We start from the raw sequence: 970,618 nt of genomic DNA on the forward strand, positions 1-970,618 counted from the left end.
AGGAGATACGAGAATCATATACCTCTTCCAAAATTACCCACGTGATTCTCTCCCCCGAATTCAATAGTGATGGCCAAGAACATTAATGAGGAATAGGGTAAAAATGATAAATAAATAATTAAGGACAGATCTCACCAAGTTTTGCTGCGATTTCTTCTGGTCAAGCTCCAGGCCCTACTGCTACATGAAAAGTCCGCATCAAACAAGAATTTCAGCGGATAGCTCTCTCTCCATCCTGGAGTGTTTGCTTTCCATGCATGGCCTTCCGTTCTCATCCACTGCACGCACACACTCACACGACTCACATTTCACCAAACCATCAACTAGGATTAGCCAGCACAATTAGTAAGTGTGACGCCATATTTGCGCATTATATCTTCTGCATTTTTTCACAATATCACTCCATGTTCCTTTCACAAGCTAAGCTTTTCTGTGACCACTTTTCCAACACAATTCACCGCAGCATCACCCAAGTTTTTTTCTTGTTTTAAAGCAATTCCGTGCTATCATCCACAATCGATTCACCCCACAAGACGAGAACACGCAACACATCGACCGTTCACCACCAAGTTCCGAGAACAACTGTGTTAACTCAGTTTACTTAAATGCCAATAAAAGATTGTGGTTTTGTATAAAAAAAAAATGTGTTTTGATCACTTTATTGTAATGAGGAGCTTAAACTGCACTGCCTTGAACATTTCCATGGAAGATTTCGAACTTATTTTAAAGTTTTGCAAATTTCAGTGGTGAAAATCCACAATTTTTTCGAACTTCGATGGTCTTTTTTAAAGAAAAATTATTCGATAATGCAACTTTTTATGCATCCATCTTGAAGATCCATCCTTCTACAATAATTTGTTTTCAAAGTGGAAAATTTCCAGCAGATTCTTCGAATTGCCATCGAAAAACTAAAGTTTCCTACACTGTAAATTTTTGCCTCGATTTCCAGCAAAAAAAAAATTGCTGGAAACGTTCAGCAATCCAAATTTTTGCTGGAAACCAGCAATCGATTTTCGAATTGCTGGATTTTTCAGCATTCGGTTATGTGCTTGTCATTTTTGCTGAAAAATCAGCAATCGGTTTTCAAATTGCTGGACTGTCCAGCAATTGATCTAGTTTGCTGGAAAATCAGCAATCGAGTTCTCAATTTGGAGTTTGTTTTCGTTTCGTACGCTGAAGTAAGGTGAGATTCTATTTTACGAATTTTGGTTAAATTGATACACCCAAAATTCAGCCTCTGTGCCAATGGCGTGTAGTCAATTTCATAGCATCATTGGTACAAGAAGATAACGCGACCGGCACTGATTCGATTTGCGCCCACCGGCATTAACCTCCCAGCGCAACCGAATTGCGTATGTCTGAATGAAACAAAATAAAAACGTTTTCGCGTCCCTCCCCATCGCATCACAAGCCGAAGAAGGATGGAAATAAATACCGGCCAACACCAGGCAGCCAGCGAACCGAGCACTGTGCGTGTGAATGTAGCAAAAGCAACAACAAAAACTTCCTTCTAATTCAATCAACCGGCAAACACGGCTAAGCTGTGCGTGTGTATGTAGCAAAAGCAACAACAAAAACATTCCTTCAATTCACAGGCAAACAACACCGGACAAGCTGCCCGGCTTTAGCAGCTGTGTATATGTAGCGTGTGTATGTAATAGCAGGCAGTAAGCAAAGCACAGTTCTCATTCAATGGGTTTCCCGTTCCTTCACTCCCGTTCCCTTTCCCGTTTCCATCTTAAGACAATGGAATGCATTGAAAGGAGGCCAAACGCCGGGAAGCCGCCGTTGTACGTTTTTTGTGATTGATCGGTAACAGAAAGCCTCTGACAAATATTCCTCGTCCTGCATGAAGCTCGAATAGTACACTGGTTAGAATGTCGGACTGGCAAGACGATACATTTGGTGATGTGAGTTCGATTCTCACTACAGCGCTGTGGTTTTAATTTTTATTTTCTTGTTTCTGGGATGAATTATCCAATAGGAAGGAAATCCCATAAAATGTTTTTCTTGTTTCGCTTGAATGTAGTGGTCATCATTTTGGTTGGGAGCCGAGTCCTTATGCCAGTTACGGTTTTTCAAACATACCGTCTTCGGCACAATGCACATTTCAGCGCATTATCGGCACAGAGATTTGCTAAATAGGCATTGGATTTTTGCAACCTCTTCTATGGGTGTATAATTATTTTATTTTCCTCTATACTCTAGCAACCAGGATTCAAGTCAAGGGTAAGTTTTTATTGTACAGGTAGATGTTCCATACAAGATACTAATCAAAACTATTTTTACAGGTGGCGGATGATCAACACTGCGGCTCAAAGCGGCCACCCAGAGCCGGTTTTAGAAAGTTGTAAAAAAAAAGTATTTTTTTAAATAAATAAATCCCTTATTGAAAATGGGAGAAAATAATTGTTTTTATTGCTTATTATATGCACAGCCAATATCAAACAGTAATTTTGAATTGAAATATAAATTTCATACTAAATACTGCCGGTTGTGTTGAAAGAAATAGCTGGTTTCCAGCAATCTGGATTGCTGATTTTCCAGCAATTTGAATTGCTGGAAACCAGCATTAACGTTTGCTGTTTTTTCCAGCAATTGAAATTGCTGGAAATTTTGCTGGAAAGTCAGCGGGACAAAAACCAGCAAAATTTTGCTGGTTTCCAGCAAAAAAAAATTAGCTGTGTAGTAAATTAACAGATTTTTCGTGATTGTGACGTCTCAGTCTGTACCAATACTAGAGCAAGGCTGCCTTGGCGCTACCTTTTTTTTAATATTCCTTGGTTCTGATGGTCTTTTTTTCTTCAAATTTATCCATTTGATAGAGTTTTAGCCGTTTTTACTATACGAGCTTTCTCATGGAAAATCATCGTTTTTTTTTCAACATCCTAAAATTTTCAACAAATGACCATAAAAATAACACTTAAACTAAACCTAAACAAAGAAAAAGTTGAACTTTCACATAAAACAACCCATTTGCTCCTACATGCTTAAATTTGACCAGGAGAGATGTTTGTTTGTGAGCCATCGAAAAACCAATTATTTTAAGATTTTAAAATTACATTTTAAGTAAAACCAAAAATCTTCGCATAAAAACCAAATTTAGCTCATTGGTAATTCAATTTATAGGATTTCAAACGTAGAAAACAGTTTTCAGATATTTTTAATTTTAACTTAGTTAATGAATAATTTGCGAAAATTTCATGTTGATCGAAGTTCCCCCAGTTTACGGCACCTTTTGAGTGGTTCCATTTTAAAATAGCATGTTTTCAATCTTCTTTATCCCTGAAGGTTACCAACATGAGAGAACAAAAACATATGAGTTTAAAAGGGCAACTTTTCAACTTTCATGAGCATAAAATTTTATGTGTATAGTTTAGGTTTTCCTGATGAAATAATTTTACTGAAAGATGGTAGATTGGCAATTTTTCGTTTTTTATTCACAAACGTTCTCCCTTTTGCTCTAGTTTTGCATATCATTCGGGCGCACAGCTCGGTGAATACCTGGAAAATGTATGAAAATGGTGGCTCGGATCACGCGGAGATTCGGATAACTGAAGCTCGGATAAGCAGGGTTCTACTGTACATACAAATAAATTTATGTTAGGGTTACCATATCCGGCGACACCAAAAAGAGTACATTGAGATCATTAACCCAGAAACTTTAAACAGTGGAACCCAGGTTATCCGATCTCCAGTGTTTCTGAGCTCCCGCGTTATCCCAGCCATCATGTTGACACAAGATCCATATTTTAATCGAGCTTTGTGCCCAGATGGTATACAAAAGGATGTACTGTAGAGCCAGAAATATCCGAGGTAGTCGGGAGGGGGACCACCTCGAATAAGTAAAACGGCGGATTAAACGAAATACATTGACATACCCATACCCCATCCTTTTGCTCAGATATTTGCATTTCATCCAGGCGCATAGCTCGGTTCCTACATTATTTCATAGCTTAACAATACATCGCGATGAATTGTGGTTCGGATAACCAGAGCTGTGAAATGCGAGATTCTACTGTACATATGTCGTTTTATCTGAGGTGGAGATATTTTATTCCAATCAAATGCTGTAAATGTCTTGGAGGTAAGGTGACATACATGACAATTATAAATTTCTTAAAAAAAAACTCTTGAACTATACCTAAATTATGAGCATATTGATTAGTGTTTGCATACTCAAAGGCGCTTATCGCGCTCCCTGTTTATAACTACTAAAAAAATGTTGATTAAACTAAATGTTTAAGTAATTTGATGTAAGCTGAATTTCTTCCGTAGTTTTTTCATAAAATGTGAAACAACTGTAGCAGTCGCACCATTGAAACTTCGATATAATTCTCCGAACCAACAATGCTATGTTGGTTCAGCCTAGAGGGTATGCAAACAGGTTGTCTTAATCGAGAAATCGACGACCTAAATGTCTGGCTCTCTCACTTTAAGATCGTGTCCAGACAATTATTCGGAAGGGTTGGGATGAGACATACAGGCCCAGAAGACGATCGGAAAACGAGCGACTTATTTGAATGGCAATTTCACGAAAATTTTCTAAAGACCATTCGGGAAATGACGTACTTCCGTCCGAGGTCATTTGCCCTAATATGAGGCTGCACACCATCGATCACTTCAATCTGGATCGTGATCGGGTGTGGAAGTAGTTTGCTCGCGCCGTTTTTTATTTGAATTAGTAGTAGAGGTAAAAGTGATGTGGGATCAAATATTTCGGAGACTAAATTCTTTTACTTTAAGCAGGATCAATTTTAACTGCTACTATAGGGCTTAGTGCGTGAATGCGTGTGTTAGGTAACTACATTGCAAGGTAAAGTCGTGCGTAATAGAAACCCGTGCTCGTCCTGTGCTAATAATTATTGCCTAATTAGGCACACGATTTCGTCAACAGCAGCTTGCACGAGAATCCACCGCCCAGCCAGCAACAAACGCGATCCGGAATTGAAACTCCGGTTGATTGAAGGGACATCTTTACCCTGAAGCCAACCCGAGAGCCCTCTAATCCAACCTTGTTGGTCAAGGAATTTCCTCTGCATCCGAAAATCATCCATAGTCGTGATCATCAGCAGCCTTCCAAGCACCGACTTATTGTGATAAGCGTCCTGATCACACTGAGCTACGAGACGGTCAACGACCCAACTGCTGTTAGCAGAAGCCGGCTGTTGCCCCAGCAACAGCAGTATAACTCGTTGGAGCAGCACTTTGCCCGTGGTCGAAAGCAACACGAGGCCGCTGCCGTAAGTACATCAACAGCAAAAACAATGCATCGTTCGGTGAGTCCAAATGTATGATTTCCTTTTGTTCCATTAGCAGCATTCGTGTTCGTCCACGGAAAACGAACCAAAACTCATATCTGACCTATTTATTGCCGGACCGCTTATCCGTTGGACGCGTCCAAGATTTTTATAATGTGGATGGCATAAAAGTATGCATACTAAAATTCGAACATAATTTATGAACGCCCCACATAAAATCTTCAAGCATAACACAGTGGTAAGCGTTACGCTTATCAAATGAACTTCTGGCCCCTTCCTTAGCACAGCACAGCAGGTTCCAGCTACTGAATCCTGAAAGAGAGTTAGGTAGAGAGAATTAGTTGCACGCACTGGTAGGAGAATGATATAGATAGGAAAATGAAATAGAATTATAATCACACACCAATGATAAGTCTTCGCCCACTAAAATCCATGGAATGAAAATGAATTACCTAATTGGAAACTAATTATAATAATGATTTTACTTACCTAAATACAATCCTGAAGCACACTTTTGTTTAAACACTTAATGATTGTATTTCTATTCTGAATATATTATGGGCTTAATTCTCCTACCCGAAAGTTTTTAGTGGATGAAACACTGATATCACATCACTACGCGTAACGTCGTCCATGTGTTCCGAGCCATGTGCTCTGATTTTGAATTTGCTCTTCCACAACCGTTCGCTTTCTAGTGCGATGTTTTCTTTGGTCCTATGATATTAACTGGGTGATCTCTTACCGGATGTTTTTAGGGAGTTCTAGGGCTTTTGAAATTCATTTTGAGTGAGGCCGAGTTTCACTCGAGTTTTTCGTTCCTCTTTGCAAGCCTGCCTGAATCGATCCTCATAATCTTTCCGGACTATCTTCTTGACTCGCCCTGAAGAGAGTCCCAGCCGGGAAATTTAGACGTGATGTGCAATCTTCGGTAACGAAGTGGCGCATAAGTTGCATTCTTGCAAGGGATCGATACAGTGCTGGCCACACAACTTCAAAAATGGAAGAAATACGTTGGTTTTTCTGATCAAATGTCTTTCAACGAAAAAAAGAGTACATTTGATAAAATTTCACAAAAAGAAGAGTACGCTCATTTCTCGATCGAAAAAGAGTACATGTACTCTTAAAAGAGTACGTATGGTATTCCTAATTTATGTACTTTTGAGAGTAGAAAAATTGCTGGTTTAAATGCAAAAGTTTTTGTATTAAAATGTTTGCAACCTTCAGAGATATTGAAGATTGAAAACATGCTACACGCAGAGAAGACTAATGCCATTGAATCTAAAGAAATGCATTTTTTTTTATTCAAGAGGCTTATTTTTTTTTTAAATTTAAATCTTATTTCTTTGATTTAGAAAAAAATCTATCGAAACGAGAGAAAGTTTTTTTTTGTACATTTATTTAACGAGGGTATGTAACATAAGTTTTCACCCTTCTTAAAACTAATTGTTATTTTACACTATGATTACAATTTTTCAATGAGTTTGGTTTCATTTAAAAAAGCTATTAGTAATTTTGTCCTACTCACATCACCATACATAAAATTCTCCTGGCTTATCTTATATTTTATCCTACTCTCTGAGTAAACCTCACATTCAAACAAAATATGATTAATAGTGATTTGTATCTGACAAGTATCACATATTGGTGGATCTTCTTTTTTCATCAAATGTTGATGCGTCAACCTAGAGTGTCCTATCAAGATTCTAGTAAGGGCTCTTTGCTCATTACGACTACAAAATGCATAATTTATTCGCTCTATAAGAGGTTTGACTATCCTCAGTTTGTTTGTAGTAAGCAAATTCCAACTTTCTGGAGTGCGGACGCGTTTTTTCAGTTTTCTCGTAGCGCTGCATTTTTGGGATTTTTTCTTTCCCAATGAAATACTAGTGGTTTGAGTAAGAATGTGAGGTGAAATGTACATGAATTGAAGAATTGTTTTAGCGAGTCAAGAAGAGATGATGTGTTCAGTTGAATTTAAAAAGTACTCGTGTGATTTGTGGCTGAAAAAGTATAGAATGCGAACGAAAACGGATGTCATAATGCGGAGGCCGGTAGTCGGGGATAACAAGAACAGGAAAACCCGGTGAGAGCTTTCCGATTTCCTTCTATACCTTGGACACTTTCACTTTCCCATCATTTTGGGTGCTGTGCGTTTTTCTTAAATCAATTACCTAGATTAAGTCCAAATCGAGTGAAGCAGCATTGCCTCGGTTCGGTAGCGTGAACATTAGTTTTTCTCATTCCTTCTCATATATCAATACCATACAAAACATGATACCGATGAAAAACAGCAATTTGGTTGGTCGTGGGTCGTTATTTTCACTCACGAAATGATGCTAAAGGCCAAAATGTTATGCGTAGTTACGCTCTTAATATTTTTTTTTTAATCGAAGTGATGTAAAAAAATCCGATAAAAATTCTTTTTCAGTTTTTGAGTTGATGCTTTATAATGAAAATTTAATTAAACCTGCGTTTAAATGAAATACTAATTTTAATGCAAGTAATCAGATCCGACCAGGTTGGCAATGAAATTCACTCCATTATCAGTCTGTTGAATCTTTTTCCATATTGTTTTTGCCCAAAGTATTGCACCCACAGTCTAAAGTGTTTTTTATTGGAACTTTTATTATGATTGTAATATTTTTGTATATGAGGCATAGTTTAGCAATGCATCGATTCGTTTGTGCAACAGTTATTGCACAATACGAATTGCAACATTATTTGTACTACATAAAAATATTTTCAACTGTTGAGAAAATTGAAAAGGTTATTGATCAAAATCAGTTATTCAGTCCAAACATTACAAATTATTTAAATTTCGCGTTGTTGTCCTTATTTAAATACTATTTATATGCATCTCAAAATGCCAACCCCGTCGGTGGTCAGATTATAAAACAGTTGAGGCCATAGCGTAGATAGGTATACCCAGAGAAATTTAAAGGGAAATAATTTGCATTCTTGTAAAAGAAACAGAATATCTATTTTGCTTGCAATACTGTGTTCTGTTTTTTGTTGTTATTTATTTTTTGGTGGTTTACACTCTGTCTCAGAAAAACCGTTCATTAGGGTTGAAATATGATTACTTAAATCTCATACAGTTCAATCGTGCATTAATCATTCATGCGAATTTATTAAAAGGCCTCATTAGGAGCGAATAGGAGTTTCAATAGGAAACGTAGGAAGTATAGGAGACTAGGAGCACAGGTTAAAAGTGTTTACTTTACCTACCAAGGTAAACTCCCATGCCACAATACCTTTTCCTAAACATTCAGCGTGAAGATCTGTGGAGGGATGGCGTACAGCCGGCCTCCGCTAAACATATCTTCACATGTGCTGCACTTCCCTTCCTCCTATCGACTACATGGACTTGGCCGGCGTCGTTATTGGTTCATTTTAAAGTATGAGATTCTCAAAACTGCACAGTGAGATTGTGATGCTTGTTCCCATCACCTTTCATTTGGTTCATTGTGCAATGGTGATTATCTCGAACCAATCACGGAGTGCAACCATTATGCCATTGGCCAGGAGGGGCCGCAGGTGGACCGTAGTTGATAGCAAGCTCAAGCTCAAGTAAGCAAATTCCAACTTTCTTGCTGAGCTTTCCTCAGTGAACTTTCAACCCAACGAATTATGTCCTGCCCTGGTATACACACATTACTCATCTCACCCGTTCTACCCAAGCCGGCCAAATTATCTGCAGTTTCGTTTCCTGGTATGCCACAATGGCTAGGAATCCATACTAAAACCAGATCTTTTTTCCTCATCAAGGATTCAATATTTTGTACGATTGGATGTGATGAACCGTTCTCAAGAGCAACTAAAACGCTTGCAGAGTCTGTGAAACATACAGTTTTTCTATTGACCCTTCTTGCGACCATTTCGAGTGCGACAGCTTCGGCAGAAAATATGGAAATTATTGAGGGAAGTTGCTGAGAGATTTTTGTTCTAGGGCCAAATATTCCAACTCCTACATGACCATTGGCCACAGATCCATCAGTGTAGAACTTAGCATGGTCTTTGTATTTATTCCAAAGTGGATATCTCGGAAAGTAGTCACAACTTTTTGCTTATTGTCTCCGGCTATGCATGATACGAGAGAAAGTTATTTTAAGTAAATGTAAACAAAATCAAACTAATGGGTGGTATGAAAAAAACTTAGTAATTGCTTTTGCTAAACTGAATCGAGCAGTCGAGCAGTCGCTTAACCCGTTCGAGACCGATTGCACACCGTGTGTGCAATGGAATTTTTGTGCCTTTGTCAGAACAATCTTTCATTGTGTGTATAGTATTGCTCGGAAAAATAATATTCTTATACCAATGGAATCCGCAAATGTTAGGCAAAATGTATTGGGAAATGGTTTTGAAGAAAATCAAACGACATAAAAGTTATCTAAGAGTAGAGTACTATGAACACGAACGCCGTGAAAAGGCCTCCGTCTCGAATGGGTTAAAGCAATTACTTCGGTTGTTATGAATAAAGTTTTTTTGACAGCTGTTTTCTCAGTCAGGAGCTTTTACTTTTAGAACAAGCTAGTTTGGTATGAATAAAGCTCAAATCTGAAGCAATTGCTCGACAAATCTCATAGCAATTGCTTTATTTTATAAGCATGCTCGGTAGCAGACTTTTCCAATAAAAAATTCTTTAATAACGTCATGAACTCATCAAATTAGCAATATTTCACTTCGAAACAATTCAAAAAGGTATTTTCAACATGGATAAAGGAAAGTCGAAGTGATAACCCAACTTTTTTCATATTCTTGTCGTTGTATAAAATCATTCGTCTAAGATGACAATAAACAAATCAATTAGTAAATATTTCAAATTAAAAAAAATCCGGCTATAGTGGAAGAAGTCCCAATTGGCTCAAAGTAAGAAATAAATTGTAATAATTTAAAACATTATACAGATCTCTCATTTTTATATAATTTTTTATAGTCCTAAGATTAAAAAAAATCTAAATTAAAATGCGCGCCTATTGCCTATTTTTTTTATACATCGGATTATCCCGATCCGAATACATGTGGGAGAGCTTATGATAAATATTAAAGTTAGGCCATTTTTTGTTTGACAATATTCGAATATGTATTCATTTTTCTTTAAACATCAACATACGAGCACGCATTAACAAAAAATTTGGGTCGTTCTTACACCCACCACCCGCTTCGTCGACTTCAAGGCTACTTTAGCCGTACTTTTCAATTTTCTGATCGTCTTCTTTCATTTTACTTTAGAAAACTTCAGATTCTGCTGGTTGGATAGCTCTATTTTTCGAAGCAAAAGCTATGTTCTAAGACTTTAGTACACATCCGCTAAGCAAATGTTTATTCATACCAAACTAAGCAAATGCTTTGGACTTTTGCTTTGATTGATTTCGAGCTAAGTAAAAGCTACCGAAGCAATTGCTAAACCTTATTCATACCACTAAATGTCCTGTACTGTATGTCAAATGAAAATTATTCGTACCAGAATCAATATACAAATTCTTTGATTTTCATTATTTTTTGTTTAAATACCCAATGATGGATAACATAGTGCCGGAAAAATTATAAAAGCGTGCAGGATTTTTGGTGAGTTTGTTTAAAATTTATCTGGACTACAGATTCTGTAGGTTGGATAGCTCTATTTTTTAAGATAAAGCTAAAGTTTTAGTTCACATCCGCTAAGCAAATGTTTATTCATACCCACCAAACAAGCAAATGCGTTGGGCTTTTGCTTTACTGAATTCCGAGCTAAGTAAAACCACAGAAAACAGACGTACAAGCTCGAACAAAAAACCGTCAAAAAAGTGTGTAAAATTTCAAATGCTATCACCAAAAAAATACGTTAGAAACTGACTGCAAACAGTGTCATCTATTGCGCCGTTCAAGAGTTACAAATTAACTTAAAAGTGCCCAGTTTTCGAAAAAGCGTAATCGTAGCCAAAAAACAAAAATTAGTTCAAAAAGGGTGTTGGGATTTTTACACAAGTTTCGTGGGCTAGCTTGTACGTCTGTTCTCTGTGGTAAAACCTCATTCTTACCTCTAATGGTGACGAAAATTGAATGTCAAAGAAAGATCCTCGAGAGAAAGAAAAACTGGAAAACTGGACTGCTTCACCTATGCTTTCTTTTTATTTCTATTATGAAACAATTAGGATTTAATATTTATTTTAACAATGTTATAAATACTTTGAACACCTTGATCAACAACTTTGATTGTTTCACCTTCAATTCATTTGCTGTGTGTATATTTTCTTACACATACATATATCACAATTTCAAAGGTTGCAACCATTAAAGGTACTTTCGAATCACTACCGATGTTTTCAATTGACATAAAGTAAAGTAAGCCTAAGAGACTACAAACAGCAACACGTTTTTTTCCAAGAGATTAAAACAAATTTTGGGAGTGTTTTTGTCAGCCTATTTCTACACGAGTGTTATTTCGAATTCTTTAGTTTATTTTTTGCTTTTAAATATATTCTGTGCTTTTTTCTACTATTTCGTCTGAATTTGGCTATATACTTTCGAAAGTCTGTCACGAAATAAACTGTTAAAAAGTATTCTGTGCTAATATTAGTTGCTGAATCGATCCGGTATCGCTATCTTTTAGTGGGCGAATCTATTATTTTGATGCATTTTTGGCGCAGCAATATCTGGAACAGAGGACGGAACGAGACCTTATTATCACATCAGCCAACGACCCCTTGTGGGAACGTTTCAAAATTTTCTAATGATCTTCTACTTTAATGTTTCAAGGATTAACAATAAATAAAAAAATGCGATCAATGAATCTAGCAAAAATGAAGTTGGAAACCACAAAATGTTCGATGAATTTAGATGAAAATGCAATTGCTTTACTATCTTGACAAACCTTATATGGAGAAAATTTTGCAGCGTGTTCAAAGATGTTACTTTTCAAGAAATTTTGTATATTAATAATCAGTTAGTTTGTTTAATTTGTACACGAACACGTATTGGGTTTCGTTGGCAAAAGTAAACAAAATACTCACATTTCTGAACCAGCTAGGGTTTTTTAAAAATAAGTATCGACTCGTTGAGATGGCCCATTTTAGAACATGTTACTTTTTATTGACGTTGTTTGGGCCAAAATCGGGCTTAGCATAAAGAGGCTGAATAAATTGTATCACGTCGACCTGAAGGTTTGTTGGTGAGAAGAGGAGTGTTTAGTAAGTGAGTCATCTTATAAAGTTATTAAGACCGGATTTATACAATTCACTGAATCAAATAGACATGTTTGCTTATGAATAAGATTTATAATTTCATTCGGATCAATGTAGACAGGAAGCGTGCAAAACTTTCGAAATGTTTTAATTTAATGAATGATAGAATTCAGTTGCCTGATTGCTGAATCAGGCAAACATCGAGTATGAGTGACCAGGATCAGGAGACCCCAATAACAATATATGCAACAACCTACCTTTGGCATTATAACAGGTTAAACGTCTTTAATTTGGTGATGTTCGTTAATGGTTAACAGCGGACATTAACCAAAGGAATGCTTCAGTTTTTAATAGATTCAGGGTGATTTCGTGGCTGTAAGATGTTGTGATTATATTTTATTTTTTGAACTTTTATTTAAAATCCTTTTAATCATCCGGATCATGTGTATACTAATTGAGGCGCTTAGGATCAGAAAGGGCTGAGTGTTGTCATCAAAAGTTTCAAGGTTGATGGGACATCAAATCGACATAGTCAAAAAAATTATATTGGTCAGAAAAAGGGGTAAGTTGCAACAAACTTTGTTTTCAATGAAAAATATAAAGAAACCGTTTGAAAATTTATAGTTTTTGATATATTTGTGATGTCATAACGCATACAGCATCAATTGCAGTAACTTTTTGTTTTTGTTCGAATTATATTTTATATTTTTTTCTGTCAAAAATGTTTTTAAAGAAAAAGCATAAGAATGCTGCATACATTTAGGGGTAAAAAAAATACTACAACAAATTCTACTAGCTGAAATCATAAAAATTAATGGTTGGATGGATGAAATTTTGAAATTTACAAATGCGTGATGCAAAACAATCAATTCATATTCCAGCATATGGAAACAAGATTTAAAAGGTGAATCTTTGATTTGCATTTTGATGCATTTTAGCTCATACTGGTAACTGAGTTTTGAAAACATTAATTTAAAAAAAGGTGATTGAATGAACAATATTTTTACACCAACAGTGTTTGTATATGATAACAAAAGTAATATAAAGTTTGTTGGTGATATAATTAAGACAATCCGTAATATTGGGTAAAGTTTTCTACGGCATCGAAAAATGTTAAAATTTGTACATCTATTGCTCAATTTGCTATGATAATCCAAAATTTTGAAAAACTATCTCACGATGTGATAAACTATGTCATCATTATTTTGTTATCATTAAATGATAACTTCATTGCATCGAATTGGAATAAAATTGATAAGTGTTTTGGTACACAAATGTTGCATCTAACCGTGCTGTTGCACGATGCACCGTTTGACGATCTCGAACATTTGGGAGGCCGAACATTCGTCGTAGAATACCACCAAAAAACTGTTAAGTCGAATATTCGGCTCGCCGAATAGTTGAGCTAAATATTCGGACGAACAGGCCGAATATTTCTTTCAATATCAGACTTGTACAATTTTTAAATGATTTTGAAGAATTTATAAATTATCCAAAACTATGTTGGAAAAGCTACACAATGACCAAAAACTTAAGGTTACAGTAGACCCTGTTTTTTTCATTGTGGAAAGCTTTCTATGTAATTTGATTATCGTTTATTGCAGATTTAATTCATACATAAATAATCCGGGTTTGACGTTCAATAAGAATTTAGAGATAAGTTAAATCTGGCCGGGATTCCCAGATTTTGTTGAAAACAACTGAATTTTAGTTTATTCACATCATTTACTAAATCGAATAAAAACCTCAAATTCCTGTTTGCAAAGTTAAAGATTTTGTGCAAAAAAATGCTTTTCAAAGCTTATTGCAAAATGTACATCATTTATTGTTTTACTCTTAGAAACTGTTTTAACGTTATTTCTATGATTCTATGAAAAAAAATTAATTTCAAGTAACTATCTTTCTTTTTCCTCTTGCATCTTTCAGACTTATGCTTTTAGATTTTGTCCAAATTTGCCCTATTTTTCATTTTTTTATCGAAAAATTTCATGTGCATGTATGTATATAAAGTATGGGATGCTTAACATTAAGAAACATCGTTATTTTTAACAACTATTTTGAAGATATCTTGCTCAAATTCGCTCTTCAATTCGATATAAAATAAGAAATTTAAAATTGCTTGGTACCTGTTTAGGCATGTTTTGTCCCACATTTCACTGGAATTTATATTCTTCATGAAAACTGCCTAGAAGCGATGAGTAATTTGATGCCCCAGCAAGTAGTAACATTTTGAAAATCATCAAATATTTCAATGGAGCGCACTGAAATAAAGTAGAACTCCTAAGATACCGAAAATCCGTACCCTAAGTTGCAATGGGTTAACGGCTGCGGTGTGTATGTTTGTGAAAATGATAGATCAAACCATCATTTTCCTGACAGTGTCGTTACACACAATCTTGTTAAACATGGTGTCATAATATGGCCTAAATTAGAAGAGGAGCTGGACATCTTTATTAAGTTTAAATTCAGCAGTAGGTTCAAAGATGTCTATTTTTTTCATGATCCATGTTGATAAGATGAATGGGAGTTGAAACACTTGCCCTCCCTTCCGCAGAACAATCGCAACATTTGGTAGTGAAAGTATCACAATTTACCATAATAAAAGTTGATACTTTCAATAGGGCATAATTCGTTTGGTTAGATAGTTAGTTGGTTTAGTCTTATAGAATTAAAAATAGAGAAAACGTGCTAGAAGTATTACGATGTAAGGTAAAGATTATGGTATTCGCCTCCCCAATGCTCTAGTAAGTGTGTATTTGCGGTTTATGAATTTCGTTGGCTTATTCTTAAATCAAGCATTTTACAAGAACTAGAGGCTCATTGGGTGGAAATGCTGTTCTTGAAGAATGTTATATTTCATTTGGTTAGACGTTTTTTTGCTTTTTATTTAATTATTCACTTTTAGCAGATTTTTACGTTTTTCGGTTAGGTTTGAAATTCATCTATGGAAGTATATAATAGAATGTACGGTTTTGAATAATGACAATGAGTAGATAGTCCAAATCACTGATTTCGGGCATTTTACAGTAGGCACACGGTATATTTTAATAGAACCCCTATGTAGACTTAGCATAGTTTGTCAGAGAGGCTGACCAGAATAAGTGATTGAGTTTTAAAAAAACAGCATTGTGCATTTCCGGTTCTTTTGATAAGTAGATTATTACTGGTTTGAGCTAGGCTTCATATTATATATTGATAGATAAAATGAACTAATATCCTATTTTTCTTTTTTTCTTTTCTTTTCTTTTTTATATTTCTTTTCATGTGACTTTTTGATGATGACGAACGAGCCTTCAAGCTATATCCTCTCAACATTGGACCCCTAAGATGGTTTCGAATCCCAAGGAGAGTTCTATAACATGGTGAGAGCGTTCCATTTTATTTTATTGTTTTCAATCTATATATATAAAAATGAATTTCTGTCTGTCTGTCTGTCTGTCTGTCTGTCTGTCTGTCTGTCTGTTCCCTATAGACTCGAAAATTACTGAATCGATTTAAGTGAAACTTGGCAGGTGGAGGTATTGGAGGCCGGGGAAGGTTCCTATTATGGTTTGAGACCCCTCCCTCTAAGAGGAAGGGGGGAGGGGGTCTTTCATATAAAAGTAATAAGTCTTCATAACTCGAGAACTGATCTAGCAAATCAAACCAAACTTGACATGGGAGGGTATTTGGGTACGAGAAATGTTTCTAAAAATATTTGGTACCCCTCCCTCCTTCCAGTGAGGAGATATGAAGGAGGGAGGGGGCCTACCTTACAATTTTTAACATAACTGGAGAACTAATCAAGCTAATGGAACCAAATTTGGCATGGGAGGGTAGGGGAATACGAGGAATGGTTCTATGATTATTTCAGACCCCTCCCTCCTTCCAGTTAAGATACAGGAAGGAAGAAGGGGGCTTTCATACCTTTTTAATCGCATCGCTCCTTCCATTGAGGAGATAAAAAGTGGGGGGGGGGGTTCCTTTACAATTTTCAGCAGAATTGGAGAGCTAATCAAGCAAATGGAACCAAATTTGGGGTGGAAAGATATTTGATTACGAGAAATGTTTCTATGATATTTTGAGAACTCTCCGTTCTTCAAGTTTTAAAATCTTAAGGGAGGAGGGTGCTTCCATACAATCTTTACATCACTCGGGAACTTACCCAGCAAATCAAAACGAAATTTGGTTTGTAAGGGTAATTGAGCACATAGAAAGCTTCTGTGAATATTTGGTACTACTGCCTCCTTCCAGTTGCGTGATAGGGAGGAGAGAGGGTGCTTCTTTACAATTTTTCGCATAACTTGAGCAAATGGTAACAACTTTGGCATGGGAAAGAACTTGGATACGTAAAAAGGTTATTAGATTATTTGAGACCTCTTTCTCCTTCAATTGGGGACACAGTTAGAGAAGACGGGAGGTCATATACGATTATGTTGCATAAACCAAGCACTTATCTAACAAATGGAACCAAATATGACATGGGAACAATCGAGCAAATGGATCAGAATTAGGCATGGGAATGTATTTGTATGCACGGAATGTTTGATCTTGATCCCTTCCTCCCAGGTAGGGGATGATAGGCGGCGAGAGGGGCTCTGATACAAATTTTATGGCACAACACGACAACTAATAAAGCAAACGAAACAAAATTTTGCATGGGAGGGTAGTCGAGTACAAGAAATATTTTTTCGGTGGTTTAGCATCCCTCTCTCTATTCAGTGAAACGATGTAATGGGAAGAGGGTCACTCATAAACTGTTTTAAATATTTTGATAACTAATCGAGAAAATAGAACCAAATTTGCATGGAAGCATATTTGTGTACGGGTAATGTTGTTTCGATGGTTTGAGACTTCCTTCTCCTGCCAGAGGGGAGATATAAAGTGGGAAGAGGGTCACCCAATTTTTAATAGCTCGAGAGCTTATCGAGAATGACGCCATATATGTGACATGGAATCGTATTTGTATACAAGAAGTGTTTTTCTGATGTTATGAGACCCCATTCCTTCCATAAGGGTTAAAGGAATGATGGAGGGGGTCACTCTCACTATTTGTATAATAATTCGAGAACGAATAGGTAAAATGAGTGTCCCGTGATGTTATTTTGTTACGAAAAATGTTTCTAGGATAGTTTGAGACCCTCTCTACAAATAAAGAGACAGCGAAGATTCCATATATAAAAAAATTGACATAAGCTTTAAAAATTTAGGGGCAAAGAAATCCAGTGTCATAAAAAGGATTGAAACACGGATCCAAAAATAAATGACTTAAGATTTCAAAAAAAAAAACGTAGCAATTTTATTTTATGAAAAGATTTTATGATATTGAAATTGAATTTAGAATTTTGTGCAAATAAATGAAAAGTTAAATTATTACAATTTCAATAATTTTTGGAAGGTGTAGCAAAGCACACCGGGTCAGCTAGTTATATATAAATACTGTAGTTAGTTTCGTTGGGATTAATTAAGCGACCTGTCTCAAACCGCCAACGTATTTCCTCCAACTGGTATCATGAGGGGTTAGTTCACTATCTTGTTCTGCTTTAAGTTCATATTCATCCGAAGTGGACTTAAGGAAGTGCAAGATGGTATAGCCAACGTCTCAAGATCGCTTACTATTCTAAGCTGCCTACTCTAAACTTTTATTTCCCTGACCCCTCTACCCACATTTCCTTTTCAGCGTCAGCTTCTCACAGCTATTTAAACGCCACAAAAAAAAAAAAACTCCTAAGATACCGAAAATAAACCGAATTCCACTATTCGATACATCTCTAGACCAAATGTAGAATAAGGCAAGGCATGAAGAATCGATTGGTGCATATGTATATACTTAATTTAAAATAAATGATTTCGGGACTTAAATCCCTCTGATCTTGAGGACCTCAATTTAACACAATCATACCGCCACTGTTAAATTTTAACCAGAAGTGCAAAGTGGCATATCAATCGATTAGGTATCAATATTTTGCTAATCCTTAAAACGGAGGCCCTGCCACTTGTCAATGTGTATTCTCGGGATGAATTGATGCTTCAAATTCGTTGAAAAAAAAGTTAGTGTATTTCCAATATTTTGGATAAGTTATATTGAGCTGAAAACATTTCACTCTATGGAGCCACCACGATATAAATGATTTGCCATCCCTTCAAAAAAGTTGTTGTCATAACGCTTATTTAACTGTGAATTGATGAATAATACTCTACTTTATGAGATGAATTCAAAAATGACTCAACTGTTGTGAATACTTACCTTATCGGTTTATTGATGCTCCTCAGAAAAGATCCTATAAATAGGAGAGAATTGGATGCCGAAAATGAATGGCAAAAGTTGGAACTGATAAAGAGATGGCTAACCTACACGGAATGATTCAACGGCAGGGATCGATTTCCTAAAGCAACCTCCAAATGTGTGCATGTTTTTTCGAGCTCTGATCTTATTCTAGCATTCTATAAGCCATGCTGGGGTTGTCATTGACGAAAACTTACTTCGGGATGATCGGCTCGAAATGATGTTGGTGGCTGGTGCCGAATATTTACAGTTTTCTAAGTAAAAATCTCGTCCAATGTTCGCCCTGTCTTGGCGTAGGCAAAAATACACGCTGCTTTTTTGCATTTGGGGTCTTCGAGATTTTTAATGTAGGTTTTGATAAATTGAACGTGATGACCAGAGGTTGCGGTTTGTGTTTTGTTTTTGGAAAACAAAAGGAAACATTTGTTCATAATGCAGCATTTGGTTTTGAAGTGTTGTATGAATCTTAATTTTGAATGTGCATTCGGTTTTGATTGTTGACATGTGATAATTGAATAAAAATGCGATTTGTAAATGATTTATGCTTTAAACTCTACTAGTGCTTGTATATTTTGGCAGTGATGTTTTGTCACATTAAAATCACCTCAGAAAAGTTTGAAATACTTAATTTATAAAGATAATCACAAATAATTTCTACAAAACCAAACTACACGCTATCGATAGAATAGAAGCTTAATCTCGTCTATAACTAATAAACATTACAATGAGCTTGTTTTGATGAGATGTTGAACATGTATGTACACGTGTTGGTGTGCAGTATGTTTTGGGGTCAATCAATTTTCATATTTTGAGATGTTTGAAGTTAGAAATTACGTTCATACAGTTACATACTTTGAAAGCTTGACCCGAGAACCAGTCGTATCATCTCCATATCTTACAAGTGTTGTCTTTCGAAGCGGTGATTATTGCATCACCGGAATAGTTGAAAGAGCACGAAAATACTTCGCCATCGTGTCCCGCCAAAGTTTGAGTGCACAATCCGGTTGCTGAGTTCCAAATACGGGCCGTTTTGTCTGCCGATGCCGTCAGGAGTAATCCTCCAGGAGGGCTGAAGGTCACTTTGGAGACTTCGTCAGTATGGCCAGCCATGATAGTAACCAGCTCAAAATTTCCGGTAACGTCCCATACTTTGGCCGTACAATCTGCACTTCCGGTTGCTAACCGTGATCCAGTACAGTTGAAGGTTATATCGAGAACTTCATCTTTATGATTGGCGATTGCTTGGAAGTAGTCTAACTTTCGAGCATCCCAAATTTTGGCTGTTCTGTCCAACGAACTAGTGGCTATCAAAGAGCACTGGAAATTCCAAATGGCATTGCTCAGCTCTGCATCGTGGCCGCGAATGACACTGGCACTCCTGAAATGTTTTAAATGAACGTAAAGTTTATTTGTGCTAACAAAGTTCAACTAACGAATTTATTACCCTTTCATCCGAGAGTCCCATATCATGGCAGTTCCGTCAAATGACGCCGTCAGCAGCAAGTTTCCATCTTTGTTGAAACGGGCCGATATAACTTCAGCTCTGTGGTCTCCCAGCAGAAGAATTTCCTGGCTGGTTTCAGCTGAAAACACTCGAGCTGTGTTGTCCATACTGCACGTGACCACCTGTTCGCCCTGGTTGGGATTAAACTCGGCAGCCACAATTTCTGCCGTGTGACCCCACAAAGTCGTCAAGCAGTTGGCCGAAGTTGGGTTCCATATTCTGGCAGTTTTGTCGAACGATCCCGTCAGTATACGATCACTGTTCGTTAGGGAGATTCAGTGTGAGAAAAAACATCAATTAGGTACTATCACTTTATGAGCCTTTGTCAGAATGATTGGAGACTCGAAATTATATATTTCGATTTTGGATTCAGGGTCAGATTTCAAATCAAATTTGCAAATTCAGGAAAGTTTTTATTCTAAGCAGTATTGAGCAGCGATTTTAATAGTCAGATGAAAAGTTAGACTTACCATTTGGGATAGTTGTAGGCAACAGAAAACACCACATTTTCATGTCCCTTGAGCACCTTCTCCTCGTCGCCACTCTCAACGTTCCATATTCGGCACGTACGGTCGTACGAACCTGTGATGCACCTGTAAATTAAATCGGAATTGAAAATAAATAACGTTATTATTAATGGTAACAATATGATGATGACACAGTTTCTCACATCGTGAAATAGTTTTGACGTTAAAAACTTTACTCATAATGACGGATTGGCTTAATGATATCACCTACAAACTTTATATGGCTTTTTTTATCCTATACCAACACTGTTGATGTAAAAATATTTTCGAATAATCACCATTTTTTAAATAAATATTTTAACTACTTTCTGGCAACAAGGTCAATACTGATGTTATGTAATTTTTGCTTCTTTTAATCAACCATTTTTTTTATTAATTTTTTGGCTTTTAATTCGTTATTTTGTGTTTATGTTATCGTTACTGTGTGCGTTTGAGTCAATACCATTTTGGTTAACTGATTTGAACTTTCAAAGTGTGCAAATTCCGGGTAGTGTTTTTTCTTCCGGAGCAGTGATTTTCGTTTCGCTTGACGAACTTATTCTTATTCTCCGTAACGGAAGCGACATCTGATGGAAAATATTGAAAGATCACTGTTGTGCTTCTCAACTTTTTCATATCTACCGGTCGATTATGGCGAAAGCATGCTCGAATTGTTGCAATACAATCAACAGGATCGAATACATGATCTGTCGTGGCATTTGCGGAAAGGAATTTCACCTTACTTGTGTTGGCGATAACAATGCTGCAGCTCGAAGTTTAAAATCACTCTTGAAAAATGCATTTTGGATGTGTGATGACTGTGCCGGGCTTTTTGAGAGTGCCCATTTTCGAAGCCTTGCTTTTGCGCCACTTCCTGAGCAACCAGGAATAGCTCAGTTGATAGAAGCTATTTCTGAACTACGTTCAGAGATAAAGCAAATTTGCAGTAAACCGTAAGCTACACCAATTCCAACACTAACACCTGTCCGTCCTTGTGTGGCAGCAAGAATACTTGGCAACATTGAATGTAATACCCTTCAGGGACGGTTAATGCTTCCACATCCATTTAACGCATCAGAATTTAAAAATTGGTACTTGCCTGATAGCACAAAAAAAAAAAATGCATTTCAAATATTAACATTTTTAATTTCGTTTCCAAATGCTGGAACATGATTGTTTTGCATTTCTCGTTTGGTCATTTAAAAATTTCATCCATCCAAACATTGTTTTTATGATTACTGCTAGTTAAATTGTTTGTAGTATTTTTACCCCTAAATGTATGCAGTACCCTGATACTTTTCCTTTAAAAACATTTTTGACAGAGAGTAAAATTTCGTTCGAACCAAACCAAAAATTACTACAATTGGTGCTTTATGCGTTATTACATCACAAATATATAAAAAACTATAAATTTTCAAACGTTTTCATTCGATTTATCTTTAAATACAAAATTTGTTGCAACTTACCACTTTTTCTTAGTAGGGTGAAAATCGTATGTTTTTGTAAATTTAAAAATAATTGGTAGAACCAATTATTTTTCTGACTACGTCAATTTAATGTCCCAAAAACTGTTAAACTTTTGATGTAAAAGCGTTATGATTATCTGTGGAAATTGAGTTTTTAGAAGCAATTGAAGTTGAAAATTGTTGCATTATGCTCACGTTGACGGTAATAAGTTATACAATTCAAACTCAATATAATCTTTAGACAGAGTTTCCTGTTTCTGAAGCGAACCATCACCTGAGATTTAATTCTTGTCCCATTTAGTTTCAATTTGAATAAATCAAATTTACAACATTTGATCAGCAATTTTTTCAATTTTGAAAACAGTTATTTGTGAAACAAGTTGTAACAAACTTATACACTTATCCCCTAACTGTAAACGAGTTTTTCTGTACTTTACAATCAACGAAAACTAAATGTCAAGCAAAGGTTTTTCTAGATTAAGGCTAAATATTTGAGTTGTCGTGTCATTTCAAAGCTCTTTGCATTTTTTTTTCAAAATATGTAACTTTTTTTTTGTTTCGATTATAGTCGTTTTACCATCTTTATGGCATTCTCTACTTTATTCACGTTGCAGTTGGCGGATCGTTATTGAAAAACTATCCGGTACAACTGTGTTCGATATTTACTCTTGGGCTCGAACTTGTGGACATCGGCTCAGGAGAAAAAAAATGTAACTGTATTTTAAATATCCTTGTGTGAATTCCTGTAGATATTCAAGCTTGAAGTTTTCCATCTCATAGATACTCAAGATATAGATGATTCCTATTAGAGCAGCCCTTTCAGATTAAAAAGTTATTCTGACACGTTAACAATGTCACAACTTCAACAATTTGAACAGGATCATGCAATAAAACGAGCAATTCCAAGTCACGAATGTTTCTCGTCAATGTCATCAACGATTGTTGTTCACACCAAACAACTAGGTTCATGTAGAAGCATTTGCGTAATGCGAAATCAATACAGCCATTGCTGGGCGCGAAAATATCACCTGGTCAAAAATACTTACCTTTTACCGGATTTATCGAAGGACACGTTTGTCAATGGAAGAATGTGTGTTTGTAGAGTTTTGAAGAGGTAGAATTTTGTTTTCACAGGTTCTTTCAGCTTTTTCTGTAGCTTTTCTAAAATTTCTATCACTTGCGGGTAGATATCTTGCGTTATCAGCGGTTCCGAGGATGCGATCTTTTTTGTCAGCGCTTGAAGGTCAGAACTTGAAATGGTTATGCAATTATTAGCACCTTCTGTGATGTCAGATAAGTGAATTTCATTGAACTTTTTTTATACTTACTTCGAAGTCATATCAAACAAATCAATCATTTTGGTCTCCTCTACGTTTCGTTTTAAATAGTTTAATGCGATGCCTGGAAAGTTAAAAATTGATTTTGCAGTGTGACCAAATGGCTTTTGAATAAAGTTTACCTGGTGGGTAGTATCGAAGATAAATTTTCAATAACTTCATTTTGGTGCACTCTGTGATTCAAAACTTCAGAAAAAATGTAAACTTTGCTATAATTTGGCAGATTATTTCCACTAAAACGTCCGTTCTTATGCAAGAATCTTTGGCAAATGTGAAGACATTTTTTCGGAAATTGTTGGATCGATATAATAGCCAAGCAGTGAATTTCGATGCATTGCAAACAGTTGGGATTTTATTCTGCCACGTGAGTTTGGCGTTCTACAAACACGATGTAAAAGCTCCTCCTGGTTGCTATGGTTTTGTTATTTATTTACGTTTCATTTATTGACAAACGCAGGATGCACCACCTGTTGATCAAACAGATTCAAAATAAGGTTTTGTGAGGTTGAAACGTTAATACAAAACCGCAACTTCGCCTGGAAATAATAGATGTCACTACTCAAAAATAATCCTTTGAAATCGATCGGATAACGAAGGGCAAGATACTATCAAATAGAGGACGTCAAAATCAGTTATTTCTCAATTTGGAAAAGTTAATGCAATAAAACTTGTAAAAGCAGAAGACACATTAAAAACTATTTACAACAATGTTGAAATTCCTACTATCGAACATATGTACAATGTCATAAGTCAGAGTCATAAGGTTTTAATGAATCAGCTTTGAATTCCCATCCCAGTTTCATTTTGTTAAAGAAAATCCATGTTAACACTTTTGAGGCATAAGCGATAGGATTGTTTGTAGATATATATCTTTTAGAAACCATTGAAGTTGAAAAGTGTTGCATGTTACCCCAGTTGATGGCAACTAATCGATTCCATCATAAGCATACATTTCGGAGTTAAAAATAAAGAAAACGGAAACATGAGTTGTAACATTAAAAGATTAGTTGGAATTTTTAGTGGATTGAACATTGTCTACTATTTTTTATATTCAGCTGTAGGCTGGGTACAGTTAGTGAAACTTTCGTGCAGAAATAGAAAACGAAAAAATTTTCAAGGGGGTTTAATCTAAAAAAACGAGTCATTCCAACACAGGTCTCTATTCAACCTGAAGCTGATCTGACTTCACGATGAACGTTAACATTTTCGGCCTTTTCGTTGAATAGCGTAAACTTATGAGCCCACACCATTTGGTTGAGTTCTCATCTGTTGCTCATCATGTGGTTTCACATCTTCGAACGCAAGCAACATCCTATACATACCTAGCTAGCATACATCCCGGCTGCCTGAAAGGATCAGACGTAAACCAGGTTCGACCTAAGCGGTGCGAAACCTGTGGTTCATCGTGGGAACCGGAACATAATGTGTAGGTACGTTCTTTCATGCTGGATGGAGTTTGCTTCTTGATTCGGGGATGAAAATACATTCTATAATGGGGAGATTACGCATTCGCCGCCAAAACACCATCCTTCACGTTATTTGGATCGTGATGTCAATCGAAGCGAAGCGCATCCTGCAATGAAATGATATTGAAGGGTGTAGTCTGTATCCGGTTCAAGTTGAAATTACTAAATCATTTGTAAAAGAATCATTGTCAGATGTCTGTTAGGGTGAGTAAAGAATTTAAACTTAATTTAGAATTTTGTTACTTAAATGATATTTATTTCGAATAAAAAAAAAATTAAAAAAAAACGTTTTCAAAGTATCAATTATTAAATTAATTATTGTGCATACTTTGCAATGCATTGTCACTTAGGAAGTGTTCTTTGCTAAAAAGTTTTGCTTTGATTAGGTTAGTGCTTTATCGAGCCACTCTATTCGAAAACGCTCACCTTATTTTTAATGCCATACAAATAGCAACAATTTTCAAGTGCGTATAACAATCACCCGCCTCATTGTAGGTGGACTCGTAATCTCCAACCTTTTCACTTATTTTCACTGGCGGAACTAAGCTCATTTTTCATCGCCACATCCGTTTGCTTCCCCCAGGGCAAAAATCATGCCAAGGTAAAGCGGTGCGTGCCCTTTTTGTTGTCATCTAGCTAGAGGTTCAAAGGATCAGAAGGGTGAGGAGCACCCACGCATGTTCGGTGAATCTACGTGACGTGGACGAAAAATAAATAAAATTGGCTTTCGATAGATAAACCTTCTTACAAATAACTTTTTGTCGAGGCCTTGTTGTTCTGCCTAAATAGTTCGTATAGAGATACTTTGGTCAGCACAAAGCGATCTGTTGAGCACGTCCACTGGGAGGAGTGAAGCGTTACCTTTATCGAAAATGGTTTTTGGGTGTTTTGACCAAATATTTCCAAACATATTGTAGTATTCAGAAACTCGGAGCAGATAAATTCTCTATATCCCTGTATAAGTATAAAAACTTACATTTGAATTTTTTTTTGGCCGAGGCTTAACGAAAACTATGACTGATATGAATAAAGCTGTAGTATTTGCTTTTGCTATTTTCGAGCAGTTTTGTGAGTCAAATACTTCGAATGACATGCATATTTTTAATCCGGAGCTGGTTGAAAGTAAATGTTCTACTCATCTTTTTCGTATCTAGATGAGCAAATTCTTTCAAATTTTGCCATTCTGCCATTCTAAAGTTCAAGCTAAGCAAAAGCTGTCGAAGCAATTGCTATTTTCTTATTCATACCACCTTATATCTCTAGAAATAGACTCAATTATCACTAAGAAAATATTCTATTAAACCGATCTAAATCAATTTTGATTGAAAAATAAAAACATTAGAAAACGTAAAAACGTGTTTAAACGTATTTGAGTAGGTATTTACCTACTTGGTACCTATATATCACATCGTAGTTTTTTTTGCAAAATTAACATCGACATGTGTGTTAAACAATTTGTTATCTTTTCCAATTGTTTATGATTAACGATAAAAATGCGTATGAATTTCGGTACGATTACACTGAATCATTCCACTGTGATACTAGTGCCTAATCGTATGCGGAAGCTGCAAAACAAATTCGCAGGATAGGATATTCTGTGAGACTTACGTCACGTGTTGTATGTTTTGTTTAACACTTCAACTGGGAATGTTACATTTGATGGTGTTGCTGCACACTGTGTATCGAGTGTGCCCTTCGCTTGGACAGAGGATCAAGCGAATATGTAGGTACGTTTTGGGTTATACATAAAATACATACTTAGGCATCTCCCGTCAAACGGATGTCCTTCCCTTTGACGGATTATGTCCTGACGAGTGACGGACATTGTTGACAAAAGGTTACATGGTCTGTACATCGAGATGTCACGTTCTAATATCTCGCTCCAGTCGGTCTAAAAAACCCTTTTATTTTTCTACAGGAAATTTTCACTTAATTGAGTGTGTTTTTTAAGTGCCTATCACAGTTTTTTTCATCCAATTCCTTCGAATAGTACGAACTGTTATTGCTATAATATGTTTCCGACATATAGGTCAATATTTATGCAGAAGAAATGTAGGAAAAACATAAAGGTTTCAAATTCATTGACCAGAAGAAGATTGAAAGGACATAGCAGTTGTTGCCACTAACCAAAAGCATAACTTACAAGGTGAGCTGCGAATCAAGTGCAAGTGTGAAATCAACTTAATGACTAGATCAAGGAAAATAAAAAAAAAGTTTAATACTATTTTAAAAGCTAGTCCTCAAACAACACAATTCAATCCAATAAAACCCAATTTTTTATTTTCGCTGAAAAGTTTAAAGATGCTTAGTTTTATGATTACAAAAAAAAAAGTTATACGAATAACTTGATAGAAGAGGATTTTTTTTAACATTGTAATCTAAAATTGCATAACCATAGGGAGATCCCATTGAGTACTTTTTCGGGTGTAGTTTTTACACACTTCAACGATATTTTTAAACATATAAACACTGACTCATAGTTATATTTTCCATAGAATTTTGGTTAAAATTGTTGCACAAATAGCTGAGAAATTTCAACGTATACGAAAAAGTATAAATTGCACATATTTTTCGATTGGCTGTCGTTTTTTTCCCAACCCCGCCATTTAACTTGATCAAATTTATAGACACTATATTTTCATATAGTCTGGCAAAGAGAATGACGGGAGCCCTGTCATTCGCTTGAGACAATAGAGCAAACTTTCTAAATATTGCAAAATCATGGTTAAAGTATTGTCATTCACAAAGCTTTTCTGGCTTTTTGTTAACATTAACTTAAGTTATTTAGCATAATTTTTACTACTTTTTCATCTATAAATCATAATATATATATTCAAAAGCGATTTCGAGTTGAAATGATAAAAATTGCATGTAATTTACGAATCTGAAAAACAATTTTTTATTTTGCAACTGGAGAGAGTTATGAAGAGCTTGAACATTATCGTAGAATGCTCGATTGGCTCTGCGCGAATGACAGTTCGATTGGCTCCCGTCATTCTCTTTGCCAGACTATATGAAGTTATAGTGTCTATAATCAAATTTAATAACAGGGTTGTGCGTTAAAGCGATTCCACACACATAGAAGCGTTCAGTAAAAGTCAAAATTAATCTTTGCTCTGCCCTCAAGTGTCCCGCTCTTCAAAGAATTCCTGGTGTTTTATGAATTTAATGAGGCTTCGTACCAAAACTCTCAAGAAATGGCTTATTGTTGTTTTCGTTTTGCTTTACAAATTCCTGCCAATTCTGTCCAGGTTACACCTGGCGACGAAGAACATTCATACATTCCGTTGTAAAACACAATTTAAAAATAAGTTGAATTTTACTAAATGAAGATATCAAAGCAAGCACTGCTAGAGGACGGATGTGTTTTTTCCGACCTCGAAATTTTCTCGTTTGTTTTCGTGAATATATTGTGATTGTTATCTGTTTAGAAGCTTCTTTTTCAAAATCTGTGTAAGGATAGCAGTGACGATTGTGTTAAAAAAATCAGCAGAAGAAAAGAAGCACTCAAATCCCGAAAAATCATCCATAAGCACTTGCTGGATTATCAAACAACAGGACTGGAAGGTGCAGGGATTATCATCATTAGTGCAACAGGACCATCATATAGAAATCAACTCACGCTGCCTCCTTCCCTCATCGCCTATCAATGGACTTTGGTGAGATTGTTTCATTTTATTTTGATTATTTTTTAACATATTTTGTCAATCCTATTTGCCATGTAGGATTTCCCACTAAAACATCCCTTCCATTCCTTTCTGAAACAGCTTTATGGGTCGTATGAGTTCTCTGCACCTAAAGAGTTATTTTTGCTGTTTCAGAAAATCCCTTCTATGGTTACATTGACTTGTCAAAGTGTGCATCATAGTACCACACTGATCTTCAAGAGCAGCACTTGGAATGAATATTGAATCCAGATACTCATTTTGGCATCTTGCGTTGCTCTTGATTATCAGTTGTACCTCGTGTATCAGCCAATGCAAGATGTGTGTAGTCACCCTATGCTATGCTATGCTATGCTATGCTATGCTATGCTAAGTTGAATTTTACTAAATGAATCCAGAAAATTAATATTGGAAAATTCAAATAAAATAATGGTACCGTAATCCGGGGTAAGATATATCAGCGGGGTGATATTGATCAGTTTGACCTTTTTCAATAAAAGTTTAAATAAACCTGTTCCAATGAAACTCATACTAAATATAGCCAGTGTATCTTAATCTTAAGTTATTGGACCTTTAAAAACTGCACCGTTTTGTTAAATATTTTATCAATGGGTTGAATTATGCGATCCGTTCTAGTGAAAAAGAAATTTTCAGACGGTGTGCTTATTTTTTCCCAAAAATTTAGGTTGTTTTCTCAATAGATACGAGTATAGACACTATAATTTCATGGGATGGGATGAATCATCCAATAGGATGAAAATCTCAAAAAAAAAAAAACTATAATTTCATATAGTCTGGCAAAGAGAATGACGGGAGCCAATCGAACTGTCATATGCGCGAGCCAATCGAGCAACCTTTCTAAATATTGGAAACTCATGGTTGAAGTATTGTGATTCACTAAGCTTTTTAGGCTTTTTAGTAACATTAACTAAAGTTATATATCAAAATTTTCACTATTTTTTCACCAATTTGGTGAAATCAAATATTTTTTTCAAGCATCATAATATATTTTTAAAAGCGATTTCGCGTTGAAGTGACAAACACAAGCATGTAATCTAAGAATCTGGGAAACTTTTTTTTATTTTGCAACTGGAGAAAGCTATGAAGAGCTTGAACATTATCGTAGAATGCTCGATTGGCTCTGCGCGAATGACAGTTCGATTGGCTTCCGTCATTCTCTTTGCCAGACTACAAGGAATATTTAAATAAGGTAGTGTCGAGAGCCATATTGGATATTTTTGTGACGTCACAAAAACGAATGTATCGAAAATTTATATGCGAATGGCAGAAATTTTAAAGAAAAACACGTTTTAAAACGAAAATGAATTCCAATTTTATTTTGATTGTGTTGTGAAGACCTCTATTGCCTCTCTGTCATGAAATTTTTTGGTCCTTTGAATATTGCATTATATTTTTTTTCATTTTATTAATAAATGCAATGTCGTCTTGAAGCTAAAACGTGCAAAAACGAATAAAAAATTACCTTTTAAAAGGTCTAGCTGGTAGTTATTGAGTGTTCTACTGATTGTCACGATTTTTATACAACCAGTTTATCTTATACAATTCTTATGTAGAACAATTATCATCAATTAATGATTGTTAACTTGATTTACTAAAATGCCAATTAATAATTGTGGTTTTGTATAAAAGTTTGGTTTTTGATAACTTTTTTGTAATAAGGATCTTAGACTACACTGACTTGATCATTTTCATGGAAGACTTTGAACTAATTTTAAAGTTTTGCATATTTGAGTAGGGAAAATCCACAATTTTTTCGGACTTTGATGGTCTATTTTATATAAAAATTACTCGAAAATCCAACTTTTTTCGTACCTATCTTGAAGAGCAAGAATCCTTCTAGAATAACATGTTTTAATAGTGGTAAATTTCCAGCAAATTCTCCGAGTTATCAACAAAAAGGGCAAATTTCCTAGTAGATTAAAAGATTTTTTGTGATTGTGACGTCGCAGTATGTACTAATACTAGAGCAAGGCTGCCTTGACACTACCTTCTTTAAATATTCCTTGGCCAGACTATATGAAATTATAGTGTCTATAGATACGAGGAGCTTTCTATAAAACTTTTAATATTTGCAATATGAAAAAAAAAACTCAATTGTATCCCTTTTTTTATAAAGCATTTGCTGCACTTTTAGTAGCTATCACCGGTTGTGTTTACAATCGTATTCGCAGTCCTGCTGTCAGTGATTTCAATGTTTACGTTTTGTTTTGGAGAAGTGCAGTTTTTTTTCAAGAGAAGTAAACCATGACTTTTTGGCGACACACACGTTTTTCTTTTCTTCCATCGGCAATTTTGGTGAAAATTAAGTTTAACTAAGATTTTCAGAGAAACTAATGGAAAATGTTCGAATAAGTGGCCGGTAGAAGTTGCCGAAGTGTTTCCTGGTTTATTTAAGTATAACTAGGGGAGAGTCATGAGTGAGTGTGAGACATTCTGATAATATGTTTCCGATGCTGTGGGAGGGAGTTTTTTTTTATCCTGGCTGGATTCATAAGCGAAAGACTAAGCAGTGAAATCAATGTTGGTTCCCAATGCAGAAAATTCCATCAAGTGTTGGGAGGTTCAAAATATAAAGATATGTGCACAGATGCAGTGAAATTGTAAATCACTGTTTAAAAAGTGTTTGGTTTTAGATTAATATCCAAGTGCTTATTCTAGGGAAATGTTGTTTATTATTCATGGGATTGATTGGAATGCTAGACGCGAAGAGTTCGGCAGTCTGCTTTGATTGCCGAAAATGATGAAAAAATTAATGTACAAAGTTTTCGGGGTTATGAAAATTTTCCGGAGGATTAAGCCGTGATTTGGGGAGAGTAATGAAGATCATATGATGATGGATTTGTGCTACTGTGACTATCCCGATCAATTTAAATTGTGCTCTTAGGAGAACACCGGAAGGTTCGAGTAATGGAGACACGCAAAGATAAGTATCCCTCGGGATTTTTTAATTATCAGATTTTCAATTTATTTTTTTTTTGTACCAATGGTTAGTGTTTGAATATTTTTGGAGTGATTCGTTATTATGCATACTTTACGTGTTCTGTGTTTAATGACTGTTATGAATTTAAGCCAAATTTTCCTCATTGGTTCCACAAATCTTTTGAAAAAGTAATTTTCAAAAGATTTCGTGGCTATACTAATTTAGTTTTTCTGTTTCTTCAAAGTGACTTTTCAAGAGCGAGCAAAGGCGCTATATCCAAGGTCACAAGAGGACCAGAAATGATGGTGCACAAAAATCCAAAAGATTAATTTATAAGAAACGTCAAATACATATGAAGTGCTAATTTAAAAAAAAAAAGAATATTATCCAAATACAGCACTACTGTCAATTAATAAAATGAATGATTTGTTTTGGATTACTGTGCAGAAAAACCTCATTTCCATCCACAGAAGGATGAAATCCCAAGGACCATACTCAAGGAGCAAAATCAATTTTAGCATATGTGCTCCCAACGAAAATTTTTTAAACATTTTATAATCATAGAAACGTATGGTACTGTTGTCCAAGTTTTTCCTCCCTTGGTTCCAGTTGTCTCTGCGTCCAATACTGCACAGTGGGCCCGGTCGAGTTAAGATGAGTAGTAAATGTACTTTTACTACTCACCGGGATGCTGACAAGATCTGGCTGTGTATGTATCATAAGCATAAGCATAAGCATAGGAGAAGTGCAGTTTTTTTTTCAAAAGTTTTTTTTTAAATTCTTGTATTCACAAGAGAGGTTGTTGAATGTGACTTTGTTTTTCAATTAGTGATTTTCAGTCAAATACCTAAAAATCCTGTTTGCTATGATTTGACCTAATTCAAATATTGGATTACTATGATTGCACGTCGTAACATAAATTTTTATGTGAAAAATGCATACAAATGTCCCGCAAATACGTTCCCCGTCCAGATACAAGGTCCTATTGGAACTAGATCCGAAGGAAAATTCTTTGACAATCTACTCAAATTATCCCTCGTGAAGCTCGGTTACGCTGAACTGTAGTTTGCTTTTGTTCTAACGCTACCAACGTCGAATAACAGCAGTGTCAACATCAACTAAACTAAACTGTTTAAACTTAGCCAACGAGAGCCCAATTGGGGGGCTCTAAACTAAAACATTCCTTTTTATTTATATGACCCAGCAGCATTCGGATGGGGAAGCGTCGAAACAAGAGTGGCCAATTAGAAACTCGTGGTAGGTACCTACTTCCCAGTTTGTTGTATGCGCTTTCATTAGTGAATAAATCAAAAGTTTCCGGTCGGTGTTTTTCTCTGCCAAATGCTGGCTAAATATCCAAACGCTCGTTTGGACGTTGAACTAATCATAGAGAGAAGAAAAAATGGAACGATGATTAGATTAGCATAGCATTGCATTGTAGGAAGAGCTTTCGGAGTCTTTTCCATTTCGCATGTTTATACATTTGATTGAAACATCAACATTATCAAAGAAGATCGTCCAACATTAATATACGATGCTTTACTTCTTGTTTATGGCTTATTTGCTATGATTAGAGAAGTTATTTAAGCACAGTGACCAGCACAAATAAAAACCAAAACATCGTTTTCCATCCTAAAATTCCGATATTTTCAGTTGCTCAGAATCTTTTAACATTTCAATGAGTTCGTTGGAAAGCTGATAATTTCAAGATCATTTTAAAATTAAAATTTTATTTTCTAATTTTTCTTTTCTTAGGTCAGAAGCAATAAGTTTAATGAATTGCATACTTTACGGGTAGGACATCAAGCTTAGTATACATTTTTGTAAGGTTTAGGCGATATTTCGGGGAAACAGTAAAACAGTAAAATTGCTCTTTTTTTTATTCTAAACCTCGTTTTTGTTCGGAAACGTCCACAAACTCTCAAAAGAATTAATTTTTGAGCTAAGGATGGCCACACGATTGGTTTGGGCCTTGTAGATCAAAAGAAAAACTGCTGTTATCCACGTTTTTTTTGGTTTGGGTCATTATTTTTCTAAAGAATGTATTTGTCTTCCAGTCCGGTTTTTAGCATGGATTCTTTCAGGTTCTCGCTAAAAATGTCGATTTAATCATCAACAATCGCATTGCCGTTGATTCGCTTGAAAAAGTTTACCTCCGCCCTTCTTGGACACCTCTCATCATTATATTCACCATATGTTTGGAATTGACTGAAAAGTTGAATAGTATTTTTGTTGGCACCTCTTAGTTATCGAGCTAGATCATTACATTACGAGGTTAACTAAGTATTACCTAAACTAAATCTTTATGCATATTTAAGTGCTTATGGTTACTAAAAAGCAAATCCATAGGCCGTTGAAGGCAGAAGAACTGTATCTACTTTTATGGGTTTGTTTGACCATTTGACTTATTTATTATGACTAGATGACAATAAATTAAATGGTTTTCGATAGCGCTTTGGGGGTACCAATTCCGGGTAACGTTTTAAGCATGCTGTAATTTATTCCAAATCATGCGTAGCTTAGCTGTGTTGTTACAGTTCGAAGCATATATAAAGTCAGCTTGAGAAATATAGAGAATAGTTTCTAATATTAGGGAAGTGCTTTGAAGAGAGTATGTTACTTCTAATATTTTACTTAGGCAGTGTTGTCGGACTACCCGAATTACATTCACTTGCGAATAACAGAGTTGTCGGTGGCGTTGATGCCGAAGATGGTGCAGCGCCATATCAAGTATCAATCCAAGTTGAGTCAGGCCATTGGTGCGGTGGTGCCATTGTTTCAGAAAAATGGATTCTTACTGCGGCACATTGTTTAGAAGGGTAAGTATACCTATATTTGAAGTTGTTTCCATTAGCCATTTATTGATCGTGATTTCCATTCTTCTAATTAGACTTCAGCCTAGGGACTTCAGAATTTTGGCTGGAACCAACGATCTTGAGTCAGGCAATAAATACTCTGAAGTGGATTTCTTTACCTATCACAGCAGGTATGAAACTTTTAACTCTTTTTGCTCATCAAAACACTTTAACCATTCCCAATTCAGATGGAATATCCCTTCTCACCACAATGATATCGGTTTAATGCGACTGAAAGTGCCGTTGAATTTTACTGATCGCATTCAGAGTATTGAGTATTCGGAGAAGTATGTTCCGGATAATGCCACCCTAGTATTGACTGGATGGGGCAGAATCTCGAACGACGGAATTTCTCCATCAAAACTGCAGATCTTAAACTTGACACACGTGGACTACGAACGCTGCAGAGAGTTACTGCACAACAACCCGGCCCTCGATATCGGAAATTTATGCACATTTACAAAAAAGGGCGAAGGCGCGTGCAGTGTGAGTACTAAGACAGAAGTCTCGAACTTACTTGTCCATTCTTCAAAGAACTCTTTATTTCAGGGTGATTCGGGTGGGCCCATTACATGGAATGGAAAGTTAGTAGGAATTTGCAGTTGGGGGAGTATACATTGCGGAGACGGGATTCCAGATGCCCATGCTCGAGTCTCCTACTATCACGATTGGATACGTACTAACATGGCCAATAACGAAAAATAATTCCCCTATTTTACATTACAAATTATATTTTGTGATGTTCTTTACTGCTCATTGCTTATAAGAGGGTGTTCGAAGAAAAAAGAAGAAAAAAATCTTTTTTTAGTCACACATGTATGAGAACTTGGAATAAAATAAACAGTAACTACAACTCTAATGGTTTAAATTTTAAAAAAATTATGGTTCAAATTTTTTAACTAGCCAATCTTGTACGAACGTCGTTTTGCTTTTAGCTTTAAGGCCGAGGAGTTTGCGTTTCAATGGTTATTGGGACGCATTTTCACGACAAAATCGCATAAAACATTAAACAGTAGGGGAGAAGGGGGATACTGGATCCCTTTTTCTAATTTTCATTACATATATCATTTTGAAAATATTTTGCCGATTGCCGTCTTTTGAATTTTCTGACAGCATGTAATTTCAAGTTTATATGCTGCAAAAGTTAGATCGATACATGAAACCGTAGATGAACTAGAAGCTTTTTCGTGAGACCAAAAATAAGTGATATTTTGAAAGTTTATGGAGACTTGATCCTTTAAGCAGTGTGCCCTGAGCTTTAGCTAAAATCATGCAAAATCTAAAGATAAATGTTCCATTGACTTTCTGGTCATAATTGTTTTCATTTCACAGTTTATAAGTGTCAGACAAAAATAATTCTAAAAGTTTGCCTGCTCCCCTTTTTACATTGCATACTTGAGGGCGCTTTTTTTTTTAAATTTTCAGATAGAAGCACGACTGTCTTCTAATAAAAAAACACGAATAGATTTCTCGTCCTGAAAAACTCTCGTGTTTGAATATTTACCTCAATGTGATGGACAATACTGTAATTATAACAAAAAATATTATAAAATAATTATTGGGTCATCCGGGGTTTTGTCGTCCCCTTGTAAAAATTGACACCTGAAATCAATAACATGTGCTTAAAAACTCCCATGAGCAAATTTCCATTACAATCCGATGTATAATCAAGACAATATCGCAAAAACAGTGAACAGATAATATGGACAACTTCTTTCGCCGACCCTTGACCCAAAATTTGACACCTGAAGAAATAAGAGCGTCCCTCAAAATTCTTGTGTGGAAATTTTCACCTCAATCCAATGTATAAAATATTACATTTTTGGAGAGTTTAGAGACTTTTATATTTATAAACACAATAATTTATGCTTTTTTAGAATATGTAGGGCATAGTGGGGATACTCGATCTCCTTTTCTTATTTTCATCATATCTTTTTGGAAAAGTTTAGCAACTCGCCGTCTTTTGAATTTTCTGACAGCGTGTACTTTCAAGTTCATATGCTTCAAAAGTTAGAACGATACATGAACCCTTAGATGAACAAAAAGCATTTTCGTGAGACGAAAAAAATTGATGATATTTTGAAAGTTAAGAAGACTTGATACTTTATCAAAGGAAACTTTGTTCAGGATGCTCTGACTCTACGCAAAAATCTAGTAAATCCCATATTATTTTAGCAGTATTCAGAGGAAAATCGGTTGTAGAGTTGAAAATTTTTGTAGATTTTTATCAGTAGACAATTTTTCACTTCACTTCATCGCACTCATTTTTATACCTATTTATAACTAAAATTACATTTTTTTTTATTATAGTTTTAAACATCTAAATTCGGGTCTTAGAATTTAAACAAAACAAAAACTAGCTGCAAATATTTGCTTATTCAAAAGGTACCGTAAACTGAAAAAAATTTCAAGATTGTCAAAAGGCAAAAAAAAAACAAGAAAGTCAATTTTTGATAATTTTTTCGAAATAATACCAGATCTTGACGCTTTTTGCATTTTTAAAATCAATACAAAAACGAAAAATGAAATTTTGATTTCCCCGAATTCCTTTGTCTCCCTTCCTCTCTCTGTCTCTTAGGTAATATTTAGAGATAAAAAAATTGAGCGCATTGAGACACCTCTTTTTTAGGTTCGATTGAGCTGAAATTTGGCACAAGTCTACAAAATGTACCTATACTCATGATCGCTTTTTGAAATTCAATGATCATTTTCCCATCTTACTTACTTTTCTAAAGTTTCGATAAAAACTAACTTTTTGATGAACAAGCAAACTTCGGTCAATAAACGTTTGTTTTCCTAGCTTAATTGTCAGTCTAGAGATGAAACGCCAACTTTCGCTGTCGTTTTCTCATTTTCTGAAGCGCATCCTCTCGCCCCATCGTCGAAAAAGATGACAACTGCTTATACCTACATAGTGATAGGTACGCGTCCGCTTCAAAGGATACGCCTCGATGAGCGGTTTAAGAATTTGCATTTTGATTCGATACGGCGAGTTCCCATGTCGGATAATATGACATGGCTAAATGACGGCCAACCGGAAGCCGCGTCAGCCAACGCTGCCGCCGTGTGATGTTGTAGATGAATCAAAGGCCTACAATTTTATCCTATGTCCAACACGGATTGCAGCTAGCTCAGCCAAGCAGATGACGGCGATCAGCCATGGTAGCAAATCATGACGGCAAAGTCAATCAATTAAGCTTCTGAACCGTGATTCAAACAAAAGCGATAATAATAATAAACAGTTTTTATTGTACCCGCCCCACCTTCGCTCTGAAAGCTTCGCAATATCCTTGCCCATACTTCCAGAAATGATTATCATTTTGAAATTCATCAATATTGGAGGGGCAAATGCATGTTTTAAAAGCAATTTCGAGTTGTCTCGGTGTGGCCTTGTACAACCGAATAGATTCAGAGATTCTCAACATATCCAATGTGAATTTCGGCAACACATTTTGACTGTTTAAAAAAACTCAAAAAAGGCGTTACAGCCCCCCCACAATCATTAGTCACTTAACGTAACCTTTCATCCACTACAAAATCTTCGTTTTTCCGAGTGTTAGTAGTTTGTGTTAAATTTTTTTTTTTGAACAGATAACCAAGGCTGATAAATTTGAATCAATTTCATTCGACCCGACCAACGTCTAGTAGTCAATGTTATCGAAAGAATATCAAAGTCATCTACGAGTTGAATGACCAAGCTACAATGCCAGTCAGGCAGCAATATCAATATTAAATGACATTTTTGCACTCCACTCGCACCACACATACAATCATCTTTCTATTTAATTTTCTGGCTGTTTTGGGAGGGATTTTACGTTACGAAAAATGTAGCTGTTGGCCGTAAGAAGAAAAAAGTCGTAGCAAGCATGATGTCGTTCATTCAACTTGGTCATGACATTGTAAGCATATGTCGCTGACCAAAAATCAGTATCAAAGTCGGCTGACATTGACTGTCTGACACTGATAATTTGCAGCTCTGCAGATAACATAATTCATCGAAACAATCAACATTTTTCAAGACCACAATCATGGGTTAAACGACAATTACAAGTCAACTTGCTGACAATTATTTATTAGTCACATAGAAGTCCATGGCAACAAATGAAAATCATCATGTTTCTGGAAAGGGGCATTCTTCGCTAGTATACATTCAAGGGGCAATTTCGTTGAGCTAGCAATCATAAAATGTGACCTATGATTGTATTGTGTGGAATTCAGTGGATGCTGTGGAATAACAATTTGACAGTAAATAGATCACTAATGGGGTTGCCAATTTGGTTCAAATTTTGTTGGTCCAATTCCTGTATAAATCAGACTAAAGAATAGACCACGGATACAGGTGCCCTAATGCCAACTGTAACGTTAAAATAAAGTCGTGAAAGTCAAAAAGAAACAAACAAAAATGAAACATTTTACCGTAAAATTTTATTTACAGAAATATGAGGGTAGATCGAATCAAACAGTGTTTATCTTTAACCAGTTTCAGTGACACGAACACTGCTAATCGCTTATCACAACCACTGAATGTTATATAATTGACGTGAACGCTCACAGCTAAAGGGTGGTACGGTCAGAATTTGGTCAAGGGAAAACGCGTGTAAATCGGTGAAATCGTTTATTTAAAAAATCAAATTAAATTTCTTTTTCAAGTTTAATTAGTATAAAATTCAGGAAAAATATTCAGTTAGGCTTCCGTTTTTCCAAATACGAATTGCTGCTCCTTACGCTTAACCCCTGCCATCAGTTTTTGTACAGCCACCTTGTCCACCTTCTTCGCCGCAGAAAGCCAGTTTGTCTTGAACTGCTGCTCGTCCTAGCAGTTTTTTTGGTCTTCTTTAGGTTCCGCTTGACAATAGCCCAGCTTTTCTCAATTGGGCGGAGCTCTGGCGTGTTGGGAGGGTTCTTGTCCTTGGGAACCACCTGCACTTGTTGGTGGCGTACCACTCCATGGCCTTTTTACCGTAATGGCAAGATGCCAAACCCGGCCAAAACAGTACGGAACAACCGTGTTTCTTCAGGAAAGGCAGCAGAGGTTTATTCAAACACTCTTTCGCGTAAATTTCTTGTTTGACAGTCCCGGAAGCTATTGAAATTAGAGTGTCCGTCTCGGGATTTCCCGGTCGGGAATTCCCGGGAATTTGTAAAATTCGGGTATTCCCGATTCCCGGGAACCATAGTTTCATTCCCGGGAATTCCCGACATGTCTGAAATTATTTCTCTGGAAAAGGCTGAAAGGCTCCGGAACCATTATTATTGTTCTTTTTGAAAATGTAATCATTCAAAACTCAACTCCAATTCCTGTGGCAATAGATATTTTTCAGCCCTTTGGTTCAATTTTTTTATTCAAATAGCCTTAAATGTATGAAAAATCGCGCAGCAGGTAGGCAGATTGTGATTTCTCGAAAGCAACATTTATGCTCTTGTTTCTGTCTGGCTTCGAAAGCCAGATGAATTTCAAAACTTAAAAATGACCAAGACATCGTTTTTTTCATATAAATAACAACTATGGAAAGTGTTCAGAAAAACGAAAAATCAAACAATTAAAAACATAATTTTTTAAACTAGCCAATAATTGCATGAATGAATTCCTCATTTGACCTGTTCAGATTATATTGTAGTTTGTTTGACTGTTTTTAATTCATCATTGTTGGAAACTGTTTGATTTATTTGATAAAAACTAAGCTAAAAACATTATGAAGAGTACATTCTGAACATATTATAGGCTGGTATAGAGAGAAGGTTCGTTAAGCTATATTTCAATCGAAGTGCATATATTTTACATGTTTTGGATATTTCCCAGGATCCCGGGAATTCCCGGGAAACAGGCCATCAGATTTCCCGAATCCCGGGAACGAGAAAATGGCCGGGAAATGGACACTCTAATGGAAATGCTGCTTTTCAAGCCACAGGTACAGATGGCTTGCCAAACCAGATATTTCTTCGAGAACTTTGTAAGTTTCATGAACTTGAAAATATCTGCTACCTTCCCCCTTCCTTTTGCCGTATAAAACTCCTGTCCCGGAAGCTGCTTGTAGTCGACTTTGACGTAGGTTTTGTCGTCCATTACCACGCAGTCAAACTTCGTCAGCATCGTCGTGTACAGCCTCCGGGATCGCGCTTTGGCCGTCGTATTTTGTTTATCATCGCGATTTGGAGTCACTACCTTCTTGTAAGTCGATAGTCCGGCTAATAATTTGGCTCGATGCACGGTTGTAGACGATACACCCAGCTTATTTGCGGCATCTCGGAGAGAGAGGTTAGGGTTTCGCTTGAAACTACCGGCAAATCTCTTTGTCGTCTCAGCGGCTTCCGGTTTTCGATTTCCATCCGATCCAGACTTCCTGGCTGTTGACAAACGTTCCCCAAACACTTTAATTACATTTGTAACGGTTGATTTTTTAACTTTTAGCGATTTTGCCAGCTTTGCGTGCGAGTAGCTCGGATTTTCGCGATGTGCGAGCAAAATTTTGATACGCTGCTTTTCTTCCTTGGACGACATTTTGACAACTGAAGAGTGAATTCCAAAATCAAAATCGGAGCAACATTCTGCACACACACCTTCAAAATGAGGGGTGTTCAGGTTTTTTAAATGCAAAATTGAAAGAAATACGTCAAGTTGATATTGACCAAATTTTGACCGTATCACCCTTTAACTGAAAGTAAAAAATAATAGGCAAAACAAAAATTTTGAAGATATTTTTAAACAGTGAATTTAGTTTGTATATTTGGTGGAAAGAAGTAAGCTAAGGATTTTAAACAAATTTTAAACTAATTAACGCGTTTGTTGAATTCTATAAATGCATACAATTTCGTTTGGTACACTCGAGAAAGGGTAAAGACAATTCATTACAAAATATTTTCATTTCTTTCTATGACAGCTTTAAAAATTTAAATCCGTTATCTTCTGGAATCAATTTTAAATGATTTTCAAATATCTGATCTGATTTAGAAATTTCTCTAATTCGGATTTGAAAGCGGTTGAGAGCTCGCGAGAGGTTAATCGAAGCGGTTCGTTTGTTTTCCTGAGCTTGTGTAACGATTTGAAATTGTGAACTATCCGCGAAGTGTTCAGGGAAGTTTAGAGAAATATGGAAGTACAGAGAAAACACAGATAAACAGACAGGACACTCTATTTTCATTCTTCGCAAAACGGATTTGGAGCTAGGCAATGTTGCCACCAGATAGCACTGCTATAGTTTTGGAGAAATCATAATTTTTCATCACGGTAGCCCTTGCGATTTTGATTGTTTACTGTGACAACTCGAAACCTCATCAGTTTGAAAAAAGTGGAAAGAATTGAGAAGGTTTTTTTTAAACCCGTATGGTGGTATCCGGTGATATTTGGCGGAAACTACAACAGATCGATTATGAAATGCCAAACGTTATTTGAGGAATCAGTATCATCCTGAGCAGAAATGCAGGTAGTATTTAAATCCTGAAAATTCAATTCTTTCAATCATTCTTTCAGAAAAGATGGAGACAAATGAAGTTCATTTTTTAAGTGTTTAACTTGGACCTAGATGTAAACCGGATGAATAAGCCGTAGCCGCCTTAAACCCGGAAAAAGGACCTGACATCAGATGTTGGCCCTTATTCTGCGCCTCGAGTGACGTGACGATAGTAGAGTCACCCAAGTCACTCTATTCCAGCAGTCGGTTTAGGTGAGGAACGTCACTTCGGATGAACTTTGTGAGTTCTTACGGTTCTTACCCTATTCTCGTAGTCACCGTGGGTGAGAATCGTCGCATTCGGGTGACGATTTTAGGTGACAATTGTCGGTACCTTTTCAGGTGGTGACGAGATAGAAATTTAATCGAGAATTTATGTAAATCACAATGTTAGGCTCTAAATGGTTAATTATACTAATGAATGATAGTTTTGGAAATAAAATTAAGCAAATTTATTAGCAAATATGATTTTTAAATATATTGAAACTTTTTCATTGCTATCTCAAATATGTAATTTGGATTGGAATACTGAATGGAAAGTATGATCTTCTAATGAAATCTAAAATTCAGATTTAATTGAAGTTTGTTTTTCGAACCGTTAAAACGATGAAATGACGAAAACTTTGGAATTCAAATATTATAGTACTTTTAATTTTATTTTCACTTTTTAATAATATGCTATGCAAAGAAACCGGATTTAGGTTTATGTGACCGAAATTTGTCGTTTGAATCTGATGCTGCTGCTGCTATTTCGTTGGTTTCGATAAATGCTCGGCATTCCATGATCTCCTATCTGGCAGGCGAAACAACTTCCGGCATGCCACGGGGGTAACTTCAGTTGAGGAAAATATATAAACCGGCAGCATTCGCCATTACTGAAAACGAAAAAAAAACTTAACTTCTCTTGGATGATCGAACAGTTTCAGGTACAAAACACAAATTATTTTACATACCTGATAAACCTTTGGAAATGTTTAACAAACAACGCCTTTTTGTGCGCTGGGTTTTTGGAGCAGCAGCCGTCGGCATCTGATTTTTTTTCCCCGGCAATATGACCCAGATCCGAACTTAGCTTTGATGAACGAAATTTCCACTTACGTCGCACAAATCGTCCGTTTTTCTTCCTGAAGCAGCTTGCTGTAACCGTACCATCCGATGATGGCCATTTTCGAACCGAAATTCTAACCCGAAATTCTAAAAACTTACTTCGGAATATCCGAAGCGAGAGCAAAATCCAAACAACACCAGCACAATTCTACCATTTTGACAGATGTGTTCATTCGGTCACTCACCTAGAGTGAACCTCTGTCACTTTACCCACAACGACTCCGGGAATAAGGTGACAAATCTCACGGTGACTCGAGGTGAGGTGACAATCATCACCTCATGCGCGGCGCAGAATAAGGGCCGTTATCTGTTACTTGATGCCGACAACCCATACCAAAATGTGTCTGACTGAAGCAAAGTAAAAACGTTCCTCTTCTTGTGCAAAGCGTAAAGGATAATTAATGCCATTTTTCCCGGTTAAGATGCTCTTTAAACTTTCAATGTTTGATTAAACTGTACTGGTTCAACGTTGCCGTGTTGATCATCAGCATTAATGAGCAGCATCAGATTGAATGGATTGATGTACGGGATCTTACTCAACTCAGGAATAAAAAGTTTTGAATGAAGAAGTTGTATTTGTAAGAATTGATCATTAATTACATGAAAACTTATCACAATCTTAAAATATTTGATTACAAGGTTTTCGAAAAAACACAGTAGGAACCGTGAAGAAATCTTAGCCGAAAAACACCGAAATTAGGCATTCTATATCACAAAACTCGCTTGAGCAAATTCTATAAATTTAGTGAGTGACCGAATGTGTTGTGTTCAATTTTGTAGAATATAGTTTTATTATTAGATTTGTAACATTTGAGTGATGCTTCTAAAAGTAACACAAGCGCGGCAAGCGAAACAACGAGATATCTCGTATTTGCGTTAAGACATCTTTCAAACGATAATCGGAAACGATTTTGGTCAATTTATTGACTGAAATTAATGAAATTTATTAAGGGGTTTGAAATTAATTTTTACGGCCTTATCGGTGAATGTTTCTTAAAAAATTTCTACCCGCTCATTTTCAACACCTATAATTTTCTTCTTATCTTCTTCTACCCATCTATAATTTTCAATTCTTGAAATGTTCTCACTATGAGAACATAACATTCACCGATAAGGCCGTAAAATTAATTTCAAAACATAAATCACGGTGACTAATCTTAATTAATAAAACTAATTAAGGATTTTATTGGTAATTGAATCAACTTTTCAACACATACCTTTTTCTGTGCATGGATATGATTTCTACTATATTTTGTTTTCAGTTTTTGAATAAGTTTTCATCATTTTTCGCACAACAAAATTCTTGAGAACTTCTGCTTCGCTCAAAGCCAATAGGTACGTACATACCAACATTGAATCGCGTTAATCCGTAATTGATTTTATCTACCGGACTGTATGATTTGCGGTAGGTATGTGTTGTCATGGCCGTTTGTTCGCATCGGACTCGATCAGAATGATATGCTGACGACCTGACTCCGGAAGCTGACGAACTGGTAAATTGACACCGGCTTCGCTTAATTCGACCGGTCGGTGTGTGATCTTATTATCCTGCGAAATTTGCCTATGTGTATGTACTTACCTATCAATGCGGTAGAGTTTTGAGTGGCAACACGATTAATGGGATAAAAACTTTTTCCATCAGAACGGTCGAATTTTGACATCGACAGGAAATCCATTCGAGATTAGCGCTTCAGATAATCACGCTTTTGCACAAACTTTATTTTAGAGTCGATTTTTTTGGTTTCAGTGATTTTTGTTTCAATTCAGAACATCAGTTGTTCAAATGGCATTTTTTTTAAATATTAGCTCGATATGTTAATATGTAGTATTGAGACGATAAGAACCAACAAATGGATAGAATATGTACCTAAACGTGCTTTAGCAAAATATGTACTAGAGGCAATTGTTGATTCGAAAACTTCGCTTCTATCAGGTGCTCACACCGAATGTTTTTTTTAGAACAAGTTTCGCTTATGTTGAATCCATGTTGTCTCTCTATGCAATCATATAAAGATTGCGTTTTTTTAAATTATTTATTCGTTTACAGTATTTGACAGATTTTATCCCTCATTAGGAATAGTAACAACAAAACACACATTCTGTTGAACCTATGTACATACATGGAATCAAATACCAGTAAAAGCATTAATATATTCAACAATGCCAGGATATCACGATTCATTCTGCAAATGTCTGTCCAAGTGGAGAAATTAGTTTTATTTTAATTCAACCAGCAAATAGGAATCGTTATTCGAATTAATTCCGAGCATTAGCAGCATTTGAAATTCATTCGACTGGCTTGCAAATAGAAGCAGGGGTCTGTGCTTTAATGTGGATGTTACAATGGTCCAAACAGTGATGAACTTAATAAGCTTAATGATTTTTTGCGTACCATGATCAGTATGTATGATTTATTTCTTCGAGCTTTGCCAGATAGCGCCTGAAACTATACAATTAATAAGTTGCGAGAGATTTTATTCGAACAACCTGTACACAAGAGCACGCTCCTGTCCACCAAAAAGTAATTTTTTGTACTTTCGTTTGAACTCATATAAACCTTCGGAAAGCTGGATACATCAGCTTTGTTTTGCATTTAAAAAAATTAAATCTAACTTATGAATATCGAGATGAAAACCATTGAACTAAAAGTTCTTTTTAGTAACAAAAATGTAGTTTTTTCCGGTCGTTTACGATTTACTACATGGGTTATACCACCATGCCACATGTTTCCGAATGTAATAAACAACCTGAATGAATTGTAAACGAACACAATAAGATGCGTAGTTAATTCGGTGTATTTGAGAAAAAGATTACACGTTGTGCAGAGTTTGTTTTCCGTTCACTTACGATTTGAATATTGCTTCACATATTGGCTGCGAAACCAATCGCGATTTTCCTTTATTATCAAAGAAGGCTAGCGTTTCTCGATAACATTGAAATTCCTATTGGCGAATTTCAGCTCAAAACAACACTCGGAGGGCACTGCGATCAAAATGATGATGTTAGATGCTCTTATGTCAGAACGCATATTATTTTTCCAAAACAAAGTTCAAAATTTAGCCTTAAAATTGTAAGGAAGATTTTTTTTAATTTTTATTGAAGAAACCAATTAAATCAACAGCATTTACCTTTTGAATCAGTGAATGGGAAAACGGTATTATTTACTATTTTTCCAGGTGAATTCGCAGGTAAAAGTTACCTTTTTGCTAGGTGAAAAGGTAAAATTTACCTCGAAAAAGGGGTGAAAAAAAATCACCTCGCTTCACGGTAAATTTTACCTTTTTTCTATTTTCCGTGGATTGTTCCAGCTCTGGTACACCCAAAATAATTTAGAAATTATTTCTACGGTATTTTTCACGTAAACTAAGATTTTGTTGCATATTATCGATTTTACGTGATCTTGTTATAACTTCTTTCCTTCCTGATAGATGACACATGAAATTCACGTAAAGTCTAAGTGAATGAATTGAAATCCGTTTTGAGCTTTTCAAATGAGCTTGTAGCATGCTAGTCTAATAAAAAAAAAACGGCCCAGCCAATCATCAGTTTTTGTTTACTTCTGTCCACATACACTGAACCAAATCTGGCAATAAAATTTATAGGGTCAATCTAGTGAATCTTAAAGTTCGATGTGTAATAGAAACTACTGATAAATCCAGTACAAAGTATAGGAAATTCCAATGAATCTCAGCAGCTAGTTGAAGTCAATATCGAATAATAGAATTTCCTATCAATTCAAGCAGTTCTATGTTAATATACATCTTAACAGATATCCATTCGGTGGTCTTGAGGTTCGTTATTTTTCAGTTTCAGTGCTACTCGATTGGTAAGGTATAAGTTTCGTACTTCAAACAAATGATTATAATATCTTTAATTTTATGTTTCAGGAAGAGTTGGACAAAAACATCAACAATGCTAAGGATGCGAAAAAGACATTCGACTTTAGAACAAATGCAACGTGTCTAAAAAATTGTTCCCCCGCTGGGAGATGAGGCGTAACAATGGAACATCAGCATCATCAGGGATTCGATAAAAATGCTGGCGACAGTTGGATTTCTGGAAAAATTATTGTTCTGCTCTGGTCAAAAATCTACTGGCCTCCCTAAAGCACTGGGTTGAAAAAATCCGTGTTAAATTTTATCAAGAAGATTTACTAACGGTAAGTTGTGTTATATACATAAACTTGTGCAGTTTTTATAAAACAAAATTACGATTTCAGACATCCGAATGACCGTCGAATGTGCTTTGGATTTCCAAGGAAAAGCGCTATATGGTGCTACATCCAGTTCCTCAGGGTTCACCGGAATGTTTCTATGCCCGAAAAAAAGCGCAGGCCGTAAACCAGCATACAGAAACTCTCAACTGGAAACGACCGATCCTTAACACAGCTGGACGGAAATCGGAGCTCTATTTTACATTTAAAAGTTAAAGCTGAAACGGGAGTGCAGGTAAATTAGAATTTAATGGCTAATGTTATGATAAACTTCAAACAAATTGTTTTTTTTCCAGATTGAAAAAAGATTCCGTTGAGCTACCGTAATACTGGCTCAAGATTCGTGCACCGGGAATGTATTACTATGGCAGGGGAGAAAACAGCAGTAATGGAGCTGGAGCAGGCGGAGTCCCGCAACCGAATACAAACTACGCCACGCGTGTCCGTGCTCCCGTGCAGTGTTCCGATTTTCAAAGAGTTGCCTTTTTCGAACTTATTTAAAAAAGCAAAAATGTATTGCATTCAATAATAGAGTTTATTTTAATTTAAAGCTTACAATGTAAATAACATTATTGATCGTATCACATACGCCAACAAATACAATTTAAAAATAAAAATCATTAAATTAGAAAAATTACAAGCATATTTTATTACACTGATTAAACAATTCATTTCACTACCTTAAACAATATTTTATACCAATTTGACTCGATGTTGAATTCATTGAAATTTCCTATAAAATCAATCTATCGTCTACATGGTAAAAAGTATTGGATTTTCCTTTAGTGCGAAAACACTAGAATTCCCAATAAACCTTATAGCCGGATTTTGTTCAGTGTATGGTGTTCTCGCTGTCTTTCCAAGTTCTGGTGTGTCCAATATCGATGTCGAAGAGGAGGAGGAGAACCGAAAAAAGAAAACAGTGAGTAGAACGATTTTTTTTTCCGATTTGATCTTAATTATTCATGTTTTTATTTATTTTTTAAAATTATTTGTAGATCTGTACAACGAAAGTGGAAATCAATTTTGATCTGATAGATGGTCGTGATGATTTTATCAATCTTGCAGCGGCTGGAGGACCAAGGCATTCAGGAAAAGGCCATCAGAGTAAGCTAAACTTACTTACTTACTTAATGATCCCGCGCCGATCCTCCGGTGCATAAGGCCGTGGTAAAAGACCTCCACTGTTGACGATCCGGAGCCAGCGTCTTCACCTGGTCCCAGTCAAGATTCTCGTCGACAGTTCGAATTTCAGCGGCTAGGCTTCGCCGCCACGAGTTTCTGGGCCTGCCTCTTCTTCGATGACCTTCTGGATTCCAGTCAAGCGCCTCTCTGCAAATCTCGTTTTCATCTTTTCGCAGCGTGTGCCCAATCCATCTCCACTTACGTTCCCGAATCTCGATTTCTAGCGCCCTTTGATGACACCGGCGATGTAGTTCCTCATTCGAGATCCAGTTGCCAGGCCACCAAGCGCGGATGATGTTCCGCAGGCAGCGGTTTACAAATACTTGCAGTTTTCGCGTCGTCACCGCATATGTGCACCAAGTTTCGCACCCGTACAGCAATACGGATTTGACGTTTGAGTTGAAGATTCGGATTTTTGTTCGTAGAGAGATCTGGCGTGACCGCCAAATGTTTCGGAGACTCGCAAACGCAAATCGGGCCTTTCTGATCCGGGTTTCGATGTCTTTCCTGGTACCACCATCAGGCGTTATCTGGCTACCAAGATACTGGAAGCACTCCACTTTCTCAACTTGTTGCCCAGCTACCATGAAACTGGAGGGATTTCCTGTATTGATCTCCATCGACTTGGTCTTTCCGACATTGACTTTGAGACCTGCTGCCTTGGAACTTTCGGTGAGGTCGTCGAGTTTGCTCTGCATGTCCGGTTGTGTTTGGGCGAGCAAAACAATATCGTCAGCCAGGTCAAGGTCGTTCAGTTGCTCCATTGTTAAAGGATTCCACGGCAATCCTCGGTTCGGTGCACAGTCGATCGATCCAGTCAGAATCTCATCCATTACGATGAGGAAAAGTAGCGGTGATAGGATACATCCTTGTCTCACTCCAGCAGTTACCGGGATTGGTTCGGACAAGACACCATCGTGCAAGACCTTGCACGAAAATGCCTCGTATTGTGCTTCGATGAGATGGACTAGTTTCTCTGGGACCCCTCGTCTCCTTAGAGCCGCCCAGATGTTTTCATGGTTAAGTCGGTCGAATGCTTTTTCGAAATCAACGAACACCAGCAGAAGAGAGTCCTGGAATTCGTTGATTTGTTCCAGTATGATTCGTAGCGTTGTGATGTGGTCCACACATGATCGTCCGGATCGGAATCCAGCTTGTTGCCGTCGGAGTGTAGCGTCGATTTTCTCCTGGATCCTGTTCAGGATCACTTTGCAGAGTACTTTGAGGGTTGTACAGATCAACGTTATGCCTCGCCAGTTACCGCACTCTGTCAGGTCTCCTTTCTTCGGGACCTTTACGAGGATACCCTGCATCCAGTCGGCCGGGAATGTTGCAGTATCCCAGATGTCAGCGAATAGACGGTGCAACATTTGTGCTGACAGGGCAGGGTCGGCTTTCAGCATTTCAGCAGGGATGCAATCGATCCCAGGTGCTTTGTTGGATTTCATGTTTTTGATTGCCGCTTCTATTTCAGCCAGCGAGGGCGCTTCCGATTTGACGCCATTTATGCGACTTACTGTTGGCGCTTCAAGCTGCGGGTTCTGTTGGCCATCGCTATTCGTGACTCGGAAGAGTTGTTCGAAGTGCTCAGTCCATCGTTTGAGCTGATCTGTTCGATCGGTCAATAACTGACCTGCTCGGTCTTTCAGCGGCATTCTTGCATTAGTCCTTGCACCACTGAGGCGGCGAGAAATGTCATAAAGTAATCGGATATCTCCATTGGCGGCGGCTCTTTCCCCCTCTTCGGCTAGGGAGTTTGTCCAGGCTCTCTTGTCTCGTCTACAAGCTCGTTTAACTGCCTTTTCCAGCTCCGCATATCGTAAGCGGGCGGTTGCTTTGGCTGACCCGGTACATGCCTGCTCAATTCCGACTTTCGCCTTTCTCCGATCATCGACCATCCTCCAGGTTTCATCCGACATCCATTCACTTCTTCTTCCACAAACTTTACCGAGAGTACCATGGCTCGTCGTGATAAAGGCATTCTTGATTCCACACCACTGTTCTTCGACTGTTCCGTCTGTCGGCAGCTCCGAGGCTCGGGATTCTAGCTGTTCAACGTATGCCCTTTTCACCTCTGGATTCTCCAACCGGCGGACGTCGTATCGACACCCGACTTTCTCCTCGCGCCGTTGGACACGCGCAACTCTCAGTCGTATCTCGCCAAGGACGAGGTGATGGTCAGATGCAATGTCTGCGCTTCGCTTGTTGCGGACATCAAGAAGGCTCCTTCTCCATTTTCGGCTGATGCAGATGTGGTCAATTTGATTTTCTGTTCGGCCATCTCGGGATACCCAAGTGACCTTATGTGCTGGTCGATGGGGGAAGAGCGATCCACCGATCACCATGTTGTTGTTGCCACAAAATTCTACAAACAGCTCTCCGTTTTCGCTCATCTGTCCTAGGCCATGGCGCCCCATGATGCGCTCAAGGTCTTGATTGTCGGAGCCGATCTTTGCGTTGAAGTCGCCCAAATGGATTTGAATGTCACCCTTCGGAATTTTTTCTACCACGCTGTTCAGTTGACTGTAAAACTGCTCTTTCTCCTGCAAATCGGCAACGTCAGTTGGCGCATAACACTGGACCATTGTAAGGTTTCTAACCCGTGTTCTAAATCTGGCTACGATTATTCTTTCGTTTATCGGTTCCCATCTTATGAGGGCCGCATGGGCCTGCGGGCTTAACAGGAAACCAACTCCTCGTTCCCGAGTAGCATGTTCTCCTCGTATGCCAGAGTAAAGCAGGACTTGCCCGGACTGCGTCTTGTGTTCTCCAGTGTTAGGCCAACGGACTTCGCTCAGTCCCAGAATTTCAAGTTTGAGGCGGCTAGCCTCTCTAGCCAGTTGTTCCAGTTTGCCTTGTTGGGCAAGGGTTAAAACGTTCCAAGTTCCAATTCGTGTCCGTGTTTTCATGCTAAAAGTCGTCGCCAAAGTTCCAGGTCGGTCATTTCTTTCGGATTCCGTAACAGTTTCTGAATCGGGAGCAGTAGGTTGTTAGCCTAAAGTCCCTATCCCGCGATGGGGCTGCCATCTTGGACTTAGCTGGCGGGAGCCGCATTTCATAAGTTCAGCCGCTTGCTGCAAGACAGACGCTGTTTGAGCCGCCCCTGACCTGGAGAACAGACGCTCGGTTGTTGTTGCACGCCGCCCCTGACCTGGGGAACAGACGCGTGCGGCCACCTTCTCAGTCTGCATGCGACCAAAGCATCCACCGGGGTTGGGTACCCGATCTCCGCTTAGGTTACTCGCACCCCAGCCGGCACCGCGGGGAGGTAGAGATAGGAGTTGTGAATAAGAGGTGATATGACCACTATGGGGTCTCGTGTTGCACATTATCCACCGTTTACCAGCTAAACTGGTGGTCCTCAAATACATCTACCGGTATGTCAAGATTGCAGGATGCAAATTTATATCAATTTTAATTTTTGCTTTAACATTACAGGCACAGCAACACCGTTGGTACGATAAATAGCTGCAGCAACAAAAACATATACAATGGCATCTTACAGTAACTGGTGAAACATTCCACAATATAATAAAAGATTTAACGTTATTTTATGGTTGAATTATAAATAAAAATGCTTTTCAAAATAAAATAATAGTATGAACAATCAAAACAAACAATGAAACTGATTCAAAAAACACCTCGATACTAAATTAATTTCACGTTGCTATCGCCATCCAACCGAGTTGAAACTATCTTAAATTCACGTAAATTTTAGCTGACATTCATGAAGCGGCAATTCTTATTAGGGGAGCGTTCATATATTTTATTCGTAGAAGCTACGTGAAAATCATTTGGATAAAAATTATATAGTTTTTCACGTAGCCGCTACGTGCAGATTATTTTGGGTGTAAACAAAAATAGAGCGACAGGAAAAGCACAAATTGAGCAGGCTTTTGTGAAGAATATTTTCTGATTGGATGAAGAATACGCAGAAAATAAATAAAATTTTAAGATTCGATAAGCTTCAACAAAGAATAGAATGTAGACTTGACATGAGGGATATTTGGAATATACAATTTTGTATTTTAGAAAAAACATAAGTCTGTAAATAAAAGATTCTATTGAGAATAGAGTTGAGAAGGAATGTAGAGATGAGATGAAGGATATGCAGAAATAAAATAAAATTTTTAGGATGAAGAATAAAGATATTTGGAATTTGGAATTCCTTCTCACCTCTATTCTCAATTAAAACTTTTTATGCATCTATTTTTTTTTCTAGAAAAAAAATTTATTTACCAAATATCTTTATTCTTCATCCTAAAAAATTTATTTTATTTCTGCATATCCTTCATCTCATCTCTACATTCCTTCTCAACTCTATTCTCTATAGAATCTTTTATTTACAGACTTATGTTTTACTAAAATACAAAATTGTATATTCGAAATACTCACCTAGGGATGAGATGAAGGATAGGCAAAAACAAAAATTAAATTTAATTAAAAATAAAATAAAATATAAGTTGTATTCGGCAACACTAGGCAAAACCAGTGTTCCGAAAATCAATCAAAACAAACACTCAGGATGCGTTTCTTGTTGGAAACATTCTGATTGTATAATGGGATAGCGCCTCTCACAACTGCTTCGCCTGGCTGGTATGCAATCTCGATCAGCGCTCCACTCAGCTATGCAAACCGAGTCGCATCATTCAGAATCATCGGTTTTGCAAACATTGCATATCGGAGATGAGTGAGATAATTTTACACAAAACTTCGGCAAAAAAAAATGCATCATCTCTTAATCTGCAATCCTCCAATATTTGCATAACTGCTTCCTCTTTCGACATTCTGTTCTGTTCTAGATTGACGAATTAGATCACGAGTTTGATCGGATCGATAGCCGCTTTCTAGTAAGAACTCGATACTAAGGATAAAAAATATGAATTATTATTTTTACAACACTTAATGAATATATTATCTTACTTTTTTTGATTTGCCCATATATGTACCAAAATTTTCTGAGCGGATTTCAAGATAGATCCTTGTCGACTACAATTTACATAATTTCTTCCATTTTTTCAGTTTCGGCCTTGTTTTGCGGGTGCAATCGTCAGCTTTCCATTACAAACGTAACGTTTTCTTTCATCTGCATTTCGATAGTGCATTTTTTCCAAAGGACGGCACCTATCCCAGATTAGTTTTCCATGCTGCTGCAAGTTCACACAACATATTGCTTTCCAAAAACTTAAAGTATCAGAGATTGATTAATAAAACTATGAGGGGTTAGGTTATTCAATTTTTCTTACCTTATTCTCAAACCTTTTCATATCAAAGATTTCTTTCAATAGCGAAATTTTCAAAGTTTCGGGTTTGTTTTGATAAAATACTATGTGATATGACGTTTGAATTCATAACATCATCATTTTGATCATCTTTCAATAGCGAAATTTTCAAAATTTCAGGTTTGTTTTGATAAAATACTATGTGATATGACGTTTGAATTCATAACATCATCATTTTGATCTCTTAGGCTGATGTCATGCTGAGGCGACAAGCATCGCTTTGCGTTCTAAGTTCCAATCAGAAAGCACTGCAACGCATTGGTATGTCATGCTGGCGCGCCATGTCACTTTGAAATTCACTACAAATATGAAATAACCACTTCTCTACATCTGATAATGCTTGAAATCATCTCCTTTCTTTCGGGAGCCATTAAAAACTCATCAAATCATGACCCGGATCGAAAGAATGCGGAAATTTGAACCGACAAAATTCCTTGTTTTTTTGCCGGAACTAAGAATTCATGAAATTTTCTCGCCGATTAAGATATTTTTCAGTTTATTATGACAAGTTCGGACGGATCTTCGAGCTATTGTGTTTAAAACCCGGAATCACTGATTCAAACAGAGAAGAAACAATATTCCCATTGGATTTCCTACTTGTCGCGCTACAAAACACCCTGGCATCAGCTTTGTCGCGCTTTCCAAAGCGCTCAGCATGACAGTTTTGCGCTTTTTCCATGGACCATTTTTCCATTTTCCATCAACCTTAGAGTCGTTTTGAGCTGCAAATCGTCAATTTCATTTAGTTTTATTTCATTTGCATCATGATTGTTGTCAATTTCCGATAATCGATTGAAATTTGAGTTTGTGTTTCATATTATTCTTTACATTTTTAAAAGAAAAGTACACGCCTGTTCACCGGCAATTCATTTATTTTAAATATGAATGTAGCGAATATTCATGACAAGCTCGACAAAAAATGTGATCTTGAATTTTTGCCTTACCTATGTACCTATGTGAAACCCAATTGGAAAACATCCGGTATCGTCCTGATAAAAATGTCAGTTAAGTAAGGTTGACTTGTGTTTAACCAAGGACCACACCACACCACATATACAGCACAACCGCATTGACCCGATCGTAATGTCCTGAGAACTTGTGGCTACCGAAAAAAAAGTTACGTTTCCTGATAGGTAGGACGTGTGGGTGTTTTCGGTGCTCCGTACCAAGTGCGAACAGTGTGAAACACATGTCATGCAGATGAAAATACGATACATGCTCTCGTATTGCTGCAAAGGGATAGCTACATGAGGTATGGAAAAAGATCCGTCAAGAAGCTTCACTCGTAAGTCCTTGTCAAATTTTGCTGTGGACCATTTGTAAAGTTGGGTGCTGTTTCGAGTTGGCTCGGATGCTGCTGATATTATCATCAGCAGCGCCACTAGCATCATCAACATCATCGCTATCAGTTGCAGGCATCCCGTGGGTATGTAAAAGTGTGTACATAGCTGTTTGCTATTTTGCCAAAAAATCAAGCCCAAAAGTTCATCTCCGTCCGAAATGTAATGTCAGTCTCTCCGTTACCTAAAGAAACTCGTAGCAAACATTTTCCTGTCTATGACTGTGTGGGTGCCAGCCAACGACGCAGATGGGCGGAGCAACGCCCGGAAACCCCACACCTAAATGTTACATCATAATCTTTTATGTAGTATCGTTTCTCACTGTAGCGGGGGATATGAAAAAGGGGGATCGTTTTGGCTTCCATCCTACATCGATGGTATTTAGCTGTTTGTGTGTGTGTTGGATGAAGCACCAAAAGTAACTGATTGGTACCCTTGGAATCAGTTTTGTCTGCAAAAGTGCCAGTGAACGTGTGAATTCCAACAAAAAAATAATTCGGAATGCTTTGAGGTCCACCAGCTACATAGCAAACGGATGGAAAACCTTTAGGTTTGACTGCTGAAGCTGTCCATGTATTATATACATACATAGTGCTGCTCACAGGCTTCAGAGGCTATCTTCGGTGAATCCCAGAATTAAGGATTTTGCTCCGCCATCAAGAAGCCGGAAGGACAAAATACTATGACCGAATAACAAGGGTTACCAAATCATAGCTGTTTCGTTTATATGGTGGCTCCAGAGAGTATAATTTTTTTTTGTTATTATTATTTCATAGGTATGTATATTATTTTTAAATTTACTCAACCAAGGTTAAATTACACAAACGATTGAGCTGTAAAAAATCTGAAAACATTTGTTAAATTACGCTGAAATGAGTTATTTTGATTTTCTGGTTCAAAACCCTTTAATTACCTAAATAAAGGCGCTATATATTGTACATTATTCACAAAAAGATTCGGAAATACTTTAGGTTCTTCTTATGTCTCCCACAGTTATATTTTATAGAAAACAAGTAGAGAATCATATTGTTCAAGTGTGTCTTGGGTGTTTGTTGCTGACCAAACTTCACGATGCGCGTTCTTCATAGTAAAATTAAAGGCTTTTCGATGAATTCTCACTGATTTTCCAACCAGATGTTGATTAGCATATTGTCTCACCTTTGACCACCTGTTGATTTCACAGTGACTCGTTTTGCCCTTATTTTTGAGTTCTCATTACAAAAAAACCTTGGACATTTTCATGGAAAAATAGCCAATTATAACTGCTAAAACTGCAATAAAAAATATGGAAAGCTTTCTATTCTTAAAAGTTACGCCAAATTTCTGCAAACCCTACGGGAACATTGAAGCTGTAGCACTTTGGCTTTGTTAGAATATTATTATGTACAATTGGAGTGAAGCGAAAGGAATCCTCTCGAGTGCTGCCGTTCGTGTTATGTGGCTCAGAGAAAAGAGAAGACAATGTAAAAGCCACATCCTTCTGAACTTTTGGAAATACACTGCCCGGGACTATCCGCTCCATTATATCCGTATCTCGGATGATGGAGGACCGTGTTCTCTGAAGTTTCATCTACCCCGAGTCCGGTCATCCATTGTGGGCCAGCATGACATGGTGAGGTCAACCAGTTAGAAAATCATGTTTTGGCTTGTGAAGAATTAGGTCGTTGATGCCGTAAATGAGTTTTGTTCTAAGCTCTTGTCCTTTCTCAGCTCATTTCGTATTTTTCTGTCGTTTTGTGTTACGGTCAGTTTTCTAGAAAAATTGTAACACCAAATCGCATTAATCATAACAGTAAGGTATATTTATGCCGCGCCAAAAAGATTTGTGAGTGGTCTTTAGAATATTTGGAAATAGCTTTTGAAATTGTAATCGAGGAAGAATGACCCTACGTTAAATTCATACAAAGGCGGAGAAAAATAAAAATCGATATTCCAATTCGCGTTCCTGTTTTTATTATATCGAAAATCATGACAAAAAAACAAAAACTATGAATGAACACAGGAGAACTGCAGTTTTTGGTTCGAATCATTTATTAGATCTTGCCTCTCACCTCTAGTTTTAGTGATATGGTGCTTGACAGTTCCAAAATTAACCAGTTTTCAGTAAAATTAATCTCTGATAACTGATAAAATAATAAACCATAAAGTAAAACAACAACTGATTCAGAGTCTTTTTACTAACCTTCATTAATCCAAGCGTTAAGAATCATCCCAGGTATCCTAGGTTCAGAGATAAAATGCTTTCGAAAATGAAACTCTACAATTTTTATAAAATTAATTGTTTTTTTTTTTTTAATTATTGCTCGTATTACACAAGAAAGTCTTGGAGTTTTTGATATTGGAGATTTTAATTTGATTTTTAACCTTAAAGAAAAATTGTGAACTGTTTTGACTTATACTTTAAAAATAATTGAGGATCCTTCTGGCTCAAATTTTCTTTAAAATTGTCTCGATATTCCCTTTTTTAACAAAACAGGGAAAAATAAATAAAAACTTTTACAACCTTTTTCTCAGAAGTCGAAATTACTTGCCGCCTTTGAATAGTTGATTATAATATAGAATTGTAATTTCAAAAATAATGTTGTACACATGGCCGTAGGAACGGGGGGAGGAATGGTTTGGGGGTTAAACCCCCTCCCCGCCCCATGGGAATCCAAAAAATGTCATGCAACATGTTCTTCTCTAAACTCAAAATTTTAAAATTTTAATCAAATTTTGATGAATGACAAAACTGAATCAAGAGTAACAATCTCGACTCAAAACTAAGGCTAAAACCTCGAAATCATATCCCAGGTCCACAATTCTACAGTTTTTCAAAAATTTGTTCACTTGTTGATAGATATTTAAAAACTGTGCTCGAAAAACGCTATCAAAAGTTATTCACAAAAGTAGTTGATGAATGAATTCAATTAGGTAAAAGGTTGCCTGATTGTCCGGATTTTGCCCGCATGTTTTCACTATATTTGCAAAATCAAATAAAAAATTAAAGTGCGTGATAACACTGATTTATTATGCGTCAGAAAAAAATTTTTGAGCCAAGTTTATCCAAATAATGCGGCTGATGTGTTTCTATGAAAATATTTTTTTCGATTTTTTTCTACTTGTTAAAATAAAGGACAATTCCCTAATTTACCTGGATATTGCCCAGATTTAAGGTTGTAAACTTTGAAATCGAATAACCGGATTTTCCAGGGTTTTCAGATAAAATAGTCCGGATTCGCCCTGTCCAGATAAGTGCGGGAAGATATCTGATGAGCTTAGGTTTGAATCATTTCCGATGTTTTGTTTCCATTTTTTTTTTTCAAAAAAATCGAAAATTGTTGCCTGGGCTGGATTGTGGAATCTGTATCCAGTTTATTATTTTTGATTTTCTGTTCGGTGTATCATTGGGATAAAATTCTGATTCCGATCTTGGTTTTGTATCTAAAACTAATATTAAATCCATTTTCCATGTTCGAAACTCATCATTCCAGAATAATTAAAGAAAATATCAAAAATAACAAACCATTTTTAACATTTGAATTTAATATTTTTACTTTCAATTTTTATGCAGAATTGAAACATAAAAAAGTTACATAATGGTGATCCAAAATTGAAATATCAAGTTGAACTACGAAAAACTAATTGAAGAAAGAAGAACATATAGAAAATCAGAGATTTTTTTTTATTTTTTTTTTTTTTGTTTCGATTATAGTCGTTTTACCATCTTTATGGCATTCGCGACTTTATGAACGTTGCAGTTGGCGGATCGTTATTGAAAAACTTATCCGGTACAACTGCGTTCGATGTTTACTTTCGGGCTCGAACTCACGGACATCGGCTCAGGAGACAACAGACTTGCCAACTGAGCTATATCACAAGCCCACATTTTTTTTTTATTATGTAATTGGTTTATTTGAAACGGCACGTACCGGTGGTTTAAAGGAGCCAAACTCTCGTTGTTGTATTAACAATTCATAACTTTAAACTAACACAGTTGAGGAAAGAAAAATGGAAAAAGAAGGGAAAATTATACACGAAGACAGATAGCTTTAAGGAAAGAGTATAACTCGAACATGTAGTCTAGGTCAACTTCAGCCAAAACATCCCTCAATGGAACGTAGAGTGGTTTCCCTTGGGCCCGGAGGGAGAAAAAAAATCAAATATTCAAAATTCAAACAAGAGATTTCTGGTTAAGGATTCTGTTATAAAATACTTTTCATGGTTCATAATTATTGGGATTTTTTTAAAATTTCGATTCTGGAATCGATTGCAAATTGGGAATTCCGAATTTTTAATCAGGTTAAAAATGCAGAATTCAAATTCGGAATTCAAACTCATAATTGTCCAAAACAAAACACAGAATCCATTATTATAAAAAATATCTGAACTCATTTTCAAGATTGCGTTCTTTGAGAAATTTAAATTTGAATTTGGATTTTAAAAATGAAATAAATTGTTATTGATAATTTTGATGATTTTTGATGGACTAACTTGTATTCAATCTTTAGGTTCAGTAAAATTTAGCTGGGAACATATTTCATTGGTTTGTGGTTCAACTTTGTTTTTGTTGTAAACACTTAGATTTAAACTTAAATCGAGTTTACAAGAGTTGAAACTCAAACAGATTTGAGCCCTTTACAAGTCTCTCTTCCAAATGAAGCCTTCTAGATCCCTCGTTTATTTTTTAACATTTAAAACAAAATGGACACTTTTAGAACTTGTTTCCGAAAGTGATGATTTTAAATGAATAGCTATTAATATAAAAGAACTCAAACTCAAATAATGAGATTAGATTTATCTGTTTTTTCTATTCTTTATCTATGCATTTTTCAAGCAAAACTGTGAAATGAAAAAATGAAAAAAAAAAATTGTCACCAAACACCCCCCCCCCCCCCCCCTCCCCCCATGAGGCAGTTTTTCCTGCAAAAGCTTTTACATACTTTACACCTCAGAAAAATACGAACTTTGTTGCCTTCGTGATTGATAGGTTCATCTGTTATCATAATGATGTTGAATGTTTTGTTTGTCATCAAGCTAACTGGATTATCTAAGGATTTTTAAGGCTGTGTATTAAATCTCAGCGCCTCTTACATGTTTGCAGCTCATAAACTGCTCCTCACTACCTTTTATCCCGCGCTGTATGAATAGGCATAAACTTAACGATTTTTTTTAAAGATGTCAGAGTCATAATTAAAAATTTATCGGATTTGTCTGGATTAAGAATTTTGAAATCTGTGTCTAAACTTGATTGAAAACTCTTATAACGAATTTAAGATTTGAGATTAGCTGAAATTTTATTTTGATTTTAATCACGAATTGGCATTTGGATTTTGTATGTTTATGTATGTATACGAAGAATAATAAAAAGGTAAAATTTACCGAGATCCGAAGGTGACTGCTCGTGAAAGCCAAAAAGATAACTTCTATCTCTTTGAGATGAATTTCACCTCACAGCTAGGTAAAGTTTATCTGAATCAAGCAGACAAAAAAGGTAAATCCAAAAAAGGTAAAGCATACCTCATAGCAAGGTGAAGTTTACTTGAATTGAGCAGGACAAAAAGGTTCCATTCACCAAGAAAAAAAGGTAAATCCTAAAAAAAGGTACTTTCTACCTCTTCGATGTAAAGCTTGCCTCGTAGCGAGGTGAAGTTGACCTGGATTGCGCTGAACAAAACGGTACATTTTACCTCGAAAAAAAAGATAATTATTTTTCGAGCCCGTTTATTGAGATTATTTTTTTATTCAGAAATAAGTTTTGTTTCGTGCACAATATGTAAACATAGGAACAGAATGGAAAATTTTGCATTATATTGTGCTAGGTCTCATGATAAAACTGTATTACAGATTGGCCTACTGAGTTACGAAGTGTTTTCCTCATCATTCCAGAACAGCCAATAGTATTGGCAAGGTGGCCGTATGAGTCGAACGGAGAAGGGACGGAATGTGGTAATTGTAGTAGGATTCAACGGCCATGGCGGCGCGAAAGGGCACGGAAAATGCACAGTTGAGTGGATGCAAAAGTGTTTTCATCCAACAAAACGGAAAATAAAAAAAACGGAGTTCACCGATCTGGTTCGTTGGAAGGAGGAACATTATTGAAACATAGATTCCCAAAACATTAATCACAAAAGTAATGATTCGGATTCACCGGATTCACCGCAGTTTATCAAAATATGAACACCTCTAAATTCTGAAGATTATCAATTTGATGTATTTCTAAAGCAGAATTTTCCATATCTAGCACCATGTCTGTGCTATCTGTTGAGGATATATGTATTTCTTGTCTCTGTTGGCGTTCATTTTGAAAGAGTATTTCAATTCCTCCTCAACCATTCAAAAAGTTTACAAAAATTTATACAATTACTCTAGGTATTCCGGCATCCTTTTATATATCTTTCTGCACCGTTGATAGTTGGCAGATGATTGATGATTCTAATTAATTTATTTACATGGAAATTTTGATTTTTTGAGACACTATGCATATTACCTTGATGCCGAAACTCTACCTACCTTAGCTTATAACCACAAAATATTTTGTTCTATGGGCTTTTTGTAATGTACTCAAACCACTACTCATCCAAGCCTACACACACGAGCCACATCCTTCGATATATCTTCACTTTTACCTCCCAAATAATAAACACATATTTTGCCTTCACGCGCCACGAAACGGTTGACACAAAAAGTTTGTTTGTTTGTTTTATTAAATATAGAGGCTTGCTGGGAAGATTCGCCTCTGTAAAGTACCGTCAAGCGGGGCATCATGCAAAAGCAGGGTCTGATGCAACATTTGTATACCACAACACTAATTCAATTTTTATTTCAATATACTGTATTAAAGTTATCATTGAATGAAAGCAAATTGATGATGACTAAGTGTTTAACATCGTGAAAGAGTTTTTTAAAGTTTTTGGTTCTCATAAAAAATTTAAAAAATCGTGCAATAGATGTTCAAATTTTTACATTTTTCGATGCCATAAAAAACTTTACCTCGTATGACGGATTGGCTTAATGATATCACCTACAAACTTTATATTGTTTTCATTATCCAATACCAACACTGTTGGTGTACAAATATTTTTCGGAAAATCAGCAATATTTTTTAAATAAATATTTTTATAATTCAGTAAGCTGACTGGGGCAAAATGGAACAAAATGCAAATCAGATCTAAATCACATAAACCGCGTTTCCATATGCTGGGATATGATTCTTATGCATTATGCGTTTGTTTACATTACAATTTCATCCATCCTAAGATTTATTTACGTGATTTAAGATAATAGAATAGTTTGTAGCATTTTTTACCCCTAAATGTATGCAGCAGATTAGCACTTTTTTCTTAAAAACATTTTTGACAGAAAAATTGTAAAATTTAATTCGAACAAAACCAAAAATTACTGCAATTGGTGCTTTATGCGTTATGACATCACAAATGTATCAAAAACTTTAAATTTTCAAACGTTTTCATTTGATTTTTAATTAATTACAGAGTTTGTTGCAACTTACCCCTTTTTCTTAGTAGGGTGAAAATCGCATGTTTTTGTAAATTTAAAAATAACTGATAAAACCTATAATTTTTCTGACTACGTCAGATTGGTGTCCCATCAACCTTAAAACTTTTGGTATACAAGAGGTATGATTATCTGTAAGCATTAAGATTTTAGAAGCCTTTGAAGTTGAAAAGTGTTGCATGTTGCCCCAGTTGACGGTACTTAAATATTACAATATATTCATTAGATTTTATCGTTTAAATTGATTGATTTCAGGAATTTGGTTTTCCTTTTTAGTATCCCTAGCTAAAAAAATTTTAAAAGAAAAATCTAGGCTTAATCTCCTGCGTTCAATTTGATATTTGCGACAGGTTAATAAGATATGTTCAACATCAAGAATGGTTTAACATTCTTCAAAAACTGGTCTATCTTTCCGTTCCATGAGGAAACTCAGGGTAATCCTGGTATGCCCTATACTTTGACACCATAAGCTTAGTGGATCGCCTTAAATCAGGATGGACAGTGTCCATTGGACACCCACATTCCCCACTCTTCAACTCCACTAGTGGGTTTTTATTGAAATATACAGTTAATTCTATTGAAAGATCTAACCTTCGCTACCCTGCTTACATTTCGCTTATTGGCAATGATTATGTTCTTCCATCATTATTTGCAGCACAACGGAACTACACACTCAATTTTTAGGAATTTTTCTCTACGCATGCAATGCCCAACCGAAGTAGGCTGCGCATATTTCTGTGTTCAACACGTCACATCATGATTCCCTTTCTAACAATCTTCAAGACATGGTTCAGATTGTTTATGAAGGGGAAAAGTTTCCTAAATGGGCCTATCGGGTTAAATGACCCTACGGCTGTTTGATGAAATGGCTGACTAGACAGCTTATCTGACCAATGCATTATGAGGGTGATACGCTTAGAACATAAGGCAAGAAAGAATTTTATGAATTTTCAAACTCAAAAAAATTTTAAAAATCATACAAGGTTTTGATACATTTTGATGTAATATTTCGACTTTTAAAAATTATACGTAAAGAAGCTTAAAACAAAAACTAGGATGGTTTTTGATTCTTACTCAAATGAACTTAAGAATTAAAACATATTTCAGCTTTTGTGGAGGTTTAATAATGATTATATAGTGGAATAATAGAGTGTTTTTGAATGCCCCCATTATGTTTGTAAAATGCCTCCATCCTAAAATAACATATTAAATAGAATAAATAAATGATTTTTATCATTGAACCTTCAAATCTAAGCTCTGAATAACATCTTCAGAAAGAATTGAAGATCTAAAAACAGATTTGATAAAGTTTTTCTCATGGATGAACTCCCTCCATAGTATGGCAACCCTAACTTTTGTTTTATTCCATAAAATTATAATATACATAGACTTTTATAAAACTTCAGCTTTGTCGTACGGAAATTATTACTTTCTAGCAGTTTCAATGAAATTATACGGAAATATTGCCCGAAAAACATAAATTTTGTTCAAAACATAAATAGGCGCATTTAGCCCACACGGTTTGAAGTTCGGCATTTTAGACAACACTTACAATAAAATCGTTTTCTTGGAAACAGAAGAAAATTTTAACATAAAAATTACTCCATTGTATAGAAAACAGATGCCTGCACACGTGTATATAGTTTTTGTACACATATTCGATGTGACATTGGATTAAATCAGTGTTCTGCTTAATAGGCGCATATAGCCCGCTCCTCCCCAACTATTTATACCAACCATCGCAAAAAAAAATTAAAACCACTAATTTTTCGAATCTCAAAATCGTAATATGTAGTGAACTATACGTATACGCCCGTCCGGAGTATACGTGTTCACCACATGTAAGCTTCGGACCAACCAGAATTCATTGTATAGGTTAAGGTAGTGCCACCTCTATCCCGGTCCTACTTCTCCTAAATAATGAAATTTTGTGGGGTAAAGTATGGTGTACGTTAATAAGATTTCCTCGCAAAATGCTCTTTCGCTCTTTTCAACATCTGTAAATTTTTTTCTCACTTTTCTATCCATCTTTATCAATTTTCAATTCTGATATTCTTTCTCCAAGAATATACATTTTTACCGATATGCCGAAAATAAATTTACAAAGGTCTTATTTGACTAATAATCATTTTTTAGTGTCTATTCTATTCTATTTGGTTTATGTCTAGAGGAGTTTATCCAACTTGCTCATTCGTCCTCTATTTTTTTAGCATAGTGCTTTGTGGTCCAAAAGGGCTAGAAGTGGAACTTTTTTCGTTGCGCCTCTGTTTTTCTTATCTTATCCCTTAAGTGTCTTCAGAACATTTGCTTCTTCAAACATGCTTCAAAACTTGAAAGCATCAAAAGTTAGTCAAAGTCCACTATAAAAAAAATTGAAAATTCTAACATTTTTATTTCAATAGATAGAGCTTTACTTTATACTACAAAGTTATAGAATACGTGAAAATATGAAACTTTATTGAATACATCTAAACTGTATCTCTTTTCAGAGCAGAGTTATAAAGATTTTATTTTGAAAGTTATTTAAAAGTTAGATTTTTAAACTTAACTACAGTTAAATGAGGATTTACATGAATAAGTTGTTCTGAGCATTTTATGGGGCATTCAAATCACACGTTTTGCACAAGATTTCAACATTCTACGACGTTTTCTAGCCAACTTATTCCAACTTTAAGTTTTATGTTTACTCAACTTCACGAGCGTTTATTGCAAAAACGTGCAAGTTAATTTTTGAAACTAACAAACCATATTGAAGCTTGAACTAAGTGCAACAAACTGGTGTTGTTGTTATTTGACTCCACGCGCTTGTATTTGGACACAACAAGCATATATTTGATGTGTTTTACGTGTTTCCATACAAAAATTATTTCCATCTGCATTCTGCCTTCGTTTTGCGTAGCATCTGCGTAGCCTGGAAATCAATTTTTTCCATTTTTTGTATGAAAACACGTAAAACACATCAAATATATGCTTGTTGTGTTTAAATATAAGCGCGTGGAGACAAATGACAACAACACCAATTTGTTGCCTTAGTTCAAGCTTCAATGTGGTTTATTAGTTTTAAAATTTCACTTGCACGTTTTTGCAATAAACGCTCGTGAAGTTGAGTAAACGTAAAACTTAAAGTTGCAATAAGTTTGCTAGAAAACGTCGTAGAATGTTGAAATCTTGTGCAAAACGTGTGATTTGAATGCCCCATAAAATGCTCAGAACAACTTATTCATGTAAATCCTCATCTAACTGTAGTTAAGTTTAAAAAACTTACTTTTAAATAACTTTCAAAATACAACCTTCATAACTCTGCTCTGAAAAGAGATACAGTTTTGATGTATTCAATAAAGTTTCATATTTTTACGTATTCTACAACTTTGTAATATAAAGTAAAGCTCTATCTATTGAAATAAAAAAGTAAGAGTTTTCAATTTCTTTATAGTGAACTTTGACTAACTTTTGATGCTTTCAAGTTATGAAGCATGTTTGAAGAAGCAAATGTTCTGAAGACACTTAAGAGATAAGATAAAAGACAGAGGCGCAACGAAAAAAGTTCCACTTTTAGCCCTTTTGGACCACTGTGTAGTGGTATGATAGAACCCGATATTTGAATACTCTACAATTTGTCTGCATACTTCAGGGCTCATTTGATTACAAGTGTTCCAAAGTTTATTTTTTAAATCAATCGACTCAAACTCAAACGGAATTTCTTACGTCCTAATTTTTCTTAAAACCCAGACATTTTATTAATGATCACAAATATGTTAGTATAGTACGTATCTACATAGTAAATAATACACAACATGCAGCACAGTACACTCAACATTATTTTTCCAATGCTCAGTATTGAAATAAACAAAAATGACTTAATTCCTCGAAAGCTGGACATTACCCTCCCAAAATAAAAGGAATAGCATAAAACCATGAAAGTGTATGAGAAACTAACTTTAACCGAAAACCTTCCCGCAAGCAGGAATAACATTTGCTCGGAATTTGAAAATCCAATACGAGTTATTTATTTGTTGGTTTTTATGACCTAGCCCCTCTTGGCTCCACTCCCCTACTTAAGCATGGGAATTATGGCATCACGCTTTAGGAAGATACATTTTATTTTGTTCCACATAACCCACTCGTCGCATCCGAGATAAAAGAAACCACAAAAAAAACCCGGCTAGCATTCAAATGTATTTAAATCCTTTTGTCAGAAACAACCCTGACTAAGTATCCATAAACTGTTTCGAAAACAATTTTCTTGAAACGATGATATAGTGCGGGACTCCAAACAGTAGAAGGACAAAAAAACCTAGGAAAAATATCTGCTTTTGTGTAGTCGACACCGCAGACATATCGCATCTAATAGGACAGCTAAACAACATCATCCTGATCTGCTTTGAATGTAGAAAGAAACACACAGGACCAGCTCCAGCGGGCGGAAGGATCGTCCAGAACGGCTGAAAACACACAACAACTTTCTTCCTGTCGTTCCCATACTGGAAGGGGGCTGCATATTTTTCCATTTTTTATTAAACGCAAAGCCCCGAGCTGGGGGGAAAACGATTCTCCGTCTTGAGAAAATAATACTAAATCGGATAAAACGCCTCGAAACACAAGGATCTGTGGGGAAACCATTTTTTCCACACTTATTTTAGATCCTATTACGGCTTTTGAACCCTTCTTTACACCATTTGTCACTGAATAAGTAAACAATAAATAAAGCTATTCTCGATTTCGGCACATTGTACCATTTCTGTGTAAACAATGTTTTGGAGCTGAAGCTACGTAGAGCTGTAGTTTGTCTTCTATAGCATTTTTCCTAAGAGTTTTGAAAGTTTTCGCACTTTTAATCAGACTTTTTTTTGTCTACAAACATTTGTAACTGCTACAATTGTTTGTTCGCCATAAAACCAAAGTCAATCATTATTTTAACATATTTTTGTTTCGATTATAGTGTTCGAATAATTTTGTGTCATTCGCAACTTTTTATTTATATAACCAATTCAGTTGGTGGATCGGATCGAACTAAGTTGGCCTTGCTCGAGTGCGGTTGTGTTTTTTGTCACGGTCGCGTTTTGCTCCGCTATTCTTCGAAATTTATTTTTCCACGCGTTATTTTGGAGCTGCAAAATTAAAATTCTTTAAATTGAATAATTTAATTATTTTAGTTAAAAATTCGTTGTTTAACTCTAAGATAACAAGGTATTGCAGTGAAAAGTGTTATTTTTATCAGTTGTTGTGTGAAGATGTGAACTGTAAGTGGGATTGAAAAAGGGCCTCTGATAGATTCGGTTTACTAGTTTCTAATAATAAGTAGGTGTTTCAATTAATCTGGAGCTAATAAACTACCAAAAGTGATCAACGCGAGTGAGAAAGGTTGAAGTGTCGATGTATTAACATGAGTATGTCGGTCAAGGATTTTTCAAAAAAAAAAAAACTCACGCGGAAACCATATTTGGCGAATTTTGTTTGTTGGCATATGAGGAGGAATTAATAGAACCGTACACTAAGTTTAACGTTTGAGTCCTGATGCTTAGCCTAAATTCCACAGGCCTAAGGCCACAGGTTAACGGTGAATATTCGTGAAAACGTCGGTGAAAAGGGGGCTTCTCTGCAATGGTGATGGAACCTTCGCAGAATTGCAATGATTGCTACGATTTCCAGCAAATTCCTTGAAGAAGAACAACAGAAGTTCCGGTGTTCATGGCTCGGATAAATCATGCAGCTAAGTCCTTGTTTTGAATTATTTTTGTTTTGATAAATCTTGACTGATTGTATAATGTAGATTACATAACATAGATATGTAGTATTTTATAAAATTATATTTTATTTATTTATTTATGACCATTCATATATGTAAACTATTTAATCGGCAGGGTGAATGGTTGAAAACGTGTAAGTTGGTAATAATGAATTGAAATATAAAATTTTCACCACAAAATCTTTCTAAAAATAAATCTTGAAAGGTTTTGTGGCTGTTATTACTAATTAGGATTCTCTTTTCTTTAATTTTTTGTTTTCAAGAGCGATAAACGGCGCTATAACCAAGGTCTTTGACCAGAAATGATGGCACATAGAAATTCAAAACTTGCAGAAAATTTAGAAGTGAATTTAAACCATAAAACATTTCATTCAAATTGAATCAATCCATTTGCTATAGTTTTGAAGTTTTATGCTGAAATACCTCATTCCCAGCCACAGAAGAAGGAAATTCCAGGGACCATCGTAAAGTAGTATCATAAATTTTAGCCTATGTGCTCCCAACGTTGGTATTTTTAATTGTATATTCATAATCACAGGAACGTATGGTACTGTTGTCCACGTTTCTTCCTCCCTGTGTTCCAGTTGTCTCTGCGTCTAATACTGCACAGTGGGCCCGGCCGAGTAAAGATGGGTAGTAAATGTACTTTTACTACTCACCGGGATGCTGACAAGTTCTGGCTGTGTATGTATCATAAGCATAAGCATAAGCATAAGCATATAACCAATTCAGTTGGTGGATCGGTATTCGTATTGGCAAACTTATCCGGTGTGCTCGAAGTTTACTTTTGGGCTTGAACTTGGGCTTGACTCGCACAACATGAACGTTGCCGAGTGAACAATGGGCAGAAAACTATAATTTCAACTTTGGTTTGCGCAGAATGTTTCAAAAAATGTTAGTCTAATCATTCATACTTATGGCAACTGTTTGACAAGATGGATTTTTTAAGCTACAGCTAAGAGAAACTTAAAAAATATTGGAAATTGACCTTTTTTTTAAAAAAAAATATAATTTTGGTAGCCTCAGAAATCCCTGTTCCATGTGTTTTCTAATCTAAAAAATATTTGTACTTAGGTCTTAGAGTTTCGATATTCGGTTATCCATTTATTGCTCATATATTGTTTACGGTTTGGTTATCCATATATTATTTACTTTTGAATTAAATAAACCTACACGCAAAATAATTTTGAAATTGGTATTTTTCCTGTAAACCAAGCATTTGCTGCATCTCATCGATTCTATCGATCTCATCGATTTCCACAAACCCGGAAGTGAACATTAATCAATAGTGAAATTTCGAAAAACAATTATTCATAGATAAGATGCACAACATGCCATTGAAAATAAAATACCACGTCAAGACGCGAAGAAGTTGCGATTCGACGTTTAAAAATAGGACATTCACGGGAAACTCACAAATACTTGATTGATAAAAGCGGCATCACAGTGTATTTCTAGAAGATGTTTGAAAAAAAAAAAACAGTAACTCTATTTTTTTCAGAAATTGAAAATTAAGCCTTTTCTGAGTCATTTCCAGGCAAAATTAAAATATTTGGTCGGTGAGTCTCCGTACGATTTGTTTTTTTTGAAGATTTATAGTCTATATTCATAAATTTTCAATCTGAAAAAATTTTCCAGTGGAATGGAATTGCATTGTTTTTCTTTAAAAAATTTCATCAAGTTTTTGTCATTTTGAAACATAAAACAAATTTCAACGCCAAGAAAAATTAGTGATTTGGATTGAAAAACTTATTTTATATGAAAATTTTATTTCAAATATATTATTTGGAACATCCTCGCTATAATTGGTGTTATCCAAATGTAACTTGAATTTATATTCAGATATACCCACTTGGAAAACTAATTCTGGTTTAATTAAATTTGAAAAAAGTTGAAGAGGTTGTATTTGAGACACGACCGCATAATTAACGTAGAATTACGGCAGTCGGTTTTGTGTCAATATTTTTTTGAGAAAATTGTACGTATACAACTCAAAACAAATATACGAATGAAGACGAAAGTATACATAAACTGTGTGTCCAATGTCAATGCCGACAGCATTCGTATTGAATTTGCAGTTCAAATTATGCTGGTCGGTTTAATATAAATTATTTCTAACGGTCAAAAACTTCACAGTTGCATACCCAAAGGCGAAATAAAAATGCGGGTAAGCAGTGTCCATCAAAACTCAATATTATGTCGCTAAGGTGCATTGCGCCCGGTATTTATGCAACCAATGAGAGAATCATGCGAGCTTTGCATCAAACGCTTGAGATAAAAGCTTACAGTGACAGTGCAGTGCTGGTAATTAACCAGTTTTTTAATTAAGGAAGTTTGATTTTTCGCAAAATTTTTTTAAGCCAATTTTTCAATTTCATTGATTGGAAACAAAAAGCTAAGCTGAAGAAAGACAAAAATTTAAACAATCTTTTATTTAATTAAAACATTTCTTTATCCCAAAATATCAATAAATATTTTAATAGATCAACACTTCAGGGTAACAGCTTCCAGGATAACTTTGATTCATATTCTTGGACCAGTTCAATAAAAAGATGCACATAAAATGTCCATATTCCACGCGAGAGCTTCAGTAAACACAGAAGGTTTTGAATATACTTGAATAACTTCGAATACCTATGAAAAGTTTCAAAGCAGCTTATTCGTCAACGGATTTGCAAATGCATTTCAATTTATTTGCAATAACTATTCGGAAGGAAAATTTTACCTTCAAATCATGAAAGGTGTACTAAAAATTAAAAAAAAAATCCTACTTTATTCAAGTATAACACCTGGCACCGCTGCCTGACTCAGTGCAAAAGAGAAACGAGTTTTCTGGAAGCTCCCCCTTATGCGTTTCTCTCAGTATCAAGTTGCATATTCCCATTCCCGCATAGCAATCGCTAGCATAAAGGTGCAATGAATTGGCACTTCGGATCCGATTTAATTATCTTAAATATCCTAACCGGCCCTTTTCAGGGCCAATCTATACAGAAAGAATGAAGTCTGTCTTTCTATTTTTGCTAATGGGTTTATGGGAAAAACGGGTGTGGGCTGAGTGTGTGCAGGGCTGAGTGTCTGCAGGGCTGAGTGTGTGCAGGGCTGAGTGTGTGCAGGGCTGAGTGTGTGCAGGGCTGAGTGTGTGCAGGGCTGAGTGTGTGCAAGGCTGAGTGTGTGCAAGGCTGAGTGTGTGCAGGGCTGAGTGTGTGCAGGGCTGAGTGTGTGCAGGGCTGAGTGTGCGCTAATAGTGTGATGCATGTGAGATGGGTGTGTGAATGAATGTAATACCTATAAGACAGGTGCGCGTAGTATATTACGTATCAGATAGATATGGGCAGAAAATCTATGAAACAACTGTTCTAATTTGTGTATGCTGCTTACATAGTTTCGATTTAAATTGAACGTAAGGTGAATGGATGTATATCAAAAGTCAGCAGGGCTATCGGTGGTGTTATGACATTTAAATCTAATAAATTTATTAAAAAAAAATAATATGACAACAAAACATGTTTAAAGATTTCATGTAAACATATCATCATACGACAGGAACATGACATGTCAAAATGTGTCCGCCGCTTATCGTCAGCAACGCCTCTGCTACTTGCCACTGATCTAAACTGCAAATCGATATCTGCGTTGAATTACCACTGGTGGGGTCCAAACGCAGATCGAAGCAGCAGCAGCAGCAGCAGAACTTTCCAATTCGACGGGCAAACAGAAACTGAATCCGACTCGCAAGCTACCCACTGTTTTTATACATTTCGATCTCAGAGAAAATCAAAACCCATCAAGGGGCGGGGCGTCGGTGTTTTTTTTTTCATTTTCGACCAGCCAATCCACGACGAGCAGAGATGATATGTCTTTTAAAAAGGATGTCTTTGAGTTGGAACGTTTTCGTGACGCGAGATTCGTTTGGGAATTTCGATTTGTCCCCCTATAGTGTTGCCGTAAGACGTAATTCTACGTCAAAAAAACATAAATAATAACAGTCCAACATCCTTTGATTGGTGTCCAACGAAATATTAAAAAAAATCTTTTTTCCAAACTTGTTCTTTGAATTAATTACACAATATTTGTATGCTCAGATGCATATGAATACGCATTTAAGAAAAAAATGAATGTTTTTATGATACCACTCGATTATGGTATTTTTCAATTTCTTTTACCTCAGATTAAAATTTAAATAAATCTCAGCAGACCAGTTTTCAATAAAATTTAGTTAAAAGTAAAATTAATTGCTCTGGAATCCGTACATTTTCTGCTACATAACATCAATTTCAATTTACTTTTTCTCATATTCAAGGTGAATCTTTTTTTTTCAATCACCTGAACTTCATTTTTGCGTAAGAATTTAAATACTGTTGATATTTTTGAACTAGTGAATTGAAGATGAAAAACCGTTCTTTCAGGAGAAGTTTCAATTTCATCGACAGTTTCAGACCAGATTTTTGCATCTTAATTTTTTAGTTTTTATGGTTTTCTATGGGTAATTCAAACTTATTATTTCTAGAGGTTTTTACCACAACTAGTATAAAATGCAGTGTTCAGGGGAATAACTAAAATAAGTATGGGAGCAACAAACATGATGAATCTAACGCTTTTCAGGCTAGATTGCTATCGATCATTTGCAATTCACTTTTGCCAACAATACTGTTGATTTTTGTAAATTTAAGATCGACAAAAAGATAGAAATGCTTTTTTCTTGGAATAAATTCAAATTTATCACAGTTTAAACTAGATTCATCAATTTTTTTTAAAAAATCCTAAAAACTTTAAAATTCAATCTAAAACAAAGATTTCAAAAGAATATTATAATAATATAGTGGGTTGAAAACTGTAGAAGCTTGGATTATTTAACCTTACAAGTAATGTTTGCTCTTTTAATAGAATTGGAGAATCACAGTGTAGAGGAAGGTTACTAAAATTGAGCTTAAAAATGGAAATAAAACGTTTGATAAAACACTCCAGGCTTATCATGATCATTTTATCAAACGAAAGTAACATGCAAAATTGGGGCAAGATTAAACTGCAGTAGTGACTTGTCTAAAGTCTAAAGTGCGAATGGGATTTTAAGACAGGAATAGTACAAAAACTGAATTCTCATCAAAAACTCTTTTCAACGGATCGTTTACTATTGGATATTGATTTTTTTTTTCATTTATTTAAAGTTTAAATTAAGACACACGTTTCTACTCCAGATCGCATCACGTTAAGCGTTATCACAAAAAGAATTTAAAGCGGTTCCTTGTATTAACTGATTTTCTTAATCATTGAAGTTTTTCAAATAAAATACCTTCCAGTGTTTCTACAATCACAACATCTAAAGATATTGAATTCAAATGGATTAATCCTGATCATCCTAATAATTTCAGATAATTAAACCTTATCAGACTGCTGACAGAATTTGCCAGCGGATTTTTAAATTTTAGGATTAGAAGAAATATGTATTTCAATTTTCTTGGTTTTAATAGCTCTGTAACTAGTTTGAAATAATTTTAATATTTTTTTCGAAGTTTTTGTTATGATTGTTGAGCTACCAGTTCAAATTAAAAATATTGAAAGTAATAACTAAGAGAATTAGCACCTCTGAAATTAAAAACACTTAAAATATATGTATAGTTTTTTAAGATTTCAAATAGAAAATTTTCAAAGAAATATTTTGTATGGGGGGTCACCGACCAAATATTTTAATTTTTGCTGGAAATGAACCGAAAAAAGCTCTACTTTCTGCCCATGCAAAAATTTGCGTTACTGTATTTTTTTTTCTAAAAGCCCTTCTACGAAACACCGTGGCATGAACTGCGAAGTTTGTGGAGTAAGAAGAACCGTAAATCACCTTCTATTTGCGATTTCGAAGCTAATTTTTGACAGATCGTGTGCGTGCAAAAAATATTAACAAACAGGTGGAAATGCTAGCTTGTACTTGTAGTAAATCATTATTTTCTCTGATTTGGTTTGGATTTTCAAAAGATGATTTATAAAAATTTAAAGAAGAAAGTTCAGAAATTATTATGAGCAATAGGAAAAAATGTGTATATGCCGTGAAGCGTCGCAAATCGACAACAAAAAAAGGTCAATTTTTTACTACTTCAAAAACCCTTCTGAGTATTTCACATATTTTTGAGTGAAAACTCAAGCCAAATGAACATTTTCAATTGCAGTTTGTTAAAAGAGAAGTCAATAAACATTCCTTCAAAATTTGGGAAGAGCCATCAATTGGTAAGCTAGAATTTTTCATTCGAAAAAACATAAATTTTTGCTATTTTCTATTAGGTTTCCTTCTGCAGCTGCATACAATCAGGCGTACTAATTTTAAAGCTGGAAGGCGGATTTGAATATTTGATGGTGGTTGAAATGAAAAAGAAATATACCCTTCAATTACTACACAATTAAAGTTTACTTTGATGCTATTCAATTGACATCGTTCAATGATTATATCATGTTTTATACTTTCATCGGACCTTATGAATTGTTTTTTTGAGAAATCTTATTGAAAATTAAATTTATACAACCACTAGCCGTACAAAATTCCAAACTAATATTTAACATTTTATACTGTCCTAGGCTCAAAATATTCAAATTTTTATATAACGTATTTATTATATGTAACAACTACAGACAAGTTATAGTTTAAAATAACAACGAAAAAATCGTTCATGCTTACAGACGAGCGAGAAGCGCATAAAATTTAATATAAAGATATAATATAAAAATATAAATAATTGCAAAAAAATTAAAAAGTTTAGAAAATGGACGAAAAGATTGATTTACACGTTAGTTTTTTCTGACCGACTGACTATTTAAAAATGGAACTATGAGATAGAATTGACTCTTCTACCAGGCTGTTTCATTCTAATTAAATTGAAAACAAACTCCAATTTTTCAAAGGAGTGTTTTTTTTCATTATCATTTGGATTTATGAAAAGTTAACTCGAAGCAATGTAAAATCATCTATAACTTATCGATCACCCGAAATGTTGCTCACGCAACATCGCACTACCCCAGATGGCAGCAGCGCAGCTTCGACACAGCGGATTGGACTGCAAAATATACGAAAGTCAAATGCAAGAATGCGAAATTGGAACAACGATGGGAGATATTTTGGCAGGTTTCTTTACCCTTGTTTCACCCTTATAATAAAAATTTACTCATAAAATTACCTCGAAAGTTTTCATTAATACCATTGAACCGCTCCATTAAAGAAGATTTCGGATGTATTTCATTTTTTTTTTCTTCGATTTATCAAACCGCACGTAGAATACAAACGTCCTTGTAAGTAAGACAAAATCTCAGCAACCTAGAAATCGAATACTTCGAATTCGCCCCAAGTGAACTCTTTCATCCTTTACTTATATAGACACTATAATTTCATATAGTCTGACAAAGAGAATGACGGGAGCCAATCGAACTGTCATTCGCGCGGAGCCAATCGAGCATTCTATGATAATGTTCAAGCTCTTCATAGCTCTCTCTAGTTTCAAAATGAAAAATGGTTTCTCAGATTCATAAATTACATGCTATGTTTGTCACTTCAACGCGAAATCGCTTTTAAAAATATATTATGATGTATAGGCGAAAAAAAGTGAAAACTTTGCTAAATAACTAAAAAGCCAAAAAAAGCTTAGTGAATCACAATACTCCAACCATTATTTTGCAATAAATATTTAGAAAGTTTGCTCGATTGGCTCCCGCTAATGACAGTTCGATTAGCTCCCGTCATTCTCTTTGCCAGACTATATGAAATTATAATGTAGGGGGAAGTGTTCCTAAATGCGCATGTTGGGTAATATGCGCATACAGCCGATTGACGAGATGGCTAGAGATTTATCGTATCTAATCAGTGCAGTTTTAGGGTAATACGTTTTTAACACATGGCATGAAAAAATAAAATTGTTATATAAAGTCGAAAAAATTTAAAAATTCAAACAAGATTTTTGTCAGTTTTGTTTTAATATATTGAACTTTAATTATTGTGCGTACAGATTCTGTGAACAAAATGTTTAATGGTTTTTCTTTCTTATTCATCTGGAAATCGGAAATTTAACAAATTGAAGCTTTTGGCAAAGTTGTAGATGATAAGATATTGGAATAAGAGACAGGTTCTGAATGCCCATATCAAGGCAGGTTAAATGCCCATATCAAGAAAAATAGATTAGTCTTATAAATTTTTTACTTTCTATAATTTAAACATTAAATCTACGCTCAAATCACGATCATACAGCGAAAAAAGAAGAACTTCATACTTATCCGATAAAAATACAATATGAACCAAATATTACCATGAAATATGGCCATATGGCATACTTAACTATGTTTCATGCAAAAGAACTAGTGATGTAAAAAATTTCACCAAAATTTCAACCTTGACGTATGCTTAACATCCATTTCTACCATTTTCAATTAAATAATTTTAAAATATTGCAAGTGTAAATGAAATATAGCTTAAAACATAAATATGCGCATTTAGCCCGCCAGTTTCGGAAATCGGCTATTTTGACTTCTTTTTTTAAAAAATTATTTTCACAAAAACTGTAAAAGATTTTAACAGAAAAATTGCTCTAACTTATAGAAAACAGATGTCCGCTCATGTGCATATAGTTTTCAGACTCCTATCTATCGGAATATGGGAGAAAATGAGTGTTTTCCTTAATATGCGCATATAGCCCGCCTCTCCCCTATAGCTACAAGTGAAACCCAAAATACGCCACGAAGCGATTTACGAGTTATGCCGAAAGGTCGCACACATTTTCCTTTAACCTAGGGTTGCCATCCGTCCCGCAAAAGCGGGACATGTCCCGCTTTTTTGTTGAATGTCCCGCTGTCCCGCTTTTTCCTCCAAATGTCCCGCTTTTTTTCTTGGGAAATTTATACAAAGTTCTTTTCCAAAGTTTAACTTAAACTCAGGGCCGGATTAAGCCATCGAGGGGCCCGGGGCAATTTTTCTCGGGGGGCCCCAATAATTCAATTTTTTTTTTCAAATGCTATTCCAGAAAACACAAAACTTTCTAAACGTGTAAAAAAAACTGGAGATGAGTTCAGTATAAATACTGTCTTCAAAAAGCCATGTTGTCTGCGTAGAAAATAGTTTCTGGTATCTTCAAATAAAAATTGTTAACTAATCACGTGCAAACATTGCAGAAGAGTTAAGAAATGACTAGGGTTACCATACGTACTCTTTTAAGAGTACATGTACTCATTTTCGATCGAAAATGGGCGAAATTTGTGAAATTTTACCAAATGTCCTTTTTTTTTGTAGAAAGACATTTTATCAGAAAAACCGACGTATTTATTCCATTTTATGGAGTTGTTTTACATCTTATGCAAAAACTACGAATGGAATACAGCTTACAACAAATTACTTTAACATTTTGTTCTTATAATCATACATTTTAAGTCGTTATAAACAGTGAGCGCGATAAAAGCCTTTTAGTATGCAAGGAGTAATCAATATACACAAAGTTTAGGCATAGTACAAGAATATTTTAAAAGAACATTTATAATTGTCATGTAAGTCACATAACTTCCAAGACATCCAAGAATTGAAATATCTCGGTGCCTCAGATAGCACGAAATATGTATAGTAGAACCCCGCTTTTCCGAGCTACTATTTTTATTCAAAATCCATGTAAAAATGTGTTTTATCATCGTGATATATTTTTAAAGTATTAAATCTTGACCTTAATGGGTTAAATTCCTCAAAATTTGGTATTAAATTGATATTTTTGGCAAGTTCAAAATCTAAATTTTCCAGAAACGACAGGTAAATAAAAAAATAAAATCCATGAAGTTAAGAACCGCGCTATGCGCCTGAATGATATGCAAACCCAGAGCAAAACGAATGGGTTTGTCAATGTAGTTCGTTTAATCCGAGATTTCACTTATCCGAGATGGTCCCTCTCCCCATTACCTCGGGTAAGCGGGGTTCTATTGTACATCCTTTTGCATAACATCCTGAAGAAAAGCTCGGTAAATATTAGGACCTTGGGTCAACCTTATGGCTGGAAGCTGGAATAACGCGGGATCTCAAAAAACTGGAGTTTGGCTGAACGGGGTTCTACTGTTCAAGGTTTCTCCTGACTTTTGGATAAATGATCTCTATGTACTCTTTTTGGTGTCGCGGGATATGGTAACTCTAGAAATGCCTTAGAAATTAAAACTCTGATTTAAGCTGCAAAATGCAAAATTTAATTCTCTTTTATTTTAAAACCCTCATCACAAACTAAAATTCTCAAATTTAAAAAATGTGCGGATAGATATTTTAAATTATTTTCATATCATCATTGATCGTTTGGTTTGTGCTTGTTCGAGAAATATTTGCCTAGTGACAATTAGGAAGATGTTTCAATAGAAAACAAAATTAAAAAAAAATAAATAAAATAATTAAATCCACATTCCAAAGAGATATCGATATATGAGTTGAGGAATTCAAAACCTCAAATCACGTTATATTCAGAACCAAAATTCAGTGTCTCAAATCTAAATAATCATTTCAAATCAAGTTATGAGAAAAAAAATATGAATTGAATTTACGAAAAAAAAGAGATACAAAGTTACAATCAAAGCAAAAGCAGAAATTGCACCAAATGTGAATTTGAATTCTATGTCTTTTAAACACAAACAAAAATCTTTTCATGAGATATTTTTGAATATGATTCTCATCAGATTTTTTTTATCAAATTGTTATTCTAAATGTGACAAAACTTTCATTCGATGCCCTCAAAGCCAAGGGGTATAAGTGCAAAAATGATCGGTTGAAAAAAAATTGAGAATAAAGATTAAATGGTTAAAATACAATATCAGTTATCATTGAAAAAAATCAGACAAGGAATCCAAATGAGTTAAATACCTTAAACAATCCTAAATTTTGAAAAATTCAGAAAAATTTTGAAACTGAACTTCAGTAAATGAAAAAACAACACAATACTTGAAAATCCCAAAGAATTTAATCCGGAAAAAGATAAGATTAAGATCATAGAAATATTCATATGAAGAAAATCACTCAATGATACTAGCAACTCAGCTATCAGGATCGTTTTTACGATAATTTGAGAATGATCATTTGGAAAATGATATGCTGAATTCTGGATATTCACTTCAGTAGATAATAAAAATTTGGTTAAATCAGTTGAAAATGTTCCAATACAAATTTCAAGTCTAAGACCGAAATTGGGATGGAAATTCAATAAAGAAACCCTGTATTGTCGATTGGTCCAATTTACGCAACTACAGTTTTTTTTAAGATTTTACTTTCAAAAGGGTTTAGATTTTATAAAGCAATGAAAATTTCAATAATAATGATTGGAAGGTGAAAAGTTATTATAATACACGGTATTAACCCGGATACTGCCCGGGTAAAATTCTAAAATGTTTATCATAATGCGAAATTAGCTTATTTTAGTACAGTAAACCATAACTTGGAAACTTAATGTAACAACAAACATTATTGTTGAGCAAGACGTTTGAATGTTATGAAAATGAGGAGATGTTTTTTTCTTTATTTTACTTGTTCTGTACAGAATATCGTAACTGACATGTTTCGATAAAAATTAAAAATTTAAGGTGTTTTGCCACATATTCTTCTTATTTTTTTCGAATTCGGATTTTTCAGAAGATTTTGATAATCTAAGCTCGCAAAATGTGGGAGAGCTCCTTCACTGCTTACTCTAGGGGGCCCCCTTAACTTTTTTAAGACAAAAACTAATCTGGATATTATTTCACTGGGGCTCTTTAGTGTATATATTTCAAGTTTTCATTCCGATTTTCTAGTTTTGATTTTTTTTCATGGATTTGTAGTAGTATGATTAAAGTGATGTTAAAACTTTTTCCCTCGGGGGCCCCCTTGAGCCGGGGGGCCTGGGGCAATTGCCCCTTTTGCCCCCCCTTTAATCCGGCCTTGCTTAAACTGGAAGAAATTAAACTTTAGTCTTAATTTGAATTCATTGGTTCAACACAGAAAATCTCTCAAATACGACTTTTCTCAAAATAAGCAGTCTTTTTCATAGTTTATATAAGACAATACTGAATAACTCTAAAGTACTTAGCATAACAGTAACATTCTGATTCAGCTATGCTTTCTTGGAGCACGTTCAACCCTAGGTCAGGCCAAAAGAAATTTTGCTGCAGCATTTTTGCAGCATTTTTTCTTTTCGACAACAAAATTAGCACTTTTTGAAAAAAAAAATGTAATTGTTTATGATAAAAATTCGTGCCGGAACCAAAAACAATCAGCAAAGCTGTTGTTTCATAGATGAGGCATGCTCAGTTTGGTGAAATTTGTAAACTTATTCAATGCAAAATTCTCTCAACGGCTTGAAAAAAGTTTTAAGAATGGTCATTCTAATGAAACAAAATTTGGTGCTTGCTCACTGGTCGGTAATTTAATCAGATCAATTTTACATTTGAGCGCTTTTTTTTGTTTTTTGCTTCTGTTTTCCACCCCTGGGTTCAACCAATGTATGAAGAACATATTGTTTAGGTTGCTTCAAAAAATAATTTTAGATTATTTTAGTTTTTTTTTGTCGGAATCTTAATCAAATTGTCTTATATTATACACTATCTTTTTCGACTCGATTGTTCAAAGTATATTAAAATGGAAGCTTTCTTGAGTTTTCAATTTTTTAAACACATAACAAAACAAACAAAACTTTATACAAGTTAAAAAAAAGTTTTTTACGCGGTATTAAATCCGCCGTTAACATGCACGACTTGAAATACTTTCCCTCAAAATACGTGTTCAATTGTATGAACCGTGGAAAATATCGGTGCATATGGCGAAAACCATGTAAATAGAAGTCATGTAGGAAAAACTTAGTGTAGTGTACTATCTATGAACAACTTTGGCTTATAGTATATGTATATAACTAAGCTTTTTTAAGAGTTTCTAAAATGTCCCGCTTTTTTCGGCTATGTCCCGCTTTTTCCTAAAAGTATCTGGCAAGCCTACTTTAACCTTCTTTATCGCACTAAATCAATTTTCTTCTGAACACCTTCGTGCAACTTTTTCGGACACTCCTCCCTTAAACACTTTTTTCAAGAACCCAAATTGATATAGCCAGCCCGAAAAACTATTTCATCACGTTTCTTACACAGCCACCCGTTTAGCAAGTTTTTAAAATTTCACTTAACTCACAGGGAATTCAAGGAACATCCGGTGCACACTTTTGAACTTTATCGCATCCATCACATTTAAACACTTTTTGACAATAACATAGGGTTGCCATCCGTCCCGCAAAAGCGGGACATGTCCCGCTTTTTTGTTGAATGTCCCGCTGTCCCGCTTTTTCCTCAAAATGTCCCGCTTTTTTTTCTTGGAAAATATTTTCAAAGTTCACTGGCTTACAATGAAAAAAAACAAACTTAAGTCTAAATTAAGAGTCATTGGTTAAACAAAGGAAATCTATCAAATACGCCTTTTTATTAAAATTTGCAGCATTTTTCATTGACAATACTGAAAAAAACCTAAAGTTGGGATATCATTCTGATTCAGTTAAACGTTCTTGAAGCACGTTCGACCAATGTATGAAAAATTCTGCTACAGATATCCAAAATTTTCTTACTTCATGATAGAAATTCATTTCTGAATACTAAATTTTAATATCTTAAAATAATTTCTGGGTCCTGGTTCCCTATTATAAATCTAAATTGCATTTCTGTTTTCATATTTCACTATGAATCTGGTTTAGGATTCTTGCATTTTCAATTCACATCATCATCATAAGAAAATAGCATTGAAAAAGTGTTTTGAAATTATTATTCAAATTTGGTGTGCATTTCATTAAAAATTTTATCCTTAATTTTTGTAACTCATATGCAATACAATAATTTTTTTCCGAAAATGAAAAAAACACAATATTAAGGCTATGATCACCCGGATTCCAGGCAGTTACAAACGCGTGTTTTTAAAAACTATTCGTTTGATCGAAAAACGAAAGCATTATAGTGAGTCTTCCTATATTTTTGATCTAATTGATCCAAAAAATTCCAAAAAATCAAAAACAGTTCAAGAATTTTTAAGTCGACACAGATAGATTCGAAGTTCTAAAACTTAATTCTTTCACAGAATCCAAAACTTCAAACGGCGATCCAGAAATGAAAACTTTAAATAAAATTCATAATTTTAAAATCATATTTTTATTCAGATAAAAAATTTAAAAATGACATAATGAATTAAGATTGAAACCTAAGGCATCAAATATAAAATACGAGATTGATGATTGAAGGCTCTGAAACAAGTTTCAGTTCTTGGCTAGTATCGAAATATTGATTTATTATCTGAATTAAAAATTTGTTTTTTAACATTTCAGAAATCGTATTGAAACTTGGAAAAAGATCCAAAATTCAATTTCGTAATAAGTAAACTTGATAATGATTACACATTCATGAGCTTGCTCTTCATTTTGAATATCCATACTGAACTCTGAACCTGAATTCATATTCAGGATCAGAATTGAGATACAGAATCAATCAATTTTTATACAAATCACACAAAGGTTTTTACACGGTTTCAAATCCGCCGTTTACATGTACAAGTCGAAATATTTTATCTCAAATATCGTGTTAATTCGTGAGAACCGTGGAAAAAAAAGGTGCATATAGCGAAAAATCATGTTATTAGAAGTCATGCAAGAGAAGTTCTACACTCAGCTTTTACTTACAACTTTTTATGAACAACTTTGGCTAATGGTATACGTGTATAAGTATGCTATACAATGAAGCTTTTTTAAAATTTTCTTAAATGTCCCGCTTTTTTCGGCTGTGTCCCGCTTTTTTATCGTGAAATGTCCCGCTTTTTTCTGAAAGTGTCTGGCAAGCCTACAATAACATATCTATTAAGCGTTGAAAAATTTAAGAGTTTATAAAATTTTTGCGGACGGAGAGAAAAACGCGTGCGATTGGCAAAAAGACATCGCCTACTCTACTGGAATGGAGTGTGATATTAGAATAGAATAGGTACAAATAACAATGTAGGTATATTTTGAAACTTTTATTACGATAAATGATATCAATTGTTAATAATGTGCGATTTTTTTTACTTTCATAATACTTCAATGTTGAGATGTCACTTTTCGATACTATACAAATTGCCACTACATTATTAACAGATTTCAATAGGTGTGTTAATGTGTTTAAATATTCGCACCAGTTGATGCAGATTCGACCGAATCGTTTGATTTTTATTGTTTTGACGAGTGTTTTTTACATTGTTGACTATACTAAGATCACCGACGGCAGAGATTTGAATACAAGTACGTTAGAATCATTTTTTCCTCTCCAATCAATTACAGTGTTTATTTTTTCGTGGATGTCTGAAGGGTAGAAATCGTCGTTTAACTACCATTGAAATCAGACATTTTTCTTCCTCAAATATTGACTTTAGGATGTAACAAATTGTTTTTCTGCAATTACTTTTTTTTTAACGTCTTTAGCGTTCCCTTTGGATACATTTTGAATTCGCAAATTAAAAAATAATATCAGCCAAGAGGACTTGATTCACCTTGCTATGAGTGTGTCGTTATTCTCCAGGAATAAACAAAAAAAAAGAGCAGCTCTACGCCCATCACCCTCTACCATATTTCGGCAGTTGAGATGCTTCGCATTCTTTCCTGTCCCAGGATTTGATTTTGGGACCGTGTTGTAATGTTTTGTGGCAAGGTGGTACTGTTTTCACCCGCAAAGTTACGTATTGTGCTACGAAAAAAATCACACACTTTTGATTCGCTCGTGTGTAAGACTAGAGCGAAACAATTTCGAGGCAGATACAACTCAAATATCTTGAGGCAATATAGAGAAAATCATTTTTTTTTCTTTAGGATTTTCTCCAGATGTGAACATGTTGAACTTTTTCTTTTACCTTTGACGTTGAACCGTTCGCTTGCGGTATGTGATTCGAAAATGTTGCCCATTGAGCTTAAGGAATGACGTTCGGATCAGGATGTTCGAGTTAAGGGACCATTTTTTTTAAAGATAATTTCCTACTTGATATAATAAAGTCCTAGTTTACCTCACCACCTGAGAAAGTTCACGTCCCGTACACCGTCTAAGGTTTGTTCATGGTAGGTCCAGGGGTGGTGCTTCCGTGAGTTTCGGCGTTTCCGCCGGCTCCCCCATCCAGTTCGCTGTACTTTTCCATCTGGTACATGTCGATCAGCAGCCGTGAGATGGGAACGGTTCCTATCGTTTCCTTGAAGAACAACGTTTCAATGGTAGTTGAACGGATTGTACGCAGCAAGGGAAGCAACAGTAGAAGCCTACCGAATCGGGTTGGCTGCCGGGGGTAACGTACGCGGACGTGTTCCGAAAGGACACACTGGGCTTGATCTTGGAGCATTTCCACGGGCTGGACGTCGCACAGCTCGGATGTTTCTGGAACACGAAAGCAGTGAAAAAAGCAGGTTAGTGATACTGTCAATGGCAATTGTTTTTTTCTTGACGGTGTATACCAGTGGTTGTCAACCTGTTCCACTCAACGCCCCTTTTGCTAAATTTTAGAGCTCACAGCTGTGGTATCTTGATATAAAACGTCTTTGCGCTCCCACCATACAGACAATATATGAGAGCCCAACTCAACCGACGATGTTGAGCAACCGATACACAACTGACCTTTGTAGATTATAGCAAGCAATCAAATCAGTTGTGCGGCAATGGGATAAAATCGGGATGAATCATCCAAACGGATGAAAATCCTTGAAAAAACAAGTTGTGCGGCAGTCTGGATTTGAATCTCGAAGAACCAAAAAAACTTGTTTTAATAGCAATTTGACCCATGTCGAAAATAGGTTCTACTAAATTCCTAAGGGACTTATTATGGACCACCCAACATAACCTGAGCATTAAACTTGTTGTTAAACGTTCATGAACGTAATAACACGTTGTATGACGATATGAAAAGAATTGTGAATTCTATTTCAATCGCTTATCGTAAATAAAATTTGGAATTTTGACATTATTTTTTTTAATCAACTCGCTAAAGCCCAAACCCACCTTTAGACGGGGTTCACTTCAATCGGCATAAAATCAAGTCATTAATTGTTTTAACTTACTTTTTGTGCACTTAAAAACAAGAAAAATCTGGGCATGCATAAGTTTTTTATTAAGTAATTAATTAATAACTTTCTTTAAAAAATATTGACAGTTTGGTCTAAAAGTTAAAACCATTCAGGGTTGATTTTCGAGAATAAAAAACATTTGGTTAGGCAGAAGAAACGAAATATGAACCCCGTCTAAAGGAGGGGTTGGGAAAAAACGACAAAAAGTCGGCAAATATGTAACGTGTTAAATTTTTGTAACAGTTGAAATATCTCAATTAATAGTAGAACAGTTTTAACAAAAAAATGTATTCAACTATAACTATACAAGTTTCAAAAATTGTTGAAATGTGTAAAAATTTCAAGCAAAAAGTACTAATAATCTAGTTTTTTAGCCTCAGGGGTTATGCTATTTAAAAAAACTGTTGAAAATCGTTAATTTTTTTCGTAGAACAAAAGTTGTTTGAAAGATAAAACTGAATTTTTGTGAATTATTAAGCGAAAAATCCAGCTTTTAGATTTTTAGATTGTTTAAATTTTATCTTTTTTAGGTCTATGTATTCTACAGAACTGCGGCCAAACCAAACCCGATGTCGCGGAGTTGATGATGTCAGACTTTTTTAACTTATCATTGGGTCGCCTGAAAGAGATTTGCGTTTTAAAAATTGATCCTAAAGATAAGCCGACTAGCCAGTATTTAACACTGCAGAACAAATTTCTTCGAGATTCCAGTGTGATGTCGGAAATTTCAAAACATTTAAAACACACTATATAACGAAGGAGTTTTTCTGTTTTACTCTATTCTAACCGAACAAACAAAACTACAACAATGGAAAAGGACAATTTGGAAAAAAAAACTTATTGAGTGTCCAAAATTGAAACATGGTGGTCCAAAATACCGACCAGAGTCATGATCAAAGAAACGAGTGTTTAAGCTTAAATCTTGTTAGATTGCAACAAACGACGATATGTTTCGATAGAAAAAGCCTTGCTCTTTGTAATGAACGGATAAAGCAGTCAAAAATTGTAACATGTACTGTTTTATTTCTTAAAATAGCAAAGCCACTTCCCAAAGCGGTCCAAAATAGGTCCGTTACCCTAGTATGCACCCCGGATGTCGAAAAATACTCTGTGTTTTTGTGAAAAAAATTCTGACTTTCAGTGATTTAGAGGACTTGGTAGGCTGTGACCGTTTATGACGGGTGTTTTCTTTTCGGCTGCAAATTTGTGCTCCCGAAAATGAAATTATTCTTGAAGAATTGAGAATTGTGCTAAGCTGAGTTTAGGAAACTATCGCTACGACTTCCGGACTGGCCCTGGATCATATTCATTCGTGAAAGACGGTAACCTTCGGAGGACTCATTAAGATAAGTGTTTTTCTTTATTATCATTTTCTTCAGTTTAGAATGGACCTTTTGTAAATTACTGAACATTGATTATTTTTTCGAAGTTTGGTAACCAATCGTTTGATTTTGGTCTTCGTTTGTGGTTTTGAATGTTTACTTTTAGAGTACCTTGCCTTGGCTGGTCTAGCCGCTGCTCATTCATCCGTAACAGTTTGAACGTCTAAAAAAAGATTTAAAAAAAGGCAACCAAGCAAGTTCGGTAGATAAGGAAAAATAAGACAAGTCTAAATTCCATTTTCCATTAAATGTCGCACTATTTTTGTGCTGGAAAAGGCAATACAATTTAATGAACAAATTTTATCAAAAAGTATTGATTGATCAAACCAAGTCTCAAGATATCGAAAAGTAATTAATTTTATTACCTAAGTACAAGAATTTGATGCAAAAAGTATGTTTATCTAAACTGCTTGATAAGTTTGAATATGATCTCTTCAGATGTACAGAAGTTTCAGTAGAGAGCTTAGGAGATTAAGAGAAGAAATCTCATGCGACTTCATCAAATGTCAGAATAATTTCCATGTTATACTACATTTTCTCCAACATTCGGAGTACTTGGCGGGTCTCTGGATAGATGGCGACAGCCACATTCTTTTCAGATTTTTCAATTAATAGGATTCTGATAGTAAACAATAGAAGCATAGGGAAAGGTTTCAAAAATAAAATCTTTACACTTGTCAAAAGTGTCTCCTGATCATATCCCTTTTCCCTACATCCACACCAAAATTATTTTGCTAGGATGCAGAGGTGACCTCGGTCCTAAAGCACAAGTTTATTTTCTTTCATCCTTTTCTCTTATTTTCCTCTATCTTTTGACTACTAGGACGTGGCCGGCGCCTTTATTGATGTATAAAGAGAGAGCATCAGTTTTGTTCATTGTGAATATGCTGTCAATCCCAGACACGATTCTTTTGACTTCTGGACAAAATTTATGGCCTCGGTCAATCACGGAGTAGTAACCATTGGCACTGTGGAACTCGTTCTACTTAGCCACGCCTGCGGTTATGGAATCCGAAATGTTTAAGTATTAATGATGACGGAATAAAGTCAAACAGAAAAGTAACAAATCAGTTACAGTAATAGTTTAAGGTGGCATATCGGGTTCAATGACTTAAGGTTGATGTGAGTAGTCAATCAAGCTAAGCTAAAAAATTCTGACTTTCAGTGATTTACCTAGAAATTTTTTAATTTTTTTTTAATTCTGTGTTCTGTGACACAGATTCAGATTTTTTTTTCAAACTCTGAAGCTGAATATATAGAACAATATCAAACTTACCGGGTGAAAACAGGATCACTGCCTTCATGCAGCCGAGCTCGCTCAGATCCGGCGAGATCTGCCTAAAGCGGCACAGGATTTCCTGCATCGTTTTCATCTCCATCTGGGTAGCCGGATCGAGCGGAAGCCGATCTCGAACCGGAGGACTCTCAAGCAGCCCACTTAGGTCCCACGGTACGCTCCACTGCGCAAAATTGAGCAGGAAAAGCTCCTTCCAAGATTCCTGTAGATTAGATGTTGGAATATCATATGTTTAGATTTTAAAAATGTTAAGTTGATCAAAGCTCAATAAGACAAGATTTAATATTGTATGCAAACTTACCTGTAGCAAAAGGTGTTGATCAGCTTTAGACAGCGTTTGAAATGGAATCAGGCAACGCACCCACCGAACTGACATAAACAATAGTCGAGCAGTAGTTTCCTGTTGAATAGGTATTAAAAAAAAATCGAATTACTCAAAAATAATGCAGTACACTTTTTTCTTGATTATGTCTTCGAGTTTTAAAACTGTCATTCAAACAAGTACTAAAAATTACCTGGAGAATTTCCCACGTCGGTAATTTCAGTACTGGACTATCTAGCGGAAGTGTTGGTGGGTGTGGTATCAGTGGTGGTGGCGGTGGAGGTGGAGGGGCTGGCTGTGGTGCCATTGGACCATTGCCTTCCGACAGGTTGAAGTTGGGAAACATGACATTGTTGTTGTGCATTTGGTACTGGATGAACTCTTGGCATTTGTCTGAGCTCATCAGTATATCGAGAACTCCATTTTGGGACAGTGGTGAGGGAAGACTTGGATTGCTGGCATTGATTGGCGTTGGGCTGATCACACTGGAGCCGCAATCGATTGTCGACGGCTGGGGGCTCGTTAAGCTTTCCGACGGTGAATCGATGCTGATGGAGCTTTTGGAGTTGGTTGGCGACGGGGGCAGCTGATCCAGAGGTTTGTAGATTCGATGACTCGACGGTGAAAAGTCGAACGACGAAAGCTTGGCATGTTCCAGCTTGACCTGTGGAAACAGATTGGGTGGCAGTTGTGTGTTACCAGTAGGAGGAAATTCGAATTTGTTCTGCTCTAGCTTGACCGGCGGAAGAAGCGTCGGTGGCATCGGATGACCCAGGTGGGCGAATGAAAGAGGCTGCGGATGGTGAAGAATCGAGTTCTGCTGCATGGCGGAGTGATGCATGTTGGCGAAGTGTGGAATATGACCGTACCCAGTCCCGTTCATGAATGGACCGCCCATATGGTGTGGATGACCCGCATTCGGAGGAAGATGTTGCAGTTTAGGCTTTCGTGGTCCACGCTCATGTTGAACAGCTACAACAAAAAGAAGATAAAAGGCAAAGAAAGTTTATTAATAACACGCTTTTTCGAAAAAAGTTTGCTCTGGCAAACGCATACATAAGGAATGGATGCCGTTATTAGAATAAATTAAGGTGTTTTCGTACAGCGACGCTGACATGTTTGAAACGTCGAAGTTTACGAAGACCTTTCAAAATTGTGTATTTCAATTGGACTATGTACCTAAGCTTTGTTCACTTATCAAGTGACATTAAAAGTTTGCAGTTGCTGGTTTAAGAGTGTCCATTTCCCGGCCATTTTTACGTTCCCGGGAATCGCGAAATCTGAGCATCCTTTTCCCGGGGTCCCGGGAAAAATTTTAAAGAAAAATATTACTCCTCTCTACTGCATACGAAATCATAGATGAACGGTATTCTCTAGTCACATATTTTTAGCCTAATTCTGTACTGTGTGTTGCCATGATCGAACTCGATAGAAGTTGATTTGCTAGACTTCAAGTTATTCATCAAATTTAGTAAATGATCAGGTAGCTGTACCGCTGCACTTTTGTTTCAAATAGTGCAATATTGCTAAATAGAACATTCCATCTTTTCTGGTGGTGTGACCATTGGTGTCCAGGGCTGGACCATTCATAAATTCACTAATGTCAACAAAACTGTTTATCATACGCAAAGATTCAGATGATCGATAGCAAATTTATTCAATTTTAGTGTGCAAAAAGATATTTCAAAGTAATGTTATACAGTCCGAGATATTTCAATCTGAGTACATACAAAACAAGTACTTTTTAAATTTTAACAATATTTTATATCTTGAGCATAACTCAGATTTTTTTAACTTCACTTTTCATTTTTTTATTCAGCGCCCGATTTTACATTAGAAATAAGGTTCAGTCAATAATGTTCACGATTTTTTTTAAACTCTGTAAAGTTGTGTAATAACATTGGATAGAATATTCAGCTGAATACCTGCATAATCGAACACCATACGCTGAATCATTAGTATTATTATAGTAATCGTTCCAAAATCTTCTTATTTGTAAATAACTTTTCCTTGTTTCATGACACATGTGTCTTCGCTTGAAATGATTAAACAATATTTTTTAAAAGTAGGCGAGTAATATTCCTTAAAATAAAACTTATTATGCATCTGAGTGTGCCGTGTGTCTTTGCTGGCAAAAATCAAACAAAAAAACATGAAGAAGAAACGAAAAAAACATGTTTTTATTTCCATTGAAGTGTGCGGAAACATCGAAAACTCCCATTTTTCGTTTAATTCATCAGGTTAAATTTAAGTTTTTAGCCTTTATCATGCATGAATTGTTTTGAATATTGTAAAATTTCTTTTTTAGGTCTAAATACATCTACAATCCCAATGCTTACCGCTAGCTGGAGGCAAAGGTATCGTATCAAAATTTTAATGAAAAACATTTCCGTTTGTTCATCTGTTTTTTCCGAATCCATCAAACTCCTCGAATGAGCACCGCAGCAGAGCTAGACAAGATGGTCCAAAATATGTCCAAGTCCATTTCAATCCCACAGTTGGATCCTGCATTTTAAGCCGCTGTCGTCGCCCGAACAGGCCAACGATGAACGGTTTCCTTACGAAATGGATGACAAATGGAAAACAACAAGAGCAACACCACTTTTCAGTGTTAAATGGATGCTTTACAGCACCCTGGATGGGGGCTTACTATTGGAAAATAGGAAAGTATTATGATCGTTTATGATTTCATGCGTCAAATCTGACCTGTTGAAACTATCTTCTAAGTTATAAACGGAGATTATACAAAACACTCATCAATGAACCCATCACCTATTCCAAGATGTCGCCACGGGGTCATCCATGTAGTCAACCTGGTTGGAGATGGTTGTTTTTTGGTAGACTAGTTTCAGTTCTTTATATTATACATCTAGCTCTTTATGTAACACAACTGGCCAGATATTGAAATTACACTGGATCCTTTTTAAAATTCAATTTAAAATCTCCATGGCCTTCAAAGTCCCACAGACGTAGGGGATTTTTTTTTATTATCTGACAATTTGCGCCGGGGGTCTTCAGATTTTCCCCAAAATTGAAAATTTGGTTCATTTTTGCGACTTAAAAACACAGGTATTTTTTCAGATTTCTAACATTTTTATTTTTTGAGTTAGCTTCGGTTAGATTTTTTTATAAATGAGAAATAACCATTTTTCAAAGCTACATAACTCTGTCGTTTCACAACGGAAATTATAAAATAGCACATCAAAATGTATTGAAATTTTATCAGCTTTCCAAATAAAATAGTTGAAAAAAATTAAATAATGACCTTCAACATGAAAAGTTGTAAATAAACTTTAAATGGCGTCTTAAAGTACCGTCTGCACCACCGAATATTTTGCAAAAAATACCATTGTATAGCTCGATTCATGATGCAACTTTCATCTGAAGACACCAAAGTGGGCCATTAACACCTTGAAGAGTTATGAAAGAAATAATGACAATAAATCTCTTTTTTTGCATCCAAAACAAACAATGGTGGAACAACTGCACTCACATATGGAGATAGCAAGCACTTCTAACAACATGGAAACAAAAGAACTTACCAAAGCAGGTAAAAAACACTACTTTTTCGTGCTTTGTAGAGTGTTTGCAGCAAAACTGACTTAAAATTTTAACCAAAATTCTGAGTATCGTATTGTTTATGTGATATAACTAATAATGGGAATGTTGCTTTTACAACCTGGTCATATTCTATATAACTTATTAATTTTTCGATCAAAGATCATTGTGAAGCATAATCAATGCCAATAGTAGAAGGTTCAGTCCCTGTGTTTGGGATCACAAAAATGTGATTTAAAAAATGAAATATAGACGTGCTTTACATATTTTTCATATCGGGAGCTAAGCACTGGACACCAAAATCCTTTCCCATTCATCAAAAAAGTATGAGAAAGTGGCACAAATGTTGTAGAAATAATCAAAGAGCTCAGTATGGCCAGCCCAGGCTGTAAAATGATGAAAATATGATACTTTTACCGTATTCGTTTTCTCGGTTCGCCCAGTTTTGAGGTTTACCATACTAGAACGAACATAATTCGTCGTCAGTGTTTTGCTACCTCGATCGCTCACACACGAATCTTCAGTGTTCCACCGTCCATTTTAAATCAAATCTGGGGAATTACGGATGCAAAACTTAGCGCATAAACTTCTAAAAATGACAGTAAAATGTGCATAGCTTGTTGTGACCTGGTGCAAAACTGGGTATAAACGAATACGTTATTAGATTTTTGGATATAACATGAAGTCAGTTAAGCTGCAACAATCTACCGTCCCTTCTTTCATAACAGTCCCATTTACAAAAATAAGCAAGCGAGACAATCAGCTTTTTCTGTTTTGGAATATATTTTTAAATTGTGACCACCACTTTCAGCATAAACGAAAATCGTTTCTAGGTTGTCATAATAAATCGTTAGACCTGAAATTTTCGAAACTGGGTTATTGGTAAGGTCGAGAGCACCATTTTTATTCATTTTGGGACTGTTAATCGACCATATTTGAAACCTTTTTCGAATCTACTAGCATAACAGTCCCATACAAAACATATTTTTCTCACCAAGCTACTTTCTAAGACTAAAATTTGATCATTTTTTAACTTCTAAATGCAATTGTCAGAAAAAGAAATTTACTTTTGCAAAAAATATCATGAATTCCACATTGTAAGTTGAATCTTTTTACGATTTTTGATTGCATCCGATAGTTTTTCGCTCAGGAAGTCATTCATAAGAAAGTCAGACCTGCCTTCGAAAACTAATGTGCATCATTCGACATCAAGTGAGTTAAAAAAAAGTTTAAATGATTCAAAGCAATAAACCAAAGACTATTTCGCCGAAAAAAAACATTGAAAAGTAACCAAATCCGTGGTATTTCACATATGGGACTGTTATTCAGGTATATTTCATATAGGACAGCCACGAATTAATATTTTTTCGAAATTTCTAGAACAAAACCTCTTTTTTTAGTCTTTTATGTTAAAGCCTTATGTTGACCTAAAATGACGAAAATTCATATGGGACTGTTATGCGAGTAGGGGCACTCTAAAAAGGACGAAAAATAGTGTTTTTTACCAGCTTTGATAAGTTCTTTTGTTTCCATGTTGTTAGAATGCTTGCTATCTCCATATGTGAGTGCAGTTGTTCGACCATTGTTTGTTTTCGATGCTAAAAAAGAGATTTATTGCCATTATTTCTTTCATAACTCTTCAAGGTGTTAATGGCCCACTTTGGTGTCTTCAGATGAAAGTTGCATCATGAATCGAGCTACACAATGGTATTTTTTGCAAAATATTCGGTGGTGCAGACGGTACTTTAAGACGCCATTCAAAGTTTATTTACAACTTTTCATGATGAAAGTAATTATTTAATTTTTTTCAACTATTCTATTTGAAAAGCTGATAAAATTTCAATGCATTTTGATGTGCTATTTTATAATTTCCGTTGAGAAACAACAGAGTTATGTAGCTTTGAAAAATGGTTATTTTTTATTTACAAAAAAATCTAACCGAAGCTAACTCAAAAAATAAAAATGTTAGAAATCTGAAAAAATACCTGTGTTTTTAAGTCGCAAAAATGAACCAAATTTTCAATTTTGGGGAAAATCTGAAGACCCCCGGCGCAAACCCGTCAGATAATAAAAAAAAATCCCCCGTACATACATGACGCAGCATGAAAATCTATATTTTTAAAAAGCAATTTCTGTATGTTTGTTTGTTTGTTTGTTTGTTTGTTTGTCCTCTATAGACTCAGCCGCCTTAAGAGCTAGAGAGCTGAAATTTGGGATGGATACTCATTAGGACCAGGAAGGATGAAAAATGTTTTCAGATTTTCGGATGACCCCTTCTGAAGGGGGTCGTCCATACAAGACAAATATCGTTTTCGCGATATTGACGTTATTTTTCGTCCGATTGTGTTGAAAATTTGCACATGAGTGTTTTGAAAGACGAGCAATCGATTTCAGGTGTCAAATTTTGTGTAAGGGGACAGCCAAAGGGGTCGTCCATATTAACTGTTCGCTGTTTTTTGCTATATTGACGTTATTATACATCGTATTCAGATTAAAATTGGTACATGATAGCTATGAGTGACGTGCAATCGATTTGAGGTATCAAATTTAGTGTAAGGGGCCGGCAAAAGGGGTCGTCCATATTAAATTTTCAGTACCTTAGTGATATTGACGTTTTTATACATCGGATTGGGATGAAAATTGGCACATAGGAGTTATTAGGGACAAATAACTGATTTCACTTATCCAAACTAAAATCAGGGGTCGGCCAAAGGGGTCGTCCATGTTAACTATACACTGTTCATGCGATATTGTCGTTATTATACATCGGATTCAGACGAAAATTGGTACACGAGAGTTTTGAGAGATGAGCAATGGATTTCAGGTATTCAATTCAGTTTAAAGGGCCGGCAAAGGGGGTCGTCCATATAAATCTTTTAATATTTTTGCAATATCGTCGTTATTATACATCGGATTGAGATGAAAATTTGCACACGATAGTTTTCAGGGACGGACAATCGATCTCATATGTCAAATATTTTGCCAGGAGTCGACGAAAGGGGTCGTCCATATAAATTAATGTTTCACAATTTTTAGCAAAATTGACGTTATTATACAATAGATTGCTTTGAAAATTTGCACAGAGTTTGTTTGTTTGTCCTCTATAAACTCAGTCGTCTTAAGAGCTAGAGGTCTGAAATTTAGCATGGATGTTCATTAGGACCAGGAATGATGAAAAATGTTTTTGGAATTTCGGATGACCCCTTCTGAAGAGGGTCATCCATACAAGACAAATATTGTTTTCGCGATGTTGACGTTACTTTTCATCGGATTGTATTGAAAATTTGCACATGAGCGTTTTGAAAGACGAACAATCGATTTCAGGTGTCAAATTTTGTGCAAGGGGTCAGCCAAAGGGGTCGTCCATATTAACTGGTCGCTGCTTTTGCGATATTGACGTTGTAATACATCGTATTCAGATGAAAATTGGTACACGATAGTTTTAAAAAACGTTCAATCGATTTGAGATATAAAATTCAGTGTAAGAGGTCAGCCAAAGGGGTCGTCCATATTAACTATTCACAGTTAATGCGATATTGTCGTTATTATTCATCGGATTCAGATGAAAATTGATACACGAGAGTTTTGAGGGGCGAGCAATCGATTTCAGGTATTAAATTCAGTGTAAGGGGCCGGCAAAGGGGGTCGTCCATATTAACCTTTCAATATTTTTGCAATATCGTCGTTATTATATATCGTATTGGGATTAAAAATTGCACACGGTAGTTTTCAGGGACAGGCAATCGATTTCAGATCGGCAGGGGTCGACGAAAGGGGTCATCCATATTAAAAAAATTTCACAGTTTTTAGCAATATTGACGTTATTATCCAATGGATTGCTTTGAAAATTTTCACACGGGAGTTTCGAGGGAAGAACAATCGAGGTCATATAATTCATTTCAATAAGCAGGTCACCGAAAGGGGTTAACTATTTGGCGATAATTGCGTTGTTATGCAACGATCGAGTCGAAATGTATACACGGGGGTTCTTTGGCACAGTCAATTGATTCCTTATTTCTAATTATTTTAAGCAGACGACAGAAAAAGTGAATTTCCAATATTTTTGCAATTATTATTAAACAATAAATTCGGAAATGCTTGGCAATTGACTCTCATACAAACTGTTCATGACATATTCCAAGTTAAAAGCGAAACGGAGTTCGTATGGGATCAGTACAATGAATGGACCTGTTCAGACAGCATGTTTGCAGGAACACTGGCCGTTCATCTAATAAGAGCTGAGAAACTGAAAATGTTAAGCGTTACTGGGACAGCTTCTAGGAGATACATGAAACTTAAGAATTCTAATGGCTCCTTGATTCATTCAGCTTCTGAAAAGATGGATCCTCTCATTCTCAATTTTATTTGTGATGAGAAATACATAATCTCAAATTTCTGATTTTTTCACCGGCCGAAAAGATCTCCAATCTTCGGATACCAGGACGTTATTCCAGAAACAAAATTGATATCCCATTTGAAAATGTGGTGTGAATGTATTTTTAATTTTTTTGTTTATTTTCGCCCAAAATATGAAATTCCATTTTTGTTTTTTTTATTTTCTAATGGATATTTGTTTAAAAAGTTATCAATAAAATTACCAATAATCTACATAAATGATGAAAAAACGATTTATCCAATGTTCAATCGTTCATTGATAATCCATAAACTATAAAGGGAATCTTATGGAGAGATTAATCACCGTAATGTATGTTTGTTACTAAATTTATCGGTGACAAGTTATGTCCTTTTTAGTAGGGACATCTTAGGCTTATGAAATTTTATAGATGGATAGAAAGTTAGAAGGAATGGAAGATGGTGAAAATGAGCGTGTAGAATTTATTTAGAAGTATTATCACATATCAAATTTTTGTTCAGCACGGGCCAACTATTATGACGTGGTAGATACAGATAGAGTTACATCTATCACCACACATTAGTAGGCCAAGCGTGGTAAGCCATACAAGCGGAAAACTTGCAGTGCGAACGAACAAAAGATAAATAAATAAATTCTACCCGATCGTTTTCACAATATTTCATTTTTCTTACTTTCTATCCATCTATAAAATATCGTAATCTTAAGATGTTCCTTCTAAAAAGGACATCACTTTTCACCGATAAATTAAGTAACAAATAAGAAGAATCTTTTGGTTATTTTGGAGAAGTTAATGTGAATAGTTGAAGTATGATACTGCTCCATGCGAAAATTCGGCCGAATATTCGTTTCACCGAATAGTTGAAAAGGTCGGTCGGTACTCTACTGCAAATCATTAATTCATCATACTGCAAATCATTATTTCATCATACTGCAAATCATTATTTCAAATCATTTTTTTTCCTGAACACTGGAGTTGCACTCGATATCACACAATAACTTAAAATCTAATTTTGTGAAAGTTCTCAATAGGAAGGTACCTACTTTGAGCGGAAATTGAACAACAACCCCAATTTTGTCCATATTCACTCCGAGATCCTTTCACCGTAAGACAGGGGGGCTTATTCTGCGAGTCGAGTGACGTGACTCACGAAATTTCACTTTTTCGTACTGACTCCAGAAAAAGCTTCAGAAAAGAAATTTGTGTTTCGATGAGCTCTGAAGACCAATAACAGCTCAACCGAACGAAAATTTCGAGACTAGAGAGGCTATTTAAGCCGGCAAAACGATTTGAAATTTCGTGAGTCACGTCACTCGAGTCGCAGTATAAGCCCCAGGGTCTTACATATTTCTTTCATACATCACTAAACTCTTCACATTTTGGGAAACTAAACAACTAACACTGATTTAACTACCCTTCACATCAATTATTTTTTATTTACATAGTATACCACATCACCTAATGTGGTTCAAATTAAAGATTTTTCTAAACAATCTGTGAACTTTGCCTTACGGTCAAAAGAAAAATGCTCATCTCCGTTACTTTTGGTTCTAGGGATGAAAACGAAAAGATGCTGCAGTTAATTGTCTTTTCAAATAACGGAAAAGTAAGGGCAAAAAATGCCACAAGGCAATAAGTGTCTCTAATCCATCCCATTTCCCGCATTTGATTTGTATGAGTTCGCTTTGGCATCAGCTGCTTCTTGATTCTAGTCAGATTTGCAGAAATGCAAATTGCCTCCCCATTTTTGGAATTCGAAAAAACGAACACAAATTGATCTCTTGTTAGATGATGAGGGTAGTAAATATTTAAATTTCAGTGTTTTTGGGTAGACAATATTGATTTCGTTTAAGAAATGTGTTTTTAAGATTGAGAGTATAAATAGTTGTCGTTTAACAATTTTGTGAGAAGGTTGATATATTCTACATATTTGCATAATTTAAATGACATTATCGAATATGCTGAATGCATTCGATTGCATTTCCAATTCATTAACTGAAGTGCAAAAACGACCAATAGAACGACAATAGCTCTGCAGTGCGATTGTTCTGCTCCACCAGAAACCGTAATGAATAAATAAAATAAAAGCTGCAAAGTTTCACACATCACAATTAATGGATTCGCGCCCTGGTGGTTGTTCTCCCATCCCATCTCGTGCTGCTGATGTATTAGCTATAAACCGTAGCCAGGATCAGAATGTACCCTAAGGCATTGCCACCATCAGACATCATTATCATGCTTCTTTAATAGATATTTTCACCCCTCTGTGAGACGAAAAAAAGTTGAGTGATCAACCCTTGCCAGCGGCATGCAGAAAGTTGATGTGAAATTTCGTTCTCGATCCGGATGTGTCTATGAATCTTTTTGCTGCTCTTGATTCAGAGACCCGCCACATCGCCATCATCCTCATAATCAACTGAGAGAAAGTTGAATCGATGCATCCGAATCCAACTTCTACTGCTGATGGGATCAGATCCGCATTTTTTTACCTTTTAAACAACCCCATAATTTGGGTTCCACTTTTCTAACCACTTTTCGGTTAGTACCTGTTTAACTGAATGTTAGCTGCAGGGGTTTTCCTCATTGTACAGATTTTTGGTCGAAACTTTTAATCTTCCCTCAGACTAGCTCAGAAAATACGAAAGGCAATTTAACAGTTCTTTAAAAAAATATTGTAAAAATACTCTTCATTGAGTCATCATAAGGCTTTAGCAATTTTTTAGCGTACCTAAAATTGAACTGAAACATTCTTATCAGATCGTAGCATGCCAATACCCCTACTGTTTTCGCCCGAAAGAGGAAACCCATAGTACTTTCAGGTAGGCTATTCCGCTCTCTTTGAATGTGTTGGTAAGAGGCTCCGGAAAATAGTTATGGAAAAAACTGGTAAATGTATGGCATTTTTCAGAAAATCACATTTTTCAACTAATTGATAATCATCAAAATTATGAGAAAAATATGCGCTGATACATTTTAATGTAACAAACAATATTCGGCTTTCGGCATATGTTGCTAAAAGTAATATGCAAAGAACTTTTTGACGAATCAAAACCAAAGTTTTGTGATATTTTTGTTTTGTGTAATCTTTTTTTTTGTGCGTTTTGAATAAAAATTCATTCAAATTAACTTTTCATCACAAAAATAGAACATTATTTGGATCATTCATCAAGTCTTAAACATAAGTACAAGAAAATATCAAATTGCTTGCTTTCAACAAAGAGGGACGACGATAAAAATTGGTTTTTAATGCTCATTATTAACGGTTTGGATAAAAAATAAATTTAAAAAAAAAGTTTCCGATGAACCCGAAGAATCAGTCTTTAATGTTATGCACTTTTCAAAAGAATCAAATGACGAACGTCGGAGCAATAAAAATTTTTATTTGCCATTCTACGGGGTCCGGCAATTGAAGTGCTACATTGGAACTAACAAATAATTTGATCAACACAATAACTTTTTCTTTCTAAACAGATCATATTTTCAAAATCCATTGGCGCCTTTCGATGTTTTGTCCTTGAGCTTAACCACTCGCTGCAGAATCTTAAGGCACATATTCTAAAAAGACCACAGGTGGCTTTTGTGGTATTTTATCCCAGGACTCAGCTAGATGACGCTTCAGAACTTCCAACCCGTCAAGTTTTGTGGAGTAGACTTCGGGCTTCTGTATACGCTAGACAGCCAAGTCCACAGGGTTCAGGTCCAGCGAACTCCCCGATCCGTACTCGAAATTAACCCTCAAAAAAAATCCCACACAAAAATTGGGACCTCTTTCCTTGGTAAGCAAATGTGAAGTTCTGCTGAAAACCCACCAACCCAATCCAACATTGGGACGTGTCCAAAGTTCGTGGACATGCCGTAGAACTATTTTCGATACGTTAATTGATTGATCTACACCTCTTCAGGGTGTTCGGTTGATCTTCACCAGGAAAGTGCGAGCGATCCCGAACCAGACCTTTAATAAGACAGATTTCTGTCGTCTTTTGGCCTTTAATGTGTTTGCATAGGTTTATGATCTTCCTAGCAACCAAAATCTGTAGTTCTGTTTTTTCACAAACCGCTGTACGGCGTCGAATTCATCGACAGAAAACACGATATTCTCCAACTTTTTCATGCGCGAATCGCGTAAGCTGCGCCTTAGCCCTTTCTACCCGCTCTTGCTTCTGTTCAAACGAGAGGTCATGAAATCTTAAGATCTTGTAAGGCTGGGCCTTAACATCATCTTCCAAGATCCAACGTCGCTTTTGATCCGGTGTATTAAAATCTATCGCCAATTTAGTGTTACTACGCCAAGAAATTCTCTCAGGGTGCATCTTGATGATCTTCACCATGGTAGGTGTCGCCACTGTAGCTTGACGATCCCCACCATACTATACTTGGGTACTTCTGATCTCCAGGTATCTTTAAAGTGCAAGCCAAAATAAAAAAAAATACATACACTCATTGGACAACTCACGAAATATGTCTTTCTACCGTTTCACAGCCTGGAACTAGGCAATCAAAGCACTACGTTAAGGTTCGAGGACTATTTTTACAAAAAAAAACACTTGATTACAAAATTAACAAAAATATCCTCTGACATCTTAGACATAATGCTAACAAGGTGACAAAGTGTCATATAACTCGGTTTTGTATACTTCGTAACAATCACTCCTAAAGTTTTGTAGCAGTTCAATTGCCGGACCCTGTATATAAAACTACGAAATTTACATAACTATTTTCGTTGGTATGCAAGCATGCTGTGTACATACACGGAGCTTTGAAGTGAGGTTAAGCGCAACGGCATAACTGTTATTTTCCATGTACTATGGGGGAAACCATGGTTTTTTGAAAAACGAGGTTCTCCGACTTTCTCAGTATGTAGGCGAGGAGTGAGCGGAGCTCTCTATGAGTTTGTTTACAAACATAAGATTATTTGCTCAGCTTTTCTGTGGTTTGTTGGTAAACAAAGTTCATGAGTTCTGCAATTGTAAAGCCCAATTAGACAAAAATGCTGAATCGGTAATTTAATATACGGTAACACCTCCTATATATACACACCTTGCGAGGAGCCTTTTTTCTTCACACTTGCATGAAACGCCCATTGATTTTCCAAAAATCACAATCCAAACATCAATTTGAACATTTATGCTTGAAATGAAGTTGTGACTGTTCTTCATTGAAATGGATTCCTCCTTAATTTGGTGTTCGCAATTCAATCAACACACATTTATCACCAGTAGTGAACCTACTGAGAGAAGCGACGTCTCAAACACAAAATTCCAATCGATACAAAAGAGCTGTCAAAATCGATTCCAATCGATCCGAGCATTAAATAACTCCAGTCACAGCACATTTTTAATCAACAACTGCACATTTTTAGGGCGATTAAATTCGCTTTTTCGGCAAAATGAGTGAACTCCGTAAGGAGTTGCATTTAAACGATTGATTGAAATTACCACCTCTGCACATAGCATTTTTTTTACACACCCATAACCCAGTTTAAAACACATCCACAAGCCTGTCCACAATCAAGTTGAAAACACTTCCGACGATTAGTGTTTCAATCGAACAACTAATCACAAATATTATGCTAAAAACAATCAATTTTTAAAAATATTCACGGGCCCGAAAAAACAAGTGCGATGCCATCAGGTCAACGCCTACTCCCTTCCCAATAGGAAGATATGTTTTCGTAATTTTAAAAGCTCTCAATTTTTTTTTATTTCGAGACATCAAGGGATCTATTAAGATAATAATAATAGCGCTTTAAAAGAGAAATAACGAAATTTCGATTGGTATAAGGGTTAAATAAAAAATTTGAAGACTATTTTTGCCCCTGGATCTATGCATGACCGTCAACATTTCGACGAATGTGAGAGTGGGAGATGTTTTAAAACTGGATGGGGCTAAACAAGAATATAGCGGAGAACAATGCAGAACAACTTAACTAGTTTTACAACTGATTAGCCATTGCCAAAATTTATCTCGAGGACTCGATGAGGGAACTTTGCGGCTTTTGTAAATAGATTGTTTCATTTTTAGCTTTTCTTTTCTTCGGTCCTGTTTAAAACCACGTAAAGCGCCAAAAACTGTTAATTATTTCTGAAATACTCCGAAAATAAAATGTCTTTGATTCACAAAAAACAAACTTATTTCTCAACACGTTGACAGACAGTAGAAACAAGTGAAATTCGAAAATTGACACTATATGCATTAACATGCATTCTTGAATTGCGACGAATCAGAGGGATACGACGGAGGAGGGTACACCTACCCTACTAATTTTTTTTTTCGAAAACATGACACTAGGCTTCTACTTGTACGCTGGTAAATGCACGTCATGTCACATAGTGAACTTGAACTTGACGGCTATAGACGCAACTGTCCGTCAACGTGTTAAATACATAAAAATAAATCTTCAAACACGTTAGGTAATTGATCAAAATAAAATTTGAAAAGAGACTGTTATGAATATAATCTTTTACATTTTTTAATGATAAGATCACTGTCTTCAGTTGAATTGACAAAAAGGACCAAATACTTCGAAGTGTCTATTGCTTGCAAACGTGTGTGGACTAAAAAAGCGATAAGCGACACATAAAACATGCATTAATCATCAACACTCAAACCATGTAGGTACCAAATAAACAAAACAAAATCATTTTGTACGAGGTAACACATTATCGCAATTGTCCCGTAGAAAAACAGATGCATCCGGAAACACCTGAAAGGATTTTCCACCCTCGCCTCGGTTCAAACAGTATGTGAGTGCGGTTAAGATCCGAAATCAACCGTGACGATTCTATCGACTGTATGAATGTAGCAAAGAATAGCAGTGTTTATCCCCAAAAATACAACATCCCATCAAAAGCATCCTATAATTCGACCGTAAAGCCCATCATCTCCTGCTGAAGCGTTACGAGCAGTTTGGGTGTGTTTCCAGCCGGCGTGGCAGCCTCCGACGGACTTGCTGGCGCACCATCAACAGCAGCTTCCCGTCGTCATCATCATCATCCGGTAGGTCGGAGAGGTCACAGGCCAAGGCTAGCCCAGCGTGTGTGTGGATTGGTACTAGTCCTCCAGGTTTTTCTCCCGGTGAGTGTAGCAATGTGATGGCATTAAACCCGAAAGCCGACCATCAAAAGCACGTGGGAACTGTAACACTTGGCGGTCGTAACTTCAAAACCCCCTCTCTAAACGCAACCATCTCACACCCTCACCACGTGGTGCTCATCATCCGAGCATAAATATTTACTCGTACATGTTATCCATAACAGACGCCTAGGCCTGGCGCACATACAACGGTTTTGCACGGTCTCATCACAAATACCTACAACGCCTTCGAATTGTTGGCGTTGGCGCATCCCGAGTTGCATGAACACCGCTTTATTGGCGAGGATTCCCACCCCTTTATGGTGAGAAAATAAAATTTATTTAGTTTCGGTTTTTGAAAGTGTTAAAGCAATAACGAAAAGTAAACTAATGTTTCATGCCAAGGATAGTTCTGAGGGGAGAAACGGATACTTGTGCAAATATCTAATTAATTATAGAACTTGAACATATCTTTAAGTAAAATTAGGAAAAAATTTGAGCCACTTGATTGATAAAGAAGTTTCTGGTGATAAAAAAGCTACAATTTTTCCTTTTCCTTCACTCTTTTTATTCCTTTCGCAATCCATTCCTAGCCTTATTTCGAGCATTTCAAAAAATTCGGAGTTATTCTTGAATCAGGTGTTAGACGAAGCAATTTCAGACTTCTGTCTTTTATCAAATTTTTAACATCTTCATTCAACCTTGGTACAGCTTTAAGGTGACGGTGACATTAAAGATATATTGTAGCTACTGCCGTAATAGCAATGCGTTGTGTTATTTCTTTAAGAGCAAATTCACTGGTGTTGGGAAAAAGTGGTAGAAATTTGTCACTTTTGACACATTTTGAAAATTTTGCAATGCAAAAACATTTTCAAGATCTGTGGCCTTCATTTTTTTAACAACACGTGTTTTTCGCATGCTGTGATACAAAAATAGCAATATTTCTATCACATACGGCTGAAATAGAAACAGTGCTGTAAAAAATACAACGCCCAAAGATCTTGAAATCATTTTTGCATGGTAACTTTTTCAAAATGTCAAAATTTCTACCACTTTTCCCAACACCAGTGAACTTGCTCTAAGAGTTGGGTTGCTGTCTGGTGGGATCTTGTTAAGAACAAAACCCTCCAAATCTTCTCATCTGCCTTAAATTGCAATAACTATGTTCCCGTAAGGGCACAAGACAGAAACCGTTCCACAAATTTGAATTGATTTTTTAATATAATCGTTAAATTTCTCCTGAAATTGGTATGGGAGAGTGGGGAATCATGGGCCCCTTTTTTTCGTTGTTCCATAACTTCTTTATTATAAAAGATAAAATGAAAATAAAAAATGGTATGGTTTTCTACATTTTCAAGGTATCATGAGGTATTTTTTTAAATCTTTTAGTAAGTTATTTTCCCCAAATTCTGACTGTTTGAAAAAATGCAATATTTTTTGGATTTTGAAAAATGGTGGGGAATCGTGGGCCACCAAATCCAAATTGACCAAATAACATGTAAAGTTTATGAGTTGACCCAAAACTGTGATTTCCTAGTTCATTTCGTTATTTTAAAGCAATTTGAGATGATGAAATAAAAAAGAGAGCTTTGTATGATCGCATAGATTCCAAAACCTGGCTCGCGAACGTTTTGGCAAAATTTCTTATAAAGGATGGACAAAATATTTTTCATAACTTTTCATTTGGCATAAGAAAACTTTACAGATAGGTAAAACGTATTTTAAGTTCTGAATGTGTATAAAAACATAAAAATATAGGTGATTCAAGATGTGTGGCCCACGATTCCCCACAAGCTATGATTTGCAAATTGGTTGCGTTTGTGTGACTTACTGATGTTTCATCAAAAATTCCTTTTCCACGTGAAAGATCATGACAAAACTAAGATCATAAGCGTATGAGCATATTTTTGTTATGCACCTTTGGTTCCCCATCGATGAAATTAGCGGGTGTTTTATTAATTATGTAAGTGAATTTTCTAACTTTTTAAAGCTTGATAAATAAAAGAAGCATATGATGTGTATTTCAGTCAACAACATATAGAAATATATGCTCACGCAAAACGACACGATGACAGTTGGTTTGAGATTTTTATCTCATCACACATCTGAGATATTAAAAGTGGTCCACGTTTCCCCATGGCCCACGATACCCCACTCTCCCCTACATATTTGTTGTTACAATCTGCTTGTGGATTATAATTGATGTGACAGTAGTGTTTCAGTTTCTAATTTTTTTATTCATGTTTGATAGCGACTTACGTTCAGTGTTTCTTTCTGTATTTGTGGTCTATCCGGTATTCAGTCCTATACGGTACTTACGGTACGATCGATAGCAGCTCTAACTAAAGGGTGATACGGTCAAAATTTAGTCAAGGGAATACGCGTGTAAATCGCTGAAATCGTTTATTTAAAAAATCAAATTAAATTTCTTTTTCAAGTTTAATTAGTATAAAATTCAGGAAAAGTATTTAGTAAGGCTTCCGCTTTTCCAAATCCGAATTGCCGGGCCTTACGCTTAACCCCTGCCATCAGATTATGTACAGGCACCTTGTCCACCTTCTTCGCCGCAGAAAGCCAGTTTGCCTTGAACTGCTGCTAGTCTTTAGCAGTTTTTTGGTCTTCTTTAGGTTCCGCTTGACAATAGCCCAGTATTTCTCAATTGGGCGGAGCTCTGACGTGTTGGGAGGGTTCTTGTTCTTGGGAACCACCTGCACGTTGTTGGCGGCGTACCACTCCATGGCCTTTTTACCGTAATGGCAAGATGCCAAATCCGGCCAAAACAGTACGGAACAACCGTGTTTCTTCAGGAAAGGCAGCAGACGTTTATTCAAACACTCTTTCACCTAAATTTCTTGGTTGACAGTCCCGGAAGCTATGAAAATGCTGCTTTTCAAGCCACAGGCGAACAGCGCGAACTTTGACAGTTTCATGTGCTTGAAAATATCTGCTACCTTTCCCCTTCCTTTTGCCGTATAAAACTCCTGTCCCGGAAGCTGCTTGTAGTCTTTGACGTAGGTTTCGTCGTCCATTACCACCAGAGGTGCCAGGTGGTTTCGTTAAAAATCAGGACAACGCGAAGTTAAAAATCAGGATTTTCAGGACACCTCCTGATTTATGCAAATAAGGATTTCTGCTTAAATTGCATAAATAAAGGCGCAATACAGGTGCTGTAAACGCCTTGTTTTATGCAACAACAGTACGCCGTTTGTTGGCTGGCCGGTAGTTCATATCGAAAAACACCAATTGAATATCATCAAACCGAAAATTACCATCTGTTAAATGGGTTTAACTATTTTATAACCTTTTTATTCGATTTTCTCAGAGTTTAACTACAAATTTTATCATATTTAAGAAGTTTTTATGAAAATCAGGACAAATCAGGACATTTTGGAGATAAATTTTCAAAAATCAGGACAACTCGAGAGTTCTTGAAAAATCAGGACGGTCTCTCGAAAATCAGGACAAATCCTGATAAATCAGGACACCTGGCACGTCTGTGTCACGATTGGAATTTTTGGTTTTCTGTCAGTGTCATTCCAATCGAGCAAAGTCACGCAGCAGGGGTGCCAGGTGGTTTCGTCAAAAATCAGGACAACGCGAAGTAAAAAATCAGGATTTTACGGGACACCTCTTAATTCATGAAAATAATGAGGATTTCTGCTTAAATTGCATAGTTAAAGGCGCAGCAAAACAGGTGATCTAAACGCCTTGATTTATGCATCAACAGTACGCAGCTTGTTGGTTGGCCATCTGAACCGAAAATTATCATTTGTTAAATGGGTTATATATTTTTTTTAACCTTTTTATACGATTTTCTCATAGTTTAACTACATATTTGATCATATTTAAGTAGTTTTTATGAAAATCAGGACAAATCAGGACATTTTGAGAACAAATTTTCAAAAATCAGGACAACTCGAGAGTTTTTGAAAAATCAGGACGGTCTCTCGAAAATCAAGACAAATCCTGATAAATCAGGACACTTGGCACCTCTGATTACCACGCAGTCAAACTTCGTCAGCATCGTCGTGTACAGCCTCCGGGATCGCGCTTTGGCCGTCGTATTTTGTTTATCATCGCGATCTGGAGTCACTTCCTTCTTGTAAGTCGATAGTCCGGCTCGTTTTTTGGCTCGATGCACGGTTGTAGACGATACACCCAGCTTATTTGCGGCATCTCGGAGAGAGAGGTTAAGGTTTCGCTTGAAACTCAGAGATGTTAAAATCGCGAGTCTACATACTCGCACTTTGCCCTTCTTTGCAGAACGATTTTATTTCGTTAAACTCAATCTGCAATGATGCTATCTAAAGTTCAACTCGGAAAGCATCAGGAAGTAAGCTTCGGGTAAACTCGGCAGGAGTAAACAGCAATCGGGGGCAGAGATGCCAATATGCCTGATTTTTCAGGGATTGCCTGATTTTTCGAGGCTCTGCCTGACAACCTGAAAAGCCATTGAATTTCCCTGATTTTTCAAAATATGCCTGATTTTTGCGAATGTGATGAAAAATGGGTAGTAAGGAACTAAATTAGGTACCATTGCTGAAGTTAAAAAGCGAAAATGTGGCAGAATGAAACCAATCGAAAGATTCCCATTAATTCATATTTAAAAAAGGGAACTGAAAAGGAATCTTTCGGCTTTGATTCAGTAGAATTATGCAACCAAGTAGGCCAAAAAAAAAAAAAAAGGTCATCACTTTTAGAGGAATTTCCGTTACTTATGTAGCCTGATTTTGCCTGATTTTTATTTCACCAGTTCCCTGATTATTGAAAATATATGTTGGCAACCCTGATCGGGGGAGAAACATCAGCGAAGCAAACGAACAGTTCAGCGAATTAAAGAAAAAATCGTTTTCGTTCGGCAGCCGAACACATCAATCGGACAACGCATGGGGGCGTGGCTAAAAGTGATAGATACAAGGGAACGGGAAACGAGTGAGAGAAGGGTGCGAGGAATGTTAACTCGGTCCGTCGGGCAACGATCGCTCGTGAGCATTCGTGTACGGTAAGCTTCGTTCTGTTGTTTCATTGGTGTGATTTTATTCCTGCGAGGAGGGGAAAACATCAACTCGGAACTGTTCTCTTCGTTTTGTGTGCAATCACGTCATGATTGGAACGAAGATAAAATCAATCTGCACACAACAAGTTAAACTCGGAAAAAATCAGCCGAATGATTCTTTCCGAGGCGAGTTTAAACACCGCTGTTGAAACTACCGGCAACTCTCTTTGTCGTCTCAGCGGCTTCCGGTTTTCGATTTCCCCCCGATCCAGACTTCCTAGCTGTCGACAAACGTTCCCCAAACACTTTAATTACATTTGTAACGGATATTCGCGATGCGCGAGCAAAATTTTGATGCGCTGCTCTTCTTCCGTGGACGGCATTTTGACAACTGAAGAGTGAATTCCAAAATCAAAATAGGAGCAACATTCTACACACACACACACACACACACACACACACACACACCTTCAAAATGAGGGGTGTTCAGGTTTTTTAAATGCAAAATTGAAAAAAAAAACGTCAAGTTGATATTGACAAATTTTGACCGTATCACCCTTCATATGACGATTTGTTTTTAGCTTCTAATTTCAATGATTGTGTAGTATAAAACTAGTAGGGTAGAGGCGCCTAAGACAACGGCTTAAGGAAGCTGTTTTCTTTACTTCAATAGAATTGCCTTCCATGTTGGTTTAAAACTGACATTTATGAATTGAACTGTATTCCTAATATTGTGTTATGAAATTATGCAGGAAATAGATCAATTCATTATGTACTTTTGAACCAATTGATGATTTATTTTTCACATTCAAGTTCCTTCATTGTCGTAGGGGAGAGGCGAGCTATATGCGCATATTAAGGAAAGCAATCATTTTCTCCCATATTATAATAGATAGAAGTCTGAAAACTATATACACATGACTGGACATCTGTTTTATATACGTTAAAGCAATTTTTCTGTTAAAATCTCTTACAGTTTTTGTGAAAATAATTTTATAATAAAAGAAGTCAAAATAGCCGATTTCCGAAACAGGCGGGCTAAATGCGCATATTTATGTTTTTAGCTTTATTTCATTAACACTTGCAATATTTTGATATTATTTAATTGAAAATGGTAGAAACGGATGTTAAGCATACGTCAAGGCTGAAATTTTGGTGAAATTTGTTACATCACTAGTTCTTTTGCATGAAACATAGTTAGGAATTCCATATAGCCATATTTCATGGTAAAATTTTGTTCATATCGTATTCTTATCGGATCAGTATGAAGTTCTTCTTTTTTCGCTGTAAGATCGTGATTTGAGCGTAGATTTAATGTTTAAGGGATAAAAAGTAAAAAATTTATAAGACTAATCTATTTTTCTTGATATAGGCATTTAACCTGTCTTGATATGGGCATTCAGAACCTGTCTCTTATTCCAATATCTTATCATTTACAACCTTGCCAAAAGCTTCAATTTGTTGAATTTCCAATTTTCAGTTGAATAAGAAAGAAAAACCATTAAAATTTTTGTTCACAGAATCTGTACGCACGATAATTAAAGTTCAATATATTATAACAAAACTGACAAAAATCTTGTTTGAATTTTTAAATTTTTTTGGCTTTATATAACAATCAAATTTCTTCATGCCATGTTTCAATAGCGTATTACCCTCAAACTGCACTAATTAGATACGTTGAATCTCCTGCCATATCGCCTATCGGCTGTATGCGCATATTACCCAACATGCGCATTTAGGAACACTTCCCCCTACCTTGTCCTTACTTCCGTCGTACAAGGAAACCGAAATTGTCTCAATTCATTCCACCCTCTTCTGGGATAAATTAAAAAAAATGCGGTTGCGGTTCATGCAATTGGCATAAGCTTACTTCAAACGAATCAACCGCGCAGGATAATAGCAAACTTTCGCTCAAGTAACCAAATATGAGTCAAGTTTTAAAACTTATATGGGAGGAATCAGAATATGAGCGGGTTCGATTTTGTAGAATTTTGAACGAGTTTATGTACAAAACGTCAACCGAATTCGATTATTTATTGAAACTTGTATTGAGATCCAAACCAGAGACTCATGTATTCTGGTCAGTAGTTAGAGTAGTTATAGATTCCTATTCAGAGAATCTTTGAAAACTGGAGAAGTTTTAGATTTAGTTTTCAAGGATCTCTCAGTGATTATTCTGTAGAGCAAAGCGTTTGGTCGTATGTGAGATATTGCAGTTGAAAAAGTTCAAAAAGTTTAATTTTCATAGAATTTATGTATCACATGTTTCAAATACTTAAGAAAATGTTAATGTCATCAGATAATAGAATCAAAAATAATCAAATCTTAAAATATTAAATTTTGAAGAAACAATGTCATTGGAGTTGAACGTTAGATATGTGTAAAGTTGGAGATATTCTTGCGTGCACCCCAACTTCTGTTAAATTATGCACGTTACTGTAAGTAAATAATTTGCAAAACACCAACCACAAAGCTAGATCATTTAAAACCACGCATTATAAGCAATGCTGAATACATTCGAGTAATTTATAAATATAAATAGACTTTTTGCACTTATCTCCCAGCGCATTAAGTCCCTAGCTTCAATGAGGTCAAAATAATCAAAATTACTTTAAAATCAATTATGTTCATTCTCTATAAGTCCAACTGTAGTCAGCAAAAATTGTAAAAATGAACCGGTCTAATTCCAATTATTGCAAAACGGTTTCCTATTCTTGTCGCAAAATTACGACGAATTATGGGGGCCGAGCGATTCGATTTCAATCGAATATTGACAAACTTATATAGTTCAGATTAGTTTGAAATAATTTTTCTAATTTTATTTCGACATTTTTCTGTTGAATTTTATGATTTTGATCGTTACATGCATTGACAGGAAGCGTTAAAGCAAAGAAACACGTTGGGGGGATCACTAAGTTCGTCTTTCAATATGGCGGAGTGCGCCAATTATTAATTTCACTTCGCGATTTCAGAATCAAATATCTCAAAAAATAGTTTGAAAAGTGACAAATTTGTGATAGAGAATAAATTCACAGGCGTAAGTTTATCATGTGACGTAGCCAACTAAAGTGGAAAGTGATTTTTCGGCTCTCAAACATGCATTCATGAATTAAGACGAATCAGAGGGATACGACGGAGGTAGGTACTCCTACCCTACCTGTTGTCTGTCGGGTCCTGGGTCATCGTAATCTTGTTAAACCACGGTTCTTTCCACGGTTCGTGTCACTAACCTTGTGATGTAGAATATACCATTTTATGTCGAATATAAATGTATATTGTATTAATTCACCTTTTAGTATTTTAGTTCACGTCTCTTAGTGTTTTTTTACTATAGAAGTTTGCCAAGTTAAGAGCTATCTATATAAATCAGCACAAATATAGTTTTTCCGTTGAATTCTAAACTCGTTCTTACTCAAATGATGAATTGCTAAATTTAGTAAAGTAAACGATTGACAGATCTAGCTTCTTATTGTTTACTTCTCTTTGCCACAATTTTCCCGTATGTTTGGATAACGTGCCGCTATTAAGCCTACCCCCATTCTGATACCTATTGAGCTCGAAATGAAAGAAATTTTTTTTCAGGTTTTTCATACTTACGCTCAATTATTTTTAATGATCTTGAATAAACTATATATTTCAAATTCCACGATCGCAAGTATGGCTAAGTTGAACATTAGTTCTAAGTAGTTTTAAGTATTGAAGTCTACAAAGATAGACTTAATAATAATTTAATTGTTAACAATTGGAATTAATTTGAAAATCTTGGCACTATGAATTTATTTATGATTCCCGAAAAAAAACTTTTTTTTCACAATTTATTTAAAAAGAACAAAAATTCAGGACAACTACTATGTAGACTCTTGAAAAATCTGCCAAATACATTTTCATTTAAAACAGCTTGGAAACTTGGCCATAGTTTTGATTTGGTAACGGACTTATTTTGAACAGGGTACATAGTTTGGACCACCTTGTAGCTTTTTTCCAATATTTTTTACACAAATCATGTAAATTATGACAATTTTGAACAAATATAGTTAAACTACTTCTTATGATTCTATTCATATCTAACATTCCATTTAAATGAGCTGACAAAGGAGAGAAAATTAAAAATAAAGCTCTGATTTATGGCAGTTGGCCGAATCAAGCCCATTTCAGGAGGACATGCCATAATTGGAGTCAACTTTCAAGAGGTTTTCTACATAGCTGTGATGAATTTAACAACTACAATCATGTTCACAGCTCTGATAAAACACTTGAGAACTAGTTTGCAAGCTCGAAGAACCAAAAAAAGTTGTTTTAAAAGCAATTTGATCCATGTCGAAATTAGGTCCTAACTAATACACTAGGGATTTACAGACCCCGTTCGATTTTGGCAACATCCAAAAAAGACTGTTTCTTGTCACTTTTTTTATTTTTTATTTACATTTCAAATTAATCAAAATTAATGTAAAACGTAATACAAGCATGAAATTTTTCAATTCGGCTCAAATATAATAGTTTAAAACAGCAAAAACATTAATTATCCCATGTTTAACTGCTTAAAACTAATATCATTCAGCCAAATCGAAAAAAATTATGCTAATATAAGGTTTTACATCAATTTTGATTTATTTGAAATAAAAATTAAAAATATAAAATTGACAAAAAAAACCGTTCGATTTTTTCAACATTCGATTTTGGTAACATAAAATACACGGGCGTGTTGCCAAAAACGAACGGGGTCTGTATTTTGGACCACTCAACATAACCCGAGTATTAAATTTGCTAAATGTTCACGAACGTAAATAACAAGACGTTGTACGACAATATGAAAAGAATTATGCTCAGTACTTCAATCGCTTATTAAAAATAACATTTATAATTTAGAATTATTTAATTTTATCAACTCGCTAAAGCCCAAAACCGCCTGAGGACGGGATACTCTTTAATCGACATTAAACCAAACCAATTATTGTTTTGAATTTCTTTTGCCCACTACCCGATCAGGAGGGAAAAACTAAATTATATCAAGATGAGATATTTTGATACTTATTTTTTCCTATCTAAATGAGTTATTAATCAGTACTCGTAGGATGTTAAAATATCTCAAATTATATCAAAAAATCTATGCGATCATAGCTAAATTATATTAATTTTAGATATGCTCCTTTCAAGATTATATCTCATTCAGATAGCATAGATAGGACAGAACAAAACCTATCAAAATTATAACTTATCAAGATATGAGTTCTTCGAGCAAAATTTCTAGTGGAATGTCAATTAACCACAATATGTGCTAAAACCAGGCTCCATTTTTGGTTTACCAAAAATTGGATTCAATATTATGAAACTGCACGGTTTGAGTCGTTGACTTCGATGTCCGTGTTTCATAAAAATTTTCACGTGTATCAAAATATGATATAATCATTTTATTTTAGGACAATCCGAAAAAAATCTTTATCGTTGAAAATGAGCTCAACCCCATTCAACTCTGTCAATCAGAACAAGATATAATTGAGATTGGACTAACTTAAAATCGAAAATTTAGAGTACTTAACTATAACTGAATCAGATGTAAATATCTTGGTGAGATATGTTTGAGTTATTATTTTGATATGCTCTCCTGATCGGGTATACTTTAAATCACGTGGATCTAACAATCTACAATCATGTCAACTGTTTGAAAACCAGTTGTCAAAAACTACAGCTGAAAGAAGCTTAAAACATGAAAAAACTGGACATGCCCAAATTTTTCATAAAGTCATTATTTTTGATGATTCATGAACAATTATTTACAGTTTTGTCTAAAAGCTACAACCATTCAGGGTTGATTTTCAAGAAAAAAAAAAGCGTACCTACTTGGTTAGGTAGAAGAGATGAAATATAAACCCCGTCTAAAGGAGGAGTTGGAAAAAATGACAACAAATCGTCAAAGATATAACGAGCTCAATTTTTGTAACAGTTGAAACATCTCATTTAAAAGTAGACAAATTTTAACCAAAAATATATTTCACTAAAGCTTTGAGGTAGTCTTAATATATTTCAAAACTTAGGAAAAACTTAAGCGAAAAAGCACTAAAAATCAAATCAAAGCCCCTGTGGTTATGCAATTTTTGAAAAAACTGTTGAAAAATTTACTCCACCGATAATTTTTTTTCGAAGAACAAAAGTTGTTTTAAAATTAAAACTGAATTTCTGTGAATTTTTCAGCATATAAAGTCTAGCTTTTAGATGGTTAAAAGATCGCATAATTCTGGCACATTTTTTTTTTTTTTTTTTGAATCCAGTGATCTACAGAACTGAAGGCAAACCAAAGGTTTCGGAAGTCAAATTGCATCAAATTTATGTCGCGGAGTTGATGATGTCAGACTTTTTTTAACTTATCATTGATCTTAAAGGTAAGTCAACTGGTTAGCATTTAACACTGCAGTACAAATTTTGTCGAGATTGCAGTGTGCTGTCGAAATTTTCAAAACATTTACAACGGAGGAGTTTTTCTGTTTTTACTCTATTCTTATATAAAATAACTGCTTGAAGCATAAGAAGTTGTAGTAACAATTTTGTTTTGTTTCGATTATAGTCGTTTAACCATCTTTATGGCATTTGCGACTTTATCAACGTTGCAGTTGGCGGATCGTTATTGAAAAACTTATCCGGTACAACTGTGTTCGATGTTTTACTCTTGGGCTCGAACTCACGGACATCGGCTCAGGAGACAACAGACTTGCCAACTCAGCTATATCACAAGCCCGTTGTAGTAACTAAAACAGATGGTTGTAGTAAGAAATATTCAACAAACAAGTGTACCTAAATAGTAGCTGGGGAAAAGTTTAAGAAAGTTATTTCAGGAATGAATTAACGTTAACAAACAAAACTTGACTACAAGAATAAGAAAGGAAAAGAGTAACTGAATTACATCAATCGCTGTCGTAATTATAGCAGAATTTAGAAAAAAAATATTTTAGATAGAAATATATAGAAACCCGGTGGTCCAAAATACCGACCAGAGTAATGATCGAAGAATCGAGTTTTAGGCTTAAATCTTGTTACATTGCAACAAACGACGATATGTTTCGATAGAAAAAGCCTTGATCTTCGCAATGAACGGTTAAAGCAGTCAAATATTGAAACATGTACTATTTTAATTCAGAAAATAGTATAACCACTTCCCAACGCGGTCCAAAATAGGTCCATAGGGTAACGGTAGAACGCGAAACACAAAAACCACACTTTATCCTATAAACTACCTTACTAAACAAGATGAGATTCTTGAATAACTCAGTGTAAGCGGCGCTTCTTGACCTAAGATAGAGAGGGTGTCCTTAAAGTGCAATTGCTAACTAACGTATAGCCGGCTGCGTTCCCCAAAGAATGCTGAAATTACTCTCACGTTATTTTTTTATGTAGGAAAACCTCCTAGGGGAAGCGGTTGTGGAAGTTTTCATGAAAACAAGGAAGACTTTCGGATGCTCTCTATTCCTTGAACCTTGTTGGAAACGAGTCGTGTAAAAAGCGTAGTATAAACTTGAAAAATTGTCGGTTGAAAGTCGGTCGTAGCAATTGACCAAAAAAATAAAACATGAACTTGATCATTGTACGTTGAGCGCGAAAAGATCCAGAAAATAGATCTCGGTAGTGTAAAAAGTGAGAAGTGGAATCCGCACGCAGGAAACCAACTGGCCGTGGACCCAGTGGAGGCTTCTACGACGACCTATGTGTGGACACCCGGAGGACGTAACTGGCCATACGCCGGTAAGTTATTTTACCTTTTGGACATTCTTGAAGTCTTTGGGATTGAGATGCGCTTACACGAATTTTCGAAGAGCCGATCTTGATTCCCAACGATATTGCGAATTAGATTCTTTCCTTTTCAGAGCGCAAAAATAGAACTCTATCAACACCCCCCCCCCTCCCCCCTCTCCCTGGGGTTCAGTTCATAAGTGCTTGCGGTAAATTCGCAATTTGAAAGTTTAAGGGAAATCTATCCACAAGGTAACAGATTCAAAGAAAGTATCCAGTGTAGCTGTAAATTTTCTTCCGGTCCCTGTTCATTATTTCAACAACCAATGTACATCGTCCACTAATTTCGATAATAAACTGGGCTTTCAGACCTCAAAACACTAACAAAACTAGAATGAACGCGATGCAAGCTCAAATTATCTAACTTTTGTACGAATTCTGTACGAATTTTTGTCACAAAAAACAGTTCACAAGTAAAAAATAAAATAATTTTTCAGCAGCAAAAATAACCACACCTGTCAGTCAGGTCGCCGCCTACTGTATTATTTATCTCTCAAAATGATATTTAAAAAAAAAAGAAATAAAAAAAAATAATATTCAAATCAGAATTATACATTTTTTTCATTGGCTTGAAGAAATGGTGGCCAAGATTTTCACCAAAATGTCCTTAATTTGAAGCTAACAAAAAGCAGAAAATAGATTTCTTTGAGAAAATTTTGCATCATGAATCCACATGTGGGCTCTTTATGTACACCCGCATACTAAAAAACTATATCTAAAACAGTCCATACAATTCATCGACGCTTTCAGAAAGAGTGATTGTCTCTGTTAACGCAGATGTTCTATCAAACTTTACTTCGACAACGATAAGAACAAAACATTAACGTTCATGTGAAAAGGTGATGGCATCCGGATAGGTGATAGAATGGTACAACGATTTCCTGATTTTTTTCTTTAATCGTAAAAATGATCTCAAACCTTTACTCATACCGTCCCTTCTTTCTGTCATATGCACGTCAAAAACGAACAAAACGTTGGTCAAAGATGCCAGATGGTTTTGCACGGTAATCAGTACACATTTTGAAATTTCTTTGATATGCGGATACGGAATCTAAAGACTTTATAGAATATAGCACTGAATATAGTTTCAATGATACTAATTAAACTTTGAAGCTACATATTTTAACACCGCCTGCCTTTATTGACATAATGTAATATAAATATGAGGTAAATAAAAACGTTTTTTTAAGCAATTTCTTTGATAGATTTTTTATGAGGGTCTAAGATGCAAACATGTGACATATAGAAACATAGAATTTACGTTTGCATTGTATATTTATGACATTCTCGATTCAAAGCTTTCATTTGAATTGAACGAAATTTCTGAATTGGATTAATAAATAGTATATTTACATCTTCATAACTTCATTTCGGGACTACATGTTTGAAATCTACCTTTTTCTAAAAGCTACCGATCTTCGTTTATAATTCTTTTTTATTTTAATATTTCCCTTTCTATCTTCCTTTCTTCTCTCACAAAGTGTTAAGTTAAGCAAACAATTGTAAACAACCAACATCGATTTTGGTCCTTAAAACCTAAAGGTATGAGCCGTTTCAAATAAATAAATTGTTTAAAAAAAATATCATTCATTTGTTAGTACACATAGTCATATCCTATATAATCATCTGAAATATATTTATTGAAAATTTCATTTCTCAATATCCGTACAAATTTTGATAAAACATTGAAACTGGCACCACTGTCGCAAACGGTTTCATTCGTTTGTTTTGCTTGCTGCGCCGGGAAATTTTTGCCTCAACCTTGCGCGCCGCCATCAGGCCGCCCGGAAGAAGATGCAGGTTTCGTTCGTGATCCGGGACGCCGAAGAGAAACGACATCAAAATGGAGTCGACGCCCTGCAACAGGTTCCGATCAATGGACGGCTGTACTCGGCTGGGCGCGATGCCATCATCCGGGTGTGGAACTGCACCCAGATCAGCTCCCAGGAACCGTACATCCAGAGCAAGGAACACCTCCACGATTGGGTCAACGATATAGTTTTGTGCTGCGGTGGAAGAAATTGTGAGTTGATTATGCATTAAAAACGAATAAAAAATTAATACTTTCTTTTCTTCTACAGTAATAAGTGCAAGTCGTGACACCACCGTGAAAGTGTGGAATGCTCACAAAGGATTTTGCATGTCGACGCTACGAACTCACCGAGATTACGTTCAGGCACTGGCCTACGCCACGGAAACAGGTGGCTAGCTCCGGTCTAGACAAGGCCATCTTCCTGCTGGAGGAATCCGCACACCGGGGCATTCAAGGAATGCAAGAACCGATGACATTTTTTGTACCAGGTACGTGGAAATTAAAACCATTTTTAAAACAATTTCCTATGATCCCGTTTGTTATATTTTAGGTTACGCTGCCGGAACCCTCAAAGTTTTACTCCGTGCTATGGATTGGTTGGCTCGGAAAGTTCTACAGGACGTGCATGCTGGGCGAAATGAGGAGGAGGCAGCCGGAAAAATATACATTTCGGGCAAGTTTGTGATAAACGTGATTTAATAAAGTAATGAAATTGAAATGATTTTCCATTCTAATCCGAAAAAATTCCATAAGCACTGAACGAAATTTTGCGTTAGTGTGCGTGTGCGTCTTTTAGCTAACGGTTCCTAAAACGGTCTGCTTAGCGTTGGAATCAAATCGCTACGGAACTTTTAACGTTGACGTTTAGGAATGATAGCTTCTCAAAATAACTATAATGAAACGGTTCGTACTATGATCATTCCGATTTCTGTAACAGTTCGATTGACGGTTTGGTAAATCGTTTAAAATATTCCTACACATGTTCATTCCAGAAACAGTTCAATGCCCTGAAAACGTTATTCATAAGCGTATTATAAACCATACTCTAACTGTTCCTAGAACAGTGTCTCCATATAAAGGTTTTAACAGTTTTAAACAGTAACATAACTTAACGCCATATTCAACAGACCGTCGTTTTGGAATTCAAGATAAGTGCAATGTTTTTTATGGTTTCAGATATCATTTTCTAAACGTTTTTTTACACTATTTCTTAACGTTTTATAACTACTACAGGAACAGTCATGTTACAATATTTTCGTATTCGGGCATGCTTCAAAAAATTATGGCCCGCGGGCCGAATGGGTTTTAAATATAGAAAACCCCAAAATTTATGCAAACATTTTTTTATTCAATGTACATAAAGAACCCACAGGCGATGATGACGCCAACAGTTGAATAAAGAAATTCATATCTGCTAGCTTCAAAATAAGGTTAATTTTGTGAAAATCCTGGCCACCTATGACTTTAACTGTTTTTTTTTACTGCTTGCATTTGTTACATTACTCATCGACTTGGCAAATACAAATTGACGAAAATAAAAAAAAATAATATGTTCAACTGTGGAAAGCGTTCAAATTTGCTTCACTACTTTTAAAACATACTACTTTTAAAACACAGAACCTTCCAGAGAATCTCCGGATAACTGTATTTCCCATGAATTGTCATTCTTGGGATCTCTGTGTTTATTCGTTTGCTGACGTCAGTAGCTTTGAAAAATTGATGCCACTTGAAACTCATACATCTTTCAGAGAACCGTAAAATGGGGTGGACAGAGACATGGAGGTGAATCGGGATACAAATGGGAAAAATTGTTGGGATCCAAATGTCAACCAATTTACACATTTTTTTTCTCTTTTCCTCCTGTGTAAAAGCTCAATTTATTATGTGTTGCTTAAGTAAATTTAAAAAATTGTAATTTGAAGCATAAAAAATCACCAAATTTCAAACCATGACAAGTGTTGTTCGGCATCACTTCATATTCGAAAGGTGACATATTTGATCAAAATAATTTTTGGTTCACTAATCGTGGGGTTCATGAAAGTATTTAAAATCGCCCAATATTGTGAAAAATATTGTAGCACTGAAGGAAAATTGCTTTTAAGTTGATTTTATAAGAATAGGGATTTCAGCCTTCACATAAACTCTAGGAAAACAAATATTTGAGTTTTATCCCCTGAAGTTAGGCACTATCATCAACATTTCTTCGAATATGAAAATTAAAAAAAAAGAAGATTACTGAGGATTGGAACAATCGAAAACATATCTACAAAGCGTACATAGTTTATGCACGGAACGCATTTTCATCGTTGAACAAACGTCGTTACACAAGTTTCTCAATAAATAATCAACTGGCTCTATTTCTCTATTCAACCCACTTGGGGGTGACCTAAAATTATTGATAGTAAAATACCCTTTTCACTTTAATATTTTTTATTAAGTTGTGTTCAGATCAACAAAATAAGCCATCTTAAACAAATCGGGTGCTAAAAAGCAGCATTGAACAGAAATATTACGGAAACAGTCCAAAAATTTAACCGACTCAACCCACTTTACGGTAGGTATTGTAAAATCGTTCAAAATAAGAATGTTATGTCAACATTTTTCACAATTAGTTTGTTTTCCCTATTCAAACTTAATTTATTGCCAAAGCAGAGACGTTGAATATGTTTTGGCGAATATCCTTCAGAGATTAACTTTGATATCGTATTATTGTAGTATTGGGCTTGTGATATAGCTCAGTTGGCAAGTCTGTTGTCTCCTGAGCCGATGTCCGCGAGTTCGAGCCCAAGAGCAAACATCGAACTCAGTTGTACCGGATAAGTTTTTCAATAACGATCCGCCAACTGCACCGTTGATAAAGTCGCGAATGCCATAAAGATGGTATTATGTGTATAGCACCAAACCGAATAGCGACAGAAGGACTAGCGATGCTTTTTTACTACCGAGATTTCTGTCATTCGCAGGTTTGTTTTTCTCCAGTAGGCGATTTCGATGTAGTACTCGAACATCGTTTATGTTATTTACTATGCATTTTCCTTAGGGCAACAATCGCATGCTCCAGGTCTCCAAGGAAACTTGCGGTGCGTCGATATTATTTTCAACGTCGCGACGTATGCGACGTGTCGCTAGTAGGCAAAGCTGCTATGATTATTAGCGCTCATATTTTGGATTTTTTCTGCATGCATAATAAAACAAAACGACTATAATCGAAACAAAAAAAAAAGTATTATTGTAGTATGGATTCAGGCGTTTTTCACAATCCAGCAATAAATCCCAATGGTCAATGCTCCACAACATTGTTCAATGCGCAACCCCAAAACCAGAACACAAATACAACTTTGCTTACCTCTTTACCACCCAAGAGCCCTATAATGAAGCATCACAATCTTACGACTGCCAAAAGGACAAGTATTTTGAACTTTAAGCGACATCAAGCGTCTTAGAAGCCAGACTATGAAAGCAAAAAAAAAGAAATAGCGTTAAAAGGGGATTATCGAACTCAAATTTTCGGTTTTCCGCATCGGAAGCCGCATCTTCTCAGCTTGAGTTGAAGTTGGTAATATACTTATTTGTCACTTTTTTCTCCTTTTCAAGACACCCTCAACCGTGCGTCTTCTTTCATATCTATCAAGCCAAAGAGGCACTTTCGCAGAAAAGCCAGGGCGTAAAAATGGTGCTTATTTCTGCTTCGCTGCCAGCAGCTGCCGTTGGCTTGGATGCGAATTATGTTCTTTCCCACCATCATCCCCCACTACTCAATATCGAAAGAAAATAGCGAGAGAGACACTACGTGACAATTACGAGAGGAGGGATTCCAATGGAAAATCTCGCTACGCAGACAGTTCCCTGAGCAGTGTACGGGAAAGTTGAAAAGATCAAACGAAGTGGCGGTTTTGACTCTGCTGCCTCGTCTTTTGGGGGATCAGGGTCGACGAAAGTAACAACTTAACGCTTCATTTGAGTCTGCTCAAATATTCGTATCTAGCATAACTCACCACCCACCTCCTGCAAATGTATGAAAATGAGGTGGAAAATTTTAAACGTTTGAAGACATCATTGGCAGCTGTGTTTGTTCTGGCGTAATGTGATTTCGTTTGCACAACTCAGCTTCCAGCGAACCGCAGCGTCGAGATTGAGATATCAGTATTCAAAATCGCGACTCTGCCTTAATGAGTGAAGAATTGATTTCGGCTACATTAAGGCGCTAGTAGCGGGTGAATAAATAATTTGTCAATATTTTGCAATGGTTAACCAAAATTTTCTCCTTCCCCCCAACTCATTTAAGCTCAGCGAAGAAGGATCATTGTGATTGAACTTACCATCTTTATTCATCGCCGATTGGAAGCACTTGTTCAGCCGACAGGCACGGCACTGGTTCCGGTGGGTTTTATCGACCGGACAGCGACCTTTCAGTTCGCCGGCTGCTTTGCACGTGTACACCCGATTCCGATGGATGCTACGTTTGAAGAATCCGGAACAACCTGAAAGGTCCGAGGAAACTGTTATCTGTTATTTGTTCATATCAAAAGCCAATCGAAAAAATCTGATGAACTTCGGATAATTAGGTCATTAACTTAAAATTTAGCAAAATTAAAAAAACCTAAAACCTGATAATTAACGAATCATTGGTTTTATATATACCTAAAAATCAAACGGCAATCAAAATATTTGCATTTTTGCAAAAAAAAAAAAAAAGAAAAAATTAGAAACTGAGGAAGCTCACCATCACAGCTGTAGATCCCATAATGCTTTCCGGAGCTTCGATCGCCACACACTTTGCATGGAATGTCGAGAAGTCTGTCACCTCAATAGAAGAGAAAAGACAAAAGTATTCATTACAACGAGCTCATCACAGTTAAAAAATCCTTTCAGAAGGTAGGATACAAAATTAGCTGAAACAACGTTCATTTATTTTGTTGGGGGCGTTCTCACCTCGACTCGAAGCTTAATCTCGGTTAATTTTGTTTCTGTATACAATTTCAATTTCTATTCCAAATTTCATCTAGCCCGGAGGAACTTGTGTTGAATTCCATCGACCGAACCGGCAGAAAAAAATAAAACAAAAATTAAGAACCACTCCAAGGGATCCACCCTTGCGTAGCAATTTCATTACAACCCCTTTCAATTAAAATTAAACCCATCTTGGATTGCGAGGTATTGTTGAGAGTTTTTTTTTTTGGTATTCGAACAGTGGGCTGCTGTTATGAAGTTGATATTCTGTAATTGGAAAATTAACTTTGACACATTTTTAGGCATTCGCAGAGATTTTGGCTGTTCCTCCTATTTTACGTGGATTGAGAAGACTTGTAAAGCACGATTAAAATTAAATAAACTTTTATTTTCAGTATAATAGAAAATTTGAAAAAATGCCATTATCAACCCTCTAAAACCCAATTTTTTGTTTTAGCTTGTAAATTCACAGAAGCTTAGTTTGATTTAAAAAAAAACTTTTGTTCTACGAAAAAGTTTATAGATCAGGAAAAATATATGATAATTTAAAAAAAAATAATAATAATAATTACAGGGGTTATGGAAATTGACTTTCAGTTCTTTTTCGGTTGTAGTTTTCACACACTTCAACCATTATTTTTCTAGATAATTTTGGTTTAAATTGTATCTCTAAAAACTGAGATATTTCTACTAATATGAAACATAAATTTTAACACTAAACTAGGCTTGCCAGATACTTCCAGGAAAAAGCGGGAAATGTCACGAAAAAAAAAGCGGGACACAGCCGAAAAAAGCGGGACATTTAAGAAAATTTTAAAAAAGCTTAATTGTGTTGACAAATTTATATCTTTACCATCAGCCAAGATTGTTCATTGAAAATACACTTAGGTAGTTTTTTATTAAACGCAGATTGATTTTTCTCAGTTTTGTATTATTTACACGGTTTATTGCATATGCACCGTTATTTTCCAGGGTTCTCGCGAATTAACACGTTATTTTAGAGAAAATATTTCTAGTCGTACATGTAAACGGTGGATTTTCTACCGCGTAATGTTACCGCGGACAATTGAGTCGAAAACGGTGTAATAATATAAGGCAATTTAACTAAGATACCGGCGGAAAAATCAATCTCTATAATTCTATAATCTATTATTATTTGGAAGCAACTTGAAAAATATTTTCTTCAAACATAAGTTGAACGTGCTCCAAGAACACTAAACCTAATCAGAATCCTACTGTAATGCTTAGAGCTTTAAAGTTATTCAGTATTGTCTTATATAAACTATGAAAAATGCTACTTATGTATTTTGAGAAAAAGATTTTCTGTTCGTCATAGAATTCAAATTGAGACAAAATTTTGGTTTTCTCCAGTGTTAGTCAGTCAACTTTGTAAAAGTTTTCCAAGAAAAAAAGCGGGACATTTTGAGCAAAAAGCGGGACAGCGGGACATGTCCCGCTTTTGCGGGACGGATGGCAACCCTACACTATACATACGGGAAGGGGGCAGTAGGCATATTTTAAACTTGAAATGATGATTACTATCGGCTTCCTTTAAATTTTGGCGACATCACACTAGCGCCAAAAAAGGTTATCGGGTAGGGGTTCAGCCTCTAGTTTAAACACATTCCACGCAAACTCGTGCACTAGCGCAATTTACATTGAAGTAAACAATATAAACACAATCATGGTGTGAGTGAACTGACCATTGATATTCAATGTTTTAGTGCGATGATGTGCTTTTACTCAAAGCTGGAATGTAAAGCTGCAATGCTTGAGAAGAAAGCTGCAAAGCTTAGATCCCATCTCGCAGAGCGGCAGCACCTTAGACATTGTGTTAGCGTAGCCAACGATTTGTTCAAGAGTACAACAGCCCGACTATCTTAATACAAAGAGATCTTTGATTAAGCCTAATACAGCTATTTTCAAGAAAATTCTACTACAGGCCTATTGTTATTTTCAAAATGCAAGTATATTTTCATGATAGATCATAGATTTTCATTCATAGATTTTTTTGAGTAACGTTTGTGGTATACCCGTATACCTACTCATACCGCCAGGGGTCGAATGACTTCAGAGATACACGGAAAGTGAGGGCGGACTCTCGGGGAAACAGTTTGGTTTCCGTCGAGGTCGAAGCACCGTAGATGCCATCCGCTCGGTCATCGAGGTAGCGGACAGAGCCAGGCAGACCAAGAGGAGAGGGCTCCGCTTTTGCGCGGTTGTCACTCTGGATGTGAAGAACGCCTTCAACAGTGTCAGTTGGACAGCGATTGCGCCGTCGCTCATCCAAATGAGGATCCCGGCATATCTGTATAGGGCGAGGGTTTGCGAACACAAGAGGTTTCGGCGGGTGTTCCACAGGGGTCAATACTCGGCCCGGTTCTGTGGAACATCACTTACGACGAATCCTACGAACGAGCCTCCCATCGGGAGCCGAACTCGTAGGATTTGCAGATGATGTAGTCCTCTTGGCGAGAGGCTCCTCAACAGCGAAGGTTGAGCTACTGGCCACGGTAGCTATCCAGGCAGTGGAACGCTGGATGCACTCCAAGTGCCTGTGTCTAGCCCACCACAAAACCGAGATGGTGCTTATCACCAACCTGAAATCACCCCAAACAGGTACCATTGCCGTTGGACCGTGCACTATCGTGTCCAAACGCGCAATCAAGTACCTAGGGGTGATGATTGACGACAGGCTCAGCTTCACGAGCCATGTCGAATACGTGTGCAAGAGAGCGGCAATGGCCACGGCCGCACTCACACGAATGATGCCGAACTCCTCGGCCATCCAAAGCAGCAAAAGGCGGATCCTGGCAAGTGTAACCACATCGATCTTGCGGTACGGAGCAGCGGCCTGGAGGCAGGCCTTGGGAGGAAGCTGTAACCAGCAGCGACTTAGCAGCGTTCAGCGGCTGATGAACCTGCGGGTTATCAGCGGATACCGGACCATGTCGTCCGAAGCCGCCTGTGTAGTAGCGGGTGTTATGCCCATCTCGGTTTTGCTTGAGGAGGATGTCTATTGCTACGACAACAAAGACACGCCCAACGTTCGAGATCTCGCCAATGAGGACTCGATGTCCAACTGGCAGCAGCTGTGGGACAGCTCAACGAGAGGAAGGTGGACCCATCGTCTGATCCCGCACATCGGGAGCTGGATCGGAAGAAGGCACGGTGAAGTGGACTTCTATATGACGAAATTCCTGACTGGTCATGGATGCTTCATGAAGTACCACTACCGGTTTGGACATGTGGCTTCGCCATATTGCCCAGATTGTGGTGATGAAGAGGAGACACCCGAACATGTGGTGTTTGTCTGTCCGAGGTTTGCGGCGGTACGTACTTCCATATTTGCCGCCTGTGGGCCTGACACGACAGCAGATTACGTTGTACAGAGGATGTGTGCGGATTCCAACACTTGGCATGCGGTCAGCGATGGGTTCACCCGTATCATGACTGCCCTGCAGAGGTGCTGGAACCAACGGCAGTCCGCGAACGGTGTAGGATGACTCCATCGGCGGGAAGCATCTTAGTAGTATGCGTCCGATCCCCTGATCGAAGCTACAAAGATAAGGCATCATCTTCTGCGTAGCGGAGGTCAGGGGTGCGCCGCGAACGTGTGTAGGATACCCCAATGTCGGGGGATATCTGAGTTGTGCCGCTTCCTAAGAGGGAAACTGCGAGGATAAGACTTTACCTTCCTCGTAGCGGATCTCGAGGGAAGAGGGTTAACCACTGTCGGGGGATACCCACGGGTAGAGAGGCTCTCGACGCCGGGCGAGCCTCTCGAGTCGGTGTAGGATGTCGTCACCGTCGGGAAACATCCGAGTCGTAGCGTTCCAAGTCCCGAATGTGTGCCGTGACAGGCGCGAGTCTAGGATAAGCTGCTCTCGATCTGGCACACAACGGGCAGGAAAATCCGCGGGCCAAAATCCTAGGGTTGCCAGCCAATGGGGGATAAAGAAGACCGGACAACGGTCGGAGTAGACTGACCCCATCGACGGGGGGCTGTCGAGTAGAGTGCGTCCGACCCCACGGTTTGAAGTTACAAAGATAAGACAATACCTTCTGCGTAGTGGATGCCGTGGGTGCGCCGCGTTCGTGCGTAGGATGCTCCACCTTCGGGGAGTATCCGAGTAGAGCGGTTCTCAACGACAGAAGCTGCGGGGATAAGACTTGACCTTCTTCGCAGTGGAAATCGTTGGGAAAGGGTTATTCCACGTTCGGGGAATACCCACGGGTAGAGTGGCTCTCGACGCCGGGTGAGCCATTCGAGTCGGAGTAGGATGACGTCTTCGTCGGGAATCATCCGAGTCGTTGCGTTAAGTCCCGCGCGTGTGCCGTGACAGGCGCGAGTCTAGGATAAGCTGCTCTCGATCTGGCACACGACGGGCAAGGTGGCAAACTTCGAACCCTGAAGATAAGAGGTCGGGCTTCGAGTCGTTAGAGGAGAGGTCAGGTCTCAAACCTTCAGGCGGAGAGGTTTGAGTGGTCAACCCCGAGTCTTTATGATAAGGGGTCGGGTCTCGAGTCGTAAGAGGAGGGATCAGGCCCCTTACCAACAAGAGGAGGGGTACAAGTGGTCACCTTGAGTCATTACGAGGAGAGGTCAGATTTCAAGTCGTTAGAGGAGAGATCGGGCCTTGAATCGTGCAGAGGAGAGGTAAACCTCGAGTCGATGCGGGGAGGGGTCGGATCTCAAGTCGTTAGAGGAGAGATCAGGCCTCAAGTCGCGAAGAGGAGAGGTTTGTGTGGGAATCTCGAGTCATTGCGAGGAGATGTCGGTTCTCAAGTCGTTAGAGGAGAGTTCAGGCGTCGAGTCGTAAGGATGAGAGGTTTTGCTGAAAGTGGTCTCGTTAATGAGTATTGCCTTTGAGCGCATTAGCGCGAATGGACCTCCCACTATTGAAGCATAGTGTACTAAACAGTTCGAGGTGGGAACCAGGTCTGCGGCCCCAGGTGGAGTTTAGGGAGTAGGGGGTATACACGGAGTATATCATGAGTCTTCCCATTGTACCCATGGACCCAGAGTAGCAAACTGGGGGGACGCGGTGGCTCGCCGTGCCTTGGAATACAATCCGTAAACCGGGATTTACCACCTGTGGTTACCAACTAAAAAAAAAAATACCGCCAGGGGTCGAATGACCCCTAACACTTTTCCGCTAAATCTTTTTTGTTTCTCTATTTTAACAAAATTTATAGTTTTGGAAAGCTTGTAAATTGGCTCAAATGTATTTCTCAGACCATCTTCATCTATTTATTTTATTTACTTTTGTTTTATTTATTTGGTGTTCTGTCTCACGACATAACCTGATGAACAATATTACTCCAATTCATTTGGTCCATGGCAACCGTTCTCCAACTGCAAACAATCTTCTCCTACAATCATTTATTTTGAATTGATTCAAAATTTAAGGTTATTTTTAATCATGCTTCAGGAAAAAGGCTTCATCTTCAATGCCCATCTGAATTCCAGTCAACCGCCTCTCTGCAAATCTGGTTTTCATCTCTTCGCATCAGCGTTGTCAGATCTACGAATTTTTCCGTATATCTACGAATTTAAACATTTCTACGGAGCTACAGATCGATGCTCACAATCTACGGACTTGCAGCATTTCTTACGGACTTTCTAAGGATCATCGAAAAAATTAACGGGATTCTGCGGATAAACGAAAATTCTACCTGACGACCAAAAAAAAAGTTTCATTTTGCCAAAATCAATACATTTTTCGATTTTCGTCAAACCTACGAGCTTGAGCGGTTTGCAATCTTTTCAGGGATTTTCATCCTATCGGATGATTCATCCCACACACGTTCCCGAATCTGGACTTCTAGCGTCCTTTGATGACACCGGCGATTAGTTCCACGTTTGATATCCAGTTGCCAGGCCACCAAGCGCGGATAATATTCAGCAGGCAGCGATTCATGGTCTCCAAAATACCGACCAGAGTTTTTATCGAAAAAACAAGTTTTTAGGCTTAAATCTTGCTGAATTGTTGAAAACATCACGACGACATGTTTCTAAAGAAAAAACCTTGATCTTCGTAATTAAAAAGCAATTTGAATTATTGGGAAAAATCAGAAAATTTAAATTCAAATGGTTTTCCCTGCACCTTTTCTCGGCGATGGCAATTGGCCCAATTATCTTCCAGGTGGAAAAAAATAACTCATTTACAGTCCCCACAATCATTATTCACTTAACGTATCCCTTCACCACAAAATGTTCGTTTATTCGGGTGTTAGTAGACCTAAAATCAAGCGTTGCATGTATTTCAGTCATTGAACACTTCCTCCTTGTGTTCAATTATGCTTTTATTTTAAATTTTGTTAAAAAAATAACATAATTTACCGAAACAATCAACGTTTTTCAATACCACCATTATGGGTCAAAATTGTTGCCCGTAAAAATTATTAGTCAAATTGCTCACAATTATATTATTAGTCACATAGAAGTCCATGAGAACACCCGAATATCAACAAGTATCTGGCAAACATTCAGGGGCATTCTTCGCTAGTATACATTCAAGGGGCAATCGGGTTGAGCTAGCAACCAAGAAATGTTTTTTTTTGCTTGCAAAAAAGTGACCCATGATTGCGTGGAATTTGGTGGATACTGTAACAATTATAGTTCATTTTTGATCTGTAAAATATTTTTAAATTTTCGCGTTTTATTCGCTCAGTTTCATTTGGAAAATGTAAACTCGTCCTATGTGCTTAATAAGACCAATTTATTTTGTTGGAATCATTGAAATACCAGCATAAGGGTTTAACGGTTTAACCCTTCGTTTCATGATTTTTTAATTTTCCTTAAAAATTATTTTAAACAGTCAGAAATCATATGTACATCAAGAAAAAAAAATTAAAATAAAATACATTTTTTTAGTTTTTCATACATTAATTGTTGCAAATTTGTTACTTTATGAAACGAAGGGTTAAGATGTCAACCTTATAACATTGAAATGGTACCGTCAAACGGGGCATCATGCAACAGCAGGGTTCGATGCAACATTTATATAACACTACATTGAATCAATTTTTAATTTAATGTATTGTAATAAAGTTATCTTTTAATGATAACAAAATGATTATGACATAATTTCTCGCATCTTAAGCTAGTTGTCTTAAGTTTTTTATTTTTATGTAAAATTTGAAAAATCGAGCAATAAATGTACAAATTTTAACATTTTTTGATGCTGAAAAAAACTTTACCTAGTATGACGGATCGGCTTGATAAAATTACCTACAAACTTTTTACAGGTTTCCTCATATTATACCAACATTGTTGGTGTAAAAATATTTTTCGAACAATCACCCAATTTTTTTAAATGAATATTTTTAATATTCAGTTAGGTGTCTGGGGTTAAATGCAACAAAATGCAAATCAAAGAAATACCTTGTGAATCTCGTTTCCAAGTGTTAGAATATGAATGTTTTGAATCACGCGTTCGTAAACATTTAAATTTCATTCATCCAAACATTTATTTTTATGATTTCAGCTTTTAGAATTTTTCGTAGTATTATTTAACCCCTAAATGTATGCAGCATCCTTAATTTCAGAAAAAATGTGAAAATTTGTTTTTACAGACCCAAAAACTACTGCAATTGGTGTTGTCATGCGTAATGGTCTTTAAGACATCGCAAATATATTAAAAATTATGAATTTTCGTACGTGTTCATAAGATTTTTCATTAAAAACAAAGTTTGTTGCAAGTTACCCCATTTTCTAAAAAGGGTGAAAATCGCATGTTTTTAGAAAACTAAAAATAACTGAAGAAACCAATAATTTTTTTAACTACGCCAATTTGATGTCCCAGCATCCTTAAAACTTTTGATGCATAAAGGATACGATTAACTGTGAACATAAGTTTTTCAGAAGCTATTGAAGTTGAAAATTGTTGCATGTTGCCCCAGTTGACGGTATGGGATAGTTAACGTATGATGAAAACTTTCGTAACAGCAATTTTACTGCTATCAAGTGTACACATAATATTTTTAATGCATTTTTATGATATTAACGATAAATTTACAAAAAAAGTAGATAATATTAATATTTCATTCAGTTCAGCAGATATCAGCAGTTCAAATGTTTGGTGACTAATAATGGTGTGTGACCCATGATTGTGGGTGGACTATAATTGAGAAATAAAAAAAACCTTTTCTTGCTTCACTCGATATGTTACTGCTAAACCCGCTTTATGTTTCATCTCTCCTTCCTAACTTAGGATATTTTTTTCAAAAAATGAATTCAAAATGGTAGTAACTCTTAAACCTTTCTGTCTATCTGTTTTTTAGATCGAAAAACATGAAGAATTCCTGAGTCTAAATACCAAGTTGATTAAAAATTAGAAAAATAGGTCCGTTTCCAGTTTATTCATGTTTTTAGCTTCTCTTAGCTGTTGTAGCGTTTGACAACTATTTTTCAAACAGTTTTCACTAGAAGGAATTGTTAGATTTACATAGTATTTTGAAACATTCTGCGCAAAAAGTAAGTCAAAATAATGATTGGATTTGGTTTTATGCCAATTTTAGTAAACCCTTTATAATGGCGGGGATGGGCACTTGAGGGTTGAAACATTTTCTTCTTCCGTTCAAAGATTATTTCAAAACTTCAGATTATAAAAGCCACATCAGTAAAACTAAAAAATATGCTCAAATTTTGTCGTGCTTTTACGACCGGATCAAGAAAAATGCCTGTTTTATTGACTGGACCAAAAACAAAAAAAATTCAATGCTAAGTTAACTGATTTTGATTTGATTTGAAATTCGTTTATTTGGAAGGGTGCCGTGCGCTATACCGATTAAGTACCCTTTAAATTAACTGAACGAACTTATCGGTAAATGATGTGTCGTTTAGAAGAAAATTTCAAGAATTGAAAATTACAGACGGAAAGAAGATTAGAAAATTAGAAGAAGATGAAAGATGTTGAAAACGTGCGAAAGGGAAACTATGAGAAGCATTTCCATCACATACTAATTTTTTTATCAGTGTGGAACAACTATGTTAAATGAATAATGCCAGATGTAGCTGATAAACTTACACTGACACAGTTGTTTGCTGCATGTGAAATCGTATTTGTTCCATACAAGACAAAAACAAATTATAGTTCTCTTTCACTCATTTTCAACAATATTAATCTCTTTCTAATCTTCTGTCTGTAGTTTTAAATTCTTGGCATGTTCTTTCTAAAAGGACGTATCATTCGCCGATAAAGCCGAACTTACAAATAAATAAATGATTAACTATCTTCATATTCAATGATAATGTCAAGACTTTTTTGGTTACTCGTGGAGCCAGGCCCGTGCGAAGGACCCGTCCATGGGGGTGTTTTCGAAATTCAAATGGAGCTAGAAATAATAACAATACCAAAAATGCACAGTAAAAGCGAGAATTGATTTCTAAGATAATTTTCATACTTATGTCCATAACCCACAATAAGTGAGATTCAAAGTTTCGAATCAATGCTATTCCCGGAAAGTCATCAATAATCTATTTAAAATGATGTTCCTTTCTTAATTACACATTTGCTAAAAATAAAATTTTATTCAGTCGAATTTACAAATTAAACATAAAGATTTTCGAAACACCCGAAAACGAAATCGAATTTAAATTTCGAATTAAACCAGAATTCAAAGCTTCGGACATAAAAATCACAGAAAAAAAATTTAATAATTTTAACCCAGATTTCAAAAGTAACTAAATTGGAATTCTAAAATAAATTCCAGATCAGATAAGAAATTAATCATGATTAAAAATTGTTCAGCAAAACGATAATGATTGTTGTTTTTATTCGTCTTAATTTACATTCCTTTTCTTCATTTTGAATTGAAGGCTTGATTAAAAAATCCCGCTGTTATATTTCGATTTAGAAGAAATATTTAAACAAGATTTATATTGTGAATTCTTGATGAGGAAAAGAAAATCCACTTTGAACTTGAGAGAATTCATTCGAAACACATTATTGAAATTAAGTTTAATTGTATACAAAGAAGAAAAACAATTTTATTTCAATAGTGCTAGTGATCAAAATTGAGATAAAACCAATTTTCACATTCAAGTTTTTTCAGTTAATAAAGAAAAAGGCTTAAAAATTCCATTTTACAGTGACAACTTAAAGTATTTATAAAACAATATTTTCAAATCATCATTGAAAGCTTTTACAAAGTACAGGTTGGGAAATGAGTAACTGATAAAATTAAAAATTAAGAATTCGAAAATTTGTGAAGCACAAAGCTTTTAGCTTTTAGCAAATTTTACTTTTAAGTTGCTACTTCATAGATAAAACAATTGAAAGGTCCAAAAAAGGTTATTTAAAGTAATATAAATAAGTGAAACGTTTATGAATTTTCAAGCGCAGATTTAATACTTTAAAACTTTAAGTTTTGAATATTTTGCCACAGTTGAAATAATGGGTCCTGGAGAGAACAAAAAGTAGAAACTTTGGTTTTCTTATCAAAAATTTGGATTTAAAATTTTCCAAGAACATTACGTTTTCAAAACACAAAATTGATCATTCATGCTCTAACAAATCTACATAAAAAAGAGACTCTTATTTTGAGAAAAAAAATGAAGTAATTATATTTAATTTTGGAATTATGATTATGAGGATGTTGGTGATGATGAATGATCTAAAAGAATTTAATGATGTCATTACAAGCATTTCTGACACGAGTGAAGAAATTTAAAAAAAAAGTTCTATCAAGTTCAAAAAATTTTTAAAGCCTGAAATTGATTTTTGCCTTTGAAATATCAGTTTAAACGGAGTAAAGTTAACAAAAAAAGACTTTTAGATTATTTTTGCTGAAATCAAAATTTCTTGCGATCTTTTGGAAAGTTGAAAGTTTAGATTTTTTTTATGTTTTGAAGTTTTGTCAAATAACGAAGAAAAGTGATTTCAAAAACTAAAGCTGTTAGACAAAAAACTTATTACAAATTTGAATTCAGGGCGCCCAAATCAATCAAAACCAGAGTTTTACATTATTTGCACCTCGGAAAATGTGAATTTTGTCGCCTTGAGTAACTTATCAAAACTCTTTCAAATATGGAGTTTTGCATTCAGAAGAATGAGAAATACAAAATATAATTGAGGCTGAAATGGGTTTCTTGAAGAATATTTCATTTCAGCATACAATTTGCTTTTTGCTTTTATTGTGCTAAGTCTATTGACTATTGTGAGTATTCAACACCTGTAACATGGTAACCAACTTGTGTTGTGTGAAATGAGTATTTGATGAATGATTTTTGAACACATTTTCAAAATTGATGGGAAGTATTAGAGAAACATGAGATATCAAAGAAATAAAGAACATAAGCAGAAATATCATAAATTTCTCGAAAAAGATACAACGGCTCAACGGGGATACAATTTCCGCTTTATTACAACGAAGTTCAAATGGCTGGTTTCAAACTTCGAACTTGTTCAGTTACACTTTTTAGTAAAACCCCATTTCAAACACGAGGTGGGGTTTTTGTGTGTCAAGAGCCAATTTCCTGACATGTATGTTAAATCTTAATTTTAAACACCTTTTGGGATCTAGTGAATTCAAGGAAAACTCATTTCTCGTACTGAAAATTTTACTTGGAAAAATTCTCCATGGGGGGGGGGGGGGTTAAACCCCTAAACCCCCCCCCCCCATTCGCACGGCCTTGAGTGGAGCCCAAATTGTCCCTTCAATGTATACTATCTGCTTAATTACCCCTAAATCTATACAATCAAATGCGGTGTAAACGTGTTCAATAATTGAAGACAGATTGTTCAATATGAATATAGGAATCTTGGTGATCAATAATTTTGACAAAGACATTTTTCAAAAAAGGGCTCAAATTATTGGATCGAAACATATTCCTGGAGAAAAAAAAGGAACCGAAAAACGTGGATTTTTGTTTGCGTCACTCGGTAGTTATTGAAGCAGAAACCTTCTGAACGAAGGACTTAGGTAGCGGATAGCTATATCAGTTCAAATTTCTGGATTATTAAAAACTGGTTTTTAAGCGAACTAAAAATAGAGAAATAACGGAATCATTTATTTCCTCTAATATTCGCCTAGTTCTTTTCCCATTTAAAATTCATTTTTCAAATATTTTCATTGACCCATGGTCAATATGCCTCCCACCATGTATTTGGAAACTGTGTAATCCTTTTGTGCCGTCTTTTAAATTTTTTATCCATTAGGTACATGTTCGCTACACTTGGAAAGTACACACCACTTGAACATTTTCCCATAATGAAACAGTAGTGGTGGTGGTGCTGCTGATTTCCGCATCACCTTATTAACATCCAGCCTTGTAGCTAGCAAAGGAAGATGATATGACGGAAAAATAAGCGGCCAACGCAAAAGCGTCAAAGCGAAAAAGTGAAAAAGGGGTTTTGTTGATCTTTTTTTCCCTACAGTCTCTTCCTCCTCTTTTTGATACATCGAGATATTTCGTTACTTGTTGACGCCCGGTTCGTGTTCTTGGCGCTAGAGCGATGGCTTCTAGGGGTGCTTTATTTTCGAGATTGATCTTTGCTAGCAGCTAAGGGGCCGTTCAGATACCACGTGGTTCGCCCCACAAGGAAAACTTGAAGTAACGTTTGTTTTCTTCGCAAAAATGCTCTTTCGCTCTTTTCAAATCTGTTAATTTTCCCCTAACTTTTCTATCCATCTTTATCAATTTTCAATTTTTATATTCTTTCCCCAAGAATATACATTTTTACCGATATGCCGAAAATAAATTTACATAAATCAATTAAACGGTGGTTAACTTATCTTAACAAATAGCCAAAAAAAGTTACAGAGGTTGTATATAAGAAACGACCAAGAAGTTCACGTAGAATTGCGGCAGCCTGTCCTGTGTCAATGTGTTTTCGTCTTAAATTAGCATTCTTGAATAAAGTATGTCGAATCTTTTTAAAGGAATTTAACTTCAAGAAAAATCATTCTTCCATAAATTGTCGTTTTTATACCTATTAATGGTCTAAATCGGCCCATAAAGATAGTATACAGCTTTTTCAACAAAAGGCGAATTAAATATAAGTATAAGTAGAAACAAGGCCTATATCGTCGAAATGATTGCGCCCGGCAGTTGTATGTATGTATGTACTAGCTGACCCGGTGTGCTTTGCTACACCTTCGAAAAATTTTGAAACTTGTGGTACCTAGTTATTTAATTTGTTATTTATTTGCACAAAATTTCAAGTTCAATTTCAATATCATTAAATTTTTTTTTCAAAATGAATTTGAAAATTTTTTATTTTGAAATCTTAATTATTTTTTTTTTTAATCCGTGTTTTAATCCTTTTTATGACTCTGAATTTCTTTGCTTAAAAAGTTTATAACTTATGCCAAAATATTTTTTTTATAAAAATGAAACTTTGTCAAACTATCATGTGAGCATTTTCAGTAACAAAATAACATCATGGGACATTTATTTTACCTATTCGTTCTCGAATTATCATACGAATTACCCCCATTCCTATAGGGGAGAATGAGGATACTTGATCCCTGGGGATACTTGATTCCTTAGCTATATCTCGAAACTGGAATGTCTTACAAAGATCAAATGTTCTAGAAAAATGTGCCAAAATGAGCAAAATAACAATGCTTGTAGTTTAAAATTTTTTAACAAAATAATTGTTCGAGTAATTGAACTTTGTTTGAAAAATTTCACAAAATGTAACTTGAAGATCTTTTTTCATCACTTTAAAATGTTCCTTACATGGGAAAATTATGAAAAAAATATTTGTTCCAATGTATCAATCGTTCGAGCGTAAAATGAACTTCATAATGCCATATTTTCAAAATAATGGAAAACTCTGAACTTTTTTCAGAAAAAGTTTTCTAAAATATTGATTATTGGTACAATTGATCCCCTTGAGTTGGGTACAATTGATCCCTCCTTCCAAACGGCATATTCTTCTTCTGAATTGACCGTTATGATTGCTGATTACGAAATTACTAATATTTATCCAAAAACTAATATTTATCAAACAATTGTCTGAAGAAAAGAGTAAAAATAATTAATTTTCTCTTAATTATAAAAAATAGCGCCTTTAAGTATGCAATGTTATTAGCGTTGAGACTAAGTTAAAGAATTTTCTTCTTATGTCTGCTATAAATTGTGAAATGAGAACAAACATGACCAAAATAGTCAATTAACATTCTATCTTGGGGTTTTGTTTGATTTTTATACAAGGATTAGGGCTTCCTGAATAAAAGATTAAGTCTCCTTCAATAGGGGATCAAGTCTCCCTTAACTTCAGAAAAATCGCAATTTTTTTACTCCCACGAAAATGCTTCTAGCTCATCAACGGCTTCAAGTATCGTTCTAGTTTTTGGAGCATATAAATTTGAAATTACAAGCTGTCAGAAAATGTCAAAGACGGCGAGTTGCTAAATTTTTCCTAAAAGATATGGTGAAAATAAGAAAAGGGGATCAAGTATCCCCACTCTCCCCTATCCCTAATTGAAAGAAGGTGGGTCTCATAACATCAGAAAAACACTTCTTGTATACAAATACGATCCCACGTCATATATGGCCCCATTCTCGATAAGTTCTCGAGTTATTCAAAAAATTGGTGTCCCTCTCCCTACTGTATATCTCCCCTCTGGCAAGAGAAGGGGTTTCCATTGAAGAAACATTGCTTGTACACAAATTTGCTCCCATGATAATTTAATTCTATTTTCTCGATAAGTTTTAGAAATATTAAACAAATTTTATCAATGCCCTCTTTTCCCTCTATATCGTTCCACTGATTACTGGTAGTGATGCTAAACTACCGGAAAAAAACATATCTTGAGCTCGAATACCCTCTCATGCCAAATTTGGTTTCGATTGATTTATAAGTTGTCGAGTTATGCTATAAAATTTGTATCGGAGCCGCTCTTCCTACCTATCCCCTACCTGGAAGAACAGGATCAAGATTGAACATTCCGTGCATTCAAATACACTCCTATACCAAATTCTTCCCCAGTTGCTAAATTGAATGATTGTTCCATTTGTTAGATAAGTTTTTGGTTTATGCAAAACAATCATACATATATGAGCTTCCGTCTTCCCTAACTGCATTCTCAATTGAAGGAGAAAGAAGTCTCAAATAAGCTAATAACCATTTTACGTATTCATGCCAAAGCTTTCCCATGCCAAAGTTGTTTCCATTTGCTTGATTAGTTCTCGAGTAATGCGAATAATTGTAAAGGAGCCCCCCCCCCTCCCCCTCTCCTTCATAACACCCCACTGGAAAGAGGCAGTATTACCAAATATTCACATAAACCTTCCCTGGGAGGATGGGAGGACCCTCCCCCCTTAAGATTTTCCGACTTGAAGGACGAAAGATTCTCAAAATATCATAGAAACATTTATCGTAATCATATACCTTCCCACGTCAAATTGGATGCCATTTGCTTGATTATTTATCCAGTTATGCTAAAAATTGTAAAAGAGCACCCTCTCCCCCTTTCTATATCCTCACTGGAAGGAGCAAGGGGTACCAAATATTCATAGAACTGTTTATCGTACCCATATACCCTTCCTAGCCAAATTTGGTTTCATTTGCTCGAATAGTTTTCAAGCTATGCAATAAAAAAGTGGTTAAAGCCCCCCCCCCCCTTCTTCCTGTATCTCCAATGGAAGGAGGGAGGGGTTTGAAATAATCATAGAACCATTTTTCGTATTCCACTACCCTCCTATGCCAAATTTTGTTCCATTAGCTTGATTAGTTTTCGAGTTATACGAAAAATTGTAAGGTAGCCCCCCTCCCCCCTTCCTATCATCCCACTGAGAAGAGGGAGGGGTATCAAATATTCATAGAAATATTCCTCGTTCCCAAATATCACCCCATGCCAAATTTGATACCATTTGCTTGATGGGTTCTCGACTTATGCCAAAAATTCTCTTCTGTTTGGGAGGCCCCTCCCTCCCTTCATGAGAGAGGGAGGGGTCTCAAACCATAATAGGAACCTTCCCCTGCCTCCAATACCCCCACCTGCCAAGTTTCACGCAAATCGGTTCAGTAGTTTCCGAGTCTATAGGGAACAGACAGACAGACAGACAGACAGACAGACAGACAGACAGACAGACAGAAATTCATTTTTATATATATAGATTTACATAGTATTCCGTCTCACGACATAACTTGACGAACATAATTCCTAAAATTCACTCGGTTCATAGCAACCGTTCTCCAATTTCTCGGGCACACCACGTTCGCCAGATCACGCTCCACTTGGTCTAACCACCTCGCTCGTTGCGCCCCCGCTCGTCTTGTTCCTACCGGATTCGTAGCGAACACCTGTTTTGCAGGACAGTCGTCCGGCATTGAGCGTCATATACAGTTTACACTTCGTGCGAGGGCTAAGTCTTCTCGACCGCAGTTGCTTGTGGAGTCCATAGTAGGCACGACTTCCGCTGATAATTCGCCTCCGGATCTCACGGCTGGTGTCATTGTCTGCGGTCACCAGTGAGCCGAGATAGACAAAGTCTTCGACTAGCTCCAGCTCGTCGCCGTCGATCGTGACCTTGTTATTACTGGACAAGCGGGTTCGTCGGTCTCGGATCCGCAGGCCAGCATGTACTTCGTCTTGGACGTATTAATCATCAACGTTTCAGTTTGCGGTAGATCTCCTCCACCGCCGCAGATGATCTGCCGACTATATCAATGTCATCGGCAAAGCAGATAAGTTGACTGGATCTGTTGAAAATCGTGCCCCGTATTTCGCCCACCGCTCGTCGAATAACACCTTCTAGCGCCACGTTGAACATCATGCAGGATAGACCATCACCTTGTCGAAGCCCCCTGCGCGATTCGAATGAACTCGACAATTCACCCGAAATCCGCACACAGCACTGCGTTCCATCCATCGTCGCCTTGATCAGTCTGATCAGCTTCCCGGAAAAGCCGTTCTCGTCCATGATTTTCCATAGCTCGTTACGGTCGATCGTGTCGTATGCGGCTTTGAAGTCGATGAATAGATGATGCGTAGGGACTTGGTGTTCACGGCATTTTTGGAGGATTTGCCGCAATGTGAATATCTGGTCCGTCGTAGACCGTCCCTCCATGAAGCCGGCCTGATGACTTCCCACGAATCTGTTTGCTTGTGGCGTTAGGCGGCGGAGTAGGATTCGGGACAACACTTTGTAGGCGGCATTGAGGACAGTGATCGCTCGGTAGTTCTCACAGTCCAATTTGTCGCCCTTCTTGTAAATGGGGCATATTACCCCCTCCTTCCAGTCCTCTGGTAGCTGTTCTATGTCCCAGATCCGGATTATCAATCGATGTAGGCAATCGGCCAACCTGTCCGGGCCCTTTTTGATGAGTTCAGCTGCGATGCCATCCTTCCCAGCCGACTTGTTTCTATTCAGCTGGCGAATGGCTTCCTTAACTTCACTCATCGTTGGGAGTGGCTCCTCTTCGTCGTTGGCTACGCCGGCGATGTACCTTCCCCCACCGTCTTGATCTCCTGCATGTGCGCCGTTCAGGTGTTCATCGAAGTGCTGCTTCCACCTTTTGATCACCTCACGATTGTCCGTCAGGACACCCCCGTCCTTATCCCGGCACATTTCGGCTTGCGGCACGAAGCCTTTGCGGGATGCGTTGAGTTTCTGATAGAACTTTCGTGTTTCTTGGGAACGATGCAGCTGCTCCAGCTCCTGGAGCTCCTCCTCCTCCAGGCGGCGCTTTTTCTCCTGGAAAAGTCGGACTCGCTGCCTCTTCCGCTGTCGGTGATTTTCCACATTTCGACGGGTGCCTCTTTGCACTACTGCCGCCCGCGCGGCATTTTCTTCGTCCATCACCTTCCTACACTCCTCGTCGAACCAGTCGTTCCGTCGAGATCGCTCCACATAACCGATGACGTTCTCCGCCGCACTGTTGATGGCTGTTTTGATGGTATCCCAACAGTCCTCGAGAGGGGCTTCGTCAAGCTCGCCCTCTGCCGGCAGCGCTGCTTCGACCGATTGCGCGTAGTCTGCCGCGACCCCAGGTTGCTTCAGTCGCGCGATGTTTAACCGAGGCGGGCGCCGGTTTCGCTTGTTGTTCACTACGGAGAGTTTTGGGCTCATCTTCACCATCACCAGATAATGGTCCGACTCGATGTTGGCGCCCCGACAGGATCTGACGTCGATGATGTCCGAAAAGTGCCGGCTGTCGATCAAAACGTGGTCGATCTGTGATTGCGTTTGGTATGGTGATCTCCAGGTGTACTTGTGTGGGAGGCGGTGCTGAAAAAAGGTACTACGTACGGCCATTCGTTTGGAGGCGGCGAAATCAATAAGTCTGGGGCCGTTTTCGTTGGTCAGCTGGTGCGCGCTGAACCTTCCAATTGTCGGTTTAAATTCCTCCTCCTGGCCGATCTGAGCATTGAAATCCCCGATGACGATCTTGATATCATGTTTTGGGCAACGGTCGTATTCACGCTCCAGCTGCGCGTAGAATTCGTCTTTGTCGTCACCGGTACTTCCGAGGTGAGGGCTGTGCACGTTGATGATGCTGATGTTGAAGAACCGGCCCTTGATTCTCAACCGGCACATTCGTGAGTTGATCGGCCACCACCCGATCACGCGCTTTTGCATCTTTCCCATCACTATAAAAGCTGTTCCAAGCTCTTGTGTGTTGCCGCAGCTCTGGTAGATGGCACGACCATCTGGGTACGTTCGTACCGTGGAGCCCTTCCAGCATACCTTCTGCAGCGCTACGATGTCGAATTTGCGACTCTTCAATTCGTTGGAGAGCACGTGGGTACTGCCCACAAAATTTAGAGATCGGCAGTTCCATGTTCCAAGTTTCCAATCGCTAGTCCCTTTTCGTCGCGTGGGTCTTTGCCGATTTCCATCCGAAATTTGTTGTTCGTTATTCGTTGCTTATGTTTTTTTAGTAGTCACAGGCTCGCAAGGCCCGCAGCTAACCCCACTATCTCGCAGGAGGACCGTCGTGATGTTGCTGTTTTGGGTCCCGAACACCACCAGGACGTTGTTGCACTCCGCACGCCGCCCCTAACATGGAGAACAGACGCGTACGAAGCCCCCTAACTCATTCTGCATGCGACCAAAGCATCCACCGGGGTTGGGTACCCGATCTCCGCTAAGGTTGCTCGCACCCCAGCTAGTACCACGGGGAGGTAGAGAATCGGAGTTGCAGACAAGAGGAGATATGACCACTACCCGAGGGTTGGGTGTATGGGGTCTCGAGTTGCACATTGTCTACTTCACTAGCCATACGGATATTTAGGAATTTAGGAAAGCTTTCAAAAAGTTAAGTCCTTTAACGTCAATGTCTCAGGGAAATCAGTATCATGATTTAAGTTCCCTACAACCCCTACAACCTACAACCAGCATAAAACGGCCCTTATCAGGGCCAAAATTTGAAAAAGAATAAATCTTGGTTATTTTCTTAAATGGTCCATTGATTGTTTTGGTTAGGAGATGTGCGAAGGGTTGATGTTGGCGTTGGGTGGGCGGTGTGCGATGGGTGCGTGGTAAGCAATGGGCGGGTGGTATGCGATGGGTGATGATGGGAAGTGGGGTTGGCTACAAGCTACAACGGGTGCGAAAATCACTGTATTGGTAAGAACGCAACCGATCAAAACATCAAACACATCGACGGATAAAGCTAATTGCGTTTGGTCTAAAAAAACCAACGTTTATTCTACCGCCTACTTCGAGGAAGAGTGTCCATGTGATCAATCACATGTTAAGTGAAATTTACTCTAGAGCGATTTCAGTTTTCTTTTGGGTCTTGAGCAATTTGCAGGCCAGAACAAAACCTTTTTTAGGCTTTTTTTTTTATATGGTAATACACATTTTATTATGTGTAGAGGAGAATAGAATACTTGATCCCTGGAGATACTTGATTCCTTAGCTTTATCTCGAAACTGGAATAATTTACAAGGATTAAATGTTCTTGATAACGTGTTAATTGGAGCAAAACAACTATGCTTTAAGCTCAAAATATTTTTTTGAGCTATTGAGCTATGTTTGAAAAAAATCATAAAATGCGACTTGAAGATCTTTTTTTATCACTTTAAAATGTTTCTGACATGAAAAAATTGAAACTTAAATATATATTCCGATGCATAAATCGTTAGAATGTAATATGAACTTCATAATACCAACTTTTCAAAACAATGATATACTCTCAACATTTTTCAGATAAAGTTCTCTAAAATGTTCATTATGGGTTCAATTGATCCCTAGAGTTATTTATTTTTTTATGATTTATATATTTACAAGTAGTTTTATTAAGGCATCTAACTCATAAAGTTTTTTTTGTGCCGAATATTAATTTCACTTTTGTGTGATGTTAGTAAGAGGGGGGCCGTAATCGTCGCGGCTACTCAACTGTTAACACGTTCGTCGCCACGCTCATTTTGGTAGTTTTGCTAGCCGGGCCCAAAAAAATTTTCAGAGAGAGAAAGCAAAGAGGGAGAACTCCCATATTTGAAACGTGTGGCGAAGCTGAGCGGTAAACTCCAGTAAGAGAGCGTCACCTGCTTTTTGATGTGACGGCCCCCCCCAGGAAATACACCCGTCTGCCAAATATGGGTGACGTGGCGACGAACGTGTTAATTAATTTAACTAGAGGAAAGGAAAGAGGATTGTGTAGGGTCGCTCTCGAGTGCAGATTTTCGTCTTATCCCTACACTGCAAAAAATCCACACTTAGGATGTATGTTTCCCCCACACATACGTCTTCAAAATTGTTCTACGTTTAGATTTTATATGATTCATATAATTATCATATGTCACACATAAAATTTATTATCGGAATATGAAGTTTATATGAAATTTACACATAAATTATATGATTTTAGTTTTTGAAAATTGTCATGTTCTAAAAATGGCCGACCTGAAGAAAAAATTTGGAGTACCCGTTGTGTCAACAAATAAGGTGAGTAAAAGTGTATAAAAATTAAACCAGTGAATATTCATTGATCTATTCTATTCTCCCGCAGGGAACTGGCTTCTGACTGTGATGCTGAAATTAGTTAGTCCCAGAAATTGGTCGCCCGAAAATGGTCCTCGCACCCGGTTTCCAGCTGGTGACTCGCTTGCGGTCCCCGGTTACACACAGGCAGGATGGTCGGCCCTTAATTGATTTTGGAGACCTAGACCGACAATCTTTTACACATCCTGAACAATTCAGAAGGTGAGTTTATAATTTATTTGATCGAATTCAGGTTTGTAACACATATTTTGTTTTAGGAAAATCCCGACAAAGACTCCCGGGGATTGATGATCCGACTTCCAGTTTCCGTTATGCAAGGACGAGGAAGAACGGTATTCATCGTTATGAAATTATCATGCCGAAATCAAAAATAAATATTTAAACAGGAATGTATAGCAAAAATCAATTAATATAATTTTCATCCGGAAAACGAATTCGAACATTAAAAATCGCCTTTGAGTAGGCAAGCATTTAAACGCCCTAAAGTAGGCAGATATTTTAGTACAATGTAGGCTCATAATAGTTATGTGTGGAATTTTATAACTTTTATGTGACGCATATAAAAGTTATAATCTTGAATTCTATATGTGTGGGCACGTATTTTCCAAATGGGAATCAAATTGCAAAAATCTATAAGGCTAACACATATTCCAAATATGTGGATTTTTTGCAGTGTAGAGTTCAAAAAGGTATTTTTTTTCTTCTAAATAGATCGTGATTATTGCTGATTACAACATTCTGATTATTTATCCAATAACTGATATTTATTCAATAATTGTCTGGCAAAAAGAGCTAAGAAAGTTGATTTTCTCTTGAATTCAGAAAAATAGCGCCTTAAAGTATGCAATGACACTAGGGTTGATACATAGTTTTGGAATTTTCATCTTCTGACATTTATTTATTGTGAAATGAGAAAAAACATGACCAAAATAGTCAATTGACATTCTTTTTTTGAAATTTTGTATGATTTTTTCAGAGGACTAGGGCCCCGAAATGAAGAATCAAGTCTCCTTCAATAAAGGATCAAGTCGCCCTTAACTTCAAGAATTTCGCATTTTTTTTTACTTCCACGGAAATGCTTCTAGTTCATCTACGGGTTCATCATCGTTCCAATTTTTGGAGCATATAAACTTGAAATTACTTTCTATCAGAAAATGCAATAAACGGCGAGTTGCAAAATTTTCCCAAAAAGTTATGATAAAAATAAGAAAAGGGGATCAAGTATTCCCATTCTCCCCTATTTGTTCGATCTCGAACGTATTGGTCACCCTGTAGAATGTATAACTCCTAAAGGTAGACAAGACAACATCGCTATAGTAAAAAATAAAATCTTTCTTCATTTTAAGTCATCGACAAGAAAAGGTATTTTATTCTTGCTCATCCGAAATGGTCTGAACCAACAGTATATAACAACTCCATAAGTTTTTTTATAACACCGAGATTCTGACTTGAGATTTAATTTCGTGAAGCACCATATTTCCATAGTAACTTGATCATGAACATGAGAAAAACTAAGATTTTTTAATTTCTTTTTATCGACACTTTAAAGGAAGAATAATTCAAGTTTCCACCAGCCACGCCCTTCGAATAAAGCTAACTGAACATTGCTACAGCCCATCTAAATGAAATTCAAACTTTTCAGCTTTTGTGGATCGACTTGTTTGCACAGCTCTCATCACTCAGTTCTATCTGGTATCGTCTGGCTGGGTCAGCCATCACAGAGAGTGATTTCTGTAGGCTTCACCATTCTGTGATGAGAGCCAAACGTAACACCTACATAATTCTGACTATTCAGTCAGCAGAGCCTTCAGTGAATCGGTTTGGTTCGATGTCGTTCCATCGGAGAAACGGAATTTTCATTTCAGTTCACAAAGCCGCTTATTGATTTGTTGTTCACCGGCTGGCTGACTCAACGGGCTCTGGTCTAGCCAGAATGTCACTTCAAGTGTCGTCATGTCTTACATGTTCCCACTATACATACAAAGGAGATACCGGAAACGAACAAGCGCCCGGACGTGTTAGGTTTGTGTTTTGGAGTATATATATGTACAGTACATCAACCCACATTGAGCGTCCTGCCTGAGAACAGCAGAAAGCTGAATTCGCCAGTTGAATAAATCCAGGCCCGGTGACGTGACTTTGGTCTCTCTACCAGCCATCGGGGTTTGATCAGAGAAATAACCTTCCAAATCCGAAAAGCTCAACGGCCAGAAACTCTAACAAAACTCCCAGCGAGCGAAAGTGTTAAAAACAACAAAAATTAATCAAAATTTTTATTTATCTTTTGCCCTCGGTTGCGCCGCTTTTCAAATCATTTTAAAAATGGCTTTCCGGGGATGTTTGTTTTATACACAGAAGAAGCCGCGATGAGGTCGGAAAAAGCATATTGTCCCGGAACGCCACGCACCGGGCGTGAAAAAATGACAAACGAGCGCAAAAATAACACCAGCAACCGTTTCCCTCAAACATTTGTTGGAATGGAAAAAAGGGGTTGCATCTCCATATGCCAACTCTTTCGAAACTCTAAAAATTAAAATCAACAATTGGTGTTGAGGTTGACGCGTGCTGGCAATTTACCATCGAGTACCGCTACCAGTTCACAGAGCTTATTTTCTCGTTATTATTTTACCAGTTGAAAAGTGACGAAACAATAACAAAGCCAAGTGTTTACTCGTCAAAATCGGCTTTTCGTGGATTAGCTGTTTTGATTTGGCCTGAAGTATTCTTTCCTGCATAATGGTTTACTGTAAATGAATAGAAAAAAATCACCGTTCTAAAGGTTCAAGTTAAGAAATGCTTAAATCGCGTGCTCATTACGTGGGAATTCAACTTTCGATGAATTTAACTTATCATTTTTTCTTTGTAAAATTCAATTTAAATAACTGCCACCCACGAGAGATACTTTGCATAACTACAGGCTTATTTTTTTTGCGTTTCTTGATGCCGTAAAAAACTACCCAGTTTGACGGATAGGCCTAATGATATCTGTTGCGGCTAGGAAGCGTGAAGTAGATAAGGAGACCGTTTCGATAGCAAGAACAATTTTATTGAAATCAGCTTCGAAAATAGAATGAAATTCTTGTGATTAGCCAATGCCTAATATTTTCATAGATAACCTGCTTACTTATCAGTTTCCCTTATAATTCTTTTCAACGTTTTTCCTGCTTATAACTTGACCACTGACTACAGTTTAACTGACTCCAGACACTTGTAACCTATATGAAATTTCATTCAGTTTTTATTTAAAATTAAAATCATGCAATACTAACATTTTCTTTTCTTTTCAGGTTTGAACGATTTTCATAACCTATCTGGAGATCGAAGTAGTCAGCGACAGGGAAATGACGTGTTTATCCAGTTCCTAATTTTCTTCAGTTTATTTGAAAATAGTGAAAATTTGTAGAAATAAAGTGTTATTCAATGTGCGTGGATTGGCCTTAGTTTTCGAAAGGTGATCAGTTGGTTCCACATCTCAGAAAGGCCCCCATGAACTCAGCTGGGTACATCACAAAATTGGTGAGCTCGTTCCATTGTTTTTGTATTTATTTGTAAATCATAACATTATTTTTCATCAATCCTATTTGCCAAGTAGGATTTCCCGTTATCATAAAAAAACCCCTCCCCTCTCCTGTCTGAAAACAGCATCCACTGTTTGTGCACACCCTTTTGGGAAAAAACTGTGGGTATATTAGAAATACTTGGAATGGAAAAAGTAATTTTAAGCGCGTGGGCTTTTCGACAACTTGTCGCACAGACAAAGACGGCCTAAGTGGAGCGCCTTTCTTGATTTTGACTCTTGTCGATCGTTGCTGACCGGGTGGCCAGCTGGTTAGAAAAAACAATATTACCTACAAACTTTATATTGCTTTAATTATCCTATACCAATACAGTTTGTATACTTTAGTACAATCACCAAATTTTGTTGTGTACCAAGAAGGACATCGAAACCCGAAAAGTCCGATTTGCGTTTGCGAGTCTCCGAAACATCTGGCGGTCACGCCAGATCTCTCTACGAACTAAGATCCGAATCTTCAACTCAAACGTCAAATCCGTATTGCTGTACGGGTGTGAAACTTGGTGCACATATGCGGTGACGACGCGAAAACTGCAAGTTTTTGTGAATCGCTGCCTGCGGAACATCATCCGCGCTTGGTGGCCTGGCAACTGGATCTCAAACGTTGAACTTCATCGCCGGTGTCATCAAAAGGCGCTAGAAATCGAGATTCGGGAACGTAAGTGGAGGTGGATTGGGCACACGCTGCGAAGAGATGAAAACGAGATTTGCAGAGAGGCGCTTGACTGGAATCCAGATGGGCATCGAAGAAGAAGCAGGCCCAAAAGCTCGTGGCGGCGTAGTCTAAAGGGTGATACAGTCAAAATTTGGTCAAGGAAAAACGCGTGTAAATCGGTGAAATCGTTTATTAAAAAAAATCAAATCAAATTTCTTTTTCAAGTTTAATTAGTATAAAATTAAGGAAAAATATTCAGTTAGGCTTCCGCTTTTCCAAATCCGAATTGCCGGGCCTTACGCTTAACCCCTGCCATCAGATTTTGTACAGTCACCTTGTCCACCTTCTTCGCCGCAGAAAGCCAGTTTGCCTTGAACTGCTGCTCGTCCTTAGCAGTTTTTTGGTCTTCTTTAGGTTCCGCTTGACAATAGCCCAGTATTTCTCAATTGGGCGGGGTTCTGGCGTGTTGGGGGGGTCTTGTCCTTGGGAACATCCTGCACGTTGTTGGCGGCGTACCACTCCATGGCCTTTTTACCGTAAAGGTAAGATGCCAAAACCAGGCCAAAACAGTACGGAACAACCGTGTTTCTTCAGGAAAGGCAGCAGACGTTTATTCAAACACTCTCTCACGTAAATTTCTTGATTTGGCTTTCCCGGAAGCTATAAAAATGCTGCTTTTCAAGCCACAGGTACAAATGGCTTGTCAAACCAGATATTTCTTTTAGCGAACTTTGACATTTTCATGTGCTTGAAAATATCTGCTATCTTTCCCCTTCCTTTTGCCGTATAAAACTCCTGTCCCGGAAGCTGTTTGTAGTCGGCTTTGACGTAGTTTTCGTCGTCCATTACCACGCAGTCAAACTTCGTCAGCATCGTCGTGTACAGCCTCCGAGATCGCACTTTGGCCGTCGTATTTTGTTTATCATCGCGATTTGGAGTCACTACCTTCTTGTAAGTCAATAGTCCGTGTGCAACATCAACTTTGTAGTTAGAGAATCACCCGACACGCGAGCGTAGAACACACGCGACTTACTCGGCCGAAAGCTGACACACGAAAGGAGTATCATTGCATCATTGCTTGGCTTGCGTGTACGTGCAGCAGAGAGGGAGAATCGGGTTGAACTCCGACAAAGGCGACACTCTCAACCATGGTCAAAGCAGTGTGCGTGTGCTAACAGATAGGCCCACACAGTCCGGCTCGTTTTTTGGCTCGATGCACGGTTGTAGACGATACACCCAGCTTATTTGCGGCATCTCGGAGAGAGAGGTTAGGGTTTCGCTTGAAACTACCGAAAACTCTCTTTGTCGTCTCAACGACTTCCGGTTTTCGATTACCCCCCGATCCAGACTTCCTGGCTATCGACAAACGTTCCCGAAACACTTTAATTACATTTGTAACGGTTGATTTGGCAACTTTTAGCGATTTTGCCAGCATTGCGTGCGAGTAGGTCGGATTTTCGCGGCGCGCGAGCAAAATTTTGATACGCTGCTCTTCTTCCTTGAACGGCATTTTGACAACTGAAGAGTGAATTCCAAAATCAAAATAGGAGCAACATTCTACACACACACTTTCAAAATGAGGGATTCTCAGATTTTTTAAATTCAAAATTGAAAAAATACGGCAAGTTGATATTGACCAAATTTTGACCGTATCTCCCTTTAACCGCTGAAATCCGCACAGTTGACGAGAACCTTGGGTGACAGCAAGTGAAGACGCTGGCTCCGGATCGCCAGCAGTGGAGATCTTTTATCTCAGCCCTATGCGTCGGTCAATCGGCGCCGGACCCTTAGGTAGGTAGGTAGGTAGGTAGGTAGGGTGATTTGCCAATCGTTGCACAGCAAAGCACATGATTTTGGTTTTTATGCTGTATCTTAGTCATTTCAACCAAATTCACATGTTTTTTTATGTCGACTTATACAGGATTGGTCAACAAGATCCAAAGGCTCAAGTGTTCGAAAAAGTGACCAAAAAATTTACAAAATCAATTAAAACAGCTTGTCTGTGCCCAATAGCTGCACAGGCAAATTTTATGTCGTGCCTAATGTTGTCCGCAGGGTTGCCAACATATATTTTCAAAAATCAGGGAACTAGTGAAATAAAAATCAGGCTACATAAGTAACGGAAATTCCTCTAAAAGTGATGACCTTTTTTTTTTTTTTGGTCATCACTCTACATTTTTACTGTGTTGTGGGCCTACTTGGTTGCATAATTCTACATAATCAAAGCCGAAAGATTCCTTTTCATTCCCTTTTCACGGTGCGCCTCTGGACCGTTATTATAAAAAAAAATTGTCCATCAAATCCAAGTACGGGGCTCGATTCCTTAGGTCATTCTGCACCTCTGGGTAGATTTTAAAAAAAATCCCTAGCAGAAAATCCGAGAAATCTTGATTTTAAGGTTTTTGTTGAGAAATTTCAAAATAATTCATATTCAAATTATTCAATATCATCAAAAAACCTCCAAAAACGTCAAAAAAGTGGTCCAAGTCATTTCCAACCAGTATGTATTTGTTGCCGTTGATAAAATTATGATTATTTACAACTGACTTAACTCTCCAAACATGGCTTAAGTGTATTATAAGTATGGTTTATTAGGGGTTTAAGTTTAGTTTAAATTATTGTTTCCGTTAAGTTATGGGGGAAAATGAATTTCAAATCAGTGGTGCTTTTATTGGTTAGTAGGAAAAGGAAACTGTGAAATAGTAAAAAGTAAAAGTAAACTATAAAACAGCAATACAACTAAAAATAATGAATGGAACATATTAAAAACTCAAAACTAACACATATGGTTGCTGTTGTAATCAATCAAAGAGTTTAACAAACGGTCGTTATAAACCTTTGATGATTTGGGAGCTTTATATAGCTGCCAAATCACATCAAAATCAGCATGTACGGATTCGGAGGCTTGCTCATTGTGAAGCCCAAGTCCTCTTCCGGCTTCTCGACAGAAATCCGCCACATGGTACTTTGTAATGTGATATTTAGATGTGAATGGAAGATTCAGCTTCTCCCAGCTGCTGGCAAAATCTGCAATAGCCTCCTCAAACCCATGCTCGAGTTTAAAGGAAAAGCATTTTGCATACACGTTTTTGAAGTTATTCAGAACCTGAAAATCGTAATATTTATTAAAAACTTGGTAAAGTTTATTTAGTAGAACAACCAACCGTAACGTAATCTGAAAGTTCAGGGTTGTCTGCCAAACAATTGGTAGCATCCAATAGCGCGTGGCAAGCTCTTCCGGTGAAACCGTACGTCATCTGTTGGTGTCTCACCTGTGCTTGTTCCACCCATAAGTCTACCCAGTCTGGTGCTTTCTTCTCAAGTGACTTAAAAATTGTATTAATAATTCCAAGCGTTATATGTAACGGTGGAGGCGGGCAAAGGTTCACGATTTTGTCTTCATCACTACCCGAGACCATTCACGCAGCTTGCGAAGTTCTTTCCATTCAATTTCTTTTTTCTTGTGCAATTTTCGTTTATACTTCCTTTGGTTCTCGCGGTTCCGTTTGCTACACCGAGCTCGCTCTTTAAAGCCTCACAGTATGGACATGGATTCTTCGAAGAGTGGGCCATTATGCCAATTATAATATTTATAATCTTGAGGTCCCCAGCAACCAAGTATTCGAGCTCGTGTAATTTGAGAAGTTTCGTCCAAACGGGGGAAATATTGTCATACTTTTCAGCGAGATTTGGTGAAAGTGCAATGATGAAAAGCTTCTTCACGCCGCCATCCTTGAAGCCAGCCAGATGTTCCATTTGCGGAGAGATCACAGATAACGTTATCTTGAAGAAGCTCCTACCCCCATCAATTCCTATTTTCACCACAAAATCATCAACAGGTGGTCTTGAACGTTTGATACGGTTAATGAGTTCCGGTACATCAGTGCAATATGCAACAACATGATCTGACGAAGGTGCTACATTTCCTGTGATGCTGGACAACTGAACTACATCAAACAAGTCTTTAAGCTGCCGGTTCATTTCAATCAATTTCAACCGCACTCCAGATTCTATATCGACTCCAGAAGCTCGAATACTTTTAATCACACCTAGATAATAGATAGATTATATAAAACAACCATTGTTATGAATAAAATACTAATTACCCATTGTTTTCCTCATGCTTAGATTGTTTTCGCCTTTGACCTTAAACAAATCATCTGCACGTAGTTTTTTGGGAGGTTCTGGACAAGTTGAAACTTTCTCGAATACAGACGGTCTTCCACGAAGATTTCGCAGAACACATTTTCCATCTTGATGGATAAAATATTTTTTTTTTTTTTTTGGATTTTTTAAATCAGGTGATCAGTGATGGTTTGAATCATTTGACTTAATTTTGAATCATTTGCTTATAACTTCTTTTGAAAACATTTTCCCAGAAATGATGTTCTAAACTTTAGTAGAACTAGATCTTAGCTGCAACTTTTGTGACCAACACAAACCTGTATCTCTTATGCCTTATGAATGAGAAATCGAAAAGTTTAAATTTTTGAGCAATGATCGTAATCACAATCATTTGGATTAGCGGGTTGGATTAAATCCTACAATTCATACCACATTGAAGATACATATTTATGACATACAAGAAAGTTGTAGCTTAGATCTGTATCTACTAAAGTTTAGAACATCATTTCATGGAAAAATGTTTTCAAAAGAAGTTATAACCAAATGATTCAAAAATAAGTCAAATGATTCAAACCATCACTGCAGGTGATTATTTTAAAATATAGTTTTACCTGGTGAATCTGGCTTTGAACGCATATAGTCAGCTACTGCCGCATCCGCTGAGCTTGACGAGGGCTCTCCATTATTCAAAATTAAAATGATTTTCAAATTCGACGCTCGGGTGGATTGAGTGCAATGGTGCCTTTTTCCTCTTCCGTATTCACTGTAGCAAGTTTTACAAATTACCACCGCTTTACACCCATCAATGTCTTCTGTGTCTGGACTGGACCTGGGTCTTCCGCGCTTGAGTTTCTTGGGTTCAAAACCAGGCAGGTTGCTTCTGCCCTCATGTATACCGGCAGCAACACAAATCTCACATTTGCACATTCCTTGAGATCGCGTGATGATTGAATTTTCGAGCTTGTAACTTCGAATCCTGGGGACCCTTGTACCTCCCTTGCTGAACTCTCCACACGACGCGCGACATGTTCCGCAAATGACCGACGGATACAAATTTTCTCTGGATTCAAAATCTTGGAGAAATTTTCGAATAACAACTCTTATACCTGCACTTATCGGTCGAAGCGACGATGTCTTAGAAAGGCAGAGTACGCAAACCAAATTTCTGTTCTTTTCGTGAACATCCATTTTGAGGACAAAAATTGACGTTGAGAATTTGAAGTTGAATCCTTTTGATTTTTCAAAGCCCACTTGTGTCCCCGCTTTTGTGCCGGTCGACTGTTTCGCTGGTCATTCGCTTGTAGGTAGTTTCAAGCCAATGATGATTACAAGATTTATTTAACCTTAAACCACTAATAAACCATACTTATAATACACTTAAGCCATGTTTGGAGAGTTAAGTCAGTTGTAAATAATCATAATTTTATCAACGGCAACAAATACATACTGGTTGGAAATGACTTGGACCACTTTTTTGACGTTTTTGGAGGTTTTTTGATGATATTGAATAATTTGAATATGAATTATTTTGAAATTTCTCAACAAAAACCTTAAAATCAAGATTTCTCGGATTTTCTGCTAGGGATTTTTTTTAAAATTTACCCAGAGGTGCAGAATGACCTAAGGAATCGAGCCCCGTACTTGGATTTGATGGACAATTTTTTTTTATAATAACGGTCCAGAGGCGCACCGTGCTTTTAAGATATGAATTAATGGGAATCTTTCGATTGGTTTCATTCAGCCACATTTTCGCTTTTTAACTTCAGCAATGGTACCTAATTTAGTTCCTTACTACCCATTTTTCATCACATTCGCAAAAATCAGGCAAAATCAGGCATTTTTTGGAAAATCAGGGAAATTCAATGGCTTTTCAGGTTGTCAGGCAGAGCCTCGAAAAATCAGGCAATCCCTGAAAAATCAGGCATATTGGCATCTCTGGTTGTCCGTTTTTTTTCCAATGGTTGCACATTTTAAAAACCTTATTAAGACTCACCCACCATGTGGTCAAAGAGGCTGATATTTGTTACGAAAACTTATTATGGAACTTCTAGTTCAAATGAAATCTAATTTGGAGACGGCCCTTTTTGAGGAGGGGTCTTCCATATAAACCGTGAATTGCCAATGGGAAAATGCGGACCCAAAATCGCAAAAAATACGATTTGAGAATGTGGAATAGCATTTATCCCACGTGAAATTTCCTCAGAAACTCAAACCTGCCGCTGAATTTAACCAGAACCATCTGATTGAAGTGTTATTTGATCTTATATCACCAGTATTAAGCTTTTATCTTTATACATATGTCATACTAACATAAAATTTTGTGTCGTTGAAATTCAATAGAATGAAATGAAAGGTATTTAAAACTTGCGTATTTGCAGGTGAAAGGATGGAAGAAAGCAATCTGTTTTGCCCCTTTTTACCCCTATGCAGAAAATGTGATTTTATAAAATAATTGCTATAGGATTCAATTGGAAGTCGATCGATTTTTACATAATGAATATCAATTTAAAGCTTAAAAATGGACTCAACCACGCCTAAAGTTTCAAATCGTTTGGCTGGTTTATTGAATATATCTTTTCAAAAATTCATTTATTTCGAATATCATTTTCATGAAAGTGGGATTATTTGTAATGAATGTAACCATTTCATAAATCTTCAAGGAACATTCATTTCACATTGAAAACTTTTCCAACGATTCGTCAGCTGAAAAACTGTTGATCAAATTAAGTTTCACAAAGTTATGACTGTTTATTTATCTGAATAATAAAGCCAAATAAAGCATGACATGAAGTACAGTTCTTTAAGATTTATAGTTTCAAAGTTTTAAAAACAGGGTTTTTAACAATTTTTAGATTATTTGCATGAAATGTTGGTCGGGAGGACTTCAAAATAAATCTGATAAAACCGTAATCTCCCAAAGCCAAAGCAGTTTAAGCGACTTTGACACTTTTCAGACATTGTAAGTTGTCCGACTATTTAATACATAGATATGTTTTTCAACGAATGTAATAATCTCAAAACTTTAATTTTAATATTTGAAGATGGAAAAAATATATTTATGAAAATATGAAGTGTGAATAAAGATGAAATTATTGAAAATCAACATTGAGTACATAAAATATGAAAATTCAGAGTGGAAAACAGTTAATAAGAGCACAGAAATTACATTAATTAATAGTTAAATGTAAATATCCACTTAAGCAATAAACATGTCAAATTAAAAGACAATCCGAGTTTTTTATTTAGTTGCATGTAATCAATTAACGTGTTCAATTTTGTACGGAAGAATAAACATTTGCATATTTAATCATCCAGGAAATTCAAATAAGAGGCTGTTCACTAATTACGTAAGCACATAGGGGGTATGGGGGGGTTTCTCATTTGCTTACGATCTCTTACTAGGGGGGTAGGGGGGAGGTTTCCAAAAATCTTACGTAAGAAATATTACATTAAAAATTTATCACAGCCACAGCTATACGAAACCATATTACTCAGGTCTTATTTTACTCACTACCTTTTTGTTGGTTAATTTGGATGTTATGTTATTTATCTTTTAATGTCTTTGAATTAATAAAAAAAAATAACAGGTTCTATAAAATTTTAGAGAATCAATTCAAACTAAAAACACTAAAGCACATTATTAAAAAAGATCGTCGCTTTTCGCTTTTCATCATAACAATCTTTTCAATTGAGAAATTTAAAGAAACAACAAGGAAACTGGCGCGTTGTGACACCACGATTTGTATCCATCATATTTCGAAAATGACTTCATTCAGAAAAAATCTTTAAAAATCAATATAAGGCGCTTTAAATAATGAATTTCTAGACAGTTTTTTCAGTGATAGACACTATCAACTCTAAATTTTACAAAAGATTTACCAAAAAAAAATCCTAAAACTTTATCGCTTACCACTGAACGAGTCTGATCTTTTAGGTTAGTTGACAACCTGATTGTCGTTAAACATTTTGGCCCCAATTCTAGTAGTATAGAATGATATTTATGATTTTCAGGTAAAAAAAAACATAACAATTTTTTAGGTTACATTGTGCTAACCTGATCTCTCGTTTTGAAATCGGAATTTTGATTTTATATCGTTTATTCGATTGTGGAAATTTATTGAAAATTATTGTGACCCCAAACATGTCATGAATAATGATTTCTTTAATCGTCTATGACATTTCATCTGTTGTTTTGTATAGATTGTGCTTTTCAAATACAGTTTTTTTTTTAAATTTTACTTAAAAAGTACTTTGTATGTCACATTTTTAATAGTTTCAAGCTATTTTTGAAAAAAAAACGTGTCAAAGTGTCAAAGATAAAACCTAAAAAAAGTGTCAATTTCTCAAAGAATAAAAAACGTAAGATCTTACTAGGGGGAGAGGGGGGTTTTTGAAAAATCTTACTTTGTCTTACCAGGGGGGGGGGGGTAGGGTTGAAAATTTCCAAAATTAGTGAACGGCCCCTAAGCTTGAAATGAAGTTTGTCTTTGATTAGATATTGATTTTACCTATTCTTAAACTTCATTTTTTTTTTGAGGAAGCAAAGTATTTCGAGAAAAAATGTTAAAACCATTTTAAAATAAAAAATCGGAATCAATTAAAAAGTATTGTAAAATTGCAGGCTTTGCTTGCTGGAGCTTTCAACAATTTCATGACATGTTTTTGCGAAGGTTATATAAATCAACAAACTTATTGTCTATGCAAAGCAGATAATTGCGATTTTTATTTTCATCCTACGGTTAAACAGCTTTCAAATTAGCAATTAAAAACATGTACAAAAACATGTATTTTTCAAAATCATGGTATTAAAATTGTCCAACAAACGTTTCGTAAAAAAAACCGATTCGCAAAATAATTTTTAAGATTTTGTTTAACATTAAGCACGAAAATCGCGTGAAAAAAAAACAAGAAAACGAAAAACTGTCGTTAGATGCATATTTGACAGCAGAAATATCGAAGAAAGCCTCAATTCATCAGTAAACAAACCAATAAACATGATTCAGTATTACTTTTGGGAAAAATTTGTGATGTGAGTTGTGATGCAAAAATAGCAATATTTCTATCACATACGGCTGGAATATAAACAGTGCTGTAAAAAAATACAACGCCCACTGATCTTGTAAACATTTTTGCATGGTAAAATTTTCAAAATGTTCTACAAGTGCCAAAATTTCTACCACTTTCCCCCAACACCAGTGAACTTGCTCTAATACCAATAGTGTAAATGTGATAGATAGTTTCTACTGGTGAACGCCTTTTTGTCGAACTGTCTGGTGTTGTGAAAAAAAGACCATGAATGGGAGCTGAGAATACAAAGGGGAATAAAATGATTTGAGAAATGATGGCTTTTGGAAGAAGTCTATTAGAACGGAACCGTGATTGTTAGCTAAGTTGGGGCTGGCAATGGATAACAAAATTGTCGACTAGAGCAGGAGCGCTATTTTGAAGTTTTCCTTATATTATTTGAACCCCACGTTTTGCGGATTGCTTTTAGGACATAAATATATCTATTCATATCATTTGTTTGATATCTTTTTTTGCTCTAAATCTTATTCACAATTAGAAATTTAATTTGAAAAAAAAAATTGGAGTGTTTTGTCTTGTAGTATGTAGCCTGAACCTGTAATACGTCGTTTGTTATTTGGTACAGGTTCCGCTGAAATTTCACAGCAAAGTTTTTTTTAACAGATTCAAAAAATTCTCATCGTTCATGCTTTTAGTCGAGAGAATCAGATTCTGTAAATGAGCACAGGACTCGAGAGGAGAAAAAATGTTTACGCCATATTTGTTGGATTCCGTAAACCTAGTGTTGAACATGAAAAATACTAAGATATCATCCCTCTGCTTATTGAATCTAATTGCTTATCTGATAGCTTGGTGTCTTCATATTTTACCTGTTCCCATTCTTCGTGGCTGCCAAACGAATTTGAAATCCAACTTGATTAATTTTCACTGCTAAATTGCAGCAAGATCACATTTATCTTCAATTGAATTACGGCACAAAATTTATTCACAATATTCACTTCAACAAAAAAGAAAATTAAACAATTTGTTTGCTTTTATTTTTCGCTATTAAGCTCCCAACACTTCAATCTGTGTTTTTGGCACAGACAATATTCCTTTTTACAATAGTGAGCAGCTCTTGGTGAATCACTCAAAAGGTCGATTTCGATTCCACAAATCCGACGCAACAAAGTTCTTGAACAACACGGTCTTTTTCGTACGTTCAACGAAATCTCTAAGCAAACGCGGACGCGGGAAACTTTAGTCGATCGATGTCACTGTCTCGATTGTTCCTGATAAACTGACTCCGGGTGTCCAGATTTCCCGTAGTGGTTCTCTGGCTTTGCATCAGCCCAGAAACGGTAGAAGCTGATTACCGACTGATGCTGTATTGACTTCATCACAATTCACATTTGCTACAGTTACCACACTGCTTGCCATCTCGCATTTCACTTCAACCGAAACGTTATCCTTGCCTTGTCAGCAACATCCCGATCCCACCCACTTCCTCAAGCAGCAGCCTTTCCTCTAGCTAGTGACCGGGGTTGAATCCTTATGTTCCACATGCTCCCATCCCACTGCATCCGTTCTTGCGTCCCGGGGTTGATTCTGACTGGCGCAGCAAATCCAACACCAGTCAGTCATTTTCCTTTTTCCCTATCACCCTCGACCCCATTCCATCCCTCTTGGTCGATTTGTACACTGTCGGATGTCATTCTGGCATCCCATCCCACTGGTACCACGTGGCGGCGTCTGACGTGACAGCAATCGTGGCCTGGCATCGCTCAAGCCAACCGCAGCATCCGACCATACTGACTGCGGGACTCGTTTTCCCCATTTAGTCCTTTTTTACAACGACATTTGACTCCTTCCACCAGCAATGTCAGCGGGATGCTGCAACTTTGCAATAGTCCTATCTTCCAAGAGACGACTGATGGTGGCGGCGTATGCCATGTATATAATCGCCGGGGCGTGGCTTCACTTCCAAAAGTGAGATTATGAATCCTTTTCGAACTGTGCCGTTGCCTGCTGAAAAAGGATATAGTCATGATTGTATGTATAGGCGCTCTCTTGGGGGCGGAGTCTCGTTGTAAATTTCTCTTCGCTCTTTCTCTCATCTACTACGTCCTTTACAAAGGATCTATATCCATTGATAAAAAAAACAAAATACGCACGGTACGATTTGACTGAGAATCTTGTAGTAAAAACGAAAATCTGTACACACTACTACTCTAGCACAAGCAGCAACGAGTAAAGCAGCACAGCATCAATTTCAATGGCGAAAGTCACTGGGAAAAGTCGTTGTGTAAAGGATCAGATGATGACAACAATGGCTTTAGGAGGGCAACAGAACGAGCCGTCTACCAAAACTGTTGGTCAGTTTACTGACTTCATTGTGACTCTTTTGTTTGCGTATTGTCTTTGTATTATACATTTATAGTATACAACAATGCGTACCCATTAGTATCAACCTCTAAAATCAACCAATGGTGACTCTCTTTTGATGAAATTGTCGTATTTGTTACAATTAATCAGTTGAAATCTTAATCTACTTTTGATGTTTACGTTAATCTACTTTAGATGTGTAATGACTTTTTTTTGTTTGTTTTTATAGGAGTTTAACCCATTTAGGTCATTCTTCCTCGCAATGTGTAATGACCCATTCCAGCATTGCGTCACTTAGTTTGGAAGAACTTTTTTTAAATAAATCAAGAAATAATTTTTGGGTGTTAGAATTTAAGAACCTGGCTATCTGACAAAGTTTTATTAGTATCTACATTTTATGGCTAATCTAAGCTAGAATCTAACCTGCTGTGGCGAAAACTCAAATTTTACTGACGGAATCAGTTTGTTACCTACCACATTCACCGTAGCTACTCGGCCAAAGCTAGTGAAGCAAAAATATAAAATATAATTCACAATAGTATTTCAATATATACTGCGCAATTCACTTTGGAAAAACGTAGTTGATGCCCACGTCGAAGAAGTGCACCCGAGAGTGTTGAAGGAATTCACTATGGAAACGACGGCTATGTAAACAGGATGCCGTCCGTCATTGCGTGTATCAAATAAGTTTTCAGAAAAGTCGCGATTCTCTGGCGGCGTCTCTATGCAGAGCAGTGCACCCAGTTTGCTGCCAGAAATAGCAATAAAAATTTTGGAGGCGATCCATCCAGTCCTCAATTAGACCCGAGCAACCGCATTGGTGATCCATTATACCAGTTTCAACTCAACTTTTTTAGAGCTGGTATAAGGATTGATCCAAAACTGATGAGATTTGGATCCAATTTGACGCAGTTCTAAACCGTTTGGTTCAATTCTTTGGTTCAATTCTTGTATAAATTAGACCCAAGAATAGACCACGAATACAGATGCTCTGATTCTCGCAGTACAATTCATGTCAACAAAGCACAAATCTAACTTGTACCCCAAAAAAGATATTCGATGTTTTACATTTTTTTCAGAACATTTTTTTTTTTCGAATTTAAGCGATTTTGATTGTTTTTTTGAAAGCTGTGAAACTGTAGGGTGAGCATAAAAATCTCAAAAAAACTGCTTTGCATAGCCATGGAATTTATTGATTTATAAAACCTTTGCAAAACCATTTCATGAAATTATTTAAAGCTCTAGCAAACAAAGTCTGCCATTTTTAAATACAGACCCCGTTCGTTTTTGGCAACACGCCCATAAATTTTATGTTGCTAAAATCGAATGTTGCCAAAATCGAACGTTTTTTTTGTCACTTTTTTATTTCAAATTTTTACTTCAAATTATTCAAAATTGATGTAAAACCTTATATTAGCATAAATTTTTTAATTTGGCTCTATTATATTAGTTTTAAGCAGTAAAATATGGAAAAATTCGTGTTTTTACAGTTTAAAACTCTTATACATTAGCCAAATTGAAAAATTTCATGCTAATATTACGTTTTACATTAAATTTGATAAATTTGGAATGAAAATAAAAAAGTTACAAAAAAAAACCGTATTTTTTGGATGTTGCCAAAATCGAACGGTTTTTGCTCGGATGTTGCCAAAATCGAATGTTGCCAAAATCGAACGGGGTCTGTACTTTTCAATGGATTCAGATTTTTTTATTTCGAAATGGTTATAACTTTTTTTTAATTAAATACTTAGCTGCTTGTCATGTTAGCAAAAAATAAAGCTTGAGAATAGTCAAAACCTAAATCAAAGACCATGTTAATTTCAAACTTATTTGAATTTTCTGGATGATAAAATGTGCAAAAATTTCTTCATCCATACAATTTGCCATGCAAAATTGAAACGTGTTGTGCTAATTCATAAATCAACCAAATTATCTCATATTTAACACTGATGCACAGAACTCACCAGTGGCTGATAGGTCGTCTGACCCGTGTCGGTACGGGCTGGGGGAGGAAGAATGAATAAAAAAAGGAAAAAAAATCTTTCAAACGTCAAATTTCTTTCATCAATCTACCGACCAGTGCGAAGGTTTAAAATTTTACTTTCTTATTCAGTGATTTTCATAAAACCTTTTTGATGCTGAAAAGCACTTGTTTTGCATAAAACAATGATTCAATAAGGTTTTGTTTTGCTCTGGCAAATTTTTGCATGATCAGGCGTATTGAATCACTTAAATTTCGTTGAAGTTTTTGAAGCTGACAAATAAAAATTGTTTGATTAATTCGTTCTAAAAATTCGTTCTAAAAATAGCTTAAATTACAGATTTAGATTTTGGGTAGTTCCCATGGACCGAACTACAGTTTTATATAGTTCAAAGCTGACATACCAGACTGGTATAGGATAATCTAGCTGGTGTACTCGATTTCAATGTTTACGTTTGAATCTGCAGCCATTCATTCAGAAGACTTAAATTTCGCACCTAAACAACTGAGTTACATGACTCGCTACACGAAACTGATCATCTTATGTAAAAATTTAAACGATTACATACCTTTTCAACAATAGCTGTCTTTTTGCCGAACAGTAAAAAAAATGATACAGCGAATTTCAGTCTTCCTCCCCTAGGGTACGGGAAGTCTCAATCGCATATTCAAATATTGTTAATGCTTAACTCATCAACAATAATTGCAGCACTACCAAGAGATCCGTTACCACTGGTTTGGGATAGGTTTGACTCATCAAACTGTCTTCATATTGTTCGAAACAAATTAAGAATTATGAAAAGGTACCCTAGCATCTTTCGTATAATTACAAATTTGCCGTGATACTCCAGCTGGCGTGGACCCACAATCCATTGTATTTCAGTCATTCGTTCGTTTGATGTCCTATCTAACCCCCCACAAATCCCTTTGAATTGAGTTTAGCTATTATACATTTAATAATTTATATGATAACTTACCACACCATCAATAAAACAGAAATTTTGCGTAACAACTTCAGTAATCTTCCAGGTCACAGTAAGCCGTGACATAGGTGACATTTACAAAAACGCATGCCAAGAGAAAAACAACTTTTTCCAAGCCATCAGAAATTTTAGTTTTATGCAAATGACTATTTAAATAAGTAAGTGTTTACCCATGCTGTTTTTCTTGAGCCTTAGGGCAGAAACACAGTGCACGCGAGCGAGCGAGCGAGCGATTTTTGAATGAACCTGAAATGAATTTCGCGCGAACATTTTTCAGGATCGTTCACAGTGCACGCGACGAACGGGATGCGATTTACACTGAGAAAAATCTTTAATAATATTTATGTAAATCAATTTATAGGGAATTGAAAGAATAATTTTTAAGAGGTTATTTTTGTTTAAATCATTATGAAATAATTTGTATGTGACATTCAATTAAAATTTTTAACAGCGTCATAAAATAATTCAATTATTTTTATTGCCGAATCCACAAACCGGAGTTTTCGTCGCTATCAGCGCCGGCGACTTTCACTGACGTCAAATCATGTTGACCCGACAAATCCACGTCACGTGACTCGCAGAATAAGCACCCAAGATTTTATTTCAAAAGCACTTTAATCTATACCTATATATAAAAATGAATTTCTGTCTGTCTGTCTGTTCCCTATAGACTCGAAAACTACTGAACCGATTTGCGTGAAACTTGGCATATAAGGGTATTGGAGGCCGGGGAAGGTTCCTATGATAGTTTGGGACCCCTCGCTATTCCTGGAAGGGGGGAGGGGGTCTTTCATTTAAAAGTAATAAGTCTTCATAATTCGAGAACTGATCAAGCAAATCAAACCAAACTTGGCATGGATGGAAACTTGAGTACGAGGAATGTTTCTTAAAATATTTGGTACCCCTCCCTCCTTCGTGTGGGGAGATAGAAAAGGGGGAGCGGGCCTACCTTGCAATTTTGTACAGAACTGGAGAACTAATCAAGCTAATGGAACCAAATTTGGCATGAGAGGGTAGTGGAATACGAGAAATGGTTCTATGATTATTTGCATAACTTGAAAACTATTCGAGCAAATGAAACCAAATTTGGCTTGGAAGGATGTTTGGGTACGATAAATAGTTCTATGAATATTTGGTACCCCTCCCTCTTTCCAGTGAGGAAATAGAATGTGGGGAGGGAGCTCTTTCACAATTTTCAGTATAACTGGAAAACTAATCAAGCAAATGGAACCAAATTTGGCATGGTAAGGTATTTGATTACGAGAAATGTGTCTATGATATTTTACGAACCCTTCGTTCTTACAGTCGGAAAATCTTAAGAATGAAGGGTGCTTCTAACAATTTGTTTCATCACACGGGAACTTACCCAGCAAATGGAACGAAATTTGGCTTGGGAGGGAATTTGAACACAAAGAATGTTTCTGTGAATATTTGGTACTATTGCCTCCTTCCAGTGGGGTGATTGGAAGGAGAAGGCGGGGGGGGGGGGGGGGGTTGGGCGTCCTTTATAACTCGCATAACGCATAACTCGAGAACTAATGGAGCAAATGGAAACAACTTTGGCATGGGGAAGCATTGGGATACGTAAAAGAGTTATTTCCTTTTTTCAGACTTCTCTCTCCTTCAATTGGGGATACAGTTAGGAAAGACGGTACAAACGATTGTTTTGCATAAATCAAGAACTTATTTAACAAATGGAACCAAATATGACTTGGGAACAATCATACAATCGAGCAAATGGAACAGAATTTAGCATGGGAGTGTATTTAAATACACGGAATGTTTGATCTTGATCCCCTTGATTCCCCTTCCAGGTAGAAGATAGGTTGGAAGAGGGGCTTTTATAGCATAACTTGACAACTAATAAAGCAAACGAAACCAAATTTGGCATGAGAAGGTATTCGAGCACAAGAAATGTTTTTCCGTGGTTTAACACCCCTCCCTTTATTCAGAGGAACGATGAAAAGTGGGAAAAGGGTCACTCATACATTTTTTTAATATTTCGATAACTAATCGAGAAAATGGAAGCGAATTTGCATGGGAGCATATTTATGTACGGGCAATGTTTCTTTGATGGTTTGAGGCCCCCTTATCTTATATATAAAGTGGAGAGAGGGTCATCCGTTTTTTGAATATCTCTAGAACTTATAGAGAAGGGAGCCATTTATGACATGGGATCGTATTTGTATACAAGAAGTGTTTTTCTGATGTTATGAGACTCCCCTTCATTTCATTAGGGATATAGGAATGGGCAAGGGGGTCACATTCACAATTTGTATAATAATTCGAGAACGAATGGGTGAAATGAATGTCCCTTGACGTTATTTTGATTCATAAAATGTTTTATGAAAGTTTGAGACCCACCCCATATTAAAAAGGAACGCCGAAGTTCCATATATAAACAAAATATTTTGGCATAAGTTATAAACTTATGAAGCAGAGAGATCCAGAGTCATAAAAAGGATTAAAACACGGATTAAAAAAAAATTAAGTTTTTTAATTAAAAAAGTTGCAACTTTATGTCGATGAAACATTTAAAAATTTTTTAAATTGAATTTAAAATTTTGGGCAAAAAAATTAAAATTTGAATAACTAGGAACCACAAACTTCAATAAATTTTGGAAGGTGTAGCAAAGCACACCGGGTCAGCTAGTGTAAGATAAATTTGTTCTAGAGTCATATTTATTATTTAATTCTTGCTCATATTACAGATTGAACAAGTAAAATTTACCTTTTTCTGGATATAAATGTTCTGTGATCAGCAGTTGAGTGTTTGCTTTGGTTACAGATGTCAGGATGCTATAAATTTTTCTAGGAGTTTTCATTGTGAGTCCAAGCAACTGATTTTGATCTAACAGCTGCGTTTCTTTTCCAGTCGACATATTTTGAACTGCATAATCATGATTATAGTAATTTAAGATGAAAAGAAATGATAAATAACCATTTTTGCAGCTAGTACTTTAAATATTTTTCAGCTAATCTACTCTTGTTTCAAAACAATATCCATATATCAATTTCTCTAGGAGAAATTATTTTATTTGTTCTTAAAGAAAAGGAGTATTTGTTTTTCGAAGAAAATAATTTTTTATAAACCATCTTATTTATTTTGGCATCAAAACTTCACGTTCTTAAATTATTCAAGCAATTAGAAATGGAATGAAAAAAATTAGGATCGTGCGAGACCTGATGACCACGCAATTTGTCACCGGAATCTCTAAAGATTTCAAATAATTAAAGAAAAAAAAACGCGCGCCGGTATATGGAATATGCATCTTATGCAGCTTGGTGAAAAAAATTAATTCACAATGTTTAAATTTTCCCCCGAAGTAATGTGTTTTTTACAGCACAAAGAGCACAAATTCACCGTGCCGCAAAATAATACGAATTTCTTTTCAGAATTTGCTGGTCAGTGGTCACCATTTCGTCCATATACTGGACAAACAACAGGTATATGCTGGGAAAACTTTGTCATAATTGAAATTGACCTCTGCTACAAATTTATTTAAAAAGTTAGTCGAGGAAAATCGATTTTTTTATAATTTAAAAATAACGCGATATATTTTCAAATAAAACTGCCGAGAAATAATCTCAGTGCAGGTTCATATGAAGTTTGGGTGAACCAAAACAAAGTATTCACGCGACTGCTGCGACGGATAATTTTCCGAATGGTATTTCGCGCGATAGTACGAATCGCGTCGCTTGCACTGTGAACGGTCTCACAGTTTTCAACATGTTCAAATGAGGTGCGAATCTTCGCGCGAATCGCTCGCTCGCTCGCTCGCGTGCACTGTGTTTCTGCCCTTAGACTTTCCCTGAGGGCATTGGAAGACACTGAAGCTTTATTTTCGTACATACAAGCCCCCATTATCAAGTTAGACCTCCTCCAGAAGACCCTCGCTTTAACTTCCAACCAAAGGTTTTTCGGTTCCTATTCGAACATCGAAACTTTCCCATACCTTTTTCAACTTATTTTCTTTTTGGCCAACTATTTGCGGACTTTTTCAAACTAATAGCGACAGATCTGGGGAGCAATTCACTACCCAGGATGCCCTATATTGGTACACATCAATTGCTCAACCACGCTAGGGGAATAATTCGTTGCACTATTTCAAAATGTTATATTATGTGTATAGCACCAAACCGAATAGCGACAGTAGGACTAGCGACGCTTTTTTACTAGCGAGATTCCTGTCATTCACAGGTTTGTTTTTTTTTTGAGTCCAGTAGGCGATTTCGATGTAGTACTCGAGCATTGTTTATGTTATTTACTGTACATTTTCCTTAGGCGATCAATCGCATGCTTCAAGTCTCCTTGGAAACTCGCGGTGCGTCGCTATTATTTTCAACGTCGCGACGTATGCGACGTGTCGCTAGTAGGCAAAGCTGCTATGATGATTAGCGCTTATATTTTGGATTTTTTCTGCATGCATAATACAATTCACTAACATCTTTTTCCAGTTTAATATGAAAATCACACATCAACGCAAATTCACAATTTCAGAAATCAGTTAAGAATAAAGCATGTTCCGGCAGACATCCAAAAACAAAGCGAATTTTAAATGTACACTGACAATTGTAAATGTTCACCGAAGCTTGACGACATGTGAAAGATTCAGTGACGCCAAAACAATCCGCACTGCAATCGGTAACATGAATGGCATATTTTCCGCTTGCAGTCTTCAAAGGTTACATTGCAATAAAAGTCCACTATTTCCTTTATGAATTTCTGATTTTTCGTAACTTTTTCACCAGCTTAAAAAAACACGTTACAACGCAACAAAAGACTGCTTTGATCTCTCAATTTTACACTGATGTTTGGTGACCCAAAAGGCATCGAAAAAACATATGGGAGCAAAAAGTCATTTTTTACAGCAGTCTACTGGGCATTTTTTTACACCTTACCAAAGACTGACAATTGAAGACCAAAGACAATCATGAAAAGATTTATTTAAAAAAAAATTGGGGATTGTCCGGAAAATATTTCGACATTTAAAGTGCAATTAGAGCGTCATTGTTTCTTTTTTCCCATTTACAAACCCTCCAGAACCGTTAGATTAAAACAACCAATAATCTTCTCCGTATTTACCCAACCCATTAACTTTATTCCGATAAATCTCATAACATACTACCATTTTCTATACTGTGCAATTTGCAAACGTCAAACAGTAATTCATGTTTTCGACAATTTGCACTCGTCTAACAATAACCAAAACTTGACATTGAATGCCGGTCTGAGAGTTAATAATACCAGTCAATCTCACCATGTTAAATATGCGCAACACAACTTCTACTCGTCTTGGTCAACGTCAAATTTTCTTCATTGGTCCTACGCAGTTCAACAGTCTTCCCGAAAATATTAAAAACAGTTCCAATAGGAACATTTCCAAGATAAAACTAATAAAATACTTCAAAGTAAACCTAAGTCAATAACCAACCACTTATGTTACCTCTTTTCCATTTTAAAAATTTCTTAGCAGTAAATTTAGTCCTAGTAATTTAGATTCTGTTTTTTCTCAATTTTTATAAATAAATAATTAAATTGTAAATAATTAGAATGGATCTCTTTAAACGAATATTCTTCCACTGAGATTCATTGAGAATTTATTTTTTTCATCTCATACTTCCTAGTAGTAAATAATATTTTTTAAGTTCTCGGCATGATTAAAATTTGTCTGCGTCTTAGTTTTGGATGTTGTTTTAATGTTTGCTGAGAACAGTTAGCGCCCATTACCAGGAAACAAATCGAGGTAAGCCGCTAATATATGTAGGGGAGAATGAGGATACTTGATCCCTGTGGATACTTGATTTCTTAGCTATATCTCAAAACTGGAATGTCGTACAAAGATCAAATGTTCTAGAAAAATGTGCCAAATGGAACAAAACAGCAATGGTTGAAGTTTAAAAAATTTTAATAAAATAATTGTTTGAGTAATTGAACTTTGTTTGAAAAATTTCACAAAATGTAACTTGAAGATCTTTTTTCATCACTTTAAAATGTTTCTTACATGAGAAAATTATGAAAAAAATATTTGTTCTAACGTATCAATCGTTCGAGCGTAAAATGAACTTCATAATGCCATATTTTTAAAGCAATGGAAAACTCCCAACTTTTTTCAGAAAAAGTTTTCAAAATGTTGATTTTGGGTACAACTGATCCCCTAGAGTTGGGTACATAATGCCATATTTTTAAAGCAATGGAAAACTCCCAACTTTTTTCAGAAAAAGTTTTCTAAAATGTTGATTTTGGGTACAACTGATCTCCTAGAGTTGGGTACAATTGATCCCCCTTCCAAACGGCATATTCTTCTTCTGAATTGATCGTTATGATTGCTGATTATGAAATACTAATATTTATCCAAAAACTAATATTTATCGAACAATTGTCTGAAGAAAAGAGCAAAAATAATTTATTTTCTCTTAATTATAAAAAATAGCGCCTTTAAGTATGCAATGTTATTAGCGTTGAGACAAAGTTATAGAATTTTCTTCTTATGTCTGCTATCAATTGTGAAATGAGAACAAACATGACTAAAATAGTCAATTAATATTCTATCTTGGGGTTTTGTTTGATTTTTTCCATGGATTGGGGCTTCCTGAATAAAGGATCAAGTCTCCCTTAACTTCAAAAATATCGCAATTTTTTTACTCCCACGAAAATGCTTCTTGTTCATCAACGGGTTCAAGTATCGTTCTAATTTTTGGAGCATAGAAACTTGAAGTTACAAGCTGTCAGAAAATGTCAAACACGGCGAGTTGCTAAATTTTTCCAAAAAGATATGGTGAAAATAAGAAAAGGGGATCAAGTATCCCCACTCTCCCCTATATATTAAAAAAAGAAAGGATAATAAAATAAAACCAATTAAGCTTCAGATCTAAGAATCATCATGCAAATAAAAGGATAAGACGATAAGACGACGTATAACTAAATTGGTTGAAGGCCTGTATTTAAAAGCAACAAAGAATAGAAAAAATGAGTTCTTATTTTGAGTTAAGGTTCAAATCAATCTCTAGGTTGAGATTCAAGATGTTAAAATTGATATTTATTCCGAATTGAAATTCATAATTCAAAATTTTCGCTCAGTATAAGAGTTTTTCCTTAGTGTTTTCTTTCACTAGTATTCAAATGTCAAACAAATTATGCTCATGATTGTTTTTATTATTTTTTATACTCGATTTATACATACATACAGGTCTTCGGCAGTGATATCGATTGATGTTCTATTAATTGTGTGTGTACAGTATTGGTAATTACAGCTAAGACAAGATTTTTTTTAAACTCGTAGGTTCCCTCCTGACTTAAGCTCTTATTCAGTCCTTTTGTAGTTTCATATTAATCTAAGAATAACGTAGTTCCCCTTTACTAAAGTAGTTAAAGCTAAATTCAATTGTGTGTGTGTGTTGTTATCCATAATTAATATTAACGCTTTTTACAATAAATTAATTTACAACTTATAGGAATACTCATTGCTCGACTTAGGAAATCAGTTTCTAGCATCCATGTTTAGCTCAAAAAATCGTAATCATAGTCCGTATTTCATTGCGCGTTATCTTTATAAGAAACAAACAGGTCCCACCTGGAATCCGAATGCTTGCTGCGGTTGTCCATAATCGACTGGATAGAAATCGATGATCGGTAGGTATTGAAGCTTCTTAGTCCTAATCTCGAACACCGTTTCGCTCTTACTTTTGCCAGTTTTACAACCATCGACTAGTATATTCGGGTGTAGTTTCGTGTTTTCGTAACCGATATCGATCTCGTTGTCTCCCAAAAATCGAATAGCATCGTCATAGTTCTCTTCCTCGGTACTAAACCAAGCAATGCTGTTCATACAGGTGTAAGTGAAATTTTGGTAAGCTGATTGGGAAAGCAACCGTAAGAATGTCATCTGGACCACTCCAACTGTTTCGTAGGAAATCTGAAAGGAAAATAGTCGCATTACACTCTGGCACTACATTTGAGAAAGTTTAACCATAAGACCAACCCTGAAGCCGCCTCTCAGATTCGAATACCAATCAGTTTTATCATTTTCTTTTCTCCAGGGGATGTTAGGCATTTGGGAGCTATGTAGATCAGGGAAAACGCAAGTTTCTCCCTCTGCCGTCATGTTGCAAAACACATAAACAGCATCATCGCCCATGCCCAGGTTCGGATCTATCCAGTACCAACCTGTAAGGTAAGTGTATAAGTCAGGAAGACAAGTTATGCTGCCTATCTGAATTATCTACTTACCATCCTTAAACTGAGGATGTCCGTAGTGCAGATCACGACATGTTCTTCCTGGGTTCTCCCGCGTGCCTACTGGTTTCCGTATCCGATCCAATTCCTGTCTCATAGAGTAAATTGAGCTGTACATGTCCAAAAACTTGGGGCCCAAATCGTCTTTTTGTTTCTTTTTCTTCTTCTTTTTCTTCGGCTCAATTTTCAGAAGCTCCTCATCGAAATCATCTTCTTCCTCTGGCATTTCTCCAGCATCGCGTTTCATCCTATCCTCTCCTTTGGTAAGCGAAAATTCGCTCATTCGGAACAATAGTTCCGGAGGAATTAATGGCGCTTCTGCAGGTGGACCAGGAGGACCAGGCGGCCCTGGTGGGCCGGCTTCACCTTTTGTACCGGCAACTCCTTCCGAACCTTTAGGACCAAGCGGTCCTTCCGTTCCTGGTGGACCTTGTGGACCATCATTTCCCTTCAAACCAATGGGACCTTGCGGTCCTTGAGGCCCTTTGGGTCCTTCGACACCCATATTACCTCGGACACCTTTGTCACCTTTTTCTCCAGCATCTCCTTTAAGGCCTACCATTCCCAATTCTCCACGATGACCTTTAGGACCTCGTTTTCCACGATCGCCTTTTTCACCTTTCGATCCAGTTTCTCCAATCTTACCGGGTTGTCCAGCTTCTCCTGGTTTTCCAACTGGACCAATTTCTCCCTGTAAAAGCAAAAAATATTAGTTATATAAAACAGTATCTATTAATGTCAATGCTAACTCACCGATGCTCCCGGCGATCCACGTATTCCTTGAACGCCCTGAGCACCTGGCATACCCTGAGGTCCAGTTTGTCCGATATTTCCTTGAGGTCCCGTGGGTCCTCTGTCACCCTTTTCGCCAGGTAAACCAGGTGTACCCTGTAGCCCGGCTGGTCCTTCAGGACCCATTTTCCCAGGAGGACCTGCCTCTCCAGGAAGTCCGGCTGGACCAGCTTCTCCTTGCAATCCTGGTTCACCCTGTTTACCATCTTCTCCATCTTTGCCAATGTCTCCTTTTGGCCCAACTGTTCCAGGTTCCCCTGGATTTCCAGGAAAACCAGGAGGACCAGCTATACCCTTAGGACCTTCTGGTCCGGCCGGACCACGTTTACCAGGTGGTCCCGGAGGACCACTTTTCCCTTCTTCTCCTTTCGGTCCAATGGCTCCTTTCTCACCATCCTTGCCGTCAGGTCCAGGCGGACCTGGAAGCCCCTGTCCGCCAGGTTCACCAACAAATCCTGAATGTTTGGAAATATGGTTTCACCACTGATTTTTTTTTTTTTCAAATAACTCAACAAAAAGCTAACCTTGTGGTCCGGGAGGTCCTGTAGCTCCAGGTGCTCCTTCTGCTCCTCGGGGTCCACGACGCCCAGGTTCTCCTGGAGGTCCAATTGGACCAGCATTTCCAATAGGTCCATCATCTCCACGACCTCCTTTCATCCCTGGAGGGCCTGGTAGACCTTGAGCACCCGCAGGTCCCGGAGGACCAGGCAATCCTGTTGGACCATCTTCACCCTTTGCTCCAGTTCGTCCCATTTCTCCGGGAGGACCTTTGTCTCCGGGTGGACCCACAGCTCCTGGCTCTCCCCTGGATCCCTGTGATCCTGGAGATCCAACTGGCCCCTATAATTTTTTTTCGCATTGAAATAATCAGTTCATAATAATGTCAAGCATTATCGTAAGGAATTGTTGAAAATATTCAAAAAGGGATTGATAATTGAATTCAAAACCAAAACTAGGAAGCAGGATGAATTATATGTTTGTATATGGCCGCCGACCGTGGCCTAGAGGATAGCGTTCAAGTCTTCTAAGCCTGAGGTCATGAGATCAAGTCTTGGTCACGGCAAACATAGTACTCTTTCTGTGGGTTGGTAGTGTTAGCATTAGTAAAATGCTAGCCATTATATCCTTGAAAGATGTACGCTTAGTCTTAAGTAGAATTTAGATCTTTTCAAAGAAACATGAAGTTTCACTGAGTTCCTACATGTGTGTGTTCGTTTTATAAAAATATTTGGTTTTCCTTACCGCTTCGCCTTGTGCCCCTTTGAAACCCTTTTCTCCAGGAGATCCCATATCTCCTTTATCACCATCTTCACCGGGAGGACCTTGCGGTCCTGGTGGCCCAGTCAAACCACGTTGACCCGGCAGACCATCGCGTCCAACTGGTCCAACTAAGCCCATTTCTCCTCGTTCTCCCTTTAAACCGGCAGGCCCAGGAGGACCGGGTTGACCGTGACGTCCTTCAGGTCCTGGTGGACCTTCTTTGCCAGGTTCTCCCGGTTGTCCTTTGTCTCCAACTGGACCTTGCAGTCCGGGGACTCCTATTTCTCCTTTCAGTCCAGGAAGACCCTGTCAATTAAAATACTTTCAATAAAATGTACTATATTTTGTTATAAATCAACTTACAGGCATGCCGGGTAAACCACGTTCCCCAGGGAAACCCGGAAGGCCTTGACCTCCCGGAGGACCGTTTTTACCAGGTGGTCCCGGTGGACCAACTTGCCCCTCTTTTCCGCTGTCTCCTGGCACGCCAGGTTCTCCAGGCATACCTGGTAATCCTGGAATACCAGGCTCGCCAACCGGTCCCGGTTCTCCAGTAGGCCCTTGCGGACCAATCACACCTGGAGCTCCCGTAGGTCCGGGGTTTCCATTTTCTCCCTTTTTCACAAATTAGTTTATAAAAAATAGGTTTTAATTTGTTTTCTATCTTCAATAATGTGCATTCTTTCTGTAGTTGATACTTTTGCATTGCATAACTAAACCTTTTGCTTTTCATTTAGTAAATAATATTTTCAATGTATTTCACCTACCGGAGGTCCTCTTTCACCGGGAGTTCCTTGAGGTCCATCTTTGCCATTATGTCCTTGAGGTCCTGGCAGTCCTATGAAACCACGTGGGCCTTCAGGACCCTGAGATCCCATTTCACCCTGTGCTCCTGGAGCTCCTGGTTGACCGGTATCGCCTTTTGGTCCTGGTGTACCGTCTGCTCCTCTCCTACCACGGGCACCCCGAAAACCTCTAGGACCAACTTCGCCGCGCTCTCCTTGTAGTCCAGTATTTCCCTTAGAAATTACAAATTATTAGAACAGTTGCTTTTGATACTATAATGTGCTTTTGAATGAAATTTTAAAAATTAGAAATTTAAAATTCAAGATTGTGTCCAAATCAAATTCAGGAACTTACTCTTTCTCCCTTGTCGCCAGTTAATCCCACAGTACCAGAAGAACCTTTGTCTCCTTTGTCACCAGTTGGGCCGGGATATCCCGGAAATCCTTGAACTCCTTGTTTTCCTTTATCTCCAGTTAAGCCCATTTGTCCTGGCTCACCTCTGGGCCCTTCAAAACCTTTAGGACCTTCAGGACCTTCGATGCCTGATATTCCTTGAGAGCCTGTGGAACCTCTTTCACCAGGAGAGCCCATGTCACCTTTTTCTCCATCATGACCTCGTTCTCCTTTGTCTCCCTTATCTCCCGCAGAACCACGTTCTCCATCATCACCTTTAGGACCTCGATTTCCCGGGAACCCGATTGGTCCTTGTACACCCTGGGGACCGATATCACCCTTGGGCCCAACAATACCAGGATTGCCTTCCCGACCTGGTGCTCCATCAGCTCCAGGCAACCCGGGTAGGCCAGGTTTACCATGAGGTCCGGGTATTCCTGGGGGACCCATATTTCCTTGTGGCCCTGGTGGACCTACTGGGCCAGTTGGTCCTGTTTGACCGGGAGCACCTGGTTGACCTTGTGGACCTGGATTTCCTTTGACACCCGGCAAGCCCTCCGTACCAGGTACACCTGGGTTTCCAGGGGGACCGGGAAAACCTCGTGGACCTGCAAAACCTCTAGGTCCCAACTCTCCAGGAAGACCTGAAAAATTATTGTTCACCAAGTATAAACTTTGCACGTTGCTACAAACATATATTTCAAAATTTACCCGGTAAACCAGGTGGTCCATCTTCTCCTTGAAAACCTTCATGGCCTTGATCTCCTTTTTCTCCTACATTCCCCAATCTTCCCCGATCACCCTTTTCACCGGGCATCCCTGGCAACCCAATGGTTCCGGGTTCACCTTTGAGACCTTGTAAACCTACCGGGCCTCTCTCGCCATCACGTCCAGCTCGACCTCTTCTACCTTCACGTCCTGGCAGCCCTAAGGGACCTCGTAATCCTCGGGGACCCTGACCCATTAAAACGTTATTAGTAACTTTTAATTGTTTGCTATTAAAAATACCTACAGGTTCTCCATGATCACCTGGCTCTCCTTTGGTGCCCTCTGGACCCGGCGGTCCAACAGCTCCAGGAACACCAGTAAGGCCCATAGGTCCATCGACACCTCGCATAGCCATCATGTGTTGAGAAAGCATGGCACGAAAAGCTTCTGCTTGAGAATCCGGTCCTTTTTCATTGCTACTTTGTGTCAACGGGATAACGAACACATGACCCGGTTGACCAGGGGGGCCATCTTGACCGTTTAGACCATCCCGTCCTGGCTCACCTTTTGGACCGGGATCACCCGGTGGACCTCTTGGTCCAACAATAACACGAACGCCACCAACACTGTAATTTGAAGTAGGAACCGCTGGGAATGAAACTGACGTGTCCTTAAAAACAATTTAAAATTAATTTTTGTATACGAATATATTAACATTCACAACATACTTCAGATGCGTCGATACTATGATCAGGATCGTATTCGTCAACTGGCTGCTCGCCTTCTGGTTGTCTGTTACTTGAAGCGGATGGCTCATATTCAGGTTCCGGGAGTGGCAAGACAGGTCTTCGACCATACTGGTCATATCCATCAAAAGAAACTGTGCGATTAACATTGATTCTGTTTGTTGTACTGTCAGGGCGGTGCTCAGTTCGCCGGTCTTCTCCTTCTAGTTCAAGGTTATTATAATATTCGTCTTCTTCGCCGATTATTTCCAAACCATCGACATCGCTTGTCAAATCAACGAATTCACGATGCCCACCATATTGTTGACCACTTCCGGACGAAGAACTTACAGCTCCGACTCCAAGCCTATTCGTTTGATCCCGTGATAGGCTAGAACTCCCACTGCCATATGAGTTGGATGAAGTAGATGTATTTCTTCTGGCTGATGAACTACTACTCGTCATCGTATGTGACGATGAATCGTAGCTTTCGGATCCATAGCAACTAGGAGCGTACTTTGTACAGATATGGTACGCTTCATCTGGAGTATTTGCAAGCATGAAAAGTTGAAGATCACCCTGAAATATCGAAACGTTGTTTCATATCGTTCAACCTAATGACTAATTTTACAACTTACAGTAAAGAAACCATCATCTTCGTTAAGCTGCATTCCGGTAAGAATGAGTCCATCTGTGGCAATAGTCGAGCGAGGACCTCTGTTTAGCTGCCTCGTTATTTGGGTTTTGCAGTCAAGAATCAACGTAACAGAGTTTCCTTTCACGCTAACACCGATCCTGTGCCATTTGTTGTCATCGATATTGGCACCGAAACTGATCAAACTTTCCTCCTCTGGATTCCCTTCGGTATCCTGGTAATACAGTGCAACTTCCATACCAACCATCAGCATCAGAACCTCTTCCGAGTCAGATGAATAGACCGAGAAAAGTGGAACCCGCACTAGATTCGGCGTTGCTCGCAGTACTACCAGTATAGAAAAGTCCGTGGGAAATCCATTGGGAAAAATTCGAGCCGTACCGATACTCAGTACCGTGTCCTGGTTCATGTGGTATGCAACAGCGGGATAGGTTTGGTACTCATTCCTTGATTCATTGCACATACCGGAGACGGGGCTGATCCCAGATGGAAGCTTGGGAATGTCAAATTGCTCTATCAAATCGATCAAACCATCTGTTGAAAGGGAAAAAATAAGCGCAAGCTGATTAAACTCTTTGAACAAGATCCGTTCGATTTTTCATTAGCGGTATCGTTAAAAAAAAAAAAACAAATTAAAATCGTTAGTAAATGAAAGAAAAGGCATCCAACAAGTTTAAAGCCAGCAGATCGTGGCCTAGAGGATAGCATCCTTGTCTTCTAAGCCAACGTTCATGAGATCGAATCCCGGTCGTGACATAACCTGGCACACATAGTATGATGAAAGTTGGCGGTTTTAGCATTCGTGAAATGCTAGCCGGGTATACTTTGGAATTGTACGTTTCAACGCACATGCATGCGGATGGATCTTTTCAAGGGAACTTAGATTGCACTTGGAGATCCTACCTAGTTATGTGTGTGCTCGTAGTGCTACCGGTAAACAACTGCAACTTCAACCAACAGTGCAGGGGTGTCAAGTAACATAGCAAAGTAAAAATAATAACGCGGGGTAATACCACAATAGATCAACTTAATGGTCGCACTGGACTCTCTCCCGAACAGGAAAAAAACAGTTTAAACTACCTACCATCATGTCACCGTATACCGCCCAGGCACCATTTATCACCCAGATAACATTTGAACGTAAAATTTAGAAAAAAAAAATGCTTTTTTACAAAAAAAAAACGTATCGAATTCTCTTCTCCTATCACTGATCTACCATTTCACTCCAAAACATCACAGAACCGAGCTAAAACACTCAAAATAACTGTTTGTTTTGTTTCTGTTTTGGGCCGACACGTCAAAATTCACGCAGTATTAGTTTGTTTTGCAAAACGGTGCTCCATCAACATTACGGTTTTTTTAGTTTTTGACGGCGAATTTTCTTTTTCGAAAGGTCAAAATCAGGTATGTAAATGATATTTGTTGAAGAAAAAAATGCAATTAATAGCGGTTTGAATATTTTTTTGACCATTAAGTATTGGGCGGTAAATGGTATGAAAATAAATACCGAATGCCCTAATGGGCGGAAACAGTCATTAAATTTAGTTTGCACTTGTTTTTCAGGATGCCCCCCGAGAAAAAAATATTGTATAGTTATGAAAATATGGAACAAGCTATTGATGCAGCCAGACACGGAGTGTCTCTTCGGAAAGCAGCTTTGGAATTTAAAGTGCCGTACGAGACATTGAGGGATAGATTTAATGGAAAACATCCTCCAGGAGTGAAACCTGGCCGGGCAACAGTGTTGTCAACAGAAGACGAAGACAAAATCGTTAAATGGGTGGACTCTGTAGCTCGTGCTGGTTTTCCGGTAACCGAAAATCAACTACGAGTCAGTGTATCCCAATACATCAAACTTTCTGAAATCCCGACACCGTTCAAAAATAATATCCCCGAAAGATAATGGATGATACCGTTCAAGAAAAGGCTTCCCGGAATAACAGCACGAAAGCCTAGTCTCTTGGCAATAAATAGAGCTTCTCTAAACGAGAACCAAATAAGAAATTGGTTCAGAGAAATAACCAACTTTCTTAAGGACGAGCAGCTTCTTAATATTCTTCAATGTCCAAATAGAGTATTCAATTTGGACGAATCAGCTTTCGAACTGGTTGTCCGCAGGGGCAAGTTTCTGGCGTCTAAAGACATTCGACACCTACATCAGTGTTCGCAAATGGAGGAAAAGAGTCTTATACCGGTCTCTTCACAGCTAATGCCGAAGCAAAAATATGTCCTTTGCTGAAAGATGCCCTTGAAGCTTTTGGTAACAAATCGGAAGTCATCAAAAGTGGTTTTCGGCGAAGTGGGATCTATCCGTGGAATCCCAACGCGGTTGATTACGCCTCATTGCCCACAAATACAACTGTCGCCAAGAAACCAACGGAGTCGTCTACACAGGGATGCTTTTTAAAATTTCCAGAAGGACGATTGACGGTTAGCCAACTGGATAACTTCCGGAACAATGAAGGCTCTTTGACGTGGAGAGGAAATGTCAGCGCCGCAACTCTTTTATTTTTGGCGTCAACTGAAATCCGATTGTCAAATTAAGACATCTAATATAGACGAGCCCCCCTGTATTGAATTTGACGAAAATGAAACAGGTAAGATAGGTAAATTGTTTTAAATTAAGTGCAGTAAAACATATAAAAGAAAATATATTTTTAGAATTGGCATCAAGATTGATTAGTACAGAATTGACATCACTGCAGGGCGCCTAACGAGGTATTGCATGACTACTTTTTTGCAATACTTTGCGAGGCTCCAGCAGTGATGTCAATTGAATTTGTCCTTTATCAATGCGAAAAGACATACCTCTGTTAAACAGCTAATAACTTTTTTGCCTAATAAGATAAGAAGTTACGGTCTTCGACAAAGTTGTTCAGCGGAAAATTTACCTTAGGAAATTTATAAATTGGCACAAAAACAGTCAGCTGGATCGGTTCTACCGAAGAAACAAAAACGATGTTGATTTTTCAGTACAAAATATTCAATTTTCCCATACAAACCTAAAAGTTCAAATTTACTCATGTAAACGTTACTAAAAAATTTTACAAAAAATCATGGTTGTGTTTTGGACCAAGACGAAGCTTTTTAGACCCCAGGGTTTGAGAAATTCAAAATGACCACAAATCGACTCAGTCTAGTGTACAAGCCTAATTTATTGCCAAAATTGCTGGATAATGTCTAGTGGCCGCTGCGACAGCTGGAGTCGATACCAGAGCTGATTGGAAATGACGAAGAAGCTCGTAACTAGAGCATCGAGCGTCTACACATAACGACCGATGAATCGTACAAAAAGATCAAGGAAAAGTACATTTCCGGGAACGTTGACTTTAGTGATGTACTCGGGAAGAAATTTCGCATGAGGTACAAAGGCCACTATTTAGGCCAGGAATCGCCGGTTCAAACATTTTCGCAATGGTAATACAAAATTAATAAACTGATGGAAGAGATCATCGTCCCAGGCCTGTCTGGAAAAGCGTCAACCCAAGAAGTTTCTGGTGAGATCAATCCATTTTTTGGTTTTTATTTCTGATTTAAACCGTACATTTTAAACATAATCATTTTATAAACTAACCCTGGTAGGGAACTCCCCGCTTCATCTCCCTCTTGTTCCTGTATCTTTTGCGTCTTCATCACATGGTTGGCCTGGCCGTAGTAGTATCTGCAATGCATGTTCTATGTATCAGATACTTTGTTGAAAAGAAAAATGAGGAACGCTTTTAATTTTCCAGGATGCATACAAGTTTTGGCCATGTTGGTGTTAGAAGAAGAAGAAGAAGAAGAAGAAGAAGAAGAAAATCAAATTGTAATTTCAAAACAAGTTTCGGTAATTTGAACATCAGTTCTGAAATGTCTAAACGTATACCTTAAACCGCTGCAAAAATTAACTTTTGGATCCCATATGTTCTTTCGATACGTTTTGCATGAGTGAAAAATATGAGATGATTTAGCTGATTGTTGAGATTTTACTTTGCGTGGAAATTGGTATGTAAGAAGAATTTTTTGCATATTAAATCATTTGCAAAATTCAGTTATGCTTGGAACAAAACTTTTTTTTTTCTACCTAGGGTTACCATATCCTGCAACGCCAAAAAGAGTAGGTACATTGAGAAAAAAATTCAAAATTGTAAAGACAAACGCCATTTATTCAAAAAACCATGATGTTTTAAGTCAATATAAAGCATGGATCACGCAAAATCTGTACGCATTAAAAAGGATCTATCTCGGAACTATGAATACGAAATAAAAATGTTTTGTACTCAAAATGTAGGGTTTTTATTGCACTTCAAAGGAAAAATAAGAAAAAAAATTATTCCGGTGTTGTTTTGATGAAATTTTGAACTTTTCGTCGAGAACCCTCATCATAGTTTGGACACCCTATTCACTGACCTCACCGGCCATTTTGTTCCACAATCTCTTCATCTCTCCTACCATTCTTCTTCATCTTCTGCTAGACAATTGCCCAACATTTTTCGATAGGGCGGAATTGAGAGCAGTTGGGTGGGTAGATGTCCTTTTCAACAAAACCCACCCGTTGGCCTGATACCACTGCCTGTACATACCTCTTGGCAGTAGTGGCAGCTTGCCAAATCTGGCGAAAACTTTACTGGTCCTTTGTGAGATCAAATGTACGAAAAAAAACGTTTTTTAAGGCACTCCTCCTTGTACATTTCAGAGTCCATGGTCTTGTTTTTCACAAAACCGGGGTTTTTCGTCCGCAACTGCAAATACCTTGCCAGATCAAACACTTTCTTGCCAACTTATCGGCAAAAACGAATTTGAACTTGGCGGGGACATCACCCCGACCAGTGGCTTTGTAAAATTTTTGGCCAGGAAGCCGCCCAAAATCAGATTTCACGATTTTTGAACCAGACCCGTCGGGTTTTTGACGTGGGTGTCCAAAATTAATTTTCGCCTCTCAGCTTTCATTACGTGTAACTTTACTAGAACAAAACGAATCGTTAGGAAACTAGAAGCACTGATAGAGAAAACATTTCCAAACAAAGTGCTGTCAAAACATTCCAGATCCGACAACTAGGAACGCTATGGTATAATAAACAGTGCGTCTAGATTTTGGATGATCCATGCTGAGAAAGGACCCCAAATTGATAAAAACTGCATTTTTAAAAGATTTTTTTTATAGAGGCGTATATTTTCCATTCTTTAAAAACAAAGTTGCTGATTCGTACCTTTTTGATTTGTGCACAATGCTTTTGAGCTAGTTGTTGTTTGCATATTGCCTACTGTCCGGGATTTCAGGGCATACATAAAGGCGCTAATTAAGAACTCGACTCCTTTCACCAATAAAAGAGTGCATTTCGTAAAATTTCACAAAAAGAAGAGTACGCTCGTTTCTCGATCGAAAAAGAGTACATGTACTCTTAAAAGAGTACGTATAAAATTATAAATCAATAGCTGGCCCGGTACCGCAAAACGGGGCATCTTGCAACAGCAGGGCAACATTTGTGTACTATAACACTTATTCAATTTTTATTCCAATATAATGTAATAAAGTTATCATATAATGATAATAAAATGATGATAAGATAGTTTCTCACATCGTTAGATAGTTTTTCAAAGTTTTTGATACAAATTTTAACATTTTTTAATGCCGTAAAACACTTTACCCAGTTTGACGGATTGGCTTAATGATGTACTTTTTGTGTAAAAATATTTTTCGGGCAGTCACCAAATTAAAAAATAAAATCATTCAGTTACCAGTCTGGGCTCAAATGGAATATGATTGTTTTGCATCACGCGTTTGTAAACTTAAAAGTTTCATCCATCCAAACATTAATTTTGAAGATTTAAGCCAGTAGAATTGTGTGTAGTATTTTTTACCCCTAAATGTATGCAACACCCTTATGCTTTTTCTTTGAAAAAAATTTTGATAGAAAAAATGTAAAATTTAATTCGAACAAATCCAAAAATTATTGCAATTGATGCTTTATGCGTTAAGACACAAATATATCATAAACTATAAATTTTCAAACGTTTTCATTTCATTTTTCATTAAAATCGCATGTTTTTGTAAATTTAAAAATAACCGGTAAACCCAAAAATTTTCCCGACTACGTCTATTTGATGTTCCATCAACCTTAAAACTTGTGATGCACAAGCGGAATGATTATCTGTGAACATTAAGTTTATAGAAGCCATTGAAGTTGAAAAGTGTTGCATGATGCTCCATCTGACGGTAACTTTTCGTCAATTACAAAGTTGATATAAAGTTGCGAATGCCATGAAAATGGTCAATCGACCATTATCGGAAAAAAAACCTGGAAATTTCGAATCTGATTCTGAATTCTGATTCTGAATTCTGATTCTGAATTCTGAATTCTGATTCTGAATTCTGATTCTGAATTCTGATTCTGAATTCTGATTCTGAATTCTGATTCTGAATTCTGATTCTGAATTCTGATTCTGAATTCTGATTCTGAATTCTGATTCTGAATTCTGATTCTGAATTCTGATTCTGAATTCTGATTCTGAATTCTGATTCTGAATTCTGATTCTGAATTCTGATTCTGAATTCTGATTCTGAATTCTGATTCTGAATTCTGATTCTGAATTCTGATTTCGAATTCTGATTCTGAATTCTGATTCCGAATTCTGATTCTGAATTCTGATTCTGAATTCTGATTCTGAATTCTGATTCTGAATTCTGATTCTGAATTCTGATTCTGAATTCTGATTCTGAATTCTGATTCTGAATTCTGATTCTGAATTCTGATTCTGAATTCTGATTCTGAATTCTGATTCTGAATTCTGATTCTGAATTCTGATTCTGAATTCTGATTCTGAATTCTGATTCTGAATTCTGATTCTGAATTCTGATTCTGAATTCTGATTCTGAATTCTGATTCTGAATTCTGATTCTGAATTCTGATTCTGAATTCTGATTCTGAATTCTGATTCTGAATTCTGATTCTGAATTCTGATTCTGAATTCTGATTCTGAATTCTGATTCTGAATTCTGATTCTGAATTCTGATTCTGAATTCTGATTCTGAATTCTGATTCTGAATTCTGATTCTGAATTCTGATTCTGAATTCTGATTCTGAATTCTGATTCTGAATTCTGATTCTGAATTCTGATTCTGAATTCTGATTCTGAATTCTGATTCTGAATTCTGATTCTGAATTCTGATTCTGAATTCTGATTCTGAATTCTGATTCTGAATTCTGATTCTGAATTCTGATTCTGAATTCTGATTCTGAATTCTGATTCTGAATTCTGATTCTGAATTCTGATTCTGAATTCTGATTCTGAATTCTGATTCTGAATTCTGATTCTGAATTCTGATTCTGAATTCTGATTCTGAATTCTGATTCTGAATTCTGATTCTGAATTCTGATTCTGAATTCTGATTCTGAATTCTGATTCTGAATTCTGATTCTGAATTCTGATTCTGAATTCTGATTCTGAATTCTGATTCTGAATTCTGATTCTGAATTCTGATTCTGAATTCTGATTCTGAATTCTGATTCTGAATTCTGATTCTGAATTCTGATTCTGAATTCTGATTCTTAATTCTGATTCTGAATTCTGATTCTGAATTCTGATTCTGAATTCTGGTTCTGAATTCTGATTCTGAATTCTGATTCTGAATTCTGATTCTGAATTCTGATTCTGAATTCTGATTCTGAATTCTGATTCTGAATTCTGATTCTGAATTCTGATTCTGAATTCTGATTCTGAATTCTGATTCTGAATTCTGATTCTGAATTCTGATTCTGAATTCTGATTCTGAATTCTGATTCTGAATTCTGATTCTGAATTCTGATTCTGAATTCTGATTCTGAATTCTGATTCTGAATTCTGATTCTGAATTCTGATTCTGAATTCTGATTCTGAATTCTGATTCTGAATTCTGATTCTGAATTCTGATTCTGAATTCTGATTCTGAATTCTGATTCTGAATTCTGATTCTCAATTCTGATTCTCAATTCTGATTCTGAATTCTGATTCTGAATTCTGATTCTGAATTCTGATTCTGAATTCTGATTCTGAATTCTGATTCGGAATCTGATTCTGAATTCTGATTCTGAATTCTGATTCTGAATTCTGATTCTGAATTCTGATTCTGTATTCTGATTCTGAATTCTGATTCTGAATTCTGATTCTGAATTCTGATTCTGAATTCTGATTCTGAATTCTGATTCTGAATTCTGATTCTGAATTCTGATTCTGAATTCTGATTCTGAATTCTGATTCTGAATTCTGATTCTGAATTCTGATCCTGAATTCTGATTCTGAATTCTAATTCTGAATTCTGATTCTGAATTCTGATTCTGAATTCTGATTCTCAATTCTGATTCTGAATTCTGATTCTGAATTCTGATTCTGAATTCTGATTCTGAATTCTGATTCTGAATTCTGATTCTGAATTCTGATTCGGAATCTGATTCTGAATTCTGATTCTGAATTCTGATTCTGAATTCTGATTCTGAATTCTGATTCTGAATTCTGATTCTGAATTCTGATTCTGAATTCTGATTCTGAATTCTGATTCTGAATTCTGAATTCTGATTCTGAATTCTGATTCTGAATTCTGATTCTGAATTCTGATTCTGAATTCTGATTCTGAATTCTGATTCTGAATTCTGATTCTGAATTCTGATTCTGAATTCTGATTCTGAATTCTGATTCTGAATTCTGATTCTGAATTCTGATTCTGAATTCTGATTCTGAATTCTGATTCTGAATTCTGACTCTGAATTCTGATTCTGAATTCTGATTCTGAATTCTGATTCTGAATTCTGATTCTGAATTCTGATTCTGAATTCTGATTCTGAATTCTGATTCTGAATTCTGATTCTGAATTCTGATTCTGAATTCTGATTCTGAATTCTGATTCTGATTCTGAATTCTGATTCTGAATTCTGATTCTGAATTCTGATTCTGAATTCTGATTCTGAATTCTGATTCTGAATTCTGAATTCTGATTCTGAATTCTGATTCTGAATTCTGATTCTGAATTCTGATTCTGAATTCTGATTCTGAATTCTGATTCTGAATTCTGATTCTGAATTCTGATTCTGAATTCTGATTCTGAATTCTGATTCTGAATTCTGATTCTGAATTCTGATTCTGAATTCTGATTCTGAATTCTGATTCTGAATTCTGATTCTGAATTCTGATTCTGAATTCTGATTCTGAATTCTGATTCTGAATTCTGATTCTGAATTCTGATTCTGAATTCTGATTCTGAATTCTGATTCGGAATCTGATTCTGAATTCTGATTCTGAATTCTGATTCTGAATTCTGATTCTGAATTCTGATTCTGAATTCTGATTCTGAATTCTGATTCTGAATTCTGATTCTGAATTCTGATTCTGAATTCTGATTCTGAATTCTGATTCTGAATTCTGATTCTGAATTCTGATTCTGAATTCTGATTCTGAATTCTGATTCTGAATTCTGATTCTGAATTCTGATTCTGAATTCTGATTCTGAATTCTGATTCTGAATTCTGATTCTGAATTCTGATTCTGAATTCTGATTCTGAATTCTGATTCTGAATTCTGATTCTGAATTCTGATTCTGAATTCTGATTCTGAATTCTGATTCTGAATTCTGATTCTGAATTCTGATTCTGAATTCTGATTCTGAATTCTGATTCTGAATTCTGATTCTGAATTCTGATTCTGAATTCTGATTCTGAATTCTGATTCTGAATTCTGATTCTGAATTCTGATTCTGAATTCTGATTCTGAATTCTGATTCTGAATTCTGATTCTGAATTCTGATTCTGAATTCTGATTCTGAATTCGGATTCTGAATTCGGATTCTGAATTCTGATTCTGAATTCTGATTCTGAATTCTGATTCTGAATTCTGATTCTGAATTCTGATTCTGAATTCTGATCCTGAATTCTGATTCTGAATTCTGATTCTGAATTCTGATTCTGAATTCTGATTCTGAATTCTGATTCAATTCTTATTCTGAATTCTGATTCTGAATTCTGAATTCTGATTCTGAACTCTTATTCTGAATTCTGATTCAGCTCTGTTTCTGAATTCTGATACTGAATTCTGATTCTGAATTCTGATTCTGTATTGTGATTCTGAACTCTGATTCTGAATTCTGATTCTGAATTCTAATTCTGAATTCTAATTCTGAGTTCTGGTTCTGAATTCTGATTCTGAAATTTTATTCAGAATTCTATCTCTTAATACTGATTCCGAGATCAAATAACTGAATCATTTTATTCCATAATTTAAAATTAGAATCAGAATTTCATAATTTTATGACTAAAAATACCATCAGATCAGGATCTGTGTTTTGATACTAAGACTTAGATTCTCTTAGAAACTATAAATTAACTTATTTGATCTTCGTTTATCATATTTGCGAGTTCTTACCTTTATTTGGCTCAGCGATACACCCGTTCAGTAATCCCAGTACTATAAGTAGCGATAATACACATTCCGTTAGATGTTCCTGCATCGGTTTCCAACTCCAACTTCTTTTTCTTTTAAGCCGTTTCCGATGGCCCCATCTCTTATCTATCATCTTCTCAAACTGCATACTATTTCAGATATCACTTTGCTATTTTTATTCACGAACCATTCAGATTTTGCCATAGAATTTGTATCACACTATCCGAGCTCTCCTTCCGTGTCGGATGATAACACTAGAAAAAAAAAAAATAAATGGACCACTCAAATTAAATGCGTAAGTTTATCACTATCCTTTATGGAGTCACTAGGTCACAAAATGTAGAGCGCTAAAGTTTGGCGCCCCAGCTTGCATCCACTATATGATTAGACATAGAGACTTCCACATTTTTGAATGCTTGCGCATATTTTCTTATCTACCGCACAGAGTTCTATTTTCGTTTATCATTTTATTAAAGTAAAGAATTTTGATCACTCCAGCAGGAATATCCTATTTTTCGAATCTGCACTTCTCTAGCCAAACTGTAACTGCTATTTCCATATTTCTTAGGCTTTGACTTAGCAAGCAGTTATTCCTCCAGCACTTAAAAACTTCAATCTTCAAATTTCTAACAATTATCACACTTACTTTTCACGCTGTTTTATTCATCTGCAGGGATGCTGTTAGCTATTGGAAAGCCAATCACTGACTGGCTCACACTAAGCAAGGGCCATGCGTTTTCTAGTCTTTATAAACGTTCTTTGATTTGCGCGTAGGCAGTAGTAACTAAAGAACTAAGAGCAACTGCTTAGCTCGAACCATATGACTATGATGGCATATCTGTAACACATTGGGAAAGTATTAGGTCACAAATAAATGACTTGACCATGGGTGCTCCCGAAATTGAATGTCACAGAAATTTTGGTAAAAAAACAACTATTACTGTCTTCCATAGGAGCTGATGTAAGTTCAAACCTATAAGATCTATTTAAATGGTATAAAGAAGTGAAAATTTTCAAACTACTCTAGAGCAATCAAAGATCTTCCTAATTTCATTTTTAAAACAAAAATCAAAATTCAATAAAAATACACAACATCTAGGGACTTATTTTGGACCAGGGGACGTATTTTGGACCACATTGTCTTGCTCTCTTATAAAGCAACTAATCATGAAAAAGGTTGAACCATATAGTAGAAGCACGGGCAATCAATATATAAAAAAAACATACAATATGTTTAAAAAATTTCAAGATTAGTTGTTTTATAAGAGAGCTAGACAAGGTGGTCCAAAATAAGTCCTACCCTATATCTGCACTAAAAGGGAAAAATAGACAAATGGTACAATTTATCTAGATTTTCCTACCTATTGATGCTGTTTCACTGTATTGTTCGTTTTGCTTTCAAATCAGAAGAACGTGATGGAAAAACTATTAACTTCTCCTATCGCATATGTGCATACAAAGATTCAGAACCTCATTCGAGGCGCGAACAAATGTGATCATTGCCGCCTCCATTTCAAGTTAGCAGTGTGCAGCAAAAAATCATGCTATACAATTTGTCGCGATCTTTCTCGGCTGGACCAAGCTTCAATTAATAGACTTTAATTGCTATTGCAGATGTATCATACACAGTACACGACAGTTGCAGATCAACTGATTGTGATCTGCTGTAACGATACGAATCAATGGAGCACGTTTGATTAGAAATCGCATTTCAGTTTTATGCTTTCTATGGGTGGTCTGATCTGTTTGTAAATTCGAATCTTGAATCTTGAATCTTGAATCTTGAATCTTGAATCTTGAATCTTGAATCTTGAATCTTGAATCTTGAATCTTGAATCTTGAATCTTGAATCTTGAATCTTGAATCTTGAATCTTGAATCTTGAATCTTGAATCTTGAATCTTGAATCTTGAATCTTGAATCTTGAATCTTAAATCTTAAATCTGGAATCTTGAATCTAGAATCTTGAATCTTGAATCTTGAATCTTGAATTTTGAATCTTGAATCTTGAATCTTGAATCTTGAATCTTGAATCTTGAAACTTGAATCTTGAATCTTGAATCTTGAAACTTGAATCTTGAATCTTGAATCTTGAATCTTGAATCTTGAATCTTGAATCTTGAATCTTGAATCTTGAATCTTGAATCTTGAATCTTGAATCTTGAATCTTGAATCTTGAATCTTGAATCTTGAATCTTGAATCTTGAATCTTGAATCTTGAATCTTGAATCTTGAATCTTGAATCTTGAATCTTGAATCTTGAATCTTGAATCTTGAATCTTGAATCTTGAATCTTGAATCTTGAATCTTGAATCTTGAATCTTGAATTTTGAACTTTGAATCTGAATTTCGGGGATTTTTTCTGTTTTCTTGTTTTAGGACATGTTAGAGTAGACTGAGTCAGGGATGATAACTCTTCGAATGTCATTCGACATTTTTATGAAGCCTAGAGCGACATTTATCAGTACGAAAACGACCGTCGCACTCATGTCCTTTGTGGATTTTGAGAATGTCATCGCTAAGAAATTCCCTCGAAAAAATGTCAAATAACATTTGGGATGAATGTCACAACTTGCATCTAGATTGTGATAGTCATGGAAAAAATATTACGATAAGCTGATGACATTCATATTGGCAAATGTTATAGCGACATTTAACATTTTGAATGTCACAGAATATAATCGTAACATTCATAGGAATCCCAATGAAATGTTATTAAAATGAATATCGCGACAGTCAAAACGGTTCCTTGCTGACTTTGCCATGTGGACTGGCCAATCTGACCGGTTCCGAAATCCGAGAAATCAAAATGATCAGATTTTAACTTGCGACACATGAATAGAAAGCTCTTGATCTGTACATGATGGGAATTGATAGGAAAAGTGGTTCGGGGGCATCTGGCCCTGGCCACAGCCAATATGGCCGGTTCTGTAATAAGAAAAATCACGTTCAAAGCTTAGATTGGTTTAGAGGTTTGCTTATTTTCACGCTTTTTCATGGAGAAGGGGTAAGGGTTTGAGTCATGTCAACGTGGACATACTCGGTAAATAGATGCCAATGACCGACCATGGGGCGATGCCTACAGGATAGTTATGGCAAAAAACAAAAGTGGTAGCACACCACCTGAAATGTGCCCCAACAAACTGAGGGAAATAACGAAAGAGCTGTTCCCTCATCACGATATCAATAGCTGGCCGCAAGTCCCGTACGACTGGGATACAAGCGAGGAGGAGTTAATATCGTTGGAAGAACTGCGCGACATCGCCAAATCCCTTCAACTGGAAAAGGCTCCGGGTCCAGATGGTATCCCGAACATTGCAGTTAAGGCCGCGATTATGGAATTTCCCGAAATGTTCCGATCGTCACTGCAAATTTGTATAGAGGGAAGAATGTTTCCAGATATTTGGAAACGGCAGAAGCTGGTTCTGCTGTCCAAACCAGGAAAGCCATTGGGGAACCCATCGGCATACAGGCCATACTGGATACGGTTGGAAAGATTCTGGAAAAGGTGATCTTGAATCGTATCCAGCGGTACACCGAGGGCGAAGGCGGATTGTCCAACAATCAATTCGGCTTTCGAAAAGGGCGACGCCATTCGAACTGTCATCGAAACGGCTGATAAAGCCAGACTCAAGAAAAGAAGAGGGGACCGTTTTTGTGCAGTAGGAACATTGGACGTGCGTAACGCTTTCAATAGTGTCAGCTGGGCAGCGATTGCTTCTTCGCTTATAAAAATGAGGATACCGAAATATCTCTGCAAATTAGTGGAAAGCTATTTCCAGAACCGCAAGCTTCTATACATGACGAGCGAAGGATTCGAAGGATCGATGTTACAGCGTGAGTGCCGCAAGGGTCGATACTGGGCCCGGTTCTGTGGAATATTACGTATGATGAGGTGCTGACATTGAGCCTGCCAGAGGGAGTAAAGTTGGTTGGTTTCGCGGACGACGTCGTGCTACTAGCGACGGGTTACTCTACAGAAATCGTCCAGCTAAGAGCTTCAGAGGCTGTAGATGCGGTAGACAGCTGGATGCACTCCAAAAGTTTGCAGTTGGCTCACCACAAAACCGAGATGGTCCTGATATCAAACCTGATCTCACCGCAAACAGGCAGGATTACAGTTGGATCATGCACTATCGAATCAAAGCGTGAGCTTAAATATTTGGGTGTGATGATTGACGACCGGCTCAGCTTTAAAAACCACGTTGAGTATGTGTGCAAGAAGGCAGCAACAGCAACGGCCGCACTCACGAGGATAATGGCGAACAACTCGGGGATCCGAAGTAGTCAGCGAAGGATAATTTCGAGTGTAGTTTCGTCAATCCTTCGATATGGAGGGGAGGCCTGGAAATCTGGTCTTAACATCCAGTGTAACCAGCAGAAGCTGAACAGTGTACAGAGGCGAATGAATTTGCGGGTCATCAGTGCATATCGCACCGTTTCGTCGGAGGCTGCATGCGTTGTAGCGGGAGTCATGCCCATCTCGGTTTTGTTGGTGGAGGACTCATATTGCTACGAAAATAGAGGCACGCAAAACGTGAGAACACGAGCCAGAGATAGCTCCATGGCCAACTGGCAGCAGTTGTGGGACAGCCCGGAAAGAGGAAGGTGGACCCATCGGATCCCAAACATCAAAGAGTTGATGGAGAGAAAACAAGTGGATTTCTACATGACGCAATTCCTGACTGGTCATGGATGCTTATGAAGTATCACCACAGGTTCGAACATGCGGCCTCGCCGGTCTGCCTAACATGCGGTGACGTAGACGAGACACCCGAACACGTGGTATTCTATTGTCCAAGATTTGAAGAGGATCGTGCCAACATATTCGCCGCCTGCGGACCAGAAACGACAGCGGACAATATGTTGCCGAAGATGTGTGAGACATCAACACATGGCAGGCAGTCAGTGATGGGCTCTCCCGGATAATGACTGCTTTGCAAAGGAGTTGGAGACTGACGCAAATTGCGATTGACGTAGGATAACGTAGGTTAACTTTACTAAGCTTAAAGAGTCCGAAGCTATGAAACGAACTACCCAAAACAATCAGCGTAGCCGATGGGACCACAACGTGAAGATGATCTTGGGCGGTCAGGATGATATTTAATTTAAATATGAACTTCTTGGCGAGTGTTGCGAAAGTAGCGCTATGCGTGAATTAGACACCCCCTACCGAAGTATTGCCTTAGGGCAGGTACCGGTTTGGGAAATAGTCTGACGCCCCAGGTGGAGTTTAGGGCATATGTATATACGGATGAGTATATAACGAGTTGACCCCGGCACTCGACGTGCATTGAGACCAATTCGTAAAATTACCACCTGGGTAACCAAAAAGAAAAAAAATACTCGGTAAATAAACAGTTTTTTTTAATCCAAAAATCGATGCATTTTTTCTTATTTTTTTGTTTCGATTATTGTCGTTTTACCATCTTTGTGGCTCTAACATATAAATGAATTTTTAAAAAAATACATTGAAAACATAAAACAAAAATCAAAGCAACTTAACACTAAACGTACCGACACTTTGTATATACCTATTCATACCGCGAGCGGTCAAATGACGGTTTTCACTGTTTTCGCTAAAACATTCTTGTTTCTCAACCGATTTCTTTAAAATTTATAGTTCTGAAAAGCCTATAATGTGACTCAAATATGTTTCTCAGACAATTTTCAGCTACAATCAATTATTTTAAAGTTATGTTAAGTCCAAGAAATTTTTTATGAAAAAACATGCTTCAGGAAAATTGCTATAAATCTGTTATTCAGTGCTCGAAAAAAATTTCACTTAGTGCATAAGAAAGCTGAAGTTAGAAGCTATATGTTGTATATACGGAAATTTTTATCAATTTTTTTTTTAAGATCATGGCCTCAAAAAATGTAAAAAAGTTGTGTAAAACCCGTACTTTTCAATCAATCAAACGCCAAAGCTGTTCCTGTTACAGTAGAAAAATTTCAAAAAATGAATTGGAAAGTTGAGGTAATTTGTCACATTTTGGCATCTTTAGATTTTTTAAAATACGAAATACATAATTTATGACGAATTTTCAAAGGTAGCTGTTTTTCAAACATTTCATCAATTCGGATTTTTGATACAATTTCTACACCTAAATTCAGCTTTGCACTGGATTTTGAGTATGTTATCGTGAGGTTTAGGCAAAAGAATTATATGCAAAAGAAAGAAAATTTTATACCGGTTCTAGTGACGTAACTACATTGGCGGTGCGTAAAAACATGGCGGTGCATAAAAACATGCAAATTTATTTTATTCATATCTTTCTCATCTAACATCGTATTGCAGATCTGAAGGGTTCATTTGGAAGCTTAGGAATCGTTGTTTTTTAATAAATTCATTCAAAAATTATGTTTTAAGGTGAGAACTATAAAAAAATCAGAATCATAACTGGGAACTTTCAAAAAAACAATTAATTTCAGGCGATTTTTTATGGTTTTCACTTCAAAATATAATTTTTGAATGAATTTATGAAAAAACAACAATTCCTTAGCTTCCAAATGAGCCCTTCAGATCTGCAATACGATGTTAGATGAGAAAGATATGAATAAAATAAATTTGCATGTTTTTATAAGAATGATCCCAATTTCACCATACAAAGGGGTGATCCCAAACTTTTGGACGATGACTCAAGTGTCTATTTTATTAATTTAAAGTACATTCTTGAATTTTTTCACAAAATTTTTTGATTGTGTTTTGAGAGATACAGAATAGGGATTCTAATGCCACTCAAATTTTGAAATTTGGTCCACCCTCTCCCGAGATGATCGGCTTTGATTATTGAGTGCGATTTTTTGAAAATGTTATAACTTTAGGCTAAGTTTTAAGTTCAAAACTAAAACATTATATTAAGGCAAAATAACTCCGAAATAGCTATTGCTCATTATCTTTCAAATGAGATCAGAAGATTTGCAATATGTCCTAAGACGGCTGAGATATGAACGATCAAAATTTGCATGTTTTTTAGTGGGTGATCCCAAACTTTTGGCCGGCAGTGTATGTGTTCATACATTTCAAGACTTTTTCGAATGAATTTTTAAAATGTCCCGCTTTTTTCGGCCGTGTCCTGCTTTTTTTCTCAAAATGTCCCGCTTTTTTTGAAAAAACATCTGGTAAGCCTACCTTAGTAGGTGAAATCAATTTATTTTTCCGACAACGTCAATTTCATGTCATATCAACCATAAAACATTTGATATAAGAGCGGCATCATAATCTGTGGACATTGAGGTTTTAGAAGCCATTGCAAGTTGAAAAGTGTTGCATGATGCCCCAGTTGACAATATTTCAATTTATTTTGTGATGGTTATCAATAAATTGTTGTATGATTCGTGAGATCGGTTGAAATATGGTACACATTTTGTTCACATTGTAGCACCTTCCGAGTGAATAATTTGTTACCAAACAATCTGACACAGTTTTCTAACAAAAAAAAACCATACCTGGCTCTAGAGTGATAAACGAATTCTGAACTCATTGATTACAAAAGACACTCGGTGGATCTGAACAGAACAGAACGAAACAGATGACAATTCCATTAGCGGGAGGCACTTTCGGCTGCTGTGAAAATAAGATCATTTTGAATATTCATCGTGTGTATGTGTGCGGTTTTGTCATCGTTTTTCGAATATCTTGCTTTTTTTTTATTCGCCCACTCCAGTCCTCTCTGATATCCCAATTCTGATTTTCCTGATGACAATCGAAAGCGAAATGGATGCATTGTCACATGGAGACCATCCATTTGGAGATTCTTTCCGGCACCGGTACAATGAAAGGTAAAAGCACGTGACAATTTATTTACATTCAATTTCGATTCATCATTACTTTCCCTTTACGATGAAGAGGGTACCTATCAGAATAAAATACAGATGTTGAAATCGAAACTCGACAACCGTTTTCCGATATTTGATGCTGAGAGTGTTGAAATCTATTACATATTTCAGTCGGCCTTTTCCGTTGATAGAAAGAAAATAATTTGGAAAGTATGTTTCATCAATTTACCCCCTTAAGCCACATAAACTTACTCATTAGCTGGTTCCGTGTATTGAGATCGTTAGGTATCTGTTCTGATAGAGAAAAGGTTAAATTATTCCAGTGGCACCTAGGGAACATCTCGAATGCATTTCTCTGGAGCCACTAAGCTCAGTGCAAAAAAGTGGAAACCCATAACGGAAAGAAATGATATCTTAATGGCCTCGAGCATATTGGCATTATACCAAACGCCGTCATCGGTGAAGAGCACTAAGTGAAAAAGCATAAAATCGCTAAGTGGTGAGATTTTCATTTCGTGACGGTGCAAAAATGCGAACTCGTCAAATAGAGACCAAACCGCCAGGAAAATTGGTGATATCTATATTTTTTTTCTGCTCTCATAGAAGCTCCATTACTGATGTCGGTGGTTTTGTGGGGTGATGTTGCCTGTCAGCAAATCGTTTCCCAACCACCCCTTTTAGTGATTAAGGTTCGTGGTGCCTTTTTGAGAAAAATAATCAGTGTCGTTCAACACATAAATGCCTTTCAATTCTGAATGTTCTGTCTTGGTTTAAAATATATGAAATACATTGAAAACCCACAAACTAATTTATCATAGAATATCCCAAAATTAAAATACGACAGATTTTTTTTTAATGGAATCATTTAATTTTGAACTGGTATAGATCATAAACGTCGCATATTTTCCATGATTGTCATGTCTGATTTTCTTTCCATTGTCTTTTATAAACATAACTATTCAAGTAACAAAAATATAGTAGTATTATAATCATCTCTTTAATTATAAGTAGTTAGTATTCATAACCATCTCTTTAACTCCCTTAGTAGTCCCTTAGTTTTTCAGCTAAGAAATTGCGGTACCATTAATTTTTTTTTTCAATTTTGCTTTCAATGTATACGTTGTTATTCGGTTTAATTTCAAGAAATGCATGATTATTTCAGAAATAATTTGGACCTAAATCTTTTTTCTTAACCAAATTTGTTTTTTAACGATTTTTTTCCTATTTGGATTCGATGGAAGCAATCGGGTAGGATTGATCGACGTTATTTTTTACCGGCTTCAAAATTTATAAATTTTACTCGAAAAAGAATATTATATTGCAAAATATCATTACATATGTACATATTTAAATTAAAACTATAAATGTTTATTTTTTTTAAAATTAGGTTGGAAAATTTTTGTCAACACGACAACGAGACGTGAATTATTTCAAATTCATCAAAGCTTGCATATAATCTAAGTTGGAAGCAAAGTTCCTGAAAAGCTTTGATGCTTTTGAAATTTTTCATTCAAACGAAAGTTAATGTTGTATACATGAAGGCGTTTTTCGTCACACATAGAGCAAAAAGTTGGTACTACGAAGGTCATATAATGAACCTGCAATTTTGTTTTTCTTCGTTCCCTTTAGCATCACATACAGTGTTTTTTATTTTTTCAATTGAATACTATATCAAAATCAAATAAACTCACGTGAGCCCTTAAGTAACAATACTACTATCTAATATAAAACATCTCTCCGTATTTGTTGTGTCCTCAACACAGATAAGAAGTTTTTGAAATTGTAAGCTTGTAAGTTTTGTTGAAATTTCGTACCTTAGCATTTTTAAGTGGATATTATTTGTTTTAAGTTATTTTCATAAATATCAAAATGTTTTCTTAAAAGTTTACGGCAAATATATTCAATAGAATGATATGTATATAAATAAAATCATTTTTTTTCATAGAATCTTTTGAAAAATTAACTTTATTCAAAGGATTTCATGAAAGTTTCAAGACGGGTTTTTCTGTTTTATCAATGTTTCTTTTCAAGAGCGAGTAATGGCGCTATATCCAAGGTCATTGACCAGAGATAAGGTACATTTTTTACATCTCAAGTTCTATAAATTTGAGCAATGAAAAATGTTTTGAAACAAATAGCTGAAAATTAAATTCCTTCTAAAATTTTGAAATTTCTCTGTGAAATGACCTTATTTCCATTCACTTGAGGAGGAATAATCAAGGACGGGTATCCAGGAGCACACGACTTTTTAGCAAATAAGCTTCCAATGTAAAAAATTTAATCATGGAAACGTATGGTACTGTTGTCCACGTTTCTTCCTCCTGTGTTCCAGTTGTCTTTGCGTCCAATACTGCACAGTGGACCCGGCCTTGTAAAGATGAGTAATAAATGTACTTTTACTACTCACCGGGATGCTGACAAGATCTGGCTGTGTATGTATCATAAGCATAAGCAATAATTGTTTTTTTTCCTATTCATAAGCTTCATTTTGGCCCAACATGAAAAGCAGCTAAGTATTTCATATAAAAGTTAAAATCATCTAAAATATACATTTAAATTGGATATTGTTTTCATGCTAAAGTAGTATTCTCTTTATGAAGTCTTTGTTCCCGATTTAAATTTCGTAGTTGCTGAAGAAACCAAAATTTACAATTTTTAATCATCGAACATTTATTACTGTATATCTTTGAGGCTTCTCGTTATGATCCTCTGTTCAGGATCGCCCCTGATGGCATGGATCGATAGCATCAGACTTTTATTTTATTTTTTATTTATTTAACAATCTTTGCAGATGCTTCAAATTATTTACAGAGATTAAACTAACTTATCCTAGATTTAAACACAGATTTCGACAAATTAAAATCAAATTCACTAGCAATTTCGTTAAATTTTGCACAACATACATCTAAAGGATTGTTCTGACCATATAGAGTTCGTCGGTGAGAAAGTCTTAACAATTCCTGCGACCGGGTCGTTCTTAAAGGAGCATTAAACGGCAGGAGCGACAACTATTCCGGACAATCCACGTTATTCTGAATGATGTCGAAAATGAAGAGGCGTTGTAAGAAAATGCGCCTTGATTCCAGCGTCGGTAGATTTAGTAGTAAGCACCGTTGTTCGTAAGGCGGGAGCTCAAATCCGTTGTTCCATGGTAGCTGACGTAATGCGTATCTGACGAAGCATCGTTGTACTTTCTCGTTTTTCTTTGATTGATTTCTTCATTTGATAAATAATCGCACACATTCTTCTAAAAACATTACAAAAAGTGGACTGTATTCTCAACAACTTAGGCTCCAATTACAATTACTTTACGACTGACACAATGGTCCCTTTTGGACCTCTGACTCTAGCCATTCTGGCCTCTGACTTGGCCGCTCGGGCCTCTGACTATGTTACCGTCTCCGATGGTGGTTGGTCGGAAAAAGAGGCCGAGCCTTGGGCTGACTTTGGCTGGACCCTTCGGAAAACCCTCTTCGTTGCCGAGGAAAAGCCGATGATTTTGGCGCGCATTATCGCCGTTAATGCGCGCAGCATCGCCATGTTATTACTGGGCCCTTTTGACTTTACATTGCGGCCTATGATGATTTGTTCGTTCCAGAACATCCTCTTATTATTTTTTTTAACAAAAATGTAAAGAGCACATTTTATCATATCATCATAGATTTGGTTAATTTAAAATCAACATAAAAAATGATTTCCGATGATTAAGAATTTGATACTTAAAATGGGATTAGAGTAAAAATGAGAAAAAAATGGGCTTCGAATTCCACATCAATTACTCACTTTTTCCCATTTCTAAATTTTCTAAGTGCATACGCTCAAGTTAGTGCTGATTAATTTTGCCCTTTTTAAATTAAATATTATACATTAAGATTTGATACATTTTTTTTAAATTTCATGTCGCAAAAAAATTGTCTTTGAAACATAACAAATGGTCGGGCTTCGACCAATCCAATTTTTTTTCTGCTTTAATTGTCTTTATTTCGCAAAATTTACAAAATTATACACTTCTCTTTATTTATAAATAATAACATTTTTCATAATTATTTTAATATTATTTCAGTTATATTTTAGAAGAAATACTAAAATAGCTGACATTATTTGGATTTGTATAACATTCATAATAATATTTATGTCATCTGCATAGAAAATAGCGCTGATAAATTTATTTCCTGAGAGACATGTAGACAATCAACATATAGCAAATTATTCAAAGAATAATCAAACGGAGAAACTTTAATGCTATAGTGGTCGGTAGTCTTCGTTTTATTTCTTTCCATCATCCGTGTGCCGATGTGCCGTGTGCCGATAGCGTCAATAGGACTCAGCGCAATTTTCTTCTCCTTCTTGCCTTTTCGTTTTTCTTTCGGCGAACTATCCGAGTCGGTGCTTGAGATTGTTTCCGATGATCGTTTTAGCGTATGTTGACCTGCTTCCATCTTATCGTCGCCGACAGCAACACTATCCAATGTTTTACTATTGGCGGGACAATCCACTTGAGAGCTCTGAGCAGCCTTGCCAGATCTACGGATTTCTCCGTAGTTCTACGGATTTTGACCATTTCTACGGAGCTACGGATCGATGCTCCAAAACTACGGATTTTCAGCATTTCCTACGGATTTTCTACGGATTATCGAATAAATTCAAGGGATTCTGCGGATAACTGAAAATTTTACCTGACGACCAAAAAAAAAAAAAAAAGGGCATGAAGTTTTATTTAGCCGAAAACAGTACATTTTTCGATTTTCGTGAAATCTACGGACTTCAGCGGTTTTCAATCTGGCAACGCTGGCTCTGAGTGTTTTTTTCCAACGCGTCAACCTTGTCTTGTGTGTCAGGTTCGGAAAGTTCTTTTTCGGTTCGCTTCGTATTCGGGATCGGATGTGACGTCATGTTCGGCTTCAGTACTGTTGCACTCGGCGATGCTCCGATAATTCCATTGGCAACTACTTGACTGTATCCATATTTCCACCTATAAAACAAGCGAATAATAGCCACTTTGTGAGTTATATAGAAAGGAAAGCCTACTGTTTGTTTACCGACTGAACTTACTCAAGCAATCACATCGGGCACTTAACGAGGCCTCACACACACTTTTTAGCTTTGTATTGCTCTCCGCTCACTGGGGTGGGCATAACAAGATCCTGGTGATTGGGTATAGGCAAAAAGTAAAGCTGATTCGAAATCGACTTTGGGTGATGGTTTCCCATGTGCGAGAGTGAAATGCAAATAGAATTTTTCAAGTTTGATAGATTATACCGATATTATCCTTTCACCTAGCTACATAATGCTCTTAATGATATTATTTTTCATATCAATGCGCATTCGTCAGACAAGATGCCTACTGCTACCTCATTTATTCCTATCTTCCGAGTCGATTCAGCTAAAAATATACATAAGCAGATTATGGGCGGGCAGAGTTGCCTGCCACATTTCAAACGAAATTATTTTATTTTAATTTCTGCTTAATTCTATTTGTAAGTAAGCACGTGCTACAACACTTATATCTATGTGTTTTCAGATCTCTAATTTGTCGTAAATAGACACAAATGCAATTAAGCCGTAAGTTCGGATTATATGATATTCGAATTAAATACCATTTTCTGAAGTAGCTTTGAGTTCCAATTTGATTTTTTTTGACCACCAACATCAGCGTTTTTTTCCTATTAAAAAGGATATTGTTGTTATTTTGACCTAAGTTTTGAATTTGGTTGCATCTGTATTTAATCTTCAGTTTATAACAGTTATTCGATTTTGGCCAAAATTTGTTGCCGACAACTCCGTACTGTTGTAGATAAATGTGTACTTGTGGTAACTGTTAACCTCAACTAGCCTTATTTTCTTTAAAAAAATAGTCTTTCCAAAACTTCGGATTATTACTTTAAGGTAACTTTCTTGAATTCCATATGTACTTCAACTAAACTTCAAGATAGTTTTTCATTTGACTGTGGCTGAATTCAAAGAAATCATGAAATCAAATTTGGATTTAAATTTTTGTGGTACCCTCCACTTTGTACCCGAGTAGCAATCCGTCCGGACACCAAGGAACCACTTTTCACTTCTCGCAATCTCCCGCACACGATGTTATTCTAAACATTGTTTACCTAGCTCCTCCTGTACTTCCAACCATCGTTGTCCATCCCCACAGTGTTGTCTTGTTCTGGTTGTTTATACAAACCATAGTTTTCTTATAATCAATAGTCACTGCTCACCACAATTTTTAAATAAATTTCGTTCAACCAATTAATATTAATCGATCTCCATTTCTACCGCAATATTTTTTTTTTATTATTATTTCTGTTCTTTCACTAGATTTTGTTAATGTTTCAGAACTATTATTTGATGCCAATATAAAGTTTATTTCTCAATTTGAATGTCACATTAAAATCAAATTCAATTGGAATTTAATGTTTTCCGACATGTTTTTTATTCTTGTCCTTTGCTTAGAGCACTTTTTAATACTTTTCTGTTCTTTCTCCTGAGCTGTGGCACCAGTTGAATCTACATAAGCATACATAAGTGTCTAGAATTTAGTTTTATTTTGTCATTTATTCCTCCAAGGATTGCCATATAACAACCTCTTTTGGTGAATTTCGCGAAACTTGCACTCTGTGAATCCTGCAATCGCAGACTATTTTAAAGCTGTTCCATTTACAATTTTAATTGGCGATCCATATCGTCTATCATCTCTATTAGCAAACTTACTCCAGATAGTTAATTATTCAACAAAACGTCATAAACACATTTATGTATCTTCTATCAGCTTTATTTCAAATATGTTTTGTTTCAAACAATCGCTTGACACGCATTAACTTAACTAGTTCTCTTTTTTTAATATTTATTTCAAGTACTTCTTTCAATTCCCTTTCTGGCAATTTTTTCTCGAGATTTTTTCTATCTTTTTATTCGCACACTCTTCTCCACTAAAATTCTTACAACGCTTTTGCGAACCTTTAAACTCGTATTCTTAACTGTTATTGTGGTTCTTCCTCCTGACATCCTCATCTGATATTGCGGTCCTCCCAACCCGCATTTTCTACTGATATTGCGGTCCTTCCAACTCGCAAATCTCAAACCGTTTTTTTTTTGTGGTCCTCCCAACTCACATTCTATCATTTCGTATATGTACTTTATTAATGTCCAAATCTAGTGGTCCTCCCAACACACCAGCTGCAAAAAAAACAGCAATATTCTCGTTATGCTGTTCTGACAACTATGCGGTTCTATATCTAGCGTTTTTTTTTAACTTTTCTTACGACTTGCCAAACTTACCAAAATCGCCTTTCTTCGAATCGCACTATACTTCATTATAGAACAAAAAGTTTATTCAGCAACACTGATTTCCTTTGTTTTGTTTTAGTTACTTTTTCACTTTTTTTTTACCGTGGTGGGTGATCTCTGTTGAAAGAATGTTAAGAGCAAGAGAAATTGACTTAAGAATGGAAAAAAAATTAAATGCACAATTTTTTTCCCATAAAAACGTCCTGTCGGTCGCCAAATGTGCAACTTAGATTGCCACGCAAAGATCACCCACCAGGGCACTGTCATTACTGATCGATGTTGCCGCTAGACTGACTGACTGTTGGCTCCTCACAGGGAGAGATACTTATGCCTACCTTGAGAGAATGTGCGTATGCAAACCTCATCCATTGGCGTCCCACACAGGCACCACTCGGAACTGTACTCAGTTTGGTCAGCTTGGGACAATTTGCCTTCAAATGACCCTCACCTTTACAATAGAAACACTTGTTCTTAAGTCCTTCATAATATAACCGTGCCTTAAAGTGTCCAATGAATAGGTTTGCGGGTACCTCTTTAGCGATTTCCATGTGCACAACTCTGATGCCGCTGTACACTTGGAAATCGTATTAAGCCGGATACTTTTCACGCACGTGATTCCTGACTGTTCCAAAATGACCCAAAGCCAAAGCGATATCTTTGTCCTCGATTTCTGGGGGCAAATTAAAGGTTCGCACATAACGAAACATACTACTAGCAATCTCCATTTTGACCGGTGTAAACGTTTCATCGTCGTAAGTAAAGTCATATTGCTCCTGTAGGTTGCCGGAAAACGTGTTGGAAGCCGTTTCTTCCACAAATTTCAGATTTCAGTCCTTATATATCGAATGAACATCCGCGACCAATACTTTGAGCGTGTTCTCAACAAACCGTAGAACATCCAGATATGCAGGAGCCTTAGCAGTTGGCAAGAAAGCAATCTTCAACGTATGTTTTCGAGTCTTATCCATTATAAGCGACGCAGTAAATTCCGAAAAAAACACAGTTCACACAATGTGAACAAACAATAGCTGACCCGAGAGTAAAGCCAAAACACGTGTGTTCGTATCAACGTCCGAGTGTAAACTGAAATTCGGGTACCTTTATATAAAAAATTAACATCTAAATGTGAATCTTTTATAACTCATGTGTTATCGACCATAATTAATTTCCAAAATTTTGAATATTTTATAAATTTTCAATTACATCATAAATTTTGTCTCTATCAGAGTTATAAACTTGAACTTGAACTTGTGACTTGAACTGCTGATAGCGTACAACTGAGTCTAGTGGTCTTGTCGAAGCCTGACCAAACTGTGTTTAAACATTTCTACAGCAATCAAATCTATAACTTTTCGGAAAGACGAATGTAAAAATTCAAAGTTTGTTTAAATGGTGACACATTCTTCAGATATATTCATTGATAATAATTAAATGTATGTATGCATGCATATAAAAATAGAGTATGAAAGAGATTCCCCATGTTACAAAGCAGTGGCCCTTGATAGGCGTGCGATTTTGTTTTGTTTTTTTTTTTTTTTTTTTTTTTTTTTGATAATCTAGTACAACACTAAGCATACCTCCGCTACCACCACATTTTGGCCCGCTGGTTATAGTTAAAAAGAATGATTTCAACAATTTTCCATCGATTATGCTACTGAAATGATTGAAAAAAGTAGGGGAGAGTGGGGATACTTGATCCTCTTTTCTTATTTTCACCATATCTTTTTGAAAAAATTTAGCAACTCACACCCTTTTACATTTTCTGCCTTCAAGTTTCTATGCTCCAAAAATTAGAACGATACATGAACCGTAGATGAACTAGAAGCATTTACGTGGAAGTAAAAAAATTGCGATATTTTTTTAAGTTGAGGGAGACTTGATCCTTTATTCAGGAAGCTCTAATCCTGGGAAAACAATCAAACAAAACCCCAAGATAGAATGGCAATTGACTTTGTTCATGTTTGTTCTCACTCCTCAATTTATAATTGTCAGAAGAAGAATATTCTATAACTTTTTCTCAACCCTAAAGACATTGCATACTTAAAGGCGCTATTTTCTATAATTAAGAGAAAATTAATTATTTTAGCCCTTTTCTTCAGACAGTTGTTGAATAAATATTAGTTATTGGATAAATATTAGTAATCTCGTGATAACCAATGATCACGATCCATTAAGAAGAAGAATATACCGTTTTGAACTCTACGGATCAAATGTACCCATAATTAACATTTTAGAAAACATTTTCTAAAAAACGTTGTGAGTTTTCCATGCTTTGAAAATATGGTATAATAAAGTTCATATTATACTCTAACGATTGATATATTGGAAAAAATATTTTTGTTTTAATTTTTCCATGTAAGAAACATTTTCAAGTGATGAAAAAAGAACTTCAAGTCATATTTTCTGAAATTTTTAAAACAGAGTTCAATAACTCAAACAATTATTTTGTTAAACTTTTTTAAGCTTTAAGCACTGTTGTTTTGCTCCATTTGAAACATTTTTCTAGATCATTTGGTCCTTACACGACATTTCAGCTACTAGATATACCTAAGGAATCAAGTATCCCCAGGGATCAAGTATCTTCATTCTCCCCTACAATGTACAAAGCTGATGCTCACTCTTTGAACATCAATAGGACCGAGGTTACATCTGCATCCTGGCAAATAATCTTGTATGGGATGGCGGGTAAAATAATAGATTGGGAAGGATTTTCTCAAGTGTTTTGATTCGAAAACAACAATACCAATTTAAAAATCTATATATATAAAAATGAATGTTTGTCTGTCTGTCTGTTCCCTATAGACTCGGAAACTACTGAACCGATCATCGTCAAAATTGGCATCTGAGGGTTTTTGAGGCCGGGGATGGTTTCTGTAATAGTCAAAACTCCATCCGACTTAAGGGAGGGGGGGCTTCCATACAAAATTTGTTGTTTTTCGAAACGAATTTAAGTCATGACATCCATTTTCTCGAGATTTTTTCTTCCTTTGGGCGGTTTGTTTTTCGTCTCCATGGTCGAGGCGTCGCGAGCCAACTTCGCAAAAGGATAGTGACCATGGCATAGCATACTGATCAGTGGGAATATTTTGGCGCCTATTTCTCAACCAAGAATATTTTCAATGCAAGGGGTGACGATATGAAGCCTTGATGTGATTTTTTTTTTCTACTTGATTCCTAGCTCATTTGTACAGCACATGGTTGTGAATGACGCCTAGATGAGACCCAGATTGAAATTTTGCCGATCGAATAAAACATATAGGTACATTTTTTTTTGTCAATTTTCTGAATATTGAAAAGTCATGGCATCCATTTTTAGAGATTTTCTTTTATTTGAGGGGTTTGTTTTTCGTCTCTATGGTCAAGCAAACGTCGTCACAAGTGGATAGTAACTACAGCATACTGTTCATTGATCGCTGGACTAATTTAACAAACACGCGCCTGTTTCTCAACAAAGTACCTATGTTTCTTATGCACGTGGGGGCGATATGCAACCTAGATGTGTTTTTTCTTGCTTAATTGCACGTGGTGATAAATAATGTCTAGATGTGACACGGATTGGTATTTTATCAATCGAATCAAAACCAATTGAAAGATTTGCAAAAATACTTCCATATTTAGTTCGTGTTAATGTAGGTGCATTCGACTTTTCATTCAAGGAATATTAGAACATGTTCAAACGTTCAACTTTTTCTGTTAAAAAAAAATAAAAATTATGTTTTCTTCTAGAAATTGTTACTTCGGCCCAAATACACAACGGAAACGAATTTAGAAATGAATATGGGAGCTTTTTATTTCAAATAATTCTGAAAAACCATCGTACTTTTTGATTACATACTAATTCAAGTACGTACTTAATATGAAAAGTGTTTTTGTGTTTCATAGCTGCATAAAAGAGACTTTTGATCCGCTTTGTTTTTGAAAAGCGAGACTTTAGAACTGATATTCAACTGGACGCAAAATTTTTGAGAAATTTTTAGTAAACCCTTAAATTGATAAAAACAATATTCCCTCCTGTCAACTTACGCGGTGGGGCAAGGGAAACGTCGAACTTTTAAGAAATTCATCTTCGAAATGATTCAATATGTTGGAAAGACCAGAAGGGGTATTCCGAATGTTGAAACTGAAGCGGATATTGACAATTCTTAAATGTCTTTGTAAATGAAGGTCATTCCCTTTGAACAGCATTCGTTAAAAGTGGAGTAACAAACATAAATTTATACTGCAGGAATACTGCAGATATATCAGTGAAACTTGGTAGAACAAAAAACAGGAATACGTATTAAATCCATTTTAAAGCCATTACTCTGACGCATCTGTAAATAAGCTTTGCATTGACACTTGCCCCAATATACGGGAAAAATGTAAACTTAGAAATTTGATTTTGCCAACATTTTCAAATATTTGACTTTCAAAAAGAAAATAAAAAAAAACGCTGAGATTTTATTTAGTGATGCAACTGATATTTTTTTAAATATTTATATTTTTTTCCGTAGTAAATTTATTTAAAAAAAAGAAATTTGCTCTGTATTTAATACATAACAAATTTAATATATTTTTTATTATCATGATAAGTGTTGTTTGGGAATACTTCAAGCTATAATGTCTCATGTCCACGAGTTTGGAATATGGCGAAACATTTTTTAACATAATTTTGGCGTAAAAAGGATAGATATTCAAACTGCTTTGTAGGCGAGGATGGTGAAAAAAGCTGTTTGAAAATGCTTATTAAAAATCCTTTCCATCGTTTTTTTTCAAATTTCTATAGCTTATTTTTTCAACTCCATAAAATACCCCATCTAAAGCTTATCAGGAGCTGGAAGTGCTCATAATACAGAATATTAGTAATATACTCAAAAAACTGTCTCGATTCACGCTATTCATCGGTTTTAAAAATTCTATCTCAATAAAGTAAAATTTGCAATAAATTCCAATATGCGAATCTTTTTCTTTCAATTAGTAATTTATGTAAACTCGAGCCGTTTAAATATGCCTACCTTCTTCAAGCAGTGGGGGACAAAATTGGAAAAGATGGGGGAGCTCCCATGTAAATTTAAGATAAAGGGTTTTACAAAGAAGGGACCATATTTAAAAAGTTTTTTTTGGGTACAGAGTATAAATTTCAGTTCTTGAAAAACGAGTTTAGAGATCAAGTTTCAGTAAATAATATATACCATTATTGAATTGCAATTCAGAACTGCAGCTGCAGCTCTCATTACAAAGTTGTTGGTTCTGAAGTATGTTGAGGTTTGATTTAAAAAAATGCTCTCTAAAATGTAAATTTGAATAAATTTTTACAAATTACATTTATTTTCGGAAGGTGTAGCAAAGCACAACGGGTCAGCTAGTTTACTATAAAATTGAAGAAATGTAGTCTAAAATAATCTGCTTGTATAATATATACTGTTTTTCCTCCTCAAGCTAGAAATATGTATGTAAAAATAAATGGTTTAAAATCCCGGAGAAAAAAAGGAAAAAATGAAAAATAACAATGTGCGCAGAATAACTGCCGGTCACGGTATTTACGAATCCAATAATCTGTGTGTGAAGATAGTTCACTATTATAAAAACTACTGAAAAAAAGAAAAAAAAATCACTTAGCTTTGAATCCGGAATTGAGACTTGTAAAATCCGTACATCCCTTTTCCGGTATCCTTAGTTCAAATAATCCCGCGGTCTAGGGAACCTCAGTAAGATTCAGTTGAAGTCTCTTGGGAATTGAGTCAACTCATCTAAAGTCTAAATATTCAATGTTTTAGTCCTATTTCAACAATTTTCATGATTAGCAACATTTTCAACGTTTTATCCGACCTGTAGATTGCTTCGATCCTTCGTGGGCAAGAAAGAGTTGAATTTGACAAAATATTAAAGGGTGATACGGTAAAAATTTGGTTAATATCAACTTAATGTATTTCTTTCAATTTTGCATTTAAAAAACCTGAACACCCCTCATTTTGAAGGTGTGTGTGTGTAGAATGTTGCTCCTATTTTGATTTTGAAATTCACTATTCAGTTGTCAAAATGCCGTCCAAGGAAGAAGAGCCGCGTATAAAAATTTTACTCGCGCATCGCGAAAATCCGAGCTACTCGCACGCAAAGCTGGCAAAATCGTTAAAAGTGGCCAAATCAACCGTTACAAATGTAATTAAATTGTTTGGGGAACGTTTGTCGACAGCCAGGAAGTCTGGATCGGGGGGAAATCGAAAACCGGAAGCCGCTGAGACGACAAAGAGAGTTGCCGGTAGTTTCAAGCGAAACCCTAACCTCTCTCTCCGAGATGCCGCAAATAAGCTGGGTGTATCGTCTACAACCGTGCATCGAGCCAAAAAACGAGCTGGACTATTGACTTACAAGAAGGTAGTGACTCCAAATCGCGATGATATACAAAATACGACGGCCAAAGCGCGATCCCGGAGGCTGTACACAACGATGCTGACGAAGTTTTCAAGCACAGGAAACTGTCAAAGTTCGCGAAGAAATATCTGGTTTGGAAAGCCATCTGTACCTGTGGCTTGAAATGCAGCATTTTCATAGCTTCCAGGACTGTCAATCAAGAAATTTACGTGAACGAGTGTTTGAATAAACGTCTGCTGCCTTTCCTGAAGAAACACGGTTGTTCCGTACTGTTTTTGCCGGATTTGGCATCTTGCCATTACGATAAAAAGGCCATGGAGTGGTACGCCGCCAACAACGTGCAAGTGGTTCCCGAGGAAAAGAACCCTACCAACACGCCCGAGCTCCGCCCAATTGAGAAATACTGGGCTATTGTCAAGCGGAACCTGAAGAAGACCAAAAAACTGCAAAGGAGTAAGGACGAGCAGCAATTCAAGGCTAACTGGCTTTCTGCGGCGAAGAAGGTGGACAAGGTGGCTGTACAAAATCTGATGGCAGGGGTTAAGCGTAAGGCCCGGCAAATCGGATTTGGAAAAGCGGAAGCCTAACTGAATATTTTTCCTGAATTTTATACTAATTAAACTAGAAATAGAAATTTTATTTGATTTTTTTAATAAACGATTTCACCGATTTATACGCGTTTTCCCTTGACCAAATTTTGACCGTATCACCCTTTACAGTTTGAAAATTGTCCCGATACACTCCATTTCACGGTATTTTCCCTAAATGCTAAGTTGACATTCATTGTTTTCGTTTGAAACTCAAGATATATTGAAATCTATTCCTAAGTTGAAATATTTCGTCAAAAAAAAACAAATTATCCAAACCCTATGTAACTCTTTTTCTCAGCTAGCAATGATAATTTTTCAACGAAATGCCCGAAAAAAAATGTTAGCACTCAGGATTTACCTAATTGAGTTAGATTAGATTTATTTATGATAATTACGAATCGGCATTTGAACCATTGACAACTGGAGGCAAAACCAAAACCCATAACAAACCAACCGAAATCGAGTCTCTAATCTGGTTGGGTGTAGGAGAGAAAAAATACCGACCCGGTCCCACTAATTGATTTCCACTTGGGTGGAAAGCGTGGCAAAAACCACCTCTAATTAACACGTTCGGAATATACGCAACTCACCGGCTAATAATGTAGCTGGAATTCATGAAATTATCTTCGCAAAGGTAGTACAAACCCCAAAACAGAATGTCGAACTCGTGGCTCCTGAAGGAAACTTTTCTAATTAGAAGAGGCGGTTTTCCGCAAGTGCAAGAAAAGCTTACCGTGATGAACAACCATAAAACCGACCACTACAACTTTGAACTTGGCAGTAGCATGAGGGACAGCAGTTACAGATCTCACGGGCGGCGAAAAACTTCCTACTTTCGGCTCACCTAGCGCCTGGAACGCGTCCAGAGGTTAGACATAAATACGTACCTTCAGGAAGGACTTCGTCGTCGCCGGCCAGATGTTTGCAATTAATCATTCTTACCTTTTGTCTGAAACAAACAAACATTATAACTTTCGGATGTTCACTAATCTAAGGCCAAGGAGCTATATCGAGAGACCAAAGCATCAGACCAGAGGCACATCCTCCTGTGAGTTGGCAGCATCATCATCCCGTCGTCGTGTAACGAAGAAGATACCCGCCATCGTCCGTGCCGTTTGGATTCTGTATAAGTGGCATAGCAGCATAGAACAAAACTGCCAACCGTAACGAGAGGTCAGCCCGTTTTATTCGACTGATTAACTGCGGGGGTGGATGAGCGTGAAGATGAGCTTAGGCAGGCCAGGACGAGGCAAAAGTTGTTGTTGTGTTTCGGATCAATTTAGCACGCCATGTCGGGGTGCGGTCAGGGCACGAGAATTTGTCCACCTGTCGAAGCTCGGGCGAAGATACAACGCAAATCCTGGATAATGAATGTAATATAGGTAACGGTTGATAGCTCAGGTTTTCTTTTTCGAAGCCAGCCAATAGCATATAACATTGATTTGAATTCGTTCAACAATTGCTAAATTTTTATTTTAATGAATACGATTGTCAAAGACTAGAAATTGGTATTCCATACATATAATTATTCTCCAGGAAAAATTCATGAATTCACAATACTTTCACAAACCATTCTAGCATTGCAGGAATCTTCAAAAAGAAAATCAAGGGGATTAAGATTGTGAATTATTTCGAGCTGCAAGGATCCATAGGAGAGGATGAGGAGATTTGATCCCTGAGGCGCTTGATTTCTCATCCATATCTCGTAACTGAAATCTCTTGCAAAGATCTACTATTCTAGAAAATGCGCCAAATGGGGAAAAACAACAATGCCTTTTCTTTTAAAAATATTGAGTTATTCAACATAGATTTAAAAAAATTCAACATGTGACAGAAAGATCTTTTTTTAACCATTTTCAAATGTTTCCATTAATCAAAAAATATATAACAAAAACATTTAACCCTTTAATGCATGACATTTTTTTTAAATGAGAACAGCAGTTATTGATTCAGTGAAATAATAACATTTTAATTTGAATAACACAACTCAACAGGACAGGTTTGAAGTCGCTATTTTGAGTATAATAAAAGTTATGTATACAGTCCCCCCACAATCATTAGTCACTTAACGTATCTTTTCACCACAAAATGTTCGTTCATTCGGGTGTTAGTGCACCAAACATCAAGTTTTGCATGAATTTTAGTCATTAAATATTCCCTCTTTGATTTCAAACATGATTTTGTTTCCAATTTTGTTGAAAAATAAAATAATTTACCGAAACAATCAACGTTTTTCAAAACCACAATTATGGGTCAAAATTGAAGCTTGTAACAATTATTAGCCATATTGCCCACAATTTTTAGTCACATAGAAGTCCATGGCAACACCCAAATATCAGCATGAAAATCAACAAGTTTCTGGCAAACATTCAGGGGCATTCTTCGCTAGTATACGTTCAAGGGGCAATTGGGTTGAGCTAGCAACCAAGAAATGTTTTGTTTTGCTTGCGAAAAAGTGACCCATGATTGTGTGGAACTTGGTGGATTCTGTAACAATAATGGGTCACTTTCATTTTGCTAAATATTATTGAATATTCGCATCTCATTCGCTCAGTTTTATTTAGAAAATGTAAACTCTTTTTTTGTGCTTATATGGGACCAATTCATTTGGTTGGAATCTTTGAAATACCCGCATAAGGGGCTTAACGGTTTAAATTGTCAACCTTATAACATTGGAATTTTGTGCGATAGTTCCACAGCTTATAGTTCACCTTTGATAAAAAGTATTCAAACAGCAATTTTACTGTTATCAAACGCACAAATAATATTTTTAATGCATTTTAATGATATTGTCGATAAACTAAAAATAATAATATGATATAATTTCTTTTGGTTTAGTAGATATCAGCAGTTCTAATGATCGGTGACTAATAATTGTGTGTGACCCATGATTGTGGGGGGACTGTATATTTTAAAAGAGTTTTTGAAATTTTAAATTCATTTCAATACGATTTTGCAAATTTCTTCCAAACCTCGTTCATTGGGTGCAGAAAGGTGCTTGTGGTTGATTTAAATTAAAAAAATTGTTAGAATTTGCCAATCTTAAAAAATAACAGTCATTTTCTAAAGATTTTTTTTTCCAAAAAATAAATAAATTTGAGTTTTGCATTTTTCCCCATACTTAGCTCAATATCTCTCAGATACATTAAAATATCATAATGAAAATACCATAGGCTTTTTTTTAATCTCAAGAATATTTTTTGTGAATAAAATATCAATTTATTTTAATCCAGATAAAATACTTTTCGTTTCTACAACGTGGTTTCTCTTCCTAATTTAGTTTCTACAGAGATAATTGAGAAATGTAATAAAAGAGAATCGTACACCCAAAATAATAAAGAAATTTTTTCTACGGGATTTTTCACGTAAACTATGATTTTGCTGCATAATATCGATTCTACGTGTGTTTTTAGTAAGCACAGTGTATGAAGGAAGCCCCGGTATTAACTACTTTACTTCAACATAACTGACGCATGAATTTCACGTAAAATCTAAGTGGATGATTAATATCCGCTCTGTTTCATTTGTCTCCGTAAATTCTTATTAGAAATGGGAGTTGTCAGCTAGCTGATTTCGTTAGGTGTTGTGAATATTTTTGTGTCTGATGATTAAATTAAAACTAGAAGTTTTTAAACCTTTTTCGGGAAAACGAATTGCGAATTAGAACTTAATTGGATTCAGCTTTGTCTTCTGGGTAAGTGATAATGATGCTTATGACTATGAATAATGATAAAATTTTTGTTTTTCATCTTTTGGCAGTAATGGCTCTGGATGCAAGTTTTCTTTTATTGGAGCTGGTGACGATTGCTCGTTTTTTTAGGACTCTCCAGATAGAATGTTCAACAGATCACCATTAACGCAACAATAGTAAGTCATTTTTAAATATAATAATTGTTTTTTTTAATGTGATTTTTTTTGCAGGATCCCACAAACCAAGCTGAGCAGAAAATGAAATGTTTTTATTGTAGTGTAAGTTGCATGGGTAGTGTAAGTTGCATGCACGGAAAAAAATTGCATGGGTTTTTCAAATACAGGATCATGATAATTTTACTATGTCCACGATCTAGTATTTTCAACCACGATTTAGTATTTTCTACCAGAAATCTGGGCTAAAGTACTACGACATAGTATTTTACTATGTGAACTTTGACAGCTCATAGTAATTTCCTCGTGTCTAAATTACCATGCGCATGATATTTAGATATTGCACTATTCGTGTTCTTGCAATTACTATGCGCATGGTCATCGTCTTTCGCGCGTGAAGTCCAGATTGATCGACGACAGCTGGGCATGGCCTCAACGAGCCTTTAAACCGATACGCACCCGGAGCCGGACAACATGGTCGAAAAATGTATGTTTTCAGGTAAGTGAGATTGTGTTATTTTTTCCCATTTTTCCATACCTATGTGTGCAAGATAGATTTACTGTTTTTTTTTTCTCAATTTGTTAAGTGTCGGCGAATGCTGTTCTCGAGTTCCCCAACCGTGGGAACGTCCCTGGATGGTGTAACCAGTAAAGATTTCGTCAATTGGCCAACGTTGGGGAACACTGGGACGAAGGATTCTTACATCTGCCGGGCCGTTGGATGCAGTCTTTCAGGTGAGTGAAATTGTGTTTTTTGATAAGTCAATCTACTGCTTATTGAATAAGCAACCTGAACAGTTTTTCTATTTCCTAAAATTATTTTTTTTCTTGTTTTCCTTTTTTCATTTCAGGCTCTAGGTGTAGTCTTCGATGTGATCTCAATTTCCTCCGACCCCGACCGTGGTCGTATAAAACAAGTTGAAAAATAAAAATTGGGGAAATAAAATGTTGTATTGGTAACAAATGAATTTTATTTTGAGGCCTTTAAATCATGCATCATGGTAATTTTGAATTGTATACCATGCTACGATACTTATTTTAATGTGTTATTTTTATAATGGAAAATTGTACTTTTACAATGCACGAAGAAAAAGAATTCATTCAATCATTGACAGTTTTACTACGAATGCAGTCGAAACTACTATGCGCAGCAAAAATTAACACATAGTAAAATTACAATGCGCGTAGTAATTTCAAGAACAAAACATTATTGACTCAAAAATATGGTTGCGTGTTGTTCATTTAAACCACGGATCTAGTAATTTTACTATGCTTTTTTTGTGTGTATATTCAAAATAAAGTTTTTTAATAGTGAAATTTGGTTTTAGTTCAATCATAAAAAATAATGAAGCAAAGAAAACGACATAGATTTTATTTCAAAACTGAAAACTTTCTCAGTAGCTTTCACAAACACACCGCGTTGAACCTACTAAAATTTTACGTAAATCACAGGTGAGTCCCATTAAGCACAAATTCCTATAAGGATGCGTTTACGTATTGATTTCGTTGCATCTACGTGAATTGGATAAAAATTATTTAGTTTTTCACGTAGCCACGAAGTGAAGATTATTTTGGGTGTACATTAGACTGCCCCAAATTTGTATGGGAAATTTAAAACCTGTAAAATGTTAAACGCTGCAGGCTAAAATTGATCCTGGGCCTAGTACAAGATCTTATGCCAAATTTGGGCCAGATCGGACCACGGGAAGGGGTCGCTCAACAAGCCTGAAGTTTGTATGGGATTTTGAGACATTTTGTTCGAGAGGAACATGAAAAACCAGTTTTTCGTCGATAACTTTTGTCTCCTTCGACCGATTTCTTTCAAAAACGGGTTTTCTCAAAGCCTGAATTATGACAAACATTTCATCCGAAGGTTTCATTTCAATTAAAGTTAAGATAAAAAAGTTATTAAGCTTCAAAAATTGGCTAACTTTTTTAAGGGTGATATTCATCACTGTTTTAATGAGGCGACTAAAGTCCGACCAGAACACTCAACGTGAAATGCGTGTCGTTTCTTCAAATAATGACCGATTTTAACCATTGTTGTTGCGCTCGATTGTAATTTTTGATGTTTTTCTAATATTTGTGTTTGGATGATATTCACTTGATAGTTCGGAAAGAAGTAAGGGCGGAAAAATGCTTGACAATTAAAAAAAAATTGCATAACCACATGGGCTTAGGAAAATGACTGGACAATTTGTGATGCCAATAAAAAAAAGTTTTTCATCAATAACTTTGATTCCCGTCGGCCGATTTATTTCAAAAACAGTTTTTCTAAAAGCCTAAATTATGATAAATATTTCATCCGAAGACTGTATTTCGATAAAAGTTAAGATAAAAAGTGATTAGGCTTCAAAAATGGGCTTACTTTTATACGGTGGTATTCATTACTGTTAATGAGGCGTCAATATGTTTGACCACCCCGACTCATTAACAGTGATGAAAAAGTTAAGTTAAGAAAAACCGTTTTTGAAAGAAATCGGCCAACGGAAACCAAAGTTATTGACGAAAAACAGGTTTTTCATGTTTCTTCCGAGCAAAATGTCTCGAAATTCCATACAAACTTCAGGCTCGTTGAGCGACCCCTTCCCGTGATCCGATTTAACATTTCACAGGTTTTGAATTTCCCATACAAATTTGGGGCAATCTATTGTACATATTTCCGCCTTTGGGCGGGGTTTTTGTTTCATGTTATTTCCTAACTCAGGATAATTTTTTTTCTCAAAAAATCTAATCAGAATGGTTGTTACTCTCAGACCCCACTGCCAACATTTTTTTTAGATCGAAAAACACATGGACCAACGCTTTATGATGCCAATAAAATGATATTTTTTTTGAAAAGAGGTCCTTTTACATTTTCTCACTTTTCTATTATATTAGCTGTAGCTTTCTTTTGATAGAGAATGACGGTGAATCTTTGTATTGGCATCACAAATCGTCCAGTCATGTTCCTAAGCCCCTGTGGTTATGCAATTTTTTTTTAAATAGTGAAGCATTTTTCCTCCCTTACTTTTTTCCGAACTATCAAGTGAATATCATCCAAACTCAAATATTAGAAAAACATCAAAAATTGCAATCGAGCGCAACAATAATGGTTAAAATCGGTCATTATTTGATGAAACGGCATGCATTTCACATTGAGTGTCCTGGTCGGACATTTACCCGCCTCATTAAAACAGTGATGAATATCCCCCTTAAAAAAGTTAGCCAATTTTTGAAGCTTAATAACTTTTTTATCTTAACTTTAATTGAAATAAAACCTTCGGATGAAATGTTTGTCATAATTTAGACTTTGAGAAAACCCGTTTTTGAAAGAAATCGGTCGAAGGAGACAAAAGTTATCGACGAAAAACTGGTTTTTCATGTTCCTCTCGAACAAAATGTCTCAAAATCCCATACAAACTTCAGGCTTGTTGAGCGACCCCTTCCCGTGGTCCGATCTGGCCCAAATTTGGCATGAGATCTTGTACTAGGCCCAGAATCAATTTCAGCCTGCAGCGTATAACTTTTTCAAAAGTCGGGTCATTTGGGGCAGTCTAGTGTACATACACTCAGCCGAAAAGAAAACGTTAAATTCACCTGGATTTTCACGTAGGCGCTCATTACGTGAATTTTTGCTTGACTTACATGAATCACTTAAACACTATTACAAATTCACTTGGTCCGTACGTGAAATTCACATAGCCGTTTGCTGTAAAAACAAAGACACATTCAATTTACGTGAAAATCCAGTGATCCGCCAAGTACAAAGGGATTTGGTGCATTCTATGTGATGTTCACGTAGCTCTGAATAACTTATTCACGTAAAATTTATGTGAAAGAATTCAGTATCCAATATGGCGCGGATCCAATGGTTGGTGCAAACAAAAAGAGAAAATTCTACGTGATGGAGATGCTGAAATAACGTGAGTAGTGAACATTTGTTTTTGTATTCGTCATTTAAATATTCTGCTATTTTATACAGAATTTGGAATTGGGAGGACGGCCAAACAACTACTATGGAGCAACCTTAATACCAATTTCGCAACGATTTACTTTTTTTATAGGTAAGTGAAGTTCAATAATGGGTGAAGGGCAAGTATTGTTGAAAATAATAATTGAAGTGCAAATTTTAAGTGAACATGAAAAGTGTATTTACTATTGGAAATAATAAAATGTCCTGCAACATCAACACATTTTTTTTATTTATAAGATCCGAAAAGAACTCATAACGTTCGTATTTTATTAAAATCTACGTGAATCGCACGTAGCAGAACGAATCCCTTTTCACATTATATCTACGTTTTTTTCACATACAACTCATATGAAAGTTACGTGAATTCGTCTTGCTGCGCGAGCTCTGTTAGCTACCTGAAATTCACGTACACAGTAAACGAAAATTACCGAGTTCGGTAATTTTTTTACCGAAATCCTAACATGTGTAAATCGTTAAACTGTTCGGTAATTTTTTTGGTAAAAAATAAACGAACATCGGTAAATGAAGAATGGATTTACCGATGTTCGTTTATTTTTTACCGAAAAAAAATACAAACAGTTTAACGATTTCCACATGTTAGGATTTCGGTAAAAAAATTACCGAACTCGGTAATTTTTGTTTACTGTGTAGGTTCCACGTGATTTTCATGGTGGCAAAAATCCATGTACATTTTAACGTAGCGTTCATGTGAAGAGTTTTTTCGGTGTACGCCAGGGATCGCTCTGTCAGATGGAGGCGTACACGCTCATTTTTTTATAACCATTTTCGAGTGTTTTTCAACCGTTTTATGGGTTTCTTTCAAAAAGTGCGATAATTGTTATTTTTCAACCGGAATGAATTATTAAATTTTAACCATATTCAAAGTTTATATTGGGTAACCAGAATAATGGTTAAATTTTCAATAACAAACGAATGCTTCGTACCGCCATTGTTGTTTTTTCAGTAACTCGAAAAGTTCCACTTGAAGGCCCCAATAAACTTCCGCGCTACGGATAAGGTGGGAAGCGTCAGATACCGTTCACTGTATTCATTCGCATATGTACAATACTAAAGATGCTGAGTTTGTCGAGTCCGGAAGTTTGTTATTCTGGCCTCAGTTCACGAGGAGGAAGATTTCCAAGATGCTTAAGGATACGGATTTGGAGAACACCTGAGACATAAGTTAGAGGTAAAGATCTGAGTTAAGAGTAATTGTTTAAAAAAAATGTATTAATTATTTGTTTCAGATTGAGTCATGAGCGTTGTATTTTGTTGCCAGGTTGCAGGTTTAGGCAATATTAAAACCAATGCGATGCTGATGTGACGAAATCTAATGGTGAAGCTGGTTCTAAATTGCACTGCCTAAAATTGCTACACTTAATCCGAATACCGGCAGTTCTACGAATACTGGCAAAGAATGCTGAAAATGGATTGCTTTGGCATCTTCCAAAAGGTAAAGAAAGCTAAATTCTACATTGCCTCAATGCAATTAACTTCCTTTGCTCCATCACACATGTCATACAAATATTTTTTTTTGTTTTTCATTGCAGAAATATGGGGGCTCATTGGAAATCGAAGAGACTGATCCTATGACTTCCAGTGATTCGTCCCAGCCAGTGTAGAATAGATGTGTATCTCTATTGCCAGCATCCAACAGTGGGGATACCGGTAGAAGCAACCGGAACAGGTGCAACATGAAAAAAATCTGTTATTAAAGCTCTAATAAAGGGACCACCGATTGAATTCTGTAATTTTACATTAATCCTGGTTATTTTCTTTTTAATTTATTAAATTTTATGCCAATAAAAGCAAAAAATTTTAAATTTCTGCTTATTTTCACTTTTTTATCATGCTTGAAAAATAACCATAATCCGAGTTCTCCACGAAATCTCATTTTATGAGTTTTCACTGAAAACTCATAAAACGACTTGATCCACAAAACTGCCATTATGGTTATTTTTCAAGCATTAATGGTTGAACATGGCCCAGCGTGTATACTATACGCGTGAATATGACTGCTACGAGGGGCTTTCTTGCATGCAACAGATTTTTTTTACCCTCAAAGTCACCTGAGGGGAGACCAGAGGAAATCGGGAAACCGAAATTTTAATTTGGATGCCAAATGACTTGAAAGAGCATAAAACGTCGAAAATTGATGTTATAAATAAATAAAAAATTGTCAAAAAATCATTTTTCTGAAAGTAGATATTTTTCTATTGGATGTTCAAGAATCGGCATGGAAAAACTCAAGGATCCCTTTAAAATATTTGCGAGGCATCCTAGACTCAACAAAAATTTCAAAATTAAGAAAAATTTAAAAGTGACATCAATAACAAAAATATAAGACTACTAAGAGTTACCAAAAAATACAAAAATTTCAGTTATTGCAAAAAAAAAATAAAAATTTCAAAATTTTGTGAATCAACCAAAATGTAAAGAATAAAAAAAATACAAAAATTTAAAAAAATTAAAAAATTACAAGAAATACGAAAATGATGAACGTGTAAAAACTACACAACTACACTGCAAAAAATCCACACATTGACTTTATGTTTCTCCACACATACGTTCTTCGATTTAGTCTGCTATATGATACAAATAATATCTATGTTTGAATTATAGCATGTATTCGAATTAAATATTAAGTTTATATGTGACACATAGCTTTAATGATTTTCATCTTTGAAAGATTTCACGAATTCAAAATGGCTGCAATTGGAAAAAAACACGTGTTGTTGAAGGAGTATACGCATAAAGGCAGTATAAGGGGAGTAATTTTATTATAAAGTTCATTTGAAGTTTTTGTCATGCAAAGACTACAGAGACATCTCTCCCTCACAGTAAGCTACATCCTAAATTGGACCGTCGGCGTTAGAAGCTTGCAGAATGTATATAAGAAGGTTAGTTTTGAATTCCTGATTTTCTAATTTCTGTTTGATAAAATATGCGTTCATCTGCTTTCAGATCAAATCTCCGGGAAAAATGGGGAACATTAGCTTGGAACAGACCGCTCAGACGATAGCCCACCCATGAAGAACGGCAGTTAAAATGGTGTCCTAGAAAATTAGGTTTGCAATGTGTTCAACTTAATTCGATCAATATAAAAATCTTATTTTGAAAACGAAAAATCATTCCTTATTGTGTTCTTGATTTTTAAACGCCGGAAAGTAGACAAGAAATGAAAATCATCAATAATATTTTGCTGCATATTTTTAGGCGTTTAATGCCTATGTGTGAAATTTTATAATGTTTATGTGTCACATATAGCACTGAAATATTTCCTAGAACCTATGTGTGGCACATATTTTTTAATTGGGAGACAAATTGCAAAAATCTATATAGGCTGACACATACCCCTAATGTGTGGATTTTTTGCAGTGTACACATTTATTATAAAAATAAGAAGAATTTCAAAACTATATTCATTATGTAAATAACAAAAATTATAATCATTAAAAAATACAAAATCGCAAAAAAAATCTCAAAGATCACCAACACAAATTAATTACAAAAATTTAAAGAATTGAAAATACAGACTCCGTTCGTTTTTGGCAACACGCTCGTAAATTTTGTGTCGCCAAAATCTAAATAGAATTTTAGATACAAAATTACAAAACTAACAAATATTAAAAAATCACGAAAATTACCGAAATTTCAAAAACTACAAAAAAAACGAAAACTACAAAAATTCCAAAAAAAAATTAAAAAAAAATTACAATAACAAAAAAAAACAAAAATTAAATGTGTTACAAAAACTACACTGCAAAAAAACCACACATTGAGAGTATGTGTAGGCCTATATAGATTTTTGCATTTTGTCTCCCAACTAAAAAATATATGCCACCCATATGTTTTTGGAAATATTTCTGTGCGATATTTATGCGTCAGATGAATAATATAAAAATTCACACATAAAAGTTATATGCTTTTTATATACGTTTGAAAAACGCCTAAAATTAGGCAGTAAATTATAATTTATTTTTTTCTCTTATCTACTTTCCGGCGTTTAAAAATTATACAGATACAAACACTGTATCAAAAAATTGTCCGTACAGCACGTACCTTGAAATCCAAACAATCAAAAAGTGCACTTTTTCAGTTAATAAAAATACTACAATTACATCATTTGCTGCAGAAACTAGTCCTTTTTGTAGATCATGTAACCTTCCGTTACATATATTTTTGTGTGGCTGCGCCACAAAATCGAATCATCCCTGTCCTTTACGGAAAAAACAACAAATGTCACCCAAAATAACGGCTAACTTCACCCAACCCAACTGTCATTCCGCACAGGCACTCTCTTTCTCTGAGTGATCCATAGGCGTCGTGTTCAACCAGGGACGTCACGGGGAAGTGTGTGCACCCAGAGAACGACGCACCGTGTAAATTTGCTTCCGAATATGTATGTATGTGTGTCGGTCCATTGAAAGTAAAGTCTCGCAAATATACTCACTGCAGAACATGTTCTTTCTGTCTGTGATCTCGTTAGAGGAAACATGTACGCGTCGTGTGAAGTAAATGTAAATTGTTATAGTCAGTTGAAATTTGTGGTGTAAATTGATTAATATATTTCTAAACTTATTCTAGAGTAAATAAAATTACAAAAAGTAGACGTATTACAAACACCAAAGTAGTACGGTGCGGTTTATTAGTAAATTAGTACGGTTAGTAAACAAAAACATAAAAACGTGTACAAGCACATGTTCAAACTTAAATGTAATTAATGTTATAGATAACGAATTGTTAAAAGAACATAAATAGTGTGAACTGAACTAAACAACAAAAACAACAAAGAAAAGGTAAATAATCAAACAATCGACAAACTAAATTTGTAAATCACGTGGACAATGTAAGCTCGAACGTTACTGGTATCTAACCTTTGGCAGGTCCAAGAGGGCCTTTTCTTATTTTATCGGCTAATTATCCAGTTAAAAACACACGGCAACATCTAAAAACAACCAAAAACCCAGACAGAAAACCCGAAACATAACCTTGCTCAAGGTTATCAAACCATCCGGTGGAATCAGGCCCGCAACATAACCTTGCCGTTTTGAGGTTACGGACGAAAACCATCCGGTGGTACTAGGCTTCTCCGACGGCCCAAGTCCGGAATCACAACCAGCAAGCATCGGGTGCTTCCGGGACGCCGGAAGACGCCTGTTGTGAATCCGGGACTGCCGTTTGGAAAACAACATCTATGTGTCCGTTTGATAGTCCGCCGATCGTGCGGTCTGTAGCAGCTCCAGTTAAGTCCCGTGTCAAACAATAACATTAACCGCAAGTATGCCTATGTAAAAGTATGTGACGTCACAATTAAAACCACTTATGTAAAAATAAACACCCCAACATAATGTAAAAACTCGAAAACAGGCAGTACTTAGGATTATTTGGTTGATTTACACCCTTTATTAATTCGATCTCGTTTCCATCCATCACTCTAGCGATATCCATTCGTGAAATTACATGTTCTGTGTCCGTGTTTTGAGTAACATGTAAATATACCGGACCTGGGTGCAAGCATGAGAGGTAATCACCCGTGTACGCACCTGGTCGACGCGATGCTGATTGGATCACCCTGCTGCGAGTTCCGCGGAAAGAAAGTGTCGCGTTGCAACATCAAAACGACCCTGAGTTCCCATTTGTTTACCTTTCCCAAATCCCCACCCACTGAGCTAACTCCGTGTTACAATCAGTATTAAAATTGTTTATAAATTAAACCTTAAAAATAATCCAATTCATTTTGTATAGAAAGTCCCAAAAACGACGCCAAAAAATTGTCCGTACAGACTGACACATAACTGTTTACTTAACTAATATTTGACAAAGGCCTTGACGTCGTTTTTGGGACTTTCTATACAAAATGAATTGGATTATTTTTAAGGTTTAATTCATAAACATTTTTAACCCAAGTAACAATTTTAGTTTTTTAAGAAACTGGAAGTGTACTTCCAAACTTCGTTATAAAACGACATTTAGTTTTATAATCCCCATTAAAACATCTTTAAAACAGTTACAAGTGTAAAAAGGCCCACCTACAGAAGGTTCTGGAGAACACTTAACAAGTGCCTTATAAAACCATGGGTTTCGTCAAGAGCTGATGGTAGCTGTCAAATTTCAGTGTCTGAATTTTTAAATTTTGACAGCGGTTTTGTATTGATAAAAAATGGGAAAAAATATTCTGACTGACTTATACAAACGAAGTAAGATGGTTTCATTTAGTCAAGAATCAACAGCATATTAAACAATCGATCAACCCAATTAGTATTTATGATCTTTTTCGCATATAAATTGCACAAATTTGATGCGCTTGAAAATTTATCGATTGATTTTTGAAAATAGATGTGAAAAAAACACGCCCCAGTACAGATTTGCGAAATAGAAGACCTAAATATATGAAAATATACTTTTAAACATTAAAAGTACCTCCAATTTTCTGTGAAAATACTCATATTGTCTATCTTCCAGTATTTTATACGATGTTCGTGCGAATATGAAGTGAGTTGCTGTATTTTTAGAAGAAAAAACTGCTTCACAGTAATAAAATTCATGAGAATTATTTTCTCAACATTTTCTATATTCCATAAAAAATGGCGTTTCAACTTCCATGAAATTATATTTAAAAACACACCAAAATACGATTCACTTTTTATTATCTAATATTTATGTGACACTACCTTTCCATCCGGGAGATTTGTTTTCATGTGGACCATCATTCCGGTTTCCATTGCAACAGCTCCGAAAAACGACGGAACAGACCTGGTGTTTCTCCTGGTCCTGGTGTTTTTAGCCAATGCACCATCTCCCGGTGCACGCTTCGCCGCAGCTGCGTAACAATCCCGGAAGCTCATACGACCGAACAGTCGGTTTTTTCTAGGTGCTAGGTTGCGTTTCCGGCACCGAGATATCACCCATTGAACATCCGGACACTGGGTGATGATGACAGAGGCAATTGCGCCGAATCGCGGACGGCTAGGCCAATCAGGGGATGAACTATCTGCATACTTCCTACAAAATTGAAAAAAATTGATTAGATATAAGTTCAGGATTAAAAAATTATGAAAAAAGTACCTTTGATTGTAGAAACCGAACGCAAAATTCAGCTGTTTGTTTTTTTTTGCTCGTCTTCTTCTTTCCGTGGCTTCCCGATAGGAAATACACCCTACTATTCACCATACTTAGTCGGCTCGCGAAGGGTGCGTCGGCCGATTTTCGTTCATACTTATCGGCCTATTGTTGCAACGTCGCTTATGGGAATTTTTGCTGGGCATCAGCCGATTAATAAGCCGATTTCGTAGGCCTATCAAATAGGGTGATGAGTAGCACGATTGTGTACACTGCAAAAAATCGACATATTGGGAATATGTGTTTGCCTTATAGATTTTTGCAATTTGGTTCCCATTTGGAAAATACGTGCCCACACATATAGAATTCAATGTAATAATTTTTATATTATTATTATTATTATTATTATAATTTATTTGAGACCTTTTAACCACCCGGGTCATTCGGGTCTATTCTTTTTTGTTTTCACAATTTTTACAATTTATATTTTCATAATTGATGAATCAGTCTTGTTTGTTTGAGAAACGAGATTAATCTGTCTTCATTTTCGGCGGTGTTTGAGAGAACTTCGCTGATATCTCCATTGATGAGTAGGCTTGCTCTGGCGTCTTCGTATTTCCGGCAATCAAGAAGTATATGTTCAGTAGATAAAGCAATCCCGCAAACCTCGCAGGTTGCTCTGCATCTTTCTCTGCTAAATAGTCCAGAATGTGTTAATCGTGTGTGTCCAATTCTGAGTCGACTGAGAGCGCGGGTTTCTTCTCGGTTCGTTCTGTCTTTCCAGGAAAACGTTGTGCTTTTTATTTTACGAAGGAATTTTTCCTGTTCCTCTATCCATTCGTCCTCCCATACATTTCGGATACTCAATTTAATTTTTCTGGTTGCATCTGCGGCAGGTATTTTCATGTCATTCATTTCTTTAGATCTACCAGCATTAGCGAGTAGGTCGGCTTTTTCATTACCGGAGATTCCGGCGTGTCCAGGGATCCAACAGAAGACCACGTTTTTCTGTCTAGATTCAATTTCAATGGCTTGAATCCAAGGATGTTTCGAGGATCCGTTTTCGATCGCGGTGATGCAGCTGGCTGAATCGGAGAAAATGATTGTTGGTGTGTTGGGTGATGCTATCATTTTTACTGCGTTCAAAACTCCCCACGCTTCGGCTGAAAAAATTGAGCATTCGTTTGGCAGTCGTTTGCTTAGTTCGAAAGATTCGGACCATATTCCTGAACCAACTTGATTTCCAGTAACTGACCCATCTGTAAATATTTGTTGGAAATGCTCATATTTCCGAACTACGTGTTCCTTGAAGACTTGGGTTGCTATAGCCGAAGATACGCCAGCTTTAAGAGATTTTTTGAATGTCCAGTCGATTTTCGGGGAACGCAAGTACCAGGGGCGATGACCATGTTGCAGCACTGGCTCGATGGGAGTTATAGTCCCTAAGTGGAGAGTTTCTAGCATTTTATTTGTACGATCAATCAAAGGGTGGCCAAATAAATCATTATCTTCGTGGGTCTTTGTCCTCTGATACAGTTGAATGGCTTTAAAGCTGAGCTGTTCGACGTATGTATGTCGAAATGGTAGAAGGCCTGATTCAGCATATATGGATAAAACTGGACTGGATTTGAATGCACCTGTTATGCTTCGAATGATGGAGTTGTATGCTGGCTCTAAGGTTTTTAAGATTCTCTCACCACCAAGGCTGTACATTCCGACACCATAAAACATTTTTGGTATTGTTAAGCTACGGTGTAGTTTCATCATAGTGCGTCTGTTAGCTCCAGTCACGCGATTTCCGATCATTTCGAAAAGTCTGCTGGTAGTACCCAAAGCTTTTTTACAATCTCTGGCATGCGCCCCAAAGCGGAGGCGTCGATCAATTGTCAAACCAAGGATTTTAGCTGCTTGTACTTCTTCTATTCGTTGTTCATCGATTATAATGCTAGGGACATCTATATGTTTATTTTTGCGGCAGACGTGAAGTATTTGGGACTTCGTAGAGGACAGCGTGAAACCCACTTCTTTTGCCCAGCAATTAGTAATTTCAACAGCATGTTGAATTTTCGCTCGTAATTCTTTTTGATCTTTTCCTTTGGCAACAAGAAGGATATCGTCTGCGTATATTAAAGATTTTACGTTTACTGGAATTCTGCAGATTAAAGAGTTCATGGCTATTAGAAACAAGGTCACTGATATAACAGCGCCTTGGGGTACTCCATTTTCTTGAGTTTTAGATTCCGATTCCTTTCCATTCACCGAAACCACAAAAGTTCGGTTTTTTAAAAAGCATTCAATGTATTTCCCCATCTGTCCTTTCACCCCCCACTTGTGCAAAGTGGACAGGATTAAGTACCTCCATGCTTGGTCGTATGCCTTACTAATATCCAAAAGAGCCATGTCGCAATGAATACTTTCCTTCAATACTGGGTGGAGTAAAAGTTCTAGGTCCCCGAAGTAGGCATCAGTCCCTGTACCCGATAGGAAGGCGTATTGTTCTTTCTTGAGAAGATTGTTTTTGAAAAGGAAATTAGTTAGTCTTCTGTTCACCATTCTCTCCATCACTTTTCCGACACAATTTAACAAGGTAATGGGTCGGTTGTTATCTGGTATTCTGTGATTTTTACCTGGCTTAGGAATGGGAATAACGATCCCGTGTTTCCATTCAGGTGGTAGCTGCCCGGAATTCCATATACCATTGAATGTTTTAAGGAGAGCCAGTTTTGCAATGTACGGTAGGTGTTTTAAAATTGGGTAACTAATCGTGTCGGATCCAGCAGATTTACCATTACTTCTATCTAAGGCCCATAGGAGCTCTTCGATTCTAAATTCAGTGTTAAACTCAAGATTTTCGCCTCCCTCGAAAGACAACCAATTTCTTTCGGCTTCACGTTTACGTGCTTGGAAATCTTCGGTGTAATTTTCGGTTGCAGAAACTCGGGCGAATTGATTTGCAAAAATATTGGCAACTTCCGAAAGATTCTCGATTATGTTACCATTGATAAGCAATGAGGGTTGGTGCCGCCTACGTTGACCTCTCAATGTATTGACTCTTCTCCAGATGTCCTGTGTGGGTGTACTTGGGTTAATCCCTTCTACGAACCGTTCCCATGACGATATTTTAGCTTGTCGAATTGCAGATCGTGTGAGGTTTCGAATGGTTTGAAATTCCTTCAGGGCTGCGGCTTTTCGGGGGTCGTTGATTGATAGTTTTCTGAGTATTCTTAACTTTTTACGTCGATCTTTTATAAGCGTAGCTACATTTGGATTCCACCAAGGTAGAGATTTTTTACCGACGCGTCCGGATGTTCTTGGAATACTTTCGTGAGCGGCCTTTTGAATAATTTTGAGTAGTTCACCATTGTTAAAATCTGAATCTAGTGATATAGCTTCCTGAATGCTTAACTCAAATTGTGCCCAGTCAGCTTCCTCTAATTTCCAGCGGGTTCGAATGCTTATGGATTGGAATTCTGCGAGTATCGATAACTTTACTGGAAAGTGGTCACTACCTCTACAGTCCTCGTCTACGCTCCAGATAAATGTATTCCCCAAACAATTGGATGTTAATGTTAAATCCAGTGGAGCCGTTGATCCAGAAACTGGGTCGAGACGTGTATGTTCCCCAGTATTCAGAAGGGTGAGGTTGTGTTCGGCGATAAACTGTTCAATCATTTCTCCCATAGTATTTGATTTAGAGCTGCCCCATATGGGACTGTGAGCGTTGAAATCTCCCATCAACACGATAGGTGGAGGAAGTGCTTCCATCACAGCCTGGAGGTTGGTGAGTAATTGATAGGGAGAACCGTTAGGCGATAGGTATATTGAAACAAACGTTGCTTTAACATGATGATCTAAAGACGCTGCCACTAGCTGCAATTCGGTCTGTACGTCTAGAAACGAGTGGGGTATGTCGAATCGAATGCCTAGCGCTACCCCCTGCTGGGAGGCACTCGAGGAGCCAGTCTTGAGTTTCCAGAAGTAGTCTTTTTTAAGATTGCATGCAGGGAAGTCGTTGGCACTGCATTTTGTTTCTTGTAGGGCTATGATGACGGGGTTATCGTTCAGGATGAGGTTTTGTAGTTCCGCAAGACGTCCTCTTAGGCCGCATATGTTCCAGTGAACAGCCATAACTCGCGGTTTCCGATTGTTGTCGATCTCACGGTTACCGGTGGACGATTGATCCAGCGAACGATGCTGACTGGTCTGTTGAACGATGTTGGGTGGTGCTGATGTTGAGGTGTTGCCCATTGCTATTGTAGCTGGTGGTGGGAAGTGTCTCGTGCTGGTGCCTTCGCCGGGGTCCCAGTTAGGTGACAGTGTCCTCAGACGATGGTTGTTGGCCGATGTACTGAGAGCATTGAATCTGTAAAGGTCAACAGCGTTGGGATCTGTTCGTTTGGAATGAGGATCGGTACTTACGAGTGCCCCCAAGTTACCAGCCTCATGGAGGGTGTAACTTGGGGTGGAAATGGGTTGACGCGTTTCATGGTGTGATTCTCGTGGATCAGGATTTGTTGGAGCGATTTGTAGCATGTCCGGTGTCAGGCAGTATGTTGAAGGTAGACATTGTGTTCCATTCCGGGTTTTTCTTAGTTTGTTGTTGATTTTCTGGGCAGATGAATGGGGTTGGATGTGTTCAGGTCTTGTGAACGTGGGGTCGTCATTCACGTTCAAGTCGAAATAAACTATTTTCGCTTGAGCTTCTCCCTATGGTTATATTTCCAGCAGTTCTGGGTGTTTCGGGTATTTCATAGTCGGAAGAATCGCTATTTGATTGAATCATGATTGAGTCGCAGCTTTCCTTATTGCTTGCATCACTGATGAATTTTTTTGGCTCTGTGTCCAGGGGGGAACGGTTACCGCGTTTGCCTTTGCTGATGTTAGAGGTTTGGTCGGTTTTGGGTATGGTAATGTTGGCCGATCTTGTTTTACTCTTAGAGCGCGTGTTAAGAGCGATTTCCGGTGCAGATATGATTGCAGTTTTTCTAGTGGGTTGAGAAAGAGGCTTCTTACACATATTTGATTCATTGATTTCAGATCGTAGGGCGTTACACTCATTGCACTTACGTTCATACATCTGTTTAAGTTTGTCGAACTTGGCTTCAAGATTGTCAAATACGGTTTGCAATTGAGTTAGTTTTTCAATCTTTTTTGTCAATTCTGCGATTTCTGCGTCCTTACGAGCAATATCAGCCACGGCCGCTCCGACCACTGTAGTAGCATAGGATGGTTTGTTGGACATACTTGAATAAATTCGCTTTCGTGCTTCAGACCAGGTTAAGGATTCGTCTGTTTTCAAGCGGATGATGGCTTCCTCTTCCCGGAACTTGGGGCATTTTCTGCTGATTGCAGAGTGATCGCTTAGAGCCTCTGGGCAGTGTGGGCAGTTGAACGGGAGTTGGCATGGGTTATCGAGATCAATAGGGTGTTCTTTAGCACAACGGAAACATTTGGGTTTGTTCGTGCATCTCTTTTTTGTATGTCTATATTCGAGACAGTTTTTGCACACCATCGGAGATTCGTAGTATGTACGAACTGGAACTCTTGTCCAACCAAAATACACTTCTGTCGGTAATCGTGTGCCCGAAAAAGAAAGGACGATCAGTGGAGTGTTGACGACGTTGCCGTTTTCTCTGCGTGTGATTCTACGAACAGCTAAGACGCCCTGAGGTTGAAGTTCGTTTAAAAGTTCATCAGGTGATAGGTCTGTTGTTTCCGCCTGATAACACATTCCCTGAACCTTGTTCAGAGTCGGGTGGTCGACCACCTCGACAACGGTGTTAAGATCCAAACGGGTTATTGTTTTCAAGAGCTCGAACAATTCCACGTTGTACGTGGAAATGGAATAGCTCTTTCCGCCGTTTTCCAGGTTGAGTTGAAGTTCTTTTCTGAGTGATCCCTTTTTTAGTTGGTTTTCGATCGCGCTGGCTACGAAGAATGGATTTTTGGGTAGATCAGCAGGGTCAACTCCTGGTCTGCGTATTTGAAGCCATCGTTTCTTCCCATCAAAAGCTGATGTCCGCATGTAGTGGGGAATAGGTGAACTATCCACTTCTGGAACGTTCCCCCCACCCCCGGGGGGTGCATCTGTCATGGTCCACCAGGACCAATGTTTTGGTTGATACTATCGCAGAGAGTTTACGATAACTGATATGTGATTTAATCACAAACAGATGAGCGCGTGTGTACGTTTGTTAGGTTAACCAAAACAAAAGAAAATTCTAATCCGAAACATTCGATAAAAATAGTTTAACGCTTTTGTTTCTCCTTTTTTTCTATCGCAGAAACGCCACGGCGGCTTTATCCCCGGATATAATCCACTTTGAGTAGATAAAACTCCCTTTAAACGTTTAGAAACCGATAATTTTTCACGACAAGATAGCCGCACATTAGCTTCCAATGAAGGTTACTTTTCGACTGAATAATTTTTATATGCGACACATAAAAGGTATATCTCACACATACATGTTATAACCCTACATTCAAATATCTGCGTACTTCAAGGCGTTTTGTTTTGTTCGAGTAAGTTTTTCGGATGAAAATGGAATATGTGTTTTGGCTATCGAGACTTTCTCATATTATTTATTGTTAATTAAATGTCCTTGCTGAACATAATACGTACATGTTCCTATTTCCCTGGAAAGGAAATATATAGTCGAGATACTCTGGAAAATCAGCAGCTCAGACCTGGATGTGGCCAAGCGACGATCATTCCTCGGCGACCCGTTCGTCTAACATATTAGTCTGGAACACCATATCGACGGCTTTGATCGCCACCAGGCTCCGGAATCTGCAAAAGTAATCCCATTTTCAAGCACGCTAGAAAAATCATAAGAATTCTTAATTTACCTTCTTCTCTCGACATCCGCTTTTCACCGAAATTCCTCATGTTACGGTGGAACATATTTTATTTTAGCGCTAGTCTGCTATAGCGGTAGTCAGAAGCCAGGTTCCTGCGGAGGAGATTAAAACAGATCAATGAAGGATTAAGTGTTTTTTTTACCGATTACTCACCTTATAATTATATTTTGATTGACACCACAGATGATCTGTGTTGAAAATTAAAACGGCTACGCCAAATTTTTCTTCAGTTCGGCCATTTTAAAAAAAATATTTTCGAAGATGAATTTCATAGAATTTATGTGTGATTATCGTATAAACTTCATATGTTGAACATAAATTTTATGTGTGACATATGAAATCTAAGCGTTGAGCAATTTTTAAGGCGTATGTGTGAGAAAACATACATCCAAAGTGTGGATTTCGTTGAGTGTAGGAACCGACTAAATCGCCTGATTAGTAGGGCGATAAAGTTGATGAGATATTCCTACCCAATCGTTCTAAATAGCCGGATTGATTGACAGCATAAATTGATTTTTCTTCGTACCACCCAACTAAATCCGACTAAATAGCAGAATTGATTGGCCTCAAACATCGATTGTTTTTCTTTCCACCCTACCCAATCGTACTAAATAGCTGGATTGATTGATCGCAAAAATGGATTTTTCTTCGTACCACCCAACTCAATCCGACTAAATAGCAGAATTGATTGGTCTCAAAAATCGATTCTTTTTCCTACCACCCTACCCAATCGTACTAAATATTCGGATTGATTGACCGCAAAATACAACCACCCTACCAAAAAGGTTTATTAGTCACATGATTTAGTAAAAAAAACCTGCGAAATCATATTTAATAGCAGTAGGGACATGACTGGAGCAAGTCCAGTGGAGATTTTTCTTATGCCGAAGTCTTTAAACTTAGCCGATCTGGAAACGATATGTCCTACGAAGAAGGTTGCCATCCAAGCACTGCATCTAGAAACTAGCCCACGGTGAGGGCGGAGGAATTCATAAACGATGCCTCCATCGGAGTCAGGAACACCATCTATTACGGCTTCAGGTATATCCGGCAAACGTTCGGGAACTTGATCATTTTGAACGTCGTCATGATGGAACCGATAGAAATGCGCTCGCCACTCCAACGAACCGCTGATGAGCACCGACGAGGCCTTCCGTGCTGTCGTGGGCCAAGCTTTCCCATTGATGAACTCCATCACACAACAGATGTCGAAAACTAATTCAGTTATGACTATTCCATACTAAATAGACTTAAAGTATGCCAACTAAATAGAGTCCTACGAAAACCTACTAAATTGACCAATCCTTCCCGATAACGTAGATCAACTTATTGTGCTACTAAATCATACGTAATTGTGTGAGCCTACTCATCAGCCGATTTAGTATGGCACCTATTTCATATTCAAGTGTAGCCCGATTAATCGGCATACTAAATAGGGTCATTGATTTAGTAGGGTGATTCGTAGCCAGACTAAATCGGCACCCAACTAAATATGTGAACGGCGAAATTTTTCATCTGTCAAATTTCCTATCGGGTTGTTTGTTTTCGCATTCAGCTGTTCGTTGACACTTGACGTTTTATGGCATTTTGACATAGTTTTATAGCGAGGTTTTGAAACTGCTTTATAGCAGCTTTCAAAACCGCTATACACACTGAGGGTGAAAGTTCATTGAAGTTTTCTAAATAGGTTTTATAATCGTCGTGTAGATATCCTGAAGATAGTTTTTGTAAAGGTTTTGTCGAAATATGCTTCACGGCTATCAAGTCTTTTGCAATGTCTTTTTAAAACTTTCATTATTTCCTATAAAACCATCAGGAGTTTAAAATGTTGCTTGGGTAATACTGATTTGATTTCACGAGGAATCTTGCAAGTCTATATGGTCAAAAAGGTGCGTAGGATCATTCTAAATATGTTTTTTTTTTATTGATACGACGGTGCTATCATGAAAAAATAGCTTGCAATTGTTTATAGACCCTAGCTGGAGTGAGGAGTGAGTGAATAACTTTCCACATTCTTCTCCTTTTAATGTTTTGCATCTAGACCGTTTGCTTTGTTGTGGAGTAAAGGGTGTATAAAACAATCTGTGTGAGGATAACCCAAGCAACCAAAAGTCGCATTTTTACTTAAAGATGGAACTCCGAAGTTCATATTTGGCTGAAAAAATGTTTTACGGGAGCTTCAGGCGACTCTTGTCGCGTAAAAGTTACTCAGGACCTTCCATCGCCCTTTGAAAGGTTAAACTATCGATAACGGAACTTCTAAGCGCTTTTAATGGAACTTCTTTCAAGAAGGTCCATAACGTTCGCCTGACACTTTCTAACGCATCGTTAAGATACTTCTAGGTTTTTTGAAGAACCTGTATGGGAATTTTAAGCGACATGTCAAAAATGTCTGTCAATTTCTTGTCATGGTATTTGTTTTGTTTATATCAATACGATATTTACAATGGAGTTCAACGCGAAAAGAAAAATTCGTCGAAGGTTGAAATAACAAGTTTAACAAGGGTTTTTCGGATTTTCACTATCGTTGTGATTTTATTTTCAGATCTTTTCCATCCGCATGATTGCGAAGAGAGCATCTGCTTTCCTTTGGCGATTTGGATAAAAATCAGCATTCTGGCAGCTCCGGGAAAACCTTTCTCCAGGACGGCATCTCATTATTTGCATATGACAACATCCAGCTGGGAACGGCCTGAATCCGGTGCCGTCGTTACGGACAACATCCACTTTCTGCTGGAGGACAAGGCTGCTGTGGTAGGTAGTAGTTTCAGTCCATATATTTAGTTAGCCTTTTGTGTGATGTTTAGGGTTCAAATAAATTTATCATGATGAATATTTTTGTTATTATTTACTAAGTGTACCGAAAGTCCTTAAATTAAATAAAGTACAATCTATCGACCAACCGATTCCATCATCGCCAATACGCGATCTCAAATGACATTAAGTTTAAATACTAATTATTACAGTGGCAATGAACTATTGCTGGAATGGTCGAGAGGCTGGTAAGTTTCATGGCAATCAAGAGAGCAGCGGTTCAATTCTCGTAAGGGTAAGTAGTTTTTGTAATAAAAAAAAAGTTAATTAAAATTGAAATCAATGAGATAGACCATGATAGACCGGCAATCTAGCAATCTGTCATCTGGTTGTCAGAGCAATCTGTCAACTGGATTTTTTTTTCGGCGCGTAGAAGTTACTTGACATTCTCTTAGAAGCTGAATAGCGTTCTCTACAGCCACCTAAACGAACTTGAAAGTAGCTTTAAGAACTTAAATTTTGGGCTGATTAGCATTCTCTTCAGACACAAACGAGAGCTGATTAAGCTTCTATGGAACCTTTTTAAGGGAATTCTGGTTGCTTGGGAATGGCTCTAAATTTTTTATATCCTTTGCTCAAACTGCATTATAATTCTTACGAAAACTGAAAAACTAAAAACGGTTTTTGTGTTAAGTAGAGCTTATATTGGGCTATTTGAATCCACTGAAAACGGGTTTTGTTTACTTTGTCTTTTATACCCTTTTTTTTAATTTTACCTTTAAATTGCCCGCTTATACTCCCCCACACCAAAAAACTCAATTGAGTCCCCTGGTAATGGACGCTACTGTTCCCAGCATGTCGACAGCATACAAATAACAAAACGCGAACAAGACTCTACTCATGCCGGGGACCAATTTTTTTTAAGCTATATGCGAAGGAATGGACGAGAAAAAATATCTAAATTTACGTTAACGTGTGAATCTCAGTGGAAATATATTCTTTTAAGAGATCCACAGAATACGACAAAAATTTACAAAATTAAAATTAGGTTAAAACATATGAAAAAAAATTAAAACTAAGGCTGTCTTAAAACTAAATTAAAAAAAACTGAACTAAAATAAAATATTTGAAGGTAAACAAAAAAAAAATAAAATTACTATGACTGATACGATGGTTGGTGGTTAACGAACATGAATTCCTTTGAGATATTGTATCAAATTACTTTTAAAGGCGGATCGACTGTTGATGATTTTGATTCGATTGGGTAAACTATTATATTTGGTAGGCCCAATCTGGCCCAATGAAGGAGATTCTTCGTTGACCTAATGTAGTCGATGATCTACTACGCTGAAGATGACTTGATTGTCGGGTATTATGGGTTCGGACTCCCATGGTAAAGCTCATATTTCTATTGGTTGAAGAATGAAGATTATCAAACACAAATAAGATGGTTTGTAAGTCACACATTCCAAAAGAACAAAAATTGCCTTTAAAAGGTTCTGATTTTTTCTGATTACCACAAAAGTCGATTTCTATCGAATTCGAGATTGAATTATGAGAACTTCGAATAAATTTATGTTGCATAAATTAGGGCGTTTACAGCAATTTTATTCCCATAATTCAGAGGTGCAATTTTATCTCAATCCTCATACCAATTTTAAAAGGATCGATCGGAATTATAGTCCAACTAATTTTTTTCTTCATTTGTCTTGGTTTTAGTCGCCTGACCATATATTTATGGCATTCGCGATAAAAATCAACGTTGCAGTTGGCGGACAGTTATTGAGAAACTTTTCTGGTATAACCACGTATGTTCGATGTTTACTCTTGTGCTCGAACTCGCGAACATCAGAAGGCATCTTACTTGTCAACTGAGCTATTTCACAAGCTCATAGTCCAACTAATGAATTTGCAATTGAGAACGCGTTCCCCGGTAAATCGTACTTTTTCAGAATGAGATGAACGAAACCCCCAAAAATAGCGTAAACATTTTAAACCCTTGCGTTTTATTGCACTCTATATTATACCACAAACGAAAGCAATATCGCCCAACACTAGCAAAGGTTGGCACTGCCGATTGTCAAAAGTGGTATAAACCCCTTCGTCCACTGCGTCGCTTCTTCTCTTTTCTCCACCCCGCACGCCTATCAACCCTACGTCGAACTGTCTTTCTTCAAAACTGACAATATGGCGACCTTTCGCTTGGTTTACAAAAATCAAATTCAGCACGTGTGTAAAGGTGCCAAACTTTAATCGTGAAAATGTACGTGATATTGGGCTTAAATTTTATCTTGAAGTGTAAAAATTGATAGTATATCGTGTCGGATGTATTGTGGTTATAAAAAGGAGTGATGATAAAAGGCTATTGCAGTGATATCGGCGTTTTAAATTTAGAAAATATTTTTTTCGGGGCCTTGAGGGTCCATCTTTTTCCTCTTCCTTTTTTGAAGACGGGATTCGCTGAATGAGAAAGCGATTTTGTTGGATGAATCAAGCACGGATTGCTGATCTTGACATCTTCAATTGACCGTAATATATGGTTTTATTCGTTGGACGGTTCTGTAGAACGACATCCGACTTCCTGTGTCCCACCAATGAGGAAACAAGATTCCGTATCGGTGCCGGGTTGTTGCGGCAGGTGGCTGAAGAGGGCAATGCGTCATCAAGTGGAGCCCTTCCCGCGAAAACAGTGAATAGCGGAAATCCCCAAAATGTATTCGTTCATGCTAATGTTGACCTATAAAAGCCTTATCTACTAGCCTGCTGATGATAGTGTGGTGGATGCAATTTTGCAGCATTTCCATCTTTGCTGATGATGGTTGCTGTGATCTTTAATTGAATTCTCCACCATTAGCTGTGTGGAAGTCAGTGGACCTTGGCATGAATGTGTGCACATAGTTGGCTGATGATTCAGTTCGCAGGGTACCGTTGCTTTTTTTATTTCTCATGGTAACTGCAACTTGATGTTGAAACAAGATAGAAATTAGGTGTAATTTGTAATTTTTTTAAATGTTTATTAATTTGCTAATTAGATTCTTGCAGAAGCGATTTGGTAACGCTTTGACTACATATTGTAATATTTATGTTCGACGGCCTTGAAAGTAAAAGGTTTAACTAAACTATCTTAATAAACCTGACTATAAAGTTTATTGTAATTAACAGGCTGTGTTGAAGTTGATAAACAATAAATTACAAATTTATAAAACCAAACTATTCAAAATTTGAAGTTAAAAATTTCCAATTGAATTTTACAACTTAGCATTTAAATATCACTATATAGAAAATAAGAAAAAAAAAGTTTTAAAGTTTAGTTTTTTTTTTGAATTTTTTTTAGGAATTCATCAGCAAGCTGTCATTCTTCCCTTAAGTTGGTATCATGAGGGGTTAGATCATCATCTTGTACTGTACTCTGTTCATATTCATCCGAAATGGATTCAATGCAGTGCTGGATGGTCTAACTAACGTCTCAAGATCGCTCACTACTCTAAACTTTTGTTTTCTCCTCTGATCTTTCCACCTATATTTCCTTTTCAAAGTCAGCTTCCCACAGCTATTGAAACGGCAAAAAAAAAAAAGAATTTAACAGCAAGCTGTCACTCTTCCCATAAGTCCTTTTATAATTGTTTAGATTTGTTATTTGCCTTGAGGTTTGATTACGGAGTAAACATTTTAATATTAAAGGTTTCGTTCTTATTAGTTTCTTTAACATAAACTGGCTCTGAAAGAAATTTAATGTTATATTCGTGAGTGCATTCATGTGCAAATTGAGATTAATAAAATTGTTTCTATATTCACATTTCAAATAAAACATAACATTTTTGTTAAATAAACGCGAAGTTCAATTTGTTCAATCAGTGTGTCAAAACGTCTGATTTCGCGTTTCGCATAGTTTACTCTCCCGGTCGTCGAGAGGGCCAGAAAGAAAATATAATAGAAATAAAAACACCGGGTAGTAGTCGAGTGCTATCCAAAGCTAGAGAAATTTTAGGTTATCCTGGAGAGAGCATTTTCGTAAAACGGCACAGATTTGCCGTGAGAGGCCAAGTTTGTAAAATGTTAAGACAATGCCTTTTCTGTGCATCTGACGAGTAACAATGTCTGAAATGCACCTACGCCAATAATATACCTGCAATCAGCCATCACAACTCTAAATTTGTTTTAAGAGGCTTCTGCCAAAACTGTAATAATGATTAATCGCCATTTCGCATCCACACACTGACGATTCGGAGCGAAAGTACCGATAGGATTTTCCCCTCTGCTTTTCGTCGTTCTCACACAGAAGGGTGGAAACTCGGGCGGTAGAAGGCATCATCAGTGTGTGGAACGGCACAGTGGTGAATCAGTCATCACCATAAGACAGTGCACGTTTACTCGTAGAAAGTTTGATTAGCCAGAAAATTATTCTGATTTTCTTATAGAACAAAACTCGACTTTCTTGATTCATCACAATATCTTCCACAATCTAAATCGAAAATTTCACAACTTCAGATGGGCGACAACCAACAGACTTACGATGGACCTGCCGGTATGCAACCGGACGGAATTATCGAGTCCAACTGGAACGAGACCGTCGACAACTTCGACGACATGGGCCTGAAGGAGCAGCTGCTTCGAGGCATCTATGCGTACGGTTTCGAAAAGCCGTCCGCCATCCAGCAAAGGGCCATCATGCCTTGCATCAAAGGCCATGACGTGATCGCCCAAGCCCAATCGGGTAAGTCTCTACAGATCTAAGAAACCGGGTGCCGGATGTTTCCATTCATTCAGGTAGTATAAAAGCGAGATTGCTGCCGAATATTGATTTTTCTTTCCATCGTCGGCGATGTCTAGCCTAATGTGTATACAGCATAAAAGTTTCAGACGACGACAACCAAACGCGAGGAGCTATTATTCGTTCGTTTCGGTTTTCTGCTCCTCTACTGTTCGTTAGTGTTGGTGTGGAAGTATGGGATTTTATTTTGTTACAAACGCATTCTTTAGGAATATTTTCACTCCAGATTTTGAAGCAGCCCGCGACCGCGAGTGCAATTTATGATCCATGAGCGATGGGAGTGTCACAATTCAGACTGATACTCTGATGTCCTAAAATGCATCTCAAATTAACTAGTTTCGTTAATCTATTATAAATTGTAAAGGCAGAAACACAATACAGCGTCGGTCGTCGCGTCACGTCAGCGGTCAACGCTGTCGATAAGTACTAAAACGCGGACGCGACGCACCCGACGATTTTTGCATCACAATTCAGCGTCAAGAGACATCTTAGATGTCTCTTGACGCTGAATTGTGATGCAAAAATCGTCGGGTGCGTCGCGTCCGCGTTTTAGTACTTATCGACAGCGTTGACCGCTGACGTGACGCGACGACCGACGCTGTATTGTGTTTCTGCCTTAACGGTCTGATAACATTCTGATAATACACAGAAAAACATGTGTAGTCACATCTGACATGAATTCTTAGAATTCTCAAAATATAAAACTTGTTTTATATCAGCTTGAAACTAATAAACTAATTTGAGGTAAAAATAAGTGCAAAAATTATCAATTTGCGAATGAATAATGCCAAACGATTCTTCGTACTTCAAAATATATTCAGTGATTTTATCAGGTTTTAAATTTAATTTATCTTCTTTGACGTTTGAAAGAAAATAACAAATTAAAAAAAAAGTATTGAAAATGATCAAACACAACTCAAAAGCGTGTTTTCTCGAAATTAGCTTTTATGTATTACATCCCTTCGGTTCCAAGGGCCTCATTTGTTTTCAGTTTTTTTGGACTGCCATTCAAATAGCGCTGTTGGTGCGCAAACTTGCAAGTTAGTTTTCTTCCATGGCTCAAAGAGTAATTACTAAAACAGATTTACTTTGAAGATCCCACTCAAAAGTGTTGTGCTGAGCTTGAAAACCTATTTGCACATATGTTTGGACGCCATCTGTACAATATCGAAATGAATCATCCAACCGGATAAAAGTCCTCCCAAACAAAAAATCTGAACAATATTATATTTCTCGAAAATAATCGAAAAAATCTTTGATTAAACTTATTTCTTTTACTTTAGTATTTCAACTTAAATCATATTCATTACGATTTTAACCTATAGCCTTATCTAGACAAAAGATATTTTTTCCAAGTTGATTATATTTACTCTAAATAAACAAAATATTATAATATAGTTGACCATTTTCATCGTGGAAAAAAAAATCTGAATACTTTTATTTGCTGTGATGGTACATTCGGCATAATGTAATAAACTGTATAAAGTATGACTTCTAATATGTCTTTCTTCTACTTCCAGGTACTGGTAAAACTGCTACGTTTTCCATCGCGATCCTTCAACAGATCGATACCAGCATCCCGGAATGCCAAGCGCTGATTCTGGCTCCAACCCGCGAGTTGGCCACCCAAATCCAGAAGGTGGTGATTGCTCTGGGCGACTACCTGAACGCCCAGTGCCACGCCTGCATTGGCGGAACCAATGTCCGCGATGACATGCGCAAACTGGAGATGGGTTGCCACATCGTGGTCGGAACTCCGGGTCGTGTGCATGACATGATCAATCGTCATGTTTTGCGCACCAGCCACATCAAGCTTTTCGTCCTGGACGAGGCTGATGAAATGTTGTCCCGTGGTTTCAAGGACCAGATTCAGGATGTTTTCCGTACGCTGCCGAATGATGTGCAGGTTATTCTGCTGTCTGCTACGATGCCGGCTGAAGTGTTGGAAGTGTCGAAGCACTTCATGCGTGACCCGGTCAAGATTCTGGTCAAGAAGGAGGAATTGACTCTGGAAGGTATCAAGCAGTTCTACATCGATGTTAAACAGGAAAGCTGGAAACTCGGTACACTTTGTGATTTGTACGACACCCTCTCGATTACACAGGCTGTAATCTTCTGCAACACCCGTCGCAAGGTCGATCAACTGACCGCTGACATGTCCTCCGAGAACTTTACCGTGTCTTCCATGCACGGTGACATGGATCAGCGTGATCGGGACTTGATTATGAAGCAGTTCCGTACCGGTTCTTCGCGTGTCCTCATCACCACTGATTTACTCGCCCGTGGTATCGACGTCCAGCAGGTTTCCTTAGTTATTAATTACGATCTACCGACGCTACGGGAAAATTATATCCACAGGTGAGATGAATTTTATGAAGCCCAAATAGTATAAGAATGATCCTCATCGAGAAAGCACCGTTGTCGCTTTTAATAAAAGTATGGCAATGGTGTCCTATTTGTGAGGAATAGCAAAATAGGTCAAAATTGACATAACTATACGATCGCTAGAATGAAGTATAGATAAGTAATTTGACCTAATAGAACCTTTCCCATAAGATACATGTACATATACGTATTAACATATCGAAATATGACACGAACTTGAATACTAGTCATGTATTCGGAATTATTCAATCGGGTTGATTTTATTAAAGTGTTACTGCTAAGCAAATCTTTTGTTAAGCTTTTTTTTTTAAGGTAACTACTTTTGGTTAAACTTGCAGCATTTTACTCATGATTGGTATGGAATTGATAAAAAGTAATAGTAAAGTGTCACTATTAAATCCAATAAAATTTATGTGTTCAACAAGTTTTCAATATTATTAAATTTGTATTTCATTCTTCAACTCTCCCCCTTTTTTCATTCATTTTAAAAACAAGGCCAGAAACCAATGACTAATTCGTGTTTCTTTTTGTTTCAGAATTGGTCGAGGTGGACGTTTCGGTCGTAAGGGAGTTGCTATCAACTTCGTTACTGAAGCTGACAAACGAGTGCTGACTGACATTGAGAAACATTACAACACCACTATTGAAGAGATGCCAGCCAACTTGGCTGATATGCTGTAAATCCTCTATCAGCAAACTAAAAAAAATCTTAAACAGCAGCAGCAAAATCAACATCTTCAATACCAGCAGCATCAGCGTCAACTTCAAATAAAAATAAAAATTAAGCAACCAACATCGACCGGAAGAAATTAATACTAAATACACGACGATCATATAAGGAAACCTGCAATCAACAACTGAAATATTACCATCATCAGACAAGAGCGTCGTATACAAGAACCGAAGAAACAAAAACTTCTACTTAAAACAACATCCAGGTGAAGAAAAAAACTCAAATTGACCCGTATTATAGGAACTTTCGTTTTGTTTTAGAAATAGTGCTGCACTGAAATTTAGTTTCTCGAGAGAATCGCGTATCGCGGAGTGTGTAACAGAATTTGACCTTCGTCTTTCTTACAAGTTAGGAGTCACATTTTGTTTATGAACTAGGAGATTTGATACCGACACATTCATTGTATTTCTTTCAAATTTATCAATATTTCGCAAGATAAATAAATTCCTAGTACATACTAATTTATTGAAACCAAATGAAAAACAATTAGAAGGTTTAAGACGAAAGAAACCCATTAAGCACAATATATTTTTTTAAATCTTATTTGTGGTCAACATGATTTAAGGGATGTAATATATTGCTGTTCCAACTTTTTCTAGTAGATTTTGCAGGAGAAAATCGGTAGAAATAATAAAAGTATCTTACTATGACATTAACAAAATGTTTATTTTGTTTCCTTTTCTGTTTATTTCCAGATATTTTCAGTGAAATCATTGGAAAGTCCTTTCTGTAGAAGTTTGCAGTTTATTACATGTGTACCAAGATTCGATACGAACAATCACCAGCAAGTTTAATAAATACCGAAAAAAGGCAACAAAGCAAAATCCCAGACACAAAGTGAAGAAAACATCCAATTTAAATTAACTTTGAAGAATAGTCCTATATTTTACAATACCTTTCCTTTAAAATAATCCCTTGTTCTTCAACCTAATTATAAATGTAAACCGTTTAGTGCTAGTAAGAATTATTTAACGACGTTACAATTATTCCAAATACTGGCGAGCCAAATCGTTGCTTCGGGGCCTCACCTTGCGGAAACCGGGACGGTGTATCGCAAGGTGAGGACCCGAAACAGTGAATTGAGCGATGAAAATGAAAGCCACGAGGAAGGAGCCCATCAATCGACTAGCGTTTAGGTGAAGTTAATACACTGAACTGTACCACCCCATTGCCACAAACAGTAACTGAACAAGGATCAGCACCGGCGGCAAAGTGATCCTGTGATCGAAACGAACCAGCAGGCACTGGGACACCATGAAGGGCCGCATCTGTTCTTCTACCCCTCGGACGGAGTTCTGGTTCCTTGTTAGCAGTTGTTATTATTTTTGAAAATCCAAATTTGGTTTTGAGTTTTTTTTCGGTTGTAAATTTTTGTTTATTATACATAAAAAGAAAAATTAAAATCATGAGCGTACAGAAAAAACTCCTTCAGTGTATTTTTTTATCGCGAGAGATGAATGCTTAAAACGATCACTCCAAAAATCTCCGTAGATGAGATGTCTTCTCAAAGTGTCATCTGAGAGAAAATAAGTGGGTAAGTATTAACTCTATTGATATGTTAGAAGTTACAAATTGTGTTCTATCGGATTTCAAACTACAACCCATTGGATGCGCAACTAAGTTCCCGTTGTTTGTCAACAGATGGCTCTAGCTGTGTGTTGGTCGATTTCGACATATCCAAAATGTCATACTTAAACGAAACTGGTACATATGGAACAATTCGTTTCGACACACAAATGATTTTCTAGTACTTAGTACGTCTCTTGGTTTAATATTTTAAGTCTCCTTTTCTAATTATTTCTTAACCGTATATGTATGTCTCAGCTCCGTTTATCACGTTTTAGATAAACAATGATAATGTCCACTTGTCGAGTTCAACCAATACATACTGTTGTAGCCATCTATTGAGAAACAGCGGGAACTTAGTAGCGTATATAGTTTTTTGGGGACTACGATCGACGAATTATTTTTTTTATTTACTAAAGGCCTTTTACTTTTACAAAGTTTAAATGTGCCATTTCACTCATTAGTAGGGAAGGGGTCCGTGACAGTCGCCGCGTTGTTACAGTTGAAAAACTTTAAACAAGGGAAAAGGAAGGAGTTTATAGGGGTTATTCATCAATATCAGTTTTCCGACGAATTATTTAAAGCAACTGATTTGAAACTGGACTACAAACTTTCCGGGTATATGACGATAGCAGAGTTTGTTCAAATCTTACATTGCTCAAACTATTTGGTTGACTAATAGCTCAGGAATATATTTAAAAGGCATACAAAACATTGGAGAAAAGTATGGTTGTGGCATTTTTCGTATTTTGGTGTGAGGCTTCTTTCAAGCTCCAACATAAACAGACAAAAATCCCTATAAAAACAATTTAGTTATCTACTTTTTACAAATGATAACAGTGCAAATGAATTGTTTAACTATTTGATTTTTTCAAAAAGGCCGTACTAGAATTCTGAGAAAAAAAAAATTAAGAAAATCTTTGAATTCCGTTAAAAAATATATAAAATTTGTTATCTAGGATTTACAAAGAGTTTTATTAAGGCATTTCACTTATAAAGTTTTTATGTGACGGGGGTATTTAAAGTTTATTATCCGTGACACCGATTTTTTAATGAAATTCTGCTCAAAATTCTGTGTACCTAATTACAAATGTCCATGTAATTCCGGTAATCTTATCTGTGGTTTGCAAATAATAATATTAGTGTACCCCTCGCGAGCCTCGCGAAGCTGATTTTTTCAGTGTATGCTTGAATCAACGCGTGAAGTAAGCAGCGATTCATGATCTTGGCAGAAAGCCGCCATGTTTGCGCTGTTGTTCAGCTCGGGATATCTGTCTGTGATTACTCACTTCCGGTACGCGACATCAACGAAAGAGAGAATGAGCGAAATACCTAATCTCTCCTTCAACGTCTGTCAACCAACATTGCGGCGTTCTCTCAAGATGAAGAGCGTCCACATGTTACGAAACAACATTTTTGATTGTCATTTAATTAGTTCTGTTAAACTGCTTGTCGAATGAATCATTTTTGCGTCGTGTAATGCGGATGGACTTATTATTTTAAAAAGGTCGAATTTCAACTGTCTCATTTGAAGTAAATTATTCAATAAACTAGTTTTTGATTGCGAAATTCAAACACGACTCCCGAGTTGAAGTTTGTTGTATGTTCTGTGGACGTCCCACGCAAAGAGAGAAGTTGAACTGTATTCTCTTTTCTCTCCTGCACACGAAATCGTAGACAGCAAGGCAAAACGGTTTTTGGGACTTGGACGGGACCGCGACTAGACGGTTGCTTTCAATCGTTCGTGTTAATTCACCCCGTGTGCCATTGAAGAGCAAATAAGCCAAGCACTCAGGTTCCAACTTTTCCTCCCTCTATACAATTAAGTGAGTTTTCCATAGATAGATTTACTACACCCTCACCTTGGTGGGGACTTTCATTTCCTCTGCTAATTAATTTGTCATTTTGTGTAAAATTTGTGGTAAATCGGTATTCGGCGGGTTGAGGATCGTTTTTGTGCTGAAGTTGCCATTTTTTCGGTACTAAATTGCCGCGGTGAACGGATCCTGTTCGGGAGTCATTTTCGTCTGACCGTGTTTCGTGCAGCAAGGTCTACTACATTTTTTTTTTTCGGTGATCACTCAAAAGTGCGTTAAATAGCAGTTTTTTTTTTTTTTGTTTCACGTCTCCAGTTGCTTGGATTTACTTTTTCTTTTGCGAACGTCGCGAATTTTGTGCAACGGACAGTTGAGATAAAAACGGAACAGATTCCAGCCGCAGAGTATTTTTGGACGACAAAGACGGCGACGAATACGAGCACAAAAAATCATTCCGTGCGTCTGCTTTTGTGTGCGTGTGATTTCTGCAATGTTCTGAAAGCACCCGTAGTCGAACAAGCGAAATTTGGAGTTTTTCCCTTCAGTTCTCATCCTGCGTGCCGAGCGAAGTAGTTTTTACAGTTCAAATTTTTTTTCTTCAATTTTTCCAGTTTAAGCAAGTTAGCTCCGTGTTTTTATCGGATAGCGGCATCCGCACTTAGTGTGACAAATTTCCAGAAAAGAAACAAATTTCCATAATGAGCTGGCAGGATTATGTTGACAATCAGCTCCTGGCTTCCCAGTGTGTGTCCAAAGCGGCCATCGCCGGACACGATGGAGGTGTTTGGGCCAAATCAGAGGGATTTGAGGTAAGTAATGTCTTCCATTGGGTATAAGCTTGAATAGACCATAATTTCCCATCAATTTCCTATGTTTTAATCTGTTGACTAGTCAGGAATCCTGCTGACAAGGCCGGCTGATTACCATGTATGGCCTACAACCGTAATACATCGCATACCCCTTTATGGAGTGATGTGGAGGAAAAAAGTTCAAGGGTGTGACCAACGTCTCGATACCATGCTGAATCATTCCTCCCCAGAGAGAAAAAAAAGAGTAAAGTTGGGAAGCGATAAAATAGTCAAACCAGTGTTTTATCATCAACTCAGTCGAAGGCATGGTATTAAATATTGATTAAGGGATTTTTTGTTATCTACAAATATCCCAGTATCATTTCACCTAGAGATTACATTCAGTTTCTAATCTCTGAACGTTACCGGTGACAGTAGACAAAAAAATGTTGCCGGTCGATTCTCGATGTACTTTCAAAATGGCGTTCCGCTGATTTTTCATATAGGATTTTTCTTCCTTTTATTCTGCACTTAAGCTCTCGCACAGCTAGAGAAACAGCAGCACAGTTCACACATGTACATCAAGAAATCATCATCATCATTGAAATCGTCATCGGGGCCAGATCAGAGGGTTGAACATTGTACAATACCAACTCACCCACCGATGAAAGATGGGACGCAAGGCTCTGATTGGAATTGTAATTAGAGTTACCAGTGATATCGAGTTTTCGATCGTTCAAAATTCGAATATTCAGAATAGATTTGACTCGTCGATATTTTTTTAGTTTAATCTTGATATTGAAACATGCTACGAGTTGAAGGAAGAATAGCATAAGATGTGATTTTCAGGATTAAGTTGTCGTAGGGTGTGAATTGGAGAAAAAATATGGTACGATACATTAGGTGTATGTATGTCCGTTTTTGGAAATGACCTCAGCTAATCCCCTTTTCTTTCCTATAATAAGATTTGAATTAATAGTTGAGAATCCGCGACGATTACGCCCCCCCTCTAACTAACCCAAAGTTAGGAAAAATACTCCCGGCACATGAAAACTATATAAGATACACCGGGGTAAGTGTGGACGCGGGGTAAGTGTGGACGATGGCTATAAAATCAATACTGTGCACTATTTTTTCAAACTTTTGATACAGAATGTTCAATTTACTTGTAATCTATCCAATAACTGTGAAAAAGATACGATTCAGACAATAACGGATGTTTACAGCGACTTATTCGGAATTTTCTATTTTCAACTACGATGTCGAGTTGATGTGCATCTTTTTCAATTGCAAATTTCTCCTAAACTAGCTGGCTCTCGATGAAAAACTGTACATTGAAACAATCCTTACATTCCAAACAACCAGTTAGGAAAAGAAACGGCGATTAAAAATTAAGAAAAAAGAGTTTATTTACAAAAAACTAAAATTTTGTCTCCAACCCCTACCTGGGGTAAGTGTGGACGGCTTTAAAAAGACTTGATGTTTACACATTTTTTCAATTTTCTGTCCTTCGTCCTTTATGAGTTGTATTATTTAGCTATATTTAGCATTCGGATCATGAAAATTTGAGTAAAGTACTTATTTGTTCTGTGTTTTTGATAAAATCGGATCTCGTGTGTTGTAACATAAATTACACACTATAATTATAGTATCATGAACTTTTTTCAAAATTTTGGACGGTTCGAGCAATAAAGTAACGTATTCAACCAAGAAACACAAATTTTTTGAAAATTTCCTGAGAAATCAAAGGGAAAATCTACCGTCCACACTTACCCCATAAAGCGGGGTAAGTGAAGACACCAGCCGTCCATAATGATTTACGTGATAACTTTTTTCGCTTTGCTTCTATCGAGCTCATCTCTTCAGCTTTTGTAAACGACATGTTCTGCATCACATTGAACGTCAATTTATCAAAATTGTGCAACTGCTGATTTTTTAATGATTTTTTAAAGTTGAACTATACGAAAACCCGTCCACACTTACCCCGGTGTACCTTAAGTAAAATGCCTTTATAAAACCATTTATAAATTTAAAAAAAATTGTATGTATGTCTAAGAGTTGTGGGTTGTTTTCATAATTTTACATTAGGCGAGTTTGAATCCTTCTTTTGTCACTCGGAGTTGAAACATTATCAAAGGTGTTAGTAAAAAATAATTTAAAAAAAAAAACAATATATTAGATTAAATTGAACAAAACGTTGTATGTAATGAAATTTGCCAGAAGAAAAAAAAAGATCTTTGTTCCGGCTCACGGTTTTAATTTCTTTCCCCAAAAACTGCTATCATCTACATAATTTAAGAAGCAATTAATTTTAAGATAACATTTTTATTTTTTAGTCGCGAATGGTATACAAATATTAAAACTACCTACCTTAAACTGGGGGAACTTTATTCACCCGGGTATTTTGATCAACATGAAATTTTTCTACATTTGTCAGAACAAGTATGTACATAAAGATAGAAATTTGATATTAACATTGGGTTATATGTGGTCATCATGCTCTGCACATAGATAACTGACTGAATTTCAGCATGCAAGACCTCTGGCATTTAACATAGAATAATCCTTATTATTAATTTTCATTAATCGAAATCAATCCATGGATTTCTATCCTTGACCTTGTACATCAGTTACATGTTACTTTAAGGCTACCTTGAATTCGAGTAATAAATTGACAAATTAGAAAATAACAATCATAAAATCAAATTTCGTTTACATTCCAGAGACATTGATTATATTCGCTTTTATTTAATGTAAAGTTTAATTACCATCAAGTCACCATTCACCGCCCAGACACCATTTACCGCCCAAAATCACCCTTTTGTGTGTATTTCGAAAAAACTGGAATTTTTTCTCCAAAAAAAAGACCTGTGTTCTGTGTCGGCATCATTGTTCGACCATTTCACTGAAAAATCATCACTTAATTATGCTAACTATAGCCAGAAATAAAATATTTGGTTTTTCGATTCCGGTCAAATTATTGAATTCGACGCCTGTTAGCGAACTAAGCATAACTGTGCTCCTAGGGAAAAAAGGGGTTTTGTTTACTAAATAGTACCTATTTGTCCTACAATCGACTTGAAACGATAGTTTGATTTTTGTAGAATAGATTTGCGTCGGAAAATTTTCGATTTTTTCAATAGTTGGTGTTTTTTGAAGCGTTTAATGATGGGCGGTAATTGGTGTATAAACAAAAGTGTGGGTTCCTAATTACCGGTCACGCACAATTTCTTTGTTTTTAACGCATGTATTGTGTCAAAAGTGTAAATTGTAAGAAGCATTTAGTTTGATTACGTTAGAAAATGATGTTTTATCGCTGAAAGTAACCGATTACTTGAGGCTGTTTGCCGGGAATCATCATTTTGTCAGTCAACGCACTTTGTTAAAATTTGTACAAAATTTGCGGGAAAGATTTCACAAAATGTATTCTCTCAAGATCCAAAATATGGTTTTGACAGCTCGTTACATGGACAATATTAAAAAGAACAGTTTCCGTGTTGTTAGATAGTTTTTCCTTAAGAAAACATTATCGATACCCGAAAAAGTCGAGTGGGCGGTAATAGGGCCAGTTGAACACCTCAACGTTTAGTTAATTATTTTTAAAAGCGTACATTTTTCGGATTCCACTAAATTTTTTATTTAAAGTAGAGCAGTTTTGGGATGTATTGGAAAAGAAAGCGAATAAAAATCTGCCGTCGTTTTTTTATTACACATGTTAGAAGTTGAAAAACCGCTTAACTGGGCGGTAGATGGTGACATGATGGTACCTATAGTATAGATACTACATATTAAACTAACTAGATCCACATTAATTTTGTTTCATTATAGACATTGAGACATATAGACATGAGAGACTTTCGTTTCTTGATTCACATCACATCAATTAGTTTTGTTTAAAAGAGGGAGTTACTTTTATAATTTTTTTGTGTGTTTGGAACAGAAATTTTTCAACTCTACGTATAAAACCAAGTAAAGCATCTCTATTTTTAAATGCGATACTGAGGAATTTCGACGATAAGTTTATTTTCACTTGCAATTTACGCGACAATTTATTGTATTTTATTTATTAGCGATGATTTCGAAACTTGAAGTGTGTTGGTTAAATCTCAATCCACTTATCGAATTGATGATGGCAATGATGACGTCTAACTATACGCACACAGCTTACCCCGGTTTTGGATTTCGGAACAGTGTGTTGGTGAGAATATTGTTGATAAATGGGCTGCGTGTTGCTTTCGTGCTTTGCGCTCTCTCTCGTTTTCCTTGTGACTTGGCTGGAGTATATTTACTACGTACGTATGGTATTTGATACGCTTGATACTCATTCCTCTATACGGCTAAACGGCATTTAAACGCTGATGATGTGATTTCGATACTTGCTTCTCATCAAGGGCACAATGAGTCACATCGAGTTGTAAAGACTGTAAATTATGTACTCAGTGCAATGTGGAAATTACTGTTCAAAAATTATGTTTATCAATGCAGATTCTTGCTTTTGCAATCCCATGATGAAACCCGATTTTTTTAAAATAATAAAATTAAACGAAATGCATAATATAAAATTCAATGATGCAGTCGTGACTGTTATTTTGATGATTGGCTATGAAAGAGTGGCAGATTCCATCATCTATATATAGTTTCTTATAACTTCTCAGATTCAAATTATTAGATCACCAAAAACGGTAATGTTTCAATCTTGCAAGTTGCAGTTCCCGTTTCGCAAAGAACTCTCAAAATCGAGAATACCCAAACTTGCAAACCCCCCCAACCTAACATGAACATGGACAAATCTCGCGTAAGCTTTCATTATGTCTTATGAAACATCTTAAGAATTCTCAGAAAACTGCAGCAAAAGTTATCAAAACAACTGTTATGTTATTATCATTAACAAGTTATCAAAACAATGTGTATTTCACATAAGGTACATCGGGGCAAGTGCAAACGGTTTTCACCATAGTTCAACTTTCACATGTCCTAGAAAAATATGTTTATGTTCAAAAATTATCAATTATCGTTCGTTGCATCACTAAAATAGTTCTAAACAAATTCCCGTTGAAAGTGAAAAATAAAAAAATGTTGGTAAAAAGTAACGATGCTTTTGTGAAAAAAATTCAAAATTTGCACTTGCCCCGTTTATGGGGGCAAGTGCAAACGCCATACTTTTTCCTAACTAATTCACAGATGAGTCAGTGTATCGGTCCTAAAATGAATTGAATACATGTTCCGGTACGTTTTATCAACTTTTATTCATATATTTGCTGTTTTTTTGCAATATTGATAACTTTTTCAGGGTGTCGACTACCTGGAAAAACCTGGAAAATCAGGGAAAATCAGGGAATTCAATTTGCATCAGGGAAAATCAGGGAATATCAGGGAATTTTTTCACCAATCAGGGAAAAAATAATGATCCTGATTTTATTTGAAGAAATTGAAACGTCATAGTTTATTATCTGCTTAAAAATTTACTTCAGTGTACGTTGCTCATGTAATTATCGTTAGCCCTTTGATTGATGTGACACTAAGAATGCTATGAAAAAATGTCCTAAGCTCAGCGAAAAGCAAGTTCTGCAATTTCGAATGCAAAGGAATGCAATTGCGTATGGAATGTAAAGGAGGCAATCCCAAGCAACCAAAAGTTTCGTTAAAAAGGTCGAACACAGCTAAATCAGCATAATCAATGTACTGAAGTTCGTTTTATTCAGCCCTAAATATAAGTTCTTATCGAAACTTTGAAGTTCCATTACAGATTTGAACGGCCTTCTATTCAGCCCACAAGTAAACGTTTAATCAGCAAAAAAAAATCTTCTCTCTTCTCTTACTTTGGTCACCACCAGCCCATGTGGTGCTGCTGGTTTCTCGGCATCCATCTTTATTCCTCCCATCACCTCCCTCAATTGATTTTACTTAATTGGTTTGTTTTAACTTTGTTCGATACATGCCAGCACGCACGCCAGTTCTGCTACACAATTATTTGAATCGCTTACTCAAGCAATCAAACAACCTAATGGAAAAAATGAGTCCTGGTACCAGATTTGAACCCAATCCTCCGAGATGATATCCAAACACGCTGCCACGACGCCACGCCTAGGTGTTGCCTTACCGGCAGCTAAAATTCGAAGTGATTATAAGCTTCCTAAAATACCCGCAGCCAGCGGCCAGCAGCAATGACGCATGTTGATTATTACTAAGAAACATTACGAAAAGGCGTATAAATCAATCATCCGTCAAAATAATATCGGTTTTAAAGAAATGGAATTCCATGTTTATAACTGTTAAGCATAAAATTATACAAATCCTTGAGTTTATCTTGATATTTTATTAATGAATTGCTTCAACTGACTTTCAATGTGTGATAAATTCGTGGTAAGTAAATACAGTTGGATGAAATTTTATAAAGTCAAAATATTTACTCTTTTCAAAAACAATCATTTGCGAGTTAGCTTTAAGTTGTTCTGAGTTGAAGTTGCAATATAAATTTTAATTTCAACAATTTCAAAGGTCCAAAAAATGATTTATTTATTATATGTCCTTTTGTGATGTTCGTTCACATTTCATATTCATGAAATGGCGGACATGTCTCAAAAAATGCTATTTGAGGAACTTTTTGGAACTTCGAGTCCATAGAAGGCTAGTTGAAACCCAATTTGTAACTTTCATTTTGAATGATGCGAATTACATGTCACAAAAAGGCTATTTGAGGAACTTCTTGGAATTTGAAGTTCACATGAGGCTATTTGATACCCAATTTGTAACTTTGATACTGTGTGGATGCGATTGACATGCACAAATAAGGCTATTTGAGAAACTTCTTGGAACTTGAAGTCCACAGAAGGCTATTTGAGATCTAATTTGTAACTTTTATACCGTGTGCATGCGAATGACATGTCACAAAAAAGCTATTTGAGGAACATTTTGGAACTTCAAGTCCATAGAAGGCTATTTGAGGAACCTTTTGTAACTTTCATGCTCACATTCGAGGAAATTCGGTACCAATTCCCTTTGGAACTTTTGTTCAGCGAAATTCGAACTTTGGAGGCACGAGTTTAAGTAGATATAAGGCTTTTGATTGCTTGAAATTGTACTTAAGTTAATGAAGCGATCGCCATTAACTTATCCTCTGATCAAGGCCGCCTCTTGCCTTGATCCGGCAGTTATCAGCAGCGATACCAAATTGGCAAAAAACGATTTAAGAAGACTTTGACTATATTGACAGATATTGGACGCGTTAGTGATCCTCGGCAGATTTAGCAGTACGGCAGTATTCCGGAGTGATTGCCAGAGGCGATGAATTTGATAATTATGACCGTAGCAAAGAAAGGCTGTATCATTTTTGGAGTGGAGTGCTAGCACGCGAATGTTGAACGTGGTTTTTGAGTAAATTCCGAATGTCTCTTCGAAAATATGCGTGAAGAATCAGTGGTGGTTAAACGACAATTCTTTGATGCTGTTTTTTTTATGCTGGAGGGATATAATCAGTCCAAATTTCCAACAAACTTATTCAGAGAGTTCGAAATTCACATGCTCTGTATATGGAAGACAAACATCGCCGCAAAAAGAAAGCTCTTGAATCAGATCAAACAAAGCTGACAAAGCTTCATCGAGAAGCGGAAGCAAAATCGCTTGATGTGAAACGGAGGAAAATTTTGGAAGACGCACAGAAGAAGGCTGATAGCTTGCAAGAGAAAATTGTTATGCTGAAATCATAAGAATTTCTACAAGTGGATCCGAACTGGCTGACTTATCTTAAAATGTTTAATGTCACAAAAGTATAAATTATTGCAATAAAGTTATCGTAATAAATAAGTATTCTCGACTCAAACCTTTCTGTGCGTTTATTTTCGGGGAAAATATATATATTTTTAAGTTGCTTCCTCAGGTTGTTTTTCAAACCTGGAATTTTCTGGAAAAACGTCTGGAAAATCAGGGAAAATCAGGGAATTTTATTACCAGATATGAGTCGACACCCTGTTTTTGGAACTCCATTTTTGGTGACTGTTGTTTTAAGCAAAAGACCTTTATTTACTAAGTTATTATGGAACTTTGAACATCCGCTTTAGATACAACACTTTAGTACCCCTTCTGACCATTTTAATATAATGCTGAACCATTTTGGTGATAAATTTTCTGAAATGGCTGATGTTACATGGCTTAAAGGTGCGTTTGCACTTGCCCCGCAGTGTGGGTTAACAAGAGCGAATATTATTTTCACAACTTTCGGGGTGTACTGAAAATTTATCGTAAATGTTTTGCTTTCACTTGAATATCGGTCCCAAACACTCACCTTTTAACGAAAATTCGGATTTGAATGCCCTTTTTGTAGCCAAAATATGCAAAACAAAAACACACTGTTCATGTCTAATACGTACTTAAATTTGTGTGTGATCAAACAGTGCCGTGTTTTAAGTGAAAAATTTAAAGAAAGTTTAGTTTATCTATGTCAGATTGTTCGTTTGGGTCTAAACAACAATTTCTAGAAGAAGAAATATTTTTTACTTTTTTTTGTAACATAGAAAAGTTGAGCGTTTGCACTTGCCCCGAGTTTGCACTTGCCCCGGTGTACCTTATAGAATATGTGGTCCAGACTACAAATATTCTAATTGAAAGAAGGTTGGGCTATTTTATGTCAGTTTTTTTTTCCTTTGGCGTTTTCTATTTCCCAACTAGCATTTTCAGTGTTGCTAGCAAACCGGGAATACCTGGGAAAACTTTGAATTTCATCTCATCACCGGGAAAACGGAAAAACCGGGCAGTCTCAATATACATTTACATGAGGTAACACTTATTTTCGTTCATTACCTAGTAACATACAAAGTTTTAATAACTTTCATAACTCATTGCGGATCAAATACAAGATATCTCGTTTTTTCGCTCTCCGCAAGTGTGCTACATTAACAAGCATACTGTAAGGTTTTTTTACACTGGTATACTGCCCTTCTAAGCAAGATTGTCCCATGTGGAAAAACGAGCAAACGAGAAAAACGCGATTGAAATTTTGATCTGTTTTTCGGATTTTCGTTAAATTTATGGCTCTTCCGCACCTTTCATGCATATTGTTTTTGTGGTTGGTCAATGTACATTGAAATCTATACATACTTTTCGATTTTTTTTTCCTCAAAGCAGAAGATAATCGTCAAAAACGCTTCGTGTGACACTTTTGCGTAGAATATGAGCGTGTGTTTTTTTGTTTCTATGGAAAAACTAGCTTCGTTCAATCGTTGGTAAAAATCGGTTTCAACTGGTTTCTGTCAACTGATAGATGTTCAACGAGCCAATGTTTTGGTCGAAACTAGTCAGGTCGTTGTTCATTGGAGCAAGTAGAAACTAGTTGAAACCAATCCAGCTCGGCAGCAGGATTCGTTTCGACCTGGTAGAAATCGGTCGAAGTCAATTGGAAAGAGACAGGTGGTAAACTGTCAATCCATTTCTACTTGTTTCGACCCGTTTCGACTAGGTTTCATTGAACAGACATACTGTCACACGAGCTCTTTTTTATTCTTTGTTAGTCTGCGGGAACGGGAAGGATTTTAAAGTGTTCCGGAAAAATTATAATTGAGCGTTCAAAACTATAGATAAGATGAGTGCATTATTGATGCTGATGATTTACGGTTTGGAGTCAAGGTTAGAGAACAGTGACAAACAGTAATGACGATTTCCTCGGATTAAGTGACACCGAAATCAGAATTGGATCAGAACGGAATGTTTTTTCTTAGTTTAAAGCTGGGGGAGGAAGACTGAATAAAAAAAGAAAAAAATCTTTCAAACGTCAAATTCCTCTAATCAATCTACCGACCAGTGCGAAGGTGCAAAATTTTACTTTCTTATTTAACGATTTTCAATAAAACTTTTTTGATGCTGAAAAGCACTTGTTTTGTATAAAACAAGGTTTTTATTACGTTTTGTTTTGCTCTGGTAAATTCTTTCATGATCAGGCGTATTGAGTCGCTCAAATTTCGTTGAAGTTTTTGAAACTGATAAATAAAAATTGTTTGATTAATGGTTGTTCTAAAAATAGCTTAAACAACAGATTTAGATTTTGGGTAGTTCTCATGGACCGAACAACATTTTTATATAGTTAAAAGTTTATATGTACGATAGAGTTGACAGCCTGGTATTGGATAATCTAGCTGGTGTATTCGATTTCTATGTTTACTTTTGAATCGGCAGCAATCAACTCAGAAGACTTAAATTTAGCACCTAAACAACTGAGTTACATGACTCGCTACACGAAACGGATCATTTAAAGTTAGAATTTGAACGATTACAAATCTTTTCAACTATTGCTGGCTTTTTGACGAACAGTAAAAAAACGATACAGAAAACGATACAGCGAATTTCAGTCTTCCTCCCCCAGGTTTAAAGATGATCCGAATGAATCCGAGTCAAGTTTTTTTTAAACTTTTTTTTAGAACTATGAAAGAAATAATCAAGGAAGATTCTACGTGGAAGCGCAATATTGCGCATCGATTAATTCTTTTCCTGTGGATGCCGGAAGCATTGCCATAACCATATTAGCCGGGATGATCGAGCTCATTTGAATAAAACATTCTGGAGCTTCGATAATTAAGGCCAAAAACTACTAAAAGTATGTCTATCCGAAAATATGCTTATTATGAGGAACCAAAAATAAGACAAAATGATGGATCTGAACCGGAAGTGGAGAAAAAGCTTTCACTGAAGTGACCCCCTCTCCCTTGTCCATCCCTGTGACCTTCATTCATAAAAAATACACATTTAACGTTCAACATTACAGCACAATGTGTCACTAAAGCGATTTTGAGGAATTCTGTTACAGTCGAGTGGTTTTTGAAGAGTTTTTCTCAGTGGGACATTCTTGCGTAGAAACATCAACATAGAGACAACCACCTAGATGAAAATTTCGTAGATGTTCAGAACAAAGTATACTTTTTTGTGTTTGTATTCGAAAGATAACACCATAATAAGCAGTTTCCAGCAAAAAAGTGAAAATGAGCCAAAAGTCACATGGGACATTCTTGCGTAGAACGGCAGTATACTGCCGTTCCAAGCAAAATTGTCTCATGTGAAAAAACGTGCGAACGAGAAAAACGCGATTGAAATTTCAGCTATATTTCCAATTTTTCTCTCCAACTAAAAACTCACCGACAGTTTTTTAATAGTGAACAGCTCAAGTTAATCATTTTACAATGCCAAAAAAAAATTACATTTCTTACAACAAACGAATCATAAGAGCCAAAAATGCTTCGTGTGAGACTTTTGCGTAGAACCAGAACGCATACCGATGCTAGTTCTACGAAATACTTTCACACGGCTACACTTTTTTATCATTTTAAAAGTTCGTATAGATTCTATTTTTCCCAAAAAATCGAGTTCAACCGTAATTTGTGAAATACGTTCCTCTTTGATAATAATAATGTACATATCGGTATCGATCCTGTTAGTAGTGCCTATAAAAAGTGTTAGTGAAAATTTGCCTGAATAAATCATTCAATGCTCTTCGCTCCTCCCCTACTCTCTATTTTAGTGTTCTTCTCGGTGAATAACATTATATTCATCAGTTTGAACTCACCTTAAGTCAATTGTTTTATAAAATTTGCATTTTCCATAGAATTTTCTCTAGTGTGACACTCTTGCGTAGAAATATCAACATAGAGTCAATCACCTTTAAGAAAATTTCGTATAAGATCAGAACAAAGTATACTTGTTTGTGATTTAATTCGAAAGATAACACTAAAGAAGACCGTTTCCAGCAAAAAAGTGAAAATGACCGAAAAGTCACATAAGAAAGATTTGCTTGGAACGGTAGTATACGAATCGCGTAAAAAACCGTGCTAATTCCCGAAAACCGTGGTAAAAAACCGTGCTAATTGTAAAAAAACCATTCAAATTCTACAGCTCTGAAACTTGACACTTGAGACCTGACCTGGGACCAGAGACTTGAGACTTCAGACTCGAGACATGAGACCTGAGACCTGAGAACTGATACCTGAGACGCCGGACTTGAGACCTGAGACTCGAGACCTGACTCTTAAGACATGACACCTGAGTCCTGATACCAGAGGCATGAGATCTGAGACCGGAGACCTGAGACCTAAGACATGGGACATTAGACCTGAAACATAAACATGAGACCTGAGACATAAGAAATGACACTTGACACCTGAAACCTGAAACTTGAGACTTAAGACATGACACCTGAGACCTGAAACTCACAAGTCTCATGTCTCAGTTCTTAGGTTTAAGTCTCAGGTCTCATGTCTCATGTCTGATGTCTTAAGTCTCAGGTGTCAAATCTCATGTCTCATGTCAGGTCTAAGGTTTCAAGTGTTTTACATGTCTCAGGTTTCAGGTCTCGTGTCTCAGATATCAGATATCAGGTCTCATATCTCAGGTCTCATGCCTCAGGTCTCATGTCTCAGGTGTCCGGTCTCATGTCGTTAGTCTCAGAGCTAAGATTTTCCCAACTTTAAAAAATTTCTAAGGGTTTCCCGTTCAAAAGGACGATTTTCTGGCAAAAACCGTGTTAATTCACAAAATCCGTGTAAAAAATCCGTATTATTTCCTGAAAACCGTGTAAAAAACGTTTATTTTTTATCAGAACCTAAATTAGATTGCTCGTTAATTTCCTGATTTGTTATAAGTTCTATTTGGTTTGAATGAAGCGTTGAAATAAAAATAATTATAAAAAAAATTCTATTAACTGATTTTCTTTGTCGATGTTCTTTATCGTTAGATTTTATAAACATTCATTTGCTGCATCACCCTCGGTAATCATTGGTGTGTAAATGTGTACGGCACTGTAGCGCTAAACATATGGTCCGCAAATTTATTTACATAAGCCCTCCATTTGGAATGGAAATATGCTGGCATGCATATCTTTTTTGAACCAAAAATGGCTAGGCTGGAGCCATCTGCAGCAGTCGGCTCAACGTTATCTCGCTTTAGACGGATCGTACTTTCGTTCGCTATTTGAATAATATTGTGGAAGCATGAAATATATGCTGCGTAATCGGTGGTGATAAGAGTGATAACAATTAACTAAGTCTTTGTGGACTCGGTAACAATAACTGCTGATTCGATTTTAAATGGCCTTTCAGCAGTAGATTTTTAAAAATAGACTCAACTGTCTTTTTCACATATGTATGCCGTGAAACCCTTTTAAGACGACAAAAACGGAGAGAAGATTTTTGGATAACATAATTTTTAAAACTTTCGGAGGCTGCGGCCGTGAACGACGGGTGTGATTTTGTTTTCGCTGCCAATTTTAACTCCTGGAGAAAAATTCATTTTTGCTTGTCATTTGTGCTGAAAATTTGTTCAAATGTTAGAGATTCTCAATCTGTTTTCAAGAACGCTCGGAACGATTACCACGACGTTAACAGAAGACAGTAGTGTCCTCTGCAACCAATGCAATCAATATCAGCAATGCTTCGGGAAGTAACATCAACGCTTCGCAACAGGCCAGTTTATTATTAGCTGACCAAAAGGGCTAGCTACAACAGCCCCCGAATTCCTGATCAAGCCACGGGGATTCTGGTGAGGATGTGCCTCATGCGGCCTTTTTTGGTTGGCTAGCAGAGCACAATTACGAAGAACCTCGGATCGACTTTGACGAGGGGGTGACACTAATCAAGAAATCCAAAATACCGTTTAGTGCACCCATAGAAGAGGTTGCAAAAATCCAATGCCTATTTAGCACATCTCTGTGCCGATAATGCGCTGAAATGTGCACTGTGCCGAAGATGATATGTTTGAAAAACCGTAACTGGCATAAGGACTCGCCTCCCAACTAAAATGATGCATGACCACTACATTCAAGCAAAACAAGAAAAACATTTTATGGGATTTCGTTCCTATTGGATAATTCATCCCAGAAACAAGAAAATAAAAATATAAACCACAGCGCCCGTAGGGAGAATCGAACTCAAATCACTAACCAAATGGTCTTGCCAGACCGACATCTTAACCAGTGTACTATTTGAGCTTCATGCAGGAAGAGGGATATTTGTCATAGGCATTCTGCCACCGATCAATCACAAAAGAAACGCACGACAGTGGCTTCCCGGCGTTTGGCCTCCTTTCAAGGTATTCATTTGTCTTGTGATGGAAACGGGAAAGGGAACGGGAGTGGAGGAAACGGGAAACCCATTGAATGAGAACTGTGCTTTGCTTACTGCCTGCTATTACATACACACGCTACATATACACAGCTGCTAAAGCCGGGCAGCTTGGCCGGTGCTTGTTTGCCGGTGAATTGAAGGAATATATTCTTGTTGCTTTTGCTACATACACACGCACAGCTTAGCCGTGGTTGTTTGCCGGCGAATTGAATTGAAGGAATGTTTTTTTTGTTGTTGCTTTTACTGCATACACACGCACAGCTCGGCCGTGGTTGTTTGCCAGTGGATTGAAGGGATTGAATTAGAAGGATGTTTTTGTTGTTGCTTTTGCTACATTCACACGCACAGCGCTCGGTTCGCTGGCTGCCTGGTGTTGGGCGGTATTTATTTCCATCCTTCTTCGTCTTGTGATGCGATAGGGAGGGACGTGAAAGCGTTTTTATTTTGTTTCTTTCAGACATACGCAATTCGATGTCTGTTCAATCAACTCTAGTCGAAACAAGTAGAAATGGATTGACAGTTGATCACCTGTCTCTTTCCAATTGACTTCGACCGATTTCTACCAAGTCGAAACTAATCTTGCTGCCGGGCTGGATTGGTTTCGACTTGTTTCAACTTGCTCCATTGAACAACGACCTGACTAGTTTCGACCAAAACATTGGCTCGTTGAACATCTATCAGTTAACAGAAACCAGTTGAAACCGATTTTTACTAACGATTGAACGAAGCTTCGGTTAACTTGGGAGATTAATGCCGGTGGGAGCAAATCGAATCAGCACCAATCGCGTTATCTTCTTGTACCAATGATGCTATGTAATTGACTACACGCCATTGGCACAGAGGCTGAATTTTGGGTGTGTGTACCCGAAGAGGTGGTCGGCCAACAATAAATGCTACTGCGGGATGTCTTGGGGCTCGAAGATCGTACGTGGTGAACCGGGTGGCAATGGTGGTGCCGAACCCTTCAATTTCGGAACTCTTTGAACTTTTACGCGTCCCAAATGTTGCTGAACAATTGCTGTTGCTCGCAAGGTGGGTGTTGTTGGTCACTAGCCGTTTCTCAAACCCTTTCACACGTTGGTCAACCCCCGGTAAGTGCAAGAAGAGCGATTGTTGGCAACTGGTGGATTTGGCTGCAGGCTTGCCCATTCCTGTCTTAAATATTCCCGGAAATTATCCCTTTCAACATGTATCCTTTTCAAATGAAAAAGAGGTAAGATGTAAAAAGTGTTTTTTTTTTCATATGTTCAAAATAGCTTAACTCTATTATGGGGTTCAGCGGGGGGTCGGACAGGACATCAAACGATCGGAAGACTGATATACAATGGATTGTGGGTTCAAGCCAGCCGGAGTATCTCGACAAATTTAGAATCATGAGAAGGTTACTTAACATTCCAAAGCCGTTCGCAAAATTTCCGTACAAATCTATTTTTGATAAATTTGACCTGCCGTTTACGTACGTTCTCCTGGCCGCAAATATTGACCGATTTCGATGAATTTTAATTCATTGTATAGATAATTTATTCTAGTTTCTCAATATTGAAAAATAAAGTCGAAATATTTTACGAAATCACCAGTAGCTGATTCCGAATGAAAAAAGTCCCGAAAAAGAGCTCTTTTTAGAATGCTTATAACTTGTGACAGATTCCAAATATGGCGCTGATTTTATAATATTTGGAATTGTCAAGAATAAATCTATCCATGGATGTATAAATTTTTGGTAGAAAAAAATTCTTACTTCAAAAAAGTCACCCAATTTTGGCTTTGCATTGCTGTATCTCGCTTACCAATGGACCGATTCTCTAAATTCAAATTTTAGTTTTTTTTCGTTAACTTTGTTATTATTTTCGTAGAACATAGTTGGTTCCTCAAAAATCTCAGTTGTTCAGTATATGATAATGAAACTCACATCTTTTTTGTCATTTTTCAAACTCCCCCTCGTGTCGGTGGGTTTACGCGATTTTGTTAGCGTGATTTCTCTAAAATTTGAACTCAAATTGGTCACTTTTTATATACCTAGAGATTCATTAGAATCTCCTCTTTCGATTGACATACATTTTGTGTGGTATTTTGAAAATTTGTAGCAACGTTTTTCGAATTTACTGAAAGCTGCCAGATTTCAACCAGTTTGGTCCACGTTTTCAACAGGTTGGTGTACAAATCTCGCACCCCTCACGTAGCTGCGGGAGAAACAAATTCTTAAGCTCTCTTTTTGTCGCTCACCAAATCTTCCATCCAACCCAGCAGCAGAAGGAACTGCCGTCTCACCGCGTGGTTTGTTGATTGATTGTGCTGATGCTGATAACGAAATGAATGCTTTATTGTTGTAGGAATTGCTTGAATCTTTTTTGATTTAATATTTTAATGGATGGGCAACATTTCTAAGGTTCACGTCCATGATTTCTGATTCAGATTACAGATTTCAGATTTCAGATTTCAGATTCAGATAACAGATTTAAATTTCAAGATCCGATTTCAGATTCAGATTGAGATTCAGATCTCAGATTCAGATTTCAGATTTCAAGTTCAGATTTCAGATTTCAGATTCAGATTTCAGATTTCAGATTTCAGATTTCAGATTTCAGATTCAGATTTCAGATTCAGATTTCAGATTCAGATTCAGATTTCAGATTCAGATTTCAGATTCAGATTTCAGATTCAGATTTCAGATTCAGATTTCAGATTCAGATTTCAGATTCAGATTTCAGATTCAGATTTCAGATTCAGATTTCAGATTCAGATTTCAGATTCAGATTTCAGATTCAGATTTCAGATTCAGATTTCAGATTCAGATATCAGATTCAGATTTCAGATTCAGATTTCAGATTCAGATTTCAGATTCAGATTTCAGATTCAGATTTCAGATTCAGATTTCAGATTCAGATTTCAGATTCAGATTTCAGATTCAGATTTCAGATTCAGATTTCAGATTCAGATTTCAGATTCAGATTTCAGATTCAGATTTCAGATTTCAGATTCAGATTTCAGATTTCGATTTTAGATTCAGATTCAATTTCTAATTTCAGATTCTGATTCAAATTCCGATTTCTGATTAAAGTTTCTGATTAAAATTTCAGAATCTTTGTTACTTGAATCATAGATTTTGTGTCTCCTGAAATAAAAGAAAAGAATCATGATAACATTCAAAACAAATGTATCACTGAAGAATTCTAAAATTCAGAAAAGAATCATGATAACATTCAAAACAAATGTATCACTGAAGAATTCTAATGATAAAATGTGTAAAAAGATTCAAGAAGCTTATTTATATTTGGAAAAATAATCCTTCTCTATTTTAAAATCAAAACATTTACTACGCAAAGAGGCATCAGCATCAGCACAATCAATCGACAAACCACGCGGCGAGACGGCAGTTCCTCCTGCTGCTGGGTTGGGTGGTAGATTTGGTGAGCGACAAAAAGAGAGCAAAAGGATTTGTTTCTCCCGCAGCTACGTGAGGGGTGCGAGATTTGTACACCAACCTGTTGAAAACGTGGACCAAACTGGTTGAAATCTGGCAGCTTTCAGTAAATTCGAAAAACGTAGCTACAAATTTTCAAAACACCACACAAAATGTATGTCAATCGAAAGAGGAGATTCTAATGAATCTCTAGATATATAAAAAGTGACCAATTTGAGTTCAAATTTTAGAGAAATCACGCTAACAAAATCGCGTAAACCCACCGACACGAGGGGGAGTTTAAAAAATGACAAAAAAGATGTGAGTTTCATTACCATATACTGAACAACTGAGATTTTTGAGGAACCAACTATGTTCTACGAAAATAATAACAAAGTTAACGAAAAAAAACTAAAATTTGAATTTAGAGAATCGGTCCATTGGTAAGCGAGATACAACAATGCAAAGCCAAAATTGGGTGACTTTTTTGAAGTATGAATTTTTTCTACCGAAAGTTTCGGGATAGCGGCCAAAACTTCCTTTGGACTACCAAAAATTTATACATCCATGGATAGATTTATTCTTGACAATTCCAAATATTATAAAATCAGCGCCATATTTGGAACCTGTCTCAAGTTATAGGCATTCTAAAAAGAGCTCTTTTTCGAGACTTTTTTCATTCGGAATCAGCTACTGGTGATTTCGTAAAATATTTCGACTTTATTTTTCAATTTTGAGAAACTAGAATAAATTATCTATACAATGTAAAATTAATCGAAATCGGTCAATATTTGCGGCCAGGGGAACTTACGCAAACTCTCGGGTCATATAGACCCGAACAGCCCGGATTTTTTTGAGGGAGCACTTCCGGTGGTCACAGGAAGTTGCCTGGTACTACAGATTGTGTATTTCGTGATTCCCCAGGGAGGTTTTTAAAATCAAATTTTTGCGATTTTTTCTCGAAGAGTTATGATGATTTGAATGTGCGCTTCGGGTCATATTGACCCGAACGACTTTGGAAGGTTAAGAACCTTTTCAGAATTCTTTATTTGTTTCGAACAGTTGGAAGGGAGTGAGATGAGTCAAACCTGTCCCAAGCCAGTGGTAACGGACCCCTTGGTTGTACTGCAATTATTGTTGATGAGTTAAGCATGAACAATATTTGAATATGCGATCGAGACTTCCCGTACCGCCTCGGGTCGAAAGACCTATCAGTCACTGGTGGGTTTTTTATACATACCTACATACATACATCATTTTTAAAACTTTCGGAGCTTAACATAGGTTAGTTATAATTGAGAAACTTAAAAGCGCATCAATTGTAAGTTGAAATTTTTTAATGTTCTCTGCTCTTGGATTTAAATTTTGACTGATTCAAATAAAAACGATTGGACGAAAAGCTTTGATGACTTAACACGAAATAAGATTTTTTTAAATTTTTTGCTGGAATATTTGATTACGTTTAATTGTTTATACTGTTTGTATATTGTGTTAATGCGATCCATTATTCCCTACACATGATATCACCAATCGGTAATGACAAGCCTGCATTTAGTTCAGGTTCTGGCATCTGCCGTGGAAGTTCCCACTCCAACTGTGCTTGTATGTGATTCATTTTCTGCGCTATTTTTGCTCCCTGCACCGGTTTTGCGTTGTTAAAGGTTCCATTTGTTCAGGAAAAAAGTGGTTGAACCTGTTAGGAGATTGTTGCTACCCCGTGATAGTCATTTGAAAATGAAATAGCTGAAAAGTGGCAACTTGCAGTTTGCTGCGTACTTAAGAAAGCGCATCCAGTTTTGTGCATCAGTTTGTCATCATTTTCGTTCGACTGGTTATGATGAGTTCGATTCGATTATCATTGTTTACGCTTTAGTTTTCTAAACTAGGGGTACCTCATATGAAATGTGGTTCAATTTCGACTTTCTACTTCACTGGAAAAAAGTCAATAGGTAACAAACTCGATTGCTTTATGAGATATATCACAGGTGAATGGAGAAATTAAACGCTGATGCCACAACATTCATTTGGGATCCGAGTGGTCAAAGTCTAGAAGAAAAAAAAACCTTTTGAAAAATCCATGAAGAGTGAGGTTGTGTGGCAACTGTGGAAAACATTTCTGACCCGAAACGGAAAATTGATGCAGTTCGAAGGTGCTGCAAAATGAAAAGCATGGTCTGTTACTAGACTGTGACGAAATATCATTGCCTGCCTTTTCAACGTAATTGACTACGTACGGTTTATGTACAGTACATCAATCGATAGCAGAAGAAACGCTGCATTCTATTTTATTATTAGACAACCAGTGACTCAGTTGGATTGCGTTGAGATTCGCTATTCGAGAATCGAACTTCCAAATACAGCTAGTAACATTGTTTCCGATGATTAGTTTTTGCTTCTGCATTTCGTCGATAAAGAGCAAATCGAAGATACGATTGAGTCAGAATGCTGGTTTTAGGTTAACGTGAACGTACTGTGTGTTCACAAGTCGTGTCGTCAGTAGATCATTGCATTTTCTATTTTTGGATTGATGACATGCTAATTTGGGTAATTCTTTCATTATTGAATAGTGGTAGGGTTTGAATTCGAATTCTTTTGCCATAGGATCATTTAATATTTTTATCTTTACCCCTTTAATGCATAATTTTTTTTAAAAACACCATCAATTAAAATCCAAATATCTCGGAAACGCGTGAATATTATGTACGTACTCACGAAAAATATTCTTGAGATTAGAAGAAATTAGTCCATGGTATTTTTATAACGATATTTTAATGTATGCGAAGAATGTATGCAGAAAAATAGCTTAAATCAAATTTATTCATTTTGTTTTTGTTAAAAAAGTAGGTTTTTTTTCAAATCGATGTTATTTCTTCAGATTTGGAAATTATAACATTTTTTTTAATCTCAATCAATCACAAACATCTTCCTGGACCTAAAGAAAAATGATTGGAAGAAATTTGTAAATCTGTGAAATTAATTAACGATTTAAAAAAAATATTTTTCCACTTTCCATAACTTTACAAAAAAAAGTCAAAATAACGGCTTCAAACCTGTTCAGTTGTGTTATTCGAATTAAAATGTTACTTTTTCATTGACAGAATAATTCGGTATCGATTTTTGGAAAGTGCCAATACGCCAAGATCTCTGTTTAGGGAGAAACGCATTTGAAGTTTCAGGAAATATAACGTTTGCCTATTTTCCTAACTCCTTTGCATTTTCCTAACTGAGTATATTTAAACTCCTTTCAAAATAAGCATAATTTCATTCTGCGAAAGGTAAATATAAGTTTTCTTCGCCAAAATGCGAGCGCCATTTTGAAATCCAGAATGACTGTTCGCCTTTCGGATCACTTACCACAGAAGCAATATTTAGATTTTAGGCCAATTTCGCTTTGCAAAACAGCTACAAGTAATCTCATTCAACATATTTGCACATTTTAACACATAACCATTCAAAAATCACTTTTATTCGCGTTTTTGCCTTGCTGAATTGATTTGAAAATAAATGAATGCCCTTTATCAATCCCGGAGTTACTATTGGCCTTTTTGTTCGCGATGAAATGCCAGATGAGGCCAGATGAAAATAAACAAAAATTAATATTCGCCCCAGGATGAAGAAGGCGCGAAGAGCATCGTGATTGCACACTCATAAAAAAGCTATTACCTAGTCTTTAAAAAAAAATCAAATTAAACACTAGAATTTTAAATATTAAAAAAGGATCATATTTTTATACGTAAAATAGAAATTTCATTACATTTATGCTAGTAACTGGATTTGTTTACAATTGGCGCATACAACACAAGAAAATATCTACTCCCCATCAGCGAAATTAACCATACGCTGGAAATTCGAAATTTGTAAGTTGATATACAGTACTGCCCCTATTCGCATATGAGTCCCATGTGTAAAAACTGCAAACCGAGAAAAACGCTTGTAAAGTTTGAAACTTGTTTTCATAAAAACAATCGTATGCATCATTTGTTGGCAAAATCTATCAATAGTTCGGATAGAACACACCTCAAAGAATACTTTTGTTTACTTTTGCGCTAATACTTACTGATAATTACGGAAAATTTTCAATAGAACACTTATGTGACTCATATGCGAATATTCTTAACCCTCGAACACAGATTGTTTGGTCAGACCATTTTCGGAGGAAAATAACTCGTCTTATTTGGCGGACAATCAACACGAAAGAGAGTTTTTATTTATTCTACATTCAAAATTCCAGCTTTTCCCGCTAAATCATTCTTGAAGTAACAATAGATGAATTACTGGCATCATTATAGCGGTGCTCAGATGGACACTATATTTTAAGGCGCATTCTAGCATTATCAGGGTGACCAATACCATTCTGATCGAACAGAGATTATTCGCAAATAAGTCTCTAGTGCTAAAGTTATCAACAAGTGGCAAGTACTTTTCTAACATATTTTTTTCATTTGTTTACCATTCTTTTTGATGACAGAAGAAAGTTCTCGAAAGATCTTGATTTCAACCTGATTTCAATCAAGGTTTTTTCGCCAAGTGGGATGTGTTTTCCAGTATTTTTCCAGACATCATCATCATTTAATTCAATGTGTGTTATGGATACGTAGATAATACCGACCAAAAGTTTGCTGGATTCAAGACAAAGAAGGAGATTGCTTTCGGGAGCATCTTCCTTGGTAATAAACGAAAAGACAACAGATATTGTTATACTTATACATATAGAAAAAAGTAATGAATTTTTTTTTTGTTATTTTGTTACCGAAACAACTCTTCAAGTACCACCCACCTGATCACACATTAGATCGTCGAAATTACCCACGAAGGAACTATCCTGATCGAAAACTGATCTATTGAGCGTGGTTCATCGGTTGATTTTTGTCGAAAAAATAATTTTGGTTTAGAGTTACTTATTCATGTTTTTTGTGACTAAGAACCAGATTTCTTCGGAATCATTTTGCTACTATACGTTTAATTTTTATGTAAATTAATGTTTTAAGCATAAAATTATTGATTCACTTCATTTTCTATCTATCCTTTCCCTCAATTGTAAGCTCTGGCGTTGAATTTTGGTCATGGGACTCATATGCGAATATTTTTCACATGGGACACATCAGGAGTCATATTTTTTCGAAATTTTGGGAAAACCTTCGAACAAAAACTTGTTTTATAGGTAAATTGGAGCACAAAGAAGCGTTTTCCATCGATAACTCAAAAACGATGAAAATGCACATGGGACTCATATGCGAATAGGGGCAGAGTACCGTTGATAATTGTATAGAAAATGGAAGCACGCACTTTGTCACTTCGACTTTGAACTTTCATAACTTTTTCCTCTGATAATATTTTTTGATCAAATTTTCAGCGTTAGATAGATCACTATCTAACTATCACACAATTATATCACAAAATTTGAGCTTTTTGGAGTTTGTGTGACCTGAGATACAGTAATTCTACGAAAATCGGACTTTTTGGACTTTTACCATTCAAACTGCAATATCTCAGAAACGACGGTACATTTTTTATTAAAATTTTGCAGAGTGATTGTTGAAATATAAAGCTAGCATGTCTGAAGTTTTTGAAAAGTTCTATTGATGGGATCAAAAGTTAGGTGAGGTAAAATATTTCAGGCATGAACCTAGATATACGATTTCTAAAGAATTTTGGACGAATGTTTCTATAGGAAAATCCTATTTTATGTTTAACAACCAGTAAATCTATTTCAACTCAAAAATCAAAACATTATCTCGAGATTTTGTTTTCAAAACACAAATAGATCATTTATTCCATTTTTTCTTTTCTTCATTGCTTTTGCCAGACATTTTTCGACTAACTTGTGGATGGAAACGATATTGATCTCATGCATCGTCCAAAATTCTATAGAAATCGCATTTTTATGTTCATGCCTGAAAAATTGTACCTCGCGTAACTTTTGATCCCATCAATAGAACTTTTCAAAAACTTCAGACGTGTTTACTCAATATTTTAACAATCACTCTGCAAAATTTCAATAAAAAATGTTCCGTAGTTTCTGAGATATTGCAGTATGAATGGTAAAAGTCCAAAAAGTTCCATTTTCGTATCTGTATCTGTGAATTACTGTATCTCAGACCACACAAACTCCAGAAAGCTAGAACTTTGTGATATAATAGTGTGATAGTTGATCTATCCAACGCAAAAAATTTGATCAAAAAATATTATCAGTGTAAAAGTTATGGAAGTTCAAAGTCGTAGTGACAGTGCTCATGCTTTGAATTTCTATACAATTATGAACGGTACTGTATATAGTACACATAAACGGAAAATCGTCCAAACCGGCAAGAACGTTAATCAATTCCGTAATAGATCTTTTAACTTACAGAAATGTTTTGACATTTTTTTATACATTTTGCAATCAAAAAAACTGAAAAAAAACTGGATTTTATCCCATTTAGTTTATTTCTTAAAAAAAACGTACGTATAGACAGCTTTGCGGATATATTTCATAGAGAACAAGAAGGATTTTTCATATATTTCAGGCATGAATCCGTATTTTTTTCAGGACTGTATTAAATGAACTACGATAATTAAATGTTAGAAGGCATATGGCACAGTTTTTTTTTAATAGAGGCTATGCGATTCAACACAAATATATTTAAAAAAATGAACCCCAGATTCATAAGCAGTTTGTTTTTGTCCTCATTATTTATCATAAAGCTTAGTAAAAAGAAACTGGAGCAACAAAAGCTTCTTCTATTTCAATTAATTGAAGTTTTAATCTTTCTTACCCCTCCAATTTCGGGCCATATAAGCAACTCCGATTGGATTTTTACAATCGGCAACCAATTACCTATTCCTTAGACTAGTTATGGTCAGTAAAAAGAGCTGTTTCATCAACTAGGGGAGGAGCGGGCTATATGCGCCTATTAAGCAGAACACTGATTTAATCAAATATCACATCGAATATGTGTACAAAAACTATATACACGTGTGCAGGCATCTGTTTTCTATACATTGGAGTAATTTTTATGTTAAAAATTTCTTCTGTTTCCAAGAAAACGATTTTATTATAAGTGTTGTCTAAAATACCAAACCTCAAACCGTGCGGGCTAAATGCGCCTATTTATGTTTTCAACAAAATTTCTGTTTTTTAGGCAATATTTCCGTATAATTTCATTGAAACTGCTAGAAAGTAAAAATTTCCGTACGACAAAGCTGAAGTATTATAAAAATCTATGTATATGTATTACAATTTTATGGAATAAAACAAAAGTTAGGGTTGCCATATTATGGAGGAAGTTCATCTATAAGAAAAACTTTATCAAATCTGTTTTTAGATCTTCAATTCTCTCTTAAGATGTTATTTAGAGCTTAGATTTGAAGGTTCATAGATAAAAATCATTTATTTATTCTATTTAACCTGTTATTTTTGGATGGAGGCATTTTACAAACATGATGGGGGCATACAAAAACACTCTTTTATTCCACTATATAATCATTATTAAACCTCCACAAAAGCTGAAATATGTTTAATTTCTTAAGTTTATTTGAGTAAGAAACAAAAAATATCCTAGTTTTTGTTTTAAGCTTCTTTACGAATAATTTTTAAAAGTCGAAATATTACATCAAAATGTTTTAAAACCTTATATGATTTTTTAAATTTTTTTGAGTTTGTAAATTCATAAAATTCTTTCTTGCCTTATGTTCTAAGCGTATTTTCCTTTAAATGCATTGGTCAGATAAGCTGTCTAATCAGCCATTTCATCAAACAGCCATAGGGTCATTTAACCCGATAGGCCCATTTAGGAAACCTTTCCCCTACCTATCTAGCGCTGGGTCAAACTATCGAGTTATTTGATTGAAATTCCTCGCAGTGCAATGCTCTTTGCACTCTATTGGTGAGAGTAAATCGTGTCACGCACGATGGCTCTGCGAAGCACAAAAATCCGACGTCAGGCGGCGAACATCGCTTGTCGAATCCAATGACGCAACCCTACCGGTGAATCTGACTTACATTTCAGTTTGGTAAAGTTGTCTTTTTTGTTGTTTCGCCAACCACCTCATCGTCATGTTCGTACATCAACATTTGTATCTCCGCGCATCACGACCACTTTTTCAGTTGAGAAAGCACGAAAGTGAGACTCGAAGCCAAAATGTGTCGTAGCCTCGGTTCGAATCATGGTGTTTGACCATCGAGGACAGTGACTTCGATTTTTTTTTTAGTTTCAGTCTGAGATATGCACATAAATAGAAGATACCAATCGAACGATGACGATCTTGGAATTTTATAACCCGAGGGGGTTGTACGGACGGATACGTGTTCGTATTCGGGCGAACGTTTACTTTCGTTTGCTTCCAACTTGGTCTGGTCATGTGTGAGTCATCTTGACTTGATGTCGCCGATGCCAAATAGAGCTGAATATGAATCTGCATGTGTGCCTGGTTTACAGACATATAAGGCAATCTATTTCAAATTGAGTTGCTATAACCGGTACTGTTATGAAGGTTAAAATGAAGCATTTCGTGAAGTATTTTATATGAATTTTATGATGAACTTTATTAGGGCACGGCCGATGCACTTTGGGGCATCCCCATACAATGAGGCGGCAAAAAAAATTGTTTTGCTTCTTATGAATTTTTTGAAGCTGATATGAATAGTATGCAATGAACAATCAATATACACTATTTTCAGCTCTGATTGTGCATGTATGCTCAAAAAGGACAAGAAAATAGGAATATTAACTCTCCAAAACGTGTTATGTGTTCTCAAAAATTTTTTAAGAGATTATAACAAATTGACTCAGGGTATTTTTGTTCAGGATTACCAATGCTGTTTTGTATGATATATTAGAGAATATATTCAAAAAATTGTAATAATAGAATTTCATAATTTTTAGGAAAGAAGTAGTTTTCGGAAAATCTTTCTTATTTATGCAGAAATCGAAATTCTATCAATACTTTCAGTCACAGTCATCTTTCTGCACCTTATGAACAATGTTTGCTAAATAATGTTTTATATAAAAGATACTATTTAAAAAAAATGATGAATAAGCTACCCATTTTTTTTTTGTATCGTAACTTTGAATGATGCATCTATTTGTTCTTACATTCGATTAATTAAACTCTTAGCTATGTTTCAGAGACAAAAAAAGTTTTGGGCAAAGCTGGGCTTTTTTTAGAGACCAAAATGTTTAAACTCTTATTGAAAATCTAAAAATGAATGTAGCAATTCTTTCATAGGAAAAATTGATTTGATTATGATTGGATCAGTATAGTAATTTTTTTTTTAATTTTCCAAGTCTGATGTCAGAGTTGATTTTTTTTCACCCATCTTTCTTGGTAAATTTTAACGTTTTTTCATTTGCCTAGCAAAAAAGTAAATTTAAACTTTTTATTCACCTTGCGAAAAGGTAATTTCAACCTTTTTCGCATTCACCTAGCAAAATAGTAAATAATACCGTGTTTGAAAAAAACATTGTTGATTAACTTTCTTCCCCCAGGGTCGTGATCTTCGATTTGCTTTCTCAAGGTCACCTTCTCCGCGTGCTTCCGAGCCACCATTGCCGATAAATCCTCCAGCATTGGTGCTTCATGATAAACTGGTAGATGTTACGGAAAGCTTTATGATGAGAATGAACTAAATGAAATTTAAGAAAATATTTACCATTCTGTTCCGATTTTCACACATTGGGCACGAAGCAAAACTTGTTCCTGATTGACAAAATAGCTAGCCTCTCAATAAACGGTTTTGACAAATACAGACCCCGTTCGATTTTGGCTACACGCCCGTACATTTTGTGTTGCCAAAATCGATTATTTATTTATTTACATAGTATTCCGTCTCACGACATAACTTGACGACCATAATTCCTAAAATTCACTTGGTCCATGGCAACCGTTCTCCAATTTCTCGGGCACCCCACGTTCACCAGATCACGCTCCACTTGGTCTAACCGCCTCGCTCGTTGCGCATGTCCCGCCCAGCTTATCGGGCCAGCCTTCACCACCTTCTGGATACTGGGTTCGCCGTAGAGTCGCGCGAGCTCGTTGTTCATCCTTCGCCTCCACACTCCGTTCTCCTGTACGCCACCAAAGATGGTTTTTAACACTCGTCGCTCGAATACTCCGAGTGTACGCAGGTCCTCCTCCAGCAATATCCATGTCTCGTGCCGTTTTTTTTTTGCCAAAATCAAACGATTTTTTCTTTCAACTTATTTTTCAGTTATTTTTCACAAAATAACTATTATTATTATCAAAAACGTTATTTTTAGTCAATTTCCGACCATTTGTAGTCTTTTTATATCATGTTTTTGATGCATTTTGCACTTCTCTTTTTTTGTTTATAATGTTGGTTTTCATTTGTCATATTTGCTGTTTTTGTCATTCTTCATCTTTTTTTAGTTGTCTTTTGTCATTTTCAGTCTTTTGTTTGAATTTGTTTTTTAACTTTTTGAATTTTTCATCTTTTTGTCATTTTTAGTATTCTATAAATTTTTTAAAAAGCTTTTGTTTTTATTGTTGCATTTGATCATTATTTCAGAACAAAAAAACGTATTTATGTTGAACTTCTAAATTAAATTGGTCCTATTATAACGAAAACTAAAAGGTAATGTTATTTCTAAAAACCGTTCGATTTTGCACATGTGCCAAAATCGAATGTTATCAAAAACGAACGGGGTCTGTAGTACCTTTTTTCAAGATGACGTACAACGTTTTATTTGGCTCAATCTAGGTTAACTTCATCTCATTACGAGGTAAGTTTACCTTTTATTGGATTTACCTTGGATTTACCTTTTTTTCTGGGTGAATTGTACCTTTTTTACAGCTCGATTCAGGTAAACTTTACCTCGCTGTGAGGTGAAAAACTACAAATCTATTAGGTACTCTAGAAAAGATATTCAATGTTATACAAAAAAATGTTTTTCAAAATGGTTTTTTTTTTCATTTTAGCGTTTTTGACTGCATATTTAAAAGCTATTTTACTTTTCTGTAGGATGAAAATAAAAAATCACCGAAAACTGCTTTACATAGCCAATGAGTTTGTTGATTTGTATAACTTTTGCAAAAATATTTATTGAAATTATTGGAAGCCCTAAAAGCAAAGAGTTCCAATTTTGAACACTTTTCAATGGATTGAGATTTTTTTATTTTCAAATGGTTATAACTTTCTCATGAATTACTTAGCTTCTTTTCATGTTAGCAATAAATGAAGCTTAAGAATAAGCAAAACCAATTATTAAAGACAAATTTCATTTCAAGCTTATTTGAATTTTCTGGATCAATTTGTATGTATGTATGTAGACAATCTACCATGGGTGCACGGATTCACCGCAGTTTCGCCAACGTGTGCGCTGAATTGCATTCTTTAGATCATGAGTTCGGCTAATCTTCAATGCAAATCACCACATACCCCACACCATGGCTTCGTGTGAACTGTCATGTAATGAATGTGTTTTGTGTATGTGTGAGTCTTATTTGGAGAACGAGACAATCAGTTTCGCAGCCGTATAAGATTCATCACATTTTCAGTGTTATGAATCTACGACAGGTATTCCGCACTCGTGTATATATACCTGGACAGCTGGCAACTGATCGAACATTCTTATTATATAGTCAGTTATAAGAGAAAACACATCTTACCTGTCGGCCACTTATGGGATTCGAACCCAAAAGTTTTCTTGAAGATATCGGTAATTGGACACAGCATGCCTGGCATACCAAAACCAGACTCGCGCCAGCCTATCCACTAGACTACATCGGCACTCTCCAATTTTCTGGATCAATTTGTATGCAAAAATTTCTCTACCATTCAAACTTCCATACAAAACTGAAATGCGTTGCGCTAATTCAGGAATCAACCAAATCATTTCAAATTTTACATTGATGCTTGGTAAGCCAAAAGGCATCGAAAAAACATATGGGAAAAAGTCAATTTTGACAGCGGTTCAAATTACTAGAGAGTTATGCTTATCCTAAGGTACGTGTACAAATAATGGGTGTTTGCGAACAAATGGCTTTAAGTGTCAAGTGATCATATAAAAACATTCATTAGAAACATTAAATGTAAATCATGACCGGCGTAGTACCGATCATCATATGAGGACCTTGCAGCCAGAGGGGTATTCATGCTTAGTTCTTTTAGAAATGGGACAGTTACGAATGCGTGTATCTCAAAAACCATTCGTTTGGTCGAGATACTTTCTATGAAAGAAATGAAGGTAATCTTATGATAATTCATGAAAAAATAAATTTATCGATTTTTGTAAGGAAAATGTCTACTTTTTTCTTGGTACCTCCCATCGGCCTGCATACACTTTTTCCAGTCATGATATTGATCAGTTTTTCAAATTTATACTTCGTCTAATCTGTGTTTTAGCTGGCTACATCCTCCTCCTTCAATTTCTGCTACTTTTCGGTCCAATACTTCTCTTTTAAAAGAAACAGAGGACAATTTTGTGGATACAGCTGTTTCGAAATTAATAAAACTTGATTATTTTTGAGCCACTTCAAAGCATTTTTAGTGGAACTTCTGCTGGCAAAATCTGACAAAAACGATGTAAAACCATCATGAGATTGAACTTAAAGCAAGTTCACTGGTGTTGAGAAGAAGTGGTAGTAATTCTTTGAATAATCAATATTGTCGGCTATCGATTTGATAATGAAGATTTTTGAAGGAAACTGTGCAAAATTATTTTTTTCTTCGTAAATATCTCAAATTTAAAATTTTGACAAAAATAGGTCTTATAGTACTTTTTACAGGCAGAAAAATTTCGAATGTCCGATTACTAGAAAACGAGCTATTAGTAAAAGAAAGTATCCCATCCCTTAAAGAATTGAGTTTTATAAGTCAATTTCGTGTAATCGCGCTTTAAAGTTGTTGTGTTTGGCCATTTTCCATATATTTTTCGGATATTTTTTTTCTTTCAAAGATAAAAGTATGTAAATAAATCTAAAAAACAACAAAATTGCTTATTTTTCTCAAACTGAACTGACTCAGTTATTCAGATTTAAGACATTCCAATCCGAATGAAAATCAAGTTTTAGATAAGTAATTGATATTTTAAATAAGATGTGTCTACCCTCAATTTCCAATATACCTTCTTGTTACTAAAGGGTTTGATAACATGCCCAGTCATCACGTGTTGAACTATAAGCTGAAACAGGTGCAAACTCCATCGGTAAAGTCTCGCAACTAGAATATTTTCACGATGGCATATTTTTAGTAAGTTTCCACTAAAAAATAAAGCTAAAAATTCCCAGTAGATTCTGCTGCCGATCAATAGGTGTAAGTCAAGTAAGTAAGTAAGTAAGTAAGTCAAGCGAATGCGTGTTATTTTAGTACCAGTGATCTTCCACATATTTTCGCCGTCGGATTTTAAGTGTTCTTTTTTTTCTTTGGTTTCTGTAGATTGCCGACTAGGCGTGATTTCAAGAATGTTATGCGGTGTTATTTTTAGCGCTGGTGAGATGAGAGTTTTGAGAAGGGAATGTGTGTTCCATTTTATAGTTCAAGGTCATACATATTTTTAGGAAATTGATGGATATTTACAAATCTGAACAGTACGAGGTTAGCATGAGTGAATACTAATAAATTTATTTTTTTTCGTTTTTGTTATAGGTATCAAAAGAAGAATTGGCGAAAATAGTGCAAGGTTTCGATAAAACCGAACTGCTCACCTCAGGAGGAGTGACACTGGCCGGCCAGCGTTACATCTACCTATCAGGAACCGACCGAGTAATCCGAGCAAAGCTGGGAAAAATGGGAGTCCATTGTATGAAAACTCAACAGGGTAAGTGTCGAAGGGTTTAGACTTTTCGCGAACCAGAACTGAATCACCATTTGCATTGTCTGTGGAACGGGTTTGATCAAATCAAGATCGAACTAAACCACTGGGGCAATGCATACAGCAAATAAGAATAATTTCGAGATGTGTGGTAGCAATTCAATGCGCACATGTCTGTACTTATTTCTTACATTTTTATGATAGGTACTTTCTTGGTCTTAGCTAAATTTGTTTTAAATGCAACTATTAATTATTATTTTTTTAATTGTTGTAAATTTTCAATATTATAAAGAATACTTCCAAAATAAGACATGTTTTTTGCATTCAATATTATGGGCATCGTAATGCTTCCCTAAAATTATTTTATATCTCAAGCTTAACATAAAAATGTGCAGAAACTAATATAATGTTTTATGTTCTATACCTTTACAGCTGTTATAGTATCAATTTATGAAGAACCAGTTCAGCCTCAGCAAGCAGCGTCTATAGTTGAAAAACTTGGAGATTATCTAATTACCTGTGGTTATTAGAAGAGGTAAACTTTCAAACTGCTTTTTATAATTTAAACTTTAGAAATCAACACTTGGATAAAAAAAATAAAAAAAAAGATAAAAACGTGAAAAAAGATACAGTATAGGATTACTGCTCCTTAGGGTCGATGCGATGATGAATGAAGCGCGTTAGCAGAAAACAATTTAACAAATGCTGATTGTAAGAATAAGATCGGAGGAAAAGAAGATTCTTTTTCTTCTTTTGCAAAGTCAATATTTATAAGTTTCCTTGATAGTTTTTTGTTTTTTTTTTCTCTTTTGTTTTCTCTACATTATTGCAGAAGTTTTTGAGATTGAGAGAGAAAGGACATTTGACACATTAATTTCATCTTGTTTTTTTTTTATTTCATAACTTCTTATTTTCTCATTTTGTCCTACGAATGATGGTTGTTTGTGTTAGATTATGTTTCCTTCGATCAGTTTTTGAATAAAAATCTACTTAAATTGAATTTAGTTTTACACACACAAAATTTCGTACGTTGTTTCCAATCAAACAATGGTCATCAGTGTATGATTTTCTGTTTTGTTTTTCTTCTCTCTTTCTATTTTATTTGCAGCCCACGGCGGCAGTGTGAGCGTATATCTCTTGTATTTGTGTAAAATCGTTTCCGTAAATTAAGAAATTGTAATTTGTATTAGCTCATAAAATCGCAAAGCATCTCTCTGAATTGGTTATAATAATACTGAAGAACTAGAGACAGGAAAACGGCAGGTGGCATAAAAAGGGCCAAATAGTGTATTTACACTAGCTTGGGGAAAACGAGATGATTCTTCCCTAAGATGGCACACGAGATGATTTGAAGTCATAGGATACGAGCACGAGCATGAGAAGGTTGTAGAGTTGAGGTCAGCAGAGGAGGACAAGAAACAAAAAAAAATGTGAAATAAAAAAGCAACAATGTGAAAATATAAGGTTAAACTGAGGAATACCATTTTTGGTGACAAAAAAGGAAAATGAACGCATAACTTACGCTACTATTATTATCATCCATAACTGTATTAATTATTCAGAAGGAACTGCTGAATCGTGGAACAGATTTCGATCATTGATTTGCTAAACAAAAATCAGTTTCTTTGTCGGACAGCATAAATAAAAAGCATAATATGAGATAAACATGCAAACACTATGATAAGGATAATACAATGATAATAAAAAGATGAAAAGGATAACAGCGAAGCATAATGGAAAAACAATGTGTGTGATTTACTTCTAATTTATCAATAAGTGAAAGCATGTGGAAATTGAAGAGTTTTTATGTCTCTTTATTTTTTTTTATAAATTATTGTAGATTTTGTGATTATAACTTATTCTATCCTATAATCGAAACAAACATGCTACTGTCTGTGGTTTTCAACACCGCTTAAACACAAACATCCCTTTTTCGTTTATTTTCTGTCTACCATTGCTACTTTTCATAAATGTCCTTTCCGTAAAAGAAAGAAATAAAAAACAAAATCAAAAACTGCAAACACAAAGCTGTTGTTGACTGCAACCGAAAGAAAATCCATAGCCATTCTAAAGTTGTTGAACAAAAAAATTATTCATCCGATGAGTTACTTGCTGAATTTAGACTCTTTGGTTTTTCTTCTCGTGTGAATGGTGCCGTTCAAATGGTTCTATATTTTGGGTGTGCTGGTGTTTCGATAGACGGCGTTATCGTATAAAGAAGGACAGATTCTTCCTGGTTCGTCGAACAATTTTCGTTCATCTATAAAACCAATCTTGTTTGGCTTAAAATGGTGCTCAATGCATAAGTATCGAAATTACTCGTTCATTGATTTCAAAGGTAAGTCATTGCAGCACGCGAATTTTAGTGGTAAGTAATTCGAGAACAGGATTGATATTTTATGCTTCTATTTTTATCTTCATTGGCCGTTCAACGCGGATAATTACCGATTTATTTTTTGAATATTGGCATATATTCACAAGAAAAATATGCATAAATGCCTGTCACAAACGATTCAGAGTTACTGTGAATTAGAATAAATGCGAGTAGTTTACAAATATCGAATACTTTTGTCCACCAGTGTACCAGTGTCACACGCGCATGTATGTATGTATGTATGTTTGACCCACCAGTGGCTGATAGGTCTTTCGACCCGAGTCGGTACGGGAAGTCTCGATCGCGCATTGAAATATTGTTCATCCTTAACTCATTAACAATAATTGCAGCACTACCAAGGGGTCCGTTACCACTGGCTTGGGACAGGTTTGACTCATCTCTCTTCCTTCAAACTGTTCGAAACAAATAAGGAATCCTGGAAAGGTACCTGAGTAACCTACTCGAGATTCCAAATTTGCCGAGATACTCCGGCTGGCTTGAACTCACAATCCATTGTATATCAGTTTTCCGTTCGTTTGATGCCCTGTCTTACCCCCCACTTAACCCCAATAATAGAGTTAAGCTATTTTCTATTCAAATAAGGAAGTTTGAAATTTAGAAAAGAATGGTAATATAAAAATCTCAAAACAGTACGAAAAATAAGGAACGAGCTCACCAAATTCAACAGCATGAGGGCCACCCAACAACGGTAAAAGGTTGTTCATCTTCGATTTCTTGACTTCTAATAAGGTTATTTTCCGGATGGCTCCTGATGATCGTTGGTTGTCTTCTTCCGAATTTTTTCAAAATATTCTATTTTCTGGAATACTTCACTTCCTTCATCTCGATAACACACCGAATGCGGAACTTCAGCGACCATTTTGCCAACCCGACACACATCGCAGCAACCTTGATTATTTGTATGTTCTACACCCAAAATAATTTTGAAATTTTTTCTACGGGATTTTTCACGTAAATTTAGATTTTGTTGCATCATATCGATTCTACGTGAGTTTTGTGTAACCACAGAGTATCAAGGATGCTCTGGTAAAAGCTACTTTACTTTCACATAACTGACACATGAATTTCACGTAAAGTCCAAGTGGATGGATTAGAATTCTTTTTTTCCCGTTTTCTCAAGCGTGTAGTAGTAAATTCTTGTTGGAAAACGGAATTGATGTCAGTAAGCTTACTTTGTTTTTTTATGCTGTGAAAATGCGGTGATGGATGCTGCAGTTCAATAACATCCAGCGTCGGAGGATGAGCAAAAGTCCACGGGACCCAAGCGCAAGAAACACAAATCTGAACGTCGAGAGCATGGAGGTAAGTGTACCTATTTCCCCCTCAAAATTTAATTTCACTTAAGCTGTGAATTGTGTTGTTTCCAGCTTCGGAGAAAGCTCCTAGAAGTTCCGCCGATTCTCAAAGTTATCAAGTCAACGGAAAAAATCGGATATGGCGTCTTCGTCGCATACCCCGGTAAATATAATTGTCTCAAATTAAAGAGGGTGAATCTAATAGTGTTTTCGTTTATTGGCAGTGGCAACCTAGTTACCCACGAGTTTTGCCCTAACTGCTGTTATTATGTTCGGTTATTAATTCAGAAGTCCACTAGTTTCGCCCGAGATTTGAACCTCAAGCAGGCGGTTGCACCCCGTAAAAGTTGTCAGTGTTGGGGGTAAGCATAAGGGTGAGTATAGCAACCATATATTTGCATCGTCCCGGGTAACGATTCTGTTTGTTTTTTCAGAAAAAGTTTTGCCCCGCGCGAGTGGAGATAAACGAAAACGGCATAAGTCATTGTATTTTTTCTTTCTAGGAGAGCGGCACAATAATTCAAAAATGCTTCAGCTGCAAGTAAATTCTCGGAACCCGTCCAGTTTTCGGTCCTAACGTACCCTGCTAATGATGTTGAATTTGCTGCAAATTTGACTAACGGTTCAATTTATGATTGTGAAAATTTTGGAAATAAAGGTTATTCTCAATTAATTTTGGTCATTTTTATCTTTATTAATGAATATCAACAAAAATAAAAAGGAAAACAAATAACAAAATCGACCTAAAATTCATTTCGATACCAGAAACATTTCCGGTACCTTTCATAAGCACATCGCGTTGAATTCACTAGAAATTCACGTAAATTGTAGATGACTTTAATGAGGCACCAATTCCTATAGGAGAGCGTTTACTTATTTATTCCGTAGCATCTACGTGAAAATCAATTGGATAAAAATTATGTAGTTTTTCACGTAGCCGGTACGTGCAGATTATTTTGGGTGTAGATAAGGGTCTGAAGAGGACTCGTATCCCCAACAAGTAAAAGCTTCCTTCGCCATCACATTTCAATGAAAATCACCATTTTGTTCTGAATAAGTTACTTTGAGACTAACTTCTCTCATTCAAACAGCTTTTCCAGACACTCTTAACATTAATTACTTTCCCATTAATCATCAAGAACCAAAATTCATGCATAAAAAACTAACAAAACACGTCACTTCCACAGCCACGCGGCAAGCAACACTTTTAATGAAATAAATCCTATTTCACCGAGAATTCCCGGAGCATCCGATGACACTTTATCAGTTCATCTGCTTAGACATCACTTTACATCACTTTTTGAAAACTTGATATCAAATTTACGTAGTAAAATATTTTATTTTATTATGTTTTCGCGGAGCGAAAGAAAAACGCCACCAGTGTCACACGCGCATGTCGCACAAAAAATGATTTTTATGGCACAAAGAACATTCATCATAGCTTAAATGCGAGGCACGGTACATAAAAGTCCAGTCCGGTACGATTGTCCAGATTCCGTTGAAAAAATAAACCGTGATTTCTTCATTTGCAAAATTAAAAAAAAAACTTAATTACGATAACTACCTTTACAATTTTTGATTTTTGCGTTCAAACCAAATTTCGAAAAAAAATTGGCAAAATAAAATGGAAAAATATTTTGGAAACCTTATACAATTCGAAACCTGCTTACACCCAAAATAATTTTCACTTAAAAAATAAGTGACATCTGTAGTAAATTCTCGCCATACGTAATTTCATTTGAATTTTAAGTGATGGGTCAAGTGAATTCACTTAGGTGACCGGTCTAGTGAATTAAACTATGAAATTCGAGTGAAATTTATCTGAGTTTCTAAGTAAGTTTATAGTTAATTATCTCACGCGTTTTTAAATAAAAGAACATTTATAGAACACCACTTCGATTTCAAATACTTACATTACGCTTTCACCATAAATTTATTGATTGGAAAATTTCATCGTAATCTCAAGGCAGATCGGTTACTGCGGATAGTGCGACTTCTAAATCTTCCCTGCTGCAAACCAGAAAATCTATCCAGTTCAACCCACAAGCTGAAACATGATAACACCTTTAAATAACTTTTACTTGCATCACGTTTAACACAAACTACCGCCAAAATCGCCTAATAAAGAATTGGAAAAATCCAAATCCAGCATAAGCTTTAAACGCTGCTCTTTAGAATTTGCCATTTTGAACTCTGAAAATAAACACAATTACAACCCGACATTCACTTGAAATTCAAGTGATGAGGAAGTGAATATTTTTTCTCACTTCAAATTCAAGTGACGCCTGAAGTGAATGTGGATGAATTCACTTGAAATTTAAGTGACTGCCAAGTGAAATGTATATGTCGCACTTGAATGGAAGAAAATCACTGGATCGTTTAACCCTAATCCGCTCTCGCGTGTCAATATGACACTATTGGAAGTTTGGCGGCTAATAACTTTATTCGGGGGCAAATAATACAATTCTTCGGGGACCCTCAATGAATTCTTCAAATCTTTCATTTTGCATCATTACTTTTTTATGGACGCATTCTGAAAGCCCGGGAAAAATAATTCCCTAAGCAGACCTTGAGTGTAAATTTGACACTCCTCACTAAAAACCCCGAAATCTATCTTTGTTTCTCAACCGATTTTTATAAAATTGATACTTTTGGAGACCTCGTAACGTAACTCAATTATTTTTCTTAGACAGTATATAACTATAATACATCAGTGTTCCGTTATTCAAAGTCTATGAAAAAATCCGAAAAAACTTGCTTCGTAAAAAAGCCTGCATATCAGCTACGGAATACTCAAAAAAATTTCACTCAGTGTCCAAAAAAGCTGAAGTTAGATACTATACGTTGCACATAAGGATATATATATTTTTTTATTTTCAAGATCATGACCACAAAAAATGTGAAAAAGTGGTGGAAAACCCGTACTTTTCAATCAATGAACCGTCAAATTTGTTAAAGTGACACCAGATAAATTTTGAAAAAAGAATTGAAAAGTTGACGTAATTTGGCACATTTTTACATGTTTAGATTGTCAAAATACGAAACACGGAATTTTTAACGAATTTTCAAAGGTAGCTGTTTTTCAAACTTTTTGTCAGTTTGAAATTTTTTCAGATTTTCATGCACTATTAACTATTTTGAGTATATTAACTGAAGGTTTCCACAATACATTTATATTCACGAGAAAGCCAATTTCATACCAATTCTAGTGATGTAATTACATAAGCGCTGCGATACTTTTGGTACAAAATTCAACCAAAATCAATCATGTTTAGCATAGGCACCAGATAAGCTGTAAACCTGTGCTATTCTACATTTAGCCTAAAAGACTATTGAAAAACAACTTTTGCATAAGTTTTTTTTTCAACTGGTTAATAGATAACAAAGTGAAAGACTTGGCTCCCTAAAACTCAAAGGTATGAGCCGTTTCAAATAAAGAAATTGTTAAAAAAAAGTGAAAGACAGTAAATACAGCAAAAACGGAACACTACAAAAAGGACCGAGCTGCTACTGATAATTGAAAATGATAAGAAGGGGCGAACAAAGGTTCACTTGAAGGTGCATTTTTATCATTCTCGTTGTCAGTACACATGGTGATGACTAGTGGCTGTAGTAAGATTAACCATTTGCGCATGCACGTTCCGAGTCCATTTGATGGCAATTTATAATTCACGTAGCGTAATATTTCATAGTTATACCTAGCCAGTCAGTAGACAGGAATTTTTCAATCCTTTATTGATTGTTATTAGCAGGTGTGGTGCATACTGATTGTTCATATTAGTAGGGGAGAGTGGGGTATCGTGGGCCATGGGGAAACGTGGGTCACTTTTAATATCTCAGATGTGTGTTAAGATAAAAATCTCAAACCAACTGTCATCGTCGTCGCTTTGCGTGAGCATATATTCCTATATGTTGTTGACTGAAATACGCATCATATGCTTCTTTTATTTATCAAGCTAAAAAAAGTTAGAAAAATTTACTTACATAATTAAAAAAACACCCGCTAATTTCATCGATGGGGAACCTAAAGGGCATAACAAAAATATGCTCATACGCTTATGATCTTAGTTTTGTCATGATGTTTCACTTGGAAAAGGAATTTTTGATGAAACATCAATGAGTCACACAAACGCAACCAATTTGCAAATCATAGCTTGTGGGGAATCGTGGGCCACACATCGTGAATCACCCATATTTTTATGTTTTTATACGCATTCAGAACTTTTAAAAAGGTTTTATCTATCTGTAAAGTTTTCTTTTGCCAAATGAAGAGTTATGAAAAATATTTGGTCCATCCCATAGAAGAAGTTTTGCCAAAACGTTCGCGAGCCAGGTTTTGGAATCAATGCGATCATACAAAGCTCTCTTTTTTATTTAATCATCTGAAATTGCTTTAAAATAACGAAATAAATTAGGAAATCACAGTTTTGGGTCAACTCATAAACTTTGCATGTTATTTGGTCAATTTGGATTTGGTGGCCCACGATTCCCCACCATTTTTTAAAATCCAAAAAATATTGCTTTTTTTCAAACAGTCAGAATTTGGGAAAATAACTTATTAAAAATTGAAAAAAAAAAAATACCTTAAGATACCTTGAAAATGTAGAAAACCATACAATTTTTTATTTTCATTTTATCTTTTATAATAAAGAAGTTATGGAATAACGAAAAAAAGTGGCCCATGATTCCCCACTCTCCCATATTTATTAGGTATTCAGCGTCACACGTTGATACATTTTAAGCTGAGAATTTTAATCCTCGGGGCATGCTTCCGAAATTCAATCATTTTCACTGAGCCATGCTTGACTACATTCAGAGCCAAAAAATCAAAGCAGTCAAATTTTCCTTCTTCAACCAAATCATACAAACAATCATGCATGACAACGACGCTTCTGTATTTGAAACACTTTTGCGATACATGATGAGGTAAAAAAGGACGCAGACTATCAGCAACGAACGTCTCGATGCTGATTTCCTTCCCCTAACGACTTTCAACCTTTAGGATCATAACTGATATGTATCAGTTCTGAGCGATCTATGTAGGCTATCAGATGATTTTGTATTTTTCGTTTTGCCTAGAAGGACAAAATCATGACTAGGTAACCGCAATGAACTGTCCAGCATGTGCTACAGCTTTTTTGAACATGTGGTCCTGGTATTTATTAAGATTTTTCCTTTTGAAACATTAATGATCGTCTATCAATAACGAGCATTATCAACAATGATGCGAGGATAGACGTTCGGGAATGATTGAGGGAGCGACGTTCAAAATGTATCACCAAGTATGTCGATCACCGTCGATTAGCCACGTGACGAATAGCAACGGTAGCCTCCGGTGGGGCATGGTATATCTTCTTGTATCAAGTTAGTGTTGATTTTCGACATATATTCAATGGGTACTTTTACCACGTGCGTATCACAGCACTCGGAGGTAGCATCATTCTAGCTAGAAACCATTCCTGATTGCTTTTCTTGAGCGATTTTCCGACCACTGCCTCGGGGATTTGTTTTTCATTCGTCATTTAATTATTCAAATAGATGAAATGTGTCCAACTAATGTTTTTTTTAATCTGTCCAATAGACTGAGTCGATTTGAGGTCTTTTTTTTAATTTCTCAAACCCTGGGGTCTTAAATGCTTCGTTTTGGTTCAAAACTCATCAACTTCTAGGTATGTATGGGTAAATTGAATATTTTGTACTGAAAAATCATCATCATTTTTGTTTCTTCTGCGGAACCGAGCCTGCTGATGGTTTTTGTGCCATTTTTTTTCTTTGTCCAATGTATTACGTAGTCTTACCTTCTTGGTATGGAAGAAAAGCAAAACAGAAATTTTTGAAAAGCAAATGCAAATTTTCAGAAAAAAAACTCTTACAATAATCGTTAAAAATTCAAATGGATGCCAAAGTTGTCAAATAAAATTTACTTAGCTCTGCGTTTTTTCAATTTTCCTGAAGCGAACTCTTCATCAAACATAAAAGATCACAGTAAAATAAAGTCATATTGTTAGGGCTCCCATAAAGGTGTAATAATGAAACATTAAAAATTTTATGAATTTTTTAGTGGGTTCCTGAAGAAATTATCTGAGCACCTGTTCTTGCCATTTACAGACCTTTTTTTTAACTAAAAAACTAAAAAAACTCAGTAGGTCTTCAGGTTTCTTGCAATTTATTTTCAATTTTCTTATCAAGGCATCAATCAGCAAATCCCAAACTATTTTGGATGAAGGACAAAGTTTCATCCTATGCTCGTTATCGTCAAGGCTGATTCCACATTCACTACATAAGGTATTTTGAAGCCCTCCGATGTTATACAGTTTTAACTTTCCTTTGTTGGGAATCAGATCGTTTAAAAGCATAAACATATTTGAACGATCAGCACTTGGGAGCCATTTCCAATTTACATTCGACCAAATAAGTTTCCAATCCAGAAACCGAAAAAAACTGTAACCCAATTGTTTGTCGGTTTATTTGGTATCATCACTTACCTTAACAGAGCTTGTGATATAGTTCAGTTGGCAAGTCAGTTCCCTCCTGAGCCGATTTCCGCAAATTCGAGCCCAAGAGTAAACCACTCGAACACAGTTGTACCGGTTAAGTTTTTCAATGACTGTCCGCCAATTCGAACGTTGATATGAAGTCGGGAATGCCATAAAGATGGTAAAACGACTGTGATCGAAACAAAAAAAACTTACCTTAATTTATGAGAAACTGTGGCGAATTTTGAGTTCGCCAGTTCTATTGATACACTCAATGAATAAAAAAGTTGATGTTTCTCAACGTTTCTAAGGATTAGTTTTTTCTTTCTTTCAAGATATAAAAAAATCATACATTAGGATGAGTAAAATGATTTTATTTGGGCATATGTGATCTATAAATACAGAATTTCAAAGATATATTACGTTATTATCATATGCTTGAAAATCAAAATTTTGTGTTGAAAATCCGAAAACAAACTCCATAAATAAATCAAATTTAATAACAGAGAAATTAGATAAAAAAATGGAATCAAACTTAACAAGTTTCATTAAATCGTAAACTAAACATGAAAAAGAAAATTTACAATTAACACAATCCGTGTCCTTCAACAATCTGTACACAACTCACTTTTATACATACGAATCGATACTCAAGTCTACTATTTCTTACGATACAACATCACTCAAATCTAACAACGTTTGTTTTACCTTCACTAGCAAGCTTAATTTTTAATGTATTCTCTGTTCAAAAATGTTCAAACTGGTTTCCTATCTTTTGAGAGCACAAACTTTTTTTTGCCATCGATTTGTCTACTCTACACAGCGACGACCTTCTTTCTTTTCCTTTCTTTGTTATTTATCTGCCTTTTGGGGCCAAGCACTGTTCCTGTTGGAGCTACTCGACATTACTTTTCCCAACTATTTTTTTTTCTATTCCTTCTGATTCCTCTGCCTTTTTTTGGTACACATTCCTTCTGATGAATTGATTAATTTCGAACGTTTTGGGCGTTGCTATAATGGAAGGGTGGTAATCAAAGAGGTGATGCTAAAAACCAATAATTTCTCGAGTGTTATCTTTTGTTGGCCAGCGGCACTTCCGCGACTGGAAAGCTGTGTTCGTGTATCAGCTTTTCGTGTCATGTTGAAATGAATTGGGAAGATGCGTTATAAGATTTTTTCTTTCTTCTGTGATGTTTTTGTTTATCTTTTTAACTGATTGTGATGGAATTCAATCGTGCTACTCACATCCTACAGTTTATTGGTGTTTGTTGTCTGTTTTTTTAACCAGATAGTTTTGGTTTATCAAACTATTAGTTTTGTGTTAATCATGCATAAACTGCGAATTTTACTGACAACCTAGAATTTTAACACTAAATCGAACTTGAAACTGTACCGAAATCAATCGTGCAACAAATCGCGTGGGGATACATTTAACCCTCATCCGTCCCTGAAATTTTTACCCGTTACAGTCCATGGAGTGTCAATTTAATATTCCTCACTCAAACCAATACCTCTCTTGTTTTCCAACCGATTTTTACAAAGCTTATAGTTTCGGAAACCTCGTAATGTAACTCAAATATGCTTCTCAGACAATGTTCAGCTACAATTCTTCAGTTTTCCGTTATTCACAGTCTAAGATAAAAAAATCCGAAAAAACATGCTTCGAAAAAAGAATTGTAGATCAGCTGCGTAATGACCACAAACAATGTAAAAAAGTGGTGTAAAACCCGTATTTTTCAATCAAAGAACCGTCAAAATTTTTTAAGTCACACCAGATAAATTTTGAAAAGAGGATTGGATTGCATCTTTAGATAGTCATAATAGGAAACACAGAATTTTTGACGAATTTTCTAAGGTGGCTGTTTTTCGAACCATTTGTCAATTTGAAATTTCTCAGATTTTCTAAGACTTAAATTCAACTTTGCACTGGATTATGAGTGTATTAACGTGAAATTTCCGTAATAAACTTATATTCACCAAAAAGGTAATTTCATACCGATTCTAATGATGTAAATACATTAGCGCTGCGATACTTTTAAAAAATATGATAAATTGTAAGAATCTTGTAATGTAACTAAAATGTGGTTCGCCGACAATATTCAGCTATATTAATTTATTTTTACTTTATTCAAAGTCAAATAAATAATCATGCTTCAGAAAAAAGTTTGTAGATCAGCTATCAAATGCTCTGACAAAAATTCCGCTTAGTGTATTACTAAGTAGAGTTACATTTTGCAAAAAAACTTCGATCGATATACCTTTTTTGGATTTTTTTTAAAGATTGTGATAACAATCAACCGTCAAAGTTGTAGGCCAGATTTTTTCAGCGTGCATCCGGGCCGAACAAATCCGGGCGATTTATATAAAATCCTGACAATATCCGGGCAAATTTTGTTAAAATCCAAAAACTACTCTACAAAAATGAAGAAAAAAATGGATTTTTATTTAAATCAACGTTTATCGAGAGATTTTAAATCGTATTTTAGGCTTACAAAAAAACCTTTCATGATTAATTTGATAAAATTTGCTTGTTTTGGAAACATAAATTAAAAGTTTTACAACACAATTTGTTTTTTTTTGTTTGATTTGCCAAATAAAGTAAATAAATCCGGGCAAATTCCGGGCCTTTTTCAATGGAATCCGGGCAACCGGGCTGGGCCGGACCGGACTGTTCCCCAATTTTTTTAAATTAAATATCCGAGCAAACCCGGATTAAACCGGGCAATCTGGCAACCTTTTATTAGATGTAGTAAAATTTGGAAAATGGAGGCGTAAATATGTACGTACACGATTTACTCTTGCAGGGTTCATCCGATTTGCATGCAATTTTTGTTGCTGTGTTCGTTTTCGCACTGAGCAAAACACAACGGAGAGATAAATTCGAAAATATTTTTGTGGAATTTGATAATTGATGTTTAGTTTTTATTCATCTATATATATAAAAAGCAATTTCTGTGGGTTTGTTTGTTTGTTTGTTTGTTTGTCCACTATAGGCTCTGCCGTCTTAAGAGCTAGAGAGCTGAAATTTGGCATGGAGGCTCATTAGGACCAGGAATGATGAAGAATGTTTTCAGAATTTCGGTTAACCCCTTCTTAAAGGGGTCGTCCATACAAGCCAAATATTGTTTTCGCGTTTTTCACGTTATTTTTCGTCGGATCGTGATGAAAATTTGCACATGGGGGTTTTGAGAGATGAGAAATTGATTTCAGGTATTGAATTTTGGGACAGGGGTCGGCAAAAGGGGTCGTCCATATCAACTTTTCAATATTTTTGTAATATTGTCGTTAGTGTACATCGGATTGAGATGAAAATTTGAGTTCGGATGGTTTTAAGGACGGACAATCGATTGCCGGTATCAAATTTTGTGTTAGAGGCCAACCAAAGGGGTCATCCATATTCACTGTTCACTATTTTTGTGATACTGACGTTATTATACATCGGATTCAGATGAAAATTGGTGCACGAGAGTTTCGCATGAAAAGCAATCGATTCCAGGATCGAATTGAGTGTAAGGGGTCGGCAAAAGGGGTCGTCCATATAAACCTTTCAACGTTTCTGATATATTGACGTTATCATTCATCGGATTGAGAAGAAAATTTGCGCTCGGATATTTTAAGGGACACGCAATCAAGTATCAAGTATCAAGTTTTGTATACGGGGCAAGTCAAAGGGGTCGTCCATATGACCTGTTCGCTATTTTTGCGATATTGACGTTATTCGGATGCATCGGATTCAGATGAAAATTGGTACACGAGAATTTTGAATGAACGAAAAACGATTTCAGGTATCAAATTTTGTGTAAGGGACCGCCAAAAGGGGTCATCCATATTACCTTTTCATTTTTTTGCGATATTGACCTTATTATACATCGGATTAAGATGCAAATTTGCACATAGAAATTATAAAAGACGAACAATTGATTCCAATTATCCAATTCTGGGTCAGGGGTCGGCCAAAGAGGACGTCCATATTAACTATTCGCGGTTTTTTTTTGCGATATTGACGTTATTATGCAATGGATCGGTTCGAAAATTTGCACACGGGAGTTTTGAAAGAAGGGCAAACGATTTCAGGGATCAAAGTTCGGAAAAGAGGCCACAGATCTGCAACGATAAAATCGAAATTTATACACGGTTTACTGGGGTTGGGACGGTCAATTGGTTTTTGATTTCAATATTTGTATCAAACGACAAAAAAGAGGGTCTTTTAAACTATCAATTTGCTTTGCAATAATTACGTGAGTTTGTATCGCATGGAAACGAAAATTCATAAACGGGCGTGTTTTGGAACGGTCAATTGATTCCTGATTTCAAATTTAGTAGCAAACGACGGAAAAAGTGATCGTACATATCACGTATTCAACATTTTTGCAATTATTTCTTAAAAATGTATTCAGAATTTCACATGGAAATGCCTGTAAATTTACATTCATTCAAACTGTTAATGTAAATTGAAAGCGAAACGGAGTTCGTATGGGATCAGCTAGTATCAAATATAAGTCATGGCATCCAATTTTTCATTTTTTTTTCATTCAAATCCCCCAGAGTAGAAAGGCGCCAAAAGCAATCAAGGCTTACTGATACTCATCCATTTTTATGTCCTATGAAGTTTTGGCGCCCATTTTCATAGCCAATGTTCTCTTCACGTGGCACCAAAGCAATGGATACTTGGATGGGATTGCTCGGCTTCTGTATGGGGGAAAAACGTAATAAACTGGTATGGAGCATTTATATGGAAATAGTCATTTTTGTTTCAGAATCAAGACAACTTTAACAAATTTTTAAGCTGATTTTCCCAAAGCTTGCCAGATTACCAGGACTTGCTCGAATATTTGATAAGGGTTCGGTTCGGCCGCCCGGCCATGCTGTCTGGATTTATTCACTTTATTTGCAAAATCAAACAAAAATCTCTAATTAAGTCAATATAACTTTATTTTCAGTTTTGGGTATCAAAACGAATTTTTTTGAGAAAGTTTTAACATAACAATCATGAACGGTGGATGCTCTGGATGCTTAAAATACGATTTTAAATCTGCTGATGTGTTTCGAAGAAGAAAAAAAAGATTAAGGGCTTATCTTTTTGATTTTTGTTGAGTAGTTCCTGAACTCAGCCCGAATTTGCTTGGATTCGGGATGCCTTGATTTTGGATTGCAAATTTTGAAATCAAATGCCCGGATATTGTTCGGTTTTTAAATAAAATAACCCAGATTTGCCTGGCCCGGATACGTGCGGGAAAAATTCTGATTACCTCAATTTACCCCGTTATTTTGTTTTGTAAATTTTCCGGCCGTATTAAAAAATGTATTATTACTCGAGGAAAAATAATATTCTACGATATGACTTTAAAATTTTTGATATTTCCAAAACAACTAAACAAATTATAATGAAACATTCCATAATAAAATGTTCTGTTTATATTTATGGTATAACACCAATAGAATGTTTTATTTTTAATAGAGATGTACCGAATATTCGGTCGGCCGAATATTCGGCGCCGAATACCGCCGAAAAACCGTTAAGCCGAATATTCGGCTCACCGAATAGTTGAGCTAAGTATTAGGCCGAATACGCCGAAAAGGCCGAATATCTACTACAGACTTGTAAAAATTTTCAAATGACTTAGGATAAATTGTAAAATATTAAAAAGAAATGTTGTAAAAGCTACAAAATCATTAAAAACTTATGGTTTCAGCAAAACATCTAAGGTGTATCCGCGTATCTTTCACTGTAGATCGTACAGGAGAATGCTGACAAGTATCGCTTTATACTTTATTATAGTATATTCCAGATTTTCTGGATATATTCAAGCTTGGCCATAAATCCAGTAAGGATTTTAGATCAGTCAATTCTGGCTGGGATGTCCAGATATTGTTTAAAACTTCCCGAATTTTGTCTGATTATTTGCTAAAAATCAGATAAAAACTCAAATTTCTCTTTAAAATCTTATAGGTTTTGTGTTCAACAACAATTTTTCAAAAGTTTCAGAATAAACATAAATTTTGCCTTTTTTGATATTTTTTTTTTCAAAAATCGTCCTGAATGCCTGACCGTGTGGATCCGTGTGGTTGAAAGTATGGTATGCTTTAAGTTAAAAATCATCTTTTTTTAAACAACTATTTTGAAGAAATCTTGCTCAAATTCGACCTTCATCTAGTTTTATATCAAAGAAGCAAATTCAAATAGCTTGGCACCTGTTTCGACATGTTTTGTCCCAGATTTCACAGGAACGCAATCTCTTTAGGGATAAATGCCCTAGAAGCGACTAGTCAGATATTTTTTCAGTTATTGGTGACATTTTGAAAATCAGAAAGACCCCTACTAAAAAAAATATCTCATAATATATCTTTCGATAATATCGTCTGGTTGAAAATAATCGACTAGCAAACATGAGGGGCATTAATATGGAAGAAATTAAAAGCGTTGAAATAGTAGCTGAAGGTTTTTTTTTTCATTAAAAACTCAATAGAATATTCGACCGAATATTCGGCCGAATATTCGTTTGGCCGAATAGTTGAAAAGGTCAATATTCGGTATTCGGCCGTTCGCCGAATACCACTATTCGGTACATCTCTAATTTTTAACTAATTAGTATACTGCCGCTATTCGCAAGACTGTCCCATATGCATTTTCGTCATTTTTCAGTTTATCTCAAAAATCGTTCAAATACAGTTAGTTCTTCAATTTAGACTAAAAACTTTCCTAACTTTGTTCTCAACATATATGAAAAAAAAACCAAGTCATGTCTGTCCCATATGAAATATACCCACAAAGCTGTCCCATATGTCTATTTATACAGAATGCTTCAAAATTGCTCCTCTAATTTACGTTAATTTTACAAATATTCATACAATGTGTGCGACAAAATAAGCATTCATTGAAATTGCGAAAGTTAGATAAAACATAACAGTAAAGTTAAAAATAACAATCTCCATAATTTTTACAAGCTAAGTTTAGCCTAATGGGAAAATTCCATCAAACTGTTTTTTATTTTTATTTCGCATGGAGTTTATTGAATTGTTCTTTGTAAAACATGGAAAATAGTCAGCTACAAAGCCATATTTTTTAGGTTTTTGTCATGCTGTTACTTTCTGCTTGGACTTTCATAAAATCAATGAACAAAAATACGCGTACCTGGTAGCACACGCTTAAGTCATATTGAATTGATTGTTCTCATCAAATATTTTCAGCCAAGATAGTTTGCTGTTTCTGATTCAGCATTAATTTGATTTGAGGTATTTATAGTCTTTCTAAAATGATAATCGACCGAAAAACTTTCCAAAAAAATATTATATTACAGGTTGTTTTATTCATGGAACGTTGTTATTCATTTTATTTCAGACCCTCTCAATTCTTACGATAAACTTTCTTTATCTTTGACTATCTAAACATGTCATAAAGATCATGTCAAACTTTTTTTTATCAGTAAACAACCAGTAAAGTGAATAATACAGCGCAGATAGAGAGAATCAAATGATCAACTGACAAAAGAAAAGCAAAATATGGGACAGCTTTGCTGGTATATTTAATCCGCATGCGAAATATACTCGCAAGGCTGTCCCATCAATAAGCATCAATAACTTCCAAATCAAAAACGCATTGGACAATTATCTTAATATCAGTGAAGAAAGAAGTAGAAAAGGTAAAGTTTAAACCGAAAATCCACGAAAGTTTATAAAAATCTTTAACGCCGTTTTTCTCGGTTCGTTGTTTTTGCATATCGGACAGACTTGCCGGCAGCAGCAGTATAAGTCAACTATAAATTGATTCACTTGGTTTGTTTTAAAACGATAAGAATATATTGAGTTAGTTTAAGAATAGAATAATATCAACTTTGTGATTCCATGAGAATTTCATCAATGTAAGAAAGGAAAATTAGGAAGCTTCTTCCTTTCATGCTTGAAAGATTAAACGGAATATATTATTTAAAAAAAGGCTAACTTGTAGAACTAAAATTCATAATTTGATCTAACATTCAGTATCAGAATCAGATATTTGATTGAATAACAACTTAGAGCACAAGAGGCTTTGAAAATCAAAATTTTAGTCTCGAGAAAAATATGATCCGAGATAAAAAAAATAAAGAGAATGAAAAATGATTAAGATTTCCGAAGAAATTTTTTAAATTTCATTTCATTTCACAGAAACTTTATGGGTTTTATTCATTGTGGAATTCAGATCACAATGAATAAAACCCATAAAGTTTATGTGAGTAAAAATTCGATGAATATATTTAATGTTCTAATTTGCTTAAGTATTCATTTCTTAATAAATATGATAAAGATAAAATTGTAAAAAAAAAAGTATAATCATAAAAATCAGAGTAGATTATTTAATGCAGAGTACATATAAAATGCATAATAGATAACGAAAATCTTGGGGTTAATAGAAATTAAACATATCAGTTTCTAGGATCCTTTGTAAATGAAGAAATTAATGTACATAAAACGGAAGAAAATTCATTTTTTAAGTTTATCCCAGAAGATATTCGCCTTCAACTTTAGCTGCAAATCAATCTTCTTCGATAATTTTTTACCCTGGAGGTAGGCAACTACTTTGAATATAATTGGGTGACGAAAAAGGTCAATACGGGGAATTGGAATGAACAAAAAAAAGGAGGAAGCCTGACCTTTATGGGTTAAATTGCTATAAAATATTTACGAAACGAAGACATCCACAAAACGAAAACATCCACGTTTAAGATTGTATAAGTTGTTACCCAGATAACCAGAAATCGTAAAGCATTGTTCATAGTAGATTGTATAAGCATCCAGTTTAGATTGGAATTGTATTAACATCATGTTGTAGCTAAACCAAGTTATATTTTATCGTTCATGGTTTGTATTCATTATATACGATAACATTTTGTTAATCGTATAGAAAGATCAATAAAGTTGTTTTGAATCGCAGTAGAATTGTGTAAAGCTCAATATTTAATCCCACTGTACAATCAAGCGATCTTTTATGCTTGTGATCTATGATGACGTATTATTTCCATGACAGGTCGTATAGTAATTGTAAGAACATTGTATAATGCAATTTAAACAATCTGCAGATTGTCGAATTGTTTAACAGTACAGTAAATAGCTAGCTAAGATCGCACAGCGCTGAATACAATTATTGATTGTAATAGAATCGTTCATGAGATAGGGTAAAGTTGTATATCAAAAAACGGCATCTATAAATAGATTTGGAGTCTGAAATGATGCAGTCAGTGGTATTTTATACGATCAACTGATTTTCAAACGGAACTCTCAACTGTACATGAAAAAGTTTGCTTGTTTGTATCAACATGAAATGGCGCCGAGGAAGTATCGAAAGACAGGGATATGAACGTTGTGAGTTCGAGACTGAGGGAAAAGAGACACATAAAGTTGTATATGGTTCAATTTTTTTTCGCAGTAGACATTATATTCTATTGTATTAATGTTCACGACGATTCATAGTAAAATTGTAAAAAGGGAAAAATATAATTGCTTTGAGATACAGTAACAATAAATTGTATTGAATGGCGAAGAAAGTTGTACAAACCTCAGGCTACCCGCAAAAGGAAATTGTAATCAAATTGTAGGGATGGCAATAAAAAGTTGTAAGTTGTACAATCCTAAGATTTTATGCAATGCAAAGTTGCTATAAAATTGTTGAAAACGCAATACAAAGTTTTATATTTTCAAGGTGAGCAAAATTTGGTCCGTATATTGCCTCCACTTTGGTACGTACAGGCTCATATAGAATATTCTATACAACTTTTTCAGATTGTACAAACGTGTGTATATCTCAGAAACAACTGAAATATACAGACCAAAATGTTCACTGGGTAAGGTCCATTAAACATAATATCACAAAAAATATTACAAAAATAGTTCAAAAACTGTCTACAGATCAGCTGAGGCAGAAGAGAGATAGCTATAAGTAAAGGAATTTTTAGTCAGGGGTTTGTTGACGCTCCTAGAACTCTTAACGGGTAAAATAAACCTGGATGGATGAGGCTTAGAACAAGAAATTTTGTTCTAAAATTGTAATGCATTTTTTTTCCAATAAACATTTCATTGTGTTCATCTAGCAAAATTGTGTTTCCGTTTAGACTAATTTATGGAGTGGTGTGCTGCGAACAACGTCCAAATAGATGGTCTAGATGGAATCGCTGATTTTTCAATACTTTTGCTTGATTATCAAATGTTTACCAACAACGTAACTCTTTTGGAAATCAAACGAGGAAAATAAAAACTTTTTTCACAGTTTTTCCCGTCATCCGCATTCTGTAAGTTAAAACTCAAAATATTTGAACACAAAGAAGAGCATTGATGCAAAACCGAATTGAGACTTTTCCTGTTGCTGTTGTTCGTTCACGCCAATCGTTGCCTGATTGATCGGTAAGCAAGCAGTTATAGTAGGTACACATATTCGACATCAACCGTCGCGTCTGTTTGCTGATAAGCATTTTTGTCACCCAATCGTGACCCTTTTCTGCCTAGCTATCTCTATCCCGGCTCTCGCGGTCGAGTGAGGGAGAACGCGAGTGCGGTGACGTTGTTTGCGTTGGAATAAAGAAATCCAGTTCTACCTGTGTGATTATGAGGAATTCCCTGCACTCCTGAAGGGGCTTTGATTTGGTTTGCGTGTGTGTTTGTAGAAATTGGGTGTGTATGTGTGTATTTGATGAGATAACAAGCTGGCTGTTTCTGCACAGTTTTGTATGTTACAATCAAAAATTACTGTTTTATATGCCTTGGTGAAATTTCTAACTTGGAAAAAACTGTCTCCTACACTGAACTCGCATGTATAATATATGTCCTCCACTTGGCTTTCTGTTCCCGGTGATAATAATTCTTACTTTTGTTACGAGTATGTATGAATGTATGTTTTTTTTTTGTTTTCTTAGTTAGGCCAATAGATAAGAGATTGCTGTTGTTTGTTAGTTTTGTTGTTGTTGTTTTTTTTTTGGTTAAATTACTTCCACCCGCGCAAATACAGTGTAAATTTTGTTTTCCGTTTTATAATCTACCCTAAAATGTTCCAAAAATGAAAAAAAAATCATCGATCCTGGCTGTGATTCATACACAGACACATTGCCAATGAACTTGGTTGGTAAGCTTACTTTCCGCCCGGTCTAGTTTTACTGCTTTTCCAGCGAGTAGTGGCGGGACTTTTTCCAGAAACTCTTGAAGAAACCCTTCTTTTTCTGAGTTGGCGTCGTCGATGGAACCGGCTGGTGGTGATGGGACGATGACGAATGGTGATGAGGATGAGGATGCTGGGATGAAGACGACGGCTGTTGATGGTGTCGTTGACCATGGTGCTGTTGCTGCTGATGGTGATAGCTGCGAGAGTCAGTTACTGAAAAAAAAACACAAAATTTTGAGATTAGTACATAGAAGGTGGTAACAATCCTTCCTACGAAGGACAATATATTCAGGCTAATACATTTATATACATAATGATTTTCCTCACGTGAGGGAAACGGAAATTGAATTAACAATGTAATGTTGGCAGAGAGAAAGTTCATTTTAACTAAAAGTTTATTTTTGCTGATAGCTGAAATCCGCCGAAAGAACTTGAATACTTTTTTCTGTGAAACAATTAAAACAACAATACCATGTGCAAAACGAAAACTAAAGTACAAATCAGCTGCATCAATATAGTTGATACTCAAATGGTATTGGCGCCTTAATAATGTCCACTAAGCACAATCCTGTTTAGAGCTGACCTAATGTCACGTTTTCCCGTTCAGGTTAGAATCACGCTGTTACTTTTTTTTTCTTCCATTAAATTACTACGAATGCTGATGCATGCATTCTTACGCGAACTTTTAATAAACCATCAGGGGCATACCTATTTGCCCTACCGAAGAACGATGACATCACATCGAACACCTTCGATGTTCAGCTTCTCGTGGGAATGGGAATTAGAGGTTGAACTCATTTCTTATTTCATTTTCATTTAGAAGATTGCATTTAATGTTTTCAGAATTGGAAAAGTAAACTCATAGTATAAACAATGCAAACTGCAGAATAGAAGATTCTTGTTTTGAAATTCAGCGTTGTTTTAAAAAATCAAGTCGAGATTTAAAAACAAAAATCTGAAAGTTCGACACAACTTATCAAAAATCATAATTAAGACTGAATTGAATAGAAATTGGAAGCGACACCCAAGAAGTTAGATTTCATTCAAGAAACAGACTCCAAAGCAGAATAAAAATTTTAATTTTCTATTCGAATTTCAACATTTGAAATCGGTCAATGATATACATTATGGTGGCAATGGATGTATGAGAAAAAACGTATTCATTTTGTAGATTGGACCGAAAAAATGACTCAATCGAATTTGATTTAGGGATGCCTCAAAGCGCTCGAAGTTTCGTTTTTTTTTACCCTTAATAATCATCAAAGTGGGGACCATTTTTTTTCTTTTTTTTATAACACAGTGAAATTTAACTATTTAAAAAAAAATATTAATTATTTTATTACAATTGTTAATGAATTCAATATTTCTTTCATAAAAAAATTTCAAAAAATTATCAATATTCCCTATAAAAAAGGATCTTCTTAAATCTGAATGCACTGTTTATTTTACCATAGCGCTCCTAGTTGTCGGATCTGGAATGTTTTGACAGCACTTTGTTCGGAAATGTTTCCTCTACCCGTGCTGAAAATTTCATTACGATTCGTTCTGTTCCAAAAAAAGTTACACGTGATGGAAGCCGCGAGTCGAAAATTAATTTCGGACACCCACGTCAAAAACCCGCCGTTGTCATGTTCAAAAATCGCGAAATATTTAAAGATGGTCAAATCGACCGTGTGCAGCGTTCTTAAACGTTTCCGTGAGATGCATACTATCGATCGGCAGGTTCATACCAAGCATTATAGTGGACCTAAGGATTGGAAACTGCATTTAAAGGTGCTGAGAACGATCAAGGTAAACATAGGGCAGTCGGACTATGACATCGCCAAGAAATTCAATGCCGACCGGTACACCGTCAGAAGGATTAGTTTGTGCGAAGGAATACGATCCTATCGGGTCAGTAAGCAACCAAACTGGGCATTGAAAAGAATGTAGAAGCCAAAGGACGGGCCCGGAAGTTATACAACAAGGTTCTAACGAAGTACGACGGATGCATCCTCATGGATGACGAAACGTACGTGAAGATGGATTTTGGGCGGCTTCCTGGCCAAAAATTTTACAAAGCCACTGGTCGGGGTGATGTCCCCGCCAAGTTCAAATTCGTTTTTGCCGATAAGTTGGCAAGAAAGTGTTTCATTTGGCAAGGTATTTGCAGCTGCGGACGAAAAACCCCGGTTTTTGTGAAAAACAAGACCATGGACTCGGAAATGTACAAGGAGGAGTGCCTGAAAAACTTTTTTTTCAGGACATTAGATCTCACAAAGGACCAGTAAAGTTTTCGCCAGATTTGGCAAGCTGCCACTACAGCAAAGAGGTACTACAGTGGTATCGGGCCAACGGGTGGATTTTGTCGAAAAGGACATCAACCCACCTAACTGCCTTAAATTCCGTCCTATCGAAAAATTTTGGGCAATTGTCAAGCAGAAGATGAAGAAGAATGGTAGGATGACTCGGGATGCAACAGAGATGGGGGTGTCCAAACTATGATGAGTGAAACTCGACGAAAAGTTCGAAATTTCATCAAAACAGCATCGGAATATTTTATTTTTATTATTTTTCCTTTAAAGTGCAATAAAAATTCTACTCTGTTTCAATTATCTGTAATAAAAAAGTAAACAGTTTACAATCCTAACATTAACAATATTGTTTTTGGCAAACTTCTTCAACCGATCATTTCTTATAGTTTAACCCTCTTTTTGACCATGATAATTATCTGATAACCCTATGACTAACCTATGATAAGTTCATGTGGTTCCGTAAGTGCTTGGGGGAATAGTGTGGCCAGGTAGACCCTAACGCAGTAAAATATCACTTTTTTTCGTAGAGTCAGTTTCGTCCACCTTGATGTCCAAAATCGACCCCAAATTGTCAAAAAATCGAGACGAAGCTTCGGGATGTTCCTACCACTTAAATCAACTACATAAATCAAGGCACTACACACAGGCAAAATCTTATTATAATTTTCATAAGATGCGTTTTATGAATCGCTGACGTTGTTTAGAGTGCAAAATTATTTTCATAAGAGTTTTATGAAATTCTTTCAATCTTCATAAGAAGTTCTAATGAAAAATAGAGGAAACGGCATTGTGAAAAAATAATGAACTCATTCATTCGTTCCATCAGTATTTTTTTTTCGTAACACGGAAGGTTTGACCGACAAAAAGCGCAAAGTCAAAGGTCTGGGTGGGGCTTTTTGCCAGTTTGTGTTTTATTTTGAACATCAAGATTAACGAAACTGACTTTACGAACAAAAAGTGATATTTTATTGCGTTAGGGTCTACCTGGTCACTCTATTCCTAGCACCTCCAGAACCACATGAACAGTATGCAAAGGGTTGTCAGTTAAGTAACATGGTCAAAAAGTGGATTGAACTATAAAAATGATCGATTGACAAAGCAAACTGTAAGTGGTCTAAACTGGTCACTTTTTTATTTTTCACTTTGCGGACCAAATACAAGAATTCTCGTTTTCCGCTTGCCACCGAATAATTCTAAATTAAATCTGAACTCATGATTTTTAGTCTATATTAGAAATCAAATATAATGATCAGAGTTGGTTTGGTACATCTTCGTACCTGAAAATTATAACATTTTCAAAAGAGATGGAAAGTATGAGAGAAACATCAGATATAAAAAAAAAAGAACATAAGCCTAAAAAATAATGAATTTTTCGAAAAAGATACAACGGCTCACTGACGGGATTGGAACCTGAGATATTAACACTGAATACTATACATACAAGGGAACATTATGTGTAATCTTTTTGTTTTAATATAACGCCCTGAATTCAACACATTTGTCAGATTGTGGTAATGAGCGCTACTATTCTTAGCATGTCTGGCAGCAAAATGATAATAAAAGTAAACGGAAGCAAATTTTAAACATGCTGAGATGATAGTACATATAATATTTATTATCGTAATTAGGTTTGTATCTGTTTTAATTTACTTGTTTTTGTTTGTAATTTTCATTCATCATTTCTCCAACTATTTTTTTACAGAAGAAATTAATCACATACTTATCGTGGCAATGTACAAGACACTCATCTCACACAAATAATATAACATGTAGTTGCTACGGATAAAACATTGGATTCTTCACACAGCAGCTCAGAAGTCATCGCAACGCCGAAATCTCAGAATGGAAAACAGGAAATGACCGATGATGACGACATTCTGTGGACAGAATTCGTTGCCCAAATCGGTGCTTGAGGCATGTCCCTAAGTCGCACGTCCGGTTACGAGCAGAAACGCCGGACCGAGTTCAGTCGTTGGCAGAACACAATCTAATCGATGAAAGCCTTTTCCATAATACGATCACGTTTCGAGGCAATTTCACTTGCAAATTTGCAAATTTTTGCACCTTTCTCGATTTTCGAATAGACGCTTCTTGAATCATGTGATGTTCAATGATGATTTAATGTTTAAAATTCTAGGAATGCCCTTTTATGGTTTCAAATTTCTCCATAAATATAGAGTGCTTACTTGCTTTCAGACTATTAATTCTGAACGCTGAAAGCCTACCAAACCAATAGAACAGTTTACAAACTATGTATCAAATATGGGTTTTATTATTTTTTTTTCAGCATCGAAAACCTTTTAGATACGCAAAGTGAGATGACGAGCATGGAATAGGGTCAAACAGATCGGTCAAGTACTTGAATAGAATTGATTTTTTGGGGAGAGCTCAAAAAGACACGATAATGATGATGATGATGATGATGATGTTGCTGCTGATGATGACGACGCCTAGATTATAGCTATGCCTTCCGGAGTTGTCTGATGCTGAAGGTGTTATTAATTGCGTTGCCCGAAGGGTGTTTTCTTCGCCGAATTCCGAACTGTTAAGTTATTGCTGCAACTACACTCGTTGTAAAACGATCGATTCATAGATTGTTCATTTTATGGGTTCAAAATAATGATCCATCAAACGATGGAAGAAAAGAAAGAATTATGGAGGAGGGGTGAATGAAGAGAAATTCGTGAACCTAAGGGGCGCATATTGGGCCGAGCGTTTGAGGTTTATTTCGTTAGACTTTCTCTTGACGAGAGTAATAATAATGTGCCAAAACCCAAAACCACATCATAAGAGGGAAGAGTCCTAGACCTACTTTTGAATTTGCTTACTGAACCTATTCAACAAATTCGGAAATGGCCTTGCTTGTGCTTAAACCCGCAGCATCAGTTTTGAGTTGGGACTGACTGTTTTGTGTTGCCGTTTCTGTTTGAAATTAAACGTTGAAATTGACTTTAGTTCTGAATTGATATCTAGTTTAATGTTGTGTATATTTTAGAACTATGAAAGCATTATTGTTTTTTTTTTGGGAACTCAACACAGCGGTCATTCTTCCTGCCAAACATTCGCATTGTTTTTCTTAAAGGTCATAGTCTATTAAGAAACTATTAAGTAGGGGAGAGTGGAGTAACGTGGGCCACTCTGAATATCTCAGATGTGTGATGAGATAAAAATTTCAATCCAACTGTCATCGCTGTCGCTTTGCGTAAGCCTATTTTTCAAAGCGTTGTTGACTTATACATGCATCATGTGCCTCTTTTATTCATCTAGCTTAAAAAAATTACTTATATAATTAAACAAGTACTCGCTATTAGCATCGTTGGGGAACCTAAAGTTCATAACAAAAATCTGCTCATACACTTATGATCTTAGTTTTGGCATGTTCTTTCGCGTGGAAAAGGAATTTTTGATGAAACATCAATAAGTCACACAAACGCAACCAATTTGCAAATAATAGCTTGTGGAGAATCGTGGCTCACATTTTGTGGGGTATCTTGAGCCACCTATGTAAAAAGACATACACCGTCTTAGCCGATCTAGGCTTTACAGACTGAATAAATGACACAGACAACTTAAGATTAACATTAAACACCCAGTACCGAAATGGGAATCGAACCCACGTCATCAGTGGACCACTGATTATCGTTTTATACACATTCAGAACTTAAAATACGTTTTTCGAATCTTTAAAGTTTTTTTATGCCAAATGAAAAGTTATGATAAATATTTTGTCCATCCTGTAAGGAGTGTATCGAAAATTTAGTATAAACATATTTGGGCCTTCTACTTACTAACGCGTGAACGCGCACAACTGTGCTCACCTGTATGTAGCATCTTGATCTATCAAGAGTTAACCAGCGCTTCGTTTACGTTTGAAACATTCGTTTCTCCCAAAATGTCGCGAAATAAAAATGAAGATAAAATTCGTGCGTTGAACACTTGGATTCGAGAGAAGGGCATCTCGATGAATGAAGTGGCGAAACGTTTCGGCATTCATCCGGCGAGCGTGAAATCCAGCATTCACAAGTTCGGGGAACACTATACGTTCGATGATTTGTCAGGAAGAGGCAGAAAACCAGGACCATCTGACCCAAATCTGGACTGTAAGGTAATCAACCTCATCAACCGGAATCGATCGATGTCCATACGGGATTTGGCGAAAAAATTTGGGGCATCGATCGGAATGGTACAGCGGATCAAGAAGCGGAACAACCTGAAGACATACAAAAAGCAGAAACTGTCCAAACAAACGGCTGAACAAAAATCACGAACCAAAACCAGAGCCCGGAAGCTTTATCATCGGATTTTGCAGAAGCCAGATGCGTGCATTCTCATGAGCGATGAAACTTATGTAAAAGAGGATTCCAGTACTCTTCCGGGATCACAATTCTACACTGAAGCTATTGGGGAGGATGTCGAGAAGTCGATTGAGGTGGAAAAATTTGGCCAGAAAGTGCTTGTGTAGCAGGCAATCTGCTCCTGCGGATTGAAGTCGGCAAGTTTCTTTACAAAAGGAACAATAAATGCCGGAATCTACCAAAAGGGGTGTTTGCAGAAAAGGTTGCTGCCTCTAAATTAGAAACATACGACTCCACCATTGTTCTGGCCGGATTTGGCGTCAGCCCACTACGCTAAATCCACTCTTAGATGGTTTGAGGATAACGATGTAGATTTCGTTGAGAAAGATATTAAGCCACCAAACTGCCCCCAGCTTCGCCCCATTGAACGATATTGGGCTATCGTCAAGAGAGTTTTCAAGAAGGATGGTAAGGCCAACAGGACCATGGCGGTTTTCAAGAAAAATTGGAATGCTGCGGCAAAAAAGTGTGATCAATCAGCTGTACAAAACCTAATGAAACGCGTCAAGTCGAAAGTCCGAGAATATTACCAATAATTACTTTTTGATTTGTATTTCTTTATAAACTGTAAGAATAAGCTTTTTAAAACACTTCCAAACTGTTTCTTTGTTTGAATCATCAATAAAATCAATACAATGAAAAGAAAATGTGTTTATAGCTTATTTTCGATACACTCCTTATAAGGAATTTTGCCGAAAAGTTGTTTGAAAAAATGTTTTAGAATCTATTCGATCAAAAACAACTATCTTTTTTATTTTCTTCACCTGCAATTGCTCAAGAATAACTAAATGAATTATAAAATCCCAGTTTTGGATCAACTTATAAACTTTGCATGTTATTAGGTCTTTTTGTATTTGGTGGCCCTTAATTTACCACCATTTTTCAATATCCAAAAAATATTGCTTTTTTTTTAAATCATTCAGAACTTTAAGAAAAGTAAAAAAAAGCATTATAATACGTTAGAAATGTAGAAAACCAAACCAAACCATTTATCTTTTGAATGTATGAATGGAAATTAATGAAATTTTCAGCGACGTTTCCTAGTAATGCAATGTATACGTGTACAAAATTGGGTGACAATCAGTCAAGTGATTTTTAAGATATGGTCTGATATTGAAGTTCATTGGAAAATGTGTATAGGCAGGATCGAGAAAAACACAAAAAGTCCCAGTGGGAGACCCAAAAACAGTTCAAAATGTCCTAGAGGACACAATTGTGAGCCAAAATTTGAATTTAAGTTAAGATTATTGATTCCATGAAGTGAGAGGAATGTGAGAGGATTTTTCAAGCTCTATCCAAAAATATGAATAGATGAAGTGATAAAAAAGTCAAACTTTTTTGACGTGTTCGTCTAGCTGACTGAGAAAAGCTGCCACCTGTTAAATAAACAAAATTCGGTGGTCTAATCGTGCGCAAAATATTTGGACTGCTTGTGAGGGGATTTTTTTTAAATTTCGTAATGGACAGCAAAACTAACTCTTTAGCGGTCACCTGGTAGGTTTCCAACCAGAAATTTCTCGTTGACAAGTCTCGCCTGTATTTTCCAAAAAATTGAAAAATTTAATGTCTAGTACTTGAGGATACAAATACAAATACAAATTCCACAGACTTTCATAACTATTGACACAATGAATTGCTAAGAATACAAAGAACACTGCCTCCAAACGCAACCGTTTTTTCTGCAAAGCACTTCAAGTTTATACTCTGTTTAAATTGGAACTGGAATTGTGCAATTACGCTAAAACGGTGGTGGAGTGATAAAAAGTCAAATATGTTGTTTTTGTGCCGAAGGAGGACAATCGGCTAAATTTGATATAACTGCGACCAAACTCAACATTTTGAATTATTTTGAAACAGCAAACGTAATCAAAGATAGCACTGATTTGAAGAAAGGTGCCCCCACCCCCCCTCTCCTGTTCCCACGGCCTTGTGTTAATTGATTTCGCAAACTTCCAGACGCCATAGCTAGGAATCCGGAAGAAAACTTCTTCAGCTGGTCTGAAAGAAAAGAAGCAAAATCCGAAACCCCACCTTTCAAAAATGTAGTAAATGAGTTGCGTATGCCATTATTGAAATATGTATATCAGTTCATTCATCGTTGTCAGCAGTCGAGGGTGTTTGAAATTTGCAGAGAACTGAATTCGGCAGATAGAATTACGCATTCATACTTCATTAGAACATTTTTTCACAATTTTTTATGATTTATCATCTATTTAACATTTGACCATTTCACTAGTTTGTGGAAATTCAACTCGCACTGATGAAGTAAAAAAAAAAAACATGTGTAATACCAGGATATCATTGCCTACTCATCTTATGACAATTTTAGGGAACTGTAACTAAATTCCCGAAGTATTATCTAACCCAGAATTTATCTGATTCGCGGTCGTTAATTAGAATCTACAATTCTACAATTTCTTCTACAATTCTACAATTAGAAAAAATACACGCTAAACGTATCAAGAATTTGTGACATATGCGTTATAAATCCTCCAATTGTTGTAAATGAATGTTTTTATTTTAGCATAAGAGCGAACCGTAAACCCAACCACAATCAAATTTAAACACCCGCGCAACATATGAAACGAAATAATTTTGAGCAGTTTTATTAAGTTACCGACACAAAAGATTTCATTCTATTTTTGCATCGTCGTTTCTTGTTTTCATTTTTCACTGCCCTGGTCCAAGCGAATACCTTCATACAGCTTCCGTACCTATGTACATATGTACGTAGGTACGAAGAGAAGCTCCCAGGATGTCTTCTTAGTCCATCGACACTAAAGGTCCTTTTTATGTAGGTACCGGCATTCCGTTACGACTTGCACGTTCTGTTACTAAAACTGTAAAGCTGCTCCTCTCTGTCTGTTATGTATTTGGGTGGGTGTTGGCCGCGCTATATGGTTGTTGAAAGAAAGCTCATACTTTTGTTTTAAAGCTATTCTATTTCAACACTTCACAATTCTTTAAAGTAAGTTCGTTTGATAAGGTAAATAAATAATAGTTTCAAACAAATCTTCAATTGCCATTTATCATCAGAATGCTCAAGGATCCGAAAACGCTATAATTTTCATCGCAGTGCAACTCGTAAACTGGCGAGAGCACAACAATTAAGTGCATGGCATCACCAGGATGCATCGTTCCCGCATCCTATCTTTGTACTACGCCGCCGCCGGAATCGGGGACGGATGATGGCCACGCCACTAAGCGAGCCATCTGACCGGCCGGCAAACTGGCATTGAACCGTTTTGAACCGTGTATCGTTATCGCCCCGGCATGGCATGGGAGCCGGCTGATGAGGGCTACAACTGTACCAATAACAAGAAGAAACTCAGACAGTTTATAGTAGTTATAATACATAACAGCCAGTACATGACCTGGGCGGACTGGGAGGGCTGATTGTGTGGGTGGCTTTTAGGATAGTTGCAGTGCATCAGCTTCGATTCTTTGACTTTTTCGCAGAGACGGTACGCCACAGACAGGATGTGAGCAAGTGTCGAGTGACGTTTTTGTTGCCAGTCGCCTATCGCACATTGTGTGATAACGTTCCTTCAACTCCAGCTGTAAAGCGACTGCAATTGGAGAGAGAAAACAGATTCATAGATCGAAATTTCACCCCGAGAGTGCTTGCAATCAGAATAATAAAATATGTTTTTCTTTAGAACCTTACAAATGGGTACACCAGTCCAAGTATTGATCTCAAACCAAACTTTATAAAACAAAATGTCCCATCTTTTAACTAAGGATGACATTTTTCGTACAGGATCTTTAAACCTAGCCGAGATTGGCTAAATGCTCACGAATAATTATCATTGATTATAAGCAGACTTGCAAATGATCAGTGCAGACAGCCAAAACTTTGATACTGCTTTACATGTTTATGTCCTACGATAGTGTCATTCGGGGGAATATGCACCTGCTTAAAAAAAATGACCGAGTATAGCTGTGCATTCGAATGTATTGCAACATGTTCTTCGTATTTCTTTCTATTACTTATATTTTGTCAAAAAAAGATTGTTAAAACTTGATTTTTTACAAACGCTTCTAGAAGCAACGTTTGAAATCACTGAATGTAAAACGCCTCAGTGTAGGCAAGTAATGGAGGCATTGGATCAAAACGATTCAAAAACAGCACAATGATCACAGTGAAAACAAATTATTTCTGTTAATGAATTTGGCAAACACGTGAAAAATATTTATAAAACAACACATGAAAATAGGTGTTTTTTTTTAATTTTTCATGATTTTTTTAATTTTTGGCAATATTTTCAACTGGAAACCAGACATCGAAGAAGAGGCAGACCCAGAAACTCGTGGCGGCGAAGCCTAGCCGCCGAAATCCGAACTGTCGACGAGAGTCTTGACTGTGACCAAGTGAAGACGCTGGCTCCGAAAAAAAAAACAAAATAAAACCTAATGAGGAACACTCCGTTGCTCGAATCTTCATTAACACTAAACATACCGACTTCCATGACGTCATCGTTCTCACGGAGACGTGGCTTAACGAAGACATCAACTCACTGCAGCTCTTCGGACAACATTACTCCGTATATCGTAAAGATAGAGACCCGTGGTGTGGAGGTGTGCTTATAGCCATTGCCAATAGATTAAGCTCGGAATCTATTCCTTTGACAAATAGTGATCTGGAGCACATTTGTGTAAAAATAGCATTTTCACAACACTCCCTTTTCATCGGTGCCGTCTATCTCAGCCCTGATATATTGACTTCCGAATCTGTTATCGGCAGAAATCTGGATGCTTTCAGTGCTATAATTGAACCAATGCAATGTCATGATGAGCTTATAATCTTTGGAGATTATAACCAACCCCAACTGAATTGGGAAATGCATGACGACGGATTTTGCTACCCTGACCCGACAACTTCTACGTTTTCATCATCGAGTACTGTTTTGATTGATCGAATGTCCACTCTCACCCTCTTTCAAATTTACAGCGTTTCAAACGAAAACAAACGCACATTGGACCTCGTTCTCGTTGATCACCACAAAGTCAGAAACTTTATAACCACAACCGCAGCCGAAGCACTAGTCTCAATCGACAAACACCACCCACCTTTGGTGACGTCCGTTGAGATTAGATGCTCTCAATCTTTTTGTGAACCGACAGAAGCACCATCACTGAATTTCAGGAAAGCCAACTTCACGTTACTCAACAAGTTACTGCGTTCAGTCGATTGGTCAGATCTCGCTGACGCGGGATCCATAGACGATGCAGTAGCACATTTTTCGTCCACTGTTAACAGCTTTTTTCAGCAAACCGTACCTCTGAAGCGTCCTGTGCCAAAACCGCCATGGTCAAATCCTCAGTTACGACGCTTCAAACGTATGAGGGCATCTGCCTTAAAATCCTGGAGCTATCACCGGAATCCGACACTTAAGTCAGCTTTCACATCCGCCAGCAATGCTTACCGACGTTACAACCGTGCACTATACACTCGCTACTTAAACCAAACTCAAATGAATCTGAAGCAAAATCCTCGTAAGTTTTGGTCATTTATCAACGACAAACGGAAGGAAAAAGGACTCCCCTTAAAATGTTTCTCGAGAACGAAGTTTGTGACTCGATCACAGGTCAATGCGAGTTGTTTGCGAAACACTTCGCAAGTGTTTTCACGACGGAAAATATTGAGCCAGACGAAATCACCCCAGCCTTAGCGCACGTTGTGGAAGCGGGATGAATGTTAATGTACCAATTTATAGTGAAACAGAAATCAAACACGCCATCAATAAGCTCAAACCATCAGCTTCCCCAAGTCCTGATGGAATTGCCCCGATTGTATTCGTAAAATGTGCTGAGATTCTTTGTAAACCCTTGACTACGATTATTAATCGTTCGCTATCGTCTGCTACCTACCCAACAAGTTGGAAGAAGTCGGTGATGTTCCCTGCTTTTAAAAAAGGAAACAAACAAGGTATTCAAAACTATCGTGGTGTGACGTCCTTGTGCGTAGGATCAAAGCTGAATGAAAAACTTATTTCAAAGAGCCTCCTGATTAAAGCTAAATCATACCTATCAGTAGATCAACACGGCTTTTTCCGGGAAGATCAATAAACACTAATCTGACACAATTCACCTCCTATTGCATCAAAGCCATTAAGCATGGCTTTCAGATTGATGCCATATAGCTGCATTCGATCGTGTAAATCATCGACTTCTCCTTGCAAAGCTGAAACACCTGGGTGTGTGCTCGACAATTGTTTCCTGGTTTGGCTCTTACCTGTCAAACAGGCGGATGTCAGTTCAACTGGGTTCCTGTGAATCAATGGATTTCAATAGTCCATCTGGGGTCCCTCAAGGTAGTAACCTTGGCCCCTTATTGTTCTCTCTGTTCTTCAACGATGTTCTAGCGGTTCTTCCCGAGGATTGCAGAATTGTCTACGCCGATGATCTAAAGCTGTTTGCAAAAATAAAACATGAAAACGACTGCCTAACCCTCCAACATTATGTTGACCAATTTGCAGACTGGTGTAGTCTGAATCATATGACCATAAGTATTCCAAAATGCGCGGTAATTTCGTTCGGCAGAAAATCCTCTCCGACTAGATGGAACTATCTGACACACTGCTGTTGCGAGTCTCAGTCATCAAGGGCCTCGGTGTTCTACTCGACGAGAAACTGACCTTCAGAGACCACTACTGCTACATTCTAGCTAAAGCAAATCGAAACCTTGGATTTTTCATGAGGACCGCCAAAGAATTCCGGGATCCATATTGTATACTAGCTCTTTACTTTTCGCTGGTTCGGTCGATCCTCGAAACCGCTTCCGTTATCTGGTGCCCCCACGTAGTTTATTGGTCGAACAGGATTGAAGCCGTACAGGCATGTTTTGTTGAGTTTGTCCTTCGTCGCCTCCTGCAGTTACATTACTAGAATCAGTATCAGTATCGCTTTCTTTTGCATATAGTTTTATTGCCTTACCTTACGTTAATATACTCAAAATCCAGTGCAAAGCTGAATCTAGGTGTAGGAATGTCTTAGAAAATCAAAGTCGATAAAAAGTTCGAAAAACAGCTACCTTTGAAAAATCGTCATAAATTTTAAATTTCGTATTTCAAAAATCTAAAAATGCCAAAATGTGACAAATTACGTCAACTTTCCAATTCACTTTTTAAATTTTTTCTACTGTAACTGGAACAGCTTTGGCGGTTGTCCAATGATTTATGTATTTTTTTAAATTTTGGCTCGCACTTGGAAGATACCTGGAGATCAGATGTACCCAAGTATAGTATGGTGGGGATCGTCAAGCTACAGTGGCGACACCTACCATGGTGAAGATCATCAAGATGCACCCTGAGAGAATTTCTAGGCGTAGTAACACTAAATTCGCGATAGATTTTAATACACCGGATCGAAATCGTCGTCGGATCTTGGAAGATGATCTTTAGGCCCAGATCCTTACAAGCCTTACAAGATCCTAAGATGGCAAGACCTCTCGTTTCGTTTGAGCAGAAGCAAGAGCGGGTAGAAAGGGCGAAGGCGCAGCTTACGCAGTCCACGCATGAACAATTTGGAGAATATCTTGTTTTCTGCCGATGAATTCGTCGCCGTAGAGCGGTTCGTGAAAAAACAGAACTACAGATTTTGGTTGCCAGAAAGATCACGAACCTATGCAAATGTATCAAAGGCCACAAGACGACAGAAATCTGTCTTATTAAAGGTCTGGGTCGGAATCGCCCGTACTTTCCGGTGAAGATCAACCGAACACCCTGAAAAAGTGTAGATCAATCAATTTACGTATCGAAAATAGTTCTACGGCATGTCCTCGAACTGTGGACACGTCCCAATTTTGGTTTTGGTTAGTGGTTTTTCAGCAGAACTTCACATTGGCTTACCAAGGAAAGAGGTCCCAATTTTTGTGTGCGAATTTTTTTTAAGAGGTTAATTTCGAGTACGGAGTGGTCGGGGAGTTCGCCGGACCTGAACCCTATGGACTTGGCTGTCTAGCGTATACAGAAGCCCGAAGTCTACTCCACAAACTTGACGGGTTGGAAGTTCTGAAGCGCCATCTAGTTGAATCCTGGGATGAAATACCACAAAAACCACCTGCGGTCTTTTTAGAATATGTGGCTTGAGCATCTGCAGCGAGTGGTTAAGCTCAAGGACAAAAAAATCGAAAGGTGCCAATGGATTTTGAAAATATGATCTGTTTTGATGTAAATCGTATTAAATTTGAAAGAAAATGTTTTTGTTTTGATCAAATTATTTGTAAGTTCCAATGCCGGACCTTGTAGATAACATTTTAAAGCAAAGAAAGGTCCGAAATCCTGGAATGAATATGCATTATAATAATATGTAATTTTTTTTATATTTATTTGAAAACTAATTATACCTAAGCTTTATTCTATAAGATAGTTGTAAAGGTGCTCGATTTTTCATATATTTTTAGAATTCGAGCAGTTTTTATTCAATCGAAAAAGTGTTCAAAAAAAATTATAAAAACATCGGGGTTTGCACCAGTTATACAGTAACTGTATCGTTAACTGTTCGGATAACTGTCGAAATGTTCTATTTAAAGCTGAGACGATAATGTCGTTAATAGGCAGAGAGATTCCCTAAATTTTAAGGCCGCCTATGACCCAATAATATTAAAGTTAACACAGACACTGACAAATAAATGTAAACGCAAAACAAAACAAACTGTCCTAAACCAAAATAGTTTAGATGATGGATGAGATCAATTGTAAATTAAAATTAAAAGTTAGATTTAATGTGTAATTTTAAAACGTAAAATATAATTTTAGTGTCCACTGAAGAGAAGCGAATGCCATAGTAGCCCGAAACGTATGGACAACTGGTAATTTGTTTTGATTATTTTAAAACTCACCGAAAACGTTGATAACTTCGAAGTATAAGCACTGACCATACTGACTGGACACTCGATTTTGTTTCCTGGATATTTTTTTCAACAGTACGCAATGTCGTTTCCAGAGTGCGCATCGATCGATTTGAAGAAATGAAGACAGAAAATAGTTGAATTTAAGCTCTAAGTGTCATGTCAGTGTGATCAGTGATATAAGTATCGTTAACTTAAAACTTAACTTAAAATTGATGATTTTGGACTTGCACCCCTCTGATCTTGGGAGCCTCAATTAAGAATTTCTAAAATTATTTTTCAACTTTGATGGGCCATTTCTTTTATAATACTCAAAATTACGACTTCAAGCCTGTTCAGTTTTGTTATTCGAATTAAAATGTTAAATATTATTTCATTGTATCAATAATTGCTGTTCGTTTAAAAAAAGCCATGCATTAAAGGGTTAACCGATGTCAAAAATCAATTGATATCGATAGACATAAGGTCCATCGATTCGTTTCTTCTATCCAAAGCGCACTAGCTTTGATCTGTCCAACTATCAGTTTCATACTCTTTCTCATTAAAATTCTTCTTAGTTACAATAAAAATTTGCTGGAATGAAAATTTTATTTAAAATTAATATGATTTCAGCGGCGATTAAAATTAGATAACAAAATCAAATTTAGTAACAAAAAATAAACATTTTAGTACGGAGTCGTAAAATGAATAATCAATTTGTTGTTTTGCTACACTTGTCACATTATTTTTAGAACATTCGATCTTTGTGAGATATTCGGGCTACCAGATATGGCTGAGGATCAAGTCACCGCAGAGGTCAAGTTTCCTCACTCTAAAAAGTTCTCAATTTTGAATTGCATTTTATAAAATTGTAGCTGAAGCTTCTTGAACAAATATAGATAATTTTCTTTGCTTAACACAATGTGACATATATATGTATTGAGTTTCTCGAAACCAATTGAAATTTTCTTCTTTTGCATCGTTCCAAATAGCTGGAGGAAAATCGTCAAGAACAAAAGCCTTCAGAATAACATCAAGGTTGACCATTTCAACGCAGCACGTGAATTTTGCTAATGCAGTTAGCCTAGGGTTGCCATTCGTCCCGCAAAAGCGGGACATGTCCCGCTTTTTTGAAAAATGTCCCGCCGTCCCGCTTTTTACTCAAAATGTCCCGCTTTTTTTAAACTAGGTTTTCAAATAAAAAAAAAGTTTGCCTACGTTTGATTGGTTTGAAATGGTTTTCAATTAAAAATATGTCATTTGTTTTGCATTTTTTCTTTATCAAGCTCATTTGAGTATGTGACAGTGTCACATTGTGACACGCCTTATGATTCATACTATTTTTCTATTTTTGAAACTGGTGAGAATCACATGTTAATCAATGTAAAAAAGCATTTCCTTATTCAAAATAACATTTATGCAGTTCAGTGTTGAAAATTTAACATTTGGACACTGACATCAGTAGCGAAAAGTGCTTCATTTAAGCACGACCAACTTTATTTTTATTTGTTGGTTAATAATTGAATTTTCAAGGGAATGTTGCGAATTTGTATAAAATTGTGTATGCAACTCATTGCAAAACTCGATTTTTTTAGCACTCGACGTAATTATCCGACTCAGCAATCCAAGTTGGATAAATTAACGACTCGTGCTGAAAATCCACTTTTTGCAACTTGTTGCTTAAATAACTATTTGCCTGGCAAAAGTTATAGCTTTCAGTATTTAGAAAAATTTCGAAAAGATCTCAATTTGGGTAATGCTAGTGGTAGATTACTTAAAAATGACACACTGATTTCGCACTAAAACCGATTCTGAAGAATTCATTTGATTTTTATAATTTTGAAATCTTCTCAATTTTGAAACGAAGCTGATGTAACGTTCAAAGTGAAAAAAAAAATAATGCTAATAAATATAGTGGAACTCTTTTCACAAATCAGACATTTCAAGCTTAAGAACATTCCTTAAATAATCAGTAAATGCCTACATTTGACATATACAAAAATTCATTTCTTTGTATAAAATGTAAGCTGAATTGGCTAATAAGAGCCTTATCAAAGCATTTGTTTAGTCATGACATTCAATCGCAGGTATGGTAATTATCAAGAAAATATCTTGGCATTTTGTAAAACAAAAAAAAAACGCTTGTAATGCTGTAAATTTTTTCACCATTTATTTAATTTTTGTTTCAATCAATGATGTTTTAACGTCTTTGTGTCGTTCGTTGGTAGAAACCAACGCAAGGGCATTGAAAAGTTTCAACTTTGTTCTAGGTTTCGCCTGGATGTGAAAACAAAGACGTTGGTTCATAAGACAGATGTTATATTAACTGAAATATACCTCCATTATCGATTTAAAAAACTTTATACATAAGTTAAAAAGCACCGCACTTTTAGAGTAGAAAAAAAAAACATATTCGCATATGTTACATACATTTCATGACTATTTTAAACAAATTTTTAAAATGTCCCGCTTTTTTCGGCTGTGTCCCGCTTTTTTCCCTCAAAATGTCCCGCTTTTTTTCAAAACCATCTGGCAAGCCTAAGTTAGCCGCATTTTTCAAGTACAATTTCGGTCAAATTCAGAGTGCACTGCCAGTATATTTGTGTGCCCTAGATGTGTAACCTCTAACAATGTCCTGCTTAGTGGGGCGATGTGCAATTTTTTTATCTGCTATTATTTTGAGACCTAAGGGCTGGCTTAGAAGGGCAAATCCAAGGGAAAAAAAATGTTAGTATTTTAGGCACCACTTTAGATTATTATTAAATTATTTAAATTCAAACTTTCTAGTTTTTCTTTTTTAAAACGCCACATTACTAGTCAACATTAGTCCCCGCAGTTCAGAGATTTTGAATTGGTTTGGTAATTTCAAAATCAACCAAGCAGTGTTTGATCTCTCCAAAAGTACCAAAAAGGGTGCATCTGCGCTCCTAGCCACCGACACCCTATTGAGTTTGCACTGAAAGGATCACCAAACTCGATCGCCGCCGCCATAAACCATGTGGTCGCACCACAAAACTGTGCGTTGGTGTACTCGTCGTCAATGTCGTATTGCTCTGCTGCTTTTTCTTTCGTTTCAAGGTTTGCGTTTTCAACGCCGTGGTGGCGGATCCATTTCACTTTTTTTTATCTCTCCTTTCTTCCACTCACTTGCTGGGTGTGAATCGTTTTTTTCGGCTAAACCACAGCACCATGCAACTGCAAAACGCGTTACCAACTCGTCTTTCATGCACTTGCCGTAAATAAATGCCGTTAACGAGCACAGTGGGTCAACACCGGCAAATTTTTGGCCTCTGATCCATAGACAACAATAAGTACCAACTGATTTAGTTTGAGTTAGTAATGTGAATACGCTTTAATCTCACTTCCTTTTGAAGTGAGTTTTAGGTTGACATGCAATAATTACAATAGAAATTATGTTGTTTAATCTTGATTTTTAATCGTAAGCTACGACAATCCCATAATTTCTTATGATGTATCACTGTGCTACGACTTTGATTTTTAACTACATTGATATTCTATTTATGGATTCTCCATCGGACCGAGTGCTGCATCTTTGTTGAAGATGGCGATGATAGGGCCGAGGAACTGTGGTTGTTCCTACATTTTCGGTAGATACTAACAATAAGAGTTGACGGCACACTTTGACATAATGTACCTATGTTTAAACACGCCGAAAAAACCAGCCAAACCATGCACCATCTACCCTACACGCGGGAAAATGATATATCGATGGATACCTGCAATTCGCCATTTTTACGACAGACTCAGCCGCCAAGATCAATTAAGTCATAAGGGGGCGCTTTAGTTTTTCGAGTGCGCTACTTATTTGGGCGGAACGCGTCCATACTTGTTGGAGGTTTCGAAACTATGCAGGTACCTACACTCGCACTGACATTATTGACAGGTTGAAGAAAGTGCTGAATTCACCGTTGGCTGATTAGGCAGCTCTTCTAATTGCACCCGGTACCTGTATTTTTTTTCTCATGGACACTGCACATTATTGCAACATTTCCTTTCGCAGCTGACCAGCAAGATATTTGGACGGGTCCAGTTTATCGATTGAAATTTCAAAGTCGATAATCATCCATTATCGCGGTTTGTTCTTCGATTTGATAAGACCAAAATAAATAATTGTAAGGGAACCTTGTTCCACTAATGTGATAAAACAAATTGTTGTTGCTTCATAATATATTTTGTTCATCCAAAAAAGACACTTTATTAAATTGTTGTTAAATAACAGCATATATGTCAAGATATCTATGGGGGATTTCTGAGTCATATTTTAAGAAACAATTGTCGTTTCAAGCACGTACATAACCGTATTTTACCAAGATAGCCAGTTCAAAATATATTCACTTTTTCGAGAAACTACATGAAGAGTTATTACCCTCAATTTTTTCTGGCAGCGTTGTAGAATTGTAGATTTTATTATTAAAAGTTTAAAGGGACTCACATTTTGGTGTTTCAAAAACGGATTTGGTTTCCTGTATTCGAATCTGTTGTCTACCACTTCTTATATTCATAATGTAACGATTGGGAATTCTGAAATTTATCAGTTTTGACATTGATAACTGATGAACTCATAGGCCTGCACAAAAATCAAAAACTAGTTTTGAATATTCATTTATAATTCTTCATCAAATCAATGATGCCAGATGCAGGTTTATTTTTTAAACGCTCTAGTTTCCTTTGCTGTAATTAAATGAGATTTCACAATTTTTAGAAAAAAAAACAAGACTTAAGAACACTTTTGAAGATAAGGTATTCAAAATTTTTATTTAATTTACAAGTTTGTTGAAAACTTCAAAACGTTTTGACTCAGTTTGGTTTGATTTGGTTTCCTTGATATCAAAGTTTCCTTTTAGTTTAAATTTATATTGACATTAAGAGCAAACGCACCAATACGGGAGTATACGCGGCCCGGTTTTTCTCATTCCAGCGGACCGATTTTGGTAAACACACTCGTTCGCGCACCGGGCGGAAGCATTTTTATTTTTAAATTGAGCATTGCACTGAGAAAACTTTTGCAGAAAATCTTAAATTAAATTTATAGATACTGATCGAGTAAATTTTCGAAGTCGATGCCATACAGCAGCAACAGGGCAATGCAGCGACAAGCGACCAGCAACCGGTTCCGATGGCGGATGCAGCGAGAACTTCTGGGCAGTAGCAGCCGGAATCTTACAAGAGTCAGCGGAACTTGTGCGAAATATGCCAACTGCTGTGGAATTCCACCATCAAGCAGGAGGTTTTCCGCCGCCTGTCCCAAGACTGCTTCAGTGAGTCGGACACGTTTGCCCTGGTGCAGCGAGAAGGAGTGTATGCGTCATTTCCCCGGTTCAAACCTACATATCTGCTTAGGCGGCATCCATAAATCACGTAACGCAAAAAATGCACTTTTTTGACCCCCTCCCCCCCGTATGTCACAAATCGTAACGCTTCGACGTACCCCCCTATGAAAATTACGTAACGCTAATAATAAACCCACCCCCTCCTCCAATTTTCTCATGTTTTAAAATACTGATTTTCGAAGGTCGAAAAAAGGTTTTAACCTAAATTTTTTTAACGTTCTTTAAAACGGAATTAATATCGATCAGAATTGCTTCTTACTATATAGGCTCATCGATGATAATTCTCTGAATTATCAATTGAATGTCTTATTACGAGTTGCTCTGTGCTTGTAAACTGATGATCTACCTTGTTTACTTTATTTAGTTCAAAGAGCAAAACTTGCTACGTAAAATATACTCTACTTAGTAATATTCGTCGGAATAATCAAAATTGCATTTTTTAAATCAATTTAGAAAAAATAGTAAAATATCCGTCTTAAGGTTGAATTGAGTTCTTGGGGATAAATATACCCTATATTCGGTTTTCCAACGGTTATTTCACGGATATTCAATACACATTTTAAGGAATCTATCTTAGAATCTTTAAATAGGAAAGGTTACAATTCAGTTTAATCATATTGAAGCTCACAAATTTTAAGCTGATTTTGGTTTGCATATCATTCTGCTAAAATGGCATGACATCAAAATAGCAATGAAACTGAAATTTTTAAGACAAAAATCGTTACGTAACGATGAGAATACCTCCCCCCCTCCCTTATGTCACAATTCGTAACGATCGAGCTTACTCCCTCCCCCCCCCTAGGAGCGTTACGTAATTTATGGATGCTCCCTTAAGAACCCGCTCCTGGACCCGGCCACAGTTTCAGCGACTTGACGACCGATTAGTGCAAAACGTTACTCATACGGTCTCTGTCAGATTCAGATAAAGTGTGGAACGACTAAATACCGGATTGTAAATCTTCGCCACCGGTCCAGGTTAGATTATTCGAATGGTATCTAGTTTCTAGAAGAACCATTTCGAGTTAGGGTACATTTTAACATGTAATCAACAATAAAAATAAACATTCATATAATTTTCTTTGTTTATTTATACATACGGTAATACTCCATTTTTATTCTAAAATTTTCAAATAAAGATTTGTCATAGGTTGATAAAACACCCGATATTTTTGTCGGTATTTCGTACACTTTGCTGGAGAATTTTTTTTTAGTTTAACTTTGTTTTTTAATGCTTAAAATTTACCTAATGAATACGCTTGAGAGTTCGACTGCGCGCTTCCGGCGGATGTCTCATTTGGTGAAGGTGCTGTTGCCGCTGGTGGTACTATCAGTTACGGCTAACGCCTGTGGTCGCAATCGTGACTGAGGAACCGGGCGAGTATCATCACTCGTTTTCTTCAACCAGAATTAGGTCTACTGCTGCCACTGTTGTGGATTTTTTGGCCAGATGGTGAAATTTGTTCTTATATCTTCTGCATACTTTTTCTAGCTGTACGGAGGGTAGAAAAAACCCACCCACTCGGCTGCAAAGGCGATTCTGGTGGGCCAAGGGCCTATATTTTCAGCTCGTTCGACCCAGCACAGAATACTTCCGAAATGGCTCTATATAATCTTCAACACACCTCCGATCCCACCGCGAGCAAAATTCCGCCCGCACATTCGACCGAATCAAAAGAAGAGCCACAATTGCTTAACTAATTAACAATTGTTTACCAAAATTACCAAATTTCAATGAATGTCAACAAAGATTTTTTTTCAGTGCATTTTTGCTCTCGCCCTTTCTAGTGAGCAAATTTGGTGATTTTGTCGGTCCCGACGGCAACGGCCCTATTTTTCTCACCCTCATACTAACTCCCGGTGCGGTATGAGAGTGATTAAACGCGTGAGCATTTTCACATACTCGCGATTGCTGCGGATGCCCTTAAGAAAAAACGATACACGAGAAAAAATTCTTTAATTAATAAAAAGTAACAATTACTCGATTTTTTCTAGTTAATCATTGATTTGAGACCAACAATTTAAATATTTAAGCCATATTATTCTTAAGTTTGGTAAAAACAAATGCAAATTTTTAATGAGTTTTTCCCTTTTTTTAAGACAAAGTTGAAAAGTTTAAATTCAAGGAGCAAAAACTAGAGCTGGTAGATAAACAGTTAGATCGCTGCAAGCTTTGTATGAAAATTTCAAATTTATACGTTTTTATACCTCCCGTTACTTTGTTTTGGTTGTTTTTACTGCCACAAATAACAATTTGAAAGCCATTCATTCAGTCCTGAATTAGCGCAACGAGTTTTAATTTTGTTTTGGAATTTCTATGCGATAACCAAATTTTTCTTTCTAAAATCGCCAGAGATGTAGATACTAAAAGTTCTAAAAATTATATCTTTGAATTTTAAATATTTCTTGATTCTTGCAGTAAATTTTATGTAAATAAACCTTAAACCAAACTTTTACCTCATAATAGATATTCGATATTATGCAAAAAAAAATTGTTTCAAAATATTCTTTTTTTAATTTTAGCGTTTTTTATTGCTCATTTAAAAGCTGTTCCTGAGTCGATTTGGGGTCATTTTTGAATTTCTCAAACCCTGGGGTCTTAAAAGCTTCGTCTTGGTCCAAAACTCATCCATGATTTTTTGTACAATTTTTAAGTAACGTTTACATGAGTAAATTTGAACTTTTAGGTTTGTATGGGAAAATTGAATATTTTGTACTGAAAAATCAACATCGTTTTTGTTTCTTCTGTAGAACCGAGCCAGCGGACAGTTTTTGTGCCAATTTGTAGAATTCCTAAGGGAAACTTTCCGGATATAACTTTTTTCATGAAATACTATGTAGCTTCTTTTGCTGTTACCAAAAAAAAAGAAGCTGAGAAACCAGTAAAATTTAAACGCGTTACGCTAACTCAAGAATCAATCAAATTATCTCAAATTTTACATGCTTGGTGATCCAAAAGACATCGAAAAAACATATGGAAGCTAAAAGTCATATTTACATCAGTCTAATAACAATAATGGCATATTTGATTGGTCAAAATCAGTTAAAATAAAAAAAAAAAAAAACAAAAAAATGTCCAAGAAAGCAGACAATTTCAAATAATTACCGCAATTTTCCATTCCATTTCATTCAATTCCATTTTTCTGAATGTTTGAAAAATAATTCCAATTACATAAAGAAGATATTCGATTCATATTTAGAGAGATCACATGAAACAGATGAATTGATTTAAATTTGTTTTCGGCCTTCGCTAAGATTTTTTTTATTGCTTTATTGAAGAAAAAAAAACACACATTTCAATTCAATTGTTTGTGCCACATCTAAATGTTGCACACATTGAAAGCTGTTTTGATTATATTCCCAGCAAATGAGGAAGTGCAGATCTTTTTCATTCTACAGGAATGATTATAAAATTAAAATGCTTTGTATTTAGTTTTTTATTCATGTCAAGGAAGCTTAAAAGTTATTTTAGAGAATAATTAACAAGCTGTGATTCGGGAAGTAGGCGATGGCCTGTTGGTACCGCACGTGTTGTTTTTTTTCGTTCCGTCGCGGTGATAATTAAATATTTGAAGTTGTCATTGTAAAATTGTGAATTTTTCTTGGGATTAGTGGATAAAGCATAGTAATCAATAATTACATGTTTCATTGTATGTGCTCGACCCGATTCTCTGTTGATTTCATCTACCTCCAGCATTTGACATCGTTGAATGATCCGCTGCAAGAGGAAACACACTTCCTACTTCAACAATTGGTGAGTTCGCTCCATGATCCTTCCTATTCATTTATTCTAAACTGATGTTCCAATCCGGGAATTTCCACCTAAGAATTCTCAAAATTGGAAAATTTGTAAAAACCGTTAATTTATTTATAAAGGGACTTGAGGTGATCTCCCGCATTTTGCCGGGGATTTTTTTCTATTTCAACCTACTTTTTCATCCAAAGAAGTACAATTTCGGAAATATTTCTAGGTTTAATTTATAATGATGTGTTGAAAAATGGCTGTAAGCGAAGAGAGATGCGCATAAGAATTTGCATGAAATCGTCGTACAAATAAAAGAATTTGTTCATATGCTCGTTTAAAAAGTCATGTTCCAGATAAAAATTTGTGATATACGCCAAAGTTTTCTTTGCTAAAGATAAATTCAGGGTTAAGTTTTTGAATAATATGTAATTTTTCTCTTCGTTATGATTCATTGCCAAAATCCCTTAAAAAAGGGAAATGAATATCCAAGGTCAATGACCAAAGGTGATATAGCACAAAAATCCGAAACATGTAGTTTGACCGTTTAATACAGATGTGATACAATTCCGATATATCAATTGATTCAGTTTACACCGCAATGTTTTGGATTTCTGTGCAGAAAAACCTTATCTCCATCCACAGAAGGACGAACTCTCAAGAGTTGTGTGCTTCCAACGTAAATATTTAAAACATAATTTTATAATCATGGAAACATATGGTATTGTTGTTCTCGTCTCTTCCTCCCTTGGTTTCAGTTGTCACTGCATCCAATACTGCACTGTGGGCCCGACCGCGTTAAGATGGGTAGTATCAAATAAAATATCAAATATCAATAAAAAAAAAAACTATTTTTGTAGTCACAAGTGTGTAGAATAATTTGCCAACTTTGTTTTCGCGCTTGCTTTTTTTTTATCCTTAATGAGCATATTAAAGAACACACTTTTTATCAAATAATTCAATAAATAAGTGTATACAATTTTCCTCCGGGATTCTTAACTTTGAATGGGTATTCATCCCGGGAATGACTATTACTACTTTTCAAATTAGATTAAAAGAATTCTTCATGTAAAATAATATTCTGAGTGCTAATTATTGAAAAGGCTAACTCAATAAACAGCAGTAACATAATGTTTCACAACTTTTAACGACTTCAAACAAACTCAAATTCAATGAATCGGAGGACAGACAATCATAAAATGAATGGGAGTGTGCTAGCTAACAGCCATTGTGTCCAAAAACCGTATCGAGAAAAAAAAATCCAACTTACCATCTGATCCGGGGGAGCGTTGCAGGAAAATGGACGACGTCGAGTAGTAACCATCCTTATCGGAGGAACCGCTGCGATCCTTTTCCTTGCGAGATTCCTTCTCCTTGGTGCCGGAATTGCCTGTCATCGTGTCAGCCGTGTATGAAGGACCGGGAAGCCGAAGATCGAGGCGTGGCCATGGCAGGAAAAATTGCGGAAACGAAACCAGAACAAAGCAAATACAGATGTTTCCTTTTTAGTGTGATTAGACTCATTTGGCAATTGGGACTACGGTTTGTTTGCTGTTTGTTTTAATGGAGATGTAGATGGTGAACGGTTTCTTTTACCAATGAACCGATGTTTCCTTTTAGGATTTGGAATCTACATTTGGGAATGTTTGGGCTAAAGCAGAAGTCAAGTGCATTCAAGCTTGATAAAAAATTAATGACCTTATTCCAGAAATCCGAAAACATGCAGCAGTGATAAGAGAAAATCATGAAGAAAGAATGTTGATTGTGGGTCAGGATGAAGGAAAACAAAAATGCCAAAGGCGGAAGTTCAACAACTTAAGGAGATAATGCCATTCGCTGAACAAAGGTTTTCATATCAGGTTTAATTGGTTCACGGGTTGGAAAATATTTTGCATTGAGAATCGACCTGCTATTATCAATAAATGTTCTCATTGTTCTAGTTTATTTGCTGTTTTAAAAATTGTTACCATCGTCGGCTTTTTTCACGTATACCTTGGACATTTGGCTTATCTCAATCAATTTCAGAGAAATAGTAGTGACGAATTCTTTTATTCTGCTGTACTTATTTGATGGCACTGTTTATCAGCGAATGAGTATTTTTTGTTTCCTTGTCAAGTGCTTCTAGCAATTATCGTTTTGAGTGCCGAATAATACTGAAGTAATCTCTATGTGCGTTTTATCGTTCCGTCATTCCAGTCTGGATTTCTAGAGAATTGTTACAAAAACATACGGGAATAAGTTTGTTTTGACATCTGATTACTTTGGGATTTTTTAAATGTTTGACATTTTTTAAGGTGATTTAAGAAAATGAGTAATTTTGTGTACGAATTGACAGATTTAGTTATTTTCCACATCAATAACCAACTCTGTGAAAACAATGTAATAGGTTTATAGTGTCTATCGCAAATTCTTAGTGACGTCCGGTTAACAGCAATGAAATTAAGTTATCATACTATTTGTAAGAATGCCTGAGAGGAAAAGTATCTGCTAATCACTATCATCACCATATCATTAGCAATGGTTTACTTGGCAACAGCAATTCTCAACAGCATCCGATAAAATCAAATGGAGCTCTCGAACTTGAAGCCCGTAAAGCGCGCTTTTGTGCCAGAAAACGTGCGCACTCTGAATATTGATTTCCACATCCACCGACCGGTTTTTCCCGTTGTTGGTATTGTTGTGAAGAGCAAGTCCCATCATCATCAACAACAACAGTCAGTAGGTGCCTGGAAGTTGGTCGATCTAACTTCTTCCGTTTAAGTAAGCATCTCCCGAACGCACTCATTTGTAGGCATGAATCAGCTTCTCGGCCCTGGCACAGGAAGCATTTTCCGCCCTAGAGAAATACCGAAGGGTGGTTTTCCCATGAAAACTTTTCGTGGCTCATCCTTCTCTTAGCCTTTAGCTCCGTGGTTTTGCTTTCTAATCGCGTAAATATCATCAATCCCGCCCTCATCCGCGGCCTCCGTTTGCTTCCTTCCTTCTGCTTCGATTAACAACAGACGAAAGGATGATTCACGCATGCCACAATGATGATAGGTACAGGTCGTGAACCGTCATCGTCAGCAGCACCGTCATTGGCCGATGTCAGGGCAGGCAGGTGTCATTGATGGTAACACACAGAGAGGAAGCTACGTCACCGTGTCCTGGCGGAACTTACAAACACAACGGAACGGGACTCCGTTGGGAACCTTTTTATCACACGACCAACACGTGGGTGTGTCGGTTGACTAATGGGCGTGTTGATTCTCGGAAATGTGTTTTTCGAAATAAACATTTCACAGAAAGAAAAATATCTGCGAAAACCTCAACTAGTCATAAGTCGATTTTCGACCATTACATACTTAGTACCGACAACTGGGGTAACTAGCAAAACTTTTCTTTTTCAATGACGTCTGTAAAAAATTCCTTAGAAAATCATACCGCTTATACCTCAAAAGATATAAGGGAACATCCATAAATGACGTAGCTTTTTTTTGTGAATTTTTATACCCCCCCTCCCCCTCGTAGCATTTCGTCACAAAGTCATATACCCCCCCCCCCCTAGATAATAACGTAGCTTTAATAAACCCCCCCCCCCCATTTTAAAAAATCGGGTTTTAATTTTTACTTTTATTATCAGCATTTTGCAAGAATAATACAAAAAATAACAAAAACAGGGAAAGAAGTTATAAATGGAAGTTTAAAAAAGCATATCAATCAGTCAAAAAAATCAAGCTACCTTTCAACAAACAGGATAGCTAGTAAGTATTCAATCAGTTGAATCGGTCCAAATTATCTCAATTCTGGATTCCATGAAATCGTTGGGCAGCTTTCCTCCATCGTCTGTTCGGCTGGAATAATTGCATCTGCGATGTCAGCTGCCTCCACCTAATCTCTATCGGCCTCCGGAGTGATGATCAGCCCTTCGTGTCCTCTTTTGCCTACAATTCGCTTTGGACGAATCTTTCTATTCGAGGCTCGGGCCTTGTGGATTTTGCTATGCTCCTTTTGGAGAACATTTGAAGCAAAATATAAATTGCATTTCTTGCATGTACGCTCCTTAATACGCTTGAAAACAGTCGGGCAGTAGGAGTCAAGAGCAGGCTTCGGATTCATTTGAGAGCAATCACCCACGGAGCTCAAATCTGCTCCCACTCTTTAGGCAGCAAGATGGTATGAGAAGGAGTTACCATTTGCCTCGATGATGCAATGCTCCTAGGGAGTTCTTTTTGCCTCTCGCTCTGCTCTGAAAAGATAAATGAGCGCTCTACGGGAGTAGCTCCCTAGGAGCACGCTTATAAAGCAAACGTTATGTGCTAGGTATCTGGCTGGCCCTTGTTCGTTTGTTTTGGTTTACGCCGGCGGTGTCATTTGGAAATGATTTAATACGAATAGCAATATATAGAACGTGTCCCCGCTGATAAGTTTGTTGAGTAGAGTGGCCCAAATAAGCAGATTGCTGTGTGAAGTTTACATGAAAACTTCAAGTCCTATAGCACAAGAAGGAATCACGCAACGAGCCTCAAGTTAGTAAAAAAATTTGAGATATTTTTTTCGGGTAGCTAGTACCTATTTCTTCAATAACCGTCAAACGAGGTATCATGCAACGGCAGGGTTAGATGCTACTTTTTTATACCACAACACTTATTCAATTATTATTTGAATAAATATATCTAATATAATAAAATTATCATTTAATGATAATAACGATAACTCAGTTTCTAACATCGCGAGATAGATTTTTAAATTTTGAATATCATTTTCTCAATTTAAAAAATTGAGCAATAGATGTACAATTTTTCGATGTCGTAAAACATTTTACCAAGTTTGACGGATTTGCTTAATGATATCACACACAAACTTTATACTGCTTTTATTACCCTATAACAACTCTGATGCAAATATTTTCAAATAAATAAAAAAAAAAATAATTCAGTTACCAATCATGGCTAAAATTCATCAAATTTTAATCTCGATTTCATACGCTTGAATATGATTGTTTTGCATCACGCGTTTGTTAATTTCAAAATTTCTTCTATCATAACATAAACTTTTATGGTTAAAGCTAGTTCATATTTTGTAGTACTTTTTACCCCTAAATGTATGCAGAGCCCTTATGCTTTTTTTTCAAATCATTTTTGACAGAACAAATTCAAACAAAATCGAAACTTACTAAAATTAGTGCTTTATACGTTATGGCATCCCAAATATATCTAGAGCTATAAATATTCAAACGTTTCTTTTTGTTTTTTCATTAAAAACAAAGTTTGTTGCATCTTGCCCCTTTTTGGTAGGGTGATAATCGCATATTTTTGTAAATTTAAAAATAACTGGGAAAACCAATAATTTTCCAGACTACGGTAATTTGATGTCCTAATAATCATGATTATCTTTTAACACTGGCCGATTTCTTTGTAATACATGTTATTTGAAAACCAAAAATACGACAAACGTTTTACACGATCATTGAATGTAAATTATAGTAATAATGTAAACGTTGTTAAAGTTAAAAATAGTCTAAAACTCGTTGTGTTTACATCGCCGCACAGCCACCCCATTAGCCAGCCAGCAGCTGTAAGCTACTTGAAGCAATCAAATATGTACCTAACTAGAACGCAATTCTGAATCGTCACACGCAAAGTAATTCCTCCCAGGGAGGCCTCAATTTTGATTTTTTTTTTTAATTAAAGCTACGTAGCTTAACTTGAACCCCTACCCCCCCTCTCGTCACACATCGTCACACAAAGTCAAACTCCCCCCCCCATAAATGCTACGTCATTTATGGATGTTCCCTAAGGTTGATTGGACATCAAATAGATTTAGTAAGAAAAATTAATGGTTTCTTCAGTTGTTTTTAATTTGTCTGAAACATTCGATTTTCACCCTATACAGAAAAAGGGGTAACTTGCAATAAACTTTAAAATTTTAATTAAAAAAAATCCAATGAAAACGAATGGAAATTTATAGCTTTAGGAAAATTTTTGATACCATAAAGTTCATTAAAACAATAATTATTGTAGTTTTTGGTTTTTTTGGAACTAAATTTAACATTTTTCTGTCAATAAAGCTGATACAAGAAAAAGCATAAGGGTGCTGCATACATTCAGGAGAAAAATAATCATAAAAATATATGTTTGGATTGATCAAATTTTAATGTTATCAAACGCGTGATGCCGCCTGATCCTATTCCAGCACATGGAAACGAGATTTAAAAGCTGTCTCTTTGATTTGCATTTTGTTGTATCCCAAGATCATAACCCAAGCTACCAAAAGTCTCGTTAAAAAGGTCAAACACAGCTTAATCAGCATAATCAATGTGCTGAAGTTCGTTTTATTCAGCCCAAAATTTAAGTTCTTATTCAAACTTAGAAGTTCCATTAAAGATTTGAACGGCATTTTGTTCAGCTCACGAGTAATCGTTTAATCAGCAAAAAAAAATCTCTCTTCTCCTTTTATACTTCGGTCAATACCAGCTCATGTGGTGCTGCCGGTTTGTCGGCATCCATCTTTATTCCTCCCATCACCTCAATTCATTTAACTTAGGGGAAAGTGTTCCTAAATGCGCATATTGGGTAATATACGAATACAGCCGATTGAACAAATGGCTGATAGATCAACATATCTAGTCAGTGCAGTTTGAGAGAAATCCGCTTTTGTCACATGGCATAAAAAAATGTTATTGTTATATAAAGTCAAAAATTTTTAAAAATTCATACAAGATTAATAATAACAGTAAAAAATATTGACAAACTTCTATCCTATCTTGTTTGCTTGCGGTTGTACGATTGCTGAAGCTTTGATCTACGAGTTTCGACGATGGTTTCTCACTACAAAACATCACCTGATCGAGGATAGCTTTTTATGGCAAGAACCGTTTACCAGGAAAAGGACTCCCGTCTGGAAAACATAAAACATAACTCGGCTCCTTAGGCTTCATAGCAAATGAGCCTTCGAATGAAAAATAAATGTATACATAAAAAAATATATTGAATTTAAATACTCGTGCGTACAGAAACTGCTAACAAAAATTTTAATGGTTTTTCTTTCTAATTCGTTTGGAAATAAGAAATTCAACAAATTGAAGGTTTTAGAAAAGTTATAAATTATAAGATATTGGAATAAGAGACAGGTTGAGAATGCCCATATCAGGTAGGTGAAATACCTCTATCAAGAAAAAATAGATAATAGGGCCATAATTTTTTTTTTAACTTTTCATCATAGAAACTTTAAATCTACGCTCTAATTAAAACGTTACAGTGAAAATATAAGAGCTTAATACTTATCTGATAAAAATATGATATGAACAAAATATTACCATGAAATATGGTCATATGGCATCCAAAAGTATGTTTTTGCAAAAGAACTAGGGATGGGGATTTTTTTTATTATCTGACAATTTGCGCCGAGGGTCTTCAAATTTTTCCCAAAATTGAAAATTTCGTTTATTCTTACGACTTAAAAATTTATTTTTTTTTTCAAATTTCTAACATTTTTATTTTCGAGTTAGCTTCGGTTAGATTTTTTTGTAAATAAAAATTAACCATATTTCAAAGCTACATAACTCTGTTAATTTTCAACGGAAATTTTAAAATAGCAAATCAAAATGCATTGCAATTTTATCAGCTTTCCAAATAAAATACTTAAAAAAATAATTAATGACCTACATGAAAAAGTGTAGATAAACTTTAAATGGCGTCTAAAAGTACCGTCTGCATCATCGAATATTTTGCAAAAAATACCATTGTATATCTCAATTTATGATGCAACTTTCATCTGAAGACATCAAAGTGGACCAACAACTCCTTGAAGAGCTATGAAAGAAATAAGGGGCCATTCAGATACCACGTGGACAGAAAAATGAGATTTTTGACCCCCTCCCCCCTCCGTGGACAAGCGTGAACATTTGGCAAACCCCTACCCCCTCCCCGGATGTCCACGTGGACAAATCTGAAGTTGTTTTTTTCTAAATCTAATTTGACAGTTAGAATACACTATTTATTTACTTTTTGCTTTTTTTTATTGAAATGGGTGATTTAAAAAAACGAATAAGCATATCCTGATATAAAATAATTTTAAAATTCTAAGTAATCACTAAAACGAACACAAACACATTGAAACTTGATGTTTCTTCGAAGAAATTCATTTAAAATGTACTATGTATGCCGTGACCGGGATTCGATCTCATGCCCGTTGGCTTAAAAGACTTGAAAGCTATTCTCTACCTCACGAGCTGCGGGGGGTCATATTTATCACTTGCTTTCAAGTGGCTACTTATTGTAAAAACTTAAACTGGAAAGCTTTGCAAATTTTAAGATTTTGATTTGAACATCTTGATATTTATTCACCTTTAGAAAATATTTTGGAAGTAAGTATGTCCACGTGGACATGACACAAACCCCTACCCCCCTCTCCGTGGACAAGCGTGGACATTTCCATAACCCCCTCCCCCCCCTTAAGTTGTCCACGTGGTATGTGAACGGCCCCTATGACAATAAATCTCATTTTTGCATCGAAAACAAACAATGGTCGAACAACTGCATTCACATATGGAGGAAGCGCTTCTAACAACATGGAAACAAAAGAATTTATCAAAGCAGGTAAAAGCACTATTTTTTCGTGCTTTGTAGAGAGTTTGCAGCAAAACTGATTTCATGTCATATCCAATAAGGCTGGAACAAATATCAATTTCTTCATTCATTTATACCCAGTTTTACAAATTTTGCTTCATTTTTAGTAGTTTATGAGCTCAGTTTTGCATCCGTAATGCCCCAGATGTGATCTGACAATGGACGCATTTAGCCAGCCGGTTTTAGAAATTGGCTATTTTAACTTTTTTTATAATTTTTATAATTTATCATTTTTTACAAAAACTGCAAAAGATTCTAACAGGAAAATTGCTCTAACGCATATAAAACCACCGATAGCTAAAATTCGAAGTGGTAATAAGCTTTCCTAGAATACCTGTAAGGGTAGCCAGCGAAAACGCATGTTAATTATTTCTCAGAAAAATTACGAAGCGGCAGATAAATCAAACTTCCGTTAAAATAATATCGGTTTAAAAAAAATGGAATTCCATGTTTAAAACTTTTAAGCATAAAACTATAGAAATTCTTGAGTTTATCTAAATATTTAATTCATGAATTGCTTCAACTGACTTTCAATGTGTAATGAATTTGTGGTAAATAAGTAAATGCAGTTGGACGACATTTTTTAAAGTGAAAAAGTTGATCTGAGTTGAAATTTCAACATAAATTATACATTGGAAAGTGTCCAAACTACATAAATGATTTATTCATTATGGCCCTTATCCTGCGCCGCGCATGAGGTGACGATTGTCACGTCACCTCGAGTCACCGTGAGATTTGTCACCTTATTCCCGGAGTCGATGCGGGTAAAGTGACAGAAGTTCATTCATAGGTGTGTATATATTCAGGAGGTGTTACCGAATATCGAATTCCCGATTCAGCCATTTTGGCTATGTAGGCTATGCAACTATGCGGAACTGATGAAGTTTGTTTACCAACAAACCACCGAAAAGCTGAACAAAAAATAAACAAACTCATTGAGAGCCCCGCTCACTCCTCGCCTACTTACTGTGAAAGTCGGAGAACCTAGTGTATCAAAAGACCTTGGTTCATTCTAGGTGAGTGACCGAATGAGCGCACCTGTCAAAATGGTTGAATTTAGATGGTGCTGTTTTGATTTTGCTCTCGCTTCGGATTTTCCGAATTGTTTTTTTTTTCTGTGTAACGGGTTAGAATTTCGGTTCGAAAATAGCCATCATCGGATTGTACGGTCACAGCAAGCTACTTGAGGATGATAAACAAATAACAAAAGCAGAAGCCGACGGCTGCTGCTCCAAAAAATCAGTGCACAAGAGGTGGTGTTTGTTAAACATTTCCAAGAGGTTTATCAGGTATGTAAAATATGTAAATTTTTTTTTTAATTTTTTAACTTGTTTCATACTTTAAACAACTTTGATTGAGAAGTGGATCTCTTAAGAGGAACACTTGTTCCACTGAGATTCACTATTTTAGCTTACATTCATTTTGATATTATTACATTCTTCCGCTCTAAAAACTAATTTGTGTTTTGTACCTAAAACTATTCGATCAGGATGGTTTTAAGTGGTTTTAATAAATTTTGATCATCCAAGAGAAGATATTTTTTTTAGTTTTTAGTAATGGCGAATGCTGCCGGTTTATATATTTTCCCCAACCGAGGTTACCCCCGTAGCATGCCGGAAATTGTAAGTTATCGCCTTCCAAATAGAAAATCATGGAATGCCGAGCATTTATCGAAAACAACAAAATAGCAGCAGCAGCAGCAGCAGCATCAGATTCCATTGTCGGATTTTGGTAACATAAACATGAATTCGGTTATCAATTTACCTTAAAATTGGATTCCAGATTTGAATTCGAAAACCACACTTAAAATTGTGCTTCAGTTTTATCGTCGTATCCATATTTCAATTTGATTTTCAAAAAAATATTTAATAAAGCATAAAACCAAATGAAAAAAAAGAATGCAATTAATTTTCATTAACGGCTTATTTTTCTTTGGAACCTCACAGGAAATTCATATTTGTTCAAATATTCTGACTTGTCGCTTATTGATACCGGTAATCCTTACCTGTATCTTTCACTTGCATTCCACATTTTTTTATTTAAAAAAATATTTCTTAGCATGGCATATTATCATTAAAAAGTGGAAAAATTAAAAGTACTAATATTTAATTTTAAAAGAATAACATTCAGATTTACATAAATTTTCGATTAAATTTCTATCTCGTCACCACCTGAAAAGGTACCGACAATTCTCACCTAAAATCGTCACCTGAATGCGACGATTCTCACCCACGGTGACTACGAGAATAGGGTAAGAACTCACAAAGTTCATCCGAAGTGACAATCCTCACCTAAACCGACTACTGGAATAGAGTGACTTGGGTGACTCCACTATCATCACGTCACGCGCGGCGCAGAATAAGGGCCTGTATGCCCTTTTGTGATGTTCGTTCACATTTCATATTAGGGGAGAATGAGGATACTTGATTGCTTAGCTATACCTCGAAACTGGAATGGCTTACATAGACCAGATGTTCTATAAAAAATTGCCGAATAGAACAACAACACGCAAACCTGCTTAGTTAAAAAAATTCAAAAAAAAATTGTTTTCGAGTTATTGCAGTTTGTTTAAAAATCTAACAAAATGGGACTTAAAGATTTTTTTTTATCAATTTAAACTGTTTTCCACACGAAAAAAATATCTTACATATAAAAATGGAGGCGTCTTTTTGTAACACCATCACGTATGAATCGTCGGTCGTAGTGAAGTAAAATTTGGTATCCGAGGGTTTTTCGGTTCAAAGATGGTTTGTTTAATAGTTTCAAGAATCTCAATTTTTATGGAAGAGGGGTCTTCATACAAAATTATCTATTTTCCACATCTTGTATATTAAAATGGAGGCGTTTTCTTTGTAACACCATTACGTTTGAAAAGTTGGTTGTAATGAAGTGAAATTTGGTTAATAGTTTCGAGATTTTTACTTTTTATGAAAGGAGGGCTCCTATACTAAATCAACTAGAAACGTAGAACGAACGTTCGTTCGTACTGCAAGTTTCCGCTTGTGGGACGAACCACGCTAGGCCTACTATTGTGTGGTGGTTGCTACAGCTCTATCAGTATCAACCACTACAAGGTAGTAGGCCCGTGAGGAACAAATCGATGAAATGTGATGAAAAGTTTTCCAAATTAAAATTACCCTTCCGCTCATTTTCAACATCTTTCACCTTATTCTAATCTTCTATCCGTCTATATTCTTTCAATTCTTAAATATTCTTCCTCAAAGAATATAAAATTTCACCGATATAGCCGATAAAATAATTTAATAATAAAAAAAAAAGATTTCTATAAACTTTTGTGGATTTTTCGGTTGAAACTTTACCTTTTCTATTTCTTTCTTCACAGATATTTAGATAATTATTGTAAAATATCTTCCATTGTTTTTTTTTTGCTTTCAAATGGAGGGAAGACAATTATGATAAAACAGCCTTGAGAGTATATTTCGCATGCGTATTAAATGTACCCGCAATGGCGCAATGCTGTCCCATTAGACTGAGTCGATTTTGGATTATTTTTAATTTCTCAAATCCTGGGGTGTGAAAAGCTTCGTTTTGTTTGTATGGGACAATAAAATAGTTTGTATTGTAAATCAACATCGTTTTTTCTGTGGGGCCGACCCCGTTAATGGTTTCCGTGCCAATTTATTAATTCTCTAAAGGAAATTTTCTGCTGAACAACTTTGTCATAGATTGTAACTTCGTGTCTTATTAGGCAAAAAAGTTATTAGATGTTAAACAGGGGCATGTCTTTTGGCATTGAAAAACATCATTTTCAATTGACAACACTGCTGGTGCCTCGTGAAGCATTGCATGAAAAGAAGTCATGCAATACCTCGCTAGGCACCCAGCAATGATGTCAAATCAATTTATTGATTTTCAATGTGAAAGCACTATCTATTGAAACAAAAAAGTTTGAATTTTCCATTTTTTATAGTAGACTTTGACTAGTTTTTTATACTTTCAAGTTATGAAGCATGTTTGAAGGTAGGTTTAGGGTAGGGTATATCCCTCAAAATACTCTGCATCGATCATCGTCGGGCACATCTCCATGCCACTGGGTAAATGTTCGGAGGTCGAAGGTCGAAGGAAAGCTTGTAAAGCGTCTTTTGTAATTTTCATTGTTTGTTGTCATTGTCAAGTTTCCAATAAATGTAAGAACATGTTAATTGGTTCCATTTAGGAATTTGAGGAGTCGTCTCAATTTGTTTAATTATTTAAAAAAACAAAACGTCACTGTAGACTGGAAACCAACTTCAAATATTTTACTTTCGAACATGACAGAATCTCACATTTTTCGAATACTTTAATCGACTTTGATTTTTCTTCTGTATGATGGCACTAATCTTCCACTGGAGTTCTGTTAAGACCGGTATGGAGCTAATGCCGTTCCGATCCGTTTCATTGAAACAGCTGTTCATTGTGTGTGATCAGAAACATCCGTTATTGTACGTTTTGACTAGAAAAACACACTTCAAAGCTACTGCACCGTAGTCCTCTTAGAGACAGTAGTGCATGCATATCTAATGAAAACAAAATGATTCGAATCAACACACCCTGTTGGTCGGTTTTGTTCCGTCATTTTTTTCTTCGTGCAGTAGGTATCCACCGAATGCCGCACTGTGACTGCCGAAGATTCTAGGCGTGCGTGAATCATGTGCCCTATAGAGAATTGATGTATGTAGTTTCTGTTTTTTTTTCGTTTATTTTTGTTGAAGCCACATGTTGGGCAAAGCTTGCATACTCAACATTTGAGCAGCAGGAGTGGGAGAAAACTTTTTTTTTTCAGCTGTATCGCAAATGCTGCAGATGATTCACTGGCTTTCCGGCCTCGAAAGACCTTTGAGTTGGTTTGGTTTTTTTTTACTTTCCCATAAATGTCAAACTCTCGTCCGTTGGAATATCGGGCTTTGACTCATATCGCTCACACTCCTTGTTTGTTATCTTAGGAGAACTCTTATCAAATTTCGAATGAATAATTCGTACTTGACCCAAAATATTCTTTGCAAAAAAGAATTTAATGAAATTTCAACGGATTCATTTCAATAATGAAACGGCTTTAATTTTCTATTTACTAATACTTTTTCCATGATTAATGATACAAGTCATTTATTTGAATAAGTATAGCTTCTAGAAAACACGTAGCATGCCTTGCAGCAGTGACTGATGACCCTGTTCGTCACCAATGCACAGCATGCTGTGATCGTTGCTACAGTTCCCCACCAGGGCTGATGAATTACATTTTGCAGCCTTGTTTTTCCGGTTCTCAATGAAAGACGCATCACATCGTTTCAAATCCCAAGAAGGCATTCACTGTGACACTTCGTGTTTTTTTTCTTCTCTCGTTCTTCTACCAATATGCCCTGAGGAAGATTTTGTGGTAATGCTACAGCATTGTCATTTTTCAGACCATGTGCTAACAGATTTTCTTCATTTTATCGGGACTTATGGAGCAGCTCATGGTGCTATCCCGAAAACAAAGCGGGGGCAGTGATTCTCACTGGGTAATTTGGTGTAAAATGCTCTTGCGAAAATTAGAACTTATATAAATAAAAATGTTGTCTTTTTATGAAATATTCAGTTTTGTCGAGAAAGTGAATTTTCTACGAACATTTGTTCCAAATTAAATTCCCAAATTGAAGTTTTTTGTGCATTTTTCGTCGATCGAGTGTTTTTTGTTCATTCGGCAGAGAACAACACAAATTTTGGACCATAGCCAAGGAATTTTTAAATAAGGTAGTCTCGAGAGCCATATTGGGTTTTTTTTTGACGACACAAAAACGAATGTATCGAAAATTTATATGCGAATGGCAGAAATTTCAAAGAAAAACACGTTTTAGAACGAAAATGAATTCCAATTTCATTTGGATTGTGTTGTAAGACCTCTATTGCACTATGTTATGAAATTTTTTGTTCCTCTGAAGGTTGCATTATGTTTTTTTCTCATTTTAATAATGAATGCAATGTCGTCTTGAAGCTAAAACGTACAAAAACGAATAAAAAATTACCTTTAAAAGGGTCAAGCTGGTAGTTATCGAACATTCAACCGATTGTCACGATTTTTATACAATCGGTTTGTCTTATACAATTCTTATGTAGAACAATTAACATCATTTAATGATTATTAACTCGATCAACTAAAATGCCAATAAATAATTGTGGTTTTGTATAAAAGTTTGGTTTATGATATATTTTTTGTAATAAGGATCTCAAACTGCGCTGAATTGATTATTTTCATGGAATACTTTGAACTAATTTTGAAGTTTTGCAAATTTGAGTAGGGAAAATCCACTATTTTTTCGGACTTCGATGGTCTATAAATTATAAAAATTACTCGAAAATCCAATTTTTTTCGTATTGATCTTGAAGAGCAAGAATCCTTCTAGAACAACATGTTTTAAAAGTGGAAAATTTCCAGCAAATTCACCGAGATATCAACAAAAAAGGCAAATTTCCTAGTAAATTCACAAATTTTTCGTGATTGTGACGTCGCAGTATGTACTACCTAATACTAGAGCAGAGCTGCCTTGACACTACCTTCATTAAATATTCCATGGAACATAGCATACTTTACTACATGGAGAAAAGTTGAAGTAGGCTCAAATTTCTTTATTGAAAATAAAACATAAGCAAACATTTCTGCGTTGTCATAGAAATGAGAGTTCGAACACGAACTTTTTGTAGTTTGGACGCGAACCCACGGTTGATGAAAAGAATGATCAGAGTTGCCTCAGTTTCTCAATGCTTGAATTTTCCTTGTAGTAAGAACTTTCCCCAGGAGGTGGTGCTGATGTACATGCCCTTGCTGAGAAGTTTAAAAAGCATGCTGAGAATTACCAATGTTGATTATAATATGTTTGCAACTAGCGTAGTAAAAATACAAAAATATTCAACGAATATATATTTAAAAACAATAATTTGAAGGTTCGAATTTAGAATAAAAATCCAGCAATCAGAATCAGAACTCAGATTCAGATTCCCAACAGATTCCCAATATATGAATTGTCTAATCGTTCGATTTTGGCAACACAAAATGTTCGGGCTCCAAAAACGAACGGGATCTTATTTTAATATTTCCTGCTAAATTTATACATTTCTTCAAAAATCTTTATAATCTTCATGAACAGATAAGTATTTTGCTCTTGTTTACCCCTCACGACTGCGTTTCCCGGTGTTTTCCCCATCGGCTTCATATTTATCAGAGAACAAGTCAATGTTCGTACAGGAATGAAGGGTGCGCGCGCACCGGCAAATATCCTTACGAACCCCAACCTCCCTAACTTTCATATTGGTTTGCGTACGGGCATTTGATTACCAAGTGCTAGATAAGGGAGGTGTTGCTTTTCATTCAGCAAATGTTGGTTTGAGATGATGATGATGATGCTGATCCCGATGATAATGTTCAATGGCGTTGATTATCTTGTGGAGAATAATACATAACAGATTCACTGGTTTTGAATTTTCGATTAAACTTTTCTTGATTGTAAGTGTGGGGGGACTTTAACCTAATGATGGGTCATTTACCCTCCTGTAACAATACTTTAAATCGAGGGTAAGCTTTGAATAATTTAAAATCTGTAATTTTGAATTCTGCAGAAAAAAAAAGTTTGATAAACAATATTTTTTAATTAACATTCGAATAGTTCTAATATTTATAATTTTCCGATTTTATCTCTAATCGGCCTTTAAGCACAGATGTGCTTTAAGTTCTGCAAATAATGTCATAGGCATATATTAAAAAGAAATGAGGAATGGCAAAAAATAAAGTATGATAATAAGCAATGAAAATGAAACGAATGAACAAGGTCAATTAACTAAGCTAAAAGCTATCAATGGTGAAATGAAAGTGAATTATTTTTCACAAGTCGATTAGAATTATTGTAGTACCAAACTCAAATCGTTCCGAAACTAAATTAAACACATAAAAATATCACAACCGCATAAACGGATAATCGAATACAATGTAAGCTAATCAGAAATGCAAGATCCGCGTTGAGATATCCGGTCGAGAATAAATATTAAGAAAGAAAAAAAAAAATAAAACAGGTCCGACGCGCGGCAGCTTGGCGCGTAGTTTTTCGGTTTTTGTCGTCGGCGCTCGAGGAAAGGTCGTTGTTGTCTTCCAATTTCAAAGCAAATACGAAAGAAAGAAAAAATGATAAATATATTCCATCCATTATACGAATGCAATACAGTCACACACGTTCACGTCCAGCATATTTAGGTAGGTAGGTAGTTATCTATCGTCGTCGTCGCAAACCGAAAACGAGGACTAACCGGCAAAAATGCAGACCGGGGTCACGTGCTTCCCTAGGCGTATTCTCTGTTGCTCTCGAGCGCGCGCACTTTCTCTCCGAGTCTATCGATCTCCCTCTTTCGGTGGTTCGAAATTCGAAATTGGAAACTTTTGTGGTAAACGTTTCGCTCTATCGAAATTCGCCTGTGTAGAAGGTTTGTGTCCCGGATGAAAAAGCTAGAGTGTTTCACCAGAGTCAAAGTAGACCATGTAAACAAATTACCTATTTGTGTTTTTGAAGATGATTTAAGATTCCCGATTTCGGATTCAATTTTCCGATACAGATTTAAAATTAAAACCTCAGATTACAGACTTCAGATTTCAAATCTAGATTCAAATTCAGATCTAAGATTCAAATTTCAGAAGCAGATTTCAGATTCAGATTTCAGATTCAGATTTCAGATTCAGATTTCCGATCCAGATTTCCGATCCAGATTGCAGAATCAGATTTCCGATCCAGATTTCGGATTCAGATTTCAGATTCAGATTTCAGATTCAGATTTCAGATTCAGATTTCAGATTCAGATTTCAGATTCAGATTTCAGATTCAGATTTCAGATTCAGATTTCAGATTCAGATTTCAGATTCAGATTTCAGATTCAGATTTCAGATTCAGATTTCAGATTCACATTTCAGATTCAGATTTCAGATTCAGATTTCAGATTCAGATTTCAGATTCAGATTTCAGATTCAGATTTCAGATTCAGATTTCAGATTCAGATTTCAGATTCAGATTTCAGATTCAGATTTCAGATTCAGATTTCAGATTCACATTTCAGATTCAGATTTCAGATTCAGATTTCAGATTCAGATTTCAGATTCAGATTTCAGATTCAGATTTCAGATTCAGATTTCAGATTCAGATTTCAGATTCAGATTTCAGATTCAGATTTCAGATTCAGATTTCAGATTCAGATTTCAGATTTCAGATTCAGATTTCAAATTCAGATTTCAGATTCAGATTTCAGATTCAGATTTCAGATTCAGATTTCAGATTCAGATTTCAGATTCAGATTTCAGATTCAGATTTCAGATTCAGATTTCAGATTCAGATTTCAGATTCAGATTTCAGATTCAGATTTCAGATTCAGATTTTAGATTCAGATTTCAGATTCAGATTTCAGATTCAGATTTCAGATTCAGATTTCAGATTCAGATTTCAGATTCAGATTTCAGATTCAGATTTCAGATTCAGATTTCAGATTCAGATTTCAGATTCAGATTTCAGATTCAGATTTCAGATTCAGATTTCAGATTCAGATTTCAGATTCAGATTTCAGATTCAGATTTCAGATTCAGATTTCAGATTCAGATTTCAGATTCAGATTTCAGATTCAGATTCAGATTTCAGATTTCAGATTCAGATTTCAAATTCAGATTTCAGATTCAGATTTCAGATTCAGATTTCAGATTCAGATTTCAGATTCAGATTTCAGATTCAGATTTCAGATTCAGATTTCAGATTCAGATTTCAGATTCAGATTTCAGATTCAGATTTCAGATTCAGATTTCAGATTCAGATTTCAGATTCAGATTTCAGATTCAGATTTCAGATTCAGATTTCAGATTCAGATTTCAGATTCAGATTTCAGATTCAGATTTCAGATTCAGATTTCAGATTCAGATTTCAGATTCAGATTTCAGATTCAGATTTCAGATTCAGATTTCAGATTCAGATTTCAGATTCAGATTTCAGATTCAGATTTCAGATTCAGATTTCAGATTTCAGATTCAGATTTCAGATTCAGATTTCAGATTCAGATTTCAGATTCAGATTTCAGATTTCAGATTCAGATTTCAGATTCAGATTTCAGATTCAGATTTCAGATTCAGATTTCAGATTCAGATTTCAGATTCAGATTTCAGATTCAGATTTCAGATTCAGATTTCAGATTCAGATTTCAGATTCAGATTTCAGATTCAGATTTCAGATTCAGATTTCAGATTCAGATTTCACCATTCTGGATTTTTTTTGAAAAAAAAAAATGAAAGTTGGATAGAGAAAATGAAAAAAAAAAACCACTTCGGAAGGCGGTGTTGAGAAAAAGTGACAAAATAACGACAAATGTGTACAAAGTTTACTTTTCGTATAAGTTTAAATATCTCAGATTTGTGAAACATTTTTAATAATATGAGTCAATTTTAATATGTTTCAAAATTTCGGAATACGAACAGATTTCACGCCAAATCGATACGAAGTTGGGATGACCATTTTAGAATTCAATTAAACTTTGTGGGCATATAGGTCTTACCTAGTAAAGCAACTTGATTTACTCAGTTTTTTCAAAAAAAAAAAAAAAAAAAACTAGACTAACATTTAAAAGGGCCAAACTTTTCAGGCAAAAAATTTATAAACATTTTTAGCTCTAAGATTACAATTCCTACACAAATGTGGTTCATAAGAGAGCATTGGAAGAAAAATGAAATATTAGAAAAATAATGAATTTTTTTAAACCCTACACTGAGAAAAATGCATTTCAAAATCTAAATCAATTTCCCAAAAAAAAAATGCGATCTCAGAATTCAATGAAATTTTTTTCTAACTCGGTTAATAATAAGGTCTTCAATTCCAACAAAAAAAAGGTTTTTAGGTTGCATTTTTGCAGTGCAGGATTTTCATTTTCTTTTTCCATCAATTATTTTAATCAAAGCTCTTATTTCTTTGATATCAGTACAATCATTTCGAAGAAGTAGTTTTTTAATTAAAAGTTGGAAATTTCACTGAAAAAATAAATAACATGATTTAAAAAAAACATGAACAAGTTTTTGTTAGAAAAACTTTTTTCCCTAAAATATGCACAAATTGCAGTGAATGGGCGACTTGTTATTACGTCCCATCTAAATTTTTTTACCAAATTCTGAGATAGTATTTTTTTTGGGAAATTGAGTTTAAGTTTTGAAATGCATTTTTCTAAGTGCAGGATAAAAAAAAAAACATTTTTTTTTCAAAAAATTCAATTTTTTTTTCCAAAACTTTTCCGTAGGCCACATTTGTCTAACAATTGTATTTCGAGCCTTTAAATTCTTATAAAAAAAATTTCGTCAAAAAGGCCTGAAAAATTCGGCACTTTTCAACTGTTAGTCTAGATCTTTTTTGGGAAAACTAAGTATGCCAAATGCCTTAACTACGTGAGAACTATACACTAGAGTGCCCCAAATTTGTATGGAAAATTTAAAACCTGTTGAATGTCATGCGCTTCAGACTAATGTTGATCCTAGGCCTAATACAAGATTCCATGCCAAATTTGATGTTAACGAACACATTTGAGCCAGATCGGACCATGGGAAGGGGACGCTCAACGAGCCTGAAGTTTGTATGGGATTTTAAAACATTTTGTTCGGAAGGAACATGAAAAACAAGTTTTTTATCAATAACTCCGGTCCCCTCCGGCCGATTTCTTCTGAAAACGAGGTATCTTAAAGTCTAAACTATGACAAATATTTCATCCTAAAACTGTACTTCGATTAAAGTTAACATAAAAAAGTTATTACCCAAGTGACATTTAAAATTTTATAACAGGCTTCTAGATATGGTTTTGGTTCTATAAGGGGCTTGAAAAGTCCAATAAAACTATCGGTGTTACTTGTGTTTAAAAAATGGGCTGACATTTTTAAGGATCACTGTTCATGAGGCGTCAACATGTTCGACCACCCCGATCGGAACACTCAACTCTGAAATCTTAATCTAAATTCATCAAATCATGACGGATTTAGATTTATTTGTTGCGTAAGCTTGTTAAATCTCAGTTTTTTTCAAATATTTGGTTGTGGATAATATTCACGAGACAATTCGGGGAGGCGAAACTTTAGGGGAGAATTAAATTACTTGATCCCCATTTCTTGTTTTCATCACATTTTCAAGTGAAAATTACACCCTAGAACCTCGTTTTCGCCGTAAAATGCGCATAAGCTAAGTGTGATGATTATAAACGACTTTTGCTAAGCGAAAAACTTCATCGTTGAGGATAAATTTTTGATCGTTTTTTCTTAAATTGCATAACCACAGGGGCATGACTTTCAGTACTTTTTCGGTTGTTATGCATGCCAATCTTTAACCATTTTCCCTTAAATTTGGAAACATTTTAGACTGACTCAAGGCTTCTTCATAATTCTTGTTAAAATTGTTTCACAAATAACTGAGATTTTTTTAATTTTCGAAGCATGCTCGGTAGCAGATTTATCGATTCGTTTAAACGTAATAAATTTATCAAGTCAGCATTTCCAAACATCAACACAATTTACTCTTACCCAAATAAAACACTTTTTTCAATCAACTGCCAATAAAACGATTAAACCTTCATTCTTGATTCCAAAAATTTCATCGCTACGAGAATCTTAGAAACGAAAGAAAACTGGAACTATTTTTTGAAAAATTAACATTTTGGTAGCATTAGAAATCCTTGGTCCATATTTTTTTTCGTTCTGGTGGTTCTGATTGATATAACCATTCTGAATTGATTTAAAAAAATTCTATGTTTGGTAGAAAAGATGAAACATAAACCTCGCCTGAAGACGTACAAATATGTACAATATTAACTCTTCGTATAAGTTGAGTTATTTCAGTTATATGTGAAATAATTTCAACAAGAATTATAATGAAATGTAGCTTTGAGTCAGTCTAAAATGTTTCCAAATTATAGAAAAAATGGTTGAAGTGTGGAATGCATTACAACCAGAAAAAGTCATGTTCCTTCGCCCCTGTGGTTATGCAATTTAAGAAAAAACGGTCAAAAATTTATCCTCAACGATGAAGTTTTTGGCTTAGCAAAATTTTTTATAATCATAACATTTAGCTTATGAGAATTTTTCACCGAAAACGGGGTTTTGGTGGGTAATTTTCACTTGAAAACATGATGAAAACAAGAAATGGGGATCAATTAATTCAATTCTCCCCTTAAGTTTCGCCTGGACGCAACAAATAAATCAGTCATGATTTGACGAATTGGCATGCATTTCGAGTCGAATGTTCCGGTCGGGGTGGTCGAACATGTTGACGCCTCATTAACAGTAATGAATAATGTCAGCCCATTTTTGAAGCCTATTAACTTTTTATGTTAACTTTAATCGAAATACAGTTCTCGGGTGAAATATTTGTCATAGTTTAGGCTTTAAGAAACCCCGTTTTCAGAAGAAATCTACCAAAGGGGACCAAAGTTATTGATAAAAAACTGGTTTTTCATGTTCCTCCCGAACAATATGTCTCAAAATCACATACAAACTTCAGGCTCGTTGAGCGACCCCTTCCCGTGGTCCGATCCGATCAGGCCCAGAATCAATATTAGCCTGCAGCGCAAAACTTTTTAAAAAGTCGGGTCATTTGGGGCACTCTACTATACACTAGACTGGCCCAAATTTGTATGGGATGATTTTTACAACATTGTTTTCAACGCGGCACCCTTTAGATTGGTGCATTTAGGTGAAAAAATGACTTTCTGAAAGTTTCAAGTCATTTGGCAGAAGCACGAGCTGGCGCAAAGGACTTGAAATTTGTATGGAGTTTTTCAGCAAAATGTATGGAAAATCGACATACCTTCACTCTTTGTGTTCTAAAATATGTTTCCAGTATGCTAGAAAGCTCAGAATTTCAGGAATTGTAGTTCAAATAATGATAAACAAGTTTGTAGAAGATTGTGACGCGATATGAGTTGACTGTGATGAGTTATTTGCAATTGAATGTGTGATTTTTTTTCCCATTTTATCGATATATCGTGAACGGTATATTGGTGGATTATTAGTACTAACTTGCATTGTCACACAATGAGATAACAGATAGAAAATTTGTGTCTTCGGCATAGTTGCAACTATTTGTTATAAAATAAGCTACAACTTTGCCGGGGACACAAATTTTGTATATTTTATTCTCATTGTGTGACGATGCGATCAAATAAATGCGATTATTAGACCATACACCGTTCACGTTATATCAAAGAAATGTGACAATCACACATTCAATTGCAAATAACTCATCACAATCAACTCGTAGCGCGTCACAATCTTCTACAAACTTGTTTGTCATTACTTGAACTACAATTCTTGAAATTCTTAGCTTTCTAGCATACTGGGAACATATTTTAGAACACAAAGAGTGAAGGTATGGCGATTTTTCATACATTTTTCCGAAAATCTTCATACAAATTTCAAGTCCTTTGCGCCAGCTCGTGCTTCTGCCAAATGACCTGAAACCTTCAGAAAGTCATTTTTTCACCTAAAGGCACCAACCTAGGGGGTGCCGTGTGGAATATAAGGATTTTTTTTGTTATGGGCCAGTCTACTATACACACACAAAGTTTCATTCAATTCTGAGGGGGTAATACCAGATACTGTGTCGAGTTGGCGCGAAATCCGTCAATAGTATTTTAAGTGTGTAAAAACTCAATCGAAAAAGTATTGTGAAAGTTTAGTTCCTTAGCTCTGTGGTTATACAATTTAAGGAAAAATTGTCGTTTTTTATGTCTTCGTTGTCGTAATCATAAAACTAAGCTTCTGTGAATTTGTCATACGGTTTGAGTTTTTTTATCGGGGATTTTCATCCTATTGCATGATTCATCCCTTAAAGTGATAGGGATTTAGAGGATTAATAAAAGTAGATGGCGATTCAGGCACATTTTGAATGGTTATTTTGTCCAGGATTTTAAGTCATTAGCTTATTTATCCCTACATGTGTAAGTTTCCAGTGAGTTCGTCATTGGGCTGCTATTATTCAATGACTCTAGAAACAAGGCGTTGTTCTAAGAAGCTCCTTGAGAATATTTCTGTTTGCTGTTAAAATAAAACTATCCTGAGGCTACAAATTCCTGTTATATAAAATATGTTGTTTTGAAGAGAAATAAAAAAAAAGTTAGAAATGTAAATGACACAACAAAACTTTTGTGGTGTTAGACAAATTAACAGTTTTTGCATTGTGCGTAAGGTTTTGTAAGGTGATTTCGATAGAGCGAAAGCGTTAGTATTGTTCTATGCCAAAGTATTAAATAGTTAGTCAAATTTACAGAGCGAGCGAGACCCATTCGCGCAATGTTTCTGTTTGATTAAAACAAAAAATAACAATACTAAATAATCACAAAACGTATGTACTAACAATCGTTAATGGGAAAATTCGACCGATTCTCGTGACGGTGTGGTCAACGTCGTCGTTTCGAGTTTTGAGTGACCCGAGACATAAAGTTACGTTTTTTTTTTCAAACCGTTCGATACCGTTACACGATTCTACACGGATGCAAGGGCGTACCTTTTCGAATTAACAAACTAGTAACACGGCGCAAAGCCTCTCGCGGTGACTTGTTGAAAAATTTAGGTGTAAGATTAGGTGGTAGGGTGAGCGGTTTTCTGCTACCCGTACCCGTTTCCCAGGCGCGTAGAGATCCTTGCGGATGTAGCCGGTCCAGATTCTCGGTCGAGGCCGGCCGCGGTTGCCTCTGCTTCGGATACCAACCACGTGCCGGGCCGCCCGCCAAGCGTAACATTTCACCATTTGCGAACGCTTGGCTGATACTGCGCTGCCGGCTTCCGATCGTTGAAGAACCTGCGGTGAAGGGATATGAACAGAGAACAAGTTTGCGGGTGGCGTTACACATTTACACGAATTTACATCAACATCGAGGGTTGAGTTTGGTGTTTTCGTTCTGGAACGGAACCAGCTGTGAAAGTGGCTCCTCGGTATGAGTTATATAAGGTCCTCTGAAGAGGTCATGGTTCATGAGTTCGTGATATTGAGTTCATAGGTCATGTGTAATGCTGTTTATATGATCCGTTCCATAGAGGTAAAGCGTTCAACGTTTTGGTAGTCACACAAGCGTCTCAGTAAAGCGCATAGTAAGGTTGTTAGTTAGCGTTGAGTTAGAAGTCACAAAACCATACTTACCGATTCCAACCACGGACGAACCTAGGCTACTAGTGGTACCGGTATTGTTCCGAGGGGCCGTTCGGCTTCCGCTTCCATGCGGTGGAACTTCTGGAGCGCGACGGTGAGGTGTACGTGGAATATCACAGCTACTAAAAATTAAAGATTTGAAATGAGTGCTTTAGCGTTACTATTTTTATCCATAAAATACCCTCGAGCAAAGATGGGCGTCTCCGGCAGGCTACAGGACGTCTGCAGGGATCTCTCCTCGCGGGGACTCTGGGCGGTACGCTTCGGGAAGCCGCCAATGCCACCGCCACCGCCAGTGATGATTCTTCTTCGAGAATTGCATCCGGGCAAATCGGGAGGAAGCGTTCCAGGGGCGTGCGGAGAAGTAGAAGCGTGCGAACCATTGCGATAGGATTTGCTGAAGCCAGCATCCATTGATCTGAAACGGATGAAAAGAAGTGTGAGACAGTGTTTGTTGAGTAATACCGGGATGTAAAAAATAATGAACTTTAGTTTTGTGCATTGGTTCATCAATGCTATTTATTGCAAATTTCCGTAAATTTTTTAGCTGTATATAGGTTGATTTGCCTATCGTAAATCTAAAAATTTTAATAATTGGGAAACATGGCGATACCATAAACCTACATATTTAATAATTAATTTAAGTATGTTTATTGACACGATGATGAAAAGCTAGATATTTAGAAGATTTGTAAAGGAATGAAGAACAGGCGGATAGACAAGCATCAGCGAAGCTTCGTAGGATACAATTTTCTGATAGGTGTTGAAATTTAGGGGTCTATTTAGGGCATTTTTGTTTTTGAAAAGCATGGAAGTGTGCCGTACAACAGGCTACTCTGTAAAGGAAGCGTGGTCGACTTTTGATCACACATTTCTAAACACAGCAGGCCAGTTGGATTGTGTTCTGTGAATACACGAATCGGGTATTCACGTTTATTTGTGTTATTTGAAAAAGGGATAACCGCCATCCTAATCCGGAAAGGTGGAAATAATTGCAGACTTCTGTTTTCATCACTTTTTCGGACGAAAGTTAACAAATGTGATGTGTTTTTCTGTTGGTTGACAAGTCCTTAACCCTTCATTTCATGATTTTTTTATTTTTCGTTAAAAATCATTCCAAACAGTTGCAAATGATGTGTACATCGAGAAATAAAATACGATTTTTCACTTTTTTCATACATTAATTGTTGCAAATTTGTTACTTTATGAAACGAAGGGTTAATGAGCGCCACATCCAAATCTGTACTTTCGAGCCAACAAATCATTTTTATTTGTACTTTTTGACAAAAATATGTACCAACGATATTTCAAAACTCAATGCAATAATCACAATCATTTGATCTGTTGTGGTATGAGCCTACTTGGTTGAATGATTCAACTGAATCAAAGCAATCGAAAGATTCCTTTTAATTCAACCACGGTAAATGAAAAGTTCATATATCAGTATTTCGATAGCAACTTACTACCTTCTTCAGTGAACGTTTTCGATTATCGAATAATCGATAATCGAAAACGTTCACTGAAGAAAGAAGTAAGTTGCTATCGAAATACTGGTATATGAATTTTTCATTTACCGTGGTTGAATTAAAAGGAATCTTTCGATTGCTTTGATTCAATCATTTGATCATTCTAACAACTCCAGTGTTTTTAACACTCAACGGACCGCGAAAAAATCATATCCGAGAAACAGCGAAATTCGGCACTATATTTGAGAAATCATTGAACCAAATTCCACAAGTTTTGCTTTTTCGAGTAACGGCAAGGGTTGTGTTCAATTTTGTCGAAGAAAATTTAATGATAAAATAAATAACTTTTTAGTTATGCTTTTAAGTGTAGCACACTTAGAGCAACTTCACTGGTGTTGGGAAAAAGTGGTAGAATTTTCGACGCTTGTTGAACATTTTGAAAATTTTACCATGCAAAAATGCTTTCAAGATTTTAAAACGTTGTATTTTTTTAAAGCACTGATTCAATTTCAGCCATATGTGATAGAAATCGAGCTATTTTTGCATCACAGCATGCGAAAATAGAACACGTGTTGTAAAAAAAATTGAAGGTCGAACTGAATTGAGGATCTTGAAAATGTTTTTGAAAGGTAAAGTTTTCAATATGTGCCACAAGTGTCAAAATTTCTACCACTTTTTCCCAACATCAGTGAACTTGCTCTTACGGTGAGTGAAAAAAACGAGATACCGTCAGTTTTGTACGCCTTTTGAAAACGAGTACTGACTTATCACAGTAATCGTGTCATTTTGAATTTGAAACAAAACAACTAAAAACATCATGCAGCTTGTTTACGAGTTCCAAGTATTTTTTTGTGCAACATTGTTTTGATAATAATTTATTTTCTAAATAGATCAAACAAGAGGTTCTACATTACAATCAGGGAGTCTTCCAGGAACCGGCAGAGGCTATTTATTTTGAAGTTGTAAGTTTCAATTTAAAGGGACTAAAATCAGTGATTTTCATTCTATTCTAGTATCAAGTTTTAAATAGCTGAGCTGTGTGAAACCCGTTCCGGAAAGCGCAATTACGGTCTCTGTGACATCGACGTTTCTCGAGTGGTCTGAATCAAATCATGGTATAATTATGTACCATTAATTGAGGCAATACTTTCCAACTTCAATGGCTTCTAAAAAAATTCACGTCCTCAGATAATCGTACCCTTAATGCATCAAAAGTTTTAAGGTTAGTTGGACATCATTAGTTAGTACATGATTTAGTCAAAAAAAATTGGTTTCTGCAGTTATTTTTAATTTTCTAAAAACATGCGATTGTCAATGCCATATTTAAAAACTATTATGAATAAAAACACCAAATGCAGTAACTTTTTGATCTGTTGATAATAATTTTTACTTTTTTTTCTGAACATAAGGATTCTGCATACATTTAGGGGTAAAAAATACTACAGAAAATTCTACTAGCTGAAATCATAAAAATAAATGTTTGGATGAATGAAATTTCAATGATAACAAACGCGTGCTGCAAAACAATCGTATTCCAGCTTATGAAAACGAAATTTACAAGGTGTGCGGTGATTTGCGTTTTGTTGCATCTTACCCCAGGCATGTAACAGAAATATAAAAATATTTATTCAAAAAAAAAATTTGGTGATATTTTTTACACCAACAGTATTGGTACAGAATGATTAAACCAGTTAAAAGTTTGTTGGTGATATCATTAAGCCAATCCATCATACTGGGTAAAGCTTTTTACGGCATCGAAAAATGTTAAAATTTGTTCATTTGTAGGTGGATTTTTAAAATCTTGAATTAAAACGAAAAACTTTCAAATTCTAGCGTAAGGTGTGACAAATTATGCCATCATCATAATGTAGACATTGAAAAATAACTTGATCACATAAAAATAAAAATAAAATCAGTGCTGTGGTATACAAATTATGTTGCATCTAACCTAAGGTTGTAAGAATTTTTTCAGCACGTACCCGGGCCGGACAAATACAAACTATTTTATCTAGAAAACTGGCTAAATCTGGGCATTTGATTCCAAGTAATCGAACGATGTGTAAACAAACAATTCAAGAGCGTACCGAACAAGGTGTGAAACAGATCGATGTAATTTTTTGACAGATGAAAAAAATGTGCAGTCGAATCTAGTTGTTCGAGAAAATTACAATGACACAGCGAACGATTTTCAAGGTGTTTTTGTTTGGTTTGGCATTTCGTGCGCGATGCTTGTGTTATAATTGGTGGAAGCCAACATGTCTGGATTGGACTAGGATTGGATTGGACTATTTGAAACTTTACGGAAAATCTGGTGACGAAGAAGATGACTTTATCGGGTTCGATTAGGAAAACGGAACAGTAGAGCAATTTCCGAAAGCGCAGACAGTTTGCAGCGAAGCAACGTATTTTCGGCAGCTGTGATGAAAATTGCAACCGTAGAAGGAGGTGAAACAGAAGAGGTCAACCAATCCGGACACGACCCTGAGGAAAGTTCCGGTAGAATTAGCAATGACATAATGGATACTGAATATTGTGAAACAGACAGCTCTGATAGTTTTTTCGAAGTGCGTCCAAATCGGTAACTCGGAAACAAAACCAAAAAATAAAGGATGCGGAAGTGGTCTGCAAAAAAAACGGAAATTGCAAAAAAATGGAAATTTGCGGATGCCGGAAAAAGTGTAACGAAAATTTCACGCAGGATGACAGATTACAGTTCCATCAGGCATTCTGGGATTTGGATAAGGTCGGTCAAGGAAATTTAATCAGACAATACTCTCTTCCAACACCTCTTATTCGGCGTCAGAAGCGTAACGTGATGACAGACGTGGTGAAGCGTGTTACATTTACGTGCATTCTTCCAAACGTCAGAAACCAACCCGTAGCAGTTAGCAGGAATTTTTATTCAAACTCGCTTGGATTTCGCGAAAATTGTGGGTAAGTTTTACGAAGAGATTAATCACCTTAATTTATGTTTTTCACTTAATTTATCGGCCTTATCGGTGAAAAGTGATGTCCTTTTTATAAGGCCGATAAATTTAGTGACATTGTGTCGTAAGATGCAATTATCAATAATAATGCATCTTATTAATATTGATAATTTATTCATTAATTTGAAAATTATTAATGCGGTTTATAGATGTATTCGGGCTGCCAGGATGGACCTCCAGTACGTTTTTTGTACGTCTCGGTGGTCGAGTGGTTAGCGTGCTAAGACGGTAATCGCTGGTGTACCGATGACATGGGTTCGATTTCCATCTTGGTACTGGGTGTTTAATGTTAATCTTAAGTTGTCCATCTCATTTATTCAGTCTGTAAAGCCTAAATCGGCTAAGACGGTGTATGTCTTTTTTTTTTAAGCTTTTAGCTCATAAAACGACTTAATCCACAGAACTTTGTTAAATTTTTCATCAAATGTCCCATTACTCAGATTTTTTTTTCATTAGTGACTCCAAATCGCGATGATAAACAAAATACGACGGCCAAAGCGCGATCCCGGAGGCTGTACACGACGATGCTGACGAAGTTTGACTGCGTGGTAATGGATGACGAAACCTACGTCAAAGCCGACTACAAGCAGCTTCCGGAACAAGAGTTTTATACGGCAAAAGGAAGGGGAAAGGTAGCAGATGTTTTCAAGCACATGAAACTGTCAAAGTTCGCGAAGAAATATCTGGTTTGGCAAGCCATCTGTAGCTGTGGCTTGAAAAGCAGCATTTTCATAGCTGTCAACCTGTCTGTCAACCAAGAAATTTACGTGAAAGAGTGTTTGAATAAACATCTGCTGCCTTTCCTGAAGAAACACGGTTGTTCCGTACTGTTTTGGCCGGATTTGGCATCTTACCATTACGGTAAAAAGGCCATGGAATGATACGCCGCCAACAACGTGCAGGTGGTTCCCAAGGACAAGAACCCTCCCAACACGCCAGAGCTCCGCCCAATTGAGAAATACTGAACTATTGTCGAGCGGAACCTAAAGAAGACCAAAAAAACTGCTAAGGAAGAGCAGCAGTTCAAGACAAACTGGCTTTCTGCGGCGAATAAGGTGGACAAGGTGGCTGTGCAAAATCTGATGGTAGGGGTTAAGCGAATATTTTTCCTGAATTTTATACTAATTCAACTTGAAAAATAAATTTGATTTGATTTTTTTGAATAAACGATTTCACCGATTTACACGCGTTTTCCTTGACCAAATTTTGACCGTATCACCCTTTACGAGGTCGAAACTAACCTTGTTTTAAGCGTATTGATAGATGGGCCACGGTGCGGCGGAACGGCCGGCGGTTGCTCTTCCCGGTACAAAATGTCATGCTGTGGCTTGGGACCGCTGTTGCCAGCTCGATTGCGGGAGCTGATGCGGATACCGTGAATCTGATGAATAATTTCTGGTTCTTCGGTAGGCGAAGGAGGCAACGGCGGAAATTCGTCACTGTCCTAAAATTGCAAAAAAAAGAATCATAACACGATTAAATGGGCGCCTACGTTATTGGGTATTTTATGATCAATTTACCGGTTCCGGACTGGATGACGGCGGTGATGGCGGCAAAGGCCCTAGGCCAGCCTGTGCGAGAAGCATTTCTTTGGCACTTTCTGATTTATGAACACCTAGACGAAAGCCTAATGGACGTCTCGCAGGAGGTATGTCTGGAAAATAGGGAGGTTATCAATTTTAGTTTTAATCGATTGATTTTGAGCGGCTTACCGGCTACTCTAGCAACAGATATATCACCACGTAATAAAGCACTAATATTATCTTCTATTTTGCGTAAAGGTGCACCACGCTGTGTGTCGCTATCTGCTTCTTCGTCCTCTTCGATGGGCGGAGCGAGCTCACGACGTGGAGTAGATAGGCCGTCAACTGGAAGAAAAAGGATAAAATATGTAGTTATTAACTGAAAATCAGATTTACTAAGATGGTTAGATGGTTACTTTTTTGGGAAATCAGAAGTGTAGAAATAATTAATTTTATAACACCTTTGCTATACCGCTTTCAAACATACCGGTCAGTTGGAACAGAATTATATCAAATCTCAGATTGTAGAACCCAAATGTGTTATTTTCTATATAAGTAGGGGAAAGACAGCATCGGAAATTCTTTTTTGTTGTTTATCTCAAAAGCCCTATGGAAGCAGCTGGAATCGTGTTGGCGATAGAAGTTTATGTAACCACGGTCTATGAATAAAAAATCTATTCCGTTGAAAAGCCAGCGAAAAAAGGTAAGCAAAATAAAAACCAAACCGAAGGTCAAGACAAAAGTGTCTTCAGTTTGTTCTCGCCTTTTGCCAATGCATGGGGAGAAAAATCTGGTATCCCGAACCCCCAAGTACTGATGATGCTTGAATTATTTAGCGATTCTAGCTCTGGGTTGGAGTTTTCGCATTTTTCAAGCAATTTGTATTTGAAGTTTGCAAGCTTTGCAGCATTGGGGGGAGCGTTTGAATAAGCTTTTGAGTCATGAACTGGAAAGAGGGTTCTTAAGTAATGTTTACAAAGCTTTTGTGCTACACTTGTCTACCTACCTTAAATCGTAAAATTCTTTAGGTTAGCAAAATTTCCAAATATGAAGCATTAAATTTTATGAGTATGTATATATATACATACATCGTGAAACCAATGGGTCAATCATTCCTTGTTTGTTGTGTTGATGTGTTTTGTTCAGTCATGCACGTGTTAAGTACAGGTTCCATTAATTTTGAAAACAAATGTACATATTTGTTCAAATCAAAGCTTCGCTATATCTGTAACAAATCTTGAATCTATTCCGTTATGTGGAATCAGATATGCCAATGTGCCTTTTTTTCAGAATTGGCCTGATTTTTGAAGGTCCATCCTGATAATCTGATAAACCTCGTTTTTTCGCAACTTGATTTTTTTAAAGCCTGATTTTTTTAAGTTTTCACACAAATTTGTACATATTCATTAGACTGGCCCATAACAAAAAAAAAATTATATTCCATGCGGTACCCCCTAGATTGGTGCATTTAAGTGAAAAAATGACTCTCTGAAAGTTTCAGGTCATTATGCAAAAGCACGAGCTGGCGCAGAGGACTTGAAATTTGCATGGAGATTTTCGGCAAAATGTATGAAAAATCGACATTCTTTCACTCCTGGTGTTTTAAAATATGTTACCAGTATGCTAGAAAGCTCAGAATTTCAGGAATTGTAGTTCAAACAATGACAAACAAGCTTGTAGGAGATTGTGACGCGATACAAGTTGACTGTGATGAGTAATTTGCAATTTAATGTCTGATTTTTTTCGCATTTCTTTCATATATCGTGAACGGTTTATGGACTAATAATCGCACTAACTAGATCACATCGTCACACAATGAGAATAACAAATAGAAAGTTTATGACTTTTCTTTCAACTTTTTGCAAAGATATTTGTTATAAAATAAGCTAAAACTTTGCCTAGGACACAAACTTTCAATCTGCTATCCTCATTGTGTGACAAAGCGATCAAGTTAGTACGAATAATCCACCTTTAAACCGTTCACGATATATCGATGAAATGCGAAAAAAATCACACATTCAATTGCAAATTACTCATCACAGTCAACTTGTATCGCGTTACAATCTTCTACAAACTTGTTTGTCATTGTTTGAACTACAATTCCTGAAATTCTGAGCTTTCTAGCATACTGGAAACATATTTTAGAACTCAAAGAGTGAAAGAATGTCGATTTTTCATACATTTTGCCGAAAATCTCCATACAAATTTCAAGTCATTTGCGCCAGCTCGTGCTTCTGCCAAACGAGCTTAAACTTTCAGAAAGTCATCTTTTCAATTAAATGCTCCAATCTAGGGGCTGCCACGTTGAAATTTTTTTTTGTAAAAATCATCCCATACAAATTTGGGCCAGTCTAATAATCATACAAAACTCAATAGAAATTCAGTGCTTGCTCGTCGTCACTCCAACCTTGAACTGCATTACTTCACAGTTGACACTCCATTGGCTGGTAAACGGTGGATAATGTGCAACACGAGACTCCATAGTGGTCATATCACCTCTTATTCACAACTCCTATCTCTACCTCTCCGTGGTACCGGTTGGGATGCGAGTAACCTAAGCGGAGATTGGGTACCCAACCGCGGTGGATGCTTTGGTCGTATGCAGACTGAGAAGGTGGCCGCACGCGTCTGCTCCCCAGGTCAGGGGCGGCGTGCAACAACAAACCGAGCGTCTGTTCTCCAGGTCAGGGGCGCTCAAACAGCGTCTGTCTCGCAGCGAGCGACTGAATTTATGAAATGCGGCTCCCGCCAGCTAAGTCCAAGATGGTAGCCCATCGCGGGGTAGGAACTTTAGGCTAACAACCTACTTCTCCTGAGTCATAAAATTGTTACGGAATCCGAAAGAAATGACCGACCTGCAACTTTGGCGACGACTTTTAGCATGAAAACACGGACAAGAATTGGAACTTGGAACGTTTTAACCCTTGCCCAACAAGGCAAGCTGGCTCAACTTGCTAGAGAAGCTAGCCGCCTCAAGCTTGAAATTCCGGGACTGAGAGAAGTCCGTTGGCCTAACACTGGAGAACACAAGACACAGTCCGGGCAAGTCCTGCTTTACTCTGGCATACGAGGAGAACACGCTACTCGGGAACGAGAAGTTGGTTTCCTGTTAAGCTCGCAGGCCAACGCGGCCCTCATTAGATGGGAACCGATAAACGAAAGAATAATCGTAGCCAGATTTAGAACACGGCTAAGAAACCTTAAAATGATCCAGTGTTATGCGCCAACTGACGTTGCCGACTTGCAGGAGAAAGAGCAGTTTTACAGTCAACTGAACAGCGTGGTAGACAAAATTCCGAAAGGTGACATTCAAATCCATTTGGGCGACTTCAACGCAAAGATTGGCTCCAAAAATCAAGACCTTGAGCGCATCATGGGGCGCCATGGCCTAGGACAGATGAGCGAAAACGGAGAGCTGTTTGTAGAATTTTGTGGCAACAACAACATGGTGATCGGAGGATCGCTCTTCCCCCATCGACCAGCACATAAGGTCACTTGGGTATCCCGAGATGGCCGAACAGAAAATCAAATTGACCACATCTGCATCAGCCTAAAATGGAGAAGGAGCCTTCTTGATGTCTGCAACAAACGAAGCGCAGACATTGCATCTGACCATCACTTCGACCTTGGTGAGATACGACTGAGAGTCCCGCGTGTCCAGCGGCGAGAGGAGAAAGTCGGATTTCGATACGACGTACGCCGTTTGGAGAATCCAGAGGTGAAAAGGGCATACGTTGAAAAGCTAGAATCCCGAGTCTCGTTACTGCTGACAGATGGAACAGTCGAAGAACAGTGGTGTGGAATCAAGAGTGTCTTTATCACGACGAGCAATGGTACTCTCGGTAAAGTTTGTGGACGAGGAAGTGAATGGATGTCGGATGAAACCTGAAGATGGGCGATGATCGGAGAAAGACAAAAGTCGGAATTGAGCAGGCATGTACCGGGTCAGCCAAAGCAGCCGCCCGCTTGCGTTATGCGGAGCTGGAAAAGGCAGTTAAACGAGCTTGTAGACGAGACAAGAGAGCCTGGACAAACTCCCTAGTCGAAGAGGGAAAAAGAACCACCACCATTGGAGATATCCGATTATTTACTTTATGACATTTCTCGCCGCCTTAGTGGTGCAAGGACTAATGCAAGAATGCCGCTGAAATACCGAGCAGGTCAGCTGTTGACAGATCGAAGCGTTGGACTGAGCATTTTGAACAAATAGCGATAGCCAACAGAAACCGCACCTCGAATCGCCAACAGTGAGTCGCATTAATGGCGTCAACTCGGAAGCGCTCTCGCTGGCTGAAGAAGAAACGGCAATCAAAGACATAAAGTCTTACAAAGCGCCTGGAATCGATTGCATTCCTGCTGAGATGCTCAAAGCCGACCCTGCCTTGTCGGCACAAATGCTGCACCGTCTTTTCGCTGACATTTGGGATACTGCAACATTCCCGGCCGACTGGGTGCAGGGCATCCTTGTAAAGGTCACGAAGAAAGGAAACCTCACCGATAACTGGCTTGGCATAACTTTGATCTGTATAACTCTCAAAGTACTCTGCAAAGTGTTCCTGAACAGCATCCAGGAGAAAATCGACGCTACACTCCGGAGCGTACACAAGCTGGATTCCGATCTGAACGATCATGTGTTAACCAGGACTCTCTTCTGCCGGTGTTCGTTGATTTCAAAAAAGCATTTGACCAACTGACCCACGAAAACATGTGGGCGGCTCTAAGGTGACGAGGAATCCCAGAGAAACTAGTCCATCTCATCGAAGCACAGTAGCAGGCATTTTCGTGCGAGGTCCTGCACAACGGTGTCTTGTCTGATCCAATCCCGGTAACTGCTGGAGTGAGACAAGGATGTATTCTATCACTGCTGCTTTTCTCATTGTAATGGATGATATCTTGACTGGATCGATTGACTGTAGACCAATCCGAGGATTTCCGTGGAATCCTTCGACAATGGAGTAGCTAGATGACCTTGACCTCACTGACCTGGCTGACGATATTGTTTTGCTCGCCCAAACACAACCGGATATGCAAAGCAAACTCGACGACCTCAGAATGGGGGTAGGCTTAATAGCGGCACGTTATCCAAACACACGGGAAAATTGTGCCCGAAAGCTCCAAGGCAGCAGGTCTCAAAATCAATGTCGGAAAGACCAAGTCGATGGAAATCAACACAGTAAATCCTTCCAATTTCGTTGTAGCTGGACAACAAATTGAGAAAGTGGAGTGCTTCCAATATCTTAGTTGCCGGATTACGCCTGATGGTGGTACCAAGAAAGACATCGAACCCCGGATAAGAAAAGCCCGATTTGCGTTTGCGAGTCTCCGAAACATCTGGCGGTCACGCCAAATCTCTCTACGAACGAAAATCCGAACCTTCAACTAAAACGTCAAATCCGTGTTGTTGTACGAGTGTGAAACTTGGTGCACGTCGGTGACGTCGCGAAAACTGCAAGTTTTTGTGATTCTCTGCATGCGGAACATCATCCGCGCTCGGTAGCCTGGCAATTGCATCTCAATCGTGCAACTACATCGCCGGTGTCATCAAAAGGCGCTTGCAATCGAGATTCGGGAACGTTATATGAGATGGATTGGGTACACGCTGCGTGTGAAAACGTGATTTGCAGAGAGACACCAGACTGGAATCCAGATGGGCATCCAAGAAAAGGCAGGCCTAGAAGCTCGTGGCGGCGTAGTCTAGCTGCTGAAATCCGCACAGTTGGAACGTTTTGGTATATGATGGAGATGTGTTGGTAGCTACGTTGTCTAGAGGAGAGCGTTGCCGGGGTTCTCGACGATGGCTGCAAGTTGACTGGGAGACCAGGAGATTCGACTGGATATGAGTTCCGTATGCCGGTAGTTAAAACAGTGGAGTGTTCATGAGAATATGGTGCGAGGATGATTGAAGATGTCTGCAAGTTGGCTTCATTTAATGGTGGTGTAGTGGCTGAGTGTGCTCCGGATGAACACATACTAATTAAGTGTTTACCTTGGAGACCAGGAGACTCAACTGGGTCTCTGTTCCGTGATGAATCAGCTGATAGTGGCGAGAGTGGCTGGAAGTGCTGCTTGGCGTGATACGGTGATTGCTACGTAGAGTAATCCGTTCTTTCTTTAGTCATTTTCAACCTCTTCTGGTAGATAGGGCAGACGGTGCTCCAAGCGGTGTGTGCGGTGTTGAGATGATATTCTTCATTGAAGGTTTTCGTGTTGGCAATAGTGCAGTTCGCGCATTTCTGGAAGTCAGCATTGCAGTTTTTTACATCATGCTCCTCTGCGCATATGGGGCAGCATTTTGGGTTTGTGCAGTTGACGGAAACGTGGCCGTATTCTGAGCAATTATAACATCGTCGTACATTAATTTGCTCAGACACTCGGCATCGGTCCCACCCAAGGTTTACAATTTTTATCTTCAATAGTAGTTCGAAGGTTACATGATCTGCTTCTACGATAGCGAACATACGGTCATCTTCTAAAGCGTACTTACCTATTATTACCTATACTTACCTATTATAACTTTTATATGTGAAGTTTCGGTAAGTCTGTTTTGTACCTTGAGTTTTTCGGGTAAATCGTCTTCGGTGATACTCTCAGAGAAACCCGAGATCTTGAGTCGGGGTTTTAAAGCAGTTTGGATCTCAGCAACATACGTGTTTGGGAGCGAATCATTAACCTTTTGCAGCAGCTTATTTGCGGAATTAGTAGAGGCACATCTGATTGATAAATTTCCACTTGGTAGTGAGCGGGCTTCAACAACCTCAAGTTCAATTGGGTCCAAGGTGGACTGAATTTCATCTTTTGTTGTTTTTGGATTCTGAGAGGATTTCGGCTTGATGATGACAGTTTTGGTTATTTTGTCTAAACGGGCAGCTGGTCGGCGAGAGGACCTGGCTGTTTTAGTCTGGGGATTAACTACATTGGTGGGAGTAGCAGGAGTCAGGCTTGGTGAGCGTGCTTGGGTGGTTCGAGTGAGATGTTTGAGCAGACGTTGCTTACCAGATCGAAGCATTCCACTTCTCACTGCCGGAGATCCAGTGGTAGGCGCTTTCTTAGTGTTAGTGGAAGTCTGAGTGGTTCGGGGACCGCGGACAATTTGTGCTAAAGTTGGTTTTGGGGTGGTTGCTGGTGGAGCTGACGGGTGATTGCGAGGAGGCGCCACTTCTAGAGAGACGGATTGCCTTTGCATGTCGCGAGCAAGCCGTTCATAGATCTCAGTGACGATGTTCTGTTTGAGAGCTTCGATCTTACTGTAGAGGTCGGGTAGTGCTGCAATGAATTTCGAACATTTGTTGTTCAAGCCGGTTATCGGAATTTGTTCTTTTCGACATTCTGTGCAGAAGAATTTAAGTGACACATTCTCGCGTAGAGCTATATGGCTGGTAGAGGTGAGACCTGAGCAGTGAACATGAAAGTAATTTCCACATCCACCATAGCAACAGATGCGATCTATCTCAGTGGTCTTTTTGGTGCACGTAGAGCACACAATCGAGCTCATCGTGAGAAGACCGTATTATTCCGGTGACATCTAGTACTTCTAGCTAATCGATCGAAATGATTTTCATTAAAATTCCGATGTTATTTATGATTCAAGCCGTACTGCATCAGTTTTGGGTGAACACGTAATCAGCCTAACGAAGGTATTCGACACTGACGATTAAGGCGCGAAGATTTCACTATTATTTGGATTCTAATACGCGGTATGTAAAAACCATAATATAGATCTAGTATAGACCATATTCATCAGACTAGTATAGATCATATTCATCACAGTGTTTCCCTTTGAACTTTGGCTTAAACAGTTAAAAACGTGATTTTTCCTTATTCACTTTGTTTGCTCAAAATGCGTCTCACTAATTGAGCGGTCTGTTTCATCACTAAAGGGGAGGTGCATTTATAAAACGTTGAAAATTTTATAAGAATTACTGTTTAAGGCAAAAGGCGGTATAAAAGGATTAAGGAAGAATAAGAGTTCATTGTTTGCATAGGAGTATCCTGATCCTATGCCGGCGAAATGAATTATTTCTAATTTTTGGCATTTTAAGACTAGATTAGGCTCTAGGTCCAAAGTCAACTCATCCAATATTTCGCTATCTTGTTCAAAATTTTGAAACCTAACAAAAAAGTTTTGTATGACAAACAAAATCTTGAGACTTCAAGTAATTCAAAGGTGTGAAGAAATCGATTCAGTAGTTCCAGACCCAGAGATATGAGGCTCAAGGTCTGGCGTTCTACTTTTTTTTCCCGGCGGTCGTTAGTGTCACCAAAACACACGTTGGTCCTTTCAGTTTTAATGTATGGTAAACTCGATACTTTTAAACTCGTAAATGGATTACACCAACCGAACCACATTTGAATCAACCTTCACCTATTTCCCAAAATAGCATTTTAGTTTCTGGCTGCAGGAAATGAATCAAATGCACTCACCTGCAGTCGGGGGCCCTACAATGGCGGTGGCCATATCAGGACACGTTCCGGAAATAACCACCGAAGAACCATTTGCGCCGCGGCCTATACTATTATTGTTGATGTTGTTATTGTTGCTGGTGCTGGTACTGGGGAGGCTTCCATTGCTATTGTTTCCATTTTCCAAAGCTTGCAATCCATCAAAAGTCGAACTGTAAGTTTTAAATTCGGTGTATCTGGACGACACAACGGGAACCGAGGGGGGTTGTGTAGGTGGCTGCACCATCGGCTGGATTTGAATCTGCTGAGCATTATTGGCGTTTTGGATGCCGATGCCATTGTTATTATTTACACAGGACGAAGCGTTTACGTTGTTGTTGCTTCCGAAACCGCCGGATTTGGTTTTGTTCAGACTGTTGCTATTGTTTGGTTGTTGCTGTTGCTGGCTCAGGTTAAGGTGTGGTGCTGCTGTCGCTGCTGCTGGGAAACCTCCGGTCGGGGTTGTGATTTTCTTTATGCTTGCCGGAAGTTCTGAGGTAGGTGAACTTAAATCTAATGATAGTCGTGACCTGAAAACGAAACGGGAGAAAAACAGGAGGAAAAAAAAATACAATAACAATAATGATTTGGATGGAACGAGTCGAAATAAAAATTGCCTCTGAATGCTGGTACTCAGCTTGTCTGCTGTGCTATCAATTTTTATGGGCATGGCAAAACTCCCCAACAGGTAATAAATTTAACCTCGAGGGGCAAATGGCTAATTTTCCGTTTTTTCTATCAATTTTTTCTATTCAGGTTCAGGAAGAGGATCAGAAGAAGTGTAAATATAATTTTGATAAGATTTAAAAAATGGTTGGCAATCAAAAATTTAAAAGCTTTTTTTTTGGAAAAATATGAACATATATAGGGGAGGATGGGGATACTTGATCTCCTTTTCTTATTTTCACCATATCTTTTTGGAAAAATTTAGCAACTCGCCGACTTTGACATTTTCTGACAGCTTGTAACTTCAAGTTTCTATGCTCCAAAAATTAGAACGATACTTGAACCCGTTGATGAACTAGAAGCATTTTCGTGGGAGTAAAAAAATTGCGATTTTTCTGAAGTTAGGGGAGACTTGATCCCCTATTGAAGGAGACTTGATCTTTTATTCAGGAAGCCCTAATTTTTGTATAAAAATCAAACAAAACCCCAAGATAGAATGTTAATTGACTATCTTGGTCATGTTTGTTCATATTTCACAATTTATAGCAGACATAAGAAGAAAATTCAATAACTTTGTCTCAACGCTAATAACATTGCATACTTAAAGGCGCTATTTTTTATAATTTAGAGAAAATTGATTATTTTTGCTCTTTCCTTCAGACAATTATTTGATAAATATTAGTTTTTGGATAAATATTAGTAATCTAGTAATCAGCAATCATATCGATCAATTCAGAAGAAGAATATGCCGTTTGGAAGGGGGATCAATTGTACCCTACTCTAGGGGATCAATTATACCCATAATCAACATTTTAGAAAACTTTTTCTGAAAAAAGTTGAGATTTTTCCATAACTTTGAAAATATGGCATTATGAAGTTCATTTTACGCTCGAACGATTGATACAATGGAACAAATATTTTTTCATAATTTTCCCATGTAAGGAACATTTTGAAGGGATGAAAAAAAGATCTTCAAGTTACATTTTGTGAAATTTTTCAAACAAAGATCAATTACTCAAAAAATTATTTTGTTAAAATTTTTTAAACTACAAGCATTGTTATTTTGCTCATTTCGGCACATTTTTCTAGATCATTTGATCTTTGTAAGACATTCCAGTTTCGAGATATAGCTAAGGAATCAAGTATCCCCAGGGATCAAGTATCCTCATTCTCCCCTACAGTTGCGTTAAAAAAGCATGAAACCGCTTAAGGCTGCGCACTCTCTCGAAACTTTGACAAGCTGCCATTTCTCGTCCGGTCGATATTTTGTCATAAAATTTTCACACAATTAAGTTCAACTATTTAACTAACGTTCTACAAAATTTGAAGTCTTTACAACGACTGAAAACAAAGATACAGCTCTTCCCAAAAAGGGAAATTTGGAATTGCTTCACTAAATTGGCTGTATCTTTGGTGGTTTTAATTGAAAAACCATGAAATTTGGTACAAAAATGTAAAAATGTTCTAGCTAGTACCTGGCTAGTTTCGTTAAAATCGATCTACGCGATAAAAAATTGTGCTGGTTTGAAAATGAGGTTCGTTACTGTCCAACAGGCGATTTCTTTCTTTTTTGGACGGATGTTTGTATACAAAACATGTTTATCAATGTTTTTTGCTTTATTCTTTCACAAAATCAAAATTTATTACAAAGAATGATGTAAACTGATAGAAACTTCATTCCTTCTTTGTTTAGAAATAAAAAAAATGTTCCATGATAATTTGTATTGAAACAAAAGAACGAGTATAATATTCGCTTCAATTGTGTATCAAATTTGTTTATCACCAGGGTTGGAAAACAGAAGAAAAAATAAAAAAGGCGCTCAAATGTCAAATTGATCTGATTAAATCACCGACCAGTGAGCAGGCATCAAATATTGTTTCATTAAAATGATCATTCTTAAAACTTTTTTTTAAGTCGTTGAGAGAGTTTTGCATTGGATAAGTTTACAGGTTTCACCAAACTGAGCATGCCATGCATCTATGAAACAACAGCTTTGTTGATTTAGTTTGGTTCTGGCACAAATTTTTATCATAAACGATTACAATTTTTTTTTCAAAAATTGCTCATTTTTTGTCGAAATGTAAAAAATTTCTATTTGCCTGACCTAGGTTTATCATTATTTTTAACAGGTCATTTTCTAAAACTCTGTTCTTCTCATTTTGAGCTCTATCGAAACATTTTTTATTTCAAAACAAAGCACGAATGACATTTCTTTCAATTTACAACATTCTTTGCGATAAATTATGATTTTGTGAAATAAATAAACCAAGAAAAAATTGATAAAGAAGTTTTCCATACAAACATCCGTCCAAAAAAGAATGAAATCGCCTTTTGAACAATAATAAACGTCATTCTCAAACCAGCACAATTTTTTATCGCGTTCATCGATTTTGACGAAACTTGGCCAGATACTAGATCAAACATTTTTACATCTTTGGATCAAATTTCAAGATTTTTCAATGAAAACCACCAGAGATACAAGCAGGGTTAGATGCAACATTTGTATACCACAACACTCATTCAATTTTTATTTCAAAATACTGTAATAAAGTTATCATTGAATGATAAAAAATTGATGATGACATAGTTTTCAACATCGTGTAAGAGTTTTTTATAGTTTTTGATTGTCATGAAAAATTTAAAAAATCGAGCAATAAATGTTCAAATTTTAACATTTTTCGATGCCGTAAAAAACTTTACCTATTATGACGGATTGGCTTAATGATATCACCTACAAACTTTATATTGCTTTCATTATCCTATACGAACACTGTTGGTGTATAAATATTTTTCCGACAATCACCAAATTTTTTTAAACAAACATTTTTATAATTCAGTTAGCTGTCTGGGGCAAAATGCAACAAAATGCAAATCAGAACTAAATCTCATAAATCGCGTTTCCATATGGGATGTGATTGTTTTGCATTATGCGTTTGTTAATTTTTAAATTTCATCCATCCTAAGAATTATTTTAATGATTTAAGCTAAAATAATATTTTGTAGTATTTTTTACCCCTAAATGTATGCAGCAGATTAACACTTTTTTCTTAAGAAAATTTTTGACAGAAAAAATGAAACATTTTTATTCGAACAAAACCAAAAATTACTGCAATGTGTGCATTATGCGTTATGACATCACAAATGTATAAAATACTGTAAATTTTCAAACGATTTCATTTGATTTTTCATAAATTACAGAGTTTGTTGCAACTTACCCCTTTTTCTTAGTAGGGTGAAAATCGCATGTTTTTGTGAATTTAAAAATAACTGGTAAAACCAATAATTTTTCTGACTACGTCAGTTTGGTGTCCCATCAACCTTAAAACTTTTGATGTACAAGAGGTATGATTATCTGTAATCATTAAGATTTTAGAAGCCATTGAAGTTGAAAAGTGTTGCATGTTGCCCCAGTTGATGGTAATTCCAAATTTCCCTTTTTTACAGGAATAGCTGTTTCCAGTCATTGTAAAGACTTCAAATTTTGCAGAGCGTTAGTTGGCTAGTTGAACTAGGATGTGTGAAAGTTTCATGAAAAAATAACAAATGAGAAAGAAATGGCAGCTTGTCAAAGTTGGATGAGAGTGCGCAGCCTCACGCGATTTCAATCTGAACGCAACTGTATATTTTCATAATTTTCTATTTTTGCTTTCCCAGTTTAGAATATGTACACTGTGTCAAAAAATTGTCCGTACAGCAGGTACCTTGAAGTCCAAACAATCAAAAAGTGCACTTTTTCAGTCAATAAAAATACTACAATTACATCATTCGATGCAGAAACTAGTCCTTTTTGTAGATCAGTATTAAAAATGTTTATGAATTAAACCTTAAAAATAATACAATTCATTTAGTATAGAAAGTCCCAAAAACGACATCAAAAAATTGTCCGTACACTGAGGCCTTTGTCAAATATTAGTCAAGTAAACAGTTATGTGTCAGTCTGTCGAACGCAGAAACGTGAATTGAATCTCAGCGAAGACAATTTCCAGTAGTCTGAGCGATAAATACGGTAAAATGAACTTTATCTAGCATAAATCAGTAGATTTCAACAATTTGTGGATTAAGTTAACAGGAAAATGTTTGCTCCTCACAAAAAAAAATACCCGTTAACATCCGGAAACTGATTGTTGACCTGAAGAATGACGGTAAATGCTTGTCCGAAATTTATTTATTTACTTGTCTTCGAATTACGCATAGAATAGTAAAACGGCCATGATCGTCGGTTCAGTATGTCCTTCAGAACTTTAAGAAGACTAACTCCCTGGAGACTAATCGTATAAGCTGATGGTTGGTTTCAGGCGCGGTCCTATGGGGGGGGTGATCGGGGTGATCACCCCCCCCCCAAGCGGCAAAAAACCGTTACAAAATACCCGTAAATGCTCGAATTTCTATAAAAACTTTGAACTTTCCCTAGTAGATGTGCTATTCAATTTTCAAAAATTTTCCACTCCGTGGGGGGTTTAATCAACAAAAAAGTTTGTTTATCACAAGAGCTCAAAATTGAAGAAAAGTGGGTCTACCAAACTCAAGCAGCTGTAACTTGCAATTCCCTGGACCGAATTATACCAATCAACTTCTGTTGAATTATTTAGAGTGTTGACTTTGAATTTGCTAACCATTTATCTACTTAGCATTTGAGCTAGGTAATGAAATGTAGGGACATTTTTTTAATTGTCACTACTATCCCTCATACATATGCCTAAACTTACATGGGCAAATTGTGATAAATTTTGTATTTGTTTCAAAATCTGAGCTTCTTAATTCTGCATTATGTTTTGAATTTTAATGGAATGACAAATTTTGAAAAGTCAATTAGGGGAGTGAATATTGTTGTAACACTGAAATACTTGAATATTTTTTTGTCTGACCTCATACATTGAATGCCTTTACTAAGCAGTTTCTTTTTTATTCGGTCAGATAGAAACAAAATAATAAAAATATAACTATATACATATGTACAGAATCATAAGATTGGCCATTTTCTTTAATTTTCAGAAATTACTGTCATGTTTAATAAATTTACAGGTCTTGGTCATTCTAAGAAGAGAAAAAATCTTTCTGTTTGACACAAATATTACACAACATAAATTACATTGTAATATACAACATGTTGAGGCCGCATGAAATCCATTTTCAAGGAAGATTCGGCAACGGAAAGTTCCTCATTAGGATTTTTCTTTGTAGTTTAAAATATTTAAAAAAAACCGAAGGAATCAGGACAAAATATGATAATATAACTTTACTTCATGAATAAAAAGCTAAGACGAATCTAAAATTCAAATATAAATAAGAATTTTAAATTCTGTATTTTTTTTCTTTTGTTTACAGTTTGTTTATTGACAATTTTAAATATTTACAAAGTGATGTCTAACTCATTCCAAAATCCAATGCAGTACTATCCTCACTTGCGTTTACAAGGAATTAGATTCCAAATAACAATTAAATTTTTGAATCACAGTAAAGATTCTCTTGCGCCAATTCATCTTTCCCTCGATTTAACATCATTCAATATGAATTTTAAAACTTCAAACTAACTTTTGACTTATACTGCTGGATTTCAAGATCTACACCAATTAAATCGACGAAACTACTATTAGTTCATCCACATAAATATTTTGAAATTTCAAGTTAAAATCCAGTTTAAGGTTTGATACACTACATCTGAAAGTATGACTATTTCAATTGCTATTGATAAAAACTCTTCACCAAAATCACTCCTTCATTCCATGTTTTTAATTATAAATCAATATTATTTCAAGAGTTTGGAATTATGAACAGGAAAACGATTTTTCATATTCTTTATAACTTATTTGTTGCTATTTCATTTGTTTCAGTACAACTGAAATTGAAAATTTTGTATTATAATCTGAAATTCAAGAACAAATCTATATATATATAAAAATGAATTTCTGTCTGTCTGTCTGTCTGTCTGTCTGTTCCCTATAGACTCGGAAACTACTGAACCGATTTGCGTGAAACTTGGCAGGTGGGAGTATTGAAGGCCGGGGAAGGTTCCTATCATGGTTGGCTTCTTTACAATTTTTCGCATTACTCGAGAACTAATCAAACAAATGGAAACAACTTTGGCATGGGAAAGCTTTGGCATGGGAAAGCTTTGGCATGGATACGTAAAATGGTTATAAGCTTATTTGAGACTTCTTTCTCCTTCAATTGAGAATGCAGTTAGGGAAGACGGAAGCTCATATATGTATGTATGATTGTTTTGCATAAACCAAAAACTTATCTAACAAATGGAACAATCATTCAATTTAGCAACTGGGGATGAATTTGGCATAGGAGTGTATTTGAATACACGGAATGTTCAATCTTGATCCCCTTCTTCCAGGTAGAGGATAGGTAGAAAGAGCGCCTCCGATACAAATTTTATAGCATAACTCGACAACTAATAAATCAATCGAAACCAAATTTGGCATGAGAGGGTATTCGAGCTCAAGCTATGTTTTTTCCGGTAGTTTAGCATCACTGCCACAAATCTGTGGAACGATATAGAGGGAAAAGAGGGCATTGATAAAATTTGTTTAATATTTCGATAACTTATCGAGAAAATAAGATTCAATTATCAAGCAAATTTGTGTACAAGCAATGTTTCTTCGATGGTTTGAAAAACTCTCCTCCAGAGATATACAGTAGGAAGAGGGACACCAATTTTTTGAATAACTCGAGAACTTATCGAGAATGGGGCCATATATGACGTGGGATCGTATTTGTATACAAGAAGTGTTTTTCTGATGTTATGAGACCCACCTTCCTTCAATTAGGGATATAGGAATGGGGGTAATTTGTATGATAATTCGAGAACGAATAGGTAAAATAAATGTCCCATGATGTTATTTTGACAAAGTTTCATATTTATATAAAAATATAAAAAAATATTTTGGCATAAGTTATAAACTTAATAAGCAAAGAAATTCAGAGTCATAAAAAGGATTAAAACACGGATTTAAAAAAATAATTAAGATTTCAAAATTACAAAATTTGCAAATTCATTTAAAAAAAAATTAAAAATATTGAAATTGAACCTAAAATTTTGTGAAAATAAATAACAAGTTGAAAAAATAGGTACCACAAGTTTCAAAAATTTTTGGAAGGTGTAGCAAAGCACACCGGGTCAGCTGGTCAATTATAAAATTAAGTTCTAGAAGCTTAATACTTCAGTATCTGATTTTAAAAATCTTTTTTTAAACTAAATTTATTTTTAGAGTGTTGATTTTTTATATTGAGAATTTGAAAAATCAAAACCAGAACTTTGAACGATGATTGTATTTCCAAATTGAAAAAAATATTACGAATTTTACAAATTTATTACTATTACTATTCAGTAAATTTCTCCAATGAAAAATTTAATTACCGATAAACAATTTGAAATTCAGAGCAATAATTAACTGAAACTTACTTCAAAACTATACTTTTTGTTTGGCCTAGTACTAATATCACTAGTTTACAAAGTTTAAAAAAAATCGTGAACTTGATTAACTGACCAACATTTTTAATGTAAAATCGGGCGCTGAATTCGAAAATGAAATTCAAAAAAATCTCAGTAGAACCGTTTTTGAGCTATGCTCCAAATATGAAATTTCGAAAAAATTAAAAAAGTTCTTGTACTTAGATTAAAATATCTCGGACGGCATAACAGTAATTTGAAATCCTTTTTTTGCATATTAAAGGTGATGAGGTTTTCTATCGATCATCTGAACTCTGTTTTTGCGTTTGACCAACAGTATTGTTGATATTAGTGACTTTATGAGACAAAAAATTATAAAAAACGCATTTTTTTAGAGAAAAATTTGTTTCAACGAAGGTTTTAGACTCGATGGTAGCATTTAAAAAATCTGATTTTCTTTTGCGCTTGAATGTCAATTTAAAACAAAGATTTCAAGTGGTTATTTATCAAAATCGGTTGAAAATTGAAGAAGTTATGGCTACTTTACCATAACTGAAAATTTTGGAGTTTTTAATAATTTAACGAACCGCAGTACACTTATCATAGTATAGGAAGAATGAAACATGATAAATCTCACTCGCTCCAAGTCAAAATTATTTATTAGCTTACCAGAAGGTCACATGCCAAGTTTCAGGAAGATTTGACCATAGGGAGGGGTTGCTTAAGTCTCAAACGTCAATTAAATTTTGAGGTATTTTGCTCGGAACTAACGAAAAATACTGGTTTTTCATCAATAACTTTTTTCGTTCCTAGCTGATTGTTTTTTATGGTTGATTTTCTTAAAGCCTAAATAAAGACAAATATTTCACCTGAAGACTGTAACTCGATTGGATTTGAAACAGAAAAGTTATTGCGGTTCAAAGGCCGCAAATTTTGTCCAACACGCAATGAGTACTTTTTACCCATTGCGTTTTATACGACAATTTTTGACCAAAATACAATCTTTGAACCGCAATAACTTTTCTGTTTCAAATCCAATCGAGTTACAGTCTTCAGGTGAAATATTTGTCTCAACTTAGGCTTTAAGAAAATCAACCATAAAAAACAATCAGCTAGGGATGAAGAAAGTTATTGATGAAAACCAGTATTTTTCGTTCCTTCCGAGCAAAATACCTCAAAATTTAATTGACGTTTGAGACTTAAGCAACCCCTCCCTATGGTCAGATCTTCCTGAAACTTGGCATGTGACCTTCTGGTAAGCTAATAAATAATTTTGACTTGGAGCGAGTGAGATTTATCATGTTTCATTCTTCCTATACTATGATAAGTGTACTGCGGTTCGTTAAATTATTAAAAACTCCAAAATTTTCAGTTATGGTAAAGTAGCCATAACTTCTTCAATTTTCAACCGATTTTGATAAATAACCACTTGAAATCTTTGTTTTAATTTGATATTCAAGCGCAAAAGAAAATCAGATTTTTTAAATGCTACCATCGAGTCTAAAACCTTCGTTGAAACAAAATTTTCTCTAAAAAAAATGCGTTTTTTATAATTTTTTTTCTTATAAAGTCACTAATATCAACAATACTGTTGGTCAAACGCAAAAACAGTGTTCAGATGATCGATAGAACACTTAATCACCTTCAATATGCACAAGAGGGATTTCAAATTACTGATATGCCGTTCGAGATATTTTAATCTAAGTACAAGAACTTTTTTAATTTTTTCGATATTTCATATTTGGAGCATAGCTCAAAAACGGTTCTACTGAGATTTTTTTGAATTTCATTTTCGAATTCAGCGCCCGATTTTACATTGGAAATGACCTTCAGTTTACTGAGTTCAAAAATGCTGTAAACTAGTGTATTCAGAAGCTCAACAACATGTGTATAATTTTCATTTGTAAAATGACAATAAGAAATTCTTTAAAGATCTTTGAAAGTGACAATTTCAAACTAGCAGATGTACAAATTACGACAATTTTCTTCTTAACTTTTTTGCAGTGAATATTATAGATTTGCTGGTTAGGCCATACATATTGAAAAAGTTTGTTAAAAGATTTCATTATTTTTCTCTTATTTCATGTTTTCTTGAAATACATCTGATTATTTTCAGTGAAATTGAAGTGGGGGAGGAGGAGAAATGTGCAGCTTATATTGTACTCATTTGAAAGTGACAACCCTCACACCCCCGCACCCCCCCCCCCCCCCACCCCCGTCACCACCCTTCTTTTCGCTTTTTCAAAATGATTGTTTTCTCACCAGATATTACGTTCCTTCATATTGACTGATTTTTGAAAATTTGGAAAATCACCCCCCCCAAGAGCCAACTCTACGACCGCCCCTGGTTGGTTTGATCGTATTTTCGGGTCAGAACCAAACAATCATATTTATATTCCTGTAGACGCGTAATATGACTGATAAATCTATTTATTTTTCTCCGTAAATGAATCTCAAGTTTCTGGTGCCATTTGCGCTGAAAGCATACCACACCATTACATGGCCACCACCGTGCTTAACTGTCGGTCACAAATTTTTCGGATCCAATTCAGTATTTGGATTACGCCATACTCTTACATGTCCGTCAGACCCCAATATTATTAAATTAGCCAGTAAATATGACGTTCTGCCAGAACTCTTCCGGTTCCAGGACATACTTTTGAGCGTAATCCAGCCGCTTTTTCTTATTTTTAGCAGATATAAACGGCTTCTTAAGAGCAACATGACCTCGGTATTTTTTCTTATGAAGTATGTTCCGTACCGTCTGAGGATCAACCTGTATGTTTTCAAAATTCTTCAGGCTGTCTGCTAGTTTCGGAGCACTGATTTTAGGATTCTGACTGATTTTCATTACAATGATGCGATGGTGACGATCCGTAAGCTTCAGTTTGCGGCCTCTTCCTGGAGTGGTCTCCAGGGAGTTAGTCTTCTTAAAGTTCTGAAGGACATACTGAACCGACGATCGTGGCCGTTTTACTATACCTGCAATTTCGGTCAAGCTTTTATCGTCATCCTTCAGGTCAGCAATCAGTTTCCGGATGTAAACGGGTATTTTTTTTTGTGAGGAGCAGAAATTTTCTTGTTAATTTTTGTGGATTTAATTAACAGGAAAATGTCTGCTTTTCACAAAAAAATACCTGTTGACATCCGGAAACACGAAAATCTACTAATTTATACTAGATAAAGTTCATTTTACCGTATTTATCGCTCAGACCACTGGAAATTGTCTTTGCTGAGATTCAATTCACGTTTCTGCGTTTGACAGACTGACATATAACTGTTTACTTGACTAATATTTGACAAAGGCTTCAGTGTACGGACAATTTTTTGACGTCGTTTTTGGGACTTTCTATACAAAATGATTTTTATTATTTTAAAGGTTTAATTCATAAACATTTTTAGTACTGATCTATAAAAAGGACTAGTTTCTGCAGCGAATGATGTAATTGTAGTATTATTATTGACTGAAAAAGTGCACTTTTCGATTGTTTGGACTTCAAGGAACGTGCTGTACGGACAATTTTTTGATACAGTGTATGTAAAGTAAAAAAAATATTCTAATTAAGTTTTTTAATAGCAGTAAATCATTTATTTGAAAGTGACATTCTAAATCACCTGTTAAATTCAATGCCATTGACCAAATGATTGTGAATTTAAAAAAAAATTAACGTTAATTCGGTTAAAGGCGCCAGCAATCGATGGATAGATATGGTTCTGAATGATGTGTTTTCGGTTATTTGATACATATTTTTGCTGACATTTTATGGAATTTCAGCTGTCGAAAACTAGCGCTGATAATTCACATAATTATCTATTTTTCAACACCCAACCTCCTGTGTAAAAACGCCGTGAAGTAGGCAAGAAATTGTAATATGCATATGTTCATATTCCTTTGCTCTTGTCGAAAACTAAAACTTTTGGTGTCGAAAACTAAAATTGAATGTCGAAAACTGAAATTGAATGTCGAAAACTAAAATTGAATGTTGAAAACTAAAATTGAATGTCGAAAACTAAAATTGAATGTCGAAAACTAAAATTGAATGTCGAAAACTAGACCATCGAGAGATTTAAGTAAAAAAACATAAAATCTTTGTTTTGAAACTTATGATCAACAAAAAAGGTAGAGAAAAAATGTAGAAAACTAAGTATTTTACATTGAAATCCTAATTGTATTTCTGATGTCAGATTTCGGATTCTGTATCCAATTTGAGATTTTTGATTTCTGGTTCGAATCATCATTGAAAGCTGTTTTTCAATTGTTCAAATTTGATTTTGGTTTTTATCCATAATTTTATTCATTATTTTCGAAAGTCATATGCATTTTCAGTTTGAGATAATAGTTTTCCAAACATAAAAAAAATAAAAGAAGAAACCACACTGAGTTTTTGTTTGATATTCATTCGAAGTTCCTTAACTCAATTCTTTAAAATCCTTAAAAAAACGGTTTAAATTCAGTTCTTATGCAGAATTCAAACATTATAAGGAGTGTATTCGAAAAAAAATGCAATACTTTGTTTCATGAACAACTTTTGGATTTATTGATGATATTTTCAGTGAAGCTACCTAGTATCTAATGTAATGTAGGTATACGTGCACATAATTGGGTGACAATCTGTCAATTGGTTTTTGAGATAACGTCCAATACTGAAGTTCATTGACAATTTTTTTTGGGCAGGATCGAGAAAAATCCAGAAAAGTCCCAGTGGGAGACCCAAAACCAACTGAAAATCAATTAAATATTCGACTAAAGTTCACATGGTAAATTGTTTAAGAAATCCCAGAGGACCGAACAGTGAGCTAAAATTTGAATAAAAGATAAGATTATTCCATGAAGTGAGAGGAATGTGAGAGGTTTTTTCAATCTCAATCCCAAAATATAAATGAGGAAATGATAAAAAAAAAGTAATTTTTTTTCTGACTGGTTCGTCTAGCTGATTTTCTACAAGGCAGAAAAGCTGCCCACTGGTAAAATAAACAAAGTTCGGTGGTTAAATCGTGCGTGAAATATTTGGACTGCTTGTAGAGAGATATTTTGAAAAATTTCGTAATGGACAGTAAAACGAACTCTTTAGAGGTCTCCTGGCAAGTTTCCAACCAGAAACTTTTCGTTGACAAGTCTCGCCTGTATTTCCCGGAGATAAATAAAGATAAAAAAAAAAATGAAAAATTAATGTCTAGTACTTGAGGAGGCTAACGATCTGCGGAAACTGCAAATTGCTCATTCTTTCATGACGATTAACAGGATGAATGGCTAAAAATACAAAGAAAACTGCCTCCAAATACGACTGTTTTCTCTGCAAAGCTCTTCAATAGGTCCCACAAAATTTAGAATTAGTTTAATTTGGATCTGGAATCTTGACATTACGCAAAAAAGTCAAATATATTGTATTTGTGCCAAAGGGGAACAATCGACTAAGTTTGTTATAACTTCGACCAAATTAAAAAAAAACAGCAAACGTAATCATAAATTGCCTTGGTTTGAAAAAAAAAGGTGGTTCATAGTATGCATTAAAGACGGCACACGTACAAAAAATTTCATGCGTAAACATTAAATTACATTACATTACCAGGTAACTTCGTTGAAAATTTCATCAATTCATTCATGAATTCAAAAGTTATTCACAAAACAAAGTGTTGCATTTTTTTTTCGATTACACTCCTTAAAGCTTCAAATTGGTGATCGAGAATTGAAAAAAAAATCAGAATCAAATGCAAGTGTAATTGAAAGTAATGTAATAAAAATTATAAATTTAGATTGAAACCGAAAACTTCAAAATTTCATTATAGATTCATGGCTAAGAGTCTGAAACAAATGTCGATTCTTGGCTTGGTGATGGGAACGCGGATTTGAAATATATTCTAAACTCTAAAATCTTTTTTTGTATATTTCAGAAATGGTATTGAAATTCGGAAACAGATCCAAAATTTATATTCTGAGTTCAGGTGCAGAATTAAGATTTAGAATTAATCTGCAGATTCAGCCCGTTAAAGAATTTCACAAACAAGACAAAATTATCAAGATGAATATTTCGTTGGGGGATTATAATTGCAAGAGATCGCATACTTCTAATTTTAATTCTTAATTCAATTTAATTTTTTTAAATTTTTCATTTTGAATGTATAATTCCGCTAAAAATTACAAATTTGGAGTCGAGTTATTTTTTTTAATTTTTTTCTATGGACAATATTATTTTTAATCTTTCTGTGAAACAAATTGCAGGGAATTTCATTTTTTCTGGTTTGTTTAACATTGTTGATATTGCAGTTTTTCAGAAGCCAAATTTCAAACTAAAATCTAAAATTTGGAATGAGTTTACAAGAATCAGATTTGATTTTGATTTCTTAATCTATTATTTTTACTTTTGAAAGTTTGATTTATTTTGAAGGCTTTCTCAACAACAATTTATTCTTGGTTCAAATCAAATAAGCTAAACTCACCAAATATATGGGTAAACTCAAAGATTTCAAGTTTCCTTTTTTGTTAAATAATACAGAAAACGAATGATCAAATAGTTTAAAAGCAATTTTTTTAAATTTGTATTATTCTTGCATTGTTAGAGCAAAAATATCATAAAAATAAATTGGTCCCAAACTCCCCCCCTCCCTCCCATGGTTCTTCCTACGGCCCAGATCAACATAACATGTTTGACAATGTTTCAATTAACTTTTCATTACCTAATGAATTTTTAATCGTTTGTTCTTAATTTAGTTTCTAAACTAAATAATTTGATACAAAGGTTCTTTCGATATGATTTCTATTTTTGTGAATAAAAAAAATCTTAAAACTTGATGGTATGCAATTTGCACTACAAATCTACCCTAAGCGAATACTATAATGGATTTAGAAGAACATTTCGAAACATCTCTATCGAATGGACGATTCACGGCGAGACCCGCATGAACGCGATATGATGACTGCAGCATCCTGAATCTATATCTATGTAGTAAATATCTATGCGGGACGTTTCGGCGAATATTTGCTTACCTAGGTGAAAGAACTGAGTTTGGTAGTTTCTGAGGAACGGAGTGTGATGGTTTAACGGCCTGGTTGCCGGTGCTGCTGCTGGAGGCCATCGTGGACATGCCCAGATCGATGCTGTGCCTCGATTTGGGTACCATCATCGATGCCGGGAAGACGGGACTGGGCAGATTGGTGGTGGCGGCAGCTGAAGAAGACTGTAACGTAGAGACTGGCGGCTCGCTGCCCGGAATCGGCAAGTGGTTCGAATCCAAATTGTCCTCCAGCCGCTGCCTTCGGCGGCCCTTCCGAATTATGTAGGTCCCACGGCCGGTGATGTTGTGCGGGATGTTCGGTATCAGCTCGTCTGAAAATAGAGAACGCAAACGTGGCCAGTGTGTTAATGGCACGAAAAGTGGTATGAAGGTGTGACAAGCTTATGAGCCCACGTGTTTGAGCACGTGTGACGAGACCGCTCTTATATTGGCTTACCGGAATCTGAATAGAGTGAGGCTGCCTCGTCCTCGGTGCTACATATGGGTATATCGGGTGGATCCGGCCATTCATTGGATTCGCTCTTCCTGTTGCTTTGCGTCGATTCCAAACTCGACTGCGAATCGTTGACATTCTTAGCTCCTTTTCGTCGACCAATAACCTGCAAAATAGTGGAAACAAAATGAAAATTTTATTATCCTATCGGTTCAAACTGCGAACGTCCAAAGTCAATTGATGGATCTGTGAAAAGTCTATTTGGGTAAATGGAATTTGTACCATGAGGGTCGTTCAGTAGCTAGGTGATGAAAATGGGGTCGAGATGAATTATGAAACAGACACATCCATTTCCCGGACCTTGACGGGCTCTGTGAATTTTGTATCGTCCACACACAAGCTCAGAGTGCTTTTGTCGTATAGGTACCTCTAGAGTTCGAATCCATTTTCCATTAAAATTGTCCTCGATGGTCGAGAGTGGAACTATTGAAACTAAACAGTAGAATGGGATTTTCTCCCGGCAAAATGGAATGTCTCAATTAGCGAGTTGAACTTTGAAATGGCAATGTCAATTTTCATTTCAGTAATTCATGATTTATTCCTTCCTGTGCAGAAATAAATCTGAGCTAATGGAGAAGGTCAGAAAAGGATTCCAGCAATGACTCAATGGGTTAATTTGGTGGAAATGTCACGGTTGTTTTGGACTGATTGAAGGTAAGAATTTCAACTGATAAATTAGAGGACATTTCAATTATTCTTGTTCTTAGAATATAAAAAAAAGTAATGATCAAAACTAGAAGTGTTCAATGTTTAACCGTTTCCAAATAAACTTTATTCAGAACTTGTTAAAAGATTGTTCCAATAATAATCTGATTAGGACACAATTATGTTTCTTTTATTTTCACATCATCTTCTGCTCATTTCAAAACAGGTAAACTAAGGTTGCATGATTTCCCGGTTTTATCCGGGTTTGCCCGGGTATTTAATACTAAATTTAAGAACAGTCCGACCCGGCCCTGTTGCCCGGATTTCATTGAAAAATGCTCGGATTTTGCCCGGATTTATTCACTTTATTTGGTACATCAAACAAAAAAAAACAACAATCACTTCCCAAGTGAAATTTTTTGAGCAAGTTTTATAAAAATAATCATAAGTAGAAGTAAGCCATGACTTGTTGGCAACTGACGTGTTTTTTTTCGCTCCAGCGGTAAAAATCTTATATTTAATATTTCGCAAATGTTTTTATTTTCAAATTTGTCGAATTATTCTTAAATCGAGTGGCCGGATTAGCCAGTGTACCAGTGATAGTCAGGAGAAATGTTGTCACCATCGGTGGAATAAATGTGTTTAAGTATACTAACGTATGGCCCAAGTGATGCGCAGCAGATGAATTTAAAAAAAAAAAACCATACAGGGCAAAGAGTTGCGTTAAAATTGTGTCTCAAATAGACTAAATCAAAAATATTTAAAAAGTTAGTTTTTTGGGGGTGTTTTTTAAGTCCGCAACTAAAAGATAAGTTGAGTTGAAATGAATTCAAAACTAAAATTGGAGCTTTTTTCGAGCAAACGTGTTGTTGTTATTACCCTTTCGTGTACGTACATGGGTCGGTATAAAATACTAGACTGCTGCGGTTAGTTTTATTTTTTTTTCGTAACAGAAGAATATGCAACTTTATATGTGGATCGCCAAAAACTGCTGAAGCCATTTGAAAGCTTAGAGATAAGTATCCTTTCATTTCATTAGGTACTTCTTCATGCAAATGTATTTCTACAATAAACTTAACTCTATTATTGGGGGGTAGGACAGGACATCAAACGAGCGGAAAACTGATATACAATGGATTGTGGGTTCAAGCCAGTCGGAGTATCTCGGCAAATTTGGAATCATAAGTAGGTTACTTAGGTACCTTTCCAGGATTCTTCGTTTGTTTCGAACAGTTTGAAGCGAGTGAGAAGAGTCATACCTGTCCCAAGCCAGTGGTAACGGACCTCTTGGTTGTGCTGCAATTATTGGTGATGAGTTAAGCATGAACAATATTTGGATGTGCGATGGAGACATCCCGTACCGACTCGGGTCGAAAGACCTATCAGCCACTGGTGGGTTCTATACAAACATACATACATACATACAAGTTTTATAAAAATAATCATTAAGGGTTTTTTGGAAGCCTAAAATACGGTTCAAAATCTATCGATGAGTTTTGATGAAAAAAAAAAAAAAATTATTCATCTTTTTTCTTGATTTTTTTTTAGGAATTTCAGAGTTTTAATCAAATTTGCCCGGATATTGCCCGGATTTATGGTCGTCAATTTGAAATCAAATGAGTGGACTTTGCCAGGTTTTTATAAAAAAATTGCCCGGTTTGTCCGGCCCGGATACCTGCTTAAAAAATTCTGGCAACTTTAAGGTAAACCTTAAGATCAAACGAAAAAAAGCTTCTTTATTTAATCAAGTAGTAGTTTAGTTCAAAGAACAATGGCCAAAATATTCCATGAAAGTATTTCAAACGCTAGATTTTTTTTTTGTTAGCAAGCAAAATCTACTTTTCTTCGGGCTCAGATTTTTAGTGTTTAAAATATATTTTTTTCAGGAGAAAATTAGCTTGATTTCAGCGGTTTAAAATCCATATATCAGTAGGTTTTTAACTTCAAAACGTTCTTAACGATTTGTAAGATATGCATACGAAATTCCGCGCCATAAAGTCCCTGAAATTCAGCGTTCCGGTAAAGCACACCCCAGATCGTGCTGGCTGGGCTGTTTTTTCTTGGTCGAAATCAGACCAGCAGGCAGGAAGTCCTACTGTTACATACCTGTACCTATGTATGAATTTTCTTCCGGATGAGAGCTTCCACTGTTGCCTCTAGTTTATTAGACAGTTGTTAGGTAGGTACTTGCCGCACGTTTGCTTCCCGGAAATAATGTGCCGAGGGACTCGTTTTTAATGATTATTTCTTTTTCTCAGCGAAAATGGGCGTTGAACTTTTTTTTCTCGCTACGGAACTTTCGTTTAACTTGGGAAACATTCTCTTGGGAAAAATTATATTTAACAGCATTTTCGTTGCATTCAGCACTGCTGTTTTTTCATTAATAGTGTGGAAGTTTGTTTTTGATGCTCTTTGCAACACCTCATAGTTTTTATACACGATCTGATTTTGCCATTGTGTTATTATAAATGATAAAGATGCATGCAAAATAGATTTCTCAAGAAATTTACTTTATTCAAATCTAACTTTTTATTAAAATCTCATCACAATTGATTAAGGATTTCTTTTCCACCGACTAAGAAAAAACTTCATAAAGTTGACATCGATCTTCGAAGGAAGGATGAAGTTGAAGCACATTTTCCGTACAGTATAATCCACTCAACAAGAAACACAAATCCTTCCCCATTCAGCTCAATCCATCCATGGCTTAAGGACTTCCGTACTTTAGGACAGAAGGGGACATCTTGCAATAACATGATGTGGTTGTGATGCCTGTCCTGACCTGCCATACTGTATGCAGGCATCATCTATGCATAGAGAGCCATCTCGAGAGAACGACATAACTTTTACGTCAAGATACGAACACTTGCCCATCAAGTATTGCCTTCTTTTGCCCATTTAAATTATTCACTCGATCGGAAAATCTTATCAAAAAGATATGAACGACTGGAGATGACGTTCAGGCTCATATGAACGTCCAACTTCGAATGAGTAGACTTGAAATTGGAATTTATATAAATATTTGTTTCTTGTAGCTTATAAGTTTTTCATCTGAAGTATTTTTTCTGGATTTAATACGCATATCTCGTATAGTAAAAAATAATTATTCACACACAAAAACACACCGGAGAAACGACGTCGTTGTTCGTTTAATTCTAAAGCCTGTGCCAATTTTTGCCTGGTTAGCCTATCATACGCAAGAAATGCAAAACCGTGTCCTTATTTTATGGTCACTAACTCACTACCTTCTGGCATCGCAAATTTTTTCATCTTTTCTTTCTATCAGCTTGGACAATCTCCGGATGGCGATATACTATGATAATGGCAAGTGAACCAGTGACCTCTAGTGGGCTGGTTCAAAACGGAAATTTAAGTCGCAACTTGAACGAAAAATAGTTGTATCAGAAAATAATAATCAAACAAATTGGGGGAAACATTAAAATTAATTTAGGTTTAAGGTTAAGACCGGATGTTGTTCATTGAATATTTTTGGCATTTTCGGTATTTCAAGCATATCAAACAACTTTGTTTTGAAATACCCGATGTTTCGACCAGTTTTGGTGGTCTTTTTTCAAGGGCATTGAAAATTTATTATTGGGTTGAAATTTTTTCGGAGCGTTGTTCATTTATAAATTAAGTAGTGTATAACTCACTTATCGGTTGTTGTTCTTGTCAATGTCGTTTTAATCCAACGGTTAGGAGTCCAGAATTCGCTGCTCGTCTGTGATTGGACAATGTGTTATTTTTGAATAAATAGTTCACAAAACATTAACAATCTTACATTTTTTAACGGATTTCACGGATAAATTTTCAACCATTTTTCTATGGTCCCACGGCACATCAACGTTACAATTCACAATTTACGTGTGGGTATAATTGGGTGTTGAATTTTCTGGTTCAGATCTTGGATGTGGAAATGATTGGTTGTGTACAGCTAAGTGTGGGCTAAGTGGTTTGTGCTATTTATGTATATTGCTGTTTTTTGTTTTAGTGTGTGTTTTAACTGAGTGTAAAATTCCTGCATATGCACACAACGAAAAAAATCTGTAAAATCACATCACATGTGATGTAAATAAAAAGAAGCATCATATATGCCGGAGTTTTCAGTGCTAGTTGGAAATTACACGCCAGTGAAATGTTGCAACGTGTAAAATAAAAAATGATGTAAAATATGGCAACATGTAAAATAAAAATGATGTAAATTATAAAACCACTGAATATTGGAAGAAAAACTTTCCAATTGGAATCTGTTTTGTTTTATTTATTGGTATTTATGATTCAATAATGGAATTATCTCATGTCATAATAAAAATAAAACCTTTTTGTAATTAATTTAATTTATTTCATTTGGTGACAATGATTTTTCTAATCTCACAATTTTTTATATTAGGAGTCACATTTACACTTTTATTTTTTCTCGAAAACCGGATCTAAAGTTGAATAACTTCTGCTTCCAGAACCGCTTCCTGCTTCACGAAGATCTCTGGGAACTTTAATCGCGGGAAAACTGCTTAAACAATACTTTTTGTTGCACGACTTTGACTTGACACTTTGTTTAATTTTGTCTGATCCTATTAAATTAAAATTCAATGTCCTCATCACATTCCATGTCGTGTAATTTTAAGAAATTTCTATTTCCATTACATCACATATGATGTAACAAAAACGAAGCATCACATATGATGGAATTTTCAGTGCGAGTTGAATATTCCACGTCTGTAAACTTCAAAAGACGTGTAAAAATTAAAGACATGTAAAATATTAATGACGTGTAATATTTAATTCGCACTGAAAATTCCGTCGTATGTGATGCTTCTTTTTATTTACATCATATGTGATGTAAATTTACATCAAATAATCGCGTTCCATGTCAAGTAATATTTGTGTCATACGAATTCAGTGCTGTTAAGGATTCAACTTTTTTTAATTTGTAAATTTACATCAATAAATCGCGTTGCACGTCATGTAATGATACAGGTTTTCAATTTCAGTGTTGTTAAGGATTCAGATTTTTTTTGTGTGTGTAGCACTAAATCTGGCGGTGTCGGTTCTAAAATTTACGGCATTCTCGGTGCTTGTTATATGGGACATCTCTAATACTCGCCAATACTGGCGAAAAAAGATTGGTACAAGCAACATCCATGCAGATGGTGCTACTCACATCATCCGGAAAGCGTTATTCGGAACATCCGGAAGTTGCTGGAAGTTATTTGATAAGTATTTTTTTTAAGTTTTATTAGTGACACTTAACCATCTTCTTGGTATTCGTGTCATATTTGATAAGTATGTTAAGATTAACTTTATTTACATAAAAAAAAATGTAATAATTTCAACTAGGGGAGATAAGGGCAATTTGGCCACGTTAAGGAAAAAGCTTACTTAACCTAGAGAACAGCTATAATATGTGAATTACATCATTGTTTCATGTTCAGACACTCAAATAGTCTATTGCCTGATTGGATGAAACTTGAAAAAGTAGATAAAAACGTTTAAAAATGCATTATCAAACCTTTTGCCGAAAGCTGAACTGTCGCTCATAGCAAGACCGTCCCATTTGCGTTTTTGTTGAAATGAGAAAAATGGCATTGAAAAATCGTAAAAAGTCCAATGATAATTCAGCACTTGTGTGCGTTTTTAATCAAAGTAATCAACTGAATCTGTCACTGCAACGGCTTATGAAAGATTTTCGATTTATAAGGATTATTTTTTTGTTTTGGTTTAGCTGAAAATCATTTGCTAGGCTCTTATGGCTGTGGGACCGACATGCGATGATTTATGCCATATGGGACCGACTTGCGATCATTTGTTTAATGGGACAAATTTACTTGAGGATTTTTTCAATGTTCGTCAGAACAAAGTACTGAAAACAAAGTTTTTTCTTGAAACCACTGATAAAATCAAAGTGATTCCAGTGATAAACTAAAAAATTACGAAAACGCAAATGAGACAGACTTGCTATGAGCGGCAGTGAAAACCAGTCACTGTAGGGGCATAATGAGAACGCCCCTGGGGCAGTAGAGGCACCATTAATCGGGGTACGATGAGCGTTTTTTTGGCGGGGAATCTAGCAGCATCTGACGGTTTGGCTTATCGGTAAGGTGTCGGAGAGATAATTAGTAGACTCGAGTTCGATTTCTGGTCAAGGTGATTTGCTACTAGCCGTATAATGTAACAATAAATAAAAATCAAACAAGAAATGGTATGTGAAAAAAAATCCCCTCGAACAGGAATCGAACTCGAGTCTACTGATTACCTCTCCGACACCTTACCAATAGGCCAAATCGACAGATTGAACAAGTCAAGCTGTAGCTCTATTATTCAGTTGACTTCATCGAGTTGAATTCGCTGCTAGATTATACGGCAGAAAACGCTCATCGTGCCCTGATTAATAGTGCTTTGTTCACCCCAGGTCAACAAATTTTTAACGCGTTTTAAAATTGATTATAGTGAAAAATCAAAAATTTTATGATGGTGAAAATTGAGAAACAATGTGTAAATCATGTTACAGTGCGTACATTTCAGATCAAAATGATTTAAAGGTCATAAAAGCTTATTTGAGGGTGCTCAAAAATTATAATATTTTCGTCACTTGAGATCCTAGCTGGTTATTATTTAATATTTTTGTGAAGATGAAAAGGATATTTCTTTTTAGGTGAAAAATTAATACTACGTAAGTAAGTACGAAACAAATCCTCATGAAAATTTGTTTAAGAAAATACGTGCTTTTGTAGAAAAGTGCTTCTTATGCCCTGGGTGCTCGTTATGCCCTTATCTCCCCTTAATGTGTTTCCAAAAATCGAATTAAAATTATTAATTTTGATCTTTTTATCAACTCTACACGATATGCTGTATCATTATTTTTCTCATGAGACGATATCAGTAAAGATCCTACGTATGATATCCATCGCATCAGAGCGACTAGAAAAGGGTAAAAAAATGAATCGTTTATTTTCTTAACAACCCGTTTCCTGTATCGTGATTTGTGTCTAAACGATTCCATTTCATGAAAAAACTTTTTATAATCGTTGATTAATAATCCAAAAACTATTAAGGGAATCTTTTGGGTGTCTTGAAAAGAAGATAACGGGGATCGTTTATGTATGGTACTGCTCCATGCCGGAAGAACAACAGACTGATAAGTGAGCTACACACTACATAATCTATAAGTTAACAACGCTCCGAAAATATTGTAATTCAATTGTAAGTTTTCCAGTTCCCTTGAAAAAAAAACCACCAAAACTTTTCGAAACGTCGGGTATTTCAAAACAAAGTTGTTTGATATACTATAAGTAATTGAAAATTATTCAGAGACTTATTTGTTTTGGTTCAGAAGTCGCACCATGTATGAACATTTAAAAAACTGAATTGGAATCAATCAAAATTCTGAGATGTTTTCATCTAGTGAGCTTCACAACCTGGAACTTAGCAAAGACGCACACTTCTCGAGCAAAATAGATTAAAACAACTCAAAGCGATTCAAAAACCAATGTTTATTGATTGGATGCGATGGTCGGAGTTTTATTTGACGAAATAAACATGGTAAGTAAATACAACTTTTACATTTACAATACATTTAAGATTGATGAAATACAGTATGTTTAGATAGAAATAATCCCGCATATTCCAATACCGTACACTTAATTTTCTGAATTATTTGTTTCTGATTACATTAATAGTCACGATTTTTTTTGCGTCTTTGCTTAAGGTGTCTTTGTTGGGAATGATAAAAAATGATTTCTGAAAGATACGATGAATCATCTTAGACGAAATATGAATTTTCGCGCATCTGAATGTAAAGTGTCTTCGCTGCTGCTGTGATGTCAAGTAAGAAAAAAAAACACGAGGCATGAAAACTCGTACGGTTCCGAAAAAACCCTTCGAATTTGGCCAGAAAGACCATGGATAGCCGTATCAGAACTGGAAAATAAGCGCATCGAGGCCGACAACAACGCAAGCGATGAAGGTGAGTGAACAAACTGTTTTGTTAAACGAAAATTTTCAATATTTTTCAATTCTCCGTATACAGCTCGGCAAAATACAACATATGCAAGAAACTCCACCACCCGGCCGGACAAACACCGGAGCAGCGCCAACCATGGTGAAACCTGGTCCTTGTAAAAGTGGAAGCCACTATAATCAGAGGGAAATTTCCGATTGTCAAGCCTCCATATGTAGACTAAAGTATTTCTTCTAGGCGCGGAACGTTTATGGATTCATGGTAACAATTTAAAAACATAGTATTCTAATTAAAACAATTCAAATTTCGTTTCGATGTTTTCCAGGTAGAGTAATCTGGATTGGCAAAGAAAATGCTAGTGACGTTGCTAGAAGAAACTATTCCCGTTGGAACAAATTCCCAGCAGCAGCCGTCAGTCTCCGGAGGAAACCATAACCAAACGAAATGCGCAAATTCTGGCTGGGATGTTTCGTAAACCAAACGGAATCAGTGTCTTCAATTTTAATACTTCGTAAAACAAGTGCCACAATCAAAATGAATCCGAACACTTCCAGCATGCTGTCGAATTCGAGCCAGTGGTAACGGCCTGACGAAATTTTGCGGCTGAAACTGCTCAAACAGGAACAGAAAGCTCTGCAGGCACGGCTTGAGCGTCATCATCGGACTCCCCGCGGACAAATGGTTCGGGACCGTGTGAGCCCGCGGTTAAGATTCGTTTGCCAAGAGTCAGTAACGGAAGAATTCATTTTCCAGGTGAGTGAATGAGAGGTCCAATGAAAGTCAAGTTTTGGCGTTGGCCTTAGTTTGAATAATCTTTTTGTGCTTTCCTTAAAAATAAAAGTTAAATGTTAATATGTGAAATTCTTAAAAACTTAATTTCCTTTCATTAAAATTTCATACATAAGTTTTCTGCCGATAGTTATTATAACGATTTAAAACAACTTTTTTCATTACAGAAATGACGATCCCACTGTGAAAAGGCAATGGAAGATAATGTGGTGAACATTCTTAAACTGCTTATTATAATAATAGGAGCACTCTTAAAAAAGTGCCAGCAATCGAAGTTGCGGCCGTTTTATCAGTTCACCTAGAGGCTAGAGGAATCGGTTTGTGAACATCGTCACCAGACCAGAAGTTGCTTTTTTCTCGAGTTGAAAGTTTGTAACAGTAGTGATAGTGGTAAGGCTTTATTTTGAATATTATAGTTTACATTTGTAATTTATAATATTCGTTAACTTTACAGCCTGCGGTTACCAATCGACCGAATTGAAACAACATTTAAAAAAAAAAACAACGCTACGCTGCCTGCCGACCGACCTGGATCCACCCTGCCCTCGGTCGAGAACGACGACAACAGCAGCAGCTCGCCGAAAATGAAAAATCCTTTACACCGCAACAGGCAGAACACCTCTTCCTCCAGCATTTGTGTGGAGCAACCCGATAAGGAACCACCGACAGACGATGATGCTGTTCCGACCGTATTGAGCCACTCATCAGTTAGGCAGCGTTTGTCCGGTCTGGGCGCACGGGAGACACGGTCACAGCACCCACGCATAAAAGCAACACGCTCGTCGGCTCTTGTCTGGCACCAGCCTCCAACAAGCACTGCATTACTAAAGGATCCGCCAGCTCACACAGTGCACCTTGAGTTCCCGGCAAAGTACAGCTACATATTCTCCAAGTCGAACGGCACCTTTTCGAATAGTCGGGCACGTTTTGCGGAATGCAAACGGTGGGTGAAAACCCTCCCCTCCTTGAGCACGCTCATGAAAAAAGCCGCGGAGAAGATCGCGGGGCTGCTGAAAAATTTGTTGTCACCAACTTCAACACAAGCTGGGAACCGGAGCCATGTCGGACCAGGCAAAAAAAAAAGGAACTGAGTAAGAATGCTTCTTGTTTTGCTATATTTTCAGCTAAAACTGACGACTTTTTTGTTTTGTAGGAATCGTTGGTGACCAGACATAGTTCTACCGGAAGCGGTGATGTCATTGATCATGGAATTCGAAAAGACTCAGCTGGCTCAACTCAGCACAACCATTAGAACCAGCCTTCTACCTTTTTCCACCAAATCCAGCAAAATACGAATAGAGGCGAAGATTATCACAAAACCGATTTGCAGCGCGTTCTGCCCCACGTGTTGTGGATTACTATCAAAGACAACTTTTGTTCAACACTAGCTTCAGGGTTTAACGGCTATAAAAAAACACCATTTTCACGATTTTTTTCTTGAGCTATCGTTCAAACAAATGTATTCAAATTTTTTGCATTATACAAAGCATTGTTAAAAGAACATTTAGTAATTTTTTCGTAGAAAAATATTGAAAAATGAGCCGGTGACGGAGCACTTTCGAGGATGCCTTTTAGAAAACAGGATTTGCGGTGGACACTGTATCTCAGCACAGAATCATCTGAAGTCAAAAAATCAGAGCAAATTATTTTTAATGGATGTTTTTCTGGACCCCAACGTTTTTATATAACTTAAAAAATTTTTATGAAATTTTTGTGGCTGTTTGAAGTAAAAACTACGATTTTTCACGAAAAAATCCGCCATTTTTCACCTGTAAAATCTCCCCAAAGTAAAAAAAAAACAAAAAACAAAAACGTTGGGGTCTGGTATTTTATATGTAGAAAATATGTTCCAAATTTGAAAAGAATCGGATTAGTAGTTTTCAAATGACGATGTCCACGGACTTTAAAAATGTGCTTTCGAGAAAAACGCGTTTAAAGTTTCTTCTCTTGCTTTCTTGCAGTATTAGATAGGAGGAGATAAAGGCCTATAATTTCTACAGTTTTGCTTCAATTGACTTGAAAATTTGACACAACATTCCTGAAATGTTTTACAATAAGAAAATAAACAAATTAAAAATTCGATTTTTTGAAAGTGTTAGACCCTACCCCCCCCCCCCCCCCCCCCTTAAACAACCAAAAATATGAACTGCAGTTGAAAAAAGTGATTTTATGGTGCTTTTGGATGGTGTGTTTTTTGTTTTCATCGCGTGATTATCCGGTGGCCATTTTCTAATGGCAAACCAAAGAAGTTTTGAAGTGTGTAGCTGCACCAAGCTCAGTATTATTGATTATTAGGTTATACCGTCAACTGGGGCAACATGCAACAATTTTCAACTTCAATGGCTTCTAAAAAACTTATGTCCACAGGTAATCGTATCCTTTATGCATCAAAAGTTTTAAGGATGCTGGGGCATCAAATTGGCGTAGTTAAAAAAATTATTGGTTTCTTCAGTTATTTTTAATTTTCTAAAAACATGCGATTTTCACCCTCCTTAGAAAATGGGGTAACTTGCAACAAACTTTGTTTTTAATGAAAAATCTTATGAACACGTACGAAAATTCATAGTTTTTAATATATTTGCGATGCCTTAAAGACCATTACGCATGACAATACCAATTGCAGTAGTTTTCGGGTCTGTAAAAACAAATTTTCACATTTTTTCTGAAAATAAGGATGCTGCATACATTTAGGGGCTAAATAATACTACGAAAAATTCTACAAGCTGAAATCATAAAAATAAATGTTTGGATGAATGAAATTTAAATGTTTACAAACGCGTGATGCAAAACATTCATATTCCAACACATGGAAACGAGATTTACAAGGTATTTCTTTGATTTGCATTTTGTTGCATTTAACCCCAGACACCTAACTGAATTTTAAAAATATTCATTTAAAAAAATTGGGTGATTGTTCGAAAAATATTTTTACACCAACAATGTTGGTATAACATGAGGAAACCTGTAAAAAGTTTGTAGGTAATTTTATCAAGCCGATCCGTCATACTGGGTAAAGTTTTTTTCGGCATCAAAAAATGTTAAAATTTGTACATTTATTGCTCGATTTTTCAAATTTTACATAAAAATGAAAAACTTAAGACAACTAGCTTAAGATGCGAGAAATTATGTCATCATCATTTTGTTATCATTAAAAGATAACTTTATTACAATACATTAAATTAAAAATTGATTCAATGTAGTGTTATATAAATGTTGCATCGAACCCCGCTGTTGCATGATGCCCCGTTTGACGGTACATAACTTTTTCTGCCGTTTATTTCATCCTATCATAACAATTTTGCTTGTGGAAGTTGAAAATAATGCTTTAACTTATTCATTGTGTTTTGAATATATTGAATTTACTTAAACTTTGTATACACTTTTCGCTGTAAGATTTGAGATGCTTTTACATCCTTCGAGTGCTGCCCATTTTGATATGAAAAAAAAAGAATACAAAATAAATCTTATCTTTAGATAGTTTTATTCAGCTCAAATCATCCTTAAAAAAAACTATGAGCAATATCTTAACTGCACTTATGGGAAGTAAAGTCCCAGGGCAACTATCTCATCGAATCACATACCGGACACTAAGACCTGGCAACAGTGGAGTTCTTTTTTTGCCCTATGCGCCAGGCAATCGGCGCTGGAAAATGAAGTAAAGTAAGATGTATACAAAAAAAAATCTATCTACTAATCCTAAATCTCATTGAAATTGTGTATCATTCTAATTCACTGCCCGGGTGAAAAACCGAAAAACCGAACGGAAGTCTTTTCCTTCTCCTAGCACCACACCGCAAGGCCAACAACATAGAACGCCAGATGTTTCCCGGACCTACATACCTTCCGTGAGCCGTTCGTTGTTCGGGGACCGGGAAATGTATAATGGTTTTGCATAATGCTACTGCCTCCTATATACAAACCTAGTTGTACACACGAGATTGCGAACGAAACCTGTGTTATCAAGATAATTGTATCTATAGCCTATTTTATAGGCTTCCGTTTATGAATTGAAGACCCGGCCAGAGTCTGTTCCGTTGCGGATGCGGGAAAACCACCGCACCGGTTAAAAGCTTTTGCTTGTGTGAAACTCTTTACGTTCTTACTTTTTGGGGGCTTATTTTCGGCAGAATTGAGATAATCGATAATGATTTCATTATGCATCTGCTGTTAATAAAATATATGGTGTGAACATAATATGTATAAACCTTGTGTTTCTGTGTCTTTGGTGGGTTTCTTTAGAACGTCCAATTTCCTACTTATACCTTTGCAGGTGTCATAATGAAGTTGTAGCAACAACCGTAGACATAAGTTTCGAAATTATCACATATGAATCTCACTCTGGTGGACAGTTATGCAGTTAAGTAAAAATGAGCTTTTTGTTCAGGAGAAATATGTAAGCTACTAACCTTTGCGCTGCCATATCCGGTGACGGCCACCGGTGCTTTTGGGACGCCCAGTGGATCTCCGAAGCTGGCTGGGTCGTCCAGATTAACTTCCCAGGCGATGCTGTGTCGTTTGCTAGGCGTGACCGGGGCTGAAAGTGAGGGAGGCGGAGGAACAGTAACGGGACCTGGGGGCGGTGGCAATGACGATTCCTCCAGGGAGTCCTCGGAGAAGCGTTCCTCGTCACTGTCCGCGGCATGGCCATGATGTCCACTGGAGCGTTGCCTTGGCGAAGGCCGCGTAAAGTCTGCGGCACTACTCGTTGCGAATATTCGGTTGTTGATCAGGTTATTGTTGTAGTGGATGTTAATTTGAACTCCATGGGTGGGCGAGAGGGAGTTATTTTCCGAGTCGTTATTTTCCGGTGAGGAGTTTTCTTGAGAGGAAGAATTTTCCGACGGCAAATATTTGTGGCTGCTGTTGCCCTTGGCCCGTCCCGGCAGGATGAGGGGTTGGCTGGAGCGGGACGAATTCCGCCTGGGTGGAGACACCCTGCCGGGATAGATCGTTACCGGGTGCTCGTTCACTATGGGCTCTGTGGCAGAAGAGAGGAAGTAAAAAAGGGAAACAGTCAAGTTGTAAAATGATGGCAAACACGTATTTCCTACACAAGCGAAATTGTAGTCATAAAATTATGGTTGGCTATTCATTTCGGAATCACACTTCTGCTGGCGAGCGGTGAGAATAGTCGTAATGATATTAAAAAGTTAGTGTGTAATTCTGGCGCAAACTTTTAACGGCAGGGAAAACAAAATGCAAATGATGAAAATTGCTGAAAAATGTAATCTTGCTCGCCGAGAGCTTTGCTTCAATTATATATTTAGGTTGCCCAGCCAACAAATGCATTGAAACAATTTCATTTTGTGATCTGTATTTAAAAGAGCTTTAACAGGTTGAGTGAAATAGAACTTTTGTCGGCTTAGGTGGGTACCATCAATTCAAAATGATGCATGTTGTGTTGTTCCAACAATCATAAGTCGTGAAAAAGGATATGTTTACCATGATCTTCTCAAATCGAATAAAAAATGTTGAATAAAAGATAATACGCTGAATTTTTCAAAAATTTAAACTGTTCATTTTAAATAATTTATTGAAAATATCGAAACAATTAAATTTTTAAACATAATTTTATACTTTTCCGGTTTATTTATAAGGGAAATTTTCAGAGCATGTGTTGACGCAATCATATGTCAATCAATCAATTTTAACATCATATGAAGGTTTTAACTTCATATGATGTTAAAAATCAAAATCAACAAAAACGCCAATCTTTCATATCATAGTAGTGTACCCGTTGATATAATTATTAAAAGACTATTCGTCCCATTTTCGCTGGAACCTTACTTTACTTACCCCTGGATTAATACCCATTTAAAGTTTTTTTTTTCTCGGATTCTAGTTTAGTTCGCTTTACTAGTAATTCCGATAATGTTCGTGTTTTACTGAGTTAATCTACTCTTATTTAATTTTTGGCATTTCGGCGAGTTGTGAAAATTCAAGGTAGAATATTTAGAAAGAACATGAAAGTATTATAGGTGGAAAGATCAAAGCTAGAGCGCTTTGGGTAGAAGAAATTGAATAAATGTGAGCAGGGCTTTTGTTTTGTGAACAGCTTTTGAACTACTTGCGTGATTCTTTGCCGCTCGCCGTTTCAATGTTGATAGGAAGCGATGTAGAAACCCATCGCATTCCTACCCACATTGAAACACGGACGGGTCGAACACATGAGATTGTGTCCGACCGAGCCAAAGCGCTCTAGCTTTGATCTTTCCACCTATAATACTTTCATGTTCTTTCTAAATATTTTACCTTGAATTTTCACAACTCGCCGAAATGCCAAAAATTAAATAAGAATATATCCCGGCGGCGTTTAAAATAAGATAACTGAGTTAATCTACATAAATTGTTAATCAATTGGTATCAACGAGTGGATGAATGTTTACAGCAGGGATAGCCACCGGAATAAATACCGGAGTTTGCCTGATGGAGTTGAAAGAACCTTAATTGATTGTTGTTAGTGTCGGAGGAAAAGTTCATATTTAGGGCACCTGTAGGTATCCGTGATCTACTTATTCTTGAGTCTAATGTATACAACATATAGACCAACGAAATTAGATCCAATCTAGTGGAAAAACTGGCAACCCCACTCGTATAGGTCGATTCACGCACTGCCTGGTTTCACTGTTTTTAACATTTCGCGATTCCTGTTTTGATTCCTTATTTTCCAATTCTACACGCATAGGAAGCAAAGCAAACATTTGAGTTCTCATTTAATTTTCATTCACACGTTTTACGCAAAAGTTCTCAGCTCAATTTTGGGATAAAAAAATTAGAAAGAAAATTAGATGTTTTAGCCAGCCAGCCGCTTTGGCGTAGAGGTTAGAGTTCAAGTCATCTACGCCAAAGTTCATGAGATCGAATCGCGATCAGGGCATACATAGTACACTTTCTGAGTTCTGGTGGTTTTTGCATTTGTAAGATGCTAGCCATCATAACTTCGAAAGATGTGCGCTTAGAATTAAAAAAAGAAGATCTCTTCAAAAAGAAGTTTCAAAATGAAGTTTCACTAAGATCCTATGTGTGTGTGTAAATTAGATGTTTTAAGTATCAAATAATGAAGAATCAATTCTTTTGTTTGTTAATCTAGCTGAAATCCAGCTGGAATAAATGGACTTAAACTTAAAAATTAAACCACTGACCATTGACTGGACACTCGATTCCGATTTTTGGCGCTGCTCGAAAATTAACGAAAATGTCGATACCAGTAAAATGTCGACGAAAGGAGGCTTCTAACCAAAAACTGAGAGGAATTTTGTTCTATAAGTCTCATGTCAGTATGATTAGTGGTTAAACTATATGACGTTATTTTTATTCCTCAATAATATTATATCGAAAAAAATTATAATAGTTCAGCCTTTTCTTTCGGAATGTTTACCGGAGAATATTCCTATATTAGGATTCTTCTGTCCCTGAATAGTGTCGTCGCATAAGTATGAGCATTTTTTTACAGCTTCCGGTCAAAATAACACAAGAAATTTCCGGACAATCGATTCGGCACATTCGAATTCTTTAGAAGTTTCCACATTTGGATATTCGATGGGATTTTTTGTTGGAAGTAGACGCGCTTTCCCAGAATATTCAATGCAAAGCGGGGTGGTCCAGAACAAATGTGTTGAAGAAGGGTTTTGAAAATATGTTGAAACATTTTATTAAACAAACCTCCTTTTCGAAATTTTTACGAATTTTCAACTTTCTGTTCATTTTCAAAGAGATAAACATGAAAAACCAGAAAATGCGCTAAATTTAATTCACAAAACTGAACTTGGTTTTTTTTTGCTATCCTTGAACTGAGTTTTGATTTAAATTTCATGACCGTGCAGCAACACGAAAAATTTCGCCGCACCCCATGGACGATGGGCGCGCTCGCGACCCCAGTATACGATTTCTCATGCGTTAAACAGAGAAAGCGATAGCCTTCACTCCAATTTCACTCCGATTAGCTGTCATTCTTATGGAAATCTGTCTAAGAGTGAAGAGCAAGCTTTATTCTTTTTAGCAGGCCCAATCCCAATTTCTCGTTAGTAAAATTTTGTAAACAGGACGCGCGAACTGTCACCACAAAAGGGAGAATACGTCATCGTGAATCGACCCAAGGTGTATATAATAGTAGGTGTAACGATATGAGAAACTCCCGATTCAGCCATTTTGATTTGGCTACTATGAAGCTCGTGGAGTATGTTTACTTACAAAGCTCGAAGCAAACTAAACCTCACCGCGTTCTCCTCGCCTACTTACTGACAAAATCAGAGAACCTTGTGATCTAATAACCTTGAATCGACCCATTCCATTACCTGTCAAACGATCTAGAATTGCTTCAAATCGGGTCTAAATCATTTTGTACAGCTGAATAGTTCGTAAAAAATCTCTGACGTACTCTTTTGTAAACTTGAAAGTTTTGAATAAGTTTTTATAAGTTCCAGAAGCAAGTTCTCAATATAGGAACTTAGATTTAAAGGATTAATTCTACTTGTTTCGTACTTCAACTCATGTTTGCATAAACAAACACGTCGTTACTTGGGAAACGATAATGTGAAGTACACAATTAGTTCCAGAAGAACTTTTTAGTAACTTGAATGGGAATGAAGTAGAAAATATGAACGAGCTTGAGCAGGTGGAATATGAAGGATCGAAGAAGTTATTTTTTAGATTTTTTGTACTGCTCATATGCATTTATTGTATTTGAAATGAAGAGTTAATCACCGTAAATTTATTTTATGAAATTATTTTACCGGCTATTCGGTGAAAAGTTATATTCTTTGAGAAAAGAAAAATCAAGAATTGAAAGATCATAGACGGATGGGATAGAAGATTAGAATAAGATGAATGATGTTGAAAATGAGCGGAAGGGTAATTTTAATTTGAAAAACTTTTCATCAAATATCATCTCTTTGTTCCTTCTTCTTATGTGATGAAAAGTTTTTCAAATTAAAATTACCCTTCCGCTATTATTTCAAAGTAGTCGAAGATTCCTTTGAATTCAGCTACAGTATTTGAAAGACCCAAATACTAGTATTTCACTAGCTACTTGCTAGCATCCTCAGTGGGTTATCGACTGAAGAAAGTGTATCATTTCCCTCCCTTAAATTGTCCAAGCTAGGTAGCTCTAAATTATTTGTAGGTAAAAAGAACCTTCGAATGCTCGGCAAATGTGCCGTTGTCAGTTTCTTGGGCCTACCTACCCTTTTTCGGGTGTTGTCAGGTAGATTATTATTGTTACCCGCCCTATTTTGGGCGTTGTCAGGTAAATTCCGCTCATTTTCAACATCATTCATCTTATTCTAATCTTCTATCCTATCCGTTTATGATCTTTCAATTCTTAAATATTCTTTCTCAAAGAATGTAACATTTCATCGATATAGCCGTTATAATAATTTTATACAATTTTATAATAATTACATAAAAATGTTGAATGTTGAATGTTGAATGTTTCTTAATAAAAATAAATAAATAAATAAAATGGTTGAAGTGAACAGAACTACGACCGATATAGTACTGAAAGACAAGATCCTTAGCCCCTGTAGTTATGCAATGTATAAAAAAATGTCAATACTTTCTCTCAATGATAAAGTTTTTCATAGAAGAAAAAATGTTTTAATCATAAAACTAAGCTTCTGTAAATTTCTTCAGTGAAAACAAATTTGAGTTTTAGAGTTCTAAAAACATGCCAACAGGTAAGCACCAATAGTCTCTGAATTTTAGATACTTAATTACAGAAAATCTTTAAAATTTTTGAAATAATATTTTAAAAGTATGTTTTACAAGTCGAATCAGTAAAAAATTGCTCTAAGGAAAATGCCAAAACTGTTTCTTTTTAGTTCATATATACAATAAACAAAAAATTAAAAAACTAGGTTTGTTTAACCGGAAGTGGCCAACTAGCGGTTCATTAAAATAGTCATAAAATCGCATCGATGAGTTGGTTTTATAATTTTGTTTCGTCAAAGATTTAAAATATTTTAATCTATACATCCTTGTAACTGAGAACTGTCTAACAAACAGTTGACAAAGATTACAGCTAGAAGAAGCTTCAAAACATGATAAAACTGATCATGGTCAATTTTATAGGCTCTTAAATTCTTGGTCCATTTGTTTTTCGATCTAAGAAATAATTGGCGGCTAGGTCAAAGAGTTACATTCATTCTGAAATAATATTTTGAGAAAAAGTATCCTAAGTGATGATGAATCACAAACCCCGTCTAAAGGAGGGGTTGGGAAAGTACGACAACAATTCGTAAAATACGCACAATATTTACTTTTCATATTCATAATTTGATATATCTCAGATATTTGAGGGCTTTGTGTCAGTGTTAAAATGTTCCAAAATTTGGGAAAAATTGGTTGATGTGTGAAAAATCTACAATCAGAAAAGAACTGAATGTCAAGTTCCGTGACACATGTAGTTATGAAGTTTTTCGAAAAATTATCAGATAATAATTTCTCATCTATGAAGTTTATCGTATAACAAAAGTTGTTTGTGACCATAAAACTACGCTTCTGTGATTTTTTCGGCGAAAAAAATTGGGTTCTTGAGGATTAAAACATGAAATGGAAGAGATATTATTGTTTGGAACAGGTAGATCTGTCAACATGAATGTATCAAGATTATGGATTGTGGAACTTTTATTTTTTTTTAATTTCTGTTAATCTCGTTTTTAAGTAGTTCCAGTTATCTTAAAAAGTTGAACTAAAAATGATACATGAAATACTACCCTGATTTTTTTTCAATTATGACTCTTGATCAAAAAAAGTATTGAATTTTTACCTATCGTATTTAGATACAATTTTAAAACAAGATGGATCGCAGCAACTAAAAGTGTTCTAAATCAACTCTCGTACCTCACCGAAATCCCAGAAAATCGATATTTGGAAAAAAAATGTTTTCGAAATAACACTAAATCTCAACGTTTTTATACATTTTTAAGTGACTTGTAACTGATTTTTATCTATGATTTTTTGCCCAAAAATGCACGAATAAAAAAAATTAAAACAAATTATGATCATCTCACTCAAAAATGTATTTTATTATTAATTGTTTTTCTATTAAATCGTGATTTAAATTTCTATAATGAAGCCTTTAGTAACAAAATATTGAATTCGCTTTCATCGATGGTTAAATCTTTGAATTTGTTTATGATTCTTGTAGATAAAACTTATTTGATTTAAGTATAAAATAAGTTTTTTTTAGAGAGCCTTTAATTTCTTAAAAAAAAACTTATTCGGTACTCAAATCAAACAAGCCGAATCTTCCAAACTCTTTTGCAAATTAAAATATTTTACCTTTGAAGAACATAAATCAAATTAAAAAAACGGTAAGAGATAAAAAAATATCGGATCAAATTTTCTTACAGCAAACTTGGACCAAATTTATGTTTTAGTTTGAATTTTGGCTTTTGGAAAACTGCAATTCTGCATTATTTTAATTCTGTAGTTCTGGTTTCATCTAAATTCATTATTTGAATTATTTTTTAAATCTGTATTGTAAATCTGTATTAAAATATGAAATTCAAATGATGAATCTGAATCTGAGTTTTTCATTTTGGGTCGCCATTTAGAAGCTTAAAATGTTTTAATTATGTTTAAGAATTAAGTTTGAGAGCATCGAATTCGAATATAAAACTTTTTTTTTCGTTTTTCATATTCGGAAGATTAGTGTCAAATATTGAATATGCATATGATTTTCGAAAAACATGATGCAAATTTAATATGAGATGCAAAACCAAATTTGAACCAGCATTTCAAAGCAGCTTTTAATTTCTAATTTCTCATGATTATTTGAACTAAAAATCAACAATCTTAACTGGATACGGAGTCCTAAATGCGAAAATAGAAGTACAATTTTGGTTATGGGAATATGGATCCAGAACCTCCATAATGGGTTTAATTGAATTTAAAATTTAATATTCAGACCTGAATTTTTACGAACAAGTGAGAAAATTTTGAAAAACTGCAACAACAATTTGAACTTGTGATGTGTTTCTGAGGTTTTGGCATTAGTTTTTATTCTAGATTGTTACACTTGAATATCCTTACTTGATTATAATAATTTGATTTTGAATTTAAAATTTTGAGTGTAGAGTAGAATACCTCGGTTGCTATTTTGGACCTTCATTTTGGGATTAAACGCCTAAACCCTCACCCCCCCCCCCTCGTTCTTACGGTCATGGCAAAACATGATATAAGATATAACCATTGAACGTTGTCAATTGAAAAGCATCTACGTGAACTTAAATTGTGTAGTAATTGAAGGTTCTAATTTATTTCCATTCTTACCACCTTCGAATATCAAAATCCTCCTTCCAACTTTAAAATTATTACGCCTGATTGTATGCATCTGCTGAAGAAAACCTAGTGGAACATAGCAAAAATTTATGTATTTTTGAATAGAAACAGAATGTAATTCATTGATTCTGGAGGTACAACCTCCAGGAGTGTAATCAAACTTTAAATAATTTTGAAATTCATTTCTGTCAAAATGCTTAACAAGTTGCGAAGAAAACAAATCAATTCTGTACAAAGCCTCGCCTCTGCTTTTCAAATTGCCTGGATTTGAATTTTTTAGTCACTTGAAAGATCTTATAAATGCTAACAAAATGAGAGAAAATGACAATGGGTCACAATCAGTTCAGCATTCGCAATTATAAGCTTTACGGAACTTTGGCCACGAAAAGCTTGCTGCCCCCTTTTTCAGGGGTGTAAGGTTTTGGCAAATTTAACTTCGCCACTAATCCGATACAAAACAGGATTAAAAACAGCACAGTCGGAAGCCAACAGTTAAGGACATCATGTTGTACTGTGCCTACACCATGGTGGTGGTGATGATGCTGATGAGGACGATGAGCAGAGTACCCGCCAAAAGTGGATTAAAAGTTGACCCAGAGGAAAATCAACGAGCCTTTTATGAAGCCTACCGGGAGCGGAGAAACGAGGGGGAAATTTTTCCAGTTCCTGTGGTTTTAACCTTTGCTCAGGATAAAAGGGTTGGAATGCGAAGTGTTTTGCTTCTATTTTTTTAAGTTCAAATCACGTTTTTGATTCCCTAGGTAAAGTAGGTTAACATGATCAATAATTTGATTTCTGGTGAGGATTCACGCTTAGTCACGCTTAGTTTGAGCCATAAATATCTTTTGAAGCAGAAGCTTTCAAATCACACTTTTCCTGATTATTTCTTTCCTAAGACGAAAACAAATCAAAAGTTTATTGGATTTTTCTCATAAATCCTGACTCAGCTGAAAAATTGCTAAACGTTCTGCTGCGGGCTGCTGACAAATTTACATATAATTTACATACATACACTTAGTCGGTGCGTGTATACGGTTCGCCTCTTTTTAGCCAGTTTCGCAGCTTCCTGCCAGCAGTCGCTTTTTTGCTCAATGGTCGTCACAAGCTGCTGGGTGGAAGAACTCCATTCGTTTATGGGTGGAAAACTTTTCATAAATTAATTTTCGAGTGCGAGTCCCTAACAAGCTACGTTCGGTCGTCGTCGTCGTCGTCGACGCAAAACACTTGAAACTTTGCCGGTTCGAGAAAATGCAGAGAGAGAGACTAACGAACACACTCTCGGACATTCTAATTCCGTTTTGCCCATCAGGACCGAAGGAGGAGAATGTTATTTCCAGGAGCCACCACAATTTCACGCAACGTTGATGCAATTAAGAGCTTTTCCCCCCATTGAGACGCTTTAATCGTCACGTGCTTCGCGGTTTGCGATCTGATCTGTCATTTAATGTAGGAAATGAAAATCTCTTGGTGGCCGTTTCAAGATGCTTAACAGAAATGAAATGAAAAACTCTGGGCATTCCTGTCGACCTTGATTTAGTTGATTTTGGATTTTTCTCGATTGTTTTGAACTTTTTTGCTCAGATCAATTCTATATGGAAAAAAGTCTTAATATGTAGGATAGCATTAGTAAGCGAACACGAATTTGAACCACTATCAATTCATGGGTAGGTGTTAGAAGAAATTCATCGATATTTTTATAAAGATTTTTGAGGTTTGAGATTTTTTGAGGCAATCATTGAATGGGAATCAAATAAAATTCAATTATATCATCTAAACTAAACTGTTATTTAATAAATCTTCCAATTACCTAATGATTTCTGGAAAAGTTCGACATAAAAAAAAATTTGGTTTTGCTTGCTCATTAAAACTTCAAGATACTCGTAAATGAACACTTGATATTTCTACATTCATTTCGTAGAATTTCATGAACCTATTTTTGTACAAAAATTGTTGACTAGGACAAGGAGCTCGAATGAGATTTCTTTGAAAATCCTACGTATTCTCAGACCTAACACTGACCAAACAACCTTTTCGAAAACGATGAATTTTGGCTAATAAATTTTCATTTTCTTAGCACTTAAACTGATAAAAATACACTCTCAGGCCTCCAAAACTGCCTTCTCCTGCTCAATATTGTTGCCTATGGCTATTGTCCTTGGGAGTATTCTTGAACCGCCTCTAGAAAGGCTATAGACACATTCCACGCGCTTGTACCGCTCACAAGTGATTTTTATACGTTGGCGTATCAAAAAATCTCGAAATTTTCAATAATTTTGATAAAAATTACACAAAATCAACAAAAAAAAAAATAAAAAATAAAAATTTTTTTTACATGTTTTATATAATTTTGAAAATCATTTTTTTTGTTGAGAAAGTGTAAATGTTGACAACTTTTTCAAAATAATTAATTTAAATATATGCATTGATCTTTTTTGAAATTTTTTTAATACGTTTTGAAGCCAACAAAAACTGCTTCATTGTATGTTGTATGTATGTTGGTAATCCACCATGGGTGCACGGATTCACCGCAGTTTCTGCCAAAGTATGGGTTCACATACATTCCTTAGATTATTAGGTTCGACAAATCTCCAATGCACGCGCCACCATACCCGGACCCCATGGCTTCGTATGAACTGTTATGTGGTGAATGTATTGCGTGTGTTGATGTAGGTATATTTTGGAAGAACGAATCAATCAGGTGGGCTAGTTTACTTACAGGTATTCCGGCATCCGTGTATATACCTGGCCAGCTGGCAACTAATTGAACATTCCAATTATATAGTCAGTTATATAATGAAACACATCTTACCTGTCGGCCCGCTTATGGGATTCGAACCCAAAAGTTTTTCTTGCCGATACCGGGAATCGAACCCAGTACGCCTGGCGTACCAATACCAGACTCGCGCCAGCCTATCCACTAGACCACATCGGCGCTCAAGCCAACAAAAACTGCTTCATTGTGTAGAAAAAAGATTTTTTTATATCAAATGGAGTTGTTTTTAAAAGCGAACAAAACAGTCGCAAATGAGTGAATTCACGTTACTTTTTAATTTTACAAGAAAATTTTAACATTGTTAAACAATAAAAAATAAGATCTTCTTTGAAAATGAAGATTTGTAAAGTTTTATAAGAAAAATATGATCTGAAAGCTGTTTTGACCCACCAGATGGCCGGATTTTTACAAATCGAACAGAATTTATTTGATTTTTTAATTTGTTCGTTATTTTCAAATAAAACCCCAAAACACTGAATTTTTTTTTATTTTTGTGATTGTTTCAAAAACAGACTGTGAGAAACAGCAATTTTAACGTGTGATTCTTCAATATGTTACTATTCAAGTGTCAGTCCAAATAAGGAAAAAGTTCGGCAAAGATACTGAAAATTTATGATTTAACAAGTTAGAATAACAAAATATCATTTTTAAAAATGAACATAAAATTTGAAGGTTCTAAAGAATTTTTCAGAATAACTTGAAATTTCGTGACGTGAATTCAGTTCACTACCCTGTTCTGTCCTAACTAAGTGAATTCACGTCACAACTTTAAAGAGACATAACTTTGTCCGTTGTTGTTCAATCCAGAAGTTATGAACATCTATTTGTGGGAAATTGTGTTTTCTACAACTTATTCCAAGACACCAATATCTTATTTCCACAGAGAGAACAGGAAATCGAAGTGATATGTACTGAAGTTAAAAATGGTCAATTCTAGCGTGAATTCACGTCACAAAAGTAGTCAATCACAACACTAATAACTTTTTAATGACTAAATTATTTTCATTTTAAAGGAAATTTAATTTGCGACCGTTTGCTACTATTTTTTTCATTTTCAAGTAAATTGGTAGACTTTTAGAATGGCAACAGTTCCGCAAAGTCCGGAAAAGCGATGTGAAATGTCACGGTGGAATGTGTCTACATGGAGCTGAATGATATTATGTGAAACATGTTTCTATGGTTGCAAGATAAAAGAACCCACCCTCTTCCAGTGGGCATGGAAAAGAAGGGCACTCCCATACAAATTGAGTGCCATAGCTCGAAAACTTTTCAAGCAAATATGTTATATTTTTTATCTTTTTTTTTTAAACGAACACAAACACATACAGGATCTTAATGAAACTTGATGTTTCCTCGAAGAGATTCCTTTTTACTTAACTCTAAGCGTACAACTTCCGAGGATATGATGGCTAGCATCTTACAAATGCTAAAACCATAAACCCACAGAAAGTGTACTATGTATGCCGTGACCGGGATTCGATCTCATGACCGTTGGTTTAGAAGACTTGACGGCTATCCTCTACGCCACGGGCTACGGCATTAAACTTATTTTAAATAGGGGAGAGTGGGGATACTTGATCCCCTTTTCTTATTTTCACCATATCTTTTTGGAAAAAATTAGCAAATCGCCGTCTTCGACATTTTCTGACAGCTTGTAACTTCAAGTTTCTATGCTCCAAAAATTAGAACGATACTTGAACCCGTTGATGAACTAGAAGCATTTTCGTGGGAGTTAAAAAATTGCGATTTTTCTGAAGTTAGGGGAGACTTGATCCCCTATTTCAGGAGACTTGATCTTTTATTCAGGAACCCTAATCCTTGTAAAAAAATCAAACAAAACCTCAAGTTAGAATGTTAATTGACTATTTTGGTCATGTTTGTTCTCATTTCACAATTTATAGTAGACATAAGAAGAAAATTCTATAACTTTATCTCAACGCTAATAACATTGCATACTTAAAGGCGCTTTTTATGATTAAGAGAAAATTAATTATTTTTGCTCTTTTCTTCAGACAATTGTTGGATAAATACTTGTTTTTGGAAAAATATTAGTAATTTCGTAATCAGCAATCATAACGATCAATTCAGAACAAGAATATGCCGTTTGGAAGGGGGATCAATTGTACCCAACTCTAGGGGATCAATTGTACCCATAATCAACATTTTAGAAAACTTTTTCTGAAAAAAAGTTGAGAGTTTTCTATTGCTTTGAAAATAGGGCATTATGAAGTTCATTTTACGCTCTAACGTTTGATACATTGGAACAAATATTTTTCTCATAATTTTCCCATGTAAGAAACATTTTAAAATGATGAAAAAAGATCTTCAAGTTACATTTTGTGAAATTTTTCAAACACAGTTCAATTACTCAAACAATTATTTTGTTAAAAATTTTTAATCTACAAGCATTGTTATTTTGCTCATTTTGGCACATTTTTCTAGAACATTTGATCTTTGTAAGACATTCCAGTTTCGAGATATAGCTAAGGAATCAAGTATCCCCAGGGATCAAGTATCCTCATTCTCCCCTACCTTTCGGGATCAAGTAATTTCCCATGAATACAGTTAATGTATTTCTTGAACTGAAAATTTAACTTGGAAATAATCTTCAGGGTGATGTAGGTTAAACCCCTAAGAAGCTACATAGTTGCACATATTCAAATATATTCTAAATTTCTTTTGAGCTCATGACCACAAAAAATGTAAAAAAAGTTGAGTAAAAACTGTATTTTTAAACAATCAACCCAAGTCTAGTCACAGTAGATAGTTTTTAAAAAGTGAAATCAAAAGTTCAGCAGTGTGAAAGTTATTTTTTTTATCAAAAAAGGACGCGTTTTGCAGCGTTACCGAGTTAATGGGTGATACGGTCAAAATTTGGTCAAAGGAAAACGCGTGTAATCGGCAAATCGTTTATATAAAAAATCAAATTAAATTTCTTTTTCAAGTTTAATTAGTAGAAAATTCAGGAAAAATATTCAGTTAGGCTTCCGCTTTTCGAAATCCGAATTGCCGGGCCTTACGCTTAATCCCTGCCATCAGATTTTGTACAGCCACCTTGTCCACCTTCTTCGCCGCAGAAAGCCAGTTTGCCTTGACCGCTGCTCGTCCCTAGCAGTTTTTTTTGTCTTCTTTAGGTTCCGCTTGACAATAGCCCAGTATTTCTCAATTGGGCGGAGCTCTGGCGTGTTGGGAGGGTTCTTGTCCTTGGGAACCACCTGCACGTTGTTGGCGGCGTACCACTCCATGGCCTTTTTACCGTAATGGCAAGATGCCAAATCCGGCCAAAACAGTACGGAACAACCGTGTTTCTTCAGGAACGGCAGCAGACGTTTATTTAAACACCCTTTCACGTAAATTTCTTGGTTGACAGTCCCGGAAGCTATGAAAATGCTGCTTTTCAAGCCACAGATGGCTTGCCAAACCAGATATTTCTTCGCGAACTTTGACAGTTTCATGTGCTTGAAAATATCTGCTTCCTTTCCCATTCTTTTTGACGTTTAAAACTCCTGTCCCGGAAGCTGCTTGTAGTCGGCTTTGACGTAGATTTCGTCGTCCATTACCACGCAGTCAAACTTCGTCAGCATCGTCGTGTACAGCCTCCGGCATCGCGCTTTGGCCGTCGTATTTTGTTTATCGATTTGGAGTCACTACCTTCTTGTAAGTCGATAGTCCGGCTCGTTTTTTAGCTCGATGCACGGTTGTAGACGATACACCCAGCTTATTTGCGGCATCTCGGAGAGAGAGGATAGGGTTTCGCTTGAAACTACCGACAACTCTCTTTGTCGTCTCAGCGGCTTCCGGTTTTCGATTTCCCCCCGATCCAGACTTCCTGGCTGTCGACAAACGTTCCCCAAACACTTTAATTACATTTATAACGGTTGATTTGGCAACTTTTAGCGATTTTGTCAGCTTTGCGTGCGAATAGCTCGGATTTTCATGATGCGCGAGCAAAATATTGATACGCTGCTCTTCTTCCTTGGACGGCATTTTGACAACTGAAGAGTGAATTCCAAAAGAAAAAAAAAAGAACAACTTTCCTACACACACCTTCAAAATGAGGGGTGTTTAGGTTTTTTAAATGCAAAATTCAAAGAAATACGTCAAGTTGATATTGACCAAATTTTGACCGAATTACCCTTTAAATCGCGTTTCCATATGCTGGGATATGATTGTTTTGCATTATGCGTTAGTGAACATTAAAATTTCATCCATCCTAAGATTTATTTAGATGATTTAAAATAATAGAATATTTTGTAGTATTTTTACCCCTAAATGTATGCAACAGATTAACACTTTTTTCTTAAAAATATTTTTGACAGAAAAAAATGTAAAATTTAATTCGAAATTTAACCAAAAATTACTGAAATTGGTGCTTCATGCGTTATGACATCACAAATGTATCGAATACTGAAAATTTTCCATCGTTTTCATTTGATTTTTCATTAATTGCAGAGTTTGTTTCAACTTACCCCTTTTTCTTAGTATGGTGAAAATCGCATGTATTTGTAAATTAAAAATACCTGGAAAAACCAATAATTTTTCTGACTACGTCAGTTTGGCGTCCCATCAACCTTATAACTTTTGATGTACAAGAGGTATGATTATCTGTAAGCATTAAGATTTTAGAAGCCATTGAAGTTGAAAAGTGTTGCATGTTGCCTCAGTTGACTTTTTTTTTGTTTCGATTATAGTCGTTTTACCATCTTTATGGCATTCGCGACTTTATCAACGTTGCAGTTGGCGGATCGTTATTGAAAAACTTATCCGGTACAACTGTGTTCGATGTTTACTCTTGGGCTCGAACTCGCGGACATCGGCTCAGGAGACAACAGACTTGCTAACTGAGCCAAATCACAAGCCCTTTACCTCAGTTGACGGTATTTTAAGTTTGAAATAAAAAAAAAAACATTTTTATTTGCTTAGGTTCTTAAATGTATGAGGCATATGCAGAGAACACGCAACTGAGCGGCAAAGAAGCGGAATTGGGCACAACGTGGAAACAGCCTTAAATCCAGCGAACGAACAAATACTTTGAAATTTTTAATAAGCTCGAACTTACTTCGAAAAATATAATGAATGTAATGTAATGTAAAATATATTCAAACAGAGGACGAATGACTGCAATGGTTAAAATCCTCTATAAATAAAGAAAATTAGAATTAGTATGAGGCATAAATGAACAAAATGTAAGATAATTTCAAAAAAATGTGTAGTATGTAATCAGTTTTAGTTTTTTTTTATTTTCAAATATGAAAAGCCATTTTGTTAATTCTTTGTCTTAATGGGGACCACAATTAGGGTCAAGATCTAGTTTGTCTGAGGTTTGAATTTGTTTGACATTATTATTCAATATGCAAAAGAGAAATTTCAAATTACTGTTATGCCGTCCGAGATATTTTAATCTAAGTACAAGAACTTTTTTAATTTTTCCGAAATTTCATATTTGGAGCATAACTCAAAAACGATTCTACTGAGATTTTTTTGAATTTCATTTTCGGATTCAGCGCCCGATTTTACATTAAAAATGTTGGTCAGTTAATCAAGTTCACGATTTTTTTAAAATTTTGTAAACTAGTGTTATTAAGCCTTGAATATATAATGTTGTTTTCAAACAACATTAACTGAAATTCAAATACCATGGAAACGCATGAAAATATTATGGGTCATAAATATGTTCACAAAAAAGTATTCTATAGATTAGAAAAAAAATTACTCATGGTATTTTAATCACGATATTTCAATGTATGTATGAGATATCGAAGGAAATGTGAAGAAAAAAAATTCTAATTATTTTTTTTTTGAAAAAAAGTAGTTTTTGAATGTTTTTTTTTTCAGATTTGAAAATTGAAACAAATCATTCAATCTTAAATATCTTCCTGCAATTTTTTATTGCAACATGTTTGGAAAAAAATGTAAATTCTTTTAAAAATAAATCAACAATATCAAAAATTATTTTTCAGCTTTGTTGGGGCAAAACAATGCCGCATAACTTTTATTAAACTCGAAATAACGGCTTCCAATCTGTTTAGTTGTGTTATTCGAAGTAAAATGACATTATTTCACTGATTTAATCATAGCAATGCTCATTTAAACAAAGTCATGCATTAAAGGGTTAAATCTTACCTATTTAATAAATATGGTTGGTAATAACACCCACTCAAAACATTTCTTGATATGTAACGTAAATTTTTTTTGATGCCTCATAGAATTAGGAGTTTTTAGGAAGCATAAGGCAAACATGATCGCACCATTTGCCAAAGTGGATCCTGATCTTTACCTTTTTTTACTCAGACAGTCCCTTCCTTGATTACTTGAATATGGATTCACAGACGTAAAGACGGTTTCCATTGCTGGTGTAACTTACTTTTCTCTTCTTCTGCCTATTTCAAAATTATTATTTTGGAGTATGCAGTCACAAGGGGTTGCTAGTTGGACCAAAAAAGTATCTTACTAACATTACTTCTATTATCCTCATTGACTACTAGGACGTGGCCGACGTCGTTATTGATCATTATTGATTATTAAATTTGTTAACGCTTACGATTGAGAAATTTCAATTTTCACTTTTTTAATTAAAGCTATTGATTTTTTCCGTGTTTTTAATTTTGATGTTAAATCTTAGTTCATATTGAGTCACTGATTTGACTTTTATTGTTGATGAACCTAATAAGCTCGCTCTTTTTCTACGATAATCATTGAAAGACTTTTCAGGCCTTCCCTAAAATTGCCGACTCAGCTCCTTTCTACATCAATTGCGTTTGAGCCCTTACCTGGCATCCGTGTCATTCCGCGCAGGACGGCATCGTGGACGGCACTGATTCCGATTCCACCGAGCTTGTTACGGCCCTCGTCCAGGCTGCCGCCGCTTGGCAGATCTCCCGGTTCCGGATGTTTGGGCGGGCTCGAGCATGGAAGACTTGCGTATCGAGTGGGTAAAACGTTGGAGGGACGGGTCTTTGGCTGAAATGACAAAAAAACGAGAAAGCAAAGCGAAAGCAATTTAGTTATTTTGTGTGATTAAAAGCTGCCAGTTAAACGTTTCTCAAATATTTTATCCCGCCAGAACGCACGGAACCAGACACAGAGCTTATGATGCTGAGGAAGGCTAGATGCTGGAGAGTTGGAGAATCTATTTTCCGGATGGCAGACTGCACTCAAGTTGCTTCGCGTCCGGGTGAATCTTGCGGATAGTAAATAAAACTTTACCAAATAAACGTGGTTTATTTGTCATAGCAATAGACCATTACGGTCGTTTTGGTTCGACTTGAGCAAACTTTTCCTAGCAATAAATGCTGGGTCATATTTTAGATTGTTAAACCAAGATTACATTTTTCGGGATGATTTATACTCAATAGTGAGAGGCGGGTTTTGGTCGAAAACAATTTTTAACGTTTTGACTTTGATATCGATGAAACTTGTCCAGACAGACTGTATATAGAGTATAAAATATAATGGTATTATTGACTCTTGGAAAAAGTCTGCCGTTTCATAGACTTGAAATTTTAATGAAATTGCAAAAGCAAATGGAAACTGCTTGAATTATTTCCATTCTAGATGCAACTATGTTCTGATTGTTTTTTTTTTGTATCCGTTCATTGTTTCTGTTAAAGATCCTTTTATTATTCATTGTACATTAACAGATCACATATTGATCCTTATGAAAGAAAAATTAAAATTAAAAACACTACAAATACAATGGTCTACATAGATTATTAGTTCGGCTAATTATTCAATGCAAATCACCGCAAACCCGACACCATGGCTTATTTGTAGATGGTTATTAAAAAAATAATTATACTTATCAAACGGAGCAAAATTATAATATTTGTGATTTCTTGCCAATTGGAAGAATCTTCGAAATTATTTAAATTTCGAAGTTTTTTTTAAATTGCAAATTTCAAATTTATCCTTTGTTAGAAAATTGGAAATTTTTTCATGTTTTTTCCAATGGTGATTTTGGAAAAAAAAAATCCGATAATTTTTGTGTTATGAACCCGAAATCCTAAGTAAAGTGTAATCACATTCACATATTCGATATCTTCAAATTCCACCAATCCAAGCGAACGCATCCCATTAAATGCAGGGTTGTGTCGACATCGGAGATGGGTCCATCCTCTTATTTATGAAACGGAGGAGGACCAAGGACGAGATAAAACTTCTCCGAAATGAATCAAGAAAATCAAATATACTTCATACCCCCGGCTTAATCGACTTCCGGAAGAAGATATTCAGCCAGAGATCTGGTGGAGCAAGATGAAGAAAAAAAGACGTCTCCGTTTTCCTTGTTCCGAAAAATCAGTGCGAGCGAGCAGTATTTTATGTGCGACCGACTACTAAAAGGACGATACAGATGCATAATACCATCATAGATTCGTATACACGTACCCATTAGATTTGGTCAGATTTAAATCGGCGAAATTTATTAACTTCATTTGCATAATACATTCATTATAGTACTGGGAGAATGGAATGGATTCTCTGTTCTCCGTTTGGTGGAAGTGCTGCTCTCGTTCATTACAAGGACGATGGTCTGGGTTGGGCTGGCTGCTGCGGCTGTGAGTTTCGTGTTCTGTTGATGCCGGTTCGGCAATATATCATTTATAGTTTGTTAATTGAAATGGGCATACATTGAATTAGCATTCGATTATTGTGTTCTGTGGCAACAAACTTACATGTGGTTATTTGTTGGCTAAATTGTTTCAGATAAACATAACTTGGTTTTGTATGTATATTTTTTGTGAAAAAAGCTCAAATTATTAGAAACATGATTTTGTTTTGCATATAAATTGCACAAAACTCTTTAAATTTCTAATCAACGCTTGTGAAGCGATGGTGTTTATCTTACCACCTCAACCCTGTTTATTCATTGTATATAAGCAATTTATTGGCATGACTCTCTGAAGCCACCATTAATTGCATTTCAACAGGATTTTTTTTATTTAATTCTAAGAAAGGCATAGAATCACTGTCTTCAACTAACTTTGAGTTCGCATCTAACATCAAATTTTAAACCAACCGAAATTTAAATATGAATATTTCATGACTTCGAAACGTGATTTCAAAATCTGAACCTTAACTCTCTCAAATGAAACCCCGCTTTCAGTCGGGATTGACTAAAATCGGCATGTTTCAAAACATGTTAATCTAATAACCCATACTAATCACTAATCACTAATCGTACTTCCAAGCAATTTATTGGTATTGCTCTCTGGAGCCACCATTTATTGGATTTCAATAGAGTTTTTTTTATTTAATTTTAAGAAAGGCATCAAATCATTGTTTTCAACTCAATTTGAGTTCGCATCTAACATCAAATTTCAAACCAACCGAAATTTAGAATATGAATATTTCATGATTTCGAAACGTGTTTTAAAATTTAATTTCAGACGGGATTTACTAAAATCGGTATAAGGCCAAAGATAATCACTATTTTTACTATTTTTTTGCAAAGGGTTTCGAGACATGTTCATTTTACACATTTATACTAATAAAAAATTTAGACAAACAGTTGTCAAAAACTACAACTGTCACTGAGAGAAGCTTGAAAACATGTGAAACAAAAAAAAAAAACAAATCGAAAAATATGCACAATATTTACTTTTATAAAGATTTTTGCAGAATAAAAGTTGTTTGTAATTGTTGAAGGAGTTTCGGCACCTTTTTGAGCGGATCAATTAACACCGTATTTGTGGGTGGATGATAAAGCTAAAACTACAAACATAGTTTATTAAAGATTGTACGTTTTCTCAGATAGTTCAACTTACAATTTATGGTGTCCAAATTAACACGTCCCAACCTTCAAAAACCTTGGCAAATTCTTATCTCGGAATAAATCTGAACAAAGGTGTTGCAGTTTCATATTTAGTAAATAACGGAATTATATTGCAAACTACTTACTATTCTCAAATAAAGAAATCACTGAAATTCCGATAAAAGGCTACTAATATGAAAATAAATTCGGCACGGATTCTGCAGGATGACTTAACAAAACTTTGCTCTTGGTGACTGTTCTTCTATTTTTCCTTCTTCAGACAAATGTCATGCGTGAGCATTGGCGTAGATCCGTTCAGTTAGCAGGTGGGTTTGGAAGATCGGTCGTAGCTACCGCAACAGTAATCATTAACCAAACAGGAACTATCAAAATCCTGGAATGGCCTAAAAATGTGAATATATTGTGTTTTTTGTCATAAATTATCCTTAGTTAGGTAGAAGAGATGAAACATAGATAGACCCCATCTATTTAAAGGCGGAATTGAGAAAAAACGACAACTAATCGAAAACTAAATATGTATGTACAAAATTTACTTTTTTATTTGTAATTCATGTAAATCATTGTCGAAATATATCAGTTATTTGTGGAAAATTTTAACGATAATTATATAAAAATAAAGCTATGAGCCAGTCTTATTCTATTTCAAAATTTCGGAAAAACAGTTGAAATGTGTAAAAACTTCAATCAAAAAAGTACTGCAAGACAATTTTCTCAGCCCCTGTGATTATGCAATTTAAAAAAATGCCAGAAATGTTTTCTCACTATAAAGTATTGTGCAGAACAAAAGTTGTCTGTAATCATTTAATTAAACAGAATTTTGATTTTGTTTGTACCTATCTTTGTTAAAAAATCTATAAATGGGCAAACGATTAGAAACATGAATGTGTTTTACTTTCCAATTTAAAAAAAATCTGTAAATTAATCTGAAATCGACGGATTGAAAAAGTATTAAGGTTATAGGTTTGCTTATGAATTCTAAAGATTTATCAACTCCAACTTATCTCAGCACTAATGTTAACGTAAACGATTGTAAACGTTACGATTTTTAGTTCATAACTCAACATGTTTATTGATTTTTTTTAGCTATTCGATTTGAACAGCTCTCTGGAGCCACCATAACTTTATTACAACACAAATTTAAGGTTAAGTTAAAGAAATCAATTTTGGAAACAATGCTTATTTGAAACCTCACAAGCAAATTTAAATTTTGTGATATAAATTGAAGAAGAAATAGAAAACTTTAATCCGGCATCATTTTTCAATAAAATTTTCCTTGAAAATCATCTGTCAGGGTAGCTGCCTTCTGGTGGGCAGAATGGCAAAAGTTATGTAACAAATTCCAGTAAAAACTGTTAAGTCGATCTGACGGTTGATTGACAGCCAATATCCCGACAGACGGAGGACGTTTTACATCCAGGTAGATCAAACCATTTCGCTCCCACCGACTGACAGGACGGTCATTCCAGTTTTGGCAAAGTTCTTTTTACCACGACCATTGCGGCGTGCCATCGTTCATCATAAATATTGCAATTGCCAATGGAGATGAAAATTGATATCGGGCCCATCCGTCGCACACAGGGGTAAATGCACCTAATAAGCGATCAAAATTATTTCCGGACAAACGTTAAGCGATAGACATTTGATGTCTTCGCCACATTTTCGTATTTTTTGATGATCAATCAAATTCTTGAAAGAAAAAAGTGATTTTCCCACCTGGAAGGGAAATAAAAAAAATATTTCTTGAAATAATTAGTTTAGAGACTTGATGTCTTCACAAAAGTTGTAGATCTTATTATTTAAGCAACTTTGTTGAAAACATTATAAAGATCGCATTAAATTCAAAAAAGTTACGAGCATTTTAAAAATAACGAGAATTTTAACAAGTAATTTTGAGTTTTTATTTGATATCTTTTTAAGTATACAGTTTAAAAACTTGGTTTATTTGAGAAAGTTGTTCAAATTGTTAAAACACACTATTTTGTAGAACATTTCAAATACATATTTCATCTAAGAAAGAAGATAAACTACAAAATATCCAAAATAATGCCTTTTTTCAGTAAGTTATAACTTTAAGAGTTCGGACGAGTTCGTATAATTTTTTGAGTGGATTTTGTTGGTCAAGTTATTGGCTTTCCATTGATATATAAATTAAACATTAGTTTTGAATAGATTTTTTACAAACAAGCAATCAAAAATGAGCTTTTTCCTCTAAAAACAGGAAAAATTTATGGTTTTTTTCTTCGAATTTAAAGTGCTTTTAAAGGAAAAAGCGCATTATTGATTGCTAGTTTGCAGAAAATCTATCCAAAACTAATGATAAATTTATATATCAATGGAAAGCCAATAACTTGACCAACAAAATCCACTCAAAAAATTATACGAACTCGTCCGAACTCTAAGGATTATAACTTACTGAAAAAAGGCATTATTTTGGATATTTTGCAGTATATCTCCTTCCTTAGTTGAAATATGTATTTGAAATGTTCTACAAAATAGTGTGTTTTAACAATTTGAACAACTTTCTCAAATAAAACAGGTTTGTAAATCGTTTACTAAAAAGATATTAAATAAAAACTCAAAATTACTTGTTAAAATTCTCGTTATTTTTAAATTGCTCGTAACTTTTTTGAATTTAATGCGATCTTTATAATGTTTTCAACAAAGTTGCTTAAAATAATAAGATCTACAACTTTTGTGAAGACATCAAGTCTCTCAACTAATTATTTCAAGAAATAATATTTTTATTTCCCTTCCAGGTGAGAAAATCACTTTTTTCTTTCAAGAATTTGATAAATCATCAAAAAATATAAAAATGTTGCGAAGACATCAAATGTCTATCGTTTACCGTTTGTCCGCAAATAATTTTGATCGCTTATTAGGTGCATTTACCCCTGTGTGCGTCGGTAGGTTTTTATCTATTCGAGTGTGTTTTTTGTTGTTATTTTTCTTCCAGTAGTTCAACTTTTTTGTTGTTAAACTTCAATTTGTCACCTTTGGCGAGCCAAGCATTCATGAGAAAAATAAAAGAAGATAACAATGGTTTGAGTGCTCCAGATACTTGAAAAAGAAAAATAATGGATTCATAATCTCACAAGAAATGTGAATATTCTCTAAGCTTGAATAAGTGTCTTTTTTGGGATCGAACATGTTAGATACGCTTTGAAAAACAAACATTATTCTTGAAATGTTGACGTCTTGTGATGGTGTTCAACCTAAGACTTTCAATGAATATCTGAACAAAATTAACATGATTTCCATTTGTTCATCATTTTTTCAACAAACTGCTGTTTAAATTTGGCTAAATCTGAATCTTAGAATTGCAAAATGTTTTCATTTATCACATCATATTCTTCAAAATGCTTCTATTCGTAAGTTTTGTGATTTCTGTGACCAAAATAAATCATTTCCAGCCGCTGAAGAAAGGTCCTAGTGATTGGCGAAATTGCTTCACGTTGCGCATGGTTTCTTCATCAAGGAGCATTTTTATTAGCATGCTTCCAACGATGCCCATTTGAAACGTATGGTACTGGTGGTCCACGTTTCTTCCTGTTCCTGTGTTCCAGATGTCTCTACGTTTTCTGCTCCATGGTAGGCCCAATTTTATGTTTTTTTATTATTTTAATATTTTTATGTTAACATAATCGATAGCATAAACATAGAAAAGTAGAATAATAATATACTCTAATTATTCTTTGGGACTCAGACTTAAGTTCTGGCTATGGAAGTGCGATAAGTGATTAGTGAAAGAAGTTGCTACGAAAACTGTGTTGTGGAGCAAATGGTACATATGTTCGTTTTGCATATTCGTATTTTCCTTGCGCTTTTTAGGCTCACATTTTCGTGTAACGGGTTTGTGATATAGCTCAGTTGGCAAGTCTGTTGTCTCCTGAGCCGATGGTAAAGATGGTAAAGATGGTAAAACGACTATAATCGAAAAAAAAAAACATTGGAAACGTTTGATGAGTTACCGCATACAATTTTAGGTAATTTTCAACCATTATAATTTTTTTAATTTTAACTCTTAGTTTCTGGTGAATTGTTTGTCATGATATGAGCTTAAATAAAACTTACATTCAATACATATCGATCGATCACTATTGAAATAATTAATTGATGAAACCCCAGTGCAACCTTTCTCGTTGCGTTACATCAGGATCAAAACCCTGTTGGAAAAAATCATATGATGTGACGCAACGAAAGTAGATCGCTAATTCAATTACGGTACGTCTCGGTGGTCGAGTGGTTAGCGTGGTAAGACGGTAATCGCTGGTCCACTGATGGCATGGGTTCGATTCCCATCTCGGTACTGGGTATTAAATGTTAATCTTAAGTTGTCCACGTCATTTATTCAGTCTGTAAGCCTAAATCGGCTAAGGCGGTGTGTGTCTTTTTAAAAAGCGCATTAAAATTTGAAACAAAAAATATAAGTTTTTGTCAATTTATGCAAAACTTTTTCACAAAATTCGCTGAATTCCATAGTTAAACAGCGCAGAGATCTTCTATATAAGGGTTACCATACGTACTCTAAGAAATCTAAGAATACATCTAATCTTTTTTTAATCGAGAAATGAGCGTACTCTTCTTTTTGTGAAATTTTACGAAATGTACTCTTTTTTTGTGGAAGAAGTTAGTTAAAACTTTCTCATACAAATTAACTTATTTCTTCCGTTAAATAAATATTTTATCCTTATAAATACAAGAGTTCCGACTCTTTATGCACACCACTTCAGTTTTGCTTCTTTTGTTGAATGTTTTATAGGATGGATATCAGTGGAAGGAATCACGAGTACATTAACGATTTCAATCGAGATTTTTGTTTAAAAAAGCGCCTTTGAGTATGCAATGAATTCATGGTCAGCAGACAATATACATAACAACAACTTGCTTAAGGGGGGGTCTAACGGGTATAAAAAAAACACCATTTTCACGATTTTTTTCTAGAGCTATCGTTAAAACAAATGTATTCAAATTTTTTGCATTATATAAAGCATTGTTAAAAGAACATTAAGTAATTTTTTCGTAGAAAAATATTGAAAAATAAGCCGGTGACGGAGCACGTTCGAGGATGCCTTTTAGAAAACAGGATTTGCGGTGGACACTGTATCTCAGCACAGAATCATCTGAATTCAAAAAATCTGAGCAAAATATTTTTAATAGATGTTTTTCTGGACCCCAACGTTTTTATTTAACTTAAAAAAAAATTTATGAAGTTTTTGTGGCTGTTTGAAGTAAAAACTACGATTTTTCACGAAAAAATCCGCCATTTTTCACCTGTAAAATCTCCCCAAAGTAAAAAAAAACAAAAAAGAAAAACGTTGGGGTCTGGTATTTTATATGTAGAAAATATGTTCCAAATTTGAAAAGAATCGGATAAGTAGTTTTCAAATGACGTTTGAAGTTTCTGCTCTTCCTTTCTTGCAGTATTAGATAGGAGGAGATAAAGGCCTATAATTTCTACAGTTTTGCTTCAATTGACTTGAAAATTTGACACAATATTCTTGAAATGTTTTTCAATAAGAAAATAAAAAAATAAAAAAAAATCGATTTTTTGAAAGTGTTAGACCCTACCGCCCCCTTAAATAAAAGCATAGTGCACAAAACGTGCGCGCACGAATCAGCAATATTGTTTTTAAAGAATAAAAAAACACGCCTCTATAAAAAAAAACTATTCTTAAAATGCAGTTTTTTTTTATCAACTTTGGTGTGCTTTCTCAGCATATATTCAAAAACTAATAATCCAACTTAAAATTCTGTGCATTTGTCATGTAAGTCATATATCTTGCCACAAATTGGCGGTTTTTGAATAACCTTAAACATCATGGTCTTTGAATAAGTGGCGTTTGGTTTTACTATTTTTATTTTCTTATACGTACTCTTTACAGGATATGGTAGCCCTATTCTATACCATACAGAATTCTGAAAACGCTGATATGACTCAAAGGAGGAAAAAGGTTTTTTTTTTCCAATAACTTTTATTGATCGCAAATTAAAAGTTAACTTGAGCATAACACGGCGATTTGTATTCATCTGGTGATATTTTAACACCTAAAAGTTATTACAAAAATCAATGTTACAGTTTTTTTCAAATGATGCGACGCAATCTTCACAGAATCGAATATCTTTAAATTTCAAGTGATGTTATACAATAAGTTTCACTTCACTTCGTTCGTCTCACGTTAAATGTTAGAAGATAATTTCAAAGAATATTTTTTCGATGTTTTAAGTTGTTCATGATACCTATTATTGCTTCATCTTCGATTTCCCAATACCAAACATATTTTCTGCCTACATACAGGCGTTTAAAAGTACCTCCTCATTATGGAAAATCAGGCGTATTTATCACTCTGCAGACGTAATAACTCAACTGAAACTAGAATAATACAAAATTATCCGTCTTTAACCCTCATCATTGGTTTAGCTCATCTGTTCATATTTTCAAACTGATTAAAACTGCGCTCTTCTGCCGAAATACTCACCAGTGTTGTCTGTGAAGGACTTGTTGCGATAATGGTCGTATCGTTTGAGGAAGGCCGCTCGCTGGCTGTTGTTGAGCTACTAATAGAATCGCAGTTATTATTGTAATTTTGGCGGATTAGATTTCGCGTTCGCCAGTCCGAATTGCTGATGCTGGTGCTGTGATGAGATGGGCTCTGATGGATGCTGCCAGTGCTTCCGATTCTTCTCGTTGGAGATGTCGTTGGTGAAATCCTGCAAATAGGAGACCAAACAAGAAAGAATCGAAATTAATTCCTTTTATTCTGTTCCGCCAAAACCGGATGCGGTCAACATTTGTTGTGCGTATTCAGCATAAAAGTTCAGTCATAACGAGTCGCTTTTACATAAATCTCCGCTCACCGGAGAGAAAGAAAATAAATCGCAAATCCTTATCCCGCCAGATCCCGGCACGAATGAATAAGAAATGATCGCAAAACGCAATGGCATGCATTAAATAAACGCAAAATACGACCACCGCACAACACGGGACTTGGGCTATGAGTGGGCGGTACTTCGGATAAACGTCGGAGCAAATATTTCACAAAAAAGGAAAAAAAATAAAATCCGAAGCAAACCCTTATTCCATACAACCTGGCCATCGGCGGGGATCCCCAGATACAGAAGCAAGAAGGAATGGCCAAGGCTGAAGGAATCCATCGTTCATTCTCACTGCGGGAATAATTTACGGCAAACTTTCTTCCGAATAAATCAAGACTGGAGCAATTGCTCCACTAGCTGTGCCATGCCAGCAGACGAATGGATTGTGTGAATGGATTAAGTGGAGGGTTGAGTTTTTCGATTTAATCTAATATTTAAGAGCACTTACAGGTGTTCTGATTGAAGTTTTTAAAAAGTGGATTTGAAGGATTTTGTAGATGTTTATCTTGATGGTTTCTGTACAGTAAGATTCGGAAACGATTAATGGTTTTTCACAGAAATCTGTCCCAAATATTTTAATTTCGAGTATAGCTTTATATTTTAAATTATTCTTTCCGTTTATGGTTGGAGAACAGCTTCAATCATTTAATAACGTTGAAAGATTTTTTTAAGAAAAATATTCTGAGGAATTTTCTTCTTCAATCCAGAAATGGGGTTTTGAGTAACAATCTTGTTATTATTAGGCTTTTAAACTAATTGAAATTTGAAAATAATGAATAACTAAAAGCATAGTAATATAAATATTTTCATAATCAAACAATTTTACAGTACAGTACAGTAATTTTACATCAAATCAAATGCAGTCTCTAAAACCTTATTAATTTAAAAATTGAAAAGCAGAGCCTTTCATAAGAGTCCAATGGTAACCAATTTTTAAACCAGCCATATTTTGATAATCTGCTGATATAAGTGATTTGAACCAGTTCCAGATTTTGCTATTAACCAAATGTTAACGTTCAACTGAAAGTATTTAAAAACCAATACAATACAAACCACTTTTCAAATTTTACCCACAAAAAGGAACAGACTCACAAATTTATCAAATAAGGTTTAAGGCTGGGAAGGCAACATTTCACTAATATTCCTGGACAAGCTTCTTTCGGGTTTCTTCGGATAATGATGGTGATCTTCCCTCGATGTGAATCGAATCGGTCTTTCCTCGATGCCATTCCATATAATCTGTTTTCGGGTCTCGTTCGTTATTCCAGTAATTTTTAAGATTCATTTTGATTTGGGAAGAGTAAAATTTTCCAGCAGATGAAAACTCTTCCATCAGTTTTGAGCACAGCCTACTAAGTCTTTGAATTCAAATCTATGGAAGCACAAAATCTGACAGCGACAAATGTAAACAAACTGCTTCGAAAAAAAAAGGATTTTTAAAAATATTTTCTGCCTATAGTGAGTGGATTTTGAAAAATGTAAGATAACATTGTTAGTAATAATTTTATTATGTTCGTCATTTATCTGCACGATTTGCGTATTTATTAAGCCTTAACGCGGTCGTTAAAGATGAGGAGAAATTTAAACTGTTAAAAACTACAATTTTAAAATAGTGATTCCTCTTTTAAAACACAAGATATTGGAAATCTTTTGCAATCAAAAGAAGTACAAAGAATAATGTAACTTAACAATATCAGAGTTTAAAAATTACAAACATAATATTGCTGATAAAAATACCTTTTAAATAAGCACTGTTTGTTGTTTTAGGACGTAGATGAGCACATCGCAGATGTCCTGTCTTTTGCTGATGGTTGAAAAAGGATCGTAGAAGATAGAGAAAGGGTGCTTAAAGCTGGTCATTTGGTCATGGTTGGAATCGAGGAAGTAAATCCGGACTGATTGGCATTTTCGGATCATGCCTTTCTTCTTCGTCTCCTGGCACAAAATTTCACGAAATAAGGATCCGAACAATGTTTGAGTTTGTAAGTTGGAGTTTCAAATGCTCCTGCAATGCTGGCCAAGAAAGATGCAAGCATATGATGGCCACCTTATTTGACATTTCCCTGCTTTGAAAGATTTTGTTTATTCAAGTTTCTTGACTAGATAAACGAACTTAATTTCTAATAGGGATCCTAAGCTTTTGGTTTTGTCGGCGATTGACCTGCACCTGTCTAGCGTCCGAAAAATATAAACCTACTCGACTTACGGAACTTTGCTCCGTTAAGCAGGAATGTCAAGGAAACGTGACAGCTGAAAACTCTCACAAACCACTTGTCGGGAAAGGGAGGTAAATTAGAATTAAAAATCAAAGAATAATTTTTCTAAGATTATTTTGCAGTATTTCTAGAAAGTTCCCTAGGCTATGAAATCAACAGCAGGCCTTGGATAACTTCGACTGCAAATGGCAATGATATTCACATTCAATTGACATTCCTAATTTAATAACCCATCGTTTGCCGAAGACTTCGCGAAGCCACAAACAAATGATGAAATTTTTTATTCATTCCGATTGCCGTTTAAGTCGCATATTGAGACAATCAAATTTCACCTGTATGACTTGTTTACTGAAAAAAATAATTATAGCTACAAGCACTTCTACGGACCACTTCTTCGCGACCTGGAAGTAAACTATCAGTTGAATGTGTGTATCTCAGCTATGAAGCAACCGAAATTTGTTTGAAAACTGTAGGCCAAGATAACGAAAGCTGGAAAAAAGAAAGAAGTTTCCGTATTACAGCTTCGCTAGCATACGGTTTATACACTTATTACTTCACAGCGTCCTCAAAGATAAAAGATTGGCGTCGGAAAATTTCCAAAATCGTTATTAACTCAAATTTTAGTGTGATCAAATTTAATAGTATGTAATAATTTTCAAATTTTTGAGCTCTCTCGCATTTATGCTGTTTGAGCGAGATGCTTCGTCAATGAAAAAAGGTTATAAAAAAAATAAAAATTAAGCCTTACATAAATCTCGTTCTCAACGTAACGGTAGACTTGGCGCGGGGTTTAAAAGCAGCAAGGCGCTGAATAGCCAACTCTAGGTTTTCCAGCATTGAAAATGACGACGATCCGTTCAAGGAACATAGTTCGGCTTCCGTGTTGAACTTTATGGCGCATTGCCTCCGCCGACCAAGAAATATTCTGTCCAAATCCGTAGTATCGACTATCTACTTTTTCTGGGACTGGAGATGGTTCATGTTAAACAGAAATTTTCGAAATATCTTCGAAAGGCGTTGCGTTTCCGATTCTAGCATTCCGATTCTCAACACGTTTTGTTCGTTAAGGAGATAGTTTTTCTTGCTGTTTTTCACGATCTGTGCAGGGAAGATTTGCAGAAACTCTTAACGTCGCCGAGGATTCATAGATCAGGTGCAGTGACTTGATCTAGATTGATCTTCTACTGTCTTTCTCCCCTGGAAACGAATGGAACGAGATTCGATGACCACGTCGCTTTTTGCAAGTGGGAACGATGCATGTCGTCTTGTTCATAGTGCTCTCACATCACATTTCACAGACGTATTGAAACAACTATTTTTGTAAAAAAAAATATTGAGTTTTTAACCAGCACGTCAGCACACAGATATTTCGGAACTTTATCTGCACTTTATTTATTTATTTTAATGATTTAACGCACTTTAATCATGAATTGTTTAAATTCCTTTTCGTTTGTTTACGTTGTCATCACCCAATTTTGAAACGCACACAGTTAGCAGCAGTGCAGCTCTTCCGCCTACTATAGGCGATGGAAGCGTAGTGCAAGTGGGATGCAGCTAAAATTACATCCAACTTTTGACAGATCTTACGGGATCTTAAGCAGAGGAAGAATAACTAAACAAAGTCCTTTAAAATAGTTTCAACTAAATTCAGATCATTCCCTAAGGCATTGAAAAATAAATCGCATACCAAAGTCGCTTTGCATTACACGATATTCAACGGTGGTTTAGATTTATAGTCAACTGATAGTCGGTTTAAGGGGCAGTCAAAACTTGACAGTCACTCGTTTTTTCACGTTGAAAACCGTGGTATTTTAGTAATTAGCTACGTCTAGTTTCAGATAAACCAATTTTTTGAATAATCAATCGATACACGCATAATTTAGATTGTCAATAATCATTTTTTTCTTTTGCCAGAAAGAACAACAAATTTAAACTTCATTTAGCTAGTTTACCGAATGATAAGCAAAGCAGAGGAATAAGTTAAGCCTAAAAGATCGCTTGAACCACATACTTTCTTGATCTGTACATTCATCATAAAGTTAATGGATTTGATAAAAAAGTGATGTTAAAATAGTTTAAGAAGGTCTTTCATAAATTTTTTTTTACATAACTTTGCCGACTAAATTATTCAATATGACCCCGTAGATACCTTCCATTTTACTTGGTACGTGTAGGAGCTTGTTTCGTGAACAAAATCACTCTAAGGGTAAATAACAATTATACGTCTCGTAATTAATATCCTTGCTTCTGGATTCAACATGCAAATGCACTTTTGCTAGCAGTACAAACAAAAGTCCCCTTATTGCAGGAACGAGAGAGTGTGAGAAAAAAAATCAAAACTTTGCATTTTACGTGCTTTTTCGAAAAATTTGCTGCAGCGCGACTAAATGTACGAACATAAAATGACAAACAACAAAATCCCGCCATTTGCCGGTGTTATTTTCCCGGCACGAAATTTAAACAAAGGAACGAACGCGAGAAAGAGAGACAGACAAATACAGACCCGTCGTAAAGTTTCCCGCTTCTTTGGGCCATCCAGGGCAAAAAAAAAATAGCAAAAACAAAACGAGGCGAAAAAGTTTTCCCGCCAGTAGTCGCTGCGTTGCATTGAATTTCATGCACGTGGCTAATACGTGAGTAGGAATGCATTTTCCCATGTGCAATCACCGCTCTTTTCCGCACTTCCTTTTGTGTCGCTGAACCAACTTCCAGAAGATCCTAAGATTGGGGAAGGAAATACTCGAAATTGTAAAAAGCATCCAAAGCAGCAAAAAAGGCGAAAAAATCGTCTGGACTGGTAGTGGAAATTTTTGTCGTCTCGTCGTTTTCGATTTTCATCGCCCAGCTTCCGGTTGCGCTCTGGAAGGTTTCCCTTATCTGACTCTTCCTTCGTCTGGAATATTTGTGTACGCCTCTATTTGTCTGAGTGCCAATTTGAGCGTAAACAGCACAAATTTTGAACTGATTTATTCGGTTGCATTCTGAAGATAAAAGTAAGAAAACAAAAATCCCTCAATAACATAAATTTTGAAAGAAGTGTACATCAGGCACATGAGGAATGGTGATTTTTTATACTTTTGGAGCAAGATGAACTTTTGTTAACATTCGTGGCAAATTTCAGCTCTCTTGGTCTTACAAACCCGCAAACAAACAGAAATTGCTATTTTTTAAATGGAGATCTTTTTCCACTGAAAAAAAAAAACATTAGATGTACAATAATACTGAATTCAACAAACTTGAGATAGTCAATACATTTATGAAACATTGTAACAATTAGCATTGCTAAAACTTATCCCAACAGCAGTCGACTGTTCTATCGTGGAATTTAAAGTTGTGCTTTTTATCTCATTAGTCATGTTCCCATAAACAACTTCACCCAAAGTTTATGCAACCTTGTTAGTTGGCACACGATTCAAGAAATGCATCAACTATATACCGCTTCTGTGAATGAATTTTCATCAGCATGTTCTGTTGAAAGATTCCTATCTCTCAGCCTATTTCTGCTCGTCTTCTACTGTATTCTGTATTTGTAGGCCGGCATCAGCCTTCGGAGCATCATCATCATCATCACCAGCCTAGCATCGGCATCAACAAGGCGGCTCGAGACACTTTTAGCCGGAAGCGGAAAACTAGTTCAGCGGTGCAACTCGGCGGAATTTGTTTTCCATTTTTTCCCATGTCTGAGAGGTTTTTTTCTTCATTCGCCCCTTCTACGGCGTACATTCACCGAGAATCGCCTGTCGGACAGGATTAAACTGCATTTTTAATCCACCGTATTCGTTCGTGAATGGGTCTATGGAGAATCGCTAGCGGTATCACTAGCTAGTGATGGTAAATTCACCGGAAGTTGACTTACAGTCGGTTCGTGTTCACATTTTTATTTTTTACCTAGGTTTAAGTCAATTGCATTTCGAGACGATTCCATATCGATTTGTCAAAAATTAATTTTCTTTCTGAATTAAAAAAAAAAATGTCATTCTACCACCCACAGGGCCCGCTTGATCCTCAATAGTGGAGCCTTTTTCTTCATCTTTTGGAAAAATTCGTTCAACAGATAAAAAGGGTGGAAAAGCTTTGACTAGCGAGCAAACAGAACCTATGGCGCTTGTGGCGAGAAAATTCATAGTGCTGACAAGTTTTAACTTGATGCTGCACTTTTATGCTGTTCTTGTCATAGCCTACAAAAACACACCATGGACAAACAGTGGACAAAAGATAGTGTTCACAAAAATAAACTATTACGTTGTTGTAGTGAAAGAAAGCTAAGTTCTTTGCTGTATTTGGACAAGCGAAGCGATTGGTTTTGTAAGCGCCAGATAACGCTCCCATCGAGGTTTTAGGGATTGTTCGCAGGTAGCGTAGATTTGGTTGATGTAGAATCGCAGTGGGTATCATTTGGGTGTGAGGTTTTTTCCCCAAAAATGCAACCTTCGAAACGACGACAGCGCCACACGTCAATAGCACACAACTACCATGCCTCATCAAACCACAACCAGATGGCTGACACCTACGTTACCGAAACCGCTTGGTAGCCAACAACGATCGACAGCGACGCCTGAAGAGAGAAATACGAAATGCGATCGGGTTCCGAGAGAGGCGAAGGCAACGACCTGAACTGATGGTTCAAGGCCGGTCAAAATGCGGCTGCCTGGTGCTGGTTCACTTTTCCAACAGCATTCAGCGCGAATAGTTAAACCGCAAAATCAAGTTGGAAGTGTTGAAGAACTCACAGCCAGACACCAGGTAAGCCAGTGAACCGAAGAACCGCCATTTTGTATCCGCCCTAAGGACTTGATTCCTAATGCAAGTTCTCTCGCAACTAGGACCCCTTTTGGTTTAGGCCAAAACTAGGCCAACCATCGATACGGTTCCGGATTGGCAACGGTCGCGGATAATTGCCGTCCTCCAAAAAGGCGAACCCGACCCTCAAAGGCCACCGACGTGTGACTTACAACCTTGGTGTGTCCACGCTCCGAATCTGCGCACACGGAAGGTCGAACGTAAAAAGGTTTCCATCCAAAACCAGACCGCTTACCCGATCGTGACATCGCGTCCGGCTCCGTTTGTTCCTGCAAGAGTTCCGGGACATTCTTCGTGTCAACAAGGGCGAGGCCCTACAGGTTAGCCTAGCTTTAAGAAAGTGGGAGGTACAAGGCAGTGGTGCAAACACGTTCAGAATAAAGTAACGAGAAGTGCAATAATAAGGGGTTTTCCGATCATTTGAGTGACATTCCCTGCGACTTGCTTTGGATAAGCGTGCCGCCCTGAGGCCCATAGAAGGGAGTCCCTAATTCGCCGGTGGGGAGGTAATAGCAACATTTACATATTTGGCGCCCAACTTTCCATAGTCTTACCACGCATATCGTAGAGAGGTAGCTCAAGTATCTTGCGTACGTCTCTGGGAAAACGCCCATGCCTTCTCATTTCAACTTTTACTGAAATCTGGAAAATTTTTCTTACATTTGCACTGCCTTGAAATATTCACTTGCTTTGAAGGGGTTCTGATGTCTAAATAGACTGAATAACACGATTGCTTAAAAGTGTGTACCTAAGTCCTACATTTGGTTAAAACCTTAAGTTTTAACAAAGTATATTATTTGCGTTTAATCTCATTTGTGCTGTGTGAAGTTCTTTAAATTTAAATAATAACAACAAGGGGAAACACTATTTATTAGTGAATTTTAAATTTAAACTTAAATATACACTAATCTAAATTTAGATAATTCTACAAATTTAACTTGTTTTGTTTAAGTGTTCATTATTTTCATAAATTTGTTACACTTTTAATTAGTTAATTTGATTTTTAGAAACCAACTCTTTTCTTTTTCTATTTTTCTATTATTTCTTATAAAATGGATTTGATGCATTTAAGAAAACTTTATTCTATGCTAAATACGGCACATCTCGCTGAAGAGGAACTAAACCACGAATTGCATGTTCGTAATGCACTTATTCCGAATGATTCCAGATCGAGGAGAGAACGTTCGCTACGCGGTCTATTGAAATCTGAAATTAAAGAAAACAAAGCAGATTATTTGGCTTGTTGGGAATCAGTGGAGCAGGAACTAAATTGGTGTGGAACCAAATTGAAAAACATTCAAGAGATTCTTGAAGGGACTAAGACAAAAAAAGTACCTGATCAAATATTTAAATCTCAACTCATCCATATTTTTTTCCGCATGCATCGTCTCAAACCACATATTAAGGATGAAAAAGACCTGAATAATTTAACAATCGTAGCAATGGAATGCATGAGGTTGATAGTTAAATTCTATTCGATTGTCTCACCATTCGCTGACGTTAGGCAAACCGAACTAAGCATAATCAACGAAAGCTTTCAAAAAGAATTAGCGATGGAAATTAATAGAGAAATAGAAAATGTTGAAATAGAAGAAGATGAACAAGAACATTCTCCGAAAGAAGGACAACAAGAAAGTTTGGAAAGAATTGAAGAAGTTGAAATGGAGGATGAATTTGAGGAAGAACAATTAGAAAAGGAGCGAAGCGAAATGAACGGGGGTAGAGATGAAACCATAATTAGATTAGCTTCCGAAAACGAACGTTTAAAAGTTGTTATTAGTCAACTTCTGCAGCGCATAGAAGCCTTAGAAGTCGCGAGTGAAAATAAAACTAAAGCGGTAAATTTGCCAATTAAATCGTCGAACAGCACCCGAATAAATAACAACCAGGAAGCAGCCCGCGCCAACACAGATCTGCAAAAAAATACTGCTACACAAGATTTTTGTGAATGGCTTAAAGGTAGATGCAGTTCGTTGGATAGTTTTGGGGACAAGTTGAAGCCGAGATCCACCCATGCAAGCGCAAACCATCTGGGGGAGGAAGTAGACGGTCGTTCTAGAAGAGAACATCATCTACCGATTCACAAGTGGTCGGTGCGCTATGATGGGATGGATAACGGCCGAAAACTTAACGAGTTTCTGAAGGAAGTGGAGTTTACAGCTAGGTCGGAAGGTTATTCCAATGCGGATCTTTTCGCATCAGCACACTACTTGTTTACAAGAAAGGCGCGCTCTTGGTTCATGGAAATCAATGGAAACAATGAGCTTGGTACGTGGGAAAATTTAGTTTGTGAATTAAAAAATGAATTCTTACCAGTTGATTTAGATTTCCAATACGAACGTCTGTTGCATGCTCGCAGGCAGGGCCAGAGGGAAAAGTTCCAAGATTTTTACCTCGATATGGTCCGCTTATTCCGCAACATGTCGTGTTCGTGGGATGAGAAAAAAAAATTCGACGTCCTTTTCCGGAATACTAGAGAAGATTGTAAAATTGCGATGCTAGCGGCCAACGTGAACAGCATTCCTAAAATGAGGGAATTTGGAAAGAAGTTCGATGCAATCAATGGTCAATATTATGCTCAAAAAGGTGATAGATTCCCAGGTAGATCTTCGGCACAACTCGAAGAACTACAGCAATATGATCGGAGAGTTTTCGATCAACAAAACCGGCTGCAGCATTTTTCGGGACACAATGAGGACCCGTTTTATAAAACCGAACCTAGAAACAAGATGGCAGGTTATCAAAAAGATAATCGGAGAGCTTTGGGAGGTCCAAAAGGCTATCAGAAACCCAAACAACCTGCGCAGGCCCACTCTGGTAACAAACATGATCCCAAACCAGGCCCTAGTGGGACCGGTGCGTTACAAAGAATAGTTAGGGCATATATTCCAATAAAGGAAGGGGTTTGTTTCAATTGCCACGAATTTGGACACAATTTCCAAGACTGTCCAAAGGATAGGAATTTTTTCTGCTGGTCTTGTGGATTCCCGGGGTTCGCTACTTCGGAGTGTCCCTACTGTGAATCAAAAAACTTGAAAGGGACTACTCAGTGAGGCAGAGTAGTCAACCGGAAAAGCTCGAAAGTCCTCAAGCTGTTTCAGATTCCGATTCAACTACGATTTTGTATCGGTTGGGTTACTCACAAGTGGAAGTGACTGCTGAAGTTGACGAGATAGCTCCACTGCTTGTCAAGCTTAGCGGTGACTCTAGACCGTTTGTGAAAATCCAGCTGATGGGATTTGAATTGATCGGATTGCTGGATAGCGGAGCAGCCCGAACTGTTCTTGGTCTTGGAGCGAACAAAATTATAAAATCTTTGGCTCTCAAATTATTGCCAGCATCGGTTAATCTGCAGACTGCTTCAGGGGATAGCTTGGAAGTAGTGGGATGTGCTGAAGTTCCCATCACATTTAATGGCTCTACGAAGATTTTATCGGTTTTGTTTGCACCAAAACTACAGCGCAGATGTGTGCTGGGGTACGACTTTTGGCTAAGCTTTGATATTTGCCCAAGTATCCGGAATCAGCCCATGGATGTTCTTGATGACGAGACTCCCGACGAACTAGAAGAAGAAGAAGAAACGTTAACAGCAGAACAATTACAGGAACTAGAAGAAGTTAAAAAGCTTTTCATAGTTGCCGAACCAGGAAAGTTCACAAAAACACACATTATTGAGCATGTCATTCATCTGAAAGATGAATGCAAAAATATGGATCCAGTCAGAAAAAATCCCTATCCCTGGAGTCCACATATTCACGCAAAAGTTCAGCGAGCTCTAGACAACTTAATTCGGGATGATATCGTTGAACCCTCGGATTCTGATTGGGCATTGCCAATTATTCCCGTGGCTAAACGTGATAGTCCCGAAGTTAGGTTGTGTTTAGATGCTCGCAAATTGAACGAACGTTCCAAACGTGATGCGTATCCTTTGCCGCATCAGGACCGGATCCTAAGCCACTTAGGGCCGGTGAAGTTTCTAACCACTATTGACCTATCACAGGCGTTCTTGCAAATTCCGTTGAATTCCGATTCTCGGAAGTTCACGGCGTTTTCGGTCCCGGGTCGTGGATTATTTCAATATAAATCCTGCCCGATGGGTTTAGTCGGAAGTCCAGCCACGCTCAGCAAGTGCATGGACCGTGTGTTAGGTTATGGTGCGTTAGAACCGGAAATATTTGTCTACTTAGACGATATTGTCGTAGCCACACTGACGTTCGAGGATCACATGGTCAAATTAAAGGAATTAGCAAAACGTCTGGGGGAAGCCAACCTTTGTATTAATTTGCAAAAGTCTAAATTTTGTTGCCATGAATTACCTTATCTCGGATACATTTTATCCAAAGACGGTTTGAGACCTAATCCTGATCGCATTCAGGCGATCATCGGATATCAGGTGCCCAAATCAATTCGACAACTGAGACGATTCCTCGGTATGGTAAATTATTACCGTAGGTTTATCGACAACTTCAGTAGTATGGTTGCGCCGCTCACTGACTTGCTTCAAAACAAGCCAAAGCGAGTGATATGGAATGAGGCCGCCGGGATGGCATTTCAAACAATCAAAGAACGGTTGATTGCAGCTCCAGTCATGGCTAACCCCAACTTTTCTCTTCCTTTCGTGATCCAAACGGACGCCAGTGATAACGCGATCGCCGGTGTCCTTACGCAAACGCATGACGGAGAGGAGAAAGTTATTGCGTACTTCTCTGAAAAATTGAAGGGTGCTGAATTGCGATACCACGCTGCTGAGAAGGAGGGGTTGGCTGCACTCCGCAGTATAGAAAAGTTTAGAGGGTACGTTGAAGGAACTAAATTCACATTAGTGACTGATTCGGCTGCTCTTACTTTTATTATGCGCGCGAAGTGGCGATCGTCCTCACGTCTCAGTAGATGGAGTATCACACTTCAGCAATTTGACATGGACATCCGGCATCGAAAGGGGAAGGACAATGTAGTACCCGATGCGTTATCCCGTTCTATCGAGACACTGGATACTAAGTCCGAGGACGGGTGGTATGAAAATCTTTTATCGGCCGTAAAGGAGGATCCGGAAAAATATGTGGATTTCAGAATTTTGGACCAGAAATTGTTCAAATTCGTGGCCTCCAAAGCGGACACATTGGATTATCGGTTCGAATGGAAACAGTGTATTCCTGCGTCTATTAGAAACGAAATCCTAAAACAAGAACACGATGAAAATCTTCATATCGGTTTTGACAAATGTGTAGAAAAGATCAAAAGGCGATACTACTGGCCTCGCATGAGCAGCGATGTAAAAAGGTACATCAGCAAATGCGAGAGCTGTAAAGAGAACAAGCACTCCACTATCTCGAGAATACCAGAGATGGGAAAACAAAGAATTGCTACCCGACCCTTCCAGTTGATTTGCCTAGATTATATTCAGTCTTTACCACGGAGCAAGCAGGGAAACGCTCACTTGTTAGTTGTCTTAGACATCTTTTCTAAGTATTGCCGGCTAGTCCCCGTGAGAAAGATTTCGAGTGTAAGCCTATGTAAGCATCTGGAAGAGTCGTGGTTCAGACGCTTCGCGGTTCCCCAGATCATTATCTCAGATAATGCGAGTTCTTTTCTGTCTAAAGAATTTCAAGCATTGTTGAGCCGATATGAAGTACAGCACTGGGCAAGTGCTCGTCACCATAGTCAAGCAAATCCCGCAGAAAGACTTAATCGGACCATCAACAGCATGATACGATCCTATGTCAAGCAAGATCAAAAGCTGTGGGATGTGAAAATTTCCGAAATGGAGTTCGTACTGAACAACACGATCCATGCCTCGACTAGGTTTACCCCACACTGTGTAGTCTTTGGTCACGAAATAGTTTCTAAAGGCTCAGATCACGGGTTGGAACAAACCAGGGAGGAGTCTGTAGGTGATAGGATGGAACGGTGGCAAGGTGTGAGCAAAAGAATGGGAGAGCTTGTAGTTGAGCACCTTAAAAAGGCGTATGATGAAAATAAAAGACGCTACGATCTCCGTCATAAACAGCATGCACCACCTTTTACAATAGGGCAGCGGGTGTACAAAAAAAATTTCAGACTTTCGTCAGCAGGCAGCAATTTCAACGCCAAACTAGGCCCACAATATGTCCCTTGCATTATTGTTAACAAAAAAGGAACAAGTTCCTATGAATTAGCTGATTTGAACGGCAAATCATTGGGCATATTTTCTGCGGCTGACCTTAAATCTTAAAAAAAAGAAAATCCTTTAACAGTGATAATGAAGTACTGATAACTAAGGATGCCACACAATTTTAAATCTCTTGTACTAATTTTCAGTAAGGGATTGTAAGAAGAAACAGAGTATTGCATGATAATGTCTGTTAAAATGTAGCTACACATTCATTTAAAACGTCTAACAGAATTATTCAAGTGTTTAAAACATGGCAAGGGAAATCAGTGAAATAGATAGGGCAATCACATATAAGAATAAAAATTCACATTACCATCAGCCCAAGTAGCAAGAAAAAAGATTTGCACCTAAGTCTCTTCTAATGATGGTTTTTTAGGTAGCAACGGATGGTCTACTAAAAAAAAAAAAAAATCAAATCTGTTGAAGATATTTTATTCATTGTGTAGTGCCATAATTACCCTATCTGGGTAGAACCCAAACGGTAGACTACTGTCCCACAAAACGAAACAAGAATAGTTGCAAGGCCTCATTATTTACAACAAAATTCCAGCTATAGCTGCGGGTAGTAAATTGCTGCTTACTCTACATGCTCCCTCATTGCTATGCTTATGCGAGAGATTCAATTTGAGTCGTAACAAAAACTAGAGAAATCCAAAAGAATAAAAATATCTGGTTGACTTACCAGCATAGCTGCGTAGATGCTAAGCTGAGGGAATCCTGGCAAACGGCGACAATATCCCATCGGATGATTAGCCTGAGCCGGTAGGGCGATGGGGTCGATGATGTGCAATTCCTAAGCTTGTTTCCTCCAAAGGGATAGAAAGCATGGTCAGTCCGGCCATCCGACCCTTTGAGTACAGTTCGAGAATAAAAGCGGGTCTGAACCACACTCCGTGGAAGCAATTCACCGGGCAGCAAGCCATTCACTTTTACGAACACTAGTTATTGTGGTTTGCAGTAGAATTAGTCCTCGAGTACACTTGCTGATCGTAATGCATCCTTACGTCATCCAAATTAATACTTCTCCGATCTTCCTTTTTCTCACCTTTTCCTTCATTTTTTCCTCTTTCGTTTTTGGTAAATAGTCCTGAAAAAAAAGAAATCATTAGTTCAAAATCTAAATAGTAATACCAGTTAGATTCATAAAAAAATATTTAAATTCTAATAAGGTTTTATAAAAAAAAATGTAAACAAACATAAGAATCATGGTCAAGGTCAATGATCTTTTTCTCGGTCAAGGTCACCAGGAAAAAAAAACAGTTAGGTTAGAAAGGCCGAAAATCTGTTTATGGTCTAATGTATCGAATCGCCCATAACACCAAGTATTCCAACATTAAAGCCAAAGGAAAGAGTACATTAATACTTACCTTACGATTTTTAAAGTTAAATTCCCCACAAGTAACGCATTTAAAACAAGGAATAAATTTTTGGATCCGCACATGCTTGGTTTTGTCTTTATTGAACCACGATTTGCTCTGTTTGACAGTTTGATTAATTTGAGATCTCGCACGCACACAAATGAAAATAACATCGCACGCAACTCCGACAAAGTGACATTTGTTTTTTCATGCGCAATTCGGTATAGACCAGATGGGCATAAATGTAAACAGTCCTTAAAATTAGTGTGATACGAATTTTAATAAATAGTTTTAGTTTATTTTAATTTGTTATACGTATTTTAAGGTGTTTGGCATTTGTAAAATTTTTGTTGAATTTTGTTGGAATTTGTATAATAGTATATAATGCTTGTAATTTGTATTTATTATTAGTTTTTATTATTTATTTGTTTTGTTTATAAATCACCTTTTAAGCCTTCTAAATGGATAAGCGGTATTGTCAGAGGCTTTCCTTGTGGAACTTAACCGCTGGAGGCCGGAGTTCAAGTAACGTTGATGGCCAGTAAAGACCTAGTCTCTAAACAGAGCGGAGTCGATTTATCGACGTTGATGCCTTATGACCCCGATACTCAATGACAATATTTAGCTTCATTCATGCGTTGTTCAGTCAACTTTGGATGTCAGTTCGTTCGGCATCGCGGGTGAAGTTTCAAGAGCTACAGTAAATATAGGTTAAATCGACCGAGTGGATTTTGAAATGTTAAGTCAGGTTCAGATGGTATTCGTTATTTGTGTACTTTGAAGCATATGCGAAGGTTTGCTAAAAAAAATATTTACTTTGTTATACTTTGTATGACAAAGCAAATATTTTTCCCCGGTCCGGGGGAGAGTGTAAGCGCCAGATAACGCTCCCATCGAGGTTTTAGGGATTGTTCGCAGGTAGCGTAGATTTGGTTGATGTAGAATCGCAGTGGGTATCATTTGGGTGTGAGGTTTTTTCCCCAAAAATGCAACCTTCGAAACGACGACAGCGCCACACGTCAATAGCACACAACTACCATGCCTCATCAAACCACAACCAGATGGCTGACACCTACGTTACCGAAACCGCTTGGTAGCCAACAACGATCGACAGCGACGCCTGAAGAGAGAAATACGAAATGCGATCGGGTTCCGAGAGAGGCGAAGGCAACGACCTGAACTGATGGTTCAAGGCCGGTCAAAATGCGGCTGCCTGGTGCTGGTTCACTTTTCCAACAGCATTCAGCGCGAATAGTTAAACCGCAAAATCAAGTTGGAAGTGTTGAAGAACTCACAGCCAGACACCAGGTAAGCCAGTGAACCGAAGAACCGCCATTTTGTATCCGCCCTAAGGACTTGATTCCTAATGCAAGTTCTCTCGCAACTAGGACCCCTTTTGGTTTAGGCCAAAACTAGGCCAACCATCGATACGGTTCCGGATTGGCAACGGTCGCGGATAATTGCCGTCCTCCAAAAAGGCGAACCCGACCCTCAAAGGCCACCGACGTGTGACTTACAACCTTGGTGTGTCCACGCTCCGAATCTGCGCACACGGAAGGTCGAACGTAAAAAGGTTTCCATCCAAAACCAGACCGCTTACCCGATCGTGACATCGCGTCCGGCTCCGTTTGTTCCTGCAAGAGTTCCGGGACATTCTTCGTGTCAACAAGGGCGAGGCCCTACAGGTTAGCCTAGCTTTAAGAAAGTGGGAGGTACAAGGCAGTGGTGCAAACACGTTCAGAATAAAGTAACGAGAAGTGCAATAATAAGGGGTTTTCCGATCATTTGAGTGACATTCCCTGCGACTTGCTTTGGATAAGCGTGCCGCCCTGAGGCCCATAGAAGGGAGTCCCTAATTCGCCGGTGGGGAGGTAATAGCAACATTTACAGTTTAATAAAAAATCAGTTGGATTTTGATACAACGCTAACAATTTTTGAATAAACCCCCCGGTTTTGCGACGTATAACCTATCTGCAAGAATTTAAAAAATAAGAATTGAATACAATAACAGTTTAACAAGTAAAGATTCGACTCCAATCATCTTGGAATATCGCCTAAATGGAGGCAATCGTACGTGCTGATAGCAAAATTGAAAAAAAACTGCATTCGTTTCCTTAACCCTAATCCGCTCTTGAGTGTCAATATGACACTATTGGAAGTTTGGCGGCTTGTAGCTTTTTTCGGGTGCATCCAAATAAAAAAATATTCGGGGACCCTCAATAAATTTTTCAAGTGTTTAACTGTGCATCATTACTTTTTTTTTATGAACGCACCATGAAAACCCAGGAAAATACTCCAAAATCAGACCGTGAGTGTTAATTTGACACTCCTCGCTTAAAACAGCAATAAATTTATATTCATCAAAAAGGAAGTTTCATACAAATTCTAGTGGTGTTATTACATTAGCGCTGCAATGCTTTTTAAATATATGATAATGAGTTACGTTACGAGGTTTCCAAAACTATAAACAATTATCGGTTGAGAAACAAGACAGATATATTGGTTTCAGTCAGGAGTTTCAAATTGACACTCCAGGGACTGTAACGGGTAAAAATTTCAGGGACAGATGAGGGTTATTTCCTGAACTTTACTTCGTCTGTGCTGTTACTCCATCGAGCTTCTTTTGTATTTATATCATCAAAACATATTTCCGTAGGTACCGTAATCCGGGGTAAGATTGATCACTTTTTCAATATTTTTCTGTTAAGGGGAATGTGGCATGTTTCATATTTTTAAAACCAGTACTGGACTCCTATGAACGTAAAACATGGCTGCAAAAATTTATCAGACTACTTTAAATTTTGATTTAAAAATCGATTTCGTTTCTGTTAAGAATTTGAGGCTTTGTGGTGACATTGAGCAGTCTTTATTTTGACGGTTTTAATGAGTGTTCATTATTTAAAATAAATAATTCAATGGAGATCGCAGCAAGCCCTGCTCGGGACCGGACCTGTTTTTCAGTCGAAGTGTTCGTTGTTTCGATTTTGTTGTTGGCTGTGGAAAATATAGTAGAGAAAATTCATTTTGCTTCGGTTTTACAAAAATTGGACTTCAAGAATGAATTGTGCATTAATGGGTAGTGAAGAAATCAGTTGACTGATAAATTCAAAGGAGATCCTCTACACGGAAGCTAAGCTGGGAGGACTTTGAAAATTCAACAGGAATTCGAATATAAGATCGGGAAAACATTTTTTTGGATTCTTGATGTTTCGGAAGATTCTCGCACTGGATGAAAAGTTAAGTACCGTAAAACGGGGTAAGATTACTTTTTTTCTATATCTTTCGATTATTTTTTCTGTTAAGGGGAGTGTGGCATGTTTCATATTTTTAAAGCCAGTACTAGACTCCTATGAACGTAAAACGAGGTCACAGACAATTATTAGACTACTTTAAATTTGGTTTAAAAGTCGATTTCGTCTCGCAGTTTATAATTTGATGCTTTGGGGTAACATTGATCAGTCTGTATTTTGACGGTTTTAACGAGTTTTCTTGATCATAAAAGATACAAAAAACCTTCTGAATTGCGATGTTTCTTGGTTTAGATTTCTTCGCGGTCCGAAAAATAACATCATTGCGATCCCTAATATGTTAAGACCAAACAACAATTAAAATCGAATGATGGACAATGATGCTGCGTAAATTAAGGGGCTAAATTTTTTTTACATTAGGTACTTATAAAAAATTTAATTACAAAATCAAATGAAATTTTTCCTACATTCAATTTCCTAGACCCTCGCACAATTCCTCTTTATTTTTTTTGCTTCATTGTCTCCATTTCGACGGTTTTAACGAATTTTCTTGATAATAAAGGATTCGAAACACTTTCATAATAGTTCACAAAGTCTAATTTATCAATTTTACCTTGCATTTTAACGTTTTCTTTTAAAAAATTTTAAAATAGAAAAAAACAATGATGCTGCATATATCTAGGGACCAAAATTATAATAATTGCTAAATAGTTTAAGCTTTACAATGCAAATGAAATTTTACCTTCACACATTCCTCTAGGGCCTCCCACAGTTTCCATTTTCATTTTTTCCTCAAAGTTAATCTTTGATAGGATTCCTATCAGTTTGTCCAAAAAGGGCTACTACTACGGTAGCTCAGTGGTTAACTGGCTTTAACTGTTTAGTAGTTTTCATTTTTTATTTTCGGATATTGTTTTTTGGATTGCGATGTCGAACCCGAAGTTCGAAGGGTGCATCGCAGTAGGCGGAGCTGGTGGTCAACCAGCAGTTGGTGGTCAACCAACCTTCAGAGGCCAGCAGCTACCTCAGGCCGAGGCAGGTTTGACGCTACCTCACACAGCAGCCGGGTTCTCGAAAGAACTGCTGTTCGACGGTCGGACGGAGATCTTCGGAGCCTGGAAGATGCGCATTATGGCCACGAGCTTGTTATGGCCATCAACAACGATGTCCTTAACAAGATTGTTGGGGTCAACTTCGTAAAAGACGCCATGGACATTAGGGTGTCCCAAAATTGCATTACTTCTGGGAATCTGGGGGCTCACCCTCCAAATGGTAGATTAGGATGTGCAGAACAAACTTTTGTATGGGGCCGACTAAAAAAAATCATGTTTAAAGGTTCCGCAAGCGCGATCTTTAAAAAAAGCCCACTTTCAAAAGATTTGATTTTAAATAAATTCTGGGTCCAAAAATTTTCATAAAATTTATATATTTTATATTTTTTTAATTTTATTTGAGTTAAAAACTACACGTAAAAAATACAAAATGAACAAAATTTGTATCGAAATGTAAAACTTGCAAGCTATTTTCAAGGAAAAAAAAGTTTTGGTTAAAAATTTTTGAATTCAACTGACCAAAATGTGTATCAAGCGTAGAAAGATGCGGATTTTTGTGCACTTAAACATTGCTGAACAAAACATGTGGTTTGTATCAACGTGTGAACAGCTATTACGATTTAATGCTTGACAAAAATAACAATTTAGGATATTTTTTATTTAATTTATCAAATTTGTCTTAATAAATACCTACTTTAAAATCAAAATACTTGCAAAAAAGGACTTTGATGGTTAAAAGGAGTCATCAGAAGGCCATATGCCGAATTTGAGCAGAATCGGATAACAGGAAAGGGTTGCACTGAATCTCAAGTGTGAAAGGGATTCTGAGACATAGTGTTCTAAAGAAGCATAAAAAACTGGTTTTTCATCATGCATTTTTGTCTTTACCAATCGATTGCTTGATTATGAAAGTTTTATTAAAATTTCAATTAAGACTAACATTTCACTTGAAGACTGCAACTCGATTGGACTTAAAACAAAAAAGTTATGACTGTTCCAAGATTGTATTTTTGTGGCAAATTGTCATTTAACACACAATGAGTACTTTTTACTCATTGAGTTTTACAGGACAATTTGTAACCAAAATACAATCTTTGAACAACCATAACTTTTTTGTTTTAAGTCCAATCGAGTTGCAGTCTTCAAGTGAAATGTTAGTCTTAATTGAAATTTTAATAAAACTTACATAATCAAACAATCTATTGATAAAGACAAAAATGCATGATGAAAAACCAGTTTTTTATGCTTCTTTAGAACACTATGTCTCAGAATCCCTTTCACACTTGAGATTCAGTGCAACCCCTTCCTGTTATCCGATTCTGCTCAAATTCGGCATATGGCCTTCTGATGACTCCTTTTAACCATCAAAGTCCTTTTTTGCAAGTATTTTGATTTTAAAGTAGGTATTTATTAAGACAAATTTGATAAATTAAATAAAAAATATCCTAAATTGTTATTTTTGTCAAGCATTAAACCGTGAATAGCTGTTCACACGTTGATACAAACCACATGTTTTGTTCAGCAAAGTTTAAGTGCACAAAAATCCGCATCTTTTGATGGCATTGGTATCAAAAATATTCTACGCTTGGTACACATTTTGGTCAGTTGAATTCAAAATTTTTGGACCAAATAATTTTTTTCTCTTGAAAATAGCTTGCTAGTTTTACATTTTGATACAAATTTGGTTCATTTTGTATTTTTTACGTGTAGTTTTTAACTCAAACAAAATTAAAAAAATATAAAATATATAAATTCTATGAAAATTTTTGGACCCAGAATTTATTTAAAATCAAATCTTTTGAAAGCGGACTTTTTTTAAAGATCGCGCTTTCGGAACCTCTAAACATGATTTTTTTTAGTCGGCCCCATACAAAAGTTTGTTCGGCACATCCTAATCTACCATTTAGAGGGTGAGCCCCCAGATTCCCAGAAGTTATGCAATTTTGGGACACCCTAATGGACATCCTCTGCGACTCCTACCTAGTAAAAGGTACGAGTGCGATCATTGCAATGCGTGGGCGCCTCAATAATCTCCCTATGAAGAGGTTTGACTCATTGTCGTCTCTATTTTATGAGTACGACCTCATCATACGGGAGATGGATCGGATAGGAGCGAACCTGAGCAGAGGCGAGAAGGTCCACTCGTTGCTGCTGGCAATCCCGCCAGGCTACAGTCACATCCAGGGTGCGCTGGCTGTTCTGCCGCCAGAGGAGTTGAGCTCAAGGCCAATCGTCGACATCAAGCGATTGTTACTTGATTCAGAGCTCCTCCAAAACACCAGCGCATCGACTATTCAACCACGAGGTGAGCCAGCGGTAGCTAACCACGCCTTGCGAACCGCGTCGAAGAAAGGTGACAGTCGGTGCAGGTCAGCGCATGGCGCAAGACGAAAGCGACTGCGAGAGTAGCGATGACGAAGATGACGATGATGATCAAGATTCCGTCAATCCCGAGCCGGCCTAGTGACGCAGTCAGCGAACAGGAGAAGCTAATCAACGCTACGTGGCTAACGTAGCCGCTGATGATGAGAAAGAGCTAATTCGAATCGTCAGCAAGCTCAAGGGCCAAAGGGACTGCTTTTCCGGAAGACCACCGCAGCCATGAAAGGAACGAGATTCGGGCTGAACGAAGTGAGGTTATCACTGAACAGCCGTTCAACGATTTGATCGGTTGTTTGCAGTTTTCGAGGCCGAACATCAGTGCTGCGGTTGGCGTACTAAGCAACTATCAAGCAGCCCTGGATGAGAGCGAGATTTGGGAAGCGGTTAGCTTAACCCATGTTACAGGAAACCCATTCTATTTCTCGTACACATGGGTCTTCTTTAAGACAGCTATCGAAAAAGCCCTGGAGAAATACGCGGCATGCGAGGTGATTGGCTTACTCTAGGTCACAGGTTTCGTGACATGAACGTTCACTGGACGAAGATGAATGATTGTGAGGTTATCACCGAACAGCCGTTCAAAGAATTTATCGGTTGTTTGCAGTATCTGGCGATATCATCGAGGCCAGATATTTGTGCAGCGGTTAGCGCACTAAGTAAATAGCAGGCCAGCCCGGCGGATAGCCACTGGCGAGGCCTGCAGCGTATTCTGCGATACCATCGACGTATGACCGATATGGCGTTGGTATACCGCAGAAACGCGAAATTGGAACCACTTATTGGATATACTGATGCAGATTTTGCCAACGACTCCGATGATCGAAGATCTGTATCAGGTTACGCTTACATGATCTTTGGGAATCTAGTTTCGTGGTCAACGAAACGTCAGCAGACGGTCAGTCTGTCGTCGACCGAAGCTGAGATAGCCCTTTGCCATGCGGTCAAGGAAGGTTTGTGGTTAACAAACTTCCTTGGTGAATTGGGTTTGGTTAGCACTCCTTTCACGTTAATGGAGGACAACATCCCTTGCATCCAGTATCTGGAAGAGGCGCGGACTCATCAGCGGATGAAGCATCTGGATGTGAAGTATGCTTTCATCAGATACATCATAAGAAGCGGTCAGCTATCTTTGCGACACATCTCTACTGAGGATCAGCCAGCTGATGCGTTCACGAAGGCGTTACCAAGGGCGAGGCACGCGAAGCTGTTCAGCATTCTCAATCTGCGAATTGAGGGGAGGTGTTGATACTTACAGTTTCGGCAGAGGAAATCTGCCGCTCCGTCGGCGAAACCAAAACAGTTTGTTTTGGTTCCGCATGCTTTGAGTCAATTCGCAATTGAAACAATAGCGGTGATGATTGATGATGACAGCTGATGATGGTAAACACGGTACAAATGTTTACATCATCACACTGTGAAGCCAAACAACTCAAATTGGGTTCGTGGTAACACAACAGTATTCTGGGTAAGAATATCAAAGTACTCATTAAGAAATGAGTACTTTCCCGGTTAGGGAATATAAGAAGTGGGAAGTGACAATTAGCTATCGCTAATTAATATGGTTGTATTCTAATGACCTCACTGACGAAACTGAATAAAGATAACTCTATTCCACCACCATTACCTGCGTTTTCAACAGGTTATGGGCCCAGATACGTCTGGATTGGAAAATTATGAGTTAGTGAGAGGGGTACTCTCAAGTATATTAGACTTGCGGTTAGCAAGTTCTGTAGCAGCCAGCACAGAGGGACAAACCAGCCCTAAGACGAGCCAGAGGACCACCGGGGAGAGCCAACCAGCAGCCAGAGGATCGCCAGCGCAGAGACCAGCAAGCAAGGTGTCCCAGGTTCCACCAGAGGTCGAGTCCGGGGAAGTTCGCGGATTGAGAGGGTTACTCTCAATGCCGTCACGAGCCACATTGCGGTTAGCAAGCGTGAATTCACGACTGACGGCCGGGAGGAGTCCCAGGATCCGCAACCGGGATGCGCAGAGATGGACAGGTCCAGCTGCAGCAACACCCCTGATTAATTGGGTGGTGCTGATAGCCGAGAGGGTTACTCTCGTGCTTTTGTTGTGCGCTATGGTCAGCAGTTATGAGCTGACCCATGCGCAGAGGACCACCAGCGCAGAGGATCGTCAACGCAGAGGCTACGAGATGCTTCAGGTCAGCCAGAAGGTGCCACTGGAGTTCGTGGGCGGGAAGTCGGGTTCCGAGAGGGTCACTCTCGATGCCGACACGAACCGCGCTGCGGTTAGCAGCATGGTTTCATTTCCAACGGCCGGGAGGAGGACTCTCGGGATCTATAACCAGGATTGGTCAGGTCCGAATGCTCCAGATGGAGGATTAGCCCGGAGATCGGAGATTGTAGGAAACTGTTCGAGAGGGTTACTCTCGTGATGTGGAGCTACGCTGCGATCAGTACGCGTGAGCTTATTCAAGCTTACAGAAGGATATTTCTGTGGCTTTGGCAGAGATGTTTTGGGCGACGGTTAGTTGCCAAATACTTCACCACTACATTCGATCCAGATGGGTCGCATGCAGCTGAACGTTGCCCTCCAGTTTTATGGAGCGCTCGAAGCGTTAAAGCAACGGAGCGAAAAGCTATGAAGCTGCAAGTCGAGACGATTATTCTCGTGCTTAGTAGCTGCGCTGCGGTCAGCATGCGCAAGCTTGTATTCGATGTTTGGAAGCTGTTCCTGGTGCTGTGAATGAGGTGGATAAGGCGACGGTCGTTGCCAGCGATTTCAACCATTCCTTGATTTCCAAGGCATTACGGGATAGTGCTCCCTCACGAAGAACTGCTAATTCTCGAAGCCATCGAGTGATGCTGTTAGCTACAAGAAGTTGTTTTTCTGGGGTTACCAGAAAGAAACATACAGGAAATTCTGTTCGGTCGCTTGCTGAGGTTATCAGCCACCGGAATCAACGAATTATCGATTCCGGTGCTAGTTAGCGTATGGCGCGAGACGACTTTTTTACCTCTATACTTTTGAGGATCATACAGATATTGACTTGGTAGGCTGTGCTCGAAGCTGACAGAAGTTTTATAATTTGGAGCTGAATTTTGTTTATTGAAAAAATTGTTAAAAGTAGTGAATCTTTTTCAAAAAAAGTTAATCTTGGGACGCCCTCCAACCGACCATCAACTGCAATGAAGTCGTGTTTGATACGAGGATGAAAAAAGTAAATCAGGCAGCTAAGTACAATTTTATTATACAAAACATTAATGAGAAGCTACCATAAGACTGTTATCGCGAAGAGACGAGCTTTTTGAAAATCAAAGCCAATTTCAATTTTGAAAAACTTTCGTCGTAAAACATCGATAAGTTCGTCGATATATTTTGGACTGTTATTTTATTGTGAGATTTCTGGTTGACTTTATTTTACTGTCTTGTTCACCATCGATTGTACCTACAGTTGAAGATTCCTCCATATGATTTCATGTGTATGTTTATAAGTAGGTAAAAAGTTTAGCTTTCGTTCCAGTTAGTAGCAGAGCGTAGTAGTAGGAGTAAATCTTGGAAAATGTACTTACTTTTTCAATATCAAAAATTTATCATTCAATAACTTATAAAATAGCACTATAACTTTACATATACAAAGAATAAAAGTTGTTCTTTCACATTCAACCACCTTTTTGCTTCTAAATACTTTTTGTTATCATCAGGAGAGCTATTTATTTGCGAGCCTTGGAAAAATAGATATTTTAAGATTTTGAAATTACATTTTTTACTATCAGAAACCAATTTCCAATACAATCCAAATTTTGTCTATTTGATACTCAATTACTAGGCTTTCAAACGTAGAAATCAGTTTTCAAAAATTCAAACTAAAGACTAAGTTATTGATGATAATGTGGAAAAATTGATTGATGGTCAAAGTTACCCCGGTGATCAAAGTTACCCCGTTTTACGGTACATTTAAAAATTTCAAAAACAAACCAAGTTTGTAACAATTTGAAACTCAACTTATAGGTTTTTAAACTAGAAACAAGTTTACAGATATTTTAACTTTAGACTTAGTTATTGTTGATTATGTGGAAAAATTTTATGTTGATCAAAGTTACTCCAGTGATCAATGTTACCCCGGTTCGCGGTATAATTTGTTTTTGTAATAAAATGCTGAGGAACAGTTTAACCGTTAATTCTTAGGCCGGAACAAATATCAATTTCTTCTCTCCCCCCTCCCCTTCTTCTGTTTTCAAAAAAACCCGCAGGGGGGAAATAAATAAAATTTTTAGTATGTTATGGAAATTTCGGAAAATTTTCCAAATATCCGGAAAATAGCCAAAACCAAATTGTGGAAGATGGGAGTTTTATCAAAAGGTGCTTGATTTTATTGAATTTTTTGATAAAAAAAATTACTTGATTCATGGGGAAAGACAGTAAGCCGTGCTCGAGTACGGACGCGTTTTTTTTTCCGACGTCGCTTTTTTCTTTTTTGTTTTTTCGCGAGTTAAAAATTGAATCATTTCATCTGGTTTGGAACTTTTGTTTCGGTCGATACATATTACAAATGACAAAAATGCATCCAAATCACTAGCATTAAAATTTTAAAGAAACTCTCTAAATCTTGTTTTGCTGTTAGGACCGTGCATCTATTTATTATGGAAAAATGTGTTCAATTGGTGAAAATATAAAAGTGAAAAAATCGAAGACAACGGAGTGGGTTTTACTAAGCTTTCATGAATTTGGTAGTTACAACTTCATAAAAAAAGCTGTTAATCCTATGTTGGAAAAAATGGGCCGTGTTCGCGTGTGAATGAATTTTCTTGTCGTCACCATTTTCTAGCTAAATATCAAATAAGTTTAGTTCCGATTGAGGGATATCAATGATCTAAAAGATTTATTTTGTGTGCAGAGTTGAAATGTGAATAAATTCTGTGTTTCAAATAGAATGACCATTCGGATGGGCCATCCGGGGCCCGGTTATAAAAAAGGAAAAATACCAAGTTAAATTTCGGAATGACATTTTTTCGGCTAGTTCCTCCCTCATGCATGCTTTTGTTCATGACAAAGCCTACTAATCAAGTTCTAAATATAACGGTATCAATTTCTCCTTGATCCGAAATTTATAAATGTAAAAAGCATAATGCAAGTAGTCCGATGCTGATGAAATGAGAATAAATATGTTCAGGTTTTGCATTTCCTAAGAAGAGTAAGGGAAAAGTGATTTTAAGTATACTTGAATACAAAGATTTCCACGACGGAAGTTCTGGTCGTCAATATTATAGCCACTATGCTTTCGTCGCGCAAATTTGGTAAAAGGATTTAGCTTAAAACTGTGAAACTATTTTTCATCTTTGAATGTGATCGTCAAGGGTGTCTCTTGGCGGATGGAATGAATATTTTGAGCCTCATTCCGCTTAGGTGAAATTTTCGGGAGCAGACTGGAGAGAGAAAATCACCATCAACTAACAGAGGCCAGTTGTAAATTTTTTATTTGGTGAGTTTGTTCCATATTGTTTATTTTACTTACATTTCGTTAAAATATAGTTTGGAGTCAGGGTGTTTTCACTCTGAACTCTCTACTAAATTTTGTCGACTCTGTTCAGCAATTTCCAGAATGTTATCCATTTGAACAACTGAACTGATTTAAAGCTAACATAAGGATAACATTTTTGAAAAAATGTTTCGAGTTCTAAAGGACCTCGAAGGGTTTTTTGTTCTTTTAATATTTTCCGATTCTCTTTTTATTTTCAAGAGCGAGTAAAGGCGCTTTATCCTTGGTCGATGACCAGAAATGATTGTAAATTGAAATCCAAAACAGTTAACGAATCATAATAATCTTAGAAGTTTAAAACCTTAAACATCACCTTCTAAAATATGCCACTTTTCTAAGGTTTTGTGATTTCTGTGTACAAAATAAATCGTTTCCAGCCGCTGAAGAATGGTCCTAGTGAATAGTCATATTACTTTACATAACGTGTGGTTTCCTCATCAAGGAGCATTTTTCTTAGCATGCTTCCAACGATACTGCCCCTTCGAAACGTATGGTACTGGTGGTCCACGTTTCTTCCTGTTTTCTGTGTTCCAGATTTCTCTGCGTTCTCTGCTCCATGGTAGGCCCAACCATTTTATGTCTTCGATTATTTTAATGTTTTTATGTTAAAAAAATTGAAAACATGAAGAAAGACAAGAAGAATAATAAAACACTTTTATTGTTCTTTGGGACTCAGACTTAAGTTCTGGCTGCGGAAGTACGATTAGTGATTAGTGATTAGTGAAAAAAATTACTTGATTTATGGGTTTTGTTCAATGATATAGTATGCAATTTTATGGCATACAATTTATTAATTTTTTGCATTATTTTTTAGCATCCCCCCCCCCTTGCGATGATCCAACTCCGAGTGACAAAAGGATTTGAAATTTGTTCCGGCCTTTTTGAGCTTTTCACTAATCGCCCTTCCAGGGAGATGAACTAGCAAGTAGAATAATATTCCAAAGTTATTTGCTGAGATTTCTAGTGTAATGGCTTGCTTTTTATCAACTTAAAATCAACTGTCATACGTTTACTCATATAGCTTGTGCCAAAACAGTAGGAGAAAGTGAGGAGACTTGATCCCTGAGCTGACTTGATTCCTTTGTTAGCTCACAAAAAAGCTCACATGAAAAAAATATTTATCCAATGTGTTAATGATTGGAATTTGATATGAACTTCATATTGCCATACTTTTGAGAAATTTTTTTCTAAAATGATTGTTGTGGACTTAGTTGATCCCTATAATTCAAAAAGATATAATTTTCTGCTGGATGGATTGTGATCATTATTCATTATTAAGCATGAGATTACAAACATTTTAAAAATAATTAATATTTATCCAATTGCCTGGTCAAGACGACTCAAAAATTTGTTCTTTTTTTTTCTAGAGTAGAAAAAAGCGCCTGTAAGTAAGCAATGGCTATAGGGTTAAGGTAAAAATTTTAGTCACTTGTAAATCACGAAATACGAACAAATATGGATAAGAATAACCAATAGACCTTTTAATCTTTCGATTTTGTTTGGTTTTTGCCAAGGGTAAGGACACCCTGATCAAAGGATCAAGTTTCTTTTAACTTAAAAAAATTGTCACTCGAAAATGTTCCGCTTTTTTCCCCAAAAACACATGATGAAGATAAGAAAATGGGATCATTTGCTGTAAGTATTACACATTATGTTGCATTCGACTGGTTTCCAAGTGCACTCCAATCAGCAATAGGTAATTGACTTGAAATAAAAAGACGCTACACTGAAAAGAGCACCAACGCTTTTCCCCACTGTTCGGTGATATTTGTCAGGTTTTTTTTCCGTTGCCACCATCCCCGAACAATGAACTTTGAAGTGATATATGTGAAAGCAGGACAATCCGTCTGGGAAGGCTGAGTTGCATGTAAAAGCCCACAACGGAGAGTAGGAAGGTAGGTTGGTGCAACACTCTCTTCAAAAAAAAGCAAAGCAAAAAAAAAAGAATTTGTGAAAACCTTCAAACGGAAGCGAATATAACATGTAGATTGTGGCTAACAAGGCTCGATTGCAAATTGCCTAACGAAACGGAGTGGAAATGGTAAAAAGCCGGAGGAAAAAATGTAGTACACATACAAATCGAGCGCCATATTGCTCGGTACAATGTTGCATATGTTACAGCTCAACCGGCTTGTTGAATTATTTGCCCAAATGTAACTTTTTTTTTGTATATTTTTGACAAGTAGGTATACGTAACATGAAAACATTGTAACTTGTGAAATCATTTTGATAGCCCTCGGTACATTGGTTAAAAGGTTAAACTGATACATGATGGGATGTTTTGTATAATGTATGTACCGTAAACGGGGTAACATTGACCATCGGGGTAACTTTGATCAACATGAAATTTTTCCAGATAATCATCAATAACTCAGTCTAAAGTTAAATGATCTCAAAACTGTTTTCAACGTTTCAAAACTTATAAGTTGAGATTCAAATTTAAAAAAACTTGGTTTGTTTTTGAATAATTCAAATGTAATAAAAAATGTTATTTCAAAATCTTGAAATATCTATTTTTTCGAAGGCTTGCAAGCAAACACCCTTCCGAATGAAATCTAAGCGTTTAGAAGCAAACAGTTTGATTTATGTGAGAGTTTAGAATTTTTTGTTATTAAATGTATAGTAATGATGTAGTTTTTGTTGTAGTTTGAGGTAAAATTTTTATATTAAATAAAGGGACATTTTCCAAGAGTAAGCCAGTCTAGAACAAAAGGCTAGAAACCCTATCAAATAATAAAGTTTGGAGGCAAAAATAAAAGGGGAATAGTGCGAGGGCCAAGAGAATTGAATTAAGGCAAAATTTTATTTGTTTTTAAGTTAAAATTTTATTAGTCATGTTATAAAATTTAGCCCCTTAATGTATGCAGCAGCATCGTCCATTTTTCGATTTGAATTGTTGTTCGGCCTTAACGCATTAAGAGCCACGATATTGTTTTTTTGGACCGCGAAGATGTCTTAATTAAGAAAAGCAGAAATTTAGAAGGTGTTTTGCATTCTTTATAATCAAGAAAAATCTTTAAAACCGTCAAATTAGAGACTGATCAATGTTACGCCAAAGCATTAAATTCTAAACAGAGAGGAAAACGATTTTTAAATCAAATTTAACGTAGTCTAATTAATTTCTGCAACCATGTTTTACGTTCATAGTACTGGTTTTAAAAATATGAAACATGTCACATTCCCCTTAACAGAATAATCAAAAAGTTATCAATCTTACCCGGGTTGCGGTACTTTAACACATCTAGTTAAATCTTTTGTATTTTAATAAATTTCGTCAGAAGAAATTTATTATTGGTTATTATTATTAATTATATTCTGGATTTTTCAGGTAGGGTAAACGATTGTAAGTTGGCTTGAATAAGGGCCATAACAAATTACAGTTTTCGGGGTTAGATGAAGGTTTGAAACATTTATTGTAGTCAGAAATACGGGAAATGGTTATTGATGAATCACATGGTACATTATAGAATTTATTAAACTCTTAAGAAGCAACAACGAATTTTTTAGAAAATTTTAGATTTCATGTTTCAGATCAAATATGATCACCAAAGTTTTCTAGTCCCAAAACTTTAAAATTAATGTTGATCATATTTATTCATGATGATATTGAGGAGTTTCAAGCAATGAACGCACCGCACTACTTACAAAAATGTTTGATTTAATTAAATCTAAATATTGTAACTTTTCGTCACTTACTCTAATACTGGTCAAAAGCATAAATTCAGAAGTAAAAACCCCAAATTTAATATTCCAAACTTTTAATATCATGCAATTTTAGAGGCTTGTCTTTTAATTCTTTAGGTATTTTTTTTTCATTTAACTTCCTCCTTATTTTTTACGTCCCCCTAAAAAGGGTTATTTTTTTTCAATTCGTTTATTTGAAACGGGTCAATGCAGTAAAGCTTAGTTAATTTAGAAATGGGACACTTTCTTTTTGTGATAGCTAAGTTTCTAGTAACCGAACATGCAAAGTTTTGACTGCGTTAGTTTAGATTGTATGAAAATAGATCGTTTAACTTTAAGCGTTCGCGTATCCATACAAAATTATCTTTATTCATTGACATTTATCGAATTTATATATAACAACGATTCAGATGATCAAAACAAACAGATCGATTAGTTTGTACTTCCATTTAGAAAACGAGCAGAAGCTAGTTAGCTTGAAACAGAATCAGTTATCCAAAGTTTCATTAGTTTCGTGATCACTGCTTTATTTGGTTGATATTAAGTTCACTGTAAGTTGATATTGAAAGTTAATCTTGTTATACGAAGTACATTAACCAATTCTTTAAACCATTTACAACAGTTTACTGAAGATCACAGAAAACGGTAAATTTAGTAGCGATATCGTTTATCCATATATTTGGAAGGAGCTTCGTAATTGATTCTTACAATACTGAGTTGTTCTCGAACTAACACTAAGTTTAGATTAATGATATTCACTCGAGTACATCAAATCACATTTAAACATACTTAAATTAAACCGATAGGTAAGCCAAAAGATTACAAATACACTTCGAACCGCTAGTTCTCTGTTATTAGTTGAAATTGGCAAACTTAATTATAAGTACCGTAAAACGGGGTATCTTTGATCACCGGGGTCAATTTGACCAACAATAAACTTTTCCACATTATCATCAATAACTCAGTCTATAGTTTGAATTTTTGAAAACTGTTGTTTACGTTGGAAAGCCTATTAATTGAGTTTAAAATAGGCTAAACTTGGTTTGTATTCGATTTTTTTTCTTTTAGTAAAAATTTTATTTCATAATCTTAAAAAATCTATTTTTTTTTTCAAAGGCTCGTAAAAAAACAGCTACCTGATGATACCAAAAAGCATTTAGTAGCAAACGGATTGTTTAATGAGAAAGAACAACTTTTTTTTCTTTGTTTATGAACAGTTATGGTGCTATTTTTATAGTCATTTGATAATAATTTTTTTTTAAAAATAAGGACATTTTCCAATAGTGAGCCCGTATTGGACAAATGAATAGTTAACTTTGAAGAGAAAATGAAAATGGAAATAGTGGGAGGGCCTCGGTATGGGAATGTGTGAAGGTAAAATTTCATTTGTATTTTGAAGCTCAAACTGTTTAGTAATTATGTATTATAATTTTTGCCCCTAAATGTAGCCAGCATCATAGTTCTTTTTTCGATTGTAAATATTTTTAAAATAAAGCTTTAGAAATCAAGGTTAAATTGATAAATTAGCATATGTAAATATTATGAAGGTGTTTTGTATCCTTTATGATCAAGTAACTTCGTTAAAACTGCCAGAATAGAGTCTGATCAATGTCACCCCAAAGCATCAAATTCTGAACAGAGACGTAATCGATTTTTTAATCAAATTTAAATTCGTCTAATAAATTTCAGCAACCATGTATTACGTTCATAGGTGTCCAGTACTGGTTTTAAAAATATGAAACATGCCACATTCCCCTTAACAGAGAAAAATAATCGAAATTTATTGAAAAAAGTGATCAATCTTACCCCGGATAACGGTACTACTTTTTCTATTTTTATACGGAAGTCTAATGAATCAATCAATACACTTTCAGTTGAGTCTCGAGGAATTTTGTACTATTCGGCCTAAATCTTTAAAAATTTTAAATTATCCTTTTCTGATATATTCAAGATGCAAGAGAAGAAGGCTAAAATATTTGTGCACAGTTTTCTTCAAAATCCATAAACGGATAAAAAAAATCCACGGATAAAAATCATTAGGGAAGTCAAGGCTTATATTAGTATTTAAAATTATAAATTGGCGAAAAACTAAGTGTAGATCGCTGAAATGTCTAGATGATTTGTCTCTGAGAGGCCCAGCAATCAGTCATGTAGAATAAACCTCAAACAACAATCTTTTGATAGTTCCAGAGCTCGCAAGTTGAAAAGCCAGTGCCGAGCCAATGGGACAGCTATGATTCGATTGACGACAAAATTTGCGAAAAAACACAATTTTATCAAATTGCGACAATACATTTCGTGATTTGGCAGAACTCCGCTCCTGTGGATAAAAAACAAAAAATTTGTGACGAAAACTTTGGTTTTCGATGTTTTTTTTTTTAAGTTTAAAAAGAGTTGGCTTATTTGATAACTTTGTAACTTACGATCTCAACTAATCGATTTTGCTTTTAAATTAATCTTATGATGATTCTACTATATTTTTGTCAGGTTTTGAATGCTGAAATTCTAGTGAATACGTTTTGAAGTGGCGCAAAAATAACTAAATCTTTTTTTAAATTTGAACAGCTGAATCATTCAAATTGTCCCTAGTTTCAATCAAATAAGAATAATTGGCCTAAAAAGAAGCGTAAATTGAAGAAGAAGTATGCAGTCGCCTAAAGTGCTAATTAGACAAAGTATAAATGATAAAAACTGATCAATAACTTAACTGAAAAAGTGAGCGTCGACCGATGGGAGCTACCAAGAATAAAATATGAATATTTCTTACAAGAAACGGTAAGTGATTTTTAAATATTTTTCCATGATTTATCATAAGAGTAACGTAATTTCCTTCTCGGTGAGGTTTTTGATCAAATGAATGGTTTTCAAGATACACACCTTCATAACTGTCCCATTTCTAAATGAACTTAGCTTTAGGTTTGAGGAATTTGTTTTTGCAATGTTAATAATTCATTGCTTAACCTTCTAAAGCTGCCAATACGACTCAAAGAGCACACTCACTCTTCGAAGAAAAAATCTCAAAAGTTTGATTCTCAAACCCTTCCTTGCTCTTCATATGTGTATATGAAGTACCTGGCAACTTACTGTGACCACCGGAAGTGCTCTATCGTAAAAACCCTTAATAATCTAGGCTGTTTGGCTCAATATGACCCGAGAGTTGGCGAGCGCTCAACACAATTATTCTCATTTCTCAATAATAAAAAATTTAGTCAACTTTTTTTTACTAGCTTTTACTACTTGTAGCTGATTCGGAATGAAAAAAGTCCCGAAAAAGAGCTCTTTTAAAAATGCTCATAACTTCTGATAGATTTCATATATTGACTATACCGGAACATCCGATAGAAAAAAATCTTACTTAAAAAAAGACACCCAATTGTGACTTTGCATCGCTGTATCTTGTTTATCAATGAAAAGGCTTTCTAAATCCCAATTTTTGTTCTTTTTGGTTAATTTAGTTGATTATTATTTTCATATAACATACTTTATTTCTCAAAGATTTCAGCTCTTCAGTATATTGTCACAACTTTTTGTCATTTTTCATCGATATCGGTCAATATTTGCGGCCAGGGGAATGCACGCAAAATACAGGTCAAATATCTTTGAAATAGATTCGAATGGATAACTTGCAAACAACTGAGGTAGGTTAAACTTAAAATTAGTAACGGATTGAGAAAAGCTTTAAGGATAACTTTAGAGAATAGATAGAGTTCAGAAAATTAAGTTCCATCGCAGCCAACTCGTCGTCCGAAAAATATCTATTTTTCTGCATATGGTATAAAAATAAGTTTTTTTTAGCTAAATTTATCATCTTTTCTGTAACTAAAGCTAATGATAGCGAAAACATATACATAAGTGCTGCCTACATTCAGGGGTAAAAAAATTACGAAAAACTTTATAACTGAAATTGACCTATTCAACACGCCTGTCCACCACGAAATCATTTTTGAAGTTTCATTCACCATTTGAATGGTGAATTCTTCAGCTTTGTTTTGCATTAAAAAAAGTGCAACTTATAAAAAAACGAGATAGATATAACAATTCAAAAGGTTCTTTTTTTTTATAAAGATGTGACATCTTTTTAAAAGATGTGACGCAACGGAAATTGGAGGTTTTTAAAGTATACAATACACTCTGGAGCTCTATTGTAATGAAATTCATTCAACTCTTTCTACAGAATTGAAATCGGTTGAGAAATAAATAGATTACAACGGGGTGAATGAAATGATGTGACGCAACGAAAACTGTGCTGTGGAACAAAAAATTGTTTATTAGTTTGACGTATTCGTAATTGTACTGCGTCTTTCAGGCGCAAATTTTCGTTATAAACATTGCATACTTTTAATAAGTTACATCTCATGCCACTGTTTGTGGGGTGTCTAAAATAAGGTTTTAATGGAAATTTTAAGCGGCAATTTTTTACATTTAGTTAAAATTTTCAAAGAAAATAGCGAATGACAGAAAACACAAATGACAACACTTTATTCCTATATCGGTTGCTTTCAAAGTGCTCCTTATAATTTAAGTTTATCTATGTTTAATTTTTTTAAATATTTTATCTTAAGCACCAAAGTTAAAATGAAAATTGAGCACATTTTTCATAACAGTGAAACCATACTTGATTAAATTCTTCTTTAAAGAATTTTCACATCGATTAAAATTTCCAGAAAATAACGATTAAAGTAAATATTGGCGTAATTTGCAGCTGAAAAAAGGTTTTTTCCAAATCCACTTCTAGTAAAATTTTATTGATTATCTTTCAGTTAAAATGAAGAAGTGTTTTTTTTTCTGTTTGTTAAAGGGGGTTCAATCATCTTTGCATAAATCTAAGTTAAAGCAAATAGTTCAAGTCGTGATCAGTTTTCGCATAGTTCAACTCAAAGTCAATTACCTTGAGCTGTGTCAGAAGAAAAAATGTTTCATCGATTCGTAAATTTTTTGAATTACAAATAACGGTTCTTCGGCCGTAACTGTTGAAAATAAACCGGTACGATACCTTTTTGGCTGCCACTGTAATTGCTACCTACTCTGATAGGAAAAGGAAAAGTCGCATTCTACCCATTGCCCAAAGCCTACACATTCATTGACGATGCCACACTCAGGCCCAGCGGGATCGGAATTAAATATTTAAACATGTTCTTTGCGATGTCTACTCGGTAGGCATGAATCGAGGACACTCGGCTGAACTGTACTGTCAGAAGCGAGCATCAGTCCCCGTATCTGCGATGTCTATCTAAGTATGTATCTAGGGTATATCCGTTTGGAACACTCCAACTTGGTTGGTGGAAATGATGATGCTGATGTCGACTTTTCCTTCCTTCTTACGGCCAGAAGCAGATCATTGAACTTTGCAATCGCGGCGCGAGGCAATGTTTAATCGAACATCTGCCGCTCGTTATCAATTGTCAGAGTATGTGCCAATAATGGTGGAACTTTCCGAGAAAAACGAGAACAATTGCCATATGCTAGAAGTTGTGACGTGTAAGGACGTAATGCAAATAGAACTAGTACTGGAGTGAAATTAAATTTAAATAATCTTAAAGATATCGACTAGAAAATAAATTATAAACATACATACATTTTTATTAAGCCCGAAGGAAAGACGCCTTCTATTAGGCTATACATTATTGATAACACCTTTCAAAAGAGTTTTTTTTTCTAACGAGTCCCTACAAGTAGGTATAACAAATTAATTTTCGGGAAAAAAGTTAGGACATCATAAGCCTGTTTGGAAAATCAGTAATAAACTTCAAGCGGTTTTCATTACCAATTTTTGAAAATAAAAGCAAGATAAAAGGAACGTGTTTTGCAGTGCCGTTCCCTTTAAACTTTCCAACATGATTATCAAATCAAGTGAAAATCGTGAGACAATTTATGACGTTCCGCAAAGGTCGTTTACAAGCCTGAACGTCATGTCCTGTCCACTGTCGGCGGCATCCATATAGGATGGAGAGTTTGTCATAAAAATAAAACTTTAATGGGGTAGTAAAACTTATCATCTAAATCGAAACTACTAATCCCCAATCCCTGGGAGAGCCATGGCATATCGGCCCACAAAGCGGGAAGCTGGACACAAAATGAACATGTAAGAGGGAAACTAGGAGATATGGAACGGGATAGGTTTGTGCGTGTATTGTACATGGCCAAACACTGTCCACTTTGTGGCCAAAAACGTCTGGTTGTTCGTTGAACAAATAGAATAGGACCACCAATGAGGGTTCGGTCACCTCGGTGGTTCATTATTTATAGGACTTCAAAGTAAGTCCTAGGTGTCTTTAAAAATATATTCATGAAATCGGGAAAATCGATCATATTACCTTAAAAATTCAGGCTTAAGAAACAATGAAATTCGTATAAAGTATGAAATAGAAAAAGGATTCGTCTATTTAGTTTCATCAAATAGAGTAAATCAAGGCGTTTTCTAACAGTAGGGGAGAGTGGGGATACTTGATCCCCTTTTCTTATTTTTACCATATCTTTTTGGAAAAATTTAGCAACTCGCAGTCTTTGACATTTTCTGACAGCTTGTAACCTCGAGTTTCTATGCTCCAAAAATGAGAACGATACTTAAACCCGTTGATGAACTAGAAGCATTTTCGTGGGAGTAAAAAAAATGCGATTTTTCTGAAGTTAGGGGAGACTTGATCCCCTATTGAAGGAGACTTGAATTTTTATTCAGGATGCCGTAATCCTTGTATAAAAATCAAACAAAACCCCAAGCTAGAATGTTAATTGACTATTTTGGTCATGTTTGTTCTCATTTTACAATTTATAGCAGACATAAGAAGAAAATTCTATAACTTTGTCTTAACGCTAATAACATTGCATACTTAAAGGCGCTATTTTTTTATAATTAAAAGAAAATTAATTATTTTTGCTCTTTTCTTCAGACAATTGTTTGATTAATATAAGTTTTTGGATAAATATTAGTAATTTCGTAATCAGCAATCATAACGATCAATTCAGAGAAAGAATATGCCGTTTGGAAGGGGGATCAATTGTACCCAACTCTAGGGGATCGATTGTACCCATAATCAACATTTTAGAAAACTTTTTCTGAAAAAAGTTGAGAGTTTTCCATTGCTTTGAAAATATTGCATTATGAAGTTCATTTTACGCTCGAACGATTGATACATTGGTACAAATATTTTTTTCATAATTTTCCCATGTAAGGAACATTTTAAAGTGATGAAAAAAGATCTTCAAGTTATATTTTGTGAAATTTTTCAAACAAAGTTCAATTACTCAAACAATTATTTTGTTAAAATTTTTTAAACTACAAGGATTGTTATTTTGCTCATTTTGGCACATTTTTCTAGAACATATGATCTTTGTAAGACATTCCAGTTTCGAGATATAGCTAAGGAATCAAGTATCCCCAGGGATCAAGTATCCTCATTCTCCCCTACTCAAATAGGACAGACTCGAACGCTGGGTACAGTCAACTGCGGCATCATGCAACACTTTTCAACTTCAAAGGCTTCTAAAAACTTCATGTTAAGTTTTACAGTTCATCAAATTGAAAAAGTCAGAAAAATTATTGGTTTACCAGTTATTTTTGAATTCACAAAAACATGCGATTTTCACCATACTAAGGAAAAGGGATAAGTTGCAACAATGCAACAAGCTCCAATCGCAGTTATTTTGGGTTTTGTTCGAAGTAAATTTTACATTTTTTTTCTGTCAGAAATGTTTTTGAAAATTAAACACAAGGGTGCTGCATACATTTAGGGGTAAAATACTAGAAAAAATTCTACTAGCTGTAGTACAGATTCTAAAATTCAGAACTAAACAACTGGTAAAAATACAAATCGTAATTCTAAATGATGGGTATTAAGATAAGTTGATGAGATCATGAGGATAATTACCTAACATTGCAATACATAAACTATTTTTTTTTGTTTCGATTATAGTCGATTATGGCATTCGCTACTTTATCAATGTTGCAGTTGGTGAATCGTTATTGAAACTATTAATTTAAAATGAAGTACAGAAAAAAAAACAATTTTTGTAATGAGAACACAAACAACGAAGATCGGTACATACTTTAAATTAAAATTCGTATCATAAATGCATTTATGATTCTAATTATAGTTTAGCGTGGGGTTACCATATCTCGCCACAGCATAAAGAGTACATTGAGATAATTTTTCGAAAAAGGTCAGGAGAAACATTATACAGTTGAACCTTGCTTATCCGAACACCGGTTTTCTGAGCTCTCGTGTTATCCCAGCCATCAGATTGATACAAGATCCATATATTTATCGAGCTGTGCGCCCGAATGGTATGCAACACAGAAGGAAAAGGATGGACGGCAGAACCCCGCTTATCCGAGTAGTCGGGGGGAAAGATCACTAAAAACTAAAAGAATTACTAAAAACTGTTTTCTACGTTTGAAAGCCTATTAATTGAGTAGGCAAAATTTGGTTTGTATTTGAATATTTTTTTTCTGTTAGTATAAAATCTGATTTCAAAATTTTAAAATATCTATTTTTTCAAGGCCCGCAAACAAACTGCTCTCCTGATGATTCCAAAAAGCTTTTAGAAGCAAACGGGTTGTTTAATGTGAAATAACAGCTTTTTTTCTTTGTATATGAACAGTTATAGTACTATTTTTATAGTCATTAAATGATAAATTTTTGATATTTAAAAAATGAGGACATTTTCCAAGAGTAAGCCCATATTGAATAAATGGATGGGAACCTTATCAAATCGTTTACTTTGAAGGAAAAATTAAAATGGAAATAGTGGGAGGGCCTAGGGGAATGTGTGAAGGTAAAATTTCATTTGTATTTTGAAGCTCAAACTATTTAGCAATCATAATTATTTTTGCCCCTAAATGTAGGCAGCATCATTGTTCTTTTTTTCGATCATAAATATTTTCAAAATAAAACGTTAAAAACAAGGTTAAATTGGTAACCTAGCATTTGTAAATATTATGAAGGTGTTTTGCAGTGTTCGGCATCGCTAACTGAAAAATTAGCGCCGCTAATTTAATTGCTAACTTAGTCAATGTTAGCGATCGCTAATTAAAATCGCTAAATGTGCTGAAAAAGTTATCGCTTAAAGCTTAGAGCGCTAATCGCTAACTGCTAAATGTTACCCAACAAAAAACGTAAATCATATTTTTTTTATTTTGTGTTATTTGAATGCACAGTATAAATGTTACTCCGAAATTGCAAATACAGTTAACTAAAACTTCTAAATCAATACAAAAAAATTAACTGTTAATTGCATGGATTATAGTTGAATCTAAAGTTTTTTTATTCCAATGCTTTGCAAACATACACAGTAAACGAAAATCACCGAGTTCGGTAATTTTTTTACCGAAATCCTAACATGTGTAAATCGTTAAACTGTTCGGTAATTTTTTCGGTCAAAAATAAACGAACATCGGTAAATCGATTCTTCATTCGGTAATTTTCGTTTACTGTGTAGTGTTGTTTTTTTAGTAAAATCTTCAAACAGTTTTCACCTTTTCCAAACATGTATAATTCTCATGACTAGCCAAGTTGGACCATAGTGGTCTTAGGCAAAAGTCGTGTAATATGTGCGCAAACAAATAAAAAAAAAAATAATAATAATAGTTCTCATGACAGAAGCGTTTCAAAACGTTCATACAATATCTATTCGAACATAAATAGAATACAAAACGAACAATTCGATGTACATACTGCTTTACAATGTCAATCCTTTCTCTGGTAATTTTTTTCTCATTTTATATTAACTGATCCGTGAAATAAAAAAAGAACTAATTTTTGAAATCTGAATATTTCAACTACTTTAAAACAATAAACCAATTAAACGATGTAAAAACGTTCGATATGGTTCGATGTTCTAAAGTTTAAAGGCAAGCTTAGGCCTCAGCTGTTCTATGCATTAAAGGTAAACAAATGCAACGAAACAATCAACATGGCTGATTCTGAAAGTCGACAGATCGAATCATCTGCTGTTTACCCATCTTGGTTAATCTGCGTTACTGTGGTGTGAGGTGACCTAAAATACTCCTATTATTTGACTCTAGTACGCACACTTCCATTGAGACCATTCGAAATGCCTAATTAGCCTGATAAATGACTAAAAGTATAAATATCTACTTCTATCATCAGTGATCTACGAATGATGAAACAATCCTTATCCAAAATGGATTTTTTTTAACGTACTTTTGACTTTACAAGTTTATTAGTGCCCATTTCATTTGTGTACGAAGCATTTAGGCATATTACCTAAATTTTCTGCATATTAATTTATGTTTGCATACTTGTAGCAGTATGGATAAAGTTAAATAATTTTAATTTTTTTTACTTGAACATCCCTGAGTAGACCGAATGAACACCTAGCTGAAAATAGCCATCCCTGTAAAAGCCGATAAAATATCTATTTATAGACCAAGTAAACCAAGAGCATAGCCGAGCAGGAGAGAGATATTTAGGAGAGTAAGCAAAACTTTCGACGCACCCCATCGAGAGCGTGACGTCAGCGTAAAGCGGATCTGGGTGTTTTAAAGGGATTTAGTGAAACTTTGCTAGAGATATCGCCACCAGCTAATGCATGTCCGGACGTTGACCCCACCAGAAGATAGGTCTTATGGTTGTATTGGTAAGAATCGGGAATTAGAATCTACACCCGAGATCGGATATCAATACCTCGGGTTGATTACCAGAAAAATATGTGAAAAAGAAGAGGGTTTTTCGTCAACATTCGTAATCGTTAGTTCGCTAACTTTTACGAAGTTCCGGTCAGGAAATTAAATGACTGCTGACTGCTCTGATCTGAGGGCTGATGCAAGTACTCGACCACTTTGCCTTGGGCTGTGGAGTAGGCTGGACTGCAAGTTTTTTTTTTATTTCGGGTCCGCATTTGTACCACAAGGTGCTTAGTAAAGAAACGTGGGTTTTGATTTTATTATGAAGATGTCTTTATTTAACCTTCCCAAATAGAGTGCGATTAAGTGTGTCCTAAGTACGTGCAATACCGTTGGGTGATAGCTCAAAGAGCAGAACACGGTAAACTCTAATGGTTTTATAGTGCGTTTTCGCTGAAACTAATTTCCGAAAACGGATCAGGTACAAGCCCACTCGAGTCTACAACAACATCATCACCACCTGCCCCGAGGAAATCCGCTGCGGGTCGACGCATATCGCTACCGACGAAGCCACACACTACGGTAGCAGCGCCGATTTTCCGAGAACACCTGGCGACAACCATAGCAGCATCGACAGTAGCAGAAACGACGGTCTGGGAATCGACCGAAAGCTAATTGAGGTTTGATTGCCCAGCAACTTGAGTACCTACTCAGAAATATCATGCGCATGATCGGAATCCGATCTTGATTCCCTTTTGAGTGAGCAAATAGCTCACTCGGCTACGTCCAAAACTGGGGACCTAGAGGGCCCGGGGTTCAATTCCCCTAACGATATTTTTTAAACCGAAATCCATGGTCCACCGATGAGGTTGGAATAACCTCCGGTGGTGTAAAAGAAAACCGCACCGTTTCCTCGTCAAGTTGAAGGAAATTTTGGAAAGCACTCTCAACTACCGACAAATACCCCCATCCGGGGAAACTTTGGGAAGGTTTGGGAAGTATGCCTAGGCTGCGCTAGAGGCGCTAGTGTTGGATAGGAGAATCGTTCTTATGTAGAAGATTACCGTCGAAGACGGAAATGTATAAGCCAAAAACCCCCCACCAAAAATGTAAATACACATCCTACTAATCCTACAAACAACAAACCACCACCTAGAAACAAAATTCGAAAATGTAAATAAATAAGTTGTTGCAACAAACGTTTGTTTAGCGAAAATAAACGATATTTTCATGAAAAGTTAAGATTCACGTTTTTTTCGGTTGTTGAGTAGAGTTTTTGAGTTGGGTTGACTCTAGTTTGTTTCGTTTTTTTCCATCCAACCCCTTTCCAGTTTCCGAAGCAATCCTGGGGAATTTGTTCGGGGAAAGTGGGTCCACTGAAGATACTTCTGGAAATATAGTTTTTCCAGTCAGTTGATAATTTTTGGCCAACCGAACAACCAGTCTTAGTTTTTGTATATTTTTCGACCAATCACTCCGTGATATTCATGGATGATCCACGGTTGAGGTCGGTAGGTTGAGTCTGATCTGGGCCAATACAATATACACCCACCCTATGTTGGATCTCAAAAGCCGGGCAAGCTATCAAAAGGCAGCTGGTCTCCTCGGAGTGGCGCTTAAATCATCCGCTAACAACCCAGATCCCAATTCGCCCACTGCCTCCCGTTGCATACTCAAAGGCGCTTATCGCGCTCACTTTTTATGAAACACCAAATATCCATGTTTTAGTTATTTGTTGAAAGCTGTATTCCTTTCGTAATTTTATTATTTATTTTTTTAATTTTGTAGCGGCCAACCACACTCCCTCAGACCAATAAGCTTAATTCAGGCCCTTGGTAATGGACGTTACTGTTCTCAGCACGACTGGCAGCAGAAACAACAAAAAAAAAAATACGAACGCGCGACGCGAGCAAACCATTACTCTTGCTGAGCACTTAAAGTTTATAATTCAATGCGAGAAAATATGGCGAAACAAGTTAAATTAATTTATACTATGAATCTCAATGGAAAAAGATTTCCTTTGAAGAAATTTATGTTAATGTAAATAAGAAAAAGTAAAGGGCCTATGTTAGTGCCCTGTGGAACCTCTATACTAATATTTCGGAATTAGCTGGCTATTCCTTCAACCATAACAAATTGTTTCCTGTTTTTCAAATAATTTCGAATAATGTTATTTAATTTCAATATTCAATTCAATTTTATGATTCAATGTGTCGAAAGCTTTTTTCAGGTCCACAAATAAAGCTCCGACAATATTTTTAGAACCAACCTCTGTTATAGTTGAGTCAACTAGTTTAGAAATAGATTTAAGAGTGCTGAAACCTGCTCTGAAACCGTATCGCATTTTGTATAAAATTTTATTACAACTAAGAAAACTCATGATTCTGTTTGCTAGTCATTTCTCGAACACTTTGCTGAAGACACTGAGCGAAGAAATTGGTCGATAGTTGTTTACATATTCTCGATCACCTGATTTGAATATTGGGGTTACTTTTGCCACTTTATGGCAATCTGTAAAACATTCTGGGTTGGAAAAATTAGCAAGAATATGAGAAAAAACACTTATTGGGAAGCAATCCGGTCCATAATTTTTTTTTTGATTGTGTGAAATTAGGTAGATGCTGTAACAATTATGGGTCAATTTTATTTTGTAAATATTATTTAAATTTCGCATTTTATTCGCTCTGTTCCATTCGTACAATGTTAACTTGTCCTTTGTTCTTATATGAGACCTATTTATTTTGTTGGAATTTTTAAAATACCCGCATAAGGGGCTTAAGGGTTCAAGATGTAAACCTTATAACATTGGAAATTTGTGCGATAGTTCAACAGGTAGTAATTAACGTATGCAAAAACTATTCAAACAGCAGTTTTCTGTTATCAAGCGCTCACATAATATTTTTAATGCATTTTGATGATACTATCGATAAATTAAAAAAATATAATATGAAATAATTTCATTCAGTTCAGCAGCAATCAGCTGTTCAAATGCTCGGTGACTAATGATTGTGTGTGACCCATGATTGTGGGGGGACTGTACTAATTTTACTTCATTTTCATCTGTTGGTCGAAGGAAGATCGAATTCTCTACCTCGTTTATATTGAACAAAGCATCAAACTCAGGTTCATTTCGTATTTCCTTCGCAAGGTCCGATCCAATTGAAGAGAGAAAACTGTTGAATTTATTACCAAGACTTTTTTTTTGTCAATTATAAGGTTTGTACCTTCGGTAAACAAATACGCTTTAAATTTTATTCGAGTTTTTTTGCCCCTGGAGTTAGGCAACATAAATAATATTTATTCGAATATAAATATGGTTGATAAAAAGTTGATCATCTACTGGGAACTGGAAAAAAATATCTGCAAAGCGAGAAAAAATTAACTGATTTGCGCTTTAAATGATGTAAGCTAAAATAGACGCATTTTTATTGACAAACTTTTTCTATTTTCACGCGTTTCTCAAACAGTAAGCAACTGTCCCTATTCAGTCATCTTGAAGCTAAAACGTGCAAACATGAAAAAAAATTAGCTTTTATAAGATCTAGATTGTTGTTATAGAGTGTTTAACTGACTGGCATGCTTTTTATCCAACCAGTTTACCATATATATATTTCTTATGCAGAACAATTAACATCAACATCAATTAATTGAAAATCCATCTTTTTAAGTACCAATCTCGAAGAACAAGATTTTTTTAGATTAATATGCTTTCAAAGTGGAAAATTTCCAGCAGATTCTTCGAGTTATCAACGAAAAAGGCAAGTTTCCTTGTTAATTATTAGATTTTTTGTGATTGTGACGTCACAGTCTGTACCAATACTAAAACAGGGCTGCCTTGGCACTACCTTCTTTGAATATTCCTGGCAGCATTTGACAGAAATATTATGGAAGAAGCTCAAAAAATTCCCTATTTACTCCATTTTACGGAACAAGTTTCAATTTTTCTTAAATTTCTTTTACAACTTACATTTATTTTAATTTTTTTTATTTGCAAGATGAACATGAGATCTTAATTTAAATGATCTATTTATGACCTTTTAACATAAATGTTATTCAGGTCAGAAACTTTTTTAGAATACTGAATTTGAATTTTGCGAAAACTCTCTTTGTATCACATTGCTCTCTCAATAACCTCAATTTGACTGTTCGAACATTAATTCCTCTCAGAAGAGATGTCGAAATCAAAAGCAATTCTAATCCTTGAGACATCCTAAAATTGAGTTCGACAACGATGCCAAACGGAAGGAAACCGTTTAATAGAGTTTTGCGGTTTCTTGGGTCGGGAAAACTTTGTTTTATGTCTGCATCACGCGTGCTTATGAATTTTTCCCAATCCAGATATTGGTTGTTTGTGTGTCCGCCCCGGAGTACGCAACCGGCTCATCCAGAAGTGGTTTAGTTAGCGAGCCCGAGACATCGGAAGTGGAGCTAGCAATGCATGGGGCCATAAATCATGCGCTGGACGTGGTTGGAAATTGAAACATGCCAAAGGTACCTATAACCTATAACAACATTGTTATATGAAGTATACAAAACACACATCGGTGGATGCTGGGTATCGACGATCTGGTAGCAACAATGCCATCCTAGAGTGACCCACTTTCTTTATTCGAGCCAAAACTGGGTTGGTTTAATCCGCTTTGAATGAGAATCTATCGATTGACAAACCGGATGAAGTTTTGCGGTTGAATGTTTGGTTTTGATGGTTTGAAATTGCCAAAAATAAATCTCCAAAACATGAAATGCTTTCATTGTAAGATTTAAACATTCAGATTTTAAGTAACTATATTTAAGCAATCTCATCGATTGTTGTACCCGATTTCCTTCTGAATGGTTTGAAAATGATATTGAATTAAAAAAAACGTTACAATCCCGCGATTTTTTAATTCCAATACGTGTTGAAACATTCAATTCGAGCCAAAAACAACCCCGTTCTTTTGAAAATCTGTAGCATTACATTGATTGTACAAATTCTGGATATTTTAGCACAATATTTAAACGCCTTTGTTTATGCAATAGAATCAGAATTTGGTTATAAGCTATAGCAAATTAGAACTTTTCGTATAAAGGTACCACTAAAAATATCGTTTGCTCACCTTTATCACTGTTTACGAAAACCGAACGGCGATGAGCGAACCAATAAATGCTAATAAATAAATGTGTTTGCCCTGTGTCTCCCTCTGGATGACACTCAATCGTGGTTCAGCCATTCAGTGGCCATATAACTTCGACCTGCCGGACGTCATTCGATGAAAGATTCCTAGCCAGCCGCCCGTCAGGAAAATTGAGACGTCCTCTGGCCGGGTTTTTGTTTGTGGGACTTTTATTGGGGGAGGATGTTTTGTATTGAAGCACAACACTTTGTCAATATAGTCGAAGAAATTTCTCAGATGGCGCTCTCATGAAAAATTATCAGGAGGACATGTCAATTTGATTTTTTGTTCTTTTGAATTTCTTAATGATAGCTGAAGTTGTTGACCTTTGGTCGAGTTGGGATAAAACGAGAATCAAAATGCCTTGTCAGACATTTCATTTAAAGAGGAAGAATAATCATATACAATCCAAGTAAAACTGATAATTCTTTAACGACCTACAAAGGCACTTCGAAATACATTAAATAAGACTGAGTTCCATCTCTTTGAAAATAATATTAAACCTTGAAATAAAGACTTTATGAGAGGTGTATAAAAAAAATTTCACCAAATGATTTTTGTTGAGTTATTTAAAGTGTTGAGATTGAAAATAATGACCATTTATCTTCTGTTATTTCAGAATTTTCAGCTGTGTAAATGTAGAGGAAACTGTTTTTTTGAAAATTTGTTCCACAATCCGGGGTAAGATTGATCTTTTTTTTCAATATTTTTCGAATATTTTTTCTATTAACGGGAATGAGGCATGTTTCATATTTTTAAAACCAGCACTGGACTCCTATGAACGTAAAACATAGGTGCAAAAATTTATTAGACTACCTTTGATTTCATTTAAAAATCGATTTCGCCACTGTTTAGAATTTGATGCTTTGGGGTAACACTAATCAGTCTCTATTTTGACAGTTTTAACTATTCTTGATCATAAAGGAATTCTAAGGTATACAATGCTGAATTTTGGTGTTTCTTGGTTGAGATTTCTTCACGGTTAAAAAAAAACAAACATTGCAGTCCTTATTGTGTAAAGGTCGAACAACAATTAAATCGAAAGATGACCAATGGTTTTGATGGTGATGGTGAGAAATGGTTTTGATGAAAATCAAACGACATAAAAGTTATCTAAGAGTGAAGTACTATGAGCTTCCGGTTTGGCAGGAATATTAAATTTAAAAAAATTATTCTCTTTATTTGCCAAATCAATCAAAAAAAAAAAACAAATTGCATTGTAAAAAAGTTTTTGTTAATGCGTCCAAAACGATTTTTCATGCATCATGATGCATCATGAAACGGCTGGACTAGATGCAACATTTGTATAACGCTTATCAAATTTTTATTTTTATTTAATGTAATAAAGTTATCATTTAATTATAACAAAATGATGATGAAATATATATATATTTTTTTTTTGTAGAGAAATGAATCCAACTTAGATGAAATTTCAGGGACTAGATAAGAGAAAATCGATGTTGAAAAACATGCGAAAAAAATTCGCCTTGTCTCCCGGTGAGACTTGAACCCACATCTTGCACCTCTCCGGGGCCCATGTATTAACATTCTACTACAGGAGACCAACCTGGCGTATGAATATTATGCTGGTTGAGTGTCGATGTCTATCGGAATGTAGGGAATAGTTCTCCCATGTGATCATAATCATTTTTCTTGGTCTATTTCTATTCCTTGGGTCGCAATTTAAAAATAGAAATAAGGCGGTGCCAAACACCGAAATATGAGAAGGCAATGCAAATCTTGCCGTGCTTAAAAATGTCCAAACTTGATTCCATTGGATTCATTTCTCTACAAAAAAAAAAAAAAAAAAAGTTTCGCTGACTGAATGTTTGAGTCAAGACCCATCTCTGGGTCGCAATTTAAAGATGATGAAATAGTTTCTCACATCGTGAGATAGATTTTTTAAAGTTTTTGTTTCTCCTAGAAAATTTAAAAAAATTAGCAATAGATGATTTTTTTTTTACATTTTTGCAGCTGTCAAAAACTTTTTCCAGTATAACAGATAGGCTTAATGATACACCTACAAACTTAATATTGCTTTTATTATCCTATACCAACACTGTTGGTGTAGACATATTTTTCGGACAGTCACCAATTTGAAAAAAAAAATATTATAATTCAGTTACCAGTCTGGGCTTAAATGCATCAAAATGCAAATCAAAGATTCACCTTTTAACTCTCGTTTCCATATGCCTGAATATGATTGTTTTGCATCACGCGTTTGTTTATTTTCATACTTCATCCCTCCAAACATTTTTTTTAATGATTTGAGTAGTAGGCGTGGACTCGGTTCGATCACACGTGTTTTTTTCTGTGCTGATTACAAATTTCGGAAAAAATCATGTTTTTCAAGTGAAAATGAAAATTGATTAATGAAAAACAGTGCTTCGAATAATCGGGAAAGATAGTTCTAGTTGCGCCTGTCAACACTACCGAGAAAAGATGAACTTTAGTGTTAAGTTACGTTGTTAACTCCTCAGGAATCGGAGTTCGAGAAAATTTTCATTTAATTTGAATGTTTTAATGCAAAAATAATTGCGAACGGTTCCGGAAATGGAAGTTTTTTCAAATGCATGGAGTGAAAATCAATGAAATATTACCCCCCGTGTGGGTAGGTTATAAAATCTAATAAAAGGCGAATGGGATAGTTCCGGAAATGGCGGGGTTTCTTAAAGAATGTTTTTTTTTCTTCCCGTTAAAATTTCAAATTTTATCGTGAAAAGTGAAAAATTGGAAAATGTAAAAATTGTGAAGAAATCAAATCACCCAGATGATTCCTTCAGATGTTTCTCAAGCTCTAAACCAGGATACTTTTCATTGTTCCTGAAATGCTGTGGACCGCTACGCTAGGTGGAACAAATTTCCGGATGTCCAAAAAATCACCTGTCCTGAAAACTCGAGTCCCTGTAAAATAGCTAAGCTAAGTACTTTACTTATTTTAATTTATTTCAAACTATTAAGACAGTGAACGGTAATAATTTCGAAACGGAAAATCATTTGTGGAATTTCGAATGTATTTCACAGAAATATTAACATAAGATTTAAAAAAAAATCACAAATTTAGGGTTATCAAAAAAATTTTATTGAATGATTCTGTAATTAAATTTTCTTATTATATGTACATTAGACCGCTGCAAGCTTTGTATGGTAATTCTTAAATTTTTACACCTTCCATAACTTTTTTTGGTTGTTTTTGCTGCCAGAAAAAAGCAATAAAAAATTTGGAAGCGGTCCATTCAATCCTGAACTAGCGCAACGAGTTTTAGTTTTGTATGAAAATTTGTATAGGAAAACAAAATTTTTCATTTAAATATCGCCAGAGATGTACTAAGAGTTAAAAAAAATCAACTTTGGATGAAAAATATTGCTTGATTCTTGCAGTACAATTCATGTAAACAAAGCACAAACCTAACTTGTACTCCAGAAAAGTTATTCAATGTTATACATAAAAAAGTGCTTTGCATAGCCAGAGAATTTATTGATTTAAATTACCTTTGCAAAAACATTTCATGGAATTATTAACAGCACTAGCAAGCAAAGTCTGCCGTTTTTAAGTACTTTTCAATGGAATCAGATTTTTCATTTTGAAATGGTTATGACTTTTTTCATGAAATTCTTAGCTGCTTGGCATGTTAGCAAAAAATTAAGCTTAAAGAATAGTCAACACCAAAAATCAAAGATCGACTTCATTTCAAGCTTATATGAATTTACTACATAATTTAATGTGCAAAAATTTCTTCTTCCATACGAATTTCCATACAAAGTTGAAACGCGTTGCCCTAACTCAGGAATCAACTAAATTTTCTCAACTTTTACACTGATGCTTGGTGACCCAAAAGACATCGGAAAAACATATGGGAGCAAAAAATCATTTTTTGCGGTCTAATGTACATTGTACGTAGTACAACACTGTTCAAACACTTCAATATATGAAAGTACGCTCAAACAAAACCCATCCCAGATTCATCTGTTCCTCGAAGGCCCCCTTATCCATGGTGGGACCAGCAGTGTTCCAAGATTATAAGGACAAATCGAAAGCATTCAAGGATTTTCAAAAACCTGGAACCCTTGTCCTTTTTGAAGAATATGTTTCCCTTGAAAATCAGTTCAAAAAATAAATCAAGGGGAAGAAAAAGGCGTATTGGAGGAATTTTGTGGGTGGTTTATCACGAGAAACATCCTTGAGTACCTTGTGGAAAGTTGCACAAAGCATGCGTAATCGATCATCTTCGAATGAAAGTGAGGAATATTCACATAGATGGATATTCAACTTCTCTCGGAAAGTCTGTCCAGATTCGACACCTGTGCAAAGGATAATCCGGAACGTGCCTCCAGATAGTTGTGGTCTGGACTCCAGCTATTCGATGGTCGAATTCTCACTTGCCCTTGCCCTTGCTCTCTTACAACAATTCTGCTCCGGGAATTGATAAAATCAAATTGAACTTGTTAAAAAATCTTTCGGATGCTGCAAAATTTCGCTTGTTAAATTTATTGAATCAATTCTTGGAGCATAACATTGTTCCCCAAGATTGGAGACAAGTGAGAGTAATTGCTATCCAAAAGCCCGGAAAAGCATGCGTAATCGATCATCTTCGAATGAAAGTGAGGAATATTCACATAGATGGATATTCAACTTCTCTCGGAAAGTCTGTCCAGATTCGACACCTGTGCAAAGGATAATCCGGAACGTGCCTCCAGATAGTTGTGGTCTGGACTCCAGCTATTCGATGGTCGAATTCTCACTTGCCCTTGCCCTTGCTCTCTTACAACAATTCTGCTCCGGGAATTGATAAAATCAAATTGAACTTGTTAAAAAATCTTTCGGATGCTGCAAAATTTCGCTTGTTAAATTTATTGAATCAATTCTTGGAGCATAACATTGTTCCCCAAGATTGGAGACAAGTGAGAGTAATTGCTATCCAAAAGCCCGGAAAACCAGCGTCTGATCCCAATTCGTACCGTCCAATAGCGATGTTGTCTTGTATACCCAAATTGATGGAGAAAATGATCTTGTTTCGTTTGGACAAATGGGTGGAAACAAATGGTTTCCTTTCAGATACTCAATTTATTTATTTTATTGATTGGTCTTTGGTTAAATTACCATGCAGACTTATATCTTAAAATCTAAGGGAATCTGCTTAAAACTAATTTAAAACTACGCTTACTCATGTTAAAATCGAACAGATGGTACACTAAATTGAAACGTTCACAACATTTATCTATCGGATGGTTTCTTCCATAAGTAGTACGGTGGTAAGGTATCCAGAGAAACTGGCGTTGTCGGAGTGTCCTAGTGGATGCATACATATTGACCCGTTGGAGAATGTATGCTGAGTCAATGCGGTAAGTTAACACATCACATATGAAGGTTTGCTGCAGTTCGGTTCGGCGTTTTTCGAGTGTGGCTAGGTTTATTAAGGCACATCTTTGCTCATATGGTGGAAGCCAAAGCGGTTCATTCCAAGGAAGGCGACGTAGAGCGTACCTAACAAAACTACGCTGAACACGTTCGAGGCGGTAGCATTGTGCGCTCTGATAGGGAGCCCACACCTGTGCAGCATACTCCAAGATGCTACGTACCGAAGAGCAATAGACGGCTTTCAAAGCGTAAATGTCATCAAAATCACGAGTGTTTCGACGCAGAAATCCGAGAATTGCAAATCCTTTAGCTGCGGTAAGCGCGATGTGCTCGGCAAATGTAAGCCTGTTATCAATTTTTACACCTAAGTCCAGAATAGACGACACATTCTCCAGGCTTTCTCCGCAAAGTTGGTATTCAAAATTGATAACACGACGTGCACGGGAAAAATTGACAACCTTACATTTTTTAGCGTTAGCCAGCATTCCGTAAAGATGACACCAGTTATCAAGTCTAGCAATATCGGCTTGCAAGGCAAGGCAATCAACTTCACTGACGACCTTTCTGAAAAGCTTCAGATCGTCGGCGTACAGGAGCGTATCGGATTGAAGCGTGGCACACAAGTCATTCACGAAAATGATGAAAAGCAGCGGTCCCAGGTGACTTCCCTGAGGAACTCCTGACGGGGTGGCAAATGTCTTCGAGCATGTATTTTTGAGCTTCGTGTAAGCGTGGCGATGTGATAGGTACGACGAAATCCACTCGAGCAACCAGATTGGAAAGCCAAGTTGATCCATCTTTGCTATTAGTATCTTGTGCGGAACGCGGTCGAACGCCTTCGCGAGATCGATGTAAATAGAATCAACTTGACAACCTTTTTCCAGATTGTTACTCAACGAGCTCACGTAACACATTAAATTGGTGACAGTTGACCTTTTTTTAACGAAACCGTGCTGAGAATCGGAGATCAATGGTTTGGCAGCAGCGTACAGTCGTCCATGTATGAGTACTTCAAAAATTTTGGAGATCGAACACAGAAGCGAAATTGGCCGATAGTTTTCGACGCAGTGTGTATTTCCCGATTTGTAGATAGGAGTGATCGCCGCAATTCGCCACACGCTTGGAAATACCCTTTCTCTCAGTGAGCGATTGAATAGACAGCAAATGGGGGCAGCTAGTGATGCAGCGCAATGTTTCAAAACCGTCGGAGGTATGTTGTCTGGACCGGGACCTTTAGTTGGATCGGCTGCGGACAATTGCTCGTATACTTCCTGCTCCGTGAGTCAAGGCAAAGGTAAATTCACGTCATGGGATTGTATGGAGGCTAGGTAGTTGTTGTTTGCTACAATGTCGGAGGAACTGAAAACACTTTGGAAAAAATCGGCAAACATGTTCGTGGATTCAGTTATGTTACGTGAAGTAACGCCGTTGAAACTGACATCTACAGGGATAGTTGCGTTTCGTTTTTTGTTTTTAAAGTGTCTCCAAAATGATGCTGGGTCATTTTTAAGGTTTTCTTGGAGGCGCAAGATATGTTGGCGGTAAAGCTGCTCATTAAGCGCTTTAAAGTCTCGTTCTAAGTTTCTCAAACGATGTCTCTGGTTTTCGGTACGATTCTTGATGAAATTCTTGCGGGCCTTTCGTAGCTGATTTCGCAGCCGTCGATGCTCAGAGTTCCACCACTCATGTCTGAATGACTGGTGTCTTTGTGGGCGCTTCAGGGGGACGATTCGTTTCAAAACGGAGTAAAGATTTGTATAGAACGCATCAACTGCAGTATTGACGTTGTCAGCATCACCGAGGAATTCCCAGCTCGTTGAATCTAAAGCAGCTGCGACCAGCTCAAAATTGCATTTATTGAAATCGAAATCAAGATCTCCTATGCATTCGTCTGGCGCGGGATCCAGGTAGGTTTCTATACATAAGTTGAGAGGCTTGTGATGACGGTCAGTAGGAATGATCGCGATGGGAGATTCGAACATCACCAGATTGTCAGGGTTATTTGAGAAGACAAGATCCAAAAGGCGCATATTATCGTTAGCGATGTTGCATTGTTGATATAAACCGGCAGAAAGAAGCATTTCAGTCATTAAAATCTCAGCTTCAGAAGAGGCGTTTATCGGTAAATAACTATTTATGTCTTGGTCAAAGGACCATTGTAAGTGTGGGAAGTTGTAATCTCCAACAACGATGACTGAGTCCCGTGCGGTGGTCAACTTCATGATTTGTTGAACTGCTGAAAAGTGCATTTCATAGTTCCTTATGCTGCTGTTAGGCCGGAGGTAGATGCAGTTTTACAACGATTTGTTCAAGATTTTCGCAGTTCTCTAAAGTTATCGGGATTGCATTCAGTTCCTTCTTAACGCCAATCAAGACACCTCCTCCTCGTTGTGCGGTGCTAGTCTCGGAACTTCGATCGCAGCGATAAATGAGGTAATGTGACGATAGTTCACTATTATGAAATTTATCATTCAACCAAGTTTCTGAGATCATAATACAATCATAATCGCTAGCACAAAGCGCGTTGTTAAAAGCAGTTATCTTAGTACGGATTCCACCTGCGTTTTGGTAGTACAAAGAGATATTTCGACGAGCAGTTTCATTCGGTGCAGGAGCGGTTGAATTGAAATTCATGGGATCTTGGGTCACCACCTCCGCAGCAGATGAGTTGAGAGCCGCTTTTACTGATTCGGAGTTATAAATGGAGTTGTTTGCACAATAGTGTTCAGAGGAAGTGGCTGCTGTTTCGGAGCCCAAAAAACCGCACTGGATCCATTGCCAGTGAATTCCCTAAAGCGATTTAACCAAAGACCAATCAATAAATAAATTTGGGTTTCGAAGGGGCAAAGGGACAAACGATTGTCTTGCTCTGCTGTCTTCAGAGACACAAATGGCGTACGCTAAACGTGAGCAAATGGCTTCCAGTGTTTCTAGACATAAAGGGAGCTTTTGATGCAGTTTCAATAAGTAAGATAGTATTGACTAGAAATTGGCCTCAGCCATAGCCTCAAATTTCGATTTGGGGCGGCCTCGCCAGTGATACTAGGTGTGTTACAAAAATCAGTATTTGCTTGTTTTAAACTGATTATAATACTTCTGAATTGATTAATTTAGTTTTACTACCAACAGCTAAACGTTTGAATTTATTACGGGGCCGCCCTAAATGGATGAAGATAAGCCATCTTTAACTAATGAATTGTCAAGGTGAATTCAAAACATTCTTCAGATTGTTGGCTTGATTGTATTTTCGGGTCAGAACCAAACAATCATATTTATGTTCATGTAGACGCGTAATATCGCTGATAAATCTATATATTTTTCTCCGTGTAGAGTCCAAAAAGCTAAATTTTTCTTCTGAATGGATCGTGATCATTGCTTATCACGAAATTTCTTATATTTATTCATAAACTAATTTTCAATCAGTTATAATCTGTTAATAAGACTCAAAATACTGTATTTATCTCAATACTAAAAAAAATGCGCCTTAAAGTATGCAATGACTGTAGGGTAGTAGACAAACTTTTAGAATTCTCTTTGTCTGATACTCACAAACAGTCACAAACTGTGAAATGGGAACTAATATGGCAAAAAATAATCAACGGACAATGGAGCTTCGGATTTTACTAGATTTTTGCAGAGGGTCTGGGCAACCTGAATTAAGGATCAAGCCTCTTTAACTTAAAAAATATCACAATTTTTTTCGTCTCAGGAAAATGCTTCTAGTTCATCTACGAGTTCATGTAACGTTCTAACTTTTGAACATATAAACTTGAAATTACGCGCTGTCAGAAAATGTAAAAGACGGCGAGTTGCTAAATTTTCCCAAAAAGATATGACGGAAATAAGAAAAGGGGATCAATTATCCCCATTCTTTCCTACTGTTGATCAAAAGAAATTGGCTCTTTGTATTTTATTATCAAGTAGATAACTTATTTCGTTGATTACTGGTTCATTATTGTTACATAACCGGAAGTTGTTCTGAAACTGAATAGAGTTTCGGAAAAAATCGACACTCCCTCATATCGGCGAAAGTTAAAGTGTCATGTTTTGAACCTTTTTTACAGCAGCCATAAAAACACACGCGGATTTGCTATATCCCTCCTCAGTTACTTTTATTAGTAGGTACATAGGTATTGTGTAGGTATATCATCGCATGTCACATTCAACCGATTTTATTGTAACTTGATAGGACATTGTCACGGAAGTCATAAAATGCTGCTTCTGTTGTTGTTGTTCTTCGCTTGGACTAGGACTTCACCCACACCCTAAAACTCACCGAAGTTCTGGTATTGGAATTTGATATTAAGCAATCACAAAGCCACCCCTTTGTGCTGTTTATTGTCTACGGTGTTTAATTTTACTCATGTTACAGATTGTTGTCAATTGAAAACAATCCATTGGAACTGTGTCGGATGTGGCAGTTAAGATTTGCTTGGTAAATCTGAAATGTTTGTAATGTTTTATCTTTTTCGTAATTCCTATTGATAAAGAAAATATACACATATGATTGATTCTCAATATGAGATCGCACACTTTCCGTAGAGCGCATCGAAGTTGCAATAGAAAAGCAATTGATGGAAACGGAAACAGAGATAAATGTAATCGGAAAATAAATTCAGCTCAATGTGACATGCATCCGCAGTAATAAAACTCTCGAGCATCCTCCGGGAAATGTTCCTTTGCATGACTTGCAGCAGCCTGGAAGCATTCAGTAGTGGAATATGTATGCACTACATTTTATGCCACACGCCCGTAACAACGAAACCGCACCAAACATCGGAGGAAACCAATAAGCAATATTGGCGTCTTGTGAAGAGGACAAAATAGAATCGTGAAAGCTTTTAGATTGCCAAAATAGCACAGCTTAGCAGAAACAGAACAACATATGTACGATGCTTTTTAGATTAAAGTCAATTTGCCTCAAACTTGATTCTTCTTCGCCTTTGCCCACCGCTGATAATATTTAGACAATTATTTTGAAATTAGTTTTGATCTTTTTCGAGAACATTTATCATACATACTGTATTTCCGGATAGGTTCAAAATCTTTTTCACAAAAAAAAACAAATAATCAATAATTTAAAAAAATCCGTTCAAAAAATAAAATCAAAAACTGGTGACTAAAGGAAGAGTAGTATTTTGTATAGAACTCCCCTTTTTTATCCAGATGTCAATTTCTTACTCAAAAAGAAAACTTTACCCATTTGACGGATTGCCTATAAACTTTTTATAGATTTCACTATCCTATTTCAACACTGTTGGTGTGAAAATATTTTTCGAACAATCACTAGTTTTTTTTAAATAAATATTCTTAAAATTCAGTTTTCAGTCAGAGTTAAAATGCATCAAAATGCAATTCAATGATTCACCTTTTAAATCTCATTTCCAAGTGACGGAATATGATTTTTTTGCATCACGCGTTTGTTAATTTCAAATATTGATTTTTATGATTTTAACTAGAAGAATTTTTTACCCCTAAATGTATGCAGCACATTTATGTTTTTTTCTTTAAAAACATTTTTGACAGAAAAAATGTAATCGAACAAAACCAAATTGCAATTGATGCTTTATGCGTTATGAAATCACTTATATATTTAAAAAAAACTAACAATTTTTAAAGTTTTTCATAAAAATAAAGTTTGTTGCAACTTACCCCGTTTTCTTAGTAGGGTGGAAATAGAATGTTTTAAAATTTGAAAATAACTGGTTTAATCGATAATTTTCTGATTACGTCAATTTGATGTACCATCAACCTTAAAACTTTTGAAGTACAAGCGGTATGATTATCTGTGGACATTAAGTTTTTAGCAAGTCGACGGTATCCAATTAGTTTTACTCCTGAATGTATGCACCAACAGTAATATTTCTTCGAACATGTACAAACAGCAAAGCGACAAGTTATGAATCAATTTACGTAGAAAAAAATGGTTTCATTTTTAAATCTATAAATTATCTACATCTACAATATGAAAAAAATCGTGTGACATTCTGTAGTTGCTCTTTTTAATTAGTTTTTTCGTTGAGTCATTTTCAAGACACAATTTCGATTTGGAATCTGATTCATATCCATCCCCCTGTAAAATCCAACCCCTGTCTTAGGACGGGGTTTACTAAAATCCGCATGCAATCAAAATCAATAATTAATTCAACTTACTTTTTGCGCAAATTGTTAAAACGTGAAGATTTAACAATCCATACTAAAAACAACTGTTTGAACAGCAGTTGGAAAAGCTACAGCTTAGAGAAGCTTAAAAACATGAGAAAAAAGAAAGGGTACCGCGTTCTTTAATTAACAAAACCAACACACACATATAGGATCTCAATGAAACTTCATGTTTCTTTGAAGAGAACTAAATAACTCAACTCTAAGTCTTGGTGGCCATGATTTTCAACATGCGGTACAAATTTTAAAAAATCAGATTTGCCCGCAAGCCAATAAGTTTTTGTTTATAATTTAAAGAAAACAAATCCTATAATAAAGAAAAATGGCCTCAAATGCCTGTGTTACCTTAAGTAGAGATTCATTTTAATACCTTACTAATTTTTGCCACCTACTTGTTTTGGATCCAAATTTTGAACGTAGGACAGACCGATTTTTGAGATTTGGCAATGATTTTTACACATTTTGCGTAATTTGATTAAGTATTATTTAAAATATGTGCATGCTAGCTCACGGTTCTAGTTGAAATCTAGATAAATTATGCTCTACTGTAAATTATTTCTAGTTTTTCCAAATTGATATTCTCAAATTCAGAACGCCTTGTCCATATCGAGCTGTTTGAGTTTGGTTTAATTTTCATAAACATACATTTTTCTGCTGAAATTTAACGAAAAGCAAACATATAAATCTTCTAGTTTAATGAAACTTGCTTGAGTATGAAGTTTGATAATTATCACTCAAATTTCGTTCGAATTGCATGTTGAATTTCTTTTAAATTCTTCCGTGTTTCAAAAAGATCGCATCCCAAAAGATCACCTCGTTATGTCAATATCTACTTGTTTATCAAAATTCATGACATCAGTTCAAAAATATTTTAGTTAAGTCGTATTTTCATTGATTTTGTAAAAGACCTCACATCGTATTGAAAGTAAGAAAAAAATTAAATGCAATGATTCCACAACGGTGTAGAACACTTTTAAAACTTTTTTCGTCAAGCGTCCACGACATGACGAAATCCACGACAAAATACGTCTAACCACAGAGAACAGACATACAAGCTCGAACAAAAAATCGTCAAAAAAGTGTGTAAAATTTCAAATGCTATCACTAAAAAATACGTTAGATATTGACTACAAACAGTGCCATCTATTGCGCCGTTCAAAAGTTACAAATCAAATTTCGTGTACCCAGTTTTTGAAAAGACGTAATCGTATATGAACTCACAAAAAATGAGTCCAATGTCTCAGTAAAATAGACGACTTTAATTTATTGCTAAATAAATGAAATCAGAGTTACTTTTAACTGGGAGGAATTTCACATTCTTTATTTTTGCACTACTATGACAGTTAAGATAACTAACAGCTTTGGTATAAGATTTCTCACTTCTTGAACAGTAATTTATGTTAGAAAATGCATATCCTATGTCCAGTCAAATACAAGAACATACAGCAGTACTGATTCTAGGCATCTCAAAGCGGGTTACTTTCACATATAACTTAAGCATCCAGCTGTTTGAACCTTTGTATTTCTAACAAATTTGATGGAAAAAGATAATAACTTTTATGATTATTTTTTTATGCAACATGATGAACGTATTACGAAACTTCAATAGCGATTTTCTAGAAGCATGCAAGCAGCTCATACGACCTATAGAAAACTAAATTAAACTTATTCAGCTTTGTTTTGACAGTTCTCTTTGGTGTGTTTGGAGACATCTGGTGGCCCAACCAAAAATCAAAAATTGGTTCAAAAAGGGTGTTGGGATTTTTGCACAAGTTTCGTGGGCTAGCTTGTATGTCTGTTCTCTGTGGTCTAACTTCGAAAAATCAAAACAACAATACAGAGTTATCGTTTTCATTCAAAATTATCTCAGATTATTACCTACCAAAACTCTCAATGTTCACAAACAAAAATTTGAAACCCAAACGATATCCCCAGTTAATGGTTTGGACAGTAGAACCCCGCTAATCCGAGCTCCGTTTAGCATGCGCCTGGATGATATGCAAAAACAGAACAGACACGTTGAGACGAACGTGTGTCACACCATACCAGAAATGGCACGAAGATGAAGATGGAACGTAAATCTAATGAAAAAAAATCTACAATTTTTAAGAATTTTAAAATTGTAATTTTAATTTCTACCTTATTCAGCAGTAACCTTTTTGTAATTCATTATATCCGATCAAGAAGATTTCACAGAATTTTTTTATTCGAATGTAGCTGGTATAGATTTGGGTACATTTTTTTACAAATGATTTTAGACCAAGAAAAACATTCAATTCAACATGGATTCTGAAAAAAAAGCTTCGTGGACCACAAAAAGACGTTCGCGGGCTATGGACTGGCCACCCATGCTCTCTTTCAAGAATATGATGGCTAAAATCTTACAAATGCTAAAACCACCAGCGAACAGAAAGAGTAGGGAAAAACTGTAGGTACAAGACGCACCAGTTAAGCATAATCGCTATTTACGGCGATACCAATCTTCTCAGAACTAAATTGAGAGATCAGATCGATAATACGATAAAGAAAAAATATAATAAAAACACGATTCTGATTATATTTTTGTAAAAAACTTAAACAGCCAGAAAACAAACCGAGGAGTAGAACGCCAACACAAGTGAACAAAACGCACCATATGAAAAGAGTGGCGAGAACAATGATTATAAGAAATGAAACAACAAATCTTGAATTACACGCTCATCGTATTTTTGTAAACCAACCATATTTTGGCGAAAAATCATGTATTATTACATGATAATACACTTTTCTATATCCTTATTCTTAAAACGCCTTCAGGTAGGCAACGAAATTTAAATTTTTGACAGATTTCGCAGCAAACATTTCGGCGGATATCTTTTTCGTGTCGAATATTAGTGCACCTTTCTAATTCGAACAAGGACAAAATTTGTTGGAATTATGCATTGTTATCGTAATTCGGGAGTCAGTACATAAAAAGAATGGCATTTTGTTTGATATTTAAAAAAATTGTTAAGTTCAGTTCTTAACGAACCAAGGATGACGATGAAGTCATTTCTTGTTAATGACAATTGAATCTGTCACGTCGTCAATCTAGCTTATAGACGAATTGAAGGAATATTTGAATCCATCGAGAATACTCGACCACATTTACATTGCACGCAGATTAAGATGGGAAAATCCCAGCATCAAACACCTACCTCGGTAGCAGATTCGAAATGATTCGTTCGGCTTCTTCTGGTGACGGAGGGCCCGAAGTGTATTTTACACCGTCCAACTGAGCAGTCACCGGAAGTGTACAAGGCGGGTTTGCTTCGTCCGTCGGTTGAAAATCAGGTACAAACTTGGCCCTGCAAGAAAGAAAAAGAAATAAATCGTGTTTGTCAATCATTTTTGCATAGATCAAGTTATCCGTGGTTGATAATAAAAAAAATCCCGATTTAATACACTTGGCAGTGGATTGCAGCCTTTCATACAGCCTGTAAATTATATTTGGATACACATGACACAAAATAATAAGTAAATGATAAATTTATAAATTCTGAGTTATGATTAAAATAATTCGAACGTAGTAAATCCTAGATGAATTTAAGAAATTAGTATTCAAAATAGTTTATAGGATAAAAGTATATTGAAACAATTGTTATTTTCATATAAATAACATAATTTAAAATTAATTGACATTTTGTTATGATTGAATTCTGGAATATCTTGTATGATCCCGTTTCTATGACATTATGAAAAAATAATAACAACTGCTAGAGAAAAATACGATGCTTCAACGTAGGTTACAATAATCGATCGAATTAACTATAGATATTTAAGATTTTGACAATTTTGAAATGTCATTAATTGCAATTTTGTCTTTTTGCCATTTTTGTCAATTTTATCCATTTTGTCAATTTTGTCATTTTGTCAATTTTGTCAATTATGTCAATTTTGATAATTTTGTCAATTTTGATAATTTTGTTAATTTTATCAATTTTGAATATTATTCCAGTTTTGTCAATTTTCTCAATTTGGTCAATTTTGCAATTTTTACAATTTTGCAAATTTGTCAATTAAGTTTTTATTTCATTTTTGTCGTTTAGTTAATTTAGTCAAGTTAGTCAATTGTTTCCAATTTTGTAATTTTTTTTCAATTGGGCTGAAATGGTCGATTTGGACAATTTTGGTCAGTTTCATCCAATTTATCAGTATGTTTCATCAATTTTGACAATTTTGTCCATATGATTTGTCATTTGTGTAATTTTTGTCTTTCATGTCATTTTTGTCGATTTTATCATTTCTGTCATTTTTGTCATTTGCGGCATTTTTATCATTTTTCTCATTTTCTTCATCATATTAGTCAGTTTAGTAAATTTTGTCAATTTTGTTCATTATTGACTAAATGTCAATTTTGTCAATTATGTAAATTTTATTTTAAAAATGAAACACCGTCTTAGCCGATTTAGGCTTTACTGACTGAATAAATGACGTGGACAACTTAAGATCAACATTTAACACCCAGCACCGAGATGGGAATCGAACCCATGCCATCAGTGGACCTGCGATTACCGTCTTACCACGCTAACCACTCGACCACCGAGACGTACAAATTTTGTCAATTTTATAAATTTTGTCAATTTTGTTAATTTTTTCATTTTTTTTCAACTTTTTTTAGTTTTGTCAATTTTGTCGATTTTGTCAATGTGGTCAAAATGGTACATTTGGACACTTTTTTCTGTTTCTTCTATTATAACTATATGTTCTGTCAATTTCGTAAATTTGGTATTTTTTTCAATCTGGTCAAGTTTTTCAATTATGTCTTTTTTTTAAATTATGCCAATTTTATAAATTTTGTCAACTCTGTTATTTTTTCGATTAAGTCAGTATTAAATTATAAAAGGAATACTATCAAATGAAAGGTACAAAATGAAAGACAAATAAATTAATAAGAGTAATGATGATGAAATTACACAATTGAACTTATAGAACTTTGGGAATGCTGAAAAACGCTTACATTTCAGTAAATTCATAGGAAAAGAACATTTGGAACGGCAAGTGGAACTGAATGATGCAAAAATTTATACTCGAGAACAAGGACTAAAAAAATCGTATTCAAATCGGAGCAGCCAAGAAACAAAACCGCGCGTAGTTCACAAAAGTTCTGACCACAGTAGGTTCGCGACTCAGTAAACACGTGATTGTAGGGGATTTTTTTCAAGGGGAATCCGATCGCCAGAAAATCGTGAGCGAGCCGTGGCAGAAAACCTCGCGAACCTCGCGATTCTGGTTCGTGAACCAAATTGGAAAACGCATTGCACACTTGATGGTCGTGTTTTCCGTTTCGTTATTTTGTCTCCACATGGTTGTTGATTGCGCTAAATGCAACGCGTGGACAGATTGAATAAATCGATTTTTCAAAGTTTTCATAACAATTTCTTGAAAATAATTTACAATGTTGTAAATTTAAACGATGTATATAATTTGTGAATTGGAGTTTCCTTTCTGATGTTAAACAACGTCAAATTTGGCAAATTTGTATATAGAGTTTCGAAAGGATGCAATCTGCCCCAGTAACAGATAGAAATAAAATTGATTTAATTATCCGAAGGATAAAAAGTTCCTCCGCATCCTAAAAAGATGTATGCGGTGTGGGAAGGATAAAAAAAAATACAAGTCCAATCTAGAAATGTGCTACTTCGGCATCTTAATTGTATCCACTTTGTTATTTTCAAGTTTCTTCCGAAGTTCAAATTGAGAAAGCTATATAAGTTTAGAATTTCAAATTTCATGTCATGGCAGAAAAAAGGAGGCATTAACCGTGCTATGAAGTTTTGAAAGCGAGGGAAAACCATTAAGATAATTAAGAATTTCAATGTTAACTCATTGCGGACCAAATACAAGATATCTAGTTTTCTCGCTTGACGCGTTTCCGAGCCGGACAAACCGGGCAATTTTAAATAAAAACCTAGCAAAATCCGGGCAATTAATTTTAAAAATGTCCATAAATCCGAGCGTTATCTGGGCAAAAAACTTTTTGGTTCATCAGAACTTATCGACAGGTTTTAAATCGTACTTTAAGATCCAAAACACCTTTCATGATTATTTTTCTCAAAAAATTCCGTTTTGGAGGAGTTTGTTATTTTGATTTTCTAAATAAAGTGAATATAACCGGGCAAAACCCGGGCATTTTTCAAAGAAATCCAGGCAACAGGGCCGTCCCGGACTGTTTCAAAATTTTGTATTGAATGTCCAGGCAAACCCGAATAAAACCGGGAAATCGGACAACATTAGATAAGAAAGAAACGCTATTTCTCTAATATCGTTTTCAAGTAATGAGCAGATAATAATGACGAATTAAAAATAGCAGGAAAAAAATTCAACAAGCTCAATCAAAGGAAATCCAGGCAATAAACGTAGATTTAAAATCTATGAGTTTGATCAAGATCAAGATCAAAATTAATGTTAAAGATAATTATAAATGAAATATTTGCATTTAAATTTTTGAAAACTGCTTTTTTACTTCTGTTTTGAAATAAAAAAGATCTTTTTTTAATTCAACTGATTTTGGATGCAGCGAAATATTGGTGTATTACAATCAACTTTAGCAATATGGAGTATATGATCTCAGTTGAATTTCTGTATTTCTCAGGCTTTATATTGACATAATCTTTGATTTATGAAACTCACTTATGACAAATTAGGGACTTACTTTTTAGATAAGATAGATTTGAGTTATAAGTTATTTAGAAGTTTTTTTTGCTGTAGTATCGTATGAATGATAGAAAAATATTATTTTCGTATTTTTCATATAATTTTTCACATAAGACTTTAATATGAAACAATACAAAAATAGTAGGTAAGTAGGATGGTTTGTACTGATACAAAAGAATATTTTGATGTGATTCATAGCTTAGTCTTCAACATTTTTGATGTTATTCAGTTTTTCAAAGTTACAGAGCCATACCTAGTTCAGAAATATTTCAAATATTTTTCAGAACATTCTCATTTTGCAAAATATTTTCAATGGCATCTTATTTGATTTTCATTACTACTTAAATTTGACATACATACTACCTTTGAACTAGTGTGAACATATTCGATTTTTATTTTTAAAATATTTCAAATATGTACGATTTGCGATTGATATTTCAAATTCCGCTTGTCCAGTAATAACAAGGTCACGATCGACGGCGACGAGCTGGAGATAGTCGAAGACTTTGTCTATCTCGGCTCACTGGTGACCGCAGACAATGACACCAGCCGTGAGATCCGGAGGCGAGTTATCAGCGGAAGTCGTGCCTACTATGGACTCCACAAGCAACTGCGGTCGAGAAGACTTAGCCCTCGCACGAAGTGTAACCTGTATACGACGCTCATTAGACCGGTTGTTCTCTACGGGCACGAGACATGGATATTGCTCGAGGAGGACCTGCGTACACTCGGAGTATTTGAGCGACGAGTGTTAAGAACCATCTTTGACGGCGTACAGGAGAACGGAGTGTGGAGGCGAAGGATGAACCACGAGCTCGCGCGACTCTACGGCGAACCCAGTATCCAGAAGGTGGTGAAAGCTGGCCGGATACGCTGGGCGGGACATGTTGCGAGAATACCGGATGACTGTCCTGCAAAACAGGTGTTCGCCACGAATCCGGTAGGAACAAGACGAGTAGGGGCGCAACGAGCAAGGTGGTTAGACCAAGTGGAGCGTGATCTGGCGAACGTGGGGTGCCCGAGAAATTGGAGAACGGTTGCCATGGACCGAGTGAATTTTAGGAATTATGTTCGTCAAGTTATGTCGTAAGACGGAATACTATGTAAATAAATAATAATTTCAAATTCCTAATTTCAGCTGAAAATTCGAATTATAAACAAAACTTGAAAACAAATAATTCAATGTTCACGATTCAAAATTCATTTTTTTGAATTCCTTTTCTGGATTCAAAATTATATAATTGATTTAAAAAATTAGGATTGAAAATTCTTTCTCATAAATTCTTAATTTCATATTCGTGATACTTAATTTGAAACTGTACAATTTAAATTCGAATTCTGAGTGTTGAAATAAGTTCTACGAATATATGAATCTAATTTGTGGATTAAGAATTCCCAATTCAAATAGTAAAGTGTGACTTTTTCATTTAGAATTGAGTCATCAGAAGATCACAATTCAAAAATCAGGATTCCCTATTCCAAAATGAATTTCAACTGAATATTTTTGAATTTGGAAAAAGCAATTTTCAATCATTAATTTGTCCATTCCAAACTCTATTCAAAGAATGAGAAAATATAAATTTGAATAGCAAAATTCGTATAAGCGGATTCAGAAATGTTAAAATAAAATCTGAAAAACAAACTCCGTACTTACTAACAGTTCGAAACATACACACAAAACTTTCGAGGCTCCACTTAGCAAAAATTCGCTGTTACTTTCCGTTAGCAAAAATATTTTTTTACTTTTGAGTTAGCAAAAAGCACAATTTATTTGATTTTAGTAATCAGAAAGTTTATCTTGCTCGATTTTAGTAAAACGAAGGTTTTCTAGCCGCCTTATTTCTAGATAGCAGCCGCTGCCGGTAGAGACAAAAAAATAAACTGACGGGATTCAGTGCCGTTCCGGAAATTCGTTGCTGGCGGTTCTTTTGGTGGCTAAGTTCACGACAAATTGGTAGCCAAATCGATAGTGGATGCAAACAGGTAAGAGTCGATCAAGAAGTGTAAAATGTTTTCCGTTTTTTAATTTATGTTTTTTTTTCCTATTAGGTTGCTGCTGCCGGTGGGGTTCCGGGTTTTAACTGCAACAGTCCGAAAATCGAAAGGGACAAAGCTGGAATTTCAATGCGGTGCGTCCGGAACAACCCCGATGTCGATCGCTTGGCATTTCGCGTTCCCAGGATCGGAACTAAATAAGTTCCATGAAGTGTCGAAATAAAGAGAAAAATCAATTGAAAGTAAACTTATTTTTGTATTCTTTTCAATAATCTAACATTCCCTAAGAAATTGCAAAGAAAAACAATAAATATTGAAATTTCAGGTCTGGGGCGATCTTTTCCTCCGGTTTTTGCTAGAAAAGTGAGCAAAAATTGCGGCGGCTAAATTTGTCTCTCGTTTGCTAAAATTTTAGTTCGAAAAAATTGCTAAATTGATTGCTAAGATTTTAGCTGGTCAAATTTGAGCAAAATTTTGCTAATTTCCGGCCTCGAAAGTTTTGTGTGTAGAGTGATGAACCCATAAAAAGAATTTTGATAGTTTTGAATCATAAATAATGAATAATTAATTTGGAGTTATTCATTTTAAAGTTGCGTTGTGAATTTTGATGATCGAAAAATAATCTTCAGATTATAAGTAGATAAAAATGACGAAAAAATGGTAGATAAAAAAAATTGCAGAAATCAATTCAAGAAGCTCAATATAAGGAAATTCAGACAATAAACGGTGATTTCAAATCCAGTAGTAAGATCAAGATCGGATTCAGAGTTAATGTTAGAGATTATTATAATTTAAAAATAACAATGCAAATTTGTAATTTATTTTCCGACGTATCATTAATTCTATCGGTTTTTATCATTGATTGAGTATCATACTCATTTTTTTTATTTAAAAAGATTTGAATTGAGAATAACATGAATTTATTGTAATATTTAAAAACTACCGTCCAGTTATTGTTGTCAAAGTCCGTTTTCGCTTTGACAAAATAAAGTACGCACTCTTTTTTCTCTTCTTGGAAAATTGTTTCGTCTTCTTATAAGTTAAAAAGATTTCAATTCTTTGCAAAAGCCGTTGGAACTAAGGGTTTCATTATTTCTTCATACTTTTAGGGACATGTGAATAGGTGGTGAAAAAGCAAGTTTCCGTAGATATTTGTATCCCTCAAGCCAAAACCCCTCAAGAAAGTTTTTTTTTAAGAAAAATTACTTGAAAACTCTTCTTTGATTATTGAATTAATTTATCAATTTTTTATGATATTCACTTTAATCCTAAATAATCATTGATACGTTTGCTTGTGTTTTCTTATTGAAACTTTACATATGGAATCGTGGTTGTCTTTTCCAAATTTAAAAAACAGTTATGGAATTTTACACTCAACCTCTACTACAGAAATTTAGTGATTTGGATGAAATTGTAAGGCTCTAAGATTTGATTTGATTATTTATTCCTTAAACGGCTGTTAAAGATCATTATTAGGGCCTTCTTGTGTCCATTCTAATTCATAATTTTGTCAAAAAGCTTTGTTTAATTCAATTGACCACCCAGGAGTTGACATGGCAGAATGAATTTGATTTAATATTTAGAGTTTCGTAAATCTTAAAACGCTGTAAGTTATCAAAAAAAAAATTTATTAATAAACTAAAAAATAAAACAGAAATATTCCATACAATAATTGAAAGAACAGTGGAAAATGAAGAACTTCCTGCTGCTGCTTGAAGCAAAATTTATTACCCGTACGCGTACCTAAAGAGACGCACAGCCTGCCTATGGAAGAAAATCGAATAACCACGCGTTCCCTTTCAAAAAAAGTTCATGAACCTTTTTGCTAAATGGTTCGTGAGCCAAAATCGCGGGGAAAAATTTTCATGTATGTAACGATTTCCACGAGCGAGACAGGATTCAAAATCCAAAAGAATCGTCTGTTGGTTGGACTGCCTCGCTCGTGTTTCCTATGGTTCGCGAACCTAAGGGATTTTTTTTCACAGCCTGCTCGCGCTTTGGCGAACCTTTACGGGTAAAAATCGTAGACGAGCGGGAATCGCCACTCGTGTACACGATTTTATTAGTCCTTGCTCGAGAATATTAAAAATATCTATTTTTGATATTTGTCTTTAACTTGTCGGGATACATGCTACTACTAGATGAGTTGATCCCAGTATCACATTATTTTTTTTCCAATAAGATTCTATTTTCCCTACCCAGCCAAGGAATATTTAAATAAGGTAGTGCCGAGAGCCATGTTGGATTTTTTTGTGACGTCACAAAAACGATTGTATCGAAAATTTATGTGAGAATGCTAGAAATTTCAAAGAAAAACACGTTTTAGAACGAAATCGAATTCCAATTTCATTTCGATTTTGTTGTAGGGCCTCTATTTCATTATGTAATGGAGTTTTTTTGTCCTTTGAAGATTGCATTATGTTTTTTTTTCAAAATTTATTAATTAATGCAATGTCGCCTTGAAGCTAAAACGTGCAAAAATGAAGAAAATATTAACTTTAAAAAGGTCTAGCTGGTAGATATTGAATGTTCAACTGATTGTCATGATTTTAATCCAACTGGTTTACCATATACAATTCTTATGTAGAACAATCAAAACTAATTCATGATTGTTAACTCAGTTTACTAAAATGCCAATAAAAGATTGTGGTTTTGTTTAAAAAAATGCGTTTTGATCACTTTATTGAAATGAGGAGCTTAAACTGCACTGACTTGAACATTTTCATGGAAGACTTTGAACTAATTTTAAAATTTTGCAAATTTCAATGGTGAAAACCCACCATTTTTTCGAATTTCGATGGTCTATTTGATTGAAAAATTATATGAAAATGCAATTTTTTTTGTACCCATCTTAAAGAGCAAGAATCCTTCTACAATAGCATGTTTTCAAAGTGGAAAATTTACAGCAGATTCTTCGAATTATCATCGAAAAAGAAAAATGTTCTACTAAATGACCAGATTTTTCGTGATTGTGACGTCTCAGCCTGTATCAATACTAGAGCAGGGCTGCCTTGGCACTACCTTCTTTAAATATTCCTTGCTACCCAGCATTATTCACGATGACGCGACGTTAACAGTTCGCACGTTCTGTTTACAAATTTTACGAACCAGAAATGGAGTGTGGCGAAATTTTTCGTATAGCTGCACGGTCAAGAAATTTAACTCAAAATTCAGTTTGAGGATATCAAAAATCCAAGTTCCATTTTGTGAACTGAATTTAGCGCATTTTTTTTGTTTCTTAACTGTTATCGCTACGGGAATGAACAGAAAGTTGAAAATTCTTTCAAAAATCGAAAGAAGGTTTGTTTGTAAAAATGTTGCAACATGTTTTTAAAACCCTTTTTTCAACACAATTTTTTTGGACCAACCCACTTTACATTGAATATTCTGGGGCAACGTTTCTACTTTAAACGAAAAAATCCCATCGAATGTCCAAATTTGGGCGGTAGCTTCTTAAGAATTCGAATGTGTCGAATCGTCGGAATGTGTCGGAAGTGTTTACCGCTTTCACTATCCAAATTTTTGCTTTGCTTCCTTAGAGTGTAGAATTGGAAAATAAGGAATCAAAACAGGAATCGCTAAGTGTTAAAAATAGTGAGGCCAGGCAGTGCGTGACCGTGATTCAAACTTTGTATTTTGTGTTATTCTAAGGTTGCCAGGTTGCCCGGTTTTTATCCGGGTTTGCCTGGATATTTAATACAAAATTTGGGAAAAGTCCGGTCCGGCCCGGATTTGATGGGAAAGCCCGAATTTTGGCCGACAAATTGTGTTGAATTTTTTTTATTTATTTGTCCAAAACGAAATTTTTTGAGCAAGTTTCATAAAAATAATTATTAGAGCTTTTTTGAAAGCATAAAATACGATTTAAACTGTGCTGATAAATTTAGATGTAAAAAAAAAATTTCCAACATTTTTTTCCTTGATTTTTTATGAGTAATACCTAGGTTTTGACCAAATTTTTTCGGATGATGTCCGAATTTTGGTCGACAATTTTGAAATCAAATGCCTAAATTTTTCCAGGTTTTAAATAAAGTAGCCCGGATTGGTTCGGTCCGCAAACGTGCTGAAAAAAATCCTGGCAAATAAATGTTACCCGAGGTTTCTCTTATCCGTGTCGGCTCTTCCTCCGATTATCTAGAAAAGTCGGGGTTCTACTGTAGTCTGAAAACTGTCCTGCCTGATTCACTCGCTTTCACGGTCATAAAAATAAGACAGTTTTCTTCACAAGCAATGTGACCGACGCATGAAAATAAGATGCGTCAACTGATAATTATTTTAATTAACGAAAATTATTATCAGCTTATGCTAAGCATTTCTTCGAATAAACTTAAACAGCAAATAATTGGAATGGGAAAATCCCATCATAATATATTGATAGCAACTTCTGAATAATTGAAACAGCTTCTATTGAGAGCCAGCAGTGAATTTTTCGTCGTCCTACTGAAAGGTCATCGGGAGCATACATACAAGTGTTCGCGTCCGTTGATTCCAAAAGCCTGTGACACAGCTCAAAAACTTGAGTGAAATTTCATACGTTCCAAAGCAAATATACAATCTGGATGGACGGGAATAATTTTGGAAAGGTGTTCCGTAATTAACACAATCATTAGTATTATAATGAATTTAATAAGGTTAGTTTCCTGTCGATCAAATCTTTTAAAGCCGGTCTCAAATTGTTTTCTATTCAGGATGCTGATGATTTTTGCACTAATGACTGTAGTTTTAGCTGAGTTTGAAGATTGTCGAACCCTACATGGAACCGATGGAAAGTGTATTCCTGAAAGAAACTGCAGCCACATGGTGAATGTCATTAATGCCATAATTTATCAATCAGGCCAAAACTACCGCCGTAAAAATACTTGCAGTAATGATCCGTCAATGGTATGAGATTATAAAGTCACATTAATTTAAATAATTATCTGAGTTTATAAAAACGCGAAATCATTAGGTGTGTTGCCCAATCATCGATAGCGAAATCCCATGTGATTCACACATTATGATTGATAAAATTGTTGGAGGAGAATTCTCCACCATCCGACATTATCCTTGGATGGCATTAATATTTGATAATGACAGTCAAATACCATGGTGTGGTGGGTCTCTTATCAATCAGAAACACGTTTTGTCTGCGGCCCATTGTTTCCCTCAAGAATATTCTGCATCTGAACAACGATAGTATGAAAGCAAGAGTTATAAAAATTAAGCTATATATTTGAGGATTTTTCAACTTCTTCCAGTGTGGTACGAATAAGTGAATGGGATTGGACCAGGAAACAGAACTGCACAAAGGATGGAACGATTTGCCGCCAAATTCTGAACATTGATCAAATTTTCATACACCCATTTTACAATTATACAGATAACTATTCAAAAAACGATATCGCTGTGCTGAGGCTTTCAGGTCATGTGGATCCCTTTAATTACATTAAGCCAATTTGTTTGCCCTCTCAAGAACGTTTCAAAACACTGAAATTCGATGAATTGAGTCTCGAAGTTGCTGGATGGGGTGGAACAGAAGATTGTAAGCTAAAATCATGTTGACGGTTGTCCTGTGTTTATTTTTTTTTCTATCATAATATTCCAGATAGGTACAGTCGAAAATTGATGAAGGTGAAGCTTCCAGGCAAATCACTTGATCAGTGCAGAAGTCTATATAAAACACAAACATCTCTAGATAGTTCGCAACTTTGTGTCGGAGGTGAACAAGGAAAGGATTCATGTGTTTTTGACTCTGGTGGTCCGTTGATGTACCAGGATGGAGAACATTGGGTTCAGCTAGGCCTGGTAAGCTTCGGACCAGCAGAATGTGGTAAGAAGGGGTACCCTAGTATATATACAAACGTATTCTACCACTTAAACTGGATCGTAGATGTTGTCCAAGGTAAGTTAGAAACATAATTCTACAATGTACATGTACAGTCAGTGACAAACGTTAGTAACCAAGAACAACTGCCATCATCATGCTTAATTTGATAAATAGTTGTTTTGTTGCTTTGTTTTGTTGTTGCAGAAAATACTGTTTTACTACTGATACACTGATATAACACTGCACTACAATTCCATCAACCGTAGGTTCGTGTCTCAACTGCTTAGTTCGCTGTGTACCCCCAGGGCTGTAAAACAGAAACAAATTTAAAAAAGCGCTCAGATGTCAAATTGATCTAATTCAAGCACCGTGAGTAGGTATCAAATTTTGTTTCATTAGAATAATCATTATTAAAACTTTTTAAAGTCTTTAAGAGAGTTTTGCATTGGACAGGTTACTAAGCTGAGCATGCCTTATCTATAAAACATTAGTTTTGTTGATTTTGTTTGGTTCCGGCACGAGTTTTTATCATAAACGATTACAACTCTTTTCAAAAAGTGCTCAGTTTTCTGTCGAAAAGTAAAAAAAAAATACTGCAAAAATGCTGCATGGAATTTCTATTTGGCTGACCGAGGTATACCCTAGGGATGGCGCTAGCATTCAAAAAAGAACTCCATGTGTTCTAATGACACGCAGAAAAATATTAAGAAATTTGATTTCCCACCAAGCATTTTCAGCCTGCTTCAATTTTTCTGCGTGCAACAGTATTAGTTGCTATGGTGTTCAATTTGTGTTTTGTTTTCTTTCGAGTGAAAAAAGGTCCCGATGGTTGAAATTAACGAGCGGCAGGTAAAAAAAAACTCCACAAACAAATGGACCGATAGATCCAATCCGATCAAAAGGGGGGCACACTCGCCTCACTCATGAGCAACTCATGGCTAAAACTGACCCCCCCATTTGTCCACGCTGCGACACAGTTATAACAATCAAACGCATCCTAACAATGTGCCTGTCGAGTCTCCGATTCCGAGAGTAAAAAGGAGTTTCCGTCGCTTCCTATTTCGGTTTTCCACTTCAGTAAATCTTCCGGCGTCACATGTGAAAAAAACATCGAGGTCATGTAAAGGTCATGTAGAGTAGAGGTTTAATAAACCATTATATTAGGGTCATTCCATGACAAGTGTGCAAAAAAAAAAGAGTTTTATTGTCATTATTTCTTTCATAACTCCTCAAAAAGTGTATGACCTACTTCGATGTTTTGAGATGAAAGTTGCAACGTGAAATGAGCTACACAAAGGTATTTTTTTGCAGAAAAGTCGATGATGCGAAGGGTACTTTTAAACGCCTTTGAAGCTTGTTTACTATTATTCAAACTAAAATCAACTACTTTCATTTTTTCAATATTTCAATTTTTTTAAATTTTCAATGCGTTTTGATGTGCGATTTTTTGTTTTCCGTTTAAAAATGGCAAAGTTGTGTATGTGGCTTTTAAATTTTTCACAAAAAATCTAGCCTCAAATATCTCAAATAGTAAAAAAAACTGGACAAAACGTGTGTGTATCGCACACTTAAACCAAATTTGAAATTTTGATTAATATCTGAAAACCCCCGGCGCAACCCATCAGATAATAATAAAAAAAAATTTGACTAGGAGTTCAATTATTAGCCTAGAGTCTTTGGCAGCAATCGGATTATTTATTTTCGTAAAAGGAGCTACAATGGCTTTCATCCATTTAGTTGGAAACCTTTCAGTCGCTGTGATACTGTTAGAAAGATGGCATAAAACAGGTGAAATGATGGGAATAAAAGATTTAAAAAATAACGGGGATGCTATCTAATCCAATTGCATTGCAATTTGAATGACAATTCAATAGTTTAGATAGCGGATGATGCAGAAAAAATTCTAATATTATAAAAAAAATCAAAATCAAAACAGATAAAGCACATAAAAAGAAATCTTTATTTTCTGAAAATCTTTCAGTTGACTTAAAAATTTGCTTCAACAATTTGATAGATTTGATTTATTTAAATTCTACAAAGATATTTATTCATCAATTTTGATAATTTCTTTTTAGGTTTATATAAAACACAGGAAACAACGACCACCCGCAACTTTCCGCCGGAAAATTCTCATACATTTGATTCTGTGCTCGGGGCGATTATGAATTCAAAAGGTCGTATTTCTGCTAGCATGCAGTTCTCAACCATCTCAAATAAATCGATCATAGAAGCACTTTATGACATCTTTAACAGTGCATTGAAAGAGGTAAGAAAATAATTATTGGAATATAATAATTACAGAAATACTCATGATCTTAGGTACATCTTTCCTTTTAGCCCTAGTCAAAAAAAAGTCAATTCAACAGTTGATTACTGTGTACAAATTGACAACCCTGTTTTGATATGGAATCCCGTATACGTTCTTAAAGTAAACCTTTCAAGATGTTTCACTATTTACTAAATTTGATATGTGTGGTCCTTTTAAACATTTGAAAAAATTGAAAGATTTGTGTGACTTCATTTAACGTTCCGAACATTTCCCTTGAAAAAAGATAAAGTTCCTACCTTTGCTGTTAGAAAAAAGTGTTCCTGTAAAAACAAGGGTCTTCCATTTTAGAGCTTTTAAAAATTCAGATTTTTTTGCAGTGTAGCTGAGAGATGAACAATAAAAACAATTCCAACCTACAAATAAATTTCGGTAATAGAGTCTTCAAGTCAATACCCAAAACTGTAGGTACAACTTAGAAGGTTCAAATTTGGAGTGCTGATTCAGAATTCAGATTCAGCTTTTAAGTTCAAAACTAATAAACATTATTCAGAACACAGATTTTTACTTCCTTGAAGTTTCCAGTTTTTTCTAAGCTTTAAAAAATAAATGAGGGATCTCATTAAGAGTAAAAAATTCAAATCAAAACCTTAAAAATGGTTGGTAATTTTAAATATTTCCTTCAATATTCCGGTATGATGAGTTTTGAACATGGAAAATTAATCTAGTTTTTGTTACAAATGCAAAACCAAGATTTGAATCAGGATTTTGTTCCAATGATGAACCGAACTGAAAATTAGGAAAAATAAACTGGGTACAGATTCCAGAATCCGACCATTTTGATTTTTTTTTTTAAATTTTGGAACCAGAGCATCGAAAATGATTCAAACCTAAGCTTGCCAGATATTTTTCCGTACTTATCCGGGCAGGGCAAATCCAAGCTGTTTTATCCTAAAATCTTGAAAAATCCGGGCATTCGATTTTAAAGTTTAAAACCAGCCAGTCTTTTTTGGATAACATTTGCTTAAAAAATTGTTTTGGATGCAAAATATATAATTGGGATCACGCATTTTATATTTTTCTTTGATTATGCAAATAACGTGGAAAATTCGAGCAAAATCCAACCAACCTGGCAACCTTAGTGAGTCTTATTTTATTATTCGTATTCTTATTATTCGAATTAAAAATGAGATATTCTATACTTTTGGCAGCACTGGTTACCGCAGTTATCGAGCTTTTGTGTAGGAGAAAATTTTTCGCAATCATTGTGGTTATTTCGCAGTATTAATATATAAAAAGTTCGCAGAATAGTGATTAAGCATTCGGAAAGTTGATGAATAGTGAATGCAACTGGTTTTATTCGTGTATAAAGTGAAAAACTTTACTTCAAAGTGCTGTGGAAATATCGCCTTGAGAACAAAGGCCATCATTAATTGATACAGTGGTCCTTTTCACTCTTCAGACCATTTCTCTCTCACACAAGGCTATTATTGCGCCTTGTTTGCCGTCATCTCGAAACCTGTCTTATAAACGATCAAAACGATCAGTTTGAAGTCTGTCATCTGTAAGTTTGCCATAATTTTTTTCTTCTTTTTTCTGACGAACAGCAAGTGAAAGGCAAATGCAAACATCTTGTGTCAATAACAACAGAAACGTAGACAATGTGTGACCGGTGTTTATGTTCGTAAAATAATTAAAATCATCAAGTATTTATGGTTTTCAGATGAAAAAATCCTCTGTGAAATCTCGAGTGCACGATCGTCAACAAAGCTGTGCACAAATTGCGTTGAAAATTTGGACACAAAGGAACGAATTTTCGAACGTATCTTTAGTGTGAATACCACATAATAGCTAGTGCTAACATACATCTTACCAACCACCAGCTGTTCGGAGAGATAGACAATTTTGTCATATTTTCTCGGAACACACTCTTCGCTAACAGAAATTCGGACGATCAGGAACGAATCAGCAAAATATAATCATCAAAAGTAAGTTCCATCATTTAACCTTACATTTTAATTATAAATTAATCAAATTCAATCACGTCTTTTTTTTTTATTGTTATCGCTATTGCTGTTTTTTTTTTTTATTTGCTCAAGCATCTTAATAATATATACATGTATGAAAGCAATCAGCTGATAATATGTACTTGCATAAGGCTAATAAAAATCATAACATGTTTACTCTGAACCGACAGGCATGGATCCGAACGGTTCTAAAACTCAAACTTTGCCGAAAAATGTTGACCCGGGTAAGCAATCGGGTGAAGACGTTGATATGCTAGAAACTCTATCGGCGGAAGATATTTTATCATGTTCCTCATCAATTTTGAACAGCCCGCTACCATACAATCCCAAAGATGAGGGAACCAACAATAAAGAGGATCCATCAAATCTTACTATCTTAAACACTCCTGTTATGTCAAATGTAAATGATGTCCATCAGTCGGAGGCTCAAGAATGACCTTGTTCATGGATCTGTTTGAGCGGTGCAGGCAAAAAACGCTTGAAAAAATTAATTGCGGAAGGGCGTAGCACGGAAGAGGCGCGCCAGATTCTGCAATCAAACTCCTATCTGTCGACCAACACTCCTCAGACAGACCCTAACAAAAGAACTCGTTATGTTGATCAGAGTTGTTCTAGCAGTGGGGGATTTCCTCAACCCAAAAGATTTTGTGAGACAGATCGTAATTCTCAGCAAAATAATAATCAGAAAAACTCATTAAATTTTCGTATGGAGCAATTGCGCTTCAATCCTAATGAAGGAGAAATACTAGATAACAATCCAAGAAACACGTTTAGAGATGTAGTTAGTCGAGTGAAGGTCGGCATACTTCCGACAAACTACCCTGATGTTATACTAAGCCCCGAACAATTATTCCACACTCAGTCCAGAATACTTTCGCTAATAAAACAACAAAAAAACAAAGAAATAAAACCTAAATTCGAAAATTGCTCTATCAAACCAGGATATTTAATAATTACTTGCAAGAACCAGGCAACTGCTAACTGGCTTTCTGCAACCATTTCAACGGTCAGTGAAGACGTCGGAATCGAGCTTGAAGTTGTCGAAGAAGACAGAATCCCTCGTTCGGAAGTGCTCATTGGATTCTTTAAGGGGGGGGGGGGGGGGGTAGGGTCTAACACTTTCAAAAAATCGATTTTTTTATTTTTTTATTTTCTTATTGTAAAACATTTCAAGAATGTTGTGTCAAATTTTCAAGTCAATTGAAGCAAAACTGTAGAAATTATAGGCCTTTATCTCCTCCTATGTAATACTGCAAGAAAGCAAGAGCGGAAACTTCAAACGCGTTTTTCTCGAAAGCACATTTTTAAAGTCCGTGGACATCGTCATTTGAAAACTACTTATCCGATTCTTTTCAAATTTGGAACATATTTTCTACATATAAAATACCAGACCCCAACGTTTTTCTTTTTTATTTTGTTTTATTTTGGGGAGATTTTACAGATAAAAAAAGGCGGATTTTTTCGTGAAAAATCGTAGTTTTTACTTCAAACAGCCACAAAAATTTCATAAATTTTTTTTTAAGTTAAATAAAAACGTTGGGGTCCAGAAAAACATCTATTAAAAATATCTTGCTCTGATTTTTTGACTTCAGATGATTCTGTACTGAGATACAGTGTCCACCGCAAATCCTGTTTTCTGAAAGGCATCCTCGAAAGTGCTCCGTCACCGGCTCATATTTCAATATTTTTCTACGAAAAAATTACTGAATGTTCTTTTAACAAAGCTTTGTATAATGCAAAAAATTTGAATACATTTGTTTGAACGATAGCTCTAGAAAAAAATCGTGAAAATGGTGTTTTTTTTTACCCGTTAGACCCTACCCCCCCCTTAAAGGAAGTGCACAAGATAGCATTGAAGAAATATTAGTATACATTGATAGTCAAAATTCGGGACTGAACGTCAGTGCCTGGCGAATTCTTGACACATATACCATAAATCAGATTCATAAGGAAATGGTTTTTGTAGTTGATGGTCAATCCATACATGCTTTAAGACAAAGCAACTTCCAGCTGGACTTCAAATATGGAACAGCGTTTATTAGAAAAAGGGACAATCGCAAATCGCAAAACAACAACCGCGGTACAAATTATCGCAGAAACTATCAGCGTCAATATCGACCTGATAGGAATACGTATCAAAATCCTCCGGAAGCTGCCAACGTTTATGCAGCACCGACGAACAGTGATGGTTACGAACATCAGCATGATCCTGAATACGCCTATTATCGCACGGATTCAAAGATGGTATCAAATTCATCATGGCAACACAAATATATCTATCCAGCTCAACGAAACACAAATACCGAGTTACGTACGCAGCAAGTCGAATATAGAAATATAATTCCGTCTACTGAGCCTATGTTTCAGTCACATAATGGCCAACAAGCCTCAACGAGCTCTTCACGGCAACTTGAAACGCCTGGTGATCCAACCGCAGCTGTATTAAACTGTAACAAAAATGATCAAGTTAATTCAAGCTAATTTACATCACGCAAAGGCTGCAAGCTCTGTTCTTTGTAAAACTATTTTCAAAAATAAAATCGATATAGCCCTTTTACAAGAACCTTGGGCACACAACAACAAAATACTAGGAATAACAACAAATAATGGTAAGTTATTATATGATTCACAAGAGAGCTACCCTAGAACGGCTATTCTAGTTGATAAAAATCTTAATTTTCTTCCAATCACAGAATTCATTAAACGGGATATCGTGGCCATTTTGCTGGAGATGCCAACGCCTAAGGGAAAAACAGAAGTAGTAGTGGCTTCTGCCTACTTTCCGGGTGATATAGAAGAAGCACCCCCTGCAATTGTACAATCATTCGTGGCGTATTGCAAAGCTCAAAATAAAAAGTTTATAATAGGGTGTGATGCAAATGCTCACCATACGGTATGGAATAGCACAGACATTAATGCGAGGGGGGAACGTCTGCTTGAATTTATAACATTCAATAATATACATTTATGTAATAAAGGTTCTTCGTCTACTTTTAGAAACGCGATTAGAGAAGAAGTTCTTGATTTAACATTGTGCAGTCCATTATTGTCAGAAAATGTTGAAAATTGGACTGTTTCTGACGAAATATCACTATCCGATCACAATCATATCTTATTCGATCTCAAAGCTCAAAAAGAAAAATTGGAACTGTATAGGGATCCACGGAAAACAAAATGGGACCAATACATCTCAAATTTATCTCAGGCTGAATCTCACGTCATGAGTGATATCCGAACATGTCAAGATTTAGAGGCGGCAGCAAAACACTTGTCAGACAAAATTACAAAAGCCTTTGAGGTAAGTTGTCCAACTAGGCTACGCTGTGCGCAAAGGGATGTTCCGTGGTGGAACAAAAAATTAGAAAAACTGCGGAAAAATGCACGTAAACTTTTTAATAAAGCTAAATTAACATCTCAGTGGGATATCTATCGAAAGGCCTTAACTGAGTACAATAAAGAAGTTCGAAAGTCGAAGCGAATGCATTGGAAGTACACATGCGAAACTATAGAAAACACCTCAGAGGTAGCACGGCTACAAAAAGTTCTTTCAAAAGATCACAGTAATGGTTTAGGAACAATTAAACGTAAAGATGGAACATATAGTGATAATGTAGAAGAGACCCTAAAAGTTTTGATGGAAACACACTTTCCAGATTCAATATTATGCTCTGATGATACTAAAAATACTAGTTCAGAACTGAGGACAAACGAACATAATGAAATGGAAGAAACCTTACACAGTAAAACCTCAACGATAGAAACAATCGTTACTGAAGGCCGTCTGAAATGGGCCATTTCTACAATAGAACCATACAAATCTCCAGGAAAAGATGGAATTTTTCCAATTTTGCTCCAAAAAGGAGTACAATTTGTTATTCCAAGACTAGTTAGCATTTTGAAAGCCAGTCTAACACTTGGGTATATTCCAAAGTCATGGCAAGAAGTAAAAGTTATTTTCATACCCAAAACGAATAAAAAAGACAAAACATCACCTAAGTCGTTTAGGCCAATAAGCCTTTCATCAGTATTTTTGAAAATAACAGAAAAATTGCTAGATGTATTTATTAAATCTAATTACTTAGCAGCATATCCCTTTAACAAACATCAATTTGCATATCAATCAGGAAAATCGACAGTAACTGCTTTACACACTATTGTATCTAAAATAGAAAAGTCCGTGGAATCTAAGGAAATAGCTCTTGCCACGTTTCTTGACATAGAAGGAGCTTTCGATAATGCTTCTCATAATTCAATGCGAAGAGCAATGCTAAATCGTTGTTTTGACTCTTTTGTTGTGCAATGGATTTGTACAATGCTGTCTGATCGAAAAATTACTGCCTGTTCAGGAAGCTCTTCATTATCAATTAAAACAACTAAAGGCTGTCCTCAAGGCGGGGTACTGTCACCGCTCTTATGGTCATTGATAGTAGACGATCTTTTATCGAGCCTAGTGAATCTGGGCTACGAAGTTATTGGCTTCGCGGATGATATAGTAATTCTTGTTCGCGGAAAATATCCTGAAATTTTAGTGAACAGAATGCAAGCAGCACTGAAATATGTGTCAAAGTGGTGTTATCGAGAAGGACTTGATGTGAACCCCGCAAAAACAACCGTTATACCATTTACAAGGAAAACCAAATTTAATTTGGGCACCCTAACATTGAACGAACAATCCCTAAGTTATAGTTCTGACACTAAATTTTTAGGCATTGTGCTTGACAAAAAGCTAAATTGGAATGCCCATATACAACAAATAATGGATAAAGCTACTAAAGCCTTATGGATTAGTAAACAAACTTTTGGCAAAAAATGGGGCTTGAAACCAAGAATGATACATTGGATATACTCGGCCATTGTGAAACCAAGAATAACATATGCAGCTCTTGTGTGGTGGCCTAAAACCGAAGAAAAGACTACACAAAAACTTCTCGGAAAACTACATAGAACTGTTCTATTGTGCATAACTGGTGCTATGTGTAGTACCCCTACAAAAGCTATGGAAGCGATTCTTTGCATTCTTCCTATTCATCAATGTGTGCAGCTTGAAGCAAAGAAGCAAGCTCTGAGACTTGAAAACAATATATCACTTACAGGGAAAGCCAATAGTGGTCACCTAAAAATTCTCGACAAATTTAAAATCAATCCAATAATTTGTAGCAATAGAGATTGGGTCTTGGCTAAACCCATTTTCAAACATTCTTTCAATGTTCTAGAGCCTGATCGATTTACATGGAGCTCAGGTGGCCCCGAGGTACGATCAGGATCTTTATTATTCTATACAGATGGATCCAAAATGGACAATGAAGCTGGTGCAGGGGTAACTGGTCCCGGCGCAAATATATCGATATCAATGGGAAAGTGGGTGACAGTTTTCCAGGCCGAAATCTACGCTATTCTCGAATGCACAAACCTTTGTTTAAAAAGAAGATACAAACATGCAAATATTGCAATTTTTTCAGACAGCCAAGCTGCACTTAAATCATTAAAATCATTTAAATGTACATCAAAACTGGTATGGGAATGTATTGAGGCACTTGAAAATCTTGCACAGAACAATTCAGTTACTCTATATTGGGTGCCAGGGCACTGCGGAATTGAAGGCAACGAAAAAGCTGACATGCTAGCTAGACAAGGCTCTTCAATTCCGTTTCTAGGTCCTGAACCTTTTTGCAGCGTGTCTCGTTGCTTTTTAAAAATGGAAATAAGAAATTTAGAAAAAAGCATCATTGAACGAAACTGGAAAAACATTGAAGGAGCAAGACAAGCGAAGCGAATGATTGTTCCAAATATTTACAAATCGAAAAAGATTCTAACATTATCAAAAAAAGATTAAAAAACTTTTACAGGATTGGTTACAGGACACTGTGAATGTCGATATCATCTAAAACTCATGGGAAGAAGTCAATCTGACATTTGTCGTTTTTGTCAGGCTGAGAAGGAAACATCGGAGCACCTTCTATGTGAATGCCCTTGTCTTATATCAAAAAGAACTAGTTTACTCGGTAAAGGAATTTTAGATCCTTCTGATTTATTTTCTTTAGGTTCCAATAAGGTTGTTAACTTCATTCGTGTTGTTCTTCCAAATTGGGAAAATGCTGATCAACAAGAAAGTGACACTACTGTAATCAATCAGAGTGATCTATCTTGAGAAGCTACAGTAAATAGGGGACAAACCACAAAAGATCTAACAACTGGTCGCAGTGGTAGGGACCCAACAAAAAAAAAAAAAAATACTTTTTTTGTGAACAACTTTGGCGTTTCTGAAGTACAATCTTTAAATGTCTATCAACAAGTGTGAAAAGGGGGGGGGGGGTTTCTTTGTGTTTAACCCTCAAAACCTGCTATATTCCGATTAATCGGTGGAATAATCTGAGCTATGTACCGCAATCCGGGGTAAGATTGATCACTTATTTCAATATATTTCGATTATTTTTTCTGTTGAGGGGAATGTGGCATGTTTTATATTTTCAAAACCAGTACTAGAATCCTATGAACGTAAAACATTGATGCAGAAATATATTAGACTACTTTAAATTTGATTTAAAAATCGTTTTCGTCTCTGTCCAGCATTTAATGCTTTGGGGTGATATTGATCAGTCTCTATTCTGACGGTTTTAACGAGTTTTCTTGATCATAAAGGATAAAAAAAACACCTCCATAATATTTACAAATGCTAGTTTTCAATTTAACCTTGATTTTTAACGTTTTATTTGAAAAATATTTATAATCGAAAAAAAACTATGATGCTGCCTACATTTAGGGTCAAAATTTTTAATAATTACTAAATAGTTTGAGCTTCAAAATACAAATGAAATTTTCCCTTCACTCATTCTCCTAGGCCCTCCCACTATTTCCATTTTCATTTTTTCTTCAAAGTTAACGATTTGATAGGGTTCCTATCTATTTATCCAATACGAGCTTACTCTTGGAAAATTTCTTCATTTTTTAAATTTCAAAAATTTATCATTAAATGACTATAAAAATAGCACTATAACTGTTCATATATAAAGAAAAAAAAGTTGTTCTTTCACATTAAACAACCCGTTTGCTTCTAAATGCTTTTTGGTATCATCAGGAGAGCTGTTTGTTTGCGAGCCTTGGAAAAAAGATATTTTAGGATTTTGAAGATTTCAAATACAAACCAAATTTTGCCTAATTGATACTCAATTCATATGCTTTCAACGTAGAAAACAGTTTTCGGAAATTCAAACTTGATTTCCTGGCAGCACTGGTTTGGTGATTGGTTAATCGTTTGTGTTAGCTCCCTTAACTTTTGCTTTATTTCTTTAGTTTTAATCAATATTAATTACTTTATTCGTTTTTAAATATAAAGTCAAGTAGTGTTCTTTGTGAAAAATATATTGTTACGTGTCTTCAGTGTTGTTTTGCTGTGATTATCATGAAATAAAACTGCCGATATCTAAGTTTGCTTAGCATTTGGATGGCGGGAAAAAGCGAGTTGTGAAAGTGACTTTGGACTTACTGTGATATCTCTTTTTTTTTTCTTTTTGCTAAGAGCCTCGTTACTGCTTACACTCATCACTCTCTTGTGACCTCACGTACTATTGCATGTATCAACGGTTTGTAAACACTCCCTGTATCAAAACGTAAGTACCTATTCCGAAATCGTATTGTCCCTGATTGAGTGAAAAGTTATTGGCCGTTCTGTTAGTAGATGGAACGCAGACGGTACAAGACTTAACGACTTAATTTCATCACATCAAAAATCATCGAGGCCTTGTTAGTAGATGGAAAGCAAGTGTCTCACTGATGACCTGATAAAATATAATTGTTTGGAATTTTCAAGAATACTTTCTGAGTGTTTTAAAAATATTTTGGAAACCGGAATTTATCCAGAAATCTTAAAAATCGCAAAAGTTGTCCCCGTCTTTAAATCAGGTGATGCCACATGTATCAACAATTACCGTCCAATTTCAACGCTTAGCGTATTCAGTAAAGTGTTTGAAAAACTTCTAATAAACAGACTAAACCAATTCATTAATGAAAATAATATTTTATACAACCTGCAATACGGCTTCAAAGCCGGCTGCAGTACATTGATAGCTATGTGTGAACTGATTGATTCTGTCATAGAAAATATAGACACAAAGAAAATCGTTGGAGGATTGTTTCTAGATTTGAAAAAAAGCCTTTGATACTTTAGATCACGAAATCCTCCTCAAAAAACTTGATCGGTATGGTATAAGGGGTGTTGCTAATACCATCATTAAAAGCTACCTTACAGGTTGGGAACAATTCGTTTCTATCGACCAAACAGAAAGCTCTTTGGAACCACTTGATGTGGGTGTACCACAAGGCAGTAATATTGGGCCATTGTTATTCTTATTATACATCAATGATTTAAGCAATCTACCTTTACACGGCATTCCCAGACTGTTTGCGGATGACACTGCTTTGTTTTATCCTGGAATTTGCCCAAAGATTATAGTTGAACAAATGGAAAAAGACTTAGAAATTCTTCACAAATACTTCAACAGCAACCTTCTAACTCTAAACTTATCGAAAACCAAGTACATGATCTTTCGCTCGTCCAGAAGAGTTATCACCAGCAGTTATCACCTTTTTTTCGCAAGTTCTACAATTGAAAAAGTTGACAACTTTAAATACTTGGTTTGACACTGGATGAAACACTTTCCTGGAGTCCTCATATAAACAACATAATCACAAAAACATCGTCCTTGAGTGGCATTCTTTGGAGAGTCAGGAATTTTGTACCGCGCCATGTTCTAATGAAATTTTACTTTGCATTCATTCATTCCCAGTTTAACTACCTTATAGCAGTGTGGGGGAGGGCATCTTTGTCCCTTCTTGCCCGGTTGCAGACGTTACAGAATCGTTGTATGAAAACTATCTTCAAACTACCTTCCTTCAAACTACTCTATCCAACTTCATTGCTTTATTCAAGTACATCTCATAATGTTTTGCCATTATCTAAACTGTGCAGCTTGCAAACATTAATGTACGTGTTCGATAATTTAAACTCCACAGATAATAACCGTAATTTATTGTTTAGCTCAGGTACTCGCTCTCGAATTACTCGTCAGTCTAATCATTTGCTTCAAAGTCGCTGTTCAACATCTTTCGGTCAACGCAGAATCTCCTACATTGGACCATTATCTTACAACAGTCTTCCAGAAGTCTTTAAAAGCACTAACAACCGTAACTCTTTCAAAACCCAACTCATTCGTCACCTCAAAGGAATGCTCTAGTCAATAACCAAATCACCTTGCCAGTTTTTTTTGTGTATTAGTCAATAATTTTATTTTTAATCTGTTAATTTTAATTTAGTAGTAAAACATTTAGTAGTAAAACTTTTTTTTTTTTTATTTTTCTTTTGTAAAGCATTAGTTTAATAGATTCTTGTTTAATTTTTGTTGTTTTGTAAAATAAAATGGATCTCTTAAAAGGAAATCATTTTCCACTGAGATTCATGTTAAATTTAGTTTATCGTATCGTACCCTTTCCCCGCATAATGTAAATATTTTTTTAAGTTCTCAGCATGAGTAAATTTTGCTCGCGTTAAGTTGTTGTTGATAATTGTTTTTTGCTGTCAGGCATGCTGAGAACAGAAAGCGTCCATTACCAGGGGGCTCAAACGAGCCTCTTGGTATGGGGGAGTGTGGTGGGCCGCTTAAAAAAAAAAATAAAAAAAAACTATGGACTGCGTTATTGATCATAATGTGGAAAAGTTTATTGTTGGTCAAATTTACCCCGTTGATTAATATTACCCCATTTTACGGTACCACAGTTTCGAAAGGACTTTCAGGCTTTTATCGGTGAATAAACTCATTTTCTTCTTACTTTACCCCTTGATGATATGCAAAACCGGAAACAGAGGAGAGTGATTTCAATGTATTTCGTGTTATACGAGGTTTCTCTTATCCGCGTCGGCTCTTCCTCCGATTATCTCGAAAAGCTCTTCTGTAGGTCTGAAAACTGTCCTGATTCACCCGCTTTCAGGGTTATAAAAATAAGACAGTTTTCTTCACATGCAATGTGACCGACGCATAAAAATAAGATGCGTCAACTGATAATTATTTTAATGAACGAAAATTATTTGCAGCCTTTGCTAAGCATTTCTTCGAGTAATCTACCACAGAAAGTAACTGGAATGGGAAAATCCCAGCATTATGTATTGATAGCAAATTCTGAATAATTGACACAGCTTCTATTGAGAGCCCGCAGTGAATTTTTAGTCGTCCTACTGAGAGGTCATCGGGAGCATGCAAGTGTTCGCGTCCGTTGATTCCAAAAGCCTTCGACACAAAAACTTAAGAGAAATTTTATATGTCCCAAAGCAAATATACAATCTGGATGGACGGGAATAATTTTGGAAAGGTGTTCCGTAACTAACACAATCATTAGTATTATAATGAATTTATGAAGGTTTGTTTCCTGTCGATCGAATCTTTTAAAGAATGTCTAAAATTGTTTTTTATTCAGGATGCTGATTATTTTTGCACTAATGACTGTAGTTTTAGCTGAGTTTGAAGATTGTCGAACCCAACATGGAACCGATGGAAAGTGTATTCCTGAAAGAAACTGCAGCCACATGGTGAATGTCATTAATGCCATAATTTATCAATCAGGCCAAAACTACCGCCGTAAAAATACTTGCAGTAATGATCCGTCAATGGTATGAGATTATAAAGTCACATTAATTTAAATAATTATCTGAGTTTATAAAAACGCGAAATCATTAGGTGTGTTGCCCAATCATCGATAGCGAAATCCCATGTGATTCACACATTATGATTGATAAAATTGTTGGAGGAGAATTCTCCACCATCCGACATTATCCTTGGATGGCATTAATATTTGATAATGACAGTCAAATACCATGGTGTGGTGGGTCTCTTATCAATCAGAAACACGTTTTGTCTGCGGCCCATTGTTTCCCTCAAGAATATTCTGCATCTGAACAACGATAGTATGAAAGCAAGAGTTATAAAAATTAAGCTATATATTTGAGGATTTTTCAACTTCTTCCAGTGTGGTACGAATAAGTGAATGGGATTGGACCAGGAAACAGAACTGCACAAAGGATGGAACGATTTGCCGCCAAATTCTGAACATTGATCAAATTTTCATACACCCATTTTACAATTATACAGATAACTATTCAAAAAACGATATCGCTGTGCTGAGGCTTTCAGGTCATGTGGATCCCTTTAATTACATTAAGCCAATTTGTTTGCCCTCTCAAGAACGTTTCAAAACACTGCAATTCGATGAATTGAGTCTCGAAGTTGCTGGATGGGGTGGAACAGAAGATTGTAAGCTATAATCATGTTGAAGTTGTCCTGTGTTTAATTTTTTTTTCTATCATAATATTCCAGATAGGTACAGTCGAAAATTAATGAAGGTAAAGCTTCCAGGCAAATCACTTGATCAGTGCAGAAGTCTATATAAAACACAAACATCTCTAGATAGTTCGCAACTTTGTGCCGGAGGTGAACAAGGAAAGGATTCATGTGTTTTTGACTCTGGTGGTCCGTTGATGTACCAGGATGGGGATCATTGGGTTCAGCTAGGCCTGGTGAGCTTCGGACCAGCAGAATGTGGTAAGAAGGGATACCCTGGTATATATACAAACGTATTCTACCACTTAAACTGGATCGTAGATGTTATCCAAGGTAAGTTGGAAACGTAAAATATGTACAATTTACATGTACAGTCAGTGACAAAAGTTAGTAACAAAGAACAACTGCCATCATCATGCGTAATTTGATAAATAGCTGTTTCGTTGCTTTGTTTTGTAGTTGTAGAGAATACTGTTTTACTACTGATAAACTGATATAACACTGCACTACAATTCGATCAACCGTAGGTTTGTGTCAAAACTGCTATTTTGCTGCGCAGTGTATCCCCAGGCCTGGACAACAGAAAAATGAAAAATAAATAAAAGCGCTCAGATGTCAAATGGATCTGAATCAATCACCGTCCAGTAAGCAGGTATCAAATTTTGTTTCATTAGAATAATCATTACTAAAACTTTTTTTAAGTCGTTGAGAAAGTTTTGCATTGGACAGGTTAACAAGTTTCACTATATTGAGCATGCCTCATCTATAAAACATTAGTTTTGTTGATTTTGTTTGGTTCCGGCACGAGTTTTTATCATAAACGATCACAACTCTTTTCAAAAAGTGCTTTCGTAAATTTTATTTATCTGGCCCTTTTAAACATTTGAACTAATTAAAAGGTTTGTTTTTCTTCATTTCAACGTTCCGAACAGTTCCCCTGAAAAATGGTAAAGACCTTTGCTCTCAGAAAAAAGTGTTCATGTAAAATCAAGGGTCTTCAATTTCAGAATTCAGAGCTTTGAAGGATTCAGTTTTATTGCAGTGTAGCTCAAGATATGAACGATAAAATCAATTCCATCTTACAAATAAATTTCGCCAATCGAGTCTTCAAGTCAATGCCCAACACTGCAATTTCAACTTAGAAAGTTCAAATTCGGAATGCTGATTTAGAATTAGGATTCAGCTTTTAAGTTCAGAACTAATAAACATTATTCAGAACACAGGTTTTTTTCCATAAGGCTGGCAATTTTCGTACTAAGTAGGAAGTATTAATTGAGGCTTGTGATATAGCTCAGTTGGCAAGTCGGTGGCCTTTTGAGCCGATGATCGCGAGTTCGAGCCAAAAAGTAAATGTCGATATCAGTTGTACCGGATAAGTTTTTCAATAAGTTCCGCCAACTTCAACGTTGATATAAAGTCACGAATACCATAAAGATTGTAAAACGACTATAATCGAATCAAAATAAAGGAAAGTGTTACTATCTCATAGAAATTTCCCACTGATAAGTATTAATAGAAGATCCAACATCATATAGATTTTGGGATTTATAGATAGTTAGAAAAATGTAATTTTACATTTCATGTAAAAAAATCACCGCGCGCGCGTGAAAATATGAAAAAGAGTATAGCATCTTCGTAGTTGCAAGGAGATTTACATGTAAGTCGCATTCGAAATCCACAAGGTTCAAATGAGAATGCACTTTCAAGTATAATTATATGTAGTAGCAGGGACAACACACACAGTTGTCAAAAAAGTCTTTGTTCGTTTGCTGTTTATTCTGGCGGATTATTGAATCATAATTGGTGGCCACCAAATACTTAATAAAAGTAAGTATAATATAGATTTTCAAAAACCAATACACTCTTGGAATGAAATTCATTTTGAGTAACTTTCATTAATGGTGTTTTTCGTTCTTTTGTAGAAAACAACATTTTGCTTTGGATTTGGAGTAGGCGATGATCCCTTGACATCGCACGCGTTTTCTATTTTGCTCCGTCCGCGAAAATTTGAATTTTAATTTTCAAGTGGTGAATAAATTTAAACTGAGGTATTTCAGATGCACATATCACCATCAAGCAAATAATAAAGCAAGTAGAAGTAATATTCTATATCAAAGCAATTCTACAGATGTGGCTTTCACAATTTATTCGGTGTCGGAAGCAAGCCTTTCCTTAAACTTCAAATCGTTTTGACTTTTGATGTCTGCCGGAACATGTTTTATTCTTAACTGATTCCTGAATTTGTGAATTTGAGTTGATAAGTGATAAAAACCATCCAAAGATGTTGGTGAATAGTGTAACATTGTGAAATAGTGCTACGAATTAGGGTAACGGACTTATTTTGGACCAGAGCACAGTGGTCCAAAATGCGAAAAATGTGATCGTTGCTTATAACTTTTTTAGGTCACATTTCAGCATATCGGTGTCTTCGGAGAAGTTTGTCAGTAAAATCAGCTCTATAATAAAAAACTATTATTTTTCTGATTAATCCCCCTACAAGTGAGATAAAATTTCTAACTTATCTGTTATAGGTTTTAGCTCTTTGATGTCTTCGACAAACTTGTTTAAAATCAAATTTTCTACAACTTTGTCTCAGATGCCAAGTTTCTAAAATAATTATTATTCGAGATATCGGCCAAATAAGAAACTTAACCTCTAAAAATCAGTTTTTTAATAATAACTTTTTTCAGTAAATTTTAAGTTTAATAAAATGTTCCACAAAGTTGTTTGTCTTACTAAAATACACCACTTTGTTGAACATTTCAAGTTTGTAAAATGTGATACTGCGGAGCTATGTTAAAAAGATTACCGAAAATAGGGCTTTTTCACGCCTTATTTTACAAACACCGGGTAACATCGGGCAGCCCGCTTTAGATGCAAAATAAAGTCAAAGATTTTGTCTACAAGATGCAGGTACAATCGTCAGTATCCACTTGTATCCAAGCGAGATACATCAATTTTACTTTTCGATGTTTGGATTAAAAACCAAGATTTCTATGAAACTAAGCGCATTCTATTACGTGTGTTTTCTTCTAGCTTTTCCCTGCGCGATGTCAGAAGCAAAGGTTTGGAAGCGCATTTGTATTATTAGTACAGGTTAATGTGTGTTCAATTCAAATAGATATCCTCTACAAGCTGGAGAATATAATAATACAAATGCGCTTCCAAACCTTTGCTTCTGACATCGCGCAGGGAAAAGCTAGAAGAAAACACACGTAATAGAATGCGCTTAGTTTCATAGAAATCTTGGTTTTTAATCCAAACATCTAAAAGTAAAATTGATGTATCTCGCTTGGATACAAGTGGATACTGACAATTGTACCTGCATCTTGTAGACAAAATCTTTGACTTTATTTTGCATCTAAAGCGGGCTGCCCGATGTTACCCGGTGTTTGTAAAATAAGGCGTGAAAAAGCCCTATTTTCGGTAATCTTTTTAACATAGCTCCGCAGTATCACATTTTACAAACTTGAAATGTTCAACAAAGTGGTGTATTTTAGTAAGACAAACAACTTTGTGGAACATTTTATTAAACATAAAATTTACTGAAAAAAGTTATTATTAAAAAACTGATTTTTAGAGGTTAAGTTTCTTATTTGGCCGATATCTCGAATAATAATTATTTTAGAAACTTGGCATCTGAGACAAAGTTGTAGAAAATTTGATTTTAAACAAGTTTGTCGAAGACATCAAAGAACTAAAATCTATAACAGATAAGTTAGAAATTTTATCTCACTTGTAGGGAGATTAATCAGAAAAATAATAGCTTTTTATTATAGAGCTGATTTTACTGACAAACTTCTCCGAAGACACCGATATGCTGAAATGTGACCTAAAAAAGTTATAAGCAACGATCACGTTTTTCGCATTTTGGACCACTCTGCAGAGGACCAATTTTGGACCACCTTGTCTAGCTCTCTTATAAATAAATAATCATGAAAATTTTTAGCAAGTATTGTTGAATCCCGGGCATTTAATGTAATGCACTATTTTTTTCATTATTAGTTGCTTTACAATAGAGCTAGACAAGGTGGTCTAAAATAGGTCCCCTGGTCCAAAATAAGTCCGTTACCCTATTCCCCTAGAGTAGTTGAGCAATTGCGGTTTATCAATATGGGCCATCCTGACTAGTGAATTCTCCCCAGATCTGTCGCTGAATCTTTGAAAAAGTCCGCCAATAGTTGGCCAAAAAGAAAATAAGTTGATAATGGTATGGGAAAGTGCCGGTGTTCGGATAAGAACCGAAAAACCTTTGGTTGGAAGTTAAAGCGTAGGTTTCCTGAAGGAGATCTGACTTGATAATGGAGGCTTGTATGTACGAAAATGAAGCGGCAGTGTCTTCCAATGCCCTCGGGAAAGTCTAAGGTTCAAGTAAAGACAGCATGTGTGGACATTTACTTATATAAACAGTCATTTGAATGAAACTAAAATTGTTGATGGCTTGGAAAAAGTTGTTTTCTTTTTTGGCATGCGTTTTTGTAAACGTCGTCTATGTCACGGCTTACTGTGACCTGAAAGATTACTAAAGTTGCTAAACAAAGATAAGTCTCCTTGATAATTTCTGTTTTATTCATAGTGTGGTAAGTTATTATTATGATCAATGTTTGATTTGGATTTGTGGGGGGTTGGATAGGACATCAAATGAACGAAAGACTGAAATACAATGGATTGTGGATCCAAGCCAGCCGGAGTATCTCAGCAAATTTGGAGCATAATTCTAAATTTGTTTCAAACAGTTGGACGAGAGTTTGGTGAGTCGAATCTATCCCAAACCAGTGGTAACGGACCCCTTGGTATTGCTGCAGTTACTTATTGTGGTGAGTTAAGCATGAACAATATTTGAATGTGCGATCGAGACTTCCCGTACCGATTCGGGTCGAAAGACCTATTAGCCACTGGTGGGTTCTCATACATACATACATACATACATACATACAAAACAACATTTTGCTTTGGATTTATCCGCAGCGATATCCAAGGATGGAATCCTACCAGAGGGTAGAAGATAAACGCTGAAAGTTCGGATTATCTGCAGGGTTTTTTTGTGCTGATAACACGCCATCCATTGTTGCCGTCGTCGGGGGAAAACTATCAAATAGATCGGACTGTATGTGAAAATTTAATTGAATAAGTGAGGAGAAATAATTTTTGAATTTCAGTTAACTGTTTGCCTTTATATTGAATGTAGTTGATGTGTGAGTTATATAAATAAAAGTTGTTATCAAAACTCCTGATGTGTTTCTTTATCCAATTGTGCTCCAATTTGGCACCAAAACAACATATTTGACTTTTTTCACTCCACCGTAGTTTTTGCGTAATGGCACGATTCCAGATACAATAAAAACAGAGTAGGAAACTTTAAGGACCTACGGAAGTGCTTTCGTGTCAATCGCCACAAAACACTGAATGATTCGCAGTTTACACAGATCGTTAGCCCCCTCAAGCATAAGACATCGAATTTTTAAATTTTTTCTCCTTTTTTATCTCCGAAAAATACTAAAATACGTGACTTTTCAACGAAAAGTTTCCGGCTAGAAATTTTCCAGGTGACCACTAAAAAGTTCGTCCATTACGAAATTTTTCAAAATATCTCCATATTAGCAGTCAAAATATTTTGCGCACTATTTGACCACCGAATTTTGTTTATTTTATCGGTAGGCAGCTTTTTCTCTCAAAAAAATTATGTCAGGCCTGTTTATTTCTCAGCTAGATAAACTAGTCAGAAAACAATATCACTTTCTTGATCGATATTTTCGGATTGAGCTTGAAAACATCCCTCTCATTCCTTACCATGTGAATTTGGTCTAATAGTTGATTTCCAGCTGTTTTTGGGTCTACCACTGGGACTTTCGTGGATTTTTTCGAATCTACTCAAAAAATTTTGTCAATGAACTTCAGTATTGGACGCTATCTCAAAAACCAGCTGACAGATTGTTACCAAATTTTCTACACGTATACATTACATTAAGAAGTAGATTCACTGGATATTTCATCAATTTCCATCCATGCATTCAAAAGTTATTCACAAAACAAAATGTTGCAAATACACTCCTTACATAGTTGTAGAGGATTGTTGTTAATAACATAACAGAAACAGGTTTAAATTTATACAGGAAAACAGTCGCAAGTCGTGATGAAAATAGAAAAAAAATCAGCTTCACTACTTAACAAATAAACAATCAAGTGATTGATCACTTATAACTTATTGTACTTCCACAGCCAGATACTTTACAATTAAACTATCAATCTTTTAAAAATTATGGATTTGAAAGAAGCTTCTTTTCTTTCCGTCCTGTATCAATCATAAAAGTGTGTGTAGAGGTAAGGCTTAGTTTAGTTTTTACAATTCAGTTGTGAATCCATTGTCGTTTTTTTTTCTAAATTTAACCCTCTACTGCATGGATTATGAATCCGTTGAGAAAGAAAAAATGGTAGACGGAAATAACTTAGTGAATCTCTAACTAAGCAATTGATGCCAAAAAAACTAAATGATTTTTGTCAAGAGAGAGTAGGCTGTGGGCGAAGAAAGTGGATGTTTTTTTGACAGGAAATTTTGCCGAAATTTGTGAAATATTCGAAGATGGAATCTTTTATGCTTATTGAAGTTAAAGAAATAGAATCGATCGGACTCTGGAATAATGGCTACGAAGAAGTGAAGTCGACAGTTTCCACAACATCACCCAGTCAAGCTACGTTCCCAGACATTTTCCCGCAGATGAAGCTTTTCCAGCGTCCTGATTCATCCGTAACCATCGTTTCCCTTCGATTTGGTGAACCCGTTCTGTATAATTTTGATATCTTTTTTCATTACATTTTATAAAGAAAAAAATATCCAAAACCCAATATTATCATATGAAGCGCTTGGCAGGGAACTTCACGCTGCATTCGTTCCTTGTTTCTGTATCTTTTGCGTTTTCATCACATGGTTGGCCTGGCCGTAGTAGTATCTGCACTGCATATTCTATGTAGGTATTAGATACTATGTTGAAAAGAAAAATGAGGAACGCAAGTTTTTTATTTTTCAGGATGCATACAAGCTTTGGCCATGTTAGTGTTTGAAGAAAAGAAGAAGAAGAAAAACTAAATGATTAGTTAAAAGTTTGAAATGTTTAAAAAGTGTAAAAAATGAGATCAAACTTTTCAACTTTTTCTTAGGTTTTATAGCTGCTAATTGAATTTGTGATGCATTAAGATTGTTTGAATTCTTTTACAGTAATGAATTATGCTAAAATATGTAAAACTCTGACTAAATGACTAAAAACGAGAAAAATGTGCTGAATTGCTAATATATATCAATGGACTTAGACAATAGCAAAACGATGAAAATTTGACTGTTGTACGAGAATTGGGGTTGTTCTCCTTCACAAAGTCTTAAAATGTGTGAATTTATAATTAAAAATAACAAACTTTGGATTTTTGTTTCTCGAGTTTTAAAGATAACCTGTCTACCATAATTTCACAATCGATAATGTGATTAATGAACGAAACAATGCCGCCATAAAATAATTGTTTGGTTTGCACCATTTCGAGATATGGCATTTTAAAAAGTACAAGTTTTTGCTAAAAATCCCTTATAACTAACGAACGCGTCCAAATACAAGTTTGCGCTTCGAGAAAAAAATGTACGAATTCTTATTTCAAACGAATGCTTATAAGACTTTTTTTATTGGATGAATTCATTCACAAAAGTTATAGCCAAAATGCTGTTTTTTCGACACACCCTAACATTTTAATATTCGAAAAATCATAACTCGCTACGAAATTTCATATGTACATATGTAGTTTCTTCAGTAAAGTTGACTCAAAAACCGTTTTCTATAACTTTGTACAAGACAGTTTTTCTCTATCTGTTCACTGGAAAAAGTTTTTATGTGTAAACCATGCAAAAATGACACGTCCTAATATTTGATTTATGATTATTGAAGCGCATGGTTTGATGAGCATTTTTGCTGAAGACACCGTTTGTATATCTCTTATAGTATCTTCGTAATTAATTATCTAACGATAAAGTTCCGTTCCGGACCACGGCGCACTGTAACATTGTTAAAAAAATGTTTTTATGTTAATTTAAACTTTTTAATTGTCACTTAAATAGTATAATTAAATATCTGGCAGCATTTTTGGGTTCTAGTTTTTTAATTCTAGAGGTTAACCTACATGAAAATTTGAAATCAGATAATTGTGAGATACCTGCTCTAACTTTTATAGAATGGAAAATATCACTGTTTAAAATTAATAGATTTTTCAGAACAAAATATATATTGAATTTTTGCATACAAACCTATAAATCAAATTAAAATTTACTCATGGTCTAGGTTCTCTGTAATCTGGGGATGAATGACAGCTAGCTGTTAAATTCCCGGCAAAAAAAGATTTACTCACATAAACGTTACTTTAATATTCTACAAAAATCATGGATGAGTTTTAATCAAAACCAAAGTTTTTTAGACCTCAGACTCTGAGAAGTAAAAAAATAACCCTAAATCAACTAAGTCTATCATGTACAACAGACTACAATACATGGAAGAAGTTAAAATCTCTAGCTTCCGAAGAAAGGCCCACAATAAAAAGTAATAGCAGCCGTTACTTTAGCGTTTTTTCGAGTTCACCATAGCAGAAAACATTTAAATGGGGAAATCCCAGCTTTCAGTGTTGATAACAGATTTAAAATAATTGGCTCAGATTCTCTTGGAACCTCCGAAGTGTACTTTCCGTCGTTCTACTTAAAGGTCATCAAAAGAACTTTGTAGCGTTCGCATCGTCCTTTGACTTCAGAGCCTGTAACACAGTAAACATACTTTTGTTAATTGTCTCTTTTTCCATAAATTTTTTATGTATGTCTTAAAAAAACTATTTTTTCTTGATTTTACGTATTTGCTTTACTTTGTGTGCCAATTTTAGTTGTATATGATAATACTTCATTCTAAAATTTGGTTGGAGTTTCCGTTAGTAAAGTATATGAACATTTTGAACAGAGTTTTGACAGGAAAACTAAGATTTCCGATTGATTTTTTCCAAGAGAAAATTTTATTTCTTATTAAGGGTTACATGCATCGAAGAATTTTATGCTTGCTTATGCTTATGCTTATGATACGTACACAGCCAGATCTTGTCAGCATCCCGGTGAATAGTAAAAATACATTTACTATTCATCTTATCAAGGCCGGGCCTACTGTGCAGTATTGGACGCAGAGACGACTGGAACCAGGGGAGGAAGAAACGTGGACAACAGTACCATACGTTCCCATGTGTTTTTTTTATATTAATTCGTTGGGAGCATAGATGCTAAGATATTTCTATGCTCCTTGGTGTTAGGCCTTGTGATTCTTCCTTCAGGGGATGGAAATGAGGTTTTTCTACATAAAGTCCAAAATTTAACAATACAATAATTAAAGAAATTCTTCTTTAACCATCATACACTGTTTAATTCTGGATCCCTGTACCTTCATCTCAGGTCATCGACCATGGTTATAGCGCCATTGCTCGCTTTTGAAAAGATTTGAAAGAGCAGAGAAATTATTAATACAGCACCGAAATCCTTAGAATTTTTCCATTCTAAAAGATTTCAGCACCAAAAGGAATACATACACATATGAACACACATTGATATGATATAATCTTTTTCTTTTTTTTACACCAACATGGCCAAAACTCGTATGCATCCTGTAAAATGAAAAACTTGCTTTCCTCATTTTTCTTTTCAACATAGTGTCTGATAAATGGAACATGCATTGCAGATACTATTACGGCCAGGGCAATCATATGATGAAAACGCAAAAGATACAGGAACGAGGTAGGGATGAAGCGTGGAGTTCCCTGCCAAACGCTTCTTATGATTAACTTAGTTATAAATTGCCAATGTATTTATAAAGTTGAAATGAGGAAAATAAAATGGATTGATCTCACCCGAAACTTCCAAAGTTGACAGCAATTCAAAAGGATTATCCAACTTTTAACAGCAAGCAAGATTTTTCATGTTGTTTATTTCTTGCAGAAAACGTGTTATGTATTAAAAAAAAACGAAACAAACAAAACTATCACATAAATTCCATTGATATAAAAACGATTAGACAAGTGAAAATCTAAATCTGCTAAATGAATGCTAAAGCATATAAAAGCTATCAGTATTGACGTATGAAATGATGAAGACTCCAAATAAACTGTCCAAATACTTTTTTGATGATAATAATAATAATAGCAACAAAAAAATAAAATGCCCTGATATGATGAATACTTTACGCCATTTATTTAACCATTCCTACCTTGAAACAAAAAACCGTCATTTTTATGGAAATGTTTCCAATGCAACCTGAAACAATTTGCACATATTTTCTAATGTTCATTACCGATCAATGCTATAAACTGAATTATTAAGTTTAGTTAAAAGTTCAAAGTATAATATTTGAAAAGCGAAAATAAATTTTTAACTGAAGAACGATGTATACTTTATCGTAATATACCACATTTTATTATTTACTATTCCACAAATGTCACCCGAAAAGCCTGTAATGTGAAATATGAATATGAAATCTTATGTCCAGTTTTGAAAAATGTAAATCATAGTATGCAAAAGACCATCTTTGTTGGTGCAATTAACTTTTCATTTTGTTCAGGTGTTGCGATAATCTTGAGTTTTCCGAGAAACAAATTTAAGCACACATAAAAACACATAAGCCGATGACACTCCGATGCGTCCGGCCGGCGAACATAATTAAGAAACGCACATGTGAAACACGCCAATATGCCATCCGCAAGAAATAATTGAGCCACTAGTCACACGTGGAATATTGAGCTAAATAAGAACAGATACACCTACACATGACTGTGTTAGAAGTTCTAACTTAGAACTGAAGAGAAAAAAAATGTTTGGCTGGATAAAACTTGTCCCCGCTTGCTTTGATCAGAATGCATTGGACACATGAAGAGAACATAATCAAAATCACGACAAAAGGGTAAACGTACATAAGTTGTACATGTAAATCAAAGCCTCGTCGTTGTCCTTAAAGAAATCTTATAATTTGAGTTCGAACTGATTTAAAAAATAATGAAAAAATGTAAAAATGAAACAATCTCACCGGGGTCACTTCAAACCGCTAGCTCGCTGTTGCCGCCACACATGTTCCAGCATGTTTCGAATCCCGGCATTCCGACACTATTTAGTTGGTTTTACCCTTATTTTCCCAATCGGTACAATAAAATTATTCCATGCGATTTTCAACTAAAATCATCTGCCACTAATTCCACCTTTTACACTTCATTTAGTTCTCAATCACAACTTATTTTTTTAAATATATTATCTTCGATTCCATTTTAATATCCGAACCCGCCGGCACTTAGAGAAAGGTTTTACACTCGTGTTCAAATTAATGTGTTTGTGCCCTCGAACCGAGTTTTCTTTCTTTGCACTAATCTATTAATTGTCACGAAATAAACATCAGTTCCTCGAAATCTATCTTATTTTTCAGCATACTTTCTTTCCATTTACTTACACTTTCCATCCTTCAAAATACCCCGGCAAGGTTTCCGCGAGAAAGAAGGAAATTGAACCGCTGAACTTCCTTTCATTTGCATTAGGAACCAAACTTAAGCACTAGCAGTTGCCCCTGATTGGCAAATTTTTTTTCACTTAAAGCACAGAATGATCCCGATTGTGCCCGGTCCCACGGTGATCACTACATCCATATAGTTTATATTCCCAATCCGGTGGTTAGACTTTTTAATAATTTCATTATAACTTAAAATGAAACCTCATTGATTACCGAAAGTTTTCGTGGACGAAGAAAAAACGCGTGCGGTCCCTCTTACATGCATCGAAGAATTTTATCATTGCTAAACCGTAAGTTTAATGCTTGTTTCCAGGTGGAAATGATTTTGAAAACCAGTGTTCTAATGAATCTGTTGAGGTAAGTCGAAATTCACATTTCATCAAAAGATCTATCAGAAAACGTTATTCTTTTCAGAGCTCTGTTAATTTCGGTACCAATCACATTAGCATTTGCAGAGGAGCTTGAGATATATTGCGAAACTCGACATGTGCAATTGGATGGAATGTGCATTCCATAGGGCATAGGTCGGCAACCTGCGGCTCGCGAGCCGCATGCGGCTCTTTGGATGTTTAACTGCGGCTCTTTAGCTCACGGTGTGAAAATTTTGAAAATGCTCGACATTTTCAAGAGTAAACGGATGCAAAATAAGTTTTCCTTCAGTTCAGATAATATTTCCCAGGATTAAATAAAACTACTACAGAACAAATAAACAGCATCTTGTCAGTCTGCATCCCAATTTAGATAAAGAAATCAGTTAACGTTCTTCATAAAAGTCTGATATAACATTTGGAAGCCTGGAGAATTTTTTCTTCGGTGGTACGGGAAGTTTTCCGTTGAATTTGTTTTCTTTGTTGTTCTGATTTAATCGGATAAAAACCGAGCATTTTTTATTGTCAAAAAATGTCTTCACTGAGATTATGAAATTGAATTGGTTTTTCTTAAATTGAATATTTCAAAAATAAATTTGCTTGACCACCATTATGATCAGATATGAACGTCAGATGATGATTTTAAAAATGCTTTGAATACTGATAATAATTGTTATTTATGTGCATTAAAATTTCTTTCTTCAAACTTTTTGTTTTTAAATTTTTCTAATATTGAATTCCTTCTCTCAATGTTGCTTTTCAAATAAATGAAAGCATTTCAAAATTTTTAAAAATGCAAGTTCTTAGCTCAGATTAGTTATGAGTTAAAAAAAACAATATTTTCAAGTTTGTTCAAAAATATTTTTGTTAACCGAGAGTGCTGGATCTAATTTTGGAATTTCATATTTAATATCAATATTTTAGATTTTTATTCGAAGGAGCAAACTTATTTGGCCAAGAAGCATTTTCTTCCATAAACTTTAATATGTCTTCTAACAACTTTTACATCCTTTTTTTATTCTAAACTTAATTCGTTTATCATGTTTCTGCAATTATTTTTAAAAAGTCATGACTGTTTTAAAAGTTGATTTTGATTTCTGAGTCTTTATCAGAATTTTGGTTTTGATTAGTTCTATGAAGTGATGATCAAAATAATGTCAAAAAAACTAAAATTTGAGTTTAAAAAATCGGTTCATTGAAAAATGAAATACAGCGAAGCAAAGCCAAAGTATGATGTCTATTATTTTGTAAGATTTATTATTATACCGAAAGATCTGAGATAGCTTTAAAAATTTTCATTGGACCCCAGAATCTTCACGATTCCAAAAATCCAAGATACACTGAAATACATCAAATCTGTCAAGAATTAAAAGAATTTTAAAATATTTTTTTTGACTGTTTGAAATATTTGAAATAGTTTTGTTTTGAAATATTGAAAAATTAAAACAGATTATTCACAAAACGAATCTTATTTCATTATAATTGGTTAAAATTTTCGGCCAGGGATCCTCCATCAAACTACTATAATGATTACCATCACAATTTCGCAAGCGAAAACTGAGAATTCATTCAACAAATTGAAATATTTTTTTGAAAAATTAAAAATAGATTTAATTCCAAATCTCTAATTATATAAAATTTAAAATTTGAATTTGTAGTAATAGAACTCATAGAACGTGATATATTTGAGACTCAGATATTTAGACATTACTTTTAAGATTTCATTAGTATGGTGAAAAAACAACTTGAAAAGGTTACGATTTTGAACAGAATTGAGAATTTAAACTTAAATTTTCGTTATCGAAATATTTTATTTTTTTAAAACTTTTTTTTTATTTTACCAGAACTCAAAATGAGAACTAGAAAGCAGAATCAGAATGCCAGTTAAACATTTTTTTACAGAAATTATAAAACCCTTTTATAAGGCCACATCCCGCGACCGATCATTAAATTTTGTCAAATTTAGACTATTTTTTTAAATCCATTAAATAAGCATTTCTGAATTAAAATTTGCCGTAATTAAAAAGGCCCGTAAAAAATTTATCTATTTGAAATGACAGTATTATGTGCATAACAAACAAATGAACCTCAATGGCTTTTAACGAATGTTCCAAACCAAAAAAAATAGGCTTATTGTTGAATTTGAAAAAAAAAATAGGGACAAACCCTCGATTAGATTTTTCTATAATAATTTATCTCTTGTAGTACGCATTTTAATCATATAAAATTTTCAATGCATCTTTTGAATATTTCAACAGAACACATCGAAAGTCTGTTTTTTATTTAGGAATAAGTGATAGGAAAGAATTGCACAAAAGTTTGAAATGATAAATTTTATCAGGTCACAATGGTAAATCGCCACATTTTCAATGATACTAAGTTGTACTCGTTTTGAAAATGTATGGATTCAGAAGAAAAAAAATCACTTCCGTTTGCCTAAACAACGAAAATCTGTGGCGATGTGAAAAAGGATAATAGCTGAGTTCACATCAGGATGCGATCACCATTATTTGTAGTAAGGATAAAATGAAATGCGGCTCTTTCAAACTTGGAATTTTCCTTAATTTGCCATTTTTGGCTCTTCTGTCTGAAAAGGTTGCCGACCGCTGCCATAGGGCGTTTGCTACACACACATACAAGAGGTCTGTTGGGCACACATTAGAGGTTTTTATATGCGAAAAAAGCTAAATTCAACCAACATGTTGGTTTTCCTTTGATGAATGCTCAGTTTCTCTAAAAAAACATTCAAAAAGTATATTTCGGTTCATTTGCTAACAAGTGGAAACGATTCTGCGATTATTTTATTGAATATCGGTGGGGAACCAAGCAAAACAAAAATGAAAAACAAGCCAACCATCATTTTAAAGCACATTAAGTGGTACCCCCAGATCCTTTGTTCACGTTTTTGGGTCTATCATATAAAATTTAGAACCAGGAAGATGAAGTTAAGAGTTTTCGTCACGAAATTGATTGATAAACTTGAGCAATATTTGTCCCGCTTCCACTAAAAACGCTCATATCCTGTAAAAAGTCTTCATTTTTATTGAAGAACTTCACTCAAAATTAGAAAAAAAATCACAAACAAGTCAAAAAAATATTTAACTTTCGAAAAATGTGTCGTACATAAGAAACTTTTCAATAGTTTTCATTAATTCTTCAAAAAAAATCCTTTTTTAGTCGATTTGTATTCATTTAACATGGGGCTGTCACATTTGTTTGCCCAACGGCTTACTAATACTAATGCACTGTGCAAACGCCCTATTGGCTGACTGCAGCTACATAATGAATAATATGATCTTGAGGCCAAGTAGGCGGGCAAAACTGAATTACATTCGTGAAAATTTATGCGGCACAGATCCGTCTTCATTCTCGAAGGTTACTAAAGTTAACATGGCAACAAAGGTTTTAATTTATAAACTTACGGTGAATAACTGCTTGACTTTGAAAATACGTCATTATTTCAGGTATGTTGCCCATTCATTGACAATGAAATTCCATGTGATTCGGAACAAATCGTTGATAAAATTTTCGGAGGAGAATCTTTCAACGTCAGGGATTATCCTTGGGTGGTCTTAATAATCGATAAATACCGTAATACACCAAAATGTGGTGGATCGCTCATAAATTCCAACCACATTTTATCTGCGGCTCATTGTTTTAATCACAACGAAACAAATGCATAGTAAGATTTAAAAATTATCAAAACCAAATCAAAGATTGAAAAATTAACTTTTCTTTTGACAGTGAAGTTCGAATAAGTGAATGGGACTGGAAGAGTGAACAAAACTGTTCAAACGATGAGACGGTTTGTCGCCAAATATTTGAAATTGAAAAAGAATTCATACATCCGTTGTACGATTACACAACGAGTTATCCAAAGAACGATATCGCTGTACTGAAGCTTTCGGGTTATGTGGATCCCTTTAATTACATAAAGCCAATTTGTTTACCATCTCAGGAAATCTTTAGAAAACTTAGATTCGATGGATTGAGTCTCGAAGTTGCTGGGTGGGGTACAACAGAAGATGGTAAAATCAAATGTTTGTGACTATGCTACAATTTAAATTAGTTTTGAACTACAATTTCAGATATTTACAGCCAAAAGGTAATGAAAGTGAAGCTCTCTGGAAGATCCCTATTTTGGTGCAATGACCTGTATAAGGAATTTCCATTCTTAGATAGTTCGCAGCTTTGTGCTGGAGGTGAACAAGGAAAGGATTCATGTGCCTATGATTCTGGTGGCCCCTTGATGTACAAGAATGGGGATCATTGGGTTCAGTTAGGCCTCGTTAGTTTTGCGCCAACAGAGTGTGGTAAATACAACTTCGCTTCTGTATATACCAATGTTTTTTACCACCTCAACTGGATCGTAGATACTGTCCTGGGTAAGTACGAGATCATTAGAAATCTAAATTTTATATAACTTCTGATCAACGTGGATTCACGTACGGATCAAACCATTAAAAATGATTGTTTGAAATACTTGTGCAAAACTAGAATTTTGCATTTGAAACACAATTGTTCTCTAATCATTCAACTTAGCTCTAAACATTCGGTAAAGCCGTAATAGGAAGTAAACAAATATCAAGGATAATACTTCTTAAAAAATAATTTGAACCCTACATTCAAATCATGGGGTAAACCTTTCGTTAAAACTTGTGTTTTAAGATCACACATCTTGCATTGGCTGATACACGAGGTACAACTAATAATCAAGCTCAACACAAGATGCCAAAACGAGAACCTGGATTCAATTCTCATTTAAAGTGATGTTTTTGAGAATCAGTGTGGAACCACAATGCACACCGTGGCAAGGCAATGTAATCATATAGGGATAGTCTGAACAGATAAATGAACTTTTCAGGTGCAGAGAACTCATAGGACCCTACGTGTAAAGATGCTTTTTCAGACAGGAAAGGGAAGGGTTACTCGTTTTGATGGGAAATCCTACTTGACAGATAGGATTGACGAATAAGAAATTTTATAATGTTCACAAATATACAAATTAAAATGAAAAGAGCTCACCAATTTTTTATTTTAACCCGAGTAGCTGCTGGCAACCATGGGGCAAACGAACCAATATTGTCACTTCAGATCTTGAAAACTACTATTCTCTGGTCACGATGCCCAATCCATTTTTTGAATCTAGTTCCAACTTTGAATACTTTCTTTGCTTCATTTCTGGTAAAACTTGATGTAGTGCAGTTCAAAGCAATTTTCAATTAAACAGTTGAAGTTTTTCGATTAATTTTGGATTTTTGCTAGCTTGATTTCGGCAGATGAAAAAAAAACTTGTGTTTTAAGATGGTTATTTAATAAATTGACAAATATCTGCTCTTCTTTCGTTTAAGGTAAATTTAATGAGGCTTCTAACAAAAAGTCAGGAAAACCGAATAATGATTATACGACACCAACTTCAGTGCTAATGAGCACCACCGAGTACAAACACCAGACGAATGTTATTGCAAACACTTAAAATGCCGAGAAAATATTACATCAGCCATGATATTGGTACCACGGATGGTACTATGGAAAACCGAACTGAATCATCTAAATCAACTCGGATATAACAAGTGCTTTAGAGAAACATACACATTACATCATGGGTGGCCAAACCGTGGCCCGCGAAAGCCAATTTGTAGCCCGCGGGGCTTTGATAAGCTTCAATGCTATAAAAGAAGAATTATACTTATAAAACAGAGCAAGGCAATATGAGAACTCCCTATAAAATGACAATGGTAAATTTTCGGTCTTAAATATTTGAATCAAATACCTTTATTCGTAATTTTAAAGACAGTAATCCGCGGGAACTATACAAAGTATAAATATATTCAACAGCTCGAAACAAAAGCCAGACATCATCAAAATGATAAATACGTTCAATTTTTATTGGACTTTGAGAATAGATTTCAAAATTTTGTAAAGCACCGTGTTCTTTTTCATGTACCCCTTTCCATTTTCCGACAGCTTTTTGCATGGATTATTAAAAATGGAACACTGTAAAAAGTGCTGCGATAACCAGCTGGAAAATGTCATCACGTTGGTCTGTTTTAAACATATTTGAACAAAGGAAAGTATTCTGCAAGGCATGGTTGGTCCGCACTTCTCGAATCCGACAGTGCGCTGTTTAAATCGCACTGATATCTTCTACGATTTGTAGAGCACCCTGGGTTGCCAGGTGCCCAGATTTGTCTGTAAAACCAAGACTTTTGACCCTTCGTCCAGATATTGGTCAGACACAGATTTTGCCCAGATTTTTGCTAAGAGTGCCCAGATTTTACAGACTTTCAAAATTGAGTGATGAAATCAATCTTCATGTAGCGAATTTGATCCGTAAGTGCCTGATGAGACTGAATCTCGCTTGTATTCATTGGTATTTGACCAATCATTCATTAAACACTTTTTTTTTAAAATAAGATCGACGTGGTACGTGGTAGGAAACAGTGTTTGTTATATAGTTCTGAACTCGAAAATAACCAACCTCTACCCAACACCCCCCCCCCCCCCCCCCCCACCCCTACTCACACGCATTGCCAAATTTCTTGTTTTATTAGTACCAAATTCGTGATCTTCCTTATGCACAGACATACCCAGACTTTTTTTCAATATTGCCCAGATTTTTTATCCTAAACACCTGGCATCCCTGAGAGCACCACACTTCATTCCGAAATGCTCAACACTCGTTTCCGAGTACAGCCGAAGCCAAGTGTCGAGCAAAACCGGTGCCCAATACCAACACTACTGTGTGAGCAGGAGAAATTCCGAAACACACAACTGAAGTGCATTTTTTTCCTTCTCTTCCTACCACAGTAGGCAAACAAACAGCACGAAACGATATTGCTTCTTCTTCTTCTTTTTCTTGTTGGGAAAGAACCAAGCCTACTGAGTTGCTTTAGCGCTGCTCCCCTACACTTAATGTGATGATTTTTTTCCCTTGCTCTCACACTGGCGAAGCGTTCTCTGCTCTTTGATTGAGTGTACGCCCGGCGTCTGTATAGCGTACGGTAGACAGAAATTTTCCCGTTCGTAACCGGGCCAGTCAAATCCAGGCTATTTTATCAAAATTGTATAGTTCTAGACATCTGTATTCTGTAGTTTAAAACCCAAAATCTGGGTGATATCTGGACAAATTTGGTCAAAATCCATTTATTTTCAATAAAATTCAAGAAGAAAAAACCCTAACAAAATTTTCCATGGAAACCCGCATAAATGAGGATTGTAACCAAACTATTGCTTCGAAAGTCAACGACGATTTTATCAAGAGTTAAATAACTTTTAGCAAACGACTATGGGAATTGTAAAATACATTGCTTGAATCGTTAATTCTGAATTGATTGTATTTTAAATATGTCGTTAGGTTATGTAACTGTTAAAAACTGTTAAAGCCGTTGTATGGGAGAACTGTTCTACAAACAGTTTGCTAAAGGTTAAAAAATTGTTTGAGAAAACGTTTTCTGAGGATGGAACTGTTATTGTTACAGTTTTGTTATAGGAACCTCGTAGCTTAACTTTTCATGTAAAAGTTTTGTAACGATTCGACATCACGTTCTTCCAACGTTAAGCAAATGATTTACGGGAGCGTTTGTGAATGCAACACGCACACATATGTACATAATATTTCGATAGTTCAATGGAATTTCGGATTGTTTTTATTGAAATTGAAATAAACACTTCAAAATATTATAAATTTTATTGCAAATTAACTTACATTTTATCGCCTTTCTTCCTGAAAACCGAACCTGTTCAGCAGTAACTGCCCACACCGTTCCTGTCTGAAGAAGTTTGAGCCCGCAATGTATGATGTGCTCCATAACGAAATGCCGTTCAGACTTTCCGGAACAACCTCCGGCACCCGCATGGTGCTCGAAAGGGTCGGCAAGGGATGGTAGTTCAGCTGGAAGCACTCCATTTAGCTTAGCTTAGCTTAGCTTGATCGACTACTCACATCCACCTTAAGTCATTGAACCCGAAATGTTACTTTAAACTATTACTAAAACTGATTTGATACTTTTGTGTTCGATTTTATTCCATCATCACTAATACTTAAACATTTCGGATTCCAAAACCGCAGGCGTGGCTAAGTAGAACGAATTCCACATCGCCAATGGTTGCTACTCCGTGATTGACCGAGGCCATCAATTTTGTCCAGAGGTCAAAAGAATCGTGTCTGGGATTGACAGCATATTCTCAATGAACAAAACTGATGCTCTCTCTTTATACATCAATAACGGCGCCGGCCACGTCCAAGTAGTCAATAGATAGAGAGGAAAATAAGAGAAAGGGATGAAAGAAAACAAACTTATGCTTTAGGACCGAGGTCACCTCTGCATCCTAGCAAAACAATTTTGGTGCGGATGTGGGGAAAAGGGATATGATCAGGAAACACTTTTGACAAGTGGGGATTTTTTTTTATTATCTGACAATTTGCGCCGGGGGTCTTCAGATTTTCCCCAAAATTGAAAATTTGGTTCATTTTTGCTACTTAAAAACACATGTATTTTTTCAGATTTCTAACATTTTTATTTTTTGAGTTAGCTTCGGTTAGATTTTTTTGTAAATAAAAAATAACCATTTTTCAAAGCTACATAACTCTGTTGTTTCTCAACGGAAATTATAAAATAGCACATCAAAATGCATTGAAATTTTATCAGCTTTCCAAATAGAATAGTTGAAAAAAATTAAATAATGACCTTCAACATGAAAAGTTGTAAATAAACTTTAAATGGCTTCTAAAAGTACCGTCTGCACCACCGAATATTTTGCAAAAAATACCATTGTATAGCTCGATTTATGATGCAACTTTCATCTGAAGACACCAAAGTGGGTCATTAACACCTTGAAGAGTTATGAAAGGAATAATGACAATAAATCTCTATTTTTGCATCAAAAACAAACAATGGTCGAACAACTGCACTCAAATATGGAGATAGCAAGCACTTCTAACAACATGGAAACAAAAGAACTTGCCAAAGCAGGTAAAAAACACTACTTATTCGTGCTTTGTAGAGTGTTTGCAGCAAAACTGACTTTAAATTTGAACCAAAATTCTGAGTATCGTATTGTTTAAGTGATATAACTAATAATGGGAATGTTGCTTTTACAACCTGGTCATATACTATATAACTTATTAATTTTTCGATTAAAGATCATTGTGAAGCATAATCAATGCCAATAGTAGAAGGTTCGGCCCCTGTGTTTGGGATCACAAAAATGTGATTAAAAAAATGAAATATAGACGTGCTTTACATAGTTTTTATATCGGGAGCTAAGCACTGGACACCAAAATCCTTTCCCATTGATCAAAAAAGTATGAGAAAGTGGCACAAATCTTGTAGAAATAATCAAAGAGCTCAGTATGGCCAGCCCAGGCTGTAAAATGATGAAAATATGATACTTTTACCGTATTCGTTTTCTACATTCGCCCAGTTTTAAGGTTTACCATACTAGAACGAACATAATTCGTCGTAAGTGTTTTGCTACCTCGATCGCTCACACACGAATCTTCAGTGTTCCACCGTCCATTTTAAATCAAATCTGGGGAATTACGGATGCAAAACTTAGCGCATAAACTTCTAAAAATGACAGTAAAACGTGCATAACTTGTTGTGACCTGGTGCAAAACTGGGTATAAACGAATACATTATTAGATTTTTGGATATAACATGAAGTCAGTTAAGCTGCAACAATCTACCGACCCTTCTTTCATAACAGTCCCATATACAAAAATAAGCAAGCGAGACAATCAGCTTTTTCTGTTTTGGAATATATGTATTTTTAAATTGTGACCACCACTTTCAGCATAAACGAAAATCGTTTCTAGGTTGTCATAATAAATCGTTAGGCCTGAAATTTTCGAAATTGGGTTATTGGTAAGGTCGAGAGCACCATTTTTATTCATTATGGGACTGTTAATCGACCATATTTGAAACCTTTTTCGAATATACTAGCATAACAGTCCCATACAAAATATATTTTTCTCACCAAGCTACTTTCTAAGACTTAAATTTGATCATTTTTGAACTTCTAAATGCAATTGTCAGAAAAAGAAACATACTTTTGCCAAATATCATGAATTCCACATTGTAAGTTGGATCTTTTTACGATTTTTTATTGCATCCGATAGTTTTCCGCACAGGAAGCCAGACCTGCCTTCGAAAACTAATGTGCATCATTCGACTTCAAGTGAGTTAAAAAAATGTTTAAATGATTCAAAGCAATAAACTAAAGACTATTTCGCCGAAAGAAACATTGAAAAGTAACCAAATCCGTGGTATTTCATATATGGGACTGTTATTCAGGTATATTTCATATAGAACAGCCACGAATTGATATTTTTTTTTCGAAATTTCTAGAACAAAACCTCTTTTTTTAGTCTTTTATGTTGAAGCCTTATGTTGACCTAAAATGACGAAAATTCATATGGGACTGTTATGCGAGCAAGGGCAGTCTGAAAAGGACGAAAAAATAGTGTTTTTACCAGCTTTGATAAGTTCTTTTGTTTCCATGTTGTTAGAAGTGCGCGCTATCTCCATATGTGAGTGCAGTTGTTCGACCATTGTTTGTTTTCGATGCAAAAATAGAGATTTATTGTCATTATTTCTTTCATAACTCTTCAAGGTGTTAATGGCCCACTTTGGTGTCTTCAGATGAAAGTTGCATCATAAATCGAGCTATACAATGGTATTTTTTGCAAAATATTCGGTGGTGCAGACGGTACTTTTAGAAGCCATTTAAAGTTTATTTACAACTTTTCATGTTGAAGGTCATTATTTAATTTTTTTCAACTATTCTATTTGGAAAGCTGATAAAATTTCAATGCATTTTGATGTGCTATTTTATAATTTCCGTTGAGAAACAACAGAGTTATGTAGCTTTGAAAAATGGTTATTTTTTATTTACAAAAAAATCTAACCGAAGCTAACTCAAAAAATAAAAATGTTAGAAATCTGAAAAAATACATGTGTTTTTAAGTCGCAAAAATGAACCAAATTTTCAATTTTGGGGAAAATCTGAATACCCCCGGCGCAAACCCTTCAGATAATAAAAAAAAATCCCCAAGTGTAAAGATCTTATTTTCGAAACCTATTTCCTATGCTTCTATTGTTTACTATAACGATCTTATTTTTTTAAATCCAAAAAAATGTGATTGGCTCAGTTATGATACTAATAAGAAATAATGCAATGATATTTGTTCTAAAAATAATAGCTGCTTTTACTTTAGGTAAGAAAAGTAAAAACCTTCTTGAGACTTGGTTTGATTGTATCAAATTCAATACTTGTTGATAAAATTTGTTCATAAATTTGTATTGCTTCTACAAGCACAGTAGCCAAAAATACTGCGACATTGAATGGAAAATGGCATTTAGATTTGTCTTATTTTTTTCTTCTCATCCGAACTTGCTTGCTGTACGGCTAATGAGCAACTTTTTAGAATAATTTAAAAACTAAAAAAAAAAAATTTAGATTTGTGAAATTTTTTTCGCGGAAAATAAATTTCAACCTGAAGTTTCACTTTATTAATCTGTATGTATTAATTTTGTGTTTTGGATGCATTAAGATTTTTGAAATACATGATAACAATCAAATGGGTATTGGGTGCTATTTTTTTAAGTTGGTCTTTTCGAAAATGTCAAGTTATGTAAGTCAAGATCTAGGAACAAAGTAATCAAGTCTTATTTCGTCTTTTGTTTTACAATTTAGCTTTTGATATTATTTTGAAAATTTTAGCTCTCTTAATGTTTTTATTTTATTTTTACACTTTACTATTTACACTTATGTTAAACTCATGTCTGTGAACGTAAGTTCCAATTCCTTAACTTAAATTTATACTGTTGTTTCTGTTTAATGGCTTCCTTGTTAAGGAATTTATTAAATTTAATTTTTTTCATGAGAAAAATGCCTGTCCAGAATTTGGTAGCGAAAAATCCTATTCAACAAACATGGTAAATCAGATTTTTTTGGGGAAATAAGCAGTTGATAACTATTCTTCATTTCTGTCATAATTTAAAATGTTATCCTATGTGTAAATTTAATATACTTTTCTTTAAGAGAAAAAAGCTCTGGGACCTATGTGTGATAATTATAAATAATTGTCATATAAAAAATCTAATACTTCTACTGAATTTTACTTTAAAACTCGCACTTGAAAATTTTAATTCTAATTTCGAAGCAACAATTTGGTATTGAAATTCTTGATCTAAATTTAACGATTTATTTTACAAATATTATTCCCCATTTTAATTAAATTTTTATTTGAAATCTAGGTAGAAAACTTAAAAATCTTGATAAAGTTTGATAGATTAAATTGATTTGCTATTTTTTCATATTTTTTCTCAACCAGTTACAAAACCAAACTTAAAATCTGAATATGGATGTTTGTGTTGGTAATTACCAAAATATCCCTATTAAATTAATGTTTTTAATAAACATCGAAGAATGTTAAAATAATTAGATTTAAAAGAAAACGGTTTGTTCGAAATAGTTTATACAATCAACGAGTAAAAAAGCTAAAAAGCCTATTGTTATGAAGAATCTATTTAAAGTAGGGTTTGCCGAATAATTTTCATTTGCGATTGTTAAATATGGTTTAATATATTAAGTTCTCCGTGTTCTTTTTTTCAATTTTGTCCTACACTGCAAAAAATCCACCCTTAGGATGTATGTTTCCTCCACACATAAGGTCTTCAAAATTGCTCTACGCATATATTTCATATACTTTATATGAACATCATATGTCACACATAAATTGTATATTCATAACATGAAGTTTATATGATATTGATTCATACATTTTATGATTTTCGTCTTTGAAAATTTCCGTGATTTCAAAATGGCCACCCTTAAGAAAAAGTTGGTGTGCACTTTTAAGTGTGAATTCAAACATTTTGATTAGGTAAGTATTACCACTTACCACTTCATCAGTGGTATTACTCTATTATAAATAAAGCATTGATTATTGATCTCTTCTGATCCTCCCCACAGGAAACCAATCCCTGACTACTGCCATAGGAGGCAAGGACGTCGGTCTGGTGTCGATCGAAGCCGTCGATATTGTTCCAGTCGAATAAACGTCGTCTTAGCTGCTGATTTTCCGGTGCGGAATCCGCATTTCTGTGCCAATGGAATACGAACGCGAGACATGTAAGTATTAGGCTTAGCATTTTTATATTTACTTCTATTTAAAATAAAAATTACAAAAATGTTTCGAGCCATCATCTCACAATTTTTTCATTTCCCTCCGAAAACCTATTCGAACAAAATAAAACGTCTTCAAGTAGGCCTACACGTAAACGCCTAGATGTAGGCAGATGTTTGAGTGCAATGTATGCTTATAATATTTATGTGTGGGATTTTACTTTTATGTGACGCATATAAAAGTCATAATTTTGTATTCTATATGTGTGGACACGTTATTTTCAAATGGGAATCACATTGCAAAAATCTATAAGGCTAACACATATCCCCAATATGTGGATTTTTTGCAGTGTACATATCTATTCTACTTGTTTTATTCTAATCAACTACACCGTTTGAGAATTTTGAACGAAGCATTTAATCATTTGATTTCGAGGAAAATTACCAAACCCTTATATCATGAAGTTAAATTTATAGAAAAAAAAGAGCATTCAAATGTCCTCACAAACGATGAACCATCTGTATAATAGAGAGAATATTTGACATCTGGCATCATTGCGATTACCTTATTGATCGATTTGGTCAAGTTGGAAACGAGCCTCAGAATTGTTGCGTTGAAACAAGGGTATATGCTAGGATGCTTCTGATTTCAAATGATGTAAAAACATCGTTGTTAGTACCTAGAACACGGGTGAGTGTGAAAATGAAATATACTTATCTGTTAATCATGTGTACATTATCTGTGCACCCCATCAACACATCGAAAAATATATGGTTATCGATTCCGGATCCAAAGCTATACTGGAAGCTTTCGCAATTTTATAGCACCACCTGATTTTCAATTCTGGTATCAACCTATTCGAAAGCTCTCTTTGCGTCATCGATCAACCAAACATAACACCGCAGAAAAATTATCTTTTTCTCTTCTTGAATGACAATTAGACTTCACACATCGAAATAATGAAAACAAAACTCTTTTTATCATCATCAAACCACAAAAATTTAGCAAAATCTCAGCTGCTCAAACACCATGACCTTCCCATGCACCACTAAGACGAAGAATATCCCGACTATCCTGTCAGATTTTTTGATCAATTCTGCAACTGGGTTTTTTTCTAATTGGAACTTGAGTGGGAACACATAGAAACATCTAGCTAGGACACGAATCGTCTCTTTTTAGCGCCATCTGATATCATTTTCAACAGCCTTTTCCCGATGTTTTGATAGCAAATGTCTATTCCGTTTACCCCGAATTCATATTTTTTCAATTTAATATGCCGCGAAATCCACTTAACTTTTTCCTGAATTCCACACGGAATTCACTCACAAACACTTGATCTACCGATTTCGCTATAAATTATGAATTTAGAAACGATAACATCTTAATTATTTCACTTTAAATTTTCTTCGGAATGGAACGCGTTTACTGCAATACAGTGCTCCCAAAACCAGTTCAGCTGGAAGCACTCCATTTCTCTTCAAAGGTGCTAGGGTTGCCTTGAATGTTTCATCTGTGTTTTCATTATCTGACATTTTTCGTAGCTGTGGAAAAAAGAAATGGTTAATGCTCGTTATTAAATAATGATATTAATTACCCTCTCTTACCTTGAATTTAGGGTCCGTTACGCTGCACATCACCATAGATTCGGAAAAAATCCAAAGCTTTGGGAGAAAACGCGACTGGTTTGGAAAAGGACAATTTTTCACTTTTCTTCTTCTTGAAGTTTTCTTTTTTCTTGACACGCGTTTCGGTCAGAGGTGCCAGGTGTCCTGATTTTTCAGGATTTGTCCTGATTTTCGAGAGACCGTCCTGATTTTTTTAAAACTTTTGAATCGTCCTGATTTTTGAAAAAAAAGGTCTGTGAATCGTCCTGATTTTATAAAAAATATTTAAATTATAGCTGAATTTATAATTAAATGATGAGGACATCAAACAAATCAAATATAATCTTTGACTCATATGATATAAGTGGCGTTTTTAGATGTAAACTGCAGGCCAACTATAAAGGTTCCGCTCGCTTCAGTTGCATAGTTTTAGGCGTCTTTAGCACATGTATTCCGCCATTATATATGCAATTTAAGCAGAGCTTCATGTTATTTCCATCAATCTAGTGGTGTCCTGAAAAATCTTAATTTTTTTCATCGCGGTGTCCTGATTTTTGTCAAAACCACCTGGAATCCCTGGTTTCAGTCACCTTTGGACAAACGCTGTAGGTAATCGTCCAGATTCAATTTCACCATTTATGTATGTTCGACGTTAATCGTCAACACCAAACAATCACTTTTCCTGATATAGTCACTTTCTACGAAGAGGTAAAAGTTTGATTTTAATAATTTTTGTTTTAAGGTTTGACGTAATAGTTACATAAACTGAGATAGTTATCAATCTAGGAAACCGTTGATGTATCGTAGAAACCGTTAGATATAGAGTTTTTTGGTATGCAGGAATACATCAGCAAGGTTAAAATAGTAATTTTGGTTTTCAAAAAACAATATGATTATTCTGATACAATTTGCTCATTTCTTTTTGTTTTTGACGCAATACTCAAAAATAATAATATACATAATTCAACTTAAGTTTTTTGTTAGGCTTTGCAAACAATATGAAGGACCGAGTCTTTAAAGAGTGTACGGAATCAAATTGCGACACACAAAAATATTCGGCAAAATTCACCCAATCACCTTCAAACTTTCAGGGAGTTAAATAAAACATGTTATGAATATTTTCCCATGTTGGTTTTATTCAATTTCAATTCCATATCCCAATGCACGAACCTTCTTCTTTACACTACTCATAAGGTCCTGTACAACATTTAGACCCACTTTTTTTGCGTGGCATTCCTTGTTTTCTTCATTTCTTCCTCCTTCCTTAGGATGCATCCGAAGTGTCTGCTTCGTGATAGCCGCACTTCCGGTGCCTTCGGGGGGTTGAGATGCCTTGGCACGAAATTGACTTCCTTAGCCTTGTACCACTCCAAAACCTCTTTCGAGTAAAGGCACGAGGCTAAAACCGGCCAGAAAATTGTAGGACCATCATGTGACTCCAGAAGAGGAAGTAGACGCCTTTGGAGACATTGCTTTAGGTACATCTGCCCATTGACCGTTCCAGTTGTAACGAATGGGGTGCTGTACTTTCCACACGAGCAAATTGCTTGCCAAATCATGTATTTTTTGGCAAACTTTGACATCTTCTGCTTTCTAACGTCGTCAGGGACATCGAACTTATGAAGAACTGGAGCCCTGGAAGCTGCCGGTAGTCTGCTTTTACGTACGTCTCATCATCCGTAAGGAGGCAATGTGGTTTCGTCAACATCAGCTTCTGTGCACGTGTTTTACCTACCGTATTCTGCCGTTCATCGCGATTAGGCGCTTTTGGACTTTGTACGTGTAGTTTTGGTTAGATTCAGTTTCTTCGCCACACCTCGACCTGAACTGTTGGGATTCCTCTTGAAAACTTGAACTACCCGCTTGTGATCCTTAACATTATGCGGAGGTCCATTTTTTGCCACTTTTTTTTCTTTCCCAACGATGGTCAAACGTTCGTGGTACCGATTTAAAACACGAGACACCGTAGAATGGATCATTCCCAGCTTCTTGCTGATGGCACGATCCGGATTTTCCAGGTACGTACGCAAAATTTCTATGCGCCGCTGCGGTTCTTCCTACTCCGTCTTCGCAACGATTGCCCATCTGCTAGTGAAACTTACACAGCGTAAACAACTACACATTGAACTAGTTCCACCCAAAATTTCAATAGATAATACTCAACGGGTAAAAAGTGACAGCCATTTAAAAGTGGTGCAATTTGATTTCGTACACCCTTTACTAAATTGTGTATCAAATATCCGGCTGAGCAAGTCCAGGAAAACCGGGCAATTTGGCAAATTTAGTATAGCAATTTATGATTCAGTCAAATAGAATAATTTTAACTTAAAAACCATAAGTTGATGCGGTTATCTTGAGTCTAATAAAAGTTATCGTTCAGAATTTGTAAATTTCTACCAAACATTTTTTATTGAGTGCCGTAAGATGTTTTTAATTGATTGATATTGAAATGTCTGTTGAATGCCCAAATCTGCAGAAGCGATTTTCAAAAAATACATTTTTCAAAAGATAAAACAATGTCTGCATATTTTTCTGGTTTTTAATTTTCATAATTTTTATTAAATAAATATGTTTCAAGAATATAAAAAAAATAAAAATTTAAAATTTTGCCAACATAAATTTTGTGGGCCGCAAACAAATCTCATTTTTGAAATTTGGCGCACCAGCTGAAAAGTTGGCCATGCTTGGCTTGCATGATTGCTTTTAGCTAACGAGCCTCTAGTAAACAAAAGAGACGAAATGTCACGATTGGAATTTCCGAGGAAATTCGGCGGAATCAAGTGTCCAAACTAGCTTTTCGCGCTTCCTGGTAATCTACCATGCGATTGTGGTTCATGGTCGGTTAGGTCGGAATTACTTTTGGTTATTCTCATATTCCCTTGCAAGGCCTAGCGACCCTGAGAGAATCCGTAAGTATTGACAGAGCTAGCTTGGAGAACTTACCAAGTTATTTCATACGTATTTAATTTAGGGTTTCCCCAGATGATTAAAAAGTTTCAGCAATAGTGTAATCAAGCCGGTCAACTCGTGAATATTTAAATCCTAATTACCTTATCGGCAAACATTTCACGTTTGAGTTTTGAACCTGTACACCAATTGAAGGATGTACGTTTATTGTTGGTCTCAGTAGCAATCATTTAAACGTTCACACTTTCTCCTTTTCTTTACTATTAATATCTTAACAAAGGAGAAGACATCATCAAATTATTCTACAGCAAAAATTAGTTAAAAATAACATTCGATCGAAATTTATAAACATCAGTCAAAACAAACCGGCTTCCAAGCGATTATTTCGATGCGTCACTTGGCGATAACGATTTGTATTGTTAGTAGCTGTGAAGACGGCAAACGGCCAGGATGTTAGTAGGACTGATCTCAATTGCTCTAGGAGCTTCGCTCGTTGCTGGTTTGAAATTGAACGATCCGTGTGTGACGCCTTTGAAAGTTTCCGGACGGTGTGTTCCAACGCGAGAGTGTGATTACGCAACTAGAATTTTGGAAAATCCTATTGTAACCAAGGCACAACACCGCTTGTTACGCGACAGCGTCTGTGGACAGATTCCGGGAAAACCGCGAAAAATTCCCTTGGTAGGTGGTATGGATTATTTTAATTTGAAACTATCTTGAATTGAGTTTTAATGTTCGTATGCTAGATTTGCTGCCCGAATCAATTGAATCCGGTGACATGTGGATCAATTTCAACCGCTAGTCGAATTGTTGGTGGAGAACCCACGGAACTGGAAGATCATCCGTGGAACGCAGTTATCCTCTATGAGCGCCGCGGAAAAGCAATTCCAAACTGTGGCGCAAGTTTGATAAGTCAACGTTACGTTCTGACGGCGGCTCACTGCGTAGTGGGACTTTCGTCTAAGCAGAAATTGTAAGTTGATCGACACTTTAGATGAAAACAAGGGAAAGATAGCTTAGTTGTAAAACACAGGGAATTGCTTTGGCTGACAACTTTTGTCCAATGAAGAAATGGTCCGTTTTTTCTCCATCTAAATATGAGAGGGGAATATAATTTTTAATCCGCTTTTGAGTCTCAATATGACATTATTGGAAGTTTGAAGGCTTGTCACTTTATTCGGGTGTATCCAAATTAAATATTTTTCTCGGGGACCCACAATGAATTCTTAAAATCTTTAATTTTGCATCATTACTTTTTTTTTTGGACGCACACTGAAAGCCCAGGAAAAAACAATCCCTAATTAGACCTTGAGTCTCAATTTAACACTCCTCGCTTAAAATCTCTTGTTTCTCGATCGATTTTAACAAAATGTATAGTTTTGGAAACATCGTAATCAGAGCTGCGATTGCTCCCAGAGAATGAAAGAAAATTGACTGCAGTATAAAGTCCGATTCCCGTTGGATTGATAAAATCGTCAAATTCAATACAGCAGCGTATGGTATATTCCATATGCTGGAATATGATTGTTTTGCATAACCCGTTTGTTAACATCAAAATTTCACCAATCCAAACATTTTTTTACGATTTCAGCTAGTGAATTTATTTTGTAGCAATTTTTACCCCTGAATGTATGCAGCACTAGACTCGTTCACTTTTTGGCATTTTTGCTGATCACAGTTAGGGGTTACCATATCCTGCAGCGCCAAAAAGAGTACATTGAACTCGATTTTGAAAATTGAAATAAGGAGAAACGAATGAAATCAGGATATTTTAAGTCTTTCAAATAATGTCAACTAGTTGCTAGTTGCATGACTTAACTGGCAATTATCTAAAGTCTGTTTCACACAGAATCTGGTTGCATCTTTTCATTCACTGCAGCACTCCTAGTTGTCACATCGCGAATCTATTGACAGTGTTTTGATCCGGATGGTTTGTTTACTTAGTGGTGAAAATTTCATCAAGATTGAAGCAGTCAGTCAAAAGTTATCGACGATGGAACGCGAAAGGCTAGAGAAAATTCTGCACACTCACGTAGAGAAACCGACGTGGTCAGGGGTAAAGATCGCGAAATTCCTGAAATATCCAAAAACGACTGCACATTCGATGCTGCAACGTTACCGGAAGACCCTTACGGTGGATCGAGCAAAACAAACCAGGCGTAAAAGTGGAACATATGACCGGAAGCTGCGAGCAAAGGTAATTCGATCAGTTCACAATAATCCTGGAATCTCCTTGCGTCATTTGGCGAAAAAGTTCAAGACGAACCACAGTACAGCACGACGAATTTGTTTGCGAGAAGGCTTGCGGTCGTATCATGCAAGCAAACACCCCAACAGGACGCTGAAAAAAAACCTGGTTGTCAAAACCAGGGCAAGGAAGTTGTACGAGAAAGAGTTGACCAAGTACAACGGGCGCATTTTGATGGACGACGAAACTTACGTCAAAATGGATTTTGGACAAATACCCGGTATCAAATTTAACCTTGCGAAGCGTAAAGGGAATGTTGCGGGTAGATTCAAGTTTGTTTTTGCAGATAAATTTGCTCGTAAGTTGATCTGTAGTTGTGGGAAGAAGACAAAGATTTTCATCACAGGGGACACAATGAATGGAAATGTTTACAAAGAAGAATGTCTCCAGAAGAGGGTTTTGCCATTCATTCGGTCCCATTGCTCATCGGTGCCAATCCCTACAAAATGACATTTTTACTTTTGTTGTACGTTATTTCTTTGCGGAGAAATGATCTATTTTATCCGACCAGGTTCTATGTGAAACAGACTTTATCAGTTTAAGATTTTGTGTCCAATTTCTTTTTGTTTATATGTAGGGGAGAGTGGGGATACTTGATCCGCTTTTCTTATTTTCACCATATCTTTTTGGAAAAATTTTGCAACTCGTTGTCTTTGACATTTTCTGACAGCTTGTAACTTCAAGTTTCTATGCTCCAAAAATTAGAACGATACTTGAACCCGTTGATAAGCTAGAAGCATTTTCGTGGGAGTAAAAAAATTGCGATTTTTCTGAAGTTAGGGGAGACTTGATCCCCTATTGAAGGAGACTTGATCTTTTATTCAGGAAGCCCTAATCCATGGAAAAAATCAAACAAAACCCCAAGATAGAATGTTAATTGACTATTTTGGTCATGTTTGTTCTCATTTCACAATTTATAGCAGACATAAAAAGAAAATTCTATAACTTTGTCTCAACGCTAATAACATTGCATACTTAAAGGCGCTATTTTATATAATTAAGAGAAAATTAATTATTTTCTTCAGACAATTGTTTGATAAATATTAGTTTTTGGATAAATATTAGTAATTTCGTAATCAGCAATCATAACGATCAATTCAGAAGAAGAATATGCCGTTTGGAAGGGTGATCAATTGTACCCAATTCTAGGGGATCAATTGTACCCATAATCAACATTTTAGAAAACTCTTTCTGAAAAAAGTTGAGAGTTTTCCATTTCTTTGAAAATATGGCATTATGAAGTTCATTTTGCACTTGAACGATTGATACATTGGAACAAATACTTTTTTCATAATTTTCCCATGTAAGGAACATTTTAAAGTGATGAAAAAAGATCTTCAAGTTACATTTTGCGAAATTTTTCAAACAAAGTTCAATTACTCAAACAATTATTTTGTTAAAATTTTTTAAACTACAAGCATTGTTATTTTGCTCATTTTGGCACATTTTTCTAGAACATTTGATCTTTGTAAGACATTCCAGTTTCGAGATATAGCTAAGGAATCAAGTATCCCCAAGGATCAAGTATCCTCATTCTCCCCTAATTATAACTGACATGATAAAATAGTACATTAAAAAAAAGTTATTTTTTGCATTTTGCGGGTTTTCTGTACTTTGGTGAACGATTGGTGCACTTTTGATTTGTGAACGTTTCTTGCAAATTGCTGTTGTTCATATTGCCTATTGATTGGGCGTAGTATATTTCGCAGTTTATTTAGACGTCTTGAAGAAAACTTTCTAAAAAACGGATGAAAAACAGAACTATCTAAGCTGTTGTATTTAACTTATACAAAAGTATTGCTAATCAAACAGTGAACTTGTTTTTAAAGAAAAATCCCGATTTTAATCGATTCGTTGTGCCATCCTAAAAAGTGTTGGATCTCAGGTACATTTGAATAATTTTGTAAAAGATTTTCATTTGAATTTCGATTTAATAGGTTTTTGACAGTGAAAATACGATTAATATTTATTATAACTTTTTTTAAGGTATCAAATTCGCCTCAGCGAATGGGACACATCAAGCCAATCCAACTGCACCGAGGTGGAGGAAGAGGAAATCTGTCGTCAAAATTTCGAAATCGAACAAGTCATCCCGCATCCGGGATATTCGACACGTAACAATAAGGTAGTCAACGACATTGCTTTAATTCGACTGAGCACGGACGTGGAATTTACCAAATTTGCAAAACCAATCTGCTTGCCCTTGGATCAGGAGATCGGCGAGAGGCCGATTGAAGGCGAACACTTAACCGTTATCGGTCGAGGATTAACAGAAAATCGTTAGTAATCAAAGCTAAAGTTATCATTTTTTTTCATGAAATAAAACCCAACTTTTACAATCCACAGAAAACTCAAGCAATTTTTTGAGAAGCGTCGAGCTCATGGGGCAATCACACGAGCAATGTAACAAAAATCTGGCCAGAATAAATGTGGCCCTCGAGGAGACGCAGCTTTGTGTCGGTGGAGAGGAGGGGAAAGATTCCTGCAAGGGCGACTCCGGAGGTCCCCTGATGCGATTTGTCAACGGCATCTGGTTCCAGGTGGGAGTCGTTAGCTATGGCTTCAAGTTCTGCGGTACCGAGGGCGTGCCGGGTATTTATACAAATGTGGTGAAATATCTTGACTGGATCAAGGAGGTTGTGGGCGATAAATAGGTGAATTTAATGTGAATTATTAAAATCCAAATCTGTTTCGCTCCATTTATGAGAACGTCCTAATCAAATGTGAAATAAGTAATAGAAGCCGTACGAAAACATACTCCTCCAGTCAACTTCGCTTTTAAATTTCGTACTTCAGACCGAAAAATTCCGCAAAATCCTGAAAGAAGGTTAAAAGTACCTATGTGGGTGATAAAAATTAGCTGAAAAAGATCATTTAACTGGGAATCGTTTACACATGTTGCTCCATTTATCTGAGACATAAATCTATTCAATGAAGCATATTGAATTCACGCCTTTTCGAATGGATATACTCATTCCGGGATCGTTTAAATGATTTAAGCAGTCTGGTTTATCTTAACTGTTTGTTTTGGATGGTATAAATTTAAACATTTTAATATCCTACATGCCCCACACTGTAACTAGCCTGCATTGATTTGCGATGGCTCACAGTTTTGAGCCAACATCATGAATCTGAAATTACTAGAGTATGCAAACTCAGATGCTTTACCGAACAAATGTATGCATACACCCTTATACGTTGCATATTCGACAGGGACCGGATTCCGATTCGATTACGATACCGATTTGTTCAAATACTATATCAATCTTCTGCCGGTGCCCGTTGCCTGAATCGCTAGTTCTGCTGCTGTGTAATCCTTCACAGAAGACAGTAAATAGTAGGAACTCAATGTCTATGAAACCTAGCTAGTTTGGGATCACTCTGTGTAATCTGAAATTCGCATACATATGCTCGATTGCTCAAAATTGATAGCTCAGAGTTGATAGCTTTCATTCGTAGAGTAATTCGGGACACGTGAATTTTGTTTAGTGAACATGATTTGAACTTCAGCTTACATGTAAACATTGAAAATCGTTTAGTAGTAAGCAAACACTTTTATTCATTACTTTATGACATCCAAAATAATTGTTAATCATCAAATGGCGTATAACATAAAAATACTAGAGTGACAAAATTGTTGGTCAAATCATCAGGAAGAATCAGAGTAAGCCAATATTTGATAACCCATGAGCTTAATCATTGTCGCCGTTTAGTGTGGTTTATGTTCCCGTTCTTATGATTTGTTGTTGAGTTTTTGTTTTCCTCCTTCTGGCTGAACTTAACGAAAAAAGCACCAAAAGTTTATCTCGTAAAGTAGCCTCACTCCAAGGGACGAAAACAAGCTTTTTTCCGCTTCGTGTCAAGCCGTAAAATTTAAGTGCACCCGAAGGGTTGTTTAGAATGCCATAAACGGGCCACCAAATCAAGTAGGCAGTGATCTTTTTTGCCGTTCTATTTAGCGCGGGTTGCTTCGGATGGGATGGATGGAGGCGCGCTGTTTCGCTGTTTGGATGGACGACGAGACGCGACGCGAGAACGCGAATTGATGTTGGTTAAGTGATGTGATGTGTTGCTCGTTGGCTAGTAAATGGTCTTTGGCGTAGAGATGGTTCGCTAAAACAGGGAAGATTTTTATTTTACGATGACCCATTTAAAGAACCAACGCGTGGATGCGTGTTTGTTTAATTTTGGCAATTCCCTATCAAGGGATTTCATAAAAAGGGGGTTTAAAATTCAAACTGCAGTTTAAAACCGAGGAGCCCTTAAAAGTTATCAGTTTACCAACCAATGAAAGCCGTATTTCATTCGATGACGCAGCCATTCTGAAGGCGACAGCCAAGCTTAAAAATTCATCATCTACGGGTCCGGACGGGATACCAGCTATTTTCTTGAAACGTTTCATGCCACATCTACTGACTCCCATTAGGCATATTTTTCGAGCTTCGCTGGACTTCGCAATCTTTCCCTCGCTTTGGAAAGAAGCTTACATGTTTCCTGTTCACAAAAAGGGAGATAAGAAAGATATAGACAACTATCGTGGAATTTCAGCTCTTTGTTCGATAGCCAAACTGTTCGAATTGGTTGTTCTGGATCCGATTTTCTCGTCCTCGAAGCAATACTTTACCAACGATCAACACGGATTCTTGCCAAAACAATCCACGACAACGAATTTGCTGACTTTCACATCATTCGTGCAAGATAGCTTTGCCATGAAGTCCCAAACTGACGCCATCTATACTGATCTGTCTGCTGCTTTCGACAAAGTAAATCACGATATTGCAATCGCAAAACTCGAACGCTTAGGATTCGGTGGATCCCTCCTGGACTGGTTTCGGAGCTATTTAACAGGACGAAAGTTATCAGTGCAAACTGGAAATTACTTTTCAAGACAGTTCTCCGCTTGCTCAGGTGTGCCTCAGGGAAGCCACTTGGGACCGATAATTTTTGTCATCTATTTTAACGATGTACTCACTCTCTTGGACGGTCCAAAACTTGCGTATGCCGATGACCTCAAACTTTTCCACACCATCAATGGCCAAGACGATATCGATCTCTTGCAAAGGCAGTTCAACACCTTCGCTCACTGGTGTGACACCAACTGCTTGCCTCTGAACCACAGCAAATGTGCGGTCATTTCATTTTCTCGCAAGCGGAACCCTCTTTGCGCAGAGTACACTCTCGGGAACGAAACCATCGCCCGGGTGGAACACATCAACGATTTGGGAGTTATCCTAGACCATCGGCTGGAGTTTAAGACTCATACGAATTACATCGTTGAAAAAGCATCTAGAAGTCTTGGCTTCTTATTTCGCGTAACAAAGGAGTTTAAAGATGTGTACTGCCTGAAAAGCCTGTATTGCAGCATAGTCCGCTCAACTCTCGAATATGCATCTGCAGTTTGGTGCCCATTTTACCAGAACGGAGCTGAACGAATAGAGGCTATCCAGCGGCGCTTCATACGGTATGCCCTGCGACACTTGAACTGGTTAGATCCGTTTCGTTTACCCAGTTACGAAAACCGTTGTCGCCTAATTGATTTAGACACGCTTCAAAATCGTCGAAACGCTGCACGTGCTTTAATCGTAGCAGATCTCCTTGCGTCGAGAATCGACTCTCCTACGCTGCTGGAGGCTATTCCCCTCAGTGTGCGGCCCCGAGGATTAAGGAACCAAAATCTGCAGCTCTATGTTCCCATCCGGCTGAATAACTACGGAGCCAACAGCGCTCTAGTTGGAATTTTGAGAACTTTCAACCGCTTCGCTGAGTACTTTGACTTCGACGTTTCAAGAGCTACTTTCCGAAGAAAAATTTTAATGGTTTCGAGAACTTTGTAGTTTTAAGTAGTTTTTAATTTATTATTTTATTAGGCTATCATTAGGATCAACATGTGATCCGTTGATGTTTTACACAAATAAACATAAACAAATAAACAAATAAGAAAGTACAGACGTCAAAAAAAATATCTTTAAAAATTGGAAACGACTTATTATTTTGGAGTTTACCTGCATTTTTGCCTCTGTGTTTTTACTGTGAAAAGTATGGAAACTCAATCTGGAAGTAAACCATATATAAATTTGTATCAATGCTTAGAAAATGATTAGAAAAAACTTGGATGGCTTAGAGGCGTCGCTATGTGTTTTTAAGAAACCATTAAAAACTAAATTGAAAGCTGTTCTCGAATGAATACACATCAATGATATAAAATATAATAATGATACAATGATAATGATACACTCACCGGAAATGGCGTTTGGACAAATTTTGAAACGTTGAGCGATACCTAGATTCGAATATGTATAACAGTCATAGTCACCATTTTTCATTCAATCAATTGAAAATTGATGCTAAGAATTGCTCATACTCACAAATCTTTGCTGCCTTTCAAATGAAAACTTAGTAGAGCAAGTTCACTGGTGTTGGGAAAAGGTGGTAGAAATTTTGACACTTTTAGCACATTTTGAAAACTTTACCATGCAATAACATTTTCAAGATCTGCAGCCTTCAAGTTTTTTTTACAACATGTGTTCTATTTTCGCATGCTGTGATGCATAAATAACAATATTTCTATCACATACGACTGAAATAGGAACTGATGTAAAAACATTCAACGCCCAGAGATCTTGAAAACATTTTAACATGGTAAAATTTTCAAAATGTCAAAATTTCTACCCCTTTTTCCAACACCAGTAAACTTGCTTTTATGAATTGCAATACTAGATCAAAAACCTTTTAGTGTTCATTCATTTTGAAAGTACTTACCAAAGTTTTTTGATACACTAGGTTCTCCGATTTTCACAGTAAGTAGGCGAGGAGTGAGCGGGGCTCTCAATGAGTTTGTTTATTTTTTGCTCAGCTTTTCTGTGGTTTCTTGGTAAACAAACTTCATGAGTTCCGCATAGTTGCAAAGCCTCCATAGCCAAAATGGCTGAATCGGGAATTCGTTTTTCGGTAACACCTCTTGAATATATACACACCTTGGTACTTACCACATACGGTATTGTCAAGGCTACCAGCAGGACTGTCAAATGAAAGCTATTTATTTTCCTGTGAAACCGTGTTTATTCATTTTCAAAGTGAACTGAAAATTAGAAGTGGCTCGGTTAAATTGCTGATAAATATGGAATTCCAACCTACTGCAGGTACCACCGGTGCTCAGAAAAGGATAACATTTTCTGATTTAACCGATAGATACATGAGAAAGGAGGATAACGTTACGTACATACTGCGCAATTGAGCCCGGAAGTTTGTGTCGTTATTCTCAAACCAAGCCAACACCCAGAGACTGCCAATCGTTCGGAGTTTTTTCAAAGACGACATGCCCACGAAGAAAAAAAGAACCATCCCGAAACGTTTGGTAGCAATCGACAGGCAGCCAACGTTTGAATCAGTTCTAAAACTAGTGACGTACCATAACCTACCGTTAGCCTGCGTTGGCTGGGAAGGGTTCAAATTAGTTTATGGACCTCTAGCCGGAGCATTCAATTTGACCCTGAATGAAGAAAACTTGAGTGGTTATCTCGATGATGCTGCTGGGAGAATCCGAGCAAAGTTGTCATGTTGACATGTTATTTGTATCCATGTAAATTATGCCTTAGATGATCAAGTCGTGACTAGGACTGTTGGTAAGATAAAGAAATTTCTGTTTTTTCTTTTTTGAAAATTTCTTACTGCTTGTCAGGAATAATCGAGGTTAAGGAAAGGCAAACAGCTGTATTTAAAAAAAAAACAAAATTCTGGACACCTACGGTGTAATAATTGATAGTTTTTTCCGTCACAATCGATAACGGGGCTAATATTTATGCTTGCTGCCGTAAAAGGGCTAAATAGTGATTTGAAAATAGTATATTGGAATGCCCTGAATGATGATGATCAAAACCAGAATGATCAACAAACATTATTTGAGTTAACAAATGAGTTAAAAAGTCAATTGAACCTTATAAGGTGTACGGTTTATACGCTTCAGTTGGCAATCACTTCGGTTGTCAATACAACGAACGAGTCGGTGAAATGTGTCTATAAAATTATCGAGGCATTCAAAAACCAAAAAATGTTTTTTAAAAATCTTGGAGAGCAGTTCAACGAGCTCGGTAAGTAATTTGGAGTTTTGTAGATAATTACTCAGAGGCATTTGAACCAGTTAATAGGTGTACGATAAAGATGCAGGCTGACCATATCTCTTTATCAGATTTTTACCTTCACTGGTTACATGCAATCAACGAGTTAAGGAAAATGGACACAAATCCCTATTCAAGGTTTCTGATAGAGGCTCTAATCAACCGGCTGAAGGATTTAAAACAGTCGAATGCATTCAAGATGGCTCTCTTTCTTGATCCTCGTGTTAACTGTCTTGGTTCCAATTTGTTCTCTAGCCAAGAAAAGGAAGATATCCAAGTGAAACAAAATTCTTGGAAAGATGTAAAGTTTTGTAAGTTAAGTGTTTCATTGAATTTTGTATGCTTTATTTTTAGAAAATGATCATCGACACGTGGAATCGGATCAACCGTTTAAGGAGTCAAGGAAGGATTGAGAAAAGATTATCAGGGAATACCAATAACGATGATATCGAAGAGTTTCTAACAGAATTTTTTGGAGTTTTTTTTTATTGAAATTCTGAGGGTAGCTTTGGACGATTCTTGTAACAGCTGAAGTCTGTTGAAATAGAACCCAGGCAGATGTATACATTTGACACTTACAAGTTTTGGGTATCGCGTAAGCAGAGCCATCCAGAACTGTATGCAGTAGCGTCTGTTATTTTTGCTGCACCTTATAATCAAGTGTCGATGGAACGTGCATTTAGTGCACTATCACTAATACTTTCGACCGACCGCGTGAACCTTGGAGAGAAAACTTTAAGTAATATTTTACTTTGCAAACTGAATAGAAATTTATTTGAAGCCAATATGGCTAATTTGTGTTGCTAATTCTTGATCATAATAAATTAATTCTAACCCTAAGACGAACGATGTTGTTTTCTTACTTCATAAAATTTGACAATTCTTAAACCCAAGTCCTTTTACTGAGTTTTTGAATGCTATTGTAGCTAAGCATGCATTTAACATTATTTAAGAATGTTATGAAATAATTATTTACCGTCTTTCTTGTAAAAATAGTGATTTTGAGGAAAATGACACGTGTTAATGGTCGCTTGGCTGTAGTTCAATAAATTATTAAACTAATAATGAAATTATATTGAAAGAAAAACACGATACTTTGAATAGTTCATAAGTGATTTTTTTGTTATTTAATCGCTATTAGGAATTAGGAATTCTGGGGTGCTACATTTGTGAAACAACTTCCGTAGATTTTAACAACTTGGTTGTAAGACACGCTTGATTCATTTATCGAGCCAACTTAGAACAATAGACACATTCCAGCGTGACCCGGCAGCGTTTTGACAGTTTTTTTTTTGCATAATTTGTAAATATTCTCATTTTTTTTAGCCAAAGAACCCCCTTTAAGATCTAAGGCATGCAATCTTAAAAAGTCTTTATTATTAATGGTTGCGAAATCTTCACCTCAAGCTTCCCCACAACACAACGAGGTTCAGACCCCCCGCAAACAATTTCGGGAATTGAACTTTAATCTCCGTTGTTTGTGTTTCATTGTTCGCGAAATCTGTGCATATCTTGAACATATTCATAAGTACGAACGAGAGCAAAACCTCCTCAAACACGGGACACTCGTTACGTTACATTGGTTTTAATGAACCGGCAGCTTTTGGATGTCGAGGCTAGGCTGTGTAGTTAGTCGGTAGCTTAGGACCCATTCATCCGGGATGTCCCGTTTGCAGGGAACGTCTGTAATTGTGCACGACGACACCAATTCTGCAAACTTGCTAGGCTGTCGGGGATGATGTAGGCTCAGGGTTCATGGATGAAAAAAAACACGCCCCGGGCCAGACTAGGGATATGGGGTTTTCCACAAACAGCTGGACAGGCCTTCGCCGCCGTTTGGGGTACGTTTTCGTTGTCGGAATGCAGTGCTGGTGGCTGGTCTTGGATTGTGTGCCGGAAACACTCCAGAATTCCAGTCCTTACATACATACATGCATATGAGAGTGAATACAGTTTGTAAATAGATATGCACTTAGAGAGTGCTGGAAAGCGAGCGGAAACCGTTAGGCAAGAAGATGTTAATTAGTCGGTGAAGCGAATAGGATTTCCACGTTAGGTTCACTGTAATATTTATTGTATGGTGCCTGTAAAGAAGCTGACAGTTAGAGTGTTTAGCTAGAAGAGCTGGAGATGAATAATTTAACGCTAATTGTTCGTTACATACCATGAATGAAAATTCAGATTGAAATGAGGTAGGTCTTTAAGCAAGAGACGGGCTTTCAGGGACTTGAAAAACATATTCAAATGTCTCATATTTAATCTTACTTTGTTCAAGCAAAGGAAAATATGCTAGCGAACGTAGGATTATTAAATTTCAAGTAGTATTCCTGCACAGGTACCGACTTTCTGCGATTTACTTTTTATACACATTTATATTTGTAATTGAGAGATCTTAGTAGGCCTTGAAGAAGGAGGCAGGTGTTTTGAATTTGTTTATTTTATGCAGTGAAATGTGGAAGTGGTCTCGAAACATCAAATCTTCTATGTAAATATAAGGTGTAATGAAGAAGTATTAGTGTAGATTGTGAGCGAAAACTTATGCTACAAATCAGATGGTGAATAAGGTTCCCAGGCTATCTGTCAGGTTTGATTGATTATTGTTTGTTTTTGATGTTTTATTTGAGATTTTAAGCCCAACCGCAACTTTTAGACGGTTATTTATGAATCAACTATTCGAAAAACTAACTCCATTGTTCAACAGAAAACTTCAGTATTGTTTGCAATTATCTACATACAGTACCATTAATAATTGTATAGAAATTGGAAGCACGCGCACTGTCACATCGACTTTAAACTTCCATAACTTTTGAATCTAATGACATTTTTTATCAAAATGTTTGCGTTAGATAGATCAACTATCACACTATTATATCACCAAATTGTAGCTTTCTGGAGTTTGTGTGGCCTGAGAAACAGTAATTCTACGAAAATCGGACTTTTTGGACTATTCTCATTCAAACTGCAATATCTCTGAACCTACGCTACATTTTTTTATTGAAATTTTGCAGAGTGATTGTTAAAACATAAAGTTTTTGAAAAGTTATATTTTTTGTCTGATTGGTGGAGGAAACGTGGGGGAGTGGGGATACTTGATCCCCTTTTCTTATTTTCACCATATCTTTCTGGAAAAAATTAGCAACTCGCCGTCTTTGACATTTTCTGACAGCTTGTAACTTCAAGTTTCTATGCTCCAAAAATTAGATCGATACTTGAACCCGTTGATGAACTAGAAGAATTTTCGTGGGAGTAAAAAAAATTGCGATTTTTCTGAAGTTAGGGGAGACTTGATCCCCTATTGAAGGAGACTTGATCTTTTATTCAGGAAGTCCTAATCCTTGTGTAAAAATCAAACAAAACCCCAAGATAGAATGTTAATTGACTATTTTGGTCATGTTTGTTCTCATTTCACAATTTATAGCAGACAAAAGAAGAAAATTCTATAACTTTGTCTCAACGCTAATTACATTGCATACTTAAAGGCGCTATTTTATATAATTAAGAGAAAATTAATTATTTTCTTCAGACAATTGTTTGATGAATATTACTTTTTGGATAAATATTAGTAATTTCGTAATCAGCAATCATAACGATCAATTCAGAAGAAGAATATGCCGTTTGGAAGGGTGATCAATTGTACCCAATTCTAGGGGATCAATTGTACCCATAATCAACATTTTAGAAAACTTTTTCTGAAAAAAGTTGAGAGTTTACCATTGCTTTGAAAATATGGCATTATGAAGTTCATTTTACGCTGGAACGATTGATGCATTGGAACAAATATTTTTTTCATAATTTTTCCATGTAAGGACATTTTAAAGTGATGCAAAAAGATCTTCAAGTTACATTTTGTGAAATTTTTCAAACAAAGTTCAATTACTCAAACAATTATTTTGTTTAAATTTTTTAAACTACAAGCATTGTTATTTTGCTCATTTGACACATTTTTCTAGAACATTTTATCTTTGTAAGACATTCCAGTTTCGTGATATAGCTAAGGAATCAAGTATCCCCAGGGATCAAGTATCCTCATTCTTTTGGGGATGTCCGGATCGTTCACTACAACTCCGACTGCAGCACTAGAGGCTCTGTTTTCTATCAAACCTCTACACTTGTTCTTAAAACAGGAAGCCTTCTCATGTGCTTTTCGTCTACAGGCAGTTGGTCTCTGGCTGTCAGGAAATATCGAAAGATCATCGAGTCATACAAATGTGTGGCCTGAATTAGTTAGATTAAACAAGTTTAATCTAGCGCCAAACGATTTAACACTCTCGAGTAGTTTTCCCTACATGGGGTTTAAAGTCAAATTTCCTTCTCCTCAAGAATGGTTATCAGGTTTCGTAGAGGACCAAATGTCCTCTCATATTGTATTCTATACTGACGGTTCATTATCAAACGGCCGTGCAGGTGCAGGAATTTACTGTCACGAGTTGAACATAGAATATGCTCAACCTCTAGGAAAATATTGTACAGTCTTTCAGGCTGAGCTATATGCTATTATGTATGGAGTGCAAATTGCACTTCAAAAGAAGATTATGTTCAGAACAATTTATTTCTGTTCAGATAGCCAAGCAGCTATGAAATCACTCAGTGCTTCCAGTTCTAGATCAAAACTGGTAATCGCATGCCGGAAAGCAATCGAAGAACTTGCTGAAGGCAATGGATTAAACCTTCTATGGGTACCCGGACATAAGGGAATTTTTGGAAACGAATGCGCCGACGAACTCGCTAGAGCTGGGTCGGAAAAGGATTTTCACGGACCAGAGCCGGCTGTCCCAATATCACCATGTTGGTTCAGAAACCAAATTCAAACTTGGTCCTCTAACCAGCATGAACGATACTGGGAAGAGTTGGACACTTGTCGTCAAACTAAATTATTTTTAGAAAAACCATCTCCAATCATATCGAGTTACTTATTAACTTTAACCCTTCGTTTCATAAAGTAACAAATTTGCAACAATTAATGTATGAAAAAAGTGAAAAATCGTATTTTATTTTAAATTTTTTTCTTGATGTACTCATCATTTCCAACTGTTTAAAATGATTTTTAAGAAAAAATAAAAAATCATGAAACGAAGGGTTAAATAAATCTCATTGCAGCATCTTGATCAGAGCACTCTCCGGTCATTGTAAACTCAACTATCACATGCACAACATTCAGCGTGCTGAATCTCCAGTATGTGGTAGTTGTGAATCAGATGTGGAAGATCCCTTCCATCTCATATGTAACTGTCCCTCATTTGCCAGACTACGTTTTCGTACTCTGGGATCTTACGCTTTAAGCGAATCTGAGTTTAAGAAATTAAACTTAAAAAACATTCTTTCATTCCTTACCGAATGTAGAAAAGAGCTTTAATGCTAATAATCCCTAGTGGAAAGGCTATATGCCATCTTAAATAGATTGAATTTATTTCTTCCTTTTATAGGTTTTTCAGGTTTCTCAGGTAAATGATGAAATCTTGGATAAAAAAAAAGGCTAGGCACAATTTTCCCGTATGTTTGGATAACGTGCCGCTATTAAGCCTACCCCCATTCTGATATCTGATACCTGATCCCCAGGGATCAAGTATCCTCATTCTCCCCTATTGTTCTCATGAATCGTCCAAAATTCTATAGAAATCGCAGGTCTAGGTTCATGCCTGAAATATTGCACCTCGCATAACTTTTGATCTCATCTTATCATTTGTTTTTGAAAGAACGAGAAATATAGATTTGAAATAGTGTAACAAACTGAGAAAACCTTTGATAAGATACATGGCATCGTTTTGTTTATTCTTGGTCTACTGGTTTGAGCTGATGGAGTCATCTTAATCTGAATGCACACATAAAAATAGTTGATTTTGTTCAGCTCGAATTCATAACACGTTATGAACATGTCTTATATATAAAAATGGAGGCGTTTTCTTTGTAACAACATCACGTATGAATGGTCGGTCGGAATGAAGTGAAATTTGGTATCCGAGGGTTTTCTGGGTCAGAGATGGTTTGTATAATAGTTTCAAGAATCTCACTTTTGATGAAAGGGGGGTCTTCATACAAAATTAGCTCTTCACATCTTCTCTTATACAAATTCAACTTTATTTGTTACGATTTCCATAAGAATCTATTCGCGAGCACGTTGCAGTTAAGGACGTGTAGATAAAATTAAACATTTATTACGATTTATACTTAAGAAGGTAAAACGAAGTTTACCGGGTCAGCTAGCTTCTGATAAAAAATCCTCTCAGTAAATTCCAACATATTTTTATATCTTCTGATTTTCTTTAATTCTTAAAAAAAAATCAATCTTGAAATGTTCGTATTTTCACTGATAAGTACGATAAATTGATTAACAAACATAGCTAATGGTGAACCAATGTACAATGGGGAAAAAGTGCCTAAACCGCGAAGAAATTCAATATCTGCCCTCCTACTCTGACAAATTTATGAAAAAATACTTTCCTTTAGTGAAAATGTCCGAAAACTTTCTGAATTAATTGAAAAATGTTTGGAAATTGGGAGTAAAACAGCCATAACTCCATTTTCCAAAGCGTGTGATGGGTTAAACAGCCTCCATTGGATTTCTCGGAAAAAATCACACAAGATACGACCCATTTGGTTCAAAATTTTCAAGCCCGAACATGCTTTTTCTGAACTTTTTGATAAATTTAAGGGAATTGAGGGTAAAACAGCCATAACTCCTGTTTCCAAAGCGAGCGGTGGCGGTTGGATTTATCGGACAAAATCATACAAAAGTGATCTATTTTTGTTCAAAATGTTCAAGTCTAAATTAGTTTTTTTCTGGATTGTTTACAAAATATAGGTGAATTAGTGGTTAAAATGGCACTATAATCCCGTTCGTAAGCTCGTGCGGCGTCTGAAACTACGTCCAATCGATTCTCCGGACATTTTCACTAAAGGAAAGTACTTTTGCATAGATTTGTTTCGCGTAGGAGGGAAGATACTGAATATCTTCGCAGTTTATACACTTTTTCCCCATTGTGCACTGTTTGATAATATTAATAATTTAATTATTTAATAATTTAAAACAGAAATTTTGTGCAGTTCGAGGGCGAAGTTTTTCGCTATGCAGATGTTTTATTTTATTTTTTTTCTTATCCCCAGAAATCACTTTTTTCATCACCCGCGCTTATGAGAAATGTTAACGATGGTGCCTAACTCCAGGGGCAAAAATAATCAATGATATCTATTAATGATCTTTTTCCAAGATTTTCAGCGGAAGCTGAACCAATTTTTTTAGGATCAACTTGAAAGTACATTCCTTTGGAACACGGCAGCTCTTTTTGAAGTCTTCATCCCGGAAAAAGGATCTACAAATGGCTTTTGAAGAACAGACCTGGCATCAGTGAATTTTGGACATAGTGGTTTCGATTTTAAGTAGATTTAAAGAGGTTTTTGAGTCCGTTTGTGCTATTGTGAAGCAATTCGGATCACTCTAAGTTGACAACGAATGTTTTGAAAAGATGCTTTTTTAGCATCAGAAAAGGAATGGAATGGATAGCGAATTGTTTCTTATTTCAAATCCGAAACTTGTGAAAGACTGTGAGAGAATCCTGACATTGTTTTGTGCCAATAAAACATAAAAATTCTTCTTTAGCATGAGTATATCATGTGGCAACAAGTTATTAGGTCAACGAATAAAAGGTATGGTTAAGGCGTTATTGGTAAAACATAACAAGTATCGTTGACTTGTATCAAACTTTTGTAGCCATAAATAAAATTTTTGGCATTTTTTTTTCCTGTTACAAGCAAACAAACAACCAAATCAAAAACTTACCTTCTGCCGTTCATGCTCATGTAGCCATCGTCCTCGGACTGGTGGCCTTGTGAGGGACTATCCGGCTCGACGGCCACGTGCATCCGTTCCTGTTCCACGTCCTCGAACTCAGACAGGACCTTATCGAGCAGTTCAAGTGATTTTTCAACATCGTCTGTGGTGCTGATGGAGTGAGTAAAAAAGAAAGAAAGAAAGCAACAAATATGATTAATACCAGGCTGTCAATGCTCAACGAATGAATGTTATGTATGTTTGTATGTGTGACTGTTGGAATTGAAAATCTTAAATGGCTTGAGAGCACGTATCATGCTTCAGGTTTCGAGTACCGACAATGGCAAACAATAATAATTGATGATATTGATTGTACCGGAGCATTAGCCGCTGAAGAAGAAGTGAGGGAAATTGTACGATTTTCTCCTTCCTGATTATTGATTGTTGAAGTTATGAGAGCCTTTTCATTCTGTTCCATCGATGGTGTTCTTAGGAATTACATGAACAGGATAAAAATTAGCACAATTACTGAACGATGCAATCGCACAGGTTTTGAAAGAAGTTTTTCTTTAATTGGTGAAGGTGAGTTTTTATTCAAAACTTCTCATGACATTAAGGTTTTTCAACTCTAAACACAATTTCAATGCTTTCTTTCAAATTTGCAAGAAAAAAAAAAGAATAATTTCATTTGACAAAATCTACAAAAAGTGGCAGAATATGCGCTTACATAATAAAATCTCTTAATTAATTCAAGCTGTGCTGGCACGTTCTCAATGCGAATAGTCAAATTGATGACTTTTATAGAATCCACTCCGAGAGCTCTAAGCTTCATGCCATTAGCTAGAACAATCAACTTCCGATGACAGACATCCGTCAGTTACGCATAAACGATTTGATATGAAAAATAGATGATGTAATGAAGCTAACTCAGCATCCTCGACATTGTGTATCTATCCTATCTAGGCATCACATCTATCAATCCATCCATCCATCAGGAGCAAAAACTAGCTCAGCGTTATGTAATGTGCACTGGCGGGAAGAACATTGTAGGAAGATGGCACTAGCTATTATAAAACCCGTTGGGATTTAACTGTGTAATTACACGATTGAAAGCTGTTGCCTACCTTCCGGAGTTGCTAATTCGAATCGGTGGAATATGGAAATGTGCCAATCGAGTAAGATCAACACGTTGATGCAAATATTTCAACGATTAAATAACGATTGGCGACCAAACTCGTTATTAAAATGTGATGAGTGAGTGGTTATGCAATTGATGAACTCGGCTATTAGAGATCAAAATACTTTCTGAGATATGAGAAATTGGGACAATCACAGAAATTTAAAACTATCATCACATCACATCTGATGTACCTCCCTGTATGTAGTTTTGATTATTTTTTTCATGTAAAATGTACAGAATGATGAAATATGTCTCACTTTTGAAAATGTTAATTCAATTTATTTCATGTGCTTCAAAATCTTATGACAATAAACGTCCTCCCAGGAATGAAGATGCACTTTGTCGTCTTTCATTTACTCATTCTGTTCGCTTTCGGCATAGCGTATGAAAATTTACTGCAGTTAAAAACTGTTAGATAATTTCAAGTGACTTCCATCTTGGATGGACGCTTCCTTCCACAAGCTGAAGGAAGAAGCAAGCGCGCCCAAAGATAAAGTGGTATCAAGATTTTTGACTGGTCATTTTGCTATGCTATAAATAGTTAACTGAAGGATAAGCTAGTGTGGTTCGGTTTGATTATCTACGATACTCAAAAAGTTTATAAAAAAAAATTGAAGTTACAATTGGATAGAAGTAAAATTTGGGCTGTATTTTTTTCTTTATTCAAATTCAAATATTTTCTCAAATTCCTGTGTGAGTAAATCTGTTAAGACAATAATCGCCTCCGAATCAGATACTAAAAAACTCAGCTATTGAAAACGAGCCACGGTGTCTCTGATGGAACGATTTTTTCTATCGAAAATTAGCATCGCTAATTTTTGCACCATTCGAAAGCTGGGACTTGCCCCTTTCATTTGAGCCCAAATTTGAAATAATTCACCGGGGGGTCTCGAACATTTTATTTTTTTGAAGGTTTTTTAACCTTTTCAACGGTTTTTTCGAAGACAAATTCATACTAATCACTATGAAAACACTCGTTTTACCTTTAGCGTATATCGAACATCATATGTCAAAAACATGATTTAATAGGAAATTTTCCTGGCCACAATTTTGTAGAAGACATCAAAGTGATACAATTTCAGAGAAAAGATTTGGAATGTCACAAGCATAGTGATTATTATTTCATTTGAAAAATCTAATAAAACTTCTCACCACTGATTGTAATAAGACCAGAAAAAACATTCTACGAGCTTAGTTATTTATTGTTGAATGTATAAATGTTCAAAACAGTTTATTCACATTAAAAAATCAATCTTTTGCATAAAATTGATTAGGATTATCTGAAGTAATGAGCATTTTTGGGGTTTTTATTTTTTTCGTCATTCCGGTTTTTCCCAAAATCGCGAAGTGAGGAATAAATAAAGTTTAAAATATTTTAATCAAAGTTTGATACATTCTTTGAAAATTCAAACAGTTGAAAGAGCGAAAGCCAATCTGTAGTAGATGGGAGTAATATAATCTGTTGTTAAAGAATTTTTTTCAAGTGTTTAATCTAAATTTTCTCGTATTTGTTTTTGTTTTGTACACCGTAGACTGTACTCAGGTTTGTTGCAAGCCAGCTTTTGTTAATTTTTTCCAATTATTTGAAAATTTGAATTAATTTTAATTCCCCCCCCCCCCCCCCCCCTCGTAACGTGTCAACTCAAAATGACAAAAGATAGATTTCAAATTTGTTCCGGCCATACATATAAAAAAAAGTTGGCACCTACTTTACTTGATAATTTTGTTACTCATTTCGTACTTTAAGCAATGTAACATTTTGGATATGTGCATAATCTGAGCAAATAAATGTAGAAAATTTGTTTTAAGGATTTCAAGCCACTTTATTAAATTATGTTCATGATGTTATATTTTGTTTTCATAGAAGTAAGAAAACAACATTCCAGGGGAAAGCCAAAAATGCCGAAATCCACAGAAAAATGTTTGCAATGTGCCATACTATCAGATAAAAACTCGTGTTTTTTTAATTTTATATGGAAAATTTGAAAACAAAAAAACATTAATTTGAACTTATGCAAAATTTTCAGAAAACGAAATCAAAATTCGCAAAAAATCGGATGACTTAAGATCTGACAACTTAAAGTGATTTGAGAGATAATTTGCAGATAATAGTATTACATCAAATCAACCACTTAAAATTGTTGAAAACAAAGTTGATGTTGCAATTTTGCAATCTTCTTTTTCCTTTTAATAAAAAAAAATCTATGAAAGACATAAGGTTCAGTTCGTATACTTTTGATGAAAATGAACAATCTTGAATTTTTGCTTGAAAACTTTAATTTGACCACATTTTTACATACACGAGTGCCTCCAGAAACACTAATTTATGCAATCAACCATAAACAATAGGTTGATTTTTTTATTTTATATATGACACTTTATCATCTTTGTGATCCGTGTCTAAAGTTTTACAATCAATTCAAAGTGAACAGTAGGAAAAACCTTCAGAAATCACCAAAAAGGATGAAAGATTTTCAACAAAGATGTTTGGTTTTAAAACCCAGGTGAATTATTTAGAATTTAGGATTAAATGTAAGAAGTAAGTCTAATTCATTTCCTAGTCCCAAATATTTGTTCATGAAGTTCTCGCACTAACTTAGCTTAAAATATAAATAACTTAATTTTTAAGGAAAGCGGGAGACATTTTTTCCAGAATAAAACACTACAAATGTTCTTTACTCCAGATTATCCTGAGCATGAAGGATTGGGCTTGGGCTTGGGCCTCTTACACAAATTTCCATAAGAATGACAGCTAATCGGAGTGAAACTAGATGGAAGGCTATTGCTTTCTCTGTTTAACACATGAGAAATTGTATAGGGGAAAACTGTACAAGACGCACCAGCGGGGTAAGATGGCCCATGTCATTCTTTCTCAAATATACACTTACCTACGGCTTCGAATCATGTTTTTCTTCATTTTTATTGTAGCAAACAAGCTTTTTCATCATTCAATAGATGAAAAGTTCACAAAATCTACTTTAGTTCTTAGAAACAGAGGAATTAATGGAATCAGCGTGAAACTTATAATTTTTCATAAGTAACATATAAGGTTTTATGGTAAAACAGCCTGCGCAATCTGACCAAACTACAGCTTATCGCTTTACCACTCATGTGCACTTTCGGAAGACTATAAATATTTTGTTGTATTTTATAAACTTCCTACAAATTTTATCAAAAATCAATCATATGAAAATTGGGGCAGAATGCCCACAAGACCACGTGTTTACGTTCAAATTTCGAATGCTGTTAACTTTTGAGAAAACCCGAATATCAAAACAAAATGCCATTCTTTTTATTTGCTGACTCCCAAATTACGATAACAATGCATAATTATAACAAATTTCGTCCTTGTTCGAGTTAAAACGGTTCACCAATATTCGATTCGAAAAAAATATCGGCCGCCATTTTTGCCGCGATATCACTATATCAGCCAAAAAAATTGAATTTTGTTGCCTACTTGAAGGCGTTTTATATATAAGGATATTAAAAAGTGAATTTTGAAAAGCGAAATTTTCGATGAGTTCAGCAATACTAAATGATTTTTAGCCAAAGAATGGTAGTTTACAAAAATACAATGAACGTGTAATTGAACATTTGGTGTTTCAATAATTACATTCCGTATAATCATTGTTCAATTTCTTACCACCCTTCCTGTTTGGTGCGTTCTGTCCACTAGTTTTGGCATTCTACCCCGCGGTTTGTTTTCTGGCTATTTTAGTTTTTTTACCAAAATATAGTCAAAATCCAGTTTTAATCATATTTTTTCTTTTCGATAATACGTAAATTTCATCCTTGAATCGTCGTCAACTTTCAATTTGGTTCTTAAATGATTGGTATCGCTATAAATAGCAATTATGCTTAGCTGGTGCGTTTTGTACAGTTTTACCCTACCGGGATTGCGAGCGCGCCCATCGCCCATGAGAGATTGTTTTTTTTTCAATTTGAATAAACCATCCTGAGCATTTATAGACTCTACAATCAATAACTAAGCTCGTAGAATACTATTTCTAGTCTTGGTTCGATCAGGGATGAGAAGTTTTATTAGATTTTTCAAATGAAATAATAATCACTCTGTTTGTGACATTCCAACTCTTTTCTTCCAATTTGTATCACTTTGATGTCTTCTACAAAATTATAGCCAGGAAAATTTCCTATTAAATCATATTATTGACATACGATGTTGGATTTACTTTTTTTTTTTTTTTTTGTTTCGATTATAGTCGTTTTACCATCTTTATGGCATTCGCGACTTATGTTGGATTTACGCTAAAGGTTAAACGAGTGTTTTCACAGTGATTAGTATGATTTTGTCTTTGAAAAACCGTTGAAAAGGTTAAAAAATCTTCAAAAAAAATAAAATGTTCTAGACCCCCCTGTGGATTATTTCATATTTGGGCTCAAATGAAAGGGGAAACTCCCAGTTTTCGAATGGTTTAAAAATTTGCGATGCTAATTTTCGAAAAATAAAGTTTTCTCCCAGAGACACCGTGGAGCGAGTCTGGAGCATGTCATCGAACATATTACGTTCTAAGAAATATTCCCAAAAAAAGAGCACCATCAGTAACAATTTCTAGCGGGAAACTTTCGGATAATGGACCAAGACACGTTCAATCCAAGGTTGTCGAAATCACAGAAAAATCTAAAATTTCACAGAATTGTGAGCAAACTTTCATCACAGAACACAGAATTTTGGAAATATTCACAGATTATTTAAATTTTGTTTGTATATTCAGAATTATATTTTTCTGTAAAAATATTTTTTTATTTCTTACTCTGACTTGGCAAAATGTGATAAGCTTGATATTGTTAATTGATTTTTCCCATGTAAATTGTAAAAAAAACCTTATTTTTAACGAAAAAATGTTATTTCTATCACAAAAAACCAGTCACAGAATTTTCGGGTAAAATCACAGAAAACTTCCTTGTTATTTTTGATTGTAGAATTCTGCTTGCTTCCTCTATTGTACTGAACCGCTATGCCTTTTAACCTTTTGCTTTTAATTCGTATTACTGGTTCATTTTAACCGCCCAAAGCTGTTCGGGTCAATATGACCCGAAACGCACATTCAGATCATTTTAATCTTCATTCACATACTGAACAACAATTTTAGAGGGATCAAGTACGTTCTATGAAAATGATAATCAAATTACCGAGAAAAAACTAAAATTTGAGTATCAAAAATCGGTTTTGTGAGAAATGAGATACAGTGAAGCAAAGCTAAAGTTGGATGTTATTTTTTGAGGCATGATTTTTTCATACCGGAATATCCGTTTTTTTAAGGGTCATTCATTTTCTGATTTGTGACTTGACCTCACGTTTTGTTCAGTCAGTATAAATATTAAAGACAAATCAACAATCCCGATAGGATTTTTTTTATCGTAAGGGTTTTCTCTAAATTTCAAATTTGGTCCTTTCTTGCGACCATTATTTGGTTGGGATTCGACCAGATCGAATTCAACAGCATAAACTTGATTTCGAGAAAATCGAGTTCACATCCCTACCAATTGATACCATTTCATTAGATATCTCATTTGGTCATTTTACTATCACATTTAGATTCTTTTGAAGACGTCGAGGCTATACTGGTCGCTTTATAATGACACAATAAACAGAAAACTGAATTTTAAGAGCAATAGCTTTGCACCTAGTTCACTCTGGTCGAACCTAAATGTTTAAAAAAATAGGCATGCGCTATCATTTGACTGGGCGATTTTACCTAAATAAGGAGCCTACTTATAGGCGCTTTAAGAGCATCACCCAACGAGTATGGCTGATGCATGAAAAATAGTTTTTTCGTTGAGCCGAGTGAACCGATTTATACAAATTTCGCACTTTTGACAAGCATCTTTAATCGTTAAATGTTTTAAATGCCAAGTTGATTGGAAAACAAAATTCAAGGGATTCGGTTCAGTCTGGCTCAACGAGAACAATGCATGAAATGAAGTTCTTAGCCACTGGGACGTTTTTATAATTTAATTTATCAGATATTAATTCTTGACTATCCGAAGAATAGCTGTTTAGAATCGAAAAAACTAACACACATAAGATTATTTAGCTGATCATCTTTACCTCTAAGACGGCTCTCAGTTCACTTTGGCGCAACGCAATTTTACTATTTCTACTGTCTGCAGCATTGAAATGTTCTGATTTTCATTGGATAAGTAGTTTATCATGTTTCGCATCCCCTGTAATAACAATGTTTTTTTCAGGCCTTTTTTCCATTTGGAACAAACTACAGATAGCCTGGAAAAACATATCCACTAATTTTTGAAATACTAATAAACTAGAATAAATGTAGGTAGGTTACACAGTGAATCTTATATCATCAAAATAGTTTAACATTTGCGACCAGGGAGCGCCAACAAGCTACAGATCAAATTTTCCCGAAACGGATATTTCGCACTTTTACTACAACTATGCTTGAGTGTGAACAACATATGTAATTTTTCGACAAATTTTGTTCATGATTCGAAAGTGTATTAAAAAAACTACCATTCATCAGAATATTTCGGGTTGATATTCTAAATGTGACAAAAGTATATAAAAATTTTGATGGCAAGTGCGAATTTTATTTTGTACAGTACTGTACATTACACAGAGCTATGCGCTTAGAGGATGCAAACACGAAAGAAAAAGATATTGTTTTCAATGTATTTCGTGATATCTGAATTTCGTAAAAATAAAAAAGATGAATTTCGCACATTTAATTTCACATTTAGAAAAAAGTATTTATTAGACCTTGCTGAAATTTTAGAAGTTACTTCAAGTTTCTATCAACTATCAACTAACTCCGCTTATCTGAGGTAATGGGGGTTCCCCTGTCTGAATGTCAAATCGTCGAACTGTCGGGTCCGAACGTCGAATAGCAGTTTATACATTGAAAATACGATCTTTTTCTTCCGTGTATGCATATCTTCCAGGCGCACAGCCCTATGTTATGTACAATAGAAGCCCGCTAATATGAACTCCGGTAATCCGAGCTTCCGCTTAATCAGACCACCCAGCTATGGATTTTAAATGAAGATAATGCAAACCGGCAAAGCTTTGTAGAGCGAAGCTTTTCCTCAAGCGGCGGCCACATCAAAATAAGGGATCACAGCTTCTCAGGTGAAATCGGTATGGATCAGAAAATCGGATGGTATCGACAGAAGTCAGAAATTCAGAGACAGATAGGTATCATATTCCTTTCCTAAAAAGTTGAAACTTTTGTCACACTTTGTTAAATTGGTTTAAAACCTTTATTTGGCAGTTTTTATTAGAAATCTGTAGGAATCATTTAATATCAAAAAATTTGTAATATCATTCAGCAACATTATCAAAACTTCCATTTAAGCGATATTTTAATTTGTAATCAAAATATTCATAGATTTTGTTTAGTGGAGATATGTTTTTTAAATGATCTACTTAAAATAACCGTTTGAATCGAATTAAAATCAAATCTATTTTTTCTATTTCTTTTTTTTTTCAATGTTATATCCAACTGACAGAAATAATTAATTTACTTCAGAAGAGTGTATTTTTAAATTTATTTTTGTAGAAAGGCTACAATGAAAGCTGAAAAAATTAAACGCTGAATAGTATTTAACTACAAAATATGAGACAGATATTGTTAACGAACCGCAAAGATTTTCAAAACAACTTTCTGCAAACCTTTCTCAAAATTCTACGTGTTTTCAATTTGCGTCAACTGTAACTTTTTTAATCTTCATACCATGTTTTCTTTTGGTGTGTATTTGTTATTTCTTTTCAAGCTTCTTTTTGATAATCTGTCTTGTGTTAGAGATTACAGTGAAGGAAACAGCTAGGTTGTTGGAAATTCGAATGATCGCTTTTCTAATTATATGAGTGTTCATACAATTTTTTTTGAATTTTTTAAATAAAAAAAAGAGTTTCCTAAAGACATGTCTAGAAGCATAGGAGATGTAGGTAAAACTAAGATCGCACCATTTACCAAAAATGGCTCCTGATCTATAACCCCTCCCTTACAAACACAACCCTTCCCTGAGATACTTGAATAAAGATTCGCAGACGTATAGACGGTTTCTATAACTGGTAATACTGACTTATCATTGTTTCAGGAATTTTTCAAATCATGGTTTTGAAGAAAACTGGAATACACGATGACTACTAGGACGTGGCCTTATGATGATAATTTTCTAATGGTTTCTAAAGGTCCTCTCAACTTAGGGCTTGTGATATAGCTACGTTGGCAAGTCAGTTGCTTCCTGAGCCCATGTTCCTGAGTTCGAACCCTTGCATCGATCACAGTTGCACCGGACAAGTTTTTCAATGACTGTCCGCCAACTGCATCGTTGATATAAAAGTCGTGAATGACATAAAAATGTTAAATCGACTATAATGGAAAAGAAAAAGAAAAAAAGTCCTCTCAACTTGCTTTTCGATTTCAAGCTGATCAACTTGCTTTTTTTATTAACTACTCAAACTGCCCTCTAAACTAAACTAAACCATACGTACTCTTTTTCGATCGAGAATTAGGCGTACTCTTCTTTTTTAGATTTTTTTAAAAATGTACTCTGTTTTTGTTGAAAGAAATTTGATTAGAAAACCCAACGTATTTGTTACATTTTATGAAGTAGTTTCAAATCTTATGCAAAAACTACGAAAGCTTACCATAGCTTACAACACATAACTTTAACATCTTGTTTTAATAAACATGCATATTTAGTCGTTGAAAACAACGAGCGCAATGAGCGCCTTTGAGTATGCAAACAGAAATCAATATGCACAAAATTTAAGTATAGTGCAGGAATATTAAAAAAATCCATGTAAGTCACATAACCTCTAAGACATAGGCAGTATTTGATTGAATTGAAATATCGCGGTGCCACTTCAGATAACAAAAAACATGTACAGTATAACCCCGCTTATCCGAACTTCCGCGTTATCTTAGCCACCATTTTTGTACTAAATCCATGTAAAAATGGGTTTTTTCATCGCGATATTATAAAATTGACGTTTTTGTAAGTTTAAAGTCTAAACTTGCGAGAAACGTCGATTAAATAGAAAAATAAAATCCATGTAAGAACTGAGCTATGCGCCTGGATGATATGCAATACTAGAGCAAAAGGATATGGTTTCTATCGTAGAGATGGCCAACAACATCATCTCCAGCTTCAGAGGCAAATCGATCCATCGCAGAGATTCGTTCTCTTTATAATTATTTTAATTTTTGGGATAGTTTTTAGTTTTAAGTTTAAAATATTTTGACATAAATGGATGTTCTCCTACATAAAAAATACTTGATTGCGCTCAGCAAATTTAAGTCTAATAAATAATTTTTAGTTGTTAATAATCTATAGGGCTCCGGACAGTTCATTATTGAACTAAACACCTAATTAAATGTAATAATGTAATATCAATGTAATGATGAATTGGTACGAATAAAGACATATTCAAAAAAAAAAATAAAGGATAGGGGAGAGTGGGGATACTTGATCCCCTTTTCTTATTTTCACCATATCTTTCTGGAAAAATTTAGCAACTCCCGTCTTTGACATTTTCTGACAGCTTGTAACTTTAAGTTTCTATGCTCCAAAAATTAGAACGATACTTGAACCCGTCGATGAACTAGAAGCATTTTCGTGGGAGTAAAAACAATTGTGATTTTTCTGAAGTTAGGGGAGACTTGATCCCCTATTGAAGGAGACTTGATCTTTTATTCAGGAAGCCCTCATCCTTGTATAAAAATCAAACAAAACCCCAAGATAGAATGTTAATTGACTATTTTGGTCATGTTTGTTCTCATTTCACAATTTATAGCAGACATAAGAAGAAAATTCTATAACTTTGTTTCAACGCTAATAACATTGCATACTTAAAGGCGCTATTTTTTTTTATAATTAAGAGAAAATTAGTTATTTTTGCTCTTTTCTTCAGACAATTGTTTGATAAATATTAGTTTTTGGATAAATATTAGTAATTTCGTAATAAGCAATCATAACGATCAATTCAGAAGAAGCATATGCCGTTTGGAAGGGGGATCAATTGTACCCATAATCAACATTTTAGAAAACTTTTTCTGAAAAAAGTTGAGAGTTTTCCATTACTTTTATGAAGAGATTAACCACCGTAATTTTTGTTTGTTACTTTGATTTATCGGCCTAGCGGTGAAAAGTGATGTCCTTTTTAGTAGGGACATCTAAAGATTATGAAATTTTTTTTTTTTTTTTTTATATAGATGGATAGAAGGAAATGAAAGATGGTGAAAATGAGCGGGTAGAATTTGTCTAGAAGCATTACCATCACATACCAAATTTTTGTTCCTCACGAGCCTACTACTATGAAGTGGTAGATACAGATAGAGTTGCATCTACCACCACACATTAGTAGGCTTAGCGTGGTCCGCCCCACAAGCGAGAACTTGTAGTGCGGACGAACAAAAAGATGGTATGTGATCGCTCAGATAAGCTCCCTTTAACTCAGAAACGCATCTATCGATGTTTAAGTCTTCTCAGTTTGTTATCTTCGCATTCGTTACATGCGGGGTTTGCATGCGAAACGGTACGGTCGATAGTCTGATAGTGACCAACCACCGATGCTATGATGTCGTGTTTTTATTTCTTTTTGGCCAAAGTTATTTAATTTTATGAAGAGATTAACCACCGTAATTTTTGTTTGTTACTTTGATTTATCGGCCTAGCGGTGAAAAGTTTTCCATTACTTTGAAAATATGGCATTATGAAGTTCATTTTACGCTCGAACGATTGATATATTGGAACAAATATATTGGGTATAATTTTTCCATGTAAGGATCATTTTAAAGTTATGAAAAAAGATCTTCAAGTCGCATTTCGTGAAATTTTTCAAACAAAGTTCAATTACTCAAGCTATTGTTTTGTTAGAATTTTTTTTAGCTATAAGCATAGTTTTTTTTGCTCCATTTAGCACATTTTTCTAGAACATTTGATCTTTGTAGGACATACCAGTTTCGAGATATAGCTAAGGAATAAAGTATCCCCAGGGATCAAGTATCCTCACTCTCCCCTACAGATAATCATACCACTTGTACATAAAAAGTTTTAAGGTTTATGGGACATCGAATTGACGTAATCAGAAAAAATATTGGTTTCACCAGTTTTTTTTTTAACTTTCAAAAACATATGATTTTCACCCTACTAAGAAGCAGGGGTAAGTTGCAACAAACTTTGTTTTTAATAAAAAATCAAATGAAAACGTTTGAAAATTTATAGTTTTTTTAATATTTGTGATGTCATTACGCATAAAGCACCAATTGCGGTTATATTCGGTTTTGTTAGAATGAATTTTTTACATTTTTTGTATCAAAAAATTTTTATAAAGAAATTGTATAAGGGTGTTGCTTACATTTAGGGGTAAAAAATACTAAAAAAAAATTCTACTAGCTGAAATCATAAAAATAATGTTTGTACCATAATTTTCATGAAATCTTCATTGTTCTATCTCTTGCTTCATTTTGATGAGACTACTATCAATCGTACTAGTTCAAATCTAATACGCTTAGTTCAGCTTTCGTACCTCGTTTCGCGAAAAATTAGAATAAATATTGAGACGATTACAAAACGCCTTTCGCGAAGTTCGAACCACTTTAACCGACTCGCATTTCCGGCTTTCCTCCGAAAAAAAGACCAATCGTTGCCAAGGGGAGGAACACTTAAGTGCTTTCACAATCGTTTATTCTTTTTGGGCAGTTGGAGTCCCGACTCATGTCCGTCGTCCATCATCCGATAAAGGTCACCATATCCGGCAGCTGCCGATGGATCGGTAGTGTGGAAGTGAAGTTTTCCAGTGGGACGTAAGAGGGGATGCAATCGTTTTTTCCTTTCTTCGCATTGAGCTTGGCCGGAAAGTTGCTACTTCCTGAATCAATTTCGCATTACGGCCATGTGCCTCGGGAAAGTCAGCGGACAGTTCACCACATCACTGTCAACTTGACTTGAGTCTGCCAGATGGCTGAAGTGAATTTTTCTTAATCACTCTCTTTATCCTGTTCGTCGTCGAAGACACTGTCCTTACGACTACTGATCCTAGGACCTATCCGCAATTTACTTCGGGCAAGTTGATAAGGATGTTGGATGAAGGCCAGTTTTTTTCTGTTTCTTTGGCCTAATTTGAATTGTTCTGACAATCTGATGAAGTCTTATAAGGGGGTCGCAGAAATTATCATTTCTGATTTCTGTGCACTTAGAGATTCAATTATTTATTATGTCCTTTTAAGATCTTTGTTAGATTTTTTATTCATTGTCAACACTTCATGTTAGATCATTTACAAACATTTTACATTCAATATTGCTAAATTAAATCTCCTAAATACTACCTTACTACGTTGAGGTTTGTTTTTTTTCTGAGAATCATTCAGCAGATAAAAAATATTTATGTCCTTTCGGACGGTTTTTTTTTAAAGATTAATTTCGGTTCAGATTGGTTTCAAAAATAGAAATTTCTTGATTCCGCTTACACCACTTCTGATGACTCTTGATAACTTCTCTTAGCACTCCGTGCTTAACCCTCTGTGGATTGCCATCAAAGCAAGCTTTGTGGATGACACTTGAAACGTGACATCAAAACCAAAAACGAGCTAACATTCATTAATTCAAAAAAGCGGTAGATGGGTAAAGTACTAAGTATGCAGTGCAGGTTAGGTAGATACACTTAACCTGTTGCCGAGGGGCAACTTTTGCCTCTGCCTTGCAAACAGCTCATTTACTTCGCAGTTACACGGTGATTGGTGGATGTCGAGATGCTGCAGCGATATCATCGCATTTAAATGCAAATCCAAATGCTTACCTGTAAAACGAGAGAAGACAAAAACAAATAGAGATTAATTTTATCGTCTTTGGCACAAGTTGATTTTTTTTCGTCATTCTTTGCTGAGAGTGTGTTTTATCATATTTGCACTGAAAGGAGCTTTTGAAGGAAGAAAAAGATATCTTGGTGCTTTTTATTTCAAACTGAGCAAGTCTTGAAGCTCAGCGTCAGAAAAGTTTCGCGAGACTGTCGAGAGTTATTTAACGCATACTAGACGAACTTTTTCTATTCGTTAAAAAAGCATAGTCTGCCTGTGTCCTTCCGGTGTTTTATTTTGACCAAAAATTTTGGCGGATAGTTTATTTTTGAGAACGAAAAATCTGTTTATGCAGACCGATGATTCAATGCTCAGACGAACTCTTGTTGCTCCCTTTCAGACAAACTAACTACCATCCTTTCCAGACTGTGCCCAGACTTGAGGTTTTATTTAACTACCGACAAGGGAGAAACTGCAGCGGAGTAAAATCTGAACCAGTTTAAGCCAAACGAGTGATAAATGGGTGGTCGAAAATAGTAGCAAGCGGCAGGAAGAGGGCGATGTAAAAGTTTTAACTATGTATCAACCCGGAATCTCAAGTGCATGGAAGGAATAAATTTAACCGACTCAATGGCAATCAGCTCAATCGGATCACAGGTAAGAGATTTACCACTATTGAAATTGTATTTCATGTTCAAATTATTCGCATTCGAAGGTTTGAATTCAAAGATTCTAGATATATGTAACTCCAAGGAGGAGTAGGCGATGATTCGTTGACATCGCACGCACGTAATTTTTTGAAGTGTAATTATTAACCGGAAAATGGATAAAGGATGATACGGTCAAAATTTGGTCAAGAGAAAACGCGTGTAAATCGGTGAAATCGTTTATTTAAAAAAATCAAATCAAATTTCTTTTTCAAGTTTAATTAGTATAAAATTCAGGAAAAATATTCCGTTAGGCTTCCGCTTTTCCAAATCCGAATGCGGTAACCGTCAGAATTTTTTCCGAGGTGTTATAAGTGGATGACCGGAAGTGTTTTTGTAGTGGAATAGCAACGGTTAACCGAGATCGCATCACTTCCATCTGTACCGTTGAGCCGTCAACACGTACGCCGGAGCATCGTATCGTTGCTGTGTACCTGCAGGAACATTTTACATTATTTATTTTTTCCTTACCTGTATTTCAATCAGCACTTTTCAGTGCTAAAATTATTTTCATTTTCTTTTATTCATATTTTCTCTTTTCTTTCCAGCATGGGGAAGTCTTCGGCCGGCTCAAGGGCCGGAAGAAAACGGATTGCTGAACCTAATCCAGGTCCATCTGCCAAAAAAGTTGAAATTTCCAATTCATTCGATGTCCTTCATAACATCGGTGATGAGGAAATATTCATATTTAATTCTGATAAGAGTACTAAGAAACCTTCTTCTTCTTATACTCTTAAAAACGAAAAGATTCCACCAATAACGGTCACGATTCCTGACTTCAATGCCTTTCGAAAAGAAATCGTCACTTCCGTCAAGGATGTGAAGATTTCTTTTCAGATCGGTCGAAGGGGAACTGCTCGTATATTGGCGGAATCTTTTAATGATTTTCAAAAGGTTTTAAATTATTTGAATAATAAAAAACACCAATTTTTTACGTACGACACTAGAAGTGATCGTCCATTTAAAGTTGTACTTCGTGGTCTCACTGGCGATCAGACACCGGATGAGATCACAGCTGAATTAAATTCTTTGTTAGGTTTTTCTCCAATTCAAGTAATTCAAATGAGGAAAAGAACCACACGAATAATACCAGTAGTGTTGGTTTTGCTCCTGAACTTTATTTGATCCATTTTAAAAAGGATCAGGTTAATAATTTGAAAATTTTGGAAAAGGCTCGTCTTATGTTTCATTGTCGAGTAAAATTTGAACCTTTTCGTAAATCCTATACCAATTTTTTACATAATATTACGCAATGTCGTCGTTGTCAAGCTTTTTGTCATGGCACTAAAAATTGTAGAATGAATGCCAGATGCATGTTTTGCGGCTCATTCGATCATGAAAAATCTAAATGCCTTTTTGGTGGTGATAAGCCAAAAACAGAATTTTTTAAGTGTGCGAATTGCGCAGGTAATCATTCCTCGAATTCTCTAGACTGTCCCGTTAGGGCAAAAATTGTTGCTTCTAGGAAAAATCCCAAAGTATCCAGAAAAGTTTCTTCTCCTCCTTCCTCTTTTTCGTCTTCACACGTCGGGCCGGCAAACAACCTGCCTGTTGGCGGTCAGCCTCGGCCTTCATTGGAATCACGGCTGGGTAATACCCGAAGTGATTTTAATGTTACCTGGGCTGATTCTGCGCCACAGCCTCGTTGTTTATCGTTCTCAGAGGTGGTTGAAAATGGGTTGCCTTCTTCAGGTTTAACTAATAAAAATGGGAAAAAACCAAGTCTCAACGTTCATGCGAAGGCTTGGGAAAATCCCCGAAATTCAAATACTTTCTCTTCTCCTTCCTTTTCTGATCCTAACAATTTTGTTGATTTGGGTGAGATTACTGAGGAAAAATTAAAATTTTTGCATCAAAATTTAATGGAAATGATGCAACTTATGTTGAAAGCAAATTCAATGTTTGAAGCTTTCCAAACTTCTTTTAATTATGCTAACAAAATTATTATGACTTTGCGATTCCCTCATGGATCCAAATAGATGTTTAAATATTATGAATTGGAACGCTAGATCTTTGCTGGCTAACCAAGATGAATTCTTTTTATTTTTGAAAACTCAAAACATACATATTGCTGCCATCACTGAAACTTTTTTAAAGCCAGACAATAACTTGAAAAGCAATGCTTTCTTTAAAATTTTACGAAATGATCGACTTGATCGACAAGGTGGGGGTGTAGCTATTGTCATCAATAGTCGTCTCAAATTTAGACTTCTTCCTTCTTTCAATACAAAAGTCTTAGAAACAATTGGAATTGAATTAGAAACTTCTATGGGGAAAATTATAATTGTTGCCGCATATTTGCCTTTCCAATGCAGCGGTGAACAGAAAAATTTTTTGAAGGGAGATTTACAAAAACTCACCAGAAATAAATCTAAATTTTTTATTATTGGTGACTTTAATGCAAAACACCGATCTTGGAATAATATTTCATCAAATTCAAATGGGAATATTTTATTTAACGACTGCTCTGCAGGTTATTATACTGTTGAATATCCTAATGGGCATACTTGTTTTTCTTCAATTAGAAATCCCTCCACAATTGATTTGGTTCTAACGGATTTAGGCGAGCATTGTAGTCAATTAGTTACTCATGCGGACCTCGATTCAGACCACCTTCCAGTAACATTTTCTTTATCCCAAAGTCCCATTGAAAACCCTTTAAAATCAGCTTTTAACTTTCAAAAGGCTAACTGGGAGCGATATATGAATTTTATTGAACGTAATTTAGATGTAAACGTTCCACTGAATTCAATAGAAGATATTGATTTGGCTGTAGAAAATTTGACAACTTCAATAGTCAATGCTAAAGCCGCTTCAATACCCAAAGTTAAACATAAATTTAATCAACCTTTAATTGATGATGATCTTCAGTTTTTGATACGACTGAAAAACATTCGTCGACGCCAATATCAACGTACTAGGGATCCTTATTTGAAATTAATTTATTGCGACCTTCAAAAAGAGATCAAACGTCGTTTAAATTTCATTCGTAATGAAAATTTTGCTAAAGCAGTAGAGGACATAAAACCCTACTCAAAGCCATTTTGGAAATTAACTAAAATTCTGAAAAAGCCCCAGAAGCCAATTCCTACTTTGAAAGATGGGGATAAACTTCTTTTAACGAATGCAGAAAAAGCTCGAAAATTAGCCCAACAATTTGAGTCTGCTCATGATTTTAATTTAAACGTTGTAAGTCCAATTGATGCTCAAATTTCCCTTGAATTTGATGATATTCTATCTAAACAAAATGTATTTGAAAGTTCTTATGAGACAAATATTGATGAACTTAAATTGATTTGCAAAAAATTTAAAAATATGAAAGCCCCAGGGGAAGATGGGATTTTCTATATTCTTATTAAAAGGTTGCCTGAAAGCACTTTAAATTTTTTAGTTAAAATCTTCAATAAATGTTTTCACTTGGCTTATTTTCCCAATAAATGGAAAAATGCCAAAGTAACTCCAATTTTAAAACCTGGAAAAAGTGCTTCAGAGCCTTCAAGTTATCGACCAATTAGTTTGCTCCCTTCTTTAAGTAAACTATTTGAGAGAGTTATTTTGAATAGAATGATGATTCACATTAATCAGAATTCTATTTTCCCTGATGAACAATTTGATTTTCGTCATGGACATTCTACTACACATCAACTTTTGAGTGTAACTAATATGATTAACGCTAGCAAATCTGAGGGTTATTCAACTGGTGTTGCTCTTCTTGATATTGAAAAAGCTTTTGACAGTGTTTGGCACAAAGGTTTAGTAGCTAAATTAGCTCGATTTGATTTTCCTGTATATCTCACCAAAATTATTCAAAATTATTTGACTAGCCGAACCTTACAAGTAAGCTATCAAAATTCATGCTCTGAAAGGACACCCATTAGAGCTGATGTCCCTCAGGGCAGTATACTTGGGCCAATCTTATACAATATTTTTACTTCTGATCTTCCTGATGTACCAGAAGGAAAAGGTAGAAGATTATTTGCTGATGATACTTTGCTTTCAGCCAAAGGTCGAAATTTACGGGTGGTACGCAGTAGATTGCAACAAAATTTAAATTCCTTTTTGAATTACTTGAAAATGTGGAAAATTTCTCCTAACGCTTCCAAAACTCAACTTATTTTATTTCCCCATAAGCCAAGAGCTCAATTTTTAAAACCTAATGAAAATCATTCCATAACTTTTAATGGGGTTTCATTAGAATGGTCTGATCACGTGAAGTACCTGGGACTTACACTTGATCGGAATCTTACTTTTAAAAATCACATTGAAGATATTCAATCTAAATGTAATAAATACACTAAATCTCTTTATTCTCTCATCAACAGGAAATCCAGGTTGTGTCTGCGAAATAAGATGTTAATCTACAAACAGGTATTCCGACCAGCGATAATGTATGCAGTTCCGATTTGGTCTAGCTGCTGCGCGACGAGGAAGAAAGCCATCCAGAGGATTCAGAACAAGGTTCTGAAAATGATTTTGCGGCTTCCACCTTGGCACAGCACCGAAGATCTTCACCGGATTGCAGGCATTGAATCGATCGAAGAGATGGCCAACAAAATCATCTCCAACTTCAGAGGCAAATCGATGCAGTCTTCCATCGCAGAGATTCGTTCTCTCTATAATTAGTTTTTATTTAGGATAGTTTTAGTTTTTAGTAGTAAGTTTAAAATATTTTTTGACATTACAGGATGTTCTCCTACATAAAAATACTTGATTGCACTCAGCAAAATTAATTCAAATAAATAAATTATAGTGATTAATAAACTATAGGGCTCTGGACAGTTCATCATTGAACTGAACACCTAATTTAATGTAATAATGTAATATAAATGTAATGATGAATTGGTACAAATAAAGACATATAAAAAAAAAAAACCGAGATCGCACGAGGTTTTTTTTCTGTAAAATTATGTTTTAGAAGTTTAAGTATTTTACTATAGTGAAATTGTTTATTTTTATTGAGTAAGTGCCGACCAGCAATTGTCATGATTGTATTCCAAAAGCCCTAAAATATTTACCCAGAATGATTTTCCACAGAACGACAGAAACCTGAAATCAAACCCCAGAATTTTTTTCCCAGAATGCACCATTTATCTGATTTTTTCCCCAGAATGGACCATTTCCCAGATTTTTTCCCCAGAATAGATCATCTCTAAGATTTTTTTTTCTCCAGAATGGACTATTTTTCAGAATTGTTCTCACCAGAAGGGAACATGTCCTGGAATGCCAAAAAACCTAGATTATTTCATGTTGTTTTGTTCTCTCTTTAGTTTAATCTTATTTACCTTTGGTTAGAAGATTCTAGATATAATTCCAGAGCTACTAATCTATGTAGACTTGAAGTTGTATGTTTTATAAAAAATACTAGCATACCGTCAAACGGGGCATCATGCAAAAGCAGGGTTAGATGCAACATTTGTACACCACAACACTCATTCAATGTTTATTTCAATATACTGTAATAAAGTTCTCATTGAATGATAAAAAATTGATGATGACATAGTTTTTAACATCGTGAAAGAGTTTTTTAAAGTTTTTGATTCTCATAAAAAAATTAAAAAATCGAGCAGTAGATGTTCAAATTTTTACATTTTTCGATACCCTAAAAAACTTTACCTCGTATGACGGATTGGCTTAATGATATTACCTACAAACTTTATATTTCTTTCCTTATCCACTACCAACACTTTTGGTGTATACATATTTTTCGGACAATCACCAAATATTTTTAAATAAATATTTTTATAATTCAGTCAGCTGACTGGGGCAAAATGCAACAAAATTCAAATCAGAACTTAATCTTATAAATCGCGTTTCCATATGCTGGGATATCATTGTTTTGCATTATGCGTTTGTTAACATTAAAATTTCATCCATCCTAAGATTTATTTACATGATTTAAGATAATAGAATATTTTGTAGAATTTTTTACTCCTAAATGTATGCAGCAGATTAACACTTTTTTCTTAAAAATATTTTTGACATAAAAAATGTAAAATTTAATTGGAACAAAACCAAAAATTACTACAATTGGTGCTTTATGCATTATGACATCACAAATGTATCAAAAACTTTTAATTTTCAAACGTTTTCATTTGATTTTTTATGAATTACTGAGTTTGTTGCAACTTGCCCCTTTTTCTTAGTATGGTGAAAATTGCATGTTTTTGTAAATTTAAAAATAACTGGTAAAGCCAATAATTTTTTTTTGACTGCGTCAGTTTGGTGTCCCATCAACCTTAAAACTTTTGATGTACAAGAGGTATGATTATCTGTAAGCATTAAGATTTTAGAAGCCATTGAAGTTGAAAAATGTTGCATGTTGCCCCAGTTGACGGTATCTTGTGTGAACTTTGTTTCGCTAGCAACTATAGAAATGTGATAAAATAAAATGATGTTGTTTTTTTTTTGTATAGAAATGAATCCAACTGTAAGTTGAAATTTCAGGGACTAGACAAGATATAAAATAAAATATAAAATGATGTTTTTCAAACGACGTTTATTTCCAAAATTATTTCGCTTGTTTACATGTTTTCTTTCAACAAAAACGTCCAAAAACTGTGACTGGTTCATAAGAATGGTTCATATCGTTGCATGATTACCCGAAACTTACAACCACATACAAACAGACAGGATACTTAGAAGAAAAAATCGGTTAAATTTTCGCAAAAGCTATAACATTGCCATCTAGCGGCGACATTGCCTTCCAATCAACTACAATTCTAAAATGGATTATGGACACCTATGACAATTTGGCGTTTCTCACTAAAACGTAAACAATCAATTTATTATTTGTGAGGAGATTTTATCTTCTATGAATTAGTTCTAAATTTGTTTCTCAGAAATGGCAAAAATTACTGTGCTTTTGCTGACAAATCACAAACTAGTTCCCATCTAAGAAGTTCAGATTGGAAGATTTCTGAAACCCAAAGGATTGGAATTGGCACCGGTATTTCCTTCTTCTCACCCCGCCCACATTGACAACTTTATCAAGCATTTCTCCATTACGGAACACGGAAAGAATATTTTCGAAAGTAGCGATCGTAGTGATTATCTAGCCAAAGCTGAAAAGTCTTTTGATTCAGAAAACCCAACTGGGCAATTAACAATTGGGAAAAGAATTGAAGTAAAGTTAGCGATTTTTATTCAACATAAACACAATTTATCGAAACACTTTTCCAACATTCTCTGTTTTGAGCCCTTGGGACCATCTTTTGGTTTCGGTACTTCCGGTTAAGAACACTTTACTTTGAAATCTTTTGAGGAAGAGCGGTGAGAAAGAGAGACTTCCAGTAGAAGCTTCGATACAATTTCGCTTGATTTATGTTGCTTGAGACATATTCGACAGGATCTTTACTTCCGGACCATTTTTTTAATCATAAATCCTCTGGCCAATTACTTACGCACCGGAATGAAACGAACATGATTTGCCACAGTTTCTCTTTCATCTCCTAAACTATCTTTTCTGGATTCCTATTATGATAAATAAAAATAATGAATAATAGTTTATTGAAATAAATTTAAACCAAAACTTATCCTTTCGTACGAACGTAATTTTTTCGAACACTTGTTTTGTTTGTTGATGAATTAGTCTTAATGATATTGGAATCCATGGAGATATACAAGAAAACGAAGGTTACCAGGATCGAGAATCTTTTATTCGAATGCAGTGCTTTCTAGTGTCGACATTGCCATAGCTTCTGAAAAATCTAAACTGGTTTGCGAAGAATGAAACAAGAGTGTCCTGTCTGTTTGTCTGTGTTACAACCCAAATTTCCTATAAATAACTGAGCACAGATTTTCACATCGATTCAATGCATTCTCACATTTTTTTTAAAAGAAAAACAGTGGACAATTGATATGAATTAAACCTTTTCCGAACTTTTGACTCATAATTCCATATAAGGGATCAATCGGTCTTACTTAAAAACCCCCGTGTGCAAATTTTGACATTTATATAATTGCCCGTCTCTTGAAATCCCGATGTGAAAATGCTATTTTCGTAAGAAATCTCAAACAGTAAACAGTTAATATGGACGACCCATTTTGACGGCCCATTACACGAAATTTCATACCTTAAATTAATTTACCGTGTATTGAAACCCACATGCCAAATTTCCATTCCAATCCAATGTATAACTTCAATATCGCAAAAACCCTTCTTGCCGACCTTTTACACAAAATTTGATACCTGAAATCGATAGCCCGTTCCTGAAAACTTGCGAGTGCCAATTTTTATTTCAATCCGGTTAAAATAACGTCAATTTCGTAAAAATAGTGTACAGTTAATATGGATGACCAATTTTCCGGCCCCTTACACAAAACCTACGTGTGCAATTTTTCATCTCAATGAAATGTATAGTAATGTCAATACCGCAAAAAAAATGAACAATTAATATGGACGACCCCTTTTGCCGGCCTTTTAAACAAAGTTTGATACCAATTGGCCGTTTGAAAAAAAAACCGTGTGAAAATTTTCATCCCAATCCAGTGCATCTATCATCAAAATGGCAAAAACATGGAACAGTTAATATGAAAGACCATTTTTCTGGCCTTTTACAAAAAATTTGATACCTTTACACATTTTCATCTCAATTAAACGTACAGTAACGTCAATATAGCTAAAACCGCTGAAACAGTATTTTCTTTGAATGCACAGCTCACTTTAAAAGGGTTTATCTTGAAGTCTGAAATCATGTTTTATCCTTCCTGATCCTAATAAGCTACCAGGTCTCAGCAGAGTTTATTGATAATAAACACCAAACCTGAAGTGTTTTTTTCTAGATTAAAAATTCAGAAATCAAAATGCCTTTTTTTGTTCAAAATTTCGGTTTTTTTTTATATTTTCGAACTTCAAAATTCATGATTTTTCAATATAATTTTTTTTTGTTAGGGATTCAAATTCAGGAAATCTAAGTGTTGTGTACTAATTAAGAATTGATAACAAAACCAAATTTAGAAAATTAAGAAATATTGTAAGTAATTTCAGGAAGTCATAAATCCACCGATCTGTGACGGCATAAAATCCTTGACACCGGCTAACGAGTAAAATAAAACTTAGAACAGACATCAGACTGGATTTAGTGATGGATGAATTAATGGATAGACGTAGGTATGGACGAATGAACGGAACGAGCGTCTGGGTCGCTTGTAGCCAAGGATCGGTGGATGGTGGCAACCTTTCGATGTCTGGAAGACGGACCAATTCAGCGGGCGCCTGTAGCTAGACTGAGTTTCCGGATCTGGTTAAATGTTTTTTCTCTACGCTGGGCACTTTGTTAGCTATTGCATCTACATTCTATGTACCTACATGTAGGAACTACGTGCAGCGGCATTCGTATGTTCTCTCTTGTTAGATACATGTGATTTAGATTTTTTTTCCGTTTTTTTCTCATCATTCTCTCTGATTTTGGATTGAAAGAAAGTGCAGACCGAGAACGGGCTGAAGCTTGTTAATTCTGCCGGAAGTGCACTGAAAACGAAGAGCACATATTTGTGTTTGATTAGCTGTGAATTGAGTGGAGCACACACTTTAGATTGATTGGAAGCGCTTAGATAAAAGTGGCTTGATTATTTTCAAACTTTCTAAAAATTTTATTCAATACACATACACACATAAACTTACAAACACTTTTCCACAATTGGAAAGAACCTGGCTGAAGAGATTACAATAGATACTGAAAATGATCATTTGTCTCTAATCGAACAGGTAGATAATACAATCTTCTTACAGCCTGCTAATGTAAACGAGGTTCGACATGTGATTTTTTCACTTAAAAATAAAAAGGATTATAGACCAGATGGTTTCCCTATATGTCTCCTGAAAAATAACTATGAAACTTTCTCGTTTAAACTTACACAATATTTTTATCAAATTTTGGAGTCAGGAGTTTTCGCGGACTGTCTAAAAATTGTGAAAGTTATCCCTGCTTTCATGGCTGACGATTCTCTTGAGGTCAATAGCTATCGTCCTAAACGGCGAACATGAAATTATTGCGACACCGAAAATGTTATGCCAATTTTCTTATAATATTTGGATTCAAACCCAAAATGTTAGGGTAGTTTTACACATATATTTACTACAAAAATCAAAAGAAAAAAAAAGTTCTTGTCGTTCAAGTTCTGCACTAATCGATAGCATTCGTGATCGCGCACAAGGACCTTGCGGAGTGTAGTGACACCAGTGTACCGGTCAAGTTATTTAAACCTTCGCAAATACGGTATATCCGTGGTATCGTTGTTTGTTATTGTTCTGCCGAACCACTGCTCGAATTTTGACGTACAACATTTGTGCAGTTTAGAGAAGACTCCCACCGTGAATACATCGTCGCCATCTGCCGCTGAAATCCAACATCACTTCATTGTCTGCCTTCTCAGCTGAGTAACGCACTCCGTACAGTAGGTTGCAGCCATAATGAAACCCCGATGTGGCAAATCCGAAAAAGATATTTTGAATATCGAACCCGCGCAATGCTCTTGCTGTGAAAAATATTTTCACGTACAGCAGGAGTGTTGTGACGCCAACCGAAGCAGCATACAACAGCTGTTCAGCACCCATAAGGCACTTTGGCTTTGTGTTGATTGCAGAAAGCTGTTTGCAAATCGAACTTTGCATGCATTCTTGGATGATACTATTCGGCGCCCCCCTAATGAGGTTATCGAGCTTCGCAAGAAAGTCGAAGAATTATCCGATCTCGTGAATGCATTGCAAAAGCAAATAGGGGAAAATCATGAAGCTATTATGGCCAAATTTGATCGCCCCCCAAACGTAACCTGGCCTCAGCTATCTGGTGAGACTCGGCAACATCGGCATTCAGCACCTGTTCTTCGGCTCTCCTAGATGCGATGGATCTTCTGGGCAATCGACAGATGAATCTAGTCACCAACTCTCGTGGTCGCACACTCGACTAAGTTTTCGTGAACGAGCTGGATGGAGATAGTTGCATTGTTTCAACCCCAATGGAACCGCTAATTGAAGTGGATCATCATCACCCACCCCTACTCGTCACCCTGACCTACCCTGGTTTCACTCCGTTTGAAAGCACAACTGATACATGCTCACTAAATTTTCACAAAGCTGATTTCACGCAAATATCCGAAATATTGCTGCACACAAACTGGTCGTATATTGAAAATGCTACTGATGTTGATCTTGCTGTGGACTTTTTTACCACTACATTGCAAGAGTCGTTTGGAGAACACGTACCGATGAAGCGACCTGTTCGTAAACCACCCTGGTCTGATGCCCATTTGCGTATGCTGAAACGCATAAGAGCAGCCGCAATAAGACGCTTGTCACGTGCTAAAAATATGGTTAATAAACGCAGATTTAATATTGCAAGCAGCAACTACAAGCGCTACAATCGTTTCCGGTATGCTCAGCACGTCGAGCGCATGCAAAATACGTTAAAGCACAACCCGAATCGTTTTTGGTCCTTCGTCAATGAGAAGCGAAAAGAAACTGGGTTTCCATCGGAGATGTATCTGGGCGAGCATAAATCGTCCAACTTAGAGCAGACTTGTAACCTTTTTGCTGAACATTTTGCCAGCGTATTCAGTACATCGCACGCCTCGTCACCTGCCTGTGGCATCCCGAATTTGGTAACATCTAACCTGTACTGGTTACTCCTAGTTCAGTGTGTAAAGGAAGAGCAGAAACGTGAGGTGCATTTTACGGAGTAAAATGAACACGGTTCATAGTTCTGTTGTGTAGTGCCGGATATTACATTGGCGATCCTGCCAGGAGAAGTAAGGCCGACAGAGCCGGTATGTATGTCTGGAAACGTTGCAATATGATAATTCCATCAAATCGAAACAATTCAGTGAGGCTTTGCATTTTCATGACACTGAAAAAAAATTAGCAGGTAAATTTCACATGAATTTTGAACTGCGATTAATGAAATGTTGAGAAAAAATAAATAGAAAATTGGTTCTAAATAGTGTAGTAAGTTTGCATTGTACATACAGTAATACTATATTTGGCTGTTATTGTTAATTAATTTCATTTCTAGAGAAAACTGAAAAAAAAATTTAAAAAAATATCCGAACAGTTAGTTGTATAACTAAAATTAGTGGATGATATGATCTGAAATTATTGAACATATGTTCATTATCGCTTTGAGAAAATGTTACTTAATTCCAAAAAAGCCCTTGTAAATATATTGCTTAAAATAAAGTGTTTCTTGAGTAGAGTTCGGCTCATTACCAAGAAGTTTATTTTATACAGAAATGTAGACCAATCTTTTGCAAAAATAGTCAAACCTTGAGTAGAGTTAGGCTCCTTGCCAAGGTCATAACTATTTATTTTCCTTCGATATAAAAGGTTGAACATCTTGAGTAGAGTTAAGCTCCTTGCCAAGACATATGTTCGACAGCTTGAGTAGAGTTCGGCTCATTGCCAAGCGTATTTAAAGAATGAACTGAATGAATCAAACCTTGAGTAGAGTTAAGCTCCTTGCCAAGGTCACAATGATGGATTTTTCGTAGATATCAAAAGTTGAACATCTTGAGTAGAGTTTTAGGCTCCTTGCCAAGAGACATGTTCGACAGCTTGAGTAGAGTTCAGCTCCTTGCCAAGCATATTTAAAAAATGAGAAAAATCAATCCTTGAGTAGAGTTAAGCTCCTTGCCAAGGTCACAATTATGGATATTTCGTAGATATTGAAAGTTGAACATCTTGAGTAGAGTCTAGCTCCTTACCAGGATATGTTCATCAGCTTGAGTAGAGTTTAGCTCCTTGCCAAGCATATTTCAAAACCTTTTTTAACAGTTAACAGAAAAACATCTGAGTAGAGTTCAGTTCATCGAAAGGAAATATATCTGTCAAATCGAGTAAAGTTCAGCTCATAACCAAGTTCATAAGTATCGTGAACTATTTAATGTAAACAAACAAAGAACAAACATCGTGAGTACAGTAAATCTCCTTGCCAACTATGCTGAAGTCCCTGGGTTGAGTCAATCTCATTGCTAAGGATATGTTCGAATGGACTTAACGTTTTCGATAAGACGAAACAATCAAAATATTGAAACAGATTTATCTCAGTCACTGTTTACACATTTTTAATGCATAATTTTTTCAGCGTGTTGACCAAACAAAAACAGAAAACAAATGGAAAATATTTTCGGTGGTAAAACACCGTTTCATGAGAATTTCTCGATTATTTATCTAGTTATTGTTGGTGTTAATAAAATTCTGTTGTGTTGTTTCCGAAATTATATTCTCAATCCATGTGGTGCGTGGATTAGCGATAGGAGCAGAGATGCGTTTATTCTTCTACGCCACCGAGATGTTTCGTTTTATGACTCGGGTCTGGGATCAAGCTGAGTGTTTTGTGATATTGCCGAGCGGATAGCAGCGGTCCTCGAAAATCCACTTTGGATATTGGTCCCCCAGATATACGTGTCAGTAAGATTGTCAATATCTCGCGACAGCCTAATGCCGACAGCTTGAACAGGGAACAAATGGTTTAAGGTGGACCAGAGCCGCGTAGGGTCATCCTTAGGTTGGACAAATGGTAACTGTAATTTTACCTCTTATAATTGTTGAGTGTCTCATCAGGTCGAATATACTGCATTGTTAGGAAAGATTTTGAATTCTTGAGTGTTAATCGCCGAAAATGTTTAACACTGCAGCCCTACAAATTTGGGTAATTATAATATTGGTTTTTTGTTTCTAAACTGTTTTTCAAGATTTGAAGAGTTGTGTACAAAGTACACGCGGGGAAACGATCGTTATTGATTTTTTTTTTTGCCGATGGGAAGAGCACCGAGGTAGAATTAAGGTTTATAATACAGGCCTTAGAGCTAAAGCATATCATAAGTCAGAAGCTGTTTTCAGTTTGGGAAGACAATCTGTGATTGCTACAAGTTTACCACATGAACCAATAGTGAACAAAGAAATTGATATGTGGTTGATGAAAGTATTAATAACTTTGAATAACATGAACATACACGTGAGTTGGTTGTGTTGTTATTCTCGTATATCGTGTCAGACCGAATTCTGCTTTTCATTAAAGATTTACATAGATTTGCAGAGAGCTATTAACTGGCTTCTACTAACAAACACCAATTTGAAAATCAGAGCACGGATGAAAGGTTAATTATCAAACCTCGTCGGTCAGTATGACATTCTATTATGATCGTTCCGAATTAGAGCTGTTGAAATAACAACCCATTAATTCTGCCTTGCGGGGAGGATGTGGCATCCCGAATTTGGTAACATCTAACCTGTACTGGTTACTCCTAGTTCAGTGTGTAAAGGAAGAGCAGAAACGTGAGGTGCATTTTACGGAGTAAAATGAACACGGTTCATAGTTCTGTTGTGTAGTGCCGGATATTACACTGCCATCGTTGAAGCCCTTCAGAACGTTCCCAGCAGTATGTTCAATTTAATGACCATTGACTTCTCGGAAGACGAAATTAAAGCTGCTATATCAAAGCTTAAATCGTCAACTTCTGTTGGTCCTGATGGAATTCCGTCCACCGTTCTGAAAAAAGGCCTTGATGCCCTGTGGAAGCCTCTCTTGACAATCTTCAACCTGTCTATTCACTCTGATAAATTTCCAAGTGCATGGAAAAAGTCATATATGTTTCCAGTTTACAAGAAAGGCAACAAGCATGACATACTGAATTACAGAGGAATCACTTCCCTTTGTTCCTGTTCAAAGGTATTGGAAATTTTGATGTCACAGAGACTTTTCACCGCTGCCAAGTCGTACATTTCTTTCGATCAACACGGCTTTTACCCTGGACGTTCGACAAATACAAATTTACTGGAGTTTGCTTCATTTTGCATCCGTACCATGGAAAAAGGAGGTCAAGTCGACACAATATATACTGACCTCAAGGCTGCCTTTGATCGCATTGACCACCGTTTACTCCTAGCGAAATTAAAAAAGCTTGGGCTTGGAGACGGACTCGTGATTTGGTTCGAATCATTTCTCACGAATCGTTTTCTTACTGTGCGACTGGGAAATGCTGAGTCTTTTGTGTTCCAGAATATATCCGGAGTACCTCAAGGTAGCAATATCGGACCTCTCTTATTCTGTATCTATTACAATGACGTTACATACGCCCTCCCGTCGGGCTGCAGAATGCTGTATGCTGATGACCTCAAAATTTATCGGAAGATTGAAAATTATACCGACTGTTTGGAGTTGCAACAAATTTTGAACAAATTTATGGAGTGGTGCGATCTGAATTGCTTAACGGTCAGTGTGGTGAAATGCAATATCATCAGCTTTACGCGGAAAAAGAGTCCGTTGGTTTGGAATTACACTTTGAAGAATTCCACGCTTGAACGAGTTTCCGTTATAAAAGATTTAGGTGTACTGTTGGACTCAAAAATGACGTTTGAATATCATCTGAATCATGTCATTGCCAAGGCGAACCGCAATTTAGGTTTTATTCTGCGAACGACCAGAGAATTTACGAACCTACGCTGCCTACGGACTTTGTACTGTGCATTAGTTCGCTCGCACCTTGAATCGGCGGCTATCATCTGGTGCCCTAGTCATGACAATTGGGTTAATAGAATCGAATCCGTACAAGCGAAATTCACCCGCTCAGTGCTTCGAATTTGCCCCTGGCCAGTACCTGATGAATCTCCATCATATACGCAACGATGCTCCTGGCTGAAACTGGATACTCTTGCTGATCGACAAGAATACCTCAAAGCGGCGTTCGTTGGGAAATTGCTGCTCGGATGCATTGATGCTCCAAACATTCTTGCGAGGATATACTTCAACGTGACTCCCAGACAACTGAGAAGCCGAGAATTTCTTCGGCTTGGATTCCATCGAACGCTCTACGGCCAGAAAGAGCCTATTCGTGCAATGTGTGCAGTGTTTAATGATAGATGCAGTGAATTTGACTTTCATTTGACCGTAGATACTTTGTTGAACCGCTTACGAACGTCAATGTTAAGATGATTTTAATTTGTATTCTGTATCTCATGTTAGATCTTAGTATTATTTTATTTTAATTTAATTTTTAATTCCTGACAAACTATTGTAATGCTCATGTATTGTTCTTGCCATTGATGGGTTTTTATGCCTAGTGCTTTTCCCATCTCATCCATTTAGACTTTTAGTTCGATGGATTAATAAATAAATAAAAAATAAATAAATAAAAAAAGATTATCGGTGGAGCCTTGAGTGTTAAATTGAACACATTTTCGCTTGATGCTCTCCATCAAAGTCTTTACAGTGTCATCCGGTACCAGTTTCTCAGTTTTTTCTTCTTTCATTTTCTTAACATGTTTTTTTCGTCTTTGACTGTCTTCTTGCTCTTCCGAAGTTCCCGCTTCATTATTGCCCAGTACTGCTCCACCGGCGCAGCTCCGGACAGTTTGGAGGGTTCATGTCCTTTGACACAAAACGGACTGAATTGACCTCATACCACTCCAGGACACTTTTAGAATAGTGACATGATGCTAAATCTGGCCAAAATAGAGGAGCTTCGTCGTGCTGCTGCAATAACAGCAAAAGGTGCCCTGTGTCACGAAAGGCTCACTCCTCAGTCCGCAAGTGCAGATGGCCTGCCAAATGAGATATTTGGAGGCGAACTTCGACAATTTCTTCTTCTTAAATTTGTCGTCCACATCGAGCTTGCTCTTACCTACCTACCTAAGGGAAGTACAGACCTTGTATGTATGCAGTTCTTTGAGTTGTGGACGTAGCTCTGCGACATGCCGATCTTTTTAGCCAAATCACGGCTTGAGACATTGGGATATGCTTCAACCATCCGCTTCATCTTCCCCCCCGTCTTTTTGTTCTCCGGTACCTGTTTTCTTCCAGCTCCTTTGCCGTGGTCTAACGTCAACCACTCCTGGAACCGCTTCAACACTCTGGAGATGGTTAAATGGTGAATTTTCAATATTTTACCCAACTGCCAGTGTGACAGGTCAGGAAATTCCAGGTGTTTGGAAAGAATTTGTTCTCTCGACTCGCGTTGATTCACTTCAATTTTCGTTGAATCGAATAACATGACTTTGTGTTTGACAGCATGTAAACAATATACATCAATGAGAAAGTGTGTAAAATTTGGTTGATTTATACCCAATGGTTAAAAAGTTGTGCCCTGTAGATTTCGTGTTCGTCCTTTATCTCAACCTTAAGCGTTTTTAGTTCGAGAAGTTTCTTGTTATTAGTATTGTAGACTTTCTTAATCTGAACAACAGAATGTATCACAGCTCGCGGTAATCCATTTCGCAGTATTCGTTTTGGCGGTATAACATTTTGCGTATGAACCTGTTTGGCGGTTTGTCATTCGGCATTTGACACTTTTGGCGGTTTACAGTTTAGCGGTTGGTAACATTACGCGTTTTTCCAATTTGTGAATGTGTCTTTTTGGCGGTTTAGACAGTTGGCAAATGAGTCACTTCGCGGTTTGTTGCAAACGTTATTTAAAACAAAAAAAGGATGTCATTTATTTAAAAATAAAACCTAATAAACGTAACAAATACTTATATTTATCAAAACAATACCAAAAATATAATAAAACAAACAAACAAAATCTAATCAAAAATAAATCAACGAAAGAAGCATTTATTTATTTTGTAATAATAATGCGAGGGCTTGAATATGCTCTAAGAGGGTTATTCCACCAGAGTTTCTATTTTGAATAGCATTTTTTAATGCGTAATTCTTTTTGTTTGGTTAATTTGTTTTGCCTTATCAGGTGATCTCCTTGAGCGTTCCGAAGCAACTCTCCGGAGGTAGCCTGTTCTTCCTGGCGGACAGCCTACAGAAGTTCATAAATTTTAAACTCCAACTGTCCTTTCAGCATTGAACTTGTTATGCCATCCTTCGACGCTATTTGAAGTACGTGGTACGTCCTCCTAAAGATATCTGGTCACTGCACCAAAACGTGGGCGGAAATCGAGGTTTCCACTCTGACCTGTTGACCGTGTTTTTCCTTTTACATTAACTTTTTCCACATACTGTAGTAAAGGGAACATTTCATTTGGCGCGGACGCTTTGACCACTTCAAACGCCTTACATACTTCACCGGGATTGTGAATTCGTTTCCAAATGTTTTGCGATAAATGAAACAAGCGTCCCATGCGCGTGGTATTCGGAAACACTCGATTGACAGCGTTTATATGGCCGTTTCGAAATCCAGAAGGAAATTTAAATCCATTTTGATCTTGTAATCCTTCGCGGCGTGTTTCATGGTTTTTAAAGCCTTGATGTATGTTTGCTCATTTTTAGACGGTAGTAAACACTCGTGACTCGATCGTCATTGGATTTAACGGAATCGTGGATTGTGAACACTTGTTTGACTCCACAAGGTGCACTCGAAAATGTGCCATCCATTATTACCATCTCCTACTCGACCAATTTTGCGAGGTGAAGGGATGTTGTAAAGAACACAATTCTTCCCTCCTCAAATTCAATATTATTGAGCAAGAATGGTCGATCGTCAAAGGTTTTAGTGAACGTTGGATAGAGTTCACTAAAATCACTAGGATTTTTTGGGATAGCTCTGATACGCTGTCGTTGAATAGTCCGTCTTTTCGCCTGTTTAGACATTGTAGACTGTACCTTAAAATCAGTGGTTGTATTTGGATGAGAATGAATTGATCAACCTTCTCTCGCTCAACGCTTTACTCGGAAGCAAAGGTTGCTTTGAGGCAGCGAAAACGACAAAACCGATGATGCATGCGCTCTCAACATGGCCCGCCTTCACGAAGCAATATACATTCGAGGCCAATGATGTCAACCTTCCAGATTTTGTCTGGATCTTCCAGACTTTTTGGACTTCTGCCAGAAATTTTTTTTAGGTTTCCAGACTTTCAGACTTTTGTCATTTCTTCCAGACAATTCCAGACTTTTGGGTTATGACATAAATTGTTCAAAGAAACTATGAAAATTCAAAATGGTCATGGTATAATATGGCAGGAAATGATTGGAATTTATAAATTATGAATTCAGAAGTGGTCGAAAGCTATTAATAATGGCAAATACTTAAATTGAGAGTCAAACAACAGAACATGTAACACTGATAGTGACAGAAATAAACGATTAGTGGCTATCTGCAACGTTCAGATCTGGCGAACAAAAAAAAAAAAAGGTCACCACCTTCAAAAGTAAGCTATCCAGACATTTCGAGGCATTTCCAGATATTTTTGAAAAATCTTCCAGACTTTTTCGAAAACCAGTTGGCAACCCTGTTCGAGGCAGCGAATCCAAAAAACCAAACGAATGGCTCTCACTCATCTCCTGTTACATTCTTGAGGGAACCGAATTCAGAAGGCACAGCAAACCCGAGTCTCCTCGTTTGTGCCTGGATCGAATACCCGAGGTTTTTCTGCTATTGCTATTATTGCACAGCAACCGCACGCAGGCAGCTAGTTTTTTTCGTTTCTTTTTCCTCCCCCCTCCTTGCTCCATACGTTGCGGGCCTATGCAATGCAATAAGTTTGGTTGTTGCCTCAACCTTTGCGGCGAGGTTGAAGATGTTGGTTCTCCTCAACGACAGCTATCGGCTTGAGTACATCAAATTCAATAACGTAAATGAGTATGTGTGCTTCGTCTTCTTCATGCATCATGTAGCAACCGAACGTTGAGAGAGTTCGTTCGGGGCAGCAAACGAATAGTGTCTCTCAGAGCAGATCCTCCTCATGGGGGGAGGTTTGAATGAATGTATATGTATCGTCTCCTGTATATACGAGGCCTCAACTGCCGTGATATGACGAAGTGACGCATATCCATTTTTTCCGATTTTGACTTTTTGACGCTATTTTGTGCATTTTCTTTTGAGCTTTCAAATGCTTTCAACAAATCTAAAAAATATCAAACAGTTTTTGAGAAAATCGAGAAAAACGAATCGCCAAAAGTGCGATTTATACGCCGAAGTGACGCATATCCACGTGTTTTAGAAAGTGATACAGAACAATTTCAATAACCCGTAGAATTTTCAAGCGACACTTTTCAGATTTGGAAATATATCATGTTTTAAGATCACATGAAAACATGATCTGTTTAAAATTAAATAGAGAAGCCCCCCCCCCCTCCCTCCTTCCTCAGAAAGAGGGGTCTAAAACTAAAAAATATTAATTACCTGTTTGGTAGATAATATGTGAATGCAAATGTCAAAATCTACATTAATTTAAAAAACTAGAGAAATTATTTAATATTTGTAGAATAAAACTAAATTTTCATAAATTTTATGTTGTTTTTTTTTATTACAAATATTTTTTTATGTGTGGTGAAATCAATAGCATTATTTATTTTCAAAGCTGTGCACTCGAATTTTCTAAACCAGAAGAAATCCAGTTTCAGAAATGAGAAGTTTTTTAAAAAATCAAATATTTATTTAGTTAGAAAATCATAAAAAAACAGTAATCCTCAAAAAAAAAATCATCGAGCTTTTTTTAAAAATCTTTCATTTGGCATCAACAGACAAAGTTTCTTTAAAATCGTTATTTTTTCAACCTCTCTTCCTCTGTTTTCATTTCTAGAGTTAAGCAAAGATTTAAGGTCAAAGTCCGGGCGCGATACATCCTTGAGTTCATTCACTGTGAATTATGAAAATCGCTTCCAATCTCCTTGAAAATCAGATTTATTATGAAACAGAACGATCCTCTGACGAATTTCACATTTTTTATTTCGGCCAGTTTTGGTCGCTGGGCACCTTATTTTTAACACCCTATATTTCTTCCTTACTCGAATACAATTGAGGAAGATCCAACGCACTGGCCATTTTAACTGAGGAACGAAATTTGTTCCAGTTGCACGTCAAGATTATAGAAAACGTCACTCCGACGGAGAATCGTCAAGTCAATACAAACGTTTATACGCCGAACTGACGCATATCCATTTGAAGCAATTGTTCGAATTTTACACAAAATGACGAATTGTGTTTCAAAAGGCTGCATTTGACATCTATCTTTGCATAAATTCTACAGATCACATTTTATGAAATGTTCCAGATTAACGAATAAAGAGGAAAAAGAGAAAATCGCTTTTATTCGCTAAAAACAAAAATGGTTTATGCGTCACTTCGGCGTAACACGGCAGTCAAAGCGTGTATTTTGAGAGCCTCTGATGAGAAAATTGGTGAGGATTTCAATCACTACTTAAAATAAAAACCTTTCAAATACATGTATTTGAAAAACAGAATTTCAGAACAAACACAGAGAGGCCTTTGAGGAAACCTAGAAGAACATGGACCAGAATTAAGACGATGCCTCCACACGCTGCGCGTTCGAACTAGAATGAAGTATGGTCCTTACGCTTCGCGTTGCTTAATTTCCAACTCAATCTAATGCAAAATAACATCAATAGTGCAAAAATAGTGAACTGATATGGACAACTTTTTTGCGACTTTTGCACAAAATTTAATGCTTGAAATCGATTACCTGTGCTTTTAAATCCCCGTGTGCATATTTTCATCTCATTTCAATTCATATCCATGAATCAAATTGTCCCTGATATTGTCTTGAAAAAAGCGACAAAGTCGGCGTGTGGTTTTGTCTTTATTCTCTCTCTGTTCGACAAACTTTTGTCTCTTCCGTATGTGTATCATGCAGAGATGCCAATGTGCCTGATTTTTCAGGTATTGCCTGATTTTTTGAGGCTCTGCCTGACAACCTGATAAGCCCTTGAATTTGCCTGATTTTTTAAAATTGCCTGATTTTGCCTGATTTTTGCGAATAGGAATAGGAACTGGATTAGGTACCATTGCTGAAGTGAAAAAGTGGAAATGTGGCTGAATCAAAGCAAAAGAAAAATTCCCTTGAAGTGAATTTTTCGATTGCTTGGATGCTTTGATTCAGTAGAATTATTCAACCAAGTATGCTTACAACACATATTAGGAGAGAAAATGTGGAGCGAGGATCAAAAAAAAAAAGGTCATCACTTTTAGCGGAATTTCCGTTACTCTATCGTAGCCTGATTTTGCCTGATTTTTATTTCGTCAGCTCCCTGATTTTAGAAAAAAATGTTGCCAACCCTGGTATCATGACAAAATGAAATTGGCAACCAAGAATGGTCGCGTCGTTGAGAAGATATTGAAAAATTGTAATGTGAAATTGTCCTGAAATTTAAAACTTGGGGCAATCCGCTTCGATTATGTGGCTAATCTATCTGATTTCGTAATAATGAAAAATTATGTGATCAGATCATAACCTATCTGAGAAGAGCTCTTGGCCAAACGTTAGGGGAATCCATGTTAAAAGTGGTACAGGAACACCAGGTCGTGGCCATGGCCTATCTGTTTGGCTTTTCCCGTATGTTTGGATAACGTGCCGCTATTAAGCCTACCCCCATTCTGATTCTGACCCCCTTGCATCTTCTTAAAATTCCACGCTTCAATGTCCATATCCCTGCTGCTCCCAGTGTCAATCAAACCTGTGATCTCTTGCGCGCTCTACCTCGGAACCCAAAAACTTCAAAACAACTCTTCCAAGAATAGAGAAACATTTCTATTGCAAGGTAGCTAAAGTTATATTTATTAATCGCACCGTTCGCCGCTCTAGTGTTGGCTGAATCCTTCTATCGGAGGTCACCATTATTTATACCTTTCTCATCTCTTAGCAAACCACCTACTCAGAGATGCCAATGTGCCTGATTTTTCGAGGCTCTGTCTGAAAACCTGATAAGTCATTGAATTTGCCTGATTTTTGAAAATATTCCTGATTTTTGCGAATGTGTTGAAAAATGGGTAGTAAGGAGCCGGATTTCGAAATTTCCGTTACTTTATCATAGCCTGATTTTGCCTGATTTTTATTTCGCCAGTTCTCTGATTTTTGAAAAAAAAAAAAAATGTTGGCAACCCTGCACCTACTTCGTTCTCATTACGTGAGATTATCTCGGGGTACTGAGATGAAGGGAGAAGATACTTCAATTATACACAATGATTGCCAGCCAATGATTGAATTTGTGGTAATTTGTTAGAGAAAATGAGAAGGTTGAGAAAATGAGAAAAACCAGTGCTCAGAGAGAGTAAAAATGTGCTAATTGTTGCGATTTGTGAAGCAGTTGTGGAATTTCGATCATTACCATTCCAAATGCAGAGAATTCTCTCTCCATTTCAATCTCTTGGATTATCTTATTCTCCAGGATGCCAGACCTAGGGCTTAATATAATATATAAGTAGGCTGTACTTAATATTTTTGTGTTGATTACTCTCGAAACCGCGTTCCGTGTCGCTCGAGTTTTTTTGCCTCGTGGTTTTCTTTTTGTTTTTTTCTCTGTGAAAGAGGAAGCTTTAAGAATGGAGAGGTGCTCAGCTTCAAACGAAGTGAAAGAAAATGTGTCCGAAAAGTTAAGGAGAATTTTCATTTCGGCGGGGGGCGGGTTACAATGTAGCCTTGAAAATAGCTCGTACAAACCAAAAACTTTTGTCATGACAAACTGTTGAGGTATGTACAGAGCATGCATCCCGAAAGTGCTAATGTTCTTAAACTGGGCGAAGAGTGGACCCCTTGTTGACAGGTCTTAATACTACTGTCAACAAGCAGAATATTGGGACACTTATCAAGAGAACCAGCGAGGGAATCGACGATATCATTAGAGCAGAAGTTAAAAATCAAATTTTTAGCATGATGCTGGATACTACCTCCAAAATACGCCGTAGTGTTATGGCAGTCAGCATAAAGTTTTACCGTGATCTTCAGCTCATCCGTCGTTTACTCGGTAAATATTTATTCACAAAATAATATGCTACCCATTCGTAGATATATAGGCAGTTCTAATTCCAATACATTATAAAACTTACATCAGTGTTCCATATTTCGTGTACGTTTTTTCCTCATCATAGGAGTTATTGAGCTTAACGCACACTAGCAACTATATAAAAGAATGATTGATTAAACGTATTTAATAAAACATAAAAGAATGTGTGCAAGAACTCCTATCAAAGTTTGGAATCCAGTGATGGCAAATTCACAGTGTGACGGTGGACAATGGCAGGAACGTGGTGAAAGCGGTCGACCTGCTCTGTGACACGGAACATCCTGATGTCACCGAACCGCAAGACGAAGTTGATGATGCCTATGCGCACTGTGTTCAAGTTAACGAGTAGTATGAAAAATCGCTTGGTGATTTGAAGATTGGGTGTATTCGTTGTGGTTCACACACCATAAACTTGGTAGTAAATGATGTCACCATGAAGTCCCAAGAAGACGACGAGGCGCTTAATTTTTTTTTTGTTTCGATTATAGTCGTTTTACCATATTTATGGCATTCGCGACTTTATCAACGGTGCAGTTGGCGGATCGTTATTGAAAAACTTATCCAGTACAACTGTGTTCAATGTTTACTCTTGGGCTCGAACTTGCGGACATCGGCTCAGGAGACAACAGACTTGCCAACTGAGCTATATCACAAGCCCGAGGCGCTTAAAATGATTATAAGAATTGTCAAACTTTATATATGAAGCGATTATAAAAATGCATTCAAAGTGCAAAACACGCAACTACCCCCAATCCCAAATAAAACCAGATGGAATAACTATTACGCCATGGTGAGCGTACAGCTGAAGCATCGCGAGTTTTATACGTCGTTAAGCGACCAGTACAAAGAACTTGGTGAGTATTTGGAAAGTTCATTATAGCGCAAGTGTCTTATTGAAATTTTATTATTTATTATTTTTTTCATTCGGTAGATTTGTCCACTCACTGGATATTTCTCGAAGAATATCGAGATGCTTTCCAGTCACTGTACGAAGCATCTCTTAAATCCCAGGATGCCGAGTGCCTGCTAAGCCAATTCCATTTGGAGTGGTTGAAAGGCTTCGGAAAAGTGAGAGCACTTTCAACAAACAGATTCCGTGACAAAATTTTGGAATCAATGGTAAAAAGGCTAGCGTAATCGCCTATCTGGAGATAGTATCCAAAATGTGTTGAAGGTTAAATTTAACAAACAACTTGTTGAGTTCGCCCTTCACGATGCTTTACAAATCCAAGCTTCAAACTAACATTTCCGATCGACCATGTGCTCACTTGGCTAAAATCCCGAGTCGATGGTGGTGAGAGAGATCAATAGTGGGAAAGATCACGTGCGGGATATGAAAAAAATATTATCGGGATCCATCAGCAAAGAAATTTGTCTTTATCGTTCCGAGCGTGCGACAACGACAAAGATTTATTTTTTTGTCACTAATAGTTCAAGTTGGACAATGTCATTATCATTCGTAAGTAGGCGATTTTTGATTCACTGATTCATATAAAGCTTAGTTCTTTTAGAAATGGGACACTTTCATTTGCTAATAGCTCGTTAACTAGTTATTGGATATTAAAAATTTTGACAGCATTTTGTTGCCTGTAAAAAGTACTATTCGACCTATTTTTTTCAAAATTTAAAATTTACTCGTTTTTGAGATATGTACGATGCAAGAGAAAAAGAAAAAAATAATTTTGCACAGTTTCCTTTAAAATTCGTCATTATCAAATTGATAGCTGACAAAACCGTTGATTATTCAAAGAATTACTGAGTTTTTGTGGTGGATAAGTATGCAAACACTGTCAATAATGTCCACAAAGTTCAAATCAAGTATTGGAGTGAAGCACATGATCGGCAACAACGGTTAAGGGTCATCAAGGAAGTCAAGTCTCATACCAGCCTTTTTAATTTTCAATAAACGAAAAACTAAGGGTAGATCGCTGAAATGTCCAAAACAATTTTCTCCGATAAGCTGAAAGTGTTGCCTAGTGATGACTCATTGAAACCCAACCTCAAACAACCATTTTTTGATAGTTCCAAAGCTCTTAAGCTGTTAAACCGGTACAAAAAAAAAACGTTAAAAAATGTGATCAAAAATAATCAAATTTGTTCATTTCGAAACAACTGTATATTCACTGAAATGCTTCCAGTTTCTTTTAAAAGAGAAGTATTGGACCGAAAAGTATCAGAAATTGAAGAAGGAAGGTGAAGCCACCTAAAATATAGATTTTACGAAGTATAAGTTGAAGAAACTGATCAATACCATGACTGAGAAAAGTGTGCGCCGGCCAATGGGAGATACCAAAAATAAAGTAGAAATTTCCTTAACAAAAAACAGTAAATATTTTTTTTCAAATTTTTTCATGAAAGATCATAACATTACCTTCATTTTCTTCATAGAAACTATTTCGTTCAAACGAATAGTTTTTGAGATACAGGCATTCGTAACTGTCCCATTTCTAAAAGAACTAAGCTTTAGTAACGTCAATATAGGTAAAAAAGCATCTAAAGTGAAATATGGTTACCTTTCTGAAGATTTTTTATCTTGTTACCACGCAACAAACAAGAAAAATTAAATAAAAATTTCAAGACACGTTTCTACTAATCACGATTACGGCACAATAAAAACAAAGTATCGTGATGAGTGAATGAAATATACACGAAAACAGACAGGACTGAATTTTGGGTTTCTATATGAAAAAAAAGAGTAATAATTAGGATACAACATTTACTCAGTTTATTTTTGAGCAAATATCTTACCACGAAGTGTTACATGCCGCCAAAAAGGCAAACCGATGATTTAAAGGTTTCGAATTCTTTCTTAAGAGTTTTAAACTTTCCAATATTCAACATTTTTCAAAATACAAAAAAGCAAGTCAACCGAAATACAATACTTTAAAATGGGATATGGAAAAATTAAATGTGTTGAGCTAACAATTGAAACAAACCAGGATAAATAGATTTTTGTTTAATACTGCATTCTTTTCAACAAACACATTTTTATCTGAAGATAGCAATTCCAACTTAGGGAATAATGCTTATCTAGCTCACATTACTATACTGTTGCCAGCCAAGATCTACCATCGCTGATATGAATACCTTACATGTTGTATTTACTTCAGACAAAAGCTCGGAATATCTTTCACCTGAAGGGTTTGTGTCGAGAAACGTGCTAAAGAGGCTGGATATTTATCCCTCCCTCAGGAAATGTGTTTGTGCGCAAAGTATTTTTCTTGGGTCTGTGTTTTTTTTTCTTTTCCTCTACCGGATAAAAAATTTGATGCGACGGACGCCAGAAGAAAAGTTACTTCACTGAATAGAATTCAAAAGTGGGTTTTCGCCCTCCTTCAGTCAGAATTGACTGATAACAATATTCATGCAAGAAGCGTGAATCGAAGAATTTTTGCTATTTTAACATACAACGAAGATCGGCAACATGTTAGTTTTCGAACAAGGTGTATAAACATCACAAATTAAGGTTAAAGTTTTACCCAAACGAACCCATGAAAAGTGCACCGTGAAATTGTTTACTTTTGACAAACAAATGAAAAGGGACACCCCTAGTAAGAAGGTAACCATTTAGATGAAATGCAAAAGTAAGTGAAAAGCTTCCAAAATGTAGAAAAAAGGTATCGCCGCAAATCCCCGGAGATATTTCTATGTTTCTGTGTAGGTATGTATGCATGTACCTATAGCGACGAAGGTATTTGTACAGCAAACTCAAGAGAGGGCGTTCATGCATTAACTTTCAAATGCGCTTAACAAAGCAAGGAATGGCGCCGGTGGGGAAGTAAATGTTGAGGATCTAGGAGCGAAGGAAGTTTCCTGACGCATTACGGTTTTCCTGGAGAAGGTGGATGGGCCGGGAAAAAAGGGTGCCATATCGTCAATGCCATTGCCACTAGCAAGCAGGTTCCATTTTGAGCTCTGGCTGCTGCTGCCGGTAGACGTGATAAAGTACACTCAACTTGGGAAAACGTGAACTTGCATCGTTTCATTTTCGTTTGGCTAGCCAGCCAGCCAGCGCCAGAGTTCATATAATTTCATTTTCGGTACATAAAGCCGGGTGATTTTTTTTTTCTTTCCCTCTCTGCCGACAAACACTTTGCTAAGGGCAGCAAAAATTATACATCCCCACAAACGGAAACAACCGACTTAATGCTAGGACTTGAAACGAGCTTCAAAATGGTAATGAGCCAGACGAGCTTTGGCAGAGAAAAGTTCCTTTAATAGTTTCGTTTATGTATTTGAGAGCTTCCGGTTTTCAGCTTCATTTTCCGCATCCAGTGTAATGTGTTGTGTGTACAGATTTTAATATTTTTAAGGAAACCTTTAATATTTCAATGTGTCTTTCAATTATATTTCAATTTCAAAATTCTTTGAGAAATTATTCACTTGGTTAGTAAAAATGTTCAATGCAATCGATTACGTGTTTACCTGCTCTTATTATGTTCAATGTAATCCACGAAATGGCTAATCTTTATCTTGATCCAGTCTCTCTTAGATTAAGGATACCATACGTTCTTTTTTAAGTATACATGTAAAGAGTATCAAGAAATGGGCGTACTCTTCTTTTTGTGAAATTTTACGGTATGTAGCTACTCTTTTTTTGTTGAAAGACATTTTTATCAGAAAAACTAACTTCTTACTTACAATTCAAGAATTTTGTGTTCCCATATGTTCAAGAATTCGGATAGAAATCCAACTGTTTGTACATGAAATGCTCCATACTTCAGTTTTTCTTCCTTTGTGAAATTTTCCAAACTATAGCTAAAAATAGAAGGGATAACGAATCAATTGAAGTCGGGAGTTTTCGTCGTTAATAACCAGTTTATCCAACATTTTTTAAACTCATGTATACAATTTTAAGAAATGTTTCAATCGAATCAAACTAACAAGGAAATCAGCGTCTTGAATATGCATTTAGTGTACAACAGCAATTTATTTCACAAATGAAAATTTTGTATTTGCGATTTGCAGCTCAAAACAACTCTCAGAGGGCACTGCGATCAAAATGATGATGTTATGGATTCAAACGTCATATCACGTAGTATTTTTTCAAAACAAACCCGAAATTTTAAAAATTTCGCTATTTAAAGAAATCTTTGATAAGAAATAATTAGAGAACAAGCTTTCGGAAGGCAATATTTTGTGCGAACTTGCAGCAGCATGGAGATCTGAGAGATTCTCAATCTGTTTTCAAGAACGCCCGGAACGATTACCACGACGTTAACAGCAGACAGTAGTGTCCTCTGCAACCAATGCAATCAGTATCAGAAATGCTTCAGGAAGTAACATCAACGTCTCGCAACAGGCCAGTTTATTATTAGCTGACCAAAAGGGCTAGCTACAACAGCCCTCGATTCCTGATCAAGCCACGGGGATTCTGGTGAGGATGTGCCTCATACGGCCTTTTTTGGTTGGCTAGCAGAGCACAGTTACGAAGAACCTCGGGTCGACTTGGACGAGGGGGTGACACTAATCAAGAAATCCAAAATACCGTGTAGTGTGAACCCGAAGAGGTGGTCGGCCAACAGGAAATGCTACTGCGGGATGTCTTGGGGCTCGAAGTTCGTACGTGGTGAACCGGGTGGCAATGGTGGTGCCGAACCTTCAATTCCGGAACTCGTTGAACTTTTACGGGTCCCAAATGTTGCTAAGCAATTGCTGTTGCTCGCAAGTTGGGTGTTGTTGGTCCATAGCCGTTTCTCAAACCCTTTCACACGTTGGTCAACCCCCGGTAAGTGCAAGAAGAGCTATTGTTGGCAACTGGTGGATTTGGCTGCAGGCTTGCCCATTCCTGTCTTTTAAATATTCCCGGAAATTATCCCTTTCAACATGTATCCTTTTAAAATGAAAAAGAGGTAAGATGTAAAAAGTATTTATTTTTCATATGTTCAAAATAGCTTAACTCTATTATGGGGTTCAGCGGGGGGTTGGACAGGACATCAAACGATCGGAAGACTGATATACAATGGATTGTGGGTTCAAGCCAGCCGCAGTATCTCAACAAATTTAGAATCATGAGAAGGTTACTTTTGAACCTTTTCAGAATTCTTTATTTGTTTCGAACAGTTGGAAGGGAGTGAGATGAGTCAAACCTGTCCCAAGCCAGTGGTAACGGACCCCTTGGTTGTGCTGCAATTATTGTTTATGAGTTAAGCATGAACAATATTTGAATATGCGATCGAGACTTCCCGTACCGCCTCGGGTCGAAAGACCTATCAGCCACTGGTGGGTTTTCATACATACATACATACATACATAACAGCAATTTATTTCACAAATATAAAGCGCATGAATCGGAAACAATCTTCTTGCAAAAATGAAACGTATGTTTTCTCGGAATCAAATAAAAAATGTCTATCCCTACCTCAGAATAATCCAACAAAATTTAGCCGTTGACTTTTCATTTAAAAATAAATAGAACGTGGTAAAAAACTGTAATTGAACATTTTTAAAAGCATAAAAGTGTCTTGAGAAAAAATTACAATTATCATGTCAGTCACATTAGCAGTAGTTTAGTTATGGTTTCTCCTAAACTTGCATTACGCGTTTGTTTATTTAGAAATTTCATCCCTCCAAACATTAATTTTTATGTATGCAGCCAGTAGAATTTTTTGTAGTATTTTTTACCCCTAGATGTATGCAGCACCCTTATGCCTTTTCTTTATTAACATTTTTGTAAAATGTAAACATGTAAAATTAAATTCAAACAAAAACAAAAATTATTGCTATTGGTGCTTTATGCGTTATGACTTCACATATATATATAAAAAAAACTATACATTTTCAAACGTTTTCATTGGATTTTCCATTGAAAACAAAGGTTTTTGCAACTTAGGCAGAATTGGGATACTTGATCCCTTTTTTTTATTTTCATTATATCTTTTTAGAAAAATTATGCAACTCGCCGTCTTTTGCATTTTGTGACAGCGTGTAATTTCAAATTCATATGCTGCAAAAGTTAGAACCATTCATGAACCCATAGATGAACTAGACGCATTTTCGCGAGACAAAAAAAAATTGTGAAATGTTTTTAGTTAAAGGAGACCAACCTTCGGCAAAAATCATGCGAAATCCAAAGATAAAATGCTCGTTGACTAGTTTTGACCATTAGTTCTCATTTCACAGTTTGTTATTGTCAGACAAAGAGAATTCTGAAAGTTTGTCTTCAACCCCATTGCATACTTAAGGGTGCAATTTTCTAAGTTTTAGATAAAAATAGTTTTTCGAGTCCTTTTCATCCGTTAATTACTGGATATATGTTAGTTATTGACAAACATAAGTAATTTCGTGCTTAGTAATGATTACAATCCATCCAAAAGAAAAATATATATTTTTGGACTCAAGCAATCCGTCGTTTGTTTTGATGTAATAATTTTCTAGGGACAATTGGAATGGTTTTCAATGAATCGTGATTGCTATAATGATCACCGTTATAAAACCAGCTCAACTGTCCCGGAGAACATTGGTAACGGTTGTGAAATACGTAGTAATGATTGTTCTTTTTTTTAGCATCAGTAAACAATGTATGCGCATATCAAATTGGTAGAAGGTAAGATGCCCAATAAGAGACAGTTGCAACAAACCAAAGGACAACCCAGCATCCAGTAACGGAAGTCAATTTTTGGAACCGACGTGAACTTCTGGAATGGATCTTTTGTGAATTTATTTGTGGAATGAATTAGTGTTTTGTTGAAAATACTAAATGGTGTTTTTGATTTCCGTGAATTTTATTTGTTTTAAAAGCCCGTTAAAAATTGTCCACGGTTATTCAGGATTTGTGTTGCCATTTCATGCAAGAACAACAAACGCGTTTTTAACGAAGATGAATTTTGAGGTAAATACGCAGGCCAATAATTTGATGCACGTACTTATAAAGCCTAAAGATTTTTAAATTTAATGGTTAAAATTGCTAAAATAAGCTGAGTCTCAGGTTTGCGTCACAGTTTTTATAAGCTTAATACTTGAATGGTCGATTAGTTTTTCAAATTTGTGGAAATTTTTATTTCAAAGATCTTTTACATTTCATATATATAAACGAACACTGCTGTATATTCGTCCTTCTCAAGAATCAGCATATTTATTCAGGTAATTATTCCAGAACTGGGAACATATTCTCAACAGTTCTGCTCACTTTTCTTTATTATGCATTTTAGTGATTCCCGTATCGCTTGAATGAAATCAATTCTCGAAAATGATAGCTTCTTAATCCAATGAATAATCATTCAGCGGAATTACGACTGTTGACTGTATAAAGGGGAAGAGTCCTGGTATCATTTGACACAACTGGTGTTTCCTAAAATGAAAAAGTTTAGGATATTAGATTTTTGTTTTTCACGACTTTCGGGGAATAACGGTGATTGCAGACCTACCTTAACAAATTCTTTAAATGGATGCAAGGTTCGGTTCGTTTTTAATCTTGGTATATAGAAGCCAAATTTCAGGCAAAATTACCACCACATCAACGAAAATAAAACTCTGGCAAATAACAACAAACAAAACTCATCAACTTACAAGCACCATGGAGATGAACATATAGGGGAAAACTGTACAAGACGCACCAGCGGGGTAAGATGGCCCATGCCATTATTTCTCAAATAGACACCAACCAACGGCTTCGAATGATGTTTTTCTTTATTTTTATTGTAGCAAACAAGCTTTTTCATCATACAATACATGAAAAGTTCACAAAAACTACTTTAGTTCTTAGAAACAGAAGAATTAATGGAATCAGCGTGAAACTTGTTATTTTTCATAAGTAACATTTAAGGTTTTCTAGTAAAACAGCCTGCGCAATCTGATGAAACTACAGCTTATCGTTTATCTACTTATGTGCACTTTCGGAAGACTATGACATTTTTGTTGTATTTAATTAACTTCCTCTAAGTTTTTTAAAAAATCAATCATATGGAAATTGGGGCAAAAGGCCCAAAAGACCACGTGTTTTACGCTCAAATTTTGAATGCTCTTAACTTTTGAGAAAACCCGAATATCAAAATAAAATGCCCTTCATTTTATTTGCTGACTCCCAAATTACGATAACAATACATAATTATAACAAATTTCGTCCTTGTTCGAGTTAAAACGGTGCACCAATTTTCGATTCGAAAAAATAATCGGCCGCCATGTTTGCCGCGATATGACTATATCAGTCAAAAAAAAAATTGAATTTCGTTGCCTACTTGAAGGCGTTTTATATATAAGGATATTAAAAAGTGTATTTTGAAATGCGAATTTTTCGATGTGTCTAGCAATTCTAAGTGATTTTTAGCCTAAGTATGGTTAGTTTACGAAAATACGATGACATGTAATCAAACATTTTATGTTTCAATAATTACATTCCGTATAATCGTTGTTCCAATTTTTACCACCCTTCATGTTTGGTGCGTTCTGCCCACTAGCATTGGCGTTCTACCCCGTGGTTTGTTTTCTGGCTGTTTTAGTTTTTTACAAAAATATAGTCAAAATCGTGTTTTTATCATATTTTTTCTTTTCGATAATACGTAACACTAACACTAAAACGTAACACGTAACACTGAATCGTCGTCAACTTTCAATTTGGTTCTTAAATGATTGGAATCGCTATAAATAGCAATTATGCTTAACTGGTGCGTCTTGTACAGTTTTACCTTAATTGCACTGCTACCATGATTAAAAGATTGGATTTTCGTTTTAGTGACTTTAGTGCACTCTAGTGTCGACATTGTCTAGCTTCGACAAGGTTTGCGAAAAACTTAAACCGAGTGTCCTGTCTGTTTGTCTGTGGTAATAGTATTCTTCTCCTCAATGCTCTAGTAAATGTGCATTTGCGGTTTATGAATTTCGAAGGCTTATTCTTAAATCAAGCATTTTACAAGAACTAGAGGCTAATTGGATCAAGATGCTGTTTAGACAGTTTCCTGTCAAGAATATTTTCTTTTCGTTTCAATACTTTTTGATAGATTTGTCTATTTTTTGGTTAGGTGTGAAATTCAAATTATGAAATAAAAGATATATGATAGTCCAGGAAATAATGTTGGAGATTCATAAATAGGAGTGTAATTTATTTCATCCGAAACAGATTGAGGAAAGTTGCTCTGAGGAGTTGTTAAGAGTTCGAGATTTTAGAAGAACTGCATTGCCATTAGCAGTATGGTCCGGCTGTTAAGTGTGTTAAGTTCGATTATTAAGTCAATCATTTTATTTATTTTATTGTTTGTATAAAGTAAAATTATTACAAAAGTTGGAGTGATAGACATCTTTAATTAGAAATTCTGTTTTATGATATCCAAGTTGTTAATATAATTACAGACCAGCCGCGTATTTATTTTGAATCCCTAAAGAATCACACATTGAGAAATATCTTTAATTACCCAATCCATCTGATCTAGTTCTCTCTCGTTTTAATACTTTTTATAGTTTTTATAGTTCGATCTATAGCTAGATTATGTCTGAAATTCAAATAAGGATGTAGAAGGTATGATTTTGATAAACAAGAACCTACTCGTCAAGAAAAATAGTATCGGGGTTTTAAAAATTGACATTCATTTTAACCAAACCAAAGATTGAGGAAGGTTGTTTTGAGAAGTGGTTCAAAATAAGCAATGAGGTTTTAGAAGAATAGTATCGACATTTGCATTATGGTTTATATCCTGTTGTTTTGATAAGTCAATGATAGTACAAAAGATATTGATCGTGCAATTAATAATTGTATCTCTATTTTATTTTTTAATTTTCTAAAAAATTTGGTACAATTATTATTTGTGTGTAGCGAAATTCTATTAGATAATTGCTGCATTGAGAGATAGCTTCTTATCTAGATGTTTTGTTCTGAAGTCAATCTATGTCAATCTCGAGTTAAAACGATCATAAATTCAAAGTTATTGAATCGAGTAAGGTTAGGTGACAGGTAGGGATAACTCAACTACGGTAAGATAGTGAACCCTTCTGACAATGATATCGAGACTTTGGCGTATGTTGTCATACTGTTACTGCTCGGTTGAATTGGAGGTTGGGTTAACTCGAAGCTCAAGTGGGGCCCAATTGTCCCAGTCCGTCGAGCACTATCTTAACGCTTCCCTCAACTGGTGCTTCAGAACCCTCGGGCTCTGTTGCCGCTATCCTACTATAAGCTATTCTACTCTCATGTAAATTTTCCTCTTCTGTCCCCCGATCTATTTTTCTTTTCCGGGTCAGCCAGGTAGCTTCATAAACCCATGCAAAAAAAAAGTTATCTCCCAAGGAACAACTTCTATGAAATATATCATCTAAAAATTTTTAAAATGTAATTCAATAGCGATAAGCTGAATTCTAATCAAATTTAAAAAATTTGAGCAATTGTGTTATTGTTTTTCACCTGGAAACTAAGAGGAAGTTTTTAAAGGATTTTTGTCAGCAGAATAAATACAGAAGAAAACGTGCGAAATTGTGGATAATCGGTAATGTGGTTTTCACATTCCACAAAAAAAAGAACCAATAAAGAGGAAGTTTTCATAAAACCTTATCCAATGTTCGATCGATAAATCTTAGTGAATGTTCTGAACGCATACCTACATGTGTTAAGCTAGTCTCTTATGTAGGTACTTCTTATTGCAATAAACAATAAATTAATTTTTTTTCTTTTGTTTTTTTGCCAGCAATATATCACATTAGGTGGTATGGAAAAAACCTAGCAATTGCTTTTGCTAAACCAAATCGAGCAGTCGAGTAGCCACTTGAAGCAATTTCTTTGGTTGCTATGAATAAAGTTTGGTTTGACAGCTGTTTTCTCTGACAGAATCTTTTACTTTTAGAACAAACTAGTTTGGTATGAATAAAGCCCTAATCTGAAGCAATTGCTCGACAAATCTCCAAGCAATTGCTTTATTTTCTAAGCATGCTGTAGCAGACTTTTCTAATAAAAAATTATTTTATAACGTCATAAACTTATCAAATTGGCAATATTGCACTTCAAAACAATTCAAAAAGGCATTTTCAACATAGATAAACAAAATAGAAGTGAAAACCAATTTTTTTTTTCATATTCTTGGCATTGTGTGGAATGATTCGTCTTACATGAAATTGAACAAATCGAATACCAAACATTCCAGATTACCGGGAATAGTGGAAGAATTCCCAACTGGCCCGTTCTTGGAATATTGGAATATATTTTTTATTGATTTTAAAGTAGCTAATTTTAATTGGTAAAACATTTTGTTTTTCAGGTGAACTAACTGTTTCTTGCTTGCTAGACCAATTGGAATTGTCCTATCAACAAACGAACATTTCAACCTGCGCTTTTTAGAGCTTGTCATGCATTGTCTAAAATACTTTTCGATCGTTCTTATCCGTACCGTCGAGATCGTGATTGTTTTAGGCGTAGTTTTCAATTTTTCTGAACGTTTTATTTTATTTACTTAAGAAAACTACAGATTCTGCTTGTTGAATAGCTCTATTTTTCAAAGCAAAAGCTATGTTCTGAAGTTTAAGGTGGTTTTAGTACACATCCGCTAAGCAAATGATTATTCATATAAAACTAAGCAAATGCTTTGAGCTTTTCCTTCGCTTGATTTCGAGCAAAGTACATGCCACCGAAGCAATTGCTAGACCTTATTCTTACCACTATTTGTGGCATTTTTCCCTATACGTTAGCTTTTTCCACGAAATTGAAGGCACACACGCCTACTCTGAACCCTATTCAAGATCTCGAATATTTGCAACCAGTTTATTTTTGACTTCATTCTGAAAAATCTTGTTGAAGTATGGTGCCAATTTTCGACAATCCGTTGCCAGTACAGTTTCATTGATGACTGTTTCAGGGTTTAAGAGTTCAGTTGAAATGGGACCTCATTCGCAAAACTTTGAAATTTCCAATTTATTCGATAACGATAGAGTGGAAACTAAAGGCAAAGTACGGTTCAAAAACCTGTCAAACTTTCCCATCCGGAAAACTTCATTTTAGACCAAAACTTCACTTCTTGTGTCCTTTTGTTACTGGAGGCTCATCGGCACACATTAATAAACACATCTTCTCCCACCCTCAAAGTCGAGTGAATTTCCCAGCAGAGTTAGAGCGAGCGACTGAGTGACAGAAAGATAAATAAAATTTGCATTTCTCAGAATTCTGCTCATCGTCGTTCGACAGAATCATCGGCACCGATTATAATGGCTTTCGAACATGGAAAATGCTTTCTTAAAACAGCTCCTTGTATTTTGAAAGGAGCCAAGCCAATAACGGGCTGAACCGAACCGGAAGTGCAGACCGACGAAGAAACTTTTGCAATTCATTTCCCCTGCTTGTCGTGGGCATACGGTGGTGGTGAGGTAGCAGCAAGCAAGCCCCAAAAACCATTCGCCGAAAGCTGATGATTGGTTCCGGGGTTTGATTCAGACCCGCGCTCTCTCTGCCTTCCATCATCGGTCGGTGCTCATCCGTTAAAACAATGCAAAAATAAATTTCAATCAATATTTCTCGGAAGCCGAAGGTATCAAGCTGGAATAAGATAGGGATAATATTCAAATGGCAAAATGAAATGCCAGTCAATAATTCGTTGAAACTCGTTACGGTGAATTATTTTCCTTTCAATAGACACAGGCAATATTCAATTGTTCCTACCAAGTTCCTTGAGTTATCGCAAAGTCTGATATGGAAAGCAAATAAACTGCATATAACATTGATCAGTGTGAGTCATGCTATCGAAAATTTACCTTTTTTAGATATTAAAATTAACAGAGAGAAAGAGCAAACGAAGACCAAATGAATGAAGGAATGAAATTTGAATTTGATAATTGAATATGAAGGTTTCAGAAATTTGAATCGAAAATCAGAATCGGCAATTAAAATCTGAATTTGAAATCTGAATTTGAAATCTAAATCTGAAATCTGAATTTGAAATCTGAATTTGAAATCTGAATTTGAAATCTGAATTTGAAATCTGAATCTGAAATCTGAATCTGAAATCTGAAATCTGAAATCTGAATCTGAAATCTGAATCTGAATCTGAAATCTGAATCTGAAATCTGAATCTGAAATCTGAAATCTGAATCTGAAATCTGAAATCTGAATCTGAAATCTGAATCTGAAATCAGAATCTGAAATCTGAATCTGAAATCTGAATCAGAAATTTAGAAGTTCTTTTCAAATCCTCTGAAAAACTTACCTAACTGTTTTTGTTTGTGAACTTTTAGCAAGTTTCATGTTTTGTTAGCTTTTGGCTCTTTTCATTTTGCATTCCTCATCAATCTTAAGAAATATTGCTTTTCGCCACTGTAGATTTCCAGATTCTGTGCTTGTGTTAATATGGGTAAATTTACGATTCTCTAAGGGAAGTTCCCCTGGAAAAAGATTTCCTCTGCGCTGAATGCTATAAAACTAGAAACAACATCCCGACTGATCTCAATGAACGAAGTGCCGAATAACAAATAGAAATATCAAAAGAATGAAGCAAGTTCGTGCCAGTTGCAAACATAACAGTAAAATTTGTTTTCTCTTCCAAGACAATCCGGCCAGATTCACTTGTACGAAATCTGGGAGAAAAACATTGTAGACTTGAACACAAACACACATTCGGCATTGAGAAGAACGTTGCTGCTTTCCTTCCGGTGACGCAAACTTGCAAGAAACTGTTACTCACTCAGTGCCAAGCCGCAAGTTTCGGTCAACTTTTATTCGCCTGAAGGGCTGCAATTTCGGAAGCGCTTCACTGTTTCTTTACTACGGTTGCACTGCACTAGTACATTTGAGTGGAGAGTGTTGAATGGAAATTTGATTAGTCAGTACCTAGTTGTGGTGAATGCAAACTGGGGGCACGTGGAAGCGGAATGTTGTTGTTGGCCACATTCGAAAGAAATGGGTGGATACCAGCTGTCGGATTCGAGACAATGTGTCTTTTCTCTGTGTTGTTAGAATCCAGATGCAACTTGCTACACTGTTTGAGTACACCATTAATTTCCTGCATATGGTTTGTTTCAAGATACAAGACACTGGGCTGCTTGGATGCAAAACTTGAAAATGTCAATTTATTACCATTCAATTAATCATTGAACTTATTCCAACTTTAAGGAAAACTAAACAAGAAATTGTCGTCTTTGAAAAAGATATCGAATATTCCTTGTTTTACGTAATCTTCTAGCCATTTGCTCTGCTTTAAGCTCATGGTTTTTAAGCTGTAAAACAGAAAAAAAAAATATTCAAGAACTGACATTGGTAGGACAAGTAAAGCAGATCATTGCAGCTGTAAGAACATACACAAATGTATGCATGCATGTCTGGATCCCATTCAGAAGAAAGAGCATTCAGCAAAAACTGCAAAATGATAGCATTGCTTGCAGTTTTCCACATGGACGAGGCTTAGTGGTTTTTTCGAATAAGCACATACCTTCTGTTCGATATACATTACACAAAATTACCTGCCATTTAGTATTTGCTCGATGATACAATAAGTATGTTTGCTCGGTTGAAATTCGACCATTAAAATGCTCGAACTGTTCGAAATGACTTGTCCAAATGGCATTTCGAAAAATGATGCTGTCGTTTTGTGGGTTTGCTGTTGGAACCAGTTTTACTCATTCGTAATTTTATTCTTCTGACTAAAGCTTTTTCAATTGAATCAGAATCAATTGAACGATTATTTCACCAATTTCATGTTCTCTGAATGATGGTGGAATCAGACTGATCATTACAAAAACTGTTATCCACCATAAGAAACTCGATTTCATCGCTTTTCAAAACTAATCTTACTCAGAGTGCGATTTCAGATTGAGTTAGTCGACAATTGAAACCCTTGGAGCTAAGGGGGTGTAAGTGCATGAAAGTTTTTTTTTTCTAGAAAACCCGTATTGAAGTGTTGTGTTAGGCCATTTTCCATACATATTTAGATAATTTGTATTTTGCTTTGGATCTTAAAAGTATGTATAAATATAATCAGAAAAAATTGTCAAATATAATTTTAAATATCTCAGAGGCGAACCAGCCTACGGCTGAAAACCTCTTAAATAAAGACAATAAAAAAAAGAAATATGAAGAATCGACAATTTTGTCATTTACGCCCAGGGGTGGCAGGTGGTTTTGTCGAAAATCAGGAAACCGCAAAAAAAAATCAGGATTTTTCAGGGCACCAGAATTGCGTTAATAAAGGCGAAATATCGGTGTTGTAGATGCCCTTTTAAAAATCAAAACGGTCACTCGAAAATCAGGACAAATCCTATAAAATCAGAACACCTGGCACCTCTGGGTACCTGGGTCTAAAAATTCCAAGCTAAATGTCCTTTAAAAAATTTCAAATTTTGATGAACGACCTAAATGATTCAAGAGTAACAATCTCGACTCACAACTTATGCCAAAACCTTCAAATCTTATCCCAGGTCAACAATTCAACATAACTTTTTCGAAAATTTCCTCACTTATTGATAGAAACGTAGTCCCGAATATTGAATTTCAAAAAGATTTCACTTAGCTTGTCAGGTTGCCAGATTTTGCCCGAATGGTTTCACAAATATTTAAATTGAGTCATTCGAATTATGTATTTAGCTTCCAATTTTTTAAAGCAAATTTTATCAAAATTAACATTAACGATTTTTCGAATCTTAAAAAATGATTTAAAAATGACCGAGCTGTCTCTGGAAAAACAATTTTTCAAGTATTTTTCTTCATAATATTAATTGAACAATTTTGCGATTGGCTGATGATAAGGAAAATAGCTTAGGTTAGAATTATTCCATCCAGATTTTGGGGATTTATAGCTGCTTTTTAATTTTTCGTTATTTTTGAAATTTAAGTAACTTTTGTAGTTTTTGTATCTTTTGCAATTTATGTAATTTTTGTAATTTTTGTAATTTTTGTAATTTTTGTAATTTTTGTAATTTTTGTAATTTTTGTAATTTTTGTAATTTTTGTAATTTTTGTAATTTTTGTAATTTTTGTAATTTTTGTAATTTTTGTAATTTTTGTAATTTTTGTAATTTTTGTAATTTTTGTAATTTTTGTAATTTTTGTAATTTTTGTAATTTTTGTAATTTTTGTAATTTTTGTAATTTTTGTAATTTTTGTAATTTTTGTAATTCTTGTAATTTTTGTAATTTTTGTAATTTTTGTAATTTTTGTAATTTTTGTAATTTTTGTCATTTTTAAAATTTTTGTAATTTTTGTTACTTTGGAAACTTTTGTAATTTTTGTAATTTTTGTAATTTTTGTAATTTTTGTAATTTTTGTAATTTTTGTAATTTTTGTAATTTTTGTAATTTTTGTAATTTTTGTAATTTTTGTAATTTTTGTGATTTTTGTAATTTTTGTAGATTTTGTAATTTTTGTAATTTTTGTAATTTTTGTAATTTTTGTAATTTTTGTAATTTTTGTAATTTTTGTAATTTTTGTAATTTTTGTAATTTTTGTAATTTTTGTAATTTTTGTAATTTTTGTAATTTTTGTAATTTTTGTAATTTTTGTAATTTTTGTAATTTTTGTAATTTTTGTAATTTTTGTAATTTTTGTAATTTTTGTAATTTTTGTAATTTTTGTAATTTTTGTAATTTTTGTAATTTTTGTAATTTTTGTAATTTTTGTAATTTTTGTAATTTTTGTAATTTTTGTAATTTTTGTCATTTTTATAATTTTTGTAATTTTTGTTACTTTTGAAACTTTTGTAATTTTTGTAATTTTTGTTATTTTTAATTCTTGTAATTTTTAATTTTTTGTTATTTTCTTAATTTTTGTTATTTTTTAATTTATGTATTATTTGTCAGTTCTCTAATTTATGTAATTTTTTTAAATTTTCGATATTTTTGACATTTTGGCATTTTTGTCATTTTTGTCATTTTTCTATTTTAATTTGTTTTTGACATTTCTGTAATCATTTTTATTATTTGTAATGGTATGGTATCTGAAAGTTTGATTTTCGTTCATGTTATTTTGACAATTCATTCAGTTAACTTTTTTTTTTAATTTTGAAAAGCTTTATAAATCACGTCCGTTGAAAAATGGTCCAAATTAGTTTAACCTTCCCATGCCGTTCGGGTCAATATGACCCGAAGCGCACATTTAAAATCTATTATCTTCATTCCAATATACTGAAGAACTTGGAATTTTGACTGACCAAGTATGTTCTATGAAAATAATGATCAAATTAACGTCAAAAAATTGAAATTTGAGTTTTGAAAATCGGTTCATTGGGAAATGAAATACAGCTAAGCAAAGCAAAAATTGGATATCGTTTTTTTTAAGTTAGATTTTTTTCTACCGGAAGATCTGAGATAGCGGTCAAAACCTTCATTGGACCCCAACATATCTATACACTTTCGGAAAGATGGATTCTTGACAATTTCAAACATTAATGAAACACTTAAATACAGAAAAGCTGTCAAAAGTTATGAGCATTTTAAAAATAAAATTGATTTTTCGGACTTTTTACTTTCTGAACCAGTTTCTGATAACTTGGTAATACAAATCGACTTTATTTTAAAATTTTGAGTAAAAAGAACAAACTACCTACACAATAAATATAATATCATCAAAATCGGTTAACATTTACAGTCAGGAGAACGAAATCAAACTACAACTCAAATTTCCCCGAAACGGATATTTTGCGAACGGCATGGGAAGGTTAAACAAAACGTCATAGTTTTGTCGAAAAAACGGTTTTAATGTTAAATCGAATAAGTGTTTCTATGCTCGTTCAGTTACATCTGGAGATTTGTAAATATGAAACGTTGTAACAAAAAGATTGGATTAAAGCAAGCACTGCTAGAGGACGGATGTGTTTTTTCCGACCTCGATATTTTCTCGTTTGTTTTCGTGAATATATTGTGATTTTTATCTGTTTAGAAGCTTCTTTTTCGAAATCTGTGTAAAAATAGCAGTGACGATTTTGTTAAAAAAAATCAGCAGAAGAAAAGAAGCACTCAAATCCCGAAAAATCATCCACAAGCACTTGCTGGATTATCAAACAACAGTGACTGGAAGGTGCAGGGATTATCATCATTAGTGCAACAGGACCATCAAATAGAAATCAACCCACGCTGCCTCCTTCCCTCATCGCCTATCAATGGACTTTGGTGAGATTGTTTCATTTTATTATGATTATATTTAAACATATTTTGTCAATCCTATTTGCCATGTAGGATTTCCCACTAAAACATCCCTTCCATTCCTTTCTGAAACAGCTTTATGGGTCGTATGAGTTCTCTGCACCGAAAGAGTTATTTTTGCTGTTTCAGATAATCCCTTCTATGATTACATTGACTTGTCACGGTGTGCATCATGGTACCACACTGATCTTCAAGAGCAGCACTTGGAATGAATATTGAATCCAGATACTCATTTTGGCATCTTGCGTTGCTCTTGATTATCAGTTGTACCTCGTGTATCAGCCAATGCAAGATGTGTGTAGTCACCCTATGCTATGCTATGCTATGCTATAAAACGTTGTAACAAAAAGATAAGCTTTTGTCAATTATAAGTCTTTAAGTAATCCGGTTCTCAAACAAATTGAATACATTGAGCTATTTTTTCGCGGTATGAAATCGTCGTGCTTGTAGAAGAACTTCAGTGTAATAAGTTACCTAATAACTTTATTCAAAAACACAATAATACCTTGAAAGTAAGATGTCAGTATTTTTTTTGTAATGTTTAACTATAGGAAATGAATGTAAACGATTGGCACTTTTTCTAAATTCAAATTTAGTTAAGAAAAAACCTGTTAAGAAAAAAAACGATCGCATTTAAAATTGGTGTTTTTTTATAAACAATCTTTACAGTTTATTTGCTAGTAAAGTTTTTTTTCAGGATTTCTCCCTTCAACTGTGCTCAATCATAGAAATAAGGTACAGTTAATAATCGTCGTGCTACCAAATGTTGCAACGTTCTACAGCATATGTGTTATTAATAATTGGACTCCATCCGTTCTGGTTCCCATAACGTGACCAAATAAACACTATTTCACCTGTGAAAAATTATGGGCCGCTCTATTTGTTTTTTCCTTCCCCTGCCAACGCCAACCCATCTGCTTTGAAAACCGTGGTAAAACACCAAGCGTCTGCTTCTTTGACAACCAAGTTCGTTTGTATAGGTAGGTGAAAATGTGTTCGGTACCTTCAATTCCTCTCGATAGCATGCGAACATGCGGCTGCTCCCAGTTTAGGTCGAGCGTGAAAGGATAACAAAACAATGCGGAAACCTAAGTTGGCTTTGAACTTCTTACCCTTGTCGTTCGTTCGTATCCCTTCCAGGGCTGCTTCGATTAGATTGTTGCGAGTTCAAAGGCACCGTGAATGGAAACCGGGAGAAGCCCTTCTGCCAGAATGGGGAGAGCAAACGAAAAAAAACTACAACAAAAGTTATGAATGAATGGGAGGAATGCACAACGAAACTGCTGCTAGTAGAAACACGCACACTTAGAAACCGACGAGACGGAGAGAAAATGTGTGAGAATGGGTGGTCAGCCGTGGAAAACTCACAAAACGGGGTGGTTGGTGGCAAAGCAACAAAAGATTCGCGCTCGCTGTCTCGCAGGCAGAAGAAGGGACAATCTTTTGACGCTGTTTTGTGTGCTGTGTTAAGAATCTTTGCGAAAAGGAATTTTACTCCCGTTTTCTTGTGTTTTCTTCTGCTTTTGCTCACCGCGTGTATAGAGGAAGGCATCGTGCGGATTCGGTTCACTGAGCTTGTGAACCTTGCAGCCAGCCGTTTGTAATGTTTTGGTTTTATGGTAGGATGAGGTTCGTGGAAGAATGCTTCTGTGGAGTGGAAAGCATGCGCATCAAGGGTTTTCGAGGAGCATAGTTAGTAGGTACATACAATGTGTGATTGTCATTGAGTTCGCTTCCTTGGATGCTGCGGGCGGAATTGCTGCACTGTTGCACTTGTTCATCTCAAAATTTAATTGACTTCCTAAGAATTTTTAATTAGCTCTAATGAAGAAGTAATTCTTATTTTAGCACTGGGCAGTTTTGCTGTCACCCAAGTAAGCAAGAAATGTTTAAAAACATATTCTATTGGAAGCTATATTTTTAAGGGACGTATAAAAAAAGATTTTTCTAGAAACCTCCATGAATTTTTAAAAATCATTTTAACACTACTTTATAAATTAAACATTCATGACTGATAAAAATTCAATTTTAAAAATGGCAAGATCTATCAAACCAAGAAGAACAACGTGTTTTCACCCGGATCCGTAAAGGTTACACCCGATAGACTCATGGATACCTGACCGCAAAACATCCTGCACCTATTTGCACTCCATGCAAAACTTCGTTGGCCGTTGAACATTTTCTGAAGAAATGCAAGTCATACGATGATTCAAGAAAACAGTTCAAATTTGGTGAAAACTTTGATGAAATAATTGGTGATGGTATTGAGTCCATGAAAAACCTTGTGAATAGTTAAAAAAAATGAGGAATGAATTTGCTTAAATAAAAATAGTTTATTTAAGCAATGTACACAAACAGTTCTTAAGAGAGGATGAAATTTGAAAGCCCTCTTAAAATAAACAAACAACAACGTTCATGACCGAAAATCGTGGTACAGAACCCACATATTTTAGTGCCTAAATCGAACGGTTTTTTGATACAATGCACAAGAGTCAAACAGGTGTATAAACCGCAATATATTTCAAAAGTGAAAATTTCATAGTTTCAAAAGCTGCATGAGCTAACAACGAAGTTGTAATGCCTTTTTTAGCTCCTGACTCCACTATCTTTTGAAAGTCATGCACCTAAAACTAATTTGAACATTTTATGAAGAGATTAACCACCGTAATTTTTGTTTGTTACTTTGATTTATCGGCCTAGCGGTGAAAAGTGATGTCCTTTTTAGTAGGGACATCTAAAGATTATGAAATTTTTATATAGATGGATAGAAGGTTAGAAGAAATGAAAGATGGTGAAAATGAGCGGGTAGAATTTGTCTAGAAGCATTACCATCTCATACCAAATCATCATCATCACTTTTCACCGCTAGGCCGATAAATCAAAGTAACAAACAAAAATTACGGTGGTTAATCTCTTCATAAAATTAAATAACTTTGGCCAAAAAGAAATAAAAACACGACATCATAGCATCGGTGGTTGGTCACTATCAGACTATCGACCGTACCGTTTCGCATGCAAACCCCGCATGTAACGAATGCGAAGATAACAAACTGAGAAGACTTAAACATCGATAGATGCGTTTCTGAGTTAAAGGGAGCTTATCTGAGCGATCACATACCATCTTTTTGTTCGTCCGCACTACAAGTTCTCGCTTGTGGGGCGGACCACGCTAAGCCTACTAATGTGTGGTGGTAGATGCAACTCTATCTGTATCTACCACTTCATAGTAGTAGGCTCGTGAGGAACAAAAATTTGGTATGAGATGGTAAGGACACTAATTTGAACTTTCAAATGGTGAATAAAAATAGACTGTGAATAAAAATAGACTGAACTGTGAGATTGTTCAGGCTTGAATATTTGTATATTTTGTTTTATTTATTTATACCGTCAATCAATTTGACTTCTTTCGAGAGAAGTAGACGATGACTTTTGCCAATCGCACGCGTTTTTCGAGTTATCCGCAAAAATTTCATAAAATCTTAAAGTTAACATCGGAAAATGGACATAAAATTATCTTAAAATGTATCAAAGTGAATGCAGGGATAAAGTGTAGAAGTTTCCACCGGTGAAATCCCGGTGAAATATATTAAATTTCATGAAAAGAGATGCTAAACGGATGGTACAAAATTTTTGTCTCCCAATACCGGCCAGAAACGTGTTTTTTTTCGTGCTCATCATTTTCCGGAAATTTTGCAGGTTTAATGTGAAAATATCAGTTCTATACGCGGAAAAAACTATCGCCGTATGATCGGGAACGGCTTGTATCAGTTGTGCTCATTGGCTTATGGTGAAATTAGTTGTTTTGTGATGTTGGATTTGGGCATCTAAGAAGTTGTTTCTTGATAATAAAGTGTTGTTCGATTGAAGGGGGAACGCACGTTTGTATCTAATGTTCAAGCAACAGGCGGATGTCCTGAAGTTGCCAAATATCAGAGTGCAGGTTAATGTTAAAAAATCTGAATGTACAGATATGAACTGTAGTTGAAAAAGTGATTTTGTGGTGACATTGGTGGTGCGTTTTTGTTTGAAATGTGTTTGTAGCATGTTTGCTTTTTGATTTCCAACAGAAGTTTAAGGCATGCTATGCTTTTTCGGTCATTTTCTAATAGTTAACCAATGAAGGTATGAGGAATGTAACTGCACAAAGCTAAGTATCATTGATAGTTAGGTTATATAGAACTTCATTTTTTTTATTTAATTTTTATTTTATTTATTTATTAATTTAATTTGTTTAATTTATTTAATCACATCATATCAATTTTGCTTGTTGAAGCAAAAACGAAAGCTCCAACTAATTCATTGTGTTTTGAACACATAATTTATTGAATTTACTTAAAACTTTACTAAATTTACAGAAAAAAAAAACAATAAATCAAATACTTTGTGTATGATTAAAATCCTAAAATAAACCTTTCGAGCTCTCAAAGATCTCGGAAGGCTCTGTTCTACTAATGTTTTCGTTTTATTATTTTTTACTTTCAACAGCAAGTAAAGGCGCTTTATCCTTGGTAGAGAACCAGAAATGATGGTACACAAAAATCAATAAAGCAAATATCCACATTAATAATATTTCATAATTTCAAGTTCTCCAGATGAAACACCTTGTTTGATGATGTTGATGATAATGGTAACTCTTGCTTAATGATTTCTGTGTACAAAGTAACTCATATCCAGCCACTGAAGGATGGGTCATATTCCATAGGTTCCATTATTAACAAGGAGCACTTTTTTAGTTAGTGCTTCCAACGCAATGCCCCTCGGAGCGTATGGCACTGGTGGTCCACGCTTCCTTTTCTCTCTGTTCCTGACATCTCGGCGTTCTCTGCTCCACAGTAGGCCCGACCACTTTATGTTTTTAATTATTTTAGTGTTTCTATGTTAACATAATTCATAGCATGAACAAAGACAAGATGAATAATAACATGTTTTTATTATTCTTCGGGACTCAGACTCAGTACGATTAGTGATTAGTGATCGTCAATCAATTTGATTTCTTTCGATAAAATGTTATTATTTGATGTATGTTTGTTAAATATGATTCAAGCCATTTTAGAAGTCATAAAATCAACTTCATTCTTTGTAGCTTATAAAGTAGCATCGGATATCTATACGACAGGGCCGTAGGAAGATCTGACTCATGGGAGGGGGGGGGGGGGGGTTTTGGTGACTTATTTTTACCTTTGATTTTTTGCCCAACAACACACGAATAAAAAAAATAAAACAAATTATGTTTGTAACTAGATGATTATTCATTTTTAAGTACTCATTAATAGTTTTTGTATGAAATCGTAACTTTAGAGAAGACACGAATGCCACAAGGATTTTAAAGTGTCTTTCAAAAAACCCTTAAAAAAGTAACTTTAAAACAGTGGTCCTTAGACTAAAGGGTGAGCTAAATTTTTATAATGAAGCCAAAATATGAAATTTGCTTTCATCGATGGTTAAAATTTATGAATTTGTTTAAAAGTCTGGTAGATCAAAATTATTTGATTTGAGCATAAAATAAGTTCTTTTTAGGGTAGCCTTCAATTTCTTTAAAAAAAAAACTTATTCTATACTCAAATCAAACAAACCCAATCTTCTAAACTCTTTTGCAAATTCTAAGATTCTAACCTTGATGAAAATAAATAAAATTTTACAAAATAAAAAACAGTAAGAGATAAAAAATTTCGGATCAAATATGTTTGATGCAAACTTGAACTAAATTTATGATTTTAGTTTGAAATTAGGCTTTAAAAACTTCAATGTTAATAATGTTTAACAATACACTTAAAAAATAAAGTATTTTATGCAGATTTTTTAAGTGAAGATCAGGTACCGTAAACTGGGGGAACTTTGATCACTTTTTTCATTCATTTTGGAATATTTTGGAAGGGGTCGCTCTTTCGTAATACTTCAAAGCTTTAAAACCCTTACTGAGGTGAGGAGTATTAAACATAATCATTGGTGGTTATAATTAAACGTTTGTTACAAAACCAGATTTCGAGTTTCGGGGTAATTTTGATCACTCTGGTTTTTACGTATCTCAACATCATCAAATTTATTGTTTTGATGCCATTAAGCACAGAAGGCTCAAAACATCGATAACTGTATTTTTTTGTTTGAGCTCAATTGAATTTTTCAACGTTTTCTTTCAAAAACAAATATACTCGAAAGATGGACAATGTTGCTGCATACATTTAGGGGCAAAAATTATAAACCTTTCCTAATATTTTTTGGCCTCAAAAACAAATAAAATTTTACCTTCATGCGATTCCCCAAGTCCTCGTACTATTCCCATGTTCTTTGTTTCTTCAAAATGAACCATTTGATAGGGGTTTTAGCCATTTTTTCAATTCGGGCTTTTTCATGGAAAATGACCGTTCGTTTTTATTATCCAAAAATTATCATCAAATAACCATAAAAATACCACTTAAACTAAACCTAAATCAAGAAAAAAGATTAACTTTCACATAAAACAACCCATTTGCTCCTAAATGCTTAAATTTGATCAGGAGAGATGTTTGTTTGTAAGCCTTAAAAAACCAGATATTTCAAGATTTTAAAATGATATTTTAAGTAATATAAAAAATCTCCTAATAAAAACCAAATTAAGGTTATTGGTAACTCAATTTACAGGCTTTCAAACGTAGTAAACAGTTTTTAAATATTTTAACTTTATACATAATTAATGATGATTATCTGCAAAAATTTCATGTTGATCAAAGTTACCCCGCTGATCAAAGTTCCCCCAGTTTACGGTACATGTTTCTTTAACTGGAAATATTTTTCATGAAGAATCAATTCCATGATAAAAATCTTGTGGATGATTTTTTTAAATATAAATTGGGATATTTTGCAGGAATCATAACTTTGAAAATTTACTCAAATTCTACTTTAGATTTGTGATTTTTAGTTGAATTGTATGTACAAACTAATTCTGATTAAAAATATGATATTTGGAAATTGAATTGACAAGCAAGTTTTTAAGTTCACGTTCTCTTGAATTTCTCAACTATTTTATGTTGATTGAAAAACTCATTCAATTGAACTTTGAATCTGATTTCAAATTTCTATACGATTTTTGAAATGTACAAAAAATATGATTTAGGAACTTTACTTCTAGATTAGAACTTTATTATTCAAGCCTTTAAGCCCTCATTAATGAATCTATTATTTAAATTCTGTAGAGCTGGTTTAATCTTCATTCATCATTTCAATCAATGATTGATTTTTGATCTGTTTTGTGAATCTGGTTAAACATATGAATTTCAAATGATGAAACTGAATCTGAGTTTTCAATTTTGGATCGCCACCTCCTAGAAGCTTTATATGTTTAAATTTTGTGCTAAAATAAAGTTTAAGAATTTCGAATATGAATATAAAACAAAATTCTTCTTTTTTATAATTTGAAATCTACTAAAAATGCATGTGATTTTTGAGCCAGGATTTCAAAGCAGCTTTCCATTCTTAATTTCTTATGATTACTCGAACTGAAAATCAAGAATCCTAAACTTGAAACAGAATTAGAAATACGAAAATATGTCGAAATATAATTTTTATTATGGGAATATGGAACCAGAACCTTCAAAATGGGTTCGATTTAAAATTTAATATTCAGAACTGAATTTCTATAATCAGATTGCCAGATTGCCTGGTTTAAAAAGGATTGGCCCGGATATTTAATATAAAATTTGGGAAAAGTCTGGTCCGCCCCGTTTCCCGAATTTCATTGGAAAAGCCCAGATTTTGCCCGGGTTTGTTTTCATTCTCATTCTTAAATCAAACTAAAAAAATCAAATTGTGTAGTATTTTTTTTAATTATGCGTCCAAAATTTTTTCAGCAAGTTTCAAAAAAATAATCATGAAAGGTTTTTTAAAGTTTTTTTTATAGATTTTTGATGAGCAATTCCTAGGTTTTGACCAAAATTGCCCGGTATTGCCTGGATTTTGGTAGACAATTTTGAAATCAAATACCCGGCTTTTGCCAGATTTTAATATAAAATAGCATGGATTTGTCGTGCTGAGAACAGACGTACAAGCTAGCCCACGAAACTTGAGTAAAAACCCCGACACCCTTTTTGAACAAATTTTTGTTTTTTGGCTACGATTACGCCTTTTCGAAAACTGGGCACTTTAAAGTTGATTTGTAACTCTTGAACGGCGCAATAGATGACACTGTTTGCAGTCAGTTTCTAACGTATTTTTTTGGTGATAGCACTTGAAATTTTACTCACTTTTTTGACGGTTTTTTGTTCGAGCTTGTACGTCTGTTTTCTGTGCTTATTCTATGAAGCTGTGAGAAAATTTTGAAAACTGTAGCAGATTTCAAGCTTGGGATGAATTTTTGAGGTTTTTGCATTAGTTTTTAATCCAGATAGTTACTCTTGAATATCTTTGCTCTATTATCATAATTTGATTAACCCCCAAAACCCCCCCTGTTCCTACGGCCATGCTATACGATCAAATACTTTGCCAAGGTCTGTCTACAATGCTTCGACGTGATTTTCATTATTCATTGCAATTAGTGAATAATCTACGAATTCAAGTCAATTTGTAGAAGTTGAGCGACCTTTGGAAAATTCATGTTGTTTGTATGTTATTCGGTTTTTTATTTGAAAGAACATTTGGAAGAATTTTTCCGAGAAATCGAATCCTCCCTAGCAAAATACCTTAAAAATCCCATTCACGCTTCAGACTCAAGCAACTCTTCTCCTCGATCAGACCTTGCCGACATCCGGCATGTGACCTTCTGTTAGGCTAATAATATTATTACTAACAATCAATTTAAGCTTTGAGCGAATGAGATTCATCATATTCAATTCTTTCTATTTTTAACATTAGCACACGGCAGTTTGTTAAATTATTCATAAATGCAAACATTACTCTTATAGAAAGGTAGCTTCTTAAATTTTTAACCGATTTTGATAAATAATTACTTGAAATCTTTGTTTTGAATTGACATTTGAAGCCCACAGAAAATCAGATTATTAAAGTGTTAGTCTAAAACTGACGATTAAACAATTTTTTTTTCTAAAATATGTATTTTATATCATGTTTTCTATTGGGCTTGTGATATAGCTCAGTTGGCAAGTCTGTTGTCTCCTGAGCCGATGTCCGCGAGTTCGAGCCCAAGAGTAAACATCGAACACAGTTGTACCGGATAGTTTCTCAATAACGATTGATAAAGTCGCGAATGCCATAAAGATGGTAAAACGACTATAATCGAAACAAAAAAAAATGTTTTCTATCATAAATTCACTAAAATCAACAATACTGTTAATCATACGCAAAAATGAAGGTTAAGATGAATGATAGCAAATTTAATCTCCATATTAAGTTGTTTGAGAAAAAAAAAGAAAATCGCGTGAAGCAGAGCACTCGCTTCCAACTTTGACTAGCTGCCATTTCAATCGCGAGTGCTTCACGCGTTTTCATTTTTTTTTCAACGCAACTGTATATGCAAGGAAAAGATTTCAAAGCTTTTTTTTTTTGTTTTTTAGATTTCGTAGGTACTTCTAGATTATTTTTAATTTTTTTCAGCATGGTTGATGATAGCATTATTGAGAAATGATCGGGTAAAATCGATAACAAAAAAGTTATCTTTCAAGCATTTTCTAAGCCTCTTTTTTAATGCCGATCAGGATTTTAGGTAAAATGCGTATGAAATAGTATTTTAAAATAAATGCAACTCGTCAAACCTTTAGAATACAGGGTGTTCAATAAGTTCGAATAAACTTCTTAAACAAATGGTGTGGTAAGGCCGTAGCATATACATCTAACTTTTTGTTAGAGTAATTTTGTGCTATCATCAGACAAAACTATTCCTGGTGTCAAAGAATTAATTTTCATTTAGTTTTCGTTTTTATCAGCCTTTTCACATCAAAAGTACTAGTACAGACGAAAAATTCAATTATTGATCAAAATAAATAGTATACAGGTCATCTAATATGTCTAAATTCTCAAAATAATTGATTTTGTCGAGAACAAACAAGTACAGAATTCCTAAATTTGTTTCATATTTTATCGTATTATGTGTGAATGTCGAAAAAAAAGCTATGGGCTAGCTGATTTTCATCAAAAAGCCTATCAACGTGATGGAGATTAGAACATGGCACATCATAAATAGACGAAAACCATTAAATATGTGCTTGTGTAATGTTCAAAATGAAAAATTACTCTTTTGGATAGGTTAGTTTTATCTAACATGTTGTCGAGATCAAACAAATACAGGAAACCTATTTTGACTCTTTATAAAAATCGTCATCATTCTTATGTGGGTCGAAATTTCAACAAAAGAGGAACGTGCCGCGTACGGTGGACTTGACAAACCGCTGGAGTCATTTAATTGGTTTAAGGTAAAAATTTTCCAAAACAAAAGGTGTGATTGACCATTATTAAATTACCTTTCCATTCGAGTTAAAAATAAAAATTCTGTTCATTTGATTTCAAATTATAGTTATTTTAATTTATATTCGAACTTATTGAACATCCTGTATGAATGTTTATAAAAATTTTATTTTTATGAAAAAAAATAAAACTAAAAAAATTGCACGAAAAATATTTTTTAAAATACCTATTTGTAATATATGACATAATGACATCGAAAAAACAAAGGAATTGATTGAAAATAAGCCTGAAAAAATATTTTTTCAAAACTTCACATTGTGAATCCATCAACATGACATTATTGTCATTTTTCGCCTTTCGATTTCAATTGCGATGCCTTATAGCTTTATTATGATAATACAAATGGCGGTTTTGTTTTAAAACGATAATATATAGTAATATAAATTGCTAAAGTCTTGACCTTTCTTTCGCAAGCCAACCAATTACAGGCGTAGGATGTGTCCCACATTTCTGAAAAGGAAATCATTCGTAATGATTCATTAGTATACTAATTAGGACAGACTTTTGAAATGAATTAGGGATTGGTAGAATGAAATGATGAAATCATGAGTTGAAGTCGACGCCATATAGAAATTGTAGAATATCTTAATTGACTAATGATTGTGGGGGTATGTATATTACCTTCATTTTGTGCAGTAATATGTCTTCTATATAGATCTAAAATACATAGACATACTCGTACGTAAATTAAATTCGATTTGAGATAATAAGAATTCAGATTCTTATTATCTCAAATCGATCTCAATTCGATTCAGAATAATGTCAAAAATTTTCAGTAAAAAAGCGCTTAGGCAGGTTTATTTCGCAATTTCTTACTCAGAGCACAGCTGAATGAATAGTTTTCTCTTTACAAATTTCAATACAATTTAGTTTTATTTTAATAAATGTTATCGAGCGATTTCCATGGATTTTTTAAAACCTTTGAGTATCGATCGATTTATACAAATAATACATCAATCCAAAGCTCAAAAACTTTTACTGCAAAAATTATTTTGAATCCATTTTTTTCCTATTTCATAAGGGTCTTGAAAACTAAAATTTTGATGAACAATTAACAATGTTCGGTTTATTTTATAAATAAATGGCACTTCTAAAGCTTAGTTCTTTTAGAAATGGGACAGTTACAAATTCGTGTATCTCAAAAACCATTCGTTTGGTCGAAAAACTTTCTGTGAAGAAAATGAAGGTAATTTTATGACAATTCATGAAAAAAATAGAAAAAAAATTTCTATCGTTTTTTGTAAGAAAAAATTCTGTATATACTTGGTGTCTCCCATCGGCCGGCGCAAACTTTTTTCTGTCATGATTTCGATCAGTTTTTTCATATTTATACTTCGTCTTATCTGTATTTTAGGTGGCAACATCCTCCTCTTCAATTTCTGCTACTTTTCGGTCCAATTCTTATCTTTTAAATAAAACTGAGGGCAATTTTGTGGATAAAGCTGTTTCGAAATTAACAAAACCTGATTATTTTTTAGCCCCTTTAAAGCATTTTTAATGGAATTTCTGCTGGCAAAATCTGACAAAAACAAAGTATACCATTATCAGATTGAAATTAAAGTATAATAGGTTAGTATAAGATCGTAGGTTGCGAAGGATACATATCAGATTACTCATTTAAGGCTTTTAAAAACAGCGAAAACTTAAGTTTTCGTTTGGAAATTTTTTGTTTTTTTTTTCCACTGGGGTGCAATCTTGGCAAATCATTATATTTTATTCAAGCAGGCATGTTATAGGATTCAAACGCTTGAATAAGTTTGAAAAAGGGTTTTTCATAAGTTTTGTCGTTCATCAGAAATCATCTGTCACATAACCTCGGTACGGGCTTTACAGCTTACGAGCAATGACACAAGCAAAAATCTGTTATTTGGAGTTAAGTTTGAATGCTCATAACTAGGCAACACTTTCAGCTTATCGGAGAAATTTTGCATTTTTCCCAACCTGCAATTCTACAAACCTATAAATTCCAATTTACTCATGGAAAAGTTATTCAAAAATTCTGCAAAAAATCATTGATGAGTTTAGGACCAAAACGAAGCTTTCTAGACTGCAGGGTTTGAGAAATTTAAAAATGTCCCCAAATCTACTCAGTCTAATGGTATATGGCTGTAAGTTTGAAATACTGCGAAGAATTATTAATAATGATTAAAAAAAACACAATTGATACAAGTTGCTTGAATAGATGGTTAATTTTAATACATTATATCTCATACATCGTTTAAACCAGGACATGTTCATAACCGTTTCCAGGATCTTCTGCAGCCGTTGAAAATTTAATTCGATAAACATTGCTCGGCCAATGTGTAGTTTGATAGTGCAGCCTCATTGGTTGAATCTATTCCTGTCCTGGTTCTTCTGTCTACATCGTTGCAGAAGAGCAAATTTGATCGAATAATTGGTTCTTGGAATAACCGCAATATTTCCGTTCCGTTCTGTGGTATTTGCTTCGACGATTAGATTCGTCCGTTTTCAATCATCGGCAATCGTTTTATTTAATTTTCATTTTCCACGTTCTGTTTAATCTTATGAGTTTCGCTCAACACGCTTCTTGAATCTGCCTTGAATTGTTAGAAAAATCTAAATGGTTGCACTTGTAGTTATTAGACAAAACATTATTTACAATATTTCACTTGGTTTATTAAACAGTCAATTCAAAAAATCATTATACAGTGTATCATGACAGAAGTCATCCACTGTATCAGAAACTGAACGGAAGAAAAGCAATTTTTCAATTGCTAAAGAAAGCTAAGGAAGTGGATGAAAATTCTAAAAGCCGACCATATTTCCCGGTAGGATCGAATCTGTCAACGCCCATTGTTCTGGGTGGCATGGCAGAAAGAGCTTTTTTTCTTTCTTCAAACAGCCACCCGGAAAGATACACTCCATAAATCAATTTATGCTTCTCATCGCGTCTTTTCGAAGGAGTTAGAACTGTTACGAAGGCTTTGCTTCGTATGTCCATTAGGAATGAAATAATTTGTTTCTATTCTATTTATGTTGTCGGAGACTCGTGTATCTGATGGTAAATTCAAGGGAAGAGATTTTCCAAAAAAAAAAACTATCTTTTTGTAGATACAATATTTACAATTTTAAAAGTTTTGAAAATATTTAAAAAAAATTACAACTATGAAAACGTTAATTTTTTCTATAAATTTCCAAATTTTGGCAATTTTTAAAATAATGAAAATTTGAATTTAAAAAAAATGACAAATTTGATAAATTCACACATGTTTTCAATTCAAATTTGTTTTATTTCGACAACATTGACATTTTAACTTTGTCAACAATATAAAAAATTTAAAAAATTTTTGGGGACTGAATTTTGGGGTAAGATTCATAAAGCATGTTGCAATAGATTGTAGCACATTCCTGTTCTTGAACAAAGCTCAGAGCAATGCATTGCACGAAACTTTGTTCGACAATGTTCGCAGTTTTGCGAAAGTACCCTCTTGCTGAGCATTCTTCCATAGTCCACGTTCAACATTTCATTGAAAATATGAGGCCCTTGTTTTGAAAACTACTTGACATTCTCCGGCATCAAATCAGCTCCTCGACCGACGTTTTTCATTGTAACCGTAATCATTATAACGGCCGCTGATTTTCCCGGCCACGGCCTAGGGTGGCAGCAACCACAATCGCCTTCCATACAAACCACAGTCATAGTTTTGCCACATGGGTAATCAACGTAAAAAGACGCTAAGACCGTGGTTGAAACATTCACTCCTCAGCCAAATGCCTCCTACTAAGTAAAAGCAGGAAATGTGGAAAGCCCATCGGCGAAATACGCATCCTTTTTTTCCTGGCTGCTCTTCACTCCAACTTTGCTGGACTGGGTCGGGTATCATCGCACCGCATCACACAGTAGGCTCAGGCATCCAATTCATCCCATACGGAACAGCAGCCATCTAAGTGCACCATCCAGAGCTTCGTCGAGCGAAAACAATCCACTTCAAATCTCAGCAATCCTGTTAGTTAGAGGAGGCTGCGTGTGGCTTACCTTGTATGGAACGACCTTCCTACCTAAAGAGCAGCAGTGAAGGAAGAAAAAAAACAGGCTCTGTGACCCAACCAGACCAGATTACTAGCAGCGGCATATACAGGCTACTTAGATTGCGAAAGTGGATTTTCTCAACATTCGCTCGACGAAACAGGTCGCTGGTAAGAGTAAAAAATAATGGACGAAAAAAGGTAAGGATTTTCTTTGTTTTTATTTTGGATCTGTTTAGTTTTCGGTCGTTCCAGTTGCTAAAGGAGATCTTTGATGCTTTATGTTGTTCAATTTAAACGAACGTTTTTCAACTTCAGAAATAGCTGGCAACATAACTGTTTAACAAATATATGTTTGAACAACAGTGTAACGATGAACAATTGAAACAGGGAACTAATTTTATTTTTATAGATAATCAAAATAATCCATTTAGGCCATTCATGTCCGTAAGCCGAGTTATTGATTTTTAGCAAAAAATACAAAGTAACTTATGCCTAGAAAAGTGTGAAGAGACTTGGTATTTCATCGCACGATACTTTATGGGCGTTCCTGTCCTGATGAGATGGTGTCCTGAGAATGTTGTCTCCCATTTTCCGGTGAAAATGGCCCGGAACGAATGAATGGCGTTGAGGTTCACCAGAACTGATACAATAAATCTTTCTCCAAAGTCTGGTAAAGGCCGAAACATGGTTTCTGTTGTTGCTGGAGGTGTGTCTTCTGGCTTTTATTTGTAAATACTTTCTTCCAATAAAATATAGTGTAAAGGAATGAACATCATGTCAAACTTTCCCATACTTGATTTTAATCTAGCTATGTAATTCGGTAAGATTCAACCCAGAATTAATTTATTCATTGTTCACAGTTCAATTTTTGACAAAAATGACAAAAATGACAAAAATGACAAAAACGGCAAAAATGACAAAAATGACAAAAATGACAAAAATTACAAAAATTACAAAAATTACAAAAATTACAAAAATTACAAAAAGTACAAAATTACAAAAATGATAAAAATGACAAAAATTACAAAAATTACAAAAATTACAAAATTAAAAAAATTACAAAAAATACAAAAATTACAAAAATTACAAAAATTACAAAAATTACAAAAATTACAAAAATTACAAAAATTACAAAAATTACAAAAAAAACAAGAATTTACAAAAATTACAAAAGTTACAAAAATGACAAAAATTACAAAAATGACAAAAATGACAAAAATGACAAAAATGACAAAAATGACAAAAATGACAAAAATGACAAAAATGACAAAAATGACAAAAATGACAAAAATGACAAAAATGACAAAAATGACAAAAATGACAAAAATGACAAAAATGACAAAAATGACAAAAATGACAAAAATGACAAAAATGACAAAAATGACAAAAATGACAAAAATGACAAAAATGACAAAAATGACAAAAATGACAAAAATGACAAAAATGACAAAAATGACAAAAATGACAAAAATGACAAAAATGACAAAAATGACAAAAATGACAAAAATGACAAAAATGACAAAAATGACCAAAATGACCAAAATGACCAAAATAACAAAAATGACAAAAATGACAAAAATGACAAAAATGACAAAAATGACAAAAATGACAAAAATGACAAAAATGACAAAAATGACAAAAATGACAAAAATGACAAAAATGACAAAAATGACAAAAATGACAAAAATGTCAAAAATGACAAAAATGACAAAAATGACAAAAATGAAAAAAATGACAAAAATGACAAAAATGACAAAAATGACAAAATGACAAAAATGACAAAAATGACAAAAATTACAAAAATTACAAAAATTACAAAAATGAAAATGATTACAAAAATTACAAAAATGAAAATGATAACAAAAATTACAAAAATCACAAAAATTACAAAAATTACAAAGATTACAAAAAATGACAAAAATTACAAAAATTACAAAAAGACAAAAATAACAAAAATTAAATCAAATATTATTAACTACAAAATTACAAAAATCACAAAAGTTACATAAATTACAAAAATTAAAAAAATTACAAAAAATACCAAAATTACAAAAATTACAAAAATTACAAAAATTACAAAAATAACAAAAATTACAAAAATTACAAAAATTACAAAAATTACAAAAATTACAAAAATTACAAAAATTACAAAAATTACAAAAATTACAAAAATTACAAAAATTACAAAAATTACAAAAATTACAAAAATTACAAAAATTACAAAAATTACAAAAATTACAAAAATTACAAAAATTACAAAAATTACAAAAATTACAAAAATTACAAAAATTACAAAAATTACAAAAATTACAAAAATTACAAAAATTACAAAAATTACAAAAATTACAAAAATTACAAAAATTACAAAAATTACAAAAATTACAAAAATTACAAAAATTACAAAAATTACAAAAATTACAAAAATTACAAAAATTACAAAAATTACAAAAATTACAAAAATTACAAAAATTACAAAAATTACAAAAATTACAAAAATTACAAAAATGACAAAATATACAAAAATTACAAAAATTACAAAAAATTACAAAAATTACAAAAATTACAAAAATTACAAAAATTACAAAAATTACAAAAATTACAAAAATATCAAAAATGAGAAAATTTACTCAAGTCATATTTGTCAATAATGTTTTGTTTTCTCAGTTTTATCAATTCTGGTAATTTTGTTGGTTTGTCGAATTTGTTAATTTTATCCATGTGGTCAATTTTGTCACTTTTGTCAAATATTTTGAAATTTTGTCAATTTAATAATTTTAAATAATTTTTTGTCTGTTGTCAGTTTTTTTTCTTCTTTTTTTCATTCTTGTCATTTTTGTCAATTTTATCAATTTTTAAATTTTGATCAATTCTGTCAATGTCGTCATTTTTGTCAATTTCGTCAAGTTTGTCATTGATGTTAATTTTCTCAATTTGGTTAATTTAAACATTTATGTTTATTTTGTAATGTGTTTATTTTTTTTGTCAATTTTGCAATTTTTTCCAATATTTGTCAGTTTTACTAATTTTGCCAATGATTTGTTTTTTTTTGTTTAATTTTTTTTCAAATTTCAATTTTTATTAATGATAACTAAATTGGCAAAAATTACAAAATTTAAAACTTAACTTAATTGACAAAAATTCCGAAACGAAAAAATTTAAATTTTTATCAAAGTTTTGAAATTTTCATATTTATCCAATTTTTAAAAAGTAATTGTATATTCGATCCCAATTATGTTTACATTATACTCGATTTCTTCACTTCAGATATCGATTCGGACAAACATTAAATTATTCAAACACAAGGTTGGGCATCTTTTTTGAAGATGTATTCTTAATTTTTTTAAGTTACCATATGCTGTAATTTCAAAAAAAAATTCAAATTTTTTTTATAGAAACGAGATTGAACAGGATATTCCAGGATCCAATAATTTAAAAATCATCAATAAGTTGCAAATAAAGTTATTTATATGAAAATTATGATAATTTTCAAATACGTTTATTTTATAAAGTGTGTCCACGATGAAATTGCTCTAACTTTTCAATCGTTAGGTAGAATTTAATAAAAATTTGGGTTGATTTAGTTCATAGTGCATTGTTTACATGCTGCAAGTTTTAAAGACCTGTGATCAAAACTCGCGGAAATGGAGTCGAAAGAACAACTCGTGCGTGATAAAATCTTGCGCATTCATCACGCGAACAAGGATCTCTCGCATCGTTCCATCGCTAAAACGTTGGAAATCGCGAATTCCACGGTGTCGCGAGTGATTGAGTGCTCAAAATCTGTAGATCTACGAAGAAATCCGTTGATCTGATCACGCTGGTTATCATTTGTTTATCGTGAAAGATATTTGGAACCATGCTGAATATTGTGTATGCAGTTAATCAAAATAAATTCTTGACAGCATAAGCTAAAGGAATTGCAATGTGCAATGTTCGTCTATCTACAGACAGCGCAACCGCTCAAAGCAACACCGCCCAGATAACCTACTTCAGTGGACGTACTGATTAATTATTCTATCTATCAGCGCCGGGACACTTCTCCGCTGAATGTCAGCACCTCCTGAATAAATTTCTCGAGCACACTTGACCGACAGGAGCGAGCACACTTACTTCAGTAGGTAAAGGTCTGGCAGGTCCATTTGTTCGACGTTGATTTTATTGCCCTGGCGTCCGTTTACCTACTCTGGATTGCGGACTGATAGCTGAGCAAGCCTTGATTATTCTGGATTAACAATACCCAAGGGCTGTCAATATTCCATCAGTGGTAACTTTGATCTATCTAGGTATTGAAGTAAACAACGATGATGCGGCTCGAATCGGTGATAAATGACTAAAAGGTTCAATCATGATAGTTTGATTTATTGGTCGACAGCGATGATATCATACAGATGACTTCACCTCTAAGTCTACCGTCTATGGATGACTGAATTCGATAGTGATTATCAAATCATTCTACTATTATGTGCTGTTTTGAAAACTTTGTCGAGTTAAACGAAATTCCTGAAAATTCCATGAAAACATTAACCACAGACATTTTTCATCATTTCGAAGCCGTCCGCATCTGTCAGGATCAGAGAAGAACGAAAAAAAAACGCCAACAACATTCGAAATTCCACACACAACCATCATAGGCCTACTTTGGGCAGTAACCCGCAGTGTGTGTAGACAGTAAAGATTCGCATAAAGTTACTTTTTGCCAGTTATTTCCCAGTAGGCGTATGCTGCGAAATGGGTTTTTCGACGCTCAACGTTTCCGCACCCACGCATCGAATTCATGGTGTTAAAATTATTACACGTCTTTTTTTTCTGTATCTTCCTTTGCAGGGTTTTCTTTTCTATGTTTCTTTTTTTTGTGTCAAACCTTCGCAGCGCGGCACAGCTATCATCGGAATCGGAAGTGAGGCCATGTCGTGTTTTTGGTCCACCGACAGCAACCAGACCGGCGCCTAAATTTAGTTTGTGTTTTTTGTCCGCACGCTTTCAAAGCACACCAAACCGAACCAAGTGAAAGTTGAAATCGGTAGATTTGGTTTCACTTAGGAGTTAGGAGAGAGGATTGCGGTAAGCTGTAACGTAGCAACGGTTTCGGGCGATCGTTTCCGTCCGCTTAACATGTGGTTCCGCTTTAAAATTACAGCAATTTCAATCCATTGAATCTATTTGATAACTGATAAGATAAAAAAGATTACCAATTCTGGATTTCTCTTGGATTTTCTACAGAACCTCTCAGAAGTAAAATTTTCAATACAACAGAAAAAAAAGTTGAATTTGGTTTAGCATCGGTTGCTGAGTTGAGGCTAAAAATGATAGAATATTCAAAAATTGGATATTTAGATTAAAAATATTGAAAAAAAAAACAAAATATTTGTAGTTATTACATGCACAAAAATCTTAAAGTTTTCCGAAAACGTTTTTCGGAAAATATGACAAAACGTTTCAATTTAGCCCTGGTAATAAAAACGATTGGTTCTATTTTATGCTTCCACAGCTTGTTCATTGGTTTGCCGATTTTTATCTGATTATCGAAACCAAAGTATTCAAAGACATCCCTCCTGCATTGGAGCAAATGTGTAGGCGAAATCGATCGGAAGTTCAACTTTTTATGTTGTGCTTTCCTGTCTTGGGAGATGGCTTCCGCAAAATCTTTCTCGTGGGCGGTCTGTATTAATACTTTTTAATGCAGGATTCCAACGGTTGCCATCGGTATCGAAAAGTGGAGCAAAAACAGATGCCACTGTAAATGGAATCAATTTATGTCAGAACTTTCTACATAATCCGCTCACAAAAATGCGAATTGTGCCTCCAACAAGTCCTACACTGATGAATACTTTGAACGCGACTTTCCTCCCCCCAATGACGACGTCCTGGCTGTTCGAACAAAGTGGAATCGGAAAAGATTTTCCATCGAACAAAGAAATTCGTGAACGTGATTCTTGCCTTCAGGAAAGTACAGTAAATTCCTGTTTCCAATTGATTAACTTACTCTCACTGCCGAGTGGAAAAATCGCTGTTTGAAAACTCGATCAAATGTTTCAATCTGTTCTTCCCTGGTTGCTTCAAATTTCAATTCAGGAATATGTTTTGGGTTTGACGATGATATTTTATAAGTCTTAGGAATGCGGAGATTCTAACTAAGTTGTCCAGGGTTGTTGATTGAGTCCCATGGTGTTAAAGAAAGCCGTCTTTGAAACTCGAATTTAAAAAGGAAATCTAGCAGCCGTTATTTTGGAGTGAATTCAAATTGAGGTGTCGATTTTTCGACCAGTATTTCGTAAAGCGTTCCAACTAATTGAAGCAATTGGACCATCCAGCAAGATTGAAATCACTTCAACAGACAGTTTAACACCGCATTAGACCATTAGGACGCAAGAGTCGAAAAACGAGAGCAATGCAACCCGGCAATGAGCAAACATAAATGAATATTTATGTTTTAATTAAAAGCCGTTCGTCGAGCAAAGCAAAGCGGAAGTGCCCTGTGACTGTGGGCCGATCTCCGAAAACTTTCTCCCTAGGCGATTCTGCTTGTTTCAATTAAAATGTGGCCCTCATAAATTACCCATCTCGCGCAACGACGGCGACGACGACAGTTCATCCGGAATTGTGCCGCCGCCACATACATAAACTGGGCGGCAGAAGTTCTCCCCTCATTTATTCGACAAAAGCCGCCTGTGGACAGATTTGGTCTACCCCAGATTAATTCTCTTCTAAATTTAAAACAATGCGCTATTCAAAATTGAAACCTCCACAAACGAAGGACACCGGAAAAGTGCGCTGGTTATTCAAAATTATCGATTATTCAATCAGCTCAGAGGCAGAGGCAGAGTGCCATGAAATATTCACTTTTACTCTCGCTTTGATGTCGCTTTAACAGTCAGTAAACAACCCCGGTTGGCGCTAAAATGAACGCGTTTCGCTTGCTTGCTAGTCGGTATAATGAAAATGCAGATGCCTACTTTGTGTTGGAAATTGGAATAAAAAAGAGTTATAATGACAGGCTTTAAATCTTCCATCGATTAACGGTTGCAAGGGTGAACTTTAAGCAAACATTGTTTAAAGGTGATAGATGATCCAACATCATTCAAGGGTTCGTGAGAATCAGTTTCAGATTCCTTTAGCAGAATGTTTCCATCTTGCGACTGTTCAAGGCTCAAATCTGAATTAATATAACTGTCATTTTATCTTTTCTGATCTCGTTTATTTCAAAAACTGAACTGTGAATTCAATAGTTACTAAGAGGTGTTTTTCAATTTACTGTCAAGTGTTTTACACAACCTGTAGAAAATCTGCTTTTAATATGATGAGTAATTATCCGACAAGAAAAAATTACAGTTTATTTAAATAGAAGTATTAAAGAGAAGAAAAAAACGAAAATATACTTGAAAAAAATCATATTTGAATTAGATTTTAAAATATTCAAAATTTAGAATTTTGATAAAATAGTCAAAACATTGAAACATCTTATAAATCAGGGGTGAGCAACTTTTTCGACTAACACTGACCAATTTATGTTGGGCCGTGTAGTGACCTCCACCTTCTTGATGTCCGCAACACACGAAGCGCAGACATTGCATCTGACCATCACCTCGTTCTTGATGAGATGCGACTGAGAGTCGCGCGTGTCCAGCGGCGCGAGGAGAAAGTTGGATGTCGATACGACGTCCGCCGGTTGGAGAATCCAGAGGTGAAAAGAGCGTACGTTGAACAGCTTGAATCCCGAGCCTCTGAATTGCCGACAGACGGAACAGTCGAAGAACAGTGGTTTAGAATCAAGAATGCCTTCATTACAATGAGCCATGGTACTCTAGGTAAAGTTTGTGGAAGACGAAGTGAATGGATGTCGGATGACACCTGGAGGATGATCGATGATCGGAGAAAGGCGAAAGTCGGAATTGAGCAGGTAAGTACCGGGTCAGCCAAAGCAGCCGCCCGCTTACGATATGCGGAGCTGGAAAAGGCAGTGAAACGAGCTTGTAGACGAGACAAGAGAGCCTGGACAAACTCCCTAGCCGAAGAGGGAGAAAGAGCCGCCGCCATTGGAGATATCCGATTATTATATGATATTTCTCGCCGCCTTAGAGCACCTGCAACGGTTCAGGCGTAAATATTGGTTTTAAGTATACCAGTTTTAGCAAAATTTGAAATTTTAGAATCGGCTAAAACACCCACTCCCCACCGGTGTAGGAGCAAATTTAAAACGGAAACACTTTCATAGCAGACACTCAATAATTGAGAAGAAAAAACCCATTTTATTAGAAAAATTGCATAAGTTATGAGTTTCACGGTTAATTGTCTTAAAATTAATTCTACGAATATTCTTTTTGACAGAACAATGATTTCAACTATTCTACCAGGATTTCATTAATTCAAAAGCAAAAATGACTACACAACGAGGAAAAAAGGTCAATTGAAACAATTCTTCAATTAATTCAATCAAATTACTTTGAATCAATGGAATAAAGTTTTGTTAAAATGAAATATATTTTTTCAAGTTCTTGCTGACATTGAAAAGGAAACGAGAAATGTTTATCCCAAAGTCTAAGGAAATTTTCCCTTGATTTGTCGACATTTTTGTTGGACAAAAACTTGTTTCACTATTTGCAAATTTATGTATGGATACAGAAAAATATGCTGATATTGACGAAAACTCCGAGCAATCCACACGAAACTAAAAATCTCTCAATATTAACAATAACAATAAACATTTATTTTACCTCATCGAAAAAGTATTAAAATTTTCTTTTCGTTTATTTTTTTTCAAATTTTAGAACGCTGACTGGATTAACTAATTCGTCGAGCCCTAATGAAAAGCTTCTTATTTATTTATAAAATCGAGAATAATGTCACATCTATTATTTATACTTGATATGGTTTTTATTAACATCTATTCTCAATTTATGTTACGTATAGGGTGGTTGAAGCGAATAAAAACATTCAAATAATATCTAGAAAAGAAATTATTATCACACCCAATGTTACCCAAACATGTGTGAAAGAAATCATTGTTGGCTAAAATTTTCTCACCGTGAACTTAATCGGTCTGTCGTATATTTTGAAATCCTGTTCCAAATTTGCATGAATTTGGAACAAAGGCGTATAACTGTTGGGAATTTTGAAATCGAAAACTGTGCTAAAACAGCAATTTACGCCACCGGTGCCAGCCGAAATGTTTTAGCGTGGTCGAAAACCGTGTTTTGCATCTACCGTTGGGACAGCCCTTAGTGGTGCAAGGACTAATGCAAGAATGCCGCTGAAAGACCGATCATGTCAGCTGCTGACAGATCGAACAGATCAGCTCAAGCGTTGGACTGAGCATTTTGAACAACTTTTCCGTGTTACAAATAGCGATGGCCAAAACAACCCGCAGCTCGAGGCGCCCACAGTAAGTCGCATTAATGGCGTCAACTCGCTGGCTGAAATAGAAGCGGCAATCAAGGACATGAAATCCAACAAAGCGCCTGGAATCGATTGCATTCCTGCCGACCCTGCCTTTTCAGCACAAATGATGCACCGTCTTTTCGCTGACATTTGGGATACTGCAACATTCCCGGCCGACTGGAAGCAATGTATCCTTGTGAAGGTCCCAAAGAAAGGATACCTGACCGAGTGCGGTAACTGGCGAGGCATAATTTTGATCTGTACAACTCTCAAAGTACTCTGCAAAGTGATCCTGAACAGGATACAGGAGAAAATCGACGCTACACTCCACGGCAACAAGCTGGACTCCGATTCGGACGATCATGTGTGGACCACATCACAACGCTACGAATAAAACTGGAACAAATCAACGAATTCCAGAAATCTCTTCTGCTGGTGTTCGTTGATTTTGAAAAATAATTTGACCCACTGAACCACGAAAACATCTGGGCTGCTCTAAGACGACGAGGGGTCCCAGAGAAACTAGTCCATCTCATCGAAGCACAGTACGAGGCATTTTCGTGCAAAGTCTTGCACGACGGTGTCTTGTCCGAACCTAACCCGGTAACAGCTGGGGTGAGACAAGGATGTATTTTGTCACCGCTGCTTTTTCTCATCGTAATGGATGAGATCTTGACTGGATCGATTGACTATAGACCAAACCGAGGATTGCCGTGGAATCCATCAATGGAGCAACTGAACGACCTTGACCTGGCAGACGATATTGTTTTGCTCGCTCAAACACAACAAGACATGCAGAGCAAACTCGATGACCTCACCGAAAGCTCCAAGGCAGCAGGAATGTCGAAAAAACCAAGTCGATGGAAATCAACACAGAAAATCGTTCCGATTTCGTGGTAGCTGGACAACAGGTTGAGAAAGTGGAGTGCTTCCAATATCTTGGTAGCCAGATAACGCCTGATGGTGGTACCAAGAAGGACATCGAAACCCGGATCAGAAAAGCCCGATTTGCGTTTGCGAGTCTCCGAAACATCTTGCGGTCACGCTAGATCTCTCTACGAACTAAGATCCGAATCTTCAACTCAAACGTCAAATCCGTATTGCTGTACGGGTGTGAAACTTGGTGCACATATGCGGTGACCACGCGAAAACTGCAAGTTTTTGTGAATCGCTGCCTGCGGAACATCATCCACGCTTGGTGGCCTGGCAACTGGATCTCAAACGTTTAACTTCATCGCCGGTGTCATCAAAAGGCGCTAGATATCGAGATTCGGGAACGTAAGTGGAGATGGATTGGGTACACGCTGCGAAGAGATGTAAACGAGATTTGCAGAGAGGCGCTTGACTGGAATCCAGATGGGCATCGAAGAAGAGGCAGGCCCAAAAGCTCGTGGCGGCGAAGTCTAGCCGCTGAAATCCGCACTGTTGACGAGAACCTTGGCTGACAGCAAGTGAAGACGCTGGCTCCGGATCGCCAGTAGTGGAGATCTTTTATCTAGTCATATGCGTCGGTCAATCGGCGCCGGACCCTTAGATAGGTAGGTAACTCCTGAGGGTGATGTGATAGGACTTTGACATATTCAACAAACTTATTCAGATAAACAACATTGTCGAAGATATCAAAGCCTTAATGTGAATAACAAAAAAGTTAGCATTTTTATTTCATTATCGGTGGACCCCCCGAAAAAAATTTTGATACAAGAATATGCTTCATGTAAAACTGAACAATGTTGCTGAAGACATCGGATGTCTATCTCTTCATTCCTGAGCGCTTTCAATTTCGTACAGCTAGATTGATGTTCTGCACCACTGTGCATTGGAATGATAGGAACGAGAGAGGGGGGCTCCTTTACAATTTTTTGCATAACTCGAGAGCTAATCAAGTTAATAGAAACAAATTTGTCATGTGAGGACATTTGAATACGAGTAATGGTTATATGCTCATTAGAGACTCCTTTCACTTCAATTAGGAATAAAGTTAAAGAAAGGGGATGCTCCCAAACAATTGTTTTGCACTAACCAAGAATTTATTTAACAAATGGAGCCAAATATGATATGGTAACAATCATGCAATCGAGCAAATGGAACAGAATTTTGCATGGGAGTGTATTTAGGACATAGGTAAGAGGGAGGAGCTCCAATACAAATTTGATAGCGTAACTCGAGAATTAATAAGGCAAACGTAACCAAATTTGGCATGTGAGAGTATTTGAACACAAGAAATGTTTCTCCGATGGTTTAAGAGCCTTCCCTCTATTCAAAATAAACACATACAAAACAATAAAAAGTGTGAAGGAGGTCACTCATACATTTTGTTTAAATATTTCGATAACTAATCGAGAAATTGGAGCGAAATTTTCATGGGAGCATATTTGTGTACGTTTAATTTCATACTTATAGGCTCTGTAATTGTGTCACCATTTCCTAAACTGCCCTCCATTGTACTGGTTATAGGGCATCTTTAAATGATGTTGATATGTTTCGGTTATCTTAGAAAATATGTCATAATAAGACATGTTTTGAAACGAAATGATGCTGTATATTAAAATAAAAAGCTTTATTCATCTACACCAGTTTCGTCAACCTCACCGGCAAAGCATTCCATAAGAATCTACAGAACATCGTTAGACACAGATAAGGCCATCCATAAATCATTCAGATATGTCCATCGATGGCCATGAAAGCCATAACCATTATCGGATGCTTCGAATGTCCTTTTCTTTGCATACCCTTCAGAACCGGATTCAAACCGGAAAGCCACAATTGTCTTCCAATTCACTGGTCCTCGAGCACGTGTCTTGTGCTTGTTTGTGTCACTTGGTCAGCAAACAGAATCACTCCTCCTAGGCAGCAGCACTAGGAGTAGGTATCAACAATCTTGTTCTGCTGTGGAACGATGAGGATGATTACCATCTCATCGGTTCGACGCCTTCGCCCTCACGCATCAAGGAGCTTTTCGGGGGGACTAGCACAGCGGGTGGTGAAAAGATGGCCTTCGTCCCCATATTTTCTCCAACAAGTCCGGCCAGCCAGCCATTGTCCATCATCATCATCAACAACAACATCTCGTTGGTTATGGTTATGATGTCACAGAGTGTCTCATCTATGACTCGGGAAATCGGTCAAGAATGATTCCCATTGGAGTTGGAGGAAAATGAAGGGAGAAAAGGTCAGCCCATATGATCCTGCATATGTTTGTCCTCGCCTCGCCCAGCATCTCTATTAATATTAAAAGAAGATTGGACCTCTTCACGGATCCTGCTGATGGGGTGCCGTTTTCAAGTCTTTCGCGTGTCAACAGTTGAGGAACCCAAAAGATGGTCGATATTAGTCTTTCTTTGACGCATGGATTTGAGATAGAGTTCAAATTTACAAATTCATTCCATTTTTAGGCACATCTCTATAAAGCTATTGGTCATCTTGATGATTTTGTGTCTGTGATCTGAGAAAGTTATCCGGAAAGGTGTGGATTCTAAATTCATATGAAAACATTGTTCCAAATCACAAAATATGGCTTCGTGTGAAATGTTAGGGAATTAATTTATTGCGTGTATCGATGTAGGTATATTTTGGAACGGGTCAATCAGGTGGGCTAATTTACAACAGATATTCCGGTATCCGTGTATAAACCTGGCCAGCTGGCAACTGATTATATATTCCTATGATATAGAAAACATTATTTCAAATCACAAATAGCAATAAAAAAAATCGAATGCATATCTCAGATAATAATCCTTGTACTAACTTTGAGCCAAACAAAGCACATCATTGTAGTTGTTCGGTTAATTAAAATAGTTTTCCTGGCCAAAGCTGTGCTAAAACGTGGATCAAGATTATACCGCTTCATCTAACTCTACACTTAATTTCTATGCAAATTTGGATCAGGAAATATTCCTGCTGTAAACACCGGAAAAGATCAACCCGGTGAACGAAAATAATTCACAAAACTTTCCCTGTCACCATCAGCAGTGAAAATCTTGAAACCACAAAACCACAGGTTGCGCACCAAGGAAAGACGCCCGGGAATCCACGATGACAACATTGTAAGTGTTTCGAAAGAGGGAACAAAACTTTTGATCCCGTTGTCCCACCTTCCTCAGGCCAACACCCCGGAAAACCCGCTTCAAGTTTAGAGCAATAATGGAACCAAAACTTGGCTCTCGGAGTCTTATGCAAATTTAACGATGACACCAAACTTTTCGCTCCCTCCTTTTCGGTGTATGGCCCCCCTCGAGAACCTGAAATCAACACCTCTTACTCATTTATTCGCCCGCGCTCGTCGACTTTTCCCAGCTAATCGCACAAGTTGCCAGCTTCCGAAAAGATTGAGTAAAACTATTTTTGTTTTATCAATCTTTGATGATCTTTTCCAAGAATAACTTCTTTACTAGTGCTCTCAGTAGGATATTATTGTGATTATCGAAAAAACGTCTCTGTAATCAATTTCTTGATAAACAGTTGAACTCCTAAACGCTAACTTTTACACAGTTTGTTAGATAATCACGTTAACAGTTCCATCTTTAGGGATTTGCAATTCAATCATGTGATTTCAATGATGCTCCTGGTGGAATCTTTCTCCAAATAATTTTAGATGTCAATAAAGTAATATTTATGTCAGGTTTTGAACAAAATATTCAATCATTCGATGGTTTTGTGTATTCTAAAATATTTAAAATCGTCAAATCATAATAGTTTTGCTTCTATTTCAATGTTTTCAAGATCATAAATCGTTAAATCCTGCAGTATAAATATATGTAGAAATATACATAGGTACTCAACAACAGTTTGAAAATCGCATAAACATATATAAAAAAACAAAATGGTAAAATATGAAAAAAATAGTAGGGGAGAGTGGGGTATCGTGGGCCATGGGGAAACGTGGGCCACTTTTAATATCTCAGATGTGTGTTGAGATAAAAATCCCAAACCAACTGTCATCGTCGTCGCTTTGCGTGAGCATATATTTCTATATGTTGTTGACTGAAATACGCTTCATATGCTTCTTTTATTTATCGAGCTATAAAAAGTTAGAAAAATTTACTTACATAATTAAAAAAACACCCGCTATTTTCATCGATGGGGAGCCTAAAGTGCATAACGAAAATATGCTCATACGCTTATGATCTTAGTTTTGTCATGATCTTTCACAATGAAAAGGAATTTTTGATGAAACACCAATAAGTCACACAAACGCAACCAATTTGCAAATCATAGCTTGTGGGGAATCGTGGGCCACACATCTTGAATCACATATATTTTTATGTTTTTAAACACATTCGGAACTTAAAATACGTTTTACCTATCTGTAAAGTTTTCTTATGCCAAATGAAGAGTTATGAAAAATATTTTGTCCATTCTATATAAAAAATTTTGCCAAAACGTTCGCGAGCCAGGGTTTGGAATTTATGCGATCATACACAGCTCTCTTTTTTATTTCATCATCTGAAATTGCTTTTAAATAACGAAATGAATTAGGAAATCACAGTTTTGGGTCAACTCATAAACTTTGCATGTTATTAGGTCATTTTGGATTTGGTGGCCCACGATTCCCCACCATTTTTCAAAATCCAAAAAATATTACTTTTTTTCAAACAGTCAGAATTCGGGAAAAATGACTTATTAAAAATTAAAAAAAAATACCTCATGATACCTTGAAAATGTAGAAAACCATATCATTTTTTATTTTCATTTTATCTTTTATTATAAAGAAATTATGGAACAACGAAAAAAAGTGGCCCATGATTCCCCACTCTCCCATAATGGTAGGGGAGAGTGGGGTATCGTGGGCCATGGGGAAACGTGGGCCACTTTTAATATCTCAGATGTGTGTTGAGATAAAAATCTCGAACCAATTGTCATCGTCGTCGCTTCGCGTAAGCATATATTTCTATATGTTGTTGACTTAAATACGCATCATATGCATCTTTGATTTATCAAGTTAAAAAAAGTTAGAGAAATTTACTTTCATAATTAAAAATACACCCGCTAATCGTCTCGATGGGGAACCTAAAGTTCATAACAAAAATATGCTCATACGCTTATGACCTTAGTTTTGTCATGATCTTTCACGTGGAAAAGGAATTTTCGATGAAACATCAATAAGTCACACAAACGCAATCAATTTGCAAATCATAGCTTGTGGGGAATCGTGGGCCACACATCTTTAACCACCTATATTTTTATGTTTTTATACACATTCAGAACTTAAAATACGTTTTTCCTATCTATAAAGTTTTCTTATGCCAAATGAAGAGTTTTGAAAAATATTTTGTCCATCTTATATAAGGAATTTTGCAAAACATTCGCGAGCCAGGTTTTGGAATCTATTCAATCTTACACAGCTCTCTTTTTTTATTTCATTATCTGAAATTGCTTTAAAATAACGAAGTGAATTATGAAATTACAGTTTTGGGTCAACTCATGAATTTTGCATTTTATTTGGTCAATTTGGATTTAGTGGCCCACGATTCCCCACCATTTTTCAAAATCAAAAAAATATTGCTTTTTTAAAAACAGTCAGATTAGGGGAAAATAACTTATTAAAAATTTAACAAAAACTACCTTATGATTCCTTGAAAATGTAGAAAACCATACAATATTTTATTTTTATTTTATCTTCTATAATAAAGAAGTTATGGAACAACGAAAAAAAGTGGCCCATGATTCCCCACTCTCCCATACCCAAATATAATTTTGATAAATATCAATTTAGCATCCAAATTTTGAGTTTCATAAGAAAACCCCAGGAGAGTCACTTTATTTGGGAAATCAAATGAAAAAAAAAAGGATTGTGTTGTAATTTTTTTTTATTTATGCCTTCAAAATTCGTGCAAATTTTATAAAAATAATCATGGTAGGTTTTTGGAAGTCTTAAAAACGATTTTAAATCCGTCAATGAATTTTGATAGATTTTTTTTTCAACTTTATTTACCTCGATAATTGTTGAGTAATTTCTGGGTTTTGACTAAATTTGCCCGGATGTTGTCCGGATTTTTGGCCGTCACTTTTGCAATCAAATACCCGGATTTGGCCAGGTTATTGTATAAAATTGTCCGGATTTGTGCGGCCCGGATACGTGCTGGAAAAATTCTGGCAATCTTCGTTTCGATGTATTATTGTAACAGATCCCTAAGAGCAAGTTCAGCAAGAGCAAGTTGGAAAAAAATGGTAGAAATTTTGACACTTATAGTGCCGTTCCAAGCAAAACTGCCCCATGTGACTTTTGGGTCATTTTCACTTTTTTCTGGAAACATTTTTTTTTGGTATCAACTTTCAAATAAAAACACAAACAAGTATACTTTGTTCTGAACTTTACGAAATTTTCATCAAGGTGGTTGTCTCAATGTTTATGGCAGACTAGAAACTGAAGAAAATTTTATGAAAAATGTTAAGTTAAAATTCTCTTAAGATGAGTTTAAACTGTTAAATATAATGTCATTCACCAAAAAGAACACTAAAATAGAGGGCAAAAGAGGAGCGAGAAGCATTGAGTTTTTTATTTAAAGAAATGTTACAAAACAGTTTTCGGTAGGCACTACTTACAGGATCCATACTCAACTATACATTTTTATAAACAAAGAAGTACGTACTTCTCAAATTACGGTTTAACTTGAGTTTTTGGGAAATATAGAAATTATACGAGCTTTTAAAATGATAGAAAAATTGTAGCCGTGTGACAGTTTTTCGTAGAACTGGCATCGGCATGCGTTCTGATTTTTCGCAAAAGTGTCACACGGAGCATTGTTGGCTCTAATTTGCTGTTTTTTGTAGGAAATGTAATTTTTTTGACAGAAAACATTGTAAAATGATCAACTTGAACTGTTCACTACGAAAAAACTGTCGGTGAATTTATAGCTTTAGAGAAAAATTGGAAACATAGCAGAAATTTCATTCGCGTTTTTCGCGTTTGCACTTTTTTCCACATGGGACAACCCAAGCAACCAAAAGTCACATATTTACTTGAATGAAGGCATTGCTAGTTACATATTGGCTGACAAAGAGAATCAACTGCCCAATTCCCTTCAGTGAACTTTATGTACTCATTAATGAACTTGAAAGTTGCAAAAGTGATTGATATGTTCGTTGTATGTAACTTGTTTTGTCCAATTCCCATGAGTGAACTATATGTACGAACTTGAAAGTTACAAAAGTGTTCTATACGTACGTTATACGGGATTTAAGTCACATAAAGGGGACAAAAGTGCTCAAAACGGGATTTGGTAAGTCACAAATAGTGCCTTGATGTGCTTTCAAAATCAAATCACCACTTCGAGTTTTAGTTTCAGTTAGAACAACATCTAGGCGTGGTGTAGTGGTAGCGTGTTCGATTCGCACCACGAAGGTTGGGATTCGATCCCCAAGCCAGGCAAGTTTTTTTCAATAAGTAATTTAGTAATCGAGTGACCATTCTGATGCGATATATGTAGTTTATGTAGGAAAGAAGCAATTGAGCAATTTGTCGAGTTTGGAATCCGGCGCGTGGCATCATGGCGGCACCAGTACAGAGCACAGTGAATAATCAAGAGAAGGTGATTTGAACCGAAGCCATGGGTTCAGTTGAGATAGAGAGAGATTTTTTGATCATTTTACAATTTTTTTGAAGCTGAATTAAGAAGCCGCTGGAAGCGAATTAAGAAGATCCTTAAGACTTGTTTTGGAACTTGAAAGTATCAATAAGAACTTAAATTTTGTGCTGCAAAGAACGTACTTCATATCATTGATGGGGCTGAGTAAGCGTTTTTGTACCCGTTTTATAGGACTTTTGGTTGCTTGGGAATCTTGCTTGGAACGGCAGTTTAGCACATTTTGAAAACTTTACTATGAAAAAACATTTTCAAGATCTGCGGCCTTCAAGTTTTTTTTAACAACACGTGTTCTATTTTCGCATACTGTGATGCAAAAATAGCAATATTTCTATTACATACGGCTGAAATAGAAACAGTGCTTTAAAAAAAATACAACGCCCAAAGATCTTGAAAATATCTTTGCATGGAAAAATTTTCAAAATGTGCTACAAGTGTTAAAACTTCTACCATTTCTTCCCAACACGAGTGAACTTACGTCTAATACTACATCATTTCCCGATATAACATCGTCCATTGTTACATTTTTTTTGCTGTGTAAGATTCTCCATGACAACCTATCAATATTGAAACGGCGAGCGGCAAAGAATCACGCAAGTAGTTCAAAAGCTGTTCACAAAACAAAAAGCCCTGCTCACATTTTCACCAACTATTCAATTTCTTCTACCCAAAGCGCTCTAGCTTTGATCTTTCCACCTATAATACTTTCATGTTCTTTCTAAAATATTCTACTTTGAATTTTCACAACTCGCCGAAATGCCAAAAATTAAATAAGAATATATCCCAACGGCGATTGAAATAAGATAACATGACAACTGTATAACCAAAAAATCCACTAGCAGCTTTAAATTGAAGAAAACACATATTTTTTTTAACATCAAACGCAACCAAAGCGATGAAAATTGGTCGTTTACTGACGAATTGGCAAGCATTTCACATAAAGTGTTCGGTTGATCATTTTCTTGAAATACCTTTTGCATTTATCCAAAATCACATGAACAAATCATTGCAAAGCTAGAGATTTACTGTCATTATTTTCTCCATAACTTTAAAAAAAAGTGAACGGCCCTGTTTGGCGTCTTCATATTAAAGTTGCAACAAAACACGTTTAAAAAAACAGAAAATCTGGTGATGAACATGGTACCTACTTTTGAGCATTCTATAAGGTTATTCACTATTTGTCATATAAAAATTCATAATCAAATTTTTAATGGTTCTGTTTGAAAAGCTGATAAAAATTTAATGCGCTTTTATGTGCTATGATATGATTTTAGTTGAAAAAAAAAGTTATGTGCTGTCAAATACGGTTTAATTTTTTCTTGAGTAAAATCTGACCTTAAATATCTTAGAAAAAAAAATCCGCTAAAATAATACATACGTTTTTATGTCGCAAAGAAGAAACTAATATGAAATTTTGGGGAAAATTGAGAAAAAAATAGTTGAGTAAAACCCGTACTTTTCAATCAAAGTTGTTTTAAACACAGTAGAAACATTTTAAAAAGTTGATTTGAAATTTTGACGAAATTTGATAAATTTTGGGATAACTGAATACTTAATATACGCAACACAGAATTTTCGCCGAATTTTCTCAGTTTGTTCTTACATTTACTTTCAATTTGCACAGGATTTTGAGTATATTACGTAATATTTTTGAAATAAAATAATATTTACAAGAAAGGTAATTTCAGACCGACTTTTTGAACTAAAATCATTTCTCATTTTTGAAAAATTAGCTCATATCTTTTTTTCTTTTTTTTTTTTTGTTTTTTTACACACCTAGCCAATCCTGGAAAATGAAAGGACTTGCGTTATTCTTTTTAACAAAATATTTTTTTTAAGTTATTGAACTTTTCTTGAAAAATTTCACAAAATGCGACTTGGAGGTTTTTTATCTCTATTTTTATCATTATTCTGACATGAAAAAATTATAAGAAAATGTGTATTCCATCCAATGTATATGTAAATCGTATGAGTGTAATATGAACTTCATAATACCATATTTTGAAAACAATCGTAAACTCTCAACATTTTTCAGACAAAGTTTTCAAAAATGTTCATTGTGGGTTCAATTGATCCCTGAAGTTCGAAAAGGAATATTTTTTTCTAAATAGATCGTGATCATTGCTAATTGCGAGATTACTAATATCTATCCAATTAACTGATATTTATCCAATAATTGTCTGGTCAAAAGGGGTAAGAAAATTGATTTTCTCTTAAATTCAGAAAATAGCGCCTTTAAGTATGCAATGACAGTACGGTTGAGATTTAGTTTTGGAATTTTCATCTTCTGACATTTAAAAATTGTGTGATGAGTTCAAACATGATAAAAATAGGCAAATGACATTCTATATTGAAATTTTGTTTGATTTTTTACAAAGATTAGGGCCCCCGGAATAAAGAATGAAGTCTCTTTCAATAAAGGATCAAGTCTCCCTTAATTTTAAAGATATGTATCGTAATTTTTTTACTTCCACGAAAATGCTTCTAGTTCGTCTTCGGGTTAAAGTATCATCCCAACTTTTGGACCATAGAAACTTGAAATTACACGAAGAGAATGCAAAAGACGGCGAGTTGCTAAATTGAGTAGAACATAGTGAAGTATGAAAATTATACAATGTTAAAGTTTAAAAAAGTAGAAAAGGTTGGATCTCACCAAACAAGCAATCTTTATGATCGACTAGAACCCGTCATTTGTTGTTAGGACCATCAGATGGGCGTTTAGGTCAAATGATCGTTGTTTCAGATGTTTGACACGACAAAGGTTAGCTGCGCCATTTTGCTGATGCTTATTGATTAAGCTCGTATTTCTGCATCCATACGAGCAATTTCCCGAATTCTACACTTCAAAAGCTCTTCATTACTGCACTTCAAAAACAAACAAACATTACAAATTTTAATTTTCCCGGAAACTCAAACGCAAAAATATTTACACAAGGGAGAAAAACAAGACTGGAATCGGAAAAGGCTTGCTAAGTTCTTTCTAAGAAAAATTAAAACAAATCATTGCTTGGCAAAAGCACGCTAACATCAGCGCTTACTTTATGATTTAGTTGAAAATAGGTGTTTGGGGAATCTGAAATATTGTGGGTTGTCAAAAAGGTTAAGAAAAAAGCTACCTTTGAAAAGACGTCAAAATTCGACGTTTTATATTTTAAGAATCCAAAATAGCTACAACTACATCATTTTAATTACGTCTACTTTCCAACTCATTACTTAACCCTACAAGTATACAACTTTCAAGGATATGATCTTACAAATGCAAAAACCACCAACCCACAGAAGGTGTACTATGTATGCCATGAGCGGGATTCGATCTCATGACCGTTGGCTTACAAGACTTGAAGGCTATCCTCTAAGCCACGGACTGCAGCATAGCTTTAACATGAGCTTACCAATGCACCAAGTGGAATCATTCAAGCATTTGAAATCTTTCCCAAAAAATGTCTATTCGATTAACTTCAGAATGAATTACTGTAGCTGAACGCTTAAGAATCATATTTAAGTTACGTTACAAGGCTATTAATTTTGTACTAATTGGCCGAAAAACAAGTTAGAATCAGGTCTGAAATATTTAACACAGTTTCAAAAAAATTAAAAAATCGATAACCAATAATTTCGTCACCCTATAATGAGTGTCATATTTTTCGTTCATTCCTGTGCTGAGATATAAAGACCTTGAACAATAACTTTCAGCGATCTGAATGAAAAGGGTGTGAGGGTGGGTGTGTATTCAAGTCGATGAAACTGCATTTCAGGGTTTTAGTTTAAGTTTGAGTATAGCATTGTTCATAATTCTGGCTTCGCGTTTTCGTTGCCGTTGTTTCAGCTACTTCCGACTTTTGGAAGCGCTAAGATAAAGCAAGCTAGCAGCTTGCAGCTCAGTACTGTTGCTATTATTGCTGTAAGCGAAGTTATTGGAGAGAAAATTTTCCTCATAGTTGGAACTGAAAACAAAGTTGACGAAAACTTGACACAAGCGCTCTTCCGCAGCTCCCAACGTCAACAACGTGGTCAAAATTTCGTCTCGAGAATTAATCCTGTCTCGTGATGGTAACTATTTAGTCTTAAGTTGGCAGGAGGGGTTAAAAGTTTCAACGTGGTTTCAACACCCTTCGGCTTTCGGGGGATGAGAAACAAAACGACGACGACACCCTTATAAATATTTCAAACCTGTTGTCGTCGGCTGATTGTGGTTTTTGACAATGTATTTTTGCCAAAACTATGAAAGGATAGTGCTCTTCTTTGTGACACATTTCAACGTTTGCATAATGTCGAGTAAACCCTTGGAATAAATCAAAGTTCATTTCGAGTTTACATGAGTTTCATGTACTGTAAGGTGTTTACACAAATTCCCTTTGAAATCCCTCGGTATGAAGTCCACCTAATGATTTTTATCTGCAATGTGATAGAGATGTCTTGATGACTTTAGCACTGCAGATGTACCCGTTATTCACAATCATAACGTCCCTTTCATCGTTTCCACAATCGAACTCAAACTCCATATCAATGAGTAATGTAAGCATAAATGACACTACATACACCAAACGAAACGAGTAGCCGCAAAAGGGGATTTCTCACTAGCTGCTAAATGCTCTAGCAATGAGCCATTTAGCCGGATTGTCTACCAGCATCCTTTCGCATAGATACATACATCCCTGATCCGATCGAATGCTGAATTTCTCCCCACAAAACAGGCGCCCAAAAAATGCGACCATAAAAACCCATGATGGCAGACGCAATTTTCATTCGCACTCCAATCCAGATACTTGGTCCGCAGACCTCGGTAGGAAGGTAAGACCAACAGGAAGTCATGATTCCGGCCAATACAAAGAGGAGAGTGTGGCACGGGTGCGAATTCGATGTGGTCATCATCCGGAACCAAACCATGAGGACGAGGGTGCGGGAAAAATTGTCCCCAAAAGAAAGGGAAATCACTGCCATCGAATGGATGCTGTGTATTTAGTTCCCAATCGAAGTTCAGCTCTAAGGGTATCGAATGTGTTTCGCCAGACTGTTATAAAAACCATTAATTATAAAGTCAATATCTGGTCCTATTTCGGTCCTCACTTGTGGTTAGCCTGGGCGGATTGGTTTGGAATAAGGGGATATATGTATGTATGCAGCCTCTCTTCCCGAGTGGCGAGACAGGCGTCATTGCGTTGGTTTAGGAAATCTGGATTAAACAGTGCATTTCGAATTTTGTAAGTGTTAGCGACTGTCGATGACAGTTCCAAGGGTAATTATTGATCACGTTTCCGCCACTAAGCGTTCGTTGGCTTAATTTATTGAAAAAGTATATTCCTACAAATTCGTGGAATAAAACATGAGCAATTAGACACCAAATTTCTTAGAACAATAAGTTAGATCATTCTCATTGATCTTTACGGTTGTAATTTTTAAATGTTTTATCAGTTGAAAATTGATCATAAAAATTACTTGTAGCCTCTGGCTGAACACCAAAACAAATTGAAGATTGAACTAGTTTTTTTTCAAATTCTTTATTGGAAACGGCTCATACCTTTAGGCTTCAAGGAACCAAACTCGTTTTGTTTTTTACAATAGTTTGCTTACTTCTAGTTAACTTCACTTTTTTTTAAATTTTTTTTTCTGGGATTTTCACCCTGTAGGATAATTCATCCCTAACACTTTTTTTTCTTTTTTTTTAAAGAGAAAAGGAAATAGTTAGGGAAATATGAATATAAAAAGAATTATAGACGAAGATCAATAGCTTTTAGGAAAAGATATATTTCGAAGATAATTTTGTAAACATTAAAAAAAAAGTTACAATAACAACAGAAGAACAAGAACAAAAAAAATTAAAAATTATGTTTTGAGTTATTGCACTATGAAAAATCTAGCAACATGTGACTTGAAGCTATTTTTTATCACTTATAATTATAATAAAAATATTAAGTCCAATAAGTCAATGTCAATCGTTAGAGTATAATATTTACTAATTAATGCCATATTTTCAAAGTAATATTAAACACTCAATTTTTTTTAAGAAAAAGTTTTCCAAAATGTATGTTATGGTTCACTTGATCTCTCGAGTGAGAAAAAATATATTTTTCTTCTGAATAAATGTTGATCATTGCTTAGCACAAAATCATCAATATTTAACCTGATGAAAAGAACGCAAAAAGTGCTTTTAACTAAAATTAGAAAAATGCGCCTTTAAGTATGCAATGACTACAGGCTAGTAGACAAAATTTCAGAATTCTGTCTTTCTCATCCCCATTCTCCCCTAATTTTAGTCACAAAATTGGTGTAAGATCAGATACGTGTTTCTCGTAGTTTGCAGTAGGGGAGAATGGGAATACATGATCCCTTTTTTTTTATTTTCAACATATCTTTTTGAAAAACAATTAGCAACTCGTCGTCTTTTACATTTTCTGACAGCAGCGTGTAACTTCAAGCTTATATGTTCCAAAAGTTAGAACGATACTTGAATCCGTAGATGAAATAGAAGCATTTTCGTGGAAGTAAAAAAAGTGATATTTTTAAAATTAAGGAAGACCTTCCGGGGGCCTAATTCTTGGAAAAAAACAAACAAAATTTCAAAATAGAATGTGATAGTCCATTTTGATCATTTCACAATTTATAAGTGTCAGAAGAAGAAAACTCCAAAACTATGTCTCAACCGTAAAGTCATTGCATATTTAAAGGCGCTATTTTCTGAATTTAAGAGAAAATCAATTTTCTTATCCCTTCTTGCCAGATAATTATTGAATGCTTAAGATGAATTAGAGAATTGTAATTCAGAATTCTAATTCAGAAGGCTATATGCCGAAATTCAGCTAAATCTGACGACTAAAGACTGTCAAAGAACTGAAAATTTGAAATAGTACTGAAATAAAACCTTATTAAATGGGCTATTTCGCCTCCGAAATAACGTGTTTTCTATAAATAAAAAAACTATTAGTGGAACTTTCAAAATTTAAAAAAAAACTTAATAATATAACAATTTAACACATAATGTTGCCGATGTCCGCGAGTTCGAGCCCAAGAGTAAACATCGAACACAGTTGTACCGGATAAGTTTTTCAATAACGATCCGCCAACTGCAACGTTGATAAAGTCGCGAATGCCATAAAGATGGTAAAACGACTATAATCGAAACAAAAAAAAACACATAATGTTGATAACTAGCAAAACATCTACATATATTCAAAAACGTCATCAGCAGCGTATACTTTACTTTCAATTTTAATTCAGTATATTTAAACGATTTGAAAGTGTCATAACTAGGTACATGTTTCTCCAACAGCACTGGAATTTATTACGAAGGTTTCAATTAAATGACCAGGAAGTTTGCTTGCGAGGAAACAATATCTTTGTATTAAACGCTTGAAATAGTAACTAAGGTTTCCAAACATTCTCGAAATTCTAATATTTTACGGAACGCAGAAAATAAACGTTTTAGTTTTTAGTTTTATTGATTAGATCCTAGGCTTCAGCCCTTTATCTTATTCTATAATACAGTAGTTTTTCGATTTTATCACTGTTCGATTTTATCAATACTCGCCAAATTCACGCTCGATTTTATCACGGTTGTTGTTTAGAATTTATCAAGATTTTTAAGAAATCATCCAGAAACCATTTCCAGGACCTTAATTTTCTTTCAATAGAGTGGAGCGTCTTTGTTCATGATATTTTTATGGTTTATGTTATAGTTTATAGGTATTCAATAATATTAAAATGCCATAGAACTGCTTACTTTAGCTGTATAGTGTTTAAAATCGTCATTTGGATTTTAAAAACATTTCTAATAATCGACATAAGTATTTTAACATCACGCTTATGCCAGTGTTGTTATTCGTGCTTGGCTAGCCGCTCAAAAAAAACTTTTTTAGTTATGCGAATCATATAAAAATGTGGGTAAATTTAAGCGTTTTTGGAAAAAAATGAGTGACTTTGATTTTATTTTGCGCAATCCTGATTGGATAGCCTTTAGTAATGTGTAAATAGACAATTTATTGATATAAAACGTTTCCGCTAAAAATAGACAATTTTGGATGATCAAAATGAAATTCTGCTAGATTTGCCTTTGAATATGAAAAAAAGGACTAAGATTTTTGTTTTTTCTACATATGAAAAAAAAGAATATCTACCCATAAAGCAAATTTCGAGGAACGCACTTTAAAAGTCTAGGTTGAGCAAATTTCAAAATATTTTTTGAAAAGGTAAACTCTTAAGTTGTTTGGTGGAAAATAAAAATATTGAAATTTGAAATTAGCTGAAGAATTTTTTTTATGCAGATTTCTTTGAATTTTTTTTTTCAAAATTGATATAAGAGATAACAACTGTTAAATTTCTATAAAAACTAAATAATTCACTTTAATTTGATGTAGTCTATCAAATTGATATTCTACGTAGTTTTATTGCAAGAAAAAATCTTAAAATTGCTATAAAGAAGAATAATTTGAACTGAAATCGATGTGTTTAGCAAACTTTTATAATAACATCTTATGATCAAAATTTATTGATATAAAACGTTTCCGCTACTGAAATGTTTTTTAATTACACTAGTTTACAGCATTTTTGAACTCAGTAAACTGAAGGTCATTTCCAATGTAAAATCGGGCACTGAATCCGAAAATGAAATTCAAAAAAATCTCAGTATAACCGTTTTTGAGTTATGCTCCAAATATGAAATTTCGAAAAAATAAAAAAAGTTCTTGTACTTAGATTAAAATATCTCGGACGGCATAGCATTAATTTGAAATCCCTCTTTTGCATATTGAAGTTGAATAAATTTCCTATCGATCATCTCAACATTGTTTTTGCGTTTGACCAGCAGTATTGCTGATATTAGTGACTTTATGAGAAGAAAAATTATAAAAAACGCATTTTTTTTAGAGAAAATTTTTTTTCAACGAAAGTTTTAGACTCGATGGTAGCATTTAAAAAATCTGATTTTCTTTTGCGCTTAAATGTCAATTTAAGACTAAGATTTCAAGTGGTTATTTATCAAAATCGGTTGAAAATTTAAGAAGTTATGGCTACTTTACCATAACTGAAATTTTTGGAGTTTTTAATAATTTAACGAACCGCAGTACACTTATCATAGTATAGGAAGAATGAAATATGATAAATCTCACTCGCTCCAAGTCAAAATTATTTATTAGCTTACCAGAAGGTTACATGCCAAGTTTCAGGAAGATCTGACCATAGGGAGGGGTTGCTTAAGTCTCAAACGTGAATAAATTTTGAGGTATTTTGCACGGAAGGAACGAAAAATACTGGTTTTTCATCAATAACTTTTTTCATCACTAGCTGATTGATTTTTATGGTTGATTTTATTAAAGCCTAAGTTGAGACAAATATTTCAACCGAAGACTGTAGCTCGATTGGATTTGAAACAGAAAAGTTATTGCGGTTCAAAGATTGTATTTTGGTCAAAAATTGTCGTATAAAACGCAATGCGTAAAAAGTACTTATTGCGTGTTAGACAAAATTTGCGGCCTTTCAACCGCAATAACTTTTCTGTTTCAAATCCAATCGAGTTACAGTCTTCGGGTGAAATATTTATCTCAACTTAGGCTTTAATAAAATCAACCATAAAAAACAATCAGCTAGTGATGAAAAAAGTTATTGATGAAAAACCAGTATTTTTCGTTCCTTCCGGCCAAAATACCTCAAAATTTAATTCACGTTTGAGACTAAAGCAACCCCTCCCTATGGTCAGATCTTCCTGAAACTTGGCATGAGACCTTCTGGTAAGCTAATAAATAATTTTGACTTGGAGCGATTTTTCATGTTTCATTCTTCCTATACTATGATAAGTGTACTGCGGTTCGTTAAATTATATTAAAAACTCCAAAAATTTCAGGTATATATTTCAGCCATAACTTCTTAAATTTCCAACCGATTTTGATAAATAACCACTTGAAATCTTAGTCTTAAATTGACATTTAAGCGCAAAAGAAAATCAGATTTTTTAAATGCTATCATCGAGTCTAAAACTTTCGTTGAAACAAAATTTTCTCTAAAAAATGCGTTTTTTATAATTTTTTTTCTCATAAAGTCACTAATATCAGCAATACTGTTGGTCAAACGCAAAAACAATGTTCAGATGATCGATAGGAAATTTATTCAACTTCAATATGCAAAACAGGGATTTCAAATTAATGTTATGCCGTCCGAGATATTTTAATCTAAGTACAAGAACTTTTTTAATTTTTTTGAAATTTCATATTTGGAGCATAACTCAAAAACGGTTCTACTGAGATTTTTTTGAATTTCATTTTCGGATTCAGCGCCCGATTTTACATTAAAAATGTTGGTCAGTTAATCAAGTTCACGATTTTTTTTTAAATTTTGTAAACTAGTGTTATTGATTAAAGACAATAAAAATACTTTTTCCCACTTTAATTTTTAGTTTCGCCAAATTCACGGTTTCGCCATATTCACGGTAAAATTTTGTTTGACCGTGATAAAATCGAAAAACTACTGTATAAATGACACTTAATAACTACAGTAATTGTTAATTTGTAAAAGAGCACTGCACAATTCTACTTTTGATTTGTTCTCTGGACATGCTTAGTTGAATAATATTGACGTTTGTGTTGTAAAATGCCATCATTCGGTACATTGGTTCGTTTCTGGCGTAATTCTGGATGCGATTAGCTAGTTGAAACGGCCTTACGCTTCGTAAACTGCTGCGCCCTTCCTACGGAGATATACAAGATAATAAATACGGCGAGTAATATCTTCCACAGATTAAGTCCTTTAGAAACAGTGCGTCGATCGACTTTCTTCGGGTTTCCAGCGTGTCCAAACCTACCAGCATGCACAAGACTCGATACTCCGGCATTTCTGCTTGCCACCCAAGGTTTCTCAAAGCGTATTTCAAGAACTTCTTCTGAACTCTCTCTAGTCTGTTGTTGTGTATGTTGTAGTACGGTCGCCACACAATGCCGGCATATTCAATGACGGTCCTAACTAATCCAGTGTAGACAGAAACAATCTTGTAACCATTCCGAACATAGAATTTGCCTTTGCTACAACTTTTTCGATGTTTTCTGAAAAAGTTAACTCCGCGTCCTACTCCACTCCTAAGTCTTTCACTGAGCTTTGCCGAGCAATGATGAAATCGTTTTCTAAGCGGTATTCATAAGTGATATTGCTTATTTTCCGAGAAAATGTTATCACGTTGCATTTCGAGGAATTGATCTTAAGGCCGAATCTACTGCAACACTCTGTGAATCTGTGCCAGGCGTTTTGCAGAGTCACGCAATGCTTCGGGTGACGAATAGGCAAAAACATTTTCAGATCATCGGCATAAACCAGCGCGAACACATCAGTCAGCACTTCAGGAAATTCGTTCATAACAGCGATGAAAAGAAGGGGTCCCAAGTGACTCCCTTGTGGAACATCACTGTTGACCGAGAAAGTACTAGATCTCACGTTCTCCAGTTTGACGTATTGCGTTCTTTCGATCAGGTACGAACGAATCCATTGGAGACAGGATCCGGTTATTCCATTCTTGCATAATACCGACAGTAGAGCGTTTATATTGATTACGTCAAAGGCTTTGGACATGTCAGTGTATATTGCGTCAACTTGAAAACCATGCATCATCCACTGCGAGGTTCTCGATACAAACTCTGTTAGGTTCGTTACAGTTGAGCGTTTCTTGAGAAAACCATGTTGAACATCCGAAGTCTTCGTTTCAATCCACGGGTAAATCTTATCGTATACCATACTCTCGAAAAGTTTGGGTATTGCAGAGAGAATTGCAACACCACGATAGTTTTCTACGGTCAGCCTGGAACCGTTCTTGTGTATCGGTATAATATGCGAAATTTTCCAAAACTTCGGAAATAAACCGGCACGAATCGATGAAGTGAAGAGGAATCGTAAGGGCTCTTCGATTCCACTCACACATTTCTTTTAAAATGAGTTTGGTATTCCATCAGGGCCACAACTTTTCGATTCGTCGAACGTTAATATCTTTCGTCGTATATCAGATGCCGCTATGGTGAATTCGGGTAAGATTTCTACTGGTGATTGGCGTTCTTGATCTATTTCTGCGTTGCTCAAACGATACACGCTGTGAAAGTATTCGGCAAAAAGCTCGGATGCATCTTCCAAAGATTCTGCTTTGTTGTTTTTGTAAGAAACATTTTTTGGTATCAAGTTAGACTTACGTTTCGAGTTGACATATTTCCAAAATCGTTTTGGTTCAGATTGCATATTTTGTTGAAGTTCGTTCAAATAGCTGCATCGTTGGGCTCTATGCAAACTATTGAATATAATTAATTGATTAGCCGCTGTTCGGTATGCTGTTTTATCATGCTCAGATTTACTTCTGCGGAATTTGTTATGCTTCTTTCGCTTGTCTTTAAGTAGGCGGATAGTGTCGCTGACCAACCATTCCGGGTATTTAAAGCGAGACGATTTTACTCTGATGGTTCTAAAGTGATTAATATTACATAAATTACGGTGTAAAACGACAAAACATTGAAATCCAGGGCATTTCTTAATGAGCGATAATTTTCGCGAATGTTGTCGAAAATCCCTTGGCTATTCAAGAAATCCAACATAGATCGTATACTCGAACTAGCAGTTTCAGGAATATCTTCGTTATGTAGAAGAACCGTATTCCATTCCACTTCCAAAAGTGCTTGAGAAACAGCGTCTACGTCGAAGTTTTTCATATCAATCGTTACTTTGCTTTCCTGAGCTGACAGTGCATCTGCATATTGAAGAATATTTAGACAGACGTTTATCGCCATGGCCTGGTGATGCACCTCATGCTGAATTATAGGTAAAATCTCATCAACTTAGCGAATATAAGTGAATTATTAGTGAATATAAGATCAAGAAACCGGCAGAAAGGGAAGATCACTAGCTTTATCTCGATACCAAGTGGTATTCTTCAAGTTGAAATCACCAATTATGATCACTTTGCTGTCGGGTGATATACTTTCAAACAAAGAACCAACATTTGCAGTATGGGAAACGTGTCTTTGATAGCCTGAGGCCGGAGGTATGTAGATACAGCAAATGAAAATCTCGATTTCATGGACATTATCTTTCTTTCACAGAAGTCAAAATAAGTCGCAAGTTTCGAGAAAGTAGATCATTGATTTAAAATCCCTTGATTTACAAATCTTAGTACATTCTACAGTGTGTACACTATAGTGGCTTAAATTTACATGGGAAAGGCCTAGGCCTAGTACAAGGTCCCATACCAAATTTGGCCAGATCGGACTACGGAAGGGTCACTCAGCAAGCCTGAAGTTTTTATGGCATTTTGAAACATTTTGTTCGTGAGGAACATGAAATATCAGTTATTCATCAATAAATTTGCTCCCCTCTGGCTGACTTCTTTCGAATACGGTTGTTCTTAAAGCTTAAGTTATGACAAATATTTCATCTCAAGACCACGTTTCGATAAGAATTAAGATAAAAAGTTCTTAAGCTTCAAAAAAGGTTGACTTTTTAAAGGCTGATATTTATTATTGTTAATTGGACTTCAAAATGTTTGACCGCCCCCACCGGAACACTCCATTCGAAATGCATGCCATTCATCAAATAATGACCAATTTCATCCATTTTTGTTTCGTTAGATTGCAAAATCTTTAGATTTTTCAAAATTTGGTTTTGGATTATATTCAAATTATGGTTTTTCCGATGCTTAGTCCAGGCTTAGTTTTATAATTATAAACGGTCCAACGAAAAACTTTTTCGTAGAGGATTTTTTTATTTTTTTTAAATTGCATAACTACAGGCGCTAAGGAATTTGGCTTTCAGTACTTTTTCGGATGTAGTCCTGAACCTGTCTTAGAATCCCATCCAAACTTCAGACTCGTTGAAAGACCTCTTTCCGTGGTCTGATCTGGCCCAATTTTGGTATGATTAATTGATTAATTAATTTATTTATTTATTTTCACTTTTAAAATTAACCTTTGAATCTTAAAAAAAAAACAAGAGGTGATAGAAAGAACACTACCTACACACTAAGATTGCAATTATTTCGCTCGGGATAACGACTTCACGAACCACAGGGGACATACTACAAATTCACGAAATTCAAATGAAAACCCGACCGAATCCCGTGACGACTCGCTTTCTCTGAAATCCAGGAGAAAACGTTAATGAATGTACAGGTACTCGATCAACCGTCCTGAATTCAGGATAGTTATCATCTGTATCACCTCAAGCTCATCTGATTTCGCGCGTTTTTTGTCGATGTGTGAGTATACAACTATCCTTTATCCTTTTCTAACGTTTGACATTGCAACGTTCACTTTAGTCAAGGTTAGTTTCGGAACTTAAGTTTAAGTTTTCGATCGAAATTGGAAAAAAACACATCAATTTGCAGGTGAGTTGTAACTTTTTTTGAAAAACCTTCATTTTAAAAATCTTTCTGTTTTGTTTTCGTCGAAAGGTTCGAGTCAAAAGTGGAGGCAACGAGAACAGTGACTTTCTTGGCGTTCAACTTAGAATATTCGGGCACCTGCAGCAAATGATTCAACGGAGGTGCAAACGAAGCAACAAATAATCATGAGACAATTCATCTGGCCAACGCAAGTTTACCAGCAAGCACTCCGCAACAGAGACGGTTCAGCTTCCAGTGACAAATTTGAAAAAGGACAATTCCAAATCGCAAGAGGAGACGGTTTTCCGGAAACAGATCCCATAATCCGAGTTTTCGTTATAAGTGTTCCGTGTGGAGTTTTTTTTTATGAATCTTCCAGTTTTTGTGTGGCCATGTAGGAAATTTTTTAAAATAGCTTGAAATGTTTGGAAATAAATACTATTCATTCATAGCCTGTATTGCGTTTATTCTATCAATTGTCTTGTACGATAACATTTTGAAAAAAAAACAGTCCCGAAAGTACAGGAAACCAATTCAGAATTTCCTATAACTCTCAGGGAGAAAGCGTTTTGAACTCACAGGACGTTTTGAGAGTTGTTTTCCTGAGCTGTTTTCCTGTCCTGAAATCGTCCTGTAATTTCAGCTGTTGAAAATACAGGACGAAATCGTTCCGACCACAGGAGAATAGATTAAGTGTGTAGTAACGTTTTCCAATTCAGCGCCCTTAATTAGATTAAATTATCTTTCAAATTCTGCCACCATAGAATAAGGGTAATTTAGTAGATATATGTATTTTATTATAAGTCTTTTCATTAGTAGCTTTCTGAAGTTCAGTAGACATGATTTCTAGAATTTCGAAAGTCACTACTGGCATCAGTCAAACGGGGCATCATGCAAAAGCAGGGCTAGATGCAACATTTTTATACCACAACAATCATTCAATTTTTATTTCAATATACTATAATAAAGTTATCATTGAATGATAACTAATTGATGATGACATAGTTTTTAACATCGTGAAAGAGTTTTTTAAAGTTGTTTTTTGTCATAAAAATTTCAAAAAATCGAGCAATAGATTTACAATTTTTTGAATTTTTCGATGCCATAAAAAACTTTACCTCTTATGACGGATTGGCTTAATGATATCACCTACAAAATTTATATGGTTTTCATTATCCTATACCAACACTGTTGGTGTATGAATATTTTATCGGACAATCACAAATTTTTTTTTAATAAATATTTTTATATGTAATTTAGTTAGCTGTCTGGAGCAAAATGCAACAAGATACAAATCAGAACTAAATCTCATAAATCACGTTTCCATATGCTGGGATATGATTTTTTGCATTATGTGTTTGTTAACATTAAAATTCCATCCATCCTAAGATTTAATTTCATGATTTAAGCTAATAGAATATTTTGTAGTATTTTTTACCCCTAAATGTATGCAACAGATGAACACTTTTTTCTTAAAAACATTTTTGAAAAAATTTTAAACCTAATTCGAACAAAACCCAAAATTACTGCAAATGGTGCTTTATGCGTTATGACATCACAAATGTATCAAAAACTATAAATTTTCAAACGTTTTCATTTGATTTTTCATTAATTACAGAGTTTGTTGCAAATAACCCCAATTTCTTGGTAGGGTGAAAATCGCATGTTTTTGTAAATTTAAAAATAACTGGTAAAACCAATAATTTTTCTGACGTTGTCAGTTTGGTGTCTCATCAACCTTAAACTTTTGATGTACATGAGGTATCATTATCTGTAAGCATTAAGATTTTAGAAGCCATTGAAGTTGAAAAGTGTTGCATGTTGCCCCAGTTGACGGTACATCATATTGGTTGTGGAATTCCCCTCAAAGTAATGACGCAATGATGATGAACTTCAATTTCCTATACAACAAACAATTCATTTCTAGTAAATTTCACAGTATCCCTGAGAAAAAAGAAACAAAAAAAAAAATCACAGTGTTTGCGATTGCATGTTGCCGAATAATCGATTCACACTAGGAGTAAAGCTTTAGTTAAGAACAATGATTTCAATTTGCTTTCGTTTGTAAGAACGTTGTCGTGTTCTGTGTCATGTCTTGTGATATTTGTATTACAATAATAAGATCGTTTTATTTTATAACGGCTACAGTTATGTTTTAATTTGTTTAAATTTCTTGAAACGTGAATTAATTTTTGAAAATTTATTTACTTCAATAATTCTATCAATCCGACACGTTCAGCTATGTGATGCTGTGGTCCGAAATTTATCTCACCAGTAGACGCGCGCTGTTGATGTGTACATTTTGTTATTCCAGCGTATCTAATTGGTGGCTCGAGTCGATCCGTTTTGAAGCAGTCTCTTGGAGTAATTCCGATTTTATTGCTCCACAAGTAAAAACATTACAACCTATAGATAGGCATAAGTATCGGACGAAATCGTTCAGCTCTGTGTGATTACTTTTGGTTTATATCTAAATCGATACAGGAAACGATGCCCCATCTCAGGCTTGGATGCGAATCTCATTCGATGATAGTTAACATATTTACCATCGCATCCTGTAGATATAAACTTATATTGTCGAAAGTATAGTAAACTTTAACGGTTGAGTTAAGTTTTGATGGAGTCTTCCATCCATTGGATTCAGTTATTAGTTATTAGCAAAACAACTGCATCTATGCATCGCGTTGCATCACCTGTTAATGTATTTTTTCTATCTTAATGAGAAACACCGATGCCGCCGCAAAGCATCATCAATGAACGAATGCAATTCTTTCAGCTCTTGAAGTGCGATTGTTTAGCACGGCTCTGCACGGAAAAGACATTAGTATGCCCGCCATCAGCATCGAGACAGGCCAGAGGTGGTGTATGTAGGAATACTATATGTAGTAAATGATCTCGATGCAAGGCGTCGGTCGTCTTTTCATGTGAGGTGGTGTTGAGCAAATATTGTTTGCCCCCCAAAACCGTATCATTCCACCGTGAATCTGGACGGATGAGTGGCATGAGGCGCGTGGCCACGATTTCAGTCATGCGATCTTGCACTTATGTAGGTGTGTATGTCTTCACTACATGTTTCTAGTTATGCTGTAAACGCCATTGAATCGTTTATTGGACATACATAGAAGCATATTTGAGAAATTTATGTTGTGATAAAACTGAATCTCTATAAATGAGTGACTTCTCGAGAGTTTTTTTTTACGGATTTACGATTATCAATGAGCAAATGTCGCTGACTAAAGTATGGTTAATACTTGTCATGACTAATTCGTGAAAAAGCCTTTTCTAATCAAAAAAGGAACGCTTACAGTTCTATGCGGCTTCACTGTCTTCATGCTTTGGTTTCTTACTGAAGTCATTTTATCCGTCTACTGCACTGAACCATTGTCGTCATTTTTTTCCCTAGTGCAGCGTACATACATAGGGGAGAATGAGGATACTTTATCCACAGACAACTTTATCCCTGGGGATACTTGATTCCTTAGCTATATCTCCAAACTGGAATGTCTTACAAAGATCAAATGTTCTAGAAAAATGCGCCAAAATGAGCAAAATAACAATGCTTGTAGTTTAAAAATTTTTAACAAAATAATTGTTTGAGTAATTGAACTTTGTTTGAAAAATTTCACCAAATGAAACTTGAAGATCTTTTTTCATCACTTTAAAATGTTCCTTACATGGGAAAATTATGAAAAAAATATTTGTTCCAATGTATCAATCGTTCGAGCGTAGAATGAACTTCATGATGCCATATTTTCAAAGCAATGGAAAACTCTCAACTTTTTTCAGAAAAAGTTTTCTGCTATGTTGATTATGGGTATAATTGATCCCCTAGAGTTGGGTACAATTGATCCCCCTTCCAAACGGCATATTCTTCTTCTGAATTGATCGTTATGATTGCTGATCACGAAATTACTAATATTTATCCAAAAACTAATATTCATCAAACAATTGTCTGAAGAAAAGACCAAAAATAATTATTTTTCTCTTAGTTATAAAAAAGCGCCTTTAAGTATGCAATGTTATTAGCGTTGAGACAAAGTTATAGAATTTTCTTCTTATGTCTGCTATAAATTGTGAAATGAAAACAAACATGACCGAAATAGTAAATTAACATTCTATCTTGGGGTTTTGTTTGATTTTTATACAAGGATTAGAGCTTCCTGAATAAAAGATCAAGTCTCCTTCAATAGGGGATCAAGTCTCCCCTAACTTCAGAAAAATCGCATTTTTTTTTACTCCCACGAAAATGCTTCTAGTTCATCAACGGGTTTAAGTATCGTTCAAATTTTTAGAGCATAGAAACTTGAAGTTACAAGCTGTCAGAAAATGTCAAAGACGGCGAGTTGCTAAATTTTTTCCAAAAAGATATGGTGAAAATAAAAAAAAGGGGATCAAGTATCCCCACTCTCCCCTACATGTAGGTGAAGTCAGAAGAAAATTGTAGTAATTTATAGAGAGTGTAATTTATTTTGCCAGACCCGAAAGCAAACAACGAAGAACGAAAAATAGGGTTTGCCGTCATTAGTTAGTTCCGTAAAATGGAGTGAATAGTGGCAATTTTTGGACTATTTCCGTAATATTTCTGTCCAATGCTGCTTTTCTCGCACTCGATTTATTTTAGTTGGTTTAGTTTACCTGAACAAAACTCAATCAAAGATTAAAAAAAGGTATTACCCCCCAAACAAGGTGAAAAGGGGTAGTTTGTTTTTTAGTGAAAAAATCGTGTTCTTGGAAACTGTTCAACAATAAAAAGGCGTTCATTCTAATTTTCATCATTTGAAACGCATATCAGGGCATAAATTTTCACTTTACAGATTTTCTTTTATATATTTCTAATCCCAGTAATCTGCATTTTTTTATCACCCATACTAACATTCGAAGAATTGTTGATGATGGTGCATAACTCCAGGGGCAAAAAACTCAAATGAAAAAATTTTATTTCAAGACTTTCTGTGAAAGCCAAAAGCCTCATTCTTCAAGGATTAATTTTAAAAAGTATATTTTCTTCTGTTCTACATACAATCTTGGGGGGTTTTAAACACGTTTATGGACATGTTCCGATTAACGTCACGATTGGCCAAATAATGTTTTGTTAAAATTTGTCACCATTCGAAGCAGTTTGAATCGTCATTCTTTTTATTTTTTAAATTAGTCATCCTTTTTTTCGGCAGAATCATGTTGAAAGAATTCATCACCATACATCAAACTTATAGACGTGTCAAATTTCCTTTTTAAGAGATGCCTAACAACACTTCCCAAGTAACAGTTATGGTCAGCAAAATTTCGTTAGGAATATTGCATTAATCTTCATAAAAAGCTAAAGCACATTGTATAACATCACCTGGACTCTAATAAAGCCAAAATCAGGCTATTTGGCCCTATCCTAGAAACGTCATCATGGCCAATCATTGTTGATCATCAATGTTGGTCACCAAAGCTTTTAAAAAGATATTATTAAACATGTTAGCAATTTTTGTTTTTTTTCGATTCTATGAGTTCTCGGAGTTTTTTTTTTATTTTTTCCAGCAACCATAATAGTTGATGAATGATGATTGCATTATTGACCAATGTTTTAACCATATTATGTGCATCTTTTTTACCGCAAGTCAAAATTTTAAGGTAAAATGTGTATGAAATAATATTTTAAAATAAATGCGCCTCGTCAAATCTGCTGGTCAATCATGATGGAATTTATGAAAAATAGGCCTGAAAAAATATTTTCAAATACTTGCATCGTAAATTCATCACCGTGGTATAATTTGTGGCCTTCGATTTTGCAACCAACATGGCGTTAATTTTTTTTTTCTCGAGGGATTTTAAGCACCGTTATGGCTTATTCATCCCGAAACATGGCGTTAATCATGTCAATGCTTTTTCTTGTCAGATAAATGGCTTATTAGGTTTATAATGAGAGCCATATAAAATGCTAAAATTTGAAGTTGCTCTCGCAAGCGCAAGCCAACCAATTACACGCTGAGGATGAGTTCCTCATTTCTCAGTTGTTAATCATTAGTACAGTGAATGAGGATAGACTCTTTGAATGAAAAGGGATTAGTTGTGATTTATTTATTTTTATTTATTTATTATTTACATAGTATTCCGTCTCACGACATAACTTGACGAACATGATTCCTAAAATTCACTCGGTCCATGGCAACCGTTCTCCAATTCCTCGGGATTAGTTGTGAATGACCCGTGAATTAAACCATGGGTTGAAGTCGAATTTCGTTGTTTGACGCCATCTTAAAATCCAAGATGGCGGCTTCCGCTATACTTCAGTTATTTATTGTCGATGTATCGAAGCAGTATCATCTCCTCTGGCTCGAATTTTCAACCGATCCTTCCAACTACTGAAATTTCCAGAGCTGTGGAAAACTTCGTTTATGTTTCCGATTTTTAAAACTGGCGAACGTCGTAACGTGAAACAATACCGTGGAATAACAAGCTTGTCTGCTGGAAACTGTTCGAAATTGTAGTTAGCCAAGCCTTACTAGTAGCTTCTTCGCAATACATTTCATCGGAACAACATGGGTTTATGTCTGGAAGATCGGTATGTACGAACCTTTAAGAATACACGTCTTTCTGTTTGAATCAACTAGAGAATAAGAAGCAAGTTGATGCTGTTTATACCGACATTAAAGCCGCATTTGACGCGATTGATCATCGAATTCTACTTGCAAAGCTTGCCAAGCTCGGTGTCCACAACAATATGATTCATTGGCTGAAGTAATTTTTAACTGACAGGTGCATAAGGATTAAGATTGATGATAGCATCTCTTTTCCGTTTACAAACCGATCCGGCGTCCCTCAAGGCAGCAATTTGGGACCTTTGTTGTTTGCTTTGTTTTTCAACGATTTGATTGCTAGCTTAGATAATGGAACAAAAATTGCATATGCAGACGATCTTAAAATATTCGTTCCAATAGAATGCGCTGCGGATTGTGAATACCTTCAATCTTTGTCAGACAACTTTGATGAATGGTGTAGACGTAACAAATTATCTGTTAGTGTCTCAAAGTGTTCGGTCATAACTTTTCACCGGAAAAAATCACCTGTTCTACATAACTACTACATCGGCAATGAGCACATAAATAGAGTATTCGAAGTTAATGATCTTGGAGTTATCCTGGATGATCATCTTACCTTCAACAATCAACGTACTGCGGTCATCAATAAAGCCAATAAACAACTCGGCTTTATCTTGAAAATAGCGCGAGAATTCACAGATCCGTATTGCTTGAAGTCACTGTACTGTGCACTTGTCCGCTCTATTCTTGCGCACGCTTCAATCGTATGGGCCCCATACCAGCTAAGCTGGATCTTTCGAATCGAACGAGTGCAAAAGCGGTTTATCAGATCCGCCTTACGTCATCTGCCGTGGAACCATCCCGAAGATCTACCCCCTTATCCTCATCGGTGCCAGGTTTTAGGACTAGATTCTCTCGAATGTCGTCGAAAAACTCAACAGGCCACATTTGTCGCTAAAATTTCGAACGGAGAAGTACAATCACCAAACCTGCTTAGGATGATCAGCTTTAGGGCTCCGTCGAGAATGTCACGATCTCATTCGCTGCTGTCGAGTCGAACTCATAGGACATCCTACGGTTACAATGAACCAATCAGCGCAATGATGCGCATATTCCAGGATGTTGAGCACTTACAGTGGTGTTCGAAATAATAGCAGCGGCTCGAAAATTGATAAAATAATTTAGGCATTTTTCTGTATTGTCACTTTAATTTCAATTCTCTCTTGGTTTAGTAAGCATATTAGTGGTACATTAGAAATACAAAAGATTGAGGATCAGAATATCAATTGCAGGCTGAGAATAATAAAAAAATGATTTTTGCCCTGTTCGAAATAATAGCAGCAAGAAATTAAATATTTTTTAAAAACAAATAATGAATTAATACCAAGTCTTTCTCTATGTGAAAGTCATTTATGACATCAATACTTCGTAGTGTACCCGTTATTTCTGATCACTGCAGCCCATCGGCGTGACATAGAGTCCACAAGCTTTTGGCACCGTACGACAGGTATTTCTGACCATGCACGGCGAACTACAACCCATAGTTGCTCTGCATTTGTCGGCTTTGCCTCGAAAACGGCCTTTTTGATGTCTCCCCACAAATTTTCGATAGGATTGAGGTCCGGCGATTGAGCCGGCCAATCCATCACATCAACGTTATTGTCCCGGAACCACGCTTTTGCTCGTCTGCTGGTATGTTTCGGGTCATTGTCCTGTTGGAAGATCCATTTCAAGGGCATTTCCTCTTCTGCGTATGGTAGCATGATATTCTGAAGAATTTCCACGTAACCAACTGCGTCCATGATACCGTCTATACGATGGATGGGCCCAACACCGTGGTACGAAAAACATCCCCACACCATGATTTTGGCACCACCATGTTTAACCGTTTTCACGGTGTACTGGGGTTGGAATTCTGCACCTGGAGGACGTCTGACGAACATTCGCCTACCGCTGGAACCAAACAACTCTACTTTGCTTTCATCAGTCCACAAAATGTTACGCCATTTTTGGATGGGCCAATTGACGTGAGAGTTGGCGAAGTTCAAGCGGTTATGAATATGTCGTGAAGTTAGTAGGGGCACTTTCCTCGGGCTTCTAGCTTGCAATTTAGCTTCAATCAGACGTTTTCTTACTGTTGAGGTACTGATGGGAAGATCCAACTCTTGTTTCAGTGCTCTTGATGAGATGTGTGGTTGCATTTTCACCAACCGAATCATCTTCCGGTCAGTTCGTGAAGCTGTTGCTCGCTTTCTGCCACGAGTTTCACCCTTTTCCTTCCAGTGCAATGCATTGTATATCTTTTTCGCAGAACAGTTAAGCAGTTCTCGATATGTTTTTCCGCTTGCAATCAGTCGTTTGATGTGATTTCGTTCTTCGAACGTACAATGCTTCGAGCGACCCATTTTGATGAAATATTGCAGATTTTCGGTAATGTATAATCAACCAAAACTCATCATGGAACCTTTATGTCTCTTACCACAACAAATTCACATCGAAAACTATGAATTTCTTCAAAACTTCAGCGATTTAGTGCACTTTGTTACCTGTGCTGCTATTTTTTCGAACAGCCCAAGAACGATATGTTTTCAAAATGGCAACCGAATAAAGTAAACAAGTGCGTTGTGCATCGAAATAGTCGAGCGTTGCACTCATCACTCATCAATACACTAACGTGCGTAACATTTGTTAGCGGAGGACAACACTCATAAAAGTACGCAGTATAATTCGATGCGCTTCACTTGCGCTGCTATTATTTCGAACACCACTGTACATCAGTTCGGAGAGCCATCAAGTCGTTTTGTTCGTCGGTTACACCAATCAAGATCGTTTCATTCTTTGTGATCGTGAAGTTATTCATTTAAACACAATTGTTCGATGAATTAATAATAATAAATAAATAAATAAATAAATAAATAAATAAACTTTAAAATGTTGTAAATGACTTAAAATCGCATGAAACCTCAACAATATTGGTATTGGGTTAAATGGCTAAACAAGCAGAAGTCGAATTCCGTTATCTGACGCCATCTTGAAATCCAAGATGGCGGCATCCAGTCAACTTTAAATGCTGTAAATGACAAAAAGTCGCATTTAACCACAACTATATGGATGTTGGGTAGAAGGGCTAAACGAGTAGAAGTCGATTTTTTTCTTCCCGACGCCATCTTGAAATGCAAGATGGTGGATTCCGCTAAACTTTGAAATGCTGTTAATCACTGGGAATTAAATGAAACCCCCACAATAAGAGTGTAGAGAGAAATAGCTCAACTAGTAAAATTCAAATTTCGCTATCCGACGACATCATGAAATCTAAGATGACGGCTTTCAAATCCTGTAATTACTGAAAATCGCTAGAAAGCCCAACAATATGGGTATTTTTCGAGAGGGATAAACTAGAAGAAGTCGAATTTCGCTATCGGTCGCCATCTTGAAATCCAAGAGAGCGGCTTTCACTGAACTTTAAAAAGCTGTTAATCTATGAAAATCGCATAAAAATCCCACAATATGGGTTAAGGTTGAAACGGATCAACGAATAGAAGACAAATTTCGCTATTAGGCGTCAACTTGAAATCCAAGATGGCGGCTTCCACTGAACTTTAAAATGATTTTAACCACTGAAAATCGCATGAGACCCCCACATTATGGGTATTGCGTAAAATGATTAAACTAGAAGAAGTCGGATTTTGCTATCTGACACCAGCATCAATTCAATATGGCGGCTTTTCTTGGGAATTTTCGGCCTTCAGTCTATTTTAGAACGAAAACGACACTTTTTGGTCCCTGAAGAAGATCCAAAACGGATTGAAACGTTGGATACATAAAAAATCGTTTTCGCTCTCAAAAAGACTGCAAACCGGAATTTCCTAAGAAAAAACACAACAATTAGTCGATTCCCAGATGGCGGCTTTCCGTAAATAACTGAAAATCTCATGATACATCCACAATACGGGGTATTGGGTGAAAGGGCTACACAATAAGAAGTCGAATTTCGTTGTCCGATGCCATCTTGAAAGCCAAGATGGCTTAGCTTAGCCAAGATGGTGTCAGATAGCGAAATTAGAATTCTACACGTTTAGCCTTTCCACCTTATGCCCCGTATTGTGAAGGTTTCATTAGATTTTCAGTATTTTAGAGCTTTGAAAAGAAAAGCGAAAGCCGCCAACTTGGATTAATGATGACTTCAGGTAGCCAAATTCGACTTCTTCGAGTTATTCCCTCCATCCAATACTCATATAGTGGGAATTTCATTTGATTTTCAGTTATTAAAATTATTTTAATGTTCAGCGGAAGCCGTCATGTTGGATTTCAATATGGCGTCTGATAGCAAAATAGGACTTCTATTTGTTTGGTCCTTTTTGCGGTTTTCACTGATTAAAGTCTGCTTCATTTAATATTGGAACAAAATCTTTTGCTCATTGTGGCGCTCCTAGTGGACGGATTTGGAAACTTTTTTCACCCACGTGTCGGGAAATTCATTACCTTTCACCATGTATTTATGTCATAACACCAAACGATAGCATTTTGTAAACAACCGCCATGGAAGCCGAACGGAGAGATCAAATTGTGCACAGTTTTCTTACGAGTACGAGTACGAGAATTTCTTCGAAACAGCAATGAATATTTTTTTTAATTTTTTTTTTATGAAAGAGTAAAGAAAATGCTACATTTGTATGAAAAACAAATTATGAATTCGTTAATAAATGACTGAACTACACGCAATTGTTTGTGTTCCAATATTAAATGAAGCAGACTTTACATCCGTCGAACTTGGTCAGCACTTGGTCGTACAGCTTTCGAGCACGGATTCTGGCCACATTGTTCTGCTTCAGCGTCCGATTGGCTGTTTGCTGGCTCGGAATGACCTTATTCCTTCCCGGAGACGAATTCGTCGCACCGTACTGTGAGCGGCCTGGAACTTATTGGCCAAATCGCGGTCTGAAAGATTGGGATTCCTCTTGACGGCCTTGATGACTTTCCCACGCAGTTTCCGGTCGACAGTTCCACTCCGACGCTTCGAATGCGGCTTCCGAGCCGTCGTCAATGTTTCCTTGTACTGCTTGATAACACGCCATACGGTATTTCTGGGCATTTTAAGCTGTTTAGCTAGCTTCGATGCCGATAACAATGGATTTTCAAGAAAACTGTGCACAATTTAATCTCTCCGTTCGGCTTCCATGGCGGTTGTTTACAAAATGCTATCGTTTGGTGTTATGACATAAATACATGGTGAAAGGTAATGAATTTCCCGACACGTGGGTGAAAAAAGTTTCCAAATCCGTCCACTAGGAGCGCCACAATGAGCAAAAGAATTTGTTCCAATATTAAATGAAGCAGACTTTAACAACATTTTGAAGTCAGCAGAAGTCGCCTTCTTGGATTTCTATATGGAGTAGGATAGCGAAATTTGACTTCTATTAGTTTAGTTCTTTCTCTCAATACTCATATTGTGAGCGTTTCATATTCAGCATTTCAAAGTTCAGAGGAAGCCACCATCTTTCAATATTTCAAGATGGCGTCAGATAGTGAAATTCGACTTCTATTCGTTTAGCCAAAAAGGACGAAATTTGATATAATTATGCATCTTTCTCGTAATTTGGGAGTCAGCAAATGAAAATAATGACATTTAGCATTGATATTCAGTTTCCCAAAAGTTGAGAGCATTCTAAATTTGAAAAACACGTGGTCTGGCGCGCATTAATTGTTTTTAGTTAAAATTTGTGAATATTAAATGAATTGTAAACAAAAATGTTTATAGTCATTCGAAGGGGCATACAATTGCAAAAAGAAAAGCTGAAATGTTACTAGTCTGCGCAGTCTGGTTTGCCATAAAACCTTGAATGTTAATCATGAAAAATTACAAGATTCGCGCGGATTCGATTTATCCATATGTTTCTAAGGGTTTAAGTCGTTTTAATGAAATTTTCAGCTAAGAAATGATAGAGAAGCTTGTTTACCGCAACAAAAACAGAAGAACATGATTTGGCGTATTTTTTTAAAAAAATAATGGCATTATGGGTCATTACACTGAGTCGAGTTGAGGTTATTTTTTAATTTTAAATTTCTTGAAGGAAATTTTCCGCTGAACAACTTTGTCCAAGACTGCAACTTCGTATATTATTAGACAATAAAGTTATTAGGTGTTAAATGAGGGCACACGCAAACTGTCAAAAACTTACCGAGTAAGTTATTTTTACGCAACCGAGAGTTTTTTGACATTTTCTTTTGTTTGCATACTTCTCGTTCCTGATTTAGTATGCATCTCAAAAGTTTTTCACAATAAACTTCCAGCGTACGTACTTTTGGACTTGTCCACTTGTCCGCGTGTTTTTTTCTATGGCGAATGTGCGAATTAATTTTCCGGAAAGTTTTTGTGCTAAGTCGCGTTTTTTAGGTTTAATATCGGAGTTTTTGTTCGGTTTGCTGCGATAATAACGGATCGCCTGCTAAAACAGATGGATCCGGACAGTCGGAAGCAGGATTCAGGTAAGTTTTACAAATTATTTTTTTGAGTTGTGAATGTAACTTCCGGAATTTTCTCTTTTGTTTCATATTCATCCCGACTCTTCCGAAAGTGATAATATCATCCATCTATCGTCTATCATCCATCTGAAAAGTGCCGGCTTGCTTGCTCATCGAAAGTAACCGGCACTTTCCAGCCGGTTTGAACGGGCATTTGGAGGTTATAAACTCCCGCCATAATGACTAGTTTTTTGGGTGATGCATAAGTCGATCCATTTTTTTTTGTAGATTTCGAGCCACTTTCCAATGCATTTGTATAGGTTCGTTTATAATTAACGAACGCCAGCATAAATGAAAAATCAATTTTCGAACGCTCCGTTAAGCATTACCATATAGTCAAAATATATAGAACTCTTTTCTAAAACATACCATTTAATATCTCTCTTATAGATATATTTTCGGATTCGGGTCACCAGGAGCAGCAGCACCAATTTCGAAAAGAAAAATTTCTGTCCCAGTATCCCTGGAGTACCGGTCTGACCAAGGTAATTTTATTAACCGTAAGATCCAGCTGTTTCCTGACTGGAATTAATAAATCTTTCATTCACAGGAAAAGTGTGCAACGTTAACACAAAGGAATCGCATTGGGTAGCCCCACCGGAGTATTTTGAGTTGTAGAATGTCGACGCCAAACGGGAAGCGACTAAGGCAGATGATAAAACATGCTGCTCCCGTTTATGTGAAACCGATGTTGATTCTTCCGGTTTTTCTGCCCGTTGTTTTGGCCTTGGAACGGTTATCGATCGGTTAAAAGAACTTCAATGATTCGGATAAAGTTGATCGAAGTGGATTACATACACGAACGGCAGGTTAAAGTTGGACAGCTGGTTAGTGAGCTTGGCTCAGATTGGCACAGTAAACTGGCCCGGTTGAAACCGTTTATGGAAGATTATATGAGGGTGAGTTTATTTTATTTTTTCATATTTCAAATCCAGAGAATGTCCATTATAAAAATCTAAACAAGTTTAAATTACACTCACAAACTCCATTCTTTTAAACAGTTAAACTGACTTAAATTAGAATTTGAAACAAATTTTAGTTTGACTTAGGATTATTATGATTATTTTGAAAAAATCCTTTAAAAACAAACTATAAATGAAGTTTATTCGTAATCCATTTTCAGGTAATCGAAGTCTCCACTCTCCACCCGGCACGATCGGCACAAATTAGAGCTATTCCGAAAGATGGGATTCCTGATCAGATGGAAAATGCCCAGTACTCAATGTGGATGAAGTGTTAAGCGTTGAGCCAAAATTCGAATTCGGACGGCAAAGACGGCTATGAAAAAGCGGCTCTTGTTCCGGTCATGATATCCTAACAGTCCCACATGGGCTAGTGCTCTCGCAACGTCCGCCTGGAGTCAAGTTTTCTAGAGCTGCTGCCATCAAATCCGTCGTTGCCATCAAGAGGATCGAGCGAATAATTTGGTCCAAACCGCATCATTATTTTCGGTCCATCGATGGATTGCTGCTGGAACAACTGCTCACCACCTTATAGTTGGTCAGGCAGCAAGAAAGTGGCAAAGAATGTCCGAAGGAAAGAAGCGTTTCCCAGGAGGTACTGAGTAAAACTTTCCGAGAGTTGTACTGTTTTTTCAGTACCCGGTTTCCTTGATTCCGTCTTGTCAGCCGAGCCAGGAAGATTGCTTGCAGGATGACCAATAAGCTGAACTGCGTGATCATCCATGCTCATAATTCTCAAAAAGCTGGAACACGGAGCCAACGAATATGAATCCCTGACAGCTAGCACAACCGTCCGCTATGCTGTGCAGTGTACCGGTGGGTTAGTGCTGATAGAAGTGTGCGCCACCTGGAAGCTGACTGTCCAGATCAGGTAAGTTTTCTCAGTTTTCATGAATTTAGTTGTAACAAAAAAAGTTTGGCGTTACAGGTCCTGCCGATCGAAAAGGTTTCAACGTTTCTGTTTGATGTTCGGGCCAGAAAGCGTTTAAAAATGTCCACGCCAACAGACAGTACTAGTAAGAAAAGTTTGGTAAAGCAAGCGCAGATGTCGCAAGCCAGCATTAGCCTATATTTATCATTAAGGAATCAATGGAGCTGTAAAACAGGACAGGAATCATTCGCAGTATGTTTTTAACGGCGGATTTCACTCCCTATTTGCTTGTATGATCAGGACTTTATTTCTGTAGGAAGTCACAAGAATTCTGATTCAAATCATTTTCGATTTATGATATTAACAATTAAGCAAACTTGTTGATAGTTTTTTTTAAATAAGAGTCTAAATAGTGATTTGCGTTCTAGTACGGAATAAAAATAGAAACTGATCCAGTCACGAACCAAACGAAATCCGCTGAAAGCAGCAAATACTAGCATAATAATAATAATAGTACAATAAACAAATTTCCTTGAAATATACCTTTTCTTATTTTCATTTAGCCTTCAAATCTGAAAAAATCGCTTATTTTCACGAATCCTTGGTTTTTACGCACCGGGGAGAAAATTGGAAAAAACTTTCTGTTGAGTAAAGTGCACTAAACTTAACGTTGAGTTAAACACGCTTAACTTTATGTTGAGTTTAATGCATAAAACTTAACATTAAGTCCCTGCACTTTTTGTCCGAGATGCGTAGAAAAAACTGGCGGTTGAGTTTATAATTTTTGCCGTGCATGCCTTTTGGCATTGAAAAATAATAAACCTAATTGACACCCCTGCTGGGTGCCTAGCGAGGTACACGCTCTTTTTTTTAAACTCAAAATTAAGTAGTTTTGGTTCAAAACAGCACTTCGGTGGCCGCCCTCAACTTTGAGTTTGACTGGGCAGTTTTTTATTCGAGGGTAGCTTATTTTCAGGGAATTAAAGGATTATTAAAATTTGTTGTACCCGGATGTTGCTGTTCCGGTACATTGCATTGCAATTACAGAGCGGTGGAAAGTTTTGACACTCCCGGTCAAAGAGAACTTCCGGATGTTACTTCCCACGGGAAGTAAACAACATCCGGAAGTTTCCGGACATTCCAAGCCGCTCACCATATGATGACAATGACGGACAGAATTTTACGCTGACACGGTGAACATGCATTCCATTCTGGAGTTCCTTCATAGTCTTCCGGTAATTGTTCCGGAACGACAAAATTTTGCGACGTGTTCGTTGGTTGCTGTTCCGATTCGAACTGAACTCGCTAAATGGTTTCAGTCCAACAAAGAGAGTTCAATTTTTAGTTCATAAGGTCGAACTCAGCTTTGCTCCCTCGCCGAAGGAACAAAAAGGATCTATTTTGTGTTCGCAGTTCGAACTCCATTTTGAACTATCGCAAGGAGGAAAAAGGGTACTTAACTTCAAGTTCATATAATCGAACTATGTTTTGAACCTCGGTCGTACTTAATTTTGAGTTAAAATAAAAGAGCGTGTATTTCATGACTACTTCGCGGGGCCCAGTAGTGCTGTCAATTGAATTTATTGTTAGTCAATGCCAAAAGACATAACCCTGTTAAACAGCTAATAACTTTTTTGCCTAATAAAATACGAAGCTTCGGTCTACGGCAAAGTTATTCAGCGGAAAATTCGCTTAAAGACATTTATAAATTGGCACAAAAACATAAACAGGCTCGGTTCCACAGAGAAAACGAAAACTATGTTGATTTTTCAGTACAAAATATTCAATTTTCCCATACAAACCTAAAAGTTCAAATTTACTCATGTAAACGTTACCAATCTTGCAAAAAATCCTGGATGAGTTTTTAACCAAAATAAAGCTTTTAAGACCTCAGGGTTCGAGAAATTCAAAAATGGCCCCAAATCGACTCAGTATAATGGGCCATCTTACCCCGCTGGTGCGTCTTGTACAGTTTTCCTTTTTCCGTTTGTAACAACGTTAAGTGTCGTGTCCTGTAATAAGTCTTGTGTTAAGTGTGTCATTCATTATTATATCCCTTAATTAAGTTTCACATTTGAATTTGAAGATGACAGCTTATAATCCACTTAATTTTTCCAAACACTTTTGCAAATACGATAGCATAAAACCCCTTTATTTAAACACAACTCTCAATGAATGATTCCCCATTAAAAGAAAACTTCTCCATACTTACTCTGTTTTGATTCCATTCTGGAGCGAGTCAGCTTTCGCCATCACTGTTTAATTGTTGGGAGAAATGGCGGCTGAGAGGGCACAATCGATCCGTGCCGTGGTGGTGATGGTGGTGGCTGATCCAGGAGGCAATAAACTCCCGCCGGGAATCGATTCCGGAAAGGCCGCCGTAATCCTCCTCCTTAGCGCGGGAGTAAATAACAATGAAAACAAACTAACTGGAAGAAAAATCTGCGGAAGAAAGCAACAGAGAAAAAGCAAAACAATTTGATAAGTATGATTGTCTTTTGAGTTTGGGTTTGGGTTTTCTGGGAATAAAGGAAGTTTTATGTTGTTTTGTTTTTCAAATTATTTTTGGCAGCAAGAGTTATTGGCGGAATGAGGTGGCAAAACAGGAAAAGTCACAATGAAACTTTGACGGATATAATTTCTTTATCGGAAAGGTTTTTTCCTTAGCTCTTCTCCTAGTAAACTTTGTACTAGGTACTTTGTAAACAAAAAGTTTTTCGACGCAAATGAAAAAAGCGTTAAATAGAAGTTCAACTTCAACCTATGATGAGTGACTACTGTAGGGGAAAGGTTTCCTAAATGAGCCTATCGGGTTAAATGATCCTACGACTGTTTGATGAAATGGCTGACTAGACAGCTTATCTGACCAATGCATTTTGATGGCGATACGCTTAGAACATACGGCAAGAAAGAATTTTATGAATTCACAAGCTCAAAAAAATTTAAAAAATCCTACAAGGTTTTGATACATTTTTATTTAAAATTTTGACTATTAAAAATTATACGTAAAGAAGCTTAAAACAAAAACTAGGATGGTTTTTGTTTCTTACTCAAATGAACTTAAGAAATAAAACATATTTCAGCTTTTGTGGAGGTTTAATAATGATTATATAGTGGAATAATAGAGTGTTTTTGTATGCCCCCATCATGTTTGTAAAATGCCTCCATCCTAAAATAACAGGTTAAATAGAATAAATAAATGATTTTTATCATTGAAACTTCAAATCTAAGCCCTGAATAACATCTTAAGAGAGAATTGAAGAACTTAAAACAGATTTGATAAACATTTTCTCATGGATGAACTGCCTCCATAGTATGGCAACCCTAACTTTTCTTTTAATCCATAAAATTATAATATACATAGATTTTTATAAAACTTTAGCTTTATTGAACGGAAATTATTACTTTCTAGCAGTTTCATTGAAATTATATGGAAAGATTGACCAAAAAACAGAAATTTTGTTTAAAACATAAATAGGCGCATTTAGCCCGCACGGTTTGAGGTTCGGCATTTTAGACAACACTTATAATAAAATCGTTTTCTTGGAAACAGAAGACAATTTTAACATAAAAATTACTCCAATGTATAGAAAACAGATGCCTGCACACGTGTATATAGTTTTTGTACACATATTAGATGTGATAATTGATTAAATCAGTGTTCTGCTTAATAGGCGCATATAGCCCGCTCCTCCCCTACCACCTCTATCCCGGTTCTACTTCTCCTAAATAATGAAATGTTGCGGTGTAAAGTATGGTGTACCGTAAACTGGGGGAACTTTGATCACTTTTTTCATTCCTTGTTGAATATTTTGGAAGGGGTTGCCTTTTCGTAATACCTAAAAGCTTTTAAAACCCTTACTGAGGTGAGGTGTATTAAGCATGATAATTGATTACAGTAAATTCAAACGACATTGGTGGTTATAACTAAATGTTTGTTACAAAACAAGATTTCGAGTCTCGGGGTAACTTTGATCACTATGGTTTTTACGTATCTCAACATCCTCAAATTTATTGATTTAATGCCGTTTAGCACAGAAGGCGCAAAACATCGATAAAAATAATTTTTGTTAGGACTTAATTGAATTTTTCAACGGTTTCTTTTCAAATCAAATTTACTGGACAATGTTGCTCCATACATTTAGGGGCGAAAATTATAAACATTTTTCAAAATTTTTTGGCCTAAGAAACAAATAAAATTTTACCTTCCTGCAATGCCCTAAGTCCTCGCACAGTTCCCATATTCTTTTTTTCTTCAAACTTAACCATTTGATAGGGTTTTTAGTCATTTTTGCTATACGGGCTTTTTCATGGAAAATGACCGTTTTTTTTTTAGTATCCAAAAATTACTATCAAATGACCATAATAATAACACTTAAACTTAAACTAAACCAATAAAAAAGTTAAACTTTCACATCAAAAAGGCTCATTTGCTCCTTAATGCTTAAATTTGATCAGGAGAGATGTTTGTTTGTAAGCCTTAAAAAAACCCATATTTTCAACGATTTTAAAATTATATTTTAAGTAATTTAAAAAATCTCCTAATAAAAACAAAATTTAGCTTATTTGTTACTCAATTTACAGGCTTTCAAACGTAGTGAACAGTTTTCAGATATTTTAACTTTATACTTAGTTGATGATGGTTTTCTGCAAAAATATCACGTTGATCAAAGTTACCCCGCTGATCAAAGTTCCCCCAGTTTACGGTACGTTAATAAGTTATCCTCGCAGAAATGGTCTTTCGCTTCTTTCAACACCTGTGGAATTTTCTCCTAACTGTTCTATCCATATTATCAATTTTCAATTCTGATTTTATTTTTTCAAGAATATACATTCCCACTGATATGCCAAAAATAAATTTACAAACATTTTCAACCTTTTCTAAAAATGTAATGGTAGAAAAGGCAGCTCAATAGGTGGAAGGCATTTTCAGAGATCAGAATGCAAAAGGAAAAATTGCCTTTCCCTACTGTTCTATCCAAAGTTCCATGAAAACCACTATCGATGTGATAAATTTGAACTTCAGCCTGTTTTGATAATTACTATAAATGTATTATAATATAATCGTTATTTCAAAAATCGTGTAGTGTTCAACTTTAGACATGCGTTTATCCCCTGTTCGTTTTAAATAGGATTCAGTTTTCAGTACTTTAAAAGATTACTTAAATGTAATAGATAACTATGTATATTTGAAGCAATGTACGTTTAATCGGCGCCGTTATCGGGTCGCATTTTCACCTCATTACCTACTTTCCAGCAGAACCAGTACTGTGGTAATTGTTCAGCAGCAATTTCCCAATCAACATGAATTAACTGGTTTAATAATTACAGCGTGCCTAACCGGTGTCTCTTACGGGAGGCACGTAAATCTGCAGACGAAAAACTACACCCAGTTCGACGGGTGAGATTGGCTTGCGCTGATACTAACTAATGTCATGTTTATATAATTTTCACACTCTCAAAGCTCAGCTCAGCCTTTCAGTCTATTTTGCTAGCTGCCAGCCAGTGAGCCAAGAATTACGTCGCGTCACCCTGATCACGGCAGCAATCGGTGTAGGTAATGATAATAATGTTCACTCATCAGTGACTCTTCTTCTCGCAAAGTGTTTTGGTTCAGTCATGAGAAATCACGTGCAAAGACTGTTGGGTATTTATGCAAATGAGGCTCGACGATATGAATGAGATACAGTCGGAGAAGGAATGAAAATCAAAAAAAAAAAATCCAGCATATCATTTACACACAATTTTTAAGAGAATTGATTGAATGTTTCATCACTGGTGTAAGCTTTGGAATGAATACACATTTTCATAGTGAACACAATTCTTGATTTTAGGTATTTTTTTTAAAGTTTTATTTTTGACACTGTACCAGCATTAAAATTGATTGTAGGTATAATATAAAAACATGCTGAGAGTTTGGATAGTTTCGAAACTGTTCGTGTTATTTGTAGAGTGAAACAGACGAGATTCCGACGTTTTAATAGAATTCGGTATATTAAAATATCCTAAAACATTTTGTAAGTTAGCGGGAATACATATCAATAATAAATTTTAACTTACGTTTACTAATTTTCCTTGTTTTCAATTCTGTTTCAATTTCTACTAAATACTTCTTCTAATCTTCCTTTTTCCTTGTTATCCTGAACAGCGAGTGTTGAACTTTGCGAGCTATGAATTTACAGTAACTGTGGGCCCAGCTGATATTTTCGCGACAACCTGTGACATACATTTTTTATAATTCTTTTGTGGTTTTATATTTTTTGTTGTTTCAGAAATTACCTTCTAGGGGTCAACCAACTGGCACGTGGATTCCCTATAAGATGTCTATTGGCACGATTTATGGAACGACCGTTGTTTTGGTCAACTTGAGCCTCCTGTAGTGATAACTGTGTTAGCTTGTTGTTCGAAAACGAATCTAATAAATTAGCTTACTTGGTGTTCTGGCACTGATACACGATATATAATTCGACTTTATATGATGTGAACAAGATGCTAACTCGACTTGCGACTTCCGCTAGTTTCCTGACTTTAATTCTTCTTGAAATGACTCTTACTCTAACTGCTCTTATTTGATCTTACTATCCTTGTCTGCGATAATCTATAATTGCGCTCAAATTAATATGTTGACACCCCGATGTTAAAAAGTATTTACTCTGGGTGTTGTTAATGGAGACGCTACGTCCGAGAGGTCGTCACACTCCCCCCCAGTAAGACGTTTAACCCACGGCTTACTCTGTTTTACGTCGAACATCCAATACGGCTAGTTTCACTGCAGGTCGTTCGTAGATTCCATTAGCCGTCTGAACCACGGCCTTTCGTACCTCTCCGTCGCAGCTCGCTTCCGCTGAGATGACTCTACCTATCGGCCAACAGTTTCTTGGCAGATTAGCATCGACTATAACCACGATGTCGTCCACCTGTATGGGTTCCGCAGGGGTATGCCATTTAGAGCGTTGGGTTAGATCAGGAAGGTAATCGCGTACCCAACGTTTCCAAAATATGTTTGCCTCCACCTGGGATGATCGCCACGTTCTTCTAACGGCCTTTTCACTGTCGTCCAATAGCGAAGCTGGTTTTAGTCCGTTCGATGATCCAACGAGGAAATGATTCGGAGTTAATACTGGTTGTTCTGGATCCTCCGATGAAACGTGAGTAAGCGGTCGAGAGTTCACGGTGTTTTCCACTTCAACTAACAAATTTCGAAGCACCTCGTCGTTGAGCTGATGCTTAGGTTTTATCTGGTTCAAGTTTCGTTTAACTGTTTGGATCATCCGCTCCCAAGATCCTCCCATATGAGGGGAAACGGGTGGTATGAAAGACCAGGTTGTTTCTGGACTTGAAATTTCCTGCAAGAGAGCTTTTTGATCCATTTCCCCTAGTGCCACCTTGAGCTCTTTATTTGCCCCAATAAAATTTGTGCCACGGTCGCTAAAGATTTTGGTTGGTGTGCCTCGCCGCCCCATAAAATTTCGAAGAGCCATGATGCATGACTCAGCTGACAAAGAGTGTGCGATTTCAATGTGTATTGCTCGAACGGCCAAACAAGTTATTAAGACGCCCCAACGCTTTTCAGTACTACGCTTGACAGAAACGAACATTGGACCGAAGTAGTCAATGCCTACGAAGGAAAATGGTCTGGTGAATGTCGAAAGCCTTGTTGATGGTAGATTACTCATACGAGGCGGTCTTGGAGCGGCTTTTAGGTTCTTACACAGCTGACAGTTTGCTCGCACCTTCCAATATAGGCTTGATAGCCTAGGTGTCACTCGAAATCTTTGTCTCAGTTCGTTTATTACCGTCTGATGGTTGCGATGATAGAACTTTACATGATAATGTTGCACTATGAGTCGAGAAATTGGATGATCTTTCGGAAGAATTATTGGATTTTTCGCATCCATGCTAGCTGCTTCACATGCTTCGATTCGAGTTGCGGCTCGCAAGACTTGTTCATCATCAAGAAAGGGCCACAGCTTGTAGATTGGACTTGATTTGTGTATGGTAGGTGTGGGAGATGTTGACGCCAGTGAGTTTATTTCATCTATAAAAAATTCGTTCTGAGCTTGTCGAAACATCAACACTTCTCCCCGGTGAAGTTCTTTTCCCGAGAGAGGACCAGTCCACTTTTCTTGGTACTTTTTATATCGAGCATTGTGCGCGAATCGAAGAATCCAGGCTGCTGTTCGCCGGAGCAAGTTCCAACTCCTAAATCTATCCGATTGTATAAAGGGTGCAGGAAGAAGTGAATGTACATTACAAGAGACGTTCGGTCTAAGTTCCTCTTCTGTATACGATTTTCCAAACCGCTCACATGGCCAAGCTGCTTCGTCCTCTCGCAGGAATTCGGGTCCATTCAACCAGCGGCATTCACTATTAAGATCTGGTAGACGCTGCCATTTAGTCGCTTCATCAGCAACGTTTTCTTCTGTAGGCACCCATTTCCAGTCGCCAACTTGCGTAGTTTCGAGTATTTCGCTAACCCTGTGACCAACGTAATGAGAGTAACGTCGATGATCGGACCTTAACCAGCATAGAACGTCTCGAGAATCGCTCCAGAAAATGCGCTGATTTATTTTAAAGCAAAGCGCATTTGAAATGGTATCTGCCAATCTAACTCCGATAACGGCTGCCTGCAGTTCCATTCTTGGAATCGAGAGGAATCTTAGTGGTGCAACTCGAGCCTTGGCTCCCACTATTGCACACTCCACAGTATCGCCTTGTTGAAATCTAATGTACGTGACGGCTGCGTAAGCTAGTTCGCTGGCATCTACGAATGTATGCAAAGTTACTAAAGTTCCTGTATTTACTGAAAGGTTGGAAAGATAGCAACGAGGAATTTTGATATCTTTAACTCTTGGCAGCACACTTAACCATTGTAGCCAATCATCGAAGAGTTTCATCGGGATTTGGTCATCCCATCCAACGGTTGACCTCCAAATTTCTTGAAGGATAACTTTTAGAACGATGAGCAAGTTCGAAAGGAATCCCAATGGATCGAAAATTGCCATCAGAGTGCGAAGCACCTCACGTTTTGTAGGTACGCGTTTTCCAGCCAGCAGATCTTCCTCGTGCTTCGGAGACAACTTATATGTAAAGCAGTCTGTCGATGTGCACCACCACATTCCCAATACCTTTTCCGTAGACGTCTGATCGCCAATGTTGAGACTTTTTTCGTTCTCACCACACTCATTCAGCGCTGTAACAACGGCCCGCGAATTTGACAACCAATTTCGCATTTCAAATCCAGCCTGCGCATGGATGAAACGAACCTCCTTGGCTAGTTGAATTGCTTCTTGTTCCGATTCCACACTCAGTAGCATGTCATCGACGTAGTGACTATTTGTTATCGCTGCTGCCGCTAGAGGGTATTGGCCTTGGTACTGTTGAGCGTTGTAGTTTTTCACGTACTGCGCAGAACTGGGCGAGCAGCTTGCCCCAAACGTCATCACTTGCATCACGTAGGTACTGGGTTCAGCATCATTCACGTTGTCCTTCCATAGAAATCGCTGGCAGTGTTGGTCTTCTTCGGATATGAGAACTTGGTGAAACATTTCACGAATGTCACCGCAAACCGCAATCCGATTCGCCCGGAAACGAATAAGCACGTCGGTCAAAGCGCAGTTCTGGTCGGGGCCCTTGAGTAGCATTGAATTTAGAGAGATGCCATGGACTTTGGCGGCTGCGTCCCATACCATTCGAACTTTATTAGGTTTGTTAGCATTGAAAACTGGGAAAATGGGTAAATACCATACAAGTGGTCGATTTTCAGCAAGTTCATCGTCAGTCAGTTTTCTCACGTAGCCTTTCGAAACGTAGTCTTTCATTTTTTCGCTCAATATCGCTGCTAGCTGGGGCTGTTTTTTCAATTTAGTTTCTAGACAGTGTGCTCGACGAAGAGCGTAATTTCTGCTTTCTGGCAATCGAAATTTATCAAACTTCCAAAGTAGACGTAGTTTGTAACGACCGTTGTCGGTACGCTGAAGTGATTCCAAAATAGTTCGTGCTCGACGATCATCGTTAGATTCGATTAGTCTAATTGGCTTTTCAATACCAGCCTTTTCTATGGAAAAAACTCCTTCACTGCCTCATGAAGTATATTGTCGCTGTTTGTTCTGCATTCGCAGTGATGGAAACATTGAAACCCGGGAAATTGTCGTCTTATTTTGTCGCTTCCACCGTACACAATCCATCCGAGCCGAGTTTTAGTGGCTACAGGTTCATACATGTTACCTTCTCGACCTCTTAATGCATAACCCAAATTCGCATTATTACTTCCAATCAAGATTCGAGGTTGTACATCGTGATAAGATTTTGCTGGAACACCTTTTAAGTGATGATAACGTCTTCTGAGCTGTTCCATGTCCAATGTTTGATGGAACAAATCAAGGTTCTTCACAGTGTGCACTTCTGGAAGCTCGTACCTTTTATGATGTTTCTCTGTACCTGAGATTTCAATCCAAATGTTTTCAGATTCCTTCTCCTGCCGAGTTCTGTTCCCCGTCCATTTGAGGCAAAGGGGTTCCAATTTCCCTTTGATTCCCAAATCCCCTGCGATAGTTGAATCAACCAGAGTAACTGATGAACCATCATCAAGAAACGCGTAGGTATGCAGCTTTTTCTCGGGTCCATATAGGATCACGGGTACCACCCGGTACAAAACTTGATTCGAAGAATGATGGTGCATATGACCTTCTTGTACGTTTGGTTCGCTTCCGTGTTTATGAAGATATGGATGATGCTTATAATCGCAACCGTTTTGTCCACACAGCTTCTGGGATTTACAGGGCTTGCGTCCGTGCCTTCTCAGGCATCGTTTGCAGAGGTTGAATTCATGAACCACATCCCAACGTGCCTTGTAAGTCATCTCTACAAAGCGTTTACATTCTTCGACCTTTGGGCAGTTACCTTTACAGATCAGACAGAACCTTTCTGTTACTCTGTTTATTGTAATGTCGTCGGTGTTCCGTTGTTCTTCATGTGTTGCATATGGAGAAAAATTCAAATCGACGCGATCATCTTCAGAGTGCGCATTTAGAAAGGCAACCCCTTTTTTGGTCGTTCTGGATAGTCGGAATTCATTAGATGAGATGGAAACAATTGGCGAAACAGTTTCGGCCAAATCGTAGAGCCATTCAGAAAACTTGCTGAGGTTAACTTCTATAAGGGTACGTCTATGCTTAGCCCAGTCCACTTGATATGGGGTGGGAAGCTTATCTATCAATTCACGAATTAGAGTAACAATATATGTAAATTCTTCAAGCTGACACGCTTCGATCGTCGCGCACAAATTTTTTACAGATAGCGCGAATTCTACAAGCGTTCCTAACCGATCAGCTCGTGGAGCAGGGGTCGATTGAATTTTCGAGATCAAACTATAGATAATAACTTCTGGATTGCCGAACAACATCCGTAACGTGGAGATTATGCTGGTAACATTAGATGGATGCATAAGCATGCATCTAACTGCATCAAATGCCTTGCCCTTCAAGCATTTCTGAAGCCGGATTAGATTTTCTTCCTGCGTAAATCCGCACATCGATGTAGTGGTATTGAAAGTGGATAGAAAAAGGGGCCTGAAAACAGTGGAAGGAGCCTAGAGAATCGAATGAAGGTAAAATTCCATTTGTTTTTTGTTGCTAGGTAATATACAATGTTTATAATTTTTACCCCCAAATGTATGCAACACCAATGTTCATCCTTCGATTTTAAATGTTTTTGTCAGAAAACGTAAAAATGGAGTTTAGTCTTTAGAAAACTATACTATGGTAAATGTTTTAATACTTTCTTGCTAAAAGATAAACAATAACCTTTTGCCCGAGAGCTAGGTAGGCTGTACTTGAAAGTGACGTGTTTTTTTTTTGTGCTGGAAAATATAATAATCTTTCCGATATCAAAATGGATTTCAAAAGTTTCTTCAAGGCCGGACCCCGAATATATAACACAAGGACTGACAACCTCAATCTACTTTCCGGAGAATCCTGACAGGAGCTCGGGTCGCTGTCCAGAAATTTAAAAGGAGTTTTGCCTCGTTGTTTCAAGATCTGAAGTGGCAATAGGTTCTTTTATCGTCCATGGTTGTCAGCATCACAAAACATTGGTGAGCCCCTTCCATTTATTTAATTTGTTTATTTGTAAACATTATATTTCTTTATTCATCAATCCTATCTGTCAAGTAGGATTTCCCATCAAAACGAATAACCCTTCCCTTTCCTGTCTGAAACAGCATATTTACATGTAGGGTCGTATGAGTTCTCTGTACCTGAAAAGTTTATTTATCTGTTCAGACTATTCCTATATTGACTTGCCACTGTGTGCATTGTGGTACCATACTGATTCTCAATAACAACACATGAAATAAGTATTGAATTCAGGTATTTATTTTGGCATCTTGTGTTGGGTTTGATTATTAGTTGTACCTCGTTTATCAGCCAATGCAAGATGTGTGTTGTCACCCTATGCTATGCTACGCTATGCTATGCTACGAAAAAGCAACCCTTTCCAAAATATCCAATAATGGATGAAAAAGTGATCAAAGCAACACTTTCAGCTTATCGAAGAAATTTTTTTTGACATTTCAGCTCTCTACACTTAGTTTTACGTTTATTAAAAATTAAAAATTCTCGTATGAGACTTGACTTTCTTGATGACCCTTAACCGTAGTTGCCGATCATGTGCTTCACTCTAATGCTTGATTTGAACTTTGTGAACATTTTTGATAGTTAAAGCATATTTTCCCCCGCTCACGCAATTTTTTTTTTTTTTTAAGAAATCAACGGTTTTGCACCGTGAATATCTTTAAAAAAAATTCCGTTAATTTTAAATTTTGAAAAAAAAATAGGTCGGATTGTACTTTTTACGGGCAGCAAAATGCTGTCAAAATTTTGAATGTTCGATTATTAGTAAATGAGCTATCAGCAAAGGAAGTGTCCCATAGCAGATATTTTTTGCTTTTCCCAATACCCATAAATCACCTTTTTTATCTCCCGTTCGAAAAATGTTAATTGTGAATCACTTATACCCATATGGTCTCCAATTTTCATTGAATCATTTGAAAATGGACTAATTGGAAATTCACAATCGAATAACTTTTTTTTTATGCCAAAAGGAAACTTATAAGTTTCAAGTTGCTATGAAAAACAGTAAAAAAAAACAAACAAATTCGGACCGGTCCGCATTACAGTCAAATGAAATAAAAGTTTTCGGTTTGAAAATGTTTGCTCTCATTTTCTTTCAGAGTGGAGTAGGCGTTGGTTGAAAACGTCACGATGTTTTTTCTCCTGTCAAAATTTTAAATATTATCGTGAAAAGTGGAAAACTCAAAAAAATTAAAATTGTGAAGAAATCAAATCACTCATGTTTGCTTCAGTTATTTCTCAAGCTCTAAACCAGGATAATTGTTCCCGGAATGCTGTGGACTGCTACGCTAGGTGATACAAAACTTCCGGATGTTCTGAAAATCACCGTTGAAAACACGGCTCCCTGCAAAATGGCTACAGCAAAGTACCCCTTGCTTATTTTCAATTATTTCTAAATATTGAGACAGTGAACAGTTTATAAATTTGAAATGAAAAAATAAATAGTGAAATGTCGAATGCACTTCTCAGAAAATATTTACACAATTCTGTTTTGAAAAATTTAAATCTACATTTTGGGTGATTAACAATATTTTGTTGAATGATTCAGACTTTATTTCATTTTTCTTATTATACAGTCCCCTCACAATCATGTGACCCACACATGATTGTCAATTATTAGTCACCAAACATTTGAACTGCTGATATCTGCTGACATGAATGAAATGTTATCATATTATTATTTTTAGATTATCGATAACAGCATCCAAATTGTTGATAATATTATGTGTGCGCTTGGTAATAGTAAAACTGCTATTTCTATAGTTTTTATCATACGTTAACTATTATGTGTTGAACTATCGCATAAAATTTCAATTTTATAAGGGTGACTTCTTAAACCGTTAAGCCCCTTATGCGAGTATTTCAAAGATTCCAACAAAATAAATTGGTCTCATATAAGCACAAAGGACGAGTTTACATTTTTAAAATGAAACTGAGCAAATAAAATGCAAAATTTCAATCATATTTAGCAAAACAAAAGTGACCCATAATTGTTACAGCACCCACCCAATTCTACACAATTATGGGTCACTTTTTTGCAAACAAAACAAAACATTTCGGTATCGAATTTTGAATACGGCGAATGCGCCAACTGTAAACAAATCCAGATAATCACATAAATGTGTTAAACTATTCATTTTACATCCGAAAATATGATCTCCTTTCAATTTTTCTTATTTTAGTGAAGTTAAATTTAATTTTTTAAATAAGGCGAATAGCTTTTTTTATGAGTGTGTAATCCCACAGTTCATTCGCCCATTTCCTCTCAAAATTTCGTCGCGAACAAAAGGGCCAATAGTTATTTCGAGATGGAAAAAGGGCATTGAAGTTTTCGAAAAAAAAAATTCCAGGACGAGGAGATGCACAAATCAGTATTTATAAGATCGTTGAATGTGCTAATGTGTTAACGTGATCATTTGGACCCGCTTTCAAGCCGAAATTTGCTTGAATATTGCTTCTTTAATGAGTGATCCAAAAGGCGAATAGTCATTCTGCAATTCAAAAGGGCACTCCAATTTGGCGAATGAACAAAATGAGAGCACCAGTCTGTGGTAAAAGGGCCCACAGTTACATTTATTAACTTTTTGTGGTAATTAGTACGGAAAAGCTATATTTATCGATCGGGTGTTGAAATTAAACCAATTTGAAAGCATTTTAGCGACTTCTTTAGGAAAATGATTGTACGCAGCTAAATAGGAAATTGATTTTATTTTCTGAAACTTGGAATGCGTTTTTCTCAAAACAAAGGTCTTGGCGCATTCGCCGTATTCAAAATTTGATACCGATTTCTTGGTTGCTATAGCTCAACACAAATGCGCCTTGAATGTATACTAGGAATGAATGCCCCTGAATGTTTGCCAGAATATTGATGATTTCCATGATGATATTCGGGTGTTGCCATGGACTTCTATGTGACTAATAATTGTGAGCAGTTTGACTAATAATTGTTACGGGTTGCAATTTTGACCCAGGATTGTGGTTTTGAAAAACGTTGATTGTTTTGGTAAATTAACCCTGTAATGCATAGTGTTGTTTTAAAACAACACTAATCTTAACCCAAATATCTCGGAAACGCGTGGATATTTTTGAAAGGTGTATGGACAAAAAATGTTCTAGAGATTAAAAGGAATTAGCCAATGGTATTTTTGTTACGGTATTTCAATGTTTCCGTGAGATATCGAACAAAGTATGCGGAAAAAATGCAAAATTCAAATTTATTTATTTTTTCGAAAAAAGTAGTTTTTAGAAAATTGCTGATATTTCTTCAGATTCGCAAATTCTATCACATTTTTTAACCTCAATCAATCACAAACACCTTCCTGCACCCAATTGACAAGGTTTGGAAGAAATTTGCAAATTCGTATTGAAATGAATTAAGATTTAAAAAAAATATTTTTCAACTTTGATGGGCCATAACTTTTATAATACTCAAAAGAACGACTTAAAACCTGTTGATTTGTGTTATTCGAATTAAAATGTTATTATTCCACTGAATCAATAACTGCAATTCTCATTTAAAAAAAGTCATGCATTAAAGGGTTAAGCTAATTTTCAACAAAATTGAAAACGAAATCATATTTGAAATCAAAGAGGGAATATTTAATGACTGAAATCCATGCAAAGCTTGATGTTTGGTCCACTAACACCTGAATAAACGAATATTTAGTGGTGGAATGTTACGTTAAGTGACTAATGATTGTGGGGGGACTGTATGTATATTTTATGTATGTAGGTATCGCACAACCTTGTTATTATTTACTTTCAAGATAACTCTTCCATCCAAGCCATCACTTCTAATGTAAAATCGGTTGTTGAATCCGAAAATGAAATTTTAAAAAATCTCAGCAGAACAGTTTTAAAGTAATGCTTGAAATATTTAATTTTGGAAAAATTAAAAAAAAAGTGCTTGGTGATGGTAATATTTCAAAAATCTTATTTTCTATGTATCGTACATGTCAATATTTTAAGTGGTTATTTATCAAAATCTGTTGAAAATTAAAGAAGTCATAGTTATTTTACTAAAACTGTAGGGGAGAGTGGGGATACTTGATCCCCTTTTCTTATTTTCACCATATCTTTTTGGAAAAATTTAGCAACTCGCCATCTTTGACATTTTCTGACAGCTTGTAACTTCAAGTTTCAATGCTCCAAACATTAGAACGATACTTGAACCCGTTGAAGAACTAGAAGCATTTTCGTGGGAGTAAAAAAATTGCGATTTTTCTGAAGTTAGGGGAGACTTGATCCCTTATTGAAGGAGACTTGATCTTTTATTCGGGAAGCCCTAATCCTTGTATAAAAATCAAACAAAACCCCAATATAGAATGTTAATTGACTATTTCGGTCATGTTTGTTCTCATTTCACAATTTAAAGCAGACATAAGAAGAAAATTCTATAACTTTGTCTCAACGCTATTAACATTGCATTCTTAAAGGCGCTATTTTTTATAATTTAGAAAAAAATAATTATTTTTGCTCTTTTCTTCAGACAATTGTTTGATAAATATTAGTTTTTGGATAAATATTAGTAATTTCGTAATCAGCAATCATAACGATCAATTCAGAGAAAGAATATGCCGTTTGGAAGGGGGATCAATTGTACCCAATTCTAGGGGATCAATTGTACCCATAATCAACATTTTAGAAAACTTTTTCTGAAATAAGTTGAGAGTTTTCAATTGCTTTGAAAATATGGCATTATTAAGTTCATTTTACACTTGAACGATTGATACATTGGAACAAATATTTTTTTCATAATTTTCCCATGTAAGGAACATTTTAAAGCGATGAAAAAAGATTTTCAAGTTACATTTTGTGAAATTTTTCAAACAAAGTTCAATTACTCAAACAATTATTTGGTTAAAAAAATTTAAACTGCAAGCATTGTTATTTTGCTCATTTTGGCACATTTTTCTAGAACATTTGATCTTTGTAAGACATTCCAGTTTCGAGATATAGCTAAGGAATCAAGTATCCCCAGGGATCAAGTATCCTCATTCTCCCCTAATATTTGCATTTTTTAAATAATCAAGCTATTTTTGCATCACAGCATGTGCAAATAGAACACGTGTTGTAAAAAAATACAACGCCACGGGTGAACTCGAATGTTAGTAGAAGTACCAATTCTAGACATCGGTCACGTTTATTTGTGGCTTCTGCTTCTTATTGTACGGCATTTAGAACTAAAAGTACATTCTCGAAATTCGTCAAGTACCGTCAAATAGGGCAACATGCAACACTTTTCAACTTCAATGGCTTCTAAAATCTTAATGCTTACAGATAATCATAACTCTTGAACATCAAAAGTTTTAAGGTTGATGGGACACCAAACTGACGTTGTCAAAAAAATTATTGGTTCTACCAGTTATTTTAAAATTTACAAAAACATGCGATTTTTACCCTATTAAGAAAAAGGGGTAACTTGAAACAAACTCTGTAATTAATGAAAAATCAAATGAAAACGTTTGAAAATTTAAAGTTATTGATACATTTGTGATGTCATAACGCATAAAGCACCAATTGCAGTAATTTTTGGATTTGTTCGAATTAAATTTTAAATTTTTTCTATCAAAAATGTTTTTATGAAAAAAGTGTTAGTCTGCTGCATACATTTAGGGGTATAAAATACTACAAAACACTCTATTATCTTAAATCGTGTAAATAAATCTTGAGGTGGATGAAATTTTAATGTTAACAAACGCGTAAGGCAAAACAATCATATCCCAGCATATGGAAACGCAATTTATGAGATTTAGTTCTGATTTGCATTTTGTTGCATTTTGCCCCAGTCAGCTAACCGAATTATAAAAATATTCAATTAAAAAAAATTTGGTGATTGTCCGAAAAATATTTTTACACCAACAGTGTTGGTATTGGATAATGAAAGCAATATAAAGTTTGTAGGTGATATCATAAAGCCAATCCGTCATACGAGGTAAAGTTTTTTACAGCATCGAGAAATGTCAAAATATGTACATTTATTGCTCGATCTTTCAATTTTTTTATGAGAATCCAAAACTTTAAAAAACTCTTTCACGACGTTAAAATCTATGTCATCATCAATTTGTTGTCATTTAATGATAACTTTATTACAGTATATTGAAATGAAAACTGAATGAGTGTTGTGGTATACAAATGTTGCATCTAACCCTGCTTTTGCATGATGCCCCGGTATCTCAGTAATCAACAATCATAATTGTAATAACAATTACCTCATACACCCCTTTAAAAGTATCTTGTATTTTGTGATTTTATTTGTTTGCACTGCACTTTATTTTTGACAATTCTCTTTGGTGCCCTTGGAGACATCTGGTGAATTATCCAAAAAAGAAAAAAAAAATGTTAAAAGGTCGTTGGTATTTTTACACAATATTTAAGGGTTAGTATGCTTATCAGTGGCAGAATTGCTTAAAACTTATCGAGTGCTACTGATTTATTACTAGAAATACGCTGACAGCAAAAGACTTTTCCCAGTTTGACGGATTGGCTTTATGATATCACCTACAAACTTTATATTGCTTTTGTTATTCTATACCAACACTGTTGGTGCCAAATATTTTTATTTCATCCCTCCAAACATTTATATTTACATATGATTTCAGTTAGTAGAATTTTGAGTAATATTTTTTACCCCTAATTGTATGCAGCACCCTTTTGATTTTTCTCTAAAAAACATTTTTGATAGATAAAATGTAAAATTTGATTCGAACAAAACCAAAAATTACTGCAATTGGTGCTTTATGCGTAATGACATCACAAATTTTAAAAAGCTATAAATTTTCAAACGTTTTCCTTTGATTTATCATTTAAAACAAAGTTTGTTTAAACTTACCTCTTTTTCTTAGTAGGGTGAAAATCGCATGTTTCTGTAAATTTAAAAATAACTGGTGAAACCAATAATTTTTTCTGACTAGGTCAATTTGATGTCCCATAACCCTAAAGCTTCTGATGTACAAGTGGTATGATTTTCTGTGGACTTTAAGTTTTAAGAAGCCATTGAAGTCGAAAAGTGTTTCATGATGTCCCAGTTGACGGTATATTGTCTTCATCTTTTCAGTTAATTTCAGTAGGTTGTACTCTATTATTTCGAGACGCTTTACAGATATTTGGTTTATTTAAACACCGTACCAAATAAATTAAGTATGCAAATCATCAACCATCCGTTGTTGCCCAACTGGCGTTAAAAAGTGCAACCATTTTCATGCCACTTGATCGCTTGCTGCTTGCTCTTTATCCGACACGCGCTTTTGTAAATCAATTAGTGCTTATCGCCGTTTGATTTCCCCCCCTCGGGCCGTAAAACTGTTTTAAATGGTCCTACCATATAGATTTATGAGTGAGTGTTTTTTCTCGGTGAGGAATGGCTCCTAAACAATGTTTCCAGCTCGTTGATGCCTACGAATGCGTATCGTTCATAGTCATTCGTAGTTATATGAGGGGGTTATCGCGATTCTGGTTAGAGATTTTTTATTTGCACCCTTTAGGAGTGGAGCCTTTTTATCTCACTAGTAGGGGATGCATTTCAGTGATTGCACTATGTTTGTTGGGGGTGTTTTTTCATCGATGAACAGAAGAAGTAAAAAGGTATAACAACATACAAGAGATAGCGAACGTAAACATTACACACATCAATGAACAAATTCCAAAGCAATCAGCCAATTATGAATCGGTCTATCTATGCATGCACGGTGCGCCAGAAATCAATCGACCAATCAAATCCTTTCATAACAAAAATCGCTTCCGAAAATTTAAAATAATTGCTTGATGCTCTTCCGTCGAGTCCGTGGGAATCTTCCGCTAAATTGTTGAAGTAACTCCAACGCACTTAAAATTATAAAAAATGAAAAAAGGTTATTTCTTATTACTAAAATAAAAGGTTCAAAAAATTTGTATAATGAATTTTATATTCAGTATTTAGAAAGTCAAGAAATATTTTGAGTTTTGGGTGTTTCCTTCAGATTTCAAACACCGAATGTGAGTTCCTGCTGTTTGCGTAACATCTGACCCCAGCTGAACAGAAAAATTGATCCATCTCATATCGGACATGCAGACACAACTAGGGGATGATATAAGCGTAGAGAAAAAGCCATGGACGGATGAGGTATAAATTTTGAGAGCGCAGCCAACTGAACAGTAATTAAGTTATTATTGCTAATCTGATTTTGTTAAACGGTTTGTTTACTAACTACTCTGCCAGGTAGCCAGGTCGTGTTTCCATCCGTCGAGTCTGTCGCTGGATGATGGACGACGACGCATGAGTGCACTTCATTCATTCAGCTCAGCTAGGACGACAGTTTGCCACGAAATGTTTGGAACTAAGAGGTTCGAATGCTGAAATACATATTTTTGCACATGGATGATAACTGAACACGAACGAACATAATAGTTTATCAACTTACTTTTAGTAAAAGATAAGCTTAGATGTTGAACAGGAATTCATTTTATTAAATTGAAGTGTCTTGTTACATTAACGACACACTTTAATCATTTGAATGACATTCGAAAAAAAAAACTAACGGATGAAAGCCTATCAATTATTCAAGGAAAATTGTATCATTGGAAGGGCGCCTATAGCACGTGTAAGAAGGCGTCATCAAAACGACATCATCTAACCTAATTATCATCCACACGTGAACGAGCAGCAGTCACTAAAGTTGTAGGAGTATGAGTGACTGTATGTGTGTTTGCGGAAGAAATAATCTATCACACGTCGCAATTATCACATCGTCGTTTGTCGACATTTTGGGGGGCGAAAACCGTGAAAAAGCTCGCTCCCTCTATACGGCAGGATTGATCTAATAAGTCAAACATTGTGGCATTAAATATTGAAGTTTGATGGTAGATTTTGTGAAACGTCTCCTAAGTTATTCGCAGGAAAAATAAGTCTTTTCTGAGAATAACTGGTTTTAGAAGTTTTTTTTTTAAATAAAATTTGTGTCTTTTCTCTGATAGTTTTTAAAAGTTTTTCAAAACTTTATAACCTTATTTTTCATAAACATGAATCAAAGATAATTGCCTATAAAATACGGCTAGTGAAGTAGACAATGTGCAACTCGAGACCCCATACACCCAACCCTCGGGTAGTGGTCATATCACCTCTTGTCTGCAACTCCGATTCTCTACCTCCCCGTGGTACTAGCTGGGGTGCGAGCAACCTTAGCGGAGATCGGGTACCCAACCCCGGTGGATGCTTTGGTCGCATGCAGAATGAGTTAGGGGGCTTCGTACGCGTCTGTTCTCCATGTTAGGGGCGGCGTGCGGAGTGCAACAACGTCCTGGTGGTGTTCGGGACCCAAAACAGCAACATCACGACGGTCCTCCTGCGAGATAGTGGGGTTAGCTGCGGGCCTTGCGAGCCTGTGACTACTAAAAAAACATAAGCAACGAATAACGAACAACAAATTTCGGATGGAAATCGGCAAAGACCCACGCGACGAAAAGGGACTAGCGATTTTAAACTTGGAACATGGAACTGCCGATCTCTAAATTTTGTGGGCAGTACCCACGTGCTCTCCAACGAATTGAAGAGCCGCAAATTCGACATCGTAGCGCTGCAGGAGGTATGCTGGAAGGGCTCCACGGTACGAACGTACCCAGATGGTCGTGCCATCTACCAGAGCTGCGGCAACACACACGAGCTTGGAACAGCTTTTATAGTGATGGGAAAGATGCAAAAGCGCGTGATCGGGTGGTGGCCGATCAACTCACGAATGTGCCGGTTGAGAATCAAGGGCCGGTTCTTCAACATCAGCATCATCAACGTGCACAGCCCTCACATCGGAAGTACCGGCGACGACAAAGACGAATTCTACGCGCAGCTGGAGCGTGAATACGACCGTTGCCCAAACATGATATCAAGATCGTCATCGGGGATTTCAATGCTCAGGTCGGCCAGGAGGAGGAATTTAAACCGACTATTGGAAGGTTCAGCGCGCACCAGCTGACCAACGAAAACGGCCTCAGACTCATTGATTTCGCCGCCTCCAAACGAATGGCCGTACGTAGTACCTTTTTTCAGCACCGCCTCCCACACAAGTACACCTGGAGATCACCGTACCAAACGCAATCACAGATCGACCACGTTTTGATCGACAGCCGGCACTTTTCGGACATCATCGACGTCAGATCCTGTCGGGGCGCCAACATCGAGTCGGACCATTATCTGGTGATGGTGAAGATGCGCCCAAAACTCTCCGTAGTGAACAACAAGCGAAACCGGCGCCCGCCTCGGTTAAACATCGCGCGACTGAAGCAACCTGAGGTCGCGGCAGACTACGCGCAATCGGTCGAAGCAGCGCTGCCGGCAGAGGGCGAGCTTGACGAAGCCCCTCTCGAGGACTGTTGGGATACCATCAAAACAGCCATCAACAGTGCGGCGGAGAACGTCATCGGTTATGTGGAGCGATCTCGACGGAACGACTGGTTCGACGAGGAGTGTAGGAGGGTGATGGACGAAGAAAATGCCGCGCGGGCGGCAGTAGTGCAAAGAGGCACCCGTCGAAATGTGGAAAATCACCGACAGCGGAAAAGGCAGCGAGTCCGACTTTTCCAGGAGAAAAAGCGCCGCCTGGAGGAGGAGGAGCTCCAGGAGCTGGAGCAGCTGCATCGTTCCCAAGAAACACGAAAGTTCTATCAGAAACTCAACGCATCCCGCAAAGGCTTCGTGCCGCAAGCCGAAATGTGTCGGGATAAGGACGGGGGTATCCTGACGGACAATCGTGAGGTGATCAAAAGGTGGAAGCAGCACTTCGATGAACACCTGAACGGCGCACATGCAGGAGATCAAGACGGTGGGGGAAGGTACATCGCCGGCGTAGCCAACGACGAAGAGGAGCCACTCCCAACGATGAGTGAAGTTAAGGAAGCCATTCGCCAGCTGAATAGAAACAAGTCGGCTGGGAAGGATGGCATCGCAGCTGAACTCATCAAAATGGGCCCGGACAGGTTGGCCGATTGCCTACACCGGTTGATAATCCGGATCTGGGACATAGAACAGCTACCGGAGGAGTGGAAGGAGGGGGTAATATGCCCCATCTACAAGAAGGGCGACAAATTGGACTGTGAGAACTACCGAGCGATCACTGTCCTCAATGCCGCCTACAAAGTGTTGTCCCGAATCCTACTCCGCCGCCTAACGCCACAAGCAAACAGATTCGTGGGAAGTCATCAGGCCGGCTTCATGGAGGGACGGTCTACGACGGACCAGATATTCACATTGCGGCAAATCCTCCAAAAATGCCGTGAACACCAAGTCCCTACGCATCATCTATTCATCGACTTCAAAGCCGCATACGACACGATCGACCGTAACGAGCTATGGACAATCATGGACGAGAACGGCTTTTCCGGGAAGCTGATCAGACTGATCAAGGCGACGATGGATGGAACGCAGTGCTGTGTGCGGATTTCGGGTGAATTGTCGAGTTCATTCGAATCGCGCAGGGGGCTTCGACAAGGTGATGGTCTATCCTGCATGATGTTTAACGTGGCGCTAGAAGGTGTTATTCGACGAGCGGTGGGCGAAATGCGGGGCAAGATTTTCAACAGATCCAGTCAACTTATCTGCTTTGCCGATGACATTGATATAGTCGGCAGATCATCTGCGGCGGTGGAGGAGATCTACCGCAAATTGAAACGCGAAGCAGGGAGGATTGGGTTGATGATTAATACGTCCAAGACGAAGTACATGCTGGCCTGCGGATCCGAGACCGACCGAACCCGCTTGTCCAGTAATAACAAGGTCACGATCGACGGCGACGAGCTGGAGATAGTCGAAGACTTTGTCTATCTCGGCTCACTGGTGACCGCAGACAATGACACCAGCCGTGAGATCCGGAGGCGAATTATCAGCGGAAGTCGTGCCTACTATGGACTCCACAAGCAACTGCGGTCGAGAAGACTTAGCCCTCGCACGAAGTGTAACCTGTATATGACGCTTATTAGACCGGTTGTTCTCTACGGGCACGAGACATGGATATTGCTCGAGGAGGACCTGCGTACACTCGGAGTTTTCGAGCGACGAGTGTTAAGAACCATCTTTGGCGGCGTACAGGAGAACGGAGTGTGGAGGCGAAGGATGAACCACGAGCTCGCGCGCCTCTACGGCGAACCCAGTATCCAGAAGGTGGTGAAGGCTGGCCGGATACGCTGGGCGGGACATGTTGCGAGAATGCCGGACGACTGTCCTGCAAAACAGGTGTTTGCTACGAATCCGGTAGGAACAAGACGAGCGGGGGCGCAACGAGCGAGGTGGATAGACCAAGTGGAGCGTGATCTGGCGAACGTGGGGTGCCCGAGAAATTGGAGAACGGTTGCTATGAACCGAGTGAATTTTAGGAATTATGTTCGTCAAGTTATGTCGTAAGACGGAATACTATGTAAATAAAAAATGCCTATAAAATACCTAAGGGGTAAATTAATTGTTATTATTTTTGTAATCATTTTAGTTAGGATTTTTTTCCCGGAGGCAAGAGCAATGTATGTATGTATGTATGTATGAGAACCCACCAGTGGCTGATAGGTCTTTCGACCCGAGGCGGTACGGGAAGTCTCGATCGCGCATTCAGATATTGTTCATGCTTAACTCATAAACAATAATTGCAGCACAACCAAGGGGTCCGTTACCACTGGCTTGGGACAGGTTTGACTCATCTAACTCTGTTCCAACTGTTCGAAACAAATTAAGAATCCTGCAAAGGTGTCTAAGTAACCTACTCAAGATTTCAAATTTGCCGAGATACTCCGGCTGGCTTGAACCCACAATCCATTGTATATCAGTTTTCTGGTCGTTTGATGTCCTGTCCAATCCCCCCGCGAATCCCCAAAAACAGAGTTAAGCAGTTATGAAAATATGAATGTAATTGAAAACAAAGTTACACATTTTAAACATCTTACCATTTGAAAGGGATTCTAGAATATCTTCAATTACACAGGAGAAACACTCAGTCTCATGGAACAGCTGACAGAATCCCGGGAAGGTTGAAATTTTGCATGGTTTGGACGTTATACATTAGGTTGAACCAGTTGATGCTTGATTTGAACTTTTTCGCCTTCCACTATTTAACCAATTTTACACTTTTTCGGTATCAAATTTGGCAGGAGCAAAAAATCTGCTACTTTTTATTCAAACAACGCCTACTCAGCGAATCACTCATTTCCCGGAGGCAACAGCAATGCATCATAAATGACAAAAAAGTGTGCTGCCACTTTTTGGTCTAAAAACGGACCAATTTTGGTCTAAAAACGAAAAAACGAAAACGAAAAATGTCGCCAGAAAAGTTGTGTCACCAGCTGGGTAGCCAGGTGTCCAGATTTGTCTGTAAAACACAGTGGTGTGGCCATGAAAAGCCATTGGACTGTACTCGGGAGGGCGCTTGGCAAAACTACCACTGCTTGCCCTTTCCCCCTCAGGGATCAGGCTTTGACAACCCCTGGTGGTTGCCAAACAGTGGAGGCAGGTCCGCAGACTGTCTGCCGTGAGGCCAAGGCCGGGTTGATGTGAGCGCTTGGGAAACTACCACTGATGGTCCGCTTCCCTCTTGTGATTAGACCTCAAGAGACAACCACACATGGTTGTCCCATCGGTGGAGGCAGGTCCTCTCGACGCTGCCTGGCGGCCAAGGCTTGGGGGATCTCGATCGCCTGGTTGACCGAGATCCAGATTCTTTCGGATGAGGGGGGCTCTGAAAAGAACCGATTGTGGCAGCTGGATCCGAGGGGGGGGGGGGGGTGGGGCAAGGCTTGGAGCGAAGCAGCGAAGGTGAACAAGACGATATTTCTTGGTTACATTTCTATCATTTCTCTTTTTTCCTTATTTACTCTTAGATACAATTTGCACTTCCGTCACATCTCGACGGTCTGACGGTTTGATAACGAATGACTCCAGGCTGATCGAATAATGCGCCCTTAAATAGGCTGTCGAGCAAGCACACAAGCACGTGCTTGCGCCAGATGGAACCGCCTAGAACTTTCTAGGCGCTTTCAGCGAGAGCGCCCGTCTTGCTCTCTCCACATCAGTCGACTGGTCGGACTGAACACACAGACTTTTGACTCTTCGTCCAGATATTGGTCAGACACAGATTTTGCCCAGATTTTTGCTCAGAGTGCCCAGATTTTACAGATTTCCAAAATCAAATGATGAAATCTCTATTAATGTACCGTATATGATCCGTAAGTGTCAGATTATACTAGAAAACTCGCTTGGATGCACTGGCATGGCACCAAGCGTTCATAAAAACTTAATTATTTAAATAAGATCAAGATCATGGTAGGAAACAGTGTTTTTATATTTTTCAACTCGATAATAACCAGAATATAAAACTAAACTATATAACAAACCTCGCCCTCCTTTCCCGCTCACTCGCATCGCCAAATTTTTTGTTTGATGGCAAATTTATGATCTTCCATTTGCACAGACATACAAAGACTTTTTTCCCAAATTGTCAGATGTTTTATTCTCAACACCTGTAATCCCCACCAGGGTATTGAATCTGTCCTGATCAGGGGGGTGGCAATCTGCACTCAGCCGAAAAGGAAACGTTTTATTCACCTAAAATTTCACGTAGGCGCTCATAACGTGAATTTTTACTTGACTAACGTGAATCACTTAGAAGCTAATACAAATTAATTCGATCCGTACGTAAAATTCACATAGCCGTTTGCTTACAACACAAACACGCATTCGATTGACGTGAAAATCCAGTGAACCGCCAAATAAAATGACATTTGATGCATGCTATGTGATGTTCACGTAGCTCTGAAGAACTTATTTACGTAAAACCCAAGGAATATTTAAAGAGGGTAGTGCCGACAGCCATATTGGATTTCATTATACAATCTGTCGTGACGTCATTGTTGTCTTCCAAACAAAAATTGTATCAGGTGTTGTTGACATTTTAGTGAGATACAGCGGATTTTACCTAAAAATTCGGTTTTGTTCATTGCTGACTTGCTGTTAAAGCAGTTTCCGATAATTTGATCTAGTTTTGAAGCCATTTATCGTTCAGGGTAAGCGCTATTTCATTTATTTTTAATTCAAATGAATGATTTATTTCTTCCCTTCAGGATACTATCATGCGGTGTATCGTACAATTGTGTACGAGTGTTCGTTGTAGGAAACGCGTTGGTGACCAAGAAAATGATTCACGAAAGCCTTCTTTTCATCGTTTTCCGGCAACAGTCACGTCACCAGCTACACCACTACAAAAGCAAGGGTGCCTCGGCACTACCTCCTATAAATATTCCTTGCGTAAAATCTATGTATTCGATATGGCGTGGATCCAACAGTTGGTGCTATCAAAAAGAGAAATTCTAGATGTTGGGTAAGCTGATTATACGCGAGTAGTAAAAATTTGGTTGTGTATTCGTTCCTTAAATATACTGCTATTTTTTTTTACAGAATTTGGAATTGGGAGAACGGCCAGACAACCACTATGGAGGCAACCCAAATGTCAACTGTTTGAGGATTTTATTTGTCTACACAGTTAGAAAAATGTAATCTTAAGCCTAGTCCACACTAGGCAACTTGGACTGCGATTTCGGTTGCTGAGACTAGTTTATGTTTGTTGAGATACACGTCTCAAATCTCCCGACAAGTATGGGAGACCTTCAGCAACCAAGATGTAAACATAAACAAGTCTCAGCAACCGGAATCGCAGTTCAAGTTGCCGAATGTGGACTAGGCTTCAGGAAATACCTGATCCCACATTGGTTCAGTTTTGAATGTACATTCAAGGATTTTTACATGAGGTAGCAGGTACAGCGCATTGTTGTCAACAAAGTCTTCGGTCGTTTGCTGTTGCGAATAACATTTTTCAAGTTGACTGTTCCGAAATACTTAATCAAGGTAAGTAAAACTTTAATTTGGATCAATCAATTCACTCTATGAATGAAATTTATTTTTGAGAAACTTCCATCGGTTTTATTTTTATTTTGCAGAAAACAATGGATGCATTCTGCAGCAAATCCACGAATAGGATGAAAGCCAGGATTCCAGCTTGTCCATGCCTTCGTCGAGGGAAAGGTAACAAATTAATCTAACTCTGTGATCTGAAAATGAAGTGATCTGGATTGCTGGTTAAGTTTGAATGTAAACTACAATGTTTTTCTTATAAGATTAACAGCTATAGTTGAAATCAGTGATGGTAAATTTCGCCCTTCACGCTTGACCCGACTAGTTTTGTTTCATCAAACGACTGGCACTGTTCTCAATTGACGGAGCCTCACTACTCGCATGACGGATAAAGCACGACAACCAGAGATGCCAATGTGCCTGATTTTTCAGGCATTGCCTGATTTTTCGAGGCTCTGCCTGATAACCTGATAAGCCATTGAATTTCCCTGATTTTTGAAAATATGCCTGATTTTGCCTGATTTTTGCGAATGTCATGAAAAATAGGTAGTAAGGAACTTGAGTGAGTACCATAGCTGAAGTGAAAAAGTGAATTTCGATTGCTTGATGCAGTAGAATTATTCAACCAAGTAGGCTCATAACACATATTAGAGTGAAAATGTGGAGCGATGATCAAAAAAAAAAAAAAAGGTCATCATTTTGAGCGAAATGTCCGTTACTTTAACATTGCCTGATTTTGCCTGATTTTTATTTCGCCTGCTCCCTGATTTTTGAAAAAACATGTTGGCAACCCTGACGACAACAATCAACATTTCTCCATCATCGACTGGCGAAGCTCCTACACATGGTCAAAATTTCTCCTGAGAGTGACTGGCAAATCTCTTCACACTTCGACCGGCTGCTGACGGCAGGTACAACTAATTGAACGACTTGCTGGCAGAGAGCAACAATAGCAATAAAAAACTGAAAACGAGCTTGCTGGCAGGAGCAACAATAATAATAAATGCTTTTCTTGTTCCTCTGCGGTCGTCTTCGGCTTGCTGGCAGGAGCAACAATAATAATAAATGCGTTTCTTTTTCGTCATCGGTCGCTTGAATGCGATTGCTTGACTAGGTTATTATTTTAGCTTCAAATGAATGGGGAATGAATGACTGGCAAACGAAGTGACTGGTCGTTAAGGAACAGTCAATTGAGTTTGACGAAGCAAGAGGCTTCACAGTCACAGCTTCACGCCTCATGACGATGACTTTTGCCAAGCATGGTTGAAATTGATATAGCTAATGTAAACCTACAGTAAACATAGCAATGGAATTGCGAAGGAAAGTTTACATGAAATAAACAATACTGTTACATGCAATTACCCGATTCCTTTTTACCTATGTTGTTACATTTAAATATTACGTGGATTTTTTTTAAGTGCCCGAATACGAAAATATTGTAACATAACAGTTCCTGTTGTAGTTATAAAACGATTAGGAACAGTGTAAAAAAACGTTAAGAAAATGATATCTGAAAACATAAAAAACATTCCACTTATCTTGAATTCCAAAACGACGGTCTGCTGAATATGGCGTTAAGTTATGTTACTGTTTAAAACTATTAAAACAATTGTATGGGGCGACTGTTCTACAAACAGTTAAGATAATGTCCAAAGATCATTCATGGAAAACATACTGGGACAATCAAACTTTTTCTGTTACAGTTATTCTAAATGTTTTCTCGTAACCGAACATTTGCAGTAACAGTTGTGAAACGATTTGAAATGACGTTCATTCAACGTGATGCAAACGGTTCTGGGAATCGTGTGCGAATGGAGCACGCACACATATGTAAAAATAGGGGGATTTCGGATTTCATAATAAATCTTGCCATTCAATTTTATTTCATTTTATTACTCACGATTGAGATTGCGTTTCATCATATTTAGATATTTTATTCTTCGTTTGTGGACATCCAACCCGGTACAGGTGCTTTGAAACGCACCATCTGGAAATTTCGGAACTGTTGTAGAGACTTTTTTATGGGAAACCAACTCGCTTTCTGCACCTCTTGGTTGGCCAAAGATGTGCGTTCCTAGAATAACAAAAATGATTTTTTTAATATAAATACTATTATTACCTGTTTTATTACCTACTGGAAGATAATAATCCTTGATGCCGCTGGCTTAATTGTTTCGGCCTCGGGAATCCCGGTAGTTTGGTCGCCATTATTCACCTACTTGTTGTTTACACTTTTTTCTCTGGTGCAGCCGGTGTGGGGCAGTGGTGCAAATTTCAGCTATTTTTACGATTATTTACTTTTTTTTAAAAAACCGTACTAATCTATTGATTTATAAAAGCTTGAAAGTTTTCAAGGGGACGAAGAGGTCGATTACAAAGTTAGCAAAGAGCGAATTGGCGAACGCAACCAATTCGAACTCGAGCGGCGGCACAAATTTGCATCTGCATCACCAAATTTAGTGTTTTAGCTCAAAGCGATTTCAAATGACGACAGCTCAACCGCAGTTCGCTTCACGTTCGCGTACACATGTTATCGCCTGAGGCCGATGATATAGTGAGTGCGATGCGATGCGAACCGGCGAATGTGATTGAATGCGGCGAACATTATTTGATGAAAATATATGTGAATGGCTTAAACCTGAGGCCGATGACATAGTGAGTGCGATGCGGCGAACGCGATTCAACCGCATTCATTAAAGCGATTCACGTACATTTTCGTTGCGAACGTGAAGAAAACAAGAATTTCGGTGGTATGCGTTAAACATCACCCATGAAATTTGAAATTATAGATCGTTTTACCAATATCAACTTATATCTGTTTATTATCGAATTGATATTCTCATATATAATGTAATTAGTAGAATTAGATTCCTAACTGAAAAAATTAATAAATATCTTCAAAAATGAGTGCTAATTTTTTTTTAAAAACATGTGGCATCTCTGGCACCACCTTCGGCTATTTTTGACGTGGGTCTGACAGAACTGACAGAAGGCACGAACGCTACGGGTAACAGTTCGAGATCATTTTTATGATTATGATAAAATTAAAATAAATCGTTAATACCGATCATGCACCTTTTCAGATACCATTAATTTTTCATATGAACGTTCATGTTTCGTTATTATAGTTTTTGAAGTAAAGTTCAATAGAATAGCTACGTTCACAGAGACGGTCACTATTTCTGGATCAGTAGATGTATCGTTTATACTGTTTGAGATATGGTTTTTTACTATGCGGGTGTGTATATCAGTAAAGTTCAGCAATAAGTAAAGTGCAAGTACTGTTTAAAACAAAAAAGTGAAGTGTAAATTGTAAAGTGAAGGTGAAAAGTGTATCGTGTATTGTAAACAATAAAATGTCCTGCAAAGTCAACAAATTTTTTATTCATAAGATCCGAAAAAACTCATTACGTTTCTATTTTAATTAATTCTACGTGGATCGCATGTAGTAGAACTCGTATACAACTCATATGAAAATTACGTGAATTCCGTTACTTCGCCATAGATTTAGTGAGAGAATAAATTTGCAAAATAAAAGGATCCAAGCAACCCATAGGACTGCCAAGACGATAAAAATTTTACTCTACAAAAATTGTTGAAATTTTCAAGCAAATTGAAAATTCTTGAAGTTTCGGTAAAGTTGGTTTGATGCAACGGGGAATGAAGCCGGATTTGTTGTGATTTAACAGAGGGATTCGTGCTTCTCAGATTCCCGGTTCCCTAACCTATTACTGAAGCATAAAATCAGGCGCCTTGGACCTCCGGAATAAAGACTGCACTAATGAGAAAGAAAGTTTGGATGCAGAGATTTACCAGTTCTCGAACCGAGATTCAAAGCTAAGTACCGTTTTTTATCAGAACATTGTCATTACAAGTATTGCATTCTAACGGACGCTCGTAAATTGGTTTTTATATCGAAGCTTTCTTAAATCGTTGATTTCTAAGAGGATGTTAAATCACTTACAAAAACTTTTTGTTGAAACTTACGGGTTTTTAACGGCATCCTCCAACGGCAGCAGACATCTGCTGCCACGAGCAGAACCAAAACATTGTTTGTTTTGGTTCCTCTTGCCATATCCAATGCACAATCGAGAACAATAGATCAATGATTGCTGATTACAGGTGATGATGATAAACACGGTACAAATGTTTACATCATTACACGGTTAGAGGAGAATACTCAAATTGGGTTTGTGGTAACACAACATTGTTGCAAGATATTCTGTGTAAGAGTATCAAAATACTCAAAACTTTTAAATGACAATCAGCTGGTAAACAAATTTTAAATAAATTGTGTTCGATAAGGACATTTTATGTGAAAGTTTATTTATAATGTTATCTTTCTTTTTCAAATTATACAATCGAATTTATTGAAAAGTTAATGAGCTTCAATTAGTCTCGCTTTTCTCAATATTTTTGTGAGTTTAGAAAAAGCAATATTACTAAACTATATTAATCGAAAACAATATAAACATATAACAATATTTCTTACACTAGTTTATAATAACTGAGAAATGCAAAACGTTCAGTCAAAGTATGTTTCACATAGAATCTGGTCGGATAAAATAGATCATTTCTCCGCAAAGAAATAACGTACAACAAAAGCAAAAATGTCATTTTGTATGGTTTTTATGGCACTTTAAGGAAAAAAATACATAAAAATCATTCGTCAGCTTTTCGGATGAATTTTCGAACTTTTTTGTGATACCACCCATTATTTTCTGCATAGTACTGCTGGTAACCTCATTCGCCATCTTGTTTCAACACTTTTCCATTTGAGCGGGTTTTTTCATGGTTCTGCCACATTTCTTCAGTTTGCCCTTAACTATTGCCCAATATTTCTCGATGGGACGAAAATCCGGACAGTTTGGTGGATTGATACCTTTTTAAACAAAATCGATCTTGTTCTCCTTATACCACTTAACGACATCCCGGCTGTAGTGGCAGCTTGCCAGGTCCGGCCAGAACTTCACCGGACCTTTGTGGGACCGAATGAATGGCAAAACCCTCTTATTCTATACGACATTCTTCTTCGTAAACATTTCCATTCATTGTGTCCCCAGTGATGAAAAGCTTAGTCTTCTTCCCACAACTACAGATCCCTTGCCAAATCATCAACTTACGAGCAAATTTATCTGCGAAAACAACCTTGAATCTACCCGCAACATTCCCTTTACGCTTCGCAAAGTAAAATTTGATACTGGGTATTTGTCCAAAGTCCATTTTGACGTAAGTTTCGTCGTCCATCAAAATGCATCCGTTGTACTTGGTCAACGCTTTCTCGTACAACTTCCTTGCCCTGGTTTTGGCAACCAGGTTTTGTTTCAGCGTCCTGTTGGGGTGTTTGCTTGCATGATACTACCGCAAGCCTTCTCGCAAAAAAATTCGTCGAGTTGTACTGTGGTTTGTCTTGAACTTTTTCGCCAAATCACGCAAGGAGATGCCAGGATTATTGTGAACTGATCGAATTACCTTTGCTCGCAGCTTCCGGTCATGTGTTCCACTTTTACGACTAGTTTGTTTTGCTCGATCCACCGTAAGGGTCTCCCAGTAACGTTGCAGCACCGAATTTACAGTCGATTTAGGATATTTCAGGAATTTCGCGATCTTTACCCCTGACCACATCGCTTTCTCTACGTGAGTGTGCAGAATTTTCTCTCGCCTTTCGCGTTCCATCGTTGATAACTTTTGACTGACTGCTTCAATCTTGATGAAATTTTCACCACTAAGTAAACAAACCATCCGGATCAAAACACTGTCAATAGATTCGCGATGTGACAACTAGGGGCGCTGCAGTAAATGAAAAGATGCGACCAGATTCTATGTGAAACAGACTTTATTATTACAAATCTTTAAAAAAAATAATGTTTCCGGTGTTTTTTATTCAGCACAAATATAAAGTTTGAATTGTAATGTATTCTATTGAAAATTCTAATAAACATTTTTTTTTAAATTATTTTAGTTTGATTTTTTTTCTTTATTAAAATTCCATTTAAAAATTAAATATTTATTGCATACGAGATGATTTGGAAACACTTATTTAAAATCACATCATTCAACGTAAAACGATAGAAGGACAAGAAACAGGAAAAGAGATAGGAGGACCAATATAATTTATTTGTTTTTCACGGATTATGGGATTAAGGAGAACATTTCCCAAAATCTATCCACATAAAAATAAATCAAATACCACAAACTATGTATTAAGAGTTACTGTGAATTGAACTAAATTCAATGAGTTAGCATAGGTCGAATACTTTTGTCCACCAATGTGTAGTTACAAGCAGCTATTAGAAAAAAAATCAGGAACAAATTTTTAAGCCCTCTTCCCCAAATCATGTTTAAAAGTTGATGTTTAGTACTAACTATAAAGTGGATAAACTTTTTTTTATCTTTCTTCGTATAACGAACGCTGCATGGTAGTCTCTAGAAGACAGGGCTAAACTTCGCTTATCAAATGAGACCTCGTATGACGGAAGCTCGAAACTGACAAAGTGCTCAGCGTATGTGTGCCAATTCTTCGGGGGTTTTTGTGTGTGTGTGAGTCTGTGGATGAGAAGAAGAATTTCCAATTTCTCTGTCCCTTTCATGTGCTCCAATCCAAAGTTATTCTCCACGGAAGAGAAAATAGTTTTCCCTTTATACTTATGACTTGGCCCGGTTTTCTTTTACTTGCTTTACAACCCTAAACGACTTTATTCCTGGAAACGAGATGAGCGGATCATCAGAAGCACACAGAAGAAAAAAAGAGTCCTTCAAAGATTGGAGCAAACAGGCGGAAGCAGGATCCCGGAATGGCCAGCACGTCGTCGTCTTCGGCTTCGTCCTTCGTTGGACAGAGATAAACCGAGGAAAGTTAGCCGAAGAAATTAGCTCAATTGTTGTTTTCTGCTACATTTCCCGTGGCTGGTAGTTTTTCTTCCGGCCAGCGTAAACCATTTCCCCTCGCCTGATCCCTTTTCTCCAATCCTAGACCTCCTCCCCCATCAATTTGTTATTCATAGAGAAGGCGAGAGTCTTACAGGTTTCCAGTGTATTTTTTGTCCTTTCTCTAGGGCCGCTATTTCTTCAATGCTTGTCGATGAATAAAACGCCCGGCGACCAAGTGCAGATGCTTTTTGTTCTATATTTATGAAAGGATCCAAAAAAGCTTTCGCCCTAGAAAGAAGAATATGAAACAGCAGAATAAAAAGGCACGAAAATGTGTTGTAAATGGGAAAACTTTTATTATGGTCATAGAGAGGAGAAAATTGAAGAGTCCTTCCGGAAAGCATGAGTTCTCATCTCATGCAATGAACCAAAATGAATGCCCTGCTCAACAATATTGAAACAAACTAAGCGAGTTTGAAAGCTCAGAAGTTTTTTTTGTTGTTGTTGCTGCAATCGATTGGCTTTTTGGGTTGATGGATCGGAAGTCTGATGGCTTGTCTTTATAAAGAGTACTTAGGCTAATTTTACTTTGAAAGAAGGAATCTATTACTGGGAATGACTGTTATTGTACTTTTCGATTACAGAAAGGGGAATTTTAACCACTATTACACTATGGGATTTGAGGCGGCAAAAAGTCAAAAAATATACTCAATCGTAATGCTTTTTTGTGATAACTACTGGATAGTTCCATATTTATCTAAGATATTATCATAATTTTAGCTAATTATGGGCTTGTGATATAGCTCAGTTGGCAAGTCTGTTGTCTCCTGAGCCGATGTCCGCGAGTTCGAGCCCAAGAGTAAACATCGAACACAGTTGTACCGGATAAGTTTTTCAATAACGATCCGCCAACTGTAACTTCTTCTTCTTCTTCTTCTTACATCAACATGGCCAAAACATGTAGGCATCCTGGAAAATGGAAGACTTGCGTCTTTCATTTTTCTTTTCAGCGTATTATCTGTTACATTTTACCATGCATTGCAGATTCTACTACGGCCAGGCCAACCATGTGATGAAAACCGCGAAAGATACAGGAACAAGGGAGGAATGAAGCGTGGAGATCCCTACCAAACGCTTCATATGATATTTTGCTAAAATTTAACACTATTGATTGATTGGTAATTGGGAAAAATCTGGGACGAATAAGGGTTAAAAGAATAATTTTAAAAAGAAACGATCTCACCAAACTCCAAAAGTTCCTGCTGGTGCTATCTCCCTGTTTTTCCCGGTTCCGATCATCTTCAAATTGATTGCATTCACATGTTCTCAACATCACTGTTCCCTCAGTTTCAACCGCCTAACATCAACTGCCAATTGATTGTTCGCTTTTTTTATAAAAATCACGACGACCGGAAATAGAATTCCTTTCTTTATAACCACCAATTGATTTTCTTCACGCACGATTCGCCAAGCACAACAGAACACCAACATTAGAAATAAAAAGCATCTATTTCAATTATTTGGATGCATTTCAACCACTTGTAATATGTATCTACGGGAAAACGCGACGTTGGAAAAAACACGACCGTTCTCGATCACGGCTTGCTGCGATCCCCTCCAATAACGATCCGCCAACTGTAACGTTGATAAAGTCGCGAATGCCATAATGATGGTAAAACGACTATAATCGAAACAAAAAAAAAAAAAATAAAATAGCTAATTATCTCTATCCATTTTCGCTTCACAGACATCAGACATCAGATCAGAAAAACTGAAAAATTTGCTTGGAAGATAAACTATTTTAAATTTATTTTTTTTTTTTATTTGAAAAACGGGGTTTTCACCAATTTCTAATATATCGTTGAAAAACTAATTTGATTAGCTTTCATTTAAACTAATGAAAAATTCTACGCAACAAACTGAGCTAAGTAAAAAATAGAAAAAATTACTAATTTTCTCGAAACATTCCAAAGTTTTTGCTTGACAAAAAACACCCCGCATTACCCCGCATTTTTCTTACTTCTATAACTCGGTTCAGAGTCCTAAGAACCCAATGAAAGAAATTATAGATAGGCACCTCAATTCACCGTTTTCAGAGTTGCAGTAAAATAACGGCAAAAAGGTCCGGCCAATGGGTAATTTTTATCCACTTTCAGTTTGGAAAAAAATATTTTTTCACACATGAAATTATCATGGCAATAAGTTTGTTATGAGCTATAAGTTGTTGCTTTGAGAAATGTAATATTTGTAGACTGGGATGTTCGATAGTCCCAAATACCCAGACTGCGCCTTTTGATTTATAGTTTTTTTCACTCACGGAGCACGCATCTCAGTATGTCATGTTATCAGGTACTCAGGAGTGCTGTAGCATATAAATACAGTAGCCTTTCGTAGGGGAAGTTACTCCAGTCCAGTGGTTAGTGATTTTATTCTGAAAACACGTGTTAGGCAACAAGTTTGAAATATTCAAATAAACAACTGGTTCAAGTTGAATTGACCTCTCGCCACGGTTTTCTTACTGCAGGAAAGCTTTGTTAAGGTAATGTTGAGTGCAAATTGGCTAGTTCTTTAATTCCGTTATTTGATACGTTTCTTCGCCATTATTTTGAAGTATTGTGAAATTAATATTGTCATGGATAATAAAGCGGTGATTAAATGTTTTGATCCCAAAAAACGAGCAATAAAAATGCATGGAATGCTTCAGCGGAATTACGAGAGCGTAGCAAGAGGATGAGGACAGACGAGTTGATTACCCCCGGTGTAGACACCGTCGAAAAAGCATTGCTGGTGTCGAGAAAAGTAGCGTACAGAAGTGGTGATATCAACATGGTGAAAATTATCGGCCATCTTCTGAAAAACAAAGAAAACTTTACTTGAATGCTTGTAACATTGAGTGAGTCGAACTTCATGCTGTCACCGGAGGAGACATTTGAATTTTTTTAGGTTGCGATTTCACCAAATATGCCAATGAGCAGATCGTGAAGAAAAAACCGTCTAGATTCCCGAGCTACAACTTTATCAAGCAAATGAAGAATAATGGCTTCCCTCCAGCTGGATCTATTGAAGAAAGTGGATCAAAAATATTGGTAGGTTTCAAACACAAGGAATTCGATGCACACCGTTATGTGTCCAAATGCTACACTTTTATTAATGTCTTGTTTTGAACTTCAAAGATTTTATTTCCTTTAACCAAAACTTGTTTATTTTATTCTATGCAACAGGTAAATTTGCAAGCACTCATACTCCATACTTCATCGAGGATCATTCAAATTATTGACGTGGATATTGGCAAACAATTGAACGATGAAAACAACGAATTAACGTTATTAAGTAGGTGGGGTATGGATGGCTCAACAGGCTATTCCCAGTATAACCAGTGGGCAAATGACAGAAAAATGACTCCGATATTTTACTACGACTCCGATTCAACTGCATTGGACCAATAACAAAAATATTATTTTGTAACATAATTTAATGCCACAAAGTATTCGTTCTTGTAGGCCAATAATGCTAGAATTTATCAAGGAATCGAAAGAAGTAGTAATTCAAAGCAAAAATTCTATTGATACCGAAATAAGGCAACTTGTTCCGATAAAATTTGAATTATTGAATGGTAAAGTTGTTCAAATTAAATTATGTTTTCGTCATGAGCAGGATCGACAGAAACAATATTAAATTATATCTCCGGAACTCCATCTATGCAAAATTGTCCTATTTTTGGAGCCACACCAAATACGATGAATGATTTAAGGGTATTGTATTTTCTCAACATTAGAACTTTTTTTTGACAATAATGAATTTTTATCAATCTTCCAGGAATTCGAAAAAAGATTTGTGCCACATCCAGATCTTTTGATTTACGGAATATCTCCTTAACACGCTTGGATGAGGGTGTTAGAATGTCTTTACTGCAAGTTTTAAAGTCCTGTGACCAAAATTCGCGGAAATGGAATCGAAAGAACAGCTCGTGCGTGATAAAATCTTGCGCATTCATCACGAGAGCAATGATCTCTCGCATCGTTCCATCGCTAAAACATTGGGAATTGCGAATTCCACGGTGTCGCGAGTGATTAAGCGATTTGAGGAACGATTGACCACCGATCGGAAGCCCAGAAGTGAAGAAAAAAGTATTCCGTACAACACCGACAATCACAACCGCTTAGATGGGGCTGGCGCCATTGTGCGGAAAATCGCTCAAGAAAAGCAATCAGGATTCGTTTCAAGCTAGAATAATTACACCTCCGAGTGCTGTGATACGCACGTGGTGAACGTATCCGTTGAATATTTGTCGAACATCAACACAAACTAGATACATAAAAAAATACTATGCCCCATCGGGGGCTAACGTTTCTATTCGTCACGTGGCTTTTCAAATGTGATCGACATACTTGATGATAAGTTTTGAACGTCGTTCCCACAATCAATCAATAACGCCTATCCTCGCATCATTGTTGATAATGTTCGTTATTGATAGACGATCATGAATGTATCAGAAGGAAAATCTGAAGGAATACCAGGACCACATGTTGAAAAAAGCCGTAGCACATGCTGGCCAGTTCATTACGGTTACTTAGTAATGATTTTGTTCTTCTACGCAAAGCGAAAAATTAAAAATCATATTGTAACCTTTACGCATCGCTCAGAACTGATACACATCAGTTGTGATCCTAGAAGGTTGAAAACCATCAAGGAAGGCAATCACCATCGAGACGTTCGTTGTTGATAGTCTGCGTCGTTCTTTACCGTATCATGTTTTGCGGGAATGTTTCAAATACAGAAGCGTCGTTGTCATGCATAATTGTTTATATAATTTGGTTGAAAAAGGAAAAATTGACTGCTTCGATTTTTTTTGCTCTGAATGCAGTAACACATGGCTGATCGAAAATGATTGATATTCGCTGGATGAATACTCCTCCAAACACCGAAATATTAAAATTTTCCGTTGGATTTGAAAAAAATTATATGCACTGGCATCGTACAAAAGGCAGGTCCAGAAGCTCGTGAAGGTGAAGGATAGCCGCAAAAAAGAACTGTATTTAAACGAGAATCAAGTGAAAACGCTGGCTCCGGATCGCCAAACGTGAAGATCTTTTATTTCGGTCATATGCGTCGAATAATCGGCGCGGAATTCTTAATCAAGCAAGTCAGTTGTTGATCAAAGTACAGAGTTCTTTAATCTCAAACCTTAAGAAGATTTTTTTTCAATTATTTTAAATAATTGCAAAACAATCCAACAGATTTTATTTCAATGGGAAACAACTGCAAAATACAGAGAAAAAAAATTACTCAAAAGAAACTTTCCTTGGTTCAACACCCGCCCCGGGAGGAAGAGCACTCAAGCTCAAGTGTGTCTCCCAGGCATTTCCAGTAGTTCATATTTTCTTGCTTTATTCGACGAAGCCAACGACAACCACCTCTGGGACAGTTGAACAGCAGCGCTATCTTTATGGACCGAAAAAAAACAACGAGAAGGAAAACACTTCCAATCAAGAACTACGCTTTTGCAGCTGCTGTCTGGATCAGCGGACTTGTGCTTTTGAAGTAAGTCCTAGTGGCTGGAAAAAAGCAGCTTCCGGGACAACCGCTCTTTTCAACGTCATTGTAACCTGCTGCTGATGATGTCTGAGCTAAAGCTGTGCCGTGATGTATCACTTTTATCGCTTTGTTTCAATAACTTGTTTCTTCTCCGATGCTCGATTGGTCTACTACCTTTTCTCAGCTGTTTCCTTTATGTTGTCATCCAGCTAGACTCTTATTTAACCCGAAAAAAATCGAGAGTTTATCACTTTGATAAATGTTGGATTTGATTTTATGTCTTTTGAGTCTTTTCTTCAAATTACTTAAAAATAGAAATTTCATAAACATCATGAGGATAAGAATTGTTTATGTTATTCTAAAACTTTAATTGAGACTTAAAAGTTCAGTAAAATAATTTTGATTCAGTACGAATCACATGACAGTTAGTTAAGTGTGTTCATTTAGAGTTTATATTCGAAACTGAGACCCTACCGATGACCTGTAACTGGAACATCCGGATTTAGAATAAAACATTATGCAAAAAAAAAATCCTTGAGCTTCCAGAGTTCTATCCACTTCGTAATGATCAATTAGGTTGGGAATTATCAACTCACGGTCCAAATTAGCCATATAATTTGGGTTTAATCAAGTTTTTTTGCATGTTTTTTTTCGATTTTTTGAACGTACTCAACAATCGATCAACTGCAAGTTTTTGTGAATCACTACCTTACATAACCTCCACTGTTGACGATCCGGTCTTCACTTGGTCCCATTCGAGATTCTCGTCGACAGTTCGGATTTCGGCGGCTAGGCTTCGCCGAGATTCTGGGTCTGCCTCTTCTTCGATGTCCTTCTGGATTCCATTCTTGCGCCTCTCTGCAAATCTCGTTCTTATCTCTTCGCAGCGTGTGCCCAATCCATCTCCACTTACGTTCTCGAATCTCGATTTCTAGCGCCCTTTGATGAAACCGGCAATGTAGTTCCTCATTCGAGATCCAGTTGCTAGGCCACCCAGCGCGGATGATATTCCGCAGACAGCGGTTTACAAATACTTGCAGTTTTTGATTCGTTACCGCATATGTGCACCAAGTTTTTCACCCGTACAACAATACGAATTTGACGTTTGAGTTGAAGATTCGGATCTTAATTCGTAGAGAGATCTGGCGTGACCACCAAATGTTTCGGAGACTCTCAAACGCAAATCGGGCCGTTCTGATCCGGGTTTCGATGTCTTTCTTGGTGCCCCCATCAAGCGTTATCTGGCTACCAAGATACTGGAAGCACTCCACTTTTTCAACCTGTGCTACCATGAAACTGGAGGGATTTCATGTGTTGATCTCCATCGACTTGGTCTTTCCGACATTGACTTTGAGACCTGCTGCCTTGGAGCTTTCGGTGAGGTCGTCGAGTTTGCTCTGCATATCCGGTTGTGTATAAGAGAGTAAAACAATATCGTCAGCCAGGTCAAGGTCGTTCAGTTGCTCCATTGTTGAAGGATTCCACGGCAATCCTCGGTTCGGTGCACAGTCGATCGATCCAGTCAGAATATCATCCATTACGATTAGAAAAAGTAGCGGTGACAAAATACATCCTTGTCTCACTCTAGCAGTTACCGGGATTGGTTCGGACAAGTCCCCATCGTGCAAGACCTTGCACGAAAATGCCTCGTACGGTGCTTCGATGCGATGGACTAGTTTCTCTGGGACTCCTCGTCGCCTTAGAACCGCTCAGATATTTTCATGGTTAAGTCGGTCGAATGCTTTTCCGAAATCAACGAACACCAGCAGAAGAAAGTCCTGGAATTCGTTGATTTGTTCCAGTATGATTCGTAGCGTTGTGATGTGGTCCACACATGATCGTCCGGATCGGAATCCAGCTTGTTGCCGTCGGAGTGTAGCGTCGATTTTCTCCTGGATCCTTTTCAGGATCACTTTGCAGAGTACTTTGAGGGTTGTACAGATCAACGTTATGCCTCGCCAGCTACCGCACTCAGTCAGGTCTCCTTTCTTCGGGATCTTTACGAGGATACCCTGCATCCAGTCGGCCGGGAATGTTGCAGTATCCCAGATGTTAGCGAAAAGACGGTGCACCATTTGTGCTAACAAGGCAGGGTTGGCATCAGCATTTCAGCAGGGATGCAATCGATCCCAGGTGCTTTGTTGGATTTTATGTTTATGATTGCCGCTTTTATTTCTGACAGTGAGGGCGCTTCCGAGTTGACGCCATTTATGCGACTAACTGTTGGCGCTTCGAGCTGGGGTTCTGTTGACCATTGCTATTTTTGACTCGGAAGAGTTGTTCAAAGTGCTCAGTCCATCGTTTGAGCTGATCTGTTCGATCGGTCAATAACTGACCTGCTCGGTTTTTAGCGGCATTCTAGCATTAGTCCTTGCACCACTAAGTAATCGGATATCTCCAATGGCGGCGGCTCTTTCTTCTTTTTCGGCTAGGGTGGCCGATATACTGCTTGAATTATTTTGTTTTGAGCTGTACTTGCGTGACAAAGTACCTTTTATGTCAAAGACAAGTAATAGATTGGAAACGGGCATCTAATGACTTAATCTTAAAAGTTATATTTACAGTAAAACAAATTATTTCATGATACTGAATAAATTTTAAATAAAAAGACATCACCAAAGAGACCACAGTGCGACTTTTACTTTTTTTTTAATTCTATATTGAAAGTACTTTTTAACAGAGAGAAGTAGGCTTTGTGGTGGTGATAACGAGCGTGTTTTCTCATCAGCAAAATTCAAAACAGAGAAAATATTCCAAAAATTGTGTTCCAACAATAAGTGAATAGAATTGTGCATCCAAATTTACAGGATTGGGTTGAAATGGAATTGAGCCGGAATAGCTTTCCGGAGAAGCTAACTTCAAGATTATGGCAGATTGAGCAACAGTTAATCGCTTACAAGTGTCTTCAAGATGTATTGAAAACAAACGGAGAAGAAAAAATGTTTTCAACGTTTTCAACCGATTTCTCAAATGTTTTCGCAGCGTATGGGATCGAAGCTAAGTAGTTTTTAAATTATTTTAATGGTTTTTTAATATTTTATGTTAGTTGTGCACTTTCAAATCCCCCTCTAAACTCTTCAGCGTGAGAGTGTCGGTGCAAATGGACATGTGTTTTTTCAATTCTTTTTCTCCAGAAAAGGAATCTTCCGGTTGAAGATTGTGAATTACTTATTTTATGAGAAATTGGTAAAGGTTCAATATCATCTCAATGTCAAAATATTAGAACGCTTCTCTACAGTATTATTCTGTTTACCGATAGCTAGGTAAAAATCACTTTATATATGTGATTTTATCATAATTATTGCACATTATGTTCATGATTTGTCGTATGTAGAATTTTTATTTATATTGTACATAAAAGTTGGTGTTTACTCCTATTCATATCAAACATGGTAGCCCTTATTGTATGAGTATTAAAGTTTTTTTCTGTGGCATTACTGTGCGTGTTTTTAAATTAGGTACTTTTATTTTTGCTTTCGACTGTGAAATTTTGATAGTGGGTAAATTTTCATCGGCTTTTTAGTCTACTGGGCAGTGGAAACGAATATTGTTTTAACTTCCGACGTTTCGGTGATTCATTTCACCTTTATCCAAGATTCTATAAAAGTTTTTAAGTTATTTAGTGTGTGATACAATTGTTGGATTCGATTTTACAATTTAGTGTGCTTACAAAATGTACCCGTTAGAATATCCAACCAAAAATAGTGAAATTAACCGTTCTTTAGTTTGTCGTGCAATAATCAAATTGTAAGTAGTATACCAGCCTTTTTTAAGTACAAATTAGCTAACTTGACATATTTTACTCAGTTCCGGCAACACAAAACCGATGATTTTTGCCCAAAATGACAGTTTCACCATTTTGAAATCGAAAAAAACCAAGGGTCAAAGAAATAAATTGCACCAAATAATTCTAACATACATGTGTTTGTATTAAATATTCGATCAAGGTTCAATATAAGGTTTAAACATCGATATAAGGTCTCAAGTAGGAACCATAGCAAAAAGTTTTAACCAAGAATACACATATTAGTTGAAAAATAACCATTTTTTTGGTTTATTTTTTTCTTCAATCGCGAAATCAATATGAACCGAAGAGTTTAATTGCACTGATGAGTTTCCAAAAACGATCTTATTCAAATCAAAAAGAAGAAAAAGGAGAATTGCTTCATCTATTACAAGACTTCGTATCCTTATCAATATTTTTCGTAGTTTGAAAGAAGTTCTTTACTCTTAATGGTCGTTTTTGAAAATACATTAGTTTTTCAGGAATAAGAAATAGGAAAACAAGTTAGTTTGAACAAAAGTTAAACACATATTTACCTTACTATTAAATTTCTTATTCCTGCTTCAAAAATAGAAGTAAGAGTTTCTTAAGAAACGTCTGGATCCTGATCTCTAACCTTTCCCCTACTAACAAAACTCTTTCCTTGGATATTAAAATATAGATCCGCAGACGTATAAGATGATTTCTATCGTTGATGATATTGACTTCTCTTTGTTTCTGATTTTTTCAAAATTAATCTTTAGAATACAAAGGGACACAAGGTTGTTAATTGATCCTATGAAGTATCCTACTAACAATCCCTCCTTCATTCCTCATTGACTACTGGGACGTGGCCGGCGCCCTTATTGATCATTTTTCAAAGGAAGAGCATGAGTTTTGTGCATTGTGAATGAACTGCTAGTCCAAAGCATCATTCTTTTGGCCCTTGTACAAAGCTGATGGCCTCGATTAATCACGGAGTAGCAACCATTGGCGAGGTAAACTTGTTCTGCTTAGCCACGCCAGCGATAATGAAATTTGAAGTGCGTAAGTTAATGAAGTTTAATAAAATATGTTATATGAAGTTTTAGATGAATGATTATATTTATCTAAGCACTTCAAGTTCAATGATTTAAGGTGGATATGAGAAGCCAAATAAGATAAGCTAAGCTTAGTTTTTTAAATACTTTTTAACAACCAATGCTGCAAATTAATTCCTTATTTACTTGCCAAAAATAATCCTATATTGATGAACCGACTATCCGCTGTGGTTGGTTTATATACCTGAAACGATAAATTGAAAAGATTTACATTAGATAAAGCTGAAACACAATTAATTGAATTTGTTTGGCACAGTTGTTTAGAATTGTATCATGTTGTTATGTCCTCTTCCATGACTGGGCTGTACTACTAAACTGTCTTCAGCGATGTTTCGGAATGCCCCGTCATTTAGTTCAACATCTAGGTTCAACCCTACAAGAAAAATAACTAGTTTCCAACAATCATTACACATTCACTATCATTGTTTCTCTTATTTTTCGATGCCTGTCCTGCTGAATTGAACATTAAACAAGCAGCGAATGGTTGAGATTTGTGAGATCCACCCAGTTCCAGTCCAATCCAACCCAGCCCACCCTGAAAAGCCAAGAGGAACCGCTGCTGCTATTGTCTGACAAACTTCAGCAGTACAAGAGACGCCATCGGAAATGTGCAGATTAAATCAGACAACAGCCCGAACCCAAAAGCGGAATGCGAAAAATTAAGAAACACAAACATTATTCACAACAAGAGGCGACTATTTCATGTTGTTTTGCGATTGTGTATCGTTTTCTACGATTCCGTTTTTTTCATCTGGTCTCATTCTCAGTGAGAGTTTGGAGCATGTTGATCCTTCTCGGTCGACTAAAAGTTGTTGTGTTTCTGCACTGTCTGAGTGCAGCAAAACACACGTGATCAGTGGACTTATAAAAATGTATGCCATTAGATGCAGGTCAATTTATTGAAATTGTATTTCAATCGACTGTAATATTCATCAGTTTTAAAAATATTGCAGACCTTACCGGTGAATGCATAAAAACGCCTTCGGGTATGCAAAGTTACCCTTATTGACAGACAATTTGGACAACTATTTTCTTATAAGTTCCACATTCGAATTAAAAATGCGCTTTGGAAGAATACGAAATAAGACCCTACCTTCAAATTTTTATCTAACTTTAAAATAAACCTTTATTCAATCAAGTGAGTTTAACATTCCATGATGGAATTTTCATTGTATGTATGTATGTATGTATGTATGTATGGTTCCCCCATCGGTAGCAAGGTCCAGCCTATGTCTGTGTGGCTTGGCCTTCGAATTGCTTCTCAGGCTTCCACGGCCGATGGTTCGTCGAGAGAAGGCATCCAACCTTGTGAGACCTACAATCAGGCGCGGTCCTATGGGGGGGGTGATCGGGGTGATCACCCCCCCAAGCGGCAAAAAACCGTTACGAAAGACTCGCAGACGCTGGATTTTAAATAAAAATTAAGAACTTTTCATAGTAGGTGTACATTCGAATTCTTAAATTTTTCCACTCCGTGGGGGTGTTTGTTCAATAAAAGAATTTAATTATCACTTGAAAGCTTAAAATTGAAAAAAGTATGTCTGCCAAACTAAAACAGCTGTTACTTGCAATTCCTTGGAACGAATTTCATCAAATAACTTTTTTTGAGGTTCTTACAGCGTTGAATTAGAATTTGCTGACCATATACGCTGCCGGCCATAAGTTTGGGATCACCCCCTCAAAAACAAGAAAATTTGTTTGGTCATGTCTCAGTCATCTTATGACATATTACATTTCTTTTGATCTCATTCTCGATAATCAAAACCTCTTTCGTATGCTTTGTCCAAAAAATCGCACTTTATATTTCAACCCGATCAGTTCAGGGTAGGGTGGACCGAATTTGAAAATTCGAGTTGCATTTGAATCTTTTTTCATCAATGTCAAAATACATTTTTTTTTTAAATTTTGTGCTAAAAATTTGCATAGTTTTTCAAACAAATAAAATAGCTACTTAAGTTATCGATTAAAAGTTTGGGCTCACCCCTCAATATGGTGTATCGGTAAAAAGTTTGGGATCATGCGAAACATGCAATTTAATTTCGTGCGTATCTCTGTCATCAAACAACGTATCGCTAATCTGATAATTTATATTTAATGCCCATGAGTTGTTTTCGCTTTTTGGATTTGAAAATGTTTTTTCAGACTAACTTTGTTAAAATTTTAGCCATAATATGATCATTTTTGATAATGTTCACCAAATAGCCGGTACATTCAATAAATGCCTGCAAACTTCTTTCGACCATAACTTTATTATCTTACGAGTTATTGCAGATCAGTTTGGCTCCATGTTTGATGGATCAACATATCTCGATCCTTTTTTGAAGTAAAAAAAAATTGAGACTTTAAGTATTCAATTTGAGCCGCTATCAGAATTAAGCAATTTGAATAATGATCAATAGTTTTTATAAAAAAAATCAATTATTTAATTTAAAACTTTCAAAATTAGGTAATAAGAAAGAAATGGTTACGATAAAGTTGTTCTGAGACCAAATTATGACTAAAATTATAAAAAATAAATTTAAATTATGGGGATTTTGTGGTTATAAAACTTACATTAAAAATGTGAAACTTAGATTATTGGTTGAAACTTGATAAAAGTTATGCTTCAAATTCTATACAAAGCACGAAAAAAATTGTGTTTTTCACCTGCTTTCATTAGAACTTTTGCTTTGCAATTCTATCATCACTTTTAACATATTACTCACAATAGTATTTTTTGCAGAATATTTGGTGATGCAGACGGTACTTATGAACACATTTTAAGCTTATTGACGATTTTCATGTTCAGAATATTTTTTTCACCGAATACTTGAAAAGGGCCAATAGTTGGTATTCGGCTGTTCGCACTATTCGGTACATCTCTAGTGATATCTATTCAATTTTCGAAAAAAAAAATACTGAAAATACTTCTTTTGAAACTAGAGGTGATGAATAAAATCTGAAATCGAGTTCAGAAATTTATTTCCAAAATAAATTTTTAAAACATATGCCCCAAAAACTTGCCTATGTTCTAATTTTTACCAGGTGAGATAACACTATTCCGTAGTCCCCGACTATTTCCTTTTCACACCAATTATATCGCAGATACTGTTTTTAGCTCATCTACACAATAATATTTAAAATTTGAAGTAAAAATCCAGCTTAATTATATAGGTTAAAAAATCCACTCTGAATTTGAAAGTTTGGTTATTTCGATTGCAATTGATTTTGAATTTTTACTAAAATTTTCAAATAGTTTTAACTTTCAGAAATTGACTCTTTATTCATTATGTTTTTATTTAATTCAAACATTATAAAAAAAAGTTTGAAAATATTGAAAGCATGAAGAAAAAAATCGACTTTTCACTTTTTTCATAAATAATTCGTTGCAAATTAGTTACATTTTCTTTGAATTCAGTTCCAACAAAACCCATAACATATCTACCACACTTGTATGAGAGCTTGAAACTCAAGAAAAAAAAACAAATGAAAATGAAGTATCAAAAGCTTCATACCTAAGAATATGGTTTTGATGATCTTATTTTAGAATTAAATTTATATTTAAAAATTGAAAAATTTGAACAAGAATTAATAATAACTGGATTCTTTCGAACAACGATTCAACAAAACACTTCGGAAAAATTCGAAGCTATTATTAACAAACACTTTTCTCAAATAATTGTTTTGGAATCGTTGCAAAATGAAAATCATGAAAATTTTTGGTGAGCGTCTTACCCTGATATGAAGATTCCCAGTAAAAATATTGTGGATTACTTGAAGTTTTTTATTACATTTTCTTCTAAGAACATGTGTATTTAATTTTCATTTATGAAATGACATTTATATCGGAAAATTCTTTAAAGAATTCTTAAAGTTGTAAAATTAAAACTGCCAAATGTTAAATTACGAAAATTATCTTTTTATCAAAACTTTTTTGCAGTGAACATCTATGATTCGCAGATTGTTTTATAAAAGGTATCGAAATAAGTATAATGAGGAGATTTGTTAAAAGTTTTCACTATTTTTCTTTAATTTTAAATTTTTCAAATTACAAACCTACAAGTATATAAACCTACTAAATACAAGACTTATTTGCAACTGCAAACCCATGAGCCCCCCCCCCCCCCCTCTCCCCCTCTCCACCATACACCAATATGTTTCTTAAAATTAACATTTTTTCGCCAGATATTTATAATCCTTTCTTATTGACTGATTTTTGAAAATTTGGAAAATCACCCCCCCCAAGAGCCAACTCTAGGACCACCCCTGCCTACAATGGTCGGCTATCCACTCCGCTTGCAATAGTCTCTTCAGATTAACCCCAGATGCATTGCCTCTGAGATATATGATTATTTATACATGAAACACATCTACCTGTCGGCAACTTATGGGATTCGAACCCAAAAGTTTTTCTGGCCGATACCGGGAAACGAACCCAGTACGCCTGGGTTACCAGACTCGCACCAGCCTATCCACTAGACCACATCAGCGCTTACCATGATGGAGTTTTCAATGTGTATAAAAAAGGTTTTCTTTTGAAATGCTCCTTTATTTTATGATATTCCTATGTTTAAAAATTTGATTGATACATTCAAAAACAAAAATACTGATGCTTAAAAGCTAATGGATGATTCGGTAAAATTTCCAGCGATAAATTGCTTTTCCCAAGAGAATTTCGTTTCAATTAAAGGCTGTCCAGGAGATCTACATTCCAATATCCTTACAATTCTAAACAAAATGCTCTGGGCCACGGAATTCGAGAACATGCGGAAATGCTACTAGCTCGTTTTGTTCTGTGGAGAATTCTATATACATCCTGTAAACATGATGTTCAAGCTGAACGTTACATTTTCGTGTCGTAATTTTTTTTCTCAACTTTTCACCCTTTTTGTCTTTACGCCACCAACAGCAAGGGCTAAGCTAAGAGCTGAAGCGCTACTAAACGGAAAACAGATTAATGTAAAGAGCGTTTTGTTTTCTGTTAATTGTTTCCAAATAGCACGTGATGGAAGCAGCAGCAGCATCAGTAGGGCGAAAAAGCACTTTTAAAGTGTGAGAACAAGACAAATACACAACAGCATCAGCATCTCAACATTCCATGGATCCATGGAAGATGACTTGGTGAATGCTGTGGATGCTGCTTCTCGGGGTGTTGGCAGTAGGAGGTGGTGGCAAAAAAAAACTGCTCAAGTGAGAAAAGTGTTTGGTCACGCGCTAATGATTACTTTTGTTAATTGGAGGAACAGCTGTAGCTGCAACTGCAATTTCGCAAACCAGTAATGGTCATTTTTGCCGTCGAATAAACGGCAGGGAGCATAAATGAACATGACAGGGATTAAAAATTTAATGACTAGAAACAGGCCAAAACATTTTAATATGTTCCACACATTCCGTGATAGATAGTTGAAGGCATTCCTGTTGAGGAGGAGTATTGAGATTTGTCTCATCGTAGTTATCAATGAGACGAATAACAACATGCACATCAATGTTATTAGATCACAAGGCTCTCTGACTTTGTCAGAAAGTAGGCTAGGAGAGCGCGGTGAGGTTCAGTGAGTATTTTTGTAAACATCGGAAAATTTGTTCGAGCTGAGGGCTTTGTTGGTAAACAAACTCCACGAACTCCATAGTAGCCAAATCAAAATGGCTGAATCGGGAGTTTCTCATATCGTTACACCTCCTAGATATACACACCTTGATACAAATCATTAACAAACAACTAAATTGTTGTAACTATGGTTCCCTATGATTATTTAGGGAACAGGCTAGTGTAAATAGAACGTAATTTTAGAAATAAAAGTATTCCAAGTTCTACCCCCAACCAGAACAAATCACTCCTTTCTACTGCCAAAAGCATTTATAGTTTTAATATATTTGCGTTGCCTTAAAAATCATTACGCATGAAAACACCCATTTCATTATTTTTTTTGTCACTAATCACTAATCACTAATCGTATTTCCATAGCCAGAACTTATGTCTGAGTCCCAATGAATACTAAAAGTGACTTATTATTCTTCTTGTCTTTGTTCATGTTTTCAATTATTTTAACATAAAAACATTAAAATAATCAAAAACATAAAATGGTTGGGCCTACCATGGAGCAGAGAACGCAGAGACATCCGGAACACAGGAACAGGAAGAAACGTGGACCACCAGTACCATGCGTTTCAAACGGGCAATATCGATGGAAGCATGCTAAGAAATATGCTCCTTGATGAAGTAACCAAACTTAATGTAGAGTAAATTCGCAAATCGCTACGACCATTCTTCAGCGGCTGGAAATTATTTATTTTGTACACAGAAATCACAAAACCTAGAAATAGAAGCATTTTGAAGAGTTGATGTAAAAAAATAAAATTCTAAGCTTTATCTTTTTTTGTTGATCTGTTTTGGATTTCTGTGTATAATTATTTCTGGTCATTGACCAAGGATATAGCGCCTTTACTCGCTCTTGCAAATAAAAAAAAAAACAAATAAAACATTAGAAATAAAATCAAAACCTTTCGAGATCTATTAGAAAATCGAAAGGTTTTGATGACTTTAAATAAGATACGATACTCTTGTAACTTGCGATATTTTCTTCAAAAATGTAAAAACAAAACGCGGAAATATATCAACAACAAAAAAGACAAAAGAAAGAATGATGCAAAGAATTTATCATATTCAATTTCTGAAAACACATTCTTAAATTTTAATGGCATTGGATTCTCTTGAAAAAAAAAACGGTTGCAGTTAAGCAGAATTAAATGTAATTCTACTCAGAACCAAAATTTTGGATGGCAGTTTGCAATAGTGCAAGAAGGAATGATTGTGATACAAATTATTAAACAATTACTAAACATATAAAAAACACAAAATAAAAAGATGTTTAATATGACTTTGCTATGATAACTCCGGGTGAAGATAACTATCTGCAAATAACGGAAACTTTTAAATCTCCATTTCTTTAATTGCCTGCAGCACCGCAATACGTCCGTTTTTTAAACTTAAAAAAAAAGATCGCAGCAATCACAGAATCTAGCATTGCCAGCAACAGTTTTTTTCGGTAGTAGAAATAAATAAATAAATCAATCGAAAACGTTCACTGAAGAAGGTAGTAAGTTGCTATCGAAATACTGGTATATGAACTTTTCATTTACCGTGGTTGAATTAAAAGGAATCTTTCGATTGCTTTGATTCAGTTGAATCATTCAACCAAGTAGGCTCATACCACAACAGAGTAAATAATCACCCATTTTTTGTATAGAACGCCATATTTGATACCGAGAAATTAACTTTGCATTCAATTACACGCATGGATTCCATAATTTCTTCCAATTTTCAAGCACAACTACAACTACTAATCATCGTATATCACCATATATCGCCATAATCACCATTACTTTCTTCACACAGAATTCTTATGTCCTGCCGAAGCTAGAACTATCTATTTTTCACTAATTCAAACATTCACTAGAGAGCTTGTTGCTAGGCATATCGCTCTCTTTTCAAAACATTTAGTAAATTATGCCAAAACGCACTAAATGATTTTCACTCAGGTTCCCATTCCCAATTATTCTGAATTTGCATTTAATTTCGCATATTTTTCATAACCATGGAACGAAACGAACGCCGACCTGGGAGCTGCGTTGGGGGAACGCTGAACTTTTAACGGCACCCCACGAAAAGCTTCCATGTATGATTAAACCGGGAAATTCACTCAAAACTAATATTATTTTCGCACATTCTCAACTTTATTTTTTCCGAAAAATAGTTTGAATCAATTAATTTAGTAAAACTTAATTTGCTGAAATTTTTCTGCACGAAAAAAAACGCGTGTTAACCGTTCAGCACACGCCTACTCTTCCCAATTTCAGTATTTTTTTTGTCTGTAAAAACTAATTTTCACATTTTTTTGAAAATAAGGATGCTGCATACATTTAGCGGTAAAATAGTACTAAGAAAAATTCTACAAGCTGAAATCATAAAAAAAACATGTTTGGATGAAAGAAATTTCAATGTTTACAAACGCGCGATGCGAAACATTCATATTCCATACACACATGGAAACGAGATTTACAAGCTGTTTCTTTGATTTGCATTTTGTTGCTTTTTACCCCAGACACCTAACTGAATTATAAAAAAAATTATTCAAAAAAATTGAGTGAATGTTCGAAAAATATTTTTACACCAACAGTGTTGGTATAGCATAAAGATACCAGTAAAAAGTTTGTTGGAAATATTATCAAGCCAATCCGCCATACTGGGTAAAGTTTTTTTACTGCATCGAAAAATGTTAAAATTTGTACATTTATTGCTCAATTTTTCAAACTAGCTTAAGATTCGAGAAATTATGTCATCACCATTTTTTAATCATTAAAAGCTAACTTTATTACAATACAATCAATTAAAAATTGATTCAGTGTTGTGTTGTAAAAATGTTGTATCTAACCTAGGGTTACCATATACCATTTATAAAAAATGTAAAGACAAACACCATTTATTCAAAAACCATGATGGTTTATTTTATTTCAAACATGCCAATTTGTTGCAAGATACATAACTTATATGACAAATGCTCAGAATTTGAAGTTGGATTATTCAATGTTTTCGATTATATGCTGAGAAAGCACACCAAAGATGATAAAAAACTGCATTTTAAAAATAGTTTTTTTTAAATAGGCGAATGATTTGATTCTTTAAAAATATAATGGCTAATTCGCGTTGTGGTTGTTATGCATATTATCTACTGTCCGGGAGTTGATTGCATACCCAAAGGCGCTCATTTTGAACGGAAAATCTCGATTGAAATCGTGAATGTACTAGTGATTCCCTCCATTGGTATCCATCCTTTAAAACGTTCAACAAAAGAAGGAAAACTGAAGTGTTGTGCAACGAATGCATGAAAAGTTAAATCTCTTGTATTTATAGAGGTACAATATTTATGTATCGAAAGAAATAAGTTTATTTATAAAAGAAAGTTTTATTTTAGTCTTTTCTCAAAAAAAGAGTACATTTCGTAAAATATCACAAAAAGAAGAGTACGCTCATTTTTCTATCGAAAAAGAGTACATGTACTCTTAAAAGAGTACGTATGGTAACCCTAATCTAACCCCGCTGTTGCAGGATGCCCGGTTTGACGGTATCTGATAATTATAGTGTAAAATATACACAGTAAACGAAAACTACCGAGTTCGGTAATTTTTATACCGAAATCCTAACATGTGTAAATCGTTAAACTGTTCGGTATTTTTTTCGGTAAAAAATAAACGATCATCGGTAAATGAAGAATCGATTTACCGATGTTCGTTTATATTTTACCGAAAAAAATACCGAACAGTTTAACGATTTACACATGTTAGGATTTCGGTAAAAAAATTACCGAACTCGGTAATTTTCGTTTACTGTGTAAGGTTGCCATAATTTTTCCCACACGTCTCCGAGCCGGGAAAATTTGGGCTATTTTATCTACAAACCTGGCCAAACCTGGGAAATTTTCGAACCAAAATTCGAGCAACATCCGGGCAAAAACTCATAATTTTTTTTTTCAAAAATCAAGAAGATAAACATTTAAATCAACATTTTTCCAACGAAATACATCAGCAGGTTCTAAATCTTATTTCAGACTTCCGAGAAATATTCTATGTTAATTTTAATAAACCTTGCTCGAAAAAAAATTGTTTTTGGACATAGGACGCAAAAAACCAAAATTATAACAGCTCATCATGGATCTGTCTATGCGCTCTTCGAAAAAAACGTTTGCATATTTCGGGAGTCCTTTACAGTCAAAATCCATTAGGCCCATGGGCCAAAAGGTTTTTGAATTATTAAACGCCCTGAATAAAGGCAAACATTTTTTAAACTTCAATGTTACATAAAAATCCATGATGCAAAAGATATATAGAATAATAAAGAAATTCAATTTCTGCTGCCCGGTTGCTTTTTGAACCCATCCAAGGATTGCTTTGCGAATTGATTCCAAAACTTTTATTTTTTCATGAAGTAGTTTCGAAGCATACATATGTGCAACTAATCCAAGTCAGCATTTTACGTTTCTTTGGGAAAAACGAAACCAACATTTCATCTCTTACCATTATTGATAATTGAATTCTTCCGCCTTATGAATGTTTCACAAAATGCTTGACTTGTGTAACAAAATTGTTTTGATTTTCCAAAAGCCTCTGAATGATTCAATTTTCTAACAAAGCGATACAACGTCTTAAAACATGTATTTACATATAAAGCACCTGAGATATTGTCGAAAGCCTTAATGCGATAGGCATGTTGTTTTATTGTCACCACAAAATATTTCTTTATTCAGAAATAAGATTGATGTAAACTTTTGCCGCTTGAACACGTCAACGTGGTGTAGGTTGGCGAGAGAAAAAATATAATGTGTTGCATTTTGAAATAAAATCATCACAGATAACAGATCTAAACATTTTTTAACGACAATGTCTGGTTGGAATTCATAGAATGAATTCAAATTCTTTAAGTCAACTTTACTAGCAACACGAGAAAATTTCCAACGTTTACCCATCTGATTTCTGTGGAACCATTCAAGCATCCTTTCCACCTTTTGACGTAAAACCGACACGTTTGGATTTTGGCTTTTCGCCATTCTTCTCAAAAAAACATATCAAACCGCTTCCTTCCGACGACCCACACATCCGCTTTAACGTCGGCTGTCGGCTGCCACGTGGAGCGGAAACGCACTTCATTGTGTTTAGCATTCAATCATCGCATGGAGCCATCGCATCTCGACTCGTCTTAACTCATTCATAAACATTCATTTTGCAGCGGGCGCTGATTCAGCAGGAAAATAATTTTTCCCCCATCACACATGGCGATCCTGCTGCTGGATGTGGGGAAATCTCGAAAAAAATAAGCCCGAATATGGTGAACACTTACTTCACAAATCGGATAACAATGGAGCAGGCGTGTACGTGTTTTTTCGTCGAGTACTCCAACCCAACACTCCCTGCCTTCATTGCCATTATTGTGGGGAGGGAAATTTTTGTCGGAATTGACAGGATTCTTAGCATTCGTTGAGTCCTACCACAGTGGGCTCCCCATCTGTTGGAATATTCTTTCCTCATTTCTAGGGTGGGCCAAAAGGGGTTGGAGAAGGGCGAGTCAATTATTATAAAACATGTTCGTTCGCTATAGGAAAGCATGATGGAAAAAATAAGTAGGCATATATATTAACACTTTTGGCGCTGTCGGTGATTGCGCCTGCTTTGATCGATATTCTGAATTCCCTTTCCTGCTCCTAAACCCATTATTGATTGAGAAGCTTTATTAGAGGGCTGTCAAACCATGTGACGCGCTTCAACGGATATGGGCACTTAAGCAACATGTATCGAACCGCTGCCTGTCGAGGGTTCAAGGAACATGGATTGTTGTTGTCGATCAATAATCTTCAACATTTACATTTTAAGGTTAGAAGGATTTAAATAAATTTTGGAGATTGGGTTTTCAAGTTGATATCTGATATTTTTTAGGAATGGTATCACCTAGCTTATTATCGAGAAACCAAATAAGCTCCACATCTTTGAATCCAAATTACCAAATCTACGAGTGCTATTGAAGCACTGTCTTGATATTTATAAATGTCAAAATCCTGATCCTGGTAGAGTTATTGATTAAATGAATGTAAATGTTGATGAAATTTTTTTGGATAAAATCTTTCAAGATACTTTAAAATTAAAAAAAAAAATAATGTTTCTAAATAAATTTTTAGTTTTAAAATTAATTACAAACAGAACTATAGAGAAAAAAAAAACATTTACATTATTTTTCTCAAAATTTATAGATTTAGCATAAGGCTGCCAGTTTACCCGTCTTTTACGGGTTTGCCCGGATATTTTGTACAAAATTTGGAAACAGTCCGGCCCGGATTCTCTTGAAAAATGCCCAGATTTTGCCTAGATTTATTCACTTAATTAGGCAAATCAAACGAAAAAAAAAACAAATTGTTTAAAATTTTTGAATTACTCCTCCGAAACGAGATTTTTTGAGCAAGTTTTATAAAAATAATCATGGTAGGTTTTCTAGAGCCTTAAATACGATTTAAAATCTGTGGAAGAGTTTTGATGTAATTTTTTGTTCAATTTTTTTCTTGGTTTTTGATGAGTAATTTCTGAATTTTGGAAAAATTGGCCCGGATATTGCCCGGATTTTTGGTTGTCTATTTTGAAACCAAATGCCCGGATTAAAAAAACCTTAATTTAGTTTAGACTTTAAGTCTTCAAATGAAGCCCTCGGGGGCCGGGGCTGAAGGGGTGCTATTATTAAAGCTGTTTTCGATATTATTAACTCGAAATTGATTAATAAAGCATTTAACAGCTTGGGCAATAAGGGCCATGACACATTCCACCGTGACGTGAGTTTTAGACTTTTCTGAACTGTTATCATAGTAGAGGTCAACCAATTTAATGTAGAGGAGATAAGGGCATAACGAGCACCCGTAGCATAGTAAGCACTTCTTTTTTCTATAAAAGTACGCATTTTCTTAAATAAATTTTTATAAGAAATAGTTTCGTGCTTCCTATAGTATTAATTTTTCACTAAAAAAGAAATCTCCTTATCATCTTTACAGAAATATTCAAACAAAAACATCTAGGTTCACAAGTGACGAAAACATTATAATTTTCAGGCACCAGGAAATATGGTTTTATGATCTTTGAATCATCTTTATCTATAATGTACGCACTGCAACATGATGTACACATTGCTCGTCAATTTTCACCATCATTAAATGTTTGATCTTTCACTAAAATCAATTTTAAAACGCGTTTCTACTTTAATTTGTTCACTCGGGGCGAAAAGAGCACAATTAATTGGGGCACGATAAGCGTTTTCTGCCGTAGCAGCTAGCAGCGAATTCGAATCGATGTAGTCAACTGAATGATAGAGCTACAGCTTCACCAGTTTATATCTGACAATTTGGCCTATTGGTAAGATGTCGGAGAGGTAATCAGAAGACTCGAGTGTTCGATTCCTGTTAGAGGAGATTTTATTTTTCATCTACCATCCATGATCGATAATTTTGATTGTTGCATTATATGACTAGCAGCATCTTGGCGGGTGATGCAAAGCACAAAAAACATAATGTATGAGTGTGTGTGAATTGTTTGTGTTCTACAAACAGTCATACATTATTTTAGTATTGCTTTGTTTGATGGATCTAAGCCTCACCGTTTAGTGTAAAATGCATCGATCATGAATGGTAAATGAAAAAAAAAAAAATACCAATACGCCAAATCGTCATACGATACAAATCAAGCTGTAGCTCTATTATTCAGTTGATTTCATTGAGTGAAATTCGCTGCTAGATTTTACGGTAGCTAGAAAGCTGAGCTAGAAAGAATGAGCTAGAACGCTCATTGTGCTCCGATTAATGTTGCTTCTACTGCCCCAGGGGGGGTTCTCATTAGGGGCCGTTCACATACCACGTGGAAAACTTAGGGGGAGCGGGGTGTATGGAAATGTCCACGCTTGTCCACGGAGAGGGAGGTAGGGGTTTGGATCATGTCCACGTGGACATACTTACTTCCAAAATATTTTCTAAATGAGAATAAATATAAGAATGTTAAAATCAAATTTTGTAATTGCTAAGCTTTCCAGTTTAAGTTTAATCAATTAGGAGCCATTTGAAAGCAAGTAATGAATATGATAATTTAGAAATATAAAATTTTTTGAATTTTTTTATATCAGGAAATACTTATTCGTTTTTTTTTTCAAAATCAGCCATTTCAATTTAAAAAAGGCAAAATGTAATGTTTTCTAACAGTCAAATTGAATGGAGAAAAAAAACAAATCTGTCCACGTGGACATTCGTAAAGGGGGGGGGGGGGGGTATGGGTTTGCCAAATGTCCACGTTTGTTCAGGGAGGGGGAGGAGGGGGTCGAAAATCTCATTTTTCCGACTACGTGGTATCTGAACGGCCCCTTATGCCCCTACAGTGACTGATTTTCAGCATTCGGCAAAAAAATTTACAATGCATTTTTAAACGTTTTTATCTACTTTTTCAGGTATCAGCCAGTTAGGAAATAGACTTTTTTAGTGTCTGAACACTAAACAATAATGTACATTGTGGCGTAGAGGATAGCCTTCAAGTCTTCTAAGCCAGCGGGCATGAGATCGAGTCCCGGTCACGGCATACATAGTGCACTTTCTGTTGGTAGGTGGTTTTAGCATTAGTTGTAAGATGCTAGCCTTCATATCCTCGAAAGATGTACGCTTAGAGTTAAGTAAAAAGGGAATTTCATCGAGGAAACATCATGTTTCATTGAGATCCTCTGTTTGTTTGTGTTCGTTTTATAAAAGTTACATATTATAGCTGTTTTCTATGGTTACCATGAGGTGGCCATTATGCCCTTATCTCCCCTAGAATGTAAAAAAACAATAGCATACGGTCGAAAATCAAATTTCTTTTAAAATTAGTATGATTTGCGCGCTAACAAAATTTATTGCCTTTTTGTTGCGATTGATTACTATTTTGACGTGAAGTCACGCTAGAAACTATAATTTTTTACTATTAGTGCGTATCACCTTTATTTTTCTGCTCTCCCTGAGGAAATACAATATTGATCTCTAAGAACAAGTTGTAGACGAATTTATGATACACAATTTGATATACTATCTGATTGAAAAACTACAAACAAAGTTGTGACGTGAATTCACGCAGTAAACAGGGTTGTGACTTAATTTACATCACGAAATTTCAAGCTATTCTGGACCATTCGTTGCAGCCTTCATATTTTGTGTTCACTTTTAAAAATGATATCTTGTTATTCCGATTTTTGAATGATTAATTTTAGGAATCTTTATCCAGCTTTTACAGTGCTTTTACTATATTTTGACTCGCACTTTCATAACACATCTACATTAAAATTTTTACTATTTCTCCCAATCTATATTTGAATATATAACTTCTGTATTTTTTTATCCCAATACTTTCACATTTTGTTTTAAAATTATAAACTGTTCAAAAACAAAATTAGCCAAACTATGTTTGATTTGCCAAAACCCGATCATCTAGAGGATCCAGACAGAGCATATTTCAAAAACAAATTTTACAAAGAATCAATTTTTGTGTCTTGAATTCATGAATGAAACTCAGCTAGCATTCATTCGATTTCTCTAAAATTAAGTGTTTCATAATCGCCTCGTTATTTTCAAAGAAAATATTTTTTTTTTAGTAAATGTTTAACTTTCCTTGTAATATTCCAAAGTATCCTTTTTGTGACATTAAGTCATTCATTTGCGACTGTTTTCGATCGCTTTCGAAAACAGCTTCATTGACTATATACAAGTTATTTTTTTCTACCATCACTGTTTATTTGTTGGCATCAAAACGTATTATGCAAATTGCAAAACAATCAATCAATACATTATTTTAGAATGGTTTTCAAAATTTACACTTTTTTTTATCAAAAATTTTAATATTTAAAATCATGTTTAAAAAAATTGGTTTTGTGTTATGTAAATTATCAAAAAAATTTATCATTTGGAGCTTTTTTGATTTGAAAACGGATGAAAATCACTTGTGAGCGATACAAATGGTTTTCTCAAACACGGACATCTATAGGATACCGTCAAACGAGGCCTCATGCAACAGCGGGGTTGGATGCAACATTTAGATAACACCACACTGATTCAATTTTTAATTTTATGTAATGAGATAAAGATATCTTTTAATGATAACAACATGATGATGACATAATTTCTAGCATCCTGAGATAGTTTTTTAAAGTTTTTTATTTTCATATAAAATTTAAAAAATCGAACAATAAATGTACAATTTTTAACATTTTTCGATGCCGTAAAAAACTATACCCAGTATGAAGGATTGGATTGATAATATCATCTACAAACTTTATACTGGTTTCCTCATCCTATACTAACACTAATGATGTAAAAATAGTTTTTGAAAAATCATTCAATTTTTTTAAATAAATGTTTTTATAATTCAGTTACCAGTGTGGGGTAAAATGCAACAAAATGCAAATCAAAGAAACACCTTGTAAATCTCATATCCAAATGCTGGAATATGATTGTTTTGCATCACGCGTTTGTCAACACTGGAATTTCTTTCATCCAAACATTTTTTTTTTAATGATTTCGGCTTTTTCAATTTTTAGTGCTATTGTTTTACCCCTAAATGTATGCAACACCCTAATTTTCAGAAAAAATGTGAAAATAAGTTTTCACAAAACAAAAAATCACAGCAAATAAAATTTAATGAGATAAAATGAACAATTTGAAGTCTAGTACTTAAAATGGCTAAATACACAAAAAAAGACTGCCTCCAAAGGTGACCGATTTCCTCGCATAGATCTCACAAATGTAATACTTTGTTTCGGCTGGATCTGGAATGGTGTCATTACGCAAAAACTGTTGTGGAGTGATAAAAAATCGAATATTTTGTTGTTGTTCCGAAGGAGTACAATCGGCTAAATTTGTCATAACTTCTTCAAAATCCAAAATTTTGAACAGTTTTGAAGGTCCAGCATCAGTAAACAGAAAACGTTATCAAAATAAGCCCTAATTTTGTAAAAGATTGTTTCATTTTAAACATTATAGATGGTGCACGAGGTGTCCAAAAATTTAGATCCAAGAACTTCTTTATTGGACGCTTTCTTAAAATTCACTTGACAAAACGTCACAAAAGTTTGCAAACTTGAACATTCAATTATGTACAAAGGATCTGATTCTAGGTTCAGGGTCTTGAATCAAGTATCTGAATCATGATCAGTATTTAGGTTAAGAATCGGTTTTTGGTATAGGAATTAGTTATCCAGGATCTGAATCGGATTTCAGATTAGAATCTGGCATCCGGTGAGCATCAGAATCTAGATAAGGATCCTAGAATGAGATTGATCAGAGTTCAGGATTGCGATTCCCGGATCAAGAAACAAGATCAGAATCCGGGATCAGAATCAATACCAGAATCCATGATAGAGATCACGATCCGGGATTAAGATCAGAATCTGTAATCAGGATCAAAGATCCTTTCAAAATCCGATCCATAATCAAAGGTGCAAGATCGACATCAGGATAAGGGTACAGAGTGGAAATCAATATCAGAACTAGGGTCCTAGATTAAGAACAGGATGGAGCTCAAGGATAGGAGATCAGGTTAAGAAGGCGAGATCTGCATCAGAGTTAGGATCAGGATCAGAATAAAAATAAGGATCATAATCAGAATAAGGAACAGGATCAATTTTAGAACTAGGAATCATGATCTTTAATCATAGATTAGGATCTGTCATCTCAGGATCCAGGGTCAGTATAAGAACCCGTGATCAGAATCATGATCAGGGATCTTAGCTCAGGCTAGAAATTAAAAAAATCAGATAAGGATCCAAGACCAGAATGAGGATCATAAATAGTATAATGTCTTAGGTTCTAGGGTCCAGAATCTAGGATCAAGGCCCTAGACCATAATTGAAATCTGGGATTGTGATTAAATAGCAGGATACGTGATCAATATACAGGATAAGGATTTTGAACCTAGGACCAGGATTTTGAATCATGATCATGATTCAAGATCAGGTCTAGAATATTGATCCAGGTTCAGGATCTTTGATCGGAAGGAAAATTAATAAGGAACGAAATCGTGGTCAGATTCTTGAGATTTTGATATTGTTTCGTATCACAGTCAGGATCATGGGCCATTATTTTCGAAGTACAGTGAAGAAAGTAAGATGAAAATTTGCTGACCTTTTAATGGTTTACTCATTTAAAATCTTGACCCTCAATTTTCAATAAAGTTATTCTAATAATCACACATTTTAGGTCAACTAAAAATATAAACTCAGATACTAACCGAAGAATAATTATACAAGATGGCGTTCAGTTTGCACCTCTTGTTGAAAGTGTGGGGTAGTTTGATCAACGCCCGAGGAAGCTTTACCACAACCGGGATACAATAAACTTTCACGATTCTTACACGATGTATTACCATAATCGCTGGGAAAAATGCAAACCTGTGTCCACAATCACGTACATGGATAACTTGGCAAATGGCATCTCTGAGAAATGGTAAAAAGACCAAAACCTGCCTAATTTCATTTTACATTAAATGTGTCAGAAATATCGAAATAAAATAGCTTTTCGGCTGATAATATTTGATAATTATTAAATCAGTCGAGCACCTTGAAATTAGCAGTCAATTACCGGTGATTTCACCACAGCTCCCGGAGCAAACTGAATTGAACAGTAAAAACAACCTGCTAATAGCAGCATGACGCCCGTACCTGTCCAGCTGTTTCTCGTGATACTGTAAATATATGCTAACGACGTCATCAAACACCCATCTCGTGATGAATGAAAACGAAATTCAGTCATGTCTTGGAGCGATCATCACCCACCCAGCCGTAAATATATTGTCGTCGTCATCCAGTTGTACCAAGCATTTCTCCATTTCCGTTGGAAAACAAAACAACGAAAAACGAAACGAAACGAAATCAAACGCGCCACGTGCGTTTCCGAGATTGATTGATGGTGAACAATTCGCATGGTAGATAGGTAGTAGGCCGGTTTCCATCCAACAAACTCCGTCCGTTCATTAGTAGCCGGGCGCCAACTTGGATCAATCGGGCTTGAGCTATCACGACGACGCGACGAAACAGAAGCAAAGACGCACAAACTGCTGTGATGCGCCCCCTGAAATCAGTGTTTTTCCGCCCTTGGTTTCCATCCACGGGTTGCTGATTCAAATGTTTACAAATGGTGGCCTACTGGGATTTTGGCTGCTTGATGTTGGGGCGCGCGATGTGTAGCAGGAGTAGGAACTTTTGGACACGAAAGCGATATAATTGATCACCTGTGGGGGAGAAAATGTACACCCGCTGATAGAAACTGCTCGTCACCCATTTGCTCATCGATTTTCTCCGTTCTGCTTGGTGGAACAACGAACCTGCTGATGTTTTTTTTTTCTCTCTTTTATCAACAGGTATGTTTTGTGAAAAGTGGCTTTATTAGGGCAAATGTGGTCGGATATGTCATTTAGACGTTTTAAGGCGTCACGAAATTTATAAACAAGGTTCCGCTATCAGATTTGAAAAATACATCACGCATATTTCATTTCATCGTGTCGTTACCGAGAATTGTTAAGTTCAAAATGTAAGGTATTGTAATCAATCCAATAATCCTCAATCGACGAATACCATCGCAGTGCTTTAGTACTTAGAAGAGGTCCTTGAAACCTTTTAACGTTTCCTAAACAGAGCATCGTTCGTGACCATCCATGTTTGTTTGCACTATCGGTTGTTTGACCAAGGGTTAACATTTTTCCGTTAGTCCTCTCCCAGAAGCCTCTCAACGCAGAGTGTTTGAGTGGGTGGTTTCAATAGGATTAGGGATGTTCAGCGTATGTGTTTGTGTTTTTCACACCTCAAAAGGTCGAGCATTTTCATACTAAGCGTTTCTTCAACTGGAGTTTTCGACACAGCGAGGTTTTGAAATTCATTGTGAAAAGGTATAGGGTAAGTGAGCCCTATTTTGGCATGGTCCTTTTCTTGGCATGCCAACATGTCTTTTCACATTTTTCAGGTCCAAATTGAACTAAAAATTGTTGACTATATTTTTATTGCGAAGAGAATAATTTGTTTCAAACCTGTGCATACCGATTTTTTTGATTGTTTGTACTTTGTTAAAGTTGTTAATTTTTTTCGATCTGCATCTTAGGCAATTATGTTGGAAATCATCGTATGAAAATCAGATGAACTCACCTTTCTAGTACAACTGTTAAATTCACATGCGATTTCAAACGCGGACTTTCATTTGAAAAATCTATATATATAAAAAGCAATTATCTGTATGTTTGTTTGTTTGTTTGTTTGTTTGTCCTCTATAGACTCAGCCGTCTTAAAAGCTAGAGATCTGAAATTTGGCATGGATGCTCATTAGGACCAGGAATGATGAAAAATGTTTTTAGATTTTTGGACGACCCCTTCTGAAGGGGGTCGTCCATACAAGACAAATATTGTTTTCACGTTATTGACGTTATTTTCCGTCGGATTGTGATGAAAATTTGCACATGAGTGTTTTGAGAGACGAGCAATCGATTACAGTTATCAAATTTGGGGTCAGGGGTCGGCCAAAGGGGTCGTCCATATCCACTGATTTATGTTTTTGCGATATTGGCGTTATTATAGATCGTATTGTGATGAAAATTAGCACATGAGTGTTTTGAGGGACGAGCAATCGATTTCAAGTTTCGAATTGCGGATCAGAAGTCGGCTGAAGGAGTCGTCCATACCCAACTTTAATGTTTTGCGATATTGACGTTATTCTACATTGGATTGAGATGAAAATTGCCGCATAGGAGTTTTTAGGGACGCTCTTTTGCTTTCAGGTTTCAAATCTTGACTCAGGGGTCGGCAAAAGAGGTTATTATCTGTTCACTGTTTTTACGATATTCTCTTGATTGAGCATAGAAATGTAATGAAAATCGACACATGGGAGTTTAACAGAAAAGATAATTGATTTCAGGTGTCGAGTTTTGAATCGTGGTAAAAAAAAGGCCGTCCATGTTAGTTGCTCACTGTTTTCGCGATATTGTCGTGATCATGCATCGGATTGAGATGAAAATGTTCAGATGAGGGTTATAAACTATGAGCAATTGACTCGGCGAAAAGGTCGTCTATATTCACTGTTCACTGTTTTCAAGTTCCTGACGTTATTTTACATATAATTTGAAAAGGAAAAATGGCAAAAGGGAGTTTTGAGGAACTTAAAATTGGTTTCAATTATCGAATTTCGTTATCTTATTTTAATCGCCGCCGGGATATATTCTTATTTAATTTTTGGCATTTCGGCGAGTTCATCGCTTCCTATCAACATTGAAACGGCGCGCGGCAAAGAATCACGCAAGTAGTTCAAAAGCTGTTCACACAACAAAAGCCCTGCTCACATTTTCACCAACTATTCAATTTCTTCTACCCAAAGCGCTCTAGCTTTGATCTTTCCACCTATAATACTTTCATGTTCTTTCTAAATATTCTACCTTGAATTTTCACAACTCGCCGAAATGCCAAAAATTAAATAAGATTATCGAATTTCGGGCCATGGGACAGAAAAAGAGGGTTTCATCGAATGTTCAGTGTTTTGTGCAATAATTTTGTTGGAAGCAGCTAATTGATACCAATTTAAGTGTGAAGGTCAAGCAAAAGAGTCGTGCACATAAACAAATAGTACATGTTTCTGCCATAATGTCTAGATTTTGCAATCAATCGAGAAGAAAACACTCTCACATAAATTTTAATAAAAAGCTAATCAACTGTTTAATTTGAATTTCCAGTAATAGTAATAGTAGCGACTTTAAACACTGTTGAATTTTTTCCCCAAAATTGTCGAAAGAATGTTTCGAATTCATTTTCTAAACTCATTTTGACGTACCAATGATTTAAAGCGAAACGAAGTTCGTACGGGATCAGCTAGTTAGCAATAAATACTGATGCCTGCAGTTAAACTCGGCAAAAAATCAAAAAATGCTAGAAAGACAAAAGAATGAATATTTATTTAGGTTTTGAATAAAATTTAAAACTAATTTTGTTCCTTTTCTTGGCATGCAACTTCAATCGAAATACACCACCAGTGTTGGCAGCTGAAAAAAATACAAGTTCATTCAAGAGATATTTTTGGGCTGATGTGTTCCCTAAAAATTCATTTAAAACTACGCACAAATGTTTTCATACTAATTGGGTTGTATTATAAGACCGTTTCTATCAATCTAAGCTTCGAAATAAGTTGGAGAACATAAGTGATTAGACTAACTAAAAGTCATATCCAAGCATTGAAAATGCAAAAATCGCTATTTGGGAACCATGAATCGAAGGTACATTGGTATGCGTGAGGACAGCATTTGCATTGCAGTCTGCTGAACAAATGCCACGTGGTCTCCTACAGAACACAGTGGTTCGAAATAAAAAAAACTAAGTGAAAGAAAGTAACACACAAGGCTTAAGATGTTTTTCTTATCTAAAAACTGTTAGATCGATGGCAATTAATGACTTTAGTATATAAAAAACATAATTAAATGAGTTTTTGAATCGTTTTCTATTGCTTGGAAACCATATATGTACATAGTTTTGATTTTTTGGATTTTTGTTCTATTTTTTTTCTTTCTTGGAAACAGAAGTTGGAAGTCCAGGAAAATATTTTTTTCTTTCCAATTATTCCTTAAAAAATTAGATGTGAGTCGAATTAAAAAAATGTTTTAGCAAGGTTTACATTCTAACATCTATTTGGCGTATCAAACCACTGCGCAACGCCCCGGGCATTCGAGATGGCTCTTGCTATGAGCTCATTATCTCAGCTAACAAATTCAAAAGGGCAAAATTTTAAAATACATTCCAAGGAATTTTTCAATTTCTCACATTATGAAGACAAATAGTTGTTTGGTAGTGAAAATAACACTATGTGCCGCAATCGTAAGTCTCCTAGAGTATTTTACTATCAACTTATGGTCTTTAAAAACTCAAAAGGAATAATTTAAACAATGATTTATAAATGACAACACATCATGATGCACAGAACCATAGAAATGTCGTAAAATATCTGTCGCTAGGCTTAGCATTCCTGAATTTGTCCAGTTAGCATTCAAGTTAGGAAATTCTCCAAAAAAAAAACTGAGAAAATCTAAGCAATTTTTCTAATATTTTGAAAATCTAATCGATGAGAAAAGTTCAAAATAAGATATTTCAATTCAACGTTACAATACCACTTTCACAACAATCACGTTCAAGTCGTTGACACGGCTCAAACCTTCCAGTATTACTCCCGTTCAAGTCGTATTTATTTTTATTTTGATGACATTGTCTAAAAAAAAACTTCGCAAAAATGATGAACTGTGAAATCTCTTTAAAAAATTTCGAGGAATGTGAATCAATTGGGGCCAAATACAGATATTTTACCTCAATATTCTGGCAGCTGGACCACACAAACTTTTTTTTTTAAACTCTACGTTGAAAACCTGGGCTAGTCTAGATTAGCCCATGTCATCTCACATCTGAAAGATTGATTGGCTTTATTCAGATTTTATCAGTCCTTCATAAGTAACTTACTGTATACATATTGGAGAATTTTTTTGAAGTGTTCAGTTTAAAAATTTTGCTTACAAAATATGTTAGTTTGGATTTCATCAAAGGGATTAAATGTTCATAAAAAAGAGAAAGTTCAAACCCCTCGCGGACATAATTCGTTTCTGAATCGGTCCCCCTAATGAAGGTTTGGTTGTCATTCATAAACCAATGATTCTCGTTCATACACAAATATTCTGAAACAACTTGAGGTGTTTATAATCATCACTTTGTTTAAATCAGTAAAAAGTTTAAAGTTTTAAAAATTAAAAAAAAAAAAAATTGCGGAAATTCTGGACTTCCGACTTTTTGAAATGGAAGCTTATTTTGTGTTTCCCTTCCAATCAAATTTCATCAATGTTTTCAAAAGCCGTTTTGTTGTATGAGTGAAGCCCGGTATTTCATCGTCGCATAGAACTTTACGCTCAGCTGACGTCATTCTGTCAGTGGCCTTATATTCAGAATAGCCAACGATTCTGTTAACTGTCAATTGAGCATTGTTGGCAGTGATGGTTTGAATCATTTGACTTAATTTTGAATCATTTGCTTATAACTTCTTTTGAAAACATTTTTCCCAGGAATGATGTTCTAAACTTTAGTAGAACTAGATCTTAGCTGCAACTTTTGTGACCAACACAAACCTGTATCTCTTATGCCTTATGAATGAGAAATCGAAAAGTTTAAATTTTTGAGCAATGATCGTAATCACAATCATTTGGATTAGCGGGTTGGATTAAATCCTACAATTCATACCACATTGAAGATACATATTTATGACATACAAGAAAGTTGTAGCTTAGATCTGTATCTACTAAAGTTTAGAACATCATTTCATGGAAAAATGTTTTCAAAAGAAGTTATAACCAAATGATTCAAAAATAAGTCAAATGATTCAAACCATCACTGATTGTTGGTAAAGATCTATTGCACATTGCTGGTGGCCAAGAATGGGCTTATAGAAACGGCAAACAATTGGTACAGCGGCCAAGTAATTGGAGCACCGAAGTGAGTACTTTGCATGCATTTTGCTCACATTCATGAAGGTTCCATAGAGAAAACAAATTTTTGTTGAACTCTAAGCAAGTTAGCAAGTAAATTCTTCAAAGGATGTTCTATGGTGCACTCAACAGGAAGGTTGGAATGTTGAAAAAAAGGGTAAACCATGCCTTAGGTGCCAAGGTCGGGTACATTTACCCTACTGATGAAAATCAGCTTGTATGTAACGTAAACAAAAGAAAAATAATTAAACGTTCTGTATGCAAAAGTAGTTTAAAATCAAGAAAGAATAATAAACGTTATTTGTCATGAACGTTTTGGTCATGATCATTATAAATTAAGCACACCAAGCAGAAATAAGTTTGAAAAAAAAAACAAATTTTTATTAGTAAGGATGGTGGCTTCAGAGAGGTCAAAGGTCTCTTCTAAGCCTCGATTAATTCTTTCCATAATTTAGTATCCAAATGAGAACTTGAAACATGGAAAGCTTTGGGAGAAAATGTATACCTTTTCCCAAAAGTTTCCTTACTACTCTAAACTCTACTGTGAAGGACGTGGTGTCTTTTGTTTACCAATTCAACTCATCGTGGTATCAAAATCTTCAAGTTTCGAGAAGGAGGTATGAAATTTATATTTTTGTTTACCGTAATCCGGGGTAATATTGATCACTTTTTCCAATATTTTTCGATTATTTTTTCTGTAAAGGGGAATGTGGCATGTTTCATATTTTCAAAACCAGTACTGGACTCCAATGAACGTAAAACATGGTTGCAGAAATTTATTAGACCACTTCAAATTTGATTTAAAAATCAATTTCGTCTCTGTATTCAATCTGATTTTTTGGGGTTACATTGATCAGTCTCTATTTTGACGGTTTTAATGAGTTTTCTCGATCATAAAGGATACAAAACACCTTCATAATATTTACAAATACTAGTTTATCAATTTTATATTGCTTTCTAACGTTTTCTTTTAAAAACATTAATAATTGATAAAAGTACTATCATGTTGCATACCTTCAGGGGCAAAAATTAAAACAATTGATAAATAGTTTGAGCTAAAATATACAAATGAAATTTAACCTTAACACAATCGTCTAGGCCCACCCACTATTTCCATTTTCATTTTTGCTTCAAAGTTGACCATTTGATAGGGTTTCTGTCCATTTTTCCAATACGGGCTAACTCTTGGAAAATGTCCTTATTTTTTAAATATCAAAAATTTATCTGTAAAATACTATAAAATAGCCCTATAACTATACAAATACAAAGAAAAAAAGTAGTTCTTTCACATTCAACAACCCGTTTGCTTCTAAATGCTTTTTGGTTTCATCAGGAGAGCTGTTTGTTGGCAAGGCTTGGAAAATGTAGATGTTTTAAGATTTTGAAATTGATTTTTTACTAACAGAAAAAAATTTTAAAAACAAACCAAATTTTATTCATTTGATACTCAATTTATAGGCTTTCAAATGTAGAAAACAGTTTAAAAAAATTCAAACTTCAGACTGAGTGATTGATGATAATGTGCAAAAATTTAATGTTGGTCAAAGATACCCCGGTGATCAAAGTTACCCCGGTTTACGGTACTTACATTCACTTTCCTATTTTCAAACACCCTTCCAAGAAACCATTCCAATAAAATGCATGCTTGAATAATATTTGGCACATTATGTGTTATTTCAAGGTTATTAATCTCCATCAGACACGCTTATTTACATATTTTTGATGTAAAATGTCGAATACATTTTTGTATACATATCATAAAAATATTTCAGTTACACAGATAATAAAAATCTGGGAATTCTTTAGTGAAGGAAGTTTGCCGCAGCCCGTGGCCTAGAGGATAGCCTTCAATTCTTCTAAGCCAGCGGGCATGAGATCGAATCCCGGTCACGGCATATATAGAACACTTTTTGTGGATTGGTGGTTTTAGCATTTGTAAGATCATCATATTCTCGAAAGACGTCCGCTTAGAGTTAAGAAAAAAGGATTCTCTTCGAGGAAACATCAAGTTTCATTGAGATCCTGTATGTGTTGTGTTCGTTTTCGTTAAGTGAAGCAAACAAAAGATGTCAGTGTTAAGGAACACTTATAAGAGTTTCTTATTATTTCTTTATATAAGGTAATATCAAAAAAATATTCCTTTAAAAAAAAATAGTACACAATCCTCACTCCAAAATATCGGATCGAATCTAATTTATTTTGTTTGTACAGGCTCGATCCAGACTTTTCATGGTTAAAAAAAACGAATATCAAACAAAGGTTTTGATTTATTCCCTTCCTAATCAACGATTTATGAGAAGAATTCCTCTACATAGTCAATCTACCCCAACAGTCGTCAAATTGGTAGAAAACTCTTTCAACTGTATCAAAAAGGGTTCATTATACCTCCGGGATTTTGTAAATCATGCTTCAACAAACAGACCAAAACAAAATGTGAAATTATCCGGTTTTTGCTGGTTTCGGTCGAAGGACACGGTTCAACCCAAATTAAAAAGGGACACAATTTTCACCAGTCCGTGGCATAAGCGTTTTTCTTCCGGGGGACGGTAGATGGTACAGGAAATTCCCTAACGAATCAGCTGCTGCTATTTACAATTTTGAATATGTTTGTCTAAACCAACTGTTACAAAGACAATGGAATTTTTACTTACCGTTGTTACCAAGTTGTTCAGTTTCTTTGTTTCAAATTGATTGACGTGTAATTAATCTTTCGAGAAAAAATGTCGATTCAAATTATTCGATTGTTTTTTTTCATCGATTTTGTCGATCCAAGATGGCGAACGTCCAACCAAGAGCAGCAAACCAGATCCAAAATTAATCTAAATCCTAACCTGATTGCTTTGATAGTCCTTCCACAGAGCGCCCGATTTATCGCACGGAGTAAACTGAACCGAAATAAATCTCCGCCCAGAGCCTACTGTTGCCAAACCGGAACGCAAACGTGTCAAGGTCCTTTCATTCATTCATTTAGTCCACCTATCCTGACCGAAGACCTTTGTTATTTAGGAAGAAAAAGTGTCACCGGAAAGACAGAAATAGAATTTTACCTCAACAGGTTCACACCTACCAAGCGTGAAGTTTATCACCCATAGGCATATGTAGCTACTGCTACGGATAGTCCAGGACACTACTTTGTCGCCATACCAGGGATTCTGAAATTGGTTGAGGAAAAATAAGAACACTGATTTTTACGATAAACTGTGAAGCTGTGGAGAAGATGTCACCTTATGGAACAGGGATGAACGTAATTTTTTTTTCTCACAAGATGGAAATTTGACTTCAAACCTTAACAGCTGAGTGTTTGCTGCCGTGAGTGGGTTCGTCCCATGATGGGAGGAACGTAAATAATTTACTCAGAGTAAAATTTTCGACAATGAATAGAACTACAAATCATTCTGAATGGTTTTTGTCCTTAGAAAAGAAACACATTCAAAGTTAAATATTTGAACGACTATAAATAATAACGATTTTAATTCCGTCGTATTTCAAATTTGTCCAAACGATGTCACCTCGGCATATGCTGAAGAAAACCTGTTCAAATTTCATTACTGGAAGACATTAAGTTCCGGCCTTTCCAATATCCTGTCATGTCACCAGGCAATATCTTTTTGCCAATTCCCCTTAAGACCATACACCACACTCACCACATGTTGCTGGCAAAACATAGCCTAGAAAAGTGTTGTGGGTGATGTGATGTAGGTTTAGTTCGTGCTGCTAATATGTATCCAGTGCATGGCAGGATCTGCCAAAATAAATAAAATTGGATAAGAAACCCCCATGAAGCCTTTGTTTCGAGCTTTTCCTTTGGGTCGTTGTAAGTAGTAGTAGTGAGAATGGTCAGTCACCTACCATATGAGCTCGATTATAGGGTAGTTTTGTGGTTAAAAAAGATTCCTTCAAGAGGTGTTTATGTCTTGGTATGAATTTAGTCTTAACTGCATAAAATTGGTCTTATTTGTCAGATAGTTTTGAAAGTTTGGAATTATGCTGAAACGAAATACACTATGTCCAACCATATGTCGAAAAAATATAACGTTTCGGGTCAAATGTAGGACGGTAGGACAAAGGAAAAAAAAATTAAAATTCCTGGCAACCCATCTTTCCAATAAATCATATTTGAATTGGAAGTTGCAATAGATCACTGGAAGAAGCTAATTTTCCGAGAGGAGTCGCCACTAGCACACAAAGCTTTCAAGCCTCATAGTGTAAGTGGCAAAGAAAACATAGAAAAATTAACAAAATATGACACTCTGTGAGCTATAATGAGAGATCACTCGGACAAAAATCGGAAAAAAAAATTCTACAAAATTAACACTAATGTTGTGAAATCGCTTGGTACATCTTTGTACCTGAAAATAATCACATTTTCATAGGTGATTTAAAGAATTAGAGAGACATGAGGAATCAAAGAACGAAAGAACATAAGCCGTTAATATAATGAATTTTTCGAAAAAGATACAACGACTCACCGGCAGGATTTGAACCTGCAATCTCCGCTTCAGTACAACGGCGCGTTAGCCAATTTCACCACGGTGAACATGATGAAATCGGCCAACACGTCCAGCAGTTGATCGGCAGAGCTCGATTGCTCGTGTTGGCCGATTTCATCATGTTCACCGTTGTTCATGATCAACATTGCGCTGCAACTTTATCCGCCCCGATCTGCAATATCCTTAATCGATCGGTAACCGAAAGATCCTTCCCTAATGCATGAAAAGTTGTGGCCGGAAATGCTCACAGCGTGGAAAACTACCGGCCAATATCGATGCTCGAGCGAATGTATGCCGCTGTTAAACCTTTGATCTCGTAATGTCCACATGGTTTCGTCAAGAAAAGGTCATCAGTTACTTATGTGATGTGCTACATAAGTTCATTGAATTAAAGTATGGAGAAAGGTTGCCAGGTGGATTCAGTTTATATTGACTTTGCCAAAGCTTTCGACCGTGGGCAGCACAAAATACTGGTCGCAAAGTTGAATCGACTAGGATTCCCGGCTTGGGCAGGATTGCGTCATATCTTACCGACCGTCAGGCTTTAACCAGAATATGAAACACGCGCGGCAGACTACGCGCAATCGGTCGAAGCAGCGCTGCTGGCAGAGGGCGAGCTTGACGAAGCCCCTCTCGAGGACTGTTGGGATACCATCAAAACAGCTATCAACAGTGCTGCGGAGAACGTCATCGGTAATGTGGAGCGAACTCGACGGAACGACTGGTTCGACGAGGAGTGTAGGAGGGTGATGGACGAAGAGAATGCCGCGCTGGCGGCAGTGGTGCAAAGAGGCACCCGTCGAAATGTGGAAAATCACCGACAGCGGAGGAGGCAGCGAGTCCGAATTTTCCAGGAGAAAAAGCGCCGCCTGGAGGAGGAGGAGCTCGAGGAGCTGGAGCAGCTGTATCGTTCCCAAGAAACACGAAAGTTCTATCAGAAAATCAACGCATCCCGCAAAGGCTTCGTGCCGCAAGCCGAAATGTGCCGGGATAAGGACGGGGGTATCCTGACGGACAATCGTGAGGTGATCAAAAGGTGGAAGCATTACTTCGATGAACACCTGAACGGCGCACATGCAGGAGATCAAAACGGTGGGGGAAGGTACATCGCCGGCGTAGCCAACGACGAAGAGGAGCCACTCTCAACGATGAGTGAAGTTAAGGAAGCCATTCGCCAGCTGAATAGAAACAAGTCGGCTGGGAAGGATGGCATCGCAGCTGAACACATCAAAATGGGCCCGGACAAGTTGACCGATTGCCTACACCGGTTGATAGTGCGGATCTGGGACATAGAACAGCTACCGGAGGAGTGGAAGGAGGGGGTAATATGCTCCATCTACAAGAAGGGATATTGCTTGAGGAGGACCTCCGTACACTCGGAGTATTTGAGCGACGAGTGTTAAGAACCATCATTGGCGGTGTACAGGAGAACGGAGTGTGGAGGCGAAGGATGAACCACGAGCTCGCGCGACTCTACGTCGAACCCAGTATCCAGAAGGTGGTGAAGGCTGGCCGGATACGCTGGGCGGGACATGTTGCGCGAATGCCGGACGACTGTCCTGCAAAACAGGTGTTCGCTACGAATCCGGTAGGAACAAGACGAGCGGGGGCGCAACGAGCAAGGTGGTTAGACCAAGTGGAGCGTGATCTGGCGAACGTGGGGTGCCCGAGAAATTGGAGAACGGTTGCCATGGACCGAGTGAATTTTAGGAATTATGTTCGTCAAGTTATGTCGTGAGACGGAATACTATGTAAATAAATAACTTTCCCATTTTCAACTTTTTAATTTGACTATCAACTAACCGGAGAAACGCTGGAGAGCAGTCTGTTCTCGACCTTGGAGTGAAGATCAACAACAAGCTCACATTTGCTGAACATTTTTTACGACGATCTTTGCCTGCACTGTGGTTCGGTGGAGACGTTGGAACACAAATTTTTTGCCTGCACACGAGCTCGAGATAGTTTTCTATGCCTACAACAAGTTATCATCTCTGATGGAGGTCGGCGCTTATCAAGTGATGATTTGTTAAGGCCTTCGCTGGAGGGAACGAATAGGAGTACTCGCACAACCATTCTACACTTGCTTGCTAGTTACATCAATTACATTGAAAGTTCTTCAAACAGAGTAGTTAATGTGAATGAATTAGAATTTAACTTAAGAATTGAAATTTGATCTCTTGTACATAATTTTATAAGCACTAATAAACAAATTGACGTAATTGTTAAAAAAAATGGGTAAAAATCAACCAAATTTTGCACACTTTCTCATTGATTTAATTTTTTTTTTTATTTACATAGTATTCCGTCTCACGACATAACTTTCTCATTGATGTTTATTGTTTACATGCTGTCAAACTCGAAGTAGTGTTTTTCGATTCTAAGAAACTGAAGGTGAACCAACGCAAATTGAGAAAACAAATTCTTTCCAAACACCTGGAATTTTTTGACCTGTCGCACTGGCACCTGAGAAAAATATTGAACATTCACCATTCAACTGTCTTAAGAGTGTTGAAGCGGTTCCAGAAGCAGCTGACGTTGAACCTCGGTAAAGGAGCTGGGAAAAAACCGGGACGAGAACAAATAGACGGAGCGAAAGGTAAAGCGGATGATTAATCAAGCAAATCCCAACGTCTAAAGCCGTGATTTGGCTCAAAAGTTCGGCAAGTCGAAGAGCTACGTCCAGGATGCAAGGGAGAGAGCTGGACTACATACATACAAGGTAGAGAACTTCCCAAACCGCGATTAGCGGCAACAATCGACGGCTAAAACTCGAGCACGGAAGCTCTACGAGAAGATGCTGACAAAATATGGCTGCTGTGCGATGGACGACGAAACGTATATAAAAGCCGATTTTAAGCAAATTTCTGGGTTGGAGTTTTTCACCAGCAAGAGCAACAACATAACTTTGATCTGTACAACCCTCAAAGTACTCTGCAAAGTGATCCTGAACAGGATCCAGGAGAAAATCGACGCTACACTCCGACGGCAACAAGCTGGATTCCGATCCGGACGATCATGTGTGGACCACATCACAACGCTACGAATAATACTGGAACAAATCAACGAATTCCAGGACTCTCTTCTGCTGGTGTTCGTTGATTTCGAAAAAGCATTTGACCGACTGAACCACGAAAACATCTGGGCTGCTCTTAGACGACGAGGGGTCCCAGAGAAACTAGTCCATCTCATCGAAGCACAGTACGAGGCATTTTCGTGCAAGGTCTTGCACGACGGTGTCTTGTCCGAACCAATCCCGGTAACTGCTGGAGTGAGACAAGGATGTATTTTGTCACCGCTGCTTTTTCTCATCGTAATGGATGAGATCTTGACTGGATCGATTGACTGTAGACCAAACCGAGGATTGCCGTGGAATCCTTCAACCATGGAGCAACTGAACGACCTTGACCTGGCAGACGATATTGTTTTGCTCGCCCAAACACAGCAGGACATGCAGAGCAAACTCGACGACCTCACCGAAAGCTCCAAGGCAGCAGGTCTCAAAATCAATGTCGGAAAGACCAAGTCGATGGAAATCAATACAGAAAATCGTTCCAATTTCGTGGTAGCTGGACAACAGGTTGAGACAGTGGAGTGCTTCCAGTATCTTGGTAGCCAGATTACGCCTGATGGTGGGACCAAGAAGGACATCGAGACCCGGATCAGAAAAGCCCGATTTGCGTTTGCGAGTCTCCGAAACATCTGGCGGTCACGCCAGATCTCTCTACGAACTAAGATCCGAATCTTCAACTCAAACGTCAAATCCGTATTGCTGTACGGGTGTGAAACTTGGTGCACATATGCGGTGACGACGCGAAAACTGCAAGTTTTTGTGAATCGCTGCCTGCGGAACATCATCCGCGCTTGGTGGCCTGGCAACTGGATCTCAAACGTTGAACTTCATCGCCGGTGTCATCAAAAGGCGCTAGAAATCGAGATTCGGGAACGTAAGTGGAGATGGATTGGGCACACGCTGCGAAGAGATGAAAACGAGATTTGCAGAGAGGCGCTTGACTGGAATCCAGACGGGCATCGAAGAAGAGGCAGGCCCAAAAGCTCGTGGCGGCGAAGTCTAGCCGCTGAAATCCGCACAGTTGACGAGAACCTCGGCTGGCAGCAAGTGAAGACGCTGGCTCCGGATCGCCAGCAGTGGAGATCTTTTATCTCAGCCCTATGCGCCGGTCAATCGGCGCTGGACCCTTAGGTAGGTAAGAGCAAGTTCGATATGGACGACAAATTTAAGAAGAAGAAAATGTCGAAGTTTACCTCCAAATATCTCGTTTGGCAGGCCATCTGCTCTTGCGAACTGAGGAGTTAGCCTTTTGTGACAAAGAGCACAGTATATGGCGAGATCTACAAATCCGAGTGCCTCGAGTAGCGCCTTTTTCCGTTCTTGCAGCAGCACGACGAAGCTCCGCTATTTTGGCCAGATTTGGCATCATGCCACTATTCTAAAATTGTCCTGGAGTGGTATGAGGCAAATTCTGTCCATTTTGTTCCAAAGGACATGAACCTGTCAAATCGTCCGGAACTGTGCCCGGAGGAGCAGTACTGGGCAATAATATAGCGGGAACTTCGAAAGAGCAAGAAGACGTTCAAAGACGAGAAGAACATGTTAAGAAAATGAGAAAAAACTGAAAAACTGGTACCGGATGACACGGTAAATACTTTGACGGAGGACATCGAGCAAAAATGCGTGCAATTTTGCACTCAAGGCTCCATCGAATAATTTTTCTTTTGATTTTTAAAGCAAATGTATGCGTAAAACTACCCTCAAATTTTGGTTTGATTCTAAACATTATAAGAAAATTGGCATGACATTTTCGGTGTCGCAATAATTTCGTGTACTGCTTATGGTCAAATCCAAACCACGCTATTGACAAGTTTTGTGAACTTTTAAATTTAGAGTATCATTAGTCTAATTTTAATATGTGCAAACGTCGCTTTAAATTGGGTTTATACAGAATTTCGTAGTTTCTAAGTCTATATGGTAATTCAAACCAAAGACGAAATAAACTCAAATGTGTTTTTTTAACAAATAAGAGCTGGCTAGCTAGAAGTGTTTAAGAAATCAGAGGGCAGCCACTAAATGGAAAGGGGCCTGAGCTCCGCACAAATACATGTCTAATTTCTCCCCTTTTGTATAAACATAAACACTTCAAAAATGTGATCGTGAAATGTAACTTATGATCTTTCGATCGTAACATGCCAGTCAAATTATTGAAAACATTTTAAATATATATTTGTCAGCTTGTTATTTTTTTTAATCTGAAATTTTCATACTGTCGGATGATTCATCCTTAGGAACCAATTTTGTTCGCTTGCGGGTATGACAATCTCTCATAGTGCATTACCATAGTTACCACAGGAATTGTTTAGTTTTCATAAAAAACAAAAATGAGCGCAAAGGATAAACAGGTATGAAGTAAACATGAAAAATAGGCTGGCGAATTTTATGTGGTTTTAATTCATAATGAAATTCGTTTATTTTTCTTAACAAAGTCAAAATAGTTATCTCATCAAGTGATTCTATGTGTGAGCTTGTCTGAGTGAATCGAGTGCGAGCAGTACCAAAACTATGATATTCTATCTAATGCATTCCAGAAATTTTCAGCGCGTTTTGGAGCCTGGCAATTCCAAATTATCGAATACAAAAGCCGGGCAATATCCAGACAAATCTAAGCAAAATATATCCATTATTCGAACAAAATCAAGGAAAGGAAGGAGAAAATCACTTGAATCTTAATTTTTATCATCGAAACACATCAAATTGTGTTCAATACTTCTAAAAAAAATTAATTAATTTTGATGAAAACAATTACGAAAAAATTCTTTTTCGGGTCAGAAATTAAAACTTATCATTACTGAATTAAATTTTTTTGGTAAGTTTAGCTTATTATGTAAATACATCCGAACAAAGACCATCTGGCATCTGCCTTGAAATATCTCTGCTGATCTATACTTAATTTATCTAATGTTTCCTGACCCCATAATTTGAAAGAAAAACATTCCAATTATTTCTCCAAAAACCAATCCAGTCTGTCTGCATGAAAAGTGTCGGCAGTAATTCCATGCAGAAAGGATAAAAGACCCATAAATCATTTTGTTTGGCTTCCGGTTTCTTGTTCTAGTAGGTACCTATCCTATATGTAGGGAAGTTGCCATTTTTCCATTACTATATAGCACCATCTACCGGCCGTCAACCGTAGCTTTGACTTTTTAACATCTGACTGGCATGGTGGCGCGATAAAGCGAACAGTCAACATCAACTAGCTGGGACTTCTAGGCATGGCCTGCTGTTCCTGTACCCACCTACCTACCTATACTTATTTGCATCAACTAACCAACTACGATATTGCAAGTCCTGGACGGGCGAGAAAAGCACACATGTGTTGGGTTGGCTGGCCGACTCGTTCCTGATCCCTGAAGGCGGATAGATGGAAATTATGGGAATTTTATGAGCTTCCTGCCAATCACGTCGCATCGTCGTCGTCGTCGGGAAAGAGCGGGAAATAGGCGGGCTTCGAAACACCGGGCTCACTTTTCCCTCCAGAAGAAGTAGAAAGTAATAAACTTCTCCCAAAGGCGCGACGCCTCTGTCTGACTGATTGCTCATTTTCATGCGGAAGCGCCACGTTCGGCGAGCAGAAGTTTTCCTTCTGTAGGGTAGCTAGGCCAGAAGTGGGCATGCAGAAATAACGGTGTTTATGTAAAGTAATTGAAATTCGATAGCTTCAGGGCGAGTTGTGTCACCGATTGTAAAACTTCATATGTCATGCCATGTCAAAGAACGGAAATCTACTCTTGCACCCTAGTTATTCTTCATGAGAGTGAGGAAAAGGACGTTCTTCAAAGTTTTGCCCCTGCCTTTTCTGGTTCAGGTGAGCAGGTGTATTTTACGACACTATCAGATCATTGTAGTTTGCCTGCGAAGTTGTCTTAGGCAATGACTGTGTGAATTTTTGGTAAATATTTTAAAAGCCGTACATTGGCTGATGAAGAAATATTACAGGACGTGAGGTTTTTGTTTTCGGTTCAGTTTAATTATCATGGAAGGAATGGGAATGGGAGGAAAGTGAAAAGGGGCGCAAAAGCTGTGACGATGCTGGCCGACGCTAGTTGTTTATTAAATTGAGGCCAAAGTTTTGAATTTGCTTTGAAATATGTGCTTTGTACAGTTGGTTATTGAACAAGACTTCATCAATCATATGAAGCAAATACAAAAAAGTCATGTAACATGAAACATATTTACCGACTATAAATATTGTTTGTAAAAATGTGGTATAACATGCAAAAGAGTAGGCTGTGATTCATAATGACACGCGTGATTCCTTCTAACAGTTTTTGAGGAAATGGAAAAAAACTACAAAAATTGCACAGTGAAAACAAAACTAAAATGAATGCAATAAATCACAAATATGACCAATGTAAAATGAATACAAAAAAAAATACAAAAATTATAAACATTATCAATATTACGAAAATTACAAAAAATACACAAACAACAAAAATAAAAAAATATCTGAAAATAACAAAATTTCAAAAATGACAAAAATTACAAAAATTCAAAAATTACAAAAATTACAAAAATTACAAAAATTACAAAAATTACAAAAATTACAAAAATTACAAAAATTACAAAAATTACAAAAATTACAAAAATTACAAAAATTACAAAAATTACAAAAATTACAAAAATTACAAAAATTACAAAAATTACAAAAATTACAAAAATTACAAAAATTACAAAAATTACAAAAATTACAAAAATTACAAAAATTACAAAAATTACAAAAATTACAAAAATTACAAAAATTACAAAAATTACAAAAGTTACAAAAATTACAAAAATTACAAAAATTACAAAAATTACAAAAATTACAAAAATTACAAAAATTACAAAAATTACAAAAATTACAAAAATTACAAAAATTACAAAAATTACAAAAATTACAAAAATTACAAAAATTACAAAAATTACAAAAATTACAAAAATTACAAAAATTACAAAAATTACAAAATTACAAAAATTACAAAAATTACAAAAATTACAAAAATTTCAAAAATTACAAAAATTACAAAAATTACAAAAAATTACATAAGTTACAAAAATTAAAAATATTACAAAAATTACAGAAATTACAAAAATTACAAAAATTACAAAAATTACAAAAATTACAAAAATTACAAAAATTACAAAAATTACAAAAATTACAAAAATTACAAAAATTACAAAAATTACAAAAATTACAAAAATTACAAAAATTACAAAAATTACAAAAATTACAAAAATTACAAAAATTACAAAAATTACAAAAATTACAAAAATTACAAAAATTACAAAAATTACAAAAATTACAAAAATTACAAAAATTACAAAAATTACAAAAATTACAAAAATTACAAAAATTACAAAAATTACAAAAATTACAAAAATTACAAAAATTACAAAAATTACAAAAATTACAAAAATTACAAAAATTACAAAAATTACAAAAATTACAAAAATTACAAAAATTACAAAAATTACAAAAATTACAAAAATTACAAAAATTACAAAAATTACAAAAATTACAAAAATTACAAAAATTACAAAAATTACAAAAATTACAAAAATTACAAAAATTACAAAAATTACAAAAATTACAAAAATTACAAAAATTACAAAAAATACAAAAATTACAAAAATTACAAAAATCACAAAAATTACAAAAAATAGAAAAAATAACAAAAATTACAAAAATTACGGAAATTACAAAAATTACAAAAATATTTGTGTAAAAAATTACAAAAATTACGAGAATTACAAGAATTTACAATTTACAAAAATTTATAAAATTAAAGAAAATAAAAAAATTACAAAAATTACAAAAATTACAAAAATTACAAAAATTACAAAAATTACAAAAATTACAAAAATTACAAAAATTACAAAAATTACAAAAATTACATAAACTACAAAAATTACAAAAAATACAAAAAATACAAAAATTACAAAGATTACAAAAATTACAGAAGTTACAGAAATTACAAAAATTACAAATAAAAAATTAAAAAAAAAAAATATTTGTATTTTCTTTTGGTATTGCTATTATCGTTTTTTATTTTCTAGCCTTGTATAACAATGATGGGGATCAATTTCACTACAAATAGCGCGGCTGAATAAGATGGTAGGTTAAGGTTGCCAGAATTTTTTCCACTCCCATCCGGGCCTAGCAATTCCGGGCATTTTTTTAAAAAAACCTGGCAAAATCCGGGCATGGATTTCAATTTTTCAAATCCAAAAACCGGGCAATAACCGGGCAAAAAGCAAAATAAAAAAAAATATAAAAGCAAAAAAAAAATTAATTTAATATTTCATTAATGTAATTGCAGACTTCCAAAACTTTTTTGAAAACCCTTAAATATTTAAAGGTTTATAAAAGTAAATCAGCGAAATTATTTGAAACAACCGTTGAAAATGTTCATACCGTTAATCGATTTCGCTGAAACTTACTCAAAAACTATGATTTTTTTTTGGTTTCTTTGTGAAAATTGTGAAAAAATCCGGGCAATATCCGGACTTTTTTCACGATATCCGGGCAACCGGGCCGGACCGGACTTTCTCAAAATTTTACATCAAATATCCGGGCAAACCCGGATAAAACCGGGCAATCTGGCAAGCTTATGGTAGGTACTTAAAAATTAATTTAGTGTTTGTAGGAATTTACAAAGTATGAGGCGATCAAAGATAAAACGTTTTAAAAGGTGTTAAAGGGTGGGAAATGTTTACTTTGATTTGATAATGAATTCGAAAAAGTTCTATTGAAAATCTGTATTCTTCTCCAATCCAGAACTTTTCAGGGTGAAGTCAAGGAATATTTAAAGAAGGTAGTGCCAAGGCAGCCCTGCTCTAGTATTGGTACAGGCTGATACGTCACAATCACGAAAAATCTGTTAATTTACTAGGAAACTTTTCTTTATCGATGATAATTCGATGAATCTGCTGGAAATTTTCCACATTGAAAACATGCTATTATAGGAGGATTCTTGCTCTTCAAGATGGGTACAAAAAAAGTTGCATTTTTGAATAATTTTTCTATGAAATAGACGATCGAAGTTCGAAAAAATTGTGGATTTTCACCACTGAAATTTGCAAAACTTTAAAATTAGTTCAAAGTCTTCCATGAAAGACTGCAAGTTAGTGCAGTTAAAACTCCTCATTACAATAAAGTGATTAAAACACAATTTTTTATACAAAAACACAATCTTTTAGTGCCATTTTAGTAAACTGAGTTAACAGTCATTAATTGATGTTAATTGTTCTACATAAGAATTATATATGGTAAACCGGTAGGATTCAAATCATGACAATCAGTTGAACACTCAATATCTACCAGCTAGACCTTTTTGAAGTTGGTATTTTCTTAATTTTTGCACATTTTAGCTTCAAAGCGACATTGCATTCATTAATAAATTAAGAAAAAAAAACATAATGCAATCTTCAAAGGACCAAAAAACTTCATAACATGGTAAAATAGAGGACTTACAACAAATTCAAAATGAAATTGGAATTCGATTCCGTACTAAAACGTGTTTTTCTTTGAAATTCCTACCATTCTCACATAAATTTTCAATACAATCGTTTTTGTGACGTCACAAAAAAATCCAATATGGCTCTCGGCACTACCTTATTTAAATATTCCTTGGGGTGAAGTATGAAAAGAGGAAGCTATGGTTTCGGTGAAAGTTTTTGCTATCATAAAATTCGCGGCCTATTAAGATTCTCTGTTAAAGAGATAGATAAAAACCTTTATTCAGTGACGTACTGCCGATCCTTTATTCAAGTGCCGACTTTTGAAAATCATTCGTGCTGCCTTCACAAGTTGATTCAACAATTTTCAGAAGGTTCCACTTCTCGATATTTTCACTTTGAACTTTAAATAGTAATGTTACAATGGTTAAGTGATTTACATCATTCCCCTAGTACACTTGTTAACCGACAGGTTTGTAAATGGAATCGCAATCCGACAATTTTACACCCAATTTAAAAATTGGCATCAGTGCAAGAAGTGAAAAAATTAATTTCCACTGATTGATACTCCAGTTGCCACAGTAGGAGTAGCCGGCAGGCATAAAAATCTTTAAGAGATCATCGTAAGCAAACCGCCGGAATTGGTTTACTGCCAACGGAAATGCTGTCTAATTTAACGCCATGTTCTAACCGCCTGCTGCGCGTTTCCGCTTTTCAGAGAGTAGGTATTCGTTCGTCCCGTTGATTGCTTCCCGGGGATAACAGCAACGAAACAACAGAATTCCGTAGCCTGCTTAAATATCTCGACTGAAGAAGGTGGATAAAGAAATATTTTGCTCAGTTGTACATAAATTTACATTTATTCGGAAAGGCGTAGATGACAGCTTTCTGCAGTAGCTATGCTAATAAATTATTCCCCGAAGTGGTGAAGGTTTATGGAGCTCAGTTTTTTTTCTCTTTAGCAACAAAGAAGTGCGAAAAGTAAAGCTGTCTCTTTTACTTACCACTTTCAACGATTATAGCTTAGAACAGAAACAAGCGCCCTACCCTGGAAAGAAACAATCAGAAATCGTTATTTAGCAAAGTTGTTTTATTGAAAAATTGATTGAAGATTGTTGATGTAATGTAAAATCGAAATTGAATTGAAACACAATTCGAACAAACGATTTTCGGTAGTCGATTTCGATTCGATCCTAGTAGGTACATCTGTTTTGCTGATGATTGACTGCTACGATCAAAGGGTTCGTCGATTTGCCACTGGAAAATACATTTGCTTCCCTGTCAACAAAGCACATATGAATACTTTTCCCAATATGTTGCATAATATCAACCATCTTTTTCTCCGCTTGACAGGAGAACGGACAAAAATCAAGTAGCATATTCCGGATTTTTTTTTGTTGGTCGATGCTGCTGAAATAGGTACACAGTTGACACCCGCATCGAGATCAGGCAGGTATCTTTAGAGCTCGGTCGTGGTGGCAAGTTTGGCTAGGAAGCTAGGAGGAAGAGCTAAGAGGAAAATCGATAAACCACTTCCTGTGCCAAGTCGAGTACAGGGTGGAAAACATTCGATTGCTTGCTCGTTTTCACTGAACCAACCACTGAAGTCTTCTCTCCTCTATCGTACAACATTCCAATACCCGCATGTTTATGCTTATCCAAGTAATCCAGATTGACGTTCGTTTGCTGCCTCCTGATAAATATGGTGACAATGGCTGTGGCCGGAATATGTTGGTACACGATAATGGAGGAAGAGCAGGAAGGAAGGGTTTGCCAGGAATATAATTTCACTGGAGCATAATACGTACTAGGTACGCCAGTTGTAAAAGATTGAGCATAAGCTGAACAAGCTATTACTCTAGGAAATTTGGAATGCAATCAATCTTCTTCTGGAACAAATAATTTCAACGCAATTCAGAGCTTTCGAATTGTCAGAAGGTACGTAGATCCACATTGGCAAAGTATAATCAGAGCTCGTTTTTGCACAAATAAAAGTAGATTGATTTTTTCTTCGAATTCAAAATCGGTTGCTTACAACCACAAGGGTCTCATCTTGGCCAGTTACTGTTTAATATTTTATTTATTGACAATTTTGACTACATTTTAAATGACTTAAATAGCTCAGTTTATGCAGACGTAATGGATTTTTATCTGGTGAACAATTTCTACGGATAGCTTTGATATTTCTTGCCGAAATAAATGTACAGTAGTTTTTCGATTTTATCACTATCCGCTTTTATTATAACCCGCCAAATTCACAATCGATTTTATCACGGTTATTTTTCGATTTTATTACGCTTTTCTAAAAAAAAAACCAGTTGATCGATTTCCATCAACTTTTTTTTTTCCTTATTAGACGGATTTCACGATAAATCACCACGAAATTGTCATGACCTTCCCAGAATTCAATTAAACTTTATGGGCATAAAGATCTTACCTAGTAAAGCAACTTGGCATACTTAATTTTCCCACAAATTATCTAGGCTAACATTTGAAAAGGTCCAAACTTTTCAGGCAAAAAATTTTATAAACAGTTTTAGCTTAGCTTCACCATAATTCATTGAACTTGAAATGCATAGGTATGATCATTCATTTAAAACTTCAGATAACATATTTGATTAGGCTTTGTTCACCATACGCACTTCAAATTCCATGATCGCTGACGTGGCTAAACAGAACACTTTCTACCTCGCCAATGGTTGCTATTCCGTGATTGGTCGAGGCCATCAGTTTTGTACAAGAGCCAAAAGGATGGTGCTTGGGATTAACAGTTCATTCACATTGCACAAAACTCATGCTCTCCCTTTGAAAAATGATCAATAACGGCGCCGGCCACGTCCTAGTAGTAAAGAGGAATTGTTACCAAACTTCGTAACAAAGGGTTTGATTTTTGAATATTGGTGTGTTTTTAGTTGTAGAATTTTTTCCGTGTAGAGTAAATAGTTTCCTTTCCCCCTTTGAATATCCCTTTCCCTAATTGTTGCTGCATGGGTCGGTTGAGGTTGCAAAGCCAAACGAGTAAAGGCGGGCGCACAATAGCCCGTCGTCCGTCGCGTCGCGTCAGCGTCGCGTTGACATTTCATTTTCAGGATATAATTTTCCGTTTGAGCCACCACAATGATGCGTCGCGTCAGTGAAGGCGTTGTACTAAAACGAAAAACTTGTTCTAAACAGCAGCGTTCTCCAACGTCGACGCTCTGTTTTTGAAAAAAAAATCAAAGTTTTCTCGCGTCAGCTGCATTTTTATCGAAGTTTGAAACAAATTCCATTTTTTCCTTTCAGTTTTTTTTTTAATACATAATGTTATCAAAAATAATTTTCCCACAAATAAACTTTTTTAACACCTTTGAGAAAATCATATCATTCACTAATTCTAGTTTGAGTTTACGGTTATCGTTTTTTTAGTCAAATAAATTTGATTTTATTTCATTTTATTTCGATTTGTTGCTGTATTGTTAAACATTTTATTTACGTTTTTTCGTATCAGAGCGTATCTTCCTTTATCATTTCGACCGTTTGCCATGCCATTCTCGAGGCTGCGTTCGATTTACAAAATATGCGCATGTGAATGAAATTATTTTTGCGATAAAGAAAAACTTGAAATAATTTGGATTAAAAAACAGTTATTTTTTCTGCTTCCTTAGTAAATTACATAATTAACAATTACACACTAATTATACTCATATTGGTTGGTAATGGCGGGATCGATCCACTACGGACAGAAAAATTTAGTTGGATGTAGACGATAGATTCATTATTTCATCCTCCCCTGCTCTGGAAGGTTTCTGTTCCGCAGGCGTTGCGTATAACGCCAGCCAATGGTACGGGTTGTAATTAAGATCCATTGCGCTGGGAGGCGCTGCTCTACCTTATGAAGCTAAACAATTTCAACAATTTTGAATTCCACACGCGAAAACTCGACGCCGTGAACGAAAGAAGCGAATCAAAACAAACATTTGGTTGCTATGTCACCTGACGCTGTATTGTGATTTAAAAATCGTCGGGTGCGTCGCGTCAGCGTTTTAGTACTCAACGACAACGTTGACAGCAGACGCGACGCGACGACCGACGCGGTATTGTGTGGCAGCCTTAACACTGGCGAAAGGAAAAGGAACTAGCAGTTTCAAGCTGTCAGCGGCATAAAGTGTTGGGCTGCGAACCAGAACGGACGCCAATTGTTCTGGTCCGAGTGCTTTTTCGGACTCCACTACACGTGCACTACTAGAAGTTCGCCGAAGTGTCCAGGTCTCCATCTTGTTCCATATATCCGGTTTTCTGACCGTTTCAGGCAAGCGTGGGACTCGGCATATCCGGACTGTGTGTCGACGGGTGACTAGGACACGGAGGATCAAGTCGAGTACGCCCACGTCCCTCCTATCAACTGCAAACCAGCCGCCAAAGCCGTCCGGGGCGACCGATCGTTGGCTTAGCCTACAGCCCTTGGCCTGAGGACGACAAGACCGAGCGGAGCAGAAGCGAGGTCAGCCGGGTGGCCGAACCACTACCAAGCCACTTCTGGTTCCAGCCTACCTCGTGGTCGGATCCTGCTTGACGCACCACGTGCTCTTCCCTCTGAATGCCAGGTACGAGCAACCGCTCCTAAAAAGCAACAATCCTTTTCCTAAAACTATGTAAACCCTCCCAATAAATGTTAAAAATGTATCCTACTGTGTCGTAACACACCAATCCGAAACTCCTCCTGTTTTGCGTTTTGTTCTGCCCGAGTCCGCCGTTTGATTGTAATAACCGTTGGTCGTTTGTCCGCCTTTGGTAAGTGGAAAGCCTACCTACCTAAGGGTCCAGCGCCGATTGACCGGCGCATAGGGCTGAGATAAAAGATCTCCACTGCTGGCGATCCGGAGCCAGCGTCTTCACTTGCTGCCAGCCAAGGTTCTCGTCAACTGTGCGGATTTCAGCGGCTAGACTTCGCCGCCACGAGCTTTTAGGCCTGCCTCTTCTTCGATGCCCATCTGGATTCCAGTCAAGCGCCTCTCTGCAAATCTCGTTTTCATCTCTTCGCAGCGTGTGCCCAATCCATCTCCACTTACGTTCTCGAATCTCGATTTCTAGCGCCTTTTGATGACACCGGCGATGAAGTTCAACGTTTGAGATCCAGTTGCCAGGCCACCAAGCGCGGATGATGTTCCGCAGGCACCGATTTACAAAAACTTGCAGTTTTCGCGTCGTCACCGCATATGTGCACCAAGTCTCACACCCGTACAGCAATACGGATTAGACGTTTGAGTTGAAGATTCGGATCTTAGTTCGTAGAGAGATCTGGCGTGACCGCCAGATGTTTCGGAGACTCGCAAACGCAAATCGGGCTTTTCTGATCCGGGTTTCGATGTCCTTCTTGGTACCACCATCAGGCGTAATCTGGCTACCAAGATACTGGAAGCACTCCACTGTCTCAACCTGTTGTCCAGCTACCACGAAATTGGAACGATTTCCTGTATTGATTTCCATCGACTTGGTCTTTCCGACATTGATTTTGAGACCTGCTGCCTTGGAGCTTTCGGTGAGGTCATCGAGTTTGCTCTGCATGTCTTGTTGTGTTTGGGCGAGCAAAACAATATCGTCTGCCAGGTCAAGGTCGTTCAGTTGCTCCATGGTTGAAGGATTCTACGGCAATCCTCGGTTTGGTCTACAGTCAATCGATCCAGTCAAGATCTCATCCATTACGATGAGAAAAAGTAGCGGTGATAAAATACATCCTTGTCTCACTCCAGCAGTTACCGGGATTGGTTCGGACAAGACACCGTCGTGCAAGACCTTGCATGAAAATGCCTCGTACTGTGCTTCGATGAGAAGGACTAGTTTCTCTGGGACCCCTCTTCGTCTAAGAGCAGCCCAGATGTTTTCGTGGTTCAGTCGGTCAAATGCTTTTTCGAAATCAACGAACACCAGCAGAAGAGAGTCCTGGAATTCGTTGATTTGTTCCAGTATTATTCGTAGCGTTGTGATGTGGTCCACACATGATCGTCCGGATCGGAATCCAGCTTGTTGCCGTCGGAGTGTAGCGTCGATTTTCTCCTGGATCCTGTTCAGGATCACTTTGCAGAGTACTTTGAGGGTTGTACAGATCAAAGTTATGCCACGCCAGTTACCGCACTCTGTTAGGTCTCCTTTCTTTGGGACCTTTACGAGGATACCCTGCATCCAGTCGGCCGGGAATGTTGCAGTATCCCAAATGTCAGCGAAAAGACGGTGCAACATTTGTGCTGACAAGGCAGGGTCGGCTTTGAGCATTTCAGCAGGAATGCAATCGATTCCAGGCGCTTTGTTGGATTTCATGTCCTTGATTGCCGCTTCTATTTCAGCCAGCGAGGGCGCTTCCGAGTTGACGCCATTAATGCGACTTACTGTGGGCGCCTCGAGCTGCGGGTTCTGTTGGCCATTGCTATTTGTAACTCGGAAAAGTTGATCAAAATGCTCAGTCCAACGCTTGAGCTGATCTGTTCGATCTGTCAGCAGCTGACCTGCTCGGTTTTTCAGCGGCATTCTTGCATTAGTCCTTGCACCACTAAGGCGGCGAGAAATATCATATAATAATCGGATATCTCCAATGGCGGCGGCTCTTTCTCCCTCTTCGGCTAGGGAGTTTGTCCAGGCTCTCTTGTCTCGTCTACAAGCTCGTTTAACTGCCTTTTCCAGCTCCGCATATCGTAAGCGGGCGGCTGCTTTGGCTGACCCGGTACATGCCTGCTCAATTCCGACTTTCGCCTTTCTCCGATCATCGATCATCCTCCAGGTTTCATCCGACATCCATTAACTTCGTCTTCCACAAACTTTACCGAGAGTACCATGGCTCGTCGTGATAAAGGCATTCTTGATTCCACACCACTGTTCTTCGACTGTTCCGTCTGTCGGCAGCTCCGAGGCTCGGGATTCTAGCTGTTCAACGTATGCCCTTTTCACCTCTGGATTCTCCAACCGGCGGACGTCGTATCGACACCCGACCTTCTCCTCGCGCCGTTGGACACGCGCAACTCTCAGTCGTATCTCGCCAAGGACGAGGTGATGGTCAGATGCAATGTCTGCGCTTCGCTTGTTGCGGACATCAAGAAGGCTCCTTCTCCATTTTCTGCTGATGCAGATGTGGTCAATTTGATTTTCTGTTCGGCCATCTCGGGATACCCAAGTGACCTTATGTGCTGGTCGATGGGGGAAGAGCGATCCACCGATCACCATGTTGTTGTTGCCACAAAATTCTACAAACAGCTCTCCGTTTTCGCTTATCTGTCCTAGGCCATGGCGCCCCATGATGCGCTCAAGGTCTTGATTGTCGGAGCCAATCTTTGCGTTGAAGTCGCCTAAGTGGATTTGAATGTCACCCTTCGGAATTCTCTCAACCACGCTGTTTAATTGACTGTAAAACTGCTCTTTCTCCTGCAAATCGGCAACGTCAGTTGGCGCATAACACTGGACCATTGTAAGGTTTCTAACCCGTGTTCTGAATCTGGCTACGATTATTCTTTCGTTTATCGGTTCCCATCTTATGAGGGCCGCATGGGCCTGCGGGCTTAACAGGAAACCAACTCCTCGTTCCCGAGTAGCATGTTCTCCTCGTATGCCAGAGTAAAGCAGTACTTGCCCGGACTGTGTCTTGTGTTCTCCAGTGTTAGGCCAACGGACTTCGCTCAGTCCCAATATCTCTAGCTTGAGGCGGCTAGCTTCTCTAGCAAGTTGAGCCAGCTTTCCTGGCTGGGCAAGGGTCAAAACATTCCAAGTTTCAATTCTAGTCCGTGTTTTCATGCTAAAAGTCGTTGCCAAAGTTCCAAATCGGTCATTTCTTCTCTCAGTTTCTGTAACAATACAAGATATCAGGAGCAGTAGGTTGTTAGCCTAAAGTCCCTATCCCGCGATGGGGCTGCCATCTTGGACTTAGCTGGCGGGAGCCGCATTTCATAAATTCAGCCGCTTGCTGCAAGACAGACGCTGTTTGAGCCGCCCCTGACCTGGAGAACAGACGCTCGGTTGTTGTTGCACGCCGCCCCTGACATGGGGAACAGACGCGTGCGGCCACCTTCTCAGTCTGCATGCGACCAAAGCATCCACCGGGGTTGGGTACCCGATCTCCGCTTAGGTTACTCGCACCCCAGCCGGCACCACGGGGAGGTAGAGATAGGAGTTGTGAATAAGAGGTGATGGAAGTGGAAAGCCGATCCTGAGTAAAAATCGTCTGAGCTAGCCGATTGTTACAGAATGAAGGAGGGATTGTTAGTAGGATACTTCATAGGATCAATAAACAACCTTTTGTCCCTTTGTATTCCATAGACTAATTTTAAAAAATTCAGAAGCTAAGGTAAGTCAATTTAACCAAGTATAGAAACCGTCTATAAGTCTGCGAATCTATATTTAAATATCCAAGGAGAAGGTTTTGTTAGTATGGGAAAGGTTATAGATCAGGATACATTTTGGTGAATGGTTCGATCGAGTTTTCCTAAACCTCCTATGTTCCTTGATTTTTCTTAAGGAAACTCCTATTTCTGTCTTTGAGGTTGTTTCAGATCTTATGCTAAAACTACGAAAGAAATACGACTCACAACAAATTACTTTAACATCTTGTTTTCATTAACATGCATTTTTAGTCGTAATAAAGTCAGCGCGATAAGCGCCTTTGACTATGCAAACAGTAATCAATATGTAAACAATTTAGGTAATATGCTTAAATGCGCACAAATCTCAAAATTTGTTTTAGGTTTTATTTTTGACACTTTACCAGCGTTATGCCATTCGTGTCTAATCTCAAATAATGATTGTAAAGTAAATGTACACATCAAAAAAGCTTTTTTGAAATGGATTCGAATAATCCAACTTTTCTTAAACTCAACAAATTGACTGAATTGGATTAAATGGAAATATCTCGGTTTCCAATTATAGTAGAATCCCGTTCATTCAAGGTAGTAGGGGCTTCCTCAGATAATACGAAATATGTACAATGTACAATGTATATGGGTCATTCCGTACCAAGTGACCATGAAAATGCAACTACCCTCTTCGATTTCGCTCAAAATCAGTAGGGTGACTTATTATAACGTTAATAAGAAAAATCCAAAGTTTTGGGGGATTCGGACCACCCTCCTTCAAATGGCAGCCCCCCCTTTTTTGAAAATTTGGCAATTTTTGCCAAAAAAACTGTTTTTGTTTTTTTAATATCTCAAAAACGGTAGAAGCTACAGATAACATAAGACCATCCCTATAAAGAATATGTTATAAGCTATCAAATGAGTTGATAGAAAATTTTCGGCAGTGTTGCCAAACTTGAAATGGCGCCAATGGGTTCAGCGTGAAATTTTACATAAGAATCACTCATTCACTCAAAACAATATGAGCCGTTTCGGAGATATCAAGTTTTCAAGATGGGAAGTTCGTGAAATTCCACCGTTACGCCAATACATCTTATAAATACGCCTCCGAAAGGATGGATCTGCTTCCGCATATACTACAGGGTCCGGCAATAGAACTGCCACATTACTTCAACAGTAATTATTTCGTTGCACACGAAACAGTATTGAACGACCCTTCGTAGCTTTGTTTACATAGTCTTAGCTATCATTGCACAGTGGTGCAGAACATCAATCTAGCTGTACGAAATTAATAGCGCCCAGGATGAAGAGATATACGTTTGATGTCTTCAGCAACATTGTTCAATTTTACATGGAGCATATTCTTGCATCAAAATTTTTGCCGAGGGGTCCACCGATAGCGAGATAAAAATGCTATCTTTTTTATTTTTCAAATTGAGGCTTTGATGTCTTCGACAAAGTTGTTTATCTGATCAGAATACCTAAGTTTGTTGAATATGTCAAAGTCCTATCACATCACTCTCTGGAGTTGCAGTCAAAGTAAAAAAATCTCTTGAAAAAACAGATTTTTAAACCTGACACGTTGAAGATTGGATAAAATGGTTAGCTGTCTTCCAAACAAAGTTGTAACATGCCACGATCTATAATTGTCTCATATATTATAATGATTTTAGAAGTTGCTGTTGCACTACAGAAAGCATTTAGTGTATTTTATTGGCAATTTTGAAATGCTCGTCCATCGAAAAGTGCACATCACAAATAAAAGTGGGGGCATTTTGAGATAATCGCAATTTAAGTTTAAAAATGCAAAATTTTCAAGTTTGGCAACACTGCCGAAAATTTTCTATCAACTCATTTGATAGCTTATAACATATTCTTTATAGGGATGGTCTTATGTTATCTGTAGCTTCTACCGTTTTTGAGATATTAAAAAAACAAAAACAGTTTTTTTGGCAAAAATTGCCAAATTTTCAAAAAAGGGGGGGCTGCCATTTGAAGGAGGGTGGTCCGAATCCCCCAAAACTTTGGATTTTTCTTATTAACGTTATAATAAGTCACCCAACTGATTTTGAGCGAAATCGAAGAGGGTCGTTGCATTTTCATGGCCACTTGGTATGGAATGACCCATATTGTACAACCTTTCCCTTCTATTTTGCATACCATCCGGGAGCAAAGCTCGATAATGAAATTGATCTTGTATCAACCTGATGGCTGGGAGCTCAGAAAACTGTAGTTATATCGTTTCTCTTGATTTTTTGGGTATATGTTCTCAATGTACTCTTTTTGGGTTAACGGTATCTGGTAACCCTAATCGTCTGATTATCAAACGCAAACCGATTTAGGACAATCGTATCGACGGCCATTTTTTCGTTTTTCATTTCATTTTAATCTATTTTCGTAATATTCAGTATCTTTTATCTAATTTCAATTGAAATAAAAACCACGACACGAAAGGAGCAAAAATTTTATTTACAGTTTTAGCTCAAAAATTACCATTCCTACATTAATGAGGTTCATGAGAATGTTTAAGAAAAATTATTGAATATTTGGAAAAAAAAATATTTAAGTTATTCGACAAAACATTTTTCTTTTTTTTTTTTTTTGCAAAATCATATAATTTTTTTCCAGTGCAGATTTCCAATCTTCAATTCAAAAACTGCTTCGTTGAATTGATTGTACTGATTTCGAAAAAATAAGAGCTTCGATTGTAACAATTGATGGTAGAAAGAAGTGGAAATCCTGCACTGAAAAAAATGCAAATTAAAAACTTTAAGTGAATTTACAAAAAAATGGCCATCTCAGAGTTCAATGATTTTTTGTGGTGGGGAGTGATGTGGTCTACAACTTTTCTGAACATTCATTCACTCCATAACAGTCCATACGAAGCCATGAGGTCCGGGTATGGTGTATTCGTTGCATTAGAGAATGTTGAACCTAATAATTTAAGAATGCATGTGAGCACATATTTAGGCAGAAACTGCGGTGAATCCGTGCACCCATGGTGGATAACCAACATACATACATACAGGTTCCCAGTGAGTATGGAAATTGAGTTGATTCCAGGTGCCTACTTCAAATATAATTTATTATTATTTAAGCTTATCAGGGATGCAAAAATCACAGAAAAATCTTTAATTTCACACAATGTTTGGCAAATTTTTATCAATTAATCTGTGTCACAGATAACAAATGTTCGAAAACAATTTAACAGATTTCAAAGATTTTCTGAATGTTGTAACCCTTGTCAATATTATAGTTTATGTTTTAAAAAATCAATATAGTGTTCATCAGTTTTTATCTCTTTGTTGCTAAACTTAATGCTCCTAAATCTCATTGTCAATTTCAATTTTTTTTTTAAATATGTCTTTATTTGTATCAATTCATCATTACATTCATATTACATTATTACATTAAATTAGGTGTTCAGCTCAATAATGAACTGTTCAGAGCCCTATAGTTAACTAGATAATAAAAAAAAATATTTATAAGATTTAAATTTGCTGAGCACAATCAAGTATTTCATGTAGGAGAACATCCTGTAATGGCAAAAATATTTTAAACTTAAAACTAAACACTATCCTAAAATAAAACTAATTATAAAGAGAACGAATCTCTGCGATGGAAGACTGCATCGATTTGCCTCTGAAGTTGGAGATGATTTTGTTGGCCATCTCTTCGATCGATTCAATGCCCGCAATCCGATGAAGATCTTCGGTGCTGTGCCAAGGTGGAAGCCGCAAAATCATTTTCAGAACCTTGTTCTGAATCCTCTGGATGGCTTTTTTCCTCGTCGCGCAGCAGCTAGACCAAATCGTAACTGCATACATTATCGCTGGTCGAAACACCTGTTTGTAGATTAGCATCTTATTTCGCAGACACAACCTGGATTTCCTGTTGACAAGAGAATAAAGAGATTTAGTGTATTTATTACATTTTGATTGAATATCTTAAATGTGATTTTTAAAAGTAAGATTCCGATCAAGTGTAAGTCCCATTCTAATGAAACCCCATTAAAAGTTATGGAATGATTTTCATTAGGTTTCAAAAATTGACCTCTTGGCTTATGGGGAAATAAAATAAGTTGAGTTTTGGAAGCGTTAGGAGAAATTTTCCACATTTTCAAGTAATTCAAAAAGGAATTTAAATTTTGTTGCAATCTACTGCGTACCACCCGTAAATTTCGACCTTTGGCTGAAAGCAAAGTATCATCAGCAAATAATCTTCTACCTTTTCCTTCTGGTACATCAGGAAGATCAGAAGTAAAAATATTGTATAAAATCGGCCCAAGTATACTGCCCTGAGGGACCCCAGCTCTAATGAAAGTCCTTTCAGAGCATGAATTTTGATAGCTTACTTGTAAGGTTCGGCTAGTCAAATAATTTTGAATAAATTTGGTGAGATATACAGGAAAATCAAATCGAGCTAATTTAGCTACTAAACATTTGTGCCAAACACTGTCAAATGCTTTTTCAATATCTAGAAGAGCAACACCAGTTGAATAACCCTCAGATTTGCTAGCGTTAATCATATTAGTTACACTCAAAAGTTGATGTGTAGTAGAATGTCCATGACGAAAACCAAATTGTTCATCAGGGAAAATAGAATTCTGATTAATGTGAATCATCATTCTATTCAAAATAACTCTCTCAAATAGTTTACTTAAAGAAGGAAGCAAACTAATTGGTCGATAACTTGAAGGCTCTGAAGCACTTTTCCCAGGTTTCAAAATTGGAGTTACTTTGGCATTTTTCCATTTATTGGGAAAATAAGCCAAGTGAAAACATTTATTGAAGATTTTAACTAAAAAAGTGCTTTCAGGCAACTTTTTAAAAAGAATATAGAAAATCCCATCTCCCCCCGGAGCTTTCATATTTTTAAATTTTTTGAAAATCAATTTAAGTTCATCAATATTTGTCTCATAGAAACTTTCAAATACATTTTGTTTAGAAAACATATCATTAAATTCAAGGGAAATTTGAGCATCAATTGGACTTACAACGTTTAAATTAAAATCATGAGCAGACTCAAATTGTTGGGCCAATTTTTGAGCTTTTTCTGCATTCGTTAAAAAAAGTTTATCCCCGTCTTTCAAAGTAGGAATTGGCTTCCGGGGCTTTTTCAGAATTTTAGTTAATTTCCAAAATGGCTTTGAGTAGAGTTTTATGTCCTCTACTGCTTTTGCAAAATTTTCATTACGAATAATGTTTAAACGACACAGATAAAAAAATGTAACCTTACAATACAAGTGATTTTACATCTCTACATCGCCGCTTGAAAATTTTTGAAAAAGAGTATAGCAGCTCAACCATTTCTATGAAAATTACATGTCAATGCACGCTTATTCCAGCGCCGGTGTCAGTTTGTCAGTTTTGTTTTGTTTTCATTCCTATTCGTTTCCCGTCCCGTGCTGCGTCGGCAAAAGATGTTAGTTTTTTAATCAAATCGTGGATGATGAATAAAGGTAAATCAAATATATGTGATTGACTTGATAATTTCACACTAATTGCTGTTCTTTACAGGAAATATTGATGCTGAATCCCCAAAACATAATAGCCCCAACTGTGCGACAATTTTCTGCTGTCTTATCGAACCAGCCGTCGAGCCGCCGTCGTCGGTGGAATTGGCAACGAAGATCAGTGCAAGTGTTGTTAATCAATCAGCAAGTGTGTTTAACGTGAAATAAATTTTTTCTTGCAATAAAACGGTGATTTTTTTTGACTTTGCGAAACCACTCCCTGTCCAATAAGATTCGTGAGATGTGCTAAATAATGTAAATGTACAGTAAACAACAGCATTGAATGCTACCGGGAATTTACATGAAACGGGCAGTATTATCACTTGTAAATAGCCGATTCCTTTCTACCCATGCAGTTTCATGTAAATCTACGTGGATTTTTCTAAGTGTGGACGTTTGATTTCTTTTTGAAGGTCGCAATAAATAAATTTCAAATAAGGATCCAAAGTTCGTTGATATTGGCGTCGACGAATGTTTTTCAGTCGTATCAAAAACTGAAGATCATCATCGATCAAAGGTTGATTAAATTTATGTTTAACTTTAGGTATTGAAGTGGCTTTAGCATTGACTATTGAAGTTGTCAAATTTTCTACAGCCAAATCAATATCTTCAATTGAATTCAGTGGAACGTTTACATCTAAATTACGTTCAATAAAATTGCTATATCGCTCCCAGTTAGCTTTTTGAAAGTTTAAAGTTGATTTTAAAGAGTTTTCAATAAGACTTTGGGATAAAGAAAAAGTTACTGGAAGGTGGTCTGAATCGAGGTCCGCACAAAGGACTGAAGCAACTGTCAAATCACATACAAACGGACCGTACCGACTTTTTGGAACCAGAACGTCAGTTCCCCTTTGATTTCAATGGCATTTTGGTACCAAAACGTCAGTGCGGTACTGAAATGTCAGTTCGGAAATTTCCTTCTCTTTCAGCCCCTTGGGTCCGCATGAGTAACTAATTGACTACAATGCTCGCCTAAATCCGTTAGAATCAAATCAATTGTGGAAGGATTTCTAATCGAAGAGAAACAAGTATGCCCATTAGGATATTCAACAGTATAATAACCTGCAGAGCAGTCATTAAATAAAATATTCCCATTTGAATTTGATGAAATATTATTCCAAGATCGGTGTTTTGCTTTAAAGTCACCAATAAAAAAAATTTAGATTTTTTTCTGGTGAGTTTTTGTAAATCTCCCTTCAAAAAATTTTTCTGTTCACCGTTACATTGAAAAGGCAAATATGCGACAATAATTATAATTTTCCCCATAGAAGTTTCTAATTCAATTCCAATTATTTCTAAGACTTTTGTATTGAAAGAAGGAAGAAGTCTAAATTTGAGACGACTATTGATGACAATAGCTACACCCCCACCTTGTCGATCAAGTCGATCATTTCGCAAAATTTTAACGAAAGCATTGCTTTTCAAGTTATTGTCTGGCTTTAAAAAAGTTTCAGTGATGGCAGCAATATGTATGTTTTGAGTTTTCAAATATAAAAAGAATTCATCTTGGTTAGCCAGCAAAGATCTAGCATTCCAATTCATAATATTTAAGCATCTATTTGGATCCATGAGGGAATCGTAAAGTCATAATAATTTTGTTAGCATAATTAAAAGAAGTTTGGAAAGCTTCAAACATTGAATTTGCTTTCAACATAAGTTGCATCATTTCCATTAAATTTTGATGCAAAAATTTTAATTTTTCCTCAGTAATCTCACCCAAATCAACAAAATTGTTAGGATCAGAAAATGAAGGAGAAGAGAAAGTATTTGAATTTCGGGGATTTTCCCAAGCCTTCGCATGAACGTTGAGACTTGGTTTTTTCCCATTTTTATTAGTTAAACCTGAAGAGGGAAACCCATTTTCAACCACCTCTGAGAACGATAAACAACGAGTCTGGGGCGCAGATTCAGCACAGGTAACATTAAAATCACTTCGGGTATTACCCAGCCGTGATTCCAATGTAGACCGAGGCTGACCGCGAACAGGCAGGTTGTTTGCCGGCCCGACGTGTGAAGACGAAAAAGAGGAAGGAGGAGAGGAAACTTTTCTGGAAACTTTGGGATTTTTCCTAGAATCAATAATTTTTGCCCTGATGGGACAGTCTAGCGAATTCGAGGAATGATTACCTGCGCAATTTGCACACTTGAAAAATTCTGTTCGTGGCTTATCACCACCAAAAAGGCATTTAGATTTTTCATGATCGAATGAGCCGCAAAGCATGCATCTGGCATTCATTCTACAATTTTTAGTGCCGTGACAAAAAGCTTGACAACGACGATATTGCGTAATATTTTGAAGGAAATTGGTTGAAGATTTTCGAAAAGGTTCGAATTTGACTCGACAATGAAACATAAGACGAGCCTTTTCAAGAATTTGCAAATTATTAACTTGATCCTTTTTAAAATGGATCAAATAAAGCTCAGGAGCAAAACCAACACTACTGGTATTATTCGTGTTGGTTCTTTTCCTCATTTGAATTACTTGAATTGGAGAAAAACCTAACAAAGAATTTAATTCATTTGTGATCTCATCCGGTGTCTGATCGCCGGTGAGACCACGAAGTACAACTTTAAATGGACGATCACTTCTAGTGTCGTACGTAAAAAATTGGTGTTTTTTATTATTCAAATAATTTAAATTTTTTTGAAAATCATTAAAAGATTCCGCCAAAATACGGGCAGTTCCCCTTCGACCGATCTGAAAAGAAATCTTCACATCCTTGACGGAAGTGACGATTTCTTTTCGAAAGGCATTGAAGTCAGGAATCGTGACCGTTATTGGTGGAATCTTTTCGTTTTTAAGAGTATAAGAAGAAGAAGGTTTCTTAGTACTCTTATCAGAATTAAATATGAATATTTCCTCATCACCGATGTTATGAAGGACATCGAATGAGTTGGAAATTTCAACTTTTTTGGGCGATGGACCTGAATTAGGCTCGGCAATCCGTTTTCTACCGGCCCTTGAGCCAGCCGATGACTTCCCCATGCTGGAAAGAAAAGAGAAAATATGAATAAAAGAAAATGAAAATAATTTTAGCACTGAAAAGTGCTGATTGAAAAACAGGTAAGAAAAAAATAAATAATGTAAAATGTTCCTGCAGGTACACAGCAACGATACGAATGCTCCGACGTACGTGTTGACGGCTCAACGGTACAGATGGAAGTGTCAGTTTCACTTAATTCAGGTTATACTTCGAAGTTATCGTCGTTTTTCGGTGAGTTTTAAATATAATCAAAACAAATTACTAGTTGTCCATACGTTTCGAGCTACTATGGCATTCGCTCCTCTTCAGTGGACAAATTGACTGGCCATCGTCTAAAACCGAAATAGTTTAGACTAAGGTTGCCAGAATTTTTCCCACTCCCGTCCGGGCCTAGCAATTCCGGGCATTTTTTCAAAAAAACCTGGCAAAATCCGGGCATGGATTTCAATTTTTCAAATCCAAAAACCGGGCAAAAACCGGGCAAAATTTAGGTGTTATTATATATAAAAGCAAAGAAAAAATGCAAAAAAAATGAAATTAATTTTTTATTAATGCAATTGCAGACTTCCAAAAACTGTTTGGAACACTTAAATATTTAAAGGTTTATAAAAGTGAATCAGCGAAATTATTTGAAACAACCGTCGAAAATTTCCATACCGTTAATTGATTTTGCTGAAACTTACTCAAAAACTTTGATTTTTATTGGTTTCTTTGTGAAAATTGTGAATAAATCCGGGCAATATCCGGACTTTTTTCACGATATCCGGGCAACCGGGCCGGACCGGACTTTCTCAAAATTTTGCATCAAATATCCGGGCAAACCCGGATAAAACCGGGCAATCTGGCAAGCTTAGTTTAGACGATGGCCAGTCAATTTGTCCACTGAAGAGGAGCGAATGCCATAGCAGCTTGAAACGTATAGACAACTGGTAATGGTTTTGATTATTTTTAAAACTCACCGAAAAACGTCGATAACTTCGAAGTATAAACAATCGCGGTGATAAAACCAAAAATCCATTAATTCAGGTTCAAAGAAGGCATATAGTGTCACAAGGTCGGCCTATATTTTTTCAGCCATATGAAAATATCATTACTTCCGTTTTTTTCGTTTTTAAGGCGCATATTTTCACAGCCAAGTGGGAACAAAATTATAATTGATTGATTTTCTATTTCCAAAAAGCGCCCTTAAACTCGGAAGTATAAGATTAGGCTCGAATTTCCACCACCACACCCGTCATTCAGCAAACTCTTTCTTATCAGTACGCAAATCACTGCTCTTGCCGGCGTGTCGCGTCGCCCTATATCTCCAGCCAAACGAGATATGATTTAACAAATTGATTCAAATTACACAGTTCCTCTGGGTTTTTTACTTGCTCCCCCTGCAGGAGACTCTGTGTCTAGTAAGCTAAGGCAGGAACCTAGAAGCATCCTCCAGCATTCGTTCGCTGCTAGAACTAGGGTGAGCTTTGAAAACATTTGCTTGCAACAGATGCAACCGACGACGTAGGTAGGTATAGTATCAAGCAACGAACGGCGTGGCGTAGTAACAATCTTTCGCTTCACTGCAGGACAAAATTGGATGGAGAGGATTGAGCCGATTCAATTTGGGTTGATTCTAAATCTAGAATCGTATCACATACTATACGATATCAATCTAAATATTATTTGATCTTTTCAGAACATTTTTACGAAACGTGATTCTGGAAAGAAAAACGTTATTATGTCGAAACGCTATGACCATATTGTTTGAAGATTAATGAAACTTTTTTTGTAAGAGTTTTCTTGATAGTCAACGACAACTTTCACACGATTTTTTTTAGCAGTATTTCTCCCAGTGAAGCATTCTAGTGATGCGCATGTTCTGTTAAAGTGGGGAAATTTGCAAGACATGAACCTACTCCAGAGCTGAAGAGGGCAATGCAAGCAAGGAGCAGATTCTGCTGACGGTAGGTTTGTCCATCATCAACGTTGTGTCACTTTTTCGTTATCAACATCATCATGTCGGGTAGGATTTGTTGATATCGTTGTTCTGTTAGAATCTGCATAGAGTCTATCATTTTACGTTATTTTGTAGCAGCTTTCGTTTTTCCTGCGCTGTGATACCCAAATTTAGATCGCTTTCACGTCATTTTGCTATTTTTTTTTTTCTATTTTTCTTATATATGATATTCAGTTCGTTCAATAATGATGTCAAAAAAGTTTCGATTTAAGAGTTGATCAATTTTATTTTGTTTTTCGAGATGCAAGTTATAAGATTTCAACTTCACTTTTAGGAAATGGTAACATTTCGCTGTCAATTAAATGACACGTCCTAGGATGAGAGCCCGTGGTTGAACGAGGATAACCTGAAGCAAAAAAATGAGCAACAAATTTTCGTAACGGGCGTTCGGGCGTTTATCAGCCGACCGCAGCCTGCCATCTCCCAGCTATCAGCTCAACCCACTTCCAGTGTCTATCCTTATTTTTTAACTTGGCATTTTTTGCGCTCGACTAGCGCAAATCATACCTAAAATTGCCGGAAATGTCCCAGTTGATTTTCGTGGTTTGTGCAGTATTTTGAGAAATTGTTTTTGAAGACGAAACATTCAAATCTCCTGGAAAAGATGGAATTATTCCGATTTTCTTCAAAAAGGGGTTGACTAAGCTATTTCAAGACTGATAAAGATGTTAACAGCTAGTCTGAGTTTTCGATACATTTCAAAATTATGCAAGAAGTAAAAGTTATACAGTAGTCGCTCGTTAATCGGACGCTGTTGGGACCGGAGGGGGTTATGTCGTGAGACGGAATACTATGTAAATAAATAATGGGACCGGAGGGTGCGTCCGACAACCGAAAACGTCTGATTACCGAGGATGCCTTGGCAAAGACAGTATTTTAGTCAAAAATTTAGCTTAACATAGCTTAGCTTGATTGACTACTCAAATCCACCTTAAATCATTGAGCCCCAAATGATTCATAGTTATTTTTTTGGATTAATGTATGATTCTATGTTCTAAGAATTTTTTGATTAATTTTATTTCAATGAAGGTAAGTACATTTCGAATTCCATGATTGCTGGCGTGGCTCAGTAGAATAAGTTCCACACCGAGGTCACACCCATGTTACTTATCGAAAAATCTCTTTATACGGTCAGTGTTGCTCCCTTCTGAGAATAGTGATCATAACAGGCGGCTAAAATAGCTTGTGTACCCTCCTTACTGCCTAAAAGTTTGAGTCTTTGATAACGTTAACTTCAAAAAAGGTTTGAAAAAAAAAATCAAAGTAACCGTTGCTTGAGTTTGTTTTGTTAGCATAAATTACAAGCAGTCAGTCAACCAAAATGAACCGTAAAATCTGTGCAGTTTTTGGATGTTCTGCTTCCAGATCCGGAATATTAGCGTTGTTCATTATTTAAAATTGATCAGATTCTCTTACATTGAATGATCTCGAACATTTCAGATCATTTGAGTGTTTTAAAAAGTTAAGCGGCAATTCAGACATGAATCCTCCCCAGTGAATCTGCGAGAATCATTCTCAGAGGATGATTTTATCAATAAATCGAACCATTCCCAAGGGTAAGTTGCTTTTTTGTACGTTGAAACATACTGAACAATCATTCTATGATTTTTAGCCTCATTCCAAATGCGAAACAAACACTTAATGACTCTTAGATTTTTGAAAACATATTCAAAACTGAAAGACCTTAGGAAAAACTTCAATCGGGTGGAAGGGAGGTAAAGGACAACTTTTTTTTAGCTTTAGAGAGCTTCAATTGAATTTGAACAAGTAAAAAAAATGGAATATTTAAAAATAATGTACACAGAAAAAAAAATATCTTTTACGTGTCACTGAAAACTGCAACATTTAAAATAAATCACCTGTAATTAACAAAACCTGTAATTTTAATCCTTGAAAGTTAACGAAGGTTCATTTATTATTACAGCGAATGTCTTATGAAAAGTTGTACACTAAAAACTTAATGTCACGTAATCATGTTTTCGACCTGTGCAATTCCGGTAAATGTCCTGCTCCTTTTTGTTACAGGACATTTACGTAATTTTACAGGAAATAATTTTACACATGAATAAAATTTAAAAAAAAATTGGAATAAATGAACAATTTCTATAAAAAAATTAAATAAGAAATAATAGAAAGACTTATAATAATGTTTTTAAACCTGTTCAAGTGTGTTATGAAAATTAAAGTAAGATAATATTTCTACATCAGCAATTGCCATACCCATCCGGAAAAAAATGCATTAAAGGGTTAAACCCCGCATGGCTGACCGACAACCGATGATCTTCCTGGCCTATTTCCAGCTTTGGTTGCACCACGCCTGATCCAGCCAGGCATACGATTTCAGCTTCAGCTTAATTTTCAACCGCAACCCTGCGGCAACGATTTGCTCTCTAAGCCGGTCGCCACATTCATTGACCAACCTTCCACTTTCATCCAGAGTCCAGCCTGATTGTATGACACAATTTCGTCAAAGGCGCCTCAGCCTTGATTCCTCATCAATCTGTAATTTTTTGCGAAATCACGTTTTTTTGCGCCTAGCGTGATTTCATTCCACGACCAACCATTTGGTTGGTTCAGTAGATCAAAGAACCAGTCAGTGTAGCTCTTTTTGTCGTTAACTGAAACAATCCCGCTCACTTGCTATTGGTTTATCTGACGAGGAGTTTTATGGCGAATGATGAATGAGCAACGTAATCAAAACGATTAGGCTTGTTGGTAGAACAAAGTTTGGTGTAGTTGATTTTCCGAATGAGGAGAAACTTTCAATTACATCTAATGAAATATTTTGTGCGGAGCAATATCATAAAAAAAACTATCATAAAGAGTTGGCACGGACTGTCTCAATATTAACAAAACATGCCTTCGAAGGTTTTCGCTTTTACGGCCCTCGTGTTTCATGAAGACTTGTATGGAGTGAAGAATAGTCAATCAAAGCAAGCGGAAGAATAATCGCTTTATTGACCTGCAACCGAATTCCGGGCAAAAAATGTCGTGAAAGAAAAGAAATTATTGAAGACATTTTTAAAATTTTCTTATCTTGCAATTCCGGTGAATTTAAAGAAGACATTTTTTGACGTTAAAAAAAGAAAATACTATTTTCAATTTCTTCGTATTTTTTTCGTTGCAAAATTTTCTTAGATTGACATTCCGGTCAATTCAAAGAAGACATTTTTTGACGTTTGAAATAGAAAACGAGATTTTTAATTTCTTCGGCATTTTTGCTTCGGAAATTTGAAAAGACATTTCTTTTCAGTGAGGATTTTATTGAATCAAACGTTAATACCTATTAAAACTTGAAAATAATGGACAAGACAACCTACTGGTAGTTTCACAACCGACATGTCATCGTATTTTGAAGAATGCTGGGAGAAATTTGTCGTTTTTTCCAACAAAAGATGCAGAACTAGCTCTTATTAAGCAAAAGTTCTTCCAGCTATTTAATATCCCCGGAGTGATTGCAGCTCTTGACTGTACACATGTAACTATTTTGAGCCCTCCGAAAGATTTGATTGTTTACAAACACGTAACTTTCTATCTTCATTTTCAAAATGTCCAATTATACCTTCAACACTCAACGATATGTTTTTTTTATATTTATTTGCATGCACGGTTGCGAGCAAGATTTGAAGTATTTTATCTAGCAATATTTAATATTGCTGTTATAAATAGTTTTCAGTACTAAAAATATAATTTTTATCAAATTACCATGCTCAATATCGGGCAACAAACTAACATGGGAGAAAGACGGTGCCAACAATAAGTCATTTTGAAAAGTCTCATCGACAACAAACGTCAAAGACGTCTAGCGGTGAATAGATGAACTATACTTTTTTCTTCTCTTACATTTGTTTTTTTTTTCTTTCTCTTTACTTTTTCGGAATCAGCCAAGAAGAAAAGACATTTTTATGAAGAGAACGACAATTTTAGAATTTCTTTTCTAGAAGAGATTTTTCGTGATTTTCTTCAAGTACCGGAATTCGGCTGCTGGGGACCCACTTTTTTCTCGGGAAGCCAACGACGACGGGGCGGCCGTCCTAAAACAGCTGAGCGCTATGAAGCAACTTTCATAATCACTAAACCGGCGTGCTTGGGAATAATCGGTTTATTAGGTTGGTTGTCTATAGCTAGGGGAGGCTAATTATCGAATGCTCTTTCTGGAGTTGGAGCTGCGGGTGGAAAAAGGTGTGGGCTTGGAAGCTGAAACAATCTTTCAAACTTATTTTAAAAGACTGATTGGTTAATGCAGCTTCCCTCCAAACTTTAAATTAGAACCATTTCGCAGAACCATGATTGTAGTATGACATTTGTACGAGAAAAATAAACGAGGGAGGAATTCATAAAACATCCGAAAACAGCTTTTTGTGTCATGTTTCATTTATCACAGCAAGCCAAACCAAGCGAAGGGTTCCTTTGATGAGTAGGGCAAGGGCAATGAATGTGCGGTTCAAGTTATGCAGAAGAATCAAATCGGTCCACATGTCTACTGCGATGCGATGTTATTGCACAACTGATAGAAAGAAGATTGCCGTTCCGAAATGAATGAGGGGAGCGAAGAACTACCCAAACCAACCGAAAGAAGGCACAGGGGGACCGGATTGGGAAACTCATTTGGGCCAGGAAATGAAAACCAGAAAGTTAGTAAAAGCCGTGGGGTGGATGGGTGAACTGATGGGATCAAAAAATGCCAGAAAAGGCATTTACCAAAATTATTCTGCTCTACAAGTATGACAGATTTTCGAACTATGGAAGAGTTATGTTCTGGCATGTAATAACACTAAATTCCTGTTGACATTTCTGAGCGGAATGAATTGATAAATGGACTTTGGAAAAAATAAACATAACAATCCATATTATACTGATTTGAATGTGGTCAAAATATGATCCGATAAGTTGAACAATATAATTTTGTTGAACGAGAAACCTGTGAGAACGAAAATTTGGGTAATCCATTTATATTTCATTAGCATGGTCCTGAAAACAATCAAAATTTTATAAAAAGTGACGAGAATGTCAGATTCGATGAAATAAAACTGATGATATAAGCAACAATTTCAATACTGATGAAAATGGCAAAATATCACGAAAGACAAAAATTGCAAAAAATTTTTTTTGTGTTTTTTTTATTGTAATTTCATTTACTGAATCAAAGCAATCGAAAAAAGCTCAAACTTTTGTAGTTTTTGTAATTTTGTAATTTTTGTAATTTTTGTAATTTTTGTAATTTTTGTAATTTTTGTAATTTTTGTAATTTTTGTAATTTTTGTAATTTTTGTAATTTTTGTAATTTTTGTAATTTTTGTAATTTTTGTAATTTTTGTAATTTTTGTAATTTTTGTAATTTTTGTAATTTTTGTAATTTTTGTAATTTTTGTAATTTTTGTAATTTTTGTAATTTTTGTAATTTTTGTTATTTTTTGTTATTTTTGGTATTTTTGTAATTTTTGTAATTTTTGTAATTTTTGTAATTTTTGTCATTTTTGTAATTTTTGTAATTTTTGTAATTTTTGTAATTTTTGTAATTTTTGTAATTTTTGTAATTTTTGTAATTTTTGTAATTTTTGTAATTTTTGTAATTTTTGTAATTTTTGTAATTTTTGTAATTTTTTTAATTTTGTAATTTTTGTAATTTTTGTAATTTTTGTAATTTTTGTGATTTTTGTAATTTTTGTAATTTTTGTCATTTTTGTAATTTTTGTAATTTTTGTAATTTTTGTAATTTTTGTAATTTTTGTAATTTTTGTAATTTTTGTAATTTTTGTAATTTTTGTAATTTTTGTAATTTTTGTAATTTTTTTAATTTTGTAATTTTTGTAATTTTTGTAATTTTTGTAATTTTTGTTATTTTTTGTTGTTTTTGGTATTTTTGTAATTTTTGTAATTTTTGTAATTTTTGTAATTTTTGTAATTTTTGTAATTTTTGTAATTTTTGTAATTTTTGTAATTTTTGTAATTTTTGTAATTTTTGTAATTTTTGTAATTTTTGTAATTTTTGTAATTTTTGTAATTTTTGTAATTTTTGTAATTTTTGTAATTTTTGTAATTTTTGTAATTTTTGTAATTTTTGTAATTTTTGTAATTTTTGTAATTTTTGTAATTTTTGTAATTTTTGTAATTTTTGTAATTTTTGTAAATTTTGTAAATTTTGTAATTTTTGTAATTTTTGTAATTTTGTAATTTTTGTAATTTTTGTAATGTTTGTAATTTTTGTAATTTTTGTAATTTTTGTAATTTTTGTAATTTCTGTAATTTTTGTAATTTTTGTAATTTTTGTAATTTTTGTAATTTTTGTAATTTTTGTAATTTTTGTAATTTTTGTAATTTTTGTAATTTTTGTAATTTTTGTAATTTTTGTAATTTTTGTAATTTTTGTAATTTTTGTAATTTTTGTAATTTTTGTAATTTTTGTAATTTTTGTAATTTTTGTAATTTTTGTAATTTTTGTTATTTTTGTAATTTTTGTAATTTTTGTTTTTTTTTGTAATTTTTGTAATTTTTGTAATTTTTGTAATATTTGTTATTTTTGTAATTTTTGTAATATTTGTAATTTTTGTAATTTTTGTAATTTTTGTAATTTTTGTAATTTTTGTAATTTTTGTAATTTTTGTAATTTTTGTAATTTTTGTAATTTTTGTAATTTTTGTAATTTTTGTAATTTTTGTAATTTTTGTAATTTTTGTAATTTTTGTAATTTTTGTAATTTTTGTAATTTTTGTAATTTTTGTAATTTTTGTAATTTTTGTAATTTTTGTAATTTTTGTAATTTTTGTAATTTTTGTAATTTTTGTAATTTTTGTAATTTTTGTAACTTTTGTAATTTTTGTAATTTTTGTAATTTTTGTAATTTTTGTAATTTTTGTAATTTTTGTAATTTTTGTAATTTTTGTTATTTTTTGTTATTTTTGTAATTTTTGTAATTTTTGTAATTTTTGTAATTTTTATAATTTTTATAATTTTTGTAATTTTTGTAATTTTTGTAATTTTTGTAATTTTTGTAATTTTTGTAATTTTTGTAATTTTTGTAATTTTTGTAATTTTTGTATTTTTTTTAATTTTGTAATTTTTGTAATTTTTGTAATTTTTGTGATTTTTGTAATTTTTGTAATTTTTGTAATTTTTGTAATTTTTGTAATTTTTGTAATTTTTGTAATTTTTGTAATTTTTGTAATTTTTGTAATTTTTGTAATTTTTGTAATTTTTGTAATTTTTGTAATTTTTGTAATTTTTGTATTTTTTGTAATTTTTGTTATTTTTTGTTATTTTTGGTATTTTTGTAATTTTTGTAATTTTTGTAATTTTTGTAATTTTTGTAATTTTTGTAATTTTTGTAATTTTTGTAATTTTTGTAATTTTTTTAATTTTGTAATTTTTGTAATTTTTGTAATTTTTGTGATTTTTGTAATTTTTGTAATTTTTGTAATTTTTGTAATTTTTGTAATTTTTGTAATTTTTGTAATTTTTGTAATTTTTGTAATTTTTGTAATTTTTGTAATTTTTGTAATTTTTGTAATTTTTGTAATTTTTGTAATTTTTTAATTTTTGTAATTTTTGTAATTTTTGTAATTTTTGTAATTTTTGTAATTTTTGTAATTTTTGTAATTTTTGTAATTTTTGTAATTTTTGTAATTTTTGTAATTTTTGTAATTTTTGTTATTTTTGTAATTCTTGTAATTTTTGTAATTTTTGTAATTTTTGTAATTTTTGTAATTTTTGTAATTTTTGTAATTTTTGTAATTTTTGTAATTTTTGTAATTTTTGTTATTTTTGGTATTTTTGTAATTTTTGTAATTTTTGTAATTTTTGTAATTTTTGTAATTTTTGTAATTTTTGTAATTTTTGTAATTTTTGTAATTTTTTTAATTTTGTAATTTTTGTAATTTTTGTAATTTTTGTGATTTTTGTAATTTTTGTAATTTTTGTAATTTTTGTAATTTTTGTAATTTTTGTAATTTTTGTAATTTTTGTAATTTTTGTAATTTTTGTAATTTTTGTAATTTTTGTAACTTTTGTAATTTTTGTAATTTTTGTAATTTTTGTAATTTTTGTAATTTTTGTAATTTTTGTAATTTTTGTAATTTTTGTAATTTTTGTAATTTTTGTAATTTTTGTAATTTTTGTAATTTTTGTAATTTTTGTAAATTTTGTAATTTTTGTAATTTTTGTAATTTTTGTAATTTTTGTAATTTTTGTAATTTTTGTAATTTTTGTAATTTTTGTAATTTTTGTAATTTTTGTAATTTTTGTAATTTTTGTAATTTTTGTAATTTTTGTAATTTTTGTAATTTTTGTAATTTTTGTAATTTTTGTAATTTTTGTAATTTTTGTAATTTTTGTAATTTTTGTAATTTTTGTAATTTTTGTAATTTTTGTAATTTTTGTAATTTTTGTAATTTTTGTTATTTTTGTAATTTTTGTTATTTTTGTAATTTTTGTATTTTTTTTTGTAATTTTTGTAATTTTTGTAATTTTTGTAATTTTTGTAATATTTGTTATTTTTGTAATTTTTGTAATATTTGTTATTTTTGTAATTTTTGTAATATTTGTAATTTTTGTAATTTTTGTAATTTTTGTAATTTTTGTAATTTTTGTAATTTTTGTAATTTTTGTAATTTTTGTAATTTTTGTAATTTTTGTATTTTTTGTAATTTTTGTAATTTTTGTAATTTTTGTAATTTTTGTAATTTTTGTAATTTTTGTAATTTTTGTAATTTTCGTAATTTTTGTAATTTTTGTAATTTTTGTAATTTTTGTAATTTTTGTAATTTTTGTAATTTTTGTAATTTTTGTAGTTTTTGTAATTTTTGTAATTTTTGTAATTTTTGTCATTTTTGTCATTTTTGTAATTTTTGTAATTTTTGTAATTTTTGTAATTTTTTTTAATTTTTGTAATTTTTGTAATTTATGTAATTTTTGTAATTTTTGTAATTTTTGTAATTTTTGTAATTTTTGTAATTTTTGTAATTTTTGTAATTTTTGTAATTTTTGTAATTTTTGTAATTTTTGTAATTTTTGTAATTTTTGTAATTTTTGTAATTTTTGTAATTTTTGTAATTTTTGTAATTTTTGTAATTTTTGTAATTTTTGTAATTTTTGTAATTTTTATTTTTTGTAATTTTTGTAATTTTTGTAATTTTTGTAATTGTTGTAATTTTTGAAATTTTTGTAATTTTTGTATTTCATGTGATTTTTTGTAAATTTTTGTTTTTTTTTAAGTTTTGTATTTTTTGTTGTTTTTGTTATATTGAAAAATTATTAATATTTGAATTTTTTGTAATTTTCGTTATATGTATGTTTTTTTTTGTAATTCTTGTCAATTCTGTAGACTTGGTCGGTTGAAAATTTGATGGATTAGTCAACGAATGTTTTTTTGCCGTCTCTGTGGGTTTATTGCAATAGCTTAGATTTTCAAATTTGATTATAATTTATCCAGCAATACTTTAATTTTCGCTGGAGTCAATGAGCGTCGGAAGAGTCGCCTATTTTTTCGTCTTCCGGGATATTTCAGTAAACCGGAACACATAAAGAACCATATTTCACTTTGTTATCGTCAATAAAAACTTTTCCTTTTTCCGGAGCCGCAGCCTCCAATTTCTGACGCGAAAATAACCTCCGGATGGATACCCAAGACGTACAACCGTCATCCATTTTGAGGGATCACCTCAGTTTCGTTGGCTAGATACGGAAGTGTAGATACCTAATGTACATCAGGGAGGGGACCAAGTAGAAGTTTAGGGCCACGTGGACTACCCTCCATCCAAAAAAGTTCACGTGTGCTTGTGAGTGTAATTGTAATAAATTTCAATACGGGGAAAAATAGAATGTGAGCATCTATAAAAAGAGACAGCAGAATAACAACACCAACTAAAGAATAGAGGCTATCGCTTCCAGGCTTCGGCTCGACGCAGGTTTGCAGATCAGCGATAAAGGGCAATAACTCACGAATAACGATGGTCACGTTTTCGGTAATGTCCCGTAAACAAAGATTCAAGTAATAACGAGCGACGCTTATCGTCGTGACCGTGAATTGACTGAAGAAGACGCCGACGCCGCCGAATGGGTCGAATGGATAAAAGTCGACTTTTAAAGTACCCTGACACGATACCGATTGGGTAAAGTTGGGTTAAATGTTTCGAAACTGTAATCATGTTTCCGTCTGGTGGAAATTATTGCACATTTGGCCGATTTTGCTTAAAGTTGATACTTACACTTCGGGCTTCAAAAATAATTACAAATGTTAATTTAAAACTCAGTTGCTCAATTTGAACTCAATTGATAGTACCCCACTAAACGATAACTCAAAATCCACCTATGTACGGAAATAATTGACCAAATAGGTCTCGCCGTTGCGACTACTTCTAATGGTTAAGTGTTTGTATCTGTAAGGAAAGACACATGAAGGGCCAAAAAAAACGTGCTCAGCTTTTATGGTCGGAGCAGCTTTTGATGGCGTCACGGCCTACTTTTCGAAACACCACATAACTATGACCGAGCATTGACCTACGATCGTAGTTCTGTACGGAAAAATTTGCACTCAGTTTTATTTTCCTGAAGTGTTTTCAAGCTCAGCCACTATTTAGTCTAAAGTTTTGTCGTAAAGCAAGAAAATATGATCAATTATATTGATTCTCTTGTTATCCGTAAAATATTGATCTTAACAATCAATAACCTTTCTCAAAGATGAAGCTCAGGCGTGAACGTTCGTAGATCTACACCTAGTAGATGAAAAGTCAAAGATCGAGACAGCCAGAATGGTTTCGCAAAGGGTTCCTAACGGGGTTTCAATTATTTCTCACCTATTTTTTGCACATTCACTTGGCTCCCTGTGCTTACTGACCTCGGACATCACTTCAGACAGACCGTTTTATGGTGTTGTCCACAGTTAGGTTAGCTAGGTTCCAAGTAGTTTCCCATCGTTTTCCCCCCACATCTTCTTTCGGTCGTCCGAGGGAAACGAATGAGCATAGAGTGAAACAAATGGAGATATAATAACAGACTAAAGTGGTTGGCAAATCAACTAAAGCTAACCGCCCGGCTCAAATGAAACGAATAAAAATAGAAGAAGAGAAGAGTAATGACAGCCAAGGTCTTACCAGTAAAAGTGACGCGCTCTTTTAAAAAGGGTGTTGTGAGACCTGGTGAGAATTATTAAGAATTTATGTATTTAATATCGCTTAGCTAGTGATGTTTAAACAAAACGTATGAATCAATTCTCAAAACCAACACAATGATTCTCACTTTCACCTTTACCGTTGACTTTTTCCAAGTTTCAAAATTGGAGTTAGCATTTTCCCATTTATTGGGAGAATAAGCCAAGTGAAAACATTTATTGAAGATTTTAACTAAAAAATTAAAGTGCTTTCAGGCAACTTTTTAATGAGAATGTGAAAAACTCCATCTTCCTCTGGAGCTTTCATATTTTCAAATTTTTAGAAAATCAATTTAAGGTAATCAATATTTATCTCGCAAGAACTTTTAAATACGTTTTGCTTAGAAAGAATATCATCAAATTCAAGGGAAATTTGAGCATCAATTGGACTTACAACGTTTAAATTAAAATCATGAGCAGACTCAAATTGTTGGGCTAATTTTTGAGCTTTTTCATCGATCAAAGGTTGATTAAATTTATATTTAACTTTGAGTATAGAAGCGGCTTTAGCGTTGACTATTGGATTATAGCCAAATATTTACAGCCAAATCAATATCTTCTATTCAATTAAGTCAAATGTCTACATCCAAATTACGTTCAATAAAATTTCTATATCGCTCCCAGTTAGCTTTTTGAAAGTAAAATGTTGATTTTTAAGAGTTTTCATGAGACTGAGTTTTGATGACAGTTTTCATGGGATAAAGAAAAGTTTCCTTAGTTTCCTTAGCGGAGCTGCAAATAATCAGTGTCAACTTTCAATATTCAATTGAAATTATTGCAGTGTACGCTCAGTTCGTTTCCATCTGAATTCATTCGATATTTAACAGACAGCTCAATATTGATTCGGATGAATCACAAGGAACTCACTCGAAGGTCGCGTTCACTTCGGCGATTAACGCGACAATTTTGTTTCAACTGTAGTTTCGCAGTTGCGCTCCGGATTTATTTCGCTGCGAAGCGGAAAATGATTTTAAAAAATCACTGGGATCCCGAAAGCACTCTGCACACTCATTCACGAATCGGCAACATCGGCAATCTTCATTTTCAGTAGGTATCAAGCAAACATTGCTGAAAGTGAAAAAAGCCCATCACTATTATCATTAAGTTTAGTTGAATTATTACAAAGCTTGTTCGATGCGCTAAACTTGCAGAAATTGAATAATTACTGCTGAGATTTCTATTTTTAAGGATTTTGATTAAAAAACGTCTTTTCAATATAGTGTTTAGGGGTGGGAAGGTTGATAAATAAGTCTTCGGGTTGGCGAAAAGAACGCTGGCGAGGGAGCGTGTGGGACGAATGGGGGACGGGAGGGGGGCGGGCAAAACTATGACACAAATATGACAAAAATTTGACAAAATTTGCCAATTGACAAACATGTGAGAAATATAACAAAAATATGACAAACTATTGCAAAAAAAACTAAAAAAATGTGACAAACGTGGTCAAATATGACGAATATATAACAATAAAATGACAATATCATGGCGTAAAATTGTGATAAAAATTAAACAAATTTTTGACATAAATAAGACAAATATGACAAAATTATAATTAAAATAAGACAAAAAAATTAAATTAAGGGAATAAAAATGTCGTCGAATTATGTAAAATTATGACAAACTGATAAAAATATGACAAACGTCATATCTTTCAGATTCTTGTAATTTTTTTTTTTTCATTTTATTGTTAATTTTTTGTTATAATTTTGTCGTATTTATCAGATTTATGTCATAATTTTGTCTTATTTTTAACACATTTGTCACATTTTTGACTTTTTTGTCATTTTATTTTTAAATCAATGACATAATTTTGTCTTAATTTTTATTTTTGTCATATTTGTAAGATTTTTGTCATAATTTTGTAATTTTTTTTGTCATGTATTGTTATGATATTGTCCAAATTTTGCTATATTTTTGTAATATTTTTCATGTTTGTGTCATATTTTTATCCCATTTGTATAATTTTTGTCTCTTCTGTCAGATTTTTGTCATATTTTTGCTTTGTTTTGTCATTTTAAAGTCATTTTTTTGTCATATTTAGGTAATAATTATGTCATTTTTGTTAGATTGCTGTCATTTTATTGTCAAACTTTTGTAATATCTGTCAGATTCGGGTCATACTAAATATTTTCATAATTTTGTCAAGTTTTCACCATATTTATTACATTTGATCATTATTTTGTCATTTTTGACCACAATTGTCAAATTTTTGTCAAATTTGTCAGATATTCGTCATGTCATCATCAAGAAATTTATATTCATCTCTCTTCCCACCCCCTTCTGAATAATCGTATAGTCTTAGCGGTTTCAAATCGTGCTTTCTTTTCGAATCCAAATTCACAATTTTTGAAAATGGCAAAAACAAATGCCTACTGAAATTATCAGCAACTTATGCTGACACTGATTGAATGCTAAAGCTGCATTCACTAATCGAATGCAGTGAGTGACAGAAACGCCTGTGCGAAAGACGCTTTCGTAGCAGTCGAGTAAATCAAGTTAGTTCGGGTTTACGAGTGTGCTTTCTACTGACTGATAGAGATATTCATAAAGCGTGCCATGAGCACGGGAATAACCGAGCCGATCAGAAGCTTTTAAATTTGTTGACTTTTATATTCCATTCATTTCAGTTTATGCTTTTTACGCTATGATTACATTATTTTACATTATGATAGAAAATCATAGTCAATATCATTCGTGCTTTTAGAAAATTTGCAGCCCTGTTCCTTAGTAAAAGCATGCCAAAGTCCTCATTGCAAAGATGGATCGACTAGGTTCCCAGCTTGGTCACTCGATTGGATTGCATTATACCTCACTCACCGTCATACTTTTACGAAAATTAAACACGCGCAATCCAGTACATTTGCAACGCCATCTGGAGTACCATAGGGAAGTCACCTTCCACCTCTTCTGTTCGAAATTTTCGTGAGTGACTTGTGTCAAACGCTTCAATCTGACACACTACTATTTGCCGACGACCCGAGACTGTTTCGGAAGATTATCAGTGCTCCAATCCTACAAACTAAATAATATTGGGAGATTAGAAAACTAGTGTCTCTTCAATGGAATGACGGGTGTTAGGTAGTCAATTTTATTCGTGCACGTAATGTTGTGAATTTAGACTTAGTACACACCGGATAGTAACCATGTAAATTCTCTATGCTTACTAGATCAACTCTGGATATGCAGCTTGTGTCATTGCGATTTCATTTCCATTGAAATCATTCTAGCGAAGCGAGAGGAGTGTTACGAATCGAGACTCTATACTTTTGAAGTGAGATACTCAAACACTCAAAAAATCTCATCAAAAGTCTTTCAAAGCTTCCTCAGTTTACTTGAAAAATTCAATATGAAAAGATACTTGAAATTACTACACTGATTAACCCTTATCCGTCCCTGAACATTTTTTTCATTACAGTCCCTGTTAATTTGATACTGCTGACTAAAATCAATATATCTCTCTTGTTTTCCAACCGATTTTTACAACATTTATAGTTTTGGAAACCTTGTAATGTAATGTAACTCAAATATTATTCTCAGACAATATTCAGCTAAAAAACAATTTTCCGTTATTCAAAGACTAAGAAAATCAATCCTATGGAATGCTAAAATTAGATTGTCAAAATGCGAAACACAGAATTTTCAAAGGTAGCTGTTTTTCAAACTTTTGGAGAATTTGCAATTTTTGTGATTTTCTTGCACTCAAATATAACTTTGCATTGGATTTAACTAACAGTTTATTAACTGAAGATTTCCGCAATAAATTTATATTCACCAGAAATCCAATTTCTTACCGATTCTATATAGTAATGAATTTAAATACGAGGTTAGGACGTTTCCAAAACTATAAATTTTGTAAAAATTGGTAGAGAAACAAGAAAGATATAGCGGTTTTGAGAGAGGAGTGTCAAATTGACACTCAAGGTCTGATTAGGGAGTTTTATTTTCTGGGATTTCAGGGTGCGTCCATAGAAAAGTAATGATGCAAAATTAACAGATTTCAAGAATTCATTGAGGGTCTTCGAAAAATTTTTTTTATTTAGATGCACCCGAAAAAAGTTACAAGCCGCCAAACTTCCAATAGATATTGACACTCTAGCTAGAGCGAATTAGGATTAAAGTTGTGTTTTTTGAGTCACTAAGGCTATGATCATTTAGTATCCGGGCAATTTATTTCGGTGATAACTACGTTAATAGAGCTCGGATATGCAAAACTTTAATTGCGTTGTGTTGGTTATGAAAAGGCTGCCTATTTTTGATGCATTTTTAAGTTAACTTGTGTTTGAGATATTTACGATGCAAAAAGACATGGTAAAAATTATTTTGCACAAATTTGCTCCTTTTACGCATTTTGTGCCTCGAAAATTCTTCATTGTTGACTTGAAAGCTCATGAACTGTTGATTTTTTCTTATTTTTTTTCGGACCAAATGGTTGAGAAGTATAAGGAACCACTCTAGGATCCACACGAAGTTCAAACCAACCATCGGAGTGCAACCCTTGATCTTAAATATGGTAAAAAGTCTATGGTTATTGGGGATAACTGAATGCAGACTGTGTAAAATATCATTATTTTGCAAAGGTTTTGCTTCTGTGGTAAAAAAATAAATCAATAGATACATGACTGGAAAAAGTGTGCAAAGATAAAAAAGAGATTTTATGAAAAAGTTAGAGTATTTCTTGAAATCAATGATAAATATTTTTTTTTAATATTTTTACATTAAATGTCATATTAACACCTTCGTTTCCTCCATAGAAAGTTTTTCGATCAAATGAATAGTTTTTAAAATACACCCGTTTGTAACTGCCCGGATACTAAATGATCATAGCCTTATTCGTTTTTTAATCGATGTTTTTTGGTATATAGGCCGCTGTTTGTTTTTTGAAATTTTCATTAAACCATCCCCATTAAATCGAATCATTAAACCTACCCAACTTCTTGTGATCGTAAGTGGAACACCAACTGTGCATACCACGAATGTGGCCATGCATTTTACGCTTATCAACTGGTCAAAATCTCCTAAAAAATAATTTCACGGTCGACCAACAATGGATGAATGCATGAATGGGTGAATGGACAACAATGGAAGGGAGTCGAGAGTCAGATTAGTAAGCTAGACGACCACCTAATTGGGTTTTGATTTCGGTTGTGCTGCGAATCAATCAACTTTGAAACAACTACAATATCCACCAACATGGTTTCCGCCATTTACCACACCTGAACATCATGGGGAATGGAAAGCCGGAGGGAGGTGCGTTTATCAATGTAAATACAAAGTCTAGTTCAAGTGCATCGTCTCCTTTACCGATTCGGGCGCTATTAAAATATCGTTAGACATTTGTCCATTTATCGGAACGCGAATTAGTCACGCAGGTGAGGGCGTATTTTGGATGTCTGTTCGTGTTCATCGTTGCCATAAATCATACAGCTGGACTACATCTTTAAGACAAATTTTGTGGAATTCAACAATAAATAGTGAAAGCTTAGCACTTTTAGCTAGGCACTAAATTGTAATGTAATTAAAAATTAAAAAAAAATTAGAAAAATTTCAGGTCTGGTGCCACTTTAGAAAGTTTAATATAAATAAAGTACACTATTCACACTACTTTTTTTTAAATACATATGATCTATTCAGTAGTATTCAAGCCAACAGCTTATCGTGTGCTATTTCATATTTGCCGTCTACCTGAAGCTGCAGCTTTTTAGAACGACACCAAGAAGGACGTACCCAATACTGAAACAACTTGAAATAAGAGAACCTACACCTCAATTGGTGAGATCATTCCTCTTGCGGTGATTTGCGCAGTTCGGTTATTGTATGAGGAGGAGCTCAATGGATCTCATCTCGATCAGTAGGCTGGGCGAGTCAACCAAAGTTTCGCCGCTTGAATCAACAGATTGGCATTTGAATGGCAACAAACGTGCCCAACGTCTGCTGGCTGGAGGAGACGATGACGCCTGCTTTGATCGAACAAGCCGGCATTTGTATTCAATCCGAAATCCAACCACTTATACCCACAACAACGCTATAGCTCTCATCATTTTGCAAACCAATAAAAACGATAAATAAATTCTCGGTCGTCTCAACGGCTAAACGACATTGGCTTATGTATGGGCTCACTGTTTTTAACAATCGGTACGCTGAAATAAACCGCACTTACCCCTAGAAGAAACAAACATTCATTTTTATTAAATTAATATCCAGCTTTACTTCCAATATTCGTCGGAATGACCGCGAGCGAGTTGAGCAATTTCATTAAATGTGGATAACTCAATTAGTTTTATTTTGCTACCGCAGCGCGGGATCGCAACCAAATGGCAGCTGCTGTGCTGGTGGAAGTGCCCTCAGAAATGAATTGACCTCAGCTCGGTTCCTAATTGCATTTTTCTATTAGTTTTCGCTATCCTCTGGTCGGAAGCTTTCCAAGGGCTCAAATGCAAAAATAACATCCAGGTTTTTTTTTCCTGATGATTCCATGCGATTTTTGTGGCAGCTTCAATAAAGTTGGATTTCAAAAGTCACCATGGCAGAAACAAATTATTTAACCCTCGTCCGTCCCAGAAATTTTTGCATGTTACCTTGGTTGAATTAAAGGGAATATTTCGATTGCTTTGATTCAGTAGAACTGTTCAATCAAATAAGCTCACAACACATAATAGACTCCCAACAGTCCCTGGAGTGTCAATTTGACACTCCAGACTTAGACCTCTCTCTAGAAGAAAACCTATCTCTCTTGTTTACCAACCGATTTAAACAAAATTTATAATTTTGGAAACCTCGAAAGCTTAAACCGTTATTCAAAGTCTAAGAAAAATATCAGAAAAAACTTGCTTCGGAAAAAAGACTGTAGATCAGCTACGGACAGACGGAAACAAAATTCACTTAGTGTCCAAGAAAAATGAGGCTAGAAGGTATACGTTGCACATAAGATTTTTTTTTTTAATGGCAATGTGGCGACGTCATGGTCTGAAAATTTCAAAAAATTATATCCTTATGTGCAACGTACACAATTTTCGTTTACTGTGTATAGCTTTTTTTCTCAGACTTTGAATATCGGAAAACTGAAGTGTTGTAAAGCTTGCTTCAGATAGAATTGGACCAAAAGACTTACCTGTATTTCAGTTATTTATTGTTGAACTCAAGATCTTTTTTTATACAAATGAAGCGTTTTCTTTATACTGTTAAGAAAAAAAACACGGATAAAATTATTCGTAACGGTTTTGAAGGAATTTTCGAATTTTTCCTGTAATACGACTCATTAGCAAGGTTACCGAAATCACAAAAAAATCTGTAATTTCACAGAATTTTAAGCAAATTTTCATTACTGAATCTGTGTCACAGAACACAGAATTTTTAAATACATATTCACAGATTTCACAGATATTTTTTATTTTTAATGGATTTCCAAAATTATAATTGTTTTTGACCAATATAAAATTAAGATTTCTTGCTTTAATTAGAAATCTATGATAAGATTGGTAATTTTAATTGATTTTTCCCTACTAAAATGTTAATAAGACTCAATTTATCATGAGTTAAGAATGAAATTCAAGAAAATAACATCACAAAAAACCATCACAGAATTTTTGGGTAAAATCACAGAAAGTCAGAATTTTTGTTCTCAAAAACACAGAATTTTTGTTGGCAACCCATTCTAAGTAAAACCTGTTGTTTATTTTTCCAAATACATATCCTTCCTCTTAATTCTACAATCCATTTTTAGCACAGGCCTTTCAAATCTATAAGATTTTATTTATTTTCTGCATATTCTTCATATCATTTCTTCGAAATCTGCGCTTCCTAAGCCAATCTTTTTTTTCCTCCTGAAGGCCAAATCAAAACAATCAGCAACTTCAGTCTTAAAAATTTGCGCTTCTAGAACCAATCCGTCTTTTCGAACCGAAAGACCAAACCAAAAAAGTCAGCAGCAGCAGCTTTAAAAATCTGCGCGTCTAAAGCCAATCTGTCTTCTTCCACCGGAAGGCCAAATCAAAACAATCAGTAGCGGCAGCCTGAAAAATCTGCTCTTCTAACGCTGATCCGCAAATCCGTCGGAAGGCCAAATTAAAACCATCAGCAACAGCAGCCTGAAAAATCTGCCTTTCTAAAGCCAATCCGCCTTATTTCATCGGAAGGCCAAAGCAAAACAATCTGCAGCAGCAGCTTGAAAAATCTGCGCTTCTAAAGCCAATCCGCTTTATTCCACCGGAAGGCCAAATCAAACCAATCAGCAGCTGCAGCCTTAAAAATCTGCTCCTTTAAGCCAATCCATCTTTTTGCACCGGAAGGTCAAATCAAAACAATCAACGGCGGCAGCCTTAAAAATCTGCGCTTCTAAGGCCAACCCGTCTTATTCCACCGGAAGGCCCAATCAAAATAATTAGAAGTCCCTTCTTTCGGCTTCCATGTTGATTTTTTACAAAGTACCTACAGTCGATTTGCGAAATGGTTATAACACATACGAAAAGCTGACAAAATTCCCGACACGTGGGCTTCAAGATCTTCCAAACCCGTCACCCAGGAGCTCCATACGAGCAAAAGTTTTTCTTTTCAATTCTAAATAAAGCAAGCTTTATTTTTATTTCTTTCTTTATTTATTTTTATTTAATTTTTATGTAAAAATCGGTTGAGAAACAAGAGAGATATAGCAGTTTTAAGCGATAGGTGAAAAAACTGACGCTAAAAGTCTAATAAGAGATCAATACTGATGTTATGAAATCGCTTTGGTACATCTTTGTACCTGAAAATAATCACATTTTCGCAGGTGATGGAAAGAATTAAAGAAACATAAGCTATCAAAGAACGAAAGAACATAAGCCGTAAATATCATGAATTTTTCGAAAAAGATACAACGGCTCACCGGCAGGACTTGAACCTGCAATCTCCGCTTCAGTACAACAGCGCGTTAGCCAATTTCACCACGGTGAACGTGATGAAACCGGCGAACACGAGCAATTGAGCTCTACCGATCAACTGCTGGATCTTCTATCGAAACACCATGTATATCCCGCATGCAGTGATGCCACATTTCTATCGGTATTTTGAAACCCAAAAAAATCTTTTATCGGTATGTAAATCTTAAAAATCAGTATGAAAATCGGTATTTGAGGTGGATATTCAAAAATGCTTACATTTACAACTTCCTAACGTATTTTTCTTTAAATATAGCTTATGTTTCTTTAATTCTTTCCATCACTTACGAAAATCTGATTAAAGAGTTTTTTCCCCGAAGAATTTTTTTCATTTGGATGCACCCTAATAAAGTCACAAGCCGTTAAACTTCCAATAGGGTCATATTGACACTCAAGATTGGATAAGAGTTAAGGAATCTTATCTGAGCGATCACATACCATCTTTTTTTATCGATCGCACTGCAAATTTCCACTTGTGGGGCGAACCACGCTTGGTCTACTCATGTATGGTGGTAGATTCAACTCTATCTGTATTTACCACTTGGTCCGTGCTGAACAAAATTTGGCATGAATGTTTCTTAATAAAATACTACTTACTCATTTTAACCATGTCTCATTTCTTCTAACTTTTTATCTGTTTATCAAATTTCATAATCTTGAAATGTTTTTACTAACAAGGACATCATTTTTCACAGATAAGGCCGATAAACTATTGACATTGGTATTTTTACGTTTTCGAACATCTTTGTAATCAAATGGATTTTATTATGAAGTTAAGATCCATATTTCAAGATGTTCCAGATGTTCCTTTTGATTATTATAATTTTAATTTTCTGTTTGTAGGTTTCTTTTAGTGTGACCTGAAAAGCCATATTCAATAACTAGGCAACACTATCATATTTTTTTCAATACCAACTCCTTCAATGGAGAACTTTGTTAAGACCGAGTGCCGGAAAGTAGCTTGAATGCTGTTTACCTCCGCTTGGACTTTTGGAAATTTTGTGTGTCGAGCTCATTAAAAAGTTTTCGATACTATACAATTTCAGTCTGATAGTAACAAACTAAGGCAAACGAATCGGGTGGCTGGTTTGCTAGTTTGAAAGCATGTTTTTCCCCGTTTGTTCGTTCGATTGCAATTGAATGCAATTTTGAAAATAATTCCCACTCGAAGTTACCAGACATGGTGTACCCACAATATTTGTTTGCAACCACGCGTGCCGAGCTAGATAGGTACATATCTACCTACCTACTGGTGGCAAATTTCAAATCACAAAACCACGACGTTCGACACCGCGAAACTCAACAAATAAAACACACGCACTTTCGATCTCCAAAGCCAGCATCTGTAGTTTGGCGTAGGCGTTCTAAACAGCAAACACAACTTCTAAACAGAGTTCATGAGTTGGGGTTCGAAAATGTTCACACTCAGTACTCAGGTTTGTCGGGGTGTTTGCACCGATAATAGACTAGTGGTTTTTTGGTGCAAGTCGCTAGTATCCGGCCCACGATTTTTCGCCAAAACCAGTTTTAGAGCAGATGAATAAAAACAGCACAAACTCTCCAATGATGTTGTCAAACCAATAATAAGCGCCACTCACTCCATGGACCGACTTTTGCATCGAACATTTCTAGCTACGTACACCGGATCCAAAAAACGTGTGTCCTCTCGAAGGTAAATATGCAAACGTTGCTGAGTACGAAACACAACATAAAACGTGTAAACCACACCTATAGCTAAGCAAATTGTGTACTAGCAAATCGGTACCTATCTGGCCAAAAACGTGTGTGCGGGAGTCAAGTTTATTTATATCTGGTACGACATATTTTAACCTTTGTGCCGTTATTCCCAGTTGACCGGCTAAAGTTCAGGTGCAAGGTCTTGAGCATTTTATTTATGAAAATAACAGATGGAAAACTTAACCCAAACTATCAGGCAGCTACCGTAAAACAAGAAGAATAATAATAACGATGCTGCCAACACAAACTGCGGTCGGCGGCCATAGATTAGGTCTACGGTTACATGTGTTCCAGTTATTGTTAACAATTTGTCTGGACCTGTACGTGTAGCAATATTAATAAAATATCTTGTAACTAGATACAACAGATGCAGATGGCAGGGTGGTGTATGAATGAAGTTTATATTAGAGCGAGTTTTTCATTCATGATGTTCGTACTTGCTTGGGAAATCGATCGACGATTCGTTGGCGGATCGTGTGCAATACTCACCTGTAATAAAGAGAGAGAAAAAACATTAGATAAAATTCGAGTGCATCTTTGAAAGAGTAATAAGAATAGAAATAAAAATAAATGTTAAGTATTGAATTTTCAAATATGATGGAATACTTTTCAGAGAAACATGAGGCCCACTCCGGAGATTGTTGGCTCATGTCCTGTTAGTGATTTTTGCTTTTTCGAAAATTCATGATTCTTCCTTTTCATTGCTTCTCATGATCCTTTAAAATTTCCCATCACCTTTAAAAATTTGATAAATTTTAGGTACAAAATGCTCCAAAGACGCAATCAGTACACCAGATTTTATTTGTAAATATTTACAAATATTACTGTTTAACTATATTATTACCTGTATGGGATAGGTAATAGCCTTCAACTTTTATCTAAGACAGAGTTGTACTTGGTATGTTCAATCAAACTATGCCAATTTGTTTCCTGTTTATTGTGGATAACGAGCCTCTATAATCAAAAGAGACGAAATGTCACGATTGGAATTTCCGATTTTCTGTCAGTGTCATTCCAATCGAGCAAAAGACTTGTCAAACTGGAAAATTTGGAATTGCGAAAGCGGCGGTAGCGAAAGTATTATCATTCATATTTGTAAACAAAGGGTAATCAAAACACATGTTTTTGAATGCTCTATTTCGATTAGAAGCTAGATTCTCAAGGTCTTATTTCTTGGTACTGAATTGGTAAAGTTATAATTTTTTAATGAAAAACATGTTGGATTTTTTTTTAATTTTAAGTTTTCATTGCCAGCACAAGATGTTGCCGGATCAGCGGAGTCGAAAGGGAAAGTTTATCAATGAAAGTTGCGGATTCCAGTATAGAATCCCCCGAAAGATGGCAGAATGCGAGCAATTTCTCCCGTTTTTTTGGTTCAGTCAGGAACCGGAAGAAAAATATATTTTTAAATCCGGGGCAGGTTTTGTTAGAACAATTTTTTGCCAAACACTCCATGATTGACTTTTTTTTCTATTGATGACAATACCAAAAAACAGCTTAGTTGAAACAGCAGACTAGACCAAAAACCACTTCCGAATAAAAATAAACGCAACCAGAATTGAAGTCATGTGAAGTTTGAAGCAAAGCAGTGCTGCGCCCAAATGAAAGCGGGGTTGCTATATGATTTATTCTTGAAAGGATCAGATTGCGTCTCTTTTGTTTTTATTACAGGCTCTTTAATTGTGGATACTAACATTTTACGTAAGTAGGCGATGGATTGTTGTGTTTTTTTTCGCTCCGTTCGCTGTGAAATTTAATTTTTTGAAGTTTGAGTAGTTTGTTATAGTGAAATTGTGATTTTTTCTTGGATTAGTGGATAAAGCATAATAATAATTGTTTGTGGCCGTTGATTTCATCCACTTCCAGCAGTTGACATTGCACAGTGGTCCAGAACAAATATTTATCGTGACAAAATTAATTACGCAAAGTTGTTCACAATTATGAGGGCCGTATTTTGGAAGAACAATTTATTAGGACGTGTCATCCTCCTGGGAATTCGTAATGCTAATTTCTTTCAGGAGCTAGATAGAGCAAAAATATGTTCTACAATGTTGTAGATTTAAACATTTTAACAAACTTTGCTGAACACATGAAAGTCGTACGATGAGACGTTGTCGTTTTATGATTTTTTTAAGATTTACATATTAGAACGTGTCGAAAAAAACAGTTTTTTGACTTTTGCTAGTGAAGTTGTACAGTATTAGTGTATTCTAAACAACTCATCAGCATATTAATGCGCACGTTTTTCTCGAAGATTATAGGGAGCTATTGTTTCATTTGCCAAAGTTAGGAGCACAAATATGTTCAAATTTGACCATTTTTGAGCTGCAATATCTCTGATTTGTGCAAACCTAAAAATCTTAAATTTATTGCAAAATGTAGCTTAAGATATGAATATTCAATGCTGAAAAAATTGGAGATAGGTTTTTCTTTAAATTTGAGATTTATAATTTTGAAAATCGTAATATCTCATGATTTTTTAAAGAAATTTTATCCAATTTTAATCCTTTTTTAATCAGAAACACAACCAGTACCAATACACAAGCCAACCATTTCGCATGATATTGTTTAGAATTGTTCAGCTTCTTATTTTACAATTATCTTAAACATTTAATTATTTATAAAAATATTTGGAACAAAATTAACGAAATTCAATTGCTCTAAGAAAATTCAACTGTAGGTGATAGAAGATTTGCGGCATGATGGTCACAGCGATTTTATCTCTGTTTCAATTTTTCCCACTTCGCTTTGTGTGAGCGCACTAGTTTCTTTTTAAGCTATTATATTGGTCGACACAATGTTGTTAATAATGGATAATCAATGTTCCAAATTGTACAAATTCCGTACATTACACGTAGTGGCACCAAAGAACAAGCAAATATATGGAAATCATTATATGTGCTCTACAACGTCTCCATCCGCGTTGCTATCCAAAGTTACTTGCTTGTACCTCGAGTGGTTCGAGCTTCTATCGCAACTCCACTTAAAGATGAATTTTTGCATTTTATGAAAGACAAATAATTTTTAGAAGCATCCTCTATATGTTAGAATAGAGGAACATCAATTTTAATGAACAAAAAAAAAAACGCGCTATCGTAGATAGAACCTAGCTCACGTAATATTTTGTCTAACCTGTTTATACACCCTTTGCTATTTTCTTATTTTTAGCTTTAGTTATACGCTCGCATTCGAAAAATTGTTCCGGAGTAAAGGGTGTATATCAATGTGATGGCGATTCTGGTTTATGAATGTTTATAGATCCTTTACTCAAATTGAGTTTTTAATGAAACGAAATATTTTTATCTCAAAAGGGTTTTACCGTTAAGTAGTGCAAATGTTGGCCTATCAAGAGGTACTGAGAATGGTTTTGGTTCACTTTTGGAGATAGATCCTTTTCACGTGTTGGTACAGATGTCTTCAAAAGGTTGCTGATTACTTTCTGATCAGCTTATTTCATTGATCAATCGCGTTCCAAGAGTCAAAGAAATTTCTCCACTGCCTGAAGCTGCGGAAAATTGGTTGAAGAAAGTTGAATTTTCTTAGAGCAATTGAATTTCGTTAAGTTTGTTCCAAATATTTTTATAAATAATTAAATGTTTAAGATAATTGTAAAATAAGAAGCTGAACAATTCTAAACAATATCATGCAAAATGGTTGGCTTGTGTATTGGTACTGGTTGTGTTTCTGATTAAAAAAAGATTAAAATTGGATAAAATTTCTTTAAAAAATCATGAGAAATTACGATTTTCAAAATTATAAATCTCGAATTTAAAGAAAAACCTATCTCCAATTTTTTCAGCATTGAATATTCATATCTTAAGCTACATTTTGCAATAAATTTAAGATTTTTAGGTTTGCACAAATCAGAGATATTGCAGCTCAAAAATGGTCAAATTTGAACACATTTGTGCTCCTAACTTTGGCAAATGAAACAATAGCTCCCTATAATCTTCGAGAAAAACGTGCGCATTGTTATGCTGATGAGTTGTTTAGAATACACTAATACTGTACAACTTCACTAGCAAAAGTTATAGTCAAAAAACTGTTTTTTTCGACACGTTCTAATATGTAAATCTTAAAAAAATCATAAAACGACAACGTCTCATCGTACGACTTTCATGTGTTCAGCAAAGTTTGTTAAAATGTTTAAATCTACAACATTGTAGAACATATTTTTGCTCTATCTAGCTCCTGAAAGAAATTAGCATTACGAATTCCCAGGAGGATGACACGTCCTAATAAATTGTTCTTCCAAAATACGGCCCTCATAATTGTGAACAACTTTGCAGAAGACATCATGTGTCTAAAACGTATATATTTTGCGTAATTAATTTTGTCACGATAAATGTTTGTTCTGGACCACTGTGCATTGTAACGATCCGCTACAAGAGGAAACACACTTCCTACTTCAACATTTGTTAAGTTCGTTCCATGATCCTTCTTAATCATTTATTCTGAACTGATGTTGCAATCCGGGAGTTTCTACCTGAGAATTCTCAAGATTGGGAAGTTCTAAAGTACTGTTAAATGATTTATAAAGAGACGCGAGGTGATTCTCCGCATTTTACGGAAAGCGCAAGGGAGTTTTTTCTATCGTAAACTACTTTTTCATCAAAAGAAGTGCAATTTCGGAAACATTTTCAGGTTTATTTTATAAAGTTGTGTTAAGATTACTGATTTGTTTTTAAAACAAGTGACTGGAAGAGAAGTAAAATGAGAATAGCGTCTAAAATCGTCGAATTGTCCCAAATTTGTATGGGAAATTCAAAACCTGTGAACCGTATTCAAAAGAAATCGGCCGAGAGGAACCAAAGTTAATGAATAAAAACTATTTTTCGTGTTTCTTTCGACAAAATGTCTCAAAATTCTATACAAACTTCAGGCTCATTGAGCAACCCCTTCTCGTGATCCGATCTGGCCCATATTTGGCACGAGATCTTGTAATAGGTCTAGGATCAATTTTGGCCTGCAGTGAATAACGTTTTTAAAAGTCGGGTTATTTGGGTCACTCTAATGTACATTACTAGGAAGTTCACGTTATATTCATGCCATTAGTGTTCAATTTATTTGTTGAACTATAAATATTCCGGAATCTACTTTCATGTCCTCTTGTCCTCTTGTTTTAGTAATTAATTAATTGCCCATGCAGATATTTGGCGGCGTAATAATTTTACGGTCAATTAGCCATCTCCGGCGCAAATTGATATTCATATACAGGAAAATCACCAACGTCGAAGTGGAGAGCCGTCCGTAAATACGTAGGTAATTGCAATTCCAGTAAATAAATAACGTGCCATCGTGTAATGAAATTCATTCGACTAAAATGGCAAACCTACAAGTGCGTAAATGTGCCCAGTGTCTCCGCTGTAAACAAATCCCCATTCCCCATCTTTCTGGGGAGCAGATATTTACGAAATGCCGCAACGAACAGTAGCTTCTCGGATATAATAACACAATTTCGGAACATCTTTGGCATCCATTTGGCATGGCCCATCGCATTTGTAAATAATTTAATTTGTGCATTTTGCACAGACCGACGACGACGATGTCGATGATGACGTCACGATCAACCGAGCGTCGTCGTCGTAGATTCTGTAGACCAACCACCAACATCAGCAGCAGCAACGAGGCGGGAAACAAATCCATTGAACATCGCTGAAAATGTGTAAACTGATACCAATTTTGCCATGTCAGAATAATAGCACGGATTTCTCTGCATCTCTGTTACATGGAAATTTATTTTTGTTCTATCCATCTAACTTTGTATTCGGTTGGGTATTTTAAATAACAAACTTTAAGAAAACTGTGAAAAAATGTATCAGCAAAAAATCATAACTAAGTCCAAACCGAATAAAACCCATTTTTAACGTTGCTTAATATTTCAAAAGGGTGGTTGAAGCTCTGATAACAGCGAATTGAAAATTGATTTGCAAAGCATTTTTCCAATTTCAATTTTTATGAAATGACTAAAATGTGGAAAAATAGACAACAGAAAATGAAATAAAGTTGAAGGCAAAGGTCACAAAAATGACAAAAATGACAAAAATAACAAAAATGACAAAAATGACAAAAATGACAAAAATGACAAAAATGACAAAAATGACAAAAATGACAAAAATGACAAAAATGACAAAAATGACAAAAATGACAAAAATGACAAAAATGACAAAAATGACAAAAATGACAAAAATGACAAAAATGACAAAAATGACAAAAATGACAAAAATGACAAAAATGACAAAAATGACAAAAATGACAAAAATGACAAAAATGACAAAAATGACAAAAATGACAAAAATGACAAAAATGACAAAAATGACTAAAAATGACAAAAATGACAAAAATGACAAAAATGACAAAAATGACAAAAATGACAAAAATGACAAAAATGACAAAAATGACAAAAATGACAAAAATGACAAAAATGACAAAAATGACAAAAATGACAAAAATGACAAAAATGACAAAAATGACAAAAATAACAAATACGACATAATGAAAACTCACGCGTGAATTCTTTAAATTTTAGTTATTTTAGTAATTTTAGTAATTTTTGTAACTTTTGTAATTTTTGTAATTTTTGTAATTTTTGTAATTTTTGTAATTTTTGTAATTTTTGTAATTTTTGTAATTTTTGTAATTTTTGTTATTTTTGTAATTTTTGTAATTTTTGTAACTTTTGTAATTTTTGTAATTTTTGTAATTTTTGTAATTTTTGTAATTTTTATAATTTTTGTAATTTTTGTAATTTTTGTTATTTTTGTAATTTTTGTAATTTTTGTAATTTTTGTAATTTTTGTAATTTTTGTAATTTTTGTAATTTTTGTAATTTTTGTAATTTTTGTAATTTTTGTAATTTTTGTAATTTTTGTAATTTTTGTCATTTTTGTTATTTTTGTAATTTTTGTAATTTTTGGAATTTTTGGAATTTTTGTAATTTTTGTAATTTTTGTAATTTTTGTAATTTTTGCAATTTTTGTAATTTTTGTAATTTTTGTAATTTTTGTAATTTTTGTAATTTTTGTCATTTTTGTAATTTTTGTAATTTTTCTAATTTTTGTAATTTTTTAAAATTCTTGAAATTTTTTGCAATTTTTGTTATATTTGTAATTTTTGTAATTTTTGCAATTTTTGTAATTTTTGTAATTTTTGTAATTTTTGTAATTTTTGTAATTTTTGTAATTTTTGTAATTTTTGTAATTTTTGTAATTTTTGTAATTTTTGTAATTTTTGTAATTTTTGTAATTTTTGTAATTTTTGTAATTTTTGTAATTTTTGTAATTTTTGTAATTTTTGTAATTTTTGTAATTTTTGTAATTTTTGTAATTTTTGTAATTTTTGTAATTTTTGTAATTTTTTAATTTTTTGTAATTTTTGTAATTTTTGTATTTTTTGTAATTTTTGTAATTTTTGTAATTTTTGTAATTTTTGTAATTTTTGTAATTTTTGTAATTTTTGTAATTTTTGTAATTTTTGTAATTTTTGTAATTTTTGTAATTTTTGTAATTTTTGTAATTTTTGTAATTTTTGTAATTTTTGTAATTTTTGTAATTTTTGTAATTTTTGTAATTTCTGTAATTTTTGTAATTTTTGTAATTTTTGTAATTTTTGTAATTTTTGTAATTTTTGTAATTTTTGTAATTTTTGTAATTTTTGTAATTTTTGTAATTTTTGTAATTTTTGTAATTTTTGTAATTTTTTGTAATTTTTGTAATTTTTGTAATTTTTGTAATTTCTTGTAATTTTTGTAATTTTTGTAATTTTTGTAATTTTTGTAATTTTTGTAATTTTTGTAATTTTTGTAATTTTTGTTATTTTTGTAATTTTTGTAATTTTTGTAATTTTTGTAATTTCTGTAATTTTTGTAATTTTTGTAATTTTTGTAAATTTTGTAATTTTGGTAATTTTTGTCATTTTTGTAATTTTTGTTATTTTTGTAATTTTTGTAATTTTTGTAATTTTTGTAATTTTTGTAATTTTTGTAATTTTTGTAATTTTTGTAATTTTTGTAATTTTTGTAATTTTTGTAATTTTTGTAATTTTTGTTATTTTTGTAATTTTTGCAATTTTTGTAATTTTTGAAATTTTTGTAATTTTTGTAACTTGTGTAATTTTTGTAACTTTTGTAATTTTTGTAATTTTTGTAATATTTGTAATTTTTGTATTTTTTGTAATTTGTGTAATTTTTGTAATTTTTGTTATTTTTGTAATTTTTGTAATTTTTGTAATTTTTGTAATTTTTGTAATTTTTTTATTTTTTTGAAATTTTTGAATTTTTTTGCAATTTTTGTAATATTTGTAATTTTTGTAATTTTTGTAATTTTTGTAATTTTTGTAATTTTTGTAATTTTTTAATTTTTTGTAATTTTTGTAATTTTTGTAATTTTTGTATTTTTTGTAATTTTTGTAATTTTTGTAATTTTTGTAATTTTTGTAATTTTTGTAATTTTTGTAATTTTTGTAATTTTTGTAATTTTTGTAATTTTTGTAATCTTTGTAATTTTTGTAATTTTTGTAATTTTTGTAATTTTTGTAATTTTTGTAATTTTTGTAATTTTTGTAATTTTTGTAATTATTGTAATTTTTGTAATTTTTGTAATTTTTGTAATTTTTGTAATTTTTGTAATTTTTGTAATTTTTGTAATTTTTGTAATTTTTGTAATTTTTGTAATTTTTGTAATTTTTGTAATTTTTGTAATTTTTGTAATTTCTTGTAATTTTTGTAATTTTTGTAATTTTTGTAATTTTTGTAATTTTTGTAATTTTTGTAATTTTTGTAATTTTTGTAATTTTTGTAATTTTTGTAATTTTTGTAATTTTTGTAATTTTTGTAATTTTTGTAATTTTTGTAATTTTTGTAATTTTTGTAATTTTTGTAATTTTTGTAATTTCTGTAATTTTTGTAATTTTTGTAATTTTTGTAATTTCTGTAATTTTTGTAATTTTTGTAATTTTTGTAATTTTTGTAAATTTTGTAATTTTGGTAATTTTTGTAATTTTTGTAATTTTTGTTATTTTTGTAATTTTTGTAATTTTTGTAATTTTTGTAATTTTTGTAATTTTTGTAATTTTTGTAATTTTTGTAATTTTTGTAATTTTTGTAATTTTTGCAATTTTTGTAATTTTTGTAATTTTTGTAACTTGTGTAATTTTTGTAACTTTTGTAATTTTTGTAATTTTTGTAATATTTGTAATTTTTGTAATTTTTGTAATTTGTGTAATTTTTGTAATTTTTGTTATTTTTGTAATTTTTGTAATTTTTGTAATTTTTGTAATTTTTGTTATTTTTGTAATTTTTTTATTTTTTTGAAATTTTTGAATTTTTTTGCAATTTTTGTAATATTTGTAATTTTTCTAATTTTTGTAATTTTTGTAATTTTTGTAATTTTTGTAATTTTTGTAATTTTTGTAATTTTTGTAATTTTTGTAATTTTTGTAATTTTTGTTATTTTTGTAATTTTTTTATTTTTTTGAAATTTTTGAATTTTTTTGCAATTTTTGTAATATTTGTAATTTTTGTAATTTTTGTAATTTTTGTAATTTTTGTAATTTTTGTAATTTTTGTAATTTTTGTAATTTTTGTAATTTTTGTAATTTTTGTAATTTTTGTAATTTTTGTAATTTTTGTAATTTTTGTAATTTTTGTAATTTTTGTAATTTTTGTAATTTTTGTAATTTTTGTAATTTTTGTAATTTTTGTAATTTTTGTAATTTTTGTAATTTTTGTAATTTCTGTAATTTTTGTAATTTTTGTAATTTTGTCTTTTTTGTCATTTTTGTTATTTTTGTCATTTTGGTCATTTTTGTCATTTTTGTCATTTTTTTAATTTTTGTAAACTTTGTAAATTTTGTAAATTTTGTAAATTTTGTAATTTTTGTAGTTTTTGTCGTTTTTGTTTTTTTTTTTTTGTTATATTTGTCATTCTTGTAATTTTTTAAACTTATGTAATTTTTGTAATTTTTTATTTTTTGTATTTTGTGTATTTTTTGTAGTTTTTGTCAACACACTCATATCATAAGCCAAAATTATGAATTGTCTTCCGAAATTAGAATTTTAAACTCAAATTTTTATAACTCTGTTGTACGAATTGAGCTTTTAAAGATTGTTTTGAATTTTACAAACTTTTGTGCTGGTTTCTCGTGACAATTAATTTTCTAGTTAATTACACACATTTTTATACACCCCTAATACACTAGGATAGGTATGAAATTTTCCCCATATGGTACTTCCAGTTTTAGACCAATTTCGTTCAGTCGCAGCCAGCAGCCAATCTATTGAAAAGGAAGTTCAACTTTCATTCAACCGTTTAGGGGCTCGGCAGAAACATTCGGAAGCTTTCGAGTGGCAAAAACGTGACACGGAAGAAAAGCCTCCCAATCTGGCTGGCGTTTTGTGTGCAGCACCAGAGGTAAATCATAATAATTATTAGCGCAAAGATGATGATGATGATGACGATGACACAAACCCGGAGGACGGAGATGAGATGCTGTGTGATGTGATGAGACAGACATCTGAACCCGGGGATGAATGTTGACTATTAGCGGGCTATGTACAGTACCTATCTACCTTTTACAAGAAGAGTACTTCTATTCCCCGTGGTTTTGTGTTGTTCTTCTTCTTTTCACCGTTTGCTTTTGCGAAAGTGGGTGGGGGTGACTGTTGAGACTTACTCGAAGGGGGGAACGATGGTAGTAATTAATCCAAAGCAGTCATTTTTCGCCTCATCATCGATGGCTAGAAGAGGAAGTAACATGCCGCGCCTCTTCAATTTAGTCGGGGCAGGTTTCGGATAATGGAGCCCTTGCCTTATTTTAAGTTACACCGTAAAGTTGTGTTACTTGCTTTTAGGGTCTTGCTGTTATTCATACCACGTTTGGGAACAAAAATTGTCAACTGAAACCTCATTTGACGGTACTTTAGAGAGTGATGATGAAGTGGGGTCGACTTTTCGGATGGCCTGGACAGAACTTCGAATCGGAATCGTTCATCAGGTGGTAATTGCACGATGACGACAACGATGGTAATTAAAAAAAGAAGCTTTAGGTATAGAGCCTAACTGAAAGGCCTCACTCAGTTTGACCTGCCACTTGCGTGAAAAACCTAGGCGAGGCGACCGATCTTCAATCTAGCGTAAAAAACCGCCCACCCTTATTCGAGCGTGTCTACGATGTTGTTGAGTTCAATGGAAGTGAGAATTTACCTCAAGTGCTTTTGCGAATAAGTTGCTATTTTGCTATTCAATTTCGTGGTTGGGTAGTATTTAAGAGCCGAGAGTGGGTCTCGAATGGAAAGAATTTATGGAAAACCAAACGAAACCATGGACCCTATGAGAAAAATGTTGAAACAGGGGGACGCAATTTATCATTTTAAATAACAATTGAACCTTACGTTGATTTTGGACGTAGACAATTCAAATCCTTATCCCAATAAACTTTTCTTCGAATGTTATGATAAAATTAGGACAGTTCCAATTGAAGCATTTTTCACCTCGAATTAAATAACAAATGTAAATTCCAAATTTTTTAAACGATTGATTCTACCATTTTGATATTTATGGTCTAAAACAATAAATAAAAAAAAATCGGCCTTTTTGTTGAGTTATTTTACATCTCGGAATGTCAATTCTAGAAGTTAGTTACTAACTATCAACTATTCAAAAAAATCCAAAACATTCTTATTTTCTATTGCACTCACTACTAATTATTGCTTTCTAAAGGTTCAAATGTACATAAGTTAATAGCATTTTACGTAGGACTTGATGACGCTGCTATTTTTTTCGAAAAGCTCGTATATTGAGAACCTAAATAAAATGATGTATTTTTCTGCTACTCAGTATATACTCTAACCTAAAAAAAACGAACGCAACCAAGATTTCCAAAGCTTCTGAAAAATATCCAAAAGCACAGTCGTTGTCACTTAATTTCGACATGTGTTTTCCTGTGTCAGAATGAGGGTTAATTTTCATAGTCTGTTATTTTTAATCAAATTTTGATGATGGAGGAAGGTTATTCGATAGTAACAATCTTTACTCAGAACTGATGTCAAAACCTCGAAAACTAATCTTAGATCCAGAATTCAGCAAAAGTTTTCTCACTTATTGTTAGTAATTCATTTCTAAATACAGACCCCGTTCGTTTTTGGCAACATTCGATTTTGGCAAGATCCGATTTTGGCACATGTGCCAAAATCGAACGGTTTTTAGAAACAACCTTAAATTTTTAGTTTTAGTTATAACAGGACCAATTTAATTCAGACAAACACTATAAATACGTTTTCATGTTCTGAAATGGTGATAAAATGCAACAATAAAAACTAATGATTTTTAAAAATTTATAAAGTACTCAAAAATGTCAAAAAGATGAAAAATTCTATAAGTTGAAAAACAAATTCAAACAAAAGCCTGAGTCATATTCAGGCAACTTAAAAATGATGAAAAATGACGAAAAATGAAAAAAAAACAGCAAATATGACAAAAGAAAACAAACATTATAAAAAAAACAAGAAAAGGGCAAAATGCATTAAAAACATGATGAAAAAATTAAAAAATGATCACAAATGGTCGGAAATGGACTAAAAATAACGTTTTTGATAATAATTAAAAATAATTGTTATTTTCTAAAAAGAACTGAAAAAACGAAATGAGAAAAAACCGTTCGATTTTGGCAACACAAAATAATGCCAAAAATACATGCCAAAATCGAACGGGACCTGTACTTCATTTTAAATAAGATTCAACTCATATTTGTGTTTTCATGTATCGCATTATGAATCCAGTTAAGGGTTCTTGATTTTCGGTTCTAATTATCATTATAAATTGAAATGAAAAGCTGTGTCTGAAATCATCTATTAAATTCAGTTTTAAATTTTCTTTCAAAAATTGATTCATAATTTTCGAAACTCATGTTTCCGAATTTGAAGAAAAAAGCATGAAAATGGCAATATAGATTCATCATTCGAAATTTTTATTTTTATTAAGATTTGCAAGTCGGATTAGATAAACATAATTGGAATAAAGAATAATCATTGAAACCCAAAGCATTCGAACTATGTTATGTTGTTATGTTTTAATGATTGAACAATCTGAATCTGATTTTAATTTTTGACTCAAATTTCTAAATTCAGAGACCGTTTTATAAACATTTCAGAAAACGAGTTTAAATTCCGAAGAGATTGTAAATTCAAAATTTGAACTTAGGTCAAAATTTTGATGCAGATTCTGCTCGCAAATGCGTTCCACAATCAAAATAAAATTATCAAGATGAATTTAAAATGCAAGAGATCGCAGGCTTCTAAATCTGATTGTGAGTTCGTTTTTGAAATTCAACCAAAGTCAGTTCGTTTACACAATTCAACTGAAAATGACAAAAATTAGGAAGAATTTGAGTTCATGTTGCATGTTTCGTCTTAAGAAAACCTTACTGAAAAAACCATCTAAGGGAATTGATTTTGAAAAGTAATTGATGATGAAGAAAAATGTATCTTTTCTAAAAGAAATTGCAGGGCATATGTTATGGCGTATTGTTCAACATTATTATTATTGTAGATTTTTCTAAAACCGAATTTTAAACTAAAATTTTAAACAAGGATCGAATTTACTTTGTAAAAATTGGATTTTAAAATTTTAGATTTTTTTTCGAAATCGAAGGCGTTTTAAAAAAAACTGATTGTAAGTTCAAATCAAATAAGCAAAATTCTGCTCGCCAGATTTGCAAGCTAGACTTATTAAAATAAACATTAACCATTTTTTGGGAGCCTGAAATTCGATTCAAAATCTGCTTATGTTTTTCGATATAAATATAATTAAGAATAAAATTTAAATGTTTTGTTTTCTTGATTTTTGTTGAATATCTTCTGGATTTTCGTAAAATTTTCTCGGATGCCCGGATTTTGGTTTAAAAATTTAAAAATAGAATTTTGCGGATTTTTGCCTGGTGCATTCTTAAGCTTAGTTCACTAGACTTTGATGCAAATTTTAAGATTTCAACCATATCGATGAAAGTGAGTTTCCTATTTTGTTACTAAAAAATTCTCTAAACAAATCCAAATTGATATTATGAACTATGTTAAGGTGTATTTTCAAAAGTTTTCATTTTCCACTTACCACGAAAAACTATTTACCTATGTACAAGAACTTAATAATGAATAATCACATTGTATTTAAAAATAATATTTTTATTTTCTTTATTAACCAAAATAACCATCACCACAACCACCCCCCAATTAGTCAATTCTTCCTACGGCCCTGTGTCCAACAGACTGAGTCTCGGAAGCTGTATACGACATTGATGATGATGTGCGACGAAACTCACGCCAAGGCAGACTACAGCTTTCGGGGCAAGACTTCGGGATGAAAATCCCGAAAAAAAATCCGGAACAAGAGTTTTACACAGCAACCGGATGATAAAAGGTGGCAGACATTTTCAAGCATATTAAACTATCAAATTTTGCCAAGAAATATCTCGTTTGGGAAGCTATCTGTACCTGGGGCTTGTAAAGCGACATTTTCGTTGCAGCCGGACCGTCAATCAGGAAATTTACGTAGAAGAGCGTCTTTAAAGGCGTTTGCTGCCTTCCTGAAGACACATCACTTATCTGTGCTGTTTTGGCCAGATTTGGCATCCTGCTATTATAAAAAAAAGACCATCGAGTGGTATGCCGCTAACAACATTCAGGTTGTGCCCCCCCCCCCACCAGAACCTCTCCCATTCGAAAAATATTGGAAGATAGTTAAGCAAAACCGTAAGAAGACCCACAAACTGTAAGCAGCGAGAAGCAATTCAAAGCAAACTAGCGTTCTGCGCCGAAGAAAGTGGATAAGGTGACTACACAAAATCTGATGGCAGGCGTCAAACGAAAATCTAGCCAATTTGAACTAGGTCGACCGGAATCTTATCTGAGTATTTTTCCGTCTTTTATACAGATTGAACTTCGAAAAGAAAGATAATTTTATTTTTTTAATCAACAATTAATCGATTTACACGCAATTAAGTTTGACCACTTTTTGATCCGAACAATCGAATATACAACTAAAGGCTGCCGGAGGCGAGCCAGTTATATGAAATGTTTGTTAACACTTATTTTTAATTACCTTTTGGGATCAGATTCCCGTTACTACAGTAGATTCATATCTTGAACTGAAAGTTTTGCTTAGAAAAATCATGCTTTAATAATTAAGTTATGCTTCAATAATTAAGTTTCAGTTTCATTCATTTCATAAAGGTATCAAATCATCACTAAATCAACGTTTCTGTAAGGGACGAATGCAAATTCAATAAAACCAAATAAGAAAATCTTCGGTGTTATTTGGAACTGAAGAAACATCCCATGAAGAATGCGTACCTACACCGAATTATTGAAATGTCGTCATGCAAGTCCCTGAGGCGCCACCTAGTTTCATTTTATGGTATTGCACTGCATCCGTCCGTCCGTTCGTTGGGTTATTTCTCAAAATCGCCCGCCTCCATCTTTTTGGATCGGTACCTAGGTATGACAAGTGATGTGGTGCTGCGGTGGCGGCGGACTTTGTAGCTGAACTTTTCTGCTACGCCAAAGGCCATCGTGCGGTGTGTGTCTTGAAATAAATATGGTGGCATGGCAGATGCTGGGCCGAGCTTATAGTAGTTGGTATGTGTTAAAAAAGGGGGTAGGTAATGCAAAAGTTTCAATTCTCCCAGCAGCAAAACCGACGAACGCAGCGAAAAACTGAACAAACCCGAACGAAGCTCGCTGCTAGCTGTCTGTCATGCCCTTAGTTTGTTTAGAGTAGATCTTTCGCACGACGAACGGCGAGTCGAGCGGAATTATTCTCACAAGAATCAACTTTGTATGGCCCTAGCCATGTTAGCGATTCTGCTGGCACAATCCGATAGACAAGTTTTGCTGTGTGCAACTATTCTGGCTGAACGTTGCTGATGCTGATGCTGGAAGACCTCTCCTCGCAAACAAACTCTCTCAAACATGACGCAAAACTTTTCTGCCGGCTACGACGACGGTTTTCTTTTATTTGCAGGTTATGCGCTATTTGTTGTTTGCATAATTGAACGATACAAAATAGTAGCGAAAAACGCATGATAACTCAACAAAAAGAAAATGTCAAGAATTTTCTTGAAACTTTTTTTTAAAATAAAGTCAATGTAGCACGACTTGTAGTAAAAAGTCTCTCTTACTCACAAAACCGAAAATATTTTCAAATTTGGTTATTTTATCTAAAATCTGACAAAATCTGACCTTTGAATTAAAATTGTCAACAAAAATTCCGAACAATATCCAGGCAAATGTGGTCAAAACACAGAAATTACTTAACAAAAATCAAGAAAAAAAATTTGAAAAAGCGTTTTTTGAGCTTGAGCTTGAGCTTGCTATCAACTACGGTCGACCTGCGGCCCCATCTTGGCCAATGGCATAGTGCTTGCACTCCGTGATTGATTCGAGATAATCAACATTGCACAATGATCCGAACGACAGGTTGCTGAGATCAAGCAACACAATCTCACTTTACAATTTTGAGAATCTCCTGCTTTGAAAGAATCAATTACGACGCCGGCCAAGTCCGTGTAGTCGATAGAGGAAAAAATAGTGCAGCACCTGTGATGATTTGATTTTTGGAGACCATATCGCTTTATACTTTGATTATCGTTTATTCAAGAATTTTTTTATATATCCAGGCTTGACCATAAATCCAATAAAGAAAAAAAGGTGAGTCAAATCTGGCCGGGATGCTCTGATATTGTGTAAAATTTTCCACATTTTGCTCGGGTGTATTCAGATTATTTGTTAAATAAAATAAAAACTCAAATTTCTTTTTCAAAATTTGTAGATTTTGTGTTCAAAAACAAATTAAAAAAAATGAAAATATATTTTTTCAAATTCTTAAAAACGATTTGCACACTATGTGATTCAATGAAAACTTCAAAATCCTAGTAATTTTCTTTTTTTTTTTTGTTTTAGAACATGGTCAACAAGTGGGCCAAATTTCAAAAATTAGATTATCTTGCGGGCCAAAAAAAATGTTCTGAAATATTCTAAGAGAACAAGAATAAGACCATATTTTTGAAAATGCTATAAAATAAAACATTTGCCTAGTCACATCGAGGGTAGATTAAGCTTGCCAGATTGACTAGTATTAATACAAAACTTAATTTATTAAAAAAGCCCGGATTTTGCCCGGATTATCACCTTTTTCGCCCAATCAAAAGAGAAAAAAAAAAACAATTTGAAAAAAATTATGTGTCCAAAACGAGATTTTTTAAGCAAATTTATAAAAATAATCATGAAAGGTTTTGTGAATACGATTCAAAATCTGCTGACAAATTTTGATGAAAAAAATGTTTCAAGTTTTTTTCTTAATTTTTGTTAAGTAATTCCTGGGTTTTGAATTTTGAAATCAAATGTCCGGATTTGGCCAAGTATAAAAAAAATCCGAATTTGTCCGCCCCGGATAATCGCATAAAAATTCTGCTGTTCTCTCTGCGACCAGCAGTACAACCTTCTTCTTCTTCTTCTTCTTCTTCTTCTTCTTCTTCTTCTTCTTCTTCTTCTTCTTCTTCTTCTTCTTCTTCTTCTTCTTCTTCTTCTTCTTCTTCTTCTTCTTCTTCTTCTTCTTCTTCTTCTTCTTCTTCTTCTTCTTCTTCTTCTTCTTCTTCTTCTTCTTCTTCTTCTTCTTCTTCTTCTTCTTCTTCTTCTTCTTCTTCTTCTTCTTCTTCTTCTTCTTCTTCTTCTTCTTCTTCTTATTCTTCTTCTTCTTCTTCTTCTTCTTCTTCTTCTTCTTCTTCTTCTTCTTCTTCTTCTTCTTCTTCTTCTTCTTCTTCTTCTTCTTCTTCTTCTTCTTCTTATTCTTCTTCTTCTTCTTACATCAACATGGCCAAAACATGTAGGCATCCTGGAAAATGGAAGACTTGCGTCTATCATTTTTCTTTTCAGTGTATTACCTGTTACATATTCCTATGCATTGCAGATATTACTACGGCCAGGCCAACCATGTGATGAAAACCGCGAAACATACAGGATACAGGGGCGGAATGAAGCGTGGAGATCCCTACCAAACGCTTCATATAATATTTTGAATATGTAAAGACCTAAATATGAATTTATTTCATTTGGGAAAGTATATATATGGAATATTGATACATTAAATGCTGTTAAGGAATTAGGAAATTACGATACTTACCAACATTATACACACCGCAATAATAGTTAGAATATAGAATATTACATTTGGGTTTCTGTAGATCAGCTATTCTCACATTATAAAAGTAGTAAGTTTCAAGCATGGATTATTATCATTAAAGTTCTCCCTTTAAAATAATTCTATTTTTGAACGAAAGATTCTAATTCACTGGTTTTTCAATAATCCTAAAAAATATCTTGAGCTTAAAAATTCAACAACATTCTCAAAGTTTAATGATCACATAAATTTTTAACGCTAATTGGCGTATAAAACTGAACAACTTTCTATCGGAAACTGCACTTGAAAATGTCGGGTTGGGCGGATGTGTAATATCACATCCTACAAAACATACTTTCAAAAAGTTTAAAATATCAACTCACGAAAATCTAGAGAGGACGTGTACATGAGTGAGTTTTAGTGCACAAAATTTTCAAATCCGGTAGAATTCGACTTTGCTCAAAGTTTTTACTTTCATGACTTCTCAAATCCATTACGAATTTATGATTGCTTGATCAACAACATTATAAAGGGAGAAATGTTGTAGAATTAAAATAACAATAAAAAATGAGCTGTCTTAATATATAAGATCACCCTAATACACAATAGATCGGAATGGGCTCACCGAGGGCGAGCATAACAGGTTAACAGGACGCTTTTTTTCCGATCTGGTAGCGCTTAATTTACCGGAAGCGAGTTTCAGTAACGCCATAACCAAATTTGAATAAACACAGATACACTTCTTGAGAACTTGTTTTCAAATCTTTCTTTCTTCTTCACATGGTCACAATTTCGTATTTTTCAATTTTTCAAATAACGCTTCCATAGTCAAAAAAATCTATCGAGATAATTTTCACGGAGCTGTCATAAACACAACCGATCACTATTTTTGCTCATGGCCAACTCCTCTGCGATCAGCAGTACAACCAGAGTGCTAAAATTCAGATGGTGTATTTGTAAGAATTGTCCAATGACAGAGGCAGCAGTATTTATGAATAAGGTGTCGAATATGTCCAATTCGTATACTCTCATCGCTTTATCCAGAAATTGAAAATATGTAGATATGTATATTGCCTCCACTTTGGTGGGTCAATGCTGTTTTTTCGTGTTTCACACGATTATTCTATAGTGTATATAAAACGTATCCCAGCAAACATTTAAGAGGGTATATCGCAGGATCAACAGAATTATTCAAACGAATATACCAGATGAAAAGATAAACTTACCAAAATAGCATATAGCTATAAAAGTGGAAGCGATATATCTACAGTTCTAGCCGTTCAGTTCAGTTCTAGCCGTTCGCGAGTACGGACGCATTTTAACGACGGTCTGCAATAATTTTCGCTAGTATATATATATATATATTTTTTGTTTTGTGTCGCGCCGCACTCGGTCATTTTATTTTTTATTATGAATTGCTGTATCAAAAGCTGCAGTGTCAGTGATGATCGCTTCCTATGGAAATGTGAATTTTGTAAAAAGCGCTATCACGCGGCTTGTATTGGAGTTCAACGACATCAGGAGAACGTTATTCAACATTACATGATCCCGCTCTGTGAAGACTGCCAGCATCATTTGAAATCTGGAATTGATACGAGCAAGGTATTAAGTCAACAAGAGCAATTAATTAGCTCACTCAACTCACAAACGGACTCCAGCCTGCGTATCTCTGCCGAATTAAAAAAGTTCAATGCAATGGGTGAGCTGTTTGAAAATATGGAGCTCCAACTGAAAGAAGCGGTGTCGGCGATAAACAACAATACGGCAACAAAAGTCAACAATGCTGTGTCAACATTATCGCAGTGTATGGAAAATACTAAAGGCACAAACAGTTGTGAGCTCGCAGATGTAAAAAACCACCTCACTTCCCTTTTTAATATTTCAATGGAAGCAAGTAGGGACCGTATCGAAAATTATGTGTCTGATCTCACTACGGACCTACAGAAAGAGCTCAAACGCATTTGTGATGATGTGCAAAATATTAGCTCCGTTACTGTGGATATGGCAGCTCATTGCACCGATCACCGCTCTACCTTGTCCCACACTACAGAGGACGCTTTAAATGTAATTAAAACTAATGTATTAATGGAAGTCAAATCGCTTGGTATTACGATTTGCAATTTGGAAGACGAGCTTAAAACATTTGCCTCAGAAATTTCTGCGTATCAAAAAAATACTCCACCAATTACTCCTCTCGTCTCTCATCCAAGCTTGGAACTTGAACTGACAATTGCTAACAGTTCTGACAACTGCGGTTGGCGCCTCCTGGGTTCTAAAAAAGTGTGGCGTTCAGACTGGACTGACTATGACGCGCGTAAATTACGCTATGTTCAGCAGCAAAAGGCTAGAGATAAAGCATTGAAGAAAAGGAAAGCCAATAAAAAAATTGGGAATCTCAGCAACAAATCCAAGAACAACAACAGCAACAATTTACGTAATTTAAATAGTAACAACGCCCGAAATGAGGAGCACACCTTCAACTATTACAACTACAACAATGCCAACAACAATAGAAACAGCAACATAGATCAGGATACCCCTTCATGTAGTTACAGCGATTACAATAGTACCAGGATCCCCCACATCAATCATCAACCAGTTATCAACTCTCTGCTTCCGGATAAAAAGCTACTAGCAGCTGCAAAAGCAACATTTTCAAAACCTCCAGTAGAAAATCAGCGTGGTATAAGGTTCCAACGTGGTGAAGTACTGAATCCATATCCGGCAGATCATCAGCTTGCACGAGTAAGCACGGTCTCGACGATAGGAAATCCAGATTTGGCGCGCTCGCCCCAGAGGCCTTCTCCATGTCGAGCGTGTGCATGTAGACATTCGTGTTTTGCCAGGATCTGACGGGCCCCTTGGAGGACAACAACGATGTAGTTAGGTATGATAAGAAAAACTCTGCTTGCAAGAAAATCAATTCCTCTCTATGCGACAGTAAAGAAATAACAATTTATTGTCAAAATTTTAATAGAATGAAAAGTGCCTTAAAATTAAATGAAATTTACAGGCGTGTAGCTGCTTGTAGCTACCCTGTAATATTAGCAACTGAGACGAGTTGGGATTCTTGCGTTAAAAGCTCCGAAGTCTTCGCTGATAAATTTAATGTCTATAGAGACGATCGTGATAAATTGTTATCCGACAAGAAATCCGGGGGTGGCGTTTTAATTGCAATTTCTTCTGATTATGAATCTGAAGAAATCCCATCTAATAAACACAAGGAATTTGACCATGTTTGGGTTAAATCCGTGATAGGAAATCAAGTTCACATTTTTGGATCTGTGTATTTTCCCCCTGAAGGTGCCAAAACTGAGTCCTATAAAATGTTTTTTAGTATTGCTGATAATATAATTTCAAAATTCGAGTCTGACGCCAATGTTCACATATATGGCGACTTTAATCAAAGTGCTGCTGATTTTATTGTAGATGACCAAAACGAATCTCTTTTGATTCCAATAATTGGGGAAAACTCAACACTTCTAACATTATTTGAAAAGAGTTCTGAGATTGGACTTAATCAAATAAATCACGTACGAAATCAGAATAACTGCTACCTTGATTTATTGTTTACTAATATGACGGATGATTTCTGTGTGATTGAGGCACCAAATCCACTTTGGAAAAATGAAGTATTTCACTCTGCTATTGAATATTCCATTGTCATTCATGACAACGCCACAATGTCGGATGACAATTTATCTGAACCTTATTTTGACTTCAAACATGCAAACTACGAACTAATTAAAAACAAATTAAACTCGATTGATTGGCAAAGTAGAATTCGTAGTTTATCAACACATCAGGCTGTAACTTTTTTCTACCAAAACATATTCGATATATTAGAGTCTGCAGTACCCAAAAAACGTAGAAAAAAGCCGAATAGAAATCCGAAGTGGTATAGTAAGAAGATACTTAATCTTAAAAATAGAAAGCAGAAAGCCCATAAAAATTATAAAAAAGATGCAAATGATATGAACCTCACAATATATTTGACTATCTGTGATCAACTAAATATAGAAATGAAAATCGCACACGAGGAGTATAATAGAGGAATAGAAAGTAATATCAAATCAGACCCAAAATCATTTTTCAGCCTAGTTAAAGATATACAGAAGTCTAGCAATTTTCCGACAAAAATGCAGTTCAACGACAAAATCGGTAAAAATCCTGCGGAAATCAGTAACTTATTTGCTAATTTTTTTCAAGATGTTTACACAACCCGTAACGAAGAGGATCGAGATTATGATTATTTCTCGTATCTCCCTGAATCTTCATTAAATATCACTGTTGATAATGTATCACCCAACGAAATTTTGAATTCTTTAAACACCTTAGACGCCTCTAAAGGGGCAGGTCCTGATGGATTGCCGCCAGTATTTTTGAAATCATTATCAAATGAGTTAGTAAAACCCTTGTTTTGGTTGTTCAATTCATCTTTAAAAAGCGGCATACTACCCCCCATTTGGAAAGAATCGTATTTGGTTCCGATTTTCAAAACCGGCAAAAAGTCAGATGTTAAAAATTATCGAGGAATTGCTATATTATCTTGCATCCCTAAGTTATTTGAATCAATAATTAATCAACACATTTTTTCTCAAGTTAAAAATGCAATCACTACTAAACAACATGGTTTTATTAGAGGACGTTCTACTTCCACCAATTTACTAAATTTTGTAAATTTCTCGATAAATGCCATAGATGAAGGGAATTATGTTGAAACATTATATACTGATTTTAGCAAAGCATTTGATAGAGTTGATATTCCTTTATTGCTTTTCAAATTATCTAAAATAGGTTTCAATCATAAATTATTAAAGTGGGTTCAGTCATACCTGCACGGAAGAACGCAACAAGTAAGATTTGAAGGAAATTTGTCGTCTGTTGTGCATGTTACATCAGGAGTGCCACAGGGATCCCATTTGGGTCCTTTACTATTTATTTTATTTGTCAATGATGTTGAACACATTTTAAATCATTTAAATGTTTTAATATATGCAGACGACATGAAACTTTTCATGGAAATACGTAAACCATCTGATATTGAATCCTTCCAAAGAGAAGTTGATAATTTTTATGTATGGTGTACAAAAAGCTTGCTAGAGATAAACGTAAAAAAATGCATCTCAATCTCATTTACCAAAAAGCGAAATGTAAGACAGGACACCATCACCATTGGTCAAAAATCTGTTGAAAGATGCAATCAAGTCAGAGACTTAGGAGTCATACTTGATTCCCGCATAATTAAAAACAGTTGGGGATATAGTACTAACTATTAACTTAATATATTGGTAGCAGTACCAGTATGAAATATCTTCCAAGTATCATTTCATTATACATGTTCAAAATTTTATTACCTCAATAAATTATGACAGGATCGTATCAGTGACAGTGACAATATGATATATGATTTAGTAAGTATAGTATAATAAGAGAATAAAAATTTGCAACCTTTGAATATTGTCTCTGGACCTTATCCAGGACTCTAACAGTGTACGACAAAGTTTCCTTATATTTTCTTAGCATTAGACATTAAATTAAAAAAAAAAACAACATTGACAACATTGTATGAGTTAGACAAGTCGTTATCATTTCACCTCTTGCGGATAATAACTAATATTGTTATTTTAAGATGTAGTTGTGAGCTTATGCATTTTTTCGCTCTTGGGTTCAGCATCTGCTAATTTTCACTTCACTTCGTTAAAATTTGTGTCGGCAACCCCACGCCAGGTTCGGAACTGAAAACTGTGTTCAAAATGGCTCCGAAAAAAAAGAATCACGCTGAGAAAAACACACAGAACGCGAAAAGTAAGTAAAACTATATTATATTATCGATAAAAACTAGTGAGATTAAATAAAACTAATGAAATTACAGAAACAAAGATCTCTGCTGAGCGGAGAGCGGAAAAAAAATCTACTGAAAGGCTGAACAATGCAGATCTGCACAAATAGGTAAGATTGTATAATCCATGTATAATATCAGAAATAAAAAATAAAAATCTCAACATTTAAATTTTTTAATTTTATTTTATTTTTTGTGGGAAAGAATTGGAACTATATTGGTTATGGTACAGGGAAGCTCTTTTTAAAAATATTTTACAATATGCGGAACGTATGATTGAGCGTTATTTTTACTACAAACTACTATAAGCAAACTATATCCATTGAAGTTGATGAAATCTATGATTTTGTATTCCAACGTAGCTAGAACATTCAGGTAGATTGTTTTGCTCGCCAAAAGTGGATGATATTTTAACCGTATCCAATAATGTAGCATGAAATATTTGTTCGAAAAAATCGCTCTTTTTGAATGGTAAACATGCTTAACAGCCCTTTCCCCATATGGTACTTTAACAGATAATCATAATACAGATTGTTAATATGGTCTGTGTTATTGTACATATACTGTTCACTTTACAATAAACGATAACGTTTAGAGACAATATAGAATATTCTCTATATATTGTAATTGATTATGCGGGTTCTGAACTGACCTTCGTAGAACACTACAATAACATAATTTACAAGGCAAGTAATATGCTCGGGTTTATAAAAAGGTTTAGTTTTCAATTCAATGATCCCTATACCATCAAAACACTGTATGTAACATATGTTAGGCCCCTTCTTGAGTATTGCAGTGTTGTCTGGGCTCCATATCAAGGTACACATAAAGACCGCATTGAGTCAGTACAAAAACAGTTTTTATTATATGCTTTACGCAGGTTAGGTTGGAGCTCGTATCAGCTACCTTCGTATGAATCTCGATGTATGTTAATTAAAATAGATAGTCTTGATAAACGACGTGAGTTTGCAATGTTAGCTTTTATAAATGATGTTATTGGGCAAAGAGTAAATGATGCAAACATTTTAGAAAAACTAAACTTTTATTCTCCCACTCGGTATTTAAGAAACAGGAATCTATTCTACATAAAAAAACAAAGAACAAACTATGCCCAAAATGGACCTATAAATAAGATCATGATCTGCTATAACAAATACTGCACCATAATTGATATAACAATGAACAAAAATGAACTGAAGAGAGTGCTTCTATCATAACATTATCTATATATATAAAAAGCAATTATCTGTATGTTTGTTTGTTTGTTTGTTTGTTTGTTTGTCCTCTATAGACTCAGCCGTCTTAAGAGCTAGAGGTCTGAAATTTGGCGTGGATACTCATTAGGTCCAGGAAGGATGAAAAATGTTTTCAGATTTTAGGATGACCCCTTCTGAAGGGGGTCGTCCATACAACACAAATATGGTTTTCGCGATATTGACGTTATTTTGTGTCGGATTGTGATGAAAATTAGCACATGAGTGTTTGTAGAGACGAGCAATCGATTCCAGGCATCAATTTCAGGATCAGGGGTCGTCCAAAGGGGTCGTCCATACAACACACATACTGTTTATGCCATATTAACGTCATTATGCATAGGATTGAGTTGAAAATTGGTACACGGACGTTTTGAAAGACGGACTACCGATTTCAGGTATCACATTTTGTGTAAGGGGCCGGCTTAAGGGGTCGTCCATACTATATAAATACTGTTTTAGTTATATTGACGTCATTATACATCGGAATGTCATGGAAACTGGCACATGAAAGTTTTCAGTAACGAACAATAGATTTCAAGAGTCAAATTTTGTTTAAGGGGGCAGCAAAAGGGGGCGTCCATATTAACAGTTCAGTGTTTTTGCGATACTGGCCTTATTAAACATGGGATTGAAATGAAAATTTGTAAATTGAGGTTTTAGGGGATGAGGAATTGATGTTAGGTTTCAAATTTTGGATCAGGGGTCGTCCATGGCCAAAAAGGTCGTCCATGTTAACTTTTCTCTGTTTTAGCGATATTGTCGTTATTATGTATCAGATGGAAATTAAATTTGGTGCGTGCGAGTTTCAAGGGGCGAGAAATTGAATTCATCCATTAAATTTGAGATTGAGGTTGAAAAAGGGTCGTCCATATCCGATTGTTCATCGTTTTCGCGATATTTTTGTTATTATGCATTGGGTTGAGATGAAACTTTGCACATAGGGGTTTTGAGAGACAAGCAATTTATTTCGGGTATGAAATTTTGTGTCACAAGTCGGCGAAAGGGTCTATATTAACTTTTCTCTGTTTTTTTTTATATTTACGTTGTAATGCATTTCAATGATATGAAAATTTACCCACAGGGATTTAAATCGATGAGCTATCGTTTTTAGGTATTACATTTTGTGAAAAGAGTCGACATAGAATCGATTTGAAAACTTTTGGATAGGCATGTAGTGATTAAATCAATATGATTTAATATTTTTAATTTTGGATTATTGTACAACGAAAAGGTAAAATTCTTTTGAACCATCCGCCATTTTTTTTAATTGTCGTGAAAATTGAATTGAATAACGGGAAGCTAAAAGAAACTGTTATGTCGTTTATGAAGTTTGGTTCTTACTTTATTAATGAGGATAATTTCAAAGCGAAGGTATTTTTCTTCAGTATTAGAAATATCTTGGAGGGAAATAGATTGGGGGAAAACAATAACAGCTGATCTGATCAAATTTTTACATTTTTAGCGAAACGAAGTTCGTACGGGATCAGCTAGTACTTATATAGATTTAAGGCAAACATGTAAAACGGTCTACGCAAATGATTGACGTCAAATAAATAAATTAAAAAAAAAATTGAAGATTCGCGCTATTGCTCTATATGTAGGATTTTCTGTTCACGTACCAGTCAAAGGAAGAAAGAAAAAGGATCGCCCATTTATTAGCGTATTCTCAACTATTTGGAGACATATTTACGAATTGACTAAACTGCTATCCGATTTAACTTTTTATGGGCAAAGCTTCTCGTAAATGAATGATAGAAAATCACTCAATTCCAACTTTTTACGATGGTTATTAAAAATGTCTTAATACCTATTCGATTTGGATTATCATTTCTATTACGATTTCATGTTAGCTGGGATAACAAAGTTGTTGAGACATATACCTACACAAATGTTTGCTGGGTGGAAACCTAAGTAAAGATTCGACTTAATAAGTCATTTTTGTAACTTGCATATTTTAACAAATTTTGCTTTATTTGAAAAATAGTAGAAATATTACGCCATATGAATATAAATATCCCTCAAGGCATTAAAAATCTTCTCGGTTTATTAATCCCAGAAATGTCAAATGGTGTGACTACAATGGACATAATGTCAATTTTATGGTCTCCAAATTTTAAAAATAATCGCCCATTTTCCAAACTTTTTAAGTTCACCCTTCTTTTCAGAAAAATATGATACAGAAGCGGAGATTGCAGGTTCAAGTCCTGCCGGTGAGTTGTTGTAACTTTTTCGAAAAATTCATGATATTTACGGCTTATGTTCTTTCGTTCTTTGATACCTCATGTTTATCTTATTCTTTCCATCACCTACGGTTAAAGAGTAATTTTAATTATGATGTTCATATGATTTGGTGATTTTTTTTTACGATTTTTAAACGATTTTGATACGATTTTACTATCTTTTAAGGTTATCCAAAGCTTCTCAATATTAAAACTAGAGGCCGCTCGAATGCTCTTCATACCAAATGATATGTAAATAGTCACCCAAAATCCAATAGGAAAACATTGAAAAAATGTAACAAATACCGTACAATTTTGACAATTTAAAATTGTATGTCGTTCTTTATTCAGTTACGGTAACCTTTTTAGTAAAATGATATAAGTAAAAAAAAGATAGATTTTTAGTAAATAATGCTAAGCGACTCTCCATGTTTCAAATTATTTTTAGTGAATTTTTCAGATTTTTCTAATTATACTCGCATACTTTTACGTTCGAAAGAAAATTGCAAAAGCTCGAAAAATGTATGGAAAATGGATAAACAAAACAATTTAAAATCGTGTTTTTTCGAAATTAGTTTTTATACACTTTTATCCCTTCGACTTATATCACTTCAAAGAGATTTACAGATCGTTGTTTTGAATTTAGTTAGCGTAGATTCAGATATATTTATCCAAATGATACACGCAGACCAGGGAAAACGTTCAATTCTGAGAATTTGGCATTTCCAAAAAGAGCTCCGTGGGCTATAAAAAAATGGGTGCGGGCCACATGTGGCCCACGGTCATGGTTTGGCCACCCATGTTTTAGAATAAAAAAACGAACACAAACACATACAGTTGCGTTCAAAAAAGGATGAAATCGCATGAAGCTGCGCACCCGCTTCCAACTTTGACCGGCTGCCATTTCTCTCTCGGTTTATATTTTTTCATGAAAATTTCACACAATCTAGTTCAAATATCCAACTAACATTCTACAAAATTTGAAGTCTTTACAATGACGGGAAAAAAAGATACAGCTATTCCCGTAAAAAAGGGAAATCTGGAATTGCTTTATTAAATTTGCTGTATCTTTGACAATTTTTATTGAAAAATCTTGAAATTTGGTCCAAAGATGTGAAAATGTTTTATCTAATACCAGGCCAAGTTTCGTCAAAATCGATAAACGTGATCAAAAATGGTGCCGGGTTGAAGATGAGGTTCATTATCGCCTAGCAGACGATTTCATTCTTTTTTGGACGGGTGTTTGTATGGAAAACATCGTAATCCATGTATTCTTGGTTATTTCTTTCACAAAACCAAAATTTATCACAATGAATGTTGTAAATTGCTTAAAACTTCATTCGTACTTTGTTTCGAAAGAGAAAATGTTTCAACAGGGTTCAAAATTAGAAGAAAAGAGTTTCAGAAATGACCTGCTAATTATACCGATAAACAAATTTGATCCACAATTAAAGCGAATATTCTATTCGCACTTGTGATTCAATACCAGCTCTGTTTGAACAATTTTTCTTTCGAAACAAAACAAGAATGAAGGTCCTATCAATTTACAACATTCTTTGTAATAAATGTTGGTTTTGTGAAAGAAAAAACCAAGAATACATAGATTACAATGTTTTCCATACAAACATCCGTCCAAAAAAGAATGAAATCGTCTGCTAGGCGATAAAGAACCTCATCTTCAACCCGGCACCATTTTTGATCACGTTCATCGATTTTGACGAAACTTGGCCTGGTATTAGATAAAACATTTTCACATCTTTACACCAAATATTACGATTTTTCAATGAAAATTGTCTAAGATACAGCAAATTTAGTAAAGCAATTCCAAATTTCCCTTTTTTGCTGAAATAGCTGTATCTTTGTTTACCGGCATTGTAAAGACTTCAAATTTTGTGAAGTGTTAGTTGGATAGTTAAACTAGATTGTGTGAAATTTTCATGAAAAAATATAAACCGAGAGAGAAATGGCAGCTGGTCAAAGTTGGAAGAGGGTGCGCAGCTTCACGCGATTTCATTCTTTTTTGAACGCAACTGTACCTACAGGATAGGTACAGGATCTCAATGAAACTTGATGTTTCCTCGAAGAGATTCCTTTTTTCTCAACTCTAAGCGTACATCTTTCGAGGAAATGATGGCTAGCATCTTACAAATGCTAAAACCACCAACCCATAGAAAGTGTACTATGTATGCCGTGACCGGGATTCGATCTCATGCCGCTGGCTTAGAAGACTTGGAGGCTATCCTCTACGCCACGGGCTTCGGGCAAAAAATATGCTTAGATTTTCTTCAGAATTGCCCTTTTTCGCGGTTTCTTGAATTTGACCTGAATTGCTCGGCCGTTTGGATATGTGCGGTAGAAATTTGGTAAGCTTGAGGTTAATTAGGTACATCTCTACTCAAGATACCGTTAAGTAAACTCTTTGATAACTTTCTTTTAAAAAACTCAAAATTATTTTTTTTTTCAATGTTTAACGAGATGCAAGCGGAGTCATTGATTTACTCCACAAATTAATTAGAGGTGACTTTTTTTAGTTAAAAAACCGAAATCCAATACTTCATTTGTCACTCCCTGTTCGATGTTTTCGAAAATCTCGAAAGGAAAATAAGTAAAGGTTAAGATTTTAATTTTAAAACTTGACAAGTTTTCGGAAAATCATACAGTTGTAAGAGCAAAAATCAAATTTTAGAATAAATTTCAATAATTTTTCTTATATTTGAGATTTTTCTAAATTTTTTACCTGAAATAATTCGATTTCTCGATGTTGTGCATTACCGTTTATATGAAAATTTTTTCCATACGAGCTTTTGTTAAATTTGGTGCAATTTATTGAATCTTTGAATTATTGTTTTATCTCAGCCACCACCACCCTTCCCCCTCGTGTTGTCTGAACTCCATTATTAAAAAAAATCAGTCTTAGAATTTCCCTCAAATTTTGAAACTTAAATTTTTTGGGTTCAAAAGGGAGACTGTTTGTCTTTCGTCGTGCACAGCAAAAAAATACTTCATGTGAATTTGCATCGTTTTCGCGGCAAGAATGGGAACCATCGCTTTTTCCCATTTTTGTATTGAATATTGCATGAATTTACTACTTAATCGAAGTGAAGTTTAAATACTAATCCTGTTGCCTGTAATTCTAAGATATTTTATCCAGTGCAATACGTCCTCCTCTAATGACTCATTTACGTCATACTTCTGAAATTGACCTTGAAACGTAGTAAACTTGAAGCCTAATTCTGAGATAAAGAATAAACATAAAAATAAACTATTAGTTAATTAAATCTCAGCTCAAGCAATCATAATTCACATTTTACAAATAGTGTATAGATTTACGCACAATTTCTTCTGCCATCATTGCATTTTGAAAAACACACATGTAAATGTCTCGTTACTTTCGGATGCGTTCATATTTGTTTTTAACAAGATTTCCTTTCTTCAACTTTCGACCGACCAACCAACCAAGGCAGAAGTTATCTGCAGCTGAATCAAAACTTTCCTAATCAAAACCTCACTTAGCTATCTGTCTTTAAGCTGCAAGATGGTACCCCGAGCCAGCCGTTGAGGATGATCTCAGCCAATTGAGGGAAACCATTCGGACGAAATCAGCTGAATAAAGCGGCAGCAGATGATTGAGGCGACTAAAATCCCATCGACTAAGCAAAATACTCAACCTGGGCGGCGACGGCCGTTTTGCGAAATACTTGTGCCAATCCAGTACCTAGTGGAGTTGCAAAAATCCATTGCGCGCTGCTAAGTGGCACCGGCATCAGCGCTACCGTTTGGCGTTTGTAATTGAATCATTAGAGAAGGCATGTAGTTTTCTTATTTCCCATCACCCGAGCTTAATTAATCCGATGGAACTCATCAATCGAGACGAGGGGTGATTTTGTGTATTGCTGCGCAGAAATGAATGAACCAATCGTTCCGTTCGCCAAAGATGGCCAATTAAGATGCTAATTTAATTAAAATTGATCGCACCCCTAATAGGAGCGAAGTATGAGCTAACACCAGTGTTTTATCTGCACCAACGAGTTTGTAATTTTCCAATCATATTGAACTGCAATCGACACGTTGTTGGCCCAGAACTAGTTGATTGAATTCACCTGCGTAACTTATTCGGCAACAATATTCGAAACATAAGATTTAACGCTTGAGAGCGATCCACATTTCTTGATGAGATACCTTATTTCACAGCAACGACAACCCCGATGTTGTTAGTCTATAAATCAAGTTTGGCTCGATCTAGCTAGGCTTGATAAACTCCTTCCATCCATCAAATGTATTGAATTTTTGCATTTGGATTTCATCAGCTCAAGTCGCTCAAAGTTTCATATTGCAAGAAAAAAATGTAAAATGCTGAATTTTTCAATGATCCAAAACTAAAACTTCGCAAAATTGACATGGGAGTTAATCGTGAAATAAGTTGGGGAATTATTAAGGAGTTGGCCATGAGAAAAATAGCGATCGGTCGTATTCATGACAGCTCTGTGAAAATTATCCTGATAGATTAGTTTTTACTATGGAAGTGTTATTTTAAAAATTTAGAAATACGAAATTGGACCATGTGAAGAAGATAGAAAGATTAGAAGACAAGTTCTCAAGAAGTGTATATTTTTTTATTCGAATTTGGCGTTACTGAAACTCGTTCCCGGTCAATTTAGCGCTACCAGATCGGCCAACAAAAGAGTTCCTCGGTGTTGCCGCGGTGAGCCTGTTCCGATCTATTTTTTTATTAGAATGATCTTATATCATAAGACAGTTTTTTTTCTTGCTATTTCATTCTACAACACTTTTGCCCTTAGAGCAAGTTTACTGGTGTTGGGAAAAAGTGGTAGAAATTATGAAATTTTGAAAATTTTACCATGCAAAAATGTTTTCAAGATCTTGGGGCGTTGTATTTTTTACAACACCAGTTTCCATTTCAGCCGTATGTGATAGAAATATTACTATTTTTGCATCACAGCATGCGAAAATACAACACGTGTTGTAAATAAACTAGAAGGCCACAGATTTTGAATATGTTTTTGCATGACAAAATTTTCAAAATGTGCCGTAAGAGCAAGTTCCCTGGTGTTGGGAAAAAGTGGTAGAAATTTTGACACTTACGGTACATTTTGAAAATTTTGTCGTGTAAAAACATTTTCAAGATCTGTGGCCTTCTAGTTTTTTTACAACACGTGTTATATTTTCGCATGCTGTGATGCAAAAATAGCTCGATTTCTATCACATACGGCTGAAATAGAAACAGTGTTGTAAAAAAATACAACGCCCCAAGATCTTGAAAACATTTTTGTATGGTGAAATTTTCAAAATGTCAAAATTTCTACCACTTTTTCCCAACACCAGTGAACTTGCTCTTAAAATGTTGATTAAGTATCAAGATAACAATTACAACACACTATGGGCAGAGTTAAATTCTACCTGACTTGAAGATTTTGTTAGAAACTCAATCATGTATATGATGTACACGTCATATCTAGATCATTGGTGAGTTTATATTTAAAAATTTGTGAGAGTATGTTCTGTAGGAAGTAATATAAAGTGAAGTCAACCCAACCAGACATTTTTTTATTCATTCTTAAAATAAACGTTAATATAAAAATAAGTCATTGATCCTAACCAATAATCAGCCAGTCATGTGTATATTTCGTTTCTAATCGGCTTTGTTTTGACAGAATGATTTATGAAACTCAGTAAGCCAAATAAAGAATATTAATTAAATTATTTCATATGGCTTCTAATTGGCCAGTTTGCACTTTCAGCAGGAAACGTTTACCAAATAGTCCGAATAAATTTTGTTTTGCTGTTTTGGCATCACTTAGAAATGTTGTGTCTATGAACGGAGCAGTAAATCATTAACCGAACGAACGAAAAAAAACCTAACTTCGAAATCCGTTCTAAAATTTATCGTGCGGAAAGAATCGATATCTGTAAGCTAAGCCTATTACTGAATCGTTCACCCGGTCATATTCATCGAAATCGAGTGAACGCCCCCGTGCCTTTGTAGGGTATACTTAGCAGAACACACAGTATAGCTTTGGATAAAAATTCACTGTTTTTTTTTATGAAAATCACGTCATTTTCAATTCCCGCATGGTGTTCCACGCACGAGCATTTGATCTGATAAACTCTCCATGTGGGCTTTCGATTGAACTAAAACTGTTTCTGAAGTTCACAGATGACAGACCCACACGGCACGGCTCTGTTAGGAACCTGCTTCTCTAGGGGTGTGTTCTGGAATCCAGCATTGGAATAGTTTGGAATTGGAAAGTGAGAATTGAAATCAATATCAATCAAGCTCATAAGTTTATCCAACGAGACTTGCCGAGTTTAATAACACTAGTTTAAAATTTAAAAAAAAACCGTGAACTTGATTGGCTGATCAATATTTTTAATGTAAAATCCAGCACTGAATCCGAAAATGAAATTCAAAAAAATCTCACTAGAACAGTTTTTGAGTTATGCTCCGTATATAAAACTTTGGAAAAATAAAAAAAAGTACTTGTGCTGAAATTTAAATATCTCTGACTGCAAAACATAAATTCGAAATCCCTTTGAAGGTGGATAAATTTGCTATCGATCATTTTAACATCATTTTTGCGTACGATCAACAGTGTTGTTGATATTAGAAACTTTATGATAAAAAATATAAAAAACGCATTTTTAGAGAAAATTTTGTTTCAACGAAAGTTTTAGACACGAAGGTAATATTTAAAAAATCGATTTTCTTTTGTACTTAAAAACCAATTCTAAACAAAGATTTCAAGTGTTTATTTATCCAAATCGGTTGAAAACTGAAGAAGGAATTTAATATAGTTGAAATCAACGTTTAATTTGAATTTACTGTGACAAACGAGTTACAAGATTGAAGATACTTCAGAACAATTTAAACAATACTTCAGAACAATTTAAGAAATAAATGCTGTGAACTGTAATGGCACACTTGGTATCTGTTATACGAAAAAAACGATAGAATATCACATTTGATTTCTTTTTGGTTCTTATACAATGACGACTGATTGATTATAAACATTGTTTAGCACACCATTTTAATTTTTTTTTGCGAACATGATTTTAAATCATTTATCAAAAATATGTTTTAAATGCTATTTTTAAATGCACCAGCTTTTCTATTCTCATAACGATTTTGTGAAGGGTGTTTTTTAATCATTTTTAGAAAAGGTGATAAAAACCCCAAACTGTGATCGAGTTTGTCTAAATGTTCTAAATGTTCTAAATTATATGAATGCATTCGAATGTGATGAAATAACCAAATCGATGAAATAAGTTGGAATTTTTGCTATAATTCGATGAAGTTGGACCATCAAAACCTGGAAAACAGTGAATTTATAACCGGGAAAACCGGGAAAAAACCGGGAATTTCAAAATGAAAAAGTTGTGGTCACCCTGGACTATCGACCGTACTGTTTCGCATCCAAACCCCAGATGTAACAAAAACGCAATGATTACAAACTGATAAGTCTATACATCGATAGATGCGTTTCTGAGTTAAAGGGAGTATATCTGAGCGATCACATATCATCATTTTGTTCGTCCGCACTGCAAGTTTTCCCTTTTGTGCGGACCACGCTAGGCCTACTAATGTGTGTTGGTAGATGCAACTCTATCTGTATCTACCGCTCCATCGTAGTAGGCCCGTGAGGAACAAAAATTTAAATTCTACCCGCTCATTTTCAACATCTTTCATTTCATCTAACCTTCTATCCACCTAAATAAAAAAAATTCTAAATCTTTAGATGTCCCTACTAAAAAGGACATCACTTTTCACCGCTAGGCCGATAAATTTGCTAGGCAACGTCTTAGAATGTTAAAATTTTATGCAAAACGTGTGATTTGAATGCCCCAACATATTTCAGAACATTTTGTTCATGTGAATCCTCATCTAACTATAGTTAAGTTTAAAAAACTAGCTTTTATATAACTTTCAAATTAAAACCTTTATGACTCTTCTCTGAAAAGAAAGAGAGTTTTGATGTATTCAACAAAGTTTCATATTTTTACGTATTCTACAACTTTGTAGTACAAAGTAAAGCTCTATCTGTTGAATTAAAAAAAGTTAGAATTTTCAACTTTTTTTATACTGGACTTTGACTAACTTTTGATACTTTCAAGTTATGAAGCATGTTTGAAGAAGCAAATGTTCTGAAGACACTTAAGAGATAAGATAAAAGACAGAGGCGCTACGAAAAAAGTTCCACTTTTAGCCCTTTCAGACCACTGTGCGCTGGTGTTTGGTGAAATTTTAGCCGCATCCCACTTGCACTAGTGGAAAACCATCACCCAAATTCGGCACCGCTTTAGAGCAAGTTCACTGGTGTTGGGATTAAGTGGTAGAAATTTTGACACTTACGGCACATTTTGAAAATTTTGCCATGCAAAAACATTTTCAAGATCTGTGGCCTTCTAGTTTTTCTACAACACGTGTTGTATTTTCGCATGCTGTGATGCAAAAATAGCAATATTTCTATCACATACGGCTGAAATGGAAACAGTGTTGTAAAAAAATACAACGCCCCAAGATCTTGAAAACATTTTTGCATGGTAAAATTTTCAAAATGACAAAATTTCTACCACTTTTTCCCAATACCAGTTAACTTGCTCTAAATCGCCTATAGAAAGGCGCCAGTCATAATCAAAGCTTGCTGATGCTCATCCATCTATATGTAGGCAGTTTTGGTGCCCATTTTCATAGCCGATGTACTCTTCACGTGGCTCCAGCTCAATGGATACTTGGATGTAATTTTTTATCTTTCTAATGGGGTGAATAAAGCAATAAGCCGTTAAGGATCATATAGCCGAAAATAATAATTTTTGCTTCAGAATCAAGGCTTCTTGAGCATATTTAAGGCGATTTACCCAAAGCTTGGGAGCCGTTCACTAACTACGTAAGCACATAAGGGCAGATGGGGTGGGGGAGGACAATTGTTCGGATTTTCCAATGAAATTCTTTTCCAATGAAAAATTCTCATGAATATGTTACTGAGTGTACAGAAATTTTAAAGGAGGTTTTACTTCAATACTCTTCAAAATCAATTAAAGATGAAGTTTTGAACCGTTGATAATTTCCACGAGTAGCTACTAGGTCACAGCCCCGGTTGATTCCTCTGAGCTCTCGATTCGCGCCGGTCCATTATTGACCCATTCGGGGCAAACTTTTCACTTTCTTATCGCCAGTGCGCCTACAACACCAATAACTCCGATCGGTAGCAGCAGCCAATAATGGATGAATACATTCTATTGAGGAAAAACACAACAAAACACATAACACTTTTTTTGACTTCACTTTCGTCGTCTATGAACGAGATCAACAACAATGGAGATCATTTATTCAAACGGTTTCGGTTGTGTGTTGTTGTTTTTTTTTCGTTTGTTTCGTCAGCCAGTCAGCGAATCGGACGACGACGACGACGCCAGACGATTGACGCCAAGGAGCGGAAAAAAGCGAGATTTATCGCCCCCATAAACTTTTGCTAATGTTCAATTTGTGAATTGTTACACATCATTATTGAATTAATGAGACGAACGCGAGATGGAAAACTGTTCGAACGGGACGAGACGATACTGACTGACTGACAGAAGAAGACCAAATCACGTCATCACGCCAATTGAAGAATAAATTGTTGATGGTCAGGAAGGGGCTTGTTTGAAAAATTGAGGAGAAAAAAAGTCCAGAGTCATTGACACTTGAAGCGTATTCGTTTTTCCAAAACAAATAACGGTCCATCCGGAATCTGGCAGGCGACCACGACTTTAGCTCTCGTTTTGATCTGGTTAGGTGAGGTTGATTGACATTGATGTATTCCGGTTTTTTATCGGTAGTTTTATTGGTAGATGGTAAAACGATTTGAGCTAGGAGTTTTTGGATTTATTATCAACTATTTGTCGTCGAAATTTTACGGTTTTTATTTTGTTTTTATTTATAACATTGCACCGAAAACTGGTATATGAAATATGAAATATGAAAGAATATTTCCTCGTGTTTTTTTTGCAATCGCAACCATTTTGAAAGGGTCAAATATTTAAAAGATAACATTCATGAAAGTTATGTGTAAAGGGTGTCCACGATGAAATTGCCACACACGAAATTTATTTGCGAAATTCGAGTTTTCATCCGATGCCATCAAATTCTCAGGGATTGAAAAAAACTTTTAAACTTCATTTTACCATTTTACTCGAATTTTATTTACAGTCCATATGCAAATGCCCACACCTTGGCCTGAATCCCGGGCATAGGATTCTGCACAACCTGTAAATCAAACGTTTTTGCATCTAATCCCATACTTTCTTCAGTTCCTCGACTGTCTTCACAACCTTAGGTCGTTTAAGAAGGTGCTGCTTCATAATCGCCTAATACTTCTCGATGGGCCGAAGCTCCGGAGTGCTGGGAGGGTTGAACATTTTCGGCACGAAATTGACGTTATTGTCCGCAAACCACTTCAGCACGTCCTTGTAGTAGTGACAAGAGGCCAAATCCGGCCAGAAGATTGTCGGGACGTTGCACAGTGCGGCGTCCTATAGACAAAAATCAAAAATTCGAAAATTGTATTTCATCAAATCAAGTAGGCGGTGCTTTTCATATATGTTTGAAATGTGCTGCATGTGTATAATTAATCACGTGGGAGCACTTATATACCTGTATCTGGCTTATATTTTCAGATTGTTCCAACGCAACTCGTGCACAGTATTTTTTCAGAAAAATATACTCAATTTTACTAATTTTTCTCTAATCTGTTGGTGACATTTAATGTGTTAACCGCAATGGAAATTCAAGAAGCAAGTAAGTAGAAGACATTTAAGGGGTTATCTCTGTGATTTATTTCCATATATACAAATATGAAGGTGTTATCGATAAGCGTACTTTATATTTCAAGAAAATGGACATTCAAACTTCAATTGGACATTTCAAAAATATATATCAAAATACCTCTCTGATTTTTTCTCCAGTTATCGTTTATAGTATCCTTTAAAAGCTAAAAGTGGTTTCAGCTGCCCGAAATTGCCCGTTTTACAGATATTAACGTTTTTCTAGATGATGTTTTGACTGTTGAAAATCACGATTTTTCACTAGTCTTGTTTTAAAGGGTGGTACAGACTGGCCGTTCCAAGCAAGAAGGTTGATTATTCAGTTTTCTTTTACCTCAGATATTGGAAAAGGAGGGCAAAAATACTGCATTGGAAGAAATATCTTAATTTGCGCAAAAATCGTCATTAAACACGTTTTTTTATGGTATTTTAGGTAAAAAAATGGCGTTTAAGATACTTTTGCGATCACGAAAAACAATGTTTTCGGAATAAATTACTATTCTGATCTAAATGAAATATTATCAGAAGGTAAACTCATTTTGTATGATTTTTTATGCATATATGTATATGAGTCACTTTTGTGAATATTGTTTTAACATACGCCATTCATGCCAATAATAGCTCACATCATTTCCAACAACTTTCTATATGACATGTATGAGTAAAATTGCCAAAAATCATCAGTTTTGATTTTTGTCCCGGTATCCCATACATTCAACGCACTGTGCGTTGTGGGCCTTCAAGAGAGGAAGCTGCTGCTTCTCACTCTTTTTTTTTAGTTGATCACCCAGGTGGTAAATCCGTTTTTGCGGATTGCATTTCAAGGCACGGCGAGCGACCGAGTCCCCCCAGTTTGCTACTCCGGGTCCATGGGTGCAATTGGACGACTCATGATACTATGTACCCCTACGCCATAAAGTCCACCTGGGGCCGCAGACCTGGATCCCACCTCGAACCTTTTAGTACACACTATGCTTCAATAGTGGGAGGTCTATTCGCGCTAATGCGCTCCAAGGCAATACTCATTAACGAGACCACTTTCAGCAAAACCTTTCATCCTTACGACTCGACGCCTGAACTCTCCTCTAACGACTTGAGAACCGACATCTCCTCGCAATGACTCGAGATTCCCACGAAAACCTCTCCTCTTCGCGACTTGAGGCCTGATCTCTCCTCTAACGACTTCAGATCCAACTCCTCCTCGCATCGACTCGAGGTTTACCTCTCCTCTGCACGATTCAAGGCCCGATCTCTCCTCTAACGACTTGAAATCTGACCTCTCCTCGTAATGACTCGAGGTGACCACTTGTACTCCTCCTCTTGTTGATAAGGGGCCTGATCCCTCCTCTTACGACTCGAGACCCGACCCCTTATCATAAAGACTCGGGGTTGACCACACAAACCTCTCCGCCTGAAGGTTTGAGGCCAGACTTCTCCTCTAACGACTCGAGGCCCGACCTCTTATCTTCATAGTTCGAGGTTTGCCACCTTGCCCGTCGTGTACCTGATCGAGAGCAGCTTATGCTAGACTCGCGCCTGTCACGGGACTTAACGAAATGACTCGGATGATTCCCGACGAAGACGTCATCCTCCTCCGACTCGAATGGCTCACCTGGCGTCGAAAACCACTTTACCCGTGGGTATTCCCCGAACGTGGAATAACCCTTTCCCAACGATTTCCACTGCGAAGAAGGTCGAGTCTTATCCCCGCAGCTTCTGTCGTTGAGAACCGCCCTAATCGGATACTCCCCGAAGATGGAGCATCCTATGCACGAACGCGGCGCACCCACGGCATCCGCTACGTAGAAAGTGTTGCCTTATTTTTGTAGCTTCAAACCGTGGGGTCGGACGCACTCTACTCGACAGCTCCCCGTCGATGGGGTCAGTCTACTCCGACCGTTGTCCGGTCTTATTTATCCCCTTGGCTGGCAACCCTAGGATTTTTGGCCCGCGGATTTTTCTGCCCGTTGGGTGCCAAATCGAGAGCAGCTTGTCCTGGACTCGCGCCTGTCACGGCACACGTTCGGGACTTTGAACGCTACGACTCGGATGTTTCCCGACGGCGACGACATCCTTTTCACTCTTTTTTTTTATTAGTTGATCACCCAGGTGGTAAATCCTTTTTACGGATTGCATTCCAAGGCCCGGCGAGCGACCGTGTCTCCCCAGTATGCTACTCTGGACGACTCATGATACTAAGTACCCCTACGCCATAAAGTCCACCTGGGGCCTCTGGCTATAATTCCCATCCGGACCTGAAACGAAGGCTATACCCGAGATGGGAGACCAAGTCCGCGCTTAAGCGCTCATCGGCAAACTCCAGTTCGAGTCAAACTCCAGCATATATACCCTGCCTCTTGTTACGATTCTAGACTAATGACCTCTCATCTAACGACTCGAGGTCCGGCCTTTACTCGCAACTCGAGACTAGCTTGGTTCCCACGACTATCGTGCGCTCCGCCTCTGTTCGAGACCACTACAAGAGACCAATGACCTCTCCTCTAACGACTCGAGATCTTGGCTCCACCTGGCTTGGCTCGAGGCCCTTTCCTCTTTGTCCGTCCGTGTGCCGAATCGAGAGCAGCTTATCCTAGACTCGCGCCTGTCACAGCACACGTGCGGGTCTTAGACGCTTGCGACTCAGATGAATCCCGACGGTGATGTCATCCTACCCGACTCGAGTGGCTCATACGACGGCGACGTGAGACCACTCTACCCGAGAGTATCCCGCGACGTGAATACTCTTCCTCCTACGAGTTCGACTGTGGAGAAGGTAATGTATTATCCCCACAGCTTTCGTCGCAGAGGGCGCGTTCGACTCGGATACTCCACGAGGGTTACGTTGGAGGTATCCTAAATACACACAGACACGCGACGTACCTAGCAGCCTGGCATACGCAGAAGGTAGAGTCTTATCTTTGTATGCTTTACTGCCAGGGTCGGACGCACACTACTCAGGTGCTCCCCGACGAAGTCACCCTACACCGATCGCGGACTGGTGCTGATTCCAACTCCTCTGCGGGGCAGTCATGATCCGGGTGAACCCATCGCCACCACGCGCCAAGGATTGGCGTCCTCACACATCTTCCGCACGATGTTGTCGAGTGTCGTGTCTGGTCCGCAGACGGCAAGCATGTTAGCACGTACCTCTTCGAACCTTGGACAGTTGAACTCTTGAATGCACTCTTTCATGTACACCTGTCCCTTCATTGTGCCCTGGGCACAAAAAGTGCACTTAGCTTCCCGAACGTGCAGATGGCTGACCAAACTAAGAGTTTATTCGCAAATTCGAACATCTTCTGAGTGCGGACATACTCCGGAACGCTGAACTTATCCTTGGCCTTGAAAAACAGGTTGCCGGGGATCTGTTTGAAGTCGGCCTTCACATATGTTTCGTCGTCCAAGATGCAGCATTCAACTTTCGTCAGCATGTTGAGGTACAACTTCCTGACATGGGTTCTGGTGGACTTGTTCTGCTTTTCGTCGCGATTAGAGGTCTTTTGTACCTTGAATGTTCGAAACCCAGCCTTAGTTTTGGCCTTCTGGAAAAAACTTCGGCTTAGGTGCAGCTTCTTAGCCACACCCCGAACGGAGGCGTTTGGGTTTCGGTTGAAGGCCCCAACTATGCGATAGTGATTTTTGGTGTTGTACGGAATACTGTTTCCTTTGCTTCTGGGCTTCCGATCGGTGGTCAATCGTTCCTCGAACCGCTTAATCACTCGCGACACCATGGAATGCGCGATTCTCAACGTTTTAGCAACGGAACGATGCGAGAGATCCTTGTTCTCGTGATGAATGCGCATGATTTTATCACGCACGAGCTGTTTTTTCGACTCCCTTTCCGCGAGTTTTGGTCACAGGACTTTAAAACTGGCAGGATGTAAACAATGCACTATGAACTAAATCCACCCAAGTTTTCATTAAATTCTACCAAACGGTTAAAAAGTTAGAGCAATTTTATAGTGTTGGCGATATGACCCGCATAATCAAATATCATACACGTAATCATCCGTATTATTCTGATCTGATTACACGAATAGTGACTATGCGTGTAATCTTTCCAAAATCTTTAAATTTTTACCTCACTGTGATACTTTTCACGCGTCTTCGCTTGAAATGATAAAAAATTATTTATGAAAGATACGAGTAAAAATCCTTAAAACTAAACTCATGATGCATCTGAGTGTGTCTTCACTGTCAACAAAAATAAATAAAAATGGCGTGCGGCTTTATTCTTGTGGGCCCGTACGTTTCCGGAAAACCCGTTAAATTTGGCCAGGAAACCTATGAATGGCCATAACACTACTCGAAAAAAGCGTACCGTGGTCAACCGCATCGCTAGCGATACAGGTAAGTGGAATATTTTTATTTGTTCAGCGAAAATTTTAATTTTTCAAACCCTCCTAAAGCTCGACTAAGAACAGCAGATGCGACGACAAGCTCCACCAAAGCGTAACATACAAAGAATGTCAATAAGCAGCATTCAAGATGCCCAGCCGCATCCGTCGATTCCGAACCAGTTTCTCAGCCACGATTACAACCACAAGCGCCAGCCGTCACTGATAGCTGATAGGACTACCAGCGGCAACAGCACCAACACCAAATCAGACATCCGCCGGAAGCGTTCCTGCATCACTACTTTTTGTCTTCTGGGAAAATCTAAGGCGGCAAAGCTACCATCGGTGATGAGGTGAGATTTTTTTTTGTTTAAAAAGTTTTCCATTAATGGCTTTATTTAATTTTTAGGCTCTGGATGCTTTGAAAGAACAAACATCAAGTGTCCATTTGAATGTGAAAACTGGTCGTCAATCTGAACAAAACATGCTTACTCAATCAAAGTCGGTCGGTGAAAATGCTATGCCCCCATGAAACTTTCCTGTCCACCTAGAATCACTGAACCAAAGAGGCAGGTGCTTGAAGTAGCGAGAACCACAATGGTGGAGACAGCATTCATATACGTACCATTGTTTATTTCGGAAGGTTTGTCACATTAGATAAAAATGTATGCCTTTGGGTACATATCAGCCGAAAGTAAATCGCGGAACATGAACGCACACAACCAGAGGAGCCAGCGCTAGAAGCAATAACAAAAAAACGGCTTCTCCAGAACCGCACGCGCACTACAGGTTCCAGCTCGAATGGTGGGTGAGTACCTGTACCATGTTGTCTAAAGGAACTCGATTGTCCCCTAAAAGTGTATATTTATAATTTTTCAGTTCTACATTCGGATTTGTCGGCCATGTTGACCATGTTTTCTACACTGAAAGAACTGCAAACCAAGCCGACGAGGTGATTTTATTAGGCAGCGCAAACTCCATTCGGCAGCGATCTTACGCTAGCTGCAGCCACCGGTAGCCAAGTAACTTTCTATACCAAGTCGAAGTGAGGGTTTATGATACGGCAGATTGCACAGATCCGAAAAGCCACAAAAAAGCCAAAAAGACGCAATCTTAGACAGAATTACAGCTCCGGTGGCAAGTGCTAGCACCACATTGAACCAGCACCACGGTAATGTAAAGTGCATATTTAGAATCTTTATATATTTTATAAGTATATCTTTTTGTTATTTTAGGTTGAATATTCTAACAGCAACATCTTCTGGTTGAATGATGTCAGGGTGCTCAAGGCTTTTGAAAGCTAAAAACGCACTGAGGCTAAACGAAAGGCAATTAAGATTCTATCAACAAACTAGATGATATTTGTGATGCTAAATATTAGCGCAAAGGAGCCAGCGATTGCCACCTATTTTATGGATAGAAGTTCTATTTTTTTTTTTCTTCGAACATTTCAATGATTCGAATGGAATCGATGTAACAGAAGGACCGCTTTGTTAAGGATTCACGACGAAATGTTTTTAACTTTACATTATAGACCTTTTTTATAACCGCAATAGTTAAGTTAATATTTTCTAAAAGCTATTGCAATTTTTAGTGTTCATGGTAGAATTTACAATAAGAATGAATGTAAGACAACAGAATGATCAATTCATGTTTCTAAGATACTTAGTTGGCAATTTAGTCTGAAATTGTATGTTCAACATCAGACTATAGTCTATAGACTATAATATGCCTTATGATTTCTACATAAAACAGCTTGAAGCAGAATTGAAAAGAATAATTTAAGATGAAATTTAGTATCAGATATCAAATTTTTTGAACCGTAAGATATAAGAATTCAGAATACTAAACCAAAATTACAAAACCTTTTTTAAGGACTAGAGATGTAAAAACCCTATATCTAACATGAAAATTTGAATCTCATGAGTCTATCGTTTTCAGAATTGGTATCAAAAAGTTTCAGATCCTTTTTTATGCATTCAAAAAATTACAAATTCAAATTTGAATATTGAAAACTGGAAAGCACTTTGGATTTTCAAACAACATTAGGAAAAATTCTGAAAAGCATTACAGGTAAATTAAAGCTGAATGTACAATTCAGTCTAGAAAGATTCTTTGCATCTTATGAAGATTTTTATGAACATCAAACTTAAATAAGTGCCAAAGTAAATAAAAGTAAATGCCAAATGCCAAAATAAATAAACATGAAATTACTCAAAAAGTAACTATAGATAATATAAATTATAAATTATATTTGTGTTGTGAATAAAATGCTTTTAAAACGATTTTAATACTGATTTTCATTTCAATAATTATAATTTTAATAATTGCATCAAAAGTACACGATAAGTTGTATCGTTATTGTTTTTATGAGAAAATCATTAAAAGAAGATCCCACGTATGATACAACTCGCTTGGAGCGAAGAAAAAAGCAAAAAAAATGAATGGTTACTCTACTTAACGACCCGTTCCCTGTATCGTAAAGTGCGTCCAAACGATTCCATTTCATTAAAAAATAATAAGCCCTATCTTACATTAATAATCCAAAACTATAGAAGTAATCTTTTGGGTGTCTTGGGAAGAAGATAACGGGAATAGTCACTATATAATACTGATTCATGCGGGGAGTTTGACACTCAAGCCAACAAAATTAAAACCCAACAACAACAACAACAATTTTATAGTGTGACAATTTCATCGTGGACACCCTTTAAGGTAATGAATCCAATATAAACTAAAACTCAAACATAAATCTTATTTGAATCATATAGTAGCAGAGATTTATGAGCTTATGTGTGAAAGAACATAATCTATATCGCCATTGCCATTGCCGATATTTGGGGCGCACACACTCATTACAATGCTTTATCTAGGCATCGATGTCCTTCGAGTAAATTTAAATTGAGAAGAACAATCTTTTAACTATGTTTTTAAAACTTTCCTACCGGGCTAGTAGCGCTTCTTGATCTGCCCAGAAAAAAAATCCATTTGCTGGTAATTTTTCAACCATAATAGAGGTATCCGATACTGTCTATTTTAATTTTGTTTTCCATTTCAGCAATCGACAAGCCGCCCCACCTTTATCAAATCCCACTAATAGCGTAATTTATGTCGTGATTGAAGCGGGAAAACAGCATCCGTTTAGCGAAAGGAGCGAGAGAGAGAGTGAAAATCCTTCGCCTCTGGATGATAAGCAGCAGTGAATTTGCCAATATTTAGAGAGGAAGAACGAAGCAAAAACAAGCAAAAGGCTAGGCTCCAACAACTTCGATCACTATCTGCTAAATCCATTGTGATGTTTGCTGTCATAATTATCCGATATTTATAACATTTGAAACGTTCCTTTCTCTTTTTCCTACCATTTTGGCGAGGGTTCATTCGTGGGGCTTGAGCCCGATCTGGGGAGCCTTAATGTTTTCCTTGTTTTCATTTTTCTTTTTTTTTTTTGCTCCATGGCGTAGTTTAATGTAGCGGGCTTAATGGCGAATCTGCCTTTAACTTCGGTTGGCTTTAATGCGGACCGAGATGAACCAATTTCCCGAAAACAACCAACACTGGATCGGCTGGGTAGCAAACTTGACCTTTTCCTATTCGTGGCTGTGGTCCTTTGCCCTAGGGTTAGAGTCACTATTTTCCGACCCATCGAAGCTTATTTGGTGAGCGTTAATGATATTTTTTTGCCAAAGGTTAACCGAGCATCTGCTGAAATTGGATTAACCAAGTATTTGAGATTAATAACCGCAGTTGATGTACTCAGATAAAAAAACACTAAAGTTCAACTTTATATCGCAAAAACCCACCCTTTCCATTTAAACAACTTTTCATGCGAGCACAAAAAAATCGATGAATTAAAAAGGGCACCAAATTCCTGGAAGCTGGCGCTATCGAGAGGTTGTTTTTTCTTGTTTATGGCTCGAGCGTTTTCGGTAAAATATGGTTGCCACACTGCGCTGACCTGTAAATTTTGCGAACAGCTCAGCCATTCATCCCTTCTTCTCTTTCGAGTGTTCATTATTGACTTACAGGTGATTAAAATATGCCCAACGATCATTTTACTGCCACCATTTGCCCCCGTTGATTGGTCGTTTGAAAGATTGCCTCTTTAGGCTTAACTGCTGTGACGTTAGTGTGGGGAAAAAATTATGATCCCTATAAAATGTAAATACGATATAACAAGGACGATATTTTGATACACCTTGATGGTTAAAAAAACAAATAAAACTTCATATTACGGAGGTCAATTTAAATGTTTTTGACTTTCTAGAAAGCGTGCGGCATACTCAATGAGAATTCCTCATAAGTTTTTTTCATGTAAATTATGCCAAATACTTAAATTTCTTTGCTCTGTTTGCACTCCTTTAAGTAAACTTCATATTGCTGAAAAAAGACAATCGATTTATCAAATTTCAAATTTGTTAATTTCCGCCAATTATGTTCAGCTGCATGTGAAATAGGATTTCGCCAATTACACAAAGTAAAGGTCAACTATTCTAATTACAGTACTTACTCGTTAATTAAACACGCTTGGTGATTTATTTTATGTAAAGGTATCTAATGTTTCAGCTGTCACTTAACTTATTTGTAGTCAGATTTACATTGCACTATGGGGCAGTTCCATACAATGAGGCGGCAAAAAGTATGATTAGGTGTTTTGGACTATTTTGTAATTTCTGAAAATTTTGTATGAAAATTACTATTTTAACTAACTTAAAATAAATTCATACAAAAATTTTGTATAAACAACTTTTAGAGTAGGATGCTTGTTGTTATTTTTGACCCTAATTTTAATTTCTTTTGAAAACTGGGTTTTAGACTAATTGATCTTTAAATGATAAATATCATCAAGACATTTCATGAAACTCAAGAGAAAAATGTGTTAAATGATTCATCAATCATGAGAAACATTTTTTATTTTGAAAAACCAACATTAACTTTGTTGAATTTTTACTCATTATTGGGTAAAAATTACCCATTTGCATGATATTTTCAGCTTTATTTAACTGTAACTCAAAAAACGGTGCTTTAAGGTGCCTAGAGGGATTTTTTTTTTATAACTCGGCTATAAAAAAAAATCAATTACAAAAACATTGTTCAAATAATCGAAAATAGCTAGGCCAAGATTTCTGACCGTTGACCGTAGGCGACAACTCAATCCAGTTGGAACTTGCGCAGAAAACGAAAATAAGAAATCTACCTAACCATCGAAGGAAGAAGAGCAGCGTATCAAAATCGCACGTAAAGTCTCCCCTAACTTCAGAAAAATCGCATTTTTTTTACTCCCACGAAAATGCTCCTAGTTTATCAACGGGTTCAAGTATCGTTCTAATTTTTGGAGCATAGAAACTTGAAGTTACAAGCTGTCAGAAAATGTCAAAGACGGCGAGTTGCTATTTTTTTCCTAAAAGATATGGTGAAAATAAGAAAAGGGGATCAAGTATTCCCACTCTCCCCTACAGAAAATACGTAATTAAAACAAAGAATACTGCTTTTAAAAATATCTCCTAATCTTAAAATTTTAAAATCAACTGGCAGAGTCAACGGTCTTGGACGGTTGAATTTTCTAAAATCATACAAATTTTCTGTAATTATCTGAATCTATATATAATTCCATTTGAATCCATTCCCTTTTTTTCTGATTGTGAAAACATTGGTGAAATTTTGAATAAACAAGATTAAAGATTAACAAATCACTAAATACTTGAAACCACTTTAACTTTTTTTGTGATAACGATTATGCGATCTGGAGTTGGAACGTTTGTCATAATTTAAGCTTTAGGAAATCTAAGAAAATCAAATAGTAATTGAGTCAACATTGCGCATTTAAATTAAGCTTTGAAGTTGCTACTTCGAGTAATTTTTCGAACTTTTCATGGACAAAAGCTAGAGCATCGAAATCGAAAATTTTAATTTTTAAGCTTTCAAGAAGATTATGTTATCAAAACAAAAAAAATTTAACTTAAAAACCAAAGACAAACTTATTAAAAATTGTTCAAAATTCCTTTTTTTTTATTTGGATGGATTTTAACTTCTAAAAGTCATTCATCCCTGATCAAAATTCCTTAAAAGTTTGAATAAAGTTCGGTTAATGTATTTAAAAAAATACAGTATAACTTGGTTATTTTTTTAGAAATCTTTATAAAATGTTAACTCAATGGATCGGCCTTGTCGGTAAAAGTCAAGTTATTTTTTTAACATTTCAAGATTATGAATATGAAAATTTGTTCCATTAAGAACAAACTGATGTCATGTTATGAAAATGATTCTTATCAAATTCTACTTGCTAATTTTTAATACTTATTCATTTAATTTCTTTCAATCTGCCTAATTTTTTATAGAATTCAATTGATGATTCAAATAAACGATTTTCTTGGAATCTGCAAGACGATTTGATTGTTTCTTTCAAAATATCTCAAATGCAATTAAGTTAATATACCTTCGAAAGTTCGTTTAAAATCTATTATTTTACAAAATTTGGAAAAGCGAACAAATGGAAAATTTTAAAAAGTTTTCTTTCGCAAAAGTCAAAATGATCTCTGGTCTTGGGAAGAAAACCTTTGTTTTAAATTTGTTTGAAATGTTTCAAAGTTTTATCAGAAAAGTGCAGAATTTTCTTATATTAATTATAGATATTTTCAAAAGTTGCAAGACACCAAAATTTATTAAAATAAGTTCTCAAATTGCACCTGATTTAAATGTGAATTTGGTGGTTTTGTGTAATTTATCAAAATTCTATAAATGTCAAGTTGAGCATTAAGAAAAAATAAAGAAAAATTAAAGTTGAAATTGAAATTGGTTGGTCTCTTAAAGAATATTTGATAACACCATTAAATTTATTATGATATAAAAGTGTTCTATAATTATAAAAATGATTAGTAATAACGTAATTTATGAACTTGTTTAGATACATTTCTTATTAAAAACTAATTTCAGAGACAAGATATTTACATTGTAAATCGAAATTGAAAGTTAAAAATTAGTTTCAATTCGTAAATGTGATGTACTGTTGCATAATAAAATGTCTTAATCCTAGAGTGATAAAGGACCGAAAACCGCCGGAGGCGAGAAAATTTTACGACATGTTTGTTAACACTTATTTATAAACACCTTTTGGGATGAAGTAATTTCCCGTTACTATGGTAAACTCATTTCTTGAACTGAAAAATTTTACTTTGAAAAAATCTCCATGGGGGGGGGGGGAGGTTAAACCCCTAAGCCCCCCCCCCCGTTCGCACGGCCTTGACTCAGTCTATAGTTCGAATTTCTGAAAACTGTTTTCTATGTTTGAAAGCCTATTTATTGAGAATCAAATAGGCAAAATTTGGTTTGAATTTGAATTTTTTTCTGTTAGTAAAAATGTAATTTCAAAATGTTGAAATATCTATTTTTTCCAAGCCTCGCAAACAAACAGCTCTCCTGATGAACCCAAAAAGTATTTCGAAGCAAACTGGTTATTTAATGTGAAAGAACTACTTTTTTGCTTAGTTTATATATGGTTCTAGTGCTATTTGTATATTCATTTAGTAATAAATTTTTAATATTAAAAAAATAAGGGCATTTTCCAAGAGTATTGGACAAATGGATACGAACCTTATCAAATGGTTAACTTCGAAGAAAAAATGTAAATGGAAATAGTGGAAGGGTCTAGAAGAATATGTGAAGCTAGAATTGCTTTTGTATGTTGTAGTTCAAACTATTTACCAATTATTTTAATTTTTGCCCCTAAATGTATGCACCACAATAATTTTTTTCCGATTTTCAATGATTTAAAAAAATCGTTTAAAAGCGAGGTAAAATTGATAAACTATCATTTGTAAATATTATGAAGGTGTTTTGTATCCATAATGGTCAAGAAAACTCGTTAAAACCGTCAAAATAGAGAGTAATCAATGTAATCCCAAAGCATCAAATTCTAAATAGAGACGAAATCGATTTTTTAATCAAATTTAAAAAAGTCTAATAAATTTCTGCAACCATGTTCTACGTTCATAGGAGTCCAGTACTGGTTTTTAAAATATGAAACATGTCACATTCCCTTTAACAGAAAAATAATCAGAAATATTGAAAAAAGTGATCAATATTACCCCGGATTACGGTACCAGCAATATAAATTTTTGAAAATTTTGCTGATTATTCAATACCAAACAAAATTCAGCAATATTTTGTTTACTACCAACTAATTGATGAACATCTTATAAAACGCTTTGAAGAAAAATGAGGAATAAGAATATGTAGTTCAGTGAGTTGGATTGCCTTAACAATCTAGACATAATTTCTTCTAGTAATAAAGATCAACACCATTAGATAATCATTCGAAAAACATTGAATCCCGACGCTCAAACTTGCAACCCCTTTTCGTCAAAAAAGAAATTAATAATCAGAAGAACTTTGAATCGGATTTAAAAAAAAATCTTGTAACGGGTTCAGTCGCGTGGGCATTTCATATTTCTTTGCTACGAAAGTGCTAGGGGAAACAGTAACGGAAACCAATAGAAACTCGAGAAGACGATATGAGCTGCACGCCGCCGGATCGTAAAACTTGAATGGTTGAGATGCTGATATCACCTACCACCAATCTGCATAGAGAAAAAAAACTGCCCACATCAATCCAGCCGGCAGTCAGCAGTTTTGCGGGGCTGTTTCAATAAAAATTGAGATTAATGAAGTGATGGGGACGCGGGAAAACGAGCCACCAACATCTACCTTATGCCCAATGAAGTCGGTAAATAACAACCGAGGGTGTTGAATTTTGAACCATTTTCGACCAGAAGGGTCATTGGAAATACGACCTCGCACTCTTTCGGTCAAGTGGGGGCGAATTATGGAAGCTTAAATCGGAGTTTGGTGGATTCTCTTTAACGTGCTTTTGTTTAGAGTCACTTGGGTAACTGAGATTATGAAAATATCGAAGAAAGTATACGAAAGTTCGATGAAAGCTTCTTGAAAAATTTGGGTAAAAATAATACTGATGATCTAAACCACCATAGTTCCCACACAAATTATTCACGAAAACAACTCTCTTAACGTTACACAATAGAAACCAACATTTTACTGACGAAGCTATTTAAATGGAACTAAAAAATTATCAACACTTCTACGCGGTCAAAGATGGCAATCGAATTCACACAGCATGCCACGCCATTATGGATGCTGTGATGTGGTTTTCCTCTGCTTAAATTCCATCCACCTATATACCGATGTGTGTCATTTGTTACTCGTCGTCGTTGTCGTTTTCCATCAGGCGGCAGCGCCGCTTGCTGCCATCAACAAATGGTCGCCATTGCATTGCGGCTTGCTTGCTTGGTTGGCATGCTTCGATGTCGGCTGATGGATGAGCATTGCCGGTGTGATGCACATTCGTTGATCGTTGATTGTTGGGGCGGAAAACACAACTATCGCGGCCTACTACCTACTACAGGAGCAGCCGCCGCCTACCGAGATGTGACACACTGGTCTATTTTAAGCCCCGGAACAGTTGTTATTTAGTACCGACGAGAGACAACTCGCTCCAGAAGCGCAGCCTTCGGTGAATGACGCTTTTTGATTTTGGTGGAAAGTAAACAGAAGTGATTGTTTTTGGAATCCTTCTATGAAAGGAGAAATTCATCACTAATTAACGCAGAAATCATATTATCATTAAATATTAAAAATTATCATAAAGCAATTATTGTTACTATGTGCCTTTATTTATAACTGTTTACAATTATTTGTTTCTTAACAGAAAGCAAAAATAATTATATGGCGTTACATGATTGTCTCTCAAATTTGCACCGATATATGCCATAACATTTCGCCCACCTCTCAACATCCGCTAATGATGGATACTGAAAACCTGCGAATAATGTCTTGCTGCCCATTATTGTTTTCCAACGTGCGCATCCGACCAGAAATTTACCACCATTGTTTCGGAAAATCTTCACATCGATGGATGGCTACCTTAAGGTTTTATTGCCAAATTTTTATGGACCCGATCGATCCATTGGGCATATCGCACGAAAATTCATCATCTGGAGCCCCATCACTTTCCTTCGGTCGTTACAGCAGCTCATTTTTAGTGTTATTATTTCATTTTAGCAACAACCACAAAACAGAAGCAACAAAATGGACAGCAACATTGCACAACTTGTTTTGCATAATTCTGCAATTCGATGAAGCGCAACTGTACTGCTGCTCCGCCGAGTGCTGCTGTTTCGGAGAAATTTACATCATATTGCAACCGAAAAATTAGCTGTTTGTTCTTTTCTGTCCGGAGCATAATGAAACATTCCCGGAGTGGAATTAGAAATAAAAGTTATGGTCAAAGATTCTAATTAAAGCGCTGAAAGCATATGTTCCTGAGCACAAATTCACGGAAACCTTTGAACAAATCAGATACATTTTACTAGTTCAAAGGTACTGAGTTTTTTTTAGTATGGTTCATGGAAAATCTGCAAATTTAATTTAGGTATGACATACGATAATTTCGATGCACTAAAGATCCTGAAGTGCCCCGATCAAAAAGTTTCTGAAAATACCGCATTACAAATCCCTAAACACACCAAAAAGCATTGAATCTGGCAATGGATGCGCATAAACTTACTATCAACAAGATTCAATCTGGCACTGAACGTGACAGTTCAAAGCAATACTTTGCGCTCGAATATACCAATAGTTAAAATGGGGTCATACAAACATTGGTTCACGGCATTGGTTCTGAAATTCTCAAAACCGAGTGCATTTTTTTCTCGGACAACTTTGACGAAGATTGATTTGAATTCAAAATCTAGATTTGGATGTTAAATGATAGTCAGAAGTAGTGTTTCGACTTTTTCGCGAAAAAAAATCGCCAACACCACTCCGAGATAATCAGGGCCTGAATAAAGTGACGTAACTCAGCCACTGTAGATTAGTGTTGTGTCATTTTTCAACTGTCTCCTCACTCTGTTTGGCGAAAATCGCTGGAGATAGGCTGATTTGGAAAAGCGTTTATGTATGTATATTTCCCACAACTGGGGCGACATGGTTGAACGAAAGCTTTTTTCTTGCCTCATTCCTATCTACAATCTACAGAGAAATAGCAATCCCAGTGAGTTGTTTGTTATTGTTTTCAAGTTTTATTTCTTTTCTTTTGAAAAACTCTGTCGGAGTGAAAAACGCTCACAACGTGAAAAACACTGAAAACAAAAACCCTTGTATATGAGTTAAGCGCCTCCGAAACTATACTTAGACTGGATGGCACCGCCGCGGACAATTGTTAGCTTCCAATCTGAAATTGTTTAGATTTCTTCTAAAACTAACATTTTACAAGTCCGCCAATGGCCGTTGACATTCGTTGCCCTAAAGTTGAGGTATTGTGTGACGTTTTGAATAATGGCCAGCACGTGGGAAAAGCATTCGAGTAATTTACAAATCGTCGCTCCCAAAGGCTACTTGGATGCTGGCTGTTGACGCTGCTGCCTGGTGATGATGAGACGACTTGAAATTAGGGGAAAGTTGTCTGGCATTGTCTTTCGCTCTGTTTATATTTAGCCTACTGTGTTGGCTATTTTGGATTAACTAAAAACCCTTAAACCGCATCATCATGAGTGTGCCTTTTGTTTTCAAGAAACTTGCTCTGATGATGAGGTCAACAGAAAACTATCAATGCAAAAGATGAAAAATACATTAGAGTTCATTGAGGCTAAATCGTGCTGATACGGTGCATTGATAAACGGTATGAAGCAACTGGCAAGGTATAACTCGAAAACCGGATTCGGAAAGCATGTTCTGTGAATGCACATTTTCCCATGAAACAGAATGTTGGACCACATCGTACCTTCCATTCTGTTGCCATCTTTTCAAGGGCATTGCAAGCATTATTGTTTCCACGATCTCCGTCTTATAAGCAAAATATTTCGCTTTTTTATTTGACTCACCCCTTACTATTCTTCCGAAAGCATTGAAACCAACATATGAAAAATCAATTTATTTTTTGTTATTCAATGTTTGAATGCTGTTTTCATTCCAATTATTTGAAACATCGCTTACATCATTTTTTCTATTGTACAGAGCTAAAATGAGTGTACTTCAGAATGAAAAGTAAGATCTTTTTTTTCTGTCCTTCATGTCTGAAAATTCAGATTTTTATACAGTGTAAAATAACATTCAACTAGGCAGGGTGGCCACCCATTCGGGAAATGCAGGAAAAAGACGGGATTTGAAATCCAACGGACAATAGCGGGAAAATGCCGGGAATTCTTTCGAAAAGTCGAGAATTTTTGGCCTAGTGCAAGTCTGTTCAATGTAGTTTGATCGAAATAGGTCGAAACAAGTAGAAATGGATTGGCAATGGTTCGCCATTCTCTTTCCAATTGACTTCGATGAATTCTACCAGGTCGAAACGGATCTTCCTGCCCAGTTGGATCGGTCTCGCAATTCTCACTCGAAGTATGTCGAGTCAAAAAAATATAGAAGAATCTTAAAGAAACTATTGCAAAACGAAAACGAGAGGCAGAAAATGAGGGAAAGGAACTGTTATTCGACGCTCAGAGAGAGGCAAGCTTGATGGACGAAAAAATTAAAATACTTAAAAATACCTGAGAAACAAACAAAGCGGAAAAACTATTGTCAAACAAATTTTTATTAATATAAGAGCAAGTTCACTGGTTGAGATGGAGATAGAAATTTCGAAGGTTTACAACACATCACAACACATTTGCCGTACACCGGTGTTGGGAAAATCTGATATTCGAACAGTTTCGCGCTGCAAAATTTGTATCTTATAACACTTTTTGGCCGAGGGTGATAGAAAAACACGATGTTTTGCAACACCGAACCGAGTGATATAGTCGGCGTTGCAATACAGTATTCGTGCATGAAACGCTTCGGTGCTGCCATCTTTCTTTTGCTCAAAACCTTAGTTGAGGGCAAAATAAAGGAAATTGACCAATTTCAGGATTTTAACATAAAGTGATATTTTCTTTTGTAAACAATTCTCTTATCACTTAAATTAATACGAATTACAAAGAAGTTAATCAACTCTTTAAAACCTACAGCCAATTTTTGTCATGCCCTTTCCAATTGAGTGGGCTATAATACATTTCGAGGCGCAGAGATGCCAGATAGCTGGGTAAATAAATTTTGTTTGTTTGAACGGTTTTCGGGAGTAGGAGTTTCGTTTTTTTTAATTTGAAGCAGTTATTCCGTCGGAATGTCCAGTATCAAAGTTTGAACGCCGCCTTTAATGGTCCATCATCTTTAGAAAACGGAACCCTCGCTGTTGGCGACCAATTTAAGGCCGACCAATTTAAGTTTGTATTAAAAGTTACCAAACAAAAACACTTAATTTAAATTATATGTAAAACCTTTAAATTCGAAGAGTCCATCAAAGACCAAATTCACTTTCATTTGTGCTCTACTTGAATTTTACTCATAGCATTGGAAGAACGTTACAATACCACAACCATATAATGACCTAGGCCAGGCAAATAGAAATTTTGATGCAGCATTTTTTACGTTTCGACAGAAAATTAATACTTTTTAAAAAGATTTGTAAGCGTTTATGATAAAAAAAATCGTGCCGGAACCAAACAAAATCAACAAAGCTGTTGTTTCATAGATGAGACATGCTCAGTTTACTGAAACTTGTAAACTTATCCAATGCAAAACTCTCTCAACAACTTAGAAAAAGTTTTAAGAATGGTCATTCTAATGAAACAAAATTTAACAATCCCTGCTCACTGGTCAATGATTTAATCAGATCAATTTGACATTGGCGCTTTTTTTGTTTTTTTTTTTTCTAATGAACTGATTATTTTTTAAAATATTGGAATGCATTATAACTTATACAGTATTATATAAACACTACTATTTCAATAAAGTGAATTCGATTTCAATTTTTAAACGATCAATTCGAAATAGGAAAAATAGTAAAAATACTGAAAAGCAAATGCACTTGGCAGCGCTGGTTGCCCCCAATTTTATACCTTCGTTTTCTATCACACCGGTGGACGGGCAACATTTTTGGTCTATTTTTCACGATACAAAAATTCCCATCTGTGCTACAGCTGTCAAAATTCCTACCACTTTTTCCCAACACCATTGGACTTGCTCTAAGGGTATGTGAACGGTTTTTCGTATAGTTCAACTTAAAAAAACACAATTAAAAAATCAGCAGTGGTTCAATTTTGATTAAATTACGTTTAATTTGATGCAGAACATGTTGTTGTTGTTTACAAACGCTGAAGAGATGAGCTTGATAGACTAAAGCAAGAAAAGTTATCTCGTAAATTGTAAAGCCCTACAGTAAAAGCACTGACCACACTGACTTGACTCTTAGAACAAAAATTCAACCATTTTCTGTCTAATTTTTTGTTGTCAGCTTTTGCAGGTTCGCAATACCGACGGCAGGTGGCGAACCTGAAAAAATTGACAAAAAATGCCCTGTAGGAAAAATGGTCCTTTTTAGCCCGATTTTATCGTAGAAATTGCGTGTTTTATTTTTAAAGTTGGGTGGCATTTCCTAACTGGGATAGCATTTCTTCAAATCGATCGATGCGCACTCTGGAATCGACATAGCGTACTGTTTGAAAAATGATTTTTTTTTGGTTTTTTTTTCTGGAAAAATTATCCAGAAAACGAAATCGAGTGTCTAGTCAGTATGGTCAGTGGTAAAAGTGCGGCAGACTGAATTTCTCACCGGTTCGGCAGCACTGAAAAAGCTTCTGTAATCCTTCAACACTGCCCATAACGAAAACATTCACGTGACTTCTTGTTGATGTGCAACTGTGTCGCAGATTGTGAAGTTTATTTTCGTTTTGTGAATATTATTTAATTTGTTCTCCGTTGTGTCAATTGTTAAAATAAAATTACACAGTAAACGAAAATTACCGAGTTCGTTAATTTTTTTACCGAAATCTTAACATGTGTAAATCGTTAAACTGTTCGGTAATTTTTTCGGTAAAAAATAAACGAACATTGGTAAATCGATTCTTCATTTACCGATGTTAGTTTATTTTTTACCGAAAAAATTACCGAACAGTTTAACGGTTTACACATGTTAGGATTTTGGTAAAAAAATTATCGAACTCGGTAATTTTCGTTTACTGTGTAAGTGCTTCTTTCCGTTTTGCTCCAATGAATTTTCTCTGCATTCTTGATTAATTTCAATTAAAAAATTTAAAGTCACAGTCACACAGATTGCAATACTTGCCACGAATTTGAAATGGTAAAAATGGTTATGCTCGATTGGAACGACTTTTGACAGTTCGATTGGAACCCCGCGGTGACAGTCTGCTGCACTTTTATTTTAGGGCTTTAATAATTTGTTGGTGGTGTCTTCACTTACCCCACTTTATTGGGACGGTAGATTTTCCCTTTGATTTCTCAGGAAATTTTCAACAAATTTTTGTTTTCTTAGTTTAATACGTTGCTTTATTGCTCGAACCGTCAAAAATTCATGGTATTAGTAAGGTATCTGTCAACGATTATTATGAGTAATTTATGTTGCAACACACAATTTTATCGAAAATATATACTTATTCCAGAACAAACAAGTACTTTACAAAACTTTTCATGATCCGAATGCTAAATAAAGCTAAATTGTGTTGGATGAAGGAGAGAAAATGAACAAAAATAAGTAAACATCAAGTCTGTATAAAGCCCTCCCCACCCACACCTCAGGTAGTTTGGAGACAAAATTTTAGTTTTTTTTTTTGTAAATAAACTTTTTTCTTCATTTTAAACCGCCGCCTTCTTATCCTAACTGGTTGTTTCAAATGTAAGAATTGTTTCCATACCATACCCTTTTTCTATGAACAATCATATTTGTTCAACATTTTCGACTCGAGTAACGTAGTTTTAAGAATAAAAAATAAAACCCTGCGTATTAACCTAATGATTTGTAGTTTAATGTAGTTTTAGTTTACCACTGAAAGAAATAAATATTCAAAAAAAAAAAAGAAAAAAAAATTGAGTGACCACCCTGCAACCAGGCTTTTCTACCTAAACTGAAACTCGGTCCAAGCCATCTGTAAAATTTGAAATGTCACTTGGGGTCTTTATCTATCATTTTCGAATGCGTTCTTCACTTTCTGATAAAGCTTCTGACCAAATGAACAGAAATTTCAAATCAAACCTCAGGATAAGCTGTGCTGCGCGATAGATTTTCTCTATTTTCTCCTGCTTCCGAAACATCACATTCAGCAGCATGGAGGTGAAAAGAAACTGATAACCTTAGCAAAAATTAACATGCACGCAATTAAATTCGATTTCACTTACTTCTAAAATTGGCGCAGTTCCTCCTACGCTCGCAAAAGCAGAAGCTTTCGCGCCAGTGAGCCGCCGAAATTCGAAATTCCAATCACCAAATCGAAGTCGGCCGGTGTGTTTTTACTTCCACACTTTTTCTGCTCTGTTGTGTTTGTCTCACCAATAACAAAAGGTGGGATATCGAGAAATCCGAATCAAGTTAGCTGGTCAGCTTTAGAAGTGCCCACTCGATTGTTTTCAGTTGTTCCATTCACTGGTGAGCTGAACTTACTTCAGAAGTTGCCGTTTCGATTCGACTCGTAAAAAATGCTCGCTTCCAGTATATGGGTAACCGTAACCTGTGATACGGTTTCACTTGCTCTTCCGTTTGAAAACAAACCACGCCTGTTTGAAAAATCACACAACTAAACGCACTCTTCCTACGCTTGACGAAACATGCATCGAAGTACTCTGTTGTACGTGCTGCAAATAGGCAGTCAACCACCGATTGACACTTTCTGCGTATCAACTTACACGAACGCGTAAGCCTACTGTGACTTTTGTTACCTACTGATGGTTAAGGTGACACTTCATACAGGGATTCGTCACAGTTGGCAAACTAGATTTTATATTTCACACTCCGTTGATGGGTATAGCAATAATTTCTTTAACACTAATAATCGTTCGTTTCTCCGCTTTAGTAAGTTTTGGAACGTTTTCGACAGATTTCCGAACCGATTTCTCGCACTCTGGATCGTCGCGTTGCTCCCGCAAAAGGTTGAATCGTCCGTTCGTTTTCCCAGCGCAACTTTCAGTCAGATGTTGGCGTGAAACGAAATCAAACTACATGACGACGATGAAATTATGTACGATAATTATGCACGGTTACCGTCCCGACGAAGATGCAACAGCGAGAAGATGGCCTTCACGTAAAACTGCGTAAAATTTTCACTTCGTTCTGCCTGGCCTCTCCTTTTTTCCTCCTTCCACGCCAACCCAGCGGATTTAAATTGGATTGAGCTCACCCAAGCGGCGTGTAATATCGGCGCTGATAATGATTTTCTAATTGGGTTATTATTGTTCACTCGCGTTTTCTAGTTTGGGAAAGCTGCTTCCTTCGCTCTCTTGCTTTCGATTTCGCAAAGTCAGCTGATCGATTTTCATCCGCTCGGGGTTGATGGGTTCTGGATTGGTTTTATTTTCGATACGAACGCACCCTGTGGAAGATAAAGAAGAGAAAATCATCTGAGCGTTACGTGACATTGGTTTTTAGGAATAGAACGCTAATAGCAGCAACCACACAGCATGGACAGTTTTCTGTGGGTGAAAGTGGGTTGGAGAATGCGGAACACGTAAAGGTCATCGACTTCCTGGATATAGAAAATTTACTATGCGCCCATGATACACCCAACAAAATACGCAGTGTCGTCAAAAGTACTACTCTATTCGCTTACCAATAGACTCGCAATGTTTTCCTAGTAATTAGTGCATGATTTAATCATTTGCCAGAGAATCCAAATCCAGAACGTGCTTGAATAAATGAAAACAAATCCTGTGCTCCATCACTTGCCAAAACACAACTCAGTCGACGAGTCCTCGATTCGAGCCGCCGCAATTTCCGCGTTCCACCAACACATGCCAAAACATTTCCAAGGCTAAACAAAATCCTGAAAATTGAGCCGAGGGAAGCTGCTACTGCCCCCAGTATGCCTTTGACTCCAGCGAACCACGCCGGGAGAAAGAGAGTTTCCAAATCTCTTCCCTAGTGACAGCTGAGCTGAGCTGAGACTGAGAAGATGTTGTGCTCTTCCGCTCTGTTGGACGGACACACGCTGTCCAAAAACCCGTCCAGCTTCCAGGAACCATCGTACGGGCGATTTGCAAGACGCTCTTCATCTCAGCAGCAGCAGCATCGTAATTCCTTTTCAATGACAACAAAAAATATTCGATTCGCTATTTTGGGGACATCAGTTCAGGCAGTAGGCCTACTCAGTTGCACACATGCGTGTTGGATTGGACGGAGGAGCATTCGAGCGAGTTTTCGGAACACTAATAACGAAGGTTCAGAGGGGCAACAGTAGGCTGGGAAAATTTGCCACGTTCACGTTTGCCATCGACACTCCGTCACGTGCCTTCCCAAAATGTGGAACTGACGTTTGGAGGAAAGGAAAATTTGGTAGATACAGACAATTTACCATGTCATTATTTTAGGAAATTTGAAAACTCTGCATGAGCAAATGGGGGAATCTTGAAAACCAGGAACAGAACAAATGATGTCCACGGAAGACTACACAGTAGCCAGGAATCTACAAGTTACCAAACAGATATTGCAATGATGACTTGTTTAGTAATCGATTTATTTTATTTTATCGAAATTGTAGCTGTTTAAAACTCATAGTCCCAACTTCCAGAAATAGTCGGTACTAAAAATTGAAACAGCTGTAATTTATCAATCATTGAACCGAATTTAACAAAGTTGGTCTTGTTGTATTACTTAAAGTGTCTAGTTTTAGTTTGTAGAACTTTATTTTCCTTCAAAATAAAATAATTTTAAAATCACTTCCCAACCGGCCGGCAGTTGAGTAACATCTTTATTCCAGAAAGCCAGTGTTTCTGTTGGCCCGCTCAACTACCGTGCTTTTGTTGTTGGAAATTATTTGCCTCTCGTTTTTTTCAGGATCTCAGATAAGCTGCTTGAATGCTTGGAAATTTAAAAAAGATGCTACGAATTTTCGAAAAGTGTTATGAATCACAATTCATCATAATCCTGGAAATTTGTAGTTAACGCCAGTATACATATGTACATATTTTAAGGGTTTTCTGATTATTTGTATCATTTATGACCGTGCAAAGAAAAATAAAAGTGAGCTACCAGTTTTTCGAAATATTTGCTAATATTTTTTGCTTCGAAACTTCAAATAAAATAATAAACTCGTCCTAAAAAATGTTGTTTGCTGAATATGAAAGCTGAAGAATAAACAATAACTGTGCACTTCTAACCGTTTTTCTACGCCATGTAAGTAAGTTAAAAAATCACATTCAGGAAAAAAAAATCATTCAACAACAAAAAAGTTACCACTACATTTGGATAGCAGTTTTGTATGAAGAACATAATCACCGAGTTCGTCGATTCCCGCCTACTTTGTACGATTTTGGAACCTTTAGGTTTCATTCAGAGGTAGGTGAACTCTTAATTTTCGCTCTATGATCCAAAGGGATACTTTGAATGCTGTTGTTTAATTATGTAACTTGTGGTTTTGGAACCTCAAAACGTAACTAAAATAGTGCGTCTACAATAGGGTAGTCTTAAATAGTGGTTTGTACCGGAATCAAAACCTTGGGACTTAAATCGTTAATTTCTGCCAGAAAGCCAGGAGGAAGTTTTTTCTGCTATCAACAATATGCTAGAAACTTTACAGTTGAAACGAAAAAACTTCTTGTAAAATGTTTCATGCCGATATTACCTATACGGTCACATGGAAAGGTGGAAACACTAAGTTCCAAGTTGTATTGATCTAATGAAAGAAGCCAGACTAGAAACCAATATTGCTAAAACGAAAAATTGGGTGAATATTTTGCAGCTTGAAAAATCATACTTTTATAGAAAGTTCGATAGATTTCAACATGTTCCTGTTCGACTTTTCACCGATAAATATTTAATTTCAAAGAATAGAACTACAAACAATAATAATAATAATTAAGCATCAAAACTAGAGATGTACCAAATGGTGGCCGCTGGCCGAAAACCGAATCAACTATTCGGTGAAACGAATATTCGGCCCAATGTTCTGTCGAGTTCATAAGAAAAAGAAAAACAATTTCAAAAAACAATTATTTAAATTTCGATTTTTTTATCTAAATGCCCCTCATGTTTTTGAGTCTATAATTTTCAACCAGTTTCAATGCAGAAGATCTTCTTCAAGTATGGGTCTCTCGTCTATCCAAAATTTCAAGAGTTGGATTTCATTTCTGCGCACTGCATTGAAAGATCGCCTTATTTACAAAATGTTAGCAATAATTTAAAGGAGATCAGATGACTTGTGGGCGTGTAGCATCAAAGAGATTAGGTTCAAGTGAAATTTGCACTGAATCCAAATTTCCCTCCTTTTCCCGACGATTATTGCTTCTCGGAATTGGAACATTTTTTTCTTCTATGGAACTGTTAGACAAAACAAATAAATTGAAATATAATTCTGAATTTCTGATAGGCTAAAATTGTTATCAAATAATACATCCTCTAAAAAAATTCTTTGCTATCTGCTCGAATACGAAAGATTTAGATGACCTGAGCATTAGACTGAGTCGATTTGGGGTCATTTTTGAATTTCTCAAACCCTGGGGTCTAAAAAGCTTCGCCTTGGTCCAAAACTCATCCATGATTTTTTGCAGAGTTTTTAGGTACCGTTTACATTAGTAAATTTGAGCTTTTTGGTTTGTATGGGAATATTGAATATTTTGTACTGAAAAATCAACATCATTTTTGTTTCGTCTGTGGAACCAAGCCAGCTGATGGTTTTTGTGCCAATTTATAAAATTGCTCAAGAAAATTTACCGCTGAACAACTTTATCGAAGACCGTAACTTGGTATCTTATTAGGTAAAAAAGTTATTAACTGTTAAACAAGAGTATGTCTTTTCGCATTGATTAACAATAAATTCAAATGACATCACTGCTTGAGCTTCGCAAAATGTTGCTTGAAAAGTAGTAACGCAATACCTCGCTAGGCACCCTGCAGGGATGTCAATTAAATTTATTGTTGATCAGTGTAAAAAAACATACCCCTATTAAACATCTAATTACTTTTTTTTAATAAGATACGAAGTTACGGTCTTCGAAAATTTGTTCAGCGGAAAATTTCCTTCAGGAATTTTATAAATTGGCACAAAAACCATCAGCTGGCCCGGTTCCACAGACGAAACAAAAATGATGTTGATTTTTCAGTACAAAATATTCAATTTTCCCATACAAACCTAAAAGTTCAAATTTACTCATGTAAATGTTAATTAAACATTTTGCAAAAAATCATGGATAAGTTTTGGACCAAGACGAAGCTTTTCAGACCCCAGGGTTTGAGAAATTCAAAAATGATCCCAAATCGACTCAGTCTACTGAGCATGCTCTTACAATCCACATGCTCGATCCCTTTCAATTCACTTGACCGCTCACTTAAGAAAATTTTCACTTGACGGTCACTTAAAATTCACATGGATTTACGCATGGCCAAAATTCACGCTAGAGGTCACTTATATTTTGAGTGAAAATTATTTTCAGTGTGGGACAAAACCTGGAAAAACAGTTGCCAAGAAATTTGAAATTACTTATTTTACACCGAATCGGATGAATGCTGAATTTGAGCAAGGCATTTTCGAAAAAGTTGTTCGAGAGAGCGATGATTCTTAACCTAAACTGTTGTAAATTGAATCATTATTTATATTCGAAATTTTTCAAGTTTTCGAACTCTCAATTTGAATGATTCTGTACATTATAGATTTTATGCAAGTTTGTTGTATGCAAACTTGTGTCCTATTTGTTTCAATTTATTGAAAACTTGTATTATTTTCTACTATCCCCTTCGTGATGTTGAAACTCCAAGTGACAAATGAAGGATTTCAAATTTATTCCGGCCTTATTGAATTTATGAGCAAGCCCAGATGTAACCATAAAATATGAAATAAATGATGATCAAAGTTTTAAGCGATACTTTTAAGTATTCGCCAGCAAGATCTCAAAAAACATAGCAACGTTTCCACTTCTATAGTTAATCTTAAAAAAATATGTCTTTGGATGATATTCGAAACATGGCAGCTTTCAAAAACCAAAGATAAGACCCTGCGGAATTGTAGAAAGAATACCAGCGACCACAAAATTACCGAACAACTGAAGAGTACAAATAAACAACTACAAAGCTCAAAACGAAAAGCAAAAAGAGCATATTACGAACAACTGATGAACACTTCTAACATGAAACTACTTTGGAAACAAATAAATGAAATAATTGGAAAGAATTCTAATCTCGATGACCTGGTTTTGAATGTTCATGGAGAATCTGAAAGTGACCCTTTAAAAGTAGCGAATGCTTTTTTTCACCTCAATTGGACGACAACTAGCTAGTTAACGCAATTCAACTGGAAACATTAATGAGCATGGCACAATTAAACGAATTAAACATTCCATAGATCTTCGGCCAACGACAGTTAAAGAAATAAAGACTGTTATTTTAAAAATGGATCCTGTTAAAACTGTTGGAGTTGATGGCTTCGCGGTATCTGCATTTCAAATCTTTCCCAACGAGTTAGCACCATCGTCATTTTTCATCGATAACGTGTGTTTAGAGACCAGTATCCTGAATCCTTAAAACTTGCTGTCGTCCTTCCAGTCTTCAAATCTGGCGATCCGAAAGAACACAATAGCTATCGACCGATTTCTGTTTTATTTGCGTTCACGACTGCACGAATTTCTTAAAAGTGAAAGCTTCCTGTATGAGCAGCAACATGGATTTCGTAAAGGTGGCTCTACGGAGATAACTGTCCTAGAATTAGTGAATAGTGTGTCACACAACTTAGACAGGAAGAAGGAGATACCGGCTACCTTGTTCCTGGGATTTTCGAAGGCCTTCGACACAATAGATCATTGTTTGCAATTGAAAAAAAAAATAGAATCGTACGGTATTAGAAGAATAGTCAACAATTTATGCGAAGTTATCTGCACAATCGCCAAAAAGTCGTCAAGATAAACAATACTTTAAGTTCAATACTACCGATAACGGTAGGTGTACCCCAAGGTAGTCATTTAGGGCCATTACTGTTTCTCATCTACGTGAATGACCTATCGAAGCTTCGCTGTGGGGTATCCCAAAACTTTTTGCTGATAACACGGTGCTAGAGTATTCCAATAAGGATGTGGAAACAACAATTAGTGAAATGAAGAAAGACCTTGATGTAGAAGATAGCTACTTTCAATATAGTCTATTAACGTATTCAGTCTGTAAAGCCTAAATCGGCTAAGACGGTGAATGTCTTTAAAAAAAAAAAAAAAAAAAAGTGGTCGAGTGGTTAGCGTGGTAAGACGGTTATCGCTGGTCCACTGATGGCATGAGTTCGATTCCCATCTCGGTGATGGTTGTTAAATGTTAATCTTAAGTTGTCCACGTCATTTATTCAGTCTGTAGTCAGTCAGCTAAGACGGTGTATGTCTTTTAAACTAAATTTATAATTTGCCTTGGAATCAAAACCAAACTTCCGTCATATTCACCCTTAATTCCCAAACAATACGAAATAGAATAAGTTTCCAACCTTAAATAAGTTGGTGTTTACCTAGATAATCGTTTATCGTGGAAACCCCATACAGCGTACATAATAAAAAATTGTGCTCCAATCTGCGGAACCATACGGAAGTTTTTGTACTTCATGCATTGACACACTTTAGAGAAGCTTTATCATAGTTTTGTACACAAGCAAATTTTAAACTTACATGTATCCTAGCTTAGAATTGTACAAAATGTCAGAACATATCTCGCCAATCAGTTGCTTAAGAGATTTACAAATATTATTGATAATGCACTGGATAGTTAAAGTCAAGAATATCTACCACAATTTTAATGTGCAACACGTTACATACACTAGGTTTATCGATAAATAGATTGTGTGTAGAAAATGCTTCAACAAGAATCGGGACTGTTGAGCTGGATTCGATCCTCAATTTTATTTTTATTTTAAGGTAAATTAACCAATAGGATGGAAATCCCATAAAATCTTTTTCTTGTTTCGCTGAAATGTAGTGGTCATCCATCATTTTGCTTGGGAGCTCGAGTCTTTATGCCAGTAGCGCTTTTCTAATCATATCATCTATGGACAGTACACTTTTCTGTACATTTTTGTCATAGAGTTAGCGCCGTGCGGCATTGAAATTTTGCAACCACTTCTATGGGTGCAATTTTACAGGAAAAGAATTCTGTAGCATGGTCGGTAACGCGTTGGCCTAGATAGCCGGAAATTGCGGATTCAAATCCAGCACAGTACAGTCAGTAATTTTTTCGGCATTTCCAAAAAAAATCCCCTTTTTCTTTAATTTCTTTGACAGTATAACTTTTCTTGATCGACTCATTTCCAATGAAAAAAGTACTAGCACTTAAGTTGAAGTCGTTAAAAGATAGAAAAGAATCAAAATTGAGAAATTTAAATAATTATAAACAAAAAAAAATCAGTATTCAGAATCAAAATTAAGAATCTATATTCCGAATAAAGAGTGAAAAAACAGAATCAGATTCCAAAATGAGAATTAAGAATTTAGGGTAAGGATAAATTCAATATGTCAATCTTTAATGGGAAGATTTCTCAATCGGAAATTAAAAATAAAAATAGATCATATGATGTACGAATCGGTAACGTAGAATCCCACGTGGAGTTCATAAAATCGAGAACATAATTTTAAAATTATTGTTTCGTTGCCAGGAAGTCAATGCGATACAAAACTATTATAGCTCACAGCATCCGCCAACCACGCCTCGTCACTATTTTAGTTAGTATCAACAGATCAGACCGGAAGACGCATGTTGTGTGTTATCTTTCGTGAAAATCGTGCCGTTACTGCCGCTAGAGTATGGAAACCAATGATGCGTTTCTTAAGCACAAACACTCAAGATAGGTAGGTACGTATTATTTACCGTGCTGAGAATCTGCTGGGACGCCGGCTTCCAGACAAGACGAGACGTAGAAAAAATCGCGATACACTAACGACACGCTCTGTGCCCGTTCGTTGCGTATCGTCTGTACACAAAAGATTATCGTAAATAACTGCTGCGGTGATTATGTCAAATATGCATTAAAATGTAAAGAAACGTTTGGTATAGAAACACGGGATGTCATTCAGCATCCCCCAAACACAACGCGACGCACTACTCTCTTCTCATTCAATGTTTTGCGAACGAAATATCTGAGAGTTCTCTTCTTAGGAAGCTGTCGTTGTAGACACTACCCCACAAAAAGTCCCCAACCATGCACTTTGTCACCGCTTGCACACGTCTGCTCCCCACCGAAAACGAATTTTCTTGACGTGTGGTCTTGCAATAATAAAACGGAACAGGCCCTAGGCCCTTTGCAGAATTCGCCTTTGACCCTTCCCTTCTTGGCCGACCAGACGTTTCAACTTTTCAACCACAGAACATCCAATAGTATCACTGTCACCGGATCAGATGGTGAGAGCGTCACCATTTGATGACAACTTTGCAAACGCAACACCGAACACCCATACATCAACGCATCAGTAACGAAATTCAGAACTCCCGATCCACCGGGCAAAAAAGTGGAAACAAATCTCCTCCAGAACCGCCAGGAGGAAAAAGGGGAGTGAGAAAACACACACAAAACAACAAACGCCGTACGCGCAATCCGACAAACGAACGAATACCGATTTCCAAGAAAGATCCGACCGTCGCGACTCACGCTCCAAACTGGACTGATTCGACGAAGCGTCGCGACGGCTTTCCAAACTTCTGCTGCTGACTAGATGGATACCATCATTTCAATCAGATACAACCGACACACCATGCAGCCACTCACCGTTACGCTCTTTTTGCCGGGTAACTCAGCGTCCCGTTGACACGTGCGCGCGCACACGTTATGCATGGTCTCGCAGAAACAGTCAACGGCGGCGTCTAACCATTGCGACCAGAATTCAAATGATTACTAGCGTTTGTCATTTGACAACTCGACTGGTCATATAGTTCAGTTACTGGACCATTACAGGAGCTAGCCGATAAAGCAGTTACTGTTAAAAATAGTATCGGCGACGAGTAGAAATAAGAAAACAACTCGACTAATTGTTATGCCAAATTTTTTACTTAGTTTTAAATCAACTTGGGCCTACTTATCGTAATTTTAACCATAAATACCCTTTTGAACGTTTCAAATGACATTTCTTGATGGTCACTCATCTCACCCCGTGTAAATATATCCCGAACCTCGAAGGCTGGTCAAAACAAACGACAATATAGGGTTTGTTGTAGATTGCGACGTCGCCGCCCGTTAATCGGACATGCATGCTAGTACCACTACGAGTACGACGTCGACCGACGACGACGACGGCGGCGTAGGCGCATAGCGAAGCGAGTGGTTGCAAATTTGATCAAAACATCGTCGTAGACGGCGAGGCGTTTTTTCATCTTCGTGAAGTCGATTGGGCTCAGTTACTGAAGAGAAAAGTGAGCGAATAACATAAACACAACACACCGCATCGGGACGGGGAGGGTATTGTTTTTGAGCATTTGATGCCGAAAGCACGTGGGATGGGGCCAAAGCATACTCTCCTGTCCTGAATAGCGCAGCGTGGGGATTTGGGAGATAATTAATTTTGGACATGTACTTTTATAGGTACCTATCGAATCAGTTCGACGAATTCTGACGATGTTTGTGTATTTGTGTGTATTAGTGTGAATTTTTGAACTCTTTGTTCTCGGCGTTTTTTGCGAAATTGAGCTGCACAATTAAAATTATTTTACACTAAAAAAAAAGCATTTTTTTTTCTCTTCAATTTATAAAAGAAAAAAAAAGTTCAAAAATTCCTAACAGCTATCAATCTACATCTATAATCCTTTTTTATTTTGATTTTTCCCTTTCTTTCTTCCTTTCTTCAATTAAAAAAGTGTTAAGTTATGCAAACAATCAAAACCGATTTTGGCTCCATAAAACCTAATGGTATGAGCCCTTTCAAATAAAGCAATTATAAAAAAACGTGTCCCTTTGGCTTGCTAGCAACATCCAGCAATCACTACCCAAGTAACAATTTAAGTTTTATACTAACCTTCACAGCTCGCTTAAGACTATTTCCTAAAGCTACTTTATAAGCCAGAGCGCATTCTATCCTTTGCACAGCTACTTTAAAGCTAACATAATCACTAATTGGCCCTGATTTGACAACATCTTTTAAGTTAATTCTATAAGCTATAATAAAATATCCAACAGAATAGTTTATTAGATATTATAGATGTTGCTGCACCTCTGGGATACAGCAGATTTAGAAGCGTAGTTAACGGGCGATCCATAGATGATGGAAAAAGTCACAACAAATAACCAAAATAAGAAATGAATGTGAGATCAGCATTAGGTGTAGAACGTTGATTTACATAGTATGGTTTTGCGGAAGAAAGTGAAATAATTGAAGTATAAAATAGTTGCTAGAGAGTAGAACCTGGAAAGACAATTTGGTGGTAAGAAGGAATTTTCGACAAGAAATTCTTATGAATTGTAGTAGAATTCTAATTTTGTTATATTAGTTACCCGCCTAGTTTAGAAATCCCCACAATATTTGCCCTGCTGTAAAAGTGATTAGGAATAAGTGCGTTATCATCCGACAGTCGGAGAAAACAGTTGTCAGAACGTGCCAGAAACAGAAACAGGAAAAACAAATAGTATGTTCTGTAAAACATTTAGTATTTAAAAACTTTACTAACAATTCAAATATATTTTTAGCTTTTAAGCATCAGCTATAAAAATTGAGTTTCCTTTGCTGCCGTTCTCAACAATAGACATAGCTTTGAGAAACCCTTCAAAGCTCTCTTTAAACTACATCTGATAGATATTTTATTGCCAAAGCTTTCTGTTCCGAGTTTTTTGTCGTGTAATCACCTACTCTCCCAAGCATATGGTGATTGGCGAAGATTGTATTTAAATAATTTTAAAAATATTTTCATTTATTTATATCTTAGCATGAAACTTTCTGGAACCTAATATTTCTGGTGAAACATATACGAAATAGCATCAAAACATATGCGCGTCTCTAAGAAAATTAAGTTTGACCACATTTTAAGTATTTTTGTTATTAAAAAAAATAATGTATGGAACTTATAAATTTGCTCGAATGATGATTTTTTTGCGTTTAAATTACCTATACAACAAATAGTACCGAAACATTGTCAAATTTGTTGAAAATGTTAGGTTTTTAGTATTTTAATATTATTTCCAGCAAGATGGCCTCAGTTATTTCAAATGAGTTTCACAATCAACATGGCGTTTAGTGAGTTAATATTGGAAATCTTAAATCAGTTGTAAAACAGATTTAAAATTGTTTTATGCTAGTTAGAAAAAATGTTGTAATAAAACATTTTCAGTAAACAGTTTTATGAGAGTTTTAAGAGAGCTTGAATCACAGCTTCGTTCGAAGTTTATTTAAATGGAATATACGCTCATGATGGATTTATCCTTTTTTTTAATAAGAGAGGTTTGTCGCAATAAATGAGAACATTTCGATTTGTTGCTTTTCAAAAGGCATTCATGCAACTATTTCTTTTGTTTCCTTTTGACTGTCAGGATGGTCAATAATCTTTAAATAACAAGTAGGTACTGTTATCAAATAACCTCTGACTGTTTTGGAATAGATCATTGGGGCTTATTCTGCGAGGCGAGTGACGTGAAGTGACTTAGTTTTTTAGAGTCACCGTATTCTAGCAGGCGAATGCCGTGACTTGAATGAACTTTAGGTGACTTGAATGAACTTTTTTTACTGTCACCGTATTCTCAGAGGCGAATGGCGTGACTCAAGTCGGTGGCAAGTGACTTTTGAAGTCGTAACCTATTTCGCAAGTGACTCTATAGGAAATTATTAAGAAAGCACCTGAATTCCATGAAAAAAATCAAAAGTCGTTTTCAATATCATAAAATAAAAGTGAAAAAGGACCAAATTTGAAAACAAATCATTGAAGGAAACATAAATAGCATTTTTTTATCAAACGGCCTTGTTTGTCCTTACCCCTCGATTACACTTGTCCCGGATTACCTTATTTGAATCAGGAATCCAAAAACAAATTTCAATTTTATTCTAATTTTTCATTCAATTTTAATATTTTATTTTACACCCAGTTCAATGATTCCCAGAACCGATATTGAAGGGAGCCCGCATACATATAAAATATAGTTTCGGATCCAGTATTTCAAAATTTCTATTTTAATGTATATACTTTAAAATAAAAAAAAAATTACCAACATGAATTTGCTTGTTTCCTTCATTTCAAACAAGGCATCTCCTCGTTAGCTATTCCGCTGCATTTCCGGTACCAGAATTATTCTCGGATCGATTTAAGTAGGGAGAGTCCTGCTGGCTGGAGTGCTCTATAGCATGATCCTAAAGGTACCTGAGCATGTTAGTCAGCACCGGAGCGCAGCTTTGTCTTAGCTTGCCTTTGGGGAAGACCACACTGTTACGCTGACCGAACGACCAAAGCGCGCTGAGCATTCCTGCTCGTTGGAACCCAGTTACGCAGCACCTAAAAAATAGCCATCAACTAAATTATAGTTCCGAGGGGTTTTTGATGAAAACTTACCTTTTTCACCTGTTAGGCCAGAAAGCTTTTGTTTCCGACCTACCGGATTTGTTGTAGAGGAGCTGGCTCCGAAGGCAGGTATTAACTTGTTGGCCATAGTCCCCATACGATTCTAGGGACTCAAAACGAAACAAAAAAACGCAGACAAATTGAAAGCGTTTTTTAAATTTTCTGGTTGTTTTGTTTTTCCTCTTGTTTTTCTTACGTAGTATTCATTTGCGAATGAATACAGTGGCAGACACCAACGAAATGTAAAGGGAGGTGAAGCATTTATTTCCGTTTAGAATTTGTTTGAACCAAAACAGGCAAAAATGTAATTTTTTGGTTGATTAGAGTGTTTAGGCTAAATGTAAATACAAAATAAAATACTTAGCAAAAACATCAAAATGTATTTACACTTAAAATTTTAAAACTAATGTGAAAAATTGTACATGAAATGGATTTGATTTGCATTACCTGAGTATGTACGTACGTTTAGAAAAGATAATTTCGGATGAACTTCAACGAACTGTCAATCCTATAAAAAAAATCGTGTTTGAGGTAAGATATTCTTGCTTTTGCTTATGTATTAGTAAGTTGAATAATTTGCAACTTAAAAAAAACAGTTATTTTTAAAAATATGTACATATACCTATGCAAATGTTCACTTTCTGTTTATTGAATTATCAACGGCGTGTTCGTTAATTGATTTTTCTGTGCCATTTTTTTTTTGGTAGATGTCAAATCACTTTCCAATGCTTTTGCATACGTTTGTTTATAATTTACGAACGCCAGAATCAATAAGAAAAAACACTTCGATAGAAAAAATCAATTTACGAACACGCCGCAACTTTTCAAAGTAATAACAGTATAATCCGAATTTATTCAAGAAAAATATTTGATTCGATTCGATTACTTAATAATCAAGATCAGTTGTAAATCAAACTCAATAAAACAGCATATCGATCTTTTTAATAATTTGATTCGTCAAACTAATTAATTTAAAAAACTAAAACAATCACAACTAATCGTTTTTCTGTGGACAAATGTAAAAATAAAATAAAATTATAGATTTGAGTTTTTAATCTGAATTTGGAATTCTCTAGCAGTTTAGTTTTTCGATTCTGATAAAGAATCCGAATAAAGATGCAAATAATGTTGTGATTTGTTCAGTATATAGAAAAGAGTTTTAAATATTACAAAAAATAAATTGGTAATTAAAAAGGTCAAGAAGATGCTTTTGAGACTATATACTAAAAACAAAGCAATGATAAGTTTACATCATCAGACTTTGACAAAAAAAAAGAACTCATTAAATTTCCATCTAAAGTAAATTTTCTTGCTTTCAACTCCAATTTGAATAATAATGCAAAACAAACGCAATCATTAAAAAAAAAGTTCCTATATTTAAACAAGAAATTTCATCCAATCTTTTATTCCGAAGTTTAATCTTCATGTTTTGAATAAACGAGATTACAAAAAACTTGGCTGAATTCATTCAAGCGAATTCAACTATGTAAAGATTGTTTTTCAACTAATAATAAACATCTTCATCTAATAAAAATTCAATAACAAAAATCCATTTTTTTTAATGAAGGTTTTTTTTTATAAAGTGATATGAACTGAAATTGTTCCTTAACTAAGGATTCGATTGGAACAATATGCAAATGGCTCATAGGTGTGAATTTCATTAAACTTAAATTTTTATGGTTCTTCTGTTTAAATATTTCATCATAAATACTTGAATAAAAGTTATCCATTTAATTAACTTTTTTAATATTGCGAATATTTTCTAAAAAAACGCGAATAAGAGGAATTTAACAGGTTCAACATACATCGGACGATTGATGACAATATTTGAGGTCAGTTTTCTGATTTTTTTTTTTTTTAACTTTCAAGCAGAAATTTGTTTTTTTATATGAAAATTTAAGAGTAATGGGGAAACGGTATATGAAAATTAATTATTAAATGAAATTAATGAAAATGAAATGAAAAAAACAATCGCATGCAATGTTCCTGTTCGTCAGTCCCTGAATTTTAAATAAAGAATATGAACTTTGAAATCTGAATCTGAAATATATGAAAATAATTCTGACAACCTAGTTTGAAATAAAATCTGAAACCTGTAAGGCGGCATCCATAAATTACGTAACGCAAAAAATGCACTTTTTTGACCCCCTCCCCCCCGTATGTCACAAATCGTAACGCTTCGACGTACCCCCCTATGAAAATTACGTAACACTGATAATACCCCCCCCCCCCCCCATCATCTTTTCAGGTTTTTGAATACTGATTTTCGAAGGTAAAAAAAGATTTTAACATAATATTTTTTAATATTCTTCAAAACGAAATTAATGTCTTTCCAAATCGCTTCTTAGTACTCATTGATGATAACTTTCTGATATAATAAATTGATTGTCTTATTGCGAGTTGCTCTGTGCTTGTTAACTGATGATCTACCTTGTTTACTTTACTTAGTTCAAGGAGCATAACTTGTTCTGCAAATATACTCCACTTAGTAATATTCGTCGGAATAATCAAAATTGCAATTTTTTAAATCAATTGAGAAAAATAGTAAAACTCCCGTCTTAAGGTTGAATTGAGTTCTTGGAAGTAAATGTACCTAATATTCGGTTTTCCAATGGATATTTCACGTATATTCAATACTTATTTTGTAATCTTTAAAGAGGAAAGGTTACAAATCAGTTTCAACTATGTTGAAGTTTACAAATTTTTTAGCTGATTTTGGTTTGCATGATTCTGCAAAAATTTCATGACATAAAAATAGCTACGATTGAACTGAAATTTTTAAGGGAAAAATCGTTACGTAACGATGAGCATACCTCCCCCCCTCCCCTATGTCACAATTCGTAACGCTAGAGCTTACCCCCTCCCCCCCCCCCTAGGAGCGTTACGTAATTTATGGATGCCCCCTAAATCGGAATTACGAATTAAAAAAAAAATGAATTCTTACTTGCCATTTCAACTTTTCATTTGAAAATAAAAAATTTGAACGAAAAAGTTAAAATTGATCTGACAATCCTAATAATAAAATGAAACTTCAGATCTGAGTTTTGAATCGGAATTGGATCGTTAAATTTGATAATCTCAAAGTATCAGGTTTTTCGATTCTAAATTAATAATGGGTACAATGACTTGCTATGACGGTCATAATATGACAGTTAACTTTTGTTTTTTAAACATTTTATTTTAAATTTGCAAAATTCGATAACGAAAGAGATCTACAGGTTCCTATTTCTATCACCTCGCTATTTTTTTTTTTATAATTTTCAGTCGTACAGTCGTTTACAGTTTGAGAGAAGGAAATAATTGAAGATGGGATTTTACTCAACAAGTCTTAAAACATCTTTGAAATACAATTGGAATTGATTTGGTTCCTACTCTGTTACAGTTTTATCAAATTTTTGCATTACCGCTATCAATACTGGAATGCTTCATAAATGTGACGTCATGCGAAAAATTCAATATCGCATTACCTGCATAAAAGGTTCTTTATACATTTGACAAATTCTGACAGTTCCTCCGATGAATCTGATGAACCTAGTTCATTACTTCAAAATCGACAAGATGAAGATCTGTTGTCAATTTGCATCCGAGGCGATGAACTAGTCACCTGGAGTGAGTCGCCTCTCAGAATACCACGACTATAGTCACGTGACTACGACTAATGTGACTCCGAGTCACTTCATTCGCCTCGCAGAATAAGGCCCATTTTCTGCCATCGAAAGTCTGCCCTCAAACCTAAATAATTATAATTCGTATTTTCATCATTCTCAGAAGATTTACCTTAGTTTATGTTAGTATTTGCTTTTTATATATATTTTTTTTTTCAATTTAAGTTATCAATTAAATGGGCAATACATGAGAACGGGTCTTGTTTGATTAACTGTGTAGGAAAGTTGCTAGTTTAAATGTCAAAGTATATTGTAAATGAATTGATTTTCTTGATTCGAAACAAGTCAGATATTAAATGCCATTAATAAATTTATTTAAAAAACATTGCAAGCAGGTTAAGGTAAAATAATTTTACTAAATATTAATCGATTTACATTGAAAGCCTTTGTTTTTACTTTACTTCTCAAGTTAGTAGAATGGATGCAACCCTAAATTTGTTCTACAATTTATTGCTTCATATTCACATAATTATTCTTCACAGCACTTTTCTTGAAAGTGAAAATGAAAACGTGAAAAGAAGGACTATGCCATGAGTTGTTTGCAACGGACGCGTTTTTTCTCTCCGTCAGCTTAAAATTTTGATATTTTGTATTTATGTTGGTGATGAAGTTGCTTTAAAGCGTTAAAGCAATCTAACTACCAAATTTCTGAATGTGTTATTCATCGTTCCGTGTGATCGTCAAAATCATAGAGTTTTCTTTGCGGCGTGATAAAGCATAGAAACGACGCGGACGTTCACCACAGCGCTGTACAGAGCAGAACGTTGAACGGAGCATTCAACCATCAAATTTTCAGGGATTGAAAAATAACTATTAAACTTCATTTTACCATGTTACTCGAATTTTAGTGACAGTCAATGCGCAAATGCCCGCACCTTGGAATTAACCCCAGCCATAAGATTCTGCACAACCTATGAATCAACCGTTTTTTGCATGTAAACCCACATTTTCTTCAGTTCCGCGACTATCTTCACTACCTTAGGTCGTTTAAGAAGGTGCTGCTTCATAATCGCCCAGTACTTCTCGATGGGGCGGGGCTCCGGAGTGGTGAACATTTTCGGTACGACACTGACCTTATTGTCCGCATACCACTTCAGCACGTGCTTGGAGTAGTTGCATGAGGCCAAATCCGGCCAGAAGATGGTTGGGACGTTGTGGGCCTTCAGGAGAGGAAGCAGCCGTTTCTGGAGGCACTCTTTCATGTACACCTGTCCGTTGATCGTGTTCTGGGTCGGAATGGTGCATTCCGCTTCCCGCACGTGCAGATGGCTTGCCAAACCAGGATTTTTTCGAAAATTTGGACATCTTCTGAGTGCGCATATGCTCCGGAACGCTGAACTTATCCTTGGCCGTGAAAAACAGGTTGCCGGATATCTGTTTGAAGTCGGCCTTAACATATGATTCGTCGTCCGAATGATGCAGCATTCAACTTTCGTCAGCATATTGAGGAACAACTTCCTGGCACGGGTTTTAGCGGACTTGTTTTGCTTCTCGTCGCGACTAGGGGCCTTTTGTACCTTGAACGTTCGAAGCCCAGCCTTAGTTTCGGCCTTCTGGACAAAACTTCGGCTTAGGTGCAGCTTCTTAGCCACATTCCTAACGGAGGCGTTCGGGTTTCGATTGAAGGCCCCAACTACGCGGTTGTGATTTTTGGTGTTGTACGGAATACTTTTTTTCACTTCTAGGCTTCCGATCGGTGGTGAGTCGTTCCTCGAACCGCTTAATCACTCGCGACACCGTGGAATTCGCGATGGGAACTATGCGAGAGATCCTTGTTCTCGTGACGAATGTGCAAGATTTTATCGGGCACGAGCTATTCTTTCGACTCCGTTTCCGCGAGTTTTGATCACAGGACTTTAAAACTTGCAGGATGTAAACAATGCACTATGAACTAAATCCACCCACATTTTCATCAAATTCTAAACAACGGTTGAACAGTTAGAGCAATTTCATAGTGTGGCAATTTCGTCGTGAACACCCTTTATTATACGTTTTGTGATTTCTGTGCACAAAATAAATCATTTTCAACCGCTAAAGAATGGTTTCAGTGAATGGTGAAGTGACTTTAAATTACGCTTGGTTTCTTCATCAAGTAGCATCTTTCTTAGCATGTTTCCAACGATATTGCCCATCTGAAACGTATGGTACTGGTGGTCCACGTCTATTATTCTTTGGCACTCAGGCTTAAGTTCTGGCTGTGGAAGTACGATTAGTGATTAGTGAAGTGAAAATGAAAACGTGAAAAATTGTTATTGATTTTTACATTCTTCTAACGAGCAGAGGTTGTTTAACAATTCATAGTTCTTCAAGCTCATATAAAAGGCCAACTTAAGCAGATAGGATCAGTTAGTGAACGATGGAAGCACTAAGTGTTTTCAACTCTACAATCCACATATTTTACCTTTTATCGTTGCAGCCCTGCCTGAAAGCATTCATCAACCTTGGCAATTTTAATCAACATACAATCAACCCCCAGAAGCAGCGAATATGGGTCACAAAAAACGTAACCCACCTGTTGATACTGGTGGTAGCAGCGAAATTGATTGTTGATTATCGCGAATATTTCCGCATCGATGTTGACTGTAACGGCCATTTACTGCATGTAGTGGCTCTATCGGTCGCTTTTCTTGCCCTTGGTTTTGGACTTTTGGAAGCCCTGGCAACCAGACACGATAATGTGAAAATATGGAACGTTTTTCGAGAAATTGAGGAAGATTTGATAGATCTGGGTGCACTGGAGCAACTTAGAAACGATCTTCGAGTAAAACACCGGCAATGTTTTTGGAGAATATTTTTTGCATTCGTGTGCCACACGAGTTTTGCACTGATTAATATTTTCATTGTAAACAAAAACAATGAAAATTTCATCCGATATGTCACGGTATACACGTTAGTTATTCTATTGACCTGCTTCAGAATAGCTCACATCGGACTGTACCAAGATATCTTGGGTGTATATTTGAACACAATCAACGAGAAGCTTTTGGAGTTGCACTGGAGTATCGAAGCTGAGTCAGAAGCAGTCAGCATTCGGAAGGATTATCTCAACTATCGGAAACTTATTTTGCTGAACAGCTGCTTCAATAAGTGTGGCTTCGTGTTCAGACTCATGAATAGTCACTTCTCTTTGAGTATCTTTTGGAATTGTTTGAAAATTAAAATTCTGCTCATTGAAGATATCTACTGGCTTGTCTTTCAAACGGTTCAAGGAACATTCTTGAAAGGTTTGTGGTAAGCTAAGAAACCAGTTAACCATCTAACAATACCTTTCCACTTAAAGATGCGGGCATAATCCGATTCCCGAATAAATTGTTCACCTTGAACTGGGTCTGGTCCTGCGAGAATTTACGCTCCAAGCGAATAGACTTAATAGAGACCGTTAACCTACTCAATATAGCAGGGAAGAATAGTGTTTATCGCTTAATGGTGAGTAGAAATTTTTGTTCAACCTACTAAATTTGAAACTAGATTAACATGAATGCAGTAGAACTACTAAAACCTTTCAATTGAATTCATTTGCAGATTTCTCATTTCCGAAAAGCCATCGACCAAGAAGAATTTCGAGTCAACTCAATCGGATTTTATGATATTTCATACAGCTTTGTTTTGAAAGTCTGTATTTTTTTTATCACTCTTGAAAATGAAAGTTGGAAAACAATTTTTATTTTATTTTATTTTCAGGTGATTGTTGATGCTTGTACTAATGTCACATTTATGGTACAACTTGCTTCACGGTATGTGGACCCTATCAGTAACTAGACATCAAAAGATCAAGATTATAAATTGAAGGCAAAACAACCAATAAGAATCGTTTTCAAATTGTTGGTGTTCCCATATCTCTTGTTGTTCTACTTTAAAAAAAATAGATCCTCAACTAAAAAACAACCATACCAAATTGCACAGTTTCAAAATCAAAAGATCATCTTTTTATTAACACTTTTGGCTGGCGAATGGTAGACAATGTGTAACTCAAGACCCCATACACCTAACCTTCGGGTAGTTATATGATATCACCTCTTGTCTTACAACTCCGATTCTCAACCTCGCCGTGGTGCTGGCTGGGTGAGTGTAAATCCTGTCTGTTTCGCGTCGTAATCTAGAATGACTTCCCTTTCCCGACTCGTTTTCTATCTCTCTCTCGTCGTCTACACGGTTACATGAGACGACCCACCAAACCTTAAGTTTAACCCAATACACGCATCGTTACATCCCTCCTTTATTTGAAATCGAACTCTATAGGCTGCTAGTTTGCTACTTGTCATGACTCGTGAACCAACAGACGAATCTTAGATAATTCTGCTTATTTTTTTGTTCTATTTTAAGCAAAACAAGTTAGAGACTAAACAATTTGCAAATTCTTTAACAGTAAGAAACCTTTATTAACTGATCCTGAAATTTCTGATTTTCTTAGGTGGCTTTAACAATCTTTTCAAAGTGTTAATTATAGCAGTTCTGCTTGGAGATTTTTAAACTATGTCGAATCTCTTAAAATTTGTATTGTCAGTAACTAACATCTTTCCGCACCCATCGATTTGATATAGGTTGCCTACCCCGACCACTCCAAATTTTAATTCACGTATTTTAGAAAACAACTTTCCGATCTTCAATTCTTTTATTACGATGGTGAACCTCTCCTTAGTGCATGAGAAGTTATATAAGGGTCTTTGTCTGCACTTCCTCCATGTTCCATATTGATGGCCCTATCCCGATCTCGCATTGACTCACATTCTAGTGTCCCAGGGGCCTGATTTGACCGAAGGTTTCTGACTTTCCGAGAGAATATCTTGTTTGAAGTTGTGGCTCCGCAAGATCCTGCGACGGTTCTGTTTGGATTCTCTCCACGCTGGAGTTTGAATCTAATCCGAAATGGTTGTAGGCTACTACGATTATCTTTAGAACCTCTGTGACCTGACAAAAATACATTAAAGTTCAGTCTATATGTACATACCTATAACATTATATTCTCATCTATTAATCATTTACCTTAGCCAATCTTGTTATTGCATCATCAATACTCAACATCGGACAATCCTCTCTAAGCACTGCTGTAATTGCCGCTCGCATATTAACGAACTGTTCTCTGTCGTCAGTTTTCGGGACTAGACCCAAAAAAGATATCAAAACTAGTTCTTCTACAGCTCGTTCTTTAATTTCTTCGCTTATCAGGACTGCAATGGCCTTCGGATAACATCCTAACCTTTGCACGGTCGGTAGAATAGTTTCAATTTCCTGTTCTGAATCATCGTTTAGTTTCCTTTTGTTCAAATCGTATCCAATCTCCAGAACTCCCAATTCAAAAGCAGTAACATTGCTAAGTAAGTTCATCTGACCATCAGGGGCAACCAGAACCTGTGACCAAATACCAACCTTCTTCCCTGGGATTTTAATTTCCACCTCAAAAACTGCACAAAAATTGATATTTAGCTCAGAGGCGAAAGCCTTCAACTTGAACTCCCATGGATCAGGCTTCCGCTCATGAAAAATTGATGTCCTTCTACGCTTCATCTCGTTATACGTCACTGTATTTATTATGTTAATCGGAGAGCCAGAGTCAACCAACATTCTGATGCCAATTCCTCCGACTTCCAATAGCAAAGTTGTTGCATCGTCGTATTTGTTTTCCGTTTTGATAAAAAAGACAGATTTATCCAATCTCCCATCATGTTGATTATCTATGGTCATGGACTCTTCAACCTTAATAGCATTAATTCCATGTTTGAACTTTTTATTCAATGGTTCTCGAGATCGAGTCGTAGATTGATAATTTGTGTAGCGGCTATCTCGATTTCTTTTGTTACAGCATATTTTGAAATGTCCTCGTTCATTACAATACTCACAGTTTTTATTTTTAGCAGGGCACTGTAGGAGAATGGCCCTAGAGTGGTAATTGAAAAAAAAGAGAGATAAAGAAAACAAATGTGGAACTTATACATACTTTCTTTAGTTGTTTGTTTCTATCGATAAACACAGTTTATGCTTACTAAACACTTCAATTGCGAATAATATCAGTCTGTTATAAGCAACGAATATGATGATGAACTGTGGTAAGGCAAATATACTGGGTGAATGAGATTGGTTGTAGTGGTTCGCAATAACGTTGACGGTTGAAGTTTTCTTCTGTACCAACACTTCTTCAATGAATGATGGAATTTGATTCGGAATGAAAGCGCGTCAGTCTATGTACGATTTTGGAAGGTGAATAACGTGCGAAACGCTGTTCCGCGTTTCAGCTGAAAGTGATGTTTTGAAAAATATGGCTACGACAAAAAAAAAAAAAACAAAGTTGGGAAACGTGAAAATCCACTATTCTGTATCTCAGAAACCACTTGTCTTAATTGTACAAATTTAGTGTCTTTGAGATACTGAAAGTTTGAGTTGAATTTTTTTAGAAAAGATTTTCATTGTGAACATTTCAGTTATGCTACTTAAATATTGTAGCACACTCAAAATAATAGTATGAAAGAATTGAATCCACCAACGGAAAAAACGGAGACTTCTGAAAAAAAAAGAGTATAGGGTCGGAAAGATCCAAGAAAAAAAATCTATGGGATGGAAAAAAATACAATTTAAAAAAATACAATTAAATTAAAAAAAAAAATTTAACGGTGTATAAAAAAAAATAAGGGTAAAGGGCAAAGTCGCTTAGTTCAGCGTACTTGTAAGATGTAATGTGAAAGTACGTTTGGAAATAATTAATGAAAATGTCGAACAAATTTGCGTCTTAATTAAAAAAAACTGTTGAAAGAATTGAACAGAAAAAAAAAATAGTTTAATATAAATGAGCAGGATGGACTGAGAATATTTTTTTACACAACTGGAAAATTGAAGAAGTCGTGAAAAAAAAAACCAAAGAGAATAGAGCGAAAGGACCTAAGTTGCAAAATAAAATATAAAAGGAACGAAAGGACGGAATTTCAAAAGAATTTTTACAACTATTGATTAAAGAAAATCTTTAATCGGACAAAAAGACTTACAGGGAAAAGCACTAAGGCTAAGAAAGTCACAATGATAAAAGAAGATTTGTTAAAACTACGGAAGAAAACTATGTTGATAAGAAAAATATTTTGTTTTACTTATAACACTTCAAGATAGCAAATGTTCCTATTGAATGAACCAAACCGAAGTATACCGGCTCCCTGAATCATATAACTTAATCTGAACTTTAAAAACAATTTTCGTGCAATGGCAGTTTTTGCAAACGTGTTACGAAAGGAGCCCGATCAGGAGAGAAAAACTAAATAATATCAAGATGAGATATTTTGATACTAATTTTTTCCTATCTAAATGAGTTATTTTTCAGTACTCGTAGGATGTTAAAATATCTCAAATTATATCCAAAAATCTATGCGGTCATAGCTAAATTATATCAATTTTAGATATGCTCCTTTCAAGATTATATCTCGTTCAGATAGCATAGTTTGATATTGGGTAGAACAAAACCTATCAAAATTATAACTTATCAAGATCTGAGTGCTACGAGAAAATTTTCTAGCGGGATGTCAATAAACCACATTATTTGCTAAAACCATGCCCCAGTTTTTGGATTCCATAAAATAGGATTCAATTTTATGGATCTGTTGAGCGAAACTCATTAATGTACGGTTTGGGCCGTTGACTTCGATGTCCGTGTTTCAGAAAAAGTTGTACGTATATCAAAATAAGATATAATCATTTTATTTTAGGACAATCTGAAAAAAAATCTTCATAATTGAAAATGAGCTCAACCCCATTCAAGTCTGTCAATCAGAATAAGATAGAATTCGGATTGGAGAAACTTAAAATCGAAAATATGGAGCACTTAATTATAACTGATTCAGATGTAAATATCTTGGTGAGATATGTTTGAGTTATTATTTTGATATGCTCTCCTGATCGGGAGTAGAGTAGTGAGCGAATGTAGGAGAATGGCCCTAGAGTGGTAATTGAAAAAAAAAGAGAGATAAAGAAAACAAATGTGGAACTTATACATACTTTCTTTAGTTGTTTGTGTTCTATCGATAAACACAGTTTATGCTTACTAAACACTTCAATTGCGAATAATATCAGTCTGTTATAAGCAACGAATATGATGATGAACTGTGGTAAGGCAAATATACTGGGTGAATGAGATTGGTTGTAGTGGTATGTTCGCAATAACGTTGACGGTTGAAGTTTTCTTCTGTACCAACACTTCTTCAATGAATGATGGAATTGGATTCGGAATGAAAGCGCGTCAGTCTATGTACGATTTTGGAAGGTGAATAACGTGCGAAACGCTGTTCCGCGTTTCAGCTGAAAGTGATGTTTTGAAAAATATGGCTACGACAGGCACCTATCGATTTCCTTTGCCAGATGACCAGTGTAATTACAATTATAACATCGTCTTCCATGGACAAAAGACGAGTTTTGTTTGGGCTCAGATATTCTCTGTATTACCAATTCTGACCCAGCCTACGATGATCTGTTATAGGCTTTGTTCTGTCTTGAAACATCTTCCAATGTTCTGCCCAAAGTAAGAACGTCATGGAGCGACATTTCATCTGTGAGCAATCGTTTCCTTAATTCTGATGACTGACATCCTTCTACAATTTGGTCGATCACTGTGTCATCAACATCAGTGTAGAGGCATCGATTCGCTTGCTCTTGCAATCTAAAAACATATTCTTCAAATGGTTCTTGGTCCTTTTGACACATACTTCTTAAAACGTGACGTTCGAACCGTTTATTTTGCTGAGGAGCAAAATACTTATCCAAAGAAGTAATCGCTGATTCGTATTTCAATACGATATTTCCGGCATTTTTATCATTCGATGCTGCAAGACTTGCCACTTCGCAATTTTGTCATAATATTCTTGTAGTTCTAATCCTCCGATCACCAGAAGAATATCGTATTTAACTTGATCTTCATTGATTTCGTTTGCTGAGAGGAACCTTTCGAAGCCTTTTTTCCACTTTATCCAATCATTACGTGCATCCGATACGACTTTAAAAGCTGGCATCACCGATGCATCTAAAACAAAAGTTAACAAGGAACAAGTCATTTCCTCAAACCGAATCTTCATTGATCTTTCTCTCTTTTTTCTCTCGACATCACTCTTTGGGTTCTTCTAATAAATCTTATTAATAAATCACAAAGAAAACATCTCAACTAGTATAGTCTCCTCTACCGGAGAAAAACAGCAATCGCTCAATTATCACGAATCACAACATTCCTCGCACCTAGCTCATCACTTCCAGATTGAAGCATACAATTTCTAGCTCGAAGCAAATCATGTTTTGCACAAAGCATAACACACTTATCACCCTAAGCACGAAGTACAAACCAATTTTTTTGTATTGTCTCAACCACGATGCCGATCTTTGCTAACGTAAAGCGTATAACTTTAGCACAAAGCACTTTATCTTAAGCGCAAAGCATAAAATCTCTTGCCTGAAGTGTATCATCATTATCATAAGCACGAAGCACAACGCAAGCACGAAGCTCAAAGCACAACGCAAGCCCGAAGCCCAACATCTCTTGTCAAAAACATAATATCATCATTATCATAAGCACGAAGCACAACGCATCTTTATCATGAAGTCCAACATCTCTTGTGTGAAGTATAACATCTCCTACATGGAGCAGATCATTTGTAACGAAATATCACCCTCTGCACAAAGCATACAATCTGTAGCACGAAGCCCAACATCTCTTACCCGAAGCATAACACATCTTAATCAGCACGAAGCATAGCACAATCATCATCATCATGATCAGCACGAAGCATAGTCTCTCTCGCACAAAGCATAACATAATAATCATCTTTAGCACGAAGCACAACGCATTTTTTTATTCATTCGACGCATAGATACTCCTTTTCAAAACAATGCATTCCTAGCACGAAGCTATTCATCATGCATGAGCATTAAGTTTATCAACACAAGCACGCAGCATTTCTAGTTCCGTCCAAATCAATCATCATCATCATATCATTTTTTTTCCAAAGTATCTCGCCTTCTTCACGAAGCAACCAATCAACAAGGATCACATAGGCTACAATCCTGCCAAGAACCAAGCAATCTCAGCCGTATCCTAGAATCAGGGCATCTTACATCCGAAGCACGAGAGCCTGTGGTCATAAATCTCAATCTGAGCTGCACAACACAACGAGCATAATCATTCCATTAAACAGACAATCTTCCTATCGGGAACCACAGCATTACGCTTAGCCCCTCACACCAAACGGACATTACAGCGCTTGAAGATTATATCCTCATACATGTAACCAGACTCATTCCGACCGAGATGTGTATCTCACTCAAATAAAAACTTTTCTTTCTTGTTCCGAGAACCGATAACATTATAATTTTGGGCCGATTATTACCAGTTTACATCTGAATTTCCCGATGAAAACTTCACTATTATCAATATTTTTTTCATACAATTTTTCTTTTCTAGTATTTTTAGTTTTATTTTGTATGCCCCAGATATCATGAAATTCGTCACACAGGACGCCATTTTCGTTTATCCGAATTGAAATTATGGGTGATTATTTTTCACATTTGGACTCTTTATTCCAAGGTATCGCAGATCAAATTCGTATCCGCGAATTCACCGCACTGATCTCTATCACTTTTCCCGGAAAAAATATTAAACCCTTTACGTTATTCTTTAGTTTTTCTTACCGATTTTCAGCCTCGTCGTCATTGTAAATCCTGTCTGTTTCGCGTCGTAATCTAGAATGACTTCCCTTTCCCGACTCGTTTTCTATCTCTCTCTCGTCGTCTACACGGTTACATGAGACGACCCACCAAACCTTAAGTTTAACCCAATACACGCATCGTTACAGTGAGGTACGAGCAACCTTAGCGGAGATCGGGTACTCAACCCCGGTGGATGCTTTGATCGCATGCAGACTGAGACAGGAGGCCCCGTACGCTTCTGTTCTCTATGTCAGGGGTGGCGTGCGGAGTGCAAGTTTTGATGTTCGGGACCCAAAACAGCAACATCACGACGGTCCTTCTGCGAGATAGTGGGGTTAGCTGCGGGCCTTGTGAGACCGTGAACTAGAAATTTCGTATGGAAAATGGAACTGCCAAACTCTAAATTTCGTGGGCAGTATCCACGTGCTCTCCAACGAATTGAATGGCCGCCAATTTGACATCATAATGCTGCTGGAGGTATGCTGGAAGAGCTCCACGGTACGTGTGTTCTAATAGATGGTCATTCCATCTATTAGGGCTGCGACAACACACACGAGCTTGTAGCAACTATAAAGATGGAGAAGAAGCAGAAGCGCGTGATCAAGTTTTAGCCGATCGATTGAGAGACAAGGGCCGGTTCTTCAACATCGGCATCATCCACGTGCACAGCCCTCAAATCGGAAGTATCGGTTACGACAAAGACGAATTCTACGCGCAGCTGGAGCGTGAATACGACCGCAGCCCAAATCATGATATCAAGATCGTCATTGGGGATTTTAACGCTCAGGTCGGCCAGGAGGAGGGATTTATACCTGACAAACTAAAACAGCTTCAGACTTATAGATTTTGCTGCCTCCAAACGAATGTCCGTACGTAGATCTATTTCCAGCACTGCCTCCCAAACAACTACAGCTGGAGATCACCGTACCAAACGCAAACACAGATCGACCACGTTTTGAAAGACAGCCAACACTTCTCGGACATCATCGACGTCAGATTCTGTCGAGGCGCCAACATGGAGTCAGATCAATATCTGGTAATGGTAAAAATGCGTCCAAAACACTCTATAGTGCTCGGTTAAATATCGCCCGAATGAAGCAACCTGAGGTGCCGGGATGAAAAAGTGCTTCGGTGTTTTTTTTAAACCAGCAAATGTAAAAGAGAGCGTTGGATCAGGCATGCCGTTGACATGGCAATGACGGAAAATTTGATTCTGTAGATTCCTACGGAACGTACCCAGCAAACCATGACCAGTTGGTTCTCCGTTCAGGAAAGAATTTTGAAGTGAGACTGGGTTACTTTTATTGGTGCTTTTTAACTTAATAGACCACTTTCAACAGCGCTATGATCTCCGGGAATAATTCTAATATGGAACCATCGCAACTGGAGATGATCCCCCGTTTGTATGGAATATCAACACCAAGGGACTGAAGAATTCAAACATTCTCGCACCAAGTTTCCAGTCAAGAAACCCGCAGGAAGAGGAGAAATTAAACGTATGAAACACGTTAAGCGGCAACATGGCATCTTCACTGCAACAATTTCAACCAGAGGAATTTTTTGGATAATCTTTAAAATGATTTCCGCGGCTCGGAAATGTCGATCAAAGGAAACTTTGGTGACATTATAATGAATTATGGTATGTCATAAAATGCAAAGTTTTCAGCATAATCCTTGTTAAAATTCGTCCTGATGGAAGAGTAGGCGTTGCCAGAGTGTAATGTCGAAAATTTTCTTCCGAAGAATTTGTATTCTCTCAATTTACCCGAAAAAAAAAGATTTTTTTTAATTATTCGTTAAAGTGAAGTGCCTTTTACTAATCTCAAGTAAAGGGAATTATACGAAGTAAAATTTTTTCAAATGACGAACCTGGGCTGGTGCTGGGCGATATTGGGTTACTTGACATCGAGACGTGGAAAGGATCCAGATTCAGCTAAGTGTTTTTCCTTGTTTTCTCTAGATAGTTTTTATGTTGTTGATTTAACAAGTGTTTTTTTGCTACATACTTCATAATTGAATCGAAGTTTTCTAAATTTGACCAGTGATTTCACAGCAAAGTTTAAATATTTCCGTAGACATTTCCACGGAAATATTAAGGTTCCTGTGAATATAAAATGAAAATACGTTGAAAATATTTGAATAATTTATAATTACCAATTTGCTGCAATTTAAAAGGGTTTGTTTCGAATAAAATAAATTGTTCAAGAAGAAATATTAAAAAAAAAAAGTTGTTCTGGAAACTTGTTTAAAGGGTGATACGGTCAAAATTTGGTCAAAATCAACTTGCCGTATTTCTTTCCATTTTACATTTAAAAAACCTGAACACCCTTCATTTTGAAGGTGTGTGTGTGTGTAGAATGTTGTTCCTATTTTGATTTTGGAATTCGCTCTTCAGTTGTCAAAATGCCGTCCAAGGAAGAAAAGCAGCGTATCAAAATTTTGCTCGCGCATCGCGAAAATCCGAGCTAATCGCACGCAAAGCTGGCAAAATCGCTAAAAGTTGCCAATTCAACCGTTACAAATGTAATTAAAGTGCCAGGAAGTCTGGATCGGGGGGAAATCGAAAACCGGAAGCCGCTGAGACGACAAAGAGAGTTGCCGGTGGTTTCTAGCGAAACCCTAACCTCCCTCTCCAAGATGCCGCAAATAAGCTGGGTGTATCGTCTACAACCGTGCATCGAGCCAAAAAACGAGCCGGACTATCGACTTACAAGAAGGTAGTGACTCCAAATCGCGATGATAAACAAAATACGACGGCCAAAGCGCGATCCCGGAGGCTATACACGACGATGCTGACGAAGTTTGACTGCGTGGTAATGGACGACGAAACCTACGTCAAAGCCGACTACAAGCAGCTTCTGGGACAGGAGTTTTATACGACAAAAAGAAGGGGAAAGGTAACAGATATTTTCAAGCACATGAAACTGTCAAAGTTCGCAAAGAAATATCTGGTTTGGCAAGCCAGCTGTACCTGTGGCTTGAAAAGCAGTATTTTCATAGCTTCCAGGACTGTCAACTAAGAAATTTACGTGAAAGAGTGTTTGAATAAACGTCTGCTGCCTTTCCTGAAGAAACACGGTTGTTTCGTACTGTTTTGGCCGGATTTGGCATCTTGCCATTACGGTCAAAAGGCCATGGAGTGATACGCCGTTTTTTCCTGAATACTAATTAAACTTGAAAAAAAAAAATTAATTTGATTTTTTAAATAAACGATTTTACCGATTTACACGCGTTTTCCCTTGACCAAAATTAGACCGTATCACCCTTTATACTGGCCAGGGATTGAACTGCTCTTGCTCAAGCGGTTGAGCATCAAAGCTCTTGAAGCTCAAAAGCGAAGAAAGCTGGAGCCAGTTCTAGCTCACCAATAAATGCTCAAGTTAAGCTCATACATCTTCTGTCTCTAAGAGGTTTTGCCGTTTGCTTTGGGTATGTTAGCTCAAGGAGCTGGAATTTCTTGAGCTTGTCGCGTGGGTTATTAAAATCAATTTTGAACGGTTCTGCTAACTAGTAAAAGTTACCAGACTAGTAACTATGAAATAGTAAAATTTCGAAATTTACGGGAAAAACGCCAAATGAATATCCACGTTGCGAGGATTATTTAAATCAATCAAATTTTCATCCGATTCCCAACAAATTGTCAGGGATTGAAAAATAACTATTAAACTTCATTTTACCATTTTAATCGAATTTTATTTACAGTCCATCCGCATATGCCCGCACCTTGGCCTTATCCTCGGCCATAAGATTCTGCACAACCTATGAATAATCGTTTTTTGCATGTAAACCCATATTTTCTTCAGTTCCTCGACTACCTTAGGTCGTTTAAGAAGGTGCTGCTTCATAATCGCCCAGTACTTCCCGATGGGCGGAGCTCCCGAGTGTTGGGAGGATTGAACATTTTCGGCACGAAATTGACGTTATTGTCCGCATACCACTTCAGCACGTCCTTGGAGTAATGGCATGAGGCCAAATCTGGCCAGAAGATTATTGGGACGTTTGGGCCTTCAGGAGAGGAAGCAGCTGCTTCTGCAGGGACTCTTTTATATACACCTTTCCGTTGCTGAACTTATCCTTGGCCGTAAAAAACAGGTTACCGGGGATCTGTTTGAAGTCGGCCTTCACATATGTTTCGTCGTCCATGAGCATTCAACTTTCGTCAGCATGTTGAGATACGTACAACTTCCTGGCATGGGTTTTGGCGGACTTGTTCTGCTTCTCGTCTCGATAAGGGGACTTTTGTACCTTGAACGTTCGAAGCCCAGCCTTAGTTTTGGCCTTCTGGACAAAACTTCGGCTTAGGTGCAGCTTCTTATCCACATCCCGAACGAAAGCCCCAACTACGCGGTTGTGATTTTTGGTGTTGTACGGAATACTTTTTCCTTTACTTCTGGGTTTCCGATCGGTGGTCAATCGTTCCTCGAACCGCTCAATCACTCGCGACACCGTGGAATTCGCGATTCCCAACGTTTTAGCGATGGAACGATGCGAGAGATCCTTGTTCTCGTGATGAATGCGCAAGATTTTAACACGCACGAGCTGTTCTTTCGACTCCATTTCCGCGAGCTTTGATCACAGGACTTTAAAACTTGCAGGATGTAAACAATGCACTATGAACTAAATCCACCCAAATTTTCATTAAATTCTACCTAACAGTTAAAAAGAGCAATTTCATAGTGTAGCAATTTCATCGTGGACACCCCTTACTTGATAAAGAGATACAAGTTTTGTTTTATATATGAGGACAGTTAGGTGGATTTACTTTGTTTTTTTTTTTCAATATCATTTAACTCACTTGGATTGTGATGAATAACAATTTTAGCTTTAAAAATAGGACTGTAGCATGTTTAAAAAAAAATCACACTAGTCAAAAGTGTCTTCCGATCATATCCTTTAACCCAACCCTCCAAACCAAAATTGCTTCGCTAGGCTGCAGAGGTGACCTCGTTCCTATTTAAAGCACAAGGTTGTTCTTTTGTCTCTTTTCTTTTTTTCCAAACTATCAATTGACTACTAGGACGTGGCCAGCGCCGTTTTTGATGTTTCAAGAGTGAGCATCAGGTTTGAGCATCGTTAATGTGTTGCCAATCCCAGGCTCCGTTCATTTGACCTCTGAACAAAACTTATGTGATCGGTTAATCATGGAGTAACAACCATTGGCGAAGTAAAACACGTTCTACTGAGCCACGCCTGCGATCGCGGAATTCTAAATGCAACTGTCATAACAATAAAATAAAACTTGAATAAAATACACTAAGGAAAAATAACGCAATTCATCAATTATGGTTTATAACTCAAAACTATGAATAAATCATTTCGGGTTCAATGATTAAAGGTGGATGTGAGTAGTCAATCAAGCTAAGCTAATCCTTGTTAAAATTGATCCTGAATCTGCAGTATGACAACAACAGATGCGTTTGGTAATCAATATGTTACCCTATTTTGGGTGTCTTTTGGGGTTAAGTATTTAATTTCGGGAACCAAACTGGCATTCTTAAGGGCCACACTGGTTGTCTACTTGAGAGGGACGTTTCTTTCTCGATAAAAGAAAAAGATACTCCTATGATAAAACTTACACCACTGCACTGGAGTGAAAAAGAATATAGTCGTTTTCGTGTTTGTGTGCAGTGCATTACGAACCAAATTGAGTCGTGATTTGGGCGTTTTGATGTGGTGACCGAAGTGATACCACATGGAACTTAGAACAGATGAGTAGGCCATCACAATATTTGCATCGGGTCGATGCAAATGATGTTCAAAATGAGCTTTTCCATCAAAGCAATCGAATACTGCGATAAACAGCATGAACTCATAAATAACTGAAATTCGATGATCAAGTCAAACAGTTTGTTTTTATGGTAATCGGTTTGCTCTTACTTTTCTATACAAGTTTCTACAGAAATACTTTTGACACTCTATATAGTCTAGTATAACTAGTATATGACAGTTATACACTCAGAAAAATACTATTATGTATGCCATAAGATTCTCTTATGAAGAGGCGCCATAAGAAAAATTAATGAAATTCATAAGATTGTCTTATGACGCGAATGAATTCTGAAGATGAACGCCTACTTCAATGAGAGGTTGTTGCTTTTCATAAGAGACTCTTATGGAAACAGTAAATCACTTTCTAATAAGAAAAATTCTAGTTATTTCATGCTGAAAACATTCACTTTATTGTTTGCCAAATTTTTTTAAAACTAAATTCTTCATGGTCACCATCAGCAGTGCATCAACAGACGGCTCCATCAAAGTTTTTTTTTGCCGCATCTTAATCTTCGACCTTTCGTTTTTCGGCGATCAGCTTGCTGAAAAGTAAAGAAATAATGTATTTTTGTTTACTAATATATTAAACGTTCATACCAAAAACATCAAATCGGACTTACCATTCCGGAGATAGCAATAACATTTAACATTGAAGGAAAACTATAATAACTATGAACTGGCGATTGTTTCGTACTGTTAGATGATGAAAAAACTGATGCTATGAATGAATATGTTCATTATTTTTTCACAATGCCGTTTCTTCTATTTTTCATAAGAACATCGAATGAAAATTGAAAGAATTTCATAAGACTCTTATGAAACATTATTTTACACTCTAAAAAGCGGTTCATAAGATGCATCTTATGATAATTATAATAAGAATTTGCCTGAGTGTATACCTAAGCATTCCGGTTGTATTTCCATGAAGCAATTTTGTTTCCTTATACCTTTAACAACAAATGTTCAACAAACCAGTCCAATTTGTTTAAACGCAAATGACAAATGGGAATAATTAAAAATGTTCCTACAGAGCAATTTATTTCCCTAGCCTATCATTGTCCATATAAAATTAAGGTACGAGAGAGAAAAAGTTTAGTTTGAATTTGAAAGATGGTTGAATTGAACATTGTTTTGACTATATTCCGCACTTTCACGCTGGTTCCTTTTAAGATCAGCGAAAACGAAGATCGCATAACCGTATCGGAGATTTCAAAATGGAACACAGTTTGCTTGACGTGTCACACTTGCGTTATACTATCTCTCATCGCTACAGCTCGTATTTTTCATGAGCACGTTTTTCACGAGATTTCAAGCATCGGAAGGATCAACGATATAATAAAATTTACCATCGGATCCATCACGGTTTTGGTGGCACTTGTTGAAAATTTCTTTCAGAGAGAGTGCTTTCTTAAAAATTGGCAACGACTTCAGTTGTTGGCTGACGATAATGAAAGCTATATTGGATTATTGCCAAAAGCAGAATACAAAAAGTTTTTGCGCAACTTCCATAGAAAGTTCATTTGCTATTTGATTTTGGCGGCGATCATCGAATTTCGAGTTCTCATCGGCATTGGGTGGAATAGTCAATGGATAAAATTTTGGTCATTCAATATCTACCCGTCGACCTTCGGAAGATTGATTCATCTGTATCATATTTTCTATATCGATTTAATGGGGCTAAACATGAAAAAAATATTGAACGAAACGAGCAGCATCGACTGTGTGCTTAAGAAATTTGACAAAGGCAGCATAAACGACCGTATCATGATGAATGAACTAAACAAACTGATGATCGTCAAACGCATCTATGGTCAAACCTGGAACGTTATCAGGCGAATAAACAACTGTTTTGGATGGTGTCAAACCTTCAACGTAATAAATAATTTCATTCAGCTATCCTGTGATTTCTACTGGCTGGTTATGATAGCCTCACATGAAGACAAATTTGCAGGAGCATTCGGTAACTGGAATTAAGTTAGAACGTCTACTTCACAATAACTGTGTTCTTTCTATTGCAGAAATTGCACTTTGTCTGTTACTTTCTCCTGTTGCCCTGACAATGCTTGTCACATCTGCTGAGCGCTGCAGAGAATTTGGTTCTCAATTTGGTCCCCTTCTGCATGAAATACCGAAATTCAACAATTCGGAGTGGTTCGATACGGTGTTTTGCTTTTCCGAGCAAATTCGCCAACAACCGATAAAAATCAGTGCCCACAGTGTGATGGTGATTGATTATTCACTGATTTCGAAGGTTCGTATTTTTTACTTAATTTATGTTAGAATTTTTTTCTGATAATCTGAATATTTCTAGATCGTCATTGCGATTGCAACCTACATGATCATTTTTATCCAACTATCCGATTAATTCAAAGACTTTCAAAGCCCTCTTGAACCAAATAATTCGCTCTGGCGACCAAGTGGCAGTTACTAAGCAACCTGAATCATCGGGTGAATCTCGCCAACTACGATCGGCCTACTCATAATCTTAAATGTAGGAAGAAGAAAATAGTACTTGGGTGCCTACTCTTTATTAACAAATTTAAACGTGGGTCCACCACGCGCAGACGACAAACCAAATGCACAAACCTTTCCAACCATTAGCTTTCCGGTCGGTATATTTCGTTTTTCAATTCAAAATGTGTGATTCAATGAAACATCTCAATCAGTTGCATTAGAATTAAAAAAATCAAACATTGCATGAGTTAAGCAGGTTTGGTTGCATTCAAAACCATGCTGTAATTATTTTCCTTGTAGAAATCATCGAAAGTATCGTCGGTCGGCATAAACGAAATGCAAATGATCAGAAAAGATGCCATCGTTGCGATCATCTGAAAGATTAGCAAAATAATCAATAAAAAAATGTTTTATTTTTGGGACCTGATAAAATTAATACAAACTGTCGTCAAGGAATCCTGAGAGATTTCAAAAAATTCTGCGGCAGTAAATTTCAACGGTTCATTTTGAATCTGCAATGTGAACGCGTCAACCTGGAAGGAAAAAAGAAATATTTTAAAGAGATGGAAGAATAAAAACGATAAATTTAAATACCAAATCCAACACATTTGGAGCCTGGCATTCAACGAAATTTTTTGTCAAGTAATACGCTGAGTCACTAGCCTGCAATAGAATATTATATTAAAAAGTTAAATTGGAGGACATCGATGATATGCGCAAATTTTGCAAGACAGTATCAAATAAATGCCCACGTAGGTAAAAACAGTACTCTTAATCTTTCAAACTAATAAGTTCTTAACGATTCTTTAATGCATAATCGCCAAATGTGTCTTCACAAAAATCGACCAAATGTAATTTATCGTTTCATAGAACAAATGGATTATTTTTGCAATCCCTGACATTTTTTTGATAAAGTAATCTTTTTTTATATTACGTGTTTAAATAAATCAATATTTAGGAAAAAATTAAGTCTCAAAGTTTTGTGAGCACACTCTGTAATTGCAAGACACGAATCACGCGAAAGTGTTAAAGTGTCTATAATTAAAAAAAACACTGTAAACTTGAAAAGATTAACAATTTCTAACCTCACCAGCGCACTTGCCGCACGCATAATAAATGGTTCCGTAATTGAGCAACGGTGATATGACGCACAAGAGTGATTCAACCCAATAGATATTCGTTCCAAAATACAGAGAATAGTAGATCCAATAGCCATCGATTGTCAAACAAATGAACAAGCTCGTCGTACTCATCAGCAGATGCCATCCGAATCGTTGGTTGATGTCCATAGCTAAATTTTTCATCTCGTTCTGTAAATCCTTAAGCCTTGTCAGATCAACCAATGAACGTTCCTTAGGCTTGAAATTGTACCCTTTTTCACTAGTACTACCTCCTTCCAGAATTCCGTTAAACAATTTGTATCGGTAGTGTACGTAAAACACATGAATGAGGAAGAAGGAATCGTTCATCCGATGCAACGATATAACAGGCCCTTTGATCATCCAGTTCTTTAGCCAAATCGGATTTGTCACAATTCGAGACATGATCAACAACTCATTCAAGGTAGGGATGACGTTGAGTAGGAAAAAATATGTCCAATTTTCCCGCCGCATTTTCCGACTGTTGTTTTGAAGACACTCCCCGGAACTCAGCTTCGCCAAACCATCATCGATAAAATCCATTCGTTTCGAGATGCGATTCTGCAGCGCTCGGTAATGAAACGAAATTCCTAGCGTCAGAATCGGGATCAGAACCGGAATTTCAAACTGCACTGCATCCGTCAGAAGCCCCATAGGGTCTGCCGCGAAGAACAGTTTTTTCGGATACATGAACGAGTACACTACGGCTCCAATGCAGTATACTGTGGTCACAAGGGCGTGTAGAGAACTTACGAGTACAAACGCTGCCCTGCTTTGGCCGTCGAGGAAATCCAAAGACTGACCAGTCACCTGGAACAGAGTGTGGATTTTTCCGAAACGTATCCTAATTGTGTCTTGCGGGTCACTCATTGCAAGTGTCCGGTTCCATCGATGGGTGGCAGAAAATCGTTCTTCTTAACCTGTGTCTTTGCTTTTATACCGCCTACTTGGTTTGATTGATAACGATTAAGCGTGAGGATGCCTGTCATTAATCATTATCATTCAACTATCCAATCACGGCTCAGTACAGAATTCATACTTAATATTTCAGAATTCGAAAATAACGAATCTATAAAACAGAATTATGGTTCAAAATTTTACTTTCAAAAATTTGACTCGAACAAAAAATCTTTAGAAACTTTTTTGAAATGAAGAGTTAATCACCGTTAATTTATTTTATGAAATTATTTTATCGGCTATATCGTTGGAATTTTATATTCTTTGAGAATATTTAAGAATTGAAATATTATAGACGGATAGAAGATTAGAATAAGGTGAAAGATGTTGAAAATGAGTGGAAGGGTAATTTTAATTTGAAAAACTTTTCATGACATTTCATCGTTTTGTTCCTCACGGGCCTACTACCTTGCAGTGGTAAGTAAAAAAGAATTGTAGCTACCAACACACAATAGTAGGCCTAGCGTGGTTCGTCCCAAAATCAGAAAACTTACAGTACGAACGAACAAAAAGATGAAATGTGATCGCTCAGAAAAGCTCCAAATACAACCAAGACCGCTGTCACATAGTGCAAAAAGCGACACGATTTGCAAGAAGATGAATAAATCTACCAAAAATGATAATTTATGATGAAAAATTGTTGGATTACACTTTGTTTGACTGCATTTATTTAAAAATATTTTTATGTTTAGGGGAAAAGAAGCAAAATGAGCCACTTGTCACAGTCAAAACAAAAATTTAAGTATACCAATTGATTCGGCCGATATTTTTATATAAATATGTATAGTTTTTATGACTTTTTTGTTGCAAGGTAGATTGCTACAATCGGAATTATAACTTCACACCCTAAAAAATAGTGGAAATTGGGCAAAATGAGGGGCTCAGAGTCATTTTATCAAAAAGCGGTGTACACCATTCGTTTTCTCGTAAATTTTTGCATAAGAAATGATAGTTTTTCAGAATTTAGTACCGTTTAGGCGATCGTCACAGAAATAGGTACTTACCTTTTTTTGATCAAAAATCTCCACTGTGCAACTGAATACGAAAGAAAAAAAAATCGAATTTCAACATTCTAATATCATTTTAATTTCAATTTGATATGTTTATTAGACTTTTTTACTTTGAAATCAAAGTTTTGTAATGATATTTTATATTCTGAGTTCGTGATCGAATGATATTGAAAATATCTTGAAGTAACAATCTTAATACGGCACCTTTCGTTCCCCGAAATTTCAATGTGACATCAATATTTGTTGTATTTCGTCAAATGGGACATCAGGCAACACTTTTAAATTTCAATGGCTTAAAAACTTAATGTCCACGGATAATCATACCGCTTTGACAACAAAAGTTTTAAGATTGATAAGACATCAAATTGACGTTGTCAAAAAATTATTAGTTTCTCCAGTTATTTTTAAATTTTCAATAAAATACATCACCCTACTAAGAAAAAGGGGTAAGTTACAACAAACTTTGTTTTTAATGAAAAATCAAATGAAAACGTTTGAAACTTTATAGTTTTTGATATATTTATGATGTCATTACGCATAATGCACCAATAGCAAAAAATTAAGGTTTTGTTCAAACTAAATTTTACATTTTTTTCTGTCAAAAATGTTTTAAAGAAAAAGCATAAGAGTGCTGTACTTAGGTATAAAAATTTCACAAAAAATTTATGAGCTAAAATCATAAAAAAAATATTTGGATGGATGGAATTTTGAAATTAACAAATGCGTGATGCAAAACAATCATATTCCAGCATATAGAAACTAGATTTTGAAGATGAATCTTCTTTTTGCATTTTGATGCATTTAGGCACAGACTGCCGAAGTACCGTAAAACGGGGTATCTTTGATCACCGGGGTAAATTTGACCATCAATAAACTTTTCCACATTACCATCAATAACTCAGTCTGTAGTTTGTATTTTTGAAAACTGTTTTCTGCGTTTGAAAGCCTATAAGTTGAGTAACAAATAGGCAAAATTTGGTTTGTATTTGAAATTTGTTTTCTGTTAGTAAAAAATCCAATTTCACTATCTTAAAATATCAATTTTTCCAAAGCTCGCAAACAAACAGCTCTCCTGATGATACCAAAAAGCATTTAGAAGCAAACGGGTTGTTAAATGTGAAAGAACAACTTTTTTTCTTTGTATATGAACAGTTATAGTGCTATTTTTATAACCATTTAATGATAAATGTTTTATATTTAAAAAATAAGGACATTTTCCAAGAGTAAGCCCGTATTTGACAAATGGATAGGAACCCTATGAAATCGTTAATTTTGAAGAAATTATGAAAATGGATATAGTGGAAGAGCCCAGGGGAATGTGTGAAGGTAAAATTTCATTTGTATTTTGAAGCTCAAACTATTTAGCAATTATAATTGTATTTGCCCCTAAATGTAGGCAGTATCATAGTTCTTTTTTAGATTATAAATATTTTTAAATTAAAACGATAAAAATCAAGGTTAAACTGATAAACTAGCATTTGTAAATGTTGTGAAGGTGTTTTGTATCCTTTATGACCAATAAAACTTGTTAAAACCGTCAGAATTGAGACTGATCAATGTCACCCCAAAGCATCAATTTCAGAACAGAGACGAAAACGATTTTTAAATCAAATTTAAAGAAGTCTTATATATTTCTGCAGCCATGTTTTACGTTCATAGGAGTTCAGTACTGGTTTTAAAAATATAAAACATGCCACATTCCCCTTAACAGAAAAAATAATCGAAATATATTGAAAAAAGTGATCAATATTACCCCGGATTACGGTAACCATAAGCACTAAAGCTTTGCCTTTTTATAGCTTTGCACCAGCATTCAAGTGCTAAATGACACTATATCAGCACATCAAGTGCAATTTTGCATTACAACAGCCCTTCGAGTGCACTCTTTTAAAATGCAACCAGCATTTTATCAGCTTTGCACAATGCTTTTGAAATGTAACATAGCTTTAAATCAGAGTGACAAATGCTATATTTTCTAAGCATTAAATTTGCATTACTTATGTTCAAGCCAATTGTCATCAGCTTGAAGAATTTGTAGTTCCGGAAAATTCTAGAATTTCTAGCAAATGATTGTTTCCACGTGCATCGAATGTTCTGGAATTTCTATTTTGTTCTACACACGCGCTCGCCTAAGGTTCCAGAACCATCTTTTGTATATTAGTTTGCGCGTAGCGGGAACATTCCAGAAGGTTCGATGCGCATATAAATAGAGCCTCGCGTTGCAAGGCGAGTTGAGTTGAATTTAATCCGCGTTTTAAGTATCGTTAACCCTTCCAAGTTGTAAAGTGTAAAGAGAAATAGTGAAATAAAGAGAAAAACCTTAAGTTGAAGTGTTGTGACGTCCTTCAATCTACCAGTCCACTTGCCCAAACAACTTAAGCTTGCTTTAATGCTTTTTAGCACTATGTAAGTACTACAGTGGCATTAGGCCAAAGCACATTACCATTGATTTATGCTGAATTAATGCAAATTATGGGCACCGGTTGCCAAAAATTTGATTCAAATAGGGCTTTTTTTCAAAGATTTAACGCGGACCTGATAGGTCCACAAGCAGAGTTACTGAAAAATTTACGATCCATGAATGTCATGAGTTCGATTCCAGGTCACCTTCACCCGAAAAATAAGAAAAAATCATCTAGAAAATTCAACCCGAGAGATCCCCTTAATATGCATCAGCGAATATCAAAATAAGCCAAATTCATTATCATGGCAGAAAAATGGAGCCAAACAAAAATTGAATTTTTTTTTACCCGCATGGTTGTACCTCATTTCAACGCCATTTGCATTTTCCCAGCATTTTGCCCGCCAACGCTACTTGGGAGAATCATTGATAATTTCCCTAGTTTTCATCCATCCGTTCAAAAGTTATTCGCAAACTAAAGTGTTGCATTTTTTTTTCGAATACAGTCCTTAAATACGCCAAGGCGAATACAAACAAAGCTTAGATTCTTCAAAAAACGTTAAAAAACTGTTTTAAGCTCATTTTTTATTTCTTCAGGTGGATTTAAAAGAAAATTCTTTGATATTCTGAGAATCTAATGTATCTTCTTAAATGGAATCCTCTAGTCAGTTTTGCTATGTATAATTAAGGGAAAAATAGGCGTTTGAGATGCATTCATAAACCTAGAAATTTAAAATTGAAGAATATTTAAAAGTTATCAGGAGATGTAAATAGGGCTTGTGATAATAGCAGGTCAATTGCGTCCTGAGCCGATGTCCGCGACCCCGACCAACCCCTCCACACCCCTCGCCCCCTTCGAAAGATAGCGCATGTCGCCGTAGAAGTTCCACAATTACTTTAATTTTCCAAGCGCAAATAAATCAAATTTGCTGGAATCATATCGAGTATAGAAAAAACATCATTGCCCACTCAGATTCATTCTTTGATCTGAATCTCTCTTAAATTCCAAAACCAAAAACAAGGATTTTTAATTTATGTTCCCGTCTTTGCAAGCATTGTTACTAAGCGATCTAAACAATGAACACAGCTATTTAGTGAACACTCTCTGAATCATTAACTAAGGTATCTTTTTTCGTTTGCGAATCAATCAGATGGGAAACTGAACACGTTGCACTCAACACCTAACAGTTTGGATGATTAATTACTTCTGTAGTTAAACTGGTTTATTTCCAAAGAAAAGATTAAACCTGTGATTCCGAAAATTTGATTTAGTAATTATCAATCACCGGACCCGAATGGCTCGTCATCATCGCATGCCGGAACCCGTAGACATTTCATTGATTGTGTTTCAGCTCTGTGGACTATGCCCAATTTCCCGCTACAGCTTTCTGTGGGCTTCATTCATTGTACTCTGGTCGTTTTTTAGTTTGAGTGCCAGTTTGTCGCTATTTGCCAGTGTCCTTTATTCTGTTTGCGCAAACAATGCTCAAGTGCAATGGGTTCCGCTAATTAAATCTTCCGTTACAATTCTCACTCACGTCATTCTACTGTTTGAATCGTTGATTGCCCGTGACACTTTTAAATGGATCCGCTCGAGATTCAAAACAGTGGATCGTATACTAAAAAGATTATCTTCACCCAAGGCAGCCGGATTGCAAGTTGTAGTAGTGCAACAAATACTGAACCAGGCGGAAAAATCTCACCAGCGGAAGTTGCTGTTCTACCTTTTGATCTTCATCGCTGCCGAATGCTATACGAATTTAACTGGCCGAGCATCGATGACGCCATCTCCGGACACTCCCTTCTATGATACCGTTGGCTTGGCCTGTGTTCTTTTTGTCGTTCGAATGCGACATCTTCAGCAGTTGGCATTCGTCGAAGCCATTGGAGTGCGCATGGAGGTGTTGCAAAAAGAGCTTCGACAAAGTGCAGCAAAGGTGAGCGGGATTCGTATAAATTTCGTGCCACTATTATAATGATAAGGCAATTCATTAATCAGATTTTCATCGCGAGGTAAAGTTGATGTTAAATTATGTCTGGTGTAGATTGCCGACCGCATTTGACGTTGGCAGTCTTCTAAACCAGACGACAACAAACATGGTTGCCTAGATGCAATACAGATAGCTTTGATACGTCCACGACTTACTATCTAGTATTTATACATCTACCTTTTATCATTGTTATTTTTTTATCGAAAACTCAGAATTACAGACCATACAGCGAGAAAAAATTCAGCAACGGCCTGGAAAATCCCTATCATGGTTCGACTTTTTCAAAGCATGCAAAAAAGGCACTGAAGAAGTCATTTCCCCGTTCGGAATATGAGACAAATCCAAAGGTTGATAGTATTTCGTCAAACAAAGTTTTCACCATTAAACTGACGTATTTGGCGCTGAAGGAAATGGTAGAGCGCTATCAGGTTTCATTTGGAATATCCCAATGTGCTACCATGTTGCAAAACTTTGTTCAATGCACGTGCGACTTGTACGCAGTTTATGCTCACCTCTACCAGGAAGAATTTGAACAAATTTTCGGTAAGATGCGATGCACTACAGAACTTTAAAATGTTTCAAGCAACGCTTTCTTTTTAATGACTTTTGCAGAAGCTCTATTGGAAATGGTACCAACACTTCTTGCCTTGCTCTTGGTGTTATTTGGGTGTGAAAGGTGCTCAATGCGAGTATGAAACCCAACTGGTTGATTGAAAATACAAACGGTTTTATAGCTATTGATTTTGTCTTTCAGGCTCGCAATATTGGTTTGCTCTCTTATCAAGTTGAAATGGACAACTACAAAGGCAAATGTCTAGTAAGTTGTAAAGATATTAAATTGATTGCTTTTAGTTTTTTTTTATTTCAAGGAATTTAACAGCAAGTTGTCATTCTTCCCAACGCCCATAATTGCTTTTAATGAGTCTTAAACTTTTTTCAGATCGGCAGTTTATCACATCAGTGCGCACTTAATCCAATTAAGTTCAGTGTCATTGGTTTCTTTGAAATGAACTTTGTTCAATTGAGAGAGGTAAAAGTTCAGAAAAATATATCTTAAATGAATTTTCTGGAACAAAAACATTACACTAAAAATCACGATTGAAAAATTCTAAACTAAATTTTTGAAATTTTTGTTTTCAGATGGTTGCTGTGATCACTGTTTACATGGTTATCTTCATACAGTTCATGCCAAAAGGAAACGGCAAATAAACAGCAAAGCAGGCCTCGAAGTGCCCTACAAGAAGTCATATACGTCTAACGGATGTTTAAATGTTTCATACATACATCCGTAATAAAGTTAGCAGCCAGTACTTTACCGTTCCTAGTGAAAAATGATCATGATAACAGCAAGAGCATTATGATAAAAAAAAACTCACCACTGAAGTGTTTGACAGATACTGAAAACGAATGAATATTTCAGTTATTTTGTTCTTGCAGTTTATTTTATTAATCGTTCCATACAATCCGGCGCGGCAAGCGAAAATGAGTCTTTACAGCGGAAAGTTACTTCCGATCTTAAAATTTTTTCACTACTTGGGCTACGACTACAGCTTAGCTGAAAAGCCGAAATCCATCAGAATATTGATTATCAATTTGTCGGTGTCTGTTATTGTAATAACATGTTTCTGTTTTACCAGATTCCCAATAGCCGACGATGTCTTCGGAGCTCATAACGACCTTTTGAACCTTTTGGTTTACTTCAAGATTCACATTCTCTTCCTAGTCGAATCCTGGAGAAATCGTCTATTGTTCCAAAATAGTTCAATATTAATCCAGTGCATGTATGAACGAATTCATTCCGAAAAGCTACCAGAACAGATGCTTAAACTTCGTGCAGAATATTTACGCTCCACAATACCTGTTTTTATAATCTGGTTAACGAGTCTAATAGTAGGATATTCTTTAGGTTGGTTTTATGGGACTTTCAGTTCTTTAATTTGCATATCTATCGCTCAACTTTCCTTCTACCGATCAATGATAAAATTGCGACAGTTCCATGTTATGCTTCACATCAAACTACTGACTTTTGTAATGCATGAATCTCTGATGCTGTTGAGCTTTTGCCAATCTAAAGATTTAAGACAAAAGCGAGTGAGTCTAAGAATGCTGATCGATACCCAGCTTCGGCTAGCGCAATGGTTCACCTTGCTCATGAAAATGTTCTGTTTGTCATTGGTTTTGTTTATCATGCGGTGGAACTTTCAACTTATAGCAGTAGCCTACTGGGTCGTGAATGGTTTTCCGCATTTTGGATTCGAGGCGATTAGCAGTAAGTAAACTTACGACATTCATCATATTCACTTCATGCGGCATTGTTTTGTCGTAAATGTTGGTATAAAACGTGTTAAGTACTTTTTCTTGCTTTCCGAGTTTTTCAAACATCGATACCATTAATTTTCCATTTCAAATCCAATACATGGTAACATAACATATTTTCAATTTCAGCTTTCATAATCTCGTGTTTCACAAGTTCAATATGCCTGATAACCCTCGTATGACAGTGTGAAATTTTCCATCGACAGTTTAAATGCTATCAACAACGATTGGAGTCGACTTTATTCCTAGAACATGACTATCATTGCCAACTACAGGTACGTCTTTGTGCTTTAAATTAGAAAATAAGTGAGTACCTAACTAATTTCAATATCAGAATTTTTTCATTCCAGATCGACACACTTCTTCTTCTGGCGAAACATATTGAACGGCCCATTACAGCTGCTGACTGTTTTAGAATAGATTATCGTACTGCTGTCAAGGTACTTCGTTTTGTTTTTAATAAAAACTCAAATATTTCCTCACAATTGAATTTTTTCAGGTTTTCATCGCAATCGCAACCTACATTGCATTCTATATAGGGATAGTTTATAATTGATTATTTGATTTTGGAGATGAATAAAACAACCGATTTAAAATTCCAATAAAAAAAAATAATTATTGGATTTTTAAATTAACTAAGCAACATTTCTATGTATCACACAATTTTTTAGCATTCTTTTTAAAGAGCCGAACGTTAACATGATTAAAAAATATGAAGTAAGAACATAAAGAAGTTGATTTTAATTCTTTTTTTTAATGAAAAGGAGTGGGCGTTGACTTGTATGCAATGTACGCGTTTTCCAGGGCGAAAATGCAAATAAAGTAGATATAAAGATATCCAACTCTTAACATTTTTCATATAAATTCTAACAGTCATACTTACTACAAACAAATCAGCACCACATACTGACGGAAAAGGTCAACATTTCTCACAATTCATATTTAATGGTCGTATCGTGTATAAAAATGACATTCAACTAAAGATGCACTCTGATATGTCATTCAAAGGAGGTCGCAGTGATCTTGCTGCAGATTTGTTAAATAATGTTGCAGTGGTGTTCGTGGAGGTTAAGGTAGGCTTGCCAGACACTTTCAGAAAAAAGCGGGACATTTCACAAAAAAAAGCGGGACATAGCCGAAAAAAGCGGGACATTTTAGAAACTCTTAAAAAAGCTTAGTTGTATACATATACCATTAGCCAAAGTTGTTCATAGAATGTACATTACACTTAGTTTTTCTTACATGACTTCTATTTACACGGTTTTCGCCATATGCGCCGTTATTTTACTCGGTTCATACAAATGAACACATATTTTGAGGGAAAGTATTTCAAGTCGTGCAAGTTAACGGCGGTTTTAATACCGCGTAAAAAAACTTTTGTTTAACTTGTATAAAATTTTGTTTGTTTTGTTATGTGTTTAAAAAATTCAAAACTCAAGAAAGCTTCTATTTTAATATATTTTGAACAATCGAGTCGAAAAAGGTAGTGTATAATATAAGACAATTTGATTAAGATTCCGGCATAAAAATTAAAATAATCTAAAATTAATTGGAAGCAACCTAAACAATATGTTCTTCATACATTGGTTGAACGTGCTCCAAGAAAGCATAACTGTATCAGAATGTTACTGTTATGCTAAGAACTTTAGAGTAATTCAGTATTGTCTTATACAAACTATGAAAAAGACTGTTTATTTTGAGAAATGACGTATTTGAGAGATTTTCTGTGTTGTACCAATGAATTCAAATTGAGACTAAAGTTTAATTTATTCCAGTTTAAGTAAGTGAACTTTGTATAAATTTCCCAAGAAAAAAAAGCGGGACATTTAGAGGAAAAAGCGGGACAGCGGGACATTCAACAAAAAAGCGGGACATGTCCCGCTTTTGCGGGACGGATGGCAACCCTAGGTTAAGGGTTTCTCCTTGGTGAGGTAGTTCACCCAGCCAACCTAACCCGACGAACGACATGGCGAAATAGTTCGTTCGACAACCCACCACCGGAGGGTCACCAGGAGATGTGAGCCGCTTATGAAGAGCGAAGAGGCGAAATCTACAATCGGGCGAAATATACGAGCGGAAAACGAGGGCAATGATCGAGGATGGTTCAAGGCCGGTCGAGAATGAAATGACCGAGGCATTTTCCGATAGTTCGCGAACGCAGAAAGATCAAGCACCAAAAGATCTGCATAAAATGTCCTGCTTTTTAAAGACACGACCAATTGGACACTACATTTGAAAGTAAAATTGTAGTGGTTTCAAATATAAGTCTGATATTGGTAAAACTTGTGGACCTGATATTTATTGGTTAGCTGAAAAGGATACTCAGTTGACGGAACATCAGGTAACCATCCGACATTTTGTTCGTTTCCCCAAAAAACCGTTCCCTAAATTGTCCTGAACATCAACAGGACCTCGCTGTTCCGAGTTTGAAAGCCTACGCTAAGCTCCACGCCGTCGACCGACAACCGTTACGCCGTATAAAGGTTAGATAGATGCTATAAGAAAGTGGGGGTGGAAACATAATCTGGAAACATATCTATAACCCTAAGGATCGGTAGATGTGCAGTGAGGGTCGGCACGCTTACCACTCAACAGACTATACAGACTATATTGCAGGGAAATTCGGAAAAACTAAGGTAAAACTCCTAGGATAATTAGTTGGTATACCCTTTATTCAAGGTTTGCAGTTTCCACCCCCACTTTCTAATAGCTATCTACCGAAGGTAAGCGAAGTGGCGAGTTTCAATGGCGTATACCTGGCCCCACTTTGGGTGCTGAACCCAAAGTCGGTGTAGGTCGAACGGCGCGGAGCTTAGCACCCGGCGCAAGACAAATTAGGGAACGGTTTTTTGGGGGCAACGAACAAAACGGCGAATGGTTACCTGTTGTTCCACCATATCCTTTTAAGCTAACCAATATATAACTGATCCAGGCTGAGTATCCTTTTAAGCTGACCAATATATAACAGGTCCACAAGTTTGACCGATATCAGACTTATATTTGAAACCACTAAAATTTAACTACATTTTGATTTTAAATGTATTTATTGTGTCCAATTGGTCGTGTCTTTAAAAAGCAGAACACTTTATGAAGATCTTTTGGTGCTTGATCTTTCTGCGTTCGCGAACTTTCGGAAAATGCCTTGGTCATTCCATTCTTGACCGGCCTTGAATCATCCCAGGTTGTCCTCGTTTTCCGCTCGTATATTTCGCCTGATTGTAGATCTCGCCTCTTCGCTCTACATTAGCGACTCACATCTCCTGGTGGCCCTCCGATGATGGGTTGTCGAACGAACTTTTTCGCCATGTCGTTCGCCGGGTTAGGATGGCTGGGTTCTACCTCGCCAAGGAGAAACCCTTAACCCCCACGAACACCACACTGCGACCTCCTTCGAATGACTAGCAACGCTTACAGATATGTTTGCAATCAATTTCAAAATGTCCTCCGAAGTACAAATTGGATTAAATTTGAAGAAACAAATGCAACTGATTCAATATAATGGAGCTAACCGCAGTCAGATTCATCGATCGTGAAATAACTTCAACTTAATCAATTAATATAATAAATATAATGTATAAAATTTCGCGGCGAAGCTTTTCTAAAACGGTGGAATCGATGGGAAATAGTGAAATGATGAATTCTGAGCCGGTCTCTTTGTTCAAAACTTTTTTAAAAATGTTTTTATTTCGATTCCCCGAAAATAATAAAAATTCCGCCGTGAAAATCGGGGGAATTGAAATCAAAACATTTTATGATGTTATTGGTGACACTTTGAAAATCAGAGAGACTTTTTCTTGAAAAAGACCTTGTAATGCATTATCTGGTAATATTATATGGTTGAAAATAATCGACTCAAAAACATGAGGGACATTAAAATGGAAGAAATAGAAGGAAATCGAAATATGCGCCTATGTTCCTTTATTAAAAATATTCCGAATATTCGGTCGAATATTCATTTGACCGAATAAGTGAAAGTAGGTACTTATATACTGATCAAAATCATCCAGCACACCTTTATTAATCCTGGATGGATGAAAATGGGTCTAAATTCCGTTTAACAGCAAGATAGTGCTGCCATCTACGACTTGAAACTTAAAAAAATAGTGTTTGACGGATTGAAAAAATAATATTTTTGAATGAGAATTATTCTTTTTGGATTCAGAACTAGAGGTACTAGAGGTAATTATCTCAAAAGCCCCTTAACGTTTACTAGAAAACGCCTAGAAATGCAGTTATATATTCAAATAGTTCGTAGAAGCATTATTATTCAGTTTTACACAGTAAATTTTAAGAAATAATCTTGATTTTTGGAGAAAAACATATGTGGTACTATTCTTCCTTCGCACTTTCTTCATATTTTTGGGTCTCAACACTAATTTCTTCATCTCAAAAAATAAATTCATGCTTGATTTATTCGTTGAACAATTTAAAACAATTTGTAGAAGAAAGTTTTGAAGATTTTTAATCATACACATTTTAACAAGCAAAACTTATAGTGATACTATTCTTGTTTCGCTTACTGTATATCCGGACAAACTCGGATAAAATCGGACAACCTGGCAAGCTTACGCTAAACGCAACATTGCACATCATGATCCTGGCGTTATATTGCCTTGGGGAATTGACAGATTTTCCCGGCTTACTTTGACCACAAAACCAGTATTCAAGCTTATCGAGATTCGTTGGTATTGGTTCAACTTTTTCTTTTGGTTATTTTCTTAGAAAAACTGAAATCATATAAAGGAATTAATTGACAAACTTGATTGCAGCTGCTTCTATCCGTTTTTCGTCACGTTGACCTTTACCTTGTTGAATTTTCTTTTTTCTACAAAGAATTTGATCGAAATGTAAAAACTTTTCTTGAATGTTTTGTTGAATTTGAACTGCGTGAGGTTTGAAGTTGATGAGCTTATCCTGTTTAATAATCGCGAGTCGTGCACATTTTTCAATGTTAAAGTTTTCCCCTATAACCTGGCTCAGTTCTAAATTTTTCAAGAACACTCAACTCAATTAAATTCCATTGCAACCATTTTCAAAATCGATCCTTTTGCATTCCAATATGAGTCATACAGTCGAGAGGTTGCTACCGCTTCTTAAAATTTTTCATTTCTTGGGCTACGACTATAGTTTGGTAGAAAGCACAAAATCATCAGCAATATTTGTTTCCAATTTGTTGGTTACTGTTCTTATTATGACATCTTTTTGCTTCATCAGATTCCCAGCAGATAAAAACGCCTTTGGGGTACTGAATGATTTTTTGAAGCTTGTGGTTTATTTTATAATTCACATTTCATTTCTGGTAGAGTCCTGGAGAAATCGTCACTTGTTCAGGCATCATTCAAAGTTGGTTGAGTGTATTTATAGAGTAATTTGTGCTGATGAGGTATTGGAAAAGTTAACCAAACTTAGGGCAGAGTATTTACGCACCACATTAACACTTCTTATAATCTGGCTCACAAGTGTAACAGTTGGGTACTCATTAGCATGGTTTTATGGGATTTTTGGATCATCAGTTTGTATATCGATAGCTCAGCTTTCCTTTTACCGAATATTGATAAAATTGCGCCAGTTTCAAGTTTTGCTTCATATCAAACTACTGACATTTTTGATGAATGAATCTTTAGGGCTAGTGAGATTTTGCGGAACTGAAACATCAAGCTATCACCGAATTGGTCTTCGAATATTTATCGATACACAAGTAAAACTGGCTCAGGTGTTGATCATTCTCATGAAAATGTACTGCTTGTCCCTATTTTTGTTTATCTTGAGGTGGAACTTCCAGCTGCTAGCGGTCGCCTATTGGATCGTGAACGGGTTTCCGTATTTTGGTTTTGTAGCAATTGCCAGTAAGTAGCAAATGACATCAGGATCCGGCACTCGAAATGTAATAAACAAATGACAGTCATTTCATAAAAGCTTTCTGTGAACATCAACTTGTGAAGCCGTTTATGTTCCCTACCAATGATAATCAGTGTAGAACGTTCGACTTTTCCAAAACCGAAAACCTGAGCTGAGCTGGTAAAGTTCTTTTATTACAAAAGCATCATCAATTGTCGGTTACACTTCGTGTACCGGACCATGTAATGTGACTTTAGAAATTTTGTCATCTGAATTACAATAGTGGACTAAATAGTTTATAAAATTTTGAATAACGAAATATAATTTCAGCTTTCGTTTCTACTACTGCAACGAGCTCCGTGTGCCTGATAGCTCTTGTATGACAGTGTGAAGTGTATCATCAACAATTTCAATACTATCAACAATATTTGGAATCAATACCATTCACCGGAAATGTCGAACATCACCATCAACAGGTATGATGACAATATCTCTTTAAAAAAAAACATTTGTACGTCTCGGTGCCCGAGTGGTTACCGCGGTGACATGGTAATCGCAATGACCACCTGTCGCATGGATTCGATTCCCAACTAGGTAGAGTAAAGTGGGGCAAGAGTACGCACTTAGTTGTGTACTTATTGTATCTCTTCAAAGAACAAAGTATCGATTATAGTAATTAAACCAAATTAAAGTAAGGCTCTTAACCTTGATTGTATGACGCAAAAAGTTTTGATTATGTTTGTAAACATTGATAAAAAATCATATTTTTCAAAAATTACCAAAGCGTACTCTTACCCCACCAGTGGGGCAAGAGTACGCATGAGGTGGGGCAAGAGTACGCATATAATAAGCTCATTGTATTCCATTCTGGTCCGGTGTAAGTGAGGTCTTGAATCATTACAATCGTTTATTAAACAAAACAACACCTTTATTTCATAAACAATAGTTAAAATAAAACAGTGTTTTTATGGGCTGTTCGCTTCAGCAAAGGCAAAGGCGAAGTGACGCGAATCACTGAAAGTGCGGCCCGTAAAAAGCACTGTGCAACGCTCTGCAGTGATTTACGAGATCCTCTGACTGCTGAGGGGTAAAAACTGAAGTGAATTGTCCATGGCTTTCAGCATCGAATCCCTGGTCGAGAAAAATGAATGTTATTCACAATTCAATACAAAAATATCGTCTGTTGATTACCTTCTTAAGGCGTTTATGCAAGGTTGATTCCGAAGTCCCGAGGCTTTCAGCAATCCGGCGCTTCGATTCTGGCCTGGCGTTTTCCAGCATCTCCGGAGAGCAAATCTTCCGGCTGGTTTTCCCTTTGTACGTCCTGATTATTGAAAACATGATTATTCTTTGGGTTAGCTTTCCAAATGCTATCAAAAAGACGAAGGAAACCAACGCGTACTCTTGCCCCACCAAACGTGCGTACTCTTGCCCCCTACGACCATTTGTGAAAAAAGCAAGAAGTGCTAAATATTCCGATCATATCCTGGCATGAGTGTTCCACAGATTTAATCTATATTAATTATGTGTCCTTTGTCACGTATGCAGATATGATTAGCGAATTTCCACGAAGCGTAATAATGTTTCCAAATAAGCATAAAATTACATAAAAATTGGAAAAACTAAAACTTATCTCATTTCTCCGACGTGCGCGAACCAAACCACAAACAAAAACACATATGATCAGCTGACTCGATGACCTGTCAAACCGGTACAGTGTTGCTAGTTTCAGTGTTGTCGTTTACTGTAAAAGCCTAGTGCGTACTCTTTCCGCCTGCGTACTCTTGCCCCACTTTACTCTACTTGATGTTAAATGCTAATCTTACGGTGTCCAGCCTGTAAGCCTTAATGGGCTAAGACGGTGTATGTCTTTAGAAAATATAATAAAAAATCTTTCTTGTAAAGGACATATTCACCACTCTACCTTCATTTTTCTCTGTTTTAAAAAATTGCTTATCATTATTTCAGATCGCCACACTTTTGTTGCTGACGAAATACCTCTATGGGAATATAAAAGTTGCGGACAGCTTCAACTTTGATTATCTCACTACTGTTAAGGTAAACCTGTGTTAGTTAGGACGTAATTCATTTTTATCTAATCTTTATATTTTTCTCAATTTGTAATGCAATATATTTTAAGGTTTTCATCGCAGTTACAACCTACATTGCGTTCTATATAGGAATACTTAACAAATGATACTTCTTCATTCGTACAATATAGAACAAAAAATGAACAAATAATTAATCTTTTAGTTTTTTCGAAATCTATTACACAAAGGCTTGTTCGTGATTTTGAAGCATCTATAATCTTGGTTATCTGACGATCTTTTCGTATCTTGGGCTTTTCTTTTATGATTGATGATGCAATGGATTAATAGTCTTTCGAGTAAAATTCTCACATTGTGCCCTTGAACATTTCCATCCAAGCAATCGGTATCGCTATCGTAAGCAATCACACGATAACGCTGTTGCGGCTCATAAGGAGTGTATCGAAAATTAACTATAAACATATTTGGGCCGAGAAGGATGGTAAGGTCAAACAGGACCATGGCGGTTATCAATAATTACTTTTTTACTTGTATTTCTTTATAAACTGTAAGAACTTTTTGAAACACTTCCGAACTGTTTCTTTGTTTGAATCTATATATATATAAAAAGCAATTATCTGTATGTTTGTTTGTTTGTTTGTTTGTTATTTGTCCTCTATAGACTCAGCCGCCTTAAGAGCTAGAGATCTGAAATTTGGCATGGATGCTCATTAGGACCAGGAATGATGAAAAATGTTTTTAGATTTTTGGACGACCCCTTCTGAAGGGGGTCGTCCATACAAGACAAATATTGTTTTCACGTTATTGACGTTATTTTCCGTCGGATTGTGATGAAAATTTGCATATGAGTGTTTTGAGAGACGAACAACCGATTACAGTCATCAAATTTAGGGTTAGGGGTCGGCCAAAGGGGTCGTCCATATTCACTGATTTATGTTTTTACGATATTGGCGTTATTATACATCGGATTGTGATGAAAATTTGCACATGAGTGTTTTGAGAGACGAGCAATCCATTACAGTTATCAAATTTAGGGTCAGGGGTCGGCAAAAGGGGTCGTCCATATCCACTGATTAATGTTTTTACGATATTGGCCTTATTTTACATTGGATTGTGATGAAAATTTGCACATGAGTGTTTTGAGAGACGAGCAATCGATCACAGTTATCAAATTTAGGGTCAGGGGTCGGCCAAAGAGGTCGTCCATATTCACTGATTAATGTTTTTGCGATATTGACGTTATTATACATCGGATTGTGATGAAAATTTGCAAATGAGTGTTTTGAGAGACGAGCAATCCATTACAGTTATCAAATTTAGGGTTAGGGGTCGACAAAAGGGGTCGTCCATATCCACTGATTAATGTTTTTGCGATATTGGCGTTTTTATAGATCGTATTGTGATGAAAATTAGCACATGAGTGTTTTGAGGGACGAGCAATCGATTTCAAGTTTCGAATTGCGGATCAGAAGTCGGCTGAAGGAGTCGTCCATACCCAACTTTAATGTTTTTGCGATTTTGAGGTTATTCTACATTGGATTGAGATGAAAATTTCCGCATAGGAGTTTTGAGGGACGCTCTTTTGCTTTCAGGTTTCAAATCTTGACTCAGAGGTCGGCAAAAGGGGTTATTATCTGTTCACTGTTTTTACGATATTCTCTTGATTGAGCATAGAATTGAAATGAAAATTGACACATGGGAGTTTAACACAGTGGTTTTCAAAGTGGTCCCTACCGCCCCCTTGGGGGCGTTGAAAGCTTCCAGGGGGGCGGTGAGCTCAATGTTGGAATTTGGGGGGCGTTGGAAGGGCTCAGGGGGGCGGTGAGGTCGTGATCCACATTTTCACAAATCACGATACAACATAGATTTGGAATAATAACGAGTAAGTTCGATGCAAAAAATGAAATTACTTTACAAAACTAGACATCAGGTTGGAGACTAAAATATTTATGATTTCACATAGCTGCAAGCAAATTTTTTGTTCCATAGTATCTCAATTATTATTTTTTAATGCCACTAAAAGATTTTTTTAACTTGTCACTGATTTTGTATATGCTCTACATGTTGATTTTGATTGATAAGAATATTTTGGGTTATACAAGAACAAGAATAATTTTAGATGGCAATGCTTGATAATCTTTAAAGTGTATTGTCTAAAAAAATCTGATAAACAGAAAATACCTTCGAAAAAATTTGTATTCAAAGGCGTTATATGTGATTTAGTGATGGTTATTTTTGAAAGAAATTGTGTAAGAATTATTTTAGATCAGAGAATTTTTATTTAAAGTTCTAATGCAAATTAATGATAAATAGTTTTTTTTACCAAAATTTAAGATATATAATTTGATGTCAAACTTATTAATAAGTTTATGTAAGTGTCCAGTAAACTTTACATAGAATTAAGTGTTTATTGGAGGTTTGAAGCAATATGAGGCCCTTGGAACCAAATAAGTATAAGTTAAGGTAGCCAGATTGCCCGGATATTTATTGCAAAATTCGTCGAAAGTTCGGTCCGGCTCGGTTGCTCGGAATTTTTCACTTCATTTGCCAAAACAAACAAAATAAAAACAAATTGTGTTGTGAAAATTTTTATTTATGATTCCGAAAAGAAATTTTTTGAACAAATTTTAAGGAAATAACCATGAAAAGTTTTTTGAATGCCTGAATAAAAACTTTTGATAAAATATGACAAAAATAAGTTTTTTTTTTGATATTTTGTTAAGAAATTTCTGGGTTTTGAGAAAATTTGCCTGGATATTATCCGGATTCTTGGTCGACAATTTTGAAATCAAAGGCCCGGATTTTACCAGGATTTTAGATAAAATATGCTGGGAAAATTCTGTCAACCTTAGTATAAGTGAATCAAAGCAAATTTCGAGAAAACACGCTTCTAATTTGTTATGTTCAGTAATTTTCCATATATTTAAAAAAAATGCTCTTTTCTTTCGAACAAAATAGTATGCAATTAAAATTCTTAAAATCTGAAAAATCATGAAATATAGTTCGAAATATAAGAATCGTTTGACATTATTAAATCAAAATCGACCATTTTTACACTTATAATACCTTTTTGGATCTGAGGGCCTCATATAAATTTGAATGAATTTTGAGTTAAGCATTACAACAACATCAAGCTAAAAGCTAATGGCTTTTTAACGATCCCAATTTTCATTTTTTCAATAGATTTTCTGAAAATTTGCTCAGGGGGGCGTTAAGCTCGAAAATTTTGCAAAAGGGGGCGGTAAGTGAAAAAAGTTTGAAAACCACTGGTTTAACAGAAATGATAACTGATTTCAGGAGTCAAGTTTTGAATCGTGGTAAAAAAAAGGCCGTCCATGTTAGCTGCTCACTGTTTTCGCGATATTGTCGTGATCATGCATCGGATTGAGATGAAAATGTTCAGATGAGGGTTATAAACTATGAGCAATTGACTCCAGGTAGCATGTTCCGTGTCAAGGGTCGGCGAAAGGGGCGTCTATATTCACTGTCCACTGTTTTCAAGTTCCTGACGTTATTTTTCATATAATTTGAAAAAAAAAATGGCACAAGGGAGTTGTGAGGAACGTAAAATTGGTTTTAATTATCGAATTTCGGGCCACGGGACAGAAAAAGAGGGTTTCATTGAAAGTTCAGTGTTTTGTGCAATAATTTTGTTCGAGGCAGTTAATTGATACCAATTTAAGTGTGAAGGTCAAGCAAAAGAGTCGTGCACATAAACAAATAGGACATGTTTCTACCATAATGCCTAGATTTTGCAACCGATCGAGAAGCAAACACTCTCACATAAATTTTAATAAAAATCCAATCAACCGATTAATTTGTATTTCAAGTAATAGTAATAATAGCGACTTTAAACACTGTTGAATTTTTTCCCCAAAATTGTTGAAAGAATGTTTCGAATTCATTTTCTAAACTCATTTTGACGTACCAATGATTTAAAGCGAAACGAAGTTCGTACGGGATAAGCTAGTCATCAATAAAATCAAAACAATGAAAAAAATGTGTTTATAACTTATTGTGATTTTTTTCTTGCGCTAGAGTGTTCACACAAAAATTTCGTCAATCTCGAATTTCGCCCTACGATTTCGTACTTTTTATCTCACCGTCATATTAGTACGTGTTTTGAAAACCATACGAAAAAAACAGATTTTACAATCAAAGCAATCAAGTCAGTCATGTGAAATAAAAAGAAAACAATGGGAAAAACAAGGAATTTCGACATATTCAGGTAATTTGTTTCGTTGATTCTCTGTTTTAATAATTATTTCTTTTCCAGATAAAATTAAAGCTATTACAAACGGTATCGTTTTGGGAAGAACTAATTTACAGAAACTATAAAAATCAAATCCTGGTATTTCGGTAAATTTCGGATCCCCCTAACACTAATTTATGCAGTTTGAGCCAGCGCTGCAGCAGCTTTGGCTCTGCGTTCTCGACTCGAGGATGTTCTGACTTCTGACTCAGATCGTGGAGAGTGAATTTAGGGAACTCTACGTAATTCTAAGATAGTTGGCAAAACAATAGGTTCTTCGCACTGAACAATCAAACTATGAAATAAACGGCTATGAAATAAATTGTATCAAAAATAAAATGGGACCCTTATATAAATGTAGGTACACACAATAAAAACCTGAGTTTTACATTTGATGTAAAATTTGATTTCATATAAAATTCGGTCAGATGTGATGTATATTATAACGCAGCCCTGAAAAAAACCATGCGTTTCCTCATTCGATTCAATTTGTTGTAATTTTACATGACTTTTGCTTGAAACGATGTTTGGAATCGGGAACGTTGCTGTCGCGCACAGGGTGTGTCTTATTGTTTGCAAATTTTAATAAATATAAAAAAGATAAATACTGTTAAAAATTTTCACCAAAAACAAATTATCTATGTTTTATTGCTTATTGTATAAAACCACCTTAAAAATAGTTTATTACTGGATAGAAGTTTGTAGACTTTATTGGAGAAGTGATATTTTTTTCGAAGCAACAGGTCGCCTCTTGTCTTTGATTCTTAGTATTTAAAAAAAATAGGAATAACTGTAACCGATAACAATGATACGAATTCTAACAATTGAAAAATGATAGCACAAAAAGGTCAACAATATTTTCAATTGATGGTTACAAAACATTCAGCACAACAAAGCTTTTTTCTATTTATTATTCGATTTAAGTATAAACTTGTGAATACAAAAAATCAGGTTCTTGGATTTATATACAAATGAATCGTTTTGAATTGTTCAATATTTATACTAGAGATGTACCGATTATTCGGTCGGCCGAATATTCGGCGCCGAATACCGCCGAAAAACCGTTAAGCCGAATAGTTGAGCTAAGTATTCGGCCGAATAGGCCGAATATCTACTACAGACTTGTATTATGTGTATAGCACCAAACCGAATAGCGACAGTAGGACTAGCGACGCTTTTTTACTAGCGAGATTTCTGTCATTTGCAGGTTTGTTTTTCTTTTTTCAGTCCAGTAGGCGATTTCGATGTAGTACTCGAACATTGTTTATGTTATTTACTGTACATTTTCCTTAGGCCATCAATCGCATGCTCCAAGTATCCTAGGGAACTTGCGGTGCATCGTTATTATTTTCAACGTCGCGACGTATGCGCCGTGTCGCTAGAAGGCAAAGCTGCTATGATTATTAGCGCTCATATTTTGGATTTTTCCTGCATGCATAATAAAATTTTTCAAATGATTTTGGATAGTTTAAAAAATATCCAAAAGTTATGTTGTAAAAGCTATACAATCATTAAAAACTTATAGTTTAATAAAAAAATCCAAGGTGTATCCGCGTATCTTTCACAGTAGATCGTACAGGAGAATGCTGACAAATATTGATTTATACTTTGATTATAGTTTATTCCAGATTTTCTGGATATATTCACGCTTGCCCATAAAACCAGTAAAGATTCCAGATAAGTCAAATCTGGCCGGTATGTCCAGATATTGTTTAAAGCTTCCCGAATTTATTCAGGGCTTCCCGGGTTTATTCAGGTAATTTGTTAAATCAATTAAAAAACTTAAATTTCTTTTTAAAAGATTTTAGATTTTGTGTTCAATAACGATTTTTCAAAAAATTTAAAATAAACATAAATTTTGCCCTTTTTCGCTTTATATTTTTCATAAACCGTCCAGTGTGCCCAGGTCGACCGTGTGGGGACGTGTGATTGAAAGTATGGTATGCTTAAGGTTAAAGAACATCTTTCTATTCAATTAGCACCATGGAGATTGCGTTGCTGTGAAATCTGGGACAAAACATGTCGAAATAGGTGCCAAGATATTTGAAAATGCTTCTTTGATTTGAATAAGATAAAAATTCAATATCAAAGAAGCATTTTCAAATATCTTGGCACCTATTTCGACATGTTTTGTCCCAGATTTTACAGCAACGCAATCTCTATGCTGCTTATCGCCATAGAAGCGACTAGTCATCTGATATCTTTTCAGTTATTGGTGACATTTAAAAAATCAGAAAGACCCATACTTAGAAAATACCTTGTAATGCATCATCCGATAATATCATCTGGTTGAAAATAATCGACTAAAAACATCAGGGACATTAATATGAAAGAAATAGAAAGCTTTGAAATAATCGCTGTGTTAGAGTCGTTTCACAAACAAACACCGAACGACCGACCGGTAAGCAGCAAGTTCGATTTGATGCGCGAAGAAAATGCTGTTTCAAATCTGGAACTCGTAGATTCCAAGTAATCATAAACATTATGAACATCTTTTACACCATTGTTATGCTTTGTTATTAAGCTGATGGCAAGAATTTGATCAAATAATGATTAAAAACTAATAAAGGGATAATGAGCCGGTACGGTTTCATTGTTATGCACACAAAAAAAATCTGAGTTTTACATTTGATGGAATTTTGAATTCATGTAAAATTCGGTCAGATGTATTGTATATTATAACGCAACCCTGAAAAAAACCATGCGTTTCCTCATTCGGGTTAATTTGTTGTAATTGTACACGACTTTTGCTTGAAATGATGTTTGGAATCTGAAACGTTTCTGTCGCGCACAGGTTGTGTCTTATTGTTTGCCAATTTTAATTAATATAAAAAGTGAAATCCTTTTAACAATTTTCACCGAAAACAAACTATATTTTATTTTTTATTGTGAAAAAACACCACAAAAATAGTACATTTCCAGATTGAATATTGTAGACTTCATTGGAAAAGTGATATTTTGTTCTAAGCAACAGTTCACCTCTTGTCTTTGATTTTAAATATTTTAAAAAATATAGGACCGATATCTAACCGGTAACATTGATACGAAATCTAATAATTAAAAATGAACAGCACAAAAAGTAGTAAAGTTAGTTTAAAAGTTAAGTAGTTTAAATAAATATTGCACAAAAAGGTCAACAATATTCTCAATTTATTGTTACAAAAGTTTCAGCACAATAAAGCTTTTTTTTCTCTTTATTATAAGATTTAAGTATAAACTTGTGAGTTAAAAAAAAACAGGTTCTTGGATTTATATACAAGTGAATCGTTTTGAATTGTTAAATATTTATACAAACAAATTACAAGTTTCATTAACCCTTCCTCACATTCCATCATTTTGCAAAGGACATTTCAATGTACATCGAACAAATAACAATTATAATTAATCAAATAACGTTCTAGATAAACTTAGTGCTGCCTATTTTGAAAAGTAATGAAAAATTGTTTTCAAAATCATCCATCCAAAAAGTATTAAAGAAACTAAAAGAAAATTCAGATACACCCTGTAGCAGGATCGTTTCACAAACAAACACCGAACGGCCGACTGATAAGCAGCAAGTTCGATTTGATGCGCGAAAAAAAATGCTGTTTCAAATCTGGAGCTCGTGGATTTCAAGTAATCATAAACATTATGAACATCTTTTAAACCATTGTCATGCTTTGTTATTATGCTGATGGCAAGGATTCGATAAAATAATGATTCAAACACTAAAAAGAGATAATGAGCCGGTACGGTTTTATTGTTATGGTCATGTAAAGTCACAATAGCATTTTTTCCTTTTCGGGAATTTACATTACATCATAAATCATGTAAATTTAGTAGAAATAACTTGTTCCAATTATTTGCAGGTTAAAACATGTAATAATTTAATACTGTGTGGTCATGTACATTCACAATAGCATTATTTTTCTCTTCGGGAATTTACATTACATCATAAATCATGTAAGTTTTGAAGAAATAACTTGTTCCATTTATTTGCAGGTTAAAACATGTAATAATTTAATACTGTGTATATCCAAAAGAAATCTTATTTGTTTTCAAAAGTATAAACATATTCCTTCCGAAAAACCTATTGTAACGGGGACAAGATTGGTCAGGAAAAGGCATGATTTCATTGACTTGTTAAGTGGCTGAAGTTTGTCATACATGTATTCGATTTAAGCTTTTACCGTTGGTAATTCAGTCAATTCACGTTTTTCAAGTCTCATGAACATTAAGCGTAGTCCACACTAGGAGACGGTTCGTCTCGAGACGGTCTCAGCGTGTCTCCCATTTTCTTTGGGAGACATTGAGACCGTCTCAGGTTTCCAACAACAACAACAGACAACAAAGTTCGTCTCATAACAAAAATCGCAGTTCATGTTGCCTAGTGTGGACTAGGCTTTATGAGAGACCTGATTTGCTTGAAAAATCAAAATCGTTTATCTTGCAGTCTTTGTGTCAAAGCAGCTTGACTGCGAATGAAAATTCGTAAATCATACATAGTTGTCGTAACCTGGTGATTTCGTTTTAGTAACAATTGCTTAGCCAATTCAAGATAAATCTCTTTGTTTGATTTAATGGCAGCAGTGAAAATTGCTGAACCATTATCGCAACGTTCTGCTTCGTCCTGGTGTCCGAACAAGGTGACCTCGACCAGCTTGCGGGCGACCACCGTCTTCAAAGCTGACTGTTTTGGTTCGATTTTCGAACCGCTGTTTCGACACGGCGCTTCCTTCTTCTTGGTTGTGGTGATGGTGGTTGGATTATCCCTTTTGGCAGAGGGACCCGGGGCTTCCTTCTTCGTCTGCGTCTCCATCTTTATTCAATTTATCACTGGTTATAAACAACCGTCACAAGAATATCTTCCAAGGTGTGCTCTGACATGAACTATCGAAGAGATGTCCGTGATAGTGAACACCATCTCAGAGCTCTTGCGAAACCAACCAACTTTTGAAGAATTTTATACCCAAAATTAAACTTTTCTTCAAAATCACACTTAAATCAATGTTTGTTTTGTGATGAATTGTTCGTTTAAGTAAATCCCTTATTAACGGGGTTGTAAATTAATAACATTTACATAGTTATTCAAGCAAACGAAGGAGATATAGCCATAAATCTGAGTGATTTTAGTGGGTTTTCGAATGACTTCTACTTCATAGTCTTATTGTGCTATGTTTAATTTCAGTTTTATTTTCTTTATTATTATTCGCCTATCTCTACAATAGTCACATTGCAAAGTTCTCGGTTGATATTTATGTCTAAACATATAATTCAAGAACGTACGTATTCAAGAAAACTAAAATATTTTCGATACACTTTAGTATTTTGTATATACAAGGTATGCTATTCCGCTATCTTTAAATGTTTTGGTATGGGGCTCCGAAAAATAGTTACGGAAAAAACTGACAAATGTATGAAATTTATCAGAAAATGCCATTTTTATAAAAAACACAAGCTTTAAAATTTTGAGAAAAAGATGCACTGATGCATTGCAACAAACAATATTTGGCTTTTCGACACAGCTAAAGTAATATGAAGTGGGCTTTTGTCGAATTAAAATTAAAATTTGGTGATATTTTTGCCTTGTGTGACCTTTTTCCTGTGCGATTAGAATAAAAACTCTAACAAATTGACTTTTCATCACAGTCATATGAACTTTATTTGATCATTTATTAAATTTTTAACATTGACAGAAGAATATATTACATTGCTTGCTTTCAAAAAAGAGGCACGGCGATGGAAACTTCTTTTGAATGCTCATTATTTATAGTTCAGATCCGAAAATCCAACGCAATAAAAGTTCCCGATGAGACTGAAGAATCAATCCTAAATCTTAAGCCCTTTTCAAAAGAATCGGCAATCGATGGAGAAATTAATAATTTTGATTGTCATTCTATATGAAACCGCGAAATTTTCATAACTATTTTTGTTAGTATGCATGCATGCTGTGTACATACACGGAGCTTTCAAGTGAGGTTAAACGCCTATACCTGTTATTTTCCATGTACTATGGTTGCGGCTAAGGAGCGTCAAATGAGGTAACTGTTTTGATAGCAGGGTACTATTTATTTGTTTATCGAATCGGCTTCAAAACTAAAATTTTTGTGAGTATTATTTTACCGATTTTGTTAGCATTTTCTTAATAGTTTCCGTAAGTCTATAGCCTATGCGGAAATTATACAAATTTATTTTCCAAACTAACTAATAATTTAATTTTCTAACCTTCTTTATTTTCAGATTCGTTTCAGGTTATTTTGCAGAATCTCACCGGATATGGACAACTGTTTGCGACGTAATAAAACCACAGAGAACAGACGTACAAGCTCGAACAAAAAAATCTTTAAAAAAGTGGGTAAAATTTCAAATGCTGACACCCAAAAAATACGTTGAAAATTGACTTAAAACAGTGCCATCTATTGCGCCGATCAAAACTTACAAATCAAATTTTCACAGTTCTCTTTGGTGTATTTGGAGACATCTGGTGACTAAGCTAAAAAGGAAAAATTGGTTAAAATGTTCGTTGGAAATTTTACACAAGTTTCTCTGTGATAAAACTTAGAATGTAATTTTCTGTTATACAAATTTCAACAAAGGAGACTTACAGTTTTGCTAATTCTAGCTAATAAGTTTATGCGCAACACGTAAACATTTTAATTTTAGGAAAGAATCAATTTTGCACTTTATCATCACGTTTGACAAAGCGAAGGAAACTTAACATGTGCTTTTGACGTTTTAAAAAATTACTACAGGGCCAACCTCAGGCGCTGATCAGGGGCGCCCCACAGTTGACCGGGTGGCCAAATCATCAGCCTTAACAAACGCGTACAATCTAAGGCCGATGACATAGTAAATACGATGCGATGCTACTGCGATCGACATGCATAATCGACACATAAAATTTGAATTTCTTTTGCTTTCAGTATTGTTGAAACATTTTTAGTTAGCAGTTTGATCAAATCAAAACCGGAGCTTTAAGTGGACCCGAAAGCTCAACTAGATATCCCAATTTGCCAACTTCACAAGTTTGTATCTTGCCATTTGTATGAAAAAGGCGATATATGTTGTCACACTGATGGTAATCTGGAAAATAAATACTATGAATACCTATTTCGGCTTTGGTAAAACTATGAGCAATATACACGAAATAGCGTTGTATAGGAACAATCGAACAGATCCAATGCCGAAATCCTAAAACAGTTTGATTGTAACAAATTGATGCAACTGGTAATCTGAAATAGCAACAATAAATCAGGTAGAATGTTTTTCAAAATATATCTTAAAATATACTATCAATTGTATACTCACCACTTGCTCGCAGTACTCTTTTGTAAATTTAGATTGCATTTCAATCTCAATTAGTTTCTGTTTTATGCCCATCAACTGACGATATAAATGTTCAATAGAATGCAACACTATTAGCAGAGTACTAATCTTTGACGATAAACTCAATGCAAGAGCTAAAAATTAAAAAAACAATTATCAACATGATTCATCGTAAAATCACCTACAGACTTACCAAAAGATCGAAACAAATTTCCATCCAAAGCCCGGTGCACTATCCAATACATTTCGATAAGGATTAGAATATGGTCTCTAATTTTAATCAAACAAAGTGGAAAGCCGAATAGTTTGTTGAATACCGTCATAACCAGTTCTATTTTGATAAGCATCGCGAACAAATGTTTCGAAACGAAGTCTTCTGGAAGGTCTTTGAATGGACTATTTGGAAGCTCTGCATTTTTCAAGCCAATTTTCACCATCTCCAAGTATTTTGCAACGAGATTTATGTAGAACGACATTTGGAGATACATTATATGAGTTAACGAGATTATAGCCATTATGAGCATCTGATAAACTTTGCATCTTAAAGTTTTACAAACTATGAAGAGGAAAAATATGTCAGAGAAAATTAAGTACGTAATGACGAATAACATAATTTTCCACTGATTTCTGACTGGTTGAATGATTGCAGGATTCGTATCTTGAAATTTGCCAGCATCTAATTCTATTCCCTGAATCAATACCCAAAATTCGACATATTTTTGTTTTCGAAAGCATGTTAAAACCAGCACCAGGAATTGAGATATGATAACTGTCAAAAACTTTCCTGCATCAATCATGCGAGCGGAAGAGTTACCAGTCTTATAGAAAATATATTTCTCATAAACTATGATAAAACAAACCAAAAGGAAAAATAGTCCAAAATTCAACACACAGAATCCTTTCCACAAGTTTTTTCTTTGAGCCGGATGGATACGGAAACAATGATACCCGTAAAATTAGAAAAATGCGTTTAACGATCTACAATGGTTCAGTACACCGGCCATTTTCCTTGGTTCTGTACGATGCTAAATTCCGGTTGAACTCCAGTGCTCATTATTCAATTACCACTGCGCTAGAAATTATCAGATCGAATTGAATGGTGTCGACATGTAGTCGACATGCACTCAAATTATGAATGTTATGATAAATTTGCTTTCTATACGCTTGCATTCTACAAGGTCATTGAACCTTTTTTTGCACAGTGGTAAAATAATGACCTGAAAACCCGAAAAAAACTAATCCTCCAGTTGCTTCTAAAAATAAATAAAAAAAATAAAAATAAACTTAAATTTTATATACATATACTTGCATGACATTGAAGGAGAAGATATATTTTTCTCTTTTTAAAATTTAAACGTCATGTTAATTCAAGATTTTTTTTTTTGCAGAACACATACCTATGGTAGATGAGAAAAGGGATACTTTATCCCTTTTTATTATTTTCATCATATCTTTTTGGAAAAAATTAGCAACTCGTCGTCTTTTGCATTTTCTGACAGCGTGTGTTTTAAGTTTATTTGCTCCATAAGTTTGAACGATACGTTAACCTGTAGATGAACTAGAAGCATTTTCGTGAGACGAAAAAATAGTGATATTTTTTAAGTTAACGGATACTTGTTCCTTTAGTCAAGAAGACGTGATCCTGATTTCATGGTTCCATGACCTTCCGCAAAAATCTAGCAAAATCCAAATATTAATGGTCCGTTCAATATTTTTGCCATATAAGTTCTCATTTCACATTTTGTAAGTATCAGACAAAAATAATTCTAAAAATTTTTCTATTATCCTAGAATCATTGCATACTTTAAGGCCAAATTTTCTGGTTATTAGATGAATACAGTATTTAAAGTCCTATTCAACAGGTAATTACTGGACAAATATTAGTTACTAGCTGACCCGGTGTGCTTTGCTGCACCTTTCATAATCAAATGATATTTTCAGAAATTATTCAAATTTTTATTGTTTTGTTGGCATTATTTTAAATCAAATTATAATATATTTTATAAGCAACCGCTGAAAAAAGAGCTACAGCTGGAGTTTCAAATTGCAACACAAAGATGACTTCTATTTTTTTTAATCATGATTTATAAATTTGTGTTAAAGATCTGATAATTTTAATCTGTTTGTTTAAGCTTCGCCCTGAAAAAGGAGGGTCCCAAACTAATCGTACGCAAATAACCTAATTTCTATGTCCTGGATTTATGCTAAAAAACTGATAAAAGAGCCCCCCCTGTCCTTCACTTCACCACTCATTCGTTTCCATTTATTGGCTTCGTTAGCATAAATTGAGAACTTATGCTAACAAAATTGTATTGGGCTTACCTCCCTCCTCCTATGTACCTACTCACTTAAAAGGAGGATGGTGTGTCAGATAATCATAGAATCATACAAAAATGATTTTCCATATTGAGTTTTGTCCATTTCTCGGATTTTGTAAAAAAAAAAGTTAAATGTAAGCTTTCCTCTTCCCTTCCTTTATTCCTAATTCTATCATCCCACTGCAAGAATGGAATTGTTTGACATAAAAAAAAACTCTTATTGAACTACCATCCCATGTCAAATTTGGTTTTATTTGTGTTGTAAATTCTTGAGTTATGCATAAACTTGAAAGGAAGTACCATCCCCCTTCTGTTCTCCCCGTTGAATGGAGGGGTGAGAACTTAATATTCACAAAAGTATTTTTTGTACTCAATTGCTTATTGATGCCAAATTTGGTTTCATTTGCTCTATTAATTCTCGAGTTATGTAAAAATGCATTTGTATGGAAGCCCCCTTCCCTTTCCCCATTCATCTATATCTTTCCGCTGAAAAAATGGTGGGGCTTCAATTTATCATAGAAACATTTCTCGTATCCAAATACCCTCACATGCCAAATTTGGTTCAATTTGCTCGATCAGCTCTCCAGTTATATTGAAAACTAGCCGACCCGGTGTGCTTTGCTACACCTTTCAAAATCGAATGATATTTTCAAAATTTATTCCAATTTTTATTGTTTTATTTAATAATTTCAAATCAAAATATAACAAAATTCATAAACAACCGCTATATCTTGATTTGTGTAAAAGATATGATAATTTTAATATGCTTACGAATTATAAAAACAAAAATTTAATATGTTTCTTTAAGCTCCGCCCTTAAAAAAGGAGGGTTCCAAATAAATCGTACGAAAACAATCCAATTGATAAAATCTGGTTGGTTTTGCTTAATATGTTCTGGATTTATGCTAAAAAACTTATAACAGAGCACATGGAGAATGGAGATCGTGACTTTTAATAATCATACCCATTTTTATGTTCTCAAAAATCTTCTTGTATCAAATATTGTCCCAATGGTTGATAATTTTTTAAGCTTTACAACAAAATTTATATGGAGCCCCCTCCTTTCTTCTCCTCTCTCCACTGTGAAGCGTAAGGGTCTATAACAATTGTAGAAACATATCTCGTAACCAACCTCTATGCCATATTTTTTTCCATTTGTTGGCTTCTTTAGCATAAATTGAGAATTAATGCTAAAAAAATTGTATTGGGTTCACCTCCCTCCTCCTATGTACCTACTCACTGAAAGGAGGATGGTGTGTCAGATAATCATAGAATCATACCAAAATGATATTCCATGTAAAGTTTTGTCCATTTCTCGGATTTTGTAAAAAAAAGTTAAATGTAAGCTTTCCTCTTCCGTTCCTTTATTTCCAAATCTATCATCCCACTGCAAGAAAGGAATTGTTTGACTTAAAAAAAATTCTCGTATTGAAATACCAACCCATGCCAAATTTGGTTTTATTTGCGATGTAAATTCTTGAGTTATGCATAGACTTGAAAGGAAGTACCAACCCCCTTCATTCGCCCCATTGAATGGAGGGGTGAGAACTTGATATTAATAAAAGTATTTTTAGTACTCAAAAAATTTTTGATACCAAATTATATTTCATTTGCTCTATTAGGAAAAAAAGGAAGTTATGCAAAAAAATATATGGTGGCCCCCTTTCCCCTTTATATTTTTTCGCTTCATCATCGCTTTCAGGGATGGGGCTTCAATTTATAATAGAAACATTTCTCGTATCCAAATACCCTCACATGCCAAATATGGTTCAAATTTGCTCGATCAGATCTCCAGTTATACTGAAAATTGTAAGGGAAATCTCTTCTCCCCCTTTTCATCCACCTTTTTGAAGGATTGAGGAATACCAAATATTCAAAGAAGCATTTCTCGTACCCAAATATCGTTCCATGCCAAATTTGGTTTCATTTGCTGTTGTAGTTCTTGAGTTATGCAATAACAATCGTATGGAACTTCCCTCCCTCCTTTTTCCCCGCTGGAAGAAGGAAGGGGTCTCAAACAATCATTAGAACATATCACGTTCTCAAATATCCACCCATGCCAAATTTGGTTCCATTTGCTTGATTAGTATTTGAGTTATGTAAAAAATATAAAGAGGTCCCCTCCCCCCTTTATGTCTCCCTACTGTAAAGAGGGAGGGGTCTCAAACAATCATAGAAATATTTTTCGTATCCAAATACCTTCCCATGCCAAATTTGGTTCCATTTGCTTTATAAGTTTTTGAGTTATGTAAAAAATATGAAAGAGGTCCCTCCCCCTTTCAACTGCAAAAAGGGAGGGGTCTCAAATAATCATTGAAATATTTTTCGTATCAAAATACCTTCCCATGCCAAATTTGGTTCCAATATCTTGAATAGTTTTCGAGTTATATGAAAAATTGTAAGGTAGCCCCCCTCCCCCTTCCTATCACCCCACTGAGAGGAGGGAGGGGTACCTAATATTCATTGAAATATTTCCCGCTCCCAAATACCACCCCATGCCAAGTTTGATACCATTTGCTTGATTGGTGCTCGAGTTATGCAAAAAATTGTCTTTTGTTTGGGAGGCCCCTCCCCCCCTTCATGTTAGGGGGAGGGGTCCCAAACCATAATAGGAACCTTCCCAGGCCTCCAATAACCCCACCTGCCAAGTTTCACGTAAATCGGTTCAGTAGTTTCTGAGTCTATAGGGAACAGACAGACAGACAGACAGACAGACAGGCAGACAGACAGAAATTCATTTTTATATATATAGATTGTAAGGGAGACCTCTTGTTACGTTGTGGATATTTTACCTCTTTAATCTCAATAGTCGCGAATATTACTACTAGCACTTTTGCGCCATCTGCGAATGCAGATGTGCTAGCAGCAAGATACTTTGCCGGACTCTTACCCCAGGGGGGGACAATTTGTTTTCGCGCTCTACAGAGGGAAGAAGCAAACTGGCAATATCGTTGGGAATATAGGTCGGCTCTTAAAAAACCAATGCAAGCGCATTTCAATCCCAAAGATCTCAAAGGATTCAATAAAGTACAACGACTTACCAACGAATTGCCAACTACGTCTTCCGGGTGTCCAAACATAGGCCGTCGGATTGCCTCTTCAGTCAGACAGGGGTTAGTTTTGAATCACCACACTTCCGTCGACTTCCGATACTATACTAGGCTATCGATTTTCAACTCGCAATGTACTACGGTGACAATTCCAAACCACGGCGATTTTCTACTTCCGTTACAACTCTATATAGCTACTCTTTAGCAACATCCGACTCATAAAAAGGTTCCAGGGCTAGAGAGCTGGCTCATGTCTTCCCAGCTTTCAGGAAAACTTTTCCCACCGCCCTTCTTCTGAGGTTTTCCTCAAACCCAATGCGCAGACAATGCAAAAAAGACGCGCGAGTAGTTTAAGCATTTTTTTTTGGTGCTCGTAGTCGACCATCCCCTAGTTAGCCATTGCGCTTCAAGGACGCCCTCTCGATCTTAGGTCAAGAAGCGTCGCTTACACTGAGTAAATCTAGATCTTCAAAGAGTTTCACTAAAATTACTAACGATATTGCCAATAAGCTTCGGGAGCATTTGTTGCCACGCAACACATGTCACGTTCCAAAATATCCGCCCATGCCAAATTTGGTTCCATTAGCTTGATTCGTTTTTGAGTTATGTAAAAAATTAAACAGAGGGCCGCTCCCTTTTTATATCTCTTTACTGGAAAGAGGGAGGGGTCTCAAAAAATCATAAAAATATTTTTCGTATCCAAATACCTTCCCATGCCAAATTTGGTTCTATTTGCTTTATTAGTTTTTTAGTTAAGTAAAAAAAATATGAAAGAGACCCCTCCCTCTTTCAACTGCAAAGAGGGAGTGGTCAAAAAAATCATTGAAATATCACTCGTATCAAAATACCATCCCATGCCAAATTTGGTTCCAATATCTTGATGAGTTTTCGAGTTTAATGAAAAGTTGTAAGGTAGACCCCCTCCCCCCTTCCTATCACCCCACTGAGAGGAGGGAGAGGTACCTTATATTCATTGATGTATTCCCCGTTCCCAAATACCACCCCATGCCAAATTTGATACCATTTGCTTGATTGGTTATGCAAAAAATGGTCATTTGTTTGGGAGGCCCCTCCCCCCTTCCTGTTAGGGGGAGGGGTCCCAAACCATAATAGGAACCTTCCCCGGCCTCCAATTCCCCCACCTGCCAAGCTGACCCGGTGTGCGTTGCAACACCTTCCAAAAATAAATGAAATTTTAAGAAATTATTTAAATTTAGTTTTTTTAGGTATCATGAAAGCTCGGTTTATGCCAAAAAAAACTTGTATGGAAGCCTCTGTTTCCCCTTTCCATCCGCAAATGCTGGAAGGAGGTAGGGATCCCATTTTTTGTATTCCAAACTCTCCTCTCCACACTGCTAGACAGAAGGCTATGTAAAATCTATAGATACATCTCTTGTACTCAAATACTTTCCCATGTCAAATTTGATTTTTTTCGCTTGATTACTCCTATACCATGAAAATTGTATTGGATAACCTCTACTTTTCCTATGTACTCACTGGAAAAAATATGGTGTTTCAAATAATCATAGAACAATTTCTTGTAACCAAATGATTTCCCTTGTCATATTTGGTTCCATTTGTTTGATATTTTTTATGATTTATGCAAAACAATTAGGTTCTCGAGTCCCCACTTTATATCTCCCTCTGGCAAAAGAATGGGTTCCCAAATAATCGAAGAAACATCTTCCGTACACAAACGTGCTTCCATGCAAATTTGGCTCCATTTCTCGATAAGTTATCGAAATATTAAATAAATTGTATGAGTGACCCTCTACCCACTTTTCATCGTTCCACTGAATGGATGGAGGGGTACTAAACCATCGGAAAAACATTTCTTGTGCTCAAATAGCCTCTCATGCCATATTGGGTTTCGTTTTCTTTATAAGTTGTCGAGTAATGCTATCAAATTTGTATCAGAGCCCCTCTTCTTACTTATCCCCTACCTGGAGGATCCAGATCAAACATTCCTTGTATTCACATACACTCCCATGCCAAATTCTGTTCCATTTGCTCGATTTTATGATTGTTTCCATGTCATATTTGGTTCCATTTGTTAGATTATTTCTTGGTTTATGTAAAACAATCGTATGTGAGCTCCTATCTTCTCTAATTGTTTCCCCGATTGAAGGATAAAGAAGTCTCAAATAAACAAATAACCATTTTACGTTCCCAAATGCTTTTCCATGCCAAAGTTGTTTCCATTTGCTCGATAAGTTTTCGAGTTATGCGAAAAATTGTAGAGGAGCCCCCCTCTCTCCTCCCTATCCGCAACGGGAAGGAGTCAGTATCAAGTACCAAATATTCACAGAAACATTGTTTGTGCTCAAATACCCTCCTAAACCAAATTTCTTTCCATTTGCTGGGTAAGTTCTCGAGTATGGGAGCACCCACGTCCCTTAAGATTTTCCGACTTGTAGAACGGAGGGTTCTCAAGATATCATAGAAATATTTCTCGTAGTCAATATCTTCCCACGCCAAAGTTTATTCCATTTGCTTGATCATTTTTCCAGTAATGCTGAAAATTGTAAAGAAGCCCCTTCTCCACTTTCTATCTTCTCACTGGAAGGAGGGAGGGGTACCAAATATTCATAGAACTATTTATCGTACCCAAATACCTTTCCAAACCAAATTTGGTTTCATTTGCTCGAATAGTTTTCAAGTTATGCAATTTAAAAGGATTTAAAGCCCCCCCCCCCCACCCTTATTCCTATACCTCCACTGGATAGAGGGAGGGGTCTGAAATAATCATAAAACCATTTCTCGTATTCCTCTACCCTCCCATGCCAAATTTGGTTCCATTAGCTTGATGAGTTCTCCAGTTATATAAAAAATTATAAGGTAGGCACACTTCCTCTTTCCTATCTCCCCACTGAAAGGAGGGAGGGGTACCAAATATTCATAGAAACATTCCTCATATCCAAGTACCCACCCATGCCAAGTTTAGAATGATTTGCTTGATCAGTTCTTGAGTTATGAAGACTAATTACTTTTAAATGAGAGACCCCCTCCCCCCTTCCAGAAAGAGGGAGGGGTCCCAAACTATTATAGGAACCTTCCCCGGCCTCCAATATCCTCATATGCCAAGTTTCACGCAAATCGGTTCAGTAGTTTTCGAATCTATAGGGAACAGACAGACAGACAGACAGACAGACAGACAGACAGAAATTCATTTATATATATATACTAGCTGACCCGTTGTGCTTTGCTACACCTTCCGAAAATAAGTGTAAATTATTCAAATTTAGATTTTAGAGAGCATTTGGGGTATTTTTTGGAGTTGAAAAAATAAGCTATAGAAATGCGCGCCAAATTATGTTAAAAAAATGTTTTGCCATATTCCAAACTCGTGGACATGAGACATTATAGCTTGCAGTTTTCCAAAACAGCAATTATCATGGATGTGAAATATATTTTAAATTGGTTATGTATTAAATACAGTGCAAATTTCTTTTTTTTTTAATAAATTTACAACGACAAAAAATATAAATGTTCAAAAAAATATCAGTTGCAGAAAGTCAAATATTCAAAAATGATGGCAAAAACAAACTTTTAAGTTTACCTTTGTTCGTATATTTGGGCAAGTGTCAATGTAAACTTATTTACAGATACGTCAGAGTGATGGCTTTAAAATGGATTTAATACGTATTCCTGTTTTTTGTTCTATCAAGTTTCACAGATATATCTGCAGTATTCCTGCAGTATTAATTTATGTTTTACTCCACTTTTAACGAATGCCGTTCAAAGGGAATGACAAAGGTTATTTACAAAGACATTTAAGAATTTTCAATATCCGCTTCAGTTTCAACATTCAAGATACTCCTTCTGGTCTTCCCAACATATTGAATCATTTTGAAGATGAATTTCTTCAAAGTTCGACGTTTGCCCATGCCCCACCGTGTAAGTTGACAGGAGGGAATATTGTTTTTAACACTTTAAGGGTATACTAAAAATTTCTCATAAAAACTTTGCGTCCAGTTAAGTATCAGTTCTAAAGTCTCGCTTTTCAAAAACGAAGCGAATCAAAAGTCTCTTTTATGCAGCCATGTAACACAAAAACACATTTCATGTTAAGTACGTACTTGAATTGGTATGTAATAAAAAAGTACGATGGTTTGTTCAGAATTATTGAAAAATAAAAGCTCCCAGTTTCATTTTTAAATTCGTTTCAGTTGTGTTTTTGGGCCGAAGTAACAATTTCTAGAAGAAAACATAATTTTCAATTTTTTTTTAACAGAAAAAGTTGAACGTTTGAACATGTTCTAATGTTCCTTGAATGAAAAGTCGAATGCTACCTACATTAACACGAACTAAATATGGAAGTATTTTTGCGAAACTTTCAATTGGTTATGATTCGATTGATAAAATACCAATCCGTGTCACATCTAGGCGTCATTTATTTCCACGTGCAATTAAGCAAGAAAAAAACACATCTAGGTTGCATATCGCCCCCACGTGCATAAGAAACATATGTAGGTACTTGGTTGAGAAACAGGCGCCTGATTGTTAAATTTTTCCAGCGATCAATGAACAGTATGCTTTAGACTTGCGACGACGTTTGCTTGACCATAGAGACGAAAAACAAACCCCTCAAATAAAAGAAAATCTCTAAAAATAGATGCCATGATTTTTCAAATTCAGATTTTGGCCAAAAAAATGTATATGTTTTATTCGATCGACAAAATGTCAATCTGGGTCTCTTCAGGCGTCATTTATAACCATGTGCTGTACAAGTGAGCTAGGAATCAAGTAGAAAAAAAATCACATCAAGGCTTCATATCGCCACCCCTTGCATAGAAAATATGCTTGGTTGAGAAATACGCGCCGAAATATTCCCACTGATCAGTATGCTATGCCTGGGTTACTATCCTTTTGCGACGTTGGCTCGACGCCTCGACCTTGGAGACGAAAAACAAACCGCCCAAATGAAGAAAAAATCTCGAGAAAATGGATGTCATGACTTTTATTTGTTCCGAAAAACTACAAACTTTGTATGGAAGCCCCTCCTGCCTTAAGTCGGATGGAGTTTTGACTATTACAGAAACCATCCCCGGCCTCAAAAACCCTCAGATGCCAATTTTGACGATGATCGGTTCAGTAGTTTTCGAGTCTATAGGGAACAGACAGACAGACAAACATTCATTTTTATATAGGGTGAGTGCTCCTACTTTGGACCTAGAGCCTACTTTAGTCCTAAAATGTCGAAAATTGTAAATAATTCTTTTTGCTGGCAAAGAATTAATATATTCCTATGCACACAATGGACTCTTATTCTTCCAGAACCCAACCATACCGTTCTTTGACATTAAAAACCTTTTTGATTAAATTTTCAACGTTTTTAAAAATGTAACCCCTCATCAGTAGTAAATCAGACAGCTCAATTAGTGGGGCGCGTTTTAAAAAAATAGAGTGCTTAAGGAAAAAATACGATTTTTTACTTTCCAAGCCAAAGTTTTAAGGAAAATTACTTTCACTGTGAAGTTTATGAGCCATCCTACAAATTTTTCTTAAAATTCATGAAAATCAATGGAAAACTCGGAAAATTTGCAACGGGTCCAAATATAGGAAACTTCCGACTTTGATGTTCCATGTTTAGACCTATCATCACCAAAACTTTGTATCAATACCAACAAATCAACAAAGGTGCGAATTTTTGACTGAGGCCTAATTCCGAACCAATGTTGAATATTTCTAACAGTTTTTGCCAGCTTAACGCACATAAACTACAAGTAAGTAGACACAAACAAGTTTCAGCTATTGTTCTACTGATAGAGCTGACGGGAAATGAAAGTGTTTGTGATATTCATAACAGAAATTTAATTTTTTTCTAAAGGTTAATAAGCTGTAATACTTCTGTATGATAATAATTGATTGAAGATTACTTTCTCAATAAATTTGTTTATTTATTTTCGAAAAATCATACTTTTATATGAATTTTAGTTCTAGGTCCATTTAAAGGAACCGGTCCAGTACCAAAATAGGAACAGTAGGTTCAATGTTGGAACTTTGGATCATCCATATCTCTGCAAATCTCTCAATAACGGCGAAACCTATGTTGAAAATTTTCATTAAAACTTGCAGATAAGACCATGACTTATAAATGAATTCCCTTAAGGATATAAATTTCCCGTCCACTTTTGAGAAAATCATGATTATTTAAAAACCATCGCTTAAAGGGTCCAAAGTAGGGCAACTAACCCTATATAGATATATATAGACATATGCACCTTATACAAATCCACACCGCTTAACCGATCAGCTTGAAATTTGGTACAGTGATGTAAACGGACATGAGAAAGGTCGAGGTAATAGTTTTGAGCCCCTCCCACCAAAGAAAAGGGACCCTCCCATACAACTTACGTTTTTATTCTCCCGAACCAAAAGTCATGGCACCCATTTTGTTAATTGACTTTTTTCCCTTGGCGGGTTATTTTCACTATCACCATGGGCCGCCATTAGAAACGACTATCCAGAGCTCACGTGCATTAAAGGTTTGAAAAGGAAAATTTTGGCAGGTGTTTTTTTTACCTTCTACTGCTTAAAGCACGTGGTACCGCTACGAGATAATTGGATGCAATAATGAGCTTACATTTTGGATTGGAAAATATCACTAGCCTGTTAAGTATATATTGACTAGATTTGTAGGGGTTTTAAAAGTGCTGGGGGCTTTAAGAGTCTACAATGAACTGAATAGTGAACAGTAGATTGACTTCTTCAACTGAATAACAATTTGGACTGAGTACTGAAAAACTAATGAACAAATTTTCATAAAATCCAGCTTTTATGAATCAACTATTTTCATATTTTTAGAATCCCTCATTGAGAAAGAAAAAATAATAAGATTCATGAAAGCTGTCGGGGAAATTAAACGGAGGATTAGAAAATTGATAAGATGAGTTCAAAGTAGGCCTCGGTTTAGTTAGCAGCGAAAAATTTTTCTCCTGCCAAAATTCCTGATTTTTCTTTAATGTTTTGTGATAAAATATGAAAAATTAAATGATCAGGTTCGTGTTTACGTTGGTGTCGGTCGAAGTGAAATTTAAAGCGAATCGAGTTTGAAGAGCTAAATCTGGCCTCTTGTCGGCATTACCGGTGAAATTTGGTGGTGAAAATCAAAAGTGCAGGACGTGAGAATACTAAACTCGCCGAGCGAAAGAAGAAAGTTTCGAAGGAAGATGGTTGTGATTTGCCCTCAAATCAGGAGCGACGAGACGAAAGTATCGGCGAACTATGGAGTGGTCAAGCCATGAATTGTCAACAAGTTCCTGATTTATCCTTTGAAAATTTGCTCACTTTTCGACCATGTATTTCTTCACGAACACCGTAACCTGCACGCAGTAAATTTTTGTTTAGTTTCTTTAAGTCAAAACTAAAGTGGTAAGTATACCTTGTCCAAATCTCTTTTAGAGATTGTTTTGGCTAGAAAAAGATCCAGAAAAATGATTGATGATAAATATTTTTATTTAGCTCCCACTGATAATGGGCTTCTTTTATTATTTATCGATTCACAAGTGTTTGAAATGTAAGGGACTTGAATTTGATAATTTGATTTTTGAATTAAATTTTATCCAAAATGGTTACCTGAAAACTGATATAAAATCAATCAATTTTCTTTTTTATTATTATTTCTTCGCATTTATAAATAACTCGGAAGTGATGTCAGAAAAAGTTTGAGGAGTTCCAAAGTTGTAATTATCTTTAACATCGTCTCAGCATAAATAGAAGTTCAAAACACGGCAACTAAAAGTCACTTTTGTATTGATGTAGCACCTAACTAGTTGGGGCACACATAATAAAATAAGCCATTATATTCACGGGGTCGGTCATTATTATTTTTCTTTATATTTGTAGCGAGATTTAAGTCATTGAAGGCAATCGATCTATAAGTCAATCTTTTCCGAACATTTGAATAAGTAAAAATCATAAGAAGATTAATGAAAATTGTTTCTCGATTTTGAATATAGTAAATACATAAAGCACATAGTAGCGGAGTGCTACCATTGAATGTATTAAAATCTTTAGTATAGGGGAGGCTTCTGTACGAGAAATTAACTTACACAAATCTTTTTTGGACAAAAAACAGCATGCAAACAGGACGTTTGACCTAATTGTTTCATCGAAATAATAAAGTAGTTTTATGTTTTGATACAAAATTAAATAATCGTAGAGATTTAATCCAAGCAAAACACACAATTAATTATTTTCATGTTTTCGTCCTCATTTAAGAACAGATTAGGCCGTAGCGTAGATTGGTAGACTCAGAGTAACTATACGGAAAAGTATTGTGATAAAAGAAATAGAATAAAAAAAGAAAGATACGAAGGCGAAATAGCTGATCTACAGAAACCCAAATGTAATATTCTATTTTCTAATTATTGCGGTGAGTATAATGTTGGTAAGTATCGTAATTTCTTAATTCCTTAACTGCATTTAATGTATCAATATTCCATATAGGGTAACGGACTTATTTTGGACCAGAGGACCTATTTTGGACCACCTTGTCTAGCTCTCTTATAAAGTAACCAATGATGAAAATTTTTAGTGCATTGCATTAAGTGCTCGGGCTTCAACTATATTTGCCAAAAAAAATTATGATTAGTTGCTTTATAAGAGAACTAGACAAGGTGGTCCAAAATAGCTCCTCTGGTCCTAAATAAGTCCGTTACCCTATACTTTCCCAAATGGCATAAAATCATATTTAGGTCTTTACATATTCAAAATATTATATGAAGCGTTTGGTAGGGATCTCCACGCTTCATTCCGCCCCTGTATCCTGTATCTTTCGCGGTTTTCATCACATGGTTGGCCTGGCCGTAGTAGTATCTGCAATGCATGTTCTACACTCAGAGGAAATCTTATTATAAATTTCATAAGATACATCTTATGAACCACTTTTTTGGGTCCAAACTAATTTTTCATAAGAGTCTTATGAAATTCTTTCAATTTTCATACGATGTTCTAATGAAAAATAGAAGAAACGGCATTGTGAAAAAATGATGAACACATTCATTCATAGCATCAGTTTTTTTTTTCATCATCTAACAGTACGAAGCAACCGCCAGTTCATAGTTATTATAGTTTTCCTTCAATGTTAAATGTTATTGTTATCTCCGGAATGGTAAGTTCGATTTGATGTTTTTTGTGTGAACGTTGAATATATTAGTAAACTAAAATACATTGTTTGTTTACTTTTCAGCAAGCTGATCGGCAAAAATCGAAAGGTCGAAGATTAAGATGCGACAAAAAAACTTTGATGGAGCCGTCTGTTGATGCGCTGCTGATGGTGACCATGAAGGATTTAATTTTAAACAAATTTGGCAAACAATAAAGTGAATGTTTTCAGCATGAAATATCGAGAATTTTTCTTATTAGAAAGTGATTTACTGTTTCCATAAGAATCTCTTATGAAAAGCAACAACCTCTCATTGAAGTAGGCGTTCATCTTCAGAATTCATTCGCGTCATAAGACAATCTTATGAATTTCATTAATTTTTCTTATGGCGCCACTTCATAAGAGAATCTTATGGCATACATAATAGTATTTTTCTGAGTGTATGTATCAAATACTATGTTAAAAAGAAAAATGAGGAACGCAAGTTTTTCATTTTCCAGGATGCCTACATGTGTTTGCCATGTTGATGTAAGAAGAAGAAGAGGAAGAAGAAGAAGAAGAAGAAGAAGGATTAGAAAATTGATAATATAATTAAATCTGGAATTTTTTGGTTTATACCGTTCAATTTAATTGGTCAATTTATAACTTTTGAGCAGTGTTCCGAATATCAATCAAAACAAACACTCAGGATGCGTTTCCTGTTGGAAACATTCTGATTGTATAATGGGATAGCGCCTCTCGCAACTGCTTCGCCTGGCTGGTATGCAATCTCGATCAGCGCTCCTATCAGCTATGCAAACCGAGTCGCATAATTCAGAATAATCGGTTTAGCAAACATCGCATATCGGAGATGATTGAGATACAAACTGATCCATTCTGAATGTAGCTCACTCAGTATCTGCCTGAATTATATTAAATTCAAAATTATTTTTTGCAGGACGAGAAAAATCAAACAATTATGAGGAACACCATAAATTCTCAGTAATTTTAACGTGACGGACGACAGTTTAATAAAAGAATTTGTAAAAATTGAAAAACACGGCGAAAGTGAACATCTTTCCCTCACAAACACAACTACAATTTGATTTTAATCATACTGATGTTAAAAAACTTTATAACAACAAATAAATTTATTAATTTGCTGTATATTAAATCAAACAAAATACGCTAATGATCGGCTTCATGTATCACTCACTCACTGCCTGATTCATTCACTCCTGATCGAAGACCAACAAGATTCGCCATATGCATTGCGCATTGGTGAGATTACAATTTGATGATGGTGCTGCACTGTTTTGACAGCAAGCATCGTGCGAGGTGATCTGTATTTTAGCGATGAATTGAACGATCGATGATCGGGTAGGTCGAGTAGCAATCAATAACGAAACCCGACCGCTGTACGTTCACCTGCGAAGGGTAATCAGAAACATTCATTGAAAATGAGTGATATTCGGAACACTGCTTTTGAGTCATTTTTGGTCATCAATGTGTTCAATTCTACAATCCAATTTTGAGAAAACTTATTGTAGAACTGTTTAGTACTGCGAATTCAGACAAATGATATCAAAATATTTTAACATTCACTCTTCACAATAATTAATGGGATGAATGTTTCCAAGAAAAGAAACATTTAAATAAAACTCAAATAAAACCTTTTTCATAACATTACAATGGTAACTTCGATTCAGATATGCTTTGATTTCGATATCTTCAAAAAACGATTAGTGGAACTTTCATCATTTAAGAACAAATATTCATAAAACAGTGTAAAAATAAAAAGCAAAAAAAAGGAAATATACAATTGAAAACATAAAAGTGAGTCGTTAACATGGTTCAACAAAATTCGGAAGTCTTTTTTGAAATTTCAAAGTTAATAAAACTTGAATATATCATTTTGAAGGGAACCATCTTGAGAAGTGGGATGATATCCGAAAGAGATTTTCATTAGATGGGGGATAGGAAAAAAAATTATCATTTGAAAATAAAATATATAAGAAATCTATTAAAGCTTCTTAAAAATTGTGGGTAAAAATGTTTTTCGTGATACAATAAATGAGCATGCAAGAGAAATTATTTTAAATGTCTATAAATTAAAATCTCATAAATATAAGTTTTTCAATAATATGAAAACGAAAAACACAATAAGAAATTTTCGAAAAGTCAAACAACTCATTTTGATTTATATTTTATGTGAACCCGAGCAAGGCCGGGTAAAATCAGCTAGTCTCTTATAAGACAGGTTGTTTCTTTACGAATAATTTGAGACCCTCCCTTTTTCCAGGGCGGAAAAGGAAAAGAGACAATTTTTTTCATATTTTATTTGGCCTAACTTTAAAATTCATCAAACAAATGGGACAAAATGTGGCATGTGACGTTATTTATATACAAACAATGGTTTTCTGAAAGTTCGTGAGCCTCCCCACTTTGGAAGAGGGAGAGGGTGGACAATCCATTAAACATACATTTTGACATTACTAAAGATCTCATGAAACTTACAAAAACACAATAAAAATTTCAGATCGTGAAAACTAACTTGAAAATTAACTTTTGCTAAGATGAGGATACATACAAAAAAAAGTAATGAAAAAGTAACTTTTACAAATTTCATTTATTATAAGAAGGCGTAGCAAAGCACACCGGGTCAGCTAGTTAACAATAAAATGCACGTATTTGATCTGAAATATTTTCTAAGGTTAATTTTTTAGGGCGTTTTGTAGATTTTTCTCTTATTCTTTTGCTCAAAAATAACACATCCTGGTTGTCACATGTGATTCAAAGATATGTTTTCAATTTACATTGACCCTAATTGAATTTTCTGCAACATATTCATAATTTATTGGCTGTGGTCCACCGAACAGGAAGTCTTCAGTCCGACAGTCAGTCTTGTTTGTGTTCTGCGATGTTTAGCTGCGAAGCGCCTCATTTCCGTTCTATCTGTCTTGCTTTTCATTACCTTGGATTCGATTATAGCATACGAAAGCCTTACACTGCTTATGTGCTATCGATTCGCATAGTATTCATCTTCCTGTTTGCGTACTATCTACTTACTATGTACGTGTTGAATCATTCAAGCAAAATTGGCGAAGTCAACGATACTTCAAAACTGATACTTGCTCTTATAATATGGTTCGCAATTCTTATGGAATCCTGGATGACTAAAGGTCAATTTGAAAAATTATGGATGGAACTACAGATCGTTTTCAAAAATACAACCTTTTTAATAAATACGATTGCGTTGGAATATGAGTTAGAACAACTATCAAAAAATTATCTCATATGGAGTTCGATTTTGTTCCTTCAGTGGTTGTCGTCGATGATAGTGTTTCTTGCCTATGTCTTAATAATGGACCTCACCAATCCAGACGCTGTTAGTCGGATACTAACTTTAACTTTTTTACGTTGCTTCATGAAGTTGAGAATGTTTCAGGCGTTGTTCTATACAAGTCTGTGTGCTTACTTGATGAAAAAACACCTTCAATGTTGCCTCAGTTTTTCGAACCAATTATCGAAGTCAAATATCAACGGCGAATTATTAGAGAACAATGTTGTAAATTTGATTCAAACACACAAAAGTTTTGTTAAAATCATGAAAACTATGAACAAATTATTCGGACTTTCGATAATCATGTTGATGGTAAGATGGAATTGGCAGCTGTTAGCAGAGTCATATTGGATAGTGCATTCTTATCATACGTACGGATTAGCAGTTTCACTTTGTAAGATAATCTCTCCAACTGTTATTCGAAACTAATTAATTGTAAATTTGATAATTTTCAGTTCAATCCACATCGATTATCTGCAGTGCATTGTGTTTGATAGCTCTGATAAGGTCGTACGAGAATTTGACTACCATATACAAGCTTTTTCTAGTAAATATCGAAAGAATCACAAGTTCACCTAAATTTACGAACCGGAAGAGTGCTATTCTGGTGAGGTTGTTAAGAAAATGCCATTTTTTACATGATATACAGTAGAATTCCCGAGAAAAATAGATTAAATAGCATAACTAAATCCATGTATTTACCGATTTATGCGCCTGGATTTGTATATGCAAAACCAGAGCAGATGTATGGGCTTTTCAATATACAGTAGAACCACGCTTACTCGAGGTAGAAGGAGGAACGAAGTGAAATAGCATATTACACGAAATACATCGGCAAACCCTATCCTTTGCCTTTGGTATTGCATATCATCCAGGCGCATAGCACGGTAAATAAATGGATCTTGTAATGCACATCTCTGAATGGATTTTGTATGAAAATGGTGACTTGGCTAACGCGGAAGCTCGTATAACCGGGGTTCTACCGTATTTCGTGTAATCGGAGGTTTCACTTATCCGAGATTGTCTCCCGACTACCTCGGAAAAGCGGGGTTCTACTGAACTTATAAATTATACCTTCCAGATCGATGCACAAATTTTGCAGATTTACATCAACCCTTTCCACTTCACTATATGCGGAGTATGTGTTACAAACTACAAAACTATCGGATCGGTAATTTAGATATCAATCTAATCTCATAACTTTATGCTAATCTAAACTCAATTCTTTTTTCAATCGTTACAGTTCATGCTTTCGATTTGTACTTATTTGGCATTTTACGTAGGAATGAAGGGCTGGAGTTGGTGACGTGATAAGGTCGAAGGTCGAAGGATTTCACTCCAAAATGTGTGCCTGACTTATAAATATCATATTCAAAACTCAAAATAACAAAAGGAACTCAGATTAAGTAAAGATTTAACGAATTAACGGTAACAATAAAACGCTGGGTTTAAAATAATAAAATTTATAGTTTTGTTTTTATGCTCATACACTTTGAAGTGTCTGGTACAAAATCGCTGACAAGTTTTCTTGCTTAAGCTAGCGGAAAAAGCTCCGTTAACTGAAGAACGCTAAATCTTTACGATATTGATTAGGCCATAGACGATAGATAGCTAATGAGCTGGTTGAAACCTGCACACCCTATCAGGTAATCGAAAATGTTCTTATTCCAGAAAATAATGGATGTTAATTTTAACGGTACTTTTTTTCTCGAATAGTCTATACTCCTGGATTCATGCATCAATTCGAAGCCTTCCTCTGTCTTGCATGGATGTCGAAAAAGACGATAAAAGTGGATTGTACAAAACAGGATCATATATAGAACGAAAAACTTTGCATTGACTGATCGACAAGATGAGAAATTGATTTACGTTTTTTTTTTTTGTTTTAAGCTGATTAGGATCAATACCGTAACCCGGGGTAATATTGATCACCTTTTTCAATATTTTTCGATTATTTTTTCTTTTAAGGGGAATGTGGCATGTTTAATATTTTTAAAACCAGTACTGGACTCCCATGAACGAAAAACATGGTTGCAGAAATTTATTAGACAACTTTAAATTTGATTTAAAAATCGATTTCGTCTCTGTTTTGAATCTGATGCTTTGGGGTAACATTGGTCAGTCTCTATTTTCGACGGTTTTTACGAGTTTTATTGATCATAAAGAATACAAAACACCTTCATAACATTTACAAATGCTAGTTTATAAATTTTACATTGCTTTTTAACGTTTTCTTTTAAAAACATTTATAATCGAAAAAAGAACTATTATGGTGAGCATACATTTAGGGGCAAAAATTAAATTTATTGCTAAATAGTTTGAGCTACAAAATACAAATGAAATTTTACCTTCACGCATTCACACAAACCAAATTTTGCTTATTTGATACTCAATAAATGGGCTTTCAAATTTAGAAAATGGTTTCCAAAAATTCAAACTGTAGATTGAGCTATTGATGATAATGTGCAATAATTTATTGTTGGTCAAAGCTACCCCGTTTTACGGTACTTATATTCTGGAAAACAACTTGTAATATTATCAACTTGTAATATAACATAACAACCAAATAGAAAAATATCTCCATGAGAATAAAGCGGGCCACAGACTACACAACATTTGCACAAATGCGATAAAATTCTGACGCTGTGAACACGATTTGCATCGTGTATAGCACTGCTTGAATTAGCGCGCAAATGGTTTGAGTTAAATCGGTCCGGATCGAAATATTATGTACAAACAACCCTCTGTGCAATGGTGTATGGTGTTGTTTGAACAAAATTCAGGCAACTACTCAGCCCCAGCCGGGGTGGAAGGGGTTTTTGCTGTTGCTGTTATGTATATGTTTATATCGAGCTTAACGTAAGAAATTTCATCGGAAACTTAAAATCTGAACTAATGATACTCCATCCACGAAAATAGTACAAAAAATCTCTTCTTCACATTTTTCTTGCTGTACATATCGAATTTAGTGATATAAAATCACCTAAATTTGTGATGACATTTTCCAGTGCTTTTGCACTCTTTTGCATACGTTCGTTGATAATTGAGAACGCCAGTATCGATAAAAAATCATACTTCGATACAAAAAATCAATTTACGAATTATCAGATGAGATGAATCAGAATTAAACACAAAATTGAGAGCCGCTAGTTTAAAAATGTTCAGTGCAATTTTGGGAACATTTTGGATTGATTCTGATTCATCGGTAGTTGCAAATGAATTTAACCTTCCGACTTAAATTTGAGACATGCAAGCTATTTTTTGAAGCACGCAAGCAAAATTTTCTCCAATTAACTCCAGAAAAAACTAAAATTAAAAATGATGACTCAAACATTCTAAAATTACGCCTACTTTAATGAGAGGTTGTTGCTTTCCATAAGAGATTCTTATGGAAACAGTAAAACACTTTCTTATAAGAAAAGTTCTCGATATTTCATGCTGCAAACATTCACTTAATTGTTTGCCAAATTCGTTTAAAATTAAATCCCTCATTGTCACCATCAGCAGCGCATCAACAGACGGCTCCATCAAAGTTTTTTTTGCCCCATCTTAATCTTCGACCTTTCGTTTTTTGCCGATCAGCTTGCTGAAAAGTAAACAAATAATGTATTTTAGTTTACTTATATATTCAACGTTCACACCAAAAACATCAAATCGAACTTACCATTTCGGAGATAACAATAACATTTAACATTGAAGGAAAACTATAATAACTATGAACTGCAGGCGATTGCTTCGTACTGTTAGATGATGAAAAACAAAACTGATGCTATGAATGAATGTGTTCATCATTTTTTCACAATGCCGATTCTTCTATTTTTTATAAGAACATCGTATGAAAATTGAAAGAATTTCATAAGACTCTTATGAAAAATTAGTTTGGACGCAAAAAAGGGGTTCATAAGATGTATCTTATGAAATTTATAATAAGATTTCCTCTGAGTGCTGATTTCTTTACACTGAAACCTAGTTTTGAGTTACATTTTATTACCGTGCAGACCATGAAAAAGAACAACTCAACACACCCCTGCTTTTGACAGTCAGAAACGTGGTGCCAGATTATTTGAAATTCACATTTATATTTCAGCGATCCACTTAATTTCCGTGATAAAAATATTTAATATAATTGTTCAAGCATATTTAATATCTTGTTCAAGCATTATATCTTAAAACTTTTAAGTTACAAATAATTGTTTTTTGATTTACCAATTAAGCCAATTTATCTTTAATTAAGAAAATATCCCCAACCCAAGTAACAATTTAAGTTTTGTAAGAAACTGGAAGGGCACTTCAAAACTTCGCTATAAAACAACGTTTAGTTATATAAACCACATTAAAACATCTTTAAAACACTTATAAGTGTAAAAAGGCCCACCTACAGGAGGTTCTGAAGTTAACATTCTAAGTATCTTATACAACCATATGGACTCAAAAGGGGTTTGTCTGGGGCTTGTTCTAGATAACCAGTTCGGTTTGCGGAAAAAAATGTTCTTGAAATATTTTTTTTCCTGTCGAAAGGGTTTTGAAATTGCTTTCATTAAAATAAAATAATCTATAGGTTTTTTTTCGATCAAGACTCAAAAATGACTTATATTATAATTATTTTATGTGCCGTTACTAACATTTTCGGTTATGATTTATGATTTGTTATTTATTTCTGATCAACGGATCACATGTTGATCCCAATGATTACTTAAAATTAAGGTTAAAAACAAAACATTTAAATCTAACTATGGGGATCTCAAGGCCCTAATCACTTTTCTTCGGAAAACATCCCTCGAAATGTCGAAGTCAAAATGCTCCGAAAAACGGTTGAAAGATTTCATTGCACCGATGAGGGCGCTGTTAGCTCCGTAATTGTTCATTCGAAAGGGAATGTACAATTGAAGATCCTGATTCCTGAATCCACGGGGTCGTACACTAAGCGGAATAGCCTCCAATAGCGTGGGACAGTCGATTCGCGATGTCAGGAGGTCGGCGACAAATGAGGCACGTGTTGCTTGTCTGCGGGCTTGAAGGGTGTCGATATCTATGAGGCGGCATCGATTTTCGTAGCTAGGCAAGCGAAAAGGGTCTTGCCAGTTCAGGTGTCTAAGGGCATATCGCAAGAATCGCCGCTGAATGGTCTCGAGCCGATCGACACCGTTCTGGTAGTAGGGACACCAGACAGCGGATAAAATTGTTGCGCTGTAAATTTTATCGATTATTTTTTAGAAATACTGATGAATAAACCGCGCGCCCTGGTAATTTGAACAAATAGTTGGGTTTAATAATTAAAACTTAAAATTTTAAATAATTCTAACATTTTTCAGCATCCTTATTCCAGGCCCTTATGTAATTGTTTGATTTGATATGTTGTGAAAATTAATTTGAATCAAGCAATTTATGATGAAAAGCGTTCTAGACAAAAATATTCCATTTGAAATTTTTCCAAAGTTTAATTTTTTAATCCGATAATGGCGGTTTATTCGAAAAGCCAACTATTCTTGAAGAATGTCGCTTTAAGAACAACTTTTCTGTTGAACATCAGTTTGGCCCCCTATAAAACCTTCTGATCTTTTCACAGACCTTCCATAGTGTAATTATTCCAGTGCAGTTGACAGTTCAAAACAAAACAAAGCAAAAATCACTCGCCCATGAAAAACAACAACAAAATTTGCAACTTCCTTTTTTGATAGAAGTTTTTCGCGGAAGCTGCTAAACTTGGCCAAATATTTCAGTGTCAAAGGACTCGTATACTCAAGTTGTTGCCGATCGGAACCGGAACAAAAAACCATCCATACGTTTCAAAATTCAGAGGTAAATAGCAATGCAAATGAGAAAAATTTGTGAACATTAACCAAATCATCATTTTTGTATTTTTCATAGGTTCGTCACCAGAATACGGCATGTCGGTTGTTGGTGAAAGAAATGGTCTACCAGGAGTTGGCAACTCAACCCAGTTAAGTGAACAATGTATAAAAAAGGACTATGTGTTCAGTGTTGTTCAAGTTGGCTTTCTTATGAGCTGGTTCCGTTGCGAATCATTCTGCCTCAGGCACGAGTACCGGAACCCTTCCAAAAGAAGAAAAGCAAGCAGCTCTCGGAAGCAAAAGTACCCGAACAGTTTCTATATGTTTTCCGAAAAGGAGTACAGTTGAGGTGGTAAATTGTAGCTGGATTAAAGTCGAAATCTGCAGAAGATGTGAATCAGTTTTTATTAGTGCTCAATTTTGTAAATATACAGATTTGCATATAGTAATACACGTTAATAAAACAGGTTTTGAATTATCGAGTTATTTTTCTGGGTGGGGTCCAATCTTGTAGTTGACGAATGTTTCCAAAGGTAAGTTTAAGGCATGCACTAAATGAAACTTTATTTCATGAATTCGCGCACTCTTCGGAGGTGATTTTATTCTGCAGAAAACAACATTAAAGAGTCTGTGATTAAATCACGACCAGATAAAGACTACTGACAGAGTATCTGTACCAGAAAACTGCTACCGCTAATGTGACTTATACCAGATGGCTTTTAGTGGCAAATTTTCTTCCTACTGTGCAGCAAGGACCGCGACCGATACAGATTTATTAGATTGCTTGGAATCTCCTCCAATTTTAAAGGCTTATCGCTGAGCATCTCCTGGTCCAGTTTCAAACAATCGTCTAACCTTTTTATCGGAAGGTCTGACAATATCAGCTTGGTCGTTCTGATACTCCTAAAAGGCTCCCAGTAAAATGACTACAATCCCCGGTATTCTCGATTTAAAATTCGAAAACTGGAACAACTGCAGGGCGGCAAACACGAAAATTTCGAATATGTTTACATAACAAGCTCCAGCAGATTGTTGACACTTGATGTTTTCATGTCATTTTTGACATTCAAGTTTTGATTTATAGCAAGGTTTTGAAATTGCTTTAAAGCAGTTTTCAAAACCTTTATACACGCATGCATGTTTTGGTTTTCTAGAGAGGTTTAATAATTGCTATGTAGGGCTCTACTGAACCAAAAAAAATTATGGTTATAAAACCATTACAAAATTTAACAGGAGTTTTATAAAAAGGTTGTATTATGGTTTTAAAGCTATCCTAAAGGGCATTCTTATAGAGATCTTCATAAATTACTTTACATAGCAAATAATACTTCATAAATCCCTTATACAACAACCTATATTTTTTATAAAACCAATCAGAGTTTAAAATGTTGCTTGGGCAAGCTTGTTTATTTGAAACAGTTGAATAAATTTGTGATAGTTTAAATCCTTAAGACTTTATTGAAGTTTACAAATTTAGTTTTTTCTTTTACTTTTTGAGAAAAATGACTCAAAGAATTTTCCTTTATTTAGGGGAGATGAGGGCATAACGAGCACCCGAGGCATAATGAGAAGTCGGTTTTTCTACATAAGTACGTATTTTCTTAAACAAATTTTCATGAGGAATTGTTTCGTACTACCTATAGTATTAATTTTTCACCAAAAAAGAAATATCCTTTTCATATTTACAGAAATATTAAATAATAACCAGCTAGGTTCTCAAGTGACGAAAATATTATAATTTTTGAGCACCACCAAATAAGCTTTTATGACCTTTAAATCATCTTGATCTGAAATGTATGCACTGCAACATGATCTACACATTGTTTCTAAATTTTCAGCATCATAAAATTTTTGATTTTTCACTTTAATCAATTGTAAAACGCGTTTTTACTTTAATTTGTTCACTAGAGGCGAACAGAGCACTTTCAATGAAGGCATATTGAGCATTTTCTGCCGGAGAATCTAGCAGCGAATTCAACTCGATGAAGTCAACTGAATAATAGAGCTACAGCTTAAATTGTATCGTCTGACCATTTGGCCTATTGGTTAGATGTCGGAGAGGTAATCAGTAGACTCGAGTTCGAATCCTGTCCGAGGGGTTTTTTTTTGCACATACCATTCATGATTGATTTTTTTTATTGTTATATTATACGGCTAATAGCATCAAAGCATCATCCGTCAAACAAAACACCAGAAACATAATGTATGAACATGTGTTAATTCTTTGAATTCTACAAACAGACCTAGATTATTTTGTTATTGCTTTGTTTGATGAATCTACGCCTCACCGTTTAGTGCAATAATGATAAAAAATGATAAATGAAGAAAAAAAATCACCTCCACCAGGAATCGAACTCGAGCCTACTGAATATCTCTCCGACATCTAACCAATAGGCCAAATCGTCAGACGATACAAGTTGAGCTGTAGCTCTATTACTCAATTGACTTCATCGAGTCGAAATCGCTGCTAGATTCCCCGGCAGAAAATGCTCATTATGCCTTCATTAATGGTGCTTATACTGCCTCGGGGGGTTTCTCATTATGCCTCTACAGTGACTGCACTCAGAAATGAAAAAAATATCAAATTTATTTTTATATAGTTATCCTGTTATTTTAAGGCGATTAATAAGTTCAGTCATTAAAAAATAAGCATCGCAATATTATATTTTATGCATTGGAAACATTTCTCCTTGAGAAATCATCCAGTGCATAAAATTTAGATCAGAAACATTTCAAGCTGTCACTTTTTTTCTTTTTTTTTTGGCGGTTGATGTTTGTTGCTGTTATTGAACTCGAAAAATTTATCGTTCAACTGGTGACACAAATAATGATTTCGGGACTATTCAATCAAGAAAAACCATGCTCGAGAATGGAAATGTAAGTACCACTGCCATCCGGTGTCTGATAAAACTTATAAAATTGTTTTTTTTCCATTCATTCACAGATTGGATTGTCTCAAGATGTTGCTGCAGCAATTCCGGTGTGTTGGCCATGCTGCTCGAGCAGCTCGAAATTTTTTTGACTCGGACAAACGACCGGGTGATGGGTTCATACAATCAAACCCACAGGAGGTGTCCATTGCCCGGAACGATATTCCGCTGATGATTTCACGATCACTAGCAGAACTTCATCGAAAATGTCTGCCAACCTTTCGGGTAATTCAATCGGTGGCGAAGTTACGTACGGGTACATCTAGGAACAGTTAGTATCACTGTTTTGGTTTATGCTGAACCAGCAGCTCCGTCTAGTAGAGTGGATTCTGTTTTATTTTTATTTTTTAAGTTTAAATTTTGTTTTGTTTTCATTTTGGGCTTAAAATAAAGATCATTTTTAAACTTTTTATCTCTTTATATTTATTTGTTCCGAAAAATTTTCATTTTGGTGCAATAATTATTCATAGTACTGCTATAACCGCCGCTGAATTACTTTTTACGAACACCAGATGTCACTGTTGTCCATTTCTCAATGCATAAATTTTAATCGCAGAAATATTTCCCAGTGAGAAATATCTAAGTAATTACACCATGAGAAATATCCTTGTGCGTAAAGAGGGAGAAACGTGAAAATACCTAAAAAGTAATCGTTTGATATTTTATTTATTTCTGAGTGTGGTTTTCAGCTTTCGGCAAATTTTTTTAAAATGCATCTTTAAACGTTTTTATCTACTTTTTCAAGTTTCATCCAATTAGACAATAGACTTTTTGAGTGTCGGAACACGAAACAATGATGTAATTCACATATAACAGCTGTTCTCTATGGTTAAATAAGCATTTTCCTTAAGGTGCCCATTATGCCCTCATCTCCCCTATACTTAATTTATTTGATTATTTAGATATTTTAAAATTGGATTGTCCCAATCAAGTGCTTGACAATTGTCAACATGTCAAGTGCTATAATATTGCGGTTACTGGGAAAATTTCTAATCGCGCGACGGTAGCCTTCCGTGCGGTAGGCTAGCCGGAGCAGTAAACACAGTTAAAAAATTCACTCTTACTCACTAATTTCATTGAAAAGTTAAGAAGTAAATACTTGAATCAATCTTCAAATCATTATTTTGCAAGAGAGGACACATGAAGTCATCGGAATGAAATATTATTATTCTTAGTATTCATGGAGATTGAATTAATTACGAGCGTTAAAATCCCAGACAAAACAAAAAACAATCTACATTATTGAAAACACATTTTTCCATAGCCTGAGAATTAACGAATTTGGCATGACGAAGATTTTTGATGCGATAAATGCGTCTTTGATACTTTATATGCTAGCTTTATATGCAGGTCGAATTCAATTATGTTGTCGTAAAATGTAACAAATCGTATATGAGAAGTTAAAAAAAGGAGTTGTGTACGGTGAATAATCTATTATAGGAAATAATACCATTCGCATCGCAAAAAATTGGACTGCGCACTCATAACTGCGAAATTTGTGCAATCTGTCGAATCAGTATAAAATCTGACGGTTTTCTACACGCTAACCGCTTTTCAGTTAAACTTTATACGGATAACTCCGACTGCAAAACATAGCACGAAATCCAACATTCAATGAATGATCGCTACCGTGTCGTCGAACTCTAAACTTATTTAAACAACTACAGGTTTTCATTTTTTTGGTGAATTTGTCCGCTGATTGAACCCATCGCAAACAGGTTTTTTTATTATTCATTTTTCCGTGATTTTGACCGCTGATTGACCAAGCTCAAGGCAAACACAATTTTTTGTTTTATAAATATTTGGTATACATGTTTGTTTGACAACTTTTTATTAAATCATCTTTCAATGTTTTCCGCTTGTTCATCTGATTTAATTTCAGTCGATAAATAATCCTTATGTAGAACAATGCTAATTTTTTTCTTGAATACTGTAATTTTTTTTACAGTGGTACCCTACGGGAGCCCAAATCAGCTATCGCAGAAATAGAAAAAAAGAGTGGATCAGCAATAACTAACGGCGTGTTCGTAAACTGATTTGTTTGGGTGATGTATCGATTTGTTTGGTATATGTCAAATCCCCTTAAAATGCTTTTGCATACAGTTTGTTCAATTTATGAACGCCAGCATCGAAAGAAAAAATCACTTCCATAGAACAAATCAATTTACGAACACGCCGTAAATATTCATGCAATGATGGAAGTAAAAATGGAAATCTAACAAATGTTTGAATTCAGCGCATCAGGCAACACTGTGTTCGACAAACAACATTCGCAGAAAAGGAAACAAATAAATATCATCAGTTATCAAAAATTGCCACAGAATCATAATTTGTAACTATATTTTCTAGATTTTATTTCGCTATTTATATTGAAACCTTTTTGTTCTTTGTTTTAGTTTGTTCAGTATGGAGGACCTTTTGAAAGAATCCATATCTTCGTCTGAACTGGAGGTAAGTAGAAAGAAAAATGACAAATCAACAATTTCATCATCACAAAGATCTAGAAGCTATGAATCAGGAGTTTATTTGCCTGGTTTGCATCAACACAACAGATGTATTTTACGACTCCTTTCAATGTTTTGTGTTGATTCAAATTTCTCCTATTTTAGAAAATCGAGAAAAAATATAACCAAGAATTATACGAGAAAACCCTATCAAATACAACGCAATTCGAGTATGCCTGGTGCCTGGTCCGGAGTGATTTTGCCAACGATATGAGAAATGTAAGTTGTTAAACTTTTTAACTTTCTATTTTCAACATCAGGCTTGCGGTACACGGTGTTTAAATTTCGTAACCAAAATGGTCAGCCTTTCCACCTTATAAGACATGCGATTTTCTTTGTTATAATAAGCTGCTAGCTTTTTAGTACTTATCGTTACTTGGGCATGGCTGGCTGGCTGTGGATATGAAGAACCAATGAATGCTGTTGCAGAGGCATCGGAACTTGTGAGGCAATCATAGTTCAAACAGCTTCATTCTGAGCCTTTCATTGCTTTTTGCCTTCTAATCAAGCAGTTTTTTTTTTTTTTAAATAATTCATGGTCTCACGTACAAATAGTTTCAAGATTTTAATCAATTAGGTAAGATTTCAAAATTAAACTAATCTAATGGTTAGCAAACCAATAGTAAAAGATACTTTGAATAAGCACGACAACAGCAATTGTACAAGTTAAACTAAAACATTGAGATACTTTTCGACCATATATGTTAATAGCTTATGCTAACGGGTTATGTGGGAGAATGATTGCTAACCCTCATGCGTCCCATTTTTTACCTGTTAGAATTCCAGGAGTATCAACCTGCCTGAGACTAAAACCGCTAAATCTATCTTGTTTGTCAATGGTTTTTAACAAAATTCATAGACTAAAAAAACTGAAATTGAAAATTGCAATGAAATTCAAATATGATTACATAAGGCAACACAATTCTCACAAAAAAGGTTTTAATTCAATGGTAAACTTTTACGAAAATAGTGACTAACTTAGACTTCTTCTGAGATAAATGTTCTAGTTATTTTCTTATTCTTATTTTTTTCCCAATTCTACAAAATACAGGAGTTTGACGAAATTTTAAAGAAGATTTCAACCAAACGGAAGCTTTGATATTTCTTGAAGCATAGGTAAAATCGTTTTGAGGTCTTAAACAAAGCTGTTAAATGCGTTATAATCTTCAATATCAACTACACGAAGACTTTCTTGAATAATGTGATAATTAGCTGTATTCTTATCTACAAAAAATCTAAAAATTGTTGATTTTAATGTTTTAAAGCGTCATATTTATGAAACTAAACTCTCTAAGCAAAATCTGAATCCTTGGTTGAATGAAGAGTAATAAGTAGATTCAAAATGTGTTTACAAGTTGTCATGTAGATTTATCCAGTGCAAATTGAGTGCCATTCGTCTGATTTCAAAAATTCACTGCCTCGAATGAATATTGCTTCACGAGGCCGGGCCATGTTGTGTAGGTGTCCATCGTCATTTCTGTTGTTTTGGCGGCCTCAAAGCAACCTGTATTTTCAAATGTGTGGCATTGAACTAGGTTAGGTTCATAAACTCATACAGTGCTTTTACACGACTTTTTTTTACTTTTTTGTAGGCAGGTCCTACAAAATTCAAAAAAAAAATCCATTTGCGTAGCATGTAGCTTATAACTTCAGCTTTCTTAGGCACTAAGAGTGTGAGCATTTGATAGTTGACCTTCATTCTTTTTTCCTAGATGTTTTTGATTTTTTTTTTCTTAGACTAAGAATAACGCAAAACTGAGTTACTGTAGTTGAATAAAAAATGTAAAACCTATTCCCTATGAAAAACTGTGAAGCATTGCCGAATTAAAAATAGGTTCTTTACACGTAATAATCCTTCTGATAATAAGCATACATTGATGATTGTAGGGCGTCAAACTCATGGAAGATTTGTGTGTGAAGGATCCCGATGGCAAACGAGACTACATCTACTACGTAACCATCGGCTACACCCGCCTTAAGGAGTACTCGACGGCCATGGAGTTTGTAAAGGCATTTCTGGAAATCGAACCTACCAATCAGCAGGTCCTACGCTTGGAGGAGTACATCAAGAAAAAGATGCACACCGAGGGCATGAAGGACGTGGCCAAGGCGAGCGGAGCAGTTCTCGTAATCGGAGGAATTCTCGGTCTCGGGTTGGCGGCATTGGCATCCAGAAAATGAAATTCGGCCAAACATTAAACAATAACGGCCATGCTATGTAGTACAGGATTTATAAATTATGTTGAAACGGTTATATGCATGAAGTGGACATGTTTCTTTTAATGAGCTTTTTTAAGGTTCCATAAATATACATAGAAGAAGAAAAAATGCTATGAATTATTCCAAAACACTTAACTTAGCTGTTGCTTTTTCCGTTCCCAATGTCTCCAATATATTTGAAATGTTAGACTCTCAAGTAGCAATCGACTCGAATTGAGGAAACATTCACATACTGGACGTCAAGTATATTTTCGAATGAATTTTTGTTGCACACATCTAATCAACCATTTATCTAAAGAGAATATTTTTGAATATCAATGAAAAAAGTAATGATCACGATACTTGTTTTGTAAATTTTCCTGAACTTGTGATATGCGTTTGTACCTATAAATTTCAAACATTATAGAAAAAAGGAAAAATCGAGACGACGTCGTCAACCTTTGCTGGATTCCAAAGAGCATACACGACTGAAAGGGGCGAAATAATACACAGTAAGATTGCACATAAACTGAAACAATGTAATATGTACTAGAATTAATCAGATCATAATATATCAGAATGCACTCTATAGTATAATATCCACACAAATCAAAAGTTTTATTTAACTCAGAGATGCTCACTCCAAAAGATGGGCGTAGTTGTATCTGTTCTGGGCCAAATATTGATTGGTAAAATTAGAATTGTATGAGAATTCTGAGTTTTTTCCCGGTGTGCTAATTGTCGCAACATAGCTATTTTGTGAAGGTTCTAGCGCAGATGATTTTACTTCTGGTTTAGTAGCGTCGTTGCCAAAAAGGTCTCTGTACTTTTTTGTATTAACGATACCAATAATTTGATACAATGCCAGAACACAAGCCCATAGATAAAAAAAGAATACTGAAAAGAGTTTTTGTTAGTGAAGTTTTTTTTTTGTTTCTGTTTAATTCTCACACAATCCGAAACCACCTGCGATGGTTATTGCAATCAGATCTCCAAGGTTGATACTTTTCTTTATCACCATCATGGCAATCACATGGACCATCGTTATTAGTGACAGCCTTACAAAATCGACCACGATGAAAGGTAAAAGCAGATATTTTTGAATCTGGGAACAAACAAATAATAAAGTACACTTTCCGTTGCAGTTTTAGAGCAGAAAATTCAAACCTTATAGGCCCCAACTATCATGACAACGGCACAAACGACGTTGGCTCCCAGAAAGGCAGCCACTGCGGCGAACACAATATCAGGATCGGATTTTGTTCGCTTCAACGCCCACGTGAATATCCGTTCCTGGTCGTAATCGTCCATACGTTGCTCGATCTTGACGGCCTGTTCCTTCAAATATGCCGCACCTCCACCTGTTAGAAAAACAACAAAGGGAATCGCCGATTGCAGCTTTGAAAAGAATTGAAAAAAGGTAAGTGAGTTAGGAAGTAACAACTATCTTAGGAAACACTAAATCATTACGATGGAAAAAATCCCTATGACGATGCTTCCCAGTCGCGTCGAGAAGTAGAAGCAGCACCTTTTCATGCAAGGCATAATTCGGTTCTGACGAATGACAAAAACAACTGAATTCGTTGGTGGGCTTTGATTGCATGTCCTGATCGAGATAAAAGATAACTAATGTACCATGTAAGGTGGTAACTCCACTGCATGACAATGCTTAATAATGTTCTTAATGCATCTGTAGCAAAGTTGAAAAGAAACACACGAGAAAAAAATACATTTGAATTTGTCGCTTACTATTCCGTGGTCTCTTAAATATTTTTTTTTAATAACTATTTTAATAATTGATATTATTTACTTATCTTTGTCAATCTCAGGGTGGCCACAGAACCGGGAATTGGAAATCGAACCGGGAAAACTGGGAAAGAAACGAAAATTCATACCCAAAACCAGAAAAATTAACAAAAGGAAACCGAACTTCAGATTTGATTCTAAGATCAGGGATTTAACTCAAAATTCAATTTCCAAGTCAGAATTCAACAGTCAAAAAATGTTTAAGATGAATATCATTCGTTTAAAAATTTTAAGACTACTTTTTGAGTTCATTTCAACAATCTCTACATTGAAAATACTCACTAATTCTACCGGAAGAGTTCAAAACTGCCTGAAAGAATGAGATGAGAAATTCAAAAAGTCTCATAAAATTTTTGTTCAATTTTCGCACATCATTACGATTATTTGAAAAAAAAACTATCAATCATATCAAAGGGAGCAAATTAAAGTTAAATTTGTAACGTTTTGGTGTGGCTAAAAGCAAGATTAACAAGGTCCTATCAAATGTTGACTTAAGCGCCAAACTTCCTAAGAAATTTGCCAACACTCACGTTAGTTTTGCCCGGAAGCTAGCGGGAAGTCGTGAATCCGTAGCTTGTCTGAAGGACGCAAGTTTCAAAATCAGATTTAGGCACCTTTTAGAAAGATAGTTACAATTTGTATTGATCAACATTTAAATCTAATTGCGTGGCCAAAAAAAACACAACACTCATGAGCGTTCACTGGACACCGCTTGAAGATCAGCAAAATCGGCTTCCGACGGCTGAACCGGACAAGATCGTATGAAATCCAAGAGAAATCCAAAAGGCCGTTGGAGTCCTAGTGGAAACCAAGGTCGACTTAGTCACACGTTAAGCAAAAACTGAAAGTGACTTACTCGGCCCTTTCTCGTTCATTGCTTTGGATTGCGAGAGCGATCGTTCCTTCTTTTTAATCTCTTTCAATGACAAGTTTTGTTGGCAATGAAAATTGCCGATCCCGCGAAAAGCGGTTTCTAAACGAAGGGTCTGGAAACCCGGATCGCTCTCGCGGCACTTCATCCCGTCGCACATTCCTCGCACAGTGGTGGAGTGATGTTTGGAGATAGCAGCTTCGATTGATGGTACGGCAACAACTAGGTACCCCATGGTACGGCACAGCACACTATCACTTGGTCGAACTTCCGACCGATCGGGAGAAGGCCCAGAAACGAAATGATCCTCGCGCACCGTAGGTACTGCCCTTATATCAGTTTTCTACCCGTGCTGTTCGCAGCTGACGATCGAGGTTTTCCGATCGAGTGTTTTTTGTTCCTTTGTTCGCACTCATGTTGATTTCAGTGGTGCCCAAATTGACCTGAACTTGAAATGCTACACTACCGTCTTTCCCAACGAAAAAAATTAAATTGTTGGCATAAAGAATTTAATTTTTTAATCTTTCAACTGATCATGAACATACTAATAGAATGCTCCACCGGGAGACTTTAAAATTGCAAAACGAAATGCTCCAAAACATCATCGGAGACTTTAAAATGATCCAACTGATATGAAAGCTTAATCATCAATCAACTGATCAAAACTAACATTAATAAATTTGCTTCTCAAAACTAGAAAAGACTTTACTTAAATATTAACTCGGGTGCTCCGCTATTCAGCAAAGACTTTTTTTCCAAAACGAAATTCAAATTATCTTGAGAAATTTTACAAGAATATTTAATCAAAATATTGATGAAATATCATTTAGAACCAAATCAAAATATTTTGATTCAAGGCGAAAATGAACGAAACATTTCCAAATTAAAATTTGTTCACAAACAATGTCAGACAATTACAAGTTCAAAAAAATTACACAAAATCAAAGCAAATTAGGCCCCACGTTGGGCGCCAAATGTAACGTTTTGGTGTGGCTAAAAGCAAGATTAACAAGGTCCTATCAAATGTTGACTTAAGCGCCAAACTTCCTAAGAAATTTGCCAACACTCACGTTAGTTTTGCCCGGAAGCTAGCGGGAAGTCGTGAATCCGTAGCTTGTCTGAAGGACGCAAGTTTCAAAATCAGATTTAGGCACCTTTTAGAAAGATAGTTACAATTTGTATTGATCAACATTTAAATCTAATTGCGTGGCCAAAAAAAACACAACACTCATGAGCGTTCACTGGACACCGCTTGAAGATCAGCAAAATCGGCTTCCGACGGCTGAACCGGACAAGATCGTATGAAATCCAAGAGAAATCCAAAAGGCCGTTGGAGTCCTAGTGGAAACCAAGGTCGACTTAGTCACACGTTAAGCAAAAACTGAAAGTGACTTACTCGGCCCTTTCTCGTTCATTGCTTTGGATTGCGAGAGCGATCGTTCCTTCTTTTTAATCTCTTTCAATGACAAGTTTTGTTGGCAATGAAAATTGCCGATCCCGCGAAAAGCGGTTTCTAAACGAAGGGTCTGGAAACCCGGATCGCTCTCGCGGCACTTCATCCCGTCGCACATTCCTCGCACAGTGGTGGAGTGATGTTTGGAGATAGCAGCTTCGATTGATGGTACGGCAACAACTAGGTACCCCATGGTACGGCACAGCACACTATCACTTGGTCGAACTTCCGACCGATCGGGAGAAGGCCCAGAAACGAAATGATCCTCGCGCACCGTAGGTACTGCCCTTATATCAGTTTTCTACCCGTGCTGTTCGCAGCTGACGATCGAGGTTTTCCGATCGAGTGTTTTTTGTTCCTTTGTTCGCACTCATGTTGATTTCAGTGGTGCCCAAATTGACCTGAACTTGAAATGCTACAAATTTCCAATCGAAATGTAAAAAGATGCTAAGGAAGTAGGCGTCGGTTGAACGTGCAACACGCGTTTTTTTTCAAGCTCCGCAATTCTGTATGTATGTATGTTGGTTATCCACCATGGGTGCACGGATTCACCGCAGTTTCTGCCAAAGTATGTGCTCACATGCATTTTTTAGATTATTAAGTTCGACAAATCTCCAATGTAGCGTGCCACCATACCCGGACCCCATGGCTTCGTATGAACTGTTATGGAGTGAATGTATTCGTGTGTTGATGTAGGTATATTTTGGAAGAACGAGTCAATCAGGTGGGCTAGTTTACTTACAGATATTCCGGCATCCGTGTATATACCTGGCCAGCTGGCAACTGATTGAACATTCTTATATTATATAGTCAGTTATATGAGGAAACACATCTTACCTGTCGGCCAACTTAAGAGATTCGAACCCAAAAGTTTTCTTGCCGATACCGGGAATCGAACCCAGTACGCCTGGCATACCAAAACCAGACTCGCGCCAGCCTATCCACTAGACCACATCGGCGCTTCTTTTTTTCAAGCTCCGCAATTCTTATACAAAAATATTTCATTGCAGATTAAAAATTTTTACTTTTCATAATTTAATGTTTTGTGTTACAGTGATGAATTTCATTTTGAAGTTAGTGGTTTTTAACCGTTGTGAACTGCGAGCAATACTACTACCCGATAACCGGAGCCCCCAATGGGGAATGGTTTTTTGTCCTATCCAAACTTACGTGATAAATTTTAAATTGATTCGGCTTGGAGAATAATTTAATTCTGTTGTGATAGAAAAGTGGTCAACACATTGTTTGGATATTTCAAGTGATATTTAGGTAACTTAATGGTCAAAATCAGTCGGAATTTCGAGTGATCGAAGTGGAAAAGCGTTTGTGAAAATTGTGTTTTTGAGAAGAGAAAAACGAAGAATCTCGGTGCAGTTTTTCTATTTGAGTCCAGATGCTTGGCCTGCAATGCGATTAGAAGCACCACATTAAAGTATTTTTCGTGAAATTTTCGATAAAAGCGTCGATCACTATTAAATTTTATTCTGCGATATTGATTTCGCAAACTGGCAGTGTTCGGCACAAAACCGCTAAACCGCTGAACGATTGAAAAATTAATGAGCCCTTGAATACACCCCTGTGTTTCCATAATATTATATCCTTGCTATAAATCTATTGGCACCACTGCCCATTTGAAAAGGACAGAATAAATCAAACCGTTGTTACAGTCGGATGTGTTTTTTATTTCCTCCGTTCTAGTCGAAAAATCATTCGCTTTTCCTCTTGCTAAATTCCCTGAGCTGTGCGAAAAACATTTTGGTCCTAATCGATCCGGATAGCCTGAGGAATTTCGAATGATTTCCGGCTATCGAAAAGTTTATCGCGAGTGATTTCGTACCGTGTGCGAAAATTTTCGGCTCGACGCCATTTTGGAAAAATCCGTTGCTTCCAAATTGTGACTGTGTGTGTGTGCGCGCATCGCACCAGTTAAAAGACATTCCGCCATATTGGTGAAAAGTGCTCGAAGCACAAATTGTGTGAAGAGATCCGCCATCTTGGCGAAGAAAAGTCCGTGACTTTTAGTAGTGTGTGTGTGCTCGTAGCACATTAGTGGAAAAAGTCCGCCATCTTGGCGAGTAAAAAGTCAGACACTACAGTAGTGTGTGTGTGTGCCCGTGGCACTAGTGTTAATCGGTCCACCATCTTGGTGCCGAGTGTGTGATCGTGCCCAAGGCACTAGTGAAAAAACTGTCGGCCATTTTGGCTAAATTCAAAATAGAATTGAATTTGAAAAAAAGTGTTTCCTACAAGAGGAAAAAATAAAAAGTGATTGCCACCTGCGGGTGCAAAATAAAAAGTGCTACAAAATCAATGTCCGAATCGGAAACTCCTCATCGAGCAAATCCAGGCAAGGTTCCGAGGAATATTCTGCCATCTGTCGCAGAACAGAAAACCGCCCAGGCTTTACGTGATCAGCAGCGCAAGATGGCTCGGGAATTGACGATTCTTCTCGACCGCCGTGAATTAATTTACGAGAAACTGCTTCGGATAAATGACTCCCTCAAACCTGAACCTGTGAGTATCCATTTACTAAAGCTCCACCTGGAGACGCTCCGAAAATGTGTAGAGGATTTCGATCAAGTACACATGGAAATCGTCGCTAGCAAGCCGAGAGATGAGCGGGAAGAACAAAAGGAGGAATATCTGCACACAAAACTTTCGGGGCTCCACTTAGCAAAATTTCACTGTTACTTTCCGTTAGCAAAAATATTTTTTTACTTTTGAGTTAGCAAAAAGCTAAATTTACTTGATTTTAGTAATGAAAAAGGTCATTTTACTTGATTTTAGTAAAACGAAGGTTTTTCAGCCGCTATGTTCACAGACTCCAGCCGCCGCGCCAGTTGGGAGAAAATTAAAAAGCTGTCGCGATTAAGTGCGGTTCCGGATGTTCGTTGCTGGTGGTTCTTGTTGGTGGGCAATTTCACGAAGAAACGGTAGCTAAATCGACACCGGATGCTTACAGGTAAGGTCCAATCTTAAAGTGTTTTGATTCTCCAATATTTTAATTTGAAATTTGTGTGTTTGTTTTTTTCCTACCAGGTTGAAAGTGCAACACGAAACCCGCAACAGTCCGGCAATGAAGAAGGACCACAACTGGAATTTCAACGAGCTGCATCCGGAAAACACCCCGGTGCTTTCTTTGATGAAGATGGCATGGCATTTTGCTCGCCAGTAGGTGCGTTCCCAGGATCGAACCTTCCGTTTAACGAAAAGTGTGAAAAAAATTTAAAAAATGTGAAAATTAAATTATAAGTGAATGTAATTTGTGTACTCTATTCAATAATCAAATATTCCCCTGATTTTCCAGAGAAAAAATAACAAAACATGAAATTACGGGTCCCAGCCATCTTTTTCTCCGGTTTTTGCTAAAAATTTGAGTAAAAATTGCGGCGGCTAACTTTTCCTCTCGTTTGCTGAAATTTTAGTAAAAAAAAATTGCTAAATTGATTGCTTGTGCTAAGTTTCTAGCTGGTCAAATTTGAGCAAAATTTTGCTAAATTCCGGCCTCAGAAATTTTGTGTGTGCGTTTTGAGACACTCCACAACCAACTTTATGTTGCGCTCCAAACAAAAATTGATTGTCTCACATCCGCTCTCCCATCGACCAGCAGTGAAATGGCACGACCAGTTCCCCCGCAACATGTTTACGTGCAAGCTGCCGCTCCACAACTGCACGCTCCGTTTCCGGTCTTCAATGGCAACCCGGAAAACTGGTTTAGCTTCAAGAGCCTCTTCCGAAGCATCATGCAGCGGTACGCCAACGAAACTCCCGCCATGAAAATTTTGCACCTGCGAAATTCATTGGTCGGTGATGCCAAGGACAAGATTGACCAGGATGTCATCAACACGAACGACTACGATTTGGCCTGGCGAATCTTGGAAAACGCTTACGAGGACCGACGACTAATAATGGACACGCACATTGACGCGATTTTGGAATGCCCGAAGGTCACCATCGAGAACAGAGGACAAAGCATCACTAAACTGGTCGAGACATGTACCAAACATGCCGATGCTCTACGAGGTCATGGTTTCCCAGTGGAAGGATTGGCTGAGCTATTTGTTGTCAATGTGCTGTACAAAAAACTGGACAAGGAAACCCAAGAGCAGTGGGAGACGAGACTTCCAAGGAACGAGCTACCGGAGTTCCAAGTATTCGTTGACTTCCTGCGAGAGAGAGGACGAGTTCTGCTGCGCACAAGTCGCTCCGAGCAGCCAGCAAGGCAGCAGTCAACAGTTCCTGCTAGACGTCCAACATACGCTCCGAAACCAGCAGCACGATCATTCGTCCAAACTGCAAAGCAATCGTGCCCCTGCTGCAAAGAGGACCATTCCATCTACCGGTGTCCCAAGTTCCAGCACATGAATTTGTCGGACAGGAAGGCTGTCGTCTCAAATGCCAGTCTTTGCTACAATTGCTTGCGAGCGATGCATCGAGTCAGCGAGTGTCCATCGGAGCAAGGGTGCAAGGTGGAAGGATGCAATCGAAAGCACCACAGTTTCTTGCATCCCACCAACTCTGCCAGCAGTTTGAAGCCAGAACCAGAAAGTGTCCCTGAAACACCCACATCAACGAAGTACTCTGCTACAACATTGTGTACTCACTTGGGAGCCATCACAAAGCAGGTACTTCTATCGACAGCGCAAGTCTTGATTGTCGGGAAAGGTGGCTCCACTGTTCAGTGTCGAGCGCTTCTCGATTCCGGATCCGACAGTCACATCATCAGCGAGAACCTGGCCTCCAAGCTTATGGTAAATATGCGACGAGTGGACCTTCCGGTAAGTGGCTTGAATGACATCCAAACGCGTGTCAATTATGCGCTCTCGACACGCATCCAATCTTGCGTGAACGATTATTCCACCTCCATGCTGGAATTTTTGGTCGTTCCATCGGTATCCACCAATCTACCCCTTTTCGAAGTAGACACGCAAACACTGAAAATCCCGACCGGTTTGACATTTGCCGATCCAACTTTCCATGTCCCGGGCTCGGTCGATTTAATTATTGGCAATGAAATCTTTTTCGATTTGGTCCGAGATGGTCGAATAAAGATCAATAACAGCAACCTCACCCTGGCTGAGACTGAATTAGGCTGGGTGGTGTCAGGTTACGTTCAGCCCAGAAAACCCAAACCTCTCCCACGCGTGTGTCAGCTCAACCGCAAAGACACCGAACTCAACGCAACACTGGTCAAGTTTTGGGAAATAGAAAATATGCCAACCGAATCAATATTATCCGCTGCTGAAGCTGCTGTACAGGAACACTTCAAGCTCACCCACACAAGAGACGAGGATGGCCGCTACCAGGTACGTTTACCATTCAACCATCTCAAGGACCAGCTTGGTGGTTCCTACAGCAACGCTAAGAAACGACTCGACAGGCTAATGGTTTCACTCGCACGGAATCCAGTTCGTGCTGAGCAATATTCCGAGTTCATGTCCGAATACCTAGCACTCGGTCACATGAAAGAGGTGAGCGCTTTGATCGACGAGGGATACTACATTCCACACCACGCCGTCTTTAAAGAGTCCAGTTCCACAACCAAAACACGAGTCGTATTTGACGCATCAGCGAAAACAACAACTGGCATCTCGCTAAACGACACTCTCCTGGTTGGCCCCACAGTGCAAAGCGATCTGGTTTCGATTCTGCTCCGATTTTGCACTCACCAAGTAGCGCTAACAGCAGACATCCCGAAAATGTACCGCCAGGTCAAAATTCATCAAGACGACTGCAAGTATCAAAGAATCCTATGGTACAATCAAGCTGGCGAACGTACCATTTACGAGCTACAAACGGTAACGTATGGTGTCGCAAGTTCTCCTCATCATGCAACACAAGCGTTGCTCCAACTAGCAGCAGATGAAGGCGAACAATTCAAATCAGCTGCTCGAGTCGTCTCCATGGATAGCTACATCGACGACTTCCTGACGGGTGGCAAAACGGTCGAAGAGGTGATCAACATCTACAATCAACTAACGCAACTCCTGTCCAAAGGTGGTTTTGGCGTACATAAGTTTTGTTCCAGTAGTCCAGAGGTGTTAAAACTTATCCCAAACGACTTGCACGAGAAGCAAATTGGTTTCGATTCTGACGTCAACGATTCGATCAAGACACTTGGTCTCATCTGGAATCCAACAGCTGATTTCTTTCGATTTTTCGTTCGACCGTCCGAAGGTAATTCAACTACGAAGCGAAGGGTTTTGTCTGACATCGGCCGGCTCTTTGATCCACTTGGTTTTTTGGGTCCGATCATCACCACGGCTAAGCTTCTTATGCAGGACATTTGGCGACTGGGAATAGGCTGGGATGAAGAGTTGCCCACCGAGCTGCAACTAAAATGGCAAAACTTCCAACAACAACTACCAACCATCAACGAGATGCGCAAACCAAGACGTGTGATAGCGAACCATCCAACACTAATCGAACTCCATGGTTATTCCGATGCATCCTGCCAGGCCTACGGTGCGGTAATATACATTAAAAGCATCTCCTCCGACGGAACCACACAGGTAAATCTTTTGGCAAGTAAATCTCGAGTTGCCCCCTTGAAGCCAGTCACTATTCCCCGACTAGAATTATTAGCCGCTAAACTTTTAGCAGAGCTTACGCAGAAGGTTATGTCAGCAATGCAAATTGAATTCCACAATGTGACTCTTTATAGCGACTCGCAAATTGTACTGTGCTGGCTTAAAAAATCTCCTTTGTCGCTTAATCAATTTGTATCCAATCGAGTTGCTTCTATTGTTGAGCTCACGCAAGATTTTCGATGGTGCTATGTACGCACAAATGTTAACCCCGCTGATTGCATTTCTCGGGGTGCTCTCCCTAACGAGCTAGTTGAGAATGAGTTGTGGTGGAAGGGACCTCCAACATTATGGGAAACTTCACTGCAACCACAAGATCCATTTCCATTTGATCTCGATGATCCAAACATACCCGAACTTCGTAAGCGCAAGGCGCTGACAATTATAGCCAAAACGCCACATATGAGTCTGGATAGACTGAGCAATTACAGACAATTGCAAAGAGCGTGGGTGTATGTATTGCGTTACGCCAAACGGGGTGCCCTAACGCAACCATTCAATGCACATATTTCTGCTGATGAAATGATGTTAGCCGAAACAACTATCCTTCGATTTGTCCAGCAGCAATCATTCCAAACTTTGTTGAGCGACATCCAATCCAAACAAACGAAACGATATGATTTATCCAACTTGGCTCCATTTGTTGGAAACGACGGGCTCATCCGAGTCGGTGGTCGGCTCAAGTATTCTGCTATTCCATACGATGGGAAGCATCAAATCCTTCTGCCTGAACAACACTTCGTAACAACAATCCTGGTTCGCAAACTGCACGAAGAAAATCTCCATGTTGGCCATTCGGGGCTCCTAGCCATCGTTCGAGAACGGTACTGGCCTGTACGTGCTAAAAATATAATTAAGAAAATTATTTCGAACTGCATTGTTTGCGCTAAGCTACGCGCAAGACCAGAGCGACAATTTATGGGAGACTTACCGAAGCACCGAGTCAATCCAGCACCACCGTTTTCACTGGTCGGGATCGATTATGCTGGACCATTTACCTTGACTTTTGGAACCAGAGGAAGAAACACCTACAAGGCGTACGTAGTCGTGTTTGTTTGTATGACTGTGAAAGCTATCCATTTTGAGCTGGTTACAAATTTGACTACCGAAAATTTCATAGCCTGCTTGAATCGATTTGTGGGCCGCCGTGGATTACCAAGCGATATTTTCACAGACAATGGAACATCTTTCGTCGGCGCTAATAATGAATTAGCCGATATGAGGAAATTATTTGAAGACGAATTACACCGTGCCAAATTACAAGAATTTTGTGCAACTCGTGGACTTACATGGCATTTTATTCCGCCAAGAAGCCCCCACTTTGGCGGAATATGGGAAGCTGGCGTCAAATCGATGAAGTATCATCTCAAGCGAGTAGTTGGAGAAACAAGACTAACATATGAGGAGATGCTTACTTTCCTAGTCCGCACAGAAGCAATACTCAACTCAAGACCTCTTTGCCCGATGTCAGACGATCCTTGTGATGCAGCAGCGTTAACTCCTTCGCATTTCCTGATTGGACGTTCTCTACTGGCCTTACCCGAGTCGTCGCTTATGGAGGAAAAGGTCGGTCGATTGAATAGGTGGCAACACGTGAAGTACATGCAGGAGCATTTCTGGCGAAGGTGGTCCCGTGAATATTTGCACCATTTGCAAAGTCGTCAAAAGTGGAGTGATGGAGTTCGAAAGTTCACAAAGGGTGATCTTGTTTTACTGGTTGAAGAGAACCTCCCACCCCAGCAGTGGCGACTTGGACGCATCGAGATTCTTCATCCCGGCGAAGACAACATCGTGAGAGTGGTGACGGTCCGCACCGCTAGTGGCAGCGAGTTCAAGAGAGCAGTTACGAAAATAGCCTTACTTCCGGTTGATCTCGAGGGCGAGACTCAACGGGGGGTGAATGAACGATTGAAAAATTAATGAGCCCTTGAATACACCCCTGTGTTTCCATAATATTATATCCTTGCTATAAATCTATTGGCACCACTGCCCATTTGAAAAGGACAGAATAAATCAAACCGTTGTTACAGTCGGATGTGTTTTTTATTTCCTCCGTTCTAGTCGAAAAATCATTCGCTTTTCCTCTTGCTAAATTCCCTGAGCTGTGCGAAAAACAACCGCTAATCGCTAGTTAGTCCGCTAACTTTTTGTTAGCGTTTTAATTTTGCCGCTAAGTTTTGATTGATCTAGCGAATTAAAAAGTTCCGCTATTTTTTTGTTCCGCTAATTGAAGACCACTAATCTCTCACATATTTGTATCAATCTCTCGAATTTTCAGTGATAGAATAAAATTTTTGTCATTAATCAAGTTGAGCTGACATTCGGCATCATTCTGATTGCATGATTGGATTCCTAAGTTCAGCGAAAAGCAAGTTCTGCAATTTCGTATCGAATACAAAGGAATGCTGAAGGCAATTGTACTTAAGTTAATGAAGCGACCGCCATTAACTTATCCTCTGACCAAGGCCGCCTCATGCCTTGATCCGGCAGTTATCAGCAGCGATACCAAATTGGCCAAAAAACGATTTGAGAAGACTTTGACTATACTGACAGATACTGCACGCGTTAGTGGATCCTCGGCAGATTTAGCAGTGCGGCAGTATTCCGGAGTGATTGCCAAATGCGATAAATTTGTTAATTATGACCGTAGCAAAGAAAGGCTGGATCATTTTTCGAGTGGAGTGCTAGCAAATGCCAAATGTCCAGAATTCTTCAACATCGTCAAAATGATCTGCTGTCTTTCACATGGCAACGCGAATGTTTAACGTGGTTTTTCAGTAAATTCCGAATGTCTCTTCGAAAATATGCGTGAAGAATCAGTGGTGGCTAAACGACAAATCTATGATGCTGTTTTTTATGCTGGAGGGATAAAATCAGTCCAAATTTTCAACAAACTTATTCAGAGAGTTCGAAATTCACATGCTCGGTTTTTCTAAGACAAAGATCGCCGCAAAAAGGAAGCTCTTGAATCAAATCAAACAAAGCTGATAAAGCGTCATCGAGAAGCGGAAGCAAAATCGCTTGAGGTGAAACAGAGGAAAATTTTGGAAGACGCACAGAAGAAGGCTGATAGCTTGCAGGAGAAAATTGTTATGCTGAAATCATAAGAATTTCTACAAGTAGATCCGAACTGGCTGATTTACCTTAAAATGTTTAATATCACAAATAATACTTCCATTAAAATTTTCGTGATAAATTAGTATTCTCGACTCAAAGCTTTCTGTGCGTTTATTTTCGGGGGAAATATATTTTTTATAACTTTAAGTTGCTTCCTCAGTTGTTTTTCATACCTGGAATTTTCTGGCAAAAAAGAATGGAAAATCAGGGAAACTCAGGGGATTTATTACCAGATATGAGTCGACACCCTGGATCAGTTCATATAAAAATAACATAAAATCACCATCGAATGAATTGACATTGTTAAGTTGTTAATAGTTCATTGTAGCCTTCGTTTTAAGTTCAAACAGAAATTGTAAAAATGTTCACGTTTGACAATACTCCCACATGTAAAAAAAAGGGGAAAACAGGCTAAAGATGATAAATAAATGAGGATAATGTAACAATAACGCATAAAAAGGGAATGAATTGCACAAAAGATTGTTTGCAACAAAATTACATACTATCTACTTAGCACAAAACCGATAAATTGATTAAATTTTTAATCAAAATTAAACATAAAATTGCTCCCATCTTTTACATTCTGTTTTTTTTTTCCAGTAGTTGTTAAAAAATTTGGATATTTTTTTTATTTGTAGAACACAGAGAGAAGTTTAAATTCCAGTCTTTAACAGTCATGTTTTGCTGCTTGTAAGAAAACTCGATCAATTTATCGATTTTCTCGAAATGAAATACATACTTCAAAGTTCTTTTATTCCCGCTTCACTGCCGTTGGAAGCATAATTGCCACATGTTACAAAAAGGCAAAGCGAGAAAAACGCAATCAAAGTTTCACAAAAGCACTTTGCTGTTATCGCACAGTTTCACAATTTTTGTTGCCTTTAATGCCGTAGATCTCTTAAGTATACTCCTATCATATGAGCCTCGATCAAATTTTTCGAAAATGAAGTGTTTTTTCAATGAAAATCCTTGTGTGACATTTATGCCGCGAAATCTTATGAATAGTCGAAAAATGGACGCATATTTGTCACACCACGAACATTTTCTCAGTAGGGGAGATGGGGGCATAATGGCCACCTTAAGGAAAACGCTTATTTAACCATAGAGAACAGCTGTAATATGTGAATTACATCATTGTTTCGTGTTCAGACACTCAAATAGTCTATTGCCTAATTGGATGAAACTTGAAAAAGTAGATTAAAACATTTAAAAATGCATTTTAAAAATTTTTGCCGAAAGCTGAAAACCAGTCACTGTAGAGGCATAATGAGAAACCCCCCGAGGCAGTATGAGCACCATTAATGAAGGCATAATGAGCGTTTTCTGCTGGAAATTCTAGCAGCAAATTCGACTCGATGAAGTCAACTGAGTAATAGAGCTACAGCTTAACTTGTATCGTCTGACGATTTGGCCTATTGGTTAGATGTCGGAGAGGTAATCAGTAGGCTCGAGTTCGATTCCCGGTTGAGGTGATTTTTTTTTTTTTTTCATTTATCATTCATGATCATGATTGCACTAAACGGTGAGGCGTAGATTCATCAAACAAACCAATAACAAAATAATCTAGGTCTGTTTGTAGAATTCAAAGAATGAACACATGCTCATACCTTATGTTTCTGGTATTTTGTTTGACGGATGATACTTTGATGCTTTTAGCCGTATAATGTAACAATAAAAAAAATCAATCATGAATGGTATGTGCAAAAAAAATCCTCTCGAACAGGAATCGAACTCGAGTCTACTGATTACCTCTCCGACACCTTACCATTAGGCCAAATCGACAGACGAATCAAGCCAAGCTGTAGCTCTATTACTCAATTGACTTCATCGAGTCGAATTCGCTGCTAGATTCCCCGGCAGAAAATGCTCAATATGCCTTCATTGAAAGTGCTCTGTTCGCCTCTAGTGAACAAATTAAAGTAAAAACGCGTTTTACAATTGATTAAAGTGAAAAATCAAAAATTTTATGATGCTGAAAATTGAAAAACAATGTGTAGATCATGTTGCAGTGCGTACATTTCAGATCAAGATGATTTAAAGGTCATAAAAGCTTATTTGGTGGTGCTCAAAAATTATAATATTTTCGTCACTTGAGAACCTTGCTGGTTATTATTTAATATTTCTGTAAATATGAAAAGGATATTTCTTTTTTGGTGAAAAATTAATACTATAGGTAGTACGAAACAAGTCCTCATGAAAATTTGTTTAAGAAAATACGTACTTATGTAGAAAAATGGACTTCTCATTATGCCTCGGGTGCTCGTTATGCCCTCATCTCCCCTACCTACACTCCCGGCCAAAAGTTTGGGGTCACCCCTGAAAAAACATGTAAATTTGGTTCGTCCATAACTTTGTCATTTTTTAACGGATTTAGGATTTTTTTAGCTTATTCGAAAGGCAATGAGTTATACTTACATCGTAGGTATTTTGTTAAAAATTTGTATGATTTTTTTCCTACCTAAAAATCATCTAAATTTGCAAATTTTTTCGAAATTTCCACCTAATCTTTGTACCCAATTTTCTCATAGCTGAGTGGGTAAAATTTTTAAACTGAAGTAGCATTAGAACACCTATTCTATACCCTTTGAAACATATTTGTCAGATTTTGCATAAAATTTAAAGCAAATTTATAATTAATTAAATAGTTACTTTAGTCATCCGTCAAAAGTTTGGGGTCACCTTACAGTATGGTGTATCGGCCAAAAGTTTGGGGTCAGTGGATTTTTCCTATATTTTCATTCAAATCACTGCAATACTTCCCACAATTTTAATTTTTTATGTTAGGGGTTATCCATTAATTATGTCCCGCGTTAAGGGGGAAGGGGGAGGGGGGAGGGGGGTTGAAATGTATGACAAGCCATACAAAAATTTTGGAAGTCCATACAAAAAATGCGACAGGGGAAGAGTCAGTTGGTACAAGCACGGTATTCCAAGCTAAAGGTTAAGGTTTCGATCCAAGCTAAAGGTTAAGGTTTCGCAATCTAATGGTTTTTTTTCGGTTTGGATTGTCTTTCGATTGGAGCATAAGCGTATCTTTATGTTTGTCACGAAATATACGATTGAATGGTATGGAAAATAAAGGAAGGTAAATAACAACTGTATGACTATCCAATGTTCACTCAGCTCAGTCTCAGGCAAGTAGGGCGTGGGAAGTAGAATAAGAAGAAGATATGCGGAGTTTTCATCAATATCGAATATTCACCTCTATTCTAGTTTTCGATCGAACCGTTCGACTCATACAAAAAAAAGTTTTTTTTGTATGAGTCGAACGGTTCGATTGAAAACTAAAATAGAGGCGATTATGATATTCTGAGACCATGAACAATTAAAAGTAGCATAATTCATTACTCTTCTTCAATTTATTTCATAAAGTAATGTTAACAAAAAAAAAAAGAATTCATTTCAATGTCATTTAAGCAATAAAACGCTTTCCATTATTGGGGATATGTTAAAAACTTGTGTTTAGGGCAGTTTTTCATCAAAAAATCCTCCCTTAGCTTTGATGACAGCCTTGCATATGCGAGGCATTCTGTCAATTAGCTTGCCGAGAGTTTCTTGGCTTATCGAATTCCAGGATGTCTGCAATATCTCCCACAAGTTGCGCTGTGATGCCGGACACTGCTCGCGAACCATGCGGTCCAATTCTTCCCATAGTAGCTCTATCGGGTTAAGGTCCGGCGATTGCGGCGGCCATTCCATGTTCTTCAGCACACGCTCCTTCGCCTTCTCTTGAACGAATCCCTTGCAAAGTTTAGATGTATGTTTGGGGTCATTATCCTGCTGAAATGTGAAGTTTTTTCCGATCAGTCGCAATCCAGAGGGTACCGCATTTTCTTTCAATATGGTCAAGTATTCTTCCTTCCTCATAATCCCGTCAATTTTCACCAAATCACCAACTCCAGCTGCAGAAAAAGAGCCCCAAACCATAACGGATCCACCACCATGCTTTACAGTGGGAACCAAACATTCCGGAAGCATTTTCTCATTCTTCTTGCGCCGAACGTAGACTCTTCTTGACGAACCATATACTTGGAACTTTGATTCGTCACTCCATAGAACTTTGGCCCACTGTTTCGGGGTGAAATGTCGATACTTGCGAGCCCAAGCCAATCGTTTCAACCGATTTTTTGTTGAAAGAAGAGGCTTTATTACTGCAACTCGGCCAAACAGTCCCTTTTCGCGGAGTCTCCTTTTGACGGTGGTTTCCGAAATTGTTAGGTCACTTTCTGTGTTGATCTGGGCTCGAATCTGTGGGGCTGTCAGTTTCCGATTGGTCTTGGCAAGAACTTCAATCCGTTGATCGTCCGATGCCTTGGTGCTTTTCGGTCTTCCTCTTCGTTTGCGATCAGCCAAACTGTTTGTTTCACCGTAGCGCTTCACTGTTGTTAGTACTCCATTGTACGACAATTTCAAACGCTTGGCCATCGCACGGTATGACAAT

At 35.9% G+C, this 970,618-nt stretch overlaps 15 protein-coding genes and 2 long non-coding RNA genes across 34 annotated transcripts; 10 read left to right on the forward strand and 7 right to left on the reverse strand.

Moving 5' to 3' along the window:
* Positions 1-11,442: 11,442 nt before the first annotated feature.
* On the reverse strand, positions 11,443-23,806 carry LOC129748927 (dynein assembly factor with WDR repeat domains 1). 9 transcript variants are annotated; one of them, XR_008737871.1, is made up of 10 exons: positions 23,625-23,806; positions 23,494-23,566; positions 23,212-23,415; positions 20,664-20,786; positions 20,134-20,451; positions 19,542-20,067; positions 18,887-19,020; positions 18,651-18,684; positions 12,254-12,397; positions 11,443-11,896 (listed from the first exon to the last, which is right to left on the reverse strand). XR_008737871.1 is itself a non-coding variant. In XM_055743733.1 (7 exons), exons 1-6 carry the CDS (start codon positions 23,662-23,664, stop codon positions 19,572-19,574), a joined length of 1,254 nt encoding a protein of 417 aa, XP_055599708.1. In that variant the 5' UTR covers positions 23,665-23,806; the 3' UTR covers positions 11,443-11,896; positions 19,542-19,571. The 9 variants fall into 9 exon arrangements, 1 of the variants encoding a protein (XP_055599708.1); XR_008737872.1 differs by lacking the exon at positions 18,887-19,020; XR_008737869.1 differs by lacking the exon at positions 18,651-18,684.
* Positions 23,807-34,181: 10,375 nt separating this feature from the next.
* Positions 34,182-35,203, forward strand: LOC129749944 (chymotrypsin-2-like). The gene is made up of 4 exons (XM_055745091.1): positions 34,182-34,393; positions 34,465-34,560; positions 34,618-34,915; positions 34,979-35,203. Exons 1-4 carry the CDS (start codon positions 34,188-34,190, stop codon positions 35,132-35,134), a joined length of 756 nt encoding a protein of 251 aa, XP_055601066.1. The 5' UTR covers positions 34,182-34,187; the 3' UTR covers positions 35,135-35,203.
* Positions 35,204-42,506: 7,303 nt separating this feature from the next.
* LOC129749330 (uncharacterized) lies at positions 42,507-43,084 on the reverse strand. Its single transcript, XR_008738017.1, has 2 exons — positions 42,831-43,084; positions 42,507-42,752 (listed from the first exon to the last, which is right to left on the reverse strand). It is a non-coding gene; the product is annotated as an uncharacterized LOC129749330 (long non-coding RNA).
* A 40,206-nt stretch (positions 43,085-83,290) lies between these two features.
* LOC129747183 (protein dissatisfaction-like) lies at positions 83,291-158,484 on the reverse strand. 3 transcript variants are annotated; one of them, XM_055741231.1, is made up of 7 exons: positions 157,990-158,484; positions 122,601-122,681; positions 122,197-122,358; positions 88,481-89,259; positions 88,267-88,365; positions 87,945-88,167; positions 83,291-84,603 (listed from the first exon to the last, which is right to left on the reverse strand). In XM_055741231.1, the coding sequence occupies exons 1-7, from the start codon at positions 157,997-157,999 to the stop codon at positions 84,278-84,280; spliced, it is 1,680 nt and encodes a 559-aa protein (XP_055597206.1). In that variant the 5' UTR covers positions 158,000-158,484; the 3' UTR covers positions 83,291-84,277. The 3 variants fall into 3 exon arrangements, with proteins under 3 accessions (XP_055597206.1, XP_055597205.1, XP_055597207.1); XM_055741230.1 differs by having other exon boundaries at positions 122,197-122,376; XM_055741232.1 differs by having other exon boundaries at positions 122,197-122,376; positions 122,601-122,674; positions 157,990-158,483.
* Positions 158,485-169,593: 11,109 nt separating this feature from the next.
* Positions 169,594-187,142, reverse strand: LOC129747387 (collagen alpha-1(XI) chain-like). The gene is made up of 15 exons (XM_055741578.1): positions 187,036-187,142; positions 186,372-186,643; positions 175,987-176,537; positions 175,352-175,927; positions 174,928-175,293; positions 174,627-174,870; positions 173,877-174,559; positions 173,504-173,755; positions 173,100-173,351; positions 172,719-173,042; positions 172,001-172,316; positions 171,438-171,931; positions 170,679-171,375; positions 170,431-170,615; positions 169,594-170,364 (listed from the first exon to the last, which is right to left on the reverse strand). Exons 2-15 carry the CDS (start codon positions 186,535-186,537, stop codon positions 169,999-170,001), a joined length of 5,472 nt encoding a protein of 1,823 aa, XP_055597553.1. The 5' UTR covers positions 186,538-186,643; positions 187,036-187,142; the 3' UTR covers positions 169,594-169,998.
* Positions 187,143-235,012: 47,870 nt separating this feature from the next.
* On the forward strand, positions 235,013-242,197 carry LOC129746363 (eukaryotic initiation factor 4A). Its single transcript, XM_055739986.1, has 5 exons — positions 235,013-235,148; positions 237,374-237,599; positions 239,177-240,014; positions 240,578-240,979; positions 241,470-242,197. The coding sequence occupies exons 2-4, from the start codon at positions 237,374-237,376 to the stop codon at positions 240,720-240,722; spliced, it is 1,209 nt and encodes a 402-aa protein (XP_055595961.1). The 5' UTR covers positions 235,013-235,148; the 3' UTR covers positions 240,723-240,979; positions 241,470-242,197.
* A 1,817-nt stretch (positions 242,198-244,014) lies between these two features.
* On the forward strand, positions 244,015-278,219 carry LOC129746277 (profilin). Of its 2 annotated transcripts, XM_055739864.1 has the most exons (5): positions 244,015-244,166; positions 244,769-244,966; positions 276,027-276,198; positions 276,625-276,727; positions 277,301-278,219. In XM_055739864.1, exons 2-4 carry the CDS (start codon positions 244,856-244,858, stop codon positions 276,720-276,722), a joined length of 381 nt encoding a protein of 126 aa, XP_055595839.1. In that variant the 5' UTR covers positions 244,015-244,166; positions 244,769-244,855; the 3' UTR covers positions 276,723-276,727; positions 277,301-278,219. The 2 variants fall into 2 exon arrangements, with proteins under 2 accessions (XP_055595839.1, XP_055595838.1); XM_055739863.1 differs by having other exon boundaries at positions 276,625-278,219.
* Positions 278,220-294,620: 16,401 nt separating this feature from the next.
* LOC129746201 (uncharacterized) lies at positions 294,621-674,695 on the reverse strand. Of its 4 annotated transcripts, none has more exons than XM_055739753.1 (17): positions 674,466-674,695; positions 553,337-553,498; positions 478,724-478,873; positions 417,501-417,732; positions 408,023-408,212; positions 390,604-391,175; positions 376,750-376,912; positions 376,285-376,624; positions 361,216-361,763; positions 352,984-353,139; positions 352,792-352,925; positions 352,513-352,715; positions 347,000-347,236; positions 346,810-346,937; positions 346,177-346,470; positions 323,320-323,439; positions 294,621-297,693 (listed from the first exon to the last, which is right to left on the reverse strand). In XM_055739753.1, exons 1-17 carry the CDS (start codon positions 674,504-674,506, stop codon positions 297,473-297,475), a joined length of 3,891 nt encoding a protein of 1,296 aa, XP_055595728.1. In that variant the 5' UTR covers positions 674,507-674,695; the 3' UTR covers positions 294,621-297,472. The 4 variants fall into 4 exon arrangements, with proteins under 4 accessions (XP_055595728.1, XP_055595731.1, XP_055595730.1 ...); XM_055739755.1 differs by having other exon boundaries at positions 294,622-297,693; positions 346,288-346,470; positions 346,810-346,940; XM_055739752.1 differs by having other exon boundaries at positions 294,623-297,693; positions 346,810-346,940.
* LOC129746208 (uncharacterized) lies at positions 385,745-387,570 on the forward strand. Its single transcript, XR_008737264.1, has 4 exons — positions 385,745-386,161; positions 386,365-386,587; positions 386,652-387,288; positions 387,351-387,570. It is a non-coding gene; the product is annotated as an uncharacterized LOC129746208 (long non-coding RNA).
* On the forward strand, positions 488,972-492,498 carry LOC129746204 (CLIP domain-containing serine protease B15-like). The gene is made up of 7 exons (XM_055739760.1): positions 488,972-489,098; positions 489,166-489,392; positions 489,455-489,738; positions 489,802-490,098; positions 490,228-490,396; positions 492,099-492,289; positions 492,361-492,498. Exons 1-5 carry the CDS (start codon positions 489,015-489,017, stop codon positions 490,254-490,256), a joined length of 921 nt encoding a protein of 306 aa, XP_055595735.1. The 5' UTR covers positions 488,972-489,014; the 3' UTR covers positions 490,257-490,396; positions 492,099-492,289; positions 492,361-492,498.
* Positions 504,545-506,477, forward strand: LOC129746202 (CLIP domain-containing serine protease B4-like). Its single transcript, XM_055739757.1, has 6 exons — positions 504,545-504,723; positions 504,781-504,973; positions 505,041-505,267; positions 505,330-505,613; positions 505,677-505,973; positions 506,168-506,477. The coding sequence occupies exons 2-6, from the start codon at positions 504,782-504,784 to the stop codon at positions 506,236-506,238; spliced, it is 1,071 nt and encodes a 356-aa protein (XP_055595732.1). The 5' UTR covers positions 504,545-504,723; position 504,781; the 3' UTR covers positions 506,239-506,477.
* On the forward strand, positions 535,612-540,127 carry LOC129746203 (CLIP domain-containing serine protease B15-like). The gene is made up of 4 exons (XM_055739758.1): positions 535,612-535,881; positions 535,947-536,173; positions 539,435-539,727; positions 539,795-540,127. The coding sequence occupies exons 1-4, from the start codon at positions 535,651-535,653 to the stop codon at positions 540,100-540,102; spliced, it is 1,059 nt and encodes a 352-aa protein (XP_055595733.1). The 5' UTR covers positions 535,612-535,650; the 3' UTR covers positions 540,103-540,127.
* On the forward strand, positions 634,174-952,942 carry LOC129746206 (mitochondrial fission 1 protein). 2 transcript variants are annotated; one of them, XM_055739766.1, is made up of 5 exons: positions 634,174-634,300; positions 949,939-949,972; positions 950,037-950,091; positions 950,250-950,363; positions 952,032-952,942. In XM_055739766.1, the coding sequence occupies exons 3-5, from the start codon at positions 950,047-950,049 to the stop codon at positions 952,323-952,325; spliced, it is 453 nt and encodes a 150-aa protein (XP_055595741.1). In that variant the 5' UTR covers positions 634,174-634,300; positions 949,939-949,972; positions 950,037-950,046; the 3' UTR covers positions 952,326-952,942. The 2 variants fall into 2 exon arrangements, with proteins under 2 accessions (XP_055595741.1, XP_055595740.1); XM_055739765.1 differs by lacking the exon at positions 634,174-634,300 and having other exon boundaries at positions 949,794-949,972.
* LOC129742471 (uncharacterized) lies at positions 678,982-683,114 on the reverse strand. Its single transcript, XM_055734371.1, has 2 exons — positions 682,694-683,114; positions 678,982-681,977 (listed from the first exon to the last, which is right to left on the reverse strand). Exons 1-2 carry the CDS (start codon positions 683,112-683,114, stop codon positions 678,982-678,984), a joined length of 3,417 nt encoding a protein of 1,138 aa, XP_055590346.1.
* LOC129746207 (uncharacterized) lies at positions 947,482-948,012 on the forward strand. The gene is made up of 2 exons (XM_055739767.1): positions 947,482-947,587; positions 947,655-948,012. The coding sequence occupies exons 1-2, from the start codon at positions 947,538-947,540 to the stop codon at positions 947,914-947,916; spliced, it is 312 nt and encodes a 103-aa protein (XP_055595742.1). The 5' UTR covers positions 947,482-947,537; the 3' UTR covers positions 947,917-948,012.
* LOC129746205 (uncharacterized) lies at positions 952,717-956,922 on the reverse strand. 3 transcript variants are annotated; one of them, XM_055739761.1, is made up of 5 exons: positions 956,417-956,922; positions 955,006-956,358; positions 953,511-953,704; positions 953,295-953,448; positions 952,717-953,240 (listed from the first exon to the last, which is right to left on the reverse strand). In XM_055739761.1, exons 2-5 carry the CDS (start codon positions 955,253-955,255, stop codon positions 952,981-952,983), a joined length of 858 nt encoding a protein of 285 aa, XP_055595736.1. In that variant the 5' UTR covers positions 955,256-956,358; positions 956,417-956,922; the 3' UTR covers positions 952,717-952,980. The 3 variants fall into 3 exon arrangements, with proteins under 3 accessions (XP_055595736.1, XP_055595738.1, XP_055595737.1); XM_055739763.1 differs by lacking the exons at positions 955,006-956,358; positions 956,417-956,922 and adding exons at positions 953,814-954,033; positions 954,154-954,519 and having other exon boundaries at positions 953,511-953,741; XM_055739762.1 differs by lacking the exons at positions 955,006-956,358; positions 956,417-956,922 and adding an exon at positions 953,814-954,142 and having other exon boundaries at positions 953,511-953,741.
* A 3,165-nt stretch (positions 956,923-960,087) lies between these two features.
* On the forward strand, positions 960,088-964,980 carry LOC129742472 (uncharacterized). The gene has a single exon (XM_055734372.1). The coding sequence runs from the start codon at positions 960,088-960,090 to the stop codon at positions 964,978-964,980; it is 4,893 nt and encodes a 1,630-aa protein (XP_055590347.1).
* The last annotated feature ends 5,638 nt before the right edge of the window (positions 964,981-970,618 follow it).

Source organism: Uranotaenia lowii, chromosome 2 (genome assembly GCF_029784155.1).
Source record: "Uranotaenia lowii strain MFRU-FL chromosome 2, ASM2978415v1, whole genome shotgun sequence".
Taxonomy (NCBI): Eukaryota; Metazoa; Arthropoda; class Insecta; order Diptera; family Culicidae; genus Uranotaenia; species Uranotaenia lowii.

What these genes read in the sequence shown, in the direction of transcription:
- LOC129746277 (XM_055739863.1), top strand. Translation starts at nt 244,856, where the DNA reads ATGAGCTGGCAGGATTATGTTGACAATCAGCTCCTGGCTTCCCAGTGT. An exon ending in CCAAATCAGAGGGATTTGAG is followed by an intron (nt 244,967 to 276,026) that starts GTAAGTAATGTC and finishes TTTTTGTTATAG; the next exon opens with GTATCAAAAGAAGAATTGGC. An exon ending in TTGTATGAAAACTCAACAGG is followed by an intron (nt 276,199 to 276,624) that starts GTAAGTGTCGAA and finishes ATACCTTTACAG; the next exon opens with CTGTTATAGTATCAATTTAT.
- LOC129746205 (XM_055739761.1), bottom strand. Translation starts at nt 955,255, where the DNA reads ATGGGGTACCTAGTTGTTGCCGTACCATCAATCGAAGCTGCTATCTCC. An exon ending in AATGAACGAGAAAGGGCCGA is followed by an intron (nt 953,705 to 955,005) that starts GTAAGTCACTTT and finishes TTTTTCTAACAG; the next exon opens with GTGGAGGTGCGGCATATTTG. An exon ending in TGATAGTTGGGGCCTATAAG is followed by an intron (nt 953,449 to 953,510) that starts GTTTGAATTTTC and finishes GTTTGTTCCCAG; the next exon opens with ATTCAAAAATATCTGCTTTT.
- LOC129746204 (XM_055739760.1), top strand. Translation starts at nt 489,015, where the DNA reads ATGGTGAATGTCATTAATGCCATAATTTATCAATCAGGCCAAAACTAC. An exon ending in GCAGTAATGATCCGTCAATG is followed by an intron (nt 489,099 to 489,165) that starts GTATGAGATTAT and finishes CGAAATCATTAG; the next exon opens with GTGTGTTGCCCAATCATCGA. An exon ending in TCTGCATCTGAACAACGATA is followed by an intron (nt 489,393 to 489,454) that starts GTATGAAAGCAA and finishes AACTTCTTCCAG; the next exon opens with TGTGGTACGAATAAGTGAAT.
- LOC129746206 (XM_055739765.1), top strand. Translation starts at nt 949,863, where the DNA reads ATGTTTGAATTCAGCGCATCAGGCAACACTGTGTTCGACAAACAACAT. An exon ending in TTGCCACAGAATCATAATTT is followed by an intron (nt 949,973 to 950,036) that starts GTAACTATATTT and finishes TCTTTGTTTTAG; the next exon opens with TTTGTTCAGTATGGAGGACC. An exon ending in TATCTTCGTCTGAACTGGAG is followed by an intron (nt 950,092 to 950,249) that starts GTAAGTAGAAAG and finishes CTCCTATTTTAG; the next exon opens with AAAATCGAGAAAAAATATAA.
- LOC129746201 (XM_055739752.1), bottom strand. Translation starts at nt 674,506, where the DNA reads ATGGCGAAAGCTGACTCGCTCCAGAATGGAATCAAAACAGA. An exon ending in ATGAGCATGAACGGCAGAAG is followed by an intron (nt 478,874 to 553,336) that starts GTAAGTTTTTGA and finishes TCTTTCTTGCAG; the next exon opens with GGCCAAGTTTGTACCTGATT. An exon ending in ACGCTCCCCCGGATCAGATG is followed by an intron (nt 297,694 to 323,319) that starts GTAAGTTGGATT and finishes TTTTTTTTTCAG; the next exon opens with TAACTGACTCTCGCAGCTAT.
- LOC129747183 (XM_055741230.1), bottom strand. An exon ending in ATCGGCGATGAATAAAGATG is followed by an intron (nt 89,260 to 122,196) that starts GTAAGTTCAATC and finishes TTTTTGTTGTAG; the next exon opens with CTGTTCAACATGAGCGTGGA. An exon ending in ATCAACACCTTTTGCTACAG is followed by an intron (nt 88,168 to 88,266) that starts GTAAGTTTGCAT and finishes TCTAATCTACAG; the next exon opens with GAATCTTGGAAGGAGCTTTT.
- LOC129749944 (XM_055745091.1), top strand. Translation starts at nt 34,188, where the DNA reads ATGTTACTTCTAATATTTTACTTAGGCAGTGTTGTCGGACTACCCGAA. An exon ending in GCGGCACATTGTTTAGAAGG is followed by an intron (nt 34,394 to 34,464) that starts GTAAGTATACCT and finishes TCTTCTAATTAG; the next exon opens with ACTTCAGCCTAGGGACTTCA. An exon ending in TTCTTTACCTATCACAGCAG is followed by an intron (nt 34,561 to 34,617) that starts GTATGAAACTTT and finishes TTCCCAATTCAG; the next exon opens with ATGGAATATCCCTTCTCACC.
- LOC129742472 (XM_055734372.1), top strand. Translation starts at nt 960,088, where the DNA reads ATGGCACGACCAGTTCCCCCGCAACATGTTTACGTGCAAGCTGCCGCT.
- LOC129746202 (XM_055739757.1), top strand. Translation starts at nt 504,782, where the DNA reads ATGCTGATTATTTTTGCACTAATGACTGTAGTTTTAGCTGAGTTTGAA. An exon ending in GCAGTAATGATCCGTCAATG is followed by an intron (nt 504,974 to 505,040) that starts GTATGAGATTAT and finishes CGAAATCATTAG; the next exon opens with GTGTGTTGCCCAATCATCGA. An exon ending in GATCGTAGATGTTATCCAAG is followed by an intron (nt 505,974 to 506,167) that starts GTAAGTTGGAAA and finishes GATCAACCGTAG; the next exon opens with GTTTGTGTCAAAACTGCTAT.
- LOC129746363 (XM_055739986.1), top strand. Translation starts at nt 237,374, where the DNA reads ATGGGCGACAACCAACAGACTTACGATGGACCTGCCGGTATGCAACCG. An exon ending in GATCGCCCAAGCCCAATCGG is followed by an intron (nt 237,600 to 239,176) that starts GTAAGTCTCTAC and finishes TTCTACTTCCAG; the next exon opens with GTACTGGTAAAACTGCTACG. An exon ending in CGGGAAAATTATATCCACAG is followed by an intron (nt 240,015 to 240,577) that starts GTGAGATGAATT and finishes TTTTTGTTTCAG; the next exon opens with AATTGGTCGAGGTGGACGTT.
- LOC129748927 (XM_055743733.1), bottom strand. Translation starts at nt 23,664, where the DNA reads ATGAAGTTATTGAAAATTTATCTTCGATACTACCCACCAG. An exon ending in TTCGATAAATCCGGTAAAAG is followed by an intron (nt 20,787 to 23,211) that starts GTAAGTATTTTT and finishes TTTAATTTACAG; the next exon opens with GTGCATCACAGGTTCGTACG. An exon ending in GCCTACAACTATCCCAAATG is followed by an intron (nt 20,452 to 20,663) that starts GTAAGTCTAACT and finishes CCTAACGAACAG; the next exon opens with TGATCGTATACTGACGGGAT.
- LOC129747387 (XM_055741578.1), bottom strand. Translation starts at nt 186,537, where the DNA reads ATGCAGTTTGAGAAGATGATAGATAAGAGATGGGGCCATCGGAAACGG. An exon ending in GTGGTTTACCCGGCATGCCT is followed by an intron (nt 173,043 to 173,099) that starts GTAAGTTGATTT and finishes TTTAATTGACAG; the next exon opens with GGTCTTCCTGGACTGAAAGG. An exon ending in AAGGGGCACAAGGCGAAGCG is followed by an intron (nt 172,317 to 172,718) that starts GTAAGGAAAACC and finishes AAAAAATTATAG; the next exon opens with GGGCCAGTTGGATCTCCAGG.
- LOC129746207 (XM_055739767.1), top strand. Translation starts at nt 947,538, where the DNA reads ATGATTTCGGGACTATTCAATCAAGAAAAACCATGCTCGAGAATGGAA. An exon ending in CCATGCTCGAGAATGGAAAT is followed by an intron (nt 947,588 to 947,654) that starts GTAAGTACCACT and finishes ATTCATTCACAG; the next exon opens with ATTGGATTGTCTCAAGATGT.
- LOC129746203 (XM_055739758.1), top strand. Translation starts at nt 535,651, where the DNA reads ATGTTAGTAGGACTGATCTCAATTGCTCTAGGAGCTTCGCTCGTTGCT. An exon ending in AACCGCGAAAAATTCCCTTG is followed by an intron (nt 535,882 to 535,946) that starts GTAGGTGGTATG and finishes TTCGTATGCTAG; the next exon opens with ATTTGCTGCCCGAATCAATT. An exon ending in CTTTCGTCTAAGCAGAAATT is followed by an intron (nt 536,174 to 539,434) that starts GTAAGTTGATCG and finishes ACTTTTTTTAAG; the next exon opens with GTATCAAATTCGCCTCAGCG.
- LOC129742471 (XM_055734371.1), bottom strand. Translation starts at nt 683,114, where the DNA reads ATGACTTACAAGGCACGTTGGGATGTGGTTCATGAATTCAACCTCTGC. An exon ending in CATTTGGATTGAAATCTCAG is followed by an intron (nt 681,978 to 682,693) that starts GTACAGAGAAAC and finishes CCATTTTCCCAG; the next exon opens with TTTTCAATGCTAACAAACCT.